Source organism: Lissotriton helveticus, chromosome 8 (assembly GCF_964261635.1).
Source record: "Lissotriton helveticus chromosome 8, aLisHel1.1, whole genome shotgun sequence".
Classification (NCBI taxonomy): domain Eukaryota; kingdom Metazoa; phylum Chordata; class Amphibia; order Caudata; family Salamandridae; genus Lissotriton; species Lissotriton helveticus.
This window is the reverse complement of record NC_136069.1, coordinates 906,354,975-907,508,407: the sequence shown is the minus strand read 5'-3', so window position 1 is coordinate 907,508,407 and position 1,153,433 is coordinate 906,354,975. Positions and strand designations below refer to the sequence as shown.

Sequence of the window (1,153,433 nt, the reverse complement as noted above, 5' to 3'; positions counted from 1 at the left end):
AGGGGGATTCGTAATGCGCCTGGGTTGAGTCTCAGGAGTGAGGCGCTACACCTCCTTGTATATCCAGTTGGTGAAGTACCCGAGGGCTTCATTCAAATCACCAGATATCGCAGGACATGTCTCAGCTAATGCAAGACTAAATACAGCTCGGTCTATTCTATGGCCAACGTTCCCCTGTTGTCCTGTAAGCGACCCCACTTGCTTTGGCTTGTTTTGAACATGCCAGGGAAAATGGATTTAAAAAATGGTCCGGCCACGTCACTGGGAGGGGATCCTCAACTGTGAGTGGGGTATTTGAGCAAATCAGTTCCAAAAGGTGGCCGCCTCGATGGGTGGGCAAGTTAACACATTGTTGAAGTTGGGCCAACTTCATGGAGTCCAGAAACTCCAGTGAGTCCCCGCTTCCTAATTATCCATATGAATATTGAAATCCCTGAGAAGCATAAAGTGAGAGTAGCAAAGTGCACAAGGGATTATCACATCGTCTAGGGATTAGGAAAATAGGCCAGCTGAACCAGGGGCCCGTACATCAGTATATGCCCCAACGTATATTGAGGAGATATATTGATGCAGAAGTCAAGAGCTTCCACCTCCGCCAGCTCCCTTATCTCATTCCATTGACAATTCCATCTGTCTCTTGACATCAGAGCAACTCCACCCCCGCGCCCTGAGCTCTGATCCACTCTAGTGATTCTGATACCATCAGGGATGGCCATCTCGACCACCTTGCTGGAATTTTCAGATAACCAGGTTTCAGTGCAAAAAAGCAGGTCAATTGACTCGTCAGTGAGCAAGTCAAAGATGCCTTGCGTGTGTTTAGCTACCGAGCGAGCATTAATCAGAACAGCTTTATTCGTGTGCTCACTATATCTAACTCTGGACAGGCTGGTAAGGGGAGATGAACATAAAGACTCTGGAGCTAAGCTAAACTTGCAATTGCTACATTCCATATCCAAATAACCTCAACACAGATCAAGGGGTCTAAGGATAAAAGCTCATCCCTGCAACAGGAACTTAACAGAGAGTTAATGTTAGAGATGTCATGGGCATCTTTAACAGGCCGCTTCCGGGACGCTGATGGGCGCAGACGGGCTTCCCTTAGGCGCGCCTTTGGCGCATCTGCGCACCGCGCATTTTTAACAGAGTACCCCCCCTTGAAGACTAAAGCACACTCAAGCCAAAATGGCATCTCTAGTCGGCCTACACCAGGATGATAAACTTTTGGCCAGACGGGGAACCCACTCTCTTTTGCCAAGTATTAGTTTTTCTGTGTGCTGCAGAGGTCAGAACCAGTTAGCTATCAGGCAATATGCTAGTTTATTTATTGACAAAAACGCAGTGAGTGATTGGTTGTATTGGGCTACTTACAAAAGGTATAAAATACTTTCAACACATTTTTTTATTTTTTTACAAGTTGTCTTTGAACCAGAATTTAGAGCACCATAGCATTATATAGCATATGTTGTATAGGGGAGATATACTAAATAGATACTGAGCTTTAAAGACTGGATGGTAAAAGATTACCAAAAAGTGGATCCTTGGAACATAACATTACTAAATACTAGAAACTGCCAAAAAATAAACGTACTGGATATGATACATAAGAGTGGCATAAACGTTTCTTCCAAATCATCATAATTAATGTATCAGTGGTTCACACTTACCTAAATATTTTGGGTAGAAATATTCCTGTACAGAAATAACACAAAAAACAATATTAGTTCGAAAGGAACAATTAGAAATGATAAAACTAGTCCAAAATGCTAAAGACATTTATTTATGTTGATTAAAAGCAAGCTAACTAAAGGACAGAAATGTCAACACTTTCAATTCAAATTGTTAAACAGCACATATAAAGAATGTCAAGATAGTGCTCAGTTTGAGCGCATTAGTAATGGCACTCAACATTGACAAAAAGAAAAAAGTTAGCTGTATTTGAAATGGGTATTCCATTCATGGCACGGTATGAGAGCAGGAATCTTCCTGGTAGTTCACACATGAGTCAGGACTTCCACTTGACATGTATCTTTTTCCACTTGGATAGCAGTGAGTGATAAGTGTACTTTGGGCCTAATTAGGACTACAGCGGGTGGCGGTGGTCCGACTGCGCTATTACAAGTTGGTTGGTCAAACTACCATGGGACCGCCACAACTGCAAGGGATCAGCAGAGATCCCTAGTAGTTTTGCAGCGGTCTTGAGGCCGTGACATACATGGCTGAGCTACTGCGACACTGCCAAGCATATTACCAGTTTCCTCTCCACCACGGTTTTCATGGCGGGGTGCTCCTAATGAAAACTGTGGCAGAGAAGAAACAAAGGGGGCCCTACCCCAGAGCCATGGAGTACACACATGGAGCACATGTTGGGCCCCCTGTGTGCAGTCACTCCATTTGCTGCATGTCTTTGCCTTTACAGTCCATGCTGTGCAGGACAGGCTTTGGCGTTTCCATTATGGTGACTTTTCAATAGGCACCACCATAGGAACGGCAAAGGAGCACCCGCCGGACCACGAGATTACTCGTAATCTGGTGGATGGCTGGTGGCCGAGTTTGACGGTCCTGGAGTGGGGCGCTGGGGTGGCCACCCGCTCCAGGACTGCCAAACTCATAATCAGGCCCTTAGACTACATCCAGTTGAGGTGTGACTTAGTGTTGATCCACTGGCACATAAATGGTGTCCTGCCCAACCCACCCAAAACTACTTTCGGCAGCATAACATTGTACACAAATTCCATTATACTTTAAGCTACCAAACTGCGACCCAATAGGAAGGAGTTTTCAGAACTGGTCCCACTATGGTGTGAGTGTTTTGGTCTAGTACAAAGAAAGAAAATGGAACACTGAATATATTTTGCCATGAAATTTAAGCCATACATGCAGTGCAACATTTATTTCACTAATGTCATATTTCAGACCAGTGCAAAAAAGAGTACCCCCATATAGGCCATGTTAATGGAAGAAATTGTATGGCATCTACCTCTACCTCTATTGTTGTAAGTTTAACCTCATTACCTACCTCATGGTTTTGTTTTATAGGTCTCGACTACGCAGTGGGCATGCGCTGCATAGGCAAAAAACCTTTAGCAAGCGCTTCGGCTTTTCAGTCAAAAACGTGCATGCGTTCACTTGCCTTCAATGGAAACGCATGCACGTTTGGCGATTCCCTTGCGGGAGCGAGCAGCTGGCACCATATGGTAGCAATCATCGTGCCTTGCTGCTCGCTCCCGCAAGGGATTCGCGCAGGCCCCCTCCTCTCTCCCCTCCCCCTGCTGCCGCGTGCGCTTGTTTGTTTTTACAGTTGCCAGGCGTGCTTCTCTGCTTTCTCCATTGCAGATTTTGAAGTGAAGCATGAAATAAGAGACATGCTCCAAAACTGTCACTGTTAATAAAATGTGGGTGATGGAAAACAGACTGAAGGCTCCTGTACCCTATTATGAAACACCTCTCTGAAGCTACGCCCCTGCCAGGAGCCCCCGCAAAAATGATGGTCTCCGGGGCAGGAATTTCACAAGTAAGTTTGCTCTGTCTGCATACCGAACTCAAATGCTGTCATACCAGTGCCTCGTAAGTGCCAAAAGTAACTCCCCATATACCTGTCCAGTTCTCTAACATGGGCAGTAGTCCACACCCCTTGAGTATAGAGGTGGAGTTATGCCCGCACATTGAAGTTGCATGAATGTAGCGCTTACTGTGCCTGACGAAAAGTTGAAATAGCGCATGTAGGGGGTGGATACATACCTGGCACCTGCACACCACGTCAGAGTCCTTTGACAGCAGATCCACTACTTTTCCTTTGCCCTCGTCGCCCCACTGGGGCACCACGGTGACCTTGTTGTCTTGCTTGAGGCAGGGCCTCTTGTATCCCCCGGGGCCAGGGAGGCGCGGGTGCCTGACATGCTGCTTGCTGTGCTGTGGGTACCATCCACTCCGACTGCTCCCAGTGCACTGCGAGCTCCCAGAGCCTCAGCACCGAAGGATCAGAAATAAAGCCAGCCCTGGCGCTGAATATCACGAGGGGGAGAGAGGAGACACGGTGTGACATAAACACACTCCAGGGCCTAAAGTTACGTCAGTCGTGCGGTAAAGCATTCACTCCAGATGGCGGGGGGAGGGCAGAGTGGGCCGGGCTGCAGACACAGTGACCCGGATGTCAAGATGACGTGACGCCTGACTTATGAAGTTCTGCTTCTATCCCAGTCCCACATACCATTCAAAAACACTGCCCTGCGTTCCCACGATGTGTCTGGCTCTGCCATTGTTACCGACTCTGCCACAAAATTAGCGCCTATTCAGAGGCCCTGGGCTTTAAGACAGATGTATAACGAACTGCGCCTCAAGAACTTCCGTCTTTTCAGGCTACTGCCTGTCAAGAAATTGTAGGTCAGTTTGATTTAAAACTGTGGATAGCATCTCTCTAGATATTAGAATAACTTTGAAACAAGGACAAACAGGGCTCTCAAGGTATCATGTCTCATACGTGAGAGTAGCTCATTCAGTCCAGTTTTCGTTGTGTGTGGGATTTGGAGTCCTGTTTACCCCATCATAAACAAGCATTGGCATAGCCAATAGGTCTCGCCTTTGGGACCTTATAAGTATTTAGTTATGCAGCACAATATCCTTACTGCAACAACATTAACTGTTGCATGGCTAAACACTTATAAGGTCCCAAAGGCGAGGCCTATTGGCTATGCCAATGCTTGTTTTATTAATTTCTGAGTTGCTTTTAGATATTGGTATATGATTTTGGGTTAAACTATTTCATAAACTTACCATTCCCGAAAACTACCTGCAGACACGGTTGTGTGAAGACAGCAACATAATTTGATAAGAACGATACTGTTTAATATCTAATTTGGGATTTTTTTGTTCTACGAAATACATATATATTTCTCTTATTGTTGCTTGGTTGAAGGTTGCATTGGAGACAAAAAAAGTATAGCAAAATACGTTCATATTTATGATATCAAAATACTCATATTAATAGTCATCAATATCTGGTCAACAAAAATCAAACGTTCCTGTATCTGTTCCAAATTGTATTTTTTCCGTGGTACAATTAATTTGTTGTGAAAAACATATTCCACGTATTGCATTTAAATTTAAAAGATTGTTCGATTCGGAACGAATAATTATTTTAATATTTACTTATTGTCGGCATATGAAGTAAAAGCCCCCAAAACAATTAAAAACATAAGGGTGTGTAATTGAAAATAACCAGAGAGGGAGAAAATAGAAGTCCGGACTGCTAGGATACATCTATATATTATAACCCACCAAATATGATAATTCATCTTAGCTCGCCATACCGTTTCTGGATCATTTTCAAACACCTCCCTGGCTTCTTCTTTATTGCACAGTTCTTCAATGCATTCTCTTTCAAGATTTCCCTTTTTGCTTTCCTCAAGAAATGTATTCGCTCGACGTTTCCGCAGCAGGAACTCTGATGCCTGCCGCTGAGATAAAACTATATAAAAAAAAAAATTATTGAGTTTGGCAGCCCTTCTGTTTTACTTTAGTACGTCATAACATATTGTTAGTGTTAGCTTAACCCCTTCCATGCTCATGACGAGCTCAGCTCGTCATGCAGTACACTGCTCGTGTGCTCATGGCGAGCTGAGCTCGTCATGAACAATGGGAATAAATGAGTGCCAGCGCTCAGGGGAAATTTCTGCAGCATTGATGGTGTTAAGTAGAAGTTCTTTAGAAACGACATACGAACTAATTGAAAATTGTGTATGTTAACATGATGGAAAATATTGCAGTGCTACCTGGTTGAGTGACCGGCAGCATTCTTCAAACAGAAAGAACATTAGTGCTACATAACTGGCATCCTTGCGTTTTACAATTAATCACTATTAATTTCTAGCGAAGAATTTTTTTTTTTTAAAACAGTTCATCTCAAAATTACGACTTGGTTTCAATTTTCTGGGAAAAGAAGACAAACAATGACCTTTTGAAACAAATTATTTTGGCAGTGAAATCTACATAAGAAAAAGTGTTCTTTATTGAAAAATGAAATTTAACAGGTGTGGCTGTAACAATGGCTGGATTTGCTGGTTTGGGGATGCTTCCTCGTGTAAAAAAAGGCACCTTTGACCACCTTCAGAGATACACAAACAAATGCTTTACAATTAGAGTACTGTCCAAAAAAAGAGCCTTTCTAGAAATCTAATGGCAAGGAGCCATGAAGAAAGTAAAAGTGTAGATGTTTTATGTAATCGTACAATTTAACTTTTACCCAAGCTCCTCTTCTTCAAATGCCTTCTCTAATTGGTCAAGCCACATGTGAGGTCATCGGTAAAGACAAGTGCACTGGTATCATGATGTATCACACAAAACCTTTCAATTCAAAAGATTATGGCTAATTGTATAATTGGTCAGATCGCACCACCGCTCTGTGTGTGGCAACAACTGGATGAGAACTGATCAATTCTTTGCTATGTGTTGGATGAAGCTGTCTTTTATGCACTTCAATTGCACTGCCCTGTTTTCCACGATGTAACCTGGGTGGGATGCAAGGGGGAAAAAACAATGTTCCCTCATGATATATTCATAAATCACCTGTCTGATTATATAATTATTTTGGATGTCCTTTCCGTAAAACGGCAAAAATGACCTGCTGCAAAACCGGCCCCCTGTAGCACAAACGGCCACCACCGGTCCAAAACTGCCCGCCAATCCTTCCGGCAAAGCCGGGAAACACCCGGTGCCCACTACTGCCAGTCCGGCCGTTTACTGAATGTTAGATAAATCTTTGAACAACTTTAACTCCTCACTAGGATTATGTGTTTCATGTTTTATTCTACTTTTTTAAAACTCTGTGAGGCTGTGAATGAGAGAGCGTTATTTTATTGCAAAGTAAATAGTTAAAAATGATATGTGCAATCAGTGTTGTAAAAAAACTTGAGGGCCCTCCTGCGAAGTACATTGAGGAGGCTCCCCCCCCCCCTCCGGCGGTCCTTCCCACCACCTACCACTTTGCCCCACAGCCCAAAAAACGGATATATTTTTATATGAAACCTCCAACATTTAAAGAAATGCTTCTATATTGTCTTGCTCAAAGTTCAAATAAGAAAGTGGGAAACACTCTTAGCATATCAACTATGCCATTTGTAACATTGTCAAGAGCAGATTATTTAACTGAGACAGCAATCAGAACAATGCCAAGGAGCAATCCTATTGTCTCAGGAACTGCCTATCGCTAAATAACAACTATGAAGGGTCTGAATTAGAATTTATATTGATAGATAATAACTTGAAACATTGAAAGTCTAACCTAAACCTGCAATTTCACAGACTCGACTGACAATAAGAGTACACAAGCTATAACACAGTATCCTGTAAACTCCAAGAGAAATAACCATGAATTGTCTGCATGCCACGCACTTGTGACTGTCAAGCGTTGTGCATGATAATAACGTGAACTGGGAAAACAATTTCAATTTCTACCATAATATCTTTATTAGAAAGCAGGACAAAAACAGGCAGGCAAAAGAGGCTGAGGCTGAAAACTGCTTGGATGCTTCAGAACATTGATGCAGGTGTTTTTTAGTTTGAATATACCATTTCTATAGTGTAAACAATGCTAATTACAAGATTTAAGGCATGCGTATACAAACGAGTGCAATCAACACCATAAATAGCACACCATGTAGAATAAAAACAAACCATATCAGTAAGTACCTATTTAAAGAATCTATACAAAATGTAGTTGGTAAAGCAATGGAAAAAGTGCAAATACTTTCAAAGTGCATAATAAAACTATCACCAGTCTAGCAATATACTCAAATCAAGCATGTTTTGTAAAACAGTCCCACTTTCTTCATACATCAAGGTGAAAATACCTGTATAGTGCATGATAAAAACAAATCCAGCAGTATTAAAAAATGAAGGTAGGTTAGTCAAACAATTCCCCCTTTGGTTTGTGCATAAAGGCACACATATATCAAAGCAACTGGTAAGCAATAACAGGTACAGTATGAATGATCAAACCAGTTTAGGCAAACAATTTCCTTTTTGAAGGCGCAAATATTTCAAAGTGACTGGTAAAACAATACCAAATACAGCAGGCAGCAGCAGCATAGGAAAATCAAACCTATTTAGTCCAACTAATTTCTCTTTTGTTTGTGCATGAAGGCAAACATATTTCAAAAGGACTGGTAAAGCGATAACGTTTAGCAGCATAAACATCAAACCCATCTAGTCAAACAAAGCCCCTTTTATTTGATCATAAGGCGCAAACTTTTTAAAGTAATGCATGGTGGCACTGTATATCTAATTTAGAGATGAGGGCAACAACAGTTGTTGAAACGTTCAATATACAGTAAAAATGACGAATAGTTGCTGCCCAAGCCATTCTTATAGTACTGGGGCATGGAATATTATGAAATGCCACACTTGTAGGAGTGTGATGGTTAGTAGGTATGTGGGTACTGGCATTTGCAGCACTAGGCAATAGGTGTCGCAAGCTGCAGTTGCCTCCTGACGAGGGCCCTGGCACTTATTTTTTTTTCCAAATTAAGCACTGTATCTGAGGTCACTGATCACCCACGTCGTGGTGTGAAATGTTTGGAGATACATGCACAGTGTGCCTGTAAGTGTATCTCATGTGAGTATTGCACAGCATTGTGTGTAACCCGCTACTGGCAGCCAAATATGAATGTGGGCCAGTAACACAATCATCTCAAGGGCAGAGGGAACTCCCAAAGTTGCATGGTACAGGGTGTCACTCCAGATTGTTCCTTAGACTAAGCTGTGTCCTCGCAGCTGACGGGAATGATTGCAGAAGCAGGGATGCTGCTCACCCTGTATTATGTGCCTCTACACCAGACCTCAGCATCAGATGGAAGATCAGTCTATGCTGCTATTGATATCCTAAGCTACGCAATGTCCTGTGATGCAGATATCAGCCCAATGTGGTCACCTGAGACCTCACGCACAAAGGGTAGGAGAAGTAATCGCAGTGACCTTCAGACAGCAATCTTCCTGCCAAATACCATGGCATTGTCTTCTGGGGTTTTCTATTCTAGGCCTTTGGGTTCTTTGTGGGCTTCAGGTCATGAACGAGAAGCTACAACTTCAGGGGAGATTCTGAGGGTAACCAGTCCCATCCACAGTTAACCTAGTCATTTACAATTTGCAAAGCTCATTGGGGGATCATTCTCATTTGTGTATTTACAATATTATGTTTTCACCACCAGTGAAACTCAAGGATGACACATACATATCCAAGGCTACTAATTTATTATGTAGGTTGGAGGGCTCCATAACTTTGTCCGAGGATTATCAGTTTTATTTGCATTCAGTCCTAGGGCCTTTTGCAAATTACAAAAAGAACTTCAGAGCCAAAAGGAAAGGGAATAGAAAATGGAGGGAGGATAGTGGGAGTTTGGTGAGGGAATAGTATACTATTAAAACAAGCATTGGCAATGCCAATAGCTCCGCCTTTAAATTGATAACACATGCAAACACAAGCTTACACAAGTGTGGAATTGTGCAGGTGTGTGTTTGCATGTGCTAGCATGTTAAAGCCAGATCTATTGGCATTATTAGTAATCATCTCCAGTGGGTATTCCGCGCTGCAAAAGATGAACAAAGTAGGTTGGTGTGCATGATGCAGCACTACCTATAGGAATTGCATTTGATCTGTTACTATCACTTAATATTTTACTCCTCAATTTGATTTTGAATTTTAAAATACCAGCTATTACAAATTTAGATAGTAAACTATGGGTATTGTCAGTAAAATGATACCTCCATTATGACATAATACATAGTGGCCCTTGCTGATTACACCTTTTGCAGGCAAACCCTTTCAGGGTTTTTTCTGTTCTCCAAGGAAATAATTTCATTTGCTACGTGCAAAGAAATTGAGGTACACACAATACTAAAACGAGAAACAAGAACTCTAAATCTTGGTAAGCTACAAGTACACCCCAAACATCCCTTTAATATAGCCTGTCGTGTAGTTGCTATATACCCTATACAAGATCTACACGTTTGGATAACATAAACTGTGGGAGTGGTGGCAGACTGGTTATGTGCACCTCCACCAGATATGTTAGCCTGTCTGCATCAGCTAGCTCACAGTGCCACTATAATCTCCTTTTACCAAGGAGAGAATAGATTCTAGCAAATTCAGAACATGACAACCCTGATCCCTCAGAATCGTGGAAACAATATACTACCTTTCGCTCAGTCACTCGTGCTCACTTAGTTGGTCCCAGAGATACACTGAATAAACATACTGGGCGTTTGGTCAATAAGAATTTATTGAACAGTTGCCATTCTAGTGTAGAATAGATGAGCTGTAACAACCATTAGACAGTAGCATAGATATATGATTAGCAGTACTACGAAAGTAAAGGGATGGTACAGTTCTACCATTTTGCAGTAATCATGAATATATGCAAGTACATAAAATACATGAGAAAAAGTGTGTACTCCTACGATGCCTCCCTAACTAGATGTACCTAAATGTACCTAGCATCTGTGTAGGTGTTATGCCAAGAATCCCTCTATGATCTAGTCAATCCCATTACCTGAGAATGAGAGAATATGGGACCCCATCCTGGTCTCGAGTTGGACACCCCACAAGGGATGTTAGACCACTGCGAGCTGGAGTGTCTGCATGCAGGCACCTCAGCGTCTCTAGCCAGTGTGTCAGCCGGGAAGTCACGGTCTCCTCTGTTTTTCTAAGCAAGACATGATGTATATATACCCATAGGTCTCCCCAGGGGTCCTACCTTGCTGTGTTACTGTGTCGGCCTAAAGGATGACTTCGGGCCTGAACTTTATACAGAGATATTATACAGGAGATGGTAGTCCTGCTGTGTTTCCAAGAAACCTCATGCATAATGTATGAGATGCAAACTAGGGAAAAACCTGCCTTCTGAATGCAGTGTTGTATCTAGGTACAAGGTCAGTCCCTAAGAACCGTTATGTATGTAATGTAGGGAGTAATATAGGAGAAAGGTTGCAATGCTACCTGTGCCTATATACGGTACCTATATGGAATATAACACCCACTCCTCTTCCGACTGGACGACATATGTAACTTATTACCGTACTACTAGCCTAACTAGATATAGGTATGCTTAAAGTTCATAAAAACATTTATTTAGCTAAAACCTTTAAAACTTCTAAAAAAAAGTCTAAAAGCTTAGAGATGTTAAAAGAAAATGATTTAGAAGTCATAGCTCTAAAAGTTTCCGTAGTTATAGTCTGACCCACTATAAGCATCAAAAGCCATGTATGCCCAATAAATGAAAGGAATGTCAATTTTGTTTTTGAGTTCCAAATTGGAGCTTCTTTTAAAAAAGGGTAAATTATTTCCAGCACACGATGAGCCAAAATGAGTTAATTGTTTATGTGTCCTGGCTGGTAGACGGAACATTTTTGCTGCTTGCTTCCGCAGTAGACGGCCCCTGTAGCACCTCGCAGAGTACGTCAATTGAGCACAGATGATGTTCCACACTGTCCGCAGCCGGTATGGGGCAGTCTGTGCACCGTCCAAAGCCTGGGTGTCAGTGGAGGAGCCGGTGTCCATACCAACAGGTGCAGTTACTACCTGTGGCGGCTCAAGGAATACCCCCATCAACCATGGAATACGCTGGGGACACTGCAGAACATGGGCCGTTATCGGGTCCAGTAGAGCATTCACATCAGATTGCGCACATGATGGGAGTGTCAAACAAAGGTCTAACACGCATTCTTCTCTGCAAAACAGGCATCTGAGGACAGGTAAGATGCAGTCCAACCAGACTGGTCAAAATGACAAGAACCAAGTTGCACTTAGTTTTCTTAGGCGAGGTGTGCCTAGATGTTGTACCATGCGGTCACGGTATTTACGCTCCAGGAGTGCTTTTTCCATCTTCTTGGTGACTGGGACGTCGATTGCGTAGCAGATAGAAAATAATCAGAGTACCTGCTATTAGAAACAGGATAAGCAGAAGTCCTACAAAGATGCTTCCGAATACGGAGTGTATGAAGATTGGTATAACTCCAAGTACCGGCTGAAAGTTACCTAGAAGTCCAGAACCTATGGTCTTAAATAGGTGGACTATGCCTGTCGTATTAGACATGTTAAAGATACGCTTTACCATTTCTACGAAGCCGAGGTTAAGGGCACAGACTTCTGTAAAAGCATGGATTTCATTCTGCTTCGAGTGTCAAACTGTATTAAAGACACATTCAGTAAAGGCTATAACGGCGCCTCCCTGACTGTATGTGTCGGTGGAAACAATACTTGCGCACAACAAGTAACCCTGGAGTTCACAGTTACTAGATATGCAATGCCCAGGAGCAGTCCGCAGCGGCCTTGACTGTTCAGCATCAAGTAACTCCCATTTTAAAGTATCCTGAATGCTAGCGTAATCACTGCAGCTAGGCCACCCCTCAAATGACAGGACAAGTACGCTACAGAACCATTACAAGCCCTGTGCAGCATTATATCCTGACATATGAGTGATCCACTAAAAGAGTTCTCATAGTTTGTACCACTTAGAAACACTTCTCGATCCCCACTCCAGCACCGAAATCTGTATCGTAATTCCCATGATTCCTTAATGTATTCCTTACCCGTTTTTTCATATCTGCCTGCCTGCTTTTGTTCAAGGGATTTGGTATCTGTAGCATTTTAATTAATTAGTATGATTAAGTCTTCACAGGCTGTCCTGATTTGTCTGTCACAAAAATCTCTGTATCACAAAAACACTTGATGTTTATTTCCACATGTATTACTCTTATACAGACAGAGTATCATAGAGACACAGGTGTATATATTCAAAAGAGTTTTATATTGTTGCAAAATAGATTTCTTTATGGAGGGTACAAGATCATTACATTACACAATGAAACCGGAAGTTTTAACTATATACAAATCAATGTTATTCCTAGTTACAATTGTGGATACCTTTTCTGGAGTGACTATACAACAATAAAAGGAAAGAGGTGTGATTGTCGACGTTTCGGTCTAATTTAGGCTTTTGTCCACTAGACCATCTTCAGGACTGTTCATAAAAAATGGTTGACCCTTCAGAATATATGCAGATAGACTTTTTAGTCCAAGCAAATTTTGACTTATCGGACACATAGTGGATACTGTGTCTATAAAATTCTGCATTCCATTGCTCAAAGGTTCCCTCGATAGCTCAAGTTATTAGTACCATGAGGCTCTTCTACATATCATCCTGATTCCAAGTTGGTCGTAAATTATCCTTAATGACCCGAAAAAACAATTGTATACAACACATATGGTCGGTACTCATCTACTTTGCTTGGACTAAAAAGTCTATCTGCATATATTCTGAAGGGTCAACCGTTTTTTATTAACAGTCCTGGAGATGGCCCACACCTACTTCTATACACAGGGTGAATGGAGGCTCTCTTCTTCAAACTTCTTTGCAGATCGAGCGCTTCATCACAGAGAAGGTCAGCAGTATGCAAAGAGTGCGGATACTGCTTGGTGTGAAGCTTCGCAACTATGACGCTTGCAATACATGAAACACACAAGTGGAGTCAAGACAAACTACATGCCCCAGAGTGCCAAGGGACTCTCAAGAGACTTGTAAGGGCAGCCACCAAATTGGATTTATAGAGTACACGTTCTCTGTGCTTCAGAGTATGCTTTGCTAGGCATTTGATATACTTAGTTGCTACAGCCAGAAACTTTATGCCAGGAGATTTCAAATTTCCTACTGAAATGCGTTAAAATGTTTTACTTAAAAAAAGTAAAGGCACATCATCACTTGAAACCAGTTAATATTTGTTCTGAGAGGAGAAAATAATTGTTTCAAAAGCATAGTTGGAAGAAATGCTTGAAGGGTGTAGAGGGAGGGACTCCTGCAGGAATACATAAAAAAGAACTGCGACAGGAACCATGAAAATCTTTACAGTTTTGTAAAAATAGAAGGTGCTTTAGGAGCTAAAACGGTATTTAATACCACTGCAGCAAATGGTGAATCGGTAGGGATCTTGTGAGAAACAGGAGACCTCCATTCAAGCATTTGCTTTCGCATAATGAAACTGCAGTCCTCATCCCTTGAAGGGTTGGAGGCGGATATTTTAAAAAACAAGCATTGAAAATGCAACAGGTCTCACCTTTGTTTAAGTTAAAGCCATTTGCTTTGCTAATGGTATTGTATAGCAAAGCAAATGGCTTTAACTCAATGAAAGGCGACACCTATTGCATTTTTCCAATCTAGCCTCCCCGTCTTCGGCCTCTTCCACTCCCCAAACTCTCCCTACCCAGAATCGTCACTTGCAGCCTCTTCCAGTTCCCAAACCTCTCCCAGTTCCCAGTCTCTTCCACTCCCCAGACTCGTCCTACAAACTCCTCACACAGACGTCTACGTTCCGCACACTCTTCTATTCCCCAGACACCTTGACTTTCAGTACTCTACTCCCCTTCTCCTCTCTCCAGAATCCAAATCCCAACCCTCCTCCGTCCTCATGCTCTCTTAAGGAGGCGGCCCTCTTGCACAGTCTCCAGTGCCCCCATATTCACATCGGAGCGCTTAGTGGCCTTGTCAGGAGTATGAAGCGCTACATAACGTACGATACACCCTTCCACTTTTTGCGCTGTGTGAGGGCAGACACTTACAAAAAATGCTTATCTTCGGTAAGCTATCTCTCAAGAGGTAACAGGACCTCGCCCAGCTATCACAAACACGAGAAGAGTGAGTTCAGGAGCTCCCTCCCGGATCACTTTGCCCCTCAGTGCACTCAGAATAGGTGGAGCTATTGCACTTCAAGGAGCCGATCCCCCAGCTCAGCAGCGTGTGCCTTGAAGGCGTATAGTGCTTCCTATCTAGTCTAGTCTCTCTGGTTGTAGGAGTAATAAAGTTTATTAAGACAAATGTCCAAAAAACATGAAAAGCAGCATCATTTAAAACATATAACAATCACATAAACCATCATCCTGACATGTACCATCATTAAAAAGTAACCCCTGGTGTTTAATAATCATTAAGACAGTGCTTCTCTGCCCTGTCTGGCTCGGCTCTGCTCTGTCCAGTTGGGCTTCCAGGACTGGTACCCGAGCTCCCTACAGCACCCTGATGCTACCGGGCCCTGACTCGGGCTTTACAGACCCTACAACTCCTTTCACTACTGGCGAGACACCGGCAAATCACGCTTTGCAATCATGACCCCAGGCCCGGCGCGACTATCAAGAACCTAGCAGCAATTTGTTTACGCAGTAGCCCCTACCCCAGCAGAAGGATACAAATAAATGAGCACTTGTCTAGACAAGTGGAATGTGAGCCTAGCTTTGCCCGCCCAGTGGTGTTAGCGCCCTTGGCCAGCAGCAACAAAAAAGTGATTTGTCATGGCTCAGAATAGAAATACCGCTACTACATTTAATAATACATGGCTTTATAGCACTTGCTCCTACAGGTAGACCAATTGGAAACGCTATAAATAAGAGGAGTGTTGTTTAGGCACCTGCCCGATGGTGCTCAGTTTAAGTTCACCATGAACGAGAAAAGGTTTAGTGGGCGCTGGTGCCAAGATTTCAAGTTGCGACTGATGGCCCGGAACAGGCACCAGCAGCTAGCGCTGAACTCACTAAGCTTTCTCGCCGAGTTCGGTCTGAAATTCTGGTGGGGCTGTTGCAGCACCATCCATTTTGTGAGATTTCCTTCCCAATAGTGAAGAGTATGCTCCTGAAACTGTTTGTTTTTGCAGATTTATATAGTGCAAACTCGACCCAAAGGTATTGGAGCGCTTTACATGAGCGCCACTTACGTTACACAAAGACACATTCATTTGTTTTTGGCAACAGTGTACAAGAATGTCGGGGGCTCGTCAGTTGTGTAAGTCAAAACGGGTAAGAAAAATAAAACTGCCTTTTCAAATTATAAAAGAAAACAGGCGGTTGAGAACGTTAGGATAATGTTAATAATAATACCGTTGTCATTATAGCACACACTATATAGATATATATATATCACATCGGAGGCATCTGTGTGCTGTGTTGCATCGGAAGCAAGAGTTCTGACCGCAAGACTTGGTAAGTAAACCATCGACCCTCAAAGGCTGATGAATGGAAGTAAAACCTATGCCTTCCAAGAACTCAGCACAGGACGCATGAGACATCACTACTGAATGGGTTCTGCGCGCCATTAGGGACCATTCTGCACATTTGCGGGTTCAGCGCCTACAGCAACAAATATTCGGACCTCTCGGCACCATCTACCCAACTGGCCGAAGCCTCCTACCGGCCGCCACACGGCGAGGCTGCACCCACAAAGCTGAGCCGGGCTCCATTTTGTGCAACGTGCCAACGTCGGACCTCTCTGCACCATCTACCCAACTGGCCGAAGCCTCCTACCGGCCGCCACACGGCGAGGCTGCACCCACAAAGCTGAGCCGGGCTCCATTTTGTGCAACGTGCCAACGCCGGTTGTGGTTTCCAATCCGTCCCTGGCCAACGCGGATTCCAACCCAGTTCCTTTCATACGGCTCCATGCTCCTCTCACCTATCCCTCGATTGGAAGGTGCCATTCACCATATACCTGCCTTCCTTCTCTTAAATAAGTGAGATACTTCCCTTAAACTTCAGTGGGGGTCACTCACTTTGAAACCCTTCCCCTCTCCCGCCATAACATAGTCCTGTACATTGATTCCAATAGTGTCACCCTCCAAAACCACTGTTCTCCATCTTCAGTCCAGACTCGAACCAGCTGAGAGAAATGCAAGTTTTAATTTATATCACACTCTTTTCCACGGGCCTGCTTCAGTCCCCATCCTGTCCCTTGTGGCTGTTACAGGCGGGCAATGGTCCCCATATGGACCTCAGTGGCGAGCAAGGGTGCGAGGGGTCCTAATGCAAACACAGAGAATGTGGCCCCCATGGAAAGTGAGGTTGGCAGACCAGTCTTCCCCTGGGGTGTTGGCGCGAGAGGGGACAGGGCTGTTAGGTAGTGTAGAGGGTGTGGTTGTAGGGGTGGGGTCATGGTAGGTTATAAAGGGGGCAGGAGAGGAAGCTCTTCCTCTTCCTGTCCCCCAGCGCCTCGGGGTAAGAGTTTAGGAAGTTTGAGGAGTCGTAGGGAATACGTACATCGCGGTTTGGAGAGGGTGTGGTCTTCCCTCCCAGTTGGTCGGCTGGGGCTGGGCTCGAGGATTTGCGGTTGCCCTTGTGGGGGGTTGCATAGTGTGTGACCCAGGGGCCGCGGAGCGCCGGTTGAGGAGGACAAAAGGCCTGCAGCGTCTCCGTGATGGGAGAGCCGGATGCGGCGGCTATTCGGCCCGCGTTGATCATCCTGGGTCGGGCTGGGAAGTCTGACCTCTTGCAGCCCGGCGTCTTGGACCAGGCGGGGTCGGGATGACCCGCACGCCACCGTCCGCCTCTGCCGGAGTTGCTGCGGCGGTGGCGGCATGCCTCGAAGAACCACCTAAGACAGGTTTGTCAGGGAGGGGCAGGGGGAAGCGGCAAGCAGAGAGCGCTAAGCGTGGGGCAGACGTCAGAGCCTCCCCGCGTGCCTACAGATTGATTTGGCCCAGCACGGAGGTCTGTTAGTGGCGGCGAGGGGGGCGGGGCCGCCCCCGGGAACACGGGCCCGGCAGGGGCTGTCCCGTCGAGTGTTTTGCGAGGCGGGCGCCTGGGAGTGGGGGAGGTGGGGCAGGGTCAGGGGCCCAAAGCAGAATTGTTCACGGAGGTCAGTGCTGGGGAAGAGGAGGAGGGGGAGAGTGCCACTGAGGAGCCTGATTAAAGAATCAAAAAAGGGTCTTGACTCCTACCTCAGCAAGGCTGAGTCCAATCAAATTTATATAACAAAACGAAGGCCAATGCTGAGAAACCAAACTATAAAATGACAATTAACCACAACTGCTGTTAATGAATCAAACAAAAACAGCCTGCTCATCGTATAGCATCATGTGAGATTTATTATCTTTCGTAGAATTTTTACTTTTTTTAGCACAAAAACTTTTAGTGCATGGGAATACAAAGAATTTTTTATATACAATATATACAAACATAAGCATAAAATACAAAAAACATTTTACACATTGCATACACACTTGGCCAGTCAATCATACAACAAGCATTCACACAAATGGCGCAAAAACAATATGTCCACGTATTGGTGACAAGTAAATAGAAAAGAATCCTTTCGTGAATGTCAATTTACAGAGTCTGTCTAATTCACAGCTTTGTCAGAGAATGTCTTGTATCAAATAAAAGGACTGGTGTCACAACAGTAATACACCAAATACGGGACAGGGCTGGTTGACGCGTTTCGAACCCCTGTTTGTTGTCGGGGTTCTCCTCAGGACCGGGTGGGTTCTGAAAGAATGACAAAAGCTTACTTAGGATTGTATACTACAGAATGAAAAGAGACCAGCTCAAGAGTAACCGTAGCTGCTCCCTACCTTAAGATGATTGTCGATACTTCATATTCAATCGTGTGAAATTTGGTATCCAAACTGTGGGTTTATATTTGTATCCCAAACAGGAAGTGTTCACGAGGACTGTGAGACAAAAAATACAGACATGTACTATGTTTACTCATACATTCCAACCCGCACTCGCTCTGCTAGTTCTAACTAGGGGGTGCCGTGCTTACCCGCTGCTGAGACGGCTTCTAGCTCGCCGGCATCTCCACGTTATTGATGCGCGGTCGCTCCTTAGCTGTGAAACAAACGGGGCAGAGTCTTACATGCTGGGCGTCTTAGCGCGTAAAAAGCTTGCGGAGTGTCAAGCGGACTTATGGCAAAACATACCGTTTGGAGGCAAAGGGGTCCGTCCTTAGCTCAGGCTTGATCGAATAGTTCGTCTGGACTGGTTGTGTCTCTGGGAACGGTACTTCCTGGTAACCAGGTAGAATCTTAGTGCTCATGGGACTTGTAGTTTTGATGTATGGACCCATGTGATTACGTGGATGCAAAAGCCGTACTGGATTTCACTGAAAGGAACAGGACAAAGTTTGAGCAAATTAGACAGTCGGTTTATATATTTCCGAGATCTCATTTAACCCCCTGATTGCTGTGTTGAACTTCATTATTAGCATTGCCTCACGTTGTGACAACTTTGCTTCCAAATCACCACCCCTGGGGTCTTTCTCAATTTTGGATAGTACTGTCCATTTTAAATCGCTTTTCACATGGTTATACTTTGCCCAGTGATTCACCAATGGGGCATTTTCAACTCCTCTATGTATTCGTGATTTATGCTGCGTTATTCGATTCCTTACTTCTTGTGTCGTCTTCCCGATATATACTAAAGGGCAAGGGCAGATGATCGCGTACACGACGTTTTTTGTTTTACAATTTGTAAAAACGTCGTGCTTCCAAAAGATGTTTTCAAACGTAAATACAGAGTCTTCAATGGTTTCGTTGCAACAAGTACATGTTCCACATTTGTGGTGCCCTTTCGGTGGAGGGAAACCAAATATACTTTGTAGTGTTGGTGCTTTCAAAACTGGTAGAGCCGCCCTTACGACATGGTTGGCTACGCTCTTCTCTTTTTTATATGCGAAGAGCGGAGGTACAGAGAAATCCTCGTGGAGGTTTTTGAGTAAATGCCAATTGGACATTATGAGTTTCTTATGTTGATTGGCCGCTGAGCAAAACGTAGTTACGCACACCATCCGTTTAAGGTCCTGTTTGGTTTTTTTCTCCAATAAAGTCTCTCGTGGAGTCCACCAGGCTCGTTTCAGGGAGTTTTTGAGTAATTTTTTGGGGTACCCTCTTTGGATAAGGCGATTTTTCAAATGGTCAGCGTGTTTAAAGTACTCTTCCTTCCCCGAACAATTATGTCGGATCCTTAGGAATTGTCCATAGGGTAGGTTTTGTCTGAGACTGCGTGGGTGGTTACTGTTAAAATGCAATGATTTGTTCCTGTCTGAGGGCTTGCGGAATAAGGTAGTATTCAGGCCTTCTCCGTTTGGGTCTACTTTAACGTCCAGGAAGGTGATAGATTCCTTGGATGCTGTCATAGAGAACTTGATGTCACATGTTCTCGAGTTTAGCCAGCAGACAAATTGATTCAGGTCCTCGTGTCCTCCTGTCCAAATAAGGAACACGTCATCTATATACAGCATATAGTTGGAAATGTGGTTACCAAATGGATTGTCATTGTATATGAATTTGTCTTCGAAAAGTCCCATGAACATTATAGCTAGCTCTGGAGCAAAGGGGCAACCCATCGCCACCCCTTTTATCTGGTAGAAAAACTCTGCATCAAAGGTAAAAAAGTTTTTTTGTAATGCAAAGCGAGCAAGATCGAGAATAAAATCAGTGGGCACTCTTACTGGTCTTTCTCTTTTCTCCAAAAATACCGTCAGCGTTTCCAATGCTTGTTCTTGCGGTATTTGGGTGTATAAAGACACCACATCCAGTGTCACAAGGAGCTGTTTGTTTTGATCGAAGCTGATGGTAGATATTCGATTTAAAAATGCAGTGGGGTCTTGAAGGTGAGCAGGAATGGTCTGAATGAAGGGTTTCAAAAAGAAATCGATATATTTCGCTATAGGTTCAAAGAGTGAATCACATCCAGAAATTATTGGGCGGCCCGGGGGGTTGTTTTCATCCTTGTGCAATTTCGGGAGCACATAGAACACTGGTGTTCTGGGATTTTTGTTTTGTAGGAACAACAGTTCTTTAGGTCCTACAAATCCATCATCAAAGCCTCTTTGAATCACATCAAACAGCTGGTTTTTTATTTCTAATGTTGGATCTTTCCCAATGCGCCTATAGCAGTTCTGGTCATCAAGTTGGCGGTGTACTTCTTGTTTGTATTTGGTGATGTCCCAAATAACGACGGCTCCGCCTTTGTCCGCCTGCTTGACTACAATGGTGCTATCATTTTTTACAGTCATCAATGCTTCTTTCTCGGCTTTAGATAAATTGTACTTCACGAATGTCTGAGGAGCCTGAGCCAGGGGAATTTGCATTAGTGCTCGCTGGCAGTGAGTCAGAAGTGGGTGAGGAAGGGGGCAGTGGGGGGCAGCCCATAGAACCCATTAGTGGCCGCAAAGGTGTGAGCAGGCAGGATGGGGGTAGGGGCCAGGGCCCCCTGAAGGTTCCAAAGGTGCAGGCCTCTTCATGGGGCACGGGGGGGGTGCCCCCGCCCCCCTCACATTGAGAGAACAGGGCACCAGCGTGCCAGACAAGGTGCCCTGGTCGGATAGATGGGAAAGTATGTCCACGGAGGAACAGATACGTGAACAGCGGCGCATTCTGGAGGAAACGGAGGCCAGGTGGCAGGCTTTACACGCAGCCAGAGAGGCAGGTTGGGGGCTTGCGCCCAGGGGGTTCACCCCCCGTCGCATTGTCTGGCTACTGGGTCAGGTAGGGGCCGGACCCCTGTGTCCTGAGGCGAGTGGGTATGGGAAGAGGAGGCAGGAGCTGCCTTGACGCGGCAGAGACCTGATGGCGCTGGGGCCCCCTCGGGTGTATACGGCCTGGGGGGGGGGGGTCAGTCTGGCAGTGGAGGCTATCAGAGTCAAGGGCGGGCCGGCGGGGCGCAAAACGGCCTCCAAGCGCCGGGGAGAAGAAGCAGGGTGGTCCACGGCGGCCAGCCCTCCATCAAGGGAGCGGGCACCGACAGCGACAGAATGCAAGTTTGTGACTGGTGTGCAAGGGAAAGGTGCGAAGCGTGTGGTGTATGAGGTACGGAAGGCACATGTGGAAGTGTTTGAGGAGGAGCTGTTTGACTATGATGAGGATTGTGAGGATTTGGAGGAAGGTGAGGTGCGTGATGGTGAGGAATGGGGGACGAGGAAGGTGGCGTAGTTTGGTGTTTTGCAGGTGCCACCGGCCAGCACGAGTGGTTTCAAAAAGGCGACTCAGAGGATAGCGGACGTCAGGAGCAAGGCCCGGGAGGAGCCGGTGAAGCTATCAGGTGAGGGAACATGGTGGGATGCCTGGGAGGAAGGGCAGAAAGGGGGGCGTAAGAAGGCCTGCCGGTCGGTGCGTGTGGGGGAGGGGTCCGTTGGGATGGGGGGCGCTGGCTGCCTCAGCAGGGGTTGCAGTGGGGGGCGCCCGTGGTGGGTACTGGTGTCCAGACTGACAAGACGGAGGAACAAGGTGGGAAAGACAAGGGGGACAAGCATCGCAAAAAAATTGCCATACATGGGCTTGGCTATGCCGTTGGGGTCTCATTTGTCGGATAAGACGAAATCCAGGATATGGAAACATGAGTACATTGATGTTTTTAAGTTGTTACACAGAGAGATTCAGGCTAAGGGGGGGTCGAAGGAAGAGTAGTGGAAGTTGACTAGGAGGCCGAGGGTGCCTGTGATGATGGAAAATTGGACGTCAGCTTTTCTGATTTATGCCAGCATATATTGTGAAAAACATCCGGACCGTGCGATTGCTCTGTTTAAGTATATGGACATTATCAGAAAAGCCCACATGCATTTTGGTGGGTTTGCCTGGCTCAGTTATGACGAGGAGTTCAGGGCGAGAATTAGTGTCAATCCTTATAGGGCGTGGGGGGACGTAGATCAGGAACTTTGGGTCCAGTGGATGTCCTCCACACAGGCGGTGGCATCCATGCACACGGCCAGCGGCCTTCCGGTTGCTTATCGGCCTTTTCAATCACGTCCCGCCCAGTCTGGGGCGGGTGAACAGGTTTCTTCCACTTGGACAGGGAGTCAAACTACTTACACAGGAACCGCAGATCAGCAGCCCAAGTTTGGGGGGGCTACCGTTGGGGCATGCTGGAACTTTAATAAAGGTTTCTGCACGCGACATCCATGCAAGCTCAAGCATGAGTGTTCCAAGTGTGGCGGTCGACATCCGGTCACACGGTGTTTTACTTTGGCCACGCCCTCGGAGCAGTGGCGAGTTACCAAGGGTCGTGGACAGGCTGGGCCAAAGGGCCCCTACACCGGTTGATATGGTAGCCATGCAGCCATGGCTCTCTAGATACCCTGAGAGAGAGGCAGCGCAGAAGTTTTTTGGGGGTTTTCGGGCTGGTTATCAGGGTCCCCGGGAACAGAGATGGGTGGAGAATTTGAAGTCGGCGAAGGAGTTACCTGGGGTGGTGGCAGAGTGGTTGCGGAAGGAGCTGGCAGACGGCAGGATCATGGGCCCGTTTGACACGTGGCCGGTGCAGGACCTCATTATTTCACCTCTGGGGGTGGTGCCCAAGAAGGAACCAGGGGAGTTTTGCTTGATTCATCACTTGTCTTGGCCGGAAGGGAATACGGTGAATGATTTCATTGCGGAGGAAGACTCCAGGGTGCTCTATGCGTCGGTTGATTATGCCATTGGCTTGGTGCAGGTGTGTGGTAAGGGGGCGGAATTGGCAAAATGTGACATCAAGTCGGTGTTCCGCCTCCTTCCCATTCATCCGGCAGATTTTTCCTTGTTGGGGATGCAGTTTGAAGGGGCCATTTTTGTGGACAAAGTTTTGTGCGATCTCTTGCGCGCCGTTTGAGACGTTCAGTTATTTTCTGCAGTTGGTCTTTACGGACAGAAGTGGACATCGGCTGGTGTCTCACTATTTGGATGATTTCCTGTTCGTTGGAAGGGCGAGTACTGGGGAGTGCAGGGTAGCCTTAACGCAGTTTCAGGTGATGGCTCAGGATTTTGGATTGCCCCTGGCCCCGGAGAAGACGGCTGGGCCCTGTTGTTGCCTGCCTTTTTTGGGGATTGAATTGAACTCGGTGGCTTGGTTGGCGCGCTTACCGGAGAGCAAAGTGCTGGAGATGCAGGCTTTCCTGTTGCAGGCGATTGGAGAACGGAAGATTGACCTGAGGGTGGTGCAGCATCTGTTGGGATTGTTGAATTTCCCATGCAGGGTTGTTCGGGCCGGGAGGACTTTTTGCAGGCGCCTCGGCATGGCCATGTCGGGGGCGGTGCTCCCTCATCACAGGGTCAGGATCCCGATGGGGGTATGGTCCGACTTGCGGGTGTGGCAGACCTTTTTGGCATACTTCAATGGTGTGTCTTTGGACTTTGTGACTGACAGGATGGTGTGGCAGGTGCAACTTTTTTCTGACGCCGCAGGGGCTGCCGGTTTTGGAATTTTCTGGGATGGGCGGTGGTGCGCGGAGCAGTGGCCTGCGCATTTGCTGCAGTAGGGCAGGAGCATTGCGATCCTTGAGTTTTTTCCCATGCTAGTCGCGCTTCAGGTGTGGGGTCCGGAATTTCAGAACAGGTCGGTTTTGTTTCATGTGGATAACAGGACAGTGGTGGATCTGGTAAACAACCAAAAGGCACGGGACCTGCGTGTGCTGCGAAGTTTTATGCTGCTGTGTTTGCGATTTAATGTGCTGTTTCGTGAGCAACATGTTCCAGGAGCGAGCAAGGACATTGCGGATGCGTTGTCTCGTTCGCAGTGGCAGTGTTTCAGGAGGCTGGCGCCGGGAGCGGACACTTGCAAGACCACAGTGCCCGAGGGTATTTGGGTCTGGGGGGAGTGAGAGTGGTAGAACTGGTTGAGAAGTCCATAGCGGACTCCACAATGCGCTCCTACAGGTTGGCGTGGGCTGAATTTGGGGCTTTCCTGGGAGGCTATGAGACATGGCATGGGTCTAGGAGTTCATGTGAGAAGGTAGTCACTCAGTATGTGCTGGATTGCATGGACAAGGGTCTGGCGCAGACGACGATTGTCGGGACACTGGAGGGGATTTCTTTTTACAGCACATTGTTCTGGGGTTTTGATACGACCAAGGGCGACTTGCTGGGCAGGATGTTGAGGGGATGGGAAGATCCGCTGGAGGCAATCACTTTTGACTTGTTGCAATGCCTTTTGGCGGAGTTGCCGCATTGCTGTTATGATGACCATGAGGTGGCGCTGTTTCGTTTATGCATGATTTGGATGTTTTTGGGGGCCTTTCGGGTGTCTGAGTTGGTGGGGACGTGGGGTATGCCGGGTAGGCTGTTTGAGGATGCGCGTGTGGATGAGGGCCGTGTGGGTATTTGGCTAGGTGTTCTAAGAGGGATCAGACAGGAAGGGGCAAATGGGTATGGCTGGGTGAGAGTGGCGGTGCAGCGGCATGCCCGGTGCGAGAGTGGAGAGAGGTCCGTTAGACGGTGCGGACACCTGTAGGGGAGGTTTTCTGTCATGTCTCTGGGAAATGGGTGACGGCTTTTCAGTTGCTGGCAGTGTTGTGGATGGCTTTGCGGCGCGTGGGTAGGGACCCTGCACGGTATGGGACACATTCGTTTTGCATAGGCGCTGCTACGGCAGCTGCCAGGTTGGGGTGGTCCTGGGAGGACATTAGGAGGATTGGACGGTGGAGATCCCGCTGCTGCGAACGTTATGTGCGCAAATGAGGGCGAGTGCGCGTGCTGCGGGTCACGGAGGTAGACATTGTTTTCAGCTGTGCTAATCTCTTTTTCTTTTGTAGGTTGCGTTGGGGGTCCGGGAGCCAAGACGGTTACCTGGATTGTTGGTCACTCTTTTGTTCATTGGGCCTCAAAATATGCAGACAGACAGGTGTATGGCAGTAGCCTGGGTCTGCGGAGCAGCCACCATGAGGTCCATTGGTGGGGTAAGGGCGGGATGCGTTGGGGGGCCTTGTTGCCTTTGCTGACGAAGAAGGTGGCTCAGCAGGGCTGCCTGGACATGCTGGTGATTCACCTGGGAGAAAATGACTTGGTCAATAAATCAGGAGTGTTCTTATTACATCTGATGCAGCGGGATCTGGAGGCAATGAGGAGCAATCTGGCTGGCGCCTGTATTGTCTGGACTGAGTTTGTGCTGCGTCGAGTTTGGAGGGGGGCTTTGAAGCCAGCAGCAGTGGAAAGGGCAAGGCGGAAATTGAATCGGGCAATGAGATTTTTGTGGCAGACATGGGGTCCACGTCATCGCTCATGTGGGTCTGCGGCGTGAGGAGCCTCTCCTTTTTAGAGATGATGGAGTGCACCTTTCGCACATAGGAAATGCATATTAAATGATGGAGTTGAGGGATGCCATCAGCAAGATGTGGAACAAGTCCATCTGGTGTCGTAGGGTGTGAGTATGAAAGGTGCACTAGTATGTGGTGGGGCAGGTAAACGCCCTCCTGTGGTTCCCTGTGTGGCGGTACTTGGGAGGGGTGGGGGTTCCATGACGAGCATACTCACACTTCCACGGACGCAGGATGGGGGTGTGGTTGGCAGGAGTGCGATGGCTGGAGATGCTGGAGGAGGTTGAAAGAGAAGTGAGGAAGCAAATGGTATAAGTGAAGAGGTTGTGGGGTGAATTGAGAGCAAGTAATTGGTGTGGGAGTGAGGATGGATGAAAGAAGTGTTGGGGGGGATTTGTTAATTGTTAATTTCTGGTGTTGTGTTTTGATTTGGTGGTCAACCCTGTCCTAATAAATGGCCTTTTACGCTAAGTTAACAGCGTGGACTGGTTATTGCGCGAAGCAGCCCCCAGGGGAAGTGAGGTCGGCAGACCAGTCTTCCCCTGGGGTGTTCGCGCGAGAGGGGACAGGGCTGTTAGGTAGTGTAGGGGTGGGGTCATGGTAGGTTATAAAGGGGGCAGGAGAGGAAGCGCTTCCTCTTCCTTTCCCCCAGCGCCTCTGGGAAAGAGTTTAGGAAGTTTGACCACCCTCCCACCCTACTGTTTAGGGGGGGACAAAAGGGTGGCTGTTATAAGCATGCCAGTTTAGGACGGGTGGAAGTTGGGAGAGCGTATCGGTACTTGGGAGGGGTGTGGGTCCATGACGGGCATACTCACCCTTCCAGGGATGCAGGATGGGGGTGTGGTTGGCAGGAGTGCGATGGCTGGAGATGCTGGAGGAGGTTGAAAGAGAAGTGAGGAAGCAAATGGTATAAGTGAAGAGGTTGTGGGGTGAATTGGGAGAAAGTAATTGGTGTGGGAGTGAGGATTGATGAAAGACGTGTTTGGGGGGATTTGTTAATTGTTAATTACTGGTGTTATGTTTTGATTTGGTTGTCAACCCTGTCCTAATAAATGGCCTTTTATGCTAAGTTAACAGCGTGGACTGGTTATTGCGCGATGTGCCCCTGCTGCCTGACGATGGAATGTAAAATGGAGGATCATTGGGCCCCCATAGCCTCTGGGCCCCGGTGCCATGCGCCCGAATCATATTTAGATCTAATGCCCCTGAGAGACCTATTTTTAACCAGCACTAGACCTAACTGTTAAGTAGAGAGCTGGAGTTTTTGTAGCCAAGGATTTTCCACATAATTAAGGACTTGCCCCATTTACCACACAGTCGATAATCTCCTGCATAGTCTGCAGATTTAATAATATTTCTAGCTCAAACAGATCAAAAGCTACTCAAAAGCCCGAGACCCGTGTTGCTGTGCAGTGAAGGCCCCTTTGAAAGGGCTGACTGGACCCCTTTCAGTAGCTTATTGCTGTATTTGGGTCCTGACGTGGTACTAATGAAGTGAAACATTTGCCCTGACAGTATTGACGTGTAAACATTAGTAAATGAGGGAGTACTTCTTTAAAAAAAATTATCTCATTAGGCTTCATAACTTACTTTTTCTTAGTACATAACTTAGTCAACCTTGCCGCATAATTTGGTATTCCCCTGCTGCATAATCCAATGTCTACGCTCTTAGGGCATGAAGCCGTGCGTGTGTAGGGGTGCAGGAACCGGCGCAAAGACGGGTAGCATGCGCAGGAGAAAGGAGCTGTCTTACTTGTGCTTCCCCATGGGTCTGCCCGGATAGTGCTGCGGGCTGCTGCCCGAAGTGTACAGGTTGTAGCGGCTGCCGTAGGTCAGCGGGCGGTGGTAGTAGGTGCCCTTGACGACTCCCATGGACAGCAACGCCCCCAGCCAGACAAGGGCCAATAGCAGCAGGGTGGACCTGCGCGGGCTCCGGGCTCCTTTTGGGTCTAACGCGATTACAGCCCCAGTCCCCCTCGCTGCCTGCCGCCTGCCCTGTGCATCTACTGAGGCGCCATTAGCATAATATCTCACCCAACCCCTCCCTACCGGGAACAAGACCCCCACTGTACCACATCAAACAAGAGGTTAAAGAAAGTAGGGGACGTGCGCACATGCAGTAGGGTGGGGGGGTGGGCACGAAAACAGAGGGTGGGAGAAGCCTACAGTGGCAAAAGAGAGGGATGGGGACAACGAGCAGATGAAAGGGGAAGAAGAAGAAACTAAGAGGGTGGGGTGGACCCACGAAGGGAGGAGAAGAAAAGGAGAGTCACAGGAGCTGGAGGGGTGGGGAGCAGATGGCGAATAAAGGAAAAGAGGAGAGAGAATAGGATGTGGGACTAGAGGGAAAGAATTGTACGGAGATGGGGGAGTGGGGTAGAAAATATATAGAGCTAAAAGAATGGGGAAGGATGGTGCAGGGAGAAACAAAGACAATGTGAGAAGTGTAGAAAGGGAAACGGGCGCGGAGGGAAAGAGCTGTAGAAACAAGCTCTCGGCTTTGGCAAAGGCAGCCGTGTGTTTATAATTGCATCGCGCTTTAACTTTAAGTGAAAGCGCGATGCAAAAATAAACACGCGGCTGCCTTTGCCAAAGGCGAATGCTAACAAAAAAGTGTGAGGCAGCTAATTAGGAGACACTGTCTCCTGCCGCCAGTAAGAGATCCAATCCCGCTGGGCGTGGATAAAAGGAGACAGGCTGGCAACAAGCAGTGATGAATATGCCTTCAGTGCAATATGATAGACGTCATTTCCTAGCCCCGCCCTTTTCGTACATTATGTTTATGAGTTAGCGGAATGTGTCTAACTAATTACTTGCATTTACGCATTTACATTTACGTTCTCTTCTTCAGTTATTCACTTATGCGTGTGATATCGTTTTAGTGTTCTTAGCTTAGCATGTGTGCCACCATTTTGAATTATTTCTCTCTGCGTGCAAACTGTACTTGCTCATTCCCCCTCCCGGAGGAATAGGAATAATTCCTCGTGTCAGCATATATTCATTTCTTGGTTTACTGTAGCAGAAACTCCTGCTAGCGAAACTCCTTATCAGGCCGTTCTCATGCGCCGGAGATGTAGCGGCCTGGCTCTGTGTCCTTGGGAGATGATAACAAGTGTTGCTATTGCAGGTGCAGATGCCTCCTGTATGAGGCCATTGTCCACACTTTTGGGGGACCAGTACTTTTCCATTGTGGGCGTGTTTACTCTGCCTTCTCGTAATATAATGTATCACCATGATGATGTTAGTCAGTCCTTCTCGGCACACTCTTAGGGGTGAGGTCGATATAGGGCCCTCTCATATGGGAGTTAGTGGCCTAATAAACTTGCTTTGTTTATTCTTCTCCACTGTCCGGCTGACTTATTTTGGGTAACTATATGTGAGTGAGGTAAGTCACTCGGGTGGTATTTTAGCCACGCTTATCAGATGGCGCCCGAACAGGGACTCCGCGATTAGGATCTTTCTCACCCGTAAGTGGGTAGCAGAAGGCCGGAGACCCCTGGTCGGCACGGTGGGTCCGGGTACCCACTTTGATGCCGAGCTTGGTTCTCGCAGCGCTGCCCCACCCTGCTGATCGGAGGAGGTCTCGGTCCAGAATCCTACGCCGGAGTCCAGAAGGCGGAACTTTGGAGCTGACCGTGTTGGTCCAGGCAGCCGGAAGTGGAGAACGGTAGAGGTCGGTACCGCGCACGGAAGGTAAGTGGTCCGACCGGTGATTGAAGGGGCCGGAGTGCTCCGTGAGACCGGTGTGTCTCTGGTGATTGGAGGAGCCGGTGTGCTTCTGGGGCTAGTGTGCTCCGGGAAACTCAGAGTGCAGATAGCGCTGTGACAGACTTGATGGAGATTGGGGAACGTTGGTTTGGAAAGAATCCGACTGGATAGTACTGCGGGTCGGTGAGCGGCTTGCTGCGTGAGGATTTTGGGCTCACCCGAACACCTACTGTGGTGGTTTGTGGGAGAGTGCCGGGTCCCGCGTGGTGTGGCGCCTGCCGATTTGTAGTGCTGCCCGGGAAAACGGATTGGTTTCCCAGTCTCGGAACAGCGGGTGTGTGCTGTTCAGTCTGCGGTAGGGTCCAGGTTTCCCAGGACTTGGTCGACGGGCCTTGTCTTATTTTGGTAACACGTGTTTTGGTGCGGATTCTATTTGATAAATATATGCATATTGAAACTGTGAATTTTGCGCTGTTGTGTGTTTGTAAGAGAACGAAATGCCGTGCTTTAGTAAATTGTGGTGTTTCGGGTGTTGTGATGAAGTTTCAGATGTGAGACTGGCTAAGAGCCAACCTGCCCCGCAAGAGGGCTCTCCAAATTTCGACATGTATGTCAAGCATGGCTTACCTCCTATTTTGTTTTCCTCTCTGTGGCATAAGTATACAATGGATAATGTGGATTTGCAGTGGCCTTTACTGGGCTCTTTTGACGCAGTAAAATTAGACTATTTACAAGACAAATTGTTTGCTAGGCGCAGCCGTCAGAGTATGTTTGATTCTTTGCGAATGTGGCAGAAGGAGGCACGAGAACGGCAGATAAGGGAGGAGAAGGTCGCTCAGAAGAGATCGGCACAGACCATGGCGCAGAAGGCGAGGGAACACACTAAGAAAGAGAATGAGTTGCGGATTGAGCGCGCAGATAGGCGTTTTAGGTTATTGGAAAATAAGTGCTATGTGGTAAAGGAAGAGGACATAGATGAGATGGAAGATATTTTGAGCGCCCGACCCCCTCCCCCATATGCTCCACAGCCGTTGTACCCCGTGCTCGGAGATTCCGCCCCACAAGCGGTGGTTTCAGTTCCCCAAGTCAGTGCCCCTCCCTTGTCCGGTACACCTGCTTCCTCTGCAGGGGGACGTACTTCCCCCTCTACCACGGCACCCTTGCTCCCTTTCACAGCGGCGATCCCTGCGTCTGCTGCGCTATCCCCGGTGTTCTCCGCCGGCTCCGCTATCCCCACTGTCTCTGCCAGTGCCACCCCTCAGAGCGCGTTGCGAACACCCGCTAGAGGAGCGGAAGGCGGGCTATTTACACAGGTACGGAAGTTACTTACGCGTGCTAATGTACCCCTGGATGAGAAGACCATGGTGGCTAATCAAGCTTGTCAATGGGCCAGGAATAATATTTATTCACTAGAGGATATTTGGTCCACTATGAAGGATTATGAGCCTTTGATGCAGCAGCATGCTTTGTGGCACATGTCTACAACTCTAATAGCGCTATGGGAGCAGGGATATGGTGGTGTGGCGCCAGCTGTCCTGCGCGATATTAAAGCTCATGCTTACAAGGCTAATACTGGAGCAGCAGAAGTGCTCCGTAGTTTGAGGTATTTGTTGGAGTACAGGAATGAGCTAACAGCGACAGGTGAGACCCATTTCCCGGGGATACATCCAATGCGTGAGGTACACCCTATATTTCACCCTGAGGTACCTGAAATAGTAGACCAGACTACCCAGGTAGTGACTAGACCACGTGTAGATGCCCATTTCCAAGAACAATGGGTGTATACGCCCTGGAAAAGGAGCGAGGTATTAGCTCTGAAGGCGCAGTTACCCGACTCGAGGAAAAATCCAACGGCCTATTACAAAGAATTAACGGAGGCAGCTTCCTCAACAGTAATGACGTTAGCAGACATTGAACTATTTTTCGGATTATTGGTCCCCGTGGATGTGTGGAGACAGGTGAAGGGTTCGGAACATAGAGATGAGTTAGGCGGTACATGGGAAGAATTCACAGACTGGGATAAGGAACGAAAGCCAGGTGAGAAGCCAAAGCCTGAGATATTAGCATTACCCGGGCGTATAATTAAGTATATGCATTCACTCATTCCTCCTAAGAAGGTAGATTGGGATAAGTTAACGGCTTGCAAACAGAAAAAGGATGAGGCAGTTTCAGATTTCTTCACTCGTTTTGAAGAAACATTTATGGATTTTAGCGGACAAGATATCTCTCAAGATGGAGGGCTCCGTCTTTTTGTCAACAGATTCGTTACGAATCTGCTGCCAGAAATATCGGCCCGACTGCAAGCGTCAGAAAGTACATGGACAACATCCACCCCCTCAGGAATTTTAAGCATGGCCCAGTATTATGAACATAGAGAGAATGAGAATAAGGACAGGCAAGAAAAGAAGGCGAAAGATTTGAAGACAAAGGTTTTGTTGCAGCAAGTAGCGAAGGGCAGAGGACGGGGAGCCCCGCCCGTACCAGGTGGTCGAGGAAGTAGCTTCGGAAGGGGAGAGAGAAGAGAGCGTTTGGGACCCAACCAGTGCGCTAACTGCAAACAGGAAGGGCACTGGTGGAAAGATTGTCCACTGCTACGGTCCCATGCTGGACATGGCAGGGGACGAGGTCGAGGAGATGCGAATAGAGATATTAGACAGTCCGAGGAGGGCAGGAGACCGGGAGGAAATTATTTTGATGGAGGAAACGATAGACAGCATTCTCAAAGAGAGGGCGAAGACAGAGGGGATAGACAGTTTTACAATGATGCGTACGCCATGGATGATTGCACAGGATTTTCCTATAATTAGGACAGCGTAGGGCAGAGTGAGGGATCTGTTTCTGTGGATGTTGATCAACGTGGGCCTTATGTAACGGCAGACTTGTCGGGATCCCATCAGAAATTTTTATTGGATACAGGTGCTACGAAAAGTTCTGTAGCACGTTCTCAGGTTCCAGGGGCGGCTCTGTCTGGCAAGAATAATATTTCAGTGGGGTTCTCTGGTACCCCGGTGGTTAGCCCCATCTCTAAGCCCTTGACACTTACGATTGGCCCTTTCACTGTTGACTCTTCTTTTCTCTTGACTTCGAATTGTGGTGAGAACTTGCTGGGTTTGGACTTGTTAAAAAGGCTGCATGCTACGATTTACTGTTCCCCGGATGGCGTGTACCTTACGATGGGTCCTTCTGTCGCGCGTGCACAGCAATGTTTTTCAAAGGACGAGCCCCTCCCAGTTGAGTTCAGGAATGTTCCCCCGAGTCTGTGGGCCAATAGCGATACTGATGTGGGAAAAATGGACATTGCACCGGTGTCCATAAATGTTAAGGTGGGAGCGAAGTTACCTCGAATACCCCAATACAAGATCTCTAGAGATGGAGAGAAGGCTCTGTTGCAGATTATACAGGATTTGATTGGATCAGGGGTAGTCGAGGAAACGGACTCAAATATCTGTAATAGTCCGATACTTCCAATACTTAAGAGGGCCTCAGGTGACGCAGGTGGAAATACACCTGATGTCTATCGTTTTGTGATTGATTTACGCCACGTTAACAAGGTGGTTGAGCCCCAGTACCCAGTGGTTTCTGACATTACTACCATTTTGACTATGATACCCCCCTCAGCTAAATATTTTTCAGTGCTGGACCTTAAGAATGGGTTCTTTAGTATACCTGTACATCCAGATAGCAGGTACCTCTTCGGATTCTCATTGGCTGGCCGCAGATTTAGATTTACGAGAATTCCTTAAGGTTATACAGAAAGTCCCAGTATTTACAGCCAAGCATTGAAAGCACAGTTAGATGATTTGGAACTCCCGCAAGGAAATGTCTTGTTGCAATACGTGGATGATATTCTCATCGCCTCCGACAATGAGGAGGGGTGCAGAGAGTCTACTGTTAAATTGTTGCACCATTTGGCTCAGAAGGGACACAAGGTGTCCCTCCCTAAATTCCAATACTGTCGACAGGAGGTCACCTACCTCGGTCACCTCCTATCGAAGGACGGGAGAAGGCTGACACCAGAGCGCGTTAAGGCAATAACTAACATGGCAGTCCCTAACACACAGCGAGAGGTGCGCGCATTTTTGGGCATAACATCGTACTGTCGCCAGTGGATACCTAATTATGCTTTACTAACAAAACCCCTGCTGTATCTGACCACAAAAGAGGTGCGCGAGCCCCTACCTTGGACACCTGCATGTCAAGAAGCGTTTGAGTTACTAAAAACTGCTCTATGTTCTGCACCTGTTTTGGGAACACCTAATTACCAGAAGCCTTTTGTACTCTATGTGCATGAGGCGGAAGGTTGCGCGTTGTCTGTCTTAACACAAGATTTTGGAGGGAAACAGAGACCGTGTGCTTACTTCTCTGCAATGCTCGACAACGTGGCAAGAGTGCTTCCGAGCTGTCTAAGGGCTACACCGGCTGCTGCAGTTTCGATAAGACAATCGGCAGGGCTCGTACTGGGTTCAGCTCTTACGGTAATGGTACCACATGCGGTGGACATTTTGCTAAACAGAACACAGACGCAGCATTTAACTAGCGCTCGTCTGACTGGTTATGAGATGACACTATTTGCCCCACATGTAACGATAAAAAGATGCGCTACCCTGAATCCGGCCACACTGCTGCCTTCCCCTTCAGATGAGAAAGATGGTGAAGTGCATGACTGCCTGTTTCGAACAGAGGAAGAGACAAAAGGGAGAGTAGATTTGACGGATAAGCCCCTAGATGACCCTGATGGAGAGTTGTATGTTGATGGGTCTTGTTTTAAATTAGCGGACGGTACCACAACAGCAGCATACGCAGTCACAACCTTACAAACAGTGGTGGAGACTTCTAGAGTCCCGTACAACTCAGCTCAAGCTGCAGAGATAATAGCGTTGATGCGTGCATGTGAATTGAGTGAAGGATTGGATGTGAACATTTATACTGACAGCCAATACGCCTTTGGCGTGGCTCATAGTTATGGAAAACTGTGGGCAGAGAGGGGATTTTTGACATCACACGGACAACGAATTCAACATGGCCCATTGATATTGCGACTGCTGACAGCTCTAACGCTTCCCAGACGGTTAGCAGTAATAAAGTGTAGTGCACACAAAGCGGTGGTTGATGACGTAGGGCAGGGAAACGCGTTTGCAGACCAGACGGCCAAAGAAACTGCCAGGAATAGACTCCCGCGAATGTTTGTGGCTGGACCGGCTAGATGGGTACCAGACATTAACATGTTTGCAGATACTGTACAGAGTGTGCGGAACATACAAGAGAAAGTGACTGAGGAGGAGCTGAAAGAATGGAAGAATGGAAAGGGACAGTTGGACTCGGATGAGTGTTGGACGGATGTGACCGACAAAAGATGATGGTTGCTTCCAAATGCATATGTTCTCCCAGTGGTGACAATGGCCCATAGACCAGCTCACATAAGTGCCAAGGGAATATGTAAATTACTAGTCCCTGTGTGGAGTAATAAAAACATTTCCAGGGTGGCCACACGTTTGGTACAACAGTGCATGATTTGCTTACGACACAATCCTGGGAAGGGAACACCTGTCCCTGTGGGCAATTTTGCACCCCCAACATATCCCTTTGAAGTAATACAGATGGATTACATTGAAATGGAAAGAGTGAACAACCTTAAATACGTACTTGTGGTGGTGTGCGCATTCAGTAGGTGGGTGGAGGCTTTTCCAACAAAAGACTGTACAGCCATGTCGACAGCTAAGATGTTGATTAAGGAATATTTTAGCAGGTTCGGGTTACCTAGAGTGATCTGGAGTGATAACGGTACCTCCTTCAATGCTGAACTGATGAAAAATATATGTAAGGGATTACAGATCTCTCAAAAATTCCACGCAGCCCTACACCCACAGGCTGCGGGTTTAGTTGAGAGATTTAATGGTACACTGATATTAAAAAGGGCCAAGATACAGGAAAGTACTGGGCTACGCTGGCCAGACGCTCTTCCCCTTGCTCTACTCTCCACACGAGTTACAGTGAATTCCAAGACAGGTGTTTCTCCCCGCGAAGTTGTATTCGGCAGGCCCGCCAATGTGTGGGGAGTTCCTAGACCTAAATGTTTTTCAGAGATAGAATATCCTATGTTGACAGACTACTTGTACGCTTTGACTAAAGATCTCCATTCTGTTCACCAGCAGGTAGCAGACACACTGAAGCCGCTGCCTGAGGGGCCCGGCCACGGCATCAACCCAGGGGACTGGGTCGTCGTCAAGAAGTACCAGCGGAAGTCCTGTTTGGAGCCTAGATGGTCTGAGCCACGGTTGGTGTTGCTCACCACCCGCACCGCACTTCGAGTGGAGGGTCGAAAGGCGTGGACGCATGCCTCCCATGTCAAGAAAGTTCCACTGCCTTTACCCTATGATGCATGGGTAAGAGGTGGCATTGCAGATCACGAAACAGAGTCTTTGCCTCAGTATCTTCCCTTTTCTGATGCTGTGTTGATTGGGGAGGAGCACGACGGAAAGGAACGGAAGCCAGCCCGGAGTACGAGTAGCGAGGCTTCTATTGGTCACGGTGCTCAAGCGACCGAAGCCACCTCTTTTCAAAACGACCCACCAATTCTGTTTTCAGACCCCGAAGTGCGAGGGAGCACTCGCTATAACTTGCGGCCCAGAAAAGAGAGGCAATTGCACTGAGCACTGGAAGAAGGGCTGAGATAGGGACTAGGAGTGGACTATAGTCGATATGTTACCATAGCAATAGGGATGGACTGCTAAAGAAGCCCTGGCGCACTATTGAGACATTGCTGAACAGAACATTAGAGTTGTATGTGGGCCCAAGTTCTGTGTTCCTGAGTCACTGCAGTTGTGTGACTCCGACGAGGGAATAGGGTTTACGAGGTCGAAAGCCTGCCTATGAGGCTTTAACGGACATAGGGAGAACAGCCCATTGGAGGGTGAAGAACCCCTCTGGCCGGTTTTGGAGTGTCTGAACTTTTAGTAGTGTCCCTAGCTTTTGAACTTTTAGGATATCCTTTGCCCCGTTTTAATAGAAATGTATCCTTTTGGCCGTCCGATCCCAGACGAGGAACAGCCTTTTGCTGCCCCTCGCAGACCAGAACCAGATTCACCATGGCGTGCTCTATCACGAAAAAGCAAAATTGTGGTTATTGTGGTGCTCATTATTGTCTTTCTGATCATGCTTGGGATACTGTTTTTCCTGGATAAAGATTACCCTGTGCACAAACTGGTTCCTACCCCTTCCCCCTTACCAGAACATAATATGGTTACCGTTGATTATGGTGAACAATGTATGCGAAAAGGTTATCGTGATAATGTTTTCATAAAAACTCTACATCATGCACACGCTGTATACAATGTGACAGATTGCTGGGTATGTGGGTTGCTTCCTTCTGCAGCATATAAGAAGGATAGGTAATTGGCATTGCAATTGACCCCTGTGAATAGCTGCGTGGGCTGGTACACCTTGATAGGTAGGGTAAAGTTTTTTCAGCAACCTGACTCTCTCACCCCACGACTCCCCAACAGTAAGTCTACACTGACGATGCGAGTACGCCCTTTGCCTCCCTCATCCCTTGGACGATTATTTACCGATGGACGTTTTGACCAAACATTTTTAGAGACTTGCTCGAAAAAGTTGGACAAATTCCTGATACCTAATGACACTGATAAGGTACAAGAGAGTTTTCTACAGCTGAACTCTTCTCTAGCATACCGACAGCCTCCTGCAACAAATGGTAGTGGTCATTCCCTGGTGCCCCTCGCAGTAGTGGGACCCTCGCCTTATTTCTGTATTCAGGGTAGGGGTCCGATAAAGGTGGGTGACAGTATTTGTAATGTGACTACCTCAATTCGGCTGACCCTTAGTCCTTCGCTTGTCACTCCCCCTAATGTCTACTTTGTATGTGGTGACAGCGGGTATCTGTGGTTGCCTGAGGGTTGGGGTGGGACATGTTACCTGGCGTATTTACTCCCTCCTGTTTATGTGGCACCTTCGGATTATCATAAGACACATAGGAGGTTTGCCGTGGTGCAAGGACAGCGAAAAAGGAGGGAACTCCAAGCTGATGACGTAGATCAGACGGACACCGCTGGACAGCAGTTTAGTGATTTCTCTAAAGGCCTGTTGCCATTCTGGGGCCCTATCTTTAATAGTAGGACCATCAGACGTCTTTCACGGGTCATGGAAAAGGTAGTCAATACTGAGGCTGATATTGCAGCTAATATGTCACTGGAGATGCAGGCTATGAGATTATTTACGATTCAGAACAGAATGGTTCTTGACGTCATCCTGGCAGATAGGGATGGAGCTTGTCGCGTCATCGGGACGTCTTGCTGCGTGTATATTCCTGACTCCGCCCCGACTGTCAACTTGGCTGTGCAGAAACTTCATAGGTTAGCTGCCGAACTTCATCAAGATACGGGTACCTGGTCTCTAAAGACATGGTTATGGGGTCTTTTCTCTTCCTGGGGTTGGAAAATATTCATGGTCATTGCAGGTGTAATAGGGGTCCTACTCTCATGCTGCCTTTGTGTCTACTGCCTTCCCCCTTGTTGCTCCATGTGTGCCAGCAATATGCGAAAGTCTATGAAGAGATCGAAACAATACCCTGTTTCCAATGCTGTTGAGCTTACTGATGCTAATTGGTTGATACTCATTCATGATGATGTTCTGGTTTGAAGATGTCTTTCCAGTTTTCCCTGCCCATAGATTTTGCTGTAAAGGCCCTCCTTTTGGTTAATAAATGGAAACAAACGTGTTAGCCACAGTCCGCTAAAAGGAGGGTCTGATAGACGTCATTTCCTAGCCCCGCCCTTTTCGTACATTATGTTTATGAGTTAGCGGAATGTGTCTAACTAATTACTTGCATTTACGCATTTACATTTACGTTCTCTTCTTCAGTTATTCACTTATGCGTGTGATATCGTTTTAGTGTTCTTAGCTTAGCATGTGTGCCCCCATTTTGAATTATTTCTCTCTGCGTGCAAACTGTACTTGCTCATTCCCCCTCCCGGAGGAATAGGAATAATTCCTCGTGTCAGCATATATTCATTTCTTGGTTTACTGTAGCAGAAACTCCTGCTAGCGAAACTCCTTATCAGGCCGTTCTCATGCGCCGGAGATGTAGCGGCCTGGCTCTGTGTCCTTGGGAGATGATAACAAGTGTTGCTATTGCAGGTGCTGATGCCTCCTGTATGAGGCCATTGTCCACACTTTTGGGGGACCAGTACTTTTCCATTGTGGGCGTGTTTACTCTGCCTTCTCGTAATATAATGTATCACCATGATGATGTGAGTCAGTCCTTCTCGGCACACTCTTAGGGGTGAGGTCGATATAGGGCCCTCTCATATGGGAGTTAGTGGCCTAATAAACTTGCTTTGTTTATTCTTCTCCACTGTCCGGCTGACTTATTTTGGGTCCCTATATGTGAGTGAGGTAAGTCACTCGGGTGGTATTTTAGCCACGCTTATCAAATAATTGCACTGCCTTTGGCATAATTCGTGACACCAAACAATGCGCACAAATCAAAACTGAAGGCGGAGCTGGGACAAGGCTTCTGGAATCGTATCGATTCCAAGAAGCCTCGTATGACGAGAGCAGCGAATGCGCTGCTTACGTCAGGCCGAGACCTAAAAAACCCTGGCATGATCCATAGGGCATTTTGGGGGTGGGGGGGTGTGCTTGCAGCATTGCCCTGGACTATACTATGTGCTCTTCTCAATGACATCAGCCTACATTGACAATGTGGAAACTACCCTTTAGGCATAGCTTCCTCCTGCGAATGGACACCATCATTTATCAGGTGTAGTTATCCAATCAGTGGTTTGGAAACGAAACTGCAGTCACAAACGATTGATAATTCTCATTGCCAGTTGATAGAGGGAAATGCTCATTTCATGTCCTCTTTTCCTACTGATTCGTAAGTATCTGTAACTTGTAATGCACAAATTGCAGACATTTGTGGCTCGCACTATAACTTTAGTACAGTTTGAGCCAGGTTTTTGCAGTCACAAATCCTGCAATTTTGCAAAACACAGTCTTTGCAACTGCAAAATCTTCAAAACATCAGTTTCCAGTGCCACAGAAATGTAAAGGGAGAAAGTGTTTTGAGCAGCCCAGTAAGAAGCAGTGCTACTATCACTGACAGAGTAACTGTTGCATGAACCTTGGCGTTGTAAGTACCTTAAAAACGTAAAAGGATGCAGTCAAGAGAAGCAGGAGGTGGACGAGGTAGAACAAAAAAAAAAGTTAACCAACGTATAAATGTTACAATTCTAAAACATGGTTCTAAGAAATAAAATATATATCAAGTACATTGCAATTAATATTAACAAAATATGAAATATATTTGAAAGCATAGCATATTTTATAAGGATGTACGGATCATAAAGCACAGAAAAGTTTATATTTATAAAAGTGTAAATATTACGCCTGTTAACTGCACTTGTGATGCTTAAAATAGAACGGTAATGACATTATGTGTTAAGAGTACCTTCAACCTGGTTACCTATTTAAAGTGTGTGCAGCAAATACTTCTAGCATGAGGCTGCAAGTTACCGTTGAAAAGTTTCATAACTGAGCACTAATTGAGTTACAGAATAGAGGTAGAGTCTTACAAGTGTTTTTTACGTTGGTAATGTTCAAGCATCATTTGTTTTTATCGCATGAGTTGCCCAAAGTGGGACGGGTATGTCCAGACATGGGTCCCGTGCTCACCATGCCACTGGAGTCAAGCTATCATGGCTGATAAGAGACGATACCTGAAACCGGTCCCAGAATGCTCGTTACCGGTCCACGAGGACCTGGCCTGGCAGTTCGGGTTGGACTTTTCCCATGGCGAACAGGGTCAAGACTGATTTGCATATGGCTGGGTCTAAACTGGAATGGTGTTGTAAGCAAAGAAACATGGACTTAGGCCTAGATCTCTGTACTGGGGTGAGTTTTTTACATTGTTCAGCATCTAAGCCATCATTTGTCCTTTTTGCATTTGGCGCCCTCGCTCTAAGTGGGACAGGTCTGCTCAGATGTGTGTCCCAATGCCACCAGAGTCCAGCTATCCTTGCTGAAGAGGAGTGACTCCCCGAAATCGGTCCGAGGATGCTTGTTTCTGGTCCAGGGAGTACCGGGCCTGGGAGTTCAGGCTGGACTGTTCCCATGGGAGCAGGGAGACTGATTTGCATAAGGCTGTGTCTAAATTGGAATGGCTTGGTGAGCAAAATATACAATGGATTTAGGCCCAGATTTCTTTACTGGGGTGAGTGTTTGACACTGTTCAGCATTCTGTTCATCAATTATTCGTATTGCATTTATCGGCCTAAGTGGGGCGGGTATACCAATACATGGGGAGCGTGCTCACCATGCCACCGGAGTCACTTACCATTGGTAGTTGAGCGCCTTGTGAATCCTCTCTGTGAAAAAATGTCTGCCCATAAAAACGTGGATCATCAACTGGTGGAATCCGTAATATGCCATTAATGTGGTGATAAGTTAAAGCACAGTTGCATGCCCAGCCCATCCAATTTAGTCACAACTACTAAGCAAAGACAATTGCAAACACATATTTGAATTGCAATCTATACAGTGGGTGGAGTAATATCCCTCCTAAAGGAAATGGACATGTTTATTTAGGTCAACCACAACAATCCGGGCAGGAAGCGTATGATGCTAGATCTCCCTCTTCTGTTGTAGCATAAAAGGAGTGCAACTGGCCAACTCTCCTTATGGTCTTCATCGTCTGCCAAGCTCTCCTCAGCAGTGTCAAATGATACTTAGTGAAGAAACAATGTAACTGTCCATCATCTCTTGTGTATTGTCAGTAGCAACCATGGATAAAGGTCGCTATAATGAGTTATCTCTTCTCCTTGTATCTTTAATGAAAGATTCACATTTTTACTGTATGTTTTTAGTTTATTTCTTCTAACCCAAAATGCTTGTGGTGTGTATCTGCGCAAGTCTGCAAATCAATAAAGTTCCTCAATAAAACATACACAATTATATGGCTATATGTTATATCTCTGTGCATCTTGTGTGTGTATGGGTTTGTCTTTACATTCCTGTATGATTTCATGTGTCAGTTTCTTTCTGTGCTGTGTGTATATGTCTGCACGTTTTTTTAATTGCAATTACTTCTGCGATTAACTGAGTTAGCCTCTATTTATCGGTATGTTCATCTGTATTAGTGCCCATCTAAATATGTATGTTTACATCTATGCATATGCATTTCTTTGACTTCATTTTCAAACATGTAAACACATTCAGAGGATGAAAGAATTTTTAATCAACGTTATCACATTTTTTGGTGTGCATGTGCTGTGTTTTTTATACAGGCACAAAAATGTACTGTCTGTACTTCTTAAACTATTATCCATGTTTTCCCAGTATTCATGAACATTTTATGAGTTATTCAGCTCGCACATGTGCACAAAACGGTTGTAAATATTGCGTGTGTATCAAAAACAGATGGACGAAAATTCACCAAACCAAGAAAAGGCTCTGCATCATGGAAATCATGTCTTTTAATTAAAATGTAGTTTTCATCCAGCGGGTTGTATTATGCAAATGAAACACGTAAAAATGGAAACGTAGAACTTAAAAAAGACAAGTCTAGAACCTTTTTTTTAAATCTTAAGAAACATAAAAAATGTGAACCAAATGTATAACGATTCGGGATTACATTTTGAATTGCATTTCGCTTGGCATTGATGCTAATTATTCAAAGTTGAACAAAGTTATTAAAGATGCAAAAAAAAAGCGATTCCACGTAGAGTGAGGTGCCAACCATAATTTCAGAGTCACCGCTGTAATTATATTTATGAATATCCACCTTCATGAGACAATTAGAAAGAGGGGCCCAGGTTCATGGACAGAAATATATTTTATGATACAGAGGTGAGACCGAAATGGGATCAGAATGACATCGGAACCGCAGAGAAAAAACTAAAAAAGAACAAAATTCGCAAGTGTATGGGAGTGAGCAACAAGCATTGGCATAGCCGATAGGTATCGCCTATGGGACCTTATAAGGGTTCAGCTAGAACTATTGGGAATGTTTTAAGGTATGTTGTAGAGCAGTGTGGCAGCTGTGTTTTGTATTGTAAACTTGGTGTTGAAGTTTTGCTTAGTGTAGTGATATGGGGGCAGTAAAATGGTGTGGAATGTAGTGGTGTGTTATATGGTGTGTGTTGGTGGAATGTATGTTGTTAGTGTGTTTTGCTGGGGTGTATGTGGGTGTATATGTATCCTTATGACAAAAAAAATCACCAATTGTAATTATATTTATTTCGTTTGTTTCATTATTTCATGTTTATTTAGTTTGTTATGCTCTCGTCCTCCCGGGGGACGAGAGCATAACAAACTGCGTCACAGCAGCAGGCAGGACAAAAAGCAGCTACACTTTTGGGTTACAGCGGGTGAAAGTGTGTATAACACTGAGTATATATAGACGCAAGGGGTTTGTTTCTTAAAATAAATCATATGCTGTACCCAGAGCATCATAGGCTGTGCACGCCACACCCAATGTAATGGGGCGGAGTTTGCCAACCTTACAAGGATGGAAGGCAGAGTGGCGTAAGTGAGAAGTGATCCTGTGGCCGGCATGGTATTTATTTATTTGGATAAAATATTCGCCAACAGCCATGACACACAGCATAAAGCCTGGCTGTGGGCCCTGCTAATTGCTTACAGAAGTGAATCGGGTTAACAATGAGGCACACTTGGGCACAGCCAGTGGTAGGAAACTCTGTGTAGGCAGTCCCCCGGGAGACGAGAGCACAACAAACCCCATCAGAGCAGCAGGCACGACAACAGCAGCTGCACTATAGGGTTATAGCGAGTGAAAGTGTGTAAAACAGTGTGTAAAATGAGGGCCGATTCTAACTTGTACATGGAGCAATACTGTGTATGGTCACAATGCGCTAATGCACATATCACAGAGATAGCACAATAAACACCGCACCCAGGATTATCAGACACCATTTGAAAACAATGGCTGAATACAGGCTTTACATACCAATAAATAAGCATACCTACAATGTTAGGCATGTGTTGTGTACACAATAGCTAACGTTATACAACATAAAAGCGGGGAAACACAAACAGAAAGAAAAGACAAAAAGACAGCGAGTGTTGCGCGTGCACTGTAACAAATGTCCTCAGAGATGCCCCAGGTGGAAACACAAAGAGAAAGACAAGAAGACCATGAGTAATGCATGCGCACTGTAAGGAATGCAGAACGGCCTGTGTGTCGCTGCTCGCTCCTGCAAGCCAAACGGTGTGGGAGTGAGCATTTGCTAAAGAGGTGGGACATGTGCCCAAATGTAGCCAATTGCAGGCTACGAAAAATTATTGACAAAGGCAACAACTAACCTAATGCACGGGGGAAGTCCTAGCCGCAGGGAGAAGTTTGGAGTGCTCATAAGAAGCCTCCCATAGAGCAGCGCATGCGAGCTGCGCTAGACTCGACCTAAAAATCAAGAAAGCAGGTTACACACCTCATGACACAGGTGGGAGAGAAGCGCCGTGTACAGCAGTACATTTATCTCAGAATACAAAGGCAAAGCAGAGCTAGATAGTGAGGGGGTATAAAGAGTGCAGCCATTTCAAAGGCATTGAGGGGTGACAGAAAAACTCTTACTTAGCTAAGGTGTTTTAGCTATGTTGTATAATAGCGTTGCTGCTGTTTAGTATGGCCAAACTTTAGTGGCGTAGATGCAAGCGGCACAGAGTTGAGTGGCAAAGAGTTGAGTGGCAAAGAGTTGAGTGGCAAAGAGTGGAGTGGCAAAGAGTGGAGTGGCAAAGAGTGGAGTGGCAAAGAGTGGAGTGGCAAAGAGTGGAGTGGCAAAGAGTGGAGTGGCAAAGAGTGGAGTGGCAAAGAATGGAGTGACAAAGAATGGAGTGACAAAGAATGGAGTGGTGGGGCGTAGAGTGGAATAAAGTGACTCTACCCGACTGGAATAAAGTGTCTTAGAGTAGAGTGTCGTAGAGCAGAGTGCCACAGAGCAGAGTGTGGTAGAGTGGCGTAGAGTCGTAAAGTAGAGTAGAATCACAGAGTAGAGTGAACTAGCGCAGAGTGGAGTGGCCTGGCCTAGAGTGAAGTGGCATAGAGTGGAGTGGAGTTTAGTGGCCTAGAGTAGAGTGTCAGAGTGGAGAGCAGAGGAGTTGAGTAAAGTAGAGTGTCAGAGTGGAGGGGTGTAGAGTTAAGGGGCACAGGGGGGAGTAGAGTGGAGTAAAGTATAGTGTCAAGAGTGGAGGGACGTATTGTGGAGGGGCATAGAGTTAAGGGAGGTAGAGTGGAGTAAAGTGTTGTGGAGTGGAGTAGCGTAGAGTGGAGTTCCGTATATAGAGTGGAGTGGCGTGCGGAACAGTGGAGTGTCGTAGACTGGCCTAGTGTGAAGTGGCATAGAGTGGCATGGAGTGTGGTGGAGTGGAGTGTGGTGTGGTGGAGTGGAGTGCAATTCTGTGTCATAGCATGGAGTGTCAGAGTGGAGTGGTAGAGTGGCAAAGAGTCGGGTAGAGTCATAAAATGGAGTACAGTCACAGAGTGGAGTGGTATAAAGTGGAGTGAAGGGGTCTGGCCTAGATTGAAGAAGCGTAGAGTGGAGTGGTAAGGAGTGGAGTAGAGTGTCATAGAATGGAGTAGACTGTCAGAGTGGAGTGGTGTATGGGGGAGTGGAGTAAAGCAGTGTGTCAGAGTGGAGGGGTGTATTGTGGCAGACATAGAGTGGAGTGGCGTAGGGAGAGTAGAGTGGAGTATAGTAGAGTGTGAGAGTGGAGGGTTGTACTGTGGAGGGTCAAATAGTTGATGGGTGTAGAGTGGAGGAAAGTGTCATAGAGTGGCGTGGTATAGAGTGGAGTTCCGTATATAGAGTGGAGTAGAGTGGCATGTCGAAGAGTGGAGTGCCACAGACTGGCCTAGTGTGGAGTGGCAGAGTGGTAGAGTTGAGTTTGGTAGAGTCGAGTTTTGTGCCATGGAGTGGGGTGTCATGCCGTGGAGTGGACTGTCTTAGAGTGGAGTGGTGTGGAGTGGCGAAGAGTGGAGTATAGTGGCAAAGAGTGGACTAGAGTGTCATAGAGTGGAGTGTAGTAGAGTGGCATTGAGTAGAGTGTTGTGGAATGGTGTTGAGCGGAGTAGAGTCATGAAGTGGATAGAGTAGAGTCGTACAGTGGAATGGAGTGGTAACGAGAAAAATTATGGTGAGTGGCATAGACACTAGTCAGAGTCTAGTGGAATGGTGTTTATTGGAGTAGAGTGTCGTGGAGTGAAGTGTTGGGAGTGAAGCGGAGTATAGTGGAGTAGAGTGGAGTAAAATAGAGTGTCATACAGTGGAGGGGGTATGGTGTTGAGGGGCATAAATTGTAGTAAAGTGTCGTAGAGTGAAGTAGATTGGAGTGGCCTAGAGTCGAGTGCTGTATAGTGGAGAAGTGATTAATAGAGTAGCATGGATTGGAGTAAAGTGTCACAAAGTGCAGTAGAGTGGCGTAGAGTGAAGTAAAGTTGCATGGAGGGTCGTAACATGGTGTGTCATAGAGTGGAGTGTTGTACAGTGGAGGAATATCATAGAGTGGAGAATCATAGATGGAGTAGAGTGGCCTAGTTGAAGTGGCATAGAGTGGAGTGGAGTTTGGTAGAGTGGAGTGTCGTGCAGTGGAGTGGCTTAGAGTGGAGGGGCATAGAGTGGAGTAGGGTGTTTTAGAGTGGTATGGTGTAGAGTGTGGAGTATGCATGGTGGGGTTGTGCATTGCCATCACAGACAACACATTGTCAATTAAAATGACAATTACATTTGCACATACCGTTTTACTGTGAAAACTATACAACGCACAAACAATAAGTTGTGGAAATGGCATCACCTATTGTACTGATTTGTTTTGCTCATATTAAAATATTGTTTTCTCCCAAAGTTTCGAATTATTTTAAAATGTACTTTTGTATTTCAGAAATATTCTGAAATATTTGCACATTTCATTTACAGACATTTCAATTTTGTTGTGTGCTAGAAAAAGACCTTTCTGTCTTTGAACGCACAACAAATGTGAAAAAATAAGAATAAAATGAAAAGGCCTGTTTACAGAAAGTGAGGACTCGTGAAAGAATACAAGGAGCGATGGAAAACAAGGTTTGCTCAAAGGGAGGTACAAAGAAGTCCTTGACAACCTAAAACAAATACAGCATGAAAACAGGAAGCCAGAAAATGTGAGTTACAAACCTCGAAGCCAACGGTAAGGAATGGGCGGAATGCATTCCCAGGGAAGCTTCCAAAATGCCCACAAAATGTCTTTTCACAATCAGACAGCTGTGCTGTCTGGTAGGCTTCGGCCTAAAAATGATGAGCTCATGTCACTCACGTGAAATGGACTCACATGGGGGACTATAGACCTCTATACTGTCCCCCACGGTGCTGTGTGTGTATGTATGGAGGTGCTGCTCAAGAGAGGAAGTTTGGTTAGGCATGGATGACGTGTGGTACTGATAACAGTACGGACAATAACCCTGTGTTTCTACAGTGCTTAAGACTGCAGGTTTATTTTCCATTACAAAGTACTGTAAATAGCGCATGTTACTATCGCTCAATGAAACACTATAGCATTTATTGAGTTTGGAAGGATCAAAATAAGAATTGACATTGCTGGGACTTTTACTCAAGGCCCGCATATCATGACAGCAGAAAGCGCTCAACTTATCTTGGTGGGAAATCAGAAAGCAACCTCTGCCACAGATTACTAGTTTTGACCAGTGTCAGCACATCAGAAAACCAGTCCAGCATCCCTGGCTTCATTCCTACCATTCCCACTCATGTTTCTTCCTCTCCTGACTAGAGCCTTGGAGAAGGCAATGAGATACTGATCCAGCATTCTATCCCATTGTGGCTGGATATGGCCTTCGTGGCTTCCTGAAGTCCAGAATTCTCACCCACCTGAACTTTCAGACTGTATGGCCCAGCACAATAGTGTGCGTGTTGGTTTTCACTGTAGTCCACTCTAAACTATGAGATTATGCCTTCCTGTATCCCTTCTGGGCCACACCTCTTTCTTACGCCAGGAGAAGCTTCTCCGTACTTCTCAGAAACTCTCAGAAACTTCTCAGTACTTGTGGATGGCATACTGCTGCTGTCGATGTCTGAGAAGAAGTAGGCTCTCACTTTGTAAACATGCATGTTGTAGGAAGGTGAAGTATTAGGTGGTGATGTTGGATAGACTTCACCATGCAATACTATCATAACCCCCAAAGATGGTCCTTGGATTCACACTAATAAATACTTAGCTAAGTACCGGTACTGTGGCAAAGAGCAGTCAGGCTTTATTAGAGGAACATGTATTAAGCATTTCAGAGTACCAACATGGATGTTAAATAATTGAGTCTACTCAAGAGAAAACCAACACCTGTTTATAACAAGCATTGAAAATGCAATAGGTCTCGCCTTTGATTAAGTTAAAGCCATTTGCTTTTCTAATGGTATTGCATAGCAAAGCAAATGGCTTTAACTTAATGAAAGGCGAGACCTATTGCATTTTTAATGCTGGTTAGGTCTCGTGGCGATTACAGCGCGAAGCGCTGTCTCGCCAGAGACCTATAGTCACCAGCTCTGCTTCCCAGGAGACAGGAGATGGGCACGCGCGAAGACAGGAGATGGGCACGCGCAGCCTCAGGAATCGGATCAGGTCGCGCGTGTTCCCAGTCTCCTGTCTCCCTTGAAAGCTCCAACACACACAGCCACACCTCCCCCTGCTTTCGCACACGCATGCGCGCGCACACACACACAGAGACACACACGAGCGCACATACACGCAGGCACACATACAGAGAGACACACACAACCCCCCGCCGCCGCACGCACACACACACAAGCGCACAGAGACACCCCCCGCCTCCCTCCCCTCCCCCCTCCAACTAAGCCCACTCACACTCTTAGGGGGTATTTTCGTGCAAAGTGCAACTCCCAGCCACGAGTTTACAAAGCAGTTTGTCTTGATTGCAATTGCTAGCCAATAGGTGGCTATTATGGGGGGTGCGGTGCAGGCACTACGCTTCACTCGTACAGCAACGCATCTCCTGTATAGCAGACATTGGCGGGCCATGGCGACGGGGGGGTGGTGGGGTGCCTTCGAGCCGGGGAGCTGCGGGTCGGCTCCTGGATCTCCGTGCTGCTGGAGCAAGTCGTGAACGAGGCGCTGGTGGTGAGCTTCCAGTAGGGGCGGCGGAGCTTTAGCGGGATCCTGCTGGAGAGCACGCAGAAGTAAGAGTCAGTGCGCCGCGCATGCAGGGGAAGCTCGGCCTGCGGGTCTCTGATGAGCAGCTGGAAGCTGGCCAGGCCCTAATCCAATTAAGGTCGCTGCTGCCTGCCATGATTAACGAAGCGGCAGTGTGCGCAGGCACCACACCACCCCCTCACCAACTCCAACTGCGAACCCCCTGTGTACTCGGACCTGTGAACTCGCTCCCCTCTGCGCCAGCCCCCATGGATCCGCGAACCTGCCGGGCCCGAGGAGATGCGAAGGTATGTGCGGCTGGCACTGCTCTGCTTGCTCGGTGGACTCTGCTCACTTCTTTACGCCGCGTTCTGCCAACTCGCAGGCTCCGGGCACGGACTGTGGTCCTTCAAACGCCTTCATCTGGCCTGCATAAAGTCAGTCCATGGCAAGACGGGGATAATAGGGAAGGGGGGCTATTAGGGTGTGAATTTGATAATTCTGTGTGCTCTGAAACAGCAAGACTAGCCAGTTGAGCATCTCTCAACAAACGTTGATGCCATCTCAGACGGTATTATGACGGGTCACCTCCAGTCTCAACAGAGATTACCTTTTCATTGTATACATAGACTCTGGCCTATTTACATTCTCATTGCTTTTATATCATATGCAGGTGAACTACCACACTGCACTATGTGGCTGTGCAAACATCAAGTAACCTAACATCTGTGTTTGTACTTTATTCACCGTCCCTCCTCCCATTTGTTGTTTTTGTGTGCACATTATCCACACTTGCACTTTTCACCCGCAGTCATTATGCTCAGCTTCTCGTCAAGATGACATACACTCTGGTAACAGCATGGAACAGAAAGTGAGTGTGTAAGCTTAGCGGGCCAGTCGCCCTCCAGAAAGCAGAGCTTTTAATTAGGCTAAAATGAAATACTCTAGGGCATGAAGTCATGTTTTGCAAGCCTGCCAACATTGTCAGTCCAACTACTCCTTAACTTTCAGGCCTTCTTATGATTGCTGCTTGTATAGTGTAATTTGTATTTCTTTTTTGTGCCAAAAACTCTATTTTTAGCACACATCCTAACTACATTTCCTCTTTCTGTTTAAATCCTAATGCAGAATCTGCCTTTTGCTTTAACTTGAAGTGAAGTTGTAAATTTAACCACATTTGGTATTCTTTTGGCAGTCAACAGATGTTCCTAGGATTTTTTAAATTCTTATTCTTCTTTCTAAGAAGTGGCACTGATTTTTCTGTATCGCCTTTTAGCACAGGTTTGCTATCCTTGAGACTATTTCCTTTATTTTAGCCCCCCTTGTTTTAATCAGCATTTACAAAGCCAGTAGATATGGGATTGGCTCCCATCCTTGTGGATTTGTCAATGCTTATTTGTCTAGTTGGCAGACTCAACTGAGAGGCCAACAACTGAATGGGTGCATGCGAAAAGCCAGGTAGCCTGTACTTCTGCCACTACACCAATTCAGAGTTTAAATTTTTTTTGGCATGCAACGCATTGTCATATACAATGACAAAAACTCAAACTTTAATGCTGCGAGACCTATTGCATTGTAAATGCTTGTTATTTATTTAATGCCATTTTATCTAGAGTCAACTTTACCCAAAGGTGTCAGAGCACTTTACAAAAGAACCAATTAAATTACATAAGGACTCCAGAGGACATGAGTTACATAAAAGTTAGAAACAGAAAAACTCTAAATTCACATAAGAATGGTAGTAAGAACACCCCTCTACTAGAGATTCTAGTGGTTAGAGTTACATATGTACGCGTTGCAAGTTCACTCAAGATTACATTATAAAAAGCGTTTAGGGTTGTACAATTATATATTACATATTTACCAAGCATGAAATTGTTGCTGTTGTTGAGCTAGTGTTTTTTTGTTTGTATTTTTGCAGTTTATATAGCGCAAACTTGACCCAAAGGTATTGGAGCGCATTACATGAGCTCTGGTTACCTTACACAAAGACACATTCATTATTTATTTTTTTTGGTAGGAACAGGGAGATTAAATGATTTGCCCAGAATCACAGGATGAAGAGTCGACCCAGAGGCTCGAACCTTGGTTTCACCAGCTCCAAGGTCGGCAGCTCTGGCCGTCAAACCACATCCTCTCCGTGCTACACTGACAAGCGGTGGACTTGGGTCTGTAGGAATCCCAGAGGCGGTGGTGGAGATGGCCGTTGGGGTAGAATGGCTGCCTTCCAGGAGTCCTGTGCGCAGCTCGTGCCCCAGCCTTTCATGGAACAAACCAGTGCATTCTGGAAGTTGTAGAGCAGCGTAGGGGCGCACTCGCCCTTTTGGGCTCTCTGCCCTCCAGGTGGATAGTGTGAAGTCACCTTGACACTATGTCACCGCCCCATGCTTTAATGTACTTGACCAGTGCGTTCTGGAAAATGTAGTCCTATGTAGAGGTTCGGTGTCCCTCCTCGGGATAGAGGGTGTGACAGGGGGCGCTCCTTCTGTCCTGCCCCCCCCCAGCCACCCACAGAGATGACATGTAATATGCTGCAGCCTGTCCCCTGACCCCGTCATGATGTTACAGCAGCGCCCTTGTTTTTATAGCGCTCATTCCCCCTGGTACCGCCTCGAAGCTCTTCCAGCACTCCTCAGACCTTCTACAGGTCCCGGGCAGACATGAGTGGCAGCGAAAGTCTGCCCCATCACTGAGCTGTGCTGTGTGACCTGGGGGGGGGGGGGAGGGGAGGGGGGGGGGGGGGGCGGTGACACTCAAGGGGCAGCCTCTGTCCCTGGGGGCCCGGGTCATGCAGGGACTGGCTCCCTTCCTACTTTAATGAAGGGAAAGTTGCAGTGTCAGCCTGGGAAATAAGGCTCAGTTGTTTTGCAGCATGAATGGCTGCCAGGCCATAAAGCTCCTTGATTCGGACAAGAGTTCACAAGCACATGACCACTTCGAGCCGCATGCCCTAGGGGAGCATCTGCCAGCTGATGACGGGGGCCTGGGGCAGGACATGGAGGCCGGAGGGCACATGAAGGGATCGACACGGACACACCTCACACCACCCTCCCCCATAGTATACAAGGGGGGGCCAATAGGCCCCCACGCAAGCATGGCGGGGCCCGGCCCCTCCCACACCCCGTCCCTTTCAGGGCCGCTTGCCCCGCCCCCTCGCCCCGGAAGTACTGGTGCGCTTCCGGGGCGAGGGGGCGGGGTCGCGGCGGCGAAAGGGTTAAAAGCCTGGGGAGCGCGGGAAGCGGCCTCTTTGTGCCCGCGCTCCCAGGCTCGCTCTTCGTCCCACCGTGGGGCCGTTTAATTTTCTTCCATTGTATTTTTCAGGTCTTCAGGGTGATCTGTAGCGGCGGAGGACAGCGAGGATTGACGGAACATCAGGCGACGCGTTTTCAAGGCGGAGCGGGGTCCAAGCGGAGAATAGTATTCACGGAGGACGGCGGTGTGGGAGTTTTCAGGTCGTCACCTTCGCTTCGTGTTCACGGAGGAGTGCAGTGTCGGAGCTCAGGCCAGGACCCGGGAGCGAGCGCATCGCCGAGGCAGCAGTGAGCCCATCGTGACACGAGGGGGACAAACCTAGGACCTAGGTCCGTGTGATCCAGCTCGGGCACCTTCAACTGGGTCAGGTACGGAGCACGGTGTGCTCATAAATATGTCTCAAAGAAGGGGGCGTGGTAATCCAAATGTGGGTGTAATGTTACAGAAAATGATGCGCAGAATGTCTGCAATGGATAAGAGACTGGGGAAGTTTGATAAATTGGATAGGACTTTAGCGGAGCTGGGGGCCAAAGTAGATGCCCAGGCCGGTCCATCTGGAAGACCCAAGCGGACGATAGTACCGCCCAAGCCAAGGGGAGTCTTTGTGACACCACCCAGGCGGGCAAGAAATAAGAGGGTGGGGGGGCAGCCACAGAGTATTACCCCCATTCTACCTCCTGCTGCACCAATCCCACCACCCCAGGTACCCCTTGTTGTCCCAATCCCGCCACCCCAGGTCCCGTTGGCCGTCCCAGGCCCGGTGCCACAGATGCCAGTGGCAATACCAAGTGTGCCAGTAATTCCGGTGGCAGCACCAGTGCCACCCGCCGTGCCACCTCATGCTCCAACGCCCCTAGGTGGGGCCCCTACTCCCGTTCCCGCGGCGGGGCCAATGCCAATAGACCTGGCAGCTCAGGTGGCGGCTATTCTCCCATGGTTAGGGGGGGTGCGTTGCCGGTCAATACAGCCCTTACACCGGAGCAACAAACATTGGTGACTCAGATATTGTTGGCTAGTGGTAGGGGCGCCACGCCGCCTGCACCAGTTTCTCCCCAAACAGGTACAGCGAATGAAGGAGGCAGTGCCAAGGCCGCAGAAACAACGTTGCCCGACAACAATGGTAAGGAGATTGCACAGCCACTGCTGGGCGAGGGAACATTGCCCTCTAGGGGAGAGTGCTTAGCACAGCATGTGTCACAAAGTGTGAAGGAAATTATATGGGCTGACAAGCATGTCAATATTTTTTCACTGCTGGTTGATAACAGGGAATGGGAATATGCTAAATCACAAAAGGATATGTTGTTGCCCAGTGAATGGAGAGCGAAGTTGTACAAGTTCAGGGTGGAGGAAAACATCATCAACTGGGTTAGGGCTTTTGCAGTGTACGGCGCAGTCATGGGCGAACGCTTTAAGGGAATGCAACCTGCCATGAACTGTTATCAGAGTAGAATAACAATGTACCATGAGAATCATGCAGGGGATGTATGGAAGGAATATGATATCGCTTTCAGAAAATCCAAGGAATTTAATAAAACTTTGTCTTGGGACACGGTGGATTCTATCTCATGGCACAACCAATTCGAGAAGGGTCAAGGGGCAAGCACTAGCGCTGCTGCCAATAAAGGTTATTCTCCCAGGCCGCAGCAGCCGTTCCAACAGCCCTTTCGGTCAGCACCAAGTGGGGAGTCGGCCCAAAAACAGAGAACAAATGGAGGGGCGAAGGGGGTATGTTGGGATTTCAACAGGCGGACATGTCACAGGGCACCAGGTACCTGTAAGTTCAGGCACGCGTGCAGCATATGTGGGCACCACTCCCACCCAGAAACAACATGCCGCAATAAGAACAGTGGTTCAGGAAACAGGGGTAGGAAGAAACCTGAATAGTAAGGTCCACCCCCTAATAGCGCATTCACCCATTCAGTTGTCAGCTTTGATCCCCTGGCTGAACAGGTACCCCAATCACACTTCTGCCAGGCTATTGCAAGAGGGTTTCACACATGGTTTTAGAATTCCTGCTGGGGGGTATGTCGGGAGACCACAGTGTAGAAATCAGCTGTCAGTCCTTGCCAATCCAACACTGGTGTCAACCAAAATAGGTAAAGAAGTGCGTTTGGGTAGGGTAGCGGGACCATTTCACGTCATTCCCACGCAGAATTTTGTGTGCTCTCCTCTGGGGGTGGTGCCTAAGAAGGAACAAGGGGAATTTAGGCTCATCCACAACTTGTCCGCACCAAGGGGGACATCATTGAATGATGCTATTGATGATACAATTTGCTCTGTGAAGTATGCGTCCTTCGATCAGGCAGCGGACATGCTGAGGAGTTTGGGCGCAGGAACACTGATGGCTAAGTCAGACATTGAGTCAGCCTTTAGATTACTCCCGGTTCACCCAGAGGACCAGCACCTGCTAGGTTTCTCCTTCAAGGGGAAGTACTACATGGATAAGTGTATGCCCATGGGTTGTTCAATTTCATGTGCATATTTTGAACAGTTCAGCTCATTTTTGGAATGGGCTTTAAGACAGCGTACGGGTCACCAGTGGGTTATGCACTACCTGGATGACTTTCTTTTTCTGGGTCCGGCGGGTTCACGGGAGTGTGCATCAGCATTGCAGGAGTTTTGCGTGCTCATGCGCTCTTTCGGGGTCCCGTTGGCGCAGGGGAAGACGGTCGGACCGGTAACATGCCTCGAATTTTTAGGCATTGAGCTGGATTCTGTTGAGGGTTGTTTTAGATTACCAGTAGAAAAGATCCTGAAATTCAAACAGACTCTAGGTCTGTGCTTGCAAGCGAAGAAAGTGAACTTGGGACTGTTGCAGCAGACAGTGGGGCAGCTGAATTTTGCGTTAAGAGTAATTCCTATGGCTCGCCCCTTTTCACGCTCAATTGCACAGGCCATGAAGGGTCTTCGTGAAAAACATCACCGGACACGGCTATCTGCTGAGGTGCGCCAGGACATGCGGATATGGATTGCAATACTGGCGGATTTCAATGGCAGAGTGCTGTGGGGTGCACCCACGGTGTCCTCAGAGGACATGGGTTTATGGACTGATGCGGCAGGCAGTGTGGGGTTTGGTGCCATCCTCGGCAAGAAATGGGTGGCACAGAAGTGGCCCGCCTGGTGGGAGGAGAGCGGGTTGACGGTGAACATTGGTTTCCTCGAGCTCTTCCCAATCTGGGTGGCACTAAAAGTCTGGCCCAAGGAGTTGGCCAACAGATCGGTAATATTCTGGTCAGACAATATGTCAGTGGTTGAATGCATCAACCAGCAAGCTGCAAGGTGTCCATTCATTTTACGCTTGATCAAAGAGATTGTGCTGTGTTGCATGACAGGGAATGTACTTTTCAGAGCGAAACATGTCCCAGGGGTGTTAAACAATGCAGCTGATGCCCTTTCTCGCTTTAAGATGCAGGTGTTCAGGGATCACTTGCCGGAGGCGGAGCCAACGCCGGCGCACTTCCCGGCGATTCTTTGGCAAATTGGTGCCCCCAACTACATGACCTCGTGGCAGCCAGCCTAGCACCCAAGACCAGGACGGCATACGAAGGGGCGTTCAGGTCTTACTGTCACTTTCTGGGACAGGGCTGGGAGAGTAGGTGGACTATGGAGGCTAGCTTCAATGGGTACTTAGGTAACTTACACAGGGAAGGGCGCACGGTGGCGACAGCCAACAGGCACAAGGCCGCTATCTCCTTTTTCGCAAGTGCAAAAGGGGGCAGGGACCCTACGAACAGCTTCCAGGCCCAGAAGGCATTAAAAGGCTGGCGGCGCATGCAGCCCCCCTCCACAGATGCTAGGAAACCTATAGGTTTTGAACGTCTATCAGCTGTTCTCCTCGCGCTACCGGACACATGTAGCTCTACGTCTGAGGTGGGCCTCTTTAAAGCTGCTTTCTCTTTAGCCTTCTATGGGGCATTCAGGATAGGTGAACTCGTGGCGGCCAACAAAGGGGATAGGATAGGCGGCCTTCAGCTGCGGGATATCAGCATAAAGGGCGACACTATGTGGATCAGCATCAGGAAATCTAAAACTGATCAGGAAGCTAGGGGCCAAAGCCTGGCGTTGCATCGTGCAAGGAACAATCCCTGCTGCCCGGTGACACATGTTGAGGAACCGATAAGACAGCGGGAGCAGGAGTGTGTGGGGTCACTACTAATGCACGGGGATGGGACTCCTTTGACCAGATTTCAATTCCAGAGGGTACTAGCCATGAGCATGGCAAAAGCGGGTTATAACCACAAAGAATTTGGGACACACTCCTTCCGGATAGGGGCAGCCACGGAAGCAACGGCTAGGGGTTTGACCACAACTAGTGTGCAAAGAATTGGGAGATGGTCATCAAGCGCTTATAAACGCTACGTGCGGTTGCACATGTTGTGAGAGCTGCCGCCATGTTGAATATTGCTAATACCTGCTGTTTTTCTGGTTATTTACAGTTTCACGGGCCTGTGACGCAGGACGGAAACTACTACCCATGGATCATCAAGGCAACTTAACTACATCATGGAGGAACCAGGAGGACAGACAGAAGACAGTGGTCATCTGGGTAGTGGGGCATTCATATGTCAAACGTGCTAACAAAATTTTCCTTGCAGGTTCAGGCAAACAAAGGGTGGAAAGTAGGGGGTGCAAGGTCTCCTTCCATGGCAGGGGGGGGCTCCGCCTCAATCAGTTCAGGGACTATATGTCGGACTTACTAGCACGACATACTACACCTCCCTCGGCGGTAATAATTCATTTAGGGGGGAATGATTTGGCAGGTCTGGGCAGAAGGGTCCTCCTTGAAAAAATTATTTCTGCAGCGGGTTCGCTAGCAAAGCGGTTACCAGGTAGTGTTGTAGTATGGTCACAACTGATACCAAGAATGCAATGGAGGGGGGGAAACTCAGTCAGTGCGTTGAATAGCTCGTTAAAGAGGGTCAACAACAAGCTGGACAGGTTATTTAGGACTCCGGTCTTACAGACCATCCCTCATGGTTGCATTTGGGGGGAACACTTCTACCTACGGGACGGGGTTCACTTAACAGAGGAGGGGAATGCCCTTTTTATAAGAAACATCCTGGCATGGGTGGAAGTTTTTGCGGGGAGAGTATGACCTTTCTAGAAGGGGGGTGTTCTGGGGGGGGGGCCAGATAGTCGGTTAACTACCTGGCCTGTGGCGGTAAGGTCATTAATCGGTGAGCAGCATTTTAAGGTCCTTACGGGGGGGCGGACCCATTCACGAAAGGGGCCGCCCGCGGGAGGGGCCATTTGTCTCTCTCAGAACTTCAGGGGCAGGATATGATCTCCAGTAATTTAAAGGGTGCGGGGGAGGGAGTCTACGCTTTCCTCAGGCTGGTAGCCACCCCTCACAACACTATGACGTCACTAAGGTGCGCGAGTGTCTGGGCCCTCCTGTTATGGTTAAATGGAGTTCAGGGAGCGCACGTGGGTGTAACGTGCCCTGGGTTGCGCATGCGCATCTTCAACGTGAGAGCGCAGCTGTAAAAGGATCTGACACCGGTTGGCGACCTTGCCGTAGGACTTTATTAAAAATATTAGAATGCAGTTTCATTTTCAGGATGATTAGATTACGTTAGGAAACACGCTGTACTAGCTATTTGTTAAGGTTAGCCCATCATACCATGTCGAAACGGATGTCAATCTAATATTCTGAAAAGTGTGCATTTTAAGAATTGTCAGAAATGTTTATTTGATTAAAATTTTTGATTTGTTTTTATATTTTAATAAATACGGCCAGGGGGGGGCCCCCGTACCCCCCCTTGACTTCCAAAGACCCCCATGTGTTGACTGGTTGAATTGGGTAATTCAGTCGGTGTTCAAGGGGGGAGGTGGCCGGCAGTCCAAGACCATGATACAAGGGGGGGCCAATAGGCCCCCACGCAAGCATGGCGGGGCCCGGCCCCTCCCACACCCCGTCCCTTTCGGGGCCGCTTGCCCCGCCCCCTCGCCCCGGAAGTACTGGTGCGCTTCCGGGGCGAGGGGGCGGGGTCGCGGCGGCGAAAGGGTTAAAAGCCTGGGGAGCGCGGGAAGCTGCCTCTTTGTGCCCGCGCTCCCAGGCTCGCTCCTCGTCCCACCGTGGGGCCGTTTAATTTTCCCCACCCTCCATCCCTTATTAGCAGACCTTGGGGCTTGGCAAATGGTAAGTATCAGGTTTGTCAATGTGCCGGAATATAGGTGTAAGGGGGGCTTGATCCAGTAGGCCGTGAATTTCCTGTTTACTGGAAGGTAGAACAGATTTAAACTTTTGGTGCAGTGCCGTGATATTTAACTAATTCTTTCCTTAGGCCCTTTTTCCCGCTTACAGGAGTAACTGTATATGTAGATGTTTGTGCTTTGCTGTGTGTTAACAATTTTATCCTTAGGCCTTTTTTCCTTTTAGAATAGCAATGTCGTATTTATTATGTGTGCGTCTGGCGGTAAGGTCATTAATCGGTGAGCAGCATTTTAAGGTCCTTACGGGGGGGCGGACCCATTCACGAAAGGGGCCGCCCGCGGGAGGGGCCATTTGTCTCTCTCAGAACTTCAGGGGCAGGATATGATCTCCAGTAATTTAAAGGGTGCGGGGGAGGGAGTCTACGCTTTCCTCAGGCTGGTAGCCACCCCTCACAACACTATGACGTCACTAAGGTGCGCGAGTGTCTGGGCCCTCCTGTTATGGTTAAATGGAGTTCAGGGAGCGCACGTGGGTGTAACGTGCCCTGGGTTGCGCATGCGCATCTTCAACGTGAGAGCGCAGCTGTAAAAGGATCTGACACCGGTTGGCGACCTTGCCGTAGGACTTTATTAAAAATATTAGAATGCAGTTTAATTTTCAGGATGATTAGATTACGTTAGGAAACACGCTGTACTAGCTATTTGTTAAGGTTAGCCCATCATACCATGTCGAAACGGATGTCAATCTAATATTCTGAAAAGTGTGCATTTTAAGAATTGTCAGAAATGTTTATTTGATTAAAATTTTTGATTTGTTTTTATATTTTAATAAATACGGCCAGGGGGGGGCCCCGTACCCCCCCTTGACTTCCAAAGACCCCCATGTGTTGACTGGTTGAATTGGGTAATTCAGTCGGTGTTCAAGGGGGGAGGTGGCCGGCAGTCCAAGACCATGCTGTAGTGTAAAGGCTACACCAACCCCACAAAAAACACACAAAGCAGAGCACATGCCAAGCGGTGCAAGCATCCCAGACACACTGAACAGGCATAGTACTGGCAGCAGCGCAAGCTTCCCAGACACACAGACGAGAGGTGCAAACGTCTCACATGCACACAGAACAGGCAGAAGCAGTCACAGACACTCCCGCGCCATTTGCCTCCGCAACTTCAAACACCAACGAAACAAGCTGTCGCCATTAAACCCGCGATGTTAAAATGAAAGCGGACTTGTAGTTCTCCAAATTTATATAGCGCAAACTCAACCCAAAGGTATTGGAGCGCTTTACATGAGCTCCGGTTACGTTACACATGGACAAATTCATTTTTATTTTTTTTGGTAGACACAGGGAGATTAAATGATTTGCCCCAACGTACCTTTCAGATCCAATGGCATGGTTGCCCGCGCTGCTGCATGTTCTGCAGTTCCTGCGATTATCTCGGCAAGATCTTGGCTTGTGCTCTCTACCTCCCCCACCCCCTGTCTCCACTGCACACGGAGCGGAGTCTACACCATGGGAGGGGGGCAGACACAGGCACACACAACTTGAAAAACAATAAGCGCGGTACCACAAAGTCAGCTACGTGTTTACTTTCTCAAACCGCTTTCACTTTAAGTGAAAGCGCGGTGCGAAAGTAAACACGCGGCTGACTTTCCCAAAGCCAAATGTGCTCTCTGCCTCCCCGCCCCCCTGTCTCCATCACACACGGAGCGGAGTTTCAACCATGGGAGGAGTGCAGACACAGGCCCACTCAACTTACAAAACAACAAGCGCGGTTTCGCAAAGTCAGCCACGTGTTTACTTTCGCTTCGCGCTTTCACTTCAAGTGAAAGTGCGATGCGAAAGTAAACATGCGGCTGACTTTCCCAAAGCCAAATGTGCTCTCTGCCTCCCCGCCCCCCTGTCTCCATCACACACGGAGCGGAGTCTCAACCATGGGAGGAGTGCAGACACAGGCCCACTCAACTTACAAAACAACAAGCGCGGTTTCGCAAACTCAGCCGCGTGTTTACTTTCGCTTCGCGCTTTCACTTCAAGTGAAAGAGCGATGCAAAAGTAAACACGCGGCTGACTTTACCAAAGCCAAATGCAAAGAAAAAAGTGCGTAGGAAGTAATAAAGGAGAGAGTGTCATGCCGCTGGTAAAAGATCAAATCCCGGTGGGCGTGGCCAAAAGGAGACAAGGCGGCAACAAGGAGGGACTAAGAAGCCTCCTTTACAATGAGAAGCCTACGTTTTGCACGCAACATGACGAGAACCAATTATAAAGTTGGGCAGGGCTTCAACTCCGCCTCCGAGAGCTTCGGAATTTGAGTTGATTCCAAGAATAGGTCTCGAATCCCGAGAGCAGCACATACGCTGCTTTCGACAGCCGAGACCTAAAAAATAGAGTGTATTTTTATCTTAATTTAAACACCAAAACGAACATAATAGCATACATATAACCGAAGTTATAGATTTTAGAAGCAATATAAAATCTGTGCAAAATAATAGAGTGAAACTTTTATAGTGTGGTCAATGGGAAAAACCACCAGTGACAATCGATCACTTGCAGGTCAACTTGTGTGGTACCCTTGCATGGTAAAGGTGATGTGGATCTCAGGACGAGGACACAACAGTTAGTTAAATTTTACCTGGCCTGTAGAGCCAAGGTGCACAGTTGTCCTGGCTGTCCCTGGTGCTGAACAGAAGACACGGGAGAGCTGATTTTACCACTTACATGGTGCTGCAGGGAACAAGATGCAAAACTGCACTCCTATAGCTACTACAATCAAACAGAACCCCAAACAGTTGGAAATGCACTCCTGCTCAGACCTGGAGTAAGTCCAACACAACACATGGCCAACCACTGCTACTGCAACATTCTCCCATAGAAAATAAGGCACGTAGGGGCTTGAAACAGAACCCCACAGAAAATCATCTTAAAATAAATTAATTTCAACTTTTAAAAAATATATATAAATGTAATGTTATACAAAAATAAATAAATATTATTTTACAATATTTGCATACAATTTTTAATTTAAAAATACTTGCAAATGTATTTTTTTCAAAAGATAACTAAAATAATCTGCATGAATTCTAGACACAACTTTTGGTAACATTTAATACAAATATTTATGAAAAATAAACATTTTATTTTAGGTGGGAATCCTTTCTAATGAATCTTTAGAAAAATTATTTTAATTTAATATATTTCAGCTAATTAAATTGTTGATGTTAGAAATTGGGTGTCTGGTTGGCAGCGGTAAGTGCTCAGCAATAAAGGCCTCCTCCACCTCACACCAATTCGTCGTACGGCCAATGGCAGAGATGCACAGTAAGTCGTACTCCTGCCCCAGATGCGTTACTTACCACTAGTCTGTCTGCCCCAGATGCGTTACTTACCACTAGTCTGTCGCGTCGTGGTGTGTTTACATAAAAGATTTAACCCAGGTCTAATCTCGCTCCCAATAGTGAAATAGTGAGATAAAGTGTGAACAAAGAGAGAGTGCCTCACGGTAGCAACACCCGAGGGAGTTCCTGGCAGGCAATTGCCAGTTTACCCACTTCTCATCATCGGTCACTCTCTCTTAGTAGTGTATAAAAAACAGAGAAAAACACAAAAATAATAATAAATTCCCAACTAATATAGGTGCCGTGCTAAAAACGAACAACTTATCTGTCCACTCGTCTAAGTTAAAAGTGAAAAAGTGGGTGTGTGCAACTAGAACCCCTGTGATAGCCAACAGGCGAATGGCCACCACTACTAAAATGTAGAACAGCTTGCTAGCTTTAATAACTTTATTCTACTGCTGCAAGTGGTCCCAATTAAAAATGGTTCTTATTATACCATGTTTATATGATGCCGACATGTTTCATTGCTATAACTTCAGCAAATTCGTAAGGCAAACTCGGGGTTCGGATTCCAATTTTTGCTTTTCTCAGTTCACTCGACCTGCAGAATTGTTAAAAAACACACAAACACCTGTGGAAATAGGAAATTAATCCCCAGTATCGGACTGCATGAATCTCAAATGTTGTAAACCCACACACATTTACCAACGACTGAGAGTAAAACTGTATACAATGTTACCTGATGGCTGCCACCTACTGCATACCTGCAACCATCACAGGCATTTAACACCGTGTCGGAAGATCACGTGCTCGCAGGTTGCGCAATTTAAATAGTGGCCCCCTGCAGAATGAAACACATAAGGTCAGTGAGGGCGTTGGTTGTGGTATCTATACGTTCACCCTGCCTTCTGTCCTATGCGCCCTGCCTGATGAGCCTAGCTGGCTTTCACACCGTCCATTGTGCATTGCCTTGCTTTTCAAACATGAACACCAAAAATGCCGCTGTTTAGATTGCCGCCTATCTAATGGAGCCGGGATATAACTGTCCCACCGAAAAACCGGCAGCGGTAAGTGCCCTGTCCAAGCAGGAACCACAACCATAGTCAGGGTAAGTAACAACACACCCAAAATTATTCCGTGTTCATCCTCTGGTAGCTTGGCACGGAGCAATCAGGCTGGACTTGAGAGGCAATGTGTAAAGTATTTGTGCAAGACTTTAAACAGTAACACAGTAACCACAACATAACAATACTTCATACCAGGTTAGAAAACTAGAACTAATTGTATAGAAAAAACAAGACCACCACAACAAAAATCCATTAAGTAGAAGTCGAGATATTTTATAGTTTATTCTTTAAATATTCATATCACTAAGAAGCAATAATCACTAATTTGGAAATCTGGTGGTCACTAATTTGGAAATCTGTTGGTGGCGGACCGGGATAAAGTCAAAAGTTCAGGCCGACCGCGATGGAGTGCGGTCCAAATACATGGACCCAGTTAGGTCCACTGAACAAAAGTACCTTGATCCGGGCTGCGTCGCTGAAGAAGATGTGAGGTTCAGCCGAAGCGATGCATAGATGTAGAGCCATGCAGGGGATGAGATGCGTCAATTTTCTCCATGAAACGGCGGCGATGCATCAGGTCCGAGTGTGATGCTCTGGGTCCGAATGTGATGTGCTGCTACTTCTCCTGCAGCAGAGGATACATCGATTCCAGGGGCAATGCTCAGGTTCTGAAGGTGATGCACGGGGTCCACTCCATGCAACAACGCGGATGCACCGGTTCCAATCCACACAAAGGTGCCGATGCGCCAGTTCAGATCCTTGCAACAGCGAAGATGCGCCGGTTCCAATGCTGATGCGTGGGTTGCCTTGAAGAAGCACCCTAGGCCTCACTTCCAAGGGTACAGGACTGGGGTGGCACCACTTTTTCAAGGCAGACTCACAGATGGCAGAGTCAAGGTACAGATGCAGGTAAGATGGAAGTATTTTATGTCCCTGAGACTTCAAATCAGGAGGCAAGTCTGCAAGCCCTTAGAGCAGTGGAATAACAAAACATGAAGAGGCTCCTATACAAGGTTCATGGAGGGCACCCCCTCCGGGCTCAGTCGGGAGCTCTCAGGCCAGGGTACTGTGCTGAGGGGGGACCCCAGGAGCTCAGGGCCACTCTGCACCGCGGGTGTCTATGTTATGCCACTGCCTTTGAGTCACTCTGGGTTCATGTGATGCAGGTCCAGTCCTTCTCACCCAGGCAGGGGAACAGCAGGCAGCACAGTAAGGCAGGAGCCCAGCAAAGCAGCAGTCCAGAAGAATATCAGCCCTTTCAGTAGCACAGCAGTTCTTCTTCCTGGCAAAGTCTTCACAGGTCCAGAAGTGCACTGAAGTCAGTGTACCAGAGGTACAGTACTTCTACCCAGCTGTGCCTTTGAAGTTGGGTTGACTTCAAAGAAGGTTTTGAAGTGCACATAGGTCCTCCCTTCCCACCCTTGCTCCAGACTCACTAAAGAGAATCTGCATCCCTTTGTGTGTGACAAGGACACAGTCTATTAGGTGTAAGTGTGATGCTGTGCCCAGCTCCGCCTTCCCATCTCCCAGGATGGCCCATCATGTCACACCTAAGGTCCCTTTGTGTGTGGCTGCCTGGAGGGAACACACAAAGCACAGCTGTCATCCAACCCAGACTGAACAGAAACAGGCAGCAAGCACAGAATGGCTAAAGAAAGAAAATGAGAAAATTGTAGGAAAGAATTGGCTGTGTTATATCATGGATGAAATTGGATTTTAATTATGAACCAAAAGACGCCGTGGACTGTTATTTGTTGGAATTATTGTATGGAGAATAAAACACGGAACATCTGAATACCGCGTTTCATCTTTTTCACTTGTTTAAACTTGGAGTACAAGATGGATTAACATATAAAAGAGAGAAAGTAATGGTTTAAAACATTGAGAATAAAATGTTATGGAAACAAGAATTTATGAATTCAGAGTGGCCTATGGGCCAGTTTAATGACTGTGCACCGGAGTATCTGTGTCCAAGGTCTTGGGTCACCTATTCTTTTTTATGAATTAAGAAAATGCCAACTTTCAAAAAGTAAGAGATATATGTAGAGAATGCACTCCTTCCCTTATGTAAATTCTTTATTCAAAAATCATGTTGTTGTTGGTGTGTGCGAACAGATGCTGTGCACCTCCCCAGCACACAGCTTATACTGTAAGAATACCTAAGGGCACATTGACGTGCCCCATCTGTCGCACTGCGATGTGGGAAAGTCATCCCTCTCTTAAATCCACTTCATCCATTTTATCCATTTCATCATGAGACACCAATAATTATACAATATCCTTACAATCACTTTTCAATCCTTCTGAAAACACTGCGGAGACAGCGTCATTTCACCTTCCATTTTATTTTGTAACTTCTTCAAATGCTTACTAAGTGCCTATCGAGGCTTTTTCACAGCAACATGAGCAATCAAAAGTGAAACATAACAGAGTAGGTTCGTAACTTTTTACCCAATGCATTGTATCGCCCCATCTGTCGCAGTGCGACAGATGGGGCGATACAATGTGCCCTTAGGTATACTTAACTTTCAAGAAGTGGCATTTTCAGAACTGCAATTTAAAGTTTGACTCCACCATGTGTTGTGATTTTAAATTGAGAGTCCAGAGACACCATTCTTGAAAAGTTAATCTCTTCGCAATTGGGAATTAGACTTAATAGATGTTATAAGGTAATCCCAATGCCATCCTATGGGAGAGATAGGACTTGCAGTAGTGAAAAACGAATTTGAGAGTTTTTCACTACCAAGTCATGTGAAACTTAAAAGTACATGTCCTGCCTTTTGAATACATTGTAACCTACCCTGTAGGTTATACAGGACCTCCCTTGGGGGCGAGTTATATGTAAAAAAGGGAACATTTAGGCCTAGCAAGAGGTTTATCCTGTCAGGTCGATGTGGCAGAGTAAACTACGCAGGCAGTCTCTGCAATGGCAGGCCTGAGTCATGGCTAGAGGGCTACTTAGGTGAGTGGCACAATGAGTGCTGCAAATAGCATTTAATTTACGGGCCCTAGGCACATGTAGTGCACTTTACTAGGGACTTAAATAAATTAAATATACCAATTGGGGATAAGCCAATGATACCATGTTTAGGGGAGGGAGCAAAAACACTTTTGCACTGGTTAGCAGTAGTAAAGTGCATCGAGTCCTAAACGCCAGAAAAAACAAGGTCAGAAAAATGGAGGGAGGCAGGCAAAAAGTTGGGGGAAGACCACCCTCAGGCTGTTAAATCTAACAGTTAATGCAGAAGTTAATAGTGCTGGAGTACTTTTTTCAATTTTGTTCTACAATTAAAATAAATATATAACGTTTGTTTACATTTAACATGAAAATAGGTTTACACTTGGTTTTAATGTTTAATAAACTTTTTCTTACTGTGCAGTCTCTGTCTTAGTGGCAGATACCTCTGCCTAGGTGTGAAACACCACTAGTGGTAACATTACACTTGTAAATTAAGCTCTACCCCATGAATTTAGGAAGTGAAGACATTCAAGTCTACACTTTGTAGTAAATTTACACAAGTAAATATTGAACTGCCAAAGGTAGTACATGTACTAAAAATATTAATATTACATTTATATGTGTAGATTTACTCACTAGTAAGTTTAGTTTTGTGAATGGGGATCCCTGGGTTTAGATGAGGGGACTGGCACACACAGTCCTATGCCAGCTCAAAGTAGCCACAAGGCACATACATGGCTGTGATCTTGTAAAGAAGTCCAAACGTGGATAGTAGATGAAATAAGTATTTATTATAGAATAGGATCCCATCCACAGGATATGGAGTTATCAGTAGCAAGGTCCAAGTTCAACTGTCTAGCTAGTCTAATCATCACAGCTACAGAATCTGTGTTGAGCATTCTAATGCATGTGGCAACCTGGCAACAGGCTGCATAACTAAGATGTTCAAGATGCCACACATCTCCCTCCTTATAACAGATAAAATTTAAACAGAAAACATTATCTTACAAAGTCATTCAAACGAGTAGGTATACGTGTAATCCTTGAAGATTTCCTTGTGATGACAGGACCAGCCATAGTCCGATGAGATGAGGTAGTTGTCGAAGGTCCAATTACAGGGTGATGAGATGAGATACCTGTAGGTGAAGAACTTGACATAGTAGGTTTGGAATTGTCAACAAAATCTTTCTTGATCACCACAACTCTGTTCAAGTTCCAGATGCGATGATCAGTTGTTTTAACAGCATTACCTAAAACCTTGATGACTTGAATGGGCTTCAAAAATGAAGTAGATAACATCTTGTTCTTCTTACATGGATTTATTATAAGCACCCAATCACCCACATGCACTACCGTGTGTTTTACAGAATGTTTTAAATCATGAATTCTTTTCCTAGCTTGTAATTTTCTCTCCTGACCTACCCTCCAATCTTCACTTTCACTAGGAATTTTGAGATGTAAATCATTCACCCAAGGTGGGGAAACTAAAGTATTTGGACATCTATTTCTGAAAAGCTCAAAGGGTGTTTTGTTTGTGGTGGCATGTGGTGATAATCTGTAAAGCTTAACTTTATCAAAAATATCAGATCTCCAATCTGAACCTGCAGATTTAGACATTCTAATTGTCTCCTTGAGCACACGGTTAAATCTCTCCACGGTGCCATTCGTCTCTGGGTGATAGAGAGACGATTTTTTATGTTTAACACCATGTCTAGACAAGAATGATTCCATCTCCCTAGAGACAAGTTGACTTCCATTGTCCGTCAAAATGATGTTGGGAATGCCCTCCCTAGCGAAAAGTTTTTCTAAAAAGAGTATAACATGTCTGGACTCTATGCCACGAGTGATAGCAATCTCTGGCCACCTTGAAAAGAAGTCTATTAAAACTAAGACATACCATTCAGACCCAGCTGAGTATATAGGTCCAAGGATATCCAGGCCAACTTCTTCCCAAGGTCCATTTGGAAGTGTTCTGATAATCATGGGTTGGACCTTGGGCTTCGCTACTTTCTCACTCAAAGCACATTCCATACAGTCTCTAATTTTTCTCTCAATTTCTAAATCCATGTTGGGCCACCAGTATGACATTCTCAAATTCCCTTTTGTCTTTGAAATGCCCATATGCCCATCATGAGCTAATGAAATGAGCTCACTTCTAATAGATATTGGAGGAATTAGTCTAGTACCTCTGACAAGTAATCCATCATGTTCAGATAACTGATCTTTAACATGCCAATATTTCTCTAGCAAGTCTCCATCTTTTGGTTTGATCTTCCATCCAACCTTGATCAATTTCAAAATTTCTATAAGAGTCAAATCTTTCTGTGAGGCTTCTAACCATTTACACTTATCAATAACACCCTCACCAACTGAGCAAACCATTTCATCTTCACCTTCCAAATCTTCCTCTAGATCTAAATCTTCTTGAGAGACAAGGCGAGATAAGGCATCTGCTACCTTATTTTCAACACCTGGTAGGTATTTAACCTTAAAATCATAATCTTGTAACCCTACAACCCATCTTGTAATCCTACTGGAAACAGCATCGATCCCTTTCGTTTTTAGGATTTCACATAACGGTTTGTGATCAGTTCTCACTTCAAAAGTGCTTCCCCACAAGAAGTTTTTCAATTTCTTTATGGCCCAATATACTGCTAACGCTTCACGTTCTACTACAGAATATCTTAATTCTGGACCCCTCAAACTTCTTGATAGAAACAAAATGACTTCCTCACTTCTTTCATTCTTTTGTGTTAAAACTGCCCCTAATCCTTTTAAACTAGCTAGTCTAATCATCACAGCTACAGAATCTGTGTTGAGCATTCTAATGCATGTGGCAACCTGGCAACAGGCTGCATAACTAAGATGTTCAAGATGCCACAGATCTGAAGAGATTGCCAGGGTTTGCCCAAGCACACATTAAATCACCATGTCCATGCCCCACTCATAGATGTCACCAGGGCACATAGAGATCGCACACAGTTCCCTACGAGCATCTCATGTCTTATACATGTGTATAATTAGCATCAAGGGGCTCATAGAGTTCATATATCATGACTTTGGGCTGCAACAAATATTAATGATCCCACACATGACATAAATCATGATGCTGGGCTGAATGGGCAGCAGTGCCATCCAATGGCTTTGAAGCTCCTGTCATCCTCCACCACCACCGATGGGTAAGAGCGAGCACCTGAAAATGGGGAACATCCTTTACAACGCAACTTTTACCACGCAGTGCCTTTACGACGCAACTATTACAACGCATGTTATTACAACGCATAGCACTGGGGGGCGCTCTAGGGTAGGGAATAGATTTAATTTACTATCCAACACCTACCCTACTATCCACGGGGACTGGAGTTGGAATAGTAAATTAAACTATTCACTAACCAGCGCCCCTTAACGCTATGCGTTGTAACAGCATGCGTTGTAAAAACTGCGATGTAACGGCATGTGTGGTAAAACCATGCGTTGTAATGTCATACATCCCCTGAAAATGTGATACAAGATGGGCCTGGAGCCAGTTACTCTGTTTCTTGATCAGTGGCCAGTAATGGAACTCGCTCAATCGAGTGAAGTGCCCTGTGGGCCTCCTTTGCCCTTTGTATGTCCAGAGCTCCTGAATGGAACTCACCAGAGTGTCCGAGTCAGGCAAAGCTAAACACTGCAATGCTTTGACTCCTACACTTTCTCCTCGTTCTGCCCTGGGTTGCCGAAGGGTCTGTGGGCCTGCCGGTCCACATAATAGAAAACCCCCACAAACATCAGCCTACTCTGCCACCTTAATGTTGCCATTAAACCGAACTGACGTCAGTACTCTTTTAATATACCAATCGCTATCTGTAAAAAGATCAGCTTCAGTCATTACACAGTGCTACTTGCTCTCTAAGATCTGGGATGGGGATATGGCAACGTTTGAAAGGGGTGTTGTACTATCACAGATTTTTAGTTACAGGGTTCTCAGTTAATTAAAGATGTCTCGTCAAGCTAGAGGCAGACGTCTGCCTCGTTTCTCACCGCGGACATGGCTGTGGCCGGGTGTTGCTCTCTTAGGACAACTGGAATGTCTTGGGCGCTGGTGAGTGAGTGCGCACTTGGATGTGCGCATGTGCTGGCGGCCGCTCCAGGTGGAAGGACTGATGATAAGTGTAGCGATGGGTCTTCGAGTCTCCCAGAATTTAGTCCGTGTGGCAGCTGCATAAAGAAACTATAATCAAAATAACAGGTGTCGCCCAGGACGTATGCTGCTAACATGTGGTGCATCCCCTGACAAGAGGCCATCACCAAATCAGGAGACCTGCCCCCGGTCACGAGACCGGAGACCGGAACTGCTGAAGACGAGCACCCGTCAAATGAGAGTTGTGAGAGAGGAACAAAGCCACCGCGACGGTCAATCAAAGCCGAAGGAGATGCTACAGTCCAGGCCCGACAAGCGCACCGTCCAGTACCAGCCAAGCTGCGTCTACGCTGGCCAGGTAACCAGGGCCAGTCTCGAGAAACCGAAAGACTGAGTCAAAGATAATCCTGCGTAGGAAGCTGCCCTTGATAGCGAGATCTCTTTGGGCGGAAGTACGTACCTACTGTCCTACAAGGCTGATGTAGCGACGGCTCAGTCAACTTGCAAATGTGCTTATCTTGCCCAAGATCAAACCGTGCAGAGGCCACAATAGACAATGGGGAGCTAGGTAGAGCTGGAAGAATGGCACAGAGGGTTCAGTGTTTAAATAAGAGCTCATGAGTGAGATTGCTTACCTTTAAGTTGTAAACCTTATCTAATTGTTTAGTTCTGATACTTAAGTACTTTCTTTTCAGTAGAAAACAAGCACTGGAGTTTTTAGTGAATTGTTGTCTGTTGTTTGAGGGTTTGGGTTAGGAGTCTGTGCTCACCACACTACCTCTACAACGAGAAATTGACTGCTCGCTCTTCATACAATGAGCCTTAAAGTGAGAAAGGAACAATAACTACTTTGCCCAGTATGCAAAGCCATAATAGGATGGGTCACAAGGCACCAGGTATAAAAGAACCCAACTACCAGTGCTGGATTACCAAATAGGCAAAGTAGTCACCAGCCTTTGGGCCCCACTCCTTTTAGGGGCCCCGCAAAAAAGCATCAAAATAATATTGATTTGATTTTGATAGAAAATTATAATCAAGCTTTCATAAATTGTTTCCCAAAAAAAAAATGAACTCAAAGATACGAAAACTTTATTGGTTTTTCAAAATGTTAAAAAAAATGTTTGTTTAATAAAATTAATAATTCATACTTGTTAGTTTTGTGTACTAAAATCAGTTTATTAAAATTGTTGGTTGGTAAAAATAAAAAAATATTAGGAAATAATTTGCGAGGGAGGCCCGAAATTTTGATTGCCAAGGGGCCTCCACGAGGTTTAATCCATCACTGCCAACTACCACGGTTGTAGACCAGTGGTCCGTCAGTACCCTATGACCGCCCCAGCCCCCGAAATGGTCTTGTAAGCCTTTCTTCAGCACATAGTTGCATATTCCATGCAACTGTAGTCCTTGAGTAGAGCGCTCTCCCTCCACGGCACCTGTGCCACCAGCCACCAAGGCGTAAACCTGTCGCTGCCACACAGGAGAGTGAGCACTGGGCCGGCTTCAGGGCATTTCATCTTTCTTAACTAAAATGGGCCCTAGCAAACTAGAGGCCCCATCTAAGAGACTGAAAAAGCTTGGAGCCTGCAGATAGAGACAAGCGGCTGGCATTAGGAGACTCGGGTGCTGACACTGCGCTTACAATGCTTTTTTTATTCACATCATTATTTTAGGCCTTCACTGGTATTAAACAATGTTATACTACATTAACCTTTGCGGTGCTGATGACGGCTCCCGGTCGTCATCAGTTACGGTGGGCGTGTGCTAATGACGGCCGGGGGCCGTCATGACCAAGGCCGCGATCGGAATGTGCCGCACAGGTGCAGAATTCTGGGCGCAGCCAGGGGGTTAATGGTATTTGGAAAGTTCCAATCTGATGCTGGAATGTGGAGGCAGGTAAATGGCCAAAACACAACTTTGAAATGGGTAATCTCCAGTAACTAAGAGCTGAACAATTGCCAAGTGGCAGCTGTGGCTCATGTCAGGGCTTTAAGTGGGCCGAGTCCCTCCGGGTCTCAGATCCAGTACTATTTCAAAATGGAGATTGAAACTCATCCCATTTGGACCCTTTAGTCATGTCGTTATCTGTAATTGCTAAAACTCTGATCGATTACTGAACAGGCGTTAAGGCACTCCTTGTCAGCAAATTAGTTCATGGTTATATTTCACGTTTTACTTAATCTTGCATTTCCTAAGAGAATTGGCTGTTTCAAGGATGCTGTGTTTTTCATGTAGCATATTACTATTGTATAGCGTACACGTTCAACTGAATTACTGCCAGGTGTTTATAGCAGCCCATGATTGTGTGCTCTGGATCTGAGGCTTAAGCTGTGCAGGTTTCTCTCTGTAACTCGAAGAAGGTATTTAAAATTAATTAATTGCCATCCAATCCTTGGCCTCTCTGCAGAGAGCACCAAGAAATGGTCTCGTATTCCTGTTGCAATTGTGATTCTGTGCAAAGGTGTGTGACTAAGGTACACAGCTGTCAAAATATTCACAAGGCATTTTTTTAATACAGTGCTTAAAGGTGAGGGCATGAGTTGTGGTTTTGGGGGTCGTGATGAAAAGGAGAATTTAGGAAGTGATTGAGGAGAGAGTGAAAATAGGGTGTTGAAGAGGAAAGAGATCAGGTATAAAATATGCAGCTAAACGAGATGTGGAGATAAAAGGGCATGCGTGTCTAACATAGACTGAAATAAAGGGAGTGATTGCAACACTCTAAAGACCACTTCTCCTTTCACAGGCATCAGAATGTTTGCCACTTGACTGTTTTTCCACCGGTACCACTGGTAGTTCAATGTCCCTCCGGTACAAAAAATAAGCAAAATCCCTCAAAGTAGGTATTTATCGCCCTTAAGTGTACAACAAATGTATAAAGAAAGCACTTTTAAATGTGTACTCGAACTGCATTAACAATCCCTGACTAATAAAGAAAACAAAAGGCAGCAAAAGTCATGTTCGAAATTAATACATACGATTTTGTTTAAAGCCCTATTTTGTATCATGTTCGGGCCTTTAGAAACTCTTAAAACATCAACAAATGGCCTGTATTTTTCTCTTGGAAAGGTGGCAACCCTAGGCGTCAGTAATGTGTAATTCACCATCTCACAGTATCAGAATTAAAACATTTTCAATGTTATTTACAACAAAAGCATTGTTCCTCATTGATCTTAAATAGCTAACAACCATTGACAAAGCCAATAGTTCTGGCTGGTTTTAGGTGTATATCAATTATTGTGTTATATATCTGGATCCAATAACAGAAAGCTCGGAGAGGAGCCAAAGCTTGGATGGCACACTGTGGGAATCACAGAAATGTAGTTTACATGTTTAAGCCTTGTCGTTAATTACAAAACCACGCCCCCTTTGGAGTCTCGGGTCTGGTAGCTTAGTGGACTAACGTGTACACTGCAGAGTCCTGCGTTTGAACTCATGGTTACAGGTTCAAATCCTGGTAGGTACACTCATCCTTCTAAGGCCTATAAAATGAGTACCATTGAGTTGGGTAACAATAAACGTCTGTCATCCAGCGCCAAGATACCCATCTGGGTAAATGTGCGCTTTACAAATACATGAGTTATCTTATGTTTGGAGACCCAACCTCCTTTACATCCCTTTAAAGCCCTGGCTGACGTGCAGTATCGTCAATCAATTATAGCCTATAAACCAATAGCACTTTCCATATGGGGATTTTTAAATTCATACCCAAGTTGATGTACATTTTTCAACGAACATCGACTTCAGGGTGGAAACTTTGTGTCATTAAACAAACCTGACTTCAGCGAGCGCCAGATGAAGCCCACTAAAGTGTAGGGCGGGGGTGGGCGAAACAGAAGACATTAAACCACGTGTCTCCTATTGTGACTTAGGGCCATATATGCGCCCTTACATACTACACCAGGAAAAAGTCATATTACACGTCCTACGTGGACGCTAGCTCACTGACTGACCAGTACGATTGCTGCTTGTAAGCGCTATAGGTCAAGTCTGTCACTTTCAGCAGAGTTCATGTTTCCGAAGTGTATTCTTCGAGTCTCACCGCCATACCAAGATCAGATCCAATTAAAAAGCCTTGCAGCTAATCAGCTTTAAAAAGATCTTGGGCACGCGACCTTCAGACAATGTTTTCATTCGGAGGCTTACTGGGAGTTCAAAGTAAACGTATGCTCACCAAAATCTGTCCGGGGAGCGTGTTTTTTGTTTGTTTTACAAATAAAGCGCGTTTTAACATAGCTTCTTTTGGAAAAATCCTCAGTCAGACCGTTACAGACATTTCTTATGACGAAGTAAACAAGTTAGTTAGGGTTCACCAGACCAGTTCATTAAAGTGCAAATAACAATCTAAAAAACACTTTAGACGTCAAAATCATTTAAAAAATGGATTTCGCGACGTGACCCAGAAATATGTCCATCTGGGGAAATTTAATTCGCGCGGTAGCTCGGTTTTTATATAAAGTGTGTCACAGAGATTCGCTCGAAAAAGGCTTAGTGGGCTGTTGAATAGCACAGCTGTTAGGGATGTTGTTTCGATTGCATATAACGAGGGAAGGGGAGTTTTTTTACACGTAGAAACCTAGGCTTAACTGTCCTCGAAAATTATTTGAAAAAATCCCAATGTTTTTCTTAAGCCAGTATCCGACTTTCGTCTCCCAGACCGTATTACACAACTCGACTTTGGAAAAACAATGATGTCATGGTTTGTAATCCTATTCATTCAGATCACATTTGCTGGTTTTGTGCACTTGTGGTCGCAGGGAGTTGAACGATAATATTCACACGCATTAGAACAGAATGTCATATAGGAAATACCAACCCAAAAAAAATGACGTACTCACACGTTACCCGAGCCTCTGAGAGGATGACGGCCAAAGGGAAACAGGAGAGAAAGCCAAGGCAGCGGACGCCGAGAAACCTCATCCTCGGAGCGAGGAAGCGAACTTGGCGGGTCACGGTCCTCGCACTCCCGTCGCGCCTCAGACGTTCTCCGGCGTTTTCCTAGTTTGTGGAGATTGTCGCAGTTACCCCGGTCTCCTTCCTGCTCTGCCGTGGCCCGTGGGAAACAGATTCTGCCTGAAAGTGTTTTCAGCTGCCAGAGGGAGTGCTGTGGTGTAATAGGAGGGGAGGAGAGGGGCAATGTGATGAGCGGCTCAACAAAGGACCTTTCCCGGAAACATTTGTTTTGTGCTAAACTGTGAGGTTTGCCAAATGTTACCACATGGAAAAATAGCATTCCCGGAGAGGGGGGTCTACTTGGACCTATTTTAACTTGTATAGATAAGTACCCTTGAGAGCTCTGAAGTCTTATGTGGCTTCTAGGATTTAAACGCTTTTCCTCAGGCTTTACTATTTAACAACCATGTAGTAGCAGCTTATTTCTTACATGAATATGGAGTGAGTATTTATCCCTAAGATTTTTGTGGGCTGGATACAGTCCTGTGCAATCCGTGAAGATTAGATGAGATAGGTAGATTTTTATTGATCAAGTTATTTAAGCTGACGAATGCAAGAAGAACAGGTGATGGCCTGAATGCTGAAATAATCAAATATTCTCCGCCAGTTACAGATCTGGGGTAAATCCATCGTTTTTTTGCACGCCACACCATTCTAGTTTAGACCCAGTCATATTCAAATCAGTCTTAAACCTGCCCCCCATGGGAACAGTCCAGCCTGAACTACCAGGCCACGGCCTCCCTGGACCAGAATCAAGCTTCCTGTGACCAGTTACAGGGTAACACCCCTCATTAGCCAAGCTAGCTTGAATCTGGTGGGGTAGCGCGCACAGGACCCACGTCTGGGCATTCCCTTCCCACTTAGGCCGACAAGTGCAATAAGAACAGATGATGGATGGAATTCTGAATTAATCAAACATTCATCCGCAGTCACAGATCTGGGTTAAAGCCAGTGTTTATTTGCACGCCACGCCATTCTTTTTAGACCCAGCCATATGCAAATCAGTCTTAACCCTGCCCCCCCCCCCCCATGGGAACAGTTGTTAAAAACCATCACAATATAAAAACCTCACTCAATATAAAACAATTCATGGCTTAATCACTCAATAGATACAGCAGCACTCACTCTCCCAGGATCCAAAATTGACTAAAGTGTAAGGTGCAGTGCTAATCACTTAAAATCAATAAGTCTAGCACACAAAACAGAGATAAACCATCTCCATACACCAAAACAATTTGTCAGAAGTGAGAGCCTGCTCTATAGATGTAAGATTTGTGGACTATCTAAAAAAACTATAATGTCCCACATCTGTTTTATTATTGCTAGGTACAGCAGACAAGACCAGGCAACAGCACTTCTGCTTTTTGAGGCAATAACATGAGCATACTTCCTACGATTATTTGGATATACTACCAGTACCCAAGGGCGGTGGGTGAGATTTTAAAGTGGTGGGGCGCAAAGTGATTTGCATACAGCACCGTAGCGAGTGCAGCGAGCGAGCCCGAACCCCAATGGGGGGTTTGTGGGGGTTACCCCCTAGAAAATTTTGAAAAAAAAGAAGAAAAATCATGCATTTTGAAGCAAATTTGAGAAAGCAGGAAGGTTAATAAAGCAATTGTGAAAGTGCAGTTATTACATTAATAGATGGCATAACATAGGTAGCTGCTTATTCAGCATAACCACAGAGCTTCATACATTCCGTCCTATTATGCTCAGGTGCTGAATTCAGACTATTCGACTTTCATGGAAATCTCAGCTCTAAGAGTAGAAGAAGTTGCACAGCAGTGTAATGGTTGCCATTGCCAGGCTCGTTCCGCAGGAGCGTCAGGAACTTGAAGAAAAGTCCACAGTCTTCCCCTACGGCCTTCCGACTCTATTAGACTCTAGAGTAACGAATGGCACGCAAGGGGAAAACAGGGAAACAAAACAAGGAAAGGCGGGTGAAGAAAAACAGGTCTTGAGCGTGGGAACCTCTTCGTGAATTCTTGAAGAATAGGCACTGGCAGGCTGTAAAGGAAGATGTTACACTCTATTCTTATCTATACCAGAGAGAGTATGAACCAGCACACACTTGTATATACAACCTACACAGCTTTCAGTCTTGGTTCTAGTAGACAAATGGTTAACATAGGTTGTACCCCTGTGCAACAGAAGGATAAGATTATGAGCACTATAGTCCAACACAATGTCAGTATATACAATGATAAGGTATGTATGGCTCACCACTCTATTCCCAGAGAGGAGTAAGAGGAGTGCGTATTCTTCTGTAGGTTATACGTTCAAAGAATAATCTGCCAGCAGAGAGTGGTCATAAAGGTCACATGAAAGTCTTACAATATACTGAATATAAAAGAGGCAGCAGTACATTTTTTGTTTCTCGAATAACTTTTTTCAAAGTTCATTCTGTACAAAAAGCAAAACTCCTGCTCCTTAGTAATTTAAACAGGTAAATGAATTGCTCAAGTAATCATTTTATGATCACATGACCATGAGGTCGAACACAGGCCCCTGCAGTGGATGCATTAGTCCACTAAGCCACCAGACCTGGCAACCTGCGGCCATGATCTCAAACACAGGTTTCTGGAGGGGATGTTGTGTAGTCCACTGTGCAACGAGGCCCGAAAAGCACCATTACGCGCCAGGGCTTGTGAAACCAGTCACCAATGAGTACCTGGTGGACTACACAACAGGTTGCCCAAAATGGCAAGGCGGGTGAACTATGTCAACCATGTTTTCTCATGCAGGTGACAGGGAGACCAGACCACAAGTTAAGGGGCCAGGGAAGCGGCTCTTTGATCTCAGCATGGTCCAGCTTTAAAAGTGCCTCAGATGAAGGACAAAGATGACTGCCTCTCGTCAATTACAGCTCGAGCTAGCAATGCCGCAGGGTCGCAGGGAAGGCTTCCCATTAATTCAAATGTGCGGCTGGAAATCAATTTCTCCACGCGCCAGATGTAGAATTGTGTCACACAAGTCAGACTGAATAGACGTTTTTCTTTTCATTTTCTGTCATTACTTTTTTTTTCTTGAAAAAAGGCCCCACTCCAAGAAACATTACTTCTCCTCATTTTCTAAGCCGACTCCGAGGAGAACCACAGCGCATGCTAGGCTCGGATCCTCATCCTGGCACTCTGAGGAGCTTTAACACAATCTGAGGCTATCAAAAAAGCAGTTCAGCAGATTTGGACTCTGATCATCATTATTGTCGGCCTCTGCTCACATTGTGACAATTATTTTCATGTCTGCGCCTTGATTACCTCGGACTTCTCACTAGGCACTAAGGACAATAGTGACTCTGCCGCAGCCTGACTGCATGTCTACTGGTCACAAGATTCGAGAAAGCACAAAGGGACTTAAAACACGTTCTGCTGAGCATCAGTGTAGAGTCGACCACCACCCCTTGAACCCCAGTATTTAGGAACTGGCGCTGGCACAGTGGGATGAGCCTTGGATTGTAATGGAAATCGTCAACAAAACAGACTGCAAAAGACTCTTTGCACGCTACAAAATCTATGGAGCCTGAACACGAACAAAACCAAAACCAAGTTCTGAAGGTGTGGAAACTCTGCTCGTGGGTGTAGTGGGGGCACGGTGGGCGGGGTGGGGTCCACTGTCACACAATAACTGGAAACAGAAACACACAACCACAGCCCGGACGCATTGTTAATAACAAAATGGTAAGAAAACAAGACTTTGCAAAGGAATCATATCTTTTGTGATCCTGATCCAGGAACCAATTGAGCGATAATCTTACTGGGGGCAAGGGGGTTGGTAATGTGACGTCGATTCTCGATATTCCGGCCAGTGTCGCTACCGCGTTGCTGCTCCTGCTTGGTCAGTTACGAGAATTAAACCGAAGTCCAGTTTAATTCTCGTAACTGACCGAGCAGGAGCAGCACCGCGGTAGCGCCTCCTTACAGTGCAGTGAGGGATGCTGACAAAAGGTGGTGTAGAAAGGAAAGGATGCAACCACCAGTGGCTCAAAAACTAAAAAAGCATGCCTCTCGAACATTGTTGTGGCCCTTGGACTGTAGGCTTACAACAGCATGGTTGGTTGGTGTGTATATGAGCCTGACACAATCTTTGCAAGCCACAGCACTCAGATTGTTTTACATCACAGAGACACAAGACATAAATACTTGTGAAAATACATGTACAGGAAATGCTACATAAGACAATGGGGGTTAATGTTAGACCCGGCTTCCTGGGCACCAGGGCACTCAGGGGTAACTGCGCTCCAATCGCATCAACTGGAGTGTTCCCTCACTGATGTCCTGGGGCCTCAGTACTAAAGGACCCAAAACTGGATAACCAAGTACTCCTCTCCAGCACTTGACTCTCTCAGGGTAGCGAGACAGAGCAGTCCAAGGCTTACTCAAGGAGGTGAGGTGAGGTGAGGTGGGGTTAGACATTCAGAATACAGTGTAAACCGTACCACCAGCTGATAAACTCAATGCCCAGTCAGTGCTTTACTTTTTATAAAAGAAAAGTACTTTAATACACATAAGATAATTATTCTACACATAAAACTAGGATAAACAGTGAAAACCAGAAGTCTCTACAACCCTCTGGGGCAGAGTTCTGACCCCAAACAGTATTATAGCGCCTGGACGCCAAGCACTATAAAAACACAGTTAACATGAAAACACACAGTAAGCATTGCATATTACAGATCATGTTACACAGGGCTGTTCTCATTCACTAGAGCCTTGATACCAAACTTTGTATTGAAAGGATATAGTTTCAGCATATGATGCGAAGTCAAATGGTCGTGATCAGCCCCATAACCCCCCGCCCAAAGCAACAGAAGGGCCCTCCCATTGTGAGTGAGGACACCGCTCTAGTGGTGTCAGGGATCTGATCAAAGATGCCGGATGTCTTGGCACAGTTTACTGGAGTCCCACTAGCCCAGTAGCCACTGGCTAGCTGAAGAAGGGTAGTGGCTGGACAGAGTGCCAGTTCACCCTGATACCCTCAGAGTTCACAAAAAGTAAGGTGGGGTCTGCTTCACTGGCCTCTCTTCCCAGTTACTGCTTGTACAGGCTCCCACAGCGAAAGGGAGGAGCCTAGAGGGGATTTGATCTCACCTTCAAAGACTAGAATCAAGCATCCTCCTCTCTCTCTGGCTCTCGTCATGTGCTGAAAGCTTCTTTCCACCAGCCTCTGTGATGTGCTGTAAGCTTCCTTCCCACACCTTTGGTGATGTGCCGCAAGCTTCCTTCCCACACGTGGCAGCTGTCTGTAATTTCCTTGGTCCAAAGCGAACGCTCATCCAAGCCTCACAAACAGCTGGTCTGTAATGTTGCCTTCCTTCCAGACCGCAGTGAACAGAGTCTTATCTCTGTCTTCACACCGCGGGGTCGCGGCTGGTAACTGTCCGAGGGCTCTGGTGTGGCCACTCGACAGTCATAGACCAGTCTTGAACAACAGCTGACCACTCAGGCCAGACTTTTATCACCTCTTATTGATAGGCTCATCCAATCAGAGGGTCTGCTACTTTTTACACCTCCAATCACAGACCATTCACCGCGTGTTCAATGCATGGGTAAAGCATGTAGCAGGTCGTGTTCTGGTATCAGGCTGCGCCACCCTCTAGAGAGGAATTTTAATTAACTCCAGCCCAGGAGGCCCTGACAAGTGAGGGAGGGTCCTATCCACACAGTTAGTGCAGCTAACCCCAGATAAGAGCTGAGGGTCTCCCCCAGCCCACCAGGCCTTTCCAAGGAAATAGGGAGGGGGACGGGGGAGCTGGGATGTCCAGCAGGACAGTTCGCATTCCTCACACTGGCTCAAATCACCATTCTTCCCCTGTACACCCACGGGCTCTCAAACACACATCAGCCAGACAACGGCAACAGGCCCACAGGCATGGCAAACTGAACAGACTTGGTCAGGAGGGTGCCTAGGGACTCACCCCTCCTGACTATAGATTTATTGCTGCCACCACTGTCAGTCTACCACAGCCTTAATAGAGAGGGCAGTAGCCACTCTCTGAAAAATAGGGGTGCACTAGGCATGCCCCCTCGACCTCAGAGCCAAGCTCTAGGGTCTCAATCTAGGTAAACAGGGAGACCTCAGTGGACATGTATGATTGTCATGCTCACTGAGGTAGGGATCTAGAAACTATACAGTAGCTTTTTGAGTGACTTGCCTGGAGATTAGCATAAGGCAGGGGAAGCATTCTCTCCAGAGACATGCAGGAGACTTCCCGTCCCAACAGGGGTTATAAGGTGTAGGAATCCCATATCGTAGATGTTACAATCCCTTCAATATTGGGGGGGGAAGAAGATCTCAGCAGCAGGTGTCTTAACCCTGTAAGATATTTTAAAATGCAATATCTTTGTGACCAGTTTAATCAACTAGGACATATTTACTGACACCTTTATCCTTGTTGACAATTTCTTTGAGCATACTTTTTTTTTTAAATGTATACATTGACTGTCAGGCTCTGTTTTACAAGCTCTGCCCCTTGTGACTTAGCCCATTCGCCCTGCCACACCTGACTTTCAATTTATGGGTTCCCGGAGTAAACATTTCCAGGTTAGATGTCCTGCACATCTAACCTGGACTTCTATTGGAATTCTGTAGCGCATATTAGCAAGCCCATTATCACCGCTTTAGCGGCAGTTTCCTGCCGCTAAAACGGCGATCATTTTATCGAGCTTTTTGCTAATATGCCCCCATGAGTTTTTGTGGCATATCTTTTATGCATAATGTGCCATTGTTCAATTTGTTACTCAGCCTTTCCATCATAACATAATACTTCGTTTAGGTACCTCTTTCCCCTTAAACAAAATGATTTTGTGACGGGTACCCCTTCTTCGCCACTTAGAATATTACATGAAATGTTTTCGATGGACACAAAGGGCCTACAGATATGCGCATTAAATTAATCACCAGCATTAGTGAGTACCAACGAACTACAAAAGGTGCATTAAGAGCAGGGGGTACATGAATCCATGGGTACCTGCTACATCACTTCGAAGGGTAAGGAAATCAATAGTCAGTCCCATCATCTCTTACGAGACTCATTTCTCAGATATACTCCTCTCTCACTAGACTATTCTCAGATATAATTATCTCCCACTAGGCTCTTTATTTGGATATACTCAACAATCACTAGTGTGTTCTCTCATATATACTCAGCCTTCTCTAAGCTCATCTTTCAGATATGCTTACATTTCCCTAGATGTATCTCTCCTATATACTCAACTCTCATTAGACACAGCTCTCGGATATACTCAACCCTCACTAGACAGCTTATGGGTATACTCAACTCTCACTAGACACAGCTCTCGGATATACTCAACTCTCACTTAGGTCATCTCTAAGATATACTCAATTGGCCCCAGGCTCATCACTCAAATATATTGAGCTCATCTTTCAAATATACTCAACTCTCATAAGATTCATCTGCATCAACAGGTGTGAAAATATTGCCTAAAGTGTTGAGGAAAAAAATAATCTGCCTATATTTGTTGTTCCCATTAAATTGATTTTGCAGAGACAAAAGGCATTTTTCACATGCAAGGAATTATACATTTTTGTTGGAACGCTCTGTTAAATAAAGCAACAACAAAACCAGTGACAAATACAAAACCGCCTGCCTGGCCACCTTGTAAAGACTTAAATTGACAGAGAGATATGGCGGGTCTTTGCCACTCATTTTTTCACTGCAGAACCGATGCCCCTTCTGCTGCAGAGAGCTCATTTTTATTTATAAGATAGTTGATGAAAGCATATAGGGTGAGCACTTTCGGGCCGCTATGGTATTAAATAATTAATATAAAACTGCACACAGTAGTAGTAGCGTAATGAAATATTCCGTGAATGAATTGTTCTGGGAGAATTACGTATTAGAAAAACCTTTTCCTCAAATTATTGTTACCAGTATCATGGTGTGCGAGATAAGGATTAATCATGAGGTCAGAAAATCACACGGAACCCCAGGTCAGCTTCACTAGCAGAGCCGAGATTGACAGACAGAGGTGGGCTGGCAAGGCTTGGACAAGGTGACGTGAGCCCTTCGTGACCCGGACAGGGTGCAAGAGACTTCTAAAACATTATTAGACAGGCCTGAGTCACGCGGTATTGAGGTAAATATACCTTACTTGTGCAACAGAAGAAATGTAAGGCATAGTCTGTCGGAGTGAAGGTGCGATCGAGCATTACGCCCTAAATAGATCTGCTATAATTATCACTGCTTATTGTAATTTAACACAATGCTATTTTACAAAGTATCGCACGACAAATGCATTCCGAGAACATGTATTTTCATCAACCTAATTTGTGCAGGCAAAGCCCAAAAAACAGGACCTTCAAATTAGGGTGGTATTTTCTGTGTCAAATATAAACCACGTTTTTACCATCTCTAATGCAAAACATCAAAACAAGTGCACCCAATAAACTACCAATCATCGCTTTCTGCAACTGCAGCATTTTGAAGTGACATGAATCGACTTTATTGGCCATGTGTGGCTACCACTCCACAAGGTTGTCTTGGAATGTAAACATATACATCACACGAGCAATACATGCACGCGCCGAGGAGTCAGCTCAAGGCGGCACAACAGAGCCTCGGATTACCTCACCCCTGTCAGGGGGCTCGTGATAGAGACTGCAGCAGCCGTGCTTCTTTAACGTGTCCACCAGTCCAGACACTGCCAGTGCCTTGTGCACATTTCCCCCTTGGCAAATAATGTTATTAAGCCAGGGCAGGGGGCTCCGGCGAGGAGGCCGACACTGACGGCGCCAACCACCAACAATTTTAATAAACAATTAACAAAACCACTACTAACCACCAGCTCGAGTCGAGTGACGTGACGGTCTGAGTCGGACGGACAACAACAACGACGAACTCAGTCAGTGCTCACAGAGGGAGCCCCCGTGTGCTCACAGAGGGAGCCCCGCCCCCTAGAAACTTAAGTACAGCGCAAGTTTAGGAAACGTCACGGCGCGCACCGACGCACGTCCTCGAATCATGGCCAATCACTGTGGCTTCACATGCTGCTGAAGTCACAGTGATTGGCCATCATGCAGGGCTGCCGCGGCATCCAATAATGGATTGCCTGTATTTCGGCGTGGTGGGCCAGCCAATCCTGGTGCTTCATAAGCGCCAGGATTGGCTAGGGGGGCACACAGTCTACTCGCCCTGGCGCCTTCTCAAAAGGACGGGGCCCAGCAAAAGACACACCCCCCTCCCTCTCAGTCAACTTGACGAAGTTGACGGCTAAAGCGCATGCACGGGCAAGTTTCCTCCTGAATTCCTCATGCGCAGCCTGAGTCAGTCGAGGCAGACACTAACCCAGCCCCACCCCCTGCCAGACACTAACCCGGCCCCACCCCCTGCGCACTCCCTATTCCATCGGGTCTGTCCCGGTCGGAACACCCGATGAAGCGCTGCATTTATTTATTTGGTGCTCTCTCTCTGCTGCAGCCGCAGGTGCGTCCACCAGGCTTAGTGGGGCTACGCCCCTACGCCCCAATGGACGCACCGCGGCTGTCAGTACCAACGCGTTCCTGAAGAGTACAACATTTTGGCTAGGGTTCACTGGACAGATTCAGTGCATGGCATGTACTCCCCAGCTCATTAACGCCTTAACCACGGCGGTTTTTCCGCTGCGGTGCGGGCGTTCTAAAGGGTGGGCGGGGCTGCGTCGGCCGTTGGTCGTGCGCAGCACTGGGGAGGGAGTGCTCGCAACGGCTGACGGCAGCACGTAACGGGTTAAACCATATTCCAAAACCCAGGTTATATACTCCCAGAAATGCTACTACAGTTGCTGTGACAATTCCATAAGCACGTGTGATCCAAAAACAAAGGCCTGCAGGTATCATTCTTAATCAAATGTGGGTGCCTGTTAAAAAATTAATTAGATAAATAAATATAGGAGAAGTCACAGAAGTCAAGGCACCCAACATAGTTCGTCGGAAAAATAAAAAAACTCTTTTATGGCGCAGATAATTAAGAGCTCTCTGACACTAAAATCAATAGTTTTTGAGCTTCTTTGAAGAATTTCATACATCTGACCAATAGCTGCGGGTTCACACCTCTCAAACATGCAGAGGTAGCCATGTTGTATAGTCTTATGCCAAGTTAACGGAACAGAGATTTCAACCAGAAACATCTTAAATATTTCAAAGTTGGACAAACACTTATTATGTGTGAAAGACTTTCCTTCTTAAAGTTGCATAAGCAACAATGTTGCTTCGTAGACCCTGTTAATCTCCCAAATGTGTTGGCTTTTAGGGGAATTAAACTGCATCTCAGCCTCAACAGCTCTTTTTTATCTGTCAATTTCATGCGGGAGGCTAAGTACACGGCGTTCCCTGGCTCTTGGTACTGATGGAGCTCAAATCTCACTTATAGATTTTATTATTACTACATGAGAAAAAAACTGCTTTGAGTTTCAGACACAGACTGCATTTTAAAAATGGCACACAGAGTTTTGGTGCATGTGCTTTCAGTCTAATGAATCATGTAAAACCATGCTCAATTAATTCATTCATGGTTGTTTAATTGTGTTTATTTTACATTTAACCTCACTATAGAATGTACATTCAATTTAGAAAATGTGTTTTGAACTTTCAGCGTAGCATATATTTGTGCTGAATTAACACGTATTTTACAGTGTATAAAGGCTGAATTTGCTTTGGCAGGCTCACTGCAGCCTTCGGCCTTCAGATAAGAATGAAATGCTTTGCTCCCTGTTCCTCCTGTCTTCATTAAATACCTTTGTTATAATTTACACCTCCTGTTTCTGTCTCTTCATGAAAAGACCTTAACTTGTAGCATACTTTTATCTCCATGCAGTTGTTTAAACAAAGCTTCCTTCACAGGGCCGGACTGGGGACCGAAATCGGCCCTGGCAAAGTGCTCAGCCGGCCCCCCCTCTCCCGTGGGGGTGCGACCGCACTCTTTGCGAGGGCCGGTTTTCGGCTGATTTTGTTACAGGGCCGTTTTTACAGCTAAGCTGCAAAAAACGGCCCTGTAACAAAAACGGCCCCCTGGGGCCCCAAACCGGCCCCCACCCATGCGGCCGACCGGGGGATTGCCCGGTGCCCGCAACGGCCAGTCCGGGCCTGTTCCTTCACTTCATAACGTAGAGTGAAAACTGCAACACACTCATTTTTCTTCTTGATTATTATAATATGTATTCTCTGTTTCCGCATCATTAATACTTTTTGTTGGAGAAATGTAATTGTTTTTAGGATGTTAGGAGATGAAATCATTTAGCATAAGACTCAAATGTGTTACAAGAACTCGCCTGATTGATGACGAGTCCAGTCAGCCCATTGGGTGTCGATGTGTTCTGAAGCTCCAATTGGACAAGCTACGAAGACCGAGTCATGTGTTTTATTGTTAGAAATATTGGTTGCTAGCTGAGAGGTGTGGTTTTTTTCTCCTTATTCTTATGCTTGCAGAAAGACACTTTTTCAGAGTTCTGCGGAGAGAGAGAGAGAGAGAAAGAGAGGGTCCATGGGCAGCTTCTGAGACAAAGAGGCAGATATGAGCAGCGCAAAGCCAGAGAGAATCAGCTGCGAGAACAGGACAGGTTTAGATGCTAAACTCTAAGTTTTATGCTTTGACTAACTGGCTTTGCAAAGACTTATTTGTTCTATGCATTTTATTTCTCTTTATGGGAGATTATTGCTATTATTGTTTTAGCTTACTCAGTCTTGCAATTATATTTTTTCTTGAAACTCTTTATGAGTCCAGACTGACATTCTATGCCTCATTATCAATTAGAAACAGGGTTTTCTTCCTTTATGGGGTACTTTGTATGCAATCTATAGTATGTTTTGATTAATTCTATGTTTCCTATTTTTCGAGTGAACGCGGAATTGTGATTAGAAAATAAATCCTTTTAAAACTACTCACAACGTTCATTATTGCCTTAAATATTTATTTGCATTTGATTTTTCATGTTTATGCAAAGTCTCCTTATTGGTGATAATACGGTGGCAAACTGCCATCCCCTTTTAGCGGAAAACAAGAGGTAATGATGTTTTTCATTGAGAAATTACCGTGAAATTTCTGCTCCATCAGTGCAATCAATCACATAAACCAGCATTCATTTTTTCGAGACAGTTCTTGTATGTCCTTGATCATGGATTGTATCCTTGCGATTTTTACAAGCAGTTTTTCAGTAAGCTTTGGTGTTAGGTTGTGAGCTAAGATGTTGGCGCCTCCAGGGCTTTCATTGCCTCCCTCAAATTAGTCCTTTATCGCGGATGCCTCACCATATCATTTTGGTCAGGGACCCTGGTGCCGCAGTGCTGAACTTCCCATAATATCCCAAGAATCAAGCCTTTAATATTAATGTTTGCTTAAAAAGACCACATTCCAGCCATAGCTGTGAGGATGGTGCTGCATCAGGGAGGTTAAATAGATGTCTGTAACAAATGTAATTGCACTTTATCCAGCCAACCCTAAATGCGGTCTTTAAATTCAATGAGCCATACGTGAGTGTTGGCATAAATTTGGCATTCATTACTTTACAGATGCCTGTTAAATCGGGCCCACTTATATTAGAAATCAGTTATTTTATAACCCGTTATCATTGACAGAGTAGTCCTTTAGGTGCCCTAGATGTGTGACATGAGAGTCACAGATGTTGAAATAAATGCCAGGATATTTAAGGCTAGTCACTTGTTCCAAGACTACATTATTCATTGAAAAGTTCAATTTGGCCGCAAGTTTATTTCTGACTCCACAAACCCTGATTTTTGTCTTGGTGTAACTGATTTCAAGTTTTTTTGTTTTCAGCACAATAGCAAGCTAGGGCCGCCAAGGATCGCTGCAGCCCAACTGTGGTGTGATTGAATAATAAAGTATCTTCCACATATTGGAGGCATTGTATATGGAGGCCTGTCAACTTTGGAGGTACTACATGTGCTGCCCCCAGTGCTTTGTTAAAGGTTAAACAATAGTGGAGCAAGAATGCAGCCTTGTTTTACTCCAGTGGTGGTCTTAATTCTGTGGGTGGTAAATCTACTGGATAGAACTTTAACTTTTACCCAGGTTTCTATATAAAGGCTTCTAATGGCTCTTCAAAATCTACCGCGATTCCCCAACTCGACAGCTTCTGCCACAGACTCCCTCTATCCACTTTGTCAAATGCGGTTTTGAAGTCTATCTAGGCAATGTATAGCGGGGGAGTCTTTTTACTGTTTGTGGTTTTAATCAACGAAGAGAGTATCATCAGATTGTCTTCAATGCCATGCCCCGCCTAATACCTAATTGAGTGATGGGAATAAGGGCCTAGGTGTTGGACCACTCTTCTGAATCATTGTTTAAAATGTTTGCAAAACATTTACCTTCCACATCCAGTGGGGCAATAAAACAGAAGTTGGCAGGACCATCACATGCTCCTTTTTTGTGTATTGGCGTGAGTATAGCACCTTGCCAGCTATCCAGCACTGTGTTCTCCATTAAACAATTTTTAAAAAGGGGATTAGGTTGGGATGCCCATTTTTCTATGGCATTTTTAAATATTCTTGCAGGGATGTCAATCATGCCCAGACCTACCGCAGCTCGAAAAGATGTCAATGTACGCTTGATCAATCCATGGGCCATTATTACTTCGCCCCAAGGCGACAGACTCTTCCTAGATCTAGCACAATCCACTAGTTCTTCCACAGGATCCTCCAGAACACCTTCCATTCTACCCAGTTTATACAGGTTGAGATATTCTGACCACTTGGTGGCTGGCACAGCCGAAGATGCTTTTTGCATGTTTTGATTCAACCTCATTTTAACGAGTCCAACATTTTGCTGGATTTTTCATTTTCAGAGCCTCGTGTAATTCCACCCCTTCCTGATCTTCCTTAGCAAGGCAACTTCCCTGGCTTTAAACTGAAAGCCTTCCTTACCTTCCAGATCTCAGTGACTTCTGCAGCACTAGCAGTACCTTTGTGCGCAAACATCCTACGTTTATTTAGTTCTCGTTACAAGATCCTCAACATTGGATTGTCAGGTCCTGTCTGGGCATAGGCACCACCCGTCTTTTAGGGTCTATTTGCAAAATTCTCTAATAATTTATACCATAATGTTGGGCAGTTTATAGTTGAGGGTGACCCATTGCATGCCTCACGTTGCAGAACTCCACCAGGGCCCCCGGGCGGAAGTTATTGACAATTTTATTCTTTGCAGCTCGCAGGTGCCATCTTCTGTGACAATTGCTTGCAGCTGTATTAATTTAGGCATCTTCCTATGGGGGGAACATGACAAACATGCATAGTCACTTGATGGAAAGTGGAGCACTTGAAAATTGCTTACCCACGTAAAGTGCTGGGTAGAAATCCAGATATAGTCTATCAACGAGGCATACAACCTAGTTGTATATGTATAGTCGGCTGGTTGATCATTAGCCCCTCTTCCATTCAGGGTTCATAGATCCACAGCATTCAAGGAGACAGCAAACTTCTGGCCCACTTTGTCCCTCTTTACCTGACCCGGCATATTCTCGGGTATGCCCCATAGATTGTCCTCTTCTTGTTGCCATGGAAATATTTCAGGGGTCTCGAGCAAGAACATATTAAAGTCGCCCTCCAAGACTACATTTCTGTGATATACTGCTGGTGCAGGGCCTTAATTAAGAGAGGCGTATATAAACAGAGCCAAAGCTCGCACAAACTTACTCAGGATATACGCAGGTGTCCGTTGGTTAGATTACGAGGGCCACGGTTGATTAGTAACCTTTAGGTGTGTTGTTTCAGAAGTTGTCTTTTTGCCCCGGCTACCATTTCCTTTTAGCCACAGGCTACTAATCAACTGTGGCCCTCGTAATGTACCCCACAAACACCTGCGTATATCCTGAGTACGTTTGCGTGAGCTTTGGCTTTGTATATATACTACTCCCTCTACCAGTATGTAAATTATGTCCTAGTGGTTACGTCTCTGTCTCCCTTTCCTTCTGTAGGAGCTTCTGATGCCCAGCTTCCATATCTTCAGCCTGAAGTTATCACACTGATTTTATTTGTAAATGAGTCTTAAAATGATAACATAACGATATGTTCACTTAGAATACATCACCTCACTAACCTCATCCCATTGTCCTTAGGTGTCTCCCTTTCCTTCAACTCTGTCCTGATGAAGGGGGCGTGGCTAAGCCGCCTAAGATGGCGGACCGATCTTCCTAGAGCTCCGGCAGCCTGCCCACATCAACGGCACCTTACGGCATCCCCTCACCTGGTACAGGGGTGGTGGGGACTGCGCCGATGATTGGAACTACCCGGGACAGCCCTGACCTGCCTGGAGCTCCCGGGCGCGGTCCCTGAGTGGCCCGCGGCGTTCCGCCGTTGCTCCCCATGTGCGGCTTGACAAGATGGCGGCCGCCGGGTAGAGCGACGGCGCCCGGGCGCTGCCGGATCTGGGGGACGCGAGACCGGAGGTCCCCAGCGGCACACACACATCGTGCCCCAAGGTGAGGAGGCGGCTTTCCTGCGACGGCAACATGGTGCCAGGCGCTGCAGACGGTTGCGGGGGTGGAGAAACCTAAGCGGCCCGCACAGACCACGCTACCGGGGGAGGCCCGCCACCGCTGGGCTAGACCTTCGCTGCTGCGGCCCTGGCCACGCTCAGCAACACCGGGGAGTGACGCGAGAGCCCTACGCTGAGGGAGACACTGCTGGTTACCCTGGGGGGGAGGGAGCGACCACCACCCACCCTCCTTGAGAGGCCCTGATGGGGCTCGACGCGACCCCGGCCACCACACAGCCCCACGTTCCTGAAGAAAAGAGGCGAGACGGGCCGGTGCCTGAAAGCACCCCCCCCCTCCTTGAGCGACCCCGACGGGGCTCGGCGCGGCCACAGGCCACATCAAAGCCTCCCCCGGGAAGGACAGAGTCAAGACAGGGTGGGGCCTAGGAATATCCGAAGAGCTGCGTGCCGAATATGATACCCTGATATCTATTAAAAGGGAGTTGGTGACCTACACGGACACGCCAGAGACGGTCCACAGCTGCAACGCCTCTATCCCGGCCTGCTTGCCACCTCGGGGCCCCGCTATCAAGTAAGACGGGCCTAGTCTACCACTCTGGGGACAACACACCGCACGTCCACGGCACTGGGTCATCCCCCACCTCCCACCCACTGACAACATACAGGCCACGAACGCGTGGGGGAACACGTGTGGTCGGTGACTGGCCAACTGAGGATGGTGCACACCCCGACGGCCATAGAACTGGGGAGTCGGTGTGGAGACCCCCCCTCATAGACGCGAGCTGAGACGGTGCCCAACAGTATCGCATCAACAGGAAACGTGCCTGCTGACAAAGACAGCGCTGTGAGCGACCCTACCTGCCCGTCATTGTGCACGTGGACCCACACAGAAGATCCCCCCCCACAATGGGCCGCCGAGCAGCGGGAATCATGCAGGGCGCGGACCACCAGAAGATACCGCCCCAGACGCCAACTCCCACAACACTACGGGATGGACAAGACAACACAGATTCCACGTCCAGGAAGTTGGACCAGGTACTCGCAGCCATAGAACATTCCAGAGTGGCGATGGAGAACAAATTCGACACTCTAGCCACGGATCTCAACCTTCTCCGCGACTATCATAGAAAGTTATCGGACAAGGTCACCCAGGGAGAAAAGGTGATGCAGACGCTCAACCCGCAAGTACAGCAAAACCACCATGACATTGCAGACCTCCAATCCCGGATCAATGCCCTGGAATACAAGACGGACGATTTGGAGGAGCGCTCTCGGAGGAGCAACATCCGCATCATGAATCTGCCCGAGGGAGCGGAGGGGGCCGACCCCATACAATTCATCACGGACTGGATCGGGACCTTTACACCAGCCACAGACCTGACTCCCTACTTCTCCATTGAGCGAGCGCATCGAGTCCCGACGCGCAAACCTAAACCGGGCCTGCCCCCGCGACCGTTCCTGTTGAAACTCCTACACTTCCGAGACAGGGACGCCATTCTCCGGGCGGCCAGAACACACGGGCGACTACAGGTGGAAGATAAACAAGTGATGCTATTTCCTGATTATTGCCGGGTTGTACAGCAACAAAGGGCCACCTTCCAGGCGATAAAACAAACACTCCAGCAGAAGAACATCCAATACGCCCTCTTGTTCCCGGCCAAACTTAAGATCATCCATAACGCACTTCTTCACAAATCCGAAAGAAGCGGATACCTGGGTGGAGCAACATGTCTCTCGCCGTCCGGCGACGCCGGGCACACAAAGCAGTCAACCTAAGCGACAACCACAGAGACAAGGCCGCAAAGTCACTCTGACACAGCTCAGTGCCCGATCTACTCCAACGGGGAGCAGCTCCCCAGACCTTACCCAGATCATTCCGGAGCGCAGGAGAGCAATCCAAGCAGTGTCCGCGCTCGGGACGGTGGAGGGGGGATCGCATATGGACAGAGAACCCCACCTGTTTAGCTCGGAAGATGAAGCCAGCGATGCTCCGGCCTCCCGTGAGGGGTCCCTGACACCCCCGATAGTGACACTCCAGACTGCGGATCTGTTGATGTGACAGTGATATGACCACAGAGGCCGCTTGGTAACACAGCCCAGCTCACACTGGACCACCCGGCGCACCTTCAGCGACCCGACGGCCAAGTTATATTCCTTTCACTCTATCCCACATAACCTTCGAGTCAGGCTCGACCGGTTTCTGTGCTCCACGGCCGTCCTACCGAAAATACAACACACTGACTATCTGGGGCGCATAGTGTCAGATCATGATGCACACACGGTGACCCTCCGCTGGAGACCACCCCACCCCCCGATCCCCACATGGAGGCTCCCCCAGGAATGCCTCACAGATCAAGCCTTCCGTCAAACATACGGGGACTTCATTCGGGAACACTTTCAGCATAATGTGGACTCTGCCTCTTCCAGGGCTATAGAATGGGATGCATACAAGATCACCGCACGCGGACATTGCATTCAACAAGTGGTGGGGGTGCGAAAAACACTGGAGCAAGCACTGCATGCGTCAGAGACAGCGCTTGCGAGACTGTCCTGTGAATCGGACCAGGAAAGGGCCACCTTAGAGCAGGTTGTGGCGGCGAAGCTCACACACGCGGCAACACTACGAGACCTACGGAAATATAACTTCCGTATGTACGCTATACGGGCACACAGGGAAGGTAACAGAGCAGGGGCACTCCTATCGTGGATGGCCAAACAGAACACGACCTCACAGCCCATCACAGAACTGATCGACGAGACTGGACGGCTCCACACTTCCCAACTCGATATCCTAAATATATTCTGCACCTATTACAAGGCTGTGTACCGCACCCCAGCGCCAGCGACACCTCACACATTGGCACACTTCCTGGGCACGCTCACACTCCCCACAATCTCCCCAGCGGACAAGAAAGAATTGGACAGTAAAATTACATCCTCCGATATCAAGCGCGCCACTGGGTCCCTTGCGCTGAAGAAAACCCCGGGAATGGATGGGCTCCCGTTAGAATACTATAGCACATTCGCGGCCCAGATAGTACCCCATCTAACGACCACATACGAGGAAGCCCTCTCCAAAGGGCATTTGCCCGCGTCATTCCGTGAATCCACGATGGTGACCTTTCTAAAACCCCACAGAGACCCCACGCACCCATCTTCTACAGACCCATTACACTCCTAAACACCGATTGTAAAATCCTGGGGAAAATTTTGGCCAACCGCTATAGCCAAATTCTGCCAGCCCTAATACACCCCGATCAATGTGGTTTCGTGCCTAGACGCAACACATCCCACAATCTGAGACGGCTCTTCCATATCCAGGACAGTTCGCGGGACAGATTCCCCCACGCAGTGTGCCTGATCTTTGACCTAGAGAAGGCGTTCGACACCTTGCTATAGCCCCATTTGTTCGCGGTCCTCCGGACACTGAATATCGGCCGAGTCTTGATGGTATATACGCGACTCTTGTATAGGGGACTCACCTCCAGAGTAAGAGTCGGCAAGCTAATCTCCGCTCCATTCCCTGTGGAGAGAGGGACCAGGCAGGGGTCCCACTCTCCCCCCTCCTTTTCGCACTAGCAGTTGAACCATTGGCCACGCGGCTGGGACTGGAGGGGGAGGCCTGGGGGATTCCGATCGCGGGAACGACGCACTACATATCCTTATACGCAGACGATCTGCTGATTTACGTCTGTGACGTGACGGGAGATCTCACATCAATATGGGATACTCTGCAAGCCTTCGAAGCCATTTCAGGCCTCAGGGTCAATAGGGAGAAATCGACAGTTTACCCGCTCGGCCCCCACCTGGCACCGCACGAGGTGTTGCTGGGCACTCAGGTCTTGCGTTGGAGTGGGGCTACCGCCAGATACTTGGGAGTACGACTCTATCATTCTCTGACGGATCTATATGAAGGCAATCACCGCAATGTGTTAGCGGGTGTGCGATCGGCGGTAGTCTTCTGGAAGATGCTGCCCCTGGCACCCATCGGCCGGGTGGCCATAGCAAAAATGATAATGGTGCCCAGACTGCTCTACCACTTTGCCAATCTCCCGGTGATCCCACCCCGGTCATTTTTCCGAGAACTGGACACCCTGCTCTCAAACTCATATGGGGTAACGGCCGGCGCAGAGTGGCATTACGCACGCTATATTTGCCCACCGCAGACAGTGGCTTGGGGGCCCCATCCTTCGAATCCTATTTCCTGGCCACACAACTTCAGTGGCTCTCTGTGGGCTAGGGATTCGGGCGGCCCGGAATAACAGGCGTGGAGGCCGGATGTAGTGAGCTATGACTTAGCTTACTTTATTGGTTTTCACAAAGTCAGGGTTTTGGGGAGGTAAAGAAGCTGTGGATGGGGAGGAAGGGAATGTTCCTTGGAGTAGAGTCGTCGAGATGTCAGGCGAGGGAAGATCCGTGAAGGGTTCTGCTAGGCTGGACGTCTCGGGAGTAGATCCTTCTTCTCCAGGTAGGTTCCGGTGGTCCTCGGAGGTATATATAGAAGATAACAGGGCGATTAGTCCTCGAATACAGGACTGCTTGAGTACTGTCACCAACACCAGGGGTGTGTGGAGGATGAAGCGAGCGTGAGGGACGGGACGGTATGGGTAAGAATTGGGCTACAAAAGAGCGGGAAGGAAGAGAGTGGAAGTGGTCAGGGTTAGGTGTGGGGTTCTCTATGCTACCGGGCTCGTGACGTGTTTTCTACAATATATACAGTGCACATAGTGTTCTATAAAGTGAGGGGACACTCTATTTACACCAATATACAATTCCACCTGGGAGCCAGGGGACAGTGTACTCACATGCCCCGCCGCAACTCTCCCGCAAGTTGCGGCCGCTCTCCAGCCACCTCCTGGGGACTCCACCAGTCTTCGGTCCAGATGTCCTAGTCTTTTCCTCCCATCTTCTCTTCTCCGTTAAACACGCCACCTCCGTTCTCCACCTCAGGTTCTCCGCCCGCTGTCTCCTGCCACGAGTCCGCCGCCTTGAACGCTCTTCTCTCGCTTCTGTCTGCTTTTCCGGGTTCCGGGTCGGCATTAAGGGAGGGACTTCCGGGGTCACAACAAGGTGTTTCCGGTCTTTCGTCTGTTGCGATAGGTTCCTGCAAGGGAGGAGAAATGGGAGGAGTCCGTGTTGCCAAGGACGCGGTACGGTCGGGTTCAGAGACCAGGGAGCTCATGCTATGCCTTCGCTCGAGGGAGGTAGGGGACGATTCCGTTTCACATCCCCTTCCCCTAGCAGTCTTTCTTGTAGGGGTTGTGGAGGAAGGATACCGGGAAAGATAGTCTGCATTTCCCTATCCACCCCTTTTCGGTGTAGAGTTTTGAACCTGTAAGGCTGTAGGGACAAGAACCATCGTAGGACACGGTCATTGTGTCCCTTGTTTCGGGCCATCCATTCCAACGGGGCATGGTCTGTATACAAGATGAATTATCGACCCTCCAGATAATAACGGAGGCTTTCTATTGCCCATTTAATAGCCAGTGCCTCCTTTTCGACCACCGCATAGTTCATCTCTCTTGGAAAGAGCTTTCTGCTAAGGTAGAGGATTGGTTTTTCGACCCCCACATGATCCTTCTGTGATAGGACTGCCCCCAAGCCCTGATCCGAGGCGTCGGTTTGAAGGATGAATGGTCTGGTAAAGTCGGGGCTAACTAGTACCGGTTCGGACACTAGGGACTGTTTGAGACGGTTAAAAGCTTGTAACAACAGGGGAGTGGGATTTCGTAAGGCCTCTTCAGTTTTTGTGGCTTTCTTGAGGAGATCGGTCAATGGAACAGCGGTCTGGGAGAAGTTGGGTATAAACCTTCTATAGTAACCCAGAAGGCCTAAAAAGGCACGGAGTTCTTTTCGAGTTTGAGGAAATGGTATGGACTGTATGGCTTTTATTTTTTTGTTTTGGGGTCTGATAACACCTTCGCCTAGTAAGTACCCTAAATACTTCACCGTTTGGGGTGCCAGGGTGGTCTTTGCGGGATTAATGGTGAACCCATAGCCCCCAAGGGATTATATGACCTTCTGTAGGTGTTGTAAGTGCTGGGTCCAATCATTGCTATATATGATAATGTCATCCAGGTAGGCTTCGGCTTATTGGGAATGGGGTTGCAGGACCTGGTTCATGGCCCTTTGGAAGGTGGCCCGGGCCCCGTGAAGTCTGAAGGGCAGTACCTTAAACTAAAACAGACCATCTGGGGTTGAAAAGGCTGTTTTCTTTTTGTCTTCTTTTCTGAGAGGGAATTGCCAATAACCCTTGCATAGGTCGAGGGTGCTTATGTATTTGGCTTTACCTATCCGTTCTACCATCTCGTCTACACGGGGCAAAGGGTAGGTGTCAAAACTTGAGATCTTATTGACCTCCCTGAAATCTATACAAAATCTTATTGAGCCATCTGGCTTCGGAACCAGGACAATGGGGGAATTCCAGCTGCTGATGGACGGCTCTATGATGCCCATTCGCAGCATTTGGTCCGTTTCTTCCTTGATAACGGCCCTGCGAGCCTCAGGGACCCGATAGGGGCGTTGTCTCACTATCTTACCGGGTTCGGTTTGGATGTTTTGTTCTATGACAGTGGTATGGCCTGGTAGGGAGGAAAAGACTGGTTGCAGGGAAGACAAAGCGTTCCGGAGGTCCCGTCTTTGTTGCTCCCGTAGGTCGGGATCAAAGCAGGCTTCATACGGGAGAGATGTCGGAGGTTTGACACTGGACAGAACGGGTCGGGGTCCTTCCCATTTTTTTAGGAGGTTCACGTGATAGATCTGTGTGACGCCTCGAGTGGAGTCCAATTCCACCTCGTATGTCACAGGGGTCACTTGCCGTAGAACGGCAAACGGGCCCTGCCACTGACCCAGCAGTTTGTGGTCCGAGGATGGCATGAGTAGGAGCACGAGGTCACCGGGGACAAAGGTACGTGGCTTGGTCCCTTTGTCGTATTGACGTTTCTGGGAGGTTTGGGCGGTCATTAGGTTTTGTCTAACGATTTCTCTTATCTGTCCTAGGTGTGTTTTGAGGTTATCTACGTATTCCGGGAGAGGTTTGGTTCGATCAGGCTCGGCCTCCCAGGCTTCCCGGGCCATGTCTAACAGGGTTCGGGGAGCTCGTCCATATAAAAGCTCGTAGGGGGAATAACCAGTGCTGCTTTGAACCTTGCATCAGATAGCAAACAAAGCCAGGGGTAACATCTCTTCCCACCTTTTACTCTCCAGCGCCAACAACTTCTTAAGGGTGGTTTTTAGGGTGGCGTTGTAGCGCTCGACCAGCCCGTCGGTCTGGGGGTGGTAAGCAGAGGTTCTTATCTGTTTGATACCAAGTTGGGAACATACTTGCCGCATGAGGGAGGATACAAAAGGGGTCCCTTGATCCGTTAGGATCTCTCTAGGGAAACCGACTCGTGAAAAGATCGAGATGAGAGCTTTGGGAATGTTCTGGGTGGTGGGTTGGCGCAGAGGGACCGCCTCAGGAAAACGTGTGGCATAGTCGACCAGGACTAGCGCGTACCTACACCCGCTTTTAGAGGGAAGCATGGGCCTATTAGGTCCATCCCTACTCTGCTGAAGGGGACATCGATGAGGGGTAGAGGTTGGAGGGGTACTCTGGGGGGCCGATAATGGCTGTTCTTCTGGCAGACCGGGCATTCCCGACAATAACGTTTTATCTGTTGATATACCCCCGGCCAGTAGAATCTTTCTAGGATGGTCTGTCCCGTTTTCTCGTCTCCAAAGTGGCCCCCCAATAGATGGCTGTGGGCCAGAAAGAGCACCTTGTCCCGAAAAGGACCTGGGATTATCAACTGTGAGGATTGCTGAGGCCCACCCTTTCTATATAACAGGCCATTCCGTTTAAAAAAATAAGGACCTACTTGGAGAGGGTCTTCATTATCCAGGGCACGACCCCATGCATTCTGTAGGAGGGGATCTTCTTGCTGGGCGGCGCGGAATTCCCTATCAGTCTCCCATGGATGGTCATCCAGCTGTACAGGGTAGGCTGTAGCGTGGTTTCTTTTTTCTTTCTTTTTCTGGCTCTTGGTTTTGTGTGGCTTGATAGATGCCTCCGGAGACGGAGAGGACTGGGGAAAAGGCGCTTCTGCCCACCACTTTTCCAGGGAGTTGGTTGTTTCGTGGAAGAGGTGAGGGAGTCCGCTGTAATCACTACCCAGGATCACTTGCTCCGGTAGAGTGGGTACTAGGCCGACAGTCAGTAGGCTTCCTTGGTCGGTAGGGTGTTGAACCCGCACTCTGGCTTTGGGATAGCATTTGGTATCGCCATGTACGCATTGTATGGCTACTGTTCCGGTCACTGGTCCTACTGGGGTCGGCAGCTCCTGGGGACGTAGGATGCTCTGCAGTGGATGCCCGTCAATCCTTACAGGACAGTGGAAGCGAGGAGGGGCTGCTTCGGAGGTAACACAAACAAAGTTTCTAGCCAGTCCTACCTCCATTGGTTCCTCCTTCTGCGGGCATACCCGGGCAATGTGGCCATACCCACCACAATGGCAACACTGAGGTCCGGGTGGTGTGGGTCGGGGCAGAACTGGGTGCGGAAAAAGGGGGACGGGGTCTGGTTTCCTGGGCATGGATGGCCTTTGGGCTCGTATGTGGCTGACGTGCTGGGTTCGGGGAAGGTGTTCTTCTTTTGCCTTCTGGATATCGTGAGCACGACTAAAGGCGCTAGCGATTTCTACTGTGCTTTCCAGTGTCAGGCGGGCATGCTGCCGTACCCACTTCTGGGTGGAGGGATGCAAGGAAGACAAGAACTGTTCTAGGTAAATCTTCGAAAGGATGTCCTCTTTTGATGATGTGGAAGGCTTCAGCCAACGGTTCGCCAGGTCTTGGATGCGGAATGAGAGAGCCCGGGGGTCTCCTGTGGCCCTTCTTTAGCTTGTCGTAGACGAATCCTATAGGTTTCATCATTGATCCCAAGTCCCTCCAAGATACAGGTCTTTATATCGTTATAAGGGGTTTGTCCTTGTATGTTGGCCTGTTGATAGGCCGCCTGTAGTTCTCCGGTTAGTAGGGGACCCAGATAGTGCCCCCAGCGGTCGGGGGGCCAAGCAGCGGCTTGGGCCAGGCGCTCGAAGTTCGTAAAGAAGAAGTCCGGATCCTCTCCCGGGACATACTTCTCTAGGACCACCAACGGAAGTGAGGTTACTGGTCTATGCTGTCCCAAAACATCGGTGAGCCTCCCCATGGCCTGGTCTTGTGCTGTGCCTTGGCCCTTTAGGACGTCATGTAACTGCCCCCGGTCGTCTTCGGCAGTCTTGAGGAATTGTTCCATTAGCTTCCCCAGCTGCTCCTGGGTTTTGGCCAGCTTCTTGACTGCTGCCTCCATGCTTCCGGTATATCCCACTTCTGACACCACCTGTGGGCTAGGGGTTCGGGCGGACCGGAATAACAGGCGTGGAGGCCGGATGTAGTGAGCTATGACTTAGCTTACTTTATTGGTTTTCACAAAGTCAGGGTTTTGGGGAGTTAAAGAAGCTGTGGATGGGGATGAAGGGAATGTTTCTTGGAGTAGAGTCGTCGAGATGTCAGGCGAGGGAAGATCCGTGAAGGGTTTTGCTAGGCTGGACGTCTCGGGAGTAGATCCTTCTTCTCCAGGTAGGTTCCGGTGGTCCTCGGAGGTATATATAGAAGAGGCAGGGCGATTAGTCCTCAAATACAGGACTGCTTGAGTACTGTCACCAACACCAGGGGTGTGTGGAGGATGAAGCGAGCGTGAGGGACGGGACGGTATGGGTAAGAATTGGGCTACGAAAGAGCGGTAAGGAAGAGAGTGGAAGTGGTCAGGGTTAGGTGTGGGGTTCTCTATGCTACCGGGCTCGTGACGTGGTTTCTACAATATATACAGTGCACATAGTGTTCTACAAAGTGAGGGGACACTCTATTTACACCAATATACAATTCCACCTGGGAGCCAGGGGACAGTGAACTCACAAAGGCCCGGCCCAACTCTCCCGCGAGTTGCGGCCGCTCTTCAGCCACCTCCTGGGGACTCCACCAGTCTTCGGTCCAGATGTCCTCGTCTTCTCCTCCGGTCTTCTCTTCTCCGTTAAACACGCCACCTCCGTTCTCCACCTCAGGTTCTCCGCCCGCTGTCTCCTGCCACGAGTCCGCCGCCTTGAACGCTCTTCTCTCGCTTCTGTCTGCTTTTCCAGGTTCCGGGTCGGCATCAAGGGAGGGACTTCCGGGGTCACAACAAGGTGTTTCCGGTCTTTCGTCTGTTGCAATAGTTTCCTGCAAGGGAGGAGAAATGGGAGGAGTCTGTGTTGCCAAGGACGCGGTACGGTCGGGTTCAGAGACCAGGGAGCTCATGCTATGCCTTCGCTCGAGGGAGGTAGGGGACGATTCCGTTTCACACTCTCCCACTGGAAGGCGGAGAGATGTGTCGGGGAAACAATAGCGGAGACTGGCAGGATACCTCTTCCAGTTATCAGAAGGATGCTCTTACCCGGGACCAAGCAGACCCACCCGATTCAAATCTCCATTGCGCGCAAATGTATGATGCGTATTCATCGAATGTCCAAAGACCGGCCACTCTATTCCCCACTGCTACCCCTGGTGGGTCTCCCCCGCGGAGACAAATATTACACTACTAGAGCCCTACAAACATGGACCGACCACGACGTGACGGAGATGAAAGCGTTGTTCCATGAAGGGCAATTGTGTACCTATGAGCAGCTGGTCGAGTGGTATGACCTCCCGGGAGGACAATTCCTTATGTATGGGCAACTCCTAGATAGCACGCGACCGTTCTGGAATCTGCGAGATGGTGAACCCCCCACGCACCCGGTGCTCTACACGATACTCCGCATGGGAGCTGGCAGACACCTAGTTACATGGCATTATAAGGCCATCAGGGAATTAACAAATGCTTCCCTAGATTATTTACGCCAATCCTGGGAAGACGACGTCGGTAGGGTGGTCCATGACACGGAATGGACGCGCGCTTTGGAATACACAAAGAAGGTGTCCTGGAACGCACGTTTCAAAAACATACAATTTAACATACTCCACCGGGCCTACCTCACGCCGGATAAGCTACACCGGTACTACCCGGACACACAATTTAACTGCCCATGTTGTGCATTGCTGGAAGCGAACTTCCGGCACATGTTTTGGGACTGCCCCTCCCTGCAACGATACTGGGCCACGGTACACCAAACACTCCTCGCACCGGTCGGCTTGCCGCACATTGATTCCTGGTAAGTTTGTGCACTAGGGACATACAGAAGGAAGAAGTCCGAACAATTACAATGGCGATTTGCATTCCTCGACCTGCTACTGGCGAAGCGGGCTATCGCTATGCACTGGAGAGCCCCATCGGGCCCTCCGGAAGCAGCCTGGGTAGGAGCGGTAGGCAAGTGGGGGGCAGCAGAGGAGGACATCCCATGAGAAGAGGAAGTGAAAGGAACGCGCAAGCACCCCATTTCCCTGGAATGGTCACAGCTACTCATACAGTTTAGACAGGAGACAGCCCCGGACGACGCACCAGTACCTTCCCCATCTCACGCCCAAGCTTCCCCACAGCACCTCAACCCCCATAGTCAATTGCCCGGTGCCAGAGCTCCAAGCCAACCAGACGGGACTGAATGAGCATTGATCCCTCTTGGAGCCACGGCCCACCACCCCTGACAGAATACTCACTTTGATCCAAAGAGTCCTCGCGCTCCCAACCCCCTGGACCACAGACCCTAGCACCCTCTGCCCACCATGTCCATTGGCCCTAGCCAGCCCGCCGCGCACTTTCCCACCGCCCATGGATCTAGGAACAGTTTTCCCCGCAGTTCCACGCCTCGTTTTAGTCGGTAGTTTGGACACCGACGCACACTTCACTTACCGCAACTACCACTTAGATAAAGGTTCACATAAACACGCACGGGGATGACATTCACACCAACCCCCGCCAGCACGCAGCTCTAGGGACGAGCCGTACACTGTCATACCGCGATACAATTAGATCCCAAGCCTGCAATTCAGCGGACAATTGAGTACAAATTTGCTAGGCGGGGTGACATCTACACGATGCAGATGACTTTACTTGTGAATTTTATGTAACCCTTCAATGTGTGACACAATGGATACATGTTTGACGTATTACCCCCCCTCAGGGGCCTTGACCTGTAAAGCCTTAATAAAAAGATTTATTTAAACCAAAAAAGAAACTCAGTCCTGATGAAGACCCCACCTCCAAGGAGTAAAGTTTCCTGTTTTCTATAGGGGTGAAACGTTGACAGTTTTGTTGTTTCATTGTGAAACATGAATGACAGAGATTTGATATCTGGATCCATTCTGTTATGATTTGTCATATGTGTACAGGCCAGTCGTTCTGGCTGGATAGGTTGTAAATATTGATTGCTGATGTATGTATACGCACTACCTTCCCTCCTCATATCACTATCACAAATCCCTCCCATGCACTTACCACCCTATTCTGGATGCACCTGTTTTATCTAAAATTGTCCAAACGTGACATACATTGTGTTCTATAAGTTGATAAACTCCTGTTTTGTGATTAAATAAAATCACGACCATTGTTGGTATAATTACCTGGTGAGGTCTAATTTTCATTAATTAATCCAGGTTCTTTTTCTGTAATTGTATGTTTTTGACTGTTTTCCACTGTATGGGTGAATGAGCAGATGGGAGAGTGTTTGTATATAAGTGTGGGACTTGCTGGAGTTAACAGGAGGGGTCCAAGGACACACAGCATCCAAGGGGACTTCATCCCCCAACCAGTAGTGCCCCAGGAGGTGCATTTGCAGAGTGGTGTAGAAAGGGGGCATGGTGTCTGACGAGCACTCAGCAATCCCACTATTTGGAGCGTACTGGAGGTAACAGGAGGGCTTGTTGGCCCCAAGGACCCTCAGCAGCCAAGGAGACTTCATCCCCCAACCAGTAATGCGCCAGGAGGTGCGTTTGCAGAGTGGTGGAGAAAGGGGGCATGGCCTCCGACGACCTCTGAACAATCCCACTGTTTGGGACTTACTGGAGGTAACAGGAGGGATTGGTGGCCCCCAAGGACCCTCAGCATCCAAGGGGACTTCATCCACTAACTAGTAGTGCACCAAGAAGTGCGTTAGCAGAGTGGTGGTTAGTGACGTAGCTAGACCTGAGACAGCCAGGGGCGGTTCCTGCGTTTGCCGCCCTCCGGTGGGACTCCTTGAAAGGGGGAGGGGGCTCGCAAATCCACGGATTGCCGCCCCGCGACGGTGCCACACTGAAGACCGCAGGTGAGAGCTGGGGGAACAGATTTTTGACATTTTATCACCCACCGCAGTGGTATTTTGTCACCACCTTCGGAGATGACACCCGGGGCGGGCCGCACCCCCTTCCCACACTGGTGGTGGTGAAAGGGGCACTCGCCAGGTCGTTCTTTTTTATTTCAAAATGTATTTTAGGGAAAGGGGGTTGCGTGTTGAGTTTTACAGTGCATATGAAGCATGCCAAACTGTAATGCCACAAGTGCACTGTTTAGTAGAGTCCAAGGCGTACCACAGGTGGGAAGCTCAGGAGGAAGCTAAACAGCGTGTCTCTGATCATGAAGGAAAGGTTAGATAAGCATATGTGTCTGAATCCCAGTTTATTGATAACGCCTCCAGAATTGTGATTTCTGTATTTCTGCAGGGGATTGGCTTGTGCGAATGATTATGTAATGTGTAGAAGTTTGTAGAGAGAGTTAGAAGTAGAGACCATCTTACAGTAGACTGGAGTGAGGTGCTAGTTTGAGCTTCCTGTAGTATAGCCCTTCAGGACCTGGTCCTGATAAATTTGGCTTGGGTGCAGAGAACAAATATTTCCATTTGGGAGATTCCCAGACTGGAATGGACCCGTTCATAGAAGAGGGACCAGACCTTGGGAAACCCAATGGCTAAATGGCGTGGCAATAGGTGAAATCCAAGTCATCAGTGGGAAGATCCACCAAAGCCATACATGTTGTATACTGTCCTAAACCGGTGGAGCGCACTGAGAAAGCAGAGGAATTCCACAATTCAGAACCTTTGATTTCTGCAAGTGCAGTTAAGGGGTAATGGTCTGGGAGTCACCATTATAGAACTACTAACACCAGCAAGCAAATTTGTGACTCCAGGAACGTTGCTGCATTACTGTTCATTACTGTTCATGGGGTAGACCCTACTCATAACATTGAGTCCAGCCATTAACTGAAGTCTCATTTTTTTGGGAAGGGAGCTTTAAACATAGGCTGCCTCCCTCAGTCGAACATAAAGTTACTTAGAAGGGATTCAGCTAACACCTACTCACAAAAGAGTAGGTGAAGGAAATGTGTGAGTTATACAATTACAAGGAAGAAGGTAGTTCACCCGTCCATGGTGAAATAAGAATTCAGCAGTGTTGACTCACATTGTGTTGATCTGAACCACTATGGCTAGTATATGATGTACCACATGAATATGTGATTCCTGTTGATTATATTTAGGTTTACATAGTTTTGTGGAGAGCCACACAGTTGTTGACAGTTGTGCTTATATGCTGCTGCAACATGGGTAGTATAACTAAACTTCTGAGTATGGCACTCAGCCAGCTAAGTACGTTTTCTCATTGCACCAATGCGACACTTTGGATATAGAATATCCTGGGCTGCAATGACAAGGATAGATGCACCCAATATGTTAATGAGTATGATGCGGATTTATGTCCCTGACCTGCACATGAGGCCAGGAACCTGAGCCAGCTACAGTATAAATTAGTGTCACATCCCAGGGGCAGTAGTTATTACAAGAGTTAGGAAACAAGTGCTGAAAGCTCACAAGACAAGGGTTGAGGGTTTCAAATCAGATCACCAGCTACCAACAGAATGAGTGTGAACAACGTATGTTAAAGCCCCCGCCTGTTCCTTTCCTATAATACTATTATTATTATTTTTTTTTAAATATATTTATTTGAGCAAGTTCCATCATATACCAAAAGTAAAAAAAATCATAATTTCATTTATATGTATCAGGCATAATACAGTTACTAATACACAGTATATCTAAAGTTCTCAAGTCAGGGTCTAAAATTAATACAGCTAAACATATGTACAGTTACAATATATTCAGAAAGAACTAATAGTAATATAAATGATATATTTCTAGTCCTAAATTCTCATTTCATTCTCATACCATAAAGTAATGGGAGTCCATATCTGGGCCCCGAGTAATCTAGATTTCTTCCCTCTTGTTTTATATATAGCCGTTTCTTGTTTATAAATCCCCAAGAATCGACTTAGCCACATTTGAAAGGTAGGTACCTCTAGATCTTTCCATCGGGCAGCCAGTATGATTCGAAGGACAGCCATGCCTAGGAATACAGACATTACTTCCTCCTTACTATATTCCATAGAATCATCATAACCAAATATGTACAGGGTCAATGAAGTTCTTAAGTTATGTCCAAAGATTTCTGCCCAATAATCAGAAATCATTTTTTTAATTAGGTCTAATTTGGGACAGTCAGCAAACATGTGTACAAGGTTCGCTGGAGACATACCACACCTTGGGCATTGATCGTTAGGCCTTTGACCCCAGGTAAACAGTTTGGCGGGTGTATAATAAAGGTCATATATAGTTCGATAGTGTTGTGCTTTTAAGTTAGATGCCAGAAATAATTTGGATGATAGCTTCAGTGACATATCTAGATCAATATTCGGGTTGTCAAGTTTTATTGCGCATCCTCTCTCAACTCGCTCCATATCATCACGATGACTCTTTATAAAAAGATCATAGATATTACCTATCCTAGTGGACCACCTGACTATAATTTCAAAGAAAGGGATGGTCTCAGATTGTATATTGGGTAAAAGTTGTCGAATAATAGTGTGTACTTGTATGTATTTTAGATAATCAGTGGGGGGGATTGAGAATTTCTGTTGTATTTCCCCAAATGGTGTAATAGAACCTTGTTTGAGAAAGTCACCCACCGTCATAATTCCCAAGTTCTCCCATTTTCGAGAAGTGGAGTCAATAAGCCAAGATGGTAATATCGAGCTATGCCAAAGAGGAGTATAGTTGGTATATTTTAGAATTGCTAGGTTCTTGGATGCACGTTTCCAAATCCTCCATGAGTCAGTAATAATTTTGAATTTAATTTTTTTAAAGTATGAAGGCTCCACTTGCCTTAACAGCAGTCCTCTAGCTTTGTCCCCTAATGCCAGTTCATATATTGATGGTATATTATGTTCTGGTAAAGCAGCTGCTGTTGGCTTGGTGTTAAAAAGAGGGACCATTTGCTGGAGGAGAGTCGCCCATAGGTATAGAGTCAGATTTGGAATGACTAGGCCTCCCCTACTTTGTGGTAGAGTCAAATATGGCATCGCCCTCCTAATTTTCCCATAGCTCCATACGAATTTAGACATAAAAGAGTCCATGATTTTAATAATTTTGTCATCGACCATCAGTGGAATGGCCCGAAATAGGTAAAGTATTTTGGGGAAAACGTTGATTTTAAGGTAATTCCCTCTACCTACAATTGAAAGATGGAGATTATTCACTCTTGAAAGATATTTTTTAATTTTCTTTATTAGTGGGTCGTAGTTAAGTTGGTTAATATCTTTCACCTTAGGGGAAATACAAACACCAAGATAAATGGCCTGATTTACTCTATACGGGCTTTCAAAAGAGGTGTTATCTGTGCATAGGACCATTGTCTTGTCCCTATTTAGGGAATATCCTGAGTAGGAACCAAAGGTCTGAGCAATTTGTTTTATCTCTTGGATTGCCTCAGTAGGGTTTGATGTTAATACCGCCACGTCATCGGCATAAGCCAGAAATTTGGTATGAGATATACCAACTGTAATGAGTTGAATTAGATTGGAGATAAGGAGTTTGGAGATGAATGGGTTGATGTAAAGGGCGAATAGTCCTGGGGAGCACTGACATCCCTGTCTCGTGCCTCTTTGAATGTTTATAAACTCCGATTCGACGCCTCTTATGGTAAGCCTAGCCTTTGGATCGACATATAAGGCTTTGATGGATTTAATGAAACACGGTCCAAAGTTATTTAATTCCAAAACCTGCCATAGAAATTGTCAAGAGACTCGGTCACATGCTTTCTCAGCGTCAAGCAGGATCATCGACATCTGGCCTCCCGATGCTCCTATGATGTCAAAAAGAGAGATGGCTCTACGGGTGTGATCTGTAGTCCCTTTTCCGGCGATAAAGCCATGCTGCCACGGGGAGACCAGATGTTCGATAACCCTGCTGAGCCGGTTAGCGAGAATCTTGGCATAGAGTTTCGAATCGGAGTTTATAAGAGAGATAGGCCGATATGAAGATGGCAACTCAGGGGGTTTTCCTTTTTTTGGGAATATAGCTATATTTGCGTGTTTCCACGATTCGGGTGGGTTGCCATGCCATTGTACACCAAGAAACAAGTCTAGTAAATATGGTAATATTTGCTTTCCGAGTATATTGTATAGATCCAGGGGAATTTTATCTGGACCGGCGGCTTTGCCATTAGCGAGTTCGGGGAGTGCTAGTTCGAGCTCGGTAAATGCGATCTCTTTGTCCAGATCTTCCTTGGTTGATCCGTCAAGTGTTTTAAATGAATTAGAGTCGCCTAGCCAGTCCCTTAGGAAATCTTTAGTATCTGCTACTACAGCTTGGTCCTCATTCAGGTAAAGCCTTTGATAATAGCTTTGGAAAGCACCTGTAATATCTAGAGGTAACGTGAGTTTCTGCCCCTCAAAGTCTATAGACTGTATAACACTATATGATTGTTTTTGGCGTGTACGGAGGGCAAGCTGTTTTCCCACATTCTCCCCATTTTCATAGATATTATTTTGATTTACCTGAAAAATTTCGGCTGCTTTTTGTGTCAGACCACTATTGATCTCTGTTTTTAGAACCAATATTTTACGCAGAGTATTCTCACCATCCTCCCCACGGTGTAATTGCGTGGCGTGTTGTTTTTCTAGATTTGTTAATTCAGTACTAAGTTGTTCTCTTGCTTTAACCTGATCCTTCTTGCGTTTGGCAACAAAAGCGATAGTCTCCCCCCTTAAGGCTGCCTTAAAGCAATCCCAGACCACCAGTCTGGGGGCACTATACTGATTGTAGTCAAAAAATTCCTGTGCCCAACGTGTTATATATGTTATGTATTCCTGATTTACCAAAAGTTTCCGGTCAAATGACCATTGAGAATAAAGCCTCTTATGGTTGGTAATGTCAAGGGTAAGTGTGAGTGCGTTATGGTCTGATAGAGTTTTGGGGGATTTATTTATAGCCGCAGTTATAGAATCCCCTATGGATGTCATTATATAATCAATTTGGACATATTTATTATGGGGATAGGAAAAATAGGTTTATCCGGGATCGTATTTATTTTTTAGGTTCCAAATGTCGATTATGACTATCCATAGGTTGCCTTAATGCTCTATAAACTTTAGTCTTGCGGCCCTTGTAAGTCTGCTGTAAAGTAGTATTCTGTGATAGCCCGAGGGCTATATTAAAATCCCCACAAACTATTAAGGAACCTGGCCAAGACGCCAGTTCCAATTCAAGATCATGAAATATCTGAGGATCGTCTTGATTTGATCCGTACAGTGAGCAGATGGTAATGCCCAGCTCCAGTTGAGCTATTGTCCACCTGCCGTGGGGATCAGCCAAACTACGTCTGGATTGTCCCAAAGCGGTTTTAGCTAAAATAGCCACCCCTCGTGTCTTAGATGTTTGTGTAGTTTGCACAAGCACATTATATCCAGGTATCTTCAATAGATCTTTATCTCCTATAGAAATGTGGGTTTCCTGTAAACAGAGCACATCATATGATCCTTGTTGAATTATCTGATTGAATTGTGCTCTTTTACCTTTATCATTGAGACCTGCAACGTTCCAGCAAGGATATGGCCTGAAGGAGGCAAGATGGCGGCGGACTGCTAGACCGCTGTTTGGAGCGTCCTGACCGGTGCTGGTAATAGTAAAAAACTATGAAATGAGAGCATAGTAAAACTACAGATTACGGATTATTACTGCCTTGCCTGCCTTAGCTTGGTCTCTTGATGGCGCTGGTCGTTGTATTTAAATGACAGATTAATCCACCTAGATATAATGAAGATGACAATACTTCTCCCCCTTGAAAACTCAGCAACTACAAACAAAGATACCGGGGATGTACTAAAAACTCAGCTTTCACTCTTCACATCGCTGATAGGCATCATAGCTTTTCGTCTGCTCGGGGAGCTACGAACTGTTAAATTTGCCCGAAATTGTGCGCAGCAGCGTGAGAGCAAAAACAACTCTTACCTGGACGCTGAGTCAGACGCCGAGATTGACGGTGACGGTGGGGGGCTTGGGCATGGCTCCGAAAAACACCGCTGCACTGGTGGCTGCAGCCGCGAAGACCAGAGCGGCAAAGCAGGCGCTGAGAGACCTTGAGCAGATGCTAAAGCGGACAGGCGGCGGTGAAGCTACGGGTAGCGGTGAAGCAGGCGGACCTGAGGCAGGCGTGACCCCTACCCCGAAGAGGACCAAACAACCGGCTGTGACACTCGGCCCCTCAGTTGTGGATATGCTCCGCAGACCCCCTGGATTGTCTTCTACGAAGACACCCTCGAAGAAGCCGGCTCTAGGTGAGAGTGTTCAACCTAACACACAAACTCCGTCGACTGCACAGAAAGAGGCAGAAACCAGGACTGGAACATCGGCAGAGGAGCGGACTGGGGCTAATGCTGATGCGGCTGTCTCTACCTCTACAGGATCTTTTCCAATTACCGCTGCTACAGATCAACTAGAGCCTGATGCCTTGGCGCTTGATGGTGCCGGTAATGGCGAGGGGGGAGCGGTACAGACACAAGGTATGACTCTTCAATTAACAACCCTTCCTGAACCCGTTTTATTAGAGACTGTCAGTATAACTAATGAAATAGATGATATTACTCACCAGTCTTTTCAACCTGATAGCCATGAACCTCCAGTAGTGTCGGAGTTGCAAAATGCTGTTGAGGTTAATCCTGCTAGTCAAGCTATTGGTGACAAGCTGATGGGCACAAGTGGCACCGAGCCATGCATAGCGAATTTTGCTGAAATAGCTGCTGAGATAGTAGAGACTGATAAAGACAGAGACCCTACAGACCCTACAGACTTCTACTCGTTCTCTGAAGATGCCGGGTGGTCCGCTGATACTGAAGAGGACCTTCTGGATGGTCCTGAGGTGGATTCAACCACTGAAAGTGATCAAAATATAAAAGAAAATGGCCCCAGGGTCGGTCGGAAAACAGTCTTGAAAAACAAAAAAGGCCATCACGGTGCGACAGACTTGGCCTGGCACTATTCTCCAACATTGCAGGCCATAAATCAAGCCAATCCTTCCCATTTTGCTGGACCACCGCTACCATCATTGGATCATTCGGATCAACCAGGGACCACGCTTACCTCAGTTATGGATACCGTTCTCCTTGCTATCGCCTCACATCGAGAAGAGACCTCTAAAGATGGGCGCAGAGCTCAAGCAGACCTACACAAAGTTCAGGGGGTTGTGCGCAAGCTGGCAAAGACTGTGGGCACTTTTAATGAGCGGATGACTGAGATGGAAGATCGTATAGTGACCAACGAAACTGAGGCCGCTCTAGTTCTGGAACGAGTTGATTCTCATGAGGCAGAACTAGAGGATGTAAGATGGAAGCTGGAAGACTGTGAAAACCGCTTGCGTCAAAATAACCTACGTATCCTAGGTATTCCAGAAAAAATTGAGGGGGACGATGTTCGATCTTACATTATTCAGCTATTTCGGGACACTCTCCCTGAGCTTTCTAGCTGGAGTTGGGACCTGGAAGTACAACGTGCCCATAGAGTCCCTCTGACATTAAAATCTGCAATAAAGCCAGGGGGCTTCCCCCGTGCAATTCTTGTGTATTTCGGGAATTTTCTCCTAAGACAAGCCATTTTTGACAAAGCTAGGCCTGAGGCACGACGTAGCAGAGATTCTATCTCATATTTTGTCCGACCAGACTTTTGCCACGTCACAGTGGAGAGGAGATGGCGCCTTCGACAGTTGATCAAACCATTTGTAGAGAAGAATGCGCAAGCATACCTCAACAACCCGGCCAGACTGAAAGTGGTTTTTAGGGGTCAAACAAGCTTTTTTACATCTGAGGTTAAGGCAAAAGAATACTTGGATAGCTTAGGTTAGCTGAAGAATTGGAAAGAGATGGGTACTAGACGAGGGTAGCATTGTTATGTTTCCTCTTCAGAAATACATGCAGAACTCTGCATTATGATCGTCAGCAATGTTGTATATGTTGTATATAATCTTTAAGTTTTTTTTTGTTTTTTTTTCTCTCTCTTTCTTTGCTGTTTTCTTTAAGGGTATAACTGAAGTGAAATTAATCTGTCGGCCCCTGAGAACTAGAGAGAAGAGATAGGAAACTGTACCTAATAGAGAAGAACAATGAATGTGTAGCTTTGATATGATAGAATAACTTTTGGAAGATATATCATACCTGTGTTTATTTATTTATTTTCTTTGTTATCCTTTCTTCCTCTTATTTTCCCTTCTTTTTTTGCTGCTTATCTTTTTTATACTTGTGTAGTAAATTTTCTTTTCTTCTTTCTTTTTCTTCTCTCACAGTATTAAGTTTATCGAGCACCGGTTAGGTAGCACCATTCCATCACCACAGACTCTTACAGAGTCTTATTGCCCATTTATTTGGGGTAAAGGGGGGGGGTACAGGGCTGGGGGGGGGGTACAGGGCTGGGTGGGCCCTGAAGGGGGGGAGGGGTGGCAACAGGAAAACAAAAAAAGCAAAAAGAGCAAGTTTCAAAGTACAAAGATCACACAAAACCCGTTTACAAAAAAAAATACAATGTTGCTTAAGGAGTGATAAAAACCCGAGTCGGATGCTTTTTTTATTTAAACAGATGGGGATATATGATGTAATTGATGGACTGACTGTTCTTATAATACTATTAACAGTAAGTGGTGTCATTGTATTTTTCTCTGGATACACTAATTGTGAAGAGCACTGCATGATATGAGACAGTTCACTTTATCTCACCTGGACATTTATTCAAATTTACACTTACTGCATCTCATAGCATTAGCTCTGGATTAAAGCTCCATGTATTTTAAAAAGGTCTATCTGACCTCTGAAGACATTTATCTACAGTCTGCCTTAAAAAGCTGTGTACTGAATAAGCCTTACCATGCCAGCTCTATTCCTTACTCTGGGTAAGGTACCCACTTTCTACTTACAGATGACTTCACAGTTGAAGTCTACATAGCCTCTACTTCTTCTTCTATCCACTTTCAAAATCGTTAAGAGACCCCTCTGCAAACCCAATTCATTATAGCCCCAAAACAGACATGCTTATCTAGGTTCTACACTGTCTGCAAAATAGCAGTACTGAATTTCCATTAAAGCTGTTAAATGTACCTCTTGATCAAGCTCTCAAGAGTTACTTACACCAAATTCAGTATAACTGTGTATGCCAACTATTGACTGTTTTCTAATTAGTGTATGCTTGATGAATTACTCCTAGTTTTCATTCAATCCTCAACTTGATCCACACACTATAAGCTGCAAAAATAAATTAACATAAATAAATATGAAGGACCATGGATTTAGCTTCCACTGGGTAGCAAGCTGAGGTGTAACCTAAAGCCAAGATAGGGAAATGTGTTTAATACAGAAGCAGACACTGTGCTCAGTGTATGCTATAGTAAGCTTCAGGATTGAGAGAAAAAAAGCCCAGCCATCTTGGCGAATCGAGGTATGGTCAATGGGAGAAGATGCAAAATGACTTCTGCTGCAAACTGGACAGTTGTCATCTACTAACAGTTGTAGAATTCTCCAGGTGTTTAAATTGTGATTTTAACTTATGGGTTCTTGGAGGTATTTTACTGCCAGTAAAGATGGGACATGAATCATTGTTCAACATTTCAATACATTTCACCTTTGCCGCTCATGCTTTTAATATTCAGTAATATAAGTACTCGATTACTGGGAGCAGAGTAACTGTGAGAGCCTTATCACATATTCTTTATATTGCAGTAACTGTTGTACCTACAGGGCTGTAACTGGGCTCAAAGAACCTGAGTACCTTCCATCTGCACAATGCAAGGACCTATGGGCTGGGATGGATCTAGATCACATCCTTATGACTATTGTACATCAAGAAGGACCCCCAAGTAAAGGAAGGAATCCACTATCCCAATTTTCCCTGAGACCATATAGAATTTAGGTGTTTTATCATGTTTTCCTGCCCCTGTCGCAATTACAAAGGATTTAGATTGATTGACTTGGAGGTCCAATGAAGCCATAAAGGACGTATAGGCTGAAATAAGAGTCTGGAGGGCTATCCCTGTGCGAGCGATCAGTACTTAATCGTCAGCATAATCCAAGATGGGCAATGGGAGGGAATCAACCACAGGGACATCCAAAGTTGTAGTCACAAGCGCTTTTCTACTCCGTTCGTATAGATCGAAAAAAGGAACGGAGCCAGGAACAACCCTACCTTACCCCCTTAAGATCTTAAAAGGGTGGGTAGGTTCCCCATTTTTCCCATGACACACAGATGCAGTAGCGTCTGGATATAGCTGGTGTATAAAGTTGATAACCGCTGGTTCACAGCCCATCTCCTCCATTATGTGCCAGAGTTTGGAGTGGGAAACACAATCAAATGCCTGTGAAAAATCCATAAATGCAAGATAGATTTTCCCACCCTTCTCTAACAAAGAGAGATTCAGACACTGATCAACAGTGCCTTTTCCTCACTGGAACCAGTACTGAGCATGCATTAAGATGTTCTTCTCCTTTGCCCATAACTCCAGCCTTGATAGGAGGAGTCAACCCATTAATGTTGCTGTAGTATCTATAAGAGAAATTGGCCTGTAATTCTTAGGACTCCCCCTATCAACCTTCTTATGTATAGGAACAATTATACTAGATTTCCAGGACACTGGTGGGTCTACCCGGGCTATGTTGTTAAAACATTGGTTAATAAGGGATCCAAAGGTCCAAGTTGTCCTGAAAGAAATCTATTGGGAACCTGTCTGGGCCTGGTGCTTTCCTTCGGGAACAGGCTCCCAATCGATCTCTTACCTCTCCAAGCAAAAAGAATAATCTGTCTTGGTCAGTATGATAAATGATGGGAGTGAGTCTAGCAGGTGGAGTATTGGGAGAAAAAGTACTCACAAAAGGGGCCATCCAATCTTCTTCAGCCACATTGGTATCCAGAGAGGTCTCTCCCTTTGGTTTAAAATCAGGTGAGTTGATTAATTCCCAAAACTCTCTACTATTACAGTTTTTGGAAGCCTGCTCAAGCTTGGCCCATGTTTCTTCCCTCAGAAATCTTTCCCTTTTCTTTCTTACTTCTTTATTCTCCTTCCGGGCTAAAGAAATGTGAGACCTGTTTCTAGGTTGGTTATTTAATCCTTTATAAAGAGCCTTCCTTGCTTGTGAGCATGGAGTATCAAACCAACTTTTAGTTTTCCCAAAATTAGATAACTTCTGACTGGTAAGTGCCCTTTTTAGGTCTCGCCTACGCAGCGCGCATGCGTTGCATAGGAGGAGAACTCTTGGAATCGATTCGCTTTTTCGCCCAAAAATGTGCACGCTTTGCATTGCTTTCAATGGCAACACGTGCAAGTTTGGCGATTCCCTTGCGGTAGCGAGCTATGGCGACATTTGTTTGTAATTATCTTACAAACAGATGGTGTCCCTGCTCGCTCACACAAGGGGCGCAGGGGCCATATGTTTTTTTAAATTAGCGTGCCCTTTCACGGCTGCGTCGCTTTCACAACCGCGCTTTTTCCCTTATATCTTGCGCGCACACACACCACTCACGGGCTAGTTTCACTGTTTTAAACCTCAGCAGTTCTGGGGAGGTGTGTGCCCTTTTCGCTGCAAGCTGCAACCAAAAATCTGCCACTCAATACGTAGCAACTAAATTCTTTTTAATATGCTGGGCAACGGCATAAAATGTATCTGCCTGTGTCGCGCACAATTTGAAAGGTGATCTGGCGGGGGCTCAGTAGTGCAAATACCCAGCCCAACATACATCTCTCCTTCCCCGGCACTTTTCCTCCCCACGTGACTTACCTCAGTGAGGCAAGTTAGCTTACAGGCTCCTTGGACTTCTGAGGTCACTTACGGGTTGAGGTGGGCAGCGGCAGGGCGAGTCTATCTATAATTGAGTGACCGGGCTTCCTCTTCTTTGGTATGTTGGCTGGTTTGTTTTGTTCTCTGAAAGCTGCTGGGCAACGGCATCAAATGAGGTGCTCATGCCCCAAGCAGTTCCGAGTACCACAGCAAAAAATGTGATTTCGGACAGAGGTGACACAAGCAGTCAGCTCATTGTTTTAGGTCTTGCTGTTTTACCACTGTTTAACGAAAACAGCTTTGCTCTTTATGAGACTCCGCGCAGCAAATAAAATATTGGTTTATATGACATTTCTCAGGTTCTGTAATTTTTTTTCTCATAACTGCCAGCTTAGGTTACTTTATCCCTGCAACGAAAAACATTTTCAAATTTCCGCTGAGTATAACAGATCTGTTAATTTAATTTTTCTCCTCTAACACAGGGAAGAAGCGTGTCTGGTTGCGTTTAGCCTTATTAACTGTGAGTTGAAGGATCACTGAGACAGCACATTAAATGGCTGCTATGGAATCGCATGCAGGCATATGCAACCATACAGATGAAAGCTACTGAAAGGAAATAAATAACTCGATCCTTGTTTTTGCTGGGTTAGGTAAGCACAACCGTACTGTAATGTTAAATTTGCCTAGCGTAGTACATTGATTTAGCCCACTCCAGTAAGCTAGCTGAGCAGCTTAAAGCATATAGCATTCATGACTCATGAGCTCAGAATAGTATATTACCTAGTTCTAAAAAACAGCTGTTGAGACAAGTACCTATCGGGCTCTGCATATTTGTCCTCCCATCGGGGTGAAAAAAAATTCTTAACTCTGCAGCAGTGCCACCCTTCACTGTCTTTGATGTATCTTCGAAAAGAATGGTTTTAGTTCTTTCACAGTCTCATTATTTCAGAACTGGAGCATTTTCATTATTATATCCAACAAAGCCATAGTACATGCTTATTTATCTTATGCAACTAACAACTATTGACAAAGCCAATAGTGCTGGCTTGTTGTAGGTTTAATCTTACTTGTTGCAGAATATATCTGGATGCAACGACAGTAGCAGCAAAAACACAGACAGACAGCACACGATGCATTGCGAACACTTTACTACATTGACCAGAGTCCTTAGGGGCGACACCGCCGGTGTGTGAGTAGTGTGCGACCCCACCCCCATTTGTAACTTTAAAGCTCCCGTGAGCAGTGGGCTGACGAGCCTGGGATCCTGCACCTACGCGCCTGAGTGGTACTATACCTGGCAAATATTGGCAGCCATCGGCAACCCCAGTACACGGCCTATCCCTGCTGACGAGGGGTGATACCCCGAAACACGTGTCCAGGGATGGCGAAGACAGCGAAGATAGCAGAAGATCGAAAGATGATGCTTCGCGAACACTTTACTACATTGACCAGAGTCCTTAGGGGCGACACCGCTGGTGTGTGAGTAGTGTGCGACCCCACCCCCATTTGTAACACTATGCTAAGCACAGGTTTTTAGCTAACATGTTCTCAAGCCACGACCTTAATTACATCGGCCACACCCCTTTTAGAGACCCACCCCCCGTTTTTTCATCCCACTTAAAGCCCTGGTTGAAACATCAACAGTATGGCAGAATTTTAAGCACCAATATTCCTGCTCGTGTAGGATTGAGTTTCTTGGCCACTCCAGAAATACATCCCTGGTACCCCACTCTGTAAGCAGTGAAATATTTACCCCATTGTGGTCACGAGTAGCTATGACATAGGAGAGATAAAGGGGAGGGAACACCCCCAATGTTGATGGGGTGTAGCAAAATGGTCTTCTCCAAGATAAAAAGTATTTTCACTTGGCAGAAACAAACGAAAATGTAAATTGGTGGTAACGTGCTTGAGCCTGACACTCCTATGTGCAGCAGTAGAATTGCTACATTTTGCACATGTATAAATTGTTAGGGATTTGAGTATTCCTGGAAATACATAATGGTTGCTGATTTTACAGACCACTGCACAAATTATTTTAGACATCTAAACAAGTCAGAAATATGTTCCAAACGCAGGAATAATCCAACAGGAGCAAACTTCGACATTTTCAGTTGCTTCTTTGTGTGTAAGGCCTGTTATCACCCCTTCTAAAATGTTTTCTCTGCTATTATAGCAGAGTGCTGCTTGGTGGAGCAATTGCGAAACTCCTCGTTTTTACCTGTATTTTTATTTTGAATCTTACTTTTTTTTTTAAATACAAGTTTATCTATGTTGGGGCAATTGTAAGGAAATTAAATGTGTTTTTAGTCAACGGAGCCCTGGGTGTAGAGTCGGGCGCTAGGCCCGCATGCTGGAGAAAAGACTGTGACACAGACACTCTGGTAACTGGGTGCAACTGGCCACGAGCACGTGCGCTCCGCCACTTTTATTAGAGCAGCGTCACCTGACCGGTGACGTCTGTGGTGGGTTGGTGTTCAGTGTGGTTACATGCTGAACACTAGAGTGCTGACTTTGACTCTAGGTCATTACATCCCTCCCAAACTTGGTGAAAAATCAAACCAACGGGAAAAGTCCAAAAACCTGTGGGGAAGAAAAGATACCAAAATATACCATTGGACTCATGATTTCAAACGAGTCTCTTTGGCTGCTTGCAGGCCGCAGGCAGTGTAGTTCCTGCATCCAGGACCAAAAGTTCTCTGTGTCATGGTTTGCAGGTGTTCGGCGGGTCTGGTCTTCTGTCTGCGCCACCTGGACATTGTTCTCAGTCTTGCCTTAGCTTCACTCAATTGGTGACGATGAGTAGTTGGAGAGAGAGATGGATGATATGGGTGTTGTTTGTCTTCTGGTTTCTTTTCTCCATTCTGGTTTCGTGATGTTTCCGGGCAGGCTGCAATGTGTCTCTTGGCAGGTGAAGAGAGTAGGTGCAAACATCCTTCTCACTAGGATGCCCCTCTCGCCGGTGTTCTTCTCTCACAAGATGTCCGGGAGGACCTCTTTGCCAGGTTTCCACTGGACTGGTGTTTTCGGTCGTGTTGCTCCACCATAGCCTTCGGGCCGTGAGCGGGGCGCTCCACGAGCCTCACCGTTGTGTCCTAGTTCCACCTGAAGGTTACGCTGTCGACTCTTTCCTTGCACGCGAGGCTTTCATCCCCTTGAGTCCTGCAGACAGCACAGCTGTGGATCTGTCTCCCGTGCGGGACTTGCTGCCACCAGAGTCCCTTGAGGCCTCTGCTTATTGGGTTGCCACGGGCTGGTGTGAGGTGGTCAGTTCCTCAGCATCCGGATGCCTGAGCACTCTCGCCATCCAATCTTCCGCTCAACCCCAGAGGTAGATGTCGGCAACAGTATAGCTTGCTCTCTTCTGCGATCGCCATGTGGATGGATGGCTCGTAGGTAGACGTCTTTGATGTGCGCTGCCGGTGCTCTTGCCAGGCCTTGTCCTCCAATGCACTCAGATGTTCCAGTGCCTGTCACCTTCCTTCTTTTCTCAGTGGTGACTTCTTCTTGCAGTGGTAGCTTCTTCTTGCAGTGGCGGCGTGCCACTCTGATTTCTCCTTCCTTCTTTTCTCAGTGGCGGTGGCCACTCTGATTTCTCTTTCCTTCTTTTCTCAGTGGCGGTGTGCCACTCTGATCTTTCTTCCTTCTTCTTGCAGTGGCAGCGTGCCACTCTGATTTCTTCTTCCTTCTTTTCTCAGTGGCGGTGGCCACTCTCCTTCTTCTCGCGACGTAACCTGGCCCGATCTTCTTTCATCTTCTCTGGCCAGGCTTCCCCGTGCAGCGCACACACTCTGCACGTGTCTTCCTGGTCTTGTCCTAGTCCTAGGACACTGTCTTCTTGTCACTCAACTCCCAGGGTTAGCGTCGCGACCTTCACGTCTTCTTTCAGTCGCCTCCGTTAATTTGTGGTGTTGAAGTTCGTTGGTCCATGTTCGCGGACCGCACCTTGGCTGAACTTCTTGGACCTCGTGCTGGTCCCTTCTGCCGATCTCTGGCGGTTAGGCTTCTTGGTGCGACCATCCGGCTGGTCAGCTTCTTGGTGCGACCATCTGGCTGGTCGGTTCATGCTTTGTGACCAGGCTGAGTGGTCAGGTTGCTCTTGTGTTGAGTCTTCAATGCTGCGGGTTGTCTGCGCAACCATTTTCCTTTCATCGCAGTTGGATTGCTTTGGTGCGCATCTGGGTGCGCTCTTCGTGTGTTCCTTGTGACTTGTTGCTTTGGGCTAGTGCTGTCTGCACTGCTGCGCATTTGTGTCACGCGGCTTCGCACTCCCTGTTGCCGGGTTCCAGAACCACCGTCGGTTCGTGTGGTGGTGCTCCTGTCTTCGCCATACTGCTGCAGCGATGGCCTGTGGCCACCAGGCATCGCTGCACTCTCTTCCAGCGTGGCGTAGGTGCTTCTGGAGTGTTGCTTTTGGAGGGTTGCGTCACCACTCCGTTGACCTTCTTCTGGTCTTACTTCTTCTGTGCGTTGCTAGTTGCGATCCTTGTGAACTTCTTAGGGCGCACTTGCTGCGTGCTTTCGAGTGTCTTCTGAGGAGTTCTTGCACTTCTGTTTCTGGAGTGTTCTTTGCGCTTCTGGAGTGTTCCTGCGCTGTTACCTTTTGTCTGCCCAGACTGTGTGATGACTTGGTGGCGTTCCCGTGTGGTAGTGTTCTTACTCTTGGTCAGATTCTCCTTGTGTGTCTGCTAAGTAGGTCCTTCCTTTCTATTGGCAGGTGCTCTTAGGTCTTCAGCTGTACGCAGCTGCCATTCAGCTCTGTGCTGCTGCTATGATCATTTAGCTTGTCCAGGCTTGTTTATTTCTTTGTTCCCTGCATTACCAGTAAATGGCCACTAGATGGCAGTGGAGCGTTTTCTCAGGCTGTGGCAGTCTTCATCTCGTTGTGTGCTTTCCCTTTCTATGGCCGGTGCTGGGTTTTAGTGCAGCTGAGAGACTCGGGTGTGGAGCTTCTCTATGGGGTCAGGGCACTGTCCTTGTGTTCCCGTCCCTGGCTTGTTTGCATCCACCTTCCTGTCAAGGCAGAGCAGGGGTTACCCATGTCACCGCCTCTTCACTTGGTGCACAGTATGCTGTTCGCCTCTGCTTCTGGCGTTTTCCTGATTCCAGGCACCGGGACCACAGGGAGTGCTTTCAGTGTTGCCAGGGGCGAATGCTAGCGCTGCTGCCAGAGCCTGCCTGCTCCATTTTGGCAGTCTTAGACCATGCGGTCATGTCAGGCATTTTCGGGTTGCGGGACAGGCACTATTCTGTCGCTCCTGTGTCCTTTTCATTTGCTGGGCACCGCGGCCAGATATTCACATGACACCGCTTCCCGCCGGCTGCTGGCCACACGCCGACCTTTCACGCCCATCCCCGCCCGCAGCAGCCTCTTGGGTCACACGCTGCGCGAGGGGGGGGGGTCGGTGCAGTAGTCAGTGTGTTGTCGCCTTGTCAGCGGCCGCCTGCCGCATACTGTGCATTGATGTGTTCCGCCCCTTGCAGCAGTTTGATTTGCACACAGGCTGCGCGGGGGCAATCGTGGGACACTTCTCCTTTCTCCTCAACGGGCCGCGCAGGGGTTTGCTGAGGCTGCTCTTGCCGGCTGCGGGCCGGACGCTGGTTCCTCGCTCCTTCACCCCACCGCTGCAGCCACACGCTTCACGGGGGTGGGGAGGTGTTGGCGCTTCACTGCGGGTGTGCTCCGCTTTCCTTGGGCATTGCCTGGCAGCTCTCCTCACGCTGCGGGCTCATTCACCCCACCGCCGCAGCCTCAGTCACACGCTGCGCGGCGGAGGCAGTGGTCGCTGCAGGCAGGTCGCGGTTGGGCTCCGCTGGTCTTGCTTCACTGGGGGCAGTAGTAGCCGGCGCCGCTCACGCTGTTGGGGGCAATGTTTACAGCTACAGCGGGTGGGCTCCGCTTTGCACGCTTTCTTGGCGGCGCTAGCTGGTGGCCGCCATTATCGCTGTGGTGACCGTTGCGGGTGGGCTCCGCTTTCGGTGTCGATCACTGGCATGGGCTCACCTTCGGCCAACGGGCCACTCTTGCCACGCGGGTGGGCTCCGCTGGTCTTCACCGTGGAGGAGGCTCAGTTGCGGCCGACACGGGTGGGCTCCGGTCGGTCCGCTCTTCTTACGGTGGGGTCACTGTCCTGCGGCCGACGCGGGTGGGCTCCGGTCGATCCGCTCTTTTCCCTCGGGGCACCGCCATGGCAGGGCGGGTCACGGCAGGCCCGAGAGGTGCGGGGTGGGCACCCGGTCACCCTCTCATTATCCTCCAGGCCCGGGGCTCGTCACACGCCCAGCGGGCCTCTCGGCGGCCGGCGCCATTCCCAGGGGGTGTGCTCTCGATGCAGGCAGCTCTCTCCCCTTTTCTCATCAATTTTTCTTTTAGCTGTGGCACGCGTGAGCACAGCTTAGCCTCGTCGCCAGTGTAGAGTCGGGCGCTAGGCCCGCATGCTGGAGAAAGGACTGTGACACAGACACTCTGGTAACTGGGTGCAACTGGCCACGAGCACGTGCGCTCAGCCACTTTTATTAGAGCAGCGTCACCTGACCGGTGACGTCTGTGGTGGGTGGGTGTTCAGTGTGGTTACATGCTGAACACTAGAGTGCTGACTTTGACTCTAGGTCATTACACTGGGCACTTTACACAATCTGCAAAACTCCTCAGTTTAAAAAAATCTGCATTTTTATCTTTGAATCTTGGCATTTTAAAAAAATGTGCTTCATCTATTATGGAGCAAAACCAAAGGTGGTGATGGACGGAGCGTTGACAATATAAGCACTCACCCCCAGTCAACTGATCTGGGTTTAATCAATCACCGTTCTTTAGCCCACTTTGCCACCCCAGTTCAGACATGGCCATATGCAAATCAGTCTGACCCTGTGCCTCATGGGAACAGTCCAGCCCGAACTGCCAAGCCATGCCTTCCCTGGACCGGAAACAAGCTTCCGAGGACCGGTTTCTGGCATTACAGCCGTCTTCAGCCCGGCTTGCTTGAATCCAGTGGCAAAGTGAGCAAGGGACTCACGTCTGAGCATACCCTGCCAACTTATGGCGAACAAAGCAAAACCAAAGGTGGTGATGGACGGAGCGTTGACAATACAAGCACTCACCCCCATTCAACTGATCTGGGTTTAACCCATCACCGTTCTTTAGCCCACTCTGCTACCCCAGTTCAGACATGGCCATATGCAAATCAGTCTGACCCTGTGCCTCATGGGAACAGTCCAGCCCGAACTGCCAAGCCATGCCTTCCCTGGACCGGAAACAAGCTTCCGAGGACCAGTTTCTGGCATTACAGCTGTCTTCAGCCAGGCTTGCTTGAATCCAGTGGCAAAGTGAGCAAGGGACTCACGTCTGAGCATACCCTGCCAACTTATGGCGAACAAAGCAAAACCAAAGTTGGTGATGGACGGAGCGTTGACAATACAAGCACTCACCCCCAGTCAACTGATCTGGGTTTAATCCATCACCGTTCTTTAGCCCACTCTGCCACCCCAGTTCAGACATGGCCATATGCAAATCAGTCTGACCCTGTGCCTCATGGGAACAGTCCAGCCCGAACTGCCAAGCCATGCCTTCCCTGGACCGGAAACAAGCTTCCGAGGACCGGTTTCTGGCATTACAGCCGTCTTCAGCCCAGCTTGCTTGAATCCAGTGGCAAAGTGAGCAAGGGACTCACGTCTGAGCATACCCTGCCAACCTATGGCGAACAAAGCAAAACCAAAGGTGGTAATGGACGGAGCATTGACAATACAAGCACTCACCCCCAGTCAACTGATCTGGGTTTAATCCATCACCGTTCTTTAGCCCACTCTGCCACCCCAGTTCAGACATGGCCATTTGCAAATCAGTCTGACCCTGTGCCTCATGGGAACAGTCCAGCCCGAACTGCCAAGCCATGCCTTCCCTGGACCAGAAACAAGCTTCCGAGGACCGTTTTCTGGCATTACAGCCGTCTTCAGCCCGGCTTGCTTGAATCCTTATAAGGTCGCAAAGATGAGACCTATTGGCTATGCCAATGGTTGTTATTTGAGCTGAGACATCTTCAAAGGAGGAAATTAGGTCTACTGATGATAATTATTTGTCCAAACAGTGAATAATACTTTTTGCGATTTACCTATCACCTCTGGTATCAATTTATGTTTATCTATTTGAGTCCACTTTAACTGGTAGCCGTTTATCCTGGCCAATACAGGTGATCGGATTGTCTGGTACTCTTTTTCCTTCCTATGTAGTAAGAGTACCCTGCACGTTAATCTTCCATGATCACTTAAAGGCGCAATTTGGACAGGCAGGTCAGTGACCCTACCGGTAAGGGAATTAGAAATCATTATATAATCAATGGTTGAGTCGCAAAGTTCCCAGGAGAAAGTTTTCTGTGGGGTATGCTTCAAACCATTTGAATTACTGATTACGGTCATATCTCTGGTAAAAAGAAGCCTATTTAAGGTGCAACTATATTTATTGTGTGAGAAATGATACATCGGATATCCAGCAGATCTACTAGGCCGCAAACTCGGTTTTGACTAAGCTTACAGGGGTGGCCATTAAAATCGCCCACCTCGATGATACACAGGGATTCATTTTTTCCTATCTCTTTACAAGTCTCGTTGATTGACCTGTTTACTTCCTCAACTACTAAATGCATGTTTTGACCAAAGTTAATATTGTAGTAGTTGATTCCCTTCATTTCCCAATTCTAAGGTAAGATGGTGGAAATACTGACTTACAGCTTCAAATTTCTTTACTTGCATTTTCCGCCGTATTAGGAATTAAAGTTAGGAGTCCCCCCTTTGCCCTCACTGACACTGAAGGTACTGGCATTGTTTGACATGAGTGATAGCCATTTAACCTCAGTCGCATAACATCCCCATCTCACAAATGGTTCACATGTACTTCTTAGAACCTTCTTGAAAAGTACAAGATCAGACATCACTATAAGAGAAGCTTCCTGTTACTCAAGGTGCACCTCCTTACCTACCAGTCCCAGCAACAGTGCAAAGCGTTTATGACATGTCAACAGCCTGGAACATAAATGCATACATTTTCAGTTGCAAAGTACAGCACATCACTGGATTGTACTGGATGATTATGTTACAGAACAATGTACTGAACTATATTTTGATGCTGTGCCGCCAGGGTGTTATGTCCATCATTGTTGTGTTTGCAATTGCCAGGGTGTTATACATCACTTCCAGGGCATTCTGCACAAACCTTGAACAATGGCAGGAACCTTGAGTTATAATTTAGGGCTGTTTGGTGAATCCTATCCTATTGCATGAGCCTGAACTTATATCTCAGATCTGAAATAATGCTGGATAATGTAAGGCTCCCAACAACACTTCAAACTAAGATATACCACACAGATACATCCATCACAACACTTTAGGCAGATCATATCACATACATCCAACAGAGCTCAGACATAAAATAAAGTCTGAATATCCCAGTCAGACCTACATATATCCAAATATGAATCTCTGATCTCCACAAGAACTTCTTAGACACAACTCCTGGCACCCTGATGTGCACAACACTGTGACAAAGCCATAGCATAATCTAAGCATTGATGCTCCAACAGCACATTCCTCTCACTTAACCACTCCTCACAGAATCAAAAGACTATCACCAATCCAATCCAATCCAAAAATTCTTTATTTCGGTCTTTTAGACCATAGAAGATGCATTGCATATTACATATAAACATCCAGTTAAAAAGACATTGCCATTATAAAAACACATTACATAAAAATGATTACCAGGTTATTCCAAACATGATGAGATTAGAAGGAACAATTAATAAATAGAAGAGACATTTCATGGTAGAAAAGACAATTCATAATTAGAAGAGACAATTTCATATTTTCGGCATTTGTGCATTTAACAATTTTTTCCTAATCTGCCACTTAGCCATAATCAGGATATAGCGGCATGGATTTGCAAATTTAGCGGCACAAAAATGGAAATTTAGCGGCACAAATATGGAAATTTAGCGGCAATTTTGCGGCATTTTATTTGGCCATATTTCCTACAACAAACACAGATATCTTAGCTTTTTTAGTTATTTAACAACATGAAGCTATGTATATTTGGTTTAATTACAATGTAGACACTTAGTTTCCCTCGAAAAGCATGTACAGATATTCGAGTATGTATATGTCATTGTAAAGGCATGCATAGTAAAGGCGTATGCGTGGTTAAGACTTGTGTGGTTCAGACTGGGTGGAATCAACATGAGTGGTAATTGCATGCGTGGTTCCGTCACACAACCACTGGTTAGCTTGTGCAGCAATGCAGTGAAATGAGAGTATAGAAGTGCCTGGAAACCATTTTTCGCCCGTGCAGTGATTCAGTCTGACAGGAGGATAGAAATGTCCAGAGATGCTTTTTATCCACTGCAGAGATAGTCAGACAGGAGGATAGAAATGTCCAGAGATGCTTTTTATCCAGTGCAGTGATAGTCTGACTGGAGGATAGAAATGTCCAGAGATGCTCCTTATCCAGTGCAGTGATACAGTCAGGCAGGGGGGTAGAAATGTCCAGAGATGCTTTTTATCCACTGCAGTGATAGTCTGACAGGAGGATAGAAATGTGTGAAGATGCTCTTTAGCTTCTCCAGTGATACAATCAGACTGAAGGTTAAAAATGACCGGAGCTGTTGTTTAGCCCGTGCAGTAATGCAGTAAGATGGAAGGGATAGACAGGACCAGGGGGCTCTCTAGCCCGTGCACTGATATAACCAGACAGGCGGATAGAAATGCCCAGAGAGGCTCTTTCGCCCATGCAGTGAGATGGATGGAGAGAAGTCCCTGGAGATGCTGCTTATTGCGTATAGTGATACAGTGAGAAGGAAAAAAAGTGCCTGGAGAAGCTCATTATTCCATGCATTGATGCTGTGAGGTTGGTTAGTAATGTCCAGAGAGACTCTTTATGCCGTGCAGTGAAATAGTAAGAAATAAGAATAGAAATACCTCGAGAATCAATTTGCCACTTGCAGTGATTCAGTGAGAGAATGGAAATGCCTGTGGAACTTCTTTATCCTGAACAGCGAAATAGATTGGAAATGCCCTGGACTGTTATGTACCTGTACCTGTACCTTGATAGAGTGAGATGCAAAGATGGAAATGCCTGTGGAGCTCTTTATGTTGTGCAGGGATAGAGTGAGATGAGATTTACTAAAACCACCCTGGGGTATTCTGAAACCTCTGCAGTGATACGTTCTGATGGCGGATAGAAATGCCCGGATATGCGTATGCCCATATCTCGTGCAGCAATGCCTTGAGGTGGGGTGGAGGTTTCCCTTTATTATTTGTATTCTTTTCAGCCATACAGTGAGAGAACTGAAATACTCTTTATCCCGTGCAGTGATACAGTGAGAGTTTGAGAGAATACAAATGCCTGGAGCTGCTCTTTATTGTTTGCAGTGATGCAGTGAGCTGGAGAGGCTCTGTATTCCGTGCAGTGGTCCATGAGATGCAAGGATAGAGATGCGTTGATAAATGCTTTGCATCCCGACAAGTGAATGCAGTGAGGCACAAGAACAGACATGCCTTAAGACGCGTTTTATCCCGTGAGCAGTGATGTTCTAAGGCTGTGTGGTCCGTGCAGTGAGACTCGAGGATGGACGTGCCCCGAGAGGATCTGTATGCTGCGCAGTGAGATGCAAAGGTATCCCTACCTTGAAATGCTCTGTTTCCCGTGCAGTAAGATCTAGCAATGAAGAAGAGGGAAGCATATACATTTCAGAACTTATGACCGCGTAAGCAATGAGAAACTCTAAGAAGATCTTAAATCTGCTCTTTATTTTCAATAAAAAATTACTGAAATAAAAAAAAAACTACTGCAAAGCATCAGCAATGAAAATGCACTGGGACCCAACTATACCAAACAGGACGTGAGAGACCATAATGCCTGCAAATGAGTCTCATGTTCCATAATGCCTCCTCGCCCCAAAAACCAGGATAGATTTTTCATGGGTGGACTTAAACAGAACCATGTGCCTCCTTCAGCATGAACTGATCATACTGTGCTGAGAAGCCCCTGCACGAACAGAGGTAAACCACAATAACAAATGCTGGGCTGGAGCACTGCTGTCTCACTCAGGCCTCAGTCCCAGCATGCATTGCTTTTCACAAGCAGGTGCAATCTAGTGCTTCCTCAATAAAGTTTTTGATGTGGGGAGGTGGCGAAAGTTTGAGCACAACTTATCCCACAGTAAGAGAGACTGCTAACACATCATTGAAACGTATGTACATCAGACCCAACCTCTTTCCTGTAAAGCTTATCTAAGACAGATCGAATTGTTAATGTTATGGAAATGTGCCACATAAATTGTCAGAAAAGTGTTTCTAACAGAAATGCCAATGTGGAAATGTTTGCACTTCTTGCGAAGATGTAAGGTTTTCAAGAGACCTACACAAAGGCTCCGAAAAATCCCTTTATAATTCGCACAAAGCTGCTTGGAACATTAGTATTACGCATCACCGCCTGAAGCGTTCACCTCCTGCACATAACTTCTGCCCCCACCTGTCCCATCACCCACACATTCAATATATTAATGGGCCTGAATACCAGCTCAAGCGCGAGTTAAACCCACAAGACCATTGCACTTCTGTTTGTTTTGAACAGCTCAGAGAGGCCTGCTGTGGAGGCTAAAAGATGACACACTGCTTGCAATATTAATATATATATTAATATATAGAACACAAACATCTGTTCTGTACCGTTTATCTTTAAACCTGCGGTGAAAGGCCGGGAGATGAGCCTAGCAGTGGATGCCAGGAGGAACGAGCTAATCAATCGAGCCTCCGATGAAATCTCAAATTAGAGCTCGGCTCTACAGTGTGGCGCCTATTTTTTAAACGTGCCGGTTGCTTCGCAATGAATGTTTATAATGAGGCGGATTTGTAAACAAACACTCAATAATACTGCAATTACAGGACAGCAGTGAGCCTGCAAGCTGGAGCGCAGAGGAACACTTTCCTTTTCTCGCTCGCCTTTCAGAAATAGTCTAATGGAGGAAGCAGGCAGCTCTCACGGTTGTACAGCGCCGTTCACGTGGTGACGTAGGCGCTTACAGCCAATAAAAATGCTTGATTGTTTTTGACCTGCCGGGAGACCTTTTTTTGCGGCCGGTTTGGTAAATATCGCGGCCATCGCGCTTGCAAGCAAATTTCGCGATTTTTTCGTGAATCGCGAAATCGCGAAATGCTGGAGGGTCTGCATAATGAATTTCACCACTGCAAAAACTATATGGGGCAGAGTACTTGTTTTTAATACTCTGTACGCAAACAGATGGCTCCTAAAACCCAGGTTCCTACATAGGGGACCAGCCAGTGTTTCCTTGGTCTATGGTATGCAGGGCAGAAAAAGAAGAGATGAGTTTCTTCCTCATCATGAGAATTACAGCCTGGACAGGTTTTATCTTCCCGCTGTAGCCATTTGCAAGTGAAGGTTTTAATGGGCAGGGTGCCAAGCCTCCACTGTATAAATAATTTCCTGGCTAGGATGGGGAAGATAATATCCATAAAACCTTCAAATTCGTAAGAATTTTTGGATTGCAAAAAACGATCAGTTAGGGTGCCTGTAGTATTTGAGTTATACATACATTGAAGAGATGTAGCCGAGGCAGATGAGGTAGAGTTGAGAAGTAGGTTTATTTAACCATAAGTAGATTCACAGGATGAATTATGCTGGAACAAGCAACCCCACCAGGAGCAGCCTCTTAGCTACTCAGCCCATACTCCAACTGTCAAACCTCACACCAGTCACCCAAGCATTCCATCCATGTCAATCACACTCACATTCTAACCTGGAACACTCACACTGGCTGAGTAGCTAGATGCAGAGAAGTGCAGTAATATAAACACTAACTCAGAACACTACAGTGCCATTGTTAGTTGCGGTCAGGAGGAGATCTAGGCTTTTCTCCTTGTGAATTTGGAGTAATCGTTTAGGAGAAAGCCTTTGGCAGCCTTGTTCTGGGGCCTCCCATAGCTCAGGCAATTTTAAACGATAGAGTTCTTTCTTGACAAAAGCTAGCCAGGGAATTCTATCTCGTTGGTTCAGGTCCATTACATGGGTAAGGTCACACCTATAGTGTGCAAGCTCGTTAGTGGACCAGAGCCTATGCCAGAATCTTAATGGCTTTGACTCCAGCTCAGCAGCGATAGAGGGTAAACCCACGTCCAATCTTAAGGGAAAAAGGGGTGTGCCACGGGGGAGGGCCAGAAGGCGTCTGAGAAAATTGTTTTCCACTCTGGCAAGGTCAAGACCTGCTCTGTGCCCCCATAGCTCACTGCCATAGGATGCGGCCGCTTTGGCTTGCGTTTTGTACATTTTTAGTGCCGGACTTATAGGTTTGAAGGTTGAAGTGTTTGCAACCTTCAGAATTGCACCAGAAAGTTGGTACAGCTTTAGCCGGGATCTTACTATTTGGGGGTCCCAGGATAGATTCTCATGTAGTGTTACCCCCAAATATTGGAAGGTTGTAACTCTTTTCAAGCTGACTGTACCCAGGGTGGGATTAGGTCTAGTTTTTGGGGATGGGTTGAAGATCATGAACTTGGTCTTCTCTGTGTTGATCTCTAGACCATGTTGTCTACAGAAAAGACCAAATCCATCTAGAATCCTTTGAATCCCCATTGGGGTTTTGGAAAGCAGGAGGGTGTCGTCAGCAAACATAATAGCTGGCACCCTCCTGCCTGCCAAAAGGGGGGCGTCATTGTCTTTGACATTATCAAGGTAAGATATAACGCTGTTGACAAAGAGGCAAAACAGGGTGGGCGCCAAGACGCAACCTTGTCTTACCCCTCTGAGAACAGGAAACCTTGATGACAGCGCTCCATCCCTACCACACCTAACCTGTGCATAGTTGCCGTCATGAAGCCTAATTATGGCATGCAACAGTTGGGTTGGAACACCCAGCTCCTTTAGGACCTCCCATAATTTTTTACGTGGGACCAAGTATAAGGCTGACCTCAGATCCACGAACACCATCTATAGCCTCCCCCCCTCAATCCAATATAGGAGGATGAGGCAGAAGATCTGGTCCATGGTGGACGTGTTTTTTCTGAAGCCAGCCTGGAGGAGACTCAAGATTTCATTGGCCTCCATCCAATCAAGAAGATGGTCCAGGAGGAGACGGGAGAAACGTTTTTGGGGAACATCTATGAGGCTGATCGGCCTGTAGTTGGCTGGGAGAAGGGGAGAACCCTTTTTGTAAATTGGCACTTTCTCCGCTCCCAGCCAAGTACAGGGGATCTCCATACCTCCCAAGATGGCATTAAAGAGAATAAGGAGGTACGGGCCCCAGATCTCAGGAAATTGTCTAAAAAGGTCACCGGGCAATCTATCCAGTCCCGGGGCCTTCCCCATTGCCAGTCTCTCTACTGCACTAACCACCTCGCCCAGAGTAAATTCCAAACCAGCTGCGGGGATAGATATATCATCAGTAACCACTTCATAGGCAGACTGATTAGTGTCTTGGTACAATTTGCCATAGTGGGCTTCCCAGGCAGAAGGTGCGATGTTTGGCTCCACTGCGGCTTTAACTTCTCCTGTGCCATTATTTACCAGGGACCAGAATTTTTTCGAGTCCCTGGTTTCTAATGCAGAGGAGAGGTCTTGCCAGCGATTCCAGTCCCACTCCGTCTTTGCTAGGGCCATAACATCCTTATACTCACGCCTAAGTTTAGCGACCGTACCCTTATCTGAGCCTGCTTTAATTGAGGCAATTAACTCTGTCTTAGCCTTTTTACAGGAGGAATTATACCATGTTGAGGTTCGGGTCTGTTTACGTCGTGGAGCTGCCACTGGGTAAAAAAACCTCGGCTAGTGATCCCACTAGATTTGCATGGATATATCCCAGTTTATCATTGAAATCTGGAGATCTAGGCTGATTAATTAGTTCATCTATTTCTATAAGCTTCGGGAGTGCTATTTCAAAAATCTTGCTTATATTTTCTTCTGCACTAATTATTTTCCCCCATTTTACCCTTCGCCTATTAGAACTAAGAGCCAGATTTCCCGGGTCATCACTAGGAATGGTAGATAGTGACTTAGCAACAGGAGCAGGGTGTTTCAGATCTAATATAAGTGCGTTATGGTCGCTATCTGTTCTGGGAGTTACTCTAAAGTCCTCGACGTTGGACCATAGGCCAATGTCGACAAAAATGTAATCCATCCTCGATTCATGATCCTTCCTATTGAAGGTACACAATGAAGGGCTGTCTGATGGAGTGCGACCTTTTACAAGCCCTTAATGCATAGTTTAGGGTGAGGGACATGATTTGCACCGCAAGTGGAGACCAAGATTTGGGATAAGGGGATGAGCATGATGGGACACCCCAAAAGTCATCTTCAGTGGTAATAGCACCCTCTTTTATGCCTTCCAGAGGTTCAAAATGGCAATTAAAATCTCCGCCCATCACTATCTTAAGATCACTTGGCAGTTGGCCCAGAAAAGACGAAAGATCTTCCAGAGTAGGTGATTCCTTGGCTACACTGGCTGGGCGAGAATATACATTAATGATTGCCAGTTTTGCAGCATTGGGCCACTTGAGAAGTACACACTGGATGTCCTGCGAGGACGTGAAGACGTTTTCCGCAGTACACCCAATGTGACTAGCTACCCAAATCGCCAGACCCCCCGAAGGTCTCCCCTTACCACTCCACCTAGCCTGAATTTCAAATACTGCGTAACCCACTCTACTCATTGGTTCCCTGGCCCACGTCTCCTGGAAGAGACAGATATCACTGGTGCCTACTAAGAGATCCCAGTCTGCTGTGTGTATTTTATTTGCAATACCTGCCACATTCCAGGAGATGACCTTCAGGGTTTCAATAGTGGGTTTTGGTGGCGGTCCCTCAGTTGTTTCAGGTGCAGTATCCGTAGATGGAGATACGGACCAGTGTTCTTGTGTTTCCTAATGGGTTGAGCAGTGGATGTTATGTTAGGGACACACAGGGCTTGAGGTGGTAAAATACTGCCCAATTGGCTCAGGGGTAAAATAACTTCATGGCCCCCAAGGCTAGGAGATTTCAAGCTGTCACCTTGGGGTGAATCCAAATCTCTAATAATGATATTAGTCTCTCCAATTCCCGTCCCCTGTCCTCCAGATTCACTTGCAAAGTTTTGGTGAGATTGTAAGGAAAGACCCCTTCGAAGTCAATCTACTTCATCAAGGCAAGTGAATCTGTTTGGATGTGCATAATTTAAATTGGCAGGGTAAGCGTTGTGCCTGGGCCTATATCTTGACCCGTCCACAGCGAAACCCACCCGTGTCCAGCCATCGTCCCTCCTCATAGAAAGATTGCGTGAATTAGGATAAAAATATGACAGAGGGACCAATTCGATGGTTGTGTTGCCTGTGTTGCCAAGCCAATTACAGCTATAATTAACTACCTGAGGGCTCTTAAAACTGACGATTATACAATCCCCCACACTTTTCTTAACAGTGTACCCAACCCACGGGACCCTTCTAACCATAAGAACATCTCCTTTTAGGTTAGATGGTAGGGGCCTTTGGATGTTTAACCAACTAGTTACCTTATTGCGTAGGGAATCATAAGACTCCATTACGCCGCTGGCTAGCTCTGGAACCCCCATCAATATCACAGTATAACCCGCAAGGGGGCAAGTTAACTGCCTTACGCCTAGTTTTGGGGCTATCCAGCTGGTTGGAGCTGCTCCTGGTCTCTCCTGGGTGGGTAAACTGGCCGGTGCTGATTGCTTCGACCTCCTAGGAGGTGGTATCGGTGGCACTGACCTGGGAAATGGTACAGGTACAGTTTGAGGCACAGATACAGTGCTGTTGTTACTATTTTCCCCAATAGGAGTTATAGGAAATAGTGGAGCATGAGCCGTGGTGACTGGAGGGGGATGGAAGACTCCAGCACCACCCCCATGTGTTCCATCTGAGCTAGCTCCTATCCCTGACTGAACTCCATTTCCCACACTTAATCTTTCAATCGCTATCAATCTCAATTCTATAGAATCCAGTTTGAGGAAAAGAGGATTCAAAAGGCTTTTAAGGACAGCAGTAAGTGAGGCAATAAGGTGTTCTGTAGTGTTTGCGGTAGCCCCACCAAAAATAAATGGCTCAGTGAGCACAGGTGTGGATGCAATAGATGGGTCACTTAACATTACCCTGTCCTTTCCCATATTTAGAGTCTCAGGTACACCCAAATTTTCCTCCAGAGTGGGCATTACGGGATCAATTTTAGCCCTTTTAGCACCTTTGGGCTTTCTAGATCTTTTCCTTTTCATTACAGGATCCTCTCTACCACCCGTATGCTCCAACAGGTTATCAGCCTCACACTGGTCCCCGGCCAGTACAGACTCTGCAACATGGGAGAGCTCTATATCACTAATAATGCGTGATGTATCTCTGTCCCTTAGAGAGGATGACGGTGTCCTTAGCTGTTGTAAAACTGACTCTATTGTCTGGACAATGCTGTCCATTAGGAAGAGGTGGGTGGCATCAAGCAATAACGGTGTGCTAGTATTTGTTAATAAACCTGGCGAGGAAAAACAGGAATTTTCTACACCCTCCTCAGTTAGTTTATCAAACACAAAAGCACCCTTATTAGTCGCAGAATTTGCTTTAAGGAGGAATTTGTCCAAAGTACCTGAGACCACGGAAGCAGCCTTGCTTCTTGTTTCCCTACCGGCCATTGTGTAGCATCCTGCTTCTGGGCAACCAGCTAGTCAATGAGCATAAACGGGGAAATGGGGCGTTAGGGGGGTTGCCCGGCCCGGTCTCTACCGTTCTCTAACGGCCTCAAACGGCCCGCCCTTTGCCCGGGCTTAGCCCGGCGCACGCCCGCGCACGTCCCGCTTGCGCGTGAACTGGCTTGCTGTTATAGTCACAAGAGGGGGCGGGAAGAGACACCAGGTGCGCTGCGTTGTGAATGCGCGTAGGTTCCTGGTCTCGCAGTCCCGGCCCCTGTAGGTGTGCTGGTGTAGGTTCCTGGGTCTGCTTTCACGTCCCGTATGAATGGTCCTTAATCCAATGCAGGAATCCCAGAGTGTCTCTGACCCAAACGGCTGCGAGCGGCACCACACCCTCATTCGCACAACACAACACCAAAGATATAAACCTGTCTAAGTACTACTGTCCTGGCAGCACATTCCATGTCCCTAATACACATAAAAGAAAGAAAAAAACTCAGTAGTTAAACCATACTACACAAACATGAATATTACAAGGCGCTAAAATAATAAACTTGGCAATAGAATGCAACCCAAAAGTACTGACTCTTTAGGGTGGGCAATAGACAACAATGCCCCTTTGTGGAAGAAAATAAACAGCAAAATCTTGAGGCATATGCACCCGTACCCAAAGTACCTACATAAATCCAACATAGATACACACTGTCATCAGCAGCTTATTTATCCCACGTAACTGACCTACAGAAGGTCTAGTCTCAATCCATCCTTGCCTGCCCAGCAAAATTCCTTGTACTACCAGCCAAGGAGGACGGGTCCCTGAATGCAATGGTAAAGTGTGGATGGGAATGTCCTGTTCATGGTATACAAGCAAGTTCTCCTGCCTTGAGTGCACAACTGCTTGCATATCTGGTATCCTAACTTTTATTTTGGCCCTGGTATCACACTCAATCAATCAAAATCTTTATTCGACCCATTTAGATCATAAAAGAGAACACAGTGTATGTAAAACAGAACACATTATATGTAAACAACGTTATATGAATAAGTTAACAATTCATAAAAGCACTCAGATACCATGATATACATTTATAAAAGGAGGAGCATCAGGCAATAGCTATTAAACTACAAATTGAGGTCTAGACCAGTTCAACGTTCATGTCACAGAAAAACCTCCGTTAGCCATAGGTTTTGCTTTTATAAAATTCATATAATATATATCAAATAGAATGCTTTTTTGTAAACTTAAACATAGGTCGATCAAAAAAATGAAAGATAGAATTTAACAATATTATCTGTCCATTGACTTTCTGGTTCTGATTGCCGATTTAAAAAAGGAGCACACGCTAAAACATATATTATGAGAGCGCAATAATTGTAGATTAAATAATGCTACTGTGCATCGGCGACGATCTAACTTTTCTAATGTGGGTTTCAGAAAGTGCTAACATTGAAAGTTATAAAAAAGTGCATAAAAAGAAAAGTGCAACAGAGACTGTTCAGTTTTGTGATCACATGGGCAGGGTAGGGCTGTATTCCCCGACAGGTCAAACACTATTAAGACAGAAAAGCTACCAAATTGTTCCCACTCAGAAACGAAAAAGGGGGATCTCTCCCAATGTGTAAGATCTAATGTAAGGTATATGGCAGGTTCCAGTGTTGCTAAGGATCTATAGTAAACCAACACAGTTTGTTTGGATAACTCAGTTTCCAGTCTTGCTTCCTCGCAGCGCTCCCGAAAAATAGATGTAACCTTTAGTTTGCTCACCTTGTTAATGTTTCTGGGTTCTGCAAACCAAGGGGACAATCATAAGGCAACCAGAGCTTTATGGATATAGCTCGGTAACGGAATCGAGGAGCCTTCTCCAAGCCGAGGTGGTCCAAGATAATATCCCTACAAAGTGCTGCCTCCGGGTCCGTCCACACGCTGATCCACAACAACAGGGGAGCCAAGAGAACGTATTCTGTGATATATCCTTGATTTAGCTCCGGGAAAATAATAAAACTGGGGGTGGGTGGCTGTAGGTGTAATAACCTACGACAAATTCGATTTTCCTCCGCTTGGAGACAGGAAGTGATATGAAAGCCCCATATTGCTGCCCCATGTATGGCACACACTGGGTTTTATACACATTCAGAATATGAGAAATGGTCCTTCTTCCTCTTGGTCTGGAAATTGCATATCACTCCAGCAGATCTGCTAAGTTCAAGGGAAGAGCTATTGATCTTGCAGTGCCAAGTTCCTGAAGAACTAAAAGTAACTCCTACATAACAGAAGTCGCTAACAGTAGTAAGTAGCTGCTCATTAATTGTAATTCTGGACAGCCTAGATTTGCCAGGCTCACACACCATGATGTGCGATTTTCCATAGTTGGTCAGTAGGTCAAGATTACTCATGAGGGAAACAAAGCGGTACACTAACCACCTCAAAGCATTGTTAAAAGTACTGCATCGTCAGCATAGAGTAACATAGGTACCTGTGTGCCTGTAATCCTAGGGGGTGTCTACGAAATTTGAAGTTAAGTGGGTGCATAACTCATTGATATAAAGAATGAAAAGCAGGAGAGCCAAGATACACTCTTGGCACACCCCAGCTTTAAAGAGAATTTGGGGGACATTTCGCCATTGACGCTCAAGCGTACCTTTGCTGTTAAATCTCCATTCACAGAATACAAGAAATTCACTAAAAGGAGTTCCAGTCCAAAATCCAAAATCCTCATCCCCAATTTGGCCCTGTTCATTGAATTAGACAGGTCAATAAAGGCCAGGTAAATAGGGGAACGCCAAAGTGGGTGTATTTACTTATTATCAAACTCAAATTTAGGCACTGCTCTGCCTGCCCAGGCAAGGTTGGAATCCAATTTGAAAAGGCGTAAGGATATCATTGTCTCGGGCCCATATAATAAGACGTTTGTTGATTGTGCTGTTGATAAATGACATGGGTCGATCGAAATTAGTAGATGAACGATCTCCCTTTTTGAATTTAGGGATGATAGATGATAGGTTCCGGGTTTGGGGGACATTTAAATTAAGGGAACTGTTAAAGACATTTCTAATCAGGGGTCCCCATAAGTTACGCCTGCATTTTATAAGGTTCATTGGGACGCCATTTGGGCCTAGTGCTTTCCCGCCCGTGGACTGCCATATTGCCGATTCCACTTCTGGTAGAGATATTGGAAAAAGTGGTGAGTGCTGCAGTCTATTGTGGAGAACCTGTGCCATTCCTGGATTTTTTGGATGTGGTATGTGGCAGTAAAGTGTGAGGCCCAGTCAGATCCAAAAATGTTGCACTGCAGAAGGGGATTTTCTGGGGTGATCCTAAATCCAGTTTTCTTTATTAAGTCCCATAATAACTTGGTGTCATTCCCTACTGCTGCGATTTCCAGTGATTCCCAGACCCTTTTATGTAACTCCTCTTTCCTGGACTTAAGGACAAATATATATTCACGATGCGCGCCCCGTACCTCAGGCCACTCCCTCGGGTGGCAGTCAGCGCCTTCCTCAATCAGCGGTTGGCCACTGAGCAGCGCCCATCAAACCTTTGCGGTACTCCTTTGTCAGGGCTAATAGGTTTGAGCAGGGCTTGCTTAACACATTGAGTTAGACTATTATAATGTGTTGCTATGGCCTCTCTACTGGTATCTGCCATATAGCAGCGGAATATACTCAAATGTGATTTTAATAACATAATCAGGGTTCAAATGGATTTTCAAGGTGCCATATAAGCCTTAAACCATTTGTGGAGTGTTGGATGATGGGGATGGTGATGGTATTACATTGGTGTCTACTTATGGGCAGGTGGGCTGAAACACAAAGGGCATTATGATCGCCTCACTCAGTCAGTAAAACAGGTTAACATCTTTTCACAATTCTTGGAAGTCATGGCTGTTCCCACCATGGTAACAGAAATGGCCATTCCAGTCTTGAATATAATCTTCTCCACATCTGGCATGCATTCTTGTAACTCTAAAGATGAAGAGTTTGTGAGTATCTAAGCATCCATCACTCCACAATCAGCCCTTCATGGCCTAATGCAAAAGGCCCAATGGAGTGTTTTGTGGTCATGCAAACCAAGGCTATGCAAATCAGCAAGGTCACAGATCTGAGATGCGCTGCACCAGGCCATCAGTTACTATAGTGACAACTCTCACAGTATGACTGCAGAGTTGCAGGCTGAACTACTATTTGGTAGAAAACTCTGGACTTGGAGTACATATACTACATCAGAAGCTAATCGAATGATGGATTTCGAAGGGAAGTGTACCAGCAACTTAGGCACAAAATGTGATATTTTGCACATACTACTATATTGTTTTAATGTTCTTGCTGCACAGAAAATGTTTTTACGAGCAATATTTTTAAAATACTGTATTAAAAACCGTGCACAGGCAGCAAATTTGTTAACGGAAATGTACTATTTGGACATAGCATCTGCACTTGGGAGATTTATGTTTGAAGTAAAAAAAAGTTTTTAAAGTTTATAAAATTAGGAATTGTAATAATTATATTTTATGATAAAATGAATTTGTTTAGGAAAATGAAATAACTAAGGATTTTAAGTGATCATGCAATTGTATATTTAATAAGTATAAATTATCTAATGACCCTATTATGAAAAGATTGAAATGTTCTTTTATGTTTAAGGACCAAGGGTCTTAATAAACACTCTTTTTAATACTGATACTGAGAGTCTAATCGAGCTCACAATTATGCAAAACAGCATGACTGTCACACTAAGAAGAAAATGAAAGGAGATACATACTGCAGGAGAGGAACTAAATATTCGAGACTCAGCTAAGGTAACCAAGTGGTGGCTGATAGAAAGGTTCCCAGAAGAATGATCCATTATTTGATCGTAAGCCACAACTGATAACCGACATGAAGGGATCCATTCTGCCAATTAGGAGGGACTTGAACACACTCACCCACAATTCCTGTTACTCTGGTATATTGAATCGAGACCCTTGTGAGCTTCCATCATCAATAGATATTGAGGAGGTTCCAGAAGAAAACTCAAATTCTGACAGTTTCAGACCTGATTTGTTTTGAACCCCCACCCTCTTGTTCTTGCTGCAGTGTTTAAAAACGTGAGAGATTCATCACTGCGATGCACTAAACCCTGTAAGTTATTTTATAGTTAGGTGGAGATATATGTGCTTTGTTCCGGACACACATATGCTATGCCTTACAGTTCTCGCATCCCAGAGATGTGTGAACATGAAGCAGTCAGGAAAGGGGAAGGAAGAGCAGTGTTGGCAATAAAGCAAGTCAGATGCACATCAGAAGTCACAATACAAGAAATGGGAGAGGCATTGTTACGAGAACACAAGTTCATAGGGTGCAAATCCCACAAATGATGCACGAAAACGATGACAGAAATATTGAGTCTTTCACTTTTGGGTTTTGTAGATCCTTTTATTCCAACACGTTTCACCCATGTGGGCGTCTTTAGGGCAAAAAAATAGTCCACACACTCCACGAACTGTAGTCCATATGGTGCGAGCCCAAGTCGGACGCCACTTTCTCAAAAGCTTTAAAATATGCTGCAGAGTCTGCAAAAGTGTGTTTAGTCCACATGCAAGGGTCCTAGACAGGGCCGGACTGGTAAAACCGGGCACCTGGCACCGGGCACCGGGCAATCCCCGGGAGGCCGGAAGGGGTGGGGGCCGGTTTCTTTAAAGGGGTCCGGTTTTGTTACTGGGGCTGCCGATTTTTTTTTTTTATATCTTTATTCAGCTTTTTTGATCAACAATTTGTCACCCTTCCCCCCCTCCCCCTCCCCCCCCACACCGGTCAGACAAGAATGCATCATTTTACATTTACATGAATTATATCATCACAATTACAGAGTTGTTGTTCCTGGTGTAAACTTCAACTTAGGAATACATTAGATTCAGTTCCCGCCTTGAGACTGGCACCAAACCAATAGGGGAGTCCAAATTTCTAGCCCTCTTTTGCATAGTCTTCTACCCTTTCGCTTATAAATGGAGCTTTCCATATTTGAGATGGCAAGAAATCTAGCTAACCATTGTTGAAATGAAGGAGCCGTCAAGCCTAACCAAGCGGAGGAAATACATAGCCTAAAAACAGCCATAGCTATAAATATAAGCTCATGCCCCACTATAGCATTGTTAGGATCTGCTGCCCCAAGTAGGATAACATCACTAGATAAAGCTATCGGGTTTTGTAGCTCTTTAGATAAAAACCTCTCAATTTCTTGTTTGATAGATTTTAGTCCATCACAAGTAGAGAAGATGTGCACTGAGTCAGCACTATAGAGCCTGCATCTAGGACAACATGTGCGTTTGCCACTTCCCCACTTAGCTATTTTATCCGGGATTATAATATAAAAAGAAGCAAGTTTAAAAAAAGTGTGCTTGCAATTTCGTTGATAAGAGAATCGTTTGTGACATATAAACAGCATAATTAAATTCGGCATCAGACAATCCGATTTTCTCCTGCCATTTCTATGATGTTTTTACCATATCGTCCGGAAACAATGCATTAACAAGTGCGTAAATGCCCCCAATAGTATCCTTTTTACCATGAATTAAAGTCTCCACAAAATTGGTTTTTTCCAAGCCCACCCTCCCCCTACCTTGTGAGACAAGAAGTCCCGGATTTGGAGGTACTTAAAAAAGTCTTGCCAAGCCAGCCCAAAGTTGTTTTTCAGTTCTTCAAAAGAATAAACCCCATCCGAGGAGAGTAGACAGCCAAATTGCACAATCCCCATGTCCAGCCACTTCTGTATATAACTGTCATTAAAAATCCCTGGAAGAAGTGGATTGTTTTCTAGAGGAGTATAAAAGGACCATCTCCCTATGCCCAGTATTTTCCTAACAGCCTTCCACACCTTAAATCCACGGAATAAGGTTTTTAATTTATCTTTCTTGTGGTAGCTATCGTGTAAGTGACGCCAAAGGTACCCTCTGCTTTTCTGGCCTAAAAGTTGTTGAAATATAGAAGGCATCCCCCTGGTGTTCTGTAACAGCTTGTTGATATATAATAGCACCATCGCCCAATAGTATGCTTTTAGATTAGGGAGGGCTAAACCTCCCCTATCCTTGTGTAGAGTGAGAAGTTTAAATGTCCCCAAGGTTGTGAGTATGCCCAAACAAATTTTGAAAACACCAGTTTTAGTGATTTAAACCAAGAGGATGAGCATTCCAAGCAGATTGCCCTGAACAGATATAACATTTTGGGGAAAAAGACCATTTTAATCACATTCACTCTTCCAATAATAGAAAGGTGAAGGTTGTCTAGGCGCTGGAGGTCTTTCTGTATAGCAGATAGCATAGGTTTCAGATTTATATTAACCAGATTTTCCAGATCAGATGTTATATTGACTCCCAGGTATGTAACTTGTTCCACTATGCGTGCATCCCGCATTTCGCTGTACCTATTCAGGACAATCTGTGTTTTACTTTTATTAAGTGCATATCCGGATACCAAGCCAAACTGATTGGCCTCTCCTTCAATGGCAATCATGGCAGTTTAGGGTTCGGCTGTCACGATTGCTATGTCATCCGCATATGCCAGTGTCTTGGTTGCATAGTTCTGTGAGATTATGGGTTTGATTGAGCCGTTCTCTTCTAGCTTGCGGATAAAAGGATCTATATAGATTGCAAAGAGCAACGGTGAGCCAGGGCAGCCCTGCCGAGTTCCCCGTGATATCATCAGTTCCTCAGTTAGGCTGCCATTCACCATGACTACGGCCCTAGGGTTCACATATAGTTTTTGGATTGCCTGTATGTACCTTTCTTTTATGCCCAGTCTTGCCATGGCAACCCATAGGAAATGCCAGGAGACCCTATCGAATGCTTTCTCCGCATCGAGTAGCACCAGCGCCATAGGATCTCCTGTAACCTCCATGCCGTCAAAAAGGGTAATCATCTGCTGGATGTGATTAATGGTGAATCTGCCTGGGATGAAGCCATGTTGGCTTTGAGCTATCACTTTGTGAATAATGGGCGCTAATTTGTTTGCAAGAATTTTCTAATATATTTTGGAGTCTGAATTAATAAGAGTGATGGGGCGGTATGAGCCAAGTTGCTCTGGAGGTTTACCTTTTTTGGGGAAAATAACTATTTTGGCCCGGGACCATGACTTTGGTGGCTGTCCCCCTTCAAAGATGTGATTGATAAGATTTAATAAAGTGTCTTTAATTTGTTATGATAAGGTAGCATAGAACTCCGAAGGGATACAGTCCAACCCGGTTGCTTTCCCTTTTGGCAGTTCTCTGATGGTATTTAAGAGGTCGTATATTATGGGGGTTTCTTCTAGGAGGTCTGCATCCTCATCCTGGAACATCTTACTACTAGCACTCCCTAGATATTCATCACTGCTTGCTTGATTACCCACACCCCCAGTTTCTGTGTATAAAACTCAATAGAACTGCCAAAAAGCCTGCCTTACAAGTTCTGGGTCGGATACAAGATTTGCATAATGGTTAAGACTTTCCCGAAACAGATTCGAGGAAGTCTGTTGCCTCATGCCTACAGCCAATTGTGGTCCGATTTGTTCGTTCACTTCATATATTGTTTCTTTTTGTGCAAGCACCTTTTTTACCGCTTTATCGGTAAAGACATTCATAACTATAGCTTTGTCAATTGCCACTTGGTTCTGCATCTTCTCTAATTCTTCCTTCCCACCAGACGTTTCTCCCATTGTCACCCTTATTAACCCCTCCTCTGCCTTCCTTAAATGTTCCTGCTTCCGCAGCCAAGTTTCCTTAGCTTGCTTTTTGGAATTTAAGGAACATTGCAAGGTCTCCCCCCGGATCCCAGCTTCCAGTGCATCCCACACTGTTTCAATTGATGTGCTCCCAACATTATCAATTAAAAATTTTGAGATCCACTCTCTCATGTGACTACAATACTTATCATCTAATAGCAATGTTTTTTCAAAGGTCCAAGAGTTTGGTGTGCATTTATCAAGGTCTATTTCTACAGAGCATATTAACGGATTATGGTCCGAGGGGATTCGCAGCAGTGTTTTCATTCTGCATTTTTTTTTTAGTGAGTTGGACATTAATATATAATAAAATCTTACGTGGGTAAGATGTGGATTAGAGAAGAATGTAAAACCGGGATCGTTAGGGTTTATGGACTGCCAGCCATCAACTAGGCCGTGCATGCTGCACAAATGTTTCAGTGCTCTAAATACTTTGTTTTGCGGCCAATATACTGCCAGCTGTCTTTTAATGACCAATTGATAGGGAGATTGATATTGAAATCCCCGCAAATCATGATTGGTAGTTGCCAGTGCATAAGTTCATTTGAGATCACATCCAACATTGACGAGTCATCGCTGTTACAACCATAGATGGAACAAAGAGTCAATTTTTGCCCTTTCCCATACTGGCATTCTGTGATCGCCCAACGACCAAATTTGTCCACTTTTGAGCGACTAAAAACAACACCACTTCCTATAGCTAGAATAGCAACCCCCCACCCTGGCCCGTTGTATAGTTGCACAGATCAGCCTATACCCAAGTGATTTTAAAATGTGAGTTTGAGACCCCTCAATATGCGTTTCTTGTAAGCAAACCACATTTGCCCCCCAAGCCTGAAGTCCAGCAGCAACCATTTGTCTTTTCCTGATATCATTTAAGCCGCATATATTCATTGACAATACTCTTAGCAAACCCATTTCCTTCTCTTCATTAAGCCATACACATAACGAAGATTTGGCACATATCGATACCGGGTATTAGCGCCATATCTAGTTTGTTTGTTCCATATTGTGAAATTTGAAGCACCTTGTCTGATCCAGCACACCCACCCGCCCTCCCCCCACCTTTCACCACCCTTGAAGGTTACCTGGCCGAGCCAGGAATTTGACATCCGACATGCAGAACCCCGCAAGCCCTCTGAGCCCCCCCTCACGAGAAGCAAAACCTAGAGTGAAAACAACTTCCTTGTCTCTGGTAGCAGTTACACCCCCCCTCCACCTCCCCCCCCAACATGAAGCTTCCTAGAATCAAGGGTAGAGGCAAAAGAGAGAGAGTAAAAAAAAAATGTAAAAAGGGGGGAGGTTAGAAAATAAATCAGCGAAGGTAAACATATAAAAGAAAGGGTAGACAAGGCAAAGAAGACCAATACCCTCAGCTAAAAATCAAGAACATTGTGCAATATTATAGCCCTTCCCTATGTCTTCCTCTGTTTCACCCCTTTTCTCCCTTTTCCCTCTTTCCAGGAAAACAATATTATCAGCCTTACTTATGACTAGTCTACTCCACTAGATATTTTTGTGCTTGCATTTCGGAGACAAAACTACGTATTGCCCCCTTGTATACCACTTTTAACCTAGCTGGATTTTGTAAATAAACCTCAGCTCCCTGTCTCTGAAAAGGCTCAAACAGTTGCTGGTGCCGCCACCTGCGCTCCACCGTGGCATGTGCGAAATTGGGTCTGGTGAAGAAAGTTATCCCCTCAAAGGTTCGCTTGTTTGTGGGTCTTGCCAGGTCGAAGAGGATTTGGCGGAGTAGGAAGTTCCCAAACAATATCAGCATAGGACGGGGGTACTGTGATGCCGTCGTGCATTTCCCAGGAAACAGAGGAAATCTGTGGGCCCGTTGGATTTCTCTGTCCAAATCCAAGGATTGTAGTTCGGGAAGAGCCCCTTTAGGTAAGTTGATCATAAATTTCCTGGGGTCATCCTTCTCGGCCCCCTCCGGAATTCCAAGAAAGCGGAGGTTATTACGTCTCTGTCGATTTTCTTGCTCCTCCATTTTCCACATTAAGTCCTTTACCACCCCCTCGTGCTCCTCATGTTGCGTCTGCAGTGTAACAACATCCTTTTCTAGCTGTTCTGTCCTTTCCTCCACCATGGCCATTCGTTCTGCAATATCGGAGCATGTTTTACCAACCTTTCTGACTGCCCCTTGCAGCTTTGTAGCGGCCAGTCGAGATCTACAGGGGCTGCCGATTTTTGTAAAATCGGCCCCCAGCAACAAAATCAGAAGACCGTCCTGCTTCCAGGCCTGCGGCAGCATGGGTTCTCAGCAGGAATCCGACCCTGGAGTGTCCAAATACACACGCAGTATAAATAATATGATATTATTTATACTGCGTGTCTCAGGTGCGCTCCCACCCCCTCTGTGGCAACATTTGAGGCTGAAAATGAGGCCTTGCTTGGGGCAATGGCCTCGAGTACTCAAGAGATAGAAAGCGAGAAAATGTCTTGTGGAGAAATAAGCACAAAAAAAATGGCATCACAAAAGGGGGAGACTGAGGACTGCAAAGCCCGTAGACAAAATCGGCATCAATGCCTTCATTTATGGCTGAGGGTGTCACTCAGCTTTAATACTGTGCTGAGCGGCTTTCAAAAATCCCATCGGACCTGTTTACATCATTCCCAAGACTTTATGCATTCCATTTTTAGCAACATCGTCCGTGGCACCATCATGAAATAAATACAAAACGAGTGCAAATGTTCTGCTGCCGGCATCAAAATCAGAAACTTTGACAGCACTTATTTTCCACTAGAGCAGCCTAGCTTGCTGGTCGCGTCTGTTTCAGCACAAAAAGCAGTCCAGCGCGCACAGCAGTCCAGCTGTGTTCTCTAATACCCTCTTAATTCACATTAGGTCTACCCAAATATTAGTGTTGAAACCCAACAGCTGGAAGCTTCCACAGGGAAGCAGCTCTCAATAGGAAGGGGTGCCCATATTCCCCTTGATGGCTGGAACCAGCTCCCATGCAATGTTTGTTCTATTGATTATATGTTCTATACAGTGCTTAATTTGAGCTGGTGGTTTCCGGTTGCTCAGCACCAGCGCTTAATCATTAACACCAGCGCTTTTCAGGAGCACTGGTTAAGGACACATTCATTTATGGTAGGCACATGTAGATTAAGTGATTTGTCTAGAATATGGAGCGGAGCTGAGTGACCGCGCTGCAGAGTTAGAGGTTTTCCTGAGCGACCTGCAGCTACCGCGCATAGAGCGGGAACAAGCAGATGCTCTGGGGGGCCCAATCGCTCTGTCTGAAATACGGGGGGCGGTGAAACGAATGGCGCGCAATAAAACACCAGGGATTGACGGGTTGCCCGTAGAGTTCTACGGGAGATACTTAGATCAACTAACTCCGAGACTCCAAATGGTATATAATGAGGCCAAGGAAGTAGGCAGACTTCCCCGGTCGATGAGCGAAGCCATAATGGTCCCCTTGTTGAAGCCTCGTAGGGAGAGCACAGACCCGGCGTCCTACAGACCACTGTCAATGCTCACAACAGACTACAAGATACTGAGCACGGTGCTGGCCACCAGGTTATTAACTCATATGCAGGAGCTGATCCATAAAGACCAATCTGGCTTTATTCCCACGAGGAACACTACACACAACATTCGCAGATTACTGCGATTAGTGGACGCTCCGCCACCTGAGGCGCGGTCCCCCGTGGTGTTGTCGGTCGACATTGAAAAGGCCTTTGATGGCCTTGAATGGCACTACCTGTATACGGTAATGCACAACTTCGGCCTAGGGGAGGGATACATACAGTGGACAAGGGTACTCTACTCCTCGGCGAGAGCGAGAGTGAGAGTGGGATCGTTGGTGTCAGATCAATACGAGATACACCGAGGTACCAGACAAGGGTGTGCGTTATCTCCACTGCTGTTTGCGCTCGCGATGGAACCGCTTGCGGCTCAGGCTCGGAAAGGGGCTTATTACGCCGGGCTGGCCAAGGGGGTGAACTCCATTATATCTCCCTATACGCGGACGACCTCCTCCTCTTTCTAGACAACGCCGAATAGGCGGTAGAGGGCGCTGAGAGTCTACTGGAGCACTTTGGTAATATGTCAGGGCTACGGGTGAACTGGTCGAAAACCTGTCTCTTCCCACTGCGGAGGGGGGAGGAAAGCCCTTCACTCCGCCAGACTCTGCGATGGGAACCTCAGTGCCTGGGATACCTTGGAGTGCACATCTACCACGACCCGAAGGACCTTCTCGACGGTAACGTAGGCCGTTGTATCCGCTCCCTGAAGAGCTGTATGTCCTTCTGGGCCACCCTGCCGCTCTCAACGGCAGGCCGTGTTGCTCTTCTGAAGATGGTCGCTCTGCCGCGTCTCCTGTATTTCTTCCGATCCCTCCCGGTATGGATCCCCGGCACGATTTTCAAACAGCTGAAATCAGCGGTGGTGTCCTTCTTGTGGGGAGCTGGCAGACGTAGAGTGGCTCTGACGACGCTGACCCGTCCAAAGGACGAGGGGGGTCTCGCGGTCCCGGACTTCGAGCTCTATTATTTAGCGGCTCAGTTACAATTCTTCACGCAGGAGGTCGCAAGAGTGTACCGAGGCCCGGAACAGGGGAGGGAGTTCAGCACGCCCCGTCATGTCCTTGCATACATCACTCTTCAGCAGAAACTGCTTCTGCGAGGGCTCTCCCTGGAGGAGCGGACCCTTCGCCAATGCTGGAACAGATCGCAGAGGCGGACCGGCACTGGGCACCTGTATGCTCCGGAAATTCCTCTGGGCATGGTGACGGCACTCCCGCATGGCGGCGATTGGTCGAGACTGCACCTTTGGGAGGAGGCGGGGCTGCAGATGGTAGGTGACCTCTATGAGGATGGAGAGTTATCCCCATACCAGACGCTGCAAGAACGGTATGACCTCCCGAGGGGGGACTACCTACTGCATGCAGCAGTGGTGAGAGCCATACAGGCACATTGGGGTGAGGGACTGATAGAACCTGCTACATCACTAGCGTGCCAGTATACCATGATGGCGGCGGGAACGATTAAAGCTGTTACGTGCCTTTATCGCAGAATGCACACGGACGCCCTACATCCGCTCACGACACTTAAAAATAAGTGGGAAGCTGACCTCCAATTAGAGATCCCAGACACTACATGGACACAATTAGTACGGAGAGTCAAGAAAGGCACTAGGAACGCGCGCTTCCAATTGATACACCTATATATACTCCATCGCGCGTACCTCACACCATGCAAGATCGCAGAGTATTTTCATGTAACAGATGCAGCATGTCCCAGATGTAATCTTGCAGGGGCTGACCTGGTTCACATGTTATGGGGCTGTCCGGGGTTGCAGGTATATTGGACGGGAATTGAGGAGACCCTTAACACAGTCACTGACAGAAATTTACAATACAATAGCGCAGTGTCCATCTTACATTGGTTCCCCCACACGAAGAAGAACAAGCTGACGAGTAAATTTATAGATATGGGACTACTGATAGCCAAGAGGGAGCTGACCAGAGGGTGGAAATCGAAAGTGGCACCGACACATAGCAGATGGGTGAATGAATTCCTGAAATGGGCAACTGCGGAGAGCACGATACTTTACCAGATGGCCCGCCGTAGTTCGAATGACAAGGCGCAAGAAGTTGCAATGCTGTGGGACACACTGGTACAGGTGCTGAGAGATAGTTTGGCGGAGGGGGAGGAGGGGGAGGAGACACTAGACGAGACACCTCGAACAGGATCAGACACGCCGACAGCAAACTCACCAGATGCACACAGACAATAAGAAGCATTAACTCCGTTTTTCTTTTTTCCCACGATTTGGGTTTCACGATTGCACCGATCACTGACGCAGACACAGGGAGGGACAGATAGGGGGAGGGGGAGGGATCCATGATCAGGGTTCCCGGGGTGGGTTAAGTACATCCCGATCAACCCAATAGGGTGGTGACACACTACATAAATAAAAGCAGAGTAAGGAGTTCCTGTAGAGCTCTCAGTAAGAACGTTCTCGGCCCACAAAGTGACCGTTATGGAGAAATGACGCCGCTCTGCCTCCGGGATGTGGGCTAAATGGCTGTGTATCTTGGAACTGAGAAATGACTGTTGCAATATAACACTGGACTGTATCCTGCTCACTGTATAGTGGAATGTTTTACCTATCCCTGCAATAAAAATTGTTTTACAAAAAAAAAAAAAGTGATTTGTCTAGAATTACAGGGAGTCGAGCTGATGTTGAGATTCGAACCTGGCTCCCTAGCTCAAAGAAGTCGAAAGCGCTGGCCATTACGCCACATGCTCTTCCGCTTTCCTCGTTAGTAGGTGGTTGTTTTTTTTTGTTACAAATTAACCACTGATTTTATGTAAGCACTCAGAAACACGCAATGTATGTGGGTACACCGGAGACAGTGAAGTCCTACAGAAAGGCAGACACACACTCCTCCGCCCCCACACCAAGTGCCCAGAACAGAATCATGGTTCTGCAAAACATGCTCTGCATCATGCAGACGGCATGCGCAGGAACTGGTCCTGTAGCAAGTGTCATCATGTGAAGCCTGTGGACAGAGAAGGTGTTTAGATCTTCAACCCATGTATACATGTCATAGAGGAGCTTCTACTGAACATGTACAGATACATGTGTATTTTTGCATTTGGTTAATATGTACTTGTGGGCGAGAAGAGGCGCACAGGGTGACATGCGATGGTCAGAGGGAGGAGCCATGCACGAGAGGCAGACGCAGTTTGGGGTTCGGAAGGAGGCCTCCTGGAAGAGAGGCGTGAACACCGAGGCTGCGGCGATAAGAAAGGAGCGCAGGAGAAGAAGTGAATGATCCGCAGCAGGCCTCGAAGCGCTGGGGTACACAGAGCGACACAGAACCAGTGTGCGCCCAAGATCACAAGGAGAGCTTCAAGCGTGCGCTGGGCAGGTCCTCCTACTGCTGGCGAGATGGCTGTTGGTGGAGGGCTCTGGCCCTTTTATAGCTTGCAGTTCGCGGCAGGGCCTGTGTGAAACTCAAGGGCGGGAGCCCGTGCCCCTAATCTTTCTCTTCTTTTCTATAGTCAGGTGGAGATACTCTACTTATTTGGTTAGACAAGTAGCAGTTTTAGGCTGGAATACATATTGTTGGTAATATCACAACCAACAATAAAATCACCAAGATCACAAGGGGCTCCTCCTCTGAAAACATGAATCCTTGTTCCACCTTTTCTGTGGAGCTATTGCTAACAATAATCTACGTACTCATGCAGATCTTAAAATGTTAGCACGAGAAATCCTAAATGTCTGGGTCATGTCTATAGTAATCCCTTTCATGAATCGAAGGGCTAATGATTTTGTTGACATTAACAAACTGCCTTAATGGCGGTTTGAGTGTAGCATCTAGACTTTGTAGATTTATATAATTTAACTTTCGAAGTTTCTCAACTTCAAATAACAATTACTAGAATTATGACAACTCAATGTTTCATCCAAGGAAATTCAAATTCAGAAATGGGTCAGCAAAAGCAGTAGCTGGATACATGAAAAGTTCAGAAAAGGGTGACTACACTCAAAGAAAACTTTATTATGCACAGCCCACGAATGCACTAGACACCTGTGTCATTCGTGTTCAGGACAGAAGGGAATGAGTATCGATAAAATGGCTGCAAGATGATGAAATGTGTTAGATTTCGTTTTCTGCTCCATTAATCGGGCTCTCAGAATTCGAATAATCAAAATCTCAATCACAACACTACAACTAACATTTTATTTCAGTTAAGTAGAATTAAACAGAGAACAGTATACCTGTGAGCGAGGACTTGCAGTGTTCAGGTTTTAATGATGTCACACATGGGAATGGCAATCAGGTCCAGTGAAAGTATCTTAGGAGCCAGAAGCAAAATGGTCATTTACCAGTTGGGAGCTAATTTTCCCCATCCCCAAAGCATTATTGAGGCTGTATGTTGTATTCTTACGCCGTCTTGTAGGTATCACAAGTGGTGTCAAAAGACTGATGCCTACATCGGCCTTAATGTAGCACTGGTGACCACAATCAAATGCAAAAATGCAAACAGAATCTTTACAATGTATGCCTTGTCCAGAAGGAACAGAGAGATCCACGTGTGACCTTGGTCAACCGCGGAAGACTCCTCGTAGAGAGCGATAGCAGCTCACACTAGGGGCGAAGAAGTCTCAGGACTGAGACCCAAGGGCCACAGATGTGCTACAGAGGCCTGCAGTGCGGGGGAAACATCCTTTACAACGAAACTTTTACAACGCACTACCATTACGACGCAACTTTTACAACGCAAACCATTACAACGCATAGCGCTGGGGGCGCTCTAGGATAGGGAATGTATTTAATATACTATCCAACACCTTCCCTACTATCCACGGGGACTGGAGTTGGAATAGTAAATTAAAAAAAACACTATCCAACGCCTAAAAGCACTATGCGTTGTAATGGTATGCAATGTAAAAACCGTGTTGTGAAGGTAGGCGTTGTAAAAGTATGCGTTGTAACGTCATACATCCGCAGTGCGGCAGCGCCTTGCACTTGCATTCTTACAGGTAGAAGGAGGAAGCAGGGAGCACTCCAGTGTAAGCGGGAGGCGCCGTGGGAGAAGCGAGAGCTGCCGGTGAAGGTGGGAGTGCCGGCATCTGCGGCATGTGGGATGAGAAGGGCATGAGGACAGAGAGTTCAATGATCCATGCAAGAGGGAAGGGACACCGCCCTTGATGTAAGAGCAAGGGCAACCCGCAAGCCGGCACTGTCCAGGAGCACAGACAAAGACCAGAAGAGACGGGAGCCCCAAAATAAAGGACCATGAGCGCGGAGATCAGGGGGTTCAAGCCAGGAGACTGACAGAGGAGCACAGGCACCAGGGAGAAGAATTCGAGAGCCGCTGCAGAGCCCACTGAGGAGCAAGCCCTGGGTGGAGAAACAGTGAGTATGGGGTGCAGTGACCCAGGCACACTGACTAGGAAATGGCACTGAGGGAGAGGAACTGAGGGCTGTCACTGAGCGAAAGGGTCAGGCGTAAGCACGTAAACACAAACCACAGGGCCACCAGTTGCTGTTTTCTTTTTGCCTGAACTTTTTGTATTGCCCTGCCTCACATTAATGTTTTATTTAGAATGAATATTTCGCATAACGATTATGATACACTTTTGTTGACTGTATTTATTTGTGAACTTTTTATAGCGCTGTACTGGAAGCTAAAATGCATCTTGGCACTTTTCAGTCCATTTCAGAAGTGAAATCCTGGAAATTTGACAAACCATTGGTCTGCATAGCTTTACAGCGCTCCACTAACTACAGCCGCTATCATACACACTGTAATTGTTTGTATATTCAGACCACTGCCATTTTTTTATATTCTATCCTTTTGAGACCACTAGAGCAGTGGGTGGGTTGCTTTGTGCAATCGCAGTCTCACGCAGAGCCAGTTAAATATGGAAATTCCCAGGAGCACTAGTCGAGCAGTTTAAGATCTTAGAGTTTCTGGTTGCTCAAATAGGTGCAATTTCTGATATTTATATGTTTTCCTCATGTTCATTGCTTGATTTTTGCTTGAGAAAAAGTATCATGAATATCACTCATAATTACACTGAATTAATGAAAATGTCACACATAGTAATCTGAAACATTGGCAGCTATGCACAGTACAGTGTGCACTCCTGCCTCTGCTCTGCGGAGAAAAAGCACAACTGCCATTGGTGAGGTGACATCTCACTCAAGAATGGCAGTGGTGCCTTTTACCCGCACAGACAGACAGAGGTGCTGCGGTGCAGTAGTTGGGTTGAATTTAGTAGTGCGTGTGCCTTACACACCCACTACTAAATTCAACCCAAGTTACCATACCAGTCCACCCAGCTACTGTACTGTGTGTGCGCAGGGACAAGCTGCGGCCCACGTACACTTACTTTCGGCGCCACACCCACTGTCTACCACCACCACCCCTAGTGACCAGGCAGGCACTGAGGCACCTGCCCTGACTTAATTGTAGGCATAATGACTGGATAACCTGGTGCTCTTTACGGTCATCATGTACTATTTACTGTGCTTTAAAAGTTAATACAATTAAATTTGTATTGAAAAATGTGCTGTAAAATGCACCATTTTGGTCTGTCTTTTTCCAAAGTTTTCTTGGGGGGAAAACCCTCCCAAACCCCCCTAGTAGTGTTTGGGCTCGCTTGCTGCGCTCACTACGCGCAGGATGGGGGCTGCTCTGGAAAAATTTGCCAGGCCTGCTTTCAGTTCCTGGTCCGGCCCTGGTCCTAGATCACCGTCCCATTCCGGGAACAGACTATGTTGAGTATTACGCGCTCAATCGCCGGCCTCATTTCACGGCCATCAGGTGCAAACGTGACACTTTGAATCCTTTCAGGGAAAAAATCTGAAGTCTCTTGCCTTCACCTTTGGAAGAAGGTTTTCGGCTACAAGGTACAGCTACATTTCACCACCACGCAAAGCTGCACACTGAAAGCTGCTGATTTCCGCTAAGTTATTAAAAAACATAGGTTGCATTCTCCTGGTGTTAGTGATCACTGGCCAGTACAAAATCTCTGCCAAGTCACCTGCAACCAAGATTAAACACCCACAAAACTTGTCTCATAACAGATTTTTGCAGTGAGGTCTGCTTGTCATGGGTGGACATTTCTCAAGTCACAGTTTAATGATATGACAGAAAATGTCTTCTGGTTCCAAAAGATTTTACTTTACAGTACTGGGGGATATCCAAACTGCCACTTCATTGGCATGTCGATCGATGTATGGACCTGTCTACCACACACTAACAGGAAGGAGCTGCATTCCCAATGAAGAGCAGTGCACCAGCATTGAGTGTCGGACTTCACTGTGGCTTTTGTTTGCAGCAATACACATGTAGTCTTCAGAACAAACCCAGTAAAACAGATTTGTTTGGCTCACTCTTTTCATGGATCTGTGTGGGATCTGAAGGCAGCAGCTTGGAATTCTAACAATAAAACTGTAAAGAATCGCACATGGCTCTGACTTTGATTTTAACTGGATCTCTGTTTATTCTTCTTCACTGAAATAAACAAACAACTCCCTTACCCTTGGTGCATCCAAGTGAAAGGACAAACCTCTAACATTGAATTCATCTCAAAATATAAAATATTCAGACTAAAACAAACAAACTCAAAGTTATTGCTCATCCAGTTACGTACCCAAACACATGGCCAACTCAAAGTCACAAAAGCGAGTAGAAGGTAAAGAACGGGTCCTTACGCTACAGCGTGGATAGTCTGGATAGCGCCCTAGTGACCCAACCACAGGGGTCTCTTCATTGATTTCAGGAATGCCAGCTTTCTCTTGCATCCTTACCTCCAAGGTAAACCGGCCTGCCTCCTACTGGGCACACTGTCTCTCCCTCTCCCATAGGCAGCTCACCTGTTGATTTTCTGAATTTCTTGAAATGTTCCTTGTAATCTCCTCTCCATATTGCCGAGTGGTCACCAGGGTCCCCTTCCAACGGGTTACCTGCCACAGAGAAGGTTCAAATGGGAATCAGAATTTGCTAGCGGGTTGACAGTCACGAACCAGTTCCACATCACCCACCTTCAGGTCTGATATCTTGGCTAGTCTCCACCGACTGGGCTCATTGTTCGTGTTACAGCAGTTCCTCAACACCTGCTCATGTCTAGAGGAGCAGAAACCCAACTCATGAGGAATGAGGTCCCTGACCACTCGACCCATGCATTCTTGGCTAGGAGTGAGCCCGTGGTCACATTAGGAGTCTGTTGATACTCATGGACAAAAGAATACATTGCGCATTCCAGTGGCTGGTGATTGGCATGAACAATGCGATAACTTTGGCAATGGTGCAAATAAAAATGTTCAACTTCCCCGTTGGCTTGTGGCAATCAAGTAGTTATTTACGAATGTATGATGTTACAACGCATACATTTACAAGGCATGCACTTACAATGCAGTTTTTACATCACAACATCCACTACAACGCATTCCATTACATCGCAAGACACTACTCGCATTTTAAAAAACAACCTTTACAACGCATTCCATTACATCGCAAACTGCCTTTACAACGCATAGCACTACATTGCATTTAAGGTAAGTATTGGATAGTATAGGGGTAAAAATTTATATTCTAACTCCAGGGGGTACAACAGTAGGGTAAGTTTTGGCTAGTGTAGGGGTTAAAAATTACTATTCTAACTCAAATGGTATGCATTGTAATGGTATGCGTTGTAATGCCTGCGTTGTAGTGACATGCGATGTAGTGTCATGCGTTGTAATGGTATGCGTTGTAATGCCTGCGTTGTAGTGTCATGCGTTGTAAAGGATGTTGCGATGTAATGCCTGCGTTGTAAGTGTAGTGCGATATAATGGGTGCGTTGTAAAGGTTGTTTCCCGTTATTTACTGTAAGTAATGCTCAATGACTTTAAGTAGTCTGAGATGTCTTGTCCTTGAAACCAAGGACCATTATCTGTCCAGATTTCTTGCAGAAGGCCATGAGTCACAATCATTTTTGCACATAGAAGCCACCCGGAAGACTGCCAAAATCTGCACTTGCTCGTATTCATGGGCCACCAGGATTCCCTACTGTGCTCACAGGAGCTGGGGTACAAGGGATTCTAGCAGCCTGGCACATTTGACATGTTTTCACCACACCTCAACCATCTTTTCTATTTGAGGATCCCAGACTTTGCTTCTGATTTGATTCTTGGTCTTCACCATCCCCTGATGTCCTCTGTGGGTAAGATGAATCCCTTACATGACAAGATTCTTTGATATGACCAATCGATGGCCCCTTAGAAGACAGCCCTCTGTTGCGACTTCAACTCATGTCAAACATTGTAGAGTAAGTCCAATAATGGCTGTGCCTACACGGTTTGATGTGGAAAATGTGACTTCAGCGTGGACAAATCCTCTGTCCTCTCAGCGGCTATTTCAATGTGAATGTTACAGTGGACTCAAGGATTTTGGCTAGCAGTATCCAGAATGGCTAAGACCTCTACACCACATAGTAGACATTCTCTTTGGTGTACTGGCCCACTTGATTTTCCTCAGGTGGATTGTACTCCTAAATATCAACATGAAGAATATTGTGGTACAAGAATATCAAGGACAGAATATAGAGGGTCAATATATCAAAAGGTAAGAGCTTATAGTGAAGTATAGACTTACTATTCCTAATTCCACATCTACTTACCATAAACATATATGGATTACGTAGGTACAAACATGTGGAGTTTGGTATAGAAAATCTAGACTACCTTACCTGTTTCGATATTTTGTTCTTGATATTTAGTTCCCTCAACATGGTGAATTGGATATTTAGCATGTACACTCCTCAGGTGTGGCAGATCACGGATGCCAGGACAAGTAGTCAGACTCAACCTAGGACCCAGGGTTACATTCTACCCTGAACCTGTATTCTTAGAACTGAAGAACACACTTTTCAAACCGTGGCGGCGGCCTGGATGACGACCTTTGGAACAATGGAATTTACTGCTGGTGGATCATGTGCACCCCCAAAGGAGTGTCTATATAGAGGTGAAAGTGTTGGCACCCCAGTGGATTGGGATGGCCTCACACTCTAGTTGAGAGAGTTGTTGTTAAGTGTGGGAGTAAGTGCTCCACTAGCATAAGGAATAAAGGCCACTCTTCACACCTCTGTTTTTGGGACAGCACAGCTTCTAGCCCCATGGGGCTAGTGTCTACAGAAAGGTCAAAATATACCGGGGTTGTGTGTGATGAAACTGCCTCCATGATCTTGTCCAAGGCCCATGGGGTAGAGGGGCTGCAAAGGATGTTAAGTCTTTGATGAAATGACCACAAAAATCCTCAAGAGGCTTTGTATCTCTGTGATGGATGACGGGAGAGGGACAAACTTGATGTCATTACCTTTTGCAGAATCTGCGGTCACACTGTCTGTGCAGATACTGTACCCAAACAAACTAATGTACAGTTTTATGAATTCATACTTTTCTAGATATTGCAGAGGCCATACTCTCTTTGCTTCTGGAGCAGTTTCTGGAGACTGATGTTATGTTCCTCCAGTGACGGCACATATACCAAGATGTCACTGCTTACACTGATTACACCTCTCAGGCATGATGCTACCTCCTGAATGTGTTTTGGAACACCTCCACTGCGTTACATATCCCAGAGTTTCGACACTTGTAGTGACAGAGGCCCAGATGAGTTGAGACTGTAGTTACGCATTGGGAGTTTGGGGCTAACATGAGATGATGATACCCAACAGAAGGTTAATTTTTTGAGAGCCAGCCAGCCCCTCTCAACTCACTCACAATGCAATCAACAGTGGGGGGGGGGAGTTGTTTCTCGTTTTTTATTGCAATTTTACAGAGTCTCATGTTGCGGCACAGTCACACCTCACCTGGTTGTTTAGGTTTTTGAGTCATGACTATTGGGAACAGCTATGGGGTTGGCCCTTCCACCTTTTCAATAATATCTGATTCTTCCAGTTACCTTAGTTAAACCTCTACTTTCAGCCTAGGTGTAAAACCACTCATCGGTGTCTCAAAGCGACAAGCTGCAATGAGTGATGAATTTTGAGTTTGATCAGTTTTCCTTTGAGACACTCTATCCCATGGAATAATTCCTGGAACTCTTCAAATAAACTGTTAAACTCAGTGGCATACTCCCTGACAAACATTGTACTAATTGAAGTTTTTCTGCTCTCTAGTCACTCAATATCAGCCCCACCCCATTTTGGGTGACGTAAACTTTAGCCGGTGTGGTGATGCTGTTAAGAGTAATACTTGTGAAGAACACAATGGCTAAAGGCAATGGTTGAGAACAGCCATATGCCTACACTCTGCCTTTAGCTAGCTTGAGGGCCAGTTGGGTCCTGAGTGTCTCATAGGTTTACATGGCTATTACATTAAGAGACGCTTCAGTGACAATGATGGTGGTGACTGGCTTGTCCCCGATGAGGATCTTTGTCATCGCCCATATCACCCTCCCCAATCTCACTCGGATAATTGTCAATTACATTCACTGCATTCATTGCCATTACCTTTGGATTTCGGGTGGACCGACGGACTCTTGCAAAGAGATTTATCTTCCCACAAGACACACATTTCTTGCCGTTTTCTGGGCAGTCACTTTCATGATGGGACAGGCCCCCCACAATAACCTCAGTCATAATATGCCAAACTATCCAATTTATTTGAGAGAGGGATGCTGTCCTGTGCCCGATGGGCTGTTCACCCCATCACATTGTCTCAGGGCCAGGAACAAGTGTTTGTATGTTCATGTGCCCCCTGGTCACTGGCTCTGCAGATCATGCGCTCTCTGGCTGCTTGCAGGTGGTACCTGTCACCGATGCCGCACAGCAAGACCAGACACTCACTGCACTGACATGATATGCAGGTGGGTGCCCTTGACACAGTAGCAGCCGCTGAGACGCAGCAAGGCCTCCACAGGCAGAGCCACACCTTCGGGCATCCACTCCACCAAACAGGTGCAGGTAGGTTGCACTTTCTGGGTCCAACGGTAGGGTGATCCCGCTATGTAGGGCCTCCAGCAGGGAACAGAGAATCTCCATACTCGCCCCAATTGTAATGACGCCAATGTAAATATGTATAGTGCAATCTTGAACAACACATTCTTCTTCGTAAGGTTGTACACAACAGTCCCTGCCAGTGAGCACAGCCAAACTTTATAAACGTGCACCATGTAACAGGAGCCTTCTCCACTTCGTGCCGTTTCATAGGGGCAAACAAACAGCTCCCTTCACCATGGTGCACCCCAGTGAATGGTCAGACCTCCACTCCATTGCACACCTGAGAGGGGTCACTGTTAGGAAAATATGTTTCCACTCTCCCAGGAGCAATGAGAGAAAAAGTCACAACACACTGCAGTTGCTCAGGGACAAAATTAAATGTATTGGTAGGAAACATTGCGTGCTTGCTGGCCAGCAAAGAAGACGTCAGTGCACACAATGGTGCTCTCAGTCTCTTTCTTCCCTGCATGACTGTTTTTAGGCCATATATACAATTAGTAATGCAACTTCAGCAAAACTTAAAATGTACAAAGTGCCAAACATAAGCAACAGAGAAATGCAAGATCACCAATGTGCCAATTATAATGCAGATATACAGTGTAAGCAGAAATGAACAACCTGATGAGCAAACTAACATGAAAGTCAAGAAAAGCAAAGTGACCTTTAAGATGGTTCTGAACAGTTATTGAAGCTTGGGCAGACAAGGTCAGATAGGACGCCTTTGCAGCTCCGAGCAGCTTGTTACAGGAAGAAGTGGGATAGTGTGGGTGAAAACAAGAACTAAGTGTCACATCTATGAAGTGCATACATATGGATAACTATATTTTATCCAACAATCCTGCCTTTACGATATGTATAGCCTACACCAGTGTAAAACTATCTATATCTATCTATATCTGTATATTTATCTTCACCAATTCGCTGCTTGAGCGGCCTCCCTTCCAACGACGTTGGTGCCAGCCAGTGGCAGCGGCAGCCACTTTCTTTATCGTCACTTTCCTTAATTCAGATTTATTGTGCACCAAAACTTAAAAAAAAAAAAGTCCTTAAAGTTTCGTATATATATATATATATATATATATATATATATATACATCAAAAAGCTGCCCGCTAAGGAAGGGCCCACAGCAGGTAGATATGCTTCAATTCTTTATTGGAGGTTGCCGTGTACGATTGATGACAAAATGCCTGCCAATTATCCTTTCAGGTCCGACGCGTTTCATGCCTCTCTGCATTTCATCAGGGACTAAGGATTTTGCTTCTGCGTGATGGCGCTGTTTTTAATACTGACGATTCAAGTCCCGCCTCAGTGGGCGTGGCCAACAGGCATCTTGGTACTTGTAGTGCTGATTGCTTCCCTAGTGGGTCAAGTGCCATCCGCAGTTGTTATAGTCTTAAAATATTACCACAGTGGGTTGCAGTATGAGTTCACTTCCTCGTACGGCACCATATCACCTGCAATGTAGCGCATATATATATATATATATATATATATATATATATATATATATATATATATATATATATATATATATATATATATATATATATTCACTGAAAAAACCATAGGTTATAGACCATATATAGTTAGGAATTAGCATTTAAAAAACCTTATTTTACTCACACAAAACCATTGAAATTCCATATATAGTTAGTTGTACTAACTATATATCGCGCACCCGCAATCCACTGCTGATCATGTCACATATTACATCATTCATGACATGGTCAGTGACATCACTGATGACATCACTGATGACATCTCAAATGATATCACTGATGACATCACTGATGACATCTCAAATGACATCACTGATGACATCACATCACAACTAAATGAGTGGATGTATAAGTGTCTGAATGAAGGTTTTAGTAGGTGCGTGACTGACTGTATGAGTGAGTGATTAAATGTGTCTCACTGAATGCATAGGTTAGTGACTAAACTGTCTTAATTTGTGCATCATTATGTCTGGTATTCTGTAAACTGCTGCATGTGTTGATCAGTAGCTATATGAGTAACTATATGGGTTATTGATTGATTGTCCAATTATTTGTATGGGAGACTGAGTGTGTGTGTGGCTGGCTGGGAGATGTGTGACTCTGTGCAGATCAATGTATTCTTGTATCAATGATTTATAAGAGAGTAAGTATGTGTTAGAATATGTTTGAAAATGTAAGGTACTCTATGTTTAACTGTATAGATTAGAAAATGGAAGTGTGATTGATTCTTTACAGGACTGACTAGGTGTGTGAGTAACTCCAAGGATGAGTGGCAGAGTGTGAGTGTCTGTATAGGGTGTATGAGTGCATATGATAGTGTTGTAAAGATGAGTGATTGTATGTATGAATGATTGTATGGGTGAATGAGTGAATGTGTGTGTAGACGTAGGAATCAGTGAGTGCGTATGTAGTAACTAGTATTGGTGTGTCAATTGTTTAAAAAAATATGTTCTGTATTTAACACTGGGTGTAACAGAGGTTATATTAAAGTGTGAGGAGATGCATTGTATTGTCACATGAATGATATCATCAGTGATGTGACCATTGATTTCAAATGAGATGTCATCAGTGATGTCATTTGAGATGTTATCAGTGATGTCATTTGAGATGTTATCAGTGATGTCATCAGTGATGTCATTTGAGATGTCATCAGTGATGTCATCAGTGATGTCATTTGAGATGTCATCAGTGATGTCATCAGTGATGTCATTTGAGATGTCATCAGTGATGTCATCAGTGATGTCACTGACCATGTCATGAATGATGTAATATGTGACATGATCAGCAGTGGATTGCGGGTGCGCGATATATAGTTAGTACAACTAACTATATATGGAATTTCAATGGTTTTGTGTGAGTAAAATAAGGTTTTTTAAATGCTAATTCCTAACTATATATGGTCTATAACCTATGGTTTTTTCAGTGAATTTTCAAGGTTTTGTAAATGCTAATTCCTAACTATATATGGTCTATAACCTATGGTTTTTTTCAGTGAATTTCATTGGTTTTTTAAAAGCTAATATCTATAGCTGTAAAATTTATTCTTCTTTAAATCCAAAAATATATTTTATATGTTTATTAATAATTTTTTTTAAATATTTTTTTTGTTTCGCTCCCGGTCCGCGAACCGGGAAGCTTCCCGTTAGCTCACTTTGATTCCGCGACCCGGTCCGCGAACCGGTAAGAAATCAACATAGTGATGGTAATGCGTCTTATGACGTACTGCGTTAGCGCACCCGGAAGTGCCCCGGGGCGCGGACCGAGGCGCGAAACGCAGCTCCCCGGAAGCGATCCGCGGCGCGAAAGCGCGACGTATCGCGTTGCCGCGAAATGCGTCTTGTGACGTATCGCGTTAGCGCACCCGGAAGTGTCCCGGGGCGCGTACCGAGGCGCGAAGCGGAGCGAACCGGAAGATAACCGGGGAGCGTTCCGCAGCGCGTAACATGAGCGTGAGAGGTCATGTGACTTGTTAATAAAACTTTTCATTGGTTCATTTCACTTTTGGTTTCATAATGATGGAAGGCTAGGTCAGGTGACTTAAAAATAACACTTTTCATTGGTTGAGAAGTATTGTTTTTTCCCAAATGATGAAAACCCCTCCTTCTTTCCTCACTCTGACTTTCATCATTGTGAGAGGAAGACCTATTTTGCTTCTTGGAAAATGGCTTCATTGGTAGCTTCAGCTGGTGGACCCCCACCACCACCACCACCTCCTCATGGGAAGAAAGGACCACCTCCCCAGGTCCTTACCAACACTGAGGAGGAAGAGGAAGAAATGGATGAGGAGGGAGAAGAACCACAATTTTTAGAAGAGTTGCCCCGGGTTTCCAGAAAGAAAGCCAGTTTCATCTGGCAGTTTTTTTCAATACCTCGTGGGCAAAAAAAAGTCAACGCGAGGTATGTCACCTGCCTGATATGCAAGGAACAATTGTCCAGAGGGACGGACAAAAAATATAGCTTTGGCAATCACACTATGCACAGGCACATGACGAGGAAACATCCCCTAAATTACAGCCGGGCGGAATTAAGGGATATGCACGACAATCCCAGACCAACTCCTGTGGCCAGACCAACAATACCGGTTTCTCTATCACCAGAAGAGGCACGGGAAACTGTGCCAAATATTCAACAAAATTTTGGGCACATGATCCACTTATGTATGCACTGTCGTGCATTATTAGCTTGTGGCAACATGAGCATCAATGCACTGAACCTGGCGTATGAACACCATGATTGCCCTAACCGCCCCCAGTAATTTTTTTTTGCTCCTGTTGAGCCATTTTCAACGCCTGTTTTTTGTTGTTTCCCCCCCCCAAAAAAAACCAAAAAAAATATAAAATCGTTCAAAAAATACAAAAAAAACCAAAAAATGTTCAAAAAATAAAAAAAAATATAAAACAACAAATATAAAAAAAAAAGTTCTTTTCAGAACTACCTTCCCTTTCCAAAAAAATTGCTAGAATGTTTAGCACTCTTGCAAGCTCTATTTCTTTTGGTTCGCTTCCGGGTTAGCTTCCCGGTACGCGGACCGGGAGCTAACCAAAAAAATTAAAAAAAAAAAAAAGTGTAAGTATAAGGAAAGGAAACAGAGAGTGATGTTAAAAGAAAGACAGCTATAGGGAGTAAAGAAGAGATACTGTTTAATAGATCTATTTACCGAAGAAAAGACAGAAGAGGGTATAATTGTGAAAAACAAAATAGATAAGGAAGTGAAAGAAAAAAAAAAAGTATAACATTAACAAAGAAGAATTTCTTGGAGAATGTGAGTGAATGTTCAAAATAAGATTAAAACATGAGGAATAACAGAGAGAAAAAATAGAAAACAGAAAACAAAAAATAACAGAAAAAGATTAATTGAAACAGCAAAGAAATGTAATTAACATAGAGCCATATCATCAACATAGACAATAAAAGTTTTGCAGCTTTTATTGGCAGAAATGTGTCGCTAAAGCTGCTTTTGTGGCAGAAAACTGCCACTAAAACCACTTTTGCACCAGTTTTCTGCCAATAAAAAGAGCAATAATTTTATTGGCTGTGTTCATAATATTTCCCTTAGTGTGCTTCAACTACACAGAGAAAGCATTATGAACAAGTAGTGATAGACTGATCAGTCAAAGACAGTAAGAGTAATAGAGACGCAGTGAGTGAACAAGAGTGAGGAACTATGAGAAGAGAGGGACTGAGAAAAAGAGTGGAAGGAGTTGAGTAAGTAGTTAATAGAGAAAGGAATGAGGGAAGTAGCAAAGGCAGGAAACTGAGGGTTAAAGAAATGAAGCAGTGGAACTAATAGTAGTTAAATGTGATATAAATGTAACGAAAACAGTACAAAATATTTACCTTATAATTGTCGTTAAATTACTCACTTTTTCTTTTTATACTTTCAATCTGTGAAAGAGAGAACAAACATTTGAAAAATATTAAAACATGTATTTAAAAATTTGAAAAGACAAGGGAAAAGATTGAAGGACAAACAGTTTTTCAAAAACTTTGACACTTACAGAAGATTCTGCTTCTCCAGGCCCCCTACACAGCCCTAAAGATATACATTTTAAACTAACAGTATCTTGATGCAGATGAAGTGAGGCCTATCTTAAAACATGGTGCATCTTTTGCATTGCTGTTGTTTCAGAAAAGTGTCGCAACACACTAAAATTTTAAATAATTGCTTCAGGATGCCAATAAGATGTCTACTATCCAGAGGTTTGTTTCAGGTGAGGCCTACTCAGGGTTGCAGATGAAATTTCGAGTTGTTGAAGAGAATAGAGGACATAATACATGTGAAGGTCTACCAATGAAGTGAGTCATGTCCACTGCACTCTTCAACAAAGTCCAAAACTCCTATGTTTCCCTGGACAGACCTAAACTTGATCTGCACAATGTGATTCGTAATGATAGGAAACACAGGTGAAGTAATTGAAATACATGCAATTTATTTTGCTCATTTCACAATCACATCACTTGTGTTTCCTTTGCTTAGGTATCTCATTGTGCAGATGTAGTCTAGCATATGAAAGAATACGCAGAAGTGCAGCACTGCATGCAACAACTTTGACACTTACAGAAGCCTCACCTTCTCCATGCCTCCTACACAGTTCTACATATACATCATAAATGCAAACAGTACAGAATTAATTATACATGTTAAATGGTTTATTTTTGCTGTTCTCAGAATGTATCAAAATTCACTAAAAACAGTGACTTGAAGGTATTCATCATGTAACAGCGGGGAAAAAAAAACACAATCAAAATGATTGTGTTTAAAAAACCCATACAACATCAGAAATCAAAATTCAGAACTCCTTAAAGTTAACTTACTTTCCATGACGTCCAAGGATGTCCTATGAACAGCTTACACTCTTTTGTGCTGTTATTACTTTCAGCCCGCCACTTTCTGAAAGAAAATCTCCATCGTTTTTAAAAACACGTTACATGCAATAAATGACTTCTTGCTCTCTACCACAATTTTCCACAAGGCCAAATCTGGTCAGAGCCATTTATAACTCTTGGATTTCTTGTAAGCCAATCCCGTCATTTGGCATTTCCGCAACTTTCAGAATTAAAATGTTGAAGATCATTTTCACAATCCTGGAATAGTAATATCTTCCCCTTCTTGCTCAGTCATGTTCTACTTTTCCTATGACACTGATACAAGCAGACTTACACTACCTCTATGACTACTACAATTATTTAATTCTCTACATCACTTTTAATCACAAAGCAATGTAAAACAGTACACAGCATTGCAGACTTACATTCCCTCTACTCCATGTTTTGATTGGCTGCTTCAATTAGCTTATAAAAAGAAACAGTTTTTCTGAATTCATTCAAAGTGCACGTATTTCTCCATAATGTCCAGTCCTATGGTTAGAAGTTATGTCTCTGAACTACACTTATCCTCAAGGCCAAATTGTGTAGGAGCCATTAAAACTTCTTGAAATTCCACAGAGCACATCCCGAGATTATTTCCCTAAAATTTTGGTTTTAAAAACACCAGGTAAGAGTTTTTAAGGTCATACGGCAATTTTTTTTTGAAAATTAAAACAGAATCATTGCAGAATGACCAGCCATTTCTAGACTTTAAATAAGCTGTGTAATGTCCTGATGTTATTGAAGGGCCGTCATGATATATAATTGCTGCAGTTACAAAAGTCCTTCCTGATATTGACAACTGCGAAGCTACAACATTTTTAATTAAAGTTGTCAATTTTGTTCCATCAGGCCTACATCGTTGGAACATTAAAATGACATACTGGCCATATGTTCGTATAAATAATGTGGACATCATTTCAGATTTACATTGGCTACACTCCATGTTGTGATCAGCTGCTTTTACTAGCTTATTAAAGGAGACTGATTTACTGTCTGGCAAAGTTAAATATATAAATCTTTCTGAGTCTACACTAGTAGTACTTGATACCATACAGTTCTCGCAGTCATGCTGCCATTGATAAGAAAGCCCAAACAGCTGATCTACATCTACACCTTCAGCATGCAATACATCAAGCATATACATTAAAAACTCCTGACAATCTTGCTGAATATTTTGAGAGAATTGTGTTTGGCCTGAACATCTGTCTAACAGATTTCGAATTTCAGACACACTTTCTATGTTTCTTCTATCAGTGGTACATTTCCCTAACACAGAATTTAACAAACTGCAAAATCTTTGATCAGAATTGACCACAATCTCTTCTTTTACATTTTTTAGAGAAAACAAAACATTAACCACTACATTAGCATAGCAGTTGACACCAGAACTGTTTTCAAACTGAAAACCAACAACATCTTCAACAGAATCCTTTTTGTTTCTGCTTGTAATTTTAGGTTCATTGACTTTTTGTCTTTTTGCTACAACCTCCCCAGTATTGTTCTCATTTCTTCGTTTCCGGCCTATCACACGTTTCTCAAACAAAGGATACTGAGGCAAATGTGGCGCATACTCTCTTCTTAACCTATTGTATTCCTTAACACAATCTAGATCCGCACAAATGTTTGTGACATCACACTCAATCAAGTACAATCCCGATAAAGTTCTAACTCGTGACAATGCCACATATGCCATACCCTCCTTGAACACAGAACTGCCAATATTCACCAATGCACTGTCTACACTTAAACCTTGCGATTTATGAATTGTCACCGCATATGCCAAGCAAACAGGAAACTGCTTACGGCGAACATATAAGTCTTTTACAAGCAAAAATCTAGCAGAACAACGAGCAATTAGCTGTACTTCCTCAATGCCATCAAATTTAATTTTTAAAAATTCAATTCCATCTCTATTTCTGTATTTCACAAAATCAACAACATTACCCATTGATCCATTTACCAGACCTCTTTCAACATGTAAATTCCTTCTTAAAATTATACGGCAGTTCAAGCACACATTCAGAGTCTTTTCAAAACCTGCAGTTTTAGATATACTCTTCTCTAATGAATCCAATTTTGTTTTCAGATTCTCAGACAAAATAATTGTTGATCCCATATGCTCTACTCTATCAATAGCTTCCAGTTTCACAATCTCTTGCTTTTCTAAATGCAACATTTTGTTGTTAAATTTGGCACATTCTGCAAGAGTTGGCATCAAACATATTCCAGATTTCTTCTCAGTAATTTTCTGAAAAATATTCTCAGGCACAACATCTTGTTCTGGATATAAATTTGACAGTAATCGTGCATGTAAAGCTTCTTTCCCATGCTCGGTCACTTTTCCAATTCTAACATCTTGTAGAATAGTCTTGTAAACTTCATCCTTCGCCTGACGCATATTTTCATGCAGTTCAGCATAATTGAAGTTTAACCATATATTGACGTTGCCAATGCTGCCTAGGCACTTCCTGGTATCTTCATGCGTGAGCATTTTGAACACAGGTTGCCCTTTCACTGGTGTCAGCTGCAGAAGATCTCCGAAAACAATGATGTGTTTGCCACCAAATAACACATCATACTCTGTTTTGAGAACTTCTTGCATCCTCAAATGCACAAAGGCAAGCATGATATTGGAAACCATGCTTACTTCGTCAATGATAAGAAGTTTCATTTTCCTCAAGATTCTTGAAACTTCAAAACAAGCATCTCCAGATAGCTTGTGATATTGTAATTTGTTGTCATGCTCCACTGGCAGCATCAGTAAACGATGTAAAGTAATCCCTTTAATATTATGTGCTGCCAGTCCAGTTGGAGCAGTGACAACACAAGACAGCGATGACTCTGTCCTTTCCTGCAAATAGCATGAAATTGCTTTAATGAGGAAACTTTTTCCAGTTCCCGCTTCTCCACTCACGTACAGTCGGACAGGCTTCAACGACGTACATGAGCACTCTTTCTTATCATGACTTAATCCATGATCAATTTGCATGGTAACTTCGTCATATATTTTCCTCTGCTCAACGTTGAGTTGTCTTTCCAACTCTTCTAAGTTAACCGCATCCTCTTGAGCATGTGCCATGGCTCTTTCCACTTCATTCATAGCAGTGGCAGCTTCATTTTCGATAACAGGTCCTCCTAGTGGATCCTGACTCAATGAAGCAGAACTCTGACTGTCCTGAGAACTGTCTCTGGCAATCTCGGCTGCAATCGTTGCTTCCTGCTCAATTTCCGCATTCAACATTTCTACATATTTGGGAAAAGCAGGACATTCTATGGTCTCCTTGGCGGCATTGAAAGAGTCTTCGTAACAGAGGAAATCTCCAAGCAGTTCCTCTTCTGCACGCCAAGGCTTGAAAAGTTGCAAAAGTGCTAAATAGAAAAACTCCTTTTTTTCAGGAGATTCGCCACTCAATTTTCGATGGTTTACCAAGTGGCATTTTCTTTGCTTGACCAGACATCCCTCACTTCCTATTACAGCATACACTCCTTTCTCAGTATCTTCTTTGATGTTCCTCTTGAATATGTAATTTTGCAGAACCTCATACAGACAAACATTCTCGAGGTGACTGCTTCGATTTGGATAATATGTATCCAACATGTTGGTCTTCAAAATGTCGGTACTGTTTGGCTCCTTTTCCGCCAAATACTCAATTTCCCGCACAGGTTTGAGAACTCGATTACGCGTTGCTGCAAGACCAAGACTCGCCCAAACGATACTCCTGGACTTGGCATAGAGACTTGCTGAAGACAACCGGTCAGAACATTCGTACGCTCCGATTTCTCGATGCGACAACATCTTCAGACTGAAACTGTACAACTTCTTGCTGAGGCTCTTTTCATGGGAAATGTCCTCCCACATATCCTTCAATTCTGTCTTCTCTTTTTTGGTGATGTAAGACGTCACATACCGAGCCACAGCCATACAGTTATCAGCCACAAACTGTATATCCATGTTAGCATTCCACATGGACAAAATCACTGGGTTGTAGTCGTTGATGTACTTGGACTCTTGGTTCCTCTTCAAATTGTAAGTGTTTTTAGGTGATTTCTTCATGACATTGTGTCGCAGCGAAGACATCAAACTGTTTACTCTTCCTTTAGAAATCACCGGTCGTGGAAAGCCGAAACGACATTTAGTGTAGAACTTGTCCTTATTTCGGAATTTACGACGGCAGTACTTTCCACATCGATGGCTTTGGAAACGCAGAACTTTTTCTCTTAGGCTTTTCTTCTCCTTTGCGTTTGGAACAGCACACGTAGAATACTGTTGGATGAAACTCATCACTGAGTCTTCTGGATCCGTTCCAAATTTAGGTGCATCCTTGATCCACAGCAACATATGTATATGAGGAGCACCTCTTGCTTGGTACTCCTTTCTCCAGAAGAAATCCAACACCTCTCCAAGAGGTGGATTCTTCTTATTCATGATGAAAGACATCATAGCTTCAAATCTATGATTGAAGTACCTACATACATTGACTGGATCCAAAGAGCACAGTTCTCCAGGTGTCTTGAATTCGATGTTATCTACGTTAGCATTTGCCTCTCGTAGAAATTCAAGTAAGTCTTCCCAGCCATACTCGGCACAGCTCAGAGTGAGGAACCATGTGGGAGTACCTAAGTTCCTCAGCATACATTTTAAATCACCATGACGACGGTACCAGTACTCATTAGTACCACGCTGACACGCCATGAGATTAATCAGGTGAGAATCCAAAATACTGTCTTGGACATTGACTTTATCCATAAAGTCACTTGCCGAGATGTTTTGCATGTGTATACCACTTTTCAAGATGTGGTTCACTGCATATGACAGTCCAGACAGATCGCTTTCAAACAGGAGATGAAACAAATAGGGAATGCATTGTCGAAACCTAGCATCTCCTGCATACAATCGCAAAGTCCGGTATTCAGAAGCAGGAATTTGATGAGGTCGCTCATCATATCTTCCTCCCTGACCTGTTGGAAAAAGCTGTGGGAAACACCGAGCTTCCAAACTTTCCTCCCAAACACTAATGGGACTCCCTTTGGCTTGTTTCATTTGAAACAACTCAATAGCATTCCCCATGACTTCCTTGGAATGCAAAGGATGAACACTATAATGTTCATATATTTCTTCACTAGTAGAGGGTTCTACTTTCTCAATTTGACCAGCACACAAATCGCTATCCTCTTCCTCACTTACTTCCTCTTCTGCAACATATACATTCTTATAGTATTTATTATTTTTTTTCAAATACAATGTTGCCTTTTTAACTTTCCTAACATCTACTAAATCTTGCCATATTTTCTTATTCTTTGTCGGAACCCCATTAACTAAGATAACCAGAGGTTCCTCTTCCACTTTTTCTGCTCCAATTGTGTTAATGTTTTTCTTCAAATCTAGAGGCAAATAAACAACTCTTCCCTTTAATCCTCTCTGTAAATCTGATGCAGGCAATTTCCCTGTCTTTGGCTCCATTCTTACAATAGCCTGAAATGGATGGATACTTTGAATCAAAATAGATTCATAAGTATTTAAATCCTTCAATTCAGAAGGAATCTCAACCAATTCCAGATTATTATGAACTGCTCTAGCAGGCATCTGGTTTTGATTTAATTTGCAACAACAATAAGTACACACACGTTGATCCAATCCCAAATCAAAACAATTTTCTACCATCAAGTATGTTGCGAAATCCTTCCATTCACTATTATTTTCCCTTTCACTTTTTGCATATAAATCCACTAACTTAGTCTGATTCTTATAATAAGTGCGTCGACAACACACACAAGTGAAATTAGGCCTCTCACTTGATTTCACCTCAAATGTCGCAATTTCCCTCTGGAAATTATCTGTACTGGAAACCTGTACACTATCTTCCACATGACCCTCTTCTTCTTGCTCAATTTCAACATTCTCCTCTTTACTTCCAAAGTAACAAAACTCAATTTCTTCACATATATTCTTCACATCTATTTCAGAACCATGCAAAAGAGCAGCGCATAATTTTTTAAGCATAATTGCTGGACTCTTAGCATAATACAACATTCTAACTAATTTCCTCACTTTATTATGATGCACTGCTAGCATCCTGAAATGATGAAAAACACTCTGGCATACTCTCCTGGAAAGACAAGCCAGTGAATGACCATGCAAACCCGTCACTTCTCTCACTCTGCAAGGATCTAATTCTTGCAACAACCTTATTTTCTGCTTCAAACTTTTCTTATTAAATGACCGTACAAAATCACAAAGCAAATTGATGGAATCCTGTCGCACACTGCAAATACTACTACACTTCCAGGTGTACACAGGACCCTTAGCACGTCTTCCTAAAACCTCATTACCTAACACCTCTTCTGCCTCTGTTGTCACAAGTTTTTCTTTTTCAACTGGACAACCATCTTTCACTTCATAAGCACGACCACTGGTGTCAACTGCATGCACCAAATCATTATCCTGGAAATAACTCTCCTCATTAAAAAATGCCTCACAGCTTGAACTATGCATCCATTCTCCAGAAAAAACTTCACAAAAATTACTACGATTAACTATTCTCTTCCATCTACTATTTCTTTTGAAATCATAAATTGCCTTGTTTAGCTTCCTAATTCTATTGATTATCAAAATAAATAACTTACGTTTAATTTCAAATGCCTGATCAATAACTTTCTCAACTTTTTTTTTTCTCTTATAAAAAACCAGTTTCTGTTGACGTTTCTTAATATTTTTTAACAAATTGCCAATTATCCTGTTGCGGAACATTCGTTTACGAATCTCCCTAAACTGTTGTTTCCTTCTACTATCATGCACAGAGTTATCTCTTGCTCTAGCAGTAACATTTTTCATTGGCCTTTCCTTTCCATTTGATTTCCTTCTCGTTTTATGGACTGAAACATTTTCTGTAGTAATATTTTATTTACTACACATATTTCTTATGAATTGTTTTGTGCTCTTACCCGGTGCTTTCTTCGTGACTTGACAAATCTTTTTGTTAGAGGACTGCTGCTTATTTTTTTTCACCTGCTGTCTTTGACGTTTTGCAGCCTTTCTCTGTCTTTCTATTGTAGGCATGGTGAAATCTTGAAATAATCTGCAGTTGAATCTGTGGTAAAATATATTAAAAAATGTTATTAACCATTATTACCAAACAGTAAAACAATAACAGTGATCTTCAAAATATTTTGCATTTCCTAAATAGCGAATTTTAAGGAATAAATAGCGATTCTTTACCATTCCTAATTTGCAATGAGCAAATTGCTAATTGCAAGTTACCCATTCATTTCCATGGGCTAGGAGGCTCATAGGAATGAAGGTTTAATTTGCGATTAGCAATTTGCTCATCACAAATTAGGAATTTTTCCAAGGGTGCAGGGGTGTCTCAAGAACACCCTGCTGCACCCCTGAAAAAGAAATTTGGGGGCATATGGCACACATACATGCCCTAAGGGCATGTGTTGGCGTCATATGGGACCTTTTGTTTTTTAAAAAAACTTTTTGAAAAGAATTCACAAATTACCACCAATTTACCACAATAGTTTCCAAATCCTTAATGTCATTTTTACATATTTTTTGTTTGATACATTGCATTTAAGTAGTCACAAAATTTGCAAATCCTTCAGTGCAATTGCAAAATAAGGAATAGCAAATTTTGCTACTCCTTATTTTGCATCAAACTTGTTTGATACATACCATTTGTCTAATTTACATTTGCAAAGGCCGAAATTCGTAGAATTTTGATCTTTGCGAATGCTAATTAGCTTGATACATATGGCCCCAAGTGAGGCCTGTCTTGCGACATGGTGCATCTTTTGCATCACTGCTGCATCGGTTTCATGTGGTACGTTTTTTTTACACCATGACATATCTGCCTAAATGCATCAATTTGTAATGTTGTCGCCTCATAGCAAATCTTTTCCACCGCCGCTGCATCATAAAAGTGACGCACAGTGGCAGAAAAGAGGCATACACCTATCATAAATCTGTCCCTAGCATTTTAAATGATTAATCCAGGATGACAATAAGGTGTGGCCTATCCAAAGGTTTGTTTAAGTTGAGGCCTACTCAGGATTGCAGATTAAAGTTACGCTTGATGAAAAATACAGAGGAGATAATACATGTAAAGGCCTACCAATGAAGTAAGTAATGTCCACTTTATTGCACCAGTCATCATAAATGTATCCCTAAGCTTCTTATCTTGTTACAGATGAACCACCATATGTACCATCAAACTATTTTGCATTTCCTAAATAGCAAATTTTAAGGAATAAATAGCAATTCTTTACCATTCCTAATTTGCAATGAGCAAATTGCTAATTGCAAATTACCCATTCATTTCCATGGGCTAGGAGGCTCATAGGAATGAAGGTTGCAATTTGCGATTAGCAATTAGCTCATCACAAAAAATGGAATTTTTTCAAGCGTGCAGGGGTATCTCAAGAACACCCTGCTGCACCCCTGAAAAAGAAATTTGGGGGCATATGGCACACATACATGCCCTAAGGACATGTATGGGCGTCATATGGGACCTTTTGTTTTTTTAGAAAAAAATGCTTTTTGAAAAGAATTCGCAAATTACCACAAACTAGAAGTTGGTGGTAGTTTCCAAATCCTTAATATCATTTTTTACATATTTTTTGTTTGATACATTGCATTTAAGGAATCGTAAAATTTGCAAATCCTTCAGTGCAATCGCAAAATAAGGAATAGCAAATTTTGAATTAAGGACATTTTAAGTCATTTCCATATGTGCAGTGTTATGAAATTATGATTTGAAAATCGTTTTTGGGGAAAAGTAATGGTTTGCAAATTTATGACAAGGACATAATGGTGTATGCTTCTCTATAAGGCATTTCAGTGTCTCTGATGTCATTTTTCCCATATTACATTATAAGACCTTTCCCCATGGAGCACATTCCTTGTAAATATGCTCCCACCTGAGCATGGCGAATTTAGATTTTGACTGTTTGAGTCACATAACCATGTTAAAAGTGACTCAAAAAAATTGCAAACGTTTTAAAAAAACACATTCATGTGTCTTAAGGACATTTTAAGTCATTTCCCCATGGACAGTGTTTTCTAAGTGGCGCAAAAGAGGCATACACCTATCATAAATCTGTCCCTAGCATTTTAAATGATTAATTCAGGATGACAATAAGATGTGGCCTATCCAGAGGTTTGTTTAAGGTGAGGCCTACTCAGGATTGCAGATTAAAGTTACGCTTGATGAAGAATACAGAGGACATAATACATGTAAAGCTCTACCAATGAAGTAAGTGATGTCAACTTCATTGCGCCAGTCATCATAAATGTATCCCTAAGCTTCTTATCTTCTTAGACATCAACCGCCATATGTATCATATAACTATTTTGCATTTCCAAAATAGCGAATTTTAAGGAATAAATAGCGATTCTTTACCATTCCAAATTTGCGATGAGCAAATTGCTAATTGCAAATTACCCATTCATTTCCATGGGCTAGGAGGCTCATATAAATGAAGGTGCAATTTGCGATTAACAATTTGCTCATCGCAAATTAGGAATTTTTCCAAAGCTGCAGGGGTGTCTCAATAACACCCTGCTGCACCCCTGAAAAAGAAATTTGGGGGCATATGGCGCACATAAATTTTAACAACATTCCTTTACCTCAAAAACGATTTTCAAATCATAATTTCAAAACACTGCACATGGGAAAATTACTTAAAATGTCCTTAAGACACATAAAAGCGTTTTTTGATTGCCTTTGCAGCATGTTTGTATCACTTTTAACATGGCTATGTAACACAAACATTCAAAATCTAAATTTGCCATGCACAGGTGGGAGCATATTTACAAGCAATTTGCGCCACAGACAAAGGTCTTACACTAAAATGGGAAAAATAACATCAGGGACAGTCAATTGCCTTATAAAGAAGCATACACCATTATGTCCTTGTCATAAATTTAAAAACAATTCCTTTTCCCCAAAAACGATTTTCAAATCATAATTTCAAAACACTGCACATGGGAAAATGACTTAAAATGTCCTTAAGACACATGAAAGCGTTTTTTGATTGCCTTTCCAGCATGGTTGGGTCACTTTTAACATGGCTATGTAACACAAACATTTAAAATCTAAATTTACCATGCACAGGTGGGAGCATATTTACAAGCAATTTGCGCCACAGAGAAAAGTCTTACATTAAAATGGGAAAAATAACATCAGGGACAGTCAATTGCCTTATAAAGAAGCATACACCATTATGTCCTTGTCATAAATTTAAAAACAATTCCTTTACCTCAAAAACGATTTTCAAATCATAATTTCAAAACACTGCACATGGGAAAATTACTTAAAATGTCCTTAAGACACATAAAAGCGTTTTTTGATTGCCTTTCCTGCATGGTTGGGTCACTTTTAACATGGCTATGTAACACAAACATTCAAAATCTAAATTTTCCATGCACAGGTGGGAGCATATTTACAAGCAATTTGCGCCACATAATTCATAATTTTCTCCTTAAAGCACACTATTCTCTATCTAAATTAAAGAAATATTTTCTCACCTTAGCAAATACTTTGAGTTTGAAAACAGTCTCAGAAACACACCAATTTGTCTTCAGCAGAGCAAAAGGTATGCACTCCAGAGTCTGCAGCTATCAAAAGCACAGAAATGCTGTAATTCTTCACACATATTTCTCATGTCACCCAATCAAAACTCTTCCCTCACTTTTTTTCAAATGAAAACCCTTCCCCCCTCTGCCCTTTCTGTCTTTTCTGCATGGCAACCACCTCTTGGAAGACTTCTGGTGTTTGCAAGTTCACACAACTTTGTTGCAATTGAACTCTGAACTCTCAGTGCACCTGCATATCCAGTGCATTCTTTCATTTAATGATTTTTTATTGACCATTCAAAATACATCTTTCAAAGAACACATCCGTGCACCCTAACTTTCTGTTTTCAGCAATCAAAATCCACCAATCACTGTTACTGCTTCATGAACACAGAAACTCCACAGTTTTTTTCATTTTAAACTCTCATTTTTTCAACTGCCATTTCATTGCCACACTTCATCTGACTGCAGGAGAACCTTCTCTCACCATGTTTTCTGTCTGGATTGTTGGACATAGTTATATTCACTGGGCTCAAAGGTACGTTGAAAACAGGAAATTACCTAACCTCAATTTACAAGATGTGGAAATTAAGTGGTTTGGCCACAGAGGATTAAAATGTCACCAATTGATACCATTGGTGAAAACCTTTATGCATTTGCCCAAACCTGACCTGTTAATTGTGCACTGTGGAGGTAATGACTTGGGCACTTTGACTGGTGTAGGTCTGGAAATGCTTTTAAAGGACACCTTTGAGCAATTAATGGCACTTTTTCCTCAGACTGCCTTGGTATATTCAAATATATGCCAAAGACAGAAATGGAGGTGGTCAAACCAATTTTGTCCACAAATTGAGAAGTCGAGGAAGCATGTAAACAAATCTGTTTCAGCTTACATGAGAGACCATGGAATGGGCTCCCTGTACAACAATAACTTGCGTTACTACATGCAAGATATCTACAGAGGAGATGGAGTTCACTTCTCAGATGAGGGCAACAGAGTTTTCACTCTGAATTTAAGAATGTGCATTGGTACCTACTTATAAGTACCTAAATGTACCATAAACCCAAAAGCTCTTCTCAGAGCTACCCTACATCTGATCACTCACAATTATTATTTTACTCTAACATTTTTCACTAATTTCCAACAAAGTACGCTCCCTGGGGCGCTACCCTGTACGCGAACCGGGAGCTAACCTCGCGAAATTTTTTTTAAAAATGTTTTTTTTCGCACATATAAGCCTCCTCAGCCACCCTCAGAAAACCTAGGGGGTCAAGATAACTCTACCGTGCCCCCTTCTACCCATTCTGAACATTATTTGCCCTCCATCTTGTATCTTAATTCGACCGAAACACAAAATGGTGGACTCCCGGAACGCTTAAGGTTCGCGAACCGGGGCGCTCAACGGTTCGCGTACCGGGTCGCTCTCTGGGAAGCGCACCATCAAAAAAGGTGGGAAAGTAGTTCACAGAAAAGCCACTGGAGACAATTTCACCAAATATAGATTAGCTCATACTACATACCAATCCCTACCATTTTCACAAATTTGATTGGAATTCCATTTAGTCATTTAGCCTGTAGACCTCTCTAAATACCCTGAGGTAAATTACTTCACAAAACACATCTGAAGTGTTGGAATTGACAACCAATGAAAATGTTACTTTCATTTTCTATTTTTTTTACCTGACATTTCATTGGTTATATACCTGAATATATATAAAGGAAGAGAAGAAAACACAGCCATTTTGACTACTACTTCTTGCTGTACATTTCAATAGTATTTTCACTAATTCCTTCAACTTCTTTCTAAAGGTAAGTTTTTATTTTTAAAACTGAAGTATATTGTGCACTATAAGTTAATATGGTAAACTTTTTCTGATAGATATATACTATCCCTCTGTAGTAGTTATAGATTTAGAGAGACTTCTCTGTTATAGTTATGGATGGAGTTAGGCTTCTCTTGTATAATTATGAATTTACTTACGTTAAATCACATACACTTTTTTATATTCCTACTTCCACTCTGATACTATACACTGCCCAAAGATAAATTCACTGATAAAAAATGCCTATCTAAAATTATTCCCAACATTGCCCTATCTCTACTAATATATATTTTTTTAATCCAAATTTCAGGCAAAAATGGAAGGCGAAAACCAAGTTTCTTTGAAATGGACCTGCAAGAGAGCAGCCAAGAATTGATTGATACAATTGATCAAATTGACATTGAATTTTTCGATGAAACTTGGGACAATGAACTACTGCAATGTGTACAAGCAGTAGATAACCTCCTTGCAAATGAGGACATTTTACACCCTCAGAGACTACAATGTATATTCCATGATAATTATGAAATTTCTGACAATGAAATGTTAGAAAGTTTAATAAATTATGAAACACAATCACATTAAAAAAAATGCTTAAAAAATAAAGAAAATAAAAATTAATCAACAAAAACAACAATCAATTAACATACAGCATTTGAAAAGTCTATCATTCATTTTTCATTGCAGTACGCTGCCCAGAACGCTTCCCGGTTCGCGGACCGGGCGCTCCCCACGCAAAAAAACAACAACATTTTTTTGTTTTTTTTGCCCCGCGGGGCCCTTTTAAAACCTCCACATTAAACCTAGGGGGTCAGGGAGGATCTAGTATGCCCCCTTATGGTCATTTTCGCCTTTGTTTTGGCCTCCTCTTGTCTCTCAATCCTACCGAGAGACAAGATGGCGGCCGCTCCGGACTGTTTAGAATGTTGACAGACACCGGAGAGCCAATCAGCTTAGCTACGCGAAGTTCCGGTACGCTTAAGGTCCGCGGACCGGAGCGCTGCCCGGAGCGCGCTTACAGATATATATCTTTTTTTGAACGTTAATTTCTCAAAATCCACTGGAGCACATATATTGAGACCTAGAAAAGGCACATCGGGCTACCAGTCCCTACAATTTTGCCAAGTTTCATGGAAATCCATTCAGCCGTTCGGGCTAAAAGTGAGGCCAACCGCCCTATGGAAAACTCAATGTTAAAAACACGTTTTGGGACCCCCCTTTTTTCTCGGCCCCCCCTTGACGAAACCCCCCCAAATTTTCAAGGGCTGCTCAGAAACAAAATGTGCCATTTTCCTGAAAATTTCAGCCAATTCCGTCGACAAACGCCAAAGTTATTAGACATAGAATTTTCAAAAATCCCATAGGGAAAAAATCCTAACTATATATACCTACTGGCGACCGCCAGTAGGTAATATATATATATATATATATATATGTGTGTGTGTATATATATATAGTATATGTGTATGTGTATGTATGTATATATATATATATATATATATAATATTATATATATATATATATATATATATATATATATATATATATATATCTCTGAAATATGGAATTGTGCGCAGAGACCCACTTAGGGAAGATTATTGCTCTAGAAGGGACTACAGGTCCCATCATGCCATTGAACTTTCAAGCACTAAGCCGAAGCCTACAAGGGCTAATTAATGTAATTGAGCATGCATGAACATATTAAATAGAGCGTCCTCTGCAACAAATCTGTGAGAACAAGCCTATGAATAAGATGTGCAAACATCGAAACGCGTCAGGTGACGATAATTACTTGTCGAGATGCCGAGGGGAGTGATGAGTGAAAACCGGATGGTTGGCTGGCAGCTGTGTGCCCTTCTAAAGCTTACGGGCATTTGTTGGAATATCTGTTTACACGGCGGCCCGCGCCGTGAGGAAGGAGCACCATCTTGTGTAAAGTAAGAGAGGCTGTGGTTGGAAACAATTCCAGGACCATACGGCGCTGTCAGCCTTGTAAAATGGATTCTCCAATTCATCCCGCTTCCTACAAAGGATGTGAAATGTTCTTAAATATTGAATTGTGCGCAGAGACCCACTTAGGGAAGATTATTGCTCTAGAAGGGACTACAGGTCCTATTATGCCATTGAACTTTCAAGAACTAAGCGGAAGCCTACAAAGGCTAATAAATGTAATTGAGCCTGCGTGAACATATTAAATAGAGTGCCCTCTGCAACAAATCTGTGTGAACAAGCCAATGAATAAGATGTGCAAACATCGAAACGCGTCAGGTGACGATAATTACTTGTCGAGATGCCGAGGGAAGTGATGAGTGAAAACCGGATGGTTGGCTGGCAGCTGTGTGCCCTTCTAAAGCTTACGGGCATTTGTTGGATTATTAATATATATATATATATATATATATATATATATATATATATATATTCACTGAAAAAACCATAGGTTATAGACTATATATAGTTAGGAATTAGCATTATCAAAACCTTATTTTACTCACACAAAACCATTGAAATTCGCATATATAGTTAGTTGCACTAACTATATATCGCGCACCCGCAATCCACTGCTGATGATGTCACATATTACATCATTCATGACATGGTCAGTGACATCACTGATGACATCACTGATGATATCTCAAATGACATCACTGATGACATCTCATTTGACATCGATGATCACATCACTGATGATATCATTCATGTGATAATACAATGCATCTCCTCACACTCTAATATAACCTCTGTTACACCCAGTGTTAAATACAGAGTATAATTTTTGAAACCATTGACACACCAATACTAGTTACTACATACGCACTCACTGATTCCTACGTCTACACACACATTCACTCATTCACCCATACAATCATTCATACATACAATCACTCATCTTTACAACACTATCATATGCACTCATACACCTATACAGACACTCACACTCTGCCACTCATCCATGGAGTTACTCACACACCTAGTCAGTCCTGTAAAGAATCAATCACACTTCCATTTTCTCATCTATACAGTTAAACACAGAACACCTTACATTTTCAAACATATACTAACACATACTTACTCTCTTATACAATCACTGATACAAGTACACATTGATCTGCACAGAGTCACACACCTCCCAGCCAGCCACACACACACTCAGTCTCCCATACAAATACTTGGGCAACCAATCAATAACCCATATAGCCACTCATATAGCTACTGATCAACACATGCAGCAGCTTGCACAACAACAGACATACTGATGCACACTTTCAGACAGTTTAGTCACTAACCCATGCATTCAGTAAGACACATTTAATCACTCACTCATACAGTCAATCACGCACCTACTAAAACCTTCATTCAGACACTTATACATCCACTAATTCTTCGAAATGTAAAACATATTTAAACTTTACAGAAACACACAGTCACTGGATGATGTCATCAGTGATGTCATCAGTGATGAACACATGAAGCAGCTTGCACAACAACAGACATACTGATGCACACTTTCAGACAGTTTAGTCACTAACCCATGCATTCAGTAAGACACATTTAATCACTCACTCATACAGTCAATCACGCACCTACTAAAACCTTCATTCAGACACTTATACATCCACTCATTCTTCGAAATGTAAAACATATTTAAACTTTACAGAAACACACAGTCACTGGATGATGTCATCAGTGATGTCATCAGTGATGTCATTTGAGATGTCATCAGTGATGTCATCAGTGATGTCACTGACCATGTCATGAATGATGTAATATGTGACATCATCAGCAGTGGATTGCGGGTGCGCGATATATAGTTAGTGCAACTAACTATATATGCGAATTTCAATGGTTTTGTGTGAGTAAAATAAGGTTTTGATAATGCTAATTCCTAACTATATATAGTCTATAACCTATGGTTTTTTCAGTGAATTTTCTAGGTTTTGTAAATGCTAATTCCTAACTATATATAGTCTATAACCTATGTTTTTTTCAGTGAATATATATATATATATATATATCCAAGAAAGAAGTGACTCAAACAGATATATTCACCAAAGATCAAAAATATATTTCCACTACAACGTGGTGCCTTCCTCAGGTAGTTTCAAGATGGTAAGCTTAGTGGCTGCACAGATGACGCAGCTGAATTTTCAAAAAGCATCATGAGTGAAGATTCCATTTGGAATGTGGAATCAATGCAGTCCTGAGAGTTCTTGAGATATGCAGTAATCAGGATGTATTGTCAGTAATGTTCAGTCCATCTGGATGCAATGATTTTAAACGGTACATCCAGAAATTTTCCCTGGAGTCCAGTAGTTCTTCCTTTGAGACATGTTCCACGGGGAAAATCTTCAAATCTGATAGTGAATGATCGACAAGGTTAAAATGATTGGCTAATTTTCAATTTTCTTATTAATTATTGCTGATTTGTGGTTCCTGAATCGTGTGCGGAGGTCATTCATTGTTTGGCCTACATATTGTTTTTTACAGCTTTGCCGTTGGCACTGAATCATATAAATAATGCATGTTGAGAGACATGTAAGATGCTGCCTTATTGCATAGGTCCTTCTGGTAACACAACTAGTAACTGATGATGTTTGTAAAAGGTATTCACACGTGATGCACCTTTTAGAGTCACAGCAATGAACCCCTGCATTTGTTACAGCTTGCTTGAGTTCAGCTCTCACAATAAGAGATCGTAAATTTGGAGCTCTGCGGTAAGCAATGACTGGCGGTTTTGGAAAAACCTTTTGCAATTTTTCACAAGTGGACAGTAAGGGAAATGATTTTTGCATTATATTTCTGTAGTTGGGAGCTGATGGATGATAGTCAACTACAAATGGAGTTCTGTCACTTTTGTTTCTGGCGTTGGTATTCCAAATAAGTGCTTCTCTGGGTAACTGCAAAGACTTGTCAATTTGTTGCTGTATGATATGCAGAGGATAGCCTCGCCTTCTAAATAATGTAGCAAGCTCCTGTAGATGGTCTTTACAGGTTTCCTCATTGCTGCAGATGCGTCTTATTCTGAGTGCTTGGCTGTAGATGACAGTAGGCAAACAATTAACACACTAGTTGAGGTATGAGGGCGTATTTACAAGGCCCTTGCACCACTTTTGCGTCACTTTTAACATGGGGAAAATAACGTGAACGTGGCTCAAAGGCCTTGTAAATATGGCCCATGCTGGCTATGAAACTCTAGCAGTACATATCAAGAAACCTAAATGATTTCAAGAAACGTTTTTAAACACATCAAGTAAGCAAATTATTCTCCCTAAATCATGGGGTAAGTGACTTAAAATGCCCTAACACACATGGGGGCGTATTTACAAGGCCCTTGCACCACTTTTGCGTCACTTTTAACATGGGGAAAATAACGTGAACGTGGCTCAAAGGCCTTGTAAATATGGCCCATGCTGGCTATGAAACTCTAGCAGTACATATCAAGAAACCTAAATTACTTTAAGAAACGTTTTTAAACACATCAAGTAAGCAAATTATTCTCCCTAAATCATGGGGTAAGTGACTTAAAATGCCCTAACACACATGGGGGCGTTTTTACAAGGCCCTTGCACCACTTTTGCGTCACTATTAACATGGGGAAAATGACGTGAAAGTGACTCAAAGGCCTTGTAAATATGCCCCAAGCAGGCTATGAAACTCTAGCAGTACATATCAAGAAACCTAAATGATTTCAAGAAACGTTCTTAAACACATCAAGTAAGCAAATTATTCACCCAGATTCATGGTGAAGTGACTTAAAATGCCCTAACACACATGAGGGCATATTTTACAAGGCCCTTGCACCACTTTTGCGTCACTTTTAACATAGGGAAAATAACATGAAAGTGGCTCAAACATGGAAGTGTATTTACAAGGCCCTTGCACCACTTGTACGTCACTTTTAATATGGGGAAAATAACGTGAAAGTGGCTCAAAGTCCTTCTAAATATGCCCCATGCTGGCTATGAAACTCTAGCAGTACATATCAAGAAACCTAAATGTCTTCAAGAAACGTTTTTAAACACATCAAGTAAGCAAATTATTCTCCCTAAATCATGGGGCAAGTGAAATATTTGTTTAAAGAAGCAGACACCATTATTTCCTTGTCATAAATTTAAAAAGCATTCCTTTTCCTCAAAAACGATTTTCAAGTCATAATTTGAAAACACAGCACAGCTCCTATGTACAAGCACACCCTGTCAGTACTAATACTTCACATTATCTCCAATTACAATTTCTCAAAGAAACAAAATCTATTTCTAAAACACTTGACACAAAGCAATATTTTAAATACACAACTTTCTTCCTAATTTTTTCCCTTAAGCATACTAATCTCTATCTAAATTAAATGAATCTTTTCTCACCTTAGCAAATACTTTTTGAGTTTCAAAACAGTCTCAGACACACACCAATTTTTCTTTAGCAGAGCAAAGGGTATGCACTCCAGAGGCTGCAACCAACAAAGGCACAGAAATGTTGTAATTCATCACACATATCTCTCATGTCACTCAATCAAAACTCTTCCCTCACTTTTTTCAAATCAACACCCTTCCCCCCTCTACCCTTTCTGCCTTTTTTCCATAGCAACTACCTCCTGAAAGACCTCTCATGTTTACAAGTTCCCACAACAATGTTTCAATTGAACTCTGAACTCTCAGTACACCTGCGTATCCAGTGCATTGTTTCTTAAAATGATTTTTTCTTAACCATTCAAATTTCATCTTTCAAAGAACTCATCCATGCACCCTAACTTTCTGTTTTCAGCAATCAAAATCCACCAATCACTGCTACTGAATCATTAGCACTGAAACTCCACAGTTTTTTTCATTACAAACTCATACTGTTTCAACTGCCATTTCATTCCCACACTTCATCTGACTGCAGCAGAACCTCCTCTCACCATGTTTTCTGTCTGGATTATTGGACATAGTTACATCCACTGGGTTCAAAGGTATGCTGATAACAGAAATTTACACAACCTCAATTTAAAAAATGTGGAAATCAACTGGATTGGCCACAGAGGATTGAGATGTCACCAATTGATACCATTGGTGAAAACCTTTTTGCATTTGCCACACCCTGACCTGTTAATTGTGCACTGTGGAGGAAATGATTTGGGCACTTTGACTGGGGTAGGTCTGGAAATGCTTTTAAAGGACACCTTTGAACTATTGATGGCACTTTTTCCTCAAACTGCCTTGGTATATTCAAATATATGCCAAAGACAGAAATGGAGGTGGTCCAAGCAATTTTGTCCACAAATTGAGAAATCGAGGAAGCATGTAAATAAGTCTGTTTCAGCTTACATGAGAGACCATGGAATGGGCTCCATCTACAACAATAACTTGCGTTACTACATGCAAGATATCTACAGAGGAGATGGAGTGCACTTCTCAGATGAGGGGAACAGAATTTTCATCCTGAATTTAAGACTATGTATTGGTACCTACTTATAAGTACCTACATCTACCACAGACCCAAAAGATCTTTTCAGAGCTACCCTAACTATGATCACTCTAAATAAATTTTAAATGTAATTTTTTTTTAACTAATTTTCACGATTTACGCTTTCCGGAGCGCTACCCGGTTCGCGCACCGGACGCTGGACATATATGGGTCTCCTCATTCAACCTCACAAAACCTAGGGGGTCAGGATATGTCTCCCTTGCCCCCTTTTACACAATCCCAGCATTGTTTAGCATCCATCTTGTGTCTGAATTAGACCTTAACGCAAGATGGCGGACTCCCGTTACGCTACCGGTAAGCTACCCGGTTCGCGTACCGGGTAGCGCTTCCACCGCGAAAAATCGAATTTTTATTTTTTTTGCCCCGCGGGGCCCTTCAATAGGCCCCACATCAATCCTAGGGGGTCAGGAGGGGTCTACCTTGCCCCCTTTTATTCATTTCCCCCTTTGTTTATTTCCACCTCTTGTCTCTCGATCCTACCGAGAGACAAGATGGCGGCCGCACCGGACTGCTTAGAATGTTGACAGTCACCGGAGAGACAATCCGCTTCTCCTCGCAAAGTTCCGTTACGCGTCAGGTACGCGAACCGGGGCGCTAACCGGGACGCTGTCACAGATATATATATTTTTTTGAACGTTAATTTCTCAAAATCCACTGGAGCACATATATTGAGACCTAGCAAAGGCACAGTGGGCAAACAATATCTACAATTTTGCCAAGTTTCGTGGAAATCCATTCAGCCGTTCCAGCTAAAAGTGAGTCCAACCGCCCTATGGAAAATTGCATGGGAAAAACGCGTTTTGGGACCCCCCTTTTTTCTCGGCCCCCCCTTGACGAAACCCCCCCATATTTTCAGGGGCTGCTCAGAAACTAAATGTTCCATTTTCCTGAAAATTTCAGCCAATTCCGTCCTCAAACGCCAAAGTTATTCGACATAGAATTTTAAAAAATCCCATAGGAAAAAAATCCTAACTATATATACCTACTGGCGACCGCCAGTAGGTAATATATATATATATATATATATATATATACATACATATATATTCACTGAAAAAACCATAGGTTTCACACTAGTTATAGTTAGGAATTAGCATTTAAAAAAACCTATTAAATTCACTGAAAAAACCATAGGTTTCACACCTGTTATAGTTAACTGGAAGTTTTACTCGCATAAAACCATTGAAATTCCCACGTTATAGTTAGTTTGACTCACTATAACTTGCGCGTGCAATGCACTGCTGATGACATCACATATTACATCACTCATGACATGGTCAGTGACATCACTCATGACATCACTGATGACACCATCCAGTGAATGTGTGTCTTTTAAAAAAAAAAATATGTGTTATATATGTATATGTAAAAGTGGGAAACAGCCTTTACAACGAAAATTTTACAACGCAACTTTTACAACGCAAACTATTACAACGCATTGCTCTGGGGGGCGCTCTAGGATAGGGAATAGGTTAATTTACTATCCAATAACCGTCCCTACTATCCACGGGGACTGGAGTTGGAATAGTAAATTAAACTATTCACTATCCAGCGCCTAAAAACATTATGCGTTGTAATGGTATGCGTGGTAAAAACCGCGTTGTAAAGGTAGGCGTTGTAAAAGTATGCGTTGTAACATCATACATCCGTAAAAGTTGATGGAAGAATAAATGTTTAAATAAGTTTTTACATGGATGTTTTAAAAAAAATTTGATTGGTTAACTGGTTTATTAAGTGTATCTTAGTGAATACATATATTAGAGAGTAATGTTTAAATATTTAAATATATGTATTAGTGTTTCACTTCGTGTATAAGTGGCTGCATGGGTTGGTGAGTAGCTACATGTGTATGTATATGGGTTATTAGATGTTTTTCTTAGTATCAGTATGAGTGTTTGTATGGTTTGGTGGGGTTATTACTTAGCACATATATGCATGAATGACTGACTCTCTCTTTGTATGTGTTTTGAAGACAGCATATGTGCAGGACTGTATGGGTGGATGAGTGTATATATGTGTGTGTTAGTGACTGAATGACTGTCTCAATAGTATCTTTATCAGTAACTACATATGTTTTAATCTAATATATGTGATTATTGATGTATATAAGTGAGTATATGTGAGAGTAAGAGATTGTAAGAGTTCCTGTTTAAATAAGTATGTGTTTCTATAAGTGATTGTTTAAGAGAGTAAGTATGTGTAAGGTTCATTAGAAGTAAGGTGGTAGTGTGTGTATAGCTGTATATGCAAATAAATGGATGTTCAATAGTTTATTTGCATGTGTGAGTATGTGTGAGAGTATCTTTTGGATGACTGTCGGTGTGTAAGGATGTATAGGTGTATCACTACATATGATGAGTGAGTATACGTATGAGTGATTATATAGAACTTTTGGTGAATGAGTGGATGTGTATATAGATGGTGGAATTATTGAATTGGTTGTTGTAACTGGTATGGGTATCTCCATTTTTTTGAAAATTTTAGTTTCTATTTTTGAATATGTGTTTCAAGGGTTACATTACAGTGAAAGGAGGTCTGTCACTCTGTCACAAGGATGGTGTCATCACTGATGTCATGAGTAATGTCACTGACCATGTCATGAGTGATGTAATATGTGATGTCATCAGCAGTGCATTGCACGCGCAAGTTATAGTGAGTCCAACTAACTATAACGTGGGAATTTCAATGGTTTTATGCGAGTAAAACTTCCAGCTAACTATAACAGGTGTGAAACCTATGGTTTTTTCAGTGAATTTAATAGGTTTTTTAAATGCTAATTCCTAACTATAACTGGTGTGAACCTATGGTTTTTTCAGTGAATTACAATGGTTTTTTAATAGCAAATCTCTATAGGTATAAAAAGTAAAAAAAATTATAACGAATTTTATATTGTATAATTATGTAATAGTTTTTTTTTTTTTTTTTTGCCCTGGAGCGCTCCCGGGGCGCGTACCGATGCGCTCACGGGTAAGCACAGTGCTACGGCGCGCCCCGGGGCGCGTACCGGTGAGCGTCCCGTTAGCGCTATTCCCGCGAACGAAAATAACATCGTGACGTATCGCGTAGCCGCGTGATGCGTCATATGACGCACTGCGTAAGCGCACCCGGAAACACGCGAGCGCATACGATCGCGCAATGTCCTGACGCGCTTACGCTACGCGCCCCCGGGCGCACCCCGGGGCGCGTAGCGTAAGCGCGTCGGGTCATGTGATCTGAAAATAACACTTTTCATTGGTGCAGATCAGTTTTGGTTTCCAAATGATGAAAACTCGGATCATGTGACTTGAAAATAACACTTTTCATTGGTCCAGAACAGTTTTGTTTTCCAAATGATGAAAGCCCCCACCTTTTTTCCTTATTCTGACTTTGTCCTTTGACTGAGGAAGACCTGTTTGGAGATCTGTCTCTAATCTTTTCTACTTTAAAATGGCTATAGTAGCAGCAGCAGCTGGAGCATCTGCACCACCACCACCACCACCAACACCAAGAGGACCACCACAACATCACATTGGTGGTCAAGAAGAAGAAGAGGAGGAGGAGGACGAGGAGGGGAGAAGGACATTCCTCCCAGAAGACAATACCCCATATAGGCCAAAGGAACATATTGTATGGGAGTTTTTTTCCATCCCAGAGGGCAAGAAAAAAGTGAATGCGCCAAAGGTGACTTGCCGAATCTGTGGCATGGAACTTTCAAGGAGGAACCCTAATAGGAAATATTCATTTGGTAATTACACCATGATTAGGCATATGCAGCGCAAGCATCCCAACAACTATGCTGCTGCAGAGATGAGAGAAATGGCCAGTAACCTTCCCCAATCTTCACCCAGCACCTCCAAAAGAAAGCAACCCACTCCATCGGGACCAGACACAAGGGAGACGATGCCAATCATACAACCACGGTTTGGTGAATTCAGGGTCACTTGTATTTTTTGTGGTAAGACCATCAGCTATAGTGAGCAGAGCGTAAAGCTCATCGTTCTTGCTGGTGACAACCACAATTGCCCCAAAAAACCCTAATTTTTTCCTGATTTTTTTTTGCTCCAGTTGAGCCGTTTACAATTCCCTGTTTTTTGTTTCTCCCCATAAAAAATACAAAACAAATATAAAAGTGTTCAGAAAAGCCATAAAAAGTAAAAAATGTTCAAAAAAACTATAAAAAAATATAAAACAACAATAAGAATAAAAAAACAGTTCTTTTTAGAACTACCTTTAATTTATAAAAATAAACCTATATTTTTAAAGAATCTCTGTCATTCTTTTTTCCTTAGGGTACGCGCACCGGGGCGCGCACCAAAAAAAAAGAAAAAAAAATAATGAAGGAGTGAGCATGAGGGAAGAACACAGAGAGAGTAATGTTAAGAGGAAGAGAGCTAGAGAGAGCAACACAGAGGGATTGTTTATTACATAGTAAAAAACAGAGAAGGTATAATAGGATGTTATTGAGAAAAGGAAAATGAATAAGGGAGCGAAATTAGGGAAGAGAGACGAAGAAGAGTAAAGTAGAGGTACTGGGAGAATGTGAGTGGGTGTTGAAAGAAAAAGGAAGGACAGTAAAGAATGGGGAAAGAAGGGTAGTGACGGAACCAGGATAAATGAACAACGGTGAGGGAGGGTGAGAAAAGAGCAGTGAATGTAAGTAAAGAGGGGTGAAAGAGGGTGAAAAAACTGAATTAGGGTAAGACATGGGGAGTGACAGACAGTAAAGAGAGAGAGAGTAAAGGAAACAGTGACTGAAAGGGTCTAGTGAAACAGGAAAGAAAGGTAAGTAAGGCAGTGTGGGTGACTTATAGGGAGTCAGTGGGTGTAGGTGGGGGTGTGGGTGTGTAACGTGTGTGTGTCTGGGTGTGAGTGTGTGGGGTGTTTGGGTATGGGTGGAGGTGTGGGTGTGTAAGATATGTGTGGGGGGGTGTGAGTGTGGGGGGTATGTGTGTGGAGTGTGTGTGTGTGAAGTGTGTGTGTGTGGCTGTGTGTGTGTGTGAGGTGTGTGTGTGGTGTGTGTGTGGGGTGTATGTCAGAGGTGTGTGTATGTGTTGGGGGGGAGGTGTGTGTGTAGGAGTGAAGTAAATGATTGAGGTAAAGAGAATGAGTGAGGGAGCAAAGGAAGGGAACAGAGGGTAAGGGAAGTAAAGAATGGGGACTGAAAGAAGTTGAATGTGGGAGGGGAAATAGGGAAAGGCTATTAAACATGGAGAATATGAATAAGTGAGAGAAGCAGAGTAAAGAAACAGAAGTGAGGTAGGTTGAGAAAATAGTAGTGAGGTTAAAGCAAAGGGTCATGACAAACTACATTTTTTTGTCACACTTACCATATAATAAATGTAACTTTAATTACATTTTTTTACTACATTTTGTATCTGTAAAGAGAGAAGGAAAAATAAGTTATAATTAGTAAAATATGTATTTAAAATTAAAGATACAAATGAAGAGGTTAAAAATCATAACAGTGTATTTAGAAATAAAGTAAGGTAGAAGGACAAAAAGAGGGAAAAAGAAATAGAAGGAGAGCAAATTACTAAGAGTAAGGCATATAGATTCACTGACAGAAAGGAAGAGAAGAAGAGAAAAATGAATTGAAGGTAAGAAAGATACTAAAAGAATATGAGTTAGCAAAACTAAATCAGGAAACAGGAGTAAGTAAAAAGATAATGACTGAGAGGGAAAGGAGTCTAATAAAGGATGCATTTAGAAGAATGAGGAATGGAAGATAACTGAGAGTAAGTGAAGGAGAGTCATAGAGTGAAGGGATGAAGGGAGAGAGGATAATATAGAAGGATTGAGGGAAAAGGAGTGAGGAAGTTAGTAGACAGAGAGACTAAGGGAAGGACTGAGTGAAGTGGAGTACAATGAGTGAGGAAAGAAAAATGAGTAAGGGAGCAAAAGAAGGAAAGAGAGGAGAAGAGGACTAAAGCAGTGGTACTGAGAGAAAGTGATTCGGTGATGAAAGTAAAGAGAAGGACACTGAAAGATAGGAAATGAGGGGTAGTAATGGAACCGGACTAAAAGAAATAGGTTGAAGAACGATGAGAGAGGAGCAGTGAAGTTGTTGTAAGAGAAATGATAGAAGGTAGATAAACACAAGTGAACATAACACAAGGAGAGTGAGGGACTGAGGACATAGAGGTAGTAAACGGAAAATAGAGAGAAGAGGTCAAAAGAAAGGAGGAAACAAAGATAAGCGAGGGAGAGTGGGTGATTTATAGTGATAGAGTGCGACAATACTGGTGAGTGAGTAAAGAGGAATTACTAAAAGAGCAAAGGAGGAAAACACGGAAAAGGAAAGTAAAGCAGACAGACTGAAAGCTGAATAGTTATGCAAGGGAGAGAGGGGATGCAGACAGTTGAAATGAGAATGAGGGGTTGTGAAAGAAGTGGAGTAAAAGAACGGGGTTGAAAGAGAGTGAAAGAAAGACATTATAAGTGAGTAAAAAGAGCTGAAAGAGGGTAGAAAAAGGAAAGTGAGTGTGAGACAATGGGAATATAATTTAAATTACAGAATACAAACTATAGATTAACTTGTACAACATGTTACATAGTTTATTTTTGCTGTTCTCAGAATATATTGAATTTCACTTAAAAAAGTGAGTTCAAACTACTCATCATATGACAGCGGGGAAAAAAACACAATCAAAAAGATTGTGTCTTAAAAAAATCCATCTAAACTTAAAAATAACAAATGTACACTAATCTTTGATTCACTTACTTTTCCTTTAGGCCAAATAGTATATCATGAAGGTCCTTTTCGTTGGAAAGTACTCTGCTGTTCTCTAAAAATTCCATTTCATCGACTTTCTAGAAGAAAACCTCGAAGAACATCTGAAATATTTTCATTATTTTCATATACTCCTTCTGTTCAGTCATAACTCTTTGCTCATTCCTTCACCATTCCTTAAGGCCAAATAGTGTCAGATGTATCAGTATATTTTCAGATTAATTAAAACAAACTCTAAAATTACCGTTTTTCCGACGTTCTGAAAGAAAGGCTCAAACAACATTTTCACAATATTTAAATTTTCGTAATTCCATCTCTGACTCACTCATGTTCATCATTTCCTATAATACTGATATCACTTACTATGAGATCCACTTACAGTACCTATATGACAACTCAATTTTCTATATTATCTTGATCACTTTTACTCAGAATATAATTTTAAACAGCAAACTAACCTTTATTAACTGCTCCTGTCTTCATAGGCCAATTACCTTTACTTAAATTTTGGTTCTAAAAACACTAGGTATGAATTTTTTAAGTCAAAAGGCAAACGTTGTTTGAAAGTCAAATGAGTGTAATTACAGTGGGTCCAACCTTTACGACTTTTTAAATAGCATGTGTAATGCCCTGATGTTGTTGAAGGACCGTCATGATAAATAATAGCTACAGTTGCAAAGGTTCTTCCTGAAATTGATAACTGAGAAGCCACAACATTTTTAATAGAAGTTGACAATTTACTTCCATCAGGTCTACATCGTTGGAACATTAAAATCACATATTTACCATAAGTTTGTAAAAATAATGTAGACAGCATTGTAGACTTACATTGGGTACACACCATATTGTGATCAGCTGCTTTAACTAGATTATTAAAAGACACTGATTTGCAGTCTGGTAAAGTCAAATATATAAATCTTTCAGTGTCTATTGTAGTACTACTTGATAAACTACAGTTGTCGCAGTCATGCTGCCATTGATAAGAAAGGCTAAAAAGATTTTTTTATATCTACACCTTCATCTTCCAAAACATCAAACATATACATTAAAAATTCCTGACAATCTTGCTGAATATTCTGTGAAAATTGATTTTGACCAGAACATATGTCTAGAAGATTTCGAATTTCTGAAACACTTTCTATTTTTGCTCTATCACTGCTACATTTCTCAAACACAGAATTCAATAAACAGCAGAATGTTTGATCCCGATTTTCAACAATCTGTTCTTGTAAATTTTGAAGAAAAAAAACAACATTAACCACTACATTAGCATAGCAGTTGACACCAGAACTGTTTTCAAACTCAAATCCAACAACATCTTCAACAGAATCCTTTTTCTTTCTACTTACAATTACAGTTTCATCTACTTTTTGTCTTTTTGCTACTACGTCACTGCAATTATTCTCATTTCTTCTTTTTCGGCCTACCACACGTTTTTCAAACAGAGGATATTGAGGCAAATGTGGAGCATACTCTCTTCTTAACCTATTGTATTCTTTAACACAATCTAGATCAGCACAAATCTTTGTTTCATCACACTCAATCAAGTACAATCCTGATAAAGTTCTGACTCGTGATAATGCCACATATGCCATACCCTCTTTAAACACAGAACTTCCAATGTTCACCAAAGCACTATCTACACTTAAACCTTGAGATTTATGAATTGTCACCGCATATGCTAAACAAACAGGAAACTGTTTTCGGCGAGCATATAAGTCTTTCACAAGCAAAAATCTAGCTGAACAACGACAAATGTGTTCTATTTCGTCAATGCCATCAAATGTAATTTTTAAAATTTCAATTCCATCTCTATTTTTGTAATTCACAAAACCAACAACATGACCCATTGCTCCATTTACCAGACCTCTTTCAATATTTAAATTCCTTCTCAAACTGATACGACAATTTAAACACACATTCAGAGTCTTTTCAAAACCAGCAGTTTTAGATATAGTCTTCTCTAATGAATCCAAATTTGATTTCAAATTTTCTGACAAAATAATTGTTGCTCCCATATGCTCTATTTTATCTATAGCTTCCAGTTTCACTATCTCTTCATTTTCTAACTTTAACATTTTGTTGTTGAACATGCAACTTTCAGAGTTGCCATCAAACATATGCCAGATTTCTTCTCGTTAATTTTCTTAAAAATATTCTCTGGAAGAATGTTTTCATTTGGGTACAAATTTGAAATTAATCGTCCATGTAAAGCTTCTTTCCCATGCTGACTTACTTTTCCGATTCTTACTTCTTGTAGAATATTTTTATAATCTTCATCCTTTGCCTGCCGCATATTTTGGAGTAGTTCTGCATATTTGAACTTTAACCATATATTAACGTTTCCAATGCTTCCTAGGCACTTCCTGGTATCTTCATGCGTGACCATTTTAAACACTGGTTGTCCTTTCACTGGAGTCAACTGCAGCAGATCTCCAAAAACAATAATGTGTTTTCCTCCGAATAACACATCATACTCTGTTCTAAGAATTTCTTGCATTCTCAAATGCACAAAAGCAAGCATTAGATTTGAGACCATGCTTACTTCATCAATGATAAGAAGTTTCATTTTCTTCAGGACTCTGGAAACTTCGGAACACGCATCTCCAGATAGCTTGTGGTATTGCAATTTGTTATCATGCTACACTGGCAGCATCAGTAAACGATGTAAAGTAATCCCTTTAACATTATGTGCTGCCAGCCCAGTTGGAGTGGTAACAACACAAGACAGCGGTGATTCAGTCCTTTTCTGCAGATAAGTTGCATATGCTGTAATCAGAAAACTTTTTCCAGTTCCCGCTTCTCCACTCACGTACAGTTGGACAGGCTTAAATGATGTACATGAGCACTCTTTTTTCTCATGACTGAATCCATGTTCAACCTGTTCTGTGACTTCGTCATATATCTGTTTCTGCTCAAGGTTTAGTTGTTTCACCAAATCTTCTAAGTTAACTACATCATCTTGAGCTTGTTCCATAGCCCTTTCCACCTCATCCATGGCAGTGGCAGCTTCATTTTGGATAATTGGTCCTCCTAGTGGATCCTGACTCAATGAAGTAGAACTCTGATGTCTTGAGAACTGTCTCTAGCAATCTCTACAGCAATTGCGGCTTCTTGCTCTATTTCTTCGTTCAACATTTGCAGATAATTTGGAAAAACAGGACATTCTATGGTATCCTTGGTTGCATTAAAAGAATCTTCGTAACAGAGAAAATCTCCAAGTAGTTCCTCTTCTGTACGCCATGGCTTAAAGAGTTGCAAAAGAGCTAAATAGTAAAATTCCCTTTTTTCTGGATTTTCGCAACTCAATTTTCGATGATTAATCAAATGGCCTTTTCTCTGCTTCACTAGACATCCTTCACGCCCAATGACAACATATATTCCATTATTGATATCTTCTCTGATGTTCCTCTTATAAATATATCTTTGCAGAACTTCATAGAGACAAGCGTTCTCAAGGTAAGGACTTCTATTTGGATAGTATGTATCCAACATGTTTGTCTCCAAAATATCTGTACTTTCTCGTTCTTTCTCCGCCAAATACTCAATTTCTTGTACAGATTTCAAAACTCGGTTTCGTGTTGCAGCAAGACCTAGACTCACCCAAATGATGGTTCTAGATTTGGCATATAGACTTGCTGATGACAATCGATCAGAACATTCATATGCTCCAATTTCTCTATGTGACAACATCTTCAGACTGTAACTGTATAATTTCTTGCTTAGACTCTTTTCATGTGAAATGTCCTCCCACATTTCCTTCAGTTCTGTCTTTTCTTTTTTTGTGATGTAAGACGTCACATATCGAGCCACAGCAATAGAGTTGTCAGCAACGAACTGAATATCCATGTAAGCATTCCACATGGACAAAATCACTGGGTTGTAGTCGTTGATGTACTTGGACTCTTAGTTTCTTTTTAAATTGTATGTATTTTTTGGTGATTTCCTCGTCACAGTATGTCGCAGAGAAGACATCAAATTATTTACTCTTCCTTTAGAAATCACTGGTCGTGGAAACGCGAAACGACATTTTGTATAGAACTTGTCTTTGTTTCTGAATTTTCGACGACAGTACTTTCCACAACGATGGGATTGAAAGCGTAAAACTTGTTGCCTTAAACTGTTTTCTTCGGTACTTTTCGGAACAGCACATGTTGAATACTCTTCAATGAACCTCATCACTGTCTCATCCGAATCTGTTCCAAATTTGGGTGCATCTTTATTTTATATTTATAGCATTTGTAAAGCGCTCTGTAACCCTACGGGCATCCTGGCGCTAAGTACATATAGCTAAGAACTCTGTGGGGACAGGAGAGTGGACATGGTGCTGATCAGAATAGATTTATTTATTTTGGTGGATTTTTTGGGGATTTTTTGGGAAAAAGCCAAGTTTTCACCTTTTTACGAAAGGTCATAAATTCGTTGGTTTTTCTGATGTCGATAGGGAGGTTGTTCCATAGGTGGGCTGCAGCTATACTGAAGGCTCGTCCCCCGCAGGTGGCTTTCTTGATCCTAGGAATACTAATGAAGTTTAAAGATGAGGATCGAAGAGACCGGGTGGGCTCATACCAATTGAATTTGTTCTGAAGTGGTCGGGGGCCTAGCCCATGAGCTGCCCTGAAGACACTATATAGGGATTCAAAGCAGAGCCTCTGATGTATGGGCAGCCAGTGTAGGGCAGCCAGGGCAAGAGTGGTAGAAGATCTTCGCTCACGAGAGAGTGCCAATTTGGCTGCTGCCGCCTGGACACTTTGAAGTCTGGAAATAAGATAGGCAGGGGATTCCAGCAGAAGGGCATTGCAGTAGTCCAGGTGGCTGAGGATAGTACTCCTGACTATGTCAGCTCTGGTCTGTGGGGGCAGGAGAGGTAGCAGCCTTCGGAGTCCTCTCAGTAGAGCGAAACAGCAGCTGACCTGCTTGTTGACGTTGGTCTCTAGGCTCAGTTTGTTGTTAATAGTGACTCCAAGATTTTTTACCGAGTTCACTGGGGTGGGCGAGTCCCCTAACAGCTGAGGCCAAAAGTCTAATGGTAAACTTTTGGGGATTTTTCCTACTGTGCAGTGCAGTATTTCAGTTTTCTCACTATTAAATTGTAGTGAGTTCTGGTTGAGCCAGAGTGATATTTCCAGCATACAGGTGTGAAAAGTTTCCAGTGAGTTTGCTTGAGCTTCATCAAGCAAGATTATCAGCTGAGTATCATCTGCGTAATTTGTCACGCTGATGCCATGGCTTTTGATGATCCGCATCAGGGTTTGCATATAAATGTTAAAAAGTATGGGGCTGATAGCAGACCCCTGTGGGACCCCATGCGGGACTTTGATGAACTCTGATTGGTATGGAGGGATAGCTACTGCCTGCCATCTGTCCGTCAAGTAAGAGCGGAACCAGTCGAGCGCGACACCTCCGACTCCGATGTTCTTTAATCTTTCTATCAGGATGCCGTGGTTCACCGTATCGAAAGCGGCGGACAGGTCAAGCAGAATCAGGATTGCTGATTCTCCCCTGTCCGCCCTCATTCGCAGGTCATCCATGACTGTCAGCAGAGCTGACTCCGTTCCATGAACTGGTCTGAATCCAAACTGCTCCTCTTCCAGAATGTTGTTGGTTTCTAGGAAGAGGGCTAGGGATCTGCTGACCCATCTCTCTATGATCTTTATTGGATATGGTAAAAGGGATATAGGTCGGTAGTTCTTTTGGCAGTTTGGGTCCAGATTTGGTTTTTTTAATAGCGGGGTGACAATCGCCAGTTTCCAGTTTTTTGGTATGGAGCCTGTGCAAAGAGACTGATTACATAGTTGATGCAGAGCTGGGAGAATGTCATCCTCGAATTTCTTGGCTATTCTATGGGGAAGAGAGTCTAGAGGGGAGCCTGATGACGTATCAAGAGCTGTTCTTAGAAATTCCTGTTCTGAAGGGACCACAAAATTTTCCAGAATAGCGTTTGAAGAGGGGTTTGTAGTATATTCCACCTTCTCATCTTTGTTCGCTTGATTGCTGTTATCCTGCATTGTGGAGATAGATTTGCTATTCATTCCCTCTATAATTTTACTGATTTTTTCCTGAAAGAACACTGCTAGGCCATCACAGAGTTCTTGTGAGGGCTTGATTTGGCTATCAGCACAAGCAGGATGGGAAAGCTCTCTGATGAGCCTAAAAGTATCGCGGGATTTATTGAAGCTTTTGAGGATTACATCTGCGAAATGGCTTGTTTTGGCTATAATTATTTCCTTTTTGTATTGTGCAATGGTGAGCCTCCATCGCACTTTCTCCTGGTCTGAGTAATTTTCCCTCCAGAGCTTCTCCGCCTTTTTGCAAATGTTTTTCAGTTCTTTCAGTTTGTCCGTGTACCAGGGTGCGGAGGGTTTTCCCCTTTTCACAATTGTTTTCAGCGGGATGATGGCGTCGAGTTTCTTAGTTATCTCGTGACAAAATGAGAGATAGTTTGTAGTGACATCGTTTTCTATTTTGAACGAGGTCCCAGTCTGGCAGAGATCGAGTTTTCCTTCCTCTTTCCTCTTCATCAGGTTCTTCCAGTCACGACCTATGAAGGTTTTGGTCTGTGACCTCGTGGATCCTGTATGGGTCGGGATGTAGGTATTAAATCTGAGGAGGTGATGATCTGACCAACCTACTGGAAGGATAGTATCTAAGGTCAGTAGGTCTTCTGCCGCAAATATTAAATCTAGTGTGTTTCCTAGTATGTGTGTGGGAGTATTTATCCACTGTTTCAGCCCTAGATTGTGTCAGGATTGAGTAATATTGTACAAGGCTGTACGTAGTTGGTCATTGTCCCATATATTAAAATCGCCCAATATCAGCAGCCTGCTGTGAGAGATTGAAATATTATTTATGACCGTGATCAATTCCTGCTGTTGTGAGGCATTGAAGTGCCCCGGTAACCTGTAACATATAAGGGCTGTGAGGCAATGTTCAGAATCATGTTTTATGGAAATCCCAAAGATTTCGACACAGGAAACGGTATCAACGTCCAAGGTAGTGATGTTCAGTTCCTCCTTGAAGATGATCCCCAGGCCTCCTCCTCGTCCTGTATGTCTGGGTTTATGAATGATCTTATAACCTTCTGGACATGCTAGGCCTAGCTCTGATTCTATTCCTTCAGCCATTCATGTCTCGGTTAGAAACAGGATATCTAGGTTATTGGCCTCGATCAGAAGCTGTATTTCGGTAGTATGTTTCGGAAGGGATCGGACATTTAAAAGTCCGTTGATTAGTTTTCCCTTGGTGCTGGGCTTGGTTCCTGCTTGGGCTGGTAAGGAATAGGTCTTGATCTTGTCAGGGGTTGGATTAGGTTTCAAGATAGATTTGGGGAGGAGGGGATTAATGTGTGGTAGCCGTACTCGGCAGTTGGAGCATACGTTTTCGTCCTTATATACTATGTAGGGGGCTAGGCGTGGGCACTCGGTTTTGTCTGCCCGTGGATTCAGTAGCATAAGTGTTTCCCTACTATATCTAAGCACGTCGAGGGGAGATGTAAAACGGATAGGAGGGGGTGCCCTGGGCCTGGCCTCGGCACGGACGAGCGCAGACGAGCTTGCCTTAAGCGCGCCTTCGGCGTGCAATCGTCGCGCCCGCTTCGCTTCCGGTAGGGACACATGCTTTGTAGCAAAGTGGAATGGGAGCAAAGGGGGCGTGGCTACGGTAGTGGGCGTGTCTCTGGCGACCGGCCAATCCCGTCGGTGCAGCTGGGAATCCTTGCCTACGTCAGCATGCAATTAATCCACAACAACATATGTATGTGAGGAGCACCTCTCGCTTGATACTCCTTTCTCCAAAAGAAATCCAAAACCTCTCCAAGGGGAGGATTTTTTTTGTTGGTAATAAAAGACATCATAGCTTCAAATCTATGATTGAAATATCTGCATACATTCACTGGATCCAAAGAACACAGTTCTCCAGCAGTTTTGAATTCTATATTTTGTATATTTGCATTTGCCTCTCGTAGAAATTGAAGTAAGTCGTCCCATGCATACTCGGCACAGCTAAGAGTGAGAAACCATGTAGGAGTTCCTAAGTTTCTTAGCATACATTTCAATTCCCCATGACGACGGTACCAATACTCATTTGTACCACGCTGACATGCCATGAGATTGATTAGATGAGATTCCAAAATATTGTCTTGCAGATTGACTTTCTCCATAAAGTCCCTCGCCGAAACATTTTGCAGATGTGCTCCACTTTTCAGTATATGGTTCACTGCATAAGAAAGCGCAGACAAGTCACTTTCATACAGTAGATGAAACAAATAAGGAATGCATTGACGAAACCTTGGATCTTCAGCATATAATCTTACAGTTCGATATTCAGATGCAGGAATTTGAAGTGGTCGATCGTCATATCGTCCACCTCGACCTGTTGGAAATAAATGTGGAAAACAACGAGCTTCCAAACTTTCTTCCCAAACACTAATGGGACTTCCTTTTGCTGCTTTCATTTGAAACAAGTCAATTGCATTCCCCATCACTTCTTTGGAATGCAAAGGATGAACAGTATAATGTTCATATATTTCTTCACTTCGTGGAGAAGTGTGGCTCACTGGTTAGAGGAGGCAGACCTGGAAGCAGAGGTCAGTCCGGGACCAGGGTTCAATTCCCGGCTCGGCGGGGTCTTGAGTCCTAAAATGTCCATGGACTCGACAATTCTCGCTCCGGTGCCTACTCGATTCACGGGTTCACACTCTGCGACTCTGGGCAATAGCTTGCTTAATCTCCACAACGGCCCCTCGCTGCGGGATGCCTGGCTTTCACCTTGCGGATACCCTGCCGGGGTTATCTCACAGGGGAATACCAGGACGGGTTCCCTAAGCAAGTGCTTAGAAACCGCTTGGTGATTTGCGCTATATAAATTCCTGTACATTTACATAGACACATCAACTTTTTCGATTTGGCCAGCTGAACAATCACTGTCTTCATCTGCAGCTGTTTCCTCTGCTTCAACACATACATGTTTGTAGTACTCATTGTTTTTGACCAAATACAACGTTGCCTTTTTGACTTTCCTAACATCCACTAAATCTTGCCAGATTTTCTTACTCTTTGTCGGAACCCCATTAACTAGAATAACCAGAGGTTCCTCTTCCACTTTCTCTACACCAATGGTATCAATATTTTTCTTGAAATCTAGAGGCAAATAAACAACTCTTCCCTTTAATCCTCGCTGTAAATCTGAAGGAGGCAATTTCCCTATCTTAGGCTCCATGCGAACAATAGCCTGAAAAGGATGGACACATTGAATCAAAATAGACTCATATGTATTTAAATCCATCAATTCAGGAGGAATGTCTACCAACTCCAGATTATTATGAACAGCTCTAGCAGGCATTCTGTTTTGATTTAATTTATCATAACAATATTTACAAATACGCTGATCAGAACTCAAATCAAAGCAATTCTCCACCCACAAATAAGTTGCAAAATCCTTCCACTCATAATTATTTATCTTTTCACTTTTTACGTATAAATCAACTAATCTAGTTTGATGCTTATAATGAGTTCGTCGACAACACACACAAATAAAATTCGGCCTTTCACTTGATTTCACCTTAACCCTGGTAATTTCCTGGTCAAACTTTTTTGTACTTAAAATCTGTACATTGTCTTCCACATTACCTTGAATTTCTGTGTCAATTTCTACACTGTCCTCTTTTTCACCAAAATAACAAATCTCAATTTCTTCACAAATCTTCTTCACATCTAAATCAGTTCCATGCAAAAGAGCACTGTTTAATTGTTTAAGCTTAAGTGCTGGACTTTCTTGCATAATACAACCTTCTCACTAATTTCCTCATTTTGTTATGATGCACTGCTAACATCCTAAAATGATGAAAAACACTCTGACAGACTTTTCTAGAAAGACAAGCCAGTGAATGCCCTTGCAAACCTGTGTTTTCTCTCACTCTGCAAGGATCTAAGTCTTGCAACATCTTCATTTTCTGTTTTAGACTTTTCGTACTGTATGTACGTAAGAAATTACAAAACAAATCAATTGATTCCTGTCGCACACTCCAAATACTACTACACTTCCAAGTGTACACTGGACCCTTAGTACGTCTCCCTAAAACGTCATCAGTTAACACCTCTTCTGGTTCTCTAGGCACAAGTTTCTCTTTTTTAATTGGACAACCGTCTTTCACCTCATATGCTCGACCACTGGTGTCAACTGCATGCACTAAATCATTCTCCTGAAAGTAACTCTCCTCATTAAAAAATGGCTCACAACTTGAACTGTGCATCCATTCTCCTGAAAAAACTTTACAAAAATTAGTCAGATTAATTACTCTTTTCATCTACTGTTTGATTTGAAAACATCAATTGTCTTGTTAAGTGTCCTAATTCTATTGATTATTAAAATAAATAATTTTTTCTTAACTTCAAAAGCCTGATCAACAATCTTCTCTACATTTTTCTTTTTCTTATAAAAAGCAGCTCTCTGTTTACCTTTCCTAATGTTTTTTTAACAAATTTAAAACCACCTTATTGCGAAACATTCGGTTACGAATGTCTCTAAACTGATTCTGCCTTCTATTCCTATACATATTATTCTCTCCTGCTCCAGTAATAACATTTTTTGAGGGCCTCTCCTTCCTTTTCAAATTTGCTCTCTCCTTCTCTTTTTCTACATTCTGTCCAACATTTTTTTTTTATCTACATATGTTCCGTAAGAAAGACTTAGTTGTCTTACCAGGAGCTTTTTACCTGTTTTTTGAAGTATTTGTTGTAGAGGAGTGCTGTAATTCCGTTGCTGTTTTTGATTTTTTCCGCTTATCATCTTTCCTTCTCCTCTGCCTTGAGGGCATATTTTCTTACTCTTGAAATCTTGATTTCAATCTGTGGTAATGAAAAAAATAGCACATTATAGACCACTATTACCAAACAACAAAGCAATGACAAAAAGCAAACGGTCTATTCAGGGTTGCAGATGAGGTGACGATTGTCCATGGGTGCAGAGGAGGTGAAGCCTGTATTGAAGAGTGTAGTGGAAGAGAGGTCTGTCCACAAGTACAAAGAAGGTGAGACCTGTGTCTAAGAGTGCAGTGGGGGATAGCCTTCATGAAGTCTAGTCCACTGCACTCTTACACACTAACTTCAAAACCTATGCTTCCCAGGAAAGGCCTCTCTCCCACTACAGTCTTGAACACAGGCCTCACCTCCTCTGTACCTCTGGACATGCCTCACCCCTTCTGCACAATCTACTTCCTAATCTGAGGTAACACAGGTGACATCATTGTGAAAAGTTGAAATATATTTATTTAATCATGCAGACACTATTTATTCCTTCTCAAAAATCTAAAAGTCATTGATTTGCCCCAAAATCGTTTTTTAAATAACATTTTAGACACACAGTGCAGGTCCTATGTACAAGCATTCAGTGTCCATGAGTACAGTGGAGAGGACTGACCTCCTCTGACCCTTGGACAAGCCTTACCTCATCTCTGTCCTCTGGACAGGCCTCAATGTATTGAGTATAATTGATGGTAACTGGGTGCAGATGAGGTGACACATGTCCAAGGGTGTAAATAAGCTGAGGCCTGTCTAAGGATGCAGATTAGTTGAAGTCTATTCAGGGTTGCAGATGAGGTGAGGATTGTCCAGGGGTGCAGAGGAGGTGAGGCCTGTATTGAAGAGTGTAGTGGAAGAGAGGTCTGTCCAGGGGTACAAAGAAGGTGAGGCCTGTGTCTAAGACTGCAGTGGGGGATAGGCTTCATGAAGTCTAGTCCACTGCACTCTTAGACACAGGCCTCATCACCTATGCTCCCCAGGAAAGGCCTCTCTCCCACTACCGTCTTGAACACAGACCTCACCTCCTCTGTCTCTCTGGACATGCCTCACCCCTTCTGCACAATCTACTTCCTAATCTGAGGTAACACAGGTGACATCATTGTGAAAAGTTGAAATATATTTATTTAATCATGCAGACACTATTTATTTCTGCTCAAAAATCTAAAAGTCATAGATTTGCGCCAAAATCGTTTTTCAAATAACATTTTAGACACACAGTGCAGGTCCTATGTACAAGCATTCAGTGTCCATGAGTACAGTGGAGAGGACTGACCTCCTCTGACCCTGGTACATGCCTTACCTCATCTGTGTCCTCTGGACAGGCCTCAATGTATTGAGTATAATTGATGGTAACTGGGTGCAGATGAGGTGACGCATGTCCAAGGGTGTAAATAAGCTGAGGCCTGTCTAAGGACGCAGATTAGTTGAAGTCTATTCAGGGTTGCAGATGAGGTGAGGATTGTCCAGGGGTGCAGAGGAGATGAGGTCTGTCTTGAAGAGTGTAGTGGAAGAGAGGTCTGTCCAGGGGTACAAAGAAGGTGAGGCCTGTGTCTAAGACTGCAGTGGGGGATAGGCTTCATGAAGTCTAGTCCACTGCACTCTTAGACACAGGCCTCACCACCTATGCTCCCCAGGAAAGGCTTCTCTCCCACTACAGTCTTGAACACAGGCCTCACCTCCTCTGTCCCTCTGGACATGCCTCACCTCATCTGCACAATCTACTTCCTAATCTGAGGTAACACAGGTGACATTATTGTGAAAGGTTCAAATATATTTATGTAATCAGGCAGACACTATTTATTCCTTCTCAAAAATGTAAAAGCCATTCATTTTCCCCAAAATCGTTTTTCACATCACATTTAAGAAACACAGCACAGGTCCTATGTACAAGCATTCCATGTCACTACTGAAACTTCACAATTTCACAAAATACAAATCCCCTATCTTGCAAATATTCATACCAAGAATTATCAAAAAACATGACACAAACCAACAGCAAAGAAGCTCAATGTGCTTCCTAGTATGAGGTAACACATGTGACATCATTGTAAAAGGTTCAAATGTATTTCTTTAATCATGCAGACACTATTTATTCCTTCTCAAAAATGTAAAACCCATTCATTTTCCCCAAAATCGTTTTTCACATTACATTTAAGAAACACAGCACAGGTCCTATGTACAAGCATTCCATGTCACTACTAAAACTTCACAATTTTACAAAATACAATTCCTCTATGCAAAGAAACTCAATGTGCTTCCTACACTGAGTTAACACAGGTAACATCATTGTGAAAGGGTGAAATTTATTTCTTTCAGCATGCAGACACTATTTATTCCTTCTCAAAAATGTAAAAGCCATTCATTTTCCCCAAAATCGTTTTTGACATCACATTTAAGAAACACAGCACAGGTCCTATGTACAAGCATTCCATGTCACTACTGAAACTCCACAATTTTACAAAATACATTTCCTCTATGCAAAGAAACTCAATGTGCTCCCTAATCTGAGGTAACACAGGTGACATGATTGTGAAAGGTTCAAATATATTTATTTAATCATGCAGACACTATTTATTCCTTCTCAAAAATGTAAAAGCCATTCATTTGCCTCAAAATCGTTTTTTAAATAACATTTAACAAACACAGCACAGGTCCTATGTACAAGCATTCCATGTCACTACTGAAACTTCACAATTTTACAAAATACAATTCCTCTATGCAGCAAAAACTTTTTACCAAGCATTATCAAAAACATGACACAAAGCAACATTAAAAAACCACATTTTTCTTCCAAATATTCTCCATAGAGTATACAACTCTCTATCTATATTCATTACTCATCTTTACAAATGCTTTGGGAGATTGAGAACAGTGTCAGACACACACACCAATATTTCTTTAGCAGAGCAAAAGGTATGTACTCCAGCCACTGCAACCATGAATGGCACAGAGAACCTCTAATTCTACACACATATTCCTCATGGTAACCAATCAAAACTCTTCCCTCTCTATTTTCAAATCAACACCCTTCCCCCCCTCAGCCCTTTCTACCTGTTACCATAGCAACTCCCTCCTCACTGAGCTCTCAGGTTTAAAAGTTTATTCTACAATGTTGCAATTCAACTTAGCAAGGATGTTCGACCTCTTAATACCCCAGCTTATCCAGTGCAATGTTTCTTTAAATGACTTTTTCTTAACCATTCAAATTGCTTCTTTCACAAAACAGAACCATGCACCCTAACTTTCATTTTTCAACTATCTGAATCCACCAATCATTGCTTGTGATTCAAGAGCACCGAAACTCCATAGTTTGTTTTTTTGCAAACTCCTACTGTTCTAACTGCCATTTCATTCCCACACTTCATCTGACTGCACCAGAACCTCCTCTTACCATGTATTCTGTCTGGATTATTGGACATAGCTACATCCACTGGGCTCAAAGGTATGCAGCTACCAGAAATTTTCACAACCTTGATTTACCAAATGTGAACATTAAATGGATTGGCCAGAGAGGATTGAGATGTCATCAATTGATACCATTGGTGAAAACCTTTTTGCATCTGCCACACCCTCACCTCATAATTCTGCACTGTGGTGGAAATGACTTAGGCACTTTGACTGGGGTAGGTCTGGAAATGCTTTTAAAGGACACCTTTGAACAATCGATGGCACTTTTTCCTCAAACTGCCTTGGTATTTTCCAATATATGCCAAAGACAGAAATGGAAGTGGTCCAACCAATTTTGTCCACAATTTGAGAAAGCACGGAAACATGTGAATAAATCTGTTTCTGCTTACATGAGAGACTATGGAATGGGTTCAATATACAACAACAACTTGCGTTACAACATGCAAGATATCTACAGAGGAGATGGTGTGCACTTCTCAGATGAGGGGAATAGAATATTCCTCCTGAATTTAAGATTGTGCATTGGAACCTACTTGTAGGTACCTAAATCAGCCCCAGAACCCAAAAGCTCTTTTCAGGGCTACCCTACATCTGATCACTCAAAATGATTATTTTACTCTAACTTTTTTCCACTATTTTTCACCAAAGAAAGGTGCGCGTACCGGGCGCTCACCCCGCGAAAATAAAAAAAAAAAAAGAAAATTTGGGCCTATATGGGCCTCCTAGGCCCCCCTCAGAAAACCTAGGGGGTCAGGAAGTGTCTACCGTGCCCCCTTTTACCCATTCCCAACATTGTTTGTCCTCCATCTTGTGTCTCAAATCTACCGAAACACAAGATGGAGGACTCCCGTTGCGCTGCCGGTACGCGTACCGGGGCGCGCATCGGTGAGCGCTCCAAATTTTTTAAAAGTTAATTTACATAAAAACCTCTGTAGAGATGTTCACCAAATATAGAATAGGCCATACTACATACCAGTCCCTACCATTTTCCCAAATTTGGTGGAATTCCATTGAGCCATTTGCCCTGTAGCCCTGTCTAAATATCCTGAGGTAAATTACATGACAAAAACACATATGAACAGTTAGGATTTACAACCAATTAAAATGTTACTTTCATTTTCTACTATTTTTTCCTGACATTTGATTGGTTATGTACATGAATATAAATGTAAAATGAGAGGGAAACACGGCCATTTTGACTACACCTACCTGAGGTACATCTTGAAACAATTTTCTCCATTTATCTTCATCACCTTTCAATAAGGTAAGTTGTTAATTTGTAAGGGGCACTTTAAGGTAATTTGTAAATACGTTTTCTGATAGTTATTTACTGTCCCTCTGTTATAGTTATAGATTGAGATAGGCTTCTCTGTTATAGTTATAGATTGAGTTAGGCTTCTCTGGTATAATTATGAAATTACTTAGGCTTCTTCACATACACTTTTTTATATTTCTAGTTCCTGCCTGATACCATACACTGCCCAAAGATAACTTCACTATTAAAAACTCAGAAGTACCTGTCTCAACTTAAACCCAACACTGCCCTAACTCTACTGATATATTTATTTTTAATGCAATTTACAGCAAGAAAATGTAAGAAGCAAATATTTCTTTCGAAATAGTTCTTCAAAACAATCCTAAGGAAGACTTGGACTTTATGGATCAGTCTCTAGACGAAGAATTAGTTAATTGTGTGGAAGAAATCGAATCATGGACTGAAAATGAAGACATTCCTGACGATATAATGTTGGAAGTGTTATTAAATTTTGAAAAATCAGAGCAATAAATTTGTATTTATTAATTAAAAATTGCTCTAGACATTATTCTTTTTTATATGTAATTCAAGAAATAGTACCAAAATGAATATAACATAAAGTGAGACTTATAGTATACTGTGCAACTTTTTTGTCCTACATAGTAATTTTGCTCATAGTTACTTCCTTTCTCCCACTATATTATCTCCAATGTGTATTTGACATCTCTTTTTCATCTCCCGCCTCCATGTTGTTTCTGCTTTCCTGAGAGACTATGGTATAGATTCCATATACCACAATAACTTCTGTAACAACATGCAAGATATCTACAGAGGAGACGGTGTACATTGAATTTAAGACTCTGTATTGGTACCTACATGCTGGTACTTAAATCACCCACACAACACAACAACTCTATTCAGACCTCTAAGCACTTTAAATTATTATTTTACTGTTTCACTGGGTTTTCCCCATGTGTGGGGGGGAGGTGTGTGTGGGGGATGTGTGGGGTGTGTCTGTGAGGTGTGTGTGTATGGGGGAGGTGTGTGTGTGGGTGTAGGTGTGTGGGGTGTGTGAGTGTGGTGGGGGTGTGGGGGTGTAAGGTGTGTGTATTCAGAGCTACCCTACCTCTAAGTACTTTAAAATATTATTTTACTTTTTCACTGGGTTTTCCCCATGTGTGAGGGGGGGAGGAGGTGTGTGTGGGGGATGTGTGGGGTGTGTCTGTGAGGTGTGTGTGTGTGGGGGGGAGGTGTGGGTGTGGGTGTGAGTGTGTGGGGTGTGTGAGTGTGGGTGGGGGTGTGGGTGTGAGGTGTGTGTGGGTGTGGGTGTGTGGTGTGTTTGGGTGTGGGTGGAGGTGTGGGTGTGTGAGGTGTGTGTAGGTGTGTGTGCATGTTGATGTGTGTGGGATGTACTTATAGGTACCTAAATCAGCCACAGAACCCAAAAGCTCTTTTCTCAGCTACCCTACCTCTGAACACTCAAAATAATTATTTTACATTAACTTTTTTCACTATTTTTCACCAAAGTACGCTCCCCGGTACGCTCCCTGGTGCGCGTACCGGGCGCTCCCCCCGCGAAAATCGAATTATTTTTTTTTTGCCCCGCGGGCCCTTTAATGGCCCCCACATCAAACCTAAGGGGTCAGGAGGGGTCTACCCTGCCCCCTTATGGTCATTTCCCCCTTTGTTTTTGCCACCTCTGGTGTCTCGATCCTACCGAGACACAAGATGTTGGCCGCTCCGGACTGTTTCGAATGTTGACAGACACCCGAGAGCCAATCAGCTTTCCGCGCGCGAACTCGCAGTGCGCGCCGGGAGCGCTCCCCGGTGCGCGTACCGGGGCGCGCTTAAAGATATATATATTTTTTTGAACCTAAATTACTCAAAATCCACTGGATCACATATCTTGAGACATAGCAAAGGCACATCGGGCTACCAGTCGCTACAATTTTGCCAAGTTTCGTGGGAATCCATTCAGCCGTTCGGGCTAAAAGTGAGTCCAACCGCCCTATGGAAATTAACATGGGAAAAACAAGTTTTGGGACCCCCCTTTTATCTCGGCCCCCGCTTGACGAATCCCCCCCAAACTTTCAGGGAAGGAGCGGACCACCGCGAGGCAAATTTGAGGAAAATTACAGGCAGATCCCTCAATCTGCGCCAAAGTTATTCCCAATAGAATGTTGCGGATTCCCTATGGAAAACAATCCTAACTATAACTACCTACTGGCGACCGCCAGTAGGTAATATATATATATATATATTCACTGAAAAAAACAGGTTTCAAACATGTTATAGTTAGGAATTAGCATTTAAAAAACCTTCGAAATTCACTGAAAAAACATAGGTTTTAGACATGTTATAGTTGGAATTAGCAATTCAAAAACCTTAGAAAATCACTGGAAAAAAAATAGGTTTTAGTGGTGTTATAGTTAGCTGGACATTTTACTCGTACAAAACCATTGAAATTCCTCCGTTATAGTTAGTTCTGCTAACTATAACTCGCGCGCCCGCAATCCACTACTGATGATGTCACATATTACATCATTCATGACATGGTCAGTGACATCACTGATAACGTCACTGATGACATCTCAAATGACATCACTGATGACATCATCCAGTGAATGTGGTTTAGTGCATTATTTAAATATGTATTATATATATATATAGCAATCTGCATTGAAGAATGAGTGGATATATAAATATCTGGATGAAGAATTTAGTAGCAGTGTGGTTGACTGTTTACTTGACTAATTTATAGTGTCTCACTAAATGTATTGGATAGTGACTAAACTGTGTGAATATCTGTATCACTTCGTCAGTTGTTGTGTAAACTGCTGCACCAGTTGGTTACTAGCTATGTGGAAGTCCATATCACTTATTGATTAGATAACTGAGTATTTGTATGGGAGAGTGAATGTGTGTGTGGTTCGGTGGGGGGGGTGTGGCTGCCCAAAGATTTGTGAATAGTTGATTAAGTAGGTATATGAGGTTAAGACTACATGTTATAACAGTTGTTTGGGTGAGTGAATATCTTTATGGGTGTGGTGATGAGCAAATATATCTCTGAATGGTACATGTCCAACAAACTAGAAAAATAAAAGGCAGTGTACGTGACAGTTATTGCATAAATAAGTATACATAAGACTCAGTGATTGTATGAGTGACTGTATGGATAACTGTATACTTGTAATAGTGATTTTATAACACACTAAGTATGAGTAGCTATCTATATGAATAAATGAAGTGGTGTTTGTATATGTGTGTAGCTAAGTAAATGTAAGTATGATCCATTGTTTGCATAATTGAGTAGGATGACTTCATAAGTGAATAGGATGTGTGCTGGTGTGTAATGTCTATAAAGGTGTATACTTATATTTGATAGTGTTGTATTGATCATTGACAGCATGTATGAGTGAATCTATAGGTAAGTGATTAGATGTGTGTGTAGATCTAGGAATCACTGAGTGGGTTTTTAGAAACTTGTATTGGTGTGTCAATGGATTCAAATATGGTACTCTGTATTTTACAGTGAGTGATGAAAGGTTATACTAGTGTATGATGAGGTGCATCTGATTTTCACATGGATGATGTCATCAGTGATGTCATTTGAGATGTCATCAGTGATGTCACTGACCATGTCATGAATGATGTAATATGTGACATCATCAGCAGTGGATTGCGGGCGCGCGAGTTATAGTTAGCAGAACTAACTATAACAGAGGAATTTTAATGGTTTTGTACAAGTGAAATGTCCAGCTAACTATAACACCACTAAAACCTATGGTTTTTTCAGTGAATTCCTAAGGTTTTTTAAATGCTAATTCCTAACTATAACATGTCTGAAACCTATGGTTTTTTCAGTGAATTTCGAAGTATTTTTAAATGTTAAATCCTAACTATAACATGTCTGAAACCTATGGTTTTTTCAGTGAATTTCGAAGTATTTTTAAATGTTAAATCCTAACTATAACATGTCTGAAACCTATGGTTTTTTCAGTGAATTTCAAAGGTTTTGTAAATGACAATTTTTAAATTTATTAATTGTTGTATTTATTTTTTTATACTGATTTACCAAATTTTTTTCAACTATTTATTTTTAGATTTTTTTTAAAATTACATTATAATTACATTATACATTACATTACAAAGTATACTTTCTCAGAAATAATTACTTTAGTTTAAATACTTTGCAAATAGGCAATAGACTTTTAAGTACAGTAGTTACAGTTGTTGCAAAGGGCAACACAATTTCAAACACAATGCAACATTGAGCTCAATGCGGATTTCTAGTTAAATGCAATTAATTACTTTATGGATTACTTTTCTAACCACAGGACTGGATCCTAGATTCAGTCCTGGGACATCTCCTGTAAACAGTTGAGTAAAAACGTTTTGGTTACAGTAGTGATTTTTAAGGAATATTATTGTATTTTAAAAGTTGACACTTAAAAACTTTTTCACATAGATTCACCAATGTTATCCTGTGGGAGGAAATTCACTTAGCAGGTAAGTAGTGTTATCGTTAATTTTTCTTACTCAGTGGTGGATCCTGGATCAAGCACTGTTGCATCTCCTGTAAACAGTTGAAAGAATGCGTTTAAGTCATACAGGCGATTTTTAAGGAATATTTGTAATTTGTGAAAATCAACACTTAGAATGGAAGGAAATACAACTTACTGGTAAGTACGGTTAGAATTACTTTTCAGGATCAGTGCTGGGCTACAAGATTCAGCACTGTGGTCTGTACTGATAACAGGTGAGTAAATCGGAATTCGTTGTTCGGATGATTTTAGGTGAATATTTTAAAGTTCCAAAACTCCACACTTAGAAGAATTTGCAAGTGAAACCAGTCAATGTTAGCATATGGCAGAAAATTCAAGATACTGGTAAGTACAGTTAGAATTACTTTTCAGGATCAGTACTGGGCTCAAAGATGCAGCACTGAGGTCTCTCCTGATAACAGGTGAGTAAAGCGGAATTCGTAGTTCGTCTGATTTTAGAGGAATATTTGTAAGTTCCAAAACTCCACACTTAGAAGAATTTCCAAGTGAAACTAGTCAATGTTAGCCTATGGAAGGAAATTGAAGTTACTGATAAGTATGGTTAGAATTACTTTTCAGGATCAGTACTGGACTCAAAGATGCAGCACTTGTCGTGTATTTCTATAGGTTCTGAATCGATCCCCCTATTCCTGACCCTATTCTGGTTAAACTACCTAGCTAGTTAACTAACAGTCAGCCCATGAGGCAAGAAATTCCCCATGATGCAGATACCGTTATCTGACGCAGTCACACTACGGCACAGGAACGTGTTATCTGATTAGGTCATAACGCTTGAGATCTAATTAGACAAGCGATATTCCTCCAGCCCCTGATAAGGCATACGACGTTCTCATAACAAATCAAACCTATGACAACCTGGATAATCCGTGCGGCCATTGTTTTGATTTCACAGAGAACTTTAGTAAAGAATGTGCTAACGAGCAAGTCGTATGACATCTTTATTGACGTACCTATGTCCATCCTTACGTCAATCCCGGCACCTTTAAGGTATAAATATTGCCGATCTTGCCCTATGCAAAACACACGCGTGGTGACAAGACGGAGCAGCCACACTTGCCGAAGCCGAGAGCAGGAGCAGACCCCGCTGGCAGCAGCCCCGCCTTCCTGACGCGCTGAGAGACGCGCTGCTATCTCAAGCCGAGAGACCCAGCACCGGCGCTTCCGGGTAGCCCTCGCAGGCAGCCTGGAATATCGAGAGCAGAGAAAGAGATACCATTCCTCATTCATCCTAAATTCCAGGTACAGAACTGAATAACCATCAATACAAGAGGGGAACTAAGTTAGGACAATATTTTACGGGGTCCAGTGTACTCGTCCTACAGACTAATGACACAAAGGGGTGTACAAAAGTTCCCCGGGAAGAGTGACAGAGAGGTGTGTGTGTGCTAGTGAGTGGGGGGAATCCCCTAGTTGGAACTAGAACCCTCACACACCCAGCAAGCTAGGTGTCATGCTTCATCATATGGGCTCTGCTCCTCGTCAGACTGGCGCTGCAATGTCTGACGGGCTCCCGAAACCGGGGCTCTTTATCGGAGATCTTTTGTTCCCGCCATATGGTGCATGTGTGTGAGAGGGCCTGGGGAGTGTGGTCGTGACGTGGGTTTTAAGTTAAAAAAGGTGAGTCAGTCCACATATTAAATTTATTCTCGTAGTAGACTCCCTTGGTTAAAAACAAAGAAAGGTGGTGTGGGAGGGGAGAGACAATGACCCCAGTACTGCTAGGGTCAATTGGACTACTACCCTCAATTATCGGTCGACATGTTTCTTGCCTGATGGCAATTCTTCAGGACCTAAATAGGATCGTACCACACAGTGAAAATGCTAGTGACAAATATATATACAAAAGTGAAGGGTTAAAACTTGCAGGTAGGTATATGACCGGATTGTAGTCAGAAATACCAAGATGCAGGCTAGTTAGTCCTGCTGCAGTTTGCAAAGCCTGTAGAAATGAGATAAGGTTTTATTAAAAAAAAGACATAGTACAGAGCAGCTGCATTGATAAAGAATATCACCCTGTAAGTATAGTGAGCACACACACACCCACAATAACTGTGCTAGTTAAAAGACCGAGCATAAATGTTGCTAGTGGTGGCAAACCATCGATGTGATAGATTAGTACCAGCCATTACATGTGTCGGTCGAATTAGGCATGAAGAAACAACATAGTATAATGCTGTACAGTCTGAGGAATATAATCAGGGAAACCTTACCCTAAACCGGATCCCTGGTGGACCTCTCAGTCTGCTCCCGTGGGACTGGCTGGGGAGGTATAGTACCTATTTTGCAGGAGACAATAGTTTTGTGTACAGTGTATAGTCTCGTAGCAATAATATTTTGGGGTGCTGGCAGGTAGGTGTGGACTAACCAATTGGCCTGCCAAACGAGGTAAGGTAGAGAGCCTCCCTACTAGCCCTAAGCAATCGAGTCCTCCGGTGTGTCTCCCACTGCCACAATCGGCCAGGGATACACCCACCAGAGGGGCGAGGGCGGACATCCAGGCCAGCGCCCGCCGTCCCCGTGCTGAGCCCCGAACTCAGCCTCAGAGGGCCAACGCGAGCCGGCATAGCCGCCGGGCAAGGTAGCCGCGCCCGCCCCGCATCAATAGCTAGGCGTGCTGCACCGTAGTGCAGCGGGAGACGGCCACCCGGGGAGTCAGTTACTCCTGGGATATCAAGGGGGTTGACGGAAGAGCTTACCTGGTCAGACGTTGTTGTACCATGGCGTCTACCTTAGAAAAAATCTCACCTCCGGCGGCAGCAATCCAAACGGTATCACCTACCCCACGAACAGCGTCTAGGTAATGGCGCAGAGCAGCTGGTAATGCTCTCTCTGCGCGGACGATATTTAAGCGCCACTGAGATTGTCTTCCGCGGCGTCATTCTCCATTGAGGGGCCGCCCCACCCCGGACAGCGCATGCGCAGTGTAGAGGGAGATTAACTAGGGGTCGGGCTGTTGGCTATGGCTGCCATATTGGAATGGTGACAAGTTGTAAGGAAAGCAGGATAGTGGCTGTACCGCTCAAAGGACTGTGCGGTGGAACGGATAACTGCGAATGTCCACAAAGCAAGGTTTACAAATTTCAATCGGACCCTGCTTAGCCCGGAACCAGGGACTTCCCCCACTCATCACTGCGCATGTGTGTACAGCGCGATTTACTAGGAGAAGGTCTGGTGGCTATAGCGGCCATCTTACAGTGGTGGCGATTAAATGGATGTGGGTAAGGAAGTAGGATGATGGCTAACCTGTTAACAAGGCTGGGCAGCAGAGCGGATGACTACGAGTGTCCAACTGACCAGGTGGTGAATTGTCAACTGGTCTCCACAAACCAAAGAACCAGTTATAAACATATCATAACTAGTAGTGGACATTGCATGAGGTAGGGTCACAGGGTCATGTTCCTAGAGATACCCATGGGACGGAGTCATTCAATCCAACCAGGTCCAATCGAAGACGATGGACCCATCTTTGTTCAATCCTAAACAAGGCTTTTCTGGAAATGGCTGGGTGGGCTTCTAACACCAACCAAGTGAGACTGTCTGCCGTGTGGTTGTTCTGGGAAAAATGTTCGTATAGTCTGGTATGCGTTTTATGGCACCTGATGTTGCTCTTGTGCTCTAAAATCCTTACTTTTATGTTCCTCATGGTCATGCCTATGTAATTTTTGCCGCAAGGGCAAGTGATCATATAGATACATTTGGTGCTGTTACAATTGGTGTGCTTGCGTAGTTGCCACCGAAATGTGTCAGACAATCTTACTTCTTTGCATTGGGATGTCTGAGGGCATGCCGCACATCCTCCGCAGGGAAAGTGGCCTACCACTGGGGGAAGGTCCCACAATCTCCTCTGGTTATCACTGTTGTTATGTCTCGGGCGGGTGTGTATTAAGGCATCCTTCAGATTAGCAGTTCTCTTAAATGCGAATCTGGGTTTGGGAATTTCTAACCCTCCCGAGTTGATAATTGACCAATGTTTGTTTATAGTTTTTTTGAGGAATGTTGAGTTGGGAGTGAATGAGGTCACACACGTTATCAACTCGTCTTGAACTTTAGGGTGTTCTTCCAGCAGGTTTGACCTAGGGTTGTTCAAGGCTCTTTTCCGTGACTGTTTTATTAGTCTGGTGGGATAACCCCTGTCTTGTAGTTTGTGTTGTAGCAGGGTGGCCTCCCTTTGGAAATCTGCATTGTCCGAGCAGTTCCTTCTAATGCGGAGGAATTGGCCAAAGGGCAGGTTATCCCTCAGGGCCCGTGGGTGATGGCTCTGGAATAGTAGAAGGCTGTTTCTGTCAGTGCTTTTACGGAACAGAGTCGTGCTCAAGCCGGTGGGGTTGAGGTTAATGCATAAGTCCAGGAAAGGGATGGTGGTGGTTGATATTGTTTCCGTGAACTTAAGGTATTCATTTTGGTGGTTGATCCAGCTGCAAAATGCCTCACAGGTACTACGATCACCCTTCCAGAAGACCAGGATGTCGTCGATGTACCTGCGCCACAAAGTGATGTTTTCACGATAAGGATTGTGTGCAGATTGGATAACTCTTTCCTCAAAGGTAGCCATGTAAATGCATGCCAGGCTTGGAGCAAAGGTAGAACCCATCGAGGTCCCCTGGACTTGGTGGTAGAGTTGGGAACCATATTGGAAGAAGTTTTCAGTCAGAGCTAGGGATGCACATGCCATGATAAATGAAACCGGTGTTGGAGAAGACCAGTCTTCCAACAGTAGAGTGGACTCAACTGCGTCCAGAGTGGCCTGTTGAGGGATATTGGTGTAAAGCGCCTCAACATCCATCGTGAGGAGGAGGTCCACACCTTCCCTCCCCTCCAGGGATTCAATGAGTCGAAGGACATCCCGAGTATCTTGTAAGAAAGATGGGATTTTCTTCACCACTGGTTGCAGAAAGAAGTCGCAGAATTTCGACAGGGGCTCGAGTAGGGAGCCTATGCCGGAGACTATGGGCCTCCCTGGTACTGGAGTGACACCCTTGTGAATTTTGGGGAGGGTGTAAAAGTAAGGGATGACCGGGTCCGTGGTGACTAGGAATGCTGCTTCATTTTTGGAGATCCACTCGTTTGTCTCGCCCTCAAGTACAAGGCTGGTAATAGTGGTCATGAGTCGTTTGGTGGGGTCAGTATTGAGTGGTCTATAGTGGGAGATGTTAGCGAGTTGGCGTCTGCATTCTGTGTCGTAATCAACATGATTCTGGATCACAGTAGCCCCACCTTTGTCTGCCTGTTTAATCACTATGCTGAAACAGGAACTGAATAACCCCTCCTAGAGAATTCTTTAGTTATTCACTTGGCAAAAACAAACTTAACTTAAACTGTAACTTTCTATTCCCGCCCACGCATTAGACTTAGGTCAGGTACACGGGGTAGGCGTATTTAGAAACACCAGTTGAGTACGTTTAGTCAAATGTATATGTGTATGTAAATCTATTTTAATCATTTTAAACATCATATGGCTCAGAAACCATATCAATGTTTTTACAGTATTATTTTATACTATTGCTTCTAATGTATGCACTTTACTTAACTATAAGTATCGCAATAATATCGATCCATTTCTCTTGTACGAGAAAAGAGACTGATCAATAAATAACATCTTTTTATTGAACACGCCCGTCTCTTCCTTTTCTCTACATTCTGATGAGACTAAGAATGCACGTACTGACTGAGTAAAATAATTGCCTTGTGCTCACACGACTCTTGAGATTGACTCTTGATTAGGGGAGAGCAAAGTTGTCATGTTCTATGGTTGTCAGAAACTAAATCCCTTCTTGTCTAATCAGGGGAGTTAATCCTTCCTTGAACATTCGAGAAAGTTTCTAGCGAACTCTGAGCTTAGCTGGCAAACCCAAAAATTAAGTCTAGTATCGACAGTAGTAGACCTAGTTAACGTCTGGCCTAGGCCTTTACTGCTGTAGGTACTATTCCAATGCGCAGAGCCTATTGGGAAAATAGGAACTACACTACACACTGAGGTCTCTCCTGATAGCAGGTGAGTAAATCGGAATTCGTAGTTTGGCTGATTTTACTTTGGTCCACTATATATAGAGCCACTTTCCTACCCCATCCCCTCCGTCCACCACTGTGTAAACGCGCTCTGTATTTACCACCACAGGGGCAGCCCTAACCACCTGAACCAGGGGCTATATTGATTTCTGCAAACAAAGGTTCAAATGAATACACTAACATTAACAACAGTAAAAGAATTAATTCGACCCATGAACAGAAAGTGGAAGAGTGTACAAGTGATTATAGAAAAATACAAAATGTATTGAAATTTAAAAATATGTAAAGCTCAGATTTGTTGTTGGTACGGCAAAAAAACATTAGGAAGACATATATAAAACCAAACAAGTGGCAGACACACAGAGGTTACATAAACAAAAGAGTTCAAAGAAACATATAAGAACTCCAGTACACAAAACAATGTGTCCTCCTTAATTAGTGGCCACAATAGCGTCGACGGCGTTTCGACCGTTGTATGAATACATGGTCATCCTCAGGACAAAATGTTAACTGAGCTTTTTAGAGAATCCAATCTACAATACACAAAACACTTTATTTACACATGGGCCAAATATGAAAACTAATAAATTCACTTAGAAAAGACTGAATCGTGCTTAAAAGAATATTTATTAGACTAACCCTTTAAAGAGTGACATTAATCCAGAGAGACCGAAATTAGTGTCACCCAGAGAAAGGAAGAATGAAAGAAAATACGCCACCAAGAGGACAAGAAAACTACTCACTACAGCTTTAGTTAAATTGCTGTGGATCAAAATCACTGTATGCAGACAGCAAGAGGTTTCTGAAAAATAAACCCGAGTTCAAATTACTATCCCAAAGTGAGGATCTGCGCATCATGGGAAATAATTAATATAAAAAGCCACTTACAAAATCTAAGGTCAAAGTTCCCAAAATTTCGTCATTAGGACGAGTAAATCAAAGGACATAGTCACTCGGTCCACGAATGGTAGCCACAGTTCAATCAATGGAGTGGCCCCCGAACTGCAACATGAAAAATATAAAATAAAGTAATCACGTCAGTAATGTCAGCGGTTTAAACCCACATGGTTTAAAACCGGCCGAAAATTAGCTGGGCTTACCGGTGAATTTTGGCGTTCAGGCTCGTGCAGCAAAATCCGCAGTGTCCGGCTGCCGGGCGGAGCGCAAAGCATTAATTATGTGCTGCAGCGCATGCGCGAGTAAAGTGAAAGGGAACCTACACAGAAACCCTCGCTAACGCGGCGCCATATTGGAGTGCCTGAAGTACGCTCTAAGGGCTGCAGTAAACAATAAACAAACACCCGAAAAGTGAAAAAATTATTAGAAACACAACATTTGATTATAAAATACTTATTTACAACAATTGTCCTCAAAAAGCAAATTACAAAATAACTTTACAGGACCAAATCAAGATCACATAAGAAACAAATTTAAATAGCAATAATACAATCACAAAATAAATTGCCTAGTTAAAATATTATTGTTTGCGTAGTCGTCCAGGCATATGTTCGAAATATTACAATGGATTTTGAAGCACCATGTCAGAATATTACAATCAATTTTGATGCAACATGTCAAAATATTGCAGTTAATCAAAAACCAAAGATGGTTTTTTATCCCTTAGGAGAAATGGAATTATTCCATCGATCATCACGATCATATGTAGATTCAAATACACCATGTTCCCAAAATTCAAATTTGTACAGCAATATAAATGCACGTTAGATAATGTAAATTAACAACAAAAACATATTTCTGGAAAGAACATCAAAAAAATGCATTATTATTAACAACAGTATAAGCCATGTTTATTAACCAAATGTCAGAGAGTGACACTCCTCCATTGTGTTAAGCCCCTGGTTAATGCTGTTACAACGTAGAATCCAACGACATTCAGTTTTATTCAGGATATGAGTGATACTCCCACCTCGAGGGGGGGTACGTATCACCTCAATCACTTGCCATTTTAAATCAGATGGTGCATGATTCATTTCTACAAAATGGGAAACAAGGGGGGCATTCTCGGTTTTACATCTTATGCGGCTTTTATGTTGGCCCAGACAGATCTTAATTTTTTGCGTAGTCTGTCCAATATAAATCAGACCACAGGGACACCAAATTGCATATACAACATTTTGTGTATTGCAATTGGAGTGCTCTCTTAGGTCATAACAAATGTTGGCATGAATGAATTGTTTTGTATTAAGACAAGAGTCACACATGACGCAGCCGCCACACTGATAGTGACCCACAATCTTCTCAAGCCCCCACATTGAAGTCAAAGTTGGTGCTTCAATTCGTGGTAAGGCTGCTCTTACCAAATGATCCTTTAAATTCTTGCCCCTTTTAAAGGAGAATAAAGGTTGATCATTAGTAATGCCAGTTGCCACAACAAGAGGCCAGTGTTTTCTTACAATGGCCGAAACTTGATTACTTTGAGTCCCAAATGTCGTAACACAAGGGATTCGGGTCATAGGTTTCTTATTTTTAGGACATAGCAAATGCTCACGGTGATTATACCATGCCCTCTTCATCGAACGCTTGATTAATTTTCGTGGATAGCCACGTTTACTTAATTTCTCTTCCAGTTTACCAGCTTCTGCGAAATAATCATCCTTAAAATAGCAATTTCTGCGTATACGCAAAAATTGCCCAAAGGGCAGCCCATCTCTAAGACTCCTCGGATGGTTACTGGAGTACTCAAGTAATGTATTACGGGCAGTCGGTTTGGTAAATAATTTGGTAACTAGCCCACCCGCATGGGGAAAAATTGTCAAATCCAAAAAAGCAATATCTTTATTACTAGATTGAGAAGTAAATTTCAAATCAGGTGAACAAGAGTTCAACCAAGTTAAAAAGTCAGTCAAAGTCAAAGCTGTCCCAGTCCAAATAAAGAAAATGTCATCGATGTATCGTCGCCAATGGCGAACACTGGACAAGAAAGGATTTTTTGTGGAGTCAAAAATAAAGTTTTGTTCAAAATCATCAACAAATAAAATAGCAAAGTTGGGGGCATAAGAAGCCCCCATAGATGTACCTTTAATCTGTAAATAAAACTGTCCGTCAAATTCAAAATAATTTTTTGTCAAAGAAATAGTCAATAAATCAACAATAAAATCAGTGGGAACCGATGTAGGAGCTGGACGGGTGTCTAAGATCTTTTTTATGACTGTAATCCCTTGTTGTTGAGGGATGTTCGTGTATAAAGATTCTAAATCCAAACACACCAGTAATTCAGAGTCAGGGCAAAATGTCATTTGTTCCAGTTGCCCAATAATGTCGCCACTATCTCGGACGTAGCTCCTAGTTGTGACTGCGAATTCCTTAATAAACAGGTCAATGTACTTGCACAAGGGTTCTAAGACCGACCCACAGCCAGAGACTATGGGCCGGCCAGGAGGATTCAAAGAATCCTTGTGCACCTTAGGGAGAGTGTACAAAACAGGTACCCTAGGACTTTTAGAATTCAGAAAGGAAAATTCTTTGCTACTTAGAAACCCGGCCTGTTTAGCCGCAGTGGTAACAGAATGTATGGTCGATTGAATCTCACTTAATGGATCAGAGCGCAAAATTTGATAGTGATCAGCGTTGTTGAGCTGTCGCTTAATCTCAAGTTTGTATTTATCAATAGATTGGACCACAATACCCCCACCCTTGTCCGCACTCTTGATAATCAAATCTTGATTTTGTTTTAGAGTATTTAAAGCCTTTCGTTCATTTAAAGAGATGTTATACGGTATATATTCGAAGTCTTTATTCAACTCAACCACTTCCTTAAGGACCATGGCTTCAAATGCAAGCAACTCCACGGGCATTTTGCTGGAAGGTGGATTAAAAGTTGAGGGGGGTCGTAATCCAGATGGATTATATAAATCCGTATTAGTATTACCCAGGAAAAAAGCCTTAAGACGTAGTTTTCTAAAGAATTGTAATAATTCCAATTGAATGTCAAAGAGGGAAGACTTTACAGTGGGTACAAAACTCAGCCCTTTACTCAGAAGGGAAATTTCATCATGTGACAACAGATGGTTCGATAGATTAAAAATAGGAATTATTTCATCATTCGAAGTATCCAATTCATTAGGGAAAATATCATTGGTGATCACAAAATTGGTCATTGCGGCGGACCCCACTGGTAAAATTTCCGGCGGGTCTGCCTCTCTCCCGACTGGAAATTCCCTCGTTGTTGGTATTGGGGTGGTCTGGATCTCGTGCGCCCCCTCCCGCCTCTCCCTCGCTGTTCTAAAAAAGACAGATTGTAGCCAGCGGTCGAAGTACCTGGGCGGGGATTTGTATCTGAGTCAGATTCATCAGCGGAACTAGCAGAAGATTCAGAGAAAGTTATGGCATTGTTATTTTTGAAACGGCCCCAGGTGGAATGAGTATCATTTTGTTGGGCCTGAGGACGGGTATAGAATTCATCTTGTAAATACGGGTGAGCTTTAAGTTGGTTAAAGTTTGCAATATCTTTTTGAATTTTGTTAGTCTTTTTATTTTTCTCAAATTTTTCAAATTCAATGATGGTTTTATTGACTTTTTCTAATGCAGCTTGAGCCTCATTAAGTGCATCCCCCTCATTGATCCGTCTTTCCAAGTCAGCAATAATCTCAAGTTCTTTTTTACTATGTTCCAGGGCAGTGTCGATACCATGGACAAGCCAATGGCGTGAACAAGTCACTCCAATATGGCTAAAACCTTTTCTAAATTTAGGATCATTAGTAAAAATCACAGGCACATTCCTTACTTGTAAACCCACTGGTATAACATCCTTTATTAAATATTCGGTCATCATAAGAGCATGTAAGTTGGTACGTACATGTTTCTTACGGCATTGTTCTAATTCGTCAAGTAAGGCCTGTGCTTCATTAACAACAGGCTGGGCCGTTGAAGGTCCCAATAAGGAAGGACCATTTTTTATCCTAGCAATGTACTCCTCTGTATACAGAGGAGCTTCGGGGTTGGCCATATATAATTTATTGGCAAGCCACGAATTTAAGACTAAAGAGCCCTCACAGTTAAGCAACTGTGCTTAAAGTATTTACCACCACAGGGGCTGCCCTAACCACCTGAACCAGGGGCTATATTGATTTCTGCAAACAAAGGTTCAAATGAATACACTAACATTAACAACAGTAAAAGAATTAATTCGACCCATGAACAGAAAGTGGAAGAGTGTACAAGTGATTATAGAAAAATACAAAATGTATTGAAATTTAAAAATATGTAAAGCTCAGATTTGTTGTTGGTACGGCAAAAAAACATTAGGAAGACATATATAAAACCAAACAAGTGGCAGACACACAGAGGTTACATAAACAAAAGAGTTCAAAGAAACATATAAGAACTCCAGTACACAAAACAATGTGTCCTCCTTAATTAGTGGCCACAATAGCGTCGACGGCGTTTCGACCGTTGTATGAATACATGGTCATCCTCAGGACAAAATGTTAACTGAGCTTTTTAGAGAATCCAATCTACAATACACAAAACACTTTATTTACACATGGGCCAAATATGAAAACTAATAAATTCACTTAGAAAAGACTGAATCGTGCTTAAAAGAATATTTATTAGACTAACCCTTTAAAGAGTGACATTAATCCAGAGAGACCGAAATTAGTGTCACCCAGAGAAAGGAAGAATGAAAGAAAATACGCCACCAAGAGGACAAGAAAACTACTCACTACAGCTTTAGTTAAATTGCTGTGGATCAAAATCACTGTATGCAGACAGCAAGAGGTTTCTGAAAAATAAACCCGAGTTCAAATTACTATCCCAAAGTGAGGATCTGCGCATCATGGGAAATAATTAATATAAAAAGCCACTTACAAAATCTAAGGTCAAAGTTCCCAAAGTTTCGTCATTAGGACGAGTAAATCAAAGGACATAGTCACTCGGTCCACGAATGGTAGCCACAGTTCAATCAATGGAGTGGCCCCCGAACTGCAACATGAAAAATATAAAATAAAGTAATCACGTCAGTAATGTCAGCGGTTTAAACCCACATGGCACCTCTCTGCAACGCAGCTCTGTGGTGCTTACAGGAGCTACCTAGTGGGCTATTTGGACCCCAGGGACCCACACGCGCTCTGTGTCCGTTTTAATTTGGGACATTAACTCCCCTTGAACCCTGAGGGTCCCTGGGGTCCAAATAGCCCACTAGGTAGCTCCAGTAAGCACCACAGAGCTGCGTTGCAGAGAGGTGTAAAAAGGGGCATGGCCTGGGCCACCTCTCTGCAACGCAGCGCAGTGGCACTTACTGGAAGCACCTGGTAGGCTAGTTAGCCCCCAGGAGCCCTCAGAATTGAAGAGGAATTATTTCCCCAACTTAAAACACGCCACAGTGCATGTTTACACATGTCACCTCACACCCCGTTCCCTCCCTACACCCCTGTGTAAACGCGCCCTGTGTCCGTTTTAAGTTGGGAGATTAAGTCCCCTTGAATCCTGAGGGTCCCTAGGGTCCAACTGCCCACTAGGTACCTCCAGTAAGCGCAACAGAGCTGCATTGCAGAGGTGTAAAAAGGGGCGTGGCCTCAGAACACCTCTCTGCAACAGAGCTCCCTGGCGCATACTGGAGGTACCTGGTGGGCTAGTTGGCCCCCAGGGACCCTCAAGATTGAAGACGAATTAATTCATCAACTTAAAACGCACCACAGGGCGCATTTGCACAATGATGAAGGTAAGGGGCGGGGCCTGGGGTAACACATGTGCAAACATGCCCTGTGGCGCGTTTTAAGTTTTGGAATTAAGTTCCCTTGAATCCTGAGGTCCTTTGGGGGCCAACTAACCCACCAGGTACCTCCAGTAAGCGCCACGGAGCTGCGTTGCAGAGAGGTGTAAAAAGGGGCGTGGCCTCAGAACACCTCCCTGCAAAGAAGCCACCTGGTGCATACTGGAGGTTCCAGGTGGGCTTGTTGGCCCCAAGGGAGCCCCAGTATTCAAAGGGAATTCATTCCCCATCTTCAAACGCGCCAGAGGTCGCGTTTACAGAGTAGTGCAAGGAGGGGGCGTGGCCTCCGGCATGATCCCATTTTTTTTTTTAGAAGGGGGGCTGTGTAGTCCCCTTATTTTTCTAATTTATTGGCCCTGGGGACCCCATCCTCCAGGACCTGCCCCCAATTTTTTATTTTTAAACCAAGAAATCGGGAAGAGGGCTGCGTGGTCCCCCTACCAAGGCCATAATTTGCCCCGTGGACCCCATTCCCCGGGGCATGCCCCATTTTAAAAAAATTTTTTTTTTTATTTGAGGAGGGGGGCCGCCCCCCTCCCGGGCCACTAATAGCCCCGGGAACCCCATCCCCCGGGGCTGGCCCTCTTTGTTGTAGGCAATGGAGGGTCCCCAATCCCCCCACGGTCCCAGCCAGCTCCCCGCGTCCTGCGGGAGCCGGCATTGCTTTTCCACATGGGGAGCAGCTAACATGCTGCTCCCCCTGTGGCAAAGCAATCTGCTTTACTATTTGGAAGAGAGAGCAGGTTTCCCGCTCTCTCTTCCAAATAGCAAAGCAGTTTGCAATGACAGGGTGGGAGCCGCGAGGCTCCCGCCCTGTCATTGCAAACGGCAGTGTACCGGGGGTGGGCACCCCCGGGACCGTCACGGACCCCTAATTTGAATATTTAGTGCCCCGGGAAGTTGGCGGTCTCTGGGGTGTGTGGGGGGGCTTGAGAGCCCCCCAAACAAATTACCAGAAGCCCCGGGGTGGCAGTCCCCGGGGCTGGGGGGCCTGAGAGCCACCCACTGAATTTTAATAAGCCCCTGGGGGTGGCGGTCCCCAGGGCTGGGGGGGCCTGAGAGAACCCCACCCAATTTAAAGAAGCGCCGGGGGTGGCAGTCTCCGGGGCTGCGGGTGGCCGCGAGCCCCCCGCCTATATTATTTTAAAGCCCCGGGGGTGGCGGTCCCCGGGGCAGTGGGGGGGGATTGGGCCCCCCACACTTTTTTTCATCATGCTCCTGGGATTTGCCCCCCCCCGGGGGCTAATTAGCATTGAAGCGCAGGAGCCCGCGCTTCGTTTTTGTTTTTAATCAGCAGGGCCCGCGGATTTTGCCGCTTTTTTTTTTTAAAAACTTGTTTTTTGCCTTGGGGGTCCTTGTGGGACCCCCTGAACAGACCTAGGGGGTCAGGGTGTTTCTACCGTGCCCCCTTTTCACGTTTGCGCATTTTTTTTAAAGGTTTCTTGTGCCTCGGTTCTACCGAGGCACAAGATGGCTGACAACACTTCCTGATTTGGAGTGTTGACAGCCAATTAGAATACAGCTCGTGCACGGCAGGGTGCACTTAGGATGCGCGGATCCTGCGTGGCCATGGATATATATGTACTTTTAAATGTCATTTTCTCAGGAACTACTGAACGGAATTACACAATTTAAGCAAAAGGCACGAGTCTGAACTTAGGACAACCTCTTTGCCAAATTTGGTGTAATTCCGTTCAGCAGTTCGGACTACAGCCGCGAAGACCGGTTCCTATGGAAAATTGCATGGGGAATACACATTTTGGGACCCCCTTTTTTCTCGGCCCCCGCTTGACGAATCACCCCGAGACTTTCAGGATAGGAGCGGACCGGAGATGGCCATTAGTTTTGAAAATTTCACAAAGATTCGTCAACCAGGCGCCAAAGTTATTCTAAATAGAATGTTGCAGATTTCCTATGGAAAATAGGTCCTAACTATGACTATCTACAAGCGACCACCATAATATATATATATATGGTAGAAACATAGTTGTAGCAAACTATCAATAAATGCATTTCTTTGGATGGCTTTACACAGTAATTAAGTGAAATGCATATATTGTCAGATGTGCTTCCTCTACTTCCTGTTGTGTTAGTATATCAGCTGGTGGTGGTAATACAGGGCTAAAAATATTGTTTGCACTATGGAATGTACCCTGAAACAAATTCTTTCAGTCACTCAGTTCCAGGGCACTGTCTCTAAGTATCAGTCATGTAAAGGCCCGCAGTGTGCTGTTGTCTGCTTATCCTCCTCGTTTACAGTCGTCTTGTTCAGGGGCTGTTTCATAGACATGCCCTGCGTTGTCCTATTCAGCCTGTTTTCTGCAGGTGCAGACTATCACCTTTCAGTAGGTGGCATATCCCCGTCACACTTGATTTAGACGTAGGACTGAGGTCGACTAGGCCTCTACCGAATATACTAGATTTAATTGTGTATGTGCCAGCTAGCTCAGAGGTCACTAGAAACTTTCTCGAATGAACAAAAAGGGATTAGTTTCTGACAACCGCTTAAAACATGACAACTTTGTTCCCCAAGAATAAGAAATATATCTCTAGATTCGCGGAAACAATAGATAATTATTTCACTCAGTCAATCGTGCATTCTTCGTTTCACCAGCAGTGCAGAGAAATAGAGAGACGGGCGTTTTCAATAAAAGGTATTTATTGAACTGTCTTCTTTCTCAAGCATAAGAAATTAACTGCTACAATTGCAATACTTGTTGTAAAGTACAATGCGTACAGTACGAAGTGTATTATAAAATAATACTGTAAAAGCATGATATGGTTTCCAAGCCATAAAATGTATAAAATACATCCATTGATAAATAATGACTAAAAGTACTCAACTGGTGCTTCTAAAATATGCCTACCCCGGTGTACCTAACCTAGGTCTAGTACAAGGGAAGAAGTAAGTGAGGTGTAGCTTAAGTTTAGTATTCTTTTGCCAAGAATCTAATCCAAGAATTGTCTTAGGGTCTAATCAGCTCCGTACCTTGGTTTTTAGAATGTAGGAGGTCTGGTATCTCTCTCTCAGGACTCGATTTCCCAGCAACCCGCAAGGGTAGCCTGGAAACACCGGAGCTGGTTTCTCGGCTGGAGAAAGTACAGCATCAGCTGGAGGGTCGGCTTCCTTTGGCACTTGCTGCAGCAGGGCGTGTCGGGCAAGTAGATAGTCGAACTGCTCCAAACCACCGTGTGTTTGTTTGGACAAATGTGGGCATATTTATACCTTGAAGGTGCCGAGTTTGACGTAAGATTGGACATAACAACGTCATTAGAGACTTAGGGACAGATGTAGGAAGGCTATTACCGGTCGGTAACGGCCGAAATCGGCTGTTACCAACCAGTAATAGCCTTTTCAGATGTAGGTGGTATATTTACCGATTCGGTAAATAGCGAATCGGTATTTACCGATTCGGTATTTACCGAATTATCATTTACCGATTCGGTATTTACCGAATCGGTAAATGAGATGTAGGAAGCACTTTAAAGAGTGCTTTTGTGCTTTAAGGATTCGTTATTTACCACCAACTATTAGTTGGTGGTAAATAAGGAATTCCTCTGTAAATGCAAATCTGTGCATTTATACCTGTGGCATGTGACACACATACATGCCCTTAGGGCATGTATGTATGCCACATGTGCACACCAGCACTATTCAGGGGTGCAACAGGGTGTCAAAGTGACACCCTGCCACCCTTGACTCTTTCCCTATTTTATCGAATCGGTATTTACCGATTCGGTAATTGACATTCATTCCGATTCGGTAATTGACATTCATTCCTATGGGCCTCCAGGCCCATAGGAATGAATGGCAATTACCGAATTGGTAAATACCGATTCGGTAAATACCGAATCTTAACGATTCTGTATTTTTTACCGACTTTTTGTCTACATTGCATTTACCGATTCGAAAATACCGAATCGGTAAAATTCGGTATTTTCAAATCGGTAAATTACAATTACCTACACCTAGCCCTTAATTCTCTGAAAACTCTATGAGTTCTTGGATAAATTAATATTCATGCAGGGGGAAGTCCCTGACTGCTGAAGGCGGGTTTTTCCAAGAAATCGTTGTAGATTTTCTGAACTAGTGGAAGTAGCCAAGCCGTATTAGGACTACTTGAGCTATGTCTTAATATGGTTATGATTTATATGCCTATATAAGGATACAGTACTTTATACCTATATAAGGGCACGAATCTGGAAAATTACACTAGGGTCCTAAAACGCTATACAACACCCTGTGGAGAGCCTAGGGTATCTTGCCTGAGAGAGTTGGGATGCTCACGAGTGGAAGGGATCTGCTTTCAACATAGTACCTAAGGGGATAGTTTGAATACCATCATGCAGGAGTTTAATTTGTTATCTGCCTGGTCCCTAGTAGATGAGTGCTGTTTCATGGAAGTGCCAAAATTTAAGAGGAAAGGGCAGGAAACGATTATTGATTACATTATATTTTCATCTCCCCTATATTATTTTTTTGATAATTTTGTAGTGATGGAGAATGCTCATAGTGATCACAATCCCTCAGATTTTCATGCTCTAGTCCTGTCCTATTTGCCAAAAATGTAGTTGCTCCAAGTGGTGTTGCTCAACCCATAAGTGGAAACAGGCAACTAAAATGGTCACAGATAGCTCCGGAGGGTTTCTATGAAACTATCAAGGAGGTCTTGAAGAGGACATAGCCTCTTGTAACTCTGCTGGAGCGACCCCGGATATTATTATGAGTGCTTTTGCTAATATTTCCCGTATAATAGGGGATCTACTAACTGCCCCGCGAATTAAAAAGGTTAGCCCTCAACCAAGATGGTTCGATGCTGCATGTACACAGGCCTCTAACACCTTACATAAGGCCCTTAAAGGAATTCCGAGGAACCGTATCCTGATAATGGACATGCGATCTGCCTATAAAAAACATTGGCAAATAGGAAATTCAGTTTGAAAAAGATGGCCTGGATGGAGTTGATCGAGGCATCTACAATTAAAGATAGTGCTAGGTTCTGGGGCATAATTAATAAATCAATAGTAGATAATGGGGAGGTAAGTGCTCTGCGATCACATATTACTGAGGAGGAATGGGTCTCTTACTTCACAGCGATGTTTGAAGACTCAAATCCCGTTATTTGCTCCCAAAACAACTCTGCTGGTGACCCTATTTTCGTTTTTACACAGGGAGAGGTTGAAAGGGGTATTGTTGGCCTAACTTGTAAAAATGCACCAGGGCTTGATGGAATACCCCCCGATCTATTTAAGTCAGACTCTGTTTTTTGTTTTTGGGCACCAATCTTAACCTCTGTACTTAATGCTGTGGCTATGGTGGGATGAACTGGGTCCTGGGCCACCTCCACCATAGTTCCCATATTCAAGAAAGGAAGCCGGGATAGTCCCCATTGCTACCGCCCGATCTCGTTACTCGATTCAGTGGTTAAGGTGGTGGGGCGGGTGCTCTTGGAGAGACTTACCACCTGGGCTGAGGATAATGACATTTTAGCAGACATACAATATTGGTTCTGCCCGGGAAGGTCCACGGTAGCCCAGTGCCTTAACCTGACAATGGTTATTAGCAAATATACAATTGCACGGTCGGTAACCATCTACCTGGCCTTCATGGACTTGTCCTCAGCATTCGATTGTGTAAATCGGGAGAAGCTGTGGCAGTCCATGAGGGCCATGGGAGCTGACTGTAGCATTGTGAATTTCCTACAGGATTTACACCATGAAACCATTGCTCAGGTGCGGTACTCTGAGAACATGGAGGTTTCTAGGCCATTTGCTCTACGGAGGGGGGTGCGACAAGGATGTATTTTAGCACCCTTCCTGTTTAACCTCTATATCAACGATCTCAACAAGGTTTTATCAGCTGCAGCTGTTGACTGTCCATATATAGGGAGATGTCCACTTCAAATTCTTTTATACGCGGACGAAGCGGTTCTTATATCGAGAACTGCTAGGGGTCTGCAGTTACTTTTGGAACTTATGGGAGATCGGGATTTGACAGTCAATAACTCGAAATCATTTGTCATGCAGTTGGGGGCTCGGAAAAAAAATCCCGCTTTCAGTTTAGAGCAGGCACAGCTAGGATTCTACGCACAGATGTTTTTTCTTACCTGGGCATGGTTTTAGATGATAAACTTACCTAGGGCCTGTTAAAACAGAGAAAAGAGGGAGACCTGATGAGGCAGAATGGTGCTACATTTGATTTCGCCTCGAAATTAGGCAACAGACCAATTGCGGGACTAATGAAAATATATCAAGCCAGAAGTGTTGAGAATCCCGTGGTTTCAGTATATAAAACAAATGTTGGGAAAACTTAATCGCCCAAATCTTTTTAGCAACACCGATACATTTTGTAAAAAAGATATAGGATTAATGAAAGAAGCTTTCCTTACTCTGAAATCACAGTAAAGGGAGGAGACTGAATTGTTTAAGCCTAGTGTGCATACATTTGTTATGTTGAAAATCACACCAGGGGCAGAGCCATATTTACTGGGGGTCCTTACGAATTATGATTGCTATCTGCTGACCAGATTTCGTTTAGATCTATTTCTTCTCCTGCTTGCTGTACCAAGGTGTCAGGTTCTGAGACATGATATAACGCGCCTGCCTAATATTGGGACTACGAGTCCCAGAAGTCTTAGCGGCAGGAAGACGGCAACTATTAAGTATCATTGGACCCGGAGGTCTGGTTGTATCGGATTTGTGTTGATTCCTGTTTAGTTGGCAGTGCGGACGCCCGTTGGACTGTTGGACCCGTGGTGCTTCGTAGAGCTAGCGCGAAGACACGGGGTAGCGTTGCGGACCCATATTGAGGTCGGATTTTTTATCGGCGGTGGAGAGACGTGACGGCTGTTGTGCCCGGGAGGCGCTGTGGTGCTTCGCTGCATTGGAAGACGCGAAGACATAGCCCCCCCATCGGACCTCCGTGGTAGCGGACAAGCGTGTCGGCGGATGCGTGGTTAACACGCTGTGGTGCTTCGTGGCCTCTACGAGTAGACACAGCCCACATCGGAACTCCTTGACAGCAGAACAGCTGGTCGGCTGGGGCTTCGGTGGGACGCTGTGGTGCTTCGCAATAACTCGTGCGAAGACACAGGCCACGGCAGTTTCTTGTTTGCTGAGAGGGATTCTCTCATGGGGGGAGTGCTTTGTGACTCATGAAGGAAACTGCTCACTTCGTACTGAGGAGCCCATTGCTATGTTGACTCCGGTTGTGTGGGGTAAGGCGAGCAGGATCTCCTTTCCAAAGAGCCTCCTTGTTATATTTTTTTGTTCTTTTCTTTGCTTTCCGGGCTCTGGAGTATAACCTCAGATACTCGGGATGGCTTCTGTGACATTAACAGAACAGGGGGAGTATTTCGGTTGGTTGCTAAGAGACCAGGTTCTCTGTGAGATCTGACTGTTACCATAAGGTCCTCAGAGCGTGTGTCACCAGTAGGTACATATAAGGGAGATTCAGAGTTTGAGAAACCTTGAGAAGTATAGGGGGAATAACATTGTGTTTATGTTCTCATAGGAAACTTCCCGGGGCGTTACGCAGGAGGAGGGCGTCAGGGGACAGTGAGGTTCTTCCCGCAAGTCCTCTTAGCAAGGTAGGAGCTCGACAGTATTAGCTGATATAGACAGACTGGTGCCCCGGAGTGGAACTAACGGGCTCTTCCTTTGTCTTCCAGATTGGCAAACCCCTGGCCGCACCATCCCGGCCATTTACATATTTTCCCTCGCCGGATACCCTCTAAGCTTGGGGTGTCTAAGAGAACCTAGCTTGGGGAGGTCTGGAGGTGGACCCTTTGAGCATCACCCGGATCCCGAGGAGCGTGGATATTCCTGACACAAGGGGCAGCAGGAAAGGCCAACACTTAGCACCCTGTGGTTGCGACGGGATGTCCCCACAGGATATTTTATATTTTATGTTGTTATGTAAGTTCTACGATGTCCTCCGGAAATATTTTTTAATTCCTGTTTTAAAAAAGATGAATTTTATACAGGCTTGGCCAGCTCTCCTGTTTCTGCAGTTATTGAGGGAAGATTGTGTCCCCTTAATTGTTGGTTTATTAAAGTCTGCAATCAAGTTTAGGGTCAGTTATGAGCAATTATTTTTATATTTATGTCTTGATTTTAAATCTGTAAATAAGAAATGTGAGTACAATCATTATGCATTAGGGCTGCTGACGATTATATGTTCTTTGTTTTTTATACAATGTATTAATGACTAAATCTGTATTGTAGGGCTGTGTTTTAGCATACTTTTATGGTTTTTAATTGTGAAAAACCGAATAAAGTTTATATTGATTGATTGATTGATCGAACCAATTTTTTTTATTGTAGAGTTCCTCCTCTCCACCTGGCCTGAACTTTAGGGCTGAAATGGGGCATGCAGGTTCCACTGTATTATCAAGCACACACACATCTTTTGCAAAACTGCAGCCACAAAGTCCCCCCCTATTGCTTTTTATGCCCCGGGACCCCAAATCTGTGTATGAAGTCTTTTATCAAGCATTGTGCAACCATTTTAGCATCACTTTTCCTTGTTGGAAACACCTCCATCTACTTTGAAAACTGATCCACCTACACCAGCAAATATTTCAATCCATTCACTGGGAGCAACATTTATTTGCAGTTTGCTAAATTAACCCTGTGGTCCTGGTAAGTTATTATCTGTAGCATAGGTACCGACCTTTAGAATGTTGGTCACTGACAAGATATTCAGAGAAGATTTGCACAATGAAAGTGGTTATCCCAGTGCAAACCCACACCTGTCTAATTAGTGCATTCATCCGCTCTTGTGCAACATCAGTGGTTCCGTGCTCAAGCCTTATAAGGGAAAGGAACATACTTCTTGGGGACACAGGCCTCCCATCCTGGTAGACCCACAATCTCTCACCATTCTGCTCACATCCAGCAACAATTCACACGTTCTCCTTATATTGTGTTGCAGACCATTGTGCTTCCTTTACATCGAGGGCACCATCTATACTGGCTGTAACATGCTCTCTCCTGCTGCTGTGTCAGACATGGCGTTACTCCTAGCGATCTTAGTATTGACTCCTGTATGGGCTTCGCATTTTACTACCACTATCCTGAGAGGTAGTAGTACTGCTTTCAACAAGTACTTTTACTGAAAGGACTGCTTTGAATGGGGTGCCCTGCTGCTGTTATGATACCATAATACTGCTACAGCTGGCCAAAATCATGGACAACTCCAAAGGCACAACGTCAGTCAGTGTAAATGTTAACAGTTTTCCCCTCAGCTAGAATACATGCTCTTGTTACAGCATACAGCTCAGCTTGAGGGGCAGACTTGCCAGGTGGCAGAGCTGCACTTCCAACTATGGTGTCTGCTATTGTTATAGCATACCCTGCTCTGTAATTAGTGTCTATCAGTATCCTGCAGGAACTATTAGTGTGCGACTCATCGTCTGCCTTTTCTAATGATGTCTGCTGTAAATCTGGTCTTAGTATGGTGTCATTTTCTACAGTGTCAACACAGTCATGCTTAGGGGGTCTCATCAGAATAACCTATCGCAGGTAATAGAGTTGCCATATTAACAGGTGGGCATCATTTAATTATGATTTTACAGTTAGACAACAAGGTAACCTCATAAGCTGTGTGCTTGGTAGCCGAAAAATGGTGTGTGCTTCAAATGACAGGAATAACTGTATTGAATGTGGCAAGTATACTCCAACACAATAGGGGCCATTGTCTCTACCATTACAACTGCCAACAGCCAGTCACTGCTGAAGGCAAAGTCACATAGTAGTATGCCACAGGTCTTTTTTACAGCTGTGCCAGCACACCATTTACAACACCGCATCATTTGCAATGTAATTTTGCTCTGACACATAAAGATGGAAGGGCAGTTTGTAGTTAGGTAGCCCATGCTGGCACAGTACACAATGTCTTTTTTCAGTTTCTTGAAACAGTTTGCAAGTTCATTAGTCCATACAAAGGTGATGGGACTCAAGATAGCATCTTAGGATCTGTACTCAGGGATCCACTCACTGTAGTAGTTCATCATCCCCAGAAAGGACATCATTCCATTCTCGGTAGACAGGGACTGCATGTCTGAATCCATCTTTTTCTGTCAGGTTATATGCAGCGTGTACCTTGGTATATTACATAACCCAGGTAAGTCACCTCTTTTTACTTGCATTTTGACAATGAGGCTTGGCGTCCTCGCTCCTGGAGGGTGTTCAGCAGAGATACAGTGTCTTTTTCATGGCCTCAAGTGATAAAGATACAACAAGGAGGTCATCAGTGTATTGCAAGACAATTCTACCACCTTCCTGGTGTAGCCTGTTAGCTGGGCAGTGCACTGAAAACACTGTTTGGCACGCAGCAGCTGTTAAAGCTAACTTGTGGCTTTCTGGTGCTAGTCGTGAACTCGGTTTGTCCTATTTAAAACACTCCACGCCAGTCAAAATCTACAGTTTGCGGTGCGATAAAAGGAGGACTTTCTTTTTAGCAGTTTAAACCCACTACAGCAAATCCCTCATATAGTGTGAATCCCATTAATATTTAATATTATCTATCTTAAGGAGAAACAAATCTACGCCACCTCTCGCCCCCTCTCCTATTTAGAATACATAGACTGGAACCAGGATACATCACAGTGTGTTTGCATAACGCTTGCTGGATTGCTCGACCCCCATAACGGTGGGGTTGAAGACGGTGTGTTTTTAAAACTACATTATGTGGAAACGCATCTGTACCACTAAAAAGCCCCGGGCCCAAGTTAACCCCCCCTCCTCGCCACTCCCAACGTCAATTGACAAAATGCTACAAGGGGCAATTGGGGCCGTAACAACTGAAATTGAACGCACTGAAAGGCGATTGTCAATCACCCCTGATCTTTCCATCCAAACAGTAGATTTGCCAATTCCCAATACTACTTCGGCAGTACCTCCACCTAATTGAAATGTTTCCCTATCCCCCTTACCTGGAGTGAACGTTCCGACAAGTGTATCTAGAAAGGGGGTTGAGGGTATAGGCACGCGTAAGAATGGGAAACGAAAGCAAACAGGCGGGAGGGCAACCAACAGCAAGAAAGCAAAAAGAGGGAACAAGCTAAGTGTAGAACACTCACCTATGTCAAACCCATCAATAGAATCTGTTATTATTACTTGTACAGATCCAAAGTACCCATCCTGGGCTCAGACCTTATAGACAGACCTGTTGATTCAACTAAGAGCTATTATAAAGGAAGAGGTTGCCCCATTAGTTGATCAACTAAATACTCTGACATCGGTGGGGGGCCCAAGGTAAAGGCAAGCCAGTGCTAATGCAATACAATCTGTACCGAGGGAGGGCTGCTCCAATAATATCCTAGACTGTAACCCTCCGGCCTCTCTAAGTAACCAGGAGACACTTAGGTCCCATGACCCTAATACCCACTCGAATAATAGTCAAGATATTTGTCGCATCTCCCAGCACCCCGGTACACAGCGAGTATTAGAGCAGCCAGCAAACACAAGGACGAGGACACCCTGTAGAGTGGTTGAGAGTAACGCTACAACCTCTACTATGCAAAATACCCACCAAACCACTTTGAGTGTACTGGGGCCGAGTACAAGCAGAGAAGAGCAGAGGAGAGCTGAGTGCCCTGTGGATAGGATGGAAGTAGCTGCACAGACAACTATAGACCTTTCACCTGCTTCAGTACTGTATGTAATCATTCTGGCAGGGGTTCCACCACTTCATAACCACCAGAGGGAGTCACAATTAGAACTAAGGAACAAGAGTTTGTTCTGGCTAGCAAAACATAGGCAGTTCCCCTATGAAAGGGCTGGGGAAATATTAATGGTGCACAGAATTGATTGGGTGGACCTACCAAAAAAACTACTCAAGGAGACTGTGTGGTGATTAGTTTTAAAAATCCCCAGACTGTACATAGGCTTTTAAATCATAAAAGTAGCCCCGCAGAACCCCGTACAGAGGTGAGAGCTTTTTCGCTTGACCACTTTTACTCCCACTGTTCCAACCCTGGTAGGGCAAATGTAACCTTGGGGTATGTAAGGCAGCGGATTGAAGACCAGAATGTTGATCGCAGACACCCGCCCACTAGATCTCTTTTATTTACCTTACCTGTAAATACCCAATATTGGCCCCTGGAAGATGTGGATTGACCCTCAGGGACAGGGGGACTGGGCAACTCTGAGAGAACTCTGACGCCCCTAAGAGGACGAGTGGAGTTAGATCATGGGGGCACAACCCAGCCCACCGTTTCAAAGTTAGTAACAGAAACGGGGGCTCTGGTTCTACCCACCGCACAGGAGGGTAAGGGCTATGTGGGACCAGGCCATTCTTCGGGACCCACACTCATTAATTCTTCTACTCACCCTAATATTACTGCACTGGGGGTGAATCCACCAATTGTAATCCCACTGATTGCCAGGAGGAAATTTTATGGAGGAACTTTTATGGGCAGGTAATGAGTTGAAGATCCTCTCTTGGAACGTGGCTGGCATCAAGGGTAAACTCTCCTGCCCTGAATGGGGACTTTTCGTGGACCAGTACGACATCTGCATGTTTCAGGAAACATGGGCGGGGGACGAATGTACAAGGGTGGGTTTGTGACATTTAATAGTCCAGCTGTTACTAGAGAGAGGGGCAGACCATCTGGAGGCTTATCTATCTGGGTTGACTCACATGTGGGATGCCTAGCTAGTCCTTTGTTCACTTCCTCTAATGACATCCAATGTGTAATGCTTAGGTTCCCCACAATGCAGACGTTTGCCCTTATTAATGTCTACTCCCGACCTTTAAGCGTGAGCAAGGAATCACCAACCCGTGCCGCCTAATACAAGATTAATTGTCGGGGCGACTTTAATTGCCAATTCGAGCCCCTTCCTGGTGCTCACGATTCAATTACCAATGAGGACTCCCAGTGGGCTATCCCTGAACCACAAATTCAACCGATTAAGTCCCGGTCCCCCCTGGTACTTCAAATAAATGCCATCTTTTTAAACCATTCGTTGAGAGCTGGCAATGGCCGGACAACCTCTGATAGACCAGGGAAACTAACATTCAATAAAATCGGCCAAGCCTCTTTCCTGGATTATATTTGAGTCGAGTCCAGATCATGGCACAGGGTCCTTGATTTTGCCGTTCTTTCACGGCATGATAGCGACCATAACGTGCTGGTACTGGTATTGAAGGTGTCGGACTCAGGTATTTCCCATCAGTAATCCCCCCCGGAGAACAGGTTAACACTCACCAATAATAAGGGCGCTAGAGGGCGCCAGGCAAGATGGCCGCACATATGTGAGGCTCTGCCGGGTCGGATCAACATCCTGCATATATCCTGTGAATTCGCCTCGGTGAGGTGACCAGAGCTGCGGCATATAGTTGAGCGCTGCATGGTGCTGGATCGGCGCCGGTAAATTAATTGCCCGGACTGTCCCTGGAGCTGACAGAGGCGAGTGCGCTGCCGGCTGAGAGCCCGCCATTTTCCGGACGGAGAACGGAGGCTGCCTCCGGGGACTGCGGCGGAGCGGGACCTTGGCTGCGGAGACTGCGGTGCCTACCCGCGACCCGGACGTAGCTTTGGTGGTGGGAGCTGCCGGAGAAGAACAGCCGGCCGGCGGTGGAGGCAGCATGCAGAGCCCGGTCCGACTTCCGCCGGTTGTGGTGAGTGGGGTGGCGGCCTGGGAAAGCCCGCGGCTGCGGAGGTGGCGCTGGGCCGTACTAGGCCGCGCCGTGCAAACTGTGGCTGGTGGGGGCGGGGCGGGTCTGAGATGGCCGGCGAGGGGAGCGCTGTCTAAAGGAGTGATTGAGACCGCCTGGCAGAGTGATAATTAGACCACAATACTCAGAAGCTGCTTCTGCAATCCTGGATGCGGGCTAAGGGCTGTGATACGCATAACGACCATAGCTATTTACAAGCGGCCATAAGAGATCTAGCTGTGACCGACTGGGCCGCGTTTTTTGGACAGTTGTGATTGGTATGACTCGAGATTGCTGTAGGAACAAGTGAGCCCAGTGATTAAATAACACGGCAGCCTGGGACGTCACGGTTGGCATCCTAGAGGTGAGGACTGGGCCTGAGGCGTCGGCCATCTGCAGAGGGGCACACGATCGGTATAATTATAAGTGCATTCTCTGTTTTGGACTCTGGGGTGCTATATATAATTGCGCTGCCACTGTGGAGGACAATATTGTGTGGGCAAAGACATGGGTAGAACTGAAAGAAATCAGCCTAAGTTGGTGTTTGAGGCGAAAAAGAACCCCATGTCTGCTACGCAGGAACCACCAGTCTCCGAGGCTACTGGAGCGACGGGCAGCACGCCAAATTTGGAAGGGGTCCTTGTAGCTATGCAGAAGACGCTTCAATCTATTGAAGGCACCATGGAGGCTGTTAATCATAGACTGGACCACATGGCCACCCAATTTGATCGACAAAATGAGCGAATGGGGGAGGTGGAACAGAGGGTGTCCGCTACGGAGGACGGCTTGACCACAGTCACTACGAAAGTATTTAACATGGAGCGCGTCCTGGCAGTAATACAAGCCAAGAACGAGGAGTTGGAAGGGAGGTCCAGACGCAACAACATCCGCGTCACGGGCCTGCCCGAGTCCACAAATGTGGGTCGCATGGAAGACTTCATGGAACGGCTGATCACTGACATCTTTGGCTCTGACCAACTGTCTCGTGTGTTCATAGTGGAACGTGCGCACCGTTCTCTTGCTAAGAGGCCAGTGTCTGGGGCGGCGCCGCGACCAGTTATTGCCCGAATATTGAATTATAAGGACAGGGACGTGATCCTTCGGTTGGCGCGCGAGAAAGGCACCATAGACTGGCAAGGCAGTAAATTAGAATTTTATCCCGATTTTACTGTAGCGGTGCAAACGGCGAGAAAAGAGTTTCAGGCCGTGAAACAACTTCTCAGGTCCGAGGACGTCCCGTACGCAATGCTCTACCCCGCCAGATTTCGGATTTGGGCCGCCATCTGACAATAAAATCTTTACCTCACCCAAGGCAGCTATGGATTATGCGAAAAAGCAGAAGAAAAGGAAAAGAGACGCAAATGCGGCGCAGAACAGGGAAGAGGAAATTCTGGAAGAGACTGAGTGATTGGATGCCTCTGGCCTGCATAGACATTGACCGTGAATGGTATGCTACGGCGGTGATGATCATAAATATGAACGCTATTCTTGAGTTTGGATGTTAAAACCTGCGTGATTGCTATTTACAGGCAAAGACCGGACTGGAAGACAGTTCTGGGATGGGCCTTTGAAAGCTGGTTCAAGGGATATGAAGTTTGCTTGCACCACCCGGATATCTGGGGCCCATACCTTCTCATTCTCTTTAATGCCATTCTTGGAGGTATGGCGATCCCTGGGTCGTGGTTGGGGGCAGAGATTGTACCCATCCATAAGAAGGGTTCTACTCTGCTCCCTTCCAACTATAGGCCTATAAGCCTCATAGATGTGCCCCAGAAGGTCTTTGCGCGCCTCATCTTGGACCATCTCCTTGACTGGGTCGAGGACAATGACATCATGAGCCCCCTTCAGGCTGGCTTCAGGAAGAACACGTCGACCATGGACCAAATTTTTCGCCTCCTCCTCCTGTATTGGAAGACGGTCACGCTAGAGGGAGGTCGACTGTACATGGTCTTCGTGGACCTGAGGTCAGCCTTCGACCTGGTCCCGAGGGGGAAGTTGTGGGAGGTTCTGCAGAAGCTGGGAGTTCCCCCCCACCTCCTTAGAGTCATCACTAGGCTGCATGAGAACAACTTTGCGGTAGTGAGGTGTGGGAGGGATGGTAAGCCCTCGGGTAAATTCCCGGTCCACCGAGGTGTCAGACAGGGCTGTGTTTTGGCTCCGACACTGTTCTGCCTGTACATCAACAGTGTCATTCAACATCTTGACGCTGTTGGGGACAATGACGCCCCGGTTTTGGCAGGAAGGAGGGTTCCGGCAATAATGTTTGCCGATGATACCCTCCTTCTTTCCAAATCCCCCATGGGGATCCAGAGGATTGTGGATGGTTTTGGCCACTTCTGCCGACAACATGGGTTGGAGGTGAACACGGATAAAACCAAGTTCATGATCTTCAACCCCCCGTCCAAAACCAGACCCAATCCAAAACTGGGGGGAACTAGCCTTGAAAGGGTCTCTACCTTTATATATCTGGGGGTTTCTCTACAAGAAAATCTGACATGGGACTCTCAGGTAGCAAGATCCAGGTTGAAACTCTCCCAGCTATCGGGCGCACTTTTGAGGGTGTCCAATAAGTCCACCTTCAAACCTGTTAGTCCGGCCCTGGAAATGTACAGGACCCAGGCGAAGGCAGCTGCCTCGTACGGCAGTGAGCTGTGGGGTCATAAAGCTGGGAAGGCTATGGTAGGGGTGGAAAATTGTTTCCTTAGACACTTACTTGCTCTCCCGCAGGGCACACCACTCCTCCCCTTAAGACTCGACCTGGGCCTCCCGTCAATTGCAGAGGACCTACGGTCGAAACCTGTGAAGTTTTGGCATCGGGTATGGACCACCGAGGAGCTGCATCACTATAGGCAGGACCTTATACACGTCATGAGGCTGGATGTTAATGGTAAGATCCCTTGGCTGGCATACATCAAGTAGGAATGTTTTAGCCTGAAATTGCCTGACCTTTGGGACGACCCAGCTCAGGGCTGCAGAAGGATTTCGCGCAAATCCCTCGCACAGCTCTACAAGAACGCAAGCCTTGCTGGTATGGACAATGCTTATGACAGTGGCACCCTGACGGGACGTTTTATAGTATCCAAAAATTCATATGTCTTTGAACCTTTTATGGATTTTATCTTCCCGCTTTTGGCGAGGAAATTGTTCCTGCAATGGAGGTTTGGTACGCTCCCTACTAAAGTGTTTACCTATAAATGGTCGTTAGGTGGTGACAAGCTCTGCCCATGCTGCAAAGCTAAGGATGAAGATGATCTGCACATAATGTTCTGTTGCCATGTCTATCGGAGCCCGAGGAGGCGCTGGCTAGCCCCACTATGCCGGAACCTGGGCTTCAGGAACTATTTACAGGCTTACAGGGTTCTGAAAACTAACACCCTGGGCCACATTGTGTTTGCGGTTTCCAAATTCTTAATGGCAGCATGGTTAATTAGGAAGAAAACGTCTGGTTAATTCATATTACCTTGTATTTCTAACACTGCAGGTCCAGTTGGTTTTATTGTATATATTGTGTTTTATCTATATGTATTTTTACTGTATCTTTTATGGCCCATGTGGCCGAAATAAAGAATTTTTGGATTGGATTGGATTGGCTTGCCCTGGCATTGTATTTACTTGCGATACTTCGTAATGTTCATCTGCTGGATTATGATTGGATGTGCGACAATCTGGCTCCTTTGTTAGAGGGCTGGGACAGGGACAGGGTCACTGTTGACATTGTGTGGTTTTGCTCACTGCCGGGTGGTTGTGATTAACTCTGGGGACAGTCACCGGATTTACAACTGATGTCATCCATTTGGTATTATGGGTCGTGGGGCTCGGTCCACTGGGGCGGAGGGAAGACTGTCTATTCCGATCCTCTTCTGCTACACTTGTTAGTGGAAGTTGGGCACCTCTACGCCCCCGCTTATGGGAGTTCCCCACGATATGCTTCGAACAGGGGTTTTGGTTGGGAGGTTGGGGGGCTGGGGAAGGCTTTGGCAGGTTGGGGGAGCTGAAGTGGGAGGGGGGTGGAGGGGGGAAGTTCAAAGGTTTCAGATGGATACGTTACTATGTATGGGTGTGTATGGCAGGGAGGGCTGTGCTTTCGTGCTAAGGGCTGATGCACCGTGACGATCTCTGGTTGATGGAGATATTTAACTGTCTGATGAGTTGCTCCTGGATTGACATTTACTGTTGGGAGGTGGGCTCTGTGCGCAAGCTGCTGGAATATGACATGTATGGACTTTATGGCTAAAAGTGGGAAGATCAGTTGGATAACATGGAATGTGCGGGGTCTGAACAGACCACAGAAATCTAGACAAATGCTGTCCTTTCTCTCTAAACATGGGGCGCAGGTGGTCTTTCTTCAGGAGACGCACCTCCGGGGGAAAGCAATTGACAATGTGGCTAAGCAATGGGCCGGGGTGCGGGTGGAAACAGACTATTCATCCTATGCACGGGGGGTCATGATTTTAATCAAGAAAAATGTGCAATTTGATTTGCTGTATAAAGATGTTGATAGTGAGGGCAGGTACATTATACTGCAGGGGAAACTATATGGCACACTGATAACGTTGGTAAATGTCTACGGCCCGAATGTGGATGATCCAGATTTCTATGTTGAACTGTGGAACAAGGTGTATGCTCTTCCGCCGTCGGCTATTGTATGTGGGGGTGATTGGAACGTGACATTAGACAAGATGCTGGATAAAAAGGATGAAAGGCCGACAGTTCATAGGAAAGCGACGGATGCAGTGGGTGATGGGATGAGGGACTTTGGGTTGGTGGATGTGTGGCGGTTGGGACATCCGGGAGTGCGAGAGGGCACTTGCTATACCTCTGCCCATGACACATGGTCGAGATTGGACTACTGGCTGGTCACCCGAGATGTCAGTGGATGGGTCAAGTGTAGCAACCATTTACCCAGGACCTTGTCAGATCATGCTCCAGTGCTAATGGAGGTGGACTGGCCGTCGCACACCCCGGCACCATTCTCATGGCGCCTTAATCCGGGGATGCTGCATGATTTGGTGCTGCGGGAGGACTTAAGAACCTGTATTGAGGAATTTTTTTACAGGAATGTGGGATCTGTGGAGAGTATGGGCACAGTATGGGAGGCGTTCAAAGTTAAGATTAGAGGTGCGTGTATTGGTATGCAATCTGGGGTGCTTAAATCGCTGAGAAATGCTATGAGTGCACTGGAGGTAGAACTATTAACATTGGAACGTCAGCAGGAACAATTCCCTACAGATGCTCGGCTAGCAGAGATACGGGAAAAGTCACTGCCTATAACGACCTGGCTGACCAAGAGATTCATTTTTTGTCCAAGCGGTCCAAGGCGCGGTACTACAGTGAAGGGGGGCGAGCGGGTCGGGGGCTAGCTGATAGAATTAGAGAGCCGTGGGCGAGGTACTGCGGAGTTCAGGAGATAGTGCATGAGGGTGACACTGTCACCAGCGCTGCGGGTATCCTGGACTGTTTTGCGCAGTATTACGAACAGATGTATAGTTTCAGGGACACAGCTGGTGAGGAGGAACTGGTACAATACTTGGACGACATTGCTCTAGTTTGGCTGTCCAAGGGGCAGCAAGATTTTTTAATGCATCACATCACGGAGGAAGAATTTCGGGATGCACTTTCTGCTCTGCCTAATGGCAAAGCGGCCGGCACAGACGGCCTACCTTCAGAATTTTATAAGGAATATGCTGATTTGTTGTTACCGCGACTGGCGGCTGTCCTGGAGGACTCGTTGGAACGGGGACAGCTACCGGCCACTATGAGGGAGGCACTATTGGTGGCACTGCCGAAGCCAGGCAAACCGCCTAATCTGTGCGAATCATACAGACCTTTGTCTCTAATCAACTCAGACGTCAAGATCATAGCTAAAGTGCTGGCGACTCGCTTGAGACTTGTTCTGCCGGTGATGGTCCTCCCCGACCAGTCTGGATTTGTTCCCCTCCGCTCTACTGCTCACAATCTGAGAGCTCTGTTTGCGGTTCTGCACCTTCTCAAACCGGAACTTCCTGCGGTGGGGGTACTACTGGATGCAGCCAAAGCATTTGACTCTGTGTCTTGGAGATATATGCTGGCGGTGCAGCACCGGATGGGTGTGTCGTACTTTTTCACATCCTTAATAACTTTGTTGTACACAAAGCCAATGGCGTGGGTGAGGATTAACGGTCATGTGTCTGCGGCGTTCAGTATCCAGAGGGGTACTCGACAAGGGTGTCCTCTCTCGCCCCTGCTTTTTGCCCTTATGCTGGAACCACTGGCCTGCATTATGCGGCAGAGGTATGCTGACACGGCGTTGAAGTTCCCGCTGAGGTCGTTTGCAATCTCCATGTACGCGGATGACATGGTGCTGTATATTAGAGACCCGGCTCAGCATCTAGAGAGAGTATTGAGGGAGTTCATAAGGTGTGAGCTGTTTTCTGGCCTCTCGATAAATTGGAACAAATCCATATTGCTGCCCCTCACTGACGCCACTATGCCCTTCCCGTTGGAATTTCCATTGGAATGGGCAGTAGAACCGGTGCGCTATCTGGGAATTTGGGTGCACAGGGATAGTGCTGAAGTCATCCGAACCAATTACGGAGTGGCGATCTCGAAATTGGAAGACCAAGTGCAAAAATGGATTAGGCTGCCGCTCTCGTTTGCGGATAGGGTGTCCATCATCAAAATGGTGGTACTACCTAAATTTCTGTACTATTTTGTCAATGTGCCCATTATCCTGACCTCACACTTTTTTGCACAACTGCAATCGTTGCTCATCACGCTGGCCTGGGCCGGTAAGAAGGCGCGGGTGAGATGGGATGTTCTAACTAAGCCGTACGAATTTGGGGGGTTTGCAGTACCGGATATGAAACTGTACTATCTCTGCGCGCAGGCTCACTTTGCTTCTTATTGGATGTCAGCACCACCATATACACCGCACGTAGCGCTTGAAGCTAGTGCAGTCACTCCACGCCCACTGAAGGCCATGTTAGTGAATCGGCACTCTGTGTTTGAGAAGGGGGAGGTGGACACGGTACGTAGCACACATTGTGCTTGGCAGGAATTGGGCAGGAGGTCAGACAGATTGCCGTTGTATGCCCCGGATATGCCGCTACTATATCACGACGAGATTTCGGTCACTAGCGAAGTGGGATCGCTCCAGCTTCTCCATGGGGCTGGCATACATAACATGGGACATGTGTTTCATAATACCAAGTTCTTTCCGTTACAAACTCTCTTGGATAACAGGAATAATCCCACTATGGCCACGTTCCTGTACGCTAGGTTACGCGCTGCGCTGCGGGACTTGTATCCCTCCTTCCCGGACGAACCCCAAGTGTTAGGTGCCTTACAGTTACTGTATACCTCTACGAATCGTGTGAAACTGGTCTCGCGCTTATATCGTGCCTCGCAGGAGGATGAGGGCGGGGGAGGGGCTTTGGCGAAAGCAAGATGGGACGCATGTTTGCCAGATCCGCTGCTGGATGAGGAATGGACTGAATGCTGTTCTGGGACTGGTGGGTTTGCCGCCAATGGGAATTTCCGTCTCATTCATTATAAATATTTACAGCAATGGTATTACACACCATCACAACTGTTGAGATATGGATTGCGGGACCACTCCAGATGTGTGAGATGTGGCGCAGACAATGCTGACTTCATACACTTGGCGTGGGACTGTGCTAAGGTGTACGAGTTCTGGATTGCGGTGACGAAGGCACTGACTGAGATGACTTCTGTAGAGGTGACTGCAGAACCGCGGCTGTGCTTGTTGGGTATTGCTTCTGGAGTGCCTGTTGGAGCTAGGCGTCTGATAGTGTTTACATTGCAGGTAGCCAAACGCAGAGTAGCTGTGACGTGGGGTGGGAGGCAAGCGCCTGCTATCAAGCTGTGGTTGCAAGACATGGCGTATTGTCGTGATCAACTGACCTGCTACTATGAGGAATTGCCAGAAGCTTCACGGCCTAGAGATGTGTGGGGTCCGTACACAATGTACATGTTGTCCAGGACGGCGGTGGAGGAGACCCCATAGATCAGGGCTGGTGAGGGGGATGACCTCAGATAAAGGCGAGCGACAAGAGAATGGTTTACCCTCACAGGGAATGTTAGTGGTGCAACACAGACAGTTCATTGCTCTAGCATCTTTACGGTGTGGTGTTGCGACAAGCCCTTTGAGTTGTTATATGTACCCCACTGGCAGCACACTTAAATACGACATTTGATAGAGTTAGATCTGAAACCTGGGATGTTAGATGGGGGGGATGTTCTATGGTTAAGTACTGTTGGGTTGCCTATGAAACAAGACTGCTTGCCAATTGAGTCATAATCCTTGCAAGATTTACCTTCTGTATTGTCACCTGCTATTACTTGCATAAGTACTGTGTGCGGAATGGATGTATCTTATAGGTTTTGGAAGATAGATGTTCTTTGCGGCCGGCCCCTGTTTGGGTTGTAGGCCTATGGCTGTGTTCTTATATCTTGACAAATAAAAGTCTTTAATCAAAAAAAAATAATAAATAAATAAATAAATATCAGTTGGAAATTCATGTATTTCCTTGTTTATTTGTGCAGGGGATGATTCAGAATTAGGATTAAGTTTGGCTGCTAGAGTTTCTGCATTATGCAGAGAAATTTCACGTGAGCGAACTACTTTAGGTTTTTGCATGCTTTGTGTAGGGATCCCATTTTTGTCCACTACTTTCATTTCTTTCGTTTCCATTGAGTATAAGTGTGCTGTTCGCTGTCTATTCTGGCAGTAGGCTTTTTTACCTGGGATATTTAGACTTGTTAAATTAGTTTTCAGCTCTTGTTATAATGCTGTCATTGCTTCCGGTATTGTAACCAATTTGTTTATCACTGGGGCACATGAAAAATCTATTTTGGCTGTGGCGCATATTTTTGTGCATGATTTATCAAATCATTTAATAAAATTATTTTCTTGTCAATTCAAAAAAAAAAAAAACCACTCACCAATAATAGAAGAATAATTAAGTGGAGGGGGCAATAAAACAGACACCTGAGAAGTTGGGTGCCCTATATGAAGTAGTAGGACCACCATTGCAAGAGTTTAGCAGCATTGTAGCTGACTGGGATCACTTAACCTCTTGCAATCAAGTTGGAGAACTCTATAAGAATCTGGTAACTAAATTAGCGGACATATTTTATCCAATAGTGCGCCCCCCCAAACAAAACTATAACCCATTCGTTGTTCAATGAAAGTTGTCGCAAGGCAAAACGGGCGCTAAAGCTAAAAATAGGCTTTTAATAAAAACGAAGAGGGTTCTATATAAAGAGGCTGTCTCTCAAGCAAAGCAGTCTTGGGAAGTGAACAAATGGGAGGACATCAAAACTGCTTTACAGAACCGGGACATGAAGGAATTCTGGGCCATAGTTAGAACAGGTAGCAGGGAAGGCACTTAACCTCCGAACCGAATATTCCAGCAGAAAAGTGGGCCGACCATTTCCAGGCATTATATGCTATGGAAACTGACCCTGGCTTGGATTTTTCTAGTCATGCCGCCACACAAGGGGACTTAAGGGCTGACACTGTCCTGGTAGAGGAGCTAACCACCCTCACTCCAGAGTATTTTGCTGAGGTGCCTGATGGGATTACACTCCTTGAAGTCACCAAAGCAATCAAGAAATTACCCGCTGGTAAAGCGCCTGGCTTAGATAAGTTACCAGGGGACTTGTTCCGAGAAGAACCAACTATCTGGGGCCCCTATTTGTGCGTACTATTTAATTATTATTATTATTATTATTATTATTAATCGGGTTTTATAAAGCGCAAACAACCCGGAGGCCTCGTAGCGCTAAGTACCGTCATACTAGAAGGGAAGGAATTAAATGAACAGATAAGTTTTCAGATCCTTCCGAAATTTTAAAAGACTAGGCTCACTGCGAAGGGAGGTGGGCAGAGAGTTCCATTCTTTCGCGGCATTCCAAGAAAAGGAGCGTCCGCCCCATCTGGTCCGTCTGATTTTGCTAACAGTAGCCAGAAAGGCAGTGCTGGATCTTAGGGATCTGTGAGGGAGATAGGGTATTGCCAAAGAACAAATCATAGTGGGGGCATTCTTCCACATAGCTTTGTGCATAAGACAAAGAGATTTAAACAGCACTCTGGCCTTAACAGGGAGCCAGTGCAGTTTCTTCAAGGCAGTGGTGGCTGACTCTCGTTTGTTGAGGCCCAACAGGAGGCGGGCTGCAGCGTTCTGGGTCACCTGTAGTTTTTTTATTGTAAATGCGGGGGCACCTAGATATAACGAGTTCCCGTAGTCTAGGCGGGACAGAATAATGGCTTGAACCATTATTCTGCGGGCTTCAAAGGGGAGAAGGGGCAACACTTTTCTCAGCATACGCATTAGTCCAAAGCATGTGGCAGAGAGAGTGGTAGCTTGCTGCATAAAGCTGAGATTGGAGTCTAGCCAAATGCCTAGGCTCTTTATGTGGCACTTTGGTTGGGGTATGGGACCCATGCACGGTGGCCAATCTGACAGAGGGCTGGGAATGGTTGAATTGCCCAACACCATGAGCTCAATTTTCTCGCCGTTTAATTTTAAATGCGAGGTGGCCATCCACTGAGCTACCGCTACCAAACAGTTACTTAAGTTGGATGAGGAAGAGTCTGCCTGGTTCATAGATACCACTAATTGTGTATCATCGGCGTAGGTGATTATATCAAGGCCGAAAGAGTGCACTATGTCAGCTAACGGTTGCATGTAAATATTAAAAAGGGTAGGGCTCAATGAAGAGCCCTGAGGTACACCTTGATCCAAGGGCCAGACTTTTGAGTGAATGGTACCCTCAACTACCCTGAAGGATCGATTTTCCAGGAATGACTGGAGCCAATGCATGGCCTTCCCAGAGATTCCCATCCGATTGAGGCGGTGAAGAAGAATGCTGGTATTAACGGTATCGAAGGCGGCACATAATGAACGGCATGTCGCTCCCGGACACCTGGGCGGGGGCAGAAATCGTCCCAGTTTTTAAGAAGGGCTCGCTCCTACTTCCTGCAAACTACAGACCGATCAGTTTGATCAACGTCACCCAAACACTGTTTGCACGAGTGCTTTTAGATCGTATACAAGGTTGGGCGCAAGACAATGATATAATAAGCCCCTATCAAGCAGGGTTCAGGAAGAACACTTCCACCGTTGACCAAATCTATGGACTCCAACGTATTTCCTGGAAAACGGTGTTAATGGAGGGTGGCAGCCTCTATGTGGTCTTCGTGGACCTGAAAACGGCTTTTGACTTGGTGCCCAGAGTTAAACTACGGGGGGTATTAAGAGAACTGGGGATTCCCTTTTACCTGTTAAGCATGCTTATTAAGCTCCATGAGGCCAACTACGCTAGAGTAAGATGTGGAAAGGGGGGAGAATTAACTACTAGACTCCCAGTTGGCAGAGGGGTGAGACAGACTGTGTGCTTGCACCGACCCTGTTTTGCCTCTTTGTCAACGCAATTATTACCCAATTTACAGAGGTGACGGATAATGATGCCCCCAAGTTAGCAAACTCAAAGGTGCCAGCTTTGATGTTTGCCGACGACACCCTCTTGATGTCCAAGTCGCTGATGGGAATCCAGAGGATACTGGACAGTTTTGTCATTTTTTGTAATAACAGAGGGCTGGAGATTAATACCATGAAAACCAAGTTTATGATTGTCAATCTGGCAAGAAAGCACGCCCAAGTCCCCACCTAAATGGTATAGCACTGGAAAGGGTTCCTGTATTTGACTATCTGGGGGTCACTCTCACGGAAAACATGGATTGGGGGCCACAAATAGCCAAAGCTAAGCTTAAATTAGCACAGACTTCTGGTGGGATAGCTAAATTGTTGAGGGAATCAAACTATAAACCTACTGGGCCAATCATTGAAATCTATAGGGCACAGGCAAGGGGAGCCACATTGTACAGGGTGAACTTTGGGGACACTGTTCCTGTAGCCTCCTAAGCAAAGTTGAGAACAACTTTCTAAGACAAATTCTGAGCCTTCCGCCCAGTACCCCGCTTATCCCCCTGCGGTTAGATCTAGGTATTAGGCCGATTAAAGAAGTTACCTTACCCTACACCACTAACATTTTGGCGCAGGATGTGGGTAACCCCGGAACTAATAGAATACCAGGCAGAAACTAAAGAGCTATTAGGTCTCCCAGGGGTGGAAAAACAATTCCCTGGTTTGCACACATAAAGGAAGAGTGTACAAGGATAGGCAAACCAACCCTCTGGAGTAACCCCGAAGAAATTTCCCCTACAGTTTCTTGAGCTGAACTGGTGAGAATCTATTGATCTCATATACTGGAGGTCATCCATGGGAATCCGAATTTAGGTGTTCTGACAGCAGAATTTCTTGCTCTAAAAGATGAGTATAAAGTAGAACCCTTTTTGGATGAGATTCTACCGTTCCCAGTAAGAAAATTATACCTCCAGTTCAGATTCAGTACCCTTCCCCTGCGGGCCTTCACCACTAAATGGTCTGGATTGGCCCAACGTAGTTGTCCAGCATGCAACCACGAGGAGGAGACAGAGTTGCAGGTTTTGTTTTTTTGCCCTGGGTATAAAGCGGCAAGGCGGAGTTGGCTCATACAGCTCTGCAGGAACATGGGGTTTGTGCACTGCCAGGTGGCATTCAGAGTTCTGAAGCACGACACCTCCAAACCCATTGTTTTTGCTGTGTCTCGATTTCTAAACACAATGTGGCGCAGGCGCTGGGCTTTCATAGAAAAACCCAAAACAGTATCAACCGCCCAAACTCCTAGGGCATAGACTTTTCTCAATCTCACAAGGGTAGAGGATCAGTTTTTTTTCCTTTTAATTGTTTTAACAGCTTTTAATTATGAATTGATGATTTTTAATGTGATACTCATCTATAACCCTCTGCGGGTTTACTTTTAAATTTGTTATGTACTTGATGATCCTCCCAATTGAATTGATTGCTTGTATCTATGCCCATGTTTTTCTTTTTTTCAGCCTATCATTGCACTTGCACTTTTTCCGCAACCAATGAACCACTGGCCCATGTAGCAAAATTCCTCATGTTTCCATTTATGTAACTTCTCTATTTTTATATTTTTGGTCGGGTGCTTTTAATTATGCAATGTAATGTTTCTGATTGTAATGTATACATAATTTATGGTCGTACAGACCGAAATAATGGTTTTTGAACGAAACGGAAATTGATCAACAACTCATGTGTGTACATTTGAAAATCATTTCCCTCTGTCTGGGTGCAACCTGTTAATCAAGTGCTCCTTTCACTATACTCTGGAAGGGGTTACTTCTCCTGGGGTCCCCTTAAAAAGACAAAACAAATCCCCTTCTGGCACAGGCTCTTCTGCGTGCGTTACGATCCTCTGCAAGGATCAGCCACTATCATCCAACTTAATGATATGGAGAAATCAGTTAGCTCCTCAGTCCTCTGTTTAATTGCCAGCTATATTCTAAGTGTTGAAGGGCCACTGATGCACAACACTTTCACTTACCTGTGTGACATTTCGCACTATCCAAGTCACGATCACCATTTCTTAAGGAAATACTTTTGCACCCTTTCAGGAGAAATGAAAGAAACTCAGAAAACACAACAGTTACTCAGGAACAAAATGAAATGTATTTGTAGGTACCATTGCATGTTTGCTGGCCAGCAAAGAGGACTCAGTGCACACATTGGAGCTCCTAGTCTGCTTCTTCCCGCGTGACTAGTTTTGGGCCATATATACAATTAGTAATGCAACTTCAGCAGAACTGAAAATTGACAAGGTGCCCAACATGGGCCACAGAGAAATGCAAGATTGGCAATGTGCCAAGTATAATACAGACATACAGTGTAAGCAGAAATAAACAACCTGATGAGCAAACTATCATTGAAGTCAGAAAAAACAAAGTGGCCTCTAAGTTGGTTCTGAACAGCTGTTGAAGCTTGTCCAGGCGAGGTCAGAAGATTGAAAGCCTTTGCAGCTCCGAGCAGCTTGTTAGAGGGAGAAGTGGGATAGTCTGGATGAAAACAAGAACTAAGTGTCAAAACTATGAAGTGCATACATATGGATGTATATATTTTATCCAACAGTCACCGCACCAACCACAGAGGCCAACACAGTTCCCATGTCAGGAAGATGATATTAGTTTCCCACTGACTCTGTGATGGTACTCATACCTATCATACCTGCCAGCTTGCCCCTCTTTAAGTATACCCCATTACAAAAACATAATACTATCAAGAACGTAAAGAGTAATTTAAACACATTTTCAAAAACACTAACAACACCTCAGTTTGTGCATAAATCCATACACTACATGATTTCTCTCAACTTGGATGCAGGCAGACTAATTCCACATTTGCCTAAAAATTTACCAGCCACCTAGAGAGAGAGAAAACTGTAGAAACTGTATTTAATTTGACCATTAACTTGCACTCAAGTGGATAAAGTTTTAGATGTAACAGGGAGATCAAAGGGAGGATTGGTTACTTATAGTTCGCTGGCCCTAGAATGCTGTATCCAATCATTATCCACTACTGTAGTTTCACAGACGCTGGTTCTGAAAAGAAGGGCCCATGTGTTGGGTCTAGTTAATTTCTATAACTCAGCTATTAGCGAACAAGGGTGTGGCAATATCCAACAGTTGGGACCTTTATTACACTTGCTGAGTAGCAAAGTTTGGAGTAACATTTTAATTTTGGGAGACTTTAATACCCACCCCTTGTAGTGTAGTTCCTATATTCCCAATAGGCTCTGCGCATTGGAATAGTACATCCTGTAGTTTAGACGTAGGACTGAGGTCGACTAGGCCTCTTCCGAATATACTAGATTTAATTGTGTATGTGCCAGCTAGCTCAGAGGTCACTAGAAACTTTCTCGAATGAACAAAAAGGGATTCGTTTCTGACAACCGCTTAAAACATGACAACTTTGTTCCCCAAGAATAAGAAATATATCTCTAGATTCGCGGAAACAATAGATAATTATTTCACTCAGTCAATCGTGCATTCTTCGTTTCACCAGCAGTGCAGAGAAATAGAGAGACAGGCGTTTTCAATAAAAGGTATTTATTGAACTGTCTTCTTTCTCAAGCATAAGAAATTAACTGCTACAATTGTAATACTTGTTGTAAACTACAATGCGTACAGTACGAAGAGTATTATAAAATAATACTGTAAAAGCATGATATGGTTTCTAAGCCATAAAATATATAAAATACATCCATTGATAAATAATGACTAAAAGTACTCAACTGGTGTTTCTAAAATACGCCTACCCCGGTGTACCTAACCTAGGTCTAGTACAAGGGAAGAAGTAAGTGAGGTGTAGCTTAAGTTTAGTATTCTTTTGCCAAGAATCTAATCCAAGAATTCTCTTAGGGTCTAATCAGCTCCGTACCTTGGTTTTTAGAATGTAGGAGGTCTGGTATCTCTCTCTCAGGACTCGATTTCCCAGCAACCCGCAAGGGTAGCCTGGAAACACCGGAGCTGGTTTCTCGGCTGGAGAAAGTACAGCATCAGCTGGAGGGTCGGCTTCCTTTGGCACTTGCTGCAGCAGGGCGTGTCGGGCAAGTAGATAGTCGAACTGCTTCAAACCACCTTGTGTTTGTTTGGACAAATGTGGGCATATTTATACCTTGAAGGTGCCGAGTTTGACGTAAGATTGGACATAATAATAATATAATCTTTATTCGGTTTTTTTAGCATTGCAAAAACCATAAAAGATGACATAGCAATACAAACAATCATGAAGAAGAAAGAACACAATATATTTATACAGTTTCTTAAAAAAAATGTGAGATAAAAAATATCAGTGATTTACATAAAATTTGAATAGACACTACGTTTTTAAAGGTTATTTCTGTGTCTTATAATACATTTAAGAAAATTTAGTACGTGATACACAGTGGATTCAGAGTCCAAATGTTGTAATGCCAACATTGCTGGGCGGCATTGTCTATAACCCCATTTTTTTAATAGGGGGATAAGCCATATTTTTCGATGGGGATGGAAAAACTTACAGAACAGTATTGTATGAATGGTGGACTGTGAGGAAAGACCATCACATGGGCACAAGTCCATCTGTGCATTCCAGTTGTTTTTTTCCGGAAATGTCACTAGCCTGAAAAAAAGGTTCATTCTGAACCTGGTGAGGAGCATCTTTTCGTATGTTGTGATCTCTAGAGTCAAATATAGCTGCATTTTTGGGGCCTGCTGTGTCATAATTGCGTGCATCACAGATTTTTTTGCAATTGATGCAGACAGTCTCAGGGATTCCAGGTGGCTCAACGCAGTTTGCTTCAGATCTTTTTTGGAGAAGTTTTTTAGGTTTTCTGGTTCATGGTAGTATTGTGGTAACCCTAAGTCGGTAAAAAAATGTCTTACATAAGACAGCCAAACTATTTTATTGGCATGGTCCAAACCCATGGTGTCCTGTAAGATGCTTTTGGTCAAACTATTTTTTTCCGACAGCCATACTCGCCTCCACAACATTAATGGTTGAATTTTAATTAGATCTTCGATATATGAGATTCCCAGTTCCATATGTGAGGCATAGATGGAAGTGCCCCGTGGTGTTGATAAAAGGAATCTTAAGAAAATATTTTCTTCTTTTTGTATGGAGCCGATGGAAGTGTGACCCCAGATCCCTGCACCATATAATGCTATGGATTGACATTTGGCAGCATATATCTGTAATAGTTCTGCTGGCGGTCTTTTTCCAAGCTTGTTAGAGAATTTAATCAGTGCCATAATTGCACGTTTGAATAGGTGTCTCCTGGCCTCAACTGCGGCTTTCCAATTCAGGGCGTCATCTATCATTACACCTAGGTAGGGGTATTGTGAGGTTTTTCCGATTTTTTGTTTATTCAGAAAGATGGACTTGGATACTTTTTTTGGTCCACCAACTACCATAACAAAAGTTTTTTTGATGTTAACGTGCAAATCCAAGGCACCCATAAAATCTGCATATTTAGACAGAGATTTCTGCAGTTCGATGGATGTTCGTGCTAAGATGACTGCATCGTCAGCGTAGAGTAGCGCTGGGATCAAGCGATCTTTTGCTCTTGGAAGGTCCTTCCCCCCTCTCATCATAGCCTCTTCTAATCCGTTGGTATAAAGTGAGAAGAGGAAGGGGGCAAGGACACAACCTTGCCTCACTCCTCGCTCTACGCTGAATTGTGCCGTCAGTTCTCCTCTTGTCCCGTACCTCACTCTCGCGGTAGCTTTGCTGTAGAGCTCCCTTAAAAAATCCAAAAGGGGGGGATCAACCCCCATGGTGCTCAGCAGTGACCAAAGCTTTGCGTGTGAGACGCAATCGAAGGCGGAAGACAAGTCCACATATACCATGTAAATGGCGCCAGGTTTAGCATGGGTGTACTTAGACGTTAGCAGGCTTAGGTTTAGGGCCTGCTCGATGGTTCCAAAGCCCTCCCTAAAGCCAAACTGTAAGTGCGAAAGGATGTTTTTGTCTTCTACCCACTGTTGTAGCTTTCCGAGAAGAACTCTGCCGACTAGTTTGCCCAAAGAGTCGAGAAGGGAGATTGGGCGATAGCACTTCGGGTCTTGTCGATCTCCCTTCTTATAGATTGGGACCATGATGGAAGAGGTCCACGAATCTAGCAGGCCGAGTTTCGATGTTGCTATACAAACTCTTGTAATTATCGGTATCCAGAGTTCAGGAAGATACTTAAATAAATCAACTGGAACCCCATCGGGGCCGGGTGCTTTTCCGGATTTGCTTGAGGAAAGCGCCATTTCAAAGTCCTGCAGGTCTACCTCCAATTGAATGGGATAGATAACTGGGTTAAAAGTGGGCTCAAGATCTTCGGTGTTAGAATGTTGTTTGAAGATTTTAGAGAAATGGTTCACCCACGTATCCTCATCAATAGCTACATCAATTTTTGGCGCGTTAGAATCTGCTAGCAGAGGAGTTTTGACTATTTTCCAGAAAGCCTGGCTGTCTTTCTGGACTGCACTCAAATGCAGAGCTTTCCATAAGGATTGTTTTAGATCTTTTTTCCTTAAGCTTCTAGCTGAGTTGTACTCACGTCGAAGAGCTTGGATAGTGATTTTATCTCTGGTTGGATTTCTGAGTGCTTTCCTCAAATTGGTCTGTGCTTTGGTGCAATCTCGATTGAACCAGCCTGTAGAGGTATTCTTATTTTGTATGGGTGTGTTGGTTAGCAGTTTATTAACTTGTTCTATTATTTGGTTGAAGTTTTCCAAGATTTGCTTAGGCTCTGTGGTTGGATCAAGACAGATCAAGATATTGCTATAAGTAGTTGTTACTAGCCGCTTTGTAAGAATGTTAGGGTCCACTTTTTCCCATTTTATCGTAAGTCCGTTTGTTTTACTCAGTTGGAGCCTGTTCTGGTTTAGCATATTTGCTATAGTTGCCATCGGTGACCTTTGTCGAATTATTTGGATTTTTAAACTTAGTGCGGAATGATCGCTGAGATTGTTTTCCAGGATTAACATGCTATTGATTTGATCTTTCAATCCTTCTGACACAATTACATAGTCCACAGTAGTTTCGTGGCCCCTTCCTCTGTAGGTGGGTTCCAGCCTGTTGTTAAGCTCTTCTGTGGGGTTTATAATTTGCAGGTCCAGGTCAGAGAGTGTTCTATTCATGGCGAGCCCCACTACTGAGTGTGTGAAGTGGACCAAAGGATTATTGTGTTCGTCTACCAATCCACAGTTGGCATTGTTTTCGCAAGGATGCAGGTTATAATCTCCTCCCCAGATTAAATGGGAATTTACTTTATTCTGTTTGGGATAACGGTGTTCGACTATTTTTTCTTTAATTCGTGAGAGAACAGCTAAAAATGCATCTTCCTCTAGATTGTTATATATATTAATTAGCGTAATGGGAGAATTTTTGCCAATTGTGATAGTGATGATCTGAAAATTCGGTAATAGCTCAGCCTTGTAGATCTTTAAGTCAGCAATTGTATTTGCCAGGTAGATTACCAATCCCCCTTTGGGTCTACCCGAGGTACTAGGGAGGGCAGGAGATGTAAATGTCCTATACCCTACGAGATGGAGGGGGGTCCTTGCCCAAGTCTCCTGGAGGCATATAATTTGTGTGTACTTCAGGAAGCCGGCAACAGACCCATCCTCAATTTTCTTTCTAAGCCCCGCCACATTCCAGAAAACTATCGAAATCTGAGTAGATGTATTATCTGGGGCAATTTTTTCCATTTGTGGGGGGGCGGGAGGGGAAGTACACAAATCCGGGGTTATTCGAGGGGCCTCCGGACTTTCAATTTTTTGTCAATCGACCATTTCTAATCCACTGAACCTGTTTGTGGTCGAGATACCTCGCCAATTTTGTCCGTTGATGTTATCTCTATGGGTAGACCCAAATGGTTGAAAGTGTGGCCTCTCCCACTGCTCCCAGATTCTGGATCTATTATGTGGGCCCACAACCTGCCAAGGGGCTTCTCTCTGGTGGGGATTTCGGTTTGCTAACCACCAAGAATCATCGTTATATCCGTGATGCGATGATATCCTTGGTCCTACAGCCTCTAGCTCCCACGGTTGCGGGATCGGGTTACGCCAAAAGTTATCAGTGTGGCGGGTATGGTTATGATTGTTGTACCTTTTTGGGTAGAAGTAGGACAGTGATCTAGTTGCAATCCCTCCCGGGGTGATATTAAATTCCCGGGAGCAGAGGTATTCCACCATACTGGGATCCTCAAACGTAATTACAACGCAATCACCTCGAAGGGTTTTTTTCCTATAGCCTACCCACGGGGTCCGACAAACTGAGGCTATTTTGCTGTTCCAGTGGGGCGGCGCAGGGCGATTTGTATTCAACCAATGCTGAACCTTATTCTGTAGAGACCAGTTGGGCTCTATTCCCTCACCTGTAAGTTCTGGTACCCCTGTCATGACTACCACGTATGGAGATGCCTCAGGTGGCATATTTAAGGTAGGTCTTTGATCTATCGGCCTTCCTGAGGCACTATTTGGGGGGTTTGTGTTTGTGTTTGTTACAGCAGGGGTACTAGGGACAGGTGGAATTGTGGTTGGGGTAGTTACTGTTGGGGTTAATTGGGAATTAGTTTGTAGAGAACTAATCAATGACTTGGGAGTTGGTTTTTGTACATCCGGGAGGGTAACTACTTTTGAAGAGGTTGTTATAGATTGCGTTTTAGTCTGTGCGGCAGGTAGGGTGACTGATTTTTTTGTTACGGGAAGAGTAATCGGGGCACATTGGGGTGGTTTTGGGTGAGATTGTGGGGGAGTAAATTTTAGAGAGCCTAAGATTTTCGTTACTTGACTCTCAATGTTAATGAGTCTGGATTCTAGCGGGCGAATGTAAGAATTTAGGAGAGAAGCTATCTCCTTCATTAGTCTCGCTAGTTCCCGCTCCCTACCTGGTTTCTGTGGGGTTCCGGATTCTGAAATTAGAGAATCTTGTAGATCGTGTGGTAGATGATGTACTATAACAGGATTAATTGTTGGGGGAGCAGAGTGCTGTGATAGTGTTGGAAAGTTTGTGTCATCGACCAAAATTGGGTGAATAACTACTTTGGTATTTACGATGTGCTCAGGGGATTTTCTTACGTTCCTTTTCCTTATAGCTCCCTCCCGCCTCCCTTTCATTTGTTCTGTTTCTTCCGGCGTGGGGTCTGGAAAAATATCAGGAGTTTTTTCCAGATCACTTTCTGAAAAAATCACTGAAATTTGTGTTGCTGAAAGATCAACATTATTTGGAAGGCTAAGTCTATTTGCATTTGCCACAATTTGACTAGGTGCTGGCTGAATTTCTGGGGTTTTTGCAGTTGCCAATAATCCCAGTGAGGATCGACGTGCGATTTCAAGTTCCGTTGAGACCCTCCTCTCGATTAAGCTTATGCTTTGGTCGATAAATGTGTTCGCTTTGGCTAAGAAGTCATCCATAGGGCCCAGTAATGTTTCTCCTATATCTTTCTTGTTGGGTTTTTTCAGCTTAGTAGATCTTGTATTCATTTTTGTGGTCATTATCCAATAGGTAAGCGTTGGCTGCTCTTTTGTGTTAACTATCAATAGCAGGAAAGTCAACAGAAAGTAGGTAGTACCTGTATTGAGACGACCAAAGAGTTGAAGTTAGGGGGGTGGCCCGGACCGGGCTCTCACGTTCTCGAACGGCCTCAAACGGCCCGCTCTTTGCCCGGTCTTCGCCCCGGACTCCGACCCGCGCGCGTCCCGCGAGGCGCGTGTCCTGGGTCGGTTTATGAGGTGCGGCTGTGATTGGAGGCGTGGCACTGGGAGGGGGCGCGGCTACACACGGGAAGAGGACCAGCTGGGGTTGGTGAATGCTGGTCCTCGCAGTCCCGGGGCCGGCGCCTCACCCTCCTCTGCGGCCACGAGGTCTTGGCTAACTCCCAGCCGGTTCCGCTGTGCAGGGCAAGGTGGTCAGCGACTCCAGTCGCGCTGAATCCTTGGACAGGGGAACAATCACCAGGCAGTCAATTAGCGAGTGGCACCCGCGAAGCGGGTGCCGCGAGAAGTTAAGGGGCTCGGCTGGAGGCGTGGCACTGGGAGGGGGCGCGGCTACACACGGGAAGAGGACCAGCTGGGGTTGGTGAATGCTGGTCCTCGCAGTCCCGGGGCCGGCGCCTCACCCTCCTCTGCGGCCACGAGGTCTTGGCTAACTCCCAGCCGGTTCCGCTGTGCAGGGCAAGGTGGTCAGCGACTCCAGTCGCGCTAAATCCTCGGACAGGGGAACAATCACCAGGCAGTCAATTAGCGAGTGGCGATTGGACATAACAACGTCATTAGAGACTTAGGGACAGATGTAGGAAGGCTATTACCGGTCGGTAACGGTCGAAATCGGCTGTTACCAACCAGTAATAGCCTTTTCAGATGTAGGTGGTATATTTACCGATTCGGTAAATAGCGAATCGGTATTTACCGATTCGCTATTTACCGAATCATCATTTATAGATTCGGTATTTACCGAATCGGTAAATGAGATGTAGGAAGCACTTTAAAGAGTGCTTTTGTGCTTTAAGGATTCGTTATTTACCACCAACTATTAGTTGGTGGTAAATAAGGAATTCCTCTGTAAATGCAAATCTGTGCATTTATACCTGTGGCATGTGACACACATACATGCCCTTAGGGCATGTATGTATGCCACATGTGCACACCAGCACTATTCAGGGGTGCAACAGGGTGTCAAAGTGACACCCTGCCACCCTTGACTCTTTCCCTATTTTACTGAATCGGTATTTACCGATTCGGTAATTGACATTCATTCCGATTCGGTAATTGACATTCATTCCTATGGGCCTCCAGGCCCATAGGAATGAATGGCAATTACCGAATCGGTAAATACCGATTCGGTAAATACCGAATCTTAACGATTCTGTATTTTTTACCGACTTTTTGTCTACATTGCATTTACCGATTCGAAAATACCGAATCGGTAAAATTCGGTATTTTCCTGAGAGAGTTGGGATGCTCATGAGTGGAAGGGATCTGCTTTCAACATAGTACCCAAGGGGATAGTTTGAATACCATCATGCAGGAATTTAATTTGTTATCTGCCTGGTCCCTAGTAGATGAGTGCTGTTTCATGGAAGTGCCAACATTTAAGAGGAAAGGGCAGGGAACGATTATTGATTACATTATATTTTCATCTCCCCTATATTATTTTTTTGACAATTTTGTAGTGATGGAGAATGCTCATAGTGATCACAACCCTCAGTATTTCATGCTCTAGTCCTGTCCTATTTGCCAAAAATGTAGTTGCTCCATGTGGTGTTGCTCAACCCACAAGTGGAAACAGGCAACTAAAATGGTCACAGATAGCTCCGGAGGGTTTCTATGAAACTATCAAGGAGGTCTTGAAGAGGACATAGCCTCTTGTAACTCTGCTGGAGCTACCCCGGATATTATTATGAGTGCTTTTGCTAATATTTCCCGTATAATAGGGGATCTACTAACTGTCCCGTGAATTAAAAAGGTTAGCCTTCAACCAAGATGGTTCGATGCTGCATGTACACAGGCCTCTAACAACTTATATAAGGCTCTTAAAGGAATTCCGAGGAACTGTATCCTGATAATGGACATGCTATCTGCCTATAAAAAAACATTGGCAAATAGGAAATTCAGTTTGAAAAAGATGGCCTGGATGGAGTTGATCGAGGCATCTACAATTAAAGATAGTGCTAGGTTCTGGGGCATAATTAATAAATCAATAGTAGATCATGGGGAGGTAAGCGCTCTGCGATCACATATTACTGAGGAGGAATGGGTCTCTTACTTCACAGCGATGTTTGAAGACTCAAATCCCGTTATTTGCTCCCAAAACAACTCTGCTGGTGACCCTATTTTCGTTTTTACACAGGGAGAGGTTGAAAGGGGTATTGTTGGCCTAACTTGTAAAAATGCACCAGGGCTTGATGGAATACCCCCCGATCTATTTGAGTCAGACTCTGTTTTTTGTTTTTGGGCACCAATCTTAACCTCTGTACTTAATGCTGCGGCTATGGTGGGATGAACTGGGTCCTGGGCCACCTCCACCATAGTTCCCATATTCAAGAAAGGAAGCCGGGATAGTCCCCATTGCTACCGCCTGATCTCGTTACTCGATTCAGTGGTTAAGGTGGTGGGGCAGGTGCTCTTGGAGAGACTTACCACCTGGGCGGAGGATAATGACATTTTAGCAGACATACAATATTGGTTCCGCCCGGGAAGGTCCACGGTAGCCCAGTGCCTTAACCTGACAATGGTTATTAGCAAATATACAATTGCACGGTCGGGAACCATCTACCTGGCCTTCATGGACTTGTCCTCAGATTTCGATTGTGTAAATCGGGAGAAGCTGTGGCAGTCCATAAGGGCCATGGGAGCTGACTGTAGCATTGTGAATTTCCTACAGGATTTACACCATGAAACCATTGCTCAGGTGCTGTACTCTGAGAACATGGAGGTTTCTAGGCCATTTGCTCTACGGAGGGGGGTGCGACAAGGATGTATTTTAGCACCCTTCCTGTTCAACCTCTATATCAACGATCTCAACAAGGTTTTATCAGCTGCAGCTGTTGACTGTCCATATATAGGGAGATGTCCACTTCAAATTCTTTTATACGCGGACGAAGCGGTTCTTATATCGAGAACTGCTAGGGGTCTGCAGTTACTTTTGGAACTTTTATCCACTTTTATGGCAGATCGGGATTTGACAGTCAATAACTCAAAATCATTTGTCATGTAGTTGGGTGCTCGGAAAAAAAAATCCCGCTTTCAGTTTAGAGCAGGCACAGCTAGGATTCCACGCACAGATGTTTTTTCTTACCTGGGCATGGTTTTAGATGATAAACTTACCTAGGGCCTGTTAAAACAGAGAAAAGAGGGAGACCTGATGAGGCAGAATGGTGCTACATTTGATTTCGCCTCGAAATTAGGCAACAGACCAATTGCGGGACTAATGAAAATATATCAAGCCAGAAGTGTTCAGAATCCCGTGGTTTCAGTATATAAAACAAATGTTGGGAAAACTTAATCGCCCAAATCTTTTTAGCAACCCCGATACATTTTGTAAAACAGATATAGGATTAATGAAGGAAGCTTTCCTTACTCTGAAATCACAGTAAAGGGAGGAGACTGAATTGTTTAAACCTAGTGTGCATACATTTGTTATGTTGAAAATCACACAAGGGGCTGAGCCATATTTACTGGGGGCCCTTACGAATTATGATCGCTATCTGCTGACCAGATTTCGTTTAGATCTATTTCTTCTCCTGCTTGCTGTACCAAGGTGTCAGGTTCTGAGACATGATATAACGCGCCTGCCTAATATTGGGACTACGAGTCCCAGAAGTCTTAGCGGCAAGAAGACGGAAACTATTAAGTATCATTGGACCCGGAGGTCGGGTTGTATCGGATTTGTGTTGATTCCTGTTTAGTTGGCGGACGCCCGTTGGACTGTTGGACCCGTGGTGCTTCGTAGAGCTAGCGCGAAGACACGGGGTAGCGTTGCGGACCCATATTGGGGTCGGATTTTGTATCGGCGGCGGAGAGACGTGACGGCTGTTGCGCCCGGGAGGCGCTGTGGTGCTTCGCTACATTGGGAGACGCGAAGACACAGCCCCCCCCCATCGGACCTCCGTGGTAGCGGAGAGGCGCGTCGGCGGATGCATGGTTAACACGTTGTGGTGCTTCGCGGCCTCTACGAGAAAACACAGCCCACATCGGAACTCCTTGACAGCAGAACAGCTGGTCGGCTGGGGCTTCGGTGGGACGCTGTGGTACTTCGCAATAACTCGTGCGAAGACACAGGCCACGGCGGTTTCTTGTTTGCTGAGAGGAATTCTCTCATGGGGGGAGTGCTTTGTGACTCATGAAGGAAACTGCTCACTTCGTACTGAGGAGCCCATTGCTATGTTGACTCCGGTTGTGTGGGGTAAGGCGAGCAGGATCTCCTTTCCAAAGAGCCTCCTCGTTATATTTTTTGTTCTTTTCTTTGCTTTCCGGGCTCTGGAGTATAACCTCAGATACTCGGGTTGCCTTCTGTGACATTAACAGAACAGGGGGAGTATTTCGGTTGGTTGCTAAGAGACCAGGTTTTCTGTGAGATCTGACTGTTACCATAAGGTCCTCAGAGCGTGTGTCACCAGTAGGTACGTATAAGGGAGATTCAGAGTTTGAGAAACCTTGAGAAGTATAGGGGGAATAACATTGTGTTTATGTTCTCATAGGAAACTTCCAGGGGCGTTACGCAGGAGGAGGGCGTCAGGCGACAGTGAGGTTCTTCCCGCAAGTCCTGTTAGCAAGGTAGGAGCTCGACAGTATTAGCTGATATAGACAGACTGGTGCCCCGGAGTGGAACTAACGGGCTCTTCCTTTGTCTTCCAGATTGGCAACCCCCTGGCCGCACCATCCCGGCCATTTACATATTTTCCCTCGCCGGATCACCTCTAAGCTTGGGGTGTCTAAGAGAACCTAGCTTGGGGAGGTCCGGAGGTGGACCCTTTGAGCATCACCCGGATCCCGAGGAGCGTGGATATTCCTGACACACGGGGCAGCAGGAAAGGCCAACACTTAGCACCCTGTGGTTGCGATGGGATGTCCCCACAGGATATTTTACATTTTATGTTTTTATGTAAGTTCTACGATGTCCCCCGGAAGTATTTTTTAATTCCTGTTTTAAAAAAGATGAATTTTACAAAGGCTCGGCCAGCTCTCCTGGTTCTGTAGTTATTGAGGGAAGATTGTGTCCCCTTAATTGTTGGTTTATTAAAGTCTGCAATCAAGTCTAGGGTCAGTTATGAGCAATTATTTTTATATTTATGTCTTGATTTTAAATCTGTAAATAAGAAATGTGAGTATAATCATTATGCATTAGGGCTGCTAACGATTATATGTTCTTCGTTTTTATACAATGTATTAATGACTAAATCTGTATTGTAGGGCTGTGTTTTAGCATACTTTTATGGTTTTTAATTGTGAAAAACCGAATAAAGTTTATATTGATTGATTGATTGAACCAATTTTTTTTATTGTAGAGTTCCTCCTCTCCACCTGGCCTGAACTTTAGGGCTGAAATGGGGCATGCAGGTTCCACTGTATTATCAAGCACACACACATCTTTTGCAAAACTGCAGCCACAAAGTCACCCCCTATTGCTTTTTATGCCCCGGGACCCCAAACCTGTGTATGAAGTCTTTTATCAAGCATTGTGCAACCATTTTAGCATCACTTTTCCTTGTTGGAAACACCTCCATCTACTTTGAAAACTGATCCACCTACACCAGCAAATATTTCAATCCATTCACTGGGAGCAACATTTATTTGCAGGTTGCTAAATTAACCCTGTGGTCCTGGTAAGTTATTATCTGTAGCATGGGTACCGACCTTTAGAATGTTGGTCACTGACAAGATATTCAGAGAAGATTTGCACAATGAAAGTGGTTATCCCAGTGCAAACCCACACCTGTCTAATTAGTGCATTCATCCGCTCTTGTGCAACATCAGTGGTTCCGTGCTCAAGCCTTATAAGGGAAAGGAACATACTTCTTGGGGACACAGGCCTCCCATCCTGGTAGACCCACAATCTCTCACCATTCTGCTCACATCCAGGAACAATCCACACGTTCTCCTTATATTGTGTTGCAGACCATTGTGCTTCCTTTACATCGCGGGCACCATCTATACTGGCTGTAACATGCTCTCTCCTGCTGCTGTGTCAGACATGGCGTTACTCCTAGTGATCTTAGTATTGACTCCTGTATGGGCTTCGCATTTTACTACCACTATCCTGAGAGGTAGTAGTACTGCTTTCAACAAGTACTTTTACTGAAAGGACTGCTTTGAATGGGGTGCCCTGCTGCTGTTATGATACCATAATACTGCTACAGCTGGCCAAAATCATGGACAACTCCAAAGGCACAACGTCAGTCAGTGTAAATGTTAACAGTTTTCCCCTCAGCTAGAATACATGCTCTTCTTACACCATACAGTTCAGCTTGAGGGGCAGACTTGCCAGGTGGCAGAGCTGCACTTCCAACTATGGTGTCTGCTATTGTTATAGCATACCCTGCTCTGTAATTAGTGTCTATCAGTATCCTGCAGGAACTATTAGTGTACGACTCATCATCTGCCTTTTCTAATGATGTCTGCTGTAAATCTGGTCTTAGTGTGGTGTCATTTTCTACAGTGTCAACACAGTCATGCTTAGGGGGTCTCATCAGAATAACCTATCGCAGGTAATAGAGTTGCCATATTAACAGGTGGGCATCATTTAATTATGATTTTACAGTTAGACAACAAGGTAACCTCATAAGCTGTGTGCTTGGTAGCCGAAAAATGGTGTGTGCTTCAAATGACAGGAATAACTGTATTGAATGTGGCAAGTATACTCCAACACAATAGGAGCCATTGTCTCTACCATTACAACTGCCAACAGCCAGTCACTGTTGAAGGCAAAGTCACATAGTAGTATGCCACAGGTCTTTTTTACAGCTGTGCCAGCACACCATTTACAACACCGCATCATTTGCAATGTAATTTTGCTCTGATACATAGAGATGGAAGGGCAGTTTGTAGTTAGGTAGCCCATGCTGGCACAGTACACAATGTCTCTTTCAGTTTCTTGAAACAGTTTGCAAGTTCATTAGTCCATACAAAGGTGATGGGACTCAAGATAGCATCTTAGGATCTGTACTCAGGGATCCACTCACTGTAGTAGTTCATCATCCCCAGAAAGGACATCATTCCATTCTCGGTAGACAGGGACTGCATGTCTGAATCCATCTTTTTCTGTCAGGTTATATGAAGCGTGTACCTTGGTATATTACATAACCCAGGTAAGTCACCTCTTTTTACTTGCATTTTGACAATGAGGCTTGGCGTCCTCGCTCCTGGAGGGTGTTCAGCAGAGATACAGTGTCTTTTTCATGGCCTCAAGTGATAAAGATACAACAAGGAGGTCATCAGTGTATTGCAAGACAATTCTACCACCTTCCTGGTGTAGCCTGTTAGCTGGGCAGTGCACTGAAAACACTGTTTGGCACGCAGCAGCTGTTAAAGCTAACTTGTGGCTTTCTGGTGCTAGTCGTGAACTCAGTTTGTCCTATTTAAAACACTCCACGCCAGTCAAAATCTACAGTTTGCGGTGCGATAAAAGGAAGACTTTCTTTTTAGCAGTTTAAACCCACTACAGCAAATCCCTCATATAGTGTGAATCCCATTAATATTTAATATTATCTATCTTAAGGAGAAACAAATCTACGCCACCTCTCGCCCCCTCTCCTATTTAGAATACATAGAATGGAACCAGGATACATCACAGTGTGTTTGCATAACGCTTGCTGGATTGCTCGACCCCTATAACGGTGGGGTTGAAGACGGTGTGTTTTTAAAACTACATTATGTGGAAATGCATCTGTACCACTAAAAAGCCCCGGGACCAAGTTAACCCCCCCTCCTCGCCACTCCCAACGTCAATTGACAAAATGCTACAAGGGGCAATTGGGGCCGTAACAACTGAAATTGAACGCACTGAAAGGCGATTGTCAATCACCCCTGATCTTTCCATCCAAACAGTAGATTTGCCAATTCCCAATACTACTTCGGCAGTACCTCCACCTAATTGAAATGTTTCCCTATCCCCCTTACCTGGAGTGAACGTTCCGACAAGTGTATCTAGAAAGGGGGATGAGGGTATAGGCACGCGTAAGAATGGGAAATGAAAGCAAACAGGCGGGAGGGCAACCAACAGCAAGAAAGCAAAAAGAGGGAACAAGCTAAGTGTATAACACTTACCTATGTCAAACCCATCAATAGAATCTGTTATTATTACTTGTACAGATCCAAAGTACCCATCCTGGGCTCAGACCTTATAGACAGACCTGTTGATTCAACTAAGAGCTATTATAAAGGAAGAGGTTGCCCCATTAGTTGATCAACTAAATACTCTGACATCGGTGGGGGGCCCAAGGTAAAGGCAAGCCAGTGCTAATGCAATACAATCTGTACCGAGGGAGGGCTTCTTCAATAATATGCTAGACTGTAACCCTCCGGCCTCTCTGAGTAACCAGGAGACACTTAGGTCCCATGACCCTAATACCCACTCGAATAATAGTCAAGATATTAGTCGCATCTCCCAGCACCCCGGTACACAGTGAGTATTAGAGCAGCCAGCAAACACAAGGACGAGGACGCCCCGTAGAGTGGTTGAGAGTAATGCTACAACCTCTACTATGCGAAATACCCACCAAACCACTTTGAGTGTACCGGGGCCGAGTACAAGCAGAGAAGAGCAGAGGAGAGCTGAGTGCCCTGTGGGTAGGATGGAAGTAGCTGCCCAGACAACTATAGACCTTTCACCTGCTTCAGTACTGTATGTAATCATTCTGGCAGGGGTTCCACCACTTCATAACCACCAGAGGGAGTCACAATTAGAACTAAGGAACAAGAGTTTGTTCTGGCTAGCAAAACATAGGCAGTTCCCCTATGAAAGGGCTGGGGAAATATTAATGGTGCACAGAATTGATTGGGTGGACCTACCAAAAAAACTACTCAAGGAGACTGTGTGGTGATTAGTTTTAAAAATCCCCAGACTGTACATAGGCTTTTAAATCATAAAAGTAGCCCCGCAGAACCCCGTACAGAGGTGAGAGCTTTTTCGCTTGACCACTTTTACTCCCACTGTTCCAACCCTGGTAGGGCAAATGTAACCTTGGGGTATGTAAGGCAGCGGATTGAAGACCAGAATGTTGATCGCAGACACCCGCCCACTAGATCTCTTTTATTTACCTTACCTGTAAATACCCAATATTGGCCCCTGGAAGATGTGGATTGACCCTCAGGGACAGGGGGACTGGGCAACTCTGAGAGAACTCTGACGCCCCTAAGAGGACGAGTGGAGTTAGATCATGGGGGCACAACCCAGCCCACCGTTTCAAAGTTAGTAACAGAAACGGGGGCTCTGGTTCTACCCACCGCACAGGAGGGTAAGGGCTATGTGGGACCAGGCCATTCTTCGGGACCCACACTCATTAACTCTTCTACTCACCCTAATATTACTGCACTGGGGGTGAATCCACCAATTGTAATCCCACTGATTGCCAGGAGGAAATTTTATGGAGGAAATTTTATGGGCAGGTAATGAGTTGAAGATCCTCTCTTGGAACGTGGCTGGCATCAAGGGTAAACTCTCCTGCCCTGAATGGGGACTTTTCGTGGACCAGTACGACATCTGCATGGTTCAGGAAACATGGGCGGGGGACGAATGTACAAGGGTGGGCTTTGTGACATTTAATTGTCCAGCTGTTACTAGAGAGAGGGGCAGACCATCTGGAGGCTTATCTATCTGGGTTGGCTCACATGTGGGATGCCTAGCTAGTCCTTTGTTCACTTCCTCTAATGACATCCAATGTGTAATGCTTAGGTTCCCCACAATGCTGAAGTTTGCCCTTATTAATGTCTACTCCCGACCTTTAAGCGTGAGCAAGGAATCACCAACCCGTGCCGCCTAATACGAGGTTAATTGTCGGGCGACTTTAATTGCCAATTCGAGCCCTTTCCTGGTGCTCACGATTCAATTACCAATGAGGACTCCCAGTGGGCTATCCCTGAACCACAAATTCAACCGATTAAGTCCCGGTCCCCCCTGGTACTTCAAATAAATGCCATCTTTTTAAACCATTCGTTGAGAGCTTGCAATGGCCGGACAACCTCTGATAGACCAGGGAAACTAACATTCAATAAAATCGGCCAAGCCTCTTTCCTGGATTATATTTGAGTCAAGTCCAGATCATGGCACAGGGTCCTTGATTTTGCCGTTCTTTCACGGCATGATAGCGACCATAACGTGCTGGTACTGGTATTGAAGGTGTCGGACTCAGGTATTTCCCATCAGTAATCCCCCCCGGAGAACAGGTTAACACTCACCAATAATAGAAGAATAATTAAGTGGGGGGGGCAATAAAACAGACACCTGAGAAGTTGGGTGCCCTATATGAAGTAGTAGGACCACCATTGCAAGAGTTTAGCAGCATTGTAGCTGACTGGGATCACTTAACCTCTTGCAATCAAGTTGGAGAACTCTATAAGAATCTGGTAACTAAATTAGCGGACATATTTTATCCAATAGTGCGCCCCCCCAAACAAAACTGTAACCCGTTCGTTGTTCAATGAAAGTTGTCGCAAGGCAAAACGGGCGCTAAAGCTAAAAATAGGCTTTTAATAAAAACGAAGAGGGTTCTATATAAAGAGGCTGTCTCTCAAGCAATTTACAACAAGGGGTGGTGATGGACAGAGTCTCTGAATTAAGCAGAAATCTCTCACCCAGTCAAGAGATCAGGGCTAGATCCAACACCGTTTTTTAGCTCACTGCATCATCCCAGTTTCAGAACCTGGTTGTATGCAAATTAGTCTGTTCCTGTCCCAGTGCATGATGGGAACAGGGCAAACCAAACTACAAAGCCAATTCTTACACTGGAAAGGAAACAAGCTACCGGGGACCGGTTTCTGGCATTTCAGCCTCTTCGGCCCGGCTTGCTTGAATCCTGATGGTGCAGTGAGCAAGGGACTCATGTCTGAGCATACCCTTCCACGCTTAGGGTGGACAAAATAATTTACAACAAGGGGTGGTGATGGACAGAGTCTCTGAATTAAGCAGAAATCTCTCACCCAGTCAAGAGATCAGGGCTAGATCCAACACCGTTTTTTAGCTCACTGCATCATCCCAGTTTCAGAACCTGGTTGTATGCAAATTAGTCTGTTCCTGTCCCAGTGCATGATGGGAACAGGGCAAACCAAACTAGAAAGCCAATTCTTACACTGGAAAGGAAACAAGCTACCGGGGACCGGTTTCTGGCATTTCAGCCTCTTCGGCCCGGCTTGCTTGAATCCTGATGGTGCAGTGAGCAAGGGACTCATGTCTGAGCATACCCTTCCACGCTTAGGGTGGACAAAATAATTTACAACAAGGGGTGGTGATGGACAGAGTCTCTGAATTAAGCAGAAATCTCTCACCCAGTCAAGAGATCAGGGCTAGATCCAACACCGTTTTTTAGCTCACTGCATCATCCCAGTTTCAGAACCTGGTTGTATGCAAATTAGTCTGTTCCTGTCCCAGTGCATGATGGGAACAGGGCAAACCAAACTACAAAGCCAATTCTTACACTGGAAAGGAAACAAGCTACCGGGGACTGGTTTCTGGCATTTCAGCCTCTTCGGCCCGGCTTGCTTGAATCCTGATGGTGCAGTGAGCAAGGGACTCATGTCTGAGCATACCCTTCCACGCTTAGGGTGGACAAAATAATTTACAACAAGGGGTGGTGATGGACAGAGTCTCTGAATTAAGCAGAAATCTCTCACCCAGTCAAGAGATCAGGGCTAGATCCAACACCGTTTTTTAGCTCACTGCATCATCCCAGTTTCAGAACCTGGTTGTATGCAAATTAGTCTGTTCCTGTCCCAGTGCATGATGGGAACAGGGCAAACCAAACTACAAAGCCAATTCTTACACTGGAAAGGAAACAAGCTACCGGGGACCGGTTTCTGGCATTTCAGCCTCTTCGGCCCGGCTTGCTTGAATCCTGATGGTGCAGTGAGCAAGGGACTCATGTCTGAGCATACCCTTCCACGCTTAGGGTGGACAAAATAATTTACAACAAGGGGTGGTGATGGACAGAGTCTCTGAATTAAGCAGAAATCTCTCACCCAGTCAAGAGATCAGGGCTAGATCCAACACCGTTTTTTAGCTCACTGCATCATCCCAGTTTCAGAACCTGGTTGTATGCAAATTAGTCTGTTCCTGTCCCAGTGCATGATGGGAACAGGGCAAACCAAACTACAAAGCCAATTCTTACACTGGAAAGGAAACAAGCTACCGGGGACCGGTTTCTGGCATTTCAGCCTCTTCGGCCCGGCTTGCTTGAATCCTGATGGTGCAGTGAGCAAGGGACTCATGTCTGAGCATACCCTTCCACGCTTAGGGTGGACAAAATAATTTACAACAAGGGGTGGTGATGGACAGAGTCTCTGAATTAAGCAGAAATCTCTCACCCAGTCAAGAGATCAGGGCTAGATCCAACACCGTTTTTTAGCTCACTGCATCATCCCAGTTTCAGAACCTGGTTGTATGCAAATTAGTCTGTTCCTGTCCCAGTGCATGATGGGAACAGGGCAAACCAAACTACAAAGCCAATTCTTACACTGGAAAGGAAACAAGCTACCGGGGACCGGTTTCTGGCATTTCAGCCTCTTCGGCCCGGCTTGCTTGAATCCTGATGGTGCAGTGAGCAAGGGACTCATGTCTGAGCATACCCTTCCACGCTTAGGGTGGACAAAATAATTTACAACAAGGGGTGGTGATGGACAGAGTCTCTGAATTAAGCAGAAATCTCTCACCCAGTCAAGAGATCAGGGCTAGATCCAACACCGTTTTTTAGCTCACTGCATCATCCCAGTTTCAGAACCTGGTTGTATGCAAATTAGTCTGTTCCTGTCCCAGTGCATGATGGGAACAGGGCAAACCAAACTACAAAGCCAATTCTTACACTGGAAAGGAAACAAGCTACCGGGGACCGGTTTCAAGCAAGCCGGGCCGAAGACGGCTGTAATGCCAGAAACCGGTCCCCGGAAGCTTGTTTCCTTTCCAGTAAAGGATTGGCTTGGTAGTTTGGTCTGCCCTGTTCCCATGATGCACTGGGCCAGGGTCAGACTAATTTGCATGTAGCCAGGTTCTGAACTGGGATGGTGCAGTGAGCTAAAAAACGGTGATGGATCAAGCCCTGATCTTTTGACTGGGTAGGAGTGTTCTGCTTAATTCAGATACTCTGTCCATCACCACCCCCCTTTTTGAATCGTTTTGGCCACCACAAGTGTGGAAGGGTATGCTCAGATGTGAGTCCCTTGCTCACTGCACCATCAGGATTCAAGCAAGCCGGGCCGAAGACGGCTGTAATGCCAGAAACCGGTCCCCGGAAGCTTGTTTCCTTTCCAGTAAAGGATTGGCTTGGTAGTTTGGTCTGCCCTGTTCCCATGATGCACTGGGCCAGGGTCAGACTAATTTGCATGTAGCCAGGTTCTGAACTGGGATGGTGCAGTGAGCTAAAAAACGGTGATGGATCAAGCCCTGATCTTTTCACTGGGTAGGAGTGTTCTGCTTAATTCAGATACTCTGTCCATCACCACCCCCCTTTTTGAATCGTTTTGGCCACCACAAGTGTGGAAGGGTATGCTCAGATGTGAGTCCCTTGCTCACTGCACCATCAGGATTCAAGCAAGCCGGGCCGAAGACGGCTGTAATGCCAGAAACCGGTCCCCGGAAGCTTGTTTCCTTTCCAGTAAAGGATTGGCTTGGTAGTTTGGTCTGCCCTGTTCCCATGATGCACTGGGCCAGGGTCAGACTAATTTGCATGTAGCCAGGTTCTGAACTGGGATGGTGCAGTGAGCTAAAAAACGGTGATGGATCAAGCCCTGATCTTTTGACTGGGTAGGAGTGTTCTGCTTAATTCAGATACTCTGTCCATCACCACCCCCCTTTTTGAATCGTTTTGGCCACCACAAGTGTGGAAGGGTATGCTCAGATGTGAGTCCCTTGCTCACTGCACCATCAGGATTCAAGCAAGCCAGGCCGAAGACGGCTGTAATGCCAGAAACCGGTCCCCGGAAGCTTGTTTCCTTTCCAGTAAAGGATTGGCTTGGTAGTTTGGTCTGCCCTGTTCCCATGATGCACTGGGCCAGGGTCAGACTAATTTGCATGTAGCCAGGTTCTGAACTGGGATGGTGCAGTGAGCTAAAAAACGGTGATGGATCAAGCCCTGATCTTTTGACTGGGTAGGAGTGTTCTGCTTAATTCAGATACTCTGTCCATCACCACCCCCCTTTTTGAATCGTTTTGGCCACCACAAGTGTGGAAGGGTATGCTCAGATGTGAGTCCCTTGCTCACTGCACCATCAGGATTCAAGCAAGCCGGGCCGAAGACGGCTGTAATGCCAGAAACCGGTCCCCGGAAGCTTGTTTCCTTTCCAGTAAAGGATTGGCTTGGTAGTTTGGTCTGCCCTGTTCCCATGATGCACTGGGCCAGGGTCAGACTAATTTGCATGTAGCCAGGTTCTGAACTGGGATGGTGCAGTGAGCTAAAAAACGGTGATGGATCAAGCCCTGATCTTTTGACTGGGTAGGAGTGTTCTGCTTAATTCAGATACTCTGTCCATCACCACCCCCCTTTTTGAATCGTTTTGGCCACCACAAGTGTGGAAGGGTATGCTCAGATGTGAGTCCCTTGCTCACTGCACCATCAGGATTCAAGCAAGCCGGGCCGAAGACGGCTGTAATGCCAGAAACCGGTCCCCGGAAGCTTGTTTCCTTTCCAGTAAAGGATTGGCTTGGTAGTTTGGTCTGCCCTGTTCCCATGATGCACTGGGCCAGGGTCAGACTTATTTGCATGTAGCCAGGTTCTGAACTGGGATGGTGCAGTGAGCTAAAAAACGGTGATGGATCAAGCCCTGATCTTTTGACTGGGTAGGAGTGTTCTGCTTAATTCAGATACTCTGTCCATCACCACCCCCCTTTTTGAATCGTTTTGGCCACCACAAGTGTGGAAGGGTATGCTCAGATGTGAGTCCCTTGCTCACTGCACCATCAGGATTCAAGCAAGCCGGGCCGAAGACGGCTGTAATGCCAGAAACCGGTCCCCGGAAGCTTGTTTCCTTTCCAGTAAAGGATTGGCTTGGTAGTTTGGTCTGCCCTGTTCCCATGATGCACTGGGCCAGGGTCAGACTAATTTGCATGTAGCCAGGTTCTGAACTGGGATGGTGCAGTGAGCTAAAAAACGGTGATAGATCAAGCCCTGATCTTTTGACTGGGTAGGAGTGTTCTGCTTAATTCAGATACTCTGTCCATCACCACCCCCCTTTTTGAATCGTTTTGGCCCCCACAAGTGTGGAAGGGTATGCTCAGATGTGAGTCCCTTGCTCACTGCACCATCAGGATTCAAGCAAGCCGGGCCGAAGACGGCTGTAATGCCAGAAACCGGTCCCCGGAAGCTTGTTTCCTTTCCAGTAAAGGATTGGCTTGGTAGTTTGGTCTGCCCTGTTCCCATGATGCACTGGGCCAGGGTCAGACTAATTTGCATGTAGCCAGGTTCTGAACTGGGATGGTGCAGTGAGCTAAAAAACGGTGATGGATCAAGCCCTGATCTTTTGACTGGGTAGGAGTGTTCTGCTTAATTCAGATACTCTGTCCATCACCACCCCCCTTTTTGAATCGTTTTGGCCACCACAAGTGTGGAAGGGTATGTTCAGATGTGAGTCCCTTGCTCACTGCACCATCAGGATTCAAGCAAGCCGGGCCGAAGACGGCTGTAATGCCAGAAACCGGTCCCCGGAAGCTTGTTTCCTTTCCAGTAAAGGATTGGCTTGGTAGTTTGGTCTGCCCTGTTCCCATGATGCACTGGGCCAGGGTCAGACTAATTTGCATGTAGCCAGGTTCTGAACTGGGATGGTGCAGTGAGCTAAAAAACGGTGATGGATCAAGCCCTGATCTTTTGACTGGGTAGGAGTGTTCTGCTTAATTCAGATACTCTGTCCATCACCACCCCCCTTTTTGAATCGTTTTGGCCACCACAAGTGTGGAAGGGTATGCTCAGATGTGAGTCCCTTGCTCACTGCACCATCAGGATTCAAGCAAGCCGGGCCGAAGACGGCTGTAATGCCAGAAACCGGTCCCCGGAAGCTTGTTTCCTTTCCAGTAAAGGATTGGCTTGGTAGTTTGGTCTGCCCTGTTCCCATGATGCACTGGGCCAGGGTCAGACTAATTTGCATGTAGCCAGGTTCTGAACTGGGATGGTGCAGTGAGCTAAAAAACGGTGATGGATCAAGCCCTGATCTTTTGACTGGGTAGGAGTATTCTGCTTAATTCAGATACTCTGTCCATCACCACCACCCCCCTTTTTGAATCGTCTCTCAAGCAAAGCAGTCTTGGGAAGTGAACAAATGGGAGGACATCAAAACTGCTTTACAGAACCGGGACATGAAGGAATTCTGGGCCATAGTTAGAACAGGTAACAGGGAAGGCACTTTAGCCTCCGAACCGAATATTCCAGCAGAAAAGTGGGCCGACCATTTCCAGGCATTATAAGCTATGGAAACTGACCCTGGCTTGGATTTTTCTAGTCATGCCGCCACACAAGGGGACTTAAGGGCTGACACTGTCCTGGTAGAGGAGCTAACCACCCTCACTCCAGAGTATTTTGCTGAGGTGCCTGATGGGATTACACTCCTTGAAGTCACCAAAGCAATCAAGAAATTACCCGCTGGTAAAGTGCCTGGCTTAGATAGGTTACCAGGGGACTTGTTCCGAGAAGAACCAACTATCTGGGGCCCCTATTTGTGCGTACTATTTAATGCCATAATGAACGGCATGTCGCTCCCAGACACCTGGGAGGGGGCAGAAATCGTCCCAGTTTTTAAGAAGGGCTCGCTCCTACTTCCTGCAAACTACAGACCGATCAGTTTGATCAACGTCACCCAAACACTGTTTGCACGAGTGCTTTTAGATCGTATACAAGGGTGGGCGCAAGACAATGATATAATAAGCCCCTATCAAGCAGGGTTCAGGAAGAACACTTCCACCGTTGACCAAATCTATGGACTCCAACGTATTTCCTGGAATGCGGTGTTAATGGAGGGTGGCAGCCTCTATGTGGTCTTCGTGGACCTGAAAACGGCTTTTGACTTGGTGCCCAGAGTTAAACTACGGGGGGTATTAAGAGAACTGGGGATTCCCTTTTACCTGTTAAGCATGCTTATTAAGCTCCATGAGGCCAACTACGCTAGAGTAAGATGTGGAAAGGGGGGAGAGTTAACTACTAGACTCCCAGTTGGCAGAGGGGAGAGACAGAGCTGTGTGCTTGCACCGACCCTGTTTTGCCTCTGTCAACGCAATTATTACCCAACTTACAGAGGTGAAGGATAATGATGCCCCCAAGTTAGCAAACTCAAAGGTGCCAGCTTTGATGTTTGCTGACGACACCCTCTTGATGTCTAAGTCGCTGATGGGAATCCAGAGGATACTGGACAGTTTTGTCATTTTTTGTAATAACAGAGGGCTGGAGATTAATACCATGAAAACCAAGTTTATGATTGTCAATCTGGCAAGAAAGCACACCCAAGTCCCCACCTAAATGGTATAGCACTGGAAAAGGTTCCTGTATTTGACTATCTGGGGGTCACTCTCACGGAAAACATGGATTGGGGGCCACAAATAGCCAAAGCTAAGCTTAAATTAGCACAGACGTCTGGTGGGATAGCTAAATTGTTGAGGGAATCAAACTATAAACCTACTGGGCCAATCATTGAAATCTATAGGGCACAGGCAAGGGGAGCCACATTGTACAGGGTGAACTTTGGGGACACTGTTCCTGTAGCCTCCTAAGCAAAGTTGAGAACAACTTTCTAAGACAAATTCTGAGCCTTCCGCCCAGTACTCCGCTAATCCCCCTGCGGTTAGATCTAGGTATTAGACCGATTGAAGAAGTTACCTTACCCTACACCACTAACATTTTGGCGCAGGATGTGGGTAACCCCGGAACTAATAGAATACCAGGCAGAAACTAAAGAGCTATTAGGTCTCCCAGGGGTGGAAAAACAATTCCCTGGTTTGCACACATAAAGGAAGAGTGCACAAGGATAGGCAAACCAACCCTCTGGAGTAACCCCGAAGAAATTTCCCCTACAGTTTCTTGAGCTAAACTGGTGAGAATCTATTGATCTCATATACTGGAGGTCATCCATGGGAATCCGAATTTAGGTGTTCTGACAGCAGAATTTCTTGCTCTAAAAGATGAGTATAAAGTAGAACCCTTTTTGGATGAGATTCTACCGTTCCCAGTAAGAAAATTATACCTCCAGTTCAGATTCAGTACCCTTCCCCTGCGGGCCTTCACCACTAAATGGTCTGGATTGGTCCAACGTAGTTGCCCAGCCTGCAACCACGAGGAGGAGACAGAGTTGCAGGTTTTGTTTTTTTGCCCTGGGTATAAAGCGGCAAGGCGGAGTTGGCTCATACAGTTCTGCAGGAACATGGGGTTTGTGCACTGCCAGGTGGCATTCAGAGTTCTGAAGCACGACACCTCCAAACCCATCGTTTTTGCTGTGTCTCGATTTCTAAACACAATGGGGCGCAGGCGCTGGGCTTTCATAGAAAAACCCAAAACAGTATCAACCGCCCAAACTCCTAGGGCATAGACTTTTCTCAATCTCACAAGGGTAGAGGATCAGTTTTTTTCCTTTTAATTGTTTTAACAGCTTTTAATTATGAATTGATGATTTTTAATGTGATACTCATCTATAACCCTCTGCGGGTTTACTTTTAAATTTGTTATGTACTTGATGATCCTCCCAATTGAATTGATTGCTTGTATCTATGCCCATGTTTTTCTTTTTTTTCAGCCTATCATTGCACTTGCACTTTTTCCGCAACCAATGAACCACTGGCCCATGTAGCAAAATTCCTCGTGTTTCCATTTATGTAACTTCTCTATTTTTATATTTTTGGTCGGGTGCTTTTAATTATGCAATGTAATGTTTCTGATTGTAATGTATACATAATTTATGGTCGTACAGACCGAAATAATGGTTTTTGAACGAAACGGAAATTGATCAACAACTCATTTAATGTGTGTACATTCGAAAATCATTTCCCTCTGTCTGGGTGCAACCTGTTAATCAAGTGCTCCTTTCACTATACTCTGGAAGGGTTTACTTCTCCTGGGGTCCCCTCAAAAAGACAAAACAAATCCCCTTCTGGCACAGGCTCTTCTGCGTGGGTTACGATCCTCTGCAAGGATCAGCCACTATCATCCAACTTAATGATATGGAGAAATCAGTTAGCTCCTCAGTCCTCTGTTTAATTGCCAGCTATATTCTAAGTGTTGAAGGGCCACTGATGCACAACACTTTCACTTACCTGTGTGACATTTCACACTATCCAAGTCACGATCACCATTTATTAGGGAAATACTTTTGCACCCTTTCAGGAGAAATGAAAGAAACTCAGAAAACACAACAGTTACTCAGGAACAAAATGAAATGTATTTGTAGGTACCATTGCGTGTTTGCTGGCCAGCAAAGAGGACTCAGTGCACACATTGGAGCTCCTAGTCTGCTTCTTCCCGCGTGACTAGTTTTTGGGCCATATATACAATTAGTAATGCAACTTCAGCAGAACTGAAAATTGACAAGGTACCAAACATGGGCCACAGAGAAATGCAAGATTGGCAATGTGCCAAGTATAATACAGACATACAGTGTAAGCAGAAATAAACAACCTGATGAGCAAACTATCATTGTAGTCAGAAAAAACAAAGTGGGCTCTAAGTTGGTTCTGAACAGCTGTTGAAGCTTTTCCAGGCGAGGTCAGAAGATTGAAAGCCTTTGCAGCTCCGAGCAGCTTGTTAGAGGGTAAAGTGGGATAGTCTGGGTGAAAACAAGAACTAAGTGTCAAAACTAGGAAGTGCATACATATGGATGTATATATTTTATCCAACAGTCACCGCACCAACCACAGATGCCACCACAGTTCCCATGTCAGGAAGATGATATTAGTTTCCCACTGACTCTGTGATGGTACTCATACCTATCATACCTGCCAGCTTGCCCCTCTTTAAGTGTATCCCATTACAAAAACATAATACTATCAAGAACGTAAAGAGTAATTTAAACACATTTTCAAAAACACTGACAACACCTCAGTTTGTGCATAAATCCATACACTACATGATTTCTCTCAACTTGGATCCAGGCAGACTAATTCCACATTTGCCTAAAAATTTACCAGCCACCTAGAGAGAGAGAAAACTGTAGAAACTGTATTTAATTTGACCATTAACTTGCACTCAAGTGGATAAAGTTTTAGATGTAACAGGGAGATCAAAGGGAGAATTGGTTACTTATAGTTCGCTGGCCCTAGAATGCTGTATCCAATCATTATCCACTACTGTAGTTTCACAGACGCTGGTTCTGAAAAGAAGGGCCCATGTGTTGGGTCTAGTTAATTTCTATAACTCAGCTATTAGCAAACAAGGGTGTGGCAATATCCAACAGTTGGGACCTTTATTACACTTGCTGAGTAGCAAAGTTTGGAGTAACATTTTAATTTTGGGAGACTTTAATACCCACCCCTTGTAGTGTAGTTCCTATATTCCCAATAGGCTCTGCGCATTGGAATAGTACATCCTGTAGTTTAGACGTAGGACTGAGGTCGACTAGGCCCCTACCGAATATACTAGATTTAATTGTGTATGTGCCAGCTAGCTCAGAGGTCACTAGAAACTTTCTCGAATGAACAAAAAGGGATTAGTTTCTGACAACCGCTTAAAACATGACAACTTTGTTCCCCAAGAATAAGAAATATATCTCTAGATTCGCGGAAACAATAGATAATTATTTCACTCAGTCAATCGTGCATTCTTCGTTTCACCAGAGGTGCAGAGAAATAGAGAGACGGGCGTTTTCAATAAAAGGTATTTATTGAACTGTCTTCTTTCTCAAGCATAAGAAATGAACTGCTACAATCGTAATACTTGTTGTAAAGTACAATGCGTACAGTACGAAGAGTATTATAAAATAATACTGTAAAAGCATGATATGGTTTCTAAGCCATAAAATATATAAAATACATCCATTGATAAATAATGACTAAAAGTACTCAACTGGTGCTTCTAAAATACGCCTACCCCGGTGTACCTAACCTAGGTCTAGTACAAGGGAAGAAGTAAGTGAGGTGTAGCTTAAGTTTAGTATTGTTTTGCCAAGAATCTAATCCAAGAATTCTCTTAGGGTCTAATCAGCACCGTACCTTGGTTTTTAGAATGTAGGAGGTCTGGTATCTCTCTCTCAGGACTCGATTTCCCAGCAACCCGCAAGGGTAGCCTGGAAACACCGGAGCTGGTTTCTCGGCTGGAGAAAGTACAGCATCAGCTGGAGGGTCGGCTTCCTTTGGCACTTGCTGCAGCAGGGCGTGTCGGGCAAGTAGATAGTCGAACTGCTCCAAACCACCGTGTGTTTGTTTGGACAAATGTGGGCATATTTATACCTTGAAGGTGCCGAGTTTGACGTAAGATTGGACATAACAACGTCATTAGAGACTTAGGGACAGATGTAGGAAGGCTATTACCGGTCGGTAACGGCCGAAATCGGCTGTTACCAACCAGTAATAGCCTTTTTAGATGTAGGTGGTATATTTACCGATTCGGTAAATAGCGAATCGGTATTTACCGATTCGGTATTTACCGAATCATCATTTACAGATTCGGTATTTACCGAATCGGTAAATGAGATGTAGGAAGCACTTTAAAGAGTGCTTTTGTGCTTTAAGGATTCGTTATTTACCACCAACTATTAGTTGGTGGTAAATAAGGAATTCCTCTGTAAATGCAAATCTGTGCATTTATATCTGTGGCATGTGACAGACATACATGCCCTTAGGGCATGTATGTATGCCACATGTGCACACCAGCACTATTCAGGGGTGCAACTGTAGTGTAGTTCCTATCATCCCAATAGGCTCTGCGCATTGGAATAATACCTACAGCAGTAAAGGCCTAGACCAGACGTTAACTAGGTCTACTACTGTCGATACTAGACTTAAAGTTTTGGGTTTGCCAGCTAGCTCAGAGTTCACTAGAAACTTTCTCGAATGTTCAGGAAGGACTTAACTTCCCTGATTAGACAAGAAGGGATTTAGTTTCTGACAACCATAGAACATGACAACTTTGCTCTCCCCTAATCAAGAGTATATCTCGAGAGTCGTGTGAACAAAAGGCAATTTATTTTACTCAGTCAGTACGTGCATTCTTAGTCTCATCAGATTGTAGAGAAAAGGAAGAGACGGGCGTGTTCAATAAAAAGGTGTTATTTATTGATCAGTCTCTTTTCTCATACAAGAGAAATGGATCGATATTATTGCAATACTTATAGCTAAGTAAAGTGCATACATTAAAAGCAATAGTATAAAATAATACTGTAAAAACATTGATATGGTTTCTAAGCCATAAGATGTTTTAAAATGAATAAAATATATTACATACACATATACATTTGACTAAACGTACTCAACTGGTGTTTCTAAATACGCCTACCCCGTGTACCTGACCTAAGCCTAATACGTGGGCGGGAATAGAAAGTTACAGTTTAAGTTAAGTTTGTTTTTGCCAAGTGAATAACTAAAGAATTCTCTGTGAGGGGTTATTCAGTTCTGTACCTGGAATCTAGGTTGAATGAGGGATGGTATCTCTCGTCTCTGGTCTCGATATTCCAGGCTGCCTGCGAGGGCTACCCAGAAACGCCGGTGCTGGATTTCTCGGCAGGAGAAAGCAGCTTCTCTCAGCGCGTCAGGAAGGCGGGGCTGCGCCAGCGGGGTCTGCTCTGCTCTGGGCTTCGGCAAGTATGGCTGCTCCGTCTCGTCACCACCGCGTGTGTTTGCATAGGGCAATATCGGTAATATTTATACCTTTAAGGTGCCGAGATTGACGTAAGGATGGACATAGATACGTCAATAAGGATGTCATACGACTTGCTCGTTAGCACATTCTTTTGCTGAAGTTCTCGGTGAAATCAAAACAATGGCCGCAGGGTTTTGCCCAGGTTGTCATAGGTTTGATTTGTTATGAGAACTCCGTATGCCTTATCAGGGGCTGGAGGAATATCGCTTGTCTAATTAGATCGCAAGCGTTATGACCTAATCAGATAACACGTTCCTGTGCCGTAGTGTGACTGCGTCAGATAACGGTATCTGCATCATGGGGGTTTTCTGCCTCATGGGCTGACTGTTAGTTAACTTGTTGGTTTGTTTAACCAGAATAGGGTCAGGAATAGGGGGATCGATTCAGAACCTATAGGAATACATCACACCCACTCCACGCTAACTATGGTCATATTTACTAATCTATGCATAGTAAAACATAGTACAACATACTATAGAGTATTGTGTATACCTTACCACCCCAAAATACATAAATGCATTTTGAAACTTTCAAATATACGGAAAAGTTGCAATCATATATATGGTATGCACTCAAGCTGTATAATAATGCTAAGGTAATCACGCATTTGTATACATTATTGCTATTTGGTATATGAGAATTTACACATGAAATGGCTCTTAATACAGAAAAAAAGTTCGAGACCATTCCATCACAGAATAAAATATTTATGAACATACCAGCGGGCAGCTAATGTCTATAAGCTATCTAAAATTCAGAAACCTTAGTTCTTTAAGAATAGTTCTTACTTTAAGCAGAAGATAGTGTCCCGAAAAATATGAAAAAATATTTTGGGGCTCCTGAAAAATTGCTGTCCGTGAACTGGAGGAAAAATTGTTCATGTGACTTTATTTTTAAAGTTGAAGGCCGAATTCAGGGAACGCCGTGTGCGAGCTTGTTCAAAAGTCTCTATTTCTGCTCTGGTGAGAACATCATATCATTTAGGCTTTCGAAAAAACTGTCAACAGCTTCCTGGGAAAGTTCCACTAACTCGGAAATAGGTGTAATCATGCATTCGTGCGCATGATTGTTTCCATTGACATTCTGATTTGCATTGCTGACAGAAGGTCGTACCTGATCGATGCTGCTTTCATCTTGAACTTCACTACCCATCAATCGTAGTGGTGAAGCTTCCACGAATGCCGTCATCAGGATTGGTAGCCTTTGAGGGCAGCACAAAGCATGAACCTTGATCGGGCTCAACAATGTTTCTGCATCCATTGGCGCATCCGATTGTAGCGTCAGACAGGTGTCTAACACGCATTCTTCTCCGCATAGCAGACACCTTAATACAGGTAAAACACATCTTTGCCACATTGGTCGAAATGATAGAAACCAAGTCATGTTCAGGTCTCTAAGCCGGGAGAGTCCCAGGATTTTTGATATCCGGTCCCGGTATCCAATGGCTAGGATTGTTTCTTCCCTTGTCGCAAGAGTTTTGTCTGTGACATGGGTTGCCATACCGAAAAATAAGGACCAAGAATAGGATTCCTGCAATTAGTCCCAAGATCAGGGGAAGTCCGCCAAAAATCGAATGGACGAAATCTGGAAAAATACCCAGTATGGCTTTGAATGGTGTTAATGCCATCGAAAATACTGTCTTAAATACCTTTGAGACCCCATTGGTATCAGAAATATTTAAGATTTCGTTTAGTATTTCTGCAAAATGTATGGGGGAATTAGTTGATAACAATGAATGTATCTCTGCAGTCGTCCTTGCGACTTGTAGATCATATGTTTCTTTTGATGACGTGAGCCTTGTAGGCGTCTGAAGAAGCACTGTTTTCATTCTGCTTAAAGTATCTATTTGAATAGAAGTAATTTTCAAATTGGGCCATGCCCTTGCCTCCCTGTCTGGAAAGGAGCTGGGGAACAATGAGCGTCCACAGCACTTGACCTTCGCAGTCGTAGTGACTAGATAAGGAGTCCCGGGCATAAGACTACAACATCTGCGGTCTACAATTAGAATGTAACTCCCATTATAGAGTCTTTGAAAGAATGGTTCTATTTCTGTTGCAGGTGCGCCTTGCTGGTGACATGAAAGGTTGTATGAATTCCCTTCACAGGCTCCATGCAAACTAATTCCGTTACACAGAAGCGTGCCGCTTAGTGACATCGCACAATTATTGCCACTAAGAAACACTTTCTGTCCTTTATTACTGACACATGCATGTGAATAGGGCAGGTTCCATGTTGTTTTAATGTACCCCTTTCCCAATTTCTCGTACATGCCAGCCTGTATATATTTTTGGCAGTATTGAAACCTGAAGGTTGAGATTGGAATATTTATTATCCCATGTATTATCCATTCACTGACAGGTCGTTCTGACATTGTCACTGGTAATCTTTCGAGTTTTTCAATGCTCAAGATTGTATAATCAGCACCCTTTTGTGCCATACTGATTTGTCTATCAGTAAGGTTAAAGATTTGGAATAGTGACGTTGTGTTGATTAAACGCCAAGGCACATAGCCTGAACGCAGATTTTGTAACGTCCAGCCAAGCTGTACAATAGAGCGCAATTGGGACAGACCGTGTTGTAATAACAGTAAGTCTTGCGACAATATGTCGATTGCTGAAGACACAATGTTGTCCAAAGAAAAAATTCTGGAGGACAGAGTCATTAACCCATTGTCCACTACAGAAAGTGATTTTTCCAAATTAATACGGTCAATTTCCCGTATTCTCTCTGCTGTTTCAATCTGAGTAACCTTCCAGGCCTCATTGTATGCTGCATATACAGAGGCTGCGATGAAACGTTTTTGACGCTGTTTGCGCGGTCCCATAATGAAATCACGCAAGTCAGCACCATCAGTAAGTAAAGTTAGGTGTTGTTTAATTTCTGCCAGTGTGGAAGTTTGTAGCCATTGAAGGCATACTTTGCCCACACTGTAGGTGGTTATTATCCCTGGGTGATGTCTTTGGGGATATCTAGGGTCTGGCCTGGTCATTTTGAACCCCTGTGTTTTGTTCAGGAATCTATCTTGACAGTTATTTGTATCTGTGGGCCAGATCAACCACTGTTTCCAATCAGGATGTGTTCTGTTTTGGTTTAATACATAATTTACGTCTATCTCTTCATCTGTAGAGCTATTGCTGAACATTGTTGGCTTTGGAATAGACGGTTTATTTAAGTCTTTGATTTTGGCTAGGCCAAGACAGGTGGTTTGTTGAACAGTGCCATTTAAAAATATCATTTGTTCTGGGATCATGCAGGATCTAAACATAGATTCTATGCCCTGCACTTGCCATTCTTTTGTACCCCAAACACTTTTCAATTCAACATTCTTGTCCCAATAATCAAAACCAAAAGTATTCATTTTTTCAAAGAATGAGTCTGAATATATCAATTTTGTGTTGGTTATCATGGTCTTTGTCCCTGTCTTGTTTGACAATTTAAAATAGAATGCTTCAGCATTACTTGTGTTAAAACCTGAAAAGTATGAATATTTGTCATAGAAGGACCTTGAGCTTCCTTTTGGAGGTGTTGCACAATGTTCCCATTGATTATAATTTAAAACATTTCTAGGTTGTGCAGATCTATGTAAAAAATGGTTACCATAGTGGTTATAACAGTACATACTATCATAATTTGTAGAACCCTGCAAATAATCATGTTTGGTAAATTTAGCAGACATTACTAAGTCAGACATCATATTATTAATGCTTTCGAAGTCCCAATCATCAGCAAATGAGCTTGGTTTTGCAAAGTCACTCAATGAGATCTTAATTTGGTGTGGATATTTCAGGATTTCGACCGGACCATAAATTTCATAGTCAGTGTTGTCCCAGGGTACCCCACCAGGTATCGGATTGGCTGTGAAGTTGACTGAAGAAAGTTCTCTTTTCTCGATGTGTGAAGATGTGTGTGGTTTGAGGATCAAGTTGATTTTCTGACTTGCTGTGTCCATTTTAGCATATTTTCCCTCAATGAAGCGTCCCAAAGTTAGTATCATGATGAGCCAAAGTATGAGGATAAATGCACCAAAACCCACCCAAAATTCAATCCATGGAGAAATCAGATATGTTTCTTTCAGTTGTTTCAAAAGTTCTTTAGCTTTATCTTTAAAGGTTTTTGATGATGGCTGTGTCTTTGATTCACTGAAGCCTTCAGAGGAATCATCGAAGTTTATGAAGTAGCCGGATGCAGTTCTGTCAATTGTTCCAATTGGTTCAGGATTTCTGTTTCTTGCATTTTCACTTGGTACTTCATTATAGATTGGTGTGTCTCTGCTAAATGTTTTTATTTGGGTTTTCAGAGGTCTGAGTTCTATTGCATTGTTGCATAGTCCTTGTTGTTCTTCTGTAGGCGTTTCGAATGTGATGAGCCTCTTCGTTAGGACCTCTGTACTGGTAGCAAACCTTGGTGTTCTGCTACTTATTGGGAGTCCACTTGGCCTACTGTTTGTTATCGGCCACATGTTGTGGTTTTACCAGGTCGATGGATACAACTCGGTTCTCCTTTTTACCAGCAAGTGGCGGTAGTACAACTGATCTTGTCCCGTTGACAGACAAGACAGGAACTGCTTTTCTGTAAGAAGGCCCAAATTCCTTCTTTACCGCGATCTTTTCCCTGACTAGATCCCCGACTTTTGGAATCCAGACAGGTCTTGCTGGGACAGGTGGTGGTTCTTCAGTGGTTGTTGGCTGTTGTTTCAATTTTATGTTGCTCAGGTCTTTTCTTGTTTTGTTTAAGTCCTGCAAAATAGCCAAACGGTCTTTGATATCAAAGCTTTTTTCTTTCACCACTGAAGTCTGACTATCAATGTCAGAGATCAACATCCTAGTTCCAAATAATAATTCGTACGCACTGAATCCCTTCAGAGAATTTCTTGGCAAGTTATTTAGACTACGTTGGACACTTATTAGATGTTTGACCCACCCAGCTCCCGAACCTAATATCTTTTCCGTTATAGATTGCTTTATGCCTTGGTTTTTTCTTTACACCATCCCGTACCCTCAGGAAGGAAGTGAGAAGATTCCCGCTGGGCTATGCTCATTTGGTCATGTTTCCCCTCAGGCTGGAGGGCTAGAGTGAAAACAATGGTCAAACGTAGCATGCTCTTAGCGTATATGCCATTTAGACTCGCAAATTTTTGTATAACAGTCCAGACGTCAGCCAAGTGCTGGTGATCTACATTATAAGTGTAAACTAGACTGTATATGTTAATCGCAAGCCTTCCTTTATACTCTTGATTTTTTCTTGAGTAAAACGACGAGGTATTAAACTGTTTCTCTCCCCACTGCGATCTCTGTTGCAGTTTGGGCAGTTTTTTACAAACATGGTGTGACGCAGGCTCATGCCTGGCCACCAGTACCGTGATTGTAATTCTTCCAGAGAATCTTTTAGTTTTAGGTGTCTGAGACCCTCGCCCATATGTGCGTCTGCGATTAACAAGTTTCTCCTGTCCATGTTTGGAATCACTCTATCCCCCACTCCAGGGATTCGAGCAAAAGGGACGGAGTTTGCATCGATTATGTATGTATAATTGAGTGGATAGTTGATCGGTAACGCTGAGCAGTCGCCTTTTGATGACGTTTTCACCGCCAGTACTGTTTCACCGTCAATGTATTTTAATGTACGCTTTTTTCGAACTACGGGAGCCGATTTAGTTGCTGCTGCTGTGGCTGTCTCAGCCAATGAATTCCCTGCAACGTGAACGCCATCACGCTGATGACTCAGTGAGTGTGTCACGTGAGTCTTTGGTAGCTCTTTTTGTAAAAGAGCTATTTGTTCCCAGAGCATTTTCTGCTTTATTGGTGCATCTGTGTCATCTTTGTAACCGTTTTGAATCCATGTCTGCAAATCCTTGTTATATGATTTGACGCAGTAATATGAATCTGACACTATAAGTGTCGGGAATTCGCGATCCGCATTATCTAGCGCCATTTTCAATGCCATTATTTCAATCTGTTGTTCTGAATTAGTTTCTACTGAGTGTGTTTTTGTTAATAGAGGTTTTAGTTTACCTCCGCGCCACACTTCTTTTGTAATCCCACATGTGGGGTTGTATGCCTGTTCTCCCCAAACGGGGGGTTGAGCATGTCCGTCTGTATAAATTACACAGGCGTAATGTCGTAAAGGCAGAATGTCGATTGGCAGAGGGAATGTTTTTTCATATTCTAAATTTTTTAATTCCTCTAGGTGCTTGGAGTATGGCACAATATTCTAGAAAATTGTCAGCCAGGCTATACTTGATAATTCATATCCTAAGAACAGGACTGTCAGATGGGCAATTCTGGATTTTTTAAAGTTGAATTTGTAACCCTCTGCTGCGAACCCGAGTATTATGGTGTTCACTCTTTTCAAGTGAGTCTCCAAGTCATCATCTGTTAAGTATATGTCATCGACATAAGATAATGCTTCATCATCATATAGTTGTAGTAATTCTGTTACTCTCGCTGAGAATACCCCCGGGCTGTTCTTGTACCCCTGGGCTAACCGACAGAATTGTTTTTGAGTGCCATTTATTGAGAATGCAGTTAAATATCTGCTCTCTGGTGCTATGTTTTGACAAAAGAATCCATTAGAGATGTCTAATGTTGTTTTGTATTTTTTGCGCACTATGTTATTCATTAGTGCAGCACTATGTGAGTTTTGCACTGCAAAAGTTTTGCAACATGTGTTAAGGTGTCGGTAATCCAAAACTAGACGGTATGAATTGTCTGGTTTGGAGACCGGAAACAAAGGGTTGTTCATTTGTGAGGTGCAAGTTTCAATCACCCCCTGGTATTCTAGCTGATCTAGTATTTCATTTACCTGTTTTTTAGCTTCTTGCTTAATTGGGTACTGCCTTTGTGCAGTTGGTTGTGATTTTAACTGGATTTTGTGAGGAGGAGAGTCCTCATCCCATCCCACGTGATTTTTATATAAAGCAGGAGCTAGAGCCACTGCCCACTTTCTAGCAAGTGTGTATTTTTTATGAATTGGAATTTGATTTGAGAAGGCAGGCATAATTATTTCTTCGCCATGAGGGCACTCCCTGACAAACTCTGGTGGCCAGTCTTTTTCAGCTAGGAGGATATCATAGCCCTTGGAGAGATTATCCCAAAATAGTCCCCTTATTTTTCTAGTCTTATCCCCCTCTATACGCAATGTTATTTCGTATATTTTGTGAGGTTTGCTAACTCTGGTGTCTGCAGTTTCCACTTGAAGATATTCATTCGTGTCCACTGTCTCCAGATGATTCATAAGGACTTTGCGAGCTATGCTCACTTCTGCTGCGCTGTCTAGCATTGTCTGAGCCCATTCTCCGTTTTTCTGTTGTGTCCTCAGTATTCTCGGCATTGTTAACTACCTTGATACTGGCTACCTTCTTTTTTGGAAATTGTAATTTCTTTTTTAGCTGAGCAGGTTCCTTGTCTTTGGACTTGGCGTGCTCTTCTCTTTGTTCTGATCGTCCTCTTCTTTCCGATTTCTGCGAGGAAGTCTGAAAAGATTGAGAGGGACGTGTATCAATGTCTTGATATCTATCAGGCTTTTTAATATTATCCCTATTTCTAAGGTTATATCTTTTCCCAGAGGGGTCACTCTGAGGTGACCTGTGTCTTTGGTTCGGAGATTTTTCTCTTCGCCTAGGAGACCTTCCTCTGGACTGGAATTTCTTTTCTTTAGGATTGGATTGTTTGTTTCCATCCCAGTTCTTTTTTGGTGATGTAGAATTATTATTAAAAAATATTTTTTCAGGACTTTCAATTAGTTGCGGTTTTACTGGTATTCCACCTAAACTATCTCTACCTAGTTCCTCATAGGATTTTTCTATGATTCTGGCAATTTCAGCTGGTTGGTCTGCTATATCTGTCTCTTTTAACCTCTGGCGGATCGCCACGTTTGCTGCTTCACCTTTTATGTTGGCTAATAATATAGCCGAGACCTGCTTGAAGTCTTTCAGTAATTTCATACCAAGAGTTAAAGCGGGTTCTGGACCATATTCATCTTGAATTTGTTTTAGCACATCTGGTATTACCGAAATGGATGGAACACCGTGCGTTTCTGTGTAGATGGAAGCAAAGACTGTACCCCAAGTGTCACAGTCCTCAATGTGTGGTGCGATTCCCATTGGAAGACAGATAGTCAGAATCCTGTGCTTTTCTAGTGGGGTAGTGTCTGGAAACACCGCCTCTACTTGGGTGATTTTCTGCGCTAGCCAGAATGGTATTTGTTCCCGTTTAGCCGGTACTTTACCTAGGCAGGACTGGATGTTCTGTGGTGTAATTTTATTTGTGTTCCCCTGGTGAGGGGTCAGCTGTGGGAGTTTAATCGCTGGCTGAATTGTTGAAGTCCGCATCACATACTGGACTAATTGTCTATGTATTTTTATTAATTGTTTTAGCTGTGTTAACAGGTTAGCTGCAGACATCCCGTCGATGTCTGGATGTGGTGTGTATCCGGCTAGGACCGGCCACGTTGCTCCTGGTCTACCTAAAGGACCGAGCCTGGTGATGTGATTATTATGTTTTAGGGCGCCATCAAATAAGAGCAAATGCTCTTGAAATTTGAGTGGTACTTCCACCTCCTCGAAAGGAGTGTACGTTTCAGGAGGTTCCTCTATTTTGTAATAGTGGAAGTACTTTGTTACAGGATTTGCTGCTGGAAAATTTATCCATGAATAGTATACCTCTGTCTGCCGATATTCGTGTGCCTCAATTACGAATATGACTGTACCACTTCTAGGTGTCAGTCCATTTTCTATAAGTTTTATGGTTATAGATTTCCTTTTGATGACCGGAATGAGTATTATATCCGGGTCTGCTTCCTGCATGGTAGCATCAGCTGCTGCGAGTTCAGTTGCTAATCTAACTGCCTCTCTTTCTTCATCACTGTCTACCATTTTACCGACAGGATGGTTATTCTGTTTGTTTGCAGATCAGGTTTCTTATGGAAACAAAGATTAGATGCACAATATTTTGGAACAGTGTATCCTTCAACGTTGACTTTTACCAAGAACCATACATAGGAGTTCCCTCCTGCGAGGTCTGGCGGATATAACCTTTTACCCACTCCAGACGTCTTTGGAGTATTATGGGAGAAAGGGGTCTGAGTGAGAAAGCACGACTGAGTTACTCTAAATGTCTTACATTAGTTTTATCGCCCTTTCCAAACGCGTTGGGCGCCATGTAGTGTAGTTCCTATCATCCCAATAGGCTCTGCGCATTGGAATAATACCTACAGCAGTAAAGGCCTAGACCAGACGTTAACTAGGTCTACTACTGTCGATACTAGACTTAAAGTTTTGGGTTTGCCAGCTAGCTCAGAGTTCACTAGAAACTTTCTCGAATGTTCAGGAAGGACTTAACTTCCCTGATTAGACAAGAAGGGATTTAGTTTCTGACAACCATAGAACATGACAACTTTGCTCTCCCCTAATCAAGAGTATATCTCGAGAGTCGTGTGAACAAAAGGCAATTTATTTTACTCAGTCAGTACGTGCATTCTTAGTCTCATCAGATTGTAGAGAAAAGGAAGAGACGGGCGTGTTCAATAAAAAGGTGTTATTTATTGATCAGTCTCTTTTCTCATACAAGAGAAATGGATCGATATTATTGCAATACTTATAGCTAAGTAAAGTGCATACATTAAAAGCAATAGTGTAAAATAATACTGTAAAAACATTGATATGGTTTCTAAGCCATAAGATGTTTTAAAATGAATAAAATATATTACATACACATATACATTTGACTAAACGTACTCAACTGGTGTTTCTAAATACGCCTACCCCGTGTACCTGACCTAAGCCTAATACGTGGGCGGGAATAGAAAGTTACAGTTTAGGTTAAGTTTGTTTTTGCCAAGTGAATAACTAAAGAATTCTCTGTGAGGGGTTATTCAGTTCTGTACCTGGAATCTAGGTTGAATGAGGGATGGTATCTCTCGTCTCTGGTCTCGATATTCCAGGCTGCCTGCGAGGGCTACCCAGAAACGCCGGTGCTGGATTTCTCGGCAGGAGAAAGCAGCTTCTCTCAGCGCGTCAGGAAGGCGGGGCTGCGCCAGCGGGGTCTGCTCTGCTCTGGGCTTCGGCAAGTATGGCTGCTCCGTCTCGTCACCACCGCGTGTGTTTGCATAGGGCAATATCGGTAATATTTATACCTTTAAGGTGCCGAGATTGACGTAAGGATGGACATAGATACGTCAATAAGGATGTCATACGACTTGCTCGTTAGCACATTCTTTTGCTGAAGTTCTCGGTGAAATCAAAACAATGGCCGCAGGGTTTTGCCCAGGTTGTCATAGGTTTGATTTGTTATGAGAACTCCGTATGCCTTATCAGGGGCTGGAGGAATATCGCTTGTCTAATTAGATCGCAAGCGTTATGACCTAATCAGATAACACGTTCCTGTGCCGTAGTGTGACTGCGTCAGATAACGGTATCTGCATCATGGGGGTTTTCTGCCTCATGGGCTGACTGTTAGTTAACTTGTTGGTTTGTTTAACCAGAATAGGGTCAGGAATAGGGGGATCGATTCAGAACCTATAGGAATACATCACACAACAGGTTGTCAAAGTGACACCCTGCCACCCTTGACTCTTTCCCTATTTTACTGAATCGGTATTTACCGATTCGGTAATTGACATTCATTCCAGGCCCATAGGAATGAATGGCAATTACCGAATCGGTAAATACCGATTCGGTAAATACCGAATCTTAACGATTCTGTATTTTTTACCGACTTTTTGTCTACATTGCATTTACCAATTCGAAAATATCGAATCGGTAAAATTCGGTATTTTCAAATCGGTAAATTACAATTACCTACACCTAGCCCTTAATTCTCTGAAAACTCTATGAGTTCTTGGATAAATTAATATTCATGCAGGGGGAAGTCCCTGACTGCTGAAGGCGGGTTTTTCCAAGAAATCGTTGTAGATTTTCAGAACTAGTGGAAGTAGCCAAGCCGTATTAGGACTACTTGAGCTATGTCTTAATATGGTTATGATTTCTATGCCTATACAAGGATACAGTACTTTATACCTATATAAGGGCACGAATCTGGAAAATTACACTAGGGTCCTAAAACGCTATACAACACCCTGTGGAGAGCCTAGGGTATCTTGCCTGAGAGAGTTGGGATGCTCACGAGTGGAAGGGATCTGCTTTCAACATAGTACCCAAGGGGATAGTTTGAATACCATCATGCAGGAATTTAATTTGTTATCTGCCTGGTCCCTAGTAGATGAGTGCTGTTTCATGGAAGTGCCAACATTTAAGAGGAAAGGGCAGGGAACGATTATTGATTACATTATATTTTCATCTCCCCTATATTATTTTTTTTGACAATTTTGTAGTGATGGAGAATGCTCATAGTGATCACAACCCCTCAGTATTTCATGCTCTAGTCCTGTCCTATTTGCCAAAAATGTAGTTGCTCCAAGAGGTGTTGCTCAAACCACAAGTGGAAACAGGCAACTAAAATGGTCACAGATAGCTCCGGAGGGTTTCTATGAAACTATCAAGGAGGTCTTGAAGAGGACATAGCCTCTTGTAACTCTGCTGGAGCTACCCCGGATATTATTATGAGTGCTTTTGCTAATATTTCCCGTATAATAGGGGATCTACTAACTGTCCCGTGAATTAAAAAGGTTAGCCTTCAACCAAGATGGTTCGATGCTGCATGTACACAGGCCTCTAACAACTTACGTAAGGCCCTTAAAGGAATTCCGAGGAACCGTATCCTGATAATGGACATGCGATCTGCCTATAAAAAAACATTGGCAAATAGGAAATTCAGTTTGAAAAAGATGGCCTGGATGGAGTTGATCGAGGCATCTACAATTAAAGATAGTGCTAGGTTCTGGGGCATAATTAATAAATCAATAGTAGATAATGGGGAGGTAAGCGCTCTGCGATCACATATTACTGAGGAGGAATGGGTCTCTTACTTCACAGCGATGTTTGAAGACTCAAATCCCGTTATTTGCTCCCAAAACAACTCTGCTGGTGACCCTATTTTCGTTTTTACACAGGGAGAGGTTGAAAGGGGTATTGTTGGCCTAACTTGTAAAAATGCACCAGGGCTTGATGGAATACCCCCCGATCTATTTAAGTCAGACTCTGTTTTTTGTTTTAGGGCACCAATCTTAACCTCTGTACTTAATGCTGCGGCTATGGTGGGATGAACTGGGTCCTGGGCCACCTCCACCATAGTTCCCATATTCAAGAAAGGAAGCCGCGATAGTCCCCATTGCTACCGCCCGATCTCGTTACTCGATTCAGTGGTTAAGATGGTGGGGCGGGTGCTCTTGGAGAGACTTACCACCTGGGCGGAGGATAATGACATTTTAGCAGACATACAATATTGGTTCCGCCCGGGAAGGTCCACGGTAGCCCAGTGCCTTAACCTGACAATGGTTATTAGCAAATATACAATTGCACGGTCGGGAACCATCTACCTGGCCTTCATGGACTTGTCCTCAGCATTCGATTGTGTAAATCGGGAGAAGCTGTGGCAGTCCATGAGGGCCATGGGAGCTGACTGTAGCATTGTGAATTTCCTACAGGATTTACACCATGAAACCATTGCTCAGGTGCGGTACTCTGAGAACATGGAGGTTTCTAGGCCATTTGCTCTACGGAGGGGGGTGCGACAAGGATGTATTTTAGCACCCTTCCTGTTCAACCTCTATATCAACGATCTCAACAAGGTTTTATCAGCTGCAGCTGTTGACTGTCCATATATAGGGAGATGTCCACTTCAAATTCTTTTATACGCGGACGAAGCGGTTCTTATATCGAGAACTGCTAGGGGTCTGCAGTTACTTTTGGAACTTTTATCCACTTTTATGGCAGATCGGGATTTGACAGTCAATAACTCAAAATCATTTGTCATGTAGTTGGGGGCTCGGAAAAAAAAATCCCGCTTTCAGTTTAGAGCAGGCACAGCTAGGATTCCACGCACAGATGTTTTTTCTTACCTGGGCATGGTTTTAGATGATAAACTTACCTAGGGCCTGTTAAAACAGAGAAAAGAGGGAGACCTGATGAGGCAGAATGGTGCTACATTTGATTTCGCCTCGAAATTAGGCAACAGACCAATTGCGGGACTAATGAAAATATATCAAGCCAGAAGTGTTGAGAATCCCGTGGTTTCAGTATATAAAACAAATGTTGGGAAAACTTAATCGCCCAAATCTTTTTAGCAACCCCAATACATTTTGTAAAAAAGATATAGGATTAATAAAGGAAGCTTTCCTTACTCTGAAATCACAGTAAAGGGAGGAGACTGAATTGTTTAAACCTAGTGTGCATAAATTTGTTATGTTGAAATTAACACCAGGGGCTGAGCCATATTTACTGGGGGCCCTTACGAATTATGATCGCTATCTGCTGACCAGATTTCGTTTAGATCTATTTCGTCTCCTGCTTGCTGTAACAAGGTGTCAGGTTCTGAGACATGATATAACGCGCCTGCCTAATATTGGCACTATGAGTCCCAGAAGTCTTAGCGGCAGGAAGACGGAAAATATTAAGTATCATTGGACCCGGAGGTCGGGTTGTATCGGATATGTGTTGATTCCTGTTTAGTTGGTGGATGCCCGTTGGACTGTTGGACCCGTGGTGCTTCGTAGAGCTAGCGCGAAGACACGGGGTAGCGTTGCGGACCCATATTGCGGTCGGATTTTGTATCGGCGCCGGAGAGATGTGACGGCTGTTGCGCCCGGGAGGCGCTGTGGTGCTTCGCTGCATTGGGAGACGCGAAGACACAGCCCCCCCCCATCGGACCTCCGTGGTAGCGGAGAAGCGCGTCGGCGGATGCATGGTTAACACGCTGTGGTGCTTCGCGGCCTCTACGAGAAGACACAGCCCACATCGGAACTCCTTGACAGCAGAACAGCTGGTCGGCTGGGGCTTCGGTGGGACGCTGTGGTGCTTCGCAATAACTCGTGCGAAGACACAGGCCACGGCGGTTTCTTGTTTGCTGAGAGGGATTCTCTCATGGGGGGAGTGCTTTGTGACTCATGAAGGAAACTGCTCACTTCGTACTGAGGAGCCCATTGCTATGTTGACTCCGGTTGTGTGGGGTAAGGCGAGCAGGATCTCCTTTCCAAAGAGCCTCCTTGTTATATTTTTTTGTTCTTTTCTTTGCTTTCCGGGCTCTGGAGTATAACCTCAGATACTCGGGTTGGCTTATGTGACATTAACAGAACAGGGGGAGTATTTCGGTTGGTTGCTAAGAGACCAGGTTTTCTGTGAGATCTGACTGTTACCATAAGGTCCTCAGAGCGTGTGTCACCAGTAGGTACATATAAGGGAGATTCAGCGTTTGAGAAACCTTGAGAAGTTTAGGGGGAATAACATTGTGTTTATGTTCTCATAGGAAACTTCCAGGGGCGTTACGCAGGAGAAGGGCGTCAGGCGACAGTGAGGTTCTTCCCGCAAGTCCTCTTAGCAAGGTAGGAGCTCGACAGTATTAGCTGATATAGACAGACTGGTGCCCCGGAGTGTAACTAACGGGCTCTTCCTTTGTCTTCCAGATTGGCAACCCCCTGGCCGCACCATCCCGGCCATTTACATATTTTCCCTCGCCGGATCGCCTCTAAGCTTGGGGTGTCTAAGAGAACCTAGCTTGGGGAGGTCCGGAGGTGGACCCTTTGAGCATCACCCGGATCTCGAGGAGCGTGGATATTCCTGACACACGGGGCAGCAGGAAAGGCCAACACTTAGCACCCTGTGGTTGCGACGGGATGTCCTCACAGGATATTTTACATTTTATGTTTTTATGTAAGTTCTACGATGTCCCCCGGAAATATTTTTTAATTCCTGTTTTAAAAAAGATGAATTTTATACAGGCTCGGCCAGCTCTCCTGTTTCTGCAGTTATTGAGGGAAGATTGTGTCCCCTTAATTGTTGGTTTATTAAAGTCTGCAATCAAGTCTAGGGTCAGTTATGAGCAATTATTTTTATATTTATGTCTTGATTTTAAATCTGTAAATAAGAAATGTGAGTACAATCATTATGCATTAGGGCTGCTAACGATTATATGTTCTTTGTTTTTTATACAATGTATTAATGACTAAATCTGTATTGTAGGGCTGTGTTTTAGCATACTTTTATGGTTTTTAATTGTGAAAAACCGAATAAAGTTTATATTGATTGATTGATTGATCGAACCAATTTATTTTATTGTAGAGTTCCTCCTCTTCACCTGGCCTGAACTTTAGGGCTGAAATGGGGCATGCAGGTTCCACTGTATTATCAAGCACACACACATCTTTTGCAAAACTGCAGCCACAAAGTCACCCCCTATTGCTTTTTATGCCCCGGGGACCCCAAACCTGTGTATGAAGTCTTTTATCAAGCATTGTGCAACCATTTTAGCATCACTTTTCCTTGTTGGAAACACCTCCATCTACTTTGAAAACTGATCCACCTACACCAGCAAATATTTCAATCCATTCACTGGGAGCAACATTTATTTGCAGGTTGCTAAATTAACCCTGTGGTCCTGGTAAGTTATTATCTGTAGCATGGGTACCGACCTTTAGAATGTTGGTCACTGACAAGATATTCAGAGAAGATTTGCACAATGAAAGTGGTTCTCCCAGTGCAAACCCACACCTGTCTAATTAGTGCATTCATCCGCTCTTGTGCAACATCAGTGGTTCCGTGCTCAAGCCCTATAAGCGAAAGGAACATACTTCTTGGGGACACAGGCCTCCCATCCTGGTAGACCCACAATCTCTCACCATTCTGCTCACATCCAGCAACAATCCACACGTTCTCCTTATATTGTGTTGCAGACCATTGTGCTTCCTTTACATCGCGGCCACCATCTATACTGGCTGTAACATGCTCTCTCCTGCTGCTGTGTCAGACATGGCGTTACTCCTAGCGATCTTAGTATTGACTCCTGTATGGGCTTCGCATTTTACTACCAATAACCTGAGAGGTAGTAATACTGCTTTCAACAAGTACTTTTACTGAAAGGACTGCTTTGAATGGGGTGCCCTGCTGCTGTTATGATACCATAATACTGCTACAGCTGGCCAAAATCATGGACAACTCCAAAGGCACAACGTCAGTCAGTGTAAATGTTAACAGTTTCCCCCTCAGCTAGAATACATGCTCTTGTTACAGCATACAGCTCAGCTTGAGGGGCAGACTTGCCAGGTGGCAGAGCTGCACTTCCAACTATGGTGTCTGCTATTGTTATAGCATACCCTGCTCTGTAATTAGTGTCTATCAGTATCCTGCAGGAACTATTAGTGTGCGACTCATCGTCTGCCTTTTCTAATGATGTCTGCTGTAAATCTGGTCTTAGTGTGGTGTCATTTTCTACAGTGTCAACACAGTCATGCTTAGGGGGTCTCATCAGAATAACCTATCGCAGGTAATAGAGTTGCCATATTAACAGGTGGGCATCATTTAATTATGATTTTACAGTTAGACAACAAGGTAACCTCATAAGCTGTGTGCTTGGTAGCCGAAAAATGGTGTGTGCTTCAAATGACAGGAATAACTGTATTGAATGTGGCAAGTATACTCCAACACAATAGGAGCCATTGTCTCTACCATTACAACTGCCAACAGCCAGTCACTGCTGAAGGCAAAGTCACATAGTAGTATGCCACAGGTCTTTTTTACAGCTGTGCCAGCACACCATTTACAACACCGCATCATTTGCAATGTAATTTTGCTCTGACACATAGAGATGGAAGGGCAGTTTGTAGTTAGGTAGCCCATGCTGGCACAATACACAATGCCTCTTTCAGTTTCTTGAAACAGTTTGCAAGTTCATTAGTCCATACAAAGGTGATGGGACTCAAGATAGCATCTTAGGATCTGTACTCAGGGATCCACTCACTGTAGTAGTTCATCATCCCCAGAAAGGACATCATTCCATTCTCGGTAGACAGGGACTGCATGTCTGAATCCATCTTTTTCTGTCAGGTTATATGCAGCGTGTACCTTGGTATATTACATAACCCAGGTAAGTCACCTCTTTTTACTTGCATTTTGACAATGAGGCTTGGCGTCCTCGCTCCTGGAGGGTGTTCAGCAGAGATACAGTGTCTTTTTCATGGCCTCAAGTGATAAAGATACAACAAGGACGTCATCAGTGTATTGCAAGACAATTCTACCACCTTCCTGGTGTAGCCTGTTAGCTGGGCAGTGCACTGAAAACACTGTTTGGCACGCAGCAGCTGTTAAAGCTAACTTGTGGCTTTCTGGTGCTAGTCGTGAACTCAGTTTGTCCTATTTAAAACACTCCACGCCAGTCAAAATCTACAGTTTGCGGTGCGATAAAAGGAGGACTTTCTTTTTAGCAGTTTAAACCCACTACAGCAAATCCCTCATATAGTGTGAATCCCATTAATATTTAATATTATCTATCTTAAGGAGAAACAAATCTATGCCACCTCTCGCCCCCTCTCCTATTTAGAATACATAGAATGGAACCAGGATACATCACAGTGTGTTTGCATAACGCTTGCTGGATTGCTCGACCCCCATAACGGTGGGTTGAAGACGGTGTGTTTTTAAAACTACATTATGTGGAAACGCATCTGTACCACTAAAAAGCCCCGGGCCCAAGTTAACCCCCCCCTCCTCGCCACTCCCAACGTCAATTGACAAAATGCTACAAGGGGCAATTGGGGCCGTAACAACTGAAATTGAACGCACTGAAAGGCGATTGTCAATCACCCCTGATCTTTCCATCCAAACAGTAGATTTGCCAATTCCCAATACTACTTCGGCAGTACCTCCACCTAATTGAAATGTTTCCCTATCCCCCTTACCTGGAGTGAACGTTCCGACAAGTGTATCTAGAAAGGGGGATGAGGGTATAGGCACGCGTAAGAATGGGAAACGAAAGCAAACAGGCGGGAGGGCAACCAACAGCAAGAAAGCAAAAAGAGGGAACAAGCTAAGTGTAGAACACTCACCTATGTCAAACCCATCAATAGAATCTGTTATTATTACTTGTACAGATCCAAAGTACCCATCCTGGGCTCAGACCTTATAGACAGACCTGTTGATTCAACTAAGAGCTATTATAAAGGAAGAGGTTGCCCCATTAGTTGATCAACTAAATACTCTGACATCGGTGGGGGGCCCAAGGTAAAGGCAAGCCAGTGCTAATGCAATACAATCTGTACCGAGGGCGGGCTGCTCCAATAATATGCTAGACTGTAACCCTCCGGCCTCTCTGAGTAACCAGGAGACACTTAGGTCCCATGACCCTAATACCCACTCGAATAATAGTCAAGATATTAGTCGCATCTCCCAGCACCCCGGTACACAGCGAGTATTAGAGCAGCAAGCAAACACAAGGACGAGGTCACCCCGTAGAGTGGTTGAGAGTAACGCTACAACCTCTACTATGCGAAATACCCACCAAACCACTTTGAGTGTACCGGGGCCGAGTACAAGCAGAGAAGAGCAGAGGAGAGCTGAGTGCCCTGTGGGTAGGATGGAAGTAGCTGCCCAGACAACTATAGACCTTTCACCTGCTTCAGTACTGTATGTAATCATTCTGGCAGGGGTTCCACCACTTCATAACCACCAGAGGGAGTCACAATTAGAACTAAGGAACAAGAGTTTGTTCTGGCTAGCAAAACATAGGAAGTTCCCCTATGAAAGGGCTGGGGAAATATTAATGGTGCACAGAATTGATTGGGTGGACCTACCAAAAAAACTACTCAAGGAGACTGTGTGGTGATTAGTTTTAAAAATCCCCAGACTGTACATAGGCTTTTAAATCATAAAAGTAGCCCGCAGAACCCCGTACAGAGGTGAGAGCTTTTTCGCTTGACCACTTTTACTCCGACTGTTCTAACCCTGGTAGGGCAAATGTAACCTTGGGGTATGTAAGGCAGCGGATTGAAGACCAGAATGTTGATCGCAGACACCCGCCCACTAGATCTCTTTTATTTACCTTACCTGTAAATACCCAATATTGGCCCCTGGAAGATGTGGATTGACCCTCAGGGACAGGGGGACTGGGCAACTCTGAGAGACCTCTGACGCCCCTAAGAGGACGAGTGGAGTTAGATCATGGGGCACAACCCAGCCCACCGTTTCAAAGTTAGTAACAGAAACGGGGGCTCTGGTTCTACCCACCGCACAGGAGGGTAAGGGCTATGTGGGACCAGGCCATTCTTCGGGACCCACACTCATTAACTCTTCTACTCACCCTAATATTACTGCACTGGGGGTGAATCCACCAATTGTAATCCCACTGATTGCCAGGAGGAAATTTTATGGAGGAAATTTTATGGGCAGGTAATGAGTTGAAGATCCTCTCTTGGAACGTGGCTGGCATCAAGGGTAAACTCTCCTGCCCTGAATGGGGACTTTTCGTGGACCAGTACGACATCTGCATGTTTCAGGAAACATGGGCGGGGAACGAATGCACAAGGGTGGGCTTTGTGACATTTAATAGTCCAGCTGTTACTAGAGAGAGGGGCAGACCATCTGGAGGCTTATCTATCTGGGTTGGCTCACATGTGGGATGCCTAGCTAGTCCTTAGTTCACTTCCTCTAATGAGATCCAATGTGTAATGCTTAGGTTCCCCACAATGCTGAAGTTTGCCCTTATTAATGTCTACTCCCGACCTTTAAGCGTGAGCAAGGAATCACCAACCCGTGCCGCCTAATACGAGATTAATTTTCGGGGCGACTTTAATTGCCAATTCGAGCCCCTTTCCTGGTGCTCACGATTCAATTACCAATGAGGACTCCCGGTGAGCTATCCCTGAACCACAAATTCAACCGATTAAGTCCCGGTCCCCCCTGGTACTTCAAATAAATGCCATCTTTTTAAACCATTCGTTGAGAGCTTGCAATGGCCGGACAACCTCTGATAGACCAGGGAAACTAACATTCAATAAATTCGGCCAAGCCTCTTTCCTGGATTATATTTGAGTGGAGTCCAGATCATGGCACAGGGTCCTTGATTTTGCCGTTCTTTCACGGCATGATAGCGACCATAACGTGCTTGTACTGGTATTGAATGTGTCGGACTCAGGTATTTCCCATCAGTAATCCCCCCCGGAGAACAGGTTAACACTCACCAATAATAGAAGAAGAATTTAGTGGGGGGGCAATAAAACAGACACCTGAGAAGTTGGGTGCCCTATATGAAGTAGTAGGACCACCATTGCAAGAGTTTTGCAGCATTGTAGCTGACTGGGATCACTTAACCTCTTGCAATCAAGTTGGAGAACTCTATAAGAATCTGGTAACTAAATTAGCGGACATATTTTATCCAATAGTGCACCCCCCCAAAAAAAAACTGTAACACATTCGTTGTTCAATGAAAGTTGTCGCAAGGCAAAACGGGCGCTAAAGCTAAAAATAGGCTTTTAATAAAAACGAAGAGGGTTCTATATAAAGAGGCTGTATCTCAAGCAAAGCAGTCTTGGGAAGTGAACAAATGGGAGGACATCAAAACTGCTTTACAGAACCGGGACATGAAGGAATTCTGGGCCATAGTTAGAACAGGTAGCAGGGAAGGCACTTTAGCCTCCGAACCGAATATTCCAGCAGAAAAGTGGGCCGACCATTTCCAGGCTTTATATGCAATGGAAACTGACCCTGGCTTGGATTTTTCTAGTCATGCCGCCACACAAGGGGACTTAAGGGCTGACACTGTCCTGGTAGAGGAGCTAACCACCCTCACTCCAGAGTATTTTGCTTTGGTGCCTGATGGGATTACACTCCTTGAAGTCACCAAAGCAATCAAGAAATTACCCCGTGTTAAGTAAAGCGCCTGGCTTAGATAGGTTACCAGGGGACTTGTTCCGAGAAGAACCAACTATCTGGGGCCCCTATTTGTGCGTACTATTTAATGCCATAATGAACGGCATGTCGCTCCCGGACACCTGGGCGGGGGCAGAAATCGTCCCATTTTTTAAGAAGGGCTTGCTCCTACTTCCTGCAAACTACAGACCGATCAGTTTGATCAACGTCACCCAAACACTGTTTGCACGAGTGCTTTTAGATCGTATACCAGGGTGGATGCAAGACAATGATATAATAAACCCCTATCAAGCAGGGTTCAGGAAGAACACTTCCACCGTTGACCAAATCTATGGACTCCAACGTATTTCCTGGAAAACGGTGTTAATGGAGGGTGGCAGCCTCTATGTGGTCTTCGTGGACCTGAAAACGGCTTTTGACTTGGTGCCCAGAGTTAAACTACGGGGGGTATTAAGAGAACTGGGGATTCCCTTTTACCTGTTAAGCATGCTTATTAAGCTCCATGAGGCCAACTACGCCCGAGTAAGATGTGGAAAGGGGGGAGAATTAACTACTAGACTCCCAGTTGGCAGAGGGGTGAGACAGAGCTGTGCGCTTGCACCGACCCTGTTTTGCCTCTTTGTCAACGCAATTATTACCCAACTTACAGAGGTGAAGGATAATGATGCCCCCAAGTTAGCAAACTCAAAGGTGCCAGCTTTGATGTTTGCTGACGACACCCTCTTGATGTCCAAGTCGCTGATGGGAATCCAGAGGATACTGGACAGTTTTGTCATTTTTTGTAATAACAGAGGGCTGGAGATTAATACCATGAAAACCAAGTTTATGATTGTCAATCTGGCAAGAAAGCACGCCAAGTCCCCACCTAAATGGTATAGCACTGGAAAGGGTTCCTGTATTTGACTATCTGGGGGTCACTCTCACGGAAAACATGGATTGGGGGCCACAAATAGCCAAAGCTAAGCTTAAATTAGCACAGACTTCTGGTGGGATAGCTAAATTGTTGAGGGAATCAAACTATAAACCTACTGGGCCAATCATTGAAATCTATAGGGCACAGGCAAGGGGAGCCACATTGTACAGGGTGAACTTTGGGGACACTGTTCCTGTAGCCTCCTAAGCAAAGTTGAGAACAACTTTCTAAGACAAATTCTGAGCCTTCCGCCCAGTACCCCGCTAATCCCCCTGCGGTTAGATCTAGGTATTAGGCCGATTGAAGAAGTTACCTTACCCTACACCACTAATATTTTGGCGCAGGATGTGGGTAACCCCGGAACTAATAGAATACCAGGCAGAAACTAAAGAGCTATTAGGTCTCCCAGGGGTGGAAAAACAATTCCCTGGTTTGCACACATAAAGGAAGAGTGTACAAGGATAGGCAAACCAACCCTCTGGAGTAACCCCGAAGAAATTTCCCCTACAGTTTCTTGAGCTGAACTGGTGAGAATCTATTGATCTCATATACTGGAGGTCATCTATGGGAATCCGAATTTAGGTGTTCTGACAGCAGAATTTCTTGCTCTAAAAGATGAGTATAAAGTAGAACCCTTTTTGGATGAGATTCTACCGTTCCCAGTAAGAAAATTATACCTCCAGTTCAGATTCAGTACCCTTCCCCTGCGGGCCTTCACCACTAAATGGTCTGGATTGGCCCAACGTAGTTGTCCAGCCTGCAACCACGAGGAGGAGACAGAGTTGCAGGTTTTGTTTTTTTGCCCTGGGTATAAAGCGGCAAGGCGTAGTTGGCTCATACAGCTCTGCAGGAACATGGGGTTTGTGCACTGCCAGGTGGCATTCAGAGTTCTGAAGCACAACACCTCCAAACCCATCGTTTTTGCCGTGTCTCGATTTCTAAACACAATGTGGCGCAGGCGCTGGGCTTTCATAGAAAAACCCAAAACAGTATCAACCGCCCAAAGTCCTAGGGCATAGACTTTTCTCAATCTCACAAGGGTAGAGGATCAGTTTTTTTCCTTTTAATTGTTTTAACAGCTTTTAATTATGAATTGATGATTTTTAATGTGATACTCATCTATAACCCTCTGCAGGTTTACTTTTAAATTTGTTATGTACTTGATGATCCTCCCAAATGAATTGATTGCTTGTATCTATGCCCATGTTTTTCTTTTTTTCAGCCTATCATTGCACTTGCACTTTTTCCGCAACCAATGAACCACTGGCCCATGTAGCAAAATTCCTCGTGTTTCCATTTAACTTTTGGTCGGGTGCTCTTAATTATGCAATGTAATGTTTCTGATTGTAATGTATACATAATTTATGGTCGTACAGACCGAAATAATGGTTTTTGAACGAAACGGAAATTGATCAACAACTCATTTAATGTGTGTACATTTGAAAATCATTTCCCTCTGTCCGGGTGCAACCTGTTAATCAAGTGCTCCTTTCACTATACTCTGGAAGGGGTTACTTCTCCTGGGGTCCCCTTAAAAAGACAAAACAAATCCCCTTCTGGCACAGGCTCTTCTGCGTGGGTTACGATCCTCTGCAAGGATCAGCCACTATCATCCAACTTAATGATATGGAGAAATCAGTTAGCTCCTCAGTCCTCTGTTTAATTGCCAGCTATATTCTAAGTGTTGAAGGGCCACTGATGCACAACACTTTCACTTACCTGTGTGACATTTCGCACTATCCAAATCACGATCACCATTTATTAGGGAAATACTTTTGCACCCTTTCAGGAGAAATGAAAGAAACTCAGAAAACACAACAGTTACTCAGGAACAAAATGAAATGTATTTGTAGGTACCATTGCGTGTTTGCTGGCCAGCAAAGAGGACTCAGTGCACACATTGGAGCTCCTAGTCTGCTTCTTCCCGCGTGACTAGTTTTGGCCATATATACAATTAGTAATGCAACTTCAGCAGAACTGAAAATTGACAAGGTGCCAAACATGGGCCACAGAGAAATGCAAGATTGGCAATGTGCCAAGTATAATACAGACATACAGTGTAAGCAGAAATAAACAACCTGATGAGCAAACTATCATTGAAGTCAGAAAAAACAAAGTGGCCTCTAAGTTGGTTCTGAATAGCTGTTGAAGCTTTTCCAGGCGAGGTCAGAAGATTGAAAGCCTTTGCAGCTCCGAGCAGCTTGTTAGAGGGAGAAGTGGGATAGTCTGGATGAAAACAAGAACTAAGTGTCAAAACTATGAAGTGCATACATATGGATGTATATATTTTATCCAACAGTCACCGCACCAACCACAGAGGCCAACACAGTTCCCATGTCAGGAAGATGATATTAGTTTCCCACTGACTCTGTGATGGTACTCATACCTATCATACCTGCCAGCTTGCCCCTCTTTAAGTATACCCCATTACAAAAACATAATACTATCAAGAACGTAAAGAGTAATTTAAACACATTTTCAAAAACACTAACAACACCTCAGTTTGTGCATAAATCCATACACTACATGATTTCTCTCAACTTGGATCCAGGCAGACTAATTCCACATTTGCCTAAGAATTTACCAGCCACCTAGAGAGAGAGAAAACTGTAGAAACTGTATTTAATTTGACCATTAACTTGCACTCAAGTGGATAAAGTTTTAGATGAGAGAAAATTAACAAGCTTTCTATTTTTGCATACAAATATTGGAAAACTTCTACTTAAACTGTAGTGTTGGCAGGAAGAATGTTGGTATCCTGGAGTGATTTTACAGTTGTCATCAATTTTCTGAACGGATGTAATTGTATTTGTATTTATGTATCACTTACTAACCTTGACGCTACTTGCATATACATTTCCGATGTTACAGTTTGTGTCAGTTTCTTCGGCGAATGTCACTGTCAATTTCAGGATATTGTTATGATGTTTCAGTCTCCCATTTCTGTTGATTGGTGTTGCCATCTGAAAAAAAAAATTCCGAATCTTCAGTCAGATCCTGCTTTTCAGGGTGTACCACAGCCCTGCCAAGCACCACGCATCAGGCTAACGCATTTCAGTGTGGCGGTCCACCTCACCGCTCTGGAATGCATTGTCATGCATTTATAGCCCCTCAGCTGTCTGCCAGAGTGCTACCATTTAGCACCTTCACTGACTGTCAAAGCTCTTAGTTGGCAGCTTATGGCAGGCTTCGGACCTAGCTCAGCGGACAGTAATCACTGACATCATGTCATGCGTCTTCAGTATTGTGTTTTTATTTGCCCAATCACCATAGGTGGCCCAGCATAGTTTAAAGTTGTTTGGCAGACCACGGCACTGTTCCGGCAGTGCAGCGTTTCAAGATCGACACTCCAACCGACTTGCACAGCATTGGCTGAACTGGACTGCAGGGTAGGGAGGCTGCTAAGGCAGTCAAACATCACCACTCTCCGGCTGTTGTTCGGTCCAAACCATTATGCCGGTCAGGCAGCAAATGAGCAGTGTATTCCAGGCTTCTCCACAGGAGTTGAGGGGCTTCCAGCAGGAGTTGAGCAACCTCTGTAGGCTGGAGCAGTATGCCAGGTCTGCAAATCACCATGTGAGTCTGACAGGGTCGCGTCCGGGTATGAGGGTGTATGGGAGGCCATCCGAGATCTTGTTCGGATTGCACAATATGCTGGCAGTAATAAATTTAGTTTCTGCCATTACATCTTCTGTCCTGACAACTGCTCATAAGGCCCTAGTTTACTCAGTGATGGTGTGCACTACGCTGTTTTGCTTGATAATAGGCATACTTTTCCCTGTTCAATAATAGACAAACTTACCTACTCACATCCCCAAGTGCATTTTGTCCCTCTCCTTCACCAGTAAAAATTTATATGGTCCCTATTCTAGACTCCTTTGTCCACAAATAAAATGTACTTTTCACCACTTCATCTTTCTTAAATGCATTTCCCTCTCACTCCTTCGATGAAGGATTTACAGTTTTTTGTTTGTCTCCTCTGAAGTGAAACCAGCCTCTCCTTCATTTGCCGGATTGTACCCTGCCTTCTCCTGCCTTAAAGTGAACTTTGCCCCTATCCACTTAGGAGCTTTTTTTTTCCACCCTCACCCCTCCAGGGAGCATTCTTTTCTTCAGCTTCTCTAAGGGCACCCGGTTCCACTGTTATGCTTTTGCTTTGCACCCTCACTCCTCCAAGAGCATTCTCCCTGTCCCACTCTGTAATGTGTGCTGTGCTGCTCTCCCTCAAAAGAATGTTCTTTTCTCCTTTGAAAATGAACACTCTATCTCTTCTTGGCTGCTTTTAGGTGTCTGTGCCCATAAGTGTCTTTTCTAGGTGTTTCTACACAAAGTCACTACATGCTAAATGGCTGGAGGGTCGCCATCTCTCCCAGAGAATCATGTTTTAAGATTCTGCAAAGGCCCGCAAGAATAACATGGGTCTAAAACCAACTGACAGTGAGGCTGAATTCTTTGTATGTCCAGTTCTCATGCAACAGTAAAAATGTCAAGATAACTCTGGTGAATATTGGAATGCTGGAGCAAGATCAAAGTTTTGTCTAAAACATGAACCACGCATATTTGTAAAACTGCATTTTCTGAAGATTAGATGTGCTTTACTGCTTTTTGCTAGGTTAGTGCCCTTCGCGTTTCTGGTGCTTTGCAGCAGTTTTAAGATCTTGTTAGAGCTTCTAGTTGCTTCAATGGGTATTATTTCTGATATTTATGCGTTTCCCTTATTTTCATTGCTTGATTTTGCTCACAAGAAAGTGTCACTCATTGTCGTTGAATGCCACACAATATTACACTGAAATTATGAAAATGTCACACATAAGTGTAGCGGTTTGTATTATGTACAAAGAATGTTATCTAAGAATGTTATGGTGCAACAATGATCGCTCGTGCATGGATTGCGCGGTGGTGCTGAGTTCGATGTACAACGACAGTTGCAGATCGACCTTCAGACCAGCGATGAGCTTCATGCTGTGGGTTAAGTCGACATGGAATGAAGTACTCCTTTGACTTAAACAACGACGCTGGAACTAACTCGCTCAAAACTATAGCATATGCAGATAACATAGCTGTTTTTTTCAATAGAGCCAGTAGAAGCTCTACAAGCGACAACAGAGGCAGCTAATAAGTTCGGCTTAATCTCAGGCTATAAGCTAAATGTAAATAAGACCCAGGTTCTTCTTAATTACAAAACTACGGCTCCACTACAGGGAGTCTGCTCGGTGGTCACATATCTGGGTGTTAAAATAGATGCACAAATAGGTAGAATTTTCTCTCTAAATTATGAAGAGCTACTGAAGGAAACGACCAGGGGCTAGATGTAGGTAATTGAAATTTACCGATTCTAAAATACCGAATTTTACCAATTCGGTATTTTAGAATCTGTAAATGCAATGTAGGTAAATATTCGGTAAGTATTACCGAATCGGTACGATGCGGTATTTACCGAATCGGTATTTATCGATTCGGTAATTCGTTATTTACCACCAACTAATAGTTGGTGGTAAATAACGAATCCTTAAAGCACATGAGCACTCTTTAAAGTGCTTCCTACATGTCATTTACCGATTCGGTAAATACCGAATCGGTAAATAATGATTCGGTAAATACCGATTCGGTATTTACCGATTCATCCTCTACATAGGAAATGGCCCAATACCGGTCAGTAAGCCTGAAATTTACCGAATTTCGGGTTTACCGACTGGTAATGGGCCACCTACATCTGACCCCAAGTCTCTAAAAAGTGGCAAAACTGACTAGAGGCATTATTGGGAGAAGTAATATTATAAAAATGAAGGTTTTACCTAAGTTTCTTTATCTTTTCCGTTCCATTCCATTACGGGTCCCGATTTTATTTTTTAAATGACTGGATGGAATTTTCAGTAGTTTCATATGGGGATACAATAAAGCACGAAGAGCGATAGATCGGCTAAAACTACCCTTTAGGCAAGGGAGGGTTGGAATTTCCGGACTTAAAAATTAATTTTTAGTCTGCCGGTTTTACTCGTTTTCAGAGTTTTATTAACCCATTAAGTACTCTTTTTTGTCACAAATTTTCATTATCTACTGAGATTAGGATGTTTCTGTACAGAATCAGTGACCCAAATTATTTTAAAAGGGTTACATTTAAGACAATACGAGACAATGTATATATATGGTCCCTACAAATCGATCAAGGGCTAACCATCGTTCCTTGGACCCACCACGCATTGACCTACCGCCCGAGAGTGTTCCCTACGTGGTGGTCCTAACTGGGTTCCCTAAGCTGGCCCCTAACAGACTAGAATCATTTATGGAACTTAAAAACAAAACAACTCATTGGTTGAACACACACAGACCCTTGCCAAATAGTGTTCAAAGTAAGATTCTGTTTGTCAGAAGAGTTGGGTGGGTGGGTCCAAAACCAAAAGACATGGTCGGGGATTGTGTTGTAATACATTTTCAGAACAGTAGGGTAACTGACCATGTGTGTAGCAGCCGTTTTGATAGCTCAGGCACAACTATCAAAACCCTAAAGTTAAGCTACTTCTATCCACCAGTGAACCCACACTATTCTTACCACATGGGGAATCTGGACCACTGGCACTCACAAGAAGATGCCCAATGTTTTGAAGAGGGCGTGCGGGGCTGGAGGGGGAGTGATGATGTCTTGGGCTTTCCAGTTAACAACAGGTTTAGCCTATTGGACATGGTGGATTGACCACAAAGGTCCCCTATTTCCGAAGTATTACCCTTACCCGCAGATCATGGGATGGAAAAACAGGTGGGGACGGTAGGTTCTCTGGATCTGCCACCTACTATTGAAGAATGATTTCATGATGGGGGGAAATCGCCCCCACCCATGAGGGAGACAGTGGTTACTCCACTAACTTCCCAAAATACTGCTCTACCTGTCCAAAGTTTGCCCTCACAACCAGCTTTGACCCAATACGGCCTCAATACTGTACCAGGGGTATCTAATAGCTTGGGTTTCCAGGACAACCCGGAATGTAGGCTGTCCCCTCAAAATGTGACTTTAAAAATCCTATCCTGGAATATAGCAGGACTCGCTGCCAACCTAGAAATCCCCGACTGGTGCGCTTTTGTAGACCTTCATGGGATTTGCATATTCCAGGAAACTTGGGCTCTTAATCCTATGCATAGAATGGGTTATGTTACGTATATGGAGCCAGCTATTAAGGGCCCTAGAGGCAGACCATCTGGGGGCTGTGCATATGGGTAGGTGCCCACCTTGGGTTTACAATGAAAAGAATAGATACCAACAGTCCCGATCTGACATGTATTTTACTATCTCATATTAAAACACCTAAACTGGCACTCATTAATATCTACTCGCGGCCAGTCCGATCGGGAGGCACCTCCCAGACTTTAGATTCTCTGACCACTTTACTACACTCCCTCCGGGCGATGTCGCACTGCTGATAGGTGGTGACTTTAATTGTCACTACGAACCTCTCAATGGTGTTTCACTGATTACAACGGAGGAGGAAGAAACTTGGTTAGTCCCGCCCCCGAATACCTATCCAGCTAAACATTGGTCAGCCCTGACACTTCAGCTAACTTCTCTTACCTATTCTTTCTCTATTAGAGCGTGCAATGGGCGATTCCAGGGGGACAGTCCAGGGCAGACAACTTACAGTGGAATGGGGCACACCTCCGTAATTGATTATTTTATGGCTAGTATGTCCCTGTGACCTAAAATCCTCAATTTCTACATAACCAGTCGCACGGAAAGTGACCATAACCCCCTGGTTATGGAGATGAATTTCCACCTGACCAACGAGGGCAGTGAATCCCCCCAAACCAGTGATATCAGAATAATCCAAGGAGGGAGGAGAATTCGATGGGCAAACATGAAGCTGTCCATTGAAAACATGGCCAAAATGTACTTGAGTTTAATCCCCCTCCTAGAAAGGGCAAATTTAATTACTGCTCTACTGAAAATGGTGTGGGAAGTGACCTCTTTGGAATACATAAGGAACTAACCGCACTATTGGCGGATTGTATTTATAAAACAGCCCCCATCAAACCTAGAATTCAGGGTGGAAAAACCCTTGGTTTAACGGGAGATGCAGGGAAGCGAAGCGCGCACTGCTTCCGGCACTGAAACAAGGCACGTTGGCCGCGGTGACTGAAGCCAGGCGGGCATATAAGCAAATCATTTTTAATGCATCAATCAGAGTGGGAAGCAGAACGATGGCTCGCCATCAGATCTGCACTCGTGGCAAAAGACACAAGGACCTTCTGGAATCTCGTTGACACCGGGAAACCAGAAGGCAAGACCACGATCGATCCAAACATCCCCGAAGAATCCTAGTCTCTATATTTTAAAGAGCAGTACTCCATCCCCCCCATATTAAGAAGTGAGGCCCCTTTAACCCTTTTGGTCCCGGATCCTATGTGATGCTCACCTCCCTTCTCCTTGGCTGAGGTGCAAACTGCTGTATATAGCTTGCAACCTAATAAAGCCCCGGGGCTGGATAGGATTCCGGGCGACCGCTTCAAAGAGGAACCGATAGTCTGGGTCCCTTACCTTTTACTATTATACAACGCAATTTTGCAGGGCCTACCTCTCCCAGGTACTTGGCTGGGGGCGGAGATAATACCCATTTATAAGAAGGGCTCTCCGCTTGAACCTTCGAACTATAGGCCTATTAGCCTTATCGATGTTAGCCAGAAAATCTATGCTAGGCTCCTTCTACAACGTTTACAGGACTGGATCAATGATAATAATATTCTGACCCCGCTACAGGCGGGCTTCAGGGCCAAAACGTCCACAATTGACCAACTATTTCGGCTCCAAATCCTCTATTGAAGCATGTTGTTCTGGACGGGGGAAGTCTATATCTAACTTTTGTGGACTTGAAGTCCGCATTTGATATGGTGGACCGGAACCAGCTTTGGACCATCTTACTAGCCATGGGGGTTCCACCATACTTATGCTATCAACTCAAACTTCTCCACGATGGCACTTTTGCCAGAGTACGTTTTGGAAAGTACGGTCAATTAACGGGGCTGTTCCCGGTTGAGAAGGGGGTTAGGCAGGGTTGTGTGCTTGCCCCAACCCTCTTTTCCCTCTTTCTCAACGGACTTATAGAAGATCTTCTTACCATCAAAGACATTGATTCCCCAAAACTGACCTCTCAGAGATTTCCCGCATTAATGTTTGCGGATGACACCCTGCTGCTTTTTAAATCGCCAATGGGCATGCAGCAGGTGTTGAACCAGTTCATCAACTTTTGTAATAAAAGAAACCTGGAGGTCAACATCGACAAGACCAAGTACATGGTATTCAATGCTAGTACTACTAATTGTCCACATCCTACAATGGAAGGTAGACCCCTGGAAAGGGTCCCAATTTTTTATTATTTAGGTTTAACCCTAAATGACAGAATGGGGTGGGGTCCTCAAATGGCCAAGGCCAATCTAAGATTAACACAGACAGCAGGGGGGATTTTCAAAGTTCAAAAAAACTGTGCCCAAAAAATAGTTAGTGCCCCACTTGAAATATTCAAAGTTCAAGCTAGGTCATCATCCCTTTATGGGGCGGAACTTTGGGAGCACTTATCATTTTCCGAGCTATCCACCACGGAAAATAACTTTATTAGGCAAATTTTAACCTTGCCAAGAAACACTCCGCTTGTCCCGCTTAGGTTGGATTTGAACATTAGCCCTATTGCAGACGCCATCGCCTCACGCCCACTCCTTTATTGGAGGAGGCTGTGGAGTACTCCCGAGCTGGCGAGCTATAAGGAGGAATTAAAGGTGGTGTTGGACTCCATACGCGTAGGCACGATTCCATGGTTATCCTTCGTTAGGCAGTCCTTTACCTCGATTGGGCATGAAAATGTATGGTTAAACCCTGAGGTCTCCTGCTCAGCTATATCTAAGAAAACCTTGTCTGATACCATAAAAGACTTTAATCTCAGGAAGACATACTGTTCCGTCATACCTACAAGTCTTACTGATGTCTTCCTAGACCATAAGTCATATTATAGCTTCGAACAGGAGATAGATGTAATTCAACCCACCTTAGCGAAGAAGCTTTATCTTCAATTTAGATATGGAACACTGCCTCTACATTCAATGACTAACAGGTGGACGGGGGTCCTGCACGCCTATGCCCAGGCTGTAGAACAGAGGACAAAACTCCTCTTCATGTTACCCTCTTCTGTCCGGACTACTGATCGTACAAAGTGCCCTAGATGTAAACTATTTACGCCTGACATCACACACATGTTTGTAACATGTCCAGTACTCGATATTTTCTGGCTGGATGTAGGGAGGGTTCTCTCTCAGAAATTAGGGATAGGTGTAATGCTTTCACCCCTGGAGATTATGTTGGGGTATAGTACGGAACATCTCAAGAATAATAGCTTATTTTCCATACTACTGGTTTCGGCAAGATTAACTATAGCCAGAAGTTGGATATCACCAAAACCGCCATCTGTTATGGATTAGTGGGTTTTAGTGAGACAAACAAACGATATGGAACATGCATTGGCCAAAGTTAGAGGTCTTCGCTCAATGGTGAAGTTTACAACAATCTGGGGATCTTTGCTTTTGACGGAATTAATTTCTTCTTTGTTCATATGCATTTATTCGGAACGATGTAAAATGTAATGGGTATAATTGTCTCTTTTCCTTTTTTTTCTTTCTATATATCATGCATATTGTTTTTTGTTTCTGTAATAACTTCCAGCTGACAAAATAAAAATTTGAAAATATAAAAAATAAAAAGAAAGGAATAAAATACTCCTTTAGCTTAAACAACAATTCTGGAGTGATATATCTATACTAACCACATTTGGTGACGATTCGGAAATTATTTCACCCGCCGCCGACAAATTCCATGCAGTCTGTTCAACTCGTCACAGCGTTGGTAGCTGGGGCCTGGCGTCACTAGACTGGCGGTTGGGCACAGGAGGGCAAGTGCCACCGCATCGGAGACTTTCGAGGACAATGAAACTGCAGAGTTAGGCCACAATGGTCCACGGTGCTGGAACAGACACGTTGGCATTCCCACTGCAAGGCTACATGTTGATGCTTGGTGCTAGCAGGATCGGGTGAGGTGGCTCTGCTGTCGGTGGTTGCTGAGGGTGTATGGAGGCCTTCATTTCACTGTTAACAAGAAGACCAGGAAAGGCCGAAGTTTTCCTTGAATTCGGCTTGTGCGGTGAGTGGAGCTCTTGCGCTTCCCATGCGTGCTCAGGCAATTACATAGACTTGTGCTTTCTACAGCTGGTGGTGAGAGGATCAAGGCTGTGTTTGTGGGTCTAATTCAGCAGTTTAGCGTACGCTGACGCGTGTGCAGACAAGCAGTTTTCAACATGAACAATCTAGCATGTGCAGACGTGTGCGCAGATGCTAAGCTGCTCCTGCTGGCTCTATACGCATCTGCGTGTCCTGTGACGTATTAGAGCTGGGGAGGTGGTACCGCTGATAGCGTGGAATGGCTGGCAGTGGAGCAATGAATATTTGCACACACCAAAGGCCAGGCGTCTGAGGAGACTGTGATCTTGTGAGCTGCCTGGAGATTTTAAAAGTAAGACATTTTTGTTTGTTTTGACTTCTGTCTGCTGGCTTTTATCTGGCTGTTAGCTGTTAGCTAACATTTTGCTGGGGCTGATAACATCTTTAAGGCACGTGGATTATCATCTTGAGGAAACTGTTTTACAATAAGTTACCCCTCATCAAGGAAAATGTCAACCCCGCATTAGATCACACAACCCCCTCCGTTTTGGGGGAAACCTACACTGTTGTCGCTTGAATGGTTTAGGCTATTTGAAAACCATTTGTAGGCCATTGATGTGACAGAATATACTCCTGCATGTGAGTTCGCCCTGTTGTTTGGAAGCCTGGGCCAAGCGGCACAGCGTTTTTTTGATAGTATGCCCCCGATACCTCCTCTTTCAGGGCAGTCAGAGGACAGACAGTGGAATATCTACATGGAAGCGATAGCCAAATTCAAAAAGCAATTTTCTCACACACCAAATATAATGTTGGAAAGACATAATTTTTACGAACGTAAGCAATTGGAAAAAGAGAAAGTGGAGGAATACATATCAGCTTTGAGGGTATTGGCAACTTCCTATGGATTTAGTCCATTATTGGATCACTATATCAAAGTCTGGTTCATACTTATTTGCACATCTCACAAAATGTAAGAAAGATTGCTAAGTTGTAAAAATTCATCACTGTCTGAGGTGATTGACTTAGCACTGAGTTTTGAGAGATCTGCCATTTCAACTAAGGCAATGCAATTGGGTTCGACACCTAAAGTTAATTTGTTTTCAGCTCAGGAGGAGTTCTTTGAAGAAGTATTGTATGCTGCAGGCACTAAAGATAAGTTACAAAAGCCTTTGAATAAAAAAAGGGAAAACCTTTTGCTATAGGTGGGGCTCTAAATTTCATTTCAGTAACTCTTCAGGGTGTCCTGCTTTAGGTAAACATTGTTCCAATTGCAAAAATATTGGCCATTTTCAGAAAGAATGCAGAAGTCAGAAGAAGCCGGCAAAGGTGGGCAGTGTAGACTTGAAAGTGGACTTATGCTCAGAATCCATAAACAATGTGTTGTTAACTTTGGATTAAGAGATGGAGGCTGACGAGATAAAGGGTCCTTTATGCATAGCAGTCATTGATGGTGTAGAGCTCCAGGTTATGGTGGATTCGGGGTTGCCCATAACGATCCTGCGTGACTCCACATTCTATGAAAATTGGGGTGAAGACATTTCCTTGTCCAAACCTGATGTAAATCCCAAAGACTTTGGAGAGAAGGACATTGACATGGTAGGGTTCTTTATGGCTAATGTGCAGGTTGTGGGTCAGGAAACTCGCACTAAGGTGTATGTGACTGTCAGGGGAAAGAATATAGTAGGATGGAGAGACTTAGCTCGAATGGGTCTGTACTTGGTACCAGAGGATGACAATCCTATTAGGGTGAGGGAAATGTCAGTGTGTAAAGTGAATGAGTCTGGAATAGACACAAAAAGATTTTGGTTGAGTGATCAGGTAGGTCTGGTAAAAGGAGTGGAACACAAAATTAGGATGTTGCCTGGGGCCCAACCAGTTAAACACAAGGTATGGTCTAAACCTTTGAGCGTGAGAGAGGAATTAAGAACCATGCTGGAGGGGTTATATACTCAGGGTATTATACAACCCGCTGAGTCATCACAATGGGCCAAACCCATTGTGGTTGCACACAAAAAAACTGGTGAGATCAGGTTGTGTGCGGACCTCAGAGGTCTAAACAAGAACATTGTGGTGGACTGCCACCCTCTCCCCAGGATTCAGGAACTTTTGGTAAATTTGGGATGGGCCAAATGGTTCACCTTAATTGATCCAGAATCAGCCTACCATGAGGTGCCGTTGGCAAAGGAGTCTCAGGAACTATCAACTTTTGCAACTCCTTTTGGGGCATATAAGTTCCTGAGACTTCTGTTTGGCCTGGTGTTGGCGGCCAGTGTCTTTCAGAGGTTGTTGGACACAAAAGGAGTGCAAGCTTACTTGGGCGATATTTTGGTATTTGCAAAGAGTTTGGAGGAGCGTAGCAAGCTTTTGAAGAAGGTGTTATCTATTCTGGGGGAAAGAGGCATGACCGTGAGGGAGGATAAATGCAAGTTGGAGTATCTGGGACACACAGTTTCAGAGGCAGGCATAATACCCAAATTTTTGGTGATCAGAGCAATAAAAGATGCAAGGGCTCCTTGTGATAAGGATACACTTTGCTCTTTTTTGGGGGCTGGCGGAGTATTAGGCCAGATTTGTGGTTAGCTATGCACAGACTGTGGGACCATTATGTGCACTGCTCAAGAAAGGGCAAAAATGTGAGCGGTCAGTGCAACTTGAGGAAGTTTTTACAAGAGCGAAGAAGCTAATTGTTTCTGCCCAGGCCCTACATGCTTTTAGAGATGATTGTACCACAGTCATAACTGTAGGTGCAAGCTTGAGAGGTTTGGGGTTGTGCTCAGCCAGTGGGTGGATGGCAGGAAGCAGACGGTAGCATTTGCCTCTAGATCTCTGAAACAGTTTGAGTATCATTATAGTATCATTGTGTGAGAAGCATTACCTTGTGTCTGGGCGGCTCAAAAATGTAAATGTACATTTGGGGTCGCAGGTTCGAAATATATGCATGGACCACAAGCCCCTAACCTTCATATTTAGCAATGTTAATGGTAGCAGCATATCAGCCAGGCTGACCAGGTTGATATCGAAGTTACAGGGGTATAATTTCGAGATGAGGCACGTGTGAGAAGTTGGACTGATATATGATGCTCACTAGTTCTAGTGATCACCTTGTATCAGTCCAAACAACCCTTATGGTGATTGGTTGTAAGTCAACCTTATAGACCAGCTATCCTAATGGTAGCATGGACAAAGCAGTCTTAGGCTAAACTCTTTTGGCATGTGAAGCCAGCTGTTTTATCACAATATAACCCCTTGAATACCAGATGAAAGGACACCACACAGGTTATTATGAAAATAAACAGTATATTTATTAATAACAACACCTCTGAACTCTTTATGAGGTCAGAGGGCTAAGCACATGACAATCTCTTACGAAAAATACTACAAGTTGCACAAAATTACAATGGTGCCCTAGGGGCATGACAAACCATATACTAAGTAAGTGGAATGTGAGAGTCGATAAAAGGAATGGAGCTGTCCAGAGGCTGTAGGATCAATGGGACCACGCTATACTAACTTCAGGTAAGTAATAGGAGGCCCACGGAACGTGTGTGCAGAGTGTGAACTCACACGCGAGATGCGTAACAACGTCTATGGACAGTACAGTAAAAGGTAAGTACGGACAATCCTGACTAGGTAGGACAACAACGACTGTGGAATTAGACACTAGGACAGTTAGACTACCCTTGAGCACCAAAATGCTCTCGTTACCTCACCCACGGGCTGCGGGTGCATAGGTGCCAAAGTGTGTCGGGTTCTCGCGTTGAAGTCAATGGAGCCTGAAAGAAAAGATGCTGCAGGCGACCAGGAGGAAGATGTCCGGTGCGATCCAAGGGTGGATCGGTGAAGAAGAGGACCTGAAAGCAGAGGGGACAGTGTTCAAAGTCACTAGCCAGTGACCGGTGTGGAACCAGGTAGGAACCAGGTGCTGTCGTCGCGATCAGGTGAAGAGTGGACGCTTGACTCTGCAGCCACGTGGACCAGGAGGTGTCTTCGACGACCAGGATGGAGGCACAAGCTGTCCCACGCAGGCTCTCACTGTCGGCGGTGTTGGATCCGGGATTGGACTCAACAGGCCTTGGCAAAGGCAACCCACGCGGTGAGTGGAAAAGACATCTGGTGCGGACTAGGAGAGTCCGGGGTGCCCCTCTTTTGGAAGGGAGCAAGGGCCAGTCTGGAGCAACCAGACCAGCAGTGAAGATTCAAAGGTTCGTCGTCCAGGACGCCACTAGCCAGCCGGCAAGTGACCAGACAACGCGTCGAGCAGCAACAAAGCAGAAGGGCCCCATGCAGATCTCGTGGATGCTGGAGGGCTGATCTTCGGCGCAGGGGCTGCTCGGGGCTGGGGCTTCTCAGTCCTCAAAGTACTTGGTCGAGTTTACCTCGGGAGTCATGCTGGAAGCGAAGTGCAGGTTCGTTCAAGATGGCCGGTCCCACGTGTCTCGTCGCACCCACGGGTCTCAGCTTTGCTGCAGATGTGAGTTGAGGTCGGAGAGGTCTGGGAATCCGGGTCTCGTCGGGCTCTGAAGTCTGGATCCTCGAGGGAAGACGACAAAGTGAAGCCGCTGGACGCTTGATGGTGCCTGCAGTTGCAGGGTGGACACTCCTTGCCCACAAGGGAGATTCTTCAGTCTTCTGTGGAGCAGAACGTCGAAGGCCAGAGTTTCTTCTTGTTGAATAGTTCAGGATAATCTAATTTGGAATGGGACCAGCTCCTACCTTTATTCTCCTAAAGGGGGCTGCACTTCTGACTAGGTCCCTCCTCTGGGTGGGACCAGGAAGGGGGGTGGTTACACCCCCTATCCTTTGTCCGGTTTCCCGCCAGAGCTGGGGCAGGGATGCCCCAGCAACTGGTTTGAACCGGTGTATGCACAGGGCACCTTGTGTGCCCCAGGCATGTCTCATTCCTTTCAGGCCTCCCTACCTCAATACACAAAATCCTGTCTGGGGTGGTGCTAGCACCTCCCAAGGCAGGAAACCCTTTGTCCAAGCCATCCTCGCTAGAAGGACTCCCAGCAGCAGGAGGTCAGACTTGTGTCTGTGGTGGCAGCATCCATTTTGTGATGCTGAGGCTCGAGTTAACTTTAACCGGGGTTCACAGTTACATACATGTCATGTCCCTCTAGAAGGGTGGAATGATACCCCCGTCGCCAGAATTGGCGAGGGGGTAGTATTCCAAATCGTATGACACATTACTCGACATGTTTTGATAATGTTATACCAGAGTTAGCATTTAACCGCGAGGTTGATAATGCACTTAAGAGTATATGGTATAGCGTTATCATGGAACAGCTATTAGGACTTGGTTCCGCAAGCTGCAAACGGGCTCAGCTCATGCCAGAGCACCATCTCACATAATTCCAAGCACTCTGCCTTCAGGATTGATACGGCCTTCCTTAGGAGTGACTGATAGGAATATATGTGCCCATTTTAGGGTTAGATATAGGTATACTATATCTACAGCAAAGGGTGTTTACACCACCTTTGGCCCAGCTGTCATGCAGCCAGTTGTGTCAGATTTAGATGGCCAGCCAGGGGTGGCATAATACATGCTTCAGCCCCTGGTAGGCCCTGGGTACACCTATGCCCTGGGTACAGGGACTGATAAGGTGGCCCAGTACCAATTGGTAAATGCACCTAAAGTACATGGATGTCAATTTAGAAAGAGAACAGCTAGGCTGTGGGTCTGATTAGCAGGCCCACAGCCAGGGAAAGTCGTAAACCAGTGAAGCAAAAAGCAAAAATCTGGGGTGACCATAGGATTGCAGACCCCACTCTCCTACATAACCCCCCCAAACTTAGGGACATTAAACTAACCTTGACCAGGTGAGTCTTCCTGTTCTAAGTGGAAATACCTGGAGAGACCATCTGCATTGCCATGGTCAGTCCCTGGTCTGTGCTCCACTGTAAAGTCCATCCCCTGTAGGGAAATGGACTACCTAAGAAGTTTGGGGTTTTCACCCTTCATCTGATTTAGCCATAAGAGGGGCTTATGGTCGGTCTGAATCTTGAAGTGAGTTCCAAACAAGTATGGCCTCAACTTCTTCAGGGCCCAAACCACAGCAAAGGCCTCCCTCTCTATAGCTGACCAACGTTTCTCTCTAGGGGTCAGCCTTCTGCTTATAAAAGCAATGGGCTGGTCATGACCATCAATATTCAGTTGAGAAAGAACAGCTCCCACACCCAACTCAGATGCATCTGTTTGGACAATGAAGGTTTTGGAGTAGTCAGGACTCTTGAGAATAGGTGCAGTACACATGACCTGCTTTAGGTCATCAAATGCCTTCTGACAGCTAACTGTCCACAGAACTTTCTTTGGCATTTTCTTGCTTGTCAAGTCATTAAGTGGTGTCACAATGGACCCATAATTTTTGACAAACTTCCTAAAGTAACCAGGCAGGCCTAAGAAAGCTCTGACCTGTGTCTGGGTGGTTGGAGGAGCCCAGTCCTGTATGGCCTGTATCTTGCTCTCCAATGGTTGAACCTGGCCTCCACCCACAAGGTGGCCCAGGTACACAACCTGACTCTGCCCTATCTGGCACTTAGTAGCCTTGATAGTGAGGCCTGCCTTTTGCAAGGCCTCCAAAACTTTCCTCAGGTGGATCAGGTGATCCTCCCAGGTGGAGCTAAAGACAGCAATATCATCTAGATATGCTGCACAGAAGTCATCCAACCCAGTGAGAACTTGGTTCACCAACCTTTGAAAAGTGGCAGGTGCATTTTTCAAACCAAAGGGCATCACCACAAATTGGTAATGACCTCCTGGGGTAGAAAATGCTGTTTTGGCCTTGGCATCCTCAGCTAACCTGATCTGCCAATAACCAGCTGTTAGGTCAAATGTACTTAAGAAAGTTGCAGAAGCCAACTTGTCTATCAGTTCATCTGCCCTAGGTATTGGATGGGCATCTGTCTTAGTGACAGCATTGAGACCCCTGTAGTCTACACAAAACCTCATCTCTCTCTTACCATCCTGGGTGTGAGGTTTAGGCACTAGAACTACAGGACTAGCCCAAGGGCTCTCTGAGGGTTCAATGACTCCCAATTCCAACATCTTTTGGACTTCTTTCTTAATGCAGTCCCTGACGTGGTCAGGTTGCCTGTAGATTTTACTCTTGACAGGCAGACTGTCACCAGTGTCCACCTCATGGGTGCACCAGTTTGTCTGACTGGGGGTCAGTGAAAACATTTGCCTGAAGGATTGAAGAACTTGTTTACAATCCTCTTGTTGATGGGCTGAGAGGCTGTCAGAAAAGACTACACCATCTACTGACCCATCATCAGGGTTCTGAGTGAGCAGGTCTGGGAAAGGGTCACTCTCTTCCTCCTGCCCCTCATCTGTGGCCATGAGCAAGCCCATGTCCTCCCTGTTGACAAATGCTTTGAGCCTGTTTACATGAAGCACCCTGTGGGGGCTCCTGGGAGTTCCCATGTCCACCAAGTAGGTGACCTCTCCCTTTTGCTCAATGATGGTATGGGGTCCAGACCATGTGTCTTGGAGAGCTGCTGGGGCCACTGGCTCCAACACCCACACCTTTGGTCCTGCATGATACACAGTTAGGACAGCCTTTTGGTCATGCCAAGCTTTTTGAAGTTCTTGGCTGGCCTCAAGGTTTTTAGATGCCTTCTCCATGTACTCTGCCATCCTGGAGCGGAGACCAAGTACATAGTCCACTATGTCAAGCCTAGGCTTTTTGAGAGGTAACTCCCATCCTTCCTTCACAAGACATAGGGGTCCTCTTACAGGATGCCCAAACAGAAGCTCAAAAGGGCTGTAACCAACCCCCTTCTGTGGGACCTCTCTGTAAGCAAACAGGAGGCAGGGTAAAAGGATGTCCCATCTTCGCCTGAGCTTTTCAGGTAACCCTTTTATCATCCCTTTGAGGGTCTTGTTGAATCTCTCAACAAGCCCATTGCATTGTGGGTGATAGGGTGTGGTGAATTTATAATTGACACCACACTCCTTCCACATAGCAGTCAAGTATCCTGACATGAAGTTTGCACCTCTGTCAGAGACAACCTCCTTAGGAAACCCCACTCTGGAGAAAACTCCAAGTAGGGCCCTGGCCACAACAGGAGCTGTAGTGGTCCTAAGGGGAATAGCTTCTGGATACCTGGTGGTATGATCCACTACCACCAGTATAAATCTGTGCCCAGATGCTGTTGGGGGGTCCATTGGTCCAACAATGTCAATCCCCACTCTTTCAAAGGGAACCCCCACCACAGGTAGTGGTATAAGGGGGGCCTTTGTTGTGCCAACTGATTTGCCACTGGCTTGGCAGGTGACACATGAGCGACAAAACTCTTTAGTGTCTTCAGACATATGAGGCCAGTGAAAGTGTGGGGCAAGCCTGTCCCAAGTCTTGTTCTGGCCTAAGTGACCTGCAAGGGGAATCTCATGGGCTAAGGTGAGAAGGAAACTTCTAAGAGACAAGGGGATGACTAGCCTCCTGGTAGCACCAGGCTTGGGGTCTCTTGCCTCAGAGTATAGGAGTCCATCTTCCCAATATACCTTATGGGCACCTGTAGCATTCCCTGCAGCCTCAGCAGCAGCCTGCTGTCTGAGGGGTTCAAGAGAGGAACAATCTAATTGGGCCTGCCTCAAGTCTGCCCTGGAAGGTCCCCCTGTCCCAAGAAACTCAACCTGATCAGGCTCAAGTTCTTCTAGGACAGTTACTTCTGGGGTCTCTGGGTCAGTCTCCTGAGAGGGCTGATCCTCAACCTGAGGCAAGGGGGAAGGCTCTGCCTTAAGCCTACCATTCCTTCTCTTGGGTAGTGTCTGGTCCATTCTTCCAGGATCCAGCACTTGTTCAGCTGGGCATTTCTTGGCCTGGGACCTAGTCACAGCAAGGACATGTGAGGAGAGACCTAGCATTTCTACATGAGTCCTGTACTCCACATCTGACCACAGTGAGGATTCCAAATCATTGCCCAAAAGACAATCTACTGGGAGGTCTGAACTAACTACAACCCTTTTGAGGCCAGTTACCCCTCCCCAGGAGAAATTAACAACTGCCATACTGTGATTGGTAGTGACATTGCTAGCATTGGTCACTAGGTAATCTGAACCTAGCATGATCTGGTCAGGGTCCACAAATGTTGGTGTCCCCATGGTGACACAGGCACATGTGTACCTGTAGGCCTGAGCCATTTTTCCATTAATTAAAGGCGTTTGTCTGTATTTGCCCAGAGTACTAGGACTTACAGTAGGGGTCATATCCATGTCCCCAGTACAAACAAGAACTGCCTGAGTAGGAATTCTGACTAAGTCAGAACCCACCTCAGTTCCCAGGGTTAACCCAACTATAGCCTTGGGAGGTACACTACCACTACTAACTGTACTAGGGGGTGCAGGTGTCTTAGGGACAGTAGTGGTAGGAGTTTGGCCTTTCTTGGTGCACTCACTAAACCAGTGAGTCTTACTTTTACAGTATTGGCACCATGGTTTCTTAGGACCATCATTCTTCTTCTTTTGGGAAGTTTGGGACCCACCCTCCTTAGGTTGTTGGGGCCCTGTTGAAGACTTCTGGTCATTTTGCTTATTCTCATTACCCTTCTGGTCTGCTTTCTTCTGGCCACCACCCTGGTTCTGGTTCTGCTGCTTAACCCTTGTCCTGACCCATATGTCTGCCTTCTTTCCCAATTCTTGGGGAGAGGTCAGATCTGAGTCAATCAAGTGCTGATGCAACAACTGGTTCTGACAATTATTTAAGATTTGCTCTCTCATAATTAGATTATACAATCCTGTGTAATCAGTAACTTTACTTCCCAGTAACCAGCCCTCCAGAGCCTTAGTGGCACAATCAACAAAGTCAGTCCAATCTTGAGCCTGAGTTTTCTGGGTATCCCTGAACATCAACCTGTACTGTTCAGTGGTTAAGCCAAACCCATCAATCAGAGCAGTTTTTTTTCAAGACTTGGTAATCATCTGCATCCTCATCTCTAACAGTTAGGAGCTTGTCTCTACCTTTACCTTCAAAGGAGAGCCACAATATAGCTGCCCACTGACTCTGGGGTACCTGCTGTACTTTGCAGGCTCTCTCCAAAGCAGTTATCCACTTGTGGATATCATCTCCTGTCTTATAGGAGGGCACTATTTTACTCAGGTGTCTATTATCAAAACTCCTGTCTCTATCCCTAGGGATAGTGCTGCCACCAGTGGGGACTACCCCACTCAACTGTTGCTCTCTAGCAAAGGCAAGCTTCTCTTTGGCAAGGGCAAGTTCTTCCCTCTGGATCCTCAGATTAGCCTGCTTCATCCTGGCTTCATGCTCTCTCCTCTGAGGGGAAGTCATTCTCCTCTGAGCAGAGGCATGAGAGTCACAAGAGTGCACAGATCTAATGGAGTCCCTAGAATGAGACCTATCTCTTCTAACTCCATGGTTAGGCCTGCTCAGGGTCAGTACTGGGGGTCCCCCAGATCCTTCCCTATGTAGGTCTAAGTTGGCCCTTGTGAGTCTGCTGACTATCACAGAACCATTGTCTGCCTCATCCCCAGATGGTTCTTCTTCTTCCTCCTCCTCTTCTACATTCTCTGTTTCAGGGAGGTCTGGATCTCCAAGAGTACCTTCTAAGGCTGGCATGCTCCTATCTGGATTAGAGGGGTCTGTGTTGGCAGCCCTTCTGGCATCATATGTCTCTAAGAGACCTAACAGAAAAGGAGTGGTAGGGTTAGAACCCTGTTTCAATTTCCTGGAGGTACACAATTGTCTCATCTCCTGGAAACTGAGAGCTGCATATCTGGAAAGGACCTGTGGAGGGTCACTAACCACTTGGGGAGTCTCTGAGGACTCTCCAGAGGTAGACATGCTTTCTAGTGAGGTGTAAGTGGTGCACTTACCTACACTATGGGTTTTCCTACTGATCCCTTGCTAAGAGTTGTAGTCAGGGTGTGCTAGGCCCTTTCTACTACAACAGCTGGTTCAGTAGAACTCAGAGTATTTCTAAGCTTGTTATATGTACCTAGAGTACCTTATGTGATCCTTCAAATGATATTTCAAGATTATACGTGGTAAAAACAACAGCAAGCTCAAATCCCAACCACTGCACACCAATGTGAGAAGTTGGCCTGATATATGATGCTCACTAGTTCTAGTGATCACCTTGTATCAGTCCAAACAACCCTTATGGTGATTGGTTGTAAGTCAACCTTATAGACCAGCTATCCTAATGGTAGCATGGACAAAGCAGTCTTAGGCTAAACTCTTTTGGCATGTGAAGCCAGCTGTTTTACCACAATATAACCCCTTGAATACCAGATGAAAGGACACCACACAGGTTGTTATGAAAATAAACAGTATATTTATTAATAACAACACCTCTGAACTCTTTATGAGGTCAGAGGGCTAAGCACATGACAATCTCTTACGAAAAATACTACAAGTTGCACAAAATTACAATGGTGCCCTAGGGGCATGACAAACCATATACTAAGTAAGTGGAATGTGAGAGTCGATAAAAGGAATAGAGCTGTCCAGAGGCTGTAGGATCGATGGGACCACGCTATACTAACTTCAGGTAAGTAATAGGAGGCCTACGGAACGCGTGTGCAGAGTGTGAACTCACACGCGAGATGCGTAACAACGTCTATGGACAGTACAGTTCAAGTAAAAGGTAAGTACGGAGAATCCTGACTAGGTAGGACAACAACAACTGTGGAATTAGACACTAGGACAGTTAGACTACCCTTGAGCACCGAAATGCTCTCGTTACCTCACCCACGGGCTGCGGGTGCATAGGTGCCAATGTGTGTCGGGTTCTCGCGTTGAAGTCAATGGAGCCTGAAAGAAAAGATGCTGCAGGCGACCAGGAGGAAGATGTCCGGTGCGATCCAAGGGTGGATCAGTGAAGAAGAGGACCTGAAAGCAGAGGGGACAGTGTTCAAAGTCACTAGCCAGTGACCGGTGTGGAACCAGGTAGGAACCAGGTGCTGTTGTAGAGATCAGGTGAAGAGTGGACGCTTGACTCTGCAGCCACGTGGACCAGGAGGTGTCTTCGACTACCAGGATGGAGGCACGAGCTGTCCCACGCAGGCTCTCGCTGTCGGCGGTGTCGGATCCGGGATTGGACTCAACAGGCCTTGGCAAAGGCAACCCACGCGGTGAGTGGAAAAGACGTCTGGTGCGGACTAGGAGAGTCTGGGGTGCCCCTCTTTTGGAAGGGAGCAAGGGCCAGTCTGGAGCAACCAGACCAGCAGTGAAGATTCAAAGGTTCGTCGTCTAGGAGGCCACTAGCCAGCCGGCAAGTGACCAGACAACGCGTCGAGCAGCAACAAAGCAGAAGGGCCCCACGCAGATCTCGTGGATGCTGGAGGGCTGAACTTCGGTGCAGGGGCTGCTCGGGACTGGGGCTTCTCAGTCCCCAAAGCATTTGGTCGAGTTTACCTCGGGAGTCGTGCTGGAAGTGAAGTGCAGGTTCGTTCAAGATGGCCGGTCCCACGTGTCTCGTCGCACCCACGGGTCTCAGCTTTGCTGCAGATGTGAGTTGAGGTCGGAGAGGTCTGGGAATCCGGGTCTCATCAGGCTCTGAAGTCTGGATCCTCGAGGGAAGACGACAAAGTGAAGCCGCTGGACGCTTGATGGTGCCTGCAGTTGCAGGGTGGACACTCCTTGCCCACAAGGGAGATTCTTCAGTCTTCTGTGGAGCAGAACGTCGAAGGCCAGAGTTTCTTCTTGTTGAATAGTTCAGGATAATCTAATTTGGAATGGGACCAGCTCCTATCTTTATTCTCCTAAAGGGGGCTGCACTACTGACTAGGTCCCTCCCCTGGGTGGGACCAGGAAGGGGGGTGGTTACACCCCCTATCCTTTGTCCGGTTTCCCGCCAGAGCTGGGGCAGGGATGCCCCAGCAACTGGTTTGAACCGGTGTATGCACAGGGCACCTTGTGTGCCCCAGGCATGTCTCATTCCTTTCAGGCCTCCCTACCTCAATACACAAAATCCTGTCTGGGGTGGTGCTAACACCTCCCAAGGCAGGAAACCCTTTGTCCAAGCCATCCTCGCTGGAAGGACTCCCAGCAGCAGGAGGTCAGACTTGTGTCTGTGGTGGCAGCATCCATTTTGTGATGCTGAGGCTCGAGTTAACTTTAACCGGGGTTCACAGTTACATACATGTCGTGTCCCTCTAGAAGGGTGGAATGCTACCCCCGTCGCCAGAATTGGCGAGGGGGTAGTATTCCAAATCGTATGACACCTTACTCGACATGTTTTGATAATGTTATACCAGAGTTAGCATTTAACCGCGAGGTTGATAATGCACTTAAGAGTATATGGTATAGCGTTATCATGGAACAGCTATTAGGACTTGGTTCCGCAAGCTGCAAACGGGCTCAGCTCATGCCATAGCACCATCTCACATAATTCCAAGCACTCTGCCTTCAGGATTGATAAGGCCTTCCATAGGAGTGACTGATAGGAATATATGTGTCCATTTTAGGGTTAGATATAGGTATACTATATCTACAGCAAAGGATGTTTACACCACCTTGCCCCAGCTGTCATGCAGCCAGTTGTGTCAGATTTAGATGGCCAGCCAGGGGTGGCATAATACATGCTTCAGGGGTGGCATAATACATGCTTCAGCCCCTGGTAGGCCCTGGGTACACCTATGCCCTGATAAGGTGGCCCAGTACCAATTGGTAAATGCACCTAAAGTACATGGATGTCAATTTAGAGAGAGAACAGCTAGGCTTTGGGTCTGATTAGCAGGCCCAAAGCCAGGGAAAGTCGTAAACCAGTGAAGCAAAAAGCAAAAATCTGGGGGGACCATAGGATTGCAGACCCCACTCTCCTACAGCACGTTCCAGGGGAAAACAAATTCTGTGCATATTGTTTATCTAGAATGTCGATGAAAAAGGATGATGAGGAAGATCTGGTTGAGGAGGTTGTGGAGTGTGTTGCTGTGGTGGATGCGATTGAGGACTGGGGTTCGGTCATTTCAGAAAGTGAATGGGGGATGCTACTGGAAAGGATGAAATTTTATCCAAGGTGTTGGAGTATTCCTCTCAGAAATGGCCGGAAGCAAGAAGTTTGTCTAGAGACTCGAGCAATGTTGCTAAGCTGTCGGATGAACTATCAGTGAAAGATAACATAGTTACGAGAGGAGACAGATTCATTCCACCAGCGGGTTTGTGGGATTCCATCATAAGGGTAGATCATCAGGTTCACATGGGGGTTACCAAGACAAGCATGAGAGTAAAGAAACACTATTGATGTCCTGCCATAGACTCCCAGGTCAGGAGATTAGTGGATAATTGCGAGGAGTGTTTGCTGTCGGACAAGCTCTGGAAGATGGCTCACACATCATTGCATCCAACTCAGTTCCCTGAGACAGCTTGGGAGAAAATTGGGCTGGACTTCTCAGGGCCGTACAATGTGTTACCAATTGAAATGAAATACCTAATTTTGGCTGTGGACTACTATTCAAAATGGATGTATTACAAATCTGTGGAAACACTGGATACTGATAATACAAGTGTTTTTTGGAAAAATGCATTTTTGTAGGAGGGGGCTCCTAGATCTATACTTACAGATAATGGAACACATTTTGTGTCAGAGAAAATGTTAAATGTTGAATATGCAAGATATAAAACATTGCAAGGTAGCATTGTATTCACCGGCCTAAAATGGTCTTGTGACGCGGAGTAATAAAGTTCTGAAGAAAGGATTCAGTAAGCTATTGCTTCTGGCATAGATGTAGGAAAGTTTCCGGAAGAGAAGGTATGGAACTATAACACGTAACCACACTGCACTACTGGAGTTACTCCTTTCAAATTTTGCAGGGGCAGAAAAGCACACACAACCTTATTTCCTTCATGGCTGGGGGGGGAAAGGTTGGATAAGGCAGAAAAAAAGGTTTGTTCAAGCAAGATCATTGACAAAGTCAAGGCAAAGCAGTTAAGGATGGAAGAGAATTTTGATAGGAAGAGTTATCCTGGAGGCAAGGATATAACAGTAGGTGATGATGAAAAAAAACCTGTCACGGTAAAAAAAAAGGGGTGGGGGGCTCTATGATCTCAAGCCCTGTGGAAACCAGCAGGGTAACAAAGGGTGCAGCTTTCTTGGATGGTAAAGGATGGTGGAACAAGAGGCAGTTGGTGAAGCTGACACAAGATCAAGGTAGGATCATAATGCGTAGGAACGAAGCATTAAGTGAGCAGGATCACGGGTGGACTCATTTGTTACAGGATGAAACTGGAAACAGATCAAATGTTGAAAGTGCAGGGCACTCAGTAACTAGGCCTGTTGAGGGGTCTTCAAGTCTGAACTCGTCAAGCGCTGAACTTGGTGGCCAGGTCAAGAGGATTACGGCTAGATTCAAGGATTTCATAAAATAACAATTTGCTGAGGAATGGGATAGTTTTGATCTTTGTAATATTTAGTTTTTCTTTGTTTTATGATACGGAGGGAGGTGTTGTAGTGGTTTGCATTATGTACAAAGAATGTCATCTAAGAATGTCATTGTGCAACAATGATTGCTAGGGCATGTGTAGTGACGGTCTAGTTGTTGCCGGGGGGCGGCGCCGCGTGCGGAACCGGAAGTGCGGCCATTTTGTGAGCCGTGAATTCGGGAGCCTGACAGACGCGTTCCTCGGTGCTCCGAGAAATAAATGTGTTAAACACATGACAGTGTCAGCAAAGTGATTTATGCACATAGAACAGCACTGCTACAAATGGCGACAAGGCTTGTGATCTGATAAGGCCAAGAATAAAGACCACTGACACGAGGAAACAGGACAACACGGAGCGTGGCAGAGGGAGCATAGCACACCCGAGGCAAGTGATCACAGCTCAACCAAGGGGCAGCGTAAAGGACCACAGAGGCCGCCACACAGTCTGACATCGAGGAACAGGCTGGTGAGTGCGCAACCACCGCACAGGGGCGGAGAAAGGGATTGCGTCTAGGGAAGGACAGTGCTAGCGACCGCAGCCTTCGGGGAAGGAGATAAGGGAAAGAAAGGACACTGAGGAAGTCCCAACAGCAGACAGCAACTAGGGCAGGCAGTGGATAATCTACGGGGCGTAACCGCGTTTTGCTCAATAGAACACAGGACGGTTCGAGGGCTAACAAACATAGCCAGAAGCAGCCCTGGACGTCACCGGCACGTCCAGCAGCAACGGTGGAAGCCCTGTGCCCGAACAGGAAGGAAGCCAGGAGGAGAGACAACCACCGGGAAGCCCGCCCAACGTCAGCACGCCACAAAATCAAGCACAATGCGAAGCGGGAAAAATGTGCGCACAATCATCCTCCCTTACCAACCTGGCTCCGTTCCTACCCAAGAAGGGAGAACCTACGATGCCATGGGAAGACTGGAAAAGGTATTTACTGAATTACCTTTCGGCCCTAGAAGAGGAAGGTGAAGGAGAGTATTCGAGTTCCAGAAGGAAGAAAATACTCTTACATAATCTAGGACCAGAAGGGATCAGAGTATATGATAACCTGGTGAAGATAACAAGGCCACCCACGGACACTGACGAATTCCAACATGCCATTGTAGATCTTGACTCACACTATCGGCCGGTAGTGTGTGTGGCCATAGATCGGTGCAACTTCTTCCAGAGGAAACAAGGGGATAGCGAGACAATCGATGAGTAAGTTGCGGCTTTGCAAAAATTAGCATTGACATGTAAGTTTGGGACATTGCACGACGAATTGGTGAGAGACCAAATAATTATGCACACGTCCAACACTGCCATTCAGGAGAAGTTGTGGGTGAACGGGGAAGCACCGCTCAAGGAAGTATTGGCGCTAGTAAAAAAGGCGGAGCTGTCGAAAAGATGCGCAGAAGCGGCAAGGAAAGACACCGTCAGCAAAACAGTGGTGTGCAAGGTAACAGAAGGGAACAAGCCAGAAAAATACAAACAGTCAGGAGCATTCAAGACGCAATCCCAAAAGAGATACCCGCAGAAAGCAGGAGGAATGCAAAAGACCAAGTGGGAAAGCAAGGAAAACTGCTACAGGTGTGGGAGCCCCACGCACAGCGGTAATGACAAAGTTTGCCCAGCATTCAGGGCCAAATGCCCATCTAGCGGTCTCGTGGGTCACTACGAGAAAGTATGCAGACTTCGACCCAGAAGAGCTGAAGTGAAATACTTGGACCAAGAGAGCCAGGAGGAAGATGAGGCTCCAGCCGAAGAGGAAGATGAAGATGAAGTGTTATGTATAAATGACCAAGTCCTGAGGATAAATTGCACAGGATCAAAGAAACCGGTACTAAGGATGAGAATAGGCGGAGTGGAAATAGACATCGTAGCAGATTCTGGGTCCCCGTATACAATAGTAAAACAGACAGTATGGGAGAGAGACTTTCAGAAGGAGACGATGGCGGACCTAGCTCCACCGGACATACGCCCAGTAACCTACACGGGCGAGCGGATACCCATGGTAGGGTATTGCCCCCTCACATTTGAGTTCAAAGGACGTCAAGCAGACTGCAAGCTGTACGTGGCCGAAAAGGGACCGTCAGTATTAGGTTGGATGGACCAAGGAACCCTGGGCATACAGCTCAACCCGGGTGGAATCAAAAAAGTGTTTATGACGGACACGGAACGAGGATATGAGGAAGACACATGGAGGAGAGAATACCCGGAAGTCTTCAAAGGGACCATAGGGAAGATGACCAAATTCACGCATAAAATATGCTTGAAGGAAGGAGCACGGCCGGTGTGTCATAAGGTCAGGAACATTCCGTTACGCAGCAGATAAGCGGTACAGGCAGAGTTGGAGCGCCTGGAAAGGAGTGGCATCATAGAAGCCATTGAGAGCGCCGAGTGGCTCTCTCCCCTGGTGGTAGCACAGAAACCGAATGGGAAAGTGCGTCTCTGCCTGGACCTCAGGGAACTGAACAAGAACATTCGGGTAGACAAATTCCCCCTTCCCAGGATTAATGAAATGCTGGCGAGAACGAAGGGCATAAAGTGGTTCTCCACAGTGGACTTGTCGTCAGCGTATCACCAAATTGCGTTGCACCCATCTTGCAGTCACCTCACGTCGTTCATAACTCCATTCGGATGCTACAAGTTTGTAAGGATGCCGTTCGGGTTGGCGTCAGCAGCCGCAGTATTCCAAAAACTGATGCACAAGCTATTCCAGAAGGAGGAGGGAGTGCAATACTTCCAGGACGACATCCTCCTAATGGGGAAATCAAAGAGAGACCACGATGACAAACTGCATGCGGTGTTGTCCATACTGGAGAAAAATTGACTCACAGCAGAATGGGCGAAATGCAAATTTGGAGTGAAGTCAGTGACATACCTGGGACACGAAATCAGCGAAAGGGGAATTGAACCGAAAAAAACAGCAAATGCTACCACCATAAGAGACGCACCTATACCGACTAAGAAGGAGGACATCAGATCGTTTCTAGGAATGGCAGAGTTCTACAATAAATTCATTCCACACTTTGCTTCAAAGACCCACCACCTAAGGCAACTATTGAAAGAAAAGAAGATGTTCAAGTGGTCAACGGAGGAACAGGGAGAATTTGAGGCCCTCAAGCAGGAAATTTACAATGCGGTACCCCTCAAGGGATTTGACCAGACGGCCCTGTCGATATTGACCACGGACGCCAGCGACAAAGGCCTAGGAGCAGTATTAATGCAGAAATCAGGAGAAGGAGAAATCTCCACGTCAGTTTTGCCTCCAGATCACTCGCGCCAAATGAAGAGAAGTTTAGCGTGGTAGAAAAAGAAATGTTGGCCACAGTGTGGGCAATGGAACGGTTCCGACAGTTTTTATGGGGTTCCAGTTTTCTGCTTCACACGGACCACAAACCCTTAGTGAAAGTCCTCACCTCCAGTGGTCATGCCCACGCCACACCACGCATTGCAAAGATGACCTTGAGGTTACTAGACTTTGTGTACGAAGTCAAATACATCCCGGAAAACAAAAAAAGGGTTGCTGACTTCTTGAGCAGGGCAGCCGCTATGGAAAGGGCGGGAGACCAAGAACCCTCACGGTGGGAAGACTACATGGTGGCAGTAACACAAGACCACGAGCAGGTGATAAGCGAACAGGAATGGAAGGAGGCATACAACCAAGATGAAACAGTAGAAGCGGTGAAAGGCTATGTAGTACATGGATGGCCAGATAAGAAGCATCTCGACAGCCAGTTGAAGAAGTTCTGGGAAGTTAGGGAGGAATTATCAATCGGAGACAACCCAGCCTTCTTACTTAGAGGAGATAAGGTGGTTCCTCCGCAGAGCTTAGTGGAACACCTCCTAACGATCCTCCACGAAGGACATCTAGGCATCATGAAAACAAAGGCCCGAGCGAAACAAGCTTACTGGTGGCCCGCCATGGACAACCAAATAGAGAGGCACGTAAGAATGTGCGAATCATGCAGCAGGGCGGACAAAACACAGACGCTGTTGAGACCCTCCATAGGAAAGTTCACCATTCCATCCAGCCCGTGGGAAACGGTGTCCATAGACATTATTGGGCCGATCCTCAACATTGAAGGAGTGCAGAAGTACGCCATCGTTCTGGTGGACAGATATTCAAAGTGCCAGAGGTGGAAGTGAGAGACAGTGGCCACGGAGGCGGTACTGTCTTTCCTGACAGCGACATTTGTGAGGGAAGGTATCCCCAAAGTGATCACATGCGACAACGGACCACAATTCGTATCTGCGAAATGGGACGCCTTCATGACCCGAAATGGCATAGAGGTAAAGCACACCCCCATCTACCACCCGGCGGTGAACGGATTAGCATAACGCTTCAACAGGGTTATAATGGGATCAATACAGGCGGCAATCAGTGCAGGTCAAGACTGGGAAAAGGAACTGCTGAAGATGTTGTGGGCCTATCGCATCACTCCAGCCAGCATTGGATACAGCCCTTTCAGAGTACTGCGAGGACGAGACCCCTTCACGAAGGACAACCTGGCGTGGAAACATCTCATAGTCCAGAGTAAATGGTCCCGGCAGTGGTGAGACGAAACATAGAAAGAGCACAAGCCGTGTACACGGAACATTATAACAAAAGGCGTAATGTCCGAGAAGTCGCTTTGGAAAAAGAGTGGGTAAGAGTAAAGCTGGCAGTGATGAAAAAGAAAGGGGACAGCAAATTCACCCCACCACTACAAGTGATTGAGCTGTACAACAGATCAGCTCTCCTCAGCGACGGGAAGATATGGGCACAAGACAGGATGGCGAAGTGCAACAAGATCATGAAGTGGGATGCACAGGAGGAGAATAGTCCACAGGTAGGAGAGAATGAAGAAGAACAGATAAGGGTAAGGACAGAGGATATGGACGCACAGGAAGAGATTGGACAGGGAGAAGGAGAGGAAGACCAGCTCCACCGGGAAGAAGAGGAAACATCTAGAGCAGTGGTCTTCAATCTGTGGGGCGCGACCCCCAGGGGGGGCGTGGAGGCATGGGAAGGGGGTCGCGCTCTTTGTTTGATAAAAGAAAATTTACCAGACGGTTAATTCCGGGCATCTCCTATGCTGGGGAATCATATCAGCTAAAGACACTTTTCTACTAGTGTGTTGCTGGCCTGTGAAAGAAATGCAAATGTGTGCAATGAGTTAATCTGCAAATGTAAATGATTTGAAGATTAACTCGTTGTGAACATTTGCAATTCTTTCAGGCCAGCAGCACACTGTCAGAAAGGTGTGTTCAGATGTCTGCCTGCCTTTGATTACTCGGAGAGTGCAGTTGCATTTAACTGATCACATCACCTGACGTTTTTGAGTTGTAGTGCAATGCGTTCAAGGGGCCGGGAGGGCTCTATGTATTGAATGTGCGAAAAGGGATTAAAAAAAAATAGCACTTGAATTGCGATCGGAAGAGACATTATAGAACGGGACAATATTGGGGCGCAGAGTGCTTAAAAGTGCTTCGAATTTAAATAGAGAAGGGGGTGGGCTTATTTAAGAATCGTTTCTTTAAGAGCAAAAAAAAAGATTTTGTCACAACCCTGATGTGAGTATCCTGGGGAGGGCAGCAGTGAGGCGAGGTCATCTTCAGGCATATAAAATAGAAACAACTCAGACAGCATTCTTTATAAAGGGGCATAAATGGCCCATTGCCTGCTTTAGGAACAGCTTTTGCCTCTACCATTTGAAATCGTTTTATGGTTTGTTGTTAAAAGGGGCAAATAATGCAACTCGTGAGGGGCTTATCCTGTGGGGGGACTTCTGAAACAATTGCATTTTTAAATGCCCCCCCAAAACAAAACACATGCCAGCACTCAAAAGAAGGGGTTGGGGGTCATTTTAGATAAGAAATGACGTTACTGCTCTCTACTATCTCGGGGTGGATGATATGCACCATATCAAATAAGCGCTGAACACTGCCTGAGTTAAAAATATGTAAAAAAATATGTCCTTCCACCTAGGATTATGTGTATATCTCTGTTGGGGTTGGGGTCATGAGAACCGCATCTAAAGTCAGAAAACTAGAGAGGCACAGGGCGGCTCTTCTCTCATGTCCTCGGAAGAGCACTAATGATGGGGTGAAGTAATGAGCAAATTAACAGAAATGAAAGAAAACACACATTGTAAAACTCCGGCATATGGCCTAGCTTGGAGATCGGGATAGGAGCACCCCAGGAAGCAGAACCCCTGGTTATGCTCGGAAAAGATTGTCAGCCGTTTTATGGTGGGGAGTGAGTGGGAAGAAGCACAAATGTTAATAAAAGAGTCAAAAGGGGTCAAAACTGACTATATAAAGCATTGCTACAAATTAAGCAAACAGTGGATTTTCTCACTTACAGCACCAAGTGCCCAAAATGTGTGTATATATAGATACACATACACATGAATACGCTGTTTAAAACTACATATTTCCTCCAGAACTGAAGGCGCAGCATCACAAATGCTTTTTGGGGGGTGGGGGGGTCTATCAGAGCAATCCAGTATGATTCTCACGAGGAGATGTGCGTTTTCCAATGAGTGTGTATTGGAGAAGAGGTGGGGGGAGCCATACATCAACGGCCCCCACCACCAAACACCCCATTAAGCATAACAAGGCGACAGCTTAGCACTCCAGATGTGACTCAGTGCAAGGAACGCAGTTCATGGGCTAAAGAGGGATGTTGTAAACACTTTTTGGGTGTTGGTGATCAAATGTAACCAACATGGGAGGCTAAAGAGAAGGAGAGATTACCTGGGGGAGTCAGACTGAAAAGTGGGGTGAGGGGGCTGTAGAAGACCCGTAAATATACAAAGGTACTCGCCAGTGCGAGGCGGTGAGCCAGTTCTGGCATGTAGTACGGCTTCAGGGTTCAAAGGCTTCTCAAGAGACCTGCACAGGAGCTACATTAAAAAAAATGTCTGGACGCCAACGGAAAGGGCAAATGAATCAAATGTCAAACTGCAGGAAAGGAAATAGGGGCGCAGCTCACTGAGGGGGTGGGGGCGCTGAGGAGAACAAGAGAACGGCTGTAACTCTCCGATGATGGCAGGGAGGCAAGGACTTTCCGGGGGGTGGGCAAAGATACCACAGAACAGTTTGAAACATGGCGGTTCTCGCAGTTGGAAGTACCCGAATGGCTTACAGCCTTTCAAGTATGAAATGGAGTTCACACCATGGTGCAAGACGAAGGGGACCCAGATCTCTCACCAAAAAATGAAATACCTAGTTTAAACATTCCATTACCTGCATAATGGACTTTGTGAGGGTAGTCCCAGTTAAGAACTACCGTTCATGCCAAGGAGTCCAGAGTGACATGTTGTACATTACAAGCATACACAGCTTTTGCTACCACGGTTAGGTCTCGCAGTGCTTTCACTCTGAGAGCCCTTTTCAGGCCTAGAACAAAAACAAACAGAAACATTTTGTCCACACATATGCGGCAAAGTACGCACACTATGGAAGGGGGAAGAGAGGGAAATTGAAAGCATGCCGCCATGCGCGCGCGTGCACATTTTGTACACCCATACGCGCCAAGCGGCATTTTCGTTGATAGGACAACAAAAGCTTTGCAAGATGGCGTCGGACACACGTATGCTGTCTGCTTTGGACAGATGGCGAGAGTAGCCATCTTTGTCCATGCAGACGCGTGCACGTAAGCCCACGGGGAGAATTGACTCCAAAAGGTCCTCTTCATGGCTAGAGATGCGCTGCTTCCGCCAGGCGAGACCTAAAAATTGCATTACATAGGATCTGAGTATTATTAAAATCTATGGGCCTCATTTACAATGAAATGGTGTAGGGCTACAGCGATTTTATCATAATTATAGATTTGCCACATAATCCATCATCTGCCGCTTAATCTGCTAATTTTAACAAAAAAAAATATTTACTCAAAAGGTTAGAAAGTTACTAAAAAGCAGCAACAGGTGTTGCCGCTCTGTAGAAGGCCCTTTGTAAAACTGTACCGTTACCTTTTTGTTGCTTATTGCTATATTTGGGTGTTACACTGATACTAATGAGGTGCAACCACAGATTGACTGTTTCTCTGGAGAACTTTTATGGTTGTCAATGATATGGAATACTAGGTTCTAGAAATTTTTGTCAAGTGGGGGTCCTTATGCCTAAAATATTTTGATGGGTGGTCCCGGCATCAAAAAGTTTGAAGACCACTGATCTAGAGGAACCACATCCCCAATGCCAAGGAACCAAGGAAGTGACAGGCTCTGTCAAAAGCGTAGAACTGTAAGGGACAATGAAGTAGGCACCCCTTTTGAGCCCCAAAGTCAACACTCGGGACAAGAACCAACCAGGTCGGGCAGAGCGATCAAGACCCCGAAGAGATACGAAGACTTCAGTCTTCAAGTAAGACTGAACCAAGTCACAGACTCTCCTCACTGTTAAAGGGCGGACAATTACTTTATCCCTCTGTTGATTATAATGTGATAAAAAGGGGGAGATTTGTAGTGACGGTCTAGTTGTTGCCGGGGGCAGCGCCGTGGACGGAACCGGAAGTGCGGCCATTTTGTGAGCCGCGAATTCGGGAGCCTGACGGACGCGTTCCCCGGTGCTCCGAGAAATAAACGTGTTAAACACATTACAGTGTCAGCAAAGTGATTTATGCACATAGAACAGCACTGCAACAGCATGGAGTGCATGATGGTCCCGAGTTCGATGTACAACGACAGTTGCATATCGAACTTCAGAACAGCGAAGCGCTTCATGCTGTGGGTGAAGTCGACATGGAATAAATTACTCCTTTAACTCGATTCTGGAGTGATATATCTATACTTACCACATTAATCAATCTGAAACCTTGGCAGCTAGGATACAGATTCTCAACATTTACAACAAAAACCCCGTGGGAAAACCTAGCTGTGAAGTCATCTTAAAGCTATAAACAGTTATGGAAAAGATTGTGGTTGATCTTACTTTAAATTGTACCAATCTACCAAAATTTCCACCACGCGAGAGATTGGAGTAGCACCCGCTCAGTTAAGTGTTCACAGTGCTTCGGAAAGGATCACCACATTGATGTTTTCAAAATACCGAGATAAGGAAATATAAATTATACTTGTGCCATAAATACGAAATGAATTAGTCCCCGGAAGAGCATAAAAATCCTCTACATATCAACACAATACTAAAAGAAACGAAAAAGCCACGAGTTCCAAAGAAAACGCATCTCTACGATCGTTTACTTCTGTCTGTTCCTCTATAAGGGATGAGTTTATTTCCCACTAAAGCCCCACGGACAATTGATTTAAAAAAAATCACGCGAAGCCAAATGCTTTTGACTGCACTGGAGTTGCATGCAGCGACCGAAACGTGTAAACGTTGACCCATGAGAATCGCAGGCGAGCAGTACACTGCGGTTTGAGTCACACAAACTTTACGGCAGGGCCGTTGTGCGTGCAGCTGCCGAAAGCCACACGGTCTATACCTACGTCACGAGCGTGAACGCTCGCATTCAGTTCTCTGAATCCATCTCTCTGAAGCAGCTCCCGAGTCTGACGCTCCGCCCCCTTTAGGCCCCACCCTGCGCGCCGCCTCCGAAGACCGTCCGGAGTGTATGCAGGGCCCGGTCCGGCCTCCGCGCCTCCGACTGGGTGGCCCTCAGGCTTTTGAGCCACCATGGCCCGCGGTTTCCTCGTTGGTCCACTATGAAAGAGGTAAGGAGACACCGACCTGTCCGGACGGCTACGCGGGACGAGGTGCTCTGCTCCCAACAGAGCTCTGGGAGGGCGGTTCTTGCTCCTTATTTAATTAATCCTTTCCAAGACAACAGGATGCGCTGCGGTGGCAACTGCCAGGCTTCTATTACAGCACACTGAAATGTATCGGAAGCAAAGGGACACTTGCGCCCTTATTTTGGGTACGAGTTTTGATTTATAAATGTACTCTTGTGCTGTACACATTAACACGTTTCTTGGAAATCCAGTTTTAATACTTATAATTCATTGATGTAGTTAGGACGTAGGACGGTGAATTGCCTGCGCCGAACACGCATGTGTGTTAACGAGCCCATGCTGTTTTCTCCAATTATGCTGCAACGGTCCGTGTGGTGGGAGTTTGAACAATTATTTAACTTTTAAGTAGAGCGAAATTTCGTTTTCTAGGGTTGTGAGGACAGTTATTCAGTAGTGTCTTCGGCAGCGTGGGTATGGTGCACTCTCCTGCAACTGACACTGGGTCTGGCTTGGTGGAGGCGCAGTTTCCACCTGTAGCTACGTGTGGTTTACCTTCGCGTTTTTTCACTTGGGGCGCATCTGGACTAAAGAATGGCTGGTATTATCCAAATTAACTTTATCTGCATGACCCCTTCGCTTATAACTGCATAATATGTTACTGAAAAAAGTAAACACTCCATGTTGTATGCAATAATGCTTCGATTACTAACTTTAAATTTTATTACTCGGATTTCTTCTCTCGCTTGACTTCTTTACATATGGATGCCCTCATTCGAAATCCCTTTTCCCAGCATAACCCCCCCCCCCCCCCTCCTTCTGTATTGTCAACAAGCTCCACTGAACCCAGTAGGCCTAGACATACATGGCGGGAGGGAGGGTGTAAGGAAGGGGATAGGACGACTTGGAGTAATATAATTGCAGCATTACCCCCTCGTAGTCCTTGCTTATCTACCTTGCATGTTGAGATGTATCCAAACCAAAGAAAGCAAGGACAACTGACTAAATGCAGAAAACATCCTTTAATTTCATGAAGAAAACCATGGTTACCCAAGTCAAAAAGGAAGATCATCCTGGAGTGATTCTGAAGTCATTCGATGACTTCAGCCAGGCTATTCCTGCAATTAACTGGGGATATCATCCGAAGCCATCCAGAAGTCTGCCCACAGGGTAAATAATTTAAATGGGATGACTTTATCTAGAGTCATCAGAGAAACTACTCCAGGATTAGGGGCTGATTACTTCAGTGGAAAAGATGTGATGAGCTTGAACTACTGCCAGATGACACCATGATGATTTCAGGAATAGTCTGGATTACTCCAGGATGGGTTCCTGATTATTTAATTGGAATATATGTCCTGATGCCTTACCACTGCAGGATGATCTCAGAATGATTACAGGATAGGTCTGGATTACTCCAGGATGCTCCTATGGGTATTTCAGGATGGGGCTGTGTTATTACAGAATGATCGTGTGATGACTTCAGGACGAGTCAGTATTACTCAAGGATGATCCCAAAATATCTTTAGAATGGGACTACTAATCAATGATGACTTCATGATGGGGATGTATTACCTTAGGATTGGTTCTGGCTGTATTACTTACAGCATGACTATTTCAATATGCGGATGTATTGTTAATATATATGGAATAGTAATGTGTAAACCTTTGCCATACACAAGAAGTTAGGAAATCAGTAGATTTTTAGTTAGTTTGCAGAGCAGATTACTCCAACAAGCATTGGTAAACACATTAGGTTTCACCTATGTGATTAATAATAGGCTGGTTTTTTGTTGTGAGTTGTAGGTTGCTGAGTAGTTGTACAATATAAGTTACAGAAACTGTTAAAGTGTTATGATCATTTATGTACAAAAAGGCAAAATATTGTGCTGTTCCTAGTGGTTTAGTGCTGGTAACCAATAGCAAACTTTTGAAAAAGGAAAGAGGGAAATAATAGAAGTAATTGATGTAATATCAATATTATGTGTTTAGTAAAGTTCTGACAACTTTTGGGCCCAGTGCCACTGCACCATTCAAATCATTCCCCTAATGCCTGCAAGGTAACTTGTGACTGCTTATTTAGTAGTTAAACATAGCAATATTTGATGTTAGAGGAGTCCTGACAACTTTTAGCCCCAGTGCCACTGGACCTACTGCACCATTCAAATCATGACCCTATTGCCGGTAAGGTAGCTGCACTTGTAACTGCCTGTTCAGTAGTAAAATATTGCAATATTTGGTGTTTGGAGGGGTACCTAGAGCTTTGGAACCCAGTGTCACTGCGCCTGCTGTACCATTGAAATGATGACCCTTTTGCCTGCAAATTAACTGCACTTGTGGTTGCCTGTTTAGGAATAACATATAGCAATACTTGGTGTTTAGTAGGGTGCCTGGAGCTTTTGGTCCTGATGACATTGCACCTGCTGCACTATTGAAATCGTGGCCCTAGTGCTTGCTAAATAACTGCACGTGTGACTGCCTGTTTAGTAATAAAATATAGCAATATTTGGTGTTTAGTGAAGTTATGACTACGTTTGGCACTGGTGGCACTGCACCTGCTGCACTATTTAAATCAATCCCTTTCACAAGCAAGGAAACTGCAATTGTGACTTCCTTTGTAGTTTTAAATGTTAGCAATACTCTGGGTTTAGTGGAGTCCCTGGAGCTTTTGGCACCGGTGCCACTGCACCCGCTGCACCATTCAAACCAAGTCGCTTTTAACGGCAAGGTAACTGTGGCTGCCTTTTTAGTATTAAAATATAACATAGTTCTTATGTATTAACTTTATTTTTAACATCCAGCGTTTATTACATTTTAGAATAGGATAATAATGATCAAATAGCTTAGGTTGAAAAAAATCAATCACATAATGCCTACGAAATGCATAGAAAAGTACAGGAGGCATGAATAGGAAATGCCACAAACGTTCTAAGGATAAAGCATCTGGTTAACACAACTAAATAATATCAAGCATTGGCATAGCCAATAGGTCTCGCCTTTGGGAACTTATAAGTGTTTAGCCAGAGACATTGACTTTACCCATGTCTTTAAGCTGTGCTGTACAGATTCTGCAGCATGCTGAAAAGTTATAATAAAGAAGTGGCAGAAGCATTTTTGTTACCTTAGATATGACCAAAAAAGCATTATGTACAACTGGACGACCATATTAAAAAAAGTATTAAAAATAATGCCTTGAGTTTTTTTTGTCCTTTCAATGCTGGCAACTTGGATCTGCCTGTCCCAATGGTTGCTTGTTGTGGGTTCTTTTGGTAATGGGGGGCGGGGCATAAATAACAGGAGGGTGAAGGTCAGTCAGTCAGTGAGAGAGTCAGTCAGTCAGTGAGAGAGAGTCAGCGAGTCTTTTAGCGAGAGTGAGTCAGTCTTTTAGCGAGAGTGAGTCAGTGAGAGAGAGTGGGAGAGTCAGTCAGTCAGTGAGAGAGAGTGGGAGAGTCAGTCAGTCAGTGAGAGAGAGTCAGTCAGTCAGTGAGAGAGAGTCAGTCAATCAGTGAGAGAGTCAGTCAATCAGTGAGAGAGTCAGTCAATCAGTGAGAGAGTCAGTCAATCGGGGAGAGAGTCAGTCAGTCGGTGAGAGAGTCAGTCAGTCGGTGAGAGAGTCAGTCAGTCGGTGAGAGAGTCAGTCAGTCGGTGAGAGAGCCAGTCAGTCGGTGAGAGAGCCAGTCGGTCGGTGAGAGAGCCAGTCGGTCGGTGAGAGAGCCAGTCGGTCGGTGAGAGAGCCAGTCGGTCGGTGAGAGAGCCAGTCGGTCGGTGAGAGAGCCAGTCGGTCGGTGAGAGAGCCAGTCGGTCGGTGAGAGAGCCAGTCGGTCGGTGAGAGAGCCAGTCGGTCGGTGAGAGAGCCAGTCGGTCGGTGTGAGAGCCAGTCGGTCGGTGTGAGAGCCAGTCGGTCGGTGAGAGAGCCAGTCGGTCGGTGAGAGAGCCAGTCGGTCGGTGAGAGAGCCAGTCGGTCGGTGAGAGAGCCAGTCGGTCGGTGAGAGAGCCAGTCGGTCGGTGAGAGAGCCAGTCGGTCGGTGAGAGAGCCAGTCGGTCGGTGAGAGAGCCAGTCGGTCGGTGAGAGAGCCAGTCGGTCGGTGAGAGAGCCAGTCAGTCGGTGAGAGACAGTCAGTCGGTGAGAGACAGTCAGTCGGTGAGAGAGAGTCAGCGAGTCTTTTAGCGAGAGTGAGTCAGTCTTTTAGCGAGAGTGAGTCAGTCTTTTAGCGAGAGTGAGTCAGTGAGAGAGAGTGGGAGAGTCAGTCAGTCAGTGAGAGAGAGTCAGTCAGTCAGTGAGAGAGGGTGAGTCAGTCAGTGAGAGGGTCAGTCAGTGAGAGGGCGAGTCAGTCAGTGAGAGGGCGAGTCAGTCAGAGAGCGTGAGGTTGCATGTATGTCAACATGCTAAACAAAAAATGGAGCGAAAATGGCGAATAGGCTTGTCAAGTCTTCAGCATATCATCCTTGAATCACAAGGTATTATTCCATATGGTTAGTGCCTTCGTAATAATCAGAAACCCGATTTTCTATTCATCCTCAGATCATCAGGAACAATGTCCTTTTGTCAAGTAATCAAATACTCATCCTGAGATCACCAGGATCAATTACATCTTGTAAAGTCATCAGATACTCATTTACAAGTCATTCTCAGATCATCCGAAACAATTGCATCTTGTGAAGTCATCGGATACTAATTTTCAAGTCATCCTCGAATCATCAGGCTCAAGTTTCTAAACTCTGCTGATGACTTCAAGAGCTTGATGTCTGATGATGTGAAAACGACTTCTAAGGTAGTTGGATGATCATCCAATGAATCTGAGATGGCCTCTAAAGTAATCCTGTTAGACCTGGGATACTTCACCGCAGACAAAACCTTAGACCCATAAAGATCCACCACTGTAGAACCCTGAGTGACTATAGTTCTTGATAAATATAGACTCGATCTTTCAAGTGGCTGCCCTACGATCCTTAGCCAAGGAAGCCCCCTGACACTCAGCCGTAGAAGTCAACAATCCTCGAATTGACCTGCCCTGAACGGCAATGGAGATGGGACGCAAAACTGAGAATAAGCCAAGGCAATCGTAGTATGAATCCACCTGTTCAAGGCTTGCGTGGCTGGCTTGCAACCCTTTCTGGCAGGCCCAAAGTTAACAATGAGGAATCTCTCCACCCTCTCCAGGTAAATGAAAACAGCACTCCGAATGTATTTATGGCTGAGGGTACCCCAATATAAATTTCTTTTAGGTCTAGAGGAGGGGGAGAGGTGAAAGATACACTATAGAAGGACCTCTGGACTGACCTATCTGATTTCAACAATGGTATGTCTCAAGATAAACATTTTTACACAAGGACACAGCAGAACTGATTCAATACATACAAAGAAACAGTAGTTAAGGCTTAATTTATCATTTATTTCTTAGTTTATCATTTATTTATTTATTTATTTATTTATTTTTGCAATTTTTAAAGCGCACAAATACCCATACGGGTGTCTCGGCGCTGGTGATCTCAGAGCTCACTAAAGTATGACGGGGGAGTTAGGAGGAGGAGAAGAGCCATGTTTTAAGGTTCTTCCGAAATGTAAGAAGCGTGGGTGAGGATTTGATATGGAGTGGGAGGGTGTTCCACAGTCTGGCTGTGGCTGTCGTGAAGCATCTGTCTCCCCAGGTGGCCTTTCTTGTCCGAGGGACGTTCAGCAAGAAGGCTGCCGAGGATCGTAAAGTTCTGCGTTGCTCCGCAGGGCGGAGTGCTTCTTTTAGAAACCGTGGTCCAGGGTTATTCAAGGTCTTATAGGCTATACACAGAGCCTTAAATTTGATTCGACTCCTGATTGGGAGCCAATGGAGTTTTTTGATGTGGTGGGATATGGATGTGAATTTAGGAATGGACAGTAAGGTTCTAGCTGCCGCGTTTTGCACGGTCTGTAGTTTGTTAAGAACTCCTTCCTGGGCATTCAAAGAAGTGAGTTACAGTAGTCCGTTCTTGAAAAGACTAAAGTGCTGATAAGAGTTTTGCCGGCTGACTGTGGTAAGTAAGGGAGAAGTTTCTTGATTTTTTTGAGGGTGTAAAAAGCGGATGATACGATGGCATTGGCGTGGTGGTGGAAGGTCAGCTTATTGTCAAAGGTGACTCCTAAGTTGCGGACCTTTACCACTGGTTGGGGGGGGGAGCCCAACTCAACTGGCCACCACTGCGGGGACCATGATGGCTGTAATCTCCCGAACGTCATCACCTCCGTTTTGTCGGAGTTGAGTTTGAGGCAGTTTGATGACATCCAGGAGCTTATCGCCCTCATTCCCTCCTGAAAGTTGGCTGCAACACTGGCTCCGTTGTTGTACACCGATAGTACTAGTTGTGTGTCATCGGCGTATGTGGTAAGGGCAATTCCATAAGATTTTATCACCCTCGCTAAGTCCGAAACATAGATATTGAAAAGCGTCGGACTTAGCGAGGAACCCTGAGGGACGCCGCAGGGAAGTGAAAAGGTCTGGGAAGTGAAATTGCCCATCTTGATAGTCTGGGGGCGGTTGGCGAGAAATGATACAATCAGATCTTTAGCTGTACCTCCTATTCCCATGGCTGAGACACGGTCGATCAGAGTGACATGATCGACCGTGTCAAATGCAGCGGAGAGATCTAGGAGTATCAGGACAGCCGCTCCGCCTTTATCCATGGTTGTTCTAATTTCGTCTGCGGCTTTCAGGAGTGCTGTTTCTGTCCCGTGCCCTTGTCTAAACCCGAACTGGGTATCATCAAGCAAGTTGTTGTCATTGATGAATTTCGAAAGTTGGATGTTCATGGACTTTTCGAAGATCTTTGCTGGGAATGGGAGACAAGCGATAGGTCTATAGCTTGCGGGGATGAGAGGATCCAGAGTAGGTTTTTTCAGCAGTGGCTTAATGATAGCCTCCTTCCAGACTGTGGGGTAAATGCCTGTTAAGAACATGGCGTTGCAGATAGTAGACAGTGCGGGGGAGATTGCTTCAGGGATGCGGTTCAAAATAGAAGGGGGGCAGGGATCGAGGGGGGATCCAGATTTGATGCTGGTTATCAGGCGTTGAATGTGGTCCTGATCAACAGGGGTAAAGGTTGTTAAGGTGGGCTGAGTGTCCATAGGGAGTGTCGCCGGTGAGGAACGGGGGGCTGAGTGAGAGAAAGTTTGGAAAATAGAGCTGACTTTTTCCTCGAAGAAACTGGCCAAGGAGTCTGCCAGTGCCTGGGAGCCTTCTATGCGTGGAGTAGGGGGGTCGGATAGAGAATTGACTACCCGAAATAGTTCTCCTGCCGAGTTCTTTGCATGATTGATTTGAGTGGTGAAGTATTGGCTTTTCTCAGTGGTTATCAATCTTTTATAAATGGAAAGGGCATTTTTATAGTTGATTTTGTCTGCAGGGCTGTAATTGCGACGCCACTGTCTTTCAAGGTTCCTGCAGTATTGTTTTTGCTTGCGCAGGGCTTCTGTGAACCATGGGGCTGAGGGTATTTTCCTGTTCCGGTGGGAGGTTTTTGTCGGTGCCAGTGTGTTACAGGCCATGTTTAGGTTTGTCAGGTAGTTGGAGGATGCTTTAGTAGGGTCATGCTCGTTGGGAATATGGTTATCTTGTATCATCTGTGCTAGTTGAGTTAGGTTTATGTTTTTCCAATCTCTGTAAGATGAAGGAGCTGTTGCATTAAAGCTAGGTTTGATGGGGTTTGTTTGGACTGTAAAGCAAATGGCTGAATGGTCTGTCCAAATGAGTGGAATTATTTGGGTGATATTTACCCGAGGGCTATTGGTAAAGATACCGTCTAATGTGTGGCCTGCCTGGTGCGTAGGGGAGGTTATTAGTTGCATTAGGCCTGCAGCTGAAAGGTCTGTGAGAAGCTGCGTAGTGTCGTTGTTGTTCAGAGTCTCAAGGTGAAAATTGAAGTCACCTAGTAGCGTAAAGTGAGGGGCGTCCGCAGCAGCTTCGATTACGCTGCCTATATTAGCTAAAAACTTTGCTCTTGACCCTGGAGGGCGATACATCAGCATGCCCTTGAAGGATGATTTGGCTGAGAGACATAGTGTAAAGATAAGAGACTCGTATTCTGGGCAGGTAAATGGTTTCGTCGTGAGTTTAAAGCGGTCTTTGTAAATTATGGCGATGCCGCCGCCTCTTTTTAAAGGCCTGTCTAGTCTACATACATTGTAATTGGTGGGGGTGGCTTCTCTGAAATCGGGACCTGAGGCATCGTCGCCCCAAGTCTCGGTGATGAACAGGAGATCCAGTTTGTGTGCGTCGATGAGATCGGCGATTTCTAATTTGTGTTTAGGAAGAGATCTGGCGTTTATTAACGCTGCTTGGATCAACGGAGGGTCATTTGTAGAAGCTTTCCCAGTGAGATTGATACAAGTGGGACATCGGAGAGGGCCTAGGATGTGATTAGAATAGCCCAGATGCAGAGGTGCATGGGGTAGAGTAGCGAAGTGCCTGAGTTTTACTAGATCGATGGTGGAATAGGTTAGTCTCACCGTTTGGGTGGGAGGTCGAGATGTAGAAGTCGCATGGGGGTTGGCCGTTGGCCCGTCCTCGGCGCGGACGAGCGCAGACGAGCTTGCCTTATGCGCGCCTTCGGCGCGCAATCGTCGCGCCCGCTGCGCTCGTCCGCTGCGCTTCCGGTTGCAGCACATGATTTATTGTGCTGGCAGTGACCTGGAAGAGGGGGTGTGGCCAGCGCGTGTGGGCGTGTCCGCCGATTGGGAAGGCGGCGTTGCCCTGGCAGCAGTGTACCGCGTCAGCCCAGAATCGGCTTGGCGGTGTGCTGCTCGATCAAGGTGCCAGCAGGGAAATCAGCGATTTAAAAGGTTAAAATACACAGTTATACAGTCTAAAATGCTAACTCCCGGCTTTCCGCCTCAGGAGTGGAGTTCTGAGAACGCTCGCTCTTACTCAGCGCGCGCTCTTTGTAGAGGAAGGGGGCGTGGCCAGCGCGTGTGGGCGTGTCCGCCGATTGGGAAGGCGGCGTTGCCCTGGCAGCAGTGTACCGCGTCAGCCCAGAATCGGCTTGGCGGTGTGCTGCTCGATCAAGGTGCCAGCAGGGAAATCAGCGATTTAAAAGGTTAAAATACACAGTTATACAGTCTAAAATGCTAACTCCCGGCTTTCCGCCTCAGGAGTGGAGTTCTGAGAACGCTCGCTCTTACTCAGCGCGCGCTCTTTGTAGAGGAAGGGGGCGTGGCCAGCGCGTGTGGGCGTGTCCGCCGATTGGGAAGGCGGCGTTGCCCTGGCAGCAGTGTACCGCGTCAGCCCAGAATCGGCTTGGCGGTGTGCTGCTCGATCAAGGTGCCAGCAGGGAAATCAGCGATTTAAAAGGTTAAAATACACAGTTATACAGTCTAAAATGCTAACTCCCGGCTTTCCGCCTCAGGAGTGGAGTTCTGAGAACGCTCGCTCTTACTCAGCGCGCGCTCTTTGTAGAGGAAGGGGGCGTGGCCAGCGCGTGTGGGCGTGTCCGCCGATTGGGAAGGCGGCGTTGCCCTGGCAGCAGTGTACCGCGTCAGCCCAGAATCGGCTTGGCGGTGTGCTGCTCGATCAAGGTGCCAGCAGGGAAATCAGCGATTTAAAAGGTTAAAATACATAGTTATACAGTCTAAAATGCTAACTCCCGGCTTTCCGCCTCAGGAGTGGAGTTCTGAGAACGCTCGCTCTTACTCAGCGCGCGCTCTTTGTAGAGGAAGGGGGCGTGGCCAGCGCGTGTGGGCGTGTCCGCCGATTGGGAAGGCGGCGTTGCCCTGGCAGCAGTGTACCGCGTCAGCCCAGAATCGGCTTGGCGGTGTGCTGCTCGATCAAGGTGCCAGCAGGGAAATCAGCGATTTAAAAGGTTAAAATACACAGTTATACAGTCTAAAATGCTAACTCCCGGCTTTCCGCCTCAGGAGTGGAGTTCTGAGAACGCTCGCTCTTACTCAGCGCGCGCTCTTTGTAGAGGAAGGGGGCGTGGCCAGCGCGTGTGGGCGTGTCCGCCGATTGGGAAGGCGGCGTTGCCCTGGCAGCAGTGTACCGCGTCAGCCCAGAATCGGCTTGGCGGTGTGCTGCTCGATCAAGGTGCCAGCAGGGAAATCAGCGATTTAAAAGGTTAAAATACACAGTTATACAGTCTAAAATGCTAACTCCCGGCTTTCCGCCTCAGGAGTGGAGTTCTGAGAACTTATTTCAAAAAGCCATTTTTTTGGTTATTTTTCAAAGGAGATTTTTCTTAACATATACAGAAAACAAAAATACACATTTATCATTCCTATGTAATAGAAAAGAATAGTTTAGCAAATGGTACAGACACAAAATATCAAATAGCAACCCCACCTAAACATTCCATGATAAAAATAAAGTTAAAAGAAGACAACTTAAATATCAGTCTCACCAGTCATACATACTAATTCTAACATACTATGCACAGAGAATCTAGAAAAACAGACAACCAATTTAGTTATACAAAGGACCCCCAAGGGGGGATATATTTTAGATGTTATACATAGGTGTCAAGTCCAAATTTGTCTTTTTTTTTTTTTTTTTTTTTCTTTCTTTTTGGGGATCCTTTTCAGTTGGAATTTCAGTTGTCTGTGAGTGGCCACGTACATTTCGGTGTAAGAGATACAATTATGCCACCTTCATCAGGGCCAATAGGTATACAATATGCTTGAAGGTAGGGGTGTCTTCACATCTGTAATTAATACAATATTGATATATATGTAACTGCTAAGTCATTGTTGCTCATACTTCTTATTTAGTTAGTTATGATTAGTAATGACCGTGAACGGTGCTAAAAAGGGAAAAGAGAACGTGATCAGAAGACAAAAATAAGACAAGAGTGATCTCAGTAACATTGTTATTGAAATGAATAAAAAGTCTCTGAAGTGATTTTTTCAAAAAGATAGATGAGAAAATAGTATCAGGTGTGCATAAGAGATAGAAAATAGATTTCTGTGAGGAGTGGTGTCTCCTTAAAGTCCCCAGGGGATGTAAGGATTCCTAATGTTATAGTGAACTTCCACCAAGAAATAGCCGAGATGTATGTATTGTCCTCACCTACTTATGCTGTACAGACAGCGCTAATTCCAGGTTGTATAATAAGTTCACGATTTTTTTAGGAAGATTTCTGTAAAAATTTAAGTTGAAGAGAAACATTTTAAATGGAATAATGAGCCTCTATTTAAGAATATTACAATTTAAATCTGTTGGCTTGGATACCTACAACAGTATAAGGGTCCAGGCCAGAAAAATTGGGGGTCTTTATATGCTTTCCCCAAAGCTGCAATATCTAATCCCGTATCACAGTATAGGGACAGACAACTCGTCTCTTTCCTCCTTCTATATGTTCTGATAGGAAGATTCTACAGTTTTGAAAAAATGAATATTTTAAGAGCATCAACATAAACTGAAACCAGTTTCCGTTAGAAAAACACAAGATAGTCCTCACTGTGATCTCACCTTTTGAAAATAGTCTGTCTCAGAAAGAGAAAGATACAGTCGATTGATATCATTGAAGTGTATTTCTATATTTTGATAGCTGTGGTTTCAACCCAGAGCGAGTAATCACTAAAGGGCAAACAGAGGGACAGCAAATGAAACTATCTGGTTAAGTGTTTGTCATTTATACATGTCCATATGAAAAAAAAGTTTCCATAGGAGTCACAGACTTAGATAAAATCTTTCATGGTAGAATGAATTGGCATCCTAATGACGTACACAGAGCCGTTATTCTCTCTAGACAAGCAAATTGTTTTAAATTTAGCCCTGGAGTACCTTCCTATGCATTGATATCCCATGGTATCGCCCGTATGAAATATACCTTATGTTTATCTGGAGGTTTAAGCTTGTATTCATACTGGTGTTTTAACAGAGGAATGAAATATAGCTCCCCAAGTTAACATTCATGCCGGGTAAGGCTGCACCTCAAACAGAGCCAGTATTAATGTATTACATATAATGCGGTCTGCCAAGAAAGCAAAGAACGCATTAAAAGAAGCGATAAGCTTACTACAGAGATTGGCTATGCGGAACATGATGTTACATCAGCAAGCTATAAGGCCGTGTTGGCGGCTAAAATGTAGTGCTCCGAAACGAAAAACCGTTCCATGGTGCCTTGCTGCGGAAGTTAGGTTTGGAAAAATTGGCTATTAGTAGCACGCTAGCTAGAATATATTGGACCAAACAGACTTGCTAGTGGTTTAGTATGACTGCTAGTTAAACAGCATTAGCCCTCCACATTTACCGCAGTAATCTACACAAATGAAAGAAGCCGGGCGTAACCTCTCTAAGGTGGATGCAAAAAGTTACCTCATGTGGGTGGTCTGTTCTTTCCTCTGCTGGCGTAATCTATAATGCAGCTGGCCGGTGTAACGGGAGCGCAAACAGTTTCCGTTTTTAAAGGGGAGAACGACTAAGCTCCTACTGAGAATCACGTGATATAATTAGGTATGCCTTCCCTATTTGCCGTGTAGTAGAAAGCGGGCCCACGTAAGTAGTATTCTCAAAGCAAGAAAGAGCTGAAATGCTGCCGCCATTTCTAAGTGGTGTTATACAGCTTGTCGGCCAATACTTCAAAAATATATAAATCAAGCAGAGGTTCTCAAACGAAATCTCTATTGAGAAACTCAACGGTTAGTATATATAAGATTATCATCACTAATAAGTATATTCGATTTTACTGAGACAAAAACACGGGGAACCAAAAAACTGGTTATGTCGAGTGTGTCTATATAGTAAACACCCAACGGGCATAACGTGCAATAGTCAATAGTAAAACGGTGATGATGACCCTCTAACAGTATGTCTCCAAAAGGTTGAAATGCTCTCTAGGGACAAATAGAGATGCCATTCCTTTTTATTGTTAGAAAGAATGTAGTCCGTGGGGCAAACTAAAAGGCAAAGGACTCGTAAAGGATAGTACCTAGTGCTTTAGAAACCGAGAAAGACCTATATCAGACCTACATTAGATTACTTATCTGGGGTTTCTACACATATGACCATCTAGTGTTACCTCATGTTGTGTATGGCCCCAATGTCTATAAAAACAAAATTAGTATCTGATAATAAAATGGCAAAATAAACTAGCCTTAGAGGTGTCGGATAAAGATAATTTTGTAATCAACCACAAAAAATAGCGTATTTCATTTGGTAATTATCCAAATGATTTCCTCATTGAGACCATGGCGCACAGTGTTAAGGGTATAAATCCAATATGTTTTTTATGTTGCTTCCTGAGTTTAGTGGTGTCCAAACCTGGTTTTATATTGACATGTTCCAGGATTAACCAGCGCATTTCATTTTCAGTGTGATTCTGATTTTGATAATGACTAACCATAGGGGCATTCAATTTACCAGTCCTAATAGCTGATTTGTGTTCTGAGAATCACACCCGAAATTCTCTAGAGCTTTCACCAATATGTCCGAGTCCACAAGGACATAGGATAAGGTAAATGATGTTGGAGCTTCGACAATTATTCATCGTTTTAATTTTGCCGGATTTTTTCCCATAACTCCAAGTTGGACTGATGATGGCTTGATCACATGCGTAAAGTAAAACAATGGATGTGTACGGGTGCTGCACTCTCTTAATCAATGTTTTGAACGTTAAGCCAATACGTGTGCTGCGCTAGATTAGTGCCTGCTCACTGTATAATAACGAAATGTATGGCCTGGTATGGAAACCAGGACTCTAGCAAGCACTAAACAATAATTTCAATTCTCCAATACCAAATTCAAAGTTGATTTTATCTCATCATCAACAGTATATCATTAAACATTTACTTGAATTACATTAATTGTCATATAATCACATGTAGTCTATTTGCAGAAAAAATACTCAGTTGAATAATAAATGAATCATGAAATATTTTCCAAAACAATTCAACAACACCCAATGCATTTCGGGGCAAGAGCCCCTTCGTCAGGGGTCTGTCATGAAAGAAAGGATGAAAGAGAGAGAAAGGAAACTGTTACTTTTGATGCTTATATGGTCTATGGCATTTCTATGTGTTGGATAACTTGGTGATTCTTACCATAAAAATAAGATTTCATAGCCAATCGAAGATTGGAAGATAATGCTTCATGCGACTGCGTGAATTCTGAGGGATAGATAAATAATGAATGTAATGAAATGAAATGGGCGAGCCACTACTTATGGTAGTTTAAGTGTAAGCACCCGTGGGTGCTTGTGAGATAAAGATATTACCTGAGTATTCTCGTGTGGCCAAACTGTAATAACAAAACACCAAAATCAAGCTTAGGAAAGACGTAAAGGAACATGCTCTACACAATATCCATAAAAACGTATAATGGAGCTCACCTGGATAGAATTATTCTAGCCAGTCAATCCTGTGAAAGTTAAACAAAGCTAAATGAGCATTGTAATGCGTTAGCGATTTCGGGATGTGACTGTGCTCTCCTGAGTTAAAAAAACGTGTTTACCTTCTGACTTTTAGGCAGCGTGTATCGCCGTCTTGTGATCGGTAGACCGTCTTTAAACTGTGAGTAAGAAAATATGAGAATCTTCAAAAAACGGTTCTCTTGAATTCGAGCTGTTTATAAAGGGGTTTAGATGCCAGCTCTGAAATTAGAGCTTACCGGTAATTACGAGGAAGTCTCCGTGTATGTAGTCTGACCGTGCGTCCATATCGGCTGAGTCTAAGCCTTTCTCTATTGCTTATTTACTTGTGAGTGTAGGTGTAACGGTAGAAGAAGGACTATAAGATGTCCTGTTTAAACCGCCGCCATTTCTGAACGGTGTCAATTCGTATGCACTTAATGGTGTAAGCTCCACGATGTTATGTGAATTCAGACGCTATGTGTCAAGAGAATGCGGAAAAGATTAAAAAGTGAAATTAGAAAACGGATAATAGCTGAACAAAATATAACAAATATTAATAACCAAACACAGCAGTTAATATTTGCATTTTCCTGCCTATTTACAATCTTATTAATTGGTGAGTAATCCCGCAGTAAATTTCTCATTTATTAACTCAGTGTAATTTAATGAATGCACTATGGATCAGTATGTGGTTGTGTGCAATGGGCGCTCGTGTCACTGCTAGGCAGAATCCCTCGAAAGTCTAGTAGTTTAAATGTTTATAAAAAGCAAACCATTTCCATTTTATCATTGAGCCCATTGGGGGTCAAAGTTTGTAATTTGCGAATCCAAAAGGCTTCCCTCTGGAGGAGGGTCTTGGCATTATCATATCCTAGACATTGCGGAACCAGCTCAATAATTTGGAATCTGAGTTGAGCCAGAGTATGTCCTGTGTCAATCCAATGTTTCGCCAGTGGAGAAGTACTATTTTTGTTGCGGATCCGGCTTTTATGCTCAGATAATCGCACTTTGATTTTTCTATCGGTTTTCCTGATATACAAAAGTCTGCATGGGCATTTAATTGAATAAACCACATGCTCTGAGTTGCAGTTCGTAGTATGCCTCAGTGGTATTTTTTCACCTGTACGTGGATGTAGTAAAGTACTTCCCAATATAGCATACACGGAGACTTCCTCGTGATTACCGGTAAGCTCTAATTTCAGAGCCGGCATCTAAACCCCTTAATAAACAGCTCGAATTCAAGAGAACCGTTTTTTGAAGATTCACATATTTTCTTACTCACAGTTTAAAGACGGTCTACCGATCACAAGACGGCGATACACGCTGCCTAAAAGTCAGAAGGTAAACACGTTTTTTTAACTCAGGAGAGCACAGTCACATCCCGAAATCGCTAACGCATTACAATGCTCATTTAGCTTTGTTTAACTTTCACAGGATTGACTGGCTAGAATAATTCTATCCAGGTGAGCTCCATTATACGTTTTTATGGATATTGTGTAGAGCACGTTCCTTTACGTCTTTCCTAAGCTTGATTTTGGTGTTTTGTTATTACAGTTTGGCCACACGAGAATACTCAGGTAATATCTTTATCTCACAAGCACCCACGGGTGCTTATACTTAAACTACCATAAGTAGTGGCTCGCCCATTTCATTTCATTACATTCATTATTTATCTATCCCTCAGAATTCACGCAGTCGCATGAAGCATTATCTTCCAATCTTCGATTGGCTATGAAATCTTATTTTTATGGTAAGAATCACCAAGTTATCCAACACATAGAAATGCCATAGACCATATAAGCATCAAAAGTAACACAGTTTCCTTTCTCTCTCTTTCATCCTTTCTTTCATGACAGACCCCTGACGAAAGGGCTCTTGCCCCGAAATGCATTGGGTGTTGTTGAATTGTTTTGGAAAATATTTCATGATTCATTTATTATTCAACTGAGTATTTTTTCTGCAAATAGACTACATGTGATTATATGACAATTAATGTAATTCAAGTAAATGTTTAATGATATACTGTTGATGATGAGATAAAATCAACTTTGAATTTGGTATTGGAGAATTGAAATTATTGTTTAGTGCGTGCTAGAGTCCTGGTTTCCATACCAGGCCATACATTTCGTTGATCACATGCGTGGCATGTTCCACATCTGTGATTTCCTGTAGGTAATGGACGTCCGTCCATTGTACTTTGACTGGGTTTTGGACCAGTTCTAAATCTACTGTGGACCAGTTTGTCCTTGAGGTTTGGATTCCTACCAACACTACTAATGGTCTGGGCAGACTAGTCTCCTCTTCGTTGGTGTTTTAAAATTCTCCAGTTTTTGTCTATCACTCGTCTGATTTGTTGATTCATATTAGAGTGGTCTACCACACAGACAAGCATGTCTGTGGCTTTTTTAGAACTGGAATTAAAGAGTCTCCCTATTGTAGTATTTGGCTCTTTTGAGGGATTGACGAATAAGTCTTTTAGGGTAACCCCGAAGTAATAGACGATTTTTACGTTTTTCAGCATGATACATAAAATCCCGAGTACTAGTACAGTTTCTGCGAATCCGTAGAAACTTCCTGAAAGGGATTGAATCTTTCTGACAAAGGGGGTGGAAACTGGTATGTTCCAATATAGTATTTTTAGCTGTGGGTTTCCTAAACAGACTCACCACGAGCTCTCCTTCTTTGTTTTTGATCCAAATATCAAGGAATTCTACTTGTACCGACGAATAGTTGCTTGTGAAACTTAAATTTTGATTAGCTAAATTTAACCAGGCAACATAATCCTGCAGTGTCTGTTCTGAGCCCGTCCATACAAAAAAAATATCGTCGATAAATCTATGCCAACTAGTGACATTTTCAAAATAGGGGGCTACCTCATTAAAAACATGTTGCCTTTCGAATTCGCCCATAAAGATGTTTGCTATGCTTGGGGCTCAAGATGCGCCCATACTTATGCCCTTGATCTGTTAGAAAAGATCTTTTTTAAAATCAAAAAAATTATTTTGTAAGACTATTTCGAGGCACTCTAAAATGAATCTATCTGGTCTATCCCCCGGTGTCCTAGCTAGGAGCGCTGCCACCGACTCCATAGCTAAGTCCTGGGGGATATTCGTATAGAGCGACTCTATATCAAGGGTAACTAAAAATTGGGTGGCATCATTGAAAGGCTTGTGTTCTAGGACAGATATCATATGTCCTGTGTCTTTAATGTAGGACATGTAGGTCGCAGTCAAAGGACATAAAAAAGTATCTATATATTTTGAAAGAGGTTTGGTACTGGAGTTAGTGGTAGACACAATGGGCCTCAAAGGCGGGTCCCTTATATTTTTATGTGTCTTCGGTACTCCATATAGCGTGGGAGTCACTGGATTGGATTTGATGAGAAAATTCTCTCTTTTTGACAAATGTATCCATCTGTGAAAGCCCTATGTACAGTTTCTTCAATTTTAGGTCTTAAAGCAGGTAAACATTGATGTTTTGCTCACCTGTAATGTTCTGGTGTTGCCAGCATTTGATTTATCTTGCACGTATATTTAGTAGTGTCCATAATGACAATACCTCTTGCTTTATCACATGGTTTGATTGTGATGCATTGGTATTCTTGTAGGGTTTTTAAAGCTTGTCTTTCGGGGTACATTAAGTTATTTTGAGGCTTAGGAATAAACTTAGTCAGTTTTTCTAGATCTTTTAGTTTAGTACATTAGTCTCAAAAATTCTAACTTCAGGGCCTACCATATCTAAGGATGGTGTAAAATTAGATGGCGGTTTACACCCTGATAGATTAAGTTCCTCTTCCCTCTTCTCCAAGCCATTAAAGAATTTTTTTAAACGGACTTTACGGAAGAAGGAAAAAATATCTTGGTTTAACTTAAACCGATTTAGGAACGTACTAGGGACTAAAGATAGTCCCTTACTTAACACACTGATTTCTGTAGATGATAGTGTGTTTTGACAAGTTAAAAATGGGTATTTGTGCATCACTGTCTAGTTTTACTGTCTCCAATATTGGTGATTTCGGGTCCACATATATGGTTGCGGATGTGGAGGGTCTGTCGAGGGGTAGAAGTTTCCATCTGTTCCTTGGAAAACGTGTTTTGCTCCTGCCTCGGCCTCGGTAAAAGTGACTGTGTTTGTACTCGAGGATATTGTCCTGAAAAATGGCCTCTTTGGTTCCTATCTTGATAGCCATAGTTTTGTTCTTCAATTCCACCTTGGCCTTCAAAATCAGAATCTGAGGAGTTGGTATCAGAGAAGTTTAAAATTTTTCCTCTTCTATTGGGTCTTTGATTAAATTGACCCTGTTCATATGGTCTGGATTGGTCATTTGCTCCTTCTTGGGAGACGTCCGATCTAAGATAAGGGTATATCTTCTCCTGCGAGAACCATCTAACATCTTTTTTTAATTTATCTGTTTTTTTTTATTTATGAGGTAATCCTCAAACTCTTGTATTTCCTCGTTGATATTTTGTAATTTTTTCTTTGCTTCTTCCAAAGCTGGACTAGTTTTTAGTTTTTCTTCTAGATCTAAAATTTCTTGTAATCGCGGCACTATCATTTCGCGTACTGTCTCTACAATAAGTAGCATCCAGTCTCTCGAGCATCGGTTTGCTATGAGTGACCAACGCTCAAGAAACTTTCGCACTTCAATGAAGGGAGCTGGCATATTTCTGACTCTAAGCCCAGATGGTATCACTCCTGATTTGAAGTATTCACACATGAAAAAAGCATGTGATTCCATGCGTTTGGCTTTTTTCTTTAGATGTAATAGTTTGAGCCATTCGCCGTTATTATTGTTTATGGGATTAGTGTTACTGGTACTGCTACCCGTAATTTGGCCTAACATGTTAGCGAAGTCGTCATCAGTGAAACCAAACTATTTTATCTTGAGTCATACCATTGTTGAAATCAGATAGGTCAGTCCAGAGGTCCTTCTATAGTGTAACAGCTCTCCGAATGTCCAGGTAAAAAAGTCTAATCTCGTCACAAGATTGTGAGTCAGGGCAGAAAACTGGTAGAATAACTTCCGGTTGGGAATGAAAAGCCGTATTGACTTTGGGAACAAACGCAGGACCCGGTCTCAAAACTAACCTATCTTCAAATATCTGTAGAAAGGGGACTCTACAGTAAAGTGCCCTCAGTTCTCCCAATCTCGGGGCCGAATTAATGGGTACGAGGAAAAAAAACATCAGCATTAGAGACCTAAGATCAGCGGAATCTCTGGTTCAAAAGGGGCGTAAAACAAAGCCTGTACCATCAGAGGTATATCCCAGGAAGGACAGGCTGGCAACTTCTTATGATCAATATTAGAAAAACCCTTAAACAATTTCTGGAGCAGATCCAGGGAATCCTCCAGATTACCCCAAGAAACCTAACTAGCCCTTATCTTTCATTGTAGCCTTCAAGATGAAGGAAAAAGCCCGCAGAGTGAACCCATCCTGTAGAAAATGAAGAATCTGAGGAAGAGAAGCAGTCTGTGATGATGGTACATTACTGTGATAGTAATATCTATGTTACGTACGGTTCAGTGTGTTCTGTATTTGTGGTACTTTAATTCTCACTGTTGTGCCTGCCATAAACATGCTGTTCTTTGATTCATGGCCCTTGACTGTATGCGCGTCAGGTGTTTCAAAAGTGACTTCCAGGCAGTTAGACAGAAAGGCACCGGACGTGGACGCACTCCCATGGGCTCTTACTTTATGTAATTAAGCACAGAAGAAACCGATTTGCCTTCAGCCTATTTATTTGTGAATACCCTCACTTAACATCTGGTGAGAAGTTGTTCTTACCCTGCAAGCCTCCACCGATTTTGTGATTTTTCTTTGTTTCCTCCTGGAGAGTGCAGTTGCCTCATTTCTTGAAGTGGAGCTGCTTCGGATAAATTTTGAGTTTCAGCTGCTGATGCTTACTGCGCTCATCGTCCTAGTGTTGGCAACTTCAATAAAAAAACTGATTTTCAGTAATATTGATTTTGGGGATTGTTTCCTGGTATACTGGCTCACGCACTGGTGTGTGGCCAAGCGTCCTTTGAAAGAGACATCAGCTTCCTCATGTTACTTCAAGTGCCCCATATGACTGGCATCGTCACAGCCCCATGCATGTTGGCCATCTTGGATTGGGCCTTTTCGCACTCATTGGTATTTGGAAAGAGGCATTTTAGCCTTCTCATTTGCAGGCTATCATTGGAGATGAGCACACTTCTTTTTGATGTGCTAAACATTTGGTCTAACCTTCCTCGGACATGACTTTGCCAACTTTGCGGTGGGTGCTTTCCCATAATTTTATTGTTGTTTTGGGAACTTTTTGTTCTATTAATAGAACACATTGTGGTTTACTCTGTGATTGTTCCACGGGGGCGTGGCTTGGCCGCTGTTGGGAATGGACGCGTGAGCTCTGAGCTCCGTCACGGCCTTCCCCGTTTATCCTGCCCTACAACCCCCTTGCTGGCCCGCTGGCTGGGGCTTGACCACATCCCTGCCCACAGACTTTCAGGCTCACCATGGGACAGCAGAGTTGTCCCAGCGGCGGTGCGGAGACGTGTTGGGCCTGGGCTCTCCTGGACGTCGCCGGCCATTTTGTGCGGCCTGGGTATTCGGCTGCATCCCCGGCCTCGATTGAGTGGGTGGCCGACCTGCGGTAGGGGCTGCCCGGCCGCCGGCCGCCACGAGGGACGGCAACCTCGTGACCGGAGCCCCGGCGGCGGAGGACGGGCTACCCCGTGGGAGCACTGCGGCGTGGATGGCTAGCGGAGCCCAAATAGAGAGGGATCAGGCCGGCGCAGGTGACTGCGGGGGCTTCCTGGACTCGAGCCCGGGGGAACCCAGATCATCACCGGGAGACGACGCCCGGCAGAAGGTGCCTTGCTGCTCCGGCCGCTCCCCCTGTGAGACCAACGCGGACCTCTGGCGGTGAGAGCCCTGAGGAGGCGGCGCGGGAGGCCCGTGAGGTGACTGGGGCCTGGGGGACTCCACTGGACGCTGCCGGCGTGGGTGCTGGTGCCCGGACGGGACCTCTGGCTGTGCGGGGGGGTCCGACCCCCCGGGAGAGGTGCTTGTCTGGCTCGCAGTGGCGTTGACCCCCCCCTGGCTGAGACCGGGTCCTACTACCTCAGGAGGATACAAGTCTTGCCGGCTGGCCGACTCCCTGCTGTGGGGTGTTGGGCCCGGAGTCCCCCGGCGTAGTAGCCAGCAAGCCACGAGAGGTGACCCTAGGGCTGGAGGCCCACCGACGCGACAGTTTGGGGGGACGCCCTGTGCCTGCGGCCGGCTACCACCATGGGGAGACGCCAGAAGCCCTTGACAGATGCTGAGGAGGGAACGGCGTGCAGCCAGGGTTCTACAGTGGACAAAAGCTCGAAGCCGGGCCTGCCACAGGGTCAGTTGGAGCAGATTTTGCAGGCCATCGCCGACACCAGGGAGGCATTGCGACAGGACATCGGGCAGGTGTCCACGAGCCTGGGGCTCCTGCGGGCGGACCACGGCAAACTGGCGGACCGGGTCAAGCAAGCTGAGATTCGAATGGACGCACTGGAGCCCACGACCAGGGCGACTGAGGCCTCGCTGGGGGAGCTGCAACAAAGGGTGCACCTGCTGGAACAGAGGGCGGAGGATGCGGAGGGACGCAACCGCCGCAACAACATACGCGTGGTTGGCCTGCCCGAAAAAATTGAAGGAGCGGACATGTTGGGCTACCTGGAATCCTGGCTGCGTGACGTGGTGGTCCCGGAGGGTCTGACTCCGTTCTACACTTTGGAGCGCGCTCACCGGGTACCGGCTCGGCCCCCAGCTGAGGGTCGGCCTCCTCGACGAGTGGTGGCGCGTTTGCTGCACTACAGGGACCGTGACATTATTCTACAGCGGGCGCGGGCACTGGGGCCCTACCGGGTGGACAACGTCCAGGTCTCCATCTACCCGGATTACTCTTTTGAAGTCCAGAGGCAGCGCTCCACCTTTCTGGCAGTCAAAAGGGCTCTACGGGAGGAGGGGGTTCGTTACTCTCTCTTATTTCCAGCCCGCCTGCGGATCATATTGGATGGTAAATCCTCCTTCTACAATTCCCCAGATGAAGTTTGGGACTGGCTGGAGCTCTACAAGGCTGGTGCGGATGATCATCCTGCGTCTGGGGAGCCACGGAAGAGGGCGCAGAGGTCCAGGCGGACCAGGAGACCCAGGAGGCGACCACCGAAAGCTGGGACACCCTCGGTCTCGCAGACCGAGCTGGAACGCAAGGAGGCCCTTCGGGCGGTCTCTACCATTTCCAAGGCGGTGGCATCGACCTCAGCAGTGGACTCGGGCTCCCGGGAGGGCTCTGAGGAAGCGGCATCGGAGGAGTCTGGCACTGGTGGTTCTGGGCCACCTCATGTTACGCCTGGGACTGCTGATGGCTTATTGGACGAATGATCCTTATGCCCCGCCGTGATGGCATTGTATTTGCAGCCGAGCCCCTGTTTGGGCTTGGGGCAGAGGCATGTGGCTCGGGTGAGTGGAGAGTTGTGTGGTTGCGGAGGGACTGCCTTCCGCCATTAGTGGTTTCTGCCTTTGCAGGGGTGGAGATGTGGGGAGACTAGGGTACATTGGGGAGGGCCGGCCTGGTGGCACGTGTAGCTCACGGTCTGTTGGACGTAGCGACAGGCCGCCCCCTCTATCTCACACCTATTGTGGGACTCTGGTAGTTACCAGAGACTGTTTTACTTGGGCTTTTGACTTTTGGATGGGTTTCTGCTGTTTGGGGCCTATTCTGGGGTTGGGTGGGACGCGGGATTGTTGGGTGGTTTTCAAGAACTGGTTTTGGGGAGTTGTCAGTGTGCCTAGACTTTTATCTTTCATCAGAACTGTACTTGCCGATATGGATGGGGACCCTACCTGAACTGAAATGTGTGACCTGGAATGTGCGGGGACTGAACTCTATGCTGAAACGTCACAAGGTGCATGCCTATCTTGTTCGTAGGGGGATTCAAATAGCCTTCCTGCAGGAAACACATATTGACCGAACAGAGGGGCGGGCTTTACAGCGCAGGTGGCGGGGACAGCTGTTCTACACGGTCTACTCGGCCTTTGCGAGGGGGGTTTTGATCTGGGTGCGGGCGGGGGTTCCCTTCCAGCCCTTGCTGACAGTGCTCGATCCCGAGGGGAGGTTTGTAGCTGTACAGGGCCGTCTGGATGGGAGGGACGTGACACTCTGCAGCATCTGCGCCCCAAATGTGGACCAACCTGCCTTTTTTGCACGTCTGTCTGGGAAACTGGCGACAGTTCTGGCCAACACGGTCTTAATGGGGGGGGGACTTCAATTCTGTACTAGTTGTGGAATTAGATAGGTCTCACCCACCACTGGCGCAGGCGGCAGCTCACAGGCTAGCGAAGAGTAGGGGAGAGTGGCTGAGTGGCTGGGGCCTGGTTGATGCATGGCGAACCCAGCACCCTACAGAGAGGGATTTTTCCTTTTATTCCCCCCCACACGCGCTTCATGTTCGCCTTGACAGCATTCTGTGCTCGCCGGATGCTCAATGTTTGGTCTGCCACAGTGAGTACTTGGCTAAAACAATATCTGACCATAACCCTTGCCTGGTAGTGGTCCAATGGACACGGCAGCGCCAGGCTATACCGATGTGGCGGTTAAATCCGTTGGCATTGGAGGACGCGGCTTTAAAGCTGAGGTAGGCAATGGGGTGGTAGGCTATTTTGATGCTAACGCGGACACTGCTTCCAGTAGAGCCCTGGAGTGGGACGCCTTTAAGGCAGTGGTTCGGGGAGTCTGTATTTCGGCTACAGCGGGAGTCCGCAAGACCCTCCTGCAGGAGGTTACGCGGAGCGAGGATCGACGTCACCACGTGACTCCTGAATCTCGCGAGGCGGTTTCGGACGCGCGGGAGGAAGTGGCGACAGCGACGGAGAAGCTGCGCTGCTTCGATTATAAGGAGTTTCTAGTTCGGGCTCATGCCGAACGCAACAAGGTGGGCTCCCTGCTGGCCTGGCTGGCCGCTCCGGGGTCCCGCGGCACCCCGATTGTGGCTTTGACCACTCCAGAAGGGAACGAGGTTTATACTCAGTCGGAGATCAATGGCCATTTTTTGACATACTACGCGCGCCTGTATAGGAGCGAGATGCCATGTGTGCCAGTGGAACTGGACGGATTCCTCCTGGCGGCGCGGCTTCCCCGGCTTGACCCTGAACACGTGGATCACTTGGGCGGGGGCATCTCTGAGGGAGAGATTCGAGTGGCCATTAAGCACATGGCTCGCCGCAAGACCCCTGGCACAGATGGGCTACCGATCGAATTTTATGCAGCCTATGCGGACGTATTGATACCGCGATTGCAGACGGTGTACTGGGAGGCCTGGGATGCCGGGGTCCTGCCTGCCTGCAACTACTCGAGAGGCCTTGGTAATACCCTTACTGAAGCAAGGCGGCGATGCTCACTCGCGCTCGGCCTACCGCCCACTGTCCATGCTCACGACGGACTACAAGATCCTGAGCAAAGTTCTTGCGATGCGGCTTCTGGTCCACATGCGCACTTTGGTGCACTCAGACCAAGCAGGCTTTATTCCCCAGCTGTGCGTCGGCTCTTCGGGCTATGGGGGGCAACGCTACTGCCTACCGGGTGCCGCTGTCCTGTCGACCGACATTGAGAAGGCGTTCGACAGCGTTGAATGGCCGTACCTGCTCAGAGTGCTGAAGGCCTTCGGATTGGGCGAACGATTTGTGAAGTGGACCGCCTTGCTTTATGCTGCGGCCACAGCCCGAGTTAAGACCGGGGCTACCATCTCTGCCCCGTACAGAGTAGGGCGGGGGACTCGGCAGGGATGCTCCCTGTCCCCCCTACTATTTGCGCTGGCCATAGAGCCCCTAGCTGCTCACGCCCGTATGGGCCGAGCGTATGAGGGCCTCCAGCTAAGAGGCGACGCCCACTACATATCTCTCTATGCCGACGATTGCCTACTGTTTTTGGCTGACACGGACGTTGCCCTGCGTGAGGCTCGGCGCTTGCTCTCGGATTTTGGCCGATTCTCGGGACTGAGGGTCAACTGGTGGAAGTCCTGCCTCTTCCCGTTGGTGTCGGGGACGGACGATTCCCAACCGGAGGGTGAGCTGCGATGGGAATACCATTGCCTCCCTTATCTAGGCACGCACATATATCGATCGTCGTTGGACCTACTGGAGGGTAACATTGAAAGAGCGATCCGGAGTCTACGAGGCTGCATGGGATTCTGGCAGACGCTACCGTTGTCGGTTGCGGGGCGAGTGGCGTTACTGAAGATGGTGGCACTACCTCGCCTATTATATCTGTTTCGTACGCTGCCGGTCTGGATCCCGGCATCGGTTTTTAGCAGACTTCGCTCCTTAATCACCGGGTTCATTTGGGGAACGGGTAGGAGGCGCGTGGCGCTGGCCACGTTGATGCGCCCCAGATCAGACGGGGGACTTGCAGCCCCGGATTTTGAATGGTATTATTTGGCGGCGCAGCTGCAGTGGCTTACTCAAGCAGTGGCTTTAGAATTTCGAGGTCCGGAGGGGGCAGCAGGCGGAATCCTTCCGAGATAAGTCATCTCATTTATAATTCTGGGCCAGAAATTGGACCTTTCCCAGCTTACGGGAGAGGAGCGGACGATTCATAACTGCTGGCTACGATGCCATAGGCGATCCGGCGTCGCTCGCCCATATGCCCCTGAGATCCCGCTAGGGATGTGCACTGCCTTTCCGCATGGGGGAGATTGGTCTGCGCTGGCGACCTGGGAGGAACTTGGCCTGCAAATGCTCGGTGATCTCTTCAAGGAGGGATCGCTGCTCTCGTTTCAGGAGCTGCACGACGCTTACGGCCTCCCGAGGGGTGACTATCTGTTGAACGCCTCGCTGGTGGCCGGTATTCGGAGCCACTGGAAGAGGGGGCTTTCTGAGCCACCGACGTCTGAGTGCTGTCAATATGTGGTCATGGCGGCTGGCACTTACAAGGCCCATCACCTGCCTCTATCGGAGACTGTCGACTGAAACATTGCAGCCCCTGGATGGGCTGAGAGCCAAATGGGAAGGGGATATCGGGCGACCGATCCCTGAATCAACGTGGCCGCAGCTTTTGCGGCAGACTTGGAAAGGCACTAGGAATGCCAGGTTCCAGCTGGTCCAGTTTTTCTCCCTCCACCGGGCTTACCTGAGGCCGGCTAAGATCTTGCAATATTTTGAAGGTGCGTCTTCACTCTGCCCTAGATGCGGAGCGGAGGACGCGGATTTTGCGCACATGTTATGGTCTTGTGGGAGGCTAACTGACTGGGAGGCGGTGGTGGCCTGCCTGAATGCTGTCACTGATCGGCAAATTGACGCGGATATGGGCGTTTGCTTACTGTTGTAGTTCCCTCACAACCCCCGCAATCGCATTACCAGCAAATTTTATGACTTGGGCCTGATATTGGCCAAACGGGAGATCACCATGCATTGGAAATCTAACCGGGCCCCAGTTACTCGCGATGGAGGACCGCTCTGGAGCGGTGGGCGAAAGCGGAGAGCGCGTTGCGGCTGCAGCAGGCCAGGCGACTAGATAGTGACAGGGCATTAGAGGCGGTCAGAGCGTGGGAGGCCTTAGTGACTGCGCTCCAATCGCCTGAGAGTGACCAAAGTGAAGATGGCGAAATAGCGGCACCATAGGGTAGTTCTTTTGAGGGGTACCCCATTCCCAGTGCAGCACACCACTGTAGCAAGTAACGACGGAGGTCCCGAGAGCTCAGGTCCCCCATTGGTATGCACTACTTACCTTCTCCTCTCGACTGGTACGAGGAGGTAACATAATGTTGATTCTTAGCGGACTGAGAGAGAAGGCACTGGCGCACTGACTAGGGGGGGAGGGACCCAGGGAGGGAGAGGGTTAAGGGATTGTTATCATAAAGGGCGTCTGGTCAGAAATGTACTGTTATCCTGAAGTATCGGTTGTTATTGCATAACTTCCTCATTGACCTGTGATATTTCGACTTGCACTGCCAATAAAAATTGTTTTTACAAAAAAAAATACTCTGTGATTGTTCCACATTTTGGCTAATTCTCAAAGTTGTTCAACTTGCACCATTTTTGACATTGCCTGGGAAACCAAGAATACTGTGGAGAATTTGGTTTCGCTCATTTGAAAACTTTGTGGTGGCTATTGATGCAGAAACACATTAATTGAAGAGAAAATTAGCTCTACTTTTCAGTTATCTAGGCAGCCATTGTCGGCAAATGTTCAACAATTTACCACCTTTGAATCCTTCCTCTGGTGGTGCTGATAACTGGAATGTGTATACTGAGGCTGTACAAAGGTTAAAGTAGAATTTCTTGGAACAACCCAGCGTCCTGTTGGGAGCGTTTTTAATTTTATGAAATGAAAGCAAGAAGTAGATGAAACTGTAGGAGAGTACTTAATGGCTCTTAGAAACTTGCCACCTAACTGCTATTTTGGAACAGCACTGGATACATATATCCGGGATTAATTTGTATATAGTTGCTTTTCTTAAGAAAATGCAAGAGCAGATCCTGAGTTATAGGGACCCTTACCGTGCTGAATTAATAGATATGGCAAAGGGAGTTGAATGGGCTATTGTTTCATCTAAATGTATTGCTAATGAGTCTCCCAGTTACTCTACATGTAGTTTGGTACATGATGCCGAGTCTGTTTACCTGGTTTCCTTTAGAAACAGGGTGAACAGAGGTCTGGTACAGTATTCTTCAGGTGTGGTTCTCGCTCATGTCTGAGTAATAACTCCAATTGCCCAGCTCTTAGAAAGGAAGTACCAGTGTTGCAAGTTTGGTCATTTCCAGCCAGCCCATGTGCAGAGTGTAGTCAAAGTGAGCAATGTTCATGCATATGATCAAAGTAAGGGTGAATATGTGCACGGTGAATGTTTGCAGGACGAGTTTCAAAAATTGCTGCTAACCATTGATGTAGGTGTCGCCACTCCAGGCTAAAGGCTCATTTTGTCAAGTGTTGCTGGGGGATATGACTGAATACGATGGCAATTTCTGTTGCTCCTGTCACAATTATTTCTGATCAACTTTCACACAAGCAATGGTCCTCTAAGGTGCAACTACAACAAACCTTAGTCCTAAAGCTTATGGAGATAACATTGGTATGTTTGTCTATTTTGTAGAGAATGTGTCTCGTTTGGGTAGACATGTTAAAACAAATGTTTGTGTAGCAATAAAGGGGAAAAACATTGTGGGGTGACCGGATCTTGCTCAAATGGGTTTGAAACTTGTTCCTCGTTCAGAGAATCCTGTTCAAGTAAATGATTAATAAGTTGCCCTAGTAACATATTTGGGAGATGGTGAAGAAGACTTACAAAATCTTTTAGGGAGTTTTCCTCGAGTTTTTGTGTCCAAGATTGGTAGAATGTCAAGTTTGAACATGTTATAAAGCTCAAACAGAATGCTATTCCAATATCTCACAAAGTCCGGCCAGTTCTCCTGAGCATAAGGGATGATCTAAAGCATTTATTGGACAAGCTAGTTCTTGAAGGTGATTATCTCAACAGATTCCTCAGAATTGTGGTAGTGCGCCATAAAAGTGATTGATATTCGTTTATGTGCTGACTTGTGCACGCTTAATAAAAATATTATAGTTGACTATCGCCCACTCCCTAAGATTCAGGATTTGCTTTCTAACATTGGAGGTTCTAAAGTGTTCAGCCTTTTCGACTTAAGGTCTGCATATCATCGGATCCCTCTCACCCCAGAATCAAGTGCTCTCGCCACATTTGTAACCCTGTTTGAGGCACATATATTTCTTAGTATACCTTTTGGTCTTGCTTCAGCTGCCATTTTTTTCATACATTTATGGATCACTTCTGGAAGGGATTGATGTTGTGTAGGCCTATCAGAACGATGTTCTGATTTTAATTTTTCCCAAAACAGCATCAGACCGTATGACAATTTTGACAAAGGTTTTAAGCATCTTTAAAACTGTTGGGATCACTCTGGGGCATGAAAATCGCTAATTGTTAACTGACAGTCTGGCCTATTTGGGTTACACTATAACTTTGGGGATTAAATCTACGTTTTCCCTCACTCAAGCTATTTCAGAAGTCTCCTCTTCTAAAGATAAGGACACATTATTAAGATCATTCCTGGGAATGAGTGAATAATATTCCAGGTTGTGCCTGGATATGCTCAGGTTGTTTAGCCTTTACGCTCTTTGCTGAAAAAGGCTGTCCCATTTTGTTGGGGGAATACAACGTCTAATGAGAGCTTTCAGGAAGTGAATAATTTAATTCCCATAGCACCTGTTTTGTCATCATATGTTGCTGGACAAAAATGTATTTTGACTGTTGATGCTACTCAGTACCGCCTAGGTGCTGTGCTCTGTCCATGGATTTCAGGTGCTGAACATACCATTGGTTTTACGTCCAGAAGCCTGAAACAAGCTGAGTCTCACTATAGTACGATTTGAAAGAGAGGCTCTTGCCTGTTCTTGGACTGTGGAAAAATGAAAATTTTTTGTGGGGAACACAATTCAAGATATTCAAGGACCACAAACTGTTATTTAATCTCTTAAATGGCAATGGAACTGGCAGGGCCTTTGCTTGCAAGAATTCAACTTTGTTTTTACGTATATTATTGGAGGGCGAAATGTCAGGGCGGAATGCCTATCCATATTGCCCCTGCAAAACACAATGTAGACGCAGGATGATGTAGAATATGTTGCTGCTAATTTTGATGACATGGTAGTCTCTTGGATTGGTACGTTACAAGGATCGGTTGGATGAATTTAAAGGTGTCGTTTTACAGACTGCAATAGACTTAGCATGAAAAGTTTGGCCCAAGGAGCCATCACTTCCATTTCCTCTGAAACAATTTGCACAAATGTCTAATGAACCGTCAATTGCTAAAGGGATACTTATGCATGCTGATCTTTGCATTCCTCCACTTTCTATGTGCACAAAACTCATTGAGGCCGCGCACGAAGGACATTTAGGGGTTGGTGGTAAATGTAGAATATCAAAACTGCATTTTTGGTGGCCTTCAATGGATAGTAATATGTTGCAATTGATCATTAAATGTCAAACCTATGTCTTCGTCTGATAAGCACTGGAGAACCACACGCACCCCTTTGCATGTGGTGCCTATACCTGATGAGGCTTGGAGCAAACTTGCATTAGGTTTTGCTGGTCTTTCTGATCTTTTGCCTTCCGTCAAAAAGTATCTAATGGTCTTAGTGGACTATTACGCAAAATGGGTTGAATTAGAGTTTACGCCCAACGCACGTCAGTTTTATTTCATTTTTAAATAGGGTCTTCAACTCTTAGGGCAGTCCCAAAGAATTGGTAACTGACAACAGGGCTCATTTTGTGTCAGCTCAAATGAAGAATTTTCTGCTCTCATCTTGCCAAACATCTTGGGGTCGCTCTTTATTCCCCTTCTTTCAATGGACTTGTGGAACAAATAAACAGGTTTATGAAGGTGGGGATATATACAGCCCTGGCCAGTAATGTGCCTATAGAAATTCTTGCGCAGGAATTCTCTGTTCTTACTAAATTACTCCACATTAAACTACTGGCATCTCTCCTTTCCATCCGTTGAGGAAAGGGGAAGCCAGAGAGATTTCTATCTTTATTAAATTGTTTTCACTGCAAAGAAATGGACGAGATGTTATAGTGGTACATTACTGTTATAATCCTTTCTTTGTTGCGTACCGCTCCATGTGTTCTGTATTTTTGATGCTTTAATTCTCACAGTTGTGCAGGTGATGGAAGCTTGTTCTTTGATTCATGGCTCGTGAGTGTGTGCACATCGGGTGTGTCCCAAAAGTGACTTCTAGGCAGACGGAATGGCACTAGACATGGACCCACTCCTGTGGGCTCCTGCTTTATGTAACTAAACAGTGAAGAAAAGGAACTGATTTGCCTCAAGCCTATTTATTTGTGAATTCCCCCACTTTACACAGACATGGGCACAATCTGCTGCTTCCCACGCCATTTCCCAAAGGAAACCCAGTGCCAAGCATAGGAAGCCCTAGTGCAAGGCCTCCTGGCATTCTGAATAGATAAGGAAATGGCAGAAGAACAGCTTTGAGCCATCAATCTGCTTTGTCTCCAAGCCGTCCACTTGAGACGTACCAGAGACTCTTCCTTTAAGGACCATGAAGATGAGAGGAGATTACCTTGTGGGCAGCACCCACTCCCTGACCCTCCTCATCCTCTCTAGAAGAGGAAACCACAAAGTGTCCCCATGCCAGTCCAACATCCGTGAAAGGGGATCCATCATAAGGCCCTGTATATGGTATTGAATATTTTTACATCCTGTTGGCTGAAGCATGATCACACCCAGGCCGATGTAAAATCCGGCTTTGATGAAAACATAATCCTGTACTGGAAGCAAATTAAAAATTTCTGTGTGTGGATAAATCTGTTAGATGACAACACTTGGACTACTCAATTTACATGGTCTTTTGCTTGACTGGGTGAATCGGCAGACACCAGACAATCGTCCAGATTTGTCTAGAGTCAAATTCCTTGATGATGAAGCAGAGACATCAATGTAGCCAGAACCTTTTCGAAAACCAGTGAGGCAGATTTCAACCCAAATTGAAGTGCACCGAATTGACAGTGGGAGCCCCCACCTCGAAATGGCGAAACATTTGATGTGTGTGATGAATATGCACGTGCAAGTAAGCGTCCTGAAAATCGATGGTGTCCCGAAAATCCTGAAGAGGAACCAGTGGAATGAGTTTTGCAAATCGCCTTGCGCAAATGCACAGTCCTGATCCATTGGTTGAGTCTTTTTTTTTCAAATCGAGGACATGCAAGACTCCCCGGAGACCTTTTGCACCTAAAACAGAATGGAATACACCCCCCCTGGCTCTGCTTTTCCGGGAGAATAGGGTGAATTGCTGCCTTCAACAGCAACACCGTACTCCTGTCCCACAAGCTTTCCTCTGGACTGGATTTCTGGGGACAGGAGTAGAGATTCATCCCAAGTCTGGAGGCAGAGAGTTGAACTGAAATATCTGTTCTGAAAGATGCTCTGAACCCTATGTTCTGTGATGGATGCTTTCAACTGAGGAAAAAAGTATTTGAGCCTTCCTCCCACCACATACAAGGCTGGAGATTCGGAATAGTCAGGATCACTATGTTGGGGGTCCCGCATTATTGGGCCCATCCAGAGACCTCGCTGGTTTACGGGGCTAGTAATTGTGACCTTTTGAAGAGTACAACTTATACTCCTTTAAGATTATCTTTAGATTCCCTGGAGAAGGATTTGAACGTCCTCCCAGAAGAGGACTTATATGACCAGGAATATTTTTTTGTTTTTAAAGATTTTTTCATCATGTCATTCAGCTGGTCACTGAAGAGCTTCTTGCCTTCAAATGAAAGCTTCATCAGGGACGTTTTGTCCGAAAAGTCAGCCATCCAATCACAGAGCCATAGATGTTGACGAGCCATCACCACTAAAATAGAAGCAACAGTTGGAGCTTTGATGGTATCAGCGGAAACATCTGTTACGAAATTTGACTGCTGTTTCATCTGTACTAAAATCCTTTTTCTTCTTGTAACATGTTTTTATTCAGTAATCGCTCAGTATAAAATACTACAGAATTTCACATACAAGAGCGGCACAAAGGACACTGCTTCATAACCCTATGCAGCCAGCAATGTACAAGAAGCATACATTCTAGTAATCCAGTATTGCAGGCTATGGCTCTGTAAGTCGGGCAATCCTGGGGAAAAACCCTAACCATGTGCATTAAAATGACAGCTGGCAAATCGCAGGTGCATAGTAGTGCGAGAATACGATTCCAGCTCAGGATGGGAAACTATGTACAAATTAAAAAATAACCCCGCCCCCAAGCAACTATTCAATAATTAACAGCAGTGGCAGCAACAGAGCAGCCAGTGTTCTTCTTCCCCGGGTTTTCGTATGTAAGGGGAGAGGAGTGGAATCGGGGACACGGGAGTCTCTATGTTGGCAAGTCATCCGCACATGTGGGGCGGGCCCGGGAGGCAGGATTTAGATGACCAAGGAAATTTGGAGCCCAACCCGCCAAAAACCTTCTTACCTCCACTGACATACAGCATAGTAACTGCAGAGAGAGACTTGTTCCCAATCAGTCCCTGCGGATGTGTATACGAGTGAGATCATCCCTCTGGTGGTGGCTGGGTCAGGCAGAACGGTAGTGTCTCCGAGTCCTCCTGCTCTGCCAGGAAAGTAGCCCATATCTTGCGGGCTGTGCGTGATATATTGGCATACTATAGAAATCCACTGGGTCGTAGCTGATAGCAGTCCCGGACCTCACCCGCTGTGAAGAATTTGCAGTTTAGGTAAAGTTCTCCAGCTGTAGAGCACCCTTCCCTAGCGTACCGTTGCGTGAGATCCATCACTGCTTGTATCTGTAGAAAACAAGGTAATCACCTAAGGGTCAACATTCTAGCATATGAGACCTGCAAAACACCAGAGTGACCGCCTGTTCCATACCTCTGTAACAAGGTGAAGTATAAACTGGCAGTCGTCTGGGACCCCTGAACCTTTCATCCGACACCCCAGAAGATCCTCCACCTCACCCCACTAGTATGAAGTCCTCTTCATTCGAGCCCTCTGAGAAGCACTGCGCAGCGTACTGTAGTGCTCCCGTAAAGTAATAAAGTCATGTCCAGAAGACCCAGGCCCATCCAGCGTGAGCACCTTCAACTTCACCTTGTTCTGCCCGCCAGCCCACACCAGGGATATCAGAAGGCTATTCAGTCTAGCAAAAGTAGCCAGCGGTTTAGGGCAGATTGATCTTTACCAAAATCTGATACACCCACTCCCTCTTGCATCATTTCTACCAGATAGTCAAAATCTTTCACCAAAAATGGTAAAACTAAAGCCGCATTGGGAGGCTACCCGCAGGATCAAATTCGCAACTCCAAAACAGCGTTTAAGGTCGGCACCCTCCTTTTTGTCTGTAGTGTCCAATGGTGAACACTCCTAAGGGTTCAAGGAAGACCTAATCGGCAAGTGAGCTAAAATAGAGTCCACTTTAATGGCTGGCTCAACTTTGCCCCCTCCAACTAATGAGATTTCAGCAGAAACGTAGGGATCTGCTATTAATCCAGCTCCTTCCAACCGCCTAAAAATGGGCTCCTTGGTTTTTGGATGGAAAGAAGAGCCACAGAAGCCTTTTTGGAAAATTAAAGTAAGAGACCACCAGCACACTCTTCAGCAGGGGGAAGTGGACCCAAATTGTTCCGTATATGTAATAATATGGCCTCCAATTATTCTCTGGAAATAAACTTCCCACCAGAGGAACTAGAACTCTCTGGCAAAGAGTCACTGTATCGGAGGATACATCCACTGACCTCTTCTTCTTGGGATGAGAAGGCTTGGCAGCTAAAGCCTTTGCCATGCCTCATCAATCATAGCATGAACTTGCCCAGCCGTCAATCTTTCCTCCGTCTCAGGAGAGCGACTGGTCTGCTGCTCAGACACCTCTCCCGCCTCACCCATAAAGGGAGAAGGAGAACGCCTTCGCTTATTTCACCTTTTCTCCCTCCATTTGCAGACACCAAAAAGTGAAAAAGCAGACCTTATATAAGACCTGCAAATTATCATAGCTCAATAACGAAGACCAATACAGGCCACCAATGGAGAAAAATGAAAGAACAGCAGGCTAACCCTAATAGGCCACAGCATAGCTAGAGCCCAATAGGAGTGCCCCCCTTATCTGCCATTCCACCCTACCAGTATGGAAGAGCATAGCTGTCCCCAGCTGTACAGCAAAATCCCTTCCTTGGAGAGCCATCGCTCCCTCCAAATAGGAAGTTCCTCATAGCGCTGCTGTGTAGCAGAGAGACTGCCCTCCATAATCAGGAAGTGCCCCAGAGCGCAGGCGCATATTGAGCCACTCATGGGATCTCTGCTCCTGCCGCGGCAGCTGCTTGTCAGTCTGAAGAATACCACTATCTTTCTGCACTGTAGGGCACCCACCCTCAGAATGAGATGATGAAGAAAAACAGGAAGGGGGGGGGTGTATCTTTTATGCTGGGAAGATTTCAGGGGAGGTGCAGTGGGCCTCAACATGCAAGGAAGACAGGCGAGAGGGACAAGGGGGTAATTGCACTTTGAGTTGAAAGGTAGTGGTGTACCAATATTCCATTGCCACTGGACCCTTTTTACAACATTGAAAAGGCGGAGAGCTATGATATTTCTTATTTATATACCCTGAACATTAGGCTGGGCCATGTAGTTATCGGAAAGTATCCTAGCCGGTGTACAAGGCTTACAGTAACCAGTTGATACACAGCAAATCTGCTAAATTAAATATAGATGAGCTCATCAAACTTACTTCTAGTGAAGACAAGGCGTGAAAGTGTTAGAGGTTGCTAGACCTTGCTAATGGGAGAAGTTGGGGTGCTCAGCTGTCCTGTAGAATGGGATACCCCTGTCCATTAAAGCATAATCCATAGGAAATTATTGAACAGAGCTCAAGAAGTCTTCGGTTTTGTGCAAAGTAATATTTAATCCTTCTTGTTGGATAGGGTTTCAACGCATGTGAGTAATGTCATGAGGTTGCTCATGAAATTGCTTACCGAAGACTTCTTGATTCCAGAAAACCAATGTGAATTACATAATATATGATATTGCTACTCAGCTCTGTCCTACAACTTCCAATGCATAAAAAATCCTTGTACTAATTAACTCGTAATAGTTTGGTCTGGACAATGATACTGGTATATGGGTTTTAGGCAGTTGTATGCTACCTAGCACAAGCTGTAGATTGTTGACTGGCATTGGTGTCTTCCTGTCAAACACTCCCTATCAAGAAACCAAAAGCAACATCTTCAGCCAAGAGTGGTAACAAAGTGCAATTCCTTAATCAACTGTCAGGAACTCCACACTGTAGCTCCGTCTTTACTCAATCCAGACTATATTAATCTGCAACAGCTTTCTTCGGTAGGTACAACACTAGGCCAACTGGGGCTAGTTATTTTATTGTTTATTAACATATTCACAGTTTGGCTCTTCTAGAAGTACCTTATGCATGTTCAGAAAGAGCACTTAAAAAAAGTTATCAAGTTTGGATGCGAACGTAACGCATCTTTGAGATATTGTTAGTATGGGTGGGCTGAACATGGAGTGCAAAAATAAAAAATGCATTTTCATGGTTTTATATAGCATAGACCGTACCCGCTAATTTTAAAGCATTTTACACTGCAACACTTTTTAATGCACACACTGTAGTATTAAAATTAGCATTTTGCAAATGCATAAAGTACTTTGAATTCTGGTTCTCATATATTCAAATATTACAGGACATTGTTGCTGTTTTAATTTCTAAATTAGTGTACAAGCCAATATGCTGATATATTACAACATGGTATTTTTGTTATCCCAAGATTTTTACCTTTGTTGCTCTGGGAAGAGCTCTGAGCATAATACCAGTTGCTAATAATATTCAGTAGCACTCCACTTGGGGAGCCACTTTAGTGAATAAAGTACTGGGTGTAGTGGTCTGACCTCTTAAAGCTGGAGAACAGATTCATTTCTGAATTCAAAGTTGCATTTGGAAGAGTTCAGCTTTCTTTTGGTAAACCTACCAGCTTGGTACGGGACCCAGCATGGATTGTTGTTGCGCTCTGTTGGTAGTAGTATCAAATGCTTTTGTGAGGTATGTTAGTATTACAATGCATTATTTGCCCTTATCTTGAACTTTGAGAACATCGAATGTTAATGTTACTCTGCCTGTTTCTGTGCTAGAATCCAGTTTTCAGGAAGTTATTTAGAATGTATGATCAATATAAGATAGGTAAATATTTGTTCATGCTAGTAGGTAAAGTGTAGTCTGAATGGAAAGAGTACCTTAATTTGTTCAGCGTTTTTCGACAGATTGTTGGCAGACCTATATGAATGAAATAATGTAATGTTCGAGGCATATGAGCTGCAGATCACACACACTGCATAGATCGCCATCTGGTGTTGGGCCCGGATGTTTGCAGTTTGTTATTGTCTTGGAAAAAGTCTTTGGAAGTCACAAGATAGATGACTCCTCCTTTAAACAATAGTGCGCATGGTCATCGACTCCATCTTCAGATTTTTTTTTCTGCCATCGGGCTCGGAAGTGTTCGCGCGCTCCAGTTCAGTATAGTTACCATTTTAGTTTTCGACACGCAATTCTTTACCCTTTCTTCGGTATTGTGTTCGATTTGCGTTTCCCATTCGATGCGCATCTCTACAAACTTCGGTTCCGGTCGGCGACGCAGGCCTTCGGGCCTGTCTGCGCCATCAGGCCCTTTTGCTCATGGAAAGGACTCCTTTCAAAAAGTGTCCTCAATGTGTAACCAAGTTTCCACACGCCGATCTTCAAGAGGTGTGTAACCTCCGCCTTACACCAGAGCATGAGGCCAAAGATTGTCCAGCTTGTGCCTCATTCTGCTCCAAGAAAACAATAACTGGATTGTCTGGCTAGAAGCATGGCTCGATCATCAACATCGATACCGGTTGATATCTTTGAAGAAGGCATCAATATTCCGGAGCAAGAGCGGATCAAAGAGGGCAACATTAGCGCCTCGGAAGCTGACGACTCTGACGTTGAGGACATCACTCCAGGGCAGCGGGTCTTAAGTACTGATGTCGAACCCCCCCCCCCGCCCTCCCCCCCCCCCGACACCTCTGGGACGGAAGGGGATGATGATCCTAGTATATCTCAAATGACCCATGAGAAAATTATGGCACACCAGATGTTCCTAATATACCACAAGAGAATGTTTACCCATCAAGACCATCCCCTCCATAGAACACTATAGGATTCACTCCGCTTATACACAGAGCTACAGAACACCACAGTGTATATTTACACACAGACCCTATAGAAAAAGATTTCCTCATGGACTCTTTTGCACCATCTCAAAGGTCCACTTCCATTCTCCCAATGTTAAAAGGGGTTCTTAAACACGCTTCTGAAGTCTTTAAAGATCATGTAATGGCTAGAGTCATTAACCCCTGAGTGGAAAAGAAATAAGTCTGCCCCAACTGACCCTGTTTACATTGAAGGCCAGCTTCCTTTAGATTCCTTGGTAGTCTCCAATGCCAGGAAAAGGGCTAACTCACAGACCTCAGGCAAAGCTCCACCTCCTGATAAGGAGTCAAAACTGTTAGGCGCATCTGGTAAAAGAACAGCGTCCCAAGCAGCCAACATATGGAGAATTGCCAACACACAGGCCTTACTGGCTAGGTACGATAGGGCGCACTATGATGCACTAGAGACCCTACTACAACATCTTTCAGATCAATATAAAACAAGGGCCAATGATCTCATCCAGGAAGGGAAACTTATAACAAATACCTCAGTTCGATGTGCTCTGGATGCTGCAGACCCAGCCTCCTGAGCTATTAATACCAGTGTTCTTTTGCGCAGACATGCCTGGCTACGGATTTCGAGGTTCAAACTGCCATACTAAACCAACCCTTTGACCACGAAGATTCACTGAGAAATCCTCCACCTCCTATAAGATTCCCACACAGTCCTCCTCTACCAGAGATTATTACAGAGGAGGCTACGGGGGCAATAACAACAAAGGTAGAGGCAAAACTACCAATACTCGCACTACCGCCGCCTCCAAACAATGACTTCCCGTCACTCCTCCGCACCATTCTACTCCGGTCGGGGGAAGATTGATACACAGGTCCTACCTGTCTGCAACAACATTACCACGTACAGGTGGGTGAGACAAATCATCCAATCCGGTTATTGCATGGAGCTCACTTCAACTCCCCCAAACATGCCACCCAAACTGCGCCCAATGTCAACAGAGCATTTAACACTTCTAAAACAAGATGTGCTTTCTCTCCTACAAAAACATGCTATAGAAACCGTTCCCTGCATTATCAAACCACAGGAGTTTACTCCCTGTATTTTCTCATTCCAAAGAAGGATGGAATCAAGAGTCCCATCGTGGACGTCAGACCATTAAACCTATACATACCATCAGACCGTTTTCATATGGTCCCTCTTCAACCGGTCCTTCCCCTACTCAAACAAGGCGATTTCCTTGCCACCTTAGATCTCAAGGACTCCTACTTCCACATTCCCATTCACCCTGCTCACAAGAAACATCTTCGATTTGTAGTGGCAGTCAGCATTACCAGTTGAAAATTCTCCCATTCGGAGTCACCACAGCACCCAGAGTCTTCACAAAATGTCTAGCAGTGGTAGCAGTCCACTTAAGAAGACAGCAAATTCACGTCTTCCCATACTTGGACGACTGGCTCATAAAAGCAAAGTCGCATACCCAGTGTGTAAATCACACACACACACCACAATCCAACTACTTCACGTTTACAATAAACCTCCCAAAGTTTCACCTCCAACCATCCCACATACAACAATATCTAGTTGCCACAACAGACACCTCAAAATCCCTGGATAGCCAGGATAACAAGCATGCAGGCCCTTATAACAAAATTCCAACCGCAGGACTCCCTTCCAGCTCGAGTGTTAAAGCAACTAATGGGGATGATGGTCTCTTGTATATTCATAGTACCTCATGCAAGACTCCAGATGCGCCCCTTGAAGGAAAGCTTAGCACGTCAGTGGAACCAAGCTCAAGGTCAGTGAACAGATCTGGTGTTGGTGGACGGCCGCACACATCGCTCTCTGCAGTGGTGGAACACCCAAAACCTTTCCAAAGGGCGACCGTTCCTAGAGCCAGTTCCACAAATCGTGCTAACAGCAGACTCATTGCTCACCGACTGGGGAGCTCATCTACTACATCACACCATACAGGGCACATGGACACCTCACCAAGAGCTACTCCACATCAATCATTTGGAGCTACTGGCAATATTTCTGGCATTAAAATCATTCCAGAAACGTTATTATTATTATAATTTTTTTTTTGTGGTCCTCATCCTGTCAATTAACTTGTAGGCGATACTCCATTTCCAAAACTGAGGGCCGGGTGGAAATAGTCTTTCCAGACAAGAAATAGCTGCTTCCATTCCCACCCCTCATATCACATGAATAAGAGGGAACAGGACCAACAACCACAATTGACTTAATCATTTGACCCCGTTCTCTGACCCTAATCAAACAACAAGGCCCAAACCTTATCCTGGCTTCTAGGATCACAGGCTATATCCAATTGGCTGGTTCGTATGATATTTTGTTTACACTCCGAGGAGAGGGGTGGAGCAGCCAACTTCCAAGCTTTACATATTTCTCGTCTTCCTAATAGAATGACATAAAATATTTAATCTAATGGCCCTCTTATCAAATGTCAATACGTTATCCTGACATAAACCAAAAAAAAGAGTAACAGCGTAATTTCTAGCTGAATTCCTTTAACATCCTTCAGAAAGTCAACAGTATCTACCCAAAATTTAAGTTAAGAACAAAAGGCAATCATTCGCCAGAGGATCCTTACATCTTGAAAATACATATTGAGTTCCAAAAAGTTTAACTTCGCAGGGGTCCAATAAACCCGATAAAGGGTAAATAAGTGATTACGCTTAAAATAAGCTGGTTTAACTATCTCGCGCAACAGTGAAAAGGAAGCCAGCCAGGCATCGTGCAAATCAATATTTTCTAAAATCATATTGTCATAACTGTTGAATATCATCCGTAAAATTGTCCTCTGCTTCAATTAACATTCAATACCACCAGGCTACCTCTTTATTGATTTTCTCTATCTTCATAGCCTGAATTGACCATATATTATCCTGATATTCTACCCACTGCTGTCTAGCCCACCAAGCTGAAAGTTGATAATATTTAAATCTGGTTAATTCTCCTTGGGTGCATAGTGACAAAGATTCCCACGTCATCAAGTCACCACATGATTTCAAGTCTCCCCAACAGAGAAAGCATGCGTGCTTCAGTGGCAGGCTAAGGACGTTATCCAGACATTCTGGCGTTCCTGGTGAACCCCAAATAGGAGAGTAATACGTTACGCCCATCTTGTTCAGTACGAAGACCCCATTTTTCACTGCCTGTAACAAAATCTTAAGACCAACCTTTTAAAAAAAAAAAAAAGTGGATCCCCAAACTTAAACAAAAATTGACCCTGGTCATACCCATGTGCTCTCAGCATTGCTCCAAAAATAGAACCCAACACATAATCGCCTGGCTTCCTTAATAACATCCTAACATTTTTAAAGTGAAAAACCTGCACATAAATCCATAGATCCGGTAACGCCAAACCCCCCTTCTCCAACCTCCTTCTAAGCCTTTTCCAAGAAATAAGGGCACCCTTTGATGCCCGTATAAAACTGCCAATCTCCTGCATCTTAGCAAGTTCATTCTTTTCGAATGTGAGAGGTATATTATTAAAAATAAACATTATCTTTGGAAGGATGATCATTTTGATCAATTTGACCTGCCCATATATATTCAGAGGAAGATTTGCCCATCTATTCAATAATTTCCCAACCTCATTACTAATCTTTTTCCAGTTTACAATGGGAACATCCGCTAATTTTTGAGTAATTTGAATACCCAAATATCGCATCTGGGATTTAGCCCCCAGGGTCACAGATGTTTGATTCCACTCCATTACTTCTGTTTTATCCCTATTCGCACTATAGCCAGAGAAGTTCCCAAACATCTCTGCTCTTGCAAGGCGCTTAGGAATAGAATGTGAAGGATATTTTGTATATAAAATTAGGTCAAATGCATATAATGCTAATTTAGCTTCAAAATTAATATATTTAAACGGGGATATAGTAAGATCCTGTCTAATTGATGCTGCAAATGGTTCAATGTAAATATTAAACAGCGGAGACATCGGACATCCCTGCCTTGTCCCACGCATAATCTTAAACGGATCAGTTAGTTCCCCATTAACTACTACTGCAGCTGTAGGAGCTCTATAAATTACCTGGAGGGACTTAGGAAGCCAAACTTTTCCAAGGATGCCCATAAATGTGGCCAATGGACTTAATCAAATGCTTTGGCAGCATCTGTTGCCACCATAGTTACTGGAAGTTTATAGCATTCTGCCAAATCCATTATTCCCAACAAAATAGCAGTGAGGTCATTGAGCTGTCTTCCAGGAATGAATCCCCTCTGATCCATATGGATAATGTTTTTTATAATTTTGGCCACCCTGGTCGCCAATATCCCCATGAACACCTTAGTCAGTATTCAAAAGAGATATCGGCCTGTATGATTCGGCCACGAGCGGGTCCTTATTTGGTTTTAAAACTAAAACTATGGTTGCTTCATCCCATCCCAATAGTTATTTAAATACTAATATTAAATATAACTCTATCGGAAGGCCATCTGGGCCCACTGCCTTTCCTCTTGCCATCCTTCTCAACTGTGTCCGAATTTCTTCCTCCGTTATTTCAGAAGCTAAAGAAGAGATCTGGTCATCACTAAGAGATGAAAGCTCCACGCTTTCCAAAAATTCCTTAATTTTTCCTGCCTCAGGGTTGATCTCATATTATTCAGCCATATAGCTCCGTACTTCTGCCCCAATTTCAGCATTCGTAAGTAAAATCTGACCCGTAGCGCCATCCCTCAGGCTACTAATTTGATTTCGGGCTCTATCTGTTTTAGCCTTGCAAGCTAAAAGCCTACCACTCCTCTCCCCCATAAGAAAAGTTCTGAAGTTTGCTGACCTTCCATCTTTTTGCTAAGATATAGTCCAAGAAACTCTTATATTCTACTTGAAGGTTCTCTAACTCCTTAGTAAGAAGTAGAACCCTAAAAAAAGAGTCTAAAGAGGCCCTTTGTAATTCCTGCTCTATACTCATATATTTTCAAGAAGGGCCTGCTCTCTTCTTCTGTGGGTACGAATCTTCCCAATCATAATAGATGTAATCTCTGACCTTAAAAATGCCTTAGTCGTCCCAAATAACCTGTAGCTTCGCTGACCCTCTGTTAGCCTGGAAAAACATCAGAGCTTCCTGACGTACTTTAATTGAACCACTTCGTCAAGTAGAATCGTCTGATCTAATGTCCATCTTATGGCTCCCCTCTTTCCTTGTAATCTAATGGATAATAAAACTGCAGAGTGATGAGAGGATAGGGGGCAAATGGTCAACTCTATCGACTTCTCCATATAGGCCCTGATCAATCAAAAAAGTAATCTATACGGGAATGGTGACCATATTTTCTGCTATAGAAAGTATCCCTTCTCATTCCCTTTTTTAGCTCTCCAAACATCGATCAAATTTAATTCATGCTTCAAGATTTTTAGTACATTCATGGAGTTTAAAGGGGCCTTGTAAATTGACCTCGAGGTCCTGTCTAACTCCGAGCATTGAACTAAAACCCCCTCTGATAACTACTGGAACGTTAACTAACAGGAGGGCAGCCTCTAATTGAATCAGAGAGTCTGGGTTCTCCTGTTTCGAACCATAATAGCTTACTCATACCGTAGCCCTATTCTGACCTCCCAGATGAGTCCGTAGAATGACCTTCTAATTTAAAACTACAATTAGTTCTTATAATAATGGCAACTCCTCTTGTGCTACCTCTCTGTTTTGAACTGACAATGTCCTGGACCCAAGACCATTTTGTAAATATATTTAAACATTCCTTCTCTTCCAAATGGGTTTCCTGCAATAATATAATATTAGCTTCGGATGTTTTAAGGAACTGCATAATACGGGCCAATTTTTTCCACCCCTCCCAGGGAACCCACCCATCTATCTCTAAAGGCACAAGCGCCATTCGACATATCCCCGTGCTAACGAGGAGAACCTAGCGTCCTAGTGCATAATTCCACATATTTACATATTTACACAAATGACCACCATTAATTTGGCTTGTACATCATAATAAATTGCCACCTTTACTACAGATAGCATATTACTCTGAGTACCTCTAATTAGCTCTTATGGCTTGGCCCCATATCCTGCCTTATCTTAACCTTTTAACATACCCCAAGACCATCTATCTATAAATATAACAAATTGCATTCTGATAGGGGCCTGAGGGAGACACCCTCTTCAAAGCCCCTCACATCTTACTTAACAGGGCATCAACTTCCTCAGGTTCACAGAAATTATACATTTTGTTGTTCCACATTACTCTCAGCATAGCCGGAAACTTCATATGCACCTGCGCTCCCTTAAGCCTTAATTCATTGATCTTTGAGCCTAACTGCCACTGACGTTCCGCTGTTCTTTTACCCATATCTGAGCGAATTGAGTATGTACAATCCCCATACGTAGATCACCTTTCTTTTAATGCCTTAGTTAGGACAAGCTCCTTAATGATACACGTATGAAAAGAGACCAGGATCTTCCTTGGAGCCTTCCTTTCCGGCTGCAACCTATAGGGATCTCTATGCACCCTTTGAAGTTCGTTCGCCCAATCAATCTCCGCCCGATCTGAGAGTAACTCCCCCAATAGACTGGACACAAATCCCTTTAAATCTGCCCCTTCCGCATTCTCCTCAATGCCCAAAATACATATATTATTTCTCCTAGCCTGGATTTCCAGTCTCTCCATATCTAACTGTAGTTCCTTATTTCCTCGTTTTAGCTTCTCAATCTCACTAAGATTAGAGGCAGTGGTCTCACCCAAGGCTTTCACTTCCTCTTCAAGAGACTCAGTTCGTTTAGCCAATCCGTCAATCTTCTGCTCCAAGATCTCCCCTATCCTGAATTTTTCTCTGATTGTTTTCAGAAGTCACGAATTTACCTAACATCTCTTCTCTGAAACTGGCCAAAAAGTCCCCCAATTGACCATCTGGGGGGGACTGTATATATTACAGTCACCTTGCATAGACTGCAACTCTGCAACGGAAATGGCAGCATCAAGACTTACTAAACGGTCTGAAATGGGAAAAGTTAAGCTGCTTATTCTCATTGGCCTCTTTTTCAGGGATATCCTGGGGTGTCTCCACCAGACCCTCCTGCTCCTATTGACCCTCCGTAAGGGGAGAAAAACGGTTTTGCAACAACAATGGTGCCCACAACTGAACAGAGGGAGCAGCACTCCCTGCTTTCTCAACAAAGTTTGATACGGGTTTATAAACTTCACCTATTTCTTGATTTGCTTCCTCTCTCAATGATAATTGGGAGACAGCGACCTGCTCCATTATCCTAAAATAGGACCTTTAAAGAGGGGGCTGCTTTTGAAACTGATTGAGATTTATTCACACCACACTTATTAATTGATTTCTTAGTTTTCTTTTTAGCGGAGTGTTAGGAGTTACCACTCGAGGAGGATCACTTCCTTTCTCCTGAATGCTGCCTTTCTTGAGTTTTTCCAGTTCGGACCGGAGTTGATATCTGCTTTTCTCTGTCACAAATCTTCGATCTTTTATGTTTAAGTCAGTGTCTCCTTGATTAGACTTTGTAACATCTGATGAGACTACCATGTACAAGTGCATCTATTTCCTTCCCAGGTAAGTTTATCGAATATCATGTCTCAATACTCGCTCACCGGGATTGAGAGCCATTCTCCATCCAGCCCTCCTGATTTAAGAGGCTTAAGACTTGCTCTGTTTAAATTATGCCCTAGTAAGGGAACATTATCCTTCTTGGTCTTCCCTGAGCCCACCGACTGACTTTTAAACTCAGACTTTTTAGCTATCCCCAAGTTATGAACTTCAGAATTCTTAAGATAAGAAATCACTGCTCCCTACTCAAGAGGCAATTTAGTAAGGGTTGTTCTATTATTACCCGCATATATCGCTTTAACCCGGAGTCTCCTCCAAAACTCAGCAGCCCGTCTCCAGCTCCCTAATGGGGCGGAGTCACGTCTCTGTGCTGGTGATGCAGGGAAGACATTTTCACAACCAGGACCCATACGTCCTTACCTGCCTGAAGCTAATTCTATCCTTGGTTCAATCCTTCATTCCCACAGGGTGTTGAGAGCAAGCCTATCAAGGCAGTAAAGTTCTTCAGTGTCCCCCCCCCCCCGCCCCAAAATGGTAGGCAGAAAACTACTGATAGAATATCGTTAGAAAGCCTCTCCTCGAAGGACAGGGAAAGTGAAAAATAAGAAATGAAAACAAGCATTAGAAATGCAATCGGGCTCGGATTTATTTGAGTTTGAGCTAATGGCATTGTAAATGCCAATGTATTGTTGCTATGTGTTATGGAGTGTGTTCATGTGGTGTGTACTGTACTGCTAGTGATCTCCTTGTGAATGTGCGAATATTGCACCACTTGCCTGTGATGTCCTTCTTATGCACCGCCACTCTGCACCGCCACTCTGCACCGCCACTCTGCACCGCCACTCTGCACCGCCACTCTGCACCGCCACTCTGCACCGCCACTCTGCACCGCCACTCTGCACCACCACTCTGCACCACCACTCTGCACCGCCACTCTGCACCGCCACTCTGCACCGCCACTCTGCACCGCCACTCTGCACCGCCACTCTGCACCGCCGCTCTGCACCGCCGCTCTTCCACTCTGCACTGCCACTCTGCACCGCCACTCTGCACCGCCACTCTGCACCGCCACTCTGCACCGCCACTCTGCACCGCCACTCTGCACCGCCACTCTGCACCGACACCGCACCGCCACTCTGCACCGCCACTCTGCACCGCCACTCTGCACCGCCACTCTGCACCGCCACTCTGCACCGCCACTCTGCACTCTGAACTGCCACTCTGCACCGCCACTCTGCACTCTGCACCGCCACTCTGCACCGCCACTCTGCACTCTGCACCGCCACTCTGCACCGCCACTCTGCACCGCCACTCTGCACTCTGCACCGCCACTCTGCACCGCCACTCTGCACCGCCACTCTGCACCGCCACTCTGCACCGCCACTCTGCACCGCCGCACTGCACCGCCGCACTGCCACTCTGCACCGCCACTCTGCACCGCCACTCTGCACCGCCACTCTGAACCACTGCACCGCCACTCTGCACCGCCACTCTGCACCACTGCACCGCCACTCTGCACCGCCACTCTGCACTCTGAACTGCCACTCTGCACCGCCACTCTGCACCGCCACTCTGCCACTCTGCACCGCCACTCTGCCACTCTGCACCGCCACTCTGCCACTCTGCACCGCCACTCTGCCACTCTGCACCGCCACTCTGCCACTCTGCACCGCCACTCTGCCACTCTGCACCGCCACTCTGCACCGCCACTCTGCACTCTGCACCGCCACTCTGCACCGCCACTCTGCACCGCCACTCTGCACCGCCACTCTGCACCGCCACTCTGCACTCTGCACCGCCACTCTGCACCGCCACTCTGCACCGCCACTCTGCACCGCCACTCTGCACCGCCGCACTGCACCGCCGCACTGCCACTCTGCACCGCCACTCTGCACCGCCACTCTGCACCGCCACTCTGCACCGCCACTCTGCACCGCCACTCTGCACCGCCACTCTGCACCGCCACTCTGCACCGCCACTCTGCACCGCCACTCTGCACCGCCACTCTGCACCGCCACTCTGCACCGCCACTCTGCACCGCCACTCTGCACCGCCACTCTGCACCGCCACTCTGAACCACTGCACCGCCACTCTGCACCGCCACTCTGCACCGCCACTCTGCACCACTGCACCGCCACTCTGCACCGCCACTCTGCACCACTGCACCGCCACTCTGCACTCTGCACCGCCACTCTGCACCGCCACTCTGCACCACTGCACCGCCACTCTGCACCGCCACTCTGCACCGCCACTCTGCACCGCCACTCTGCACCACCACTCTGCACCACCACTCTGCACTCTGCACCGCCACTCTGCACCGCCACCCTGCACCGCCACTCTGCACCGCCGCTCTTCCACTCTGCACCGCCACTCTGCACCGCCACTCTGCACCGCCACTCTGCACCGCCACTCTGCACCGCCACTCTGCACCGCCACTCTGCACCGCCACTCTGCACCGCCACTCTGCACCGCCACTCTGCACCGCCACTCTGCACCGCCACTCTGCACTCTGAACTGCCACTCTGCACCGCCACTCTGCACTCTGAACTGCCACTCTGCACCGCCACTCTGCACCGCCACTCTGCACCGCCACTCTGCACCGCCACTCTGCACCGCCACTCTGCACCGCCACTCTGCACCGCCACTCTGCACTCTGCACCGCCACTCTGCACTCTGCACCGCCACTCTGCACTCTGCACCGCCACTCTGCACTCTGCACCGCCACTCTGCACCGCCACTCTGCCACTCTGCATCGCCACTCTGCATCGCCACTCTGCACCGCCACTCTGCACCGCCACTCCAGCGGCCGCGTGCCGAACGCAGAAAAAGTCCTTCGAGCCGGATTTGAACACCGACCTAAGGCTGACAGACGCTCCACTACAGTCCTTCGCTCTACCAACTGAGCTATCAAAGGCTCGCTGTCATCTCCGTTTTTTCCCGGGCACTGTATAACACCGCCAGAATGTTCCCGTTCGCATCTCGGCGGGGCGCCGCCGCTGGCGCTCAGAGCTAGGACCGCTCGGTCACTGCCTTTCCCAGGCTGCCTGTAGCATATTTGTGTACTGCCGATTGAGTTGACAATGCCGGGCTCGCTGCGTGGGTAAAATCCACCACCTACTGATGCACATCCTTTTTTGGTTTTCAAATATTTATTTAAATCACGAGGTCGTGCACGCGCCGTATGACTGCAGTAAAAATCTCTGCGAGCGCTACCAATAGGGCAACAATAAAATTGAGATTCTGTGCCTGTCAGCTGCCCGCCGGAGCAGAAGAGACGTTTTTTATACCGGCGAAACCCTTATTGAAGTCACCGGCCCGTGTCTACACATGGGGCCAGCTAACCCCGCGGTGCCCCGCCCCGCCAGGCCTCCCTGACCAAGTAAGACGCGAGCACCCGGCCAACCACTAAGTTCCACAACGTATAGGCCCCTGCACCACAGGGAAGGCCTGAGGTAAAGGTGAACAAAATGGCCACCCAACCCCGCCCCCCCCCATTTTGAAACTGACCGTTCCCCCACAAAATGGCCGCTGGGTGCTTGACCCGTATGTCTGGCAATGGCCATTCCACAACAAAATGGCCGCACGTGTGCTTGACCCTCCTGTCCGGCAATGGCGGCCCCGACCCAAGTACACTTAACAATTACATGCCAACTGTGAGGCCCGAACTCACTACCTCCCCCTTACGAGACTGACGCGCTGGCTCTAATTGGGCCCCTAACCCGACGAAGGACCACAGGCACCCAAAGCCCATGTCACCGTGAATTCATTCGAACACCGGAGCAACAGCGCTCCTCCAGCAGGGTGAAGCCAGATAGTATGTCCCACATCCTCACCGTGCACCAATAGAAGGTACCCCTCAAGTGAAAAGTTCCCCGACCGCGCGAGTCAGGCCAGGCCTGCTGCCCGCAGCCCCGCCACCCCCAGTTCACAATTCCGGGGGAAATACCAAGCCCGGGAAGGACCAGGCTCTCTGAAGTACCCTGGCCCCCCGGTCCCCGAGGCAGACGCGCACCAGGGTTCCCCAGTTGCCTGCTCCCCACAAACCGGCATTGAAACAATTTAAATAATCAAAAGCGCACAATGATTCACTAGTTGCGTGCTCCACACAAACCCGCCCCGCAATAGGCACAATTAGATAAATAATCCGACCCGCCCCGCCATCTGAAAAATAAAAGAACTAAACAGACGCGCACAAGCATTCCCTAACTGCATGCTTCACACAAACCCGCCCCGCAATAGGCACAATTAAATAAATAATCCGACGCGCACAAGGATTCCCTAGCTGCATGCTTCACACAAACCCGCCCCGCAATAGGCACAATTAAATAAATAATCCGACGCGCACAAGGATTCCCTAGCTGCATGCTTCACACAAACCCGCCCCGCAATAGGCACAATTAAATAAATAATCCGACGCGCACAAGGATTCCCTAGCTGCATGCTTCACACAAACCCGCCCCGCAATAGGCACAATTAAATAAATAATCCGACGCGCACAAGGATTCCCTAGCTGCATGCTTCACACAAACCCGCCCCGCAATAGGCACAATTAAATAAATAATCCGACACGCACAAGGATTCCCTAGCTGCATGCTTCACACAAACCCGCCCCGCAATAGGCACAATTAAATAAATAATCCGACGCGCACAAGGATTCCCTAGCTGCATGCTTCACACAAACCTGCCCCGCAATAGGCACCATTAACTAAATAAACAGACGCGCCCAAGGGATTCACGGTTTCATGCTCCCCTACAAACCCCGCCCCGCAAAGGAACAAATAACTTAATAAACGCACAGACCGGTAGCGGAGCACTCAAAATAAACATAAAACTGCTGCTACAAACCCCGCCCCGCAAAGGAACAAATAACTTAATAAACGCACAGACCGGTAGCGGAGCACTCAAAATAAACATAAAACTGCTGCCCAGTAAACAGTTCCCAACCGAGCACCACGAACATATCCACTGCTAAGTGCAAACAACCTTGGAGGCCCGCCCCGCAACGGAAAGCAATATTACCCATATAACCATCCTCAACCCAGTGCCCCGCAAAAACCCCCCTCATAGACGAACCCAAACCCCCAACAGCGCCCCCCCAGCAGGATGCCCGACCCAAACGGCTCTCACCTTAAGTCCGTGACGTCCTGGGCGGCATCCAACATCGAGGGCAGTGATTGTGAACGCGCCCGGCCATCTGGATTCACTAACGGAGGCACCCTGACAGCTCCTAATTATAATTTATGTACTTCTTTGCGCGAGCACGGACGAAATATGCCCAAAATGGCGGAACAAAACTACATTTACCCTATCACTTCAAGCCTATTAAAACCAAAACACAAGGAAGACGAATCACTGGCCAGATGACAGAAAACGCAAAGGAATGTGTGGAATTTCTCTCGCCAAGGCCCTAAGGATACTTCTTTTTTTTCTTATAACATTAGGATCTCGAAACTCCTCCCCCACTTACAGTGGGGAGGAGTCCGAGCCCTAAAAAGGGGTAATGGGGAAAAAAAACTGTCGGAGATGAAAACCGCAAGAGAAGCTTGCAATCCGCCGACTTCCTCACAATCTGCACGTTCGGCACCCAGGAGTAACGTACTCCTCCTACACCGGGTTTTCTTGATCGCGGGCGGAAAAACCGCCGTTCAGGTGGCTCCCCTCGTTATAAGGATAGCGAGCAATAAAATTAAAAATAACTTAACAGCGGCAGAGCAGTGGCTAAAGATTAAGAGTCTCCGACATCATCGTAGATTCAGCGTTCAAAGGGCGTCCAGGACCAAGGCTCTCTCCTCCTCACACAGGGTGTATCCCGACTGGCGTCAGCCAGCCGCCATGTTCCCTTACCTGTTTGGAGACTTCTGTCGGTTGATTTCAGAAACACTTGATCTTAGGGCGGGAATTGGAGGATAGGGAGTGGGTGCAAATGCTAGAGCAACCCCGGCGAGTCTCCCGGAATTGTAGTTTGAAAACAATTCAATTATTTATACCACATAAAGCATTCTTTGCCCATGCAACTATACGTAAAATGTTTCCCGCGCCGTCTGCGGAGTGCCCGCGGTGCAAGACCCATAGGCAGATTTTCTTCATATAATATGGCACAGTCGGGCGTTGCAGGGATTTTGGTCGGAGGTTATCCGAGGGTTGGAGGTGTTGACGGAGCGCCATCAGTGGGACACAATTGAGGCCTGCCTTCTGGGATTATTCCCCCTGCCTATGAAGGCAAAATTACTACGCAGATTCGCATCGCTCGCCATGATGTTGGCAAAACGTATGATTACACGATGCTGGAAGTCCGCTCTGGCGCCAAGGGTGGGCGCTTGGCGCAAGCAGGTGGGTAGATGGGCGATTGCTGAAAGGGAGGCTTTACACCGTGAAGAGTACAGGGGGCTGTGTCGGGCGGCCGACTTCGCTGGACTGGGCGCATCTGATGGAGCAATTTAAGGCAGTGGAAGAAGCTGACTCCTGAGTATCTCAGTATAGCATGCAGGACAGTGGTACAGGGGCCTAGGTGCTGGTGGACTTCTGCCCACCCATACTCTGTCTGAGTGCCTCCCTTGCCCTATTACTTGGTCTTTCCCTCCAATTGATCTCTCCCCTCTCTCTCTCTCTCTTTTCTCCCTCCCCCCCCCCTTACTCCCCCATCTCGATACACGCCCCCATCTAGGGCCTCTCTGACCTAACACACACCGGACGTAGGACCATCAAGACGGTGTGTAGTCAGTATAGCGGCACTTTAGTTACCAGTACTTGTTGGGGTATTGTGGTGGGAGGGTTGTGTTTGGGTGGGGGAGGTAATGGGTGCTGCACCGGATGTCTTTTGCTGGCGGGAGGACGCACTCTCTGCAGCTCTCTCAACTTGCACAGAGCATATGGAGGTGGGCGATTCCGCAAAACATATTCATTTTAGCCCAACACCTTACAGGAATACAGAATCGGATGGCAGATCTGTTAAGTAGTAAGACACAACAGATTCACAAGTGGGAACTTCATCCACAAGTCCTTCATCCGTTTTTCCAAATGCCGGGGCATCCAGAATAGATCTCTTCACCACACATTCAAACACAAAATGCCCAAGTTTCAGATATCCACACCCATTGTCCAAAGGAAATGCGATATGGATGAATTGGTCAGGCAGATTTGCGTACGCTTTTCCGCCTCTCCCTCTCATTCCATTAGTGGTACGCAAGCTGCAACAATAGTCACTAACACTGATCCTAGTTGCTCCAGCATGGGCCAGACAGCCATGGTACACAACATTGCTAGAACTATCAGTAGTTCCGCACCAAAAAACTACACCTCTTCCCACAACTCTCCACACAGACCGTGTAGAGATCAGGCATCCAGGTCCAGCACAGCTCAACCTAGCGATCTGGCTCCTGAAGTCCTAGAATTTGGTTACCTCAGTCTTCCACCTGATTGTATGAACGTTATCAAAGAGGCTAGGCGCCCCACCACTAAAGCCTGCTATGCTATGGAAAAGATTTGTGATATACTGCTCCAATAACACACTCCTCTGGATGCGTCCATTCAACACATCCTATGTTACCTGCTGCATCTTCAAAGATGTAATCTAGCATACACATCAATTAGATTACATTTCGCTGCCATAGCAGCTTACCTGCAAAATAAACAACTTTTGTCATTGTTCAAGGTACCTGCCATTAAAGCATTTATGGAAGGCCTCAAAAGAATAATTCCTCCCATAGTACCACTCTCTCCAGTGTGGAATCTAAAATCGTCCTCACTATATTAATGGGTCCTCCTTTCGAACCGCTACATAAATGCGAGCTACAGTTTCTTGCATGGAAAGTCGCTTTTCTTGCGGCCATCACATCTCTCAAAAGAGTCAGTGAGCTACAGGCACTAACTATTCAAGAAATATTTTTCCAACTCCATCATAACAAAGTGTTTCTCAGAACAAATCCCAAATTCCTTCCTAAGGTTATTTCTCCCTTTCATCTTAACCAATCTGTAGAGTTGCCAGTGTTCTTCTCACAACCACAAACAGTAGCAGAAAGAGCTCTTAATACACTAGACGTAGAAAGAGCACTTCTTTGTTATATTGACAGAACAACACCTTTTCACAAAACGGCTTTTGGTATCCTCGTCACCACATAAAGGCCATCCCATATCAAAGGCTGGAATTGCAAGGTGGATTGTCAAATGTATACAAAGTTGCTATCACAAAGCAAAATATACACTTTCCATTCCCCCTAAAGCCTATTCTACCCGCAAAATGGGGGCTTCCATGGCATCTTTAGGGAACATTTCCTTTGATATCTGCAAAGCAGCTACATGGTCTACACCGCACACATTCACAAAACAATATTGTGTAGATGTGCAAGCAAAACAACCAGCTAGTGTGGGCCAGGCTGTACTCAAAACACTATTTCAGACTACTGCAACAGAAACTGGTGGTTGCCCCTAAGAGACAGTACTGCTATGCAATTTATGCATAGTGTGTGATCTGCAGCTCATATGCCTCAAACGGAAAATGCTACTTACCAGTATGCATTTGTTCTTGGCATGTAGAGCTGCAGATTGACACGTGCCCACCCACCTCCCCGGCTACCTTTGTCTGTTCCAGTATTATCTTAATTAGAAACAACACACATGGACATCTCTTTCTGGTTTTCACAAAACTCCATCATTTCCCTTCTTGGCGAAAAAACAATCTGAAGATGGAGTCGATGCCCATGCACACTATTGTCCAAAGGAGGAGTCACCCCTATCTCGTTGCTTCCAAAGACTTGTTCCAAGACAATAATAAACTGGAAACATCCGGGCCCAACTTTAGATGGCGATCTATGCATAGTGTGTGAATCTGCAGATCTACATGCCAGGAAAAGATGCATACTGGCAAGTAGCATTTTCCTTACTTTGATGTTATACGTGTCTTTGGTATTGTAAGATGTGATCTTGTACAGATCCCTCTGAATTTCATTTGACTGAATGTGTAAAATAATAAGCAGATTCTTTCTGAAGTGAATCGGGGACCATGAGATGTTTGCAATAATTTCTGTAGTGATTTTGAGTCCAGGCCACCCCATTTCTGTAATAGTCTATGCTGCTGTTGTTTCTTGTGATATTTTACGATACTTATGTATACGAAAATCTTGTATGTTGGCCTTTATTCTGTCTTATAGCATTGAACGTGTGAGAATGCAAGCTCTCCTATTTTGCACTTTATATAAATGTTCTCTCACTCTGTAGCACACCACCCCAGCTCTTTGTTCTCTATTATCAAAGTTATAGAATACAGGCATTTTCTAGACCTACATATTTATAAATCATTAATACGTGGCATAGGATATAGTTCAGTATTCTGATCAGTATTTAATGGTTCTCTAAAACTAACTTGTGGCTTTTGCAGCTCTCTTGACTTGTGTGAGTGCTGTTATTCGATGTGAATGCAGAGGGCATGGCAATGGAATGGGATTAGCAGCTAGTAGTGGAACCTTGATGGGACTCATGATGGCTTCTTGATGAGAGGCTGTCTGAGCGTGGTTTTGGGCTGGGGTATAGTGTGTAAGCAGTTATGGGTGATTTGAGAGGGCTGAATTATTATTATGTTTTTAAAAAACATTTTATTGCATAGTTCAACAAATACCCTGCTGTTCGCCTACAATCCAGAGGCCAGCGGTTAACTTCCAGTACTCGTCATACACAGCTATGTTTTGCCAACAACCACAGGGGCAGGCAGCGAAATAATCTCTGTAGCAGTGCACAATAATAAATTATTCAATTTATCTTTATTTCGGCATGAATACCATAAAAGAGCAATACATTATAACAATAAAACATTCCTTTAAAATACATAACATACTGTAAAATTCATTCAGTTTTCATGTCGAATCTAAGACCAAAAATTAAGAAATCTGAAGGTCATAGTAGTTGTTCTAATTCAATAGGAACAGATGTAGGTGACAGAAATAGGTTACATCAAGTGCAGGCGACAGAAATAGGAATTCGTCAATTGCCCCTCAGATAATACAGAAACAATTATAACATGTCAACGACATTTTAGGTACTTAACGGTTTACAGTTTGTAACCCAATTTTTTCCTTTGGAAAAAGATGCTGTGCAAAAATCTACTAACACTAAATACGATAGGCTGGCTGCTATCAGTCAAAAGGATCCTTAGGACCTGGGAGCATGATCTTACACCTAGTGTTTGACATATGGGCTTGATCCATCTCCTCCTCGCTTTAACATATATTGGGCAGAAGAAGAGGATATGTAGCTCATTTTCTTGTTGGTTACCACCACACATGGTGCATGATTCACCCTCTGCATGATTCACTGAGTTAACACCACCAGACCAACGGACCAGTGTTGAACCAATTTGAAGGTTTCCATATCTGAATTTCAGAAATAGTGTCTTTGCTAGCGGTGGTTCTATTTCATCCAGAAATGACTCAAAGAATGGGTCACCTTTAAAATTAAGGAATCTTTGTACAAGCGACCCATTAGAAGGAGCGTTTGTGATCATACCTGAAATGTACGACCAAAAACACTTTTTTACCATGATTTTTGAGTTTGGTGGAAGTATATCTGGTTGTTCCCAATAATGTGACAATCCTATTGAGGTAAACCAGAATTTAACATGTTTAAACCAGGGTATCACATTAAAGCTGTCAAGCTCCATGATTTCTATTAGGCCATTTTTGTAAGCCTGCAACTCCGGTACGCGCCACAGCCTGATCCATAACAATAAGGGACGTAGAATAATGTGGTGGTCCGTTCTACGAATATTTAGGTCAAGCTGGAGCGGAACCAGAGGAGTACTCCTGGGGACTCTAACCAGACTTCTCAGGAAGTTGTTGTCCATGACCCTAAAGACATCTTTGGATCCAGGGCCCCAAATTTCCGAGCCGTACAATACTGCAGATTGAACCTTATATTTAAAGAGTTCAACTGCTGGAGACACGGCTTTGCTGGTACTTAAACCTTGTTCTCTGATAATGGGTTTAGTGTTCTGACTAAAGAGCATCTTACATTTTTCTAATTGGGCTTTCCATGAAAAGGTGGAGTCAAATATTACTCCTAAGTAACCAAAGTGCGGGACTGATTCCAATTTTGTTCCATTTAAAGTTAGAGAGCCCTTGTCGCTCTTTGTTGGATTTAGGACCATACACTTTGTCTTTTTCCCGTTTATCTCCAGTCCTTTCTTATTACAATAATCATAAAAAGAATTTAAAAGAGACTGAAGGCCTTTTTTAGTCTGGGAAATTAGTATGGTGTCATCCGCAAACAACAGGGAAGTAACTTTTTCACCATTTAACTTGGGAGAATCATTGTTGCATTCTTCCAGGTATGATGGAATGTCATTCACGAATAGCGGAAACAGTGTAGGGGCCAGTACACACCCCTGGCGCACACCTCGTGCAATTGGTATTTTAGGGGTTAATTCGCCTTTTGGGCCCCACCGTGCTCTGGCGAAGTTCCCTCTATGTAGCTCTTTTATTTGCGCTATCAGGATTGGTGACATCCCTACTGAACTTAGTGTTTCCCACAGTAAATTGCGTGGAACTAAATCAAACGCCGCCCTTAGGTCGACGAACGCAACATGAAGTTGTCCCTTTTTAATCTTAATGTATTTCCAATAAAGGCAACAGAAGCGGAAAATTTGATCAATTGTACTAACTTTGGATCTGAAACCCGCTTGATATTTTGACAGAATTGCCTTCTCGTCCAGCCAATCATTGACACGGAATAAAATGTGTCTTGTGTAGATCTTTTGCAGTATGTCCATTAAACTTATCGGACGATAATTTGAGGGGTCCATCCTGTCACCTTTCTTGTAAATTAAAACAATTTCAGCCCCCTTCCAACTTTCTGGGAAGTCTAGAGTTCGGGATAACTCGTTACACAAATGGTTAATGTATGGGACCCAAATTTTTAGTTCGTGTTTATACAAGTCTCCCGGAATCTTGTCTAACCCAGGGGCTTTGCCAGATTTAATCTGGTTTATTGCCAATTCTGTCTCTCCTAGGGTGAACTCCAGGGTTTCCCCCGGAATGACATGGCTAGGAGTTCTATCAGTGCTGGGTTCCTCATATTCCTTATAAAGTTCAGAAAAATGGTTTACCCAAGTCTGTTCGTCTAGATAGACATCCTTAACCACTCTACCTTGGTGATTTCCGTTTGCTATCAGCCTCCAGAAGGCTACACTATCTCGTATTTTTGCTGCTTGTAACAAGTCAGCCCATTTTGCTTCTTCCCATGCAACTCTACATGCTTTTTGGACCATTTTATAATTGTTCCTTGCTGATATAACATTTGTTTGGATCTTAGACTTAATTGCTGTCAGGAGTGCCCTCTTGGACTCCCTACAGTCCTTGTTGTACCAGGGTTTGCTATGGGATAAGTTGTTTGTCTTCTGCTGGCTTTTTTTCGGCATCTTGGTGACTAGGGGCTTTAAAGCGTTAAAAAATTTATGGTGTAGTTCCATAAAATGGCTGTCATGGCCTTCATTTGGGATGACATTAGGGTATGCTCCAAAGGTACTAGCAAAAAGCCCATAAATTTCACTTATGACTTCGCCATCGCCCAATATTAGTGGCCATTTGAGAGAACGTCTGTTGTTACTGATGTGTAACTCAATTTGGTCACCACTATTTCCGTCTCCCATTAATGGAGACACTGTATCTCCTAATAGGGAGTCCTCGACATGAAGGGCCAGAGGAAAATGATCGCTCTCTAGTCTTTCCGTTACCTCCATGTCCAGAAGGAATTCCCATGAAGACACAGAGGCTATAATGAAATCTATATTGCTTTTATAGTTCCCTCTGTAGAATGTGGGCTTCCTCATGATGTCTGATGGTAGCCGTCCATTACACGCTCTTATACAGTGTTCTGTACATAATCTAGTCAGTTGGAGGGCCATCGGAGAACATTTTACTGATTTTATGGTTTCTAGAGCAGGGATCCCATTGGCCTCATCTTCTTCTATAAAGATGTCGCTGAGCCCCACAATAGGCTCATAGTTACAATTGAAGTCGCCTGATATAATGACATAGTTCGCTCTAGTATCTAGGTTACCCAATAAAAAATCAAGGGATGTTAGTGTGGAAGATTCCCTAGTAATGGGGGTTGGTCTGTTGTAAACGTTAACTAGATACAGCTTTTTCTCTTTACGAACATCAATTTTCAAAATCAGAATATCAGGGGAGTTGGTATCCACCACTTCTATGTTCACTTTTAAATCTACCTTTACCCAGGTCAGTAACCCTCCCGAGGGTCTTCCACTCCTCGAGGGAATTGCATTGACACCATAAGATTTGTATCCCAGCCTATGAATAGTTTCAACCGCCCAGGTCTCTTGCAACATACAAAAATCAAAAGAGTCAATGAAACTTGCCCAGTCCGGGTCAATTAGGTTTTTAAGTAGCCCGGCTATATTCCAGGATACCAACTTTAAGGTTTGTCGGGGTTCCAAGAGTTTTTGCATCGGGACATTTCCCCCCTCTACAACCTCTGAAATATGGCCTTCTCGATTAATTACATCATACTCAATAGACATTAGATCATTTTGAGGTGTAACACTTCCCAATGGTATTGAACCATCCCCAATTATTGAAGCTAACACAGGCAATGTACGTACATTCCCCTCAGATCCTGCTACATAAGTATTAACACCATCTGTCTGTAAACAGAAAACACCCCTTCCCCCCAGCAAATTAGCATCCAACAATTCATTTCCGTCAACCCCCCTAGGCGCTTGGCATCAATCGCAATCATCAAGCCCACTGAAGATGTCAAATCTGTTGATAATTTCTAAAGGGGTGAACGGTTTTAAATGGTCCATTCTTCCATTGTTGGGGTTAGTTTGCCTATATGGAACACAGTTCCAACCAAAAGCATCAGGTGCCGGTGCATTATTTGGGGGGAAGAAAGGCTCCACAGAAATAGGCCTAGAAAATGGTGGCAACATGTGTTGAATGTTACCAGCCCTCTGCATGACTGGTGGATAGAAGCAGGGCATAGTTTGAGGTGTAATATGAGGGGCTGGTTGTTGATGGGAGGGAAAAACCACAGACCTTGGATAAAAAAAGGTCAAGGGTCTGGGTATTATGCAGTTACTTGTGGTACCCGGGGGCCAATTTAATATAAGTTGGACTGCATTAGGATCCCTGAAGTTAACAACCACCACGTCCCCCTCGATGTTTTTTTGTCGGCTTCCCAACCATTGGAGGCGTCGAACGTGGACAATATCACCATTTATATGGGGTGCTATTGGTCTGTATAAACTTAACCAATGCATGATCTTATTTTTTAGTTGTGCAAATCCCTCCCTCTTGCTTGTAGGTAACACTGGGACTCCGGTTAGAACTACCACAAAGGGCACTGCCTCTGGTGGTAATTCTGGATTTGGCACCGGTTTTGACCTTCCCCATCTTGATTTTTGTCCCATAGCTTCAATTGATTGGCCTTCATTAGAGGAGCTAACTGCCTTGATAGATGAATTAATTTTGGTAGTAGCTGGCTTTGGGGCCAAATTAGTTGATAGGGTTGTTGGTAATGCAGTTGGTTTAGGAGTAATTTTAGCATTCCCTTTAGGCACCGAGATGTTAGGAATCGCCAACGATGTAGGATTGGCTGTTATTGCTTGGGAGGCTGAATTGGACTTAAACACACTAGGAGCTTTAAGTGTTACTGAATTCGATGATTTGGAATTTGCCTCGCCCTTATTCCCCAATGCACGCTCAAGTGAGTTTAGCCTTGACTCTATTTCAATCAGCCTTTCCAAGATTGATGCTGAATGGCTGTTAATTAAGTTTGCTAACGAATCTAGAGAGGCAGGAACGTGAGCAGTGGGGAGCAATTTAGGCAGCTCAGAAACTACCATCATATCCTCTACAACTATAGGTGAAATACGAGGTAAAGAAGATGTAATAGTAGCTGGCCCTTCTGCGGCAGTAGAAGTATTAATAACACTAGCTTCTGGGGTCTAGGCTTTTTTACCAAAATCAGAGTGGCTTATTTTTGGTTGCACTGGGATCCCCCCTTTTCGTCGTTTTTTACATGGCGGAGGTCCATGTACCCTTGGGGCTGGTATAGGTTTCTTTACTCTGCTTGATACTATTTTTAATGGTAATGGGGTAATAGGTTTTGGAACATTAGGAGTACTTGTCTGTGCGGTACCATCGGGACTTATAATATCCAGATGGGGGGAGTGATTTATACAAGGGTTAGAGACATCCAATACCACGGGTTGGCTATCAATTATATCAATTGTATGAACAATAACATCAGTTAACTGGGTATTGACACTGAGATTCGCTAAAGGTGTGGATGTTGGCGACAGGCGCCGATGCTTTAAACTTTCAACAGAGCGGCGACGCTCAGCCCGGCGCTCTGCCAAAACAATATCTAATGGCATATCCGGTGAAGCTTTAGTAAAATAGTCATCAAGGGTTTTGTTCAGAAAAGCACCCTGCTTTTCGGCCATAATATATGAAAATAGGAGTAGAATCCCACAGCGATAAAATACAAAGTCACTCAAAGTGTCAAATATGTTAGCAATGAGTCACAGCATAAATACCAGGGATTAGGGTCCAGTCCGGTCTCCTCGGTTCTCGGAGGGTCTCAGAGGGTCCGCCCTTAGTCCGGGCTTTGTCCCGGGATATGTCCCGCACACGCGTCCCGCTAACGCGTGAGTGCACCGATTCCGTTCTCTGGAAAGGGAGGCGGAGACACGGGAAGAGGCGGCAGGTGTGCTCGCTGGATCACGCACAGCCTGCCGGACCTCGCAGTCCCGTTCTCCTTAGCAGCAGCTCTCCCCCTTCGCAAATAACCAGGTCCAGCGGGGCTCCAAACGGGCAGCAGCAGCACAGGAGTCCAACCTCCTTGGCGAGCGGCTCCCGCGAAGCGGGGGCAGCGAGGAGTTAAGGCGCACACAGGGCAGAGGGCGGAGACACGGGAAGAGGCGGCAGGTGTGCTCGCTGGATCACGCACAGCCTGCCGGACCTCGCAGTCCCGTTCTCCTTAGCAGCAGCTCTCCCCCTTCGCAAATAACCAGGTCCAGCGGGGCTCCAAACGGGCAGCAGCAGCACAGGAATCCAACCTCCTTGGCGAGCGGCACCCGCGAAGCGGGGGCCGCGAGGAGTTAAGGCGCACACAGGGCAGAGGGCGGAGACACGGGAAGAGGCGGCAGGTGTGCTCGCTGGATCACGCACAGCCTGCCGGACCTCGCAGTCCCGTTCTCCTTAGCAGCAGCTCTCCCCCTTCGCAAATAACCAGGTCCAGCGGGGCTCCAAACGGGCAGCAGCAGCACAGGAATCCAACCTCCTTGGCGAGCGGCCACCATAAGTACAGTCCAGTTGTATCTCAATGCAAAAGAAAAAACAAAATCTCTAGTACCCACCCCCTCTTTTGATCACAGGTCCACGACGTGTTTGGCCAATAAACAATCCTAGTTTGGTACATCTTGACTACCTCAGAAATAAACATCACCGCTATGCGGGTGCAAAGATCCTTCTGTGTGTCCATACAAGTGTACAACCACGACTGTGCAGTCCATCTTCCATATAACGGCCTGTGTAGCAATAGATACATGATGTACAATCTATTCTGTCAAATAATCCACACCTACCGACCTCAACCAGTCAGCAAAAGGAGCCCATATATCTGTAGGTCTGGATCTGCTAGGCATCTGCTCCCAGAAGACCGTTAATTGGTCTTTACAATATATAACTGCCCGTAACCAGCCCGCCGCTGAAGGTGGTCTCTGTTTCCTCCAATGTATTGCCACCTGTCGTTTGGCCATCAGCAGCAGCATCACGGTGTGGCACCGGAATGTCCCGCACATAACCCAACAAAGCCAGTAACAAAGATCCCGCCACTGTCCACCCCGTTATGAGACTAATGTGTTTGAATACATCTACCCAAAATCGAGCCACAGGAGAACAGCTCCAGGCCATATGTGTGAATGTGGCATCCTGTGTCCCACAGCGCCAACATCGTGTGTCTGCCTGAACCCCCATCCTATGCATCTGCGTTGTAAGTAATTAAAATGGATAAGCCTAAGTCGGTAGTTAGGTGATAGGTATTCTAGCTGAGTGCAGCAAAACGTCCATTGTTCCTCTGTTATGGTCAACTCAGCCTCCACCTCCCATGCCTCCCGGGATCTAGTGCAAGTGAGCGGGGACTCTCTCTGCGTGATGCTATAGATACGCGTGATGAGCTTTCGGGGCGATGGGTTCGATAATACATTTTCCAGCACAGGTAGGGTAGGAGGCTCATTCGGGAACTCATTATAGGTAGATTTGCATGCTGCCCGTAGCTGGTAGTATAGGAGCATATCTGAGGCCGTGGGGGCCTGCTGGTCACACATTCCCTGCAATGTTAACTCACCACCCGGGAACAAATCCCCACCCTTATGCAACTTATGTGCCTGTGCCCTGAGTGTAATGGCTTTATCTAAGAGGGGTTCAATCAGCGGATTACCACCCAGAGACCTTGACGGCGCATACAACACCTCCTGGTGTGCTCTCTTCGCAATGCTCGTCCATGCCCAACGTACAGTCTCAACAGTGTCAATCTCTTGCCGCGGGCGTTTGTACGGTTGAAAAACAGCAGTGTTGAGTGGGAGCAGTGCAATCCTGTCAATTTTTTTCACCACATGGGGCTGAAATGGGGTGGGATGCTCCCAGAAATGTAAGAACTGAGCCTGCGCGCTATAAGCATACAATTCAAAATCTGGGGCCCCCAGACCTCCCTGCGAGAAAGGCAAAGTCAAGACCTTCCAAGAGACTCTGGGCTGTTTGCCCGCCCAAACCAAGTCGAGGATGTTGGTGCGTAAGCGCTTAAAAAAATGCACATTGAGCGGCATAGGGAGGTTAAGAAACAAATATAGGAATTTAGGAAGGATTACCATCTTCGCGATGGCTATACGTCCCATCAAGGACAACGGTAGGCCCTTCCACCTCAAGGTCTTGCCCTCCAGCCAGTCCATTGCCCTGCCATAATTCGCCGTCCACAATTCTTGCATCGTTCTACTTATATATATGCCCAAATAGCGCACCACACCGTCCGCCCATTGGATAGGGAACTCTGAAGTGAAAGGTGTGGTGTCATCAGTTAGTGACAGCATCATGGATTTTTTTCAGTTGATTTGGATTCCCGTTAACCCCCCGTACCATATGAACTCCCGCATCAGCATATCAAAGTTGTCTTGGGGTTATATCATCTGCATACATGGATAGAAGTATAGCCCTCGTGGTGAATCCTATGATTTTGCTAGTGTGGTGTTGGCGGAGTTTCGCCGCTAGTGGCTCCGTGGCGATAGCGAACAGCAGGGGAGACACTGGACATCCCTGCCTCGTACCTCTGGTGATTTGGAACGGTTGGGATTACTGGCCATTAACCCGGACTCTAGCCATAGGGTCAGCATAAAGGACCTGGATCTGCCTAATAAATAATGGGCTGAAACCTAATCGCTAGAGTAAATAAAAACGTCCACTCTAAAGAGTCAAACGCCTTAATGGCGTCTAACAGGGCAGCCGTGGCTTGCACATGTGGTGCCAAATAGTGTAGTATACCAAAAATAGTACGCAGGTTGTGCGCAGTGGAACGGCCCGGTATGAAACCTGACTGATCCGTCAGCGCTATCTGTGGTAGCATGGGCTGCAGTCTGTTCACCAATAATTTAGCATAGATTTTGGCATCTAGGTTTATTAGCGATAGAGGACGATACGAGTCTGTCCTGGTGGGGTCCTTCTCCGGCTTTAGGAGAGTGATTATAGTTGCTTCGCGCAGCGTAGGTGGCAGTTTCCCAGCCTCCATGGCTTCCAGGTACATCTGCAATAACCGGGGGGCCAGAAGGTCGACATATTCCTTGTAGAAGGCCGCCGTCAGGCCATCCGCCCCCGGGGCCTTCTCTCCGGGCATGGCACTTATAACTTGCTTCACGTCCTCCACTGTTCTTGGCAAATCCATATATTTACGTGCCCCGTCATTGAATCAAGCCAATCCTATGTCGTCTAAATAATAGTTTATTTCTGCCTGCGACGGGGCTGTTTGAGAAGTGTACAGTTCAGAGTAATAGTGAGCAAATTCCCCCAAGATATCAGGCGGAGTGCGGAGAACTCCACCATCCTCGGCATGGAGCTCCGATATATATGTGGCCCCTCTTGGTGCACTGAGCAGGCTCGCCAACGTCTTGCCGGGCCTCTCGCTCTCGCCATAACGCCTGGCCTGCGCACATTTATGCATATATGCCGTCTCTCTCTCAGCCTCGTCATGTAATTCGGTGAGTTTAGACCTTATACTAGCCGCAGTGACCTGTGATGGGTTTTGCATCTGTTGCCGTTCAAGCTCCCCAATCTCACTCTCCAGTCTGCCCAGAGTGGTTCGGATATCCCGAAGTACCCCCGTTTTGAGCGCTATACACTCACCTCTTGTTACTGCCTTAAAGGCTTCCCAGAGTACACCTGGCGAGTCAACCGAACCCTCATTTGTTGCAAAGTACCCCTCAATCCAGTTACGGAGCTCCTCTCAGAACACCAGGTTCCGTAAGGCGCCCGCAGGGAACCTCCAAGTAAAGGGCTGTACGTACGCTGGGGGAGGTGTAGTCGTATCTGGGCAGGAGCATGGTCCGAAAAAGTACGGGAGAGATGCCTAGCGTCTACTAGCCATGCATGCATATCTTAGGTGAGCAGCCAATAATCTAGCCGCGACCACGCATTTCTATGGTGCGTGATACACGTCCCTTCCTTAGTTGTTGGATGTGTGGCCCTCCAGGAGTCAATCAGAAAGAGGTAGTCTGATATCATGAAGCACTTCTGCCGCTTTTGGATGATGCATTCTGGAAGACCCCTGCCTATCTAGTTCGGTGGACAGAGTTGCATTAAAATCCCCGCCCCACAGAATAGCAGTGTGTCCCAGTTTGTTTAGCTCATGCCATATGTGCTGGAAAAATTCCGGACAATCAACATTCGGCCCATACGTGTTTACTAAGGCGAGAGGGCTGAATTATTGATGGCCTTAAACACCACATTGCAAAGCTTGTAATTCCCGCCCCGTTTGTGGTAGGTAGCTGACCATCTTGTGTTGGATATTAGTGGGTAGATGACAGAGTAAGATACGTAATGTGCAAGTGGCCAAATTGATGATTCCATCAAGGAGAGTTAAAGTGTATTGAGGTAGAGCTAAGAACAGCCTGTTACATAGTCTGATTTGCGGAGGATTAGCTCATTGATAATATATTTGCCCATCTGGAAGGCTAGCTTGTTCGAGTCTCCTGATGGGGAATCTGTTAGCTGTCGTATTGGAGGTGGTAAATGAAATGAACTGCATGCTCTTGAAGCGATTACTTATGTTTGTGGCAGAGGATGTGGTTGTCAGGATGGTAGGGAGGAAGGCACGGAGGATGATGGGGGGGGGGGGCTGGGCTAATTGATGTAGTTGGTCAGTCAATTAGAAGATCTCCATCTTTATAGAGTTGGGAGTCGAATGCCACCCAGTGGCAAATGTCTGTTAAGTAATCCAATCAAAACATCGGAAGAGGCAACCGAGTCTGAGAAAGTAGATGAAGATCTATGCATACCAGGCTAGGAGAAGCTGAAGGTATAGTTGCCAACGCCAAACGAAGTGGTGCTGCTATAGCACAAAAGGCTCTGTTCAGATTTGCTTTAGACACTGATGGACAGTGTGGTTGATTGTGAAACCGTGACGTGCCTCTAAGTGGGCTAAGACTGGGTTATGAGAGATGATCTAAACCAGTCTAATTATTTTGCCATGATAGTAACTGTGGTGACCAAATCAAAGACGATTGGGTGATCAAATGCTCTGAACACTTCAAAGTGATCAAGAGGCTTAAGGACCAAAGAGCAGTGTGCAGAGGTGAGGATACGGAGGCATGTATTAAAATATTGCTTGACAGGTAGGTAGTTTGAATTGGAGGATGGGTCAGCAATGAGCTTTTTGTAACAACGTACGGTCAGCTGCCTATTTGAAGCTTTCAGGATAGGAGTCAAAGAGCCAGAGTGGAGGGAAAAAAATGAAAAGAGAGCACTGTTAAATAGCACGAGGTTTGAGTTGTGGGGTGTAATCAGACAGGATAAAGGTGAGCCTAACTATTTTAATTGTTGTGATGAGTCGCATTAGTGGTTTGTAGCGGTTCAGGTGGTTGGAGTTAATTAAATATGGAAAGTGTGTGTATAAAAAAAAAGTTAATAGCCCATGAGTAAGGCTTATTTGTGGGCATGTGTGTTAAAAATGATGCACAGTAATGGATAATGAGGCATCATAGGAAGGGGAGCGTGCATAGTGGGTTAGAGAGAGAGTGTAGAGCATTGTCCAGTTACTTGCCAGTAATCTTCAATATCCCTCCATTTTTGTTTTATTCATTACTTTTGAGTTTGCCAAAACTGGCCTTCATGAAGAGGATAAATAAATACAATCCTTGACCATGCAACATCCTTTTATTAGTGAGAATGGAATCCTGTTTTAAGAAAGCAAAACGGATTTCAAAACTAATTCACCCAAAGAATGGCCTTATGGTGTCAAAATTGTCTATTCTGTAATATCTAACAAATGTGTTTGGGGAGGCACAAGTGCTACGCAAACAAACGATGGACGGAATACTGAATCAATCATACATTCACCCCCAGTCACGAGATTTGGTTTAAATCCATTGTTTTTTGCTAACCATGCCACCCCAGTTCAGACCCAGCCATATCCAAATCAGTCTTGACCCTGTTACTCATGTGAACAGTCCAGCCCGAGGCACAAGTAGCAGCTCTGCATATTTCATTTAAGGGGACTCCCTGACACTCAGCCCAGGAGTCAGCTACTCGCTGAGTAGATCTTCCTTGTATTTCCTGAATTGCAATGTCAGAAAGAGAATAGGCCTTGTAAATAGCACAACCCATCAATCTACGAATGGTCAGAAGCTTTAGCTCTCTGGTTTTTGTTTCTAAAAGTAACAAGCAAATGATCAGTTTTTCTGAAAGTCTCGTATCTGTCGAAATAAATGGAAGGGGTTTGTGTAACATTCAAAAGATGCCGTGTCTTTCCTCTCCTTAAGGTGGGAAATAAAATGTAGGTAAGAATGTTTACTGTTCCTATGTAGCTTTAATAGAACCTGTGGCATTAGGTCTGAAGATCTCATCATCTTCTAAAAGATAAAGAAATGGAGATTTACATAGAATTTCTCCTAATTCGCTTAGCAGAAATAACTACTAGGAAAGAAGTCTTCATAGTTGGGTATTTGTGGTAGTCTGAAACAAGCGTTCAATAGGAACACCCTGCAGGACATTTACCAGAAAGGGAATAGCCAAAAGAGAATCAAGTTTTATTCACCCCTCTAGCAATAGTAAAATTTCGTTGTCATTTTATCACTAGGTTATTATTTTCACCGAAGCCGCACCAAGGTCCCAAGACAGCTTTTATAGCAGACCATTGAGATCTTAAAGAAATACTGCTATATTCTTTTAAACCCATCCAGCAGGAATGGAGTAAAGAACAAATGTTACTGGGAAGAGGAATTTTCCAGTGATGTGCTACTATCATCGTTGACACCAGAGAAAGCCAGGCATGACGAGTCTAGAATGGAAGCACTATTAACATGTCTGTTACTTATTCATGAATCTTGAGAAGCGCCTGATGGAGAAGAGGAAAATGTGGTAATGCATAGAAGTGCAGATGAGGACAAGGTAGAGATAGAACATCCCCAGCCAGTGATCCTGGAGCACAAAAGCATGAGAAGAATCTCTGTAGGGGAGTGTCTTCTTGGCAGGCAAAAGGGTATATGAAATGTCTCCCCAACTTCAGGCATATTAAGGAGAACAGCCTTGTAGAAAGGTATAGATGTTGCGATTTGAAGAAAACACTTTTCTGAGACTATCTGCTGTTTTCTTTCCTTTCCTCTGATGTGTATTGCTCCTAAAGATAGTAGATTGGGCAGAAAGTCATCTTCTATCTCTTCTAGCCACCAGATTGAGACAACCGTAACCCACCCCCATTCCCCCATGCTTACATAAGACATGACATGGTATTGTCCGTTTTGATTAACACACTGTGGTTGCAGATGGTTTCCAGAAAGTGCAAAGGTGCCCTATAGATGGCTAAAATCTTTCTCCAGTTTGAAGACTCGAGTTTCTTTAGGATTGACCATCTTCATTAAAATCATCTTGGAGGAGCATGTTGCTGCTCACCCCTCCTGGCTGGAATCTGTTGTCATTTTCATTTCCAAGGAAGAGGATAACTATGGAGAAAAGCCCCTCATGAGGGATAGGGGCATTTGCCACAATTGTAGTTGTATGATTTGATAAATTACTTAACTCTTCTGATCCCAGTCCATGTAAGGTGTCCAGCGTCTTAGAAACCGAGTCAGTAAACGTCTGAGATGTAACATGGAACACACAGGAAGTTCTATGCTCCTGTAATCTTAGTTTACAGGGGCTTCCTTCGCCAATAGTTGAGACATTAGGGCAGCTCTTAATCTCTGCCCTCTTTCCTCTGCAGCGAAGCCTCCCACATCTTGATTTTGAACAGGGCTCCATTGCAAGTAATGTGCGGTTGAGGTTGCACTTCTTGGAATCTATCAACAATCCATGTTGCTCCTGGTAATTCTTTTAACATGCTCCATCCTTCTAGCGTCTTCTCTATGAAGGGAGCCTGAAGAAGCCAGACATCTCGGTATCAGTAAATATTCATGCCTGAATATGAAGATTTCATACCAATGGTGCCATTATCTTGGTAAACACTGCTATAAACCGATATTGTCAAATACCTACTGCAAACCTTGGGTACCTCAATTGTTTTGCACCATATCATTATTTGGAAGCAGGCATCCATCAAGTCTAGTGTTAGGAACTCATTGTTTGGAATCGGGGGAATTCTCGTATGCAGAGTTTCCATTTTGAATGGAATTTTCTTGATGCATAAATTCAACCTGCAATCATTCTGTAATCCTCCCAAAGGCTTTGGTTTTATCTAAGTGCAAAGCTTGCTTCTTAATCAAACTTCTGTATTGGGGCGTAATTTAGGTCCCAGAGTCTGGTGGTAGAGAAATTAAATCTTATCGGTAGCCCTTCTTCACTAGCTAAATTCCCCCAAGAATTTGCTGTAAACTCTTCCAGTGCCTTCCTGAAAAACATTATCCACCTTGCTACTGGCCACTTTTGGCCATTTCCTTGATTGTCAGACGTGCAGTTTCATGGATGGAGGTGAGCTTCTGTTCAATTTTTCCTTTCCTTTTTGTTCTTTCTAAAGTAGGATTGAGGCATCTGTGCTCTTCTAGAAGAGTGACGGAAAGAGGCTTTGGACTGAGAAGACGAAGTACTAGCACCTGCTGACTGATTGAAAGAGATGGAGTGTTTTTAAAAAATATTTATGCAGTTTTCCTAGAGTTCTGCTCCAAAAGGTTTTGTATCTCTAAAAGGCGTCCTTGAAGCAGAAAATGTTTGTGCCAAATCTGTGTACCATCCATGTAAAAATAGAGGGCCCGTTTTAGGTCTTGGCGGTACTACTGTTGTCGCATTGGTGGTTCCAAGTACTCCGTCAAGCTGACTGCAGTCCCCCTGCCCGGTTTAGATATATGCTGGCTGATTCTCCATTCACATTGGTACACCACTGTCGACGCGACAGACTCCAATGTTGGCGGAATAGTACTCCGTCGCCATCAGGGAGGTGGGGCTGCGTGGAGCCTATTTAGGTTTTGCAGTTGTGCTGGCGGTGTCATAGTGGCTGTTTGCTGACACAGTGATTCTATCGCGGGACGCGGTCAACATTGGACTATTCTGTAGTGGCTGTAGGATGGATGCTAGTATAACACACCTTTATGTGTTTTGGGTAATTAACACCTGCATACTGCACTATAAAACGCACTACATTTCAGACCATGGTCCTCTGCACCACAACATTTAGAAGATGACATTTTGTCAGTTCAAGTCTGGAGTCTTTTTTTTTTTTTTTTTTTTTTTTTTTTTCACTGTTTCGCCTTGGTTTACCTTCCTTCATTTATATTCTTGTGGGTTGAATGGTTGAATAATTTTTTACAAATCTATTAATTTAGATAATGGCAGGGAAGAATAATCCCTATTTTACAGAGTATTTTCAGTCATGGTGGATGAAAGCATTAGAGTAGAGCCACAATTGTTTGGAGTGCAAGTACAAAATACAACCATATCTCAGTAAAGGCAAATGTGGGCCAGAATAGTTGCCAGAATGATAGCTGTAGCTAACAACCTGTGCATTCAGGAGGAAATAAGGAAGAGGCGGAGCGACCTGTGGGCAAGAGTGTTCCCGGGTCTCCCAGTGTCACCTGGAGGCCCAGAGGACTGGTGGTTCTTCCAGCCCCCCTTTCAACTCTTTCCCTGGGAGAAGGTCCTGCAGATCCTGCATTCTGAAGGCTTGACAAGAATCCCTGGTGAAGTGCTGGATGGTAAGTTAAACTGTTGAATAGGTCACTAAACCTAAATGTCCTTATTACTTTTCATTTGGCTGTTCCTAATGTGTTTTGCACCTTTTGCAAACACAGAAACCTACATATATTTGTATCAATCTATTGTTTGTCTTGGTTGTGTGTTTTAAAGGATTGTCTCATTGAAGATTGCAGGCATTAACCTCTAATACAATTCCCATGACGTAATGGTCCTAGTGTTTTTACACCAAATAACATCGTCCCTATGTCTTGTATAGTAAGAGCCTCTTTTACAACTGCATTTTAGCACTAGGTATGTTTAACTTTCAAAGTTGTGAGTGTTGGTAATACATAGTTGAAATAACTAAATGTACCATGATGCCTTGTTTTAATTTTTTGAAAGTAAGATTTCTATGTTATCTTGTCTATTCTCTTATTTTCTACATTTCCACATATGTAAGTGTGCAATGCAATTATCAATCAATAGTCCATACTAAGTATAGAAATGTTGTAAGGTTTACATTTCTATTTCGTCATATCCTTGTTATACTATGGTTATTGATGTCGTGTGTCACAAAGCAGATTTTGTTGACTTAAAAATGGTAAGGTATGTACATTTGTATGCTGAATCATTTTTTTTTATATCGACTGCAATATGTATACGATAAAAAAAAAAAAATATATATATATATATATATATATATTGTGCTGGATTGTGCTATTGGATGGCCCAGACCCGCCCCACAAGTCGAGCAAAAGCAAGGGCAGCTGCAGTGCAGATTGTGACTTCACGACGGGTCGGGTGCATTGTTATCCCTACCCCTGCCCGGCGGTCGCTTGAATTTGGGGGCTGGAGTGTTGAGGGGACTCGAGGGAGTTCTCAGACATTGCACCGACCGGGACTCATTTTGGCCACACCGTGGTTTATCCTGCACGTCGCCTAATCCACATGGATGTAACAAATAATTCCCCACGTAGCACTTACCTGGAGTGAGGAATTCTGGGACTGGTGGTTCCGGCGAGCGGCCAGTTGGTGCACGGACACATGGATGGGGGAGGAGCGACTTTTTTCCACTACTGGGAGAAGTGCAGGACAATTTAAAACGGGGGCGGATGAGAAACCTGACAGGAGTGGCATCTGAGGAAGGCCGAGACAGGCCGAAATGCATTATGCCCGTGCAGTCTATTAAAGAGCTTCCATCCTGTCCCTTCGTGTGGCCTCTACTTCTTCAGGTTGGAGGAGTTTTTTGGGATATATATATATATATATATATATCACCGCTACTTTTCTTCTCTTTTCGTAAAGAAAACAGCACTCGCGGGAGTAGGATCTAAGCTTTTATTATTCGATCCATTTGAGCACCAGACGCGTTTCGGCTCCTGCCTTTGTCAGTGGTACACTGACGCGCCATTTTTTTAACTTTTTTATACACCTCATGTGACACACATTTAGAGTAGTAGAAACAGGACTGCATTGAGCGCCATCTTTAAATGTCTACATAAACGCGTAATGACATTCTCACCCTTATATAAGGTTGTCGTTTCTCATTGCGCCCTGAATGGGCTTCCATACGTTTAAGTACTGTACACATAATTACAGATCAAATTGTATATTGCATTCACTTATTTCGCCCTTAATGGGCATTCTGGCCCTTTTGTCCGTCCCGCAACCACAAATATTTACACACCATCCAACCTTTCCCCATCACCATTTTAAAACCATAAGATTTCCTACAGGATCTCCCATTTACGTAATTCCAAATTTACATAATTATTTTCTTTGTTTATAAACAGTTCTCTCTCTATACACTAAAGATTCATTTTACATTATTGCATTCAACCCAGGTGTACTGTCATTTCCTCGTGACTGTTAAGACCTCCTGGGGTCTTAGTCCCGATATCTATAATGTGCCTGGACTCTAGCCTTCTTAATTTCTTCAATCTATCCCCTCCCCGGGGATTATTCGTTACTTGGTCCAAGGCAAAATATACTAATTGGTCACTGTTACTATTGTGGTGTTGTTTGTAATGTCTCGCCACCGGGTATGTGGGATCACAGTTCGTGATTGCTCTAGAGTGTTCTAGGATACGCATTTTAGTTGGATTTACTGTGCTCCCTATATACCTTAGTCCGCAAGGACATACTAAACAATAGACAGTATAGGGTGTGGTACATGTTAGAAAAGACTTAATTTGCCGTTGTTTCCCTCGAACTTGGTATGTAAGCATCTTCTTGCTGTTTCTACACGCTTTGCAGCGTCCACATGGGTAGAAGCCTGGCATGGATTTCCCAAAGGGGTCTATAGTTGGGCGGGGGAGGTAACTGCTTGTTAGAGCGTTTCTTAATGCCCTCGCTCTCCTATAGGTTATCATTGGTTGTGTGGGGATGTCTGTACCTATGACGGGATCCGTGGTGAGCAGGTTCCAGTTCTTTTTCATCACTTTTCGTAACACCCCTGCCCCTTCCGAGAATACCGTGATTAACCTAAGGTTCCCATCTTGTTCTAGATCCCTTTCTTTTGCCTTTAGTGTGTCTTTGCATGGGATGTTCTCCACTTTTCTAAGGGCTTCTCCTAAGCATTCTTCCCCATAGCCTCGCAGTTTGAATCTTTCTATACTCGCCCTAGCATTGACTCTGAAGTCTTCTTCTGATGTACAGTTACGTTTAATACGTAGGAGTTCACCGTACGGTATACTCCTGATCAAACTCGTAGGGTGGCTGCTCATGGAATGAAGGGTGGAATTGCCCGCTGTGGGTTTTCTATATAGTTGTGTGCTTATTTTACCCTGCTCAAGTCTTATTTTTAGGTCTAGGAAACTCACTTCATTTTCACTTATCTCATGTGTAAAGCGTAAGTTATAACAGTTGACATTTAGCCTCTCTATATATTCTTCCGCTTTGCTTTCTGAGGTACAAGGAATTCGTGTGAAGGATATCCCGGCTCTTGAAGCCTTACACGAACTGAGAGCGGAAGGGGCGAGCCAACTTGAAGATATATCACAAGTGAACATACCACAGAAAGGAGGGGAAACTAATTTTAAGCCAGCATCAACATTTGTACCACAGATGCCCGCGGACAATATAGACCTTTTCATAGACACAGTCTCTAAAGAACTAAGGAAAATCGAAAAGAAGGGACCAACGAATAAACAGTGGAACCTAACCCGGAAACATCAAGAGGCCATCAAGAACTTACAGAGTGATAGAAAATTGATTATAAAACCCTCCGACAAGGGAGGGAATGTTGTCCTACAAACATACAAGGCCTATAACGAGGAAGCGTTAAGGCAACTACAGGATACAACGTGTTATTGTAAAGTGGGGAAGAAAGATTATCAGGAAAGCATCAGTAAGTGCCATGAAATGCTGAAGGAATGGCATGGGAAAGGAATAATTGAGACCGAGGAGTTCCTGTACTTACGATGCCTCAATCCAACCACACCCTGTTTCTATCACCTCCCGAAGGTCCACAAGGACAAAAAGAAACCACCGGGACGTCCAATTGTAAGTGCCCAAGGCAGCCTCTTAGAACCTATTTCCATTTATGTTGATTATTTTTTGATTAATCATGTAAAGACCTTGCGGAGTTATATAAGAGACACAAAGGACCTGTTGTGCAAATTGGAACAGCTCGAGTGTAGAGAAGGAGACCTATTGATAACAATGGACATTGCTAGCTTGTATACAAGCATAGGTCATGAACATGGTATGGAAGCAGTGGAGAAAATCCTACAAACACGAGCGGCCACCTATCGAGAGCACAACGCAATGCTTCTGGACTTTCTTAGATTTAGTTTAAAGAATAACATCTTTTTATATCAAGACCAGTATTACAGACAATTGGTGGGAGTGGCCATGGGCACGAGCTATTCTCCCAGTTTTGCAAATATTTTTGTAGGATGGTGGGAGGAAAATATAGCCTGGGATCCCGAATATCAGGAATGGACACAGCACATACTGGTCTGGTATAGATATATAGATGATCTGCTGATCATATGGAGGGGCCCAGAAAGCAAAGCGGAAGAATATATAGAGAGGCTAAATGTCAACTGTTATAACTTACGCTTTACACATGAGATAAGTGAAAATGAAGTGAGTTTCCTAGACCTAAAAATAAGACTTGAGCAGGGTAAAATAAGCACACAACTATATAGAAAACCCACAGCGGGCAATTCCACCCTTCATTCCATGAGCAGCCACCCTACGAGTTTGATCAGGAGTATACCGTACGGTGAACTCCTACGTATTAAACGTAACTGTACATCAGAAGAAGACTTCAGAGTCAATGCTAGGGCGAGTATAGAAAGATTCAAACTGCGAGGCTATGGGGAAGAATGCTTAGGAGAAGCCCTTAGAAAAGTGGAGAACATCCCACGCAAAGACACACTAAAGGCAAAAGAAAGGGATCTAGAACAAGATGGGAACCTTAGGTTAATCACGGTATTCTCGGAAGGGGCAGGGGTGTTACGAAAAGTGATGAAAAAGAACTGGAACCTGCTCACCACGGATCCCGTCATAGGTACAGACATCCCCACACAACCAATGATAACCTATAGGAGAGCGAGGGCATTAAGAAACGCTCTAACAAGCAGTTACCTCCCCCGCCCAACTATAGACCCCTTTGGGAAATCCATGCCAGGCTTCTACCCATGTGGACGCTGCAAAGCGTGTAGAAACAGCAAGAAGATGCTTACATACCAAGTTCGAGGGAAACAACGGCAAATTAAGTCTTTTCTAACATGTACCACACCCTATACTGTCTATTGTTTAGTATGTCCTTGCGGACTAAGGTATATAGGGAGCACAGTAAATCCAACTAAAATGCGTATCCTAGAACACTCTAGAGCAATCACGAACTGTGATCCCACATACCCGGTGGCGAGACATTACAAACAACACCACAATAGTAACAGTGACCAATTAGTATATTTTGCCTTGGACCAAGTAACGAATAATCCCCGGGGAGGGGATAGATTGAAGAAATTAAGAAGGCTAGAGTCCAGGCACATTATAGATATCGGGACTAAGACCCCAGGAGGTCTTAACAGTCACGAGGAAATGACAGTACACCTGGGTTGAATGCAATAATGTAAAATGAATCTTTAGTGTATAGAGAGAGAACTGTTTATAAACAAAGAAAATAATTATGTAAATTTGGAATTACGTAAATGGGAGATCCTGTAGGAAATCTTATGGTTTTAAAATGGTGATGGGGAAAGGTTGGATGGTGTGTAAATATTTGTGGTTGCGGGACGGACAAAAGGGCCAGAATGCCCATTAAGGGCGAAATAAGTGAATGCAATATACAATTTGATCTGTAATTATGTGTACAGTACTTAAACGTATGGAAGCCCATTCAGGGCGCAATGAGAAACGACAACCTTATATAAGGGTGAGAATGTCATTACGCGTTTATGTAGACATTTAAAGATGGCGCTCAATGCAGTCCTGTTTCTACTACTCTAAATGTGTGTCACATGAGGTGTATAAAAAAGTTAAAAAAATGGCGCGTCAGTGTACCACTGACAAAGGCAGGAGCCGAAACGCGTCTGGTGCTCAAATGGATCGAATAATAAAAGCTTAGATCCTACTCCCGCGAGTGCTGTTTTCTTTACGAAAAGAGAAGAAAAGTAGCGGTGATTATAGCGAGCAGCGTCGCTCGCGACACGCACCCGTGCAAGAGTGCGCGGCTTGACGCAACAAGGAGCGAGAATATATATATATATATATATATATATATATATATATATATATATATATATATAAATTTTCATTCTAGGTTGTGTAATAGTCTTGTTTTGTCATTTTTTATTTTTCTTTGCTTACTAGACCTTGGAATGGTTTATTTCACATTTCTCCTCTATACTGTGTTCTTTGGAATGTTTGGTATATTAAATGTAATTGTAACTGTATTTTTATAGCGCTTACTACCCCTGACGAGGTGTCAACTCTTTTTGTTGTGGCACGCTACTCCGGAACCCAAACAGAATTAGTGATGAATTAGTATAGGGAAATAGAATTTAATTTGAGCAGTGGACATGAGTCTGTTAGTTGGATTGATAAGGATAATGGAGGGATAGAAAAAGGAAGAGTCTAGAAAGTGTTTATTGGGAGATCATAGTAGTAAGAGGAGATTTGGGATGGATAAAGGAGAGATTGGGAGGGAAGAGTCTCTAGAAATGGATTAGATGGATTTTTGGGATGAGTCTCAGGAGGGATACTTGAGGGAAGAATTTACAACGGTTGTTTGGGAGATCATAGTAGCAAAATGAGGTTTTGGCTTATCCAAGGAGGGAAGAGTGTGGAAAGGGTTATTTTGGAGACCATAGTGGGAATTTGGGATGAGTCCGGGTGGAGTTAGAGGATACATTGAGAGAGGTATAGGGTGAAGCATAGGATAGTATAATTCTAATTATTTTTGTCATTTCAGGACCTCTTTTTACCCACTTTTTTTATTAAATTCTGTGTCATTTAAACTGTCTGTTATTGATCGCAATACCACTGGTAATTATGTTAAATATCTCTTTCTCTGTAGGTCGCTACTTTCTTAGCTTCAAACACATTTGATGTGTAATCCAGACTTTTAATATTTTTTTTTCTTCTCCTAATGGGTCCAACACAGTATGTGGGCAAACGTGTGCCACTGTGGAGACCTCCACTCCACACTTGGAACAAGCCTTCGGTGAGGATTCCGCTCCTGCAAGTCTGGATGATGATGATGATGATGATGATGATGATGAGCTGGCTGGCTGGCCCATCTGGTCTACCTGGGCAAATGGTTCAAGTGAATCTTAATTGGCCTACACCTACACACACCTTCCACCCCAACTGTTATCACATCTCAGCCCATGGTACCTCCACTTCCTGTTTCAAAACATCACCCCAATCTTCGGCCCCCCAGTCTTGGCTACTGGTCAGCCGACTTCACTAACTCTAGTTCAGCCAGGAACCAGTGGGATGGGGTACACTGACTCAAGGTCACAGGGTAGTGGTGGGTAGGGGGTTGTGAGAGGGATTTAGTGGACTAGCAGTGTGAGGCCACTGGGTGAACTGTCACACAAGTCACCATCGACCAAGTCTTGGGCTCCCTCTATCAGTCTCAAGACATGAGGGGCTAGGTACTCGCAGAGCTGCGGGACATGAAACAGTTTCAGAGGGAGTACAGTGTACAAATGGAGATTATCAACTCCAGTTTGGGCTTACTTACTGGGATGCTGCAAGACAATGGCACACGTGCTGGGCTTTCCCAGCACCATCTACACCTTTTTGTGGTCCTTCAGCATCTGGCCCAAGTATATCTGTCACAGCCACAGAAATGGAGGACCTGCCACGAGAAGAAACACTGGCACCCATCCAAGTCCCTACAACTGCGGATTCCCTCCCCTCCATCCAGTCTAACTGCAGGAGAGGATGGCAAGTCCTCTACTGCCACCAGCAAGAAACACCAAACCGAATTGCCTCCATTCACTCTGTGGACTCTTTTCTGGACACATTTACCTTTCTGATGCCAGTTGCATTTTTGACATTGGACTTCAAAAAAATGTGGGCTCTTCAAGAATTGTTTCATTTGCCATGGCTCTCACTTTTTTATTTTTTGGTTTGCTTTTTCATTCTCATCCTGTTTAGTTCGTTGGGTTTTGTTCAATAAAATCACAACACACTAAGTCAAATATTGGTGTTGTATTTATCAGCTCAATTTGTTTCCTTACATCATACATTTACAATGTCAAAAAGCAAGGGATAGTGTAATCATAAATGACTTGCAAGTAGGTAATGTTTCTCTCAAGTTCTCAACCATGACAACAAAATACAAATACCAATAACTCATCAACTATTAATTTATCACATTCTGCAAGGATTTGTCGGTCAACATTGTCACAAACATAATCCCTACATTACACAAATACTCGGTACCATTTTCACATTGTCAATTCCAGACTTTGCCATCATGGAAGAAGGGGATAGAATGAGAATAATCTGATTCAGTTGGCAAATTATTGATTGATTGATGTCATCAGCTGGAGCTAGATCTGCCTTACGTTAGGAACCCTACATTACTCGCAGGATCATTCCATTACTGTCCCAGTCTATGGCGAAATGTCACAACGAAGTTTAAGTTGTGTACTACAAGAAGTCTGTTCTACATTGATGAGACCTATCAGCAACTTCATACAGTTTACACTAAATGAGCATAGGGCCAATGTGAAGGCAGATTAGTATGCTTTGGCTCCACTACCACATGTGGTTTGAGCAATTAAATGCACACATCTTGCCTTAGTGCCAACATACGCCTGAGAATAAGTCCAATGCAATCATCTAAACTTTTATTCGGTCACCGTGCAAGTTATCTTGGTACAAGATATGTACACCCAAAGTCTGTGTGTCTTTTCCAGTATCAACCCATGATCCCTTTGTACTTAGAAACGGCACCATTTAACTGCAAATATCATAACTTGGAAATGCCCAAATTACGATGATATGGTGAAGATACCTTAACAGATTAAAAGAAAAAGAGGTGTAAGGAAACCTATTAAATAGACACGTAACATAGACCTCTTTTGAGGGTAAATTTTCAAACACACAATCTGAGATAAACTATGAAAATGAACACAAAAGCCATTGTGTCAAAACCTTGATCCACAAAGACCCGTGGCCTGGATTTCCCTGAACTCGCCTTTCTGAAAACAACGTCCGGTACATACTTTTTTCCTCATTACATCAATAGTTGGTTTAACTGTTAATGTGATAATATGTAAAGAGATACACTCGTGAAGAAGTTGCCAATCACATCCTGATGTAAGTCAACCACTTCCTCCTCACCACTATCTTCATTTGACATTTAAGGATCCCCACCTGGTGGCTCTTCATGGTTTTAATCCTCTGCGATGTAAAGGATGTTCACTGCAGGGCTATGTTGTGCAACAGGCCATGGTGATTTTGCACACCTTCACGAGTGAGTAGAGGAGGGCTCCACCAGTCTTGTTGAGACAACGATATGTGGCCTTTACAGGCCTTGAAAAATCTACTTGCCCACTCGCAATTGCCGGTAAAATAGGTCGAGGTATTTTTAGCACCTACTTTTTCCATATGGCGCGTAAACTCAGCTGGAAATGAACAGTTTTCCTGTTCATTCAGAAAGTGAATGAGCAATAAAGATGCCATTAACTCTTGTTTTTATCTAGATACATTTGTTGTCCGTACAAGGAAAGAGGTCAAATGTCAGTTTGTCTTTTAACTAATTGCCGCTTGGAAAATGAGGTTTATTTTTCTCTCTTACTAGAGTTGGAGGTTTTTCTCAAGTGAGCTGTCTGAAGATGTCAGTTATTTTTCTCTATCACATAACATGTAAATAAATAGCCTGTAAATTAATATTCTAAATATTTCAAAATATATCCGGAATTGCAAAAGCAATTGATTTTGTAATTAAGAAGTGTGATACAAACAGAGTTAAATAGAAGAAAAACAAACCAGAACACTTTACTTGGTGATGTGCAAGTGAGACATATTTCCTGAAAATCTATTTCCAAACATTGTTTATACACTATATTGTTTTATCAGTAAAGCTGCATGTCGGAGGGAAAGTTTGTGGCCATTTCAATGTAAAAATGCTGATTCCAAATTAGTGTGCTACCACTTTATGCTTTAGGTATGGGTTTATTGAAAGTGATAGTTTTTAAACTTGCTTCCTGCCCATTCCCTGATGAAATTTAAGTTAATGAACTTAAAGGCAAGTCAGGGGTCATGTGTACCCTATATGTGGCTAGATTTGTATCGTATATGGAAAGTTCAGTTTATTAAATCAAGCAAGAGTGTTTTGTTTAGCAGACATGTTGAACTCGCACATTTGAAGGTGTGCTGATAAGTGATAATGAAGAAAATGACAACTCGATGAATTAAATTGTTTGCTCATGATCACATCATTTTAAACCAATTTATGGGTCAAGAGCAATACAAATAGGTCGAGTAGATTATTGAAGTCCCTAGACCTGTAGGTCTAGTAACATTTTATGATTTTTCAAGAACTGTCTTAATGAGTCCAAAACCCCACTCCACTGGCCTCCGTGTTCTTCAGTGGGCCTTATTGAAGCGGCTTTACTCTGGCGTTGTTGGATTCCTTAGCGGTGCCAACAACCATGGTCGGTTAGGATAAGCTGAGTCTCTTAAACGGGGGAAAAAAAGAGGAGACAAGATATGTAACACAGTTTCAGATGATTTCACCTTGAAATTATCCAAACAATATTCTGTCAGATTGTACTTGCCAACAAGCAAGGCCCTCTCAGGTCCACGTTGTGAAAATTAAAGTGGTATGCTGCTGTTCTATAGTACAAAGGAATCGTGGGCTGATCTTGTGAAAAGCGCACACACACTTGTGATGTACAAATTGGGTAAGTAAACAACTTGCACAATGATTGTTTGAATTAAAGTGCTTCCGATTCTGGTAGACTTGTTCCCTGCCTTTTGGTGGCACTAAGGTAGTATGTGTGAGCAATTTCTCCAAGTGTGATCGGTGACTCAAAGCATAGAAATCTCCCTTCACATGCGCAAAATCCTCATGTTGTGGGAACTGGATGGCGCTGTTGATGTCTTATCATTGCCGAAAGAACTTCTTGTAGCACAACACTGAAAGTTTGTTGTGATGCTCCACCAGATACTGCCATGTGTATTTGAATGATCCTGTGGCCACAAAAATAAGTACTGCCATGAGTTTGACAATTGGGGTAATAGATATGGGGTTTCTGTTGTAAGGCAGACCGAAGATCTGGCGCCAGCTGATGACATAAACCAAGTAAAGTTTGCCTATTGAATCTGAACTTAAAAAAAAAATATAAGATCCTATTCTTCCATGGTGGCAAGGTCTGGAAATGGGCGGTTCATTTGAGACTGTCATCCCGTCGCTTTCCCAGGGTTCAGATCACTACATTGGAAAAAGTATGAACATTTTAAAACATTTTCCACCTATTTATTTTTGTTTATTAGCACAAATGTCATGTGCTAAACGTATTTGTGGTCTTGCAACCTGTTGTAATCGAACACTTGTGTTTGTAGTTTTTATTTCATAATTGTAATTTTTAAGCTTGTAAATATTTTAAGTATGAAAATTTGTAAATAATACATTAGTCTTTTTTTTTTCTAGAACAATTTTCATCCAAATTGCAGTCAGCGGAGATGTAAACAGTTACTGTGCTTAAATAAGATAGTTTAACGCGCTACATATTAAAAACAAAATACATGAGTGCCCGTTGAAGTTTGAATATATAAACAAATTAGTCCCCATTTTGAGTGGTGGTGAAAAGCTTAACAGTCACAGACGCACTGTTTGACTGCCACAAATGGCGGGCGCTTGACCTCTCTGTCACGAGATTTGTAATCTGATGTGCATGGCAGAAGTTGGCTGCGTTGTGGGTGTTCAACTCCATGACGGACGCAGCTATAGGCAAATGTGTGTGAAAGCAACGTACGAAGGCTAATGGCGGTGTCAGTCTCCACTGACTATCGCGTACATGTATGCGGTGGTTCAAAAAAAGCTCACTTGCCTCCTAACTCTGCAGCCATCAAGACCTCCTACACTTTTGCTGCTGTTTGTGACCTCTGGGAGCAACCATGCCAGGTTGAGCTGGTGTCTGGGCCCCTGCCTTCTCGCCAAAGGACCTGGAGTTGCTGGCAGTGGAGGTCCTGTCCCTGTATAGCCAGCTCTGTGGTGCACCAGAGGAATCAGTACATGTTGAAATGTATCTGTGAATCTGTCTAACTGTATTTGTTCTACCCCTCCCCCCGATATTAACACAGGCTACAGTGTCCTTTTGACTCCATGAGTGGAGTGTAGTGATTAATGTTAAGTGTCATATACTTTGTTTCTTCCATAGAACAATGATGTTGAGTATTTGTAATCACTTTACCATTTTAAAAAAACATTACTTTGTTTTGTATGTTTCAAGCCCTAGATTCTCTGGTGTGTATGTAGAGATATATCTATGTATATGTTTGAATTACATGTGAAATGTAGAAATCTACCATTGTGTAAATAAGTAAACGCATACTGTTTTTTCAAATGTACTTGTATGTTTTCTGTACAAACCAAATGAAAATGTTTGCTATGTGTATCATCCCACAAATCACTCCGCCTACATCAGTGGTCTCCAAACAGTTAATGGGGAGCTACCTCTAGCTCCCAGACCCGGTCAGAGAAGCCTTGAGGACAGTTATTAGAGGGGCACAAGGTAATTTTTTTATATAAAAGTTAAGGAAGGGCTGTGTTCATTTGACCTCATTATCACCAGGCTGCAGATAGCAGGGCATGACAATGAGTAATGCTCAGTCACTCATGGGCCTGGCTGGGGCTGAGTCACAGTGGCAAACAACTGAAGCACTGAGGTATATCTGTCATAAAAATATTTCTTTGTCTATTCAAATTTAGAGGTGTGCATGCAAGAAAATGCCCCTGAATGATTATAAATGGACGGCAGTTGAAATTGAAAGTTACCTCACTCCTTGAGCTAACACTACATTTCATTTTACTCATGTGTTTCCTTTCCAAACTTCAGGCCCCTTACTACCAGTGGGCAGTATTCACTGTGCCATAAGTCTTTATGCAAGATACAGACCATTTTTACATGTTAGAATTTTAAAGTGCAGAAAAATGTTCCATGATATGAAGTGTTTATTTATCTGCTCTCTTAAATCCCCCAATTCAAAAGCACATACAAATGTAGATTTGTGTCATCCATGTAACGATGCCACTCATGCCAAAAGGTGGGTCCTGTGTTAAAAGTACGTTTCACACTGACTCGGGCACCCGTGCAATTATATCCCATTCGTACGTACACATGTTAAAACATCCCCCCCCAAAGAGTACTCTCTCACTAACACACATGGTAGCCCTTTCATAGTGCCCTTGGTCCTGGCTCTATGGACTTTAGGTTTCAAGTCAATGAAGCTGGTCATGAGTGTGTCTGGTAACAATGCGCAAGTTGTTTAGTCTTCAATAGTTCACAATGATTTGCACTGATCTGAAATAGCTCACATCACAAAAAATGTAGGAGGCCTCTGGGCTAGATGATGTAATTTGCCTGTATTAGTGAGTTCCGGCCATGACGAGAGATGGGGTAGTCAACAGGCCACTAAAATAGTCTTATATTTGTTGTGGTCAGCATGTGAAAATACACATGTTGTATGGTAACTTGTGAGTCATCCTTGTGAGAGATGTAGTACATTTTTTCCATCAATACAAAGTCAAAACCATTTTTCCCCCTCATTGCTTGTATACCTAGAGGTCAACGCCCATCAAAAGTAGAAGATCTGGAAGGCCATCTCCAGAAAGGTTTAGAATCTGGGAGTCTCCATGCGACGCAGCCTCCATTGCAGGAAGAGGTGGCAGGACCTACGAGGCTGTACAAAGTCAGCCGAAGTCCTGCTCGGGCAGACCTCCCAACGTGGGAAGTTCGTGCGCTGCAATCTGACCCCTCCTAATCGCCCTCATTCTTGCAGTGGCCTATTGCAAGCTTGATGGGCAGTTGAGAGCCCAACAGCAGCAGCAACAGGGGTGTACATTCTTATTTGAGTTTCACATGATACATGACTAAGTTGTTTGTTACAGCCAAGATTTTCCCATCAACATTAAGGGTGACTCATGTCCAATTGCCAAGAAGAGTTCTTGAAGGTGTAAGTTTTGCAGAATGTTTATGACGTTGTGATTTGTCTATTAATTTGTTGGAAAGGATTTCACCTGATTCCTGTTCACTACCAAAGCTCTGTTCTGAGCAGACACCTGGCTGCCTAAACTACACATATACATCAGGTTGTTTGATGTCATGAGGGATAGTTGTACCAAACAGGCCACTAGTCTTTGTTGTGTCAGGTGTTATGCGCCTTCGCTATTGTGGATGATGTAATGATGGACCAGTTACATGTGACATAGCTCACTATGCACTTATGATACAGTGGATGTTCCAAACATCACATTGGTAAGTTGACATTTTACACAAGCAAGTGAGCCAAAATCACAAATCACATCAAAATTAATGACTAAATTTTGGAGTCTACGCATATCCCAATTGTGTTTTGCATCCAATATAATTTTTCATACATGTTAAAAACTACGTGTTCGCCTGATTTCTTACTCCTTCACAAATGTGTATGGAAGCCAGTGTGCTTTTGTACAAGTACTTGTGATAGGCACACAATCTTTTGTAGAAACACAGACTGGAATGTGTACACAATGGGGACAGAGAAACGCGTACCGCAAACCATTTTTCAGTATCCTTTATTATGTCCAGATGAGAACTCAGTGAGGGAGAAAAATGGGATACTTTAATGGATTTTGGCAGATTGCATGTTCCATCACGTATATGTTAGAGTATCCCATCTTGAAGACTCAAAATGAGGCCCAGCTCATGACTAATTTGGAACATGGTGAAATGCATCTAGGTGTGATCTGTTTCATATTGTGAATTGCATTTTTTTCTTTGTTGTCTGTATCATGTGAATCAGTGTGTGTCATAATTACTGTGATGTGGTAGCACTTTTTGCCTAAGGTGAAAGCCACCATGTATTGTACAACAATTTTACAAAGGTGAGACAAACTTGAAATAATTTGAGATATTTTGGACTCAAACGTGAATAAATAGTTGCTTTGTTCTAAACTGGATTCGAAATAAATCAAGCCCTACGTATTTACTTATGCTATTGGATTCATTTGTCAATCTACAATAACAATATGTCTAAATTTCCTAGGTAATTACATAGAGCGTGATATTTGATCAGCTACTTCAGTACTGACACCATATAATATGTTGTACATTTGTACTCTACTTGAGGTAAGTGTTACCATTGTGAAATAGCCAAACAAAGGAGATAGGCTTTCAGTTTTTTCATATATTGGTAGAACATTACAGTATTTGTTGACACACATTGATTTATATTTAACTTTTAGCGCTTGTCATTAATGCAGTTTTTTTGACCTTGTAAACCCAGTGACCAAAAGTTTTTTTGGGTGTATATCCTTATTGGTGGCATAAGTTCACTAGTCTGGAAAACCAGTTCATTTAGAGAAATTTCTGCCTTAGAAAATCTGCTACCAATGGAGACTGAAGCCACCCTCGGAGATTTGTTTCCTAGCTGCCAGGGCTCCAGAGGGGCCTGGCTCTACAAGACTGATAACTTTTGTCCTTGTTTGTTCTCTTTTGACTGCTTGTATCCTTCTTGATGTATAAACTGTAAAGCGCTCTGATATCCTTGGTAGTCATGTTCGCGCTATAGAAAACTTTCTAAATAAATAGAAATATGATTAAGAGACCAGATCATATATGATTTAGTAGCTATCATGAGAAATTACAAAACTGTGACCAAATGGTTTCAGAAGATGTTCCTACATGCTTGAGATGATGATGTAAAGAACCACAGTTTGTGAGCCTTGTAGGATGTGCAATATGGAAACTAGGAAAATATTTTGTACTCCGTTATTGATCAGTTCTAGTCGGACAGCTATAGTAAAACGATTGTATATATCTTTTCATATTCATCCATAGCAGATAGCAGATAGTTGATGTTGGCCACGTAGGCTGAGAAGCAGCTGGCCACTGTGTCTCAGCTGGTGAGACCACTTTCACCGAAGGACACAGGGCGACAGAGGGTGAAGGGACTGGCATTGAGGCCATCAGGTCGACCTCGTTTTCGGAGACCTCCCCTTAAGCTACCGGTCCCTAGTGGTGCATCCTTGTCCACCACCCAGATATCCATATCCACCCTTTTGTCCTCACCAAGTGGACCAACCCGGACCCCCTAAAAGTGCTGGGGTCTCCTTTGCTGCAGGCGCCTCACCCCCTGCTCCTGTCCCCCTGACTGTGCTGAGTGAGGAGGCTATTGACCTCCGCAGCATCGCTGTAGGGCAGACTGCACTCCTGAATGCCATTCAGGGGCTTAGCTGCCATATGCAACAAATAGCAGCTTACCTGGAAAATCACGAATAAGGGTATGCCTGACCTAAAGCAGTCTGTTCAAGGTCAAGCCCCCTCACTTACTGCAGCCTTCCAACCATCCCAACCTCCTTCCCCAGCCTAATTCCCTATATGCAGCCCTGTCCCAAGCACACTCAAACCTCTGCATGCACTCTCTCCAACACAAGCAGCAAACGCACATAGAGACAGTAAAAATCATAGGCACGCCCCCAAACATACAGACACCACACTCACCAGCACACCCACAGACTCTGCACTCACTAACGCACCCACAGACACCACACACCGCACACACCGCCAGCACACCCACACACTGCACCCACCACCACACACTCATGCACCACCCCCACAACCAGCACTCCCACATCCACATGCACCACCACCACATCATCCACATCCACCACATTCACAGGCACCACACCCATCCACCCACACTAGAATCCTCACCCACAAAACACAAACCCCCATACTCACCCAAACAACAGGAACCAGCACCCCCAAATGTGCATGACATGCCACAGACCCACAGGTAACTGCACCCTCAACAGATAACATACACATCAGACACTGCTGCTCCCTCTACCTACTAAACCCAACTCCCTCTCGACCATTCTACCCGTTTTCCTGTAGAAGAGGATTTTAGTTTTTTTGCCCTTGGTCTAACCTCTTCCAAACCTCAAGCCACCCCTTCCACATCCCAACCCACCCATTACAGAAACCACCCCTACTAAAACCAAGACTACCCCTCCCAAAACCAACCCCCCCCCTTCAAACCCAGGGCAACCCTGTCTCACCCCACCCCTTACACCCTTCCAAGTAATATCTTTTTCCTGCCTGCTCTGCTCACTAGATGCATCTTCCTGAGAAGATTCCCCTTGGCAGTGAATTAGGAGATAATCTTTGTGCCAACACACAACTGAGCATAGGATGTCGTCAAAAACTGATGGACTGCTATTTGGCTGCTAAAGTATGTTGAGAGACTCATCTCATTATGTGAAATAAATCCATAATTTTGATTTCCCAAGTTAGTCCTGGCATTCATTTTCCTTTGCAATTGTTTCATTCCTAGCAGTGTTGGTGACTAAAATGTGAAGTACATATATTTCTTTGCCATGATGGCAGATAATACAAATGATGTTTTAATGTCTACTTTAAGTACATACACTTGTCAACATAGTATGGGATGGTCGTTTGAATTTAGGTTTAGGCGTTCAACACAGTAATGACCACTTGAACCAACTAATTGATGCTTGGCCGACGTAAGCACTACCTCGCTTGTGCTGCGCATGTCCGTTGGCCGACGCAACCCCACCCACTCTTTAATTCCTCCGCACTATGGGAGAATTTGCCACGCGGTTAAGGGGTTAAAATTCTTGTTTGGGATGTATTACTACTGGTGTGTTTGTTTCACCTTGATCATTGAGCAGTATGAGCACATATGAAGTACATCCTCCATCTTTGTCCGTCATCTCCTGGAACATCGCCGGGTTGCGACCAAAGGTTGAGGATGGGAGTATCATGCATCCTGTGGACAGACATCATATAGTCTGCTTACAGGAGACATGGTCGCCAATAGAACTCCACCTGTTGGGTTACAAGACGTACTTCTCTCCAGCATTAGTGGGACATAGGGGTAGGCCAAAGGGAGGACTAATCATTTATATAGCTAATACCATCAAAAATATACAAATAAACATTATTGAACTGGAACATAATTTCCAGATCATTTGTCTTTCCCTACCCAAAAATGAGTCTGTTGTCCTCGTCAACTTTTACAACAACCTCGAGGAATCACAGCTCCAGAAAGTGTTGGCACACTTGCATGAGAAATTAACCACCCTAAGGCAGAAACAAGGAGCAAAGGGCTTAGTATCTATAATATGGGCAGGGGACTTCAACCTGCATCACTGTACCCAGCCAGAGCAAAAATGCGCAGGAATGATGACAGAGGAAGGTAACCCCATTACTCACTTTTTTCACAATAATATTGGTGGAATAATGAATGACATTCTATCAGATCTGGATCTCCAAGTAGTAAACACTCCAGATGATAAAACTAATTATTTAGAACCGACATATGTAGGAAGGGGATATAGCACTACAGTCGACTATATTATAATATCGGCTAGCTTACAAACTAGAGTCAACCAGTTTGAAGTTTTACCAAACACCTTGAGTGATCATTCCATCCTTAAACTGGAAATGCTCCTAAATTATCAACAATCCCTACCTGTGACATTAGCTAGTGCACTGACCCAGGATAATATAAATCCGGGCCAAATAAATAGGTACACAATAAAATGGGGAAAAATAAGTCCGGGGGAACTTACCAAAGATTTGATGAAATTGGTTTACCCCCAAATTAACAAGTGCCTAGACATACAGACAGAAGAGGAAGAACTTCTTAGGAATTTTGCCCAAATCATGGAAGAAACCAAATATCTACTTACAGTACAAAACATAAACTAGGCCCTCGACAAATGAAAGGATGGTTTAACCACGAATGCACCCAGGCTCACTCAAACCTCAAAATAGCACTAAATAAAGGTGAAAGGGATCCCCACGTCATATCCGCACTAAGAAAGGAATACTTTGCCATCAGGAAAAAGAGAAAGGCGGAGCTAAAGCAAGCTTTGTGGGATGAGCTCCACTCTAGTGCCCAGGAAAAAAATAGCCAGGCATTTTGGAGAGTAGTGAGAGCCCCATTTCTAGCCGACGATAAAATCCCAAAAATTGAAGTTGCTATAGACGAGGTAGAATGGGTGTCACACTTTAACAAAATTTTCCAAAAACAATCAACAGAACAAGAACAAGAAAAAGAAAAAGAAGAAGGAAACTTAGTAGCTCCATCCTACCCCATCCAAATAGACTTTGAACTTTCTGAGGTCCTTTTGGCCCTGAAATTAAGCAAAAACGGAAAAGCCCCAGGACCGGACGGAGTCCCGGTAGACTTTTTTAAATAGAACACAGATCTCTGGGCCCCTATCATCACCAGGGTATGCACGGCTGCGGCAAAGAAAGGAATTCTGGAGTCTTGGACAAGGTCCGTGATGGTACCGATCTTCAAGAAGGGCAATCGACAGGACCCCACCTGCTACCGCCCAATATCTCTATTGGACTCATTGGGAAAGATAGCAGGCAGGGTGATCCTGGAGCGACTCCAAAAATGGGTGGAGCAGAGAAGTATCCTGTCTGAGTTACAATTCGGTTTCCGGGAGGGGTTCGGCACTGTGGAACAAGCCCTAAACCTTTCGATCATCATTGGAAAATATATACATGCAAAGAAGGACAAACTATATATGATCTACGTGGACTTGTCCTCCGCGTTTGACTGCGTCTCTCATACCAAATTGTGGTCCCTCTTGTCACAAATGGGAGTCGACTTACCACTCTTGAACTTTTTGAGAGAAATGTACTCCAAACCTTCTGCCAGAGTCCGCTACGGCACAAATGGAGAGCTGTCAGTGCCCCTTAGAGTGGAGCGTGGAGTCAGACAAGGATGTGTCCTGGCCCCTTTCCTCTTCTCTCTCTATACTAACAACTTGGAGATTGAGCTTCTGAGGGGTGCCCAGGACCTCCCACAGGCAAAACAACGCCCGATTCCCGCTCTACTCTATGCGGACGATGCCGTCTTGCTGGCGCGGACTCCCCGCGAACTTCAGAGGATACTCAACAGATATTCTCATTTTATGGGTACCCTAGACCTTCATATAAATGTGAAAAAAACCTTTGTGATGACGGCAGGGACCGGGAGAAAACACCCTAAAGATTTAATCCTTAAAAATCAAAAAATAGAGTTTGCTACTGAATATTGCTACTTGGGTATCACAATAGATAACAAATTGTCCTGGAAAATGGCAGTGGAAGCAAGGAAACATTGCTTTAAGAGAGCGATAGCGGCCTTGGTGTCTTTCTCGCAAAAACTGGGAAAACGACCACCTCTGGAATTACTAGCCATCTACAGAGCTAAGTGCCAATCAACAGCACTATATGGAGCTAGCGTATGGGGCCATATGGATGTCTCTTCCCTACAAATTGCAGAAAATAATTTTCTGAGGTTCCTCTTAATGGCCCCAAAGCGATCCTCTACGTATGCATGCCATGTTGAACTAGGCGTCCCGTACATTGAGGACTTGGCAAGAATACAACCGCTACTCCTATGGCGCCGTATTTGGACCTCAGAAAAAAACGCCCTCACCAAGACAATAGTGGCAGATGCTATGACACTAGATCATGCTCTAAAAATAAAATGGCTAGCTTACATCAGGAACTTTTTTATTGACCTTGGAGCCGAAAAATACTATTCTACTCCTGAAAAAATCAGTGAACTCTCAAAAAGACAACTACAAACACTAGCCCTGGGACATTTGCAAAACCTGAGATTGCAAATCGAAGCAGGCAAACCGTCTGTCCAACATGCTGTAATGGTCCAATCCACTTTTTCTATCCAGCCTTATTTAGATCTTGAAATCAGTGCTTTTGATCGTTTTCTTTTGGTAAGATTCAGATTAAACCTTTTTCATAGGCTAGTGGCATTCCCAGTACCAAATGCATGGGATACGAGTTTACCCCTGTGTCCCTGTGATGAGAAGTCATTTCAAACCACTTTACATACAGTCTTGTTTTGTAAATTTTATCACGAACATCGTAAACTCTGGTTATTGACCCTGTTGAAATCATGGGGATTCAGGCAGTGTCGCCCTGCTATGTTAAGCTTACAGCTCTTGGATACTGAAATTACCTGTTACCATGTTCTTAATTTTTTTAAATGCATATATAGACACAGAAAAAATCTGTAAAGTACGTTTTTCTAACTTAGAGTATTTGTAAATAGTCTTCTGAAAACTTAGCAATGTCTATGAAATTATTCTGCATTTTAAAACTCATGTTTAAAAAACTTTTTCTTTTTATGATTTACTTACTATGTATTAATATTGCTTTTATGGATTTCTAATATTGAAAGTCCGAATAAAGAATTTATTTATATATATATATATATATATAAAATGTGAAGTACATATATTTCTTTGCCATGATGGCAGATAATACAAATGATGTTTTAATGTCTACTTTAAGTACATACACTTGTCAACATATGGGATGGTCGTTTGAATTTAGGTTTAGGCGTTCAACACAGTAATGACCACTTGAACCAACTAATTGATGCTTGGCCGACGTAAGCACTACCTCGCTTGTGCTGCGCATGTCCGTTGGCCGACGCAACCCCACCCACTCTTTAATTCCTCCGCACTATGGGAGAATTTGCCACGCGGTTAAGGGGTTAAAATTCTTGTTTGGGATGTATTACTACTGGTGTGTTTGTTTCACCTTGATCATTGAGCAGTATGAGCACATATGAAGTACATCTTATAAAATATTGAGACTGTTGAAATTGGATACAGTACAGGACTTGCATCTCTCTTCTCCCCTTTTTGGGGAAAATTATAGAGAAATATGTAAATCGCCACCTATCCAGCTACATTGAGCTAGTAGGCGGTCTGGATCCATCCCAGTCGGGCTTTAGACCAAGACACAGCACTGAGACCACCTTGCTGTCAGTCGCAGACGATCTACGCATGTTCCAGGATAAAGGGCATTCTGTTATCCTGGTTCTGCTGGATCTGTCTGCGGCGTTTGACACCGTGTCATACGACATCATGACAACCAGGCTAGTTAACATCGGCCTGGAAGGCAAGGCGTTGTCATGGCTGAGGAGTTTCCTGACAGGTCGTACCCAAAGGGTCACCCTGGGGGATTATCGGTCAGAGGAGTTGGAGATCTCTAAGGGGGTGCCACAGGGCTCTTGTCTGAGCCCTACTCTTTTTAATATCTATGTGGCCCCCCTAGCTAACATCATGAGATCGTATGGATTTATTCCTGTGTCATATGCAGATGACACCCAACTCCTCTTTCCTTTTAAAACCCTTACGGTGGAGGTCAGGAACTCCTTTGCTCAGGGGATGAAGGCGGTGGCACACTGGATGGCATCCAACCTCCTGCAGTGTAATGTTGCAAAAACAGAGGTGATGCTGTTCGGTGAGGCCAAACTTCTGTGGACCCCAGACTGGTGGCCTCAAGATCTTGGCCCGGCTCCAGAGCCCAAGCAGGTAGTGAAAAACCTTGGCGTCCGACTTGATCAGGAGCTTTCATTAAAACATCATAGCAATCAAGTGGTGGGCTCCTGCTTCCATATCATCGGGATGCTACGAAAGGTATTCCCTTTACTACCAGACTCTACTAGGAGAACTTTGGTGCAGGCCCTAGTATTGAGTCGCTTGGACTACTGCAATGGGCTGCTGCTGTCAACAAATGAAGCGGTAATCTCTAGACTCCAGGTGGTCCAGAATACTGCTGCCCGTCTGGTCCTGAACCAGCCCTCTCGCACCCCCTCTAAACCCCTTCTGGAGAAGTTACATTGGTTATCCATCAAACAGAGGGTGAAGTTTAAGATCTGCTGTACAATGCATAAGTGTATACAGGGAAATGGTCCAGCATATTTGATGAATAAATTCTCCTGGTACACACCGACACGCTCTTTGAGATCTAGTGAGCAGGCATTGTTACAGATTCCAAAATTTAGAAAAGTAAGACAAGGGGGAAGATCTCTTACGGTTGCTGGTCCGACCTTGTGGAACAGCCTCCCACTGTTTCTGAGACAGTGCAAGGACCACCTTCCTTTTAGGAAGCAATTAAAGACATTCCTTTTTCAAAATTGATCTACGCTTATGGTTAGGGTCCACTAAATGCTTTTTTGGCTGCCAAAGGCGCGGAGATACTCCTTCGGGAGGTGATCCTAGCGCGGTACAAACACGCAAATAAATAAATAAATACAGTACAGGACTTGCACTAGACAAGGGGAAATGTTACATGGATGTATATGTTGAATACTTTGGGACTGACAATGATTTTACTGGTCATTTATAAGGTAAAGTTTATACCTTGTCTTGTGCTAATTCCTCAGGTTACATTGACCCTAATGATGTGTGTTGCCTATGTTTTTGGTGTAAAGAAAAACCAAAGGTGATGATGGTCGGAGCGTTGACAATGCAAACACTCACCCCCAGTCAACTGATCTGGGTCTAATCCATCACCGTTCTTTAGCTCACTCTGCCACCCCAGTACAGACATGGCCATATGCAAATCAGACTGACCCTGTGCCTCATGGGAACAGTCCAGCCCGAACTGCCAAGCCTTGTCTTCCCTGGACCGGAATCAAGCTTCCCAGGACCGGTTTCTGGCATTACAGCCGTCTTCAGCCGGGCTTGCTTGACTCCAGTGGCAAAGTGAGCAAGGGACTCACGTCTGAGCATACCCTACCAACTTAGGGCGAACAAAGAAAAACCAAAGGTGATGATGGTCGGAGCGTTGACAATGCAAACACTCACCCCCAGTCAACCGATCTGGGTCTAATCCATCACCGTTCTTTAGCTCACTCCGCCACCCCAGTTCAGACATGGCCAGAACGGTGATGGATCAAACCCAGATCTTTTGACTGGGTGTGAGTGTTTGATTGGTTCAGATGCTCCGTCCATCACCACCCCCTTTTGTACTGCTTTGGCCGCCATAAGTGTGGCAGGGTATGCTCAGACGTGAGTCCCTTGCTCACTTTGCCACTGGATTCAAGCAAGCCGGGCTGAAGACGGCTGGAATGCCAGAAACCGGTCCTCGGGAGCTTGTTTCCGGTTCTGGGAAGGCATGGCTTGGCAGTTCGGGCTGGACTGTTCCCATGAGACACAGGGTCAGACTGATTTGCAAATAGCCATGTCTGAACTGGGGTGGCAGAGTGGGCTACAGAACGGTGATGGATCAAACCCAGATCTTTTGACTGGGTGTGAGTGTTTGATTGGTTCAGATGCTCCGTCCATCACCACCCCTTTTGTATGTTTTTGATGTGACATTTTTTTTAATGTATTTAAACATACCTACATGGGGACATTTTGATTTGATATCCTTTTTTGTGCAAGAGTGCTTTTTTGTGAAGTCAGCTTGCACCAAATTTATACATACAATGTGATCATACAGGTGTTTCATTACATTTCTTGTACGTCCACATTACAGACATATGCATTGCCCATTGGTATGCTGTTGCTTGTAAGAGACTTAAAAATGCATGAGTTCAATTAAATGTTAACAGACCAGTCAAAAGATAACCAGTAAAAGTGGAGCTTACTGTTGATTCCGTCCACGGCTGTGTTGATTTTGTTTGTCATCAAGCAGCAGCTGCAGCACTAGGAAGATCGGACTCATGGCGGAAAAAGAAGTATGAAAGTGAGAAAATATGGGGTTCTGCCTTAAATCCCTTCCAATCCGCCTACGAAGGTGTGGACGTTAGACTGCCACAGTCACGTCGGCAGGAAGGCACTTTGTGATCGGCCCAGCAGACTGTCAGTCCGCCAGGTGTGTTTGCCTATTGCACAGTCGTTGCGGGTGAACATACATGGCGGAATCAGTGACACTTCGATCTTTTGTCCGTCGAATGGCCAGCATCTAAATAGAGTGAAAAGACTGCTTAGTGGGCGGGCAGAGAAACCATTGAAAAAGCGGCAGTGGGACCATGCTCAGTCTTTTTTACTCCTATTATGGGTCCCTCTGCTAGGGTGGCAGCTTCTATAACATCAAATGAAATTTCAGAAATGCATTTTATCTGCTTTTCAATTTTCTCTAGAAGAGTATTTCACTCATCCAAATAGCCTTATAAAGCTCCAAAGTAAAAAAAAAAAATCAGAAACTGCAATGTGTAGTTGTCCCACATTACATCCTGAATAGAAAAATGTGATCCAGAGTAGCGTTTTTTGAGTGGAGCTTCAATCTTTTTATCCTTCCGGTCTTTTAGAATACTTTCCTCAGCCACAGAAGTGTGTACCTCCAAGCTGGCTACCAGGGAATCCACAGCCACTAATTTGGGTATGGTTTGATCAAGAGCATAAAGTAGGGACATGATTCTTGGAATGCAAAATGTTTTCTGGACCCTGCCATTCTTTGAAGACAGCCTTAGAAACATGTTCATGTCAGGAAAGATCTAAAGCAGGAACCTTCTGAAACTGCCTTATTATGGGATTAGCAAATGCTGGGAATTTGTTCCACAGGAAATCCCAAATTAATTTGATTTCTTCTCAAAATTTCTGGCTACAGATCCATGTCAATATATTTCCCTTTCTGATCAGAAGAGACTGGTTTCATCAAGCCTCCTTACAACTGGACACAGCAAAAAATGAGGGAGAGGGATTTTGTAGTGTTGTCATTGGAATCTTCCTAAATGATGTTTCCAGGGCTGGGCCCTCCTTCTCACTCCTTAATCTCTTGGTGTGAAGGAAAGATGTTTTAGCAGAAGAGGAGGAGGAATCCATAAACTTTCTCTTGGGGGAATGCTTCCCCATCTTTGACAACCAATTTGCCACCAAACATCAGCATCTAGAATAACCCGGCAATACTCGCTGTAATGTAATGTGCCATCTAAATAAGGATAAAGTACACACTGAACAAATCCGAAGTCCATCCATGCATGCTACACCTGTTGTAAACGTATCTAGGACCCTATTTAAATATTCCCGATTCATGCCCTTATGTGGTTATAACAAAACATATCCTTATAAAGGCATAAGAATCATACCCATATGTAGTCATAGCCAGTGCAGTCCAAATACGGCAAGGCTACTCCCATAGGCTCCTAGAAAGGACAACGCGTTCTTATACAAACCAAGCCTCCAGCAGCCTGGGAAATCCCCCTGCTTTTGTTTTGATTTGTGCAAGAACTCCTGGAGTCCAGAAAGAACTAAGTTCTAAGTGACGTCTTATGTCCAACCTTGCGTCAAACTCTGCACCTTCCAGGTATAAATATACCAACGGTGCCTTAAGCAAAGACACGGTGGTTTGGAGCAGACCGGCTATCTACTTGCCCGAAGCCCAGCTGATGCGAGTGCCGAAGGAAGCCGACCCTCCCCTTGACGCACTGAGAGAGACGCTGTCTTTTCTCCTGCCGAGAAATCCAGCTCCAGTGTTTCCAGTCACCTTTGCGGATTGCTGGGTAATCAAGTCCTGAGAAAGAGATACAAGACCTCCTTCATTCTATAACCAAGGTACGGAGCTGATTAGATCCTTAGAGAATTCTTGATTCAGATTCTTGGCAAAAACTAACTTAACTTAAACTGCAGCTCATATACTCCTTCCCACGTACTAGGCTTAGGTTAGGTACACCGGGGTAGGCGTATCTTAGAAGCACCAGTTGAGTACGTTTAGTCAATGTTTTTATGTATGTATATATTTTATCCATTTTAAGTATCATATGGCTCAGAAACCATATCAATGCTTTTACAGTATTATTTCATAATACTACTCTTACTGTACGCACTTTACTTTATAACCAGTATTGCAATTGTGGCAATTCACTTCTCTTGCACGAGAAAAAGGACTGCTCAATAAACACCTTTTATTGAAAACGCCCGTCTCTCTATTTCTCTGCACTCTGGTGAAACTAAGCATGCACGATTGACTGAGTGAAATAGCTGTCTATTGTTTTCACACGACTCTGGAGATATACTCCTTGTTCTAGAGGGAGCAAAGTTGTCATGTTTATGCGGTTGTCAGAAACTAATCCCTTCTTGTCTAATCAGGAAAGTTAACTCCTTCCTGTTCATTCGAGAAAGTTTCTAGTGACCTCTGAGCTAGCTGGCATTCATAATTAAGTCTAACATATTCAGTAGAGACCTAGATGACCCCAGTCCTACGTCTAAACTATTGTTTGTTATTCCAATGCGCAGAGCCTATTGGGAATATAGGAACTACACTACACACCTGCTTTACCATGTATTGCAAGACCCAGATGTTCCATATAAGAAAATGCCATAGTTGGGGGAGGAGCCAAGCTCGCGTCCGTGATGGCCGCGTTTTAGCTCGGCTCCGTTCGCTTTCCTGCCTGGAACGTCTATCCTGTGTCTTATCCTGCCCCGGGAAGTATTCTTTGGTAGACTATGGAACTACGACATTTCGCTGGCACTTACCGTCTGATCCGCCTGTTCCTAGGTGCCGCGGATCCTGAGCTGCGCCCTTGTTCGCTTCGGGGCCTCCGGAGCGGGCGGGCCTGAAACTCCTCGGCGGCGCCCGGGCGGGGCGGAGCGCTGTAGCCGACCCTTGGTGGCGGTGTGGGCTCGGTCGGAGAGGCCGATGTGCAATTAGACCGGTGACGGCTCTCCGGGCCTGACCGGCGATCCTGCGGCCTAGTGTTGAGGCGCTGCCTTCCATGGACGGGGGTTGACCGTGTATGTGGCTCGTCTCCCCTTTGTTCTCCTGTCCGGCCATCTTGAGTCCCTCCGCCCGGACTCGGAGAACGGAGCCGGTGGCGTGGGGGAGCCGGCGACCCTCCTTATCCTGGTGGCCCGCCTTCCTGCCCTGGGGGTGCCTCTGTTTGTGGTCGGCTGTATCCTGTGTGACCCCGCCTGGGGCCGGACGGGGGTTGGAGATTGCCGCGGCCCTGCCGGGCTTCCAAGATGGTGGCCGGCTCCCTGTCTCTCAGCCGGGCCGAGACTGGCGACGCTGGTCCGCCGCATGGCACGTTTGCTGAATACCGTAAAGGTGAGCCTACGCTTGGCGACATTCTCGCCGCCTTGCGCTCCTGGAGTGCTTCTATGACCGCACCTACCGCTGGACTGGATGATGATCATTTTGCCGGGCCTGCTGGGCCCCCCCCCGGTGTGTGTGGCTTCATCGCTGCTGTGTGCTGCTGGGACTTTCCTGGAGGTCGTGGACCCGGCGGCTGCCGCTTGTTTGGGTGTACGGATACCCGCTGCTCTCAATCGTCATGTGATTTCCCCTGTGCTGGGGGTCCGCCGGCCGGGTCCCGTCCGGACCGGTCTCGTTGGGTCTCCCATTCCTTTTTTGCCTCGAATGGCCGCACGAAGATCCTGTGATTGCTCCGCTGAGACGGCTTTCCTCCTAATGTCGGCGGAACTGTGCCTGCAATACCTGCGGTGGTTGCCGTCTTTTCCTGTTCATCTGGGTCGAAATCGATATGACTTGTGTGGATCGACGATTGGACTCCCTGCTATTCGCCTCTGGTTCCTCATGATCTGGTTCCTGGTGCGTTGTATGCCTACGGCTTTGGATAGACGAGGACAGGGTTGAGATGAACTTGCCTCGGTGGACTATTATTTTGCGGTATGGTCGGATGATCCGCTTGTGACTGTATGACTATGTTCGATTCTCCTTCATGTTCCTGGACTTATCCTTGTAATTATTATCTTCCCGTGGGCACTGAGTATGTTCGGACGGGGGGGGTGGGAGCTGATGGTTTTGATTATGTGGCTCCTCTCCCGTCGTTGTTTCCCTATTTCCCCTTCTTCTTTTTGTCTTGGTGGTTCTTTCTTTACTTTTAACTCTTCTATATTTCGGGTTTCTGGTTAGGGCGACAGGCACGCTGCGGGGGGGGTAGGCCATAGCCTTCTGCAGGGGTGCAGGGTGGGGTGTGCGGGGTGGGGGGGGGGGGGGTCTCTGTCATTTTGTTTCCCCCCCCCTTTTTTTTTTACTTTTTTTGGTTCTATGGCTCTTATGTATCCCCTTTTTTCGGGACGCGGTGTCTGCATGTGGGCCCCCTGGGGTGTTTTTTGCTAGCATGGCCCTTCTGGTCTCCCCGCCGTCGCGGTTTACTATGCATCTATTACTCCTGTTACCACGGGTTCCCTGTGCCGGTCTATTTTTGAGTGCTTTGTTAGCCATGGGGCGCATGCTGTGATGCCGCGTTCTTTCTTCCCCCCTTTTTTTCTTCCCGATGTCCTTTCCCTCCCCCCCCCCCCTTTTTCTTTTCTTCCCTCCCCTGGGTTGTTGTAGCGGAGGGCTCTTTGTTTTGCAAGCCTATTTTCCGTTCTGTGTATCACTGTGTGTTCTCGTAGTGGTGGGTGGGCGCTGGGCAGCGGTTGCAATTGCTTATTAATGTGGGACTCACGTTCTGCCTTTGCTAAAATGTAACTGTTCTTTTTGAATTTTCCTGTGTTCTGTATTACTGCTTGCTCGCGGCCCGCCACGGCCCTCTGGACCTTAATGATTGCCATTATTCTGTTATACCCCTTCTTCTATTATAAAATCAACCTTCTCTCATCCTGCTCGTGATGGTTGCTCTGTGTCTTTTCGCCTTTGATTCCCGTTTGGATTACTGTGGTACCCTGCTGGAGCTTCTGTCCTGACCAATGTGCTTCTATAATTGTGGTGGCCGGCCCGATGGGTTGTAGGCCCGTATTTGTGAGCAATTTCTGCACAATAAAGGTTTAAAAAAAATGAATAAATAAATAAATGCCATAGTTGTGCCTGTGCATAAAGAGGAAGAGGATGTAACCCTGAAAGGAAAAAGCGGCCACCTCTCCTTTCGTAACACAGGCCTGACTAAGGTTGCCTTCCTGCATCTCCGTCATGAGGCAGGAGAAAGAAACCGGAAGTTACTTGGGGGAAGCTATCTATTAAGCAACCTTGGTCGGTTGGATTTAGCTTATTTCTTGTTCCATTTTCCTCTGGGGAGGTAGATTCACTTTAAAAGTAATGACTGGAAGCAAGTATGGAGGGACGTGGAGATAATCAGTAGTTCTCTATAGTTGAGCCTTTTGTAGGGTGATGAGGTCTGTTAAATTGGAAGAATTGGCCACATCTAGGGTGGCAGTATTTGTACTTGAGACATCTTCTTGGAAGTCTTTACTTGGTCAGTGCACACCTGCTTTCTCGATGCAGGTGGATGAGAAGATGGGCGATAATGAGTGTTGAGACAGAATATTGTGGATTTTCTTCTCATCCTATTATGGCTTAGAAGAACAACTAGTTTCCTGTATTCTGACTTGCATGGCTTTTAATGTGTCTGCACCCCTTTTTAGGTCGAGGCTACTAGACGTTGCAGGCGCAGTCTGTTGCGAGGCATATTGTGGCTTACCATGAACCTAGAGGTGCTTGGAGCACCCCCTATTTCTATCATTTGCTGGCTTTCCTGGTCACTTTCATGTGCCTGCTTCTTATTCATGTCCTGGCTTCTCAAACCTGTGTTTATCCGTACCATGGATCACTTCCTTTTTACCCTCAACATGTTTGCCTGGTGTCTGTGCTCGATGTTGGGGAACTACTTTTTTCTTTTTGTGCAAGCACTCGGAGTGTATGTGTGTTCAAACCATCTTCCTCATGTATTTCTCTCGCCCCTCCCCAAGCTGCCTGTTCGTGAAGCGTTCTCCCACCCTTCACTGTGTGTGTTCTCAGTATTGCATTTTCCTCCCTTACCCCCATGTTGCTTCTGTGTCCCGCAGCCCTCCTGTGTTGCTTCCACATCTCATGCCTTTCCCTTGTTTCTTCCATGTCACCCCCACTCTGTTTTGCTTCTGTGCTACCTCCCAGTTTTGCTTCCAACACTACTGTTGCTTCCGTGCCACTGGCCACTTAAAAATACACATAAAAAAATTCCTTAGTACTTTGTTTCTGTAACTTAAAAAAAAAAAAGGTGGCTGCATCATTTTGTAGCTGCGCGCCTACAAAGTGACGCGGGCAGTCACATAAATGTTTTTGTCTGTTTTACTTTATCCATGCCACACTGCATTGAGGATGCTGCGCAGTGTGAGTGTAACCTTTTTGGCTTTTCCAATTGTTTTTGAAGGTGAGACCGATTACCTTTGCCAATGCTTGTTTCGCTTTTCATTGACAGTAAATATATTAGGAATTTAGGGATGTGCAAACTCTAGGTTGTGATCCTACTAACAATTCATTCTTGGCTACCAATAGCCATTCATTCTTGGCTACTGTTAGTAAAAAATCCTCATGTTTGTACCACTCTTCCTTATTCCAGTTTTTATGAGACAATTGGGTCTTGTGACAATATTAGCATAAGTGTTCTACCAGATGGGGATATTTCTTCTCTATCTGGCTAATGGCATGGATGGACCCTCAGGATCTCATGTTTTGTTTTCATGACAATGCACCATACACAGCTGCCTAAACCTTTCCGAAGCTCTGTCTAGTCCTTTGATTGTAAGACTGATTAACTCCAGGAACTGCAACAGAGGACACAGTTTTCACATAGCGGGGGAAGTGTTCTTTGACTCTTCTGCTTTTTCCAGACGACAGAGGACTAGTTCAACAGGAATACGTGTCTTCTATGGCAGTCAGACAGAAACTTTGCTTATACAGCTCTATTAGGTATTGTTATACTTATCCAGTTTCAAAATGAATTTTGTTTTTCAAGCACATTTTTGTGACAACCCCAAGCCCACACAGGATTGGTTGAACAGTTGTTTCAAGCCTTGGTGGATGGGCAAACAGGCCAGGCTGAGAGAGACTTGTGCCACCACGGGTGTGCCTAGTCAAAGAAAGGAATGAAGGCATTTCCACTAAACGAATGCCTATCAGACCAGTTTTGGCGGAGACCGGGGTGAGGTGGCATATCCAGTCAGTGACTGATAGATGGGTAGTGCTAAAGAGAAGTAATGTGTATTTAGGCTATAGGAAAGGGAACTGCTAAGGAGTAGTGAGGGATTTGTTTGGGTCAGGCATGGATAGTGCCAAGGCATTGTTTGGGTCAGGCATGGATAGTGCCAAGGCATAGTAATGTTTTTAGGTTTCAGTGAAAGGTGGTGCTGAGGAGTAGTAAGGGGTGTTTAGGATTCTGGGGTGGGTAGCATGTTGGAGTAGTAAGTAGTTATTAGGATGCAGTTATGGGTAGTGTTAAGGGGTAGAAGTTATTTTTTTTAGTGTTCTTGGAAAAGTAGTGTTAAGAGATGCTGAGGAGTTTTTGAGGTTCATGGATGGGTAGTGTTTACAAGTGGTAGGGAATATTTTTCTGTGTGATTTATATAAATACACATGCACACATACATTATAATTTGTTTATGCAATGTGTGCTTGTGGTTTGCATGGTGATGGTAGATGTCATTGTGTTGATGGTTATGTGTTGTATTTGTGGTGCTTGAATGGTAAAGTCATATGTGGGGTTGGTTTGCTTGATTGTGACCTATATTCAGAAATATATGTAAAGTGTGTTGGTAATTGATACGGCAGAATGTAGGGTGACTGAATGGTCCGTGAAGATCTAGGAGGCAGTCTGTCCTCGAGATGGCTACCTTGCCGTATCTGTAGGTGCCAGAATGAAAAACAGAGTCCTATACAAATGCCAGAGACCGGTCTGTGTTGAGCTGGTAAGTACCTTGGTTGGTGATCAGAGTCCCAGGCCTGACTACTATTAGGAGAAAGGCTTGACACACAGGTCTCTGGTAGGAAAACAGAGTGTGTTTGACTTTGGAGGCCCTTCAGGAGGGCTGGCTCCTTGTTGAGACATGATCCTGAAAGTTTACTTGGTGAGGAGGAAATGACGCAAAGATGGGAAAAGATGAAGTGCGCACACACCCAAAACAAGCTGGGCAAAAATGCCAGATTCAGAACTGAAAACTAGAAGTGGGGAAAATATGGTTCAAGGGAAAAATCTAGATGATCACTTCCCCAAGTGAACCCACAGATACTGCTAAGATTCTTCAGACAATAAAAAATACTTGTGCTGCACTTCAGATAAAAAAGGTGAAGTGGGCCGGAATTTCTCCCTTATGAGATCAGATCTGAGGTATCCAGTTGATAGGGTTAGCGAAGTGAAGCAAAGATTTTCAGATATAGAAGACACCTCAACAAATATGCAAAGATTGCGCGGATGCTTAAACACAGCTGAAAAAATATTAGGAGAGGCAGTTTGTAACACAAATTTGCAAATTGTAGGCATTCCAGATGGGCCTAAGAAAGTACATCCAGAGCGTTTCCTGTATGAAGAGCTAGGCTTGCTCACTGGCAAAGACCAACTGTCTGTATATTTTCTTATTGAATGTGTGCATAGGGCCCTCATCCAGAAGTCTCGGCCTTACCCGTTATCGCCAGATTCCTCAATCAAAGGGACTGAGACAATGTCCTTAGATTAGCAAGGGAACACCAGGAAACTACCTACATATGCTCTATAGCCATGTTCTTCCCAGTTTATATAGCAGTCCTGCAAAAGAGATGCTTTTTCGAGGACTTTAAGCTAAAAATGAGGGCCATGGACATCCATTAAATGCTATTATTCCCTGACTGACTCAGTCATCTTCAACAACAAAACTTTATTTGACACTCGAGAGGAGCCTTGGCAATAGGTCAGTGAAACACTGAACTTTCACTATCATAACAAGATGTCTGGTGGTCCCCAACAGGATCCTCTTGGGCTACCAGTGGAGCATGGGAAAGGAGAGATGCAAAGAGATGGCAGATGACTACATGAGGAGATGGCAGAGCTATTGAATTCAGGGAAATGTGAGTGATATGATTAGGAGAAGTAGACTTTCACATTGCCAAGAACCACTGAATTGGAAACTTGGTAGATGAGTGATGGCGGGGCGGATGGTAGAAAGGGGAAATGTGACACTGAATGAAATGGACTATTGAGAATTATCCAGTAGAGTTGGGTGGCCGACCAACCTTTCCTAAGTTGGGGTGCAGGCATTTTGGAGCCTGTATAGAGGAAAAATGGGGTGTGGGTAGGGGAGAAGTTTCCAGTTACAGTCGAAGGCTGGGAGTTGCAAATGCATGGCAGAACATGGTAGGTGGAGGAAAGACAGGGGCGGGAGAATCTCCAGGTGGAGGCGAAATGGCAGTGTTACCCAAAAGGACAATGAGGAAGTGGTTAGGACTGACTAACAAATGTCACAGGCCTTTGTCAATATTACCTGGAGCTTTACACTCCCAGGATGAGCTGCACCGACCAAGAGAAAGAGGTCTTCGATGAACAGCAGCTTCAAGTCCTGAGTGCCCTGGAGTGAGAGGAACTAGAAACCGACCTTTCCCTGAAGCAAATATGTGACTACCTGATGCAAATGTCGTCAGAGTAGACACCAGGGTCTTATAGCTTTCTGGGGGAAATGTACAAAAGACTGGTCCTGTTGTTGACTCCTTGTATTTTGTCACAGTTCCAGGGGGCTAGGAAACAAGGGAACCTCTGCTAGACCTTAGACATGCTATGAGAGTCGCGATACCAAAAAAGATAAACCCAGGAACCACTGTGCCTCATATAGGCCCATTTCACTTCTAAATATTGAATGTAAAATTTTGGCGAAAGAACTGGTGATGAGAATGAACAATCCCCAAAAAATCTGACCTGGTTTATGCCGGGGGCAATTGTGGGGGTGATGAGACTCAACCGCCGGAGACTACAAGTTTGGTTTGATAAGACTAAGAAGGATTGAGATCCCAAGGCTATATTTGCTTTAGAAGCAGAAAATGGATTTAACAAGATTAACTGTTTATATCTCTACCTGACATTGCAAAAGTTTGGCCTGAGCTTCTGTGGTTTGGTGATGCTGCCTTACCAAGCCACAACAGCAGCAGCAAAAGTAAATGGGATAGTTTTGGATAGATGTAAGTTAGGAAAGGACACTAAGAAGGAATGCCTGCTCTTTCACCTACTGTTTGACCTGTGCCTTGAGCCTCTGGCATGCTGAGTTCGGTTAAAAGCCAACATACGAGGGATCAATTGGGATAAAACCATTCTTTATGAATTGTGCAACTGGCCTGGGGTAGGAGACATGTGGCTAAAGATATTTAAAATAGCCACAGATCTCTTTAGATACCCGGGTATAGTGGTGTCTATAGATGAAGACCTTGTTCATGGTGCAAATCCTAGAGGAAATTATTAAAGAATTCAGAATAGATGGCGAAAGCTCCAGCGCCTATTATTGAGAAGGGAGCTACTCTTTAAAATGTTTACACTAAGGTTTTTATGTTTTAAAGAATACCCCCTTCCTGATACTGGGATTGTCCTTCATGAGAAGGAACAAAATACTCTGGACTCTTTCTGGGATGTATGACCCCTAGGATTGCGCTGCAGACCCTAACTAGATCAGTCTACTATGGAGACATTGCCCTTCTGTATGTCAGAGCATGCTACTGAGCTGTGCAGCTGCAGTTTATCAATGAGTGGAGCTTCATGGCACTGTACAAACTGGCAACTAGAGTAGAGAAGCAACATATAGAAATACCTAGGTCCACTCAGTATTTGTATGATTAAAAAGCATAGGAAACGACTACTATTACCCATGGGAGCATGGGATGGTGTTACGACTGGTGTGAGATGGACGGGAAAGGTAATGAAAGCAGCCCTACTATGGACAGGGTGTACCCCACAGCATACAGTGAAGAAGCTAATGGGTTTTAAAAACTGAGACCTTTTTGGCATTGATACCCTGAGGGACATTCTAGAAGGGGGAGAACTGAAACCTTATAGACCGAATACAAACTGCCCCATACTCAATAATGTATATATTTACAAGTCCAGCATGCCATGGCCACAGGAGGGTGAGATTGGGTGGCAGTGCCAGACAGTAGCCCCATAGTCGGCTCCGTGCTGGAGGGGGGAATAAGGACAAAAGCCAGTGTCCTACGCTTACAACATTCTCCTGAACAATAAACCTGACCATTTGCAGAGAATACAGAGTGCATGGGAGTAAGATCTGGGACCCCTAGAAGATTTGGACTGCTAAGTGGCATTAAGCACCCCGAAAGGTCACAATCAGGGCGAGACTGCACCTCATTAAACTAAAAATACTACATTGCATATATTATAAAATAAATTGTTTAGAAAGGGGAAGGCAGCATGTCTGAGGTGACAAGTGACAGACCATACTTTTCATCATACTATCTGAGAATGCCCCCAGGGGAACCAATACTGAGTAGGTATGTTAAGTGAGTTAGGGGCTATTGTAGGTGTACCAGTCACCTGGTGATTCTGGGTATTCTGGTGCAGACTGATCTCCCCAGAGCTACACAGTGTTTTTTGTACACTTGGATTTATGATTGCAAAGATAACATTTGCATGGAGGCAGAGAGAGTGGTATAAAAAGGGATAAGCTGTCCCTGAAAAACGGAGAAAGTTTGGGACAAATGGCGATAATCCCATGTGATGGGAGATGAAGCACCTACACTCTCCGATAGTGACTCATCTTTGGACTCCCCAGAAGACACCAAGTACAGAACTATATGCCGTAGAAGGAGTAGGTGAATAGGGGGGAAGACTGTAGTGTTCCATGAGGGTGTGTACGTGAGGGAGAGTGGGGTGGAGGCAGTGTGGGAGGCATTTGTGCCATTGTAATGATGAGCAAAACAAGCAAGTACTTTTATTTCAAAATCTTTTTATTGCGTTTTTATCGCAACACAAGAATCAAAAACATGACCGATACATCTAGCATGTTTTACAGGCCAAGTGTTACAGATTGCTTCCAGGCAAACACAGCTTGTTAACGAAGACTCAGCCCAATTAGTACCTGTAGTTCTATGTCCCATAGTAAACTTTCCACACCGCGTAGCCTTCCCATTGTTCAACAACCCTGTTTTAGGGACTCTGAGCAAGTATACAGATGTGTTCTTTCCCAATTAAGAGCCCCACCGGAGGCCTAGTGTGAAGACCAGAAAGAAGAAAGCAAAAAAAATTATATGTTGAAAAACTAGAGAAAAAAAAGGAGGTTAACTGGTGTATCATGGTGGGTGTGTTCCAGAGTGGCGAACTTTGTGGGATGGCCTGGTGGGCGGGAGTTAGGTATCTCTCACGCTAGATGGCCCTGAGGGGCTCTATACTTGGTTAGATGTGGAAGAGGTGAAGGGCAGACCCTGTGACCGGTATTGCACCAGCAGAGACCAGATATATTCAAATCCCTTTCTTGTATCCTCTGTAATATCTGTCAGGCACTCTAGCGCTAATGCTCGCCAAAGCCTAGCGTGCCACTGCGTTCTAGACTGGGCCTCCGCCTTTTTCCAGGCCGCTGCGACCGCTATCTCGACCGCACCAAGATGCAGCCACGTGATGGCGCGGTCAATATTTGTTTGTCTTTTCAGTATCGGGTCTCTAAGCCCCAAGAGGGTATGCTTGATGGTATCTGTGATGGTATAACCTAAAATCAGTTTTATCTGTGAAACGATTTCTTTCCAGAATGGCTTGATAGAGGGACAGTCCCTCCGGATGTGTCTGAAGTCTCCCAACAAACCGCAGCCTCGCCAGCATCTATCTGAGGTGTTAAGGAATATTCTATGAGGTTTCTGGGGGTGCAAGTACACAAGTCTTTTTAGAATATAGTTGCCCATGTAAGTAAATCCGCTGTCACTCGTGGATTTTTTTCTCCAGCTTTGGCATTTTTTTCTGATGCTGATACAACCTCTGGTGATGCTTCCCACTTAGATCTACTCAATTCAAAGGAATTATGCCCTCTTGAAATATCTCTTGAAGATTCCCTCGAGACCCTGACAGCCATTGCCCCTGGAAAAGCCATGGGCTTTGATGGTATACCTTTGACTTATTTGCTGCAGAACCCTTAATTTGGAGCCCATATCTAAATCAACTTACTCAGTCTATTTTGTGTGGTGGACCCCTACCGAAGACATGCGGAGATAGTGCCTTTATTTCAAAAGGGCAATCGTGATGAACCCTGCCACTTACATGCCTATCAGTCTGATAGATTGGATGCAAAAACTTTTCAGTCACAAAATTCGGGGAAAACTTGCTTAGTGGGTCTATGAGAACAAAATACCATCCGATCTCCAAGCTGATTTCCGGCAGAAGATGAGCACAGTGAACCAGATCTTCCGCTTGTGCACAATCGATTGGAAAACTGTTAGTGGAAAGGCCACTTTTATGTGTTCTTTGAGGACCTGAAATCGGCCTTTGACTCCATTCCCAGAAACAAGCTATGGGCAGTTCAGGGTAACATGGGAGTACCTGATGGAATTCTCTCAATTATGATAAGATTGCATGAAATAAATTTTGCTCCAGGAAGGTGTGGTAGAAATGATGAACTGACAAACAGTTTTTTGATTCCAGAAGAGAGTGAGCCAGTGCTGTGTTCTGGCTCCCAGTCTCTTCCCATTATATATAAATGACTTACTGAACTTCCTGGATTTTCCTGGAAATGATGAACCAAAAATCGGGCCACTCAAAGTCCCGACATTATTATTATTATTTTTTTTTGTGAAAACCTTTATTTGCATCAATAGGATAGACAAGCGTGGGCCCACAACCAATCAGGCCGGCCACAAGTCAAAAAATGATCAAAGTCAAAACAAGCGACACAAGGCCAGCTGGCAGGCAGGCAAACACATTTAAAACAGTGCTCAGGATAGGACAAGCGACATTGACGGCCCAACATCAGGATCAATAAGGTCCATTTTATAATAAGGGGACAAGGCTCATGGCAGACTCATAAAAATACAGGAAAAACCAATAAACAAAAATACACCCTCGCCAAAATAGGAAGAGGAGGGGGGGGGAGGAGGACGTGAAGACACGAGTCGATCGTAGCACAAAACAAACGCAAAATATAGTAGATAAGCATACAAGTACTACCAGCATCTCATGCCCCCCACCCGATAACACGCTAACCAAGGCAAGGGGAGCGGATAAACTGCACGATCGAAACCTACTCGCCATACGAGCCTGGGGAAAAAAAAGGGGGGGGGAGGGAAGGGGGAGGGGGGAGGGAAAGGGGGAAAAAATAGGGGGGAAACAGAGGGGAGGAAACCAATAAGGGCAAGAACAGGGAAAGGGGAAGAAGAAGGAACAAAGAAGAAGGAATATAAAAGGAGAAACACAATCGTGCAAGATGGGCGCCACCCCGGGCCAGGCATCCCGCGGCTAATAATACAGAAGAAAGTAGAGAGCTAGCGAGAAGAAGGGTGTGGCAGTCGCGACGGAGCATCGAAACTGATAAAAGTGGCATAGCAACAGACCCCAACCCACTCATGCCAGAGAAGCGAGGACAGAAGCGGCACCGCTATAAAGGGACAGAAAAGGGCCATAGAAACAAAAAAGAAACATATGAAAGACCCCGCCCACCCGTCCCACCCCGCACCCCTGCAGAAGGCTACGGCCTACCCTCCAAACAGCGTGCCTGTCGCCCTAATCCGAAACCCGAAATATAGTAAAGAAAGAAAGTAGAATAAGGAGACAAAAAGAAGGAGAGGGAATATAAAACAAAAATAAGAGGTGAGGGAGGAGCCAGAGGATATGAAAAAACACACTCGGCTACGACCCTCCCCGGACCAGCAAATGGATAATTATCAAATCAGTACTACACCTTCACATACAGCAAAAACCCCACAGGGAGGGGGGGAGGGGGGAATTTTAACGTTTCACAATGTCGAGAGTACAAGCATCAGTGCAACGGACAGATAAACCAGCAATCTATCAGTGTTGTGCAGCTTACCCCCAGCCCTTCCTAATCACAAAACCAACCCAATAAAGGATAACATGGAGCGGACCACCCAGCACAGAATAATCGTAATGTTGCTATCACAACAAAAAATACCTGGGGGTCAAAAACATAAGTCAAACAGAATGGATCACAACTCCAATACTACACAAAAAGACACCTGTGAGGACATTGTGCATGTTAAATGATGCAGGCCAATTCAAGGCTCAAGAGCATATGGAGAAAATAGTTCCCATCAGAAGCCACACTGTACCGCCCTCTTTCTCATCATTTGGGTTCTCCTTACCCAGGAGACAAAAACGGCTGGTCTAATGTTACCGTAACCGATAAATGTGACAAGTGGGAGGTATATATAGTGCAAAAATTAAAGAGGCTCCTGAATAAAGCAGTGTATGGTGATGGTAGTGAAAAGTGAAAAATTATTGTAAAATTAGGTGAATCGGGTAGAAAAACAATATTTATTAGTATCTCCCAATCCCTAAGGTTAAAAAGCAAGTGTAAGTGCGGGTTTGAAATAATAACCGTACTTGATGGTGGTCAACATGTTTCTGCATTCAATAGAACCAAGTTTCCAATGCATTCGTCAGGACCTTGATAGAAAACACTACTGCTTTGAATAAATAATGAAAAAATATCACCTGAAAGTCCCAGGTGTGTACTCAACCGTGTACTGTTATCGCGTTGTATCACACGGTATTGGATCCAGACAGAAAGACAAACAGACAAAGACAAAAAACATGAATGAATCATATTCTCGTGGTTTTTATCAATAAAACCCCCAGTGTGATGAAGACACATTCACAGCTACTCGGACTAAACGTTCCAAAGTGCACTCACCCATAAATGATGGTTGAGAGGCTTCACCCCACCTGGCTGCAGCTCAGGTTTGAGGAGCACCGCTCTAAAAATAATTATTAAATTACTTTTAGAATTGGATTAACATAGAGTTAAAAGATAGGTTTACACGGAGGTTTAAAATGGCTTTTTGAATACTCCATCAACATTTACGCTGATTTTATGTAGGTGCCCCGCCAGTACTACACCCCGGCGGTCGAATTAATGGCTAAAAGGAATTATACCGCAGAAATATCCCGCTTATATGCATGTAAACAAACTCAGATGGAGGAGTTCAAGTATAGTGGCAGCAGAGGATGCTTGTTTACTGTTAAGCACTCACGCTGATTTTCATGCGCGTGTTATTATCAGACTAGCTGGGTGTGCGCTAGCGCGCGAGTGCGAGGCAGACGCTTACCTATCCGTCGGTGTCTCCGGGCAGTCGTCTGTACTGTCTGGGGGGGCACCGGCGATCAAGCAGGAAAGATGTTTGTATCCTCGTATTTCGCCGAGCTGCATCACGTGATCAGAGACCAGTCACGTGATGCGTAGCATGCTGGGACATGTAGTTCCAACTGCGCTTTCGCAACAATTTACTGTTAAGATAGTCGATTAATTTACAGACAGTGTTTTACTGGGACACGAAAGTATATTTATCGTGTCAATGCAATATTTTGCCAAGGCGACTTGTAAAAGAAGCCATTTTAGGGTCATTAGCAATAATTACAAATTAAAATTAAAAACGAGTTTTATCGAGAGTGGGGGTAATTTTGGAAGAATCTGGAAAAAACTCAAGCCTCTCTAGTGCTGTTAACTCCCTGAAGGGGTTTACAGGGATTTAAACTATTAGTCATTTTCAACAATAATGTAAGTTAACGATGAACTCACGCCTGTCTGATGCTGTTAAAACCCTAAAGAGGTTTACAGGGGTTCATACTGTTAGTCATATTCAACAAAGATGTAAGGTAATTAGAGGGACATCCAAGGTATGGGCTCGTTCAGACCCTCCTTATCACTGTTCAATCGGTAGACCCATTTTTGTTCTATTTTGAACAAGAAACGACTGATGTCGGTACATGACTCGGGAATATATGGTTGTTCCAGGACTGTCCAACACAAATCATCTGGGCCATGCCCTTTCTCCAAGAAGTGTGCAGTCAGGCGAGTAGCTTGCTTTCGGCAACGCACTGTACTTTTGTGCTCTTGTATCCGTGTCCTTATCTTCCTAGTCGTCATCCCAACATATCGTAGTGAGCACGGACATGTTATCTGGTAGATTAAGTTACTGCTATTACAGTTTGTAAATCTGTTTTGTGTCCATGGTCGGTTGGTCCCTATGTCCACCACAGTGGATTTACAAGTTTGGGGACAGACCGTACACGACCCACAAGGGTGGTGTCCGACAACAGGAGGAAGGTCCCACAGGGTGCCAATTTGTCTGGGTTCCTTGTGCCGTGGGCGTGTATGAATTAGCTGATCCTTTAGGTTTTGTCCTCTTTTAAAGGCAAAGATTGGTAAAGCTATATCATCGCCGCCGGTTTTCAAGATAGACCAGTGTTTCTTTATGATCCTTTGTACTTGGTTCGATCGACTATTGAATGTGTTGACAAAGGCGATGCGGTTGGTCTTCTCTTTAGGAGGATGTATCTCCAAAAGGGACTCCCTGTTGTTATTGGAAGCCCTCTTCTTGGACTGACGAATAATCTTCTTTGGATAGTTTTTCTCAATCAGTTGGCATTCCAGATTTTTTGAGTGGGTCTTGAAAGCCTCCTTACTAGAGCAGTTCCTTTGGACCCTGAGGAACTGGCCAAAAGGCAAGTTGTCCCTCAGGGCCCGTGGGTGGCAACTATCATATCGCAGAAGTGCATTTCTGGCCATCGGCTTGCGATAGAGCTCAGATTCGATTCCAGTTGGAGTTGCATGTAACCTCAGATCAAGGAAAGCCAAAGATGTCCGACTATACTCGATGGTGAATTTAAGATAGGCGTTCTTGCTATTCAGCCATCCGTGGAAAGACACGAGATCTTCTTCCGTTCCCCGCCACACCACCAGGATATCGTCAATATAACGTTTCCATACGTGTAGTGATGGTAGATAGGGGTTGGCGGGTGTAAGGACTACTTGCTGTTCAAAGTTATGGACGTAAAGATTCGCCAGGCTCGGCGCAAAAACGCTGCCCATGCTGGTCCCGGACACCTGCAGGTAAGTGGTGTCCTCAAAGCGAAAATAATTCTCTTTCATCGCAATTTCTGCTAAATGCATAATGAAACGTATTGGAGTGATAGACTGATGGTTACTCTGCTCCAGCAAAGCACCTACCACCTCCAGGGTTTCAGTTTGCGGAATTGACGTATAAAGCGACTCGACGTCGAATGATACAAGGATATCCCTTTCGATATCAAATTGTACTGTTGGAAGGAGTCTCAGGACATCTTTCGTATCCTGTAGGAACGTGGGCATAGCCTTGACCATGGGGTTCAGGAAATAATCGACAAAAGTCGACAAAGGTTCCAGAACTGAACCAATACCGGAAATGATAGGCCTCCCGGGTGGCGGCCTCTGAGGTTTGTGCACTTTAGGCAGACAATAGAAATACGGTACCGTAGGGTGTTCAGTTATTAGGTATTGTCCTTCCTGGGATGTAATCCAGCCCTCGGCGGTTGCTTCCTCGACCAACACTCTTATTTTGGTTTGTATTCTCTCTGTAGGGTCCTCTTTTAATGGCAAATATGATTTCCGATCACTCAGCTGCCGAAGGCATTCGTTTCTGTAGATCTCAGTATCCAGGATCACTGTGGCACCGCCTTTGTCGGCTTGCTTAATGATAATTCTGTCATTGGATGATAATGAATGGAGGGCCAGTTGTTCATTTCGTGCGAGGTTCATGAATGGCCTGGTTTCTGTTTTATAAAGACGTGTTATGTCGTTTTCCACGGCTGTTTCAAATGTCAAAACCTTGGGAGGTAGTACAGCACTAGGTGGATTAAATGTGGAAGGCTTCTTCAATCCAGTGTTTTTTTCTGTTTCATCGATGGCAATAACAGTGTTTCCTGGTCTAGAAAAGAAATAGTGTAGTCTTATTTTCCTGAAGAGCTTTGCCAATTCGATTTGGGCTACAAAAGGATCCCCTTTCTGAGTTGCCACAAAACCCAGGCCTTTTTTCAAAAGTCGCTCAAATCGTAATGTTGACCAGGGTTACGGCAGTGATGTAGATTAGGGAGAGCCACCATACTAATGGAACACAAAAAATCAATGAAGCCAGTCAATTGTAGCAGCAGCGACAGGGCAAGCAAAAGCAAGCCGGAGTCCAGTTTCGCAGTTCGACAATGCAAAGGTACCCCTCCAGGACAAAAGCTCGAAGCCATCGAAGCGGGAGCAAACAGCGGTCCACCATAGTTCCCAGTTGTCCGGGAAGGAGCAGATCTCCACGTCGTGTGCAAGTCCTCGAAGTCCGGGCGGTGAAAAAGCGGAGGTTCAAAAGCCACCGGCCCATCAAGCGGCCGAAGAACAGCGGCAGCAACTCCTGGCGCAGCCGAAGGGGGCGAAGCAATGGAGGCATCAGGACGACAGGGGTGCAGGAAAGAGCGGCGACCCAAAATGGCGGCGGGCCGCATGGGGTCGGTAGAAGCACCGGGGGCCAGGACAGCGTACAAGGACATCAAGGCGTCCAGGACATCTCCGAGCGTGGGCGCACGAGCACACGCCCAGGCCTCCGCGCAATCCGGCCAGCAAGGTTCGTCGGTGCAGAGCGGATCACCCCCCACGTTGTTGGCAGCCATCTTGTGAGTTTCGCAGCCCCGCACTCCACCGTGGGCCCCCAAACAGTTCCCAAATGTAGGACTTTACAGATCTCCGGAGGTTCCCAACAACAGCCTCACCGGCACAGAACGGGCAGGCGCTCGATGGGGGGGGGCCCCCTCCGAACCGTGGCGGGCCCCACAAACAGGTGCTAGGCGCGGGGTCCAGGGCTGCCGGACAGAACAAAGGCGAAGGGACCCCTGCACACAGTCAGCCCCCAACACATCTCGTCCCCCTCCAGCCGCACGGTCCACAAATCGGGGCCGGTTCAGGATCGCCGGGGCATACACACAACGGCTCCACCAGTGGCTCACTCTCGCGGCCGGGGCCGGCAATCTCAGCACCGCCGGTCGGGTCCCACAGGCGAGGTCCCGGTCTCGAGCGCCCGGAGGCCCCAATCCCACCGAGGGCACAACCGCGGATCCACAGCACGCAGGAACCTCCGGACCAGACGGGGAGTAAGAGTGGGTCGTTAAATTCCAAAATCTGTAGTGAAGTATCGTCGTAGCACAGGATATATTGCAGGATATTCGAGGTTGGCCGGAGGGCCGACGGAGCCGAGCTAAAAGGCGGCCATTACGCTCTCGAGCTAGGCTCCTCCCAGTCTCGACATTATTGACGCCGAAAGATACACTCACTGCTCATGTCTAAAAAAACAAAACGGCTGGCTTGCAGGCTATAGGGGACTGCTTTATGTAATTCTGTACCAAAAGTGGTCTGGAATGGAATATCAAAAAGACTAAATGTATGTCCTTCAGCCCCTATACATTGAGGAGGTGCAGTATCCAGGCGTATAATGAACTGCTCAAACAAGTTAAAGATTTTGATTACTTTGGGGAATTAGACTCACTAATACGCTGGCCTGGCATTTGCAGTTAGCGAAGAGTGCACTTCAGCTTTAGCAAGAATCCAGGGTGATCCTCATGATGACAAAAGTCAAAGACTAGGTCACTTTCCCAGCGGTTGAGAAGTATCATGCCTGGGCCAAGGGATTGTCTCTTTATGGTGCAGAGCTTTGGGGCCATGATATGGCTAAGAACATTAAGGCAGTAGAAAATGAATTAACCCCTTCGATGCTGATGACGGCCCCCAGCCGTCCTGCATCACGGGGCTTGTGTGCTGATGACGGCTGGGGGCCGTCATAAACCCGCCCACTTTGAAAAACGCCGCACAGGCGCAGAATCGCGCCCGCGCCCAAGGGGTTAATGAGGGCTTTACTGAACCTTCCACAAGGCACACCCGAATACCACAGTTAATAGATGTGGGTATTTTTCACAATAGCTTAGTAAGCAATCTGCGACCTGTCCAGATTGTGGTCCTGTGATGAACTGGCAGCATACAGGCTCTTTCTTGCTGAATTAATGTGTCCTAAAGTTTGTGGACAAATTCCTTGGCTAAGGTTTGTTAAGGATATGATTTTCAAGCTTGATTTAGCTGCCCTTTGGAACTCTCCTGCTGGTGCTCCCTCTATTTCTAGATCTGTGGTAAAAGACAGATTAAAGTCTTTTTTGTGCAAGAGAAATTGAGAAAATGTAATCTGGGCAGCAGGACAGCCATTTATTTTTTATTTTTGAGTGGTTCCATCTTTCGATCCTTTTACACCATTATAGCGACTACATTATTCAACAGCGATATGCACACAAAAAAATAAGAGACCGTTCGTGTACAGTGGTGGTCTTGCAGAGAGACTGTTGTGGTCGCATTTGGTGTGTCGTCTGTCCCTGTATGTGTGGTGTCGTCCGGTACTGGCGACAGCTCTGGGGAGGGCATAATGATGAGCTGTAATGTGGGGCTGCATGTTCTCCCTAGGAACAACGTGTTCCCTGGCCATACCCTGCAGTCAATGCTCGGCGTATCATGTTAGCGTAAGGGGAGGTACTGAGCGCCAAATGAAGTGCAATTACCAATATCATATATGCAAATTTAGAAGAGTCTTACCAGTGGTGAAAGTACCCTGGTTTTGTAACGTAACCATTGTATGAACAGGGAGGTGGGATAAATCAGGGAAGAAAAGAAGAAGATCGAAGAAAGACTTCTTTAGGTGTACAAATAAGAGGGAGGAGATTGTGAAAAGAAATAGGGTATGAAATAATTAGTGAGGTGAGAGTGCTGAGGAGGCGTGAGGAGTGCCGATGTGTAATCGCAGGGGGAGTTCCATTAGGTCACGGCGAAGATGTTGGCCATGTCCAACGTGTGGGGCGGGGGGTTCCCGCCTAGGGGGAGGGGAAAGACAGTGCAGCTGTGTCTAGTGTTCAGGAAAGCGCTAGTATCAGGGGGCGCGGGGGTGTTTGATACATTATGCGTTATGCCCTCGTGTCACTGCTGCGTTGTAGATTTGCATGTCGTGTCATGCATCCAGTTACAGGTGGGGAGGGAGGTGGTGGGCGCGTGGGGTTACTGCCGTGTCCCATGTCTATGGTCATTTCCGAAAGAGGGCCATATCTCAAGTGATTCCTTGTTCCAGGTTTGCTTGCTGGAAGGACTTCAGGATATCATCCCAGAGTTGTTCAATGGGGAATTTCCTCAGTCCCGCCGTCTCCTCTCGGCGCAATATCGTGCCTTCCGCTCTCGCCCAATTGGTAAAAGAGGCATACCAATGTCGAATTTGAGGGGGCTCGCTGTTCTTCCAGCGTTTGGTGAGCAGACGTTTGGCCGTAACAAGTCCCAGGTCCCAAAACCTAGCCGGTACTTTATTCAGTTTAGTCCTTTTATAGAGCCCCTGGATGCAGGCTTCCCATGTGCGCAGTATATCCTCTTCATTGCATTGTGTCAGCAGTGTTGTGATCGCGTCCCAGTACGACTGAATGTTGGGGCACAACCAGAGCATGTGTAAGAGGTCTGCTCCAACCAGTGTCGGTGACCGAGAAATACCTGTTGATCTTATCAGGCGACAGATATGCGCGGTGTAAGATGTCAAATTGTATGATCTTGAAGCGGGAGTTACGTGGAACATTGACTGGACTATTCAACACCATTTCCCATTCTTTGTCGGTCCAGGCCCTCCCTCTATCCGCTGCCCATTTGTCTCTTACTTGTAGGGTGGAGTGCTGCGTATGTACCAAGAGAGCTTGCGCTAACCAGTGCACCACATGGGTGCCATTACCCATTACATGTAGGTATTGCATGAAGTGGTGCATTGGCGGCTCCTCAGACATGTCACCCCAGGTATCCGCTAGCGTACGTACTAGAGACGCATGTAGCAGAAACTGCCCGGCCAGCAGGTTTGTGCCCGCAGCGAGTTCAGCAAAAGTAAGCAAGGTTCCGTCCGCATAGAGGTCTCCTAGTGTCTCCACTCCCGCCTGTGCCCATCTCTCCAGCATGGCTTCCGTCACCACCAAATTTGTGTGTGAGTGGAGTCTGTGGCAGTGTCTTTCAAATTCCTGCCGCACAGCCATCCTGATACCCACTGCAGCTGTGCTGCCAAATAGTACAACTCCAGGTTGGGGACCGCAAGGCCCCCAGCTTCAGTGGTCATATACAGCTTTGCCAGCGCCACACGGGGTCTACCTGTATTCCAAATAAGGCCGCGGAGTAAGGCTTCCAGGTAACGAAACACTCTGGTAGGGACGTAGCTCAGGATATTGGCGTAATAATACAATAGTCGTGGTAGGGCTATCATTTTCGTCAGCGCCACGCGGCTTGGCACATTCAGGGGCAGGGTTTTCTAGAAGGCCATCTGCGCGCGCAATGAGGAGATCGCTCTCATCAGGTTCCCGGCCAGTATGTCGGATGGGCTCCTGTAAATGTGTATTCCTAAATACCGGAACGTAGTGGGATACCAATTGAGTCTTTCGCCACCGATTCGGACATCACACTCTGGCGTCTCCGGGCTAAATGGATAGGCGCCCGATTTGGTCCAGTTGACTCTTAAGCCTGACATGTCCTCAAAGGTCTGAAATATATCAGTTCGAGATCTCGGGGTGCAGGTCAAATCCCTGACGTATAGAAGCAGGTCATCTGCATAGAGCGAGACTGCATGTATACCATCCGCCATCGGAATTCCCCATTCCTCCCCTCGTGCCCGCAGTATCGTGGCCAGAGGTTCTATAGCCATGGAAAACAGCAGAGGGGACATGGGGCAACCTTGCCTGGTGCCCCTTCGCACTCGGACGGCATCCGAGAGGAGCCTGCCCGTGCGCACACGGACGGTGGGTCTTCGATACAACAAGTTAGCCATGTCTGTATAACCATCTCCCAGGTCGTACTTTTCCATCACTGCAGCAGGTATGGCCACTCCACTGAGTCAAATGCCTTCTCGAGGTCCAGTACTAGGCACCCCGATCGTGGCCATTGATGAGTAGCGTATTCTTGTACACGGAACAGCCTGCGAATACTATGTGAGGTGTTGCGTGTGGGAACAAAGCCATTTTGGTCTTGGTGCACCAGTGTTGGAACCAAAGGAGCCAGCCTTTGGTTCCAGGCTAGGGTAGAGGCGAGTATTTTGTAATCCGTGTTTAAGAGGGCCAACGGGCGATAGGAGCCCATGTGTGTACCATCTCTGCCGGGTTTGAAGATGAAGATTAGGTTGGCCTCATTAAGCGTGGGAGGGAGGGAGGAGTCTTCCGCGGCCGCAGCATATATTTTCAGCAACTCGGGAATGAGGATATCTGAGCAGGCCTTGTAGAATTCGGCGGGTAGTCCGTCCGGGCCGGGGGATTTGCCATTGGACAGGTTAAAGATGGCTGTGCGGAGCTCCTCAGATGTGATCGGTGCTCCGAGATCTCCCTACTGCGCAGCAGTCAATCGTAGCATTTGTAAAACCGAGATGTATTCCACGATATCAGTTTGGGGGACTCGTATGCGGGAGTTATATAGTGTTTTGTAGTGTCCTGTGAAAGCTTCGTGTATTTTATTCTGCGTGTAGACCATCCCACCCCCATCAGTGCTTATCGCTGACACCGGCGCCGCACGATCTTCCTGTTTAATTAGCCAAGCAAGCAGCTTGCCAGGTTTGTTGCTGAGGTGGTGTGTGCGCGCTGAATGAGCTGCTTAATTAAGGTTACAAAGACGTTCCAACAGTCGCGCATGTTCCGCGCGCGCCGCCAGTAGAGGGCCGTCAGCGCCACTTATTGCGTCCTGCTCCATTTGGAGCAGGTCGGTCTCCACCTGTGTCAAGTCACCCTCTAGTTGTTTCTCCATGCGCCCCTGTGTGCCCAAGCAGTGTCCCCTGATCACAACCTTAAAAGCGTCCCATTCGATCTGGGGGAGGATGCCGTGCCTGTGTTGTCCTCAAAATATTGCGTTGTTTGCGTGAGGAGGGAGTCTCGGAAAGCTGCATCCTGCAATAGGGCTGGCTGCAGCCTCCAGGTGGGGATGGGTGGATGTGGTCGCTCCCATGCTATGTCTAGTACGTGCGGGTTGTGGTCAGAGTGGGTGCCGCCCATGTATCGTGTGTCAATGATATGGGGCAGTAGTTCAGCAGATACCATGTATCTATCCAGCCGCACATGTAGGTCATGCGCTCCTGAGTAGTATGAATATATCTTAGTAGTGGGATTGTGTGTGCGCCAAGCATCATGTAAGTCCCATTGTGTGGCCCAGCTGGCCAATGCTCTCATGGCCCCGTGCGCTGGCGTGCCGGCTTGAGGTGGGGAGGAGCGGTCTAGTATTGCGTCTAAGATACAGTTATAATCTCCCCCCAAGATCCATGGGACGCCATGCCATGGCGCCAGTGTCATCGAGAGTCGTGCGAAGAAATCTCCCTGGTCAGTGTTCGGAGAGTACAAGGAGACCAGAACCACTGGTTGCCCATCCAGTCTGCCCTGGGCTACCACAAATCTACCATCAGGGTCGATATGTGTGTGTGACACTGCCAAAGGGGTCCCAGGCCGAACCCACAGTAGCGCCCCGCGGGCATATGAGGAGTATTCTGTGGTGTAAATTTGCCCACGCCATCCTGCGGTGTAATGTACGCACTTCTGTTTTGTTCAAATGAGTCTCTTGTAAGAGTGCAATATGTATCCGGTGGCGTTTTAGATAGGAGTATATCTGATATCTACGCAACGGTGTGTGCATGCCCCTGACGTTCCAGGTTGTGGAACATTACCCATATATAGTTTCTGCAAGAAAGCTTTTGTGTCGAGGTTGACCAGTGACCCACCTTGATGAAATTGGTTATCCAAGAACTTTTGTAATGCCTGCTGTGCACTTATTGTAATTACGGTACTTTAAGACAATGTACGTGCAGTCTCATAGTAGCCTCATTGGCGAGTACTGGGTTACACACTGATAGCTCAGCTGTGCAAACCTTTGATACCTCGAAGTGCTAACTTTAGTAGTTCCATTCAAAGTCATTGTTACATTAAACCTGACTAGATACCGAAGTCGAATTTGATGCAACTTTTAAAGACATGCAACTTTTAGAAGATTGGCACTCTATTTCCTACGTTTTCCAGTGGCCATTTGCAGATGCTTTGGCACAAGTCTTGCCCTCCTGGGGAGAAGTGGTAATGACTCCCAGGAGTGGCAATAATAGTGGCCTGCCATTGAAAGAGGTGTTAGTTCTCCTTTGCATGAAGCCACACAGGGTGTGAGCTCAAAAGGCGAGCTTCAAAAGGTAAGTCGCCTTTGAAGGGCAAGTGTTGGACACATGAGAAGGGATTTTATTGGAGATGGGTTGGCATCTGGGACAGAGAGGGCAAACCAGTTGTCAAACCATTTTTTCTGCTGTGTGTAGCCCTCCGGTAGCCACAATTTCAATTCAATTCAATTTATTTTATTATGATTTTGGCTCTCCGCAGAGGGCCACATAAAATTTTCCAAGAAAAAAACACAAATACAAAACAATGCAAATACAAAGGGTAAGCCACCCAGGAAATATCTAGCATAGATACTGATTAATATTCACACCAAAAAATATACAAACATACAATACAAAACAGTACGGATGCAGAGGTTTAGCCTCCCAAGAAATATCTAACCTAGATACTAGTTAATTTACCCACCAGAACAGTAAATGATTGACAAGTCAAAAAGCATCTCCATAATATATCAGTAAATGGCTAAAAAACCTTTAAAAAAATTAAAAATGTAGAAGCAGAACATTTCGCTAGGAGGAAAATACAATGCATGACAAAAATCATTCAAGGTTAAGATACCAAGACGAAAACAGATTGCTTTTATCCATCTAGTGCGCCATTTACATAACGCCGGGCAGATCAGTAGGACATGCATGCAATCCTGAATATTTAATTTACATAGGTTGCACAAAGAGGAGGCGCCATACCATTTAGATAGCAGAAGATTTAAGGGTATTAAATCATAACGTAACAAAAACCAAAATCTTCGTATGCCATGGGGGAGGGACCATCGCACATACGGTTGTGGCTGCTTCATCATGTAAGTATCAAGGAGAATATCTATATTCTTCTTTCCCTGAATTGATTTTTTATCTGATTGGAAGCAGAGGTCCCAAGAGGCTGTTTTTAAAACATGTTTTAACTGTATAGGTGAATACGAAAAGAGGGTAGTTTCTTCTAATTTTAGAAACTTTACGGCTATTCTGAAATTACGAACGAGTTGGGAAAACTCATTGAAACTACCTAGAAGTTCCTTTTTGAGCAAAGCTCTCAGTGTCCCAACTTCCGCTCTTGCAAGACAGGACACCCATCTTACAAGGGCACAGAGTCCCTGTACCCAACTGCTCCTTAGGCCAAATTCAATCCTACAGGCGGCCAAAGAACATGCAGTGTTTAATGAGGAGAAAGATCTTAAAAGTTTCCCCTCAATCCGATTGCAAAAGTCCCACTTTTTTACCTCTATTAACTCTATACCGTAAAGAATAGTTGCCGGGATTTTGGCTCTGTACACCTCCAATAAAATCGAGAAGTGACGTTTCCCCGTTGCTTGATATAGAGAGTTTAGACCTTTGCCATGTGCAACAGCTTTGCGGGAACAGTGCTCTATGTGGAGTTTCTCACTCAGATTAGCCGTAACAATTTTCCCCAAAAAAGTATATGACTTAACAACCTCTAACTTTTGCCCCCCAATGTACCAACCAAAATCTGCTACTCGACCCCTCCTTTTACCTACTATACACATAACCTTACTCTTGGATATATTAATCTTCATGCTATGAGCCACAGCATAACTATGAAGAGCATGTAGCCTATTTGAAAGTCCTTTGGGAGTTAGGTCAAGGATGAGAACGTCGTCTGCATACATCAGACAAGGTAGAGGGGACCCCCCCACCAGAGGGGCAATACCCTCAGTGTTAGACATGGCAACGGGCAAATCAGCCGTGTATAACGAGAATAAAAGGGGAGCCAGTAAGCAGCCTTGTTTAAGGCCGTTACACGATGGAATAGGGTCAGAGAGGCCCCCTTCACCCCCCAGCAGGACCCTACACCAGGTCTCTGTATGGAGGGCCCGGACCAACTCCAACAGGTAGGACGGGAGGCCGAGAGCAGCCAATTTTCTCCACAACATTCCACGGTCCACTTTATCGAAAGCGGTGGAGAAATCGATAAATGCTGCATACACCGTCCCCCCTCGCACCTGTACATATTTGTCCGTAACCACATGTAGAGCGGTAAGATTATCCAGGGTTCCGTGATTCCTACGGAACCCAGTCTGAGCAAACGGCAGAATATTGTTCTCCTCGACCCACGCGGATAGGTATCCTAGGAGACATTTCGCGAACACCTTCCCGATTGAGTCAAGGAGCGCGATCAAGCGATAGTTGCTCGGGCAATCCCTCATTCCCTTCTTAAAAATAGGGACCAGGATACTCCCCCTCCACGAGGCGGGTACCTTTTTAGTCATAAAGCATACCTTGAACAAAGGGTACAAAATTGTACTCCACCCGAGCGGGTCCTGTTTAAGGACCGTCATGGGGAGTTCGTCTGGACCCATTGCCCCAGAGACACGCATATTTTTTATGGCCGTCTCAATTTCCTCTGCTGAAGGATAATTCATTAGGCCAACCACATCCGAACCCATGCTACTAACATCGCATAGGGTATCTTCAGGGGCAGAAGTTTCAGACATGCAGTTCCCTGCATACAGGTCCCGTATATAACTGGCCCATATCTCTTCCCCGATAGGGATAGGGGAGGGGCTTAATCTAGATCCACACCCCTTACCTATTATTGCCCAAAAGTCTCTAATCCTGCCATGAACCACAGATTCCCGCAGATCAATCCAGGTAATATCTTCCTTAGCCTTTTTTATTTTTAACTTAAGTCTATTCCTCTTTCTTTTTAACCTGGAAATCTCTCTTCCACGTTCAATGCCTCTTTCTAGATATTGTTCCCGGACAAGGTTATTAATTTCCTTGTTTAAAATACACAATGCCCAGGGAACTTCAACCCCTCTTTTTGTTCGTGAAGATTTTTTAGCACAAGAAATGACCTTACGCAAAAATTCTTCAAAATGTACTATTTCGTTACCCTGCCACTCATTAAGAGCTAAAATGGTATTAAGTAACATTTCCTTCACCCCTTTAATGGCAAAGGAATTCCAATAACACCTTCCCGTAGAAACATGGAAGGCAGCATCACTGCCATTAAGGGACCAGGGTGTGGTGGGCAGGCTTTTTAAGGAAATAGTTACCAATAATGGAGTATGGTCACTCAGGGGGGTAGGTATTGTCTTGAGATCGAGAATAGATGGAAACAGTCCATAGTCCACGATGACATAATCCAAGATGGAATACCCAAAGGGGGACTTATGGGTAAATTTTGCCGGAACATCCGACGGTAATCTCCCATTTATTATAAGCCCATCAACGGCCATCAACTCTTCTAACAGAATCTTCCCTCTTTTATTTGTTACTGACTTTTCCGGGAAGAGAGCCTGGGGGACAAAGTGAGCCTCTTCTTTACACTTATTCCTGAAAAGCTCCAGACTAACATTGGAAATCTTACAATTAAAATCACCCATGATCATGACCGCTGGAGGAACAGGAACATTTTTAATTTGATCTACATAGCGAAATATCCGCTTCATTCCCACATTAAAACATTCGTCTGGAGGTATATAAACATTTAAAATCACAATAGGGGCCTTAATACCAGCATTAAACAGATTTTCAATAGTAACGGCATGGAAAAGCTTGCAGGAGTCAATATAATGAGAGAATCCCCATTGCACTTTATTAGATAGTAAACAGGCGATCCCCCCCCTGGCGTGACCTTTCTTGGAAGGGGCAGCGGGCACTTCCAAGACATAAAAATCTTTGGACACATTCAACATATTGACACACCAGGTTTCCTGCAAACAAATCACATTCGCTCCCAGTGAAAAAAGGAAATCAAATTTCTCTGGGCTACTATGAATCCCTGATGCATTCCAAGAAATAATATTCAGCAAGCTGTTAAAGATGCTGAAACAATCTGGGGTTGTCCTTAGTTTTTGTAGTCAAGGCTCCATGTAACCAATTCCACCGATCCTTATCCTCTAAACATGAGGAGGTCTGTATTGGCGGCTGCGGATTCGCTTGTGAGACCAAACGTTTTCCCTTGGAGACCCGAATCTTCAGATCCCCAAGGGAAGAGGACACCCCCTTAAATTTATCTCCTCCAAAAGGCTCTCCGAATGCATACTTAATGTTGCCCAAATTAAAGATCGGGAGAATATCAATACCCGTCCGTTGGAAAATCTCTGCGTGCTGCAGTATAAGGTTTACAATAATTGGTGAGTAGAATTTAACCCTTATACTCAATACCTTAACTTCACCAAACAGGGTGACCAACTCAATATCTCTAGTTTGGATATGGCGGAGGCTTTCGCTCTCACTAAAGCGCTTTAATAACCAAGCTCTATTTAAGGGAAGATCCACATCAAATAAAGGACAAAAGTCCAGGACGAGAGTGTCCACTGGACCTTTAGATGTAAGTTGGGGGACCTCCATAATAGGGTCATCAACAGTATCTCTAGCCGAGGAAAAGGGGGGGGCCAATGGATTAAGAGATCCGGATGGAAAATTACATGGGTCTCCATTCACAAGTGATAGAGGCTTATTTGACAAGGGACCCCCCATTCGCAACAACACCTCCTGAGATAATAGGGGCCCCAATTCACATTCTCCATTTGAGGGTACAGGAGAGAAGGAGTTAGATTCAGCATCCGCCATTACAGATGGTGAGCGGAATGCCGAGTCAACTACTTCATTCTCCCCTACAATCGAACAATTTTGGAATTTTATTCGGCGCTGCCTTTTCTTCTTATGTTTACGGATAGGTTTCTTTTTATTTCCTTTATTGTTACCATATTTACCGGTTTTTTTCTTTACAACAGGATTAGCTTCATACTCATCTTTTCTATTCTCAGATGTAAAGATGGGAAAAAGATCTAGAACCCCATTCCGTCCAACAGTAGAAACATTTTCCTCCTCAATCTCTAGAACCGAATTCTTAATACAGTTCGACGCTGCTGTTAAGGGGCACGCTACAATGTGTAATTGAGGAGATGTCAACATATCCTTCATCTTAACAATTTGGGCACCATCATTTATTTCGCCCGTTTGTAAGCAATGCTCCATCATGGTACCAGGGTCACCTTTTAAGACAGTAGATTTTTGTAATAGAGCCTTCAGGATTTGAGTAACTGAGTCCAAAATGCAATCTGAGCTGCCAACAAATTTCCCCAATAGGGCTAATATCGAGGATAACAATTGTTCCAAAGCAATCATGGACTCAGAAATAGGTTTTTCACATGCCTCATGAGGATGACATATACCATATAAATTAAACCCCAATGACCCGGAAGCATCCAACAAATTAGATGTGCCCTGATCATTTAAGGAAGGGGTACTACTATGCATCATAAGCTTAGAAGGGGTCACATCGGCCATAGGTCTACAAGGAGCCTTAGTCTCCACTTCAACAATGTTTACACAATGGCCGCGGGATTCTGGGCCGGTGGATGATGACAACAAACCGCCACCCGACCCCTCAGCCTGTGAAGCATAGGACAACAATGGAAGCGTTGGATGAACTCCTTCAAGTCCCACTAGTTCAGCCGTGCCTTCTCCCTTCCCTTCAAAATTAACAAGAGGTGAAGACACCGCCAATACCAAATGTGGTGCAGGAGAACGCACCAAGTTGGATGGGGGAGACATGAGAGCAGAGGTTTGGATCTCTTGGCCCATAGCACCGGTAACTTTATTCATTGACACGTTAGTGTTCTTAAGATTCGGCAAAACCCAGAGATCCAATAGTTGGGATTGACCCTTCAGTGGAGGGTTGTTCACAGATTTGTTTCTTATGCGAACGGGCTCTTTTTGTGAGGCCAAAATGCCTCCAACTTCTTTCCCTGAACGCAATGTTTTAGCCATTTTTTACACAAGAATAAAAGAAAAGAAAATAATAACACAAAAGATCCGGCCTCCAGAAGAAGTAATATAAAATATTTAAAAATATATATATTTTTTTTTTTTTTTTTTTTTAAGAACCTAAATAAAATTTATAGTCCAGAGGATCCAATAATGACCACAAAACAAAACTGTTCAGGAGGATAATACAACAGTATCTAAATAGTTAATAATCCTGAGATCGTCCGAGACACTCAATGCGACTCGAGTTCAAACAATCCAGTTCTCAGTCAAAGTAAATAACCGGGCCCAGCCCGGCCTACCTCGGCCACTGAGGGCCACAGAGGGCCCGCCCTTGTCCCGGGCTTCTCCCGGGCGCTACCCGCGCGCTCCCGCGCAGCGGGGTACGAAGACTCTTTTTATTGACTGCCCTTAAAAGGGGGCGTGGCCTTGAGGGAGAGCGTCACCAGGTGGGATCGGTGAGGCAGCTGCTGGGACTCTTGGGAGTTGGAGTCCAGCAGTCTGCACGCTCGCAGCCCTGAGTGCCTCAAGCCCTTATTCCTCAGATGACAGTTGCAGCAAGGAGCTGTCCCAGTGAAGCGGGACCCGCGAAGCGGGTCCGGCGAAAAGTAGCGCTGTCAAATGCGCTTCAGCACAAACACAGGTCGCTGTATGTCAGTCCTCCAGCGCTTAGCTCAGGTGCAGTTCAGCAGGCAAGGGGTGTGGAAAGGTAATCTCTGCTGTTAGGGATCTGGCGCCTTTTGCAGGATAGAAGGGGGCGTGGCCTTGAGGGAGAGCGTCACCAGGTGGGATCGGTGAGGCAGCTGCTGGGACTCTTGGGAGTTGGAGTCCAGCAGTCTGCACGCTCGCAGCCCTGAGTGCCTCAAGCCCTTATTCCTCAGATGACAGTTGCAGCAAGGAGCTGTCCCAGTGAAGCGGGACCCGCGAAGCGGGTCCGGCGAAAAGTAGCGCTGTCAAATGCGCTTCAGCACAAACACAGGTCGCTGTATGTCAGTCCTCCAGCGCTTAGCTCAGGTGCAGTTCAGCAGGCAAGGGGTGTGGAAAGGTAATCTCTGCTGTTAGGGATCTGGCGCCTTTTGCAGGATAGAAGGGGGCGTGGCCTTGAGGGAGAGCGTCACCAGGTGGGATCGGTGAGGCAGCTGCTGGGACTCTTGGGAGTTGGAGTCCAGCAGTCTGCACGCTCGCAGCCCTGAGTGCCTCAAGCCCTTATTCCTCAGATGACAGTTGCAGCAAGGAGCTGTCCCAGTGAAGCGGTAGCCACACTTTTAGAGTCACATATATGGGTAAATCCATTATCGCACTTTAGCTCACTTCGCCTCCCCAGTTCATACCCAGCTATATGCAAATCAGTCTTGACCCTGTGCCTCATGGGAACAGTCCAACCCGAACTGCCAAGCCAGGTCTTCCCTGGACTGGAAACAAGCATCTTGGGACTGGTTACGGGTTAACACCCCTCATCAGCCAGGTTAGCTTGAATCCATTGGCAAAATGAACTAGGGACCCACGTCTGGGCATTCGGGCCAAACGATCTTCTGCAGGCAAGTGCTGTACAAACTTCACCTTTGGGTGAATGACAGTCTTTCGGATTTCCAGGCTGGTTTGAGACATAGGATTAGTACAGTGGACCAGGTCTTACTCTTCAAGACAATGTGTTGGAAAAACAATGTCTTTAAGCCGGACCATCTTTATGTGGCCTTCATGGACTTGAGGGCCCCCTTTTACCTGGTCCCCAGGGACAGCCTGTGGAAGGTCCTGGAAAACTACAGAATCTCTCGAGATCTCCTGAGGATTATCCACCAGGAAACAAATGCTGAATTCTGAGTAAGGGGCTCACCCCATGTTCCATCAGAGTATACCAGCGAACCGTGGACTAAGGCAATTGTGCGTCCTTGCTTCTATGCTGTTCAGCCTGTATATCAATGGTGTGGTGTACTGGATTGGTGATTGCAGGCATGATGCACCCAAATCTACAAATAAAATGCCCCCGATCCTGAAGTTTCGAGATGATATCCTGCTTCTCTATAGAACTCCTATGGGACTCTAGATTCTGTTGGGTCACTTTGCCTCCTATTGCAAGGCACGGGTAGAAATAAATTCTGCCAAATCTAAATGTATGGCGTTGAACCCTCACGAATCCTTTCGAGCCAGGAATGGTGGCGGAGGGGTCGCCCTTGGAGCAAGTGAGCCACTTTGATTATTTGGGAGTCTGTTGGCAGATAATATCTTAGGCCACCAAATTATAGCAAAAAGTAGATCTTTTTTTTACACAAAGGGGATCTGCGGCATGTCAAGGAAGTATAGGGCCACCAACAGCGGTGCAGTTACCCTGGCCCTAGAAGTCTATAGGGCCAGGGCAGTGGCTGGTGTCACCTATGGGACAGAGATCTGAGGCTATGCTGATCTCTCCTCCCTAATTCAAGCTGAGAACAAATTAATCTGTTCACTGCTCAGTTTGCCATCATGCATTTCCCTTTTGCCCTCTCCCTTTTTGCCCTTACGCTTTGACTTGGCCCTATTGAAAATCATATTATACTAGTATGGCTCACGACTACACTGGAACTGGCTTCATGGTAGGGAAGCTTTATCCGAACTAATCACTGTAGACCGAAATCTGCGTATCCCTTGGCTCAAAAACATTAAACAGCTATATGTAGCTATGAATATATAGGGCGTCTGGCATTCTCCAACTGTAATGACAAGATGCACTTGCATTAAGCTAAAGGAATGATTCTGTGAAACATTGTTAATTCCTTGAATGAAGTAAAAGAGAGGATCACCTTGTAAAAATCGTCCTGAAAAAAATGCGCAGCCATGGTTGAGCTTTATCTGGCAAGGATGATCCCTTGGCAGGCTGGCTATGAGATCATTAGCTAAAAGATGGCACACAAATGCACCACAAACTTCCAACTGCCCTTTCTGTTTGATGACTGTTGAATTTATAGTGCATTTCTTATTCTTTTGTCCAGGCTACATTAATCTGTAAGGAAAGTGAGTCCAACCAGTTTGCATAAATATGGGTGCTGTGCACTATTGGGAGGCCTATAGGTCTCTAAAAAGCGACAAAATGGAATATATTGTATTAGCAATCTCTAGGTTCCTGCTTTGGGCCGGGAGACTAAGAGCAAACCGGATTGCCAAAGAGGGTCGGATTCCAGGGAGTGACTGATTGTCTTCTTCCAATCTAATTATTTCTTGATTTTAATTGTTGGGTGTATAGTTTCTTAATGTAAATATCCTTTTTATGACACTATTAAGGCAAATCTGAATATTTTTATTTTGTATCTATTGTGATTTGAATGCGAACCTTGGGACTCGGATCTATTTATTTTCATGACACCGCATGGATGTTATTTGAGTTGGGACTTGTATAGTTTCGATCATAGGACATGACCGACCCCAATCGTTTTTTCAGTATGATTCTACCTGTCAAACCAATGTGTGTCTAATCATATTGACATGGGAACTTGTTTAATGACTGTTCTTGTTTTTGTAACTTTTATGGCCAGTGGGAAAAATTTTATTTATATATAGATATATATATATTATATAATATATATATATCTATTTATATATATCCTTCATTTCTTGGTTCAATATACATGGACTGCATGACACTCAGTTAGGTGCGGAACCTCCTGGTAGAACCACTACCATTCCTATTTTCTCTCCGTTCTTTTGTTTCCAAACGAACAAATGAGGTCGCACTCTTGCAGGTAGTTTCTATGCGATATTAATTTATTCTTAAATCTAATTTATTGCAGGAACCAGGCGAGTAACCTATGCGTTTCGGTATAACATATACCTTGAACACAGTCCATTTACTCCCAAGAGAGCAGTGTTTTTTGTAATTCCAATATTATTACATAATTTCCTGTTCCATTCAAAATCTAGACACATTAAATTGTGGGATATGTAGTCACCATAATTAATAACATAATAAAACACAAATTTGTGAAATAAATACATCAATTTAAGGTTCACACATCTAATGTCATGACTTGAAGCTTTCTTTTGTGTTTCTATAATGTCCAATGTTCTTATTTTACATCTGAATGCATTCCTTTCTTCCTGTGCATCCAGCGTTTTGGTCTCTCTCTCGCTCGCGCTCTCTCTCTCTCTCTCTCTCTCTCTCTCTCTCTCTCTCTCTCTCTCTCTCTCTCTCTCTCTCTCTCGTGAATTTTGACCCTCTCTCTCTCTCTCTCTCTCTCTCTCTATCGTGAATTTTGACCCTCTCTCTCTCTCTATCGTGAATTTTGACCCTCTCTTTCACTCTCGTGAATTTTGACCCTCTCTCTCTCTCTCTCTCTATCGTGAATTTTGACCCACTCTCTCTCTCTATCGTGAATTTTGACCCACACTCTCTCTCTCTCTCTCTATCTCTATCGTGAATTTTGACCCTCTCTCTCTCTCTCTCTCTCTCTATCGTGAATTTTGACCCTCTCTCTCTCTCTCTCTCTCGTGAATTTTGACCCACTCTCTCTCTCTCGCTCTCTCTCTCGTGAATTTTGACCCTCTCTCTCTCTCTATCGTGAATTTTGACCCTCTCTCTCTCGTGAATTTTGACCCACTCTCTCTCTCTCTCTCTCTCTCTCTCTCTCTCTATCGTGAATTTTGACCCACTCTCTCTCTCGATCGTGAATTTTGACCCACTCTCTCTCTCTCTCTCTCTCTCTCTCTCTCTCTATCGTGAATTTTGACCCACTCTCTCTGTCTCTATCGTGAATTTTGACCCACTCTCTCTCTATCGTGAATTTTGACCCTCCAGTGGGTTATCGCTTTCAAGTATTGGACATATATGTGTTAACAACCCGCATGTTTGTTGTTACAATTTCTAACCTGCGTACGTTTAGTTATGTTTCTTGATAAAACACATGAACAGTTCTTTAAATACCGATAGTCCTGTTTGGGTTCTGTTTCATATTGTTGATACATGTTCATTGGATGGTATCCATTATAGGTTAGCATCTATGAAGATGGAGAACAATATTGAACACAAGGTAGCACAAGCCAGCAATGTGCAAGGACAAGAAAAAACGGATAGAAAAAATCATAAAATAATGTGAATATAGAAATGAATTCATTACTGATGAACAACCTGGGGCTTCCATATCATATGCATAGAACAAACAACTATAAAATCAATGAGCAAGAGTGTAAGAGACATTTGTGATCAGTAATAAAATACAAGTCCCATAATGCGCAAATATGACAAATGTATAAAGTTGGAAAGCAAGGATTGACTCACGTAAACCGTGAGAAAGACCATTTCTTGGTTGAAACGTCCTTGATGGTGGTGGTGGAGATCGTGTTTTTAATAAACAAAACCATTATAGAAGACGCAAGGAGTGCGGTGCATTTTTTGATTGAAAATAATTTTGCCATGTATTGTCCAACCTCGACATCCTGCACCTGCTGGGAGACTCAGTGCGCCATTTGTGGACTGTTTGGGAGAAGAATATATATATCTGTGCTGAATACCAAATAAACGTTTTGTCTGAAAAGAAAATGGCTGGAGTTGCGGCTGATTCGTTTTTTTCGTCAAAAAAACTTTGTTGGAAATATATATATATATATAAAATAAATCTACTGGCTGTCGGCAGTAGGTATAGTTAGTATGCTGTTTCCATAGAAAGAGTGTCTTATGTTTTGCCAATAACTTGAGGGCTGCTTGACGAATCCGCACAAAATATTTAGGCCTAGTACGACGCTCACCACAGCTGCTGTCTTGAAAGTTTTGGGGAGCTCCGGCAAGCAGGGCCTGAAGGAAAGGGGGGGGGGTCCCCAAAACTAATTTTGCCCTTGCAAATTTCGATAGAGATTTTAGGCACAACTGTAGCCAGAGCAAACACAAGGAGATGATGGACGGAGCACTGAAACTTTTCAGACACTCACCCCCAGACACAGATCTGGGTTGAATCCATCATCTTTCTTTAGCTCACTTCACCACCTCAGTTCAGACCCAGCCATATGCAACTCAGTCTTGACCCTGTGCCTCATGGGAACAGTCCAGCCCGAACTGCCAAGCCAGGTCTTCTCTGAACCGGAAATAAGCATCCTGGGACCAGTTACTGGGTAACACCCTTCATCAGCCAGGCTAGCTTGAATCCATTGGCAAAGTTAGCAAGGGACCCTCGTCTGGGCATACTCTGCCAATTTAGGGCGCACAAAGCAAACACAAGGAGATGGACGGAGCACTAAAACTTTTCAGACACTCACCCCCAGTACACTGTAGCCAGAACCAGATTTGGCAGAATGTTCGCTGTTGGTTCAGAAAGCGACCTTTTTGTGAATTTGTGTAAATCCGTTCAGTAATTTTTTAGATATTAAAAGAAATTCAAATGTATATCTCTCTCCCTCCCTCTCTCTCTATAGATATATAAATAGGGACGTAAATCCTCAGAGGATCCGATATTCCCTCTGCTGAAATCTGATTGGCTGCAAAAACTTCAACCAGGAAGTATTGTTAGCAATCTTGAGAGACTGTTTCAGCCGAGTCCCACAAAAAACATTTAAAGAAAAGGGGGCAGGGTAGGAATACCCTGATCCCCAAGCCTTGGTCTTGGGGTCCCAGTGGGACCCCACCACGGCAAAAAAGCACTCTCATTTTTTTTATTTTGCTGCTGAAATGCGAAGTAGTGGGTCTCCAGCGCTTGTTATTAATAAAGCCCCTGGGCGGGCCAGTTCAAGGGGGCATGCTGTGTATAGTAAATATAAAAGGAGGGGGGTGCACATGTCCCCACCTCCAAGGGCATTGTTTATGCCTCGGGACCACTACCTGCCCGGGGCTAAATAAGCAAAAGGAAGGGGGTCTGCGCAGATCCCTGGGGACCACCACCTCCCTGGGGCTTTTTCTTAAAAAGAGGGGGGATGCACGGAACCCCATCTTAGGGCTTTTAGAAGCCCTAGGGACCACCACCTCCCCAGGGCTAAACAAACAAAATGAATGTGGAACCCCAGCGACCACCACCTCCCCTGCACCAAATTCAAAATTTACACATGGAGGGGGGCCACGCAGCCCCCCTCCCTGGCCATGTGTGGGCAGGGCTGGCAAGTGCATATCAAAGGAGTGGGGCAGTGGGGCCCCCACCTGGAGTCATATGGCCCTGGGGACTGTCCCCAGCACCCCAGGGCCGGCTCCTGCTATATCCCGGGATGTCCACCCCGGAGCATAGCTGTTTGCTCTAGCTTGGCGCGAGCTGTGACAACTCCTGCCAAGCTAAAGCAAGCTCTCTGGTTCCAGTGGGCAGGTGCTGTCAAAGTGCTCCCTCCTTCAGGAAGCAGAGGTTTCATCTTTTACTGTCCGCAGACATTTGGGCAGGGAAACGGATGAAACCATTGCTCCTCCAAGGAGGGAGCTGCCTTTCCAGCAGCTTCCGCCATGCAGTAGTAATGCTGGCTTCAGCTGGAGGTGGGAAGCTGTCAGGGACCGTGGGGTTCTTGAGGCCTTCCCGCCTGTTTCGGGGATAAGAGAAAAAGGAGGTAAAATATTGGTCAGAAAGAGGCAGAATAAAGGTCACAAACCAGCAGAAAGAGGCTAAATAAAGGTGAGAAACAAGCAGAAAGAAGCAAGATAAAGGTCAGCAGTAAGCAGTAAGAGGCAGAATAAAGATCAGAAAGAGGCAAAGTAAAGGTTGGAAATGTGAAGAAAAGTAAAATGGAGATCAGAAACTATCAGAAAGATTCAAAATACAGATCAGAAACTACGCGAAAGAGGCAAAATAGAGATCAGTAACAAGCTGAAAGATGCAAAATAGAGATGAGCAAGAGGCAAAATAAAGATCAGAAAGAGACAAACTAAAGGTCGGAAATGAGTAGAAAGAGGAAAATAGAGGCCAGAATGAGCATAAAGGCAAAATAAAGATCAAAAGTGAGCTGAAAAAAGGCAGAAAACTAGCAGAACCCACTCGGACACTTACACACCCATTCAGTCATGCACCCACATACACATCCAGTAAAACGTACGCACACACTCACACACTCACACATGTGCACTCACTCACATACACACACTTATGCACTCACTCACACACTTACTGTAAAAGGTTACAGGTTATAGTTAGGAAATGACTTTGAAAAACCTTAGAAATTCACTGTAAAAAATCAAAAACAAAGGTTACAGGGACATTATAGTAAGGAAATAGAATTAAAATAATCCTTGAAATAAATTGAAAAAAACAAAGGTTTCAGGGACATTATAGTTAAGCTCAGAAATATTCTCTTACAAAATTATAGAAAATCAGCAGTTACAGTTACCTGAGGTAACAGTAACTTACTCCCTGCAATGCACTGCTTATGACCTTACATATTACATCACCCATGACATGGTCAGTGACATCACTGATTACATCATCCACAGAACCACCATGCAACATCTCCTATACCCACTCACACACCGACACAGCCACTCACATACCCATTCATAAACCCACATAAATACTCAAGCACCCACTCACTCATGAACTCACCCACCCACCCACCCACCCACTCGTACAAGGATTCACACAGCCAGCCACTCAGCCATACAGGTAATAGCACATATACTCTGTCACCTAAAGTCATTGAGAAAATCACTAGTCTCCCCTAGAGCCTCTCTCACACTCATCCATACAGGCACTCGCATACCCACTCACCCAAACACCCACTTATGCACCTATTCACTCACTCACCTACACACTCATACAGTCACTCGTGCCCTCACACGCACCCATACTGACGCTTATGCACTGCTTACTCACCTATACAGACACTCATGCACTCTCTCATACACCATTTACCGCCACTTTCACAAGCACTCACCTATACAGCCGCTCACACGGCCACTCATTTACTCATAGAGCCACTCGTTCACCATACAAAAACTCACATAGCAACTCCCTAATCTATACTCTCTCATACCCACTGCCTGGTCCATACAACACTTACACCCCCACCCACTCACCTACCCACCCACACTCACACAGCCACTTGTTCATCCATACAGCCACACATGCACCCACTCACACGGAGATACACAGTTACACAGACCCTCGCATAATCAGTTTTTAAATAGAATCACTCATTAGTAGTACACAAATCTAACTTTTCTGATACCTTAATATACATGTTTAACACGCAGTAACGTTTAGAAAACACTGACAAACACTGGATGATGTCATCAGTGATGTCACTGACCATGTCATGAGTGATGTAATATGTGAGGTCATAAGCAGTGCATTCCGGGGGCATAAGTAAAGTTTGCTGAGGTAACTATAACTGCTGAATTCAATGTTTTGGTACGAGTAACATCTGAGCCTAACTATAATGTCCCTGTAACTTTTGTTTTTTTCAGTGAATATATATATATATATAATATAATCTATCACTGAGACCCTCCAGTTGATTTTGTTAATGTCGGGGTCTAAAAATTAATAAAAGTAACATCCATTTTTATAAATTAGTGTTGGATGGATTTCTTTCATGTTGTGTGACTTTATTTAATTGATTTGCTACTTCTAAATGCTTTAGTTATTCCTTTGTTTAAGCTTGACTGCTCAAAGCCACAGCTACCCGAAGATTGAGTTACCATTTTTAACAAACATGCCTGACTGTGCCCCAGTCAGTGTTGTGAGTGGATCACACCGTGAGGTCAAATTGCATATAAAACCCCACTTTCCTTACAAGAGTACAAAGATCTCAGACCTCCTAGGTTTCTCTTCTTGATCTATCAAGCCAGTTTAGTACAGGAGCATACCTACTCATTGGACAGCCTGGGGGCTTACATCCTGGCAGAGTATGCAGCGGAACAGGCCACTAGAGCACGGAGAAGCTTCCAGGCGTGTTCCCAGTAAAGAGGAAGCACATATTATTCAGCTCTATGCTCTGAATTTGCCAGCAGTTTGAGGGTCTATGCAGGTCCAAGGTCAATAGGTGTTGAACAAGCAGAAGGGAGAGACACCTGCTTAGAAGTACAATTTACACAGTTGGGCAGCAGTTAGCTGCCTGTCGAAATCGGAACGTTCACAAATGTTTAAACTCCAGTCAATCAGAATGGACACAAAATGAGATGCAGAGGTCATTGTCTACTTGTTGATGCCAAGGTACACCTTCTAGGGGGCTACTCTGGCAAGAAACCATATGTATTCCCCTCAGACAAGAATGAAAACATAACAGCAGTGGGAGAGAGGAGGTGGGTGATGGGTTTGTACTCTGTGTGTACTATCCGTCTTTTAACTTGCAACTAACATTCCTTCAAGAAATAAATGTTTACAAACAGCAATGAGTAAACACCAGTGATTAATTTGAGCCAGTCGTTGCAGTTGGGCCCACTGGTTCTTTTATTGGCCTTTTCTGTCATTAGACTTTAGCTCAGAACGAGAGAGGAAAGCAGGAAAGTAAGTGGAAGAGAATGGTGGAAAAATAGTAACTAAGGGAGAAAGCAGGCATGAACAAGAACCTGAAAGAGGGATATAAAGGGCTGAAAGTGTATGGTGGTGGGTGAAAGGCATGAGCTGGAATCATGATTAGATAGCCACAGTATTCTGTAACCCCAACATTCAGCAGCATCTGCCCTAGGCTCCTGTGAAAAAGTTTGGTCACTGGCACTTATTGTTTTGCAAAGTAAGCACTGGTAACCTCAATACCAATACTTTGGTATTGTTCGTAAAACATTTACCTTGTACACAGGTTTCCATTAAAGCAAACACTTGTATCAGAAGATATGGGCATAATGAGCACACACATCTCGAAGGTTCAGCAAATAATAAACCTGCAGCTCAGTGTGGTCTGCTCTAAGCTTTTGGATGAAGGTTACACCGGGCGTCTAGTAGGCAGTACACCTGGGTGCTATTATGCACTTTGAATATACTGGTATGCTGCCATCTACTTGGGCCCTAAATGCACCCTAACTGGTCTTCCAACCCTGCAATAACAGTGTGAGTTACCTCAGGATGTAGGGCCCGACAACCATGTGCCAAAGAGTAGTTAGTTGAGTTGGGTGTTAGCCCAACTCAAATAATAAGCACACTCCTTCTCAGGGTGATCCCCAGAAAGTCCCTAAATTAACTTGTGCTTAACCTTCTGGTACCTTGGCACAAAAGCAACCAGGCTTAACTTAGAGGTAATGTGTATAGTATTTATGCAGCACACAAACTGTAATAAAGTGAAAACTCGACACAAGAAAAATCCCAAACCAGTTTAGAAAAATAGAATAAAAAAAAAAATGGCACCAAAGCAAATGAAATGTAATCAGTAGAACCGTAGTTATGATTTCTAAAATCTTTTTGTGAAAAATTACACCAAAAAGAATAAAGCACCAATAACAGCGGGTATCTGAATGTGTGAGGGCAAAGTCACAAGTTTAAGACAACTGTGATGGCGAGCAGATCGGCTACAGACATCAGCTTCATCTCAGTCTTAAATTTTACAAAAGATCTTAAAGATAAAGAAGAAGGTAACGTTTCAGAAGGGTATGGCAGCAGGTGGTGGCCGAGAGCTGGTTGTCATCGGGAGTCGCTGGATGAAGTTGTGATGAAGATTGCTATCTTTGGACTTAGACGATTTTAGGGAGGTTGTTTTTTTGGGGGGTGGGCTTGCTTTGAGGTGCTTGGGGGTGTTGGGGGAGGGGGTTCGGGGCAGTTGGGGAGGAGTAGGGGCAGTGGAGGGTAGGACTCACTTCAGCAGCAGCCTTTGGAAGGTTGTTGCGTCCCTGTAGCTCACACAGGAATAGCTTTTATTTCAGCTAAAAGCATATATACAGTTTTACATCACATGAACAAAAATCGATACAGTAGCTGCATATCAATCACTTTTTCAGAACAAAAAAGTTCAATCAATATAGATAAATGGCAAAAACTGGTTAAAACCATTAAATAGTAAATTCATAACAGGTTAAAATTTCAGACCCATCTGTTCTCATGCAAATCCTATTTACTCAAGCCGAAAACTATGTGCGTAGTTCTATCATATTTTAGAACTTCCAAAGCTTCTAGATATTTCCCAAATTACTGCAAATCGTGCCAATCCATTTCCTTCTAAATGTGTCATACACCGTGAAAAAAAATAACATGCATGCAATACTTTTGATGTGACCCAAAGTCCGTGAGGTGCAGATAGAATCTTCATCCATATTATTATACAGCTTCCACCTTGCAGTAAAGGCCTTAACCTGATGAGTTTCATACCGAACTTTCATGTATAATATTTTTGCCAAATGGGGTTGGACAGTATCTGGGAACCCTTCAACGCTTGGATTCAGTTTGACAATAAGAAACTTTGTAGTCAACTTACATAATCTGGGATTTTGGTGAAGAATGTTCAAAATATACTTTGAAGTTAAGGTTTGTGGTTTGCTCCAGTAGGAATATAGACTAAGTTTGACGAACCAGGCATTAACATGTCATAGCCAGGGAAAGGTTACAGAACTATCAAGTTCCAACAATTTCCTGAGGTCCTCTATGGTGTGCCAGTTCCTATGTTGTCCATAATCTTATCCAATGGAGCATGGGTCTCAAACCTGCTATGTGCTCTTTTTGTTTAATAATTAAGTCCTGGGACATAGGTATTATTGGTGTAAACATAAGTAAGCCCAATAGCCTCCTCATAAACTTGTTTTCGCTTAGCATGAGCTGTTTTGGGCTATCTATGTCCCACACCTCAACCCCATATAGGGCTGCTGCTTGGGCCTTATGTTTATACACCTCGAGAGCCAGGGTGATCGTTTTAGAAGCAGATATTTGGTATTTTTTAATGATGGCCATTGAGCTCTGAAGGACAGTGTAGTGATGGAGGGACCGACAGTACACACCATGGCGGGCTAGTTTGTGTTTTATTGGGTGCAGCACAAGGGTGTACATTAAAGAAAACCACAAAAAAAATAAACAATCGAGTCCACTAAGTCTCTCCAGTGACTTGGCTGTAGGTGACTGGTTCTTCCTTTTTCGCAGGACGCGTTCCTTCTTCCAATATGTCACAGGGATCTCAGGTTTGAAAATTAAATGAAGGGAATAAAAGAACCAAAGAAACAGGGTTTTAGAAATAGAACTCTCTATTTCATGTTCTTAAAAGGGTGCCACCGTCACCATGTGAAGAGGAGTGCTTGTGCGTGTGAGATGTAGTGATTATCACACTGAGAGGCAGGGTATTGCTCCTTTCTGTTCCCTATCATACGTGCCCCGGGGAGTGCAGCCCTCCACCAAACACCTCTTCATTCGCTACTACTGCCCGGTGCCCCACCAGCTCAGCCAGATGCCCCGGTAGGTCTTTGGTACATGCCTTGAACCACGACCCGTCTCCTGGGTCGTGGTGTGGGCGGTAAGGGCGCTCTTCTCCTCCTTGGACGTCTCGAGGCTGTGTCCGGAGAGACACGGTCGTCCGGTCGTGTTCTCTTCCGCGCTGTCCTTGGATTGAACCGATTTCTCTTCTTGTTGCCCGCTGCCCGTCTCTGCCGGTCTGTCACCCCACGCCTCTCTGCTCTCAGCGTCCTTCTCCGCTTCCTCGTCCTGACGTCTGCTGGAAGGGAGCTCCTAGGGGTTGGTGGTCCTTTTAAGTCCGGCTCGGCAAGGGCTGGAACGTTCTCCGTCGGTGGAATCCGTCCCCAGCTGTCCGCTATGTTATAATCCCACGTCTCCTCACATAGCTCTCCCCCTAGGAATAGCCGCAGTGGCCATTCATGTAATGGACGTCAGGAGAGGTGATCTAGTAAAGAACAACAGGAGTGTGACCCATAGACCAGATTGAGATCTGGGTAAGAATAAGTTTTTAAACAACAATGTCTCAACTGGATTCAATGACTAGGCAGATACACAGGTATGTACATGACATTACAAGGTAGCAAAGAAAGGAGAGACTCCCGGTATTTCCTCAAAGGTGCTCATGGCATCATGTATTAAACAAATTCCCGACCCTGCCAGCATCCCCCGCTGATTCCCAGGTCATCCTTCCGGTAGCCACACAGTGGATCGGGATCTGACCCTGCGCCTGGTCTCCTCCGCTCACCCCGTATTTCACCACGGCCGCCGTACCCCATTGACAGCCGCCTCCTTGTACAGCACCTGACCTCCACCTCCACGTATTCTGTCTCGCTTCCTTCCCCTTCATCACCTTTAAATTTGGCAACCCGGTCCTGATGATGATCCTAACTTGAGAGGATCGAAACGCTGTCAACCGATTATACTGCGCAACTCACGGCGCACCCTCAACTTTGGTTCACAAACAGTCCTATGTCTTCCAATCATTGAAGAGGAACCATTGTTTTGTATATAACATTTTTTCACTTTGTCACCTTGCGTCCTTCGCTGTGTTTCCACTTGTCACTTACCCCGTCACTCTTTGTTTCACAAGCACTACGTTCACAAAGTCCCCTTGGGTTGCCTTCGCCTTTCATTCCCACAGTGCTGTTAAAACTGTCCTGTATGAATTGTGAATTTTTTTAATACATGATGCCATGAGCACCTTTGAAGAAATACCGGGAGTCTCTCCTTTCTTTGCTACCTTGTAATGTCATGTACATACCTGTGTATCTGCCTTGTCATTGAATCGGGTTGATACCACACATAACCCACTATCGAGCTTGGGGTGCCAAAGGGATCTGCCAATACCCTTTTGTGAGGTCGAGGGTAGACATGAATTTCGCTTTCCCCAACTGTTCCACCAGTTCATCCACTCTGGGCATGGGATACGTATCGAATTTAGTGATCTTACTGACCTGCCTGAAGTCAATACAGAAACGCAGACTTCCATCCGGTTTCGGTACTATGACCACTGGGGAACAGCAATCGCTTTGGGAGGGTTCGATGATGTTGAGTTGTAACATTGCTGTGACTTCCTTTTCTACGGCCTCCCTGCGGGCGGCGGGTATGCCGTATGGTCTGAGTTTTACTATGTGATCTTTTAAGAATACGATTTTGTGTTGTACCAAAAGGGTTAGACCAGGCTTTGTGGAGAAGAGGCCCGAGTATTTATCTAACAGCTGGAGGAGGGGTCTATTACGGTCCCTATGTTGGCCCTCTCATTTTCGCTTTCTTGGTGGGAAAACAAAGGTATGTCTATGGGGGTTGTTGTGTTCACATGTAATACGGGCATCTGACCATTCTCCGGGGAGGATGGGTCCTCCCATTTTTTTAATAGATCAATATGGTATATTTGTTGTTCCCCTGACCGCAGGGGCAGGAGAACACTGTTAAGTGACAGGCGTGACTTTTCTTTCTATGACCTAGGGCGCTTGCCAATGGGTCAGTAACTTATTCTCTGTCGAAGGAAGTTATTAGAGCACTATATCCCCTTTTTTGAGCTCTCTCAAGCAACTCCCCCTATCATAGTACTTCTTTTGGTTTTCTTGGGCCTTTTCCATGTGTTCATGTACTAAAGACCACAAGTGGGACAGAGAACATTTTAGATTTTCTACATATTCGAATACCGGTTTCCCCTCCTCCTTCTCCTCCTGTTCCCACTGTTGAACTGCCATGTCTAAATATTATCTCGGTTTCCTCCCAAACACTAGCTCAAAGGGAGAAAACCTGGTGGAGCGTTGTTCGTGTGATCTAATCGCAAAAAGTACCAGAGGTAGGTGTCGGTCCCAGTCTTTCCTTGTCTCCGAAATGATCTTGCGCAACATAGTCTTAATGGTTTAGTTGTAACGTTCTACAAGGCCATCTTTCTGGGGATGATACACCGAGGTTCTAATCTGATGGATCCCTAATACCGTACAAATGTGTGACATGAGACATGACAACCTTAATCCGTCACGGTTTCTGTTGTAAAACCAACTCTTGAGAAGAAGGAGATCATGGCCTGGGCTACGTTGGTGGTAGTCATACTTGTTAGAGGAAAAGCTTCCGGGTAACGACTTTCATAGTCTACTAGGACTAATATGTTACGAGGACCACGCGCAGAGGGAAGAAACGGGCCTACAAGGTCCATGCCCACCATTTTGAAGGGTATATCAACGATAGGGAGAGGGATCAAGGGGGCTTTCTTTACAAGCGCTGGGTTCTTATACTGACACTGTACGCAGGAGGCACAGTGTCGGGCCACATCTTAATGTACCCTGGGCCAATAAAACGTATCTGTAAAATATTTAAGAGTGTTTTCTCCAGTATTAGGGTGTCTTTCATAGATTCACATGCTTGAATAATTCCCCGTCGTCGAAGTGGGAGTCCCACGGTACATAAAATAGTAGTAATAAATATATATATATATATATATATATATATATATATATATAAATAGAAAACATATAAATATACATATAAATATATGTATACATAGATATAAATAAGTACCATAGGACAATAAAGGCCATAGAAGCCTAAAGGGAGAATTCACTTTAGTAACATATCCATGTCATTATAATAGTCCACATCCCAGCCAATCAGGCTGCAGCACCCTCTAGAACCTTCTCCTCAGAAGCTCAAGCCCTCATCTCTGCTCAGTTTCTTCAATCTTCAAACCTTTTTCATCTTCAACTACAATGTCTTCAACAAAGAAATCTTTATTCAGGCCTTGTTCTGCTTGTGGAAAACTTCGCCTGTTCCATGAGGATCCTCATAAGAAGTGCATCTACTGCCTGTACCCGGACCATGAGGTGAGGGACTGCAAGTTTTGTAGAACATTTTCTTCTAAGACTCTAAAGGATAGAGAGGCCCGTCTCCTTCTGTGGCTACAGAGGTTAAAGACTTCGGACAGTCCTTTATCTGATGTGGAGAGTGTGTCTTCCTTCCACTCCAAGACCTCTCTCAAATGTGGGTCAGAGGATGAGATGCCTTCTCCTTTTCTAAAAAGGGGGAAGTTGGTGGATGCTCCGAGGTCTGTCTCCCCACGGGATCTGCCGGCCTCTACGCCTACGGGACCTGGTTCTCTGGCATCGCAGTCCCAATCTGTGCCCTCGTCATCCAAAACGAGTGGCAGCTTGTCGACGTGCCCGTCGACGACGACCAGATCCGTCGACGTTGTGCCTACGGTGACGACGACATACTCTATGTCGACGACGACTACATCTGCATCGTCGACGACGAACCAAGATGTTAGGCCCATAACCCCCATTGTGAAGATCTCGTAGACGGCGAAGAAATACGTCTCGTCGACGGCCTTGCCAAAGAAGCGTTCGTCGACGACGGCTTCGTCGACGCGCCGTTTGTCGACGCGCCGTTCGTTGACGAAACCATCTTCGCCGACGGTACCATCTTCGTCGACGGTACCATCTTTGTCGAAGGTAGCCTCGTCGACGTCGAGTTCCTCATCGACGATCACCTCCTCGTCGACTGCTCCGTCTACGACGAAGAAGAAGACCCCGTCGACGGCCGCACCGTCGACGGGAAAAGTCCAGGCTCCGTCGACAGCTGCCGCATCTTCGTCGACGCCTAGTTCTTCATTGGCGGATCCCTCGACGCCGGTTTCGACCACGAGCTTGTCGACGGGACACTATTCTCTGGCAACGGCAACAACCTTTACTGTGGTGACAGCTTCTCTTGTTAAACGTCCCGCTCCACTGGTTTTGAGTCCTCTTCAAGGTGGTTCTGGCCCCCCTGCACAACTTTTTGCATCTGGAGAGGAGGAATCTTCGGATGGGTCTTATGTTGATGACCCCTTTCGTCCTGCTGCCAGTCCTTCGGAGCTCAATATCAAATATCAGGACTATGAGTATGAGGACAATAATGACAGGGGTTCACTCTTCCCAGTTCACGATGATCAGCTGGATGTTGACCACGAGGTTCCTATGGCACAAATACTGGTGTCTCTGATATCTAACCTTCAGCACATGTTAGACGATTCTAATCGTCGTTTCCCACCTTCTGCGCAGACTTCTCCCACGCCGCCGCCTCCAACACAGGAGCCACTTCCTGTTGCTCAACCAAAATCAATCGACAATGTCTAAATTAGTACAGCGATGATTAACATTGAGTTAGTGGAGTGGGATAAACAGTGTATAAACAGAAGGTCTGTTTGTGATTGTGAATAGAAGGTGCAGTGCAAGAAAATCATAAGAGTGGTGAATTAAGATAGGATAGAGGACAAAAAGATGGACAATTTTATTGAGAATATGACCTCTTCCTGGTTAAAAACAAGAACAGTGCAAGAAAGCAGTATAGAACAAATAACTGCATAGGGGCCAACATGTTTCAGCCTAGATGGGAAAGACCCAAGGCTTTCTTCAGGGCCTCTGTTCATAACGTTGCTACTACAAAGTGAAAAATTGTTAAATCAAGTTCAATTAAATGAAACATATAATAAGTGAAGAAAGTCCAAAGGATACAATAGATTAGTTACAGATCTTCCGTGTAAGTGGATCCTTTCTTAGATCCAGCATAACCGGGGAATAGACCTCACCTCACCTGGACTCAAACTCAGGAATAATGAGGCCACGCTCTATCCGTCGTTGCCTCTGACAGATCCCGAGTCAGGTGGGGGGCTCCTGAGTTTGAGTCCAATAAAATTGTCCCTCTTTTTGTCCTCTATCCTATCTTAATTCACCACTCTTATGATTTTTTTGCACTGCACCTTTACCCATTTTTTCAATATCACTAGGTCATAAAGTGCTTGTGGGCAGTGACCCCGCTCTGTTACAGGGTAAGAATTTGGTCTCAATGATCAAGAGACTCATTACCTTTGTTGGATGACCAGATGATAAAATTGATCATACAATACTTTGATGGATATCCTATGAACATTTTGCGGGTTCTATTCACAATCACAAACAGACCTTCTGTTTATACACTGTTTATCGCACTCCACTAACTCAATGTTAATCATCGCTGTACTAATTTAGACATTGTCGATGACGGATTGAGGCTCCTTCGTTATCCTCTTTGCTAGACCCCTAGGTTTCTTTGTAGGCATGGTCTTTAAACATCCCTTGGACCCTTTCTCTACCCATTTGTTTTGATAAAAGCTCAACCAAAATCACCAGTTCTTCCTGATCCAGATACTGACGATGATGACGTCCGCCATGATACGGACCAGGACGATGACGATGTCCTTGCGGATAAGGACAATTATCGGGCCCAGACCCCTCCTCCTCATACTTCTCTCCTGGCTTCTCCTCTAGTGGACATTGGGGGTTTCCACAACTTGATGGTGAGAGCTGCAAAGCGTTTTCATTTGCCCATGGAGGTCAAGCAACAAGACTGTTTCCTTTATGACTTCAAGGATCAGCCTCTGAGGCAAGTACATACTATCCCAATAATTGACTTTAGATCAGGAGGGACTTAAACTAATGGAACGGCCTAACTCCATCCCGGCCGTGCTTCAGCGTCTTGACAAAAATTATAAGGCGCCTGTGGATTCACCGGCATGTCTAGTATCGCAACCAAAAGCTGACTCAGTCATTACACAAGCCGCCCAAAAGAGGTCACGTAACCCGGCAACTCCGTTAACATCGCCACCGGATCAGGAGGGTCGCCGCCTGGATACCTTTGGAAAGAAATTCACCACTATGGCTGCTACGACGGTCAGGGCGGCGAACTCTTTGGCCATCCTCAGACGATATGACCGCCGGATGTGGTCAGAGACCGCGGCTTTGGTTGACCAGCTTCCGGACTCCTCCAGGGCGGAAGCCCTTAAGATCGTGCAGGAGGGAGAGAAAAAAATTTCTGAAATTATAGACTGTGCAGTTGATATTTCTTCTACGGGTTTCAGGCAGCTCGCAGGTGCAGCAGTGGCTTAAGGCTACGGCTTTTCGGCCTGAAGTACAGGCAAGATGCTCAACTTGCTTTTTGATGGAGAGTCCCTCTTCGGCAAGCATGTGGACGACGCCTTAGAGTCCATCAAGAAAGACACGGACACTGCTCGTGCCCTGGGTTCTCTCCAGTACCGGAAGCGGCCCTTTCGTGGCGCACGTGGCAGAGATACCTCCTCCAATTTTCGCGGCTCCTTCCAGTACCGCTCCTATGGTGACAGCAAGCAGCGCTACTCCTATCAAAATCAGAATAGGCAATCCGATTCCAGGCCTTATCGACGGAAAAACACCTACAGGGGAGGTGCCACCTCTAAAAAAACAGTGACTTTCCACGGGTCAAGTGTTCTGCTGCTTGGAAAATTGGAGGTCGAATCTCTCAACACTTCTACAATTGGTCAAAAATAACTTCGGATCGTTGGGTCTTGGATGTCATCTTAAAGGGCCACTCTCTCGAATTTCTCAAATTTCCTCCAACCCGCCCACCCTCTGGACCTCCCCCTGCACATTTGAAAGAACTGTTTGCGCAGGTCTCAGTTATGATAAAGAAAGGGGCTGTCATAGTGGTTCCTCGATTACAACAAGGCAAGGGCTTTTATTCCCGCTTTTTCCTTATCAGGAAAAAATCAGGAGAGTGGCGCCCTATCTTAGATCTCCGAGCCCTCAACAAGTACATCAAATCCCAAACATTTCGAATGCTGACCTTGCTGGAAATTTTACAGTTCCTGAATCCCGGAGAGTTCCGCTCCACAATCGAGTTCCAAGATGCATACTTCCATGTGCCAATACATCACAAACACAGGAAGTACCTTCGTTTCACAGTGGGATCGAAGCACTTCCAGTTCAAAGTTTTACCCTTCGGCCTTCGTTCCGCTCCGAGAGTCTTCACAAAGATCATGGCTCCGGTTGTGGCTTTTCTGCGCCTACAGGGCATAAAGTTCTACCCTTATTTAGACGACTGCCTGATAAAGGCTCAAACCTTTGTTACAGCGAGACAACTCACTCAGACTTGCCTATCCGTCTTTCACGCCTTGGGTCTTTCCATCAATCACGAGAAATCACACGTCCATCCAGCCCAGCAAAGGATCTTTCTGGGGGCATTAATCGACTCTCGTCTCGAGAAGATGTTTGTTTCGCAGGAACGACAAGATCGCATTGTCAAGATGGTGGCTCTTCTACGATCGAGAAGGTCCGCTTCTGTCCGGATGTTAAAATCTTTTCTAGGCATGGCATCGTCCTGCATACAGCTGATCCCCAATTGCAGGCTCCACATGCGAGTCCTCCAAGAGGAATTAGACAAACAATGGCGGCAAGTCTCAGGGTCGTTCAACGACAAAGTCTGCCTGACCCCCTGCATTCAGGGCGCATTGGAATGGTGGGCTCACCTTCCAAACATCGCAACTGGGCGGCCGTTCCAGGACGCAGACCCCACGCTTACCCTTACGACGGACGCTTCATTAGAGGGTTGGGGCGCACACCTCGAAGGGTGTCGGTCAAGGGCAAATGGACACCAGTTCAATGCATGTGGCACATAAATTGCTTGGAACTCTTGGCTATCTTCCTTGCCCGAAGTCTTTCCGGCTGGTGGTGGAAGGGAAGTCGTTGCTGGTACGTACAGACAACACCACCAGTATGCACTACCTCAACAAGCAAGGAGGCACAAGATCTCTTCTGCTATCCAGACAGGCACAACAAATCTGGGAATGGGCGATTCATCATCGGGTCCAGCTAACAGCAGTTCACATGCCGGGTGCCTCAAACGCCCTTGCCGACTCTCTCAGCAGATCGGCTACGGACAATCACGAGTGGGAACTCCATCAACCGACTCCGGAGTATGTTTCGCTTGTGGGGCCAGCCGGAGCTGGATCTGTTTGCGACTCCATTCAACCGCAAATGCCTACGCTTCGCAAGTCGGCATCCCCACAGCGGATCGAGTGGGAATGCGTTTTCGATCAACTGGTCGAACAAATTCGTTTACGCTTTTCCGCCGATTCCTCGAATTCCGCGCCTACTGCGCAAGATGAGACTTCAGTCGTGTCACGTCCTCTTGATTGCGCCCATGTGGCCGCGTCGCCCGTGGTTCACGGATCTTCTACTATTTTCTCAGTGCGATCCGATTCTTCTTCGTCCCCTGCCTCATCTTCTCACCATGAGCCAGGGCCAGTTTTGCCATCCAGATCCGCCGTCTCTCCAGCTTCACGCTTGGAACCTGAGCACAATGAGTTTGCACATCTGACTATTGCTCCTGAGTGCAGAGAAGTGCAGAGAAGGGCTTGCTCATGCACGCGCTCCTTCCACAGTCAAGACCTATAAACTGAAATGGAAACGGTTTTGTGTCTTGTGCCACAAGGAGAAGGTCGATCCTCTGCTCGCCACACCTGAGCAAATCCTGCCTTTTTTTCTCCTTTTGGCAAAGTCGGGAATTTAGCATTCCACTCTTAAAGTCTTCCTGGCAGCGATTTCCCGCTTTCGCCACGACGGTTCCACGTCACTGTACTCCTCTCGGATAATTTGTCCGTTCTTTAAGGGCCTGTTCCGGATGTTTCCACCTATCCGGCATCCACCACCTGCTTGGCGTTTGAATCTGCTCTTATCACAGCTCCTCCGACCTCCTTTCGAGCCTATTCATTTTGCGGAATTAAAGTTCCTTACGTGGAAAGTTGCCCTCCTCCTCGCACTTACATCCTCCAGGCGAGTGAGCGACATCCAGGCTTTCACCATTTAGCCTCCTTTTCTTCAATTCTCAAGGGATGCTGTTACACTTCGTATGAATCCTGCATTCATTCCTAAGGTTCCTTCGGACTTCCACCTTAATGAACCTCTCATTCTCAAGACTTTTTTCACAGACCCTCAGTCTCCCGCTGAGCGCTCTCTTCATTCTTTGGACTTGAAGCGCTGCCACAAATTCTACATCCAACACACTGCTGCCTTTCGTAAATCAGACCAGCTCTTTGTGGCCTATGGACGGATGCGCAAGGGACATCCGGTCACTAAACAATCCATTGCTCGCTGGATTTCTTCTGCCATCTCCTTCTGCCATCAACGGGCTTGCAAGCCTCTTTCTGCTCCGGCGCGAGCACACTCGACGAGGGCAGTTGCATCCTCTACCACCCTCTTTGCTGGAGTGCCTCTACATCAAATCTGCAGGGCGGCAACGTGGTCCAGCAGGCACACGTTCACAAGGCCCTACTGTCTGGAGGCAGCTGACGCTGCAGACACTGCTGTGGGTCAAGCGGTGCTACGGAATCTCTTCAGATGAAGGTGAGCCTCTGTTCCTTCCCGCCTCCTGTCATAAAAGGTTCTTTCATATATATGCAATGTTCATATGTGCATTTATTTGCTTGCATTTGCTCTTCTTGCCTTTTATGACTCTCATGTGTTGACGTACTGCTTTCTATTCTTATTCAAGCATGTGAATCTATGAAAGACACCCTAATACTGGAGAAGAACAAAAGTTACTTACCTGTAAACTGTGGTTCTCCAGTATTGGTGTCTTTCATAGATTCACATGCGACCCACCCTTCCTCCCCTCAGAGGCTCTCTTCTCCTCATGCACTCTTAGTCACTTTGGTGCTACGAAAATCTGAGGGCTTGAGCTTCTGAGGAGAAGGTTCTAGAGGGTGCTGCAGCCTGATTGGCTGGGATGTGGACTATTATAATGACATGGATATGTTACTAAAGTGAATTCTCCCTTTAGGCTTCTATGAGCCTTTATTGTTCTATGGTACTTTTAACTCTCTTATTTTATATCAAGTTATATATATATATTATATATTTATATTTTATATATATATATATATATATATATATATATATTTATTTATTTATTTATTACTACTATTTTATGTACCGTGGGACTCTCACTTCGACGACGGGGAATTATTCAAGCATGTGAATCTATGAAAGACACCAATACTGGAGAACCACAGTTTACAGGTAAGTAACTTTTGTTCATCCTTTCCATAGTGTCCCCCCCCACATCTAATTGTGGGCGTACTGTAATACTTGTTCCCTGTAAGGGAGGGGTACCAACAACTGCATGCTCTAATCTTCTCCCTCCTTTGTTATGCGGTATAACAAACCCTTCTTAACAGCAAAATAGGGACCTACCTGATCGGGTTATTGGTTTTGTACCGCTTCCCATGCGTATCGGAGGGTATTATCCACTCTTTGTGCAGCTCGAAAACTTTTTGGGACAGGTTTCTCATCTCCTTCAGGGGTACAAAGGACAAAAGAAGGATGAGTTAACCGCATCCGGGTGAAGGCCTTTTTCTCCTGTCTTTTTTCCCCGTCTGGTTTTCTTTTGTTTGCTATTACTTTCCATCTTGTCTAACTCGCTTCTGCTAAAGGGGGCCTCTTGCAACCAAGGTAGCTTGGTGTCCCCTTTTGGTGTCCCCTAAATATTTTTCAAAGTGAGGGTGATCGGTGCTGATGATCGGGGCTTCTGGTAAGGATGGTACCACTCCTACCTTCATAAGGTGGGGGTCGTTATCTACATCTAAGAGGAACTCAGCTACCGGATAGACTTTTGAATTCCCATGTATGCAAGTCACACACATCTGCTCACCCTCCTTAATTTGAGAGACAGGAATTAAAGAGGGATTTACAACAGAGAACCGACATCCTGTATCTAGCAGAGCCTGTTGTCTCTTTCCATTGACATACACTTGTCTTCTGTATTGGCCTGTGGATAGTCCTGTGGTATATGTGTAGCTTCTAGTGTATCCTACTTCAGTGTGTTCAGCCGCTGGTGTTTTGTATGGGCATTTTCTGGCTATATGTCCCCATTCAGAACAATAATAACATTGTGGGCCTTTGTTAAGGGGAACAGTCAGGGACCTAGAGGGGAGCGAACAGGATGTTGTCTGTGGTTTTTCTGCACGGACTGGTCCTCTTGAGGGGTTAAGAGCAGGTCGTGTAGGGGGAGCGATGGAAAGCACAAGCGAGCTCAACCGCTGTTGAGGGTGTTAAATGGGGATGTTGTTTGACCCAAGAACGTGTGCTCATTGGCAAAGCCTTTAAGGAATTGTTCTAAGTAGATCTTCTCTGTTACCTGCTCCATACTGGCAGTATGAGGAGATAACTATCCACTCCCTAGATCCTGGATCCTATAATAGAGAGCCCTGGGATTATCTCCTGGGACTTACCTCTCCTGCCTACACTTAGCCCGATAGTTTTCTGGGTCACAGCCTAACCTCTCTAATATCGCCTTTTCTATATATTCGTAGGGAGTGGTTCCAGATGGATTTGCGGCCTGCAGTTCCCTCGATAAAAGGGGGGCTATATACTGTCCCTATTTCTCCTGAGGCCAGGCAGCTGTAGTTGCCACCTGCTCAAAGTTAATTTTAAAAAAAAAGCCGGGCCGTCCCCTTCCTGATACTTCTGAAGGGCAGTCCCTGGGACATTGGGTTGGACTTTTGAGCTCACTCTGGCGTCGGTTAGTCTCAAGATAGCATTATCCTTCATCTGTTGGTTGGTGGAAATGAGCTCGGCTTGTCCTTTTAAAGCCTCCTGCAGGGCTTCTCTGTCTCTTTGGGCTGTCCGCGCTTGTTGTTCTATGATTAACTGTAGGTGTCTCTGTCCCTCCGCTAACTGAGTAATGATTCCTTCTATGGGTAGGGATTGTGTCATGGTGCAACACAGAAAGTCTTGATCTCACTTCTGACAAAACTGTAGTGGTGGAGGGACCTACAGTACACACTATGGCAAGCTAGATAAAGTGTTTTATTGGGTAAAGCACAAGGATGTACATTAAAGAAAACGAGACAACAAAAAAATCAAGTCCACTAAGTCTCGCCAGTGACTTGGCTGTAGGTAACTCGTTCTTCCTTTTTCTCAGGATGTGTTCCTTCTTCCAGTATGTCCCAGGGGTCTCTAGTTTGAAAAATAAATGAAGGGAAAAAAAAAGAAGCAAAGAAACAGGGTTTTAGAAATAGAACTCTCTATTTCATATTCTTAAAAGGGTGCCACCGTCACCAGGCAAAGAGGAGTGCTTGTGCGTGTGAGATGTAGTAAATATCACAGTGAGTGAGCGTAACGCTCCTTTCTGTTCCCTCTTTGCTATCACACATGCCCCGGGGAGTGCAGCCCTCCAGCCAACACGTCTTCATGCGCTACTACTGCCCGGTGCCCCACCAGCTCAGCCAGAAGCCCCAGGAGGTCTTTGGTACTTGCCTTGAACCACGGCCTGTCTCCTGGGTCGTGGTGTGGGCGGTAAGGGTGCTCTTCTCTTCCTTGGACGTCTCAAGGCTGTGTCCGGAGAGACACAGTCGTCGGTCCTGTTCTCTTCCGTGCAGTCTTTGGATTCCACCGGTTTTTCCTCTCGTTGCCCGCTGCCCGCTACCCGTCTCTGCCGGTCTGTGACCCCGCGCTGCTCTGCTCTCAGCGTCCTTCTCCTGACGTCTGCCGGAAGGGAGCTTCCAGGGGAGGGGCGGTCCATTCAAGTCCGTCTCGACGAGGGCTGCAATGTTCTCTATCGGTGGAATACGGCCCCAGCTGTCCGCCATGTTGAAATCCAGTGTCCGCCATGTTGAAATCCCGTGTCTCCTCACAGACCGCTTTTGCTTTATTTATATGTAGGAGCCATGATAACCTAGAGTCGAGTGTTACACCCAAATAGCTAACGTTTGTTACTACTAAGTTTTTTCTTTCAGATTTTAATATTTTTCTTTAAAGTCCTGTTGGATTTAATGGCCATACACTTGGTCTTACTAATATTGATTTCTAGACCCTTTATCGTACATTATGCATTAAAACTGTCAAGTAATTTATGGAGACCCCTTAGTGCAAAGAGTTATGCTGGGGTGGGGGGGAGGGGGGTCCTGCAAAGTTTTGCGGAATCATGGCTGCACTAAGATGATCAACATCATTGACATAGTGAGAACAGGGTGGGTGCGAGCACGCATCCCTGTCTCACTTCCCTTTTAATAGGGATAGGTTCCTTAAATTCACCATGCAAACCCCAGCAGACTTTAGCATAATTACCTTTTATGCAACCTGATTTTCTGGTTTAAAAGATGATTTGGTACACCTTGGCTCTTCAGCATGGCCCATTAGAGGCCATAAGACTCCCTTAGCTCAACAAATACAATATACATGTGCCCTACCCTCAATCTGGTGTATTTCCACAGGATACACAGAAGCCGTAAAACGTGATCAATTGTACTTACGTTAGTCCTGAATCCTGCCTGATAGGCTGTTAGGACATTGTTTTCGTCCATCCAGTCATTCAATTTAATCAAGACCTGCCTATCTTATATTTTCTGCAATGTATCTAGAAGGCTACTTGGCCTATAGTTTCCTGGTACCTGTTTGCTCCCTTTTTTGTAAATTGGGGCTATTTCGGCTTTTCTTCATGTGGACGGAATTGAAGCTCCCAAGCCACTGCATTGCTATTTCAATTTACATAAGTAGCCCATACTTCTTTATCGTGTTTGAATAGATCTCCCAGGATTTTGACCAAACCAGGGCCTTTTCCCAGCCTAATAGCGTCAATATCCTCCTCTGGTTCTTCTATGCTAAAATGAACTGTGTATTCCATGGCTTTATTTATGTGAGTATCCACAAACCATTTTGGTTCTTGGAGATACTCCATGGGTTCAGAATAAGATCGGTGAAGTGTCGGGTCAACGTGACAAGTTACAAATAGTGCTCCGTGCAAGGGGAAGCTACCATAAGCGAATATTTTCCAGAATGTAGTGGTGTCTTAACATTTAACCGCTTGAAGCAAATCACTTTAATGTATCTCTTCACAGCTCCTTTCAGCTCAAGATAAACTTTTTTATAGTTCGCCCTAGCCTCTCGCACAGCCAGTACATTTTCAGTCTTTAAAACTTTAAGCAACAACTTCTTGGCCTCTTTGTAATCCTTAGTATATCAGGGATTACACAGACATTTTCTTCCAGCCCCTTGTCTTTTCTTTTAGACTGGCAACTTTAAGTATGGCAATAAGGTTGTGATCAAGGGGTGGTGAATATTCATAATTGGGATTTCAGATGGAATAAAATTGGTGAAAGGGCTCATTACATCAGAAAATTCATTTATAGATGTTATCCATGGTCTCCAGGTCGTTCAATATGGAGGGCCATTTTTCTGTTTGATTATTTCCAATGGCTGGTTGTATTGGCAATATGCTCCTAACAAGTGGCTGTATTTCTGGGAGACACCTTAACAACTCTAAACATAGCGGACAATTGTCACTGTCTTCTCTGCTATCTATTTTGAAAGCAGTTTCCTGTTCTATGTTGCTGTACTGTGTTGAATATAATCTTTGATCAGACATTGCCCCTTTTAACTGTATATAGGCTGGTATTGTCAGAGCATATCTTACCGTTACATTGTCTCAAGCCTTGTTCTAATGTAAGGTGTACCAGTTGCATAGCTGCTGTTGTGCATGGTCCCACTGACCCGAACGTCAATTGAGGGATAACTCTTGCCCTGTCCTCTCGATTGATTCAAGACCTTGTATTGGCTCATACATACAAGTAATATAGATGGAGATTTTAATTGTTTCGTAGCGGGCTATAGATTTGAGAACGCCATCTAGTATTTCTACAACTTGTGATTGTAGATTGCTTCTCTTCTGTCTTATGTACACCTTAAATAAGTGTAATGAAATTCTGCTATGAATACTCAAGCTTACTCACAAAATATCTGGCGAGCCTATAGGGTGTACATTAACAGAGACGTTTAAGAAGACTTCTATCCATAAAATCAGCCCCCCGATGGCCTGCCACACGATAAGGGAATTGCATTTTAATAATAAGTTTTGTACTCTGACTTATGTGGTTTATCCAGTAGCCAAGTCTTGTGGAAAAGGCAAGGATGATACTGATCGGCATACTGGTGCCAGTCGGGATCCATTAACTACTATCTTAGTCCTACAACATTCCAGGAGACTAGGCGTATGGGTTTCAACCCAGGTATTCTTGAGATACTGGGTACAACCTTTGGCTCTGTCGCAGTACCTGTGGTGTTTTTGGGCTTCCCTCTTTTTTCTCACTGTGGTACCTGGTCCTGTCAAAGCTAATATCTGATGTTCTCTTCAGCCCTTGGCCCTGTTCGCATGATGATTTAATGAGGTCTTACTCAGTCAATCTACAACCTCGAGGCTTGTCTTATTATGGTTATGTTTTAGTTGACAAATCAGGACCTGCTTGGTTCCTCAATGAGTAATCTTCATCAGCCGATGGCCTATGCATCTTGAACCTTATTGTAGGTTTTAGAAGTGAGCTGGATTTTAAATCAATAGCAATCAAGTCATCCACTATTGTTTTGTTACTAACAGTGAGGGCAATAGTATCATTGCTTCCATTGCTACTTTATAACCGTTCTGCTTTCACTATAACTGAGTGCACAGCTGACGAAACGTTGCGCCTACTCCAATTAATTACTTTTTTAAGAGACCCCATCTCCCAGCTAGCTTGCCTTAACTTCGGAACATTTGTCAGATACTCTGTGTTCCCTGATTTTATTTTATTTTTTAAATGTTTTTATTAACATTATTCAACAGAGCGGCAATAATGACAGTATACAGATGTATAGTTAGGGTACTTAAGTCCATGTACATTTCTGGTATAAAAACAAGAGTAAGTTGCACAAGATGTAATAATCCCTTCGGCAATGCAGTCCCTCCCAGGCCCCCTACCCTATCCCTAGTCTTCATCTGAACTATCCATATCGGATTCCGGCAGTGGGTCACAGATGTCCCCCCGGTAAGTATTCCAGGCTGCCCAAATTTGTGTCCATTTGCGGGGGCTTCCCCGATTAGCATACACTGTTCGTTCTGTGATCATAGTCAGATCCATAGCTCGGCACCATGCTGTCAATGAGGGTAGCTCCACTGCGCCCCATTTCTGCGCAATATTCCGTTTCGCCACCATCAGTCCCAACGTGACCCATGTCTGCCCTCACGCGTTAGATCATTAATGTGTGTTCCCTGATTTTGTTTGTGTTCTCACTAAAATGTCGCATGTTTTGGGGGTTGGAGTCCTTCCTATACTGGATCATATTACACGACATGCTTGCCTTTGCCGTTTGTTGCATGGGTGGAATTTGATGCTGTGGGATTTTTGGGGTGGAATTATGTTGGTCTATCCTTAGAGCACTAGACCCTAGTGTATCTAGTAATCTAATCTTTGGGATATCATCTCTGACTATCGGAATCCTACACTCAATATCATGCTTGCCCCGCCAAGGAGGCAGCCTAGTAGATTTATAGTAGGCCTGAGTGGGACTAGTCCATGGTTTATGCTATGTAGTTGGTGAGCCTGGATTCTGAGGTTGGGTTAATTTTAATAACGTGACCTGCTTCAACCTGCTTGCTGTGTGGCAATCCCTCTTGATCAAGGATCTAACTAAACCTTTTAAGTCCGCTACCACACTGGTGGATTTGTTGCTTTTTATAGTTAATTCGCTCACTTTTACATCATGATATATACTCCTTAGTGTTTTCAGGGTGTTTGATTAATTCCCTTCCTGCTTGGGTCTCCTCTATTGGTAAGGGCCCGTGGGTTACAAAGATGGGGCCTGTTGGATTTAGCACTATAGTGTTAATTGGCTCCCTGACAGCCAGAGGTGAATATCTGTTTGTACAGGTAACAACAAAGCCCATCCCTTTCACCCCTGGTTCTGAGGACATTAGATTCTCTAGGGCAGGGCACGATGGAAGAGTTTGGGCCACTATAATTGAGTCGTGGCTACTGTTGGCAGAAGTAGGGATCGCTGTTGTTCCACAGCAGTATGGGACAGGGAGTCCCCTGGACACATGGCTCCTTAAATGTCCTGTGCCGCAGGAGGTAGAAGGGCTCTATAAGCGTTTGGCACCAGCAGTATGGAAGGGCATGTCCCCTGGACACAACATAACTCCCTGAACGTCACCAGCTTGACTTTGGAGTCACTCTGGTGGTCCTGAATTCAAGGGAGCAGATCCAGGCGTCCTTTATGCAGCAGGGCAGTCCCTCCAGCAGCCCTTCTACTGAATCTTCCTCAGGTCCAGAAGGGATCTGATTTGGAGCCTGAGAGTGCCACCTTTCATCCCAAGGGCTAGGCTGCAGGGTCATATTATGGATTTTTGGGACCGCGGTCGAATTTATTGTAGAGGCCCCTGTTCAGGAACAGCTTTGAATTAATGATCCAGTTTCAGCGCCTTCATGCCGCCTTTGGCTACAAGTGCAGTAGGCCAAATTCTCAAGTTGGTATATCTAATATTCAGGGATAGCGACATGTGTTTTCAATATTGTAACCCAGTATCAGCCCACTAATATTACTACAAATAATCTCTATGGCACTCGCCCCTTTTTTTTTCCATATGTGATGTCCTGTTTTAGCCTATAAAACTCTTTAGGTCTCGCTAGAGCCAGCGCATGGGCTGTCTCAGGTGAGACATTTAGTAAGCGGATTTTCAAATTGCTACCCACCGGCTTTTGCCGCCCAACAGCGTGCTAATATGCGCACAAGCGCGCGGCGTGCACAGCTGCCTCTGTAATGGCTCATTAAGCCTTATAGCGCGTGCCCAAATCCCTCCACTAACCCCCACCTCTCCCACACCCTCCTCGTCAGCTCTTGCGGATTTTCAAATTGCTACCCACAGGCTTTTGCCGGCTACCAGCTTTGCTGTTATGCGCACAAGCGTGCGCGACGTGCACAGCTGCCTCTGTAATGGCTCATTAAGCCTTACAGCGTGCGCCTGAATCCCCTCCACTAACCCCTCCCTTCTCCCACTCCCTCCTCGTCAGCTCTTCATTTTCGTTTCAGTTTCGCGCTGCGCGGATGTTTCACTTTCACGGCCACACCGCCATTTCTTGTCTGTTTGGTAACCTGATCAGACGCACGCATACCTACGGAATATTCGCTGAAGCTTAACCAATATATTTTCAGTGATGTATATGTCTTTTGTCTGCAACTATGTTTTATAGTTATTTAGAATTCCATTTTTGTAAAAGCTGTAACCCCTCTCCCCACCCGCACTGATGTGTTCGGGAGCTATGCAAGTTCACGCTCGAGCAAAATCCTATTTCTGACTATCACCTTTAGCGCTCTGCTGAGTTCGGCTGTGTTTGTAGAATGCGTAAGTAGGTAACCCTCTGCACATCCCCGCCGCTCCCCCGACTTCTAGAACCTTCCATCTGTCAGAGATGCTTATTGTGCTGGTTTTAGAATCCTCCTTTCTCCGCCATGCGGGTCCCTGAAGGAGAAAAAGAACGTATCATCCCAGAGACAGCCTTGCCACCAGCCCGCTATCTCCCCCAGGGCCCAGATTGAGACAGAATTAGACAGGGATAGGAGGTCTGCGCGCTCTGATAACTGCAAAAGGATTTTTATGCAAGAAAAATAAAGAGATCATGCCTTGACATCAGTGTGTCGAGTTTGAGATAAAAAAAAATACAGCTCTTGTGCTCGTTTCTTCATCGCTTCAACCGGCCCGCCTCATCCACTCTCCTACCCATTTCTTGTTTGGCAGTTTTATTAATTGTTTCAGAGTCTTAAAGCTTGGACGTGCTGACTTATTCCTCATGGCGACACAGCCTGGAGCAGAAGGGATTGTCATTCCCTTAAAGACGCGCTCCCTGCCGCCGGATCGCCTTGGAAGGCGCGAGCACCCTCTGCGTGCGCGCTGCCGCCTGTTTCTTGCTGATACCGGCCCTATCAGATCGACTAATCCAACATTTATATTCTGGCGGGCGACAGCTGTTCATGACTGCTTAATAGAATAGAATGCCGGGGCCTGTGTTGACTGCGAAATTGGTGCGTTTTTGAAATGGTGGTTGTTTTGTTTGAATACAGTAAAGTGTTTTTTTTTTCATTTTAAAGAATATGATTCTGATCCCCTCTGTGGTCGAGATAAATACCTCAGCTCACAACACCTGTGATAGGCTTGCGTATGGTGTTTTTTTGTTTGCATTCCTAAATGACAGCGTGGGGCAGCCAGAGGACTTGGGGTCGTCTACATTAGAGTAATAGGCAGGGCTTTAAGTGGGATGAAAAAACTGGGGGGTCTCTCAAAGGGGCGTAACCAATGGAATTAAGGGCTTGGCATAAAAACACCTAAGCTAAAGATCTGTGCTTAGCATAGTGTGCCGCTGGACTTGTGTTTTGCTGTTTCGATCATTGCATCCAGATATCTGATACAACAAGTAACATCATACCTACAAGTCAGTACTATTGGCTTTGTCAGTGGTTGTTAACTGCATAAGATAAATACGCAGCACCTGTGGCATGTATATAATATTGAAAAAGCTTGCACTTAAAGCCCAGGTGACACCACGACAAAGTTGCTGCTCCTGAGTTTCAAAAAGAGAAGGGAAATCCAGAGAGAAAATGGCTCTCTTTAAGGGATTTCCCGTCCCTTACAACGCTCACCTGGAATTATGTCATGCCGTAACTTCTCCAGTAATGAGAAGTGAACAGTGTGAGGACGTGCACATCCATGTCTCATGTCACTGCAGTCCGGACAAAAACAGACCGCCTGTGCCAGGGCACAAAACAGAGCATGATAGAGACCTGTTTCAATACCCCTTTAAACAAGCATTGGTATAGCCAATAGGTCTCACCTTTGGGACCTTGTAAGTGTTTAGCCATGCATCAGTTGATATTGTTGCACCAAGGATATTGTGCTGGATAGCTAAACACTTATAAGGTCCCAAAGGCGAGACCTATTGGCTATTTCAATGCTTGTTTTATGAATGTTGCTTGAATCATAAAGACAAAGTTTCTCTTCAGAATGTCTGTAATAGACTCTTGTGCCTCACTCTCATTAAAAATAAATTAAAGGGAAACCTATACAACTTTTTCCATGGAAAGTGAAAGAAAAAAATTGCTTTTCATAGAATGTCCTTAGTCATCCTCCATATTATTTTTAATTTTACATATTTGATGATTTTGGAACCCATTATTGACACCAGCGTTAAATGGGGTCGCTCTGGTTTATAATTTTGGACTGGTTGAACACCGATTGGTGCTATTTTTGATTTGTGTCATCTTGTTTATTAATGTGTGATTTATTTTGGTATATGGAAAAAGTTTGTATAGGTTTGCGATTCTTTTTGTTATTGCTATTTTTTCTTAAATATTGAGCAATGTTATGTCAGGATGATAAAATGTTATAATTGATTTACAGGTCATGTTTATAAAATAGAATATTCTTGTGTGAAAAGTAAAAAAAACTGAAAAACACAACCACCAACTGTTCTGGTTTTTGAACTTTCTAAAAGTGGCATTTTTATATTTGCATCTTAAAATCTAACTTTACCACTAAGGAGAATTTTAAATGAACTTTTAAAAGAGACCAGGAAATTATTTTCTACCGTCTCCCAAACTAAAGTTAGCACTTTTTAAATGTAAAAAGGCAACGCAGTGTTAGTCTGTGTGAGAAGTAGGCCTTACAACAGTGAAATAAAACAGCATTAGGAGATTTACAGTGGCAGGACATGAAAAATTTAAAGCCACTCGTCCTACTTTTTAAACATCATGTACTCTGTCCTAGGAGCTTTTTGTTTTAATTAGCTGAGCAATACTATTACGCCTGGCACCACTGAGATGTGGTCTCATGCTCTTTCTGAAATTTCATATGATAATTGAGCGATATACAAAATGAAATTCTAATAATAATAATAATAATCCACATTTGTAAAGCGCACAATCACCCGTTAGGGTCTCTAGGCGCTGGGGGCCGTCGGGAAGATTAAGCAAGCTATTGCCCAGAGTCACATGGTGCTGGGCTAACCTGCCGCCGGAGCCGGGGATCGAACCCTGATCCCCAGATTCCAGCGTCAGTCGCCCTGGCCGCGGCGCCACACCTCTCCCAAATGAGTGCTCAATTCAATGCATTGTTTATAGGTTTAGCCTGTGACAGTATTTATTGAATACCTTAAAAGTCAATATATATTCTATCACTTGACAGTATTGGCCTTCATTCATTGTGCCTAGATTCTACCTCTGAAGGCCTTAGAGTTCATGACCTGTGGACACACAAAAAGGAAAACATGTTTATATTTACCTAAAGAACTAAATTGAACATGTTTTAATGCAATTGGATAATCAATTAAAAATGTCTACCACACAAGTTATTTAGTATACAAGAACACGTCTTCTTTTACAGTATTTTATTTTGAGCACATGGTATGGCCCTATAGGAGTCTTATGCATTAGCTTCTGCCGCAAGGTTTTCCTCTTTTTACCAGTCTCTTTTTTGACAGGCCATGTGTAGATTTCTTACTTGGCATGCCAAATATATGATTGCACTCTCTGAAACTTAACTCTTACAGGCACATTGGCTTTTGCAATTCCTTAATTGCTATTTTTTAGGAATCACAATTAAGGAATCGCAAAAGCCGATGCATGTAGAAATCTCTTTAAAAATAGCGATTTCTAAACATTCCTTAATTGCGACTCGCGAATTGCAAGTCGCAATTAAGGAATACCTCCCCATTCATTCCTATGGGCCTAGAGGCCCATAGGAATGAATGGGAAGACATTCTCAATTTGCGATTCTCAATTAGAGAATCTCAAATTGAGAATGCAATTTCAAGGGTGCCAGTGTGTCAAAAGGACACCCTTGTTGCACCCCTGAAATTGATCTGTACACATATGTTGCACACACACATGCCCTAAGGGCATGTGTGTGCGCAATATGAAACTTTGAAAAATGCACAAAAGTGCATTTTTCAAAGTTTTTGCAAATTACCATGAAGTTCAACTTCATGGTAATTTGCTCCTCCTATTAGCGAAATCGCTGATTTTTTTACTTTAATGCATTACATTTAAGGAATCGCAAAATGCGATTACTTAAATGCAATCGCAATTTGAGAACTCACAATTAATAGCGAATTCCCAAATTGCGAGGGCCTTGACCCTTGATGCATCGCAAAGCAAATTTTGCAATCGCAAACGGCTGATTTTTGCGAATCGCACAGTTTGCGAGCGCAAAAGGCTTTCATGCATCTGCCTGTAAAACATTTATCTGCGATTCCCCTAATTACCTTGGTTTCTTCAGTTGCAAAGCATTTCTTAACGTAGTCTCGAGTCTATCAACGATATTGGTGGAATTTAATTGGATAATTATGTCGGTTTATGCTGTTGATATTAAATAATCTCACTCTTTTGATGAACAGTAAGTAGTAAAGGGGCTTTACTGTCGGAAGATTTGTGACATTTAAACTGCTGCCTTTAATGTACTTCGGGCGTTATATAAAACTCTAAAATAAATAAATGTAGTGGATTATGTCTCGAGACTCTCCAATATGGCTCAGTATGTATCTCTCACATTGATTGATTCAAGGTAGAATTATTGAACTCTAATTGAAGACTCAAAGTTTGACGGTCTTTGTTAGGCCAGTGGAATGAACCCATATGATTTATTTTGCCACCGCTGACCGGAAGTGCTGCAGTTTAAAAGGCTTAAATCCCACCCCCTACACGCGTCTTTCTGCAGTTGAGTGCCCACTGCAGTAAACAAAGCCTTTCGTCCGTTGTTCCCCAAAATGAGTATGATTTGTACAAGAAATAATAAAACGCTCAATCGGCACCCAGTAAAGGAAACCGTGTCAGGTATTTGAAACAAATATAAATACTACTTGCTTATTTGTTAGTGAAACAGCATGGCGACCCACCTGGCGCACTGAAAAAACGTGTCCATGGATTACTCCATGTAGGGTTCACAATGAAGTAATGGGAGTATTAAAATAAAAATTGGTTGATTGCATGCGCCGGGATTTACTGGAGTTACTTTGAAGGGTAGAAGTTTACTTTTGAGTACTGCCATATGAGAGGGTGACAAGCTGCCTTTTAAAAAAAACTAACAAAAAAATATATAAGGTGTGCCTAGAACACGTTTAAAGAATAAAATGATTTGATGGGGTCCGTTGCATAGTGGCACGATACCGTAGTGTATTGAGTCGCCTAAGATATCTACACTTCGTCGAGATCCGAACAGAGGAGGCCATTGCTATTTCAATCATAATAGGTTGGCAATGGAAAGCTGCGAAATATCGAATTGACTTTATCGCGTTTTTTGAACACGGGAACGTGCGGCTTTGTGTCTGACGCTCCCAGCGACTCGGGCAATGTGAGTGGAAGTACATTTGGGATTATTCTGGTTTTAGTAATCCTGCATCAGACAGGGATACGAAACTGCAAGTATCCGAATACAATTACAAAAGCACAACACGGTGACCTGTTGACTCTTCAAGTTAAGAGCCCAGTGTTTCTCCCTCACCTTTTAAGTTTACCATGAAATACGGATGCATCGTCTTGTTCTGTGTTTACATTCTTGATTCTGTCTCAGGAGCCGTGCCCGAGGTGACTGTGTTTTGGTTACAGCCTGTGTGCTGACTTTGTTTCTTTTCCCATTGCCAGTGACAACAAGAAGCCTGCTTTTCTCCCGGGGATCGGCAGCCGCAGTTTTACCTGGCCCTCGACGTGCCGGGCGGAGGAGGAATGTTCAGCCTGATGGCGAACTGCTGCACTTGGGTGAAGCGGTGGAGAGACCCTGTCAGGTATGGCCAGCCATGGGAACACCAGAATTCTTGAGGCGGGCATAAAGGTCTTTCTTTTCTTTTAATGTTTGTCGCTTTGTTGCCTTGTCGCCTTTATTTAACTGGATGTTTTCGCTAAACCAACAAGCATTTACAATGCAATAGGTCTCGCACTGACATTGTTTTGAGCTATTGTGTAGTGATAATATATATATAATAAATACGAACTAAATTACTGAAATTGAAATACAAGTATTTATTACAATAAAGGAACTTGCGGGGAGGAACAGGTGACCGACATGGAAGAAGGCGAAGCTGTCAGTCAGGCTATGATGCTGACGTCACATTTATACAGAGTGTGAACTGTCAGCTGCGCGAGCCCCGCAGCCAATGACCAACAAGGGAGCTAATAACAACTAGACCTACAACATATTGCCATCGTAAATGACATTGTTTTTTTTTTGTTTTTCTTTTGTAAAACATAAATAAAAGGCATTGTAATTTAAAATGCTAATAGCCAAAAGTTTTGTAAATGCGAAATGTATTGCATCGCATTTACACGAGCGTGAGCTATTGACATTGTAAATGGTAATGGCTTTTATTAATGTTTTTTGTTTTTTTTAACAACATCAATATTATATCACAATGGGGACTGTATATACCAAGGGAAAAGTGTATCATAATTTGGGCTGTGGGTGTAGGGCTTTCTCCCAGGGACACTGCGGAGCTCTTCCCCTTTGATGACGCAGGAAGGGGGTGGGAAGGGGGAGTCGCACTGCACTATAGTGTTAGTGTCAGGGTGTAGTGCCTTCTCCGAGGGACACTGCGCAGCACTGCTCCCATGATGATGCTGGAGGGGGAATTGCAGTGCACCTCAGTGTCAGGGTGTAGTGCCTTCTCTGAGGGACACTGCGCAGCACTGCTCCCATGATGACGCGGAAGGGGGGAGTCGCACTGCACCTCAGTGTTTGGGTGTAGTGCCTTCTCTGAGGGACACTGCGCAGCACTGCTCCCATGAAGACGCGGGAGGGGGGAGTCGCATGCACCATAGTTTGTGTCCGGGTGTAGTGCCTTCTCTGAGGGACACTGCGCAGCACTGCCTGCCCTAATGACGCAGGAGGGAGTCCCACTGCACCACAGTGTCAGGGTGTAGTGCCTTCTCCTAGGGACAGTGCGCAGCACTACTCCCATGATGATGCGGGAGGGGGAGTCGCACTGCACCTCAGTGTCGGGGTGTAGTGCCATCTCCTAGGGACACTCTTTCAATTTCTAGACATAGCAGCCTGATTCTTAAAGGAATACCCATTAGCCAGAACTGTCATTCAAAACAGCAGAAGCAAGAGGGCGAGAAGGCAGTCACAGCAGCCCACGTTTGCTTCATGGTGCTCTACGTACTCATCAGTCGACCTGCTCTTAAAAAAGATAGAGCATTTTTGAAAACCACTGAGATTGTTACTTAGTGTAAACAAGGGGAAGGGGAGCGAGCAGGCGGCTGACACGGCCAGTGCTAGTCCACCCCCCAGAGACCAGCGTGGCACAGGGCACCCGCCCGGCCACCGGCCTAAACAGCACAGCGCAGCTCCGGCTCAGCCGAGGCCTCCGCCTCCACACTCCCTCCCCCCCACACCTCCCTGAGAAAAGTTACCCTGGAAACCAGCCATGCTAGCAGCCATTCCACCAGCACCTTCCCTGCATGCCAACTTCCTCTAATTTGAAGTGGGAAGGACTCCTTCTACATGTTAAAATAAACGCATTCCAAGTATACATATACCAGAGGATTCGTATTTTAGACCACGTTTGTATCCATTTCACCCACGCCCCCAAATCAAACGACTACTAGGATATACAATGGTTCCCTTTCTCTTTCTGCCATGATATAGTCCTGTTCGAAAGAAATAGAAAAAACTTCTATTTCTTTCATTTTGGTATTATCGCGGCACCGCACTTTACTTTCAAAATATTATAAGTAAAGCGCGGGTGCCGTGATTATACCAAAATGAAAGAAATAGATGTTTTTTCTATTTCTTTCATTTTGGTATAATCGCGGCACCCGCGATTTACTTATAACATTTTAAAAGTTAAGCGGGGTGCCGCAATTATACTAAAATGAAAGAAATAGAAAAAACATCTATTTCTTTCATTTTGGTATAATCGCGGCACCAGCGCTTTACTTGTAACATATTAAAAGTAATAACCGTGTGCCGCGATTATACTAAATTTAAAGGATTTTCTCTTTTAGAGCCGTCCCACTTGGATGGGCTTGGCCTGACTTACGTGTGTGGTAAAATGTTTGTTATTCTTCTTTATGGAACCATCTGTTTCGCCCCATAAAGAAGATAAGAAACCTTTTACCACACACGTAAGTCAAGGAAGCCAGTCCAAGTGGGACGGCTTCAAAATAGAAAAGAGTACGTCACTAATACCTCTTTTCCAATGGCTGTCCACCGTTTAGCATGAAAGGTGACGCCAGCCAATGGAAAAGAGGGGCGGGGCTTAACCTCTCTAGTGAAAGTACTCATAAAACATAAAATATCGCGAACTTGACTGCGCATGTGCGCAGCCTACGCTAGCGAGACCTAAAGATGCATAGCACCAGTGGTCGAAGTGGGGGGAAAAAAGTAGGGGAACTGTGGGCTGAGCATCCGGGCGGGAATAATCCAGGAATTGGGTCAGTGGGCTGAGTCAGAGGTGTGGCTAGAAAGATCAAAGCATACCAACTATTTGTATATTCCGCATTTTCCTGACCAGTTACAGCTTATAACGTTATTTAATGCAACCAATGTATACACATGCTTATTTGATGTTTAATATGAGTTATTGACATTAAAATACATTCACAATGTGGTATACGTTTTCAATCACAGAATGCCCCAAAGACGCTTATTAGTGAATCATAAGCCTTTAGGATCCAAAATGTAATACATAGGCTGGTTTTACTAATAAGAACGTGTTTCTACCCAAACAAACCCATTTTAGCAGTTTTAGGATAATGAAAGACTGGGGGTAAAACATACCTTCCAAACCTGTACCAATCAGTTTGCATGCAGCACTGTGATGGCAGGTCTTAGCTCATGGTGCTAGATTTATTACGATTGTAGGGGAGAGGATGTAGCCTTACGGCTAGAGCAGTCGACTATGAAGCTGGGGAACCGGGTTTGAGTCTGGCAAGTACGCGCAACATCCTGTGATTCTGGGAAAATCACTTAATCTCCCCTTGTCTAACAAAAAAGATGAAGTGTCCTTGTGTAACGAAATTGGTGCTATGTAAAGCGCTCTGATACCCGATATCTTCGGGTCTAGTTTACGCTATATACAACTCTAAAATAAATAAATAAATTGCAAGTTATGCACTGCAAGTAACTAAATGATCTCTGTCACAAAAGCAGTAACCCACTGAGCTATTCACATGAAAATACAGTTCTGTGATCTGTATGGTACAAGTTCTTTGCAGAAGGCATATTAACCCTCTTCACTACAAGAGATGAGTCAAAACTGCCAATAGACAAAACTCTGATCTCTCTCCAACAGGAAAATAAACCACCAGGAAGATCAATCTTGACTCTTTTATCGTAGCAGGAGAACTGCTGGCTTTGCAAGGAACACTGCATTTTTGAGAGTGTAAAGTAAGTCATTGTGCTGTACAGTCCTAATGGTTTTGTTACTGAGGGCCGGTTATGCAGCCACCAGTAACAAAACCAGCCTCCCATCCGTGCAGTCTCCCGCCCGATGTCCAGCATACAAGCCTGGCCTTGGTGCCTGGGCCTATTTGTTTTCACAGTCCGACCCGTGATGGGGCTCGGGTGTCACAGAACTGGACACCTCCGGTGTTATATCCTTAAAAAGGTAAACTGTATGTTTTAAAAAGACCACATCCCTGAACACAGATAGAGAAATACACATTTAATAAAGTAAGGAAAACAGCTGATAAGAGATTAAATGTTTTCCACAGTTATAAAAAAAAACCAAATTGCAACGCTGGATTCCTCTTCCTTTCCCGGTGGCGTCGTCTGTCTGGGTGACCCCAAAAATAAAGGGCAGATGAGACCAAGGGCTGTCATTAAGATAATGGGGTAACCCAAAAGGTACTGGACCTGGGTATCATGCATTATCGAAAAAACAATGGTCCAAGACCTCTATGATTTCTGGACTGAATTAATCAGTGAAGAATCATTGATTGAGCAAATTTAGAGCATGTACAATGATCTGCTCTATACATTAATGCAAATATTCACTATAAGGGCATAAAACAAGCAACAGTATCAACACAGAGCAATATTTTTAATCCATTGTCTCTTGGTCAAATAAATACCATAATTTATAACTGCAAAACATTACAGATCATAGTGGTTGCCCCAAGCGGAGTGTGCAACATAGCAAAGGGGTGCAGAAAGGATGTGTAAAGTGATTGAAAAGGAAAAAATTCAAGAAGAAGTGACATAAAATATTCAAATTTGGCCCAGGCATAAATGACCATATGGCCCTAAGACGAGTCGAAACGTCGACGCTGTATATATAAACAAACCTGGACCCTGTTGTTCGTTGTATTGATGTGCAAAATGTATGATATATTTATCTTTGAAACAGAGAAAAAAGTTTCATTCAAATAACTCAGTGGTCAGGTTTCATAGGACGGATGAATGTGGATCCGTCACTGTGTCGCTAATCAATTTGACATTGATTGAGCTGTTTGCTCGATCAATGATTCTTCACTCATTAATTCAGTCCACAAATCATAGAGGTCCTGGACCATTGTTTTTTCGAGACCAAGGGCTGGGCCACCAATGCATTTTGATGTCACCATTGTATTGGTCACAGTGGGGGCAGGCAGCTAGCGTCGTCACTAAAAGAGGTGTAAATCACTGCAGCAGCAGGGCCATCATAGGTAGCTGTTTTCGCGTGCTAACCTAAGATTGATGGCCCCTTCTGTGTTATTTTGCAGGCCACTGACCCCAGATATAGAGGGGAAGGGGGAGGAGGTCATTGGCACTGCAAAGGCCTTCCTCGATCTACACCACACAGGGCTGGATGATCATATTATAATTTTTAGGTTCGGACCATTCCTACCATCCTGGGACGCACTTTTAAAATAAAAGACGTAGGGGAGCGGACTGTATTAAATTAATCCGATCCGACCCACTTCGACCACTGCGTAGTACGCTACCTTGTGGGAGTATAAAGGTCTTTGATGCGAGATGTATTTCTGAAGTAAGGTTTCTGTCCCATCTTTGTCTACATATAACCCACAACAACATATTTTGCTTTTAGAATTTTTTTCTTTCTGCTTTTTTGTTAGTACTGTCCATTTCTCACTTTGTTTCTTTTGATAGGAAGTTGTTTTCTTTTTTTCTTCTAGTTTTCCTTATCTTTTTATGCTTTTTATAGCCTTTTAAAGTGTGCACATTCACAGCTTCTGACTGCACTTGTTCTGTACTGCATGCCTTCGAGGGCTGCTAGTATGTAGACGATCTGCATGAAGGCATTCTTTCACTGCATTTTCATAGTTCTTCGAATTTTACACAACTACCTATTAGAGTTTTTTTGTTGCAGCCATTATACCCATTGTATGTTGTTTTCTTTTGTGAACTGAGATGATTGTTACGCACTGTTTGCACCAGATTTCCGATGATGGGAGACTCTTCGAATTAGGGCCAGAACTGTGCGCATCAGGTGAAAACAGATTGGTGCACGTAATGAACTGTCAAAGGGATCCTCGGAATATGAGCAGCAAGGCTTCCCATTCCATGATTATGGTATATTTCTTGAGTCTCTGGGCCTCCTCCCTACGCAGTGTGGTACTCTCTGCCTGTGTCCAAGCCTGGAGGGAAAGTCTAAATGCCCCGGGGTCTGATGGGTCCACCAACAGCGTGTAATGATGTGCTATACCAGGACTCTGGCAAGTTGCGGAAACTCTACTCTATTACGCAGAGCGCGGGAAGCATACCTCCCAGTAGTAGTGCTTAATTTGAAACAGTGGTTTCCGGTGCTCAGCACACTCACATAATTGCCAACACTGGCACTTGTGAAAGTCTGACACATGATGGGGCTGTTTGTCTTATTTAGAGATAAGCACAACAACAGTTTTCAATTCAGTATACATTAAACATTACTAATACATGCCACCCAAGAAATTCTTATAGCTTTAGGGGCCTGGAATAGTTTGAATTGTTACACTTGTAGGAGTGTGATGGTTGCTAGAGGTATTTGTACTGCCATTAGCAGTGCTGACTGGGGCAATGAGTGGTGCACGCTACAGTGGCCTCCTGAAGAATTGAGCACTGTCCATGAGTGGAGGGGTGCTGATCCAGTCAGCTGTGCAAGTAGTCGCCTCTGTCCAGTACTGCGATTGTGATCCACGTGCCCCCAGCATGTAAATCAAGTCTGCAACAAGAGTATGACAATGGGGCCAGGTTGCAATCAGTCCTTGGGAAGTACTGGTTGATTTTTGCTGGGATTAGGTAAACTATGTGTGGAATATAAAATCTGTGTAAGTTTAAGTCTAGCATTTTTAGACGTCATAGCTGGATAAGCCAGCACTGTGTACCATTCTTTATCAGGAAGGGAGTCGACCCAGTTCCTCTTCCCAGGCCTCACAAAGAACTGCTAGTGGCATTGGGTGGAGTTCTCAAAGGGCTTCCGTAGTCTGCTTAAAAGGAGGTGGCAGTGTTCCATAGTATATAGGTTTTGTATGGGAGCGTTAGATGGGGTCTCACGTCTGTGATGAACCAAGTGATGAGCAGTGTGCAGGATAGAGCTTGGTGTGTTATATATTGCCCCTGTGGAACTTTGCAGTGTTCGATGAGTTTAGTAAAAGGTATTAAAATACAATCATTAAAGAGGTGACACAGGGTTGAAACTCCCCTATTCTGCCATTTCTCTGACAACAGCACCAATAGCTTTCCCCAGGTTTATGGGGAGCCCAAAAGGGGAATCGCTGAAGCGTAAGTTTGGGTCAAGGTAGCAAAGGGTACACCTCTGCAATAGCAGCAAAACGCGCCACAAAGAATGTGCAGACTAGGATGTCCACCGCACATCACCTGCGGTGGACATCATAGTCCGCGTGGGTGGAATAAACTTAGCAGCTGGCCCTGTCGCCAAGAGGGTAGGATTGAAGCTGTATCATCCTGATGGCCATCAGCAAACCAGCGGCACACCCACTGCAGCTGAGATGCTAAGTTGTAATGTTCGTAGTTGGGAGCGCCACGGCCACCTTGCACAATGAGTTGTAATGTTCGTAGTTGGGAGCGCCACGGCCACCTTGCACAATGGGCAGGCGTAGCTTCGTCAGGGCTGCTTTGTGAAAATCCCCGTTCTTGATGAGGTCGCCGAACAGCACGTTCAACAAGCAAAAGAAGGCTGCCAGTAGTATAAGGGAGGGAGTTGTCTACCTGTATAACAGTTGCTGCAGAATAACCTTTCATAAAGCACTATTCTGTGGACTACTGAGAGTGGCAGGGTATGCAAAAAGGAGATCTGTCTGTGTATACCTATCACTGCCCAAAGAAGGTTGTAATCCAGAAGTGTCTCCTTGTCATGAAAAATCTGTATCCTCGGCTATTTAAACATAAGCGGTCCCCTTCCCACATTCATATTAGGGATTTGGGCATCTGGATGCACTTGGAAGAGGCAAGATTTTTCCCAGTTGGCGCAATGTCTGTAGACCTTGGCGAAGCCTGCAAGGGTAGTGGTGATGTTAGAGGCCCACCTTTGCGTTTTGGGTGTAAAGCAGAATGTCATCTGTGAGGAGAGCAACCATGTGAGTTCTTACTAATGACCTTGTAAATTGTATTAAGCATAGTTAATGGGCGATACGAGGAGATGTTGGAAGCATCTCTGCCTGGTTTGGGAATAGATATTAGTGTAGCATCCCATAGGGACAGAAGGCTATGGCCTTTCAACACCGCTGCATTATATAACCGTTCCAGGCCAGGGTGTGTGTGGGGGGGGGGGGAGGGGGTGTAAGGTTGGTGAAAAAAGTCTTGTAAAACTCGGTCAGGAGGCTATTCAGGCCAGCTGTCTTGTTAGTGGCAATAGAGCCAATTGCTTCCTTAATCTCCTCTATGGTAATAGCTAGAGTGCGTTCCTGCTGATAGTCTGGTGTGATGTGGTGCAAGGGGAGATCTTAAGGCTGCAGTGACCTCCTCTGTTTCATTCAGGTCAGGGCAGTAGAGTTGTGCATAGTGTGTTATGAAAGCCTCGTGTATGTCTGCTTGAGTGTGGGCATGTGTTGTGGTTCAGGCAAAGCGATGGCATTGTATGGCGTTGTAGATGGGGAGCGGTCTTGCCTTATCCACCAGGTGAGGAGGGCACCGTATCTGTCTGCCTCATCATGGGTCTACGGGACATACACAGCCTAGTTGACTCAGCAAAGCCAGGACTTCAAGGCAGCATGCTCGATCTGCGCCATCAGGAGCGCTTCGACTGCCGTCATTTAAAAGTGCATTGGCTTCTAAATTAAGCATATAGGTTGTGAGTGGGGAGGAATAAAAGGAGTGTGCCTGGAGGCCTGCGTTGTGCCTGTGCCTGATGTCCTCTAAACACTAATCCCAAAGCAAGCACCGAAGATGTTTGGCTTGCTTCGCGGTATGTGCCTGAGGCAAAGGAGCGAAAGTTGGGTACAACACCACGTCTAACACACACAGTTAGTCACCGCTGATTATCCATTGTAGTACAGCCTAACGGTTTACTACCCCAAACAAGAGTAGAACGAAGCCTGGTCTGCGTTAGAAGCATATATGCTACCTATGACTAAATGTTGACTGTCCAGGATACCCTCAACTAGCGCATATCATCCCTCTGTGTCAAGCACAGCGTCTCGTGGTAGGAAGGGACCCCAGGCTTGATCCATATCCAAGAGCCTTAGACAAGTGATGAATAATTTGTAGAGCAGAATTGGCCTCACCAGTGCCTCAGAAGTCGGCCTATTTTTGGGTTCAGTGATGTGGGAGCAGACTTCTTACAACAGGTCACCCCTTCCATCTGCAGCCCGCATAGTTCAGAGGGGCTGTCCCGGCCCTCCAGCTACCCAGTCACCCAGTTTGAGCCCCGATCTCCAGAGGTTTGTCACCCTAACGCCGTAACCTTAATTGTGGAGCTTGTGTTTTCTGTATTGTTAGTGCCGCTGCTGTCACCTAATCACCATACTTGGACCCGCTTTCCTTGTTATATTGCTGCTGTTGTTTTTCTCTGTATAGGAACACCTTTCTAGAAGAGATTTAATAATTTTACCTCTTTGAGTAAACTTTTCTCTTGTCATATATGTATACAGACCATATTTTATTGATCGCGCTATATAAAACTTCAAACATAAACCTGTGTGATTGTTTGCCCCAGCTCGGCCCGCCCCTCGGCTGGTTTACTCCGGTTTCACCTGCACCATCTTGCCGCCGTCCCAGCCCCCAGCCCTCTCACCTCCCCAACAGCTCCTCCCACGATACTTAATGGAGGCTGCAACATGGCTGCACGCAGCGGGTGCGCCAAAGGCAAGCCCGTCTGCGCCTGGCCTACACCCGGAACCCTGGTCCTCAGCACTCCCAGAGGTACTCCGGCGCAGAGCTCCGTGCCTTGGACCCGGCACGCAACAGATGCTGCCTGACATCTCCACGCTCCACAGCGGGACCTTTCTCCTGCATCCACTGCCACTTCACCACCTCCCTATCACCGATCATCACTGCATCGAACAACATCATGCCCGCCCCAGATACCAACACCCCTCCAGATCAACTCCGCTGCCCCTGATCAATGCTAGATCACCATGCAAACACGCCACCAAAATCTGGGACACCATCCCCACCACTGCCCCCAACGTGACCTTCATCACGGAGAACTAGCTTACCGCCACGTCATCACATGACGTTGCCAAAGCTACCTCCAAAGGTTACAAGATAAAACGCAGAGACCGAACCAACAGACACAGTGTGGATATTGCTATTATTTACAAGTAATCAGTTACCAGTACCATTACCAAAGACCACCTCATGCAGGCAATGGAACACATGAAATACCAGCTCCACGCCAACGTCAAAACTCCCATCAAAGCACCCTCGCATACAGACCGCCAGAAACAGACCTCAGCAACACCATTGCTGAATTCATCAACCCTCTCATGTCAAATCTGAACACTACGTCTTCCTGGGAGACCTCAATTTCCACCTGGGCTGCTCCAGCGACACCAACATCGCCGACTCCTGGAAAGACTAGATAACATAGGCTTCAAGCAGGTTGTCACCAACCCTACCCACAGATCAGGACACGCCAGACCTTATCTTTAAGTCCAGCAACAGAATCAGATACAGCCACACATAACTCATCTGGACTGACCATGCCATCATACACTTTACCATCACCGGCTCACTGCACACCACCCCCATCCAAGACTGAACTCCCTACCCCAGCTGGACCAAATTACATCAGCTGCAATGAGCAGATGCCTTCAACATCTCTCTGCCGATCATCACTACCAACCTGGACCAGGCAGTGGAGCATTTCACTGCCTGGATCTCCAGTGCTGCCAACCAAGTCGCCCCCTACCAAACCAGTCATGACACACAGAAATACCAAAAGCTCCAGCTGGTACACGCCAGAACTCTGCACAGCAAAACACGAGTGTAAACAACTGGAAAGAAGATAGCAGACCAGCAAGAATAACACTGACTGAGCCACCTGCAAGACAGCACTCAGCAGCTACTACTGCCAGATTGAAGCCACTAAAAGGAGGCCCTCACGCCTCATCAAAACCAGTGCCAACCAAATCCAAGAACCCTTCACCATCGTCAGAATTCACCTGCTCTTCTGCCACAGAAAACGCAACCCCCCCTCACGAGAACTCCATGACGTCCTTGCAGACCAGTTCCACAACGAGATAGCAACCATCTACACTAACTTAGATCCCAAACCCTCTGACATTCTTAGCAACCCAATGACTACAGCCACCAACCACGCAATCACCACATGGAAAAAACTTGGTACACCAACCACAACCATCCTGATGAAGTCCATCCAGTCAGGAGCACCCACTGCCCCCTGCCCCCATCGACTCTTCAACTTGATCAGCGACCATTCTCAACGCGTTCATATCCACAACCACATATCCCAATGCATTGAAGCACACGGAGGTCAGGCCACTCCTCAAAAACCTTCAGCCGACCTCAAAGATCTCCAGAACTTCCATCACATCTCCCTCCTCCCTTTCTCCAAAAAAGTCTTGTAGAAGGACATCAACCTCCAACTCACCGATCATCTGGAAATGAATAAATACTGGACCCTTCCCAATCTGGCTTCAGAACCAACCACAGCATCGAGAAATCCCTGATCGCAGCCACAGACTGCATCCAATCCCTACTCTACAAAGGAGAATCATCTGCCCTTATCTTTCTCAACGTCTCCGCAGCCTTCAACACAGTCTCCTACCACACACTCATCCAGAGACTTCGCCAGTGCGGAATCTCAGATGATGCACTCAGATGGATGCCATCCTTCCTCACAGGAGGCATCCAAAGAGTCAGCCTCCCCTTCACCTCGCACCCCAAGCATACCATCTGCAGAGTACCTTAAGTCTCCTCCCTCAGCCCCACCCTCTTCAACATCTACATGACACCACTTGCAGACATTGTCAGATCGCTCAACACCATCTCATATGCCAACGACACCCAACTCGTCCTTTCACTCTCAGCAAACCCCACCTGGACGAAGACCAATTTTCACAATTGCATGTAGAATGGCACAACATGGATGACGGAAAACGGCCTCAAACTCAACACAGACGAAGCGGAAGCCTGATCTTCGGCAGACACACCTCCCTCAGGAACGTCTCCTGGTGGCAAGCGGAACTCAGACCCACCCCGCACACCAAGACCACGCCCGCAACCTCAGCATCACACTTCACATCGAACTCTGCATCAAATAGCAGGTCAACGCTGTCGCCTCAGCCTGCTTCCACACAATTTGCATGCTCTGAAAAATCTACAGATGGCTTTCCATAAGTACCAGGAAAACTAACGCAGGCCTCATCACCAGCCGGCTCGACTATGACAACACAGTCTATGTTGGCACAACCTCTAAACGCTTGCAAAGACTCCAGACAACACTATATAGAGAAGGAACCCCTTGAGAATACTTTGTAGGGCTAAGAGCAAGGGGGAAAGGCAAAGAGAACAAGAAGACTCCCACGAGACCTGTATTGCTTCTTTGTAGGCCTGCCAAAGCTCTATGGGCTGAACACCACTGAACTTGTTTATATGTGAGTCACAAACATAGGCCTACTAATATTCATCTTTTGTTACATTTTTTATCTTATATTTTTAGTTAGTTTCTTCTTATTTGATTATGCAAAATTAAACACATATTTATGAATCCACATATTCATCATTAATTCAAATATTCAATCCATCCCCATTATGGTATATCAAATGTTTCTTTGTGAAATAAAACAGATTGAAAACTGTACATTTGTGAAAAGACATACCAACCATGACATAAACTCTACCCCCTATAACTAGCCACACATAACCATTCTTTCTTCATACATAACAGCACACTATCACAATCTCATCTCATACATAACCTTCCCAACTGCATTACGTGTGTTGTTGCGCTCCGCTTCGGAAACGATTCTCGGGCTCCCCCTTGGTGCGTACTTCTCTATACCTCGGCGGTATTTTTCTTAAATGTGCCTCTCTCTCCGAGGTTCGAATAAAAACTCAAGACTTTGACATTTCGGGCCGAAGATCCGCAGGCGGACCCCATTTAGATTCTCTCCTAGTGCCAAGCGAAATATCCACCCACAGACTCCCATCAGGTGTGTGTGTGCTTATCCCCCGAGCACAAGGAACAAGACTGCGATGCCTGCCGATCCTTCAGATCAAAGAAAACTCTGTGATCATCGGGCTCGACGTTGAGATATGCAGTGGTTGGATGTCACACTGGATCCCTTCGGCGAAGACTCCAAACAAGTAGAGGTATCCGCGGCAGAAGAAGAGCTGGCTTTGGCTGCGTCCGACTCCGGTTCAGGATTGCAGACCGACCTCGAAGACAGTGATGTGCCGCAGGGACAAGGGGTGTGAGTACCGAAGACACCTTTTCCCCCCCTACCACCGTCCCTAAAAAATCCAAGACACCACCTCTGCCTCAAGGCCAAGGTCAGCACCAAAAAGAGGTTTCTCACGCTCCACCTTGTAGCTCTGCACCGAAACACGATAAAAAGCCTTCCGGCTCGGGGCGAGTCGGCCACAGCCTACTTCCGAGCCGAAACCTTCGAGTTCCAAATTCAAGATCGGTTCCAAACCGAAAACTTCGGATCCGAAACCTTCGACACCGAAACCCAAGAAATCCTTCAGCACCAAAAGGACTTTCCGGCTAGGCTCCGAAAACTTTGATGCCGAAAAGCAAAGACTTGCCTGCAACTCAACCGATCCAAATAACGACACTGTACCTATTAAATTCGATCCCAGACAGAATAAGCTGTATATTCATCCAGATACAGGACACATTCATGCTAAATCACCATCTAAGCAAAAGCTTCCCGATGATGATGACCCATACAAAATTCCTTTGAAGAGGAACATTTTAGGAACTAACCCTTTCCACACATCTCCATCTCCTCCTTCCTCTTCACCACAGCTAGATCCATTAAATATTACACCTAGTCAGTCTACTCCACCTCAACTTGACACAGGTGACACTGACAATGATGATGCACAACTACCAGATTCTTGGGCAGATTACACCACTGATCCGCCACAAGATACAGGCCCAGAACTTTATCTTGCCAGGCAATCTCCACCTGATGACAACCTGTCAAACCAACTGCTTATTGCCAGGGCAGCAGAATATCATGGGGTGGAGCTACATAAAAAGTCTTTAGAGGAAGATTTTCTCTTTGACACTCTAGGAACACATACATCTAATCAAACACTCGCTATGCTTCAAGGGTATGTTAAGGCACACAGATGATATTTTTAAAGAGCCTGTCTGTGCTAGTATTCTTACTCCTAGAGTAGACAAAAAATATAAACCTTCCCCCACAGATGCCATTTTTATTAAGGGTCAGTTACCTCTTGACTCTTTAGTGGTATCAAATGCCAGAAAGAGAGATAATGCTCAAGCATCTGGGAATGCCCCTCCCCCAGATAAAGAGTTGAAGCTTATTGATGCCTCGGGCAAACATGTAGCGGTGCAAGCAGCTAATCAATAGAGTATTTCTAATATGCAGGGCCTACTGGCAAGGTATGATAGAGCCCACTGGGACGAAATGGAACAATTACTGCAGTTTCTCCCAGAGGAGCAAAGGGCAAAAGCTCAGGACTTCGTCCATGAAGGGATTTTAATTTCAAGTGCCTCTATCAGATGTGCTCTAGATGCAGCTGACACCGTAGCTAGAGAAGTGAATACCAGCATCTTACTGAGACGTCATGCTTGGTTATGGATTTAAGGATTCAAGCCTGAAGTCCAACAATCTATACTAAATACACCTTTTGATAAAGAGCATCTTTTTGGCCCTGAAGTCGATTTAGCGCTGGAAAAAATGAAAAAGGACATCGATGTGGCAAAATCGATGGGAGCCCTTCAATTCCCTCAAATAGAGTTCCTTTCGGCACTCTTTTTATAGGGGCGGGTCCAAGTCTACAGGCACTGGCCAGAACACTTCCTCATACAAAGGCAATTCCCAGTCCTCCTTTACAAAAGGATTTTTCAGATGGGGTCATGGTCCCTGGGGCAGAGGTAAAAACACCACACCTTGCAATTCCCCTTCCTCAGGCAAACAGTGACTCGTCAGCACTTCCCGCCGACTATTCCACAACTGTTGGCAGAAGACTTCAAAACTTCCTCCCCATTTGGAAATCACTAACAACCGACAACTGGGTGCTTGGAATGATCCAATATGGCTGTTGCCTGGAGCTATCCAACAATCCTCCAAACATTCCTCCTCAATCACACAAAATATCACCAGACCACCAGCACTTGCTTCAACAAGAAGTGCACTCTTTATACTCAAAGGGGCTATAGAACCAGTCCCACTTTAATACCATGGGTCAGGGGTTTATTTCCTTTACTTTCTGATTCCCAAAGAGGACGGCTCTTTGAGACCTATTCTAGGTCTCAGAGAGTTAAAGAAATACATATCGCCAGAGCATTTTCACATGGTCACTCTTCAACAAATACCTCCCCTGTTGCAGCAGGGCGACTTTGTCCACACTAGATCTAGAGGACGCCTACGTTCATATTCCAATTCCTCTCGCTCATCACAAATACCACAGATTTGTGATAGCAGGCAAACATTACCAGTTCAAGGTACTTCCATTTGGCGTCGCCACTGCCCACAGAGTGTTCACCAAATGTCTTGCTGTGGTAGCCGCTCATCTCAGAAGACAATGTATACATGTCTTTCCTTACCTGGACGACTTGCTTATCAAAGCAAGCACTTACCAGACCTGTATACTACACAGGCAACAGTACATCTGCTTCATCAGTTGGGCTTCACAATAAATGCACAGAAATCTCACCTGTGCCCAGCACAGGTGCAGTCTTATCTAGGAGCTTCCCTCAGTACTCTCAAAGCTCCAGACACTCCCAGTGTAGCCAGGATTCACAATATTCAGGCCACAATATTAGTTTCACCCCATTCAATCATTACTAGCCAGAGTCTTCATGCAACTGTTGGGAATTATGGCATCCTGCATTGTAATCGTACCTCCTGGAAGGCTTCACATGTGTCCTCTGCCTCTAGACGTCAGTGGAATCAATCACAGGGACTATTAACCGATTTAGTGCTGGTAGACAGCTGCACCCAACACTCTCTGCAGTGGTGGAACCCTCAAAACTTAGGAAAGGGGTAACCCTTCATAGACCTGATTCCACTATTATATTGACAGCGGCCGCATCTCTAACTGATTGGGGTGCTCATCTTCAGCATCACACGGTACAAGTCCTGTGGTCGCACAGTCACAAACGTCTACACACCAACTACCTAGAACTGCTAGTAGTGTTTCTAGCACTCAAAGGTTTTCTCGCCCAACTTCTAGACTGTCTTAGTTCGCACACACAACATGACAGCCATGTATTACCTCCTAAAACAGGGAGGAATACACTCGCTCAAGCATTTGGAATTTGGCGATTCGCCACAAAATATATCTTCTAGCAGAACACCTTCAGGAGTAGACAACCAGATTGCAGACCTGCTCAGCAGACACAGGCAGCAAATCCACGAGTGGGAACTTCACCCCCAAGTTCTTCTTCCCTACTTTCAAACATGGGGATTTCCACAGATAGATCTGTTTGCCACAGTGCACAACGCAAAATGCCCCAACTTCGCATCCAGGTTCCCACACCAAGCTTTCAAAGGCTAGGCTCTATGTATGAATTGGCCAGGGATATTTGCTTACGCTTTTCCGTCTCTCCCACTAATTCTGTTACTGGTTTGAAAACTCAGACAAATGTCCCTCACACTGATCTTAGTAGCCCCCACTTGGGCTCGCCAACCTTGGTACACAACCCTGTTAGAACTCTCAGTGGTCCTCAACAAAAGTTACATCTCACACTCTCTCTCCTCACTCGGAGCCAGGGAGAAATCAGACATCCAAATCCTAAAGAACTCAACCTAGCGAATTGGCTCCTGAAGTCACAGAGTTTGGTTATTTACCACCAGACTGTATCAATATTCTCTAAGAGGCTAGAAAACCTACTACCTGAGTATGTTATGCTGTGAAATGGAAACGGTTTGTTGTCTATTGTAACAACAACCATATCAATCCACTTGATGCTTCAGTACAGAATATCATTTGTTATCTGTTGCATTTACAGCTATGTGAATTAGCCTACACACCCATTTGCTTACATTTAGCAGCAGTAGTTGCATAATTGCAAAACAGACAACACTTTTCCCTATTCAGAGTACCAGTGATTAACCCATTGACTGCTTCGAACGTTCTGCGCCAGTGCTGAATGTTCGAAGAAACGGGTGGGGCCGCGTCGGCCAACGGACGTGCGCAGCACAACAAGGTACTGCTTGCGACGACCGTTGGCCGAAGGCAGCAGCCAACGGGTTAAAACCTTCATGGAGGGATTAAAAAGGGTAATACCACCAAGAATTCCCCCTGCTCCAGAGTGGAACTTACACATAGTTCTTACAAGACTAATGGGTCCACCTTTTAACCCAATGCACAAATATCAGTTGCAGTTCCTGTCATGGAAAGTTGCTTTCCTCATAGCAATAACTTAATTAAGGAGAGTTGGTGAGCTTCAGGTATTGACTATACAAGAGTATTTCTTTCAGCTACACAAGGTTAGAGTGGTTCTTCGTACTAATCCTAAATTTCTCCCTAAAGTAGTTTCTGCTTTTCATATCAGTCAGTTGAGTTACCTGTTTTCTTTCCTCAACCTGATTCGGTAGCAGATCGAGCTCTACATTACTTGATGTTAGGTGGATATACTTTTCTAAATAGAAAGAACCAGAGAGTTCAGGAAAACAAAACAACTATTTGTTGCATTTTCTCCACCTCACAAGGGCAATCCTATTTCTAAGTCCGGTATTGCAAGATGGATTTTAAAATGTATCCAAACATGTTCTAATAAAGCAAAGATAACTTTGTTAGTACCCCATAGGGCGCATTCTGTCAGGATTGCACTCCGCAGGATCCGCATGCAGCAACAATGCTCCACCTCCAGACCCTCCGAACACCCTGAAGTATAAACACAGGGTGTTCAGATGATACGGTGAGGGAAAAAAACCCAAAAAGGGGAAAAAAACCCGAAAGAATAAAGAGGAGAAGGAAGGGGCAGCAGGGAAAAAAACTGTAAGACAAAATATACAAAGGTTAATACAGTTTTAATTCCTACACTCATTAATGTCTCACTAAAGCACAACCTGTAGATTCACCTGTAAAGAATGCGTACATACATCAAACTGCTGATCCTTCAGCCTTCCTTCTATCCTGTATAACACAAATAAAAGGTATGAACAGGAAGCATAGCCCACCATCTGCCTAAAAACTGTTAGCTATATCTAGTAACATACCCCATTGCCTTTTAACAGCAGGCTCGAAAGAAATAGATCCATATCAATTAAGTGCAAGCACCAAAGGAAATTAAGCAGCTGTGCTGTAAGTAAGTAAGGCTCCTCTTTAGAGTTCCATAAATCCTCCTCTGTATAACAAAAGCGAGAAAGTGTCCTTAAACGATATTATCACTTGTAGGTGAAACCAAACACGGTATGACTTAGTTCCCTCACTACAGTCATCCGCTTTGGTGTTTGTAGTTCCGCTTAAATCAATTTGTACAAACAATGTCACTGTTCGTGACGGTAGTGCGGAGGTCCGCCAATCCCCCCCTGCACTCCGCCACTGAAATAAATACAAGAAACTAAAGGCTCGTCTCACAGCTGTTAGCAATCACAGCGCAAGCCCAACAAGCCTCTGGACCCGATTACAGTAAGAGTTCCTCGCAGCCGCGAGGCAATATAGAACACAGAGAATCCTGAGATCCTCATACAAACGCGCTAGCCAGCGCGAGTAACACAATACCGGTACAGATGATTCTTTTCTCCCTTTGGAATGGGGAAACAGCAAGGACCACCGAGAAACAAAACAGGAACAAACAGAGGAGCAGCCGCTACCTCCGTAACAGAATCTCGAGCCCTGGCTGTCGGGCTCCGCCCCGTATTATCCTGTGCTCGCCGGGAATTCTGGGTACCGTAGTTTGAAGCCCAGGGTTGCTGGGTAACGTAGTTTATGCAGGCGCGATGACCTGCTATCTGACACATTCCACTTGCAAAATAGGGGCTACTAAGGCCTTCTTGGGAAATATCCCCATAGCTGACATTTGTAAGGCAACAACATGGTCTACACCACACACATTCACCAACCACTATTGTGTAGATGTGTCCTCAACACAACAGGCAAATATGGGCCAAGCAGTACTTTAAAAACTATTTCAAACAACTACAGCCATTACAGGTTAGCCACCGCTTTGGGAGATTACTGCTATATCGTCTATGCAATGCATATGATCTACAGCTCACATGCCTTGAACGGAAAATGTTACTTACCCTGTAAGCATCTGTTCTTGTCATGTAGAGCTTTAGATTCATGTGTGCCCACCCACCTCCCCGGTCTCCTGTAGTGGTTGTTGTTCCTAATTTACATTCATATGCATGGATATCTCTATTCCACACTTCCTAGCTCAATTTCTCACCCTCTGTGGGAAAACAATCTAACTATGGAGTCGATGCCCATGCGTACTATTACCGAAAGGAGGAGTCACCTACCTCGTGACTGGAAAAACTTCTTGGAACAAAAACAACTTGCAAACATCCGGAGCCAACACTAAATGGCAGGAGTATGCAAAGCATGTGACTCTACAGCTGTACACGCCAAGAACAGATGCTTACTGGGTAAGTAACATTTTCCTTATTGATGGTAAGCTCATAGAGCTTTAGCAAGCCTATAAAGAAGCAATACACCTCTCGTGGGAGTCTTTCTTGTTCTCAAAGACTCCAGACAATCCAGTACGCAGTAGCTAGGCTGATCCTCAATGTGCCCAAGAGAACACATATCACGCAGCATCTAAAGAAGCTTCACTGGCTCCCCATCCAGCAAAGATACCAGTTCAAGCTCCTGACCCACACCTACAAAGCACTCCACAACCAAGGCCCACACTACATGAACCACCAACTGACCTTCCATCAACCTTTCAGAAACCTTTGCTCCTCACACCTCGCCGGCGCTTAGATGTCGCACATCTGCCGCAGCTGCATCAGAGGATACTCATTCTCCCACCTCACTGCTAAAGCCTGGAAAACCCTCCCACTCCATCTTCACACCTCACCATCGCTGAACCACTTCAAGAAGGGACTAAAGACTCAGCTTTTCAACTGAGACCTGCAGGGCAGCGCCTGGATATCCCCAGGGTGATGACCTGTGCTATACAAATACAATTTATGTGATTGATGGACGAAATGTGTGTGTCTGCGTCTCAGATCAGAGAATATGCTTAGCGCTTACTGGCATGTTTTTATATCTTTAATGTTCGAGGTGAGGATCTTTTAATAGCCAAGCGGCGTGTGCTGATGTATCAGGAGGTGGGGAAGTGTGCTTCTGAGAGTACATTTTTTCCAACGCCTAGGGACTGGGGATGGAAAATGAGATATATCCTGCAAGGAATGGAGGTATAAGGGCGGAAGGCAAATATCTCTCAGTCCAAACTTCAAACAGGTGGACTGCATGTTGCAGGGCAGTAGCTAACCCGGGAGGAAAATTGATGACTTCTGGAGGCCCGTATGTTAGTGTGTGCTGGGAGTGAGCATCAAAAAGAGCGCATATAGAGGGAGACAGCGAGGTTGGGACCCAAGGGGGAGGAGCCTCAATGCAGTGGTTCCCTGCCGGTACCCATCCTTACAGGATGCAGGGGGACAGATCTCCGCGTCCCGAAGAGTGTCAAGGAGCCAGGGAGCCCACGTCAGGGGTAATTGTCTCTCTTTATCTATATGTGCGGCACCGTCTGAAGCATTACGGAGTTGATAGCATCTTATCTGTCATCTTTGAAGGATCTCATATATTCTAACATGTCCTCATCATTATATAATTCCATGATGTGTTCAGATTTGCTTACTTAAATTCCTTGACCTTTTTAAGTAATAGTTGCAGAACGCATGCCAGCTGTGCGATTGTTAGGGAGAACATGAGTTGGGATAGAGAGCAACCCTGGTGAGTCCTCTTCTCCAACTATTTTATAAGAAATGGTAGCATCTGTTTTGAGCACTTATCGCATTTTTTTCTTTTTTTAAGAATAATTGAATCCACTTTAACATGCCAGGTACAAAATGAATGTTTTTGAGGCTGTGGAACGTTTTGCCTGCCCAGCTGTGTCAAATGCCTTTTCTGTATCTAAGGAGATTTAGACAAGCTCCACGTTGCAACATGTTTTTACTTCATAACATGAGACCTTTTAAAAAAAAATTGAATGCTTTTAACCCGTATGGCATAAACCTGCATTGGTGTTTGTAAATGAAATCCTGGACAAAAGATGCGGCCCATTCGATATTGTTTTCCAAAGTAATTTAGGTTCTACATTAAACATCAAAAGTAGTGTGCATGCGTGACTATCAAGCAGGTCTTTGTCAAGTCTAGGGATTAGCATTAGCAGTGCTTTACACAAAGATGGAGAAGAGCAATTCTTGTTCATCCCCTGTCCGGACCAGCAGAAGCGTATCTTTCAGAATGACTTTTATATTTTGAGTAAGAATTCAGCATAAATATCATCCTCTCCTAGCTTCTTCCAATAAACAGTTAAATGTCGATCTTGAAATTTACTGTTATTTATTTCTGAAGGCCGTGTCATTTAAACAAATAACTAAAACTTGCATATATCTGATTAATTAATTGATTAGGACGTGTACCCGTCTTCCAACCCAATTGAGCCCAACAAACCTTTCTTCCAGCTCACATTCCCCCCACCCCCTTTCCTGCGCTTTGCAGCATGTTGTTAAGTCAATCTCTACGGTTCTGTTATGTTCATTGAGTTGCATGTACTTTGTACGTTGAGTTAAATTGTAGGAAGTCCACAAGTGGCCACATTAAAAGTTTGAGTGGCAGTGTCCTATTCATTTAGAGTGTGTCTGAATTTTAGATTTGGGAGAGGGGCATTATCTACTGGCAAATTGCTAAAGGTAGATTGACGCCTATTGACTAGCAATTAATTTGTGCGTGGGGCCACCAATTGGGAGTCGTTGCTATTACTTTATGGAAGTAAAATGACCTATCTGGTCAGTATTAAATGTATGTGAAATGTTCCAAGAAATGCAAACTGGAAATTTTAGATTGGCCTGATAGTGCCTTGTGTTATTATAAGAAACACAATAGGTAGATATGCTGCCTGTATGTGGTGTATGGGATGTATTGTCTAATTATTTTTCGATGTGGAATATCATGGTGGTCATAGCTCTCGAGGGAGATAATTAAGGGTTGTATGATAGACGGTGGATGTTTGCAAGATTGTTAAATGTGTTCTGTTGGATAGCTGTCTATCCTGTGGAAACAATGCATACATTACATGGTACATGCCGCTGACAAAAAAAACCTTTCAACCTTTCTCTACACACAGACATTAATACACTGCTCACCCCCACTTTAGGCAAATGCCTAAAACACAAAGGGTCACCCCGTTTAAGAAGCACTCTGCCAATGCCAAAATCTGGAGGATCATTGCTTGATCACTTGCTTACCACCTGCCAAGTAAGATGGTTGAAGGAGAGGTTGCTAAAGAACTGCAAGTCTTCATGGTATCACACAGCTTTTTTTTGTACAAAAGTCAGTCAAGCTAAATACCAAAGTGCAGGACAAAGTCGATGTTAACTGACGGGAAGACCTCTTCATAACCTCGTAGGAGGATCACCCATCATTGTTTGTGCTTCTTGACCTCTCTTCCTCCCTCGACCCTTACATAATCTTAAAATGGCAGTTCCTTTTAGTGTGTCACTTGAGTAGCTGTACACTGGATTGAATATTTCTCTGCTTTAGAAGAGCCTATGGTACAATAGATATGGGGCACTAGAGTTCATGGTGAGTAAAGGGTTCTTCATTATCAGCAACATCTGTCTACATATACTATGCTCAGTTGCCCAGCTCAACCAGTTATAGCATTTATAATTCCAAATATATGGTGACAACTAACATATCCACCTCTGGCTGAGGCATGTCTCGGAGAATCTTATCTTCCTCTCAAAATGTCTAGAACACATCCACAATTACAAGTGACAATGTTATCTGTGCCTCAGCTGATCTAAGTCTCAGATCCTTACAGTACACAAGACAAGCAAAGTCTTAACTTTTCTTAGCAATGTCCACGAGGTGATACTTCTATTCTAATTCTGCCACTCCACTCTACGACACTTTATACCACTTCACTCTGCCACTCTACTCTGCAACACTACTGCACTCTTTGCCATTCTACTCTACGACACACCATGCCACTTTCCTCTCCACTACTAACTTTTAGCCATGCTGAACAGCAGACATGCTGGTGTATTACATAGCTAAAAATACATTGGCAAAGCCAATAGCAAAGCCAATAGCACTTGCATAGGCGAGACCTATTGGCTTTGTCAATGCTTGTTATATTTTGGTGTTCTAACCCTTTGACAAAGTTAGTAGGTATACCTTACGTTAAGTGACACCATCTATATTGTAATATCCTGTTCTGAGCAGTACACGCCCACACAGATTGGGCACAGGCCTTGCTCCCAACCCACGCAGCAAACAGCGATGGACATCTTACTTTAAATTAAAAACAGACACTTTAACTTTATATAAAAAAAATTGCTTTAAAAAAACAAAGGTTAAAGTGACATTATGGTTAAGAACTGTAATTTGATCGATCTTTAACTTGAAAAAGAAAACCTTAGAGATTCACTGAAAAAAGCAAAGGTTAAAGGGACGTTATAGGTAGGTGAAAATGTCAGTTCAAACATACTATTTTAAATGAATAAAACCACTCCGATTCCCAGGTATAGTTATCTCAACTAACTAACTTGTGGCCTAAAGTAACTGTAACTAAAACCTCGCCATGCAATACTAATTACCTCACATATTGCATTACGTATGACTTGTTCAACGACATCTTTCAAAACAATCACTATAGCATCTAAAATGGCATCATTGAGGACAATACTGTACATGGTTGGGGGCTCGAGGTATAGGTACTTTTAGGGTACACGTTATAGTTACTTGAGATAACCATATCGAGTGCATTTCAGTGGTTTTGTTAGTGTAAAACGGTATGTTTTAGCTGACATTTTCACCTAACTAAGATGTCCTTTTGACCTCTGTTTGTTCAGTGGAAAAAAATACATATATAATTTAGAGAGCAAGAGTATTAGTTGTGGGTTATCTTAAAATCTAGTACTTTGGTAAAGTTAGGATGCTACAATTCTAACTCACAGTTTTGCACATTGTGCTCCACAAATAAGATTTTTTTTTCGGTTAAATATCTTCCAATATATCACTAAGTGGCAGTTAAAAAAGTGTGTGTTTTCTTCATATCCACTTGATTGTGATTCTCATATGTTGGCCAGAATGCGCTTAGTAAGAGAAAGGAGCAGCAACCCTTTCTCCAGGCTAAAGAACATCCAGCCCTGCTATGACATTCATTTTGAGGGAAAATACATATGGCTATGTTTAGGAAGTGCCTCGCGTTCGGGGCTGCAGTAGTGACCAGAATAAACGCTATGGCTTATGGTATTTCACATTGAACTTAAATTGTTCATACCATACATATTTCACATTCAGTTCCAGGAGGTCTTTATGATTTACTGACGCCAAGAATGTCCTTAAAAAGGCATTTTTGTGCCTGTGCTTCTGTAATGGAAACTGTTAGAAATCTTTTTTTCTACACAGAACTTCCCATGTCCACGTTCTTGTATTAATCAGGCTCCATGGCACAGTCAGCCCATATGCTAAATCCGCTAATCAGCGTGAACCTCTTTAGTAAACCTCAGGGAGGTCAGCAGTTTTACTCCCACAACCACCTTATATCTGGTTTATCCACAGGTCTGCAGGTCTGAGAATAACGTAAAGTGTGTTAATGTTTAGCTCGGACGTATATTAGTGAGCAATTTAAATGGTCTCAACGGGTTGGTCATCTGGTAGAATGTTGAAAATGCTGGAATGTAAGCAGGCTATAATTGCTTAATATCCAGGAGCCCACGTGCATCCGTGATGCTCAATGTCCTCTTCCACTGAATAGTTATTGATTGTTCCTCACTCTTTGCATTTTTACTGAATGTTTTCCTTGTGATAGCTCAATATTGTACTTACATTTGCAAGGTTATATTCCTTAATGTCAGTGCAGCATTAAATGTTTTTTCCCATTTTGCTTTCGCGGCCTCTGTAGCATGAGTATACGTTTCTTTGTAATAAATACCTTAATGTCTTGGTTGAGGCAAATGTGTTCATGTTAAAGCAGGAAGTCCTTTTATTTATGTCATTATGGCTAGTTGTGTGGGGATTATTGCCAGTAGCCTTATGGCTACTTCATAGTCATAGTAATGCCAAAGTGATATTTTTATTTTCCTAATTCTTTGACCCAAAGTTTAGTGTAGGGGGTTGTCTTGGATTAATTCTGTCTAATAAATTGAATGCTTAGGCTCACACCCTTCTTTTACTTTCTTGGAGCCTATTGAACTATTTACCTCGAGGTGTGGAAGTGAGGTGCTCCCTAGACTTTACTCCTCGCATCCTAGGTGCTGAATAGGAGATTTATATGCTAAATGTTTATGCCCGGTTTTTGTTGCTTGTCTATTTCAATGAAATGCAGTGCCCTATGTTCAGAGTTCATAACGTTGGTTTCCACTGTGTATGGGATATCCGTGGTTGACCAGTGAGACCTGCTAGGGGTTGGACTCACCCCCTTGGTAGCTTGGCACGAGCAGACAGGCTTATCTCAGGCAGTGTGTTAAGCATTAGTGAATATACACAGTAATACAGTGATAAAATTACAGATGGACACACACAGCACAGGTTTTATAAAAATAAGTATTCTTTATATAGACTTAACACAAGACCACAAACGACAAAAATCCACAATACTACACTTAAGATTACTTAAAAGACGATTAAAGTTGCTTAGGTCAAGTTGCTGTTAAATGCGACAAAGTTCTCAACAAAGTACCTGGATGCGTAACGCAAAGTAAACAAAAGGCTCGCAAAAGGGGAGATGCGTCGATTCAGTGATCCGGGAGAACGGTTGCATCCTGCCTCAATGCTTGCGCAGAGTAGGGGACTCGTCGTGAGCCTTACCGGTGCGGAGGTGATGCGTAGATTCTCGGCCTGCGGGCCCGTTGCGGTGGGCAAGATGGCACCTCGATGCGATCCGGTTGCGATGCGAGAAGATGGCGCCCTTGATGCGGCGATGACGATGCGATGACGACCTGGCAGCCTTGCGACGACTCTGTACTTTGGAGCCGCGATAGGCCCTGCGACACGCTTCTCCGGTGATGCGATGGCGACTCTTACGATGGCGTCACGCTTCTCCGGTGATGCCACAGCAGGCAGCTTAGATGAACACACGCTTCCAGGGAGATGCGGCGAAGGCTCGCTTCTCCGGCGATGCGATGATTTCAGCTGCGGCGGCGACACGCTTCTTCTCGATGCGTCTTGCTTCCAGCTCCCAGCGGCACGCAAGTGTCTGGAGTCAGAATTCCCAGCAAGGAAATTTAGGGGGGAGCTGGATGTGAAGTCTTTTGGTCCTAAGACTTCAGCAGGAGGCAAGCACAGTTCAAGCCCTTGGAGAATATTCTGTAGATGAAAGTCCTTTACAAAGTTCCTTCTCCAATCCCTTGGCAATGAAGCAACCACTGCAGGCCAACCCAGCAAACAGCACACTGGCAGAGGGGCAGTTCAAACTCTTGCAGCTTCCTTGGTTCTTCTCCTTGGCAGAAAGGTTTCTTGTTCCAGAAGTGATCTAATTTCTTGGGATCTGGGTCCCAATATTTATACCCCAAAATCCTTTGTTCGCTGAAGGCAGAGAGGCCTCTGCCTAGTCCTCCTGAGCACTTTATTTACATGACTCTCTTCTTCCTTTCACTGTGCAGGGCAGAGACATCAGCCGCCCCATGGAGGTGGAGCCAGCACAGGGGAGGGAAGATACAGCTCTGGAGCACTCTGTTGACATGATTCCTCCTCTCCTTTCACAGTGCAGGCTAGAGACATCAGACAAGCCACAGGGGGTGGCGCCAGCATTGTAGAGGGAAGGCCCAGCCCTATTCAGGTCCCAGGTGCAACTCCTCCCTCCCATCTAGATGCAGATCTCTCTATTCACCACCGGGCTGCCCCAGCCTGTATCCTGGAATCCCCCAGCCCTGTCACTCACAAACCCAGACAAGGAATACACAACCCAGCAGAGGCAGGCCTGGATAGTTAGGCAAGAAAATACCTACTTTCTAAAAGTGGTATTTTCAAACACAGAATATTAAAACCAACTTTACTAAAACGTAGTTTATTATTCAGAGTTCAGGTATATTAAATTCGAATTTCTACCATGTTCCCGGAGTCAGTTAGGATTATAAGAATGTAATAATCTAACTGCCCATTCTGGTCTATGAGAACAGGTAGCCTTCAATAGTCAACCGCGAAAATGGCTGTAATTCACCATTAGAACATGCTACGCACATCAGAGCATGCCCTACCTTATACTTACAAATCACCCTGCCCTTGGGCCTACTATAGGGGTGTCTAATATGAAGCAAAGGGATGGTTTAGGGACTGGCAAGTGGGTGCACTTGGCCAAGTTGACATGGCAGTGCTAGACTGCAAACATGCCTTGCAATGGCAGGTCTGAGACACATTTTACAAGCTGCTTCTGTGGGTGGCACAACCAGTGCTGCAACGCCACTAGCAGCATTTGATTTACAAGCCCTGGGCACACATGGTGCACTATACTAGGGGCTGACAGATAAATCAAATAACCCAATCATGGAATAACCAATTAGTACATCAATTTAACATAGGGAGCACTTGTACTGTGGCACTGATTATGAGTGGCACAGTGCCCAAAACATATAACCAGCAAAAACATATCAAAACAGAGGAGTCAATCCGTCAAAAGTGGAAGGGAGACTCACGCCAATGATGTCAGTTCTAACAGATAAGCTCTGCTAGTCATCCTGACTGTACTGAAACTGGTAAGTGCTAAGTAACCCCATTCACTTCCTAGGTCTCGTTTGGGGTAATGCTCTGGAATGGAAAGTAACTCTCTGACTACACTTAAACCAGTCCTCCAGTCTATAGATAAGCAAATGCCAATATTTTGGTGGGAGAGCTGCAAGAAGCTGCTGGCAGGTATGTAATGGCCTTCAATCCGAATAGAAATTGTGGAGTCTATTTGGATGTCTAATCCATTTCGATTCGGAAAAGGTTAAAACAACAGTTGGACTTAATAAAACAGTGACTTGGACAACTGGAACGTGACATTCAGGCGGCATGGCCATCCGCATCTGGTTGCCGAGCTCCACTGTTTTAAGTGAATATCACGAATCATCATACACTGAAAACAAGCATCTGTTTCGCTGCTCCAGGGCACGTGCATATGGGGAATCTGATGGGTTGAGACAGACTCTAGTCCATCTGTTAAATCACTGCTGTGGTCCTCAGGCCGTTGTGCATTTTTGTGTATACAATACATCATATTACTATTCACAGGCATCAGAAGATGGATAAGCTGATGACATTGAGCATGTGCTAAGTGTGACATATGACCAACAGCTTAAGTCTTCGTCATTCCACTTGGCCCACTGTTTCAACATAATTGTCCAGCATGAACACAAGCAGTACAGATTCATGAACACGCTATCAGATGAGATCTTTGACACTGAATAACTACATTAAAACAAGTCAGCACATTTCTTTGTGGGTCAGGGGTAATGTTGTAGTCCCCTTACAGGTGTAATTGTGGAAATGTATGGCTTTGTGATGCTTGCCATGTCGTGCGCTCCTGGTGTCTGTGGGGTGACTGGCCAGTACCTCAAGTCTCGGTGTGAGGGTCGATCCCCATCCCTTGTGGCATCCTGGAATTCCACTAGTAAAGCGTCCTATGTGGCTGCATGGAGTATTTTCACAGCCCCTTAGCGTCTTCTCTGTGAGGGGTCCTGCTTTTGGCTTGTGCCTACGTAGTCACAGAGATTGCCCAGCACTTTAGGTGGGGGGCTTCGGTGATTTCTATTTTTGCATGATTTGGCGCTTCACGAGTAGTGTAGCTAGTTCAATGAGCCGGGCTGAGGCTCTGTTTTTCTTGGTGAGACGCAGCTGGCCTAGAAAGCGTTTTCCACAGTTAGGTTGTGTTGTGTGAGCTGTGCTTCAGGCTAAGTGGGTTGTAATCGCGCTTGAGCATTGAGTTAATAACGGGCACTTCCAGAGCATGTGAAAGAGTCTGCGTCTACTCTGTGGCAGCGTGGGCAAGTTGCATCAGTGCAATGAAACTACCTATTGATTTCTTTTGCGAACTGAGGTATGCCTTGTGAAGTACATAGCTCTGTATAAGGCGGAAGCGGGTATCGCGGGGCACCAAGGTAGGGAATTCCACAATATGTTGCCACTCCTGATCGGTGTGTGGTCTGCCCAGATCAGTATCCCAATGCTGCTGCAGCGGTATAAGGGAGGTAGCAGTGTGCATGCAGGGAGCTTGCAAGCCAGTGTACCAGGTGACGGCCGTCTCAGATCAGCTGCAAGTATTGTATCGTTAGGTGCATGTCTGGTTCCTGTTGTATCTTACCCCAGTGCGCTGTCATGGATCTAGTTATGGAGGCATAGAATAGGAACTGTCCTGGAGGTAGACCAGTGTCTTCCATGAGCTCTTCTTTGAGTTGAAGTTCCCCATTGCTGTAGAGATCGCTTTACATATGTATTGCCTCCGCATGCCAGGGTACTAGTTCCTGCTGCATATGCTTACTGCAGCGTGCAGCATGTCCATGAGTGGAAGAGCTTCACCATGTGCCTTTCTAGCAGAGCCGCGGACCCAAGATGAGATAACTACAGCTACAACTGGACTATCCACCTGTAAAGCTCCAGGGGGATGGCCTCACCACTTCATTTTAAAAGGCGTATTTTGCTCTTCTTGCTCATCTGTTGCAAGTATATGAGGAGGCATTGGAAACTGGCACCCTGCCTCCACCTTAAGTGAAACCATCCTCATCATGCTTTTAAAGCCTGATAAGCCTCCTGATTCCCCAGAATCCTACCGCCCTTTTTCCCTCATCAACACTGATGCTAAAATATTTGCCAAGGTACAGGCCAACTGATTGATCGTGTTGCTCCCAGACATAGGGCCTGATTTAGATCATATTGGCTTTATATTTCAGTGGACGGGATACCTGTCACTGTTGTGATGGAGTAACTCGTCCGCCAAGATCTAAATCAGCCCCTTAGTCTTGCTAGACCAGGCTGGCTTTATCCGAAACCGCTCCTCTTCCCTCAACCTCCGGACGCTTTTTGCCCTTTAGCACCAATTGACACCTGAGCAAAAGGCCGTGGCTTTCTTTCTTTACGCTACTAAAGCTTTTGAGTCTCTAGAATAGTCCTTTTTGTTTGCGGTTCTTTATAGAATCGGGGTCCCTGATCTTTTTTTAGATTGATCTGGCTACTTTTCTCTGCGCTTCTGACTATGATCCATGTCAATGGTCTATTGTCGAACCACATTCATATTGACAGAGGTACATGTTAGGGATGCCTTCTATTGCCTTTGCTTTACACCTTGGCAACTGAGCTGCTGGCCTCAGCTGTACGCGAGCTACATGGGTGTAAGGGCCCGGCTTTCTCGCAATGCAATATAGTGATCTCTCTATATCTGGATGATGATATCCTTTATTTGAGAAACCCGGAGGAGAATCTTGCTCTCCTTATACAACAATTCTTCTTGTTCCGGTTGGTAACCAGCTTAGCTGTCAAGTGGACCAAATGCTATATTTTCCCCTTCACCCTGCGACTAAACTTGGCCTGCTTTCCCTTCCTGTCCGATGGGTAACTGACTCCAATACTTAGGGATCGGAGTCAGTGCTAGGAAATCTGATGTTTTACTTGAGAATGATGGAGTAGTCATTCATAACCTGGAAGAACTACTCCATGGCTGGATTAAATTACCCCTTTCATTGGTTGGACGCATAGCCATAATGAAAATGGTCATACTTCCGCTGCTACTCTTAAACATACGTATTCTGCCCCCTTGCCACTTTTTCCATCCCTTGTGCACCCTTATGGTGCAATCTGCTTGGGTGAAGGGTAAACCTTGATTCTGCTGGCAAACACTGACCTTACTGTATGATTGGGGAGGCCTTGCGGCCCCTGATCTGGAACTTTACTACCTCTGTGCTCAGGCCTCCTTTGCCTACTATTGGCTGCAACCTCCCCCTAAGTGGCACACTATGCTCCTGGACGTGACCAGGTGTACCCTACACCACTCGCAGCTTTTATTGGCGAGACCTCATGCCAGTCGTGCTGCAAAATCGACACAGTACCCTTTACGCAACAGGCTTGGATCCGTCTCCAGGCTAGTCTTGATATCAAGGTCCTATATTCTCCTGAGCAGAAGGTATTGCAGTTCTCATTCACTTGTATATTACAGAAGGGACAAGCTGCCCAACAAGTGATGCAATGGTGTATAGCTGGGATGAGTGGTTTCTTCCCCAATGAGCAATTTTGCGAGAACCTCCCAACTGAAGCTAGTTTACCGCTAGACTCGCTAGATCTCTTTAATTTTTTCCGTATCAGAGTACTGCTTTGGGAACACTATCCAGAGTCCCCAATGGTGCCCCTAGAGTATAAGACCTTTACATTCCTCACAGCATCTTCCTTGAGGCACCCCCTCTCTCGCCTACATGCTACTTTGCAATCTGGATTCCAAATGGACTCCCAGCCTCAGGCTTCATTGGAAAGTGGATTTGGGTAAATCTATAACTGATAGAGTGGGAAGGCATATGCGGTCTGACTCAGTCCCTTTCTCCTAATGGAAACTCAGTGTTACACACATCAGTTTCATACATCAAATCTACTACACACCATCAAACTTAATAAATATAAAATTGATTGCCATGATGAATTGTGTCAGATGCCATGGCAGAGAGGAAAAACTTTCTGCATTTGGCTTGGATGTCCCCCCTCCTTTCCTCTTCATTGCGGCGTACTGGTCTGCTGTCTTCTCTACCTTCTCAGACATTCTACAGATGCAATTACGCCCATCTCCTGGATTGTCGCTTTTTTGCCTCAGACGGAAATGCCTGACAATAATAAAAAGATTATTGTCTTAGCACTGATACTTGCTAAACGCAGAGTGGCCTGTGTGTGAGGACGCATGTGGACACCCTCTATTCGTGATTGGGTAGTAGATTTGGCCCGCTGTCAGGAACATTTGAATATATATTACTCCATGCTGCCTAATTATAATCAGCCCAAAAATATTTGGGGCCCTGTTCAAACTTACCTTTTCACACAAATGTCCAATTCAGCCTCATGAACTCGCAGATACTCTTATTATGCCTATGGGGCCCGTATCCTTGCCCAAGTACTTTGCCCCTTCTCCCTTGTTGACTCCATTTCACTTCTTTGTATTGTATTTTGATTCTATCATTGTTCATATGAATTCTCTTTGACCCCTGCTCCACCATACTGTATATTCGTAGCATTTGTTGGCTGCAGGTACACGTTATGCACACTCCTGCTATCTAGTGTTGGGCCTGGACTCTGCAAGTTGTTTTTTTCGAGGAAGTCTTATACTGTCGCCGTCGTGTCTCCCACCTCCTCGGGGTAATGCGAATGTTCAACGGCTCCTTTGTTAAATAATTATTTCCACCGTCGGGCTGTGTTGGACTGTGTCGGAGCTTCAACGCCCTTGCAGCCTACGGACGCCTACCAGCTTAAACGAATCTCAACTCTATGATGGCAACATACACACAGCTCCCGCAACTGTTAGAAACGTCTAAGATTTCATTGAAATGACAACATTCCCCGAACTTCGACATCATAGCCTTCCTAAAAGACATTGAGAAGGTTAGTCTCCGGGTAATAGAAAGTAGAAAGAACAGCCTTTTTTTAAAGCGCTCTGTGTGTGGATTGAAATACGCTTACTCCGACATGCAAAGTGTGTAAGACCTCTATCGCCGAACTGCATCACGTGCAACCTATTGAAAAATAAAAAAACCTTAGAAGCAGATGTTACTGCAGATTATCCATAACATGGAGATCGCAGCAGCGGCTGAGTTCTCTCCAGAAGAAGCTCACCAGCTCCAAATCAGGGAGGGTGTGGTAGACACTGATGTCACTGCGGGAGAGGGCTACATCATTGTCAACCCTCACTACGTTGCCTCCGAGTCCAGTGAGGGAGAGGAGTTGGATATGTAGGTCCAGGACCCTATGCACGAGGCTAATCCGCCAGGGTCGGGCCCAGAATGAAGACAACACTGTGGCCCGTGAGTACAGTTAATCCACCCACACAAAATAAATTACATAAAACATCCCCTCCACGTCAAGGTGTGCCACAGCCCTCTGACTTTGGCCGAAAACAAGAGCAGGTCTCTGAGCCAAGACATGACAATAACATTCTCAATCCAGATAGGGTAGAATGGCTAAGGATGGGCTGCTGCTTCTTTGGGTGTCGTCATCGTTACCATTCCTCTGTGGAATCCAGGATGAATGTCGCTGATAACTTTGCTGGTTGCGAGACCCTACAACTTAAAATTGCGGATTTGGTCGACTTGATTCTGTAGTAGGGGATCTCTGTGTATAGTCATAATCTAGTGAATAGTCCCGCTCATGTGCGGGGATCCCGGAGCAATCGAAAATAATCTCTCAAGCTGTCTTAATGTGCAGTCCTGCATAGACACTTAAGAGAGAATTTAAAGACAAATAATGCAGCCTATACTTAACAGGCTACACTGTCCAGTACTTCAACTAGATATTCCACCAAAATTAAATTCAGCACAGCCTGCCAAGTTTCTCTCATAGAAAAACTTCCCCTTTTACAAAGAAAGCCTCTGGAAGATAGAGAGGAAGGGGTGGACAGACAAGCCCCATAGGCTGCTCAAAAAAGTATAATGTGCCTTTAAGGAAACTTTCTAGAACTCTCAGTATCCCAGAATGCACAGCAGGTCCCCTCCACTTTCAGTTCTTTTTTCTGGCACCTACGAGCAGGACCCTGGGGAATTGAGCTCTCATTTTTTAGGGTTTATTTAAAAAAAAAATTGCACTTTTAAAGTGTTAGTGTGTTCACTCGATGTATTTTTGAGTCTTCTGTAATTGCTGGTGTTTTTCTGGGAATTCTGAGCCCTCATTTATCAAATATGCCTGCCCTATTTGATAAATGCCCCGAGTGCTCTGGGAAGAAGGCCAAGTCCGATCCACACGAGGTGTGTATCCTGTGTCTTCCTTCTACACATGCTCCTGAGGAGTGTGAGATCTGCCAGGCTTTCACCTCCAGGACCCTGAAGGACAGACAGAAGATCAGGCTCCAAGGACTGGAGCAAAGAAAACATCAAGGTCAAGGTGGGTCTGGGCATGCTGGATCTGCTTCATCTGCCCGTGCTGAGGCCTCTGGGGGGTCCCCAGTGAGAAGGAGGCCAGAAAACGCCACCGGTCTCCGTCGACGTCAATAGCCTCGACGTCGGCGTAGAGAGGAATGACCATGGTCTGTTCCCCGTCTCCCCAGTCGAAGCGGCGTCAACGTTCGACGTCGAGGGGACTGACGTCGAGACCGCCGACGAGGTCGACGTCAGATACAGATTCGATGTCGTCGTCGAGTCATCGACGTCGAGGCGACACCGCTGGTCGACGTCGAACAGGAGATCGTCGACGTCGAGAAGATCATCGACGTCGAGACGAAGAGCTTCGTGGTCACGGCGATCTTCGACGTCGGGAAGGAGAAGTCCACGTTGAGACATAGATCATCGACGTCGAGACGCCGTTCGTCGGCGTCCAGGAGGCGTTTGTCGACGCTGAAGAGGCGCTCTGCGCCGAAGAGGAAGGCTTCGTTCACCGACAGGGGGCACGGCCTCTCGGTCTCCCCAGTCGGGTCAGGCCAGGAAGAAGAGGAGAGAGGAGTCTCCGGGCTCTGTGTACTCTGTGGTATACTCGCCCCCTAAACCGAGGTTGACACCACCACCGCCTCCGTTGCCAAAGGATACGGTCCCTCGGATTCCGACGCCACCTCCGCCACCTCCTCCTCAGCATCCTCCTCCTCCGCCTCGTGGGCTGCCACCGACCCCACTTCCGCCACCTTAGGGGCGGCCACCTGTTCCACCTTGTTGCCACACTTTCCGACTCCACCTACAGGGCCTCTTCTCCCGAGGCTTCCGGTCAGGCCGCCACAACTTCCGCCGCTGAAACCTGCAGAACGACCAAGGCCGAGGAGGTCTAGATCCCGGTCCGGCCCGAGAGGGAGATCCAAGAGTCGCCATTGTTGGTCTACTAGATCTAGACGACGCCACAGGAGGGGCAGGTCTAGATCCTGTACGGATTCGTCCAGCGCCAGGGACTACTCACCTACCCTGTCGGGGTCCCCTCCTTCCAGGATGTACTGCTGAGAGGGGCGAGCAAGCTGGGCATAACGCTTACTGTGCCCACGCCGACGACCTCAGTCATTTTTGAGACCCTTCAAAAGAAGCAATTGTCTCGACCTCTGTTGCAGTTGGTCCCGGGATTGGAAGAGCCCGCCATGGAGTTGTTCCTCAGTCCTGCGACTACGAAATCAGCCCCCTCCGGCTCCAAAAGAAATACAGGACTCCTGACTCGGACCCAGCATTTCTCAGGGTGGATCCAGCACCGGATTCGTTGATAGTGACGGAGGCACAGAAACAACATGCCACCACCCCGTCATCTACAGTGCCTCCAGACAAGGAGAGCTGCTGGATGGATTCGGAAGGCAGGAAGATCTGCGGGACGTCCGCCACCTCCATGAAGGCTGCGAGTGCCTCAGCGTTGTTGGGGCGGTACGATCGGGCTCTGTGGGAGTCCCAAATAAAAACATTTCGCTGACCTCCTTCCCAAGGAGAAGGAGGATTTCATGGAGATCCTGAACGAAGGGCTGCTGGTCTCTAATCAACTGGTCAGCGCAGATGCGGATTCATCGCTCCTGGCAGCCCACGGTTACTGCCATGGAATCAACCAGAGACGTCATGCCTGGTTGCGGCTTACGTCCTTGAAACCGGAGGCCCAACAGAGGGTGGCCAACTTACCATTTTCGGGCGAGACCCTCTTTGGAAAGCACGCTGACGATGAAATGGCCCGGATGAAGGCTGAGGCTGAAACCCTGACGGCTGTCGGGTTGGAGAAGCCCAAGGAACAAAAGAAGACCTACCGCCCATTCCAGAGACTGTACGGGGCGCAGGGCAGGGGCGAGGCCAGCAAACTGGACAGCAGCAACAACAGCAGTTCCAGAGGAGGCCCTTCGAAAAACGTCAGAAGGGCTGGGGTGGGCAGCAATCTGCCACCGCGACCAAGGGCCCGGCCGGGTCTAGGCCCTGAGCTGTTACTTCCCCGTCCTCTGTTACCCACTCCGGTGGGGGGAAGTGTCCAATACTACCTGGCAGAGTGGAGAATAATTACTCAGGACAAGTGGGTGCTGAATATTGTTTGCAATGGATACAGTCTTCGGTTCATCAGCCCGCCTCCAGCAAGTCCACCGGTTTGCTCGCAGTTTCAGCTGCGCGAGCCCCAGACGGAGGCCGATACCCTGTTAAGAAAAAGGGCGATAGAAGACGTCCCTCTGTCTCAAAGGGGAAGAGGTCTTTACTCACGGTTCTTTCTGGTACGCAAGAAAGACAAGAACGAGTTCAGGCTCATTCTGGATTTGCGGCAGGCAAACAGATGGATTTGCAGGGAAAAGTTTTGCATGCTGTCCTTGCACCAGATTTACCCTCAACTGCAAAGGGGAGACTGGCTGTGCGCGATAGACCTACAGGATGCATACTTCCATGTTCCCATTGCACAGAAACACCGGAAGTTCCTGCGATTCCAAGTCGGCGCCAATCACTATCAATACACAGTACTACTGTTCGGGCTGAAGTCTGCACTCAGGACTTTTTCAAAATGCATGGCAGTGGTAGCGGCACACCTGAGAAAGAACAAGGTGTTTGTCTACCCGTACCTGGACGATTGGTTGATCAAGGCATCCTCCTTCACGGAAGCTCAATCGCACTTCCAGAAGACTTCCGTTCTCTTGAACAAGCCTAGGTTGCACATCAACATGTCCAAGTCTGTCCCGATTCCGGTCTAGTGCCTCCAGTACTTGGGAGCCTCCATCAATACGCTGTCAGCAAGCATGTCTCCTTCGGAGGAGAGACGTTTATCACTCCTTCGGAAGGCTCAGGCTCTTATGACCGCTCCATCTACAACAGCGAGGACGGTGTCTTGTCTACTGGGGTCGATGGCCTGCTGTATCTTCCTCACGCCACACGCACGGCTGCACATGAGACCACTGCAGGAGTGTCTGGAGGATCAGTGGGACCAGAGGCGAGGGAACTGGGACGACAAGATATGACTGTCTCTGCATGCTCTACAGTCTCTGAAATGGTGGTGTTCAGCGGAGAACCTCCTCAAAGGGGTTCCGTTCCACAAGGACATTCCCACTCAGTCCATCGTGACGAATGCTTCTCTCCACGGCTGGGGAGCGCATTCTGGAGAATTACAGATACAAGGAACGTGGTCCCCGACGGAGTCCACGTATCATATCAATTTCCTGGAACTCAGACCGGTTCACTTGGCACTGAAGGCCTTTCATCCGTCCTTCCAGACCAACTCTCTGCTTGTACAGACAGACAATACGACCACGATGTATTACCTCAACAAGCAGGGGGGTTCGAGATCCCGCACTCTGTCGCAAGAGGTGCAGGCGATCTGGCACTGGCTGCTGGCCAGAGGACTGACACGGCTACCCATCTGCCAGGTGTGCAGAATGTTCAGGCAGACGCGCTGAGCAGACTGATTCAGGAAAACTACGAATGGGTCATAAACGACGAAGTACTTGGAGACGTCTTAGCCAGTTGGGGCACTCCAGACGTGGATCTGTTCGCCACCGCTGAAAACAGCAAATGCCGAGACTTCGCATCCAGGTATTACCAGCAGGGGACGCTGGGGAACGCGCTATGGATCAACTGGTCGAACAGCTTTCTGAACGCTTTTCCACCCATTCCCCTGATTCCGGCGGTGCTCATCAAACTGTCCCGGTCCAGTGCGCGGATGATCCTAATTGCCCCGGAATGGCCCAGACAGTGGTGGTTCACGGACCTGCTCCACCGGTCTCTTCTTCCTCACATACGGCTGCCGTGCCGACCGGACCTTCTCACGAAGTTCGGGGGACAGATGGTACACCCCAACCTCTCGTCTTTGAGTTTGGCGGCATGGCTCCTGAGATAGTGCACTATGACCATTTGAATCTCCCTGCGGATTGTATGGACATACTGAAGGAGGCTTAGAGACCTTCCACTAGGACTTCTTATGCTTACAAGTGGAAGAGATTCTGCATCTGGTGCAAGTCCGAGAACTATGATCTGACGACATGTAAGGAAGATGTCATCCTTCCATACCTTTTGCATTTGGCGCAGTCTGACCTTAACTTCCATTCCATTAAGGTCCATCTAGCGGCGCTGACTGCCTACAGGAAATGCCCTTCACAGACATCCTTTTTCCAATTTCCTGTGATAAAGGATTTTTTGGAAGGCTTGAAGTGTTTCCTCCTGTTCGTCTTCCTTCGCCTTCATGGGAATTGAATATGGTGCTGTCCAGAATGATGAAGAAACCTTTTGAACCTATTCATAAGGCTTCACTACAGCACCTGTCCTGGAAGGCGGCGTTCCTCGTGGCCATTACATCGGCCCGCAGGGTGAGTGAAATTCAAGCGTTGTGTTGCCAAGAACCTTATACTGTCTTTCATGCTGCTAAGGTTGTAATGCGCACTCACCCGAAGTTTCTTCCCAAGGTTATTTCTGATTTCCATGTTAACCAGACTATAACGTTGCCTACATTTTGTCAGAATCCTTCCACTCCAGCGGAAAGATCTCTTCATTCCCTGGATGTCAGGTGTTGAAATTTTATCTGGATAAAACCAAGGATATTCGTAGGTCAGACCAATTGTTTATCAACTATGGGTCAGTCAGGACTGGTCTTGCTACCTCTAAACAGTCCATCTCGAGGTGGATTGTGTCCTGTATACAATTGTGTTATCAAAAGGCTAATAAGACCTTAAGGGGTAAGTCTAAGGCTCATTCCACCAGGGCAAAGCGGCCACGACAGCTTTGCTCCGTAATGTTCCCATTGCAGAGATCTGCAGGGCTGCCACTTGAAAGTCGGTCCATACCTTTGCTAAGCATTACTGTCTGGACTCTGATGCCAAGGCAGATGCTCAGGTTGGGCAAGCTTCGCTGCGGAATCTGTTTGCACAGTAGTGGTGTGGTGTTTCTTCTTCTCCACCGCCGCTTTGGTGTTGGGGATGGGCTTGCCATTCTATTCCCTAGATTATGACTATACACAGAGATCCCCTACTACAGAAGGAGTAGTTTCTTACCTGTAACTCCAGTTTTGTAGTAGGGGTATCTCTGTTATAGTCATAAGCGCCCGCCCTCCTTCCCGGTGGAGAAAGATGTTCATGTACTCAATGCTACAGGTCTAGCTTTATACGCCTCCAAAAAGAACTGAAAGTGGAGGGGACCTGCTGTGCATTCTGGGATACTGAGAGTTCTAGAAAGTTTCCTTAAAGGCACAGTATCCTTTTTTGAGCCACATAATGGCAGCCTATGGGGCTTGTCTGTCCACCCCTTCCTCTCTATCTTCCAGAGGCTTTCTTGGTAAAAGGGGAAGTTTTTCTATGAGAGAAACTTAGCAGGCTGTGCTGAATTTAATTTTGGTGGAATATCTAGTTGAAGTACTGGACAGTGTAGCCTGTTAAGTATAGGCTGCATTATTTGTCTTTAAATTCTCTCTTAAGTGTCTATGCAGGACTGCACATTAAGACCGCTTGAGAGATTATTTTTGATTGCTCCGGGGTCCCCACACATGAGCGGGACTATTCACTAGATTATGACTATAACAGAGATACCCCTACTACAGAACTGGAGTTACAGGTAAGAAACTACTCCTTACGAGGGGATTAATAGTCACCAATGATCCTATTTTCTTCACCAAACATCGGATCCGCGAGTTTGAGTCTGGGCGCACACTCGATGAGGTATTTGCAGCATTATTGGCATTATTAGAGGCTTTTGCGGTATTTGTTTAACTTATGAGGCCTGGTCGCAAAATGGCGGCTACAGGCAAAAGACAGAGCTTTTCTTTGCGGATTTAATCTTTGGTGTCCTGCTAACGAAACGCTAGTCAAGCGTAAAGAAGCAATGCCTGCGATTTGAAGTTTCTTTTGACATCTCATATCCAACTGTAGTCTCATGATGACCTCCGGAGGAACGGTGCCTGACTTCAAAATGGCGACTGTGTAAGACAACGCGACCCGCTTCACTTTCTCTATCTGAGCATGATGTATTGGGAAGATAAAGAGCGGTGCAATGTCTGTGTCTTGTGGGGAGCGGTTCACTGCACAACTGATCTTGTTCCCACGCTGGGCTTTACAGAGCTGTGCCAAGGTGGTGTGGTTTATTCTAGACTTCGTGGCTGCAAGGAAATGAGGGGCTGAGGCATTTTGGGCATATGTAAGATCTAGGTGAATGCAGCACATGCGCCTCTAGAACAGTGCTCTATGGGAAGGCTGTGATATCACCGCCAAGGAACCTTCTTTCCTTTACTGCCGCCAGCGATCCCTCCCTATGTCCTTTGGAAGCTTGAAGACCCCGGTTTCCTGGTGGAGGCTATAAGGCTCTATTCAGCGTCCTACCACTCTCCGAGCATCACTTTTCGACCCAGAGGTGCCCCTACCCCCCACCACTGTGTTCCTGGACAATTGCCCAACACTCAATACTTCTTTGGGGAATGGCAAAGATCTGACGATTTAGATGCTGTATCTTCCACCTCGCCTATCATGGTGTGAAGGCTACTGTGATTTCTTGGCCCCCCACTCCCACTCTGCCTTTCACAATGCTTGCATCTCAGGTGGAAGTGGAGTTTGCCACAGTGCCTGTCCCCAAAATAGCGGCTGGGGCCAGTCCTGACTACCACCACGGGGATCTCCTGAGGTACCAGGGCACTCCCAAACTGAGCTGTTGGGACGTTCCACGGGATCAAGTATCTCTCCTGATCTAAAATCATTGGTCATCGTCCTGTTCTGGATCAGCCCTCACCCGACCCCGCTCCTGCTCACCCTCCATGACACTTGACTCGGAGATCTTTCCATCGGCAGCTGGGACCTAGACATTTTGACTGACGCCCGGTGGAGCTACCTCGCGAGCTAAAGGGGAGATGGGCTATAGATTTCCCTCCTTGGCCATCACCTACCCAGGGGGTCTTTGGGTAAACTCTTCTGCATCTCTCTAATGGACTTTTCTCTCTTCTCCTCTGCACCATACCCCCACCCTACCCCACTCCTCTCTACTCTTCTCCTCTTTCCTGCTATTGACTTTTGCCCTCACCCGTCCTTGCTCATAGTTCCCACCCTGTCTATCCACTGGACTTACTTCTGTGAACCTTACCTCGTCAGTTGAGACCCAGCTATCTTGACTGATGCCCGATGGAGCTACCTGTTTAGCTATTGGGGTTATGGGCTGTGGATTCCCTCCTCGGATGTTACCTACCCAGTCGGTCTATGGGCAGACTTCTTTTCGTCTCTCCTGCCGTCTTTTCTCTCATCCTCCCCCTTCACACTTCCTCTGTTTGTCTCACCTTTCTTTCCTCTACCAATTTGTTGCTTAATTTTTTACGTAATGTGTATTTGTTTTTAATCTCTCCAACATTGTGTAGCCTAATATAAAGTGCTCCGATACCTACGGATCTGGCCATTACTATATATAACTCATAAATAACCTTCCTCTGAACTTCTGTTGGACTTTTGATGACGCCCCATGGGCGTCAAAACTGTTTGTACTCACCTCGATGCACGAGCAACCTTGGCCAATGCCTGGTGGAGCGGTCATATGCAGCTAAAGAGGAGTCTGGCCCTGGTTTCACCCCCTCGGCTGTCACCTACCCAGCTGGACATCTGACACTGTTTTCCTCGTTTTGACAGTTGTGTAGTCTCTCCCTCCCCCTCCTCCTCTCCCTGTGACTCTTTGATTTAAGTGATGTAACTTTGTAACTTTTAACTTGCTGTAACTCATGTAAAGCGCTCTAATACCTCCGGGTCTAGCCAGCGCTATATAAAACTTTTCAAATAAATAAAATAAATAAGGGGAAGCTGACACCAAGCCCATATCAATGCTGAAACAACTATTGAGCCAAGCACATACATAGGCACCAGCAAAACCTTCACACCACGCTTTGGGGTCGGACAAACATTCGGAGCCGTACAAGTGACCGGTGTTGAGCCATGGAGTGGTGTGGCTCACTGATTAGAGGCGGCAGACCCGGAAGCAGAAGTCGGCCCGGGACCAGGGTTCGATTCCCGACGCGGCAGGGTCGTGGACCAGGGTCAGCGGACTCTATAATTCTCGCCTCAGTGCCTACTCTAACCAGGGGTCCCACTCGGCAACTCTGGGCACTAGCTTGCCTAATCTCCATAACGGCCCCATCAACGCCGGGGATGCCTGGCTCCACCTTGGGGATTCCCAGCAGGGACCATCCCACAGGGAAAGCCAGGACGGGTTCCCCAGCGGTATACAGCGCCAGGACGCTGACTGGCAACAGTGCGCTTTACAAGTATACACATTACATTACATTACATTATACAGAGCCGAAAACTCCTAGACTCCGATGAAAGGACACCAAAGAAAACCTAGCTCCTCTGATGCCAAAAATATAGGCGCCTTCATAGGCAACAAAAATGGTGACTGAGAAGCAGGCAAAAACACCACAGAAGCGCATGCTTCCACAAGAAGGTGGCAATGTTTTCGTAGGCCTTCAACAGTTCATGCAGAAACGCTGTCAGCCAGATGAAGACAGTAGGCAGAAAAAACTTCAGGCGTTAAAGCCAAGACTTTGATTTCACACAGAGTATAGAGCCACAAGCCCTATGCCACAAAGCCGGCCAATGTCACAACACACTAGGTCTCCCTCACCTACTCACGGAGCAGAGGAAGTAGACCACCCTCACCATGAGACTTACTTATCAGATTCACAGGGAGCAACACAACAAAGCCCAGATTAATGGAATGGCTATCATGGGGTCCTTCCAGACAGACAGAAAACCACCTATCCCAGCCAAGGCATCTACAACAGATGATACCTAATCCTATTTTATTGTAATACAGCGGGCCCCAGAGTATCGTAAATTACCACCGCACAGTACAGAAGAGGAGACTTATTTCCTGATCAGGAAATTTTCCAGGACACAGAAGACAGTGCATTACCTACCAATTATAGACTTAATGATTAGTGTTTCCTAGGAAATTTTCAAAGACCCAGTGAAATCAAGGGTACTCACTCCCAGAGTAGAGAGAACTACAGACCTTCACCCTCTGACCCTCTCTACATCAGAGGTCACCCTACTGCCGACCTCTTAGTGATAATTATGGTGCGCAAAAGAGCAGCATCACAAAGCACCTCCCGACCAGGAAAGTAAGTGCATTGGCACAGCGGGAAAAAGGGTTGCCACAGGTCATGCCAATCAATGGAGGATTGTACATTTGGTTTGCCTCCTATCTTGCTACAACAAAGCTACATGGGGCAAAATGGAAGAACTCTTACAGCATCTCCCTCAGCAATATAAAAAGAAAGGGAAGATTTAGTTTCAGAGGGCAGACCAACATCCAATTCAACAATACACTGTGCTCTAGACAGCGCAGGCACAGCTTCAATGGGGATTAATTAATCAGTAATGCATCACAGACATACATGGCTTAGCATTTCAGGATTTAAACCTGAAGTGCAACAACGCATCTTCAACAGCCATTCGATGGAGAACACCTCCTTGGTCTAGATTTCGATGCACAACTTGAAAAAAATCAAGGACACCGAGACTGCAAAATCAATGATATGATATATTATGACTGTGATTTCTAAAGCACAGCAAATGACTATAGTCTTGCCAGGCTGCTCGGCAGGAACTGAAAAAGAAAAAAATATATATTGCCAGTTCTACTATGCCAGATTAAGTATAAACAACCCCCCCCCCCCCAGGTTTTTAGCGCCTTTCCAAAAGGGAGATGTCGCTTTGACGAATAATATAGGGGCAGACTGTTCCAGAGCCTTGCAACTACAAACGAGAAGGCTCTGTCTCCCCATTTCTATGTACGACTCTGGGAATAATTACCTGATTGCGCGCTGCAGAGTGGAGATTTCTAGCTGGTACATACCATTGGAACATGGCTTTAATATACACTGGGCTTGCTGAGTAAAGGGCTTTATAAACAAATTAAAGCAGAGAGCCTTAAACGCAAGTCGCTTCTCTGCCAAAAGCCAGTGCAGGTCACATCTTTCGATGCCGACTGTCGCTTAGGTATGCCCAAGGTAAGTCTAGCTGATGCATTCTGCATCAGTTGTAGCTTTGCAATGGTTGTCTTGTTAGTCTCAAGGTATAGTGTATCACAGTGGTCTATGCTTGAGGTAACCAAAGCAAGCACAACCTGTTTACGAACCAGACGTGGCAGAAGTGGAAAGATCATTCTCAACATTTTAATTGTCCAAAATCAGGTTGCCACTGTGCTATTGACTTGACTGTTCAGTGACAACTTGCCATCCAAGATGATTCCCATATTCTTCACTGTTTCAGCTGGCCTCTGTAAAGTACCCAATGCATTAGGCCACCAATTGCAATACCCAGCCAAAGATTGACAACCAAAGGGCAAGACCGCTGTCTTATCTCAGTTTAGTTAAATGTAGTTTTTGCCCGTCCATTCAACTGCAGTTGTCATGCAGTGATTGAAATTGGGTGCAAAATCCTCAGGATCTTTGGAGAAGGACACTGTTATCAGTGTGTCGTTGGCATATGACACAGCCTTTAATCCAAAGAAATGAATGAGCTTGGCCAGTGGGGAACCATACAAATTAAATATTGTAGAGCTCAAAGAAGAGCCCTGAGGAACTCCACAGGGCAGCGACAAAGGTTCAGAGTAGAATGGAGTCAGTGACCCTCTGTGATCTACCCGACAAAAAGGAGGACAGTAGGTTCAGGGCCCTATCTTTGATACCTAGTTTAAGCAATCGCTTCGTCAGCGAGGAAGTAGCGATGGTGTTGAAAGCCATAGAGCGATGAAATAGGGAATAGGGGCCTCAAAGAACACCACCCCAGTTAACAGCTGCAGCCGCAGCAATGCCACCAACCATCAGGAAAGGATATTACAGAGGTAGTTTCAAACCAAGAGGTAAAGGTCAGGGGTGTGGAATTTAATAAAAAATATCTACTTGTCCTTGGGACAGGTTACTTCATAAATCGACTGTCCTGTATAACAAATCCACTTGGCCCTTTGGTACCATGAAGTGCAGTGACAAATTATGGCAGCAATCTCATTAAATAAAAACTCTGAAATTTACCTTTCTGGTTATGCCAGGGCTCATACTATAGCAATGTTTGAATTCTAGCAATTTCCTTATTTTGGCACTTTTCTGCAGAACTATGTACTGGGGCTGGAGGTCGCATTAAGCTAACAGGGTTGGACTGCCCTTTTGAGTTGAGGCAAACCTAATAAATTGCATGTTTTAGTGGTTTTCGTAAGCTCTTCTCTAATCTTTTCCCATACTGAGAAAGATTGGAAATTTACTCCTAACAATGGCAGAAGTGAAGCATCTTCCAGGGTTGGGAAAAAAGTGCTTGGAGGGAAAGTTAACTTGTAAATACACAACAGAGTTTTGCATGAACAAATCTACACCTGCATATTTACTCATGCTAAAAAGCAGTTCACAAATATTTTCTAGGATTAGGATTTCCTGGCCTATGTCTGTAAATTCTTGTGAATTCATGAAACCCATATATCCGCACTAAAGCAAGGACATATACCATGGGTGCAATTTTGTGACTTTCTTTAAGAATTGGGCCCCTAATTAGGTCTGGAGTTAACATGACCTTTTGCTTTTATTAAAATTCTACCCCTCTATTTATCTGTACATTGACTGCCTTCCGCTCTTTCACAAGGAGCATATCTGCAAACAAAGTAATTTTGCTCAGTGCTAAGGACTGCTGTGGGAATGTTTGCTTTTTAAGACCCCAAAAAATTATTGCTTATTGACAATGTTTGTTATAGTGAGGGCCTGGCAGCTCCCTCAAAGTTTAAAAAAATATATAAAACAAGACACACATTGACAAAACCAAAAGGCTGACCATCCATATCAGACCTCCTCATTATCTTGTTGCTACTGGTTGTACTGATTTTCCATTTTGAATATTTCTGGCAAATACTAGCATGCATCAATACATTTTACTAAATGACGCTTCTAAGAAATGTTACCTACAACTTCACTGTAATTTAGCAAAACTTTATTTTCCTAGTTGCATTCTTTGTGTGAACTTTTTTATTTTGAAAGCAAAGGATCATTAATCCTTTGCTTTAATCAGCACCCACCCTAAAAAGAAAGGCTTTGTTTTATGAACCATGAATACAAGTTCGAACAGTATTAACATATGGACACAAATATTACCTTAACTGCAGACTATGCCCATTCCCGATCCCTAATGTAGTACTGTAAACAGGCAGCCAAAGTGTTTGTGCTGCTGGGGATTGGGCCTACTTGTCAAAAGGACAAATAAATATGAATGCTTTGTTGTCCTTGACCCAAAACAATATGTCCTGGGTGTCAGGCTATAGGAATTCCACATCCATGGGTAAAGGTAGTGGAATAACCGCAAAAGAACCCTCTACCTCCAAACAGTGACTTACCAACCAACTCCCTGATCACACATCACCTGTCAGGGGAAAGCTACGACAATTCCATCATTTGTGGCCAGAAGTAACGTCAGATCAGTGGGTGCTAGACATTATCAGTCAGGGCTATTGCCTAGAACGAAAAAGTCAAACACGCCCAAAGTTCTCATCATCTTCATCTGCCAAAAGAAGAGGTAAAGTTGCTGCTCAAAAAAGAGGCCATAGAACTTGTCCCAATCCGCGGCCCAGGTGTAAAAAAATAAATAAATAAACTGTGGGCTCCCGTGCTTGTTTTGATTACAGCCCCCGGATCGGCCAGGTCCTGGGGGCATCTATGAAAAAAAAAAAAAGGGGGCCGTATGGCGCCTCCCTCCCATGGCTCTTAAAACCCTGAGGATAACCAACCCACTAGGGCTTTCTTTTCATATTGGAGCGGGGATGCTACGCAGACCCCCCTACCCATGGGCCCTTTTGACCCCCGGGGGAAACAACCTCCCCAGGGTTTAATTTTAAATATTAGAGGGGGCCGCACTGACCCCCCTCCATGGTCTTTTTAGAGCCCTGGTGGCCACTTTTTCCCGGGGCAGCAAGAAAAATAAATAAGGGATGGGAGCCACACATCCCCCTCTTCCATGTATGGCCTGGGAATCACCACCTTCTGGGCCAACCCTTAAAAAGAGGAGGAGGGGGTCTGCGCGGCGCCCCTTCCTGGAGCATGGCCCAGGAACTGCAGCCCCCCCAGGGCTAGCTCCTACTTTGTGCCAAGTTGTCCACCCCCGGGTCATAGCTGTCTGCTTATGCTTTACGGGAGCTCACAGCTCCTGCCAAGCAAAAGCAAACACTCAGATTCTAGCGGGCAGGAGCAGTCTAAGTTCTCCGCACACTGGAAGCGGAGGTTTAATCTTTTTCCCTGCGCGCAGACATGCAGACGGGGAGAGAGATTAAAGTTTTACTCCTGCATGCAATGAAGCTCATTTACAGCAGTTCCCTGCATGCAGCAGCAATGTCAGTTCTTGCAGGAGGCGGGTAGCTGGCTTGGACCGCGGGGTTCTTGAGGTTCCCCTGTAGTTACGGAAAAGGTCAGAAGGGAGCAGAAAGAGGCAGAATAAAGGTCCACAATGAGCAAAAAGAGGCAAGATACAGGTGAAAAGGGGGCAGCAAGAGGCAAATAAAGGTCAAAAGCTAACGGAGGCAAAATAAAGGTGAGAAGCAAGCAGAAAGAGGCAAAGTAAAGGTGAGAAATGAGCAGAAAGAGGCAGAATAGAGGTCAGAAACAAGAAGAGGCAGAATAAAGGTCCGCAATGAGCAGAAAGAGTAAGAATGAATGTAAAAAATGAGCAGAAAGAGGCAAATGAGGTCAGGAGCGACTGGAAAGAGGCACAATAATGGGCAGAACAAGCAGAAAGTTGTAAAATAGAAGGCAATAGTGAGGAGGAAAGAGGCAGAAAAATAATCAGAAAATGGGTGGAGTCGGCACAAAACCGGAGGCAGCAGCAGAGGGTAGCAGACTCCAGATAAGTTGGACAAGAGGACTGTCGCAGGGGGAAATGGCACGAGGATCAATTCCAGTGTGGTCCCCTACTTTTTTACCGCTCACCCGCTGACAGACCCAGTTATACACTCACGCACCCCCTCAGACTCACACTCCCACTGACAGACACACTCAGACACTCATAGATCTGTCCAAGCACTCATTCACCCACTCACAGACCCACTGAGAGACTCGCCCACACATTCATAGGCCCAATCAGAGACTCACACACCCACTCACAGACTCACTCAGGCACTCACAGACCCACTTAGACACTCAGGCACCCACTCACAGACCCACTCAGGCACTCACAGACCCTTGCGCTCTCGCAGGCCCATTCAGACACTCGTTCACCTACTCACACAACCACTTAGACTTTCATGTTACCATTCACAGACCCACTTAGCGACTAATGGACTCACTCACAGATCCACACAGAGACTCATACACCCACTGACTGACTCACTCAGACACTCAAGCATCCACTCACTCACTCACTCACCCACTCAGAGACTCATCCATCCACTCACAGACCTTCGAAGACACTAATTCACTCACTCGCAGACCCAGAGACGCCTACACACTAATTCACAGACTCACTCAGACCTGTATACCCACTCACAGACCCACTCAGTCATGCACCCACTCCCATATCCACACAGGCACTTCTAGACCCACTTACACAGCCATGGCTACATCCATAGTCAATTTCTCAACAGGAATGTCACGTTAGAGGGCAATTCAGCCAGGGGGAGAAAAAAACAAAGCACTGGGAAAAAGGGCAAGGGAGACCAAAGGATAATGCAAAGGTTATTATTTACATATAGAGACACATAAATACAACTAAATTGCAGTGACCAAAACAACCAGATGTGTACTGGCAGTGTATAAGTGAGTGAACGGCACAGTGAAACATGTGGTTATGAACAACGTGAAGCGGCACAAGTGCAGATAAGTGAAGGTCAAGACAATTATTTACAAGTACAAATAAACATTCATTAGTTGTAAATGACCAATAGAAAGCCGCAAATGGCGTTGCAGAGCCGACGGCGTTTCAACCTCTATAACTCGAGGTCATCATCAGGACAATGGTCACATGGATTAAAACTTGTGCTCTGTCCGACTAGAAGGTCGGCGTTCACGATGGGGATCGGTGGCAGCTTCTAGGGAGTATGATCAACCTTATGGAGCTGATCAAGAGGGCAGTCAAACATCAGTAGTAACAGACGAGCAGGATATAAATCAGCGCTCGGAATATGGCATAGGGCGAGACCGCCAGTCTACAAGCAACTATGGCGGGGGCCGGGTGAGTCGGGCTGTCTCCCAGAACTAAAAACCGTCTCCGGAGATCCGGAGGAGCTCGTCGGCTACACGATGGCTTCATTCAAAATAGGGAGGTTTGGTATCAAACATCTTATATTGATAAACCAACAATGATGCCAGTGTTGTATTTAATACTACATGAGGTGTGCTGACTGGTTTTTGCCAGCCTGGCCCCAGATACAAGTTTGTGACCCCCAGGGGTGAGGGCCTTTGCTCTCAGGGGCCCAGAAACCAAGCCTGCTCGGGCAGAGGGTGCTTAACACCCCCACCCACAGGATGACCTGCAGATTAGCACTCCAAGTCAGGCGAGCTTCACAGAGCCCACTGCCTTTTGGTATACAAATCTGGCTTCTCTCATAGGAGAGGAAGCCAATCTACCTTTGTTCAGCGCCCTTTGGCACCTGGACAGGTGGGAAAATTAGTTAATCAGATAGGCATGTCCACCCTGTTGCCAGTACGGCCCCTAAGGTGGGCTACCTGAAGTGGAGGAGATTTTTCAGAGTTAGCCATTTTGGTGCTGACAAATGTAGGAACACTGGAACAGGGTTATGCCCACTCCCCACAGGAAATGGTCATATTGGGGCTGTAGTGACCCAAGGGGTAGGTGGCTCATTGGCTTCTACCCAATACTCCTCTCACACCCTTAAATCTAGTATTTAGGGGGCCTTGTACCAGAAAAGCAGATCCTGCTGACCTGAAAAGAAAAGACGGATGTGAAGAGTCGCAAAGACGAAGAACAGAAGGTCCATCATCTGACTTGGAGCCAACCTGCCGGCCTGCATGCTGACTTCGACAGTTGCACCAAAAGACAGCTTGTCCTGCAGCTGCTGTGTCTCCAAAGCCTGGGAGACATGTCCGCACTTCATCCAGGAACCAAGGACTCCTGTGGAACAGTGGAACTGTTCCCCTGCATACTGCAGTTACCCAAGACTGAGCTGTGAGGCTCCAAGACCGCGAAAACACTATGTTGGAAAGCACCACAGCACCCGAGCCACCTAACCAGAGCTGAAATGGGCCAACTGTGTCAATGTGGTCCTCTGAACCTGATGAGATACGAAGAAGGATACTGAAGAGCCACAAAAACAGAACACTGAGGAAGAGCAACTGAGTTGGCACCAGGCCTGCCAGCCTGTCTGCTGCTCCCCATCGTACCTGCACCAAAGACATCTCGTCCTACAGCTGGTGAACCTCCAAAGCCTCGGAGGACGGCTTGCCTTCACAAAAGACTCGAGAACTCCAGTGGAGCTGCGGAACTGCATCCTGAAGGTACCTCAAGAACAACTGTGAGGACTCGAGAACCATCAAAACTCGATGGCGCCAAGCATCACTGCACCGGAGCCCCCTCAGTCGACGTGGGCCAATGGTGTCAGTTGCCGGCCCGAGTCGATGTGGGCCAATGGTGTCAGTGTGGTCCCCAAGCCTTCAGGAGACAGTTCACCTTGGTTTTACCCCTCGTCTACTCCCTGATGTCGCCTGCGGCCTCTGTTTGAAGGTCCCCTCAACCGCGAGTGCTTCTGTATGAAGAAGCTAGACACCTCAAAGACCCTCTGCACCCATCCTCTCCGGCATGAGAACAGGACCACCGGTGTCCCACGTACCCCAGCATCGCAAGACTTGAACCCTCCTGTTGGTTCAGTCCAACTGGCTTCCCAGTCGAAACCTGCAGCTTCTTTTCACGCAGACCAATGCCCATTGACTAACATTGGGCACCAGATGCTGCACTGCACCAAAGCACCTGGCCGCCCTAGTGGCGCTGGAGGTAACCTGCTGGTGCTGCCTTGGACCTTGCCCCATACTCACCTTAAGTCCAAGCGATTGGTCTCATAAGTTGCTGTACTACACCGGAATGCCATACTTGTTTTTCCTCCAAAAGGATAACATTGCAGCTTCTGAAAATGCACTAATTGTCAACTTTTTAAAAGTAAAAGTATTTTTCTTGCAAAACGTACTTACCTGATTGTATTGATTCTTGTGCCTAAACCTATATAAAGATGTGTTCTTTTTTTACATTGGTGTGGATCTCCTTATTGAGTCGTGTGCATCATTTATTGACTATTGTGTGAATTTGCAGATGTATAACACTCTTCTCTGATCAGCCTAAGGCTGGTCTATCACACTTCCCCCCTCATAGAAGAGCACCTTTGGATTGCTAGAGCTAACCCCTGTCCACTCATAAAGGGAGCCCCTGGACTCTTTGCTCAGTATACCTCATTTGTGCTATGTCATATAAAGAGTCAACTTCCTACAGAGACTTCACACCACATTCCATGACGTGGAAAATGCTTAGCACCTTAGCAAACAAGCATTTGCAAAGAAAATCGGTCTCGCCTTTGAGACTTACTAATTATGCCAATGGTTTCTACCCTTGTTGTACAGCCTCCCCCATGCACTACAGCATGGTAAAAAAGAAGCTATGACGCGGTGGTCGCATCATTATGTAGGAGTGCTCACCATGCATGTTTGTGACTTTAAAAGATGACGCATATTTTTTTCTTATTTTAACTTACCAATTTGGATTGGTAACTAAAATAACTTAAAAAACAGCATGCATTGGCTAAGCAACAGGTCTCGCCTACAAGAGCTATTGGTTTTACCAATGTCTTTTAGTTATGTTGTACAGAAGCACGAATGAAGGGAGAAAAACACTGTATCTTAGCACTTTTTCTGTAACTTTCACCCATACTGTGCAGCCGCCCTGCTGTACAACATGGCTGCAAGACTTTGACAAAGCCAGTAGCTTCCTAGACAAGACCTATTGGCTTTGCCAGTGCATATTGGTGCTGCTGATTGCGCTAGGCTAATCAATTCTGTTCTCAATAGAATTTCTTTAAGTAGGGAACAACCCATTAGTTGAAAGCTGGCCATATTTTGTGTACACTAGTCAGTCATATGGTTTTGAAAAATAGGGCTCTTGTTCTCTCGATTTGTATATGAGAGGAATTATGGTCCTGGTGTTTTTTTGCAAATGCAACAATATCTCCTGTTTCTGTGTGTTAAGGTCAACACTTGCTGGGCTATGTACTGATCCTATATGCTCGATGCTGTGTACACCCTGGTATCTCCTGATCGTCTGTTCTCAGGCCTGCATCTACGTATGCCAAAATATCTTCTTTCCCTTAGCGGTCAGACGACCACATGCTGGCTTACTTGCGTCTCTAGTGTGCTGGGTTGGAAGGATTGGACTGGCTAATAAGACTGTCTAGCAAAAGACACACAATCGATGGACGGAATGCAGAACAAATCAAAACATTAACCCCCAGTCAAGAGATCTGGGTTAAATTCATCATTGTTTTGCTCACCATGCCACCCCAGTTTGGACCTGGCCATATTCAAATCAGTCTTGACCCTGTGCCTCATGGGAACAGTCCAGCCCGAACTGCCAAGCCAGGTCCTCCCTGGACTGGACACAAGCATCCTAGGACCGGTTTCAGGGTTTCACCCCTCTTCAGCCAGGATAGCTTGATTCCAGTGGCACAGTGAGCCCAGGACCCACGTCTGGACATACCTGCCGCACTTAGGGCAAGAAAGCAAAAGACACACAATCCACTGGAATCAAGCTATCCTGGCGAAAGATTATGGGTCATATGTATGAAGCCAATTTGCAATCACAATCGGTGAAATTCGCAGAATTTCAGCGTTTGCGATCGCAAATTGGCAGTGTGCAATGTATCACACAAAAATTCCCTTGCAAAATAAGGAATCACAAATTTTGCGATTGCATTTAAGGAATCGCAAATTATGATTTCTTAAATGCAATGTAAGAAGCACAAAAGAAAGTGTGATTTGGCCTTAAGGAATCGCAAATTACCACCAACTTCAAGTTGGTGGTAAATTGCGATTTCACTTAAAAATTCACTATTTTGCATTTCTTAAAGTGCCATGTGGCGCACATACATGTCCTTAGGGCATGAATGTGTGCCACATTGCACACATGCACATTTCAGGGGTGCAACAGGGTGTCCTTTTGACTCCCTGGCACCCTTGAAATGACATTCTCAATTTGCGATTCTCTAATTGCTAATCGCAAATTGAGAATGCCTTCCCATTCATTCCAATGGGCCTCCTAGCCCATAGGAATGAATGGGAAGATATTCCTTATTTGCGAATCTCAATTTGCGATTCGCAAATAAGGAATATGTGGGATTCGCAAAATTATTAGCCAATCCCACATACATTGCATTTTGCGATTCTCAAATTGTGATTCGCTGAAAATCGCAATTTAAGAATCGCAAAAGTATATTTTGATACATATGGCTTTTAGTACCTGTTTTATAATACAATCCTTAACCTGGAGCCTGTTTCGGGGCTAAAGTTAGGGCTCAGATTTGAGGTGTATTAAAATGCCCAAAATGAGGCCTGATTGCACTGAGCTGAATGTAGCTACCGTAACCCCCATGTAGCAGAGCTGGTGGATGTTATTATGGGTATGTATGAATCTAGTGTCAATAAGAATGTGAATTAATGCTAGTGGAAGCACACTTGCAAAACACTGCGTGGAGTGTAGGGTTACTTAGATGCCCACTGTGCTTCGGAGCAACATGGAGAGGGCAGAGAAGCATACAAGGGAGGCAGCTGTAATAAACGTACAGTCATGGAGTGCTTCAGAAAAAAAGAAAAAGAGAGTCATTGAAAAGCAAGCTCTCGTGGAAGAAACAAAGAAGCTAATCAGAGGGGTGATAAAGAGGCTATGCTCCAGGGGAGGGACAAAGATGGGCTGGTGGGGCCAAAACAAATATAGCCAGAAAATAAAAAGAAAGCCACTGAGAGTGACGAAACAAAAAGCTAGTGGTAAGTAATGGACAGAAAGCATTCCTATGTAAGCTTTCAGAACGTCCACAATGTTTTTTTCAACCAGACAGCTGTTTTAATATAATTGATTGTGATAGAAGTAGAATAGCTTTCTGGACATCTGGGTTGCACAGACTCACTTTAATTTCTTAAAAAAGACACCTGAAAGCAAAAAATGTTTTGCCTAATGAGTTTTTATTTCCCCCAGGAAGGTGACACTGGTGATGGTGGGACTTGATAATGCTGGCAAAACTGCAACAGTTAAAGGAATCCAAGGAGGTAAGAGCTTCTGGCAATATAATGTTCCAATTTCAAGGACAAAGACACCTGGTGTTCTCTGTAGGTTTTTTTTGTTGGCAAAATTAGGTAATTCAGTATTTTGTTATTTAAAAAAAAAAAATCTATAGATGGTAAAATTCCCACATTAGTAATGGTAATCCTAGAGCATACTGCATGAATTATGCTCCGTGAGGCACCTTTTAATAAATCATATTGTCAAGAAGCATTTTACTAACCCCATTTATCAGCATATCTGAACCTCTCTCTTCTATAAAGATAATTATTTGAAGCTTTTTTTTAGGTCTCGGCTAGCCGCGCGAAGCGCGTCTCCGCCGAGAACCTTATGTCGGCGTGTGAGCTTCCCAGGAGACAATCCTGGCCTCGCGCATCGCCTTGGAGGCGATTCAAAACTGACACGCGCACACGAACGAGCGCTGCGGCCAGGCGCTGTCTCCTGGGAAGCACACACGCATGCGCATACATACACACAAGCGCCCACGCACATACATACAGACACCCAACCCCCCCCTCACATACACACACGCGCGCACACACACTCACGAGTGCACCCCCCCCTCTCCCCTGCCGTCGCACACATGCATACTCACATCCATACACACAACGAGGGAACCGAGCCCCCCCCCAGCCCTTTTCAACTTACCAGGTGAATTCTGAGGGACTCCGCTCTCCTTCTGGCGTCGCGAGACGCTTTCACTCCGCCTTCTCTTCCGGTCCGGACGCAGCCCCGCCCCCGGCACAGGCGACTTTGCCTGACTTCCGGTGAGGCTGCTGGGCTCGTGACGATTTTTGTTGTTAACTGTTAGGAATATGTGGGTATAACTTTTGCAGCGTGTAACACAGTACCTTACATGTTGGTAATAAGCGGCATGAAGGGCGCTCGGATGTTTTTTGTATAGATGATCAATTTTGCAGCATGTAACAATACCTTAAATGTTGTTTTGAAGCGGCATGCAGAGCGCTCGGAAGGTTTTTGTAAAAATGATCACCCTCCGTTATTTCGAGAAATTATGTAAAACTTAGCCCTGTTTTCGAGATGGCGCTCCTTGAACGTGCTTTTCACATCACCAATAAACTAGACAGTTTAATAATTTCCTTCAAAATAGCTGCTGGGGCGTTGGCGTGATTATGTGGTCTGTGTTGCTTGATGCTTCAGCTGATGATGACGACAGAGGCTGCTGATGGTTGGTTGCATCCGTTGAAGGTATTGTAGTTCGTTTAACCGACACTCCAGAAGAACCGTTGGTGTTATAGAGTGCTGCGGAGCTTGTCTTTTAATTTAGCTGACTGAAATGTCAAACGTCGCTTGTTTTTGAAGCTTGTAACCATACTCTAGGATTTTCTTATATATAATGCGCAGCGTTTACGTTGATGTTATTCCAGTCGCACAATAGCTCCGGTAGATATTTTTTGTTAAGTAGAGGCTTCTGCGTTGTAATCAATAAGATACAAGATTGTCCCAGATTAACGCACTGTGCACACAATACTGGTTTAAATATTGGTACGATTACACTTTGCACCCAGGATGCAGGCCGCACTCCCCTCTAAGGTGGCATTAAAAACGTTTAATAAAATGGGAATCCTGAAATCCAGGTTATGTGTAAAAATGTCACTAGGAACCCCATGCGGTCCTGTGGCTTTACCATTAACACTTTTTTGTAAGGCAGATGTTATTTCATCTGACATTATAGGGGATAATGATACTGGCTCCACTAAAATGTAATTGGCATCATTACTGTTGGTTACTTTAACAGCATCAGGATTAAAAATGCTCTCGAAATGCAGTATCCAATCTCCTGGAGGGACAACAGTATCAATTTTTACTGCAGTATTTGCTCTGAAAACGGTGTGGTCAATTGTTTTCCAGGACAGAGCTGCATCTCGTGTTTCAGCAGTCTATATTGGTGTGTTCCACATCTTCTCACGGATCTCTTGTTTCCTTTCTTTCAGGGTATTTTTATAACTTTTCCTTTAAAATGTAGTCCTTGCAATATCGCTTGGTCTTAATTTCAGGGCCTTTTTTAAATCCCCATTTAGCCCTGAACAAACCTGATTAAACCATCTGGGGTTAAAATCTCAACCATTCTTTCTCCTCTTGGAGGTCAGGTTGCTAACTATTTCAGTTGTGATATTGCAGAATGCATTTATAACAGCCAGGTTTGTTGAGTGTATTATCGGACCATTTATCTAAATCTCTCTGTTTTTGCCCCTTAAGATTTTCCATAAAGGAAATAGGGTCGTTGCCTGTCCACCGTAAGGTAGTACCATCATTCCCGAGTCCTAATATTATTATTATTATTATTATTATGCGTTCTTATATAGCGCTCGATTACCCGTAGGCATCTCGGCGCTTGCCTTGGGAACCCGTCCTGGCTTTTTTCCCTGTGAGATACCCGTACTGGGCATCCCCAAGGTGAAAGCCAGGCATCCCGCCGCGGGGGGGGGGCCGTAGTGGAGATTAAGCAGCTAATGCCCAGAGCTGCAGAGTGTGAACCCGTGATTCGAGTAGGCACCGAAACGAGAATTATCAAGTCCGTGGATATTTGGGCTCAAGACCCTGCCGCGTCGGGAATTGAACCCTGGTCCCGGGTCTGACCTCTGCTTCAGGGTCTGCCTCTTCTAACCAGTGAGCCACACTTCTCCACTATTTGAGTCCATAGCCTTGCCCCTTTGTTGGTGTGTCAGGTTAAGCCTCAGGGTCAAAATTAGTGGGTGGTGATCACTTAGAAGACTCTCACGGATCAGAAGTTTTTCCACAAAGTCCCCACAATTTGCCGAAACAATAAAATGATCAATATTAGACGATGACCTAGCTCCATGTAAGTTTGTTACACCAACAGAGATGGTAGGGTCCACGACAACTAGATTATATTTATTGAACAACATTGTTAATAGGGCAATGTAATTATGCACCTTGCTTGATTGTACTAGTGCTTATTTTAGTGTAGCTTGATATTTTGATTTCTAGTTATTCTTTCTAAGTAATCAACAAGCGTCCATAAAATGTCATATCTTGATTTCCCAGTCCTTTTGAACAGTAATTAATGTCTCTTAGAAAATAAGTAGGTGAAAGACTAGAGGGGCTTTATTATTGATTGTGCATTTGTAATGGTGAGATGAAGTATATAGCTTGCATTGAAGTGTCATTAGATAGAGAGGAACTTTGATCCAGGGCTTAAGGCTGAGGGTCACTCTATAGCTGTAAAGACGTTTCCTTGCTGAAGGGTACAGAAAAGGAACATAGAGTCCTCTGACAGGCATCTTCCTGCTTCAGAACAACATAGCTTCGAAGGTGAGGAGACTATACCAGTAGCTGTCACCTAATTATTGCTCATTGCTTCTGCTGTTTAGATAACGTATTCTGGTGTAGACAATCTATGAAACTAGAATAGTCATCTCTTGGTACCAAGGTCAGCATATTTGGCTGATGGAAGGGAGAGATTGGGGATATTACTGCAGACATCACTAAAATACTGTCAAAATGTTAAAGTATTTTCTGTTCTGCCTATTTACAAATATAATTTCTACTATATTGTTTATTTTTAAAGTGACTGTTTATATATAGTGTGCACTTGAAAAGGATGTTGATTTTAATTAATCTGGACAATCTATTCCCAGCTTCCTAGTGTTCTGAACTGTGTCTGCTCATGATGAGGGCTAGGGTTCCACTAAGTCATCCTATGAGTCTTACAGAGCTCATAGTTACTGTTAGACCTGCTATCCTTGGCTTGGTTTCCCGAAATTTTGCCTCTATCTCCTCTATTTTTGACTGTGTGCCGGTGTTTAGGTCTCGCTCGAGACCTATTGTCGCCGAGTTGCTTGTCAAGGGAGACAGAGCGGTGCACGAGCCTACCAGGGTCTGTGGACGCGCTTACGCAGGCCGGCCGAAGGCACGCACACACACACACACACACACACACACACACGTGCAGACACACACACAGGCAGACACTGACACACGTGCAGACACACACACAGGCAGACACAGACACACGTGCAGACACACACACACACACACACGCAGACACACACACACACACACGTGCCAAGCCCCCCAAGCCCCACTTACCGCATCAGCGGCCTCAGCCGCCACTCCTGACTTCTGCTGCTATTGGTCCTCTGGGCCATCCACTCCGTGGGCGCGGGCTTCTCGCAAAGATGGAAGTCCCGCCCCACGACAGCCGTGAGCATGCACATCCCGAAACCGGAAGTTCGGGAGCGTGCACGCTCACGGCTTGTTGTTCTTTACTCGATAGGAGATTCACGGGCTAACATGCCCCTCCGCGTCTACCATCTGAACATGCCCATTGACGTACAATGTTTCTACTTGCCATCATATACGTCTTAGCTCTTTATTTTTCATGCACAATAGTTGTAATGTTTTGTGTCTGACCAAATCGTTTGGAGCTGAGTATCTGGACCAAAGTACACTGCGGCCATGTCTTAAGGCTGTTAGCTACTTTATGGCACACAGTAGGATGTGTAAAACACACCACCACTGTACAGAACCAGCAGTGGCTGTGTTGGACAAGCCTTCCTGATATAGACTAGCTGGCGCGTCGTATGGTAAAGCTGCACAAGAGAGCTATGACTTGTTTGCTGTAACGGTTTCACTAATCAGGTAGCCGAATCGAACACACATCGCTGATCTTTTTGTTATCCCAGACTTACGAGAGTTCAGGATATTGATTCTATATGTAATTGAGCACTCGGATGATATCCTAGATGAGATGGCGCAAGTTACTTTCTTTTTTGTGCAGAGGCAAGGGCTTGGATATTTAAATTAAATACCTTAAGTGTTTTTAGTTAAATACGCATGTTCATATGGTATAAGTGGTTTTCATGGAAGATGTACATTATAATACAGAATAACCGAAATGATTGAATAATACTTAGAGGTGAGATCTGGTGATGGGGAGGAACAAATGAGTCATTGAAATAGGACGAGCTAGAAATGCCTTGGTTTATTAATTTCACCATTAATCCTGTTGTAAGATGAAGTGAAGGTAGATATTTTTCAATTGAAAGTGGAACATTGGCTTTAAAAGCAACATGACATTTGGTTTAATAGAAGAGGGCTACCTTATTAGTAGTAGGCATTGTATTAAATGCTTATTTTTTTTAATATTCATTCTATAGTTCATGGATTATGTCTATCTATGAAGAAGGGCAATAATCAAAACATTTGTGTTCTTATGCACTTCTAAAAATAGTAGGTGTGACGAATTTTCGATTTCTATTTTTGTTACATGAGAAAGTTGAATACCAAAACAACCCCTGGCAAAGCCAGTAGGTCTGGCTTGTATTTCGAGTCACAATTCAAGTACCAGTGCGATATGAGCTACAATAGCATGAGCTGCAAGTATCAGTGGGACAGCTGTTTGCACTAATGCACACATCTAGCACAGGCTGGGCCTCGAGCGAAGGTGAGGCATCGATCTGGAGTAGCATGTGCTTCATGCACACAGGGAACACTAAGCTGCAGTCGCATCTTCAAGAGTAGGTGTGCCTTTGAGTTTCGGTATTATGCTGTACAAACACATATTGATGTACAGTAGTTTGTGTTTTAAGAGCTGGTGAGCTGTTGAGCTGCAATATTGAGCCCTGTAACGAAGGGTAGGTGTGTGTGTGTGTGTGTGTGTGTGTGTGTGTATATATATATATCACCTCCCGGCACCTGATGAGTGAGTGGACTAATGAAGCAATGGTTTTGTGATCCAAGGTTATGTAAAAGAATCCCTTCTTTTTAGGATGGTAGCTCTCACCCACCGTTTGGTGGCATGCTTCACCATAGGGCACCTCCTCATGCCTGTAGCCACGGTCACCAGCGTGGTCTGTAATCCTGCTTAAGAGGGGAGCTCTTATGGATGTTTTACCAGTAGAGGGTGACTGATGAGTCTTGTCTGTGTGGTGGTGGGTGACCTAAACGGGTGATGGTGAAGAGGTTGTCCCCACTTCCTGTGATCTAGAGATGCAATACTGTTAAAAATACCTCATGGCAGATAACAAACTATTTATGTCCCCATATGATATAGTTAAAATAGAGTGGAATAATTAAACCCTTGCCGCTGGTCAACATGCTAGCCCTACTCTGAGGTGCACCGGACTTTTTTCAGGACAAAAGTTGTGATCTATGTGCAGAGCCTGATTGGACAATACTGAAAAAATGAGCCACAGTAACCTACTCTTGTAGTGCAGGAGCACATGCAGTTGTTTAGATTAATGATATTCGGTACCAAAAGCTTAGTACGCAGAGTTGCAAACAGAAAGCTTAGGAGTGGCAGCTGAGTTGGCCAGAATTCAGGGGAGAAATCTCCACCCCTGAATCCAGGCAATATGATTTGAGGTACTTGGAATGGGTAATACCGTTCAAAACTGGGATTATGGGGTCCCTTACAATCCTTGGACTGGACTACAGACATTTCCCACCTACTTTGAGCAGTTGGAAAATGTCATGCAAACCGTGGATGGTTCAATCGGGTGCAAATTTGCACCTGATGAAAGAGGGCCCGAAACTCCTGCATCTGGTAATTTTGGTAATGCTGTACTGACCCGTTTAGGCCTGGCTAGAGTGGTATCCATTCCTCTACTCTCCAAAGGGATACCACTCTGACCAGTAATGACCTATAGAGAACAAGAATATGCAATGCAATAGGTCTCGCTTTTACGCAAGTGTAAACTATTGGCCTTGTAAATGATAATGCCTTTTATTTACGTTTTTGGTTTTTAAAACCCAAATAAAAGACATTGTCATTTACAATGCCAATAGGTTGAATTCGCGTAAATGCGAGACCTATTGCATTGAAAATGCTTGGTATTTTTCCTTTCTTTCTTTAAACAAAACATAATCACACATGTTAACATAATTGCATACTTACTGTGATATTGCTTCCTCTTGGTGGAGTGCAGGATATTGTATTTGGTGCATGTCATTGTAAAGTTTGCCACCAAAATATGCTCACCTGATGTTTGACCGTTGTACCAGAGTCCTAGTACTAAGCCCTGCTTTCTTTTGTCAGTGTCTTTCTTTGGTTTTGGTGCTTGTTCTATTTGTCCCATGAGTTACAAAGCTTTTTTGGGGAATTTGAAGCCACATTTTCAGAAAAAGGATAAATTCCTTAAATTCCTATTGTGTAGACCTCTGCCTATACATTGTAGACATGTACAGCTTCTTCCTAAATAACACAATTACTAGGTTTGTGAGAGAGAAATTGATGATAAGCCTAGATTTCTGTATATGTGCCATCTTTTTCTAAACTCCTCTGTGGTCCGTCTTGAAGACGGAAAGACTGCTGGATTATATAGATTGATAATGTGCTCTTGCAAAACTGTTGTGGTCTTTTTTTCCCTCTGTATATAGAATTCTCCTCAAGTAGAAAGGAATAGATGCAAAATAAATAACATTTCCTCCAACCTCACGAAAATGTGGGCATTAGAGCATTTTCCCATGTTTTACAACTCCACTTTAGAACTACTCTTAGTAAGTGTATGCTTCCAAGTGCTTTAAGTGTGAAGGTCATTGAAAATGCGTTTCAGGAGTCATCATTTTTTCAGTTTTATAGGTGTGAAACATATGCATTGGCCACTCGCATGTGATCGTCCATTTCCTCTATGTAAATCACACGTACGACTGTGGGAAATTTGCACATCTCGAGGATCTTCTGCTGGATTAAGTGAAATCTCTTCAAGGAAATATCTACTTAGCATGATTTTTAGTTGAGTCACTTTGTTATGGATGGCCCTTTTCACTGATTCTGCATCTTTGGACCCCACACTAGGCATCCTTAAGGCTCTTCGTGATGGCATTATGGCTCCAGTTGCAGATCTGCTTGGTTTCATCTCAGACGTCTCTAGGTGGTGTACTCTGGTCCCCATTCTTGGACATGTGTAGCAATCTCTCAGAAGTAAAGCATTTAATGGCAAGAAACGCAACTGCAGGAGTCCTGAGCTTACAGACATCGTACAGCCCAGGAATGTTCTCCCCTTAACATGATTCCATTGTTATACAAGGAAATAGTTCTCATTCGTCCCATCACAGGTCAAGGATCTAGAAGCAAACATGAGCAAAGGAACTGTCAAGAAGTCGAGCCAGGTGCATTTATGCTGTTATGTGAGAAGTCGCCCCACTCCTCCATAAGTACATTGTGCTCTAGGTCAGGAGGTGAGGTGGTTGAAAGGCAGCTGCTTAAGTCTCGGCTGAAGGTTGGCCATAATCACCCCACCACTGATGACCCCAGGCCACCACCAGAATCATTAGGCCATTGAAAGCCCAACATCGATTCTAATACAGACGCTAGTCTCAGTTTTGCAGTCCCAGTTCCACTGCTAGTGATATATGCCACTGCCACAGGAGCTATAAATATTGCCAGAGTCTGATCCTGCATACCCATCACTCAGTGTCACATGCGTTAGTCTAGCGAATTGCAGAACTTCAGGGCCACCTCGGCCTGGACAAGAGGAGCCAGACCACCAGTATATTGATGCGGAGGTTTTCACATCATTACCTGCAGACATCACAACACCCATCTTCCCAGAGGTAGGTTATGCAGTAACTGGTGTTGGCAGCCAGTGGCATTGTCACCCCCTTCCACTTTGGCAGCTACAGCGGGGTGGGGCTCTTGATTGGCCTCTTCTGTCTGCAACTCGGCAGACAATAGCTCATAATTAATGTGAAAGGCTTGGAGGGTGAGTGAGTGAAAGAATGTATTTGTGGGTGATGGGTGAATGAGTGAACGGGTGGATGGATAGATGCATAGATGAATGAATGCATCGATGGATGTGTTAAAGGGAGGCAGAGTGGATGGTCGAGTGAAAAGGTGGATGAATGAAAGGATGGATTGAAGGATGAGAGAAAGTGTGCATGGATGAGTGAGTTAAAGGGTCAATGGATGAGTAAAAGGGAAAATGGATGAATGGATTGATGGAGTGAAAGGTTGGATGGATGTGCCAAAGGATGGATGGGTGAAAGAATGCATGGATGATTAAAAGAGAGTGGATGGATGGATGTACTAGGGTGGATGGATGGATGAGTGAAAGGTGGAATGGATGGTGAGTGAAAGGGTAAATGGATGGATGAGCGAAAGTATGGATGAGAGAAATGACGAATGTTAGACTGGATGAGTGAAATAATGGATTGATGAGTGGTAGGGAAGATTGATGTTTGGAGGAAGGGGTGTGTGATGGATGAGTGAAAGGGTGAATGGGCGGACAGGTGAGTGGAAGGCAGCATGGATAATGAGTGAGTGGAAGGATAGATGGATGGATGAGTGGATAGATGGCTATGGTTGAAGGGTGGATGGCTGAGGGAAAGGTTGGATGGCTGAAATGATGAATGGATGGATGAAAGGAGGTGGATAAGTGAAATAATGGATAACTAAGTGGATGGTTGGAAGGATGGATAGGTTAGATGGATACGTTCGAAGATGGATAGATACATTTTGATATAGATGTGCGTACTAATGGAATAGTGACAGACTGAATTATGGATGAAAGATTGAACGGTTGACAATGTGCAGGTGAAGTGGTGGATATCAGCAGATAGATGGAAGAAACAAGCAAGCTCTTCAGGGGAGGGTTGCAATGATTTACTTTGGTGTCATAAGAGCTGAGTGCTGTTGGAGCTATTTTAATATTCCGGCTACTCCCTTGTTAGCAGCATTGGACTGGATTATGCAGTGGACTTTGGCTTCAAGATGGATGCTGTAGTGTCTGTGGTGTGCTTTCCAAGTTACCATCACGCGCTGGGTAGTTGGGAGCTGGCTGCTGAACTTCCAAGAAAGTCAGCAGGCAGAGTAGTTGAGCATCCACAACAGTGCTCCCTGCTACTGCCATCTAACCCGTGCTCCTGTAGCAAAGTGGATACGTGAAAAACACGACTGAACCTCACAGTGGACCCAGGCCTGATTTCGTAGCAGTACCTCCACTGGAATAGGATTGCTTTTGGGTGATAGAGCGGGTTAAGTGAGGCCCCAAAGAGAATTTAAAGGATCAATCTACCTAATCCAAGAGCTGATGATAAACATGTCCACCTAAATCTCCAGGTGGTCCGATTAGTTGAAGTAAGGTTAGTGGCTCTATCGGAAACCAATCTGAATCCTTTTGTTAATCATTTCCAGGGAATGATTCCCTTACTTGTTGCTTTTGGATTGTGATAAATGGAACAATATTTAACAGTGTGGTATTCATTGCAGAAATGTGGTGTGGTGTTATCACCTTCTCAACTTCGTCGAAGAACGGCGTTCAATTCTGTATTGTGCTCTTTCTATATTAAGCGAATGAGAAGAAACATATGTAAGCCAGATGTTCAGATGTTTAATGTAAATGTGTAAGCCAAGCTAGTTTAGGCCACGGTGGGCTATGATTGCAGTATGGTGGTGATGAAAAGGAAGTTTGTGCTTGGTAAGATGATGCAAGCTAAACATCCATATCATGTTGTCAAGGGATTGTGTAGGCTTCAAGCCCACAGTAAATGTAAAGGAGTTGAAAGGTGGCATGAGGGAAAGGATCAATAGGAGCTCAAATTGACAGTGTCAGAGAATGTGGTGAGGATGCATTGATGTAAAAATAATGCAAACACCCATGCAGGTCACAAGTGTGGACCAAGGTTTTTGCTGCGGGTTGAATAGCTTGAGAGAGAGAGAGAGAGATACTGAGATTAATCCATAAAGCCTTGCAGAAATACAATTAGCACAAATTAATCAAGTCATCACCCAATAAAACATAATTGACCTAATTACAATTGGTCAAGATTACTCTCACTGCCCAAGTTCACCTTGTGCAAAGGATATTATACTGCCAAGGCCATCGGAGGCGAATACATCATCCTCGACTTTAGACCAATAGTGAGTTTTCATTAGAGTGATATTACACTTTTTAAGAAGAAACAGATTTTTTGTTTTAAGGCAGACCCTAATTATCTAGATAATAATATACTTAACACAAGTTAGCCCCATAGCTCTTTCCTAATAAAATGGTGTCCTTAAATCTTCAACATTAGCCATAAATATGAATACATTTGTATCAGTGCAACTTCACAAGGCAGCAAAAGCGGACAAATAGCATATTGTAATTCTAAATTGAACTGCTAGTACTTATTACGAAGAAAGCTTTAAAACTATGAATGGAGCATTCTTTGAGCACACAATACGTTGGCAAGGCCTAAACCTTTATCACTTTGAAACATCTCTTATACTGCTTTGTTCACGTACGTTATAGAGGAGAGGTGATACCAAATGCCTTACAATTTTTTTTCTGAAACAGAGCACTGTCATTTCTGTTATGGTTTTGAAGTCTGGTGTAAGCCAAGACCTTTTGTTTTCAAATAAAATTATATATATAAATATATATAAGTCCAAAATCCTGCAGTGGCGCAACTCACAACTACAGGTACAGACCACTCGAGCGCGTTTCTCAGGGTGATAAAGTGCTTTTATTACTCCGTAACTGGCAGCATGACGCGTTCGACTGGGGGCACCCGGTCTTGATCACATGACGAGACCAAAAACCAGCGAGTTTTTAAAGCAGCCAGAGAGCGCCAACTCCTCCCAATCTGGCATAGACATGAAAAACATACTTATAGTAAAGACGCCTTGAGAATACAAACATCAGTACTGCACTTGCAATATTTTACAAGTGAAAAACGTCTCAATAATGAGCATATATATATACAATAAAGTGCATAATAATAATATATAAATGTACACAGTATGTATAACAATGAAACTCAATTTCGGGCAAGTGCCCAATGTATCCAAATCTCAAGCGGTCACTCATTATATATTTAACATGTTAAAGTCTATATCATTCACAATATAAGGGGGATAGTGCAACCAACTGCATTCACAAAAGTGCAATGATCGTGTAAATAAAAACTATGAATAGAATCGATTCTCGATACATCCATATTTCAAATTAGAAGATGCCTTACCATAATAAAGTGCTAGTGCTAAGAGGAATATAACCACTATACACAATCATACAATAAATTGTAATTTAACAAATATGTGGAAAATATTAGAGGTTGCTATCCTATAGATAATGGTGTATTAAGATGAGTGAAATTTAGAAAAATGATGAAAAAAGGAATTTAAAACCAAAGATGATTTCAAAATTTGACAATGTCATATCAAAACAAGCTCTAATTTCATTTTCATATAAGGGACATCATCAACTTGATTTCCCCAATAATATTACAGCAAAACCTTATACCACATCCAAACCAGAAGAAAAAACCAGTAAAACCAGAAAATCAAGTAAAACTAGTAAAAACTCCAGTAAAAGTATGATAAAATGGACATTGATAAAATTGCATCAAAAAAGGGTATACAACCAACAATATGATAAAAAGAGCAGCAGAAACATAGCAGCAGAGATGGAAACATGCTAAAAATAGCAAAATTCATAGATCGACAATTTTTAGGGGTCAAGCCTGCCCCAAACGATGGTTACTAGAATAAGTGTAATTGTCATAAATATTTATAAATCCTCCCCCATGTTAAGACCATTCGGGATCTTGGTATCCAGAAGTAGAATATAATGACTCTCTAATTGTCTAAGCTTGCGTTCTCTGTCACCACCCCTCTTGGAATTGGGCACCGCATCAATAACAAAATAACTCAAATCCTTGAGATTATTTTGATGGACCAACTTAAAATGACGCGCCACAGCATTATTCAACAAGGAAGAGTCCCTCGGCCCCTTGGTATATTCAGATAGACTCAGACAGCTGAGAAAAGGCTGTCGAAAACAGGAGAGGCTTTGGCGGGTCCATTTTGATCCCTTGGAGAAATAACAACACAAACTATGCCTAAAGGAGTATAAATTAGCCATCGTGGAGGAAAAAAGAGCCTGTTTCTCCAAAGTTACCGCCTCCCTTAACTCTCCTAGAGATCTCTTTAAGGTCATAGATTCTTACTTTTCCTCGGGTAGTAGATTCAATAGTAGAATCTCAGGACCTGTGCGATAATATATCTGCCTTTTTTCATACAAAGATCCTGGATATCTATGTTACGCTTGAATCTTTAAACTCCTGCATGGGATCATCTATTCTTCCTGCCTCCTCTGGGGTCGGGAGTCTGCCTGGTGAGCAGCTCCCGAGTTTTTTGTCTTTTCCCTCTTTGTCACCTGAGATTATGGCTCAGCTTCTAGACAATACTAAGTTGGGCTCTCCCCTAGACTCTTGCCCGCTTAAAGTACTGAAAGCCTGCCGGGAAGTGGTTATTCCACCTCTCATGAAGGTTATGAATGGTGCCATTTTGGAGGGAGTCTTTCCCTCCCTATGGAAGACGGCGGTTGTAAAACCGCTTCTGAAGAAACCTGCTATGGACCCGGGTGTCTTGAAAAAATTTCTCCCCATCTCCCTTCTTCCCGCTCCTGCAAAGATGTTGGAGTCCTATCTTAATCTCCATCTTAGCACATATCTCAGGGACTTTGCCCTTTTGGATAGGTCCCAACATGGTGTCAGGAGACATCATAGTACTGAAACTACTCTCACTGCAGTTGTTAACAATATCCGCTCTCAGGTTGACAAGGGCCATACCACTCTTTTGGTCCTTCGACACTTTGTCTCCATCTATACTGGTGTCTCGTCTTAGGGAGATCGGTGTCGGGGGCCCTGCTCTGAGTCTTCTTGCCTCATTTCTTAATGAAAGGGAATAGAGAGTGAAACTGGGTCAGTTTCTTTCTGCCTCTAAACCCGTGCATTGTGGGGTCCCTCAGGGCTCTTCATTGAGCCCTACACTTTTTAACATCTATGTGGCCCCCCTTGCTAGGGTGGCAAGATCATTTGGGTTGGAGGTGTTGTCCTATGCAGACGACACCCAAATAATGGTCTCTCTCACTCACTCAGTGAAGGACTCTGCCCAGAATTTCAGGAGCTGCATGGAGGCTGTCTCTCAGTGGATGGTTCAGAACTTCCTGAAATTGAACGGGGAGAAAACGGAGATATTAATTTTTGGGGGCAATCGGGAAATCTCGTCGAGGGACTGGTGGCCGCCCTCACTTGGGGAATGTCCCCGCCCAGGCCAGTATGGCAAGAACTTAGGGTTGCTAATGGACACTGCCCTTTCTTCTGACCGTCAGGTTAATAGGACTGTTTCTACCTGCTGTGGGATCATTAGGATCCTCAGAAAGATCTCCCATTATCTTTCACCGATGCCCAGAAACTGGCTACGCTAGTTTTAGTCTCCTCCAGACTGGACTATTGTAATGCCCTTTATTTGGGCATTAACAAGAGTCTCATTCATCATCTTCAAATGGTCCTGAATGCTGCAGCGAGGATGGTTCTTAACCTCCCTAGATTCGCCTCAGCCTCGGCAGCACGTGAGAAACTACACTGGCTTCCGATGCATTGTAGGATCACCTTTAAAATCCTATGTTTGTCCCATGAAGCCTTTTATGGCACTGGCCCGGAGGGTATCAAGTCACTTGTTCATCCTTATAACCCCAGCAGATCTCTTCGCTCTTCTAATAAAAACTTTTTTGTGGTGCCTAGGTTTGCCAAGGCAAAATGGGGCGGCTGAGCGTTTTCCGTTGTAGCGCCCAGATTGTGGAACTCTCTCCCTCCTGAGCTAACAGGGCAGCCCTCTCGCTCTCTCTCTGTTCCGTAAGGCCTTAAAAACCTTGCTTTTCTCAGAGGCATATTTGTAAAGCTGACCCCTCTGACTGTGTGTTGGATGACTCGCGTTAGCGCCTTGATGCCCTTGGGCTAAGTTGCGCTTTATAAGATCCTATTTATTCATTCACAGTGTAGCTAGGGTCGGAGTTGACAATCGCCCAAAGATGCTGTAGGATGCGGTTGTAAACTTGGAGCTTAGTGCTCCCAACATATTATAGTTTACAAGAACATTGCAAAACATAAACAGCATGATCTGCTTTGCAAGTACACAATCCTTTGATTTTAATAACCTCTTGACTAAAAGCATCCTTATATTCCCGAGTATTACTACCAAACTTACAGGCTCTGCAAGAACTGCATTTAAAGAAACCTGTACGATTAGAGAGCCAATTAGAAGAAGTCACTACTTCTGGACTGGTCTTGACCAAAATATCCCTCATTGAGTGAGCCCTCCTAAAAGTGATACCCGGAATCTCATCCAATAAAGGTGCCAGAGTTATGTCCGTTTTCAAGATCGGACAGTTAGATTTAAGAATATTGCGAATCTTTCGTTGGTGACTACTATAAGTAGTAATTAATCTAACTTTCATCTCTTCCTTTTGAGGTATCACTTCAACAATGGAGGGAACAATGTCGGTATCGGTCACTTGGACAGGGGTTTAGTGTTAAAAATCATCTTTTTTTAATGCGTTATTCAAATCAATCTCTTTGTAACCTCGTATCAAAAATCTCTGAAATGATTCATTAAGACATGTTTCCAAATCAAAATCATTGCTGCAAATGCGTTTAATTCTCAAAAACTCCCCATAAGGGATGCTCTTAACCAAATGGCGGGGATGGGCACTAGAAGCATAGAGAGTTGAATTTCCGGCAGTACTCTTCCTGTGGAGCTTAGTTTGAATACTGTCATTTAAAACATAAACTTCCACATCTAAGAATTCCACTCTCTCATTACTAATAGTAGCTGTAAACTCTAAATTAAGCTTGTTGTTGTTAATACCGATCACAAATTGTTCTGCACTTTCCCTTGTTTTTTGCCAAATTATGAACACATCGTTTATGAAACGCCAAAGATGAATAATCCCTGTTCCTAGACCTCCAACAACATCAGAGGCGTGACCAAGGACACACTCCTCCCACCAGCCCACTTGTAAACACGCGTAACTGGGGGAGAAGCATGCCCCCATGGCCACGCCCTGCAACTGTTGATACACGTCATTGTTGAAAAGAAAAAAGTTGTTGTGAAGGCAAAGCTCAATCATCTTTACCAACATCTTATTGTGTTCATAAAACTTGATGTCTCGATTAGATAAAAAGTGTTGAATAGCATGTAACCCATCTTCATGTTTAATAGAAGTATACAGAGAACAGATATCCATAACAATGAAGTGGTAATCTGGACTCCAAATAACCTCCTTCAATTTACTTAAAAAATTACCTGTATCTCTGATGTAAGACGGCAACGATTCCATATGGCCATGAAGAAAAAAATCAACATATTTGGAAATAGGTTCCAATAAACTATTTTGGGCTGAAATAATGGGACGCCCTGGTATAGGGGATACACCTTTATGAACTTTAGGTAATATAAAATAGGGGTAATAGGGTGGCCATTCTTCAAAAACAAATATTCATTCTTAGAAATAAGGCCATCCCTTTTCCACTGAGCTAACTGGGTGTGTATAAGCTCTTTAACCTTATTAAGTTCAGTAAAGGAAGCTTTCCTATAACACAAGGAATCATGTAACTGCCTCTCAAGCCTCCAAAATATACATATCACGAGGCCATAAAACAATGTTGCCCCCTTTGTCTGCCTTGTTCACAATGGTGTTGCCATGATCATTAATCTTACGCATGAGGGTAGAGTAACGAAGCTCTGCATAACTTCTACATTTTTGTTTTCTGGCGATGGATTTATTTAAAACTTTCAAATCCTCAACCATACGATCATTAAACACATCTATCGCGTCTTTAGGCATCATGGGAACAAATGTAGAGCGAGGACAAAATGGACTTGTAGCTCTAATACCACTAGCAGCTAGCACTATATACATATACACACACACATACGTATATATATAATTAAAGTTCTAAGGGCTTTCAACTAGCAATTTTCATCCATTTCTCTGTTAATGTGTCTTCAGCGGTTACCTTGCACCTCTGTGAGTGACCGCATTCTGCCCTTGCACAATGTGAATTTACACACAAACAGTAGTTCTTTGTAAGTTTTGTCCAAAACACATTCTGAAACATAACTTAAAACTAGAAGTCGGTTGCTAACCCAGAACTGTTTTTTTAGTTGTTTTATTACACTGCAACGCCCTCCCAAAATGGGTACATCTGTAACTCCCTTGTCTGTCCCTGCCTGCTTCAGTGACCAGTTTAAGGATTAGCTGCCACTAATGTACATTGCACCTTTAAGGGCAGAGCCAGCCCAGGACCGCACTAGCCTTTTTGAAGTGCCACCACGTACACTGTTTTTCTCTCTAGCAAAAACTTTCAGCATGCTAGTACTATTCTCTTTGTCAGGGAATTAATATCTATTTAACATTTGGAAGTTCTAAGGCAAGGAGATATGCATGCTCGTAGATAATGTTTTAACATACTGCACATAAATGTGTCTGAAAAATGTGTCTGCCAGTGCCAGCACTGGGAATGCGATGCTCTCTGGAGAGAGGTTCACAGAAGAGTTGTGGACATTAGCCTTGCTAACAGAGGGGACAAGAAACTTACGGGAGCAAAGCGTGTGCTCCAAAGAAAAACCTCACATATTAGTTTTCCCTAACACAGATGAAGGGGGTTGTAAAGCAAACACAGTCACCTAAAACATGCTGGGAATATATTCAAATCTTGCCAGTACCCATGTAGCCTTCCTTGCTTTTGTAACTCCCAGCTTCGGAAGCTAAGCCGTGTGGACTAACATTACAGTGCTCAGAATTTTAAAGTTTTTGTGGATGAGGAGAAAGGTTAAAAACTAGGATCCAAGCTAAGCATTTTAGGTGTCATATAATTCCTGAGAGCGACACAGATTAGAGTTGTCTTCCAGAAAAAAGAGGTAACGGAAAGAAAGTTCAGTTAGTTTTTATGTCTCTCCTAACCAGTGCATGCGCTGTCTCTTCGAGACATGCTATACCTACAATGTCGGCTTTGAGCACCTTCCATCTTTTTCATTGGTTTCTGTTACTGCCTGCCCTTCGTAAATGCCTGCTTTTGTTTAATGAATATGATTAACAGTCCCTTCTTCTAGACTTTTGTAACCTCCCATGAGAACTGCCCCTGTTACATGTGCTCTTACTCTGTTATTTATGATACTATGTGAGCACTCATTTTTTTTTTTTTTCACCTACCTCTGTAGTGAGAAGTGTTTGTGTTTCATTTAGTTTTTGCAATGGCTTGATGAAGGTTCACGGCTGCTTTGTTTGTTGTGCTTTTTTCATTTAGTGTCTCTAATGGTGATGGCAGCTTAAATCTCCATTGCATGACTGAGAGATCAAAGGCGGCCCGACTCCCCGTTCCCGGCTTCCCCTACGCACATACACATACAATGCCTTCTTCGTTTCAGTGGACTGCTTCCTGATGAGAAACAGACAGGGTGCGCCGAGTCTGTCTGCAAAGCTGTGTTGCAGCAGCAGCCAGAGTGCTCTAAACTTACTCAACCTACTCAGATGCATTTCACCCCCCCCAAAAAGTTTATCTACCTCCCCGAATCCTGAGAGAAAACAACTTCCCACCTTCCGGTTCATGGGAATTTGCAACCCAGGCGTGGAAGTCTGGAGCTTCAGCAACAACAAAGGCAGGAAAATATTGTAAGAAGAGGGAAAACTCCGCAGCTAGCTGCGAGTCTGAGCCACAGCCAGCCAACTGTTTACAAATGTGTTTACACTACTGCGAGTGCACCCTTCCCCGGCCATGTCCCTGCTGCTGCCTGGTGGTATTCTGTGCTGTTAATTAAAACAAAACAAGCAGCTGATTGTTGGGTGCCTGCATACAATCTTACACAAAATTAACATTTAATCACTGGTGCATGTTTTCGGTGAGCAAAGCGAGGAGTGACAAAGGTTCAAGACTGAACCAGCGTTCTTACCATAATCTCCCCAGAGCAAAAGTAACTTCAATTGCCCTGTATATTTATTTAATGTTCTTTTTCTTAATAAGCCAACTGGCACAGTTTCAGTCTCTTGAGTTCTCAGTTAGCTTCTTAGCCTGTTGAGGCTGTTTCTTTACTTTCATCATTAGTACATGGTTCTCATTGTACACAATACATTTGGTAAATCTCCAAAGCTCTTGCAGTTTTCAGCCCATTAGAAGTATGTTACAAGAACATGCAAACGAGAGGCACACATTTAAAACCAGCAACATTCGATTATCTCGGGCAAGGAAAGAATCTTCAAATTGCAACAATAACCACTTCGCAAATGCAATTGTCCAGGCACATGTGAAACAAGTAACATCTTTTAAACGCAAGTTAGCATCGATTACTAACCCTAATTTAAAATCACTGAGCTCCAGGTCTTACTGTCAGCATATTCAGACAGTGATGTATTGCACTATTTACAGTAAAGTAAACAATGCATAGTTGCAGTGAGATGGAAAATGTTTAGCTGATGGTTTGTCAATCCTTTGTCAGTTTTGCTGCCTGCCACAGATGTTTGTCTGAGCTGCTTCATTAAAACTGAATTAAACTACCAGTGAAGAAAGTCTTTATCTTTCCCAGGAATAGAGTACAAAGCCAAGCCTGTACAAATCAGATGCAAACGAAAGTCCATCGGCTACCATCTCACAAAACCACATGGAGTTTTAGGATTTGGTGCTGCAGGTAGACGTGCAGTATTTGTACTGACATTATCAACATAAAAGGAGGGGAAATACCAATCTCCGCATGCCACAGTAAAGGCTAAAGCCAGCACTACCCAAACTGACAAAGTTGCACCCTGGTTTTTGAAATGTGGGCTGAAAAATTCACTTTTTCGCACCTTTTTTCCTATTTTTGTTTTAAAAATACCTTGTAACATAAGATTTGCATAGCCCTTCAATCCCTAGTGACGCAGCACCCAGGAAAATGTTCTGCATGGCTAAACACTTAACAGGTCCCAAAGACTAGACCTATTGGCTGTGCTGATTATTGTTTGTGAAGCTGTCCTCCCTCCCTCCGTGGAGCTCATTATATAGCTCAAGATTATTTCACAGCTCGGCTGTCTAGCGAATATCACAATTTATTGGGGTCATTGAGACCAAGCATTAAAACCAAATGGAAAAAGCCTGTGTGCAGGCTTGTATGTCTATCCTATGAACACCTACTCTGCACCATTACACTGGACGCAACTTTACTCCACTTTATGCCACTGCACTCTATGCCACTCTACATCATTACCCCCTGTCACTTTACTCTGCAGGAATTTGCTCCTCTGGGCCCCTCTCTACTCTGGGCCCCTCTCTACTCTGGGCCCCCTCTCTACTCTGGGTCCCCTCTCTACTCTGGGTCCCCTCTCTACTCTGGGTCCCTCTCTACTCTGTGCCACTGCACTCCACTCTGCTGCACTATGTGCCACTGCACTCTATGCCACTGCACTCTACGCCACTTCAGACCACTCCAATCTGCAACGCTGCATTCTGCAACACTGCGTCAGTGCACTGTTTGCCACTACTGTACACCACTCCACTCCACCCTACACCACTTCACTCTACTCTACACTTCTGCACTCTATGCCCCTGCACTTTACGGCACTCTACTCTGCGTCACTCCACTCTATGCCGCTGCAATCAAAACTGCGCCACTCTTCTCCACTGCTCTATGCCACTGCACTCTACCCTCACCACTATACCCTACCCTGCACCGCTCCACTCTGAAACAATCTACTCTACGCCGCTGCAGTCTAAGCCATTGCAATCTACTCCACTGCACTCTACACCACTTTACTCAAAAGCAATACACTCTACACCACTGCAATCTATTGCAATCTACCTGTATCACTGCACACCACTATACGGCCAGCAAAACCATATCTATCTAGCAAACTCTACACAGGACCTGATCAGTAGGGCTATTTAACCTTAGGGCATCTCAGCCCAGACGTCGAGGCTAAGGACGGAGAGGACAGGAGCAATTGCCTGGCCAGCTCTGGCCTAGGGTCAGAGATGCTGCTCGTTTCACAAACCAACCCCACTCTCCAAGAAAGAGCCACAAACATAACCATTCACACAAACTTACTATAACCATACACTACTCTCTACTAACCTACATTGTCAATCAACCCTCCACTCACTCACCAAACCCTACCTAATACTATAACACCCTCTCATACACCCTTACATCCCTACCGCCACAAACTCCCTTACACTGGACTACAACACAATCAAATGCACTTTTAACTTGCTTACCAATAAAACACAAAACTCTCTCATTTAATCTCACAACTCCCACCCTTAAAACATTAGTACCTCACACAACCTTCTCACTACTCCTAACATTGCACTTGCTACCCCTCTGAACATTTACTTAAACTATCTACCATATTGTTTAAGAAGTCACCAATCCTCTTATCACATGCAAACAATAACACACTATCAGCACTTCCCCTACACAAATCAGGTAAAATCGTCCCCTGCTCAACCTACAAACATTTCTCAAACTAAATATTCTCCATCTTTCACACTACACAGAGACTATAATCACACACAACCCCCTTCCCTCTTCTTCAACATTTACAACTCACCAATCCTTCAAACTCAAACCATCTATCTCAAAACACGTACAAAATACCAGATAACAGTGCCCCTCAACAACAAAAACTAATACACATAGAAAATGTACCTGAACAAACTCTTGCTTATCCAACCCCTCACTTGCATTCAGACACATACACACATCCACTCTTAGCCAAACACCACCACAAATAACCCACATGTTAAGCCTTCTCAAACTCAACCTCTACATGCAGCAAATACACCAATCGCTTAATTCACTACCACACCACAATACCCCACCAACACGTCTACCACCCATTGCTCAACTCAGGCCTTAACAACATGACACTCAAGCTCCACCACCACCCCTCTTTCACACACCATCCACCTTCAACATACGAAAAAGAAAGCAACTCCACAACACTCTTCATAATGCCACATCCCCTTAACTATCCCAAAACAAGCCCAGCATTCAGACAAAACTCCATAGCCCAATCCCTCAATTTCAAACAGACACGCCACCACTCACACTACCAGACCCAAAAAGATGTCTCCAAAGCTTTTTAGAAGATTGTGAAATCCGTCAATAGCATTCCCTCTCCTCCTCCATCCCACAGTTAACTCCTCTAACAGTATCACACCACACACAACTTAGATGGGCAACACTCACATCCTGGAGCACAAACTCTACCCACCTCCAAAATAGATTCTTTACACTGCTTACTGATAAATGCTCATTCAGTTTAAAAAAACAAGTATCACATATTCAACCTATTGATAGACTGGGGGAAGATATGATACCAGCATTGCATGAAGATGTTCCTCCAGGATATAAAACTGTTACACAAAATTGCATAGGCAATAGAGGAGACTGCTTGCCGTCATATTTAACTAATCAAAAAATCTTACCAAAACTGAAGATGTATGATTATAAGGTTAGAGACCCTCCTTATCTGATGCAACTCTGCACCAACATTTTCATGTTACTTTCTCCTTCTCTACAGACCACCACCTAATAATGCAGCATTCCCAGACACATTGCTAGATACAATCTTTAACCTTCTTACATTATGCATCCTTAGGGATCTCTACATATGGTTTGATAAACCTAATATGCCACACACAAGAACCTTCCTCACTGGTCTAGACACACACAACCTACAGCTACTTGTTTGTAACCCTATGCACATTGCCTGACACACCTCAGATATCCTTTTTACCAACCCAAACCTAGTCACACTCCAAAGAATTTCTCTACTCACATGGTCAGACCCTTTCCTTATTGCCTTCCAACATAAGACACCACAGCCCACCACAACTAAATCCTGTTTGTCCTCAACCACAAACTGACTAAGGACTAGAATTTAGAGGAACTAGAACATCTACTAACCTCCAACACAGATGTGGTCCCTATCAATTCTGTACAAAGACTCTGTGGATGGTTCCAGAGTTCTTTTGATCTTCTAATTCCTTTGAAGACATCAACTACAACTTAAAGAAAGGGGGGCATGGCCTGACGCCGATGGAGACGGGAGCCTGAATCTGAGCTCCCGTTGGTGATCCCCTCTCTGGCACCATCCTGTCCGCTACAGAGGAGCCCCGAACGAGGAGACCGGCCCTGGGGGTGTCGGAAGCATAGGGGTGTCGGGGGCATTTGCTGCGAGGGATTGATAGCCCTCTCCCGAAGGCATAGAGCGGATGAGCTGGTGAGGCCGCGGACTGCGCAAGATGGCGGCTGTGCGGCATTAACAGCTTCTGGGGTACTGAAGAGCTGTGTGCCTCCTTGGGGCCACCCTGCGTTGCCGACTCGGAGGCTGGAAATTTGACCAGGGAAGAGGCAGAGACCGGGACTGCCACTGGTGCCCTTTTCTGAATCATTTTGTCCACCATAAGCGTGGAAGGGTATACTCAGATGTGAGTCCCTTGCTCATTGCACCATCAGGATTCAAGCAAGCCGGGCCGACGACGGCTGAAATGCCAGAAACTGGTCCCCGGAAGCTTGTTTCCTTCCCAGTATAAGAATTAGCTTGGTAGTTTGGTTTGCCCTGTTCCCATCATGCACTGGGACAGGAACAGACTAATTTGCATGTAGCCAGGTTCTGAGCTGGGATGGTGCAGTGAGCTAAAAAACGGTGATGGATCAAGCCCTGATCTTTGGACTGGGTAAGAGTGGTCTGCTTAATTCAGACACTCTGTTCATCACCACACCCTTTTCTGAATCATTTTGTCCACCATAAGCGTGGAAGGGTATACTCAGATGTGAGTCCCTTGCTCATTGCACCATCAGGATTCAAGCAAGCCGGGCCGACGACGGCTGAAATGCCAGAAACCGGTCCCCGGAAGCTTGTTTCCTTCCCAGTATAAGAATTGGCTTGGTAGTTTGGTTTGCCCTGTTCCCATCATGCACTGGGACAGGAACAGACTAATTTGCATGTAGCCAGGTGTTACATCCTGCCTTTCTTTCTTCTCTGTCCTTCTTTAGTGTTTGTTATAACTTGCTCAGCATACATCTATGATGTCACATAGAATGCTGGTTGGGTATGCTTGAGAGGAGAGTCAGTTACATCTGAGGCTGAGCAGCAGTCCAGCTGCTCCTGAAGGGATTATAATTGAATTTACTTAATACTTTATTGTCATCTTGATCTAATACAAATCTTCAATAAATCAAATATAAAATTATAACCTGAATTTATGGATCATTTAAATGTTACACCAGGTTCTGAGCTGGGATGGTGCAGTGAGCTAAAAAACGGTGATGGATCAAGCCCTGATCTTTGGACTGGGTAAGAGTGGTCTGCTTAATTCAGACACTCTGTTCATCACCACCCCCTTTTCTGAATCACTGGTGCGAAGGTGGCGTACGAAAGAGCCTAAGTGGGGCCGGAGATCTACGGCCACGGGCTGAGTAAAATGGCGGCCGCGCGGTCCTAACGGCTCCTGGTGTGCAGAGGGGCTCGGGACCTGCCGAGCGATTGCCCTGCGTTGCTGCCCTGGGCGCGGGACGAGTGACATCGGCGGAGGCAGGAGCCAGGAATACCGCTGGCAAGGAGGAGGCGTGGGGAGGAGCTGCGGCGGACCCCGGGACCCGGCGAATGCCCACACGCAGGGAGCGGGGCCTGGAGGACGGCGGCTGGGGCAGGGACTCGGATCCCCAATACGGCTGGCGCGGCCTGGAACGCGCATCGACAGGTGCCCCACCTCTCTTGGTTTAGAGATCGGGGGGAGGGCGGACAGCTGTGCAGATCGAGGGGAGAGGAGGCAGCGGTGCGGGGAGGAGGATATAGGGCCCCGCAGCGGGAAACAGAAGAGCGCGAGGAGCGAGTGTTGGGTGTTTCTGGTGGGTCTCTGGAGCTGGACGAGGCCTGCGGACTGACTGCCACAGCGGCAACGGCTCCTGGTGGATAGAGGCACAGACGGGGCAGTGAGACTGGATGAGAGCTGCCTTGCGTGGCCCCCTCAACTGACCGCAGCGGGGACGCAGCATAGGGGGCAGTGCTGCGAGGGACGCCCATGCCGGCCATTGTTGAGGCCGAAGAAGGGTTCACGGTGGGCCACGGCAGTGAAGGCTAGGTGTCCCGGGGCAATCCTAGATGATCAGGGACGGAGAAGAGGCGGACCGGTGCAGAGGGGCACCTGCTAGGCGGAGAGGTGGGACAACAGCTCGGAGGGGTAGCGACGTGCCAGGCAGGCGAAGTGCCCAGAACACAGCCTCCACTACTGAAACTGCTGCTTTATGACTGACGGAGAGCGCAGAAACTGGAGCAGGGTCGCTGGCGGCATAGCTCCTCGGACTTTGTGCAGCGGAGCTCGAGATGCATATAGTGACCCCAAGGTGATGGGCTGCGAGTCGAGCCATTGCCGCGATTGTTGACACTGATCGGGAGGTTCGCGGCGGAGCTGGAACAGGGTGAGTGGGCAAACTGGACCACTGGACAGCTGTTTGCGGACCTTCTGAGCCATCGGTGACCCAGTAGTGGTGGCTGGGATTTCACATCGGTCAGGGACGCAGCGAAGGCGGGTTCGGAGGTGACGGGCCCAAAGTGGAGGGGGCTGGGGCGGAAGAGGAATACAAACATTATTGTCGCAGTGGAACGGGATTCCACTGTCGATGGGACTGCGGCTTGAATATCGCATAACGATAAAAGTGTGCTTCCGAGCGGCCAGCTCCCACTCACCTTGCAGAGAAGGCAAGTAGGACCGCAACCACCTTCATCCTGCCTTAGCCCACGCTGGGAGTAAGAATTGCTGACCTTGAAGGCATCATGGGCCACATATGACCTCCTTGGTACATTCCGACCAGGCGGGATTCATCCCTAGCAGAAACACCACCCTGAGCATCAGGCGGCTGTTCGCAGTGTTACAACAGGGTGCAGTAGAGGCGCAGGAGGGTGCGATCTTCGCTATTGATATCGAGAAAGCATTCGATAGCCTTGAGTGGTAATTCTTATATGCAGTCCTCGCGAGGATGGGGTTGGGGCAGGGATTCATCCAATGGGTTAAATTACTCTATAAGTAGCCAGTGGTGCGGGTACGAACGGGCCGCACCATTTCCCTGCAGTACAATGTGGAGAGGGGCACACGGCAGGGCTGTCCTCTCTCCCCCCTGCTATTCGCGCTGGCGATAGAGCTGCTGTCGTGTGTGGCAGTCGGGGACGCCATACGAGGGTATTAGGCTGGCAGAGCAGACGCACCATATCGCATTATGCAAATGATTTACTGCTTTCCTGAAGGACTCAGTCACTGCGTTGGGGGGAGCCTGGCACATAATGGACGAGTTCGGAACACTTTCTGGACTCTGCGTCAACTGGCAGAAGTCACAACTCTTCCCGATAGCAAGGGAGGCTCTGCCGCCTGGGGGACCTCCAGTGGGAACCACGTTGTTTTAGATACCTAGGGGTTAGAGTGTATCATGATCTCTCTGATGTTCAGGAGGGAAATATAGGGGGGCTCTCCGATCACTAAAAGGCAGTATGGCATTCTGGGGGACGTTGCCCCTGTCAGTGGCGGGACGAATATCATTGCTGAAAATGTTGGTGTTACCCCGATTGCTATATTTTTTTACCACGCTCCCAGTGTGGATCCCCAAGACATGGTTCCGATCCCTCGACTCTCTTCTGGCCACTTTTATTTGTGGTCCCAGCAGGCACAGAGTGGCGTTGGCTACGGTTCGAGGCATGTGGGCTGCTGAATTCATATCTATAGCATAGATCGCCGCCTAGTGTTGGGTCCGGATGATTGCACATTGTTGTCCTGGAAGAGTCTTCGAAGTATCACGAGATAGGTGGCTCCTCCCCTGGACTACAGTGCGCATGGGCATCGACTCCATCCCCAGATTGTTTTTTTCCGCCATTGGGTTCGGATGTATATTCGTTATCTCCAGTTCGGAATCGATATAGACTTTTCTTAAGGCCTGAAGGCCTTTTCCTATACCGTCGGTATTGTTTTTGCGCTCGGTGCCCAACTCTGTTCCGGCTCAGTTCCAGAGTCGGACGTCCCGAGGAGTCGCGTGACTCTTTGGTGCTCAAGGCCCAGTCGACGCAACACGGCTTTCCACTACACATCATGGAACGGAGCCCGTTCAAGAAATGTCCCGTGTGTGGATCGAAGTATCCACACATCGACGTCCACCCGGTGTGCAACAAGTGCCTGTCGCTGGACCTAGATGAAGCCAACTGTATGGCTTGTTCCCGGTTTCGATCGAAGAAGACGATTCGACTTCGGCGCGTGCCGCGCCTGGAGGTCCAGCAGTCGGCCCCGGCACCGGTGGACATCTTCGAGAGAGAAGAAGCAGACGACCAAGAAGTTCATCTGCAGATTTCACCTACTGCGGAGGAGATCGACTACGACTACGACGCGGACGTCGAAGCGCTCGATGCAGAAGAAGTCGTCGACGAGGTAGGAGACGACAATGAGGCCTATGGGGCCATGGAAGATAGCTCAGGCGAAGAGCTATGCCCCGTTCGGACAATCACTAAGGCTCAGGTCGTGGGATCGCCACACGGCCTTACCCAAGACCTTGCACCCAAATCCACGGCCTCGCCTACGGGCCAGGCTACGGATACTTCTGCGGAGCCGCCGGGGGTAAAAACGAAACCGAAAGTGAAACCCTCGGTGTCGACGAAACCGAAAGTGATGGAGACGCCGTCGAAACAGAAGACGTCTGTCCCTCTGGCTGCCTCCTCGTCTTCTTATATGTCAGGGCAGCCGAAGCCGAAGAAGGCTGTCGACCTGGTGAAATCGACCAAAGCCGTCGAGCCGAAGATGGTCAAGGGCGTCGATCCAAAACCGAAAAAGGGTGTCGAGCCAAAACCGAAAAAGGGCGTCGAGCCGAAGACTGGGGCCCCAACCCCGGGAGTCACGGCCGCCGACCCGAAGTCGTCGGCGCCGAAGCCCGTCGGCGCGGAAGGAGGACACGGCGCACCTAAGAAAGCTGCTCCTGTGCCTCAGCCGGAAAAGAGCAAAACATCGGCGCTCGAGTCTTCACACGCTGGTGGACCGAAGACGTCTGTCGGGTCGACGAAACCGTCCGCTTCCTTTACGAAGCAGGTGTCGGACTCACTGCAACGCATCAGGAACAAGGCTTCCGCGGTCGCTCCGAAGGATGCTTCCACCCCTAAGCAGGCTGCCAAGACGCCAACGTCTTCGACGCCACTCCTATTTACGTTACCGCCTAAGGTGGCACCGAAGGCCTTTGCACCAAGGTCGGTCACCAACGCGCCCGTGCAAGGGTTTGCTGGGTCGAAGCCTTCTCCACAGCTTGTGAGCTTGAAGCATCGACAACCCTTGGTGGAGGAACAGTCGGAACACTTTATCGACACCGACACCGGTAAACTTACCCTCTACAAGAGAAAGATCACGGCGTCGCAGCCTTTGGAGTCCTACACGATTCCTTTGAAGCGCAAGAAGCCTTCTACGGATTCCCCGGTTCTGGTTGAGCCACTTGCTCCACAAACTCCAAGAGTTGCTACATCCTCACCCACTTACTCAGATGTGGAGGCTGAGGAAGGTGAGGACGAACAGTATAACTTTCCTGCCAACACTGATCCTGAGGATCACCAGGACTCTTGGGCAGATGCAGGGGACCCAGGGGATCCGCAAACTGCCCCGGACACTCAGGTGTACATTGTCAAAACCTTTCCTACTGAGGATTCTGCGGCATTTAATGCTCTCATTGAGAGGGCGGCTGCAAACCACGACGTCCAGCTGCACGCTGACCCTGTTGACGTAGACTGCCTTTTTGATACCTTTTCCACAGCAGAAAAAACTGTCAAAACTCTCCCAATGTTGAAAGGGGTTCTCAAACATGCTGCGTACATCTTTAAAGAACCCACACGTGCCAGGGTGGTCAACCCTAGAATTGAAAAAAATATATAAGCCGGCACCTGGCGACCCGACCTACATCAAGGGCCAGTTGCCATTGGACTCTCTGGTCGTTTCTAATGCCCGGAAGAGGGCGAATTCACAAACAACTGGTGATGCTCCTCCCCCAGACAAGGAATCTAAAGTGCTGGAGGCATCAGGGAAGAGGGTGGCGGCTCAAGCAGCCAATATCTGGCGTATCTCAAACACTCAGGCACTCTTGGCCAGATATGACAGGGCGCACTATGACACACTAGAGACCCTGCTACAACATCTACCCGATCAGTATAAAGAGGCGGTGGAAATGCTCATTCAGGAGGGGAAGCTCATCTCCAACGCTTCTATTAAATGAGCACTGGACGTGGCGGACACCGCGGCCAGGGCCATTAACACCAGTGTGATGTTAAGACGTCAGGCATGGCTCAGAATCTCCGGTTTCAAACCGGAGATACAAACCACCATCCACAATCAGCCGGTCAACCTTGATAGGTTGTTTGGTCCTGACGTGGATGCCACACTGGAAAAAATAAAGAAGGATACTGAGACTGCAAAGTCCATGGGAGCTCTCCAGTCCCAACAGTTTCGGGGCAGTACTTTTCGTCGCTCAGGCAATAGAGGTGTTTCCAGAGGCCAGATGTCCCAGCAAACGCAATACACTAAAAGTGGGGCGCAGTCCTCTTACACCAAGCAAAGTAGAGGCGGCTATCGGGGCAACAGTGCCAAAGGCAGAGGCCGTGGAAATAACAACTCCCGTTCCTCTGCCACCACCAAGCAGTGACGCCCTGCCCCTGCCCCCCGACCACACAACACCTGTCGGGGGGAGACTCCAGCAGTTCCTGCCAATCTGGAAATCCATCACCACAGACAGGTGGGTCAGGAAACTTATCCAGTTCGGTTATTGTCTAGAGTTAACATCCACTCCACCCAACATGCCACCAAAACACCGTCCTATGTCCACAGAGCATTTGCACTTATTGCAGCAGGAGGTACTTGTCATGCTGCAAAAAGGGGCAATCGAGCTCGTACCGGTGGAGGAAGAAGGCACAGGAGTGTACTCCCTGTACTTCTTAATCCCGAAGAAGGACGGGTCCCTCAGACCCATTCTAGACCTCAGACCCTTAAACCAGTATATTCTCTCAGAACACTTTCACATGCTAACGCTGCAGCAAGTACTTCCGTTGCTCAACCAGGGAGACTTCCTCGCAACCTTGGATCTCAAGGATGCGTACTTTCACATTCCACTACATCCATCACACAGAAAACACCTCAGATTCACCATTCAGGGTCGGCATTATCAGTTCAAGGTCCTTCCTTTCGGAGTGACCACGGCGCCAAGGGTATTCACAAAATGCCTGGCGACAGTGGCTGCGCACCTCAGGAGGCAGAACGTTCACGTTTACCCTTATCTGGACGACTGGCTTGTCCAAGCGAAGTCGGCCCAGCTGTGCGCCACCAACATGTCCCACACCATTCACCTTCTTCACAATCTGGAATTCTCACTAAATTATCCCAAATCGCACCTTCAGCCAGCCCATGTGCGGCAGTATCTGGGCGCAACAATAGATACTCTGGCGGCCACGGCTCAGCCGAATTCTGTGAGGATCAACAGCATTCAGTCGCTCATCCAGAAGTTCAGACCGCAACACTCGCTTCCAGCAAGAGTGTTCATGCAGTTGATAGGCATGATGGCCTCCTGCATCTTCATAGTCCCGCACGTGAGGCTACATATGCGTCCGCTTCAAAAGTGCTTAGCTCGTCCGTGGAATCAGGCTCACGGACAGTTAAAGGACCTAGTGTTGGTGACCGGTCGGGCATACAACTCTCTGCATTGGTGGAATCCACACAACCTTTGCAAGGGCCGACCGTTCCAGGAGCCTGTGCCACAACTTATCCTGACAACGGACGCATCTCTCCAGGGTTGGGGAGCTCATGTGCTCCACTACACAGTGCAGGGACTATGGACGTCACAGCAAAAGAAGATGCACATCAACCACCTAGAGCTGATGGCAATCTTCATGGCGATGAAGGCATTCAAAGTACATCTGTGTAACAAAGTCGTATTGATCCGGACGGACAACATGACAGCCATGTACTACATTCAGAAGCAGGGAGGTACACACTCTCCACAGTTGTCTCATCTGGCTCAGAGCATGTGGAAGTGGGCCATTCAGAGAAACATCTTCCTCATGGCGGAACACCTCCCGGGCAAGGACAATCAGATGGCGGATCTGCTCAGCAGGTACAGCCACCAAATGCACGAGTGGGAGATACATCCATCAGTACTCCACCCGTACTTCCAGCAGTGGGGTCATCCAGAGATAGACCTGTTTGCCACAAGGGAAAACGCAAAATGCCAACACTTTGCCGCCAGGTTCCCTCACCCACAGTCGCAGGGCAATGCGATATGGTTGAACTGGTCAGGCAGATTTGCGTACGCTTTTCCCCCAGCACCTCGCTGGTGGCCAGAAAGCTAAAGCAACACTCGATGACGCTCATCCTGGTTGCTCCAACGTGGGCACGCCAACCATGGTACACCACGTTTCTAGAACTCTCCGTGGTACCGCATCAAAGGCTGCACCTCACGCCCAGACTTTTCACGCAGAGCCATGGCGAAATTCAGCACCCAGACCTGCAACAGCTCAACCTGGCGATCTGGCTCCTGAAGTCTTCGAATTTGGCTACCTTAACTTGCCTCCCGACTGCATGGATATCATACGAGAGGCAAGAAAGCCCACCACCAGAGCTTGCTATGCAGCAAAATGGAAGCGGTTTGTCATTTACTGTACAGAACACAACATCAACCCGCTAGATGCATCCACTCACAACATCATCTGTTATTTGTTACATCTTTACAAATGCAAGCTGGCATATGCTTCCATTCGGATACACTTATCCGCCATAGCAGCTTATCTCCAAAACAGGCAGCATCTCTCCGTTTTCAGAGTGCCTGCCATTAAAGCCTTCCTAGAAGGACTGAAACGGGTCATCCATCCCAGGACCCCGCCAGCTCCTGTATGGAACCTTAATGTGGTCCTCACCAGGCTGATGGGCCCACCTTTTGAGCCTCTGCATTCCTGCGAGGTTCAGTTTTTAACATGGAAAGTGGCTTTTCTAATAGCCATTACGTCTCTGCGCCGTGTTAGTGAGCTACAGGCGCTCACTGTCCAAGAGCCATTCATACAAATTCACTCAAACAGGGTGGTGCTGCGCACTAACCCTAAATTTCTTCCTAAGGTGGTTTCACAGTTCCATGTCAATCAGACCATTGAACTGCCCGCGTTCTTTCAAAACCCAGAGACTGTGGCCGAAAGAATGCTCCACACTCTTGACGTCAAACGAGCTTTGATGTACTACATCGATAGGACCAAGGATTTTAGGAAGACACAACAACTCTTTGTTGACTTTTCAGCCCAGCACAAAGGCAACCCCATTTCCAAAGCAGGTATAGCCAGGTGGATCGTTAAGTGTATTCAAATTTGCTATCACAAGGCTAAGCGCACTTTAACGGTCCCCCCCAGAGCCCACTCCACCCGCAAGTTGGGGGCCTCCATGGCTTTCCTTGGTAATATCCCTTTGGAAGACATTTGTAGAGCAGCCACATGGTCTACACCACACACATTTACTAAACACTACTGTGTAGATGTACACTCCAAGCAGCAGGCAGCTGTGGGGCAGGCTGTTCTTAAAACACTTTTTCAAACATCTGCAGCTGGCACAGGCGGCCGCCGTTAATGGAGGGACTGCTATATATTCTATGCTATAGATATGAATTCAGCAGCCCACATGCCTCGAACTGAATATGCAACTTACCAGTATGCATCTGTTCTTGGCATGTAGGGCTGCTGACATTCATATCGCCCGCCCTCCTCCCCGGCGCCTGTAGCGGCTGCAGAATTCAAACTTACTCTTAGCATGGTCATCGCTCACACTGTTACACTCCATCTTCGCCACAATGGCTAAAAACAATCTGGGGATGGAGTCGATGCCCATGCGCACTGTAGTCCAGGGGAGTAGCCACCTATCTCGTGATACTTCGAAGACTCTTCCAGGACAACAATGTGCAATCTTCCGGACCCAACACTAGGCGGCGATCTATGCTATAAATATGAATGTCCGCAGCCCTACATGCCAAGAACAGATGCATACTGGTAAGTAGCATATTCATTGTGCAGGGCACAAGCAGAGGGGGGACTAGCGGTGCCGGATATGGAGAGTTTTTATCTGGCGGGATAGCTCCAACGCTTCACACAGTGGGTGGCAGGAAGTCTAGACCCGAACAGGAGGGCGCCCCCATTCACCCCAAATAGAACAGATGTCCTGAGTACACTCATGGGCACCATTAAACAGCGCACAATAAACTCTTCGGAGCATAGGATAATAAGAAATTGCTGGATCAGGTGTCTTCAGAAAACCAAAAACAAACATCCTTACTCCCCAGAGATCTCTGTGGCGTTAAAGGAGGCGCTCCCGCATGGGGGTCAGTGGAGGGGGCTAGAGGAATGGGCACAAGCGGGTGTCACTAAGATAGGAGACTTATACGGTGACGGGGAGCTTTTCACATTCGCGGCCTTCCAAGCCAATTGGGATCTTCCCCAGGGACATTTTCTGTTATATGGGGCAGTCACTGGGGCTATGCGCAGGCACTGGGGTCAGGGGGCACTAGAACCACCTACACACTCTACATGCGAATATATAAGTCTAGCAGAAGGTGTCATTAAGGCGGTGTCATGTATCTATAGAGCCATTCGGTGGGACACGACAGGGCCACTGGAGAGCCTGAAAGATAAATGGGAGGCAGACATTGGGAGTCCTATAACGGATAAGGATTGGGACAATACGCTGCTCCGAGCCACCAAGGTATCCCGCAACGCACGATTCCATTTAATTAGTTGTTATACTCTGCATAGGGCATATATAGGCTTTCCTGTTTTCAGGTTCTATTTTTGGTAGATTCTGGTGGTTTTTTCCAGTGATTTCCAGTGATTTCAATAACTTTAAAAAACAGTGGTTATCAGTGGTTACACACTTTCGCGCCATTAAAAACAACAGAAACAGTGTTTTTTTAGTGTTTATGGAACGTTTTCCTTTTATTATTGCTTGTTTTCTGCACTGATAGGGCCTGGTATATAGACAGTGTATGTACAGTGTATATGAGGTCCAAATGCATTTTTACAAATCAAACTTATCGTAGTACACCATACAATACTTTTTCAGTGAGTCTTTGGTCATGCACGCACGCTCTTTCCTTCTCATGTAAACTTTTATCTGTGAAAAGGCCCTCTCAACATTGCCACTTGAGACAGGCAACGCCAAAATAGCCAGTACAGAATTTGCTAACTCTGGCCACTGGTATAGCTTTCCATGTCAATACTGGTGCACCTGAAGATTGTGATTCTCTACGACAACATATGCATTGAACTGGGCGGACAAAGGTGTTTTCAGACTCTAGTTTATGTATTTTGTCCACTACAGCAGTCTTGCTTTCCTGTAATTTAAGAATGCAGTAAAGTGTACTTTTTTTCAAATCACCATCAATATGTGACCAAAGATTATCACATTTCTTGCCGTTTGCATCATCACTCAGCAAAAGTTCTGTAAACGATTGCCACATGAATAATATAGCATTCATGGCCTATAGGATTGAGAACCACCAGCTAAGTGACACATTCTGGATGACTTTTTCTTTGATGCCACACACAGCACAAAATGAGAAATATTTGTGCTTTAGTTCACACGCATAACAAAACAGTGCACAAGAATGGACTAAAAAGTCAATTGCATTCTTCGTTAACTCTGAAGATTGTAAAGATGCTTTCAGATTGCCATCTAACTATTGGCAAGGATCTCTTACAGGGAGGCACTTCAGCTCGGGTATCGATTTTGACAGGTCATCACACAACTTTTTCATATACATAGCTGAATCACTGTAAATACAAACAATACCACTCCAATCTTTGTTGAACTTGGTAAGAACTTTTTGCAGCTGCATTCCAAGTGACACTGCATTTCATGTTTTCCAAAAGTCTGGTGTCATGTTTTCACCAGTATCCCAGATGCTTTGTGACTGCACTCTTTTCACATATACCTGTCACTATATCTTGCATTGAATGTTTAAAGCCTGGGGTGTTTGGAAATTCACCTACTATCAATACTGACTCACTAGCAAAAGTGGGCTGATGTATCAAGGGTTTTTACCCATTCTCTTTGAGTAAATGTGATGGTACATATTGGGAAAGAATCTTATGAAACCTACATTTTTCCGATCAGTGAAAGACTCAACCTTAGCCAAAAAATCAAATATAATTTAAATATTTCCTGATTCTCTACAGTTTATCAAATAAATAAACACCTAAAAATGCGTCTAAACCCTGTATCTTTAGACCAAAAGACCACAAAACTGAAAAAGGATGAAGAAACAATAGTTAAGTGACATTCCTAAACAACAAAACTCAAGCAGAATAATGTTAGCCCAGTCTTTCTTACTGCTACCTTATATAACACAATTACATTGTATTGGCCCATTCAGGAAGAAATAAAAACGACTCTTTCACACTCCTTTTCCTTTCTTTGAATGGCATTTAGTTTGTAGTGGTGCAGTTTTTTTTAGTGTTTATATGTTTACACTGGTGAGGGCTATTTCCCTACCGGTGGGGTTTTATCAGTTATTATAGGTTTAAACCTAAAACCGGACAGCCTAGGCATATATTACCCCTGACAGAATTAACCGCTATTTTAATCGGGAGGATGCGAGTTGCCCCCGCTGCCAGGAGGTGGAGGCTAGTTATATTCACATGATGTGGAGTTGGCCAGGGATAGAGGGATATTGGCAAGAAGTGGTTCGGGAGACAGCGTGCGTCACTGAGAAGGAGATCCTATGCACCCCCAGTCATGTGCTGCTCAACCTATTCCGTCACTCTGCTAAAACCAAGGATACGACCAGGTTCCAAGACCTGGCATATATACTGGCAAACCGCGAACTCGCCAGCAAGTGGAAGGCCCCGGCAGGTCCGGGGGCAGGCAATTGGATAAGGGAGCTAGTGAAGTGGGCAAGCTGCGAACATAGAATACTGCTTCAGAATGCAAAGAGAGGCATAGGGCGACTGGAGAGGGCGCAGGCCTGGGGGGTGTTGGTAGACGACCTAAAGAATGAGGACCAGGAGTCTGCACCTAACACGCCACAGGCAGGATCTCAACCGGCTAGCCCTGGGGGACTGGATCAAGGAGGGGCTGAGGGGGAGGCATGAGCGGGCCATAGCATCTTAGCATCCACGTACATGGTTGGTTATATGAGCATGACACACGGCTTAGAGGGATATAAATGAGACCCAGACCATGTATTCAGCGGGAGGCAACTTGGCGGGTTGGTGGGCAGCAGCAGGGGAGGGGAGAGGTGGTGAGGATAGTAGAGGGGGGAACTGTTAGGTTGTTAGCATTGCTGAGAACCAAGTACAGCGAGCACAGCATAGTGTGGCAGGCAGAGGAGATATGGAGGAGAGACATGATGCCCGGCTGGGCTGGACACTCTGGAGGGCCTTGCGGACATTCAATGATTGGATAACAATGTGTATGTATACTGCGGATTAATAAATGCCAATAAAATTTGTTTAAAAAAAAAAATACAACTTAAAGAAACACATCCCTTGGATGCATACAGTATTAAAGGCTAAACGACGAAATGCTAAGTTTCAACACAAATGGCTCAAAACATACAACCCTGAAGATGAGATATGCCTACACAAACGCAACAGAATGTCTGCAATTAAAAAAGCAAAACAAACTACTATTGTAACTGAATCCATAATGCAAAGTGCGCCAATAACGAATTTTGTATAATTCTGACTGAATTCTTTAAGGTAAAAAGCACAGAACCTACTAATCCCATTCTCAAGAGCTGCGTGGCAAATTGGCTATCCATTACAAATCTAAAGCAAATATGCTGGTTACCTACTTAAAAAAAATAAAAAATCCCACAGCCCCAACCTGTTTCCACCAATACCTGCCAGCCAAAGGCAAACACAGCAACTACGCTCCTTCAGACACTAACTGAATTTCTGGATCTTGTCAACGCAAGTAAGCCTGCCGGTTGCCTTTCTGACCCTTGTCTACCTCAAACCTTCAGAAACATCCTTCTGTCAACTTCAGCGACCACCCCAGTTAGAACAATCAGCAACAACTCCTTTATCACAAGAGTTTTCCCAGAAGACCCAAAAAGGCATACATACACCCCTTTTAAAAAACCTAACTTGGACAATGAAGACCCCGACAACTACAGACCTATAGCAAAAGGACCATTCCCAGGCAGACTTATAGAGAGAGCAGCATTCATCCAAATATCACAATTGAAGACACTAAACCCAGGAAGATGCACTGAATCGAACCCAATCTCTGCCTGGGATGATCTTAAAGTCAGTGGACCAGAACAGAGTTGCTGTCCTTCTTATCTTGGACCTTTCAGCTGCCTTTGATAAAGCAGATTATCTTACACTCCCACAAAGACTTGAGGAAGTCGGAATAGAGGGCACAGCTCTCATTTGGATCACATCCTACATACGCAACAGAACACACATTATAAACTCATCTTACTTCCTCCCCTCCCTGTCCAGTCCCCCTCCCTCCACACCCCATTCTCTTCTAAACCATAGGAGATTAAAGCAGGATTCTCTCAAGGTTCAGTCTTCTCATGCTTTTTAACATCTACATGAATTGACGAAAAGGAGCACTTTTTGACAATATATCTTCTTAAGTGTAGATGTTTGCCCTTTCTTCAGGAAGGCCTGCAGAGTCCCTTAGGAAAGGACATATTATGAAGGATATCGGGCTAGGCTATAATAGCCCAATTTGTCATCGTGTACTTAAAAAAAGGGCCAGGAGAATTACATATGTGTATTATTCCATGATGTTTTAAAATAATGGCATACATTTCTTTCACAAACCCTTTTTTTAGTGGAACATAGAGATGGAGAGCAGGACTTTGTAGCCCCACTGGCTGTCATTATAGGATTCAAAAATAGAGGCGGTGAGCTTAGGAACCCAGGGACCACCAGTATCCCATCATGCTGAGCAGGTGGCAGTTGCTTCAGTTCTTTTTTGAGCAATGCTTGATGATATATAGGTCCCATGGTTACTTCTGTCCACTCCACCCGGGAGGAGGGAGGGTTGCTTATGACTATAATGGAAATTCCCCTTCGAGAGAACTGGAGTTGCAGGTAAACGATTCCTTCTCTCGTCGGGGATTTCCATTTATAGTCCTGGGCACTGAAGAGAGTAGCAGGCCCATCCCTACTTAAAGAAGCAGTGTCACGTGACTGACGGAAATACAAGCAGACGGAGCGGTGTGACGGTGTGGTGAGTGTAGGGAGCTGTGGGCTGAAGGAGACGCTGCCTGCTGTTGTCCATTAGTCCGGTGTTCACCACCTTGTTTTGGGACACCGTGACCTGCCGACCAGTTTTGCGTCACTCAGCTCCCAGTCCAGTTCGGAGAGGCTTGAGGTGTGGCGTGGCGGTAGCCAGAGCTAGAGCTAGAGCTGTGGTACCAGCCGTCTTCACAGAAGTGGCCAGCTTAGGCCAGTGCGGCTTGCGAGACGTGTGGTACCCAGACCACCTGCCCACCCTGTTGTGTTGGCTGTCTTGCCCCCACCGGGGGTGATTGTCAACCTGGCGTCAGCTGCCTTAACTCCCCCCTCCCCCTGTGCTTCTCCACGGCATAGCACAGGCAGGGTGGGGCTCAAGGCAGGGGAGAGGTCAAGCCGGGTGAAAGGAGCAGCACGAGGCAGGGTTGGAGTACCGAAGCCCCAGTCTTTCTGCTTGTCTGCCCCCCTCCCCTCCGCCCCTCCCCACACTCCTGCAACACTGACCGATCTCCAGCTTGCTGAAACCCATCGGAGGAGCATTATCTGGCCTTAGATATGCATAATTATTTGTTGTTTTCTTTAAAGAAACTATCAGAACCTGGGGACACCCTGCAGGCAAGTTGTAACTCGGTCCAGTGTGCCCCAGCAGAAAATATCATCGACATAGCAGCACACAATTAAAATACATTCTCACTCTGTCAGGATACCCTTCCAATTGTTATTTATATTGTGGCTGGAGCAAAACTTGTCACAGTGGAAAAGTGGAACCCCTGACCCCACTAGGAAGGTAAAAGGCCTTAACAGTCCAGAACCTACAGTGCCACCTGCCTCCCCCCGCCTTCACCAGCAGTGGAGATAATTGATAAACAAGAGGCAGAGCAGCCTCATCAAGCTGCAGCGACACCAAGCCACAGTCAAAGCACAATGAGGTCCGGAAGACAAAGGAAGGAAATAGTGAAAAACTGCAAAAAGCAGAACAAAGAAATCATCTCAGAGCCAATGGACGTGGTGAAAGTATCATTATCACCCCCACCATGGTGCAACCTTCCTCAACCCTGGGGTATTCAGCCCCCCACCTCAGGGCCAAGAACAGGGCCTCCACTCCCCGGGTAGCCTCGCAGCGAGAACTATATTATCCAACGTCCAACCAAAAAGACAACACATCGTCGGAGATGAAACAACAGTTGATAAAAAAAAAAAGAGGACGGACCCTCGGGGACTACTCCAAGAAATGTAAAGTCGGTCCCACAGCTTCAAACATCCTTAATGAAACGTTGTCCTCCCCTGCACAGACTTTACAAACGTGCTTGAGGGCCGACCCTGTGCCAATCAAAGTCCAGGCCATGATTTATGAGCAGCCTCATACCCAGGACATCTGTACGCTCTTGGATGACTACCCTAAAGGGGATGAGCATTCTACCCCAGTAAACTTAACTCAAGATCAATCCCTCAGATAGGAGATACATTTAATTACTTGCTTCCGACCATACAACCTGTAGTGTAGTTCCTATTATCCCAATAGGCTCTGCGCATTGGAATAATACCTTCAATAGTATAGGCCTAGACCAGACGTTAACTAGGTCTACTACTGTCGATATTAGACTTAAAGTTTTGGGTTTGCCAGCTAGCTCAGAGTTCACTAGAAACTTTCTCGAATAGGCAAGGAGGAGTTGAACCTCCCTGGATAGACAAGAAGGGATTTAGTTTCTGACAACCATAGAACATGACAACTTTGCTCTCCCCTAATCAAGAGTGTATCTCGAGAGTCGTGTGAAAACAAAAGGCAATTTATTTTACTCAGTCAGTACGTGCATTCTTAGTCTCATCAGATTGTAGAGAAAAGGAAGAGACGGGCGTGTTCAATAAAAGATGTTATTTATTGATCAGTCTCTTTTCTCGTACAAGAGAAATGGATCGATATTATTGCAATACTTATGGTTAAGTAAAGTGCATACATTAAAAGCAGAAGTATAAAATAATACTGTAAAAACATTGATATGGTTTCTAGGCCATATGAAGGTTTAAAATGAATAAGATATATTACATACACATATACATTTGACTAATCGTACTCAACTGGTGTTTCTAACTACGCCTACCCCGTGTACCTGACCTAAGTCTAATGCGTGGGCGGGAATAGAAAGTTACAGTTTAAGTTAAGTTTGTTTTGCCAAGTGACTGACTAAAGAATTCTCTGCGAGGGGTTATTCAGTTCTGTACCTGGAATCTAGGATGGATGAGGGATGGTATCTCTGGTCTCGATATTCCAGGCTGCCTGCGAGGGCTACCCGGAAGCGCCGGAGCTGGATTTCTCGGCAGGAGAAAAACGGCTTCTCGTTCTCAGCGCGTCAGGAACGCGGGGCTGCGCCAGCGGGGTCTGCTCTGCTCTGGGCTTCGGCAAGTCTGGCTGCTCCGTCCTCGTCACCACCGCGTGTGTTTGCATAGGGCAATATCGGTAATATTTATACCTTTAAGGTGCCGAGATTGACGTAAGGATGGGATGGACATAGATACGTCAATAAGGATGTCATACGACCAGGTCGTTAGCACATTCTTTTGCTGAAGTTCTCGGTGAAATCAAAACAATGGCCGCAGGGTTTTTCCCAGGTTGTCATAGGTTTGATTTGTTTTGAGAACTCCGTATGCCTTATCAGGGGCTGGAGGAATATCGCTTGTCTAATTAGATGGCAAGCGTTATGACCTAATCAGATAACACGCTCCTGTGCCGTAGTGTGGCTTTATCAGATAACGGTTCCTGCATCATGGGGGTTTTCTGCCTTATGGGATGGCTGCTAGTTAACTTGTTAGTTTGTTAACCAGAATAGGGTCAGGAATAGGGGGATCGATACAGAACCTATAGGAATACATCACACCCACTCCACGCTAACTATGGACATATTTACTAATCTATGCATAGTAAAACATACTGTAGAGTATCGTGTATACCTTACCACCCCAAAATACATAAATGCATTTTGAAATTATCAAATATACGGGAAAAAAAAGCATTTACATGTATTGCATGCACTCAAGCTGTGAAATAATGCTAAAGTAATCACGCATTTGTATACATTATTGCTAAATGGTATATGAGAATTTACACATGAAATGGCTCTTAATACAGAAAAAAGTTTCGAGACCATTCCATCACAGAATAAAATAATTATGAACATACCAGCGGGCAGCTAATGTCTATAAGCTATCTAAAAGTAGAAATCTTAGTTCTCTAAGAATAGTTCTTACTTCAAGCAGAAGATAGTGTCCCGAAAAATATGCAAAATATTTTGGGGCTGCTGAAAAAAATTGCTGTCCGTGAACTGGAGGGAAAATTGTTCATGGTATTTTGCTTTTCTAGTTGAAGGTCAAATTCAGGGAACGCCGTGTACGAGCTTGCTCAAAAGTCTCTATTTCTGCTCTGGTGAGAACATCATATCATTTAGACTCTCGAAAAAGTTGTCAACAGCTTCCTGGGAGAGTTCCACTAACTCGGAAATAGGTGTAACCATGCATTCGTGCGCATGATTGTCTCCATTGACATTCCGATTTGGATTGCTGACAGAAGGTCGTACCTGATCGATGCTGCTTTCATTTTGAACCTCACTACCCCTTAATCGTAGTGGTGAAGCTTCCACGAATGCCGTCATCAGGATTGGTAGCCGTTGAGGGCAGCACAAAGCATGAGCCTTTGTTGGACTCAACAATGTTTCTGCATCCATTGGCGCATCCGATTGTAGCGTCAGACAGGTGTCTAACACGCATTCTTCTCCGCATAGCAGGCACCTTAATACAGGTAAAACACATCGTTGCCACATTGGTCGAAATGATAGAAAACAAATCATGTTCAGGTCTCTAAGCCGGGATAGTCCCAGGATTTTTGATATCCGGTCCCGGTATCCAATGGCTAGGATTGTTTCTTCCCTTGTCGCAGGTGTTTTGTCTGTGACATGGTTTGCCATAACGAAATATAAGGACTAAGAATAGGATTCCTGCAATTAGTCCTAAAATGAGGGGAAGTCAGCCAAAAATCGAATGGACGAAATCTGGAAAAATACCCAGTATGGCTTTGAATGGTGTTAATGCCATAGAAAATACTGTCTTAAATACTTTTGAGACTCCACTGGTATCAGAAATATTTAAGATTTCATTCAGGATTTCTGCAAAATGTATGGGGGAATTAGTCGATAACAATGAATGTATCTCTGCAGTCGTCCTTGCGACTAGGAGATCATACGTTTCTTTTGATGACGTGAGCCTTGTCGGCGTCTGAAGAAGCACTGTTTTCATTCTGCTTAAAGTATCTATTCGAATAGAAGTAATTTTCAAGTTGGGCCATGCCCTTGCCTCCCTGTCTGGAAAGGAGCTGGGGAACAATAAGCGTCCACAGCACTTGACCTTCGCAGTCGTAGTTACGAGATAAGGAGTCCCGGGCATAAGACTACAGCATCTGCGGTCTACAATTAGAATGTAACTCCCATTATAGAGTCTTTGAAAGAATGGTTCTATCTCTGTAGCAGGTGTGCCTAGCTGGTGACATGAAAGGTTATTTGAGTTCCCTTCACAGGCTCCATGCAAACTAATTCCGTTACACAGAAGAGTACCGCTTAGTGACATCGCACAATTATCGCCACTAAGAAACACTTTCTGTCCTTCATTACTGACACATGCATGTGAATAGGGCAGGTTCCAAGTTGTTTTAATGTACCCTTTTCCCAATTTTTCGTACATGCCAGCCTGTATATATTTTTGCCAGTATTGAAACCTGAAGGTTGAGATTGGAATATTAATTATCCCATGTATTATCCATTCACTGACAGGTCGTTCTGACATTGTCACTGGTAATCTTTCGAGTTTTTCAATGCTCAGGATTGTATAATCAGCACCCTTCTGGGCCATACTGATTTGTTTATCAGTAAGGTTAAAGATATTGAAAAGTGACGTTGTGTTGATTAAACGCCAAGGCACATAGCCTGAACGCAGATTTTGTAACGTCCAGCCAAGCTGTACAATAGAACGCAATTGAGACTGACCGTGTTGTAACAACAGTAAGTCTTGCGATATTATGTCGATTGCTGAAGACACAATGCTGTCCAGAGAAAAAATTCTGGAGGACAGAGTCATTAACCCATTGTCCACTACAGAAAGTGATTTTTCCAAATTAATACGGTCAATTTCCCGTATTCTTTCTGCTGTCTCAATTTGAGTAACCTTCCAGGTCTCGTTGTATGCTGCATATACAGAGGCTGCTATGAAACGTTTCTGACGCTGTTTGCGCGGTCCCATAATGAAATCACGCAAGTCAGCACCATCAGTAAGTAAAGTTAGGTGTTGCTTAATTTCTGCCAGTGTGGAAGTCTGTAGCCACTGAAGGCATAATTTGCCCACACTGTAGGTGGTTATTATTCCTGGGTGTTGTCTTTGGGAATATCTAGGGTCTGGCCTGGTCATTTTGAACCCCTGTGTTTTGTTCAGGAATCTGTCTTGACAGTTGTTAGTATCTGTGGGCCAGATCAACCACTGTTTCCAATCTGGATGTGTTCTGTTTTGGTTCATTACATAATTTACGTCTATCTCTTCGTCTGTTGAGCTATTGCTGTTCAATGTTGGTTTTGGAATAGACGGTTTGTTTAAATCTTTGATTTTGGCTAAGCCAAGACAGGTTGTTTGTTGAACAGTGTCATTTAAAAATATAATTTGTTCTGGGATCATGCAGGCTCTAAACAAAGATTCTATACCCTGTACTTGCCATTCTTTTGTGCCCCAAACACTTTTCAATTCAACATTTTTGTCCCAATAATCAAAACCAAAAGTATTCATTTGTTCAAAGAATGAGTCTGAATATATCAATTTTGTGTTGGTTATCATGGTCTTTGTCCCTGTCTTATTTGACAATTTGAAATAAAATGTTTCAGCATTACTTATGTTAAAACCTGAAAAGTATGAATATTTGTCATAAACGGTTCTTGAGCTTCCTTTTGGAGGGGTTGCACAATGTTCCCATTGATTATAATTTAAAACATTTCTAGGTTGTGCAGATCTATGTAGAAAATGGTTACCATAGTGGTTATAACAGTACATACTATCATAATTTCTCGAACCCTGCAAATAATCATGTTTGGTAAATTTAGCAGACATCACTAAGTCAGACATCATATTATTTATACTTTCAAAGTCCCAATCATCAGCAAATGTGCTTGGTTTTGCGAAGTCACTCAATGAGATTTTAATCTGGTGTGGATATTTCAGGATTTCAACCGGACCATAGATTTCGTAGTCAGTGTTGTCCCATGCTACCCCACCCGGTATAGGATTGGCTGTGAAGTTGACTGAAGAAAGTTCTCTTTTCTCGACGTGTGAAGATGTGTGTGGTTTGAGGATCAAGTTGATTTTCTGACTTGCTGTGTCCATTTTAGCATATTTTCCCTCAATGAAGCGTCCCAAAGTTAGTATCATGATGAGCCAAAGTATGAGGATAAATGCACCAAAACCCACCCAAAATTCAATCCATGGAGAAATTAGATATGTTTCTTTCAGTTGTTTCAAAAGTACTTTAACTTTATCTTTAAAGGTTTTTGTTGATGGCTGTGTCTTTGATTCAGTGAAGCCTTCAGAGGAATCATCGAAGTTTATGAAGTAGCCGGATGCAGTTCTGTCTATTGTTCCAATTGTTTCAGGATTACTGTTTCTTGCATAGTCGTTTGTTACTTCATTATAGGTTGGTGTGTCTCTGCTAAATGTTTTTATTTGGGTGTTCAGAGGTCTAAGTTCCATTGCATTGTTGCATAGTCCTTGTTGTTCTTCTGTAGGCGTTTCGAATGTGATTAGCCTCTTTGTTAGGACCTCTGTACTGGTAGCAAACCTTGGTGTTCTGCTACTTATGGGGAGTCCACTTGGCCTACTGTTTGTTATCGGCCACATGATTGTGGTTTTACCAGTTCGATGGATACAACTCGGTTCTCCTTTTTACCAGCAAGCGGCGGTAGTACTACTGATCTTGTCCCGTTGATAGACAAGACAGGAACTGCTTTTCTGTAAGAAGGCCCAAATTCCTTCTTTACCGCGATCTTTTCTCTGACTAGATCCCCGACTTTTGGAATCCAGACAGGTCTTGCTGGGACAGGTGGTGGTTCTTCAGTGGTTGTTGGCTGTTGTTTCAACTTTATGTTGCTCAGGTCTTTTCTTGTTTCGTTTAAGTCCTGTAAAATAGCCAAACGATCTTTGATATCAAAGCTTTTTTCCTTTACCACTGAAGTCTGACTGTCAAGGTCAGAGATTAACATCCTAGTTCCAAATAATAATTCGTACGGACTGAATCCCTTCAGAGAATTTCTTGGCAGGTTATTTAGACTACGTTGGACACTTATTAGATGTTTGACCCACCCAGCACCCGAACCTAATACCTTTGCCGTTATAGATTGCTTTATGTCACGATTTTTTCTTTCAACAATTCCGTTCCCCTCAGGGTGAAATGGACAAGAGTACCGCAATGTCACGCCCATGCTGACCATGGCCTCCTTATAAGCTCTAGAGCTAAAAGCAGGACCGTGGTCCGAATGCAGCATGCCAATTGCGTATGTGCCGATAAAGACTCGCAAATCTTTTATAACAGTTCTGGCGTCAGCCGTTCGCTGGGGCCACATCCATATGAATCTCGTGCATGAGTCCACTGCAACCAAGATATATTTATAGTTACCATCCCTTTGTAAGGGACCACAGTGGTCTAGGTAAACACAGGCTAATGGTTTATCCGAGATTAGAAGGGGCGTCTGTGCTGGACGTCTCACCGTTGATACTTTCATTTTTTGACATATTTCACATTCTAAAACATAGTTCCTTGTTTGTCTTCTCATTTGTGGCCACCAGTATCTCTGTTTTAATAATGATACTGTGGCTGAGACGCCAGCATGTATAGAAGCAAGCCCTTCGTGTGCCGCTATTATTAGTCCTAACCTATGTTCCATGTTTGGAATTGCCCTATCCCCCACTCCAGGGATTCAAGCAAAAGGAACATTGTTTGCATCAGTTATGTATGAGTATTTTACTGGAAAGCCTTTCGGGAGTGTTTCTATCGAATCCTTTTCTGTAGCGCTGACAGCCTGTAATATTTCGCTGTCTATTTTTGTTTTTGACCGTGTGATGGCAGCTACGGAAGCCGTTTGCACAGCTGCTTTCGCGGCCTCATCAGCCAATGAATTCCCTGCAACGTGAACGCCATCACGTTGATGACTCAGTGTATGTATCACGTGAGTCTTTGGTAGTTCTTTCTGTAAAAGAACTACTTGTTCCCAGAGCATTTTATGCTTGATTTTGCCACCTTTCGCATCCTTGAAACCATTCTGAAGCCAGATCTGCAAGTATTCATTGTAAGATTGAACGCAATAATACGAATCGCACACTATGAGTGTGAGGAATTCTCGATCGGTATTTTCAAGCGCCATCTTGAACGCCAGTAATTCAGCTCGCTGAGCTGTACAATCTCCTAGAGATTGTGTTTTAGTGATAGCTGGTTTAAATTTCCCTTCGTGCCAGCGACCTTTAACGATCGCGCACGCAGCACTGTAGGCTTGTTTACCCCCTACTGCGGGTTGTGCTGATCTGTCTGTGTATATTATACAGCCGTAATGGTCTAGAGGCAGAATTTCGGTCGGCGGAGGACATTCAAATTCATATTGGAGAAATTCTTGTGTTTTTAAGTTAGGATCAAATTCGTATGCCACGTCTGTTGCAGCAAGAGAATTAGCCCATTGTATCCATCTCGGATGGAGCGCTTTAGCATTTGGAATGCTTGCCTTTGTTACCGCCTCCAGGGCTGGTATCGGTGTCACGATTATTATTCGTTTACCTTGTGCCAGGGCTCGTTCTTTTGCTATAGCTGTCTGTGTTGCAGTTAGAATTTTTTCCGTTGGGCTGAATTTCATTTCAGCCTTAGTGTACAAGTGTGATTTGAATGCAATTGGTACCTTTTCTCCCTCATTAGAGGTCAGGTATGTGAATCCGCATCTTCCTGGGATGACTCGAATCACAAGATTGCGTGTGTTGTCACGTGTTTCTAATTTAGTTTTAATTAGCATGTCTGTTTGTAAGGATCTCAGAATTTCTGTGTGTATTTGAGTCCAATTGGTTCTTTTAAAATCTGGTTTTATTAAATCATAAAGGGGTTTGACCCTTTCTGCGTAATTTGCAATGTATGTTCTTCCGAAATTTAGGAAGCCTAGAATTGACTGTAGGTTTTTTAGTGTTCTAGGTGCTTGGAGTACGGCACATTTCTCTAGGAAATTGTCAGCCAGGCTTTTGCCTTCACTTGATAGTTCATATCCTAAGAACAGGACTGTCAGATGGGCAATTCTGGATTTTTTAAAGTTGAATTTGTAACCCTCTGCTGCGAACCCAAGTATTATGGTGTTCACTCTCTTCAAGTGAGTCTCCAAGTCATCATCTGTTAAGTATATGTCGTCGACATATGATAATGCTTCGTCGTCATATGTTTGTAGTAATTCTGTTACTCTCGCTGAGAATACTCCCGGGCTGTTCTTGTACCCCTGGGCTAACCGACAGAATTGTTTTTGAGTGCCATTTATTGAGAATGTAGACAAATATCTGCTCTCTGGTGCTATGTTTTGACAAAAGAATCCATTAGAGATGTCTAATGTTGTTTTGTATTTTTTGCGCACTATGTTATTCATTAGTGCAGCACTATGCGAGTTTTGTACTGCAAAAGTTTTGCAACATGAGTTAAGGTGTCGGTAATCCAAAACTAGACGATATGAATTGTCTGGTTTGGAGACCGGAAACAAAGGGTTGTTCATTTGTGAGGTGCAAGTTTCAATCACCCCCTGGTATTCTAGCTGATCTAGGATTTCTTTTACCTGTTTTTTAGCTTCTTGCTTAATTGGGTACTGTCTCTGTGCAGTAGGTTGTGATTTTAACTGTATTTTGTGAGGAGGAGAGTCCTCATCCCATCCTACGTGATTTTTATATAAAGCAGGAGCTAGGGCTACTGCCCACTTTCTAGCAAGTGTGTATTTTTTATGATTTGGGATGTGATTTGAGAAGGCAGGCATAATTATTTCTTCGCCATGAGGGCACTCCCTGACAAACTCTGGTGGCCAGTCTTTTTCAGCTAGAAGGATGTCATAGCCCTTGGAGAGATTATCCCAAAATAGTCCCCTTATTTTTCTAGTCTTATCCCCCTCTATACGTAAAGTTATTTCATATATTTTGTGAGGTTTGCTAACTCTGGTGTCTGCAGTTTCCACTTGAAGATATTCATTCGTGTCCACTGTCTCCAGATGATTCATAAGGACTTTGCGAGCTATGCTCACTTCTGCTGCGCTGTCTAGCATTGTCTGAGCCCATTCTCCGTTTTTCAGTTGTGTCCTCAGTATTCTCGGCATTGTTGACTACCTTGATACTAGCTACCTTCTTTTTTGGAAATTGTAATTTCTTTTTTAGCTGAGCAGGTTCCTTCTCTTTGGACTTGGCGTGCTCTTCTCTTTGTTCTGATCGTCCTCTTCTTTCCGATTTCAGCGAGGAAGTCTGAAAAGATTGAGAGGGACGTGTATCAATGTCTTGATATCTATCAGGCTTCTTTATATTATCCCTATTTCTAAGGTTATATCTTTTCCCAGAGGGGTCACTTTGGGGTGACCTGTGTCTTTGGTTCGGAGATTTTTCTCTCCGCCGAGGAGACCTTCCTCTGGACTGGAATCTCTTTTCTTTAGGATTGGATTGTTTGTTTCCATCCCAGCTCTTTTTTTGTGATGTTGAATTATTATTAAAAAATATTTTTTCAGGACTTTCAATCAGTTGTGGTTTTACTGGTATTCCACCTAAACTATCTCTACCTAGTTCCTCATAGGATTTTTCTATGATTCTGGCAATTTCAGCTGGTTGGTCTGCTATATCTGTCTCTTTTAGCCTCTGGCGGATCGCCACGTTTGCTGCTTCTCCCTTTATGTTGGCTAATAATATAGCCGAGACCTGCTTGAAGTCTTTTAGTAATTTCATACCAAGAGTTAAAGCGGGCTCTGGACCATATTCGTCTTGAATTTGTTTTAGCACATCTGGTATTACCGAAATGGATGGAACACCGTGCGTTTTTGTGTAGATGGAAGCAAAGACTGTACCCCAAGTGTCACAGTCCTCAATGTGTGGTGCGATTCCCATTGGAAGACAGATAGTCAGAATCCTGTGTTTTTCTAACGGGGTGGTGTCTGGAAACACCGCCTCTATTTGGGTGATTTTTTGTGCTAACCAGAATGGTATTTGTTCCCGTTTAGCTGGTACTTTACCTAGGCAGGATTGTATGTTCTGTGGTGTAATTTTATTTGTGTTCCCCTGGTGAGGGGTCAGCTGTGGAATTTTAATTGCTGGTTGAATTGTTGAAGTCCGCATCACATATTGGACTAATTGTCTATGTATCTTTATTAATTGTTTTAGCTGTGTTAAAAGGTTTGCTGCAGACATCCCATCGATGTCTGGATGTGGTGTGTATCCGGCTAGGACCGGCCACGTTGCTCCTGGTCTACCTAAAGGACCGAGCCTGGTGATGTGATTATTGTGTTTTAGGGCGCCATTAAATAAGAGCAAATGCTCTTGAAATTTAAGTGGTACTTCCACCTCCTCGAAAGGAGTGTACTCTCCAGGAGGTTCCTCTACTTTGTAATAGTGGAAGTACTTTGTTACAGCATTTGCTGCTGGAAAATGTATCCATGAATAGTATACCTCTGTCTGCCGATATTCGTGTGCCTCAATTACGAATATGACTGTACCACCTCTAGGTGTCAGTCCATTTTCTATAAGTTTTAAGGTTATAGATTTCCTTTTGATGACCGGGATGAGTATTATATCCTGGTCTGCTTCTTGCAGTGCAGTATCATCTGCTGCGAGTTCAGTTGCTAATCTAACTGCCTCTCTTTCATCATCACTGTCTACCATTTTACCGACAGGATGGTTACTTTGTTTGCAGATCAGGTTTCTTATGGAAACAAAGATTAGATGCACAATATTTTGGAACGGTTTATCCTTCAACGTTGACTAAACCAAGTACCATACATAGGAGTTTCCTCCTGCGAGGTTTGGCGGATATTACCTTTCGCCCACTCCAGACGTCTTTGGAGTATTATGGAAAAAGGGGTCTGAGTGAGAAAGCACGACTGAGTTACTCTAAATGTCTTACGTTAATTTTATCACCCTTCCAAACGCGTTGGGCGCCATGTAGTGTAGTTCCTATTATCCCAATAGGCTCTGCGCATTGGAATAATACCTTCAATAGTATAGGCCTAGACCAGACGTTAACTAGGTCTACTACTGTCGATATTAGACTTAAAGTTTTGGGTTTGCCAGCTAGCTCAGAGTTCACTAGAAACTTTCTCGAATAGGCAAGGAGGAGTTGAACCTCCCTGGATAGACAAGAAGGGATTTAGTTTCTGACAACCATAGAACATGACAACTTTGCTCTCCCCTAATCAAGAGTGTATCTCGAGAGTCGTGTGAAAACAAAAGGCAATTTATTTTACTCAGTCAGTACGTGCATTCTTAGTCTCATCAGATTGTAGAGAAAAGGAAGAGACGGGCGTGTTCAATAAAAGATGTTATTTATTGATCAGTCTCTTTTCTCGTACAAGAGAAATGGATCGATATTATTGCAATACTTATGGTTAAGTAAAGTGCATACATTAAAAGCAGAAGTATAAAATAATACTGTAAAAACATTGATATGGTTTCTAGGCCATATGAAGGTTTAAAATGAATAAGATATATTACATACACATATACATTTGACTAATCGTACTCAACTGGTGTTTCTAACTACGCCTACCCCGTGTACCTGACCTAAGTCTAATGCGTGGGCGGGAATAGAAAGTTACAGTTTAAGTTAAGTTTGTTTTGCCAAGTGACTGACTAAAGAATTCTCTGCGAGGGGTTATTCAGTTCTGTACCTGGAATCTAGGATGGATGAGGGATGGTATCTCTCGTCTCTGGTCTCGATATTCCAGGCTGCCTGCGAGGGCTACCCGGAAGCGCCGGAGCTGGATTTCTCAGCAGGAGAAAAACGGCTTCTCGTTCTCAGCGCGTCAGGAAGGCGGGGCTGCGCCAGCGGGGTCTGCTCTGCTCTGCTCTGGGCTTCGGCAAGTCTGGCTGCTCCGTCCTCGTCACCACCGCGTGTGTTTGCATAGGGCAATATCGGTAATATTTATACCTTTAAGGTGCCGAGATTGACGTAAGGATGGACATAGATACGTCAATAAGGATGTCATACGACCAGGTCGTTAGCACATTCTTTTGCTGAAGTTCTCTGTGAAATCAAAGCAATGGCCGCAGGGTTTTTCCCAGGTTGTCATAGGTTTGATTTGTTTTGAGAACTCCGTATGCCTTATCAGGGGCTGGAGGAATATCGCTTGTCTAATTAGATGGCAAGCGTTATGACCTAATCAGATAACACGCTCCTGTGCCGTAGTGTGGCTTTATCAGATAACGGTTCCTGCATCATGGGGGTTTTCTGCCTCATGGGATGGCTGCTAGTTAACTTGTTAGTTTGTTAACCAGAATAGGGTCAGGAATAGGGGGATCGATACAGAACCTATAGGAATACATCACAAACCAAATAATGAACAAAGCACCTCGCCAATCACTATCTCTAGCCATGGCTCCTCTATCGGCCTTGAGGTCTCCCCAGCAACAGGAAATTAATTCATATATTAGTAACATAGAACCAGCTGGAAACAAGAACGCCTTTAGTCCTCAAGCTGCGCAATGCACCAGGACTTCTCCAGGCAAAATTAAATTAGTTACCCCAAAGACGTCCCCTGCTTTGGCTCATAACGAGAATCCTGAAGCAAAGCAGGGAGAGCCCAACGATCATTCCCTTTTAGACCTATCCTTCTTTAAGACCCGTCTCAATAAGATAGCTGACAAGCATGATGGTCACAACTTGGCTGCCACAGAGCAGACTGCCCTTTGGCTTCAACACTTGCAAACTCTACAATCCACAGTTACTGCATTAAACTACCACTCTGATAAGCTTGACTTGCAAGTCGATTGTTGGACTTGGCCCTTCTGGCAGGTTCACCCCTAAACTTTTTGCTTGTAATGGTGACCTGGTGATGGTGATTTTTGGGTTCTGCGCACTTTCACTGTGTCCCAGTGGAAAGTGCGTGCGCACTTTGAGTGCATGTGGTGAGATAGGCCTGCCCTCCCATAGGAATGCATGGGGAATATATATGTCCCTGGTAGTTCCTGGTGCGTGGGTGTACAGGCTCGAGTCTGGTATGTGCGGGCTCGTGTGATTGAATGCTGTGAAATGATGTATGCGGCGTGTATGTGTCTAGTGTGGAAGTGCCACTTCTAGACATGGCTGTGCGTGTGCTGTGAGAGTGCTGGTGTGTGATTGGCTGAAGCTGGCTGGGGAGCCTGGCTCCAAGAGTCTGTGTGGGTCTGCCCCGGTGGTGAATGGAGAGATTAGCATGCTGATGTGAGGGAGGGGCTGCACCTGGGTCCTGAATAGGGCTGGGCTTTCCCCACACAATGCTGGCTCCGCCCCCTGTGGTGCGTCTAATGACCCTAGCCTCCCTAGTGAATAGAAAGGGTGGTTGAGCATATCAAGGGTGCTCCAAAACCAGCTGCAACTGGTTTCTCCCCCACCCTGCACCTACAGACAAAGGAATTTACAGTATAAGAAGGGGCTGTGTCCCCTTACAATTTGTTCTCTTCCAGGATCCTAGCTGAGGGGGCTGCTGCTGTTGCTGGGCAGGAGGACCGCGACTTGGACTTGGACTGCCTCCCTGCCTGGAGACCCAGTGAGCTGGCTCTGGCCCCAGCCTTGCCCCCCTGCCTGCATTCTAAGGACTTGCTTTGGACTTGTGCTGTCCTATAGCGCTGGGAGTGCTGAAATCAGTCCTCAAGCGCCTGGGAGCGCTTTACTTTTTCCTCACAGCGCCTGGAGGCGCCGTAATTGTGCCACGAGCGCTGGGAGCGCTTTATTTGCTTATAGCGCCTGGAGCGCTTTATTGATCTTTAAAGCCGGTGCCCACCCGGCGGTTGCTGCTCTGTTCCCCCGCCGGGCCGCCGCGCTGCCTGCGACGACCCGGAAGCAGCTGGCTGATCGGTCAACCACAGTGCGGCCCAGGACGAAGAACCGGAAGTCCCGCCTTCGCCGCCGCAGCGCGAGGAAAGGAGAAACGGCTGAAGGTGCAGGCGGGGCTCCTTGGAAAAAGAAGAGCCCACAAGAAGAAGCCCAAAAGCCGACGTCCCTCCCCCGGGGCTCCCAAGAGCGAGGGAGAGCCCCGGGGTGCAGCCGAGCCCCGCGAGTACAACTGACCCGCAGGGAGGTGGAGGCAGGAGGACTCAAGGCACACTGTCAGCGCCGCCCCTGAGAGACAGAGGAGCGGCCCCGGATGCCCGGTGAGTGGGGTGCGGGGTTGTCTGTTGAAGAGGGGGGCGTCGGGGCACATTGCCGGTGCCTGCCCCTCCCCTCCAGCCAGAAGATCTTTGTTGCGAGCCCTGAGAGGCTCCTGGGCCAAATTGGATCTTCAGTCCCCCGAGAGGGACTACGACGTCGGGGGTAATTGCCGCATTGTTTTTCTAGAGCCCCGAGGCTCAAGAGGGGGCATTTGTTTCTTTTGAGTCCAGAGAGGCTCAGGGGCATATCGTTATGTGTGAGCCCTGAGAAGCTCCGAGCGGCACATTTAGTTAGCGAGCCTTGAGAGGCTCTAGGTGCCCCAAGTTTACTTCGAGTCCCCAGGAGGGGGACTCCAACGGTGGGGGCCATCTTGTGTGTAGAGCCCCCGAGGGCTCAGGGAGCCATTTTGTATTCGAAGCCTGAGAGGCTCAGGGGGCTTTGTATTTGTTTAGGAGCCCAGAGAGGCTCATAGCTCCCCATTTGTTCTTCAAGCCCAGAGCCTGCGAGGCTCCGACGTTGGCCCATCCTTGTCTTCACAGCTGCCCAGCACTTCATGGGCAGCTGCTACGTTTAGGCCCCTGACTTTGGGACACAGGGCGTCCTAGCCCTAGAGAGGCCAGTTGGCCTAGGGACTGTCACAAGTGGTGACTAATGTGAGCTTTGCGCAACTTGTGATTTACTTGCTAAGGTGATTTCTGCGCAATTGTTATTTCCTACACCTCTGAATGTTTTTAGGCATCATGTGTTTTCCTTCCTTACACCGCTGAATGTATGTCTATGCATCATGTGTTATGTGCTAATACCCCTACAGGTATTGTGATACTTAGGTGGTTGTTCGCCTAGTACAGGTGTTGCTAGTGAGGTCCTGGTTACCAGTAGTTACTGGTTGTGTGCTACAGTGATTTTACATTCTATGTTCTAAAAGTGTTACTTCTAAAAGTGCTGATTCCTGACCGTGGTCCAGGTGGCCCTGTCTTGTACATATCCCCTGTAAATTCTGCCCGTGCCTGTTGGCACATTGTAAAGTGTGTGTTTTTATCTAATGTGTTTTGGTGTAATACAAAGGCTATTTTTATATATAACCTTGTGTGGAGTTTCCTTTGTGGTGGGCCTTGGGTGTTGTTGCTGGGGGTGCGTGCGCAAACACTTAACTCACATTGCCTCCGAGTTTAGCCTTACTGCTCGTGCTACGTTACCATGGGGGTGAGCAGGGGTTATCTTGAGGTGTAACTCCCTTGCCCTGACGTGGAAGTGGTGGTCTCTGACTGACTTTGGCGCAAGCCCTGGCCAGCCAGGGATCCCATTTCTAACATCTATCTTTCAAATACACATGCAGTATACACGGCAGGGATAGACAACAAACTGGAAGATCATAATAACCTGATTATAAAAGCGCAATCTCATACCAACATGGTATAATCAGTAAGTTGCTGCTGTCTAATAATTGATAGTTTGTCGTCCCTTCCTCAGTTTCTCACCCTGGTCCTGACAAATCAGGAAATTACCAACAGGACTGCAGGATCACCTTAATTCCCCGTATCCACATTTTTCTGACCTAACTACTCAGACACCCTGCAAAAAGCATAGCGTTAAGCAACAAAAAAAATGAATAACAAGGTCTCAACCGTAAATACTGACACTCCATTGACAGATGCCCTAGAAGCAGCCTTGCCTCTGGATCACCAAGAGGCAACTATGAAGCATGGAAACCTAAAACAAGTCAATCAAGGTAAGAAGGATCAAACTCGCTCAAAGACAGAACAACAGACCTTGTCAAAGACAATACCAACTCCGGATATCAGGGATGTCGACCTAGGGAAGGGAATAAGGACCAAATCTTCTCCAAAACAACATCTGAGTAAAAAGGGTAAAAAAGGATTGCGAAAAAATCAAAACTAGCGCAGTGCTGCAATTCAAAACAAAATCAGCGAACCCCCTCCAATTTATAAAAGTAATACACGATCTGGTTTGACCAGCACCGTAAGCACTGAAAGCAACTCCTTTCTGTCACAACAACTATCCCCAAAAATGTTAGCGGGTTAGACAAGCAAAACAACTTTGGCATAACGTCTGCATAAAGAGTCCAGGCAATCACCTGGGCGCGGGAGGGAGGTTCCAGCGAAGAAGTCACAATCTTTGACTCCAGTTGAATCAGAAAAGGTCCCAGTTTAAAATTATCACTGTACCAATCAGTAAGCAGACATGATTCCTCAATAATCTCTGAATAACACTCATAAAAAGCTTGGACTTGGCAAAAACTGGTAAACATCCCCAATAAAGCACTTTATCAACTTCAGGGTGAACAAGCAGGACACATGCAACAAGTAACTGCCATTCAAAGGAAGATCGATCTACCCCAGATAAAGGATAAGAGCATCTATACTGCCGCTGGTCTGGACCTGATTACAATAAATTCAACATTCAAATTATTATTCATCTCGGAATATACCACCCAAGGCCCGCACGACATTTTGAACAGAGGGAACCGCCTCAAATTGTTTACATTTATTCCTGAACTACGTCATGTTGAATCCAGCAACATTATATCCATTGAATTCATATCTACTACAGGTAAACAAACAAGTGAAGCAAAGCTAATCACCCTGGCATCACCAGCAATTAAAGAGCTGGAAAAATCAAGGATTGATCAATTTAACAAATGGGCCATTAACATAGTTACCCCAGCAGAGCCACGGTACCAGTTAGTACTTGCTAAATCTATGGCTGCGCTAGATAATACCGGAAAGCCACCATTCTCAATATTAAAATCAGCTCAAAGTAGGGCCTCCGCAGGAACCAAGCATTTCGCAACAGAGGAGTCTAAAACTATGAAGGCTGACTGGGTTTGGCTGCCAGTGGCCCTCTCTGGGGGAAATCATGATTGAACCAGCGCTCAACACGGTTTCCTAGAGTGTTCAGGGAATATTAATGGCCTCACTGCAAAATCTCAGTCACCAGATGTGATAAAAATGTTAAAAAATCATGGTCATTTTTTTTACAGGAAACATGGTCAGATGTCAGTCTCTCAATAGAAGGATACCTGGAATACAGATCTCCAGCCAAGAGATAGCACAATTTTGGCAGAACCAGTGGAGGACTCTCAATTTATGTAGCTGGCAACCTAATGTTAATATTGACCAACTAGCATTTGAGGAAGACTGGATTACCGGTATAAAAATCACCCCACCCGCAAGCTCCGCTCTGCCGACCTCGCCCTCACCGCTGTCCCCCGCATCCAAAGAACGACAGCCGGAGGCAGATCCTTCTCCCACCTCGCCGCCAAGACCTGGAACACCCTCCCCACCAACCTACGGCAGACCCAAGACCTACTGGCCTTCAGAAGACTACTCAAGACCTGGCTCTTCGATCAGTAGCAGCAACCCCCCCCCCCCCCCAGCGCCTTGAGACCCTCACGGGTATGTAGTGCGCTCTACAAGTGTCCTGTTTGATTGATTGATTGATTGAACCCTCCAAACTGGACAAGAACAAATGGCCGCACACACTCTTTCTTAGACTACACCACATGCAATAAGGAAAGGTTCCCCTTTGATTTAAAACTACACCATTGTTGCACAAGACCATCGTTGCACGAGGAGACAGAGACCATCGACCTCAAGTAATCACCAGGAGCTGCCAAGAAGCAAGGCATGCTGTGACAAACCACACAACAAGAGGAATTCTCTCAGAGAACCATAAATGGCTAAAATGGTCAGACTCTACAATATCGAAAATAACAACAAAATGTAGAGTGCTATTAGACGCAAGGAACATTGATGATACCCCGCTTACTACATCATGGGAGAATTTTTCAAGTCAGTTGCTCAAACTTTTTTCACATACTCCACAAAAAATCAAAGCAGGTAACCAAGCAATCACAACTGTGAAAATTAGAAATTAAAAACCTTACGTAACTCAGCATTTAGACAAGAACGGAGGTGCCCAATGGATGACTTGCTACTTAACATCTACAAGCAAGCCCAAAAAGTATTAAGGCAAGCAATATTTCTGGGGAAAAAAAAGGTCTGAACAGTTTTGGACAAAATTAGTCCATGCAAGTAAAAATCATAGCTCAAAGACATTTGGTCCCTCGTGAACAGGAGAACATATAATCAAGGAGGACAGAGCAGCGCAAATATCCATGAAGATGAATTGGTATCCTTAACTGCTCATTTTGAAACATCCGAAAAGAAAGAAGGCCCATTGGCCAAACTTTTAATATCAGCCATACAGATCAACTCAAGTCAAATGCAGTTTGCCCCAGGCACCACCCAAGCTGGGATATCTAAGCAACTATAAGATCTGGTAATTATACCGTCAACCGCAATTGAAGTCAAATCGCCGCTCAAAGAAGAGGTCACACGCCAACAGGTATCAAAATTATTTGAAGCTTTTCAATGACTCGAACAGCTCAAATTATTACCAAAGGTCGTTCAAATGGAGCCCCCGGCCCAAACGGTCTCCCCCAGCCTCTGTATAAACAGGATACTGATCTCTGGGCTAAACACCTGGCACCCTTATTTAGTTACTGCTGATCTAATCAGCTCATCCCGGATGCCTGGCACAGAGCAATCATACATCCAATATACAAAGGTGGCAAGAGATCAGACCCCAAAAACTACAGGATGATTGCCCTCCTGGACATTGAATCCAAATATTACACCAGTTTGTTGCTTCAAGACCTGTCACCGTGGGCCCTAAAAAGCCATTGTATACCTATTAATCAGACAGGATTTTTGGCAAAATCAGGAACCGTAATAAACCTACTTGCAATAATGGTTATAATGGACAAAACTGCGGCCTCAAGAATGATAACTCATTGCTGCTTTGTTGATTTCAAGGCTGCCTTCGACAGTGTGCCCAGGGGACAACTATGGTCTAAGCTGCAGAAACGGGGGGTTCCGTCTGCGCTCTTAAAAGCTATAATCCAGTTCCGCACAAACACATGGATCCGCATAAAACTGGGAGATGGATCTCACATCTCTAGAAAAATACAAACATCACGCGGAGTAAAACAAGGATGTGGTCTGGCGCCTCTCCTTTGTAACCTTTTCATCTTGGATCTATTGCAGCTACTTGAAGATGTCAACTCCCATCCCCTAAAACTTGGCGGAACAAGGATCAGCAACTTATTGTACGCAGACGATTTCATCCTGCTCAGCTACACTAGGGTCGGCTTACAGAGATTACTTGTACAACTAAAAATTAGTTGGAATTAAATCTATTAAACAGACCCCCTCAGGATATAGCGGCATGGATTAGCAAATTTAGCGGCACAAATATGGAAATTTAGCGGCACAAATATGGAAATTTAGCGGCATTTTTGCAGCATTTTATTTTGCTCGTAGTCATTCATTTTCAGTCTGAAATCAATGGAAACTGTTTCAGCAGAATATTCCACTTTGCAATAGGCATGTTTAATGTTTCTGCAGCTCTACGGAAGCACAGCTCCAGTCCTAACCTCATGGGAGAGAGCTAGATTTCTCCTTGGGATGTTCTGGTGCCCATGTATGCACCCATGCCGGGGCATCGCTGCCTCCCGGATCTGTGAGGCAGGACACCTCTTCCTCAGGCACCCTAGGGCGCAAGGTCGTTGTGTGGTTCTATAGGTCTAGGAACTCTTTAAATTAAAAATATTTGGTAGAACGCACATATCCATCCTTGCTTGCATACAATTGTGTTGCAAGGAGGCCATGGGCACTGATGCAAGCAAAGGCAATAGCTCCTTTGACTGCTGTTCGAGTAGTAAAATGCAGCATTGTCGAGACTCAGTGGGCCCTCATAGCTTTGGGGCCCAGTGCCACAGCAACTTTTGCACCAGTGCTAGCCATGTCCATGCTGGCATACATAAACAAAACTTAGAACAGAAAGCAAGGCTCTGAGCCCACAATACATGAATTTATTTTCTCCAAAATTAACAGAAAATGCAGAGAATTATTGAAATATGCAGATATTGGTGCACCTCAGTTTGCTTTTCCCATGTGCTATGAACAGAGTGGCTGTCAGAATTTATATTTTTTACTCGATCTTACCCTTTTTTTAGTGCTTTATTTTTCTCTGTAAATTTGAAGTGCATAGATTTATTGAAGCCATTCCAATATGCACACCAATTTATATTTTTTACTCGATCTTACCCTTTTTTTAGTGCTTTATTTTTCTCTGTAAATTTGAAGTGCATAGATTTATTGAAGCCATTCCCATATGCACACCTGGTTAGACATAAAAGGCTAATTCTTTTTTTATCTCTGCCTGTTTAAATTATTCCTGGGCATTTATTAGGGGGTGAACAGAGCTGCTGCCAACCTGCTGGTACCAGTTTCACGTTTAGCAAGCCCTGTGTTTTCTGTTATTATCCTACATCCCTCTGCGCGCTAGAACACGTACACTCATACTTAAAACGGTAGAGCAAAACAGAAAATCCCACTGTGATGGTGACTTATTTACAGATCTGACTGAAGGTTCTTAGGAGGGCATGAAGATATAAAACAGTCTTGTTTACAGTCTGGTTAAAATGAGCTAAGGAACCTTAGGTGACTCACGTTTTGTAAGTACTGAGTGGCCAACCAAAAATTTACCATACAATCATAACAAAATACACTCTTGCAGACACTTATAACTTAGAATGGGGACATGCATCTAGCGCGGAGGAATAGACTTTTACAAGGGCTGCACACCAGAAGCTAATTTCCCGAAAAAGAAACTGCCAGTTGGCCTGTAAATTATTTTTTTGTTTGTTTTTTCCAATTTGAGTCTTCCTCACTGCTTTAAAAATATCTGCATTCAAATTGACATTGTTATCTTCAGGACCCACTGGAAGCTGTGAAGTTGAACCTTTGTCTGATCTTGGTTTGCAGACATTTTTATTTCACAATCGAGGGCCTTACTTTAGCTTACCTGATGATGCCGAAATGATGATGCTTAAATTAGTAGCACAAATGATTTGGTTTTAAGAGCAGGTAGCTCTGCGAATTAAAATATAAAAAATCCTCCCTGCATTAATTGACAGATTTCTGTACCCCGACATTGGTTATTCGCTTTGAGTGGCAGACCTGTAATTGACCCTCTAGTTTATAGGTTTTCACTGCCTCATACAGACTCCGGAAGTCAGACGGCTTGCTGTTGAAATCTCCTGCAGTGCCGAGTACTAAAGAGTTCCCTTGATATGATCTGCTACGGCTGATGAAATCCGCGCAAAAAGGATATAAACAATTATATCACCGGAGAACATTTTCAGTAGAGAAAATTAACTTGGCTGAATAAATAAAGGCCCTTCCGGGATAGAGGGTTTAAAGACAGGTAAGCATACGTCCACCAGTCATCTCTGTACATTCCTCCCTCGCGCCCCACCCCAACCCCCCCTCCCCTCCCCCCAGCTCAGCGTTAAAGAAATCAGTCAATAAAGATGACATAACAAGCAGACAGTGAAAAACAGCGCTTTTATATTCTCAGTTTCAGCACTGGGTACAGTGGGTGAAAACCTGCCCCATTCTTAGAACTCTAAAATTACAATCACAGCATTGTAATACGGCAGGTAACAGTTTTCCTTAATTCCATCCTGCTGCAGTGGAATTCATACTCACCATGTATTACACTAGAATTGCTTTACACCTAGTTATGCAGAGTTTGGCAGCCAGGAAGCAACTCTTTTATGGCTGCACGGTGACACCTAGTGACGTTTGCGTCGGGTGCAACCAATAACAAGCCTTCATTATTTCCTTTCTTCAGGGAGACCCTTTTTAGCGGCCAAATCAGCAAATATCGCGGCCATCGCGCTGATCTGCCTATTTCGTGATTTTTTTGTGAATCGCGAAATCCTGGAGGGTCTGATTAAAGGCAAAAGTCATCACCCATGGGTCAAGGAAATATCAAAGTGGTGGTTGGCATTATAACGGCAAAAGCATTGAAAGGACCGACTCCTATAAATACTTCGGGATCCTTATGGACAGAAAGGGCACGTTTACAAAACAGATGAGGTTGGAGCCAAAGCTTTGACCATTCAGGTAGCACTTAAGAAACTCGCAAGGCAGCTGTCCGGCCCAAGCCTGATTCCTTTAATAACTGTTATGAAGGCAAAAATCTCTAACTACCTTTGATATGGTCAGGAGATAAAGCTGGGGAAAAATAACAGCTTGGTGAATAAAATAACAACAAGAATTTTTAGCAAGTGCTGAGTCTACCAAAAACCTCATCCCCTGCCCAGATACGGCCTGAGTTTGGTCTCCAAGATCATAGGGCGGTAGGGGCCAGAGCATTTATCAAGCTCTGCAATAAGGTACCCACGTCTATAGAAGCAAGCCTGGAGGCTAGTTTGTGTCAGGAAATATCAACTAGTTAACTGGAACGACCATACCAACGCTATTTAAAAGATTCTTTACAATTCCCTGAAGTTGAAGAAAATTGCGAGCTCCAATCCATCTCAGCAGACTCTCAAAATGTATATTAAAAAGATAGTCCGTTCCTGCTCCTTCCACTCGCACAGAGCACGTTCGGCACAACGCAAGCATGCCTGGGCAGTTATATCAGGGTTTAAGCCAGGGACTGCAGTACCATATCTGTCATGTACTTGCCCTGTGTTTTGGAAAAAAATCATTTGGCCCTCAGAATGGGAGAATGGCCTTTTTTGCATCATTTGCCAGGCTGGCGCCACACAAATGACAACTGTTGGACTTGGCCCATTTGGCAGGTTCACCCCTAAACTTTTTGCTTTTAAATGTGACCTGGTGTTAGTTATTTTTGGCTTCTGCGCACTTTAACACTGTTTCCCAGTGTAAAGTGCGTGCACAATCTGAATGTGTGTGGTGATTTTAGCCTGCCCTCCCTTAGGAATGCTTGGGGGATATGTGTGTCCATGGTAGTTCCTGATGTGTGGGGAGCGCAGGGGCGAGTTTGGTATGTGCAAACTCGTGAGATTAAATGCTGTGCGATGATGTGTGCAGATTTAATGTGACTAGTGTAGAAGTGCCACTTCTAGAAGTTGGCATGTCTGTGTGCAGTGACTGTTGATTGCCTGTCTGGCTTGTGAGTGACAGGAGCTGGCTGGTGTGCCTGGCTCCAGGAGCCAGGATGGGTCTGCCCTGTGGTGAATGGGGAGATCTGCATGTAGATGGGAGGGAGTAGTGCACCTGGGACCTGAATAGGGCTGGGCCTTCTCTCCACAATGCTGGCTCCACCCCCTGTGGTGCGTCTGATGTCCCTAGCCTGTCCTGTGAATAGGGAGAGGGCTGAGAAAAACAAAGTGCTCAAGAACCAGTTGTAACTGGTTTTCCCCCTGCCCTACAGCCTTAGACAAAGGGAATGTGTGTATAAGAAGGGGCTGTGACCCCATGAAAGTGTTCTCACTGATCCTATCTTGAAGGTTGCCTGCTGCTGGGTGCCAGGAGGTACCGCCACTGGGGACTGCCTCCCTGCTGGAGGGCCCTGTGAGCTGGCCCCTGGGCCCAGCCTTTGCCCCCCCCCCCCTGCCTTCCCTCCAAGACTTTCCTGGTACTTTGTTCTACAGCGCCTGGGAGCGCTTTATTTTCTACAAGAGGGAGAAGAGCTGCATTTTCTCAAGAGGGAATCCCTGGCGTAGGGATTCTCCCCGGCTTAATTGCCAGGCGGGAGCCTACCCCACCTTTCTTCACCCTGAGCGGGTGCCCATCCTGCTCTGGAGTTGTAATTTCCTGTGGGTGCCTACCCTGCATTGCCTGCCGCATTAGTCGTGACTTTTGTTCGTGTGGTGCAGAGCGGGAGCCCACCCCGCAGAATTGCCGCGTTGGTGGTGACTTTTGTTTGTGTGGTGCAGAGCGGGTGCCTACACTGCAGAATTGCAGCTTTTGAATATTTATTTTCTGAGAGCCTACCCCGTAATAGCGTCCTTCGTAGAGAAGAAACAACGCGACCCGGAAGACAGGCCGAGACGATGCCTGGTTGTGGGCGGGCCTAGTCTTCAGCCAGTTACAGGGCGTCCGGCAACAGAAGCCAGCTGCAGCGAGGCCAGAAATCAGCAAGCGGGGCTCCCATGAGCTGAGGGAAGCCCCGTGTCTGCCCAAAAGCCACCGTTGGGGAGAGAGGAGCAGCGCGACGCTGCTGCCCAGTCACGGGGGAAGCCGACACCCGGAAGAAAGGAGACCGCCGCCTCAAGCCACCGTTGGGGAGAGAGGAGCAGCGCGATGCTGCTGCCCGGTCACGGGGGAAGCCGACCCCCGGAAGAAAGGAGACCGCCGCCTCGGGGAGATCCCGGTCCCCAGGAGAGGGACCGAGGGGAGAGAGGAGTTCCCCACCGATGAGAGCCGGTGAGTAAAAGCCAGTTGGGGGGAGGAGTGAGTTTGCGCACCCTGCCGGTGCCTCTACCCCGAGCAGCCCCTCTTTACAGAGGGCTGCTCCGACGGTTGGCCCTGTTTGTGTCTCGAGCGGCCCCACTTGGCAGCGGGCCGCTCCAACGAGGAGTACACTGGTTGAGAGGGTCCAGAGGGGCCCCTGCGCATTTCCACAGTTTGGCCCCTTGAGTATCAGAGCCTAGATGGCTGCCAGGGGCACCTCGTGGATTTACAGAGCCTGAGTGGCTCCCACACTTCGCCCCGTATTTCTAGAGTCCTCATGAGGGGCTTGGTACAAGTAATTTAGAGCCCGTACTGGCTCCAACCTGTTGATTTCCGAGCCTAGAGGGCTCCAACGTGTGGCATCTTTTGTCCCAAAGGCTACTGAGAGCCCATGCCGCATTCCTACCTCTCAGCTGCCCAGCAATTAGTGGGCAGCTACCACGTTTAGGCTGTGCGCATCTTGGTGATCTTACAGCTGCCAGCAGGTAGTGGGCAGCTGCATCGTTTAGGCCCGACCTTTTGCGCACTCTACCCCTGCTGCCGGCGCAGCCAGCCCAGACATTCTGGACACTTGGCATTTGAGCCCCCTGGAAGGCCAGTTGGCCTGGGGTCAGTACCTGATGTGACTCTGGTGCAAGGTGATGGTATACTGTGTTTGTGATTACCTAATGCCTAATGTGATTTATGCATAATGTGTTATGCCTTTAGGCCTGTTCTATACCTCTAACTGTGTTTTATGCTTAGGAGGTTGTTTTGCCTAGTATGGTTTATGCTAGCGAGTTTATGTTTACCTGCGTGATCTATGCCTAAGGTGATTAGTATTGCGTAGTGTGTTCCTACCTTTTACCAGTGGTTACTGGTTGTGTTCTACAATTGTTATTTTGTGCTACAAGTATTCTATGTTCTAGAAGTGCTATTTCTGCTAAGTGCTGATTCTGACAGTGGCCCACGTGGCCCTGTCGTGTGTATATAATCCCCTGTAAATACTGCCCCAGTGCCAGTTGGCACAGTGTAATTGTGTGATTATGATCTAATGTGTTTATGGTAATACAAAGGCTATGTTTATATATAACCTTGTGTGGAGTTCCTTTTTGTGGTGTTCCTAGTGTGTTGCTGCTGTGTGTGTGTGTGTGTGTTGCACAAACGCTTTACACATTGCCTCCGGGATAAGCCTGACTGCTCGTGCCAAGCTGCCAAGGGGGTGAGCAGGGGTTATCTTGGCGTGTAACTCCCTTGCCCTGACTAGAGTGGTGGTTTCTGCCTGGCTTTGGCGCAAGCCTTAGCCAACCAGAAATCCCATTTCTAACAACAACTCAATGTGTAGGGGGTGTGGGAGCAGCAAGGAATCAATAGAGCACGTGGTATGTCTCTGCCCTGCATTTCTTAATGAGCGAAAGACTTTGTTACACGGCGAGTGGAACACGCTTGGTGTCTGTACCTGTTGATAAGCTATTCTTACTTTTTTTTAATTTACTTTTTTAGTTTTACAATTTTTACTGTAGCACCACAATCATGTTATTCATTTGTGCATTTTCCTTCTAAATACACGCCATAGTGGTTGCGATATCAAATGTACTCATTTACATGAAATACAATGAACAAACTAAGATCGAAACAAGGGGGGGAAGGAAGGAGGGGCGGGAGGGGGAGGGTGAATACGTACTGAAACCAGTAGGGGAGATGGTGGTGGGAAGTGGAAAGTTGTGGAAGGGGGGAAGGGGGAACAAGGAGGGGAAGGGGAAATGCATCTCACTGAATGTCCCTAACTAATGAGGTGGTGTAGCCATCACAATATTGGTCACATATCCCGCTATCACTCCCAGTACCTGTCTGGCTCGCTGCAGCGCCCCAAGATTATTGCCTCTTGTCTATTTAAGGGTCCGCCAGAAGCTCATGCTACTTTTACCAGTTCTTCTCGCAACCCCAGGCAGCACTCAGGTGGTGGCAGGGGAGAGTGGAAAGAGCATTGGGAGGAAGAGGGGGAAGGGGGTAAGGGGGTACATGCTAGTGAAGGGGTGGCATCGAAGTTGTTGTTGTGGGCCTTTCCGCGCCGTCGTCCTTGGCATTCGACCCCAGGGTTAGATCTTACGTTTCTGGGTGCTCTTGCCATGCACCCCGCAGGTCAGTGAGAATTGTGTCCCAGGCCGCAGCTATTGGTACCCTGCGTATACCAATAGCATCCTCCCGGCGCAGGGCCACCGCCTCCACCTGTGCCCAGCATATCATAGAATGATACCATGCCTGTGATGATGGGAGGTTAGGGGACTTCCAGCGTTTAGTGATAAGCCGCTTAGCCACTATGAGCCCTAGATATATCAATTGTGTCGTCACTTTGTGTTTCTGGCGCCGGCGGGTCGACAAACTATTCTTATATCTATGAACCCAGATAATTCAATGCTTAACATCCGGTTCACTAAGTTTGTTATAGGAGCTGCAAAAAGGCTGTGAGAACCAGTGAGTTAACAACGTCCCACTAGTACAGGGCTACTCTAATACAATTGAGACATCAATCCGCTCATTTTACTACTCTCTCCGATAGCGGCAGAGCCAGGTATTGTGATACCACCGGACCTTTATGGCTCTGTGCCCCTTTTGGTTTTAGATTTTTTTATCACTCTGCACAGAGGTTTAGACATTCAACACTGAAATGTATCGCTAATGGACGTCAGTAGGTTTCCAGTAAAAAATGATTAATGTTTTATCTATTTTTTTTTTTTGTAAGATATTAAAACTAAATTCATTATTATGGCATTTTAACCGTGATTAAATCAAAGGGGCTATGCCCAAATGCAGTCCAAACTCACATAGCATGAACTTGGAGAGATTTCGAAACCTTTAATGGGTACTGATTAGGCCTCAAACTATTTTTATTGTTATAACCCCTAACTACTTGCTATTCAAACGTGATGCTAAAAATGGATCAAAGGCTGTATTTATTCTTGATACATGTTTTATTGTTGCATGTTCACTATTGTAATGATTTTTATTAATCAAGCAATAAATGTATACATTACGTGGCACCCATCGGAACATTGTTGTATTTCACTATCTTAGCACGAGCACGCTACAGCTTGCCTGCTGCTTTTGCTCACACTACTACACTTCTTTATTTTTACAGTACTTTCAGTGTTTGCTTTCACATGAGAACTCATCGCTGTGTTCACTCTACATGTTCCAGGGATGTTGACTGAACATTATGTACAAGGTCGTGCAACAATGCCCCTTGTTATTTTGTTCTGGTCAGACCTTAGCCCCAGATAAAACATACTGATGCAGCTGTTGTTTGGACAGCATACTTGGGTTTTTAGTGGGGTACACGAATAGGTGCGAGACACTTGGAGAGGGACCTTTTAAGGGAGAAGTGTGGGAAAGCGCTTAGGATGTAAATCTACCTTCTATAGGCTAAGGTATGAGGTCTGCAGACAAAGCCCAGAGATCCTCTATTATATAATAATACGTATTCTTAGCAAGGGGAGGGAGGTTAGGCACAATGGTCTTTTCCCCATTCTCTTTTTACGATGACATCTCCCTTAATTGTTTATTGACTAGCTGCTGTGCTGACTCTATTCGTACTATGAATTTCCTTTTTTGTTGTGGCACGTAAACTGCAAGTGAGGGCACGTTAGTTAAAATACATTTTTTAAACTACCCCGTGTCTCTGTCAGATCTCATTGTGGATGAGTACACGAGTGCGAGCGAAAGGGTGAGTCTTGTTACTGCGATTCATGAGAGATCTGGGAGTGTTGTGTTCTGGGGTGTCTAATCATTTGTTTCTCCGTAAGTGAGTAGGAGAGCAAGTGAGACACTATAGCTAGTCGGTCCTGGGTTTGTGGTACCAAGGTGGTGGGAAGACCCAGTCCCTATACACTTAAGTCCTGTAATCTTGTGCATAGTTCCGTGTTTGTGCAGAATCCCTGCAACAACAGAGTAGACAGAGAGTGAACTAAGGTATCTCTTAAGGGAAATAGATTTCTGAGGGAGGCATGTCCTACTGGTGTGTCTGCTCTAGCATCAGAGTCTAGACTCTAGGCAGTAAAACTTGGTAAATGTCTAGACACATCTTCATGAGGCTGCTTTGCAAATATCTGGTATAAAAGTAAATCCTCAATAAAGCAGCAGTAGACGCTTTACCTCTAGTTGAGTGTGCTTTAGGTTTAGCTAATGGTATCTTGTTAGCTTTTTGATTTCACAATAGTATACAGGAAACTATCCATCGGGAGATGTATTGGTTGGAAATGGCTAAACCCTTATGGACCGGACCATATTTAATTAAAGTTCTCTGGCATCCCAGATCGTGGGCGGGACTATTCAGTGCTTATTACTATAATGGAAATTCCCCTATGAGAGAACTGGAGGTACAGGTAAGAAAGTATTCCTTTCAGCATGCTCTCTTACCCATGTTTCTATTTTTCAAACCTTATCCCTGATGTTTAGGGCATTTCAGGTGCCCAAAGGAGACGATCGGTGGCCATCTACTTTCATTTGCTCACCCAGGGTGGATGAAATGCAGATTGTAGGCAGAGGCCTGCAAGAGACGTGCCTTGTGCCAGGATGCCGGACTCCCAACTCTGTTCCTATTTTTCCCTTACGTCTAGGATGCATTTCAGGTACAGGGCGGGCAGATTGAGGGATAACACCCCCTATAAGTTCTGTGAGGTCCGCTGACATGGCGATTGCTTATTGGAGGTCATAAAAATACATCTGGCCTTTGAGAAAATCTTCTTTTCCAGCGAATGTGCTTATAGTTCTGGGTGTAGCAAAACCGTAGCTAGTCCCCCAATGTATACCCCATCCTCTAGCAGCTGAAACGTTTGTGTGTGAGGAAGTCGGAGGTGGGGGAGAGTCTTGACACGTGGGAGTCACTCTCATGCCTGAATTGAGATCACAACATTGCTCTATAAATATTTCCTTTACCAACAAATGAAAGGCCATCTTATGCCAAACAAGACTACTGCTGTTTGTCTTGTGCCAAGGGTTGGAGCCAGCATTTGCCAGGAGTAAGCAACTAGACGCATAACCAGACATATACACACAGCAAGCTTACATGCACATTCTTTTATCTTTCTTTGCCTGTGTTCTGCTAATACCAGCCTACAAAGAACTTCACTATCTGGGTGTGGTCCAGCCCCATTAGTGCTGTCACCACCTCCTCTCTACCAGCAGTACTGTAAATGTGTGTGCCTCCACATTTCGTTTTCAAGACTCCACAGCACGGTATGGAAGCAGTAGGGGGATGAACACTTAATAAATGGGATACATAAGGAAGATGCCCCAAGGATTTGACTCCCTACAGCATTCATCATTTTTACTTTATTTCAGATTCCTGTTTGGCCTGATGTCCCAAGGGTCAGCCTTCCCATCCCATGAACTAGATGAATATTCCTGTTGTCTGGTAGTGCTTTCAGTTATGTGATCCTGCCCTGCTCAGCACTTCACATGAAATAGTTGATTACATCATCCAGGGGGGCAGGTGTGAGGAGTATAAGGGATCAAGCATGATATGGGAGCGAAAGGGCCTTACCGTACACTGTTACGGGATGCAGAAGTGCACAGGAGAACGTGCAGCGTTAGTGTGGGTTGGTGGGTGGGGAGACCACTCGAGCATTTCAGTGCTTTATCCAGTAGGCCCTGCTGTTCTTATATTATACAGCTGTATGTGTTTTGCTTAATAAACCACTGTTTGAATCCTAAATTCCTGTCTCTCCAGCATAGCTAGCAAAGACGCACAAGGTTCAACCAACACCCTAAATTCGGAGCAATAATACACCGTTATCCCACTTTTATAACGAAATAACATGCAGCTCGTTAAAGTATCTCACTGTGCAACTATCCACCTCCTGCCTTTCTTGGACATCTCTCAAACCTAAGCCAAAGCGCCTAAATTCTGACTCTCTACTCTGAATGCTTTCACTAGTCCCAAACCACTGTTATAGAATGTGGGAATAATGTTGCATCCTAGTTTACGTCTTCTTTATTTCTAGATCTCTATATATGCACATAAGTACGAATACACAAACAATGATAAGTGTATATCAAACTATCTATACTGTGACCTGCATACTGCATGTGTGTATGTTAAAATGGTGCGTTGATGGTTTTCTTGGGAGTTCCAGAGTCCAACGTAAGAAAAATATTTTTTTTATTCATAAGCCCGCAAGACCAGTCCGGGAACCAAAAGTAGCCCTGGCAGATATGCTCGAACCAACCCTGCTCCCTTTCTCCTCTTGTTCCATTTCTCATTCAATCTATCCTTTGTGTCTCTTTAATCTGTCTCTCTTCAGGGCACTGAAATGACAGAGGCACCAAAAGAGGCCTTGGGCTTTCAAAACTGCCCCCCAGTCAATACAGCTACCCCGCTCCACACACCCCAGGGAAATTCCAGATTAAATAAATGACCCATCTAGTCTATACATTGCAATAGTACTTTGAATCTTGTTACTGTAGTAGAGTCATGCTGGTTCCATAGTTAGCATGCCCTATGTTTACGCATTATGAACCTAAGCCTTATGGCCTTTAGAGACTACGTATTAGGTGACCTAGTCATTGTAAACTTACTGGACATGTCCTGGCTGCAGCAATTGGTTACAGCATTTGGAACCTGGAAGGGCTGTGCGGAATTGTCCCTTATTACCACGTTTAAAGTTCAGACCATGCTCTCAGATGTATTTACCAGCCTCCCAGTGTTCAGAGGTAAATATGCCATAAAAGCAAGAAACTGTTGAGCCCGTGCAGAAAACCAAACTTCCATAAAATCTAAGTTTCCTTTAAGCTTAATTCAAGGTTTATTATTTCCCTTTTTCCATGTCCATATTATACGTAATAATAAGGGGCAAGTAAAATTCACCTAAATTGCTTTACCGTAATTAAGCATTTTCAGAAAAATAGTACGGAACTACACAAAAGGCAAAACCAGCATTAGGTGCTATATTTTAGCTTAAAATGCGTCCTCGCAATCGGTTTGGGTGCAAAGGTGCATTTCCCCTAAAACAAATAATGCAAACACCGCAAACAGCAGCCACTAGTATTCCGGTCATTAAGATTGCTCCCATGCTCTTGAATGTTTTGCCATTTTGCACCGTAGCCTAATTTTGACAATTTCTTGTATGAAGCTTAAAGCGAAATTACTTAGATTACATTGGCTAATGGAAATTGATTCACCTCCCCAGTGGCATACATCTTTATACCACCCATTTTCAAACTAACGGGTGCATATTATATAAATAATGTTGGATCTAATTCTGTATCTCAGTGTTGCCTGTTACCCTTTACAGCGAGATTTTGCCCACTCTCTGTGGCATTTCGCTCTGAAATATTTAATTGCTAACTCAATTACCTGATAAAATGCATGCAAGGCTAAATGACTGATGACTGTGTTGTTTAAATTAATAGGACGGGTGATGGCAGTGAATGTGTTCACCACATATGATCTGTTTGCCATACATGACTTATTGTGAAGCCATTTTAAACAAGTGTTTTTCTTTTGCACCCTGATACTCTATTATCATAATTCCATGTGTACATGGAGCAGCAGAGCCAATGTTTCTAAATAAGTTCCTTCTCAATTTCATGTTGTTTGTGATTGCACTGTTCAGTATTTCAGTTGATGCCATGTTATAGATAATGTGGTTGGAGGTTCTTTGTGTTCATAGAGCACACAGCTTCAGAGCCAAGAGCTCATATCAAATAGATGACTTCTTAGATAACTCGAATTTATTGAAACCCCTTTAGTTTAATGGGGTATTATAGAGAATAGGGTGCTTGAGTTCAGAAGTTAATAAGTATGGTGGCCATTGTCAAATGCTAGTCTGCAAAGGATTGAGAGTGTCATTAACACGGAGTATATCTAAATGAAAAAAAGCCACAAACCAAATTGTGTTTGCCAATATTGACTTTGAACGTGTGTTGTTTCTCCACGCCTCCCAATTTCTATAGACCATGATGTTATTAGCCTCTGTGTCCTATGTTTGGAAAAGTATCAAGCTCCTGCCATGCCTGAGGTAATTCCGTTTTTCAAGTGGGTATTTGTTTTAACATTTCTCTGCTTTTACTTTCCCCCCCAAAATATTAACAGAGTCACCTGAAGATGTAGCTCCTACTGTTGGATTTTCAAAAACTGAGCTGAAGCAAGGAAGGTTTGAAATCACAATCTTTGACCTTGGTGGCGGGAAAAGAATACGTGGTATCTGGAAGAACTATTATGCAGAGTCCTTTGGTGTAATCTTTGTTGTGGACTCTAGTGATTTAGAGAGAATGGAAGAAACAAAAGAGACAATGACTGAAGTTCTGCGACACCCAAGGATATCTGGAAAACCTGTGTTGGTGTACGTAATTTCAAATTTATATATTACATGTTAAGATGTATTCTTTGTTAAAGAATGATTCCTCTCTATTTGTTTTTTGTGTGTGAATATTTTTATTATTTTTAAATAAAATAAAAAAACATCTTAGCAGGTTCATTGCAGTCAAATTCCATTGGCTATATCCAACACAAGTCACTGGAAGCAATGATAGACAGTTAACGACAGTACAAATATCTTTCTTGCCCCCTTCGTCGTCTACCCCACATAGTGTGTAGTTCTGAAATCTCTCTGCTAGGTAGGTCCCCCCCCCGCCAGTTTATATGGCTTGCAATATCGCATTATCTTCCTCTTCCATCTCTAAATGGTAGTAACTCAACCATGGCTGCCAAATGTTCCTACATTTCCGTGTACATCCCCGTGCTTTGTATACGGTCTTTTCAGCTCCCATGTACATATCCATGCCAGTGCGCCACTCTGTCAGGGTGGGAACTTCTTGTCTCCCCCAATATTTGGCCATGTCTCGTTTTGCTACGTCAAGACCTAGGTTACATAGCAGGAGTTGATATCTCGTAATATCCACATCTATATATATTTAGGGTCTGTCGGGATGTGTATATGGAGTATATTGTTTAGTTGCCGCAGGATCCGTGTCCAGTTGTCACAAATTTGTTGGCAGTCCCATAAAGTATGGACAAAGGTACCGCGCTCTGTTTTGCAGCGCAGACACTCCGGTGTCTCCGCCCAGCCCCTCGCGTGCAGCCTCGCCCTGTCGTAGTATACTCTGAGGAATTTTATATTGGACCAATCGTAGCCTAAGCTTAATAGCCACCTCCCTTGGATGCATTAGTGCCGTCTCCCAGTCAATGTCATCTAATGCGCCCACAAGGTCCTCCCACTTAACCCGAAGTGGTAATAAGTTAACGGGTGCATTGTTTATCAAGGTATTATATGTCCAGGAGACTACTTTCTCTGGTATCTCTTCCTGGAGCAGCCGCCCTTCTAACGGGGCATATTCCGGTAGGTCAGTGATGTCTGATGTTTTGTCTACACTCCTGCCAGGTGTGTCAGAGTTGGATATATTTAAACTGCTGCGTGTCCGCCAGGCTATATTCTCTTTGCAAATCAACAAACGTCATCAGGGTGCCCTGTCTCGTTATGTCTCCTAAAGTGCTAATCCCAATGGCATCCCATCCTTTGAATCCCTTTAACATTGCCAGTTCGGGTAGTCGCGTGCCTTCCCATAGGGATGTGGCCTTGGTCAATCTTTGTCCCCATTTTATAATGTGCTCAGCTTCCCTCCACGCCTCAGTCGCCTTCTGAGTAGCTGGCAACAAACTTCGTAACCCCTTGCCCCCCTTATGTGTAGTGAAGGTGTAAGCTTTTGGAAAATTGGAGCCTTTCTAGGGCGTAGGTGGGGTGATCTTGAGGAGCATGTCCCCATTTGTTGATAACTACGAGGTGTCTTGCCCTATAGTATACTTGGACATCAGGCAGTGCGATTCCCCCATTATACTGGCTGCGTTGTAGTGTTTTCAGCGCCACTCGAGGGTGGCCTCCATCCCAAAGCAAGGTTCCCAGTTCGGTATTCATCGCCCTAACGATAACTTCTTGGATTTTGTAGTACGTGTTCTGGAAAGTGTACAATAACTTGGGTAGTATCTTAAACATAGCCGCCCTCCCAAGCAATGTCGGGAGAATCACCTCCATCTAGTCACATCGTCTTGGAAGTCTGCCAGGAAGCGTTGAATGTTGCTGGCTAGACAGGTTGTCACATTCTCGGAGATATAAAGTCCTAGGTAATTAAAGGCTTCCTCAGCAATAGGAAGATGCACAGGATGGACTGCGTGTCTATGCAACCCCCTAGTGTGTATATGGTTGATTTCCCCCAATTAATCTTGTATCCTGACTTCGCACCGTACTCTTCAACCACTCGAAAAATTAGGGCTGGTGTCTTGTCCGGGTTTGTTATGTACAGAAGCATATCGTCTGCGTAGAGCGAGATACGCTCATCCAGTAGCTGGACTCCAAGGTCCCGGAACCCGTTAAGTCTGGGTGTGCTCTAATCAGGCATGCCAGTGGTTCCAATACGAGGGCAAAAAGTATGGGGGAAGCGGGCAGCCCTCGCTGATTTGATTCTGTTGACTCGCACTCTAGCTCTGGGATTCATGTATAGAAGATTGATCCATGTCCGAAAGTTATGGCCAGAGCCAAATTTTAAGAGGACTCTCTGGAGGAAGGGCCAGTTTACTGTGTCAAATGCCTTTGCGGGATCAAGTGATAAGAGCATATGGGGGACCCCACTCCCTTTGATCGTGTCCAGCCAGTTTGCCAGCCTACGGAGGTTGAGGCGTGTGGCGCATCTAGGCATGAAGCCCGACTGATCCTTATGAACTTGGGACGTGATGATCGCCAGTAGCCGTGTGGCCAGAATAGAAGCCAATATTTTGTTCTCTACATTAAAGAGGGAAATTGGGCGACAAGAGCCACACTTTTCTGGGGGCTTGCCTGATTTAGGGATGACCACAACCGTGGCCTGGCGAAGATCCGGGGGAAGCGTTCCCTCTTCTCTTGCCGCCACAAACATATTCAGGAGGCGTGGAGCTAGCGGTGTAGCATTTTGCTTAAAGAACTCCCCCGGAAGTCAATTCGGCCCCAGAGTATTCCCTGACTTCTGCTTGTCAATAGCAGCCTGCACTTCTTGTAGAGTGATCTCCTCGTTTACGGCCGCCATCTCTTCTGCTGGGAGGATGGGCATGTCTAGCCATCTATCTCCTCCTACGATAACACCAGATGGCCGCCTATAGGGTTGTGTATTAACCTGCAAATGCTGTCGCGATTGTGGGTGCTGTTGTATACCGTGTCTCCTCCTCTTCTATTTCGTTTACTCAATTTACTTCCCTTTCCTTCCGGCTCAACCACGCAAGGAGCTTCCCCTCCCTATCACCTGATTCTTGTGGTCTATGGTAAGTGGTGAGTATTTGGGTACGGGCCTTCCCTTCTGCCAGGGCTCTGAGTTCTCTCTGCGTAATCTCCCGTTGCCTAAGTATCTCGGCCTCGTTGTCTGGGGCTATACTTTGTTCCAGTTCTAGCAACTTACTTTCAAGACCTCTTAGTTCCAACGTCTCTTTCCTGAGAAGCACGGCCACACCTCGAGCACCTGGGGAAAATCCAGCGTGCGCCAGTGTGGTGTACTCCCCTCTCCCAATAAAGTCACATTGGGTACCTCGGAGATGGGTTTCTTGTAGGAGAACTATGTCTGGATTAAGCCGTTTGATGTACTTATTCACCAGGCCCCTCTTGATCTTACTACCCAATCCGTTGACGTTCCACGTCAACACGGTATATGGCGGGTCGTGCATGGCGTTCGTGGGTCACGTGGGCCATACGGGGGGGGTCACTAGCCACCTGTCCCTGTCTACCTGCTCCTGGCACTGTGAGTGAAAATGACCTGCTGCTACTACGCAAAACTAAGAAACTGCAAATCGGAAACTCCCAAACTCCCTCTCCTTCCCCTCCTTGATCCCCCCACCCCACATCCTCACGCACCCCATATCCTCACGCACCCCATACTTAACCCTGCTATTGGCAACAAGCATAAGTGTCCACTGAGCTGTCTGTCACTCGCTCCCTTCCCCTTCACCCCAAGCTACAACCAAAACCACAAAGGATATGTCACTAGTTCAGGAAGATGATTCACACAGTCTCTTCCTTGACACAAACAATTCTAGGAGGGGGGGCCTCCTCGCTGACGCTGTATCGCCGGTAGATTCCTCCAGCACACCCAAGGTTCACTTGTCTTCGCCACTTCGGTGTTGATGTCATTGATGATTTGTCCTCATTTCCAGGCCGTCGCCTCCGACCACTCCGCTTGGTGGATAGCCTCAAGGAGGGGGTGGTCGCCATCGGTATCTTCCAGGGAGTCTTGGTCGGATTGGTTAGCATGGGTGCTATCCACTTGAGTTGAGTTTCTAGTAGTACCCCCACCCCCCCACCCCCCCAGGTCCTCCTCTGGGAGGCCCCCCTCTTCGTCGATGGGGCGTTCCTGGCTGCGCTGTCCAAGAGTGCATCGAGTTTCTTGCAGTGAGGCGCCTTCTCGGTTTCATCCTCTGTGGTCTACACTCCAACCCTGGCTGTAGGGTTCCTGGGCACGATGTGGTACCACTAGCCTCCGGTCCAAGTCTCTGGTGTTCCTCAATCCATGCCCAGGCGTCTTCGGTTGTTTGAAAGAACTGAATCGAATCTTGAAAGATCACCTTGAGCTTGGCTGGGAAGAGAAGCATATATCGGATGCATAGGGCCCGGAGTTTGACTTTCACAGAGTCGAAAGACCTCTGCATCTTCTGCACCTCCCTGGAATAGTCGGGGAAGATCATGACTCTCGTGTTGGCCAGTTTAAGTTCTCCCAGTTTCCGCGCTTCCTGCAGGATTGTATCTCGATCTTGGTAATTTACGAACCAGGCATTAAGGGGACGAGGCAGGGCTCCTGGCGGGGGCCTCGCGGCCGACATCCTATGCACCCGTTCAATGAAAAAGCAAGATTCCTCCCTATTTAATCATGAACTCATCGTTCCCTGAAAAGAATGTTCCTTGTATAAAATGTAATATTGACTTTTCTTCTAAAGCATGTCCTTACTTTGGCTTGTGACCAGCGAGAAAAAAAAATATATTGTCTACACTAGTACACACGTGTATTTTTCAATTACAAAAAAAAATGTTTACTCTACATGAAAGTGAACTTTTTAATCCTATTGACAATTGGATACTTTCAGTTATGCTCAACTACAAGAGAACTAATGTGACTCTAACATGATTCACAGAAACTCATAACTGCTCAATCAGTGGCTCTTCCATTAGATGAAAGAAATGAAGATTATGGTTTAGAGCCCTTAAATGTTAGTGGAAAAAATTCAACTATGCAACAACAGAGTCAGATGTGGAATGCACATTGTAGAGAAGATCATCAGCCAGGAAGCAAAAATGTTACGCTGATGTGAAATTATAGCTATGGACGATAGAATTAAAGATTACCATGTGTTCTACTGATTCCATGCCTGCCCTGACATTTACTCAATTTGACCTTTGTTAGGACATCTGGAACCTTTCTGTGACATTAACAGTGTGTAAGATTAGACTAGATCATTCAGTAGGATAGAGAGTGATTTACATCTGTATCACACGTATACCTGCTAGGTACTCAATGATTTTTGTTTTGGTTAAAATGGCCTCATTAGTAAGAGCAGTAAACATCACAGCCAAGTCTCCATTCCGTATAGACTCATGTCAAGTTATTAGCAAATAAACTCTGGATACTGTTGATTCATACATATTATATCATATTATGTTGCTATATTTGCAAAGCACATCATTTACCCCGAGAAGTGTCCTGGAGCTAAAGAAAAAGTACAAAGTGAAGACAGCCAAGCTAATGCAAAAAAACAACATTCTTATCCCAGTAGGATTTATTGAATCAAACCTAAATTCTTAAAATGCTATGTCTTCAAAGCCTAGTTGAAATTTAGTAAGGAAGGGGCAAACCGCGGGAAACTGGGAAGCTCATTCCAAAGCTTAGCCACTTTAAACAAGAATACATTGCCACCAGTCTGACTATTCTTAAACTTTAGCAAAACAAGCAGTTAAACTCCAAATGAATGTAGACAACGTTATAGAATATAGCTGTTGAACTTCTTCACCAAGTAATCCGGACCAATATGGGGAACTGCTTAAAAACCAGACAGAAGTACTTGAAGATAACCCTCTTATCCACTGGAAGCCAGTGCAAGGATTTCAGGCCCTCCTATGTGGAGGAGAAACAGAGAAGCCCCTGAGCCAGCATGGCCGTGGCATTTTGTGCCCTCTGAATCTTCTTGCCAAGTCCTTATTCCAGCCCTAGAAAAGATTTACAATAATCAAGGTGACTAAATATAGTGACCTTGATCACAACTCGATGGACTGCCTCAGCAAGAAAAGGTAGAATGTTCCTGAGTAACTTAAGGATAAAAAAAAGCAAATAGCTGCAACATACTTTAGCTGACTCGCAAAGGAAAGGTCTGGCTCCGGGTGTATTCCCAGATTTTTGATCACCTTAGATGGCAAGGGCAACCAAGTGCTGGCCAAAATTCCAATGGCAGCTCATCTGAGATCAAGAGCACCTTTGTTTTGTCAGAGTTCAATTTGAGAGAAATAGTTTGCGAGCATTCTGACACCGCTGGGGCAGCAGAGATGGAAAGATGCTAGAGCAGTGGTGCCCAAAGTGTGCGTCACGGCACCCCGGTGCGCCGTGATGAGAAGCCAGGAGCGCCACGCAGGATGTGGGCGAGCTTGAAAGAAATGCCACCTTCAACACGCATCGCACGTGCTTCAAGACATTGGCGCAGAGCGCCCTCTCAACACCTCCCGCTACCATTCCTGCAATCACAGGCTGCGACAAGCTCACCCCCACCACACACACTCTTCCCAGCACTTGCCCTTTCCTGAACCGAGGCCTGTCAGTCACGTCGCCTGTATGCGTTTCCTGTATAACTCGGGCAAGGGCAGGATTTTTGAGGCAAATGTTTCCGAGTCGAGAAATGCATGCTTATTGAAGCCTGTCACCTACTGCCCCAAGCTGGCTTATTCTCGCTACACCAACCAGCAACGCCTCCCATAAAGGTTGTCTCTGGGTTGATAGATACATGTGCGCCAATTTCAAAACATGGCGCCGGGCGAGGTGACTTCAAGGAGCTCAGAGCTCACCTCCTTCCTTCCTTGCGGTGCTCGTGCTTAAGTGCCTGCTAGCGTGCGCTCCGGGACTGCACACCTATGCTTTGAACAGACAGTACTTTAACAAAAGGAGAACATCATTACAAATAGTTCGATATTTCTGGCAACGGCGAGCGGCTGCAACCCTAGGAGGCCAGCCAGGCGGGTGCCACTGCCTAGCGAGCACTTCCGATTCAGACAAGCCAACAATTTACCAAAATATAATAAAAGCAATTAAGAAGGTTTCTTGGAACTCGCAATTTTGCCGTTATCTGTACTCCTTCCTCCCTCTCAGCTTTTGAGTTTGCTCCCCATGTGCCCTGGGCATTTATTTTTTATGACTGGGTGGATCTTGGAGGCCTGGAGGAAAAACCCATGCAGCTAGTAGCACGACGGGTGAAGCACTCCTACATCCATTCAAATGCAGGGCCCCAAGTGGGATAAAAAAAAAACGGGGGGGGGGGGTCTTAAAGGGGCGTGGCCGATGCAACAAAGGGCGTGGCCTAAAACACTGAAGCCAGAAATCCGTGCCTAGCACAGTGTGCTGCCTGACCCACCGGCAAAAAAAATGGTGGGGAGCCACGGCCAACCGCCAACCCGGTCAAGGGAGCCACGGGCCAAAAAAGTTTGGGAACCACTGTGCTAGAGGGTTAGACCCCCTTCTGTCCTGTGTGATAATTAACTGTGTACCATCCAAATAATTCATGAATTTGCACTAAAACATGTAATGAGTTTCACCAGCGGCGGATGTAAATGTTGGAGAACGTGGGGTTGAGTGCTGGACTCTGAGGAACTCCATGCCTCAAGTTTTATACTCTGACATAAACGGCGGTACATAAACTGCTTGGGACTTGTCACTTAGTTAAGATCCACATCAATCCAGTGCCTTGCCTCCTATACCGATCTCTCATAGCCTGGTCAAAAGAATAGAGTGATACACTGTTTTTAGGTTGAGACTAGCCATTGCATGCGCTGCTCTGCGAGGCATGCTGTATTCAGGTATGGACTTGAAGCTCTGCCCACTCCCCGCCCATATTTTTCATTGGCTTCTGTTGTTGTCCACTGTAAACTGTGGCTCTTCATTTGTCAATAGGCTTAGTAGTCCCGCCTTAGTACTGCCTTGTCCTATTTTATAAACTCCCATGAGGACACCGCTGTTACGTGTGTTGTTACTCGATATGCTTTAACCTGCCTGCTGTTGCAGGCAGGACACGCTCTCTCTTAATGCTTTGAAAAAAATCTTTATAGCACGGGCGCCAAACGCATTTGAAATGCAATAGGTCTTGCATTTGCAAGAGTTTAAGCTATCGGCATTGTAAATGACAATGCCTTTTATTTATCGGTTTTAAAAACAACACATAAATAAAAGGCATTGTCATTTACAATGCTAATAACTAATCTCTCGTAAATGTGAAACCTATTGCATTGCAAATGCTTGTTAATACTGCGTACAGTTCTTTTAGTACCAATGCAGACTATTCGGACTTGTCCATCTGCATTTGAAGGTCATCCATTACTGCTAACAGGGAGGTCTTTGTGCTTTCTAGTGGACAAAACCCTGCCTGAACTGAATCAAAAATGTGTTTGTTAGCCAGCCATTTACACAGGAGCTGGTTTACATGTTTCTCCAGTATCTTCACAGCTAACAGAGAGATTGGTCAACCATTCAGCAAAATGGCAGGCTAGGCATTCACTTTTTTCAATAAAGGCACTACCAGGGCTTGTTTTCACTCGCCAGGAACCAGTCCACTCTGTAAGGAATTATTACAGATTGTCCATAAAAAAAGACCCTAGAAGGGAGGAGACAGAGGATCCAATGGAGATCCTGATTTCATAGCAGCAGTGCTAGACATACATTTTCCAAGAGTTATCATCTCCCACTTTTCCAGACGCGTACTGAAGACACTGCTATCATCTTTGAGAAGTCCTCTGCCTACCTATCTGCCTATCCGAGCAGGGCATACATAGGAATTTCTGCTCCCAATCCTAGGTCACAGAGGTGCCCAGCAGGGGACAGAGATTTCAAGATGATATAAATCTTTTCTTCAAAAGAGTTGACAATCTATCTGCCAGCTCTTTAGCACAATTTTATTTTCTGCACATTATGGAGGAAGATAAATTCTGAACAATCTCAAACATTTCCTTAGCTAAGTTCTCTGCCTCCAAAACTTTAGCCATGAGGAAGGCTGATTTAACGGCAAACACCCAGCTTTTATAATTCTTCAGGGCACTCTTTAATGCGTCAGTCACAGCACTAGAATAGCTCTTCTGCCAGAGCCTTTTCAATTGTTTACAGCCCAGTTTATCCTCCCTCAATATAGGTGAATGCCAGGGAGCGGAAGGACTAATTCTTAATGACCGTATAGGGCAGGTTTCCGTTCAGTGCAGAAGCTACCCATTTTGTGTAACTTGCATAGCCTTCCACTACTGAACAAGATTCCACTGACCGCTCATAGTCGCTCAATTTATGCACCAGGACTGGAATAGATAGCTTTGCACATGGACGTTTTTTTTTGTGGCTTACCTAACTGACTTTGTTTTATCTGATAGAGACTTGCAGTCGCAGATTCCTTTACCTTAGAATTGTCCACAGTCATCGGACTGGATCTTGAAATTCTTAAGCGATACCCCTGGGCGCCGATAGGTGGTGTCGTTCAGCTCAGTATCCTCTGCACCAGATGCGTTGTGCACTGTTCCTACCTCAACCCAGCGCACTGACATCAGTTACTTTCTTTCTCTACAAGTCAGTGCAGATCCAGAAGAACTACCCCCAGTCACTTTTTGACTGAGTAGTATTTGACGTTGGATCAAAGACTTTTTTGAGAACTCCTTTCTCCTGGTGTGCGAGATATGTCACCAAATAAAAAACAATGGGTTTTAAACCCTGTGGTACCTGTAGCAGGTAGATGTCTGTGACAGACCTACACTTGGTTTGGTTGTGGTGCTTGAAGAAGGACCCGAATCCAAAGCCAGTGAGTAGTGTTGCGTCATGAACCCGAAGATCCTGAGGGAATGTTCCTTGAAGCTTCTTGACACCTGACATCACACGACCCCAGTGGCGCTTTTGATCCCAGTTGCATGAAGGGTCCGGAACCGCTTGCAGATCCTCTTCCAACTATCGTCCCAGTCAAAATCACCAGGTAATACCCACAAGATGCCACAGAAGTCGAAACATATCTTCGACTTTCCTGCACCAGTCCAGGTCCTTGGATGAGACGCGAGAATGATGGCACCACTCGAAGCCTTGCTCCTCTGCGAAACCGGTGCCTGGATCTGCTCAGTGCCTCCTACAGTTTCCCAGAGCTGGATATTTTCACACAAAGCATTTTTCTTAGTCGGACTTGCATTAAACTGATTCCAGTATCTTTTACACAAATGACTAAATGTTGGTGTGTTTAATTTCACACTATAGATTCTGCTTTTATTCTTCTCATTTGCAACAAACATGGAATAGTAAGATACCAAAGATGTAAGGTATTTGAGGGAAGGATGATGGTGTAATGATAAGCAGGAGTCCTCCCCTGCTGGAGTTATACAGCAGGGGAGGACCAAATTATGTGCAAGGGTTGACTATATTACGTGGCAAGAAAATGCTAATAATGTGGCATAATGCAGGACATTTTGTGACGGCATTACTTTGTCATTTTTACACATACTAACATTGTATAGGGAATGTTTTCGCCTCATTATTGACAGTTTAACTTTTGATCCATTTGAGCTGGAGACAGTTTTTTGGTTAAAATCTGCATATTATGTAGCATATGATGGATTAAGTGACATATGCAGGTAATAATTATACTTAAAATACAGCTGCCGGAAACTTTCATAATACCAGTGGCCCTGAATATAAGATATATAATACCTTCTGCCATATACTAAAAGGATTTGGCAAGCCACCTCAGGGTTCCATGGCCCTAAAGAAACCACTGCCTTGGGCGTTGTCTCTGTATATTCACAGAACACCTCTGTGTGACTTGTAGAATACTTGCAGTGTAATTCGGGGGTAACTTGTCCCATATATTTTGGTTGTGCCGTGTTTCAACAAATACATACTTGGCTTTGTTACCATTTAATATATTTTTCTCACAATCGCATGTAGGTGAGCATTAAATAGGTCACTTAAAAGCGACAGAGGCATAGGTTAGAAATATTGGGAAAGCATAATAGCAACTAAATGCTTTGGTGGATGAAGTTAATAAGTAAAACACCAACCATGGATCTCATGGCCTACCAACAGGTAACTACTAATAGAATGGCATATACCCTCAGCAAGCCCTGCTTCCCAAATTTCCATGTGCCCCTTAGCAACTGATTTCACCTTTAGTAGTCCACCAATTAATAGTCATGATGGTATTCAGCAAATCTCAAGTAGTGTTCCAGACTTTAGGAAATGTTATTCTTTCAATGAGTGCCATTACTCAGATGACCTACCTTGTTTGCATAATCTTGTGCCAGCCTTTCTCTGACCTTTCATTTCAGATGTGAGTAGAAACTAATGAATTTGAGTCTTGAAATCCAGCAAAGACCTACTCTTGAACTGATTTGGCATTCAGAAAGGGCTGTCATGTTGCCTGGATGGGCGCAGGAAACCCCTAAATTGTACACCCCAAAAATGACATCTCAATAACACTCCCATAAGAATCGGAGGGGGTGTTAAACCCCAGTAGTTTTATGAGGCAATGTGTCCACGACATAAGGCACATTACAGTATATCAAATATACAGTTACGGTCAGACTCAATAATTGACTTCTAGAGCAGAATTAGAAAATTATGAATAATTTCTTACCAAATGCAAGAGATACAATAATGAAAATTGTCAATGCAGATGCATAAAGCCATTGTCTCAACGTTAGGAAATGCAATAACCAAAATATAAAATGATTCTAAGTCTCAAATGATCAGCAAAATCAATACGTAATCAGACCATATCCCTAGTAGCATTTGAAAATCTTCTGGTTCACCCACACATTTGAGGGTTTATAGACTGTTTTCTGGCATAGGAAAGCATTAATTTCTGCAAAATCTAGCCAATAACAGCACAGTTCTATTAAGTGTCCTATTGCCTTACCGTCTAATCATATCCCACTACTTGAATATTGATTCTGCCCACTCTATGCTAATGTCATCCTGAGATTGCAGAACAAACTAGTTACAAAACTTACAGCAAGCTATTGTTACTGAATGCAGTACAGTGAGCTACTGGAAGGGCCTTGGGTAACTGCAACATTGCTGTGTCTATGTTGGAAAGTTTTTCTTCAGAGAACAGCAAGAACAACTTGAATGGAAATAAACAAAAATGACTTTTATTCACTGTGTGCTGCAGAAATAATAAATAGTGAACTTGTCAGAGGACACCCCCATTTTGAGCAAGATGGCGTTGACGCCTTAATGAGGCCTAGTTAGCATTGGACAGGGAAAAATCAAGTCATAGCAAGTTTGTTTCAAATGCAATAGCACCATATCAATAAATACACAGTTGAGAGTACATCGATTTTCTGCATGTTGCTGATATTGCGCAAATTATAAATGCACAAAATCTCCTACACCTGTTTATACTTAGTTATTTTTCACATCATATTATATCTTCATTTACAAAATAACCAACTGGGCTGTCTACACCACTCTCTCCACCCTACCAGTGGTATGCTGGATGTGGGCACTTCCACTTCCGGGGTTTCAATTCAATTATGCAAAACGTAATCTACACTCTTACATGTATCCTTTTCATGTGACCGTACTTACCTCAGCACCAACTCATCCATCTGCCCCAGTACTAACTTTGGTAGCAACTTGCCATTTGTGTTAAAATAAGGGCTGTAATTAAATTGCCACATTATTATGTACACAAAATCTATAGGGAGCTCTACTTCATTATTATAGGACAATTTTTTTTAAACTGCACTCTTTTCTTTCAAGATGCCCAGCCAGGTGAATGCTTATAATACCTTTTAAATGGTCAGGAATAGGGCATCCGCAAGTATTTTTGATCCTACAAACTTGTGTAGTGTGTTTCAGCTGAGAATTGGCTGAACTGTTTGCACGCAAATAAAGTGCAAAGCTGTTTCTATGATGTGGAGGGCAGTGAACTCTTTATGCTGCATGGGTACCCACAAACATTTTCCCGGGGGCCACAAAGTTTGGTCTTTGGTGTGACCGAGGGCTGCACTGATGCCAGCAGGGGAGTGGGGGTGTAAATTGGGTGTAAGGGAAGCAAATCATGTATATATACTGGCTGAACTCAATCTCGTAATGTAAAACCTGGGATGAATCCAGACTTCTCAAATTGTGTGACCCTGAACAATTTTTTTATTTAAATGTCCCTCCTTTTTCTTCATTACCACATATAAGAAGACCTCTACATACATGACTTCAGGATACTGCTGTACAAACCATCTCCTGGGCTTGGATGTAATAACTAATGGCATTGTTGTCGGGGGGGGGGGGGGGGGGGGTGAGGTGGGGGCATGAACATTTCTAAATTTTTGTTTGAAAACCATCACTTAAAAAAATACTTCTGAATGCACTGCTATAATTTGATTTACTAAGGTGAAATCGTTCTGCAAGTCAATGAAATACACTTTTCGAATTTTGAAAAGACTATCAAATGTTCACGTTTGCTGTCTTTAGAAATTAAGGTGTTCCTAAAGTGAAAGGCCTAGTTACTTCCTTTTGTTTAACTGCAATTAAACTTTAAATAAGTGCTGGCTGTATATTTATAATTGTTTTATGTTAGCGCTGAGTCTAGTAAACAGCAGCCCAGCTCTGCTGCTGCTCAGGGGGCCGCATGCAAAGGTCAGGAGGGCCACATGTGGCCTCCAGGCCGTATTTTGAGTATCACTGCTTTATGGTCTCAGTATCTATTGGTCATGCTCTACAAATATACCTCGACGTGCTGACGTTAGTTCTTTTCTTTCTGCGCCTGCTAGCGCAGATCCTTGAAAAAAGCTTCCCTCTGTCACTTTTTGACAGGCTTAATTCTACATTTTCCTGAAAATTTTTGGTATGTTGGATTTTCCTCGATGTTGAAGTCTTCTGGATTCAAACTGTGTGGTGCCTGCATCATGCCATGTCTGTGACGGACCCACACTTAGGGGCCGATTATGATGGCGGACGGACCTGAGTCCGTCCGCCACCATAGAGAAGGAGGGACCGTCCGCAGGGGCAGCGGGGCGGTCCCTCCGTGCAAATTAGGATGTGACCGCCACCCTGGCGGTCACATCCTGTATTTTTATCATTGCGGTGGGTGCTGCTTGAAGCAGCACCCGCCGCAATGATAAAAAAGTAAGTTGTGCATTTGCATGCACAAAGCGGCAGGCACCTCGCGGTGCCTGCCGCTTTGTGCAGGCAAATGCAGGGGGGTACCATAGGTACCCCCCATGTGCACCCCCCCCTTCACCCCTGGGGGCCCGCAACGGGCCCCCAAACACAAATCCGTATGCCTTTACACGGCGGAAATGCCGCCGTGTAAAGGCATCTTTCCGCACTCATCCTAATATGGCTGGCGGTGTCTGATAGACACCGCCAGCCATGTTAATGCTTTTCCGCCGCGGGCGGAATTTTCCCGCGGCGGAAAAGCGGCGGACAGATAGTGAGACCCACCAGCCATCCTAATATGGCGGTGGGTCTTGCAAGGCTCACCGGCGGATTTCCCGCATCCTCCGGGCCGGCGGTGGCTTGCGCCGGCCCGGTGGATGCGGGAAATCCGCTATCGTAATCATCCCCTAAGTTTGTCTCTGGTGCCTGGAGAGTAACCATGAATCGTAGTCTTGCTCCAACTGCCGAGCCATGGCTCCGAAAGCTTTGAGGGAGCAATCCCTAAAACGTCTTACGGCCCAGCCTTCGACTCCACACCATTCGACCCAGAGATCTTGGTCCCGGTCCCGCTTCCGCTCCTGTAGCCCTAAGTCCTCTTCCTTCTATTCGAAGTTGTTGAGTCGGTCAGGTAAAAGGCATAAGAAGCACAAGAAGTCGAAGCGTGCTCCAACGTCTCCCCATGGGTCAGCTGACATGATGGAGGAGCCTCAACGCCCTAGGTCTTGCTCTGCGGAACCTGTGCCTCGGTCTGTTCTGTGCTTCCCTAGCTTTCCAGGGACCGGAGCGACCCCTGCCCAGTTAAGGCTTCTATGACACAATTTGCCTCATATCTGGGCAACCTGACCCTCCTGGTGCGCCTTGGGGCCCCTAAAACCCAGGAGGGGCTCCATTGGATTACGTACCGGCGTCTCCGGCCTGATGCCCCCAATAGATTTGGTGACAGATCCGAACCGGCACCAGTCGTTCTCCTGCAACCTTCCCTGGAGCCGGCCCCCACGCCGAGACTCCCAGTGCCAACGGCATCCCCCGCTGGCACCAGCTCCATTCTCATTCCTGACAACCCGGAACCAGATCGGCACCCTTGGGTCCTAGGTCGATTCTTTAGCCTTCTTTTGAGGTGCTAGGAATGGAGGAAGATTGAAGGGGTTGCTGGACCCTTTACAAGACCAACCTGAGCACGAAATGGATTTGTATGAGTAATTGGGTGAGGCCAGTGGCCTGGATGCATCTCCAGATTCTGGCCTGCTTTCTCCCCCTACTGGGGCTACGGATGGGGAGAAAGCATATATGCAATGGTGGTGAGAAGAGAAGCCAAGGTCTTGGACCTTCATCTCCCTTTGGTTGGAGTCCAGACTAACATCTTGACTCTGAATCCCTCCTGCCTTTTGTTGAAGCTTTGACTGATGTCCTTCTGGGAATCTAGTCCAAGCCCAGCGCGGGGGTGACCCGAAATTTCTTATCAACCACCCTACCCCCGAGAGTTTTGTGGTCTAGGCCTCTACCTCACAGGGTGCGTTTCCCTCCGCACCCCCGGACACAGAATCCAAGAGACTGGCTAGTTGGGACAAGAAGATTTTTTTCTTCCGATAGCCTTGCATTATTGTCGATGAACACTGTATGCCTATTGAGCCGTTATGCCCACTCCTTGTGGGAAACGTTGTGCAGATGCTGCCACAGGTCCTGTAGGAGACTGTGCCATTCTCTCCCAAGCAATATCAGACGGGAGAGATGCAGCAAAGTTCACTATTTGTTGTGGGCTTGACTCCACCGACTCACTAGGAAGAATGTAATTGACCGTGGCCATGCAACAGCATGCCTGACTCAGAGCTTTTTGGGAATGTCCAGGCTTCCCTTATGGACATGCCTTTTGATGGCATCCACCTCTTCGGAGACCAGGCAGACACTGCTCTGAAGCACTTTAAGGGTTCGCGGACTATGGCCAAGTCCTTGAGTCTCTCAATTCCCACCTGTCCCCTGTCTGCTTTTCGCCCCTCTCGTGGCCACGGAAGAGGCTTTTAGCCGCGCCAGCCACATCCAACCCACAAGACCACACAAGTTCATTATCCTTTGCGTGGCCATGGATGAGGTTCCTTTCGGCCCCATGGGTCCCCAGGTGTCCATTCAGTCCACCCCTCCCCCTGCAACCTCTAAACCTTCCTAATCTGGCTCTTCAAGATCTTGGGCGGCCAATTGGTGGTAATATCAGCCATCACCTCCACCACTGGCTAAACATCACATGAGACAAGGGTGTTCTTCAGATATATGGAGGGGCTACTCCCTCCCTCCATGCCTCTGACTTACAACCTGCTGACAGAGGACTACCTGAACTTGCTTTAGGAGGAAGCCAAGACTCTCTTGCCCAAGGGGTCCATAGAGAGTGTTCTGGCACCAGAAGACGGGTGTGGTTCTATTACCGCTACTTTCTAGTCCCGAAAAAGGACAAGGGCCTTTGTCCTATTCTAGATCTGCGAGCCCTCAACTACTTCCTCAAAAAGGAGAAGTTCAAAATGCTCACTCTGGGTCAGGTCTTGACTGCCCTAGACCCTGGAGACTGGATGGTGGCGTTGGACTTGCTGGACCCCTATTTTCACATTCCCGTCCTGCCTGCCCATTGGTACTATCTGTGGTTCACGGTAGGCCACTAGCACTTTCACTTCACAGTACTCCCCATTGGTCTTACCAGTCCCTCCATTGGCCTTACCAGTTCCCCTTGGGTGTTCACCAAGGCAATAGCGATGGTTGCAGCTCATCTTCGCAGATCAGAGGTTCCAGTTTCCCCCCATCTCGACGACTGGCTGTTGAAGGCCAACCTGCTCCAGACTGTCCTCTTCCAGCTCCAGACTACGGTGGATCTCTTTCGCTGGGGTTCACTGTCAGCATGGCGAAGTCACTCCTGACTCCCTCTTAGACGCACCCTTTCATCAGAGCTGCTCTGGACACAGTGTGGTTTTGGGCCTATCTTCCCGAGCAGTGAGGATATTCAGCCTATCACACAGATGTTGCAGCCTCCATCCAGAATTTCAGTGAGAATGACTCTAGGGCTGCTGACCTCATGGCTCCCTGCATCCTGCTAGTGACACATGCTAGAGACTGCACAGGATCTGCAGTGGTGGCTGACCAACTGCGTTTGGGTCAGAGGCTGGTCCCGGTCCCTCCCTCAACTAGATCACACAGTAGTGACAGATGCGTCACTCCTGGGATGAGGTGGCCATCTGGGAGAGGTGGAGATCAAAGGACTCTGGTAACCAGTGAAATCCGGACTTCCACATCAACTTGCCGGAGCTCCAATTGATTCACTTGCCATTGAAAACTTTTCTCCCTTCCATCAAGTGAAAGCTGGTTCAGGTGGTTGTGTGTCTCTGGGCTGGACTGGAAGAACGGCATATCCCTGGTGGTTCAACACTTTGCAGATTCTCTGAATGCCAGGCCGGAGGAACTCAGCCGTCGATGCCTAGCGGATCATGAATGGCGTATCCATCAGGAGGTGGGGCATGGTCTCTTTCAGAAGTGGGTTCCACTTTGGACTAAGATGTCAATGCTTCACTTCTGCAAGGTGCTATTCTGGACTTCCTAAAATCTGGGCAAGTTTCGCCCAGTTTATAACATCAACACGTTGGCAAAGCTCCTGGAGGAATGTGTGCACGTCCAACTGTGTAACCACATTGATGAATTCTAACTCCTGGACCAATTTCAATCCGTTTTCCGCCAGGGTCATAGCATGGAATCCGCTCTCACTCACATTGTAGATGATGCGCTTAGATTGCTTGATCAAAACAAATCTTGCATATTTATCCTCCTTCACCTTTCCTCAGCCTTTGCTACTGCTAAACACGATAACCTAATTGACCTGAGGATGGGGCCGTCTGGGCCTGTACTAAACTGGTTCTCCTCCACAATATAACCCAAAGCTTCAAGGTGAACCAGTCCCTATCTCATCCTTCTACCGTCATGCTGGGGGTTCCACAGGGATCCACGCTCTTGCACACGCTCTTCAACCTCTTCATGGAGCCTTTAACAGAAATTCTGAAATCATCCATCATTCACTATCACATGTACGCAGATGATACCCAACTTTACCTGAAGATCTCCTCCCCTGGGGACAACAGGTCCCTCAACTCAGTCCTACTGAAAACACAAAGCTAGTTGACACATAACCACTTGAAGTTAAACGCTCTCAAAATGGAATTCCACTTAATCGCACCACACAAGCAATCTTCAGTCATAGAACAATGGATGAATCAGCTAACAACTCTGAATTGTACGCCACACATCGTTGATTCCGCAACCTCTTTGGGAAAAATGCTAGACAAGAGTCTGTACATGCAGAAGCACATTAGCACACTCACCAAAGGAGCGAATTTTCAAATCTGCATCCTAAGGAAAATGAACCCTTTTCTTCCTTCACATGACCTAAAGGTTGCAATGCAAGCCTTAGTGATCTCAAAGCTGGATTACGACAGCGCAACCCCTTGCAGTCTTCCAAGATCGAAGACGGCTCCTCTTAGGGTTGCCCTCAATTCTGCTGCAAGGCTCCTCTTAGGGTTGCCCTCAATTCTGCTGCAAGGCTCTTAACAGACTCTAAAAGATACAATCATATCTCTCTAGATCTGATATCCCTGAACTGACTCCCATATGAAGCTCAGATACAACTAAAAATTGCATGCATGGCACATAAAGCCATTCATTTCAATACCCCGATGTACCTCGCTCAAAAACTGGAGCTCCCAGCTTGATTAAGAGCCTCTAGAAGTGCCAGCACTCTACTACTCAAACCACAAAAATTCAAGAAAAGAAAAACCTACAATCGAGCCTTCTCCGGTATTGCCTCGAGAATTTGGAACTCCTTGCCCCCTGACGTTAGGCTGAACCCCTCTATTGTCCTTTTCAAAAATGAAAAAGTGTTATTGATGAAGAAATTTCTGCTCCAAGGAGACTGAGGACACCCTCACCAGTTTGAGTCCTAGCTCCCAAGGCTCCCTAGGGCGCCCAGCTCTACAAGACTGTTAACTTTGTTCTTTGTTTGGTTGTTCTGTTTTTTACCTTGTGTATCCTTCTTGATGTATGAACTGTAAAGTGCTCTGATTCCCTCGGTGGTCATGTTCGCACTATAGAAAACGTGCTAAATAAATATAAAGTCCTCTTTTGAAGTGATCCCAAAAATGTTAGCCAGAGTAATTGAGTATATGTTGAAGGGATGGTTGAAAGAAGTGAAAAGAATGCCAAATTGTCAGGTAGGATGTAGGCACGAATGTTTCACCATTTTTATTTCATTTTTTTATTTAGATGACTTGTAAAGCGCATGACTCACCCCACATGGGGTATCTCCGTGCTAGAGAATGTGGAAGCGTAATTTGATGGCTTAGAACAGAAAGGTCTTCAGGTTCTTTCTAAAGCTTAGGTAATTGTGGTTGAGTCGCAGTGTCTATGGGAGCTGATTCCACATTTTGGGTCCCAAGTGGGAAAAGGCTTTCCCTCCCCACTTTGTTTTTTTAAAGCGGGGTATCACCAGGAGGCCTTTGCCTTCAGACCGTAGTTTCCGTGCTGGGGCGTATGTGATTAGCTTGTTGGCTAGGTATGTTGGGCCCAGCTGATGGAGGCCTTTGAAGACTAAACAGCATACTTTAAAGTGGACACGTTTACGTATGGGGAGCCAATGGAGCTTGTGTAGAAGGGGAATGGATGGGGAGCGACGAGGGGAATTTGTAATCAAACGAGCTGCTGTGTTCTGAACCACCTGGAGAGTCTGTAAAGCAGAATCTTTTGCCGAGATAAAGAGGGCATTGCTAAAATCCAGACGGCTGAGTACCAGAGCGTGTATAAGGGTCTTACGGGTGGAAAGGGGAAGGAAATTAAAGACCTTCCACAGAAGGCTCAAGGCATGGAAACAAGAGCGCTTAGTTGATGTTATATGCTCCTCCATGTTTAACTTGCTGTCTACAAGTACCCCTAAGTTTTTTACTACTGCTTTGGGGGTAGGGGCAGTTCCTAGTTCCTGTGGCCACCAGCTAGGGGACCAGCTTGTGACTGCCTCTGTGAATAGCTTGATCTCTGTTTTGCTCGTATTGAGCTGCAGGATATTCTGACTCATCCAGGCCGTGATCTTGATCATGCCCTTAGAGAAGATCTCTTGGATGTTAGGCGTGTCCACGTCGTAGGCCAAAAGCAGTTGTGTGTCATCTGCGTAGGAGATCGGGATAAACCCGATCTCCCTAAGCAGAGAAGCCAGAGGGGCAATGTAAACATTAAAAAGGGTGGGACTGAGACAGGAGCCCTGGGGAACTCCTTTGGTGACAGAGGTGGTCCTAGCTTTAAATGTGCCAAGGTTCACTGTTTGGGATCGATCCTTAAGAAAGTCTGTTAGCCACTCCAAGGCCCTGTCCTGGATACCTATGGAGTACAATCTCTCTAGTAGAATGTGATGTGAGATAGTATCAAAGGCGGCGGATAGGTCGAGCAGCATCAAAATTACTGCTCGACCTCCATCCGCCTGCATTCTGATATCATCAATTACATTGACCAAGGCAGACTCTGTACTATGATGGGGGCGGAAGCCTGATTGGGAGTGGTCCAAGCAATTGTGAGTCTCAACATAGGATGAGAGATGTTTATTTATGTGCTTTTCTAACAGTTTGCTATATGTTGGGAGCAGAGATATGGGCCGGTAATTAGTTATTACATCTGGTGGGAGTTTGGGATTTTTCTTAATGGGCATGACCTGGGCGTCTTTCCATTCTTTTGGAAGTTTGGCCTCTGTGATTGATTTATTGAAGACGGCTTTGAGAGGTCCTGCCAATTCTAGGGCAAGAGTTGTTACCATTTTTGCCGGGATAAGATCTTTGGGGGATGCTGACTTGGCCAATTTAAGAAGATTTTCAGTTTCATCTAGGGTAAGCAGGGGAAACATTTTAGGGATGGTTGGGAGGGTGAGCCTATACCAGTACGTGATATCTTTGTGTCTGGCTCTAGTGGGCTAGAGGATGGAAATTTAGAATAAATATCTTCTATCTTCTGAGTTAGATGATTAGCTATGTTATCACAGAGTACTTGGGAGGGCTTATCTGTGGGGTTGCAGGCTTTGGGGTTGGTGAACGAGTTAAGAATCTGGAAAAGCGTTTTAGGGGTATTGTCCGCCTGCTCTAGTTGTAATGCTATATGCATTTTCCTGGTGTTTCTAAGATTCTTATGACCATGGACCATTGGTATCTGTACACTCAATACGCATTCAATTTGCGACATAAAAAAGCTAATTTGCATATTGCTGTAATGTTGACATGAAATCTGTAAGGTATGCACTTGAAAATTGAATGACCCTATGCAGTTCTGATGGTGCTGGTGTTTCAAGAATGCGATTCATAAGCAGTTATGTCAGGATTTCTAAATTGCACCATAATTTTTTTGTTTATTTTTGCTCGAAGTGTTTGGCGTCATATCATTAACTTGTCACTATAATTGAGCTAAAAATAGTGCATATGTTACATTATTATAAAAGTAATTAAAAATGGTCTTGAATTCAATGCACATAAAACAAGGCAGACAGTTGATTACTGGTGTTATGATCGGCAATAATCACAGTTAATCCCAAGTTTTTTTTTCGAAGTAGGCTTTTCTTAGAGAATATGTTTTATATTCATTCTTTTATGGTGGTGTTTTGTAGAGCAATGGTTTGTTGCCTTACAGCCACTTGACTTCATATCACGTGTCAGTCTCTCCCAGTCCCACTTAAAGCTACAGTCCAAAGGATCATCGTCTTCTGAATTCTCTTGCGTTTTGTATTGCTTCCTGTCCTTGCTTTCCTTTCATGCAAAATCACTCCATTAGTCCCATTGAATTTTGCATGTATGATCCTGCCGAGATCCCGCCCCCTCTGAGAGATTCAAATGAAATGAACTCGCTCGGCCCCTCCTACATGTCCAGTCACTGCCCTGGGCAGTTTCATCTGCAAGTCTTATCACTCCCCAACACCCACATCACGCATATCCTCTATAGATCATTAGGAAACCCATGCAGTTCCTTTTTCTGCATCCTCCTCGCCGTCTTGTTTTGTCCTTTTGTTCTAGTCTGATCCTTTTCCCAGGACATGTTTTAGAAAGTTTCCATTCTTCTAGCATTTTAATTTACATGTTTTTATAATTCGCATATGAGAAGCGGTTTGATCCACATAGTGAATGGAACAAACTAGAAATTGAAAACAGCAACTATGCAAGCACCCCTTAGGTTCACGTTAATTTCACTGTGACGCTTTCCATTGCAGACAGGCTGGAGTGTTGCCAGACGGGTCTGTAGACTGACCATCGTAGGTGCCAATCGTCCAGATTCCTGCCTGTGGGAACTACGATTTGAGGCCAATGGAACCAGGAATGTATTGCTTCATGCTCTTGGAATTTTTAGTATTTCATTTAAAGTTTTGGGACTGGAACTTCGCCACATGCGCTCAGTTGATGGAAAGAAAATGATTGAAGTCAGCTGTGTTTGCCTGCAGGGCATAAATAACAGACGTAAACAGTGAACGTTATGTTGTGCCATTTATTCCCCTTTAAATGATTTTTAGGCTAAGAGTGGAAATATGACAATCTTTATCACGCTTGCTCAACAATGATGATAAATCTGGTTGTACTGCTTCCTGGTTCATCTATTCGTTTATTAGGTCTCGGCTACCGAAAGGCTGCGCTTGTGCAATCTCGCTCAGAGACTTTATGTCTTAGATTATGGGGGCTTAAACCCGCCCCTCTTCTCCATTGGCTGGCTTCCTAAACGGAGGCCAGTCATTGGAGAAGAGGTCTCTCTGACGTTGTGTTTTCACTGTAAGTCCCGTCCTTTTCGGATTGAGGGGTGTGTTTTTTTCATTTCTTTCTCTCGTCTAGAAAAACACGCCCCCCAGTCTGAAAAGGACAGGGCTTACAGCGAAAACACAACGTCATGGCGAGTGCTTGCTCCGTTCCTCCCGCAGCCCAGTCCCCCATGTGGAATCCTGGCCGTAACCCCCCCCCCCCCACCCCCGCCCCCCCACCGCCAGCATTCTCTGATAGATTGACTCCCGTGCTCGGCAGTAAACATTTAAGAAATTGCCGTTCTCTACAGTTCAGTGATTAAAGCTGGGGAGCTTGTTATCACTCACGGCCCTGCCCGCCCTCTGTGTGAAATGTGACACCCTTCCGCCAAGAGTAGAGGCTTCAAAGGACAGCCCGGATGGGGGTAGGCGAGTGTGACATGCATGCCATGGGCAGAGTGTGCGTCAGTGGTCCGGCTCTGACTTTGAACACTGGTAGGGCAGAGTGCTGTGTGGTGACCAAGACTGCTATTTGATGATGAGACCAAAGCACCCGTGCCTTTGTCAAGAGGCAAATGTAGCACCTTTCTGCCTTTTTCGTGGCTTTGTAGCACTCTGGCTGCCGAAAGAACGTGTCCTCCATGTTCTCTGCGTCCTCGCTGACCAGAATGAGGGTCCCAAGCCCAACGTGTGTTTGTGCGTAAGGTGTCCTGGCCTCTGATATTGACTGGGTGGGAGGGGTGTGTGCTGTCTGCATTGCCCGCGTCGTTCTTCTTGCGACGGCGGCCCCTGTATGCCCTGGCGTGTCTGAACACTCTCCCCCCCCCCCCCCCCCCCCCACTCCACCACATGACCACACACAGAGGCTAGTAGCTAGTACTGTGGCTGGCGTACCTCTTTGGGGGGGGGGGATTATGATACACATGACTTGATTTCATGCAACACTTGCTTCCACATTCGCGCAACCTCGAGGCGCTTTGAAAGCTAGATTACTGTCACAGAGTTAAATCTGTATATCGACCACATACAGGTGAAACATTAGGTCACGCACAGCTCTCTTACAACAATGCTTAAGGACGAGGAGTTATTTTACCACTGACGGACCTTGTTATGTTTCTCAAAGGCGGCAGTGCTGGGGCCCAGTCAGTGACATGCATACTACTCAAACGGGTACAAGAGATGCTTTTCTCATCGGTAAGAAACTAAGACGGCCTTCATCAGTGGAGTACCAAGGCGTTGACACGTGTTGTAATGTTCAGCTTGCTTGTGGCCCGGCGCATACCAAGACAGCTCGGTTGGTTGACAGCCGGCTGCACAGATGTGTGTGAAAGCTGCCAGACACAAGTGTACATCCGACGGGGCCCGCTCTGCATTCATCCTTCGGGCCGACTGGATGAGGAACACGCCTGTCACTCAAGAGGAAGTGCAGTTTAGTTTTTAGTGTCCGACATATTGGTTGTTAGTAGTTTGCTGTTTTGTTGTAATTAAAGGGGCCCATCCTATTTTATCTTTTAGTATCTGACCAGAAAGTGAGCTGTTTCCTACGGTGACCCTATAAAACCTGCACAGAGCGATCCTTTTTAAGGAAACTGCGCACTACTCGCAATCTTAATTGTAAAGCTGAAGTTGGCTCGTGCTTTCGCAATCAGCCTGTCCTTGGAAACCACAGCTCTGCAGATCTATCCCCTTCCGGCCCCACAAGGGAAAGTGCTTTGATTGTTCTCAAGTGTTCGAAACCAGATTTTAAAACTCTGGTTTCGGTATCGCAGGGTCGCCAAGGTGATTATACACTTTCTGTGCCAGAATGATCATGCAGGTACCCAATCAAAGCCTGCAGACAAAACCGGTATTTGCACCTTCTAAACCAGGGCCACCTTAATTGTGTGGATTTTGAGGCTGCTGTGTGTACGTAGAATTACGTAGTTGCCACATAATTCCCACCTGCTGCACAATTTTAAAGTATCACCAAAATAATGTTTGTTTTTAGCTTGAATGGATCAAAGGTTACTAAACAAAAGTGCAAAATGCTCCGCACAATGACAGAACCCCAGCTTGTTTGGTTAGTAGCACCTGGACTCCCAAAGTATAACATAAGACACTGTTCCCTTATAGGATGTGAGGAGTCTCATCCCCCACTGTGGGGTCTAAAGCACTAGATTTCCCCAGTTCTGAGGTCTGCGGTGCTGCATCACCCCTCTCTTGGTTTGTCATGGCCATGGTTCCTTATTGCCTTGAGATCCCATTACCCTTAGTGGTGCTTCGATTGGGATCGGTGGGCTTGACACCCCACCCCCCTTCACCATGCGGGATTAGAGATGCTGGATTTCCCCTTGTGTGATATAAAACTATAGCCAACATCTCCTCATTAGGTATGAGGCACCAGTCCCCGTCCCCCCCCTCTCATTGTGCCATGTGGGCACTGAGCGCCATTTCTGTGGTATGAGGGGACCCCGCAACCCTGTGTTAGGTTGCAGTTATGGTGCCTCGTTTGGTGCCACACTTGCTGGCTTTGGGCTTCCAGGTGCCCTGTTGGGTTCATTGCACCTTTACTCTTCTCTTGGTGTTACACAGGGGCTGGCCCCTTGATAGCTGGACCTCATCCAGATGGACTTTTAATTTATCGCCCCCCCCGGCCTGATTGGCCAATTCATAGAAGGACTAACCGAAACCATTCTGGACTCGGCCACTAAGGTATCTAATTTTATATTATTAGGAGACTTGAATCTCCATTTTAATAACCCTTCGGACACCATCGCCATGGAATTAACTAAAGACTTAGCCGCATGCCAACTCAACTTGATTGTTCAACACCCCACTCATTCCAAGGGCAATCTTTTGGACCCAATTTTCTCCAATGTCGCGAATCTGTCCACATCCGCACCTTATTCTATCCCCTGGTCAGACCATATGGTAGTACCATTCATATGGAAAATGAACAGACCTTGTACCAATCAGCCCCTCCATAAAATTCTAGGTAGGCGCTGGACAAAGTTAGAGCCCAACGACTGGATAGACTCATTGAAACAGAACGAACCCATAAATGGTCAAAATATCGACAAAGCCAACACTGATTTTAATCAATGGATAGAACAATCATTAGACAGTGTGCTTCCTAAAACACGCATCGCTAAGAAAAAAGGTCCGAATAAACAGCCCTGGTTCAATCCAGAGCTGAGACTCCTTAAACAGGAGTGTAAACGAGAAGAAAGACAATGGCGGAAACTTTTCAATGAGGAGAAAAAAATCAAGTACAAACTCACTATCAAGAAATACAAGAGGGCACTCAACGAAGCCAAATCCACCTTTTACGCCGAAAAAGTTGAGAAATCTGCCAATGCTCCGAGAGAAATGTTTCAAATTGTAAAAACGTTGATCAAGGCCCCTGACCCCCCTACATCCGACTTCTCCCCGGAAGAATCCGGTGCTCGTTGTAATGATTTAGCAAATTTCTTTGCCACGAAAATTGAAACTATTCTACTTTCCCTCCCCCCACCCTCAGAAGTAGAGCCCAACCCTCCATCGAGGGACGATACTAATCCCACCTCACCCCGTTTAGCATTTTTTCACCCCCTCAGTGACTAACTTTTCCCCTCCCATTTCAACTCCATAAAGAGTGGCTCCCCTCTTGATCCCGCTCCTATGTCCATCTTGAAACTGGTCCTTCCCTATGTCAGTAGAAACATCATTGATCTTGTTAACATCTCCTTGGACTCTGGGATAGTCCCTCAAGATTGGAAACTAGCCATGGTAAAGGCCTTGTTAAAAAAACCAAACCTCAACCCTGAAGATTTCTCTAATTACCGCCCCATTTCCCTTCTCCCCGGCATTAGCAAGCTGGCCGAAAAGTGGGTCAACAAACAACTGGCATCATACTTGGAGTCTCAAAACCTGCTCCATCCTACACAAACAGGCTTCCGAAAGGGACAGGGAACGGAGACAGCCTTGCTGAGGGTGGTTGAGGTATCCAGGAGGATTCTGGACGCAGGTGGCAGTGCGGCCATTATCCTCCTGGACCTCAGCGCCGCCTTCGACACGGTTAATCACCGTGTCCTACTCGCCCGCCTAGAGAGAATTGGAGTTACAGGCAAAGCTCTCGCATGGCTTGAATCTTTTCTCAGTAACAGATTCTTTAAAGTCTTCTCAGACACCAACTGCTCCCTCCCAATACCATTGCAGTGTGGGGTGCCACAGGGTTCTTCCCTCAGCCCCACACTGTTTAATGTGTACATGGCACCCTTGGCAGAGGTAGTAGCCCCTTTAGGAATCCAATTGGTGAGCTACGCTGACGATACCCAGCTGGTAGTCTCACTCACCCAGGCAGACCCCCCTCAAAACAATCTCTGTAGCTGCCTGGTTGAAGTCGCAGGATGGATGGATGCCTCCCAATTAAAACTGAATGGAGGAAAGACCGAGCTGATGTTGCTCGGAAGAAAGGCCTCCTTTGACACCCCCTCCATGTGGCCTCCCTGTATGGGACCCGGGCCCACCCCCAAAGCGGAGATAAAAAGCCTAGGGTTCTGGCTTGACACAGAGCTCTCCTTTAAAACTCAGGCGAAAAAGACAGTGGCTACGTGCTTCGGTCTAATAAAAACAATCCGGAAAATTCTCCCCCAGTTGCCGGAAACTGCGAAGAAAACCATAGTCCAGTCCCTCATTCTTTCTAGGCTGGACTATGGGAATGCTCTCTACCTAGGAGCCCCCGCCTCAGTGATCCGCCAACTGCAGATAGCTCAAAACTCTGCAGCAAGGCTACTCACCGGAACCAGCCGTCGTATCACCGCAGCCCCTGCATTAAGGGCCTTACATTGGCTCCCCATAAAGGAGCGAATCCATTTCAAGACCCTCTGTCTGGTCCACAAAACACTTCAGGGGAACGGCCCCCCCATTTTGAAGGATATGATCAAACCATACATTCCAACCAGGCACCTTCGGTCCAACCATCAAAACCTCCTCATAACGCCCAGGACCAATAAAGCCCGGTCTGGGGACCGCCTTTTCTCCCGAAATGCAGCAAAACTATGGAACGCCCTACCATTATCACTCCGTCTAGAACCCAGCCTTCTGATGTTCCGAAACAACTAAAAACATCATTGTTTCCCAGGCCATACCCATCCTTCTCTTTTTCCTAGTCTCTGCATCAACTTCCATCTTTCTTTAAGCGCTGGGATGCTCCCGAGTAGCCATGCGCTATATAAGAACCTTCCAATTCCAATTCCAATTCCAATTCCAATGGCTCCGGGGCACTCTGCTGGGTTTTTGAGGTGTCAAGTTCTCTTTTGGGGAGCACGAGGAGCTGAGACCTGTCCGAGGGGTTTGACCCCAGGAACCCATAACTGGGTGAGATGCACTTGGCGGTTGTGATGCATTGTACATTTCAGTGGGACGAGTGATTCGGTGCAAACAAACTGGCTTGCTGATCCTTCGCAGCTCCCTCTTTTAGAAGAAGTTTGACCAATCTTGAGAGAATAGTCAGTGCTTGGCGATGGGGATAGAACGTTTTTAGAACACACCTCAGAATCCAACCATTCCAAATCAAAAGTTGACCCAGGGTGGGGAGTTCCCCTCGACCCCCCTAATATCGCACACATCATCTGCTCCCTTCTTTCTCTACAGCTTATAGCCTCCGCATTCACGTCAATCACAGGCTCCACACTCCGCCCGAAGCCGATGGGCAGGACCAGCCATATGGCGATAGGAAACAGAATGGCCCCTGTGAGCGGGGGTAGGGGTCTCTCAGGACCGGGTGGGCTCAGAGGTTCCCTGTCCACAAAGCTCCAAGGACATCCCTGAGGGAGCAGCACCCAATGCTTTGTAGGCACATTCATGATTTGCTGCCGTAGAGAAATTATGCTTTTGGGCGCTATGCCAGAGTCTGATGTATTTGAGTACTTCACGCGTTTCTCTCAGTGGTGAAGAAATGATGCCAGGTGTGTAGCTGTCAATAGTGAAGCCGGTGCAATGGCACCGGGGCCCATGGGTCTGACTGGCCTACAGGAGCTCAATTATAGTTGTATTTTATTGGTGAAATGTGGCTGGGGGGGCTATTTCCTTTTAACGACTTGGTGGGCATGGCGCCCTTGCTACACCACTGTCTGGGGCCCCAATGCAGCCAAGCCTAATGTCCCCGTCTCCCAATGTAGGCAAGCAAAATGCCCCCTCCCATTTCCTGTTTGGGTACCGAAATGCAGTCCTGGTGCACTATAGACAGTCACAGGTCTGGTTACTCATCATAGTTCTTTGCAAGCCATATGACTTTAAGCCAATATATTTGGATAGTGTTCTGGAAAATGAATATGGCTTAGTTCAAAACAACTGAACTCACGGGTGTATCTCTGTCTTCCTTGTGCTATAATATTTTCTTGCCTCTGTTCCCTGGTTGTGATTGTTTTTTCTTGCCTCTGTTCCCTGGTTGTGATCGTTTTTTCTTGCCTCTGTTCCCTGGTTGTGCTCGTTTTTTCTTGCCTCTGTTCCCTGGTTGTGCTCGTTTTTTCTTGCCTCTGTTCCCTGGTTGTGCTCGTTTTTCTTGCCTCTGTTCCCCGGTTGTGCTCGCTTTTCTTGCCTCTGTTCCCTGGGGCGTTACTGGGCAGAGATGGGCGTGTGGCTGACCTGGACTGAGGGAAGCAATGGGTGAGCTCTGGGAGTTGGTGGGGGCCTCGAATAACCCATTTGTAAATAAGGAGACTCCTCGGGGTGAGGGTGTGTGCGTGTCTCTGTGGCTCTGTGTGTGTGGCTGTGTGTGTGTGTGGCTGTGTGTGTGTGTGTGTGTGTGTGTGTGTGTGTGTGTGTGTGTGTGTGTGTGTGTGTGTGTGTGTGTGTGTGTGTGTGTGTGTGTGTGTGTGTGTGTGTGTGTGTGTGTGTGTGTGTGTGTGTGTGTGTGTGTGTGTGTGTGTGTGTGTGTGTGTCTCTGTGTGTGTGTCTCTGTGTGTGTGTGTATGGCTCTGTGTGTGTGGCTCTGTGTGTGTGTGTATGGCTCTGTGTGTGTGGCTCTGTGTGTGTGTGTGTCACCGGGTCACGAACGCAACAGGATCGTTCCCCGTGACTGATTGTCCATCTTCCCTGCAGGATTGGTCAGGGCCCTTTAAGGGAAGCCTGGAGTCCCTTGATCGAGACTCCGCCCCTCTGACATCAGCAGAGATCCACCTATCACCAGGAGGAGACGTCAATGAAAAGGAGGACCCGGAAGACGCGGTGTTGCTGCTGTGCCGAGGAGACATCGAGCCCGTGAGGAGAAGCAGACGTGGAGAAGGAGCAACGGTGGACGTCGAGCCGGACGGAAGAAGCACAGAACCCGGGAGGAAGCAAGCCGACACCGGAACGTTGGAGTCAGAGAGAGCGACTACGGCCCAGCCGAGGGAGAAGCCAGGAGGCCAACGGACCCACGCACCGCCCAGCCACGCGCAGGAAGACGCGTGGCTCAGTCAGGTACGGGGTCGTTTCTGTAACCTTCTGCACCTTAAGAAAGGGGGAACCGGGTAACGGAGGAAGCGGGAGGGACCAGGGCACACCAAATACCTTGTGCACTGCACAGCACTTCGGGTTTCGAACTGTGAGGTCGTTTTTGGTGATGGTGGTTCAATCTCCTTCTCACATTAGTTATCCTCACTCCCTTCCCCTTCTACGTTCGTAAAGCCAGGCAGTGAAGTAATTGCCACTTTTCTTTGTTTTCCTGTGGGTACCGGGCAAGCCGCAAAGACCAAGCTGCGGAGACTACAACCGAAGATAAAGCAGGAAGTCACACCAAGTCCCCTGGAACTGTATAGTGAATGTACTGTCTTCTATAACAACCCCAATAAACCCACCTACAAAGAAACCTTAACAGTGGCTCCGTCCCTCCTTGTATACCCTCAAGGTTACAGTGTGTTTGTGAGCGTGTGGGTGTGTGTGACTGTGTGTGTGTGTGTGTGGGTGCAGATGCAAAAGGTCTCGCATTTGCGAGAGATTAAGCTATTGGCATTGTAAATGACAATGCCAATTATTTATATGTTTTAAAAACAAAAATAATGTCATGAGCAATGCCAATAGCTCTAACGTTAACAAAGACGAGACCATTGCATTGTAAATGCTTGTTTCTTAGGTTTTCTGGTGTGCAAACGAGATACCAAAGGGTTTCAATCTGAGCTTATTACATGGTATGGGAGGGAAACATCTGCTCCCAGCAATTTTCAGCAATAGCACAATCGCGTCCCCGAAAGTTCAAAAGGCATTACCGAGGGAGGGGTGGGGTGCTAGAGTGCCCAAGGCAAGAAGGCCGCACTGTAGTGAGGCTCTGCCGACCAGGCTAACTATCCTTCAATTATCTGCGGACCCGTTGACCATCGGACCCCAACAGTGATAGCATTTTGCATGTGCGTCGGAGTGGATTTGCTTGGCATGCAGGAGTGCCGTGATTAGACATCAGCACAGCAGATTTGCGGTGTGGAAGTGTCCGAGAACGCCTCATCGGCGCGCAAACTGGCGGCATGCCTGACCTGAAACTAAGATTGGCGAGAAGCGGATCGTGCTCTTTCCTTTGCCCCAGAGACGTTGTTGCAGTGAAAGGCTCTCGGGCTCGCGCAATCAGGCAGGTTCATTGGATCGACGACAATATAAATACAGTTGCGGTGCCGTGTCACGGTGCTGCCGACGACGACAGGGGGTGCGGCCGCAGAGAGCTGTTGAGGCGCATCCATACTGGACCCCGACTACGCGCCGCTGATCCGACCAGCAACTGCAGGTGCTGCCGTTGTGGGGCTGTGATATACCCGGACACTGCATTTGGACAAGAAAAGCCCCTGAGCGGTCTACTCACGGCTAGAGAGGTGCAGGGAGTGTGAGAATCCCCAGCCTGGTGTAGCATGGGGAAGTTTTGCCTTGGGTGTGGGGAGACGCATAGCTGCGAAAACGCGGCCTGCAAGATGCTGCAGCACAATGGCATTGGGGGCAATTGCACAACGGTGCAAGTGCACGGGATAGCGCCTGCTGGATGCGACGAGAGTCAATTTGGCGTGCAACCTCATTGGACACACGCAGTGGCCTGCATACACGCAGCAGGTGTCACTGCTCAAGTTCTTTCATGACAAAGTCGGGGTTATTTTGAATCGCAGCACCGAGCTCACGTGGTGACACACGTCAGTGACTCCGGTAGTGCGCCAAACTGACGCAGAAGGTGGCACACATCCTAGGTGAAGCCTGATGACTGGCTGGGCTACGGATCAAGATCTGGATCCTACCTACAACGAAAATAAACATGGAGCCTAGTTGTGCGTTGACTTGAGCACGGCTGCAGTGCGTGGTTCTGGGGTGATACTCTTTACAATTGCCCTCCCTGCACCTAATCATGGGTAAGACTGACAAACAACAGCCAAAGATATCGTTTGAGTCCCAGCGGGCACGCATTCAGACACAGAGCTGGAGTAGCCTCAATCACATTCCACCACGCTGGAGGCCACGCTACAGGCTATGCAACAGACCCGCAAAGCCATTGATGGCAAAATAGACAATCTATCCCTCAGGATGGACAAAATGGCGGTCACGTTAAATAAACAGGGTGAACGACTCATGGCAGCGGAGCAACGCATCTCTGCGGTGGAAGATGAGTCACACTCCATGACGGACAACTGCCAGAAAATGGAGACACTGCTGGTAGTCATTAGGGCCAAAAATGAAGACTTGGAAGCGCGTTCCGGGTGGTGCAACTTATGCATAGTGGGTGTTCCCGAGAGTACAAATACCATCCGCCTTGAGGACTATATAGAGGGCATGCTGAAGGATCTGTTTGGGGCAGAGCAGCTCTCGCAGGTACTGATTGTGGAACGTGCGCATCGGTCATTGGCACCCAGGCCATCTCCGGGTGCACCACTGCGCCCCATTGTAGCAAAGATCTTAAACTAAAGGGATCGGGACACAGTCCTTAGACTTGCGAGAGAAAAACAGAACACTACTTCCCTGGGAAACATGGTGTCCTTCTTCCCGGACTTTACTGTGGCAGGTCAGACAGCCCGCAGGGAATACATGGAGGTAAAGAAAAAACTTTGTGTGTTGGATATACCGAACGCCATGTTGTACCCAGCTAGACTAAAGATCACGGTGGACGACAAGGCGAAGATTTTTCAATCTCCCTGGGCAGTGCAGGAGTTCCTGAAGCAACTACATACTAAACAGAAGGCAACAAGGAGTAATGCATCCCCGAATCACGTAGAGAGATCAGACACGGTGGACTAAATGGTGTCGGTTGGCATCAATGCGCTTCATAAAGACTTCTGGGAGATGGTAAGGTAATGTTTACGCAAGATGGAATCACTGAACTGTGGAGATCTCCTGTAGGCTGCCAGCAGGACGCGGGGTTATCGTCTGCTTCAGCTAACTGGTCGTTTTAAAGGACTGTAATTTGCAAATGGACATTTTGACAATGTTGATGGGGCATGAGCAAAATGTTGCTTTGTTTTCTGTTTCTTGGCCTCAGGTTGGTTTCAGGACCCAGTCACATTGTCTTTAGTTTCTCTACAATGTATGAAAGCCATGTCCTTAGGGCGGGTATACCGACAAAGATTTTCTTCACCTCAATAATATGTCTTTTGTTAAGATGGTGCTCCTGTTTAGAGATCTGCTAGCGTAATATTATGCTATGCATGTGGGGGGGCCGCCTCTCGGGTTGCAGGCGGAGGAGCTACTTCATGCAACTAGAGGCTATGCACATTTTTTAACTTACTTGGGTGGCCACAGGAGTGTGGGATCTTCACGTATTTAGATCAATTGATTGCTTCTTGGGACTGTAAGTCATTGTGGACTTCTCATCTATTTGATTAATGGTACTGCGACAGGGACAATGGAGACTGTACAAATATGTGCCTTATTTCTTTAGATTCGAGGTGTTGCAGTCACTAAGTTGGGCATTGTCTGGCATTTTCACGGGAAGGACCTGAGGGCGGGGGTAGTAACACTTGGTTAATTTATGTTAGTACTGTGTTATCCTTATGGTTGATGGTCCTGTTTCAGGGATGTATTCTCGTAGTGGTACGCTATGCGTGGGCGGGGTCTTCTCTTATTTGCAGGAAGAGAGGGTCTGCAAGAGACATTACAAGTGAGACGGCGGGTGCTATGAGATCGAGTCCGGCCACACCCGTCCTGCGGGTGGGTCCTGGGCAGCTGGCTGTCCCCCATGTGGGTATTTCCCAATTTGTTTGTTTGTTTGCTATGTTTTTTGCAATATTCTTTGGGGGATGTCTTTGCCATGATTGGGATACTGAAGTGGATGGGGTGTGAGGGGTTTGTTTCATGTCTTTAGCAATGTGAATATTTTGGTTAATATGGGTCAGTGGTCTGCTGAACACTGAGTAGTGCATACACAAAATATTCTACCCACAAATCATGGCGCTGACAGAGGGTGACATTAGACTGATGACATGGAATGTGTTTGCCTATCTTGACAGACACAGAGTGCAACTGGCACTATTGCAGGAGACACACCTGACTCGGTGGGGGAAGGCAGGATTGGTGGTCGTTGGGCGATGGTAAAAGCGGCTGCCTCCTACTCCAGTTGTTCAAGAGGGGTAATGATTCTGGTTAAAAATGGGACGCCATTTAAACTACTTTCGACGGAATCGGATCAGCTAGGGCGCTTTACAATAGTACAGAGAAAACTGGTGGGAACAGTGCTCACGATAATAACATATGGCCCAAATGTCGTTGACCCCGACTTCTATCAATGCCTTAAAACTAAGCTATTTCAGTTGCACTCTGATCTGATGATATAGTTGCCGACATGAACACGTATTTAGACCCAAGCATGGATAGAAACGCTACCACTCCATGGCAGGGGAAGCGGTCGACCAAAGTGATACGTGATATTATACATACATTTCACATGAGAGACATTTCGAGGAACGGACATCTGAATGCTAGAGAGGGCACTTTTATGTCAGCAGTACATAAAACATTGATATTAATATCCCGACTAGGCATCATTAACCATTTCAGTGATGTTTGCAACTGTCATCTTTTCTAGACCCTGTATTTAAGGAAGGTGTACATCAAGCTATCGAATTGTACTTCAAGGAGAACGTGGGCACGGGAGAGAGCGCGGGCACGCTCTGGGAGGCGTTTAAGAAGACCATCAGTGGGACCTGCTTTGGGCTTCAAGCTGGGGTATTGAAGTCCCTACGAGCGCGTATGTAAACATACAGAGAAGGAAATTACACGGCATGAAAGGGAATACGCAAATATGTTAAATATGCATAAGCTGGCAGAGATCAGGACATTAGTGTCGGAATACAATGAGATAGCAGAGCAGGAGATACAGCATATGTCTAGATGCTGGAAGGCTAGGTCGTGTGGGGAGGGTGGTCGTCCGGGCGGCCCACTGGCAGCTAAAATCAAAGGGGGAAGGACTCAGGAATATGTCACCAAAATAGAGGGGCCGAATGGTGCAATATATCATAACTCTCCAGATATCGTTGACTGCTTTTGGGACTATTATGCCTCCCTGTACGGCTTCGGGGACGAAGCCGACAGTGAGGAGATCAGGGATTTCTTAGAAGAAATAGCGCTGGCCTGGCTCTCAAATGGCCAACGTGAGTACCTATTACAACCCCTTACACTAGAAGATGTGAAAGAGGCCATACGGTCGCTACCATCAGGTAAAGCTGAGGGCATTGATGGGCTGCCGGGTGAATTTTATAAGGTGTACGCGGATTTACTAGCACCACACATGATGAATATGTATATTGAAGCCTATGACAAAGGTGTCCTCCCCCATACTCTTAGGGAAGCCTTAATTGTAACATTGCTAAAACCAGGGAAACGCATAGACAGTTGCAAGTCATATCGCCCTCTCTCTTTGCTGAATATTGACATGAAAATAATTGCTAAAATTATATCTACCAAATTGCGCCCTCTGTTGCCCGCCTCCCGAATCAGTTGGGTTTTGTGCCATATCTGTCCATGTCCCATAATTTGCACACTTTATTTTCAGTTTACAATTTCTAGATCCAGAGTGCCAGGCTGTGGCGGTGCTACTTGATGCTGCTACGGCTTTTGATTTGGTTAGATGGGGCTATATGTTTGACACCTTAGGGGCGATAGGTTTACCGTTTCCATTCATACGTTGGATAGAGATACTGCACCGTCGGCAAGGGTACGAATAAATACCTGTCACTCTAAACCTTTTAAAATACATAAAGGGACTAGGCAGGGGGTGTTCTCTATCCCCTATCCTTCTTGCCATTGTAATGGAGCATCTGGCCTGTGTTGTGTGACAGAGATACGCGAGAGCGGCTCTACAGTTTAGTCAATGTCCCCATATCATCTCCATGTATGCGGATGACATGGTGTTGTACATCAAAAATCCGGAGGAAAATTTGCACTCGCTCCTCCGGGAATACCTTAAATATGAACACCTATCGGGCTAAGGATCTATTGGGGTAAATCTTCTGTCTTTCCACTTACATCCAGTACGTTGCAGTTCCAAATGGAGTATCCACTAGAATGGTCTACGGAGCCTGTCGAGTATTTGGAGGTGTGGGTGCACTCTGATCCTGAGATAGTGCTACGTGAGAACTGTGGCAGGGCTCTGCCCTCTACGGAAGAGCAGGTGAAGAGATGGATTGGCCTCCCTCTCTCCCTAGCAGATAGAATAGCAGTAATAAAAAGGGTTATCCTTCCTCGGTTTCTGTACCTCTTCACTAATGTCCCTATCAAATTCACGAGGGTGTTCTTCTCACGCTGCGTTCGATTTTATTGTGCATGGTTTGGGTAAGCAAGAAATCGAGGTGTAGCTGGGGTACTGTTACTAGGCCGTACTCACAAGGGGGGTTCACGGTACTATCTGCGCACAGGCTCAATTCGCACCCTATTGGTCTCCCCCCACCCCCTTTAGTCCACATGTGGCCGTGGATGCGGACGATATGGCCCCTGAACATCTAGTGGCACTAATTTCCAAGCTAGCTCTGCCTCCCTTTTTACATATTACAGACTATGTGAGGCAGTCAAGGCCTTTAATGACCGACACCCCACTGAACCAGTTACTGTGAGCTTCTTACAGACATTACTGAGCGCCGGGACACCTCCTTGTGAAGTAGCTGTTCGTGCTATATAAACTTCTGTATTATTATTATTATTATTATTATTATTATTACTGGCAGGTCCCTTGCGGGATAAGTTGGTTACCCGACTGTATAACACCATGCAAACTGACAGGGCGCTCCCTGGTAGTCCGGCGCGAGAGAGTTGGGAACAAGCGCTGGGTAGCGCTCTTGATGAGAAGGATTGGGAGTTCAGCTACTCCATGACTAGTCATCTGACACCTAATTGTAATTTACGCATAATTCACTTTAAATACTTACAGCAGATATATTTCACTCCCCTACAACTTTACACGTATGGCCTGGGTGAGACGGCCAGATGCAAACGATGTGGGTCACATGAGGCTGATTTCATTCATCTCGCATGGGATTGTCCCAGTATCAGTGAATTTTGGATATTGGTCGCACAAGTCTTGGCGGTCATGATGTTGCAGACAGTAGATTGTTCTCCTACAATTTGCTTGTTGGGGCTCGTGCAGCATTTAAAGCCAGAAAACAGGCGGCTGGTGCTGATCGCATCATTAATTGCCAATAGAAAAGTAGCACAAACATGGGACAGTAGGAGGGCGTCGGATTTAAAACACTGGATACAGGATTTTGTGTTCTGCCGAGACCAACTGGCATATTATGCCGAAGAACTTCCAACTTTAGACCTAAAGATGTATGGTCCCCACTGACGGCCTATTTACTGTCTAGCCCTCAAGGTGGCAAAGGTGACATAGGTTCACCATAGAAGCCTTCGTGATATAGTGTATAAAGATATGGATGGTTGTGATGCATTGTTGTACGCTATTATACTACAACTGAAATGTATACTGTTGTCACAGGGTGGGGGGGGGGGGTCATGTTGCGTGTAATACGCATTTGTTGTATGTTTTGGAAGCGCAAAAATAAAATATTTTTAAAAAAGGCGTCAGTTGATGGAAAGTTCCAAAGTAAACCGTTATTGTAGCTAATACGCCCAGATTCTTTCATATTCTCAATTTTTGGCTGTGCTTGCCATCTAGTGGTGCTACAGAAAACGAATTATATGGCTGTTTAATTCAGCTTTAGTCGCCAGGTATCTTTTATGCACATGTGTGTGTATTTGCTTTTCTTTCATTTTACTTTGTATTCCTATCAGAACCTACTTCTGTTTTGCTCAATTAATCCCCAGCAGAACCTAACCCGGGGTTTTTGGATCATTTTTATGGTGACTTTTACTTGTTTATTTTTTCCTTTTATCTCTGCCTTCCTTCCTTATGCTGCATGGATCTGGCTTAGCCAGACACGTTATCTGGTCGTTGCAGCAGCGTCCTGTGTCTGGGGAAAAGCCCTTCATTGATCTCTGTGGATTTCCATGAGTACAAGGTCATTTCGTATCAGGCTTGCGGGCATACAGAGGAAGGGTTGACCTGTTCAGAAAGAAGCTGGATTTCATCATTGGGCGGAAGAGTCAGGAGTTATGTAGATGGTACCAGCCTATATAGCTAGGTACCAAGAACCCTTTATACTACGGGAGTTGATACCCAGCCGGTACGCTGCCCCTGTCCGAGTGGTGCAGGAAGTTCCCAAGAACGTGAAGCTGCCAGTCTCCTGAACCATCTACCCTGGTACCTGACACTTTGTTCATGACAGATGCTTTACTCATGGCCTTGGAGAAAGGTGTATGTGCAAACTGTCATGAAGCAGAGAACTGTATGCGATATTTTGCTGAGCGGTCAAGCCAACTATTCCTTCGGGTGTGATGTTGCAGACCCCTTGCACCAGAAGGTTGAGTTCATCCCCTGGTTGCGGGTCCTGTATTATAGTTTCTTGAGGCTCCGTTAATTGCATGGCATTGAGCTCTCTCCAGGTCCCTCCTTTACTTCTGTTGTTGGGCCAGGCACCAGATCTAGACGAGAGGCTTTTGAGTAGAAAAGTGTGCCGCAGGCTATGTCACACACCCACTGTTTACCCTGAAGCTCACAAGTCATAACAAGCATTGAAAATGCAATAGATCTCGCCTTTGATTAAGTTAAAGCCATTTGCTTTGCTAATGAAATTGTATAGCAAAGCAAATGGCTTTAAGTTAATAAAAGACGAGACCACCTATTGCATTTTTAATGCTTGTTCAGAACTGGAGCAGTGATCTGCGCGCGGACACAAGGAGCCTGCAAGGCATGTCAGCCCCTGGTTTACGATGCAGCACTGTGTGGTGAAGCCTCACAGATGGTGCGGATGCTACAGAGGGAGGATTGGATCCACATCAAAGGCCGAGACCCTGCAGAGCCGGGCACCCACTGTGACGCGTGACCCCTGCCAGAGCACAGAAATAAGCTATGGATGTGTATTGGGTTTCGCATGCACACAGCTGAAATCATCCACTATTGTCTTGTTGCTAACGCCAGTCTCCGGCGAAAGTCACAGCGTTAAGTATCTGAGCGGGCTGCAGCATCTGCCTTACATTTAAGTCAGAACCTATTGTGAATATTCCATAACATGCGTTGTTCGCAAGTGAGTCTGAAATTATTTAAACATGCACTGCGTCACATGGACAGTAGTAAGAAAATTGCATTACCGTGTTTACATAGTTTTCCTCTTTAATCTTTTGACTACATTCATTCACACCACCAGGGCTCAATTGCTTCACAGTTCTTTAAATGTCTGCAATAGGATAATTCACGGGAGTCCCTTCCTTTCAATTTCTCATTCTGACATTCGTATCAATGACTGATTCAATAAAACAAAAAATATAAAAAAAAAAAAAATCGAAAGCATGGTCTTCTTTCAAAGGGCCCTAATGGTTGTTAATCTTCGAGAGCCTACATTATCACGATGGGACCGGCGACAATATAAGTGCACATTTACCCACGGACAGACAGATGTTCTGATAAAAATATACATATTTTGGAATACCCATTAGAGTTTGGAAGGATTGAAAATTGTACAACAGGTTTCTTCTTGCCCTGAGTTGCGGGCTGGCTGGTCTGTGCGCAGGGCCACAGACATTCTTTGCAGGGGAAGCAGCCAGTCGAACAATGCCAGCGTGCCACTGATTTCATTAGCGGAGACAGACGCGTGTGAGCTCTGAGGGTCACAAACACGCCAAGGGATGCTTAGGACGGGGATCATCTGCTCTTTCACCAGCGGGTGGTGTTGTGGGTGGGGGTTATTCTTCTGGGGAAATGCAGCCTGTTGTAGAAATACACATTTTGTCTTCTTTTATCCACAGCGAAAGCTTTCCCGGGTTATGTTATTTGTAAAGCCAAAGCAGAGAAACCTCTTCCCCTGCACTAACACGAAATTTGGTGTGCACCATTACCTTTCCCCACATAGAAAGGAAGCTACTCCAGCCCTTTACTGGTGTAAATCCCTGACCACTTGCATTGTAAGAAAAGGGATCGAGAGAGGAGCTTGCAAACGCCAACACATTACAGAGCTACTGATCCCCACGTTAAAAATAAATGTTATTGTTTATAGACTCTAAAGCGAAGGGAATCTATTCTTCAGTGAGACTGAGTAAATTATTAAACGTTTTGTTGCCTCTGTGTTACGATTCAAGAGCAGTTTCCTGAATCCAACACCTCTTCCTTCCTATCGATGGTTGCATTCCTTTTGATAACAAGGCAGCGCTGGGAGGGGGACTGGGCACGAAGGAAGGAGAAATGCAGGCAGACTGCATATAACTGCATTTTAAACAAGTAGTGGAAAAAAGTTGGAAAAAAAAAGATAAAATAAAAGGAAGACACGGCCTAGCGGCCGTGAGGGAAAAAAGTTTTTAAAAAAACAAGACGGAGGGCATTGCTGTGGGGAGGGGGGAGTAGAAATGAGACACGGCCGCAGCAGGGGTAGTGTGAACAGTAGTGGAAAAAAATTGGAAAAAAAAGATAAAATAAAAGGAAGACACGGCCTAGCGGCCGTGAGGGAAAAAAGTAAAAAAAAAAAAAAGACGGAGGGCATTGCTGTGGGGAGGGGGGGGGAGTAGAAATGAGACACGGCCGCAGCAGGGGTAGTGTGAAGCAGCAGGGGAAGCTTGTGGGGCGGAGCGGGAAGAGCTGCTGGGGAACAGATGGCTGGCGATTTGATGCTGTGCATGCGCATTTTAGGTCAATACGCTTGCGCATTGACCTAAAAGCGCACGGGCACAGCATCAAATCGCCAGCTAGTTAAACCTCTGTTTAAGACCCTATAGTCTCGCTCCGCTCAATGCGCATGCGCATTGAGAGGCCGAGACCTAAAAAGGAGCAATGCAAAGGCAATAGTTCTGGGTTAAATGTGCTAATGCATGCAGCAGTAACACATTGGAGCAAGACGCACAGGAGGGAGCCAACAGAAGGGGACAGATTTTTTCAACACATAATATTGACCTAGACAATCCTCTCGCTATTATTTGGCCCGACCACTTTCTGCTTACATTTTTGCTGAAAAAAGAGCTAATTAGGGCCTGGTCCTATGGTATGCAATTAACGAAATAATTTAGCTCTTTTAAGCTAATCACGCCCGACTCTTTGGCTGAAATATTAGACCATTATCCTATTCTATTCTAGTGGAGGGGTCTGTAGAAGACGCGACTTTTGCTCTGGAAAGCTGGCTGCAGAAATGGACATTGCACCTTGCTCCCCCTAAGATGCGAAGGGCTGCACAGGGCGATACCTCTGCTCCTTGGTTTACCGAGGCGTTGAGAAAAGGCAAAAGTGCCTGTAAACGCCTGGAGCGCTTATGGAGGAAAAGTTTTGACCCATTGAGTAGAGACACCTACAAACAGGGACTTAAAGCGCACTATGTAAAAGTACGTGATGAGAAAAAAAGTTTCCTGGCTACTAAAATTGACCATGCCAGAAACAGTAGTAGGAAACTTTTTAAGATTGTGAAAGATTTTGCTTCTCCCAATGTTACCCAGAGTCTTTTTATTCTTACTTGCGAATGGACGAACCAGATTGCTCAATTTTTTTTTGACAAGATCAAGTTCATCCAAGACACATTTGTTATGCCTACTTGTATGAATCAGAACGACGTGCTAGACTCTAAAAAATACTCTAGGGAGGAATTACTTCTTGAATTTCCTCCCTAGAGTATTCTCCTGTTTCTTTGTATACCTCTCTTACTATTATGAAGGCGTTAAAGTATGGGTCACCCACGGACCTCTGTCCCGCAAAAATAGTAGCATCTGTTACTGAGGTTCTGAATCCAGCTGTAAATCAACTCCTGAACCTTTCCTTGTCTAATGGGAAAGTCCCAGCGAGGTGGAAACAGGGTAAAATTCTCCCCCTTCTGAAGAAACCCTCAGCTGACCCAGCAGTAATTAGTAATTATAGGCTCATCACACTGCTCCCTTTGTTTGCTAAGGCGTTGAAGAAGTATGTGAATGTGGTGATCACAGACTTAATTGGGGCCACAAATGCTCTCCATCCCAGTCAATCGGGTTTCAGAGCAAATTATAGTACGGAAACTGCCTTATTGGAAGTCACTGAAAGTATCAAAGCCACCCTTGATAGAGGAGGTATGGCAGTTTTAATACTACTGGACCTCTCGGCGGCTTTTGATATCGTGCCCCACGGACGACTCCTACAGAGACTTAGGGAATGTGGTTTCGGGGGCACAGTACTGGTGTTTTTCATCTTTCTTGGATGGTCGTCAGCAATCTGTCTGGTCCCCACCTTTTTCAGCTGATATTGCTTCGCTGAATGTCAGAGTGCCTCAGGGCTCGGTTCTGAGTCCATCTCTTTTTAATATTTATATGGCACCCCTGGCACCTCTAGCAGAGAAACTTGGGGCAAAGGTCATAACCTATGCTGACGATTCCCAACTATTGTTTACATATGCAAAAGATGAGCTGTTTAATGAAAGTATAATACACCAATGCCTGACTAACGTTTTTGATTGGTTTCGACAGAACCAACTGTCCTGCAATTCTGCCAAAACCGAAATTATCTTTTTTGGACACACCCCGGGTGATGAATGGCGGAATTGGTGGCCCCAGGATCAACCTTCTCCGCCCAGTCCTGTCACCATTGTGAAAAATCTCGGAGTCATGCTCGATTCGGATCTTTCTATGAAATCACAGGTTCAATCAGTGGCTGGCACGTGTTTTAGGCTCCTTAAAATGATGTGGAACTTCCTATCACTGTTACCACTGTCCCATAGGAAGATGGTAGTCCAAGCTCTGATTATGTCAAAGCTGGATTAACCAAATGTATTATACCTGGGCATCCCGAATTATTAATTGGGTCGCTTACAGGTTGTGCAAAATACGGCTGCCAGAGCAATCTCTTTGGTCGGGCCTAGGACTCCCATGGCGAGTCAATTGAAAATTCTACAATGGCTCTCAGTGAAAAATAGGATTGATTTTAAATCTCTTGTGCTGGGCTTTAAGGCCCTTCATAACAGGGGAGCTCAGTACATCAGAAAGAGAATTACGCCCTATATTCCTGCCAGGACTTTGAGGTCATCGGCCCAGCATCTGTTATTATTATTATTATAATTAAACTTCTAAAGCGCTCAGCTACCCGTAGGTTTCCCGGCGCTAAACCAAAAAGTGAGAGGGGAAAATCAGGAGAGAACTGTTAGATGTTAAATAGCCAGGTTTTTACCTGTCTACGGAACCTAAGATAGTTGGGTTCAGTTCGTATCTGAAGGGGGAGAGAATTCCAGAGTGAGGGGGCCAGCCAAGCAAATGAGCGGCCACCCTTTCTGGCTTTTTTGATTCTAGGAACTGAAAGTAAGTATTGATTAGAGGATCGTAAATTACAAGGGGGAAGGTATAGTTGTGCCAAGGGGTTGAGGTAAGAGGGGGCTAGACCAGAGTTTATTCTATGGATGATACAGAGGGCCTTGAATTTTGTCCGGTTTTCAATTCGGAGCCAGTGCAGGGAGCGTAGGGCATTGGAAGTGGGAGAAGTGTAAGGTAATTTGCAGAGAAGTCGTGCAGCCATATTCTGGACTGTCTGCAACTTACGCGTCACCTCTTTACTGGCTCCCAGAAGAAGGATGTTCCCGTAGTCCAGTCTCGAAGTAATAAGAGCCTGGACCACGGTCTTCTGAGTGTCCAAGGGAAGCATCCGAATGATTTTTCGCAACCACTTGATGATAGTGATGCAAGTGGATGATGTTTTAACCACATGGTTCTTCATAGATAGTTGGTTGTCAAAGGTGACGCCAAGGTTGCGAGCTGTTTTGGATGGAGTAGGTAAAGGGCCCATTTGTGAAGGCCATTGCCGGGGTCCCCATAAGGTGGTGTTGTGACCGAACAGAAGAACCTCTGTTTTACCCCCGTTTAGTTGTAGTTTGTTGTCCAACATCCAGGCTGCGATGTTACTCAGTCCTGTACGGAGGGAGGAGGAAGCGAAATGAGAGTCAGAGGAAAGGGAGTAGATGACCTGGGTATCATCAGCGTACGAGTAAATAGTGAGCCCGGCTTGCTCTGCAATAGTAGCCAAAGGTCTGATGTACAAATTGAATAGCAAGGGGCTCAGGATGGAGCCTTGCGGTACACCGTACGCTGATGTGAAGGTTTGAGAGGCAGAGGACGAGAAGACTTGAAAAGTGCGATTTGAAAGAAAGCTAACAAACCAGTTGAGAGCTGTGCCGATAATGCCAGATGATCTGAGGGCATTGATAAGGATGGGATGGGAAACCGTATCAAATGCGGCACTCAGATCAAGTAAAATGAGTGCCACGGTTTCACCCGTATCAGCTCGGCACCTGATGTTTTCGGAGACCCCTAACAGAGTGGATTCAGTCGAGAAGCCACGTCTAAATCCAGATTGAGATGGATGAAGTAGTCCACTAACCTCAACATGGGTTGACAATTGGGAGTTTGTGTTTTTCCATAATTTTGAAAAAACTGGAAGAAGTGAAATTGGGCGAAAATAAGAAGGGATACTAGGGTCTGCGTTAGGCTTTTTTAACAGGGGTACTATCATTGCATGTTTCCATGCGGCAGGTACTGAAGCTGTTTTAAGGGAGGTGTTGAGAAGATCCACAATCAGTGCAAGAGAAGAATGGTCTAGTTTGTTTAGTATGTGGGGAGGAAGGGGGTCCAGTGGAGAGCCGGATTTAATTTAGCAAATGATATCAGAAAGAGTCGTAGTGTTAAATGGCTCCCAGGTGTCGATCAAAGGAAAAGAAGGAGAGCTGGTTTCTCAGAGAAGCCTGGAATCACAGGAGATCATGGGTACTGGGAGAGGGGAAAGGGTAAATTGACCTGAAGTAAGAGACAAGTCCTCTAAAGTCAGTTGTTCAGTGAGTGGGATAGGGGCGGTGGGTAAGGCAGCGAAGGGGAGGGGGCAGATTTCACAAAATTGGAATAGATGGTATCTATTTTGGCTACAAAAAATGCGGCCAATGAATTACACTGTGCAGTATCTAGGCTTGGTGGTTTGGGTTGACACAGAGCGCCCGACAGACTCTGAACTACCTTAAAGAGAGCTTTAGGGCGATTTTGTGCTTTAAGGATGGTAGTGTTAACATGTTCAACTTTAGCAATTTTACATAAAGAGTGGTATTTAAATAGAGCGGCTTTGTAAATTTGTTTTGAACAAGGATCATATTTTAAGCGCCATTTGCGTTCAAGATTTTTGCAGATGTTTTTTTCTACTTTTAAGGCAGCTGTAAACCAGGGTGCGGGCGGATGGTGAAGATTTTGTTTTTGTTATTGGTGCCAACATTTTTAAGGACCAGGAAGGGGGGACGCTCTTTTCAAGTGGTAGTGGGCAGATAGTGGAATTTACTGCCTCTTTCCCTTAGACAAGAATCAGAGCTTCTCAGCTTCAGACGCCAACTTAAGACCTGGCTGTTTCATCAGTAAGGAAGCTGTGGAGGACTGTCAGTGACTTTGGTCTCTCTTTTCAAGGGTGTTCTTCTCAGCGCCGGGACACTCCTTGGAGTAGCCACGCGCTTTACAAATCCCCCATAACATTAACAGAGAGGGCTTTTGTTGTAAAATAGTCCCTCATGAAGCTCAATGCAAGCAACCGTGGAGACAGAAGGGTACAGGCTGTAGCAGCATAAGATGATAGATTACTACTCTTCTGGGCTGAACCAAGACATCAATGACTAGAGTCTGTCCAATAGCTCAATGACGAAAGCCATCCATTTAAATGGGCTTTATAAATTCCCAGTCTGTTTACAGGGCTCTCAAAATCTAGGCCCAAAAAGAACATTGAGGCACCCGTTCCGGCTGATGTAGCTCTGCAGGAAATCCATCTTGGTGATGTTAGGTGGTTATCCAAACAATAACGATGCACCATAACCAAATGTATGCAACTGTGCTGCTTTCCCGTTCCACTCAGTGGATGAAAATGACTTTCACTGGTTTGTCCAGCACAGAAGTTGAGTTCTCTTTATTCCTGCCATGTACCAGTGGTCAGAACAAAGTGACCAGCAACAGCCCCTCCTTAATGAGTGGTGGGCTCCATGATGGAACATTTAAATCTTTTTTGGATCAGGAGAAGCTTCTATACCCTTCCAGCCTCCTTTGACCCAACTGTAGTATTTGCCTCTATTGTCTTCATTTTGTCCTGAGGCTACTACAGGGTGAGTGCAAAGTTGAGCGCCAGAGGGTCCCCCGTGGTGGTTCTGCCCAAGGTCTAGGTGCATTTCTCACCTTCCACGGGGGGAGTTTCCCACTATTTAAAATGTTGCTCTCTAGGACAGTTGAGCCAGCCACCTGACTCTACTGGCACAGCCTGGCCTAATTCAGTGACCTCTTCAACCTCATTCCAGGGTGCCCTTGTTGATCCTTCTGTTGTGGGTGATTCTACTGGGTTGCTAAATGCCAGTTCCTCTCCCCACAGTGATGCCTGCCTGAAAAATGCAGACATTGACCATGACACTGGTACTGGTGAACACACAAACCTGCATTTCACCAGCTACTATGCATGGTCATGGGAAAGGATTTTGAGATGCTGTCCTTTGCAGCAAAGCGCACCTGCCAGAGAATGGGGTATTTATGCTCGGATTTCAGCAAATGGAACCTAACCAAGGTCAGACCTGGCCATAGATTCCCAAGTCCTGTGGTAGGCCCAAGGCATGTGGAGGAAGTTCAGGAGATGTGAAGGAAGCCCTTCTTTGAGCCTTTGATTTCTGGAACATTCTACACCAAGTGCAGAGCCAGCAAAGGCTGTCCTTTCTCTGTCTGGGAATTCCTCAGATTAGTCTGATGGTAATGACTGGTTCCTGGAAGTGAAAAGTAATGTCCTCCTACATGGGTAAAGTACTGAAATGCGTGGGAAGGTCATCCAGGTGGACGGTCTCCCTTTGCTAGGCCAGCGTCAGTGTCATCATGTCCAGTTAAGCCGAACCACGGCGCTCAGACAAATCATGAGGCGGCTGTCATGGTGACAGCAGCGTTGTGATTGGCTTAGCGGAGCCTGAGTGCTGCCAGGAGTCAGCAGAACATAAAGAAGAGGCTGCGGCTGGTCACTGGCAATGCGACGAGCGGGGACGTTTTTTTCTTTCTCTTTCTAAATCCCCCTCCCCTGCATACATGTGAGGGAAATGTTTGATTCCATGTCCACAACGGGACCAAAATAACTAAAGATGCATTGATGCTGGCAGCAGTGAAGTTATGCTTTACATTCGCCGCACCCTTTTGTAGTCAAGCCACTTCTGCCACAGTCGGAATCCCAGGAATGCTTGCAGGAGGATGAGACATCTGTTTCATTAAGAACAGTTGAGCTGCCCCCCCTCCTCCCTCCCACTTAAGAAAAGAGGTACAAGTAGCACTTGATTCATGCTATTGTTTTCTGCAGCTGAGAACCAGCACTGTTTTTGGGGGTAGTGCATTTTAATGGTGGACATTAATGAATCATTGCAGTTTCACAACTGCTGTGAGAGATGTTGGGTTGGAGTGTGATTCCCTCTCACACTCCAGTCTAAACTTTTCCCAAGGAAAAGAGACCCCGCCAGGGCCCCTGGTGCATGACTACTCACTCATTCCTCCCACTGTTATCTGCGTTTAGGTGGGTAGAATAAGCTAGGTCGGGTCATGCATGCAGCTGCACATGATCACCTCAGTTAATGCCCATCTGTGAGTTTTGCAGTGCCAAGCCACCTCTTGCCCCATACAGCTTCTGTCACGTTGCTGGTAGAGTGCAAAGGGACACCACCGTAAAGCAGGACAGGAGACAATGTTGAGACCACATCTGTTGTGTCGCCTAGCGCCAACAGAGCGTAACCAGCACTAGTGATAGCCGCTGCCTGTGATGCTGCATGTAAGAGGGTAGTGGAAACAGAAACACTGGCACCACCCACACCCAAGAATAAATACACTGTGGGACCAGTTCACTTCACTCACTCCGGACCACGTTGTCTGGCAGCTTGCCTGCCCCCGTAATCCCAAGGTGGGGGAGAAGTTGATACAGTGGATCTTGCCCATGAATGTGTAATACTTGTATGTGAGAGCAGCACATAGTGTGTGGTGCTCAATTGCCAGGCTGCATCCCTGGATTCCTGTATTTCTTTCTTGCACAATGCACCATATGGTCATATAAACAAGCAGAATAGCAGCCAATAGTAGCCACCCTCCCTTCAGAAAGACATCTGCATTTTTATGTCAGAGTTGGGTACCTTTGTTCCACCCAAGATCTGAACTCCGGGCTAAGGTACATCTGAAAGAAACCATGCATTACCTGGCCTGCTGCTCCTTTTCCCTGCTCTCCATTTGCACTGAACCGTGCCCTATACGATTAGACCGTTCTCCTTCCACTATGAAACGACTTCTGTTCTAGGCTGTGTGTTGCACTGTGACTCCCATTATCTACTTACCACTATCAGAACTGGGGAGGTGAGTCCATATTCCAAACATTTCCGTACTAATAAAATATAGTGTTTCACTTCAGCCAGCATATTTTCCCGGAAACGCCGGCAGTAGCTGTTTAGATTGCCGATTTTTAACAGGGGTCACAGTCAATCACATCTTTATTTCGCATTCAAATAAGTGCATAAAAAGTACATAGGATCATCGAAAAATAAAATACATCATATAAAACAGAAATTCAGCTTTGGTTATTATTAGAAAGTTGATATTAAGTGCATTTTCCTGATTTTAAGAACGGCGTGCAGGAAATTAGCAAGCATAAAACATATGAACCAAGTTTCCAATAAGCGCAAAGTTTCAAGAGCTTGTTTGTGCGATCAGATGCAGATTTTTTTCAGCAGTGGGATAATTAATTTTTCCCGCTCTGCCTTGTAGAATGGGCAAAAAAAATAAAAGTTGTGAAATAGATTGGGGGGGACGGCCATCACATGGGCAGAAGGCTAACTTGTTAGTCGAGAAAACGTGTGCCTGCTAGGCGGCCTTTAGAGTCTAAACCTAGTCAAGACAAAGCGGTGGCTGATATTTGTTACAAATGAGATATAGGATGACTGGCCACTACTTAGAGTAGGTAATGCAAAGTATGTGGTCACTGTGATTATATTTTGATTTTCTTGCCACCTAACTAAGTTGCATTTGTTATAAAAGAGCTCTTTTAAGCGCGATTTAGGAAAGGATATGTGCTTGGACGGTGAGTTGAATAAATGCTCCAGTTCTAGTTCAATGAGGGAATATTTGACATAAGCTAGCCAGCTAATCGAAGAAACGTGGTCCAGGTTTAGAATGTCCGTTAATACTAGCTGGTTCAATGGGACCGATTCCCTTTTCCAAATTGGGAGCCAAGCTAGGAGGGGAGCAATTTTCAGGATATCTGAAATGAACGGGAAATCTAGTTCTTTGTGAATTATATTGCTTGGGCACGATGTAGGGATCACTAGTAATCTCTTTAGAAATGTATCTTCTTTTTCTTGAATGGTGTTAATGTCTGCAATTCCCCCAAACAGCTGCACCATATGACACTATGGATCTAGTTTTTGCATGATAGATTTCTAACATTTCTTTTACTGGTTTATTCCCTATTTTTGCTGCAAACTTCCAGATGCCAGCTATACTTTTGGACATCAGGAGCGCCCTGTTCCTCACCATAGTGGACCATTTTAATTTTTCGTCGAAAAAGATACCCAGATACATAAAATTGTCCACTTTATCCAGTTTCCTGCTATCGATATTAAAGTCCATTACTTTCTGCTTCTTGGCCCCGCCCATAGCCATCACATAGGTTTTTGTTTTATTAACATGTAGGCCTAGGTCTGCCATACATGTGGAGTATGTCTCAATCAGAAGCTGTAAGGCCATTGGTGTTCTGGCTAAAAGGACGGTATCGTCCGCATATAGCAAGACATGTACGGGATGTAGGCTTACCACTGGAACGTACTTGCATTTTTCAGTCGGAGCTTCGGAGAGTTTATTTGTGTAAATGGAGAAGAGAAAGGGGGCAAGAACAGAAACCTGTCTTACCCCTTTATGAATCCTAAAAGGTTTTGTACACTCCCCCTTTTCCCCGTAGCGGACTACTGCCTCTGTGTGTCTGTACAGGTCTTTAATGAATGAGATTATGGGTGGGTCCACGGCAAGAGACTCCATGATGGACCACAATTTATTGTGGCTCACGCAGTCAAAAGCCGCGGACAGATCCATAAATGCCAGAAACAGCTGCCCCTGTATGGCAAAATAATATTTTGTGGCAATTAGGACGAGGTTGAGTCATTGATCTATTGTGCCCCTCCCCTTCCTGAAGCCATACTGGACTTCAGCGAGGATTTTCTTCTCCTCTGCCCATTCCTCCAACCTGTTCAGCAGCAGTCTGCACATTAACTTTGCTGTGCTGTCCAGCTGAGAAATAGGACGATAATTGGCCAAGTCTGCACCACTCCCCTTCTTAAAAATTGGTACTATGAAGGACCGTCTCCAGGACGGAGGAGGGCCAACTTTCGCTATGGCGTTAAGTGCAGTTGTAAGGATAGGTACCCAAAGGGGTTTGTTAGTTGTAAAGACATCTAGTGGGACCCCGTCTGGCCCGGGAGCCTTCAATGCCGGGTGATTCATTTAGTGCAATTTCGACTTCGCCTATGGAGAACTCCAGTGTTAATGGGGTCCTAGAGTGTTGCTCTGGCAAGTCCGGGATGTTAGGTGATTGTTCCTGAAATATTTTTTTTAAGTGAATTATCCACGTGCCTCATCAATGTGGAGGTCCAGTGAGGGCCCACTCTCCTCCTGGAAAAGAGGACTATTAATTATTATCCAGAAAGATTTGCTGTCCTTAGCTATAGATGCTATTCTCAGGTTTTCCCAGGCTTCATTGGTGATCTCCCTTTTTCTCCACCGCCTTTCTGATTTATAAGCGGACCTAAGAGATCTAATAAAAATGTGTTCTGTAGGTCGCGATTTAAGTGCTTTATGTAGATCAGCTAATGCCTGCGAGCACTTTTTTCCAAACCATTTTTCTCTTAAAGGTTTCTTTTGGTAAGTTTGGCAGGTAAGATGACCCTTTATCGAAGTTAGAATCGTGTTAAAAGCTTCCATGGTTTGGTTAGCTGTGGAGTATAAGTTTTAACATAAAGAAATCTCCTTATAAGAGGAGCACACTATTCTTGGTAATAGCTTTACAGGATCGATGTTAGCCCATTTTAAAGTATACCCGTTGTTCTTGGCTGTGTTGGTTTAGTTACGCAATTGGAGCCCGGTTTTTTGGGTAAGAGCCAGCTAAACGGAAAGTACAAAAGGGAGTGATCACTAGATGAGGACTGTATGACATCAATGTTCTTAACATTTCTGCGTGGGGAACATAATAAAATCAACACATGAGGAACCCCCTGCCCAGTGAAATGTGGACTCCATTTCCCCCGAGATAGAGCATTTTGGATTGGCAATTTCCAGGTCCAGTGTCATCAATAGACTATTTAGGTCATTGCCGTAATTATGGTGGTGAAAGTGAGTCAGGGGTGGCCCTGATCATCAGTAACCCCAGACATGTTATGTTATGTTCTGTATAATTACAAATGTGGGAATTAAAATCCCCTGCCCATATGTTAAATGGCCGTCTAGTGTGATTAAGTAGTAAGTCCTCCAATGTGTGCCCCAGCTCTTCTGTTACCTGTGCTAAGTTAAAAAAAATGTATTATAAAAATGTATTAATAGTAAATCTGAGCAATTCTGTCTCCTGCTTACAATAATGTGAAAATGAACCTAACTATTGGCAAATACTATTTTATCAAACGAAAGGGTGTTATCAATAAATGTTATTAGACCCCCTTTAGCTCGGCCTGCAATAGATGGGATGGCTGGTGTAAACAAGCATTGGCGTAGCCAATAGGTCTCACCTTTGGAACCTTATAAGCGTTTAGCCACAATTAAACAAGCTGCTTAAAAGCCAATCCGTCCCCATTTACAAAGGCAGCCTAGTGCTGCTCACAGAGGATCTGGACACGTCGGGGATTTTAACGTCCATATGGACGTTGAAACAGATGCCGACGCAATTAAAATGCTGGATGTTACAGCCCCTCTGGGCCTGGTGCCTTATGTCGGGCCGACTCACGAGAAAGGACACACCTTGGACCTGACTTTCTCTACGACCCCTATAGAGATGCTTGCTCCTATTCAGGTGCTTTGGTCTGATCATAGGTTGGTTAAATTTTTTCTTTTGGAAGTCAGGAAGCCCTCCGGTGCCCCCCGGCAAGCCTCCCAGGGATTTAGGGGATTTCACCGGGTCACTCCGGAACTACTCGCACAGTCGTGCGCGGACCACCCCTATGCTCCGATGGGGGATTTAGATGAGGATGTGGGGCGTTTTCAGACCTGGCTCTCAGAAAGGTTAAATGATCGTGCCCCTCTGAGGCCTTCGCGCCAACCTGATAAAAGTGCATCCGCCCCATGGTTTACGGAAGCGTTGGCGGCTTCACGTCGACAATGCAAGGTAGCGGAAAGAGCATGGCGCGCGAAATACGACCCCTCAGCGAAGCTTGCTTACAGGTCCTTGGCGAAAGCTTACCATCGAGACATCCTTTCTGCGAAGAAGGCTTACTTCGCAAGAAAAATCGAAGCTGCCTCCAATTCCTGTAAGGAGCTTTTTGCTATTGTGCGAGAGTTTACGACTTCACGGAGTGCACCGACGCAGACCCCCCCTCCTGCCCCTTGGGTCAGAGCGATCGCGGATTTTTTCACCTCTAAGATCCAATCGATCCAAGACTCTTTCCCTGTGCAGGGACCCGTGGCGCCCTGTTGGGTGGAGAATGTTGCTGCCACCTCGCCTAGTGCAGGTGTGGCTTTGTCAACTTTTCCTCCCCTTTCTATGACCGCCTCATTCGATCTGATGGCTTGTCTCAAATCTGGTTCTCCCCGGGACGCCTGCCCTGCCAAGTTTTTGGCAAAAATGGCAGCTATCATTAATCCATATGTGAACCCTCTGTTGAATTGTTCTCTTGTACAGGGTGTGGTTCCCCAGTCCTGGAAGCAGGCAATGATTATCCCCCTGCTCAAAAAACCCGGTTTGGATTCGGAGGTGTTGGCAAATTACAGGCCTATCTCACTCTTGCCTGCTTTCGCGAAGATCATTGAAAAGCATGTGCACAGGGTGCTGGCCGACTATCTGGAATCCCATGGTCTACTGCACCCCACTCAATCGGGTTTCCGCACCAATCTTAGCACCGAGACTGCTCTCCTGGAGGTTTCGGAGGCGATTAAGGAGGTGCTGGACTCGGGTGGCAGGGCGATGCTGGTGTTGTTAGATCTGTCGGCGGCCTTTGACACCGTCCCCCATGAGGGCCTCCTTGCAAGACTCTCAGAGATTGGTCTCAGGGGGACGGTGCTCCAGTGGTTTCGATCATTCCTGGCAGGCCGTCGACAAACGGTCTGGGCCTCCGCCTGCTCCGCCGAGATGTCGCCATTGGGTGTCGGAGTTCCCCAGGGCTCAGTATTGAGCCCAACTCTATTTAACATCTTCATGACCCCTCTGGCGGCTCTGGCGGAGTCTTTCGGGGCTCAGATCGTTTCCTACGCTGATGACACCCAGCTCCTCTTCACCTGCGAGAGGGGTGCGGATTTCGATGGAGGTAGGATCCAGGGTTGCCTTGAGGCTGTATTTCAGTGGTTTCAACATCACAGCCTCAAGTGCAACTCGGATAAATCTGAGGTCCTCTTTTTCGGGTGCAGTTCGGATCCGGACTGGAAAGTGTGGTGGCCTGAGAACATGTTTCCACCAGCAAGTTCGTCCCAGGTGGCGAAAAACCTTGGGATTAAGATTGACAACGGCCTCACACTGCGCTCACAGATAATTGGTCTCACGGGCACCTGTTTCGGCTTGCTCCGGATGTTGCGTAAGTTCCTCCCTTTGTTATAGGAAGAACACAGGAAGACCACCGTGCAGGCGATAATTGGCTCGAGAATTGACTATGCCAACGCTCTCTATCTCGGCCTGCCGGAATATCTGCTTCAACGGTTACAGGTGGTCCAGAACTCAGCAGCTCGGGCCATCTTTGGACTATCTCGCCGTACTAGAGCCTCGGGTCTCCTGGAGGCACTGCACTGGCTTCCTGTCCGGAAGCCGATAATTTTTAAGACCCTGACTCTGGCGCACAAAGCCCTGCACGCCTCCGGTGCGAAATATCTCCAAAAAAGACTGACCTTCTACCATCCAGTCAGGTCGCTGAGGTCAGAATCCTTGTCTCTTGTTGTAGTGCCTCGTGTGAAGAGGGCACGCATCGGTGGCCGCTCTTTTAGACTACTGGCGCCCCAGTTATGGAATAAGCTGCCAATTGCCCTGCGCAGTATTCCAAACTTGCTGGCCTTCAGGAAGGGGCTCAAAACTTGGCTTTTCACCTCTTAGTTTTTCTCTGAGCTCCGTTGGTCTCCTTTCTGTTTTTATCGGTTTTCCTCTTGTTGTGTTGTAGATAGCTTGCAAAACAAAGCGCCGGGACACTCTTTGAGTAGCCGTGCGCTATATAAAACCCCAGTATAACATAACATAACATAACACGTGCTCAATCAATATTAGTTGAACTCACTCACAAATGCTCTGCCTATGCAAATACTCTGTGCATGACACATAAATCTTCTGTGCCGAAGGAACGTCTGTTGACCTCACCCTCTCGCCTTCTGGCTAAAAGAAGTGGCCTTTCTGCCCACACCATATTGTTCATGTTAATATGTTGGTAACAGTGTGCATGTTTTCACCGATCTGAATTAGAAAGTTGATTTAAACACAGCCTGTATCCATCCACAATATTTGTGTGTGTCTGTGCATATGAGGCCCAGTGGAGCTTGCAGAATCCTTGGCATCTACCTTCTGTGCCAGCCTGGTTCATGTTCCTGTGGGATCAGGGCTCTCAGACGCAAGCATGCAGCTCTTTGGCCGCTCTGAAACAGAATGCCCGGGATGCGGCAATATCTGGACTGCGAATTCTAGCCATAGTTAGCGAGGAATCAACATGAATAAAGACCGCAGATCACCTCAAATCTGCTTCCTAGAGTACAGTCAGGGGTGGGCGGTGTCCACGTTGCTGCTGACTCCTCTACCGCTTGGGGTTTCTCTTTCTGTGAAATGGATTTCTGAATGGCACCTGTGAGTCTTTTATTTGTCTCCAGCTGTAATTGGAGCACATTGCTTTTGGTGCTATCGTCACAAAAAAACCACTGCACATCAAGCAGCGAAGAGTGGACCGCGCCAAACAAAAAAAATGAATGTGATGAAAATGATTTATATGGTAATAACTGCGACTTGGGCTGGGGACCACCTCACGGGCCGCCGCAAGTGGGAAGGGGGGCTGAAAGAAAAAAATGCAGACAACGGGCGGAGGGCGGGAGCATGATTAACACGGACAATGGAGGAGGGCGGGAGCAAAGGGTATGCGGACAGCGGAAGGGGGCGGGAGTCTGGTGAACACGGACAGGTCACTCAGCGCGGCTGCCTGGTCCGCAGTTCCACTTGAAAAGCTAGTGCTTTTCAAGTAGAGTTTAAACCAAGCACTTAAAGACAAGTATGTTGAAAAAGAAAATAAAGTAAATTGTTACTGTGAAGTAAAGGATCAATGAGGTTAAAGAACATAATAATGAAAGAGAAAGCATGCTTGGCGCCGCACTAAAGGAAACAAGCCCACACAAAACAACAAGTGCAGCCGCTAAAGTGAAAGCGACCGACTGTGTTTAATTAGTAACATGATCCACGACGAAACGAGAAATGCAGCTGCTCCTAAGAGTAAAACGATGTGGGGTGAACCTTTGGAGAAGAGGTGGGACATGCACCCGCCTTTGGCCGTTTGCGTGTTTTCATTATTGAAAGACACACGCAAAGGCCAATCCAATGTGTAGGAGGAGTCGGACCCACACGGAGAAGTTTTGATCACTCACAAGAAGCCTCCCATAGAGTAGCTCATGTGCGCTGTGATAGGCTCTACCTAAAAAGGAACGGTAACCGTTTAGGAAGAAAGGTTTTTGTGCCCATGTCTCCTGTAAGCAGCCAATGCTGATGTCCCTCGTCGCTGAGTCCCAGACCAGGGTGCCCTTTTCCCTTTTTAAATCCGGCTATATTCCATGAGATAAGTGAGATAACTCCATCATCTGGCTGGAGGGGAGTCGCCCTAGTAAGAGCGGCAGATGACGGACACGGAAAGTCAGTGGAAACCTGCGTGGTGGTCGGGGAACGCCCCATGGTATGATAGTCTCTCGTCACGTATTGTGCTTCTTCTTCCTTACGCTCGAGAGAGCTGGGTGGTGATGATGGAATACAGGGGGGGCTGAGCCAATCGCAGGTATCCAGATCCTTAAGGACAGCAAACCTGTTACCAAGCAAGGGGTTGTTCCCCTTTAACTGACAGGGGATATTTGGGATATTAACTGTCTGGTAACCTGCATTATTAGTAGTGAGTTTAAGTTTGGATGGTGGTTTATAGAAAAAAGCCAATGGGAGTGTAAAAATCTGTGAGTGAGTGGACTGGGCTGACTATAGCTGGAGTAGTAAGTGCCTGACCAGCCCTCGGTTGTTAAAATTAAGGACAATGCAATTGTTATTAATTAAATTTGGTCCATTGCCTACCCAAGGTATTATTATCAAAGGTTTTGTATTGGGTGGCCTATGTCAGCAGTGTTGGATAACCAATGTCTGGCTGCGCCATCAGTTGTTTAGTAGTTTCGTTTTGGGAGGCTCTGAATGGTGGGACATTTACCATGCTGATTACAAAAGGACAAGCCGCAGGTGGTAAATTGAGAGTTGGGGGGCCGCTACTCGGCGGAGTTGCGCTGAGACATGAGCTAAATGTTTTAGCATTTGGGATCGTGTTAGGATTGGAGTTGAAAGCTACCAGGGCTATATTTGCATTAGGATTCATGGCATCTGTATCCCCCGCAGTTGGGCCTCTGTTAAACCCAGAGGGATGTACTGCTTACTGCCATGTGTATCGACACTCCTCTATGCGGTCTTTATTTGCTATGTTAGAATTTTCTTTTACTTGGCCCTGTTGCCACTTACTACTTGTAGCGACCAGACTGATTGGCATGTGTCCTGAAGTCGCTAGTGTCCCTCCCCAGCCTGCAAAACATATTGTGTCCTTAAGCTTTTTGCCACTAAGTCAGCAAGAGTTTGTTCAATGGAATCCAGCCTAGTGACGATTGGGTTGATAAGTTCTTTAAGATGTGCTTCAACCTCCTGCCAGCCATAGAACGATCATGGCTTTGTCTGTAGGGAAGCCAGGGAAGTCTGGGCTCTTGTTTTGTCCTGCCCAGGGTAAATCTTTCTAGATTGTTTTACCTGTGGAGACTTTGGGTACTTTAGATAAACCTCTTTTCCTTTTGGCAGTGAAGGGGGCAGCCTCTAGCTTTGACTGGCCCCCAGGAGAACAATCTGGGACTGCTGACGGGGTGAAAAGGGGTTTTTCGCCAACAGTGGGTTGGGTGGTGTCATGGGTGAGGGGGTGCATGGCATCAGTTAAGGCCCGCCCGTTCCCAGAAAGAGCCTCCTTTCCGTGTCGCTATTAATCTATCGAGGACACTAGTAGCTTTAGCAAGGAAAGAGTCAAGTGTGGTTCTCGTTACATCCTCTGATGCTGTCTGGTTTGCTTTCTTCTTCCCCATCCTTCTGGGGTTCGTCAAACAGGGATGTTAGAAGGGGGCCCAGCCCAGCCTCCCCCTGGCTCTGACGGGCGCAGACGGGCCCAGCTTTGACTCTGGCGCGCTAGCACTCGTCCCGCGCAGTGGGAGACCTGCAATGGTTTTGAAGCGCGTTCTGGCACGGGAAAGTGACCGCGTTTGGTCAGCTGCTGGGCTGGGTGGTACCTGTGGTGCTCCTGACCCTGGCCACTGGGTCAAGCGGCAGCAGAAGCAGAGCGGCACAACAGAACGGGCTTCCCGCGCAGCGGGAGCCCTGCGATGGTTTTGAAGCGCCTCCTGGCGCAGGAGAGTGACGGCGTTGGGTAACCAGCCGCTGGGCAGGCCAGTACCCGTGGTCCTCCTGGCCCCCTGGCCACCGGGTCAAGCTGCAGCGGCAGCAGAAGTAGGGCGGCACAACAGAATGGGCTTCCGGGGGTCCTGTAATGAAGTTATAAGATCTACTCCTACTCCCTCCCCCGACATCACTTGCTACTTGGCCCAAAAAAAATATTTAATGCGGAGTTGTTTATTTCTGTATCTTTCCGGGATGTTTTAACCTTTAACAGGTATCTTTGTTTGGTAGTATTATTTGAACGAGCTTTTTGGAACGTGGTTTGAGAAGCTACATAAACCATCATCCACTCTGATTGGAGTGTCCTATTTTCTGGTAGAACAAATTCTAACTGATAAAATCCTACCATTGAATACTTGCTTCTCAGTAGAAACCAGAAAACACAACTTTTTACTGCACTTAAATTGCTTTGACACCATATGGTGTGAAATACATGGAAGTGAAACCTGCGTCAAAAAACCTTTTGATGAAGAATGACCCGCTGTGCCTGACTTGAGCCCATGGTAAACCATCACCAAGGTCGCTAAGCTCCCAGGACATTCTTCCCCTCCCATACCTGCCACTTTGGATGCGTAGGTCCTCTCATCTCGCCTCAGCTCGCTTTTCTCAGCCTACTGCTGTGTTGAGGCTAGCAAATTCACAGTACCACTATGAGGTCAAGGGGCACGGCTTTGATGCCATCCTTCAAAGAAAGCAGACCCTTTTTTGGCTTAAGTTTAGCTGTTTTTTCACAATATTTCAATGTGTGAATATTGTTGATTTATAAGTTAATTTATTAGTTCTAGAAATCGCTCCACCTTTTTTCTCTGTTTTTTAAGATAATTTCCTTTTTTGCCAGAAGAATGCAGTCAAGAATGTTCTATATGACCGGATGTCGCCCCGTTTCGAGGATGCATAAAAGACATTGTCCATAAATAAATGCAAGCCTAATAAAGAAAAGAGCTTTTCATTCTTGATCTGCTGTTAAAAAACAGCCAATGAGAATAGTAATAGGTTTCCTAGGTTTACTTTCCTTTAGCCCTGTTCTGTAAAGTTTATATGAAGAGAAATGGTAGTCCATGGCAACATTCACTTTTCATTAAGGTCTTTTAAGCAGACAGTAGCTAGGGCAGTTGAGAAATATTAGGCAACTATTTGAGAAGATACACTTCTTGTAGCATATGATAAAATGAGCAACAGTGTAATTATGTGGGTAGGATTCAAAGTACAATTCTGCAACTCTCAGGCAAACTTTGTAATAATATCGTATTGTGCATGCAATATAATCAAATTAAGGTGGCAATAGCATGATTTAAAGCTTATATATTTATAAGTTTCAATAATGCCTTTAAAAACAGATAGACACTTATTTGGCTGGTATTTTTATTTTATGATAAATACATGGAAAGAACAAAATAGGCATTCAAATTATTACAAAAACTGGTCTATGACAAAACAGCATTCGTATAAAAAACAAACGGGTACAGTAGAAAAGATGTAAAAAAAACCCAGCAAGAGGCTGCGCTAGCGGCGTTGTGAGGCAAAACAGAAAAAAATAAGCATTTGGACTACTCATAGAATATTATTGCTGTCAGCGCAATACATTTCTAGCTTCCTACTTACAGTACAAATCAAACAGACCACTATTGATCCCTATAAAGGACAAGAAGGGACATTTGCACCTAGACGCTTAAAAAATATCCAGTGTCTTTCTAGACTTCTTCCGGACATTGTATGATGCAAATACCTATGTTAACTCTTTGGATAGCTGAACATTTTCAACAAACTCCATCTCCCTAAATGTTAATCCCTATGCCAGCCTCTTCTTAATCAGCCCAATACAGAGGTGAAACTCCAATCAGCTATCAAATCTCAAAGTTGGTAAAGCCCCCTGGCCAGATGGCCTTATTGACCAATTTAACAAATTGTTCTGGAAAGAGTAACTGCCCTTACTAGACCTCTTTCATGACTATACAAGAACCGGATACATGGGGGGAACCACTTCTGATCACCAGGACTGATCATAGCCCTAATACCCAAAATTAGGCAAGGACCATTCCCATCATAAAAACTATAGGCCAATTTTACTCATCAACCTAGACTGCAAGCTTTATGCAAAAGGTTTGGCCAAATGCATCGAGCCAATATTACTTCTCCTGATCGGCCCGTACCAAGCGGGTTTCTTCCAAGGCAGGTTTTACAATGATAATACTAGGCTATTAGGGCATGCACTACTGATTGCTAAAACCAAAAACTCACCAGTAGCGGCCATAACACTTGATTTTGAAAAAGTATCCGACAAAGTTGTATGGCCTTTCCTGAAAGCCACATTGTCCTGTTACAATTTAGGCAAGCCATTTATAAAGATAGTTATGGCCCAATACTCAAACCCCAGTACCAAAATCCGGTCTAATGCTGTACAATCTGGCTCGTTCCCATTCAAACAAGACACAAGACAGGGTTGCCCTCTGTTCCCCTCACTTTTCCTCTCAATTAACACAATAACTCAATCGGCCTAAACATCAATGGCGCCTCTTTTCAAATGGCAGTCTACGCTGATGACAATCTAATAATGACAGAGCACACAAACACTGCTATCCCTGAAATTATGGCCAAGATCGAGGAGTACTCGCAGGTCTTGGGTTATACCGTTAAATTAATATTTATTTTATTTATTTATACATTTTATAAAGCGCACAAATACCCAAAGGTGTCTCGACGCTGCAGACTGTCAAGAGCAGAGGGGACAAGATGGATCATTGATTAAAGAGCCAGGTCTTTATCTGTTTCCTAAAAGCGAACAGTGAAGGGCTGGTCTTGATGTTGGAGGGAAGCCTGTTCCAAAGTTTGGTGGTAGCGTGTAGGAACGATCGGTCACCCCAGGAGGCTTTTTTTGTACGTGGTAAAATTGGGACCAGTTGTGTGCTTGGCTTTGCAAGCAATGCAGAGCGCCTTGAACTAGGCTCTGCTTCTAATAGGTAGCCAGTGGAGTTGGCGAACTGCTTTGGAGATAGGTTTAAATTTGGGGGTTGCCTATCAGGAGTCTAGCTGCTGCGTTTTCAATTAGCTGGAGTTTATTGAGCACTTTTTCTTGTGCATTGACAAAGAGTCCATTGCAGTAGTCCACTTTGGACATAACAAGTGTACTGATCCATGTTTTGGCAGCTGAGGCTGGGAGGTATGGAAGAAGCTTCTTTCTGATTTTGATAGAATGGAATGCGGATGAGACTACCGAGTTGGCATGGTAAATAAAGGAAAGTTTGGTGTCGAAGATGACTCCTAGCTTTCTTACTTTGGTAACTGGGGAAAGGGGGGGGGGGGTTCCCAGATCGGCTGGCCACCAAAGAGTTGACCAGGCCGCGGTGAGATTACTAAAGATCATGACCTCTGTCTTACTGACGTTCAGCCTCAAGGAATTATCCGCCATCCAAGAGCTTATGGCAGGCATTCCTTTCTGAAAGTTGGCTGCGACCCTAGCACCATCGTTGTGTATAGCTAACACAAGTTGGGTGTTGTCAGCATAGGAGGTAAAGGCCCAGATTGTAGGATTTGATGCCCCTCTCCAAGTCCGACACATAGATGTTGAATACAGTCGGACTTGGCGAGGATCCTTGGGGCACCCTGCATGGGAAGGAGAATGGGGGTGATGTGAAGGTACCTAGCGTAACAGATTGTGAGCGATTGGCTAGGAATGATGCTAGCAGTGCCCTGGCCATGTGGCCGATTCCTAAGGCAGTGACACGGTCGATCAGAGTGGCATGATCGACCGTGTCAAATGCTGCTGAAAGGTCGAGCAAGACGAGAACCGCGGCTCCTCCATTATTTTTCTAAACTCATCCAAGGCTTTGATGAGGACGGTTTCTGTGCCGTGTCCCTCTCTGAAACCAAATTGAGTGTTGTCAAGTAAATGATGTTGCTCCATGAACTGAGCTAGTTGAATGTTCATCACCTTCCCAGCAATTTTTGCTGGGAGGGGCAGAGATGCAATGGGTCTATAGCTAGCTGTGTCAGCTGGATCTAGGTTAGGTTTTTTAATTAGGGGTTTGATGACTGTCTTTTTCCATATGGCAGGATAAATTCCAGTTTTGAACATGGAGTTGATTATGGTAGCCATATTGGCTCCAATAATGTCAGGGTTAAGTTTAAGGGTGGCGGAGGGACAAGAATCCTAGGGGGATCCTGATTTTGATGATGATATGAGATGTGAGATGGTATCAGTGGAGACTGAAATGAATGCGTCAAAGGTCGGGATTGGAGAACAGGTGGGGTGATATATTGTTTATGAGCGGTGGTTGTGCTAGGATCGCTAGAATCCGCTGAGGATTTGGAGTAGGTCTTAGTAATTGCGAAGTTATTGTAGATGGTGCAGAAAAAAGTTATTGTGGGAGCTACCCTTTCTATCAGGAAAAGGATTGGGTCAACAATCTATAAACAAACAGAGTACCTCTTCCTGGGTTCACTATGGGTCAAGTCATATTCTTATACTTTTCCCGGGGACATTAAATAACGGCGCAAGCGGTTGCAGTGTTACATCAGTTACCAAATTTACAACTTCATGCATATGGTGCCTAAAAGTATCAACGATGACATGAAACAGTCGTGGTTTGTATAAAAATATTGATCATTCATTTATTTCAAAACAGATTAAAAATAATTGGTGACATGTACAGAGTAGATGTCCAATTTATATTGAAATTTTTTTCCACAAATACATACAACAAATTAAAAGATTGCTACTGTAACATTATACCAACAACTTTACTATAAAAAACATATTTTAAAAAAACATTTGTCATAGGAACGAAAAAGTGTCGACGCGGCGTTTCGGTGCTTCTTAATTCTGCACCTTCTTCAAGGACTCGTTCACAGTTCAATTAATAATCTAAAAAACATATATTGATACATAACGTTAGGCCCATGTTGTCGTACATATTGCACATTGATAGTCATAACATTTTTACATCTATCCTTATATTTGGTAACTATGAACACCAAAACCACTGCCCTCCAATTCCTGAGCATTCCAATTGTTGGAGAATAACAGGGGTGGGGCAATGGACAAGTTCTATAGGGGGTCTAGTTCTTGTTTCATAGACACCTCATGTTCTACTACTTGGTGATTACTAGTAGAAAGATTGACAGACTAGGTTATCCTTTTACTCTTAACCTCATCTTTGTATTATTTAACTTACCCAGGTTCAGTTATCCTGGTTATATTTCTTAAATTGTCGCTGAGCACGTTTTTCATACGCTCACTCTGTTCATCCTTTTTTTCTTCTGAAAGGAATTATGCCATATTTCATATCAGATCAACAAGTATACGTCTAGATTTTGCTTCTCAGTTATAGGATTTTATATACATTTTTACCTTGTGCAAGCACCCTTGATGGGGCGTCGCTTGATTTAAGAGAAATAGGGGACACGCTTCAGTCCTGTTAGAGGGATGTATTTAAGTTACAACGTTAGTTCTCTGGTAGGTAAACTACAGCGTTTAATCATTTTTGACTATAGTGCCTATTTGTAGCATTCTGAGTGCTGAGTTATTCTAAGGGCAAAATTCCATATCTTACCGAGCTACCTTCTGCTGCTTCTGTCAACCAGTTGCTCTACGAGGTAATTTTAATCTTATTATTGCTCTTACTAAGTTCGGATTCCTCTTGGTGGGGCTTTTTTAACACATTAGCGGTCCACTCTAAGTAGGGAAGTGCCATGATATGTCATTTCCCTACTTAGAGTGGACCGCTAATGTGTTAAAAAAGCCCCACCAAGAGGAATCCGTGAAGAGAAGGAAACAAACACTAGCCATTTCGCTCTAACCATACAGGTAATAATTTCCGCCTAAAAAATGTATTGAGTTTCATATCAAACTTAGTAAGAGCAATAATAAGATTAAAATTACCTCGTAGAGCAACTGGTTGACAGAAGCAGCAGAAGGTAGCTCCCAGAGGCGTCCTCCTAACCCCATAGAAAATCGAGAAAAGGAGGATCGGTAAGATATGGAATTTTGCCCTTAGAATAACTCAGCACTCAGAATGCTACAAATAGGCACTATAGTCAAAAATGATTAAACGCTGTAGTTTACCTACCAGAGAACTAACGTTGTAACTTAAATACATCCCTCTAACAGGACTGAAGCGTGTCCCCTATTTCTCTTAAATCAAGCGACGCCCCATCAAGGGTGCTTGCACAAGGTAAAAATGTATATAAAATCCTATAACTGAGAAGCAAAATCTAGACGTATACTTGTTGATCTGATATGAAATATGGCATAATTCCTTTCAGAAGAAAAAAAGGATGAACAGAGTGAGCGTATGAAAAACGTGCTCAGCGACAATTTAAGAAATATAACCAGGATAACTGAACCTGGGTAAGTTAAATAATACAAAGATGAGGTTAAGAGTAAAAGGATAACCTAGTCTGTCAATCTTTCTACTAGTAATCACCAAGTAGTAGAACATGAGGTGTCTATGAAACAAGAACTAGACCCCCTATAGAACTTGTCCATTGCCCCACCCCTGTTATTCTCCAACAATTGGAATGCTCAGGAATTGGAGGGCAGTGGTTTTGGTGTTCATAGTTACCAAATATAAGGATAGATGTAAAAATGTTATGACTATCAATGTGCAATATGTACGACAACATGGGCCTAACGTTATGTATCAATATATGTTTTTTAGATTATTAATTGAACTGTGAACGAGTCCTTGAAGAAGGTGCAGAATTAAGAAGCACCGAAACGCCGCGTCGACACTTTTTCGTTCCTATGACAAATGTTTTTTTAAAATATGTTTTTTATAGTAAAGTTGTTGGTATAATGTTACAGTAGCAATCTTTTAATTTGTTGTATGTATTTGTGGAAAAAATTTTCAATATAAATTGGACATCTACTCTGTACATGTCACCAATTATTTTTAATCTGTTTTGAAATAAATGAATGATCAATATTTTTATACAAACCACGACTGTTTCATGTCATCGTTGATACTTTTAGGCACCATATGCATGAAGTTGTAAATTTGGTAACTGATGTAACACTGCAACCGCTTGCGCCGTTATTTAATGTCCCCGGGAAAAGTATAAGAATATGACTTGACCCATAGTGAACCCAGGAAGAGGTACTCTGTTTGTTTATAGATTGTAGATGGTGCATACTTTCTCTTGTAAATATGTTGCTAGAGAATTGCAGAGTTTCTGAGTGGCGATGATAGGGGGTGTTGATCCCTGCCCCGCAAGTTTAGATTCCACTTCGTATAGTTGTTTTGCGGAATTTTTTGCAGAGTTGATTTGGTTAAAGTAAAAATTACGTTTAGCTGTGATTAAGAGGCGTTTGTAGATGACAAGGGATTGCTTATAGATAACTTTCTTGGAGGGATCATAGTTTAAGCGCCAGCTACTTTCTAGGTTTCAACACTTTTGCTTTTCGCACCTAAGGGACTAATTGAACCATGGCGCAGAAGGCGTGCTTCTGTTACTGGATCTGCGTTTGATGGGTACCGCCTTAGTGACTGCATCTTTTATCCAGCTAGTATATGAAATAGCTGCTGGTCAGGGTTGTTAGGGGCAAGGTCAGGTTGATAAATCTGAGGTCTGTCCCCCTTAACCTTATCTGGACCAAAGAGGTCCTATGCTACTCGGGCGTAGCGTGGCAACCCAACTTTCTTAAATATTTATGCCTCGGATTCAATGATAACCTCACTAAATCTATCCGACATAACGAGTCCTTAGTACTTCAAAAGGTTGAACAATCCCTAGACGGATGGTCCCAAAAACTTGAATCCATAAAAATGGTTAGCACTCTGATTGTTAATTATTTACGAAGCATGTCCCCCATCCACTGCTGAGAATAATTTTTCCACAGTATAGACCGCTTTCTCAACAAATTCATTTGGAACTCCAAAAAAATCTTGTCTTCCTAAGCATCTAGGCAGAGCAAATCTTGCTGATTTCAAGAAGTACCACCTAGCAATCTTGACCGCCCAAGGTGCAAAATGGCTAGACTGGATCCCTCACTTCGCACCCCATTGGCCGTCCTTACAACAACTACTTGCTGACTACCTATCACTGATATCTCTTCTAACCCTCTCCAAAGACCACCACGAATTTTAATAATCTGATTTTGAAATGCACTAGAAACTCCTTACTATATTTCGCCTCCCGACCTTGAGTCACACTTCCTACAAACCTCTATCTGGTTTAATAAAGATATCAAATGCGATCCCATCGTATACATAGGAAGTTCATGGAGGTCGAAAGGAATCTCTACAGTGGAGGACTTTGGCTCCAGACTAGACCCTCTATCATTTTACGATATTAGACATAAATATGACATTGCTTATTCTGACTTTTACGACTTCCTTAAACTCCAAGTAGCCATCTCCAAACACAAAGCCTTTCCTTTTAAAGGAGCCTTGTTACCAGATTTTCGATCATTATTCAAGAAAAGTGGACATGTGGGCTCCAAGATATGTGCCAAACTCAAACCACCAACTGTCTCGCTATGTAGCGCTACTCAAAAGTAGTGGTGCACTGACTGGTCCGAAGACTGATTTCCTAACCTGTCAGGTATTGAATGGACAAAACTGTGGGTTTCCACATTTACAAAGGAAATAACATCAAAACTTGCACTCACCAAACTACATATTCTTCAGAAAACTTTATGGACTCTGCACCGCTTGGCCACACTAGGGCTCATTCAAAAAGATATCTGCTGGAGTTGTAAATCAGAAAATGTGGATCTCTGCTACATGTTGTATGAACTCCCCCTGCCACACAATTTCTAGACTAAGGTTCACAACACTATAAATGGCATTTTCAACACCAATATCCCTTGGAACTTTTTGTTTTCCTTCTGTAGCGTCTTTAACCGCCCACTCATGACTGCACTACATCGAGATAATTTACATCTAATTGATCTCATGTTCACTGTAGCCCATAAAACCATCCTCTCCTTTTGAAAATCGCTGGGGAATGCCTCTAACAACGCATGGTGGGAATGGCTGATATACATTGGAGGTGCACATTCCATTCTATCTACCCTATATCCCTGGTTCTCGGCTAATAAGGTTCTCTGTGGAACAGCCTAGATTGATATCTTGAACTGATCTAATTGGAGATTTTCTTTGTTACTCTCACTATTGCCACTTTGCACTCAGACTAACATGTCTTTTAGTGTAGGCTCAATCACTCACTCTACCAGGAGTTGTCAGGTTCTTTACATCCGCTACTTGTGAACTATGACCTTCTTTCTTTTCTCTCCCTTCACCTGTCTCTGTCTCCCCCCTCCTCTTCTCTCTTGATACTTTCCCACCATACGGTTGAGCACTGCAGACTTTGATATCTTATTCTAATTTGTTGCCTGCTTCTGTGCCTTTCTACTCGATGTCCGTGACTCCTATACTATCGCAATGCTTTCAGTGCAGCCAATTTGTGTATGTTTGCCAACCGCCTACTTTGTTCTAAAACACTCATAAAAACTTTTGAAATTAGAAAAAAAAAAAATATATTATTGCTGATTTACATGTCACAATCAATTTGGAAGACAATCCACTTTGAGTTTTAATTGCTATGGCTTGCGCTGTATGGCATTGTTTTCCATGTAGGTTCTGAAAATGTTTTAAATTTGTCCTCTTCCTATATGGGGCCATGTTGGCCGTACCATACCACATAGAAATATACATGGAATATGCCTGTAATGACTACATCTGCCCTACAATATTTTATCCGATTATGACAACGTGGAGCAGACCTGCTTTGTTCTTAGACTTGCTAAAACGGCTCGAGGCACCCTCCTCTCCTTGAAGTCCTAACAAATGACTTTTTCAGCTTGGTAATTTAAGTTTTTACCACATGCCATCAAGTTTAAATGATGCCTTCGAACTCATTTACTTCCGTTGGCTTCGATTTTTTGAAAATCCAGAAACATTTCCGTGTACCGTTGTTGCAAGTGGGCATTGTTCTTTATTGTGAAGCCATATTGGGTTGTTAGGTCTGTTACAGTTGTGGACTTCCTAACACTGAAGTTTTTGTTTCGCCGTTTCAGTCCTGAGTCTGCCTGGGGTGTCATTTTAAAGGAAAAGGTTGCATTTAATATCCAAATACAGTGAGCCTGATTCACAAAGCCCTGTCAACAAAAGTCCGGTATTTACCCTCCTGTGTTTGGAATAGATTTGTTAAAATGTGGCTTGTTGCGATTCCAAGAGAATGCCAAAGGATACTCCTAGAAACTTGACTGTCCTAGATTTTGACGAGTAATCTTGTGGAAATGTACTCTTTCATATTTAACTTTATTTTTTTCTCCATACCTAAAATATTTTTCGTTCATCTATCCCTCCCCCCCCCCCCCCGGAAATATGAGGAAGTTAGCTGCTATTTGCTGGACATAAAATCTACTTTTTACTTCTTTTATCAGGGCTAGTTTTATGTGTTCTGCCAGGATGGGAAAGTACCTGCAAGGATGGTTGTACATGTCAACCAACCTGCATGTTTGTGAGTTTACTTTGCATTTAGCATGCCACCTCGCCCCCCCCATGGGATCAAATGTGAACATTTTTAATTACAAATTACTTTTTTTGTCCACCTAAATTGCACAGAGTCAATTTGGACAAAAAGATGACTTTCCTTTTTAAGTAAAATTTCATTAAGTTGATTCATTAGGAAATTGTAGAATTGATTTAAGAGTTATATGGTGTTTTTGATATCGTGATTTTTCTTCACCTTGAGCCTATATAAAAATTTGTATAGCTCAGGAGAATAAATAATTGATTTGATGCAACTAAAATTACTGTGATACTTATTTTGTGATCTCGCAGGCTGTCGTTTTTAAATTTCAGACTCAATTTCCAGTTTGTCATCAGCATGTAGTTATGGTGCAGTGAAATCGTCATTGTGCACCCTGGCCCTTTTGCATACGTAGTTTAGTAACTTACTTACTCATAGACCAGTATTAAGGCCATATTTTTTGATGCGTCAGCTGCTTTCTTCTATAGCAAGAATTAAAAGACCATTCTTCTTTTTGTTCCGGCTTATCTGCGATGGAGAAAGATAATCCTCACAAACCTCATAAATATGTGTTGGGATATGGAAAATATTACTGTAAAGGAAAGATTGTGCTAACATGCCTGTTTATTTAACCTTTTATATGTCCATGGCTTTACATGTATTCTAGACACTATGAGGAATAATTATTGGTGCACTGGTTTGAGCTAGAATCCTCTCAGTCACAACATGGACAACAGCAGCAGCAAAGCACCCTGCAGGGATGCTTTTTCTTGTATTTAACAGCTAACTTAATTTGCTCTGTAGTTTTATGGACATAGTCTTCTGTATTTGCCGTGTTCATTTCAATGTTATTGATTACTTCTCCCTGTTCCTCCACCATCAGAGAAATTTGGAGAAAAAGGTCCCGTAATTCCTTCATTTGAGTTTCCAAGTTGAGAAGTTCCTTTTGTCTCTGCTCAATTGCAGAGAGTTGCGTTCTTGTAATCTTTATATCCGTGAGCACGTTTTCATTGAAGACGTCCCATTTGCCTTGTTCCACCATTTTTTCCAGTTCTTCCTCTGACACTTCCTTTCCGGCAACCTCAAGCTGCCGGACAATGAACTTCTTACACGCATCTTGCTTGGTTGCAATTGTGTTGTTGTACAGAAACATGGTCTTCTGAAAATGCCTGAACAAGGCAGCATGCTGGGACCGAAGTATCCTCGCGAGACCAGAGGAGGCCCCGTTCTCTCCTTCGGTCTTTTTTGCCCGTTTACTTAAAGCATCTAGGCGCCGGTTGATATTTTCGGCTTGAACCTTTATTTCTCTGGTAATGTTGCTCTCCGTTTTCATAACACTAAATCTTCTCATTGAAGACACTAGAGTTCTTTGCTGCTCACCGAATAGCTCGATTTCTTGTTCCAAACGATTAATGTCCTCTCGTAGTTTATGAATTTCATGCATGTAGCTCTCAACAACTGGCTCTTTTTCAAATACAATTGCATGCTGTTGGAACTCAGTTTCAACCTCTTCATTTGTACTGGGCTCATTTTCAATCTCTCCGGATGCTTCCAATTCCTTAGCCCGGAGCTTAAGTTCTTGCAGGCGATCTTTCATGTTTCCACGTCAGAGGGAACAGAAAGCAATGTTGAATTTTCTTTTTCAAACCTAGGAGAACACAAAATATTACTAATTAATTTCAAATAAAATGCAATCATTTGTAACATCTGTAATTAATGTAATAGCTGGGCCACATTGATTTTGAGACTCACATCAATGCTGTTTAAAAATAGTGTCCCACTTTTAATAATGTATATTTAGAAATACTGTACATTGCATTGGTTGGTATGCTTATCAGTGTTCTGTTCTTTAGATTAGGAAGTTCATTGTTTGAAAACACAAACAGTACGTTTCTAAGTGTGGATCTGTGTATAAATTCCACAGTGGCATTTTCCTGTGTTTTTATGGTTCAGCTGCACCTCAAATTAAAAAGGCATTTTTGTTTTGCATGCAGTTTAACCATTAGCAGATCTGCACCGAATTTTACATTCGCTTAGCGTATGCAGCGAAGGTCATGCCTACCAGTTTTTGTACAGTCTATGCAGGACAAAAAGTTAAATAAAGTGGGGTATTGGGTGTCAGAATAGATGCTTTTTTTCCATTTTAGGTCTAACAGGAAATTTTGCTTGGAGCTCGGCAAAAATCGCTGAACTAACTTAGACCAAACCAGAAACGGAAGTCAAACCTGGCTTGGAAAACATAAATCCATTTATAAGTTTTTAAGATTTAACCATTTGAAAGAGGTGACAGGTGGGTTTGAAAGTGTTAACACTTTTTTTTACATACTTTAGCTGTTTAGAAATGCCTGTGTGACATACCATATCTGACAAATTTCACTTGCTTTCTAATTTTGCATTTACTGAAGCACAAATAACCTTAAACTGTTTTTTTCCAATTAAAATATAAACAATTCTGTGTAGAGTGATTACCCGAATCAGGATATTTGCGATACAGTATTCTAGTTCTTGACTGATGCCTTCGTTTTCCTGCCTGGAGGGCTAGGTTTGATGACGTTCTTCATGAATTTATCAGTTACTTGACTCATTCCTGAAAACTTGACCTCTTAACAAAATTATAGCCTGTCAGAGTCTCGGTATCGGTTTCGTTACTGCGGGCAGTCCAATTAGTCAGGCCTTTAAGTAGTGAGGGATAGGAATGTAAAAATGTGTACGCGCCAGCTACTGTTGGCAATAATGTGTTTTGTTGTCTAAATGAAAAACACCTGTTTCCGAAGCTAGGCAGACTGCACTTTCGGTGGATAGTTATCACTTTCGACATGGTGATGCGACAATGACACCACGTGCAGCTTAAATAGATATAAACTTGCTCACCTTAAACTAACTCACTGCCGTCGCTTTAGACATGCCAAGCACAGGGAGGCAATGTGATGCAAGCCAATTTTGTCATGCTCTCCTCCAAAAAATGAAGCATTGAGCCAGCAGTCGACTGTCACCCTAACGGACACACCTGTTATATGGAGTCACCGATTGGAGAGGATTTTGGGAGGATTGCGCATTGCCAACTCACGTAATTAAAATTTGAAACCTCAGCTTGGCATGGTTGGATACAGTGGTACGGAATGAATCTGTCCTAATGTGGTGGAGTAGGTGTAAATCTGGACTGGAACTTCACGACTCACTCTCCCTTAATCACCACAGCACTCATTCATGCATGTTCCACAGATAACAAGGGCAGAAAGAAACCTAGACCAAGCTGTAGATACCTGGCTTCACTGTAGCTATGTAGGTGACCAGCTACAAGTTGACCTTTCTAGGATACAATAGATACAGTATCTCGGACTGCCTCCTAATGAGGAAAGTCCCTGCAAACCCTAACACGGATGCTCTTTCTTTGGAACACCGCTGGAAACGTGAATATGGAAGGCCGCTTTCTACCTTGCATGCCCCACTCCCATTGCCTGTTTGTCTGAAAGCCTTATCATACTTCAGAGCATCAAACTGTGTGAGGATGCTTTATACTTGGATCAAGGGACAGACATCCCCCACCATGCTACTGTGCTGTCCATCTTCAAGGAGACCCTTGTCAATAATGCTGGTGCTATTAAGATGGCATCCCCTTTGCTCCTCCCGATCACAAGTGATTCTTATGGAATAATGTTATGGTGCCAGTACTGGCCCTCCCTAGGTTTATGTGCTCATGTCTTTAAGCATATTCGCCCTCTGCGTAAATATGCTGTAGTTGAGGGGAGTCTTTCTTGCCTCAATAGCCTTTTTGTTTTCGTGGCACAAACTTCACAGACCATAGCACAACCTTGTTTTATATATCTACAAGCAGGGGTCTCCTGTTCAGATAAATATTGTTATTTGATGAAGAGTATTTAAAACTGGACTGTAACTCTTTGCATGACTAGCCAATTTAAGTTTACAATATTCAAGTGGGCTACTTAAACACATTTGCATACACTCCATGTGAGTGCGAGATAAAAGCTGCCCTTTACCTCCTGTCCTGGTATGGGGGACAGAGGCGATTAGAAATGTTTGCATCTAGGTGCAAAGGTAAGTGTTCTTTTCGCCTTTTGGATTAGTAGACTTATCTGCTCCTGGAGATCGCATTTTTTCTTGCATTGTTGGCGTTCTGCCTTTTGATCCAGTCTTTCGCCTCCTGAATGTATGGTAATCTCCTGTCTTGGAAGGGATGCATTGGTCTTAAATTAGCTGAGGCTGAGCTTAGCTTTTTATCGCTTCCTACCCATCCCCTGATTCTCCAGGTAGTTTTCAAATTAAGACAGACACCCAGTTGTCCTGTATTCCTGGTGACCCTTCTGTCAAACTGGTCATTATTCTCCATATGCTCCTTCTGGTGATGAAGGTTTATTCCTTTCTGATGACGACGACCTGTTTGTTCTGAAGGCTTTCAGGTCAAAGTGCACTGGAGCTCACAACAAGTGTCAGAGACTAAGATTGTGTGGTTGGGAAGGACATCACCCTAATCTCTTATATATTGGACAATACGTTTTTATTTGTCTCCCACTTTGTTAGATTGGGGTTATGCAGGCCTTACCTCACATTAGTTGGACTTAGGATAACTCTGGTAGTGTTTTTATTTTCTTAAACCAGGTAAGATGCTGTGGTTAAGCATTTACATCCACAACCTTTCAAATGTGTTCAGTCCAGTTTGGAGGCTGCACCGTATTAGAGGAACTTGATTTGGTTCTTTTAGTTTCAGGTTTTATTCCTTATCTGTTTGAAACATTAGTCAGTAAATTTTAAAGCTGTGTGTCTGGCTGCACATAGCTTCTCCCTAGAGTCAGAGGGCTTTAAACCCGTCTCTACGGTAAAGTCCAAGCTGTTTTTCATCAGAATAAAACTGTTCTTAGTAAACATTATTTCTCCTTCGGGTTCTGTCAGATTAGCATGCAAATTAGCATGAAGTGTTCTTTGTTTTTAACTTATCTATCCTCCAATGTGACGCTGCATTGCCTTAAAGTTTACCTGAAATTACTATATTTAATACATCCTTGTTCTTCAGATATGTTACTCCTGGCAACTAGGTTTGCCCGACTACAGTTGCTCACTTATTGATCTTTTGCATCACCGATTCCTACAAGGCTTCTAGCCTCCTTCTCCTCCTCCATACAACCTGCAGTTAAAGGTGAACACTGCCTTCCCTTGGAAGTTGCCTTCGAGGCAGTGTCGGGGATATGCAACATGCTTTCTGTGCACATTACACCACAGGTGTTAGATTGTGAGCTGATGCACACTATATGCACATCTACCCTACGCAAGCGCCATCCATGTCCACATGGACGGAGTGAAAGACACAGTCAGGGCGACTGACAGACCAATTTAATAAGCAGGAGAGGCCTGTAGGCAACTCTCCCTGGCATGCAACAAGTAAAAATAAGCCTCTCCTGTCACTACAATCTGTTGCTGTCACCACTGTCAGGCTTCTATAGTTGTGACCCTGCCGGGAGTCCTGTTCATGGCAAGCCCCTCTGGACTACAGAGCCCACTCTGGGTCACATTCTGTGTAAGTGTGCTTGGAACGCACACACATGAATATCGTCATTGCTGTGACCAAAAACTGAAAACCATCAGACTTGACATGGGAAACAAAGGGTATGGATGCATGCTGTCCGGTGCAGTATAGGGGTACCTTAACAACCCAACAAGATGTTCTCACGTTTATGCTGATGATGCCTGGAAACTGTCCCTTATTTGATGGGACAGCTACTATAGTCTGCTGTGTAGTTAATGCTTCACGTTCTGTGAAATGCTCAGAGCCATGCTCAGCGGCATTAAAATAGCTTGTAACAAGGAATGCGGTCTCTGCTGCGTTCCTCAGTCATGGACTCATCGGGGAGAGGTTAAACACCACAATCATAGCTGATCATTGTGTCGTGTACTAACAGTATTGCCTTCAAGCAAATAGTGGCATTTGACTATTTCGACTGCTCTTTCCTAGAAACATTAAACGTGTCCTTATTTTTTCTTTGTTAACCAAAACGTCAGGACCAGGTATTAGCGTGGAGGAGAATTTCTGTACGAGTGGTTTCCTATTTTTGAACCCGTGCCAAATTACCACCGCATCATCTCTAGTTTAGTATTGGGAACTGGAATATCTGCTTCTCAGCTACACAGATTGTGACTCGAGATGAGGTCATGTACGTTTTGATAGTAGAGGAATTTCCATTACAGAACCCCCGCTCCACATTTGCATATTTCTGCAACTCACGGTCTCTTGAATTTTGCACGATTAAGGCCCTTGAAAAATGAGTGCTTGGCAACTAGAAAATGCCTTAAACAACCCTGTGGAGTTTGAGCTTAAAAACTGAAACAGGGGGTGTTGAGCTGGATTGAGGCAAGAATAATAGAGCCTCTGTTGACTGTTACCTGTCAGACTAGAAGCAGACGTTCACTATTTTGCCAGGTGCCCTGACATCTACAAGTGGGAGGGAAAACAGTATGAAGGAATCCTGCTCTGTTTTGCCCCTTATTTTACTCTTAGCTTATGAAACTCTTTAAATGGAGTTAGAAAGAGCACCCCACCGCCTTCCCTCCTTTCCTGCATACCTGAATGTGGAGTGATAAATGACAGCTCGTAACTACCTATGTTCTACACCCAATGAGGAACCTATGATCAGCATGTTCATGCCCTGGATATGTCTACCACCGTCAGTGCTGAGACTATCTTGATCCCTAGTTTTTATGTGGCACAGTGCACAGTTATGTCTGGTAGGTGAATTGCTTGAGAGGGTAGTTTTCTGGTCCCAGATAGGCCTTTTATAATCTGTAGATTGAGGGTTCTTCTGTGGCATGGTGAGGGGGGCCCCTAGGCGACCGGTGCACTTCCATCGTAATGGGATGTCCTACCTCCTTAGTTCAGCCTTCACTCTAACTGAATGTATGAAGCTTGTATTAATACATGGTGGACTTTGGGGTGCTCTGCCTGAACTGGTATGCTTCAGATGTTGTGGAGGGCCAGGATCATCTTTTTTTCCATTGGACTGTTCCCTTTAAGAGACTTGAGGAGCTCATACAACATTAATACCACGACTCGTTGACCAGGAATCCTGACATGGGACATGGAGTTCGTAGCCATTTCGCTGTAGCATCCTATGAAATGTGCCCATCTGACCTGTGTTCTACAGTTCTTCTTTGAAGGGGAGACTCTTATTAAAACCTGCTGGCTCCTGTGTCACTGTCACCGCCCGCCCCTTGCACTACTGGACATTGGCTGTCAGGAGCACCATGTGCACCACCTGGCACCATTGACCTCCCATTGTGGTGCATCCTCCATAGACCTTAAGACCCAGTAACGTGAGGCTTTATAGGGCAACTTCACGTATGCTGGTTTCCCCACCACTGTTGGTGACTCCAATAGATTTAGCTGCTCTGGATCCCAAATGCTGGCATGCAGGATCCTTCCATCTTGTTGTGATGCCTTTGACTGCTGGTCCAGTGGATGCAACCGGAGTGCTAGTGACCTAGGCAGGGAATAGGAGGTCTTGATTGTGCCAGGGCATACATAGGATATGTAGGTCTCTCTATACTGTACAGTTTTCCATGTCCATCCTGCATGTGCTTGCTGAGCCTCAGGCAACTGCAGGATCTCCTCAACCACCTAGGCTAGCCCAGAGGGTTCTTACCAGCAACTGGTGGTACATGAAAAAACTAAAGGTGATGGGAGGAATGCTTGCAATTTGTCTAACCAGTGGCAATCACTCATGGTAGCATCTCAACCCATCGTTCTTATGCTCACCATGTCACCTCAGTTTGGACCCAGCCATATACACAGCAGTCATGACCCTGCTCCTCATGGGAACAGTCCAGCCCGAACTTCAGGGCCAGGTCCTTCTGAACCATAACACAATAACCCCGTACCAGTTTTGCCCTAGTTATGGGCCAATCAGCCGGGTACAGTTGATTCCAGTGACACAGTGAGCATGGACACACACATGGGCATACCCATGCCTCTTAGAGCGGTACATGAACTGGACTGGACTAGATATCCCACGCCCACGCTTTGCTTTCAAGAGAACAACAAACCTTAAGGACACACTCATCCACACCCGACCAAAAAAGATGAGCACCCTCCCTCAGAACACTCTATGGGGATTACCACCAGTTGTAGGGCATTTTCGATGTGGCAATTGTGTCGTCTGTCCCCAGTCTATACAAGGAAAGGTCATCACACTGTCGGACACTTTCACATGGCACCTCAACAAGCATACGAACTGTAATAGTTGCAGATGCATCTATATGCTGACCTGCCCTTGCGGTCTAAAGTATATTGGAATGACGATGCGCACTGTCAAAGTACGCATAATGGAACACAACAGCAACATCCGCTGCGCCAAGACACATACACGCCTGTATGAACACTGTAAACAGCAGGGCCATACTGCCGAAAACATGCAGTGGGTCATGTTGGAATGGCACCCTTCCATCAGTCAGCAAGCGTTACACAAAATTGAACAGAGATGGGTGCATCGTTTACAATTAGACACCCGTGGACTGAATGATTCCGTCCCCTGGAATTTGTTAATCAGATAATTCGAGTAGCAGGCGCCTCAGCTTGAAGGCAGTGCAGAGCACATTACTTGACCATGAGCATATAGTATCATTAGCCCAGTAGCAATGATGGGTTCCTCCTCCCCCCTCCCCCCTCCTCTTTCTCTATCCCCCCTCCTTCCCTGCCCCTCGTATTTGAAAAAAAATTTCCTCCCACTTTCTCCCGTTCCCCCCTTTCACCTTCCCCGCCTCCACTTCCATCCGCCCCCCCCCTTTTTTTTTTCTCCCTCTAATTTAGTCATACTTGAGAACCCAACCCCTTCCAATATGGCGCGTCCTTTGGACATTACATCCCAGAGACATCTTCTCTGTTAATTAACTTCCTCGCTCGAGGCACCTGATTGGCTGCGTCAAACGACGTCCCCCGGGACACACCCGACCCGGACGTAACCTATTTGTTGTTTTGTTTTTAATGGCTGCGGGTTTCTCCAAGCGGCACCAGCTGCTCTTAGTGCCGGACCACGGCGCACGCGGGTGGAGGTTCCAAGACGCTTTAGCCTCGTGCTGACCGGGTAAGCCAGTTTTTGGTACCATTTAACACACATCCCTCCCTCCTTCTCCCCCGGATCGGCTAGCGATGTTGGTCTTGGGTCGCGGCTTGCCACCATTCCGTGGTGACTAGAGACTGCCCTCACTCAGGCTAGTGGCGCCGGTGCGACCAGCGCGTTGCGTTCACGCCTCCTACTGAGCGTACTTCCAGCCCCCTGGGGTGCCTCGCTACCACACCGAGAGGCACAGTTAGGGGCGGACCTGACCTTAATATATCCCAATAATATATTATGATGGTATGGGGCTTAGTGGTCAGTGATGCCGGCCGGTACACGTAGCGGGAGTCCCGGCGCTGCAGCTTGCCTTGAGAGGTATGTCTATACTGCCATCTTATGGTCGTTAGGACGCGGCTCCGGATATATTGTTGGCCAAATCCACCCCACCTCTTGTGTATTGAATGGGTGATTAAAACCTACCTTGCTTCACTTAACAGGTATGTACCTAGAAGCACAGGTTACACACGAGCAGTCTGCGGGGCGCTTCCTTAAGGTCTGAGGGTAAGATCTTAGGTTTAAATTCCCAACATCTTTATCTTGACCCTCACCCCACCTTCGTCTATTTTGACGCAAATGTCTCCTCTTTTTCGTATAATTCACTCACTGAGTCTATCATAGGAATCAAAAGTAGACTACCATTTTCTAGTTAACCACAAGGTGTTGACACACCTGTTTTTGTAACAATGTTATGGGCATCTTTAGTCTCTCTCTCTCTCACGGTCATACTAAAAGATCAGGTTAGACGAATTTCTACTGCTTGGTTGATGAGGTTTTTACAGTATGGCATGCTGTTACACAATAACCAGCATGTGCTTCTCTGTATATAACGCACACCTGTCTTTTGTTTTTTCCTCCAGGGTTGAATTCCGCGCAGGACCACTGGCCTGCCCTGGTTCCTTACCCCTCAGGTTGTATACTGCATACACTGTAACGCCCAATTTGGGCACTTTACTAGTTTATAAGCACGATTAGGTCCTGAAGAATTGCCTATAGGGCATGAAACATGTTGACCACATGCGAGGGTTGAACGAGGCCAAAATACATTCTCGGTACCCCTCCTTCACTATTTTTTTAAGGCAGTTAGCCACACGAATAAAGTCTTCCTAGTGGACTCAACTAACCTTTTTTAATACACTTCCTCACGCTCACTACTTTAATTTTCTAGGTCCCTCATACGCACTCAACCACGGCAAGGAACAAAAGAACTCCATAAAAGTGTAGCACCTTGTGCTACCCGTCAGGCATTGCAGCGCCGGCTTGACGTAGGAGCAGGAAGCCGGTGATGAGGCAAGACAACTACCTTGCGGGATGAAAATACAATCATCCAGCTATTCAGTTGTATGAGGTTTCCTAGTTCCGACAAGGGATCCCCGTGGTTCCCTGATTATTGTTTACACGTCTTTCCTTTGAGAGAGAGACTGCTATGCCACACTAACACGACTTCTTGGGGAACTCTGTACATTAATTGTTTATACGGTACATGAAACACACAAAAGGCCAAGTTGATTATAGCATGCTTGCTCAATTGTAAAGACCATGATTGAATCTTGCTCCTTGAGGCATGACAAACCCGCTATATAAAACTTTATAAATAAATATAAATAAATAATCAATAAATATTCTCCTTGACTATTTTCAAGCTTTTCAACAACAACACATGTTGTTCATTAAAGTAAAAAATAAATAGCATAGACCGGCACTGAAGAACATGCTTTTCTCAGCTAAATTGAAGGTATTTGTGAATAACAAAACATACTAATTTACTAAATGCTACACTGGACTAGGCTGAAGAAAAGGCTTTTACTAATGATAGATGAAACAGGACTGGCTTTGGGTCCCATACCTCTGGTCACACCAGATACACCCTAAAAGGCATCAGAGGCAAACCAGGAAACTGATGGAAGTAGAGCGGTCTTATATTGACCCCATGGCAAATGCCCTTTGTTTGGAAGGCCTTCATTCCATTTATATGATTGTAATGGTCAGGTCAATTGACCTGGGATGGAGTGACAACATACAGTTTGTGCTGTCATTTGGTAACCTGGATCTCTTGCGCTACAGGTAATGTTGACTGCCCTTTAAGTTCATGACTGAGTAAGCCATAACAAGGGGTGATAAGTAAGAGGTTGATTCTATCCTGTCCCTTTTAGTTTATTCCTAAAGTGGTTCACCTATGCAGTTTCTCTGGGTCCCCAACTGAAGCATCCTGGCACGTAGTGGAGTGGATCAGCTCACTATTTAGTGTTTTTGTTAGGGGCAAAAAAAATCGAATTCGGTCTCTGGGTGTGGTCTATTTTTATGGTTACTGAGTTTTTGTGTTGGTTGTCTATGTCCCCCATTCAGTTGCTGAATTCCTCTACTTGGAGTGCGATTCCCAAGCAGTGTCTTTTTAGACTCTTTGGGTGGCACCTTTTGCAGGCAGCAGTGAATATGTTGTGCCTCTGTCCTAATTCAATGTTACAGACCTTCAAGATTTCTGTGTGAAGAGACTGATGGAGGATTTGGGAACTTTTCCCGACCCACATGCTTAAGTCCGAGTCCCACAAAGATACTTATTTCGCTGTCCAGCAGGAAACACACATGATGAGTAATAAGGTTGCTGAGCGGAAAAGTGGTTCAGGGGTGAAATGTATTCCCTTTCCTACTCTTCATACACCAGGGCTGTATTGATCTTGGTCAAACCTGGGTTCCAATTTGTGAGCGCATCTGTACTCATTGACACTGGGGTAAATAGATGTTAGTGAGTGGGTGACTGTTGATTCTTTTTATGTAATTACATGCCCTCAAGCACACAGCCCCATACCCTCGACTGAATGTTGACTTTAAATACTTTGCGAGAAGCCAAGTTCCTGGATTAGGTTGATTTTGATGTATATGATATTTGTTTTTAAGTACAGCCCTCGCAGATAAAGAGTGGGAAAGATTGCCGCCTAACCAGCAACGATTTTCTGTAGGGCTTATTTCATGTGCAATAAATGTGACTACTTTCAGCACACATACTTAACACTGACACATCTTCACTAAATATATAACATCACAATGTCGCCAGCAGATTTGTGTCAAGTTACTGTACTCATGCATATGGTCTCCGCATGTTCAGTACTTTTCCCGTTATATATGGGTCACAAGTATGGTGAAAGCATTAACTGATGTGAGGGAAGTATGCAGATTTGTTGACGTGGCTTTCAAATCCACATTTGTCCATAATATTTGAGGTTGGATGACAGATGTGTACCCAAGGGTAACTGCAGAATGTACTGGGGTAAGGGCCGTAGTTGGGATTCTGGCACCTGTGGACCCTACTTGATACTATACTACCTGAACTCTCGAAACGTTAAAACCACACACCTTCACAAACAGATATGAAAGCACGGCCCTCTGAGGAACCGGCTCACTTACATCCAAATGTTTGCTCTTAATGGGAATGTCAGGAACGGGGTGTAGTTTGGGTACACGGACTTATAACTCTCAAAGTACTCCTAATAACTTATTAACATGAGGTGATTTTTTTTAATGTGAGCTGTTAGTAGTGGGTTGAGCCCCAGTTGCTGAAGTTACAGAACCTAAAAGAACAAGCATTTACAATGCAACGGTTTCGCCTTTGGAAATGTTTGAGCTAGTGGCATTGTGAATGACAAACTTTTTATTTATGTGTTGGTTTTGAAAACAGATAAATAAATGGCATTGTCATTTACAATGGCAATAGCTTAATCTCTCGCAAATGCGATTTGTATTGCAACTATTATAGTTAGCATTTTGCACTACGATGAAAACTGGCTAGAGATAGATACAAAAAACAAGTCTTAGCTAGGAGGTAATACTCACCAGACAGAGACACCCGGCAAAAATGACTTCACTTAAACTATCATATGTACAGCACTAAACATTGCACATCCTTCATTGAATAACTGTTTGTTTACTGCACTAAAGATTGAAGATTACTCGTGTTATTTCTATAGTGCTCACATGCTTCAGAGCAAAGAGGACTTTAGGAAAAACACTTGTAAACCAATAATCATCGTAGGGGGAATTATACTCAGGCATTGTAGAATTACAGTTCGTTTTGGAGCATGTAAATGCTATAGACGGGAAATGGTTGAAGGTGCTGGTTCAGAATTTGTAGCTGTGGTTCTGTGCATTTGCAACGGGTGCATTTAGTCGCAAAGTTTCAAAGTAGAAGACATGGAATTCATTCCTAGCCTAATAAACTGATCAAATTGTGTGATCCTGTGTAAATCATGTTTTGCCACTATGCCCTATTTCACTTTCGAGTTTGTGTTTGGCAGGAAAATACATTTTTTTTAAAGGGGCCGGAGTGTGACACTAACTGCCCTAAAACATGCTTTTCTTGGTGTGATTATGAACAGATTTGCTACATAAAGCCTGACTTACACCACTACCTATCGGAAAACTTTACCCTTTCAGCCTACCTTCCCTCTTCTTTCAACTGTCTCCACTCTCCATGCCCCTTCGATTCATGGCCTCGTGCGGAGCTTCTCACCAGGGACCTGTAGGTACAGCGCCCTGAAGGCACACAGCTAGATCCCGTCGAATGTGACTAAAACATGTGCCGAAATGCACTAGCGTAAGGGGGGGGGGAGGAGAGGCTGGGTGAAATGAGAGGACACACGAAGAGCACACGTGGGAATCCGGTCTCCTGCACCAGGCAAAGCTGCAGAGGAGGCCGGAGGAAGGGGGTTATGGCTGCAGGTGTGGGTGCACTGGAAGGAAGGTGTGTGTGTGGGGAAGGGGGGGGGAGAAGAGTGATTACAGACCGCCCACCCCAAAATGTTGCCCTTAGAACAGAGGATTAATGTGAGCACAAGAGGGGCAGCGGCAGGAACGAGAGCACCGATAGGGGGCGGGAGATCACTAGAGGGGCCTGGGGGGGGGGGGGGGGGGGGTGGCCCGACTTTCACCAGAGGTAAAGAGCACAGAGAGTCAGGGAGGGGTGCATGGTGCAAGGAGGGGATGGGAGGGGGCAGGAGAGAGAGAGCTGGCTGCAAGGAGTGTGACACTAACTGCCCTAAAACATGCTTTTCTTGGTGTGATTATGAACAGATTTGCTACATAAAGCCTGACTTACACCACTAGCTATCGGAAAACTTTACCCTTTCAGCCTCCCTTCCCTCTTCTTTCAACTGTCTCCACACTCCATGCCCCTTCGATTCATGGCCTCGTGCGGAGCAGATGGTCTCAGTGACATTTTAAGGCATAATTAGAATAGGCAATTGTTGGGCATTTTATTTTCAGCGCAAATCCCCTTCTGGACAGTCTATGGCGTGTTTCAGCTCAGACGCCATCAGTAGAGGTAACCCTTAAAAAACACGAGAGGGAGGGCATGGGGTGGGGAGGGAGGGTCACTCATCCGCACAAAACGACAGCAAAAAAGAACCTTCTACACCTCAAAAACGCTTACCCTGAGAACTGGATGTGGTGGAAATAAGAAACTCGCCCAAGCCAAGGTCGCAACAGAGGAAACTGTGACACGAATAAAAACATATCAACATATATTTTATGTAGCACCGTAGGCTTTATATAAACGTTTTATTTTTAACGAACCAATGTTACTCATTGTTTTGACTTGCTTCGGGGTTTCCAGCTCATGGCTAGTTGCAGGTAGCAAACAGATTTCTGCAGCACGTACATTAACTCATCAACCTATCCTACGCTACACACTAAATTAAAAATGTAAAACAGGCAAAAAGCGCGACTTGTAGCCGTAGTGATAGTGCTTAAAGGAACCCTGACACCCGAGGAATACGGGGACGGGTAATAAGGGGGCTTACAAGGAGTTAAAGTCACCGAGAAAAAAAAATACCAGAGCGACGACTTTTGTATGTCCTCGACATATATTAATACCGGAAAGTGATATGGATTTCGAAAAAAAACATTAAAGGCAAGAGGGGAACAGCAAGTGGGAGATTCACGGAAACGCAGAAAAAAAGGTTTTGGGACACTTTCGTGTTGTTTAGACAGGAATTAAACCACAGTATGCGCAGCAATGCCATGCTTTAAATAAAGAGTAAATGTTGACCTGTGAAAGACGTGTACGCATGTGTGGATAAACTTTGTAAGCAGAACAGTTGTTCAGACACAGAATTCACGACTGCAGGCGAGTACTCAGGGGCACCACCTGCTTTATAATGTATATACGTTTTGCACACACTTGGGAACGACATGCCCAAGATCACAGAGCGTGCAAAGCGAAGCCGGGACATACAATCTGCTCTATACAGATTAAGCACCCGGTCCTTTCCCTGTCTTGTCTGTGGACGAGTCTTACCTTGTCACTCAGCCCCCTGGGCTCCTCTTCCCGGGGGATGGGGGAGAGGACGCGACCCCCCTGCGCCGACTCCCGGCGCTGCTCTGCATCCTCCGGAGGGTCGGTGGCCTCGGATGCCAGGGTCGGGAGCAGACCTACAGGCTTTGTCGTGCTCCGGCGAACCCGCAAGGGTGGGGGCCCGTCGTTCCCCCGCAGGCGGCTCGCGGTCTTCGGCAGTGTCCTGACCCAGGGGGGCCTACCTGCTGGTATGGGCTCCCCCCCTCCTCACTTTGGGCCTCCCCACCGGGGCCCCCAGGGCCCGCAGGGAGGCCACTATACTCTCCTTCCTCCGCTCACGGTCCAGCATCTCCCCCTATGCTCCCAAAAATGCAAAAACGAAACTTCAGCTGTTCGTTATGGATAAAAAAGTTTAGCAAAAAATATCATGGCACCCCTCTGGCAGAAAAAGGAAAGGCACGGAAGGGGGGGGGGGGGGCGGGAAAGACACGGAAGCGGGAGGGGGGCGGGAAGGAACGCACTCACCTGGACTTCTTCCGGCGGCCGTGGTCGGCATGAAATGAGGAAAACAAACACCAAAAAAAAAAACGAAACTCCGCCCACCGCCCAATGACGATGCAAAAAGGGTGGAGAGCGGAAAAAAATGCAGGAACGCCCACGAATCTGGTCCTGCCATGACGGACAGATCTCTGTTCCAATGGCTAGCCTCCATTTATGGAGCTAGCCAATGGAACAGAGGGTGTATTCAAGTTCCCCATACTGAAAACTAAAGATTTCTACTGGGTGCGGAGCTAAAGCTCCGTGCCCCAGGCGAAACCTAAAAAATGTTCAGAGGGGTTTACCACCCTAATCAGTAAATTGTAACACAGTTGAAATCTAACTGAAATTCCATCATTAATTACACTGAATTGCATACTATAGTCGTTAGTTAACTTGTTGTACCTTTTCTTTATTTGCAGCATGAATTTAATAATTGTGAACTATTATCTTCAAAGTTATAGCTATGGCCTATTTGCAAGCCCTAATTTAAAAAAAACTCTGAGAGAAACAACTTTTTATGGAGGCTTGTTAAAGTGGCACGACACTAACATGGGCCACGGTCTCTCTTTAATAGCTGTACAGTCCCCTCACGGAGTCATGTCACCCTTTCCCCTGATGGATCAAATTATTTTAGACCAAGCAGGCCAAGCAATTTACCTTTTGTATATTGTTGGCATTAGGCGGTTTCATTATTAACTTATTTTGTGGATCCTGATTGCTAGTTTGTACCTTGCCTTTAAAGAACAAAGGCCTTCTTCCGGACTGATCATTTAAAAATGTGTGTGCAAGGTAGAGAAAATAGGTGTACGTCAGCAAACAAAAAGAAATCCATATTTCTCCCATTGTGTGCCTGCAAATGTAAATCTACAACTGCTTCTTGCTGAAAACGTCTACATTTTACCTATCCAAATATAGTTCCCTGTCCAAATGTAGGTGTTTTGGGGATGATGATGTTGGAGAGTTGACAGGTTTGTGGTAGGATAGGCTGGGCTCTCCAATAAACAGCTGAATAAAATAGTCCCAACCTTGTAATGCCCTGATAGTAAAGCTGTCATCATTTGTTTGTGGCAGTTCATTCATCTGCCTTTATCCATTGTATGCTTATTTGCCATACATCTAGTTTCTTGATCCTCAACATAACATAATAGCCTTGATGGTTGGTAGTTTGTGACACACAGGAGCTGTAGTGAAACTGTGTTAAAATACACATATATATTTACTTTTCTACAGAGAGAGTGGGTCAAGTGAGACCTGTTTCAGAAACGGGTTCAAATCCTTCTCTTTTAGAGTGATTCTGCTACACTGAATGTTAGTGAGGTGGCTTGTCGGTGCCAGGATACCTTTGGTTTAAGGTACCTTAAGTGTTTTGATTTGACCTCCCTTATGTGTGGTGACAACTAAATCTGTTCTTACAATACTTTGTTAATGTCCAATAATAAGCACCTGGTTATTAGTTATTTAACTCTCTGAATTTTGGAGAAGCGCCCAAACCCTTTGGTTAAGAGAGTATATCATACAGCTTAAAAGTTATTTTTTAAATCTATATTTAGAAGTATTTCATGAGTGTAACATCTACCTGGCGGCAGTTTTTTCTGGTGTAGGTCAATTGCTCAACGCAGCTTAGCATGTTTGTGAACTACAGCAGCAGTGATGTCATTTACCGTCCCTGAATTTTGTTCCGGCTGTTGTCAGTTATCCTCGGGGTACGTTTATGAAAGGATCAGCATAAAGCAGTGGAAACCTGAAAAACAAGAAATAAAGTTACTATTTTCTCCACTGCTGACGCTATTTTTGTTACCAAAGGTGCAGTGCATTGGCATTCTTAGAAACTGTACTTCACTGCTATGTTTTCGTAGTGCATTTGCAATCATTTTGGACATCTTTCAAAACGCAGACTTAGCCTTTACAAATGGGCATGCTTTGTCAGCCTCTTTTTCATCATGCATTCAACTTTTGCAAACCCAGCTTTGCAGAATTTCCTGGTAAATGGATATTTTCCTATTTAAAAATAGTACATTACTTGGAGTGACTAAGTACCTTACTCAGGTTACTTTACAGAGAGCAGTTTTAATGTTTCCTCTCATATCTCTCAATTCCTCAGTTTACAATTGCAAACTGTAGATTATGCCCTCGCTCCGCCCCCAGCTACCTTTTCCTGGAGAAAGCATTACTGTAAAAACTTTTCACATTTGGGGGACCTCATTTAGACTAGTTGCAAAAAAATTCAAAAAATGCGGTCGTCGTTGGCCCACTACCCCTCTCTCCGGTCCACACGTGTCTCAGGTGCCTTTGAGCTTGCAGCGAGGCCCCCAGTCCAGTCTCTTATGTTCTGATGTTTGTAAATCCTTATGTTAATTTCGGTAAAATGTCTAGGGCATGCTTGTGTTTTCACAGTTATTGGTCTAGTTTTCGGAGAAGGTTAAATAAACAATACCTTTTTGTGTGAAGAAAGGTATACTAAAATGGTCATCAAGTACTGCAGCTGACAATAGTTTCTTCTTGATCTTAAAGGTAGAGAACAAAATTATTATACTTCCACTGCACTTGAAGTGTTTTTAAAGTGCTACTAGCATGGGAATCTCTTGCTAATCCTGTGTTTTGCCCTTTGTGACCCTGGGGCAAGTATTTTGAAAGCCTGAGTACAATTCTGCTGTTTTTTCTGCTAAGCATTATCCTTGACTCCTCCCTCACCATGACCCGCCAGATCAACTCCGTCGCCTCCATCAGTTTCAACTGCCTTCGCACTCTCCGCAAGACCTTCAAATGGATACCCCTGAATGCAGAAAGACCGTCACCCACGCACTCATAACCAGCAGACTGGACTACGGCAACGCCCTCTACGCCAGATTCAACAAAACCCTCCTACACAAACTCCAGACCATCCAGAACACCGCAGCCAGACTCGTCCTCGTGACCCCACGGCATGAACACATGACCCAACACCTTCGAGACCTCTACTGGCTCCCCGTCGAGAAGAGAGTAACCTTCAAACTGCTCACCCACACCTGCAAATCCCTCCACAACATTGGATCCAAATACCTCAACAAGAGAGTCTCCTTCCACGTACCCAAAAGGAACCTCCGCTCCGCCGACCTTGCCCTGGCAGAGACCATCCGCAGAGCAGGCGGAAGAGCCTTCTCCTACTTTGCACCCAAGGCCTGGAAGGGGCTTCCAGTCAACATCAGACGCTCCCCAACCCTGCACACCTTCAGGGAGAACCTCAAGACCTGGCTCTTCGACTGAACAGGAGCTGCACTCCCCCCTCCCCCCAGCGCCTTGAGACCCTCACGGGTGAGTAGCGTCCTTTACAAAGCCCCTGATTGCTTGATTGACCCAAATTACTTGCTTCTACTGGTACCAGTAGTTTGGAAAAAGATATGGCGACCACTATGACGTACAATTTTATTAGTTGAGATGTGTGGGGACTGAATAGCATGACTAAATGCTATAAAGTCCATCCAAAATTAAAAAGACTGGGAAAGCACATTGCGCTTCTGCAGGAGACTCCTCTTGCAACTTCCAAAAGTGAAGCTTTACGGAAGAGATGGTAGGGGAAACTATATGCTGCCTCAAATTCTGCTTTTGCGAGAAGGGTTATGATATGGATTCGCCCTAGGGACTTTTCAGAAAATAAAATGAGTTGGTTGACCCCGTAAAAAGGTTTGTGGTGGTGTCAGCGTTTTATTTGGCTAGGACTTGGCCAGTGTAGAGGTTTATGCTCCAAATTATGGATCAAGGCGTTGTTTTCCTGTAAATGACTAGGAAATTGGCGCCATATATGACGCATAACATACTGTGACAGGTGACTTCAATTGTATCGCAGATCACGATAGATCGCACCCACCCCTGATAGACTTTTTGGTGCATTGTCAGATATTTGGCAGCAGAGATGGGGGTTCGTGGATTTGTGTAGATGTTTGCACCCTGATTCTAGGGACTACTTAAACTTTTCAGGGCTGCATGAGCTTCATGTGAAATTGGATACATTTTTGTGTTCCCCGGGGGTGAATCGTGAGTTATTTAATATGGAGTGTTTATGCAAGACTGTTTCAGACCATTCTACTTTTGTTAGGGTGGAATATAGAGTAGCCCTGAATACCTGACTGGCACTTGTGGGTTTAAACCGTGGAAGATCCTGCATTTCGCAAAGTCATAAGAGAAGCAGTGGAAAATTATTTTCTGGCCAATAAGGCTTCGTCTGCGTTTCCACTGAGGGAGTGGGATGTATTTGACGCTGATATTCGGGGACATTGTAAAGCAGAACTAGTGGGAGTAAGGCGTACCTTGGTGAGAGAGATTGAGAAGCATGAGAAGCTGCTGCGGGAACTTGAGGCTATGAAATGCGTGTCTGAAATAGCAGCTTTTAGACACCAGGAGACAAATAGAAGTAGATATAGAAAAATTACACTGTTTTGACTACAGACAGTATATGGTCAGAACACATGCAGAGCATAATAAGGCAGGTACTCTGCTGCCTGGCTTACTAATCCAAAGAATATAAGTGCACAGATCTTGCATGTGGATTCTAAGGATGGTGCACACCTCTATACACAGGAAGCCATCCATAGCAGATTTAGGGATTATTATACAGTGTTATATGCCCCTCTCCGGAGTTGCCTACTCAGTTTATCTCTGGGTTTGCTAGACCCGGTGGAATTGCAGAGGGTTACTGAGGAGAAAGCGAGATGCCTGGGTGGAGATGTTACCATTCAAGAAGTGAAGGGTGCTATAAAGCATATACGAGAGGGAAGGTCCCTGGGTCAGACGGATTCCCTGTGGAATTCTATGCAGCTTAAATGGAGGCGTTGACGCAGAGGTTAATCCCTCTACTGGGCTACCCATGAGGCAGGACATTTGCCCCCCACAACTGCAGAGGCATTAGTAATCCTGTTGATAAAGCCGGGAAAGACTCAGGAGGATGTACAGGTGTATTGTCCGCTTTCAATGCTGAATTTGTATTTCAAAATACTAAGTAGAATCTTGGTAATGCGCCTGTTACCATTAATGCTCAAATTAATGCAAAGAGACCAGTCTGGGTTCCTCCTGGGGCGAAATGCAGCTCATAACATAAGGAGGGTGCTGGCGAATATGGAAGCAGAATTGGAAGAAAAAGAAAAAGCAGTGATGGAGACAATAGATAGTGGAAAAGCCTTTAAAAGCTTATGCTGGGATTGTCTCTGTAGGGTGCTCAATAAAATGGGATTGAGTAATGAGTTTGTCCAATGGGCCAAACTCCTGTATGCGACACCTACTGCCAGAGTCCAAACGGGAAGGCATATTTCTGAAAGGTATGTGGTGGGAAGGGGGTGCGGCAAGGGTGCCCTCTTCCACTATTTTCTGTTTGCAGTTGCTGTTAAACCACTCGCTAGTTATGCGAGTATCGGAGGTGTCTACAGGGGACTGGATGTGCAAGGCATCCATCAATATTCAGCGATATATGCTGATATGATGTTATTCCTGAGAAATGCAAATGTAGATTTACCTCATGCGATTAGCCTTCTAGAGTATTTTGGACAAGCATCTGGCCTATTCATAAATTGGATTGGAATACATCTTCTGTTCCCATTATTGAAGGATGTGCCGCAACCTGAGGATCTAAGGGGCTTACTTGGGAGAGTACTTGCCTAAAGTACCTGGTGGTTTAGTTACGCCATGCACCCACTGATTTATTGGATCACAACAGTAGTGTGGCTACCAAAGGCCTGCTGTTTTCTTTAGCAGGATGAATAGCGGTAGCAAAAATGGTGTTGCTGCCCCGATTGCTTTTGTTTTCACAGCACTACCTATGGTAATACCCTGTTGGATCTTCTGTGAACCTGAATCACTGTTGATTAGCTTTAAATGGCGAATGGGCAGAGGCACTGTGGCCTTGTCTAAATACAACATCCAACATTAAAGGGAGGATTAGCCGCTCCAGATTTAGAAGCCTGTTTTGTAGCGGCACAGTTGGAGTGGTTTGTCCAGTGGATCCACTCACATAGATTTCCTGAGGAGGCAAATTTGGAGAGGTTACCGGATTTAGGTGTGTTGTATAGAATCCTCATAGCTCCCTGGAAACCTATGTGAGGAATACCCACTGCATTGAGGGTTGTGCGGCACTGCAGTCGTGCAGTACAATGAACCTTTGTTCAGGTGCCTATGCCCCGGACATCCTGTTGAGATGTTTGGAGCAAATTAATGGAGACGGAGGACGACTGAGGGGTCTAGTAAATTGAGTTAACCATGGGGTGCATAGAATACAAGATCTTTATTGAGATGGGTGCTACTACCATTCAAGAATTTCTATTTTGAGATCCAGAGAAGGCAATTTCTATTGCATCTGGTGGTAATAACCAGGGTGCGCCTCCATTGGGGTATGGGTTCAGAGGAACCTCAACAGCACAGTGCTTGCCAGGTGCTGTGCACTACGTTGGGCTGCATAAAGGCGGTGACGTGTCTTTTCTAGGCACTACAGAATGATATAGTAATAACCCTTGTAGGTCTTAAAGAGAAGTGGGAAGAGGTCTTGGTGCACCCCATTCCCAAGGCAGACTGGGCAAAACTTCTTTCTGGTTCGAATACTGTATCTAGAAATTCTAGATTCAGATAGATTAACGTCTGTATCTACATAGGGCGTATCTGACTGCAAAAAAATATCTCAGGTTTATCATGATGCAGCTGTGGCGTGCCCTAGATGCAGTGAACAAGGAACGGAAATGATACACATGGTGTGGTCATGTAAACTATTGGTGAGATACTGGCGGAAGGTAGTATCCTGTATTAATGAGATGACGCAGAGAACTATCCAGTGTGCGCCCGTGGTCTGTCTTTTAGAGGGATTTCCAAGACCTACTAGGCACAAAAATACAACCAGGTTTATTGACTTGGCCCTGGTACTTGCCAGACGGGAAACCATGCATTGGAAAGGAGCTAGCCCCCCCCCCCCCCCCGGGTAGAGAAATTGAAGGAGGTGCTGATTCGGTGTGGGGGCTACGAGAGTGCAGTGTTGCATGGAGAAGTGACGAAAGGGAGAGGGTCAATTGACAGGTTATGAGCATTGGGATCATTTATTAGATGGTCTAAAAGATCCTGATTATAGTGGATGAATCCAGGGACGAAATTGTGTACAAGTAGCATAAGTGCATTCAGAAATTTAAGGCCAGGAATAGAGTATATGTTGTTGCAGATTTGAAACGTACTTTGTGAACCAGAAACAGAGTATGTGTGGAGGCTATGACGGAAATGCAGTAAAACATGATGTAATGGGGACTGAACTTTTGGGGAGGGGTGGTGGGGTTAATGGGTTAATTATTGCAATGTTTTGTTTATCTTAATATAAGCGGTACAAAAATATTGCTTTTTTTTCTTTTTAAATTAAAAAAGGCATCTCTGGCATTTCAAATTTCCCTATTTGTATGAGCTAGAGTCATCTTCTACCTACTATGTCTACCCCCAGAGAGAATCCCATTAAGGACACAGTGGAATTATGGGCTGCTCTTGTTTTAACCTTTCCCTCCACTACAGCGTCTAAGACTGCCTTAAAGATCCTTTAACCTCTAATGTATTTGCATTCTCTACTGATCCTGTAAGGAAAAGACTGTTGTCCGCTTTTGTTAGTCAGAGACACCCATTATCTTGCGGCCAGAGGTGGTACGTAGTAGCAGTCGGAGAACTGATAAGAAGATGATACTGGACTGTATATTGGGAAGAATTGTTTTTTCAAAATATTGTCGTTCCATCGTGTGTTGAGACAGGTGGGGGCAGTGAGTAGAGCTCTGTAGGAAGTTCTCTCACCCCACAGCAAGAGCAGAGAAGGAGACAGACTTTAATTATCTGAATATTGGGTTTACTAAGCTTCTGTACAGTGCAAAGAGTTTTGAATTCTACTCTTTACTCGACCTTGAGCTAGTGCTATGGTGATGAGGTTTATTGGTTTCAATCAGGCTATCCAGAATGGTTCATACTTTGTAGATTGGCCTTCACTTTGGCTGGAAGGTCTTGCTAGATATATTTTAGGAGTTGATGATTTTAGAACTTCTGATAAAGACATGAATGAAGAATTTTATGAATTCACAGGTCTTCTTTTTACATCAAAGAAAGGAACTATAGACTGTAAATCTGGCAGGAACAGATATTACGTCACACTGAGTAAAGTTCTCAGAAACCTCCTCCTCTCAAATCTCTCATGTACTTGTTTCCTGGTTCCAGCCTGCACTTTGGCCAACCATGCCTTTATCTATTTCTCCCATCAGGAGAAACTTCAACATGAAAGCTAGTGCATCTGTCTGCATCAGATTAGAACCTAAAATACAGTGCCATGGACTTGAAACTTTAGCCATAGTGAGAGAGACACTTTAAACAAAAACTTCTCTGTGTCGATTTGCAGGCTTCCAGTTCTCGTTCAGGCATTTTTGCTATGTTTAATGACTGGTATACCTTGAAATGCAACATGATACCCTATCCCACCCCTAGAAAACATGATGCCTCCTCAGCTAAAAGTGGTCTTGATAGGTTGTGCTCTATGGACCTCTGCTTCCTTAAATGTACATGAAGGACAGCTGAAAGAGGATGAGAGTCTCCAGAGAGAATGCTTGTCTTTCACATACATGTCTTCTTCCCTTTGAGGTTGTCTCAGTCCTTCTGTATTTGTATACATGAGCTTTGGAAATGTAAGTCTTGGCTTGAGTGAAACACGGAGGTGGGAAACATATACATAAAATATTGATTTTATATTCTAGTGACTTTGTTTTTCGTTTCTCACTTTGTACACATTAATTAAGATGTGTGCAGAAACGCATAGTAAAATAAATCAGTCCTCTTGTCACAGATTACATCACAACAAAACAAAGCTGCAGTTACTTTTTCAATTTGCTTTTAGAAGAACGACCAATGTGGAGGATATGTAGGTTCTTCAGCCACAGAGATTCCAAATCACAGTTTAAGGAAAATAATGAAATGTGTTTTTCTCCTAGCTCAAGCCCCGATTCATAATGGTTTGCTTCCAATCACCATGGAAAAAACTCTGCCACTTTGTAATCCATCTGCTCTGGAGCCCCATTGGACATCTTCCCCCGCCACACCGTCACCAGAGGACTTCTACCTATCAGCATGGCACTTGCCCAGTTCTTGAATGCCCCCACTGCCTGTGCCACCTTTGCCATCCCAGATACTTGGAAACACGCCACAGTTCTCTAGTGCTGAATAGACATCCTGCAGACACATCAGCACTCGCCAACTAGAGACCAATCTCCCTGCTGTTATACCTGGCCAAAGTCCAAGAAAAACTCCTCAATAAACACCTAATCAACCAGCACCAACTCCTTGACATCCTACATCCAGCTTCAGACCAAACCATAACACAGAAATTGTCCTCATCTCCACCACAGGTGATATCCATATGGTCAGGTACAGAGGGAGTACACAGAGCTGTGCTCATGGTCCTGGATCTCTCCATGACATTCAACTCGGTATCTCACCCCAATCCTCATCCGACGCATGCACAATGCTGGTATAGCATTGAACACAATCTCAGCATGGCTGCCCAGATCAATGCTGTGACATCTTCCTGCTTCCACACCCTGACGATGCAGAAGAAAATCTTCAAATGGCTCTCGACGAGCTCACAGAAAACAGTCACTCTCGCTCTTATCAACAGCAAGTGGAACTACAGGAGCACTGTATATATTGGGCTCAGCAAACAACTCCCCAGACAACTACAAACCATTCATAATGTGAACGGAAGAATAACCCTCAACCTCCCACACTCATTAAACCATACTTCAGGGAACGACACAGGCTCCCAATACACAAAAGAGCACAGTTCCTAGTCCCCACTCACACCTTAAAGTACTACACAACACCGGCACCCCAATAGCTGGGTCTCCTTTCACAAACTATCCTGCCATAGCCAGACTCCTACTTGCATACTTCCCACACAAATCCAAGACCAAAGCAGGTCTAGCCTTCTCTGAAATAGCTCAATATGCCTGGAATGACCTTCTGCTTCACACCAGTCCATGAATGTGACTCTTTGAATTCTGAGCAAGACTAGAATCGCACCATCTGAACCCTAGGTTTCACTCCCTGGTGATAGCCCACTTTACAAATATGCATAACCTAAGATAACAAGGATGTTGACACCAGCCGGTAGCTTCATGTGCTTCAGAAAGTGCAAACGTCATAGGGACTCAGAACCTAATGATAGAATCACAGTAGGCTGAAAAATACGTGATAGTTTTTCCTCTAGCCCATCTGGTTCTCACTTGATGAGGTCTGCCCCTGAAGATACTTTATTTAAAGCCACAGTTGACCTAAAACGTAATAAATTGTATCCTTGCAACCACATCATAAGGAGTTTCAAACGTTTGGTGAAAGGTCCAATAGAGCATTTCAGGATGGTAGTTTGTAGCTTATAATAGCCTATTTATAAGATAACTTGGGTAATTAAAATTGTGCATACAGACCTCCTTCAACTGTTTGTCTAAATTGTAGCTCAGTAAGAAGAACTAGGGAATGGAATGTTACTAAGCATCTGAACACACTCCCAGTATGTTGGTCTGGTTTGTCACCCATAGTGTGATCTTAGAGGCCAATTTTTTTTGTTTGGACTTCGAGAAAGTATGGATTGGTATTTCAAGGCCACATGGTACTACACATGGTTACATATCCACTTTAAAAGTATGGCTTAGACAACTGAAGAGGCAAAAAATAGCAACTGAGTTGTGGGAATGGTGTACAACCTCTTTCAGGCCCGAGCCAACACTGCATTGTTTATAAATTATTGGGCACATGCCAGAACATAGTAACATGGGTACAAATTACACAGAATATCGAATCGATAGTACAGACAGTAATGGCGGCTACCATCACCTTCTACTCCTAGAGCTCAGGGTGGTTACAAATTATGAAATGAGCAGCGCTTCAGGGTCTCTTAGTATGGGGGTGCATTGACCAGATAGCCCTCCAGGGGGTACTGGCAGGGTGGAAGTGGCTGTTTCTCTCTGTCCCAGCCAGGCTAGAAATTGAGCCCAAGTATCCTGGGGCATAGACACAGGGGGCATGAGTTCCCAGGATGTGGACAATTGTTCTTGACAAAATGCAACATATTTAATCCAGGAGTCAGTGCGTTTTGCCATTACACTGCTATTCTACGTTTGGCCAACAGCAGTAGCATTACGACCAGCCGGCGATCAGTGGGGGGAACATCTTTGAAATATCCTAGCCGTCCCACTAATGGTGTGCATTTGATAACCACCCCTGTAATATCTCACACCATGTTGAGCACTTTAACCCAATATCTCGCTATCAGTGGACAGCACCATGCCAGATGGAGGAATGTGGCATCTGGCATCTTACATTTCCAACAGATGCTGCCTGCCCTTAGACCCATGTCAAAGATCTGTAAAGGCATCCTGTATATTTGGTTTAGGAACTTGAAGTGGATGAGACGTAGTCTGTAGTTTGGGGACAGGTACTCCAGTTGGCCACAGCAGTAGGGCTACTGTTCGGCTGTGACTGGGGTATAGGATCAGAGTTCCAGGCATCTAATACCTGTGGATGGATTAACCAGTGTGCTCGTTGCGTAAGTGTACAGTTGTGTGATTAATTTATGTGGTAATGATTCTGACAGTATGTGTTCCAGTATAGTGAGGGTCGGGTGGAGCTGGGAATGTATTATGTAATTTAGGGCAAGAGGGCCTGCAGTTGGTAATACAGAAGAGTATCAGATAGATTGAGGAGTGCACCTTCACCGGGGGGAGTGGACTGCAATAATTTGCTTGGGTAGAGATCTGGAAGTTTGATGATGTTAAGGTTGCCTGCCCGCCTGTTTGCATCATTATCATGTAGCATGGGGAAGTGGGGATTTCGTGCAAGTGGGTTAGATGGGGCGTATAAACTGGGGATGCCCGCTTTCTCTTCCTCAATCCATTCCACACCCATCTCAAAGTCTCCACTGTTCTATAGCCATGTGGAGTTGGATAGGAGTTTGGTATAGCCAATGTTGCAAAAACAGGGATTGTGCACAAAAAGCATACAGGGTGAAGTCTGATGCTTCCTGCCCCCCTTGACGTAGTGGTAGTGTCAGAACGTCCCAGGCCATTGGTGGCTTTCTCGCCCAGATCAAGGTGATCATGTTAGATCCGAGTCGTTTAAACAAAAAAACGAGGTTAGGGGTATGGGCAAATTAGCAAATAAATACAGCAGCTTAGGCATAACAATCATTTTTGCAACTGGGTACAGTGTTCTAAATTAATAAGAGATAACCAGAAGTCTAGCATTGGAATGTGGGAGCAGAAGTCCTTTACCAGCCATATCATCTTCATCCACTCAACTTTGACTGTCGGAAATTTGTTCTCTTGTAAGCGTGGGAAGAATTGGTGATATTCATGCATGCAACAATTTTTTTTTCTTACTGTAAAGAAATCTTATCCAGTATTGGGGTATCTTTCATAGATTCACATGCCTGAATCATTCCCCGTCGACGAGGCGGGAGTCCCACGGTAAATAAAAAAGCAGTGCAAAAAATACTTTGTAGTAGTAGTAGGCCCTAGGAATAGGCCTGAGGCCTAAATTATAGTAGCCTATCTACCTCATTATGTCAAAAAGACCAAAGTCTTTGCTCCAACCAATCAGCTCACAGCACCCTCTAGAACCCTCTCTGCAGAGCCAGCTCTCCTCAGATTTTCACCGCACGTCGTGGGTGAAGGGAGTCTCCCTGAGCTCTGCTCAGTTTGTTCTTCAGCTTTACTTCTTTTTGGATTACAAGATCATACTTCATTTCTCTGACCCAATTAAACAAGGTAATAGACTATGATTTATGTCTAACCTTTTCCTCAATAACTCTCACGTTCTGAGAGATGAGGCTATTTTGGATCAGAGACTTTTACCTGCCACTTCTGAGGAGGATGAGGAGAGGTGGAAGGGAGAAGTCGCGCCAGGAGCCTACTGAGGGCGCGCATAAAAGTCTGCCACTTCTGAGGAGGATGAGGAGAGGTTGAAGGGAGAAGTCGCGCCAGGAGCATACTGAGGGCGCGCATAAAAGCCATAAGATTCACTTTGAGTCTTTATAGGCACTTCTCACTGAGGATACAACTCCCTTTTTCATCCCTGATACTACATCAGGGAAGTCCTCTTGACCGGACATTAGGAGTACATAACAAATATCTCCATGTCTACTATTACTGCCTCACCTTTATGATCCTCATCTACGATGATCGTCGACCACGGCCTCTTCCTCGATGGTCGTCGACGATGGCCTCTTCTACGAGGGTTGTTGACAACCGCCTCATCTACGGTGGTCGTCGACGACAACCTCGTCTACGACGATCAGCGACGACGGCTTCGTCTACGACGATCAGCGACGACGGCTTCGTCTACGACGGTCGTCGACGACTGCTTCGTCTACGACGGTCGTCGACGACGGGCCTCGTCTGCGACGGTCGTCGACGACGGGCCTCGTCTACGACGGTCGTCGACGACGGGCCTCGTCTACGACGGTCGTCGACGACGGGCCTCGTCTACGACGGGCCTCGTCTACGACGGGCCTCGTCTACGACGGTCCTCGTCTACGACGGTCCTCGTCTACGACGGGCCTCGTCTACGACGGTCCTCGTCTACGACGGGCCTCGTCTACGACGGTCCTCGTCTACGACGGTCCTCGTCTACGACGGTCCTCGTCTACGACAGGCCTCGTCTACGACGGTAGTCGACGACCGGCCTCGACTACGACGGGCCTCGTCTACGACGGTCGTCGACGACGGCCTCTCATTGACGACGGACTCATCTCTATGACTGCCTGATATTTGATAGTGTCATCTACAATGGCAATGCCTAGCTACGACGGACGTCTATGACAGCCTTATCAAGGTAGCTTCATATACATATGGCCTCATTTGTGAATGGTCTACACTACACATGGCACAATCTATGCATGGTATCATCTATGGCTGACCATCATTCGAATGCCTCATCTATGAGTGCCTCATCTACGGAGGATATCACCTATTTTTAACTTATGATGGTATTGCTATGACTGTCTTCTATGACAGCATCATTCTCTAACAATGGCCTCGTCTACCAATGGCCTCGTCTACCAATGGCCTCGTCTACAAATGGCCTCGTCTACCAATGGCCTCGTCTACCAATGGCTTCCTCTGTAGAGGGCTTGCTCGAATAATGGCCTTGTATGCCAATGGCCTTGTCTAACAATGGTCTTGTCTACCAATGACCTAGTCTATCAATGGCTCTGTCTATCAATGGTTTTATCTACCAATGGCCTCATCTCCTGATGACCTGATCTACCAATGGCCGCATCTACCGATGGCCTCATCTACGAAGGGCAAATGGCCCCATTTGTTACCCGCATCTATGGATGCCCTCACTTTTGAATGCCTCATCTTCAATGGCATTGTATATGGCTGTCGTCTGACAGCCTCGTCTAGAAGGGTTGCTCATGACGGTTATCTATGACGTCGTGCTAGTCTGCAATTACCCCGCTTACATAACCATGTCTACGACAAAGTCTATGATGAGATTGGCTGAGATGGCTTCAGCGGTTAGAGCATCATATATATTTTTCATGTAGTGGGCAGCAGCTAGTTTTTGACTGCCAGCTACAGGCAAACAGAATATCTCCTTCATGGTTTCGAGGAGGTATGCAGGAAGATCACATGAGTGGTACGTATAATAGACTAAGTCTATTCCAGCAGTGTTTCTGCGCATAGAACAGAAATGATGTGTACCTACTAGCAGCCCATCCGATCTGATAGGCCACCGTTCGACCAGATTCAGTAATTTCACAGACTGCTCATTAGCAATGTAAAATCCTGCAATACCTATCACCACACCGCCTTACAAAGAAGGATGTCGTCTGGACCTTATAAAAAAAAAAAAAAAAATTATCTACTTTGGCAGTAGCCTCTAGTAGAGCTGACAATCTTTTATCCTTGATCGGTTTTTATGATCGTCAAATGTGGTTGGACATAGCAAATTCCAATTACCTCATTACTGAGGACCGAAGGCGGGATGCAGGAAAGATTCTGTTGGACGGTGCACGCCAGGGATGGCTTAAAGCCGCTACCTTCAGCCCTGAGCGAAGTTTCTAGGCATGGCCTATGATGAAGAGTTGTCGGTTTGCTAAACATTTGAATGAAGCCCCCTTAGTTATAAAACCGGGCACTGATAATGCACGATTATTAAGCACCCTTCAATATGGGCGCGGATCTTTCAGAGAAGCGTGATAAAGGGGTTTTCATCAAGAGGAAGATACCAAAACCAATCTGATAAGCAGTATCAATCTCAGTACAGCCTTGCAGCCAGGCATCTTTCCGTAGATAGTCTGTCTACTTTCTCCCGTCACGAACGAGATTTAAGTATCAAGACTGAGACACTAACAGGAGACCATGGTCCCCACATGGTTCCAATCATTTTACCCTTTTCTCGCGTGGGCCCGAAGATTTCAGGTTTTTGTTTCCAAGTAACAAGGAACTATATCGGACCAATGTGTTCTAAACCTAGTAACCAATGGCCACTCCCTGGAATTCATCAATCAGCCATATACTACTCCGCCCAGGGGTCCCCCTCGTTTTCACAACAATTATGTTATTTAAACAAAGGATATTTTATGGCTTCTCTGGATGGAGAGGGTGCGAATTTCCACATACTTGTCCACCCCAAACAGCACGAATATTTTCGCTTTCACGCGGCTGACGCCCATTATAGGTGCGTAGTGCTCCCGTTTGGGCTGAGATCGTCACCAAGAGCCTTTCGCGAAGTACTTGGTACTAGTGGCAGCAACATTGAGATCTTGAGGAATGCAAGTATTCCCCTGTCTAGACGATTGGCTGCTCAAAGGTCCTTCAGAACACGAAATCATCAACGTTTCAAAGAACTGTTGTGAAATTTTGGCCAATTCTCGTGCCCGAGGCACAATCAAGGCTTTTCGCCTCAAATGGAAGCGATTTTGCGGTTAGTGTGAGGTGACAGCCATTCGCTCAATTACAGTTACTGCAGAACAAGTTCTCCATTATCTGCTCTTCTAGCCAAGTCTGGGCTTAGTTTTTCTTCAACTAACAAAATGCGTCTTGCTGCTCTTTCCAGAATTGGGAAATGTTAAAATTTTTCTTTTTTCTGCTCTTCGGCACTTGTCAAACAGTTTATGAAAGGGCTTTTCCGAGCCTTTCTCTCCAGTGCGAGCACCCTCCCAGAGTGAGCACTCTGCATTGCTAGTGCGGTTAATGCAGTGTACATTTGAGCTGATCCATAAAACAGCTCTCAGATTCCTCACCTGGAAGGTTGCCCATTTACTGGCTCTTACTTCGGAAAAAAGGGTTCGTGAAATCTAAGCTTTCACTATAAGGAACACCTCACTTTTACATTTTCCTCGGAACTATGTCACCCTTTGGTCGAATCCCGGGTTAATTTCTAGGGTACCGACTCAATTTCACTCTAACGAACCGGTAAGATTAAGGACATGCATGTTTTCTTTCCAAATCCTTCAACCCCAGCGGACAGAACATTGCATTCTTTAGACATCAAACGATGCTTAAAGTTCTACCTCCAGAGAACCAAGACTTTTAGAAAATCAGATCATCTGTTTGTGACTTATGGCCAGATTACATTGGGTATAGCGGTCACTAAAGCTATGTTTTCTAGATAGATAGCCTGCGCCATCCAGTTCTGTCACATCAAGGCTAACCGACCATTGACAGGGTCTGTTCGATCTCATTCCACAAGAGCTGTGGCAGCGTCTGCAGCTTTGTTTGCTGGTGTGACGCTTAAAAACATTTGCCGTGCTGCGACATGGAAGAATGTCCACACGTTTACAAAACATTACTGCCTACAATCAGCAAATCAGAATGATGCGGCAGTGGGCCAAGCCGTTTTTTACACCACATGTTTCCATAGGAATACATTCAGGTTCTACCGTTGGCTTATTTCTTAAAAAGTACATACAATTCAAGTTGTTGTTTATAATATACAGACATATGTTATCATATACTGAGTTTCTATGATACTAAGGTTCCTTTCCTGTAGGAAATTGCATAATTTCTATATTGGTTCGGAAGATGGCTTGTTAATAGGTCCATCTCTAGGCGATTGTTGGTTGTTAACGGTACATTCATGGGGGTGCACTACAATAAGTCTCCCACCATCCGCAACCGACTTTGCCGGGATTACTGCTTGCTATTCTGATTCAGGCATGTGAATCTATGAAAGATACCCCAATACTGGATAAGAAAACAAGTTACCTACCTGTAACTACGGTTATCCAGTATTGGTATCTTTCATAGATTCACATGCACCCACCCTCCTCCCCGGAGAGTCAGTTCTCTAAGATTGGGATACTTGTTCCCACTTGTGCTACGAAAATCTGAGGAGAGCTGGCTCTGCAGAGAGGGTTCTAGAGGGTGCTGTGAGCTGATTGGTTGGAGCAAAGACTTTGGTCTTTTTGACATAATGAGGTAGATAGGCTACTATAATTTAGGCCTCAGGCCTATTCCTAGGGCCTACTACTACTACAAAGTGCTTTTTGCACTGCTTTTTTATTTACCGTGGGACTCCCGCCTCGTCGACGGGGAATGATTCAGGCATGTGAATCTATGAAAGATACCAATACTGGATAACCGTAGTTACAGGTAAGTAACTTGTTTTCTTACATCACCAGAACAATGGACATACTCTAGTATTTTCCATACCAAGTTTGCATCTTTACTGTAGCCTTTATAGCCCTTTGGTCTTCTTATAAATTAGTTCTCAAAACCTTGTGACGGTCGGAGTGTGTTCCTGATGTCCTCGTACCACTCCTGCTCTTCACCTGGGAAGACTTAACGTCCTACCATGTTAGCTTAAATTTATGACTTCACAAAATCTATAGATCTTCCCCATTAGTTAGAGGAATTTATTATAAGAAATGTCTGCAATCCTGTGAATCCAGACTCGCAAATTCCGAAGGCTAATTCAGTTTCTGGATACCAGGCAATGCTTGTGTGTGCCAAAACCTTTGTTATACAATGCACATTAGATTGAGAAGACACAATTTTGGAAATTCATAGTGCTTTGTAAATGAGTAATAAACTATGCTAATAATTGCTGTTTGGAAGGGATGGCCCCCAGGCATTTCCCCATCAAGCAAAGAAGAGGGGCAGAAAATCTGAAGTTGCCCGTTCATCTATAAGGCAGACAAGAGGCCTTGGTGTGCTCTGCTTTAAGCAAAATGTGTATCACACTTTTGGTCTGTTTTTGTTCAGTTTGTCATGCAATCTAAAAAACATTACGGCCCTCTGTTCAGGGCGATAAATGATTGAAGCGCTATTCAAGGTGTGTTAACTACTGCTAATTGACCATCGAGCCACAGGCAAGGTGACCTGAGGGGAAGGGGAAATCAATGTGTTCAAGCCCAGTGACAACATTTGCGCCATAAAGCGATTATCACTAGCCCCTATTTTTGCCCAGCACAGGCCAGATAAATATTTCTCTGTCTAGCTGCCACTGGATCTTGATTGCTTGCAAACAAACAGTGGGTAGTACAAGCATTCTGACTGGCTGAGCCAATCTCCGGATTCTATGCAGAGTGCTAATTTTGTTTAAACAATATAAAAACTTAATCTGGAGTTGCAGAAAGTACATACAACCTCAAATTATGCCATGTATGCCATGGCTGCAGGTTTCATTTATTAACTTAATTTATTAGAATGCAGAGAATTGGAGGATGAGATAATTGTGAAAAGGGAGACAAGATAAATCCATCATGCTACCTTCCACTTTTCACCACTGCCATCCCTCTGATGTTGTCAGAAGAATACAAAGCCCTTCATAAGTGGATATTTTAACCCTCTTTCTACACTGTGGTGTTTTTTTCATGAGAAATGTACAAATCATTCTTTTACCAGAATGGTTGGAAGTCCAGATATGTCCAAAGGGTTAGGCTACCAGTTAATGACTGTGGAGTGACAAGAGGGGCTAAAGAGTAATATGCTTCTCAGCTTCAACACAAGCATCAGCTAAGAAGGTGAACAGAATGCAACTAAATACGTTTTCCTTGTGGTCATATTGGGCCCAGCCTACATCTTTCATCGTGAATAGACAAAGCTACTGCTAGGCCTCTGGTTCTTGAAACTGATGGCGGAAGATAATGTACTTGATAACCTTTAGTACTCATTGCCTTCAGGAAAGGAGCCCTCTAAACACTTTTATTTTTAGGTTGTGTAAAAGGTGGAATGACTGCAGTTAATATCTCACTGCTTTTTAATAGACCAGAATACCTGAACCAATCTCAAGATTCTGATTAACAAAATATTCATGATAGTCCTGTTTTCCTAAATAGCCCCAAATGCCAGGTGAAGAGATGTTTTGTGTGCTCTGAACATTGGTAGCATTTCCTAATACTATAATGCCTACCCAAAGGCAGTGTGTGAAGATGCGTCTCTAGCAATTGAAAGATCTATTTGGATTAAAAGCCTATTTTTTGACGTATGCACACTAACAATTTATTTTCTTTTGGTGATTGGGTTTCTGTTATGTGATAGGGTACAATGTTTATAGGACACTTCTTCTTGTTATAATTTTAGTCCGCTCCCCGAATCTCTTCAGCATAGGCTCTCTAAGAGTGGAATGGGAAAAAGGTGGTTATTTCCATGCCCCAGGAGTTACTAATACCAGTTACCAGGAACTCTGGAGGTGTAGGAATTCTGGCCTTACAAAGTGTCCGCTACAATAAGAAATTAGAAATGACCAAGATAATTGGTAATTTTGGGTCAGATTCCCTTTCAGCAGCATTAACTCCAGGTTAAAGAAAAAAATAAATCTGATGAGGCTAGTAAGTAATATGTGGCGCTGGAACAATTTTCACAGAGTAGTTGCTGCCATCAACATCTCCAGACAAAGTCCCTCTGTTGTACTTTCATTGCCTAGGGTGTAGTTATCAATAGTGCACCACATCCAATAGCGTCAGGTGATGAGAGGCACTCTGTAATAGAATTATGATAGTTCTTCACTACCAAACCGTGGCCTATGAAGCCTGTTTTCTTACATTCATTAGAGACCATGGCATCCTTGCTACAACACGGCTCCATGCTGCTATCAATTTAGAGATAGTTGTGCTTTATTTTGTAAAGCAAGTATATGTCTTTGTGTTAGAAAACATCTTGAATATTTTCACTAGTTCCTCAGTAATTGTGTCATTAGTTAATGTCATAAAAGAGCCACCTTTTGCAGTTAGTGGACTACATGTTTAAAGAATTAGCAGCTCTTTGTCACACGAAGTTGTCTACCACACATAACGAGGGCCAGCATTAGTGTGAGAAAGAAGACTCGTTCCTTAAGCTTGTAGACACATCATTAAAAGTGATAATGTCTTCACCAATAGTTCGTCTACAACCGATATCAACAACTTCAATCCATTTTTCACCAGCTTTGTATTGCCACCTGTAGAAGCGTCACACCATTCTCATACTACATAATTCTCAATCAATCGGTTTGTGTTGGTCATAGAATTCTGACCTTGTACGTCGTCTTACCTTACTTTACTGTTCTACCTTGTAATCAGTTTGCAAGTCATAGTTTATTAAGTGCATTTGTATTTACAGAGAAACAACTGATATCTAAATTATGTTTGGAGTTTGTTGGTGCTGCAAACAAGGCATGCTTGATTTATTGAAGATAACTGTTATGGAATGTACCATAAAATCTTGTAAGCAGCTAGATTGTTTCTGGGGAAAGTTCAGAACTAGGTCAAGTGAAAAATAATTAGGCAGATTTACCGTTATTTAGTTGTGCTAAATGAAATGGAAAGTGCTATAAATGACTGTTCTCACATGAAAACGTGTAACAAGCAAAATTAGCTTAGATATTCTATGTTCAATTCTTCCTGTAGTGAAGTTCTTGTTGTACCTGCTCTTACCGTATTCCACCTCGAGCTGTTACCCTGACACTGATACATTTGGTGATTTTTTTTTTAATGCCGAGTTTGGGGGATGTTTTAGATTATGGGCTACTGTGCATGCGATACAAATTTATAACTTCTACTCATTAACACCTGAAATGCTTCATGCATCTTTGTTCAGACTGATTGGTACTGTTAGTCCATGAATACGACTTGATGGGGATAGTGGTGGCCACAGTTTGTAGTAACTATTTCAGTAGCTTATCCACTCCAAACCACTGACCCACAATTCAAAAATGTTCTTAAACCACACGTGTTTCTAGACCTCTACTATCTATGACTTATCTTCTCTGTCCCTTTCCCTTTTGTTGTAGTTCCTCCACAGAGCAGTTTTATTTTATTTGCTATTTATTGCACCTTTGGTAATGTTTCCTTTAAAGTATTTTGAAGACTGTCCATTGGAAGTGGAAATGTGCTGCGGAAACTATTGCGGTTTCTAGGGTACGGGGTTTCTGACTTTGGCACTCTGGATTTACTTAAAATGAAATAATTACAAGCTTTGTGTGTATGAAATGTGGCTGCTACCACAGAGCATCAGGAAGCTTGCTGACACCCAGGCTTCTACCTTCTCAACCTCCTCCCTGAAATACGTAATGACACCTTCTGATCCTGCTTTGCTGGGACACCAGTTCATATTTGTGATTGAAGAGGCCAGTTATCTGTTTGCGTTAAAAAGCTTTGGAACTAACATGTAGGTGATCACTCACTCGTAATCCCTTATTCCCTACTCCCTTTCTACATAACCCATCTAATATATATATCCCTTTATAAAAATATATGTGTAAACACAAACTAGGACATTGGATCGTCTTTATTGCATGACGAAAATTCATCAATTGTTACTTTGAATCCTTAATTGAACAACTCAGCAACAAGTCTCTTGAGATTAATATGTTTCAGTGGATTGTTTTGTCTTCATATAAAAGGTACTTTGTGTACCTTTGACCTATAGGTTTGGATTCTAGTAACACTTGTCATTACTTAACACAGTAAATAATTTTTACTAGTTCATAAATACAGTTTTAAATCTCCCGAGTAAACGGAGTAGCTGTAATGCTGGTTTACTAGACCAATGTCTGCGTTGGAAATCTTGGTTTCTCATGAAGTAAATCGGTTGCTATTGTGGAGATTTGCAACCGCTTCAAGAACATCTAATAAAGATGTAAGTTACTATATGCGTACGGGCTAGATAATGTTGTGTTTGATTCACTATTAATCCCTAGATTGCCCTGTCCTAACTGTAGACATGTCCTGAAGCAAATTGTAACCATGTGGTTATTCTGACAGTTAATTTTGTAAGTGGACATTTATTGTCCCCTATTAAATCGTGGATAGTCAATATTTGGAAGTGCCAGAATAGCTCCAAAAGGAAGATTCTGTAGGCCACCCCAAAGCCTCTTATTGTAGACTTGCAGCAATCGTCCATTATTACTTGCCTTGCAGCATTTGCTGATCCAATAATCAGACATTTTAGACATGTGGCAATTCTCTTATGAAAGAAGAAAATCATTCAAGCTACAGAAATCCATCAATATGAGCTCAAGTGGTCAAATGTTTCGAACAGTTTCTTCGATGAGACCACACAACCAGCATTCCTAGAGTCATCTTTAGTGCTGGAATAGGCTACTGCAATTTTTCATTTCTTGCGTTAATACGCAGCTAGACAACTGAAGGTGAAACGTTTAGCAGTACATATTAACACTAAAATATTCAAAGGGCTCCCATTGCTCAGACCTTTAAAAACCTTCATCTCCTGCCAATGAGTGCTAGAATTACATGGTTAAATTTAGTATTAAATGTAATTAACTACCAGTGCTTAGAAGACCTAAAATATTGAATATTCTGTGCATTGTCAGAGTACCCACTCAACTTAGGAGAGAAAGCGGAGCACTTGCTCTCCATTTTGAAAAGGAAATACAACAGTGAGATCTCCCCATCACTTTTGAACTGATCTCGAGCTTGCGCTGCTAAGGTAGCAAAGGTAAGGCAAACCACACTTCCCGATACCAGGATCCGCCCACAAGACACTGATTAAACTGCAGGGGCTTAAAAGAGCCATATCTAGCAACTCACTGCGGGTGCATAATACTTGCTTGGAAAATCCATTTAACACGAGGCCAATGGACTAGTTTCTCCTAGCCCACTGCCTATTTTTCAAAAGGGATGAAACTGTCTGTCCTTCTGTTGCTATGGACATTGATCGACATCTCAAGCTGTGTGCAGAATGAGGATAAGAACCATCGTTTTCACATATAGTTCTGTCCAATAAGCAAATAATTGCTTTTTATCTGTCTTAAACCAGCATGAGGCTGCTGAGGGGCTGGGCACACCCTTGACAAAACCCTATCTATTACCAAGGACCTAGTGGGGATGTGGTCCGTATTTGTAACTTTATAAAGTAGTGATGGCTCATGTAGAGCTGTAACCTGTCTCTGCTCCTAAGGCTGCACATCCAGTTTCTCAACTGCAGTGATAAATGTAACAATTGGGGTTGAACGTGGGTGGGCGAAGTGGAGTGCTGGCAATTCCCTTATTTTACATTAATGGCCAAATTGTCTCTGAATGTCCAGTCATGGATGAACCAAAGGAGCAAGCCTCTTGTCAGTGGTTTATGTTATGGTAAAAAAGATATTGCCAATAATGGCATTTCTCTCAGTTCGTATAAGTGAACAGAGCATGGGTAATTGCCACTAGCCGCCCTCTTTATCTTCCATTGTTTCAAATACAATGGTACATAAATGTATACTGGGAGAGCCCGCAGTCTCACTTGCCTGTATCTCCATAATGGTGCTCTTGCCAGAGACCTAGCTACCCTTCCAGAGCCTTGTTGTGGCATTATAACTAACTAATAAAATGGTTATTCATTGGTCTGACATATTCCATTGATCCTAGCTTATCTTCTATCCGGTCAAATCTGTGCTAGTTTCATTTTGATTTTCCACAGTGACTAATGTATACCTTCTCTTGGACTTCAGGTCTGAATTGGCGAGGCTGCTTTGGAGCAACTGTTCTTTCATTTAAGCCCCTTATAATTTCAGAATTTACCGCCCTCTATTGCTCTATGTACTCCTGTGAGGTATGTAACATGTGGGTTTCTACTATAGGCCGGACCCATTTTTGTTAATTTTCTTCTATTTTTTCTCTCACACTGTTCTTCTTGATCACATCCGAGGATTATCTTCTGATTTCGTTTTCTAGCATTGTTTTCAGGAAGAAATGGGTTGATTTGTTCCTTCACTGCATGTTTCCTTGGTGCTTCTTATTAGTCTAGATCTCACTTTTTAAACATTCGAATGAGCAAATGATCAACCCTCCCTTAGTTTTAGCCAGCCCATTTCTGGGTAACAGTAGCCATAAGTACTTTATTGTGTTGGGAGGAGGCACCCTGGCAGTAGATCACTGGTAAGCAGGAACCAGTTCATGACACATTTTCAGGTCTGCTTTTTAAAACACCGTATTGCACGCCTACAACTTTGGTAGTTTGCGGAGCTCAATTTTCTTATAGTTTTACTGTAATCTGTCAGTGATTATCTTATTAATTTTATACGTTTCCGATTTTGGATCACACTTGGTACCAAATTAACTCATTTGTTCTCAAAGCTACGGGAATGTATTCTTGCAGCTTTCCTGTTAACTTGCCATTCAACTTCGTGACATTGACATTTAGTTTGTCAAACTTATTGACCATTACACTGGCCCAAGGAAGCTATTTGGTTATGATTTCAGCAAAGTCGGGGCATATAAAAGTTTACGAGCTGTGATCAAAGTAGTGCCCTAAATATGGGAATGCAGTGATACTGATTACATTGTACACTGTAAAGGGTGCAAATACAACACTCCACCATCACATCGCTTCTGATCAGTTCTCCTGTAATTGATAGGTAAAAATGACCAAGTGGTATCCATGTAGTAGTCTATTTTTAACTTCATTCGCTCTTTATGGTATAGTAGTTCTGCTCGTTTGTATATGTGGGGACCAACTACGCTTGCTGATCTTTGAGGAACACTTAAACTTTACATAAACAGAAAAACTGTGTCTACTAGGGTATCAGTAATCGGTAGCTCTTTAAATGGGCCAGTACGCACCGGTACCGAGTACTGGCACTTCTCAGTTTTCTCCCCTAGAGTACCGGAACTTCTCCTTGTGTCAAGAGGGTACCGGTACTCCTAGAGGCAAGCTGGGCAGGTGCTGCTGAATACCTTCAGGGGGAGCGCGTCTGTGAGGGGCTCTTGACGGTCAAAAGTGTGTGTTTATTTCTGCGATAGTTCCTACTGCTGCCTTACACTCTAACTGACAGTGTGACAGGAGTAAGGAGATGTGGCCTGTAGGACAGAGCTACCCACATTGAAACTTTTGCATTGTCAGTTAGAGTGTAAGGCTGCAGCGCTGGAATACACTGTCAGAGCGCACAACGCCTGTGGCCAAGTTCAGCTCATGTGTACAGTGCGCAATTAATACTTTTTTGCAGTGATCTATAGCACACCTGGCAGGTGGGTATTAAATGCCACCATTGTTAAATACCTGCCTCGAAGCCACGCCCCTTTGAGACCTTCGCGACCCAAATTTGGCGAGTACCGGTACTTTTCTTTTTCCATTTAAGGCACTGCCAGTAAATAATATTTACCTTGCAATGTTACTTTCCTGCTACTAACGGTCAACTCTACTGCGCATACTTTATTTTCAAAGAAACTTGCCTTCATATAGTCTGCGCGAAGAAGAGGCAGCGTAATTAATTGCTGACTGCAGCACCAAGGTCTTTCCCTGACAAACCAGGCTTGGGGAAGGTCTGTTGCCCTTGAAAATCTTTATAAAGCACAACAAAAACAAATAGCCGCCCTTCAATTATTCAGGAAATTTACAATAAAAATAAGTGTCCCTTTCAGGCAAAACACTAAAAGCACAGTTAGAGGGGTGCCACAGAAATGACTGTTTGATTGAAACCAGGAAATTACTGATCTTGGCTTCAGTGTAGCAGAAGTTGAGGAAAAACAGATCAAATGTTCCATATAGACACCCGCCACATTGTTAGTTTCAAAGCAGGATGACAGTTTTCCATCTACACGTTTGGCTTTGTTCCTAGTCAGCCCTGTTATGTTTTTACTTTGTGCACTCAGGATGGCGCGATGTACACCTTTTTAAGTTTCCTATAAACTGTTTCTGACATGGTTTAATCATTTTTCGCTAATACAGTTCGGAGGACCTCCGTGATGGTGTACTTAATATTCTGTCAGCGTTTGGATATCCTCTATTTGCAAAGTGTTGTGTAACCTGCTATGAAATATTCTAGCACCGAAAGACATTCAGTCAATCTGATAATGCTAATAGTCAAAGCCATTGAACCTTATGTCCCCGCCTAGTCTTGCAGTGAGATATGCTGTACTAGGAGGTCTCTTCTCACGAATGGTCTTTTTGAGCAAATTGGTCACCAAGATGGGAGGCGATGAAGATGGGAGCGGAGTACAGAGTTAGGCTGGACAAAAAGGCTATGAAACATAGTTTGTGGCAGAACTGAGGCCAGGCTGGTGTGGCAGTTTATGGGACATGGGTAGCTGAGGGGAGAAACCTTTTGACCTGAAAATCCCATAGAAGAGGTCAGACTGTCTCATTGTTCTATGTGGCCTTGCAACGGCCACCTCTGACCTGCGCCTGGAAGCAGTGTTCTGACCCTCCAATCTCTACATATTGTACGACGTAGGGGAGAGAGAGGGGATTCTTCTGAACTTTGAAACCGTTTTGTATTTTACTTCAGTCGTATTTTGGGGAAATGTAGACTCATGACCTGAATGCAGGTAGGAACCATTAACATCCTTCACCATACTTAATCGTTATTTTTTACTCAATGTTTAAGCGTTGAATGTTTCTTTGTACCAAAGGACTGGGGAAGCAGAGGGTTGCGTATGTGGCTGTTCAGGATGTATGTTAAGTACTCCACCTTATGACCCATTTGGGTGGGATGAGATGGGCATGTGTCAAGGGGCCAAATGATGGCTGATTTCCCAGGCACTTCTCTCGAAAGGGTGTCAGAGCACTCCTTGGTAGGGGCGCAGAGTTAAAAGAAAATGTGCATGGCATCTGGTTGCCATATGTTGTAATGTTCTGGAATGCCATCGTCTGAGTAGTGCAGTGTATATATATTTTTTATTTCAAATGTTGAGATTTGTAACTGCTTACTGTGAAATGTATGCTTGTTATGTTTGAATAAATGCGTCCCGAGGTTTCTCATACTACAAGCATGGCCTTGTGTCGAAACTTCATTTTGGTGTTTGCTCGGAAGCCTCTTCTGCTCGCCTGGTTCTCCTCCTATGAAGGCATTCAGAATTGTCAGTCACATAGTCTTCCCCGTTATTAATTTTTCCTATTTTATCTTAGATAACGTAGAGGTATTTAATACCTTTGTTCCCTTTAAAGGCTCATTGAGTTGAGCTCGAATTGTGGCAACGACATCTCTTGTAATTTTTTGTGTTGTGCCTGTTAGTATACTCGCTGTGCCCCGATCTCGTAGAGCTCATTCGCCTGAAACAGCTTGAGATTAATTATAGTTAGCTGCATTCCTATCTCACTAAACTCATCCCCTCTTTAACTCCGTGTTTGCACCCTCTGTAACCATGTTTGGGCTTTCCCTGTTGCATTGTAGATTTCCCATTGAAAGTCAACACCCTCTACCTAAACTGCAGCTGGAGTCCCTTTGTGTTTTGTTGTAATCCACTCTGATCCCATTTATTATTATGTCGCCTTACAAGTAATATATGGATATTATTAATCAGAGCATCTTTGGTAGTTTTTTAGACTAGAAGCACAAAGGCAGACTTGGGAAAGTGTTCCAACACAGATCATGGTCATCTAATTCGGAGCCTTAGTGGTTGGAAATAGAAGGCTTAACGAATCTACTGCACCATTTCCTTAAACATAGCATAATTTCAAATAATTTATCGGAGAAATTTGAAAGGCTTTGTTTTAATACTTGCACTGAGTTTTTTTAAAGCATTGTGGTCATTCTATTTAGGTATTATCTCCGCTCCAGCACATGCTTCTGGAGCTTGACTAAGCAGAATTACATATCTGCTTCCTGTGGAGTCTGTTTAACCAAGTGCCTTATTTATGTTTCACTATCCCTCTTCCTCACACTCTTCTGCTATATAGAACAAATTAAAACTTTTGGGCTGTAATCTCTCGTTGTTTTCTGAATCCTTTGTCGGCCCATAATGGTTTTGTGAAGATCTGAATCCTTGTTCTCTTTTCTCCCGTCATCCATACATAACTATCCATCCTTAAGATTGTGTTTGTGTAGAGTTTAAAACACGTTTCCAACACAAGTGATTCACTTGTGTCCCTCACATATGCACCTCGTGCATCACATAAACATTTTCACGGCCCATCAGTCTTTTGCCGTTGTTGCGGCTCTCTCTATGTACCTAGCAAACAAGGTCAGAGTCTTTTTTGGGAGGCTACACTTTCCCATGCTCATCCCATAGCTTCAGGTACATAGCTTTGCATCCACATTTTCATACAAATCACTGCCATTTTTCTGCCATGCAAATACCTCAGCAGTCCTTTACTTGATGTTCTTTGGAGCATCCCAGTCACTCTGTACTCTTTCACTTACCTATCCGAGTACTTCATAGTGTACGTTTTCCAATAGCACCCCCTGTCCCCTCCTCCACCCCAACGCTATCCTTGATCTGAAGATTTCCGTACATTTTCATCCATGAGTACACTGCCATAAATTTAAAGCATTTTCCTTAAAAGAGCAGGTCTCGTGTTGTTGAAGTTCCATGTGCCATTGTGGTTGTTACTAACTCATGCCTATCTATGATCGCAACATCTATTCGTTACATGTTAGGTACACCTGCTCTGCACGTGATACGGCCTGACCAGGTATGCAACAACTTACTCCACTTGGCCTTCTGCAATAAATCTGTCCCAGTATCTTCAGTACTACACTTATTTCTAGTCAAAATACCATGGTCCATCCTGTCTACCCTCCTAGGTAAGGTGAGCTTAGAGTAATTTAACGTGCTTTGTATTGTAGGGAAGCTAAATGAACATGCATTACTCAGAACTTTAGTGGTCTATGAAAACTAAATATTAGGAACAAACTAAAAACTGTAAACTTATATATAAATTGATAGAATAGAATTTTTAGATTATTCCACTCAGGCACAAACATAGAAGTATGAACCTTCTGAGGAATCTTTGCTTGCATCTGTACTTTGCTTTGCAATATGACATTATTGTTTCAGCCAAATTAGCCACAGCAATTAATAATCCATTATACAATACATTAATTACATAGATATTCACAGAGTTAAAATAACAAATGGTGCTCAATAATCGTTTAAATCTATATAAATAACATGATTTGCATGATCATAGCCTGCCAATTTAGTAAGTAGTTTCTTTCGATTAAGCCACGGAGGTGATCATAGAACAGGTTCACATAATGGTCTATAAGCTTAAAGCTAAAGCTTAAAAGAGGACTGATTAAGACACAAAAAGTGTACATCAGTAAATATATATATACGTTTTTATAGAAATCTAAATGAATTGCGTTCAGTCATGCTCAATGACATGCCAAAACAAATGCTACTTAGCTTTAAGTATTCATATTGTAAACATTTGCTGCAGTTTCGTCTCTGATTGAATGCCATTTTGTGTGCAAGAAAAGGAGTTGAGAAGTGCCTAAGATTAAGTAGAGTGTACCTGTTTTGGTGCACAGCCAGCAAGTAACTGTAAGAAAATACAGATAGAGTAGTAAGTTGTGTAATGACTGGCACAAAAACACACTATTTTTCTCAACATATCCTGCTTGCAGTGAACCTAAATAATGTTTTTAAAATCTGGCGCTGGTACTCCTTTTATTTTCATGCCCTTAAAATAACTTTGGACCTACATGTTTCGGCTCTGCTGGGGCTTGCAACCTTATGTGAGCATGACTCACATAGACCCCAAAAGCTTTATGTCCAATGTTTCACTGCTTGTACTGTTCTTTGTTTTTTTAAGGGTCTGTGCCAAAAGGAAGTGTTGCACGAAACTGGCACATTTAGCAGTAGCCATCTTGACACAAGCCTGCTCCCACTGCGCGCTTGATCGCAACTGCCTTAACTTCTGTGTGTGTCTATACACAAACACACACACATATATATATATATATATATATCTATATAATTTCAAAACTTAACTCCTCCATTTCCAAACGGGTCAGCTGTACTCGCTCAGTGTATCCCACAAAGACCGCACAACTCTCTCAGACTGCTCACAAAAGACTTACTTTTTAGGTCTCGCCTGTCGATGCGCATGCGCATCGAGCAAGCGAGACTATGGGGGCTTATCCACTCTTTGTCCAACTTGCAAGGAATCGTGGCGATTCCTTGCAGTGCCCGTGACTTTTAAGCTCAATGCGCCTGCGCATTGAGCTTAAAAGCGCGTGCACATGCCCCCAGCCGTATTTTCCCTCAAGGCGCACTCCTCCCACACCCCCGCTCCGCCCCCCCCCCTGCCCGCCGTGTCGCATTTCTCCTCCCCCTCCCCTTCCCCTTCTCTGCCTTCGCCGTGCCTACCCTACTCTCCTCCCCCCTCCTCCTCTCCTCCCCCCTCCTCCTCCTACTCTCCTCCCCACTCTCTCTCTCTGCTAATAAGATTAAATTGCTTCTAATCGTGCGTTTGAGTCTTGCAGTTTCACCTTGGCAGCATCCAGCACTCCGCTGCTAAACAAGCGCTGCCCCTGCAGTTCAAGGTTTCTCGCTGCCCTCCCAGCCCCGAGTGCGTCTGCATGAAGCTACTTCATTGTAGATATCACCTATTCAGTGCGTATGATGGGCCTCAGCGAGAGCAGCACCCCACCGAGAAACCCCCATTTTACATGTCTGAAAGCATCCGCTTTGCCCCCAGCCGTATTTTCCCTCAAGGCGCACTCCTCCCACACCCCCGCTCCGCCCCCCCCCCCCCTGCCCGCCGTGTCGCATTTCTCCTCCCCCTCCCCTTCCCCTTCTCTGCCTTCGCCGTGCCTACCCTACTCTCCTCCCCCCTCCTCCTCTCCTCCCCCCTCCTCCTCCTACTCTCCTCCCCACTCTCTCTCTCTGCTAATAAGATTAAATTGCTTCTAATCGTGCGTTTGAGTCTTGCAGTTTCACCTTGGCAGCATCCAGCACTCCGCTGCTAAACAAGCGCTGCCCCTGCAGTTCAAGGTTTCTCGCTGCCCTCCCAGCCCCGAGTGCGTCTGCATGAAGCTACTTCATTGTAGATATCACCTATTCAGTGCGTATGATGGGCCTCAGCGAGAGCAGCCCCCACCGAGAAACCCCCCTTTTACATGTCTGAAAGCATCCGCTTTGCCCCCAGCCGTATTTTCCCTCAAGGCGCACTCCTCCCACACCCCCGCTCCCCCCCCCCCCCCTGCCCGCCGTGTCGCATTTCTCCTCCCCCTCCCCTTCCCCTTCTCTGCCTTCGCCGTGCCTACCCTACTCTCCTCCCCCCTCCTCCTCCTACTCTCCTCCCCACTCTCTCTCTCTGCTAATAAGATTAAATTGCTTCTAATCGTGTGTTTGAGTCTTGCAGTTTCACCTTGGCAGCATCCAGCACTCCGCTGCTAAACAAGCGCTGCCCCTGCAGTTCAAGGTTTCTCGCTGCCCTCCCAGCCCCGAGTGCGTCTGCATGAAGCTACTTCATTGTAGATATCACCTATTCAGTGCGTATGATGGGCCTCAGCGAGAGCAGCACCCCACCGAGAAACCCCCATTTTACATGTCTGAAAGCATCCGCTTCCACGACAATATGTATATTTAATGCCACTGCATAACAGGCTGAATTATATGCTGCGCACTGCCAGTCCAGATCGGCTATGCTCTTAAGGCATTACCGCAGATTCCCTTTCAGTCGTGCATTATTATTATTATTACTATGCCATCACGTTGAAGAGACCCCTTGAATATCTAACTTTCCACTACAGGGGATGCAAAGGCGCGCTCCTGCTATGCAATTCAGACCAGACGACACGTGAAATTCATGATTGCCTGTCGTAGCGTTTGTAGCTCTGTTGGTAAGAGGGAGAGAGGTCAAACGGATCTTTGTTTAAACCACCAACTTCACTACAGGTTTAATTGTTTAGATTATTTCAAACGTAGGATTTAACTCCTTTCTAGAAGAAAAAACGCGGCCAGCATTTACACAATTATTGGAGATTTATGTATTTTTTATACAGCGCCTAATACCGCCCTTCTGCAGTTTTCGGCACATTAAGTGACGGGCGCTACTAATACGAACTTTAATGCTACCGAGTTTAGCCACCTCCGAATCAGTCTTGCCGGATTCAAACTGAGGGCCTACAGATCGCTGCACTTGCATCCTGCCACCATTTAAAAAGATGTGTGCAAGGCCAGCTGATGTATGAATTAAAGTAGGTCAATAAAAGATTGCTCCCTACAACTATTTGGGATAAATAAAATACGAGGAATGGAGTATATGACGTGTACCACCAGAACACCCATCTCAGTAACACTGGCGAGGACATTTAGTGCAAGCGCACTTTCTTTACCTTAGACTATTCCACCCCCCACCACCCCCACCACCACCACCACCACAACATTGTCATTCACTCTGCAATGTAGTGCTTAAAACCCTAACGCATCAATCCGCCCTTCCAGAAAAGCCTACTTCCACAGCCAAGTTATACCACAACAGTACACCGGCCTCATGAAGCGGGACCTGTGGAGGGGAACTGACTGGTAGCAGTGGCGTCTATGACTCACCCTCACCCTCAAACCTTCACCCTCAACCCCTCACTCACCCTCACTCTCACTCACCCTCACTCAGCCTCAACTACTCTCACTCACCCTCAACCCCTCACCCTAACTCACCCTCACCCTCACTCACCCTCAACACCTCACTCACCCTCACCCTCACTCACCCTCACCCTCACTCACCCTCAACACCTCACCCTCAACCTCAACCCCTCACCCTCACTCACCCTCACTCTCACTCACCCTCAACCCCTCACCCTCACTCACCCTCACTCACCCTCACTCTCACTCACTCTCACTCACCCTCAACCCCTCACCCTCACTCACCCTCAACCCCTCACTCACCCTCACCCACTCTCACCCTCACTCATCCTCAACCCCTCACCCTCACACAGTGCAATAGGTCTCAGACCATTTCAGTTAGAGCTTTAAGAAATGTTTATGGCTTTTTTTATTTGTAATTCTTTAGCATTGGCTACAGGAAACAAAAATGCTAAACATTTACAAAAAAAACCCATAAACAATTCTAAAAGCACTAACTCTAATGGTGCGAGACCTATTGCATTTCCAATGCTTGTTTATTTAGGTGCAGCAACACCCAACACAGGACGCCAAGGTGTTTCGGCTTATGCCTTCAACTGGGCAACCCCGTGTCCCAGAGCCAAAGTGTTTAAAAAAAATCACATCCTTGTTGCACTTTTCCTGTCAGCACCAGAACTAGTCTGCATAACATCACATTCTCTTCCAGGGGATCCTCATCAATAGTCATAAGCACTAGAATATTCCCGCCCATGCGCGGGAATATTCTAGTGCTTATGACTTTGATGAGGATACCCCTGGAAGAGAACTAGGATTACAGGTAAGTAACGAATCCGTCCTGTCAACGCACAGCAGCCCTATTGGAATCACGTATATACATATTCCCATTTAATTAAACTAGTTGCAGCTTAAAGGAGCAATATCATGAATTCCTTTTGAGTTCGCATAGGGTGGATTCAAATTCGACACAGAGAGTCTGTCGCTGGATTATTGCTGATTCTCATACCTCATTTAATATTGCACACACTCAATTAAAGTGTCAAATGCTCAGACAAAGCGCTAATGCGTATAGTAAGAACATCTTCAATAGGCTACTTCAATAAATAGTACACAAACCTAAATAAGATCATCATTACTGAGTAAAGTGCTAATGCATATACTAAGAGCATCGTCAAGAAATAATTTCAATGGATATTGCACAATCCCATATACAAATATAATCACTGAATAAAGTGCCAGTGCATGTAGTAAACCAGAATGATTCCATAAGACTTTCCATACCGTATATCTCTTAACTTGAATCCTCAAAGAGGATTCAAATATATGACAATCCCAATGATAAGTTGTATTATTGCACAAACCCAATAAAATTGCCAATGCTCATTTGCATACAAATGTAATTTAAAAAAAGAATTCAAGTGAGGTAAATCCAGCAATGTCCATCTGATGGCTAAATTAATCAAAATACATTCTTCTAAAACATGGTTTATCCATATTCTTGTTAAAAAAGGTACACTGGCTCACATATAGATGCAACCCTAATTTTAGCATAATTTGATCAAATCAATTGATATGCTGTACTGAAAATGTATTAGAAGAACGCTGAGACAGTAATCTAGAACTCCTCGACAACATACCATAAAGTGCTAATGCTATACAGTGCAATACATGCTCAAGTCCCCGGACGGTCCTGCCATAAGGCCTGGGCCATCAACAGGGAAGGCATTGAATCATTTTAAAAAACAACTTTAAAACAATCAACTAGCAAAGAATTGTCAGTATTAGATTCCTATATAGGCTCCATCACTACAACAGTGCGATATTCAATAACCCACACAGCACAGGGTGGAATATCAATATACAGTCAAACATCATGTGTGGGCATTATCAACAAAGTTATTACAGGTCAAAAGATCGCAGTTTCATATTATTCATAGATGAACATGCAACTCTGCATCAAGATTATACCCTCATGGCCTTTCGGTACCCAATAAAACAACCATCCTAGATTCACATTGTCACAGTTCCAGTTTTCTGTTGCCTCTGTGGGGATGAGCTTTAATGTGGTTTATACTATAATGTTCAAGAGTGGTCAAACTTCCATGGTCCACCTCCCAAAAATGCATGGCAATGGGGTATGTCCTGTCTTAATGCTTTATAGCTCTAATATGCTGCAAAATCCTGATTGTGGCCTTATTGACTGTGCTGCCCACATAATCTTATTCTGCAGCCAAACTCCAGAACATATACAACAAATGCAGTCTTACGGGTGATCATTTTCCTGATCAAATAGGTTTTACCTTCAAATGTATCCTAACTGGCATGATTAGCACCAAACGTGCAGGCCTTGCATGTAACACATTTTTTAAAACCCAAATTCCTGTTCATAAACCAAGGAAATTCTTGATAAAACATAGATCTGGTTAAAATGTTGCCTAATAATGGTGCTTTGTGAAATGTGGGTGCTGGTCTACAACATCTTTTAAGTGCTCAACATGCTGTAATATGTGCCAGTTACGCTTGATCAGGGACTAGATTAATACATGTTCCATGTTATAATCCATAAAAAAATCTTATCACATTATCTTCCTTGGATTGATCGCCTAGTGTGGTTTTGGAATGAATCTCGTTATCAGTGAACAACAGTTCCTCCCTGCTCTTGGCAAGCGCTCTACATTTCGCCTCCCTGAGCACTTGTTCTAGTTATCCTCTCTCAAAAAACCTCATAATCATAGCTTCGGTTTAATTTTAAACAGAGCATCTGTGGAGCAAATTCTGCTGGCTGTCAACAGTTGGCTGTATAGTATGCTCCATTTCAATGAGCGGGGATGACCACTATTTCAATGTAAACTCGAATTGCAGGCAGGCTTTTTTTTCTAATGGTGGTTTGAATTGAGTCCCCTACTACCTGCAACTTGACATCAAGAAACTCAATCTCATGTGAGCTCCATTTCAGAGTCAACTGTATGTTATATGGGTTGTTATTTAAAGTTCATATATACTCAATGATGTCTCATCTCCATCCCACAATATAAACAGGCCATCAATAAAACAGACCCACATTACAATATTGTTCATGTGGTGCGCATTAAATCAGCTCACGCCACCTCCTTCTCCGACCATCCCATATAAATGTTGGCATATGTGGGAGCAAAAGCCGTTCCCATTGCTTTCACCTGCTTTTGGAGGTATAGCTTGAGAAAGATGTGCGTGAGACAAACGGATAACAAGTTCAAGAAGTCTTTATTCGATTAGTTCATCATAAAAGACATAAAATACATTTAAACATATGAACAATTAAAACAAGTATTAAAGCATTGATGTACTAATCAGCTTCTTGCATATATATACAAAATTACAGAAACACATGAATGCAACAAAATACAGGACTCCATTCCAGGAGACAAAACCTTAAGACCCCGTTTGAATGCTTTTAATGAGCCTACTTCTAATCAGCCAGGCCCACCTCAAAAATTTGGCCACACCCACTACTATCAGAGGATCCAAACTAGTCATTAACAGTCTGTTTGCTTCCCCAGCCGATCTTGTGCCCAAATTTCTGCATACCGGCCCAAGCCATTTGGCTCTGGGGGCGGAATATAGAGGGCACACATATAAAAGATGACTCAGGTTTTCCCCTGTACCGTGACACTTGGGACAGAACCCCGACCTATCTACACCCCACTTTTTGGTAAAGTCCCCGAGGGGAAGCGAGCCGCATCTGAATTGGAAGAATAATTTGCGATCCGCGGGTTTTGTTATTAGATCCCAATACCCTTCCAGCTTGGGCTTGTCTTTAAAAACCATAAACAGGCCTGTAAGGCTATTTGAACTCGTTTTAGAGTACCTGTTATGTAGCACCCATTCCCAGTAACTGTGTTTGAAAACCTTTTTTGGGGGGAATTTAGCTGTTTCCGGTGTGGACCACAGGTCACCATACCCCAAAGCTGTTAGGGTAGCCTTAAGGTCTCTGAACCAACTAATATTAGTGGCACCGGGGCTGTTCTTTACCTCCAAGCAAGCTTTAGCATAATGATGAAGTTCCGGCGTTGTCCAAAGACGACGCCAGAATGTTAGGGGGCGAAGTCTTGCTAGGTCCTCTACCGGGTGGCACCCCAGATCGTAAAGAAGGGGGATTAATGGAGTTGACTGGGGCAGACCCGTTGTCATTCTAATGAATTTGTTTTGAGCATGTCTTAGTGGGTCCAGGTTACTACCACCCCACAGTTCCGCTCCATATAAAACTGCTGATAGAATCTTGCCACCGTAGATCTTAAGGAGGGGGGGACATTGGCCTTGTAAATGACCCTTTGTGTTCCTTAATCAAGGCCCCACCCAACTGCTGATGCTTCAGGGTCATGAGCTCGATCTGATGTGTCCAGCTCAAGGTCTCACTAAAGGTGACTCCCAGGTAAGTGAAATGTTTTGTCTGCTCCAGGGGGATATCCCCCATGGAGACCCTGGCATTTACTTGTCTATGCCCTCTTAAAACCATAAATTTGGTTTTGGAGACGTTCACCTCCAGCTCATGTTCGCTGCAGAACTCCTCGAATCTTAACAGAGCTTTCTGCAAACCCTGCCTTGTTCGTGAAATCAGGAGAGTATCATCAGCGAACATGAGCAGGGGGATTTTCGCTCCAGCCAAACTTGGGGCATCCGTGGAAAAGTTGTCATAGTATTTGGTAACCCCGTTGATATATAGGGAAAACAAGGTAGGTGCCAAGACACAGCCTTGCCTGACACCTTTAGCCACTGAGAAGTTCTCCGTCACCTCACCTGGTTTTCCCCATCGCACATATGCAAAGGTCTGTGCATGAAGGTTCACAATGAGACGTACCAAGATGGGGGGCATACCCATATCCAAAAGGGATTTCCATAAGCCTGCCCTCGGGACCAGGTCAAACGCTGACCTTAGATCCACGAAGGCCGCATACAGGTTGCCTTTACCCAGGGTGACTGTCTTCCAATGCAAAAGCATGAATCGGAATGCCTGATCCAAGGTGCTCACGTGGGATCTAAACCCAGCTTGTAGGGGGGTGAGGATATCAAACTCCTCTATCCATGCCTGGATCCTAGTGAGCACAAGACGGGTTATGATCTTCTGTACCGCGTCTATCAGACTGATCGGCCGGTAGTTGGATGGAACCGACCGATCGCCCTTCTTAAAGATAGGCAATATTTCAGCACCAGCCCAGGAATCGGGTACTCTGGCGTCCGCTGCCAATGCATTTACCAAGCGCACCAGGTAAGGTACCCAGAGGTCATGATCCTGCAGAAATATATCCGCTGGGATACAATCTGGACCAGGCGCTTTTCCCCTAGGGATTGCTTTCAGAACTGCTTCGACTTCATTAGCCGTAAACACAAGTGTGTCAAGAGATAGTGGCCAGCTAATAGAAACATGCGCTGTGTTGCGACAACTAAATTGTTCCACAAAGTGGGACACCCATTTTTGCGGTTCGACAGAAGCGGGGCTTGGGCGATCATCATGTGAGCTACCCCACCTAAGGAGGTGCCAGAACTGCTGTAGGTTCCTGGAGCCACAGGCCTCGGCTAGAGATGTCCAGCGCTCATCATCCCAAGCAGCTTTGGCATGACGTTTCGCTTCATTAAAAGCCTTCCTACTTGCTTTGGTTATGGCAGGGTTCTTTGATTTTAGAGCCTTGAACAGATCTGCATGGGACTTTCTGCAGGCTTCATTAAACCAATTTAGTGGTTTCTTGCCCTTCCCTCTCCCTTTATTTGCGACATACTTGACAAACAAACATTTTAGGGACAGAAACAGGCTAGCATGAATGACTGTGATATTTAAATTCAGCACTTCCTGGTTATCACACTTTTCAATTTCTACCAGGGAGTTTGAGACCAAAGCTCTGATCTTTTTCGTGCTTCCACGTCTACCGAAACCTTTGGCCAGCGCACCCTCCTCATATCGTTCGTAAGTACTACCGCCTCCTGGACAGGATCAGGCTGTCGTACGACCGTCCCTACAAAACTAAAATCCTTCAATTCTGCCACCAAAGGTTCATGATCACTTTCTTGGCGTGGTTTGACAGTCATATCCAAAACCACAGGCCACATTTTAATATCAACTAAAATGTAGTCAATGCGACTACTGTGTCTACCATTAAAAAAAGTATGTTTGCCCATCCTGTCCGAGCTAGCACGACCATTGAGTGCTCGAAGCCCCCAGTTCAAACAAAGACCTTTAATATATGTAGCTGCTTGAGACCATTTATTAATCGGGGGTAGGTCGAGTTGTGGGATCCCCCAGGTCAGATCCTCTGCTTCGGTTAGTAAACCATCATCTTTACTTAATGGTTCAAAGCAGGTATTAAGGTCTCCCATCACCACTACATGACCAGAATTTATGGTGGAGCTTAAAAAATCATCTAAACAAGTAAGGGTGTGTGAAACTCTGCCACCCGTGGTTCCCCTAGCATATACATTAATCAACATTATATCCAACCCACTGCATGTTCGAATACTAACTATCAATAAGTCTGAGCAATCAATAAAAATTTCTTTGAAAGTTACACCTGCAGCTTGGCGAACCCATGTTGTCAGGCCACCCATAGCCCGACCTCTTAAACCTTTGGTCGCGGGTTTGTTAAAATTCAGGAAACCTTGGAGATACACTGGAAGAATTGCCCAAGTCTCCTGAAAACACCAAATATCTCCTTGAGAGATGAACTCAACCCAATCAGGAATACATGTACAAGATTCAATACCTGCGATGTTCCAACAACCCATAACGGTACCCCTGTTATGCACTTGATCACACAAGTTGGTAATCTCAATGGGGTGGGAGTCGTTAAACTGGCGAAGGGGAGCTTCAGGCACAGGGACAGCTAAGATCATACCTGGCATTATCGAACCCACTGACCTGGCCTGAAAACTTGGCTCTGGGTTTGCAACCACTCTAGTAACGTTCATTATAGGCAAAGGGGTTAATGCTATGTCCAGTGTGTCTAACTCCACTGGGTTAGCCGTGCCCCCCTCCGTACGGTTACAAGGTTGTTCATCAGAACTGCCAGTAATGATTGGTGAATTAATCAAATCAGCCCCCCCACCCATATAATCAAAATTAGATACATCATCCCTTAACGACACTACTGGTCAATCATTTGTCGATAACCCTGATAAGGGGTCATAAAGGTTCCTCAATGGGATGCTCCAGTGGTCTTTGGGATTTAGGCTAGGGGGATGGTGGTATGCTGGGTAAAGGTTAGGTAGCTGTTGAAACTGAGGAAAAGCAGGAGTGAAAGGAACTAAGGGGTACAGAGGTTTATTAGGGAGCTGTTGAAACTGAGGAAAAGCAGGAGTGAAAGGAACTAAGGGGTACAGAGGTTTATTAGGAACAGGATGGTTCGATAAGGCTGGGGGGCCAGGAGGTTGGAGTTTGATTTTAGCCCAGCCCGGTGTTTGAGGGGGACAATTGTAGCTAGATTGGGTGTAGGATCTGTACCGTTCCTCAGGGTTAATTTGGGGTCCATGAAAACTAGATGTAAAGTTGGACCATTTGAAGGAACTTTTGGTGTTTTTAACATGGGGTTGTTCAGTTGGATTAATCAGGGTCTCAGGATAAAAATAACTTAGGTTCCTGGTAGAAACCCCTCCCTCATGTTTTCCTACAAACCAATCTGAGATGTGGGATACTACTCTATTATCCCTAAAGTTGATTATCACTATGTCTCCTTCTATATCCTTTGGGCGAACCCCCACCCATTGACATCTTCTGACCGAAACAATGTCCCCATTGAGATGTGCAGGAAGGGGTCTATTTGTTTTTAGCCAGAAGATGACTTTATTTTTTAGGCTTTCATTGTTTTCCCGATCCCCTTCCGAGACTGGAGGCACACCCGTCATTACTATGACAAAATTCATGGAATCCGGTGGTAAATCCACATTATGCCTCCATGATGGGGGTTTGTGGGGATTACTATTAGATGAAGCAGATTTGCCCTCCCCTTTCTTTAGTTGTTGCACTGCTCCCTGTGGGGGAGGTTTGTTAACAACCACCCTGGGATTCGCATTGGCCGTACTAGCTGGTCTTGGGGATTTAACAGCCAGAGCCGATACTTTATTTGAGATAGTGGCTGCATTGGTTATACTATTGGGGTGTTGACTGGTAGTGGTATTTGTATTACCTGCCTTTGGTGTGGTACTTTGTGGATTAGTGGATGGGCCCTTGCCCTTGGCTGAGGTAGAGGGTTGTGTTAACTCAGAGGACACCAGTAGGCGATCCAATTTTTCACTCATAATCCTAACACGCTCCAGCAAAGGTAACATGTATGATTTAATGAGCTTCTCTATGATGGCACAAGACACCTCATTAAACCCTTCAGTAACTAAATCAGGAGTAGGAAAGTTTTGTAATTCTGGCGTCGATAACTCTACATGAGGAGGAATCGGTTGATCAGGGATAACAATAGGTGGGGGTGATAATATCTGGCGATTTTGGCCTTTCCTTTTTACCCCACCCTTTCTCCTTCTTTTTCTCGGTGGGGAACGCACCACCCTCTTTACATCAGCGGACTTAGTAGCGACGTCACCCACACTCCTCAAGGGTAAGTTCTCACCGGGTTCAATGCAAACCAGTGATGAGTTGGGCAACGTGGGACATGGACCGAGGTCCTTAGCTTGACTATCGGGAATGTTTGCATCAACAAAGCTCGAATGATCAATAGGAGTGCAAACTAACTGGTCACCACTAGATGCACTAACACATGGTGGCGAAATGATTGGAAACCTAAATATACTGGGAATTTGGTTAATGTCAGTACCATCATCCTCAATAGAACTCAGCCCTCGGGCATCCGTAACCTGTGTGAGGTTTGAGTCTGAGGAGGTGGGCAGTTGGATTTTCTTCAGTTGCTCAATTGAGCGTCGTCGCTCAGCTCTTCTCTCAGCAAGGAGGAGTTCCCTATCTACTTCCTTGGTGGTTTTTTTGAAAAATTTATCGAGTGGGCCAAGTGCAGGGAAGCCCACACCAGGGGGGGCTGAGTGACTCATATCAAAAGAAGAAAAACAAAATCTGTTATCTAACCGTTACTAATACCTTAATACACTGCTAACAGCGGCGAAACAGTGGGCAACCAACAAGAGAATAAATAGTTTAAAAAAGAAAAAAATAACATCAGCATAAAAGAGGAAGTGTCAATACCCTGGCCCAGCCCGGCCTCCTGCGGCCCCGGACGGCCACAAACGGTCCCGCCCTTGTCCCGGGCTTCTCCCGGCACACTCCCGCGCAGCGGTACTAGTGTGCTTACTTTGTAACGTAAGATAGTGGGGGGGAGGAGCCTGCAGGGAGAGCTGCCCAGGTGTCTTGAATCAGGGCAGGCGGGCGCTTCTGGGACCAGTAGTCCTGCGCCTCCGCCTGCTCGCAGCCCTGCAGGTGACCTTTAACCAAAACCCCTCCACAGACGAAGGGTCTTGAGTGGTGCCTCCCACGCGATGCGGGACCCGCGGAGCGGGTACCGCGAGTTCCAAAGGGAAACACTGGTAGTCCTGCAAAGAAGGTGAGACCCAGTGCCTCACAGCGTCGTGGCAGAAGAGAAGGTCCGCAGTGTGTCCCCAAACGGATAACATTGTTAAAAGAATCGTGGTATACTGAGCAAACTCCAGGGGTCTTGATCTAAAAAAAAATATTGACATGCCTCAACGCCATACTGATGGTCGATGGACTTATATAACAAACAGACAGCCATGGTTACCTATATATACCTGCTATGCCATGTAATATTATTAATCTATATATATTTACTAAAAAAGCAAGGGTTTAAGTAATGTTATCGTTAGATGAGAATTTCAGTGACAACGCAACATTTTAAATGTACAAAACCACTGGAATTCCCCAGTTATAGTTATCGCAAGTAACTATAACTCATACCCTAAGGTAATTATAAATTGTGCCCGACAATGCCCTATTAGAGCCTTTTAGTTTTTTTTTATCATAGTGGTGCCATTAGAAGAGGCAGGAAGTTCATGGTGGTGAGATGCACACCTAATTTCTCCCATTATTTATCCTGTTTAATCTGATTGAACTTTGCTAGCGTGCAAACTTGTTTTGCGCTTCTCCTCCTGCGCTGCAATCAAAACAAAAACAGGGGGGAACTTTTTTACAGGTTCCACCAAGTTGCACAGCCATGACCTCAGTATGAATCCAATTAATTAAATTCATTGGAATCATACTGAGGTCATGGCTGTGCAACTTGGTGTAACCTGTAAAAAAGTTCCCCCCTGTTTTTGATTAGAAGAGGCAGGGGCACTACCAAGCATGTTTTTAATGTTCTGGAGGACTGCTAGCTGGGAATGCAGTACCTACCAGCAACATGAAAAAAGTCTTCTGTATCATTAAATCCATGACCCCACGAGAACTCATTAAATTTTTATAGCACTCCTAGCTTGGAGCTCTATGCTCTTGAGCTTGAGTGCGTTGCCCTTTTTGTGGGGGGGGTTAATGGCTACATTTTGTGGGATGAAAAATATTAAAAGAAAGATTTAGGCATGATTTATGTTAATTAAACTTTTTAATGTTTTAATGAAAATCACTTGTTAAACATTGCACTGGGTGTATAAATTAAATATATATTTGATCTAAATATTGTTTTTTTACTCAGTCAATAAATCTGCATTATATATATTGCTATGCTGGCCCCTTGATAAAGCCAATACCCACTTTTATATTGTGGTGTTCTGTCTCTTAGACAAAGTCAGTAAGCCTGCTTTACTTACCGTAAAACCCTTTATATTGTAACATCACATAGTCAGCCTGTGGGGATTGGGTGCAGGGCCTCGCTGCAGGCCAGGTGCTGTGCGCAGCTAAAGGCTGCACGCTGCATAGGGAAAGGACACTTGCGGGTGGGGTCTTAATGCAGTCTCTGTGCCCCACCACACATCCCGCATGACCAAAAGCCATGCGCAACAGGGCAGGGGGTGGGTGGGTGCAGGGTCTGGCCACAGACCAGGCCCTTCTCCCCACCCTGCACTGCACACACCAATCTACATCTTAACTAACGTTAAACACAAACAATGAAAATTTACTGGGGAAAAAACAGATTAAAGTAACGTTCTAGTTAGAATTTTAATAAATTATTTTCATTTTTTTTAAACTTAGATATTGTCTGATGAAAACAAAGGTTTGAGGAATGTTACAGTTACGTGAAAATGTCAGTTAAAACATACCATTTTAAACCAAATCACTAAAATTCACCAATTGTAGTTATCCTAAGTAACTATAACACACATCCTCTCCATGCTCTGTTTATTACTTCATATATTGCGTCACTCAGGACCTGTTCTATGGCATCATTGATAACATCATTTTAACAACTGAAATGACATCATTGATTACAACACTGTACATGGCAAGGGTGCGAGTTATCGTTAACGTAGGTCATGAGTTATAGTTACTTGGGATAAGTAGAAGTGTGTTCGCTTTGTTCGCCCTAAGTTGGCAGGGTATGACCAGACGTGGGTCCCTTGCTCACTTTGCCAGTGCATTAAAACTACCCTGGCCGAAGATGGTTGTTACCCCATAACTGGTCCTAGGATGCTTGTTTACAGTCCAGGGAAGATCTGGCTTGGCAGTTCGGGCTGGACTGTTCCCATAAGGAACAGGGTCAAGACTGATTTGCATATGGCTGAGTCTGAACTGGGGTGACGAAGTGTGCTAAAGAACGATGATGGATTCAACCCAGATCTGTTACTGGGGATGAGTGTCTGAAAAGTTTCAGCACTCCGTCCATCATCTCCTTGTGTTTGCTACCTATGTGCAATCTAAATCAATTAATACCTGTGATATATCACAAATAGTGAGTTTGGGGATTGAGCAGCTCCGTTGTACACCATATTAATTAAACTAATGTAGGTATAAAATGTTTTATTTATCACTTTATACAACACCTTTGCCATTTGGAAGCACTAAAAATACAGATGTTAGTATTGCCCAGTTTAATGGTATTCAGTTTACTTAACTTATTGAGATGGAAGTCTGACTTGGCCTTGCCAAGATACTAATTTGTGAATTTCACAACACTGCATGCATTTCTCAGCGAGTGCTTAAATCATTGAGCTTTGTAGAAAGTGCCTTAGAGTATAGAGCGCCCTTGTGCAAGTCTCCAAAATTCAACCATTGCTCCCTGATTGGTATGTTGAATCGTGCCAATTATTGCGTTTAAAATTAAGTTTTGGAATGCGAACTTTGACTACAACTAATTTATAAGGATAGGGCAAGTCAAAGGCAATGAAGTTGATGGGTGTAACATTCTGACCTGGTCATTATACCACTCCCTTATGACGCCCACTTAAGCAAAGCATGCAAATAAAAAAAAGAAAAGGTACATATCAAACATCATGAATAGCAAAAGGGGCATTTTTAAGAGGATACAGCATTACAGCTTAGCGCGAACTAATCCGAGAAGCAGAGTGAAATATAGGAAACCATTATAACAAGGTTGGGAAACTGCAAAAAACAATGCAATTAGGTAGGAGGAAACCGGTCTTCCTTCACGGCATAAACAAAAGTCTTAATATAGAAAACTAAAGGGGAATTCACGACCTAGAAATAGCTCAAACCAAAGAACCAATGCAAGTAATGGGAGGTGCGAAGAGGGCGACTTCGCATTCCTCCCTGACCCAGTTTGGACTCGACACACCTTTTTTGTACTGCCTCTGCGCTGTTTGACTATAAAAGTAAACTTGGAGCTCACGTGTCGTCATATTATGGCCATAAATCTGAAGTTTATGTTTTTTTACTATTACAAAACGGCGTTTGCTCACCAACCAATAATTAAGGATTACACTTCGGTCGATGGAAATGTCCCATTGTTGCCTCTTCACAGTCGCGTCATTCGTTCAGTGCTTTTTTTTTAGCTACTAATTGGCTTCAACAATTATTGCACCAACCATCTCTTTGTTGTCTCACTTAACAAAAACAAGCAAACTAGCTACGCTTACCTCGACCTAACCATACTTATTGAACAGACCTACCTGCCTTTTTGCGCGCATGCACAGGAAGAGCGCGATGGGCCGAGCGCGTGTACCTGTGTTTGCGGCTCCCTCACTCCCTGGCGCAGCCTCACTCCCTGGCGCAGTTTCCGACTTCCCCAGGACCGCAGCAGTGTGATCTCCACGCGGTGTTTATTCAGAAAAGCCGGCAGCTGCCGGGCTGCCTTGAGTCTGCCGGGCTGAAGGGATTCCGTGCCTTTTAGCGGGAGGGCGGAGTCGCGGTAATGTACACAACATCCCAGCCTCTTGAGAGGCGATGCCCGAGAGATAAGCCTCGACAGAAACAGGATCCAGCTGTGTCCCAAAACCAAACAGTTTCGCCGTCCTTTAACACAAGGGCGCGACTCTGCTTTCATAGTACATACTATCTTTTTTATTTTCTTTGTTCCTCTGTTTGCGTGAAACTTTTTCACTTCCTGTGTGTATAGCAATAGTGCAATAAATAGAACACAACCGACAAGTGAACGTGTTGACTGGCACACACAATGGAAGGTGCCCGACTCGTATTAGTATTTCAATTACAGGTTGTGTCCTCTTCTTTATTGAATTAGTCATTGTCGGGTTGTTTGCAAGATACTACTGTGTAACCCACTGCCCCGTATTCGATGTTAACATATCATATATCACTTTGTGTGGAGTATCAGAGAAGTCGGAGTTCAAGCATGTATGAAATAACCACCCCCTTTCTATTAAGTTGGACATCTTGCCGTTGGTTACACTTAAAACGTGCCTGGGACTATTTTTCTTCGATTAGAGCGACATTAAGCAGTTCAGTCCGACTCCTAAACCCGGGCGGAAACCCAGCACTGCGTCGGTTGTCACTTGAATGTAAAAATGTACAACCTCGTGCACAAGAGAGACATCGATTGAACGCCACTGTTCACTTCTATTTCTCCTGTAATGTTTTTCCTTTCTTGTTTACTCCTTACCATTCCCACATAGTCAAAAACCGCCATACTTACCGATGATTGATGATGACTGGCGTAGTTTCACTCTTCTTTTTTGTTTGTACCATCGGAAAGAGGCTCACTTGAACACTGTCCTAGTTAAAGTGGCTTTAAAGATCGACATTCATTGCGTGATTATCCTCTCTCCCTTTTAAATTCGCCCTGCCCGGAGGAGACCCTCGAAGGAGTGTAGGGGAGAGCTGCTTTGCTTTCAAGAGCTGCTGGGCGAGCAGGTTGTTGACTTACCTTTGTGGAGACTCGATGCCCTTCCTTCCGCTCAGAGGCGGAGATTTAACCCTTTCGGTTGTTAGCAGGATAGGCGCCAAAGCTGAAATAATATTAAAGTGTATTAAAGTACACTATTGTACAAAGAGCAGCCCATACCAAAGTGTGGCATTCACGCGCTGAGCACTTATTTGAATGAAGTGTTTATTTTGATTGCTTTAGATGTTGATACTGTGGTAACAGTAATTCCGTGTTTGATGCGAGCTCGAATAACCAGAATAACTGGTCAGCTTGGTTTCTGTTGACAGCATACCTTTTGTTATGTATTGGTGGCAACCAGGGAAAAGATTGGAAGCTCTTAAAAAAAAAAAAATGAGTGACTACATGTGACGGTCGGGTCGTAAGAACAAAATTCGAGTTTTGTAATCTGTCTGTTTTTTTTTTTTTGCACCGCACTTTTTAGGGTTTGTTGTCCTGTTTCTTCTATTTAGTGCGAGTCAGTAGACATTTAAAGATTATTCCCACCTCACATATTCTCCTAGTTGCGTGTTGTTTTTATGTCGCAGGCTACCAGACAATACAGCTGTCTGGTTTGCTAAAAAAACATCTTGGAGACATTCAGAAAGTTGATATAGAAATTCATTCTGCCCGTGGCTTTGCAACTCACATTTTCTTGCTTTCCTATTTTTTTTTACAGAGTTTTATATTGCGCGAACTTGATCCGAATTCGGTATCAGAGCGCTTTACATATCACCAGTTGCATTACATGAGGTTGCAGGCTTTATTTGTTTTAGGCTGTCCAGATTGAGTTTGTAACCTTCCCTTGCCCAAACCTTAATTACAGTATCCTTCAGAATGCTTCCTTTTTGTAAACAGGCTTGTAAATCTTGTTCTATCTCGTCACATTTGCTGTGCATTCAAAGACCGAAATCAGATGTCAGGCGCTGTTTTCCAACGGCTCTTGGTTAATTTTCTTTCCTATGACTTCAAAGTGAGGGGATTATTGTAACAATCTTGCTGGATAAGGGGATAGGAAATAGTCTTTTTCTAGCACACATTTATATGAATTGTGTATATCAGAATTTGGAACACATATGAAGTATTTTTTTTACTTCTGAAGTGTGCAGAAAACAAATTCTTTATCAAAACAAATCATTACACTAGGTGACTAGGTGATTTAATGTCCACGCATTTTCTTCTGTGCACTGTATAGTTTTATTAGTAAAAGACCTCCTGGTCAGAGACCTGCTCTCTCCCCCAGCAGCTCCACTGTTGCTCCACTGCTGCTGACCCCGTTCACCTGTTGATGGTAGGTCTTGGAGGCCCTCCTCCATCCGCAGGCTCCTGCCTGCGCCTTGTCCCTGGTGGTCCAGTGGGAGAGCCTTGCTCTTCTGCTGGTCCGCTGTTGTCTGTCCTGTGTTTGTGCCCCTTTTTCTGTCTTTTGTCTGTCTTTTGACAATTGTTCCTGTAAATTGTCTTGTCTGTATTTAGTTATATTTTGCCTGTTTTTGACTGTTTGTACTGTTCTTCATACGTGTGCTGTTATTGTGCCCTCCCCCCCCCCCGCTGCTGCCCCCCCCTACCAGTTCCCGCTTGTAGCTGCGCTTCCCGCCCCCTTCTCTATTTAATCGTGGTCCGCCGCTGGTGTGCCAAAGCTAAGCCCGTCTGCACCTGTCCCTGGCGCGACCAGTGCCAGGGACCCTGGATCTCCAACCACCCACTGCCACGACTCAGCTGCCCTCCTTGCACTCAATCTCGAAAGGAACAACTTTCCGCTGTCAATGCAAAACGCCACCCACTGCCAGTTCTCCTGCCGTCATTGCTGCCAGACCTTCACCCTCCTCCGCACCCCCATAGCCACCGCCCCCACACCGGACACCAACACCCACGAAGCCCTAAGGTGCATCCTCCTTAAAGTGCGCTCCCTAGTAAAACACGCAGTAGTGATCTGGGACTTCTTTGACACCCTCTCTCCAGACGTTGCCTTCTTCACAGAAACTAGGACCAACTCCAGCTTTGCCCTTGACATCGCCATCCCCAACGGATACAAGATTCAATGGAAGGACCGCCCCAACCGCACAGGAGGACTTGCCATTGCCCACAATAGCTCCCTCTGACTCACAACCTCAAGCTCGAGCGACAGCCTTCCCACCACCAAACACCTCCACTCCCAGATCTAGACCAGCCACAGAACGACCCTAAGAGGCACCCTCGCCTACAGACCTCCTGGACCCTGCACTGCGTTCACCACCACCATCGCCGAACTCATCGCGCCGCACGCCATCACCTCCATTGACTACATGCTCAACGGAGACCTCAACTTCCGCCTCGACCACCTCAGCGACCCCCACTCCGCCACTCTCCTGGACATCCTCCCCAACCTCCGACTGAAACAACTCATCACCACCCCCAACCCCAAAGCAGGACACACTCTCGACTCCATCTTTGCAGTAGGTAACAACATGCACTTCAGCCACACCATGCAACGCCCATGGATGGACCACCACTGCGTACACTTCCACATCAATAAATCCACGGTGCCCAAACCTGCACCCCGCCCTCCACGAAGAAACTGGAGCAAAGTCACAGAGGAGCAGCTCCACTCCACCCTCAACCACGATAACCCCACCACCCCAACCGATGTCAACCTCGCAGCCCAAAAAACTCCACAGATGGATCATCAACTTCGCATACAAGCTCACAACCCTACGTAACCCCAACAGACAGCGCCCCAGAAAGGCCACCTGGTTCACCGCCGATCTCCAAGAATCCAGACGCACCTGCAGACATCTCGAAAAGAACTGGAGAAACAGCAAATCCTCGGAAGACCGCACCACCTACAAAAACGCCAAGACAGAATATCACCAACGCATCAGATCCACCAAAAGGACCTTCATCCAGAACAAGATCGCCGCCAACTCCAGCAACTCCAAGGAACTCATCAGCATCATCCAGGAATTTACCAAACCCCCCAGCGAACCCAAGGACATCACCCTCTCCCAGGACCTCTGCAACAAGCTCGGCTCCTACTTCCATCTGAAAATCAAGGGCCTCTACGACAACTTCAATGACCAGATACCTGACTTTGAAATCACTCCCTCCTCCAGCAACGCTAGCCAGCCCACCATCTCCTCCTGCACCCCAGTCACCACCGAAGACACCGCATCGACAGTGAAAAACATCCACTCAGGAGCTCCCATGTACCTCTGCCGCTGCACAACTTCCACATGCCGCCATCACTCCGCAACTACGACGCACCATCAACGCCACCTTCAAAACCAACATTTTTCCAGGAGACTGGAAACGTGCAGAAGTGAGACCCCTACTCAAGAAACACTCAGCAGATCCCACAGACCTCAAGAACTACCAACCCATCTCCCCTTTGCCACCAAAGTCACAGAGAAGACCGTTAACATCCAACTATCGAAATTCATTGAAGAAAACTCCACCCTCGACCTCTCCCAATCCGGATTCTGCCGCAACCACAGCACCGAGACCTCCCTTCTTCCTGCCACAGATGACATCCGCACCCTTCTCGACCAAGGACACACCGCTGCCCTGATCCTAATCGACCTCTCTGTAGCCTTCAATACCGTATCCCACCACACACTCACTGCCGGACTCCACAACGCCAGCATACAGGGTACCGCCCTCGACTGGCTTTGCTCCATCCTCACCGGAAGAATCAGACTGCCACCCTTCCTCTACGAACCCACGGAAATCAACTGTGGAGTACCCCAGGGATCGTCGCTCAGCCCCATCCTCTTCAACATCTACATGGCCCCCCTCGCCGCCATTGTCAGACATCAAGGACTCCGCATTGTATCCTATGCCGACGACGCCTAGGTCATCCTCTCGCTCACCAAGGACCCCATCTCCACCAAACTCAACTTCCAGGAAGGAATGAAGGACGTCGCATCCTTGATGAGCAGCAGCTGCCTGAAGCTCAACTAAGAGAAGACCAAGGTCCGCGTCCTTGGACCCTCCCCTCTCTGCATGGGACAACACCTGTAGGCCCACCGCCCTTAGCACCCCCCGCCCCCACTGACCACGCCCGAAACCTTGGCATCATACTCCGCTCCTCCCTCTCCATGACCCGACAGGTCAACGCCATCGCCTTCACCTGCTTCCCTCGAAAGACCTTCAAATGGATCCCCCCCAGAATCAAGAAAGACCTTCACCCACGCACTCATAAACAGCAGACTAGACTAGGGAAACACCCTCTACGCCGGGATCACCAAGTCTCTGCTCCGCAAACTCTAGACCATTCAGAACACCGCAGCCAGACTCGTCCTCGGCATCCCCCAACAAGAACACATTAGTAGACACCTGCGTAACCTCCACTGGCTCCCCGTTGAGGAGAGAGTAACTTTCAAGATACCCACCTACGCCTACAAATGCCTCCACAAGATAAAACCCCAATATCTCAAGGATAGAATCTCTTTCGACGTACCCAAAAGGAAACTTCCGATCCGCTGAACTCGCTGAACCCTCGCGCATCAACGGAGCAAGAACGGGTTGAAGAACTCTCTCCTTTATCGCAGCCAAGACCTGGAAAAAGCTCTTGATCGACATCAGACCCGCACCCACCCTGCACATCTTCAGGACGACCCTCAAGACCCGACTCTTTGACTGACCGGAGCTGCTCACCAAGCCGCCAGCGGCTTGAGACCCTCACGGGTTAGTAGCGCGCTTAAAATCCCCCGATTGATTGAAACTGTGTCTTTGTAAATGTAATGGTCATTTCAATTGAAAATGTGCTGTCTGTATTGGCAGTGTGCTACCACACCATGAATACTCCACACCACTCCACTCTACACTGTTCCACACCACTCTACACTGTTCCACACCACTTCACTCTGCTGTGCACCACTTCACTTTACACCACTGCATTCTGCCCCACTCCACTCCTCTCTACTCTGTACGACTCTACTCTGCACTCTTTGCCATTGCACTTGACAGTAATTCAGTCTCGGCCACATCGATCGATGTACTCTGCACAATGTCACTCTACAGCACATTACTCTATGCTACTGGCAACACTGCTCTCTATGCCACTTCACTATATGCCAATAGACTGTACTCCAGTACACTCTATCCAATGCACTTTACTCTGTAACACTCTGTCCCCCTGTGCTCTACGCCTGTCCACCACTCGAATCTATTCTGCACCACTGCATTCTATGCCACTTTATTCTACACCATTATACTCTATGCTACTCTGCCCAACTACACTCTACGCCACTTCACTCTACTCTGAAACAATCTACTCTACGACACTGCACGCTACTCCACTCTATACCACTGCACTCAACGCCACCCTACTCTTAACCACTGCACTCTACGTCCATGCAATATACACAACTACACACATTGCCTGAGGTGCCTGCATTCATCACTGGACCCGGTTTTTAAGCCTAATCTGCGAGGAAGCCCCTTGCTTGGGGAGAGACTGTTTTTGCTCCTGTTCTTGCGGCGCTGCCGCACGAGTCATCTTCCTACGCCGCAAATCCTAAGGTGGGGGACTACGTTTCCCAGAATCCCGACGACGCAGGTGCAGCGCGTCATTGAGAGCGCCCGGAGGTGCTCAAAACCATCGGAGCCCTCTCGAGGCGCAGGATGCATTGCCTGAGGTGCCTGCATTCATCACTGGACCCGGTTTTTAAGCCTAATCTGCAAGGAAGTCCATTGCTTGGGGGGAGACTGTTTTTGCTCCTGTTCTCGTGGCGCTGCCGCACGAGCCACCTTCCTACGCCGCAAATCTTAGGTGGGGGACTACTTTTCCCAGAATCCCGACGGCGCAGGTGCAGCGCGTCATTGAGAGCGCCCGGAGGTGCTCAAAACCATCGGAGCCATCCCGCGGCGCGGGACGCGCCCGGGCCAAGGGCGGGCCCGTCAGCAGCTGGCAGAGGCTGGGCTGGGCCTATCCCCTTGGTTTCACCGCGGAGATCGAACTCGACATCAATATACAGTAAGACTATACCCTGTTGCTATGGCTTCCTGACCTGTTGACGAATCAAGTAGTGATTGTGGACTTGTTAGGACCAGACTATTATAACTGTGCCATTGCTTCATTTAATATAAAAGCTAATAAAACTTGAAAGATCATGGGGAAGCGGAAAATGACAAGCCCAAAGATTCCCCTACAAAACCTACCAGCCTCTCAAGAATCCCTATTGAACTATCTTACGGGGGCTAAGGGGGCCATAAATAAGCAGATTACATCGGTAGAAGAATCCATAGAGGCTAGCTCCCTACGTTCCTCTATAGAAACTGGGCAATTGGCCGTACTGCCGCCCTTGGACCACGAGCCACAAGACCAAAGCAAAAGGTCGGAAACTCAGGTTAATGGCTGTATTCAAAATATTTCTGACAACCTTATAGGTGAGCTGGACTCCTTTTCACAGCCACCACAGAAAAAACACAAAATCCCTTTCTGCCCAGAGAACACTCCTACTTTAGGGTCATGAATAACAACAAAGGACAAGAATCACTTCGTAACACCAGCAACGACCGCCCGAAATCTGCCCATCATGGGAAAAAAAGGCAACAACAAGGAAGGGCCCCAACGGAGGGAAGGGGCACTCCATAAAGAGGCTAGAGGAATTAACCATTGATCTGAAGAGATTATTTATTCTGGTGGAACGACTGGACCTTTATCTAAGGGTGAGCCTGGACCAAGTAAGGGCGAGACTGACACTTATTGAGGATCATGTGTCCCCAGATAAGGAAAATCCCGCTGTTCAAGGGTTGCGGGTGGGAAATGAAGGGAAAATCTCACAGACCAGCAATGACCAAGCTACTCGCAACGACAAGCCCAATTCTAACTTAAAGTCCAGAGAACCCCTCCTTAAAGACCTGTCCACAAAAATAGTTGGCGGGAAACATCCCTTGACGGGAAAGTTTCATGAGAACCCTGTAACCACTCCATTTACTGACGAAAGGCATTTGGAATCAACGTCATACCCAAAACCCTTAGGCCAAAACACCTGTCCACCTGTATTTTTCCCCAGACAACAGGCTGCCCAACCCCCTCCAACTCAATATTGGGCCCCTTCGGCACCAGACTCAGTGCTTGACCTTCCGCCATGTGCTACTCCCTATGTAATAGTCTTAGCAAATGTGCCACCAAAGGGATTAGAAGAGAGAGGAAACATGGGAATCATTAAGGAATAAAGCCCTGTATTTGCTGGGCAGGAAAACATGTCTCGAAGCCCAACTCTTTGCTCAATTTAAGATGGCACGAAGGGTCCAATGCGTCGGTAACACTACAAAAACATTTTCGGGGGACTGCATAGTACTTACATTTAGGTCCCCCAAATTACTTGAAATGGGCCTGGATAGGACTATAGTTAATTTATTGGCTGACCTCCATTCTGGCCTCACTGCAAAAATTAGAGTTTCCTCGAGTGGAAGGTGTACCGATGCTTTTGCTTCTGAAAAAGGAGTCAGACAGGGGTGCATATTGGCACCCCTGTTGTTCACATTATACGTGAACGCCTTGGAGCCTGCTCTCAGGGGCGTGACCCGCGACATTCCGCGTGCGGGGGAACAGGGGGTTCCTGTTCTCCTTTACACGGATGACGCGGTTCTTCTGGCACGCACCGGGGTGGGGCTTCAACGACTCCTGGATGCCTTTGACTCTTTCATGGGTTCACTTGACCTGAAAATAAATGCTAAAAAATCTCAGGTTATGCTTATGGGCAGGGCAGCCAGGAGACCTTTTCACAAAATCTTTCTTTACGGACAGGAAAAGCTTGTTCGCGTAACCTCCTTTCCCTATTTAGGGATTACCTTTGATGAGAAGGGTAACTGGGGTCCCCAAGTTAATAATAGAGTAACCATGTTGGCTAGGACATCTGCAGCCCTTCAGGGGTTCTCTAAAAAACTTGGGGGTAGGCCAATTGCAGCTGTTATTAAAATCTATAAGGCCAAATGTATCTCAGTGGCATCATATGGTGGTTCATTATGGGCATATAGGGGAGTGGAACCTTTACAGACAATAGAAAACACATTTTTTAGATCTGTTCTTGGCGTCCCACAGTCAACCCCGTCTTACACCGTCCATATGGAACTGGGGGAAAGCTACATCACAGACCTGATAAAAACAGCACCTTTAGTTGCTTGGTTGAGGTTGTGGCTCAATAAAGAAATTCCTCTAAACCATATTATATTGAGAGACTGCTTGTCTTTGGACAAAGCTAATAATATTAGGTGGTTGACTTATATCAAGGAAACTTTTTTGAGGTTGGGAAGGCCTGAGCTTTATACTGTAACTGATTCTATAACATCCAAAGATATTGTGTTTACAAAACATGCAATGAAGGAGCTCCTATCCCTGGAGAGGGAAGAATTTGAACTGAAAAAACCCTGTGTCAGGGCCAGTTTAATACTGTCCATACCTAATGGCCCAGAAAGTTACCTGAATATCGTGACCCATCCATACCACAGGCTTATTTTAACCCGTTTTCGTTTTAATTTGATACATTTTAATCTTGGTTTTTATCCTGTATGGAGTACCCCAGAAAAGGCGCCACCATGTTCTTGCGATCATTTCTCTGAACAAAATACTATGCATTTTGTAATGTTTTGCAGTCACTACATTGATGCTCGGAGAATGTTCCTTGTGCCTATACTTAAGGAAGCTGGATTTATCCTAGTTAAACCTGCTCTTATTTTTTTACAACTGTTACAGACTCCCAGGATTATGTTTCATGTGGCTAGTTTTCTGGTGAGAGCTATTAGGAGCAGGAATATTAGATTAAAAAATGTGTCTACCTCCCTTTGTAGCACGGATTGTGCACTTTAATTAGGCTATTTGTAATTATATTGGGACTGTAATTATAAAAATAATTGTAACAGGGACATTGGTGTCGGTAACGATCATCTTGCTGGGGATTTTTTTCTTAACCTTTTCTCTTTTTTAAGCTTTTTGCACATTAGCACTTTGCACTTTATACTTCGTACTTGATATGAACTGTATTATGGTCTATGATGACTTTTATCTTGTTGTATTTTAACTGTCTTTAATGTACGTAATTCTTGTATTTGTCTTAATGTAATATGTATTTTGCCATTGTCTTTGTATGATATTAAGTTATCGCAATAAAGTATTTTGACTGACTGACTGACTGACTGAAGAACATCCTTTGGGTAGTTGGACATAACATCCTGGAGCCAGCTTTGTTTAATATTCTTCCACTTGGCTTTTTCTACCCTCCACGTGTTAACCAAACTAATTGTCCCGCAAAAAGATTCAACGCCCCAATGTCGAACAACTATTATGGCATCCCGACACATAATCAATTTAATGTATTATCTGGGCTGGATGGTATCGATTGACTGGGGAAAGATAATGCCATGAAACCGGTCATACAGGAACCTGAAACTGTGCAGAGCTCAGTAAATAAATATAATTATTCCACTTCCATTAATTTGATTACTCCGATGGTAGTAGACAACAATAGGACTAACAAGGACAATACACCTTACTTTTTTGCTGTTCGGCCTCCAAGTCCGGCACTATTCACTCCCAGCATAGTGAGTAATGAAGATAATTACAACCAGACCGAGGAGCCTTATATCAAAATATTGAGCAGCCCCTCTCTACCATTGATTTAGAACTAAGAATCACCTTTTGGAATGTAGCTGGCCTTCGTCCTAAATTGACGAATGACATTTAGCTACAATTTGTAGTCCTCATTAATGTCATTTGCCTTCAGGAGACCTGGGCGACGGAACAACTACATATGGTGGGCTATATAACCTTTTTTCTGTAGCGCCCTCCTCTATGTCTCGGGGAGAGGTAAAGGTGGATTGTCAATTTTCATCTCAAATCTCTTGGTTTTTAAGAACAACGTATCTTATAAAACCGAACCAAATTTCCAAATACAATTGCTGGACCTTAATGGTCGGGACACATACGTCCTGGTAAACTTATATAACAACTTAAACCAGACCGATCTAGCAATGGTGGTACAGAAAATAACGTACCATCTTCAGGAACTGGAAAATAAGCTAAACAAAAATAACATCATTATCTGGGGGGGAGATTTTAACCTTACTCTTTGTCCCTAAAGCAGTAAACAAAACTGTGGTCTATTAGATGAACACGGACTTTCAATAACTCACTTTGGTCATACAAAGGTTGGAGAGCGATTGAATGAGGCAATAAGTATTTTGGACCTGGGCCTGGCAAACGACTTAGTGTCCCCCTCAGTTCCCTTAACTAGCACTTACAACGGGAGGGGACCTGAGAGTACCATAGATTTTATTTTCACTTCAGTTACTGCTGCATCCCGTATTGCTAATTTTACTATTCATGACAACTCAACTAGTGACCATTTTCTGATCAGCGTATTGGTAAAGTTGCCAAGCAACAATCAAAGGCGAAATTTGGGGCACATCAAAAGTCTTGGCATACCACGCATGGATAGACCTAATGGGTATTCCCTCAAATGGGAAAAATGGACCCACTAGTAATAACCACTGAGGTGGTAAGTAAATCCCTAGAATCAATAAATAATTGTTTGGACCTTAACGCCACTGATGCGGAGGTCCTAAAGAGCTTCTCAAAAATAACAGCGGCAGTAAAGGGAGCTCTTTATAGGGAATTAACCACTTGGATGCTAAGGGGTGTGCTAGGAGGTCCATGTAATTTCCATTGAAATCAATGGAAACTCCATGACGAGTTACCCCTGTCATTAGCAGCGAAGGGGTTAAAGGACAATCCACCAAAGAATAAAGGATGGTTTGATAAGACCTGTTCAAAAGCCCACTCCAACTTAAAAACGGCCTTACATAAAACACCGAGGGACAAGCAGGAAATCGCCTTTACCAGAAGGGCATATAACAAGGCGATAAAGAACAGGAAAATAGAACTCAAGAAAGATCTCTGGACCCAATTACACAATAGCTGTATCCTTAAAAACAACATCATCTTCTGGAAGGTTATTAGATCACCTTTCCTTACAGACAATATCACCAATGACACTATGGATAAACCAATGATGAGGTAGCATGGGTGAATCATTTCCTGGGAATCTTCGGGATTCCCCACTCCCAGGCACTATCTAACAACAAAGAGGTCATAGTTCAATCGCCATCTTCCCGATTACATTGGGTATATCTATTGATGAAGTAGAAGCGGCCCTCTCAGCAAGTAAAGGCGGAAAGGCCCCAGGCCCGGATGGAGTTCCGGTGGACCTCATTAAATATAACATGGAATTGTGGTCCCCGATTCTGACGAGAGTCTTGGAGGCATCTTGTGCTACGGGTCTCCCTGACTCTTGGTCGGATTCTATCTTGGTGTCAATTTTTAAAAAGGGAGACCGTAATCTGCCATCATGCTATAGACCAATTTCACTGTTAGATTCCCTAGGTAAGGTGGCAGGCCGTGTCATTCTTAATCGACTACAGATGTGGGTTACAGACAACGGAAAACTCTCCGACATACAGTACGGATTTAGAGAAGGACTTGGTACTATTGACCAAGTGCTAAATCTCTCTCTTTTAGCGGTATGTGACGGCCAAAGGCGGGAATTTGTACCTAGCATACGTTGATCTTTCAGCAGCCTTTGACTGCGTCAGCCATTCCAAGCTCTGGGGCATATTGGAGGAAATGGAGGTTGAGCTCCCTTTAATAAATTTCTTACGGGAACTATATACCAGGGCTACAGCTAGGGTTAGGTTCAGCAACAAAGGGGAACTCACGGCGTCATTCGGTGTGCAGAGAGGAGTCCAACAAAGATGCGTCCTGGCCCCCTTTCTCTTTACCCTTTATACCAACAGGCTGGAACATGCTATGTTACAGGGGTGCCAGGACCTACCGTTGATAAATGGCCGATCAATTCCGGCCCTCCTGTATGCCGATGACGCCGTGATCCTCGCACGTACACCCGTTGAACTCCAACGTGCCGTGACAAGATACCACAGCTTTATAGCGGACCTAGACCTTAATATTAATATCAAAAAACTTTCATCATGTCTATAGTCAGGGGCCGCAAGAAAGTTTGGGATATCTTTGTCGAAAACGTAAAACTTGAAACAACAAAAACCTACCCTTACCTTGGCGTTTTGATAGACGACAAGTGCTTTTGGAAGCAGGCCATCGAGATTAGAAAGCTGCACTTCACGAGGGCCATAACAGCTTTGGTTAGCTTCACACAAAGGTTGGGCGGTAGACCACCAACGGAACTGATTAAAATTTACAAAGCTAAATGTATCAGCGTTACAACCTACGGAGCGGCCCTTTGGGGTAATCGGAATATCGAAGCCCTACAGAAAGCTGAGAACTAAGATTCATACTCGCCGTCCCCCCAAGTTCCTCAACATACAACTGTCACCTAGAGCTCGGCCTTACATATCTAACCGACATAATTAGGCTTCAAGCGATGCTTTTGTGGTACCGCATTCCGAAAAAACTGCCCTTACTCGAGGGTTGCTAGAAGACTGCCTCCTATTAGAAAATGGCTCACGTACATTAAAAAATTCTTCCATGATTTAGGATTGGGTAAATATTACTCTTTCCCTCTGACAATAATAGAACTATCTGGGAAAGAATTCAAAACAACGTGCTTGAGCCACTTAGAACAACTCAGGTTGGCCAACGAGATCAGCAAACCCGCTGTTCAGCATGCATTAATGATACAGCCTACCCTAGCTATCCAGCCCTATTTAACGTTCGAACACTAGGCCTACAATAGATTTCTACTGACCCGCTTCAGGTGGAATATATTTCACCATCTGGTGTCATTTCCAGAGGTGAACACGTGGGTTACACACTTAATTACTTGCCCATGTGACGATATTTCAAATCAGTCTACCATACATGTCGTTCTCTTTTGTAAGTTTTATAAGGAGCCTAGGACACGCTGCTTGCTCCCATTATTAAAACACTTGGCCCAAAGAAGATGTCGCCCAGCTTACATCGCCTTACAATTATTGGAGACAACATATATGGCAGAAAATATTGTTAGATTCTTGAAATTTTGTGTTAAACACAGGGCAAATCTAGGTTAACGGAATGAACTGTATTGCGCTTCTTTTGTCTCAAGAATCATGAATATTAAGATACATGTTTACAGTCCAAAGTGACCTCCATTGTTGTATATAATGACTTGGTGAATGTGTCATGAAATGTTATCTAATTAATTAAAAAAATTTATGCATTTAATGGTATGTTTTAAGGTGTATAAAATGAATTGTACTTTTATGGTTTTCTAAAATTGAAACCCGAATAAAGATGATTTTGATTTGATTTGATACACAACTACACTCTGTCACTGCACTCTACACCACAGTACTCTACTCTGCATCACTGTACTCTAAGCCATTCTACTCTACATCCGTGCACTCTGACACTCTACTCTGCAACACTGCACTCTGCCACTCTACTCTACACTGCTTCCTTCTTCAGCAGTATACTCTGCTCTGTACCACTCTATGCTGGTCTGCACCACTCTACGCCACTCAACTGTACTCTGCATCACTCTATGCCACTGCCCTCTGCATCACTCTACGCCACTCTATTCTGCCACTCTGCGCCACACCACTCTCCGCCACTTCACTCGACACCACTTCCCTCTACTATGCACCACTCCAATCTACTCCACTGCGCTCTACGACAATGCATTGTACTCCACTAAATTCGACGCCACTGCACTCTATGCCACTAAACTCTGTAACACTCAGCGCCAGTGCACTCTATACAAAGTCCACTTTGTCACTCCAGTGGACGCCACTGTTATATTCCATACAGGGACCCCCATATAGGTCTGGGTAGCATCATAACCCTTCACTTACATTCTCTCCTATATTACATACATAACTGATTTGAGGGACTGACTTTTTACCTAGTTACAATACAATACACAGTACGTAGGGTTTTTCCCTGAACTCTGGCCTCATAAATTATCCATGAGGATTCTTAGTTTCTTGGAATCACAGCAGGACCATCATCTACTGCATAACTATGCATCCTAAATCCGACATTGGCACTGCAAGGTAGAACCCCCTGGGGATACCTTAGGGTCTATAAACATCACCTCTTGCTGAGATAGTCAGAGCAAATCACGACTTCAGTGCCAACACACTGATGTGAGACACTGAGGTTCCTGCATGCAGACACTCCAGCTTGCAGTGGTCTGACATTCCTTGCGGGGTGTTCAGCTCGAGACCAGAACGGGGTCCCACAGGCTAACATCAGGTAATGGGGTTAGCTTTATCCTAGACGTATTCTTGGCGTTACACCTACTCACATGCTAGGTACAGTTAGGTATATCTAGTAAGAGTGCATCGTAGGAGTACACATTTTATTGCCATGTCTTTTATATACTCGACTATATTTATGATTGAAGCAAAATGGTAGAGACCTACCATCTGTTTACTTTCTTAGTGCTGCAACTCATTTATATATACTGTCTACTGGGGATTTCAGTGCACTTATTTTACACTAGAATAACGACTGTTCGATAAGTACTTATTGAAAACGTCCCAACCGCTTATTCTGTGATTCTCTCTGAGAACAAGTGAGCACGAGTGACAAAGGGGAAAGTAAGTTACTGTTTCCACAGTATTGAGGGATCAGGGTTGTCTTGTTTGATAGTTGCCATGAACTATTCTCTCCTTGGTAAGAGGAGGTTATAGTGGCATTGCGAACTAGCTGCTACACGGGCCAACATTCCCGGTGGGGGTGTCTGGAATCAGTCTGGACACCAGTCACTCTACGCCACTCTACTCTGTCACTCTGTGCCACGCCAATCTCCGCCACTTCACTCTGTACCACTTCCCTCTACTATGCACCACTCCAATCTACTCCACTGTGCACTACAACAATGCATTGTACTCCACTAAATTCGATGCCACTGCACTCTATGCCACTAAACTCTGTAACACTCTGTCAGTGCACTCTACACAAAGTCCACTTTGTCACTCCAGTGGATGCCACTCTATGCAACTCCTACTATGCCTCTTCAATACACAACAATCTCTGCCACTCCACTCTACTCTGTTCTTCGCTGTTCAACTCTACAACACTTCAAGCCACTCTCCTCTATGCCACTAACGTTTAGCCATACTGAACAGCAGCCACACTGGTGTACAACATGGCTAAAACACATAGGCAAAGCCAATAGTCCTTGCATATTTGCTTTGCTAATGCTCGTTTGGTCTGGACATTTCAACAGTCAAATTGGGGTGATTCAGAGGCTAGCAGAGAGTCTCTCTCCTATCAGTGAATAGTCCTTGCTGCACATACTCACCGATATCTCCTTATTTTGACATCTGTGTATGGTTATACTTCATGAACCTTTTAAGATGGACATAAGGCGGGATATTGGGGCAGCATAAAATGCCTATGAATGTTTTTTTCCGCAAAGGAGGACTCATGAAGGATGCACAAAGAGAAGTCTGCATTTATCTTAGGGTGTGAATTTGAATCCCATACAGTTGTTCTGCACCATAGAATGAAGCATCTAGGATAAGATAGACTAGATAATTACTGCTAAATAGTGGGAAAGTATTATCGATGGGGAGGGCTTATCAAACGTAACTAGTAGGCCACTCGCAAAGTCTAAGAAAAACATGGCCGTTCTCTGCGGTGTTCCGCCAGTGACGGAGTATGTTAAGTCGTACTGCTCACACTGATTTTAAGCACCAGGAGTTTGACTGCGCTATAAAATCAGCACGAATGGCACTTTGTGTCATGCCTGAGTGCGCTGCTGCTTTATACTGCACGAGTAGACATTCTACTCGAGCAGCAGGTTCCTCAACTTGAGCCCAGATTTCTCAACGTGAGCGGTGGCGACATCCTCCATGTAGATATCTTGCCAAGAGGAGGTCCAGCGCGATTTTTGGCTTGAATGCGCTCGCCAATTTACAGTTGGTGAGCCCCGCGAGAGAAAAAAAACTCTGTGTTGCTTTGCTGAGTTTTGCAGACCTCCGCATGGACGTCGAATTGGGCAAATGGCTCCAAATTGCGCCGCTGGCACAGCGGAATTCTTCACCCACCCCTAGAAACGAATGCTTTTTTTTTTGCTTTCTTTTTTTAACAAAAGTCTGGTTTCATTTGGTTTTCTTTAGCCCAGTTCAAATGTTGAGAACCTTCTCACTTAGCAAGGAAACTGATTTCAAAAAGATAGTTAATCTTTCCCATTTTCAGAAGTGGCTTATCTATTTTGTCAGTATAATTAGTTTTTAAGTCAACACAAAGTTAATTGCAACTTATATACAAGCGACTCTCTTTTCCTCCCAGCTAGTGGTACCAAAAGCCATTATTTTTGTGGACAAGAAATTATACTGTTGTAAGTAAGAGTTGCCATATTAAAATTAACAAACTCTCCTCAGATAGTTGCATTGTTTGAAATCAAAACCTTACATTTTAGTTACTCAATTCAAGCATCACATCATTTGGACCTCTTTCAAGGTGTTGCTTTTAAGTGAAGAGGAAATATTAGATTACCAATTAAGACTAGTATACTCGCAACATTTTAAGTTAGGCGGGCTAACTTCCAAGTAAAATAATTTATTTATTTATTTATACAAGATTTATAATGCACATGGCTGCCCCAGCGACGAGGCGTCCCAGCGCAACCAGAAACCGTCAGAGCAATCTGGAAACTAACAAATGCGGAAGTTACAGAATGGGGAACAACCATGTTTTCAATGATTTCCAAAATGTCAAAAGATTGGGAATCGCTCGAATGCTAACTGGAAGAGAATTCCAGAGTTTAGCTGCCATAAAACTAAAAGAGCGACCCCCAGCCCTTGCTTTCCTTACTCGAGGGACACAGACCAAACCATGGTTTGCGGAGCGCAAAGCGCGCCTAGGAAGATGGGGCTTCAGCAGGCCAGATAGACCAGTAGGGGCCTGCTGTTTCAAGATTCTATGTACAGTGCATAGCACCTTAAACTGAATACGGGCTGGAATCGGCAACCAGTGCAGTTTCAAAAGTACTCGCGCAACAGATTGAGATCTTGGGAGTCCCACTAGCATGCGGCTGCCGCATTTTGGACCCGCTGCAGTCGTTTGATACTTGCCAAACCCACCGGTTTGTGAAGATCGTGTCTGTCAGCCCAACATGGAATCAGGCGCTGGTGTTCTATATGATAAAATACTGTCTCGCATCATAAAAGTAGCTTAAATACCAGGAAGCCATTTTCAATGTAACTGGTGTACATGGCGTTTGAGAACTTTAGAGTTGTGAATTGTCTTTATAGTTTAGTATCCATGGTTGTTATTATCCACTGTTACTTAAACACCTAAATAGTAGAAATCCTCCATCATAAAAAAAAAAATCTCGACATTCCACAGTGACAAAAATATTTGATTAACTGGATAAGAGATGACATAAGATGTATGTCTTGAGCCCAGATTTAGATTCAAATCACTGACGGACAATATTAATGATACTTTTATGTAAAAGGCCAGTTCCATAATATCAATCACAAACCACTGATATTTCAACAGATTACCACAAATATTAAAGTTGTAATCAAATGAACATCTAATTCTAAAAAACCTAGAGTAGAAGCCAATTTTGTTTCGAATCAACTAAAGTCCTATGTGTGATCACCATGGAATTATCATCAAGTTAATACTTTTTTTTTATGGCTGTCCTAAACGAGAAAAAACAAATGTCAGTTTCGAGCCCCTATATTTTTGAATATATAGCGCCTTAGAGCTTTAATGAGCTAAACTTCTATCTCTGATCATCAAGTTAGCATTCAGAGTAACAAAAATTATTGCATTACAGTGGGTCACTATCATGAATTACGACCTCCTTCTGACACAGTTGTATATAATCCGATTGCAGGCTATGTTAAAAATATTTTTTCTGTAGGAGTTCTCATATACTTAAAAAATGGTGCATCTTAAATCAACCAACAAAAGAAGCATTCTTTTTTATGCCCCGTAATTCGAAATTAAATAGTAATTTGGAATTGCCTAGTCAGTGGCAAACTATTTTTGGGTATGAGACACCTTTGAGTTCAACGAGATGAACTCGGATGCTCTACAGCCGCCTGTTCCCCTTTATAGTTGATAATATTGTCATTACATATGACGGTGACTCAGTTGATAAGAACCACTAATAAGTATGCTTTTCATAAATTTATTCCCATCAAAATATAATAAACGTCAAAATTCTAAGGGAAACCCCACCACCTGACCGAAGTTCAGTTAAAAAACATTAAACTGTTTTAAGTTTAATTTAAATCAAATAGGGTAAACTTGAATTATGTCTAGCCCTCGGGTCAATTGTATGGTCCTTGATCGACTGTTGAGGAGCACTGTTCACTCAAAGGGCATCATCCATCCCTGAGATGGTAAATAGACTGTATGAAGGACTACTTTTAACGTACATATCTTAGCCTTTATTTGACTTTCTAAATGATTAACAAATACATTCTTTGTCTGGTGCACTATTTTGTTTTAATTGGAGAACTTTCATGGATAGTGCACCCATGCATACTAAATATATTTCATTCGACTGATCATGGTCCATAGGAGGTGATGAGTTACATTTCTCCACAATAAAACATTACATTCTAAATAATACAAACACCTCATGAGAACTTTGATTGGAAAAACTCTGAATGGTTCGGCCAAATGTGAGACGGCCTGCTTGAAAATCTGTTTAATCATCAGGGAGAGTAGACTAATCACCAAAGCACTGCTGCCAATGTAGAAAATAATAGCTCACCTGGACAGTTGAGAGGAAAAATAGGGTAGGGTGAAAGGGACGTGAGAAGGGCTTTGAATTGGTGAAGCTCCAATGCTGGGCCTTCTCTTTTACAACCCGCCACTCACTCACCCTGTCTGTGTGCATATGCACAGGAGCAGAGCATCTTCCATACCTCTTTATTTTTGGCATTAGCACAGCTGAATCTCTTCTCCTGGCACCTGTCATCATGGAAGCATCTGAACTTCCCTACTGCAACAGCACAGCAACCAGTGCAGCAAGCTATCTGTGGCTGCAGTCCCTTGGCTGCCAGCAGTCACATGTGATGAAAAGGGGCAAGCCTGGAACTTTAGATCCTGCCTTTACAACTTCGTCTACTTGCAGTTGTTGGGTCTTTGAGAAGGTGGGTGGCGATGCCCTAGCACCACCCCCTCCCCCCCCACACACACACTTTCTATTATCAGGGGTGCAGGCACTTCTAACCCTGGTTACACTTCGTTGGCAGAGACCAACATCTCTTGCGCTCTGACTCCTTCTGTGCAGTCATAAATAGCATCTCAGTGCTTACTTCCCCATGTTGATTGTTTTTGTACTAGAGCTGTGAAAATTGCTGCCGCTTTGTCATAATGACACACGGTTGCTTCAGAGAATATCTGGGATCAGCAGGTCGGCCAGTGCAACAACAAAAGAGCCAGCTTTTACTGATGCAGTTGTACATCTGCCTACTACCTTCTTGTCACATTGAGGGTTAGTTGTGGTTGCTTTGCTCATCAGAAAATGAGTGTTTTTTAGATTTTAGCACACTTCATTTTTAGATTTCTAAGGACATTTCAACCTTTTCCTTATTTTTAGGTGGAGCCTATCGCAGGTCGCATGCGCTGCTCTAAGAGATGACCTTTTGGAATCGGTCTGCACTTTTCTAATACTCGTGCGTGCGGCGGCATCCATCTTGCGGGAGTGAGCAGTGGCACTCAGGGGCCGTCTGTTTCTAATTAGCGTGGCCGCACAGTCGCTTTTACTTACTTGCCTGTCTCGCGATCACTTTCACTTTCGTTCCGTATACACAAACGCGCTCTGCTGACGGCATTATTTTTTTTTAAACACAGACAGCATTCATGTATTTTTTAATTAACAATAAATAGATATTATCTCAATTGCGTTGGCCAAACAAAGCAAACCACTTACACATGGGGAAACTCGATGCTGAGACCCCTCGCACGCCTGTTGCCACTGCACAATGCTCAGCCGTAACAACCAGTGCAACTGGAGCCGTAGGAGGAGGAGCCAGCACTACTGAGCACCATGGTATGGTGCAAACCTGGGATCCCAGTTTAGCATACCGCCTTTCACCACGAAGGGAGACGGGAAGCAAAAAGGCACCAACTAAAACTCAGTTATGACACCAGCGACAGCTGTGTACACTTCTGTAAGAAACAAAACGTCAATACAGGTCCTCTGCATTTTATAACAATCACAACACTTCTGCGGGAGGTGAAGCATCAGCATGGACATAAACATAGGACAATGGCATGAAACTTTGAACCTCTCCACACCTTGTGTCAGGAGAGGTTGCAGTCAGGTGGGAGAATAGGGACGTTAACTGGAAAATCTGAGCCATCTGTTAATAATGATGCTCTCTCATAGAATAGATAATTGTAAAAGTATACCACCAGCGATACCAAACCCACTCCAACATGCAACACTACTAATGTAGTTCTAAGATGGCCAATACATAGGTATCAATTATACAAGACACACCAGCCACTCTATTTGGTTTCTGGAGATATTACCTTTCAAGGCTCCCTTTGAATTCAGTGCATCATTTTGGACCCGTCTTTTCCTTAGGGCTTTTCCCACTCTTCTGGAAGTAGACTGTACTATCAGTCTCAGGCAATTGGTCAGAAGTGTGTTGATGTTCCCTATTGAGATTGGCCCAGTAACATTAATATCTGTCGTCACTCGAAGCGCATTCAATAGATTGGAATTAATTGCCTTTAAAGAGTTTGTGACAGTATTTCTGTAGCATACAGCTGAAATGATGTAGGAAATTACATTGTGTAATCGCGTGTGTATATATATAATCGTGCTCAAGCATATTCATGTATCGTGTTTGTGTATGTATGTGCACATATATTGCTGTACTTGGGATATAAATATATTATGGAATGCAAACAGAGGGAGTTCATACCACCGTCTGTCCCTGTGATACTTCACTGACCACAGCTGGACCATCACAGACTCGGGTGCAGAACAATGGCCTTGGTCTGACAGAGGGTGTGGTTGAGGGCGTGACCCTCTTTTGATCAAAATCCTGTGTTTGCTTTTACAATCAGGATGCGTTAGTGATGGCCTACATCTGCACTGCCAAAACCTAGTATGTAGCAATTGTATAGCTCATCAATCCCTGGCGGCACAACACACAGAATAATTTACTGCGTGGCTAAACACTTATAAGGTCCGAAAGGCGAGACCTATTGGCTATGCCAATGCTTGTTTTGGTTTTCCAAGTACTTCAACTAAAACTGTTCTTGAACAAAGGTAAAATGCTACTGTTTCAGACTCTGACCAGCTGATGAGTGGACTTAGCCCACTGCCCTCAGCCTTTTGCTGTGTTCTGGAGGTAGGCGTGTAGAGCTTGCTGAGCCCTGCACAGAACCACAAAACAAACATAAGCCACTGTGCACCGCCTACATCCAGCAAGGGTTCAGCACAGGGCATGGAGTTTAATTGCCATCCATCACCTGTATGAACCTAACCCACTGGTGTACAGCTGGGGTTGTGCAAAGGCCCTACGCCGAGCCCCTTAGGGACATAATCAACAGGGCACACCCCCTTTAACGCCAACTGAGTACACTAAGCACATATCTTGGCCTTAAGGCAGTCCCTGTAGAAAGCATCTATGTGTCTATAGCCCAATAGGCATGGACATAGCGGTGCCACTAGTGGAATGGAGGTGTGTATCTCCGCCATCTGAATGGCTGTATGCTCAGCTTTATCGTGTAATTACCTCCTGGAGGCAGAATCTTTGTGGAGGTAGGATACCCACCTCTATCTGCCAACAATTACGTGGGTAGAATGGCAATGTTATTGTTTGCTCTGAACAAATTTTAGTATATCCAACTCGTATTGCTTTATGTTCTTTAGATAATGTTAGAAATGAGGTCTCTAGTTGGCAGTGGTTTGCACCCTTTCCAAGTAGGGACCCTCTTGCCAGGGAGCCATACAGCTAAGATAACCCCTGCTCTCACCCCCTTGGTAGCTTGATACGAGCAGTCAGGCTCTTCTTAGAGGCACTGTGTAAATAATTTCTACACACGCACACACACAGTGAAAACACTGCAAAATTAGTCAACACCACTTTAGAACGAGCATTTGCAATGCAATAGGTCTCGCATTAGGAACGTTTGAGCTATTGGTATTGTAAATGAGACATTTTTTATTTATGTGTTGGTTTTGAAAAAAGCGAAATAAATAGCTTTGTCATTTACAATGCCAATAGTTTTAACTTTCGTAAATGTGACACCTATAACATTTGTAATGCAATATGTGTTGTATTTACGTGACTTATATGTATTGATATTACAAATAAAAATGGCTTTTAATTTTTTTAAATAATAAATACTTAAATAAAAGTTATTGTAATTTATAATGGCAACAGCTTAAACTTTTGTAAATAACTTTTGTGAAGATTATGTTCAGTGTATTTTATTGTGACGAAAATCCAAGCACAGAAGTGAAATATGAACATCTTTTTGTGACATTTGTAATATAGCTTGAAACATTGAGAGAACATATTTGAACCAGTTGTTGTTGAATGGTTGCACAGATTGATGTTGTGGTAGCGCTGAGTGATGTTGTAGTGGCGGCGAGTGATGCTGTGGCGTTCAGTGATGCTGTGGTAGCGCATAGTGATGTTGTGGTGCCCCTGAGTGATGCTGTGGTGGTGCGATAGATAGAGTAAGTGCGATAGATAGATAGATAGATAGATAGATAGATAGATAGATAGATAGATAGATAGATAGAGGGAGGGCGATAGATAGATAGAGGGAGGGCGATAGATAGATAGAGTGAGTGCGATAGATAGAGTGAGGGTGATAGATAGAGGGAAGGCGATAGATAGAGGGAGGGCGATAGAGAGATAGATAGATAGGTAGAAAGGTAGATAGAGTGAGGCGATAGATAGAGTGAGGGCGATAGATAGAGTGAGGGCGATAGATAGAGTGAGGGCGATAGATAGAGTAAGGGCGATAGATAGTGTGAGGGCGATGGATAGAGTGAGGGCGATGGATAGAGTGAGGGCGATGGATAGAGTGAGGGCGATGGATAGAGTGAGGGCGATGGATAGAGTGAGGGCGATGGATAGAGTGAGGGCGATGGATAGAGTGAGGGCGATGGATAGAGTGAGGGCGATAGATAGAGTGAGGGCGATAGATAGAGTAAGGGCGATAGATAGAGTGAGGGCGATGGATAGAGTGAGGGCGATGGATAGAGTGAGGGCGATGGATAGAGTGAGGGCGATGGATAGAGTGAGGGCGATGGATAGAGTGAGGGCGATAGATAGTGAGGGCGATAGATAGAGTGAGGGCGATAGATAGTGAGGGCGATAGATAGAGTGAGGGCGATGGATAGAGTGAGGGCGATGGATAGAGTGAGGGCGATGGATAGAGTGAGGGCGATGGATAGAGTGAGGGCGATGGATAGAGTGAGGGCGATGGATAGAGTGAGGGCGATGGATAGAGTGAGGGCGATGGATAGAGTGAGGGCGATAGAGTGGATAGAGTGAGGGCGATAGAGTGGATAGAGTGAGGGCGATAGAGTGGATAGAGTGAGGGCGATAGAGTGGATAGAGTGAGGGCGATAGAGTGGATAGAGTGAGGGCGATAGAGTGGATAGAGTGAGGGCGATAGAGTGGATAGAGTGAGGGCGATAGAGTGGATAGAGTGAGGGCGATAGAGTGGATAGAGTGAGGGCGACAGAGTGGATAGAGTGAGGGCGACAGAGTGGATAGAGTGAGGGCGTCAGAGTGGATAGAGTGAGGGCGACAGACAGAGTGAGGGCGACAGACAGAGTGAGGGCGACAGACAGAGTGAGGGCGACAGACAGAGTGAGGGCGACAGACAGAGTGAGGGCGACAGACAGAGTGAGGGCGACAGACAGAGTGAGGGCGACAGACAGAGTGAGGGCGACAGACAGAGTGAGGGCGACAGACAGAGTGAGGGCGACAGACAGAGTGAGGGCGACAGACAGAGTGAGGGCGACAGACAGAGTGAGGGCGACAGACAGAGTGAGGGCGACCGACAGAGTGAGGGCGACCGACAGAGTGAGGGCGACCGACAGAGTGAGGGCGACCGACAGAGTGAGGGCGACCGACAGAGTGAGGGCGACCGACAGAGTGAGGGCGACCGACAGAGTGAGGGCGACCGACAGAGTGAGGGCGACCGACAGAGTGAGGGCGACCGACAGAGTGAGGGCGACCGATAGAGTGAGGGCGACCGATAGAGTGAGGGGCGACCGATAGAGTGAGGGGCGACCGATAGAGTGAGGGGCGACCGATAGATTGATAGAGTGAGGGGCGACCGATAGATTGATAGAGTGAGGGGCGACCGATAGATTGATAGAGTGAGGGGCGACCGATAGATTGATAGAGTGAGGGGCGACAGATAGATTGATAGAGTGAGGGGCGACAGATAGATTGATAGAGTGAGATAGATAGATTGATAGAGTGAGATAGATAGATTGATAGAGTGAGATAGATAGATTGATAGAGTGAGATAGATAGATTGATAGAGTGAGATAGATAGATTGATAGAGTGAGATAGATAGATTGAGGGCGACAGATAGATTGATAGAGTGAGGGGCGATAGATAGATTGATAGAGTGAGGGGGATAGATAGATAGATTGATAGAGTGAGGGGCGATAGATAGATAGATTGATAGAGTGAAGGGCGATAGATAGATAGATTGATAGAGTGAGGGGCGATAGATAGATAGATTGATAGAGTGAGGGGCGATAGATAGATAGATTGATAGAGTGAGGGGCGATAATAACCATAGAAGCAAATTAGCGCCAAGACTCCTGTCTCCAGGCCACCATCCTACTACAAGATTGACACAACAACAGAAGTTTCTAATAGAGCCTGAGACACCATTGCCACTAGTATCTCCTACCACACCGCCTGTGACATGCAACACCACCATTTGGGTGCCTCACACACCGGAAGGCTCAGTAAGGTTTTGCTTGTTTTCTTCCTCTGCCAGTATATTTAACTGAGGGACGTCTTACCATAAATATTTGGACCATGTTTCAGTGCTGCATTCTGGGGTGTCACCTCAGGGAAGAGGTGGAGGAGCCAGGATCCAACTTGGCTGCTCAGAACCTTTGTTCCGCTGGAGCCCCGCTTTCATCAACTGAGTGAGGCGCTTAATTCCCCACCTAAACAACTGTTTCAACCATCTCCGGACATCGGATGGTCGGGAGTGTCTGATGCTGTAGCCGCCGTTCCAACCGGTCGTAGCAAAACAAGGATACTGGCGAAAATCTCACCCGGCATTTTAACCTCAAGATGGCGCCTGAGAAGGAACGGACCTGCTTTTTGAATGATTGTGCAGCAGTTCCATGGGAACTTTTACCAAACTACCTACCCCCTACCTCTCCCCGCTCTACTCCTCTCCACTTTCCTGCTACTGACCTCTGCCCTCACCTGTCCTGGCCCTTAGTCCCCACCCTGTTTATCTGTGAATTTTCCCTCGTCATTTGAGATCTAGCTATTTTGTCTGATGCCCGATGGAGCTACCTGGTTTAGCGATAGGGGAGACAGTTTGGGGATTACCTCCTTGGACGTCACCTACCCAGTCGGTCTTTAGCCAGACTTCCTTTTGTCTCTCCTGTCGTCTCTTCCCACATCCTCCCTCTATTTATTTCTCTCCTTCTCTCCTCTCTCAATGTATTGAGACTGAACTATTTTGTCTGATGCCCAATGGAGCTACCTGTTTTAGCTATAGGGGAGATGGGCCGTGTACTCCCTCCTTGGTCGTCACCTACCCAGTCGGCCTTTAGACAGACTTAATTTCGTCTCTCCTTGTTGTCTCTTCCCCTATCCTCCCTCTCTCACCTTCCCTGCCCCCTCCCCTCTACACTACATTTATTTTGCCCGCCATGTTCTTTAAATGTTTTTCCCGTTGAGACCTAGCTATTTGGCTAATGCCCGGTGGAGCTACCTGTTAACTATAGAGGAGATGGGTTTTGGGACTTCCCCCTCGACCGTCACCTACCCAGCCGGACTTTGGGCAGACTTTCCTTCGTCTTTCTGGCGTATCTCCCTCCTACCCCTTTACCCTTACCCCCTTCCCCTCTACACTTCAATTATCTCGTCTTCTATGCTCTTGTAATTGTTTGTCTAGCAACTGATGTAAATTGGAACTGATGTAATCTTGTAATTTTGTGGAACCTCATGTAAAGCGCTCTGATACCTCCGGGTCTAGCCAGCGCTATATAAAACTCTTAAAATAAAATAGATAGAGTGAGGGCGATAGATAGATAGAGTGAGGGCGATAGATAGAGTGAGGGCGATAGATAGAGTGAGGGCGATAGATAGAGTGAGGGCGATAGATAGAGTGAGGGCGATAGATAGAGTGAGGGCGATAGATAGAGTGAGGGCGATAGATAGATAGAGTGAGGGCGATAGATAGATAGAGTGAGGGCGATAGATAGAGTGAGGGCGATAGATAGATAGAGTGAGGGCGATAGATAGATAGAGTGAGGGGCGATAGATAGATAGATAGAGTGGAGGCGACAGATAGAGTGAGGGCGATAGATAGATATAGTGAGGGCGATAGATAGATAGAGTGAGGGCGACAGATAGATAGAGTGAGGGCGACAGATAGATAGAGTGAGGGCGACAGATAGATAGAGTGGGGGCGACAGATAGATAGAGTGAGGGCGATAGATAGATAGAGTGGGGGCGACAGATAGATAGAGTGAGGGCGACAGATAGATAGAGTGAGGGCGACAGATAGATAGAGTGAGGGGCGATAGATAGAGTGAGGGCGATATATAGATAGAGTGAGGGTGACCGATAGAGTGAGGGTGACAGAGTGAGGGCGATAGATAGATAGAGTGAGGGCGATAGATAGATAGAGTGAGGGCGATAGATAGATAGATAGAGTGGGGGCGACAGATTGATAGATAGTGTGAGGGCGACAGATTGATAGATAGAGTGAGGGCGATAGATTGATAGATAGAGTGAGGGCGATAGAGTGAGGGCGATAGATAGATAGATAGATAGATAGATAGATAGATAGATAGATAGATAGATAAATAGAGCGAGGGCGACGATTTCGGGTGACCACCCAAGTAGGCAGGAGTTCCAGCAATAATCCTTGCTCCCCGCTTAACCCCCTGCAACACCAAAAGAAATTGTGACATTTCAGGTCCTAAAGCCCTGCAGTAGGACCAGAGGTTAAAATCCAAACCCTACTCTGTCTCGATACTTTAACCCCTTCGATGCTCATGACGAGCTCAGCTCGTCATGAGGTATACCTCTCGTGTGCTCATGACAAGCTGAGCTCGTCATGACCACACCCATTTCCATTATGCTCAGCACAGGAGAGGATCTTCTCAAGCACCCAAGGTGTTAAGCCCACCAGTAAAAACACACAGAATGAAAACGCACCATCAAATCCTCAGTGTCATCAAATCGTGGTTAGCAGATTGATTTTCTGCAATGACATGTTGTACGGTTTCTTTTCTGCCACAGGAGCGACCAGAGTAATCCGGTTCTTTGCCCTCCCCGTTCCGATGAAGAGACCCTGCATAAGCCCATAATGTACTTAAAAAAAGGATGTGTCCTACTTGGGCAGATGAAGCCCATCTGATGAATTATTTCAGGACCCCTAAAGAGCTTGTGCAAAATGACTCAAGTGCTCAAACCCTCCACAGAACTATACCAACTCTGCGTTCAGACTCCTAACTGAAAAGTTCATATCACTAGATCATCTATTTGCCAGCTTGCAAATTATTTTTTGGGGATCATATGGGACTGTGCAATTATTGCTTTGGGCAAAAGATTCCAATCCAGGAAAATTGCTGGAAAAGGAGTTCATGAAGTAAAGCTGCCAAGTCCTAAATAAGGAAGCTGGAGTACCCAATGACTTCTGTTTTAGCCAATGTCTCCTGCAGCTGTATAAGACTCAAACCACTAACACTGAGCCACTTGAAGGTCACCCCAGACAGCACCTTTGGCTTTTGTTTCTTATTTTGCTGAAACATTGGATGTGGCCATTAATTTCTTTAAAAGGTGATGAAAGTGGTTGTCCTATTCTTGTGCTGTAAGTACACCCATCACTTTAGCCGCGCTAATTAATTCATCTATGAGAACTTCAGAGTCCTTGGGTGGTGGAGCACTTATGAATAAGAGGTCATTACCGTAGTATATCAAATTGGTTGAGACTGACAGAAGACCCACTCAATGTAGATGCTGATTTTTTTTAATTGGGTGCAAATATTGCACGCCACTTTGGCATTCATTTGTCAAGCTAGAAAGCGTGGTTACATAAGCTGTTGCCATGTTGTGATGTATTCCTATAGGTTCTGTATCGATCCCCCTATTCCTGACCCTGTTCTGGTTAACAAGTTAACTAGCAGCCATCCCATGATGCAGAAAACGTTATCTGATTAAGCCACACCACGGCACAGGAACGTGTTATCTGATTAGGTCATAACGCTTGCCATCTAATTAGACAAGCAATATTCCTCCAGCCCCTGATAAGGCATACGGAGTTCTCAAAACAAATCAAACCTATGACAACCTGGGAAAAACCCTGCGGCCATTGTTTTGATTTCACCGAGAACTTCAGCAAAAGAATGTGCTAACGACCAGTTCGTATGACATCCTTATTGACGTATCTATGTCCATCCTTACGTCAATCTCGGCACCTTACAGGTATAAATATTACCGGTATTGCCTTAAGCAAACACACGCGGTGGTGACGAGATCGGAGCAGCCAGACTTGCCGAAGCCCAGAGCAGAGCAGACCCCGCTGGCGCAGCCCCGCCTTCCTGACGCGCTGAGAACGAGACGCTGCTTTCTCCTGCCGAGAAATCCAGCTCCGGCGCTTCCGGGCAGCCCTTGCAGGCAGCCTGGAATATCGAGACCAGAGACGAGAGATACCATCCCTCAACCATCCTAGATTCCAGGTACAGAACTGAATAACCCCTTGCAGAGAATTCTTGAGTCAGTCACTTGGCAAAACAAACTTAACTTAAACTGCTACTTTCTATTCCCGCCCACGTATTAGGCTTAGGTCAGGTACACTGGGGTAGGCGTAGTTAGAAACACCAGTTGAGTACGATTAGTCAAATGTATATGTGTATGTATCTATTTTATCCATTTTAAACCACCATATGGCTTAGAAACCATATCAATGCTTTTACAGTATTATTTCATAGTTCTGCTTTTATTGTATGCACTTTACTTAACCATAAGTATTGCGATAATATCGATCCATTTCTCTTGTATGAGAAAAGAGACTGATCAATAAATACCATCTTTTATTGAACACGCCCGTCTCTTCCTTTTCTCTACAATCTGGTGAGACTAAGAATGCACGTACTGACTGAGTAAAATAAGTTGTCTTTTGTTTTCACACGACTCTAGAGATACACTCTTGATTAGGGGAGAGCAAAGTTGTCATGTTCTATGGTTGTCAGAAACTAAATCCCTTCTTGTCTATCCAGGGAGGTTCAACTCCTCCTTGCCTATTCGAGAAAGTTTCTAGTGAACTCTGAGCTAGCTGGCAAACCCAAAACTTTAAGTCTAATATCGACAATAGAAGACCTAGTTAACGTCTGGTCTAGGCCTATACTATTGAAGGTATTATTCCAATGCGCAGAGCCTATTGGGATAATAGGAACTACACTACATGGCGCCCAAACGTTTGGAAAGGCGATAAAACTAACGCAAGACATTAGAGTAACTCAGTCGTGCTTTTTCACTCAGACCCCTTTTTTCCCCATAATACTCCAAAGACGTCTGGAGTGGGTGAAAGGTCATATCCGCCAAACCTCGCAGGAGGAAACTCCTATGTATGGTTCTTGGTTTAGTCATCGTTGAAGGATACACTGTTCCAAAATATTGTGCATCTAATCTTTGTTTCCATAAGAAACCTGATCTGCAAACAAACGGAATAACCTTCTGGACAGTACAATGTCAGACAGTGAAGGAGAAAGAGAGGCAGCTAGAATGGCAGCTGAACTCGTAGCAGCTGATAATACTATGCAAGCAGCAGACCCGGAGATAATACTCATCCCGGTCAACATAAGAAAATCTATAACTTTAAAACTTATAGAAAATGGACTGACACCTAGAGGTGGCACAGTCATATTCGTAATTGAGGCACACGAATATCGGCAGACAGAGGTATTCTATTCATGGATAAACTTTCCAGCAGCAAATGCTGTAACAAAGCACTTCCACTATTACAAAACAGAGGAACCTCCTAATGAGTACACTCCTTTCGAGGAGGTGGAAGTACCACTTAAATTTCAAGAGCACCTGCTCTTGTTTAATGGCGCCCTAAAACATAATAATCACATCACCAGGCTCGGTCCATTAGGTAGACCAGGAGCAACGTGGCCGGTCCTAGCCGGATACACACCACATCCAGACATCGAAAGAATGTCTGCAGCAGATCTTTTAATACAACTAAAACAATTAATAAAAGTACATAGACAATTAGTCCAATATGTAATGCGGACTTAAACAATCCAACCAGCAATTAAAATTCCACAGCTGACCCCTCATCAGGGGAACACAAATAAAATTACACCACACAACATACAGTCCTGCCTAGGTAAAGTACCAGCTAAACGGGAACAAATACCATTCTGGTTAGCACAAAAAATCACCCAAATAGAGGCGGTGTTTCCAGACACCACCCCGTTAGAAAAACACAGGATTCTGACTATCTGTCTTCCAATGGGAATCGCACCACACGTGGAGGACTGTGACACTTGGGGTACAGTCTTTGCTTCCATTTACACAAAAACGCATGGTGTTCCATCCATCTCGGTAATACCAGATGTGCTAAAACAAATTCAAGATGAATACGGTCCAGAACCCGCTTTAACTCTTGGTATGAAATTACTAAAAGACTTCAAGCAGGTCTCGGCAATACTACTAGCAAACATAAAGGGAGAAGCAGCAAACGTGGCGATCCGCCAAAGGTTAAAAGAGACAGATTTAGCAGACCAACCAGCTGAAATTGCCAGAATTATAGAAAAATCCTATGAGGAACTAGGTAGAGATAGTTTAGGTGGAATACCAGTAAAACCTCGACTGATTGAAAGTCCTGAAAAAGTATTTTTTAATAATTTAACATCACAAAAAAAGAGCTGGGATGGAAACAAACAATCCAATCCTAAAGAAAAGAAATTCCAGTCCAGAGGAAGGTCTCCTCGGCGGAGAGAAAGATCTCCAAACCAAGGACGCAGGTCTCCCCAAAGTGAGCCCTCTGGGAAAAAATACAACCTTAGAAATAGGGATAATATAAAGAAGCCTGATAGATATCAAGAAATTGATACATGCCCCTCTCAATCTTTTCAGACTTCCTCGCAGAAATCGGAAAGAAGAGGACAATCAGAACAAAGAGAAGAGCACGTCAAGTCCAAAGACAAGGAACCTGCTCATCTAAAAAAGAAATTACAATTTCCAAAAAAGAAGGTAGCCAGTATTAAAGTAATTAACAATGCGGAGAATACTGAGGACACAACTGAAAAACGGAGAATGGGCTCAGACAATGCTAGACAGCGCAGCAGAAGTGAGCATAGCTCGCAAAGTCCTTATGAATCATCTGGAGACAGTGGACACGAATGAATACCTTCAAGTTGTGGAATTTTAGTTCGTGTACTGAACATCATCTACGCCATCTTGCAGATTCACGTATGAACATACACGACAGCCATTTTAGGTACCATGGTCTCCCTGTTCACGATCACCCGTCAGCACATTTCCCTGAAACTCGCAAGCCTTCCCCGCGCACCCTGGCTGCCCCCGCGCTCACATGCTTAAGCCTTGAAACCCCCCCCCTGACTCCGTCTCAGGGAATCACGCCCCACGCCTGACCAACACCACCTTTCCGTCCATGAATACCCCTCCTTTGATGACCCCTTCCTCTGAGCCCGACTGCCTGTACGAACCGCTGGTCATCCCTTAGCCCGAGGATACAGTTTATTGCCCATTACTGTATGCACTCGCCTTTCCTGAAAGGAGCCACTATTGATCACGACCTCCCCACCCCCTGAGATTCGATCAGGCGCACACATTCCAAAGGAATCGGCAGAACACTCAGCTGCGTGATAGCCCCCTCCCAATCATAAGAGGGGAAAGGGCCTCTACTGTTGTCATGTGTTGGAATAGGCCGGAACTGGGGGGGTGACGGGGATGTCGTTCTCATACTTCACAATGCCCTTGCTGTAATAAAGAACGTTCACATGTCTTAGACCAGTGTATAAAAGACCAGGTCTCAAAGAGGCTGAGAGAGCACCTCGAGACGATACCTTGTTGTCTGATCTGATGTGTTCCACTCCGTCGGAATAAAACTTGTTTTCCTGTCTTCCTGTCTCCAGCGCCTGCCTCTTTATTGAATAACTTCGTATGGTATTAGAGGCGTTTAACGCCAGGCAAACTTAACTTAGGAAACATCTACTGAAATCGCCTGACCATTTTGAATTGATCTTTAACAATTGGCGTCCCAAACGCGGGGCCCATCAGCGACACGTGGATCCAGTGGGAGAGGTCCCGACGACAGAGTGAACGACTGCAACGATCGGGAGAGCTCCTGTCCGATAGACCCTCGTCTGACAGCCGATCATCTGAACTTCACTGTTTCCGAGCAGACCTCTCCCGAGTGATCTACGGTCCTGACTGGGAACCACCAGGAGTGCCGCGATAGCAACAGAGAGTAGAGGACGATCGGGCGCTGGAAGCGGAAGACGAGAAACTGTCCATGCGGTCCGGGTAAGGTCGTGACACACGACAAAACTGCGAAATTGATTGATTGATTGTTTGAAAATACTAGTATTACTTATTGATTGCTTCTGAGAGATTCTCTATTTGCAAACAAGCACAGAATCGCCATACTCTGTTTAGTCTTTGCAGATAGTGAAGGGTAGGCAACGCAAGCCTTTAACACGTCGTGCCTACTTTTCTCCCCATTGATTGATTGATTGAATCGAGCATTGAATTGTTCGAAGTTGGTTCTCTTAAGGATCTTCTCTGCCTGCAAACGGGGAAGAATAGGAATATTTTCTCTCCCTTTGCCGATAGTGAAGGGTAGGTAACGCAAAACTTTAACACGTCGTGCCTATTTCGTTCCTCATTGATTGATTGTTTGTCCAAACACTGACTGTTTGGAATTGGTTCTTTCCGGAGGTATTCTCTGTGTGCAAATAGCGTAGAATAGAATATTCTGTCCAGCCTTTGCAAATAGTGAAAAGATAGGTAGTGCAGGCTTTTGCCCCCCCATTGTAATCCGTCATGCCTATCTTCTCCCCATTGGTTCATAGTTGGGTCAACCCGGACCGCTTATTAGAGATGAACCATCCAGCTCCACTGGAAGGCACCCCTAATAAGGACATGTTTACTAAGCAAGGACTAGTCGCTATAGCTTATAGTAAGTTATGGCATAAATATACAAAAAAGGATCCTAAAAGTCAGTGGCCACTGATAGGTTCTTTTGACAAAAATAAAATAAAAACACTAGAAGCAGCTGTAAAAATAAATAGGGCAACGCCCACTATGCTCGATAGTATTGGCATGTGGCGCAAAGAAGCAGAACATCGCAGGAAAAGAGAGGAGGCGAAAATAGTGAAAGAGTTACGAAAAGCCGCCCATCTGGCCGCAAAAGAACTAGATGAAGAAATAAGAAGAGAGGAAGTTAAGCAAACGCAAGAATCCGGACTGACAGGCCAATGCCCTGTCAGGACTACCTCAGCGCTCTACCCGGAGATGCCCTCCAAACAGCGGGCAAATGACGAGTTACTGCTCGGTCCTCCAATTATCTACATGCCTCCCCCTTATGCTCCCAGCCAGCCTCTAGCACAACACTCACCAGTTCAAAGTGCAGGTGTGGGTGACCCTAGCGCTAGTGCCCCGGCTCTTACGGCCTTCGCACCAGCTGCATTGGTAACAACAGCAGATGAACATGAGACTAGCAGGCACCTAACAGCCAGACCAAATAGGTTGAGCAAAGATGAGCGGGATGGAATCGACAAGATAGCAAAAACATTGGTAGAACGGAAGGAGAGCGAAGAATATACGATGAATATGCACAATTTGCATGCCGGTAGTCACAGACGGCATTTCATTTTACGGTTTAGCTACCACACCCTGAACGCGTATGAGGATAGGTACCAGAATAAAGGTCCTGCTAAATTGACGGCTCTATATAGAAGGGTCGATGTTGGAGATGGAACTGAGAGCGATGTGACGGACCTCTTCATGCAAACGCTTGAGGTCTTCCGCCACCTCGCGGAACAGAAACCAGAGGTCAAGATCACAGTCCCTGAGACGATTGAGCCCCCCTTAGCAGCCAACACGATGATGCCTATCAGAGAAGCCGCCCCCTATTGGGTTCCCCCAAGAGGTCAGGGAACAAACGATGATATCAACCACGCAGATGCAAAAGGGAGGGTTGTGTACAACTGGGTTTACCAACCATGGGATCGGCAAGATATTTTAACTTTTAGGCAAACCCTTCCCGATTTACGAAAGAACCCTACAGCATTTTATACAGAACTAGGCACAGCCTTGGGCTCAACCATAATGACTCTAGCGGACATGGATTTGTTTTTCAGGTTGTGTCTGCCGGCTGATGTGTGGAAGCAAATCCGGAAAGCCGACCACACAGACCTGTTCGGACACACCTGGAAACAACTCGATGACCTAGATAGGCAGCGAGAGCCTGGAAAGAAACCTGAAAAAGACATACTGGAACTCCCCGACAAAATAGTGCAGAAGCTAAAGACGCTGATCCCAGAAAAGAAGGTAGACTGGTCGATAGTCACGGCTAATAATGATTGCTCAATTGCAGGGAGTGACTACAGGAAGGGAACGGTATAGGGGAAACTATCAGTCGAATGCCCCTAGGAATTCGGCCCCTAGAGACCGCAACCCCACGCCTGGCGCTCCACGAACCAACCTCAATGAGAACCAGTGTGCATTTTGCAAAGAATTTGGACATTGGAAGTCTCAATGCCTAGCCCTTCGGGAACTGATTAAAAATAAAGAGACAAGGAACATGACAAATGGGCCCAAAACTGGAGGGCAGGGACGAGGACAGACCCACGACACCACCAATGACCGATCTGGCAGATCAAACACATTTGACCGCCCCCAACAGAATCAGTGCCAACAGTCCGATGGCAACAATGCTCACAACTTTGCATAGGACTGCCAGGGGCAAGGGAGGGATCCAGTCGAGCTCTGTGTTGACCAGCAAGGTCCTTACGTCACTGCTAAGGTCCTGGGTACAAAGTCTCCATTTTTGGTAGACACTGGAGCAACACGTAGTGTATTATCAAAACGACTGATTCCAAGGGCACCCTTGTCTGGCTCACACATTACCTCGATAGGCTTCGATGGAACGCCCTCCACTAATCCCCTGTCTGTACCTATCTCCTTTGACCTAGGAAACAATCCCACTGACACAACGTTTCTGCTCTCCTCCAACTCCCCTGACGCCATTATGGGTATTGATTTGCTGAAACATTTCCGAGCTACTATTAGGTGTTCCCCGGATGGAGTCCGAGTCATCCTGTACGACAACCCAAGCATGTCCAGACCCTACCCCGCACGACATATGTACGCCATAACAGATGCTGACCTATCCTTGCTCGATACCCTACCCCTGTACCTATGGGCCAGAAACGACTCGGATGTAGGACGAATGATGATCGATCCTGTACACATAACTGTTCGACCAGATGCAATACTCCCGAAACTCCCACAGTACCGGATATCGCCCGAAGGCGAGAAGGCATTGGTAGCGATTATTCAGTCCTTGGTAGATGCAGGAGTGGTAGAGGAAGTGGTTAGTAATGTCTGCAATAGCCCTATCCTACCCATTGTTAAGAAGCAAGGTGAGGGAGATGAGAAAGCGTACCGCTTCATCATCGACTTACGAGAAGTCAACAAAGTGGTGGTGCCACAGTACCCCGTAGTCTCAGACATCGCCACCATTCTGACTCTCATCCCGTCCACTGCAACCACCTTCACCGTTATTGATCTTAAAAATGCATTTTTCTCTATCCCCATCCATCCAGACAGCCGTTATCTCTTCAGCTTCACTTTAAAAAACCGTTCATACCGATTTTGTAGAGCTCCCCAGGGCTACACTGAAAGTCCCAGCATTTACAGCCAGGCCCTCAAAAGACAGCTGGACGCCGTCCAGCTACCAGATGGAGTGGTGTTGATCCAATATGTTGATGATATCCTTTTGGCGGCCGACACCACTCCACTTGCAATCACAGCCACTATCCAACTCTTGCACTTTCTTGCGGAGAATGGCCACAAGGTCTCCAAAAAGAAACTGCAGTTCTGCCAGTCCCAAGTAACATACCTAGGCCATCTCCTGTCCAAAGAAGGGAGGAAACTTACGCCCGACCGAATCCAAACCATCCTAGACACCCCCATTCCAAAAACACAGAAGCAAGTCCATTCATTAGTGGGCCTTACTTCTTTCTGCCGACAATGGTTACCAAATTTCAGTCTCATTATAAAACCCCTACTCTCCCTGCTGGCCAAAGATGTTCCATTCCCACTCCCGTGGACTCCCGAATGCCAAGCATCCTTTAGGAAGTTGCGAGACGCCCTTTGCTCGGCACCCGTTCTAGGAACACCAGATTACTCCAAGCCCTTCTCCCTCTTCACGCACGAAAGGGAGGGATGCGCATTGTCTGTTCTAACCGAGCCCATCGGCGCCAAACAACGCCCTTGTGCCTACTTCTCAGCCACACTCGATCCAGTCGCCAGAGCTCTACCTGCCTGCCTTCGAGCAGTAGCTGCTGCTGCTGTCTCTATCCGTCAGAGTGAGGGAATTGTACTTTCAAACTCTCTCACGGTATTAGTGCCCCATGCAGTTGACACCCTTTTGAACCAGACCAAGACTCAACACCTGACTAGTGCACGACTGACAGGATACGAATTGACTTTACTTGCGCCCCACATCACCCTGAAGAGATGCACGACATTGAATCCTGCTACACTGTTACCCTTGCCTGAAAACGACCCCGATGTGCCCCCCATACACGACTGTGTGACCCTCACGGACGAACAGACCAGGAGTAGAATTGACCTCCGAGACATTGCTTTCACAGATCCTGATGGAGAACTATGGGTAGATGGCTCTTGCATCAAACTCCCAGACGGCACCACTTCTGCTGCCTATGCGGTGACGACAGCTCGAACAGTAGTTGAAACAGCTCGCATCACACAACGATCCGCATAGGCAGCAGAACTAATTGCCCTCACACGAGCATGTATCATAGCAGCAGGAACCACGGCCAACATTTACACGGACAGCCAGTACGCCTTCGGGGTGGTTCATCATTTTGGGCTCCTATGGAGGGAAAGGAGATTCCTGACGTCCCATGGTACACCCATCCTTCACGGAGATTTAGTCTCCGCCCTGATTGAAGCAGTTCTTCTCCCCAAACGATTAGCAGTGATCAAATGCCAGGCACACAAGAAGGTGACAGATTTAGTTGGACAGGGAAACGCACTAGCCGACATCACTGCCCGAACCACAGCTGAGAATAGGACAACGACACGCATGTATGTGACCAGGTCACAAGCAGAAAAATGGACCGACGCTAGGGAAACAATCAGGGACATCCAATCGGCCAGCACACCGCACGAATTGACTGAGTGGGCACGGGTGGGTCTAAGGGACGATGAAGGCTGCTGGCGGACAAAAGACACGAACAAATGGTTGCTGCCTGATGCATACTTGATCCCCATACTGACAATGGCACACTCCCCTGCACATATAGGCTCTGCCCCCATGATTGAACTCATTTCCAAAGTTTGGCACAACAACAAGATCCCTGACTCAGCCAAACGCCTGGTCCAGCAGTGTCTTATCTGCCTACAACACAACCCCGGGAAAGGAACTGTAGTACCCCGGGGAGGGTTTGGGATCCCTGACCACCCCTTTGAGGTCCTTCAGATGGATTACATCCAGCTAGAGAGGTGCCAAGGCTTGAAGTACGTATTAGTCATTGTATGTGCCTTCAGCAAATGGGTGGAAGCCTATCCGACCCGAGATAACACTGCCATGACTACTGCCAAAGTACTACTGAAAGAGTTTTTCCCCCGCTACGGCCTTTGTCGAATTTTATGGAGCGACAATGGCCCCCACTTCGTAGCTGAAGTTATCCAACTAATCCTGAAGGGGTTGGGGGTAAAACAAAGGTTCCATGCGGTCTTCCACCCCCAATCCGCTGGCCTGGTTGAACGACACAACGCTACACTGAAACTGAAACTGTCAAAAATAGTGGCCACCACAGGACTCAAGTGGCCAGATGCCCTTCCACTGGCATTACTATCGATGCGCTCCACTCCCACTAAGCACCACTTGACCCCCTACGAAGTTGTGTTTGGACGGCCTATGAACCTCTGGCCTGCCCCCAAACCGACCTCCATTCACGACGTCCCCGACGTCCTGCTGTCAGATTATTTATACAAATTAACTAAAACATTGTCTGTCATTCATCAACAGGTGCAGCAGGCCATCCCCGATGCTTCCAGGGGTCCCGGTCACAATATCCAACCGGGGGACTACATCCTAGTCCGGAACTTTCAACGAGCAAAGAGTCTGGAACCCCGGTGGACGGGCCCCTGGCAAGTACTGATCACCACTCGGACGGCTCTTCGAGTGGAGGGGAAGAAGAATTGGCTGCACGCGCACCACTGCAAAAAGGTTTCCTCGACCCTGGCCACGACAGACAACGTCAGCACCCAAGAGGAACTCCTGAACAAGGACCGACCATCACTGAACTGCTATCCTGATACCGAGGCACTTGAACTTGCAAAACTCTCTGATCCTACTGTGCCATCTCGAGAAGGGTATTTCCTGCGTCGAAAGGAGGGAGCTTCGGCTAAGTAGGCCACTGACTAAGTTAAAAATCTCAGAACGGTGACCCAAAGCAACCAAGGGTCACCCGGAGAGAAGCTAAACAAAGTCTGTGGTTCTGCTCACTACCGAGCACCTTGAAGATGAAGATGATGGAAGCGCCAGATAAGAAGATGATGGAAGCGCCAGATAAGAAAACGTCGGAAGCAACAGGAAATACCCACTAAAGGAACCCAAAGACTGATAATTTGCACAAATCAAAGACAATTGCTTTCTTCATTGTCTTCCTGTTTTGTCTCCTCCTCATGACTTCCTTCTGGATCTTGGAAGAAAGCACACCCGCTCACCAGATGTTGCCAACCACTGTCCAGCCGACCACCGTGAAAGAGCACCACCTGATCACCCTCTCACCTCAGCTCCGAGAAAGGCGTAGGGAGTTCTGGAACAATTCCTTCGTGCAACTGTTGCACCAGCACAACCTTGCTGCGAATGCCACGAACTGTTGGATCTGTGGGTTGCTCCCACATGCTACCGGACACTCCATCCCCTTCATCCCTTCTCCTTTCTCAGTTCACGGCTCCTGCCTCGCCTGGTTGATCCTCATGCAGGAAAGCCACAAGGACAACGCCGCTTCTGGTCAAACGGTGTCACACTTCTACTATGGGTTCTGGCTGAACAAAACAGGAAAGCCTTTTTGTCCTGCAATTTCAGGTTCAACCTTCCTTACGAACATCCCTGCCAAAGAAAGGGTCGAAATGCAAGTGCTCCACAATCCAGCCAGACCCACCTTCTCCCATCTGCGGAAACAAACGGCTGCCACCCTGACCGTGGCCCTGTCTGTCATCAATGTCACAGGACTCGTATGCCTCGAAGGACAAGGAACGCAGCTGGTGGGTCACAGTTCTTGTCGCATCACCAAAACATTGGTCTCAGCTGACCCCCCTTCCTTTGTTGCTTCCCCGAATATGTACTTTGTTTGTGGCACCAAAGCTTACACTTGGCTCCCAAAAAGCTGGAGGGGTACGTGCTACATCGCCTTCATTCTTCCTCCCACGTATGTGGCTTCAGCCAACCACCACCGGCAAAAGCGCGCCGGAGATGTTGAACAAGCCGACTCCACCGGAGCACAGTTCCTGGATGCAGCAAAGGGACTTGTTCCACTGTGGGGACCAATGGCAAATAGCCGCGCTATCCGACACTTGACTCAGGCATTGGAAACAACCATTAACATCACCGCTGGCATCCTCGCTAACAACGCGGCTGAGCTTCAGGCAGTCCGCCTGGTGGCTCTCCAAAACCGTCTTGTTCTAGATGTGGTTCTAGCCGACCGTGGAGGAGCATGCCACATCATCGGCTCCAGCTATTGCACCTACGTGCCAGATAACTCACCTTCAGTCTACAAAGCAATCGAACACCTCCACAGACTGTCCTCAGAGGTTCATCAGGAGCAGGAAGGATGGTCGCTTGGAGACTGGTTCTGGGACACTTTGAAGAACTGGGGATGGAGATTGTTCACGTTTTTATTGATACCAATCATGATACTGTGTGGGTGTTGCTTAGGTATTCAATGTTTACCACCTTTATGTGCACTCATTTCCAACTGTATGTGCCCAAAGACTTTGAACTTTAAAACTGAGCACATGAGTCCCCTATACGAGATAGAGGTGCGTGGTCTCATGGGGATCGATCCGAACTGACAAGCTGGCGAGACATGTTAAAGGGAGGACTGTGGAATTTTAGTTTGTGTACTGAACATCATCTACGCCATCTTGCAGATTCACGTATGAACATACACGACAGCCATTTTAGGTACCATGGTCTCCCTGTTCACGATCACCCGTCAGCACATTTCCCTGAAACTCGCAAGCCTTCCCCGCGCACCCTGGCTGCCCCCGCGCTCACATGCACAAGCCATGAACCCCCCCCCCCCCTGACTCCGTCTCAGGGAATCACGCCTGACCAACACCTCCTTTCCGTCCATGAATACTCCTCCTTTGATGACCCCTTCCTCTGAGCCCGACTGCCTGTACGAACCGCTGGTCATCCCTTAGCACGAGGATACAGTTTATTGCCCATTACTGTATGCACTCGCCTTTCCTGAAAGGAGCCACTATTGATCACGACCTCCCCACCCCCTGAGATTCGATCAGGCGCACACATTCCAAAGGAATCGGCAGAACACTCAGCTGCGTGATAGCCCCCTCCCAATCATAAGAGGGGAAAGGGCCTCTACTGTTGTCATGTGTTGGAATAGGCCGGAACTGGGGGGGTGACGGGGATGTCGTTCTCATACTTCACAATGCCCTTGCTGTAATAAAGAACGTTCACATGTCTTAGACCAGTGTATAAAAGACCAGGTCTCAAAGAGGCTGAGAGAGCACCTCGAGACGATACCTTGTTGTCTGATCTGATGTGTTCCACTCCGTCGGAATAAAACTTGTTTCCTGTCTTCCTGTCTCCAGCGCCTGCCTCTTTATTGAATAACTTCGTATGGTATTAGAGGCGTTTAACGCCGGGCAAACTTAACTTAGGAAACATCTACTGAAATCGCCTGACCATTTTGAATTGATCTTTAACAAAGTGGAAACTGCAGACACCAGAGTTAGCAAACCTCACAAAATATATGAAATAACTTTACGTATAGAAGGGGATAAGACTAGAAAAAGAAGGGGACTATTTTGGGATAATCTCTCCAAGGGCTATGACATCCTTCTAGCTGAAAAAGACTGGCCACCAGAGTTTGTCAGGGACTGCCCTCATGGCGAAGAAATAATTATGCCTGCCTTCTCAAATCATATCCCAATTCATAAAAAATACACACTTGCTAGAAAGTGGGCAGTAGCTCAAGCTCCTGCTTTATATAAAAATCATGTAGGATGGGATGAGGACTCTCCTCCTCACAAAATCCAGTTAAAATCACAACCTACTGCACAAAGACAGTACCCAATTAAGCAAGAAGCTAAAAAACAGGTAAAAGAAATCCTAGATCAACTAGAATACCAGGGGGTGATTGAAACTTGCACCTCACAAATGAACAACCCTTTGTTTCCGGTCTCCAAACCAGACAATTCATGTCGTCTAGTTTTGGATTACAGACACCTTAACTCATGTTGCAAAACTTTTGCAGTGCAAAACTCGCATAGTGCTGCACTAATGAATAACATAGTGCGCAAAAAATACAAAACAACATTAGACATCTCTAATGGATTCTTTTGTCAAAATATAGCACCAGAGAGCAGATACTTGTCCGCGTTCTCAATAAATGGCGCTCAAAAACAATTCTGTCGGTTACCCCAGGGGTACAAGAACAGCCCAGGATTATTCTCAGCGAGAGTAACAGAGTTACTACAAACATATGATGACGAAGCATTATCTTATGTCGACGACATATACCTAACAGATGATGACTTGGATACTCACTTGAAGAGAGTGAACACCATAATACTTGGGTTCGCAGCAGAGGGTTACAAATTCAACTTTAGAAAATCTAGAATTGCCCATCTAACAGTCCTGTTCTTAGGATATGAATTATCAAGTGAAGGCAAAAGCCTGGCTGACAATTTCCTAGAGAAATTTGCCGTACTCCAAGCACCTAGAACACTAAAAAACCTACAGTCAATTCTAGGCTTCCTAAATTTCGGAAGAACATACATTGCAAATTACGCAGAAAGGGTAAAACCCCTTTATGATCTAATAAAACCAGATTTTAAAAGAACCAATTGGACTCAAATACACACACAAATTCTGAGATCCTTACAAACAGACATGTTAATTAAAACAAAATTAGAAACACGTGATAACACACGCAATCTTGTGATTCGAGTCATCCCAGGAAGATGCGGATTCACATACCTGACCTCTAATGAGGGAGAAAAGGTACCAATTGCATTCAAATCACACTTGTACACTAAAGCTGAAATGAAATTTAGCCCAACGGAAAAAATTCTAACTGCAACACAGACAGCTATAGCAAAAGAACGAGCCCTGGCACAAGGTAAACGAATAATAATCGTGACACCGATACCAGCACTAGAGGCTGTAACAAAAGCAAGCATTCCGAATGCTAAAGCGCTCCATCCGAGATGGATACAATGGGCTAATTCTCTTGCTGCAACAGACGTGGCATACGAATTTGATCCTAACTTAAAAACACAAGAATTTCTCCAATATGAATTCGAATGTCCTCCGCCGACCGAAATTCAGCCTCTAGAACATTACGGCTGTATAATATATACAGACGGATCAGCACAACCCGCAGTGGGGGGTAAACAAGCTTACAGTGCTGCGTGCGCGATTGTTAAAGGTCGCTGGCACGAAGGGAAATTTAAACCAGCGTTCACTAAAACACAATCTCTAGGAGATTGTACAGCTCAGCGAGCTGAACTACTGGCATTCAAGATGGCGCTTGAAAATACCGATCGAGAATTCCTCACACTCATAGTGTGCGATTCGTATTATTGCGTTCAGTCTTACAATGAATACTTGCAGATCTGGCTTCAGAATGGTTTTAAGGATGCAAAAGGAGGCACAATCAAGCATAAAATGCTTTGGGAACAAGTAGCTCTTTTACAAAAAGAACTACCAAAGACTCACGTGATACATACACTGAGTCATCAACGTGATGGCGTTCACGTTGCAGGGAATTCATTGGCTGATGAGGCCGCGAAGGCAGCTGTGCCAACGGCTTCCGTAGCTGCTATCACACGGTCAAAAACACAAATAGACAGCGATATATTACAAGCTGTCAGCGCTACAGAAAAAGATTCGATAGAAACACTCCCGAAAGGCTTTCCAGTAAAATACTCATACATAACTGAGGCAAACAATGTTCCGTTTGCTCGAATCCCTTGAGTGGGGGATAGGGCAATTCCAAACATGGAACATAGGTTAGGACTAATCATAGCGGCACACGAAGGACTTGCTTCTGTACATGCTGGCGTCTCAGCCACAGTATAGTTATTAAAACAGAGATACTGGTGGCCACAAATGAGAAGACAAACACGGAACTATGTTCTGGAATGTGAAATATGTCAAAGAATGAAAGTATCAACGGTGAGACGACCAGCACAGACGCCCCTTCTAATCTCAGATAAACCATTAGCCTGTGTTTATCTGGACCACTGTGGTCCCTTACAAAGGGATGGTAACTATAAATATATCCTAGTCGCAGTGGATTCATGCACGAGATTCATATGGATGTGGCCCCAGCGATCGGCTGACGCCAGAACTGTTATAAAAGATTTGCGAGTCTTTATCGGCACATACGCAATTGGCATGCTGCATTCTGACCAGGGTCCTGCTTTTAGCTCTCGAGCATATAAGGAGGCCATGACCAGCATGGGCATTGCATTGCGGTACTCTTGTCCATTTCATCCCGAGGGAAACGGAATCGTAGAAAGAAAAAACCGTGACATAAAGCAATCTATAACAGCAAAGGTATTAGGTTCGGGAGCTGGGTGGGTCAAACATCTAATAAGTGTCCAACGTAGTCTAAACAACCTGCCAAGAAATTCTCTGAAGGGATTCAGTCCGTGCGAATTATTGTTTGGAACTAGGATGTTGGTCTTAGATCTTGACAGTCAGACTTCAGTGGTGAAGGATAAAAGCTTTGATATCAAAGATCGTTTGGCTATTTTGCAGGACTTAAACGAAACAAGAAAAGACCTGAGCAACATAAAGTTGAAACAGCAGCCAACAACCACTGAAGAACCACCACCTGTCCCAGCAAGACCTGTCTGGATTCCAAAAGTCTGGGATCTAGTCAGAGAAAAGATCGCGGTAAAGAAGGAATTTGGGCCTTCTTACAGAAAAGCAGTTCCTGTCTTGTCTATCAACGGGACAAGATCAGTTGTACTACCGCCGCTTGCTGGTAAAAAGGAGAACCGAGTTGTATCCATCGACCTGGTAAAACCACAATCATGTGGCCGATAACAAACAGTAGGCCAAGTGGACTCCCGATAAGTAGTAGAACACCAAGGTTTGCTACCAATACAGAGGTCCTAACTAAGAGGCTAATCACATTCGAAACGCCTACAGAACAACAACAAGGACTATGCAACAATGCAATGGAACTTAAACCTCTGAAAACCCAAATAAAAACATTTAGTAGAGACACACCAACCTACAATGAAGTAACAAACGAATATGCAAGAAACAGTAATCCTGAAGCAATTGGAACAATTGACAGAACGGCATCCGGCTACTTCATAAACTTCGATGATTCCTCTGAAGACCTCAGTGAATCAAAAACACAGCCATCAACAAAAACATTTAAAGATAAAGCTAAAGAACTTTTGAAACAACTGAAAGAAACCTATCTGATTTCTCCATGGATTGAATTTTGGGTGGCCTTTGGTGCATTTATCCTCATACTTTGGCTCATCATGGTACTATGCTTGGGACGCTTCATTGAGGGAAAATATGCTAAAATGGACACAGCAAGCCAGAAAATCAACTTGATCCTCAAACCCCACACATCTTCACACGTCGAGAAAAGAGAACTTTCTTCAGTCAACTTCACAGCCAATCCTATACCGGGTGGGGTAGCATGGGACAACACTGACTATGAAATTTATGGTCCGGTGGAAATCCTGAAATATCCACACCAAATCAAGATCTCGTTGAGTGACTTTGTAAAACCAAGCTCATTTGCTGACGATTGGGACTTTGAAAGCGTTAATGATATGATGTCTGACCTAGTGATGTCTGCTAAATTTACCAAACATGATTATTTGCAGGGTTCGACTAATTATGATAGTATGTACTGTTACAACCACTATGGTAACCATTTTCTACATAAATCGGCACAACCTAGAAATGTTTTAAATTATAATCAATGGGAACATTGTGCAACCCCTCCAAAAGGAAGCTCAAGAACCTTTTATGACAAATATTCATACTTTTCAGGGTTCAACACAAGTAATGCTGAAACATTTTATTTCAAATTATCAAATAAGACAGGGACAAAGACAACACGAAATTGATATATTCAGACTCATTTTTTGAACAAATGAATACTTTTGGTTTTTATTATTGGGGCAAAAATGTTGAAGTAAAAAGTGTTTGGGGTACAAAAGAATGGCAAGTACAAGGTATAGAATCATTGTTTAGAGCCTGCATGATCCCAGAACAAATTATATTTTTAAATGACACTGTTCAACAAACTACCTGTCTTGGCCTAGCCAAAATCAAAGACTTAAATAAACCGTCTATTCCAAAGCCAACAATGAACAGCAATAGCTCTACAGATGAAGAGATATACGTAAACTATGTATTAAACCAAAACAGAACACATCCTGAGTGGAAACAATGGTTAATCTGGCCCACAGATACTAATAACTGTCAAGACAGATTCCTGAACAAAACACAGTGGTTCACATTGACCAGGCCAGACTCTAGATCAGAGCTTTCCAAACTGTGTGTCGGGACACAGTCCTGTGTCGCCTCCCATGTGTGGGTGTGTCGCGCGATGACATCTGCAGGCAGATTCGGGCACTTGGAGGTTTGCATTCAGTGACTTAGTACGCCGAGGAGGGCCTTGTTCCCTTTGTTTTGCGACGCAGTGGCCACCTCTGCTCCCCATCCCAGGCGCTCTGTAAGTTTGTTGGTGTGTAACTTTGTTTTCTGTTGTGCGCTCATAACAGTTTGTTATTTTCTGCCCTGGGTTTTGTGTAACAAAGCTCTTGTGTTTGCGTTGTGAGAGACGGAGCATTTGTCAGCATCCTGTCCAAGAGTGCGCGAAGGTTTGCATGCCGGTTGCAGAGTCACGGATTTGAATTCTGCAAAGACAGACTCAGTATCGATACATTAGGAGCCGTGGAGGTGGTTTTTAAAGTTGTAAGATTTAATTCTTTCTGTGTAAAGGTTTGCAATTCTCGATAGCACTGCGGTGTTTATTTTCTCGCACTCCTTATTTCCTTTAAACTTCCAGTTCCAGTCCCTTTCTATCACTTGCCCTTTTCTCTCCTTTGCGCCCGCTATTTTATCTGGCCCCCTTGTAGGTTATATGCAGATCTCGGCAACAGGAATGGTAAAACCACTTAACCAAAGAAGCACTGACTGGTCAAGTGCACACACAATTTACAGTGCTTCAAACTGAAGCACTGTGAGGGAAAAAAAACTTACCAACATCACATAGAAGGGAAGTACAGAGCCACAACTGGAATCTTAGGGAGCAGGTGACTCCATTATCTTCCTGTTCTGTGCATCGTTCGGTCAAGCACCTCACGACACACGCCATTTCACAGACTATAAAAATCATCTATAAAAACCCTGCAAAAATCACATACAACTCGAACCTTTAAATTCCCTTTTCTAACTTTGATGATTCCGTTGCACAGGCGGTGTTCATGTTTTATGTACATGCACGCAAATTACAATGTTGATATTGGAGAGCGGTTTTTGAATTAGCACGTGTTGCTTTTAAATACTGGATGGTAAATAGACCCTGCGAGGTGCAATGGTCCATGTGAATAGTTGCAGAAAAGATTGAGTCGTCAGTTGAGCAAACCTATGCTCGCTCATCCTTCTTTGCTGTACTGAGAGAAACCTGGGGGTGCAGAAATAAATTCTAGAAGGCTGGAAACATTTTGATGTTCAATCTTGAACTCAGTTTAGCTGGGAGGTATAGAAGAAAACAAACACTGAGGAAGGTATTAAGGTATTTAGCACTTGCTGTAATAATTGACGTCCGGCTGGCCTTCTTTTTATTTCACAGCACTGGGATGTGCCTACAGCCACACAAGTCCTTGTATAGGAAATGGATAGTAAGTGAGAACCACCAAAGCTTTACCCGATCTTAGGTTCAAAAGAAGGAGGCACGAAGCCCATAGGTTTAAGGCCACTCTTTGGATCAACTTGTATCCGACTTTGAGATCTCAATCAATCTGTCAGCTAAACAGAAAATCTCTTGCAGCTTGCTTGAAAAAACCTAACACCACCACCTTTCTTTTTAAAAGAACCAGGACCTTTCTAGAAAACAAAAACAAAAAATCGAATACATTCCACGCTTTAGAAACCACCCATAAAAATAATTGTGAAGAGAGGGTAAGTGCAGCGCTGTGGTGAAAGTACAGCGCTGCCTGATAGTGGTATGCGATGCTAATGAAGCAGAGTGATGGTAGTGCACTGAGGAAAGCAGACCCACCTGAGTTCAATGCGCAGAGACCGGCTGATAAGTTGCATAATTGTTTTTTCACTCACAATTCACCCTTCCTGAATGGATTTTTGTATAACTCATATTCAGCAAGGCAGCAGGCGGACTTTGTGCATGGTCGAAATGGTTGGCAGTGCGTGCACCCTCCCTTTTTGTGCTGTAAATCACTGGGGCATGTGCCAATGTGGCCATGATTATATTCTTGTTTCAGGAACAAACCTAACCTTGCTTACACCCAGTTTTGCCAGTTACTGTCTTTGTTAGAACAGATTCACAATTGCTTTATTAACCTTCCTGCTTTCTCACATTTCCTTCAAAATGCACCATTTGCCCACTATTTTTTCAAAATGTTAGGTGGTTCAGCTCGCTTGCTACGCTCGCTCGAATTACCGTGTCGCAAAATGAAGATTGTCGAAAAGGTGTGTCACCAACATGAAAAGTTTGGAAAGCTGTGCCCTAGATATTCCCAAAGACAACACCCAGGGATAATCACCACCTACAGTGTGGGCAAACTGTGCCTTCAATGGCTACAAACTTCCACACTGACAGAAATTAAGCAACACCTAACTTTACTTACCGATGGTGCTGACTTGCGTGATTTCATTATGGGACCGCGCAAACAGCGTCAAAAACGCTTCATAGCAGCCTCTGTATATGCAGCTTACAACGAGGCCTGGAAGGTAACTCAAATTGAGACAGCAGAAAGTATACGGGAAATTGACCGTATTAATTTGGAAAAATCACTTTCTGTAGTGGACAATGGGTTAATGACTCTGTCCTCCAGAATTTTTTCTTTGGACAGCATTGTGTCTTCAGCAATCGACATATTATCGCAAGACTTACTGTTGTTACAACACGGTCAGTCTCAATTGCGTTCTATTGTACAGCTTGGCTGGACGTTACAAAATCTACGTTCAGGCTATGTGCCTTGGCGTTTAATCAACACAACGTCACTATTCAATATCTTTAACCTTACTGATAAACAAATCAGTATGGCACAGAAGGGTGCTGATTATACAATCCTGAGCATTGAGAAACTCGAGAGATTACCAGTGACAATGTCAGAACGACCTGTCAGTGAATGGATAATACATGGGATAATTAATATTCCAATATCAACCTTCAGGTTTCAATACTGCCAAAAATATATACAGGCTGGCATGTACGAAAAATTGGGAAAAGGGTACATTAAGTCAACATGGAACTTGCCCTATTCACATGCATGTGTCAGTAATAAAGGACAGAAAGTGTTTCTTAGTGGCAATAATTGTGCGATGTCACTAAGCGGTACACTTCTGTGTAATGGAATTAGTTTGCATGGAGCCTGTGAAGGGAACTCAAATAACCTTTCATGTCACCAGCTAGGCGCTCCTGCAACAGAGATAGAACCATTCTTTAAAAGACTCTATAACGGGAGTTACATTCTAATTGTGGATCGCAGATGTTGTAGTTTACTGCCCGGGATTCCTTATCTCATAACTACGACTGCGAAGGTCATGTGCTGTGGACGCTTATTGTTCCCCAGCTCCTTTCCAGACAGGGAGGCAAGGGCATGGCCTAACTTGAAAATTACTTCTATTCGAATAGATACTTTAAGCAGAATGAAAACAGTGCTTCTTCAGACGCCGACCAGACTCACGTCATCAAAAGAAACGTATGATCTCCTGGTCGCAAGGACGACTGCAGAGATTCACTCATTGTTATCAACTAATTCCCCCATACATTTCGCAGAAATCCTGAATGAAATCTTAAATATTTCTGATACCAGTGGAGTCTCAAAAGTATTTAAGACAGTATTTTCGATGGCATTAACACCATTCAAAGCCATACTGGGTATTTTTCCAGATTTCGTCCATTCGATTTTTGGCGGACTTCCCCTCATTTTGGGACTAATTGCAGGAATCTTATTCTTGGTCCTTATATTTCGTTATGGCAAACCATGTCACAGACAAAACACCTGCGACAAGGGAAGAAACAATCCGAGCCATTGGATACCGGGACCGGACATCAAAAATCCTGGGACTATCCCGGCTTAGAGACCTGAACATGACTTGGTTTCTTTCATTTCGACCAATGTGGCATCGATGTGTTTTACCTGTATTAAGGTGCTTGCTGTGCGGAGAAGAATGCGTGTTGGACACCTGTCTGACGCTACAATCGGATGCGCCTATGGATGCAGAAACATTGTTGGGTCCGGTAACGGCTCATGCATTGTGCTGCCCTCAACGGCTGCCAATCCTGATGACGGCATTCGTGGAAACTTCACCACTACGATTAAGGGGTAGTGAAGTTCAAGATGAAAGCAGCATCGATCAGGTACGACCTTCTGTCAGCAATACTAATCAAAACGTCAATGGAGACAATCATGCACATGAATGCATGGTTACACCTTTTTCCGAGTTAGTGGAACTTTCACAGGAAGCTGTTGACAGGTTTTTCGACAGTCTCAATGATATGATGTTCTCACCAGAGCAGAAATAACGACTTTTGAGCAAGCTAGCACACGGCGTTCCCAACACCCTGAATTTGGCCTTCAACTTTAATAATAAAGTAGCATGAACAATTTTCCCTCCAGTTCACGGACAGCAATTTTTTCTGCAGCCCCAAAATATTTTTATGATTTTCGGGACACTTATCTTCTGCTTAAAGTAAGAACTATTCTTAGAGAACTAAATTTCTGTTTTTAGAAACTTTATAGACATTAGCTGCCCGCTGGTATGTTCATAATTATTTTATTCTGTGATGGAATGGTCTCGAACTTTTTTTCTGTATTAAGAGCCATTTCATGTGTAATTCTCATATTCAAATAGTAATAATGTATACATATGCGTGATTACTTTAGCATTATTCTACAGCTTGCGTGCATATAGTACATATGACTGTTTTTTCCGTATATTACATAATTTCGAAATGCATTATATGTATTTTGGGGTGGTAAGGTATACACGATACTCTATAGTATGTTTTACTATGCCTAGATTCGTAAATATGGCCATAGTTAGCGTGGAGTGGGTGTGATGTATTCCTATAGGTTCTGTATCGATCCCCCTATTCCTGACCCTGTTCTGGTTAACTAGCAGCCATCCCATGATGCAGAAAACGTTATCTGATTAAGCCACACCACGGCACAGGAACGTGTTATCTGATTAGGTCATAACGCTTGCCATCTAATTAGACAAGCAATATTCCTCCAGCCCCTGATAAGGCATACGGAGTTCTCAAAACAAATCAAACCTATGACAACCTGGGAAAAACCCTGCGGCCATTGTTTTGATTTCACCGAGAACTTCAGCAAAAGAATGTGCTAACGACCAGTTCGTATGACATCCTTATTGACGTATCTATGTCCATCCTTACGTCAATCTCGGCACCTTACAGGTATAAATATTACCGGTATTGCCTTAAGCAAACACACGCGGTGGTGACGAGATCGGAGCAGCCAGACTTGCCGAAGCCCAGAGCAGAGCAGACCCCGCTGGCGCAGCCCCGCCTTCCTGACGCGCTGAGAACGAGACGCTGCTTTCTCCTGCCGAGAAATCCAGCTCCGGCGCTTCCGGGCAGCCCTTGCAGGCAGCCTGGAATATCGAGACCAGAGACGAGAGATACCATCCCTCAACCATCCTAGATTCCAGGTACAGAACTGAATAACCCCTTGCAGAGAATTCTTGAGTCAGTCACTTGGCAAAACAAACTTAACTTAAACTGCTACTTTCTATTCCCGCCCACGTATTAGGCTTAGGTCAGGTACACTGGGGTAGGCGTAGTTAGAAACACCAGTTGAGTACGATTAGTCAAATGTATATGTGTATGTATCTATTTTATCCATTTTAAACCACCATATGGCTTAGAAACCATATCAATGCTTTTACAGTATTATTTCATAATTCTGCTTTTATTGTATGCACTTTACTTAACCATAAGTATTGCGATAATATCGATCCATTTCTCTTGTATGAGAAAAGAGACTGATCAATAAATACCATCTTTTATTGAACACGCCCGTCTCTTCCTTTTCTCTACAATCTGGTGAGACTAAGAATGCACGTACTGACTGAGTAAAATAAGTTGTCTTTTGTTTTCACACGACTCTAGAGATACACTCTTGATTAGGGGAGAGCAAAGTTGTCATGTTCTATGGTTGTCAGAAACTAAATCCCTTCTTGTCTATCCAGGGAGGTTCAACTCCTCCTTGCCTATTCGAGAAAGTTTCTAGTGAACTCTGAGCTAGCTGGCAAACCCAAAACTTTAAGTCTAATATCGACAATAGAAGACCTAGTTAACGTCTGGTCTAGGCCTATACTATTGAAGGTATTATTCCAATGCGCAGAGCCTATTGGGATAATAGGAACTACACTACAATGTGACACAATTCTACTCTTAAACATGTAGTAGAATATACTTAAAATAAAGCTCAGTGGAGTTATCTAGACACATTTTGAAGCCGTTCCACCCAGGACATTGTTCAAAATAAAACTGAGGACTGGCATAACACTGTGCCCTCAGAAGTCTCCTCCACAGAGTGAGGAAGATAAAAAGTGACAGGCCAAAAGTGCAGGAGACACACCACCAATGTTCCCTCTAATTATTGTCCGCTCTGTGCAGCAGAGTAAGGTCTCTGTGCCCTGCAGCCAAGGCTATGTGCGCCAAGAACCTGATTGTGCGTGTAGACCAGGGCTTTGAGTGGGCTGAAAATACTCGGGGATCTTTCAAAGGGGCGTAACCGATGCAATTAAGGGTGCAATTAAGCTAAAAATATGTGCATCGCATAGTGTGCCACCCTACTGATATTTTGCTGCTTCTGGTTTTGCCCTGGTTATGGACTCATCAGGCGGGGTACAGCTTGGGTCCAGTGGCACAGTGAGCACGGGACCCACGTAAATGTAAATGTAAATGTGGGTGTACTTGTAAAGCGCACTACGACTCCAAGGAGTATCTAGGCGCTGAAGACCGCTGGGGAACCCGTCCTGGTTTTCCCTGTGAGATGGTCCCTTTCTGGGTGTCTCCAAGGTGAAACCAGGCATCCCCGGCGTCTGTGGGGGGCCGTTGTAGAGATGAGGTAAGCTTAATGCCCAGAGTTGCCGAGTGTGTTCCCTGGTTAGAGTAGGCACCGAGGCGAGAATTATCGAGTCCGTTTTGACCCTGGTCCACTACCCTGCCGCGTCGGGAATTGAACCCTGGTCCCGGGTCGTTCTCTGCTTACAGGTCTGCCGCCTCTAACCAGTGAGCCACACCACTCCACCCTCTAACCAGTGAGCCACACCACTAGGCTCACCGTTGCCACTTGGGACGTCACATAAAAGTCACAAAAGTTGATGTGAGTTTCGGGTTCTAAAGCATTGTAGTCTAAATATTATGCAATATCCGAGTAAATTCGGACAAATAAAACGTTGCTGAAAAATAGTTGTGCTAATAGACCTACATTCACACGCTTATTACTACAGTGCAAAGTGCACTGGTCAAATTCCATGTGGTGACCACTATAAAACCGGATTAAGTCAAGACACCGTTTCCTACTGCCCCAAAGTCCTCACTATTAACTCAAAGCTACAGGACTACAACTCAAAGTCCATTCCAATGAGATTTGGTCTCCCTGCATAGGTCTGTCCGCTTATGTTCTTGCTTCTTGTAAGTCCAGCCCATGAAATAACATGCTGCAAACTCTGCCTGTACATATTAGGGGCCAGCTGTCTATTACCATTATTGATGGAAGGAAAGATATCCCAACCAAAAATTCTTCACCTCTTGTGACCATTGGCCTCTTGTCCACACTCTGCAATGTGTATACCCTACTACACTTTGCAAATCTGCATCTATAAAATAGAGCCTGTGGCACTTAAAAGGTTGAGCCTCAGTGAATTTCTGGGCCTTCCCCTTTAACTACTCAGACGGAGCGGGGTTTTAGAAAACCGAAGGGTGCTGGGTTAAAGGCTGTGATACCCCCTAAATATAGTGGAAATGTGCTTATTTTTTTTTTATTTTTTTTTTAAACCTTTATTTATGCAGTAAGGAATATACAAACACGGGCCTACAACCAATCAGGCTGGCCACGACACAGTAGGAGCAGCCGATGACTCCGGAATGATGGTCTCCGGAATCAGCCAACAATACAGAGCAATCAATTCAGGCAAGAAAGGATAGGTACGGCCATCGAACAGGAGCAAATAAGGTTAATTTTATAATGAGTATCGCAGGATCAATTGCAGTATATATAAATCCGAGTTCCCAGAGCGGACCACTAAGCAACAGCAAAACATAAGGGCAGCAATACGGATAATTATCAGCAACATTTTACATCAGTCGGGAAATAGACGCCATATATCAAAGCAATACCCACCGTGGCTCGTCTCTTGTCAACCCAACACCCAGGTACACGTTTTAAACAGAACAGAGGAACCGGAATAGCAACAGTGAATATAATCACCCGCCATACTCCCTAGAGGAAAAAAAGAGGGGAGAAGGGAGGGGGAAAGGAAAGAAATAATATAAACAAGAAGGAGAGAACGCCGCGCCGATGCAAGCACCCCACAGCAATAAGCACCCAAAGAAGTAAGGATATCGCCAACAAGGTGGGCATGTGAGTCGCAGTCGAAATGCAGCGTAACCACAAAAAGGAGAACAACGCACCCACAGTCCCCACCCTCAATCATACCATGGGAGACAGGGACAGACGCGGCGCTCCTATAAAGGGACACAAAAGGGCCATAGAACTAAAAAAAGAAAACAGCGAAAAAGCCCCAACCCACCCACCCCACCCTGCACCCCTGCAGAAGGCTACGGCCTACCCCCCCCCCCCCAGCAGCGTGCCTGTCGCCCTAAATCAGAACCCGAAATATAGTGAAGACAAGAAGAAAGAGAGGAAGAAAGAGGCAATAAAAAGGGGGGGGGAAGAAATCAAGAGGGAGGGGTAAGGGGACCATCAAACGAGACGTTCGGCCCCAGCCCCCGCCCACCCACACAATCATACTACATCTGAACGAGATCGGCACAGTCTCAGGTATCATAAACTCACAAGAGGATCGTCCATATTATCATGAATGGGGGTCAGCCTCATCACAATCCGTTCACCGGTAGTCCACAGGGTTCAGTTCGGCTCACCCCTGGCCTTTCTTAGACATCACTACCACACATAAGGTAGCAGTGGGAAGCAAACACATCAAGATGGGGAGGCCATCCGATCGGAAAAAAAGCAAGGCAAGGGTGCAGACCAGGGGGCTCCGGTAACCAGTAACAAAACAAAAATCTTACTCTGCAGTCCGGATCTCTCAACAGTGACAGCAAGAGCAACAAAAACCAGGAGATCAGTCTCGCCGTATAGGAAAGCAGAGGTTCCCCCGCAGTACAACAGCACGACCTCATCGAAGTAGATCGGAGCAGCAGTCCACAACGCTCCTCGGACACTCGGGCAGGTTCGGGCCCCAACACGGAGCCCACGTCCCCACACTCCACACTCAAAAACGCCAGAGGAGTCAGGGTCGCAGGCTTGCAGACTTGTCGATGGACAGCGGTAGCACTCCTCGCAGCGATCGAGGGGGACGAAGCAGCGTCACCACAAAGCCGAGCCGCATCCATGAAGAACGGTCCACCAAAGATGGCGGCGGACCGCATACCTTCCACAGGGGCACCGGGGGCCAAGGCCCCATGCAGGGATCGCAGGGCGTCAAGAACATCATCAATCGTGGGCTCACGCTCACATGTCCAGGCCCCCGCACGATCCAGCAACACAAGTCCGCCGTCCTGAGGAAATCCCTGTCCCAGATCGTCGGCCGCCATTTTACGGGTTCAGCTGCGTCGCCACCCTCCGCGACTCCCGGAGCGGGCTCCTAAGCGAGGACCCCCCTGGAGTTCACACAGGCTCTGCTAATGGCAATCTTGGTGCAGAAGGATGCGCCACAAAAGTCGGGGGGTCCGCCTGTACCACCACCCGCGGGCATCACAAGCCGACTCCGGGCGCAGGGCTTCAGGATGGCCGGACGAGGCAGCAACGGGGGGCACCCCCCTGCACGGTCATCTCAGGTCCACGGCACACCGCGCCCCACACTGGGCCTCGCGGCCGCCGGAGCAGACCCGGTCAGTATCCACCGGGACAATCGCACAACGGCCTCTCACAGTCGGCCCTCTCTCCCGTCTGGGGCCGCCGCTGATACCGCCACCCCGGCTGATCCACGCAGGCGAGGCCCCGGTCTCCACACCGCGGAGGCCCCGGACCAAGCAGGAGTACAACTTCGGAACAACAGCACGCAGGAGCTCCCAGGTCAGACGGTGAGTACGAGCGATGCTTTACGTTTCCGTTTCTTCCCGAGTGTGTCGTCTCGGGGCAGGATATTCGACAGGATTTGCGTGTTGGGCAGGAAGGCTGACGGAGCCGAGCTACAGAACGGCCCTTTCGGTCACGAGCTTGGCTCCTCGGAAATGTGCTTATTTAAAAAATGTGCATTGAAGAAAACTATTGAATGTAAATATAATAGAACAGTAAGGTACTTTTTAGCAGGTAGCTGTAGAAGCCTTGTCTAGTTTTAATTAGGGATGGGTGAAATTCTTGTAATTTGCTTTTGTAAAAATGTGCATAATTCTGCAAAATGCAAGTCTGTCATTTTGGGCTATATTTTTGCTTGAAATGCACCCTCGCACCAAATTTTGACACAGGGTGCATTTTATACAAGGGTACTGCGCACAAAAGCCGCTTGTGTTCTGTTGCTGCTGTGCGTTTGCTTCTAAATCTTTATGGCGGATGGTGCATAACTACATGAAGTAGTAATAAAATGTTACAGGAGTGTGACCCATAAACCACGTCGGGACTGGGTTATGAAGGTTGATAAATAAACAGTATCCCAACAGGTAATAGTACAGGTAATAGTCTTATACAGTGCTGCTTTAACTGTATATGCCCGACCATGAAAACATTTTTTTTGAAGAAATATAAGATGATTAACAATCTTAAATCAATCGAATAGTGGTATCCTTATTTCTGTCACTGTAGTGCTTGTTGCATACATGCTTATTTGTCTTGTACTATTACCTGTTGGGATACTGTTTATTTATCTAACTACATGAAGTGGCATAATTTCTGTAATTATGTGTAACAAGCGTACCACACAATTGTCCAAAATTACAAGTTACACCAGCTTAATTTAAACTTTGCTGAGGCCTATTTTCTTTCCGTGTTTTTGTTTTATGATTTTACTCCACCATACGTTTTTAACATAGCTCTTCGGGTTCCAGTACTTCAAAACACCAATATGGATCATTTTCCTGTGAGATGCATCAAAACTAGGTCCTAGAACCCCCTGCTTGAACTGTGCAGATTCAAAGAACCCCCCCTGGTTAGACTGTGTAATAAAGTTCACATTGCAGTGCTCGCTTTTCACAACCTTGTGAAAGAAAGGGGTATGGCCCAAATGGAAGAGGGTAGGTAGGGCCTGTAAACAACACAATTAAATAAATACCTACACCTCCAATTAATTAAATATGTAACTAATACGAGGAATAAACGCAAATCAATACGTTTATCTTGGCCATCAATGTTGCTAAATTCAATTTTAATTACTCATTATATTAAACAATTCATCAAAAAAGACACATAATCTACTAAACAGACAATCTCATTATAAACAATCTCATTATTGCTACATCCACTAATACATAATACATAAATGAAAAATTTACAAATATAGTCAGAATCAATCAGTGAAATAGAGAAAGACAATAAATGAAAACAAACAATTGTGATATATGCATAAATCAGTGACAAAAACAGTTGTGATGCGTTATTTTTAAATCACAGTTTTCACATTTAAACGACACATAATAATCCCCACATTTAAGGAGATAAATATTTACAAAATTTCTAAATGTCCAAAGGATCAAACTACACTTTTATGTAGTGGCCGACGCGTTTCATGTACCGGTTTTACAGATTGCCGGACTCTCATCAGGGCTGGATGAATCTTTGTGTAAGGGCCAACTGTTTATGATAAAAAAATAAATGCAGAAAATGAATTGTACTGTGCTTCCCACTAACTCGACTTCACCAAGCATGTCAATATCTATACGATGGACAAATTACCTGGTAGTTGCCCAGCATGGAGTTACTTCAAAAATTGTGTTTATTCAAGCAGTGCAAGCCGCTCTGCAACAAAATAACGGAAACTTAATGGCATTTTTGGAAACAACGTGCGTCACATTGTTAGCGCGTTCTAGGATATTTAAATACCTTAAACGTTTCCATGCGTAGCGTAGTATTTATCGACTTCAAAATCAATATATCGGGTGGTAGTGATGGACTTCCTACGATTTAAAAACGGGAGGGTTTGTCAGAATGAGTGAGCGATTAATGCCACATGGCCACACTGTAAAAGCGATCGCACTCAGAGTACTTACTTATTGTTGTCACACGACTAGGGTCAAGAAGACTTTTGTTTACTTCAGGCTATTCAACTTTGGACTCTGCAAAAAAGGGGGGGGTGGAAACATTATCTTAGTGAGGTCGGAGCAACAGGGCGAACTCGCATCTTTTCAATATGCGTGTAACTTCCGTGCCCAGAGTAGGCAGAACGCTCACCTTTTTGGAAAAAAACTCTGTGTTCGTTTACATATTCCACTCGTACCGCATAGGAGGGAGAGCTTGCACGCATTCTCCTTCCTGTTTTAGCGGATGCAATAACCACGTGATCGGACTTCTGGGGGGGGGGGGCGTGCTTACCTCTTGGGGCCATGCATTGTGGAACTTGTATTCCATATTATCAGTTCTGTTGGCAAACGGGTAATAAATACCCATACATTTTATGTCAATAGAATTTAAAACATTTGCCACCTATTACCACCCGATTAAGCCAAAAACTCCACTGTCAAAGACCTATAGAGTTTTGAATACAATGTAACCAAATCAAACTCTATTAAGTTCACTCATAACGTTCAACCCTCTATTTATACTGTCAAACTTCATAATCAAGTACGCCTCCTTGCGCAACAAAGCACTCTCAGTGCAAGGAGAGCGATGTTTAGGATCAATCACGGACAAGATGGTCCATTTAAAGTCATTCTCACGATGATTTAAGGACAAAAAATGTTCCCCCATAGGGGCAGATATGACTTTTCTCTTGATTCTTGACCTGTGTTGTGTGATCCTCACATTTACTTGTTGGCATGTTTTCCCGATATAAATTATTTTGCATGGGCATAGCACCGCATAAATAACATTTTTTGTCTTACAATTTGTGAAGTTGTTGTGGTTCCATTTAACTCCATTATGTTCAAACACCTCGCCTTCAACAGTTGTGGGACAGGCAACGCAGTTACCACATCTGTGATGTCCAGTTACAGGTGGTAAATTCCATTGCGATAGTAAATTGCTTTTCGGTTTGGGAATATAGCTGTCAGCTCTTATTAGTTGTTGGCCAACACTTAAATTTTTCTTCATTGCAAAAATGGGTTTAGGCATTGGGTTGTCCATATTCTCAAGTAAGTGCTAGTTTTTCAAAATGATTTGTCTAAACCTGTTTGTGTGAGGCCCGTAGGTTGTCACGCACACCAGTGTATCCAAATCAGATTTTATCTTTTTCTCCAATAGGGTCTCTCTAGGAGTGAACCTAGCTCTTTTCTTTGAATGTTTCAATAGTTTCTTAGGGTACCCCCTCCTTAACATTTCTTTACAGAACAAATCCGCATGCGGGACAACACTCGCACATACCTGGGCAGTACGTGGACCTACTGGACGGCGTGCGGATCGCCTTTGCCTTTGCCTCTGACCTCAAGTCTTGCGGAACCCGCTGCGCGGGTCCCGCTTCGCCAAGGGGCGTCTGGAACTTGGGAGCTGCCGTTGTTGGGACAGACCAGGGCTAACGGCTGTGAGGGCTGCGAGCAGGAGGGGCTGGACTCAGTTTCCCAAGAGTCACAGCTCAGCTCCGCCCGCAACACCTGGGCCGCTCTCCCTCATCGCCCCGCCCTCAGCTGACCAGTGAAAGCAGCCGGATTCCTCCCTCTACGTGGGACAACACTCGCACATACCTGGGCAGTACGTGGACCTACTGGACGGCGTGCGGATCGCCTTTGCCTTTGCCTCTGACCTCACGTCTTGCGGAACCCGCTGCGCGGGTCCCGCTTCGCCAAGGGGCGTCTGGAACTTGGGAGCTGCCGTTGTTGGGACAGACCAGGGCTAACGGCTGTGAGGGCTGCGAGCAGGAGGGGCTGGACTCAGTTTCCCAAGAGTCACAGCTCAGCTCCGCCCGCAACACCTGGGCCGCTCTCCCTCATCGCCCCGCCCTCAGCTGACCAGTGAAAGCAGCCGGATTCCTCCCTCTACGTGGGACAACACTCGCACATACCTGGGCAGTACGTGGACCTACTGGACGGCGTGCGGATCGCCTTTGCCTTTGCCTCTGACCTCACGTCTTGCGGAACCCGCTGCGCGGGTCCCGCTTCGCCAAGGGGCGTCTGGAACTTGGGAGCTGCCGTTGTTGGGACAGACCAGGGCTAACGGCTGTGAGGGCTGCGAGCAGGAGGGGCTGGACTCAGTTTCCCAAGAGTCACAGCTCAGCTCCGCCCGCAACACCTGGGCCGCTCTCCCTCATCGCCACGCCCTCACCCATTACCCAATTGTATCCAAGGCTATAAGTAAGCACACGAACACCGCTGCGCGGGAGCGCGCGGGAGCGTCCCGGGAGAAGCCCGGGACAAGGGCGGGACCGTTTGAGGCCGTTCGAGGACTAAGAGGACTGGCCTGGCCCTCCTCCCTTGGTTCTTGTCACTGTCATCGTGCCTGGACTTTGAGACTAGTGAGTTCTTTACTGAAATTATAACTGTCGAACATTATGTGCACTCGGGGGAGTCGCAGTAAGACTGCACTGGGTTTAACTAAGCCAAATGGTACCTTGGACGACTTTCTAGTAAAAACAAACTTGGCCATAGATGCCGAAATCACAAAAATGCAGAAGAGGGTTTCTATCGAGTTAGACACTGCGCGCAGACTCTCCCAAACTTTTGCTAATTCTAAAAAATCTTCCCTGGGAAACATTGCGTCTGCTGTATCCCCCCAACATCCGTCATGCCCCCCCCCCCTTGTTGATTCTCGCCGATGTTCATCATTCCACCCCTTCCTCTTCTCCATTACCATTAGACTCTTCCTTTATCTTCTCACCCATGACCTCCAAACTTAGTGAGGGCCAATTGCTTACTGAACAGGGAAACCCTACCATTTGGCCGGATATTCCTGCCCCTTCCTTTTCTGTAACAAAAAGTAAAAACCTGCATCGCCAAAGTCTGAAAAAGAAAAACTATGCAAAACTTGCTTATGCTCGCAAGAAGGCAAAAATTGCAAGGCAGCAGTTTTTCAATCACAGAAGAACTCTGCCTAAAACAGGGGAGCCTAAACAAACATCACCTCCAGCTACTCAGCTAACAGGGGGTGATACCAACCTTACTCATCTCAATCTTATTACTGCCCCTGTTGTAGAGAATCCTGGCGTTCGTAGCGATAACTTAACAAGGGAAGGGCAAAACGAGCTAGGGAGGGACATTGATAAAGCGGGTGATGAGGAAGACTTTCTCAAAACAGTCTGGGTTACTTTAAAACAACTTTTGACACCTTTTGAACTCAGACTGTCACGCATTGAGAACCACCTTCTTGAAATGGATTAAACCTTAGTATCCCTGGCTACGCTTAGCCTGAAACAGTTAGAAGTAACATATCCCCAATTTAATAAGGGTGACCCCCAGGTTAGTAATGATGGCATCCAACCTGTACCAGCCTTTAATACTGCCATCCAAACGGCTCCAGTCTCTAGGGAGGCACCCCGTGCTCCTTTAATCTTGCCCTCACCTTTACCCCCCCCATTATCCAAACCTATTCCAATTCCTAAACCCCGGACAATTGCAAATGTCGCTGATTCTCCATTATCCAATCCACCAAAATCAGAGAAAGGACCTTCTAAAAAACAGGCGCAGCCCAAATCTTTTTCTAGAGCTGACCAGAAGGCGAGTAATCCTATCACACCCCTTTTAGAGCGTAGACCTAATTCACACCAAAATCACCAGAATTTTCGCGGAGGCTATATTGACCTCCCACCTGAGGCCGGGCTCTATGTTGCTATCTTGGCTGGGGTACCTCCTCTTGACCCTAACACTGTGGAAACCCAGTGGTCCTTAAAGAACAAAGTGATCTACTGGCTAAATGTCAACAGGCAGCTCCCTCACAACAACAGGGGTAGGGTCCTAATGGCCAGGAGAGTCCCATGGGTGGGTCGCACTCACAAATCGATACCAGGAGATTGCATCGTGGTGTCATTTGCGGACCCCCATACAGCCCATCTCATCAACACATGGGATCCATATGCGACTAAACAAGCCATTGTTACTAAACCCCTTACCTTTTTTTACCCTCCAAAACAGGTAGTAGAGTATCCTGGGGCCTGGACGATTGCTCACAACCACAGAGGGAAGGGGTATGGGCAGGGATGGCAACCCACTAACAACTGGTGGGAAGGAGCACCCACTATGAATAGGTTTGAATGCCTAGATCAGGTGGATTGACTGGGAACCGTAGATCTCCCACTCCGGTCGAGTGACCAAAATCACTCAATGAATGCCAGTATTAGTGATAAATCATCACTCAATGCTAACAATCCAATCCATTTGGTGGTGGAACAACCCTGCCCTGTCCAGCTCCCACTCTCACTCTTAGTGCAGGCCACACCACATTTAGACAGGGTACCTTCCAAAGTCCCAGCAGATGTAACGGGGGACATGGGCCATATACATCGGGAAGTTAGCGAATTAAAGCACTCACTGTTATCCTGGAATGTAGCAGGTCTGGGCAATAAGATCACGCACACACCTTGGTTGGAGACCGTGAAGAAGCATGGCATACTTTGCCTGCAAGAAACTTGGCTGGCAGAGGAAAGACACATCATGGGGTATCGAACATTCCATTCACCCGCTGCGCCCTCTACACAGGGTCGCAATAAAGGGGGTTTGTGCATATACACTTCGAATGTAGGGGATATAAAGGTATATAACTTCCATTCTGACCAATATTTCCAAATCCTTTCATTTAAATGGGGCACTACACAAAAGGTTATACTGGTGAATTTTTATAACAACATGCCAGTAAGTGAAATGGAATTGATTTTGAATAAAATGTCAAATCATATCCATAAAGTGAGAGATCAAAACAGGGGTGACCATACAGTTCTTTGGGTGGGAGACTTTAATTGCGCCATCTGCCCACTTTCTGAGTTAGGTTTGTGCGGCCTTACAGATCACGAGGAGGATGGCCCTTTTCATTTCTCACACACCAATCTGGGGTCTCTCCTTAACAGTATTATATTCTCTTTTGATCTTACCTTCATCAATCAGGCATGCTCCCCCCCAGTTCCCTTTGCCCCAACATATAATGGAAGAGGCTGTGAAACTACGATCGATTTTGCACTGATATCCCCCACTAAACCTGATTTTATAACTTTTTGGGAGATAGGGGATGACCCAATGAGTGATCATTACCCTATTACTTTTGGGGTTAGGCTCCTAGAGGAGAAAGCAAAGGAATCTGGCGGTTCACTTTATCCACTAGAGGTCGCCTTAACGAAGATAAATGGTTACGTGATCAAGTGGGAGAAACTGAACCCTACAATCTTCTTCCACAACCTTATATCATCTTGTTTTGCAGACATATCTGTCTGTTTGGAAGAAGATATTGAGCCCAAGGTGATTATGGCAGCATTCGCTAATATCCAGCTGCACATAAAAAATACTTTAACCAAGAGCCACAAAAAGAATGGGAATCACGCTTGCGGGTGGTTTGACTCTAGGTGTACAGCTGCCCTAAAGAATTTGAAGAAAGCCTTAAACACCATTCCGAAAAATAGGGTTCACATTTCCCAGGCCAGACGAGAGTACAAGAGGGAAATCAATCATCGGAAAGCTACCATGAAAAGGGAGGCCTGGGAAGCTTTGGGGGAAGCTGCCAGGAATAAGGACACTAACCTCTTCTGGAAAGTTATAAGATCAGTATACAACACAAAAGATACTGACAATTGTATAGATGTAGCAATCACGGCAGAGCTCTGGGTAGAACATTATGGCAAACTTTACACCAATAGCCAGGGGGACACCCAGAACAAACAAAAGGTAATCTCTTCCTTGAATAAATTAACTCAGGGATATCAGTCAAGTGACCCCCCAGTATCCCCATATCCAATTGATCTGGTCTTCACTACCTTAGAAGTTGAAAACGCAATCAGGGAAAGCCCCTCAGGGAAAGCACCTGGCCCCGACCATACACCAGTGGATCTTTACAAAACAAATTTAGAATTCTGGGCTCCCATGTTAACTAATGTTTTGAATATGGGAAACAAATGCGGCTTAATTAACACCTGGTCAGACGCAATTGTAGTGCCCATCTTTAAAAAGGGAAATAGGGACGATCCTGCTTGCTACCGTCCCATATCGTTGCTAGACGGCCTCATGAAAATTGCAGGAAGGATCGTCCTTAAGAGAATTCAGCATTGGGAGACAGAAAAAAAGGTCATCTCGGAATTCCAATATGGCTTCCGAAAGGGATTGGGTACCCAGGAACAATGTCTAAACCTGTCCTTATTGATGTCTAAATATACTGAGGCCAAAAAAGGGGACCTGTTTGTTACATTTGTTGACCTTAGCTCAGCATTTGATTGTGTGGATCATCTGCAGCTCTGGTCAACATTGGAACTTATTGGGGTGGATCCTACCATCGTCGCATTTATAAAAGAACTGTACAGAGATGCCGGTGCCAGAGTGAGGTTCGGGACTCAGGGGCAATGTACACAGAAATTTGCCATAAATAGAGGGGTTAGGCAAGGCTGTATACATGCGCCCCTTCTATTTAGCTTTTATATTAACTCTATTGTAGACCATCTAGTAAATCTGCCAATTGATTACCCACTCGTCAATGGTAGGCCTGTACCCATCCTATTATACGCCGATGACGCGGCAATTATGTCTAGGACTAAGCTAGGGTTGCAGAGAGCCGTAAGTGAATTTTCATCCTACATGGGGAAAAGAAATCTGAAAGTGAACATATCTAAAACTTTCTCTATGCCATGCACCCAAAAAAGCAAAAAGTCACAATGCTCGATATATCTTGACGAGCAAAGAATTGAGAGTACAGACACTTTCTGTTATTTGGGTGTTGTTTTTGAGAGGAAAGGAGCTTGGAAACATGCAGTGTCTGCTAGGAAGCTTGCCTTTACCCGTGCTATTGGGGCCCTGAGAACCTTTGCAGCTAAAATTGGGGGCAAACCAATTGCCGAGATGCTACAGATCTACCAAGCTAAGTGTGTAGCGACAGTCACTTATGGTGCAGGCCTATGGGGCTTCGAAAATGTGTCCTCACTCCAAATTTGTGAGAATCTTTTTATTCGCTATTTACTAGGCGTGAGTAAATCTACTTCAACTTTTATTACTCACATTGAGACTGGCCTCAAATACCTTAGCGACACTATAAAGCTATCACCGTGTTTGCTTTGGCATAAAATCTGGACCACTATGGAATGCCAATTTAATAGAGAACTCATTACGGATTGTATGAACCTGGATGCTGCATCCAAAATCAAATGGCTACGACACGTCCGGCTAATGTTCTCTAAAATTGGACATCCTGAATATTATGATGACCCAGAGTCCATAGAACACTTGTCTAGGCCAGCCCTCAAAAAACTTTTAATCACACACCTGGAAAGCGTTAGATGGGACACTGAGAAACTCAAAAATACCACCTTGAGTTACCAAAAAATTACCCCTATTGAAGGCTTACAATTGTATCTTAAAACTGAAATTGCACCTTATCCTCGTATGCTTCTTACCAGGCTGCGTTTAGGCACTTTCTTCCGTATGGTCACTTTTCCAAAACAAAATGATTGGACTTCGTGGAATCTAATTTGCCCATGCGATGATCACTCATTACAAAGTAATATTCATATTATGTTTTTCTGCAACCTGTATTCTGCCCCAAGGAAATTGTTCCTTTTACCTCTGCTTAAACGTTGGGGCATAAGAACATGCAAAAATGCTTATTTGAAGTTACTTTTGCTAGATGAGGTGTATGTCATCTTTGTCGTTTCTCGGTTTTTAATGTCAGTAATGAAATATAGAAATTCTATGATGTAAGCCCTACATGTTTAAATTTTATTAGACGCTTTAACATGAGGCTTTTGGCCATATCTTTATCTGTGACTTTTTACATATGGAAAACTGTTTTATAGTTTTTTTATAAATTTCTTGATGGGGAAAACCTTTTAAAATTTGTTGTATAAAATGTACTTGTATGCTTTTATGATTTTCGCAGATAAATCGAATAAAGCCAAATTTGAACTTTGAACTTTGAATCCGCATGCATGTCGAAATCCATCAATTCAGTACAGTTTCTTCTAATCCGTAATAGTTGACCATACGGAAGATTCTGTTTAAGGCACTGTGGATGTGAACTTTTATAGTGCAGAGTTGTATTTCTGTCAGTTGCTTTTTTGTACAAGGATGTAGTGAGTTTTTGATCATCGCAGCCAACAGAGACATCTAGAAATGTCGTCTTAGTTTTACTGGATTGAATTGAAAACTTGATATCATTATGACGTGCGTTGACCCAATCGTAGAATTGGTCCAACTCGGTCTGGCTCCCCTGCCACAGGAGCCAGACGTCGTCTATGTACCTTAACCACTGTAGAATATTGCCTGAAAAGGGGTTATTCCTGTATATGAACCTCTCCTCATATTGGGCCATGTAAAGTACCGCCATTTCTGGCGCATAAGGACAACCCATGGCCGTCCCTTTGACTTGTACAAAAAATTTGTTCTCAAATTTGAAGTAATTACTTCGGAGCGAAATTTCAGCTAATGAGATAATGAAGGATGTGGGGACCCTATGTGGTCTTTGCCTAGATTCCAAATATAACTCCATTACCTCAAGAGCTTCGTCTTGAGGAATTTGCGTATATAAAGATGTAACATCTAGTGTGGCCATAATTTGTGTGTCTTCATCGAAATGGATGCCCTCAACTTTAGTTATAAAATCAGTTGTATCTCTGAGATATGATGGTACACTCGAGAGAAACGGTTTTAAGAAGAAATCAATATGCTTTGAAACTGGCTCTAACACGGAGTCACACCCCGAGACTATAGGTCTTCCCGGGGGTGAAACACTGTTCTTATGAATTTTTGGTAAAAAATACAAGACCGGGGTTCTCGGTTGTTTTCTGTTCAGGAATTCAAATTCTTTGGGTCCCAAAAAGCCTTGGTCTAAACCAACTGTAGTTAACTTACTGATCTTGTCCTGAATCTCATACACAGGATCTTCTTTGACTGGTCTATACCACTCGCGGTTCTCAACATGTAATTTACCTTCAGTGAGGTACATCGTGCAGGGCCAGATTACTACAGCACCGCCCTTGTCAGCTTGTTTTATGACAATTGATGTATCCGCCTTAAGGTTTTGGATTGCTGTTGTTTGTCCCCTACTTACATTGTTCTGTATAAAACATTTTGTTTTTTCCAACTTTGTTATAGAGGAAAGCACAACCTGTTCGAAGGCATGGATTTGCTTAGGTATATTCATTGTGGGGGTAAATTTGGACTTGACTCTAAGGCCAGTTATTTCCTGATTGTTGGTCATTTCTGAACCTGAGAAGTAAGATTTAAGCCTGATCTTGCGACAAAATGCAAGAGCCTCAAGTTTCATTTTGGTGAAATCTGTTCGTCTAGTAGGGACAAATTTAAGTCCTAAATTGAGGATTCTCATTTCATCAACAGTAAGTTGTTTATCAGAGAGATTAACTATGGTGGAATGCTCTAATTCCTGTATTGTCTGCTCTGAGTTTGCATCTCCCAGGGTTGTTTGAAACGACCCCTGGTTTGATCTCCCCGGCCTAAAAAAGGCTGATTGGGGGTCCCTTGTTTGTTAGATTGACCAGCTCGCAAATCAGGTGAGGAATCTGAGGACGATGTATCAGAGAACCCTATAAATCGAGTTCTTGAGCGTCCTTGAAAGGAAGTAAGTGCTCGCCTAGAGTCTGTTGATGAATAATAGTCTTCCTTAAGGAACGGATACACCTGCTCTATTTTGAATGATTTTGAATCTCTCTCGAACTGCGTGGTTTTCGCATTAATTGTATGATCTTTGAAAGTCTGAATTTCTTTCTCTACTTTATCAATTAATGCTTTGGCATCTGATACTGTGGGGTTATCAGAAATGGCTTTTATGAGATCCTCAATTTCCTTTTCTTCTTGACTACAAAGTCGCTGTGCCGTCTCTATGGTGTGTACCATCAAATCTCTGCTACATTTTGTATTAATGTAACTAAAACCCTTTTTGTATTCAGAATCTTCGGTAAAGATAACCGGAATATTCTGTATCTGCAATCCCCAAGGGATAGTGCCTGCCCGCAGGTGCTGAAGAAGGAAATAACAATGAAGCTCGGTTCTTATATGTTTTTTGCGTAACCTAGTTAGTTTATCAACCTCGTTCTGCTGCTTTGCTGAGGTACTTAAAGATAAGGACGAGAAAGGGGAAGAAGCAATCAAATTCTGAATGTGACTCTCTGTAAAGGATAGTGTGTCCTTTTCAGACATGTTAAGCAGTGGAAAAATCCACTGCTATCGATTATATCGTTGAGGAATGATAGTGACGCCTTGGAGTCAAAACAAACCCGCTCGGGTAGAAACCCGCTTTACAAATTTGTGAAAGAAAGGGGTATGGCCCAAATGGAAGAGGGTAGGTAGGGCCTGTAAACAACACAATTAAATAAATACCTACACCTCCAATTAATTAAATATGTAACTAATACGAGGAATAAACGCAAATCAATACGTTTATCTTGGCCATCAATGTTGCCAAATTCAATTTTAATTTCTCATTATATTAAACAATTCATCAAAAAAGACACATAATCTACTAAACAGACAATCTCATTATAAACAATCTCATTATTGCTACATCCACTAATACATAATACATAAATGAAAAATGTACAAATATAGTCACAATCAATCAGTGAAATAGAGAAAGACAATAAATGAAAACAAACAACAATTGTGATATATGCATAAATCAGTGACAAAAACAGTTGTGATGCGTTATTTTTAAATCGCAGTTTTCACATTTAAACGACACATAATAATCCCCACATTTAAGGAGATAAATATTTACAAAATTCTAAATGTCCAAAGGATCAAACTACACTTTTATGTAGTGGCCGACGCGTTTCAAGTACCGGTTTTACAGATTGCCGGACTCTCATCAGGGCTGGATGAATCTTTGTGTAAGGGCCAACTGTTTATGATAAAAAAATAAATGCAGAAAATGAATTGTACTGTGCTTCCCACTAACTCGACTTCACCAAGCATGTCAATATCTATACGATGGACAAATTACCTGGTAGTTGCCCAGCATGGAGTTACTTCAAAAATTGTGTTTATTCAAGCAGTGCAAGCCGCTCTGCAACAAAATAACGGAAACTTAATGGCGTTTTTGGAAACAATGTGCGTCACATTGTTAGCGCGTTCTAGGATATTTAAATACCTTAAACGTTTCCATGCGTAGCGTAGTATTTATCGAGTTCAAAATCAATATATCGGGTGGTAGTGATGGACTTCCTACGATTTAAAAACGGGAGGGTTTGTCAGAATGAGTGAGCGATTAACGCCACATGGCCACACTGTAAAAGTGGTCGCACTCAGAGTACTTACTTATTGTTGTCGCACAACTAGGGTCAAGAAGACTTTTGTTTACTTCAGGCTATTCAACTTTGGACTCTGCAAAAATACCAATATCGAGCCTGAGGTTGCCATTGGGCACCCCCTCAGAGCGTTGCTAATGAGATCCATTACATTTGAAGAATCTCTAACATTGATTTGTAAGGGAGGAAAAGCAGCCTTAATTCTTTCACTACTCCTCAGGTATGCTGGCATTAGCAGGATGAGTATTAAAGCCCTCAGCAGGAGGCGCTCATTTTCTGTCTATCCATTTGTTGCTTGGAAGGCTGTTCACCTCCTGGAGGAAAAGCTACCTCAGGAACCACCCCAAGCACATACTATCTTCTTCTTACCTCTCTGGTTCACTTACAGAATCTTTCATCATTTTCACGACCTTTACTGAGACTGGAATGCACCAGTCTTCGAAACTGTGCATGCTTTGGGTCAATTGGCTGTCTTTTTTTCCTGACCTCCCAGGCATTCTGGCACTTGTACCAGTAAAAAATGAACTGTCACAAAATTAGCCACAGGTGCTGAACATTGGGTGTTGGGCCTTGAACCGGTTACCAACTGCCCTAAGGCTCACTGCTGAGAAGTCCCCACTTTTCATTAAGTGCTTCGCACTACTTAACCCCTTCAGCGCTGATGACAAAGCCAGCTCGTCATGGGGGTTACCTGCGCTACGCGCATGACGAGCTGGCTTTGTCACGATACGCGCAATTTTTAAATTTCAGCGCACAGCGGGAAAACCCGCTAGCGCGGTAGAGGTTAAAAAAGGCAATGCTTGAAACCAATTCTGACAATTAAAAGGAGCCACCCAAAAGAAGAGCCACCCATTGGCGCAACTGCCCCTGAGATCTCGCCCTTCTGTTTTTCCCCTGTCTCCAAGTAAATGGTGGTTTGTCCTCGAGGACACAGATTGACTTATTAATGACCCGCTTGGAGGACGGTAGGGTGGGGCTGGGTGTGGTACCCAGGCTAACCCAGGAATCCCTTCATTGCACCCCACAATGGGAAGAGTGCTGAGATGCCCCTACCGCTCCCCATCCACAGCTACTTATGAGAGACTGCAGCCCTATGCGTCCCTGCGAGAGAGGTGCTAGGGACAGCACAAAGGGAGCAAAGGAGCCAAAGAATCTCTGCAGTGTTGGGTACGGATCAGATCGCAAGCAGAAAAGGTCAGGGTCAAGAACCCCTGACCATAAATACCTAACTGTTCTTCCATGGTTGGCCCTGCCCAGACATGAGGGGCGAAGCATCCGTTGGTGCAGAAGCTGCAGTGGCCCTGGGGCCTATTTAACCCTGATTATTGCTATCCTTTACAATTAATGCGGCAGCTAGCTGGACAATATCTTTCCTTGCACCAGGGCACACGATAAACTTGCTATGCTATTGCCAGATCTTACAGTTCACATCTCTTAACTCTGCCAAAAGTTGTGCCCTTCTGGGGCCGAAAGTGACCACTGGCCAGTGCTTGACAATCCCACTCTCAACTTTTTCCTGAGGTGGGCACAGCTGGCCACTCCTCTGGGTGAAAGTTAGACCAGTGTAGGCAAGGGGTTGGGGAGAAACCTCAACCACCCCCTAATTTAAGTACACTGCTCTTCTAATTGGGGGCGTTCTCCACATGTCTTCATCTTGCCAAGACTCACACAAGCTCTGTTTTGAATGGTTTCAAACAGTGGCTGGCAACCTACACCATATTGTCAAGTTAATAAAAAAATTACTTGCTAGTAAGTACACATCCGGGTGTTTTGTAGTATGCAGTTTATTACTTTGCTGTCGCTTCAGATTGTAGTAGCCTCTTCTATTTCTTAGCTCCCCCCTGTGACAGTGGATGCACATTTGCTAGAGATATTTTCTGCAAGGGGCTTGGAGCTCACCTAATGATTTCCATTGTTGGGCTTCATTGTCACTCGTTTGCATCCTCCTAATTGGGCAGCGTGTGCCGGCTTCACTTACTCTTTTTTGTCTGGAGCATAGACCAAGTACTGATCATTTCATCTTGATTAGGGTCCTTCTGCTGCTGGTGCTGTGATTGAGGTACTATTTTTCTTTCTAGCGTGCACAGTCGTCTTTGTTGCTTCATCATAGCGCTTTTTTTTTAGCTCCTGTTCTCGCACCACAGCAATTTGTTTTTCTATATAACTTTTTATTATGCTGCACAGTATCCATGCTGCATAATAACATATTGGCAAAGCAGTAACTGCCACTCAGCAAGAACTCTTGGTTTTGCCAAGTCTTGTTAAAAAATGTCAGAGGAGGAAACAATAACTCCTGAAACAAATATCAAGAGGTTCCGATCTTAAGTGAACATTCTTACACAAGCGATTAAAAAACGTCTGTCATGTCTCCGGTTGCAAATTCCAAAGCGAGGCCATCCAAGTTGTTAACTAGCTATTTCTTTTTCTCCAAAGAGTCAGTACTCGAGGTATCTGCCAACGTATTCACTATAGCCCTTTTCGTCATCCCAGATTACCCAAGGGCAGACGTTTGAGGAAACATTCCGAGCTATGCGTCAGACTGGAGATTAAATGGTTGCAAGCAACTCCAGGGTCAGTGTGTCACAGAAAACTCCCTGCTTGGCCCAACAGTGAAACCCTGACTCCTTAGGTGTGCTCTCTAATTGACTACAAATAAAACACTTGTTTACAATTTTAAAGTACCAGTAAAAAGGAAAAAAACAACGTGCAAGTTTGCAAGGAAACTTTTTTTTAAGCGTTCAGCTATTTTGTAACAAGCCTTTATAACCACACGGGTCCCTCCCTAGTATTTTCATCTGGTTAACACTTCTAATTTCAAATATAGCATACTTTAGGCAAGCCAAGGATACTGTTGTCTGAAATAGACATGACTATGTCATTGTCAGGTTAGCCCCAGACCTCTGATATTCAAACATTGATGGCAGGTACCCCACACTACAAATACTGTCCTTCACTTGGAAACAGTCAATAACTGAACGCACTTTGAATTGGAAAGGGACAACATGTTCCCAGTCGCTGCATATCCCCTCTTACATTGATGTGAATGGATATTTTTATATGATCGTTTAAAAAAAAAAAAAAAGATTTATAGTAAGGCTTCCGAAAAGTCTACCCAACTGCGGATCGCGTACAGTTCATGTGAGCACAATCACGCGCATTGTCAACAGCTGCTACAACCACGTGCATTCTCAACAGCTTCCATTTGCTACCAGACACTTCGTGCGGGCCCCTCCCGCGCTCCTCCTCTGCTGCCACACGCATTCAGCTCACCAGGCTGCACACCCCCTCACTCTCCATATGGTCGCTCGCCTTTTCTTTGATCTCCGCAGCGCCTTCTCACAGGCTCCTCTCCGCCCACACGTCTCTCCCATTCCGTGTAGTTCCGCTCCGCCTTTTCTTTCTCGCCTCTTTTTCGGACTATTGGCTTTGTGTGACTCGTTCTTTGCAACATTGCCCCATCCTCTTCAGTCGTTTTTTCTCTCTGTGCTTCTGCCTTTCTCCGTCTCTCCTTCTGCTCATTATTTCTTGTGTCCCCCATGTGCAGCTTCCCGTCTTTATTCCTTCCATTCTCTTCTTTCTACCCTGTCGATCTTTCCCCTCTATTCCTTGCACCCTGCATGCCTGCCTCTACTGCTTCCTTCGTTTTCTCTCGCTTTCGCGCTTTATTTCCTTAGTCTTTATTCTGTCAATCCACTTCTGTTCTCCTCCCTCATAACCCCCTCCTCCTTTTATCCCTCTCTTCTCTCGTTGCCCCTCCTCCTTTCATCTCATCTCATTTTCTTCCTCCTCTCCTTTCCTCCCTCGTCTTCCCCTCTCTTTCTTGCTTCCTCGGTTCCTCCGTTCCTGTCCATGTCCAGCCCCCTCTCCCTGGCACCTCCGACCTTTCCCGCGGCCTTCCGACCGCCCTGACAGTCGGGCTCGCCATGATTTATGCCGTCGGTATAACAGCAGACACACTGCAGTCCATCACTGCAGTCCCCCCTGATTATAATTCAGCTCCGGCCCCGACTGCAGCACTCCACAAATAGAATATTCTACATAATTTCCGAAAATACTTGTTTTTCTTGTTTAAAAAAGTAACCTTGTGTGATGTAACTAGTGTTCATTTAAAGCGCTGTAATACCTTCCGATAGAGTTCGCGCTAAATAAAAGTGCAGAAAAAACACACAAGAAAAATCGAACGCTTTAAAGCAAGAAAGGAACACCTCGGTGGGTGAGTCACCCAGCTGGTGTCACGAGGCCCCCATAGGCAGAGCGGATGTTTCTTGCCATCCCTAGACCCCAGCTCTGCTGATTTTCCAGCAGCTACCAGGCCTTACAGTGACACCTCGTCCCCCAGAAAACCCTCGGCCCCCTCTCCAATCTCACACCTCACCAAAGAGCCTTTGATCCATTGAACAGGCCAGTGCTCCACCCTGGGGCGCTACCTCCGGCCATAAAAGACCCAAAGCTTTGAAGTATAGTGCTGCAAACCGCAGCCTGGAACATGCACTGTGTCCGCACAGACAGCGTCTCCGGGACGATAGAGCGCTACAGCTAGCACGTTCCACTCTGGTGACGTCACTAGCTTATCTCTCCCAACGCTGCAGAGGCAGAGTGAGCTGGACTGGGGGCAGCTTTATGGAGCACGACCTGGACCGGAAGAACACCTGTTACATTCAAATTCATTTTATGTTATTATTATTTTTATAGGCAAGGGGAGATAAAGTGATTTGCCCAGAATCACAGGATGTTGAGCTGACGCCGAGATTGGAACCCGATTCCCTGTTCCAAAGTGAACAGCTCTGACCGTAGCACCACATCCTCTCCCATGTTAGACTAAGCCCCCACCCCCCTTCAGTATTGGCCTACACATTGTGGGCAGTTTCTGAGAATGTCCCATTCCCAGTTACGCCCCAAGGTGGGCTGTAGGTAACTGTGCACAAGACAGCCAGCAGTTCCCTGAGTGAGAAGATCAGGCCAGGGAGGCAGCCCCCTGTCCCTACATTATTCCAGCAATATGGAAGGGAACCAGGTGCCCCCCTCACCCACAGCCCCCTACCCAACATCCCACATACACTACAAACAATACCACTCAGTGTCACATAATTGCACGCCACACAATTACATTGCACTTAATGCAACATACACTCCAAATACCACTCATTGCCACATAATTACACTGCACTCAATGCAACATACACTCCAAATACCACTCAGTGCCACATAATTACCCGCCACATAATTACACTGCACTCAATACAACATACACTCCAAATACCACTCAGTGCCACATAATTACACGCCACATAATTACACTGCACTCAATGCAACGTACACTCCAAATACCACTCAGTGCCACATAATTACACGCCACATAATAACACTGCACTCAATGCAACATACACTCCAAATACCACTCATTGCCGCATAATTACACTCCACATAATTACACTGCACTCAATGCAACATACACTCCAAATACCACTCATTGCCACATAATTACACGCCACATAATTACACTGCACTCAATGCAACATACACTCCAAATACAACTCAGTGCCACATAATTACACGCCACATAATTACACTGCACTCAATGCAACATACACTCCAAATACCACTCAGTGCCACATAATTACACGCCGCATAATAACACTGCACTCAACGCAACATACACTCCAAATACCACTCAGTGCCACATAATTACACGCCACATAAATACACTGCCCTCCATGCAACATACACTCCAAATACCACTCAGTGCCACATAGTTACGCCACATAATTACACTGCACTCAATGCAACATACACTCCAAATACAACTCAGTGCCACATAATTACACGCCACATAATTACACTGCACTCAATGCAACATACACTCCAAATACCACTCAGTGCCACATAATTACACGCCACATAATTACACTGAACTCAATGCAAAATACACTCCAAATACCACTCAGTGCCACATAATTATATACTACATAATTACACTGCACTCAATGCAACATGCACTCCAAATACCACTCATTGCCGCATAATTACACTCCACATAATTACACTGCACTCAATGCAACATACACTCCAAATACCACTCATTGCCACATAATTACACTTCACATAATTACACTGCGCTCAACGCAACATACACTCCAAATACCACTCAGTGCCACATAATTACACGCCACATAAATACACTGTCCTCCATGCAACATACACTCCAAATACCACTCAGTGCCACATAGTTACGCCGCATAATTACACTGCACTCAATGCAACATACACTCCAAATACAACTCAGTGCCACATAATTACACGCCACATAATTACACTGCACTCAATGCAACATACACTCCAAATACCACTCAGTGCCACATAATTACACGCCACATAATAACACTGCACTCAATGCAACATACACTCCAAATACCACTCATTGCCACATAAATACACTCCACATAATTACACTGAACTCAATGCAACACACACTCCAAATACCACTCATTGCCACATAATTACACGCCACATAATTACACTGCGCTCCATGCAACATGCACTCCAAATACCACTCAGTGCCACATAGTTAAATGTTACATAATTACACTGCACTCAATGCAACATACACTCCAAATACCACTCAGTGCCACATAGTTAAACTGCACTCAATGCAACATACACTCCAAATACCACTCATTGCCACATAATTACACGCCACATAATTACACTGCACTCAATGCAACATACACTCCAAATACCACTCAGTGCCACATAATTACACGCCACATAATAACACTGCACTCAATGCAACATACACTCCAAATACCACTCATTGCCACATAAATACACTCCACATAATTACACTGAACTCAATGCAACACACACTCCAAATACCACTCATTGCCACATAATTACACGCCACATAATTACACTGCGCTCCATGCAACATGCACTCCAAATACCACTCAGTGCCACATAATTAAACTGCACTCAATGCAACATACACTCCACATACCACTCAGTACCACATAATTACATGCCACATAATTACACTATCTATCGCCCTCAATCTATCTATCTATCGCCCTCACTCTATCGCCCTCACTCTTATCTATCGCCCCTCACTCTATCTATCTATCGCCCTCTCTCTATCGCCCTCACTATCTATCTATCTATCGCCCTCACTCGATCTATCAACCTCACTCTATCTATCTCTCACCCTCATTCTATCGCCCTCACTCTATCTATCGACCTCTATCTATCGCCCTCACTCTATATATCGCCCTCTATCTGTCTATCGCACTCACTCTATCGATCGCCCTCACTCTGTCTGTCTATCTATCGCTGTCACTCCATCCATCTATCTATCTATCTATCTATATATCGCCCTCACTCTATGTATCACCCTCCCTCTATGTATCACCCTCCCTCTATGTATCACCCTCCCTCTATCTATCGCCCTCCCTCTCTCTATTGCCCTCACTCTCTCTATCGCACTCACTCTATCTATCTATCGCACTCTATCTATCTATCGCATCACCACAGCATCACTCAGGGGCACCACAACATCACTATGCGCTACCACAGCATCACTGAAAGCCACAGCATCACCCGACGCCACTACAACATCACTCAGCGCCACCAAGCATCAATCTGTGCAACTATTCAACAACAACTGGTTCAAATATGTTCTCTCAATGTTTCAAGCTTTATTACAAATGTCACAAAAATATGTTAATATTTCACTTCTGTTCTTGGATTTTCGTCACAATAAAATACACTGAACATAATCTTCACAAAAGTTATTTACAAAAGTTTAAGCTATTGCTATTATAAATTACAATAACTTTAATTGAAGTATTAATTATTAAACAAATTAAAAGCCATTGTTATTTGTAATATCAATACATCTAAGTCACGTAAATACAACACATATTGCATTACAAATGCTATCGGTGTGACATTTGCAAAAGTTATAACTATTGACATTGTAAATGACAAAGCTATTAATTTCGCTATTTTCAAAACCAACACATAAATAAAAAAATTGTCATTTACAATACCAATAGCTCAAACTTTCCTAATGCGTGACCTATTGCATTGCAAATGCTTGTTCTTTGTTTTTTTTCACACATTTTGTGTTTTATGGAGATATCTGTTTTTTTCTATGTCATGTTCTATCACTTATTTAGGTTAGGCATCTTTGTGCTGTCTCTACGAAGATGTATTGGCCCTTTTAAGTTCTTCAGTGCGTGTGTTAGGGAAATATCTGATGAGGATTGGCACTCAAGGAATCTGTACTGCCTGTCATCTGACCGTGATAAGTTGGCTTGCCTGAGAAGAACAGGCGCTGAAGCCAAATTATCAGAGGCTGGCTTGATATTTACTGTGTGGATATGTAAGCAGTCCAAACAGTTTAAGATGTCTGGTAAGCCAATCAAAGAGTAGTAGATGGGAACATCGTTCATTGGGTGCCATCTGTGCTTTTTGTTGGTTTTAATTATTATCCTAAGTATTTAAGAAGATCCTGATAAATGAACCAAATGGGTTGGAATGATGTGTAAAAATATGTTGACAAGCATGTGCAATATTCTAGATTTAACCAGTGGATTCCTAGGAAGAGCGTTTCCAAAATATTAGGAAACACATAAGGCGCTAGCACAACTGTATGGTTAATCCGAGGGGATAGCATAATGGAAACATTATGGTGCAAGTCCAGTGCTTTTTTTTCCTCAAAAGGAATAGTGGCCGGTCTATCAGTGAAAGGGATAGCACTGCATGAATTAAATATTTATGCACTTTGCTCATGGTACTAATGACATCCTATGGGATGTGTCCACTTTGATAGATCACCCTTCTCGGTTTTTGTGGCTTGTGAGGTACCTTTTACAATATTTGTTAATCTGTGTGGTACTTTAAGTATAATAGTGTGCTTCAGACACCTGGATTGATCACAAGAGGGCACAGCATAAGGAGACTAAATTGTCTACGTGTCTTAATTGGTTTCATTAGCATTTTGTTCTGATTTGGTGTGTACTGCAGGAGTGGACACCATGCCAAGCACCAAGACTACTTGGATGGAATAACGTGTAAAAATATGTTAACAAGCATGTGCAAAATTGATTTAACCAGTGGATTCCTAGGAAGAGCATTTCCAAAATATTAGGAAACACATAAGGCGCTAGCACAACAGTATGCATCCTTTTTTAAATGGTGGAGGGGCCAGAAAAAGACACATTCCTACTGTAAAAGGACTGTTTCACCGGATCAACCTGGATTTTCTCTTGCCTGCCTCTATTTAGTTAGACTCCACAAGAAGGAAGCTTAAGTACAAGGCTCTGAATTGTTTCTTGATGAGCCTGTCCTCCTGCAGAATCTGTTTAGGCAATAACCAAGAAATTATCAGGCATTTTGGCGCAATAGCATCCCCTGATAGGGAGAGTAATCGGGTAGACGTATTTGGTAAGAATATTGCACCTCTGGAAAGATTGTACCTTCAGGTTTGCCAATGCTACCTACATTTTGTGTTGGTTGGACAGAAGAACTTTGGACAATATTGAGTCTTTCTCGCAGTACCGCCCCTCTATGGGCAGCTGCCCTGATTGAGGGGTCAGACAACACCTAACCAGCTGATTCACATTTCGTCAGCTATCACGGAGATACATACATGTCAGGTGTCACATGATTTGGTCTTTCAAAGACATGCCTAGTCTCGAACCCTCAGGCTCTTCTATATATTCACTCTCCCTTTTTCAGTTCTTCTTACTTTGGCTTGCACACACAATTAGATGCTGAGGAAAGTAGCAAATAAAGTGTAAGGGAGGCAGAGGAAGAGATAGAGTTTTGCCTAGGTTCCTGCTGTTCCCAACAGCATCAACCAAGTCAAAGTCTTGTTTTTCAGAAGAATGCAGCACAGGAGAATCCTCTTGGGACAGATGAGTGGTGTTCTCTAGATATTTTCTGTGTAAAAGAAGGTATCAAAAGGAAAGAAAAGGTCTGGGTCTGTTCTAAATTTAAAGTACCCAAACAACCTTTTGTTCAGAAAAAGCACAGCAAGTACCTTTGATTCATGGTAGGGTGTTCACGTTTCCTACTCAGAGTGCTCCTTTTCAGTCAGAAGGTTACCTGGGGGTTTTCAGTACCTGGTGGTAGTGGGGGCTCATCTGTGGACAGGAGACATTCAAGCCACACCTTATCTGGACAATTGGCTGCTCTCAGAACCATTGATTGAAAACCAATGATGTGCTCCTATAACATGCCATTTTGCTTCTGCATTCCCATCAGGCTTTCCATCAAATGAGAGAAATCACCCCCTATTCACTTGACAATAATTCCCTTTATAGGACCTACTTTGAACACAGTGATGTATGTTCGTCTATTGAGAGGGGTCTCTCTTTTCAGAGTGATATATTGGAAATCACAAAGTTAGAGATTGTCTCATATCACAGTCGGATTTCCAGTTCTTTCTTGCACTTCTCTGACCCTTACTTATGCCTACATGTGCAGCGTCTCCATAGATGTCTTAAATTTGCAATTGGCATGTCTGACGACAAGAATTTTTTATGTTCTCAAGCAAGGTCAGTCAATGTTGATACCCCTGTCCAGACAGACCCAGCCTTTGATGCAGAGGGTGATAAGGCACAGTTAGAGGATAATTCAGCAGCATCTGGGGAAATCTAAGTAGCAGGCTGACATTCTGAGTAGGTGTTGTGCAGACAAGCACGAGTGGGAGCTGTATCCAGATGTTTGTTCACTTATTGAGTCAGCAAAGATCCTGTGACTAATTTGTTTACCTTGAATGAAGACAGGAGCTGTTTTAGATATACCCTCTAACCCTTGTTTGTGTGCTTCATACCTCCTTCATACCTCCTACACCACCCTCCCCTTCTCCCTGTTGCGTCTTCCACCGTCCTGGTGTCTGTCTACCCACCCAATATGGGAGGAAAAAAAATGATATGACATGCTGAACCCTGGCTGCATCATAGCTGCTTTTTTTTGTTAAAGTTGCTTGTCCATGCTGCCCCCACTCTGTCTCCCGTTGTTAATTTTATAGGGCTTAAAGCGGCAGGTTAATACGTTTTTTGTGTGGCATTTATTTTCTTCCATTCATTTTCTATCTCATCTCTGTTCCTTAAATTTTGTTTGCCTCTTATTCCTCCCTCTTAGCCTTCTGATTCATTCCGTCACTTCCTTTCCATTCCCTTTCTGCTGACATACTTTCATACCATTCATTACCTACCTCCGTCTCTCCCCGTTATTTTACACCTTTTTTCAATGTCCTCTTTCTTTTCTTTTAAATAATCTTCTCATCACAAAACCTTGTTGGGTCTTGCCTACCAGACAGCGTTTAGCTGTAGGCCTCTCCTACCAACAACTTAAGTCTCTAGGCAAAAGCTTCTTATTGGACAGTAACAAAAACTTACATTGGGCTCAGAACCCACCCAGTACTTACCATTGGTTGACTTTCTTGTTTGCTTGCTTCTTATTTGTTGGCTTTTAGTGCTCTTCTTGTGTTTGACCTTCCCGTAGAGAATATCCTCTTTACCATCATTTAGATTGGCTAACTTGCATGCTTCTACTGCTTTCATTTAGGGAACTACTTTTAAAGTCTTGCCTACCTGACAGTGCAACTTGTCCCCCCTTGCGAAACACAATTGTGAACTTAGTGGGCTTACAGCCCATTCATTGCTTACTATTGTTTGACTTTATTTTCATTCTTCCCTTTTTGCTTCTAATTCAGTGAATTAAATTGTCCTATCGTATCTTGTATTTGTTCCTCGACTGGAGCATAGCCTCTTTATCATCCCTTCTCTTGGCTGACTTGTATCCTTTCACTGATCACGTCTTGGGAACTCCTTTTTTTCTTCAGATTTTTTTTGGTTAGGCACTCATGAATGCATGTTTTCCAGCTCTCTCCTTCATGTGCCTTGTGCCTTTCCCTCGCCATACCCCTGCCCTGTGATCCGTTCTACTCTCTCCGTCGTGTGCTTTATTTGTTGCTCTCTCCCTTACTTATGTGCTTCTCCAACCTTAAAATACCCCTGCCCCCGTGTTGCTCTCTAAGCCATGTGCTTCACCCCTCACAAATCATACCTATGATGTGTGTTGCTCTCTTCTGTGTGTGAATAAAGGCACTTTTGCTCAGTAAAAAAAAAAAGCTCCTATCATATTGATAATGCACACACATCATAATGCATCCGCTCAAATACAAAATGTTGCTCTTGGCAGCAGCTGTATCATTGCATCTATTTAAAAAAATGTATGCTGTATACAACATCTAATGCTGATGCTGTATAAAATAACAAAAGGCTTTTGCAGAGGCAATAGACCTCAAATGTAAGACCAATTAGTGTTGCCAATGCTTGTTTTTACTTTGATTGGAGACATCCATGATGACCAAAGCTGACTTAGTGATCTAATCGCACACGATCCAAAATCATTACAAACAAGATTATATTTTCTTTTAAGATGTAAGCTTTGTTTGTTGGTCCAGGTCCATATAACCTCAATACTAAAAATATGCATTTCTGTATACAGCATGCAGTTAGCATTCGGAAATTTGTACGCCCTTCATAAGGAAGTTGTTGAAAATTTAGTTTTCTGTCATTTCAAATTCCTGTTGTCTAGAGCTTTTAAGTCGTTTTTTTGTCATGCCTATTTGTGTTTGAAGTATGTTTTTTCCTTTCTGTAATCTGTGGTGCCTTTGTTTTGTTTAGTTTGGCAAACAAACAAGACCGGGAAGGAGCTTTAGCAGAAGCAGATGTAATCGAGTACCTGTCCCTGGAAAAGCTTGTGAATGAGAATAAGTGTTTATGTCAAATTGTAAGTATTTATGTAGGTTTCACCTTTGAAAATGAACGGGTTAAGTTTGATGCACATATTTATGTGATGTGAAGTTGCAATTCATGCGCACACACTTCTTTGTCTAAACTAATATGTCGTTTTCAAGAAATGTATTTGACTAAATAAAATTAATTCAATTTTTTTATGCACTGTAGAGCACATTCACCAATAACAGATTGATCCTTCTGAATCAGCTACCCACATTTTGTTGAATAATCTTATTGAAAGTGCTAAATATGAACCCGGGCACCAAAACGCGACGTACATATCCCCTACAGGTCACGGTGGCGTGCCAGTGCATGCTCCGGGTTCACCGCATGTCACCCGGTACACCCCCATACTCCCCTTTACTCCCGCTGGCTGGCTGCCCTAGACTTGAGACATACTTCCCGGCTAACATGCTGACGGCGTGGACGGCATGCGGGATCACGGACATCGAGTCCCTCTTTGAAGAAGGACAGCTTAAACCATTCCAGCGCCTGGTGGACGAGTACGATCTCCCCCCGGGTCAGTTCCTGCGGTATCACCAACTCCTCGAAGGTTTCCGCCCCCATCACAACCTCCACGCCGGAGAACCAGACATACATCCAGTCATACATGCTATCCTGCGCATGGGGGTGGGACGACATTTGGTCACCTAGTCGCTACGTGAACTCGCAGATACACCCCTGGTGACCTTACGCACCACATGGGAGGATGACATTAGACGTCCACTGCATGAGTCGGAATGGGTTCGGGCCCTTGAGGCTCCAAAAAAGACGTCTAGGAATGCCCTCTTCAAAAACATACAGTACAATATACTCCATAGGGCGTATTTGACGCCGGCACGCTTGCAAAAATTCTATCCCGACACTCAATTCCTCTGTCCCAGGTGCCACTCCCCGGACGCAGACTTTCGCCACATGTTCTGGAGCTGCCCCGACCTCCACTCCTTGTGGCGGACAGTCCATGATGTCCTGAGGGACCTCACGGGACTTACGACCCTGGCCACTTGGGAAGCTAGCGCGTTAGGCATATTCAGAATACAGAAGCATCTTAAAGCGCATAAGCGTTTCATCTCACTAGCATTATTACTAACAAAAAGGTGTATAGCCATGCACTGGCGATCCACCACAGGCCCCCCTCTAGCGGCTTGGGTGGGGGCGGTATGTAAATGGGCAGCGGCGGAGGAAGACGCGCTGCGCAAAGAGGAGGTTAAGGGAGTCCGAAAACACCTCATTTCCATGGAGTGGGCCATGCTACTCCACTGCTTTAGAGAGTCGACGCGCGGCGAAGACCCTGATGTCCACCCCCGCCACCCCTCATCCCCCACGCAGGCACGCCCGCGGACCCCGACCCCCCGCTGATGGCACACCTGTGCTGCCTACAGTTGCATCCTACATCCCGTGATTTTGTCAACTGGACCCTGCCAATGACCTGACACAGACCCCCCCCCCCCTCTAACGACCCTAGCATATTATCGCACGACTCACTGACTCATGTCACCTGACCCGTATCCTTCCTTATCTGCCTGCACTCTGCGCCTACATGCTTCTTTCCCGAGTTTACACCCCCAAATTCTCCAGCGATACTGGTACATGGACTCTACGGATTCGATCCGCTTGCCACAGATATAAATGGAATCTTGTATGAATGTTTTACTTCTTATTGCTGATATGTCTGACAATAAGATCTGTATTGTTCAAATAACAAAATGCCAATAAAAATAAGTTAAAAGAGTGCTAAATATGAATTGGAGATTTGTAGAAAGAACGGGACAGATAACATAATCTTTGGAAAATAGGAATTGTTTAGCAAAAGTTTACGTTCCTTAATGATCAGTACAATAACCTGTTTGCTAAAAAGAGCGTTAAACAGTCGGTAAGTGATGGAAAAACAATTACCCACTTTAAAAGGGTGGGAGGCTCAGTCAGGCTTGCTGGGATTCGAACTAGTGACCAACAGATCGCTAAAGGTCAGCGTAGAATATTAACTCAATCAGTAAACTTGTTGGCTCACTTAACCTCAATTTATTGTACATCTGAATGTGCAATAAGTCTATAAATGGTATGAATGTAGATATGTGCATCCTGCTGTCCAGTATGAATTCGACCTCAATAATAATAATAATGTATATATTTTTAGTATGGTGTGCTTTGTATTTATTCACCTCTTTTTCTTAATGTATCTGCTTAATTCATTACTAGTCTAGCAAGAAACTTAATTCGAGAATGCCCCAAAAGTTTTCCTTTCATTCTCCTGTTAACCTCCATAATCAATCTACCCCATATTGTCGATCAGGAATCTCAATGTTATCTTAACAGAGTTCTTTTTTTTAATCAGTCCGGTTTTATAAAGCCCAGCTAATCACCCAATAGGGTATCCAGGCGCTTGCAGGCCATATTCAGACAGCTAGGTCTTGAGGGCCATTCAGAATTCCGGAAGTTAGGTGATGGTACGGAGGTGCATGGGGAGGCTGCTCCAGGTCTTTTATGCAATGTGGGAGAAGGTGCATCCTCCACTTCTGCTTCGGTAAGTGGAGTGGAGTATGGGCAAGTGAAAGGGAGGCAAAGCTTAGATTTCTCAATGGTTGATGGAAGTTCAGGCGGTGGTAAATGTAAGTGAGTCCTTGGTTGTGTGCGTGGGTCAGCAGATTGAATTGGCATCTCTTCTGTACGGGGAGAAAGTGCAGTTTCCTGAGGTGGGGTGTGATGTGGGTTTGTCGGAGAAGGCCAAGGATGAGTCTGGCTGCAGCGTTCTGTATGTTCTGAAGTCTCTGTAAAAGGTGTGCCACCAGGAGTCATTCCATGTGTTGCTGTTGTTGCCAAATATAATTATTTCCGTCTTGTCTGTGGCAGTTGTTCTTCATCTAGTCGGCGACGTTTGTCATGCATCTATGGAAGTTGGTTCTGGTGGTGGTGGGTGTCGTCGGTGAGTAAGAAGATGAGTTGGCTGTTGTCTGCTTAGGAAATTGTTGGGTTTGTAGAATCTGACCCTGTTAGCCAGCGGGGTCATATATGCGTTGAAGAGCATGGGGCGCAGGTATGAACCCTGGGGACACCGCAGGTGATCTCATTGGGTCCAGAGGAGAAAGGTGGGAGGTTTATCCTCTGGGTTCTTCCAGTGAGGATGGAGGTGATCCATCTGAGTGTGTGCCCTTGGATGCCGATGTGGTGGAGTTTTTCGATCAGTGTTTGGTGGGATATGGTATAGAATGCTGCTGAAAGGTCAAGGAGGATCACAGCTGCTGTTTCTCCTCGGTCGACGAGGTTTTAAGGTCGCTGGCTGTTCTCAGGGTGGATTCAGTGCTGTGATTGCTGTGAAAGCTGAATTGGGAGGCGTTGAGGAGATGGTACTGCTCCAGGCGTGTCATGAGTTGATTGTTTGATAATCTTTTCCAGTACCATCGCTGGGATTGGGAGCAGGGAGATTGGCCGGTAGTTTTTAAGTTCTCTTGGGTCGGCGGAGGTTTTTTTTAGCAGTGGTCTGACTTTGGCGCGTTTCCAGGCATCGGGAAATGTTGCAGTGGTGATAAAGGTGTTGAGTAGGGTGGTGAGTTTGTGGCTGATCCTTTGGTTGGTGAGGTTGAAGATGTGCTGGCATGAGTCTGTGGGAGCTCTCTAGTGTATAGATTTCATGTTGGAGGTGGTGTCCTGGGTGGAGAGGATGTTCCTGGTGGTCAATGTGTGCTTCAGTCGGTTACAGTAGTGGCATATCCATCTAAGTCCATGTGTGTGGTTGAGGTTCGAAGTTTCTGTAAATGTCTGCGTTCATGTCGTGGAAGAAGTGGGTGAGTTTGTCACACATCTCCTGTGAGGATGTGGTGTTGTTGACAATGACAAAGGCCGGGCGGCCGAAACTCAGTTGCCCGTTTTGTATTGCTTTGGGAGCACGATATTGAATACATGATTTATTGATTCTAATAAGCCTGAGTGTGCAGAATTGTCCTTGGACTGTCGGTGCTGTAATTATTGCGCACGCGCCCTCTGGAGCTGCGGCACCCGCTGTGTCGAGAGCTGCAAATCCAGCGAAAAATGTCTTGGGTATATATATATAAATATATATATATATATATATACACACACATATATATATACACACATATATATATATACATATGGCACCAGAAAATGTCTCACAGACTGCATGGCAGTAGCGCATGGATGAATAAGGAAACAGGAACAGAAATGAGCTCTGAGGTGGATACAGACAATGAGGACACACTCCAAACAGCAAATCTACCTTCAGTGGAAGAGGAGTTACGTTATTTACAGTGGGACCGAAATACAAGTCTATAACCGCTGTGAGGCCAGAGAGAAGCTTCCGAGGGGGAGGAAGTGGAAAACCCGAAGGTCAAAGAGAACAGGGACATGTGATGTTAATAAAACCGAGGAAGGAACTATTGCGAGCCTCAGTGGTGTTTCTGAGCTCCCCAGGAAAAAGGGGCCGCACGCACTGCCCTGAAACGCGTCGGCATTCTAATAACAGTGGGAGAATCACGGTGAGCTGCATCTACTGCCGGATGGCTGGGGTGATGTCGAGTGCCCTTTGAATGCTTCGGGCATTTGTTGGTTCATGTTTTCGCACGGCTGGTCCCTGCTGTGGAAGAGCACCATCTCGAGTGAAGAGAGGCTGGGAGCGGAACCCGTCGTCTCCGTCAGCACATCGCCCCTGATGCAAACAAAGAGCTGGTCAATGAGGATCCCCCATCCTACTCAAGGACTTTAATATGCTTTTAATTACGAACAAACACTGAACTTACTCAAAGTGTGGTGGTGAGCCTCAGCAAGGCCTACCAGTGCTAGGGGTTCTCCCTTCTCTGCACAGAGTCCTCAGACCAATAGAAAGAAGTTGGCACAGAAGCTGGAATAGAAAAGACAGTTTATTAAACCTCATGAGGTGGAACTACATTCACATAATACACTTCAGTAGTGTATGAGGTAGCACACTGACTGGAAGGAGCTTGGTCCTTTTATACCCACACAGGGGCTCAAATGAGGGTGGTACAAGGTACAGAATGCTGGTTTCAAATACATATAAGGTCATACAGAGAGTGTGCTGGCAACAAGTGGGAGGGGCTGACAGCTAATTCTGGTGGACACATCCTGACAGTTACAAGTTGGAGACAGCTATAAGCTCAACTGAGCATGTGCAAAGCAGAAGAGGCTAAATATATCTCGTCTCTAGGCAGATTTCAAAAGCAGTTGACAGGAAGGTAGGACCGAGCACATGGCAAACAAAATGGCTGCCAGAAATACAAAATGGATTCCACACAACGGACAAGATAGTTTCTAAATACAAGATGTCTTCTGCTAATGCTTAACCTATTCGCTGCTAAATTACAACAGACGACCCTTTCAGCATTAGCTGAAGACATTCGTTTATCTAGGGTAATCTAGATATGCATCCTGTACATTGATGTTCATCATCTCAGTAATTTCATTCTTTAACATTTGCTGTGCCTTTATATCTGCAATATTTCTTTTGGCAGGTGTACAAGCAGTGATGGACATGGAGCAAAGCATAGGACCACATTGTATACAAATACAGCATGTAAATAGTATCACCAGTAGTATACATAGAATAGTCAGTAGCTTCCAGCCCCAAGTAGCAAAGAGTGTCCATATCCAGTTTGAAAATGTCCATGTACCAGTCTCTGTGTGAATTGCTGCAGCAGTCTTATGCAGTTTTGAGATTGCATCATATACTGAAGGTGAGTGATCCGGTATAAATATGCAGCAACTGCTACCGATGATGCGACATGCATCCCCTCGATCAGCCAAAATCACGTCAAGCACCAACCTATTTTGGAGTGCTACAATCCCTGCAGTTTGTAGTTCCTCTGTAATGTTCCCAAGTGCCATAGCTATTTGATTGGTGACAGCTTCCACAACACAAGTTAATCGCCTTATCTTTCTGCTATTCAATGCAGCACCCACAAAGAAGAACAAACCCAAATTGAAATCAACATATTGTATGAGAGCCACTCCTTCAGGCAAAGTAAAGGAATCAAGCTGTCTCTTCAATGCTTGACTGTAAATACTAGGACTCTCGGTATAGCCTTGAGGAACTCTACAAAATCTATACGATCGGTTATTCAAAGTGAAACCGAACAAATATAGACTTTCAGGATGAATTGGGATCGAAAAGAAAGCGTTCTTCAAGTCTATAACAGAGAATGTAGTTGCTGTCGGAGGAACCAAAGTAAGTAGTGTTGTTATGTCAGAAACCACAGGGTACTGCAGTACTACAATCTTGTTTACTTCTCTCAAGTCAATGATAAATCTATAAATATTAGTCAACATTGTAAGGAACTTCTTCCACAACCCCCACTTTAATCAAATCGTGAACAATGCGTGTAAGTGCTTCTTCTCCTTCTTTAGAAATTTTATACTGAGTCAGTCTTGGCAAAGAAGCACCCTCCTTGACACTAATATGCACTGGCGGAAAAAACATTTGCCCTACATCGGTGTCTGAAGTAGCCCACAAAGTACTAGGGAGTGAGGCTAGTGCTATGTCTTCTTTAACAATAAAAGATCTCTCAATCACAGGGTAGTTGTCATTCCAAATAACCCGTACTCCTTCCGGAGAACATCGTATTGTAGCCCTGAAATATTTAAGCATATCAAGACCCACAATATTGTCTGGTGTGTTTGGAGAAAACAAAAACGGACATGGAGCAGTAAACTTATCAAAATGAAATGCGAGTGGTTGTGACAATGGGCTAAGGGAAGGTGTTCCATCGAAACCTATCGATGTAATGGTTAAGCCAGACAGGGGAGCCCATGATACCAATTGTTTAGACAAGGCGCTACGAGTAGCTCCTGTATCAACCAGAAACTGATCTGTAGAACCCAAAACATGTGCTGTAACTTAGGGACCCCTCTGATCTACTGGAACTTAAACTGATTCCTTACCCCATCCTAGGCAATCCTATGCATAAGCAGAATCTTGTAAATAAGACGGCACATAGTCGGACATTTGATATTGGTTCCTTCTATCAAAAGTGTTAAACCCATTCTGCCCACGTGTATTAGCATCAATCCTAGCGCGATCATTCGTGCTTCCTCTAGGTCCTGAATATCCTGAGCGATTTCTCATTTGTCCCCGACCACGTGGACCCTGCTGAGCACGCAGTACTGGACAGTCAGAAAGCCAATGTCCAAATTTCTTGCAATACGCACACTGATCAACAGACAAATTTGAACTGGTATAAGAAGGAAAAGACGAACCATAAGTTCCACGTCCGCCTCTATCATTAACTCTAGAAGGTGGTCCATAAGCTTGAGCTAACATAACCTTTGTTTTGAACTCTTTAGACTTTTTATCCTCATTAGCTTCTAATTCTTGTCGCTCATAATGCTGAGCCATGGTTAAGAGAGAAACCGGAGAAGAGGTAGTCCATGAACTCTCATTGGCCTTTAGGCGACTAGCTATTCCAGGCAAAAGGTTTGCGACATATTTATCAACAAACAGATGCCTACCCATGTCATCTGTTAATGACTGGCCACTAAAATCGTGGACTGCCTCTTCAAAGCGTGTAAAGAAATCTGAAACCGATTCATCTGCCTTTTGCTTACATGACGCTAATACAGTCCAATCTATCTTTTTAGGGGGAATAATCGTTTTTAACTTAACTAATATAGCTGCCGGAAGATCTAAAATTAACTGACACGGTTTCTGTGCAGGTTCTCTGTCTTCATCTAACTGCTCTTAATCTTTCCATAATGCTCCAAATGTCGCACGGTCATCAACTTTATGCACAATGCTCCACATATCAGGCGGTAATATTAATCCAAAAAACAAATCAATATCAGGCAAAGTCATAGTACAAGAACTAATTGCAGCCAAAACTTCCTCATAAAAGGCTGCTGGATTCTTTCGCGGATCAGGCAATGCATTTTTAAGGGCCATAACATCTGCTCTATTCCAAGGAGTGTAAACCCAATTATAAATAAAATACCCTTTAGCATCTACAGAAGTCTTATCATCATTTGTACCCATTCCCTTAGGAGGAACATATAAAGGTGCGGCTTCCCGCATGGGTTTCACATTAATTACAACATTCTTATCTGTTTCAGGAGTAGAAGTTCGTGCCATGCTGATCTGAGATGTTGGTGCAGCTGCGTCTGCTGCCTTTTTCTCCTCTCGCAAACGGGCTGCTGCAACACGCAGTTTAACCAAGCGTCTGATCTTGTCAGCCACCTGGGAGAAAACAAAAAGACGTCACGTAATTGTTTACAATCAGCTGCTACATCATCGGGCTCCATTTCTACAGAATGTTTCCTAAATCGTTCAATAACCTCTGCAGCAAATACCTCACAAAAATATAAAAATATATCTGCTCCCTTTCCTGCCAACTTTTTATACTATCTAGAAGCAGTAGTAGTACTACGAACGGCTTTACGCGCAGCAGATCTAATCTGAGACGCATGTTCAGCAGATAACATTGAACGAGTTTCTCTAGCTTTGTCCTGGTCTGTAGAAGAGTCCTCATCTGACTCATAAGGAGCAGAAGGAAGAGTATACAGAGGTGGACAACGATCTAATAAGAGAGAGTCATCTTGGGGTTTATTAAGAATAGGATAAAGAGGTCTACGAACAGCGTATTGGCCATTTACCTGTAAATGACGCTCCCTATCTTCCCTCTCTTTAATTTCTTTAATTTCCCTATTTTTCATTTCCAATGCTTTCACATGGATGTTCTTTCGCTGTTCTTTTTCAATCAAGGCTTGCTCACGCTACATTCGTTCACGCACTTCTTTCTCCCACATTCGTACACAGTCAAACATATCTTGCCTAGCCTTTCGCTTAAACATCCGTTGCTCCACATACTGAATCTTTCGTAAATCAAATGACCCATGCATAGGCCATCGCAACTCAGGATCTTTACTAGTATATTTATTCCATAACGTGCTGTACATTATGGAAGAAATACCACTCTTAACATACATGTCCCTATTAGGCGTCCCCTCCGGGGGGGCTGGTTGTGCTTCGTCGAGTCTCAAATTGGTACCACTACAAAAGCAACACATCCTACGAAGTGTGCTGGAAACAGGCATGCCAAAAATAGTGCAAAATATGCAATATTATAATCAAAAGTAGCGCTTAAGGTACTCTTCGTACGTTGCGCCACTCAAACAAATAAAAATAGAGAAAAATCTCCTCATTACCTGCCTATATGTATTACAACACATATATATAATTTATCCAACGAGATTCAATATTGGCCAATTATACAAACAAAGCCGCAGTAAGTGGTACTAAACTACCTTACCAATCAAAGGCGTCAAACCAACAGCAAGTGCTGCAGAACGGCTCTTACCAATCAAATGGTGTCCAGGTTCCAAATGCCAAGTTCTCAAATCGACCAAATGGTCACTGCACGGCGAATCAACAGAAGAGATCTCAGTCGAGGACCGGCGCCACCTGGATGGAGCCTCAGCAAGGCCTACCAGTGCTAGGGGTTCTCCCTTCTCTGCACAGAGTCCTCAGACCAATAGAAAGAAGTTGGCACAGAAGCTGGAATAGAAAAGCCAGAGTTTATTAAACCTCATGAGGTGGAACTACATTCACACAACACCCTTCGGTAGTGTATGAGGTAGCACACTGACTGGAAGGAGCTTGGTCCTTTTATACCCACAAAGGGGCTCAAATGAGGGCGGTACAAGGTACAGAATGCTGGTTTCAAATACATATAAGGTCATACAGAGTGTGCTGGCAACAAGTGGGAGGGGCTGATAGTTAGCTATTTCTGGTGGACACATCCTGACAGTTACAAGTTGGGGACAGCTGTAAGCTCAACTGAGCATGTGCAAAGCAGAAGAGGCTAAATATATCTTGTCTCTAGGCAGATTTCAAGAGCAGTTGACAGGAAGGTGGGACAGAGCACATAGCAAACAAAATGGCTGCCAGAAATACGAAATGGATTCCACACAACGGACATGATAGTTTCTAAATACAAGATGTCTTCTGCCAATGCTTAACCTAATCGCTGCTAAATTACAACAAAAGCAGAAAATTGCTTGCAATATGGGGACTACATGCCCCAGTAGGCATTGCAGTAGCACGAATTGGGAGGGGCTGCTGCAGGGACATGTGATGTTAATAAAACCGAGAAAGGAACTATTGCGATCCTCAGCGGTTTTTGTGAGCTGCCCAGGAAGAAGGGGCCGCAGTGCCCTGAAACTCGCCTGCATTCTAATAACAGTGGGAGAATCACGGTGCGCTGCATCTACTGCCGGATGGCTGGGGTGATGTCCAGTGCCCTTCAAATGCTTCAGGCATTTGTTGGTTCATGTTTAGGCACGGCTGGTCCCTGCCGTGGAAGGGCACCATCTCGAGTGAAGAGAGGCTGGGAGAGGAACCCGTCGTCTCCGTCAGCACATCGCCCCTGATGCAAACAAAGAGCTTGTCAATGAGGATACCCCATCCTACTCAAGGACTTTAATATGCTTTTAATTACGAACATACACTGAACTTACTCAAAGCAGACAATTACTTGCAATATGGTGATTACATGCCCCAGTAAGCATTGCAGTAGCACTGTAGTGTAGTTCCTATATTCCCAATAGGCTTTGCGCATTGGAATAATATATCCTTTAGATGTGACGTAGGACTGGTGTCTACTAAGTCTCTATCGAATATACTAGACTTAACTGTGAGTGCCAGCTAGCTCAGAGGTCACTAGAAACTTTCTCGAATAAACAAGAAGGGATTTGTTTCTGACAACCGCATAAACATGACAACTTTGTTTCCCCAAGATAAAACTGATCTTGAGTCGTGGAAACAATAGATAGATATTTTACTCAGTCAATCGTGCATGCTTCATTTCACCAGAGGTGCCGGGAAAATAGATAGACGGGCGTTTTCAATAAAAGGATTTATTGAATAGTCTTCTTTCTCAGGCATAAGAAATGAACTGCTACCATCGTAAAACTGGTTGCAAAATATAATGCATACAGTAGAAAGAGTAGAATAAAATAATACTGTAAGAGCATTGTATGGTTCCTAAACCATAAATAAATACATACATAAATAACAGGTGATAATAGTACTCAACTGGTGCTTCTAAAAATCGCTGTACCTAACCTAAGCTTAGTACGAGGGAAGAAGTAAGTGAGGTGTTGCATAAATACAGTATTCTTTTGCCAAGAATCTGTCCAAGATTTCTCTTAGGGTCTAATCAGCTCCGTACCTTGGTTAGAATGAAGAAGGTCAGGTTCAGGACTTGATTTCCCAACACCCCGCAAGGGGAGCTTGGAAACACTGGAGCTGGATTTCTCGGCACGAGAAAAGACAGCGTCTCTCTCAGTACGTCTGCTGGAGGGTCGGCTTCCTTCGGCACTTGCTGTAGCAGGATGTGTCGGGCAAGTAGATAGTCGTACTCTCCAAACCACCGTGTGTTTGCTAAGGCAAGTGTGGGCATATTTATACCTTGAAGTTGCCGAGTTTGACGTAAAAGTGGACATAATAACGTCATAAAAGAGTCTCAGTTCTTTGAAAACTCCATGAGTTCTTGGATAAGCCAGTTCTTGAGCAAGGAGAAGTCCCTAGCTGCTGAAGCCGAGTTTTCCAAGATATCGTTGTAGAATTTTGGAACTAGTGGAAGTATCCCTGCCGTATTTGGACTGCATGAGCGAAGGCCAAATATGGTTATGATTTCTATGCCTATATAAGGATATGGTGTTTTATACCTATTTAAGGGCATGAATCGGGAAAATTACAATAGGGTCCTAAATTGGTACACAACACCCACTCCACGTTATCATGTTCATCTAAGATCAAGCACTAAAACATATAATCTAGAGCATGTGTTTACAACCCCCAAAAATTCATATAAAATGCATTTGAAATGGTTACACACGGAAAAATTAGCATTTGCATAGTACGGATTAAAAGGAAATTATGTCATTGTAATATGGGAAATGCTAACCCAATGAATCACAAAATTACATTTATGTAATGGCTCTTAGTTACAGAAAAAAAGTCGAGACCATCCCATAGCAGAGTATATAAACTGCGCTGGTTTGTAGATAAGGTCAAAATTGTTCCAAGGAAGTATTCAAAGAATTCTTGTTCTTTAAGAATAGTTCTACTTTAAGTAGATTACTTTGTGCCAAAGTTCAGTTTTGGAAAGGGAGAAAAAAAATCAAATTTAAACCGTAGTGAAATAAAGTTCCAAACTTAGAAGCCTTTGTTATGAAAAAGCGAAGGTCGAAATCAGAGTTCATAGAACGTTGTGTGCTAACTTCAAAAGTTATTCTCGATGTCCGGAGAAAACATTAAATCATCGAGGCTGGCAAAGAAATCGTCTAACGCTGTAGATGAAAGTTGAACGACTTCATTAAGAAGATCAATTGTACACAGATGTGAAGCATCAGCGCCAGCAGCGTTAGCAATGTTCATAGCAGATGGTACCTGTGTGCCTGTTGGTCCGCTTATCTCACCTTCAGCTGGATTTGCCGGTGAGATCTCAGTGAATGCCGTCATCAGGATTGGTAGCCGTTGGGGGCAACACAACACATGAGCCGTTACCGGACCCAGTAATGCGTCAACATCCGATGGCATTGCCGATGGTAGTGTTAGACAGATATCTAACACGCATTCCTCTCCACAAAGCAGGCATCGTAGAACAGGTAAGATGCAATTTTGCCATATTGGTCTGAATGACAGGAACCATGTGGTATTCAGATCTCTTAAACGAGCCAAGCCAAGGATCTGTGTTATGCGTTCACAATACTGCATCGCCAGAAGAGCATTTTCCATGGTAATCTGGGTATCGTTGGTCACTGGACTCGCCATATCGGAGCAGAAGGAACAAAAATATTATCCCTGCTACGAGTCCCAAGATGAGAGGCAGGCCGCCGAACAGAGAGTGCACGAAGTTTGGAAAAATGCCTAGGACTGCTTCAAACGGTGCTAACAGTCCAGAAAAAATCGCCTTAAATACATGTACAATACCACTGGTATCAGACATGTTTAGGATACGACCTAACATTTTTGCGAAATGGATTGGGCAGTTTGCTGATAATGCATGTACCTCTGCAGAAGTCCTTGCAACTTGCAGATCATACGTCTCTTTGGACGAGGTCTGTGGCACAGTTTTTTGTAACAGAATGGCTTTCATTCTGCTTAAAGTATCAATTCGTATAGAAGAGATGTTCAGTGAAGGCCATAGGGGCGACTCCCCGTCTGTCTTGCTTTTTGGAAACAATACTTGCACACAACAAGTGACCCTGGCTGACACACTAACTAGAATGGCTATTCCTGGCATCATTCCTCAACAGCTGTGATCATTTAACATTATGTAGCTACCTTTGGAAAGCTGCCTAAAAACTGGATCTATCACCGCTGTGGGCGAACCCTGCAGGTGGCAAGAAAGGTTATTTGAAGAACCCTCGCAGGCTCCGTGTAAATTAATACCTTGACACAACAGAGTACCGCTTAGTGAGTTTTTACAATTTTTACCACTAAGAAATACCTCTGTTCCCCCACTCCAACATTTGTGTGTGTATGGTAAATCCCAGGTCGACTTAATGTATTCTTTACCTAACCTTTCATACAGGGCTGCTGGTATGTGTTTTAAACAATACTGAAAATGGAAAATCGTCACTGGTATCGTGATGGTGGCATGTATATCCATTCAACGGCTGATTTCTCAGAAACGGTCAATGGTAATCTCTCAAGTTTTTCTATGCTCAGCACCGTATAGTCTGCTCCCCTTTGTGCAAAAGAGATTTGTTTATCTGTAAGGTTAAACCCAGTAAACAATGACTTAGTGTTGATTAGACGCCAAGGCACATAGCCAGAATTAAGGTTTTGTAACGTCCAGCCTAGCAGAATTATAGACCGCAATTGAGACTGGCTGTGTTTGTAACATTTGCAAGTCCTGTTCCATTATGTCTATGGCAGAGGATACAATACTGTCCAAAGAATACATTCTGGATGACAGAGTTGTTAACCCATTGTCAACTACAGAGGGAGCTTTCTCTAGATTAATACGATCAATTTCTCGTATTCGTTCAGCTGTTTCCATTTGCGTGACTTTCCATGCTTCATTATAAGCAGCGTATATACCGGTGTATATGAAACTTTTATGACGTGGATTACGAGGTCCAAGTAAGAAGTCTCGTAAGTCAACGCCATCTTTAAGTAAAGCTAAGTGTTGTTTTATTTCTGGAAGTGTGGATTTCTGTAGCCCCTCAAGCCATAGTTTTCCTACACTGTAAGTTGTTATTATCCCTGGATGTTGTCTCTGAATATATCTTGAATCTGGCCGAGTTACTGTAAACCCTTGTGCCTTGTTCAGGAATCTATGTTGACAGATATTCGTGTCTGTGGGCCAGAGTAACCATTTTTTCCATTCAGGATTTGTTCTGTTCTGTTTTAAAATGTGTTTTACTTCTACCTCCTCATCTGTAGTGGTATTAATCTCAGGTGTGGGTTTAGGTATGGACAGTTTGTTTAAATCTTTTATCTTAGCCAGGCCAAGACAAGATGTCTGTTGAACATTCAATTTAAGAACATCATTCGTTCTGAGATGATGCAGGCTCTGAACAATGCTCTAGACCTTGTACCTGCCAGTCCTTTGTGCCCCAGACAGTTTTTGTCTCAATGTTGTCTTTCCGAAAGTTAAACCCCAATGTGGACGAGCATAAAAGGCCGTAGAATAGATCTGTTTAGTATTAGTCAACATACTTTTCATGCCTGTCTTATTAACATTTCTAAAGTCAAATGTTTCTGGATTTGTGGTATTAAAACCTGAAAAGTATGGACATTTTTCATAAAATGTTTTAGAGCTACCCTTTGGTGACGTTGGACAATGTTCCCATTGATTATAACCTAAAACATTTCTAGGGTTTGCAGATTTGTGCAAGAAATGGTGACCAACATTATTAAAACAATACATTTGTTCATAATCTGTTGAACCTTCTAAGTAATCATGATTTGTAAATTTTGCTGACATTTCTAAGTCTGCCATCATGTTATTAACAGTTTCAAAGTCCCAATCATCAGAAAATGTGCTGGGTGAAACGAAATCACTCAATGAAACTTTAAATTGGTGTGGAATCTTCAGCAGATCGACAGGACCATAAATGTCATAATCAGTTCTATCCCATGCTATTCCACCAGGTAGAGGAACGGCTGTGATGTTCACTGATGACAGGTCTCGTTGTTCACGATGAGATGATTTGTGTGGCTTCAGAAGCAAGTTGACTTTCTTACTTGCTGTGTCCATTTTACTGTATTTTCCATCTATCAGCTTTCCCACACTTAAAACGAGAATCCGCCATAGTAGGAGAAAAAGTACACCTAAAAGAATCCAAAATTCAGCCCATGGTGAAACCAGATATGTATTTGCAAGCAGGTGACAAAGTTCAGTTAATTGTTCCTTGAACGTTTTATTTGCTGGCGTTGTTTCAGGCTCACTGGGATCCTCAGGAAAGTTATCAAAGTTGATGAAATAGCCAGAGGCAGTTCTGTCAATTGTTGGTATTGCATCCGGATTATTTGAAATGACTGGAGCTGCTTGTTCCCTTGGCATATAAGTATAGTCAGATGCTACGTCATTGTAGACGGGAGTGTCTTGACAAACCGTTATTTGGGTTTCAAGAGGCACAAGTTTCATGGCTTTGTTGCATAGTCCTTCTTTTCTCACTGTAGATTCTTCAAGGGTGATGAGTTTCAGTTTGAACCTCGTGGATAGTAGCAAGATTTGGTCGTCTGCTACATCTTGGGAGCCCACTGGGCCTACTACTTCTTATCGGCCACATGATGTGGTTTGACCAGGTCGATGGACACGACTCGGTTCTTCTTTCTTCCAGCAAGGGGCGGCAGTAACACTGATCTTGTTCCGTGGATTGCTAAGACAGGTACTGGTATTCTGTAAGAAGGCACAAATTCCTTCTTGACCGCAATCTTTTCCCTGACTGGATCCCCAATCTTTGGAATCCAGACAGGTCTTGCTGGGACAGGTGGTTTTTCTTCAGTGGTTGTTGGCTTCTGTAATGTGTTGCTTAGACTTATTCGTGTTTCATTTAAGTCCTGCAAAACAGCCAAACGATCTTTGATATCAAAGGGTTTTTGTTCTACCACTGAAGTGTGACGATCGAGGTCTTCAACATTCTAGTACCAAAAAGCATTTCATATGGAGTGATTCCACCCAGAGAATTTCTTGGCAGGTTATTAAGACCACGTTGGACACTTATTAGATGTTTGAACCACCCATAACCCGAACCTAATACCCTAGCTGTTATAGATTGCTTTGTGTCACGGGTTTTTCTCTCCACAACCCAATTTCCCTCAGGATGGAATGGACTCGAAAATCGCAATGCAACGCCCAAATTGGCCATGGCCTCCTTGTAGGCTTTGGAGCTAAACGCAGGACCCTGATCAGAATATAGCGTGCCGATTACGCATGTGCCGATAAAGACTCGCAAATCTTTTGTAACAGTTCGGGCGTCAGCCGAGCGCTGAGGCCACATCCAAATGAATCTTGAGCAGGAATCTACTGCGACCATGATATATTTATAGTTGCCATCCCTCTGTAAGGGACCGCAGTGGTCCAGGTAACCGCACGCTAATGGTTTATCTGAAATTAGAAGGGGCGTCTGCGCCGGGCCTTTCACTGTTGAAACTTTCATTTTCTGGCAGATTTCACATTCCAAGATATAGTTTCTGGTTTGTTTCCTCATGCGTGGCCACCAGTATCTCTGCTTTAATAATGACACTGTGGCAGAAACACCTGCGTGTGCAGAGGCGAGCCCTTCTGTCCTGCTAAGATTAGTCCTAACCTGTGTTCCATGTTTGGAATTACTCTATCCCCCACTCCAGGGATCCGAGCAAAAGGAACATTATTTGCATCAGTTATATATGAGTACTTGAGTGGAAAGCCTTTTGGAAGTGTTTTACCACTGTCTTTTACTGAGGCAGTGACAGCTTGCATTATTTCTCTGTCTATTTTTGTTTTTGAACGAGTGATTGCAGCTACGGAAGCCGTTTGCACAGCTGCCTTCACGGCCTCATCAGCCAATGAATTCCCTGCAACGTGAACGCCATCACGCTGATGACACAGTGTATGTATCAAGTGAGTCTTTTGTAGTTCTTTCTGTAATAGAACTACTTGTTCCCAAAGCAATTTATGCTTGATTGTGCCACCTTTTGCATCTTTGAAATCGTTTTCAACCCAGATCTGCAAGTATTCATTGTGAGACTGGACGCAGTAATACGAATCGCACACTATGAGTGTGGGGAATTCGCGATCGGTATTTTCAAGCGCCATCTTGAAAGCCTGTAGTTGAGCTCGCTGAGCTGTACAGTCTCCTAGTGATTGAGTTTGTGTGACCATGGGTCGGAATTTGCCATCGCGCCAGCGACCTTTGACAATCTCGCACGCAGCACTATAAGCTTGTTTACCCCCAATTGCCGGCTGTGCTGATCCGTCTGTATAGATTATACATCCGTAATGTTCTAGAGGCAGAATCTCAGTGGGCAGAGGACATTCTTGTTCGTATTGGAGAATTTCTTGAGTTTTCAAGTAGGGATCAAAAACGTATTCAACGTCTGTTGCAGCAAGAGAGTTAACCCATTGTATCCATCTTGGATGTAAAGCTTTTGCATTTGGAATCCTCGCTTTTGTCACTGCCTCTAAGGCAGGTACAGGCGTAACGACCATTATGCGTTTACCCTGTGCTAGTGCTCTCTTTTGCTACTGCAGTTTGAACCGCTGTCAGAATTTTTTCTGTTGAAGTGAATTTCATTTCTGCTTGTGTGTACAAGTGTGATTTGTAAGCTGTTGGTACCTTTTCACCTTCATTAAAGGTTAGGTATGTGAATTCGCATCTCCCTGGGATGATTCGGATTACAAGGTTGCATACATTGTCGCATGTTTGTAAATGTTTTGTTGCTAACATGTCTGTTTACACTGAACGCAACATTTTTGTGTGTTTTTGAGTCCAATTAGTTTGTTTGAAATCAGGTTTTATTACTTCGTAGAGTGGTTTAACCCTTTCTGCGTGATTTAGAATGTAAGTTCTTCCGAAATTCACTAAACCTAGAATTGACTAAGTTTTTCAGCGTTTTTGGAGGTTGGAGCAGCGCACACTTTTCTAAAAAGTTGGCCGCCAGGCTTTTGCCTTCACTTGAAAGTTTGCATCCTAAGAATAGGACATTGAGGTGGGCAATTCTTGATTTTTTGTAAATTGAACTTGTACCTTTCAGAAGCGAACCCAAGTATTATGGTGTTCACTCTTTTCAAGTGCACATCCAAGTCATCGTCTGCAAGATAGATGTCATCGACATAATATAATGCCTCATCATCATACATTTGTAGTAACTCTGTTACTGTAGCTGAAAATAACCCTGGACTAATCTTGAATCCTTGGGGGCTACGGCAAAATTGACGCTGTGTCCCCATTATTGAGAAAGCTGTCAAATACCTGCTTTCTGGTGCGATATTTTGACATAAGAAACCATTTGAAATATCTAATGTGGTTTTATATTTCTTGCGCACAATGTTATTCATCAGTGCTGCACTGTGTGCATTTTGTACTGCAAATGTTTTGCAGCAGGAGTTTAAATGTCTGTAATCCAAAACTAGACGATATGTTTCGTCTGGTTTGGAGACAGGAAACAAGGGATTGTTCATTGACAAGGTTCATGTTTCAATCACCCCCTGGTATTCAAGTTGTTCTAAGATCTCCTTGACTTGTTTTTTAGCTTCCTGCTTTACTGGATACTGCCTCTGAGCAGTAGGTTGATTTTTTTAACTGGATTTTATGGTGAGGAGAGTCCTCATCCCATCCCACATGATTTTTATATAATGCTGGAGCCTGGGCCACAGCCCATTTTGTGGCATAGTTGTATTTTTTATGAATAGGAATATGATTGGAGAAGGCTGGCATAATTATTTCTTCGCCATGTGGGCACTCCCTGACAAATTCTGGTGGCCAGTCTTGTTCAGCCAGAAGGATGTCATAACTCTTCGATAGTTTTTCCCAAAAGAGTGCTTTTATTTTCCTAGTTATGTCCCCCTCTATCTGGAGTGTTACTTCATATAACTTATGGGGTACACTAACCCTGGTGTCGGCAGTTTCAACCTGAATGCATTCATTCAGATCCACTGTCTCCAGATGATCTTTCAGGATCCTGCGAGTAATGGTGACCTCTGCTGCGCTGTCCAGCATTGTCTGGGCCCACTCCCCGTACTTGAGTTGTGTCCTCAAGATCCTCGGCATGTCTGATTTTAATACTTGCTACCTTCTTTTAGGAGAATTGAGTTTTCTTATTTTTTGGAACGTGTTGATCGTCTTGGACTTCACGCGTTCCTCCTTGTGTTCTGATCGTCCTCTTCTTTCTGATTTCTGTGAGGAAGTCTGAAAGGTACGAGAGGAAAGTGTATCAGTATCTTGATATCTATCAGGTTTTCTCAAATTATCCCTAATTCTGAGGTGATACCTCTTTTCAGAGTGCTCCTTTTGAGGAGATCTACCTCTGGACTGAGAACGCTTCTCTTTAGGAAGTGACTGTCTACTGATATATTATGAAAATAGGATTTTACAGAGTGCTAGTTCACCAACGGTTTCTTGGCGCTAGGTATAGGGGAGCGTGGACAGGCAGCTTTCCTGAACATAGGGTAAGACTCGATTTGACGTAGGGCGGGCGGTAGTGTGTTCCAGAACTGGGGTGCCAGGAACGTGAATCGAAGTCCACCGTGTTTCTTACGCTTGAAGGACTAGGGAGTCAGGAGGTTGGAGCTGGCAGAGCGAAGGGTGCGGCGGGGGGTGTAGTGCTGAATTATGTTGGCTAAGAAGACTGGCCCGTGAAATGAAAGAGCTCTGTGGATCAGACAGCCAAGTTTGAAGAGGCAGCGTTGGGCAACTGGGAGCCAGTGAAGACTTTTCAGGAGGGGTTTTATGTGGTGCGACCTAGGTTGGCCATGTACGAGTCTGGCCACCTGGTTCTGCACCAGTTGAAGCCGCTGTAACTGATAGGCAGGGATCCCGGCATATAAGGAGTTGGAATAATCGATTTGTGACATGACTAAGGCCAAGATGACCTGGACAAGGGCCTCAAAGGAAAGAAATCTGCTGATTTTTCGGATCCTGCGTCAGTGGAAGAAGCAGGAGGAGACTACAGCGTTAACCTGAGTCTTTAGGATGGGATCGCTACTAATTGTGACACCGAGACTTTTGACCGCACTGACTGGGGCGGGTGGAGGGCCCAGAACAGGTGGCCAAAAGTTATGGTTCCAGGGATTAAGTGAGGGCCTAGTGAGTGCCAGCTCCGTCTTGTCTGGATTTAATTTTAGTTGGCTTATGCTCATCCAATTTCTGATGGACGTCATGGTGGACTGGAAAGTTTCAATTGCGGATGGGGAGGGGTCAATGGTAAAGACGAGCTGGATGTCGTTGGCGTAGTTAAAAATAGCTATGTCTCTCCTCCGTAAATCTGATATCAGTGGCAGGATGTACAGATTAAATAGGAGCGGGGAGAGGGAAGAACCCTGGGGGGACCCCACAGGTGAGTTTCTTTTTCTCCGAGGTGAAGTCGGAGAGGCGGACAGCTTGGTGGCGATTGCTGAGGAAAGAGGTGATCCCTTTTAGGGGGATGCCCTGGATGCCGGCGCCCTCGACTCGTTCCACCAAGAGCTTGTGGTCGACAGTGTCGAAGGCAGCCGACAAATCCAGGAAGACAAGAGCCTGCGAGATGTTTTGGTCCGCCCCCTTTCTTAGTTCATCATGAACTGTCAACATTATGGATTCAGTGGAGTGTTCGGGTCTAAAACCCGCTTGGTATGGGTCCAGGTAGTGCGAGTGTTCCACAAATGCACTAAGGCAGCTTGTGACATAAGCTTCCAGGATTTTTGCCAGGAAGGGTAAAAGCAAGATGGGTTGGAAGTTGTGGGTACGATAGGGTCGGCCCCTGCTTTTTTCAGGATGGGTCTTACATCTGCCATTTTAAAACAGTTAAGGACAATGCCTGTGGACAGGTAGTTGTTAAGGAGGGACAATGGAATTTCGGGGAACTGTAGAAAGATCTCACGGGCAATGTGAGGGGGGCAGCTGTCTGTGGGGGAACCAGAACAGACTTTTTTAAGGAGGGAGAAGAAAGTGTCTTGCGTGATGGGTGGGAAGAAGTCAAATGAGAGCGGGTTGTGATAGGTCTGAACAGACTCCGCGGGAGATACATTCGTGGGAATGCTGGCTTTGATTATGGCGATTTTGGCGCAGAAGTAAGAGTTGAGAGAGTCACAGAGCTTTTGTGATGGGACTAGTTTGGTGGTGATCCGGTCAGGCTTGACGAGCTCGTCCACGATAGAGAAAATTTCTTTCGCTTTGTTGTCTGAGTTAAGAACTTTTAATGAGAAATAATCTGATTTAGCTTTCAAAATGGCAGCTTTATATTCCTGAAGAACCCTCATGAACGAGGATTTTTTTATGGGGCAATAATTCTGTCTCCACTTGCGCTCCGATTGACGCAGGGTCAGTTTCAACTCTTTTAAGTTGTTGGTGAACCAGCGTTGACCGCCATGTGGTCTCCTACAATTTATCTTCTTGAGTGGGGCCAATCTATCTCTGCCTGTGGCCAGCCAGGCATTGATGCTATATGCCTGGGCATGGAGAGATGATTGGGGGTCATCGGGTCTGAGGCTAGGGGGCTTAGAGGTAGCTAAGAGTGAGCAGAGCTCGGCGATGTCAACCCGACTCCAGTTCCTTGCCTGGCCGGTCCCTGGGAGAGGAGTTTTAGTAGGGGAGGGGATCGGGAGGGAAAAGGAAAGGAAATGAAATGGTGGTCCAACCAGGTACAGGGAGTGACCTGTATGTCTAAGATCTCCTGGTTGGATGACCAGACCTGGTCTAGTGCATGCCCTTTTGTGTGGGTGGCTACCTTGATGTGCTGTGTAAGGTTCATCCCAATCAGTAGCTCCGTGAAAGCCACTGAAGAGGGGCACTCACGTGCATCACCTGGCCAGTAGTTGAAGTCGCCAATAACTAGTAGTCTGGCATGATTTATGGAAAGTTGAGCCATATTTTCCCTTTTTTTTTGGGGGGGGAGTAGTTAGATTATTTTTGATAAAAACTTTTTCAGGATTTTCTGTTAGTTTGGGCTTTACAGGTTTCCCTCCCAAAATATCTCTTCCTAGTTCTTCATAGGATTTCTCAATAATTCTGGCATGTTCATATGGTTGCTCAGTAATATTGAGTTCTTTTAATTTTTGGCGGATTGCCACGGATGCTGCTTCACCTTTAATGTTAGCTAATAAAACAGCTGAGACCTGTTTGAAATCTTTCAGTAACTTCATACCAAGATTCAAGGCCGGTTCTGGACCGTATTCATTTTGAATCTGTCTCAGGACGTCTGGTATTACCGCCATAGACGGGACACCATGTGTTTGTGTAGATTGAAGCAAAGACTGTGCCCCAAGTGTCACAGTCCTCCACGTGTGGTGCTAGCCCCATTGGTAAACAGATTGTTAGAATCCTGTGTTTCTCATGAGGTGTACTATCGGGAAATACTGCCTCTATTTGAGTAATTTTCTGGGCTAACCAGAATGGAATTTGTTCCCTTTTTGCAGACAACTTACCGATGACTGACTGTATAGTCTGTGGTGTGATTTTGTTTGTGTTCCCCTGATGAGGGTTGTGCTGTGGAATTCTTATAGCAGGTTGGACTGTTAGAGTCCGCATGACATATTGTACCAATTGTCTATGTATTTTTATTAATTGTTTTAGCTGAGCTAACAGTTCTGGACCTGTCATTTGTTCAATGGCAGGATGTGGTGTATAGCTGGCTAGTCCCGGCCATATTGCTCCTGGTCTACCTAATGGACCGAGCCTGGTAATGTGATTTTGATATTGTAGGACGCCTTTAAATCAGAGCTGATGCTCTTGGTAAGTTAGTTGAATTTCAACGTCATTGAAAGGAGCGTTTTCCGCTGGAGGTTCCTCTATCTTGTAGAAGTGGAACACATGTGTTGTTGGATTTGCTAGTGGAAAGACAATCCATGAATAGAATACCTCGGTCTGCCTCTATGCCAAATATGACTCTACCACCTCTTGCTGATAGGCCATTTTCTATAAGCTTTATAGCTATGGCTTTCCTTACATTTTCCGGGATGATTAATAGCATCCACGTCATCTTCATTAAACCCTGTGATGTTAAAACCTGGTCTAGTATTATTTCCTGCCGGTCCACCATTCTCGGTGTTGCTATCCGACATTTTTGTTGAAAGTTTGCAGAGCAAGTATCAAGGAAATAAAGATAAGGTGCACAATATTTTGAAACACTGTATCCTTCAACGTTGAACAAAAACCAAAAACTAATACATAGGATCTTCGTCCTACTCAGTTATGGCGGATATTTTTATCCTGTAACCCATTCCAGACGTCTATTGGAGTATTTTGTGGGAAAAAGGGGTCTCTGTGAAAAGCACAACTGAGTTACTCTAGTATCTAGCGTTAAATTAGTGCCTTACCAAAAGTTGGGCGTCATGTAGTGTAGTTCCTATATTCCCAATAGGCTCTGTGCACTGGAATAATATATCCTATAGATGTGACGTAGGACTGGTGTCGACTAGGTTTCTCGAATATACTAGACTTAATTGTGAGTGCCGGCTAGCTCAGAAGTCACTAGAAACTCTCTTGAATAAACAAGAAGGGATTAGTTTCTGACAACTGCATAAACATGACAACTTTGTTTCCCCAAGATAAAACTGATCTTCAGAGTCGTGGAAACAATAGATAGATATTTTACTCAGTCAATCGTGCATGCTTCGTTTCACCAGAGGTGCCGAGAAAATAGATAGACTGGCGTTTTCAATAAAATGATTTATTGAACAGTCTTCTTTCTCAGGCATAAGGAATGAACTGCTACACGATATCTAATTATAGCTGGCTGGCTAACTTTCTGCCGGGGTGCTGAACGCTGCCAAACCTTGGAGGCTGCTCAACTCACCCGGTTCTTTCGCCGCATTATTGCCGAGGGTGGCGGCTGACACGGACACCAGGGACTTCATTTCCCAGCATCCCCTGGGCTGCGCATACTGCTACAGTCATCCTAGAGCACCCGGAGGCGCTTAAAACACCGCGGCGCCTCCCGCGGCGCGGGACACGATATCTAATTATAGTTGGCTGGCTAACTTTCTGCTGGGGTGCTGAACGCTGCCGGACCTTGGAGGCTGCTCAACTCACCCGGTTCTTTCGCCGCATTATTGCCGAGGGTGACGGCTGACACGGACACCAGGGACTTCATTTCCCAGCATCCCCTGGGCTACGCATTCTGCTACCGTCATCCTAGAGCGCCCGGAGGCGCTTAAAACACCGCGGGACGCGCGCGGGCGTGCCCGGGCGCTGCCCAGGCGAAGCCCGTGCCCAGGGCGGGCGCGCCCGTCAGTGGCAGGCAGAGGCTGGGCTGGGTCACCCCCCTAATATTTTCATCTTGGACACGAAGTAAGCTGATTGACTAATTTTGACATTGGACATAAGGGGGGAACCGTTTGTACAGTACTGTGCTATAATGAGAAAGACAAAGTTGCACTAGCTAGTGGGATATTGTTGTGAATTTGTCAATCTATTCCGAGCACTGTTCCCAAGGACTTCGGCTAGTGTAGTTATATTTATTTATTTTGCGGTTATTCTTTGAATGTTCTAATTCACTTGTGGCCTGTCATCTCATTTTCCACAGCAGCTAGTATAGTGTGGACTGTGATACCTAGACGTTGTTAATCTGCAGTCATTGGTGGGAACACTAAGAGGTTATATTTTTAGTATTTTCACTGGGCTTATAAGAGAGAGTAGTTATTAGGAGATTTTTTTTTTCACAGGGTTGGGGCGTCAGCAAGAAGTATTTCCAGTATGAGTAAAGATAATGGTAGGACTGTGGTGGTGACACTCGAGGCTTTCCTGGTGAGGGCTGAGTCTGTCTTTGTTTGAGAAATTCAACTTACTGAACGTAGATTGTCATTAGTACCGCCACGCCGTCAGAGTAGACTTTGCCTGACTCCTAAACGTATGGCACCGAGTATAGACTCCAATAATGCGTCTCCCTTACCTCCCGCATCTACCACTTGTTCCCCATTACAAACCTTAATAGATTCACCTGAGAATACTGTCTCTCTAATATCTCCTGAACATAGCCCGATTAGACCTACTGTTACAACGAGAGGCCAAAAGGCGAAATGTAAATGTCAACACATACATAATTCGGAATCTCCATCTACTTCTGCTAAGGCTAAAAGAAAAAATACCCCTAAGCAGAGTAAGAATGTTATCTGCTCAAAGGGGAAGAAAAGGAAACTGGCAGAAGGTGTATGTGAATTGGGCAGTCCAATTAAGCAGAGAGAAACAGTTAATTCTGAAAATTTACTGCAGGACAATACCTTTTGGGGTAAATTGAAGTCTTGTTAACCCATCCATTTAAAAATCTCTAACCTAGAATCTCGGTTATCAAAGATAGAGGAGTTGGTGCAAGGCACCCATCAACTGGTACAGTCTGCCTCCTCCAATCCAATAGTATGCATGCCATCCTGTATAGGGAAGGAGCCTATTGCGTGCTCATCCTCTAATTTGGCAATCCCAGAGCAAACGAAGAACAGGGCTGTGAATTCTATTTTAACCACCAATCACCCTGATTGCATTGAAAGCAGGGTAATTGCAGGGGGAAAGGAAGGGGGAAGCACTGATGTTGCTATCATCGACAAAAATCAGCGGGGATATTGCGAGAATCTTTATGATTCTTCACAAAATGTAAATCTACTCCCAGAAGCAACCCCGTTTACAGTGGGTTTTACCAATGTCCCTCCCTTGGCTACCAATGTGTTTGAACACTGGTCAACCTTAAGGAATAAGGCTCTCTATTTTTTAACCACCAGGACAGGTTTGAAGGAATGCCTCTTCTCGGAATTTAAAATGGTTCGCAGGATCGGATGGGTTGGCCCCTCCTCTAAATTGTCAAGAGGAGATTGTTTAGTTATAACCTTTAGGGCCCCACAACTTGTACGCACCATTATTAAGAGGGGGCGGAATGGGCCGGTTACCTCGCACGATATAAATATTATACCTCTAGGATATTTTTATTGTCCCTTAGAACCTGTATTGAACCCAGGTTTCAAATGTGCTCCAGAGAGACACTGGGAATTAAGGCAGCCTAGTCACTATTTACCTACATATAATCACTTTCATGTTTTTAGTGGCCTGGAGGATAATGATTGACTTAACCATGTACTCTGTTTAAAAACCACGGAATGGAATGGAAGTGGTGATTTACAGAGACTGGATGACAAGAAGGATAATTTGACCCATGATCCTGGTAATGAGCTCTTACTTAGTAATCATGACGATTGTAATGATGTAGCTCAATTTGTACTTGTTACCATGGCTCCAACTGAGGACGTAAATTCTCTTTTACCCCTTACACTTGTTGATGAGCGCCAGGTTTGCCGAATTGTATCTTGGAACACCGCTGGTATTCGTTCCAAATTAAATGTACAATTATGATGGGATTTTGTCCGACATTATGAAGTCCTCTGTTTCCAGGAGACCTGGACTAAGGAAGCTATTCATTTAAATGGGTACAGGACGTACCATATTCCTGCTGTCGAATGCCGGAGTGGCAGAGGAAAGGGTGGTCTGTGCGTGTACATATCGAACATACTGAGCTTGAAACTGATTACTGAGCTTGATAGTGACTCTTACCATCAATTGCTCGTCCTGGACTTTGACTAAAAAATGTTATAGCTTCGGTAATTTTTATAATAATATCCCCACAGGTCTACAATGCAACATATTCAAGAATATGTATAAATCATTGACTTTGCTAAATAATAGTAAAAATAAAGATATGTTACTTTTGGTGGGGGATTTTAACTGTACGCTGTGTGTTAATGCTGGGACTAACCTATGTGGGGCTTTATGTGAAGATGGTGTATGTTCCTTGCACTTTAATCACTCTGTTTTAGGGGACCAACTGAATGAACTTATTAATAGTTTTGATCTTGGTTTTGTCAACAAATTATGTTCATCACCCGTTCCCATGACTACAACATTTGGTGGTCGGGGTTGTTGCTCCACCATCGATTTTATGTTGGCCTCTAGTAGTTACGCTTCTAGACTTCACTCTTTTCATGTCTCTGATAATTCAATTAGCGACCATTTTCCGCTCTTTCTAACTGTCACATTGCCATCTAAGAATACTGTAGTTACTAATAACAGAGATCACCTGCTAGAGAATCTATCCATTGCCAGCACTAACGGTTACTCTCTACGTTGGACAATGGTGAACCAGACAGAGATGCTTAAACAAATTATCGCTAAATGTTTTACAGGTATAGAGAAATGCCTTAACGAAGACACTACTTCTGCTGTATTATTAGTGTCTTTTCAGAAGATAACTAAGGCAATTAGGGAATCTCTTAGTAGACAACATAAGAGCAAGAGGGCACAGAGGGGGTGGTTCGATTCAAAGTGTACTCAATTACACTTGTTGTTAAAAAAAAGAACTCCACAGAAAACCAAGGAACACCTTAGAAGTTAAGAGAGATAGACAGGCCTATAATCAAGTGCTCAAAGATAGGAAGAATATATTAAGGGATGAGGCCTGGGAGGCTCTTCACTTAGCCTCAGTAACCAATGACAGTGCAGGCTTCTGGAAGGTAATCAGAATACCCTTTTTATCTAACGATACTGCCCCTACTATAGAGTCAGCTATCCCGGAAAACCGGTGGATAGAGCATTTTACCCAGGTGTATGGAGGAGTAGAAACTACAGTAGGGATTCAACTTTTAAATGATTCTTCCCATTCTATGTCCTTAGTTTTTACCCTGGAGGAAGTTGAGAGGGCCTTACATGCCAGTCAGGGCGGAAAGGCTCCTGGACCATATGGGGTCCCCATTGATTTGTTTAAATCAATTATATGTTTGCGGGGGCCTCTTTTTGTGCAGGTCCCTAATGCGAGTTGTAACGCCGGACGTCTACCAACCTGGGTTGAGTCTGTAATCGTTCCTATCTTCAAAAAAAGAGACAGGAACGACCCGGGCTGTTACAGACCGATTTCCCTACTGGATTCCATCACGAAGGTTGTAGGTCGGGTTATACTAGAGCGTTTACTTGATTGGGCTAATGATAACTCGATCCTATCTGACTTGCAATACAGGTTTAGAGCTGGACTAGGGACAGTAGAACAGGGACTGAATCTCTCCTTAATGGTGGCAAATATACGAGGGCTAAGAAAGGGAATTTGTTTTTATGCTTTGTGGACCTTTCAGCCGCGTTTGACTGTGTGATCCACTCGAAATTATGGAAATTGTTGAGAGATCTGGGGGTTGATGTAAATATTATTTATTTTCTTAAATGTTTTTATTCTGACGCCAAGGCACGCGTACACTACGGTGTAAAGGGCTAGAGTACAGCCGCATTCCCGATCAGGTGTGGAGTCAGGCAGGGTTGTGTCCTGGCTCCTTTCCTTTTTAATTTGTATATAAACGGGCTTGAGGAAGCCCTATGTAAAGATAATCGGGATTTTCCTCAGATAAACGGCCGCCCAATACCAGCCCTACTATATGCTGACGATGCTGTCTTTAATGTCACGTACTCAGGTGGGATTGCAACGAGTCGTGGACAGCTTTACCCTTTTTATGAAAGATTTGGGTCTAAGGGTTAATTCCACCAAAACTTTTATTATGCGTTGTGGCAATGGCTTTAGGATTAATAAAGATATTTTTATCGAAGGTAAAAGGATTGAGGCTACTAAAAAATTCTCCTATCTGGGTATTCTTTTTCCCCAGAATGATTCCTGGGTACAAGCAGTAGCTCTTTTACGCTCCACATCTGCACTTGCGACCACCAGAGGAAGTAATCAAAGTATATAAGGCTAAATGTGTTTCTGCTGCACTTTATGGGAGTATGCCGAGTTTGACGTAAAGGTGGACATAATAACGTCATTAAAGAGTCTCAGTTCTTCAAAACTCCATGAGTTCTTGGATAAGTCAGTTCTTGAGCAAGGGGAAGTCCCTAGCTGCTGAAGCAGAGTTTTCCAAGAAATCGTTGTAGATTTTCGGAACTAGTGGAAGTATCCCTGCCGTATTTGGACTGCATGAGCTAAGGCCAAATATGGTTATGATTTCTATGCCTGTATAAGGATATGGTGTTTTATACCTATATAAGGGCATGAATCGGGAAAATTACAATAGGGTCCTAAAGTGGTACAGAACAGCACAAATTGGGAGGGGCTGCTGCAGGGACATGTGATGTTAATAAAACTGAGGAAGGAACTATTGCGAGCCTCAGTGGTGTTTCTGAGCTGCCCAGGAAGATGGGGCCGCAGTGCCCTGAAACGCGTCGTCATTCTAATAATAGTGAGAGAATCACGGTGAGCTGCATCTACTGCCGGATGGCTGGGGTGATGTCGAGTGCCCTTCGAATGCTTGGGGCATTTGTTGCTTAATGTTTTCGCAACGCTGGTCCCTGCCGTGGAAGGGCACCTTCTCGAGTGAAGAGAGTCTGGGAGATGAACATGTTGTCTCCGTCAGCATATCGCCCCTGATGTGGACAAAGAGCTCGTCAATGAGGATCCCCCATCCTACTCAAGGACTTTAATATGCTTATAATTACGAACATACACTGAACTTACTCAAAGCAGACAATTTCCTGCAATATGGTGATTAGATGCACCATTAAGCATTGCAGTAGCACGAATTGGGAGGGGTGGCTGCAGGAACATGTGATGTTAATAAACCAGAGGAAGGAACCATTGCAAGCCTCAGTGGTGTTTGTGAACTGCCCAGGAAGAAGGGGCCGCAGCGCCCTGAAACGCGTTGGCATTCTAATAATAGTGGGAGAATCACAGTGAGATGCATCTACTGCCGAATGCTTCGGGCTTTGTTGATATATATATATGTATATTTGAATCTCTGAGATTGTAATAAAGTTTATACGATGATTTTATATATATATAGATATATATATATATATATATATATATATATATATATATATATATATATATATATATATATAGAGAGAGTGTTAGTCCACAAATACAATAGACGTTTCCGTAGTATTTTCTTCTTTATTCTGTTTCCACAACATATCAAAATAGCATAGTAATACAACCAACACGTGTTTCGTGCTAAACGGCGCTTCTTGTTTCTATATAGTAGCTTTATCTCTGTCCTTTTCTTAATCCCTTTCCCACGCAATAGTGTTGACCTGCTCCTCTCAAATCTTCATTCGTTACGTACGTTCTTTAAAAGTATCACCCATGTCCTCAGTCCATGATGTCTTTATTTTGGAAAATGATATAGTTTGAGTTCTTTTAACCTTCCCCTTGATACGTGTCACGCAGTGATTCCTACGACGTCGATCCGGTTTGAAGGTTGTGTGTGTGTGTGTGTATATATATATATATATATATATCTATATATATATATATATATATATATATATATATATATATATATATATATATATATATATATATATATATATATAAGAAACAGGTACTTTTGTAATTATTCCTTCATTAAATGTATTTGTGACAAGGAAAGAATTAGAAAATCACTGTAGCTGTTTGTATTTATTTTGCCCAGAATATAACAGAAAATAATTTAGTTTTTTTCTAGGTGTAAAGGACGGAAAAATAAGGAAAGGGGAGGGAGAGGGATTTGGGAAGAAGGGATTATGCAAGAGGGAGTGTTATAACATTTTCAGAAGATCATTAGGTATCAGGGAAAAGTCTGTTCATCAGAAGCCTTTTCAGGTTAGCTTTTAAAGCTGTTGGGTTCTTTGTATTGCTGCGCCCTGGAGGGAGTTTGTTCCCTAATTTCTCACTGGTTGTGTTGAGGTTTCACCATCCAGTCTTTTTTTTCTCCATGTCTTTTCACCTTGCTCAACTGAAAGTTTTCTTGCTTCTGGATTGAGGTACTGTTTTTTTACCTTTAACTACAATGGCTGAAAGCTCGAAAAAGAGGCTTTTCAGGCCCTGCAGATCCTGTGGAAAACCTAGACTTTATTCTGAGTATCCACATAAGGATTGCTTATACTGTCTCCACCCTAAACATGTCCCGAAAGACTGCAAGCATTGTAGGACTTTTTCGGCTAAAACCTTGAGGGACAGGGAGGCACATTTATTATTGTGGCTTCAAAAGAAGAAGTCCCCTACAGATTCGGACTCTGAAGAAGAAGTTAATCCTCAGCCTCCCAAGAAAAGAAAGCCTTCGGCTCCTGAAGAGAAATTGTTTGCTAAAAAGCAAAAAAACAAAGAAAAAGAGGCTTCTTCATCTTCTTTGCCTCAAACACCATTGAAACGACCCTCTGTTTCAAGGGAGGTGTCATCTGCTCCCTCATCCAGCTGTAATTCCTGTCAAAATGACGAGGACACCGTCGACGATGATGATTTCGACGACGACAGCCTCGTCGCTGACGAGGACAACGCCGTCGACGAAAGGTTCGACGTCGATCTCGTCGACGGGAAGATCAGCTTCGACACCGTCGACGACAACCTTGTCGACGCTATCCGCGACAACGACACCATTGACGTCGACAACATCGTCGACGATAATCCAAATTTCGACGACGAGGGGAACTTCGTCGACGGGAGACTCGTCGACGACGCATTTCAAGTCTCCGAAGACAAAATCCTCCATTACTTTAAAGTCCTTCCACCCGTCGATGGGCTCGTCGACAATGAAAAAATCTACTGACTTTACCAGTTGGACCAAGGTTTCACTGGTGCCACCTTCAACTCTGTTGGAAATGCAATCTGAGGACGAGGAATCTGGAGTAGCTTATAGTCCATCCCAGCTACAGATAAAAAGTCAAGACACTGATGATGAGGAGTACCAGGAGGTACAGGAGGTCTTTTCTTTCCAAGATCGTCCAGTGCAGGAAAAGTGATGTGAGTCTTTTCAGCAGTCTTATGTCTATGAAGAAGAAGAGGAGGTGCAACAAGAGGCGAGAGAGGAAACTGTCTCTATGACAATTTCCCTATTAACAGACCTTCGCCATATGATAAATGACTACTATCGCCGTTTCCCAGAGGCGACCACTTCCACCTCAAAATCTGTTACAAGTCCTGTTCAGGTTCAGAAGGCTCAGCCTCCACCTCTACCTACACCTTCCATTCAAAAAATAAGCTCCCCTCCTGTTGTTACAATCAGAGATGGTCTGATAGAAAGTGACGGAGATCAACCAGAGGAAGGTGAGCTTCTCCAAGATAGCCCAGTTGGAACTGAATGGGATGAATATGTTATCCCTCTACACCATCTCCATCGCCGTCGCCAGCCACTTCTCCTCCTCAAGATATTGGAGGGTTCCATGATATAATGGAGAAGGCCTCAAAGAGATTTGAGCTCCCGCTTCCAGTCAAAGGGGCAGAATGTTTCCTTTACGACTTTAAGGAAGAATCACATAAATCCGTCCGATCAATCCCAATTATAGACTTCATTTGGGAAGAAGGGTTAAAATTGATGAAAACCCCTGCCTCCGTTGCAGCCTCGGTACCGAGGATAGAAAAAAGTATCGGGCACCTGAATCTTCTCCGGCGTGTTTAATTGGGCAACGAGGGCCGGAATCTGTGGTGATGCAGGCAGCGCAACGCAACTCAAAAAATCCGGTGTCAACAACTGCAGCGCCTCCAGACAAGGAAGGAAGATGCATGGATGGAGCGGGGAAGCGCTTTGCTGTGCTGGCGGCAGCAGCAATTAGGGCTGCAACTGCCTTAGCTCGCCTCAGTAGATACAATCGCCAGATGTGGTCGGACATAGCTCCTTTATTGTCTCACTTGCCAGAAGAAAAAAAAGAAGAGGCAGCCACCATCATCCAGGATGGTTCCAGAGCGGCTTCTGAGTCCATCGATATAGCCATGGATATCTTGTCGCTTTCCTTTCGTCAGATGTCAGCGGCTGTAGCGCTGCGAAGACAGGGATGGCTTAAGGCTACTTCGTTTAGACCTGAAGTGCAAATTAAGATAATTGACATGCTGTTTGACGGAGAAAATCTGTTTGGTAAACATATTGATGAAGCCCTTCAAGGCATCAAGGCCGACACTGTTACGGCACGGGCACCTTGATCTTTGCAGCAAGGGAAGTTTCAATCCTTTCGAAGGAGAGGGTCAAGGGGACACTATACCCAGAGACCTGCATATCAATCTGGCAGATATCAGCCTTATAATCAACAGGAATATCGTCAGTTCTCAAGTGGTCAGCAGTTTCGCTCCTCAGGTTCCTCATATCAGCAACAGACAAGAGGAAAACCATCAGCTAGTGGCAAGGCTTAACAGTCTAATAGAAGACAGTGACGTCAGCATTGCGCCCACCACCTGTCCAAACTCCAGCGACCATTATCTAGCTCTATTCTACCAAACATGGAAGTCCATTACAACAGACAAATGGGTTTTGGACATAATCCATCAGGGCCATACCCTGGAATTTATACAGAAGTCTCCGCATCAGCCTCCTATCCTCCGAAAACAGTGGCACCTGTCCACTCTCAAAATGGAAATTTTATCTCTCTTGCGAAAGGAGGCAATAGAGGAAGTGCCACGTCATCAACAATGGAAAGGCTTTTATTCGCATTTCTTTCTAATAAAGAAAAAGCTTACAGGGAAATGGAGGCAGGTAATGGACCTAAGAAGTTTGAACAAATTAATCAAAAAGATTTCATTTCGCATGTTATCCCTTCAAGAAATATGACTACTTCTTTGCCGAGGAGACTATCTAGCATCCCTGGACCTCTTAGATGCTTATTTTCATATTCCAATCCACAGAAAACACAGAAAATGTCTTCGCTTTATGGTATCGGGGCACCACTACCAATTCAAAGTCTTGCCATTCGGTTTGACGATAGCCCCAAGGGTTTTCACGAAGTGTATGGCGCCAGTGGCAGCTCACTTAAGACTTCAAGGTCTTCAAGTCTTCCCGTACCTGGACGACTGGCTCATAAAAGGCGCTTCATTTGGGGAAACGCAGCTCTCTCTGCAGCGTTGCATGGATCTCTTCAGTCGTCTCGGTTTGAAAGTCAACATGGGAAAGTCATGTCTTATCCCATCTCAGTCTCTTCAGTTTCTAGGAGCTATGCTTCGCACAAAAGAAGCGAAAGCTTACCCTCCAGAGGAACGGGTTCAAAAGATACTAAATCTGGCATCTCTACTGCGAAAAAAGCAGTTCACTTCAGTGAGGATCTACAAATCATTGTTGGGAATGATGTCTTCTTGCAGGCTACATATGAGGCCTCTTCAAGAACTTCTGGAAAAACAGTGGATCCAATCTCTAGGATCTTTCCAAAATCAAGTGTCCATCTCTCCTCAGATAAAAAGAGCTCTGTCATGGTGGACAATCAGAGAACACTTAACAAAAGGTCTGATATTCGAGCCTCAACATCACAGTTATGTAATGATGACAGACGCATCCCTGCAAGGTTGGGGGGCTCATCTTCAAGACTTGGAAATTCAAGGTCATTGGTCAGAAAGGGAATCGCATCTTCACATTAACCTACTAGAGTTAAAAGCAGTGTTCTTGGGATTACAAGCTTTTCTACCCAGGATCAGAGGTTCCACGGTTCTAGTCAGGACCGACAGAACAACTACCATGTTTTACCTGCTAAAACAAAGGGGGTACAAGGTCGCAACTTCTCTCAAGACAAGCGCAGGAGATTTGGAGGTGGTTACTTCTCCACAACATCTTGCTGCAAGTGCAGCACATTCCGGGAGTAAACAACTCGAGGGTAGTTACTCTCAGCAGATCTCCAAGTGTCTCTCACGAATGGGAATTACATCAGAATCACCTGTTCCAGGTCTTCTGCCTATGGGAAAACCCGTCACTGGACCTTTTCCCGACAGTTCGCAACTCAAAATGTAAGCACTTTGCAAGCAGATTCCATCAGAAAGGATTGTGGGGCAATGCTCTCCAAATGTGCTGGACCATAATGTTCGCATATGCCTTTCCCCCATTCCCTCTCATTTTAAAAGTGATCCGGAAAATTAAATCGGAGCCGTGCCACTTGATTCTCATAGCTCCAGCTTTGCAGATACAAGCGTGGTTCTCCGATCTCCTCAAGCTGTCAGTGGCACCCAGGATTCAGTTCCCGCTCTCTCAGAATTTGATTTCCATGAACAAAGGCCAAATTCTTCATCCGAATTTGAAATCGCTCAATTTATCTGCATGGAACCTCATGAACATGAGTTTCAATCTTTGAACATTTCTCAAGAATGCAGAGTGATTCTTTCCAAATCACGGGCGATCTCTACGAACAAGACCTATACGGCAAAATGGAGGAGGTTTTGTCAATGGTGCGCTTCTCGAAATCTTCATCCTTTTCATATTTCTTCAGAGCAAATCCTGCCTTATCTTTTGCATCTGGCTAGAGCAAAACTTTCTCATGCTTCTATAAAGGTGCATTTGGCAGCTATCTCAAGATATAGAAGACATCCTGACCGTCCATCTCTCTGGTCTCAGAGAGGAATAAAGGAATTTCTCAAGGAACTTTTCAGGACATTTCCTCCAGTTCACCGTCCAACAGTCTCATGGCAGCTTAACACGGTTCTAGCACAACTCATGAAGTCTCCTTTTGAACCGATGCATAAAACGGATTTGCAATTTCTCTCCTGGAAAGCAGCCTTGCTTTTAGGTCTCACTTCAGCAAGGAGAGTAAGTGAAATTCAGGCTTTCTCGATTTCTGAACCTTTTCTACAATTTCGTCCTGACAAGGCTGTCTTGAGGACAAATCCTAAATTCATCCCAAAGGTTCCATCCGTATTTCATCTAAACGAACCTGTGGTACTGCCTACATTTTTTAAGGATCCTTCGTCGCCTGCAGAGCAATCTCTACACTTCATAGACGTCAAAAGATGTCTAAAGTTCTACATTGACAGGACGAAGTCGTTCAGAAAAACAAACCAGCTTTTTGTAGCATTTTCTGGTCCAAGGAAAGGGTTGGTGCTTTCAAGAGCCAGTATTTCTAGATGGATTTCTTCGGCTATCTCTCTGTGCCATGACAAAGCCTGTAATCCTCTCCAATCCAAAGTACATGCGCATTCCACCAGAAACATGGCAACTTCCACAACCCTTTTTGCAGGAGCGTCACTGCCAGACATTTGCCGAGCAGCAACGTGGAAAAAAGTGCACACTTTTACTAGACACTATTGTCTAAATACAGCATGGCGACATGATGCAGCAGTGGGACAAGCAGTTCTTCGCCATCTATTTCATTGAGGTATTGTTCAAGAATTTATACATATATATATATATATAATATTTATATATCAATGTGTGTATATATTTGCTTTCTTTTAAGGTTATACTTTTGCTTTATTGGTATTCTGTTTGTTCAACAGACATGCAGTGAGTACAATTAACAAAAAAAAACTATTCTAAGATGCTGTTTATTTATATGCAAAAAAATAGGAGCAGAGCCCACAGTACGTGAGGTTCTATCCTGAGCAACGCATCTTCTATAAGTACTGCTCGCTAGTCTGATACAAGCATGTGAATCTATGAAAGATTCAATACTGGAGAAAAAACTAGTTACTTACCTGTACACTATGGTTCTCCAGTATTATCTTTCATAGATTCACATGCGACCCTCCCACTTCCCTGTTACTCAGGTAGACCTCTTATCTCTGGATATATCCTTGGCTCTCACTCGGGGTCGGAAATCTGAGGTATGGTGATTCTACTGGGGAGTGTGATGTCAGGGCTGGCAGCTGATTGGCTGAGTTTTGGTCCAAATAATGAGGTGGTTTGGCAACCAAATATAATGGTCCCCTATGGGACTTTCTATGCAGTGTTTTACTCTGATACTGCTATAGTCATTCTGTTACCGTGAGACTCCCACCATGACGACGGGGAAGATACAAGCATGTGAATCTATGAAAGATAATACTGGAGAACCATAGTGTACAGGTATGTAACTAGTTTTTTCCACTAACCAAGTAGACGAAGTAACTAACAATTTTGATGTGTATGTAGAGATAGTAAAAGCTCTAGAAGAGTATTTTGGTAAGAAAATCAACATTGTAGTTGAAAGACACAAGTTTTTCTCTAGAGCACAACAGTCTGGAGAATCTGTTGAGCAGTACATTTCGGTACTTAGAACATTTGCATCAACATGCAAATTTAAAGATCCAACAGAAGAAATAATAAGAGACCAATTTATTAATAGAACAAATAATATCAAAATACAGGAAAAACTCTTAGATCTAAAAGATCCCTCTTTAAAAAAATCCATAGAGGTAGCAAAACGCCTGGAAAGCACTTCTAAGTACGTTAAGGAACTAAATTCAAATCAAGTTAAAGATAAGGGGGATCAGACCAAAGTGTGCGCCATTGAAAAGAAAAAGGATAGAAAGCAGGCAAGCGACAAGTTTGTTGAAAGTGCACCTCAAATTAATAGGAACTCCCAATCTAAATTTAATCTCGCATGTTATAGATGTGGCAGCACCAGGTATACAGCTGATTCTGATAAGTGTAAACGAATTGGGCATTTTGCTCGTATGTGCAAAACCAGTACGTCCAACAAGTGGAGGCATACTGTGCATGCCATACAAGAGGACAGTGAAGAAGAGTTATCTGATGAAAGAGAAACAGTAGAAGTATGTGTGATCTATGATGATGAAATTAATGAAATTCGTGAAGGATACAATCCTCCTAAGTGTTTGCTGGGCATCAATGGTACTAAAATCCTAGTGTGGGCGGATTTGTGCTCTCCATATACGATCATAGACAAGGATGCATGGATAAAAATTGGTAAATGCAAGTTGAACTCCCCGGACATTGAACCTGTGGGTTATTGTGGGGTCAAGTTACCTTTAATACGTTTTTTTAAGTGCAAATTATCTCACAAGAATATGGAAGCAACTAGCAAAGTATATGTAGTAGAAAAGGGAAGAACCTTGCTAGGTTGGCGCGAACAAAAAAATGTTAGGGATGAATTTGGATCCTAACCATCCTGACCAAGTGCAAGGATATGATTTCACTTTGAATTATGTGCTAGGTATAAGCAACATTAATGCTGATTGTCTGTCTAGGTTACCGTTAGTGTGTAGGTGATGAAGATGATACTGGTGACGAATATGTGGTGGCTAGTGTCTCTGAGTCGTGCAATAGAGCCATCACGGAAAGTGAGTGGAAGGCTGCAGTGGAGGAGGATGCTATTCTAGTGGAACTCATGCAACATCTTAGTGTGCCTACTAGTTCCAGTGTAGAATTTAAAAAAGAAATTGGCGAATATTGGACGGTTTGGTCAGAGTTATCTATTGAGGACAAAATTATCCGCAGAGATGGAAGATTGGTAGTACCAAGCGGTTTACGTGCAAGATTACTTGATTTGTTACATGAAGGGCATAGTGGAATGTCGGGGATGAAGAGAAGAGCAAGAACTACATTTTGGTGGCCGGGACTGGACAAAGATGTAGAGGGATGCGTACGTGATTGCCTGGAGTGCATGTGTAGCGATAAGTCCCATCGGATTGAGGAGTTTCCTATTGTTTCTACCGAATATCCTGATAAACCGTGGAAGAGAGTAGTGATGGATATCTGTGGACCATTTAGTTCCAAAGGTATAATGAATAAGTTTGCACTTGTGATGATAGATTATCACTCCAAACGGCCTGAGATGGCCTTTTCGGATGAGATCAAGGCGTCTAATGTCATTGAATTTTGCGATAAAATGTTCCGCAGGGAGGGGTGTCTAAATATAAGTATGATGTTATGACTTGATGGAGGTCAATTGAAAATGTAGTCTCATCAGCATTTATGTGGAATTTTAGACCAAATGTGGTAATTACAGCAGCTAAAGTGGCAAACAAGTATTGAAAGTAGTGTGTAGAGAGATGATCCTGGGGGGGACCCCATGTCTGAAGCTGATGTGCTTTGATGTGAACTGTGGTGGGAACTTTATAGGCTTGGGTATTTCTGTAAATACCCAAATCAATGTGTAGGCTAGCAAATAATTGCTGTTTATAGAAGGTATCTGAGACGACAAATGAGTCCAGTAGGATTAGCATTTGCCTTATTATCTTTGTCACAGATACTGAGGAGCTGTTCTCCGTCTTTTTTTAATTATTTTAATTCTTACAATTTTCTTAACCCTTGAAGATTCTCAACAACGTGAAAATTCAGGGCACAAAAGCCCGGGCAAAAAAGAAACTCCAAAAATACTAGTGAATTCGACACATTTGTGTGTCTCTCCAAATCTTGGCGATAATGCAGACGTATGCCTTGAGGTTTTGTGGCCACGGTTGCCATTCATAAAGCTACATAATGCAAAGGTGTGCACCAGCTCATTTAAGAATACACATTTTTGTTTCTGAGGCAGGCCAATAGTGCTAGAGGAGAAAATGTAATGACATGTCTGGGGCCTGCGTAGAAGGCCTTTCTAGCCAAGTGTAGCCTGTGTGGAGTATCAGAGCTTGAAAGCATGCATTTGTTTGCTTTGTTGCAAGTGGGATAATCGAGTACTCACCAGTTCCTATCTTTATGCTCCCTCTGTTTTCTTGCATATATTTTTCAGGAGCCTTGCTCAGCAGCCATTGGTTATGGTAAGAAAATTGACAAATCCATAAAGAAAGGTCTGACGTGGCTGTTGCAAATCATATCAAAAGATTTTGATACACTAAACGAAAGAATACAAAAAGACACAGCTGAGCAAAAGGCACAAGAGGAGCAGGAAAAGAGGGAGCGAGCAGAACGAGTGAAGAGGCTCCGGGAGGAGAGGTAACATTTGCTACTTACGTTGCTACATAAGGGACTGCAATAACGAGCAAGAAAATGAATAAATCTCTCTACAAATATTCATAACCTCAGCTATAATCTCACGTTTCATGTGATTGATGTTAAGTCAATACCTACAGGAGTGATTCATTATTTTTTCCCCCTCAAATACTTCACGAAACATTGTTCACGTTGGCTATACATGCAAAGCATATAAACCCATATATGGTGTATGTCTGTAAACCGTTTTAAAATGTATGGATTCATCTTATAAATTGCTTTATTCACACATTCTACTGCCTCAGGGGAAGGAGAGGTGCGAGGTGTTCATACTTTGGGCGATTCATACCCTTGCTCTCCAATTCTTTGGGTACCAGATTTGAGTTGAACATTCCATAGAAAGGCCTACAACCTTGTTGTGGTGGAAACAGTTGTGTGGTTGGCAAGTGTCATAGACTGTTCTTAGTAAAGTAAGCAGTGTCTATTGGCGACATATAGAATTCCTGGGAGAGAGACTTGAGTGGGTTTGTGTCGGCTCGGCTCTAGAGCATGATTCTTCCTAGCTTGTACGCAAACTGAATTAGGTCTCTTCAGGCTTCTCTGAATCTTAAATAATCATCTTTGTGTCTTTCGATTTTGCGAACGGGTGTTCATGGAGCAAAGCCCTCTCATACACAGATCTACCACAAGTTATTTTTGAAAATGAGCAGCTGCAGGGCAAATAAGATTATGGAGGTTGCTGATAGTCATCTCTTTGTTGATGCTAAAAAATTGTTGATGCTAAAAAAAAAAAAAACTATCACGTAGTGATTTCCCTATCATGTTTGCTTGCACTAGTAGTATTATTACCCAATTTAATGAAGGAAAGAGTTTGAGTTATGCAGTGCTGTGAATTCAGAACTGACTTCCAGGTCTCACAAAGTTGTCAGCAACAAGAACCTAACTTAATTTTGATGACTTAGAGCATTTATGAGATTTTTACTAGATATCCTTGAACAGCTACTTCACATGCCTAATATGAGTGGCCACTTAGGAGCGTAAACAGTGTAAACACTATTCCAAAAACTCTTGAGCGATATTACAACTGTAAAGGCCAAGGCAGTTTTGGGAGGTTAGTGACGAAAGAAGAGAAAATCCTGTAGCATGTTTAATTTGTCACGGCGTTATATTGCCTTTATGTTGAAGCTAGGATATAGTTTGAACTAGGATGTTTAGCCTACTAAGCAGTCCACTTTATCTTGGCTTACCTTTTGATGTTGGGGTTGGACCAAGTGAGCCTGCCAGACAAAAGGAGAGGTGGGGTGCAGAATATTGGTTGCATGACCATTTAAGGAAAACTAGTTTTGCTATATACATTATTGGATTTTACATTGTACAGTCATAATTAATATACTACTTCGCTTTATTTGTTTGTGCTACCCTGTATTTTTTTGTACATCAGTCTTGTTTGCTTGATTCCATTGATGAAGCAACATTCTAGGTTTCTTGCCGCATTTGCAGAATAATTAACTCTGGTAGTTTAAGGGAACAACACTCTAAGGGTACCCCTATCCTTGGATAGCCACTCCTCACCACAATAGAATGAAAGCGAAAGTTTACCAGTAGTGATGTATATGGGGAAATACAGGCAGGCCTGTACATTTTCAGTATGTGGTATGGCTGTATGCACAAATAGGTGGTTCTGTGATTAAGGGCATAGCTCAGTGGATACAGCCCTTCCCGGATAGAAGACCTTAGTAGCTTCTGTATGACTTGTTGGTTGTATACCAGTGGTTTGGCATGGTTCATACACTTTGAGTTCACTATATCCAGGTCCCACCTTGGAGTAGAAAGCTTTGAAAATGCCTTACCATTATACCATCTACTCTGGTTTGCTATTTAAAATAAAACGAAGCATCTATTCTGATTGGGATTTGGCTTCTCAACAGCTCCTCCAGCTCTGAAGAAGCACTGCGCCCATGGAACCAGTAAACTCTGGACTTTTCAGATTTTACAGGCCAAATGATGGTGAATGTGCACCAGGAATGACATTGTGTTGCCATTCCCCCGTTAGCTTGGAACCAAGTCTGAAATTCCTGTAGAAATAGTGTGCCTGCTAAGTCCTACTGCAGGCGAGGACTTCTGAGAGTACAGGAGCTAGTCCTGCACAGCACAATAACCATTAGCCTGCATTACGCCACTTGACTCAAGGGAGAGCCACCTACGAACTAAAAGAGGTGTGGGTCAGCTGACTACGATCAAGACAAAGAACTAGATGGTGACCTAAAGTATGCAGGTCATTATATATCTGCATGCCTGTTCATTGCTACGAGTTTACACTCATTGTTGTACCTTTAGTGTTCTTTAGCACACTACTTTGCCTGGCTGAGCATTGAGCATAGGGCCTTTTACCATTTGAGTTTCAAGAAACTGGCCTGACAGACACTTCACCCCCTCAGCAACAATGACTTTTCACTGACCTTCTGAGTTGCATCTTTTAATGAGTTCTGTCCATCCTGATTGTGGCACAATTGAAATCATGTCCATAAGATCTTTCATTTCCAAAGTACAGCTGTTGAAAGGTTTTTGGTCACCGTGTTCCTAAGCCTAGTGTTCTTTCAACATAGTAGATACTCCAGGTCACATGTTTCACCTTGAAATTAGAACATCTTAACCGTGGCCTACAGGAAGCATGATAGAGACTTTTTAAGTTGACCAACGTGTTTGGTGCCAGCTGCAAGGTACAATCTTATTTGGCTACACCTCTTCCTCCCCCACTCTGAACTTCCCAACACCTTTTCATCTGGCCAGGTATTACGAAATATCGAAGCCACTGGTCTTTTTTCTAGACACCACTGTCCTTGCTAATAGTATGAGGTTGGTGATTCTGGGGCATCAGGCAACTTTTGAGCTAACATTTTAGTCCAGTGGCACCCGTTGCACAAACCACTCTTTGGGATCGTTTAGGGTTGGTATTAGCAAAATTGACTTATCCCACTGATTTACGTTGCAAGTCCCTGATTTACCATCTAGGAATTCATGCCACACCCATTAGTGACTTTTTATTAGCTGGAGCAGTTACCTTGACAGGTTTTGACACCACTGCATACATACAAACGGCTGTATCAGAGAGTGGGAATAAAACAAATATTTTGTTTTAAACTGATGGAAGTATTGACTGGCAAGGCAAGACTAGATAGCAGTTCCCAATCCCTCAACCATTGATTAGAGACCTGTGTATTAACAAACACATCGCAGACATTACCATTGGGTTGGGTGGTAACAATTACTATACAAATAATTGCCCATACCTGTAGAGACCTTTATGGATATATTTTGTGTGGCGTGTGAATATTGGGAATTGATCATCCATATTATTAAACTTGTGCTCCTGTGACAGCCTTGAGGAGGTCCATGTGGACCTTGTACAGTTTCAAAGTTCCACAGTTCAATTGTCATCCTCTTCTTTCTTGTTTTTTTTAATGTGTGTGATTTCATTGGAATGACTGCGCTGGATCATAATCTTCAGGAGCACTGCAAAAATGTTTTTTTCCCACTCAGGCTGTCTAGGTAAAAATGTCTTTTAGCCTTTCAAACTGTGGGGTTTTATATAGGGCAGACCAAACCCAAAGGTATTGAAGGGCTATACATAATCAGCAGCTACACTACACAAGGTCAAAAATATGTTTTGTTATGCATGGGGAGATGAATTTTTTTTAAGTGAGTACATGAGGTGGCAGGAAAGAGGTAAACAGGGTTGCATTCAGATGCAGTATCCTAATTCTCTAGACCCTTGGGACCTCACATTTATGGCAGAGGAGAAACACGAAAGAATGAAATCCAAGGATGGTGGCCTAGAAAAGGGGGCACTATGTGGGGGCTCATTTGTTTAGCTACAAATGAACAGAAACAACTTCCTCATAGAGATGCCCCCTAGTAAGGACCATCACTGTCATTGGTGTAACAGGTACTGGGGCCAAGGGTGTAAGTACCCCAATTAATTCTTTCTTACTATGAAAAAGCAGAATGGGGCCAATTGTCCTTTCTAGCAGTAGATCCCAGGTCTCAAAGACTTGCCAGAGTGCAAATCAGACATCTGTTTGGAGGGGGGCAACAAGGGAAATATGCCAGCACTCATTACACTGCAATTACATTACGTTAGACTTGGAGAGACAGAGTAACTAAACAATAGTATGCCAACACTTGCTCTGTATTTTTTTTATTTCATTTTAGTGTGTATATTCATTATCCTCTGCAAAAAAAGTGCCTTTTCCGTTGTGTCTCCCGAAAAGTTGGATACAGGCGAAGCTGCACTCTTTAGTTACATAAAGTCAAACTTCTAAAGAAGCATATTGATTAAAAATAGCTTCTGAAAGTAAGGATTTTGAATTATGTAGGAACGATTTTGAGGTTGAAATATCAAGTATTTTTGCTGGAAGGACTGTGATCTAACAGTGTTCGGTCCTTTTAGGGGAATTCTAACAGAGTTGGAGAGGAAAGATTGAAATCTCATACTATTTGATCAAGAATACCATACTTCTATTCTTTACCGAAGATGCATAAAGGCATATCTCCACTGCCTGGGGGCCCAATTGTGTCAGGGGTCGACTCCATCCTCTAACCCCTGTCAGAATTCGTAGACTTCTTTCTCAGACCTATTGTGTAAAAAAACACCAACTTACCGTAAGGTCACCCAAGAGCTTCTAAACCAACCAAAAGATATTGAATATGACCTTGAAACAGAACTACTACTAGGCTTAGATGTCGAGAGCCTTTATACCAGTCTTCCCCAAGATGCCACGCTAAAAACAATTGAAGAAATTCTCATCAAACAAAACTGGGTACTTCACACTCCCAGACACACTTTGTTGTTGAATACTGTTGCCTTGCTCTCACAGAAAATGTCCTCGAGTATGAAGGCAGCCTGTATTTACAAACTCATGGGACTTTCATGGGCAGCACTTTCACCCAAGTCGGCAGGGCTATATGTCAGTACTTTTGAAGGAAAACATGTCCTCAATAATACCAACCCACACAGATGCAATTTACTCTCCTGGAAAAGATGGTAGATATCATCATGATCTGGAAAGGCACAAAAGAGAGTTTACCAGATTTCCACATTTGGCTCAACTCTTGTGATGAATTTTTTTAACCCCTCCCATGCTGGTGACGAACCCCAGCCGTCACGCCCCGCGGTGGGCGTGTGCTGATGACGGCTGGGGTCCGTCACGGCCCCGCCCTGTTCGTTTGTTTACAGCACAGGGGGGAAATTGCGGCCGCAGCAAAGGGGTTAAAAGTATCTATACATCCAACAGCAGCACTTTGGACTTCCTAGATTTCAATATTTTTTACAGAAGATAACAGTTTGAAAACTAAAACCGATTACAAACCAACAGTAAAACATTGTCTATCTTTCAACAGCTTTCATCCCTGCCCTCTGGAAGAAAACCTACCCTACATTCAATTTCTTCGCATCAAAAGAAACTGTAGTGAAAAAAAGGATTACAAACAACAAGCATTAGGCATGAAGCTAAAAGAGACTACACAGATAAAATAATATCCAAGTGTCAAAAAAGAGCTCTTAACCAGAACCGTGACAGCCTCCTGGAAACTCACAAAATAATCAAGACAAAGACGTTCTCACCTGCGTAACCACATAAAGCAGCTGTACAAAGTAAAACAAGTCCTCAACAGACTCTGTCGCAACTTAACCTCAGGAACTCTCAAATGGCCAAAACGGAGGTTTGCAAGAGAAGTAAACACATTAATGTCATATTAGTTCACACCAGACGCCGCAAAAAAGGAAAGTAAGAGAAACCGTACTTACTACCTGGGGCATGAGCCCTGTCACAGGCCATTACCCCTGTGGTCCATGCTCAGTCTGCTCTCTCACACAGCCAATAAAGACATTGCAACTCACTAGAGATCTAGAAAGGACTCTGAGACGCCACTCGATCTGTAATTCACGTCACGTAATCTACATGATTACATTCCCCTGTAATCTAAAATATATATTGGAATGACTTGTTGCAGAGCTAAACAACGAATAGGGTAAAATCACAGCAATGTTGGATGCAAAAATCCGACCACCAGGATGAGCAACCATTACATAATCGAACAACACACAATAGATGACCTACGTTGGGTCATCTTAGACTCAAGATACTGTCAAGAAAACGCAGAACACATCCTGTTCAAACAAGAACAGAGGTGGGTGTATCGTCTGAGGGCCTATACCAAAGGATTAAACAATGCTATTCCCTGGTCATTATTATTTTTAAAATGAACACATGTCCTCCTAGCATAAAATATCACCAGTGTAACGTAAGTACGGACACTACTTATTGAATTAACCACATAAATAAGTACCGTAAGTTATAAAGTCCACTAGTGCATTCTCATAAAAAAATGGCACCATATCTGAATGCAGAATAACATAAAAAAAACACCAATTATAATCCTGAACGAGGCAGTTCATTATAGTCATCTAGCAAATTTGCAATAGACTACGTTACCCATAAGGCAGAGTTTTTAGAACCACTTCTCCTCTCTGAACTCCGAAGCCATTACCTGAATTTTTCAGCAGTATGAAAACATATTTGTGACCATTAACCCAATACTATAACTGGCATAAGAGCATTGTATAAAACGAACATGGCTCATTCAATCTATACACCGACACCAGGCAAGCTGGTCCTAGGCAACATGGCCATACACAATGTGGGCAATCTGATCGCTTGATGAGCTATGAATAATCTAGGGCCCCCCATTGACCACTCTTCCTCTTCCGGGACACGAAGGATAGCAGTAGCACCTGCCGCAAGAATCTCACACATGAGGATTACAAGCTGCGTTTCCGGCTTCACTGAACTAAGACACAGTGCAAAGAGCACAGGTAAGGCTATTTATAAACCACCCTCTCCCTTGAGGCCTTCACGCTGTACCATCGCCTCCATAGTGGAACGTTAGTGTACAACCGGCAGTACACGTCTAAACTTTATTCACTTCATAACACGCTACGTGCCAGTCTTAGAGTATATGGTTTGCACAATCTAACTTAGTAACAGTTGTAAGAGCAACAAGTCCTTAATTTTTTTTTTTTTTTACTTTTTATTGATTTTAAAACAAGATAACAAAAAAACAATACAAAACAAGGCAGTACATTAAAACGGGTCATCACGTGGCCTGTGGGGGGGGGGGGTACATAGAGAATCAAGCGGTAGTGCAATCAATAATTGGGGGGGGGAGGAGAGGGGGGGGAAAGGAGACCAAAATATATACAAAACAACTATATTCCTGCGGAGGAAATGTCAGGTTGGGAGGAAGACAAATCATCATCAAATTCCGACATTGGGGGAGTACATATATCTCCACGGTATGCGTTCCATTGGGTCCACACTTTCCCCCACTTGCCTGGTCTGCCACGGGAAACATACACAGTTTTTTCTCGAAACATGCACCAATCCATGTTTTGTGTCCACCCCAGAAGTGTCGGAGGCCTCTGAGCGCCCCACAATTGGGCAATATCACGCTTGGCTACCATGTTGCCCAAGGTCGCCCAACGGAGCTGCGCTTGATTGTAGTCATTCGGCTCCCAGACGTTCAACAAGCATCTTCGCGCTTCAGGCATTAATCGCACTCCCGTGACCTCACTCATTACTTCATGCACGCGGTTCCAATAACGTAGCACAGCAGGGCATTCCCAGATAATATGAAGGAACGTAGCCACCATACCGCATCCGCGCCTGCACAAGCCATCCATCGAAAATCCCATTCGAACCAGACGTGGGCCAGTCACATACACCCTATGCAAAATTTTCAGTTGAACGAACCGAAGACGTGCCGGGATAGCCACTTCCTTCGGGGAGGAAATAGCGGACTGCCAGTCCTCATCATCGAGTTCTAGACCATCTCTGGTCCACAACCCTCGAAGACCATCTAGTAGATCAGTCCTGGTATTGATCAACTTTTTATAAATTAGCGAAATCGTGCTATCAGGAACGTGGCCATCCAGAATCCGATCCTCGAGCGGGGACGCCTCCGGCACGTCCGAGCCTAGTGGAAAAACAGACAAGACCGCATGCCGGACTTGCGCATATCTGAAAAATTCCTTATCATTCAGCCCATACTCAACTTTCAATTCCTCAAACGTCTTGACCCTGCCCTTGATCCATACGTCATCCACCCTACTGATCCCGATCATGTCCCACCGATCAAATCCCTTCGATTGCCAAAGGGAGCCCAGTTTATCCGAAGCATATAGTGGGGTAGCCCGGGTCAACCTGTCAGCCCATCCCGTGGCCGCCGTAGCTCTACGCCACACCTGCACTGCTGTTTTAGTGGGGCCCGTAAGAGGTTCGCCAGCTGATTTCGCATATAGAGCCCTATTGTAGTCCCCACCGGGTAGCAACCATCTGTCCATCGCAAAAGCCGGGTTTAGTGGGGGAGTGTAGGTGCCATGGTTGATGGCCCCCAATTGAGAGGCCCAGTAATAGCGACGAATGTCCGGGAGAGCGATGCCGCCATCGTACCAAGGGAGTGTAAGCTTCGAGAGGGCGATGCGAGGACGGCCCCCCCATAACAATTGCCGCTGTAGACTCTCAATCTCACGAAAATAATCCGCTGGCACTACATCAAGCGTGTTTTGAAGCGCATAAAGGAATCGAGGGAGCGACATCATCTTAAACAACGCAGCTCGTCCCAAGGGAGAAAGGGGGAGTCCGCTCCAAGTCCCGACATCCGCCCGAAGGCGTCTGAGAGGGGGCAGCAGATTGCGCTCATACCGAAGTGTGGGGTCCAAGGTGACAAAGATTCCCAGATATTTGAAACCATCTAGTACCACCGGAATAGGACAATCACGGGGCAGGAGAGGAGTATCACCGGAGAGAACATAGACGCAAGATTTAGACCAATTTATAACTAAGCCGGAATTTTTACGGAAAGAAGTCAAAACGTCGAAAAGGACGATTAACGACTTTCGGGGCGATGTGAGGTACAAAAGGATATCATCTGCATACAGAGATACACGGTCTTCAAATTCCGGAGACCATCGAATGCCCTTCATGGATGGTTCCCATCGCAACCAAGCCGCCAGTGGCTCTAAAGCAAGGGCAAACAAGAGTGGGGACAGCGGACAGCCCTGGCGCGTACCTCTACCAAGAGCAAAGGAGGCCGAGACACGTCCATTCACCACTACCTGGGCTAAGGGATCAGCATAAAGCAATCGAACCCAACGGATAAAGGTGGGCCCAAACCCGAATTTGGAAAGGACCGCCCAAAGATAGGGCCATTCAATCGTGTCAAACGCCATGGTGGCGTCCAAAGACGCCAAGATGGCCGACTCTCTCAATGTCCCCGCTCGCGCGAGGACTCCATGCAAGCGCCGAAGATTAAGTGCCGTATTGCGATGTGGTATAAATCCGGACTGGTCCGGATGAACCAGATCGCCCATAACAGCCACCAGACGATTAGCGAGAACTTTGGCCAGGATCTTGGGTTCAGCATTTATTAGGGAAATGGGTCTGTATGATTCGCAGCGGTCACGTGGCTTACCCTCTTTATGAATAACCACTATGGAAGCCAATCTCTGGTCAGGAGGAAGAAACCCGTCCGCCAGTGATTCCAAAAACATAGATCGCATATATGGTGCCAGCACATCCGGACGGAGCTTGTAAAGTTCTATAGGGAGTCCATTAGGGCCCGAGGCCTTCCCGGAGCGGATCGAACGGATAGCGGTCGCAACTTCATCCGCCGTGGGCGGAGCTTCCAGCAGGTCCCTCTCAGAATCAGACAAGCATGGTAGCGAAATATCGCGTAAAAGCATGTGAGAGTCCTGCTCCAGTCTATCGGACACAGGGGAGTACACTACCCGAAAATAATCGGCGAACCTCTCAACAATCCCAGCAGGGTCCGTGATACTGTCACCATTCGCGTCAACTACAACAGGAACCACTCGACTCGCGCATTCTCTCCTATCCAACCAAGCAAGCAACTTCCCAGCCTTATCACCCACATCATACAGACGTCCTTGCTGTTCACGACTCATCTCCTTCGCTGCATCAGTCACCAGAGCTCTGTACTCTTGTCGTTTTAGGTCCAACAGATGAAGCCTCTCAGGGGAGACCCCAGCATCAAACTCTCCCTCAAGAACGGTAATTTCAGTCTCAAGACGGACAACCTCCTCTCGTCTACATCTCTTAACATTGCCAATCGACGAGAGGGCCTGCCCCCGAATTACAGTTTTGTACGCCTCCCACAAGGAGACATAAGAGGAGACTGACCCCACATTTTCGGCAAAGTATTGATCAATTGTCTTAAGTAGTTCCGCTCTAATCTTAGGATCACGGAGGTACCATGGGTTGATCGGGGCCACTCGACCCTCCGATCCCCCATGTGCGTTCACAACCAACCACAGTGGGGAATGATCCGAAATACCCCTGGCAAGATGTTTCACCTCCCCTATACGGGAAGTCTGGGAGGAGGGCATCAAAACATAATCCAATCTCGAAAGGCTGCCGTGGGTCCCAGAGTGAAAGGTATACTGTTGTTGTCCAGGATGATGTAAGCGCCAACAATCGGTCAGCCCCAGCGCCTCCAGGAAGTCCCCAAGCCAGGATTGGAACTTAGCGAGAACTCGGGGAGGGTAACGATCACACATCCCAGACACTACTGAATTAAAGTCTCCCCCGACCACAAGCAAACCCTCGGGGACTCCCAGAATCACTCTTCCCAGATCTGCATAGGTTGTAGATTGAAGACCGGGGGGTATGTAGACAGAAAATAATGTAACCACCCTACCCTCCCAACGCCCCACAATGGCGGCGTACCGCCCTCTATCGTCAAGTATAATGTCGTCAACAGCAAGGGCGAGGGCGGTCCGGATTAGAATGCCCACCCCTCTGGAGCCAGAAGTGAAACCTGAGTGTGCAATGAGACGATAGCCACGCCTATTCATGGCGTGGCACATATTACCCAGCAAGTGCGTCTCCTGAAGCAAAACCACATCAGGGGACAAGCGTCTCAGTAACTGCAAGACCACTCCCCGTTTAATTCTGTCTCCCAGACCATTTACATTCCAACACAGTATCCGTGGTCCCCTATCCCCCATCCCAGAGTCCACCCCAAGTCCCCCCCCCACACCAGCCGCGACACCACAACACAGAAGATCATAAGTATTATGCCTTGAAAAAAACAAAGAAACACATCCCTGAACTTCCCAACCCCCCAGAACAACATCATACCCCCCACCCGCACCCCTGCGTTAGACTCAAAAGCCACCCCAACTCGCAGCGTGCCTGTCGCCCTAACATACAACTAATCTACGAAAAGAACCCCAGAGGAGGAAGTCTCACCCACCCCTCACCCACACCCCAGTAAGACAACGGAGTAGCAATCATTATCAGTATAACAGCGAACCACTGCCGAAAGTCAAAACGTTGGTCCGGGGGCCGATGTCACTCCCTATTCCTGCTCCGTCGGGCCGCCCTCCGCTCCACCGGAAGGTCCCGATTGTTCAAATCGCCCTCGTACCGTAGGCAGCGAGTCCAACCAGTCATTAGCCGCTGCAGGATGGTCAAAGAAAAATGTTCTATCGTTATGGACGATACGCAATCGAGCCGGGAAAAGCATGGCATATTTCATGTCCCTGTCTCTCAGTCTCTTCTTCACTCCTTGAAATCCCAGCCGCTGTTTCTGGACTTGCTGGGTGAAGTCCGGGTAAAAGCTGACCGCAGCGTTCTCATATTCCGTGGGGCCTGATGTGCGGGAAGCCTGCAGTATCACATCTCTGTCACGAAAGTTGAAAATCCGCGCAATGATGGGGCGCGGAGAGGCACCCAGCTTGGGCGGGCCACCCGGGACACCGTGGGCCCGTTCTACTGCAAAAAACTCGCTCAGGCCCTTGGGCGCTAAATGATTTAGGACAAGGTCCTCCACCAGTAGGTCCACAGCTGACGAGTCTGTCTTCTCCGGGACACCGACCAGTCGGACGTTGTTCCGTCGTGCTCGGCCCTCAAAATCGTCCAAGCGACGGGAGAGATAGTCACGGGCGGATCTCAGATTACCGACCTCCGTCTGGAGGTCAGAGAACGTCGGTGATAAGACTAGTAGTCTTCAGGTCGAGAGACTTGACCTTTTCGTTGGTTTTTGCGAGATCCGCCCTGATCAGATTGACGTCTATGGCAACAGTGTCCAGCTTGTGGGTGAGGGCCTCATACTGTTGTCCCATCGCGGCCTTCATCCCAGCAATGGCGCACATGACGTCTTTCAACGACGGGTCATCACCACGCAGGGAGTCGTCCACAAAGCCGGCCGGGGGTTTAGCCATTCCGCTCGGAGAGCTCTTAGTGAGGGTATACCGGTCCATGACGTTGGATTGGACAGAACCTCCTCGAGCTGCCGGTCTGGTCTTGCGCCTCTCTGCTTCAGGCTTGGTGGCCATCTTAGGTCGTGTGCCCCGGAGGGTATTCTGAGACCTAGTGAAAATGGCTACACTCGATGTGCCCGCAGAAACTCAGAGAATAAAGTGAGGACCAATCACTAGGCAAAGAGCAAGAAAGTCCGGATCTCCGAGCGATGTTGCGAATAGTTGAGTGAAGCAAGCAACCAGGGCGACCAAGGCAAGGTCAATGACGTAGGGTCGTCAGAATCGAAACCGAAAGTAGAAGACCGGGCAAGGGAGGGTAGCGCAGGCCGCTGTTATTCAATTATTACCCGGCTGGCAGAGTAGGCAAGCCCGGGGCAGTGCCATGGAGCAGGCCGCCAACATTCAAAAAGCCATATCTTCGGTTCCCGGAGACCAATTCGAAATTCGCAAACGGATAAGTGATCAGCAGGTTCTCGACCACAAAAGCCCGTCGTCCAAATCAGGATTAGTTGCAGGATAGTCGATGGAGGTGGCGAAGGTCCGGGAGCTCTAAGCTCACGCGACCATCTTGGGTGCGCGCTAAGCTCCTCCTCAAGTCCTTAATTTTAATTTTCACGCCCAGTAGAAAAACATCTTGTAACACAATAATACCATTCACCCCCTTTTGGTCCCTGGTACATGACAGGCGGCTACCACTACCAGTTGCATTATGCCAAACAACTGCATATAGTAAGGGGAAGCAATTCTCTCCCCTGCATGCTGATTTAAGTAAATATTCGAAACCTAATAAACCTTTGAGAAATCTGTGTGAAAAAAAACTGTGCAAACATGAAGTTATTAACTCTCTTTTTATTTCTTCTATTATCCTTCCCCTTTGGTTTATCATCCACAGTCATAGACCAAATTGTGGCCTATAGCCCTCTTGTCAACTACACGTACAAACCTAACCAGTTGACGAAGAAGGGTGAACGAATCAACTTGCCTTTCCTTACTATATACACAGCCTCCTGACATGAGAGACGGCTGAATCCTTTGCTCCTGAGGAAAGCCAACCGACCTGTATGGGCAACATAAGCTGAAACATGTTGACCGACCTTTCACAAGATGCAGTGGACCATTAAATATCCTTATTAAGCACCATCCGTCTTTTTTAACCTTCTCCCTCGTGAAAATAAAGACAATCCACAGATGAGAGAAGATATGATTTTTTTTTATTCACTTTTTCCACTCACGACTGTCGCACACCAGACAGGCTTCCTCCTGGTGGAGGATAATGAAACATCTGGAGAATGGGACACTCCGATGCTAAGACCCAATGATGACTCATCCAACTTAATCAAACAAGCGGAGAATCAAGAAATAGTGCTGTCGTGACAGTGTGGCTGAGAGCCTCCATTACGATTTTCCAAGAGACTCTGAAAAATGAACCACGTGATTCATCATCCTGATTACCTAATGACCAGCCTGGGAAGCTGAATAAATCGCTGCTTCTCTCTCGCCCTCTGATTTTTTTGAAACCTTTGTAGCACGTTTCAGTACTAATTAGCACTATTTAAAATATATACCAGCTGATCACGTCGCAAGAGTTAACCTTCAGCCAGTCCTGTTCTTTTAAACACCAGCACTCTGTCTGTTGAAGCTTATAATTTCATTCTTTAAGTGGAAAACGAGACTTTTGAAATGCCAGAATTGAAGAATGGACTACAATCCATCAATGTATGATGGTGGTTATTTACAGGATGTCATTTTTTATGGTCTATCTAGACAGCACAGCTTTCATCAGCATTGTAATGCTTCACATTGCCATACAGCATTCCTTTAAAGCAAGACCTGTTGGCATTGCCAGTGCTTGTTTACATCACGTGAACCAAAAGAGGGACCTACAGTATTCGATCCTGTCTGGCTCTTATGGCACCAACTTAAGCATTCAAAGTAACCTGCTTGAGCTGTGATGACTGAAGCACCTTTACACCCTGCTTGTTTTTATTGTAACACGTAGAGCACTATCAAGCAACATCTGACGTGCTTAAACTGTGGTGACTGAAGCATGGCGTGGGACATTAACCACCCTTCTCTCTCAGTAAGGAAAGCTTAAGTTGCTAAGGTGTCAGTCAGAAGGGTGAGGAATGCCCCCAATCCTGTCTTTTTCCTTCGCACGTTGCTTAGGACATCCCTGTTGTTGAGGCTCAAGGCTTTTATCCTGGAGTCATAATTTGGAAGGTGGACATTAGAAACTATTGGTTTGGCTCTCAACCCCTTTTTCCAGATTCTCCTCTAATCGATGGCCAGATGTAGCCATCAAAATGTGTCTGTCCATCTGTAAATGTGAAGTAGTGCTTTGTCCAAAACCGTGTTTTTTGCATACATAACATTACCTAAGTGTATGGTTTAAGAAATATTTCTGACTCCACATATTAAGTTCCTACATTCAAGAACAAACTCAAAGTTTGGAATAAAACACATTTGAAGTGGAGATATTGAAATACTTTCACTGCTACATCAGACTCATTGTCAGACAGTTTGTAAGAAGCCATTCCATTAATTAACCATCATTTACTACCCTTTTTTCATTAGAAATGTACGACTTTGTTAACAATATTTTGAGCTCTCCCCATATTCACAAAATATACTTCGCCTGCAAGAACTGACTGAACTACAGTGTGATTGAACTTTGAAGATAACATTCAATAAGGTGTCCTCCTGATGTTTTCTGGATTTCAGATAGAAAGGAAAATCCTCAAAAGCAGTTTTAACTTTTTGTCTCTGAGCCATCTTTCGTGTGCGCTATAAGTGTTAAAACAAAATAAAAGAATTGTTTGTCCGCTGCTTGTTGAGTAAGAAGTAAGTGTGGTCATCAAATATCCGGCCAAGTGTTCATCAATCATGCAAAACGAACCAAGCTAAAATGTCTAACTGAAAGTAATCTTTACATTTACTTGGGATAAAACTTTATTTAGAAGTTTAATTAGACTTTATTTTAATTTGATACTTAAAAAGATTATACTAAGCAAAGATAGGAAAATGCTTCATTTTTTCCTGCTCCTAACCTCAAATCAATAACAGCTCTTTTATTATAAATTTCATCTGGACATGAGAATGTATTTTAGGGGTTCTTCCTCGTGGAAAAGATTGGGAATTGCTGGTGTAGTCAGTCTGCAGACATTGATTTAAATAAGTGGCAAAATAATTGTTGTATTTAACGTGCTTGTTTTTTCGCTTCTTAAATGTGACATGTATTTTCTACTAATTTTGAGATGTTAATTTGTTTGATTTTTATGAATGTCATCATTCTTGCCCATTTCTTTATTTTTTCCTCTCTTGATTCAATTCTGTATTGTAACATTACAGTCTACTAATGGAATATTCCCTTCTAATACTAGAGATCAACAAGAGAAGGAAGAAGCTGAACGGGAAGGAAGAACTGTTTTGGGAGAGGAGGATGCTGAACTTGTCACAGTAAATCCTTTTCAACCCATTTCTGCTGTTATAACAGAGGTAAGGAAACTATTTCTGTTCCTATGGCTTACAATAGACATCGTCAAACTGAGGTGGCAAACTGCTTAGAATGAATGTTTTTTTACTTTTGAAAATGTCACTTTTGTTCATTTCCAGATACAGAAAGAGGAGATTAGCCAAACGTTAATGTCTACATAGTAGCAATTAAAAAAATTACCACACTGTTAACTAGAAGTTCTAATCTAGCACATTAACACAACATTTAATTTGATTTCACAATCGCCTTTCGTTTTTATTTCCTTAAAGCAATGTTTCTGTGCACATTTTTTTGTGAATCATATGGCAGTTTTTATTTTTTTGTCGCATACATTTGTACCTGCCATCGGATTGAAATGAGTCTATGTTTGTTTCGAATAATTTAATACCGTGGCGTAGAGAGCTGGCTTTATTTACCATCGTTGTGATGTATGGAGGCCAGTTTGCCTGTGTCAAAAGGCATCAGATAGCAAAAGGAACAGATTTTTTCTAATGATCAGCCTGTGAATACGTCTGCTGCCCTTGAAGTAGCAAATAGTTTAAATGATGCTTACATGTGAACTTGCTTCACAACACATGGAAGCTCTTGAATTTATGCTAAAGGAGACTAAAAACTGATTAAAACATAATTGTTGTGCTATTTGTTGTTGAACCAGTGCCTTGTGTTTCATTGAAGGAAACCTATAGCACATGCCCAGTTGTCGAGCAACTATAAAGTGTGAACCCGTTAAGGGAAAGTATAGAAGAAGCAACTTAAACCAATGTAAAATCTTGGAGCTCTTTGATGTCCCAGCAGAATTCCTCTTTTCCATCCGATTTCAAACCTTTCATCTGATGCCCATTGTTGCTTAGAATGCAGAATTTGTCAAGGTAACTTAGACCTTACCAGTGAGCGTGGTTTGAGAGACCTTTAAGAGAAGGTTCAATGGCACCCAGAAACTGTTTACTCTACTTGACTACAGTTGAATGTAAACTTATGTGCGATTTTTTACATTCAGATGACTAAGTGGAAACACCTAGTGGATGAGGCTGCAGCAAGAAGAGACTAACTACTGACAGAAATCGTGAAATAGTTTTTGTTATAGAAGTACTGAGAGCCATATAAAGCTTGCAAACATTTTTGGGGAGAAAAACATTGGGCAAATTAGTTAATCTGATGATAAAAAAAAGAGTTAAAGAAAATGGTAGATATTCAGATGTGATGAGTAAGACTTAAAAGAAAGTTGTCAGGATGTGAAAAAGGTTTGAGAACTGCAAGCCCAAATGGCTGTGGTGCTGAACAGGCCACAAGCAATCTAATTTAGGACAGAGAACCCTGAAAGGCATTCAGTCAGGAACATCATTCCTTGTCTGGGCCTATCCGAAAAGCCAAAGGCAAAACATGAATCTGTTCCAGACAGATGGGATTAAGAATCAAATAGTGACTAAAGTCTGCCAAACCACATTCCACTGCTAGACCTGTCTCATAGTCTAGAAAATTTGACAATGTCACTCACTGGCTTCTGAGGATACAATCAGATTAAAGTGTGATGCCGTGCCTACAGAGCAGTCCACTCAACCCTCAATCCTAACTTTCTAACCCCCACACATTGCCAGGTGGTATGTGACATCTCAAAAGCAAAAAAAAACTACTGCTGGAATGGCTTGATAAATTGTGGAAGTTCCATGGTGCTTATAGTCCCAGAGAGACTATACACAGCAAGTTATTTTGATGGAGTCATCTGACATGAAAGTAAAGTAGGTGGTAATGGTCCCTCAAAAGCAAGAGAGGTGGAGATATCTAGGGAGGATCAGAAGCCACAGAACCTAAAACCAAAGCAGCCAATAGAGAAGTCAACCTGGGAACAAGAGATAAGATAATCCATTTAAGAAGGATAGAGAAACTTATGTAAGGCGTTGATCACTGGGGAAGGTTTGATGGCTCTTGAATCATGGGGAATAGGTTTCAGGACCCAGGGAAGCACACGGCCCAACTCCCACATTGAAAGACACTGCCAAGTTATTGTGGCGAATGGCACCATTGTAGTAAGTCTCTCCTTCCATGAGATATGATTGGTTACTGTTGGGTAACGCTCAGAATATACCACGCTGAGGGACGCACCTTATTGAGAGAGTTTTATACATTATCTGATAGACTTCTAGCTGCAGATTCCTTACCTACGAATTTCCCAGTCATCAGGCTGGATCCGGAATCTTTTGCTCCCGCAATACCCCCCTGCGCCTGCCAATGGGTGTCTCCATTCTCCTCTGCGTGACGTCTTCAGCATTATTAGCGTCAGTTATGATGTCACAGCCACCTATATAGGCACTACCCAGGTGCACGGACGTCAGTTCTTTTTTTTCTGCGCCAGTTCAGCATCCATCTGGGAAGAGCTACCCCTCTTTTGCTTTTTGACAGAACTTTTTTTAGACTTTTTGTCGACTTTGAAAAAAAAAATCACATTGTGTGCGAGGATGTCTTTGAGGAAGACAGGGTTTAAACCGTGCGGCGCCTATCACCGTATGATGTCGGTTACCAACCCTCCTTCTCGTCTGTCTCTGGTGTCTCAACTGCGACCACAGCTCGAAGGTGTGCTCAGACTATCAGGCTGTGGCTCCGAAGGCCTTGCGGGAGCGGACTATGAAGCTTCTTGCGGTCCGGCTGCTGACACAATCCAGCGAGACTCGGCAGAGGTCCTGTTCCCGACTGAAGAAGAGGTTGCTGGACCGTTCCCTGAGCCCAAACTCCTCTTCATCTCACTTGAGGTCTTCGGGACACTCGGGGAAGAGGCACAAGAAGAAGTAGTCCAAGCGGACTTCCTCTTCACCTCGACTGTCGTCCGTCGATGAACGAGGTAAGGAGCACTGACGCTCTAGGCATGGTTCTGCGGAGGCAGAGCCAGGGTCGACTTTGTGCCTCCCTCCCTTTCCTGGAGCTGGAGTGACCCCCGCTCAAATTAAAGAGTTTTACGAAATAATGCACCGCATATTTGAGCGGGCTGACCCCTCTGGTTAGACCCCGTGCATCAGTATCGGAAGGGGCCCCATCGGATTTGATGCTGTCTGCTCCGGCCACAGCACCAGTGAGGGCTCGGGGATAATAATAATAATAATATAATAAATAATAATCCACATTTGTAAAGCGCACAATCAACCGTAAGGGTTTCTAGGCGCTGGGGGCCGTCGGAAAGATTAAGCGAGCTATTGCCCAGAGTCACATGGTGCTGGGCTAACCTGCCGCCGGGGATCGAACCCTGATCCCCAGATTCCAGCGTCAGTCGCCCTGGCCGCGGCGCCACACCTCTCACATCCGATCCCGGAACTGGGACGGCGCTGGTGGTACCATTGCAAACTTCCTCAGCATCGAACCCGAAGTCTGTGCCTTCAGTGCCGCTGGTGCCAACCGGCGGGGCCAACCCCATCCTTATCCCCGACGGCACGGACCTGGAACGGCGTCACTCGACCCCGATTGAACCTATGTTGTTGTTTGAACATTTTGATTATGTTTTGGGTTCAGGATAGGATTGGGGTGGGTCAATGAACCCTTTAGAACACTAGGATGATTCTGAAGAGCAGTTAGACAGGTATGGGGAACTTGGGGAGGCAGTGGACTGGACAGTTCCCCAGATACTGGCATGCTCTCTCCTCCAACTGTGGCTACGGAGAGGACAGCCGAGGTCCTTGGACTAGAGTTGCCCTCTATGCAGCTCAGGACTAATCTCCTGACCAAAGTGCTTCAACCTGGGGCTTCCACCTCTGAACCCCTTTTGACCTTCAATGAAGCCCTTACTGATGTCCTTCTAGGCACGTGGGCCAAGCCTAGACCAGGGGACCCTGTGAGTAGGACAATTGCACACCGCCATCACCCAAAGTCCTCAGTCAACATCCCAACCCTGAAAGCTTGGTGGTGCAGGCTTGTACCTCCCAGGGCGCATTCCCTTCCACCCCTCGGGATAGGGAATCCTTGAGGCTGGAATCACTTGGGAAGATGTTTTCTTCCTCCAGCCTGGCATTATGGTAAGTGAATACTGCATGCTTATTGTGCCGTTTCTCCCACTTCCTTTGGGAGCTGGTTGTGCAAGTGCTGCCGCAAGTCCTGTGCTCTGTCAGGGGGTTAAAGATGGGAGAGCTGCAGCAAAATTCGCCATAAGGTGTGGCCTTGACGCAGCTGATTTGCTGGATAGAACTATTTAATCAACTGACCTTGCAACGCTATACCTGACTTACGACAACTGGCTTCTCCAGCGATGTCCAGGCAAACTTGATGGACTTACAGTTTGATGGATCACATCTTTTGGGGAGAAGGCAGACTTGGCCATTGTGTGGTTCAACGACTCTCAAGCAATGGCCAAATCCTTGGGCCTCTCTTCTACAAATCGTGGCCTGTCTAGCTTTCGCCCCTTTCGTGGCAACAGAAGGGGTTTCCACCGCATCAGCCCTATCCCAGCCACCGCTCTGCACAGGCTTCCCAAGTTGTACGGGGCCGCGTTTCATTGCGACCAAGGAATGGAAACCAGAGGTCATCGGCCATCCTGTCCTCCACAGCCGTAGCCTCCATGCACTTCTAGTCTGACTCTGCAAGGCCACTCCAGTTGATGAGAGATTCCATCATCATCTCCCTCACTGGAGGTCCATAATATCGGACAAGTGGGTCTTGCAGATCATTCAAGAGGGCTATTCTCTACCTTTCCTTTCTTTTCCTCCTCCCATTCTGCCATATCAAGAATGGCTGGCGGAGGATCATTTAAAATTGCGCCAAGAGGAAGTTACAGCTCTCCTGGCCAAGGGAGCTATAGCGAGATCCCCGGATTCAGACGTAGGCAGTGGCTGTAATTCCCGCTACCTTCTGATGCCAAAGAAGAATAAGGGGCTATGGCCCATTTCAGATCTTCGGACTGTCAATCTCTTCCTCAAGAAGTTCAAGATGCTTACTTTAGCTCTGGTCGTATCTGCCTTAGACCAAGAAGACTGGGTTGGTAGCATTGGACCTGCAGGATGCATATTTTCACATCCCCATCCTGCCGGGCCACAGGCGTTGCCTGCGATTCAAGGTAGGCCGCAAGCTTTTTCAGTTTACCGTGCTCCCTTTCCGCCTTACCAGCACCCCTTGGGTGTTCACCAAGGTGATGGTGTTGGTCGCAGCTCATCTGCGCAGGTTCAGGAGTCAGTCTTCCCCTACCTCGATTACCGGCTGTGGAAGGCATCCTCGCTCCAGGCTATCGTCTCCCACCTTCACACTATGGTGAACCTTATGCATTTCCTGGGGTTCTGTATAAACCTGCCAAAGTCCACCTGACTACTTTTTAGATGCTCCCTATCATTGGGGCTGTTCTGGGCACAGTGCAGTTTCTGGCCTTTCCTGCCAAGAAGCGAGTCCAGGATATTCATGGTATAATTCCGATGTTTCAGTCTCTCCTGGATTTCGGGTGAGGCTGTTGGGCCTCATGGCCTCCTGCTGGTAAAGTATGCCAGGTGGTATGTGCGGTTTTTGCAGTGGGACCTGAAGTTAAAGTGAGCACAGCATCTGGGAAATCTCTCCGACATGGTCCTGATCTCAGAAGGAACTGCAAGAGATCTACAGTGGTGGTTGATGAACTGCGATTGGGTCAGCAGCAGACCTTTCTCCCTTCCCCAACCAGATCTCACAGTTGTGATAGTTGCCTCACTTCTGGGTTGGGGCGGCCATCTGGGAGAGGTGGACATTAGGAGACACTGGTCTCTGGTGGAATCAGACTCCAAATTAATTTGTTGGAGCTTCGAGTGATTTGGTTGGCATTGAAGACATTTCTTCCCTCTGTCAAGGGGAAGTTAGTGCAGGTGTTCATGGACAACACCACTGTCATGTGGTACTGCAGCAAGCAGGGCGGGGTGGGATAGTGGATGATTTGTCAAGTGGCCCTGCGTCTGGACATGGCTGGAACAGCAGGGCATAACCCTGGTGGTTCAACACCTAGCAGGTTCTCTGAATGCCAGGGCGGACTAACTCAGCCGTCGATGCCTAGCAGATCACAAATAGCGTCTCCAGTCGGAGGTGGCGCAAGGTGTCTTTCAGCATTAGGGAGAACCTTGGTTAGATGTGTTCACCTCTGAAGAAAATGCGCAGTGTCAGCAATGCTGCGCGCTGAAGTTTCTAAGGCAGCTATTGTTCAGCGACTCCTTTCGTCGTAAGTGGAGCTCAGGCCTGCTCTACGCATTTCAGCCCATACCACTCCTGCCCAGTGTTCTGAAGAAGATGAGGAACGATCGAGCCCGAGTCATTCTTGTGGCTCCAGACTTCACAAGGAGAGTTTGGTATTCAGCGCTTCTGAAAATAAGCTTCGATCCTCCTATCAGGTTGCCCCTTGGGAGGATCTTCTGTCTCAGGAGACGGTCTTCCACCTGAACCTGTCAACTCTTCACCTCCATGCATGGAGATTGAACGGCGTTAGTTGATGGCTTCTGACCTTCCGCCCGAAGTATGCAACGTTATTTTGGTGGCCAGGCGCCCCTCCACTAAGATGGTATACGCCTGCTGTTGGCAGAAATTTGGATTATACTGTACAGAAAGATCTTTTGACCCTCTTTCTGCTTCTCTTTCTTCTTTTCTTCTATTCATTCTAACCCTTGCCCAGCAGGGCTTTGCGTTGGGTACTCTCAAGGGTTACTTTCTGCTCTATCTGCTTTTTTGCGACTGCCAGACCAACCCTCTCTCTTTAGGTCTCCAATTGTAAATAGGTTTTGAAGGGGCTGGCGCACTTGTTTTCGCCCATGCCCCTTGTTATGCCACAGTGGAACCAAATAATTTGGTCCTCACATTTCTTATGTGCGCTCCCTTTAGCCTTTACACACCTGTCCCCTCTGGCTGCTTACCATCAAGACAGCCTTTCTGGTGGCAATAACATCTGCCTGGATGGTGAGTGAGTTGCAGACGCTATCTTGTACTCCTCCCTACATGATGTCGTTTCCAGATTAAGTGGTGCTTCGCATCGGTGCTTCATTCTTGCCGAAGGTGGTGACCCCATTCCATCTGGGTCAGTCCGTCACGCTCCCCACCTTCTTTGCTCCTCCGCATCCCTCTAAGGAAGAGGAGAGTCTCCACCGACTGGACCCACAAAAGAGTATTGTCGTTCTACCTTGACTGCAAAAAGAGGTCCGGGTGGATGACCAACTCTTTGTGGGGTACGTGGGAGCTTAGTGGGGGCAGGCAGTGCATTGCAGAAAAGGACCATTTCTCGCTGGGTACTTCTCTGCATTAAGATCTGCTGTGCCCTGGCTAAGAAGCAGCCCCCTGAGGGATTACGGGCCCATTCCACTAAGGGAAAGGCTGCGATTAAGGCCTTGGCTCGGGGTGTCCCAGCACTAGACATCTGTCAGGCAGCAACGTGAGTATCGTTGCACACGTTTGCCAAGCACTACTGCTTGGACAGTCGGGTCCGCAGGAATGGGTATTTTGCCCGTTTGATCCTGCAGGACTTCCTAGTGTGAGGAATTGGTCCGCAACCCACCGGCGGGAGTGTATGCTTTGGGTATCTAATTCAAAGGTAAGGTATCTGCAGCTAGAAGTCTCTAACAGATGAACATGTTACTAACCTTCGGTACCACGTTATCTGGTAGAAACTCTTATCTAGCTGCAGATTCCTTACAGGTCCACCCATGCGGATTGATTTTGTAAAGAAAGGGGTTACTCCCCTTTTCGGGGCCCTAGTTTTGCACACGTTTTCATCAGTTACTTCGTGGCTCTGCGCTTCTGGCTTGAAAAAAACAGTACTAACGTCCACGTGCCTGGGTGACACCTATGTAGGTGACTGCGACGTCATAGCAGGCACTAATGATGTCGACGACGTCAGGCGGACCAGAATGGAGCCACCCGACGGCACGCACAAGGGGCATTGCTTGAGCAAACGTTTCTGAATCTAGCCTGACTTCTGGGAAATTCAAAGGTAAGGAATCTGCAGCTAGAGAGTCTCTGCCAGATAATGTGTTACCGGAGGTAAGTACCTTTGATTGGTTAGAAATCTGTGCTGCCGACTCTTTATTGGAATCTGGAGTATGAATGCTTTTCATAAGGTGGTTTTACCAGAGCGACCATATGGGAAATGATTTGTCAGTTGTAGCTACAGTGGATGGGGAGCATGCAGTCTACGCCACTCTACTATACACCACTGCAGCATTGTACGCCACTACACTCTACACCACTCTATTCTGCATTGTTCCAGTCTATTTTACTGCACTCTACGCGACTCACCTTTGCGTCACTCTACTGTACTCTGCACCACTGCATTCTATGGCTCTCTTCTTTATGCCATTGCGCTTTAAGCCACTTTACGGTACTCTGAAGCAGTCTATTCTATTCCACTGCACTGAATGCCGATCTATTCCACTCTACACACTCCACTATAATCTATCCTGCGTCACACCACTATACACCACTCTATTCTAAGACGCTGCACTCTGCCACTGCATTCTACACCACTTTACTCAAAACTAATGTATTCTACACCACTGCACTCTAAGCTAGTCTACTCTGTACCACTGCACTGTACCTCACTATACTCTACAACACTCTTCTCTATGCCCCTACAATCTACTCTGCACCACTGTATTCTATGCCACTTTACTCTGCACTACTCTACGCCATTGCATTTTGCAACACCGCACTCTGTGCCACTGCTCTGCCCCATTGCACTCTATGCTCCCCGATATACGCCAATGCACTCAATACCTTTACAGCACTCCTCTCTACTGTGCACCCCTGCACACTGACCTCTACGCCACTTCACTCTATGCTTCTCTACTCTGCACTCCACTTCTGTATGCCAATGCACTCTACGCCAACTACTCTGCATCATTGCACTCTACACCACTATAATCTACGCTGCTACACTTTACGCTGCTGCATACTACACCACTCTACACCATTGCGCTCTAAGTCACTGCATTCTATCCCACTCAATTCTGCTCTGCACCATTCTACTCATCGCCACTTCTCTGTACACCACACAACTCTGCACCACCCCACTCTACGCCACTGCACTGTACAACACTGCAAGGCTGCACTCTCTGCCACTTTACAGTGCACTGTACACCACTCTACTCTGCACCACTGCTCTCTACACCACTCTACTGCTCTCCATGCCAATGCACTCTGCTTATTCCACCATACACCGGCATACTCTACGCCTGCCACTTTACTCTACACCTCTACACTCTGCCATTGTAATCTATCCTACACCACTGCACTCTACGCCACTCTACTCTGCACCACTCCACTCTGTCACTTCACTCTACTCTGAAACAATCTACTGCACCACTCCACAGCATTGCACTCTACCCACTGTAGTTTACGCTGTGCCACTCAGCTCTACTCTGCACCACTCCACTCTGCTGGTGCATTATAAAAGAATCCAACATTGGCAAAGCCAATAGTGGCAGCTAAAATGCATTAGCAAAGCGGCTCCTTTTGACATTGTCAGTGCTTATTCAATTCTTTCCCTCCCCTATCCTTCAACCTGCTACTATCTTTCTAAATATAATTTCTTTTTACAGAGTTATTTTTCGTCTGCTGTAGTACTGGTGTTCCCATTTTACTTTCACATTCTCTCATATTGAAAACAGGATAATTATGTGTACTCAGTATATGTAGCCTCGTGCTTTTAATGAAAATCCCTGTGGTGTTGGGAAGAAAACATTTAAATTTGTGCGACTGCCACAGGGAGGTCAGATGCCTTTCTTCGTAATGTAAAGCAAGAGGAGGGGAGATATTTAGGACTCTTTGTGCACTCTGGCAGAAGCATGTGTGATTGTCAGCCTGCGAATGTCTCACAAGTATGGAGCACCTCACTATCTCATGACTTTATGTGGCACTAATTGACTCTGGATATCACTTTCTAATAGCTCATTAGAAACTGTAAACCCAAAACAATGCAGGTGGAAGTAAGTTATGTTTTTTGCAGCATGACATTAAGTTTTTTTTTAACAATTTGCTTTCTTATACATCATCTGTTCCATTTTTCTCTCTGGCACTAAGTTAAGGATGCTTCAGGTACATTAGGAAAGTATCGACACGCAGTATTACCTGTTATGAATAAAAGGAGAACAATATTTTGATTTCACAAAAAACTACTTTGTAGAAATTGGTCTTCAAAGCCCCCCGTTTTAATGTAATGCGCTTTCTTCTAAGATGCGCTGATGGTGGAATGCTATTACTAAGGTATTTTTTATATCATTATATCATTAGAACGAGGACAAACTGAGGAAAGCAAGAGAGAAGAAAAAGCAGAAACTTGAGAATGGCCAAAGCGTTCATTTGGTACCAAGGAAACATGAAGCAGAAGAGGACAATCGCCAGCGAAGCAGTCCTGCGTCTGAGGGTGGCCTGTTGGATACATACAAATCTGCATTGAAAGAGCAGCTGGAACAAGAAGATTACGATCAACAAAGAGAGGGCCATCCAGATGCTGGTACTTACTTATTGGGCACAATTTTATGCAGGATGGTCATATAGTATGATCGTGGCTTTTTAGCCTTGCACTTAGGGCAGTTACATTGGCACTATTCAACCACTTCTGAGTTGTAGTGTTTTGTCGAAGCATTAAACAGTATTGCTTCTTCTATAAGTTTTCGGTCATATCAGACCATAAAAGCACATGTATAACATACATACAAACAGCATACAAATTAATAAATATCAATAGACAATATAAAACAATCATATTTACAATCATTTACCACATTAAAATAATGCTTCTACCATCCCAGTTTTAACAAGGAAAAATTCATTAAAAGCTATTGAGAAAACTGAATAAGTAGGTGGGGTCCTTTTTTTTTTTTTTTAATTTTTTTTTTATTTTTCAGTGGCAGAGGTATACAAAATACAAGGATGAGGAAAACATTTTAAATTTAACATAATGATACTCATTCACGTAACAGTCGATACATTATTAACGAAACCAAGGACGAGAAAATAGACCGGTGAGACATAAAGAACATAAAATATAAAATATAGCTTTTTACAGATGTGGTCATTGTTAAATTAAATCCAATTATCAATAGGAGACCATAATTTCCTAGCAAATATCCTCTTTCTGTGTCCTTTCAGTTTGTACACTGCTTTATCCATTCTATACACATCTAACAGCTTACCCAACCATTGTTCGAAAGATGGTGGATCAGCATCTAACCATCTTGAGGTAATACAAAAACGATAGATAGACATTCCGATAAACATAAAATATTCTTGGTCAGCTGATAGGCTCTTGGATGGAAAATATAAGCCAAAAATAATCACAGATGGACATAGTTTGATATTAATATTGAGCAAATTAGTCAAAAACTTTTCTATCCTATTAATATATACAGTTAATTTAGAACAACTAAAAAACATATGACATGAATCTGCTGCTACAGTACCACATCGACTGCAATTAATGCCTTTCGTAGCTTTCCATTTGGCCAGTTTTGCCGGTGTGTAGTAAAGATCTAAGCAAGCCATATAATGTTGACTTTTCAGAGAGCTGTTGATTAATATTTTATTACTAATCTCAAACGCCCTTGCCAGATCTATCCCTTCTATACACAACTTCCTTTCCCATTTCTGTGTTTGTTGGTCGAGATCATCGTGCAACCTATTGACCATTAATTGATAGATTGTGCCAATACGACTATCCCTCCTACCACTCTCCATAACAACATTGGACTCCATTTCGTCATTATATAAGAGGTTTTTTTCCCCCAAAAAACTACGGATTTGTAAATATTTAAAAAATTCCTTTCTGAAGAGGCCAAATATATCTTGAAGTTCAGAAAAAGACATCAGAGCCCCATTATGATAGAGTTGCCCAATTGAGTGTATCCGTCCCATACGGAATCGATTCATGGGGATATCTTCAGTGATATCGGATAATAGCATATTACAGCAGATGGGTGTATAGAAATTATATTTTGAAATTATCCGTAAAGCTTTATTAATTTGTCTCCAAACCAAAAAAGCAGAAAGAAAAACCTTAAATTTTGTTTTTTTGTAATAGCTCTGTTCCATAAATATCAGTAAACATTGGCGTGCGTGAGTACCCATAAGCATTTCGTAAATGGACGGTGAAGCAAAGGTTTCATTAACATGATCATGAAATAGTAAAACCTTAATTGTTTTAAGAGTTATAGCCCAATAATACATTCTAAAATTCGGAAATCCCAGCCCGCCACGTCCTTGCGGTAAGGTACACCATTTTAGCGATCTCCTTGAACGACGATACCCCCATAGAAATCTGGACAACATCCTATCTATTTTGTTGAAAAGAGACATAGAAAAAAATAAGGGAATGGTTCGAAACAAATAAAGAAATTTTGGAAAAATCAACATCTTAATAACATTGGTCCGTCCAAATAAAGATAGATGTAAATTGTTTATTCTTTCTAAGGTTCTATTAGTGGATGTGAGTAATGGATCCAAATTGAGTCCAACAATGTCATCTACTTTCGATGATATAGTTACACCGAGATATGTAGCAGTATCGTTGATTGGAATATCAGTAGGTATACCAGTTTTAGAATGTACAATTTGGGTTTTTGAAATGTTTAATTTGTATCCAGAAAACTTTCCAAATTCGCTTGCAATTTCTATTATTTTAGGTAATGCAGAAGAGGAATCAGAGGTTACAATGGCCACGTCATCCGCGTAAGCTAAGACTTTGTGGTCTATCTCATGAAGACGAACAGGTGGAATACCAGGTTCTATAATTAGTCTATTCAAGTAGGGTTCTAAATAAAGCGCAAATAAAAGTGGAGAGCAAGGGCACCCTTGCCTGGTCCCCCTGGTGATCGAAAATGGGTTAGAGATATCCGTACCTAATCTTATTACACCCTGTGCGTTAAAGTAAAGTGACTGTATAGCTTTAATGAATTGTGGTGGGAAACCCTTCCATTTTAGCACAGACCAAAGGAACCCCCAGTCGACTCTGTCAAACGCCTTTTCAGCATCAAGCAAGATAACTCCGACTGGGGATTCCTTTGCCTGAGCCCAATCCAGCAGTGCAATAACCCGTTTAACATGATCTGTAGTGTCCCTGTGCTTAATAAACCCATGTTGAATATTAGAAACTAAACCCGGCATAACATCGTTTAATCTATTTGCAAGAATTTTAGAATAGATCTTGCTGTCAGCTGTAATCAAAGAAATAGGACGATACGAACCTAATTCTTTTGGATCCTTGTTCTTTTTAACAAAAACAACTATAGTAGCTGTAGACCAGGAATCAGGAGCTTTGTCTTGAAATGCTACATTAAAAATTTTAATCAGCTCTGGTTTCAGCAAGAATCTAAATGTCTGATAAAATTCGAGGGGAATCTGATCAGGCCCCATGGCTTTGCCAGCTGCAAGACTCATGATAGCCCTTTCAATCTCTTCCCAGCTTATTGGGCTAGTAAATAGATCTATATCATCTATACACAAAGAAAGTTGATTAATAATTTGGAAATAGTCTATGGGATCAAGAGTCTTGTCAACTTCGTTATTAGAGTCATTATACAACATCTTATAGAAGCCCTGAAATGCCGCTAATATTCCTTCCCTGCTTTCGCAGAGAATCCCATTTGTATCTTTAACGCACTGTATTTCGTTATACGAGGATTTTTGGCGTAAGCGCTGTGCTAGAATTTTTCCCGTACGTTCGCTCAATTCGTACCGTTCCGTTTTATATTGCTTAAATTTTGCCGCTACTTCTTCAGCAATATATGTGCGGAGACCAGAGCGTTCGATGGTTAATCGCATTTGTACATCCTCTATATTAGCATTATTTTTACATGCGATAGATAAATCCAACTCGATCTGCCTAATCTTATTTAGCCTGTCCCTGAAGTCTGTTTGATTTTTTTTCCTCTTATAATTTGCAAAACTGATAGTCTCGCCCCGTACAATAGATTTAAAAGAATCCCAGACTACTTGTGGAGAGGCAGTGTCGTTATTTATCAAAAAATAGTCTTTAATAATATTGACCATATTTTGAAGATAATCTTCATCTAATAATAAATTTCTTTGAAATGACCAGGGTCTAGTGAGGCTTTGACAATCGACAGAAAATTGTAACTCAACCATTATAGGATTATGATCTGAGATAACTTGTGGTAATATCTCAATATGAATTTTTTCTAAAAAAACTAAGGATACAAAAAAATAGTCTAAGCGGACAAATTTTTGATGGGGAGTAGAAAAAAAAGTATATCCGGGGTCGTTACAATGAAATTTATTCCAGACATCAGTTAGCCCGTTACTTAGTACTAAGTTTCTAAGAGCTTTATAAGTTTTAACCTTTCGGCCCGTGTATCTCTTCGCTAATCGAATATTCCAACCAGCTGACATATGTATGTTTAAATCTCCACAAACTATAATCGGTTGAGTCCAAGTTGATAACTCTGTATTCATAGTATTAAACAATTCGGCGTCATCTAAGTTAGGGCCGTAGATGCAACATAAAGTAAATTTACAGCTTCCGATTTTTAGCTCGGCCAGTCCCCATCTGCCCCATTTATCGGAGAGTGTTTTTAAACAATTCCCTACTCCTTTTCGCATGCAAATTGCTACGCCTCTTTTGATACCCATTTGTTTGGAGGTGATCAAAACTTCCAGTCCCAAATTATTCAAAAGAGAACGTTTATCCCATGAAATATGGGTTTCCTGTATACATAACAGATCGATGTTCAGCACCTGAAGCATTGTTCGAAACATAGCAATCTTCTTTACGTCATTAAGACCATTAATATTAATAGTACATATTTTCACCTTTTTATACATATCAGAAATTTTAAAAAAAAATTATCGACCAACATCACAAATAATTCTTCCTCGATGATATCATTTAAATACCTTATAATCATCCCTGCGTTGAACACCTCTGCCTTACACCCCCACCACCAACCCTTACCCTTACCCACCCCCACCCTTAATCCCCGAACCCCTCCCCCCACCCTCCCCACTACATGAGGCACAGGAACTGTCAGTTCCTGAAGCGTATGGATGCCGTGTCCCTAACCCATGGCGTCCTGACTAAAGAAAAAGTAAGAAAGGAGAGAAAAAAAAAAAAAAAAAAAAAGGAGAAGAAACGAGCTGAGAAGAAGGTACCAGAAGTACAAAGAAGCAGAAAAGCAAAAAAGAGAGTATACAGATAACGAATATAATAATCCTATAATAATCCTGTGTTTGAATAATTATTAAACAATATAATTACGCCCGGATTCTAGATTTGTCCTACTATACATTGAAATTCTTCTTATTAATTCAGAGAGAATCCAAGTACTCTTTAGCTTTGATAGTAGAAATAAAGTATTTCGTTTGGCCCTTATATACTGTCTTTAGTTTTGCAGGACCCTGCAAAAATACTGCTACTTCCTTCTTTTGGAAATCAGGAATTAGTTGTTTCAGTTGCCATCGTTGAGCCACAGTCGCTTGGCAGTAGTCCGGTCTCACAAAAAACTGACAGCCTAGACCATCCGCTTTCTTATCTGGTCTAGCTTTTACAAATATCAATTCACGGGCAAGGAAATTATTGAATGACACCAAAATGGCCCTGGGGTAATTTTCCTGACCTTGTCGTGGTTTCCTTGTTGTAAATGGGAACCTATGTGCTCGTTGTATTTCCCGAGCCCAGTCCCAGTCAGTAACTTCAGGAAAAGCATCATTCAATAAGTTGATAATAAACTTCCTCGGGTCCCCTCCTTCTTTATTTTCAGGAATCCCCAAAAAACGCAAGTTGCTTCTACGGGCCTGGTTTTCCAAGCTAGCTAATTTGTCGGATAGGTCATCCTTTTGTACTTTGAAGTCTCCCACTTCTTGTCTTTGGGCCATACATTCTTCTTCAAGCACAGATATCCTGGCCTCTGCTTCGGTGACCCTATCAGCAGTCTCTGAGCATAGTTTGATTGCGCGTCTGACTGCATTTTTTACTTTAGCACATGTCATTTGCGTGCGTTGATTCTCAGCCTTGCTCTCTGCTCTATGACACATCATGGTGTCGAATATTGTTTTCAACGTGATCTCATCGTTGTTCTCTTGCTGTGAGCTAGGGTCCGATATAACGTTGTGACTAGACCCCAGGGTATCATGGGCTACTGAAGCAGTGGATTTAGAAGATGGGGGATTCATGTTATTAATCGTGTTATTTGGTGAATTAGAAGCAACCTCTTGGCTCATTGTACGAGAAGGTCTCTTTGTTCTCCGCTTCTTTTTTATGATGGTAGCCGCGTTGATATTATCAGGACTCATGCTGGTCTCACTCACAGAGGATAGACTCTCGCCGCTAAGGTCTGCCCAATCTTTATTCGCTTCATCGGATGAGAGTTCTGATAGTGAATAAAAGGTTTCAGGGAGCTCTTGATTATATTGCTGAGCAATAGTTTCTTTCACCATTCGTGTACCACTTGGGGCTTCATTCAATAGTAACGCCAGCGATGGAAGAGAGCATGCTCTATTGATGATAGCGCCACCCAGAGTTGGAACTACGAGTCCCATAACACCCCTCCTTAACGAGTCGGGCGGTAACTGAGTAGTGGCCACAGTAGCAGAATTATTAGGATTGTGTTGATTATCACCGTTTACAGATAGTTGATTAGTAGATTGTACTGTAGTTATGTCAGCTAAATCAGTACTTTGATTATCAGTGTCAATTACTTTCTTTCTTGCAGCATGCTTTTCAAACAAATCTGGTAAAGTTTGCAATGCTGGACTTTTTATACCAATAGATTCATTAGCTTTAGCAGTAGCCCCTTTATTAGAGTTCTTACCCTGTTTGGTGATGTTTTTTTTACCAGAGATCAGTGGCGTTGCCTCTGCCATCTCAGTCTTCTCGTTCTCTTGCACCACGTTACCCAATTCAGACCCAAGGCCGGTTTTCCTGTTACTGCGTGTGGTGATAGAAGGTGGAAGCGGTGTCCTCTTTTTCTTCCGTGAACCACCTCTGCCAGGAAAGACGTTACTCTGTGCCCAGCACAGACAAAGTGTAGCACGCCACAGCGGAGACCGCCGATTGAACTCAAAAAAATTCAGCAACATTCGTAGCTCCGCCTGATGCAGGGATAGTTTGTATCAGATTGTAACAAATTAGTGTTGCTGCTGTGCTGAGGCAACACAATATAATTATTTCTTTCCCTGTTTTCTCCGTGATTATATGGGTTTTATATGGTCTGCTCGAGCCAAACTCCAATGGGATCAGCGTCTATCGGGCACTTTCCCCTCTGCTAAGGTCCGCTCGGAAGTGGTCAACGCCTCTCTACCAGCGTGGAGCAATCGGATCCAGCCCTCCGGTTAGGCAGAAAAAAAAAGCTGCTTTTCAGGCGCCAGAAAGCTCCGTTCTCTGTCTCCGTCTCCGTCTTTCCAAGGAGCCCAGCCTGGCGCAGTCAGGAAGTGAAAAAAAAAAAAAAGCCGCTTTCAGGCACCGAGAAGCTCCGTTCTCCGTTTCCGTCTTTCCGTGCAGCCCAGCCCGGCGCCGCCAGCGTGACCCCGGTCGGCAACCACAACGGTGATAGTAATACCAGCAGCTGGCCAGTACTGTTCCACGGTTTTGCCAGGTAAAGTGAGCCCGTTAGCTTCAGTTATCCGTAGCGTCAAATAGCAAAATTTTCTCCTTCTTTTTGATGAAACAAACGATAGGACGCCAGGAGCGAGGGAGCAAGCTGACTACACAGCCTCCCGCACGGCAGCCATCTTGCCTCCCAGACACAAGTAGGTGGGGTCCTAATGGAGAACTAGGTGGATTCCTAATGGAGAACTATCGGAGTGCATAGATATAAAGAGAGGCGTCAGGCAAGGCTGTGTGCTGGCGCCGACTATTTTCTCCTTGTACGTAAATGACATACCGGACTCCCTCTTGGGCTGCGAGCTTAACTCTTCCAAGTTGGGTGGTGAAGCATTGCCGGCACTGTTATTTGCAGACAACACTATTTTAATATCCCAGACCCCAAGAGGATTACAGAATTTGCTTAACAATTTTCAATCCTATTGTGTGGATAAGAAGTTGGAGATTAATTCGTCTAAAACAAAGTACATGGCAATTAGTCCCCATAAGAGTTTAAAAAAATTAATTACTGTTAACAATGAAATGATCGAGCATGTGCATAGTTTTAATTATTTGGGCATTACACTTGATTCAAAAATGAACTGGAAACCACAAATTGATAATTCCAAAGCAATTCTGACACAAAACCTAGCACCTATAGCCAGAAGGCATAAGCATATTTATTCTAGAGCAGTATCCCCCGCAATTGAATTGTTTAGGTATGAAGCCCAATCTGCCACACTTTATGGGGCGGAATTATGGGGCCATGCTGCGAAACGTGTTTTCTCAGTACATGAAAATATTTTCTTCAGACAACTATTATCAGTACCACGTCGCACCCCCTTAACCCCTCTTTTTTTGGATTTGAATATACATCGCTCCGACGATCATGCTATTTTACGGCTATTATTATACCGGATAAGGCTGTGGTCAACAGACGATCTTGTTGACTACAGAGAAGCATTAAAGGAAATCATGGAAATAAGGAACACGACTCGGTTGGTATGGTTGGCCCATATCGAGAATTGTTTTTTTAAGTTGGGGTTATATCATTACTGGACAGACCCCGGTTCTCTGACCCTAACCTGTAAAAAGTTACTGCGGGAAAGTTTCTGGGAATCTGTTGTAAACGCCACAATACACAATCCAAAAATTGGAGTATTGACCCTTAACTTTCTTGACGTGAAAATAGAAAGTAAATTTGAATGTTTCATAGACGAAATTTTACCAACCTTAGCTAAATCACTGTATCTAAAGTTTCGTTATGGCATTCTCCAAATCAAAGCCAATACAGCAAAATGGGCATGTAATGAGGGTTCTACGGGGAGTGTTATGCCAGAAAACTGCGAATTTTGTGACATTGGCACAAGGGAGGATGAGGCTCATGTTCTATTCTCTTGCCCGGCATACCATCATATTAGGAAGAAGTGGCTAAAAGCCATTTGTCGCCTCTTAGGTTTCAGACACATTAAGGAAGCAGAAAGAGTGTTTAAAGGTGATACAACGCAGACTATTGTATTCAGCTTAAGTCGATATCTCCTTGCTGTGGCAATAGTACGAAGAAGACAAGGTCTGAAACTGTAATAGTCTATGAGGCAGGACAAGACACAAGGCACCAAAATAACATTGATGAAAAGAGGCTCTGTGTTTAGTGGCATGCACAAATTGGAATTGTGGGCACACTCTAGTGTTGCTATATGAATTGGATGTAACACCCTTTAAATTTTATGTGTTTTTATAATGTCTTTTTAACAGTGTTAGTGACATCAATTGATGACAGTACCTGGTACTTATTACTATTTATTTCTATTTATTCTTCTTAACTTTTAATATCGCATTTTTTCTTGCATTGTGCGAACTAGGATGGACTGATTATAATAGTGGATTTGTAATTGATATTCTCTGGCACTGTTGATTTCTCTCAGAGAAGATATTGTATTGATGATCTCTTATGACCTGTTTTAACTTGGAAATCGATATTGTTTGGCACTGTTGGTTTTCTTTAGAGATTGTATTGTTTTATGTCTATATCTCTTTTATGGTTTATTTTAACCAAAATAAAGATTTTGAATGAATGAATAAGTTAAAAGCAAATTCCAAATATCCAATACATCAATTCCTTCAAACTGATCACTTTCATAAAACAAAAATGCAGTTCCATAGTTAGTTACTTTAAAAAACTCCTACGCGTGTGCCACATCGCGTTGAGAAAACACGAGACGGCAAAAACAATAGGGGGATGGGTGTCATACTTTAAAACCCTAAAAGCTTGCAAACAGTGTCTGAAAACCAAGTTTCTCCAAATTGGAATTACCCATCTTTTGTGTGATTCTAGATAAGCAGGACATATGAAGAATACATGAATTTCCGACTCTAACTTATATTTACACGCGGAACATTCAATATTCTTTTCACTGACCTGTTTACTGGTAAATGGCTTAAGAGGGAGAGTCCCTATTCTAAAGTGCATATATAATTTCCTAGCCGCAGGCGGGTAAATCAAGTCTAGAAACTCTTCTTTTCCATAATCCTCTTTCACTTGGAGAAACTCTGTTGTCAAGCGACCAACAGTGGAACTTGCTTGTAAAGTCAACAAATGATGGTGCCTATATTGCCGCCCCAGGTCCGCCCTAGTTATTAATGGGCACGTAGTGCCCGAACCTTCCCAGAGCTCAGGCCTTCCTAGTCGATTACAGAGTGCTCGTATGTGGTTGAGCCATGGGATTTTCCTGCTGCTCAGAGTTGGTAGCACCTCCCTAAATTCCTCTCTGTAAGAAGATAACTCTGGGACTACCCAAAGTCTTCTCCAATACATTAATGTCCTCAGCACAACTTCTTCTTCCATGAGTAGAAGCCCCAAGTCCATACGGAGGGGGACAAGAGGCGTACTCCCCAGGAGCCCAACCAAATTCCACATAAATACATGCTCTACCTTCATGAAGTTGGCGGGGCTATAATGCCCCCATAGTTCGGCCCCATATAAAGTGGCCGCCCTGGCCTGTACTTTATAGATTTTGACAATAGGAGCAACTGGCTTGTGTTTGGACAATCTATACATTTTCAATATCCCCCCGCTACTTGAGATAATTTTAAAGATGCCCTAGCAGTCTGGGTCTCCCACTCAAATTGTTCTGATAGGGTGATACCCAAACACTCGAACGTCTTCACTCTTTCCAGGGGAGTGCCATCTAGTGCTGGGTTCGGACGAGTGGTCCTGGGAGGGTTGAAGATCATCTATTTAGTCTTTGATAAATTGATCTCCAAACCTCTCAAAGTACAGAAACCAGCAAAGCCATCCAGAATACGCTGGATGCCCGTTGATGCTTTGGACAGCAGCAGAGTGTCGTCCGCAAACATCAAAGCGGGCACCCTCCCCGAAACTAGTTTAGAGGCGTCGCTGTCTTTAATTCCGTGTAAGTGCTCTATGAGCCCATTGATGTAGAGGCAAAATAAAGTTGGTGCCAGAACGCACCCCTGGCGAACCTCCTGTTTCACCGGGAAGCGTGCTGACAGTTCTCTGTGCTTCCCGCACCTAACTTGTGCATAGGTCTCCCTATGTAGCCTCTCAATCACATCCAAGAGATATGGTGGAATTCCAAGATCATACAATACCATCCACAACTTTTTTCTAGGCACCAGATCAAACGCAGACTTCAGGTCAACGAAGATGAGGTAGAGGCTGCCACCCTCTACACTCACCGTCTTCCAATATAGGACCTGAAGTCTGAATATCTGGTCAATTGTTGATGTGCTCATCCTAAAGCCAGCCTGGAAGGGACTCAGGATCTCTTTATCCGCAATCCATCCATGGCCTCTGTCCAAGATAACCCCCCCCATAAGCTTCTGGGTAGTGTCTATTAGGCTAATTGGCCTATAATTGGACGGTAGGAGTGGGCAGCCTTTTTTGTTTACGGGACTATCTCTGCCCCTCGCCAGGTATCCGGGGGATCCGCACCCTTTAAAATGGCATTGAACAGGGCACATAGATATGGGGTCCAAATTTTTGGTTCCATATTGAAAAGTTCGCCGGGTAGCTTAACTAATCCCGGCGCTTTGTTGGGTTGTAATTTGTCAATGGCGGATTCTATTTCGCATGGGGTAATCTCCCTGACCCCCTCCAATTGATACTCATGGAAGGGGCTCGAGAGCGAACCAGAGTTACCGTCATTGCCCAATTCAGCGTACAATGCCCCAAAATATGCTCCCCAGACAGCAGGTGCAATATTAGGCGATCCTGAGATCTTCCCACTGATCGGCTTCCCAATTTTTCTTTGCTTGATAATCTGCTTATACTTGTTCCTGTTATGTTAAATTTTATTTATTCAGCGCACGTACGCCCGTGGGCTTCATGGCGCTATCGAAAAAATTTTGAGAGCACAGCATAACACTTAAGGTACATTTAACAAGGGTATATTTTACATTTATTTAAGAATAAGCCTGTCTGAAAAGCCATGTCTTAAAGGCCTGTCTGAAGGTGAGGAGAGCGTCACTCTGTCTTAAAGACAGTGGCAAGGAGTTCCATAAGGAGGCGGCAAGGAAGTGGAAACTGCTGCCGCCCTGACGTTTTTTCTTAAATAAAGGGACCATTAGCAGTTCTTGGTGGGCCGAGCGAAGATTGCGTGAAGGGGTATATTTGCATACCAAATTCCTTATGAATTTGGGCCCCTTGCCCTGCAAAGCAGCCGGCTTTAAATGCAGCTCTCTGGCCACCGGCAGCCAGTGAAGATTTTCTAGTCCTGGTCTGATGGATTGCCATTTAGGTTGCTTACAAATGAGCCTGGCTGCCTGGTTCTGGACATATTGTAGTCTCTGCAGATGTTAATGCTTGGCCTATCCTTAGCCTTTACTGCTGTTAGAAGTTCTGTTTTGGCTTTACGGCAGTTTGCATTATACCAGGGATGGGCTTGCAGGATTTTTACCCTGTGCTTCCCTAACGGGTAGAACACGTCCAACAATTTAGATGTCAGTCGTTTATGAATTTTTACGGGCCTATCATCATTCCCCGGCTGTATATTCATTTCACCAGCCTCACTCATTTCTATAAGGTATGGTACAACCTGTTGGTAAATATTTGCCATTTTGGTTGGCGAGCCCTGGATATAGCACCACTTTGCTCTCCTCCTGTTGTTAGCCAGAGACAGTGGAGCCTGTAACGAATTGGGTACTGATGGAGGATTGGACAGGCCCAGGCTCCCTGGTTTGAAAGTCATTACCAGTGCATTATGGTCACTGTCTCCTCTTTGATGGATCTGGAAATCCAGAACCCTATTCCATGTTCTGGTTTCGACCATAATGTAATCCAGTAACGAGTTTTGTCCTTCTCTATTAAAGGTAAACTGGCCCGGTCTATCTGATTTCGCCCTCCCATTGCAGGCCCTAAGCGAGAGTGTCAAGGTAAATGAGTTTATTTGCAGGACCAATGGTGTCCAGGCTCTATTAGGTGGAATCTGAGGGTCAGGTATATGCCAGTACTGATCCTCGTTGGCAATGCCATCCAAAGTTGGAGTAGTTAGAGGCTCAAACTGGCAATTAAAATCGCCCCCTACTATCAAAACAACTGATGGATCAAGGGTTTGTATAAACTGTCTCAAGTGGTCAATCGTCCCGGATTCCTGCCCATTCTGTACTGGCCTGGAATAAAAATTAAGTAGGGCAATTTGTGTTTCTCCAGTATTAGGGGTGTCTTTCATAGATTCACATGCTTGAATATTCCCCGTCGTCGAAGTGGGAGTCCCACGGTAATAAAATAGCAATAAATGCTAAATATATATACATATCATAATAATATATAATACAAGAAAAGAAAGGAAATACAGTGAAATCCTCTAAAAACCATTCCTACATAGGAATGCAAGGCAAAGAGAAAAAATCATTTGTAACACATTAGTGTCATTATGTTAGTCCAAACTGCAGCCAATCAGGCGCCAGCACCCTCTAGAACCTTCTCCTCAGAAGCTCAAGCCCTCAGATTTTCTACCGCACGTCATGTGAAGGGAGTCTCCCTGAGCTCTGCTCAGTTTTCTTCTCCAAAACTCTACTTTCAGATATTTCTTCAACATGTCAAGAAGGAAGTCTTTATTTAGACCCTGCTCTTCTTGTGGGAAGCTGCGCCTTTTTGAAAAGGACCCCCACCAGAAGTGTATTTACTGTTTATATCCTGATCATGTGGCTGCCAACTGCAAGTACTGTAGAACTTTTTCTACTAAGACTTTAAAGGACAGGGAAGGCCGTCTTCTTCTTTGGCTGCAGCGTCTTAAGGACAAGGATTCTGTTGTGTCCGACGCAGAAAGTTTGCATTCTGGTTTTTCATCAGCAGCCTCAAAGCGTGGTAGTATTCAAGAGGTTCCTTCTCCTTTCCTCAAGAAACCTAAATTGGCTTTGCCTGTGGCTCCTGTGATGTCTTCTGCCACTCCTACCACAGCTACGCCCACGAGACCTGGCTCTCAGGCGTCTTTGGCAACCTCTCGAGGTGTTTTCACGCCTCTTAAAGTTTCACCGTCGACGGACGCATCGACGAGCGCTCCGACGACGAGAGCAGCTTTGCTTGCAATTTCGACGACGACGCTGACTACCTCTTCAGCATTTTCCTCGTCGACGACGGTTTCGTCGACAGCCACGACGTCGACGAGGGTTTCATCGTCGTCTGCACCTGTCCCGTCGACGATTCCCATCTCGTCGACGAAGCCACCGTCGACCAAGGTCCCGTCGACGAAGAAGACCTCGTCAACGAAGACAGGCCCGTCGACTAAGGCAAGCCCGTCGACGAAGACTGGCCCGTCGACGAAGACTCCGTCTACTGAGTCAGTGCCAGCGTCGACGATCGACACGTCGACGGCTACAGCTACAGTGGATCGCCCGTCGACGACACCGTCGACGATCCCGTCGACGACCACTCCGTCGACGAAGATTTCTGCTTCATCAGCATTGCCAAAATCAGCCTCGTCGACAGTTCCGACGACGGCGGAACCACTGTCATTGGCGTCATTCCCGTTAGTGCCATTGCAGACAGCGAAATCGTCGCATCTTCGCACTACAGTACCTTGCCAACAAATCTCTGATCCAGAGCCTCAACCACCATCTCCAATGTTTGCAACAAGTACGGAGCATGACACTGAGTCGGATCAGGAAGAGGGCACGTTTGGAGCAGCACGTAGTCCCTCTGACTTGATTATAAAATGTCAGGACACAGATTCTAATGATGACAATGGCCCTGAATTTCAAGAGCAACAGTTCGATCAAGCTCCTGTGGCTACCATTCCTTTGTCTTTAATATCTAATCTCCAACACATGCTGGATGATTATAATCGCCGTTTTCCTGCAACACAGCAGGCAACACCCGCTACTGTGGCGCTACCTTCACCTGCATTGCCGTCTATTATACCACCTGCACCTTCTCAGGTTCATAGGTCTGTTAGCATCCATACTACCATCTATCCGCACCATGCAGAGACGGAGGAAGCGGATGCGGAATGTGAGGAGGGTGAAGTCACTGACAACACCGATGATGATGCAGGCGACCAGGATATGACTGAATATGATGATTACCAGGCGCAGACGCCCTCTCCTCAACCTGGTACCTCGAGTGAGTCTCCACCAGTGGATATCGCCAGCTTCCATCTTCTAATGGATAATGCGGCTCAACGTTTCAAACTCCCACGCTCTCAACGTGAGGAGGACTGTTTTCTATACGATTTTGAAGACAAACCTTTCAAGCAGGTGCACACAATCCCAATAATTGATTTTGTATGGAAAGAGGGCGTTAAGCTAATGAATGCTCCAAATTCCTTACCTGCTCAGATTCCGCGCCTTGAGAAGAAGTACAAGGCCCCTACAGGTTCTCCAGCTTGCCTAATCTCACATCCTAAGCCAGACTCTGTCGTGACTCAGGCAGCACAGCGTAGAGCACGTAATCCGGCGTCCCAAATCACAGCAACTCCGGATAGAGAGGGTCGGTGCCTGGATGCAATTGGCCGCAAGTTCTCGACCATGGCCTCCACGTCTGTCCGAGCAGCCAATGCCTTGGCCATTTTGGGTCGTTATGACCGACAGATGTGGTCGGACGTTGCAGATTATGTGGCACTCGTTCCTGATGCTTCCAAGGCTGACGCACAGCAGATCCTCCGCGATGGACAAAGAGCTGCGGAAGAAATCATCTTCTGTGCTGTCGATATTGCAAACACTGGCTTCCGCCTCCTGGCAAGTGCGGCTGCACTCCGGCGTTAAGGCTGGCTGAAGTCCACCTCCTTCCGGCAGGAAGTTCAAGCCAGAATACTGGGTATGCCATACGATGGTGAATCATTATTCGGATCCCATATTGATGATGCCCTTGAATCCATCAAGAAGGACACCGATACGGCAAAGTCCTTAGGCACGCTACAATTTCGCAAGCAGTCCTTTCGAGGTGCGCGCGGACGCGGCACTTCCACAAACTTTCGAGGTGGTCAGCAATACCGTTCATACAATCAGGGCGGCCAACGTTACACCTCCAATCAGCAGTCTCGCCAACAACCCGCCAAGACATTCAGAGGAAAGTCGTCCTATCGTGGCGCAAATCAAAAACGTCAATGACTTTTGCCGCTCTCAAAGTGTTGGAGGACGAATCTCTCTGTTTTATTCCCAGTGGTCCTCGATCACCTCGGATCAATGGGTTTTGGACATTGTCAAACGGTGTCATTCCCTGGAATTCACAGAGATTCCTCCTTGCACACCACCTCGTGGCCCACCTCCTCCGCATCTCGAGGAGCTTTACCATCAGGTCCGTCTTCTTGTACTGAAAGGGGCAGTCGAAGTGGTCCCGAAACATCTAAGAGGACAGGGTTTTTACTCTCGTTTTTTCCTCATACTCAAGAAGAACGGAGATTGGCGGCCCATTCTGGATCTGAGGGCTCTCAACCAGTTTCTAAAGTCTCAGTCTTTCCGTATGCTGACATTACTGGAGGTCCTGCGTCTTCTGTCCAGCGAGGATTTTATGACCACCATAGATCTTCAGGACGCTTACTTTCACGTCCCCATCATCGCACAACATCGCCAGTACCTACGGTTCAAAGTGGGAACCATGCATTTCCAGTTCAAAGTTCTCCCCTTCGGACTGCGTTCAGCTCCTCGTGTGTTCACGAAGGTACTGGCCCCAGTGGTGGCTCACCTGCGTCTACAGGGAGTTCAGATCTTTCCCTATCTAGACGATTGCCTTCTCAAGTCTCAATGCCACCTGCGACTCGGTCAGGACACACACCTTTGCCAACAGGTGTTTCAGTCTCTGGGGTTGACCATCAACGTCGAGAAGTCACAGTTTGCACCCCTGCAAATCAGGTCCTTCCTGGGAGCGATCCTGGACACGCAGCTTTCAAAAGCATTTGTCTCTCACGAGCGACGGCTGAAAATACTTCGTCTGGTCGCACTCATTCGACGAAAACAGTCCAATTCTGTTCGGACGTTAAAATCCTTCTTGGGAATGGCCTCGTCATGTATCGCACTGATCCCAAATTGCAGGTTGCGCACACATCCTATTCAGAAAGAACTGGACTTACAGTGGCGCAAGGTCTCCGGGTCTTTCAACGACCTAGTTGCCGTCACAGCACGTATGAGGATGAGCCTGCGTTGATGGGCGCAGCCCGCGAATCTGAAAATGGGTGTGTCTTTCCTCGAACACGCTCCGGACCTGACGCTGACAACAGACGCCTCCCTGGAGGGGTGGGGCGCTCATCTCCAGGGCCTCTCCATCAAGGGAAAGTGGTCACCAATACAGCGCAAATGGCATATCAACAGGCTAGATCTTTCTAGCGCTCAAATCGTTCCTCCCAGTTGTTCACGGAGAGTCAGTGCTGATCCAAACGGACAATACCACCAGTATGCACTACGTAAACAAACAGGGCGGGACCAGGTCTCCACTTTTGTCCCGTTTGGCCCAGTCAATCTGGGACTGGGCTCTCCGCCATCACATCACCCTGACGGCTGTCCACCTTCCGGGGTTGTCAAATCTTCTAGCAGACTCTTTAAGCAGATCCACGTCCTCAACACACGAATGGGAACTGCACCAACCGACTCTGGATCTGGTGTTCCGCCAATGGGGTCACCCAGACCTGGATCTCTTTGCAACACCGGAGAATCGGAAATGCCCGTCTTATGCAAGTTGGCATCCCCACCCAGGATCCTGCGGGAATGCCCTTTTGATCAACTGGTGCGATCTATTCGCTTACGCTTTTCCTCCGCTCCCGTTAATACAGCGGGTACTGTGGAAGATGCGGAGGCAGCCTTGCCACATTCTGCTGATCGCACCTCGTTGGCCCAGACAAGCATGGTTTACGGAACTGCTTCTGATGTCCCAGTGCGAGCCCATTCCTCTACGTCCTCGTCCAGACCTCTTAACGATGGACAAGGGCCTAGTGTGTCATCCAGATCCCTCAACGCTTCAATTGTGGGCATGGAACCTGAGTACCTTGAGTTCGCGGACTTGAACATATCTCAGGAGTGCAGAGACATTCTAGCTCAAGCTAGAGCTCCATCTACCATTAAGACTTACAAACTTAAATGGAAGCGTTTCTGTCATTGGTGCGTTTCAGCCAATATCCATCCTGTTCATTCCACTCCTGAACAGCTCCTTCCATTCTTTTTGAGTCTCGCTCAGTCAGGACTCTCTCATGCTACTCTGAGAGTTTTCTTAGCTGCTATATCTCGCTTCCGACATGATGGCTCTTCATCCCTCTGTTCATCACGAGTTATACGTCAATTCTTCAAAAGGCTCTTCCGCAAGTTTCCACCTGTGCGTCGCCCTCCGCCAGCTTGGCACCTCAATGTGGTATTAGCTCAACTTATGAAGTCACCATTTGAGCCTATCCATAAGGCCAACATAAAATTCATCACTTGGAAAGTGGCTCTTCTTCTGGCTTTGACCTCATCTCGTCGCGTGAGCGACCTTCACGCTTTTACTGTCAAGCCCCCTTATCTACAGTTCAAACCGAATGGAGTGGCACTGCGCACCAACCCTTCTTACCTTCCTAAAGTACCTACGGATTTTCATTTAAATGAGCCTGTGTTCCTTAAGACTTTCTTTCCGGACCCTAAATCTCCAGCGGAGCAACGCCTACATTCGTTAGACATCAAGCGATGTCTTAAGTTTTACATTGCAAAGACTGCTCAATTCCGCAAGTCCGACCAATTATTCATTGCATATGGACGATTGCGCAGAGGGCATCCAGTTTCCAAGCCGACGATTGCCAGGTGGCTTTCCTCAGCCATTGCTTTCTGCCTCCAGCAAGCGGGCAGACCATTGCAGTCTTCAGTGAGGGCTCATTCTACGAGGGCGATGTCTTCGTCCACCGCCCTATTTGCTGGTGTGCCACTTCATCAGATCTGCCGTGCAGCGACATGGTCCAGCAGGCACACTTTCACCAAACATTACTGTTTGGATGCCATCAACGAAGCGGATACCGCAGTGGGGCAGGCAGTGCTTCGCCATCTTTTTCAGTAAGGTGAGCCTCTGTTCCCTCCTCCTTATTATCTCCTGTGATTGCTTTGCTGTTATGTACTGTATTATTTTTATTATAGTACTGTCTGGTTTTATGCTGCTTATGCTTAGCAATCTCAGTTTTCTAGGAGGTTACTGCTTTCTATTCTATTCAAGCATGTGAATTTATGAAAGACACCCCTAATACTGGAGAAGAACAATTGTTACTTGCCTGTAAACAGGTGGTTCTCCAGTATTGGTGTCTTTCATAGATTCACATGCGACCCACCCTCCTCCCCTCAGAGGCTCTTTTCTCCTCATGCGCTCTTAGTTACTTTGTGCTACGAAAATCTGAGGGCTTGAGCTTCTGAGGAGAAGGTTCTAGAGGGTGCTGGCGCCTGATTGGCTGCAGTTTGGGCTAACATAATGACACTAATGTGTTACAAATGATTTTTTCTCTTTGCCTTGCATTCCTATGTAGAAATGGTTTTTAGAGGATTTCAGTGTATTTCCTTTCTTTTCTTGTATTATATATTATTATGATATGTATATATATTTAGCATTTATTGCTATTTTATTACCGTGGGACTCCCACTTCGACGACGGGGAATATTCAAGCATGTGAATCTATGAAAGACACCAATACTGGAGAACCACCTGTTTACAGGTAAGTAACAATTGTTCATTATCGGGCATAGTTAGGAGAACACATTCTATATCCTTAGATTTCGTTGGAATTTGCTCGGCTTTAGCACCAAGATGGGTGCCTACCCAAATACTTAGGCCACCCGAAGGTCTTCCCCTACCCTTCATGGAGGCCATTATATTAAAAGTGGCAAAGCCTATTCTTTGGTAGTCCTCCCGAGCCCAGGTCTCTTGGAACAGTCACACATCAGAATATTCTACAAAAGATCCCCATTCTGGGCAGTACAACTTATTTTTAATACCATCCAAATTCCAACAGAGTTTTCTTATATTGGCATTATCCTCCTTCCCTCGGATATTCTGGGGTACGATACTATGTCTATCAACTATGACAGAGATGTCATTGATGTTTACTCCCGCTTGATTTTGCTTATAAACAGCCTCCACCATTTCTATATCTGGGCATTTAGCCATCCTAGCTACTACAGGAGATACACCTCTAACTGCACATTCCCTTATTAATGGTAACACAGTACCAAGCAACACACCATCATCCCCACTGGTCCTGTCTATGTCACCCCTGGTCTCATCACTAACTCCCAGCATAGAGCTCTCACACCCCTGGCAACTTTTTCGGATGTGAATCTGTTCATGGGGCTCCACTCCCTCACCCCCCCCCCTCAGCAACCCCAGGCCGTTATCAAGGCCAATCATAGGTCCGCCATTCCTCGCCGGTCAATCTACCTGATCCAGGACACTAAATCTATTACTCAGGGTAAGTGGACAGAATTGGGCGATGTTGTTAAATTCTTCCCCCCTGTTTCCCTTAATTGGCTGAGCTCCTGGTCCCCAAGTGTCCCAGTTAGACCAACGTTACAATCTTCTTCTTACATTGGAAGTATAGTTTGTATGGGTTTGGGTGGCAGGGTAAAAGTAGGTTAAGGGAAGGGACTGGATTTGTGTACTTTGGCTGGCTGAATACCAATGACATATGCTCGACAGCCTGCATACTTCAAGTTAATCACAATGCAGTCACCCTCAATACTTTTCTTTTGTTGCCCCACCCAATTCACCCTTCGAGCAAAGAGAATTTCACAGGATACCTGTACAGGAAGTGGCCTATTATTATTCAGCCAATGAAAAGATTTGTTTTTAAGATCAATATAGGTCTCATCTTTGCCTTCACTTAGTACAGGAACCCCAGCTAACACCACTACATATGATGTTGACTCAGGGGGAAGATCTATAGTCGGCAATATTGACTTTGGTGTATCTTCAATCCCAGCACCCCTTAAAGGGACAGACGGGACAGTTGTTCTCGTTGTCTCGAATGTCGTACCACCCTCCTTGGGCGATAAAGCTGGATTTGTGTCTTTAGTTCCTCCACTCCCACCATTTGCCGCCCCTCTGCCCATTGTTGTAACATGTTTCATGGCGAACACATTGATTGGTGGTCTCTCTGGAGTCCCATTGTCTCTATTTTCCCGCACAATGTCCTTGGCATGGATTGATGGTAGGAGATGCTCTAGATGCGCTAGTCTATCCTCTATAGATTTAAGTCTATCATAGAGAGGAAGACAGGAATTGGTGACTAGAACTTCCATTTTAGCCCAGAAGTCTGTTTCTGACTATATTATATTGCCCTAACCCTGGTCTGGTGTGGTTCTACTCTTTTGCATACCTGGGCTATGTAGTTCAAGGCTAGATCCACTAGTTGTCTGTTCTCCTGGCTTAGTGCGTTTTGAGATTTTGGCCTTTTTGTTCCCTTGCAAAGTTCCTCCGTGCTTCCTCTTGGTGGCTGGGTCCGGTGCACACCGTTTGGCCGCCGCTGTCCGGGTTAAGTTGTGCGCAGACCTCATTTATGCTCCTTGCATTACATTGCTGACATGCTCTTGGTTTATTGGGTGAACTTGTGGGGTGTCTGCTGTAATATCCGGACAGGCAGGTGTACTGGGCTGGCCCCCTACATCCTCAAGCTGCTGGATGCCATTGCCTGTGTTAGGAGCGGATTCAGCGGCTTTTATTAAAGGCAATTTAAGTGAGATTGCGTTGGCCAGCCTGCCCAAGGATGACCGTTTATCAAACATGAGGTCTAACGACAGCACCTTTCGGTCAATCCGATCTCATGGGCCAATGCAGAAGATGCACTAATTAAAAATTGGTCCAATGAGCCCACTATCGTCCCACCAGACATGGATTTCTTGCCTCTCCCCCCTCTACACGTCATCTTAATTTGAGGGGGATACACAGCAGTTACTCCAATAATGCTACTCCGGGCCTCAGTATATAGCAACGACTGGATATACTGACAGTCCTGCGGCCCAATAATGCGTGCACTAACCTTAAATGGGTTCCATATCGAGGGGTTAGAGATGAGTCCTGTCCCGTCCTCTCCAGTGCTCGAACGGGCTCAAACGGGCCGGCGCGCGCATTCCGCAAAGGGGGGCCGCGAGCCGTAATATAGCGCTGTGGGCGGGACGAGTATGATGCCCAGGTGAGTTGCGTTGATGGGCCTCTGGTCCTCGTAGTCCCCCGAGCTTTCTGGCAGTAAATAAGTCACCAACACCAAAATCCGGCTGCGAGCGGCACCCCAGTATTGCAGCAACTGTGCAGAAAAGGAAAACACATGCAAACACACGGGAAAAAAGAAGACACATCTGCTAAGTTGATTGTTGATATCTGGGCTCCGGATTGTATTGAAAGACTAGAAGGAAATATGATGTCTCTCTCTTTGGAAAAAAAACAATTTATTCTCTAGGGATGTGCAGCAACTTTTATTTTGCCAAGTAATTCATAGTAGTTTTCAATTAGGGGATGTGCTTCTAGTGCTCACCATGCTACTGGATTCAAGCTAGCCTGGATGATGAGGGGTGATACCCCAAAACCGGTCCCAGGATGCTTGTTTCCGGTCCAGGGAGGACCTGGCCTGGAAGTTAGAGCTGAACTGTTCCCATGGGGAGCTGGGTCAAGACTGATTTGCATATGGCTGGGTTTAAACTGGAATGGCATGGTGGGCAAAAAACGATGGATTTTGGCCCAGATCTCTGTACTGGGGTGAATGTTTAACATTGTTCAGCATTCCATCCATCAGCTGTTCTTCTTGCAGAGACAAGTTAGGCATTTCAGCAGCTTGTCTTGCGGGTGTTGGGCAGCAGATACCCAGTGCGTGTTCCACTTGAAGAAGAGCAAATGGAAACTTCGCAGTAACTCTGTGGTCAACATGCTTTTGGCATTATGGGCTCCAAACGTAGCCATTATTGTCTCTTTAGAGGACCCAGGCTTTCTCCTTTTGAATTACTATGTTTCTGTCCTATGACAGATATTATCGCACAACCCGTTTTCCTTTTAGGGATTTCCTCCACCAGGTTGCTGAATAGATTATGAGCTCATTCTGCCTCTCAATTTTGTACTACATTTACAGGCTCTGTTGTAAAGGTTAAGTCGGCATTTCTTCTGAAAGTGGTATTGATTTCCATCTGTCGGTGTAGGATTTCCATTTGTATCAAAATGTTGCTTGTGGCCTCAGCTTTTTAAGTTAGCAGAACGGCGACATAGGTTGGTCCTTGAGTGGGCTGAGTTCTTACTTAATAATGAATCCGTGTACCATGATAGATGACCTGTTATTTGTTAGCTTCTTTGGCGTTATAAATGGAGCGATATTCCCATACACTGCATTTCGAGATTGGTCACCATGTACTTAAGACAGTTTACCCTCTCTCAAAAATTAAGTCTCTGAAATGGTGAGTGCTCATTCGACCAGACTTCCAAACTCCTTTCTTTTGAGGCCTCTTGTAAAGCCCCACTTTGTCAATGCTTCAGACATATTATGCCTGCGCTATTGTCCCAAGCTGAAGGCTACAGTGGCAGATGTAGCCCCCTGCTGGAGCCACAGGAGCTTTAAAGAACCCTGCAGCCGTGATGTGCGTAGCCAGAGCGGTAATTGACAAACATCAAACATGAACAGCAGTGACAGAAGAAGTGTCTTAATGCCTCTTAATTCTCACTCTGCAAAATTGCTTTACTTCATTTGCCAAGGATCAGGAAGACTAGGAAACTGCTTGGAGATTCCCCTTCCTACTTCTGTCTCTTCAGTGACCAAACCCCTGGAGGGTTAAGGGGGTGAAAGCTTGCTGTTTACTTGGCTCCCAGCTTCTGTTGTAGCAGCACTTGGCCTGTTTATTTTTCTATTCCTTTTTCTCCCTACTCTACACTTTGGATTTATCTACTTATGCCTCCGATGGATATTATATTGTGCCGAGAGGGGTCAGACATAGAGGATCTCACTCGAGTTATCCAATGAGGCCCAGGAATTGGGTAACTGCCCTACAAACGTGTAAATAGTTTCATGTATATAACTCTCAAAACTAAACTATACACATATAGTATTATTACTGCTAGACCAAATCTCCTGTAGAAATTCAGTCGTACCAGGATCATGCAAACCAATAATCGGTTAAAGCTTTGCAAAACAACATTAGTATCTGCTGTCCAGCGATCTCTCTATTAAAATTCCCATCCGTCATTAATACTCAGTTGTAATGCGCAGTCATTGGAGACAAATCATGAAGAGACGGAAACAGGATGTAGTTAAAGTTGATTCTGTAATTTAAGAAGAGTAAATATATCGATACCAATCATTTGATATTCGAGAGTGCAGGATAAGCAAATGAATTTCAGGGTTGTCATTTATTACCAAAGCTCAAGGAAGTTCAGGATGTTACATAAACCATGAAAGCTCAAAGAGAAAGAGGTCCGGGAATGGGGCACACAGTGTATAAGTCACTCAAAAGGAGAACCAGTAGAGTCCGCAAGAAAGATCCGAAAGCAAGGAGAAGCAATGATCTCCATCCAAGAGGAAAAAGCATGTGTGTGTCTCTGTCCCATCAATCTATAATATATTCCTCAAGTTCCGTGGTGACACCTCCTGGGTCACCTCATCTGGTCAGACCACTCAGTCCATTGGTCAGTTCGTATAGGGTGATTACCATGCAGCGTAAAGAAGACACAACTTGTAGCAAAAAGATGGTGACCATCACGACGCTGTCGAACCATCGAGAGTGTGTAATTTTCAACAATGGTCTCTTTGCAAAGGCATGAGTGAGTTCAAGAGGACAGTTTCTCACGGCAGATGTCCCCATAGTAACACAATTGTTGCCAACTGTCCTAGTATGCAAAAGGAAACTCACTCTATGAGATGTAATTTCTCTTCACATTTTAAGTTTCGAATCCTTCCATGAGAACAGAATCAAGCAAGCAAAAGAGGAAAATGCAGGCCCAATTTAAATTCGGTTCATGAAATACAGAATACAAAATAAAGAAAGTATACATTTCTCTTATAACTTTTATGACCTTGTATATTTTCTTTCAACTTATTTGCGTTCACAAAGCAGTTTAGTTTAGTTGTGAATCGCACATGTAACTTTGACATATTACTGCATTTTCAAAGTACCAACGTGTAAAATTATTTCAAAACATAAATTATTAATATTGTTTCTGGCAATTCATATTAGCACATGTATGAAGATTAATCTCTGAAAATGTCAGAGCATTTCGAATTAGTGTAAACGTGCATTAACATTTTCTCTTTTCTCACTTGATGCACAATATCACATGTGCAACTTAAAATGAAACTCTTCAAATACACACATAATGTCATCTAGATTGTATTCGTTTTCATGAATTCTTCCCACACATTTTTATAACAGAAGTATAATTCGGACATTTTCTAATAATGTGAGCTTATTCGCTTAGCATCTTCTATTACACATTGAAAAGATACACGAATAATAGTAAATAGAGTATAATCTATATTATTCAAATGACAAATTTTGATCTTATTTTATTCTCATCTGCATGCTTGTATGATGCAGTACCTGTCTTCCCAAGATTTTTCTCATGTATAGTTAACACAATTAGTTCGCGATTGCCATTTTTATTTAAAATGTGTCCCATCAGTTTTATATGTCAGTTAAGGGATTCAGCAGATTTCCTGCTTCATCACTTTTTTATGTTCTTTAGCAATTCTCTCAGCCTTGGGAGGCAGGCAAGAGGAGGAGACTCAAATGCTGTAGATAAGTGCATTATAATGTTGAAAGCAGCGGGCCTATACCACTGTTTATAACTCAGTGGTGCTCCATTGTTTTCTTTTGAGCTTTTGACATCTTAATTTTTTAATCAAGAGGATCATGTCACAATTTGGGCATGCTATCCTGCAGAGATTGTGGTGCACGAATAAGTGATTACCTTCTCCATTCCCTTTTGTGTGATGTAAGTGGTTCAAATTAAGGAATCCAGAGGAATAAATATGCATAAGAAAAATTTACTTATATCTGGTAATGTCCAGTCTGGATATCCATCTTCTTGCACATGTCTTATAACACTATTGTTCTGAGGATTTATCTTCATCAACAAAGTTTGCTCGCACAGATGTTTATCTCTATTTTAATTCGTTTTCGCAACACTACCAATCTGGCCTTGGCGAGTCACAGAAAATGAAGTGAAACTGACGTCACCAGTGTCGATCGATGATTTGATTCATTCATTTTATCACTTGTTTTTGGCATCTCATGGGCAGTGACTGAAGCTCAAATAGCGCCACCTGGTTCCAGTGACAGAGACGTTTCTCAGCCCAGCTGAGGGCTGGGAAACCGAGAAAGATGAAGAACCTGCAGGCACATGCATATTCATCAGGTCAAACAGAACATTTTCGAAGTAAAGTAACTTGTTACTTAGGTTTGTTACTTTCCTGATTAGCACTATTTGCCGATTGAACAGTTTATAAGATAAAATAATGTATTGCCACGATTAATCTGTTATTTAATTTATAACTTAAAATTGTTGGTTTCTTTAGACTGCAACAAAAAGAAGACAAAGAAAATTAAGTTGAAAAGGAATCACAGAGTGGAACCAATGAGTGGCGAGGGGGATGATTCTGTTCAGAGTAGTCCGACTCCTCCTCTGTCTTCTCTGCCAGGTGAGTAGATTAAGGCAAGGTACTGACTTCTTAGAAAAGCTGTTGCTTGGTCGACACAGTAGGTTAGTGCTTAGCGTTTATATCCAGTCACTACTCGCTGCCACCCATTCCTGCAATGTTCAATGTTTGCCCTTTGGTAGCTGCATGTCTTTGGTTCTTCAGGCATTCAGAAAGTTTATTTGTAAGTAATAAAGCATTTCGGGAATGTGTGCTACAAAATCATCTGAACTCCATTTTTAATCAGCGCACATAAACAGAAGAATATAATCCCCGGGAAAAATACGAACCATTCACGTGAAATTTCTTCCCGAGCGTTTTATGCTTCAAATTGCCTGTAACTGAGAAGGTCCAGATTAATGCAGCACCATAGCTTGACTGTCAAATAGTGTAGTGTTGTGTGTCGCAGAACCTCTAGCTGCCCCTTGTTTAAAGCAGTTCAATAATCACAACTTGATTTAAATACTTACACAAACATGATCTTTAAAATTGATACATACTGCGGTTTTCACAATTTGGACTGACGAAATTTTTTTTTTCTCGATATTTTGCTTTCTGCCATTGAAACAAAGGTGTTGGAAATTAGGTAAAAATGCCAACCATTTTACAAATGTCTGTAATTCTTTTCTGTTGCTCTTATAAGTTATTAAGAATGAATAGCTGGTTCTGTCTTTTTTGTATTCTTTATGAAGAGGAATGTTCTCATGCCTAAAATTCAATGATGTCTTCTTCAATGCCAGCTAGCAGTTATTTAATGTAAAACTACCTATCTGCTTCTCCCACTGTCTGCCTGCAATTCTGAGGATGCAGTCAGCCATACCATGCACTCCCTGAATTTTGAGTGCCTTAGGAGATTTCGATATTGTGAGGGATCGTAATGTTGCCTACCGATTAAAATTGGGAAGAGATTGGTGGCCAAATAATCAAAGCCATGCTCAAATCGGTCTGTCTCTGTTACTTATGTTATCCTTCACAAGACACTATCACTTAACTGCTGCTTCCCCAAACTCTCCCACTTCACTGTCTATGCTCCAGATCTCTACATGTCCTCTCATTTCTTCGTTCCACTTCATTCCTGTTGGGCACCTTAATCAGTCACCTTCACCCTTGCCACTCAAAATTATACCAGAGTGCCCTTTTCTCACCCCTGCATTCACAAATCACTCTTACTGTTCAAAATACACACACATTCGCTGTTGCTTTCTTCTCCTGGTTTCCTGATCCCCATTTGCTGGCCAGGGCATTCTTTTAGTCTCACTCCCCCATTGTACAGTAGGAAACCTGCACTCACAACCTTTGTCCTCCATCATCCTTGAAAACGTATATGCCCACTTTCAGACTCCTCACCCCAAACATATACAGATTTTGTCTACTCATTCCTTATGCTCACTGAACTTCACACGCCCTCCTTGTTTCTGACTCCATAACTGTGTGAACAACTGACCATACTATATCTGATGCTAATGCCTCCTTGCACTATATCAACTCACAAGTCGCACATTAGCACAAACTCCCCCCAAATTCCCGGCTCAGCTGTCTCTGAACCTAGCTTTGTACCAGGCCCTGAACTTAGTTCCCCTGCTCACTCTGGGTTCACTCCATTGCTTCAGATCCCCTACATTAGGAGTTAGTACTTCATGATTTCTATTACCTCATAAGAGTCACTGTATTGCTTTTAAATTCATATATATGGTAACCATTATATATTTTTATATTACATTGGGCATTATGCTATAAATGGTGAATTTCAATTACATTTAAGTTTGACAATCGATCTGTATTATATTTCCTCTGTGGTAACTGGTACTGCAGCCTCTCATCTACAATTAAAGTATGTGGGGTATAGCTTAACAAAGCAGGTGCAGGTGCCTGCCAGAAGGCCATATACGAAAACCTATTCGGATGGTGCTTATTTGATGTGTACTATTGGGCTGCGAGTCTGGTATTGAACGGTCTAGCATTTGTTAGTGCAGCTGTTATCCATACCTCCCTTTGTCACTGGGAAGCTCCAGGTCAGACTGTGAACCAGGCAGCCTTTCAATAAGAATGGGATACCGCATACATTTTCACTGCATTATTCTGAACCAGGTGCACAAACTTCAGGCAAAGGACGAGAAAGCGGATGAGGGCCCAAGCTCTAGGTAAGGACTGCACAAATATTGTTCTGAATATTCAGCAAAGCAAGAGAGGGGCTTTGCCTTTCGTCCTTTGAGCAAGCACTGGCGACCCGAGAAGGGACAGGGAGGTGAGGAGATCATGGTGATTCTATGACGATTTGGCTCCACCGCTCTTGGTCAAGACTAGGGAGCATGTTATTAACTCCTGGGCAGGTGAGGTAGGCCACATGAGGCAAGGTCAGACATTAACCCCTCCAGGGTTGCAATTTGGAATTTGGGATGGCATGATAGGGAAGAAGTTTTTGGCTGCAAGGGATTTTGATTGATTTGCATGTTAAAAGAAAAAAAGATTTTCATAAACAGCGTGTGGGAACTTTTCCAGGAGTACCAGGGCAATCAGAGGTTACTGAACTCTAGGCTTAATCTTAATATTGAGCCTAGAACTGAACACCAAGTACTCCTCCTTATCACTTTAGCCTCCTGATAGTGTAGTTGAGCACTTCATCGTTTCTCCGAGAAGTAGTGTGGGGATAGAGACTCAGAACTCAACATTCTACCCAGTGAAAGTTAATATCTCATTGTCAGGTCACCACTTGATCTTAAAACATGAAGTCCTTTACTGTTAGTTCAAAACTCAGTACTGTGTATGAATTTCGGAAAGCATTAATTATTATCCTGCAAAATCTCTTGGCCTTCCTGGATTGTCCCCATGGTATACTTCTCAATGGTGTCCTCAGTCCAAACAACATTTTCTGTGGCTCTTCAGGGATTTAAACAAGGAAGCAGTCAGTGGGGATGCTGACCTGGTCTTGGTCAATACAACTAAGTGTTCCCTTCCATACAAATGAGTTCTCATCCCCTTCCCTCCAAACTTTATTCCCCTTCTTGCACTATACATTTCTCTTTGTCCATGTTAATCTTCTTTATACAGGCCATGCCTGCGAAATGTTTAGACCAGTGAAGTAGCGCTACTCCGGGCAGATGTGTTTGGCATTACTCATGAGTGAGAATAAAAGTGGCTCTCTACCAGCCTGCCAACTTTGTTGCAGTCTGTGTTTATTGTTCTTGAACACGCAGGACCAGTTGAGCCTTGTCAGTGCCAGTACCTAGTGAAGAGGTGGCTACGCTTGGTTGTGGTGCTCTTGATCTGAAGGATCGTTCTACTTTTGTGTTCCTTCATCTTAGTCATTTAAACAAGCTAGGTGCCCATGTTTGGTCATAGAAGTGAGTACTGCAGGCTGGATAAAGTCCCCTAGATTAATTTAAAACTTCTTCTGGCCGTCTGGCACCATAGAATATAGCAGGTTTTAGAATATAGCAGGTTTTGGTCTGGTTTCTTCAGCACTGTAAAACATCTTGGTACATGATTACAACTGCAGAACTCTCACAGGGGCGAGTTCCATGGCAATCTTGGATTTCGGGTGCACAGTTTTCAGTCTCTGCTACATGAATGTTTCAGAGCTCTTCAGGCCTGACCCTCAACCTGGGGCGCAGGTTTGCAGCGGAGTTGCTTCTTCCTTCCTCGAATCCTTCACAGCCCTTCTCTTTCTCAGCAAGGTAATCTACAGTGCCCATCCGGAGTAGTTGGTAAGCTCTCTACCTCAAAGCACAGTCACATGAGCCTCTCCAGGTAGGCTTAGCAGAACTCCCCAGATTACAGGTCTCAAATCTGGCTAGGAGAGTTGGAGTGAGTTTCCCCTACCCTGGAGCACTGGTGTGTAAACACCAGATTCTGTTAAAGAAACGACATACTGACTGGAAGTTTGTATCCCATTTGTTTGAGGCATGTGTGGTTGTAGATACACATGCTTTGCATACTCCTGCTATCTAGTGCTGGGTCCATATGTGTGCAAGTTATTTTTCTACAAAGAAGTATTTCGAGTCACAAGGTAAGGTGACTTCTCCTCTTGGTAATGGTGCACATGGACATCGACTGCGTTGTTAGATTGTTTTCTTTGCGCCATCAGGTTAGGGCGTGTATTACGGCTTTCAGGTTTGAGACTGTTGTCGGGCGGGCACATTTCGATCACAGCCTTTGGGCCTCGCCTGCGTGGGCTACCCTTTACTCTTACACTCCATCGATGATACTCTGCTGATAGGACAGAATCCGTTTCTGTCCCTATACCATTCCAAGTACCTGCGGATCGACCTTCACGAGGTCTGCAATCTATGTTTATCCCCCAACCAGAGAAGAAAACTGTGAGGCCCGTCGCTGTTTCGATCCAAAAAGAGAAATGAAGAGATGTGAAATCAAACACACGCCTGATATCTTGAGACAGGAAAATATCGAACAAGAAGAGGAAGATCTCGATGCCTCTGTGGCCGAAGAAGGGGCCTCTACGGTTGGAGATTCGAACTCCGACTTGGAGTCCCACGATCTGCCTGCCTTGTCAAGGTGCCACGAGTAGTCAAACCCAGTCACCTACCCACACTTAAACTTTCGGGTTCCACAAAACAAATGGCTTCCAGGCCTCCACTGCGATCTGGTCATGGTCAGCACTGAGATTCAGCTTCAGGTCCCCCACCATCGGGCCCGGCACTGAATGCACATGCGAAGCCTTCGGGTTCCATACCGAGTCGAGATTCCACCTCTTCAGCTCCGACTGCTCCAGCTCTAAAAATTAAAACTGGTTCGGTTGTGAAACCTTTGGAACCGAAATCGCCTACTGCTACACTCCCAGAGCCTATTTTGGAGACAATGCAGGAGAGACTCTATTCCAATCAAAAACGGATCCATATCCATCCAGAGACTAGCCGCATTATTGCAAAGACTGCGTAAGTTCCAAGCAGCAAACCTCTTTCAGAGAAGCCATTGATTTGCCTATACCTACGAAGTAGAAAAAGGACAAGGCTACCAGTCCTCTGCACCCTATTCCTCGTCCTCCATCTCACATTTCACCACCTTTACCTTCTGTACCTCAGTGACCACAGAATCCCTTAAATATTACACCTCCCGGATCTCAAAATATAGACCTTGATGCAGATTGGGGAGTTTGGGGGGGTGATGACACTTATGGCGCACCACCATCACTAGAGTCCTGGCAGGATTGTGATGTTGATCCCCCAGGGGATACGTATGCAGACCGATTCCCTGCCAACCCCTCACCTTCTGATGATGCTACATCATTTCCCGAGCTTATTTCTAGGCCAGCAGCATACCCTGGGGTTACACTGCATAAAGAATCCATGGATGATTTTTTATCTGAAACATTGGGCCCCACATATAGGGCGTCTCAATCTCTTCCAAACGTGTGATGCGCCATGAAGATTATATTTTTAAGGATTCTGCAGGGGCTCGCATTATCACCCCTAAGGTAGATAAGAAATATAAGGCTGCACCATCTGACCCAATTTTTATTCGAGGTCAACTTCCACCAGACTCCATACTTGTTTCAAATGCCGTAAATGTGCTAACTCACAAACTACAGCCGACACACCACCTCTTGATAGGGAATCCAAACTTATTGATGCATCAGGCAAATGGTTGCTGGGCAAACCCACCAATCATTGGTTAATTGAAAACACACAGGGCGTATTAGCCAGACATGACCTACCTCACAGGGATGAGACGGAGGAACTCCTCCAATATCTCCCAAAGGAATATAAATAGAAACTGCTAGAACTGAATTTGATAGAGACATCTAGCCGCAGATTTCTTAACTTTGAATTCTCCCCAGGCATTAGACTGGGTCCATAAAATGTTCTCAGCAATAACTCTGCACACCGGGGGATGGCGCTGTAAGGCTCCGCAGTGACGTCGACTCCAGAAATGACGTGGAGCCATATAAGTCCCTTCCGGCGCGCTGATGTCAGTTTCTTCTTTTTCAGTGCTGCACGCAGATCCGGAGAAGTATATCTGGCAGTTTTCAGCCTGCTGTGACGAACTTTCGTCTTTAACAGTGTGCTAAAAAAAAATCCTATGCCCCCTAGATTTAAGTCCAGTGCTCGCCTGATGTTGGGTACGGACCCACACTCTTATCTGTATGTGGTGCTTGGGTGAGCATCATGATACAGACGAGTGATGCATGTCAAAGGTTGAAGCAGAAGGCGCTTCAGGAGCAGTGCATAAAGCTTCTGATGGCGCAGTTGTCGCGGACTTCCAGCTCCTCATGATGTCTGTCTTCCTCCCGGTCCAGCGGTCATTCCCATGAACGCCGCTCTTCACCCTGTTGTCAACGGCAGCGTTCACAGTCTCTGACGACATCACATGGCAAGCAGGTTTGCAAGAGATTGAAGGCCTGGCCCTCTGTGGCGTCTTCGACTTGCTACGTGGATTGCAGAGATATCTGATGCCCTAGTGCGAGTCCTCTGTTCCAGCGTCCTCCTGTTCCTCCCAGTTTTTCTTGGAGCCGGGGCAACCTCGAAGCAGATGCAAGAGGCTCTCCATCTGGTCTTTGGGCCCCTGTCTCCTTCTGGTGCTCCTGCGGGCCCCAAGTAGGTTGTAGGCTTAGTGATTGCGTCATTACCAATGGGTTCGCCCTCAGTAGCAGTTCTAGTCTCGGACTCAGAGACCCCGGTGCACGGTCCTTCAGGGCCCCCACCAGTGGCGTAGGTTGACTACGGCGCGATGCCGGTCACCCACGAAGTACCTGTTTCTGTGGCACCAGGGATCTGGAGTCAGTGCACACCTTAGAGCCGGCTTCAGCACGACTCCGGGCATCTGCACTGATGCCGATCAACGCCTCTCCTCCTTCCCAGGTGGACATCGGCACAGCGCCATCTCGACGCTGTTCAACGTCGTTTATGGAGCAGTTTGCAGCACCAGTTGTTTCTGTAGGGGCTCCACAGGACCAGTTGGGGGAAGGATGTGAGGAGATGAACCCCTTGGAGCAGCCAGTGATTGTGGCTCCTCCTCTGTTGGACAGCTGGATTGCTAAGCTGGGGAAGCGAGCTGGTTAGATTCGTCCCCGGCCTCCTCTCTTTTATAGCCTCGTGGCCTCGCTTCGAATGCCAGTTCCTCCTTGGCAGAAGTTTTAAAAAGAGTGGCAGATTTTCTCCATCTCACTCTAACCACAATGGAGAAGACTCTGGACCCTCTTATTGAGGTCCTTCATCCCTGCCAGTCATGGTTTGAACCAGTACTCCCCGTTTGTGAGACACCTATGATATTTTATTTGTGGCTTGGGCAAAACCTGAGTCAGGTGTGCAAGTAGACTGTACAATCGCCCATAATTATCGCCCAGCCCCAGGAGACCCGCTTGCCTTATCCTACAGCCGACCCGCCACAGCTTCATGGTCCAGATCAAATATGGCATCCCCTGACATTGAGAACCTCTCCCGTTGCCCCCTTGACAAAGAGTCCAGTAGACAGGATTCCTGTGGGAAACGTGTTTTTCCCCCAGTAGTGCAGCGTTGCTCTCCACTAACATGGTTTGCGTCCTCAGACGTTTTTCCAAGCGGTATGGGATTCCTTGTGCCAACTTTTACCCTTGTTCCCCGAGGCTAACGGGGGCGAGTTGCACCAGTTGATTTCAGATGGCCGCCAGGCTGCTTATCAGGTGTAGAATGTGGAGCCATGGCATCTGTTGTTGCATTGCGCCGGCATGCGTGGCTTCAGGCGTCTGGGTTTTGAGCAGCTGTCCAGTCAGCCTTGCTTGATATGCCATTTGATGGGGTTCATCTTTTTGGAGCCCAAACGGATGCGGTCCTGTGCGGGTTTCGGGTTAGTCAGGGAGAGTCAGACCCTTAGCCTGCCTCCTGCTTCCACTCCTCAAATTGTGTGGATAAGGGTGCCCTGCTCCAAAGGCTTCCCTCCTTTTCCGTTGTTGAGCAATTCTGTGTGGGCAGTTCGTTATTAGTGGATACACCTTGATCTTCTATGGCCGTGGACTAGACACCTCCCTAATCACCTCTCTTGGGTCATTCCCTGGCTGAACGAGGGATGGATTTACGGCTTCGCTGTTTGGTGAACCCTTTGTCATGCATACACACTCTTGTTGATCTCATTGCGGCGGGTTCTTGCTGTGATATTGGCACCGCAGGCTTAGCGTCTCTTTGGCTAGCCCTCCTTAAAGTTTTGTCTCCAAACAAGAAAGGGGTATACCCAAATAACCCTCCTCTGCCTTAAAGTTTTGGGCGTGCATGCCAGTATTGTGCTATGCCGCTCTGCCTGGCTAGTAATGTGGCCATTTCACCATTGCCAACACCCAACATGGTTGGTCTGGCGTCCTTCAATGTTTTCCTTGTCTCACAATTGTGTGAGTTGTTCTCCTTGCTTCATGGTCTTGTAGGGCAAGATTGGTGTGCCCTCCTTCAATGTTTTCCTTTTCTCACGATTGTAGTGTGAGCTGCTCTTCCTGCTTCCTGGCCTTGTGTTATGTGTGTGTGTGTGTATATATATATATAATGTATTCGGTTCCCTGATTATTTTACAATAGAGTGTCTTTTTTTCCCCATCTCTCTTATGAGTGAGATTTTTTCACCCGAGTATTCGTTGGGTGAATCTGTGATACTCTGTGGTCTACCGCTGACCGCTTAGGTCCGGTATGTTGAGACGCACTTTTACAAGCACATTTTTTCAAGGTTCTCTCCCTGGGGAGTGTGGGCCTGTTCAGGCTTTCTGGCAATTCCAGTCTCCTGGAGTTATGTTTTTTCCTGGCTCTTGGAGCCTTCCTACAGCCTTAAACTGGGACGCTCCTAGTGTGTCTTGAGCGCTACTGTGTCTTATCAGACTGTTCATCCTTAACGGAATGAGTTAGTGTTGGTACGGTATTCGGTTTTATCTATCTCTTCTGCCCAAGTATTCATGGGTTGTTGGGCTGACCCTTCGGTCGCGTTGTTCTAAAAAAAAAAAAACTTATGATGTTTCCATTTAAGTGCATGCTTTGTTCTCCACGCTGAGGTAAGGGAGAAAAGAAAGCAGGGTCACTTTTTGGATCCCTACCCCATTTTGATGGTGGATTTTGTTCCAGGGCTTCCGTTCTTGTTCTTTTGGAGCTGAGGCTTCATGTATTCTTCAGGCCCAGATTTCGACTATGTTAGGGATTCGCACCTGGCTTCCTCACAGTTGTCAGGAGTTTTGTTGTACGGTCTCATTTCCTTCAGGCGGCTTCCTTGCCTGAGTTCTCGGCCTCCTCTTTTACCATGTGACGGAGCTTTTTCCGCCTTAGAACTTTTTCGTCTTCCTTGGTGTATGTTCGTTCCTTCTCACTTCTCCCTGCCTGGGGGAGGGGATTGTGTCTAGTGGCCCTTTTTTTGCTGTTGTCCTTCTCATGGCACAGGCCTCATGTGGCCTTTCATAACCCAGTTTAGTGTACTCTGGGAGTTCAAAAACTATATTTTGACTTTGTCAATAGCTTTATGTAGGTCTCCCTTCCTACCCTCAGGATCGATTTTCCTTGCCTGGTTTGTTTGTTTTCCCTTTTGGGTTTCTATTATCACCCTTCAGAGGGAGATTTGATTAATTTTTTCCTCTGGTTTTGATATTCCTTTCTGCTTTGTGGTTGGCTTTGGCTCCTCTGTAGCCAAGCTCTTTCATCCAAGGTAAATCTCATCCCCTGTTTACTCAGCCTGGTGGCTCAAGCCTCTGTTATGGTCATTGCAGAGGCTTCTCCTCCTTTTAATGGTCGTGCGTCCATGATTCAGTGGGAAAACTCAGCCCTTTATTACTTAGATCCATGCTTTCATTCCTTGCAGTTGGATAATAACAGGCATCTGTACTTCGGGCCAATTTGTCTGTATGGGGAATTCCTCCTTATCTTGGTACTTCTCACTTGGGGCGTTATTGTGATGGTCGTTTTACCCTTCAAAGAGAGGGTTTTCTCTCTCTTCCTCTTTATCTTCTCCCACTGAGGTCTGACCGATCCATATATCGGTCGGTCAGTCCTCTTGGGCCAATGGTGGGACTAGTTCACAGACCCTCCTCCCAGGGAGTAAGGCTGTGGTATTTAGTTCAAAGTTAAGGAATCTGCGGCTAGATGTCTCTATCAGATGAACAAGTTACTTACCTTAGGTAACGATGTATCTGGTAGAGACATAATCTAGCCGCAAATTCCTTAGCGCCCTGCCTATCCTCCCCACTCTGCGAATGTCCTGACGTATGGGTTTGGCGTTTTCAGTCCTTTCACTTCCTTGCTGTGTGACCCTGGGCATGGGAGTGGTCCTCATTTTCCCTTATTCTGTTTTCTGTTATGGTTGCGCCTCCAGACCCGATGGTCAGGTTTCTTAGACCTTATTCGGATTTCTTTTTTACCTTCCTCTTGCTATATAGTAAGGGGATTAAGGGATGTTTTTCTTGTGCGCTGTAATTTTGCTTTTGCACGGTGTTCCACATGACTTCCCTCATAGCCTTTCTTCAAGGGCCTTTTATCACGTCTTCCCCCTTTTCACTTGTAGTTCTAATGTTTTCTTTCCTTTTTTGGCACACTGTTTTCTACAGCCAGTTTTTATATATGTCTCTGTGTTTTGCGTGGAAAGTTTCGTACAAGAAGCTGACGTCAGTGCACCATAGGGAACTTATATGGCTACACTGACGTCATATCCGAAGACGATGTCACTGCGGAGCTGAATGACCCTGTCCCCCAGTGTGCAGAAGAACTGCTGAGAAAATTTGACGGATCCAGTCTGACGCCTGGGGAAAAATCAAAATTAAGCAATCTGGAGCTCGGCTAGGTGTCTACCAGATGGATCATTAACGAAGGTAAGTAACTTGTTCTTTAGGAAAGGAAAGTTAATTTCCAACCCCTACATTCGATTTGCACTGACTCTGCAGATACCTCAGCCAGTGGCATCAATACAACTGGCCTATGTAGGCATACCTCGTTGTGGATGTCTGGATTCAAACCCGAAGTCTAGGAAACTTAACTCCACATACCGTTTGATAAGGAGCATCTCTTCGGCCCACAAGTAGATGAGCCCTTGGAGAAGCTGAAAAAAGACATTGAGGTTGCCAAATGTACACGGTTACTTCAAACACCCACTTCTTCGGGCTTCTTTCATGGCTTCTCTTATTGAGCAGGTTCTAAAGCAACATCTTCAGATGCCTCTGAATCCTCCTACAGGTCACAAACCAACACCTCTCCATCTAGAAGGTATTTCAGAGGCAACTACAGGGGTAACAACTGAAAAGGTCGGAGCAAAGGTACACCAACCCATAATGCCCCGTCCGGGTACAAGCAGTGACTCACTTATCCTTCCCCTGATCATTGAACACTTGTCGGGGTTGGTTGCAGTAGTTTCTCCCCACTTGGTAGTCCATAACATCGGACCGGTGGGTGTTGGACATTATCCAACATGGTTATTGCCTGGAGCCCATCAGCACTCCTCCAATATTCCACCTTGCACCCACAGACTTTCTTGGGAACATTGTCTACTGCTCAAACTGGAAATGCAAGCTCTCTTACTCAAGAGCTATACATCCAGTTCTACAACATCAAGGGTCAGGGGTTTTACTCCCTGTACTTCCTTATTCCCAAAAAGGACCGCTCCCTACGGCCAATTTTAGATGTACGGCCTCTAAATCTCTACATACTATCAGAGCACTTCCATATGGTAACACTTTAACAGGTGCTTCCATTTCTACAGCAAGGCGACCACATATCAGCACTAGACTTAAAGGACGCATACTTTCACTTTCCCATTCACCCTGCACATCGCAAATACCTCCGGTTGATGATAGGAGGAAAACATGACCAATTCAAGGTCCTTCAATTCGGAGTCACCACTTCAATAAGAGTGTTTACCCAATGCTTAGCAATGGTAGCAGCATGCTTTCTTAGACAGAACATTTGTCTTCCCTCATCTAGACGACTGGCTTATCAAAGCTCGTACTCACCAGCTGTGTTATCAACACACTCAAATTACCATAAACCTACATCAACTGGGGTTCACTGTCTATGTTCAAAAGTCCCATCTTCAGTCTTCACAGCTGCAACCGTATCTAGGGGCTAGGTTCAATACTCAATTATATTTAGCCTATCCAAATGCAGCCAGAAATCAAAATTTTCAAACGTTGCTACCACAATTTCAAGCCAATCAATACTTGACAGTCAACTTTCATGCGTCTTTTGGGAATGATGGTATCATGCATCGCCATAGTGCCTCATGCAAGACTGAACATGTCCTCTGGAAGAATGTTTGGCACAACAGTAGACTCAGTCACAGGGTCGACTGGGCGATCTAGTGTTGGTAGACAGCCACACTTATCACACTCTGCAATGGTGGAACGCACAAAACTTGTTAAAAGGTTGTCTGTTCATCAACCCTGTTCCACAGGTTGTGCTAACAGCTGACACATCTCTCACAGGGTGTGGTGCTCACATACAAGATCTAATAGTTCAGGGTCTCGAGGACACCACAAACGCCAGAATCTCCATATAAACTACATATAGTTTCAAGCTGTTCATCCTTCGCTGAAAGCATTTCTTCCTCCCCTCATGTGCAAGGTTGCCTTTGCCCAGACAGACAATATGACAGGTTTTTACTACGTACAAAACAGGGAAGACCCAATCTCTACGGTTGTCACGCCTCCCTCAGACCATTTGGCGTTGGCCAATACATCACAAAAACGATCTGTTGGCGGAACTTCTTCCGGGTACGGACAACGATTTTGCCAACCTCCTCAGCAGGATGCGGCAAAAAGTCACGAGTGGGAACTCCACCTTAAGTCCTCCACCCATACTTCCACAAGTGGGGGGTTTCCACAAATAGACCTTTTTACGACTGTGAGAACGCAAAATGCCCAAACTTCGCCTCCAAGTTCCTACACACCTATCCAATGCAACCGCAGAGAATGCAAAATGCCCAGACTTTGCCTCCAGGTTCCCACACTCCCTATCCAAAGGCAATGCACTATGGATGAGTTGGTCAGGGATATTTTCCTGTGCTTTCCGCCTCTTTCATTTCTGGTTCTGAAGCTCAGGCAAACGTCTCACTCTCATTCTGGTGGTTCCCACATGGGCTCGTCAACCGTGGTTCACCACACTTTTCAAACTTTCAGTAGTTTCTCACAAGAAGCTTCACCTCAACCTGGACCTTCTACCTGAGAATCATGGTAAAATCAGACATCCAAACCCAAAGGAGCTAAACCTTGCGATTTGCCTCCTGAAATCATAGATTTCGGGTACCTAAATTTGCCACCAGAATGTATGACCATTCTTAAGGAAGCACTTAAGCCTACCACTGGAGCGTGTTATGCAGTCAAGTGGAAAAGATTTGTTTTTTACTGTTGTAGCAATGCATCTGTACAAAACGTTATTTGTTAACTTTTGCATTAACAGCGCTCTGGCCTTCCACATACTTCCATAGTCTACATCTTGCGGCAGTGGCTGCCTATCTCCAAAACTGGCAACCCTTATCCTTATTCAAAGTGCCAGTTATTAAGGCTTACGTGTAAGGCCTTAAAAGAGTATACCAGAGTGCCAGCAGAACCTACGTGGAATATTGTTCTCACAAGGCTTATGGGTCCATCCTTTGAACCATTACACAATTGCCTTCTGCAATTTCTATCTTGGAAGGTTGCTTTCTTGATTGCCATCACTTCACTAAGTCGTGTCAGTGAGCTCCAGGCGCTAACTTTGAAAGAACCATTTTTCCAACTACATAGGGATATAGTGCTTCTGCGTACCAAACCGAAATTACTTCCAAAGGCACTGTACCCTTTCGACATTAACCATTCATTGAACTACCTGTTTTCTTCCCTCAACCAGGTTCTGTTTCAGAAAGAACTCTTCATACACTAGATGTCAAAAGAACATTAGTGTATTATATTTTCAGGACAAAAGACTTCCACAAAACAACTTTGTTGCGTTTGCAACCCCCTCATAAAGGAAAGCCTATTTTAAAATCCGGCATTTCCAGAAGGGTTTGTTAAATGTATTCAAACATGCTATATCAAAGCCAAACTATGTCTATACCCCTGGAGCACACACTCCTCGTAAAATAGGGGCATCCATGGCTTTCTGGGGCAACGTCACCATAGCTGACATTTGTAAAGCAGCTACATGGTCTACACTACACACTTTTACTAAGCACTGTTGTGTGGATGTTCTAGCACACCAACAAGCTACTGTTGGACAGACGGTGCTATGTGCAATGCCTCGACGCAGGGCAGCAGAGTATTCACATACAACCTGGCACATGCATGATTATGACTAAGCCTGTCTAGCCACCCTGGGCTTTGTTTCTAGCAGGAGGAGACTTTCGAGAAGGCCCTCAACCCTCGTTTGGAGCCTAATCCCAAGAAGGCTTGGTTCCACGACACAGGCACATCTCCATCTTCCCTTTTAGTTCTCTTTGCCAAAGCGCCGGGACACTCTACGGAGTAGCCGTGCGCTATAGAAGAGCCTTTTATAACATAACATAACATAACATTAATGCTTGGTCCTTCTAAGCCTACCTTCTCTTTTTCCACCTTCTCTTCCTCTGTCCCCTCATATTCCTACCTCCCCTTTGCGGCCTTATCTTAGGGGTCTTATCATTCTAGGGCTGGGACTGTTCAGGACCGCCCTACGGCCCAAATGTCTCACTATATGATCCACAGGTTCCTAATCCTTGGGATGACTACTAGGTAGATTCCCCAGCAGACACTGACCCAGATTTGTACCCGGCCAAACCATCTCTCCCTGATGACATGACCTCATACCATGAGCAGCTTTTCATAAGGTTGAGCTGCACCTTCAGCCTGAGGAGGAGCATTTGTTGGGAAAACCTTCTCCATTCAAAGGTCTCGTCAATACCTACACATGTTGAAGGGCATGCTAAAACCTGCCAGGGACATATTGAGGGAGCCCGTGAAAGCCAGAGACATCACGCCCGGGTTGATAAGAAGTTTAAAACTTCACCCTCAGATGAGAAGAGCTAACTCTCGTAGTATGGGGGATGTGCTCCCCCCCCCCCATCTCCAACACCAATATTCGCAGCACTCTGAATGCCGCAGACACAAGTGTACGCACATGCATGGCTACGTGTCTCTGATTTAAACTGGAAGTACAATTCCACCTTCTTAATATATTCTTCGAAAGCAAGCATCTTTATGGCCCATGATGTGCTCAAAAAAATAAAGACAGATACTGACACGACTAAAGCCATGGGCGCTACAGGCACCTAGTGCCCAAGGCCGCTTTCGCCACCCTCCAATAACCATGCAGTGTCAAACACAGACACTTTCACCTCCTGCGTCAGACAACAGCAGCAAACTCCTTAGCAGGGTTTCTACAGAGGAGGGTATAAAGGGAACAATGGCAGAGGTAGAGGTAAACGGGCAGCTCCTAAGGAGCTACCGCCCGAAAACATTGACACTCTCCCCTTCCCCGACTCACCAGGGTTAGTGCCATATGGAGGCTTATCTCTGACCAGTCGGCTCTAAATATCATATGAGAGGGTATTGTTTAGAACTTACCCAAACACCATCCAACATTCCGTCCCGCCCACTCGTCTTCCACAGAACACCAAGGTCGTCTTCAAGAAGAGGTGCTTGCACTAGTTGCCAAAAGGCCTATAGAGTCCTTTTGTGACTACATCACAGCAGAGGGGTGTACTCCCTGTACTTTCTCATTCCCAAAAATTATGGGCCCCTCAACAAGTACATCTAGTTGGATCATGTCCACTTGGTCGCTCTTCAGGATGTCATCCCTCTGTTGCAGAAAGGCGACTTCATGTCTGCCCTAGACTTGAAGGTCACCTTCTTCCATATTCCCATGAACCACGCCCATCGAAGAGTTCTGCGGTTTGTGGTGAGTGGACAATATTATCTGTTCACGCTGGTGCCTTTCAGGGTCATAACAGCCCAAGGGTCTTCACCAAATGTCTGGCAGTAGGAGCTTCTCACCTCAGACGAGTTGCATCCCTGCGTTCCTTTACCTTGATAACTTGCTGATCAAGAGCGCCATACAGCAGCAATGTCTGGCACACGGAAACAGCCATAGACCTTCGCAAGCTGGGCTTCATGTGAAATATAGCCAAATCTTACCTTCAGCTTCTCCAGGTACAACCACTCCTCCGGGCTACCCTAGACTCAAGGGTGGGGAAGGCTTACACAAGCCCGACCAGGGTCAATGCTTTCCAAAATCTGCTACCTCTTTTCAGCCACATCTTTAGGTAACAGTCAGACAGTAATGCGTTTGTTAGGCATGATGGCATCCTGCATTACAATATTGCCATATGCAAGATTACACATCCATCCCTTACAAGAGTAGAGTGCCTAGCAGCACAGTGGTCTCAGACAGAGGGGTTTAGGGAAGATCTAGTGTTGATTTGGGGCGAACACATCCCTCTTTGCAGTGGTGGAATGCCAATAACCTTTTACAGGGATGCAGGAGACCTTCACCATGGGCACCTCGCTCACCAGATGATAGGCGAATCTGCAAGATCACAAAGTCCAGGGCTTGTGAACCCCCCACATTCCAATGCCTCCACATCAACCACCTAGAATTGCTGGCTATTCAATTTGCTCTTCGAGCACTCCTTCCACTCATTAACAAAAAGGTCATTATAGTCCGCACAGACAACACCACAGCTGTTTTACCAACAAACGTAAGGGGGCACTCACTCACCCCATGTGTCTGTCCTAGTCTAGAGTATCTGGAGGTGGGTGATGCATCACAAGGTGCAGTTGGTCATATAGTACATTCCAGGTCTGGACAATGACTTGGCCTCTCCCACCGTTTGTAGTTCGCAAGCTGAGGCAGACGTCCATTACCTTTATCCTAGTAGGCTCAACCTGGGTGCACCAGCCTTAGTATTCCATTCTGCTAGAACTCTCCCTGGTTCCTTACGAGAAGCTTCCTAGCAGACCAGGCCTTCTCATGCAGAACCACTGAGATCTCCTGCACCCGAATCTTCAGCAGCTCAATCTTGCCTTCTGAATCCTAAGGTCACAGAGTTTGTGTTTCGCAAACTGTCGAAAGAATGTATGTCTATTCTTATCAAGGCACACAGACCTGCTACTAGGGCCTTCTACTTGGCCAAACAGAAGTGCCTCCTGCTCCGATGTGCAATTTCAACATCGTCCTAACTACGCCCTCCTTTTGAGCCCCTTTACTGTTGCACGCTTCAGTTTCTTCCATGTAAGGTAGCCTTCTTTGCAGCCATTACTTCCTGTGGGTGAATCAGTGAGATACACACTCTCACCTTAGGAGGAGCCTTTCATCCAGGTTTATCCAGATAGGTTGGCCCTCTGAACCAACCCCAAGTTTCTCCCTAAGGTGGTCTCCAGTTTCATCTCAATCATTGAGTTTCCAGATTTCTTTCCACATCCACAGTCTGTAGTGGAACGCGTTGTGCATACTTTGGATGTCAAAAGGGTGTTAATGTATTATACAGACAGACCAAAACCCTTTCATAAAAAAATAACAATTTGTATTCTACTCCGAGCGGCACAAGGGGCATGCCATTTCCAGAGCAGGAATTTCTTGTTGGCTGATCAAGTGTATTCAAACTTGCTATGCCAAAGCTAAAAGACCCCTACCTGTCATCCCAGACCCTATTCCACTCTCTAAAAAAAAGTGCTTCTATGTCTTTTTGGGGAAATATACCACTAGCTGACATCTGTAATGCAGCTTCTTGATCCTCTTCTCACACTTTTATTGAACATTACTCTGTAGATGTTCTGGCTACACAAAAGGCTAGAGTTGGCCAGGCTGTCTTATGCACACTGTTTCAGTCTTCTGCAACATCCTCTGACTTAACCACTGCTTTTGGGGATGACTGCTTTACAGTCTATGCACAGTATGTGTATCTACAGCTACAAATGCAACGAAAGGAAAATCTTACTTACCATGGAAGCATCTGTCAACTTTTCTGTATCTCTATGCTCCATTTACATCTTTGCCATCCAGGTTGGGCTCTTGTTGGTGGGGGCAATGCCCATGCGCATTACCTACAACTGTTAGTCTTCACATCTCATGACTCGAAAATACTCCTTCGAACAAAAACAAGTTGCACAGGTCCTAGTCCAACACTACACGCAGGAGTATGCACAGCATCTGCCTCTACAGCACTACATTCTTTCATTTATATTTCCAAAAGTAGCTTCAATATTTGAACCACAATGCAAAAGGATTTTAAGTTGGATTAGCTATCCCTTCCTTCTAAGTTTGGTACAAATCGGAAAAGCATTGTTTGATGTGTGCATGAAAAGATGTCTTGTGGCAACTTGAAAGGGAAACACAATTTAACACACCCCTTAATTTTGCTTCCTTTGATCAATCTGCATGGATCTTGGCAAAAGAATTTTAAGGTGGCCAGATGCTACTATGCAAATATGTTGTGCAGATTACTCCACCAGTACTTTCATATTGGTTTTTCTGTACATTAAATAGTAACTACAGAGTTCTTAAGTCATATCTGTGAAATTAACTTACACATTTCCCATAGACTTGAGATATATTGGATGGGGAGGACTGATAGTAAACTGGTCCTAGTCTATTCTAGAAGAAAGTACATAAAAAGTAAAGCTGGACTAGTATTTAAAAAAAACTGTTGATCTGAATGTTCGGGTGGTGCCCCATCTTCTTACGGCTTACAAGATAACGTTTGGTAAGGGCATGTGAATAGATTAACTGGTGGTGTGGATGTATGCTTCTCAGCAGTTGGTGCATTTAGAGAAGTGGAGAATGTTCATAAGTGGATTATAGACAGTACTGCAATATTAAATATAGCAAACTGTCCATACTGCAGCAAAGATAATTGTAATGCTCTTTGGAGCTACCACATTGTCTTTCTAAACCAGATGGCCAGATTTACTTTGACTGTCACTTCTCATCTTATCGAAGATAAAGATCCCTGGAGTATGGTTTGACGTATAACTCTCTTTCAAAATGCAGTTGCAGAATTTTGAGAGCCATATTCAATTGCCATTTAAAACTGACTGAAACCATTTACTTCAACTTTAATCAGGGGCACCTCACCATAGAATTTTTTTTATTTGGGATGGGCTGGTTTGTTGTCATTATTATTTAAAGTGTAAAAAACTAAGTATAGCATTAGTAAACTTTTTCTGACTTCCAGTGGGAAGTAGGTGGATGCCAGACCTTCTGTATTTTTCACGAAGCTTACTATGGCAGTGGTTTGACAAAACAGTGTGGTATATAAATAAATAATACCTGATCTAGGTTTGTCTGGGCATAGCAATAACAGATAGCTCAATAAATAAGAGTCAAGATTCGAGGTAGTAGGAGTTTGCAGGTTTATTACAGCATAAGGACAGGAACAGGACAACCTGCACAGGAATAGGATGGCAAGCGCTGCCGGGGGCAGAATCGGGACAAGGACTGACTTTTTTTAATAACAGTACATGAGCATATATACATAACGCAAACACATAGCATTACATTGCAATAGGCGTAGCAGTGGGTGGAGCAATAGGCGTGACGCGTAGCAGTCGCGAAAGATAAGGGTGAAAATGGGTGTAACAGGGCGTATACATAGACATGTGATGCGAACGTAACAGAATATGTCATGAATGGGGCGGAAACATGGAGGGGGCTACCTTAGGAGCCGGGACCTCTAACCTAATGGGGCGCGCAAACTGGTAATGACGTGTTTACTAGGAGAAACTGGGGGCTATGAACTCTGTGCTAGGAGCAGAGACTGAAGTCTGGAGAGTCAGGGCGACATGTACCTAAGCAGTATCTAGTATCTGATGTTTAGAGAACATGTTGATATAAACTAGAAGTCAGGAGGGGAAAGGCTAACAGACTCTAAGACTGGAGCATGCATTATTCTACATGTAGTGCGTGATGGAGAATATTAAATGACCATTCAATGCAGTATTTCTCTTACATGGAGACGTAAAGGCTAGACTATGACGGTAACTATTGATGCGATTCAGTAGCTTAAGGAATGCAGGGAAGGAGAGCTGAACAGATAACTCGAATCATAACATACTCTTGGCAGACTCAGAGGCAGAGCCAGGCTGCGCCGGGCACTGTGAGGCAGGAAGTAAGTGAAGGGTCGAGGATACGGGTGGGGGCTGTATTGCTCCTCAACGAGGGTTCAGGAGACAGGAGCTGGATCTGGTGTCCAGGCCCTTTTGAGGCCTAGAAACGGGGACTTTACAATGGAATAACGTGCACACTGAGAAACGTGGCAACGCAACTTTACATAGGCCTAATATTCGTTGTATTCACGAAGACTGGAAACTGGCATACTAGAGGTGGACACAACTATAATTGCGTCTTTAATCGATCATGGGGAATAACATATGCATATTAATCATGCACACATAACATATGATGGATGACGCGTAGGGACACAGAACATGGCAAAATTTACTTTTCCACATTCCCTCCTTGTCACTACGTTTCCATCAGGAAACATCAATATTCATGATACCATCTATCATTTCATACAGCATCATTTGCTCGTCTCGAATTTTCTTGGAACGGGATTTAGAACGGGACTTGGGACTAGGAATACAAGAGGTAGCACAAATGCCGCAAATCGCAGGGCCACATTGTATACAGAGGCAGCAACTGAATATGATCGCTACTGCAATACCTAGAAATGACAATACTTTCCATCCCCAGGCGGAAATTATATTCCAGAACCAACCGGACCATGTCCAGGTGCCTGGATCTTGGTGTAACAGATGGGCAATTTTATGGAGTCTGGTTATAGCTGAATAAACAGACGGCGCGTTATTTGGAATGAAAATGCAGCAACTAGATCCGATGACTCTACATGCCCCGCCCCTATCGGCCAGTATGACGTCAAGGACGAGACGATTTTGCAAAACTACAAATCTCATAGCAGATTGCTCTTCGGTTAAGTTACCTAGAGCAGAGGCAGTCTCATTAACTACGGCTTCAAGGGTTCTGGTTAACCTACGGATTAGCTTACTATTCTGGATAGGTCCTATAAAGAAGAAGAAACCTCTATTGAAATCTGTATATTGTTCTAGAGTAGTTTCAGTATAATCGACAATCGGGGACTCGATCTCCCTTCTCTGTCTAATGTGTACTAGATGTGTGTTTCTATGATAATCAGATGGGGCTAAGAAAACTGGTGGCAGTAGGAAGGCAATGTAACAGGTACCATCCCAATCAAGGGGCAGGCGAACATATGCGGTTTGACCACAAATAAAATAAGAATGACGTGAAGCTTTGAAAATAGATTTCCCACTGTCACTATACTTGACAATAGTAATACAATCGCTGTGTCCTACATGCACGGAACCATTATTTCGGACACATAATTCGCCTTTGACTGGTAGTACTGAAATTGCAGGTAAGTCTGGAGTAGTGTCAGACTGAACATTCAGGACCATAAAATTCGAAGAATAATTACCTAAATTATAAACTTCATTTTCTAGATCTAACCCGGTTCTGTGGGGAAGACCTTGCTTGTCTGGAAAACATGTACTGTTAAGAAAAGACATATCTGTTGAGGATGACGTTAACGTGGACCATGCTCCACACGAACCATTATGTGAAAATGGATAAGGAAAGAGTGGCAGAACTCCCTTCGGTGTCTGGAAAGGGGGGAGTCGACCACACACCCAACAATTAGTGGCATTGCTGGTCTGGTGTGAATAATGTAGCATGCGGATAAAAGAATTATTACGCATAGCGAGGCGGTAAGAGAGTTCATGAGGGGGCAGATCACTAAACGTGTGCTCTGCTGTAACATTAGAAGACTTATTTACATGAGAAACTGGAAAATACAGGTAAAATGCATAACTGGTGCAGGAAATCATAATGCTGAGAAATAAAACGAAACTTAGAAAAACGATACATCGGATTGAGTTTTGACTAACTCTCTCACTATGGGGGTCTATTTTATACATGTCAGAAACAGTCTAACCGTTTCACCTAGGGGAGGACTTAGACATTCAAACTGGCTGACTTATTTTACTAGACCGGAGTTTCAATTTATACTCCTGCTGCGGAGTTTTCTCTAACAGGGAGGGTGCAGTATCAGTGTCTTTTGCGGGACAGTCCTTGAGAACAATATTTTGGCAGTCTTTCAAATCCTGGGAAATGTTCTTTGAAACTGGTTTCAATCCATAAAACTTCTTGATGTGCGAAAGATGCACCCAGCCTTTGCGTCCCTCCAACTTCACGGCTGTACGGGTGGCGAGGAGGACCTGTCGGGGCTCCTTCCAGCGAGGCTCCAGTGGACTTGAGCGATCGAAATTTCGCACTAGGACCATGGATCCGGGAACGATTTCATGCGGTGCCACCTCGGTATTGTCTGGAAATGCGGCGGCAACCTGTGAACGACAAGAGTTGAGGGCAGACATCAAGGAAGCTAGGTAATCTGTCAGCATATTACTTGAAACATCGGTAATACTTCGAGGTCTAGGTGTACCCCACATATTAGGGGGGCGGCCGAAAACGACCTCATACGGGGACAGACCTGATCTGGAATGTGCGACCATGCGCATATAGAACAAAGCGACTGGCAGAGCTACTAGCCAGTCCACACCTTTCTCTTTACATACTTTGGCGATGCGAATTTTCAGGGTCTGGTTATGTCTCTCTACGAGACCTGCTGCTTCAGGATGGCGTACACAATGGAACTTCCACTGGTACCCTAACAAAAGGGAAACGTGTTTCATCAGCTCGGATGAGAATGGCTGGCCGTTATCAGAATATACGACCCTAGGGAGTCCATAACGGGGGAAGAACTCACGAACCAGCTGCTTGGCAGTGGTCGCGGCTGTATAATCTGGGACTGGATATGCCTCTGTCCACCTGGACAAAGCGCATACAACTACAAGAACATACTTGAAACCTCGACATCGCTCCATCTGAATATAATCCATCTGGAGGACTTCAAAAGGGTGGTCAGGAGGCTGGAATCCCCCTTGTTCCACCGGGACACTTTTACCTGGATTAAACTGACAACATATCATACAGGTACGGACTTTCTGCTTGGCTGCAGCTCGTAAATGCTTGTTGAACCAAATGTTCTGGATACTATCTAACATAGCTTTTTCCCCTAAATGTGCTGGACTATGTGCGGTATTGATAATGACTTGAACCATAGAGTCGGGGAGAAACCATGTGGCTTTTCCCTTCGTCACCCATCCTTGATCTGTCTGGACCCCTCCTTGTTCGGACCATTTCTTGATTTCTTCGGGAGTAGCATGTGACTGGATATCTATGACATCTTGAGTAGGGTCCTTAACTGTCATGCATGTAGTCGGATCTGGAGTGTGTGTCATGTTAACTGGAATGTCTGGAGTCTGTGCTGTAAGTTTGGCTGTGCGATCTGCTAGATCATTACCCTGGGAAATAATGTCAGTAACTTTCGTATGTGCTTTGCATTTCATGATGGCAATGGATGTCGGTAAATGTATTGCATCCAACAGAGCTTGAATGAGGAGACCATGCTGAATCTTGGTTCCATGAGAGGTCATGAAACCTCTCTCCTGCCAGAGCACTCCAAAGTCGTGTACGACTCCAAATGCGTAGCGTGAATCTGTGTAAACATTAACTTTCAGGTTCTTGGCGTATATGCAGGCTTGAGTCAGAGCAACTAGCTCCGCCGCTTGAGCAGACAGGGTGTCAATACGGTGTGTCTCTATAACTTCAGTGTCAGTAGTCACTGCATACGCGGCTACTAGGTCTCCTGTACTTGTTCTCATGCATGAACCATCCACATAAAGTGTCAGGTCGGGATCTGGTAATGGAATATCTGTCAGATCTTGTCTTGGCTTTGTCGTAATGTTAACTACTTCCACACAGTCATGTGTGTCAGGATTTGGATTAACTGATGGTAACAGTGTAGCAGGATTTAGAACGTTGCAGCGTCTGATTTCTATGTGTGGCTGGAACAGTGTCAATTCATAACCTGTTAAACGTGCAATTGTCAAGTGCTGAGTCTGTGTTCGGTTTAAAAGAACTTCCACGGAGTGTGGAACTTGTACTGTCAGGGAGTGTCCTAATACTATGGAATCACTTTGTCTGATAGCTAGTGCTGTGGCTGCAACTGACTTGAGGCACGCAGGCAGAGCCTGGGCTACAGGATCTAATGTGCTCGAAAAATAAGCACAAGGCTTGTATTGTCCTGCTTGATCTTGTGTGAGAACAGATAATGCTGTACCTTCACGTTCTGTGACAAAAAGTGTAAAAGGCTTACTGTAGTTCGGTGTTGCTAGAACTGGAGCTTGACATAAGGCTTTCTTTAAGTCATTAAAAGCAAGTGTATGTTCAGATGTCCAAGGGAGGACAGTCGATACGGCTGCCTCCTGCGTCGTTAACTGTATCAGTGGCTTGGCTAGAAATGCATACTGAGGAATCCATTGTCTGCAATAAGAAGTGAGGCCAATAAAAGCACGTACCTCCTTCTGGGTCTTGGGCTGAGGAAGACTCGCTATTAACTGGATACGGTCTGGTGTCAACTGCCTACCCCTCTTGGACAGTAAGTGTCCTAAGTAGACCACTTGCTGGACACAGAATTGAAGCTTCGAAGGGGACACCTTGTGCCCCATCTCGGCTAGGAAATACAGAACCGTCAGTGACGCTTGCTCGCAGTCACGTTCAGAACGGGCTGTGATCAGTAGATCATCGACATACTGGAGCAGGGCAGTGTCAGTTGGCATGTGAACATTATCAAGTTGTCTCTTAAGTGCTTGACTGTAAATACTAGGACTTTCTGTGAAACCTTGAGGAGCGCGTGTGAACATATAGCTCCTTCCATTTAAACAGAATCCGAAAAGAAACTGGCTGTCTGGATGAATGGGGACACTGAAAAACGCATTCTTGAGGTCTATGACTGTAAAAAATGAGGCTTCGGAATCAATGGCAGTCAAAAGGGAAGAGATATCTGGGACAACTGGGTACTGAGGAATAATACATTTATTAAGTTCTCGTAGGTCAATCACTAATCGATATACTGGGGGTGCATTTGGATCAGTACGTTTCATGACTGGAATGATCGGAGAATTGCATACATTGGAGTCAGTTTCTACAACTACTCCTTGAGCGATGAGCTCGTCAATAATTTTAGATAAGGCTGCTACAGCCTCAGGTGGCAATCTATACTGTCTGATTCGTGGTAACACTACACCTGGTTTAAGAGTCACACGATGGGGTGTGATTTGCATAAAACCTACATCAGTTGGACCTTGCGCCCATAGATGCTGCGGAACATTAGACAATCTGGGATCAAAATCTCGTAATACATAGTGACCCTTAAAGTCACGTAGGAACAATCGTATTCCCTCTGGGGAACAGCAAATGACTGCACCTAACTCTTTCAGTGTTTTAATGCCTAATAGATTTTCTGGACATGACTTAGTAAGTAACAGATCAGTAGTACGGGACAATGGACCGACTTCTAGAGTAACTGGCTTTGATATTTCATTTACGATAGGCTTTCCTGAAAATCCAAGGGAAACATTTCTAGAGCCTGAGAGCGGAGCCCCTGGAACTTCGGCGTGGCTGATGGTGGTCCTACTTGCCCCTGTATCAATCAGAAACTTTCTATCTTTCCCCAATACTTGACTGTGAACATAGGGACCTTCTTGATCTACAGGTACCTCGATGAGGGGCAAGCCTACCTCCCTCTCTAGGCTGTTTCATGAATACGGTTGATACTCTGGATACTCTGACTGAGCATACTGGTACATCTGCTGTGTAACATGCTGTGTTGCAGCGATAGGCTGCGGTGCGGTAACTGTCTGTGGTGCATTCTGTGGCTGAGGAGTCTGTGAAACTTGCTCTTGTCTAGGCGGACGTGGTCTTTCTTTAGTCTTACCGGTAGCTATGTTGTGTTTCAGAACTGCACACTCGTTTATAAAATGACCTGGCTGTTTACAATAATTGCAGTTCCCTTTAACGGGAGCTGCAGGATGACTGGCTTGATTCGGACCCCTCTTCTGACTGTCTTGAGGAACAGATTGTGCAACTAGTACTTTCATTTTCGTGTCTTTCATACGTTTTCTCTCATGTTCTTGCTCTTCTCTGATTCTATTCTGGTGGTATTGGAGCATCTGTAACATCTGGGACGGGGTATTAGCTTGCCAGGTACTTTCGACTTTCAAAACTCGATTTTTAACTTGGGGACTTGAATTCTCGACTAATTTAGTAACAAAGAGATGAGGGTATGACTCACTACTGGTCTTGAGGCCACTGTTGATGCTAAAGCATTTCTCAAATCTAGAATAAAAATCACTAATGTCTTCGTCTTGTTTCTGTTTACAGGCTGAGATGGCATCCCAGTCTTCCTTTTTAGTTGTTAGTAATCTGGGTAAAACTTGAATCAATAATTCAGGTAATTCTTTACATTTCGCTCCAAGACCGGTACCTGGTACTCGTGCCTTGTCTTCAGCTTCTAGAACTGCCCAATCTATCTTTTTCTCTCCCACCTCCCATTCTTTTTCCTTGAGCTTTTCATATACCCCTGCGGGCAACAGAACCTTTAACATTTTAATGATATCTGGATACGTGTATTCTCCCATACGGAGCATGTCTTTTAATTCTCTATGGAACCCTGCTGGATCTTTATCATGACAGGGAATTAATTTTTTCATCTCTAAGAGTTCCATCTTTGTAATCGGGGTGTAAACAAACACTCGTTCTAGTTCGCCACCCGTTCCTCTAACTGGGTGGACTTCTCGTAAAGGATTCTGTCTCTCCATGTAAAATGGTTTACTTTCTGGGGGTGAGACATGAACAAAATGCGGGTTCAAAAACGTTCTATATTTGTGGCGCTGTTCTAGAATGACACTAATTAAATCGGTACCTAGACCTTTCCATCTATACTGGAGTAACTCGTTCAGGATATCATGTAACGGGCCTGGATCAGAGTGCTGACCCTCATACAGAGTAATGAGGTGCTGGATCATATACATACCCACCAGTCGCTGCTCGGCTGGGGGCAGTTTCAGAAACATTTGTGCCACTATTTCGTCTGGAAAAGTGGTAGAATCAGTAATCCATCGGACTGCTGATCGGGCTAGTTCTTGTTCATGTATGGTACTTAATTCACTGTAACCGATTCGTGATTTCAGAATGTGATCGGTAGCTTGAAACACTTGTTCTAGAGAACCTTGTTCGGGTGCTGGATGATGAAAAGTTGACTTGTGTTCTAGGCGTAAATGGCGATCTGGAAATCTAGATTTTCCTACATACGCTATTCTGGCGGGATTCTCGTCGTCTACCTCTTCAGTATCAGAGTTACTTTCTTTCTCGCTTACTTGTGCTGCTTTACGTTGTTCGTGTAACCTTATTATTTCTTTACGGATTTTCTTGTACATACTCTCCATACCACTGATGGTCTTGTGCTTACCCTCGGCTATATTATCACTCCACTTTGTCAGGATTCTCATTTCAGCCGGATCTTTGGACGGGTAATCTTGTTCTCTTATTAGACAATTGATCAGAAACTTCAATAACATAAGCTGGATCTCAGCTTTCCTTTGAGACATGGCTTCGCCAATGCTTTCTGGATCATCCCCTGTACGGATGAAACGATATATTGTGTCTAGATCTTCTTTCATATTCGGTAGGGTGACTAGATACTCGGTCACCTTTCTTACGCGTAATGAATATAAAACCATATTATCCTCGCCTGGGACTGGATCATAGCCGCATTCGGTAAGGGCTTTCCTTATTTCTGCAACAGACTGATATCTGGGCGTACGCTGTGACGCTTGCGCATGTAATTCGACCAACGTTTTACGTTGGTGCGGTGGCGGGGTACCAGGAGGACTGGAATCATCGACTGATGCTCTTCGTACTAGCGCGGCGGGAAATTGAAATGTGGGCTGAACTTGTATGGCGGGCTGAACCTGGGGGACCGTAGCAGGTACTCCGGTGTCTGGAGGAGCGGGAAGTGCCTGATTTACAGGGACTGGCGGAGCGGGAACAGGATTTACATATTCTGGGACTGTGTCGTCCAAATAGGACGAAATGAAAATATCAGCTGCGGTCGGTTTGTGACGTAGCTTGGTCGGAACTAATGGTAGCGGATAATTACTGGATGCCTCCGGGGTCGCTTTTGGCAAGCCCTCGGCAAGAAGAGGGTACATACCCTTAATAAGGGCATTCCTCTGTCTGTCTGATTGTTCAGTTTTGACTCGTTCACCTATCTCGATTAATTCCCTTTCTTGGGCTCGTTCTAAGGATTCTCTACTTAATTCTGACTTTCTGATTTCTTTTTCGGTTCTTTTATGAGATTCTTTGCGCCATAACTCGATGGCATCTTTCTGTGACTGTCTGGCTTTCTTTTTCCATAATGCTTCTTCTACTCTCATGATGCACTCGGCATCCCACGTACCTGATACGGGCCATCTATACTTTTCCTCTAACTCTTTGGTATACTCTACCCATAAATCTAGATATAATATGGCACTTATGCCATGCTTCTGATACATGAAATGACCTGGACTGTCCCTAGGCGGGACTGGAACTGCTGCTTCCAGCAGACCCTTTCTAGTTCTTAACTGACGTAACTTAGAAAACAAGGGCATGACTGAGCTGTAACTGAGACACAATACGTAATTACACAATAAACACGATAATTACTTCACACTCATACCACGACATTAAAATACATGAAGAACATTTAGAATAACAGTTCGAACAGAATGCTACCTGGAATACGGAACACAGAATACATGAATTTTCTCGAGAACAGAACTGACTAGAACAGAAACTAGATGCACTGCTGAAACAGTACGAAACTCACCGGTCTCGTAAAGAGACACGTCAGGACCCGCATACACCGAAGTGGACACTTCGTTTGTGGGTCTGTGTACCACCAACCCACGGACCAGAGTCAATTAGATTGACCCTGTCTAGATACTACCCCAGTAACGGTACTCACCGGGCAGCAAGAACGGAAGGCCTCTGACTGGACTGGACTGCTACGACGACGGACGACGAACTTCGGACTTCAGTTACGGGTGGGCCTCCGGATACCTCGGACCTTGGACTCTCGGCTTGGGCTCTGGTCGGGACTCGCCGCGTTCCTCCACCGCCTCGTCTGGATGCTGGACCGCCTCCTCCGTCTCCTCCGTGGGCCTGAGGGATACTTGAAGCAGAAATATCTGCCGGTGCACGGTATGGTTCCGTCACGGCTGCAGAGGGTCAGGGGGCCGGCGTGGCTTCACCGGCGCGTGGGGAAAGGGCAAGTCCCTGTTCGGGCGCCATTATGTGGTATATAAATAAATAATACCTGATCTAGGTTTGTCTGGGCATAGCAATAACAGATAGCTCAATAAATAAGAGTCAAGATTCGAGGTAGTAGGAGTTTGCAGGTTTATTACAGCATAAGGACAGGAACAGGACAACCTGCACAGGAATAGGATGGCAAGCGCTGCCGGGGGCAGAATCGGGACAAGGACTGACTTTTTTTAATAACAGTACATGAGCATATATACATAACGCAAACACATAGCATTACATTGCAATAGGCGTAGCAGTGGGTGGAGCAATAGGCGTGACGCGTAGCAGTCGCGAAAGATAAGGGTGAAAATGGGTGTAACAGGGCGTATACATAGACATGTGATGCGAACGTAACAGAATATGTCATGAATGGGGCGGAAACATGGAGGGGGCTACCTTAGGAGCCGGGACCTCTAACCTAATGGGGCGCGCAAACTGGTAATGACGTGTTTACTAGGAGAAACTGGGGGCTATGAACTCTGTGCTAGGAGCAGAGACTGAAGTCTGGAGAGTCAGGGCGACATGTACCTAAGCAGTATCTAGTATCTGATGTTTAGAGAACATGTTGATATAAACTAGAAGTCAGGAGGGGAAAGGCTAACAGACTCTAAGACTGGAGCATGCATTATTCTACATGTAGTGCGTGATGGAGAATATTAAATGACCATTCAATGCAGTATTTCTCTTACATGGAGACGTAAAGGCTAGACTATGACGGTAACTATTGATGCGATTCAGTAGCTTAAGGAATGCAGGGAAGGAGAGCTGAACAGATAACTCGAATCATAACATACTCTTGGCAGACTCAGAGGCAGAGCCAGGCTGCGCCGGGCACTGTGAGGCAGGAAGTAAGTGAAGGGTCGAGGATACGGGTGGGGGCTGTATTGCTCCTCAACGAGGGTTCAGGAGACAGGAGCTGGATCTGGTGTCCAGGCCCTTTTGAGGCCTAGAAACGGGGACTTTACAATGGAATAACGTGCACACTGAGAAACGTGGCAACGCAACTTTACATAGGCCTAATATTCGTTGTATTCACGAAGACTGGAAACTGGCATACTAGAGGTGGACACAACTATAATTGCGTCTTTAATCGATCATGGGGAATAACATATGCATATTAATCATGCACACATAACATATGATGGATGACGCGTAGGGACACAGAACATGGCAAAGTTTACTTTTCCACATTAGCAAACCTATTTTTCCAAGATAGAGGAGTGTACACTAAATCACAGGGGAACAAACCTAAGAGAGAAATGCGGGCTGATCCTGAAAAACATTCTTTAGTTGGGTCTTCATTGGAGGCCATAATGCGCCCGTTAAACTGACAGTATGGTAATTCCAAAAGCCAAGAGGACGCTTTCTCATTGCTGTTTAATATGTCTGAAGACTGCCTTCTGGAGGCATAAAGCACTGATCATAAGTGTCTGTCAGCATAACTTAGTTGTGTCTGGTAGGAGAGTTTGCAAAGGATGCTCTACTGCAGGACAGTTCATTGGGTGTAGGGGCTACATAGGGATGGCGTAGATAATAGTGGGGACTGGGTGGATGTGACGAACAAACGAAAAAGGAAGGAGAGAGGAGTCTTAGGTTCAAGTCTGTTTTACAAGATCAGCTTAAAGAGCAATGTGCAGGCTGAACATGGCTTGCTAATCAGATTAAAGTTTAGTCTCTCCCAGTCACTTCTCCGGTGTGGAGCATAGCCTACAGAATACATACAATCTTAAATGAGCCAAAGGCTTGAATGTTAATATGTGGTTTTCACTGGACTGCAGCATCCAAGAAAAAGATAATCTAGTGTGGTTTTCACTGGACTGCAGCATCCAAGAAAAAGATAATCTAGTGTATCTTATTTCTGGAGGCTGAATTTCATTGTGCGGATAATGAAGTTCCTAGAGATGCGCTGGTATATCAGGATCAAAGAGATTTTAAATGAATTAGACCTAAAGAATTCTGATCTATGCCCTAAACTTCAAAATATGTGACACCCCTTCAGTGTTTTTCATCTCTTTTCACTGTCTTTTTTATGTCTCCCAACATGGATGGCTGCTGAGTTATTTTGATGTCTCACTTATTCCTTTTTATGCCTTATTTAACGTTTTCAGTAAAACAACTTAAGTGATCTGCAACTTTGTACAAGGCATAAATCAGTAACATATGCGGTTTAAACAATTGGAGCTGTGGTATCATGGAGAATCATAAGGCCAACACACAGAATAATATCTTATGTTATTGGATGGGGTATGGCTGTCAAGGTCGACATAGTGCATTGGGTGTAATAGATGCATCTCTCCAAGGGCGCCACTTTAGGAAGATGATAGGACCCTTAATTTGTTGACTTCTAAATGTAGTAAGCCTTGTTCTTCCTCAGGATAATTGCATTACTGCTCACTACACTTCATGTTCATGTAATTAAGTGCAAAGAGCCGGGATTTCTTCAGCGTGTGCCATAGGAGATATGAGGAAGGTCCTGACTTAATGTTTTCACTGCATACTGTAACCTCACACAACCAGTTGCCATACATCCCTATCAGTGGCACCCATTGCCGGGCCAACACCAAGACACACCAAGACAAGAGCTATAAGCTTTCTGACCGGCTTGGGGATGAGGAGAACCTCACCAAGGAATGTAGTCCGAGGTGAACAGGTTGTGTCCACTAACAGTAAGGGAGCAGCGATCATTGCCCAAAAGTCATGAATCCCAGGCAGCACCACGCCACGTGTATGCCTGAACATAGATCCCGTGGACACTGGGTCACTGGAACCAAGCTGTACCTGGCCAATGAGCCCAAAACTAGGGAAGAAACCAGTCCTGGGTTGCTTGTTTTCCGGGTTCAGGAAGGACCTGGCTTGGCTGTTCGGACTGGACCGTTCTAATTGGAGCAGGGTCTAGACTGACTTGCATACAGCTGGGTACAAACTGAGTTAGCATAGCCTGCAAAATAACGATGGATTGGGATAAAGCCCAAGTAATTACAAGTGGCTGAGAATTTCAAGCATTCCATCCATCACTTTTTGTATACTTCAACTTACTAAAAGTGGCATTTTTAGAATTATGAATTAAAATGTCACTTTACCATTAAAGAGGATTTTAAATTACAATTAAGTTGAGTCTAAACTTGACAGCAAATATTAGCACTTATTAAATGTAGTAAGGTAATCCAATGATAGGCCTAAGAATAGTGAAAAACGGATGTAGGAGTTTTTACTATCAAGATATGAAAAACGTAAAAACTCATGTCCTACTTTTTAAATAAAATGCACCTTGCCCTATAACTTTTTAGGCTGTACCTTAAGGTGACTGGTATGTATAAAAAAGGAAGGTTTAGGCCTCGAAGAAGATTTATTTTGTCAGGTTACATTTGCAGTTTTAAAACTGCACTAAAAGGTGCAATGTCAGGCCTGAGACATGTCTTAAAGTGCTACTGAAATATTTGGCACGGGAAACACCCATTACAACGAATGTATTGCTTTGCGGTGCTATCGCAACGCGATTTTTACATCGAGGCCGGCTTCACAACGCATGCTATCAGGACGCATGCTAGAACATCGCAATTACATATTCATCGCTAGCGATTACATCGCTAGCGATGACACCCCGTGGAAATCGTCTGCCTGACCCGACCGTGCTAGCCGTAAGGTGACATCCTCTAATGCTTAACACAGTTGCACTTTCTTTACTTTGTTTCAATAAACGGACATGCATGGTTTTCCTGGTTTTTGCCTGTATTTCCAGTCCTTGACTTTTAGTCTGTGATTTTTGAAAACATGTTTTTTTGTATCCCATCTCCGAATACCTTTTCCCTCTATGTACCAAGTGCCAGTCCCTTTGTTTCTGTTTCATGGCGAGCCGAAAATGTGTGCTTAACAGCATGTTTACTTATTTTCTAAAATGGGTTCCTTGTCTCTCACAAACAATTGCATTCCTTCTTGCACCCTGTAATATAGATACACTTTAGTATGTACCAAAACACTGGATACATATTTCTTGAAGCACCAGCAGAGCTTGAATAAAGGTGGGAAATGCAATAAAAGACATGTGTCTGCCTGATGTTCATTTGTGTATCTTCTGATGTTGAATTGTGTGTGGCTGTGCGCAGCATGGATGGATGCATGATGGGTGGCTGGGTGGTGGGTGCATGATGGATGGATGGGTGGATGGATGGGTGGGTGGGTGGATGCATGGTGGATGGGTGGGTGGGTGGGTGGGTGAGTGGATGGATGGGAGAGTGGATGGGTGGGTGAAAATGTTCTTCAGTAGAATGAAAGAAATGCCCCAGGGACAAAGGCAGGGAGAAGGCGGGGGAAACACCCACGGCCGCAGGGGAGATCCACTCAGTGCAGAGTACAACAGCCAGGGGATCCACACAACTCCTTTCTGGGTGTTAAAAGCTTACAAGGCCGCCTGGTCGTACCCCCAGTCAATCAATCCGTCAGACTATCGGAACGGGGGGGGCCTATCTGCAGTGACCATTGGCAGCACGGCTATGAACGGACCTTTTATTTGTGTCAATTTGATGATCATGCACAGCATCGTCCACTTTCTCATTACCAACCACGGACCCCCACAGGCGAACCAGCGACTCCGTACCAACGCATCGTAATTCGAGAATTCACACGGTAGGCCACTCACAGTACATGTACACCACAGCCCACATGTAAGCACAGATGAAGGGCCAGCTATCTTAGAGCACTCAGTCACTTACTTCAGGAGCTATATGTTTCGCTCTCCTGTCAGACTCCCCCAAACCATGGTAAGAGACCCAAAATGTTCGGGGACACAGCCCCTTTATGGTTTAGGGCTCTGCCAATCATCACGGCTGTTTCACGCTTTTGGATCCACCATCACTGTCACACAGCCACTTCGGGGATCACCCTGGGCATGTACAGTGACTGGCGCAAGCGTAGCACCGGCAATGAGTAAAGGAGGAGAATGATGAGGAGGTAAGAAAGAGCAGGGGGCCAGCATGGAGAGCATATGGCCTAGGCTGCGTCTTATGTTTGCAGTTCACCCACAGCGGCTTCACTACACCCTACCGGCAGTCAAAGGGGCCATTTATTTATTTATTTATGCAATTTTATATAGCGCGGACTTTACCCAAAGCTGTCGGAGCGCTTTACAATAGGACCGGTTACGTTACATAAGAGGAATGTTACAAAAGTACATGTTAGAGAAGCAAACGAAATACAAGAAGAGGTATAATACAGCAATATAATACAGCAATAGATGGCAGTCACTCATAAACAATGCTCCGTGTTCATGCAGCGACACAGCAGTGGAGCAATAGGCACTGTGCCTCGCATGCAGGCACTTACAGCATGACCTGCAGTGGCAGCCCACCAGGGAGGACACATAAAAACGCGTTGTTACAACGTGCGATTTCAGGGTCTGCGAAGTGATGTTCTGCCCAATAGAAAGAAAGCATTGGCGTTGCTACAGCTCTCGATGTAACAGTTGACGAGGTAATGTACAATGCGGGGTGAAAGACGCGTGGTACACGCACACGATGAAAAGGTGCGCGATGTATCGTCATACATGCATTTGGCACAGTGAGTGCTGCGTACCCCTAGTTTTAATTTACAAGTCCTGGATACATGTAGTACCATATACTAGATACTGCTAAGTAAATTAAATATATCAGTCGGGTGCAAGCCACTTGTACCATGTGTAAGGGAGAGAGCACAAACACTGTAGCACTGGTTGGCAGCAATAAAGTGCACAGAGTCCTAATGCTAACAAAAGTGAAATGTAGAAAACATGAAGGGTAAAGGCAAAATGTTTGGGGGAAGATCACACCAAGGATGACAGTTCTAATTTAGGGTTATTATACTTAGCTCAGAGGGTGAATTTCTAGAGTCTCCCCTTGGAAAACAAAAAGCTTCAAAACCTCTAAAATAGTGAGACTCAAATTAATTCCTTGACCACCATTCCAGAGTAGTATAGTTCGTACATTTTTAATCTGTTGGACCATTCTCATGCATTCTCTTTGTTTATGCGAGTTTGCCTGTATAATTTGGGTTGCTAACTTATTATTGTGTATGTTTAATAAGTATTTTATAAGTTACAGCATGCTAAGGCATGTTTTCGAAGTAATGTTTAAGAACATTTATAAGCAAGTGCAAGCTTACATTATAGGTCCTCCGCTTTTTTCATTCTTACTATGTGGAATAAAAGGTAGGAAGATTACAGGAGCTGTGTAAATGGCAGGAGATGTACTTACCCTTAATTATACTTTCTGGGACTTTGAGACTTCCATGACAAAAACAGTGCAAATTCACAGTCTGAATTCTTATGTCGTATGCTTATTGATTCCTGGCGCAAAACGGACAGCAAAGTAGTGGTCAGTGAGATTCATACTAAAACTAATGCGACAGAAGAAAGGGAAATGCATTTGGATACAAAGTAGCAATTCTTTAGAGGATGAAAGCCTGGAAGTCTTGTAGTTAAAACATATTTTGTGGACATTAAAATGTCAAAAGCGGCTTTACTGCATTACACTTATTTAATGGTAGCTTTCATTGTTTCTAGTCTATCAGGCACATGCATCAACGATAATTGCATTCGCAAACGGTGCGAATCGCAATTTTCGGCCGTTTGCGAATGCAATTATCAAAATTGGAATGCATCATGTATTTCGCAATTTTAGGAATCGCAATCATGTTGCGATTTCTGAAATTGCGATTGCATTTAAGAAATCGCAATTTCAGATTTCTTAAATGCAATGCATGATCATTTTTAAATTGCGAATTGGCAATTAGGAAGTGGTAAATTAGCATGAGGTTGAACCTCATGCTAATTTACCGAAAACCTTCAAACATGCACAAAAATGCATTTTTGAAAGTTGCATTTTACACACACACATGTCCAAATTGCACTTAAGTTTAATTTCAGGGGTGCAGGGAGGGGTTCTTTGGACCCCCCCCTGCACCCTTGAAATTGCATTTTCAATTTGCGATTCACAAATTGAAAATGGCAAATTGTAAATGCCTTCCCATTGATTCCTATGGGCCTCTTGGCCCATAGGAATCAATGGGAAGGGTTTTCCTTAATTGCGATTCGCAAATTGTGAATCGCAATTAAGGAAAAATAAGAAATCGCTAAAATAAATGCGAATTATTCATGCATTGCCGTTTGCGAATTCTTAATTGCGATTCCTTAATTTTCGCAATTAAGGATTCGCAAACGGCAACATTGATGCATGTGGCCGTTTATCTTTTAAAAATATTAGAGTTAAATTCTGTGAAGAAACAATTCATGGTCTTCATAGAAATTACAGTGACAGAGCTAAATCGATGCACTTTTAGACAATACAGGGTTCTCTGGACAACCGAATTCAATGTGCAAAGCGGCACTCAGTAGAACACTGCATCACTGAAGAATTTCCAAGCAAGACATCTTGAGTTGCATCATCCCAAGTATTTGATGTTCATTGCTGGTTTAACCAGTGATAGCCAGACCTTACCATGACACGCTGTACGAGTTAATGTGTCTACTGCTTCCTCCTCTGTATTTGCACAAAAGAAAAACGCAACGTTCCCCATTGCTCTTCAGGAGTCTTTTTGTTTGTAAGTATCTTATTAAAACTCAAAGGACTCCAAACCTGCATAGTCCTAGCATTTAGTGGAGTTTTTACATTAAACTGGAAAGTGAAGCGCTGGCCAAAAGACGTACATTATTTACAAAAATGTTATTAAATGTTAATAAAAATGATTCCAAGATTACCACTTAATTTTTTGTTTAAATCTGTTTATTAACATTTTTTCATTTCCATAGATACATTATATATGACCGTGTGTAGTAGAATAGTAAATAACAGCCGTACATCACACATATCATCATATAGCACCAGACTGCGAAGCTGTTATCCATGTGTCTTTAGTAGAGGTGCAGTGGAGGTGTTAAATGTAACATCACCTTGTTAAGTACCCGCAGAGCACGTCATCTGGTGTGAGCCATGATAAGATTTCAGGCATGTTTAAGAACAACCGAAGTATCAACTTTGGTAAACTATGAACTGAGCAGCACCCAAACATTGTATTCAAGGGATAACTGCTGAAAACCTATTGTGTGGTACATTTATCTGAATAAGGGTGCAGGGAAACTTTGTGCCAGATTCAAAGGCGCATGCTGCATGTGGCTGATGTGTGGAATAGAATATTCACATGGGAAATGCGGACATCAAGTGTGGAACTCTTCTGAATGACTGTCTGGAAGTCTGTTAGGATAGTGTCATTAGCCAAGGGATATTCGTGCAATCCCAGTGTGCCTTCCTTGTGTAGTGTGACCCTCTCTGCCTGAGCCCAGGCAGTCACTGGGCGCTCCCAAGCAGGGTGTGTAGGGGGAGTGGAGAATTGTAATTTTTGCGTGATTAGAAGCTTAGCTAATAAATGACCCATGTCGAGAAACCGGTTCAAGATTACCGCTTCATATTAGGAAATGATTCTAAAACCAAATGATTCAAAAGAGTACGATGATCCGTAAAATGGACACTTGTGGTCATGGTGACTTGCTTGTTTGTGGCAAACCAAATATATACTATCCTGGATAGGATTGCATTTTCAATGCATGTTTCTTATGATAATTAAAAGCATTTCTTGAGGAATCTCTAAAAAGAAATGGGCTAAACCAAAAGGTTCATTTAACTGTGTATTTCTTTTGTAAACGTTACTCTTTCTCATATATATAAACAAGTTGGGTTCTACATTGACTGTAGTGGTCATGATATGAAATAGTACCTGCTGTTATTCCAAAATTGCACATTTAAAACTTAAGAATATTAAATAGCAAGTTGGTCACCATTAGCCGAAATTATTTATTTTTCAGTTATGAGAAAATGTTAAAGTAGTCCTTGTGAATCACTGACATTATTTACCTCTTTTTTCGTCCGATTCTGTTATCTTTTTGGGAGGAAATTTTGTCAATCGAAAATTTTTTAAACTTTTCCCATGGAAAATTCTGAATGTCTTTTGTTTGTTTTCCTTCAGTTGGCTGGGGAACCCCCAAAGTTACTAGACTTCCAAAACTTGACCCACTTGGTGACACACGTCGTAATGGTAATTCGGAAAAGAGAATTTTTCATTATTTCTTCGCATGCCTAACACATTCCATCCATCTCAACCTTTGTCCCTATTAACTTCCACTGCCTATCGATGCTTTGCTTGGCATTAATCCAGCCTCTGCCTCTCACACCATATACAGTTGATTTCTCCACTTTTTTCTCAACTTTTAAAAAACTTTTTTAAGAACTATTTAATGCTTGCAAATTGTAAACCGTTTTACATAAACGCTGAAAAGCATGCAGAATGTTTTGTTTTGGGTGGGCACAGTGAGGTGTCACTCAGCAGAGCACTTTAGTTTAAACTCAGAGTATAAAAGTATCAGCCATACATAATGTATTCTGTTCATAAAGGCACCCAAAAAAAATTTCAATTCAAGGGGGAACATGATTGGATCTCGATGCTGTCCAAGGAAAGGAGGATCTCATCCAAGGTAAACTGTTAATCTTATAGAGATTTCTCATTTTAGATTCCTTACCTTAAATTTTCCTCCAGCGTCAGTCTGGATCTGGAGATATTTCATTAGAAGTACCCCTGCTCGTCGGTAGATGGCATCATTCGGCTCTGTGTCATTCATAGGTGTCGTGCACACTGGAAATTACGTTGCAGGACCTACAAAGACTCAGCCCAGGCAAACTGACGTCTGTTCTTTTTTTTCTTCTGCGCCAGCCTAAGTACTTATCCAAAGAGTGCTACCCCTTAGCTGTTTTTTGGCTACATTTTTTTTTTTTTATGTTTTTTTCTGCGTCTTGGACTCCTGGTGGCGTTGATGTCCCAACGTAGGATCCACACCTCGTGTGCCTCTGCTAATTAGAGCGCGACCATGACCCAAAGTGGTGCTCCGAATGCCGGGCCATGAATGCAAAAGCTTTGTAGGAGCTGTCCTGAAAGCTGTTGGATGCCCAGTTCTCGGCTCTGCGTCGCTCCCATTCTGGATTGAAAGGAAGTTCCAGAGAAAGGTCTTAGAGCCTGCACTCCTCATCCCATCTGAAATCTTCAGGATGTTCAGGAAATCACACTCCGCGCCTCTCCACTTTTCCGAGTGCCGGAGCATCTCCTGCCCAATTGCGACACTTTTATGAGGCCTTGCACCTCCTCTTTGGGCAGTCCGACTCTGATTGTGTGCCTTCGGGCCCTGCAGAGTCAGTTGGGGCCCCCAGGCCTTCAACACCGGCGGCTCCAGAGGGCCCCCGTGGATCTGTTATCGTATCCAGAGCGAAATCGGTCGTTAACCCTCAACCTTCCCCGACGTCTGTGCGGAGCGGCGATGCTCCCGATGCCAACCGTGCCCTCGGTCGGCGTCAACCCCATCCTTGTACCTGATTTGTACCTGGCATCTATCGGCGTCAGTTCCGATGCCGGAAGGGACATATGTCCCTGTGTTAATCCCTGGTGTTGATTTTGTACTGAGAGGTGGTGAAGAGGGCTAAGAGGGGCCGCTGGACCCTTTAACGGTCCAGCTTGAAAACCTGATGGACTGGCGGATGGTTTTTGGTGGCACTCGTTTTGGGGAAAAAAATATGTATGTGTATATATATATATATATATATATATATATATATATATATATATATCGTGAACAAGGCAGCAGTGGCTGTTGAAACGCGTAGATGTTACCCTCGTTGAAATAAAGCGCAAAAAGTGTCTAAAACTTTACCTGGAGTGCCGGATGGTTATTCATTGAATTGTCGAGTAATCTCATAGTGGATATTTTTGCACATAGATTACCAGCGAACAAGGCGTCAGGGAACGCTGAAACGCGTTTGGTTTATTTGACACAGCAATGCACTTGAAATTTGATGAATAAAATAGCTGCGGACTTTGAATTTCGGCAAAACGGACGTGAGGCGCGACAGCAAGAGGTATCTGAAGAAGGAGCAGTCCGAAATGCATTATACCTACGCTGTACAGTTGCCAATAAAATAGTCTCACCTGTATTTCCCTGCTTGTTGGCTCTTTCCTTCCACATTGCTGGAGGGTGGATGTTGATATTTCGTGTCAACCAGAAGACACGCAAAAGAGCCCCGTTCTACAAAGCGGCTGCCTGCTTTCTGGATTCTACGCGAGTGGAGCAATGGAGTGCGCCCAGGTATGGGCTACCAGGCAGTCCACCAACTGTGCGCCGGCACGCGAGGGACACTGCGAAGATGCAGACCGTGACTTCACTGGAGTGTTGGTGCAATCTCGCCAACCTATGACTCAGCGTGTCAGCGTCCTGAGGGTTGGAACGTTATACAAGGACTTGAGGGGCCAGGTCTTCATAAAGCGACCTCAACAAGTTTGCCGAGTTTCACAACGTCTGCAAACTACCAGAATGAACTGCAGTTTCCCACATCACGCCATCTCAGGCACATTGCATTCTGGGTGTTGGAGTTTTCCATTAAATCAACAGGGCGGATGATCACATGGTTGGGAGGCGTTGATGAGCATACCGCTTTAAATAGCTGCGGACTTTGAATTTCGGCAAAACGGACGTGAGGCGCGACAGCAAGAGGTATCTGAAGAAGGAGCAGTCCGAAATGCATTATACCTACGCTGTACAGTTGCCAATAAAATAGCCTCACCTGTATTTCCCTGCTTGTTGGCTCTTTCCTTCCACATTGCTGGAGGGCGGATGTTGATATATATATATATATATATATATATATATATATCGTGAACAAGGCAGCAGTGGCTGTTGAAACGCGTAGATGTTACCCTCGTTGAAATAAAGCGCAAAAAGTGTCTAAAACTTTACCTGGAGTGCCGGATGGTTATTCATTGAATTGTCGAGTAATCTCATAGTGGATATTTTTGCACATAGATTACCAGCGAACAAGGCGTCAGGGAACGCCGAAACGCGTTTGGTTTATTTGACACAGCAATGCACTTGAAATTTGATGAATAAAATATCAGCGGCTGCTGCACAAAACAAGAGTCCGCCTCTCTCATTCTGGTGAGCGCTGGGAAAAATGTGGCGTGGAGAGTGGAACTTTGAGAGATATATATATATATATATATATATATATATATATATATATATATATATATATATATATATATATATATATATGTATATATATACATATGTATATATATACATATGTATATATATACATATATATATGTATATATATAAATATTAAACACACAAGGTTGCCCCACGGAAAGAAGCCACTGTACACCATCCGTTCGTTTCAAGTATTTAATTGCAGCTTCCAACAGGGAATCTTAAAGAGGCCCGCAGCAGTCTATACGCCAAACATGTTTCGGGAATGAAAAATCCCTTCGTCGGTGGCAGGCAAGAGGCACATAGGACGGATAAGTCAGCACTATATACTACGGGATCCCGCCCCGAGGGGCGTGGCTTAGTTCAGCATTATGGGTCCTGTAGTGCCGACAATTACCGTTCATGTATGCCCCAAAATAAAACCATCAAAATCCAAGTGGAGCTGTGGGTTTTCCAAAAGTTCACCTGTCTCCGCTTTGTAGTTGCAATTTGACGAACTTTGTGTCTCCTCAGCCAACACCACACTGGCGCTGGCTTGGACCCGCGTTGACGCGGTGAGCTTCTCTCCTCGCAGCTGGGCGCAGCTGCTAATTCAATTAAACACACAAGGTTGCCCCACGGAAAGAAGCCACTGTACACCATCCGTTCGTTTCAAGTATTTAATTGCAGCTTGCAACAGGGAATCTTAAAGAGGCCCGCAGCAGTCTATACGCCAAACATGTTTCGGGAATGAAAAATCCCTTCGTCAGTGGCAGGCAAGAGGCACATAGGACGGATAAGTCAGCACTATATACTACAGGATCCCGCCCCAGTGGGCGTGGCTTAGTTCAGCATTATTGGTCCTGTAGTGCCGACAATTACCGTTCATGTATGCCCCAAAATAAAACCATCAAAATCCAAGTGGAGCTGTGGGTTTTCTAAAAGTTCACCTGTCTCTGCTTTGTAGTTGCAATTTGACGAACTTTGTGTCTCCTCAGACAACACTACACTGGCGCTGGCTTGGACCCGCGTTGACGCGGTGAGCTTCTCTCCTCGCAGCTGGGCGCAGCTGCTAATTCAATTAAACACACAAGGTTGCCTCACGGAAAGAAGCCACTGTACACCATCCGTTCGTTTCAAGTATTTAATTGCAGCTGCTTGCAACAGGGAATCTTAAAGAGGCCCGCAGCAGTCTATACGCCAAACATGTTTCGGGAATGAAAAATCCCTTTGTCAGTGGCAGGCAAGAGGCACATATATAAATATGTGTATATATATATATATATATGTATGTATATTTGTACACATATAAGTAGAGTTTCCACTTACCTTATATTTACGTACCTCGCGTTGTAAAGGCATGCATTGTAATGTCATACAAACCACCTTCAGTTGTCAGATTCATGGCAAGTGAAGTCTAGCTTCATCGTTTGGAAAGATGTGATGGTCTATTAAAAAAAGAGCTCACCTACCTTCATACTTTTTCTATTGGTCGAACACTCCTCTTTCAGTCCCTCGAGAGTAACTTTATTTACCAAATGACAGTAAAAATAGAAGATAAACTCTAAAGTTCCAATGTAGTCTGCTCAACTCTTGCAGCGAAACACTAACCGCTTATTGTACATAGAGGTTGTATGCCTTCTGTTATTCAAAATGCAAGGAATTTACTGAAGTGGATGCACTGATAGTGTAGTCAATGAAACGCCAAGATTTTTCTGTATACTTCCAGGCCCAGTGTAGCATACACCTCACTTGTGTTTCTTGATAGTAATGCTGCAGAATATCTGGCATCCTGCCTCCCTATATGACTCTAGGGAAGCCTCTGATACTTAATGCATGAATGTTTACCATATTTATTGACTATGTCTAATATCCTCTCCATGAATGGAATGAGACCCCCCCAAAGAGAATATAGTGTCTGCATATTGAGAAATGAGATCTTCCCATTCCTTATAACTGGTAATTTATCTGGGCATGAATCGTGATTGGTAGGGATGTTTCATGGTAATTATACCTCTGTAGAGTCTATTGATGACAGTCTTAGCAATTATTTTGATTTGAGCATTCAAAAGCAAAGTTTGCCTATTTGACGACCATTACTCTGGAGGTTTACTCTGTTTATGGATGTGGAATATGGTTATTTGAATTAGGGCTCTTGGTGGAGCAGTCCAGCTCTCGCACCTCTTCTAATAATATCTGCATATGGGACTTCACTTTCACAGATAGTTGTTCAAACACTTCCACCAGGAAGGCTGTTCAGTCCAGGTGTTGTCCGCCCTTTTATTTGCATGAGTGGGTCACCCATAAATTAAACAGTCTGGCATTTCTTAGTGCAGCTGTCAGCCATGCCTCTCTTTCACTGTTAGCTCCAGATTAGATTAGGAAAAAGACATCCTTCTAGTAAGTTTCGGATACCGCATACGTTTTAGCTGCATTGTTCTCAACCACCTGCAGAAACTGCAATTAAAGAAGGATGAGGCAGCTGATGGATGCCCAAGTCATAGGGAGGGGCTGCACAATTATTGTTCTGAAGGTGGGCTGCAGGATTGCAGTGTGTCTTTGCGAGATTGACAATAACCGGCATACCCTTGGCGCTGGCTCTGTTTAATAAGAAAATAAAGTCTTCCATATTGTTCTGTTTTGCAGAGTGTTTCCCTTTGTCCTATCCTATATTGCTCAGTTAGTTTGTAAGTTTTTTAAAGCTGTATTGTTCGGATTTATATTCAGATACTTTTAGGGTAGGGTATCTGTCATTTGTACAATTTATTCTTTCTGCTTTTGCTAATCAATCCTTCCTTGGTCTTACAATATTAGGCATAGCCTCTCCGGCTCCAGAGGTCCTATGGTAATAATCAGTGATTCTGATGCTTTCTTCTAACCACAGATTTCTCACATTAGAATAATCTTAAGTTACCGAACTGGGTCTGGAAACTTCATAGCAGTGCCGCGTTGTGGCATCCTGTGGCTCTCTGCTAACTCAACAGCGCTACTGAATTAGCGGAGCAGGGCTGCATAGAAATTCCAACCCTGCGTACTGGCCTCAGTCCCTTTCTGTGCCTTCCGACACGGATCTGGACCTCTTCTCCTAACTTTGTCAGTTTTCTAACATATTTAAAATAATTTCATTGTGTTCTAGGGAATAATGTCCCTACCCAAAACATGTTTCATTCAATGCCATTACTGCAGTAAAGCAGATGGCAGTCACGGAGCTGCTTGAGGTGTGTCTCTGGTTCCCAGGGCTCGAGTCTGGGTACCACGCGGGTGGACGGCGTCCCCCCACTTATTTTACCGGGTGGACGCCGTCCCCCCTTCCAAACAGCGGGACTTCACTCTTTGTCCTCTCTGGGACGAGATCGGAGCTCACAGCACGTTGCTCACGCGCTGACTTCTCAGATGCAATCGCATCTAAGGGGTGAGCGAGGGGAGGCAATGAGCCCGATGGTGCAAGCCACGTTTCGTGACGTCATTTCCTGTTGTGACGTCACTTCCGGTGACTGCGTCCCCCCACTTCTTTTTTTAGGACTTGTGCCCTGCTGGTTCCTGGACTCAGCACACAGCTCTTAAGACGTGTAATAAATGTGCCTTTGTGCACCCGAAGGTGATTTGAGCCAGAAAGTGAAGCTGTATATTGCAGAACGCAAGAAGTAGCAGCCTTTGCGTAGGTCCTACTCATGCCTCAAGTCGGGGACTCCTGTTCAGTCCCAGTCCTAAAGCCATTTCCACGACCTCTCAAATTCATGCATAAAGTACTCTGGTAATTTGAAGTCCAGCCTCGAGAAAGCTAAGTCAGTCCTCTTTGACCCAGACCATCCACAATGGGCAGGACGTAACCAAATAAGTTATCCATGCAGGTCTGGATACTAAAGATTGCTTGGGGAGGGCAGTTGGTTCTAGTGTTGTCCTTCGTCAACATGCATAGATACATTCCACACGAATCTTAGGTGATGCACACACCTCCCTCATGCATATGAATTTTGATAGGTCCCTCCTTTTCAGTGAAAAGACAGACTCTGCGATAGAGCACTTTAAGGACAGCAAAGCTACAATATGCTCATGGTCTGACCCCTCTCAGACAATTCAGAATGTTAAGAGGCTATTCCAGAGGGCTGGCTTATAGTCAGAGACTGTCTTCTCAGCCAGTGATGCAGCAGACACCGTAGTCCCTTAGAGGCTGTGGTCAGGTAGGCAGCATGCTGGCCAGTCAGTTGTGGATCAAGTGCAGGCAGTAGCCAACCTCTTGACATCATTGGGATTCACTATCAATGAGCCGAAGTCCCTCTGGATTCTCTCAGCGACTTCCATTCATTCATTACAGCAATGCTGGACACTGTGGGATTCAGGATATTCCATCTGCCTGAACAAGTCCAGAAGATTCAGGCTGTGATCATGATGGTCGGTCTTGATACAGGATCACTGTGAGAGGAGCTTTGAGGCAACTTGGCCTCCTGTATCCTCCTCATCAGCTGTACAAAGTGGCACATTTGTGCTCTGCAGTGGAATTTGAAGTTCAAGTGGGGTCCAGAATCAAGGCAGTCTGACCCAGGTCTCAGAGTAGATGGCTCAAGATTGCAGTGGTGGCTGCTCGAACGCAGTTGGTCCAGTGGAAAGCCCCTCTCCCATCCATACCCAGAGCTGACAGAGGTTACAAACGTGTCCCTGCTGGACTGCAGAGGTCATCTGGGGAAGTTGAAGGTCAGGGGACTCTGCTCTCCAGCAGAGGACCGACTGTACCTCAAACTGCTGGAGTTTAAGGCCATTCGTCTGGCTCTGAAGGCTTTCTTGCTATCCATCAAGGGGCGGCTGGTGCAGGTTCTCATGTACAACACCACTGTCATGTGGTACATCAACAGGTAGGGCAAAGTGGGCTCCTGGGTGCTGAGGTCAATTGGAGGTGACAGGAACATCATGGCATTTTTCTGATTGCAAGCCACCTAGCAGGTTCCCTAAATGCCTGAGCGAACAAACTGAGCAGGCGTTGTCTGTCAGATCTGAGTGACCTCTGCAATCTGAGGTGTTGCAGGGCATCTTCCAACAGTGGGGAGAACTGTGGTTAGATCTTTCCGACACCATTGAGACCGCAGTGTTGAAAGTTTTGCATGTCACAGTACCACAAGAGCACTTTTTAGCAAAATGCATTCCGGCTGAATGGAACAATGGATTCCTGTACTCCTTCCCTCCCTGCGTGTCCTGCCTAGAGTTCTGAAAAATATCTGGAACAATCCTTCCCAGGTCATCCTTATTGGCTCCAGGTTGGGCCAGGCAAGAGTGGCACCCAGACCTTCTAGGCATGAGCATCTGTCTTCCGATCAGGCTGTGAGTTTGTGATGGCCTCCTGTCTCAGTAATAGGGCAGGCTTCTCTTCCGCAATCTACATCCACATGTTTGTAGATTGAGTGGCGCCAATTGACTGTATTTAATTTTTCACCTGAAGTGGTGGATGCATTTGTTGCCGCCAGATGCCCTTCCACAAATGTAATTTGTGCTGGGCACTGGTATACATATTTGGTTTGGTATGATGATCACAAGATTGACTGCTTACAAGCAATGTTGACGGGCGTCAATGCCTTCTAGTTGGCAGAATTATTGGTTATTTGTCTGCCCTTTGGTCCAGCAAATGCAGAAAGACCCAATCGGTCTTCATTAAATCACCTCTTCTGATGTGATGAATTTAAAGTTTGATGCACATGTTTCCACTCAAACATTTTGTGATGCCACAGTGGGACCTAAACCTGGTCTTGATGTTTCTTATGTGTACACCATTCATTCCGATGAATAGCTGCTCGCTGCCTCTCCTGACTGTAGGAAGGTGGATATCTGACTATGGTTACCCCCAAACTTTTTGCCTGGTGTTTAGCTGGTTTTTGACATAGTTGGCCTGGGATCCTGCTATTCAGGGCCCCAGGCTAATTGCTCTCTCCTTAAAATGGACTCCATGTACCTTAGGTACATACACAATTGGAACTGGTTCACCTTATTGGCCCCTGTAACAGTGTACCCAGGTACCCAGGGCATAGGTGCTTCCAAGGCCTACCAGGGGCTGCAGCATGTATTGTGCCACCCCTGGCCTGGCCTCCATATTTGACACAACTGGCTGATCACTCAGCTGGGGTAAGTCGGTGTAACCACCCCTTACTTAGGTGTAGTATGCCTATACCTAACCTAAAATGGACACATATGTTCCTATCAGTCACTCCTATGGAAGGCCTCATCAATCCTGGAGGCAGAGTGCTTGGAAATATGTGAGATGGTGCTCTGGCATGAGCTGAGCCTGTCTGAAGCTTTCGGAACCATGTCCTTTAGCTGTTTCATGATATTGCCATACCATATACTCTTAAGTGCATTATGAACCTCGCGGTTAAATGCTATCTTGGGTTTGGCTTTATCAAAACATGTCGAGTAAGGTGTCATGCGAATTGGAATACTACCCCCTCGCCAGTTCTGGCGACGGGGGTAGCATTCCACCCTTCTAGAGGGGCACGACATGTACCTAGCCTGAACCCCGGTTAAAGTTAAACAGAGCCTCAGCATCACAAAATGGATGCTGCCACCACAGACACAAGTCTGACCTCCTGCTGCTGTGAGTCCTTCCAGCGAGGGCAGCTTGGACAAAGGGTTTCCTGCCTGGGGAGGTGCTAGCACCACTCCAGACAGGATTTTGTGTATTGGGTAGGACAGGGCTGAATAGAATCACACATGCCTGGGGCACACAAGGTGTCCCTGTGCATAGGCCAGTTCAAACTGGTGCTGGGGCTTTCCAGCCCCAGTCCTGGCGCGAAACTGGACAAAGGAAAGGGGGTGTAACCACCCCCCTTCCTGGCTCCACCCAGAGGAGGGACCTAGTAGGTGATCCGGCCCCCCAGATTCGAATAAGAGTGGGAGCTGTGTCCTGAGACTTCAGATCATCCTGAATCAACTTGAAATACAGAAGAAGACAGGACTTCGACATTCTGCTGCACAGAAGACGGAAGAGAATCTCCCTTGTGGCCAAGGAATGACCACCCTGTGAACACAGGCACCAACCAGCAACTCGACGTCTGCTTTGCCGCCGCCTCCCGCCGGAGCCCGAGCCCAGAGCCTGACAAGACCCAGACTCCCAAACTTCTCACCGCCCGATCCACAGTCCCTGCAAAGAAGGGACCCGTGGAGGCACCGAGAGACGTGGGACCGGACATCTTGGAAGACCCCCGAAACGCTGACTGCGCAGCATCAGAGGCACCCTCGACGCTGTGCTTTGGGGTTTGAGAAGCCCTAACCTCGAGCAGCCCTTGCACCAAAGATCAGCCCCCCAGCATCTCCATGATCTGCGTGGGGCCCTTTTGCATCGTGCCACTCGACGCGCCATCCCGGCCACTTGCCACGTGGCTAGCGGCCATCTTGGTGACGAAACCTTCAATTTACACTGCGGGTCTGGTTGCTCCAGACTTGCCCTTGCTCCTGTAAAAAGGAGTACCTGCTCTGACCTTGCTGGTCCGAGTAACAAGCCTTTTTCGATTCCTGCGTGGCTTGCATTAGCCAAGGCCTGTTTACTTCTATCAAGTCGCCGACACCGCCAACAGCGAGAAGTCTGTGTGGGACAGCTCGTGACCGACTCCTGGACGTCTTCGACCCCTCGTGTCCACGTGGCTGCAGAGAGAAGCTACACCTCGACGCCTGTTTGCACCCGACATCGCCTGGTTCCACTCTGGTTCCACGGTAGTCACTGGCTAGTGACTTTGAACATTGTCCCCTCTGCTTTCAGGTCTTCACCTCTTCAGATCCACCCTTGGATCCACCGGAACTCTTCACATCGAGCCGCCTGCAGCATCTTCAGCTCCAAGCACCATCGACCTGCGTGACGAAACCCGACACTACTTCGACCCTATGCACCCGCTTCCTGTGGGTGAGGTAACTCAGCTCCGCCGGTGTTCCCACACTGGTACACACCTCTAGTGTCTGTGTCTCAAGTTTCAGCTTTCTAGGTCACTCGGAAGGTTCCTTTCTAACTAACTTTGTACTTTTTACGCACCATTGACATTGCATTGGTAAAGCGTGCACTTTCCGCACTGCTCCCGAGTCCCGCGGGCCTTTCCCGACTTCTTCACTGCTAGTCCCGAACAGCTCCAGCGATGCCCTAGGCCTCTTCACTTTCCCCATAGTGGTTCTTATACCACTATTTTAGTATATGGTTTAGGTGGCCCCTAGGGCTCATCCATATTGTGCAACTTTTGTGTATTTAAACTGTGTTTTGTTTTAACGCATTTGCTTCTGTGCTCATAAAGAGTATCAGGGATATTTGTAGTAATAAATCTATATATATTTTCAATATATATCTGTGTGGTGTCCTTTCATTTGGTATTCAAGGGATTGTGTATGGTAAAACAGCTTGCTTCACATGCCTTTAAAGAGTTTAGCCTAAGACTGCTTAGTCCATGCTACCCCAAGGATAGCTTGTCTATAAGGTTGACTTTACAACCTGCACCATAAGGGTTGCTTGGCATGATACAAGGTGATCACTAGAACTAGTGAGCATCATATATCAGGCCAACTTCTCACATTGGTGAGCAGCAGATTGGGATTTGAGCTTGCTGTTGTTTTACCATTACAATCTTTGAAAATATCATTTGAAAGATCATACAGGTACCTGATAGGTACACTAAAACAAGACTAGATATACATAAGTTCTACTGAACTTAGTTGTTGTAGAGGATAGGGAGTAGCACACCCTGACTACAACTACTAGATAGGTTTTGTAGGAAAACACCAGTGTAGGTAGATTGCAACACATCCACCACACTAGAGCAATGTCTGGAGCAGAGGGATCCAATGGAACCACCTCTGTTGAGAGTGACCCTCCAAGGGCACCATCCAAATTTGCTACCTTTCCATTTAAGGAACTGAGGCAACTGTGTTCCATGAGAGGAATCAAAACAGGTCCTTCCCCTACAGCAGGACACCTCAGAGAGCTTTTAGACCAGTCTGAAGCTCTAAGGGACTCCAAACCAGGCCCCTCAGGGACTGGAGATGGAGGATCCCCCACTGAAGATGATAACTCTGATGCCCCTGCCCCTGTCATCCAGTTAGATGAGGAAGACCAGACCACTGGGAATACTCAGCCTGAGGAAGAAGATGGGGAGGAGGTAGAAGAAAGTGATTCTGATGATGGAGATAGCCAGGTGTTAGTCAGCAGGCTTAACCAGGCTAACCTAAGCTTATTTGAGACTGAAAGTGGGTCCAACCCATTCAGACCCCCAAATGGACTTAACCAGGAGCATAGGAGGAGGAGGAATCACTCAGGTGAATCCAATACTTCCCATGTTTCTAGAGGTTCTCATGGCAACTCCAGAAGGGAGTTGACTAGCCCTCAGAGAAGGGAACATGAGGCCAAAATGAGAGAGGCTGAACTTAGGATCCAGAGACAAGAATTAGAAGTTGCCCTGGCCAAAGAGAAACTTGCTAGAGCAAGGCAGCCTAGAGAGAGTGGATTAGATTCCACTGGTGGCAGCACTATCCCTAAGGATAAAGACAGGTCCTATGACAATAGAAACCTGAGTAAGATTGTGCCCCCCTACAAAGTTGGGGATGATATCCACAAGTGGATGACTGCACTTGAGAGAGCTTGCAAAGTACAGCAGGTCCCTCAGGAGCAGTGGGCAGCAATCTTGTGGCTCTCCTTTGAAGGTAGAGGCAGAGACAGACTCCTCACAGTTAGTGATGGGGATTCTAGAAACTACATGGTCCTGAAGAGTGCTCTGGTTGATGGGTTAGGCTTAACCACTGAACTGTACAGGTTAATGTTCAGAGACACCCAGAAGACACAGACTCAGGACTGGTCTGAATTTGTTGAATGTGCCACTAAGGCTCTGGAGGGCTGGTTGCTGGGAAGTAAGGTTACTGACTATACAGGATTGTATAATTTAATTATGAGAGAGCAAATCTTAAGTAATTGTCAAAATCAGCTTCTACATCAGCACCTGGTTGACTCTGATCTGACCTCCCCACAAGAATTGGGTAGGAGGGCAGACAAATGGGTCAGAACCAGGATCAGGCCTAAGAACCAGGGTGGTGACCAAAAGAAAGAGACTACCAAGCCTCAAGAGAAGGGTGGGGATAAAAGTAAGGAAAAGACTTCCCCAGGGCCCCAAAACTCCAAGGATGGGGGTGGGGTCCCAAGACACTTCTTCAACCCAGAAAAAGCCTTATTGTCATGTCTGTAAACAGGTTGGGCATTACAAAACAGACAGCTGTTGTCCCAAGAATGGCAATAAAGAGAATATACCTCCAAAGCCAGCTCCAACACCTCCTGTTACTGTCAGCAGTAATCCCCCAGGAAGTGGGAGCACACCCAGGAATCTGGGTGGGTTTACTTTTGGAGGACAGGTGGATTCTGGCCTAACCAGGTCCCCTACCTCAGATACTCTTGTCTATGAGACTGGCATGGGGTTTGCCAATTTCACTGCTTGCCCAAACACTTTGAGCAAGTATAGACAGGAGCCCCTCATCAATGGCTTGAAAGTTGAGGCCTTTAGAGACACAGGGGCTAGCATCACCATGGTGGCTGAATGTCTAGTCCCCTCAAGGCAACTTTTACCTGATGCCACATATCAGGTGACAAACATTGATGGAATAGAAACCAATCACCCCATGGCAGTAGTAAATCTTAGCTGGGGAGGTGTCACTGGCCCAAAGAGAGTGGCAGTGTCAGCAAACTTGCCTGTAGATTGCCTACTTGGTAATGATTTGGAAATCTCAGCCTGGGCTGAGGTTGAACAGGAAACCCATTCTAGAATGGTAAATCTCCATGGAAAGGTTAGTGGGGCTGTAATGGCTACAGCCCCAATCCAAGATGTCCTCCCTGAAAAGGTTGGGAGGGCTGAGCAAACCTCAGCCCCATCTTTAGCTAACTTCCCTCCTGAAAAGATTAGCAGAGCTGTTATGATAACAGCTCATACCCAAACTGAGTCTCCTCCTGAAAAGGTTGGCGGGGCTGTGATGGCCACAGCTCAAACTGATACCTGGGTAGTGAAGCCTGAAATGATGGATTACTCCACCCAAACTGAGAGCATTGAGGAGGAAGAGAAATCTCCCTCCCACCAGACTTTAGGAAAGGATCAGCCTCCTCAGGGAACTGATCTTACCCCTGATGAAGGAACTGTCCCAGAGGTTGTTAGGCCTGGCCTGACAGAGCCTCTGATGACAGTGGACCCTTCTCAGGTGGGAACCAGTCTGGAGCAGGTATCCTGCCCCTCTCTACCTTGCCTTGCTCAGCCCAGGGCTGCAGAGGACAAGAAGGACAGTGAGCCCCAAAGGGCCCCCTGTCAAATAAAGCACCCCCATCAACAGATTAGGGGCACCGAAACTAGTAGCCCTAGTGAGGTGAAAACTTTAAAAACTCCTGAGGGAGCCCCCTTAAAAGTAGTTAGGGACCTCCCACAGATGGATTCTGTTGGGCACAGCCAAACCTGGGACCCCAAGGCCCCAAACCTGACCTGTCCCTCCAGTAAGCCAACAAGAGGGACCCAGCCTCCAACTTTAGGTAGCCAGAGGTTGACCCTGAGAGCACAGTGCAACTCAGTCAAAGAAAGAAAGGCACACATGGTGGAGAGTGATTGGAGGAAGCTGAGTCCTACAGAGGGACCTCACTTCAGTACTCCATCCCAACACCAGCCTTTAACTTTGCAAAGACACACCACAGGTAGAGATTCCCTATGGTGGAGACCCTCAGATACCCTTAGGGTGAGGGATTGCTTAGTGGACCATGAGACAGGGGGTAACCAAGCCAGAGCTGGTACTTCCTTATATGGCCACTTAGGCAATATAGGCTTACCTGGTCAAGGATAGCCTTATCTCCTTTCGTTTGGGGGGGGGGGTTATGTAGGAAGGTGGATATCTGACTATGGTTACCCCCAAACTTTTTGCCTGGTGTTTAGCTGGTTTTTGACATAGTTGGCCTGGGATCCTGCTATTCAGGGCCCCAGGCTAATTGCTCTCTCCTTAAAATGGACTCCATGTACCTTAGGTACATACACAATTGGAACTGGTTCACCTTATTGGCCCCTGTAACAGTGTACCCAGGTACCCAGGGCATAGGTGCTTCCAAGGCCTACCAGGGGCTGCAGCATGTATTGTGCCACCCCTGGCCTGGCCTCCGTATTTGACACAACTGGCTGATCACTCAGCTGGGGTAAGTCGGTGTAACCACCCCTTACTTAGGTGTAGTATGCCTATACCTAACCTAAAATGGACACATATGTTCCTATCAGTCACTCCTATGGAAGGCCTCATCAATCCTGGAGGCAGAGTGCTTGGAAATATGTGAGATGGTGCTCTGGCATGAGCTGAGCCTGTCTGAAGCTTTCGGAACCATGTCCTTTAGCTGTTTCATGATATTGCCATACCATATACTCTTAAGTGCATTATGAACCTCGCGGTTAAATGCTATCTTGGGTTTGGCTTTATCAAAACATGTCGAGTAAGGTGTCATACGAATTGGAATACTACCCCCTCTGCCTGTTCTGGCGACGGGGGTAGCATTCCACCCTTCTAGAGGGGCACGACATGTACCTAGCCTGAACCCCGGTTAAAGTTAAACAGAGCCTCAGCATCACAAAATGGATGCTGCCACCACAGACACAAGTCTGACCTCCTGCTGCTGGGAGTCCTTCCAGCGAGGGCAGCTTGGACAAAGGGTTTCCTGCCTGGGGAGGTGCTAGCACCACTTCAGACAGGATTTTGTGTATTGGGTAGGACAGGGCTGAATAGAATCAGACATGCCTGGGGCACACAAGGTGTCCCTGTGCATAGGCCAGTTCAAACCGGTGCTGGGGCTTTCCAGCCCCAGTCCTGGCGCAAAACTGGACAAAGGAAAGGGGGTGTAACCACCCCCCTTCCTGGTTCCACCCAGAGGAGGGACCTAGTAGGTGATCTGGCCCCCCAGATTCGAATAAGAGTGGGAGCTGTGTCCTGAGACTTCAGATCATCCTGAATCAACTTGAAATACAGAAGAAGACTGGACTTCGACATTCTGCTGCACAGAAGACGGAAGAGAATCTCCCTTGTGGCCAAGGAATGACCACCCTGTGAACACAGGCACCAACCAGCAACTCGACGTCTGCTTTGCCGCCGCCTCCTGCCGGAGCCCGAGCCCAGAGCCTGACAAGACCCAGACTCCCAGACTTCTCACCGCCCGATCCACAGTCCCTGCAAAGAAGGGACCCGTGGAGGCACCGAGAGACGTGGGACCGGACATCTTGGAAGACCCCCGAAACGCTGACTGCGCAGCATCAGAGGCACCCTCGACGCTGTGCTTTGGGGTTTGAGAAGCCCTAACCTCGAGCAGCCCTTGCACCAAAGATCAGCCCCCCAGCATCTCCACGATCTGCGTGGGGCCCTTTTGCATCGTGCCACTCGACGCGCCATCCCGGCCACTTGCCACGTGGCTAGCGGCCATCTTGGCGACGAAACCTTCAATTTACACTGCGGGTCTGGTTGCTCCAGACTTGCCCTTGCTCCTGTAAAAAGGAGTACCTGCTCTGACCTTGCTGGTCCGAGTAACAAGCCTTTTTCGATTCCTGCGTGGCTTGCATTAGCCAAGGCCTGTTTGATTCTATCAAGTCGCCGACACCGCCAACAGCGAGAAGTCTGCGTGGGACAGCTCGTGACCGACTCCTGGACGTCTTCGACCCCTCGTGTCCACGTGGCTGCAGAGAGAAGCTACACCTCGACGCCTGTTTGCACCCGACATCGCCTGGTTCCACTCTGGTTCCACGGTAGTCACTGGCTAGTGACTTTGAACATTGTCCCCTCTGCTTTCAGGTCTTCACCTCTTCAGATCCACCCTTGGATCCACCTTAACTCTTCACATCGAGCTCCTGCAGCATCTTCAGCTCCAAGCACCATCGACCTGCGTGACGAAACCCGACACTACTTCGACCCTATGCACCCGCTTCCTGTGGGTGAGGTAACTCAGCTCCGCCGGTGTTCCCACACTGGTACGCACCTCTAGTGTCTGTGTCTCAAGTTTCAGCTTTCTAGGTCACTCGGAAGGTTCCTTTCTAACTAACTTTGTACTTTTTACGCACCATTGACATTGCATTGGTAAAGCGTGCACTTTCCGCACTGCTCCCGAGTCCCGCGGGCCTTTCCCGACTTCTTCACTGCTAGTCCCGAACAGCTCCAGCGATTCCCCAGGCCCTAGGCCTCTTCACTTTCCCCATAGTGGTTCTTATACCACTATTTTAGTATATGGTTTAGGTGGCCCCTAGGGCTCATCCATATTGTGCAACTTTTGTGTATTTAAACTGTGTTTTGTTTTAACGCATTTGCTTCTGTGCTCATAAAGAGTATCAGGGATATTTGTAGTAATAAATCTATATATATTTTCAGTATATATCTGTGTGGTGTCCTTTCATTTGGTATTCAAGGGATTGTGTATGGTAAAACAGCTTGCTTCACAAGCCTTTAAAGAGTTTAGCCTAAGACTGCTTAGTCCATGCTACCCCTAGGATAGCTTGTCTATAAGGTTGACTTTACAACCTGCACCATAAGGGTTGCTTGGCATGATACAAGGTGATCACTAGAACTAGTGAGCATCATATATCAGGCCAACTTCTCACACTGACCCTAAAGTCTCTCTACCTTATTGTGATAACATCAGCTCATTGTGTCAGTAAACTTCAGGCACTTTCGGTGCAACCGCCCTACACCACTGTTTTCCTCTGACAAGTTGGTGGTGAGGGCTCTGGCAGCATTCTTACCAAAAGTCATGGCTTCCTTCCATGTTGGTAAAACAGTCAGTTTACCAGCATTGTTTGCTCACCCTTACCCCTTGGAAAAAGGAGGAGAGGCCCCATGATTTAGAAGCCAAAAGGGCTTTGAGTTTCTCTATTGGTCATGCCAAGGACCATCAACTGGACTACCAGCATTTTATGGGGTTCTCTGGAGTGAAGAAAGGGAGGGCTGTGCAGAAGAGGACCTTGTTGAGGTGGATAGTCCTCTCTATTAAGATCTGCTGTGCGGTGACCAGGAAACAGCCTCAGGAAGATCCGAGAGCACATTCTACCAGTTCTAAGACTTCTACCACTGCTTTAGTATGTAGAGTGCCTCTCCTTGACATCTGCTAGACAAAACACTACTGCATTGACCACTAGGTCTGGCAGGAAGAACGTTTCACTTGCTCAGTCCTGCAAGGCATTTGATCTGATTCCACTTCACAGAACCTCCACCTGGAGAACTACTATGGAAGTAGATGGTCGAAATTCTAATGTGTAGAACATGAAAAATGAGCTTTAAACAATTTCGGGCAACGCAGCTTCTTTTATTTATCTTGTGTGTGGCACTGCAATACACGACACAACTGTTTCTGTTGTTTATTCTCTGCTATAATAAAGACCTTTCAGGCTTTGCTATAATGGGAAAGAGACTTCCCCAGCCCTCCATACTGAATAAAACCCTGAGTAACATTTCATGTTTTATGTGTAAAGCTGAGAAACACTGAACCAATGTAGTGGGATGATGAGAGAATCACTGAATGCATTCTGTGTTAAATGTTTCTATTTGCTTGCTCTCCTTTGGTCAAAAGCCTGTGAACCAAGTCAAGTGTATTACATCCTTTGTATAAAGGCCTATAAAAAAAGTGTGACTTCGCTGTGTGAGGAAGAGACCCTTATCCAATTCTAGGAAGGCAAATCAATGCTGGAATTGCGTTAGATGTGTTCCGAGTTCTTTGCTGTGCTCTTTGACTGTATCTTTATAGACTATCTTAGTTGCTGGCCCAACATATGCATTTCTGTACTTTAATTGCTTGAGTAAACCTTTCAAATATAGTCCCTTTTGTGTTGTTCATTTGAGCAGCACACTTTCCTTTTATTGTTTTGTGATTTTATGTCAGAAACGGGTCCAGCTGGGATCCCCATCGTCCGATAGGGACTACACTGATTCTGGTCCAAATTACCAGCATGCTGGGAGGTTAACGAGGTGGCTTAGCATCTTTTCTAACGTGAGAAGTCTGTGGTTAGAAGTACCCATCAGAAGAGCAAGTTCATTACATTTGTTAACGTTCTTTCTGGTGGATACTCTAACTGCTGATCCCTCCCCAAATTCTCACCTCCCTGGTCTGTGGCCTAGCCTCTTTTTGACATCTAAAAATGTCCTTAGTTAGTATTCAGCACATGGTTAACAACAATTTTTATGCTTAGTTTCTGAGTGCACAGAAGGGGGAAACACAAGAAACTGATGTCAGGAGTGGTGTTTATGGGCAACTCCACTCTGTCACGTTCAAGGTAGTGTGAAAAAGTTTCCGGATCCAGTCTTGGGTCTGGGAAGTATGCTAAGGTGAGGACTTTGCCGTTAGACAGAGTGTCCATCCAAGCAGCATTACTGAAGATAACTTTCTTATTAGATGTTCCCTTGCAATAGGGAGAGAGATGTGAAAAGGATTCTGTAATACCCTTTGCTGCCCTCTCTTCAGTTGGAAAGTCTCTACCACATGAGAGAATTTCCGGATGGATATTTCTAACCACAGTTTACTCATCGTTTGAATATTCTTTAGGTGTCAGACTGAATTTGTAAGCTTTTTTAGCGGACGCGCTTGCTGGTGCGGCGCTAGCTACGCTGTATCAGAGCTTCTCTGGCTGCTAAAAGCGTTTAAATTGTTTTCACTTGCATCCTTGCACATTTGTTTTTAAAACTGCTTTTCTGCGGAATAAATTGCACAGTTAACTGTCTCTGTTTTTAAATTCCCTGTTCTGACTTACCCCCGGTTAGGACCTCTTCCGGCACTTCGCGCCGCGTTCTCACAGCGGTCATTGGTCCCGGTCCACCACGGCTGGTGCCGTTTAAGTGGAGGGCTCTCGTTGACCAATAGCCTGGGGCTTCCCTGGGTGTGACGCACTTCCGGGGACGGCGAAGGTGGGCCTTCTCCCCGTCACCATCAATTTAGGGAAATGCCGGCTCTGACGCGCAGTGGGCGTGCGCAGCGGGCGCGCCAAAGGCAAGCCCGTCTGCGCACGGCTACGCCCGGCCGGGACCAGAGGCCACCAACCCTGGCCCCCTTGTTGTCTATTCTAAGCAAGGACTGCTTTCCTTGAGGAACGAAGTTCACTCGCCGTCCGATAAGTTATTAGCAAAACTTGGTCGTGAGGGCCTGCTGAAAGCACAAGTAAACCTAAGGAAGTTAAATAACGCCGCACCACCGGTAAAACCGGTGCAGGTTCGCTCTATTAAATACTCGCTCACTACAGAGGCACTGCCTTGAAGTCTTCTCACTTCTTCAAGAAGACAGCCTGGACCTCGTATGTGTCACAGAAACGTGGCTTAATGAGTCGGCTATGCCGGATTTGGTTGCGGCGATGCCCCCTAATTTTGCTGCTATTTATTTTAACCTACCTAATGATAGGAGGGGGGGGCATAGCTTTCCTTTTTAATAATGCACTGAAAACTGAATCTCATTGCTCTGAAAGTATAGAAGGCGCCGATCTACTGGGAGTGAAATTTTGCTCCCCTACAGACTGTGCTGTGTTTCTCTTAGTATACCGCCCACCGCATACCCCAACTAGGTTTATTGAGCCCTTCCTGGAACTAGTTCACGATCTCCGTACACGTTACCAAGGAATGGTGGTGCTCGGAGATTTTAACTTTCACTGGGAAACAATCCCAAAGGACGGCCAGGCAAAGCAGTTACAAGAGGCTCTAACCTCTGTAGGACTCTGCCAAATGGTGGGTGGGGCTACACATGAGAAAGGTCACATATTCAATCTGGTCTGGTCTTCCTGCCCGCTGATTGGCCCTATAGTTATCTCTCCGTGCTCCTGGTCAGATCACTATCTAATTGCTGGCCAATATCCTCTCTCCACAAAAAAGATTAATACCATGCCTGAATGGAAAACACTGCGCAGTTGGAAGCAGGTCAGCGCGACCGACCTGACGGCCATCCTACTGCACGCAGATAATCTCTCACTCGGGAAGGATAGTTTGGAGTCTGAGTGCGCCACCCTACTGTCTAAACTTGGGAAAGCCATTGAGGTTGTGGCACCGGCCCGTAAGATCAGATTGGTAGACAAGGGTAAGTGGTCACCGTGATTCAACTCCGCGCTCAGAGAATTAAAACAAGCTCTCCGTCAGTATAAGAGAGAGCATGGCGCAAATCCCATGACCCCAGTGCCCACTCTGCATATGTTCTGAAGTTTGCCTCCTACAAAAAAGCCATCCAATTACGGAAGGCTGAATTTTATGAGGCTGCCATCACACAGGCTGCCAACCCCCAGAAAGAGGTCTTAAGGATCCTAAATGAGTTAAGGAAGGTTAGAATGTAAGAAGCTACCTTCAGTCAAAAGGACTGCCATTATTTTCAATACTATTTTCTGGGTAAGATAAAAGATCTGATGACAGAAATCCATCACACCCCGACCCTGCATTGTTCAATTAAGCCCCCTTACCCCTTCCCTAGGTTGACAAATGTATTGACTACTCTGCCCTTACTCACCAAGGAGCTTCTGTCTATCTTAGTGGGACCTGTGAAATCAGGCTTACAAGCTGACCCAAGCCCCCCTAAAATCTTTAAGATGGCTTGGCCGGGCATTGAGGACAAAGTGCTCTCTCTTCTGAATTGCTCCTTGGAAACAGGGCTTGCTCCCTCCAATTTTAAGGAAGCCCGGGTAATCCCTCTTTTTAAGAAACCTGGTGCCGATCCTAAAAACTTTAAGAATTTCAGGCCAATTTCCCAGTTACCTTTTTTGGCAAAAATCCTCGAACAACATGTACTACACTCCTTTATTCGCCACCTGGAGTCCAATCAGCTTCTCGAGCCTAATCAGGCTGGTTTCAGAGCCCATCACAGTACGGAATTGGTCATGCTTTCCGTACTGGACGATCTGAGACTTAGGGTTGACAAAGTGCCGTGTGCTCTGGTACTACTGGACCTATCCGCGACGTTTGATACTGTTGATCATTGCCAACTACAATAGCGGATTAGGGATCTAGGGATCCAGGGCACAGCTTTGGCCTGTCTGACCTATTTTCTTAGGGACCGCTCACAGCGAGTCCAATTAGCAGATCTGGTGTCCCATCCAGCTACGCTGGTATGCGTAGTTATCCAGTATTATGGGTGTCTTTCATAGATTCACATGCCTGAATCATTCCCCGTCGTCGAGATGGGAGTCCCCGGTACATAGAAAAGTAATGTCCTATAGACATACATAGAGAAAAGTAGGCCTAAGGGCCTAGCCTTAGTAGCCTATCTATGTCCTTTTGTAAAAAGGACCAAACTCCTGAAGGTAGCCAATCAGCTACCACCTCCCTCTAGAACCTTCCTGCCAGGAGCCTCAGTCTCTCAGATTTTCTACCGCACGTTGTGCTAGGGAGTCTCCACCTGAGCTCTCCTCAGGTTTCTTGGATTTATCTCTTTTCTTCACCAAAACTTGGATATTTTCTTCAACAAACAACTAAGGCTGATCACCAGAAGAAGGGTCTGTTCAGAGCCTGTTCATCTTGTGGTAAGAAGAGGCTACATGTCGATAACAAGCATGAAACTTGCCTCTACTGTCTTTATCCTGACCATTCTCCTAAAGAATGTAGGATTTGTAGAACTTTCTCTACTAAGACTCTTAAAGACAGAGATGATGTCATGTCCTCAGATGGCAGTGAAATGGCTTCAGTTTCATCAAAACTGTCCTTGAAGAGGCCAAGGGTTGCTTCCCCTAGCCCTACAGACGTTCCTCCTAAAAAGACTGCCACAAAGTTCTCTGAGGTAAAATCTGTCACGTCTGTGAAGGATGTTCCCGCCTTCAGAAAGCCAACGCAGTCATCGACGACGAGTTCGTCGACGTTTTCTTCAAGAAAAACCACCTATGTCTCCACATCGACGACGACGGTGTTGACTACAATGGCGTCGTCAGCCTCTTCATCGACGACGACGACCACTCAAACGTCGACGGCGGGTAAGCCACTGTCATAGATTATACTTATAAAAAAGCAATCGACGTTGATCAAGGTTCCGTCGACATCATCGACGACGACACCGTCGACGACGAGACAAAAACCGTCGACACATACACCGTCGACGAAGACGCCATCGACATCTGGCGCTCCGTCGACGAAGACATCGACGACGGTAAAAGCAACGTCACAGTCACCGTTGACGAGTACGCAGTCGACGACGAAGGCACCGTCAACTAGCACGCCGTCGACAACGAAGTCACCGTCGACGCCGAAAGCACCGTCGACGACAACATCGCCGACGACCGCACCGTCGACGACCTCATCGTCGACGATGGAAAAACAATTGACGTCAGCACCGTCGACGACACCGACGACGACGTCGTCGACGACGACAACATCGTCGACGCCATGGAAAAAATCAGATTTGATACCGCCAAAAAAGATTACTAAAAACCCTATTACACCAGATTTGACATCTCCAAGTAGGGTACAGAGATTACCCCCATCTTGTCTGCTACAAGATGATGAATCAGAAGATGACCAGTTCGATCAAGCTACGAGCCCATCGGATCTCATTGTGAAATGCCAGAGCACAGATGACGATGGAGATCAGGTCATTTTTACCGAAGAGACTGTTCACGCACAAGTCCAGTCACAAGTCACTCCCATGATCTGCCTTCCAGCAGCTATAGTCACCGATCTACAATTCTTGATCCAAGACTATAAAAAACGATTCCCTGAATCACCTACGGCCTTCTACGGAGAAATCTCCAGCATCATCCAGACCGCAACCATCTCCAAAAACAAGACCACCACCTTGGATATTCCTCAAGAGAGGGAAACAGTTCATCACATTCAATCTTCTGATGAAGAGGGCGAGGAACCAGAAGAAGGGGATGTTTGAGACGACCTGTCCCATAACAGAGACGATGAAGATTATATCGCTCATTCTCCAGCCACACCTTAACCCAATACTTCGGAATCTCCGCCACTGGATATTGGCGGATTCCATAATTTGGTAGAGAGAGCAGCCACTAGGTTCCACATGACCATGGAATCACATGAAACGGACTGTTTCCTATACGATTTTAAGGATCCAATCAAGAAGACGGCTAGATCAATTCCCATAATAGATCACATTTGGGAACAAGGTCAGCAACTAATGCAAACACCTGCATCGGTTTCAATAGTGGTACCTAGACTGGATAAGAAATATAAGGCACCAACAACAGCACCTACCTGCCTTAATACACATCCTAAGCCGGATTCTGTAGTCACCCAAGCCGCACAAAAGAACTCTAGGAATCCGTCCTCTCCACTGTCAGCACCACCAGACAAGGAGGGCAGGAAATTGGACGGCATCGGCAAACGTTTTTCTACAACGTCAGCAATGACAGTCAAGATAGCCAACGCCATTGCGCTGCTAGGCAGATATAACAGACAATTGTGGGAAGACATTGTCCCGTACCTAGCAGAAATACCTACAGAATTGAAGGATGAGGTTCAATCGCTCCTTCAGGAGGGACAAATGTTAGCATCAGAAATCATCGATTCTGCTGTAGATGTCGCAATGACAGGATTTAGACAGCTAGCAGGTGCAGCAGTTTTGCGCAGACAAGGATGGCTAAAAGCAACATCCTTTCGCCAGGAGGTCCAAACCAAAGTATTGGACATGCCCTATGACGGACAACACCTATTTGGAGAAAAAATAGATGAGGCCTTACAATCAAAAAAGACACGGACACAGCGCGATCTCTCGGCACATTAGAATTCAGAAACCAGTCCTTTCGAGGGCACAGGGGCAGGGGTCAACCCTCTTACAGAGGATCATATCAAGGAAAATCCTCTTATTCCTATACTCAAAACCGTTCGCAATACCAGCAGCGGCAACAGCAACAAGGTCGCCAGACCTCCTACGGAAGATCAAACTTCAGGGGGAAAAACCAGAGGAAACCAGCCGGCGGACGCCAATGGCCATTTCCAACAGCCAGTCCCTCCACCATCTCGTTCTTTCAAAATCGGAGGAAAATTGACACACTTCCTCCACCATTGGAGATTAATAACAACGGATCGGTGGGTACTCCAATTAATCCAACACGGACACTCATTGGAATTCAGTTCAATCACCCCGTTAACTCCTCCTCGCAAGATTCAACACAGGCACCTAAGATTACTCCTTCAAGAAATCTCTTCAATGTTACAAAAAGGAGCAATAGAGCGAGTTCCATCAGCTCAAAAAGGGAAGGGATTTTATTCCCGCTTCTTTCTCATACAACAGAAAAAGAAGAAATGGAGGCCCATACTAGATCTCAGGGCACTCAACACATTCTTGAAGAGCCAATCGTGTCGGATGGTGACCATCCAGGAAATCTTGGGATCTCTAGAGGAAGGAGATTTTATGACGTCTTTAGACCTGCAAGACGCATATTACCATATCCCAATACACAGGTGCCACAAAAAATTCCTAAGATTCGCAGTAGCAGGTCAAAACTACCAATTCTGTGTCCTCCCATTCGGCCTCAAATCAGTGCCTTGCATTTTCACGAAGTGCCTCGCTCCCGTGGCAGCTTTCCTACGTCAGCAAGGACACCAGGTCTTCCCCTACCTGGACGACTGGCTGGTGAAGGCACCATCTATGACAGACGCACAAATGTCTTCCAACGCCTGTCTCAATATTTTCAAACGTCTAGGTCTGACACTCAACTACGAGAAGTCAACTTTACAGCCCTCCAAGGTCATAACATTCCTGGGGGCGACTCTAAATACGACCTCTTCCAAAGCATTCCCGTCTCGGGAACGGAAACACAAACTAATCACTCTGGCCACCGCAGTGTCTTCAAGGAACACCATCAAAGTCCGCACTTTCAAGTCCCTCCTAGGGATGATGTCCTCTTGCATACTACTCATCCCACACTGTCGGCTCAGAATGCGCCCCCTCCAGGAGGCCTTGACCAAGCAGTGGACTCAATGTACAGGTTCTTTCGAGGATCACATCATCATTACTCGAAAAATAACCAAGGCCTTACTCTGGTGGAAAACAGCCAAGAACCTATCGAAAGGTCTAACGTTCCTGCTGCCTGCAACTCCACATGTCGTAACTACAGATGCTTCTCTAGAAGGATGGGGGGCAGTCCTTCAAGAATTACAAATCGGTGGCAAGTGGACAGAACAAGAAAGGAAACTACATATCAACCTCCTAGAACTGAGGGCGGTTCTCCTATCTCTCCAAGCCTTCCTCCCTCGCATCAAGAATTCAGCAGTGCTTGTAAGAACGGACAACACAACAACAATGCACTACCTGAACAAGCAGGGAGGGACACGTTCGCTAACACTATCTCGCGAATCGCAAAACATCTGGAACTGGCTGGTACACAACAACATCACACTAACAGCAGAGTATGTCCCAGGCAAGGACAACGTCATAGCGGACGCTCTAAGCAGACAGAGGTTTCTGTCCCACGAATGGGAACTCAACCAACAAGTGCTGAACAACATTTTCTCGGAATGGGGGAGACAGCAAATAGACCTCTTTGCCACCAAGGAGAACGCCAAATGCCACACCTTCGCAAGCTGGCATCCCAAACCGCGGTCACTAGGAAATGCATTTTCCATCGCATGGCGCAACGTGTTTGCGGACGCGTTTCCGCCATTTCCCCTGATAACGAGAGTAATTCGGAAAATGAAAACGGACCACTGCACCTTGATCCTCATTGCCCCATACTGGCCGAGGCAGCATTGGTTCACGGACCTCCGTCGCCTCTCAGTTCAACCATCAATCCATCTGGGCCAACATCCATCTCTACTCTCGATGTCCAACGGCCAGGTACTCCACCCGAATCTGAAATCTCTCAGATTATCGGCATGGCTCCTGAGTACAGAGAGTTCTACTAACTAAACATCCCGCAGGAGTGCAAGGATGTCCTAGCTAAGGCAAGAGCAGACAGCACAAACAAGACTTATTCCCTGAAATGGAAACGCATTTGCGTTTGGTGTAGGGCCAACGATCTCCATCCCTTAAGGATCACTCCGGAGCAGTTACTACCATATTTATTACATCTGGCACAATCGGGACTTGCCCATGCCTCTATCAGAGTTCATCTGGCAGCAATCTCCCGCTTTACAAGAACTTCAAAAGGACCCTCTCTGTGGTCCCACAGATTAATAAAGCAATTCCTTAAAGGGCTCTATAGATCATTTCCACGGCCACGAACAGTTCCACCAACATGGCACCTTAATGTGGTACTCAACCAATTGATGAAACACCCGTTTGAGCCCATCCATAGGGCTGATATGAAATACATTTAGTGGAAAACAGCACTTCTTTTGGCTTTGACCTCAGCGAGATGGATCAGTGAGTTACAGGCTCTTTCCATACAAGATCCTTTCATGCAGTTCAAAGAAGACAGAGTGATTTTGAGAACTAATCCTCGCTTCATTCCCAAAGTCCCCTCTGACTTCCATTTAAATGAACCACTCGTACTCAGATCATTCTTCCCAAATCCCAGTACTGCAGCTGAAAGATCCCTTCACTCTTTGGACCTAAAAAGAGGTCTTAAATTTTACCTAGACAAAACAAAACATTTCAGAAAAACGAATCAGCTTTTCATCGCTTTCAGCAGACCAAGAAAAGGCATGCCACTTTCCAAACAAAGCATTTCACGATGGATATCATCTGCAATTGCCTTTTGCCATGACAAAGCCGGACGTCCGAGCTCATTCCACAAGAGCTGTGTCCACATCGGCGGCACTATTCGCTGGAGTGCCTATTCTGGACATTTGCAGGGCAGCGACCTGGAAATCGCCGCACACATTTACCAGACACTACTGCCTGGATACGGAACTGATGCAGGATGCAGCTGTGGGCCAGGCTGTACTTCGCCATCTATTCCAGTAAGATGAGCCTTCCTCCTTCCCACCATCCTGTACTGGTATGCACATTTATTTACTTTATTCTTTGTACTTGTTGATGGTTACTAGTCTCATGATATGTATTATCTCAGACTGCTCATAATATTCCATCACAAATGTGCATAAGGTATTGCTTGCTACTCTGATTCAGGCATGTGAATCTATGAAAGACACCCATAATACTGGATAAGAAATCCGTTACTTACCTGTAACTGCAGTTATCCAGTATTGGTGTATTTCATAGATTCACATGCAACCCTCCCGCCTCCCCAGGAAGGTCTCATCTCTCCCTCTATAACATATATTACGTCTACCTAGCTTGGTGCGTACGAAAATCTGAGAGACTGAGGCTCCTGGCAGGAAGGTTCTAAAGAGAGGTGGTAGCTGATTGGTTACCTTCAGGAGTTTGGTCCTTTTTACAACAGGACATAGATAGGCTACTAAGGCAAGGCCCTTAGGCCTACTTTTCTCTATGTATGTCTATAGGACATTACTTTTCTATGTACCGGGGACTCCCATCTCGACGACGGGGAATGATTCAGGCATGTGAATCTATGAAAGACACCAATACTGGATAACTGCAGTTACAGGTAAGTAACGCATTTCTACCCCAGGGTTCAGCCCTATCTCCCCTGCTTTTCAATGCCTATCTGCAGCCACTAATTGCAGCACTGAATCAGATGGACTGCAGGGTTTATAACTATGCCGACAACACTCAAATTTTGATCCAGATTGACCATTCAACTAGGGCCTACCTGAGAATGCAAGATATTCTCAAAATCACCATCAACTGGATGTCGGAAAATTCGCTAAAAATCAACCCTGAGAAAACTGAGGTTTTAGCGATCACCACAGTCTCAAACCCCTGGAATGACCTGTTATGACCTTCAGAACTGGGGCCCTTTCCCAAATCTGCCGTGACCGTAAAAAGCCTTGGTATCAAGATTGATGCCTTGCTATCCATGACACAGCAAGTGTTGGTGGTGGTTGGAACCACTGTGGGCCTAATGCGTCAGCTTCGGAAACTGTCTCCACTGCTGTCCTTTGCCACCCTTAAACTGGCAGTTTCAGCCTTGATTCTATCACGTCTCGATTATGGTAACTCTCTAAATTATGGTCTACCAAAAAATCTTCTGGCCAGGCTTCAGGTGGTAATGAACAACGCGGCGAGACTAATCTTAAAAAAAAAACAGACATACACATGCCACGCCCTTACTGCAGGACCTACATTGGCTCCCGATCATACAGATAACTAAATTTAAAAGTCTTTGTATTGCGCATAAGGCTGTTCATGGCTCAGCCCATAGCTACATTAAGGACCGATTGACTAATTACACCCCGAGTAGGGCTCTCCGGTCGGCAGACGCCTGCTACTTGGCCTGCCCCCGGTATAATTGCTCATCCTTGGGTGCTAGAGCCTTCTCGACCATAGTCCCTCAGGCATGGAACCGCCTCCCTGTTAAACTGCGTAAGGAAACAAATCTCCTCCGCTTCAGGAAGAGCTTGAAAACTGTACTGTTCTTAGAGTCATGGGGATCACTCTGAGCAGGTCACTTCGCTCTAAACTAGTACTGGACGTCCGCTGATAGCGCTTAGAGACCTCTGGGTGATAACGCGCTTTATAAATTCATATTAACATAACAATACCCCTTCATGCCTGTAAGCGGCATTGTACGTCTCCACACCATTTTCATTCCACTTCCGATGTGACTTACAGAATCACATATAGGGCCACTCACACATGGGACATATCCTTTCTTTCCACTCAATCAGCTGCGGATCTGGAGCGATCACTGGTCACTTCACAAAACTTTTTTCTCGAAATTCTTTTAAAAATCCAGTGTTTAAGGGAAGATTTCACCTCCCAAGACTACAAGGTTTAAACCTTGTAGGAACTGTCACAAGCAAATGTGTGTGACAGACCCTATTAAGTCTGCTTGTGGTATCTGGGGCCAGTACACTAATCCTAGGTCTGCAGTAACTGTCCTCTGATGAATCCCAAGCCTATATGGAACTCTGAGACGAAGTGCTACATTTCTGAACACCAAGACTCCACACTGTGACTGGTCACAGGGAAGGTCTTGTTCCTCAAGTTGTTCCTGTGGCTGATCATCGTCGCAGGCAAAGTCTCTGGGTAAGTCACAGTAAAAGCATACAAAGTCTAAATACAATTGGCACCTTCCTGCCATTCTCAAACTCCAGAAAAGAGATAAGGGTGTCAATGTGCCTCCAGAATTTTTTCCCCTCGGAGTCAATTCCAAAGCTTGTCCTGAGGCAACCTAAGTTTACAGGGCCATCTGCAACTCCACAGCAAATCTAAAAATTCTGTGAAGCCATGCTGCACCTCTTTGGCACAACCAGCTCCTGCAGGCCTCTGGGCCTCAAGGAACAGCAAGATTTTCCAACTGGGACTAAGCCGGCACATGCACCCATGGCACCAGTTGGACCAGCTATGGGCTCTGCGCCAGCTTTGCTGCCTGCTCCGATCCTCGTGTCAGGGAAGTTCAGACCGTGGAGATTCAAATTTGATGCCAGACAACAAAGCACATCCTATTGTGCTCTCTGACTCAGAGTCAACATTACTTTGGCCAAGGCCATGCACTGATTCCCTTGAGCCTCCGCCTTTGTCAACCCTTCAGATTCTGATACTTTGCCTTAAGGAAGGGCCCAATCCAGTCACACTTCATTTGGAACGGGATCTTACAATGATGCATATGACGCTGGTGATAAATTAGCCAATCGTACATAGATGACGGTTGGTACGAGAACCTTCATGATGCCAGTGGTCTGGACACCACACCACTGGGCTAGTTTCACCTTTGGGCCGTGCCATGGAAGTAAGCTCCTCTTTCACCATAGTCATGCGACGCGTGCCTCTGCCTCTCAACCACCAGTTACCTAATATGAAGCCCTGACAGACACCCTTCAGCCTTTTCCCACAGACCATGTGGACAACAGGGGCAGCACAGCCTCCTGTCCTTCCTGCAGCCTCAACGCATCTTTAGCCAGTTCTTCGGGGTAACACCCACCCAGTCGGGGCAGGAGCTGAAATTTTCTGCCAGGATGGCGGATAATAACTTTAGACAAGTGGGTCTTACAGATTGTCCAGCGGCTTTACGCCCTTCCATTTCTTGTCACCCCACCGCACCTTCCACCAACCTCAAAACGATTGAGGACCAGCATATCCCTCTTGCAGCAGGGAGTGCAAGCTCTTCTGGTAAAAGGAGCCAATGAGGGGGTGCCAGCTTCAGAAGTAGGCTGTGGTTGTTAATCCTGCTGATTTCTTGTGCCACAGAAGGACAGAGGCCTTTATCCTATTTTAGGGAGTCGCCCTATCAATATCTTTCTGCAGAAAGACAAATTCAAGTTAATCACTCTGGCCCAGGTCTAGGCTGCCTTTGACCCTGGATATTCATGATAGCGTTAAACCTGTAGGATGAGTCATTGAAGCATACCCTTCCTGCAGGCCCTCAGGCACTATCTGCAGTTCCTTGAAGGGCATACGCATTTTCAGTTTGCTCATCTCCCTTTTGACCTTATTATTGCCCTTCAGGTGTTCTTGAAAGTAATGGTGGTGGTTGCAGCACATCTTAAGAGGTCATGGTTTCCACTCTTCCCATACCTTGACGAAAGGCTGCTGAAGGTTGACTCAACCGAGGCAGACGACACCCACCTCCAGAGAATGGCGAAGAATCTCTTTTAATTGGGGTACACTACAAACGTGTGCATGTCACGACAGACTCCTTCACAGATGCTCCCCTTCTCAGCCATTCCGTATACAGTGCAGTTGTGTGCCTTCCCCCAGCAATGGAGAACTCAAGTCATTCGAGCTATGATACAGATGTTTCAGCCCCGGTCCTGGGTTTCCAAACAAAGCATTTCACGATGGATATCATCTGCAATTGCCTTTTGCCATGACAAAGCCGGACGTCCGAGCTCATTCCACAAGAGCTGTGTCCACATCGGCGGCACTATTCGCTGGAGTGCCCTTCGAGCCGCTTTCTGTGCACTTTAACTCCACCTTGCTCTTTCCTGTTTGTTCACTTCCACCCCAACCACATTGCTTTGTCTCCATTTGCTCCCTTGCTGGTCCCTTGTGTTGCTACTGCTCATCCACACACTCTCTGTTGCTTCCCCCCGCATGCCCTCATTTTGCTTCTAACTGCCCTGCATGTTGCTTCCCTTGCGCTCCTGTTGCTTACCCACTCTCCATGTTGCGTCCCCTAGCTGCATTGTTTACTGCATAGCTAAAACCATTGGCAAAGCCAGTGGGTCCTAAAGGTGAGACAAATTGTCCTTGCTAATGCTTGTTTTCCTTTGCACCGTTCTTTTTTTCTATCATGTACAGCACGACCCTCTCTTCCTCCTCATATGCCGGAACCTCAGGAGTTTTGATTCTGCGCCAGCGCTGTTGTGTTTCTTTTTTTTTTTACTGAAAAATGCTAACACAGAATACCTTAAAACCTACATGTTATAGTGCACTAGACACAGCTGTTTGTTTGGCTCAACTCCAGGCTGAGCTGTGTTTTTGTAGGGTCTTCATGGTGGTTGGATTAAATAAGCTAAGCAAGCTTTTATTCTACATAGAAATGTCTTCGATGTTAATTTCCTCTGCCTAAACTTCAGTCATTAAAGATGTAATATGTGAGGTGAAGCCACCCAGTATTTTCACATTTCTGCATTAATTTTCATTTATTACTTGCTTTCTTTCTTTAAACAGAATGTTTCTAGATTTTTGTGACCACTTCCATGTCTGCCATGAAACGTTTTATGTATATAATACTAACCGCTCTTTTTTTTATAACCCCTTCATTGTTTGTCTTCAAAAGATTTTTATGGGAAGCCGCTGCCTCCACTTGCTCTACGACAGCGACCCAACAGTGAAGCTCAGGATGTGATCTCCTAACAAGACGCTCAATTGTAGTTTCGCAGAATATTTCCTTAAAAAAACGAAAAGGAGCCTTTGATGTGAGCTGGAAGTGACTACCAATACATAAAATTTCTATGTAATCCGGAGACGGCAACTTTTTTCAGAAATTCTATGGTCCACAGCCTATGGCTTTAATGATTCACTGAAGCGAATCCTGACAAACCGCAATGAGCTTTAAGATAACTTGCGTATGGAAAGAGATAAAGGTCCATTTTACCCGCCAGTATTTCCAGTCACAGCATATAGGGTTGCAGACTAATCCTTCCGACCTGCAGTGATTGGTACTTGTCAACATCAAAACCATGTTTTGGATGTGTATATCAGAACAGTATTTTTATAGACCACCACGAGTCGCTTTTGGAATCTACATGCACTTGGCGAAAATGGTATCCAAGTGTGGCTGAAGAGTTAGTAATATGTTGATGGTTTTCGTTATATTTTTTAGTCTGGTCCCACCTGCTTTTTCAGAAATGTAAATAATGTAACTACATTGTCCAGACAATTGAGCTGGTAAGAGTAGATTTTATACAGCATTTAACTGTACAGCTTGTATAGATCCTATTTATGTTTTTTTAATGCTCTGTACCAGCCATTGCTTCTTTTACATATCTGCTTTTTCTCTCAAAATCCTCATTGTCCACATGAAGTGTTCCCAACAAGATTTGTTTAACCGGTACTCTTCATGATGTGGAGTTGTTCTTTGAAATATATTTAACAATATATATACAGTGACATCATTTTTAATTTATATGGCATTTTGCAGTTCTTGTGTTTTGTTAATTTGTTTTTATTGCACTTTAAAATTAGTTCATTGCAACTAGTGCCAACTTTAAAATTAGTATAGTTAATAACAACTAGCGCCATCACTTTTTTGTGTGAGGTAAACTCCGTAATGGTCACCACAATGGACCCAGTGTTACTAGGAGACCAGCAACAAAAGAATCATGGACTGCCTTTAATATTAAACAGTCCGATAAAGTTTCGTTTATTCCACCTTATTATACTGGCACTTAGAAAGAGGCTAGACGATACATTATTGGTACACTTGTGGAAAATGGGCTGCTGTGCTTCAAATTCTGATGTGGGACCATCTAGCAAAGCAGGTTTTCTTTAAGCAGGAGGTTATTAATATATTAATACAATCTCTGCCTACTGGAATGTAGCATCACTCATAGTCAATTGGATGAGCGTATTGATTTGAAATGACTAGGCAGTCCTTCAAAGTGCTACCCTTTTCCTAATTCCATAATTCCTTGAACACTGGTATCATTCCATTTAGAGTGAAGTTGAGGTTCTGGTGCCTGAGTAGAAGAATCAGGTCACAGTTGCGGGATTCTGCTTTTACTGTGTAGAACACTGTGTCACATTTCTCTGTTCCTTAATCATTTATTATTGAGAAATCTTTACAGTAAAATGCAGATTGGTAGAAATGTAATCCTTAACAGAAGGATACCTGGAGCTTTGACTATAGGATAAGGCTGGAACAAGTGTTTATTGTGTTTCCTCAGAGGCACAGAACTGTTCATGGATTGTGGGAATGCAGTATGAAAGTGGAGCTTTGGCTCTAGGATACTAGGGAACCTGCCTCTCCACTGTTGTCCTCCCTTTATTGGTTTTTAAGCCTTAGTCATGCAAAAAAGATTTAATATTTAATTTATTAAGAGGTAGCCGAACCTGTGTTGTATGTGGGGGAAAAACTGTTTTTACGGGCAAATACAAAACCACCGTTTTTATTGTTATGAGAATCTGAAATCATTTTGCGTCAAGTTCATGATAATGATTTGAATATCATATAGAATAGCAATAGTGCAAAATAAGGTCAATAGAGAATTTATTTACCCTATTTGGGATGAGAAAAACACTGGTTTGTTTTAATTGTTCAATGGTGACTTAAAGAGTGATTAGCTGTTAAAACATCTCAGGTTTGTCAATCAAAGGCGGTTTACAACATAATGTTTGAGTAAGCGACTCACTCCAATATTCAGTGCAGTAAGTGCAATCAATAAACATAAGTTTTCTTTTTATACTCTTAATCAGGATTGAGTAAAGAAATTGTGAACTGTGAAACAGATCAAAGTAAATTGCAGTTACTATTAGCATACATATCCATTCTGAACCAACGTTTTGGAATTAGAATATTATATCTACTCTATGCTCACTACATTCTTAGAAACAATTGGAATGAAGCTTTCCATACAGAGACACATTCAGAATCTCCTTACTAAGTAATTTTCAACTAGTGCATCTGTTAATAGGTGACAACATGTCACCCAAACGTCAAGAATCAAGTTTGTATTTAGCTATTGAACTGAAATTTGTTTTTGGGGAGCATTTGTTAGTTTAGGGTGTTTGTGGCTCAGCGTTTGACGATGCAGTTCTAATGAGGCATGAGTACGTCAAAACACTTTATTCTTCATCCAGTGCTCCACTATTAATGCCACAACTGTCTTAAAACTGCTCTTTAGAATGTTCGAATAATGCACCTTGCTCCGGGGACGTGCAGGCACATAAACAGGGTCAAAAAGGAAGAACAAGGGAGAAATAAGGCATAAGGGATGAGACACATAGCAAATAATCCCAAATGACAATAGTTCCTTACACTACATCGTCGTCACCCCATAGAAACTGTTAGACCTTGAGTTCCTCCTCAACCGAACACATTATTGTCCAATACAGATGCATCAGAAACAAGGGTATTGAAGGAGGCTCTTGTAGAACAATTGATTTCAGATACAAAATGTACTAGGTATTCAGATGGACTAGATTTGACCATAAACACATACAAACCATTCTACCACTGGCCATTCTCCAATAAAAGAATGTGCCCTTTCTCTTATTGACATGTAAAGGCTCCCTATGGTTGCTCTCAGGTCACTTGTCACATGCAAACAGGGATCTATTACAATGCTGGTCGGAAAGCATTCCGACTGAATCTGTCTCCGAATGGTTTCCAACCGAATCGGATCCGCGGAGTCTGACCGACCGATTACGATGCATCCAGATACGATTCGATCGGACTCCCATTAACTTCAGTGGGAGCCTGTGTTCTGACCGAATACACAGGCTCCCATTGAAGAAAGGGGTGGGTGGTGGAAGGCACCCCTTGGTGCCTGCCACACTGAGCATTGTCTGAAACGGGGGTGGTCCCATAGGTACCCCGCATGGGCCCCAATCGGAAGGCACTGGGTGAAGGGGGGGCCTGCTACGGACCCCAAAAGTCAGATTCCAACAGCTGATCCGAGTCAGAACAACCAATTCGGAAAGGCTGTCCGAATCTGACATCGTAATCGCTCGGTCGGCAATGCGGTTCAGTAGACCTTTACGAGTCTGCTCCGAATTACTCGGTTCCTCTGAATGACATCCCGAACCGACTCAGAAAGTCCAAACGCTTTACTAACATCATAATCAGTTGTTTGGAAACCTTTCCGAATCGGTCGGAAAGACGGTTTCCGAATCTGATTCGGAATACCAGAATCCGTTTCAGAGCCTTTCTGAACAACATCGTAATCGACCCCTTAATTGTTACTTAGTCCTTTCTTGAACACATGAATCCTTGGCCACTTTTCTGGTATTGTAGTAGTCCATAATAGTCTCACACACATATTAAGCCTCTCTCATCAACATCATTACGTATGCCATACTTGTTTACCCTGCTGTCATAATCTTTAGACCAGTAGGGTTGCAATTTGGTGATGGCCAGCTTGTCGCAGAGTAATTTGAACGGGGTTTTACCTGTGGTGTTATGTAGTGAAATGATGCACAGCAGATTGGTTACACAGTTATTGGGTTTAGTTTGGTTGAGTTTACTGGTGCACCGAAAGGTGACGTCGAGGGTCCAACGACGTTTTAAACATAAGTTGAGAAGTGAGACTAGAGATGCTCTAGGATCATCCCTTTGCGGGCACACATTTTGTTGTCTTCCCTTAAAAAAGACTTCCACTCGATTGATTGAATTGTTTGCGTGTTTTTTTATTTCATTAGCATTTTGACTTGTTAATTTCAAGTGTAGTTACTTAGCCTTTTATGCTTTTCAAACATTTTGTCCTTCAGGCAATGTCATTATTATATTTCCAATGCATTTCGGGCATTTGAGTCATGCCCTTCATCAGGGAATCGACACTGCAAAACGTAATAGGGTACCATTACTGTGAAGTAAAACGATTTGTGACATAAAGTAATATCATTACAACATACCATCTTAAAAAGTTAACTTTACAATATGAACGAAAATGTGCAGAAATGTGAACAGGGTTCTGGTGATATCTTTAGATAGGCACCAATAAGCCATGCAAAGTTTTTTTTGTTTTGTGTCCCTGTCATTCTCACATGTTCCTCATGAGCTAGGGTGATAGGTTGCTCTCTAAGAATACTTGGTACTAAGGTATCTCCTTGTAACAACACTTTGTCTTTTACAGAGAGTTAATCTTTCACTTTCCAAAAAGGTTGAAGACTAGTGTCCGTCCCACAAGAACGTCGCTTCACCAAATTTTTGAGCACAGCGCATTCTCCAAAGGTTTAATCTAACATTTCCATGAGACAGTAGATGAGGAATTACTGTCAGACAACCAGGCCATTATCAAACATTTTCTTCATTCCATTCATCTTTACTTTTATCCTCTTCACATGGAGCACGGGACAAAAACTCTGCAGGGACATTTTCTCATGCAGCAATGAACTGAACTTTGAACTAACACTCTTGCAAATCATACCCATCCCACTTACTAATGATGTGTGGAAATCAAGAATTCTTTACCCCAAAGAAAGCTTTTAAAATTGTTAACTGCCCAGACACAAACCAAGGGTTCACACTCAATTATGGAATAATTGGTTTCGGCTTCTTTGAGTCCACGTGATGCGAAAGCAATGGTATTGTTGGTATGAGCTGTGACTTGACTCAATAATGCCCAGACCAATTTGTCTGTCATCAGTGGTGACAATGCAAGGTAAGTGTTTATTGAAGGATTTTAGTGACTCTGGTTTTTTTGTTCTTTTTTCAATTATTTCATTCTTTCTTCACACTCATTGATCCATATGAACTCAACATCTTTTTTAGGACGCCTTGGTTCAGTTTTATCAACAAAGTTCTTAATACATTTGGAGCGACATTTGCACATACCAAAGATGGCTGCAAGCTCTTCCTTATTATGGGAGAAGGTGTTTTGGATGTTGTAGTAAGGGGAGGTTTGGGCAGCACAGCTCTACAACTAATTACATGACCAAGGTACTCAGCATATGGATTTTTCTTTTTGTAAAAACAAACCACTCTCCTGAATTATACACATAACTCTCTTTAAAACAGCAACATGCTCAATGTTTCTCTGTAAATTAAAAGGTAATCTTAAAAGGCTTTAACACTAAGCATACTTCGAAACAGCCCATTTACTACTCTATGAAAAACAGTGAATGCAGAGCTGAGGCCGAAAAGCACACTGCAGAATTGGTACACCCTCCTCAGTTGTTATAAATGCAGTGTATTTTCTTCAGTTGTTTTTGAAATAAAATTTGATTATAAGCTGAGCTGAAATACAGTGTATAAAAAAAATCTTAAATTTGACCATTACCGTCATCATGTCTTGGATGAGGGGCAATGGTTGACAATATGCTGAAACGCAACAATTCAGCTGGTGAAGGTCGATGCTTAGTCTAACTCTTACTGTCTTCTTTTTTGGGTTATCACCACGGGCGACAAACCTTCAGAGGTGTTAATCGGTTCAATAACACCTTCCTTGCACCATTCATTCAGCATAGTGTGGATCTGTGAATGAGCAGAAAGGAGTATGTTACTTGACAGCCAGTGAATTTTCGTTCAAGACAATCTCTTGCTCAGAATTTCATAACCACCCCGGATCTTTGTAGACCTTTTTGAATTTTTCAATTAGGGTCTTGGCCTCAAATTTATGGACATTAAAAATGTATGGTTCTTTGCAAGGGTCGATTAACAGCTTCAAGTTTTGTTGCTCACTCCAGCCTAAAAGTTTGACCTCTGTCAGCGCCAAATACCTTGGAGACAACACTTCTATATTTGAAAGTCAATATGGCTTGGAACACACCTTCTAGTTTGATCTTGTGACAGCCACAGGCCCTAGGAATGACTCTACTGTCAATGAATGTTCCAGACATTGTCACTTCATTTATTATGTGTGCCAATTTAAGAATAATTATTAACAAATCTGAAAAAAGGAAAAGAAAAATATACTGACAGTGTTTTCAGGCACCTTTGAAGAGGCAGGTAGGCTTGAGACAATGAGCTATTGTTGGTCACATGAGGAATTGTGCAAAGTATAAGGCAGAGGTCTTCAAACTTTTGGATGCCGACATTTACAGGCGTAAGGACCCTCTCCTGACAAAAATTTCTAAACCTCTAGGCAGGGCTACTGGAATTATGAGGCAGGTGAGGACCAAATTATGCGACAGGCTTGACTAAATTATGTGAGTAGAAAATTTAAATAATGTTCTGTGATGCTGCGTATTTTAGGATATCATTGCTTTATTATTTTGAAATGTTTTAAACACAGTAACACTGAGGAAAGATTTCACCCCATCCGTACCAGTTTATTACCAAAATACAGCAATTAACATCAGAAAGATGTCTAGTCAACCTTTGTGAAGGGTCACCCACTCCGCAGGAATACGCGCTGCCACATTAGAAGCTCACCTGGCCATGGCCGGGAGCAGCAAGGGTCCCTTCAAACCCTGGTGGTCTTGTGCAGAGTTAAGCAGTTTACGCATGCCCCTTTCCTCTCACCCCTTCCTTCCATCCCTCTCTTCTCTTCTCTTCTCTCCTCTCCCAACCCCGGATCCCTCTCTCACATTGCAGGCAGTTATTAGCCCCAGGACACCTTTTGGTAACAGTAGTGCACTACAAATGTAAATAATAATAGGCAGAAGCAGGGGATCCACTAGACCCGAACTTTGGGGGGGTTTAACACTCCCAGCCAGGGCTGGCCCTAGTACTGGTCGCAGATGATGCAACAGTCTTTCCACCTTCTCCATGAATTCCCTCACTACCACTCACCAACAATACACCTCATCTCTCTATAGCACCTGTCTGACAAAATACTCAGTTTACTCACACTCAGTTCTGTGATGTGAATGGTACTTCTTCTGTGTACCAGGTACTTTAACATTCTGCACTGTGTGGGTGACAAGAGTTCCCATGTGACTGCACGGAGAGCAATGCAACAGTGTGAGAGTAGGGTAAAAGGAGTGACTACAGGTTGAGTGAGGTGACCATATGAATTTGGGTTCAGCTGTAAGTGCAGAGTGGGACGAATTAGTGCATGGTTAGTGATGGCCTTGTTTGAGTGAGCTACAGATTGAGCAGTGAGGGAGGGAACAGGTGAGTGAAGTGTCACATGAGTGCAGGATGAGAAGTGTGCTCGTGTAACTGCAGGGTGAGATACAGAGTGAATAATGCAAGCACATTTTTAGTGCAGAGTGATCACTGTGAGAGCAGGGTGAGCGAGTGAATGTTGTGAGAGCAGGGTGAGCGGGTGAATGTTGTGAGTGCATGGTGATCACTGTGAGTGCATTATGATCACTGTGAGTGCAGGGTGAGCGGGTGAATGTTGTGAGTGCATGGTGATCAGTGTGAGTGCATGGTGATCAGTGTGAGTGCATGGTGATCAGTGTGAGTGCATGGTGATGAGTGTGAGTGCATGGTGATCGCTGTGAGTGCATGGCAATCAGTGTGAGTGCATTGTGATCGCTGTGAGTGCATTGTGATCGCTGTGAGTGCATGGTGATCAGTGAGTGCATTGTGATCAGTGAGTGCATTGTGATCAGTGAGTGCATTGTGATCAGTGTGAGTGCATTGTGATCAGTGTGAGTGCATTGTGATCAGTGTGAGTGCATTGTGATCGCTGTGAATGCATTGTGATCGCTGTGAATGCAGTGTGAGTGGGTGAATGTTGTGAGTGCATTGTGATCACTGAGTGCAGGGTGAGCGGGTGAATGGTGTGAGTGCATGGTGAATGGTGTGAGTGCATGGTAAATGGTGTGAGTGCATGGTGATTGGTGTGAGTGCATGGTGATTGGTCTGAGTGCATGGTGATTGATTGGTCTGATTGCATGGTGATTGGTCTGAGTGCATGGTGATTGGTGTGAGTGATCGGTGTGAGTGCACGGTGATCAGTGTGAGTGCACGGTGATCAGTGTGAGTGCACGGTGATCAGTGTGAGTGCATTGCGATCGCTGTGAGTGAATTGCGATCGCTGTGAGTGAATTGCGATCGCTGTGAGTGAATTGCGATCGCTGTGAGTGAATTGCGATCGCTGTGAGTGCATGGCGATCGCTGTGAGTGCATGGCGATCGCTGTCAGTGCATGGCGATCGCTGTCAGTGCATGGCGATCGCTGTCAGTGCATGGCGATCGCTGTCAGTGCATGGCGATCGCTGTGAGTGCATGGCGATCAGTGTGAGTGCATTGTGATCGCTATGAGTGCATGGTGATCAGTGTGAGTGCATTGTGATCAGTGTGAGGGCATTGTGATCAGTGTGAGGGCATTGTGATCGCTGTGAATGCAGGGTGAGCGGGTTAATGTGAGTGCATTGTGATCACTGTGAGTGCAGGGTGAGCGGGTGAATGGTGTGAGTGCATTGTGATCGCTATGAGTGCATGGTGATTAGTGTGAGTGCATTGTGATCGCTGCGAGTGCAGGGTGAGCATGAAAGTGAAGGCTAGAATGAGAAGCGAGTTGTCTGAAAGCAGGATGCATTCCCAGAAACTTGAAGTGTAGGGTTTCAGATATAAGTTAAACTATTGCTATAATGGCATTAATCAGGGATTTAGGGTGGAGGAAATAAATAATGTGCTGATCCTGCAACAAACTTCTAGTCTTATGATTAGGGTTACCAGCTCATTATTTTGATGGCCCAGAAATAAGCAGTCACCTAAAGTTGTATTTTTAGCACTTATCTGTGAATACTTAGAACAGCAAATATAAATAGAAAGGACTTTTAATTGTGTCACTTTCAATTGTGTTCTAGGGCTGCCTCAATAATCCATTACTGAAAATTAAAGAGAACAAAGACAGAAAAGTCATATAACTAATTAATACATACTTTTTTATTTATAACTCTATTTAGTGTCAAGAGCAGGTATTTTTCTTTTGGCAACCCAACTTTATATTCCTTTTCATTAAATGCATTCTCACACTTCAGCAGTAAGTGTAAAAATACAAATGTAAGGAATAGGCAGAGTGGGGGCCCAGGGGGTACTGGAACCATAAAAAACTTTAAGCCTCTGTAACCAGTTTACAAAGGCATGTAAATATGCTAATGGTCTTTAAAGACCTGTGAAAAACTCCCGTGTGCTGCCCACCCAAGCCCCCAACAGCTCAAGTTTCACTGCAGCAGCACCGGCTGAGACACAGGACGGGGGAAGAGGGGGGCGGAAGCCCTGGAGGCCAGGGGAGAAGTGTAATTGTGACTGAATGCGCGACCCCCTTCACACCACTCCACGGCACCCCTGGGGGTCGCGCTCCACAGTTTGAAGACCCCTGGTATAAGGAGTGGAGTGGAAGTCTTTGCTATTTATAATAGACAAATGTTAAAAGCTATTATGTAATAATAGACTTCAAGCCGCAGATTCCTTACCTTTGAATTTCCCCAGGCATCATACTGGATCCAGAAGATTTTTTATGAGCAGTACTCCTTCGTGCCGGTAGGTAGTGTCGAGCTGGTTCGCGCTGGAAGTGAAATCCGCATCACCTATATAGGCACCAACTCGGCACGCTGAAGTTGGTTTTTATTTTTCCGCACCAGCCGGCACTGATCCAGGAGAGGAGTGTTACTCCTCTGTCAGTTTTTGACAGGATGTTTGCAACATTTTGTCGACCTTTTTTAAAGATTTTTTTCCTCCTGGTGTTTCGAGGATGTCACACTTGAGAGGAAGGTCTCAGGACTGTTCCAGGGGTCTGAAGTCCTCTTCGTCCCATTCATTCATTCATTCATTCATTCATTCTTTATTTCGGTTAAGTAACCATAAAAGAGTACAATACAATATTAAAAAATCATCATATACGTCATGTGCTGATATTGCAGAAAATCTGTTTAAGACATACATACATACTTAAACGTTTGTATATATATATAAAAAAAGAAGAAAAAAAGGTTGGCTGATAAAGGGGCCAGATTTGTAGGAGAATTAAAAATTCTTAAAGTACAGTATAAATCCATCAATCGAGGTGTTAATTAAAAAAATAAGTTAATACAATAAAAAAATAAAATGTTTGGCAGATACCAAGAGACAAGATTATAAAAGTACAGTTGGTAAAAGTTTGGGTCTAAAAGGTCTGGAACCATTATACAAGGAACAATTGGGACTTGGATATATAAGGGTAATTGAAGTACCAATAAATTTTATCTAGCACACTATGAGATGGTACAGATCCTAGGAGTACTGCTAAATTTTTAGACCTTTTTTCTTCCTAACCATTGCCACTGCAAAAAGGAACCGACTCAGAATAAATACTATGGTCTGTGAGGTGTCCCCTTTAAATACTCTTTCCCCCTCTTTGATTTTCCAGAAACCTAGAAGGAGGCAGATAGGCTTAATCCACTTCCTTCTTGCTTGCAGATATGCAGGGCATATAAATAGGACATGGGCCTCGTCCTCCTTAACGCCCATATCACATAGGTCACAGAGATCAGTATCAGGAATTCTGTCTGGGCCTGGAGCTTTACCCTGTTTAACTGCATTGATGGCTAGTATAGTTTCAGACAGGCTGAATGTTAAGGGTGTGATACACGGGTCTAGTGCTATATTCCCATGTGTCCACTCATCGTCATCATCCCCACCACATGAGTACAGGGATGAGAAGTGCTTGACCCAGACACTTTCTTCAAGAAACCTGTCCCTCGATGGATTTCCGTCTTTGGTACCACTCGCAATCAGCTTCCAGAAGGAGGATTGGTCTTTCGATTTGCATGCTAAAAGCAAGTCTGACCAGACTCTTCCATCCCATTCCCTTTTTGCAAGGTCAAGTGTTTTTTTATACTGCATCCTTTTGTCTCTAATAATATTAATCTGGTTCTCTTTTACAGCTTGTATTAATTCAGATTTGGCATGACGACAGGCTCTACTATACCAGCGGCCTTCCTTCAAATATGTTTTTTTCTGGCCAGATTGTGCTTGCTTGGTCCCTTTTGAGGGAATCTCTCTAAGCTGTGGCATCAAATTCTCATGCACCTCTGCTAGGGAAATGCCCTCTAATTGCTGTCAACTAATGGAGACATTAAAGTTACATAGAAGTCTTACATTTTCTTAATGATACTCGTATTACTCATAACAGCAGGCCATTTTAAGGACCTGCGATTATTGGACTCTAGAGGGTCCTCAGATCGAGTATCTCCACAGGGATTCAGCTCTGTTAGGGGGGCAAATAGTGTGCTACAAATTGTCAAAGTTAAGGAGGAGGTGGTCACTTTCTATACGATTATCCACCTTCAAATCCAGAAGCATTGGCCATAGGCACATAGAGACCAATATATAGTCTAAATGGCTGGCACAACGGCCTCTTTTAAAAGTAGGGTTACTTGGGCAATCTGACAAAAGCCGCCCATTACAGGCGCGCAAACCATATTCCATTGTTTTAGTAGTTGCAAAGCCCCTTTAGAGCAAGCGACCGTATCACTTGCATCAATGCGGGTAATATTGTTGGCGCTATCTTCCTCCCCATTAATATCTTCTAGCCCCACAACTGGCTCAAACTTCCTATTGAAGGCACCTCCAATGATCAGCATGATTTTGTGGTCTAAGCAAGAGATAAAATTGTCTAGCTGGGCTATTGTTTCCGATTCTTTGCTGGGCGATTGGGGTCTGTTATAGATATTAATAATACAGACCACCCGTCCTTTTGCATCCTGGAATTTTAAAGCCAAGATATCGGGGCTGTTGAAGTCTATCTGTTTGACATCAATGCCTAATGTTATTCTCGCCCAGATTATCTGAAAGAGACACGTTAGTGATAGATTCCTTACCTTAGAATATCCCCAGGTGTCAGACTGGACAGGAAATTTTTGCGTAGCAGTACCCTTGCGCGTCGGTAGGCGTCGTCTGCGGCTCCGTGTCCGTCGTCGGCGTCGTGGGCACCGTGATGACGTTGTCGGAGTACTTAGACGCCGCCTCCGCGCGTTGACGTCAGTTCTTCTTTTTTCCGTGCCAGCAGCGCAGATCCGGAAAAAGTGGTACCTTAGTCTTTTTTGACTAAACTTTTTTTATCTCTTTTGATCGTTCTTTTTAGAGTCTTCGACTCCGAACGGTGCCAGTAGGGATGCCAGGTTTCAAGCATGTGAGGATTGCGACCGACTGATGTCGGTCACGGACCCTCACCGTCGGTGTCTCCACTGTCGCGGCGTCGACCACGACGATAAGATCTGTTCCGACTGCCGGGCCCTGACTTCGAAGGCTAGGCGGGAGCGGTCTCGCAAGCGATTCAAACTCCGGCAGTCGGCCCCGCGCCGAGAGAGGTCCCAGTCCGTACGGAGGTCGAGGGACCGGTCGCGGGAGCGGAGCCACCATAGCTCCAGGAGTCGACATCACTCCTCTGGGTCGAAGTCGTCAGGTAAGCACAAGAAGTCGAAGAGACGTCATCGCTCTTCCGACTCCCCCCCCCCCCCCCCCCCCCGACGCTCGCGCGACGCGGCCGGGGGTTCAGGTGACACCGCCCACACGGCTCCATCGGAGTTGCAGGCGCCGCGCCCGGCCCCATACCCTCCGGTCCCTGGGCCGCGCGCGACGCAGGAGGAGATTGAGCGGTTCCTCATGGCCATGAGGTCCCTCACTCCCCCGGCGGGCTCCGTGGCGCCTTCGGGCCCAGCGGACCCGTCTGGGGGCCCTATCGGGTCGGGGGCTTCGGCCCCTACGCCGTCGGGTGCTTCGGCTCCGACGCCGCCGGCGCCTTCGGGACCGGCGCCGCAGGCCCCCGCTGGATCCGGATCCAGGTCGTCGCCGGTGGACTTAACGACCTCCCCGGCGCCGGTCCCTCAGGTGTCACCGATGCCTCCCTCGACCCGGTTCCGGCGCCCGATCGGCGCCTCTGGGCGCCGCTTCAGACCCTGTTCGGAGAATTCATTTTCCATGAACCGGCCCCATCATTTACTAACCCTGAGTACCTGGAGATGGGTGATGAGGAGTATTGGGAGGGGTCTGAGGACCCTCTGACACGTGAATGTCAGTCCCAGGAGGACTGGACTGGTGAACTTGAGGATGCCAGTGGTCTGGACACTTCGCCGGACACTGGCTTTGTCTCACCTACCGTGGCTACGGAGGAGGGGGCAACCTACAGTGTGGTATTGATGAGGGCGGCCAAGGCCTTGGGCCTTGAGCTCCCCGTCGCGGCCGTGAGGACTAACCTCCTCACTGAGGTCCTTAAGCCGCAGTCATGCTCAGCCGAGCCTCTGCTGCCGTTTAACGAGGCCTTAACCGACGTTCTTTTGGGCACTTGGTCCAAGCCCGCTACAGGTTCGCCTGTAGATAGGAACGTGGCCAGACGCCATCGCCCGTCCCCGGGCGACCCTGGTTTCCTGTCCACCCACCCCACCCCTGTGAGCCTGGTGATCCAGGCCTCAAATTCCCAGACCGCATTCTCGGCGGCTCCGCCCGACAGGGAATCCAAGAGGTATGAGCAATACAGCAAGAAGGTATTCTCCTCCCGCAGTTTGGGACTGCGGTCTTCCAACACCGCATGCCTCTTGGGCCCTAACACCCACTCCTTGTGGGACACGGTCGCGGACGTGCTGCCAGAATGCCCATTGGAGGTACGGGCTGAACTCGGCCAAGCCCTTGTGGAGGGCCGAGATGCGGCACGTTATTCAATTCGGTGTGGACTAGATACCACCGATTCACTGGCAGGGCGATGGCAACGACGGTGGCGAATCGTCGCAACGCCTGGTTGAGACCCGCCAACTTCTCGGCTGATGTCCAGAATACATTATTGGACATGCCGTTTGATGGCCGTCGCCTTTTTGGCGACAAGGCAGACCATGCGGTTGAGCGCTTTAAGGACTCCAGGGCTACGGCCAAGTCCTTGGGCCTCTTGTCCCGCGCCAGCAATCGGCTGCCACGGAAGGGGTGTTCCCACACATGCTGCCAGCCACACGCCGCAAGGAAATCCCCAACGCGGTGGCGGCCGTGGAAACCGCCGTGGCGGCGGTCGGGGTCAACGGCGAGGTCAGTCCACACCTTCCCCCGCGGCATCCGCCTCAAAACCTTCCTAGTCCGTGCTTTCAGGCCCGTTTGTCGCCAGTGGGGGGCAGGGTTCGCCATCACCTCCTCCACTGGCACACTGTCACTTCGGACAGGTGGGTGCTGCAAATCGTCCGAAGGGGCTACTCCCTCCCCTTCGAGACGACCCCTCCAGCCATGCCACCGCAATACCACCGAGTATCGGGGGAACATTTGCGACTTCTGCAGGAGGAAGTTACGGCCCTATTGGCAAAGGGGGCCATCGAGCGCGTTCCTGGGCCAGAAGCAGGGTGTGGTTGTTACTCCCACTACTTTCTGGTACCCAAGAAGGGCAAAGGGGGCCTACGCCCTATCTTGGACCTCCGGAACGTCAACGACTTCCTCCGGAAGGAGAAGTTCAAAATGCTGACACTGGCTCAGGTCCTAGCTGCCCTGGACCCAGAAGACTGGATGGTAGCGTTGGACGCTTATTTCCACATCCCCGTCCTACCGGCGCTACCTGCGGTTCACGGTTGGCCACGAGCACTTTCAGTTTACCGTGCTCCCCTTCGGCCTTACCAGCGCCCCAGGGGTGTTCACAAAGGTGATGGCGGTGGTCGCAGGTCATCTGCGCAGGTTAGGGGTTTCAGTCTTCCCCTACCTCGACGACTGGTTGTTGAAGGCGGGCTCGCCCCAGACAGTCGTCAGCCACCTCCAGACTATGGCAGACCTCCTGCACCAACTGGGGTTCTCCCTCAATGTGCCGAAGTCACACCTGTGCCCCTCTCAGAAGCTCCTCTTCATCGGAGCGGTTCTGGACTCAGCGCAGTTTCGGGTTTATCCTCCCGAACAGCGGGTCCGGGATATTCAGGCTCTGATTCCACTCTTTCTGCCTTTATCCCGGGTCTCGGTCAGGTTGACGCTGCGGCTTCTGGGGCTAATGGCCTCCTGCATCCTACTGGTGCATCACGCCAGGTGGCGGATGCGGGCTCTGCAGTGGGACCTGAAGTTTCAGTGGGCCCAGCATCAGGGTAATCTGTCCGACCACGTCCTGATCTCGGAGGGCACTGCGAGACAGCTGCAGTGGTGGCTCACGGACCGCGATTGGATCAGCGGCAGATTCCTCTCCCTTCCCCAACCGGAGCACGTGGTTGTGATGGACGCGTCCCTCCAGGGCTGGGGAGGCCACATAGGACAGGCGGAGATCAGAGGCCTCTGGTCTCCGGCGGAGGCCCGGCTCCATATCAACTTTTTGGAGTTGCGGGCGATTCGTCTAGCACTGAAGGCATTCCTCCCCTCTGTCCAGGGGAGTGTAGTGCAGGTGTTCACGGACAACACCACCGCCATGTGGTACTGCAACAAACGGGGTGGGGTGGGGTCGTGGACCCTTTGCCAGGAGGCTCTGTGCCTCTGGCAGTGGCTGGAACGCCAGGGCGTGACCCTGGTGGCTCAACACCTGGCAGGTTCTCTGAACGCCAGGGTGGATGAGCTCAGCCGTCGGTGCATGATGGATCACGAATGGCGTCTGAACTCGGACGTGGCGCAAGGTCTCTTTCAGCGATGGGGAGAGCCTTGGTTAGATCTATTCACCACCGACGAGAACGCGCAATGTCATCAGTTCTGCGCGTTGGCATTTCCAAGGCGGCACTCGCTCGGGGACGCTTTTCGTCGCGAGTGGAGTTGCGGTCTGTTGTACGCCTTTCCGCCTATACCACTTCTGCCCAGAGTGCTGAAGAAGATCAAGCGCGACCGGGCCCAAGTCATCCTTGTGGCTCCGGACTGGGCACGAAGGTACTGGTATCAAGAGCTACTCAGTATGTCAGTCGATCCCCCGGTTCCTCTGCCTCTTCGGGAGGACCTTCTGTCGCAGCAACAGGGGACGGTCCTCCACCCGAACCTGTCCAGTCTCCACCTCCATGCTTGGAGATTGAGCGGCGATAGTTGAGGCCATTTGACTTGCCTCCTGAAGTCTGTAATGTCATTCTGGCAGCCAGGCGTCCCTCCACAAAGTCGGTATACGCCTGCAGGTGGAACAGATTTGTGGCATGGTGCACAGCAAAGGCTGTGGATCCTCTTGCTGCCCCTCTCTCTGAGGTTCTTCTCTTCCTTCTTTCTCTTGCCCAGCAGGGGACTGCTCTGGGCACTATCAAGGGCTACCTTTCTGCCCTTTCAGCCTTTCTAAGGCTGCCTGATCAACCTTCTTTGTTCAAGTCCCCTATTGTAAATCGCTTTCTGAAGGGCATCACACACACATTCCCTCCTGTTCCGTTTGTGATGCCTCAGTGGGACTTGAACCTTGTTCTTACATTTCTGATGTGCGCTCCCTTTGAGCCACTTCATAACTGTCCTCTCCGCCTTCTTACTTTGAAGACTGCTTTCCTGGTTGCCATCACCCCTGCCAGGAGAGTGAGTGAGCTCCAGGCCCTTTCTTCTACTACTCCTTTCCTTTCTGTCCATCCGGACAAGGTTGTGTTGCGTACTAATTATAACCAAGCGTACCCGCTTGTCCTCTGCGCACTGTTGCTACTCCCAGTTGGGTATACAAAAAGTACAACAAATATGTATCAAAAGATTCCACACATAGTTCGATTGCGATTTCAATCAGTGTATTTTTTACTTCAATTGTTTACTGAACGTTGATAATCCATTAGAATATTATTCAAATTCATAATATCCGATATACATGTGCATTGCATTCATTTTTGGAAGTCCAATGTTTTAATTTTTTACAAGGGATGCTTAAATGCCCAATGCATTTCGGGCCCCACGGCCCTTCATCAGGGGCTATACCTAAAAAAATAATGAAAATAATACTTTTACTCAACTCATCAAATTTTCAATGACCTAGGTTGCAGTGTCAAACATCCTAATTGCATTACTCAAACTCATTCTTGTGCTTAGAATGTGGTGTTAAAGAAACCATAAACATATGATTTGTATGCATGATTGACCAAAGGAACAACATGAAAATAATATTCTTGTACTCAAAACCAAAGTTTTGTGCTTTAAAACCAAAGAAATAGTGCATGAAACACTATCACATCAAATTATTTCGAAAAACTCACACTGTGCTCAGTAAAGAAAGAAAAAAGTCGTGAAAGAAGTGTAACCTGAAATATACTGGGTAAAAGAATACTAAATCTGTCATGACTCCTAACCGTGCTCTTATCTCTGTAAATGCCTCATGAGGATACAGACTGCCTCTATGGCCCGATAAACCTTGGAATAAAAGCATAAGTTCACATTTGGTCACGTTTTAAGATACACAATACCACGTATATAAAACATAGTAGAAACTAACTGACATGTGTCCAATAACCCAAAATTATCAAACGAGTAGCTGAAAAACACTAATGACACAAATCACACACCTTGATTTAAAACGGACCATCCAGCGGTGTAAATTTCACTTGGAGAAAATATACCTTGCTGTTTAACCACGGCGTGTATCGCTGGTCTGTTTAAATAAACGAAGATACACGTAATTACTATGCTGTGTCCAAAGGAAAGTCTAACACCAAAAGGTGGACCGTCCCGCCTTGTCAAAGTAACCCTCAGTACCTTGATCGGGAAAACTGCTTTATAACCGTGAACTCAGCCGCTCGCCATTTGGCAAACACTCGGTGTAAACAACCATCTTACCCGCTCCCGTTATAACCTAAGATGCATGGATATAGAAATGGGACTTGCTCACTGACCGCGAGTTTCTAACAAAAACAAAACCGGCACACCATCTTGTAGTGTGTAAATGAAGTATAATAGCGCTAAAAGAAATATAAACGTGGGAAATCGAAAGTAGAGAGAAAACATGGAAAAGGTGTGATTCATGTTAAACTCACGTTATTCACAATATACATAAAAATTCAATCATGCATAATGGGCGAACACAATTATATCAAGGAACATAATTGACCCATGACTGAGCTCAGCATTGCGTGCTCTCGGCTTCGGGGCAGTATTTACAAGAAACAACCTAAATCCACTCTAGCATTGATCCCTTTGGGATCCTGGGTATCTAAGCGCTTTATCCAAAACACTTCCTTCTGAAGTAGACATTTGGTAATGTTTTTGCCAGGTGTCGGAACCACCACTTCAAGGACCTGGAACTTTACTTGAGCAATCGTGTGTCTGTTGAGCTCCCAATGTACTGCCAAACTGCTGTTTGGATTCTTATTCCTAATAGTACTTTTATGTTCAGAAATTCGTGTCTTTATTTTGCGTTCGGTTTTCCCTACGTACAGTAGTCCGCAGGGGCATTTTATGGCATAAATTACATTTGATGTGTTACAATCTGCATTGTGTTTAGTAATGATTGTTTCACCCGTATGAGGGTGTTTCACATTGTTTGTTACCATGACGTTGTTACATTGAACGCAATTCTGACATTTTCTTGTTCCTCTATACTTGTTCGGAATTTCTCGCGATTTGCTTTTCAATAATTCTTTGATGTTACAGGATCTTTTGTAAGCAAAAATCGGATTCTTAGCAAACATCTCTTGGAAATCAGGCTCATTTCTCAGAAGTTCCCAATGGTGATTGATGCTTTTTTTGATTTTGTTGGAGCTGGTAGAGAATTTTGAGACAAACACTTGTCGTGTTTCTGTAGGTTTAGCTTTGGTCTTCAGCAAAGATACTCTCCTTTGTTCCTGCACCTTAAGTCTTGTCTGTTCCAAAAGTGATTTGGGATATTTTTTGGCTGTATATTTGGAAATGATCATGTCTAGATTTGATTTTAGTGATACATCATCTGAACATATCCTCTTAACTCGCAACATTTGTGAGTATGGTAAGTTATTGATAAGATTCCTAGAATGAAAACTGTCAAACATCAATGCCGTATTTTTGTCTGTGATCTTGTGGTATACTTCAGTCTGAAAGGTATCGTTCTCAATTTTCACCCGCACATCTAAAAAGGGGATAGTGCTGTTCTCTATGTTCTTGGTGAATTGTATGTTGTCATCATAGGTGTTCAACTGAAGTATTTTTTTGTTCCAACAAATCCCTGGAATTGTGCCAAATCAAAAAATTTAATCTATGAAACGACAGTATAATGTAATGTTATCTGTCCAGTCCTTATCTGTTAGTAGAAACATTTCTTCATATCTTGCCATGTATGTATTTGCATACGCCGGCGCTCCGGAAAAGCCCATAGATGTGCCTTTATTTTGTAAATAGAATTCATTATCCCATTTAAAATAACTGTGATGGAGACAAAAATGAAGTAACTCTAACAAAAATACTTTGTCTGTTTGAAGTTCCTCTTGTCTGAGAAGTGCCCATTCTACTGACTCTAGTCCTGCTACATGCGGAATGGAGGTATATAAAGCCTTGACATCTAAGATACACAGTATCATTCCCGCTTTGTATTCGATGTTTGCCAACTTTTGCAAAAAATGTGTGGTATCTTTAGTGTAGGAGTACCAAGATTGGACAAACGGTTGAAGAAAATGATCAATGTATTGCCCCAAGGGCTCAAAGATGGTGCCGCACCCACTGACTATCGGGCGGAATGGAGGTTTTGATAAGTCCTTGTGAATTTTAGGAAGCATATAGATGCTAGGTTGTTTAGGATACTGCACTGTTAGAAATTGTCGAGTTTTTTTAGTGATCCACATATTTGTTGATCTTTTTGTATACCCAACTGGGAGTAGCAACAGTGCGCAGAGGACAAGCGGGTACGCTTGGTTATAATTTCATGTTTCAGGCGCAATCAGGACATTGCGCGCACCTCCGCAGCACGCTTTGAACATATTTTCTATATAAACAAGTAGAGATATTGAATCAGGAGTGCCCTTCCTCACAACAAATTTTGTGTTGCGTACTAAGCCATATTTCCTGCCCAAGGTTGTCACGGCCTTCCCCATCGGGCAGTCTATCACCTTGCCCACCTTCTTTCCGCCACCGCATCCCTCTAAAGAGGAAGAGCGGCTCCACCGTCTGGACCCAAAACGTGCGCTTTCATTCTACTTGGATCGCACACGCCATTTCCGGGTGGATGACCAACTCTTTTTTGGTTACGTGGGCGCTAAGAAGGGGAAAGCGGTGCACAAAAGGACCATTTCTCGGTGGATCATCTTGTGTATCCAGGCATGTTATTCCTTGGCTAAAAAGAAGCCCCCTGTTGGATTGCGGGCTCATTCCACCCGAGCCACGGCAACTACAACTGCCCTGGGCCGGGGAGTGCCCTTGCAGGACATTTGCCAGGCGGCTACGTGGGCCTCGCTGCACAAGTTTGCAAGACACTACTGCCTGGACAGTCAAGTCCAGAGGGATGGCTTCTTTGGCCGTTCCGTCCTCCAGGACTTTCTGGTGTGATTATTGGTTCGCAGACCCACCACCGGGGGTTGGTATTGCTGGGGTATCTATTCTAAGGTAAGGAATCTATCACTAACGTGTCTCTTTCAGATGCACAAGTTACTACTTGTGTAACGATATATCTGTAAGAGACATTAGTTAGTGATAGATTCCTTACCGACCCACCCATCCTCCCCGTTCTGCGAACCGATATCTAGGGTTAAGGTCATCCCCTTTCAGGGCCCTAGTTTCAATGGCATCAGTGTTGGTTTTTAACATGGCTCAGCGCTTCTGGCGCGGAAAAGCTGTGTCTAAGAACTGACGTCAGCACGCGGAGGCGGCGTCTAAGTACTCCGACAACGTCATCACGGCGCCCACGACGACGGACGCGGAGCCGCAGACGACGCCTACCGACGCGCAAGGGTACTGCTACGCAAAAAATTCCGGATCCAGTCTGACGCCTGGGGATATTCTAAGGTAAGGAATCTATCACTAACTAATGTCTCTTACAGATATATCGTTACACAAGTAGTAACTTGTGCATCAGGCCACCAGAGGGTCTACCTTTATTCGGGTTACTGGCCGGAATATAGAAAGATCTATACCCTACTTTGAAATAATTTTCTACTCCCCATGTTTCTTGGAACAAAATAAAGTCCCCCTATTGATATTGTCATGCCATGCAGGATCAGGCATATTTTTCCCTATGCCGGCAATGTTCCAAGAAATTATTGTCGCCTTGACATTGTCCTTAGCGAGTGTAGCTGTTAATTTGTTAGCCACACTTATATTCTCATTAGTTTTTGGGATTAACAATTTTGGATTTCCCCCCTGGTTCGTTGGGACGGGGTATTTAACCTGTATAACTGCTTCCCTTGTGTTGCACTTATGGTTGTTTGCATGGGTATAGTCTGTTATTATTATACTTTTCCCTGTTTCATATATATCTCCCAGTCAATAAACTTCATCTAACCCATTGAGTGGTGCAAATCGATTATGTGTAGCCACCCGGGGATAGGTAGTAAAACCATCTAACATCTCTTTGTGGGTGGTGATTTGCTGGCTCCCATGTAGTCGCATTGTCCTTGGGCTGTAGAAATAGGTTAGATCTTTTATACAAATTGAGCCCCTATCCATATAGTGGTATTCCTTACAGATTAGGCTCACTACTTTACTCTCTCTAAAGTTAACAATGATTGCAACTCCCTGAATGTCTTTCGGTCTTCTGCCTATCCAGTTGACTCTTCTGACGAACAGTACCTCACCATTCAAATTTCTAGGGATCGGCCTGTTATTGTTCAACCAGAATGTCACCTTATTTTTTAATTCTTGGTAAGATTCTGGTTTCCCGTTTTTTAATTCAGGGACACCCGTGAGTACGATGACGTGTGGTAATAATTCGGGCGGTCGGTCAACTGTGGCCAAGGGAGCTCTAACACTACTATCATTGTTTCCTTTTGTATTTCCAGTACCTTTGGGCACGCAACATTTTTGGGTGCATCGTTACCTATACTGGCTGTGATGTGTTGTACAGTCTTTTCAGGGGGCTTTTTAGTCTGTTTATTAGTGCTAGGACCTTTTAGGATTCCTACCTCTGCAGTTTTACTAATGGTTGGACCCGCTATAAATCCTGTAGTGTTTACAGCAGGTTCCCTTGGAGGAGGCACCATATTCTCCATTCGCCCTCTAACTTCAAGTTTTACCAGATTTTTTAGCGAGGTGAAATTATCTAGGGTTAGCTGTTCAAGTTTCTCCAGTTTGTTATTTACCAGTTTTATCCTTTCAAGGAGAGGGAGATCAATGATTTAACAACCTTTTCTATCTTTATCATTGACACTTCAACTTCCTCTATAGGAACAGAAGAGGGCTTCCCTACATGATTGTCTTTAGCGTTTTGAGTGGGTCCCCTTTGGATAACGTCAGGCCTTACTAACGCTCTATCTGGTTGTAAACCTTGTTCGAAAGTAGCGGAATCCACCATTTTCGATACTTTTGGTTGCCTCCCTTTCTGTATGTTTTCAGTCCTTTTTCTTTTTATGGTACCTCTAGTAGTCGTTCGATTTTGGGCTTGTCTGCTAACCGGTTTGGGTACAAAAGTATCATCATTTAGGAGGGTCTCCTGCACCCTTATTTGTTCAGCAGTACCCGAACGGCAGGGGTCCTCACTAATAAATGACACCGTTGGTCCCACCGGTACATTTTGGAAATCAGCCTGGGGTACAAGCCCCGATAGAGAAGTATCCAATAAAAGAAAGGACTCTGCACTTAGATCTTCGAGCTGCAGATTTGGTGTTTGCGAGAGGTTACTATCAATATGGTGTAACCCCCGAGAAGTATTTTGTGTAGGTGAGGTGTTGGAATTATTCTCAACCCTAGGGAGATCCAGGTATGAATCCACAAGTATCGAAATTGAATTATTTGCCTGTGTCAGAGTAGTATTAGTTTGTAGTTGCTGCAAGCACAGGTTTGGAGGGAGCGAGAGGCGTCTCTCCATGCTCTCAATGGTAGTGACAACCACCCCAATCGTCTTCTGCAGCATCCTATCTATCGCAGTCAGACTGGGCAATGGGGTTGTAGCACTCTTTTTAGGTCTGGAGCTAGATCTTGTTTGAACAGGAGTGTTTTTCCCCATAATTCAGATGACGGTAAATATTGAACTGTAATAGAGTACCTTTGAGTCACGATACAGGGTCGTTTTGACGGAACCAAGGGGGGTGGCCCAGCCCAGCCTTGGCCAGCCCCGGACGGCCACAGACGGTCCAGCCCTTGTCCCGGGCTTAGCCCGGGCGCACCCGCGCGCTCCCGCGACGCGGGGAGTGACGCGGATATTTGTGCGCCTCCTGGCGCGTTGTCCCGGTATGCGGCTTCCGGGTCTTGTCATTTTTTAATGGCCCCAGGAGCTTTCCCCCGCTCGGCGGCCGCACAGTAGATGAAAGGCTGCGGGGGGGAAAGCGGAAGCACCAGCACAGGGGAGCGGGTCCGCCAACGATATCCAGGTCGCGTTTCAACACCTCCCGTGCAGCAGGTAGGGATCACCAGGTTCTCAAGGCAATATGGCAAAAGGTTCTCGCTCCACCGGGAGTGACGCGGATATTTGTGCGCCTCCTGGCGAGTTGTCCTGGTATCTGGCTTCCGGCCGCAAGGTCTCCCGGGTCTTGTCATTTTTTAATGGCCCCAGGAGCTCTTCCCCGCTCGGCGGCCGCACAGTAGATGAAAGGCTGCGACTGTGGGGGGAAGGCGGGAGCACCAGCACAGGGGAGCGGGTCCGCCAACGATGTCCAGGTCGCGTTTCAACACCTCCCGTGCAGCAGGTAGGGATCACCAGGTTCTCAAGGCAATATGGCAAAAGCGTCTCGCTCCACCGGGAGTGACGCGGATATTTGTGTGCCTCCTGGCGCGTTGTCCTGGTATGCGGCTTCCGGCCGCAAGGTCTCCCGGGTCTTGTAGATTTTTTAATGGCCCCAGGAGCTCTCCCCCGCTCGGCAGCCGCACAGTAGATGAAAGGCTGTGGCTGCGGGGGGAAAGCGGGAGCACCACCACAGGGGAGAGGGTCCGCCAACGATGTCCAGGTCGCGTTTCAACACCTCCCGTGCAGCAGGTAGGGATCACCAGGTTCTCAAGGCAATATGGCAAAAGCGTCCCATTCAAAATTGTTGGGGCATTCAGGTAAGGGGCACAGAAAACACAAGTCGAAGCACGCTTCAACTTTTTGACCGTCGGCCTACACGATGAAGGAACATCAGCATTCGAGGCCTGGTTCCTCGCAACCTGCTCCGGATTCCTCCCATTTTTCCAGGAGCCGGATCGAGACCCCTCCCAAATTAAAGAGTTTTATGATGGCAAGCTTCTCATTTTTTAGTGGCCTGATCCCTCTGGCGTGCCTTTGGGCCCTCCAATGTCGGAGGGGGGCCCCCTGTCTGGTTCCACACAAGCAACATAGACCCCAGCTCCGATGGGCCCCATGGATCCAGACCGCAGCATTGTCATCCCACTCCGACCTTCAGTGGCGCCAGCCCCATTGTGATCACCGAATCGGACAGCTGGAGCCGCCTCAACCGACGCCTATTCTGGCACTGTGGGACCCCGTGTCTTAGGTTGGCGCCTGAACCCTATTTCGAATGGCTAGGCTTCCAGGGGAATGGTAGGGGTTGCTGGAGTCATTAAAATACCCGCCTTGTGATCCGGATATGGACTAGTGTGGGGAACTGGGTAATGCCAGTGGACTGGATACGTCTCCAGATATCAGCATGCTTTCTCCACCTACCATGGCTGTAGAGGAGGGAGCTGCATACGCAATGTTGGTGTGGAGGGCGGCTGAGGTCCTCAACCCTAATTTGCCATTGGTGGCAGACAAGACCAACATCTTGACAGAGGATTTTGCAACCAGCAGTCTCCTCCTCTGAAACCCTACTCCCATTCAACAAAGCCCTCACCAATGTCCTTCTGGGGACCTGGTCCAAACCCAGCTCAGGGGCTCCTGTGAATAGGACAATTGCCCACCGCCCAGCTCTAGGGAACCCACATTTCCTTACCCTATAACCTACCCCAGAGAGCATGGTGGTCAAAGCCTCCACTTCACATGGTGCGTTCTCTGCTGCTCCGCTGAACAGGGAATGCAAGAGGCTGGACAGCTCAGGAAAGAAAATGTATTCATCCGCCAGTCTTGCATTGTGGTCAGTGAACATCGCATGCTTATTGGGCTGCTACTCCCACACTCTGTCAGAAACAGTCGCACAAGTGCTGCCACAGGTCTCGGAGGAGGCCCGGGTTGTTCTCTCCCAAGCAGTTACAGACGGGAGAGATGCAGCGACGTTCTCTATACACTGTGGTTTGGACATGGCTTCCTTGGCAGAGTAGTTTTGCGAACAGTGGGTCTCAGAGGCCACGCCTGACTGAGAACGTCTGGCTTTTCAGGGGACATCCAGGCTTCCCTCATGGACATGCCCTTCGATGGCACCTGTCTTTTCAGAGATGAGGCAGACTCTGCGCTGGAGTGCTTTAATTACTTGTGGGCTATGGCCATGTCCTTGGGACTCTTGGCTGCCCCACGTCCTCCCCAGTCTGCTTTTTGCAGCCATGGAAGGTTCTAACCGTGCCAATCCTATCCCAGCCACCGACCTGCGCGAGCTTCCCAGCCTCTGCATGGCAAGAGCGTAGTTCCTACCGACCTCGTGGCTCAGGTAGCCAGCGGTCTGGTTCAGCCACCCACACCACCCCTCGGGAGTTGCAGAATCCAAACCTTCCTAATCTTGCCCTTTTACATCATGGGCCCCCAGGTGGTGGCAGGATCCGTCATCATCTCCACCACTGGCAGTCCATAACATCGGACAGGTGGGCTTTACAGATCGTCCAAAGGGGCTGATCCCTCCCCTTCAAGACCACCCTGCCCTCCATGCCTCCATCTTATGACTGTCTGACAGAGGATAATTTGTCACTGCTCCGCAAAGAAGTCATGGCTCTCTTGGCCAGGGGAGCCATAGAGAGGGAGTCCAATGCTAGTAGTAGGCTGCGGTTGCTATTCCCGCTACTTTCTGGTTCCTGGGAAGGACAAGGGTCTTCGTCCTATCCCAGATCTCCAAACCCTAAACTACTTCCTCAAAAAGGAGTTGTTCAAGATAATCAGATGGCTCAGATCTTGTCTGCTCTGGACCCAGGAGACTGGATGGTAGAGTTGAACTTACAGGATGCCTATTTACACATCCCCAAACTTACAGGATGCCTATTTACACATCCCCATCCTGCCTGCCCTTCCTCGCTACTTGCAGTTTACTGTGGGCCACAAGCATTTTCAGGTCACTGTGCTTCCTTTTGGCTTTACCTGTGCCTGCCTCTCGGGTGGCTGCTGAAGGTAAGCTTTCCCCAGGATGTCATCTCTCACCTCCAGACTACAGCGAACCTCCTGCACTTGTTGCGGTTCACTATCAACATGCCGAAGTCACAACTGACTCCCTCTCAGACTACCTTTCATCTGAGCTGTTCTGGACACAGTGCAGTTTCTGGCATAGCCTTCCGAGCAGCGAGTCCAGGAAATTTATGCTATAATAACAATTTTTCAGCCTCTATACTGAGTTTTGGTAAGGCAGGATCTGAGGCTCCTGGGCCTCCTGCATCCTACTGGTGACGCATGCGAGAAAGCATATGCAGCTCTACCATGTGACCTGAAGTTTCAGTGGGTGCAACATCAGGGATATCTCTTTGACATGGTCCAGATCCCAGAGAGAACTGCAAAGGCCCTGCAGTGGTGGCTAATGAACCACGATAGAGGCAGACCCCTCTCCCTTCCCCAACCAAATCTAGTGAAAGATGCGTCACGCCTGGGATGGGGTGGCCATTGGGAGAGGTGGAGATCAGAGGACTCTGGTCTCCCGCAGAACCGGGCTCCACATAACCATGCTGGAGCTGCGTGTGATCCAACTGACATTGAAAGCCTTTCGACCCTCCATCAAGGGAAGGCTAGTGCAGGTGTTCTCAGAAAGTACCCCCGCCATGTGGTGCTCCAAGAAACAGGGTGGGGTGGGGTCGTGGGCCCCCTGTCAAAGAGGCCCTGCGTCTTTGGACATGGCTGAAACAGATGGGCATATCCCTGAAGGCTCAACACCTGGCAGGTTCCCAAAATGCCAGAGCGGACAAACTCAGCTGCTGATGCCTAGGAGACCATGAATGGCACCTCCACCTGAAGGTGGCGCAAGGTCTCTTATAGAGGTGGGGAGAACCTTAGTTAGATTTGTTTGCTTCCATCGAGAACACGCAATTTCAGCGTTTTACATTCTGGCGTTTCCAATGAGGCTCTTGCTAGGTTATCTCAAGTGGAGCTCAGGCCTCCTGTATGCCTTTCCGTCCATACTAATGCACAGTTTTCGCAATTGTAAATTGATTTTGAAAGGGCCTTGTACATTTGTTTTCCCCATCTTCTTTTATTATGCCTCAGTGGAACCTTAATTTGGTCCTCACATTCTTGATGTATGCTCCTTTCGAGCCTCTTCACAATTGTCCCCTCCGGCTGCTAAGCAGTAAAACAGCCTTCCGCGTGGCAATTATATCTGCCTGGAGGGTGAGTGAGCTGCAGGGTTTATCTTCCAAGCCTCCATTCTTATCAGTTTAGCCGGACAAACTCTTTCCTGCCGAAAGTGGTAACACCATTTTATCTGGGCCAGCCTGTCACCTAGCCCACTTTCTACGCTCCTCCACATCCCTCTAAGGAAGAGGAGTGACTCCATCGTCTGGACCCAAAAAGAGTGTTGTTGTTCTGTCTTGACCGCACATAAGATTTCCTGGTGAATGACCACCTCTTCATGGGGAATGTTGGGGCGAAGAAAGGTTGGAAGTTGCAGAAAGGGGCCATTTCTCAATGGATCGCTCTTTGCATCAAGATGTTGTACACGCTGACAAAGTAGCACCCTCCTTAAGGCTTACAAGCTCATAGTACCAGATCTAAAGCTGCGACCACTGTGTTAGCACGTGGAGTCCCAGTCCTGGAAATCTACCAGTCAGCAACATGGAGTTGCCTGTACACATTTACCAAGCATTATTGCCTGGACAGTCCAGTCCCCAGGGATGGGCATTTCACCTGTTCAGTTCTGCAGGCCTTCCTAGTTTAAATTTGTTTGCAGACCCACCACTAGGTATGGTATTGCTTGGGTATCTATTCAAAGGTAAGGATTCTGCATCTAGAAGTCTGTCAGACTTGCCTTCAGTAGCGCCTTATCTGGTAGACAATATCTAGCTGCAGATTCCTTACCAGCCTACCCTTCCTCCCCGCTCTGCAGACAGATTCCTAGGGTCCGGGATGATCCCTTCAATGGCCCTAGTTTGGACACACCAGTGTTGGTGCACTTCATGGCTCCGCTACTTCTGGCGTGAAAAGTCGTAAAAAGTAACTGATGTCAATGCGCCGAGGTGGCTCCTGTATAGGTGACGCGGACAACACTTCTGACACTGACAAATCCATCGACCCCACCTACCGTCACGCAGGTATACTGTTCACAAAAAGTCTTCCAGATACAGTCTGACTCCTGGGGAAATTCAAAGATAAGGTATCTGCGGCTAGATATTGTCTCTACCAGATAAAGTGTTACCAAAAGTAAGTAACTTGTTCTTCATCACATATGAACTAAAAGGAATTATTTCCCTCAAGTGTTATTGTGGGTAATGAGATGTGACAGCAGCCGTCTCACTTTCTTAAAGGGAAACAATTCCCTCACAGGATGGCAGCTCATGTGATACAGGGCGTTGCTGAGGGTAAAGATCCGCCTGGAGGTGTGGCAAGGGCAGGGAGATCGTGGTTCTTCCCCCTGGAGTGATGCACTAGGAGTCGAGAGAAGACCAGCAGCTCTGGAAGGTGGAGCACCACTCTGGGTAGAAGGCACACACCATCCATCTCGGGCGCACCGCCATATTTGTAGACCGGATAATTGCCAGCTCCACTTCCCTCATGTAGTGCTAAAGGAACCTGGACACGCCACGGGAGAAAATTGATCCCGTAATTATCCCCAATTTAAGCCTCACAGTAATGAGGCACCCGTAAGTCGAAACACTATTCCGCAAACATTTCTCACAATGAATGGTGTTGTAGAACTGTCGTTTAGAATGTTTGCACAGTGCATTGCGGGAAAGGGACACGTGCACAAAAAAAGGGGTAAAAAAATGGAAGGACTAAGGGGGCGAGGCCAACTGCCAGAGAGAATGGTCACTCTCTTGCGCGGCCCCGGCGTTTTCTATCCCCTCAAATAGCCTCTCAAATATCCGGTCAAGGGAGGTGAATTTACCATAAGGGAGGCCACAAGAGCTGTGAGGAGTGATATACGCGGTCCCGACGCAATTTGCTGCGATACGGAGGTCTTGATGGCACTGCGGCCTGTGGAGGCGAAGCGACCGCGGACTCCAGTCAGGGAACGCCCGGATGCATGAAGGTGAGCCCAAGCATGCAATCTAGACCTTTTCAGCTCGGGTGACGGAGAATGCAGACAGCTGGTGGCGGGGCCCCGATCGACTGGCCAGGGGAGCAGAGACAATCGGAGAGCGTCGGACAGAGGGTAGGCGCGATCGGGTGTCGGCTCGGACAATGTGCTGGCTTTCCCTCCCCACAGTAGAGAGCGAGGTAAGATACGGACTAATGGGCTAGATCGGACCCCCTGATTACAGATAGAAAGATGAGGGGAGGCATAACTCGTTCCACGCTGAGCCGCGAGTGACTTAGTGCATGATAAGAGTGGGCAGGCTCTATTGATATACGTTCCCCCAGTGAAGTGGGGACTTAGTGCTTTCTCGACACGGGGCCTGGCGCAGGGAGCTACCGGCTGCTGAGGTGGGGACTGCTGTTAATTTGGTCTCCCCATATATTGGGCAAGAAGCAGAGGAGTGGGAAGCTATATACTGTACATAGGTGCCTTACCTGGGACACCGACCATCGTGCCTCTGGCTGGAGGCGAACCACCAGTCGGCCATCTCTTCGGCCATCTCGTCGCCCCTGCGATGGTGGGCTGGGCCAAGGGGGGAGTGGCGGAGCAAACAAGAGGCCCGTGACCATTCGAGGTCACCAGTTAATACTACCTCTGCAGTGGAGCACCATTTGTGGTCGTCCCTTTACCGGCAGTAAAGTCTAGGCACTGGAGTGCTTTGCTTTGACACCTAGACCTGAAAGGCCCTCTAACAGGAGCCTGTGACTCAGTAGTGAGGTGGGAAGCTGACAGGCCACATGGTTCTTGCCACGGTAGGCGGCGGGAAGTACCCCTTGCTGAAGAGTCCACAATGTCGACGGCCAAGGGAAGCCGTAGTGCACATCAGCAAAAGATCAACAAATTTGCATGGCAGAAGGCATGAGATGGGGACAGCCCGGTGCAGGCTCGAACCATGACACCCAACTGGTGTTCAGGAGCCACCCATGCTCCAAAACATTCTCATTGCCATCACCGACGTGCTCACATCACTGGAGGGTTGCATAGACTCGGTCGCTACAGATATGTCCCTGTTTAAAGCAGTCCTGCGTAATACGGATTGCCCTTGTAAAGGAAGTGGAAAATGTAACACAAGAATTGGCCGCTGACACTTCTATCTGGAAAAAACAAATCTCTGAATTACAACATCGCACTGAGCTCCTCTTAACGCAATTGACGATTACAAAGGGAGATCTCGGTGTAATAAAGTTTACATCCTTGGGGTGCCGGAATGGGCAGAAGGGCCAGCGGCGGACCTCTTCGTAGAAGATCTTGTGACCAAGCACCTACAGCCTAAACACCTCTCTAATTACTTCCCGATTGAGAGAGCCCACCGCCTCCCCGGGGGCAGGTCTGGACCAGGGGCGCCCCCTTGGCCTATCCTGGCAAGGGTGTTCAACTTTCAAGACTGAGATATCACATCCTCCAGATGACTCGATGTACCCACCGCCCCCTCAAATACAAAAATAGCATGATCACGTTTTTTGGTGACTTAACCACCAAAGTTCAGAAACAAAGACGTTCTTTCTTGGAGGTCAAAAAAGTTTTAAGGGACTAAGTAATCAAGTACGGTATGTTGTTCTCTGCAAAACTGCATGTAGAAGACAACAAATAGCTGGTTCTTCACAGACCCCGCAGATGTAATGGACCGGCTCAGTGGCTGGCGGCAAGTGGGAGAAAAGGGGCGACCAGAGCAGCTAGAGCGACGAGGGACGAAGGCACAGCATCGGCAAGATCCCACCCTGGAACAGGAAAATCACCTCAAGATTGGGGCCCCTGAGACCGCTTTGGCAGTTTGATCCAAAACTTGACTCATAGCCCACTTCTCTGCTATCCAGCCGTGTTGGCTTTACATTTGGGTGCCAAGATGGACCGTTATAGACATTGACCACTCACTGTAATAGTGGATACTATGACCTGGCCTCTGGGTGGTCTGAAGCAGAGTTTTACCAAAGAACGCCCAAGATGTTCCAGGACTGTGATAAGTATTACTTACTGTGTTTGTTGACTCCTGTGGCTTAACACATGATTCTATGGGGAGGGGCGTGTGGAGACATGTTTCCCCTAATTCAGAGTTGGGTAGGCGACGGGCACTCTGCACTGTTGGGGAAGCAGGTCTTTGGATTCCGTTTTGTAGGGAGGGGGACAAGCTGCTTAGTATTTTTAGTTTGGCACAGCAATGTAATATTTATAATGGAGCACGACCTGATGTTAGACTCTCGCATTGAGGCACTGCGCGACCTCACACTCTAACACAGAACTCGCCTCCCCTGTCTGCTCTCAGTCCATAGCATGTATTCACCCCAGCGGCTAGCACTCAAAGCTCACGTTTATACCGTTACTAATGGGATCAAGCTTGGAACTTAAGTTCTTTTCATGGAATGTAAATGGACTTGGGGATAAACTCAAGCGTGGTATAGTCCTTCAGAAGCTAAAGAGACAGGCCTCCAATATTGTCCTATTGCAAGAAACCCACTTGATTGGCAATACGTGCAAAGCCCTGAACAGGTGGGGTTATCAGTTGACACCGCATGCTGGGTTTATGTCTGGCTCTCGAGGGGTGGGTGTGCTCCTACGTAGGAATTGCCCCTATAGGTCAAGAAAACATGGACTGGTGAAAAGGGCAGGTTTGTGGCAGTATCGGGCTCCTGGGACGGGAGAGCACTTAATGTAATCTCTGTTTATGGCCCCCCCATAGCCACCTCAGTACATTTATTCTCAACCTCCCAATTGGCACGCTAGCATTGGGGGGAGACTTCAACCTTACTGTGGATGGCGCACTTGACAGATTGCCCCCATGAAGAGACCCTGGTTCTGGGTCTAAGTTGGCTGGGTTCTTCGTAGCTCTAGGACTTACAGACATTTGGCGACACCTCAATCCTACCTCTACTCAATTCACTTTTTACTCGGTGGCACACAACAGCCAATCATGAGAACCTATTGGAATTCAGTGAGGCCTACTGCTTAGCCCGAGGGATTTCGGATCATTCCCCTATCCTGACTAAGATGATGGTGAGCCCCCAACCCAGGTTTACAACCCTAACTATCAACCCATTGGTGCTTAAAATACCCCATATCCGGACGGCACTCATTAAAGACACCGAATTATACTTTAAACAAAACAACGTCTCTGTATCCTCAGCTCAAATCCTATGGGGCATGTTTGGGGAAGTTATCTGGGCAGAGCACTCACCCTGATGGTCGGTCATAAGAAGGAATTAACTAAATGCATCAACCAACTTGAAATAGAAATCCTGAGAGGGGAAGAGGCCTTAGCACATTCCCCTGATCTTATGGTTCAGCAATTAGTGGCGGTTAAGACCTTAGACTAAACAACTACTTACAGAAGCGGGTACGGCAAGGCAAAAGGCAAACCTATCATAAGATCTATGAACACAGAGAGAACTGGTAAGCTATTGGCCTGGCTAGAAAGAAAAGAACAGGCATCAAGGTGGGTGCACTGGTTGCAGGGACCCGCAGGAGAGGAAATGATTCATTCTGCTGATCACAGGGTTGGTACACCTGGACCAGTCTGGCTTCATTCCTGGCCGTAATACCGCCCTGAATCTGAGACGCCTCCATGGGGTAGTGGGTAGGCATCACATGATTGGAGAAGAGGCGGCTTTGCTGTCTGTGGATGCCAAAATGGCCTTCAACACTATTGAGTGGAATTATATGCTAGAGGTCCTAGAGAAAATGGAATTTGGACCCAATTTCACAAAGTAGATCAAATGACTCTACACTAGCCCAATTGCACAAATGGTAGTAAATAAACACACATCCAGACAGTTTCAGTTGGGATGGGGAACACAGCATGGGTGCCCCCTGTCGCCCTTAATATTTGCCCTAGTGCTAGAACCCTTGGCGTATGGGTTCAGGGAGATCCCCTCATAAAGGGAAGCACATGGACCAGGGACCATGAAGATAGAATTTCGCTGTATGTGGATGACATATTGTTATATATATATGGCATCTCCAACAAACACTCGAATATTTTCCGTATATTTGGTGATCACTCCCGGTATATGATAAATTGGTCTAAGTTGCAAATATACTTACTGCGGGCCCCCAACCTTGTGTACCCAAGGAATACTACATTTCAATGGCCTTAGAGGGCTTCTGTTATTTAGGTGTCTATATTACGCTGGACCCCAATCCTTTTCACCAGGCAAACTTACTAGGACCCTTGAGGCGCTTTCGAGCAGATGTTATACACTGGTGTTCCCTCCCTTTGACACTCCTTGGACGAACGACCCTCTTCAAGATGTTTGTGCTACCTTGTTTCCTTTACGCATTACAAAATACTCGGCATGGAATCCCTGATAATGATCTCTAATATTGACCGTGCAGTGCGCACCTTGTTGTGGGACGGACGGGCACTGCGGATAGCCCTACAGAAACTAACAATGGGATGGTACGACGGGGGCATCGCGCTGCCAGACCTCAGGTCATATTATTTGGCACCCCAACTTGTGGCGATCAATCGCTGGGTACATGGAGATTGGGGAGATCCGAATTTCCACACAAATTGGTGGCTTATGGGGAGAGGTGGATATCATAGGGTGTTATATAAGAACCCCAGGAAACTGGGCTTTACCAGCCTGTCGGCACGTACAATCAAAACCTGGCATAAAGTTAATACAAAATTGGGATGACACAATAAAATCACAAGCGCCACTCCTCTCTGGGAGCTCGAGCAGTTGGGGCGACTGAGAGGGTGCCCAGGGTTTGACAAATGGGACCTGATTGGGATTTCAATAGTGGGGGACATGTGGAACTCTAGGGGATTGGTCACATTCACGGATTTACAAAACAAATATTGACCTTGCGTCAACCGAAATATTTAGATATTTGCAGATTAGCCCCGTGCTCGTATCAGCAATACCAGGGGGTGGGCCGCTTCCCGAGGCTTCCCCGCTAGACGATAGATTGATACTTGACCCTATGGTCAAGAAGGCCATATCCCTAATGTATAAAAAATGTATCAATAACCGCCCTGATCTCCGTGCGCGCCTCTGGCAGTGATGGAAGGTGGACCTTGGAGAGTAGAGGATGAGGATTGGCAAGACGCCCTGGTCTCCCTAAGGGAGGTTGCTATCCCTATGAGACTGCGGCTAATCCAACCTAAAGTCCTGCATCGAGTCTACTTGGCGGCGGGAGTCCAGGTCAAAATGGGTAAGAGACCGGGTCCCTATTGCCTCAGACATTGTCGCCAGGAGGGAACTTTCTTTCACATCATTTGGAAGTGCCCAGTTGCCCAAATATACTGGAATATAATTACTGTCCAATTGGAATGCGCTTGGGAGGGGGTTGGGGCAATTGACGATCATCCCGAAGCTTTGACTCTTAAATATATGTAATGCCACAGACCTCACCCAGACTGAGAAGGCGTGGGCTTCACTAGGGTGGAACAAAGTAATGAACCGCTGCACTTCAATTTAAGCAATGTAGAGATGCGGTTTAGACGATTCTAGATAGTAAGGTTGCTCAAGTAGGTCACCTCCTGTCCAGCGAGGCGCAAATTGAAAGAGCTGCAGTGAATCTTACGGGTGTAAGGGTATTAGCTTGAGCACTCCTGTAGGCAAAATTAATTGCTGCCATAAAGCACAAAATAAGTAATCAAACGTAGTGGGATATATATATTCTCTGATTTTTAATTCAATCAGTAGGACGAGTCATATTTCCTCATGATTCAGAGTTCTGTCTAATGAATAATTTGTGCTAGTAACAGTACAATCAGAGGTGTCGAGATTTGGTCAGATCATCAATTCATCATTTCATAGGAAAAACCCAATGCATTTCGAGCAGTAGGCTCTTCACCAGGGGACAAGTATCTGGAAAGAAATAGCAATTAAAACGATGTAGCAAGAGACCCGAAATGAAGTTGCATCTACATCTGAAAGAATACAATGACATATGGTGCAACTAACGTGAAGACGTAACCAATGAAGCTAAAAAGGTGAACACGGTGTTATGAGAGGAGAAAAAGGAAAAAAATTGTGCTATATACAGGCTGTGCAGTGAAAGACATAAGCGTGACAGTGGAAGAAGTGATTTTAATGTCTATGAGGACGCTATGTGGATGAAAGAAAACCGGTGTGAAGCCTGCTCAATTATATTGCTGTTATGCCAACTGGATCATGTCACATACCAAAGAAAAAACAACCAAAGTAATCATGCAGTAGCACAAGGTGGTCGGCGGCGCGAGTGCGGTAAAGAAGTGTCTATGCAAATTACCAAGCCACGGTAATGTGCGTAAAAGAGAGTCCGCGTGCATGCAGTTAATCAAAAACAGTGTGCCCATCTGAATACGAAGTTTGGAGTAAAATAAAAGTTAAATGAAGTTTACCGTGCACAGAATGGAAACGCCTGCTCGAACGCCGTGAATTTTATTATTGAGTGTTGTTAGTAACGCGATGGAGCTTGAGCATGCATAATAAGCGATCTTGAAGCGTCATAGAAAGGGGACTGTGTGTGTTCGTCATTCTACACGGCAATAAAGTTATGCGGAAAACTCCGTAAATAATGAGTTAGGAAAACAAAAACGACAATGAGAATGGTGTTTGAAATAACAGCCATAGAATAAGTAGAACAAAACTAAAAACAAAAATAATAACCAAGAAGATACAAATGCAAAGTAGTAGCAATAGTTCAATAGAATATATCCACTGAAATTGTATCATGGGGTAAACTGTAGATTTAGGGAGCGCATAATAAAGTGTCAGACCAATAAAAGGGTGGGAAGAAACGGGGAACAAAGGAACCAACAAACCATGTAAGACGTGAAAGAATGAATCAAATATAAGGATCAGGCAAAGAGTAACTGGAGCAAGCATCAAAGGGTGAATAAGCGTATAAATAGGGGTCAAAAGGCAGATAAGTGGACAAACATAAAAAAACATATGAGGGGGAAAGCATGCTGTAAAAAGAGCAAATAATGAAAACACTAACAATGGTGAACGAAGTGAAATTAGGTAGTGAACAGTACGATAGCAAGAAAACAGGAAAAAGAGAACCTGTAACAAGCAAAAAAAACTTGTATGGGAAAAACAAGCTGTGCAAAAAAATGATAGAGTGAAACAAATGCAACAGATAAACAGGGAGGGGTGGAGAACTATATAAAAGCCAGAGAGAGAACAAACATAGAGGTATTGAGAGCAATCAAAAATGTTCACAGGAAGCTGCTGTATTCAAGTCTCTCATTTAGACCCATTGGATGAAAAGAGTTCAGCTTGTGCATCCAATATAATATAAGAGAAATTTTCTAGGGTCTCTACCTTCAATTCTCTTAACTGCCTCCAGTGTTTGAAACCGGATTTGACTGACGTTATGGGCAGCGTTCACGAAGTGAGCCGCTACGCATGATTTTAGATTTTTGGTCCAAATGTTGCTGCGGTTTTCGGTTAGACGAACCTTAATTTTCCGCTCAGTTTTCCCCACATATGGCATTTCAGTAAGTACACGTCATTGGCCGTGTCACATGTAGAATTAACCTGCAGGTGGATAGGAGTACCTTGAGTAGGATGCATGACGGTGGTCCCCGGTATGATGCTATTGCAGTTCCCACAATTGTGCCATGGGATGGTGCCTTTATACGTAATGAGTTGTGTTTTACATGGTCTCAACATCTGTTGAAGGTTCTTTGAACGCTGGTAGCAAAGATCGGCTAATTTTGGAAAATATTGTTAAAGACTTGACAAACCCAGATTGGCCAGATCTACAGTTTACCCCATGAGACAATTTCAGTGGATATATTTTATTGCACTATTGCTACTATTTTGCATTTGTATCCTCTTGGTTATTATTTTCTGATAGATACATCTGCCAGTGGATTCCTCACCTTGTGAATATCCCCCTGCGTCAGCAACGTTCGGAAAACTCTTTTGTAGCACGCCGGCGTGGACGACGTCACAGGAGCACGGCATTGCACGCGACTCTGGCTGACGTCACCGACTCCTTATTAGGCCTACGTCGGCGTGTTGACATCAGTTCCCTATTTTCCGCGTCGTCGACGCTAACGGTTTTTGGGGATCTCTTGTGTTGCGGATAGTAACTTTGTTGCTATTTGTGTGTTATTGTATCTTTCTCGAGCCACTGTCTTTCGCCGCAGATGTCGTCGAAGAAGACAGGATTTAAGCAGTGCGGTTCGTGTGCCAGGATGATGTCCATAACCGATCCGCATGATGATTGCTTGTGGTGTCTGGGCTCGGACCACGATGTCGGAGGCTGTCGTTCCTGTTCCAAAATGAACCCGAAGGCTCTGCGTGAACGAGAGGCTAAACTCCTTCTGGCCCAGGTAAAAGGAAAGGATGCCAAGAGGTCTTCGAGGCCAAGATCCAGACGCTCGAGGTCGAAGCGGAAGTCGAAATCGAGGTCGACGACGAGGTGGAGGCCCCGATCGGAGTCGGCGTCGAAGTCGGCTTCGGGCCATGCTTCGGGATCCTCGAAGAAAAAACATAAGAGGAAGAAGCATAGCTCGAGGCATCATTCCGGCAGGGAGTCGGATTCGAAGAAGAGGTCTTCATCTCGTAAGCATCATAAGGACTTCATGTCTCCATCACCATCTCGTGAGCATGAAGGTGTAGCCTCACCTTTTCAGTCCCGAGGGCCATCTCCGGATCTGGAACCGAATCCGACTCTGGATCCGTGTCAGTCTTCTGCGCATGAGGAGGATGACGTTGAAGATCCTCCGGCGTCTCCGGTGCATCACCCAGAAGAACAGGAGGGTCAAGAAGGAACAGTTCCGGTGCAGCCTCCTCTGGGGCAGCCAGTGGGTTCTTACCCTCCTTTTCCTGGTCCTGAAAAGGAGCCCTCACATTTCCTTAATGCAATGTATGGCGTGTATGCCAGGGCAATGTACCCCACTGGTGCACCGGCTGGTCCCATGGGTCCATTATCTTACAACTTGGGCGTTCCTCAAACTTACGCCCCGGCGTCTTTTCTGCCGTTTTTACCGATGCCATATCCACCATGGCTTGGTTCGAGATTCGACGCCTGTTCTAGCTTCCCATCCTCTGGCTGTTCCAGCTCCTCACTCGACGCCGGCCCCGACTCCGTCGGAGTCGTTACCGGATCCGACGACTTCTGTTCGGTTGGAGTGGTCAAGGCGTAAAGCACAGCGTCTCATGAAAGAGAAGGAGTATGAGGATCCAGAAGTAGAGGAAGGAGAACTTCAGGATCAGGAAGATTATTTTGAGGATCTGCATAGTGCAAGTGGTTTGGAATTTTCACCAGAGTGGGAGTTGCCTGCAGTTTCTGATGCACCTTCTAAGGATGTGGCTCCATACCATGTTGTGATTAAAAAGGCTGCAGAACTGCTGAACTTGACTTTGACTTCTGTAGAGTTTAAATCTAACATCCTTACTGAGGTTCTACATTCACCTTCTTCTGTTGTTGAGCCGACTCTCCCGTTCACTGAGGCTCTTACTGAACCGATAATGGAAGTCTGGAAAAGCCTCTGACTGCTCCTGCAGTGTCTAGAACTGTGGCAAGACGCTATAGGGTGGCACCTGGTGACCCTGAGTTCTTAACTTCCCATCCTTCACCAGAAAGTCTGGTTGTTCAGGCGGCTTGTTCAAAGAGGTCGGCTGGTGTTTTTCCCCAGGTTCCAGGGGATAAGAACTCGAAAAAATTGGATCAGAATGCCAAAAAGTATTCTCGTCAAGCAGCCCTAGATCCACCATTCTGGATCATGCGGGTCCTGTAGGGGGTCGGCTTACCTATTTTCTACGAAATTGGGAATCGGTTACATCAGATCTTTGGGTTCTCAATCTCGTAGAGAATGGGTATGCTCTTCCCTTTCGGGAATTTCCCCCCAATTACCCTACTTGCCAAGGTTATTGTTCGGAGGACCACCTGCTTCTCTTGCAGGAAGAAGTCCTGGCTCTTTTCAGTAAGGGTGCGATAGAGGTGGTTCCGGAGCAGGAGAGGGGTCAGGGATGCTACTCACGGTATTTCCTGATCCCCAAGAAGGATGGCAGACTTCGTCCAATCCTAGACCTCAGGGTTTTGAACCTCTATCTCAAACAGGAGAGGTTCAAGATGCTCACCCTTGCGCAGGTTCTTCAAGCGCTGCTGGAAGAAGACTGGATGGTGTCAATCGACTTGCAGGATGCGTATTTTCACATCCCGATCCTGAAGTCTCTCAGGAAGTATCTCCGTTTTACGGTGGGTTCGCAACACTACCAGTTTGCGGTCCTTCCGTTTGGACTTACTACTGCGCCTCGGGTCTTCACCAAGGTGATGGCGGCACATCTCAGAAGGTCGGAGATTCCAGTGTTCCCCTATCTGGACGACTGGCTGATCAAAGCAGAGTCGCCGGAGAAGGTGCTCCATCAATTGCAAGAGACAACTCAGTTGTTGCACAGTTTGGGATTTTCAATAAATGTACCCAAATCTCACCTGGTGCCCTCCCAGCGCAACCTGTTCATAGGTGCAGTACTGGACACTACTGTGTGTCGTGCATTCTCTCCTCCTCAAAGGATTCGCGACATACAGGAGATGATTCCTTTATTTCACAATGGAGCGGTCGTTCCAGTCCTGAAGGTCCTTCGTCTGCTCGGTCTGATGGCTTCTTGTATTCTGTTGGTCAACCATGCACGCTGGCACATGAGGGCACTCCAGCGGTGCCTCCGCAGGCAGTGGTATCAGCACAACAGAGATCTCAGGGAATCAGTGAGGATCTCCAGAGAAACTGCGGCGGATCTGTCTTGGTGGGGCATGGAAGGCAATCTGTCTCAAGGAAAGCCTTTCCAGCTGCCTCCATCGGTGGCCACAGTGATAACGGATGCATCCACTCTAGGGTGTGGTGCACATCTGGGGGTCCTAGAGGTCAAGGGTCTTTGGTCTCCAGAGGAAAGGTTGCTTCACATCAACCTTCTGGAATTGCGGGCCATGTTTAGCACTCAAGGCCTTCTTCCCTTCGCGGTCGGTCGGTTCAGGTCCTGACGGACAACACCACCGCGATGTGGTATGTCAACAAGCAGGGAGGAGTGGGGTTGCGGTGTCTCTACAGAGAGGCTCTGCGTCTGGTCCTGGGTTCAGGGCCATCAGATTTGTCTAATGGCAAATCATCTGGCCGGGGTTCTGAACGTACATGCAGACAGTCTCAGTCGGCAGTTCTCGGCCGACCACGAGTGGAGGCTTCACCCGGAGGTGGTTCGTCATGTCTTCCGGACGTGGGGAACTCCTCAGGTGGACCTGTTTGCCACTCACGAGAATGCTCACTGCCCGTCGCTCTGCAGTCTCCAGTTTCCGATGCAAGGAGCTCTGGGAGACGCGTTTCAGTTGAGCTGGGACTCGCAACTCCTTTACGCATTTCCTCCCATACCCTTGATTCCTTGGTTTCTGAGGAAGATTCGCCAAGACCGGGCCCAAGTTATTTTGATCGCCCCGAATTGGCCAAGAAGGGTGTGGTACACAGATCTTCTCCACCTCTCATCGTGCTTGCCGCTCCTTCTCCCTCACAGGGCAGACCTCCTCTCCCAGATGGAGGGGCAGGTTCTACACCCCCACCTCTAGACCTTACACCTTCATGCCTGGAGATTGAACGGGGCAACCTGAGTTCTTTTTCTCTCCCTCACAATGTGGTGGATGTCATCTTATCAGCCAGGCGTGATTCCACCAAGTCCATCTATTCTTATAGGTGGTCTAAATTTGTTGCTTGGTGTGGGGAGAAGTCCATTGACCCTTTTAGGGCTTGTTTGTCCAATATTCTACAATTCGCACTTTCCTTGGCCCAGCAGGGTTTTGCAGTGGCAACTATCAAAGGTTATTTGTCGGCCTTATCGGCTTTCCTTTGTTTGCCTGACCAGCCCTCTTTGTTTAAATCTCCAATTGTTTTACGTTTCATTAAGGGCCTTACCAATAAATTTCCTCCTACACCTTTTATTGTACCTCAATGGAACGTGAACCTTGTTCTTACATTCTTGATGGGTTCTCCTTTTGAACCTTTACACTCATGTCCCTTGAGACTTTTGTCTTTCAAAACTGTCTTCCTGGTCGCAATTACCTCGGCAAGGAGGGTTAGTGAGCTTAAAGCTCTTAGCTCTAAGCCCCCATTCTTGACTATTCATGCTGATAGAATGGTTCTCAGGACCAGGGCTGCTTTTCTGCCCAAGGTGGTAACTCCTTTCTATCCTTCCCCCCCCCCCACCCTTCCAAGGAGGAGGAGAGGCTTCATCGCTTGGACCCTAAGAGGGCGGTGAGCTTCTACCTGGACAGAACAAGGTAGTTCAGGTTGGATGACCAGCTGTTCCTTGGATTTGCTGGCTGCAGGAAAGGAAGATCTGTGCACAAGTGCACTCTTTCAAGATGGATAATATTATGCATCAAGATGTGCTACTCCCTGGCGGGTAAGGACCCTCCTGAGGGTATAAGAGCTCACTCTACTAGAGCAAAGTCTGCTACATCTGCTTTGTCTATGGGTGTACCTGTTGAGGATATTTGCAGAGCCGCGACTTGGGCCTCCCTCCACACGTTCGCAAAGCATTACTGCTTGGATACCGAGGTGAGGAGGGACGGCCACTTTGCGCGCTCTGTCCTCCAGGATTTTCTGGTCTAGGAGAGTGGACACCTTCCTCCGGGAGAGGGGACTGCTGTGGAACTCTATTCACAAGGTGAGGAATCCACTGGCAGATGTGTCTATCAGAAGAACAAGTTACTTACCTTCGGTAACGCTTTTTCTGTATTGTTGTATAGTTCTATAGTTGTATGTACTATGTACACTGTATGTATGTATATCTACTGTCATTGGTCCGTCCGGGTACCTCAAAGGCACGGGAAAAAAGGGCGGAACTGATGTCATCACGCCGACGTAGGCCTAATAAGGAGTCGGTGACGTCAGCCGAAGTCGCGCGCAATGCCGTGCTCCTGTGACGTCGTCCACGGCGTGCTACAAAAGAGTTTTCCGAACGTTGCTGACGCAGGGGGATATACACAAGGTGAGGAATCCAAAGGCAGATACTGTATCTACCAGAAAAAGCGTTAACGAAGGTAAGTAACTTGTTCTTTATGTTTTAATTTTGTTCTACTTATTCTATGGCTGTTATTTCAAATACCATTCTCATTGTCGTTTTTGTTTTCCTAACTCATTATTTACGGAGTTTTCCACATAACTTTATTGCCGTGTAGAATGACGAACAACACACAGTCCCCTTTCTATGACGCTTCAAGATCGCTTATTACGCATGCTCAAGCTCCATCGCGTTACTAGCAACACTCAATAATTAAATTCACGGCGTTCGAGCGGGCGTTTCCATTCGGTGCACGGTAAACTTCATTTAACTTTTATTTTACTCCAAACTTCGTATTCAGATGGGCACACTGTTTTTTATTAACTGCATGCTCGCGGACTCTCTTTTACGCACTTTATCGGGTCTTGGTAATTTGCATGGACACTTCTTTACCGCACTCGCGCCGCCGACCACCTTGTGCTACTGCACGATTACTTCGGTTGTTTTTTCTTTGGTATGTGACAAGATCCAGTTGGCATAACAGCGATATAATTGAGAAGGCTTCACACCGGTTTTCTTTCATCCACATAGCGTCCTCATAGACATTAAAATCACTTCTTCCACTGTCACTCTTATGTCTTTCACTGCACAGCCTGTATATAGCACACATTTTTTCCTTTTTCTCCTCTCATAACACTGTGTTCACCTTTTTAGCTTCATTGGTTACGTCCTTTTCACGTTGGTTGCACCATATTTCATTGTATTCTTTCAGATGTAGATGCAACTTTATTTCGGGTCTCTTGCTACATCGTTTTAATTGCTATTTCTTTCCAGATACATGCCCCCTGATGTAGAGCCTACGGCTCGAAATGCATTGGGGTTTTTCCTATGAAATGATGAATTGATGATCTAACCAAATCTCGACACCTGTGATTGTACTGTTACTACCACAAATTATTAATTGGACGGAACTCTGAATCATATGAGGAAATATGACTCGTCCTACTGATTGAATTAAAAATCAGAGAATATATATCCCACTACTTTTGATTACTTATTTTGTGCTTTATCGCAGCAATTAATTTTGCCTACAGTAGTGCTCAAGCTAATACCCTTACGTAAGGTTCACTGCAGCTCTTTCCCTAGGGTAGGCCATAGCTAAACGAAACTTCGCACAAAAATGGGGTGTGGGTGAAACACCAAAGGTCAGGGATTGGGTTGCCAATGTGGATAGAAAAATGATTGCTGAAAAGGATGTGTTCAAGCATAGAGGACGCCCTAAAAAAATGGGATCGTAAATGGGCTGCCTGGAATATATACAGGGGTGAGATATGCTTGTCTCCTACTGTGGAATACAATGCAGCGGACAGATTGCATGGCCCAGCAGACGTCGAGGGTGAAGTGTTTGAGTGATTAATTTATGTTGTACTAATCTGCTGAGAACAATCTACCTGTGTATCGTTTTGATCATATGTTATTGGCACTTTGCATAGCTGTGCAATTTGTTATGATGCTTAATAAAAAAGAGTTTAAAAAAACGGAAGGACTAGAGTGGAATAAGATACATAACCAATAATTACAATTGTGTATAAAGCTGGATCTGTAGATACTATATCAAAGTAAGGTATGGTGTGCACAGAGTCCAAGGAGTCTCCAGAGGTATTGCAGAGGCTAAATAAAGTAAGTACTAACAGCTCTCTTTGTGGTAGTGTGGGCGAGCAGTAAGGTTTATCCAGAGGGTGTGTTAAGCATTGTATTCCCTCAGTCTAGACTTATGGCATACACTAAGAGACAGAATCCAGACCAATTGAGTTAGTATAAAAAAGTTATACCTACATTTTATTTCTAGAACCAAGCAGGACTTGGTACAGGTAGGTAAAATGTACTTTCAATTGTAAACCTTTTCACAGAAATGCAATTGGGAATGGGCTTGCAATTGTTACAGGTTGGCATGTTTTAAAAGGCAGTTTAAATTACACAGTAATTACTTTTAGGATACTTTTTGATTACTTTCAGATTACATCAACTGCTTGGGGTGGTATGCCTAGATACTACACAAAGGGATTTCACAATACAAGGTAAATAAGGCTTTTAAAACTTTGCAGTTTGGTTACTCAACTCCTCCCTCACCATGACCCGACAGATGAACACCATCTCCGCCACGAGCTTCAACAACCTCCGCAAGACCTTCAAATGGCTCCCCCCCCCCCACCGAATTCAGAAAAACCCTCACCTACACACTCATAACTAGCAGATTGGACTACGGAAACACCCTCTGTCAGAATCAACAAATCCCTTCTCCAAAAACTCCAGAACACCGCTGCCAGGCTAGTCTTCGGCATCCCACGACAAGTTGACATCACCCAGCACCTACGAGACCTCCACTGGCTCCCCGTCGAGACGAGAGTGACCTTGAAGCTACTCACAAACGCCTACAAATCCCTTAATACCTCAACTGAAGAGTCTCCTACGCACCCAAGAGAAGCCTCCGCTGTTCTTCCCCTCGTCGAAACCCCTTGTATCCGCAGAGCCAGAATGGATGGAAGAGTCTACTCCTACATTGTAGCAAAGACCTGGAACGAAGTCCCGCTCAGCATTAGACGTTCCCCCATTGTGCATGCCTTCAGGAAGAGCCTCAAGACTTGGCTGTTTGGGTGAGTCATAGCTGCACAAACCCCTCCAGCACCTTGAGACCCTCACTGGTGAGTAGCTTGTTTCACAAATCCCTGATTGATTGATTGACTGACTCTCAATACAAACATAAGTTCAACACATAACCTTGATCCCTATGGAAGAACAAGCATTTGCAATGCAATAGGTCTCGCATTTACGCAAGTTTGAGCTATTGGCATTGTAAATGTCATTGCCTTTTATTTACATAGATAAAAGGCATTGTCATTTACAATGCATTGCAAATGCTTGTTCTATAAGGAAATATCCTCAATAAATACAGTTTTATGGATTTCTTGAGCAGTGTGCTCATTGAATGAAACATCTTCGAACCACTTAACCCCAAAACCCAGGAACTCTGGACAGCGCAATGTCATGTGCAGATGTCTGCACCCTGTGAATTGCACCTATTGCAAAAAGGCTGTCTGCAAGGATATATTAATGCAAGTTTCTTCGGAGTAAGCTACATGTATAACAGATTTAAAGTGTATAAATTTCAAAAGTGGGTTAGGGGACATTCGTTTAACCATCTTGCACACTTTAAACGGGGTAGATTCAGTCAGAGGCTCCAGGCGGTCCTCAGTCCATTTCTCATATGACTTATCTATGCCTTCCCACTATCCTGCAGTAAAGCTGCATAGTTTCAATATTAATTGCCTAATGCGAGCTAAACTGCTGCCTACTAGCAGGCATAATTAAGATTTATGTCATAACATTTGTTTTTAGCAGCGCTTCTAGGAATGTGTTCCTAATTTCCGTGGCGTGAACTGCTGTGAGCCTGCCTTGAATGGGCTCTATGCCTGCTCAAAGGTAAGAAACCTGCCATTTACAAACAAGTCATGCACCGTGTGGCAGTCCTTCTCCCTCCGACAATCAACATGTCTCTGAGCAGATCTTTGAAAGGCTTAATAGCTCATAGTAAAATGTCTAATGTGAACAGATAACTTTTGCCTAGAGATTTCACCCTTTTCTATTTTGCTAACCCAGCCCCACTTATTCAAAAAGATGCCCTATCATAGGTGACATTGTGTCCCATCATGAAGACTTTTGATGAAGTGCATTGTGCATACGAGGCCGCCAAGTGTCTTCTCCCAGTTTCCACAATCATCAAACCAGTGTGCATCCTGCTGCAGCTGCAAGAGTTTTAGCCATTGGCATTGTAAATAACAATGCCTTTTATTTATGTTTTTAAAACAAAAATAAAAGGCATTATTATTTTTACTTATTTGTTTATGCAAACATAAGCAAAACATTTTTGGGAATAAATATAATAAATAAATAGATATAAAGTATAAAAATATGAAATAAAGTAGTGGCCAAGCAGCCTAGGAAGACCATTCCTGGCACTGCTCTGCACTCCTTAGAAGCTGCATGCAAAATGCCAACCCTCCCAGTCCAAGCAGCCAGTGGATAAAGTGGGCAGATCCATGGCCCATCATGTATGCTTTGGTGGGCAGGAGCCAAAATGGCATGAACAGATGAATGCAGGAAGGGATGCATCAAAACCCCGCCTACATACACAAGTATTTTTATTATGATGTTTTGGGGGGAAACATGAGACTGGCAAAAAACCTAAGCACAGATAGTTTTCCGCAGGTGCTGCCTCGAGAATCTGGAAGACCATTCCCACAGCCCTTAGAACATCAAACTGTTACATAACCTTCAGGAAGCAGTTGAATGATTCCTTATTAAACTGTCCATTGTGCTCACACTGGCTCGATCTTCTGTGTCTAGGGCACCATATATAACTTTCAAGAAGAACTAACGCAGCAAAAGTTAAGCTAAAATAACCCTTTCTTCCTACAATGGACATGATGAAACCAATGCTACTCTTGGCAAAAAAAACTGCATTCTGCTATATTTCTGTATACTCTTATTATTTGTAAATATAGAACTTGGATGCAGAGATGTTTACAATTGTATACAGGTCTGAGGATATGTAAAGTGGTCTGTTGTTTATCAACAATCAGGGAAGGGACAGGCTCGTTCTGTGTCTCGTGTTTGTGTCTCCCGTACTCCTCTCATAAACTGGAAGGCTTCCGGTTAATGAGAGGAGTACGGGAGACACAAACATTTTCACGAGATATCCCCTGGAAGAAGGCAATTCATTTGCTGAAATGCATTGGGAAAGTTAAAATGTTTGCTCATGAACTAAAGTGAAAAGCTATGAACTTTACATCCATGTGATGATAACATGATGGAATAAACATCAAGTTTCAAACAGATTAACCATCGTACAGATTTATTTAACCTTCCACGTAGGAGGATCTATTGGAGCCCAGGGGACATACCCCATATCCATGGGGGTGCAATCAATGGAGGAGGCATGACGCCTTTGCCCCGGATGGGCTTTTGTTTCTGATTCCAGAGACCTGAGGCTCTCTACCCAGGGGTCCAGAAACCTGTTGGGTGGTTGCACATGGTGGGTAGCCATTCAGGAACCACACCAGGCTATTCGTTTTTCAGGGTGCACCTCTAAGATGCCCTCTGAGCGCTTTTTACATTAAATCTTACTGGTATCAGTGTAGGTTTAATGTGCTGAGAAGCTTGCTAATAAACTTCCTTAGTGTTCGTAAAGCCATTATGGAGCTGTGGAGTTTGTAATAGCCAACTCCCAGATCATATACTCTTAATAGCTTTACTAAACCTACAATGTCTGATAGTGGACATACACTGTAAGGGTACAGGGCTCATGCTCTGTACCTCTACAGTCTACCTCACCTGGGGGCTAGTGCACCCTGCTAGAGGGGTGACTTACCTAGTCCTCGGGCAGTGGATTGTAGGCATGGAACTCAGGTATGTGTGTCATGTTGACTCTTCACTTTTCTATGCACCAGAACATGCAGTCTGCACTGGCAGTTTGTAGGTGTTAAGGTACAGGGCCTCTAAGGGTGGCACAGTAGTTGCTGCAACCCTTAGAGCCCTTCCCTGGTCACAGGGCCCTTGGTACCCATGGTGCATTTTATAAGGGGCGTACGTGTGGCTTAAGATTTTCCAATTGTGGGTACAAAGGTACAGTTTTGGGAAAGAACACAGGCCCTGGGAACCTGATTTAGAGACCCAGGGCACATCGTCAGGTTGCATCAGAAAAGCACAGTCCTGGGCACACTTGGTGGGGATATCACAATGTTAATGTAAGTCTTATACGTTCTATAAATGCAGTGGTCGACACCAGTGTAAGTTTGAAAAGTTTTTTATCATGAAGCAACAACTGTATTAAACCAAACAACCAGCCGACACGTGTTTCGTCACTAGGAGTGGTCCTGTGACTCTTCAGGGCTGGGAAGGATACAAAACAGTGGGTGAGGGAAAGAGGGTAACCTAGTCGTCATACACAGGGAACAATGGGGAAGGGATCACCCTTGGTGCATCTGAAGAGAATTGCACTACACAAAGCGTATGGTGAAGAGTGACGGTTGTGAGTGTGCCGCTCTCATGGGTTGGATCTCATGCTAAATGCGCGGAAAAACATAGTAAATAGAGTGACTGTTCTGAGTGTGCCTCTCTCATGGGTTGGATATCATGAAAAAAGCACAGGAAAGCACGGTACATGAAGTGATGTGACAGAGTATAGAAGTGTAAGCAGTTGTGGTCACTTAGATGCCAAAATTAACCAAGTGGACAAAAGAAAGAAGCACAGATCAGCGGCGGTTGGTAGTACGTATAGATGGTAGAAATGACCCTAATGCAGCCAGTGACATGAGTGGTATCTAATACTAACTCAAACAGGTAGATTAGTGCCTGAGAAGAACCCAGTGGACCGTGTGCGCACATCAGCGACAATTGTCAATGCATTACGATGAGGGAGAGGATCCTACTGTAGGAAGAGAACTGTATCGAAGGACAGAGAGACCCTAGGGAAAGGAATGGATATGGGATACTGAACAGACAAGAAAAGCGAGACATACTTAAAGTGCTGGGTCAGCTGAGCGCATGAGGTGGAGTTAAGCTGGTTACCTGTTCCTTGTTTGGAGGAGTAAGGAGAGCAGGCCCCTGTGTAAAATAGACATGAGTGGAACAGGGGTTGGTCCAAGGACACGGTGAGGGTATCTTAATGAGAGGTGGTGGATGCGTCTAACAAAGATGCTCACCATTCAACCAGTGATAATTCCAACCCGGTCTGGGGTGTGCGTGGGACTCGAAGTGATGGAGGGGTCGACACTAAAAGGCGTGCCGTGTTGAGTTTGAAATATGAATGGGTGGTTGTGGCCGATGTGGGAGAGAGCAAAAGGTTAGGCGTGAAGGTGACCTAAGTAAGTCAGGGAGGGCACAGATGGGGTAGCTGCTTTCCAGACTTATGATGAGCTGTAGGTTGTGGCATCAATGAGATTGGCTGAGGCGGGTTGATGTGTAATGCTGCAAAAATGTAAATGAGTGATGAGGGGGAGGAAATCGGGAAGCTACAGGTGCTGGACTACAATTGAGGTGGACTTACCCTAAAAGCTGAAGAGGTGTGGATCCAGTGTCTGGCGGAGAGGCGGGGTCAAAACGCTGGGTGGCGCTGGCCAGTTTAGAGCTGGAAACGAAGGGGCAGAAGCGTAAGTAGTGGGAGGGGCGGAGCTGGCAAGCACAGGTTAAAAATGCAAGAAACAGGACTTACCCCGGGAGTGGAAAAACAGTAGCGATCCACAAAGTATATGCATACCAAGAGGCGGGTGCGCCTATACGGGGACAAGGAAAGGCGAGTGGAAATAAATGCTGCAAATAACCAGGGATTGGGCAATAATGGAACGGGGAAGTAAGGGGTAGCAGCGAGGCAGATTACCTGTACTCTGGTAAGGATGGGGCCAGAAGACACTAGAGCAGTCAGGGTAACCCGGGTGGGAATAAAAAGGAAGTGAGGCGTGTTTATAAGCCAGCCAGCCTGCCTGCCAATTAACTAGACCGCGCAGCAATGACTAGTGCAGTCCCGGGGAAGGAGACAGCCATGTTGGTGGGCTTAGAGGAGAGGACGGAGTATTGCGCATGTGCGGGACACTAGGTGGTTGGGACCAGCATGGCCATAACCATGGTAACGGAGCAGTCAAGACGTGCTGGAGCGGAAAAGCTGTAAAAGTAGTGAGGGAAAGAGGAGATGCGTTTGGATAGAAATAGCGCCTCGCGGGTTGAGCCGTGTGAGCTGAGAAGTCCAGGGAAATGAAGGTATGAGAGGGAAAGGGAACGGTGAATGTAGCTAGAGGCTGGAGCTCCGCCAATGAGGCAAAGCGTGTGTAGGAGACTAAATAAGTATGGGCATGTGATGTGCACATCCAAACAAAAGGTGAATTTGGTGTGGAAAGAGGCACAGAGAGGAGAACAGAGTGCATCCATACTGGGCAGAAGGCAGGCATGGGAAGCGAACGTATAAAGAAACAAGGGTGCCGTGGCCAAAAGAGGTGACTTAAGAGGTCAGAATTGCAGTGATGATAGAAATGTCATACCGTAGCCCAAGTGTACCATGGTTGATGGTACAAGAAAACATGCAGTGACATGAGGAATTTGTTTCAAAGAGTCCAGTGCAAAATTTCTTGGTAGGTGGTCATTCACCCAAGAAGTAATGTAACTCATGGTCAGTGTTAAGTCCATGTTGAACCGTCCGTAGACGCATGATCCACGTGGCTTCCACGTGTCTGAGCCTTAGTTCTCTGTTGCCACCCCTAGCATTGGTGGCTGCTACTCGAATCCAAAGAAGGAGATCCGCTTCCTTGATCCTTGGTTGGGGCAGGTAGCTGCATGGACTGCCATGCGATATCTGGTGTCCTGGTGTTGTAGGGCTCTGATGTGCTCCGCAATTCGATCTTTCAGCGGTCTGATCGTACTGCCCATGTACCAGCGTTTGCAGGCACATTCAAGAATGTAATCACAAATTTAGTGTTGCAGTTGATATTGTGCTTGATTTGGTATTGTTGTTTGTTTGTGGCTGTGAAGTTTCTAACCCCATGTTGGGCTAGTCTGTAGACCCCGCAGCATCCGCATTTAAAGAAACCTAAGTTGTGGGTGATGAGCCACGAGGGGCTGGTGCTGGGACCTGGTACACTAGGGCTGAGTCTTGGCTTGAGTGTCCTGCCTCTTCTATACGTGATTTGAGGTTTCAGAGGTATGACTTCTCTGAGTGTATTATCTGCCAGTAATACGCTCCAGTGTTTGTTAAGGCTCTTCCTCATTACTAGACCCATGTCGCTGTAGTCAGTGATCAGTTGGACCAGTTGGTCCTGATCGGTGGCTTTCTTTTGGGTATGTAATGTGTCCACCCTCTTTTTCTTTTTGATTCTCTTTTCTGCGGAGCAGATTGTGGGGGCACTGTAGCCCGTGGCCTTGAATCTTTGTTTCATGTTGGTTAGACACTTCTGAAATTCTGGTTCCTCGCTGCAATTTCTTCTGGCTCTCACAAATTCCCCGTAGGGAATTGCTTGAATTTGGTGAGATGGGTGTGAGCTGTCTGCGTGCAGGATGGCATTGCATGATGTCTCTTTTCTATACAAGCGGCTCTGTAATGTGTCAGATTTTATGTAGATTTCAACGCCTAGAAATGTGATGTTGGAGGGGATAGAGTTACTCGTGAATTTCATATTCATATTGTTGGAATTGAGGTGTGCACAAAATTCATCTAGTTTGTGTTGTGAACCCGACCAAAGTAAGAGATAATCGTCTATGTAGCGTCCCCAGTATATTATGGAGTCTATCCATGGTGCCCCTTTGGTGCTCCAGATCCATTTGGATTCTAGGACACCCATTTATAGGTTAGCGAAAGAGGATGAGAATTTTGAGCCCATGGCTACTCCCTTATTCTGTTTGTACCAGTCATTGTCATACGTAAAGAAGTTATTGTTCAATATGATGTCCATCATGACCACAAGCATTTGGGTATGTTGCCACAAAGTGGCAGGTCTGTTGTGGAGTAAGCTGGTTTCAGCTTCCAACCCTAATACTGGTTCAATGGTAGTATTTAGGGAAACTACATCCAGGGTGGCTAGGATCATACCCGGTACCATTGGACATCAGACAAGGTACTCGGAATGTGCTTAGTATCTTGTATGTAGGAGGGCAGGTTGTTGACCAATGTACCAAGGAAGAGGTCCACATATTGCGCTAGTCTTTCGGTTTGGTCCGCCAATACCTGATACTATAGGTCTCCCTGGTGGAAAGGGTGCCGACTTATGTATTTTGGGCAGGGTGTAAAGCCATGGGAATGCTGGTCTGTGAACTTTCAGATACAGCAGTTCTTGGTTGTCAGTGAGACCGAGCGCGTGCCACTCTGATAGGCATTTGTTGATTTTAGTGACAAGTGTGGCCGTGGGGTTGTAGGCAAGCTGTTCATAACATGATGTATCTTGCAGTTGGGACAGGATTTCTGCGTGGTAATCAGATCTGTTCATGACCATTACATTTCCCCCTTTGTCAGCCTCCTTGATTATGATGTCTCTGTTGGATGTAAGGTTCTTCAAAGCTACTCTTTCATCTCTATGGAGGTTGTCTCTAGTTTTATGCTTGGTCTTTAGTGCTTTGTTTTCGTGTCTATCCATATCAGTCAATACTAGGTTGTAAAACGTGTTGACAGCGTTGCCCCCTGGGAGAGTGGGTGTCCACTTAGACTTGGTCTTAAGGCCACTGTTGAGACTGAGAGCTTCCTCTATATCTAAATCTTGGAGGAGATTCTCCATGTTGATAGGTGTTTCATCCGAGTCGGTGAGTAAGAGGAGTAAATGGGTGTCCTGGATGTCCGTGATGCTCTGCACCCCGGATGCGTTGTCTGAGCAGATCTTGCTGATGTTTTTGGTGGTGGGTGGAGTGCCACTAAAGTGCTTTTTGATCTTAATGCCCCTTATAAACTTGAAAAGGTCTATCTTATGTCTACAGGTGTCTCCCTGTTTGTGGGGGTTGAAACTGAGGCCTCTGCTAAGTAGAGAGATCATTACACTGTCAAGCTGTTGGGAGGAGAGGTTGACTACCTGTTTGCCCAAGTCACCTTGCTCTATTTATTCTTCTCATTCCCGGATCTCAGTTTCTTTTTGTAATCTTCTGAGTCCTGCCCTTTTCCCTCTACGGGTCTTCTGTCTGGGGTAACTTGCCCTTGTTGTGTTCTGTTCTCACTCCTTATGGCCTGCACTTCCCTTAAAAAAGACAATGTCGTCAGACCTAATCTGTGAGAATTAGATAATAATAATAAGGCATTTATTGAGCGCACAGCTACCCCAACGGGGTGTTCCGGCGCTATAGCAGACAGAGAGCGAGGCCGCAGCAGGAGCAGTGACTAGTCCTGGCGGCTAAATAGCCAGGTTTTGAGAGACTTGCGAAACTCGGGTTCTGACTGAATCAGGCGGAGGTGAAGGGGTAGTTTGTTCCAACGTTGAGTGGCGCCCACCTCGAATTATCTGGCTTTTTGGAACCTGGGGTGGCAAGCAAACATTGGGTGTTAGACCGTAGGGATCAGGACTGACAGTATGGACGAAGGCTCCTCCTGAAATAGGCCGGCCCAAGACCTTTGCCTGCCCGAAAGGCTAGTGTCAGAGCCTTAAATTCAATTCACTTAGCGATAGGTAGCCAGTGTAGTTGTCTTAGATAGGGGGAGATATGTTGTCCGAGCGGAACGCCGCAGACTAGATGGGCCGCAGCTTTTTGAACCGTCTGAAGTCTGCGGAGCAATCCTAAGGAGAGACCCAGGTACAATCCATTCGGGTAGTCCAGATGTGAAGTTATCAGAGCATGCACCACAATTTTTCGAGTAGAGTTGGGCAGGTAGGTAATGAATTTTCTAATAGTTTTGATTTTACCAAAACAGGTGGCAGAGACTGTTTGCACCTGCACAGCGTGAGATAGATGTTTGTCCCATCTAACGCCCGGATTCTTAACCGATTCCTTGGGGAGCGGGCCGTGCCTAGTTCCTTAGGCCACCGCAAATTAGAGGAGAGAGGAGAAGATTGATTAAAGAATAGGATCTCTGTCTTATGTGCATTGAGTTTCAAGAAATTGCGGTCCATCCAGGCCGCTATGTTCTTAAGACACACTTTAAGGGGATCAAAGGTGGCGACATATACCGCATTAAAGGTAAACAGTAGCTGGGTATCATCGGCATAAGATGTAATTTTGATCCCGGTTTTAGAGATCATCTCAGCCAGTGGGGTTAAGTAAACATTAAAAAGAAGCGGGCTCAGTGCAGAGCCCTCTGGCACACCCCATTTAAGAGGTTTAGCAGGAGACGTGAAAGGGTGGGTCCGGACCTGTTGTTTGCGGTCGGAGAGTAAGGATGTTAACCAGGTCCCTACTGTGCCCTGCACTCCTACGGACTTTAGTCAGTTCAGTAGGATAGAATGGGAGACTGTGTCAAATGCTGCAGATAAGTCTAACAGCACTAACACCGCCTTTGAACCTCCATCTACCACCCAGCGTATCGAATCCCTCATTTCAATTAGGGCTGATTCCGTACTATGGCCAGATTCAGAATCATGAAGAAGGTCATTAGACTCAATGAAGCCGGCCAATTGCTGATAAGCTAGCTTCTCTAAGACCTTCGCGGGAGCGGGTAGTAGAGAGATGGGTCTATAGTTACAAGGGGCTTCCGGATCTGCATTGACTTTTTTTTAGTAAAGGCTGAAGAAAGGCATGTTTCCAGGCTGTCGGGTAGATTCCCAGTCTGAGCGATAGTTTCCAGATGGAGTTAAGGTGAGGGTTGAAGAATCCCTCAAGGGCGTTATATTGTTTAGCTGGCCAAGGGTCATTCGGGGAACCAGCTTTGCACTTCTGCAGTTCCAGGAGAGAGACTTCCTCTGATATTTCCGCAAACTCTGAGAGCACCGCGCTAGAAGCCTTCACCAGATCTTGGTCATCAGAAGTCTGGGGTACTTCCCATGGCTCAGGAAAGGAAGCATAAATCAAAGCGATTTTGTCCTAAAAAAACTCAGGAAGTTTGTTGCATAAGCTCTGTGAGGGGAGGTGAGTGTGAGTAACAGCAAGTGGGTCGGTAAAGGATTTAACAATTTTAAAAATCTCCCTGGACGCGTTTTAGCATTATCAATTCTGTCAGCTAAAAAATCTCTTTTGTTTTTAGTGAGCAGTCTGCGGTATTCCTTAAGAGCCGCCCAATAACCTGACTTGCTTTCTGCAGAATACGTTAGTCTCCAACTATGTTCAAGTATTTTACACTCTGACTTTTTTTTTCCTAAACTCCTCCGAGAAACACGGTGCGGAAGGGGAAGATCTAGGCAATTTTACTACTTTCAAATGAGGCAGGGCATCAAACGCGCTACCAACCCACTTATTCAAGTTCGAAATGCTGGCCTTAGGATCATTGGAAGGGGCAGGCTTGGAGTTCTTAATATGTTGCGATACTAAGTCCAACGTGATTTTACTCCAATTCCTTCTAAATTCTTTAGGAATAGAAGTGGCTTTCTCTGGGCTGGTCAGCAGGAATTGAAAAGGGATGAAGAAATGATCTGACCATATTACTGGTAGGGGTGAGTGAACTGTGATATCAGGGAGATTGGAGCAGATCAGGTCCAATGTGTGGCCTGCCTTATGGGTTGGAAGCGAGACATATTGTGTTAGGTTGCATCCTGCTAAGGTGGCAATAAAATGAGCGCTGTGCGAACGTGAGATATCATCCACATGTAAATTCAAGTCACCTAACATTGTAAAATTGGCATAGCATATGCTAGCTTGGGCGATGTAGTCCTCAAGAGTAGAGTTATGATTAAAGCTGGAGTTCGGAGGTCTATGGAGCAAAAGATCAGAGCAAGAAGTTGACGCTGAGAGGCTGATACAAAAGGACAGACCCTCGATGGAGTCACCCCGCTCAAAGTGAGATGCTATGATCCCCCATTTTGTTTTATAAATAATGGCCACACCACCTCCCTGTTTCCCATTCTGCCTGTAGGCACAGACTATGCCATAGTCTTCCGGGATAACTAGAGTCAGAGCAGGATTAGTGTCATCATGAAGCCATGTCTCCGTCAAAAATAAAAGATCCCAGTTGTTGTCTGTAATAGACTGGAAAATATCCAAGGCATGTTTGACCAAAGCTCTGCAATTTATCAGCCCAGCTTTTAGGGTCGCTTTCAAAATGGCAGAGGTGGGTAGTAGAGAGCAAGATGAATTACATCTGCGGGGACTAGCCGTGTTTAAGGAATACCCACAATGCAAACATGTGTATTCATTCTACCTTAGGGTCTCTGAGTGTCAGGATGGGCGGGTGCGGACAAGGAAGGGGCCTGAGAGAAGTCAAGTCAAAGTGGCTATAGGTATGCCTGTGAGTGGTGGTAAAACGGGCAGCGTGTTTGGCCCCTGTCCGGGTGCAGACGGGCTTGCCTTAGACGCGCCTTTGGCGCGTCTGCTGCGCGTCGGCGCCATGCTGGGGAGAAATAGGCTGGGGAGCACGAGACACTAGAGCGTCATCCGCCACAACGGCTGCTCTAGGATGCTGAGTCAGGAAGTAGGAATAATCCCCCTGCTACAATAAGTTAGAAATGCTCCCTCCACACAAACAGCATGGAATTGCTGCGGTGGACCAGGGAGACAGCGATGCACAAGCAACACAAAAGAAATGTGAACAAGCTACAAATGCACAGTGGTGTGATTTAAAAAACAGTTTTAAAATGCTCAGAACAATCAAAGCGCTAGTGCAGCTCAGCAGCCTTACGAGCCCCATGCTGTCTGTAGATGGCGGTCTCCTTCCCCGGGACTGCGCTAGTCATTGCTGCGTGGTCTAGTTCATTGGCAGGTAGGCCGGCTTATAAACACGCCTCACTTCCTTTTCATTCCCACCCGGGTTACCCAGACGGCTCCAGTGTCTTCCGGCCTCGTCCTTATTGCCGCTACCACTTACTTCCCCGTTCCATTATTGCCCAATCCATGGTTATTTGCAGCATTTATTGCTACTCTGCTTTCCTTGTCCCCGTATAAGCGCACCCGCCTCTTAGTACGCATATACTTCGTGGATCGCTACTGTTTTTCCGCTCCCGTGGTAAGTCGTATTCCTTACATTTCCACCTGTGCCTGCCAGCTCCAGCCCCCCCCCCCTCCTTACGCTTCTGCCCCTTCGTTCCCCGCCAGACACTGGATCCACACTTTTTCAACTTTTAGGGTAAGTCAACCTCAATTGTAGTCCAGTACCTGTAGTTTCCCGATTTCCTCCCCCTCATCGCTCATTTACATTTTTGCAGCACTACACGTCAACCCGGCGCACCCGCCTCGGCCAATCTCATTGATCCCACAACGTACGGCTCATTATAAGCCCGGTAAGGAGCTACCCCATCTGTGCCCTCCCTGACTTACTTAGGTCACCTTCACACCTAACCTTTTGCTTTCTCCCACAGCGGCCACAACCAACCATTCGTGTTTCAAACTCAACGCGGCTATCTTTTAGTGCCGACCCCTGCATCACTTCTAGTCCAATGCACACCCCAGACCGGGTTGGAATTATCACCAGTTGTATGGTGAGCATCTTTGTTAGACCCATCCACCACCTCTCATTAAGATCCCCTTACCAGGTGTCCTTGTCCTTGAACCAACCCCTGTTCCACTCATGTCTCTTTTACAGAGGGACCTGCTTTCCTTACTCCTGCAAACACGGAACAGGTAACCAGCTTAACTTCACCTCATGCGCTCAGCTGACCCAGCACTTTAAGTATGCCTCGCTTTTCTTATCTGCTCAGTATCCTATGTCCATTCCTTTCCCTAGGGTCTCTCTGTCCTCCGATACAGTTCTCTTCCTACAGTAGGATCCTTTCCCTCATCGTAATGCATTGACAATTGCCGCTGATGTGTGTTTGCGCACATTGTCCACTGGGTTCTTTTCAGGCACTAATCTACCTGTTTGAGTTAGTATTAGATACCGCTCATGCGACTGGCTGCATTAGGGTCATTTCTACCATCCATACGTACTACCAACCGCCGCTGGTCTGTGCTTCTTTCTTTTGTCTACTTGGTTAATTTTGGCATCTAAGTGACCACAACTGCTCACACTTGTATACTATGTCACATCACTTCATGTACTGTGTTTTCCTGCCCTTTTTTGTGATATCTAATCCATGAGAGTGGCACACTCACAGCAGTCACTCTATTTACTGTGTTTTCCTGTGCATTTGATGCAACAACACTGGGTGTGGGCTCCCCACAGTAAGGCCAAGCCTCAATCGAATACACAACTATCCAAGAGCCAATACTGCAAATCTTGTTAGAAAAGGAAAATGAATTTCTACACACGGAGAATTAAACTGAGTGCGAGTTTAGACAGTATGTCTGGAAAAATCACATTTATTATTTATGTAAAGTTTCAAAATATTTGTTGGTTTGTAAATTCACCATAAACATTTTCATTACCAATAACAATACAAATAATACACAAAACACTTTGCATAAAAATGACATCAACAGTAAAAAGTGTACATTAGTGAAAAGAAAACATCCATACGTGGTTGGTCAACCTTCACATCCAAATCCCATACTCTCACACAAACCATGCATTCACACATCAATATATACAATTTTCAATGTCACAAAATAGAATTTTTACAACAACATACCAATGAAAAAGTTTTTTTTTTTTTTTTGGGTAGAATTAGTACCACTTTTTAAATCAGGATGGGCTATTTCCAGAATAGCGTTCTTATGGTGTGACAAGGTGGTCATCACCATAAGAACGCTATTCTTGAAATAGCCCATCCTGATTTAAAAAGTGGTTCTAATTCTACCCAAAAAAAAAAAAAATTCTTTGGTGTGTTGTAAAAATTCTATTTTGTGACATTGAAAATTGTATATATTGATGTGTGAATGCATGGTTTGTGTGAGAGTATGGGATTTTGATGTGAAGGTTGACCAACCACGTGTGGATGTTTTCTTTTCACTAATGTACACTTTTTACTGTTGATGTCATTTTTATGCAAAGTGTTTTGTGTATTATTTGTATTGTTATTGGTAATGAAAATGTTTATGATGAATTTACAAACCAACAAATATTTTGAAACTTTACATAAATAATAAATGTGATTTTTCCAGACATACTGTCTAAAATCGCACTCAGTTTAATTCTTCGTGTGTAGAAATTCATTTTCCTTTTCTAACAAGATTTGCAGTATTGGCTCTTGGATAGTTGTGTGTTCCCGTGCATTTAGCATGAGATCCAACCAATGAGAGTGGCACACTCACAACAGTCACTCTTCACCATACACTTTGTGTAGTGCAATTCTCTTCAGATGCACCAAGGGTGATCCCTTCCCCACTGTTCCCTGTGTATAACAATGACTAGGTTTCCCTCTGTTTACCCGGTTTCCCTCACCCAATGTTTTGTATCCTTCCCAGCCCTGAAGTGTCACAGGACCACTCCTAGTGACGAAACACGTGTTGGCTGGTTGTTTGGCTCAATACAGTTGTTGCTTCATGATAAAAAACTTTTCAAACGTACACTGGTGTCGACCACTACATTTATATAATGTATAATACTTACATTAACATTCTGATATCCCCACCACGTGTGCCCAGGACTGTGCTTACTTTCCAGTGTGCATCCTGTGATTCACACAATTCTGGGGTTATCGGTTAATTTCCCCGACCTGGCAGCACCGTACCGACACAGGTCCATAGAAGACAACATGCACATTAGTCTGAGCGCCATTCTTTCTGACTTCACTAAAAACCCCACCCCTAGCCTTCAGGTTGCATCAGATGTTAGGCATAAAGTAGGGGTGGGGGGGAGTAAACATGCAAAAAGGGGCACCTTCCTACAATTTGAAAATAGTACCAGACACTACAGCAATCTAACCTAGTTCAAAGTTCACTGAATATATTTTTCATATTGAGAGCTGTTTGAGATAATTGAAAGACCTTTCTAAATGACTTAAAACAGATTACATATGGATAAATATACATTTATGTTGTTTGAGTGGTTACTTTCTGTCTATTGATTCTTTGGGGCCCAAAAACGTTTTTCACACAATCACAGCACCCTAAAAGCACTGAATAGGAAAACAAGTAGGTTATTGCTTTGATGGATATGCTTTAAAGGCTGAGACATAAATCAAAATGTAATAGAGTAATTTTTATACAGCAAAGTCGTGAAAATGTCGCTAATGGTGGAGAAACCTTTTAAGTGCAAGTCATAGTTAATAGACCGGTCTTGGATGACGGCAAGTAAGTGTACATGAGGAAAAAGAACATGGAAATCGGTATTATATGTCCCTTAAATCTCTGGGTCCCAGCTATATTTGGAACCTAATAAGAACTTCTTTAGGCCTATTGTGAGCTTCAGTAAGTCTTCTTCCCTTTTCTCAGTGCCTTAGAAAGAGAATTCCAGACAAAGGAATCCATTGCAAGGGGAGAACTGGCACCAAATCTTTTAGAGATTCAGCCAAGAGCAGTGGCAGCTGGCAGGGAACAGGGGGCGGAAAAAAAAGCAAACACTTACCTTTTCACTCCCGCCGTCTGTCCTCCATCGTTGCTTCTCTCCAAGGTGAGTCCCGGAAGCAAGAAGCACACAGGCTCCCCAAAGCCACTCACAATGCTGCAATGCAGCGTTAGGATTGACCTGAGTGCTCTGGTCCGGCTCTCAGAGACAGACTGGTAGCCTGTGCATGTTCTCCACCCAGGCTGTATACTCTGCCTTAGCGGAGCAACAGCGCCTGGCCAATAGTTTCTCAGAGGTTCATCGCAAGTGCATGGACTGATGGTAGAGTGAGAATGCACAGTTTTTTTTAAATGGGGTCTCTCTTTCGTCCAGAGACAATGTAGTGGACTGAGTGTGGGGGCAAGGTGTTTAGCAGTAAATTGATCTTACTGCATCTTTATGAGCTCTTTGTGGAGGCCACTAAGGCTGTTTTTGCAGTAATCCAGACAAGAACACACAACTGTAAAGACCAGTTCAACATTTTTTAGAGAATTGGCACAAAAGGAGGAAGTCCTAAAACAGTGTCAGATATGTTTGGTAATTAACTTCACATGAGGATAAAAGAGATTATTGTTGAAGAGTCATGGATTGCAAACCTGAGCTGGCATAGGTGGACCTTTGGTATCTGTCAGATAAACAGGAGAGTTGAAAGGTTAGCTAGGTAAAAGGCAAATTTAGATAATGTCCATTAAAGTTTGGCTCTTTTCAGGCAGTTTGCTGCCAGATGAGTGTTATGCTTGTATTTTTCATGTTCTATCCAAGGTCCTTCCTTCTAGGCTTTGAGGCATTAGCGGACATGTCTTTGTTTGATAATGAATTTGTAGTATGAATCTGGAGGGTATGATTTCAATTACAAGAAGAAGTTGCATACCTTTGCTAATATGTTCTGTCATCTCCCTATTCTCTTTTCAGATTGATTTTGACAATTATTTCTGCTTGCAGATTCCATGCCTCTTGAATCTTGTCCAAGTTCCAAGTTAGAACAGAAAAGTAGTAGGGTGTACATAGAGTCTGGGATCCTTCCTAGATATGGGATCACCATCCACCTATGTGAAGTTGTTTTTTCCACGTCAATCAAAGCGGATTCTGTGTTACTCTCCTCTAAACATTTTACTCAAATCGCTTTACTGAAGCAGTCTTTCTGATGGAGAATTCAAGCAGCAGATTCCTCACCTTTTGAATATTCACCAGGCGTGAGACTGGATCCAGAAACCTTTCAGCTATACCACTGCTTACCTGTAGGTGGCGATGTGTTACTTTGCACCAATGTTATTCCGCTCTGGAAATGACATATAAACCTCTATTGGCACAACTCTTGCGCGCTGACATCCGTTCCTTTCTTTCCATGCCTCTTCATCCTGATCCGGGGCTTCCTCTCGTCTCTCAGGGATGCTTTGCATCAGTATGCATGGGATGTCTCCCCCTAAAACAACATAGTTTAAGCCCAGTGGGGACTGTCTCAAGCAAATGTCTGTTACAGATCCCCATCAAGTGAGCTTGTGGTGTCTAGGGTTGAGCCACAACTCCAAGATCTCTAGTGACTACTTGTCAATGATCTCAAAGACCATCCAGGGATGTAAAGCGAAACTTCACATTGCTAAGCTTGAGAAGACTCTTTGCCGAGACCACTTTGATTCACAGTCCAACTCCAAGGTTCAGTCAAGGTCCAGGAGTCACTGAAGCCGCTTGGAAGTCTAGTCTTCGTCTCAACCCAAATCATTCAGTATATCTAAAAAGAAACATAAGAAATCAATGTGGTACTTGTCCCTTCTTGCCATGCACATCTGCCTGAACAAGTGCGGGGGAAGCACCATGGATCTAGATCTTGTTCCCGAAGTCAGCCTACTTTGGTGCTGATCCTACAGCTGGTTCCAGCATTCCTGGGGTCTTCTCTGCAACAGACCAAGACCCATGCTCCAGCTCTTTGGCTGCTTGCCAAGTCCCTCTGGCATGACTTCAGGTCCTAGGGAGCTGAGAGGCCCTTCACCTGAAATACTGCTGACAGGTTCTACCTCGGCGCCAGCTGAACAATAACAGTCCATTACAACTCCACTGGCCCCAGTCAGGTCCCTGTCTACAGCACCTGTGCTCCACACCGGTCCTAGGGACTTTGATGTGTGTACCAAATCCATTGATGTCAGACAAGGAGCTTCCCATAGTACTGCCTGACAGTTGCAGTGCCATATCCACAGGTTAGACAATGATCCCTCTATTCACTTTTTGGCCCGGACTTGGACAATGATTATGAGGTTGATGATGACTTCCCTCAGCCCTATCAAGATAATTGGTAAGATGACTTGCAGAAGGTTAGTGGTCTCAATGCTTTCCCTGAAACTGGCATTCTCTCACCCCCTGGACCAGTTGCAGAGGAGTTTGCTTCCTAAGCCATGGTAATGCATAGGGCGGTTGAACACCTTGACCTTCAGCTCCCCACATTGGAGGTAAAGACTAAAGTATTGACTGAAGTTCTCCAGCAGTCCCTCCTGCCATTTAACAAGGCCTTAACAGACACCTTTATGGGGGCATGGGCCAAAACCTTGTTCTAAAGTCGGCTACCAAGTTGTGTGATTCCATTGCTCTGCATCAGGCAATCCTGTTTTTCTATCTCAGCACCTCTCCCCTGAAAGTTTGACGGGGCAAGCATCCGCAAGTAAGACTAATACCAACACATTTCGAACTACTCCCCCAGTCGTATACTCAAAACCTGTTGAAACCTTTGACTAAGAAGCATTTTCATCCACCAGCTTAGCACTCGGGCCAGTAAATGCCAGCTACTGGCTGGGGGCATTCTTCCCACACCGTTTGGGACTCGGTATCTCAAGTCCTCCAAGGTGTCCCAGAAGTTCTCCGACCTATCCTTTCCCAGGCCATTCAGGGTGGCCAAGATGTTACCAAGTTCATGATTCATTGTGGCTTGGGACACCACTGATTCCATCGGGAGGGCTATCCGCCCCTGTGTTGCCATTCGCCCCACGCCTGTCTGCGGTCTACGAGTTTTTCAGGTGATCTCCGGTTGTCCCTCATGGACATACCATTCAATTGGGATTCGCCTGTTTGGGATAAAGGCAGCCTCCGCTCTTGAGCGGTTCAAGGAGAGCAGGGCCCCAGTATATTCCTTAGGCTTATCTACCCCATCTCACCAGCTGCATAAGCCCTTCTGTTTCTTTTGTGGTTTTGATAGAGGTACACCTTATCGCCAGCCAATCCAATCCCAGCATAGCACTCAGTTTCACAGTCATGTCAGTGGTGCAAATTGCCCGCCCTGTCCACTATGCTCCCTGCAGCCCCAACTGAAAAAACCCTTTAGCGTGCACTTAGTGAAGTACAGCCACCCGATGGGAGCCAGGATCTGCCTATTCTTGCTGAGTTGGCAGGCCATAATATCGGACATGTGGGTCCTGCAAATTCTTCAGAAGGCTATGCCCTCCCCTTCCTTTCTGTGCTGTGGCGCCTTCCACTTGTTTCACCAGTGACTGACTAAGGACCATGTTTCCTTTTTGCAGCAGGAAGTTTAAGCCCTGTTGCCAATAGGGGATATTGAGAGGGAGTCTGCACCAGAAGTAGCATGTAGTTGGTACTCTCTGTACTTTCAGGTGCCCCAAAAGGACAGAGGCCTCTGGCTCATTTTAGACCTGCACCTTCTCAACACCTTCCTCAGGAAGGAAACATTCATAATGTTCACATTGGCCTAGGTACTGTCTGCCCTAGGCCCTGGAGACTGAATGGTAGCATTTGATCTCCAGTATCATGCCGGTCCATCGACTTAACCTGTGGTTCATGGTGGTACACTTTCAGTTTGTGTTGCTTCCCTTTGGTCTCACTAATGCCCCTCAGGTCAGGTGCTCACAAAAGTGATGGCGGTGGTGACAGCACATCTTCAGAAGTCAGAGGTGCAAGTCTTTCCCTATCTTGACGACTTGCTGTTGAAGGGCTTCAACCCAGGCAGTTGTCAACTACCTGAAGATTACAGCAAACCTCCTATCATCTTTAGGGTTTTCTATCAATGTGCTAAAGTCGCACCTCAATCCTTCTCGGACTTATCCCTTCATTGGAAACCATTCTGGACACAGTTTGCTGTTGTGCCTTTCCCCCGGGAAAGAGAGTTCAGGATATTTATGCTGTGAGCCCAATCTTTTGGTCCTGGATTTAAGTGAGGTGGACTGAGGCTACTGGGACTGACGGCCTTTGCAGTCTTGTGGTCGAACATGTCAGGTGGCATATGCAGGCTTTGCAGTGGAATCTGAAATATCAGTGGGCCCAACATCAAAGTGAATTCTCCAACCATGTTCACATTTTGGAGGAGACTGAAAAAGATCTGCAATGGTGGTTACTGGGCCATGACTGGGTCAGCGGCAGACCCCTCCACCTTACCTAGCCAGAGCTGACAATGGTGACAGATGTGTTGCTTCTGGGTTGGGCTGGCCACCAGGGAGAGGTGAAGATCAGAGGCCTCTGGTCTTCATGGTAGTTCTCACTCCACATCAACCCTCTGGAGCTAAGGACCATCCATTTGGTGTTAAGAGCCTCCTTTCCATCCATCAAGGGAAGGTTTGATCTGTTTGCCACCGCTGATAACGGTTAGTGTCAGCACTTTTGCATGTTACAGTTTCCAAGGCCGCTCTCGCTCTGAGGTGTGTTCTTTCTACAGTGGAACCCTGGACTCCTGTATGTCTTTCTGACGTTAACACTCGTACCCTGAGTTCTCAAGAAGATCAGGACTGATTGGGCCCAAGTCATCCTAGTGTCTCCTGTTTGGGCACAGAGAGTATGGTATCCAGAACTCCGGGTCCTCTGATCAGTCTGCCTTTCTGGGAGCATCTGCTATCACTGCAGCAGGGCATAGTTCTGCACCTGGGCCTTCGCAATGTTTTTCATGCATGGAAATTGAGCGGCAACAGCTGAATACCGTTGAACCTCTTCCTGAAGTGGTTGATGTAATCTTGACAGTCAGGCATCTCTGGACTAAAACTGTATATGCCTGTCGTCGGGAAGAGATTTGTGGTTGGTGCAGTATTCTACAGATTGACCCCCTTCACACTAATTTATCTGACAGATTTTATTTTTTACCCTAGCCCAGCATAGTCTTGCTTATATTTAAAGGGTGCCTTTTGTCTCCTTCGTGATGGCCTGATCATCCCTCTTTGTTCAAGCCTCCTGTCATGAGATTTTTGAAAGGGTTACAACATTTTTTACCTCCCTCTCCCTTCCTCTTGACGCAGTGGGCCCTTAACTTGGTCCTCACCTTTCTAATGTGCACTCCATTTGAGCGACTTCACAGCTGTCCCTTGTGGCTACTCACCCTCAAGACTGTGTTCTGCATCGCAATAACATTGGCCTGACTCAAAAGTGAGCCTCAAGCTCTGGGTCTACCGCCGTACACCACCTTCTTTCCAGACAAACTGCTTCTGCGGACTTGGGTGCCCTTTTTGACAAAGGTTGTGACACCGTTCTTCAACAGTCAAACCATCGCCCTACTGGCATTTTACGCATTGCAGCACTCCATTAAGGAGGAGGAGAAACGCCTTATTTTGGATTCTGAAAGAGCCCTGAGCTTTCCACAGAGATTGTACCAAAGACCACTGGGTAGACAATCAGCTCTTTATGTGGTTTGCTGTAGCAAAAAAAAGGCAAGGCTGTTCAGAAGAGAACAATCTCCCACTAGATTCTGGTCTGCATTATGATATGCTAAGCATTGGCTAAAAAGGAGCCTCCAGGAGGACCGCATGCTTATTCTACCAGAACCAAAACTGCTACTGCTAGGTTAGCGCACTGCGTCACTGTTCTAGACATTTACCAGGTAACTATGGGAGCCTCCCTCCATACGTTCACGAAGCACTATTGTCTGGACAATCAGGTCTGCCGAGAAGAGCATTTTGCCCACTCTGTTTTACATGACTTTCTGGTTTGAGTCCATTCACAACTCACCTACAATTAGGTACTGTTTTGGTATCCATTCAAAAGGAGGAATCTGCGGCTAGCAGTCCCTATCACAAAGACAAGTTATTTACTTATGGTAATGCTCTTTCTGGTAGAAACTAGCTGCAGATGCCTCATCGGCCTTCCAATCTTCCACTTTCTGTGCTTGGCTTCTTTGCAGTCTAGGAATTTGTACACTGCTTACAATTTGCTTTTGGGGCACGTTTGCGGACAGTCTCAAAAGCAACTGACGTCAGGGCACAGGTGTGAGGCACCTATACAAATTCTGCATGTAATTTCCGGGATGGAATGGTTTCGTTGGGACCACACATGGTGCCACCTACCATCACCCAGGGGTATTTCTGAAAAGAATCTAGATCCCGTCGAATGCCTGGGGAATATTCAAAAGGTGAGCAATCTGCTGCAAGATTTTGTCTCTACCAGAAAGAGTGTTACCAAAGGTAAGTAACTTATTCTGTAGGCATGTCTCCCCCCGAAATTTTAGGATTGAAGTGTCAATCCTGCCATAGAGATATCTCAATTTCAGATCCACACAGCCTCGTTCTGTGGTTCCTGAGGCCGAAACACAACTCAAAGTCATAAGATAAGTGAGGCTGCATGCACGCCAAGGCCATCGTAGGGGGGAAGTCCAGTCTGTTCATGGCTTTGGCTTGAGATGAACGCTGACGGAAATGGTGTTGGTCCAGGTCCATTCTGATTCGCCATCAGCCAATAAGTCTTTGAGCTGCGCCTCCTCCAAAGAGAAATACGTTGCTTTCATTTACCAGGGATAGGTCTTCCAATTGGCAACCTCGTTTACTGGCCTCAAAGTTAACTTGGGAGCCAGACTTTGTGGAGCTTCCATTGGGTATGACTCCAGCATTTCTGGCCTTCCTGGAACTCCCTGCTCCCTTTCCAGAGTTTTCTTCCTCTGGTGCTGACCCTGCATTGATCAAAGCTTTCACCCTGGCAATAGAGGTCCACCTGCTTGCCACACCAGCATCTTCTGGTGTGCCTGCAGATCCTGCAAGCCTTCAAGGCCTCTGCCCAGGTTTTCTCTAGCATATCTCGCCACTTCCTTGTTTCCCCCTTCTTGCTGACCCTTCTACTCCACAGAAGGCCTTGCAAGTGTTTCTGCCTTAGGGTCTGTCCTCATCTGCTCCTGTGCCAACTTTGGATCCACTACAGAGTTTAGGAAGCTTTCTGAAGACGAAGGCAATTCTAGTCGGCTCTGGTGTTAGGCCCAGCAGTTGGATAGAGGATGAGGCTCCTTACCAGCATCTGCCAAGTCATGAATATTAGAACAGGAATGGAGAGCGATTTGGCGCTGAGTTTGACTGTATTCAGATGCCCAGTACTGTGTACTGCTACATTGCTAGCTATGACTCAGGCATCCTCTCCCCCACTGGTAAGGATGGCAGCTATTCTGTGGCCCTATTGCATGCTAGTGGCCTGGATATTTTCCCAGAGATGGAATTGGACTGTTGTGTGGGGCTTCCAACTTGCGTAGTTTCTCCACTTAAGGATTGGTTGCATAAAGCAGCAAATTTGCTTGAGCTGCCTTTGCCTGTGCAGGAGAACAAGACGGTCATTCTCATGGAGATCCTCCAGCCGACTTTGTGATCTGTTGATGAAATATGCAATTCATCAGGTTGCTGGTGGACCTCATCCTGGCCACAAAGAGCAATCCAGCTTCTGTGGTTAACTTGGGAGTGTTATCATCCAGTCTGCTTCCTCCTTCTAACAGAACCCTGACTCTTTCCCCTATATTCCTCCTATCTGAAAGAGACATGTTAGTGATTGATTCCTTACCTTAGAATATCCCCAGGCGACAGACTGGATCTGGAAAGTTTTTCGTCAGCAGTACCCCTGTGCATCAGTAGGTGGCGTTGTGCAGCTCCGCGTCCGTCACTGACGTCATAAGTGCCGAGATTACGTTACAGAGACTCCTTGGGTGCCACCCATGCGCGCTGATGTCAGTGCTTTCTTTTTTCGCACCAGCAAGCGCAGATCCGGTTAGAGCAGGTACCCTGATCACTTTTTGACTAACTTTTTTGAGACTTTTGTTTCTACTTCTTTAAGTCTTTACTCTTGGTGTTGAGTAGGGATGCCTGGGTTTAAATCCTGCTGGGCCTGCTGCCGTACAAGGTCGGTGGCCAACCCCCGCGGCGTTTGTCTCTACTGTCTGGAGCGCGACAATCACTCCCGGTCATGTTCCGACTGTCTGGCCATGGCTCCGAAGGCTTTGCCGGAGCGGTCTTGAAAGTTGCTGGCAGCTCGGCAGTCGTCTCCGTGCCGCATGAGGTCCAGGGGTCGCTCGAGGGACCGACCGCAGAGCCATCATCGCTCCTCGAAGTCGAAGTCTTCACCCTCGGAATCGGGTGAGAGACGTCACAAGAAAAAGTCAAAGAAGCGTTTACGCTCTCCAACGTCCCTCCCGTCGGTCTCCAGACGCAGACGAGGGGGCCAGGGGTTCTTCCCCCGCAGCTCTGGTGGAGCCTGAGAGTCCCAAGGCCTACCCACTTTATCCGGATCCGTCGGCGACTCCGGCCCAGGTGCAAAAATTTCTTGCCACCATGGACTGCCTTTTCAGGCCTAGGGCGCACCTGCGGGCCCCGCAGTCCCCGTTGAGGTCCCTTGCTTGCCGCTGGCGCCGCAATGTCCTCCGCCGGTGGCTCTGGCCCAGGTGCCACAGGGTCCTCCGCCAGGCGGCCCCTGTGGATACGTTCCCAGCACCACCATGGGTCCCGTTCGTCCCACCTCCATCCTTGCCCGGGTTTCCGGACAATTTTGCTCCGACTTGGGAACCTAATTGGGACATGGAGCTGGATCTGCGCCATTCCCGGCGCCGCTGGATCAATTATATTCCCCTGTGCCTCCCCCACCGCAGCAGCCTGTGCCTCGGTCTGTGGAAGAGGGGTATGACAGGGAGGGGGTCGGAGGACCCTCTTGCAAGGCAGTGCGAGTCAGAACAGGAGTTGGTGGAGGAATCGGAGGAGGCAGGTGGCCTTGACCTCTCCTCAGAGCCCGGCTTTCTGTCTCCTCCCGCTGTCATGGAGGAAGGCGCCACATATACTGTGGTGCTCCATTGACCAGCTGAGGCCCTTGACCTGCCTACTGTCACTCTCAAGACAAACCTCCTTACTGAAGTTCTTCAGCCGGGGGCAAGTTCTATGGAACCTATGCTTCTGTTCAATGAGGCCTTGACGGATGTTTTGATGGGCACCTGGTCTAGACCAGCCACAGGAGTTCCTGTGGATAAGAAGGTGGCCAGGCGTCATCGTCCGGCACCGGGTGACCCTGCCTTTTTAACGAATCATCCGACTCCGAAGAGCCTGGTCATTCAGGCCTTCACTTCCCCAAGTGCATTCCCTACTGCCCCGCCGGATAAGGAATCAAAGAAGCTGGAGCAGTTTGGCAAAAAGTTATTTTCCTCTGCCAGCTTGGGGCTGCAGCCAGTCAACACTGCATGCCTCGTTGGCCGCTACTCTCACGCTGTGTGGGACACGGTAGTGCAGACACTGCCCCAGTGCCCGGAGAAGGCTCAGGCTGTACTTTCCCAAGCTGTTGCGGAGGGGAAGGACGCCGCAAAGTTTGCCATCCGGTGTGGGCTGGACACCGCAGACTCTTTGGGTTGGGCTATCTCCACAACGGTGGCCCTGCGTCCCTATGCCTGGCTGCGGTTTTCGGGGGATGTCCAGAGTTCCCTCATGGACATGCCTTTTGATGGTACTCGCTTGTTTGGCGATAAGGATGACAGTGTGCTGATGCGTTTCAAGGACTCTCGGGCTACGGCCCGAGAGTCCACCACACGCACGCCCATGTCTACCTTTTGTTCCTTTCTTGGCCACGGAAGGGGCGCCCCTACACGTTTGTTCAGCCAGAAGCCTGCGCAGAACCAACCTAGCGCGGGTGTGGAGGCCCCCGCGGCAGCACAGGGGGCCAGCGTGCGGGTCAGTCCACCTCCGCTCCTGCAGCATCCGCCTCAAAGCCTTCCTAGTCCGAGCTTTGGGGTTCATCCCACACAGGTGGGCGCCAGGCTTCAACATCACCTCCCCCACTGGCGTTCTGTCACTTTGGACAGGTGGGTGCTACAAATCGTCCAAAGGGTTACTCCCTCCCCTTCGAGTCTGCCCCCCCCCCCCAGCCATGCCACCTCAGTTCCATCGCATGTCAGGGGATCACTTTGCGCTTCTCCCCAAAAGGAAGTCACGGCCCTCTTGGCCAAGGGGGCCATTGAGCGTGTTCCTGGACCAGAAGTAGGAAGTGGTTGTTATTCCCACTACTTAAATGTAAATGTAAATGTCATGGTACTTATAGAGCGCACTGTCACCAGACGGTCACCTTGCGGTGTCGCCTATTCGGCTTCCTGGCGCTGATACTCATACCGCTGTGGAACCCCTCCTGGCTTTCCCTGTGAAGAGTCCACCCAGGGTGAAGCCAGGCATCCTTAGCGCTGTTGGGGCTGGTGTGGAGGCTAAGCAAGCTATTGCCCAGAGTTGCAGCGTGGGGCCCGTGATTAGAATAGGCACCGAGGCGAGAATTAACAGGTCCGAGGAAATTAAGCCCAAGACCCCGCCGAGGCGGAAATCGAACCCTGGTCCCTGGCCAGAACTATGCATCAGGGTCTGCCGCTCTAACCATTGAGCCACACTCCTCCACTACTTGCTGGTCCCCAAGAAAGACAAAGGGGGCCTGCGCCCCATCCTGGGCCTCAGGCACGTCAATCGCTTCCTCCGGAAGGAGAAGTTCAAGATGTTGTCTCTGACTCAGGCCGTGGCTGCCCTCGACCCTGGAGACTGGATGGTAGCGTTGGACTTGCAGGATGCATATTTTCACATCCCTGTCCTGCCGCCCACTGGCGTTACCTGTGGGTCACGGTAGGCCAGGAACATTTTCAGTTTGCTGTGCTCCCCTTCGGCCTTACCAGCGCCCCTCGGGTGTTCACGGAAGTGATGGCAGTTGTCGCAGCTCATCTGCGCAGGTCAGGGGTGTCAGTCTTCCCCTACCTCGACAACTGGTTGTTGAAGGCGGACTCGCCCCAGGCAGTCTTCTCCCACCTTCAGACTACGGCCGATCTCGTGCATTTGCTGGGGTTCTCCATCAACGTGCGTAGTTCTCCATCAACGTGCCGATGTCGCACTTGAGTCCCTCTTAGAAGCTCCGCTTCATCGGAGAAGTTCTGTATTCGACACGGTTTCGGGTTTATCCTCCCGAGCAGCGAGTCCGGGATATTCAGGCTATGATTCCGATCTTTCAGCCTCTATCCCGGGTTTCAGTCAGGATGACCCTCCAGCTCCTGGGTCTGATGGCCTCCTGCATCCTGCTAATGCAACATGCCAGATGGCATATGCGGGCTCTGCAGTGGGACGTGAAGTGGACCTGAAGTGGGCACAGCATCAGGTCAACCTGTCCGATCATGTCCAGATCTCGGAGGGCACTGCACGACAATTGCAGTGGTGGCTCACGAATCGCGATTGGGTCAATGGCAGATCCCTCTCCCATCCCCAACCGGATCACACAGTGGTGATGGATGCGTCCCTCCTGGGATGTGCCAGCCACTTGGGAGAGGCGGAGATCAGAGGCCTCTGGTCTCCGGCGGAGTCCCGGCTCCATATCAACCTTTTGGAGCTTCGGGCGATCCGTTTTGCACTGAAGGCATTCCTTCCCTCTCTCCAGGGAAGTGTAGTGCAGGTTTTCACGGACAAAATCACCGCCATATGGTATTGCAACAAACAGGGCGGGGTGGGGTCATGGACCCTATGTCAGGAGGCTCTGCGGCTCTGAACATGGCTGGAACATCAAGGCATTACCTTGGTGGTTCAACACCTGGCAGGTTTTCTGAACGCCAGGGCGGACGAACTCTGCCGCTGGTGCTTGATGGATCACGAATGGCGTCTGAACTCGGACGTGGCACAAGGTCTCTTTCTGCAGTGGGGAGAGCCTTGGTTAGATCTATTCGCCACCGAAGAGAACGCGCAATGTCATCAGTTCTGCGCATTGGAGTTTCCAAGGTGGCACTCGCTCGGCGACGCTTTTCGTCGCGAGTGGAGTTGCGATCTGTTGTACGCCTTTCCGCCTTTAACACTTCTGCCCAGAGTGCTGAAGAAGATTCGGCGTGACTGGGCCCAAGTCATTCTTGTGGCTCCGGATTGGGCACAAAGATACTAGTATCCCGAGCTACTCAACATGGCGATCGATCCCCCGGTGCGACTGCCTCTTGGGGAGGATCTTCTGTCGCAGCAGCAGGGGACGGTCCTCCACCCGAACCTGTCCAGCCTCCACCTCAATGCGTGGAGATTGAACGGCGACAGTTGACAGCTTCCAATCTTCCTCCCGAAGTCTGTGATGTCATTCTGGCAGCCAGGCATTCCTCCACTAAGACGGTATACGCCTGCAGGTGGAACACATTTGTGGCATGGTGTACAGTGAAGGCTGTGGATCACCTTTCTGCCCCTTTTTCTGAGGTCCTTCTGTTCCTTCTATCTGTGGCCCAGCAGTGCTCTGCTCTGGGAACTATCAAAGGTTATTTTTCTGCCATCTCCAACTTTCTAAGGCTTCCAGATCAGCCTTCTCTTTTTAAGTCTCTGGTTGTTAACCATTTCCTCAAAGGCATTACACACACGTTTCCTCCTGTGCCTTTCATAATGCCTCAATGGGACCAAAATCTTGTCTTGACCTATCTGATGTGCGCTCCCTTTGAGCCCCTTCATAACTGTCCTTTACGTATTCTCACTCTAAAGACGGCTTCCCTGGTAGCTATCACCTCTGCAAGAAGAGTGAGTGAGCTCCAGGCTCTTTCTTCTAAACCTCCTTTCCTTTCTGTTCCTCTGGACAAGGTGGTTTTAAGGACCTGTCCTTCTTTCTTGCCGGAGGTTGTCACGCCCTTCCACATCGGGCAGACCATCACTTTGCCCACCTTCTTTCCGCCTCGGCATCCTTCGAAAGAGGAAGAGAGGCTCCACTGCCTGGACCCAAAACGTGCGCTCTCGTTCTATCCGAAGCGCACGCAACAGTTCCGGATGGATGACCAGCTCTTTGTACGCTACGTGGGCGCCAGAAATGATTGGGCCATGCACAAACAAACCCTCTCTTGGTGGGTTGTTCAGTGCATCAAAGCATGTTACTCGTTGGCCAAGAAGGAGCCTCCTGTTGGGCTGCGTGCCCATTATACCAGGGCAACGGCAGCCACTACTGCATTGGGACGCGGCATTCCCTTGCAGGACATTTTTCCGGCAGCTACGAGGGCCTCGCTGCACACGTTTACCAAGCATTATTGCCTTGACAGTCAAGTCCGGAGAGACGGCTTCTTTGGCCGTTCTGTTATCCGTGACTTTCTGGTGTAATCTTGTTCGCAGACCCACCACCGGGGTTGGTATTGCTGGGGTATCTATTCTAAGGTAAGGAGTCTATCACTAACATGTCTCTTTCAGATGGACAAGTTACTACTTGTGTAACTATATATCTGTAAGAGACATTAGTTAGTGATAGATTCCTTACCGCCCCGCCCATCCTCCCCGTTCTGCGAACTGATTTCTACGGTTAAGGTCAGCCCTTTCAGGGGCCCTATTTTCATGGCACCAGTGGTCATTTTCTTGCATGGTTCTGCGTTCCTGGCGCGGAAAGTTGTGTACAGAACTGACGTCAGCGCACATGAGTGGCGCCTAAGTAGTCTCCGTGACGTCATCTCGGCGCTTACGATGCCAGCGACGGACACGGAGCCACACAACGCTACCTACCGACGTGCAGGGGAACCGCTGACGAAAAACCTTCCGGATCCAGTCTGACACCTGGGGATATTGTAAGTAAGGAATCTATCATTAACTAATGTCTCTTACAGATATATTGTTACACAAGTAGTTACTTGTGCGATAGGGAGTTGAAGAGAATTGAAGACATGAGGAAGAAAGTCTTCTCTTTGAGGAGGCTTACCCTTTGCTCCTCGAATGCAACTTGCAATGTGGGATATTAATCTGACTCATTAGATGAGCTCGTTTTTGCGTCAAAGCTATTGGCCTTGTAGCACTTCAAGCAGGGATAGGCCATGGCCCGATCCTTGGGACTGCCTTCTTCTGAGCATCAGTTTCATCAACATTATAGCAAGTTCAGAGAGTACCCATGAGGTCTGCCCTTAAAGCTGCCCCAGCTATTGCAACACATCCAGCAACCCATCAAGCTCTTTCGAAGCCACTGTGGACATGGTTCAAGTGGCCATTATGGGAAACCCAAAAAGTCTTCCTCGTCTTCTCTCCACTCCCCCCCCACAATTTCACTTTTGTGTGATCACATGCGGCCTGTTAGAAGTGTGTCATATCAGTTGGCACACTTCTAACAGTCCATCACTATGGGCCATTGAATCCTGCAGATTGTAGAGCAAGGCTACACCCTACCCTTCCAGGACTTGCCCTCTCCCATCCCTCCTGTCTCCTAACAACCATGCTCACATCCTGGATGTGACTTTGCCCCTCTTGAGCAAAGGTGCTGTGGAGTTTGTTCCAGAGAACCAAGATAGGGCCGCAGTGCCATCCCCATTATTTTCTTGTTCCCAAAAAAGGCAATGGTCTCTGTCCCTTCATGGATCTTCCTGCTTTGAACGCATTCCACCACAAGGAGAGGTTCAAGATGCTTTCTCTTGTACAGGTTCTAGAACCTCTGGAGTCAGAAGATTGGGTAGCATTCCTTGACTGTAATAGCATGTATTTATTTTCATATACCTATTCAGCTGTGGTACAGATGGTACCTCCTTTTTGCAGTCTACCGCTTGGTATAACATTGGCACCTTAAGTCTTCATAAACGTGGTGTCATTGGTTGTGCCACATCTTCGTAAGATGGGGATCCCTGTATTCCGGTACCTCAACGGCTGGCTGCTGAAGGTAAGCTTGCTGCAGCTGGTATATCATGCTACCTGTATTCATCAACCTCCCAAGTCTTCTCTTGCCTTCCCAGTGTCTGATCTTCATCGAAGTTGTGCTGGACACTGTCTCCCTCGGGGCCTTCTTACCTCAATGGGTTGTGAAGATTCAGGCTATGATCCTAATCTTTTGGGAGGGAGCTGTTCTTTCAACCCTAACAGTCCTGTGCCTTTTGTGATTGTGTCACTAATGCATTTTGCTGGTTCCACAAGCTCGGTGGCAATGTGTGCACCTAGGTAGTACCTCTGCTTACAGTGGGATCCTTACTGACAACATCTGGCTTACCTTGAGGCAGCTGTAGACTTGTGGTGGTGGCTGATGACAGACCACCTCACATATGGGATTATTTTCTGTCTGTACCAGCAGTGCCAACAATAGTGGTTGATCATGCCTTCCTCTGTTGGGGTGGTCATGTTGATGAATCAGAGATAAGAGGTCTTTGGTCTCTATATGAATAGAGGTGATAACCTGCTGTGAGGTTTGATTTATCCGCCTGGCCCTCAAGGTATTCCTGTGCCCCATCTGTAGTTGGTCTATTCCAGTCCTGATCGGCAGTGCGACCACCATATGGTAGGCCAACAAAGAGGGTTCCATGAAAGTATGGGTGGCCAATCTCAGTAGGAGCCATTTTTTTTTCCATGAGTGGCGTTTTGACCCAGAGTGGATTCTGTTCATATTCCCTTTCCCTTTCATCCCTCAAGTAAATCTGTGTCCTACTCGTGAGAGTACGCATTTCCCATCGTTCTGTACCTTGCCAGCATTCTGGCTAACGTGGGACTTCCTTTTACAGTATGTGTAGCCCCCCCCCCCCCCCCCCCATTCAAGTTCTGAGGAAGCGCCTTCAGGGCAGAGTGCCGACTAATTGCGTTGGTCTGGGTGTGATACTTTTCTGCCTGTACCTATGCTCTTCTCTTCTGTACAGGATGGACTACCTCATGCTGTAAAACAGTTTCTGCATCCGAACCTCCAGAGCTTCGCCTTTCATGCCTGGAGAGAAGGGGAGGTAATCTGTGCAATTCTGGCCTGCCCGCAGTAGTGATGGACGTCATGTTGTAAGCTTAACATTCCTCTTCCAAGACTATTGTGGTTGATGGTTTTGTTTTGTCACTTGATGCATTGAGACAGAAGTGGATCCTCTCAAAAAGCGTTAATCAGATGTGCTGCGCTTTGTGCTATTTCTTGCTAGCAAGGCTTTGCTGTGTACACTGTTAGGTGTTATTTGCATTTGTCAGCCCTTTCAGCTTTCCTTTGTTTACTGGATCTGCCTTCACTCCTCGCTCTCCTGTTAACAAGATTTCTGAAAGGGTTGACACATTTGGTTCCCATTTCCCAGTTCGTTATGCCACAGTGCTGCCTTAACTTGGTACTCCCTTTCTTGAACCTTGGAGCCAATGCATAGTCGTTTTTAAGGGAGCTCTCTCTGAAAACTCTTTCTGATTGCCATTACCGCAGTTTAGTGTGTCAAATAGTTGCAGTTGTTTTGCCCAACATCCAGTCATTTAATTTTTCCCAGACAAGTTGATTCTGCGGCTGAAGGTTTGCTTCCTTACGTAGGTAATTTTGCCATTTCATGTGGGTCAGTCGATCACCATGTCCACCTTATTATACCCGCTTCTTCATCCCAATGTGAAGAAGGAAATCCTACGCTGTTTGGAGCCTATAAAAATAGAGAGAAGCACTCAAACATTTATACAGTCCTTAATCACCTTATCAAAATACAATTATTTACATTTCAAAATCAACAGCTGAGTTGTAGGAATGTTCCAGTTCTTGTGGGAGTCCCCAGTAAATTCTAATCACAGTCTATTGTATGTATAAAAATATATGCTTTTATTCAATTTCCATTTCCACTTGTCACAGTCAATGTGTCAGCCCAGCCAGCGTCTTTCATCTCATAAAAGGACTTCATCAGGGAATAATTTAGGTGAACATAATTAGTAAATCCTCCCCAAAACAAATCTTTGTTGTATAATTTTCCAATATAACATGTTATCAACAGTTTCAGAATGAATAGTAATGAAAATTCCTCTTCAGCAGAAAGAGTTCTATAAGCCTTAAACATGAAGAGGGCTCTAAAATCCTACTTGGACAGAACCAAAGACATTAGAAAAGCATAAAAATGTTTTGTAAATTACAGAGCGGTCTGTACTGAATTGGCCTCTTATAAGCCATTCATACCTACATGAGAAACTTTGTCGATCAATGTGTTATCAGAAACTTAACCGACCCCTTTTGGGTTGGGTTAGAACACATTCTACTCAAGGGGTGTGGAAGGAGCAGCTACTGCTGCCTTTATAAGAAATGTTCCAATTTCAGAAAAGTGCAAAGTAGCAACCTCGATGTCTGTCTGTCTGTCTGACTGTCTGTCGATGATGTCCAGGCCTCATTGAGCAACTTATTTGACTTGGACATTTACTTATCTTTGTCTTCCTGTTTGGAACCCTCCTCCTGGGATCTGTGTATTTTGGCTTGTTATTCTATAGTACTGTTTTGGATATGAGGGAATCTCATGATAGAAAACGGAAAGTTGCTTACCTGTATTCCTAGTTCTCTGTAATGGGTATTCTCTCGGAATCCATAAACAACCCTCCCACCTCCCATTGTATAATGGGGAAGACAGGCTGCTGTCTTAGAATTCCTTAAATGTGCAGTGTCAGATTAGCTCTTCATGTACTCAGCATATTACAGGCTTTATTTTCTCTCAAACTAGGGTTTTTAAAAAAGGATTTAATTCAGTGGTGTTTTTAGCCAAGTATACTTTTTTCCAAATTTGGCTAATTGAATTTGTTGGCTAAAACCAAATGAAAGTATGTTGAAAATGTGGGCTTCAAAAGGCATGTTTATTGTACTTGTAAATCCTTGGAAAAAATTGTGTTCTGGGGATCCCACACTTGCACGGAGATATTCTGCTTTTTATGGATTCAATAGAATACCCATAAAAGAAAACTGATTAGAGGTAAGTAACGTTTCCTTACTTACCTTAAGTAAGAATCTATCTGGTGGATACTATATCTAGCAGCAGATTACTCATCCTATTACTCACTCTATTCTGAGGAGGGGTCATATAGCTGTTAATAAGATCCAAAGTTCAATTTCCATTCAGGGATTTGTGAGGCGCGCTACTCGCCCGTGAGGGTCTCTAATGGGGGGGGGGGAGGGGTATATCGCTCCGTCTCACCCAAAGAGCCAGGTCCTGAATGCTTGCAGGGTGGGGGGATCGTCTGATGCGGAGTGTGAGTTTGTTCAAGGTCATTGACACAATGTAGGAGTGGGCTCTTCCTCCCGTTCTGGCTCTGCGGATGCAAGGGGTTGCGGCAAGGGAGAGGTCGGCAGAGCAGAAGCTTCTCTTGGGTGCCTAGACGGAGGCTCTTTCATTGAGGTACTGGGGTCCGATAATGTGGAGGGATTTGTAGGTGTGAGTAGCTTTAAAGTCACTCTTTTCTCGAGAGGGAGCCAGTAGAGGTCTCCCAGGTGCTGGGTGATGTGGTCTTGTTGTGAGATGCCAAGGACGAGTCTGATAGCGGTGTTCTGGATGCCCTGGAGTTTGCGGAGTAGGGATTTGTTGATTCCGACACAGACGGTGTTTCTGTAGTCCAATCTGCTGGTTATGAGTGTGTGGGTGACGGCCTTTCTGGGTTCAGGGGGGATCCATTTGAAGGTCTTGCGGAGGGTGTTGAAGCACGTGGAGGAGACGGCATTGATCTGTCGGGTCGTGGTGAAGGAGGAGTTGAGTATGATTCTGAGGTTGCAGGTGTGGTCCGTGGGTGTGTGGGGGTTGCTGAGGGCGGTGGGACACCAGATGTTGTCCAAAGCAGACAGGGTAGATCAGAGGACGAGGACTTCTGTCTTCTCTGAGTTGAGCTTCAGGCAGCTGCTGCACATCCAGGATGCCACATCTTTCGTTCCTTCTTGAAAACTGAGTCTGGTGGTGTTGGAATCCATGGATTCTGACAATGGTGGCGAGGGAGGCCATGAAGATGTTGAAGAGCATGGGGCTGAGTGATGATCTCTGTGGGTTTGGAGAGTAAGGGCAGGAGTCTGATTCTTCAGGTTCGGCCGGTGAAGAATGAGCGGATGTAGTCTAGGGCGGTTCGCTGTATGCCGGCATCGTGGAGTCTGGAAGTGAGTGTGCAGTGGGAGAAGGTCTAGTAGGATGAGATCCACTGTGTGGCTCTGGTCGAGGAGAGTTCAGATGTCTGTGGCAGCTAGGAGGGCAGTCTGTGCTGTGATTGCTGCAGAATCCGGATTGGGAGGAGTCGAGGATTGATTTGGCTTCCATGAAGTTTGTGAGCTGGATGTGCTTCTCAGTGACTTTTGCTGCGAAGGGGAGGAGCGATATGGGTCTGTGTTTTTGAGGTCCGTTGGGTTGTAAGAGGGCTTCTTGAGGAGAGGCTTAACTTCACGTTTCCAGTCGCCAGGGAATGTGCCAGTTTTGAAGGTGGAGTTGAGGGTGCGTCGTAGTTCGGGTGCTATGGCAGCGGCGGCTCTGTGGAAGATGTGCGGCGGGCAGGGGTCCGTGGGGGTCCTGAGGGTATGCTTTTCATGGTCGTGGCGGTGTTTTCTGTAGTGTCTGGGGCCCAGGCGGAGCTGGTAGGCTGGCTGGCGTTGCCGGAGATAAGTGTGGTGTTGGTGCCTTGTTTCTGTTAGTTGAAGTTGTCGTAGAGGGACTTGATCTTGGGATGTAGGTAGGAGGCGAGTTTGTTGTAGAGGTCCTGGGAGGGTGTGACATCTTATGCTTCGCTGGGAGTTTGAGAAATTCTTGAAGAGTTCCTTCGAGTTGCGGGAGTTCTCTCTGGATGAAGTTCCTTTTTGTGAATCTGATGCTTTGGTGGTCTTCTGTCATGGCATTTTTGAAGCTGGTCCATGCTTCCGGGGTTTTACCATTTTGCCATGCTTTCTCAAGACGTCTGGAGGCACGTCTGGATTATTGGAGGTCGGTGGTGAACCAGGTGGCATTTGTGGCGTGCTGTCTGTCGGAGTTTGGAGAGGGGCGAGTATGTCTGCACAGTCTGTGATCCATCTGTGGAGTTTGTTGGCTGCAGAGTTGACGTCGGTCGGAGGGGGAGATGGTTGAAGGTGGAGTTAAGGTACACTTCAGTGACCTTGCTCTAGTTCCTGCGTTGGTGGGGTGGAGTAGGTTTGAGTGTGGTTGGTTTTGATAAGGAGAAATGTTTGCAGTGGTGGTCTGTGCAGAGGAGTTGCGTGGTGTGGCTGAAGTGGATGTTGTTTCCTCCTGTGAAGATGGGGTTAAGGGTGTGTCCTGCCTTGTGGGTGGTGGTGGTGGTAAGCTGTTTCAGTCCGATTTTGGCGAGGTTGTCCACGAAGGCGGTGGAGGTGGGGTCGCCGAGGTTGTCAAACTGTAAATACAGGTTTCCGAGAAGTACATAGTCCATGGAGGCGATGAGCTCTGTGATGGTTGCGGCGAGCGTGGTGCATGGTCCAGGAGGTCTGTAGGTGAGAGTGCCCCATAGGGTCGTTTTGAGGTTGGTCTGGATCTGGAAATGGAGGTGCTCCATGGGGGACGAGGAGTCATTCGTGCTGGCTGTGGTGAGTTGGAGGGAGTTCCTGTGTACGATGGCGAGTCCTCTTCCCTGGTGGTTGAGGCGGTCCTTTCTCTGGATCTTGTATCCGTTGGTGATGGCGGTTGCGATGTCGGGGCGGAGGTGGCATTGGTCCAGGTTTCCATGAGGAAGGTGATGTCTGGTGACAGGGTGTTGAGGAGGTCCCTGATTTCTTCGTGTCTGTGCAGGGAGCGACCGTGAGGAGGATGCAGCTCAGCGGTTTGTGTGTGATGGCTCCCAGAGGGAGGGCGGTAGCCCTGGGGGTCCGAAGGTGGGTGAAGGTGCGGCGGCAGTGACGACAGGAGAACTGGCCATGGGTGGTTTTTGGCATCAACTGCTGGCAGTTGTTGTTTCCTCTGGGTTTGAGTGCGTGGAGGGCAGCTGCATGGTAGCATTGGTAGGTCGGAGAACCAAGGTCCCAGTGTCCCTGGCAGTGGTCGGCTCACGGATGGGCGCAGACAAGCTTGCCTTGGGCTCGCCATCGGTGCCACCATGCAGCGGCCGCCTTTAAGTAGGGGACGGATTTTGGTCCCAGGTTTAGATTTCGCACACTTCAATTCTTTTCAATGTAATAAGCCTTGTTCTAATTTCTGTGTGTGAAAAAAAGGAACGGAAACTGACTGCGCTGCAATGGCACCTTATATGGCTTTGTCCTTTCGTATGCGGAATGGATCCCAGTGTCGCAGCACAGGTGAGGTATTTCATCTTTTCAAATCCAGTCTGGCCTCTGAAGGAGATTCAAAAGGTGAGGAATTTGCCGGAGGAGTATTCACCAGAAAGATAGCTACAGAATGAAAAGTGGCTTTTTCTTATTGCCCACCAGCCACCTCTCATTTTCCCTAGATTATCTCTGTGGCAGTCCGTAAGAGGCAACGGGGCATTAGTGCAATTGCACTATTTATGTGCAAGGTTGTCATGTTTTGTCAGCATTGTTAAATTCCGCTGTGATATCCTCTGACTTAAGTGATCCTCCCCAGCATGGTGATGAAGAAAATAACCTTTTGATAAAGACTTACCTCACCTTGGAATATTTCCCAGGCAACAGACTGGATCAGGAAAATCTTGAGCCTTACCTCTGCATGCGGGTAGGTGGCATCAGGCATCTCCATGTGTACCTTGTCTGCCTCAGAAGTGACATGCGCGGTTCCCATATAGGTGCTACCCAGCGTACTGACATCAGCTTATTTCTTTCTGCACCAGCAGTGCAGATACCTCTGTTATTTTTCGACCACTTTTTTCAACCTTTTAAGATTATTTTTTAAGATTAGCTCCCAGTATGCGAGGGATATGACCGCTAACAAGCTCTCTGGATTTAACCCATGTGAGTGCCATGCACTCAATCTTTAGGCCAGTGGCTCCTTCTCGTGTGCCTTTATGCCCCACAGAGCAGAAATGTGCCTTTGTTGGGTTACTGTTGGTGGGCCCTTCACCAACGCCAGCCAGGCCATCCAGATCTGCTCCCGGACTGATGCCAACTCTGGCACCAACAACTATGAGGGGTTTCAGTCCCTGCTACACCATTTCTGGTGTCACTCAAAGACTGACTCAGAGATGGCTCTGTCCAGACGTTATCAACCCTTTGATACTCACCTTCCCAGAGGGGGATGATGATAAAGAAGTCTGGTCTCCTGGAGGATGAATCCTACCAGGAGGAGAGCTGCTGTTAGGAGCTGGGCGACATTAGTGCTCTGGACACATCTCCAGACTCTGGTTTGGTTTCTCCTACAGGCCCCACCATGGAGGAAGGAGAATCCTTCTCTATGGTGATGCGTAGGGCAGCTGAGGTCCTTGACCTGCGTCTCCCCAGTTGAAGTCAAGACTAATGTCTCGACAGAGGTGCTTCATCCAGGGGTAAGATCTGCAGAGGCCAAGCTTCACTTTAATGAGTTCCTCACTAAAGTTCTCCTGGGGTCCTGGACCAAACCCTCCATGGGGACTCCGATGCACAGGATGATTGCCTGCGCCTCTACCCTGCCCCTGGAGACCCGGCTTTCTTCTCCCAGCATTCATAGAGAGTGAGAGAACCTGGTGGTGCAGGCCTTGACAGCCAAACTGATCCAAAGCAGATCACCTAGCACCCTACTGGATAGGAAATGGACACCTTAGGGAAGAAGATATTTTCTTCCACCAGCCTGGCAGTGCGCTCAGTGAATGCTGCATGCCTTCTGGGCCGATAAACTCCCACTTTGTGGGACTCAGTTGCGCAGCTACTGCCCATGTTCCTGGTCCAGGCTATCTTGAACCAGACATTGCTAGATGGTCAGGATGCAGCGACGGTCACCATTTGATGTGTACTGGACCCCACCAACCTACCCGCTGGCAGGGCAATGGCCTCATTGGTGGCACTCCATCACTGCTATGCCTGGCTGAGATCAACTGGGCTTTCAGGAGATTTTCAATCTTCCCTGATAGACATGGCCTTTGACTGCTCCCGCCTATTTGGCGATAAGGTGGTCAAAGGTTTTAAGGAGAGTCTGGTCACCATTAGATCCCTAGGCCTCTCCTTGGGTTCCCAACAACAGCACTCCACCTTTCGTACCTTCCAAGACCACGGTCTTCAAGCGCATCTGTAAGTACAACGTTACCTTCCAGGCCAGCAGGCTTTGCAGTCTTTTTGTGGCCGGGTATGTGAATTCCACAGAGTACATGGAACCTACACCCAGCCCACAGTCCAGTCCTGACCCGTTTAGCTGCCACAGCCTCCAAATCTCTTTAATGGGCCCTCAGCGCAGCACACCCATCACATGGCAGCAGGATCAGACACCACCTGGTCCAATGGCAAACAATAACCTCCAGCCAGTGGGTGCTCCAAATCGTAAAAAGGGTTTATGCCCTTTTATTCCTGAAAATCCTGCTGCCCTTGCCACCATCCATAGAAGGGCTGATGGAGGACTATCTCACTTACCTACATCAGGAAGTGCAGGCGCTGTTGGCCAAAGGAGCCATAGACTGTGCCAGACTCAGAAGAAGGGTGTGGTTGTTATTCCCTAAACTTTCTGGAGCCAAAAAAAGATGGAGGTCTCCATCCGATCCTAGAACTTTGACCTTTCAACTCCACCTACGGAAAGAGTATTTGAAGGTGCTCACTTTGGCTCAGGTTCCTGTCTGTCATGGATCCTGGATATCTGAAAGAGACACGTTAGTGATAGATTCCTTACCTTAGAATATCCCCAGGCGTCAGACTGGATCCGGAAAATTTAGCGTAACAGTACCCCTGCGCGCCAGCAGGCGTCGTCCGCGTCCGTCGTCGGCGTCGTTAGCGCCGGAATGACGTCGTCGGAGTACTTAGACGCCGCCCATGCGCGCTGACGTCAGTTCTTCTTTTTTCCGCGCCAGCTAGCGCAAATCCGGAGAAGCTCTACCCCTTAGTCACTTTGTGACTAAACTTTTTTGATCTTTTGATCATTTCTCGTCTTGAGTCTTCGACTTCGACGGTGCCGGTAGGGATGCCCGGGTTTAAGCCCTGTTCCAAGTGCGACCGACTGATGTCGGTTACCGACCCCCATCGCCGGTGCCTCAAGTGTTTAGGCCTCGACCTTGACAACAGCACCTGCTCCGACTGCCGGGCCCTGACATCGAAGGCTAGGCGGGAGCAGTCCCGCAAGCGGCTCGAGCTTCGGCAGTCGGCCCCGCGCACCTCCAGGTCCCGGTCCTACAGGAGGTCGAGGGACCGGTCGCGGGGTCGGAGTCCTCGCAGCTCCGGAAGTGGACATCGGTCGTCAGGATCCAAGTCCTCAGGTAAGAGGCATGAGAGGTCGGAGAGACGTCATCGTTCCTCCGACCCACTCCGACGCTCGCACGATGCGGCCGGGGGTTTGGGTGACACCACCCACGCGGCTCCGACTGAGTCGCAAGCGTCGCCACCTGCCCCACACCTTCGGGTCCCGCGACGCCGGAGGAGATCGAGCGGTACCTCATGGCCATGAGGTCCCTCCCTTCTCCGCCGGGTCCCGTTGCGCCTCCGGGCCCAACGGCCCCGGCTGGAGGCGCTAGCGGGTCGGGTGCTTCGGCCGCCGGCGACTTCGGTCCCGGCACCGCAGGACCTCACCGGATCCGCTTCCGGATCCGGGTCATCGCCGGTCGACCACACGACCTCACCGGCACCGGCCCTGCGGGTGTCGCCTCCGGCGCCCACTGTGGACGCCGTCCCCAATCTTCCCTTCGGTCCGACTCTGGCGCCGGAGCGGCGCCGCTGGGCTCCGCTTCAGACGGCCTTTGGAGATTTTTATTTCCATGAGGAGGCCCCGTCTGTTGACCCTGTTCTACAGGAGACGGGTGACGAGGGTGATTGGGAGGGGTCTGCCAGTCTCAAGAGGACTAGACATATGAGCTTGGGGAGGCCAGTGGTATTGACACTTCGCCAGACACTGGATTTGCCTCCCCTCCCACCGTGGCTACGGAGGAGGGGGCTGCTTACAGTGTAGTGTTGATGAGGACGGCCAAGGCCTTAAACCTTGAGCTCCCCGTCGCGTCCGTGAGGACTAACCTCCTCACTGAGGTCCTTAAACCACAGGCAAGCTCCAGTGAGCCTCTGCTGCCGTTTAATGAGGCCTTGTGTGACGTTCTTGTGGGCACTTGGTCCAAGCCCGCCACAGGTCCGCCTGTGGATAGGAACGTGGCCAGATGCTACCTCCCGGCCCCGGGCGACCCTTGCTTTTTGTCCACCCATCCCACCCCCAAGAGCCTGGTCATCCAGGCTTCTACTTCCCAGACCGCATTCCCGACGGCTCCGCCCGATCGGGAATCCAAGAGGTACGAACAGTTCGGGAAGAAGGTGTTCTCGTCCCTGAGTTTGGGACTGCGGTCTGTCAATACCGCATGCCTCTTGGGCCGCTACACCCACACCCTGTGGGACACGGTTGCGGACGTGCTGCCACAATGTCCGGAGGAGGTCCGGGCTAAACTCGCCCAAGCCCTTGCAGAGAGTCGAGATGCAGCGCGATATTCAATCCGGTGTGGGCTGGATACCACGGACTCACTGGGCAGGGCGATGGCAACGACGGTGGCGCTTCGACGCCACGCCTGGTTGAGGAGCGCCAACTTTTCGGCCGATGTCCAGGCCACTCTTCTGGACATGCCGTTCGATGGCCGTCGCCTCTTTGGCGATAAGGCAGACCATGCGCATGAGCGTTTTAAGGACTCCAGGGCTACGGCCAAGTCCTTGGGCCTCTCGGCCACACGCCAGCAATTGAGTGCCTTTCGCTCCTTTCGTGGCCACGGAAGGGGCGCCCCCACATGAGCTGCCAGCCACGCACCGCAGAATGTTCAACAGCGCGGTGGCGGCTGTGGAAACCGCCGTAGCGGCGGTCGGGGACAACGGCGAGGCCAGTCCACACCTCCTCCCGCAGCACCTGCCTCAAAACCTTCCTAGTCCGTGTTTTCAGGCCCACGTGACACCAGTGGGAGGCAGGGTTCGCCATCACCTCTTCCACTTGTGCACTGTCACGTCGGACAGGTGGGTGTTGCAAATCGTCCGAAGGGGCTACTCCCTCCCCGTCGAGGCGACCCCTCCAGCCATGCCACCGCAATTCCACCGCGTGTCGGGGGATCATTTGCAACTTCTGCAAGAGGAAGTCATGGCCCTCTTGACCAAGGGGGCCATCAAGCGCGTTCCTGGGCCAGAATAGGGTGTGGTTGCTACTCCCACTACTTTCTGGTACCCAAAAAGGGCAAAGGGGGCCTACGCCCTATCTTGGACCTACGGAACGTCAACGGCTTCCTCCGGAAGGAGAAGTTCAAGATGCTGACTTTGGCTCAGGTCTTAGCTGCCCTGGACCCCAGAGACTGGATGGTAGCGTTGGACTTGCAGGACGCTTATTTTCACATTCCCGTCCTGCCGGCCCACAGGCATTACCTGCAGTTCACGGTAGGCCACGAGCACTTTCAGTTTACCGTGATCTCCTTCGGCCTTACCAGCGCCCCACGGGTGTTTACGAAAGTGATGGCGGTGGTCGCAGCTCATCTGCGCAGGTTAGGGGTGTCAGTCTTCCCCTACCTCGACGACTGGTTGTTGAAGGCGGGCTCGCCCCAGACAGTTGTCAGCCACCTCCAGACTACGGCCGACCTCCTGCACTTGCTGGGGTTCTCCATCAACGTGCCAAAGTCACACCTGTGTCCCTCTCAGAAGCTCCTCTTCATCGAAGCGGTTCTAGACTCGGCGCAGTTTCGGGTTTATCCTCCCGAACAGCGGGTTCGGGATATTCAGGCTCTGATTCCGATCTTTCAGCCTTTATCCCGAGTCTCGGTCAGGTTGACGCTGTGGCTTCTAGGGCTGATGGCCTCCTGCATCCTTCTGGTGCATCACGCCCGGTGGCGGATGCGGGCTCTGCAGTGGGACCTGAAGTTTCAGTGGGCCCAGCATCAGGGCAACTTGTCCGATGATGTCTTGATCTCGGAGGGCACTGCAAGACAGTTGCAGTGGTGGCTCACGGACCGTGATTGGGTCAGTGGCAGATCCCTCTCCCTACCCCACCCAGAGCACGTGGGTGTGACGGACGCGTCCCTCCAGGGCTGGGGAGGCCACATGGGAGAGGCGGAGATCAGAAGCCTCTGGTCTCCGGCGGAGTCCCGGCTCCATATCAACCTTTTGGAGTTGCGGGCGATCTGACTAGCACTGAAGGCATACCTCCCCTCTGTCCGGGGGAGTGTAGTGCAGGTGTTCACGGACAACACCACCACCATGTGGTACTGCAACAAACAGGGCGGGTGGGGTCGTGGACCCTATGCCAGGAGGCTCTGCGCCTCTGACAGTGGCTGTAACATCAGGGCGTGACCCTGGTGGTTCAACACCTGGCAGGCTCTCTGACCGCCAGGGCGGACGAACTCAGCCGTCGGTGCTTGATGGATCACGAATGGCGTCTGAGCTCAGACGTGGCGCTAGGCCTCTTTCAGCAGTCGGGAGAGCCTTGGTTAGATCTATTCACCACAGAAGAGAACGTGCAATGTCATCAGCTCTGAACGTTGGAGTTTCCAAGGCGGCACTCGCTCGGAGACACTTTTCGTCGCGAGTGGAGTTGCGGTCTATTGTACGCCTTTCCGCCTATACCACTTCTGCCCAGAGTGCTGAAGAAGATCAGGCGTGACCGGGCCCAGGTTATCCTTGTGGCTCCGGACTGGGCACGAAGATACTGGTATCCCGAGCTACTCAGCATGTCAGTCGATCCCCTGATTCGTCTGCCTCTTCGGGAGGACCTTCTGTCGCAGCAGCAGGGGACGGTCCTTCACCCGAACCTCTCCAGTCTCCACCTACAAGCTTGGAGATTGAGCAGCGGCAGTTGAGGCCATTTGACTTGCCTCCTGAAGTCTGTAATGTCATTCTGCCAGCCAGGCGTCCCTCCACAAAGTCGGTATACGCCTGCAGGTGGAACAGATTTGTGGCATGGTGCACAGCAAAGGCTGTGGATCCACTCTCTGCACCCCTTTCTGAGGTTCTCCTCTTCCTTCTTTCTCTTGCCCAGCAGGGCTCTGCTCTGGGCACTATCAAGGGGTACCTTTCTGCCCTTTCCGCCTTCTTAAGGCTACCTGATCAGCCTCCTTTGTTCAAGTCCCCTATTGTAAATAGGTTTTTGAAGGGCATCACCCACATATTCCCTCCGGTTCCTTTTGTGATGCCCCAGTGGGACTTGAACCTTGTTCTTACTTACCTAATGTGTGCTCCCTTTGAGCCGCTCCATAACTGTCCTCTCCGTCTTCTTACTCTGAAGACTGCTTTCCTGGTTGCCATCACCTCTGCCAGGAGAGTGAGTGAGCTCCAGGCTCTTTCTTCCACACCTCCTTTCCTCTCTGTTCATCCGGACAAGGTTGTGCTGCGGACAAGACCTTCTTTCCTGCCCAAGGTTGTCACGGCCTTCCACATCGGGCAGTCCATTACCTTGCCCACCTTCTTTCCGCCTCTGCATCCCTCAAAAGAGGAAGAGAGGCTCCACTGTCTGGACCCAAAATGTGCGCTCTCTTACTATCTGGATCGCACACGCCAGTTCCGGGTGGATGACCAACTCTTTGCGCTAAGAAGGGAAAGGCGGTGCACAAGCGGACCATCTCTCGGTGGATCATCTTGTGTATCCAAGCATGTTACTCCTTGGCTAAGAAGGAGCCCCCTGTTGGATTAAGGGCTCATTCCACTCGGGCCACGGCGACTACCACTGCCCTGGGTTGAGGAGTGCCCTTACAGGACATTTGCCAGGCAGCTACGTGGGCCTCGCTGCACACGTTTGCAAGACACTACTGCATGGACAACCAAGTCGGAGGGATGGCTTCTTAGGCCGTTCCGTCCTCCAGGACTTTCTGGTGTGATTATTGGTACGCAGACCCACCACCGGGGTTGGTATTGCTGGGGTATCTATTCTAAGGTAAGGAATCTATCACTAACGTGTCTGTCAGCTGCACAAGTTACTACTTGTGTAACGATATATCTGTAAGAGACATTAGTTAGTGATAGATTCCTTACCGACCCACCCATCCTCCCCGTTCTGCGAACCGATATCTAGGGTTAAGGTCATCCCCTTTCAGGGCCCTAGTTTCATGGCACCAGTGTTGGTTCTATCATGGCTCTGCGTATCTGGCGCGGAAAAGCAGTGTATCAGAACTGACGTCAGCTCGCATGGGCGGCGTCTAAGTATGCCGACGACGGACGCGGAGCCGTGGACGATGCCTGCCGGCGCGCAGGGGTATTGCTACGCAAAATTTTCCGGATCCAGTCTGACGCCTGGGGATATTCTAAGGTAAGGAATCTATCACTAACTAATGTCTCTTACAGATATATCGTTACACAAGTAGTAACTTGTGCGATAGTGTTAAACCTCCAGGACAGGTATTTGCATATTCCCATCCTGCAGACCCACAGTCATACCCTGCGGTTTACAGTAGCCCAGGAGCTGTTCCAGTGTTCATGAAAGTGATGGCAGTGGCTGCAGCACATCTATGGACGTCAAGGGCCTAGTCTTCTCCTACCTCGATGACTGAGTGTTGAAGGCAGGCTTGCCCCAGGCTTTTGTCGCTCACCTACATACTACGGTGAGCGTTGTGCATTCACGGGGTTCACTATGAACATGTGAAAGTCACACCTGATGACTCCTCAGATGCTCCCTTTTATTAGAGCCATTCTGAACATGATGCAGTCTGGGCTGACCCTCCAGAGCGGAGAGTCTGCGACAGTCCGGGTATGATTCTGATATTTCAGCCCCAGTCTTGGATCTCAGTGAGACAGACTCTGAGGAAGCTGGGTTTGATGGCCTCCAGCATCCTGCTGGTAACACGCACTAGAAGGCACATGTGAGCTCTGCAGTGGGCGGCAGATCCCTTTCCTTCCCCCCCAGAGCTGACAGTGGTGACCGATGCATCACTTCTGTGATGGGGTGCCACCTGGAAGAGATGGAGATTAAGGGACTCTAAACTCTGGTGGAATCTCAGCTTTATATCAACTTTCTAAGCGTTCTGCTTGGCATTAAAAACCCTCCACCCATCTATCAGGGACAGGCTGTTTCAGGTGTTCATGGACAACACTACCACCGTGTGGTATTGTACCAAACAAAGCAGAGTGGGTTTGTGGGCCCTGTGCCGGAAGGCCAGGAGCCTCTGGACTTGGCAGGGACATCAAGATATCTTCCTGGAGGGATCTCTGAAAACCCGAGCAGGGGAACTCTGCCATTAAATGCCTCACACACCATGAATGGCATCTGCATTCAGAGAGGGAGTGAGGCCTCTTCCAAGTATGGGTAGAACCTGGCTCCAATCTGTACACAACAGCCAAAAATGCCCAATGTTGGGCGTTCGAGTTTTCAAAGCGGCTCTCGTTAGGAGGCTCATTCCACTTAGAGTGGAACTTTGGACTCATGTACACCTTTCCATCGATATCACTCCTGTCCGAGCTCTCAACAAGATCAGGAGCGACTAGCCCCAAGTCATCCTGGTGGCACCGGACCGGGCACGGAGAGTTTAGTATCCAGCACTCCTGAGCATGAGCATTCATTCTTTGATTAGGCTGCCCTTTCGAGAGAATCTCCTATCACAGCAGCAGGGCAATGTCTTGCACCCCAACATGTGCACTCTCCACCTTCACGCCTGGGGATGGAGCGGCAACAGTTTAATGTCTTTTGTCTTCCTCCCAAAATCTGTGATTTTATTCTGGCAGCCAAATGTCCCTCAACAACGAGAGTATACACCTTCTGTTAGGACAAATTTGTGGCTTGCGTCTTCTCATGACATGTTGACCCACTTGCTGCTTCCCTTTCGGAGATGATGTTGTTTGTGTTATCCTTAACCCAGCAAGACCTTGCCCTGGGCTTTGTTAAAGGTTATCTGTCTGCTATCTCGGCCTTCTTCAGTTGCCGGATCAGCCCTCTTTATTTCAGGCATTCACTTTTTTCAAACATATTTCTATTAGCATTTATAATTTACAAACCATGAGTACAGAAATCTATCAGTTTACTAGACACAAACTTAGTGTTATGTTGGGTGTAAAAAGATTATACAAACATTTGTTACTGAAGCAGTTGTCACATTTGGCCCCTCCCATGTATGTCGTGCAATATAACTGGCATCAAAACCAAGTAAGCGTTAGTATCAGAGCAACCCATCATTGAATGCCACCGGTAAAACACAAAGGATACTTTTGTGTTCCATAGTCACTTATTCCTGTATTAGTAATGATTAGCCAACTACGCCTTTCGTTCAGGTCTTCCAAGGGTTCTCTAGTCACACCCAGACTTTCGTGTCACTCATATGAATGTTCAATAGCATCTGTAAGGGGGTCTGCAGTGGCCATTACATTGAAACTTGTAAAAAAGAAAAAATTAAAAAGTAAATCAATCTATCTCAGGGGTCTGTTACCAAAACAGGTGTAGCATTATCAGGGAATCTTGAAAAGGAATAAAGCAAGGGGTTGTTTAACCCCTCCCCTGCTGATGACGGAACCGCTCCGTCATCAGCCGCGGTCGCGCTGTGCTGATGATGGAGCGGTTCCGTCATGTGCTGATTTCGCACCTGCGCGGCGCGTTCTATTGAGTGGGCGGGCCGTGACGGAACCGCTCCGTCATGAGCACAGCGCAACCGACGCTGGTGACGGAGCAGTTCCGTCACCAGCATGCGCACGCCGCTCGGCCGCCCTCCCCCTTTAGCACTGCGGCGGAATAGCCGCCGCAGTGAAGGGGTTAATGGCCCATAGAGGCATGGGGAACTGTCACGCTGTCTAGGAATAATTACCTGATGAGGGGGCTGGATGGGGGAAAGGGGACATACCTACTTGTGAGCCATGATTCTGTCCCCCTGGGAGGAAGTGTCTCCTTCAGATGTTGCAGTCATTTGTTCTCCTTCAGTATGTACCAGTCTTCCCAATCTGTATACCCAGAAGAATCGTTTCTAGCTTCTCCAGCCAGTGTGCCTTGTTCCTCCACATCACTCTCTCTACCCTTCCCGGAGTGCTCCCACAACAATTGTTTCGGCCCACAGCCCCGCACTTGGACGCCTTTGCTGCAACAAGCATCCTCCCTAGTCAGAGACCTCTCCACGACAAGCATCTCTTTCCCAGGTCACGACCCCTGGTGTCGCCGCAGATTTCCACATCTTTGCTATATATCTCTTGGCCACAGCCAGTGCTAGGTCTATTAATTTAAAGTCCATCTTCCGTTTTTGGGGTCTGGAAAACAGCCCCAGAAGGCAGGTTTCCAAGTTGCAGTCAAGGGTACAGTGCATGCAGTATGGAGAGTCTGTATCACTGTCTCCCAAAATGGCCCCAAGTGGGGGCAGACCCAGGTCATAGGACCAACATCTAAATCCAGGAAAGCAGCTCTGGGGCAGGTCTGAGGCTCTCCCTCATAAATTACCTGGAGTCTGTGGGGAGTCAAATATGTCATATGGACATAGTTAAATTGGGTGTATTTTAGCCTCCTGTTTCTAGAAACTCTCTTGGGGTATGTCCGTATTTTTCAACACTCTGGGTTTGTGAGTTCTCATCCCAGAAATATTTCCCATCCATCTCTGACAACCACCAGTGGTTTTCAAACCATACATGATAGTGCCTTATAGAACCATTTCACCAGATGGTGTGTAGTGCCCATGGATGCCAGTAGTTGTAACACCGCATTTGTCTCCGGCTCTTCTCAGCCGCCCGATGTCCGGTCCCCGTAAGTTTGTACCAGTACTTGATATATTAAGATTTGGCCCGGGGGTAGGCTGTAGTGGCCCGCTAGGTTATCCAGCGGGATCAGTGTGCCCAGCTGATAGCAATCCCCCACCATCACTAATCCAATATCTGTCCAGGCAGACAATTGCACATCTATGAAAAAGGAGAGCGAGTCCCCATGTGGGAGCCCAACCAGTGATAGTGCCGGGGCATAAAGGGGAGTCCCAGCGCTCCTCTACAAACACCCTCTTGAACATTTCAGGGTCACTGCCAGAAGTACACCTGACTGGGAGATCACTGTTTGACAGAGCAGTTTTGCCATCAGAGCACCCTGATGGTTGGACAATCCCACTGGGCCCAGCTCTTCCTGGTGTGCTCCATCAAGCCACGGAGTGATCCATTGGAGCTGTGCTGCTAGAAAATACAGCTCAAATTCGGGGGACCTAGGCCCCCTCCATTCTGTGGACGCCTGATGACCTACAGGGAAACCCAGTGGTGTCTGCCATCTCATATTAATTCCCTAGGAGAGTGGCTAATTGTTTAAACCTGGCACCTTTACCAGAAGAGTAGTGAACAAAATATAGGAGGAGTCAACACCATTTTGGACACCGAGATAGGGGCCATGATGGACAACTTCAAAGATGTCCAGAAGGGGACTCAAGATTTAAGAGATCTAAGAGTGTTTCCAAGATTACCCTCCCATAGGTCTTCCAAGGAGTGGAACACTAGAATCCCAAGTACCGCAAGGCTGTTAGTGACCAGGTCGGGCCTTTTGAGATATTACCAGGCCTCTGAGCTCCTGATGTCATGGGAAACAGATACGTCTTAGATTTATTGACTTTGAGGCCAAAAAGTGGTGCAAATTCGTCAAGCAGGGTCATAGCTTATGTGGCTCTCATCGGGCTGTCATCAAGGTAGAGCAGTATATCATCTGCATGTAGAGATATCATATGCCTTCTATCGGCACTCCAAAGCCCAACCCCTTGTGGCAGAAAAGTTCAGCCAGTGGCTCAGTGGTGAATAGGACAGGGGCTAGTGGACACCCCTGTCCGGTACTTCTGTAGACATTGTATTGTGCAGAGACAATGTGTCCCATTTTGACCTGTGCATTTGGGGCCGAATATAGTAGTTTAACCCATCAGACTCAACTTTTACCCAATCCCATCCTATGCATGATCCCAAAAAGAAAGTCCTACCTTATTGAGTTGAAGACTTTTTCAAGGTCCACTGACATGGTAGTGTGTGGGCATGGCAGAACATCCGGCTGATAAAGAACATTAGATAGTCTTTGGAGGTTCAGCGAAGTGCTCAGATCAAGATAAAGCCATTTTGGTCGCTATGTATCAAGGCAGGCATATGGGGGAACAATCGGAGTGGCAGGACTTTACTAAGGATTTTAACAACCATGTTCAACATGGATAAGGGGCGGAATTTGGAGGTGTAAGCCCCCATTGTTTTGGACTTGGGAAGTGGATCAGTTCTGCATCTCTAGTGGACTCGGGCAGAATTCCCAGTCGCAGAGACTCTGCATATAGTGCCTGCAGCCAAGGGGCTAGTGTCCCCTGAGGGGGTATAAAACTGTGCAGGCGGGCCAACCGGGCCCTGAGTTTTTCCAGAGGCCATTTCCTTGACGGAAAAACTGATTTTCTGAGTTAATAATGGGCTGCCCAGGCCCTATTGTCCAGGCCACACAAAGGAAGGCGGTACAAGAAGGTGACCTGGGTTACCGATATGAGAGGCTCAGGGTGCTAATAAAGTGATTCATAATATTCTATTGACAATGTATCAGTCGCCCTGGGGTAATAGAGTGGCACGTCATTGCCTGTCAGAATCTGTGTGATAGGTGCCCCAGGGGATTCATGCCTGATCAGCCAAGCCAAAAGCCTGCCCGGTCATTGTGCACTCTGGGAATATATACTCTTTGTAATCATGGGAGCTTAGGTGCTCAAGGATAGCATTATATTGCTCCTGGGCTTCCCAGAGCAGGGACTTTGCATCTGCATCCATCTCCAGAACATTGTCTAACTCTTGAAGCTTCCTATCCAACAACTGGAGTACCCCTTTTATCTCCCTCCACACTCCAACCGACTATCCCAATCAGTGACCTTGTATCTCCAACATCAGAGGCTACATGATACACAACCCTGGTTGTGAGATAAATATTCAGTTATAACAGTAACCAGCGAGTCTCTGAAGCACATATCAACCACAGAAAAGGGGTTGAGACACCACGTAAAAACCTCCAAGCACTCCTTAACTGGTAGGAACCCTGATAGTTGTGGCCTATGATCAGACAATGTACGTCCCAGATAATCTGTATGGGTCACATACTGGCTAAGTCTGTTGGAACAGACAACTCATATCTAGCCTGGTATGCAGATGGTAAATGTGCGAATAGTATGAGTAATCTCCCTTCTGTCCATGCTGAACTCTCCACACGTATGTCAACCCCTAGTGCCTCAACAAGTACCGAAGGCCTTCAGAAGTCTTATGTGCCACCACGCAAGGGAGGAGTACAGCGGTTGATTGTATCATCAGCCACGCAATTAAAATCTTCCAATTGAAGGTTGGCCACTATTAAAGGAGACAATGGTGTTGATGACTGGACGAAAGCCACCTGATCTTGGTTCAGGGCATACACTCTTTTGAACGTAATATTCTTACCAAGCAGTTTACCCTTAATCAGTACATATCACCCCTCCTTATCAATGATGGAATCGGTGAGGGTGAAGGGTGTTCCTGTCCATATCCATATAAGTGCCCCCCTGGCATAGGCGAGTAGGAGGTGGCGTATAACTGCCCTTTCCATCTATGCATCAAACAGTCAGCCTCCTCTGTCGTGAGGTGGGTGTCCTGCAACATAGCCACTTACACTCCACGCCTCTTCCGATTTCTGTGGATGTTGTGGTGCTTAGCGGCAGATTCCATCCCTCTGATATTCCAAGACATGGAGGATAAATTAAACCTTGGATCTGTCTTACATTCAACCAATACAAACACTCCCCCAAGCTCTTGACCCCCCACCACAACTAGCCCACCTAGAGATAACTAACAGTGTAGTCCCTGAGACAGACAAATTGAGCCCCAACTACAAACTCCCTAATCCAAGAGCAGCCCAGCAGTTGCCGGCCACCTAAACCTGAAAACTAAAAACATAATTAGTAGAATGACACCTCCTGACACCTGGCAGAGGGTAATCCGGGTGGGGTATGATATGGAGTATGAGCTTTATCAGTGCCATGTCAGCTCAAATCTCAGTGTTTGCCTGGGAACATTGAGTAGTTGGTGTCCAGTATTCAGAGAAGCCACTAGCCTTGGGGCTTCCCCCTGAACAACAAAGACATAAAATGGCAGGCCTCCTCGGTTAAGAACCCGTCTAAGCACCTGAGGTCCTCCTCCCCTGCGCTGGTCTTCAGTCCTATGCGCAGAACCACAGGATAGTGAGTCACCAGTGCTGGCCCTTCAGATCAAGTCTTTGATGGATTGTGGGGTCACTTTAGGTTGATACTTCTCATTAAGCAAAGAGGTGTCCGATTCAGATGCCATGGACATACATTCTGAGGGAGTGCCAGTTTTTAAATCAGTCTTTTGAGTCAGTGCTATCTCAGCTACTGCAATCAGAGCCGCCACCCGTTCCTGCTCTGTCTGGGAGGGGAATGGCTTCTTCAAGAGCCTACCATGGGATGCACCGCATGTTAATTTTCTGTGTCTCTGCCTAAATGGCCCTTTTCTGGTCTGGGCCCTAAGGAGTGTTGAACGAGCCCTGTAGACCTCCAGCCATTCCCATGCTGTACTCAGATCGTCGCAAAAGTGTGTAGTACCATCCAAGAGGATCCTAAGCTCGGCAGGGGCATCAGGGAATATTGCAGTCCTTCATCTCGTCGTGCCTTTTTGACTTCCAGTAACGAGTCCCACTGCTCATGAACGGATGCTGTGAAAATCCTGGAACACAGACACCTTTTTATTGTCCACCATAACGGGGCTTTCAGTTCATGTTCTTTGGAGAATAATGTCTCTATAGTAGAGCAGTCTAGCCACCACAGGGTAAGGTGGGCAAGAGGGTGGGCCGGTACCCAATAGGCTCATTCCAAAGCAAAGGAAGAGGTAGGGTGGTTTGGTGCAACTTCTGTCTTAAGCCAGTGTTCCAAGTAAGGCACCATATCGCTCCCTCTGGAAGACCTACTGTTCGTATGTTGTTGCGACGGTTTGGCCCTTCCACATTCTCGGCTTGTCACTCCAGGGTACATACTCTCTCTGTATCTCTCCCTCTCTTTGCAAATTCCTTACCTTTGAACTACCAGGTGTCAGGCTGAATCCAGAAGATTTTTCTTATCAGTATCCCTGCGCGCCAGTAGGTGGCATTGGTCAACTCTGCATGCCATCGTATGGCTTCGAGTTCGTAGTCGTGACATCTGCGTCGTCTCTATAGATGCCACCTCAGCACGCTTATGTCAGTGTTTTTCTTTTCGCACCAGTCAGCGCAGATCAGTTGAAGAGAACTTTTCCACTGTCATTTTTGACAGACTTTCTTCTACTTTTTGTTTAATCTTTTTTCAGCGTATAGGATGTCCAAGAGGACCTCGGGGATTAAACTGTGTGGCTCCTGTCACTGAGCCATGTTGGTAACGGACAGCGGACCCCCACCTCGTTTGCCTTTGGTGCCTGGAGCACGACCATAACCCGAAGTCGTGCCTCGACCGCCAGGCCATGGTGCCAAAAGCTTTGAGGGAGTGGTCAGGTGAGAAGCACCATAAGAAGCACACTCGCCTCTTCCGTAAGGTGACGATACAGAAAGTTGGAAACCACTTCACCAGAGGGGGGGGGGACTCTGGCATGCACAACCCACAGATAGACTAGGGCTGTGTCTGGGAAACATGCCATACGTCCTTGCATGCCCTCCACTGAATACTTTTGTTCCCCGCTCTCCAAGAATATATAGATGATTTTGCCCTGTGTCTTTTCTCAAACATTTGTGAGATAATGTCTTTTGTAGTAGTTATGTATGGTAACAATAGCATGACAATGTTTTTGTGACATGCTCTCCAGCCTAATACATTATGGAGATAAAGGCGGAAACGTGTCTTGGGTATATGTGAAATAAAGGTACACTAAAAACAAACAATAACAATGAACATAAGCAAATGAACGTGGATCATTAGAGGAATTACTTAAAAGAAAAGGGTTGCTTCTAGAAATAAGGGTATACATCAAAACCGCATACATTTGAAATAATGGTGTTCACGTGACAAAACCATGTTGACGGAGAAACTGTGCTTAGAATGTTTTTAGCAAGCACCCATGAGTGGTAGGCTTTGATGCCCAACTAACAGGTGTGAATAAAAGAGTATGGAAATGCCCAGGTGGGTGCTTTGTATATCATAGGCACGTTTTGACATATTCATACCCCTACTAGCAAGGCCCCTAATTTGGCAAATGCATAGCTGAAGCAAAACAACCAGAAAACAGGCGTTATCTCACAAGAGGATACAAAGAAGTCTCTTTTAGTGGTTCAAAGGTTGCTTTTTTGAGAGCTTCGAGGAACAACCAATTAGGGGACCAAATCACTGGTTTACTATTTCCATATCTCCTGAGGAGGTGCCCGGTAAAGTTATCCAAAGTGGCTGCAACCTGCGGTGCTATTGGAGGGTGTTTGGCAGTCAATGCCAGAAACATATACAACCATGTAAGGCCCTGGGATACAAATACCCAGCCACTCGTCTACATATATTAGGATTTCCACAAAGACGTCAGCCTCTGCAATATGTAAACTGACGACTGAGTGAATGAGCGCACGATAAGCTCACATTTGAGGGGGAAGCTCCTGAGATGTAACTACGTTGTCTCAGTTGTAGCCCAGACCTCGCTGCTGACTAGAGGCATGTGTGTTTCTCCTGCCTTGTTCTCATCGTTACGCTACTGGAGTCTGGGAGTTCCTTCTTTGCTGTTTCACTCCCACTTTTCTGCTATCTTGACTGTTGCAAAACACCTACACCACAGACTACTTAACCAAGGTACCTGGTGGCAACTACTTGATACTTTTGTCCGGTGCACCTGGTCCACCCTGGGGCCCTGAGCTGCTGTGAGAGGTGCCCTACGCCCGTACCATAGTGCTGGTGCCATGGTGAAAACTGCGCAGGCTGAGACACCGGTGCAGGGGGATCAGACAGACCCACCCTTTCTTGCTAGTGACCAGGCTTTGACAGCTGCTGAGAATGTGGAATCTATACTTTGCGAACACGCTAGTAAATTTTAGGCCATTTGCAGGCTATTTTGGATGTTAAATGATACTTGAACCCAGGGCTTTACGTAGGATAAAAAAAGGGTGGGTCTCTCAAAGGGGCGTGGCCAATGTAATTTAGGGTGGCTTAAAACATGTAAGCTAAAAATCGGTGTTTAGCATACTGTGCCGCCCGACTTGTATTTTGCTGTTTCTGTCATTGCATCCAGATATATAATACAACAAGTAACATCATACCAGTGGTAGAAGTGGGCGGGATCGGAAGGGCACGGCGTGCCCATACTTAAAAAAAGCTTTGGCCGCCAGAAGTGTGGCAGGGTATGCTCAGACGTGAGTCCCTTGCTCACTTTGCCACTGGATTCAAGCTAACCGGGCTGAAGACGGCTGGAATGCCAGAAACCGGTCCTCGGAAGCTTGTTTCCGGTCCAGGGAAGGCATGACTTGGCAGTTTGGGCTGGACTGTTCCCATGAGGCACAGGGTCAGACGGATTTGCATATAGCCATGTCTGAACTGGGGTGGCAGAGTGGGCTAAAGAACGGTGATGGATCAAACCCAGATCTTTTGACTGGGTGTGAGTGTTTGATTGGTTCAGATGCTCCGTCCATCACCACCCCCTTTTGTACCGCTTTGGCCGCCATAAGTGTGGCAGGGTATGCTCAGACGTGAGTCCCTTGCTCACTTTGCCACTGGATTCAAGCAAGCCGGGCGGAAGACGGCTGGAATGCCAGAAACCTGTCCTCGGAAGCTTGTTTCCGGTCCAGGGAAGGCATGGCTTGGCAGTTCGGGCTGGACTGTTCCCATGAGGCACAGGGTCAGACTGATTTGCATATAGCCATGTCTGAACTGGGGTGGCAGAGTGGGCTAAAGAACGGTGAAGGATCAAACCCACATCTTTTGACTGGGTGTGAGTGTTTGATTGGTTCAGATGCTCCGTCCATCACCACCCCCTTGGAACCGCTTTGGCCGCCATAAGTGTGGCAGGGTATGCTCAGACGTGAGTCCCTTGCTCACTTTGCCACTGGATTCAAGCAAGCCGGGCTGAAGACGGCTGGAATGCCGGAAACCGGTCCTCGGAAGCTTGTTTACGGTCCAGGGAAGGCATGGCTTGGCAGTTCGGGCTGGACTGTTCCCATGAGGCACAGGGTCAGACTGATTTGCATATAGCCATGTCTGAACTGGGGTGGCACAGTGGGCTAAAGAACGGTGATGGATCAAACCCAGATCTTTTGACTGGGTGTGAGTGTTTGATTGGTTCAGATGCTCCGTCCATCACCACCCCCTTTTGTACCAGAATGGGGGAATGGGGCAGGAGCGGTGAACGGGGCAGGAGCAGTGAACGAGGCAGGAGCGGTGAACTGGGCAGGAGCGGTGATCAGGCAGGAGCAGTAAACGGGCAGGAGTGGTGACGGGGCAGGAGCGGTGACGGGACAGGAGCAGTGTCGGGGCAGGAGAAGTGAATGGGTAGGAGCGGTGAACTGGGCAGGAGCGGTGGACAGTGCAGAAGAAGTGACGGGGCAGGATAAGTGACAGGGCAGGAGAAGTGAATGTGTAGGAGCGGTGAATGGGTAGGAGCAGTGGACGGGGTAGGAGCAGTGGACGGAGCAGGAGCGGTAGACGGGGCAGGAGCGGTGATGGGGCAGGAGCGGTGACTGGGCAGGAGAGGTGACAGGGCAAGAGCAGTGACCGGCAGGAGAAGTGTGTCAGGTTCTCAGTTGTTGCGCCTGCATTGTCTAGCACGCATGTGGGGGTAAGAACAGTGGTACGGACATTGTGGCTGCAACGGGAGTTGGACTACAACTCCCAGACTCCTCGGTGAGGGGAAGTACTTGTGCATCTTCTACACACTTCCTGTTGCGTGTAATTCATTGTGTTTTCGAGTTCGGAGGAGGAGGTCGGGAGTCGCTGCATGCCGCGGCTGCTCGGCTAGAACTTTGATGGAGAGAAGCCGGAGTTCATCGGCGTTCAGATCCAGGTAGGATCTGTACTTTGGGATTGCCTCGTCTGCGGGAGGTAGCGTCTTGCTGCGCCACGCGTTCTTCAGGCTTTACAAGAGCGTAGCGCGGTGGTAGTCTGCCACGCGTTCCCGTTCTTGATTTCCTCGGAGTGGAGTTAACTTCGGAGGAGACAGTTTAAAAACAATCCTTGTTTCTTTGTGTGGAGGAGGGAAGACTTATTGTGGGACTCTGTTGCGGGGCGCTGTGGTGGTCGAAACTACGCGCCACCGTACACTGCCCGTTATCTTATGAACAGCTGATCACGCTGTAAGGCTTTTCGTTTGGTGATTTTGAACAGCTAAGACTGCTTATCGTACCCTATTGGGAAGGGTCGCTGACTGTTGTCCTTTCCATATTCATCACAGAACGGAGTGTTGTTGTTCTTGCTTCCCACGCACTGCCGTTTTCTGATAATAAGGAAGCCTTGCTCACTTTCATCCATGTGGATCCATTTACTTTTCCTTCTACAGCATAGTGCTGTGCCTTACTTGAAACCAGCTATAGCGTCTCTCGCCTGTTGTCATGGTATGCAACCTATAGGGATTTAGCTACTTATGGTTTGTGTGTTCTTGGGAGTGTGTTTGTTTCTGACCTACCTTTGTGTCCCGATAGGCTTTTGAGGTGACAGGAGGCGATAGAGGAGACGTGTTGCCAGAAACGTTTACCAGTTATATCTCAAGGTATACACAGTTCTTTAGCGAGATCATATGAGAGTAGCCATTTGTTTAGGACTGCATGTCTAAGTACTTTGTTTTTTGTCATTACAGGAATATCCCTTCCCTGCGGGCCCTTCCCTTTCCCTGTTCTTTTTGTCCCTCACCTAATGGCTCAATCCCTCTGTGTGTTTCTACAAGAGGCATTGTGACGTTTGGAGGTGGAACATTATAAGCATCAATCGGATCCCGTGGAGCAAAACTGGACAGAATTACACGCCCACGAATACTGCTTTACCTGATCTGGTTGAGTTTATAATGGCCTCTCTGGATGATGTTTTACAGGCCTTGGTATTGGTCCAGCAAGAATTGGCCGCCTCTAAAACAGAGGCAGCTAACTTGAGAGACAAGGTTGATAGGTTAAGCAGAAACCCCTTTGATGCTTCTACTTCACAGGTGCAGGTTACTGTCCCACCACCCATTCCGTTGGATAGCCCAGAGCGGTACTCTGGGGATCCAACTAAGACTCAAGTCTTTTTGACTCAGATAATGTTGCATTTCTCTTGCAAACCGGCCTCGTTTTCAAATCATCACTCAAGGGTGGCTTTTGCCATTTCGTATTTGAGCGGGGATGCAGCCAATTGGGCAGTACCCTTGGTGCGAAACAACAATGCTATATTGTCTGATTGGGCTGCGTTCCGTGCGGAGTTCGAAAGAGTTTTCGATAGACGCGCTACTACATTCAGCGCAGACAGAGAATTGCTCACCCTTAGTCAGGGAAGGAGGGATCTGGTGTCGTATCTAACTGATTTTAACAGGTTAGTGGCAGAGACGTCGTGGCCGGAGGAAAAGAGGATGTCGCTTTTTTATCAAGGGTTGAGAGATGGGCTAAAAGACATCATTGCCCAGATAGACCCTCAACCTGTTACCTGCACGGATATGATCAATCTGACCTTGCGTTTAGATGGTAGACTAAGTGAAAGAGGGGGAGAAAGGAGACGGTGGGACAAGGTTTCTTTTGGATCTGAGGCTACTCCTCGACGACCAACATCTTCCTCAGACGCAAGCTCAGAACCGATGGAGATAGGAGCAGTACGAGCCCCCTTGTCTAGGGAAGAATAAGAGAACCGTAGAGCCCTGGGGTTGTGCTTATACTGTGGAAAAAAGGGGCATTATGTAAAAGAGTGCCCAACCAAACCGAAAACTGCAGGGGTATGGAACAGAAGCAAAAGAATAGCAGTCTCGGTGGTGGGTACAACTGAGAAAGAGGCAGAAAAATCTCTGGAACAACCGAAGGAGTCTCCGTCTTTTAAGATACCGTCCTTGACTGTTAGGGTCTTGCAGGATACGGAGACGCATATCGTTCTCCCTATGAATCTAGAGAGTCGGCTACAAATACATCAGGTAAAGGTCATGATTGACTCCGGGGCCACAGGGAACTTTATCGATAGCAGCTTAATATCCTCTTTATCTTTAGACAGAGTAGCTAGAGAAACCCCCGAGGAGGTATTGGCTGTAGACGGCAAACCACTGATATCCGGCCTCATAACCGAACGGACAGACGTGGTGGTGTTGTCCTTCAAGGGACCAGAGGGACTGCATAGAGAGGAACTAACGCTTAACATAATTGAGGCCCCTCAATATGAGGTCATTCTGGGATGCCTTGGCTAAGCTATCATAACCCGTTGATCGACTGGAAAACGAAAGAGGTCCGGTTCTTGTCAGAGGAATGCAAAAAAGCATCTGAACGCTTTCCAAACACCGACAGCCGCTGCCTTATTTCTCCCTGTAGTGGTGGCTACGGCAGCAGAGAAACAGGTCATCCTACCCTCTGAATACCAGCGTTTCAGGGATGTCTTTAGCGAAAGCCAGGCAGAACAGTTGTCCCCACACCGGATATATGATTGTCGCATAGATCTGGTGGAGGGAGCCACACTACCTTCTTGTCGTGTTTATGCACTGTCGGTACCTGAGACAGCGCACTTAAAAAAGAATACCTTGACCACTATGTCGAGATAGGGTTTATCAGACCCTCCCGTTCTCCCGCAGCCTCTCCTTTGTTTTTTATCAAAAAAGCAAACGGAGAGTTGAGAGCCTGTGTGGATTATCGGGTACTGAATAAGAACACGGTGCGAATCAGATACCCGTTGCCACTCATTTTGGTCCTGCTGGATCAAGTGAGGGACGCCCAGATATATACTCGTCTGGACTTGAGGGGCGCGTACCATTTGGTGCGTGTCAGAGAAGGGGGCGAGTGGAAGACTGCCTTCAAGACTCGTTATGGATTATACGAATATACTGTGATGCCGTTTGGGCTGTGTAATGCCCTGGCGGCATTTCAGTATTTCCTTAACGATGTCTTGAAGGAGTTTGTGGACATCTGTGCAGTCGTCTACATAAACGATATTCTCATTTACTCAGACAGGACTGAGAGTCACAGGCACCATGTCTCTCAGGTGCTACAAAAGTTGGGGGAAAACAAACTCTTTTGCAAGCTGAGTAAATGTGAATTCGGGGTGACTGAGGTTGAGTTTCTGGGGGTAATACTGAGTCCCTCGGGATTGCAGATGTCAGAAAGAAAGGTTCAGGCGGTCCAAGAGTGGCCGGTTCCCGCCAGTGTAAAAGACGTTCAGAGCTTCCTAGGATTCGCGAACTACTACCGTAGGTTTATTTCTTAGTTTTCTCAGGTAGCGTCACCACTGTCTAGATTGCTCAGAAAAGGAGTAGCATTCCTGTGGTCTACCGAAGCGGAAAGAGCCTTTAAGACCCTGAAACAAGCCTTTACCACTGCCCCGATCTTGGCCCATCCCAAACCAGAACACCCATTCATAGTGGAAGCAGATGCCTCAGACGTAGCGATAGGGGCCATCCTGTCACAGCGGAACCAAACCACAGGGCAGCTACACCCCGTAGCCTATATGTCCAAGAAGCTGTGCACGGCTGAGATTAATTATACCATAGCCGAGAAAGAGTTGCTGGCCATAAAGAAAGCCTTCCAAGAATGGCGTCAACATCTATGGGGGGCTGCGTTCCCGGTCACCGTGTTCTCTGATCACAGGAATCTCCAGTGCATGAAAACAGCCCGGAATCTCACACAAAGACAGATGAGTTGGATGTTATTCTTTTCAAAATACGATTTCATTATCACATACAGACCGGGGGTAGAGAACAGGTAAGCCGAGACCTTATCTAGGCAGAATCAGGCTGACAACGTTCCTGGTGATAAACCCTTAGAGGCGATTGTAGATCCAGGAAAAGTGGTTTGCGTTGTTCAGGCAAACACCTTCTTGGATTTGGTTCACCAAGCAAAGACTCCAGATGCCTGGGTGATGTGGGCAGCGAGGGGAAGTGGTCGCACTTTGAAACAAGGGCTGCCTTTGCAGGATGGTAAGCTGTACCTACCCAATTCAGTTTTAAGAAGAAAGGCATTCGAGTGGTGTCATGATACCTTGTTGGCAGGCCACTCAGGTGTGAGCAAAATGATTCTGTTGCTACAACGTCATTTCTGGTGGGAGACTATCAAGGGAGACGTTACCACATGGGTAGAAGCTTGCGAGGAGTGCGCCAGAGCCAAGAACGAGACAAGAAAAAAGAAAGGGCTGCTGATGCCTCTGCCCACACCTAAAAGGCCTTGGCAGACTATCAGCCTTGACTTTGTTACAGGACTACCCCCGGACCAAGGTAAAACAGCTATCCTGGTGGTAATAGACAGCCTCACAAAGATGGGACATTTCATTCCATGTGTGAATCTCCCTACCGCAAGTCAAACAGCGCAGTTACTTTTGAGCAACGTTATTCGGTTGCACGGGGTGCCCGAAGTCATAGTCTCGGATAGGGGCCCACAATTCATCGCCAGGTTTTGGAAGGCCTGGTGCCAGGCCATGCAGATACAGTCTTCTCTTTCCACGAGCTTCCACCCACAGACTGATGGGCAGACAGAGAGACTCAATCAAACCTTAAAAAAGTACCTGAGGTGCTGTACTGCTGCAGCCCAGGACTCGTGGGTCTCTCTGTTATGGATGGCCGAGGTGGCGTACAATAACGCATGGCACAGTTCACTGGGGGTGTCGCCTTTTTGCGCCACCTACGGTTTTGACGCCCGAATACTTCCTATCAGCATTCCAGAGGGGGTAGCTGATCAACCTACTGTGTTGGGGCAGGTGCGTCACATACAGTCCATGCACAAAAAGATCAGGGCTCATCTGCAGAAAGCAAAGATCGAGTACAAAAAGAATGAGGACAAGCATAGAAGAGCTGGACCTTCCTATGTCGTAGGGGATAGAGTATGGCTTTCCACTAGGAACATCCGTTTCAAACTGCGCAGTATCTTTCACCCCAGATACATCGGTCCTTATGTCATCGTGAAACGGATTAATCCGGTGGTCTACAAGCTGAAGCTGCCTGGTACCCTGAGAAGTGTTCACTTAGTGCTACGCACTTTAACTAATTCTCAAAATATTTCACCACATAATAATTCATTTGTTGATAAATTTCTCACATTTATTCAACAATATCTCCAAAATTAATTTTCAGCAGTTGAAATACTTGTTATTGTAAACATCATAACAATTTCCATGTGTATGTACAAGTCAATCATAAATACATAACAATTATACATGTAATTTACTACATTTCATATTTCAAATTATTGACGTAAGGCCCAATGCATTTCGGCACACACGCGGTGCCTTCATCAGGGGCGGTTCTTAGTTTTCGATTGCTGCTGCTTGAGACCCGACAGATTAGCAGTGATTCTTTGAGATGGATGTAATTTTTCATGGATAAAGATTTTATATCACCACGAAGATAAGCCAACTTGAATTCGACTACCAGAATCGGTTTACATCTACACTAGAACATCTGCAATCGAAAACTAAGAACCGCCCCTGATGAAGGCACCGCGTGTGTGCCGAAATGCATTGGGCCTTACGTCAATAATTTGAAATATGAAATGTAGTAAATTACATGTATAATTGTTATGTATTTATGATTGACTTGTACATACATATGGAAATTGTTATGATGTTTACAATAACAAGTATTTCAACTGCTGAAAATTAATTTTGGAGATATTGTTGAATAAATGTGAGAAATTTATCAACAAATGAATTATTATGTGGTGAAATATTTTGAGAATTAGTTAAAGTGCGTAGCACTAAGTGAACAGTGCATGATTAGGTGGGTTATCACTCACCATAACCTTACATTTCAACATTCAGGATTGACTCCCCTGCATAATCATAGCACCATTTTGAACAACTAGTACCATTGTAATATATTACGTAACACGGAGTGCTCCCCACAACCCCACTCATTATTGGTACCCTGAGAATACATCCTGTGTTTCATTGTAACCTGCTGAAACCTGCTTTTGGTGCCCGGAGGCGTGCACCTCCTCCCGTGCTTTGTGATGGTGGTTTTGAGTACGTGGTACGGAGTATCAAGGACTCCAAATACAGGAGGGGCGTGTTGTGGTACTTGGTTTCCTAGAAGGGGTACTCGGCGAAGGACGACTCCTGGGAGGCCGTGCAGAACCTCCGTGCCCCTGAGGCTATCCGTTCTTTTCATCCTAGGTTTCCTCTGCGGCCTGGCCCTAGGAGGCGCTAGGAGGGAGGACATACGGTCAGGTTCTCAGTTGTTGCGCCTGCATTGTCTAGCATGCATGTGGGGGTAAGAACTGTGGTACGGACATTGTGGCTGCAACGGGAGTTGGACTACAACTCCCAGACTCCTCGGTGAGGGGAAGTACTTGTGCACCTTCTACACGCTTCCTGTTGCGTGTAATTCATTGTGTTTTCGAGTTCGGAGGAGGAGGTCGGGAGTCGCTGCATGCCGCGGCTGCTCGGCTAGAACTTTGGTGGAGAGAAGCCGGAGTTCATCGGCGTTCAGATCCAGGTAGGATCTGTACTTTGGGATTGCCTCGTCTGCGGGCGGTAGCGTCTTGCTGCGCCACGCATTCTTCAGGCTTTACAAGAGCGGAGCGCGGTGGTAGTCCACCACGCGTTCCCGTTCTTGATTTCCTCGGAGTGGAGTTAACTTCGGAGGAGACAGTTTAAAAACAATCCTTGTTTCTTTGTGTGGAGGAGGGAAGACTTATTGTGGGACTCTGTTGCGGGGCGCTGTGGTGGTCGAAACTACGCGCCACCGTACACTGCCCGTTATCTCATGAACAGCTGATCACGCTGTAAGGCTTTTCGTTTGGTGATTTTGAACAGCTAAGACTGCTTATCGTACCCTATTGGGAAGGGTCGCTGACTGTTGTCCTTTCCATATTCATCACAGAGCGGAGTGTTGAGGTTCTTGCTTCCCACGCACTGCCGTTTTCTGTTATTAAGGAAGCCTTGCTCACTTTCATCCTTGTGGATCCATTTACTTTTCCTTCTACAGCATAGTGCTGTGCCTTACTTGAATCCAGATATAGCGTCTCTCGCCTGTTGTCATGGTATGCAACCTATAGGGATTTAGCTACTTATGGTTTGTGTGTTCTTGGGAGTGTGTTTGTTTCTGACCTACCTTTGTGTCCCGATAGGCTTTTGAGGTGACAGGAGGCGATAGAGGAGACGTGTTGCCAGAAACGTTTACCAGTTATATCACAAGGTATACACAGTTCTTTAGCGAGATCATATGAGAGTAGCCATTTGTTTAGGACTGCATGTCTAAGTACTTTGTTTTTTGTCATTACAGGAATATCCCTTCCCTGTGGGCCCTTCCCTTTCCCTTCCCTGTTCTTTTTATCCCTCACCTAATGGCTCAATCCCTCTGTGTGTTTCTACAAGAGGCATTGTGACGTTTGGAGGTGGAACATTATAAGCATCAATCGGATCCCGTGGAGCAAAACTGGACAAAGTGACGGGCCGGAGAAGGGACGGGGCAGGAGAAGTGACAGGGCAGGGGAAGTGACAGGGCAGGAGAAGTGACGAAGCAGGAGAAGTAAAGTGACAGTGAAGGAGAAGCAACAGGGATGGAGAGGTGACGGGGCAGGAGCAGTGGACGGGGCAGGAGCAGTGGACGGGGCAGGAGCAGTGGACGGGGCAGGAGCAGTGGACGGGGCAGGAGCAGTGGACGGGGCAGGAGCAGTGGACGGGGCAGGAGCAGTGGACGGGGCAGGAGCAGTGGACGGGGCAGGAGAAGTGACGGGGTAGGAGAAGTGACGGGGCAGGAGAAGTGACGGGGCAGGAGAAGTGACAGGGCAGGAGAAGTGACAGGGCAGGAGAAGTAGAAGGGGCAGGAGCGGTGACGGGGCAGGAGCGATGACGGGGCAGGAGAGGTGAGTGGGCAGGAGTGGTGATGGGGCAAGAGCAGTGACGGGCCGGAGAAGTGATGGGCAGGAGAAGTGACGAGGCAGGAGAAGTGACGAGGCAGGAGAAGTGACGAGGCAGGAGAAGTGACGAGGCAGGAGAAGTGACGAGGCAGGAGAAGTGACGAGGCAGGAGAAGTGACGAGGCAGGAGAAGTGACGAGGCAGGAGAAGTGACTGGGCAGGAGCAGTGATTGGGCAGGAGCAGGAGTGGTGAATGTATAGGAGCGGTGAACAGGCAGGAGCGGCGAACGGGCAGGAGTGGTGACGTGGCAGGGGAAATGACAGGGAAGGAGCGGTGACGGGGTAGGAGAAGTGACTTGTACATATGTTCCTTGCCTATTTATTTATATACTATTGCATGACATCCACTTATGTGTCTGCAAAGCATACCTTTTGTCCCAAATTTTTGTCCTGAATTTTGACCTCCTGTCCTGAATTTTTGTCCCGAATTTTGACCCCTTGTCCTGAACTTTTACACTCACCATCCTGAATTTGCACCCATGCCATTGTTCCTGCTTATATTTTGCACGCTTTACATAAACCTGTATTCCCTATGAGTATTTGCTTTTTCCTGAATTAAACCTCAAATAAACATGTTTATCCATTGTTTGAATTAAATAACGTTATAAGCTGTAACTGGTCAGTGAAATGCTAAACGTACTAAAAATTGGTATGTGTTGCGATTTCTAGCCACACCCCCGGCTCTGCCCACTGATCCAATCTTCGGTTATTCCCGCCCCCTGATTCTCCTCCCACAGTTCCCCTACTTTTTATTCCCCACTTCGACCACTGCATCATACCTACAACAAGTCAGCACTATTGGCTTTGTCAATGGTTGTTAGTTGCATACGATAAATAAGCAGCAACTGTGGCCTGGCTGATATATAATATTGAAAAAGCGTCCAATTAAAGCCATGGTTACACCACGACAATGTTGCTGCTCCTGATTTTCAAAAAGAGAAGGGAAATCCAGAGAGAAATTGACTCTCTTTAAAGGATTTCTCTTCCCCTACAACATTCACCTGGCATGACGTCATGAGGTAACTTCTCCACTAGTGAGAAGTGAGCATTGTGAGCACGCGCACATCGATAGGCCCCCTTTGAAAAACTGCCGGTGCTCAGCACCGGTGAGACCCGGTCCACATAAAGCCCTGCTTGAACCCAAAATTGAAGAGATGGCTCTAGACCTGAGAAGTAGATCGAAGGAAGTTTACTGATAGGGTGGAAACCACTGGTTCCACACTAGCTGCAATTCCCCCTAGGGTTACAGACATACAGTCACAATTGAAGTCAGTCTGATGAAATTGAAAGCTAACGATGCAGAGGGCATGTCACTGAAGAACAACATACATATTATTGGACTTCCGAAATGCTTTAAAGGCCCCAGCATGGAGCTGTTCCTTGAAAAGTGGTTTATTTACACAGTATTGGCTGGCAAGCAATCCACATAATTCTCGGAGCGCGCACACGGAGTTCCTGGGCACACGCTGGCACCAGGAGCTCCTCCCAGACCAATGGTGGCATGGCTCAAATTACCAAGATCAAGGCCACCCCCTGCAAACTTCTAGGAGTAAAGGCCCGCGGACTGTAGAAAACTGCACAGTAAACTTCTTTCCAGATTACACCTCAAAATTGCAGAGACAAAGAGCTTCGTTTTTGCAATTAAGCATTGTTTACGACAAATGCATCTCAGATATCCTTACTGTATCTGGCTAAAATGTGCCTCATTGAAGGCCACAGATCTAATTTCTTTGCAGCTCCTACAGACGCACGAACAGTTGGAATGAAAAGGAGAGACGGACCTGCCTGAAGAGGGAGGGGAAAGGCGGTGACTGGCAGTCCTGTAGATGTTGATGAAGTCATCCCTCATGTGAACAAACTGCTAGAGAAAGAGCCATGGTGATCGGAGAGATATAACAAAGCTCTAGGCTTGGCAACGAGCAGAGAGAAAGTGACACTGATTTACATTCTGAGGCACTTGTAGAGATAGAACTAGAATTACGACATGCCTCGACCTCACACCGCTGACATGATGCATTGATATTTTCCAGTTGTATCCTTTTTCTGCAGTGACTTCGTGATGCCTTGGGGCTTTGATACTTTGCTGAATTTATAGGGACGGGTGAGGCTTCTGAGCATGTTGGTGTTAGCGACAGGGGACCACGCATGAGCTTGTACCTGCATGACTTATTTGTATGATTTCCCCTCACACAGAAATTGACATTATGTAGTGCACACTTTCATGGTGCCAGTTTGTTGGCAAGGTAGGTTTCAAACCTTGACCTGCGATGGGGATTGGATTGGATTGGATTGGATGTGCATTTGTAAAGCGCGAATTGCTGCCCGGAGGCGTCCAAGCGCTAAGAATACCGTAAGACCAAACTGAGGCACCCGTGGGGAGAAGGGGCAGTAGGTTAGATTGGGTGAAATAAAAAGGTTTTCAGCTGTTTGCTGAAGGCTAGAAGGTTAGGGTTGGCTCTAAGATGCAGCGGTAGGGCGTTCCAGGCCCTAGCCGCGTTATGTGAGAAAGACCTGCCTCCGGATCTGGATCTCTTTATCCTGGGAACTGTTGTTGGAGTGAGGTGTTCAACTGTTCTCAGACTGAATACACTTGCTACTGCACTGACTTGTTTGTTCCATTTGCCAATGCATGTGGTACAACTGGGACTGATGGGACACTAACTGTGCCCCCCATCATTCTTTGCCTGATGGCTGATCACGTACGAGAAGTTTTACCAGCTACAATATTCCACCTGTAACATTCGTTGCATGGCCATGGTCACATACCAATACAGAATACACACATACCTCAAACATTGACGTGCGTTTTACCTGCCTACAAGGAACACACCTGTCATATTCAGAATTGGTTAAACTACGCAAGAGAGGGTGAGGGTTAGTGGTGGAAACCACATACTCTAAATATGCCAGACGCGTTCTTCTTTGGGTGACTTCGGGAGTCCTCTTCCCTCCCATTTGCCCTAAGGTCGATCATGAGGGCAGATGTTGTGTTGGAGGGCCTACTGGATGGATTAATAATCCCCATAGTTGTAGTGGTTGCCACAAATGTGAATCTGGAAGACCTTCCAACCACCGTTACTCTGTCTTTGCTCTCTAACCCTCACTACCCATGTATGCAGGGATTACAACCGTGTCCCTAATGTGGACCTGGATAGATCAACCCCACCCTTGGCCAGAGCACAGCCATTGCTCACAACACGCCAAATGGGCAAGGGATTCACTGGGAACTGATATATATTTGAAGTGAGTTGCATCCAGTTGACACGGAATACTAGTTTTCCTCTGGTATATATTCATTGCACACCTGTATAGATTTATTCTACTGTAATATAGAGGCCGCAGTGAGAGTCGGAATATTTGGGCTGTACCCTTTGAGACCACAACCCCCTTAAAATAACGATTACAAGGTGTCATGCTTCTCCTTGCACACCCATGTGGCCACTTTCTCCAGAATTGTTGCATGGCCCAATAATTAAGGACGAGATTTCGAAACACATAGAAAAGTATTTCACAGAAAACACAGGGCAGCATTTAATGGGCAATTCGTTTGGGATGCATGTAAGGTAGTGGTGCGAGGCCAGTTCGTTCTCACAGAGTGAAACAGACTGAGATTGGAATTGAGTAATCTGGAAGGGCGCATCAATTACTAGAGATTGAGACAATCGAGTATGAACATGTGCCAAATCACAAGCTCACCTTAAAGTGGAATATCGGGTGATATTTGACTGCTTAGACAAACTGGAGTACGAAGAATACACTGCCAGACAACATGCTGAAGCAGACAAGGGCGCTATGCTAGCTTGGCATCTGAAATCTGGACTCCTTTAGGAGCTGTTTGGGATGTGTGAGTAGTAGTACTGATGGTCAACACACAAAATGAGATCAACAAAGTGTTTAGGGGATATTATACTAAGTTGTATAATACGCCCGAGAAACGGAAATAGCTGAGGTACGGACCTAATCAGATTCATTTCCACTTACTGTAGTGAATGCTAGACAGCGCTCCGAACTAGAAGAACAAATTCAACTCCTGGAAATACCATTGCTCAAAAAGCTGGAGCTAAAACATGGGTTCCAGATGGATGGACTCCTGGTGGCATTTATGCCACTTACAGCACATGGCTTGCACCCCAGCTGCCGTTGGTTTACGAGGAATTAGGCACTTAGGACAAGTGCCTTCTTACATATGAGAGAGGTTTATAATCATATTACCTAAATTTGGTAGAGTCCCTCAGTGTCTGAGCTTGTAGAGTTCACTTTTTTAACTTAAACTTAGACTATAAGATTTTTGGAAACATTCTGGGTAACTGCTTAATCCCAATAACGCAGAGTCTGATGCATAGTGATCAGAATGGCTTTATTCCAGGCAGGGACACTTTCCTAAATGTACGTAGAATTTTTAGGATAATAGACTAGGCTAAGTGACAGGGAGCAGATTACTGGATCGTTTCCGTAGATATCAAAAAGGCATTTGAAACGCTGAGATGGTTGTTCTTAACAGAAGTACTGCGTCGAATGGGGTTGGATAATGAATTATTGGGCTGGATGTATCTACTGTACCTGATACGTAAGTAAGTCTCAAGGATTTTAATGCCACTTTGCCCTCCCCAACCCTCCAGATAAAACTGCTAGATGACTTCGCAGAGAGTCCAGATTACATGTTAAATGAGATGAATCATTTTAGTTTCCTTTAGTAACTTACTCAAATGAATGGATGAAAACCATCCACCACCCCCTCACATAGGGATCTGAAAGAAACATGTAGAGATAGATTCCTTACCTTCGAATTACCCCCAGGCGTCAGACTGGATTCGGAAAGCTTTTCGTCAGCGGTACCCCTGCGCGTAGGTAGGCGTCGTCATGCGGCTCCGCGTGCGTCGTTGGCGCCGTGATGATGTCGCTGGACCTACTTAGACGCCCCACGCGCGCTGACGTCAGTTCTATCTTTTTCCCTGCCAGCAAGCGCAGATCCAGAAAAAGCAAGTACCCACAGTCACTTTTTGACTGAGCTTTTTTATAGGCCTGTTACCTCATTTCTTTAGAGTCGATTGACTCCTGGTGTCATAGGGATGCCTGCTTCAAGAATTGTGGGGACTGTCACCACATGATGTCGGTGATGGACCCGCACCGCATGTGTCTATACTGCCTGGGGCGCGACGACAACTTCGAGTCGTGTCCTGACTGCCGGGCCATGGCGGTCCCGAAGTTGCTGGAAGTCCTGCAGTTGGCTCCACGCCTCTCAAGGTCCCGTGGGAGGTCGATGGACCGGTCACAGAGCCGTCACTATCATTCCTCTGGATCTAAGTCTTCACACTCGGGGTCAGGTAAGTCGAAGCATTCCAAAAAGAAGTCAAAAAAGCGCTGTCGCTCTTCGACTTCCCCTCGCCCGTTGCGGCTGAGGGTGTGGGTGGTGTCACACCTGCGGCTCCGGCGGAGCCTGCGACTTTGCCGCCAGCCTTCCGACCCTATCTGGGTCCTTCGGTGGTGCCTGCACAAGTGTAAGAGTTTCTTGCTGCCATGGCCCGACTCTTTGGGCCGTCTGGCCCCACCAGCACGACTTAGGGCCCTGCGGGCTCGACTGGGGTTCCTGTTCTCCCAACGCCGGTGGCTTCGGCCCCGGCATCGCATGACCCCCCTGGATCGGATATATGATTAAACAACTACTTTCTAAACCACAAATTCCCTAACCACGTAGGCTAAACAACGAACAATGCCAAACCACTAAATTTTTTACGAGTTCCTAAACCACGGAAAAAAAAAATCGTGATTTGCCAATAGATGGCACTATTGTAAAAACAATACTTCTGTGTGTGAAGTAAAATGTCCAATTGAGAAGAATAAATGAGAAGAAGGCAGCCCGCACACTGACATAAATCTGACACACAAACTGACTTGTCAGACTGACCCATCTGGCACTGCCATATTGCCCAATACGCCTGTCTGACCCTGGCCCCAAACTGAACGGATGGCAGCAGCTAAAGTATCAAAGAAGGGGCCACTCCTACGTCTGCGATTCGTTGATCAGGTAAGTCGTTATTAAAACTTCGTTGTTAAGGATGTTTCCCCCCTGGATCTGGGCTTGGATCCTGGGTGACACCGGTTGACCTGATAACACCTCCACCGGTGTCGACCCCGCCTCCGGCACCACCTCCAACGTTGTCCGGTACTACCGCCGCCGACGTCCCGGGTTTCAGCCCTGAACCTGACGCGGCGCGGGAACGGCGTCGATCGACGTCGATGGGACCTTTCTACCTCTACGTCCGTCCTCCTTATTTTCAGCCTCTTTCACAGACTTCGTAGGAAGGGGAGGACTGGGAGGGGTCTGAGGACCTTCTCGCACAACAGTGTGGTGATGATCCGGACTGGGCAGAGGATATGGGGAATGCCAGTGGTCTTGACACCTCGCCTAACCTTGGCATGCTGTCTCCTCCTTCCGAGGCTATGGAGGAGGGAGCAAGTAATGCAGTGGTGTTGCGTAGGGCGGCCGAGGCTCTCCACCTCGAACTGTAGTGTAGTTCCTATATTCCCAATAGGCTCAGCGCATTGGAATAATATATACTATAGATGTGACGTAGGACTGGGTCTCTATCGAATATATTAGACTTAATTGTGAGTGCCAGCTAGCTCAGAGATCACTAGAAACGTTCTCAAATACACAAGAAGGGATTCGTTTCTGATAACTGCATAAACATGACAACTTTGTTTCCCAAGAATAAGAAATGTATCTCTAGAGTTGCGGAAACAATAGATAGTTATTTCACTAAGTCAATCGTGCATGCTTCGTTTCACCAGAGGTGCAGAGAAAAATAGAGAGATGGGCGTTTTCAATAAAAGGGTATTTATTGAACAGTCTTCTTTCTCATGCAGAGGAAATGAACTGCTACATCGTAATACTGGTAGCAAAGTACAATGCGTACAATAAGAAGAGTATTATAAAATAATACTGTAAAAGCATGTTATGGTTTCTAAGCCATAAAATACATAGAATACATACATTAATAAATAAAGACTAAAAGTACTCAACTGGTGCTTCTAAAATACGCCTACCCCAATGTACCTAACCTAGGTCTAGCACAAGGGAAGAAGTAAGTGAGGTGTAGCTTAGTTTCAGTATTATTTGCCAAGAATCTATCCAAGAATTCTCTAAGGGTCTAATCAGCTCTGTACCTTGGTTTAGAATGAAGGACGTCTGGTATCTCTCTCTCAGGACTCAATTTCCCAACAACCCGCAATGGTAGCTTGGAAACACTGAAGCTGGATTTCTCGGCAGGAGAAAAGACAGCGTCTCTCTCAGTGCGTCTGCTGGAGGGTCGGCTTCCTTCGGCACTTGCTTCAGCGAGATGCGTCGGGCAAGTAGATAGTCGAACTGCTCCAAACCACTGCTTGTTTGCTTGGGCAAGTGTGGGCATATTTATACCTTGAAGGTGCCTAGTTTGACGTAAGATTGGACATAATAACGTCATCAAAGACTTAGTTCTTTGAAAACTCCATGGTTATGATTTCTATGCCTATATAAGGATAGGGTGATTAATACCTATATATGGGCATGAATCGGGAAAATTATACTAGGGTCCTAAATTCATATACAACAGAACTCCCTACAGTGGCTATCAGGACTAACCTCCTGACTGAAGTGCTTCAACCGGCGGCAACCTCTTCGGAGCCCTTGCTGCCTTTTAATGATGCACTGTCTGATGTTCTTTTGGGCACTTGGTCCAGGCCCAACACAGGGGCTCCTGTATACAGGAACGTGGCTCGATGCCATCGCCCGGCTCCGGGCGACCCCCTCTTTCTCTCCCAACTCCCCACCCCTGAGAGCTTGGATGTCCAAGCCTCTGCATCTCAGAGTGCATTCCATTCTGCACCTCCGGATAGGGAATCCAAGAAGCTGGAGCAGCTTGGCAAGAAGCTGTTTTCATCTGCCAGCTTAGGGCTGCGGTCGGTGAACACCGCATGCCTCTGGGCTGTTACTCCCACTCTGTGTGGGACACGGTAGCACAGGTGCTGCCCAACTTTCCGGAGGAGGCTGTGAGAGAGACCCCGGGCGTACCTCAGACAGTATGTGCAGCGACCCTCAAATGCTGCCATGCATTACTTATTGGTATGAAGAAGCGTCCGGTCCACTCCACTTAACAGCTGACTCTTCCCTTCCGCAGAACCCATGAAGTTACCCGGAAGCGGAAGAGCTCGATCACGCGGGAGGCGGGAACGAAACCTCAAACAGCCAATCAGGAAGGGGACCGAGAAGACTTCTCAAAGTCAACCCACGACAGCGGAGCCCGAGATCCCGGAGAAGACGACGCGGAGACGTGATCTGAAGAGTGGTGGATTACAGAGGACGCTCAAGCCGCCACAACTCAGGAGAGTTGTAGCTTCTAGTGGTACGTGTTGGGGAAAAGGGGCTTAGGGAGGGGGAGGGAGTGTGTTAAGGGTGGCGGGTGGCAAATTGATAGACGCAGTGGTTTATTTGTGCAACCAAGGGCCAACGGGTTGTTTAATGACTGAATCTCGCTCGGTCCGACTCTTTCTGTGCACACTACTGCCTGCTCTACCTACAAGCCTTACCTCGAGTACCCTCACACCCGCCCCTATTCCCTCAGTCACAACATTTTCCCTCTCATGTGGTTTATTTTGGTGACGGTACCCTGCTAAGAGTAAAACAGGGGAATCTGACCAGTATTCTCTCTTCTTTTTTTTCGGTGAGACGCTCCTGGATCTGAGACTGTAGAAGCCCGTAATAGGCTTCTGGGCCACGTAGAAGACCAGCCTACCAGGGAGGTCTCCAGACCTTGAAGAAGTTACTTCCACTCCTCTTCTTTGCTACATTTTGGGACTTCCAAGACTGTTAATTTTTTCCACTTTTATTACCATCCCAAATAAAATCCTTCTCAATATTGACTCCATACGGCCTCCTCGCTTCTGCTTCCGACCGTCCCTCTGACATTTGGTGTCAGAAGTGGGATCGGAAGACATGGAGGCCGTTATAAAAAAAATGGCAGAAGGACAAGACCATCTAGAAAAAATGATGGCCCGATTTCTCGAAACTGTCGAGAGCGAACGGGAGGCCTTACACAAGACTATCACTAGTCAGGGACAAACTCAAGAAGCCACTATGGGAAAGTTGGCGGAGACTCTAGGACAACCCCGGGGTTTTACCACCCCTCCCTCTGTAATTGTACAAAAATATGTTCCAGGGGAAGACCCTGATTTTTTTCTTGCTAACTTTGAACGGATGCCCAGAGCAGCCCAGTGGCCAGAGGACAAATGGGGACAGTACCTGGGACCCCTTCTGATAGGGGATCTGCAAGTAGCATACCAAGCAGCAAACCCCCTCTGGACCACTCCCTATCCTGACATCAAGCGATGTATATTAGAAATAATGGGGATTGATGAAGACACATATAGAATGTGTCTCAGTCACATCAAAGAAGGTCCTCAAGAAAACCCCATAGCCTTATGTTACCGTATAAAAGACGCTGCAGACAGATGGTTAAAACCCTTAGTTACCTCCAAGAAAGCCATCCTTGAAAAGATATATTTGGAACAGTTTCTTACCTCCTTACATCCTCCAATTCAAAAATGGGTTCATCAACATATTGACCTAACGTTAGACAAAGCTGTAGAAGTTGCATCATTCTACTTTAGGGCTCAAAAAGTGCAAAAAGGCAAAGACGAGACTCCCTGGAAACAACCTAGTCATTCCTCTGTTAGACCACACCGACCCCTTTTGTTTACAAAGAAAGCTGAAACCGTAACCATGGTCCCAAGTCCCTTACCCGTCTTCCCTAGACCCCCTGTCCCCCTAGGGCCACAGTGCTACAATTGTGGAGGCTTCGGGCATATAGCACGGGTGTGCCCACAAAAAGAAGAACCCATGGAGGTCGGGTTTACCCGAGTTCTGTATTCCGGCTCTAGCAGATAGCGGTAAATGGAGAACCCTGAGAGCCTGGGTTGACACAGGAAGCAAACAGACCCTCATAAGACTGCAAATCGTCCCTGGGGGAACACCTCGCACCACAGGAACAGTAAATATTCAATGTATTCATGGCGACAGCAGGACATATCCTATGACAGACCTAGCAATACAACATCAGCCTACCCAAAGCCCTGTCCACATGAAAGTTGGTCTCCTACTCCAGTTACCTGAACCTATGATATTGGGAACAGATTACCCTCACATCAATAGCCTAATGATAGACCCAGACAGGGAGGGATGGGGAGAAAATGCCCCCTACTTTTCTGATCTCCATTTCGAGTGGGAACCTGGAAAATCCAGGAAGAGCAAACAGCAAAGACGACGAGAAAAAAGAAAGGGGAAGCCAGCTCTTCTCACAAATCCTGACACTGGACTGTGGGAACATGACAGGAACTTTCGTTCCGCCCAACGAGAGGACCATACTTTACAAGAAGCCTGGAAACAAGCTCAGGAACAGGAAGACCCCCAGCAAGTAGGTCCCCAGTTTTTCATACATAAAGGGTTGCTATACCGTAAGGCTGGGAAAACGCTTCCCTCACAACTGTTAGTCCCAGTCCCCTTTAGAGAGAATGTTTTGTATTTGGCCCACAGCCACTTACTCGGTGGACATTTTGGTGGGGAAAAAATGGAAAAAGCTATTTTGGAAAGGTTTTACTGGCCCGGGATCTATCACCAAGTGAGGAAATATTGCAGGGAATGAATAGTGTGTCAGAAAACGAGTCAGGCTATACCACCACGGGTGCCCCTCAGACCCTTACTAGTAATTGACGTTCCTTTTTCAAGAGTAGGAATGGACATCATCGGACCCCTCCTGCCTTCCCGTAGTGGGTGCCGGTACGTCTTCGTACTCGTTGATTATGCTACCAGATTCCCCGAAGCTGTAGCCTTGAGACAACCCAATACTACCCAGGTTGCATAGGCCATGATCAATATTTTTTCTCGAGTAGGGTTTCCAAAAGAAATATTGACAGATCAGGGCACTCGTTTTACTTCTAGACTCATGAGACAAGTCTGCCAGCAATTGCATATTAAACAGATTCGCACAGCAGCTTACCACCCTCAGACTGACGGGTTGGTAGAACGCTACAACTCCACTCTGAAAACCACATTGAAGAAACTATTAAATCTCGAGGCCCGTAAATGGGAGGATATGCTTTCTCTCGCCCTATTTGCTATTCGATGTAGTCAGCAGAAGAGTTTGGGATACTCTCCCTTTAAACTCCTATATGGACGACCTCCCCGTACCCTTATGGATATGGCCAGGGAAGAGTGGGAAGAGGAGACGGATACCTCTAAACCCTTATTAGACTATGTGGTCGGCCTGAAAACACACTTGAACCAGATACGGGACATACAGCTAGATTCATCATTATCCAGTTTTGCGAGTCCTTAATAGCGATTCATAAGGAATCTCTATTAAGGACTTGCAAAACGGGATTCATGTAGGAATTGCAAAAAATATTGCGATTCCTACATCTTGCTTATTTGCGATTAGCAAATTGCTAATCGCAAATAAGGAATAACTCCTCATTCATTCCTATGGGCCTAAAGGCCCATAGGAATGAATGGGGAGTTATTCCTTATTTGCGATTAGAAATTTGCTAATCGCAAACAAGGATGCGATTTCAAGGGTGCCAGGGGTATCCAAAGGACACCCTGTAGCACCCCTGAAAAGCAAATGTAGCCATATGTTGCGCACACACATGTCCAAAGGACATGTGTGTGTGTAACATACCACTCAGAAAAATGCACTAAAGTGCATTTTTCTGAGTTTTCGCTATTTACCACGAAGTCTGACTTCGTGGTAAATAGCGGCCAGAAATTGCGAATTCGCAAATTGAAAATGGTTGATGAATTGCATTTAGGAATCTCAAATAGAGATTCCTTAAATGCAATTCCTCGCAAATATGCGATTTCGCAATTAGCTATTTTTGCATTTGGGATGATGAATCCCAAATGCAAAAATTGCACTCGCAAAGGGCCAGATTCTTAGAATCTGGCCCTTTGCGAGCCGTTTTCGGCTTGATGAATCAAGCTGATAGTACGAAATAACCTGAAGTCCTCCCAAATAGCCCAGAAACAACAATACAACAAATCTGCGAAAGAAAGGTCCTTAGATGTCGGCGATATGGTTCTATTGCTAAGGCCATCCTCTGAACACAAACTTCTTAGCCAGTGGCATGGTCCCTTCAAGGTGGTAGAGAAGGTTACCTATAAGATAGAGTTGGATCCCCAAGGTAATGCCACCCAAATCTTCCACATAAACTTCCTGAAAAAGTGGGAAGGACCTACCCCTGTGTTGTTGACCCATCCCCAGAACCCCCTGACCGAACAAAGTATACACCCCGAATTGCCTGAAACCCTAAAACAAGAATTAAGGGAAACCTTACTTCCCTTACAAGAAGTGTTCTCTTTAAACCCTGGTAAGACAACACTAGTTGAACATGAGATTCACACTCCACCAGGAAAAACGGTTTGGCTAAAACCCTATCGCATTCCAGAAGCCAGAAGTGAAGCTGTTGTCCAAGAGGTTCAACAGATGTTGCAGACGGGCATCATAGAACCATCCTAGAGTGAGTGATGTTCACCAATAGTACTAGTACCCAAATCAAACAGGTCTATCCGTTTTTGCATCGACTTTAGGGAGGTGAATAAGATATCACAATTTGATGCTTATCCCCTTCCTAGGGTCGATGAAATGGTGGAAAGATTACGAAAAGCTCAATATGTCAGTACCCTGGATTTGTGTAAAGGGTACTGGCAAGTACCGCTGAGTTCCAAAGACAGAGAAAAAATGCCTTCTGCACCCCTAAGGGACTTTACCATTTTAAAGTGTTGCCCTTTGGGTTACATGGTGCCCCTGCAACTTTTCAGCGCCTAATGAACAAAATCCTACAACCACATCAGGAGTATGCTGCAGCATACCTAGATGACATCATCATCTATAGTAACTCATGGGAAGAACATCTTGATCACTTGACTCAGGTTATTCAATCTCTTAAAGACGCAGAGTTAACCATTAACCCAGCCAAAAGCCATTTGGCCGCCATATCAGTAAAATACTTGGGCTTCCTTTTAGTGGGGTTGCATAAGGCCCCAAGAGGAAAAAGTCTCAACAATAGCCCATTTTCCCTTCCCCAAAACCAAAAGAGACCTTAGGGCCTTCTTAGGCCTACTTGGCTATTATAGGAGATTCATCCCTTGCTTTTCTGAGATAGCCTCCCCATTGACAGATTTATTAAGAAAATCCAGCCACACTGAGAAGTCTCTTAGAAACCCCTCCCCTCTAGAAATGGCCTCCTTCCAAAAGCTAAGAAAAGCATCACTTCCAAACCCATCTTAGCCAACCCTGACTATGATAAACCCTTCCTACTACAAACTGACGCCTCAGCCCAGGGTATTGGTGCAGTATTGTCACAAAAAGATGAGACAGGTCAGGAACATCCCATCCTTTTATTAGAAGAAAGCTGTTCCAAAGAGAGGTAAAATATGCGGTCATTGAAAAGGAGGCCTTGGCTATTAAATGGGCTGTAGAAGCCCTATAATATTATTTAGACGGGAGAGAATTTCTTTTATATACAGACCATGCACCCCTTGAATGGTTGTCTAGGAACAAAGGTCAGAATCCCAGAGTCCTGAGATGCTTCTGAGCTCTCCAACCCTTTCGATTTACAGTACACCACCGGTAAGGGAAGGATCATGCGAATGCAGACTTCTTGTCCAGATACCCCTTCGAACCATTTCTTGTGAACAAGAAAGTTAGGGAAGGGGAATGTGAGAGAGACCCCGGGCGTACCTCCGACAGTATGTGCAGCGACCCTCTAAAGCTGGCATGGACTCCTTATTGGTATGAAGAAGAAGCATCCGGTCCACTCCACTTAACTGTTGACTCTTCCCTTCCGCAGAACCCAGGAAGTTACCCGGAAGAGGAAGAGCTCGATCACGCGGGAGGCGGGAACGAAACCTCAACCAGCCAATCAGGAAGGGGAGAGAAAGGTCACGACTGGCTGAAAAGGGAGGAAGACGCTTCGGAAGGCGCGTAGGACAGCCTCGGACCAGAAGAAGGAAACCGGACTGAAGTCTCTCCCAGCAACCACACCGATGCCAAAGCAGCGGACCGAGAAGACTTCTCAAAGTCAACCCATGACAGCGGAGCCCGAGATCCCGGAGAAGACGACGTGGAGACGTGGTCTGAAGAGTAGTGGATTCCGGAGGTCGCACAAGCCGCCACAACTCAGGAGAGTTGTGGCTTCTAGTGGTACGTGTTGGGGAAAAGGGGCTTAGGGAGGGAGAGGGAGTGTGTTAAGGGTGGCGGGTGGCAAATGGATAAACGCGGTGGTTTATTTGTGCAACCAAGGGCCAACGGGTTGTTTAATGACTGAATCTCGCTCGGTCGGACTCTTTCCGTGCACACTACTGCCTGCTCTACCTACAAGCCTTCCCTCGAGTACCCTCACACCCGCCCCTATTCCCTCAGTCACAACATTTTCCCTCTCACGTGGTTTATTTTGGTGACGGTACCCTGCTAAGAGTAAAACAGGGGAATCTGACCAGTATTCTCTCTTGTTTTATTTTTCGATGAGACCCTCCTGGATCTGAGACTGTAGAAGCCCGTAATAGGCTTCTGGGCCACGTAGAAGACCAGCCTACCAAGGAGGCCTTCAGACCTTGAAGAAGTTACTTCCACTCCTCTTGTTTGCTACATTTTGGGACTTCCAAGTTTGTAAATTTTTTCCACTTTTGTTACCATCCCAAATAAAATCCTTTTCAATATTGACCCCATACGGCCTCCTCGCTTCTGCTTCCGACCGTCCCTCCGACAGAGGCCCATACAGTACTTGCCCAAGCTATTGTAGCTGGGAGGTACGCAGCTAAGTTCACCATCCATTGTGGGCTTGATACCGCCGACTCACTGGGCAAGGCGATTTCCACGATGGTGGCTCTTCGGCGTCATGCCTGGCTGCGAACAACTGGATTTTCGGGGGATGTCCGAAACACCTTGATGGACATGCCCTTTGATGGCATTCGCCTTTTTGGCAACAAAGCGGATAGTGTGTTGGAGCGCTTTAAGGACTCGCGGCTACGGCCAAGTCCTTGGGCCTCTCGGCCACTCGACCTACTCCGCCTTCTGCTTTTCAATCCTTTCGTGGCCAAGGAAGGGGTGCCCCAACACGTTCACTCCAGAGCCACAGGCCGGCGCAGCAACAACCTCAGCGCGGCCACAGACGTGGGAACCGCCAAGGCAGTTCTGAGGCCCAGTGGGCGGGTCAGTCCACCTCCACCCCTGCAGCATCCACTTCAAAGCCATCCTAGTCCGACCTTTCAGGCCCATCGTACGCCAGTGGGCGGCAGAATCCGCCATCATCTCCCCCACTGGCGTAACATCACTTCGGACAGGTGGGTGCTGCAGATAGTCCGAAGGGCTACTCCCTCCCCTTTGAGACTACCCCTCCAGCCATGCCACCTCGGTACCACAGCATGTCGGGGGACCATCTTACACTTCTTCAGCAGGAAGTCACAGCCCTCTTGGGCAAGGGGGCCATCAAGCACGTTTCTGGGCCAGAAGTAGGTCTTGGTTGCTATTCCCACTACTTTCTGGTCCCCAAGAAGGACAAGGGCCTACGTCCTATCTTGGTCCTCAGGGACGTCAACGGCTTCCTCCGGAAGAAGTTCAAAATGTTGACGCTAGTCTAGTCCGTTCTCGACCCTGGAGACTGGATGCTAGTGTTGGACTTGCAGGACGCTTATTTCCACATCCCGTCCTGCCTGCCAACTGGTGTTACCTGCTGTTCACGGTAGGCCATTGAGCATTTTCAGTTTACCGTGCTCCCCTTCGGCCTTACCAGTGCCGCTCGGGTGTTCACAAAAGTGATGGCGTTGGTCGCAGCTCATGTGCGCAGATCGGGAGTTCCAGTCTTCCCCTATCTTGATGACTAGTTGTTGAATGCGGTCTCACCCCAGACAGTCGTCTCCCACCTCCAGACTATGGCCGACCTCCTGCATTTGCTGGGGTTTTCTATCAACGTGCCAAAGTCGCACCTGATTTCCTCTCAGAAGCTCCTCTTCATCGGAGCAGTTCTGGACTTGGCACAGTTTCGGGTTTATCCTCCCGAGCAGCGAGTCCGAGATATTCAGGCTATGATTCCGATCTTTCAGACTCTATCTCGGGTTTCGGTCAGGATGACACTTCGGCTACTGGGCCTGATGACCTCCTGCATCCTTCTGGTGGATCATGCCAGATGTCATATGCGGGCTCTGCAGTGGGACCTGAAGTTCCAGTGGGCACAGCATTAAGGCAACCTGTCCGATCATGTCCAGATCTCGGAGAGCACTGCACGACAATTGCAGTGGTGGCTCACGAATCACGATTGGATCAATGGCAGATCCCTCTCCCTTCCCCAACCGGAGCACACACTGGTGATGGACGCGTCCCTCCTGGGATGGGGCGACCACATGGGAAAGGCAGAGATAAGAGGCCTCTGGTCTCCGGCGGAGTCCTGACTCCATATCAACCTTCTGGAGCTTTCGGTGATCCGGCTTGCACTGAAGGCATTCCTTCCCTCTGTCATGGGGATAGTAGTGCAGGTGTTCACAGACAACACCAACGCCATGTGGTACTGCAACAAACGGCGGGTGGGGTCGTAGGGGCGGAACGAGTTGAGGTCAGCTGTCTGTTGTGTTGTATTACTGCCATTCAATGTTTTAAAAAACTGCTTTTAACTAAGTTTTTAACTTTGGGATCCTAACAGGGCATTTACTTGCTTCTTTGCACATTTGGCGATCTTGACGCTAATTTCCAACTTCTGCCCCATACCGCCACGTCTGACATGCCGATTGAGCGGTGGTCTTGGCAGTTTCTCCCTGCCTCGCGCTACCGGCATTTCCGGGTTTTGTCTGTATAAACACCTGCCGTGGCGGGCGTGCCAAAGCTGCACCTAAGGCATGCCCGTCTGCCCTCGCCGGCGCTGGGATGCCGCCAGATGCCAGACTTGCTACCGGTTTTGCAACAGACATAGTGCGGTACTCTGTGGAAGACCTCCTTGAGATCAGTAAGGGAATTATCCCATATAGCTGCCGGCCCTGCAACTACCATGAGGGCACTTTCTGCTGCATATCCTGTGGTTATAATTCCTGGTCACTGGTTGCACCCTCCCTTTCCCAGACTAACCACAGGTCCACTGTTAAACTTTTGAGCCTAACCTGCAGCTCATTAGTTAAACACCACTTGGATGTATATGAACTGCTTCAACTCGACTCTCCTGATGTCCTCGTTTTGACTGAAACATGGTTAACTGAGTACACAGTGGTAGAACCTGGCCTGGCTCCCCCCCAGGGATACAGTATTCTGACACTAAACAGAGGCTCCAGGGGAGGGGGCATAGCGGTAATATTTAAGTCCGGCTACATGTGTTCCTTTGTTACTTTGTAAAGGAGCCTGTGGAAGGGTGTGAATGCGGACTCTTTTGGATTTCGTTTCATGCCAACTACACTATGACTGGGTTATTATTTTACCGCCTGCCAGGTCCTTCTAAGTAGTTTAGAGCCGCTCTCATCGAAGTCTTAAGTCCCCAAGCGATGAGAGCTGCTAACTTCAGTGTTATTGGTGACCTGAATCTACATTTGGATGGCTCTCAGGACTTAGAAATTAACAATTTCCTGACTGATCTGGCTGCGTGCCAGTTGACCCAAAGGGTCCAGGGATCCACGCATTTTGCAAGCCACTTATTAGACCCGGTCTTCTCCAACCTGTCCTACCTCATGGTCCATACCCCATCACCGGTATGCTGGTCCAATCATTTTCTAATATCTATGACAATAGCAGGCGTCGAGCTGGTTAAGAGGGCTTCCAAAACGTTTTTTCTCTGGCGTCTATGGCATAAACTTGATATTGCTCAATTCCATGAGCTCCTTTCTACCACTATGCCTAAGTTTCCACCCGACCCTGAGTTGGCTGATAGTGCTTTTTCGGGCTGGATCTCCCATGTTCTGGACTCCCTGGTCTCTGCCAGGTGGTCTAAGTGTCGTAGCACCTAATCTAGCGCATGGTACAAAGGCAGGTTGGCTTCCCAGCAGACAGGCTGTAAAAAGCTGGAACGCGGCTGGAGAAGAGATTATGATCTGATGTTAAAGGGATGCTACCAGCTGGCAATTAAGAAATATCAGGGCGATCCAGTCTGAGCGGGCAGCATACTATTCAGACGTTTTCAAAACTCATGGGTCGCTCACTACACTTTTTCATTTGTTTAGAAACATCCGCAGACGTCCCCCCTACTATTGTTAGGGAAGAACCAAAAGTAATCCCTGTACTCACCTCGGGATCCAGAAGTTGATTGACCACTTCCCTATTATTACTTGTTCTGCCATACTGGCCTCTCTGTGGGGAAAAAACCTGAGGAACCTTGGAATCCTCTTCCTATTCCTCTATAGATGCAGTTATACTGGGACCTTTGAAACCCACAGCCAGCTTAAGGTTCTCATCTCATATCTCAAAAAATACATCGTCTAGACCAGGGGTCTCCAACAGGTCGATCGCGAGCTACCGGTAGCTCGCCGACCCTCTGATAGTAGCTCGCGCTGCTATTTAATTATTGCGATGTCATTTACAATTTTATTTTGTATCCCGTTGTTTTCTTTAAGAACTATCAGCCCTTTTTCACAACTAATCTGCCCTTGCCCGCCCTCACACAAACCAGCTGCTCTGATTGGCTATAGTGAGCTTAGCTGGGGCGGGGCTCGCTGAAGAACGTGACGTCTTTCCTCCTAGTAGTCACCTGCCTTTTCCAGGCTGGTACCGAGTTCGGACCATCTTCCACTCTCTTGGGCCTCCCGGAGCAGCTCTGAGGTAAGAGGGGCCCCTGACTCAGTGCTTGCAAGGTTTATGATTTTAGCGTTGTCTGCCACTGCACTTCAGATCTGCCTTCAGTAATAAAGTGCAGTGGCAGGCAACATTAAAATTAAAAGTCCTTTCAGGCACTGGGGCCGGGCCGATATTGCAGTGGCAGAGGATGTGTTAATAAAATGTAAGGTTCTTGTTGCCTGAAGAAAGTGTTTTTCATCAAAGTCACGCGCCAACTGCCTTTTCCAGCTTTGAGGGAAGAGGGGCCCCTAACCCTGAATGAGCCGAGTTGCTGGCAAAAAGCACTCAGTACTTGCAAGGCCTTTTGATTTTAGCGTTGTCTGCCACTTCACTTCTCCTTCAGTAATAAAGCGCAGTGACAGACAACGTTAAATTTAAAAGTCCTTTCAGGCACTGGGCCGATATTGCGGTGGGAGTCGATGTTAAAAGTCTAAGATTCTTGTCTGCACTAATCCGCTTTCACTGACTTTACCACACTTTCATTTGCCTTCGCGTAGTAGTCCGTGAAAGCGGATTATTCTGGGAAAGTGCATGCAAGTACCTTTGATTTAAACATCGGCTGCCACTGTGCTTTACATATGCATTAGGAATAAAGTGCGGTGGCAGCCAACGTTAACATCAAAGGTCCTTGCAGGCACTCTACCACTGTAGCAGCCAACTTAAGTGCTCGCCTGCACGGAACACTTTAAAATTCATGCAAAGGCAAATATATAGCGCGGTGTAGTAATCAGTGAAAGCCTGGGGAAACCAGAAATACACTTACCTGCCAGATGCCGCAGCTCACCAGGCATTTCCAAAGTACGCCGCCACCGCCGAGAGTCACCTACCTGCCAACCACACGCGCCGCCGCTCCGGGACCACAATTCCCGGCAGCCTACGCGGCGGCGCGCTTCGTGACACCGCGAGGGCGCCAGGGAGGCGCACTTAAGCGCAGCAGGAACCGGCGGAGCGGGGGGAACCAGAAATACACTTACCTGCCAGACGCCGCAGCTCACCAGGCATTTCCAAAGTACGCCGCCACCGCCGAGAGTCACCTACCTGCCAAGCACACGCGCCGCCGCTCCGGGACCACAATTTCCGGCAGCCTACGCGGCGGCGCGCTTCGTGACACCGCGAGGGCGCCAGGGAGGCGCACTTAAGCGCAGCAGGAACCGGCGGAGCGGGGGGAACCAGAAATACACTTACCTGCCAGACGCCGCAGCTCACCAGGCATTTCCAAAGTACGCCGCCACCGCCGAGAGTCACCTACCTGCCAAGCACACGCGCCGCCGCTCCGGGACCACAATTCCCGGCAGCCTACGCGGCGGCGCGCTTCGTGACACCGCGAGGGCGCCAGGGAGGCGCACTTAAGCGCAGCAGGAACCCGCTTCGCGGGACGCCCGGGGCTCAGCCCGGGCAAAGGGCGGGCCCTCTACGGCCCTCATCGGCGGGAAGAGGCTGGGGCGGGGCCAGAAACGCTGCTGGACTCAAATGCAAGTAAGATACATAGTCAAAATATTTTATACCATTTATTATTTTATTTTTAAAAGGAAGGCTGCGAGTATATCGCCATCATGTCTACGAAATCGAAGGAAGCCCCACAGAACACCCTTGACAATTACCTTGTGCAGACCGTGAGGAAAATAAATACACAAAGGAGAAACTCTCTTGGGCTAAGCCAATCCCCAGACCTTCGCTGTTTGTCCCCGACTGCATCTATCTTGATTGACGATACCATTTTGCAAGAAGCCAACCAGGAGAATATAATTAGCGGCCCTATTCTTCTAGGATTAACTAGTGCACCTGATAATGTAGTCCCGGCCATTGAGACCTCCAATATACAGGCCGAAAGTGACATTGACATTGACTCTGACCAGGAGAGACATGCTTTAGTTTCACCTGATGAGATGACACCTAAAGGGCGTGTAACAAGGCCGAGACGTTTATGTACTAAGAATCCTCCCAAGCTGGGTGGCCCACGCCCGGGGACAAGAAGGAAAAGGGTTACTACCCCAAAGATAAAGCAAGTAAATGTATCGGAGGATAATCAAAACCATACTTTTGAGGATGCTTTTTTTGAAAGGATTGCTGACTTTCTTGAACTAAAAATTAGTACCATTGTAAAACCTTTAATATCTAAACTTGACAAATTGCATGCAGAGATTAAGAGGTTGTGTGGTCTCCACACTACGGTTGCAAGTGGGGTAGAAAACATTACTACGATAGTTACAAATCTGACCAATAATATAGGGGGAAATGTGGTTAGTGAAGCTGTTTGTGATAATGTAGGGGTTCAGTTGCCTGTTGAAAATGTATTGCCCCAACCACTAACATCATTGACCACCACTACTGAGGGCTCTCTTTTAGTTAATATCCCAACAGATGACATTCCCTCTGTCAGCTTACCCCCAGTAACTACTCATACTACAGACCCCCTACAATTTTTAGTCGAGGCCACACCAGTGGTTCTTGTGTTAGCAAATGTACCTCCCTTAGAAGGGGGAACAGTGGAAAGCACTACCTCCCTTACAAGCAAGGCTCTGCATTGGCTAACCAGTAACATCCGGTTAGCCCCAGGGGGAAAACAGCAATTGGCAAATGTCATTAAGTCTACAACCAGGGTCCCCTGGCTGGGAAACCGGCCGAAAAAGTTTAAAGGGGACTGTGTGGCAGTGAGCCTCTCGAATCAAGACGTCCTTCCTAACATACTGGCCAATTTATTCCCTCCCCAACGCAGACAGGGTACTGTTGTTCCTCTAACCCTGAAGTTTTTTTATGGGGAGCAACAAAACGTCACTTATCCAAGGACTCCTGCGCCAGGGTGGGACAGATTTTGGGACTCTGGCTCTAGACGGGGGCAAGATATAAGGCATAATGCAGTGGCCCACTATCCCCTTCTACCACATCAAAATTCTTTTGTAGAACCTCTTCAGTTATTTAACCGCTATGCCCCATTGTCCTTCATGGATCAAAACGATTGACTCTCTTTTACAAAAGACACTAACAATGAGGGTCTTTTGCCTGCTTTCGGACCTTTAGATCCAAAACCCACAGGCAACAGGGTCTGCAGAATATTGAGTTGGAATGTTGCCGGCATCAGATCTAAATTCAACAATAAGAACTGGTTGGAGATGGTCAGATCCAACGACATTCTTGCCTTTCAAGAAACTTGGGAAACATCAGACAGACTTGCTCTAGGCGGCTTTTCCCATTTTTCTGTATCTGCAGTACCTAGTAATTCCGGAAGGGCAAAGGGAGGCTTGGCTATATATATTTCCCTAGATGTTCAAGGAAAGCCAAGACAGATTAAAACTAACTCAACAAACATTTTAGCGGTTGAATTAACTGCTCAAAACTCACAGCCTATCTTATTAGTTAATTTTTATAATTCTCCTGTCAGTCAAATGGTGAACGAGCATTTGGTAACTCTAGAGGATTTCCTGTCCACCCACAGTGAGAATAGTGCTCACGGTTATGACGTGATTCTCATGGGAGACTATAATATTCACCCATGTAACATGGACTGCCGTGTGGAATATGAGGATTTTCCCCCCTACCTCCCCACCCCGCATTTTGAACACTCATCACGTGGAGAGGTTTTGGAATCACTCTTAGCAACTTTTAATCTTTATGAATTTTTTAGTAGTAACATATGCTTGAGGTTACCAACATACGTGGGTAACAACACCGGCACAATTGTAGATTATATTTTTTTATCGTCTAGTATCTTGTCTGAAGTTTCAAACTATAAGGTAGAAACTTCAGTCTTCAGTGACCATAACCCAGTAATTTTAGAGATTGTATCTCAGGGAGTTCTGGGAAAGAGAGAGACTGAAGTATTATGTGCGACTGATTTAGTCCTGGCAGATCAGAATCGCAGGCTGAAATGGGACCAAGTTACCCCAATTACTTTTATACAGGATACCCTGTCTAAAGTTGAAGGAGAGGTTGCAATCTGCCTGGATAATAATAACTCTGTTGATACCCTGATAGAAGCGTTTAACGCTATTTGTCGCCAGGTCAATCTAGACCTGACTATAAGGAAAAAGCCCCATATATGTAAGGGTCCAAAATGGTTTGACTCACGTTGTTCCAAGGCTCACTCAATTCTCTTGAAGGCTTTAAAACATTTACCAAGAGATAAAGTACAGATAGCATCACTAAGAAAAAAATATAATTACGCTATCCGGAAGAGGAAATCAGAGATTAAAAAGGAGGCCTGGAACGATCTGTTGTCGCCCGATATACAGAGAGACAGCTCAAGATTTTGGGCGATAATAAACCACCCTTTTTTTGTGGGTTTAGACAAGCAGAGAGCAGATTGCATCATACCCGATGAACAGTGGGTCACACATTTCAGTAATATTTATAGCTGCCCTGATAATATCCCAGGCTGTGGAATACAATCTACACAAGTAGCAGCTCTTACTCCCCCTTTTAGCATAGAGGAGGTAAAAAAAGCGATCAGCGACACACACTCTAAAAAGGCACCGGGCCCCGATGGGGTTCCCGCTGACTTTTTTAAGAGTGCCCCTGAATTAAGTGCCAAAATCCTTACTAACATCTTTAATGCTACAAGAGATTCTGTTTTTCCTATTAGCTGGTCAAAGTCTACCATAATACCGATTTTTAAAAAGGGGCAAAGAACAGACCCGGCCTGTTATAGGCCAATTTCCCTTATTGACTCTAGTGTCAAGATTCTGGGAAGAGTCCTTTTAGGAAGACTGACTCAGTTTTTAGAAGGGAAGGGCATTTTATCAAATGCACAATATGGCTTTAGAGCCAAAAGAGGAACTTTAGATCAGTGTTTAAATTTAGAACTGATCATAAGTAAATACGTAATTGCCAAGGGGGGCTCTCTGTACATGGCCTTTATGGACCTCTCCTCAGCTTTTGACCTGGTTAACAGGGCTAAGCTGTGGGGGGTCCTTTTGTCCATGGGCATTCATGCTCCCCTGGGAGGGTATCTGGCCGAGCTACATAGAGACCTCAAGACCTCGGTCAGAGTGACTAGGGAAGGAAGATGTACCTGTCACTTTGACTCAGAGAGGGGGGTTAGGCAAGGATGTATCCTTGCCCCCCTCCTCTTTACTCTCTATATAAATGGCCTTGAGGCAGCTCTGACAGAGTCCCACATTGACATTCCACGTGCAGGAGAGACAAAGATACCTGTCCTCTTGTACGCGGATGATGCTGTCCTCTTAGCACGCTCTGGAGTGGCATTAAATAAACTCCTTTTATCTTTTGGGGAATTCATGTCCTCGCTGGACATGAAAACTAATGTAGGAAAATCCCACGTAATGATAGCAGGAGGCGCAGGCAGGAAAAGAAAGATCAAAAATGTTTCTGTGCTGGGAAAGAGGTTAGGAGAGTTCCATCCTTCCCTTACCTAGGCGTGACCTTTGACGAAAAGGGCAAGTGGGGCCCCCAGCTTTTAGCCAAAAGCAACGCTGTAGCAAGAGCGGCTGCTGGGTTGCTTGGTTTTGCTAAAAAACTTGGAGCCCGCCCCATGGAAAGCATTATAAAGGTCTATAAAGCCAAATGTTTGTCGGTTGCTCAATACGGCTCTGTCATTTGGGGGTACACTAATCATGAATATGACAAAATTCAGAAAGTAGAAAATAAATTTTTGAGAACTCTGCTTTCCGTCCCCCAATCGACTTCTACATATATAATACACACAGAGCTTGGACTATATTACCGACATTTTAAAGCTAGCCCCAGTTATTGGATGGTTGAAAGTGTGGCTCAACCAGGAGCTTACTTTAAACCATAACATCCTTAAAGATTGTTTAGCCCTGGATAGAGCACACAGTATTCCATGGCTAAAATACGTTCAGACGCAGTTAACTTTAGTTGGTCGACCTGAACTTTTTTCTTCCCCACATACGATAAATCAGGAAGACATAAAGATAGTCAAAAATCTTCTGACTGACCGTTATGTCTTGGAGAGGGAAGCCACAGAGTTAAACAAATCTACGGTTAGGAAACATTGTATGGTAACATCTGTTCCAGGTATGGAACCGTACCTCTTTTTGGTAAATAAACCATACCATCGTTTCCTTCTAACAAGATTTCGTCTTGATCTGATTCCCTTCATTCTGGGTAATTTTAAACAGTGGATTAGACCTGAAAATGCTGAACCATGTGACTGCGATTACTTTTCTATCCAAGACACGACTCATTTTATCCTGTTCTGTGGTCATTATAAAGAGAGTAGGAAAAAATACTTGCTGCCTATACTGTGCAATATGGGTTTTACACAGGTAAAACCAGCTATGTTGTTCCTGCAACTTCTACCGAATTTAAAAGTGGCATTTCATGTTGCTAGTTTCTTGGTTGCTGGTGCACGTATAAACAAGCATCGTTTTAGAATTAGGCACCTTGTCCCTGATTAATGTGTACCTCCTACATTTTATTGATTTTACTCTTTTTAAATATTAATGTATATTTTATCTTGTATAACGTGTTTTTAGGGTTTTTTTAAACAAAATCTTGATCTATATATTATGTGTCTTGATGAAATGTTCTCATGTATTGCTCGCTCTTTTATGATTTTTAATAATCGAATAAAGATATTTGACTGACTGACTACTACACCGCGCTATATATTTGCCTTTTTATGACTGTGACAGCTGTTAGCAGGCCTGGTTAGCATGCACGGACCTTTGATTTAACATCGGCTGCCACCATGCTTACATTTGACGTAACCAACAGTAATAAAGCACAGTGGCACCGACGTTGAAATTCAAAGTCCTTGCATGCACTGTGCTGCTACCGCTCTTTAAATCTTCGGTGGCAGTCAAAACAAAAAATCCAAGGTGCTTGCCTGCACTGAACAGCTTTCACAGTCATGCAAAGGCAAATATATAGCGCAGTGAAGTAATCACTGAAAGGATTTCATTGATTACTACACTGCGCTATATATTTGTCTTTACATGACTGTGAAAGCAGTTCAGAGCATGCAAGGACCTTTGATTTTAACATCAGCTGCCACCATGCTTTAACATTTGCCTTAACACTAATAAAGCACAGCGGCATCTGACATTCGAATTAAAAGCCCTTGCATGTACTGTACTGCAGCTATGGTGGCGCGACCTATGCCACCGGGTGCTAAGGCTGACTTGATGTGGGGGCGCCAATATAAATATAGAAAACACCTGCTACTGCCTTCCTGGCCTCCAACAAATTTCTGCCAACAATAAAAATGTCAAACTGGGTGATGAATGTACTTCTTGGAAACAGAGAGAGAGAGAGAGATCTGTGTATAATTTGTAAACTTACAATACAAAGGAAGTTTTTACTCACAGTAAGGTAGCAGAGGGTCAATATGCCTGCTGCAAAGAAGGTGCATATTGTTGCTAGCTATCTCTTTGAGTTAAAATCCTAATGTAGACAAGTAACTTATCAAAGAACGGCATGAAAACTGCAAAGTATAGGCTGGCTGGCCTGGGCTGGTGGACCATTATGATTTCTCCCAGTTGTTGCAAAATAGGTTCATTTGGGTAGAAATCAATTCCTATTAGAATCCCCCAACCATGTTGTTAGGAGTTAGTTTTTTTTTTTTAATTCTATGTTTCTGTCTCTCCTGACCAAGCACTCTTAAACTATCCTGTCTACCAGTATGCATGACTTGTGACTCCTACACCTTCTTGTCCTCTGTCTTATGTAACATTTCACTGATTGTTTCTGTGTAAATCTGTGTCATGTAAAGTGTTCTGACATCTTATGGTCCTGATTTTGAAGCTATTATTAATTGAAAGGTTGTAAACCGGTTTGCCAACAGCACACATGCAAAGTCTTTTCTATTAGTGTTGAGGTGTTCAAACCACAGTATGGGCTCTGAAGAAATAGGCTTAACGTCAATGAAACTGGGCGGGGGAGGTCTCTCGGTTAAATGCGCGAGTTGCTTGGGATTTAGTAGCTCACGCCGATTTTCACAGACCAGAAGTAGCTCTCACTACACAAAAGGTTGGAAACCCCTGGTCTAGACTGAATGTTCTGCTACTAACCTAAAGATATTTAACAACGGATACTCTTCTACATGACACCAAACCCAAAAGTATAGTCAAATTAACAGTAATATTCTTAAGAATCAAATACTGATCAAAGGCCACAACAGAAACAATTTCAAAACCAAATCCATTTCATCATACATTTTTCCTATCTTACCAAACCCTTAACCTAACTTTTTATTAATCTTCTTAAACTCTCCTTACTAACAGTTCCTTCTACCACATGCTGTTCTACCCCACTCTAAACTGTGGACATTTTTACCCCCAATTTATTTATTTTTTATAAACACCACACTTGTGTAGCAGCCTTGACTGTAGGGCGACAACCGACGACAGGGCACTAGGACCCTGTGGGTCATAGGGCAGTGACCAGGTCACTGGACACCACATCCTGTAGGGACAGGAAGTGGACAGAGAAGCTGGGGACGACGAAGAGGACAGACGTACTGTGACCCACTCCAACAACAACAACAAAGAAAGTATACACACTCACTTGCCGTCCTGTGGTTCGTGCGCCGACTGCGACTATCACGATATGACATCTGGCGACAAAGGAAACCGACACACGCGTGAGGAGTTTGTTGCGTGTTCAAAGAAATAATAATAGCAGCGGAAGAAGAAAAGACACAAGGAGCTACAAGGGAGCCCACCCCGACAGCGTCCAACGAAGCGCAGCCGATCGCGGTAAGGAAGCGTTCAGCTAGCAGCGCGAGTGCCCGAGAGTAGAAGCGCGAGGTCCTCGCGCTTGGAAATCAAAGAACGAAGTCTCGCAAGAGGACAAAATATCGGCGGCCATAAGAGAGTGAGGCGAAGAAAGCTTATAGGATCGCAGAAACAACATGGCGGCCATTTTGAAGACAGGCAACGCGAGATTTCGATCGCGAAGTCTCGCGTGAGTACAGGCAGCCATTTATGCGTGACAACAAGATACAATAACATTGGAAAGTGCATGGCAGCCATTTTAGGGGCAGGCAAAACGAAGAAAAAGTGAGGAAGTAAGAGAAAATAGAGAAGAGAAAGAAAAAGGGACACAAAGGATCCCCACAACAAGGAGTAACAAGTACTAGGGGAGAAATCAAAGGAGAAAGTGACAAGAGCACTACAAACACATCAAACAAATAAAGGAAATAAAGGGGCAACAAGGCAAAAGAGACCAAAGATGCCTGAAACAAAACAAAGTGCACAGTATCGCAGACCAATGCCATTCAGCGTATCAGAGCCACAGGTGGGAATACAATGGGAGAAGTGGATTGTGAAGTTCGAGCGATAAATGGAAGCAACAGATGTAGTAGAAGACAAAAAACTAGGACTATTCCTAAATCTGGTGGGAGATGAAGTGGATGACCTTCTGATAACGCTCCCAAAGAGCGAGACAAGCACATACAAAGTGTAGGAAGGTAGATCCCTGACTATGGTTGCCCCCAACTTTTTTGCCTGGTGTTTTGCTGGTTTTCTGACTTAGTTGACCTGGGGCCCTGCTATTCAGGACCCCAGGCCCACTGCTCTCTCTGTAAAATGGATTCCATGTACCTTAGGTACATATCTAATTGGATACTGAGCCACCTTATCAGTCCCTGTACAGTGTACCTTCGGTACCCAGGGCATAGGTGTACCCAGGGCCTACCAGGGGCTGCAGCATGTATTATGCCACCCCTGGCTGGCCATCCAAATCTGACACAACTGGCTGCACGACAGCTGGGGCAAGGTGGTGTAATCACCCTTTGCTTTAGATATAGTATACCTATATCTAAACCTAAATGGACACACAGATCTCCTATCAGTCACTCCTATGGCAGGCCTTGACAATCCTGAAGGCAGAGTGCTTGGAATCGTGTGAGATAGTGCTCTGGCATGAGCTGAGCCTGTCTGCGGCTTTCGGGATCCATCCCTTAGCCGTTTCCATGATATCGCATACCATATACTCTTAAGTGCATTATAATCCTCGCGGTTATATGCCAACTCTGGTATCGCTTTATCAAAACATGTCGAGTAAGGTGTCATACGAATTGGAATACTAACCCCTCGCCAATTCTGGCGACGGGGTTAGCATTCCACCCTTCTAGAGGGACACGACATGTATGTAACCTGTAACCCCGGTTAAAGTCAGACAGAGCCTTAGCTCCACAAAATGGATGCTGCCACCGAGACACAAGTCTGCCCTCCTGCTGCTGGGAGTCCTCCCAGCCCAGGAGGCAAGGACAAAGGGTTTCCTGCCAGGGGCGGTGCCAGCACCGACCCAGACAGGATTTTGTGTATCCTAGGTAGGCAGGGCTTTAGAGGAAGGTGACTGCAAGTGGCACCCCGGTGCTCACTGTGCATAGGCCGGCTGGAACCAGTTCCAGGGGCACTCCAGCCCCTGATCTGGGGAAAGCCCGCCAAAGGAGAGGGGTGTAACCACCCCCCTCCTAGTCCCACCCATAGAGCAGGACTTAGTCGCGTGCCAGCCCCTTTTTGCAGGATAAAGGTAGGAACTGGCCCCCTTCCAAATTAGATCAATCTTTGAATCCTGAACCGACCTTCTACACGAAGAACTCAAGACTCTTCCCAAGATTTCTCCCTTGTGACTAAGGAGTAGTCACCCTGCAGCAGCAGGCACCAACCAAGTATCGCGGTTTGTTGCCAGTCTCTCCTCCGGATCAAGACTGCTCCAGCACGACGAGAACCGGCTTCCCTGGCACCTCTGACCTCAACCTACATCATCAGCCCAGCTGTGATCCGTGGGTGCGACGAGACCTCGAGGGACCGGCCATCTTCAGAACTGCACGACGCTTGTCCAGCACGACCACCGAGTGACCCTCGACTGAGTGCTTTGGGGTAAGAGAAGCCCCGACCCTGAGCAGCTCCAGCACCGAAGTTCAGCCCCCCTGCATCCACGAGATCTGCGTTGGGCCCTTCTGCTTTTTGCTGCTCACCGCGTTGTCCAGGTCACTTGCCCGTTGGCTAGTGACCCTCTGACGACGAACTCTAATGACAAACACCGCTGGTCTGGTTGCTCCAGACTGGCCCTTGCTTCCCTCCTTCAGAGAAGTACCCTGGACCCTCCTGGTCCACTCAAGACGCCATTTTAGGTCCACTGGGTGGGCCTTGCATTTGCCAAGACTTGTTGCCCCAATCCTGGGTCCAGCGACGTCGACAGCAAGTACCTTCGTGGGACAGCTCGCACCTCCATCCTGGTCGCCGACAACGCCTCCTGGTCCGAGAGACTGCAGAGCCCAGCAGCGCCCACTCACCTGGCTGAGGTGACTTCGTCCGGTGCCATCCTGGTGCCCACCTAAATCACCGGCTAGTGATTCAGAACTTGGTCCCCTCTGCTTACAGGTTTCTTCTTCCCTGATCCAGGCTTGGATCACCACGAACTCCTTCACTGGCCGCCTGCCAGCAACTTCTTTCTTCAGGCTCCTGGATCTTCAACGAGGGTTTCCGACGCAACTTGAACCCTATGCAGCCGCAGCCCCTGGGCTAGGTAAACTGAGTACTCCGGTGCTCCAGCATAGTCCAACACCCTAAGTGTTCGGATCCACCCTTGTTTTCGACCCACCTAGTCGGGTTCGCCCGAGAACAGTAACTTTGCAATTACTAGTATCCATAGACTTGTTCCCGCATTACGCGTGAGAGTTCCCACTCTGCACACGGCGTCCCTAGGCCTCCTGCTTCTAATCCAAGGGTTCAGCATTGTAGGCCTAGCGTTTCTACAGTCTAGAAAAGTATTACTTACCTGCTAGTAACTTCGCATTCCACTTCTTGTGTATATGGTTTTTCGTGCCCCTCGGGCATTTGTGTAAATTGTGCGACTTTCAGTATTTCTTTTAAGAGTTTTGTTGTGTGCTTAGCTCCCTGTCTCATAAAGAGCCAGGGTAGTCCTGTTATAAATAAATACACTTTATTTTGGATAACAACTTGTGTGGTGTCCTTTCACTTGGTGTTCAAGGGGTAATGTGATGGTAAAACAGCTGGCTTAACACGCCCTCTAGAGTCTTAGCCTTAGACTGCTCGTATCCATGCTACTAGGATAGCTGGTCTATAAGGTTGACTTACAACCAATCATCAATAAGGGTTGTCTGGACTGATACATAGTGATCACTAGAATAGTGAGCACTGCATATCAGGCCAACTTCTCACACAAAGGACTGATAAAATGTCTAACAAGTAAATTCGATCCTCAAAGAAACATTGACTTTGAAAGATATAGCTTCAACATCGCTTTTCAGCAGCCGGAGGAGTCAATGGATGATTTTGCAACGAGGCTAAGGAAATTAGTAGCCCATTGCGAATTCGAAAAATACGACAACGAGCAGGCCATCTGCCTAAGACTGATAGAAGGCTGTCGCGACACAGACTTTCGTACGAGAATACTGAAGGAACCAACCACGCTAGAAAGAATTCTAGATCTCGCGAGAGCAGAAGCAAGGGCCATGGCGCATGCAAGACAAATGGACCGAAGAGAGGAGCAAGTCCACAGAATGACAGACACGGGTCGAACTGGAAAATGGAAGAAAGGGTCGAAGGACCAGGTGACAAGAAAACAAGGGTCCCAGTGTTACAGATGCGGGTTGGAATTTCCACATCGAGGAACGTGCCCAGCATTTGGTCAGATATGTCGAAAATGCAACAGAAGCAACCATTTCGCCACCATGTGCCAAGGAATGCAATTCAAGAATGAACGGGGAAGGCCAGGGAGACCGAGAACAACAACAAACCGACATGTGCGACACATAGAAGCGACCACAAGGAGCTCGTCGCTGGAGTCGGGAGATGAAGAAGAAGAAGCAGCAGAGAAAGTGGAACGCCTATACCCCATGTCCACAGACGAAGGGCATGAGGAAGAAAACATCAGACTGGTGGATAAGCAGTTAATAAAAAAGAGAGACTGGGTGACCATAGACGTAGGGCTGCACCAAGCAGAATTTGTACTAGACAGCGGGGCCACGTGCAACATTATGTGCGCCACAGAATACGAAAAAATGAAGAGAAAACCACACCTACAACCATCAAGTGTACGAGTGTTCACCTGGGGTGCAAAAAATCCAGTAACCAACATGGGAAAATTCACGGACACCATGACGCACAAGGGTAAGACCGTCACAGAAGAAATTCATGTGCTACGAGGAGACATCCCCGCACCATGCTTACTAAGCAATGTCACAGCGAAGGTCATGGGCCTATTACAGATGACATATCACGTATCTGACAAAGGAAGCATCTTACGAGAGTAAGATTTATTCTTACTCTCTTTATTACTTACTTTATTTATTTATTACGTATTTCTTTATTTATTCTTACTCTCTTTATTCTTAAATTACGAGAGTAATTTCTAAAAAGAAATTTCTAAATCTGTAACTGATCAAACCTGACCAACAGCTGATCGCCGATACCCAAATAGCTTTCTTAAAACTTCCTTATAACTGACCACACTAAAACAAAGCACTACTCTTCAAAGCTGATCGAGAGTGTGCCTAATAAGATGATTGTACTGCTTCTCCTCGTAAAACGGCAGAGTACCTACATTAAATTCAATGAAAAGACATCCAATCCAAGATGGCTGCCATGATCCTGCAAGACCACGGCGAACCAATCAATGGCCACTGTAGGTCAGAAACCGAAAGCGTGAGACATCTCTGTTAAACCGTCCTGCTACCGGTCGTTGCACGCCTGAAACTGCACAAGCCTAGGCACACGGTGACCTCCGCTGACTCCAGCAGCCCCTCCCCCCCGTGGTTCGTGCTGCCACACGTGCTGTAAGGCCATCAATAGTAAGCATGCCTCGTGCTGCTAACCAAATATAAACCGCACCAATACCTCCCTCTCACCCTTCATCAGTAACGTGAGAGAAAGGCTGACATGCTATAAATGTTCTAAAAATAAACCAAATCCATATAAATATTCTTTTTTTTTTTTTTTACAAACTAGATATCTGTTACTCAGAAAAGACAATAAATACCTAAACAAACACACCGCTTCTGAAAATCTAAAGCTTCCTCATACATAAATCCCCTCACACACTTCCTAAAGAAGCACTGATAAATTAAAATAAGAAGGTACTTATCTGAACAGGAGCAGCATTTAAAAGAGGAGGAGAGTTATGCTCCAGAGACATTTATTGTTTATTAGGATTCCGGTTCTGGATTGTTCTTGGTTGGAATGTGCGGCAAATAAAAGATTATGCATAATGGTTAACTCCTGTCTTGTATTGAAATTGCTATTCCTAGTGGGCATTGCCTGTGTGTCCCTTACTCTCTATCAATATGTGTTTAGATTAAATGGTGCATGGATAGTATCAGGGGCTGATATATTGAAAGCTCAGAAATATAGCATATTATTAACAGCTCAGTATGATTTCTCCATATGGTTGAAGCATATATGGCTTCTGATTAATCACATTCACATGTATATGCAATGTTACAGAACCAATGCACTCCATATCAGCATGTAGGTACATAGCACATGTGACACAGACAGAAAAATGTATATCTGACTTGCATGTATTAAAAACCATCTAATTCTTCCTAATGGAAGCAAGTACCAAGGACAAAGTCAAATTAACAAAGAAAAGGCAATATGAAATAACACAAATCACATGACTTTCATCATGAATCCTTTTTACCTGTCTCACTTAACCACTATGTTAAAAAAACATTAGATATAGGGATATCTGTAAAATGTCAAAAGTGTTGGATTAGTCTGAACATAAGAGCTATTATTTGTTTACCTGTTGCTGTGGCGTCTCATAGAGCTGTGTATACTGGAACAGGACCTCATCAGTTAGAATTTCCAATTCATCTGAAGTGAAGTTTGAGGCCCTGTCACCAGTATGTTCCCCCATGGCCGCCAACAGTTCAGGTGGAGCAGCAAAGCCTGAACAGGTCTGAACTGTAGCAAAGCTAGGAGACAAGTAAAAGTCTGTTGGAAAACGTGAATGTCACTTAGACATGTACATGCGTAAACGGTCAACAGACGTATTCCAAAATCAATGAACATCTTCGTAGCATTCGCTCTACGATAACCAACGGGTGTGCTATGTTGCTGGAGGTAACATCTATGAGATAGACTATTTCTGTTTGTCTTGATGCAGACGTCAGGCACTCAATATTTGAAAACCTAAGCCCAACTACGCAGCAGCAACTGAAATGCCTATTTTTCAAAATTAAAACACTTCCGCTGATAGATCTCAAATTTGAAATTAAATAAAAACAAATTTGCAGAAATATTTTATAGAATGATTTTACTGTTTTGCCACTTCATGCCATTTGTATATTTACAGTTTAAAAAGACATATGAACTTCTGTGAGTGTCTGTTCATATATTCTCGGCACTTACAATATATGCTATATTGATTTGCCAACAGCCCATTGAGAGCAGTGTTTGGTGTAAGTTTAACACACATGTAGGGTACAGTTGTGTTGATAGGTTGTAATGTAATGTGAGTTAATGCATGTAGATTATCATTATGTCTTATAATGCAGCAATAATGTCTGTGATTTATGTTTTTGATATGGCCACATTGACCTGTTATACTTATATTTTTAGACATTGTCTTTCAGAGACATCCTCCAATCTCAAGACAACAACCCTGCAAGGGTATGTAGATGCCAACCCAGGATTATCCTTACTTTCCCAGACCATGGAAGAATGAGAGATTATTAAGAAATACCAGCTAAATCAACAAACAATTTAGGATTCATGCCATCATCTTGAACAAGAACTTCAGCAACTAACCAAGATCCAAGTTCCATAACACCAGTTGTGGCCATGGCAGCACTCGATTTTGCAGGCACTGGAACATTACAGCACCCCGTAGATGATTGAAATTGAATGTCGCAAGCTACATTTAGTGCGGTGCTATGGGAAATCATCAACGTAATGCTAAGCCACTGAGAATAAAATTACCAAGGACTGGAGAGGAATTAAATAATATGAAGGCTGACATTAATGGTTTAAGTGGTAATCTACATGTCATCGGTGCCATTGGTTTCATCCACATTGTCTTGGTGCCACCACACAACAGAGAACAAGTGTACCCAAATCGGAAAAGTTTTCATTCCATCAATGTACAAGTGGTACGCCTACCTGATTTGTACATCTCTAGTGTCTGTGTGTGCCTACCTGGATCCACCCATGATTCGTTTGTACTTTGCAATAGCAACATAGAATAGCAAAAGACACAACTTGGAAATGTGAGGGCCTGGTTTATTATTAAGGGTCATGTTTGAATATATGTGAGAAACCCATTATTTAGTTCCCTGAACCAAGCAAACTTTCTATACTGTTTCTATAATATTTGTATGTACTATAGCAAACTCAGCCTAACCTAGTAGACCATGGCTGTTACCGCCACTGAGAAATCCAACAACTTCAGGGGAAGTCCGCTTCAATGAGGAACATGGTAGATATTGTCAATCTGTGAAGCAGGCTTTTGGGCTCCTGAAAGCGAGATTCCAGTTTCTGGATAGGTGTGAAGGATTTTCAAATGAAAATGACAGTGGTGATGAAGAAGGGAATGACCTAAGTCAAGATGTCATTGACAACTTCTTCTCATAAGGATAAATATCACTCAAAAAACATGTTTGTTGAGGTTACCATTTTGATCTAGAGGTGGCAGACTCCGGACGTTTAAAAAATATAGGTTATGCTGTTGTCCATATACTGTGAGTTATAATGTCAATGTTTATTGCTGTGATCAGCGCATGGCTGAATGGGAAATCTACAAACTCATAATGGCAAAGTTTTCCTATTCAAATGAGGAGATTGTGTACCTGAACATGCTACACTGTGAAAAAGTAATTTAGAGTTTACCTAAGTCTTGAAATTAGTGTAGCTATTAATATTGTCTTTCTGGTGTTTCCCTTAGGTGAAATTACACTGTAATTTCTAGTAGTACAAACAAATCATTGGTGACCAAATAAATGGGTAAGGTAGCAAACTTTTCATGTGCAGCTGTTGTATGTAGGTAAAATATTTCCTGTTGTGGCACTTTGTTTTCTGTTTTAACCACTGATTCTGTTGTACCTGTTGCTATTATTGCATTGTTTGTTTGAAACAATGGCTGATACTTTTGTGTGAGTATATGTATGTTATGTGACAAAATATTGTACCCACCTACTAAGATTTGTTTACATCTACAGTAATATGTAAGAAACACAACTGCATTGTTTTGCAACATGTAATACAATGATATCTCCTTTAACAAAATCTGAGTATATTACATCTTGCGAAATGATCTGTATGCATGTTGTTCTATTGGAGTATTTAAGCATGATTATAGACATAAGACTCTGGATGATAGTCAGCCAGATTTTGAAGAGATGAAAAGACGTTTACTTACAGAACACATTTTCAAAAACCACAAAGGATTATTTAAGAAATTACAAATGACAATTAGGGATGGAAAAAAACCAATATTAATTGAAACACATATATGTTTATTTGAAGCTGTTAAATGGTGAACAAAATAAAGTGTGTTTTTAGTCACAAATTTAATCAACATTAGATCCAATAACGAATTTACAATCTTGGTGTATGAGATCTTGAAAATTCAAAGCCCAACTGTTAGTTGTAAATGTCCATTTTACAAATACTCCTTAAAAGGCAAATGTGAAATTTGAATTGTCCCAAGAGTCAATGTGGCAGGTGCACAGGGGGAAATTAATTGGCATTGATGAATGTTTTGTTGTGATCATCTCCCACTGGTCCTGCTGATCAGTCCCTCCTCAGGGTGACTGGTGGATCAGCAGTTGCAGGTTTTCAGTGGTGGCAGTTGGCTCCTAGGGTTGCAGGGCCTCCCTCTCTATGGAAAGAGGTGGTGTCTGGTCAACTGATCTGATATTCTCGCTCCACAGAAAGGGGTAGTTGTTTCCCCTATAGCCCTACATATGCCCCAAATCCATCCTGTACCCCCCCCCAGAAAAGAAGCACATGACATATATATGTCCTTGTGGTCCCTCTGCAACTGCCCCTAATGTCACCCATGATTTCTTTGTTATCTTTGAGGAGCTGTATGACCTTGCCCATCTGCTATGCATACAGGAAGGCTTCTCCAATTATACTGTGGCACATGGTTTCCTTGAAACTATGAATATCAGTGGCTACACTCTCCTGTGTTAATTGTGGTCTCCCTCTACCCACACTGCCCTGTTGACTTGGAATAGTTGCCACCATCCCACTGGGATCTGTTTCACCTGCTGATGTAGTGGTACCAATTGTAACTGGCTATACCGGACTGTGGTGCACACTATCTGTATAGATGTCAGCGATGGGGCACAGGGTGCAGGATTTACTACTGCATGTTGCTGCAAGGGAACACAACAATGGTGGTAACAGTTGTGGTGGGCATGGTGAGACTCCCCTTAAACGCCTCCCCAGAAACACCTGATGGACCAGGCTGCTCCTCATCCAGATCAGGGCCAGCAGGAGGTGCGTCCTCACTGAAGGCATGTGCAAGAGTTGGTACTGTGGTAGAAGATGGAGGAGTGGCATTGAGCTGGTCCTACAATATGAAATTACATGATGATTATTAGTACATCGTAATGGCATAATTTGTATGCTAAATATCTGTGTTGATCCAATCCTTATGCTTACTTACATAATATCATATTGGAGCAACACATTGCCTTACATGTATGATGCACCTACATGTTCAATATTTTTACAACATTTCATTTATGAGCCAGGTGCAATGAGTGATATGCATCCCTTTCACTTTTGAAGATCACTTTCTCAAGCAGATTTTTTAATATGTATACTATATTTTAATTTAAACAGCTAGCTCATTGTAGCTCTACAACCCATGAGACAGAACTTGCACAGCAAAGGAGACATATGTACATGTTTCTACATTTTACATACACTATAGACCCCCCCCACCCCGGTAGCCATAGAGTTGCCAAACAACAAACATTCTGAGTGTGACACTACTGAGACAGGTTACCCACACTAAAGTTGACATGTGTTGCAGAGTATGCACAAGGATTACTTCTAGAATTTAAAGACATATGATTGTATATTTTCAGAGTCCAAGTTAAAGGTATGATGAGAGTGAGACATTGCATGAACGTATGTTATCTACTTGAATGCATTATGGTACTTGTAGTAATTGACCAATGTAGGGATAGCTGTTGTTTACTGGAACAATGGATGACACCATTTATCTCTATGTTTTT

General features: G+C 45.4%; 2 protein-coding genes across 8 annotated transcripts; one reads left to right on the top strand and one right to left on the bottom strand.

The window, feature by feature from the left end:
* Positions 1 to 338,791: 338,791 nt before the first annotated feature.
* ARL13B (ARF like GTPase 13B) lies at positions 338,792 to 1,008,230 on the top strand. Of its 4 annotated transcripts, none has more exons than XM_078657716.1 (12): positions 338,792 to 338,977; positions 443,085 to 443,177; positions 503,022 to 503,163; positions 557,341 to 557,411; positions 629,203 to 629,452; positions 843,222 to 843,327; positions 882,831 to 883,033; positions 898,754 to 898,868; positions 909,061 to 909,283; positions 935,302 to 935,424; positions 973,583 to 973,651; positions 1,006,271 to 1,008,230. In XM_078657716.1, the coding sequence occupies exons 3-12, from the start codon at positions 503,105 to 503,107 to the stop codon at positions 1,006,345 to 1,006,347; spliced, it is 1,296 nt and encodes a 431-aa protein (XP_078513842.1). In that variant the 5' UTR covers positions 338,792 to 338,977; positions 443,085 to 443,177; positions 503,022 to 503,104; the 3' UTR covers positions 1,006,348 to 1,008,230. The 4 variants fall into 4 exon arrangements, with proteins under 4 accessions (XP_078513842.1, XP_078513843.1, XP_078513844.1 ...); XM_078657717.1 differs by having other exon boundaries at positions 443,085 to 443,184; positions 503,024 to 503,163; XM_078657718.1 differs by lacking the exon at positions 443,085 to 443,177 and having other exon boundaries at positions 503,024 to 503,163.
* On the bottom strand, positions 698,654 to 761,010 carry STX19 (syntaxin 19). Of its 4 annotated transcripts, none has more exons than XM_078657713.1 (3): positions 760,889 to 761,010; positions 715,566 to 715,730; positions 698,654 to 699,695 (listed from the first exon to the last, which is right to left on the bottom strand). In XM_078657713.1, the coding sequence occupies exon 3, from the start codon at positions 699,642 to 699,644 to the stop codon at positions 698,763 to 698,765; it is 882 nt and encodes a 293-aa protein (XP_078513839.1). In that variant the 5' UTR covers positions 699,645 to 699,695; positions 715,566 to 715,730; positions 760,889 to 761,010; the 3' UTR covers positions 698,654 to 698,762. The 4 variants fall into 4 exon arrangements, with proteins under 4 accessions (XP_078513839.1, XP_078513838.1, XP_078513841.1 ...); XM_078657712.1 differs by lacking the exon at positions 760,889 to 761,010 and adding an exon at positions 760,658 to 760,855; XM_078657715.1 differs by lacking the exon at positions 760,889 to 761,010 and adding an exon at positions 760,658 to 760,855 and having other exon boundaries at positions 715,651 to 715,730.
* Positions 1,008,231 to 1,153,433: the final 145,203 nt, after the last annotated feature.

Bases quoted from the DNA above. Each gene is read 5' to 3' on its own strand.
- STX19 (XM_078657713.1), bottom strand. From the start codon at position 699,644: ATGAAAGATCGCCTGCAAGAACTTAAGCTCCGGGCTAAGGAATTGGAA.
- ARL13B (XM_078657718.1), top strand. From the start codon at position 503,105: ATGTTCAGCCTGATGGCGAACTGCTGCACTTGGGTGAAGCGGTGGAGA. The intron at 883,034-898,753 runs GTAACATTTGCT...TTCTAATACTAG, and splicing joins AAGAGGCTCCGGGAGGAGAG to AGATCAACAAGAGAAGGAAG. The intron at 935,425-973,582 runs GTGAGTAGATTA...GTTTTCCTTCAG, and splicing joins TCCTCTGTCTTCTCTGCCAG to TTGGCTGGGGAACCCCCAAA.